This window comes from Lissotriton vulgaris, chromosome 6 (genome assembly GCF_964263255.1).
Source record: "Lissotriton vulgaris chromosome 6, aLisVul1.2, whole genome shotgun sequence".
NCBI lineage: Eukaryota > Metazoa > Chordata > Amphibia > Caudata > Salamandridae > Lissotriton > Lissotriton vulgaris.
This window is the reverse complement of record NC_141694.1, coordinates 1,829,566,833-1,830,720,265: the sequence shown is the minus strand read 5'-3', so window position 1 is coordinate 1,830,720,265 and position 1,153,433 is coordinate 1,829,566,833. Positions and strand designations below refer to the sequence as shown.

Here is a 1,153,433-nt window from a genome sequence, read left to right as displayed (position 1 = left end):
GGTTTGGCCCCTAGCTTCCTGATCAGTCTTTGACTTCCTGATGGTAATCCACATTGTGTCACCCCTTATGCTGATATCATGTAGCTGAAGGCCGCCTACCCTATCGCATTTGTTGGCCGCCACCAGTTCGCTTATCCTGAATGCCCCATAAAAGGCTAAGGAAAATGCCGCTTTAAAGAGACATACCTCGGCCGCGGAGCTACATGTGTCCGGCAGAGCGAGGAGCACTGCCGACAAGCGCTCAAAACCTATCGGTTTCCTAGCATCCGTGGAAGGTGCCTGCATGCGCCGCCATCCCTTTAATGCCTTCTGCGCTAAGAAACCGTTCGTGGGATCCCTCACCCCCTTAGCACGTGCAAAGAAGGAGATTGCCGCCTTGTGTCTGCTGGCTGTTGCTGCCGTGCGCCCTTCCCTGTGTAGTGTGCTCATGTAATTATTAAAGCTAGCCTCCAAAAACCACCTGCTCTCCCAGCCCTGGCCCAGAAAATGACAGTAAGACCTGAACGCCCCTTCATAAGCTTTCCTTGTCTTGGGTGCTAGGCTGGCTGCCACGAGGTCATGTAGTTGGGGGCACCAATCTGCCAGAGAGTCGACGGGAAATGAGCCGGGGTTGACTCTGCCTCCGGCAAGTGATCCCTGAACACCTGCATCTTAAAGCGAGAAAGGGCATCAGCTGCATTATTCAACACCCCTGGGACATGTTTCGCCCTGAAAAGTATGTTTAATCTCATGCAACACAGCACAATCTCTTTCATCAGACGCAGTATGAATGGACACCTTGCAGCTTGTTGGTTGATGCATTCCACCACTGTCATATTATCTGACCAGAAGATTACTGATCGGTTGGCCAAATCCTGAGGCCACACTTTCAGTGCCACCCAGATTGGGAAGAGCTCGAGGAAACCAATGTTCATCGTCAGCCCGCTCTCCTCCCACCAGGCGGGCCACCTCTGTGCCACCCATTTCTTACCAAGGATTGCACCAAACCCTACACTGCCTGCCGCATCAGTCCACAAACCCAAGTCCTCTGAGGACAACGTGGGTGCACCCCACAGCACTCTGCCATTGAAGTCCTCCAGGAATGCAATCCATATTCGCATATCCTGGCGAACCTCTGCAGATAGCCGTGTCCGGTGGTGTTTCTCCTGAAGACCCTTCATGGCCTGTGCAATAGAGCGAGAAAAAGGGCGCGCCATGGGTACTACTCTCAATGCAAAGTTTAACTGACCCACTGTCTGTTGCAACATTTGCAGAGTAACCTTCTTAGCCTGTATGCATAATCCTAGGGTATTCTTGAATCTTTGTATCTTCTCCATTGGTAATCTAAAGCAGCCCTCCACTGAATCCAGTTCAATTCCTAAGAATTCCAAGCATGTTACTGGCCCAACCGTTTTTCCCTGCGCCAGGGGCACCCCGAAAGAGCGCATGAGCACGCAAAATTCCTGCAATGCTGACGCACACTCCCGTGAGCCCGCCGGCCCCAAGAAAAGAAAATCATCTAGATAATGCATGACCCACTGGTGGCCCGTAGATTGCCTTAGGGCCCATTCCAGGAAGGAGCTGAACTGTTCGAAATATGCACATGAAATGGAACAGCCCATGGGCATACACTTATCCATGTAGTACTTCCCTTCAAAGGAGAAACCTAAGAGGCGCTGATCCTCAGGGTGGACAGGGAGTAGTCTAAAGGCTGACTCAATATCTGATTTGGCCATCAGTGTCCCCGCGCCTAAGGCCCTCAGCATGTCTGCCGCCTGATCAAAAGCTGCATATTTAACGCTGCAAATTGATTCATCGATAGCATCATTCAAGGATAGGCCCCTGGGTGCAGACAAGTTGTGGATAAGCCTATACTCGCCCTTCTCCTTCTTTGGCACTACCCCCAAAGGAGAGCATACAAAATTCTTAGTAGGAATGACATGAAAAGGACCCGCTACCCTACCTAAACGCAACTCTTTTTCTATTTTGCTAGCCACCAGCGTGGGATTGGCAAGAACTGACAGCTGATTCCTGCACTGTGGTGTCCCCACATAACCCCCAGCTGGAATTCGGAAACCATGGGTGAACCCCTCTTGCAACAATCTCGCAGAAGTGTGATTAGGGTACCTGTTAAGCCAAGGGATCATAGCCGATAAAAGAATGGGTGAATGTGCTATAATGGGATGGACCCTGTTATTCTGGCTTCCGCCTTCCCCTATTGCCCGCCCCATTGCCTTTGTTCCTGCATGTCGCCTCTGGGTGGGAAGGGTGGCCGCATAGGGTGCAGGCGTGCCTGAACTTACAAGTGCCCGGTGCCCTGGTGCATGTCCGTTTGTTGAAGTCCCAACACACCCCTTTTGCACTTCCACTGCCTCTAGTCTTGTGATTTGTCTCCCCCCCCTGCGCTGGTCGAAAGGGCTGCTGGAATGGCTGTTGTGGCCTGGGGGGATAACTTTTGTTCCAAGTAGTGCTAGTGCTTGCACCCTGACCCTTCTCAAACTGTGAATGCCAAGAAATAGAATCCACCTTGTCCCATTCCAAAGACTTATTGTGCTCCCTAGACTTTCTAAAAGCTATATCGTATTCTTTCCAAACATCCCCCACGTGATTCTCATGGTACATTGTGATTCTACTCTGATAGCAGCTCATAACTGATTGCATTCCAGGAAAACGTTCACCAATTACTGCACTGTACACAGCAAAGGCCCTTACCCAATTGATGATGGTTTCTTCCACCCTAAATTTGTACAATTTTGTTCTCCATTCACTAGGCAACATCATATCCTTTTGTGATTTTACATATTCCCATTCCCTGTTGTCTATCAGTAATGAAAAAATATTAACATACTTGTCAGCCCAAATCAACTCTTTCACACTTTGTGACACATGTTGCGCTAGACTCTCCCCCCTGGAGGGCATTGCGCCCTCACCCAACAGTGGCAGGGCAACCTCCTTACCATTGCCGTTGATTGACGTCGCTTCCACGGTCTTGGCTGCACCCCCATCGTTCGTTGGACCTGTTTGGGGAGAAACTGGTGCAGGTGGCGTGCTGCCCCGACCACTGGCCAACAATATCTGAGCAACCAATGTTTGTTGTTCAGCTGTGAGGTTCGTGTTGGCCGGCAGCGCTCCCCCACCCAACCAGGGCAGGATCGCTGCTACCTGAGCTGCCAGTTCTGCTGGCATTGGACCCGACGCGGGCAGAACAGGAGGGACCAAACTCGGCACCGGGCCCCCCAAGGGAAACGGAGTGGGCGGTGGAGCCACTGGCGCTACTGGTGCCGCCACGGGAATGGCCGGCGCTATTGGCACAGCCACTGGCAGCGGGGGTACCGGTGCCTGAGGTGGAGGGATAGGGGCCGCTGGCTGTACATTGGGAATTGGGCTCTGTGGGCGACCCCCCACCCTCTTACTCCTTGCCCGCTTGGGTGGTGTCACGAACACGCCCCTTGGTTTGGGCGGCACTATTGTTCGCTTAGGTCTTCCAGATGGGCCGGCCTGAGCATCTACCTTCGCTCCCAATTCCGCTACGGTCTTACCCAGCTTGTCCACCTTCCCTAATCGCTTATCCATTGCAGACATTCTGCGCATCATTTTTTGAAACATTAAACCTACATTTGCATTCCCGTGCCTTCTTGCAGACATATTTATGAGCACACAGTGCTCCGTACCTGACCCAGTTGAAGGTGCCCGAGCTGGAATACGCGGACCAAGATCCTTGTTTACCTGACCCAGTTGGAGGCGCCCGTGCTGGAGTACGGAGACCGAAAACCTAGTCTTGTAGTCCTGAAAAAGAAATTACGTTAGACTTCCAATTGTGGGAGCACGAAATAGTTGAGTCCTTATACAGTAAAACAAAATTTAAATTCCAAGGGTGTTTTTAAGGCTAGACCAATCACCTTTTAAAGAAACCAAAAATCCTTATATGAAACAAGGCAGAAATTAAAATTTGCCTTGGGTGCCTTGAAAGTAAGTCACCCCCTTTTTTAAAAAGGACCCACCTCAGATCATATACCTATTTCAATTGTAAATAATTAACTTGCAATTAAGTATTTAAACTGTATCTGAGCTTTTTACAGATCACTTATTGCCTAACATGAAAAAACATCCACCACTTTGTAATATACACACACAACAGGGTATATACCTCTTTGAATTGTTGTTTATTCGAAAAAACGTTTTTTCTTAAAGAAACCTTCTTTGGTCTCCCATCCACCTTGTACCCTAGCTGTTCCTGCTTAGCTTCGCGTGTAACCCGATGCTACGATAAACAGATCACACGTTATTCGAAAACGTTTTCCCTTAAAGAAACCTTCTTTGGTCTCCCATCCACCTTGTGCCCTAGCTGTCCCTGCTTAGCTTCACAATAATCAGATCGGACAATATCACATGCAGCAGCTCGGCAATCGCTCGCGTTTCACCAACTCGAAAGCGCTTCACTTTAGTCTTACTTCCCCCACCGGCTGCTCCCGTGCCCGTCTGCTGCTGTTCTCGAATCCGCCCCCCCCGCCCCGCAAAATACCTCGTGCTCCGATGCTCCGGTCGGCTTTCACTGCAGGAGAGCCCCCAGTCGAACGCTGGAATCTGATCAAGGCGAAGTCCCCCTGTTCCCAGTCGAACGCGCAAAAATTGCCGATTGGCGGTGCGCTGGAGTCTGGTCACTGCGAAGCCTCCCTTGCTCGTCCTCAGTGACGCGTCGTCCTGGGATCCTCGAAGGAGACCGTGCCGCCCTGGATACGTCCTCCGCCGGGGTCAGTCCTCCGCCGTTCTCCGCTAGGTCAGCAGTCTCCACCTGAAATAAAGAAGCAGAAAATTAAACAGCCCCACGGTGGGGCGAGGAGCGAGCCTGGGGAGCGCGGGCACAAAGAGGCCGCTACCCGCGCTCCCCAGGCTCTTAACCCCTTCGCGGTCGCGGCCCCGCCCCCTCGGCCCGGAAGTGCACAACTACTTCCGGGGCGAGGGGGCGGGGGCAAGCCACCACGAAGGGGACGGGATATGGGAGGGGCCGGGCCCTGCCATGCGTGCGTGGGGGCCGATTGGCCCCCCCTTTTCTGGGGGCGCGTGTGATTGCCCCGTCTCGGGTGTTGTGTTTTATGTCTGGCTGTTGAGGGCTTTAACTCTCACCAAGAGGAATCCGAGAAAAATGAAAGTCAAGTGGTCGGGACTGACAGGAGTCTGTCCGGGGGTGTACGGTGGGGGAATGGAGGTACCGGGGCGGAAGTGAGTGGGGGCGGGAGCGAACTTAACACATGCGGAACCCTGGTAAAATAACGCCCCTGAAATATCCATTTAAACATACAGCACATTTCAGTAATATTCACATAGGCTTCAATATGAAAAGCAAAAAACAAAGTTGTTTTTACATTTTTCCTTCGTCGCTTTCATGCCAGTCATGAATTTTTGAAGAAAAAAAAACTGTACAGTTCAATAAAAAGTTTTTGTTTTGAGAAGTTCGTTGTGACGTCAGTCGTCAGATGCTTCCGAGATGGAAAGGCAGATACTTCCGCGCCACGGTGGTGCGATTTTAACAAAATATAAAGTCACCACATTTTGAAATTAAAAATGGCTGCACCCCGACAGGCGTCATCCAAAGACGCGGCGATAAAACCAGAAGCAAGGTCTGTGTAAGGGCGGCCCAGACCCTGGAAAAGGAGTCTTCTCTCCCTCCTTGAAAGGAGCGTCCAGATGCCGGGAGAGACTCCCCCTCAGTCCAGCAGGGAGCTGCCCAGGTACTGAGGGAAATCTCCTCTCACTTTCAGGGAGCTGTCCAGGTGCTAGCAGAGAGCTGTCCAGGTGCTAGGGAGAGGATCACCTCAGTCTAGCAAGGAGCTGTCCAGGTGCTAGGGAGAGGACCACCCCAGTCTAGCAGGGAGCTGTCCAGGTGCTAGGGAGAGGATCACCCCAGTCTAGCAGGGAGCTGTCCAGATGTTAGGGAGAGGATCACCTCAGTCTAGCAGGGAGCTGTCCACATGCTAGGAAGAGGATCACTTCAGTCTAGCAGGGAGCTGTCCAGATGCTAGTGAGAGGATCACCTCAGTCTAGCATGGAGCTGTCCAGATGCTAGGGAGAGGATCACCTCAGTCTAGCAGGGAGCTGTCCAGGTGCTAGGAAGAGGATCACCTCATTCTAGCAGGGAGCTGCCCAGGTGCTAGGGAGAGGATCACCTCAGTCTAGCACTGAATTGTCCAGGGGCTATGGAGAGGATCACCTCAGTCTAGCAGGGAGCTGCCCAGGTACTGAGGGAAATCTCCTCTCACTTTCAGGGAGCTGTCCAAGTGCTAGGGAGAGGATCACCTCAGTCTAGCACGGAGTTGTCCAGGTGCTAGGGAGAGGATCACCTCAGTCTAGCACAGAGTTGTCCAGGTCCTAGGGAGAGGATCACCTCAGTCTAGCAGGGAGTTGTCCAGATGCTAGGGAGAGGATCACCTCAGACTAGCAGGGAGCTGTCCAGATACTAGGGAGAGGATCACCTCTCAGTCTAGCAGGGAGCTGCCCAGGTACTGAGGGAAATCTCCTCTCACTTTCAGGGAGCTGTCCAAGTGCTAGGGAGAGGATCACCTCAGTCTAGCATGGAGTTGTCCAGGTGCTAGGGAGAGGATCACCTCAGTCTAGCAGGGAGCTGTCCAGATGCTAAGGAGAGGATCACCTCAGTCTAGCAGGAAGCTTTCCAGATGCTAGGGAGAGGATCACCTCAGTCTAGCAGGGGGCTGTCCGGGTGCTAGGGAAAGGATCACCTCTCAGACTAGCAGGGAGCTGCTCAGGTACTGAGAGGAATCTCCTCTCACTTTCAGGGAGCTGTCCAGATGCTAGGGAGAGGATCACCTCAGTCTAGCACAGAGTTGTCCTGGTGCTAGGGAGAGGATCACCTCAGTCTAGCAGGGAGCTGTCCAGATACTAGGGAGAGGATCACCTCAGTCTAGCACGGAGTTGTCCAGGTGCTAGTGAGAGGATCACCTCTCAGTCTAGCAGGGAGCTGCCCAGGTACTGAGGGGAAATCTCTCTCCTCTCACTTTCAGGGAGTTGTCCAGGTGCTAGGGAGAGGATCACCTCTCAGTCTAGCAGGGAGCTGTCCTGGTACTGAGGGGAAATCTCCACTCACTTTCAGGGAGCTATCCAGATGCTAGGGAGAGGATCACCCCAGTCTAGCAGGGAGCTGCCCAGGTACTGAGGGGAATCTCTTTTCACTTTCAGGGAGCTGTCCAGATGCTTGGGAGAGGATCACCTCAGTCTAGGAGGGAGCTGTCCAGGTGCTAGGGAGAGGATCACCTCAGTCTAGCAGGGAGCTGTCCAGATGCTAGGGAGAGGATCACCTCAGTCTAGCAGGGAGCTGTCCAGATGTTAGGGAGAGGATCACCTCAGTCTAGCAGGGAGCTGTCCAGATGCTAGGGAGAGGATCACCTCAGTCTAGCAGGGAGCTGTCCAGGTGCTAGGGAGAGGATCACCCCAGTCTAGCAGGGAGCTGTCCAGATGCTAGGGAGAGGATCACCTCAGTCTAGAAGGGAGCTGTCTAGATGCTAGGGAGAGGATCACCTCAGTCTAGCAGGGAGCTGTTCATGTGCTAGGGAGAGGATCACCTCAGTCTAGACGGGAGTTGCCCAGGTGCTAGGGAGAGGATCACCTCTCAGTCTAGCAGGGAGCTGTCCAGGTACTGAGGGGAAATCTCCACTCACTTTCAGGGAGCTATCCAGATGCTAGGGAGAGGGTCACGCCAGTCTAGCAGGGAGCTGCCCAGGTACTGAGGGGAATCTCTTTTCACTTTCAGGGAGCTGTCCAGATGCTTGGGAGAGGATCACCTCAGTCTAGGAGGGAGCTGTCCAGGTGCTAGGGAGAGGATCACCTCAGTCTAGCAGGGAGCTGTCCAGATGCTAGGGAGAGGATCACCTCAGTCTAGCAGGGAGCTGTCCAGATGTTAGGGAGAGGATCACCTCAGTCTAGCAGGGAGCTGTCCAGATGCTAGGGAGAGGATCACCTCAGTCTAGCAGGGAGCTGTCCAGGTGCTAGGGAGAGGATCACCCCAGTCTAGCAGGGAGCTGTCCAGATGCTAGGGAGAGGATCACCTCAGTCTAGCAGGGAGCTGTCTAGATGCTAGGGAGAGGATCACCTCAGTCTAGCAGGGAGCTGTCCAGGTGCTAGGGAGAGGATCACCTCAGTCTAGCAGGGAGCTGTTCAGGTGCTAGGGAGAGGATCACCTCAGTCTAGACGGGAGTTGCCCAGGTGCTAGGGAGAGGATCACCTCTCAGTCTAGCAGGGAGCTGCCCAGGTACTGAGGGGAAATCTCCTCTCACTTTCAGGGAGCTGTCCAGATGCTTGGGAGAGGATCACCTCAGTCTAGCACGGAGTTGTCCAGGTGCTAGGGAGAGGATCACCTCTCAGTCTACCAGGGAGCTGCCCAGGTAATAAGGGGAAATCTCCTCTCACTTTCAGGGAGCTGTCCAGATGCTAGGGAGAGGATCACCTCAGTCTAGCAGGGAGCTGTCTAGATGCTAGGGAGAGGATCACCTCAGTCTAGCAGGGAGCTGTCCAGGTGCTAGGGAGAGGATCACCTCAGTCTAGCAGGGAGCTGTTCAGGTGCTAGGGAGAGGATCACCTCAGTCTAGACGGGAGTTGCCCAGGTGCTAGGGAGAGGATCACCTCTCAGTCTAGCAGGGAGCTGCCCAGGTACTGAGGGGAAATCTCCTCTCACTTTCAGGGAGCTGTCCAGATGCTTGGGAGAGGATCACTTCAGTCTAGCATGGAGTTGTCCAGGTGCTAGGGAGAGGATCACCTCTCAGTCTAGCAGGGAGCTGCCCAGGTACTGAGGGGAATCTCCTCCCACTTTCAGGGAGCTGTCCAGATGCTAGGGAAAGGATCACCTCAGTCTAGCAGGGAGCTGCCCAGGTACTGAGGGGAATCTCCTCTCACTTTCAGGGAGCTGTCCAGATGCCTGGGAGAGGATCACCTCCGTCTAGTAGGGAGCTGTCCAGGTGCTAGGGAGAGGATCACCTCAGTCTAGCAGGGAGCTGTCCAGATGCTAGGGAGAGGATCACCTCAGTCTAGCAGGGAGCTTTTTAGATGCTAGGTAGAGGATCACCTCAGTCTAGCAGGGAGCTGTCCAGGTGCTAGGGCGAGGATCACCTCTCAGTCTAGCAGGGAGCTGCCCAGGTACTGAGAGGAATCTCCTCTCACTTTCAGGGAACTGTCCAGATGCTAGGGAGAGGATCACCTCAGTCTAGCTGGGAGTTGTCCAGGTGCTAGGGAGAGGATCACCTCAGTCTAGCAGGGAGCTGTCCAGATACTAGGGAGAGGATCACCTCAGTCTAGCACGGAGTTGTCCAGGTGCTAGGGAGAGTATCACCTTTCAGTCTAGCAGGGAGCTGCCCAGGTACTGAGGGGAAATCTCCTCTCACTTTCAGGGAGTTGTCCAGGTGCTAGGGAGAGGATCACCTCTCAGTCTAGCAGGGAGCTGCCCAGGTACTGAGGGGAAATCTCCTCTCACTTTCAGGGAGCTATCCAGATGCTAGGGAGAGGATCACCTCAGTCTAGCAGGGAGCTGTCCAGGTGCTAAAGAGAGGATCACCTCAGTCTAGCACGAAGTTGTCCAGGTGCTAGGGAGAGGATCACCTCTCAGTCTAGCAGGGAGCTGCCCAGGTACTGAGGGGAATCTCCTCTCACTTTCAGGGAGCTGTCCAGATGCTAGGGAGAGGATCACCTCAGTCTAGCAGGGAGCTGTCCAGATGCTAGGGAGAGGATCACCTCAGTCTAGCAGGGAGCTGTCCAGATGCTAGGGAGAGGATCACCTCAGTCTAGCAGAGAGTTGTCCAGGTGCTAGGGAGAGAATCACCTCAGTCTAGCAGGGAGCTGTCCAGATGCTAGGGAGAGGATCACCTCAGTCTAGCAGGGAGCTGTCCAGATGCTAGGGAGAGGATCACCTCAGTCTAGCAGGGAGCTGTCCATGTGCTAGGGAGAGAATCACCTTAGTCTAGCAGGGAGCTGTCCAGATGCTAGGGAGAGGATCACCTCAGTCTAGCAGGGAGCTGTCCAGGTGCTAGGGAGAGGATCACCTCAGTCTAGCATGGAGTTGTCCAGGTGCTAGGGAGAGGATCACCTCTCAGTCTAGCAGGGAGCTGCCCAGGTACTGAGGGGAATCTCCTCTCACTTTCAGGGAGCTGTCCAGATGCTAGGGAAAGGATCCCCTCAGTCTTGCAGGGAGCTGTCCAGATGCTAGGGAGAGGATCACCTCAGTCTAGCAGGGAGCTGTCCAGATGCTAGGGAGAGGATCACCTCGGTCTAGCAGGGAGCTGTCCAGATGCTAGGGAGAGGATCACCTCAGTCTAGCAGGGAGCTGTCTCGGTGCTAGGAAGAGGATGACCTCAGTCTAGCAGGGAGCTGTCCAGGTGCTAGGGAGAGGATCACCTCTGTCTAGTAGGGAGCTGTCCAGGTGCTAGGGAGAGGATCACCTCTCAGTCTAGGAGGGAGCTGCCCAGGTACTGAGGGGAATCCGCTCTCACTCTCAGGGAGCTATCCAGATGCTAGGGAGAGGATCACCTCAGTCTAGCAGGGAGCTGTCCAGGTGCTAGGGAGAGGATCAACTTTTAGTCCATCATGGAGCTGTCCAGGTACTGAGGGGAATCTCCTCTCACTCACAGGGAGCTGTCCAGATACTAGGGAGGGACTCTCCTCTAAGTCACGCAGGGCGCTGTCCAGGTGCTAAGGAGAGAATCCCCTCTCACTCCCAAGAAGCTATCCAGGTGCTAGGGACAGACACAGCTCTCAGTCCAGCAGGGAGCTGTCCAGGTGCCACAGAGACACTTTTCCCTGAATCCAGCAAGGAGCTGCCCTGGTGCCAGGGAGAGTATCTCCTCTCACTTCCACTGAGCTGTCCGGATGCCGGGAGAGGCTCTTCTCTCTGCCCGAAGGAGCTGTCCAGGTGCTAGGGAGAGTACAACCAAGATGGATCGCACACCACTAGCCTCTCCTCCGGGTCGCTCCTTAGCACTCTGGTACATGTAGTGCATGTAGATGGACGAGTAAAAAGTAGTTCACCACAGTTGGTACGAGTAGTTACTCATTATCCCCAAGTTCTCTGGACCCGAGACATGGCCCGGGTTTCGGGACAGTTTTCCTCGTCAGCAGAGCAGTGTTAGGGAGAGACTCTCCTCTAACTCACGCAGAGAGCTCTACAGGTCCTAAGAAGAGACTCTCCTCAAAGTCTAGCAGGGAGCTGTCTAGGTGCTAGACAGAGAGTCGCCTCTCAGCCCTGCACGGAGCTGTCCAGGTGCTAGGGAAAGCCTCTCCTCTCAGTGTAGCAGGGAGCTTTCCAGGTACTAAGGAGAGACTCTCCTGTCAGTCTCATAATGATCTGTCCAGGTACTAGGGAGACACTCTCCTCTCAATCCCAAGGAGCTCTACAGGTGCTAGGGAGAAACTTTCTTCTAAATCTAGCAGGGAACTGTCCATGTGCTAGGGAGAGACTCTCCACTCCATTCGCAGCGAGCTGTCAAGGTGCTTGAGAGAGAGTCTCCTCTCTGTCCTGCAAGGAGCTGTCCTGATGCTTGGGAGAGACTCTCATCTCAGTCTCATGAGGAGCTGCCCAGGTGCTAAATAAAGACTCACCTCTCACTCCCAGACAGCTTTCCAGGTGCTGGAGAGAGGCTCTCCTCTCAGTCTCTTAATGAGCTGTTCGGGTGCTAGGAAGAGTCTCTCCTCTTGCTTCCAAGGAGCTGTCCAGGTGTTAGGGAGAGATTTGTCTCTCAGTCTCACAATGAGCAGTCTAGGTGCTAGGGAGAGTCTCTCCTCTCACTCCCGAGGAGCACTCCAGGTGCTAGAGACTCTCCTCTTAGTTCCAGAGGGAGCTGTCCTGGTTTTAATGAAAGACTCGCTTTTCACTCCCAGGGAGCTCTCCAGTTGCAATGGTGAGACTCTCCTCCAATCCAGCAGGGATCTATCCAGGTGCTAGGAAGAGACTCTCTTCTCACTCCCGAGGAGCTGTCCAGGTGCTAGAGAGAAACTTTCCTCTCAGTCTAGCAGGGAGCTGTCCACCTGCTAGAGTGAGACTCTTCTCCCACTTCCGCAGGGAGCTGTCCATGTGCTAGGGAGAGACCCTCCTTTCAGTCCCACAAGGAGCTGTCCCGGTGCTAGGAAGAGACTCTCCTCTCACTCTCAATGAGCTGTCCATGTGCTAGGGAGAGACCCTCCTTTCAGTCCCACAAGGAGCTGTCCCGGTGCTAGGAAGAGACTATCCTCTAACTCCCGTTGGGGAGCTATCCTGGTGCTAATGAAAGACTTGCCTCTCACTCCCAGAAAGCTGTCCAGGTGCTAGGGGGTAGAGACTCTCCTTTCAGTCTTGCAGGGAGCTGTCCAGGTGCAAAGGAGCGACTCTCCTCTCATTCCCAAGGACCTTACCAGGCCCTGGGAGAGATGCTCCTCTCACTCCCAAGGAGCTGGGCAGATGCCAGGGAGACACTCTCCTCTCACTCCTAGGGGGCTGTCCATATGCCAGGAGAGACTCTATTCTCAGTCCCACAATGAGCTGTTCAAGCGCTAGGGAGACACTCTCTTCTCACTACCACAGGGAGCTGTCCAGATGCTATGGAAAAACGTGCCTCTCACTTCCCGGGAGTTCTCCAGACGTTAAGTAGAAACTCTCCTCTTAGTCTAGCAGGGAGCTGTCCAACTGCTACGGAGAGACCCTCCTCTCACTCCCGCAGGGAGCTCTCTGGTCCACGTAGAAACTCTCCTCTCAGTCTAGCAGGGAGGTGTCCAAGTGCTAGGGAGAGACGTTCCTCTCACTCCTACTGGGAGCTGTCCAGGTGCAAGGGAGAGAGTCGCCTCTTTGTCCCGCAGAGTGCTGTACAGATGGTAGGGAGAGATTCTGCTCTCACTCTCGAGGAGCTGCCCATGTGCAAGGGAAAGACTTTCCTCTGAGTCCTCCAAGTAGCTCTCCATGTACTAGGGAGAGACTTTCCTCTCACTCCTCCAGGGAACTCTCTAGGTGCTAAGTATAGACTCTGCTCTCAGTCTCGCAGAGTGCTGTCCAGGTTCTAGGGAGAGATCCTTCTCTTACTCACTGTAGAGTCTCACCTCTCACTCCTGTAGGCAGCTGTGCTGGTGCTGGGGGAGAGGCTTTCCCCTCAGTCCTGCAATGAGCTAACCAGGTGCTAGGGAAAGATTCTCCCCTCAGTTAAGGAGGGAGCTGCCCTTGTGCTACTGAGACATTCTGCCCTTCGTCCAGCGAGGAGTTTTCCTAGTGCTATGGAGAGACTCTTCTCACTCCCACAGGGAGCTATCCAGGTTCTCGGGAGAAGTTCTCATCACTTTATGTAGAGAGTCGCCTCTCACTCCTGCAAGGAGCTGTCCAGGTGCTATGGAGAGATATCCTCTCAGTCCCAAGGAGCTGTCCAGGTGCTAGAGAGACACTCCTCCCTCAGTCCAGCAGGGAGCTGTCCAGGTGCTAGGGAGAGATATCCTCTCAGTCCCAAGGAGCTGTCCAAGTGCTAGAGAGACACTCCTCCCTCAGTCCAGCAGGGAGCTGTCCAGGTGCTAGGGAGAGACTCACAGCTTAGTCCAGCATGTAGCTGTCCGTGTGCTACGGAGGGACGCTCATCGCGGTCTAGCAGGGAGCTGTCCAGGTGCTAGAGAGAGACATTCCTGTCACTCCCAATGAGCTGTCCAGGTGCTAGGGAGAGACATTCCTCTCTTTTCTGCAGGGAGCTGTCCAGTTGCTGGGGGAGACTCTCCTCTCACTCCCAATGAGCTGTCCAGGTGCTAGGGAGAGACATTCCTCTCTTTCCTGCAGGGAGCTGTCCAGTTGCTGGGGGAGACTCTCCTCTCACTCCCAATGAGCTGTCCAGGTGCTAGGGAGAGACATTCCTCTCTTTCCTGCAGGGAGCTGTCCAGGTGCTGGGGGAGACTCTCCTCTCACTCCCAAGGAGCTGTCCAGGTGCTAGGGAGAGACTTTGCTCTTATACCTGCAGGGAGCTGTACAGGTGCTACAGAGAGACCATTCTCTTACTCCCTGTAGAGACTCAACTCTCACTCCTGTAGGGAGCTGTACAGGTGCTACGGAGAGACCATTCTCTTACTCCCTGTAGAGACTCAACTCTCACTCCTGTAGGGAGCTGTGCAGGTGCTGAGAGAGACTCTGCTCTCAGCCCAACAAGGAGCTATCCAGATGCTAGGTAGAGACTCTCCTCTGCCTAACAGGGAGTTACAGGTGCTGGGGAGAATATTCTCATTCTTTCTACAATGAGCAATTTAAGATTTTATGTTATGATTGAAATATGTGTTTTAAATAATAGTTATTAGTAGAGTACTTACTTTATTGTATTTGTAGTGTGGCTGGTCCCGACTGCCATGACTGCAGAAGCAAAGTTTGGAGTAGAGTGTGCCAAGTTATGACATGTTTGTTTCTTCCTGCAACCTTCCTAAATATCTATGGAACCCTTGCAAAGCGGGGTGGTACATGGTTGCTCAAGTTCAAGTTCAAAAGACCTTTATTCGAATTTCATAAAATTCATAAAAGTACCACATAAAAACAATTCATTTACATAACACTCATTGCAACCACCTACGGTTTTTGGTGCAAAGTTCCATCTACTAACAATAGTAGACCCAATCAATCCCAATTCATGTGAAAATCTTGAGTTTTGCAACAACTTATCTTGCACTTATCATTTTTTGAAACATATAACACATAGGACTGTCTTTGTCTCCTTTGCAATGCCAATATGCACAGAAAAGCTTTGTAAAAGTTAGAGAGAAACATATATACATTCGTTTGACAACGAAATCTCTAAAATAGGTAACTTTGCAGAGAAAAACCTCTGTGTACATTTTCCAGCGTGGTTAGGGTCGGTTACATTATATTACGATTGCCAGGTCAAGTGAAATCCAGAAGCCTGAACTATCTGGAAACGTTGTGCAAGCGACCTAAATATGGCTTAAGACATAGACAATGGACCATAGACAATATTGTAACTGTCAACACAGCAGTCAAACTGAAACAAAGTGAGTCAAAGCAGACAATTCTATACCTCGACCAGAGCACCCTAAAGCAGTGTTTCCCAAGATGTAACTTGCGACCAACTCGTGAATCGCGAGCTGATTATGGTGGGTTGGGAATGTCTGAGCAAAAGGACTTTAAATTCTGTGTTTATCACGTCACATTTGACTGCTTCAAAGACAGATGTTAAGTGTCAGGCTATGTCTTCTGGCACATTGATACTTACTCTTAAAATGGGATTGGTGTTCACTTTTCTTTCTCTAACTGCAAACTGAGAGTTTTTTTTAAAGTGAATTGTTTTGTGTCAAGCTTGCCAGAGTTCAGTAAATATGAAAGAAATACTGCAGGATATCGTTTTTTGCAACACACTACAAATACCGGGAAATTAACTGTATAAATTCATCAGTTAGGAACGCAAACATTAAGCAGATTTTTGGGTGATTTTGAAGTGCGCCAGAAACAAAGATTTTATTAGGATCAAAGCAAATCAAGACACTTTACTTGGTGATACACAAACCGTAAATATTCACTGAAACCCGATCTCCACACATTATCATTTGAGTGCTACATGGTTGTACGACGGTACAACGCAGGCAATTACTTTGCATACCTTTGACACGCATTTTTTAGCCTGCATGTTCTTACCACGAATATGCATTTAAAATGCATGCCAATACCACATATTGTTTTTATATTTAAAAACTAGGGGGCATATTATCAAGGGGGTTTATCTCCGCTTTTTTGGCTTTAAAAGCCAAGAAAGCGGAGATAAAATTATCTCCCTATTACCTAGCTGTCGCTAACACCAGTTAGCGACAGCTAGTAGGAGATAGCGACCATCTTGGGCCCCACTTTGCATGTCAGTGATATCTATCACTAATGACATGCAAAGTGGGCGTGGCAAGATGTTAGCGACTGGAAACAGTCGCTAACATCGCTATCTCCTATTACCAACTTTTGGAGATATTCGCGCTAAGCGCAAATATCTCCAAAAGCTAACACCTGCCCTGAGCAGTTCTTAGCCATGTTATCCAATGGGAGATGGAAAACATGGCTAAGAGCATTAGCTCGCTAATGCATTAATATTGCTGACTTTTCAGCGATATTCATGCATTGCGGCCGATTTTTATCGCATTTGTGATAAACCTTGGTAATACCAAGGTTTATCTGCGATAAAAATTGCCGCAACTCGGCGATAATTTTTTCACGCTAACCAAGCAATAGCGATAATTATCGCTATTGCTTGGTAATATGCCCCAATGTATTTGTGGGGGGAGCCTCCACCCACCTCAACTTAACTTAAATGAGTGGTATTGGCATGCGTTGTAAATGCATATTCGCGGTTAAAATATGCGAGCTAAAAATACATATTAAAGGCACAACAAGGTAAAAACCCATGTGTGCATCTCTCTTCTGTGAAGCCCCCTCTTGTTAGATAATGTGGTGTAGGTTTATCTTTGTGAATACCGAAAAGTAGTAAAGTTACACAAAAATGGAAGTTTACCTTTGTGAATCAGGCCCGTTGTATTTCTTTGGTTGGGCAACATGTAGCATGTGGAATGTGGAAGGCTGTGGGTATAGAGCATAGAAGGCCACTTCCGGAGAACTAGAGTTGTGAGTGGACGGTTGCAGCTGGTGAGAAGGTGCTTGGATGCTGTTGGTGCTTCACGCTTTTTACCATTGCATATCTAATGAGTGGTAACTTAACATTTTGCTCTAACAAAATGGGCATTGACTCTTGTAATAAGATTTACTGAAAGTAGTATTGCTATATGTCAGAAAGGCGTAATTCTACTTCCACCCATATCAGCTGACGGAGGCGGATGGCGCGCGTTCCGCGGTGGAGATGCCATGGAAAGTTGGTAACAAAATAGACGTTCGAGTTTTTGGCTGTTCACAGATATTTCCAAAGTCCATTCCCACCCTGCATGCTACAGAAACTGACTACTCCGAAATACAGGATCCATTTCCTACTCAATAATGGGATCAGACAGCAAGTCTCCAGAAATTTGTAAGCATGTAGGGAAGGGGTTTCTCCCCAGGAAAAAATATTTTTGATGTGTAAAAAGAAAAAAAAGTTAGCAAGTGCAATGCGTTTTGTACTAAAGGTTTTCTGGACAGATGGCACCAAGCTACAGCGACAATGGTTAATTAAAAATCTTAGAACCAACGCACAAAGTACGCCTAGACTTCAAAAGCGCTATAAAGCAGAAGTGTGCTTTACAGATGCTGATAACAAAACCTCACCTCCCATGTTACAATGTATAATACTACCCCTTGTTGTGTACAGTCAGGGCTTTAAGTGGGCCCCGTCTCACCGGTGCTGAGCACCTGCAGTTTTTTAAAGGGGGCCTCGAAACGGGTCTCTATCGGGCTCTGTTTTGTGCCCTGGCACAGGAAGACTGTTTTTCCCGGCCTGCAGTGACAGCAGGCATCATGTGCGCGTGCTCACACTGCTCACTTCTCACTAGTGGAGAGGTTACGTCATGCCAGGTGAGCGTTGTAGGGGAAGGGAAATCCTTTAAAGAGAGTCCTTTTCTCTCTGGATTTCCCTTCTCTTTTTGAAACTCAGGAGCAGCAACATTGTCGTGGTGTCACCAGGGCTTTAAGAGGAAGCTTTTTCAATATTATTTACAAGCCGTAGTTGCGGCTTATTTATCTTGTGCAACTAACAACCATTGACAAAACCAATAGTCCTGACTTGTTGTAGGGATGATCAGGGCTTTAATTGGGATGAAAAACTGGGGGGAGGGGGTTCTCATAAAGGGGCATGGCCAACGTAAGCTAAAAATCTGTGAGCTGCCGGGCTTGCATTTTGCTGTTTCTGTCATTGCATCCAGTTTTGATACAAGTAACATCATACCTACTACAAGTCAGGACTATTGGCTTTGTCAGTGGTTGTTTATATATAATATTGAAACAGCTTCCACTTAAAGCCCTGGTGACACCAGAACAATGTTGCTGCTCCTGAGTTTCAAAAAGAGAAGGGAAATCCAGAGAGAAAATACCTCTCTTGAAAGGATTTCCCTCCTCCTACAAGGCTCACCTGGCGTGACGTCATGCCGTAACTTCTCTACTAGTGAGAAGTGAGCAGTGTGAGCACACATATGATGTGCCTGCAGTCACTGCAGTCTGGAAAAAAAAGGACCGCCTGTGCCAGGGCACAAAACAGAGCCCCAGAGAGACCCGTTTCGAGGCCACCTTTAAAAAACTGCTGGTGCTCAGACCCGGTGAGACCCGGCCCACTTAAAGACCTGGGTATGATGTTACTTGTTGTATCATGTATCTGGATGCAATGACAGAAACAGCAAAATACAAGTCGGGCGACACTCTATGTTAAGCTTATGTGTTTTTAAGCCACGCCCTTAATTACATTGGCCCCGCCCCTTTGAGAGACGCCCAGTTTGCTCATCCCGCTTAAAGCCCTGTGTACAGTGTTTCGCTGCCTCTGGGGCCAAGCTCAGTGCAAAAGGAGCACTTTTAATAAAAGATGAACACACTCCCGAGGCGTTGCTATCTCTCAGTTCTGTGCCATCCTAAACTATATTCCAGGGCTGCGCCTTCCAAGGCACCTCTTGCAACCCCGTGTTAAAAGTCCTGCAACGCACTCCAGGCGCATGCGTCAAGGCGCTTCTACCCACAAGGTATATCAGATTCCCGTTTACACCCCATTAATTCATTAGGCCTAGTAGAAGTGCTGATGAGGCCAGGCTGGTTTCCTGGTGGCGCTCACCGAAGCCCTGCGCCGTGGCTGGCACCGCTGCATGTCACCAGAGCCTCTCCCTGGGACCGGGCCCGGGGCGCGGACGGACGGAAGCCCCGGCTCGGTTCTCTTCCTGCTGCCCTGGGTTTGATTTCCATCCTCCATTAATGGGGTTTTGGGGTGGGGGCGGGTGAGAGGGGCTCTGCTCTGTGTGTGCAGGGTGGGCTGCCAGCTGCTGCCACTGGCAGCAAATGATTTAAACTCCTAGGAACTCTTTGCTTCCCTAGCAACGGTTGCTGAGGGGCTCGGGAGGGGAGAGGGGGGGGGGGATGGAGCGCGCGCACTCCGTCACTGCACCACCATCCTCCGGCCGGGCGGATGGCCCCTTCCTCCAGTTATGTGTGGGAGAGGAGCGCCTTAGCTTGTTTGTCTTGTTTCTAGGCACTAATGTCCGCTTCGCTGGAGGGGAATGTGGCTTCTCTATACATGCGGCCCGTAGGATGCGTTCGCCCGTAAAAATAGGCGCCAGGCCTACAGTAGTTCTTGGGTTTTCGAGCCCGGGACAATGAGGCCAGTGTCTGAGGTGACAGCACTTCCGGGCGGGGAGACCCTGCCATGTGTCACGCGGCGGTAAGATCATTAACATGTCGGACCTGGCTATGGGTCATGAGGCAGCACCCCTGGGACGGCGAGAGCCGTGTGCCACCAAAGGTAGGGTGACCAGCATTTTAAAGCCGAAAACCGGGACAGTTACCCACAATAGAAGAAGGACTACAATTTTACCTCCACACAGTGCACAGAATGACAGTGCTCCTTAGCAGAGAGTTACAGAAGAGGCAGTAAGAACGTACATAAAATGCTATTTTTACAGCTAGTAGCATGCCTGCTAATTAAATTGACTTCTTATAACTGCAGCTAACTATCCCTGCTTTGCAAAACGTAAAAAGATACCTCCCACCGTTTTCTGCGGACTCTCTCTAAAAACCGGGACATGAGCTTCATTTCTTGAAATTTGCCAGGACAGCTCTTGAAAACCCCGGTCTGTCTGGGCAAATCCGTGACGCCTGGTCACCCTAACCAAAGAGGACTTACCTGTTGGAAACTCATCACAGCTGGTCATCTATATGACATGGAGTTAGAGTGTGCACCGGTAGAGACTGTGGAGTGGTGTGGCTCACTCTTTAGAGGCGGCAGACCCGGAAGCAGAGAACGGCCTGGGACCAGGGTTCAATTCCCGACGCGGCAGGGTCGAGGACCAGAGTCAGCGGACTCGATAATTCTTGCCTCAGTGCCTACTCTAACCAGGGAACACACTCGGCAACTCTGGGCATTAAGCTTACCTCATCTCCACAACGGCCCCCCACAGACGCCAGGGATGCCTGGTTTCACCCTGGAGATACCCAGTAAGGGACCATCTCACAGGGAAAACCAGGACGGGTTCCCCAGCGGTCTATAGTGCCAGGACACTCGGGTAGAGTAACAGTGTGCTTTACAAGTATCCCACATTTACATTTACACCGCACCCTAGCAGGAATGAAAACAGGCCGGGGGCGGTTCAATGATGGGCGCTTTCTATAGTGCTTGTTTGAAACGTCTCTTTTCACAAAACATACTTTTTAGGTTGAGCCTTGACAGCTCATTTGCTGCTGTGCGAGGCATGCTGTATTCAAATATGGACTTGAAGCTCCGCCCACTCTCTGCCCATATTTTCATTTGGCTTGTGCCATTGTCCTTTGTATATGGTGGCTTCTGATTCGTTATTAGGCTTGTTAGTCCCTCCTTAGTACCGCCTTGTCTTCATTTGTAACCTTTCATGAGGACTGGCCCTTTTACTTCTGTTGTTGCAGGGTATGTCTGTAAGCGCTATGTTCTTTAATGAGTTTCAGCTACTGCAGGCGTGACATGGTTCCCTGCAACCTTGTACTATAAACCAAAACCCTCAGAGGTTAACAGGGGAAGAACTAGACGGTCAGGGCGTTGGGTTTGATTCATGCTCTCCAGCACACAACCAACAGAACAAAAATCTAGAGCCCGATCTCTCCTTGCATCCCCAGAGGAGGAATATTTATCCATGGATGGGGTACAGTTTTGTGTGTCCTGTGTGTATGTTAACGGTGAAGTCAACATACCGCCGCAACGCTAACGGTCGCGGAGGGGCGCGCGGGTGAGCTCCGCGGGTGACAGAACCGTTCCGTCACAGCTCGCGGGTGAGCTGTGCACATGATGTAACTGTTCCGTCACGGCCCCGCCCGCTCAATTAAACGTGCTGCGCAGGCTCGAAATCAGCGCCGCGCAGGCACGGCGGCCGGGCCGTGACGGAACCGTTCCGTCATGAGCACAGCTCACCCGCGAGCCATGACGGAACCGTTCCGTCAATAGCCTCGAAGAGGTTAACAAAATGTTAGGTAAACCCTCCAACACCTACCCAGGCGTCATGTTTCATCCTTGGCCTTGCTCGCAAGTCAAGAATGATTACAATGGTGACTGGGCTTCCTCTATTGAAGAAAGCACTTTGGAGCTTGGATAAGAGAGGAGTGGGGACCCTAAGAGTGTAGTTTAGAAATCCCCCAGGTATCTCAAAAATTATCTTACTCCCCCAGTACCAAGGGGATGATTACAAATATAATATCGGGTGCTTGAGGAGTACTGGTACTCATGCACAACCGTGGCCAACATGTTTCTGCAACCTGGCCCCATCCAAAGATGACATATGACACATGAGTGTGTATCTGAGGGCTTACCTAATTTTTTTTGAGATATGTTGAATTCCCCTTCAACATACACACAGGATACACAAAACATTACCCAATCAATGGATAAATAACCCTCCCCTGGGTATAGCACAGAGATCGGCTTTCACTTTTTTGTATGCACCTGGCAATACCAAAGGGGATGATGAACGGAGTGTTTGAACAAATCAAACACTCACACCTAGTGAACAGATCTGGGTTTAATCCATCATCATTCTTTAGCTCACTCCACCACCCCAGCTCAGATTTGGCCATATGCAAATCAGTCTGACCCTGTGCCTCATGGGAACAGTTCAGCCGGAACTGCCAAGCCATGTCTTCCCTGGACTGGAAACAAGCATCCTGGGACCGGTTTCGGATTCGTAATCCTTATCAGCCAGACTATCTGGAATCCAGTGGTGAAGTGAGCAAGGGACCCACTTCTGGGCCTACCCTGCCAATTTAGGGCGCATAAAGCAGTACCAAAGGGGATGATAGATGGAGCGTTTGAGGAAATCAAACACTCACCCCCAGTCAACTGATCTGGGTTTAATCCATCATCATTCTTTAGCTCACTCCACCACCCCAGTTCAGACATGGCCATATGCAAATCAGTCTGACACTGTGCCTCATGGAAACAGTCCAGCCCGAACTTCCAAGCATGTCTTGCATGGACCGGAAACAAGCATCCTGGGACCGGTTTTGGATTCATAAACCTCATCAGCCAGGCTATCTTGAATCCAGTGGTGAAGTGAGCAAGGGACCTGCGTCTGGGCATACCCTGCCAACTCAGGGCGAACAAAGCGATACCAAAGGGGGTGAATGTATGATATTGTGCTGCATTCTGTCCATCAACTGTTGTTTTTGCATTTGTCACCCAGAGTGGGATGGGTATGCTCAGACGTGAGTCCCGTGCTCTCCGTTCCACTGGAATCAAGCTATCCTGGCTGATGAGGGCTGATAGCCCGATACCGGTCCCAGGATGCTTGTTTCCAGTCCAGAGAGGACCTGGCTTGGCAGATCAGGCTGGACTGGCACAGGATCAAGACTGATTTGCATATGGCTGGGTTCAAACGGGAAAGGCATGGTGAGAAAAAAAACAATGGATTTAGGCCTAGATCTCAGTACTGGGGTGAATGTATGACATTGTGCTGCATTCTGTCGATCAACTGTTGTTTTTGCATTTATCACCCTGAGTGGAACGGGTATGCTCAGACGTGAGTCCCGTGCTCTCCGTGCCCCTGTAATCAAGCTATCCTGGCTGATGAGGGCTCATAGCCCGAAACCGGTCCTAGGATGCGTGTTTTCTGTCCAGGCAGGAACTGGCTTGGCAGTTCGGGCAGGACTGTTCCCATGGGGCACAGGGTCAAGACTGATTTGCATATGACTGGGTTCAAACTGGAATGGCACGGTGAGCAAAACAACAATGGATTTAGTCCCAGATCTCTGTACTGGGGTGAATGTATGACATTGTGCTGCATTCTGTCCATCAACTGTTGTTTTTGCATTTGTCACCCCGAGTGGGACGGGTATGCTCAGACGTGAGTCCAGTGCTCTCCATGCCACTGGAATCAAGCTATCCTGGCTGATGAGGGCTGATAGCCCGAAACTGGTCCTAGGATGCGTGTTTTCTGTCCAGGCAGGACCTGGCTTGGCAGTTCGGGCAGGACTGTTCCCATGGGGCACAGGGTCAATACTGATTTGCATATGACTGGGTTCAAACTGGAATGGCATGGTGAGCAAAACAACAATGGATTTAGTCCCAGATCTCTGTACTGGGGTGAATGTATGACATTGTGCTGCATTCTGTCCATCAACTGTTGTTTTTGCATTTGTCACCCCGAGTGGGACAGGTATGCTCAGATGTGAGTCCAGTGCTCTCCATGCCACTGGAATCAAGCTATTCTTTCTGATGGGGGCTGATAGCCCGAAACCGGTCCTAGGATGCTTGTTTCCAGTTCAGGGAGGACCTGGCTTGGAAGTTCGGGCTGGACTGTTCCCATGGGATACAAGGTCAAGACTGATTTGCATATGGCTGGGTTCAAACTGGAATGGCACGGTGAGTAAAAAAATGACAGATGTAGGCCCAGATCTCTGTACTGGGGTGAATGTATGACATTGTGCTGCATTCTGTCGATCAACTATTGTTTTTGCATTTGTCACCCCGAGTGGGACAAGTATGCTCAGAATTGAGTACCGTGCTCTCCATGCAAATGGAATCAAGCTATTCTTTCTGATGAGGGCTGATATCCCGAAACCAGTCCTAGGATGCTTGTTTCCTGTCCAGGAAGGACCTTACTTGGCAGTTCGGGCTGGACGGTTCCCATAGGGCACAGGGTCAAGACTGATTTGCATATGGCTGGGTTCAAACTGGAATGGCATGGTGAGCAGAAAAACAATGGATTTAGGCCCAGATCTCTGTACGGGAGTGAATGTATGACATTGTGCTGCATTCTTCCCATCAACTGTTGTTTTTGCATTTGTCACCCCAAGTGGGACGGGTATGCTCAGACGTGAGTCCTGTGCTCTCCATGTCACTGGAATCAAGCTATCCTGGATGATGAGGGCTGATAGCCCCAAACCGGTCCTAGGATGTGTGTTTTCTGTCCAGGCAGGACCTGGCTTGGCAGTTCGGGCAGGACTGTTCCCATGGGCACAGGGTCAAGACTGATTTGCATATGACTGGGTTCAAACTGGAATGTCATGGTGAGCAAAACAACAATGGATTTAGTCCCAGATCTCTGTACTGGGGTGAATGTATCACATTGTGCTGCATTCTGTCCATCAACTGTTGTTTTTACATTTGTCACCCAGAGTGGGAAGAGTATGCTCAGATGTGAGTCCAGTGCTCTCCATGCCACTGGAATCAAGCTATCCTGGCTGGTGAGGGCTGATAACCCGAAACCAGTCCTAGGATGCTTGTTTCCAGTTCAGGGAGGACCTGGCTTGGCAGTTCAGGCTGGACTGTTCCCATGGGGTACTAGGTCAAGACTGATTTACATATGGCTGGGTTCAAACTGGAATGGCACGGTGAGCAAAAAAATGACGGATGTAAGCCCAGATCTCTGTACTGGGGTGAATGTATGACATCGTGCTGCATTCTGTCGATCAACTATTGTTTTTGCATTTGTCACCCCGAGTGGGACAAGTATGCTCAGAATTGAGTACCGTGCTCTCCATGCAAATGGAATCAAGCGATTCTTTCTGATGAGGGCTGATAGCCCGAACCCGGTCCTAGGATACTTGTTTCCTGTCCAGGAAGGACCTGGCTTGGCAGTTCTGGCTGGGCGGTTCCCATGGGGCAGAGGTTCAAGACTGATTTGCATATGGCTGGGTTCAAACTAGAATGGCATGGTGAGCAGAAAAACGATGGATTTAGGCCCAGACCTCTGTACTAGGGTGAATGTATGACATTGTGCTGCATTCTTCCATCAACTGTTGTTTTTGCATTTGTCACCCCAAGTGGGACGGGTATGCTCAGACGTGAGTCCTGTGCTCTCCATGCCACTGGAATCAAGCTATCCTGGCTGATGAGGGCTGATAGCCCAAACCAGTCCTAGGATGCTTGTTTCCTGTCCAGGGAAGACCTAGCTTGGCAGTTCTGGCTGGAAAGTTCCCATGGGGCACAGGTTCAAGACTGATCTGCATATGGCTGGGTTCAAACTGGAATGGCATGGTGAGCAAAAAAAAAATGATGGATTTAAGCCCAGACCCCTGTACTAGGGTGAATATATGACATTGTGCTGCATCCTTCCCATCAACTGTTGTTTTTGCATTTGTCACCCCAAGTGGGACGGGTATGCTCAGACGTGAGTCCTGTGCTCTCCATGTCACTGGAATCAAGCTATCCTGGATGATGAGGGCTGATAGCCCCAAACCGGTCCTAGGATGTGTGTTTTCTGTCCAGGCAGGACCGGGCTTGGCAGTTCGGACAGGACTGTTCCCATGGGCACAGGGTCAAGACTGATTTGCATATGACTGGGTTCAAACTGGAATGTCATGGTGAGCAAAACAACAATGGATTTAGTCCCAGATCTCTGTACTGGGGTGAATGTATCACATTGTGCTGCATTCTGTCCATCAACTGTTGTTTTTACATTTGTCACCCCGAGTGGGAAGAGTATGCTCAGATGTGAGTCCAGTGCTCTCCATGCCACTGGAATCAAGCTATCCTGGCTGGTGAGGGCTGATAACCCGAAACCAGTCCTAGGATGCTTGTTTCCAGTTCAGGGAGGACCTGGCTTGGCAGTTCAGGCTGGACTGTTCCCATGGGGTACTAGGTCAAGACTGATTTGCATATGGCTGGGTTCAAACTGGAATGGCATGGTGAGCAGAAAAACAATGGATTTAGGCCCAGATCTCTGCATGGGAGTGAATGTATGACATTGTGCTGCATTCTTCCCATCAACTGTTGTTTTTGCATTTGTCACCCCAAGTGGGACGGGTATGCTCAGACGTGAGTCCTGTGCTCTCCATGCCACTAGAATCAAGCTATCCTGGCTGATGAGGGCTGATAGCCCTAAACCGGTCCTAGGATGCTTGTTTCCTGTCCAGGGAGGACCTAGCTTGGCAGTTCTGGCTGGAAAGTTCCCATGGGGCACAGGGTCAAGACTGATTTGCATATGACTGGGTTCAAACTGGAATGGCATGGTGAGCAAAACAACAATGGATTTAGTACCAGATCTCTGTACTGGGGAGAATGTATGACATTGTGCTGCATTCTGTCCATCAACTGTTGTTTCTGCATTTGTCACCCCGAGTGGGACCGGTATGCTCAGACGTGAGTCCAGTGCTCTCCATGCCACTGGAATCAAGCTATCCTGGCTGGTGAGGGCTGATAACCCGAAACCAGTCCTAGGATGCTTGTTTCCAGTTCAGGGAGGACCTGGCTTGGCAGTTCGGGCTGGACTGCTCCCATGGGGTACAAGGTCAAGACTGATTTGCATATGGCTGGGTTCAAAATGGAATGGCACGGTGAGCAAAAAAATGACGGATGTAAGCCCAGATCTCTGTACTGGGGTGAATGTATGACATTGTGCTGCATTCTGTCGATCAACTATTGTTTTTACATTTGTCACCCCGAGTGGGACAAGTATGCTCAGACGTGAGTCCCGTGCTCTCCATGCAACTGGAATCAAGCGATTCTTGCTGATAGCCCGAAACCGGTCCTAGGATGCTTGTTTCCTGTCCAGGAAGGACCTGGCTTGGCAGTTCTGGCAGGACGGTTCTCATGGGGCAGAGGTTCAAGACTGATTTGCATATGGCTGGGTTCAAACTAGAATAGCATGGTGAGCAGAAAAATGATGAATTTAGGCCCAGACCTCTGTACTAGGGTGAATGTATGACATTGTGCTGCATTCTTCCATCAACTGTTGTTTTTACATTTGTCGCCCCGAGTGGGACGGGTATGCTCATACGTGAGTCCGGTGCTCTCCATCCCACTGGAATCAAGCTATCCTGGCTGATGAGGTCTGATATCCCGAACCCGGTCCTAGGATGCTTGTTTCCAGTTCAGGGAGGACCTGGTTTGGCAGTTCAGGCTGGACTGTTCCCATGGGGGTACAGGGTCAAGATTGATTTGCATATGTTTGTTGTTGTGCTCCTCTGTAGCCCGCCCCGCCTCCCAGCTGAGATGCCCTCCCACTGACTACAAACAGCGCTCCACTCCCTGGAAACGCTGTGATTCACTCTTCGCTTTTGGGCTGAGTGGTCGCTCCCCAGTGTGGTATCGTTCTGCAGCGCTTTGCTTTGCTTTTAAAAGTGCCTCGTATTTATTGCCTACTGTTTGCCTTGGTTGCCGCTTTATTTGTATGCACTTTGGATTTGCCTGTGTCACTTTCACGCTGATTGCGCGTTTTCCCCCTAGCGCTCCGCTCTGCTCACCCCTCCGCCTCCATTTTGTTTGTTGTTGTGCTCCTCTGTAGCCCGCCCCGCCTCCCAGCTGAGACGCCCTCGCCCCTCCCCCTCCACCATCCATATATGACAGGAGTTCCCGCGTGCAGCGTTCACGCGCAGCGACCGCGCCCAACCCGCGCCGAAGGTGCGCCAAAGGTAAGCCCGTCTACGCCCGTCCGCGCCTGGACCGCGCCCAGCGCCAGACCCCCTGCCCCTCGCGCTGCCCAGACCTCCCGCATTACCTACGATGCCGCCACCCTCCTAGCCCTTAACCCCGGTCGCGCCCCCAACTGCGTCCAAGCCGCTCCTGGACACACCCATGGACCTTTCTCTTGCTACTCCTGCAAATTCAGCGGCACCGACTACATCTCCGCTACGACCACACCACAGATTCCCGACCCCAACCACCTACAATGCATCCTTCTCAACACCCGATCGGTCCACAGACACGCCATTGACCTATGGAATCTACTAGACACCATCTCTCCAGACGTCGCCTTCCTAACAGAAACATGGATGAACGCTTCCTCCGCCCCAGACATCACCATTGCCATCCCTGAAGATTATAAGATCACACGCAAGGACCGTACCGGCCACACAGGAGGAGGAATCGCTATCGTCCATAAAAAATCAATCCACATCTCAACCAGCTCTGACGCCAACCTCGCCAACTCTGAACACCTTCACTTCCAGATCCACATCGACCCCAAGACCACACTCAGAGGCACCCTCCTCTACAGACCACCAGGACCCCGCGCAAAATTCAGTGAGGACATCACGGACTTCATCACTCCACACGCGCTCCCCTCCAAAGATTACATCCTTCTGGGAGACCTCAACTTTCACCTTGAAAAGAACAACGACCGCAACACCACCACCCTCTTGGACAACCTCGCCAACCTCGGACTTAAACAACTGGTCACTTCCCCCACCCACATCGCAGGTCACACACTCGACCCCATCTTCACCTCCAGCAATCATGTCTCCTTCAGCCACACTACGGATCTCCTCTGGACTGACCACAGCTGCGTTCACTTCACCTACAACAAGCCGAAACCCACCAACCACCTCCAACCAACTCTGCAAAGAAACTGGAACAAAATCACCATCGACCAGATCTCCTCATCGCTCCTTCTAAACACCCCAGCCCACTTTTCTAACCCAGACCAAGCCGCCGCCAACTTCACCCTATGGTTATCCAACACCGCCGACATTCTAGCACCACTGAAAAAACGTCAAAGCAAACCTGGCAGCAAGAAGGCCTCATGGTTCAACGATGATCTTAAGAAGTCCAAGAAACTCTGCCGCTCCCTTGAAAAGGCCTGGAAAAAAGACCCAACCACTAGCACCAAGGACGCCTTCAAAAACGCCACCCGCACACACCACCAACTAATCCGAAAGGCCAAGAAAACAGCATTCAAGGATCGACTAGACAACAACGCCCACAACAGCAAGGAACTTTTCAACATCGTCAAGGAATTTACCAACCCCTCGGCCAACTCCAACGACATCACCCCCTCTCAAGCCCTCTGCGACTCCCTGGCTTTATTCTTCCACAACAAAATTGCAGACATCCACAACAGCTTCGACAACCAACCCGGAGACCAACCCACCCAACCATATGCTGAACATTCTCCCCCCTTGAACACCCTCAACGACTGGAACCCAATCTCCACTGAGGACACCATCCGCCTGATGAACTCCATCCACTCAGGATCCCCCACAGACCCATGTCCTCACCACATCTTCAACAAAGCAGACTCCGTCATAGCACCGCACCTCCGAGACGTCATCAACTGCTCCTTCAACTCCGCCACCTTCCCGGAAAGCTGGAAACACGCTGAACTCACCGCCCTTCTGAAAAAACCCACAGCGGACCCCACCGAACTCAAAAATTACCGCCCCATATCGCTCCTTCCTTTCCCGGCCAAAGTCATCGAGAAAGCTGTCAACAACCAACTCGCCGCTTTCCTCGAAGCCAACAAATCCCTCGACTCCTCACAATCTGGCTTCCGAGCAAAACACAGCACTGAGACCGCCCTCATCGCAGCAACAGACGACATTCGAACTCTACTGGACAATGGAGACACAGTCGCCCTCATCCTCCTCGACCTCTCTGCAGCCTTCGACACAGTCTGCCACAGCACCCTTTTACAACGCCTCAGAAACATCGGAATACAAGGAAAAGCACTTGAATGGATCACCTCGTTCCTCACCGGAAGAACCCAGAGAGTCCGCCTTCCACCTTTCAAGTCCGAGGCCACTGAAGTCATCTGTGGCGTACCACAAGGATCCTCACTCAGTCCCACCCTCTTCAACGTATACATGAGCCCCCTTGCGGCCATCGCTCGCCAACACAATCTCAACATCATCTCCTACGCGGATGACACTCAACTGATCCTTTCTCTCACCAATGACCCCAGCACCGCCAAAACCAACCTACACGAAGGAATGAAAGAAGTTGCCGAATGGATGAAACACAGCCGTCTGAAACTGAACTCAGATAAAACAGTAGTCCTCATCTTAGGTACATCCCCCTCTGCATGGGACGACTCTTGGTGGCCGGAAGACCTTGGAAAAGCACCCATCCCGACAGACCACGCACGGAACCTAGGCGTTATCCTGGATTCTTCACTTTCAATGAACAGACAAGTCAGCGCCGTATCCTCATCCTGCTTCAACATTCTTTGCATGCTCAAAAAAACATTTCGCTGGATCCCCACCGAAACCAGAAAAACAGTCACCCATGCTCTGGTCACGAGCCGACTGGACTACGGAAACACCCTCTACGCAGGTACTACCGCTAAAATCCAGAAGAAACTCCAACGAATCCAAAACGCCTCAGCCAGGATCATATTAGACATCCCGCGTAACGAACACATCTCTGGCCACCTGAAAGACCTCCACTGGCTACCCGTCAATAAGAGGATCACTTTCCGACTGCCCACGCACACAAATCACTCTACGACATCGGACCAGAATGCCTCAACTCACGACTGTCCTTCTACACCCCCTCCCGCCAACTACGTTCTTCCAGCCAAGCCCTCGCCACTGTACCCCGCATCAACAAGACCACCATGGGAAGAAGACCCTTCTCTTACCTGGCAGCCAAAACATGGAACTCACTCCCCACTTACCTTCGCCTTACCCAGAACCACCTAGCATTCAGAAAGCAACTTAAAACGTGGATATTAGACAAGTAATCCTCCTCCCCTCCCTAAGCGCCTTGAGACCCTCTGGGTATGTAGTGCGCTATATAAATTCTTTGACTTGACTTGACTTGACTTGGGTTCAAACTGGAATGGCACGGTGAGCAAAAAAATGATGGATTTAGGCCCAGATCTCTGTACTGGGGTGAATGTATGACATTGTGCTGCATTCTGTCCATCAACTGTTGTTTTTGCATTTGTCACCCCGAGTGGGACAAGTATGCTGAGATGTGAGTCCCGTGCTCTCCATGCAACTGGAACAAGCTATTCTTTCTGATGGGGGCTGATAGCCCGAAACTGGTCCTAGGATACTTGTTTCCAGTCCAGGAAGGTCCTGGCTTGGCAGTTCGGGCTGGACTGTTCCCATGCGGCACAGGGTCAAGACTGATTTGCAGATGGCTGGGTTCAAACTGGAATGGCATGGTGAGCAAAAAAACGATGGACTTAGGCCCAAATCTCTGTTCTGGGGTGAATGTATGACATTGTGCTGCATTCTGTCAATCAACTGTTTTTTTTGCATTTATCACCCCGAGTGGGACGGGTATGCTCAGAACTGAGTCCTGTGCTCTCCATGCCACTGGAATCAAGCTATCCTGGCTGATGAGGGTTGATAGCCTGAAACCGGTCCTAGGATGCTTGTTTCCTGTTCAGAGATGACCTAGCTTGGCAGTTCAGGCTGGACTGTTCCCATGGGGCTCAGGGTCAAGGCTGAGACGCCCTAGGGTAGCTACGCGCTTTATAAATCCCAACTCAAATTCAACTCAAAACTCATTAGCATATGACTGGGTTCAAACTGGAATGGCATGGTGAGCAAAAAAACGATGGATATATGCCCAGACCTCTGTACAGGGGTGAATTTATGACATTGTGCTGCATTCTGTCCATCAACTGTTGTTTTTGCATTTGTATGCACCTGAGACGTGTACAACCAGAACACAGGTCACCTTCCACATGGTACAGCTTGTACGCAAACAGGTACCTGAAAGCAGGTAGGGACTGTCAGGAATTCCACCTTCAAGTAGAATTTTATTAGGGTAAACAAAATTGTCATTACAAAGAGCGACATGAAATACAACAGCAGCAATAAGGATAATAAACTAGGGTACCACAATAAATATCATAAAATTAAAGAATGCAGGGGGAGAAAGAGAAAAAGGAAAACAAAAAGTAAATGAGGCTGGAAGTGTGAAGTGTACACTCGAAGAGGCTTTGTAACACGGGAAACAATGCAAATATATGCGGGAAGTTAAATATTAAAGAAAAAGAAGGAACAAAAGGTAATTCATGGGGGTTTCGAAACCTCTTGCTGAAATGGGGGTAGGTGAGAGGAACGTTTGGCACAAACATCCAAATAAAGGGTAACAGGAAGCCACAACGCATGTCGTTTCAGGGCCAGGGTAATGGGATAAACAAATGCAGTGTCTAGTCTGTGATTATAACATACATTGAACCACCAGGCTTTAAAAGTAATACCCTCAGAGTTCTTCCAGTTAACAGTAATCTGTTGAAACGCAACAGCTAATAACAAATCAATAATATGAACATTTGTTTCAACTTCGGTCCAGGAAGGGGAAAGTGAGCCAAGGAAAATGTCAGTGATAGAGAAGGGGATAGAAGTTTGGAAAATAGAATTGATTTGATCCCATACTTTAGTCCAAAATGCTTGCGTGAGAGGACAAAGGAAAAGCATATGAAAATGCGTGGCATTGGGGGCGGAGCAAGACCAACAGAGGTCCGGAGTTGTAGGGAATCTTTTGTGAAGGAGGGATGGCGTGTAAAGGAGTCGATTGTAAAGGAAGAAAAGTGTTTGTGTGAGAGAGGCAGCTCTGGAGGACTTGCGAAGCTTAATCCAAATTTTATCCCATAAAGAGGTGGACCAAGATACGGCGAGTTCAGATTCCCACTGCTCCTCCACCGTAGTTTTAGGCCGAGGTGATGGAGGATTGTGGAAGGAGTGATAAATGGAAGACGTTGAAGAGTTGGAGCGCAATTGGGAGTGTAGAGAGGAAATCGGAGAAGTAGAAATCGCAGGTGAAGAAAAATGAGAAAGGGAGTCATAGACGGACATAACTGCAGTCTTGAGTAAGATGTACTTGTGGACAAAGGAGGAGGGGAGAGAGAAGATCCGACTTAGAACAGGAAAAGGTGTGAAGACAGATCCAGTAAAAAGTTGGGAAACCCAGATTAAACCACATTGCCTCCCAAGTTTTCCAGTAGAAAGGTTTTAGTTTGATAAGAATGCTATTATTATACCAAATCGTGGTGGTGAGAAGTTCAGTGGTTGAGGAGGGAGGAGGTGGAGCAGAGGCTAAAAGTAGTTTCGCAGTGTATTTGTGAATTGGAGTGGACAAGAATTGGGGTTTACGGGAGAAGGAGAGATACTCGGCAATGGAGAAGGGAGAAAGAGAAAGGTGTTCAAGTTCAGCCCAAAGGGGAAGAGGTTCAGTAGGATCTTTAAGCCAGATAGCGGCCTGTTTCAGGAGGAAAGCTTTATGATAAGCGGGAAAATTTGGAAAATTAACCCCCGCCTTCCGATTTGGGGAGACGTAGTCTTGATAGAGACATGCGCGGTTTCTTTCCAGACCATAAAAAGGAGGATAAGGTGGTATTGATTTTAGCAAAAAATTTGGCAGGGATGGAAACAGGAATATTAGAAATGGTATAAAGGACAATTGGGGAAAGCATCATCTTGATGGTATCAAGGCGGCCCCACCAGGAAAGATATAGGGGATGCCACCTGGAGGTGAGGTCAGATAACTTCTGAGTACATTTAGTAAGGCATAATGAGATAGTGTCCGAGATAGAAGGAGTAACATGCAAACCGAGGCATTTTATATGGGACGGACTCCACTTGAAGTTAGATACCGCAAAATCAGGCTTAAAGGTGAACTTGGTGAGGGGTATAATTTCGCCCTTATCGTTGTTCAATTTATAACCGGAAAGATGGGAATACACGTTGACTTCAGCGAGGAAAGCTGGGATGGATACCGATGGGTTCGAAATGAAGAGTAAAATGTCGTCTGCATAGGCAGCTAATTTGATTTGCGAGTGAGATAGAGGGAATCCATGACTGTTCGGGTTTTGACGTAATTTAGATAAAAAAGGTTCTAGAGCAAGATTAAAGAGAAAGGGGGAGAGAGGGCATCCTTGTCTAACGCCTCTGCCAAGGCTGAAAAATGAGGAAATCAGACCATTGGCACAGACCGCTGCTCTAGGGTTTGCATAGAGAAAGGAGATGAGGGAAATAAAATTAGGGCCAAACCCAAACCACTTTAATGCAGAGAACAGGAATGACCATTCTACTCTGTCGAATGCCTTCTCGGCATCTAGGGCGATTGCGGCTAGGGAATTACTGAAGCGTGATGACTTAGACAAAACATTAAAGAGGAGTCTGGTGTTGTCTGAAATGAAGCGACCCTTAACAAATCCTGATTGTTCAGGGCCAAGGAGTTCTGGGAGAAAGGAATCCAATCTAATGGCTAAAGATTTGGCATATATTTTGTAATCGATGTTGACAAGTGATATCGGTCTGTAATTCTTACAGTGTTGAGTGTCCTTCCCCTCCTTTGGTATAATACAAATATAAGCATCAGAAAAAGTGCCCGAGGAAGCACCGCTGGTTTTGAAAGAATCCAGAAGGTGAAGTAGTTTGGGCAACAAAAGAGTGGCAAAATGTTGATAAAATTCGACAGTGAAGCCATCTGGGCCGGGGGCTTTGTCTTTCTTAAGGGAGTGAAGTGCCGTATGTAGTTCCCGAATGGTAAGGGGAATTTCAAGGGAGGCTAGGTCAACAGGAAAGTTGGGAGGAGGTTGAATGCTTGTAAAGAAAGTGGAAAGAGAGTGATCAGAGGGTTGAGTGCCATAAGAGTAAAGTGTAGAGTAAAAGCGAGAAAATTCCTCCAGAATATCCGCATCTTTATGTTGCAGAACTGAATTAGCATCAAAAACAGACTCAATATTCAATTTGTTTTGTTTAACTTTCAAATAGTTAGCAAGAACTTTCCCCGCCTTATTCTTCCCACCACGAAATTTCGAGCTGGATTTCAATAAGTACAATGATGCATCATCAGTAGACTGTTTGTTATAGTTAATTTTCGCATTAACAAGAGCTGTTAAACTTTCCTGGGTGTGAGAGGTATAAAAGGCGTGTTCTAGAGCTTTGATCTGAGATAAAAGATCACTGGTACGTTTACGGGCAAGTTTACGCTTTGTGGCAACATGTCTAAGGATAAAGTCTCTGGCTGCAGCTTTATAAGCGTCCCATATAGTGTGAGTGGCTAAGGAGGGGGTGTCATTAATGACAAAAAATTTGGTAGTAAACTCAATAAAGGAGGCCGTAAATTTGGGATCAAGAAGGAGGGCATTGTTGAAACGCCATCTTTTGGGACCGGTGGATTTGGGTAGAATGTCAATGTTAATTAGAACTGGGGCATGATCAGAGAATACAATGGGGCCAATCTCAGCTTGGGTGAGGGATTGGGATAAATGGTGAGAGAGAAAGATATAGTCAATACGTGACTGGGAATGATGAACCGGGGAGTAAAATGTAAATTCTTTACTGGTTGGGTTGCATAGTCGCCAGGCGTCTATCAGTTTATGTTGAGAAATGGCGTGCGTGAAGAGCTTGTGGGATTTATTAGGGACAAAAAAAGATTTGGAGTTCCTGTCCAAAAAGGGATCCAGTGTTAGGTTGCAATCGCCTGCTAAAATAAAGTTGTCATCAATACATTGAGTAATACGAGAGGCAAACGCACTCCAGAAAATAGGATTCCCACCTGTGGGGGCATAGACATTAAGCAAGGAAAAAGGGACACCTTTAGAGGAAAGTTTAACAAATAACCATCTGCCTTCGGGGTCAGATTCGGAGTGCAATACAGAATGAGAAAAAGACTTTCGAATTAACAAAACAACACCATTTCTCTTGCCATCACCAGGAGCTGAAAAAACCCTTCCCACCCAACCTCTTTGGAGCTTAGCAGCCTCGGTATCAGATAAATGGGTTTCTTGCAGAAAGGCAACATCTACATTCAATTTAGCTAAATGGGAAAGGATCTTTTGCCTCTTGATAGGTGAATTTAAACCTTTAACGTTCCAAGAAACAATGCGCACTGACATCAAGAACAGTTAAAAAGGGAGAGTGTAAACAAGAAATGTAAGAAAGCCTCATAGAAATCGAGAAAGGAGGGACAAGAGAAAAAAGAATAAGAATGCTCGAAAAAGAAAAGAACAGATAGAAGAGAGTGAGAGAAGATGTTGAAGAAGAAAAACGTTGTGAGATAGTAAGGAAGTCGTGGTAAGAAGATAATAGCAATCTGGGCAAGAGAAAAAGCAATAGAGGAGAAAAAGCATAGGAAACAGGTAAAAAATACTTTGAAGAGATGACTAGAGAAGGGATGCAAAGTAAGTCGAAAAGGTGAACGATGTAAAATGGTAAGAGAAGACAGAGAAAGACCGTGAGGGACAATATAATACCATATAAGTAAAAGTGCCGTGAAGATAAAAGATAGGAAGAATGCAGTATAAAAAGGCAATAGAGAAGAGAAGAATTGGAGTAAAGAGAAGAAGTCATGCACAAGGCAAGAAGAGGAGCAGGCAATAAGAATTGAAAAGACAAGAGAAAATGGAGGAAATCGTAGAATATTGCATGAGAGTAAGTAAGAATGAAAGAAAGAGGGAAGGAAAGATGGTGTAGAAGAAAATTGCAGAAGAAAACTAGAAAAAGGGAGAAGGAGCAGAATAGCAGTAAGAGAATGAAATAGTAAAATCAAAAAGAAGAACAGGAGCAACCTAAGAAAGAGTGATACCAAAGGATCCAACAATAGCCAAGTAAAAATCAAGACGAGAACATGCAAAACAATAGGGAGCATGTCAACAATGGAAGAGGAAAAAACAGGGCGGTACTTACAAAGGATGATGGGGAGTGGATACGTTCAAAGGGCAGGACACAAGGGGAAACATTGGAGATGAGAGGAGGGAGGGAAGGCCAACCAACGGAGGACAGGTATACGGGGCCACAAGACGTCCAACCGGAGAGATGCGACGGAACACAGGGAAGTAATCTATGAAAGATAAGGAAAACAATAGTATTAGAAACAGGCGAACGACACAATTTCAGGTATATAAAAAAAACAAGATTAAACATTTGAATAACAGGAAATGAACCAGCACAGGCAATGAACGCGAAAGTTATGCAACAGCTGAGGAACCTGTGGAAATAAGAACATAACAGTATATAGAAAACTAGGAACCATGAGTATCAAGGTAATCAGAAAATATTAGTAACAAAAGTCAGGGTGGAAATGAAGAGGAAGGGACAGAAAACTCCATATCAGCAGTACCACAGGAATTCAGAAAACTTCGGAGTCGAAGAGGATCCTCAAAAGTCATAGTCTTGTTGTTATGAGTGACTTTGAATAAGCATGGATGAAAAAGTCCATATCTGGCTCCAATGGAACGCAGTTCCGCTCTCATATCAAGAAATGCTTTGCGACGTGAGGCAGTAGCTTTGGCATAATCCTGGGCAAAGAATAAGGTGGAATCCGACCATTTATGATGAGGTATAGCTTTAGCCGCTAGAAGAACCTTCAGCAAATCTGTATATTCAAGAAAATACATAATTACACCTCTAGGCTTTGTCGCAGGGGAGACAGTGGAAGGAGATCGGCCAAGCCTATGTGCTTGTTAAAAATTGAGAGAGGTGCCCTCAGGAAGATGCAAAAGCTTGGGTAAGAAGGATTTAAAGAAGGCGATGGCATCATTCCCCTCGCAACCTTCCTTCAGGCCGTAGAGGCGTAGGTTGTTGCGCCTATTTCTATTTTCAAGGTCCTCCACCTGCTTCTGGAGTGACGAGATTCGCGTATCCATGTGGACCACCTTGGTGGCAGCTTCCTGGAGGGATGAGACAGTATTTTCCACCTTGGAGACCCTGGTATCCATTAAGGACCAATTGTCAGTCAATATTTGCAGCTTGGAATTTGTCTCCTCCATGAAGGGACGTAGTGCCCTTATTTCCTCAAGAAGTAACTCTATGGAAATGGCTGATGTTGACTTTGGGGGGGACGGTGGATTCTGTTTCAGCCTCTTGGGAGTAGTTTTCGTGGTTGAGGAGGAACATCCATGGTGAAAGATGGTTCACAAATGGAGGAATCTGCAGAAGCTTCTAAATGAGCCAACGCAGTAAAAAGTTTTGAAGTCTTAATAAAATTTCGTTTGGGGGTTTTACCAGGGCACTCCGCCATGAAAACACAGAGAAAAAGAGTCACCAGTAAAGTATGAGCCAATGAGCACTATAGGTGTTTGGAGGACACAGCAAAGTCAATAGGAGGAGGAGCCAATACAACATCCAACAAGAGCCTGATAAAATTGGGAAATTATCACACTAAGACTGAGGAAAGCCAGGCTGTACCAGAAGCAGTAAACAAGCTGGCGTAGTAGGAAACCTAAAATGGCTGCTGAAGCTGAGGAGGAGGCAACCGTCCAAGTAAAAAGGGAAAAAAAAACGATTCCAAAAATAGAATAAAGTCACCTGTGAGGATTATAGTGGGTTATCCTCATTTACTGTATAATTGTGACATTTCCAGTGATGTGCCGGTGTCAGGAGGCTGCAGTCGTCGCAGACTCGCTCCTCAGACGAGCGCCGTCCGAAAAGACAAAATGGCGGTCGCGGCTGAAGCAAAGCCGCGACCGGAAGAAAACGGGAGCTGCTGGGCGAGGTCGAGGGAGTCTGGAGGCGGCATGCAGCTTAAAAGGAGCACGAAGTATTCCGACGTCGTCCGCTGCGGGGCATGATCGTCATGGAAGGTTAGAACCGCCAAGAATCTCCGGCGTGGACGGAGCTCTACCCCGGAAACTCCATCCGTCTCGGGCGCTAAGCCACGCCCCAGGAATTCCACCTTAAATACTGATCCTGCATGTTACAACTCTTTTCCAAGATGAAGACTTCTAGTAGAAGGTACTTTTCACACTCTGTAATTACCCCGCCCTCTTTCTCATAACTTGTAATCAGGGCCTGAGTTTTCAGTTTCATTAAAAGTGCACCTCCTATTTGTGTTTCTGGTACACGGGCTTTAAGGCCATGTACCAGCAGCGCAATGTTAGAAGTACACAGAGGAAACAGCTCTTTGTAATCCCTGCGATTTGCTTACATGTCTGCTAGTTTTTGCCAACACCTGTGACACTTGTTGCCTACATAACAAAAAGTTATGTCCTAGAGGTACAGCTGGTTTAACCATTAGAGAGTGTGTTTTATGTTATATGTGTGTTTGTCGTGTCTTTGACCCTTTCTTTCACAGGGTCACTATCACAAATAGAATGACAGCATTTGTCTAGTGATTGCAAACCCCACACTATTTTTTACAGGTCACTATGTATAATATGAGGAGCTGAATACTACATCTGTGGTCTTTTTCCCTCTTGTTTTCTTTAGGTTTGCATAATAGCAGAGAACATTATATACCTTCATTTTAGGCACATTATAGCACTACTTTTTCACTCTTTTGTAAATACATCTTTTTTACATAGAGAAACGTGAGTAAGGTGGGGTGGGGTGAACTATGTCCTGAAAAAGGAGTTGATCTCCGAAACATGTCGACACACCCATGAGGTGGTGTGCTTAATACCACAAAATCCTGTCTACCTGCACCCTTTTTAATAGTACCAGCCCGAGGGCTCATTAAAACTTTTTCCAACCTACCCCACGAGCCAGGCATGTTTTAATTATTCACTCACCTTTAATCTCCACCACTCACTCACACATAACCCTCACGAGCACCAAGCATAGTCATTGAATAAGTGCTCCCGCCTAGTCGTAGGTAGCAGCACGCCGCATCCTGCAGAGGGGTGCGAAGACCCCGATGATGAACATGACATCAAGGGTCCTTTTGGTGTGTGAGGGGTATTTTAAAAACACTTTCTGCTCCCCACCACAGTAGGGAACACATGACCTTTACAGGTGGATTCCTGTTGTTTATACACTTGTTGCCTACAAGCCATGCATCTGATATACGTTTGGATAAATATATACATTATATTCTAAGCTATCCATTCCCGCAGCCTGCTAAACACGATATGTTTTTGCAACATAATTCAGCAACATATTTCTTCGAGGATAACATATCATTTTGATTCCTTCCTGATGGCCATGTCCACGATGGTCTATTAAGTTTTAATTGTCCATTGGGGGATATTATATCACTTCAGGGACCAGGCCAGCTTTACTGGCTAGAACACTCGGGAATGGGGCCCACCCCTCTCTTCTCACTCAAATACACTTTCCCTTTCAATGCAAAGGCAATGCTAGAACAAAGGCCAGAAAAACACTTGCTACCAAAGCAACAATGTATACCATCTGGAGATTCAGTGGACATGGGGGGTGGGGGAGGGGGTGAATGAGCATTAAGCCATCCCAGGCATCACCTTGTAGATAACGTGGGTGTGGTTCCCATAGGGAAATGCTATGATTAGTACATTTTCAGGTTACAGACTTCACCAACATTAACTCAATTTCTCCACAGAGGGCTCACCTAGGGCGCACCAGGGCCCTTATTTATGAGGCCTTGCGTCAGTTTTGCGCCGCCGGTGCGTCACTTTTTGTGACGCACCAGCGGCGTAAAATATGCGCCTTGTTGCGCCATATTTAAAAAGTGACGCATCTAGGTAGATGCGTCACTTTTTAAACCCCTGCGCCACATTATACCTGCGTCAGGTATAATGTATGCAGAGGGGGCGTACCCCCGCAAAAAGCCTCGTAATAGTGACGCAGTGAAATCTATGAGATTTCACTGCGTCACTTTTAGGATGCTGTTGCGTCAAAATCTTGCGCCTGCCTCACAGCAGGCGTAAGACTGACGCAAGACCTTTCACATGGTGCTTTCCCCATGTGAAAGGAAGCATTGCTGGAGTTGCGTCACTTTTGTGACACACTCCAGCAATGCGTCACTTTTGCGCTTACAGATACGTCAGAAATACTGACGTATCTGTAAGTCCTTGCGACATGATGCGTCATACATTAAATATGACGCATCATTGGTGTCGCAGGGAGTGCGCAGTGAAAAGTGACGCATCGCTGTTTTCACGCAGCGATGCTTCACTTTTCATAAATGAGGCCCCAGATTTACAGCAGTTTTGGATCATGAACTGTCCCGACTCCTGGCCAGAAAGAGGGGAGCTGTTCTCCCTTGCTCTCAATATCTGTTGTACCCAAACCTTCTTCCCAAGGTGGTAGAAGCCGAGCTTCCAATATGGATCAGACCCCGGGGTGCCCTGTCTGCGTGCACCGGGAGCCCTTCCTGCGAAGCAGGCAGGCCCGGTCCGTGCAGGGCGTTATACCGGGCAGTGACGTCAAGCGGGGGAGGGGCAGGGTGGGGGGTTTTAAAATGCGGGATATGGACCATTACAGCTAAATAACGAAAAAAATGAATAAAACGAATGTCGTTGCCCGCGCTGCATCGCCAAATGTGATGCAGCGCGGGCAACGAAATTCATTCTATTTATTTTTTTCGTTACTTACCTGTAATGGTCCATATCCCGCATTTTAAATCCCCCCCACCCTGCCCCTCCCCCGCTTGACGTCACCGCCCCGGTATAACGCCCTGCACGGGCCGGGCCTGAAAGCAGGCGGTGTGGTCTGATAGCTGGGATGTCCCGGAAGAACAGAGGGGGCAGAGATTGCCAGGGGCACTCCTAGATGAGCACAAGCTGTGTACAGGAGGAGAGATACTTAATCTGCAAGAATCAAAATCTGCAACCTGCAAGTTTCCTGTAAAGACTGATCGGTACCAGGCACGCTGACGCCTTTCGGAGGATCAGGGGATAGTGCATGCATCGATCTACAGAAGACACTTCTCACTCAGTCCTCGTCAGCACAAAAACCAGGTCTGGGAGATTTAAATCTCTACTAATCTCAGTGAATCCCGGCAAATCCCCCACCATAAACTCCTGCCAGCCCAGCTCAGCTTCAGCCTGTCAGCCTGTGAGGCCTTACCTGCTGGAGAGAGGAAAGCTCCATAACTTGTACAAAAGGGAGCACAACCAAGAATCACAGTCCACCACAGAACAAGTGATGTGCCCAACCATGCATCAGGAACACAACCGAGAAGCACAGTCAACCCCAGACCATGCGATGTCCCCATCATTGCATCAGGAACAGAACAGAGAAACACAGTCGACCCAGACCATGCAATATCCCCATCCCAGCGTCAGGAACACAACCAAGAAACACAGTCTACCCCAGACCATGCGATGTCCCCATCATTGCATCAGGAACACAAGCAAGAAACACAGTTGACCCAGACCATCCGATGTCCCCATCCCTGCATCAGGAAGACAACCAAGAAACACAGTCCACCCCAGACCATGCGATGTCCCCATTCCTGCATCATGAACACAACTGAGAAACACATTCGACCCCAGACAATGCAATGTCCCCATTCCTGCACCAGGATTTTTAGGTGTGTTCTGAATGCAGGTTTGGGGACATTGCATGGTCAGGGGTCGACTGCATTTCTTGGTTGTGTCCCTGGTGCAGGGTTGGGGACATTGCAAGGTCAGGGGTCGACTGCATTTCTTGGTTGTGTCCCTGGTGCAGGGTTGGGGACATTGCAAGGTCAGGGGTCGACTGCATTTCTTGGTTGTGTCCCTGGTGCAGGGTTGGGGGAATTGCATGGTCTGGGGTGGGCTGTGATTCTCGCATGTGTTCCTGATGCAGAATGGGTATATCGCATGGTTTGGTGTGGGCTGTGATTCTTGGGATGGGGACATTGCATGGTCCGGAATAGACTGTATTTGTTGGTTGTGTTACTGAGGCAGGGATGGGGATGTCGCATGGTCTGGGGTGAACTGTGTTTCTTGGTTGTGTTCCTGATGCAGGGATGGGGACATCGCATGGTCTGGGGTGAACTGTGTTTCTTGGTTGTGTTCCTGATGAAGGGATGAGGACATTGCATGGTCCGGAGTAGACTGTATTTCTTGGTTGTGTACCTGATGCAGGGATGGGGACATTGCATGGTCCGGAGTAGACTGTATTTCTTGGTTGTGTACCTGATGCAGGGATGGGGACATTGCATGGTCCGGAGTAGGCTGTGTTTCTTGGTTGTGTTCCTGATGCAGGGATGGGGACATCGCATGGTCTGGGGTGAACTGTGTTTTTTGGTTGTGTTCCTGGTGCTGGTTTGGGAACATTGCATGGTCTCGGGTGGACTGTGTTTCTTGGTTGTGGTCCTGGTGCACGTTTGGGGACATCGCATGTTTTGGGGTGGACTGTTTTTCTTGGTTGTGTTCCTGATGCAGGGATGGGGACATCGCATGGTCTGGAGTAGACTGTGCTTCTTGGCTGTGTTCCTGATGCAGGGATGGAGACATTGCATGGTCTGGGGTGGGCTGTGATTCTCGTTTGTGTTCCTGACGCTGGGATGGGGACATTGTACAGTCAGGGGTCGACTATGTTTCTCGGTTGTGTTCCTGATGCAGAGATGGGGACATTTCATGGTCAAAGGTGGTCAGTGTTTCTCAGTTGTGCTCCTGATGCAGGTTTGGGGACATTGCATGGTCTAGGTGGAATGTGTTTCTTGGTTGTGTTCCTGGTGCAGGAATGGGGACATTGCATTGTCTGGGGTCGACTGTGTTTCTCAGTTGTGTTCATGACGCAGGAATGAGGACATTGCATTGTCTGGGGTTGACTGTGTTTCTTGGTTGTGTTCCCGATGCAGGGATGGGGACATCGGATGGTCTGGGTTGACTATATTTCTCGGTTGTGTTCCTGATGCAGGAATGGGGACATTGCATTGTCTGGGGTCGACTGTGTTTCTCAGTTGTGTTCATGATGCAGGAATGGGGACATTGCATTGTCTGGGGTCGACTCTGTTTCTTGTTTGTATTATGATGCAGGGATGGGGACATTGCATGGTCTGGGGTGGACTGTGTTTCTTAGTTGTGTTCCTGGTGCACGTTTGGGGACATTTCATGGTCTGTGGTGAACTGTGTTTCTTGGGAGTGTTTATGATGCAGGGATGGGGACATTGCATGGTCTGTGGTGGACTGTGTTTCTTGGTTGTGTTCCTGATGCAGGGATGGGGACATCACATAGTTTGGGGTGGACTGTGTTTCTTGGGAGTGTTCCTGATGCAGGGATGGGGACATTGCATGGTCTGTGGTGGACTGTGTTTCTTGGTTGTGTTCCTGATGCAGGGATGGGGACATCACATAGTTTGGGGTGGACTGTGTTTCTTGGTTGTGTTCCTGATGCAGGGATGGGGACATCACATAGTTTGGGGTGGACTGTGTTTCTTGGGAGTGTTCCTGATGCAGGGATGGGGACATTGCATGGTCTGTGGTGGACTGTGTTTCTCAGTTGTGTTCCTGATGCAGGGTTGGGCACATCACATGGTCTGGGGTGGACTGTGTTTCTTGGTTGTGTTCCTGATGCAGGTTTACATTTTCACTCTAACCGACCACTAGTAAGAGTAGAGGGCCACAACTGCTTATGCAGTGATGATAATTTAAAATTAATATGACTTGTTGTAATTACAAAACTCAAAATTGCTTAGCCGCGTTACAGAATTAATCACTATCCTAATCTGGAAAAAACTATCAGGACAGGGCAGTATGTATAAGTAAGACCCAGCCCACATCGAAGGATTCCCTCTGTAAGATAACTATTGCATAAGCTGTCCCAAAAGACTATCTAGGATTGATTATTCAATAAAAACATTGCAGTTGCCTTTTTAAATAAAACATTATGCAAGTGATATTACAGAATTTCCATAATTTTTAAGTCACCTTTTGCCAAGTAATCAGCAGGAATACAGTTTTTATTAAATTTAAGGACATGAATGTGCATATGTTTTTTTAGATCTGGCCTTTGAGACAGTTTTAGCTGTTATCCCAGGTTATTTTCTTTGCAAAAAAATCATGCATAACATATATACAAAGAGGGGCTTTTGGTCAGGCTTCATTCATTGATCTGTTAATTCACATTAACCTTTGCTTCCACCCAGTACAACACACAACAGAAGGCCCTGAAGGAGACCACTTTGCCCATTGGCTCCCTACTCTTTGAATGACTGCATAAAGCTTGTGCACAGTGTTCACATTCATTTCAAAATAGTTCATTACATTGTAAAGTATGCTTTTTCATTCTTATTTGTATTTGTATATTAACTTTGGGTATCAAGTTAGATTGTGATTTGTTTCCTGTCCCTTTTTAGTGTTATGACTTTTTAAATGGCATTTTAACATTATAGCTGTCTGCAACGTGCTTGCCTAGTAAGATACTGATTTCTTCTTGTCGCCATCACAAAAATAATAATAAATGCACAGCACAACTGAAGAGCTTGATTTTTAATAAAAAAACAAAACACTACTTAAACAACCACATTAGTGTACCCCTCTGGCTAGATGGTTTTGAGAAGCAAGGCCATACCAGGCATTGGTCCATTTTCCCGGGAGGCTGGAAGGGTGGAGGCCGGTTTTGCAGCGGCAGGCGCCTGTTTTGTTACCGGGGGCCTGTTTTGCAGCAAATCCGCAATATCAACCCCCAGTATTGAAAGCAGCAGTGCTTCACACTTGCACCCAACATCCCACCCCGTATGCTGGTCTGACAAAGGTGCCAGGGCTGCTTTGAGTTCCCAGTCCGGCCCCGATGAGAAGGGGTCCTACAGTGTCAACGGTGGTGGTGGTGGCGGCTGTGTGACACCGTCAGTCCTGGACAGTTTCCTGATGTGTTTGAGTGAATGCCTTCAGTCTGGTTCTCTCCAGCTGTGAGGTTGCTTGTGGCTCCTAGCAGACATTAGTCTGCTGGGTCATACTCTTGTCTCCTGGTCAGTGAGCAGCTCCTGGTCACAGCAAGCAGGTTATCTCTCTGCTAGGGTAGGTCACAGCTGCATGGTTACACCATAAACTCTGGCCCATCCCAAGGGGGTGGTGGAAAGAAGAACTTTCAGGGTCCTGTTGATGGTCAGATGTCCCTCTCTGCTGGCGCAGTAGATCTGCCCTAGATGCAGGGATGAACATGGCCTACTGACTCAAGGGGCCTTTATTTATTTCCCACCTGAGGCATGGCCTTGAAACCTTGGCCAATGAAAAGATGTGTCTTGTATAAGATCCACAACTATGGCCAATCCGAGGTAGGAAAATCTTCCTGGTCTTTCGCCACAAATGAGGGGTGAATGTAGGCACTAGATTTTCACAGGAATGTGTATTCCAAATGGGACAGTGTGGACTGTCCGATGGCATCTCTGGTTTTACAGACTGCTTATAGGACAGTATAAAACGGAATGGCCACAAGATATAGGTTTAATGAGTAACAAGTCACAATTTGGAAGCAGGGTTATGGTATATGGTATTACAAGGCAGGCCTGGAGGTAGAACTACCAAGCACATTATAAAAAACAGTTTGAGTGAGCCATGTTCTCCTGAGTGAACCCGTGTCCTGATGGTAACTGTACCTGTGGTCGAGGTGGGAGAATCTGAGGGGCACGACGTGTCCATACTTTTTTAATTTTAGAAAAACAGTTCCCCTACTTTTTGTGTAAAGACAACCGTCTCAGGACAGTTAATTGTGGGAGTTGAAAAGTTTCAGCTGAAGTGTAAGGCAGGGAGTCTCCTGTGCGGTGAAACCAAGGGAGCGGCAGACAGCTAAACAAGCCTTCCTGCCAGGGTGCCTGTTGCCTCAAAGAAATTTAAATGTACACAACTGGTCAATCTGCAAATGTAAAGGGTGCTTGAAGCTGCTATTGGTTTTGAATGATTCAATCACTCGAATCTTCCTGATGACAAACATTTATTCTATTTGAGCGGTATTGTAAGTGAGAAATCAGCTAAGCTGTGAAGTGTGTGTTTTTAAAAGACAGTAAAAGACATTTATAAACAAATTGCTTCCTGGTGACACACATTTATTATTTTGAGAGGCATTGTAAGGGAGCTACCACCTAAGCTGTGAAATGGGTGCTTTTAAAAGACAGTTGTAAAAAAAAAAGTTCTACTATATACAGTCTGGGTATTACCTAAATCTATTTGAGAAGCACTTTTTTAATCTTAAATCTTTTTGCCTATTTTTAGCAGCGTATCTCATATTGTGTGTAGTGCAAGTGTAAAATAAAGACATGTTTACAGTGCTTTCTGTCACAGACTGGGATCGTGTAGCACTAAACAAACACAAGTAACTTTTCTCCACTGCAATAACAAGTATTCATTTCTCTGCTTCTCTGGTACAATGCATTAAATAAAAGAGGTTTCATAATGTACAATAGTGCATTTTCCACTGATTAACATCATTTGCATTTAATTTTAATTTAAACTGTGTGTTATTTTATGTGTTGGTACCTGAAGGTGATAGACCAAAAAAAGTGAGAGGATATTTTTTTTTTTAGCAACGCCTTTGACCATGCCCCCTTGCTCACTCCGCCCCTATTGTGCGCAGCATCACAGTTCCCATACTTTTTTGGTCTCACCTAAGCAACGCATGTGCTGTCTCATCAGACATGCTGCATCTAGTCTGTGGGCTTTGAGCACACCCATCATTTTACATTCGTTCTTTAGTGTGCTGTTCAGAAATGCTTGCTTTAATGTTGTGCATTCAGTGTATTTGTCCTTTCTTTTGGTGTTGAGTTCCCACCCCTGGAGACTGACCGTATTACATGTCGTTGTTCTCTTCTGTCTATTTGTGTTAGTTTCTGCACACTCTTGTTATGTTTTGTCTCGGTTCGTCTTTTCTGAATGTTGTGTTTCTTCTAAAAGCATCAGCTGACGACATTTTAATTTTCACCCTACACACGGTATTTACATTTTTGCTTTGTGTTTGCCATATCTTCGCATATATGCTCAGCTGACGGCATTCCCCCGCCACGATATTCAGATTTTTGCAATTGTTATGTCTTAGTGGGTTTTTTTTCGGTTGCAAAAAGAGTGCACGCCAAGACTAGCTAATGGCATTTTCATTTAGCCACCAACACACGGTATTTACATTTCTGCAATTGCCATGTCTCAGCATATGTGCTCAGCTGAAGGCATTTTCAATTCCGCCACGCACTGTATTTACATTTCTGCAATTGGCCTGTTTTAGTGTTTTTCGTTTTGCTTGCATGGGGAGAGCACGTCTATGGTACATATCTATGACTCCTCTTGCAGACTTTAACTCCTCCTACAATATCTTGCAAGCCAATGACAATCAAGCATGCGCCCTATAATTGTCTCCGATTGTTTTCACTCTGCAGGGAAGTGACTTATGCGCTTGCCCGATGTCCCAGATGGTCAAAACAGTGACAGTGGACACTGTTCCCCACAACGTTTAGCAGTGTAGTCCTACGCCGTGTTCCATGAACCCGGCTGTCCTGCTGTGTCGCTGTCGCCGCCTGCCCTGGGATGCTGAGGAAGCGGATGCAGTGCCAGCAGAGCATAATCAATAGGAAAATATTAAAACTGCTGATTGGACTGACTCTGATCGTCTATGTGGTCTATGAGTTTGGGCAGATTCATTCATTACTGGTAGTTATGGCTCTGGATCTGCCTGCAGACACTGCAACCTTTCTCCTCTCTCCTCCTGGGACCAGGACTCCTTACAATCTGCAATACTTGAATTGTGGTGGCTTTTGATGGTCAACCCTCCTGCTACGACTTCTGCCCTTCTCCCCTCTCTTTAGGAGTAGATAGCTCCCGTGTCACCATCCCTAGTGTTTACCGATGCTTTTCACGTTCCTTGCTTGTTGTTTATACCCTAATAATGTTATAAAGCAGAGAATTGTATTAGTTGCTTCAGGGTCCCATATAGTTTCTTTTAAGTCATATATTTGCCTTGAGCCATATTTGGTTCCAGTATCTTGCTCAATACAGTTCCCGTTTACAAATATTTGGCTTTAAGGCAATAAAGCAGAAGTAAAACTTGCTCAATCCAGTAAAAGAAAACCGCTTTCCCAAATGCTGATTCATTTAGAGGATTGGTGTCAGTACAACGCGGATTTTTACAACGCATTCCGTTACATCGGAATTTTTTACAACGCAGGATCCATTACATCGGATGCCATTACAACGCATGGCATTACATAGCAGATGCTATTACAACGCATGGCATTACATCGTAAGTATAGGTAAGTATAGCTTTTTTTTAAAAATGTTATTAAGTTAATTTAATTAATTTAATTTAATTAATTTAATTAAAATACATTTTAAAATAGCCATTAATTTAATTTAATAAAATAATATCTATTTAATAAATGTAATTTTAATAAAAAATGGAAATAATTTAATTTAATTAAAATAATGAAATTAATTTAATGTACATATTTTTATAATTGAAATTAAATTAAATTAATTGAAATAATTTATTTAATTTAATTAATTTAATTTAAAAATGTAATTAATGTAATAAAATTAATTTAATTTATTAAATATATTTTAATTAATTTAAAAATGGTAAATATAATTTAATTATCCCTAAACACAAACCTACCCCTGAACCCTACAATACCCCTGTACCCCAAAACCCAAACCCTGCCCTAAAACCTAAAAACACCCCTGTACCCCAAAACCCAAACCCTGCCCTAAAACCTAAAAACACCCCTGTACCCCAAAACCCAAACCCTGCCCTAAAACCTAAAAACACCCCTGTACCCCAAAACCCAAAACCCTGCCCTAAAACCTAAAAACACCCCTGTACCCCAAAACCCAAAACCCTGCCCTAAAACCTAAAAACAACCCTGTACCCCAAAACCCAAACCCTGCCCTAAAACCTAAAAACACCCCTGTACCCCAAAACCCAAACCCTGCCCTAAAACCTAAAAACACCCCTGTACCCCAAAACCCAAAACCCTGCCCTAAAACCTAAAAACACCCCTGTACCCCAAAACCCAAACCCTGCCCTAAAACCTAAAAACACCCCTGTACCCCAAAACCCAAACCCTGCCCTAAAACCTAAAAACACCCCTGTACCCCAAAACCCAAACCCTGCCCTAAAACCTAAAAATACCCAAACACCCCAAAACATATACCTCAGTACCCCAAAACATATACTCCTATACTCATACTTATTAAAAAAATTACTTAAATTAATATATTTAATTTATAATATTTAAAAACATAAATAAATATGTTTATTTATAATTAATAATAATTAAATCAATTATATAATATTAAATAAAATTTAAAAAAATATATACTTACCAATACTTACGATGTAATGGTATGCGTTGTAATAGCATCTGCTATGTAATGCCATGCGTTGTAATGGCATCCGATGTAATGGATCCTGCGTTGTAATAGCTGCGTTGTAACAGCATTACGACGTAAAAGTTGCGTTGTAAGTGTAACATACCGCTATAACGTGCCTATAAGTGTCAAAGCTTCCACGTTAAAGAACAGTAGATGTTGTAGCACCCAGGATAATGTCCTGCATGGATAAATGCTTATAAGGTCCCAAAGACAAGACCTACAGGCTATTGCCAATGCTTGTTTTTATTGAACCGTGACCACTGAACAGTCCAAAAGTTTGTTCTCTAGTTGGGGGTGTGTACTGTGGGTGAACCCCCTGGGCAGTAGAGTTTGGAGGTTTGTTGGGGGGGCATGAAAGACATGGCATCGCCATACAGACCATGAAGGGCAGAAAGGCAAGATGGAAAACATGTCCGAACCATGACCTCTCAGTGCATTCTGTCCCTAAGTGAACCCCTCACCCACATGTATTTAATTGTGGTCTTTTAATACTGTTCTGTATTGTGCCTTTTCTCACATTGGTCCCTTTATCTCCCCCTCTCTGCAGGTGAGCACGCGGATGGAGTGAGCGACAAGGACATCATACTCATTCACTCGTGCCGGCAGTGGACGACGGTGACGGCGCACAGCCTGGAGGAGGGGCACTACGTCATTGGTCCAAAGATTGACATCCCGCTGCAGTATCCAGGTACTCGGAGACCACCTGGGGGTGGGATTGGAGGCCTCCATGGTGGGGCTAATATTGAAGAGTGAACAAACTGCATGCTAGAGAGATGCACAAAGGGGGAGGGAAGATTCATGTAATTTAAAGGAATTTCAAGAGTGTGACATGAGGTATGTCTAAAACCTTATGCTAGTTTGAGGTGTATCGAATTAGAGAAGTTTTCTTAGCTAGGCAACACTTTATTGCTGTGAGATTTCACTTCAGCAGTGAGGAACAAATTACCAAGAAAACCATCAAAACTTTTATTAGGAGGGGGCAGGAGTCCAAGCAATGCACCAGTCATGACCTACTTAGGTACATGGAGAATATATATATATTTATCTTCAAGGTATGTAGGTGGGAATAGTACCAGAAAATCAAGTTTTAAACATTGTGGTGCAAAAATATCTTAGTTAAAATCTCGAGCAACCAAATATAGTGAAGGAAAGTATATGATGGTGAGTATAAATTCGTTATTCCTAACTTCACATATATGTACCTGTACAATACATATATCTATGTTTCTTCATGCTACGCAGATGTGCGTTTAAGAAGGGTAAACATATACTTATCTATACACTTAACTTCATGATATTTTAGTTGTCAACATCCTGGCTTTGCTCATTTTGTTGCAAGATATGTTGGTGCTGGAGAGCTGACATTCAACCTTGTAGATGTGGAAATAGAAATAAATCTATACTTACCTACACACACTTACATTCAAACTACTGTGGTAGTGTATATTCTGTCGGGGATATTTTTTTAGACAAAATTCTGACATCCAACGCCCTGCCCCATCCTGGAAACACACACTAATGTGACCCTCTCGAGGGATGGAGCTTGTGTTTTCAACCTCCTTTGGGGGTGATCGCCAACAAATGCATTCTGTGATTCTGTGGGGTGAGAGAAGGAAGATTTCTTTTTTTTTAATCTCAAAATATTTTTATTAGTGGTGAAAATACTTGGTGGAGAAATGATTTAAAAGTACAGACGCTCATTAGTTTCACATTTCCTTCAGGTAGGAGAGTACTTCTGGGTACTAAAACTGATGCATTTCACAGGATAACCCTTCAAATTATTTTCAAATCTTTCAATTGACTCCGAATGTGCAAATGTATGCCTTTTTTTGCCTATGTTTCTGAGACTCCAGCCGAGTGGCTAATAATAATAGTGCACAGCATGTTCTTGTCCTAGAAAGTAAGTCCAGGTTTCATGTACCATGTTAGCCAAACATAATATAAATAGCTTCATTCGATAAAAACACAGCCAATCAGTGCATTAATAAGCCTAACAAAATAATCAATTTGTAAACTTTTGTGCTTAACAGATTGTTTCACAGGACTTTTAATAAAACATTTAAAATCTGTCTTCAGTGACATGTCTCGTCTACAAGCTGTGGACTGCCCACTGATTTGTAGGAAGAGTTCTAGTGAGGCATAGCGTGGGCCACACTGTGGAGCCAGACTTCACCCTCCACCGAGGAGCATTCTGGGAAGGATTGTAGAACAGTGCACAAATGACCCCCTCTGGATTCCAAAGTTATATCTATGTGTCAGCGTCGGTGCGCCCAGCCGGCACCACCCTATGCTGAAAAGGACTTCCATGGAATGCTGTGTGGAGCATACCAGGGTGTGAGTAGGGAGACCAGGAGGCTGGTGGGGCTGGGGAAAAGTCACCTGTCACATCAGTATTTCCGAGCTGCCAGTTGAATTGGGGCGGTGCCATTCGTTCTGTCTGTGATTGGCATGTAGGCTGAGGACAGTCAGTCACAGGTCAGTTTCACCTTTGAAAACTCAGTGCCCGTCAAAAATCAAGGGGCCCAATTCACCGAACTCACTTAAGACAAAATCCTAAACTTACTACCATTTTGGTATTCACAGAAGGCACTTACTCATCAATGAGTAAGTGCCTTCTGTGAATACCAAAATGAGTAAGTTACTCAAAATGAGTAAGTGCCTTCTGTGAATATCAAAATGAGTAAGTTACTCAAATTGAGTAAGTTACTCAAAATGGGAAAGTTACTCAAAATGAGTAAATAAGTGCCTTCTGTGAGTACCAAAATGGTAGTAAGTTTAGGATTTTGTCTTAAGTTAGTTCTGTGAATCGAGCCCATATGTGTGTGCTAGACTGTCAGCCTCCAGAACCGTGCTAATATAGGGCCCTTATGACTCAGGTGCAGTTACACACTTATCAAAGCTGGGGATATTAAAGCCTGGCGGGCTGGGGATGCATCAGTCCAGCAACAAGCAGTGTCTCTGAAAGTGCAACAGAGGTGTCTCAGAATGTGCTACATGTCAGGTCCATGCCTCTCAGAGGGTGATATGAGCAGGAGAAAAAAACAGGCACATGCTGGCTGCCAGAAGGGCTGGGGTGGAGTCAATGAAAGGTGCAGCGGATATCTCTGAAAACCTTGTGATGCTGTGCTCACAGCTGATCACATGCCATATTACTACATCTGAAAGGCCAACATGTCCTGGGCTAGAAAAATCTAGAATGTCCCTACGACTTGTGTCTGGTAGACAACTACTCAAATCCAGAGAAATCTATACTTCCAAGCTTCAAGTAGTGAATAACTCTGTTGTTAAGGGTAACCGACCAACCACCAATATTATAAACATACTCTTATAGACGGGGAAATATCAATACCATATCTTGCTTCTTACAAATTTTCAAAACAACAGCCCACAACATGTAGTAGTACTTGTATAGCGCACGAATCACCCATGAGGGTATCTCGGCGCTTGTACGCATACCGCTGTGGAACCCTTCCTGGCTTTTCCCTGTGAAGTGCCCACTCCTGGGCACCCCCAAGGTGAAGCCAGGCATCCTAGCGTTGTTGGGGCCATTGTGGAGATTAAGCAAGCTATTGCCCAGAGTTGCAGAGTGGGACCCATGATTAGAATAGGCACCGAGGTGAGAATTATCAGGTCCGAGGAAATTGAGCCCAAGACCCGCCGAGGCGGGAATTGAACCCTGGTCCCAGGCTAGACCTCTCCATTAGGGTCCGCCGCTCTAACCATTGAGCCAAACATGTTGAGTTGTTTAATCCTATATGCTGGTGGGGGCTGGGCAGAGTCAGATGCTACCCCCCTGTTATTGGCTGTACCCAATGATTATGTCCTCTGATTTTGATTGGTTGATTGTATCCAGGGGATGTACCTGGTTCTGTTGTCTGGTTTTGACAGCATCGTGATTGGGACTGGTTCTGTCCTCTGGTCTGGACAGTATACAGGGCTGTACTTGGTGTGCTCTGTGTTTGACTGTGTCTGGGTGGTATCCGGTTATGTCGTTTTCTGCTGACTGTATGTGAGATTGCACTTACAAGTATATGCTGATTTTGCCTGTGTCCAGTGTTTTAACTGGTTCTACCCTCTGCTATTGATTCTATGCATGTTCTTTTGGTTATGTCGCTTGCTATTGACGATATACGGAGCTCTACCATGCTAAGTCCTCTGGTTCGATCCTGTATTACCCGCTGTATCAGAGTTGGACCTGGTTACTTCTTCCACTAGTGACAGTTACCAGGGTTTACCTGGTTGTGTTCTCTAGTTTTGACCGGATCTAAGGTTGTCGGGGTTGTACCTACTCATCTCCACTGGTTGACGGTATCCTGAGTTTTACCTGGCTATGCCCTCTTCTGTTCACTGTATCTGGGAATTTGCCTGGTGACGTCAGTTGCTATTGACAACACCCAGAGTTATACCTTGTTATGTCCCCTGGTTGTAACTGTAGCTAGAGCTGGGCATGGTTGGGTGTTCTGGTTTTGACTGTATCCTGGTTTGCACCCGGTTGTGTCCCTTCTTACTTACTAGACAGGAGTTGAACCTAGTTACTGCCTGTAATAATGACTGTCACTAGAGTTGTGCCAGGTTACTGCCTCGCCTATTGACTGTCACTAGAGTTGTGCCAGGGTACTGCTTCGCCTATTGACTGTCACCCGGGTTGTACCTGGTTACTGCCTCGCCTATTGACTGTCACCAGGGTTGTGCCAGGGTACTGCGTCGCCGATTGACTGTCACCAGGGTTTTATCTGGTTGCTGCCTTTACTACTGACCGTCACCAAGGTTGTACCTGTTCTGCATCTACTATTCATTGTTACCTGGCTTTTACCTAGTTACTGCCTGCACTATTGATTGTCACCGGTGTCACCAGGGTTGTATCTAGTCACTAGGTACTATTATTGACCATCCCCAGGTTTGTCACTGCTTCTGCCTCTACTATTGACATCAACTGAGTTTGACATGGTTACTGGCTGTACTATTGATTGTCACCAATGTTGTACGTGGGTAATGCCTGTACTATTGATCATCCTCGAGGTTGAGCCTGGTTACAGCCTCCTCTACTGACATTCACCCAGGTTCCACCTAGGATCTGCCTCTATTATTGACCACCCCCAGGTTTGTCTCTGGTTCTGGCTCTACTTTTGACCATTACCTGAGTTATACATGGTTACTGTCTGTACTATTGATTGTCACCAGGGTTGTACATGGCCACTGTCTCTACTATTAACCTTCACCAGAGTTTTACCTGCTTACTGCATGTAATATTGACCATCACTAGGGTTACCTGGTTACTGCATGTAATATTGACCATCACCAGGGTTACCTGGTTACTGCATGTAATATTGACCATCACTAGGGTTACCTGGTTACTGCATGTAATATTGACCATCACCAGGGTTACCTGGTTACTGCATGTAATATTGACCATCACCAGGGTTTCCTGGTTACTGCATGTAACATTTACCATCACCAGGGTTTCCTGGTTACTGCATGTAACATTTACCATCACCAGGGTTTCCTGGTTACTGCATGTAACATTTACCATCACCAGGGTTTCCTGGTTACTGCATGTAATATTGACCATCACTAGGGTTACCTGGTTACTGCATGTAATATTGACCATCACCAGGGTTACCTGGTTACTGCATGTACTATTGACCATCACTAGGGTTACCTGGTTACTGCATGTAATATTGACCATCACCAGGGTTACCTGGTTACTGCATGTAATATTGACCATCACCAGGGTTACCTGGTTACTGCATGTAATATTGACCATCACCAGGGTTTCCTGGTTACTGCATGTAACATTTACCATCACCAGGGTTTCCTGGTTACTGCATGTAACATTTACCATCACCAGGGTTACCTGGTTACTGCCTGTACTATTGATCATCCTCAAGGTTGAGCCTGGTTACTGCCTCCTCCACTGACAGTCACCCAGGTTCCACCTAGGAGCTGCCTCTATTATTGACCACCCCCAGGTCTGTCCCTGGTTCTGCCTCTGCTATTGACTGCTACCAAGGCTCTACCGAGTCACTGCCTGCACCCTTGGCTGCTATCAGGGTGGTACCTGGCTACTTCTTGGCACTGAAATTCCTGGCAAAGATATAGGTTCAGTGATTGCAACCACTTAGCGTTGACCAATGGGGAGGGTTCCACACAGCCCCTTGTTTCTAATGATGGTTGTATTCACTCCCCGCTCCCAACAATGATCCAGTCCCTCACCCTGGCTCTGATTAAGTCTTCTTTCCACCATGTTTTAAACTACAATCACACTTAATGTGAGCCAGCCATTAAGGCTAACGTAGACAAACGATACAGATCTTTCTGTTTCTTCTGGCACTAGACCAGACCAAAGCGGTACAAAAGGGGGTAGTGATGGACGGAGCATCTGAACCAATCAAACACTCACACCCAATCAACAGATCTGGGTTTAATCCATCACCGTTCTTTAGCCCACTCTGCCCCCCCAGTTCAGACATGGCCATATGCAAATCAGTCTGACCCTGTGCCTCATGGGAACAGTCCAGCCCGAACTGCCAAGCCATGCCTTCCCTGGACCAGAAACAAGCTTCCAAGGAGCGGTTTCAGGCATTTCAGCCGTCTTCAGCCCAGCTTGCTTGAATCCAGTGGCAAAGTGAGCAAGGGACTCACGTCTGAGCATACCCTGCCACACTTATGGCGGCCAAAAGCGGTACAAAAGGGGGTGGTGATGGACAGAGCATCTGAATCAATCAAACACTCACACCCAGTCAAAAGATCTGGGTTTAATCCATCACGTTCTTTAGCCCACTCTGCCACCCCAGTTCAGACATGGCTTTATGCAAATCAGTCTGACCCTGTGCCTCAGGAGAACAGTCCAGCCCGAACTGCCAAGCCATGTCTTCCCTGGACCGGAAACAAGCTTCCGAGGGCCGGTTTCTGGCATTCCAGCCATCTTCAGCCCGGCTATCTTGAATCCAGTGGCAAAGTGAGCAAGGGACTCACGTCTGAGCATACCCTGCCAACTTATGGCGAACAAAGCGGTACAAAAGGGTGTCGTGATGGACGGAGCATCTGAACCAATCAAACACTCACACCCAGTCAACCGACCAATCCTTGGCGATTCTCAAATCTTTGCACTCAATTGACGCTCTGTGGAAAGCGACTACAAGGGATACATCTCTGGGACAACACATAGACCACTCAGAAGGGCATATATGTGTGATGGACAAGCCTTTGCATCCGACTCCCTGCCAATATGCATAATATATTCGGTTTGGACTGTGGTCAGGTAGAATGAGATGTATTTGTTACATGTCAAATCACCAGCCAGATAGTTCATAATCTCTGCTGTTTAACTGCCAGGTTACCCGAGAAGTGAAGTTTCTATGCCATATACCTGGCCACTGCACAATTAGTACATAAGCTGATTTGCGCTACTTTATATTGACACCAACAATATTGAGATGCAAGAATATCGAAGGTAGAATATCCTGGGACAGCATATCAAACGTTAAGTGCATATAGAGTAGAATAGATTTATTATTCCTAACTCTATATCTAGGTACCTTGAAGATATAAGTACCGCATAGGTATATATGTGTGGAATTAAGTATAGAAAATTTAAACTCACTTCTCTATCGATATTTCTATGATTTTCTTTTCACGATTGTGTCCTCAATATTCAGAAATGATGTCCATATGCGGTGTTACCGTCCCTAACCAAACAGCACGTCATATCTGTTATTTAATCACCAACCGGGTGAATAATGAGGCTTCTTTCCCATTAACCTGGCTGTCTGGCAAATGGTATATAATTTAGTATTCACCTGCCCCCGAGTAAACAGGGTCCACCCGGCAACCCACTGGTACATTAGTGCTGATGTAGAGTGGGGTATTTCTGTAGGGAAATTAAGCTCCATTCACCAATCACCCATAGCCATCCTTCATACCTCGATTGACACAATGTGTGATCTTGCTCCTCTGGGAAATGAAGGGATCTGTGAGGCTCTACATGAGATTAATGACCTGTCAATAGCCACATATTCAGGCATCCTTCTGCACGTGACAGCACTTATGCATTTTTCTGCCTCAAACACATGCTCTACCCGCACTTTTCCTACTGACTCACTGAGTCAGACCAGACTTTGCTCAGTCACGTGCTCCACCCCTGCCCTCTGCCCTCCAGCCCTGCCCTCTGCCCTCCAGTCCTCTGTTCTGGATTCAGAATGTGTTCCTCGGTTTGTGCCATTTTCCCACTGCCACACCCTTGTGTACAGCAGAGGTTGTTGTAGGCACATGTGAATGGCCAACACTTTACACAACAGCTTTTTTGTGGTGTAAACTCACACCGCAATGGCACGACCTTGGGCCAACCTGTAATCATTCTGGGAGTTTGACAGGAAACGAATAACACTCCTAACCTATCACTTCCGGGTCACTGGCTATAAAAGCCAGGCACCAACAAAAACCCTGTAAAATCCCAAACATTGAGGCTTAGGGGTCAAAGGGCGGCTCACTCGGGCAGTTCATTAAAGGAAGGGGGAGGGAGGGCTTCCAGGCGCATGAATGGACAGATGCAGGGGGGGAGGCGCGCAGTGATATTTTAGGCCTCTTCCCTCACTCCCACTGCCGCCCTGAGAGCTTTAATGACCCGTTTAAGTGCGTCCCTCTCTGACAGTGATTCACGCTGATAAATAAGTAATGTGAAATGTATCTAGGAAGGGCAGGGGGAGGGGCGGCGGAGTGGCAGCTAAGCGCCGCTCCCTGCGGAGGAGGCGAGGCCAGGAGAGGGGGGGCCGGGGCCTGGAGCTGGTTCAGCAATGTGTTAAGCGGATGCGCTGCGCCCATTCATAAAAAGAAGTCCCGCGGGAGGAGCGCGCGGGCGCGGGCGCGCGCCACTGTGTCTATGCAACCGAGCATCCATTGCTGAGCTTCACCCGTGCTCGATGCATCGTTGCTGCAAGTGAGCAACTGCACACTCACCCTGCTGTGCAATAACAAGAACTTATTTTTAGGTCTGCCTGAATGCTGCTTGAGACCTTCTAACCAAGGACCTTTTGATAATAACATTGATGGAGTGATAGGAACGTTTTAGGTCTGCTTAGATAGATTTATGTTTAGATCTTCGAATTGAAGGTTTCTTGAACAACAAAAACAGCTTTTACATTTTTTTATAAGGGTTATAATAACAGAAATACTATTCAGAGGTCAAAGTGGGCGGTATGTGTGTGTGGACCACGAAGCACCCATACTTTTTTCATCTAACAAAAACAGTTCCTCTATTTTGTGTTAATCTGCAAACCTGTAGATTGGAAGCTGGTACTGGCTGCAATTGATGGAGTCACTTGAAGCTCTGTGATGGCAAAGATGTATTCTTTTTGAGAGAGATTGTAAGGGTGTTACCAGCTGGGCTGTGAAGTTTGCGCTGTTAATGGAAATGTATAAAAATGTTTGCAATAGGTACAGTCTGTGTATTACCAAATTTGATATTTTGAAGCACTTTAAAAAAAAATCTTAAACCTAAATCATCTTGCGCCTTTTGTGGCACCCGATCTTATACTGTGTATAGTGCAAGTGTAAAATAATGATTTACATATTCACAGTGCTCTCTGTCACAGTCTGGGATGTCGTAGCACTAACATCACAAGTCTCTATTCCCATTGCACCAACCTGGACTCAGTTATGAGGCTCTCTGGGTACACAGAGACATCTGCAGTGATCACATCAACCAACAGAGATTTAATACCGTAAAATAGTGCCTTTTCCCCTGATTAGTTTACCTTGCATTTATTTTTCATTTAAGCTGTGCGTTACTTTACATGCAATTAGGAGACAGTGAAAGACCAATATAACAGTTACAAAATAGTTTGGTATTTTTTATCCGCACCCTTGACCCCCCCTTCACACTCACTGACCCTGCCCCATGGTACTCGCCTCACAGTTCCCATGCTTTTCTAAAATGCATGTAAAAATGTAAATGTAAATGTATTTATATAGCGCAAATCGCCCACATCGCAGGCATCTATGCGCTTGCTTAGGGAACCCGTCCTGGTATTCCCCTGTGAGATACCCCGGCAGGGTATCCACAAGGTGAAAGCCAGGCATCCCGCCGCGAGGGGCCGTTGTGGAGATTAAGCAAGCTATTGCCCAGAGTCGCAGAGTGTGAACCCGTGAGTCGAGTAGGCACCGGAGCGAGAATTATCGAGTCCTTGGAATTATTGAGCCCAACCCCCGTCGGGGCAGGGAATTGAACCCTGGTCCAGGGCCGATCTCAGCTTCCGGGTCTGCCGCCTCTAACCCCTGAGCCACACTTCTCCACCCCCATAATAATGTCAACCCCAGATGACATTATTATTAAAAGTTCTTGACTTATGACAATAATGTTAAGAATTACATTATTAATAAGGGGGCAGGAAGGCCTCTATGGGTTCCTCATCATCATCTTAACAATAAGAATAAAGATCAGTGCCAGTTTCATTTCAAGCATCTTTTTTTATTCGTCGGGTGTGGTACTCATTCGGTTGAAGGATGGGCCTCATCCAGCGTTGAGCGCACTTTGGATCAGGCAGAATGTGAAACAGTTGAAAAAAAGGCATTTTCTGCCTTTATAGCTTCTTCTGGTGCCCATGTGGTCAACTGCACTCCAGATGGTGGCTAAAATGGTTTTGCTTGGCCTGGTGCCATGAGCATGTGTGGAACTCCTGTACCTGCACACTACGATAGCGGGCACACGAAGCCTGGTAAATGCCTTGGCATGAAACGAAAAGGCACCAAAGGCTATGACATTTCAGAGATGCTGTCCGGCCGGTAAGAGTGGGCGAAGTGGGAGCAGGCTACCAAAATATTGTGGTCCAAAATATTTACTGTTAATTATACGTTTCCAATTCTGAATAACAGTTATTATGATTTTAAATAAAAGGTAATAGATTGGAAAAAAACATAAACATTAGTTTATTAACTTAAAACGATTATTCTTAAAATACATATAACTTTAAATTAATATGAAAATATAATATTAATTCGTACCTAAAAATACATATAGTATACAAATAAATAGAACATTCAGTTTACATATAATATGATTCTAATTAAATAATGAAACAATATAAACAAGTGTTACTATTAGTAAGTGAACAAATATAAGTGCATATTTTTAATTTATTAAACCATTATGGAATTTTTAAAAAATATTTAGCAACATTTGATATTTTTTAAAACTCGTAAAAATAGAAAACAATTTAAAAAACATAAAAAGAAATGTAATAAAAAGAAATAAAATACATTTTAATGGTGCTTTGAGACCAAATGCACTCTAAGCAGCTTAGAAAGTTCCAGTAACATGTAGTAACCCAACTTCAATCCACCATAAGAAAATAAAATGTAAAAAAACACTACTCTAACTAGGGACAAATCAGATGTACCACTCTTACTCCAATGTATGAAGGATTTGGGAAAGGACATACATAGGGAGAGGGATATTAACTATTCTTACTCCAATCTAACACGCATCGGGAAAGGTACATACATTGGGGGTGGCAGATATTCCACACACACACACATACACACTCAGGGATGCACTCACACATGAATACACACACAAACGTAAACTCCCATTCTCACACACACACATTCACATGCTATGTTTGCCATAAACTAATACTGGTGACAGAAGAATATATCTAATATAACACCCATTTGTATATACTGAATTCCCATCCAGAAATGCAGTGATGTCTTCCTTGTGTGCAGGTGTTGCTGTGGATAAATAGGGGTAGCTCCCACCCCTGCAGAAAACACACTGAGTTAATCCTGCAGTTTCAGTGGCCCTTTGCCTGTGCCAGAGAGTGCTTTATTGTGGTTGCGGAACAGGTCTCCATGACACATAGAAGTTCTCAAGGCATGGGAACATTGGACTAGACAACAGGTAAAGACGCTTGGCTTCTCCAGTCCATTTACTGATGTACAGACCTCCAGATGTGACCTCTCAATCTCAACTAACCCTTGAGTCCTCCACCGGGTCTTCTTCAGGGAGGGGGTGGGTCGCCGTGTAGGTGATGTACTAATATATGGTTTTGAGAGCATGTTTTGAGATAAGTGGGCCACTCATTTCACCGATGGCTTTATCCTACTACTGACCTTTACGAAACGTTGCCCAACGATTCTCCGGAAAGGCTGTAATGAGTAGACAGAAGCTGCTGTAGAAAAGGAGCACCTGCACCTTTCTTGTATTAGTGGTCCAAAAACACATCGCGGCCCATCAGTGGTCTGTCTAACCAAAACTTCAGTCAAGCCTTACATTGGACAAGCGCACCTCAATACTGCTTGGTTCACAGTGCATGAAAGACACTCCTATGTGCAGTCTGCAGTGGCCCCACATCCTACAGCCATCTCCTAGCTTGGGCATAACCACAAGTCAAGCGTGAGTCTTCTAAGAGCTTCTCGACTGGAGTCTCCTGGGGGATACTGGTGAAGAAGGCTTCTAAAGTGGGACATTGACCAAGATTTGGACCCTCAAGCAGAGCTAGTGTCCTCTGAATATCGCCATGGGACTCAGCCAGATGATGACTTGCGCTCACCGGATCTTTGAGGGCAAGCGGCTAGTATGTTCCAAATGTCCCCTTCCATAGCTTTCAAAATATACTCCATGATCTAAGAATACTCCATTTCAAAAATGTCTACTTAATGATGATTCAACTGAAGGGGCCAGGGTCAAGAGAATTTGCAGTTTTGTTTTCCCTAAATCTTAGGAGATATGTCCTCGAGTGCGTACAACATTTGAGATTGACGTTGGCCAACGCTTGCGCGGCAGAGTGGGGCATATGTGTGTCCGCTCTCTCTTCTCTGCTGTCAGTCGGCTGGGTATTTTGGACCTGTGAATAGATGGATGCTCCTGTGTGTTATCGATTGCCAGCCGGGTGCCCGGGGCATGGAGGGAGATGGCGGCCGGTAAGGCTTAATTGCTAATGTGTTGGGGGACGGGGAGACGGCGCCCGGGAGAGCGGGCTGAGGGGCTTTGTAAAGGCAGAGAGGAGGAGAAGCCCTGGACACAATCTGGGGCTTGCTGATTGCAGTAATGCTAGCCTCAGCTGTCTGTTACTGCCACTGTGCAGGACACGCCCCAGGTGGGGGACTCTCATTCCCAACAGATTCAGTCAGCCAGGGTGCTTGCTTTAGATTGTGTACTTCAGTGTGTAATGGAGATTTCCTCTAGTTTTTTAAAGTTCTCCTACCCCTTTGCCATATTCCAGTCCATCATTTTTATTACTTTTTCACTTTTCTCCAGCTTCTTTAATACATTTTGTTTCTATTTTGGGCTCGATATCCAAACAGAGGGAGACCCCTCTCCGTTTCTTGTTTTCTTCTGTTTCTCTTCTCTCCTCCTGCCATTGCCGGCCAGCACAGGTAAGGGCGGTGGGGTGGGAGGGGTAAGTTGGCAGACGATGGGATAGGTGAAATAAAATTAAAAAAAACACTTACCTTGCGCTCGCCACATCGCCGACTCAGCAATGCGGCGAGCGCAAGGTAAGTGGTTTTATTTATTTTTTAGTTTAATGTTACCTCTCCGGTCATCTGTCGACTCCTTCCTCACCCCAGCCCAGCCCCACTGCTCTTACTTGTGCCAGCCGCCACTGCCTCCTGCCCAATGCAATTTCCTCCCACCTCTCCTTTCCCCCTTCTCTGTTCATTTTTAAAACTCTTTGCTAGAAGCTGCTTCACCTCCCTCACCTGTTTTCAGTTTGTCTCACCGCTCACGATTCCTGATTTTCCTCTCCATTGTGCTCCTCTTCCCAAATTAACACTGTGGTTCCTCCTTTCTCTTGGTACTGCTACCTCCTGTTGTGGTCGCTATAAAAATACATTATCCAAAATCCTTTTTGTAAAAAAAAAAAAAACGCTTTTCAATGTTTACCTTTTACTTTAATACCAGACCCAGGAGTTTGATACCAAGGGACAAATGTAATAAAAAGTTGCAAAGCACTAAAGTTGCTTTGCAGCGTTGCATAAGTGGGAATACACAACACAGAGTCATATTAACTAAGAGGCGGCTCACATCCCATCCCCAAAAAGTGCAAAGGTGTGTGCCTGATGTTAAGCATAGGTTTTAAACAAAATAATATGCATAGACGAACTTTACAATGTTTCCTAAATTGTAAGTGTGCTGTACAGCGCACCACACATGCAAAGTGGGAAAAGATTGAAGGAAATAAAAGATTCCTCAACTTAACGCATGCCTCAGGGAGGAGCTATTTATTAGCGCCGCACAACATTGTCTCCTATTGTTAGTAGATAGGGCTTTGCCTCAAAAACCACGAATGACAGCGGGGGGACGCCCATGTACCAACATGGGATGCCCGCTCGATGCAAAGTAGAGCAAATAGCTATTTGCTGTTACTTTAAGCTATTTTCCTGCACAAATATACTAATGAGCTGGAAAGTAAATACTAAAACAACACTTTGATTCGGATGGCGTCACTTTTTGTGACTACATTTGTGAGTTTACATAGCGCCAAGCGTCATCAGGGACACCGTAGTCCAGTGATACAGCTTCATTGAAGAAACTTATGCATTCTGGGAGTTGTAGTTCTAGCTCACCTCAATTTAAACTGGTTCTAGATTGAAGTTTTCTGCGGGAGGAAAAACTGGACTGAAATAAAGTGTCCCTGATGACACAGAGTCATCAGGTAATATTTACAACTGTTTTCTAATGTTGTCATTCCACATATCTTGAACAGCGTCACAGAAAACAGTGATCCCCATGGGCACAGATGTGGTTGCCTTAGATTAAAAATCAATGACTGTGCAGTGATAAAACTTACAGATATCCTAGAGTGATACAGAAGTTATATGTTGATGGTCTATTTAGTTCCCCCAATCACTAGTGGGTGAAACACGATGGGTATGTGGACTACCTCTTCCGGGGCTCCGTTGATGTATGAAGGGCGTTAACGGGTAGGAAGAGAGCGCCTGGTAATACTGGACTTAATTGATAGGCTTCTTGTGTTCTGTGTAATGATGAGATGAAGAACATCTTATTTTGTTTTGCTAAGGAACCTGAAAATTAAAGAACTGGGGCAATCAGGCTTCTTGTTTGTTCGGTTCCTTGTGGCGGTTCGCGTAGGATGTCTGAACATAGAAATGGGACTAGGTAAATCTTTGATAACTGATCAGTAATCCCCACCACTCCTAGTCTTCTAATACTTCTTTTAGTCATTGCTGGGTTGAGTTGAGGGACATGGTTGTCATGTGGTTTTCACTTATTCAGCTGTACTCCTTCAGTGGGAGGATCCCTAAAAGTTCCCTCTGCAGCAAACATCCTGAGTTGTCACCAACCATAACATTCAGTGATTCAACCAGGAGGATCAGCAGGGCAGACGTAAACATGGTAATGAGGTAACAATGAGTTGGCGTAATAGAGATCATCGGTAAGTAGTGATAGCATTAACCTTTCTTTCCTCATTCTATTACCAATGATTACTGGTTTGGGGATTACCCAACAATAGTTACCAGTGTGAAGATATGGCGGCCTATTAACCAATATCTTCAAATCTTAGCGCTCAATGTATTAGTAACGCAGTACAGCGGAAACAGCTCTCAGCTGAAGTTCTCATCGATAAGACTCCGTGGACTGCGACCAATAACGCTCGATGAATGTACATCTAAGGAGCTACCCCACTGATCTCCACTATAGATGGTCATTGGTCTCCTACTCAAGATGCCAACATGTCCCTGGCTGAACAGCCTTGTACCTCTTACGGCAAGCTAGCCCGGCTATAGTCTTAGAGGCCAAAACAGCCCAAAGCATAAGAATTCCTGCAGATGTCTCCAGAACTTTCCTGCTCAGCCTGAAACTCATAAACAATCTGTTTATTGGTCAGATTCTGTGACTCTAGATACATGCATCAGAAGGGCTCTCTGGACACCCCGGAAACAAAACAAACATTTCTCAGGAGAGGCTAGACTGCGAAGTGAAAAAGTGTCTCTGCTTTCCTGTTTAAAGGGCTAAAATAGATCGAATCTCCCCAGTTGAAGAAACTCACGGTAACCAGTCTCAAGTTATAGTTTGAACCAAGATCACATGGACTGACAGCCAAGCACTAGAGGTGTTTCTAGGAGCTGTCAGTGCTGGTCGCAGGATGCCTGAAATGGACAGAGGTTAATCAGTTGAACTGCATCCATCATGGGCCCTGGTCAGGGGTGGCTGAGATTACATGTGAGTGTCTCTGGGCCTCAATTATCAAGTCTACAACTCTGCACCCGACAATTCCCAGACCCGAAACAGTAGACCCTAAGAGAAGATGTAGGAGCAAAGGCTGTAGGCAGGATGGAACTTGACCACCCCACGACCCCTGTATAAACAAAGGGGAAGTACACAATGCTCCTCAGGGACAGGCTCACGAGTACCCTGGCTTCCCCCTTATTCCTCTAAGAACTGATTTTGACTCTGAAATCAGGGAAAAACCACTCAAAAAAGTCACCATTATTTCCACGTCTCTGGGATCCGGTATCTCCGGGACATCCCCTTTGCCATCCTCTTCCTCCGGTTCAGGCCTCCTTTCTCCAAAAGGATCCCCCACAACGTGCTGCAACGGCCTCTTCGGTCGTACCGGTAGCTGTACTCGGGACATTGTCACGACATCCGCTGGAGGCTCCTGCAGCGCTGGGACCCCCGTGGACAGGTGGGTCAGGAGTTCTACGTCTGTTGGAGATGGGCCTTAGAGAAGGAGTCCATGGAAAATAGTCCCTGGCCCGATTCATAAAGAGCCTCCGCAGGGGAGGTGGAGGCTCCACAGGCGTGGTGGAATATCTGCAGTGAGAAACTGCAGTGCAGAGATTCCGCCATGATTGTGGAGCCTCTGCGGCAACTGCAGACCCTCTACCACGACTGAGGAGATTCTGCCACGATGGTGAAGCCTCTGTGGCGACTGTGGAGTCTCTACCAAGACTCAGGAGATTCTACCACGACTGTGGAGCCTCAGCGGCAACTGCAGACCCTCTACCACGACTGAGGAGATTCTACCACGACTGCCGAGCCTCTGCGGCAACTGCAGATCCTCTACTACGACTGAGGAGATTCTACCATGACTACGGAACCTCCATAGCAACTGCAGACCCTCTACTACGACTCAGGAGATTCTACCATGAGTGCGAAGCCTCCGCGGCAACTGTAGACCCTCTACCATGACTGAGGAGATTCTACCACAACTATGGAGCCTTCACGACAACTACAGACCCTCTACCATGACTGAGGCGATTCTGCCACAACTGTGTAGCCATGTCTGAACTGGGGTGGCAGAGTGGGCTAAAGAACGGTGATGGATTAAACCCAGATCTTTTGACTGGGTGTGAGTGTTTGATTGATTCAGATGCCCCGTCCATCACCACCCCCTTTTGTACCACTTTTGGCCACCAATAATGTGTAGGGTATGCTCAGACGTGAGTCCCTTGCCCACTTTGCCACTGGATTTAAGCAAGCCGGGCTGAAGACGGCTGGAATGCCAGAAACAGGTCCCAGGATGCTTGTTTCCGGTCCAGGGAAGACATGGCTTGGCAGTTCGGGCTGGACTGTTCCCATGCGGCACAGGGTCAGACTGATTTGCATATAGCCATTTCTGAACTGGGGTGGCAGAGTGGGCTAAAGAACAGTGATGGATTAAACCCAGATCTTTTGACTGGGTGTGAGTGTTTGATTGATTCAGATGCTCCGTCCATCACCACCCCCTTTTGTACCGTTAATAATGTTAAGCAGCATGAGAGAATCACCAGGATTGGCTGGAGTGGGCTGCAGGGCGGCTCCTCCGCTATGGTAGAGGAGTGTCGCCCCACTGGTACCCAGCAGAGGGAACAGTGAAAATTAAAATGATAATAAAATAATTATGGACATGTTGGGCTGGCCGTCGCAAGATAGCTGGCCAAACTGACATGTTCATTTCAAACTGAGTGGTCACTCCTCCCTGCTGCCAATCAGCAGCAATGGGCCACTGGTCCCACCCCGCCTTCAAACTCGGTGCTGCTGGCAGAGTAATAAAAATAAAGGCAATAAAATGCATTACCATTTTGTTTTTCATGCTTTCTGTGCAGCAAAGGGGGTGGGGGGGGCAAAGCTTCGTCGCCCTCATGGAGGAACTGCCGGTGTTTGCAAACCGTCTTTTCATCCATCTGGTCCCCACTGCCCTGGAGTAACTAAAGGTAGCATGCCATGCTATACAGAAGTACCAATACATAAATGCACATAGGCAGTGGATTGGACATGCCCAGCATTATCTACAGGCACAGTGTTCACCATTAGAGTTATCTGGAACTCTATTTTTGATTGGGATTCTCCCACTGGAGATGCTGCTCCTGTGAGACTAATCTGTTTGCCCACTTAGCACCTTTTGTGTTATGTCAGTTGCTCATTTCCTCACAATCACATGCTTCATTTTCTGGAGGAAAAAAGTGCCCCTGGGTACTTTGCCATACTCTGTACTTTGGACTATTAAATGACAGAAAACGAACAGTGGACCTAGCAAGCCAGAAACAGCACCAATCTCAAAATATTAGTCCCAACAGTAATTGTAAGAAATGAATTCCGTGTGCCAGCTCCAAAGAAGGCCCCCTGTTCAAGAACACCACTCCTAAAGCGGAGTAAAATACAAATGTCCAAAAACTTGGTACGGCACCACTTGCAAAATAAATTCAATTAGATTGTATCTCTTAAAGTCTTTATCGTAATCCAGAGTCTCTATGCTTGTGCAATTGCTTTTTATTTTATTTTTGTTTATTTATACCACAATCAGCTGACGCGTTTCGTTCTGTACAACAGAACTTCTTCAGGGCATACTTATTTCACTGTATTCATCATTTCTCGAAAGCTATCCGATATATGCCTTTATACAAAAAAAAAACGGGCGGGTCTTCTAAAGGTTCCTGATATATAGCACTAGGCACATTCTCACCTGTATGGTTCACTGGAATTTATATACAACGTCCTCCGAGTACTTATTTCTTATAATCCATTAATATATTTGAAAGATATGAAAATCCAAAACCAACAATTCCAAAAAGAAGGTCATTAACCTTGATCAATAGTCATATACGCCTGAACGCCAAAAATCCCGAAAGATCCAAACAGCACCCGCCAAAAGGGCCCGAGCAGGAGTCTCACTGACTCAGACCTCTGCATCCTCCTGCCCACAGAGTGGAGAGCCTCAGAGCCACAGCAGGTGTTTCACATGTGCATCCTCTGGACCACAGAGGGCAGGGTCTCAGAGCCCCAACAGGTGTCTCACTGGTGTATCCTTCAAACAACAAAGTGCAGGGCCTCAGAGTTCTGCAGGTGTCTCCCTAGTGCATCCTCCAGACCACAGAGTGCAGTGCCTCAGAGTTAAAGCAGGTGTCTCAATAGTGCATCCACCAAACCACAGAGTGCAGGGCCTCAGATTTCCAGCAGGTGTCTCACTAGTGCATCCTCCAGACCACAGAGTGCAGGGCCTCGGAGTTCCAGCAGGTGTCTCACTAGTGCATCCTCCAGACCACAGAGTGCAGGGCCTCAGAGTTCCAGCAGGTGTCTCAATAGTGCATCCTTCTGCCCACACAGTGCAGTGCCTCAGAGTTCCAGCAGGTGTCTCCCTAGTGCATACTCCAGACCACAGAGTGCAGTGCCTCAGAGTTAAAGCAGGTGTCTCAATAGTGCATCCTCCAGACCACAGAGTGCAGTGCCTCAGAGTTCCTGCAGGTGTCTCAATAGTGCATCCTCCAGACCACAGAGTGCAGGGCCTCAGAGTTCCAGCAGGTGTCTCCCTAGTGCATCCTCCGGACCACAGAGAGCAGGGCCTCAGAGTTCCAGCAGGTGGCTCAATAGTGCATCCTCCAGACCACAGAGTGCAGGGCCTCAGAGTTCCAGCAGGTGTCTCCCTAGTGCATCCTTCTGCCCACAGAGTGCAATGCCTCAGAGTTCCAGCAGGTGTCTCAATAGTGTATCCTCCAGACCACAGAGTGCAGGGCCTCAGAGTTCCAGCAGGTGTCTCATTAGTGTATCCTCCAGACCACAGAGTTCAGGGCCTCAGAGTTCCAGCAGGTGTCTCAATAGTGCATCCTCCAGACCGCAGAATGCAGGGCCTCAGATTTCCAGCAGGTGTCTCCCTAGTGCATCCTCCAGACCACAGAGTGCAGGGCCTCAGAGTTCCAGCAGGTGTCTCAATAGTGCATCCTCCGGACCACAGAGTGCAAGGCCTCAGAGTTCCAGCAGGTGTCTCAATAGTGCATCCTCCAGACCACGGAGTGCAGTGCTTCAGAGTTCCAGCAGGTGTCTCAATAGTGCATCCTCCGGACAACAGAGTGCAGTGCCTCGGGCCTCAGAGTTCCAGCAGGTGTCTCAATAGTGCATCCTCCCGACCACGGAGTGCAGTGCCTCAGAGTTCCAGCAGGTGTCTCAATAGTGCATCCTCCGGACCACAGAGTGCAGTGCCTCAGAGTTCCAGCAGGTGTCTCACTAGTGCATCCTCCAGACCACAGAGTGCAGGGCCTCAGAGTTCCAGCAGGTGTCTCACTAGTGCATCCTCCAGACCACAGAGTGCAGGGCCTCAGAGTTCCAGCAGGTGTCTCAATAGTGCATCCTCCGGACCACAGAGTGCAGTGCCTCAGAGTTCCTGTAGGTGTCTGAATAGTGCATCCTCCAGACCACAGAGTGCAGGGCCTCAGAGTTCCAGCAGGTGTCTCACTAGTGCATCCTCCGTACCACAGAGTGCAGGGCCTCAGAGTTCCAGCAGGTGTCTCACTAGTGCATCCTTGTAGCCAGAGAGTGCAAGCCTCAGAGTTCCAGAAGGTGTCTCCCTGGTGCATCCTTCTGCCCACAGAGTGCAGTGCCTCAGATTTAAAGCAGGTGTCTCCCTAGTGCATCCTTCTGCCCACAGAGTGCAGTGCCTCAGAGTACCAGCAGGTGTCTCACTAGTGCATCCTCCAGACCACAGAGTGCAGGGCCTCAGAGTTCCAGCAGGTGTCTCAATAGTGCATCCTCCAGACCACAGAGTGCAGGGCCTCAGAGTTCCAGCAGGTGTCTCCCTAGTGCATCCTTCTGCCCACACAGTGCAGTGCCTCAGAGTTCCAGCAGGTGTCTCCCTAGTGCATCCTTCTGCCCACAGAGTGCAGTGCCTCAGAGTTCCAGCAGGTGTCTCAATAGTGCATCCTCCAGATCACAGAGTGCAGGGCTTCAGAGTTCCAGCAGGTGTCTCACTAGTGCATCCTCCAGACCACAGAGTGCAGGGCCTCAGAGTTCCAGCAGGTGTCTCAATAGTGCATCCTCCAGACCACAGAGAGCAGTGCCTCAGAGTTCCAGCAGGTGTCTCAATAGTGCATCCTCCAGACCACAGAGTTCAGGGCCTCAGAGTTCCAGCAGGTGTCTCACTAGTGCATCCTCTAGACCACAGAGTGCAGGGCCTCAGAGTTCCAGCAGGTGTCTCAATAGTGCATCCTTGTAGCTACAGAGTGCAAGCCTCAGAGTTCCAGAAGGTGTCAGTGCCTCAGAGTTCCAGCAGGTGTCTCACTAGTGCATCCTTGTAGCCACAGAGTGCAAGCCTCAGAGTTCCAGAAGGTGTCTCACTAGTGCATCCTTATGCCAACAGAGCGCAGTGCCTCAGAGTTCCAGCGGGTGTCTCCCTAATGCATCCTCCAGACCACAGAGTGCAGTGCCTCAGAGTTCCAGCAGGTGTCACCCTAGTGCATCCTTCTGCCCACAGAGTGCAGTGCCTCAGAGTTCCAGCAGGTGTCTCACTAGTGCATCCTTGTAGCCAACAGAGTGCAGTGCCTCAGAGTTCCAGCAGGTGTCTCCCTAGTGCACCCTCCAGACTACAGAGTGCAGTGCCTCAGAGTTCCAGCAGGTGTCTCAATAGTGCATCCTCCAGACCACAGAGTGCAGGGCCTCAGATTTCCAGCAGGTGTCTCAATAGTGCATTCTCCGTACCACAGAGTGCAGTGCCTCAGAGTTCCAGCAGGTGTCTCAATAGTGCATCCTCCAGACCACAGAGTGCAGGGCCTCAGAGTTCCAGCAGGCTTCTCCCTAGTGCATCCTTGTAGCCACAGAGTGCAAGCCTCAGAGTTCCAGAAGGTATCTCACTAGTGCATCCTTCTGCCAACAGAGTGCAGTGCCTCAGAGTTATAGCAGGTGTCTCACTAGTGCATCCTTGTAGCCACAGAGTGCAAGCCTCAGAGTTCCAGAAGGTGTCTCACTAGTGCATCCTCCAGACCACAGAGTGCAGGGCCTCAGAGTTCCAGCAGGTGTCTCAATAGTGCATCTTCCAGACCACAGAGTGCAGGGCCTCAGAGTTCCAGCAGGTGTCTCAATAGTGCATCCTCCAGACCACAGAGTTCAGAGCCTCAGAGTTCCAGCAAGTGTCTCCCTAGTGCATACTCCAGACCACAGAGTGCAGTGCCTCAGAGTTAAAGCAGGTGTCTCAATAGTGCATCCTCCAGACCACAGAGTGCAGTGCCTCAGAGTTCCTGCAGGTGTCTCAATAGTGCATCCTCCAGACCACAGAGTGCAGGGCCTCAGAGTTCCAGCAGGTGTCTCCCTAGTGCATCCTCCGGACCACAGAGAGCAGGGCCTCAGAGTTCCAGCAGGTGGCTCAATAGTGCATCCTCCAGACCACAGAGTGCAGGGCCTCAGAGTTCCAGCAGGTGTCTCCCTAGTGCATCCTTCTGCCCACAGAGTGCAGTGCCTCAGAGTTCCAGCAGGTGTCTCAATAGTGTATCCTCCAGACCACAGAGTGCAGGGCCTCAGAGTTCCAGCAGGTGTCTCAATAGTGTATCCTCCAGACCACAGAGTGCAGGGCCTCAGAGTTCCAGCAGGTGTCTCATTAGTGTATCCTCCAGACCGCAGAGTGCAGGGCCTCAGATTTCCAGCAGGTGTCTCCCTAGTGCATCCTCCAGACCACAGAGTGCAGGGCCTCAGAGTTCCAGCAGGTGTCTCAATAGTGCCTCCTCCGGACCACAGAGTGCAGGGCCTCAGAGTTCCAGCAGGTGTCTCAATAGTGCATCCTCCGGACCACAGAGTGCAGTGCCTCGGGCCTCAGAGTTCCAGCCGGTGTCTCAATAGTGCATCCTCCCGACCACTGAGTGCAGTGCCTCAGAGTTCCTGCAGGTGTCTCACTAGTGCATCCTCCGGACCACAGAGGGCAGTGCCTCAGAGTTCCAGCAGGTGTCTCACTAGTGCATCCTCCAGACCACAGAGTGCAGGGCCTCAGAGTTCCAGCAGGTGTCTCAATAGTGCATCCTCCGGACCACAGAGTGCAGTGCCTCAGAGTTCCTGTAGGTGTCTGAATAGTGCATCTTTCTGCCCACAGAGTGCAGGGCCTCAGAGTTTTTAGCAGTCTCCCTAGTGCATCCTCCGTACCACAGAGTGCAGGGCCTCAGAGTTCCAGCAGGTGTCTCACTAGTGCATCCTTGTAGCCAGAGAGTGCAAGCCTCAGAGTTCCAGAAGGTGTCTCCCTAGTGCATCCTTCTGCCCACAGAGTGCAGTGCCTCAGAGTTAAAGCAGGTGTCTCCCTAGTGCATCCTTCTGCCCACAGAGTGCAGTGCCTCAGAGTTCCAGCAGGTGTCTCACTAGTGCATCCTCCAGACCACAGAGTGCAGGGCCTCAGAGTTCCAGCAGGTGTCTAAATAGTGCATCCTCCAGACCACAGAGTGCAGGGCCTCAGAGTTCCAGCAGGTGTCTCCCTAGTGCATCCATCTGCCCACACAGTGCAGTGCCTCAGAGCTCCAGCAGGTGTCTCCCTAGTGCATCCTTCTGCCCACAGAGTGCAGTGCCTCAGAGTTCCAGCAGGTGTCTCACTAGTGCATCCTCCAGACCACAGAGTGCAGGGCCTCAGAGTTCCAGCAGGTGTCTCAATAGTGCATCCTCCAGACCACAGAGAGCAGTGCCTCAGAGTTCCAGCAGGTGTCTCAATAGTGCATCCTCCAGACCACAGAGTTCAGGGCCTCAGAGTTCCAGCAGGTGTCTCACTAGTGCATCCTCCAGACCACAGAGTGCAGTGCCTCAGAGTTCCTGCAGGTCTCTCAATAGTGCATCCTTGTAGCTACAGAGTGCAAGCCTCAGAGTTCCAGAAGGTGTCAGTGCCTCAGAGTTCCAGAAGGTGTCTCACTAGTGCATCCTTATGCCAACAGAGCGCAGTGCCTCATAGTTCCAGCGGGTGTCTCCCTAATGCATCCTCCAGACCACAGAGTGCAGTGCCTCAGAGTTCCAGCAGGTGTCTCCCTAGTGCATCCTTCTGCCCACAGAGTGCAGTGCCTCAGAGTTCCAGCAGGTGTCTCACTGGTGCATCCTTGTAGCCAACAGAGTGCAGTGCCTCAGAGTTCCAGCAGGTGTCTCCCTAGTGCATCCTCCAGACTACAGAGTGCAGTGCCTCAGAGTTCCAGCAGGTGTCTCAATAGTGCATCCTCCAGACCACAGAGTGCAGGGCCTCAGATTTCCAGCAGGGGTCTCAATAGTGCATTCTCCGTACCACAGAGTGCAGTGCCTCAGAGTTCCAGCAGGTGTCTCAATAGTGCATCCCCCAGACCACAGAGTGCAGGGCCTCAGAGTTCCAGCAGGCTTCTCCCTAGTGCATCCTTGTAGCCACAGAGTGCAAGCCTCAGAGTTCCAGAAGGTATCTCACTAGTGCATCCTTCTGCCAACAGAGTGCAGTGCCTCAGAGTTCTAGCAGGTGTCTCACTAGTGCATCCTTGTAGCCACAGAGTGCAAGCCTCAGAGTTCCAGAAGGTGTCTCACTAGTGCATCCTCCAGACCACAGAGTGCAGGGCCTCAGAGTTCCAGCAGGTGTCTCAATAGTGCATCTTCCAGACCACAGAGTGCAGGGCCTCAGAGTTCCAGCAGGTGTCTCAATAGTGCATCCTCCAGACCACAGAGTTCAGGGCCTCAGAGTTCCAGCAAGTGTCTCCCCAGTGCATCCTTCTGCCCACAGAGTGCAGTGCCTCAGAGTTCCAGCAGGTGGATCAATAGTGCATCCTCCAGACCACAGAGTGCAGGGCCTCAGAGTTCCAGCAGGTGTCTCCCTAGTGCATCCTTCTGCCCACAGAGTGCAGTGCCTCAGAGTTCCAGCAGGTGTCTCAATAGTGCATCCTCCAGACCACAGAGTGCAGGGCCTCAGAGTTCCAGCAGGTGTCTCAATAGTGCATCCTCCAGACCAGCAGGTGTCTCAATAGTGCATCCTCCGTACCACAGAGTGCAGTGCCTCAGAGTTCCAGCAGGCTTGTCCCTAGTGCTTCCTCCCGACCACAGAGTGCAGGGCCTCAGAGTTCCAGCAGGTGTCTCACTAGTGCATCCTCCAGTCCACAGAGTGCAGTGCCTCAGAGTTCCAGCAGGTGTCTCCCTAGTGCATCCTTCTGCCCATAGAGTGACGTGCCTCAGAGTTCCAGCAGGTGTCTCACTAGTGCATCCTCCAGACCACAGAGTGCAGGGCCTCAGAGTTCCAGCAGGTGTCTCACTAGTGCATCCTCCAGACCACAGAGTGCAGGGCCTCAGAGTTCCAGCAGGTGTCTCAATAGTACATGCTTCTGCCCACAGAGTGCAGTGCCTCAGAGTTCCTGCAGGTGTCTCACTAGTGCATCCTCCGGACCACAGAGGGCAGTGCCTCAGAGTTCCAGCAGGTGTCTCACCAGTGCATCCTTCTGCCCACAGAGTGCAGGGCCTCAGAGTTCCAGCAGGTGTCTCCCTAGTGCATCCTTCTGCCCACAGAGTGCAGTGCCTCAGAGTTCCAGCAGGTGTCTCAATAGTGTATCCTCAAGACCACAGAGTGCAGTGCCTCAGAGTTCCAGCAGGTGTCTCACCAGTGCATCCTTCTGCCCACAGAGTGCAGGGCCTCAGAGTTCCAGCAGGTGTCTCAATAGTGCATCCTTCTGCCAACAGAGGGCAGTGCCTCAGAGTTCCAGCAGGTGTCTCCCTAGTGCATCCTTCTGCCCACAGAGTGCAGTGCCTCAGAGTTCCAGCAGGTGTCTCACTGGTGCATCCTCCAGACCACAGAGTGCAGTGCCTCAGAGTTCCAGCAGGTGTCTCCCTAGTGCATCCTTCTGCCCACAGAGTGCAGTGCCTCAGAGTTCCAGCAGGTGTCTCACTAGTGCATCCTCCAGACCACAGAGTGCAGTGCCTCAGAGTTCCAGCAGGTGTCTCAATAGTGCATCCTCCAGACCACAGAGTGCAGGGCCTCAGAGTTCCAGCAGGTGTCTCAGTAGTGCATCCTTGTAGCCACAGAGTGCAAGCCTCAGAGTTCCAGCAGGCTTCTCCCTAGTGCATCCTCCAGACCACAGAGTGCAGTGCCTCAGAGTTCCAGCAGGCGTCTCAATAGTGCATCCTCCGGACCACAGAGTGCAGGGCCTCAGAGTTCCAGCAGGTGTCTCAATAGTGTATCCTCCAGACCACAGAGTGCAGGGCCTCAGAGTTCCAGCAGGTGTCTCAATAGTGCATCCTTGTAGCCACAGAGAGCAGGGCCTCAGAGTTCCAGCAGGTGTCTCACTAGTGCATCCTCCAGACCACAGAGTGCAGGGCCTCAGAGTTCCAGCAGGTGTCTCAATAGTGCATCCTTGTAGCCACAGAGAGCAGGGCCTCAGAGTTCCAGCAGGTGTCTCACTAGTGCATCCTTCTGCCAACAGAGTGCAGTGCCTCAGAGTTCCTGCAGGTGTCTCATTAGTGCATCCCCTGGACCTTTAGAGTGCAGTGCCTCAGAATTCCTGCAGGTGTCTCAATAGTGCATCCTCCAGACCACAGAGGGCAGTGCCTCAGAGTTCCAGCAGGGGTTTCAATACTACCTGCTCCGGTTCACAGAATCCAAGCCTCAGATATCCTCTGTCCCACTTACCTTTAGTTGTGGGTAGCAGATGAGCCATTAGATGCCTAATGATTGGAAACAATAGACTCCCATTAGTTCCTATCAGCACCTATTGTATAGAGTTCACTTATAATTGCTGTCAAGCTGTCCTAACTGTCAAGGATAGCACTCAATGTGAGAGAGAGAGGGAGACAAGGAGATAAACGGAGAGTAAGAGAGAGAAAAAGGAACAGAAAGAGAGAGAGAGAGAGAGAGAGAGAGAGAAGGAGAGAAGCAAATAGAGAATACGAGAGAGAGAATCCTATTTAAAGAGTAAGAAAAAGAAGCAGAGAGAAAGCAAAACAGAAAGAAAGTGTGAGTGATAAAACAGACGGGAGAGAGAGTGTGGCTGATAGAGAGACACAAGGAGACATACAGAGAGAAAGTAAGTGAGAAAAACAGATGGAAAGAGTAATAGAGAGAAAAAAACAGATGGGGGAGTGTAAAAGAGAGAAAGAGGCACAGAAAAACAGAGAGCGAGAGAGCATAAGACAGAGAGAAAGAGCAAAATTAGGCTATACAAGGAGAGAGACAGTGAGAGAGAAGGAGAGAAACAGAAACTAAAGGAGACAGACAGAGAGTAAGAGAGAGTTTGAGAGGGCAGGAGAGAGAGGGAGCAAGAGAGAGAGACAAGGCAAGAGAGAGTAAGAGAACGAGAATGTGTAAGGGAGAGAGAGAGGCTTTTACACAGTAGGACATGCTGTCCTTGCACCCAAGTAGGAAGGATCTTCTCCTGAAAAGTTGATTCCAAGGAAGCAAACTCGAAGCTTCTCTGACTTGTTAGGGTGAAATGATGAAACCGCATTAGAATGAATTGTACAATTAGCTCTAACCATAGGCATGTTCTTCTCTGCGCTCTGTAAGGTATCCCCCTTTCTCTGCACAGGTACCCCCCTTCCTTATACTCGTATCGTATCCCTCTTTCTCTGGTCAGGTTTCTTTGTCAGTCTTTATGTGCATTATTTACAGATTGGCAGACAGGATACTCCACCACAAACGTTATGGGTGTCCCAAATGTCGTATTACCAGGGCATTATAGCCTCGGGAACTAGGACATCCGCCTCATTTTGACAAAGTGTCCCATCCACCAAAGGGGTGCTCTATGCATGTATCGCTCTTTGTCCTCACAGGTACCCCCTCTCTATGATTAGGAATCTCTTGCATAGTCCTGTTCTCGGCACCTTTTTCTGTGCAGGCATCCCTCTTTCTCTCTGCAGGTGTTGCACTTTCTCGGTACAGGTGTAGTCTTTTTAATACAGATGTCCCTCTTTCTCTGTTGATGTGTCACTCTTTCTTTGGAAGGCAGCCCTCTCTTTATACTCAAGTGTCTCTTTTAACCCGTTTAGCGCTACGAACATTCCGCCCCAGTGCGAACGTTCGATCGCGCTAACGGGATTCGGGCGTCCAACGGTCGTGCGCAGCACCAGCGAGGTAGTGCACGCGACGACCGTTGGACGTTCGAAGCACGCAAGGGGTTAAGCATTGGGAGTTCGATAGCTTTACTAACACCTAGATCGATAGCCTGATACATCACTTATTAAATAGATTGATAGCTGTATCTGTACAGGGGCGGCACTAGGCTCATGGTGGCCCTGGGCAGGGAGCGTAGGTAGGGGGCCCCAGAAGAGGGGGTTTAGGCGGGGGGGGGAGCGCGGAGGCCGGTGAAGAAGGGGGGGGGGGGATCAGGGTGTTTGGAAGTGGAACAGAGCCGGAGGCTGCCAAATCCCTGCCAGGGGCCGCCACACAAATATGTATCCATCCTCAGAGGATTATTATATTAAGGATATATATTGGCGTGGTGGCCCCTGGGGTTTGGTGGCCCTGTGCAGGTGCACAGCTTGCACATGCCTAAGGCCCCCCCTGATCGGTAGCTTGATGAATAGATAGATAGCAAGATAGATGGCTCCGTTGTTAGCTTGATAAATAACTTTTTTAGTTTCATAGATGGGTAGATAGATAGATAGATAGCTTGAAAGTTCACTATATCACATGAAAGGTTGATAGACAGATCAGACTTTACCAGAATATCGAGACTTTACTGAGAAGTAACACCAAGCACATGACTGAAGCCCTCATTACACATAGCAGGTAAATTCCACTGGGTCCGGTAACAGTAGTTCCTCAGCCCATCACATTTACAAAAATGACAAATGTTTGTTTCTCACATGGAGATGCCAGCTCTAACACTAATAGAAAAGGCAAGAGTGAGAACCCTGGTGAGCACCCTTACAAATTTTGTAAAAAGGTTGATGTGATGCTGATGTGATGCTGAGTGTATAGATGCCGTCGGTGACTGATATCACCGTTGACCCCTCTGGATAAAACGTGGGCCCAAGCCAAGTCTCTCCACCGTTCTGAATTGGTAACTCCACTCAACCCAGTCAAAGGCCTTCTCTGCATCAAGGGACAAGAAACCTAATCATCCTTATTGCCACATGAGTAGTGATAGCATCCTCATGGCATGTGGTACCTGGATGTTCTTCCTGGTTTCTGGATTACTTGTTGAAGTCTAGAAGATAAACCTTTGCCCGCACGTTGACATCGGAGTTTACGGGGCTGAGGGCCTGTATCTGACACATTGGAGAGTTTCCTTCCCTGTTCTTGGGATCAAGGATGTGACTGCCTGGTTGGATTCTGTGCCAAGACCTCCAGTATCACTGGCATCCTTAAAGACCTTAAACAATAGAAGGGTACCCGTGGCAGCAGTGATCTTGGAAAACTCGATCAGAAGCCTTCCTCCTCCAGTGTCTTACCTCGTCCATGGTTTTGATGACTTCCAGAGTCTCCTCTTCCATGATTTAATTCTCCAAAGGATCTCTTTGTTCTGATGTGAGTGCAAAGATGTGAGAACTCGTGTCCCTTGCTCATTGTTTGTAGAGGTGTACGAATCTGAGAAGAAGGCAGGAAATTGCTCCTTTGTTCCCACTGAGTGAGCAATCAGTTGGACCCTATTGCTTCTCAAGGCCAGAATAGCAGAATTCGTTTCCAATGGCTTCAGCTGCAGAACCAGCCAGCTTTCTGCCTTGTCTCCCTCTTTGTGATGTCTCAGTTCCAGCTGTGCGGAGCTCTCTCAGCTTTGAAAGAGAAGAGTGGGTCCAGGTCACATTTTGTGTGTATGAAACTCTAGACAACTCGGAGTGTTGGCGAGTTGTGATGTTGTGTGCTGAATTGCTGTACGCTTTCTTCCATTTCTTTCTGTTTTTGCTCTGCTGAACACTGGGTTATTGCTGAGTATCTCATCCTCAGCCCCCTGATGAAGGTTTGGCTGCATCCCAAAGGAGCTGTGGGAAGGTGTTGAGTGTTTCTAGTTCCATGAAATGTTTTAGGTGCTGGCACAGGTGTTCTTTTCTTCGACAGGATGCTGTATCTTAGAGTATTCGTCCTCGCTCTCCTGTCGGCTGCGGCCACCGCCGCAAGGATAAGCACTTAAGGGCTGCTTTCCATTATCTCTAGCTTTGGCCACAAGCGCGTGCTGACCAAGAAATAGTCTATTCGTGCCATGGACATGGGGCAGGAATGTGTAATCTCTGTCATGGGTGCAATGGGGCTGGTGAGGTGTAATTCCAGGAAGGAGTTGTCAGTTGTCATAGGTCAGGCAAACCTCCCCTGCCACCACCAAACCACCTTCACAACACCAGATTCCATGGACAGTGTGACCACCTTCACACCACCAGATTCCATGGACAGTGTGACCACCTTCACACTACCAGATTCCACTTGTCAGTGTGACCACCTTCACACCACCAGATTCCATGGACAGTGTGACCACCTTCACACCACCAGATTCCATGGACAGTGTGACCACCTTCACACTACCAGATTCCATGGACAGTGTGACCACCTTCACACCACCAGATTCCACTTGTCAGTGTGACCACCTTCACACAACCAGATTCCATGGACAGTGTGACCACCTTCACACCACCAGATTCCATGGACAGTGTGACCACCTTCACACCACCAGATTCCATGAACAGTGTGACCACCTTCACACCACCAGATTCCATGGACAGTGTGACCACCTTCACACCACCAGATTCCATTGACAATGTGACCACCTTCACACCACCAGATTCCATGGACAGTGTGACCACCTTCACACCACCAGATTCCATGGACAGTGTGACCACCTTCACCCCCCAAATTCCATGGACAGTGTGACCACCTTTACACTACCAGATTCCATGGACAGTGTGACCACCTTCACACCACCAGATTCTATGGACAGTGTGACCACCTTCACACCACCAGATTCCATGGACAGTGTGACCACCTTCACACCACCAGATTCCATGGACAGTGTGACCACCTTCACACCACCAGATTCCATGGACAGTGTGACGACCTTCACACTACCAGATTCCATGGACAGTGTGACCACCTTCACACCACCAGATTCCATGGACAGTGTGACGACCTTCACACTACCAGATTCCATGGACAGTGTGACCACCTTCACACCACCAGATTCCACTTGTCAGTGTGACCACCTTCACACCACCAGATTCCATGGACAGTGTGACCACCTTCACACCACCAGATTCCATGGACAGTGTGACCACCTTCACACCACCAGATTCCATGAACAGTGTGACCACCTTCACACCACCAGATTCCATGGACAGTGTGACCACCTTCACACCACCAGATTCCATTGACAATGTGACCACCTTCACACCACCAGATTCCATGGACAGTGTGACCACCTTCACACCACCAGATTCCATGGACAGTGTGACCACCTTCACCCCCCAAATTCCATGGACAGTGTGACCACCTTTACACTACCAGATTCCATGGACAGTGTGACCACCTTCACACCACCAGATTCTATGGACAGTGTGACCACCTTCACACCACCAGATTCCATGGACAGTGTGACCACCTTCACACCACCAGATTCCATGGACAGTGTGACCACCTTCACACCACCAGATTCCATGGACAGTGTGACGACCTTCACACTACCAGATTCCATGGACAGTGTGACCACCTTCACACCACCAGATTCCATGGACAGTGTGACCACCTTCACACTACCAGATTACATGGACAGTGTGACCACCTTCACACCACCAGACTCCATGGACAGTGTGACCACCTTCACACTACCAGATTCCATGGACAGTGTGACCAGGGCAGTAAAGAAACTTTTCTTTGGTCCGTTGAGGGCATACATTGAGCCAACAGTAATGTAAGTAAGTAATGTTTTTATTTGTATATGATTAATTAAAATCTTTACAAAGTTGTATATGATTAATTAAAATCTTTACAAAGTTGTGATAAGCGTAAAATCATTATTAAAAAAATAAGAAAAAAGCCATTTGTACTTGAACTTGACAGATTAAAATACATAAGATTGCAGATTTGTTGGAAACAGTTCATGATTATCCTCAAGGGAATTGAAAGTTCATCCGGCGTTGTTGAGTCTCTTTTTTGTTAAGTCGAAGAACTTCACGACTTGGCAGTTCAATTTGGTGTCACTGGTGGAAAAGCACAGTTTGACTGCCTGCCTACAAGTCCGAACAGCATGTAGATTGAAAAATGGACGTAGGAAGTTGTACCTCAAGTCCTTTAGGCTAGGACAAATGCAAATCACATGGACAATGTCCTCCTTGCCATTTTTGCGCATGCGACACTGTTGTGAAGAGTTGTTTCTCTCCCAAGGGGGACGGTGTGGGAGTATGGGAATGACGCCGAGGCGTAATTAAAAAAAATGTTCTTTAACTTTTATTTTCATGCCGATGTTGAGGTATGCTTGTGACTGCATTTTTCCATAATCGCCCAGCGTTAGCCATCCATGCGCTCTATTTGCTAGGTCCTTCTTGTCTACAATCTCTGAAATGATACGTGCTGATTTTGTAGCTACTTTTTTAAAAGACAAGAGGTCTATTGATGTTTCCCAAGTATCGGTCAAGCCTAGAACTTTGAGTTATACATATAAGTAGGCTCTCGGCGGGGAGTTGCGATTCCGAAGTAGCTCTTCCCATACATTTGCACATAAAGATCCAGCCTCTGCATTGCGAATCTTATGCCAGCTTGTTGCATACACACTCCGCCTTTTTACAGTTCGTTTCAGGATGCCGAATTCTAATCGAATCTGAGCCAACATTCAGCAATTCATTCTACACTCTAGTTTTCGTAAAGACAAATCTTCCTCTTCCATCAGTCCATAGTTTATGAATACATGTAATGTAGTCTGTTTTTTGTGAATACGGATGGCTACTCTTCCCTTCTTGTAGTATGAGATGTCATCTGACATCACTTCTGATGTCACTTCTCGCATAGATTCCGAGCCAGAGGACGATATCACTATTCCCATCTAGTCCCTCCTCAGTTTCTTTGATTCTGTTTCGGAGAGATGTAGCTCTTGTAGGAACACCTGATCTAGGCATTTAGTGGCTAAATAGGAAAGCATCTTTTTCCACTTGGTGTATCCTGAGAAGCTGTTCCCATTTAGGGTGATATGGATAAGCTTTTTAGTGAATGACGCAAGCTTCACTATGGTTGAACCCATATCCCGCAGTGTAAACATGTAAAGCGGATCTTCTGGGAACCCAGCCACATAAAGCACTCTGTGAAGTAGAAGATAGGTTTCCTGCTATGGAGTGAATACAGATGTTAGAAGGATCCGCGCGGTCAATTTGTAGTAAGCATGAGCGGTACTCAGATTCCCTATTCGATAGATGGGAGTTAAAATGTCTTTGCAACAGCAGTAATTGCAACAAGAGAAAAAAATTCAAAATGAGCAAGAAAAGAATCTATTCCGCTTGCTCAAAGTTCCAATGAACTTTGCTCAGGCGGGTTCCACAGAGTGATCGCACTGTTGATCAAACGGGAGCAGTAGGGCTGACCATCAGAAGCAGTTTCATAAAAAGATTGGATTGCCATAACGCCATATTTGGAAGACTTAGGAGAAATAGGGGAAAATGTACTGTGATGATGTTTCAGTGACCTTCATCTACATATGTTCAGGCGTGCTCTCGGTGCGCCTCCATCCCTGGGTGTCACTTTCTCCAGGCTAACATGATGAAATTGTTCACTTTTCAGTGAGCGTTGGGCAGATGATGACACTACAAATTTGTCCATCATTTCTCCTTCATGGAGCTGTATCTACCCTGTTTCTTCCAAAGATGCTATAGATCTCTAGATCTATGGTGTCATTGTATTTCTTTGCTTTACTGGCAATTGTCATTTGCACTTGGCCGGTTCAAGAAGACCGAATCTAACGCGCCTCTTTTTCAGTGCTGGCCTGAGTGCTACGAATGTCTTACAGGTTATGTTGGTCTCTTGGGAGAAATTCCCAGCAAAAGCTCTTCCTATCTCCATACTGTTAAGAGCAACATCACAATCTGACTAGCTTGTCAGTGGCAGCGTATGCAGATGATGATCGGTCTAGGTTTACCTGCAGACGAGACCTGTGAGAAAATGGGTTGTTGGTTTGGGGGAGTCCTACACAAGCATCAGCCACAATCCTTGCCATGATGAACCAAAAAAGTCACTATAATAACCTGTGCATAACCTTCCGATAGCTTGGCACAAAAGCAGTTCGGCGTAATTTAAGGTTGATGTGTAAAGTATCAATGCAGCACTCAAACAAAAATAAAGTAAAAACACAATGCAACAAAAATCCCACATTAATTTAGAAGCATGGAGTAAAATTTAGTACATTATTTGATATCAAAATGACAAAAATCCAACCAGTAGAACAGGAGTGAAGTATTTTAAAAGTTAAAAGTGAAAAATAGTACTAAAGTGTCAATTGCTGGTATATGGTTGTGCAAGACTTGGGTAAAGTCGAAAGTTAAGCCTGGCTGCAATGGAATATGGGGGCATAATATCAAGGGGGTTTATCTCCGCTTTTTTGGCTTTAAAAGCCAAGAAAGCGGAGATAAAATTATCTCCCTATTACCTGGCTGTCGCTAACACCAGTTAGCGACAGCTAGTAGGAGATAGCGACCATCTTGGGCCCCGCTTTGCATGTCAGTGATATTTATCACTAATGACATGCAAAGTGGGCGTGCCAAGATGTTAGCGACTGGAAACAGTCGCTAACATCCCTTTCTCCTATTACCAACTTTTGGAGATATTCGCGCTAAGCGCGAATATCTCCAAAAGCTAACACCTGCCCTGAGCAATTCTTAGCCATGTTTTCCAATGGGAGGTGGATAACATGGCTAAGAGCATTAGCTCGGTAATGCATGAATATCGATGACTTTTCAGCGATATTCATGCATTTCGGCTGATTTTTATCGCTTAGGAGATAAACCTTGATAATTGAAAGGTTCCTAAGCGATAAAAATCGGCGCAGCTCGGCGATAAAAATATTGCCACTAAACCAACATAGCGATAATTATCGCTAGTTGTTGGTAATATGCCCCATGATTCGGTTACGTGTAGTGGATGGAGCCCAGTCTCTGCTTACTTCTGGACTTAGTAGAAGATATCAACAAAAATGTCTGAAAAGGTAAAGTTCTGCAGGGCAAGGTAGCTGGTGGTGTCGAGGAGTAGGCGTCTTCGTCAGGGAGCTGCTGAACGGGATCGTGGTGAAGATTTCTTCATTTAGATAGTCTCTTTTTTGGAAGTTAAAGTTCTCCAGTGGGACGAAGCTGTAGCCGATGAAACCATTGCTGCAAGGAGCTGCTGAACAGGATTTGCTGCTGAGGAGTCGAACATAATGGGAGTTACTGTTAAGTCAGGCCGACCGACGATGCATCTTTGGCTGATCGGTGAGCAGGTAGGTCCAGGTCTCCTCTCAGTTCTCAGGGCACTTTTTGTCTGAAAATGTTCTGAGTCCTAAGTTCTGGTTTTGGGCTATCTGAGCACTGCCAAGGGCCCAGGACTGAAGTGGCATGACTTGAAGGGTTGGACTCAGGCTGGTTCCAGGTGTTAAAAATGTTTTTGATGTGCAATTTTGGGTGACAAATTAGTTATGTGACAAATTATTTGTGTGACTTAGTAATTTAGTGATGCATGTGACTGTAGCAGATGAACTAATGATTTTGCGCTTAAAGAGATATGATTATCTCAGTTAGAAGGGTTATAAATTATGTGGTATAGTTCTGCCACATCCTATTCCGAAATACCATTTAATTATAATGGGTGCAGATTCTGAGTTTCTGGTGTTCTGCTCATCTTGCTCCTGTTCATTCCCTGCTCACAATCCGCTACCGCTGCAAGTGTTCACTCCTCACTGTTTCCGAGGAGCGCAGAGTGCAACGACTCACATAGATAGTAGTATTAGAAAGCATGGATTGTGAGGGAAACTTTCCATTCTGTACCTAATGTATCATTTAGAAGGATTCCCACTCGAAGTTCCAATGCAGACGTACAGAAGAATATGATTCTATGGGCTACCGTTAAGAAATGTTTCATATTGTATTGTACATCTCCGGAGTACAGTTGCTAAGGAAGCAAGTTGAAGTTTCTCTTATCTTAAGAAATGGGTTAGTGTTGAGATCCTTTCGGATTTACGGAATTGTTTTTGATTTGCCAGTGCAACCTAACCATGATCTTGCCATGCTGAATTTAGAGTTGTAATAACTATTATGCATAAATAATGTAAAAAAAAAATCTAGTTTTGAGGGACTGGGAGTGACTTTCCATTTTCCTCCAGAGACTCTATCGGATTTTTCTGAGATTTTCTTCCTCACTTCGGATGCTGTCAGTACTCTTTATGAGTTTGGCACTTTGATTCTAGAGGGATTTTTATTAACTAACTTGGTTCTGCTATGATTTTCATTCTGTATTTCAAATCTTCATGACAAAATTATTCCCTCCTCTGTAATGTTTTAGTAAAAATCCTGTATTAAACCTTTTTGAGCTTAGTTTTGATAGAACTCAGTTCTTCAGTGGTCCTAGTTTCTAAATATGATCTTTCTTACGTTTGTGTCATTGATGGGGAGGGGGTCTCTTACCGCTAGATCAATGAGAAGATGTGTGAATCTAAACTGCTGAAGGTAAAATTTGGGGTAAAGGAGGATATTGAGGTTCGGCTCCCCCACTGGTGTGGGCCCAAGATGGTTGGAGCCTTTTCTGTCCTTGAGGCTCTCATCAGGATGTCAGACAACGAGCCCTTGGAGTCACTCTGGTAGTCCTGGATTCAACCAGAAAATCAGATCTCCAGCAGCATGGCGTGGCATCCTCTGAAGGTTCAGGGCAGTCCTCTAAAGTACACATCAGGCCACAGGCAGCAGGGCAGTCCTTCAAGAGTACTTTGCAGATCCAAAGGGTGAACTGAAAAGGGGTCTGAGGGTCCAAATTCACATCCGGTGCCATTTTTGAAGTGGAAGAAACATCTGGGGCCCCCTCCCCCCACAGACGTGTCTGAAATTTCCTGTCCCCCTTCCCTGGTCCCAAGATGTCTGGAGGCACAACAGGCTAGTGTTAATCTGTTTGTGTATGGGCTGTGGTAGCTTCTTTGAAGTGCAAGTGGGGCTGTGCACAGCTCTGTCTCTGCAATCCGATCAGTATTTCCCATCCTGCCACATCCAGTCCTCCCATGGCGTGACTGTCTGGGAGGAATACACATTTGTCATGCCAACTATACCTAGTCACGTGACCTGGGAAGCAAGGTGCAGGCACCAGGTGGCTAGGCCAAGAAAATGCCAACTTTCTAAGATTAGTATTTTCAGAATTGTGACTTGAAAATCTGACTTTACCATTAAAGAGGGTTTTACATTACAATTCCTTAGTCACCAAACAAGGCATTTCTACCTGCTCCCAAACAAAATGTAAGACACTATACATGTAATAAGGTAACCCAATGTTTTCCTATGGGAGAGTGGGTCTCACAGTAGTGAAAAAACAAATGTGTGAGCTTTTCACCACCAGAACATTTAAAATTTAAGACTACATGTTTAACTTTTTTAATAAAATGCACCCTGCCCTATGGGCCATTTAGGGCTTACTTTAGGGGTGCCGTGTATGTATTAAAAAAGGAGTTTTAAGGCTGGCAAGGGGTTTATTTTGCCAAGTCGAATTGGCAGTTTAAAAATACGCACATGCTCGTATGGCAGACATGTAACGTGTTTTCAAGGGATACTTAATTGGGTGGCACTATACGTGCTGCAGGCCAACTAGAAGCATTTAATTCACTGGGTCTGTGGTATACAAGTTACTTAGGATTTATAAGTAAATTAAATATGCAATCAGGTATAAGCCAATTTTACCATACTTTAGGATGTGAGGGTGAGAATTTCAGTACCTGGTTAACAATAGTAAACTGCACAGACTCCCAAGGCCAACAAAAACAATTCAGCAAAGCAAGAGGGGAAAAGGCAAAAAGTTTAGAAGACTACCCTCAGGCTGACAGGTCTAACAAGACCAGACCCTGTGTACTCAACGGATTTCAAGAGGAGGTGAAAAAGTATTTTCCAGTAGATCTGGGATAATCTTAGTGAGGAATGCAAACATGATGTTGCCTTATTTCTTCTCATGTAGTCCAAATATTCTCACATTGGCACACCTGCTGTGGTTTGCTAAATCTATTACTCTTTTAGGCAGGTTTCAAAAGTGATCTCTGCCGTTTCCCATTCATCTTTCATGGTATCAAAGAGGCCTAATGTGTATCATAAACTTCTGTCATTTGCTAATTATATGCGGTGTCGCCAATGAAAATAAAGATGGCCGCCTTCAGTCAAGTCCAAAATGCCGTCAGGATGCTCTTAGCTGGTTGAGCAAGGGGAGAAGCTAGATCGGTCCAGGTAAGAAGGGTGAGGGACTCGGATAGAATCATCACTGTCAGCAGGGCGCGTCAAAGCATCCCTGCTGGGCTCCGCACCCTCCGGGTGCTTCTCTTCCCACTTCCACCACCTACTTCAGAGGAGGCAGCAACAGCGCCTCTTAACCTCAAAGAATTTTGTAGCGGGCATGTGGGTTTGGGGTCTGCTTTTTCTTTCTCTCAACTGAACACAACATAAGTCAACTTAGATTTTACAGTAGGTGGATGGATAGGCAGGTCCTTAAGAGTGGATAGACAGACAGACGGGTGGAAGGTCGGATAGGCAGATGGACAGAAAGGGTCCCTGGCGGTGGATCTCAACTCGCTTCCATTTGCCTTCTCTTTTCTATGTCCTTGTGAGTGAATAGTTAGCTCAGCAGATGAGCAGACAGAGGCGGACTAGGTGTCTCGCAGTAGTTTCCTGCCTGCTTGCATCAGCCATTTGTTTTTTTTATGCTCTTGAGAGTAGATAGATAGATAGATAGATAGATAGATAGATAGATAGATAGATAGATAGATAGATAGATAGATAGATAGATAGATAGATAGATAGATAGATAGATAGATAGATAGATAGAAAGATAGATAGATGACTGATAGCAGGACATACACAAGGACGGATGGACAGACAGATGGATGAATAGATGGGTTAATGGATAAACCGATAGACTCTCTGCCTGCATAAGCCCTCCGGATGGACAGAAAAGCTTGCTGCCTCCTTCCATTGGCCTGCCAATTTCGGTGTACTTGAGAGTGGGCAGATAGACAGAAGGAGGGGCAAACATATGGATGAATGGACAGACAGACTGTCTTACTGTGGCTCTCTGTCTGCTTCCATCAACCATCAGGGTTCTGTGACCTTGAGAGTCATGGATAGACAGACAGAAGGACGGATGAACGGATGAATGGATGGGCAGACAGGCTCTCTGACTGTGGCTCTCTGCCTGCTTCCATGAGCAGCCCGGGTTCTGTGCCCTTGAGAGTGGACAGACAGACAGACGGATGAACAGGTGGGTGGATGGACAGACAGACTCCCTGGCAGTGGCTCTCTGCCTGCTTCCATGAGCGGCCCGGGTTCTGTGCCCTTGGGAGTGGACAGATAGACAGAAGGAGGGATGAACACAGGGATGAATGGGCAGACAGACTGTCTTACTGTGACTCTCTGTCTGCTTCGATCAACCATCAGGGTTCTGTGACCTTGAGAGTCATAGATAGACAGAGAGAAGGACGGATGAACAGATGAATGGATGGGCAGACAGGCCCTCTGACAGTGTCTCTGCCTGCTTCCATGAGCTGTCTGGGTTCTGTGCCCTTGAGAGTGGACAGACAGACGGATGAACAGGTGGTTGGATGGACAGACAGGCCCTCGACAGTGTCTCTGCCTGCTTCCATGAGCTGTCTGGGTTCTGTGCCCTTGAGAGTGGACAGACAGACGGATGAACGGGTGATTGGATGGACAGACAGACTCTCTGGCAGTGCCTCTGCCTGCTTCCATGAGCGGCCCGGGTTCTGTGCCCTTGAGAGTGGACAGATAGACAGAAGGAGGGATGAACATAGGGATGAATGGGCAGACAGACTGTCTTACTGTGACTTACTGCCTGCTTTCACCAGCCCTCCGGTGTCTGTGCCCTTGAGAGTGGACAGATAGACAAACTGACGGATGGACGGACAGACTCTCGGAAGGTGGCTCCCTGCCAGCGCCCACCGGCCCTCCGGCTTCAGTGCCCTTGAGAATGGACAGACAGACTGAGGAACGGACGGACAGACAGCCAGACTCTCTGGAGGTGGCACCCTGCCAGCGCCCACCGGCCCGGCTTCAGTGCCCTTGAAGCGGAGCCTCAGAGAGCGTCCGCCGGCGGCGGCCGACGGAGCCCTTGTTCCAGGAAACAAATTGCGCGGGTCGAGTGTTTGGGAAGGGATGTGAGCTCAGAGAATCCAATATTTACTCAGGAAGGAAGGATGACAAACGACAGCCGGATTATTGCATGCCAACCCCCAGAGGGAAGGAGGGGCCACGCTTGGAATGTGCAGGCGAGGCCTGGCTGAGGAGGGCGAGCAGGGGCATGAGGAGGGATGCACGGGGGCTGCAGGGGGTACAGAAGATGTGGCCTAACGGCCAGAGCTGCAGACTATGGACCTGGGGAACGAGGTTCGAGTCTCGGCGTCGGCTCAAGCTTCCTGTGATTCTAGGCAGATCACTCAATATCCCCATGCCTATCACAAATGAATGTGTCCTTGTGTAATGTAACTGGCGCTCGTGTAAAGCGCTACAATACCTTCGGGTCCAGTTCGCGCTTTATGAAACGACTACAACAACAAACAACACTTGAGGAGGAGGCAAAAGGAGAGCGGCTCAAGAGGGGCTTGGCAAGAAAGGGAGAGGGGTAGGAGTGGGTCTGGAGGAGATAGGAAGGGAGGGGGGAACTAGAAGGGATCAGAAGCGGTGAGGAGGGGTAGGGGTGGGGGAGGAGCAGGAACCAGACAGCTAGGAGGGGCCATGGAGGAGGGAAAGGTGGGGTTGGTAGGGAGGGAACCAATGCTCGCAATGGAAATACAGAAGCGCGGATACTCTATTCCCTGTTTGCTCCTGAGAAGTGCAGGTACTCTCCCTTTTCACGTTAAAGAAGTGCACGTACTCAGTGCTGGACAGCACCTGCTCATTTAAAGCACTGAAGGGAACAGGCCAGAAAAGAAAGCAGAGGTATTGGGAAAGGTAACACTGGATGGAGGCGGGGCTGAGAGGTGCTGGGGAAGGAGAGGGACTGGGATGCAGAGATTTAGCGCCGATCCTCAGAAAGGGGCAGCAGTGAGGGAGCAAGGGGCAGGAGGAGGCACGGGGGGGAAGGGGGGAGGGTTAGAAGCACTGGTGTAGCCCATCTCTCTTGGGCCCTAGTGCAACCTAAACCTGGCCTGGGCAGCTACTTGATATGTGAAATACAGCAATAATCAGGGTTCAGTGCTCTGGCTCGGGTGTCACTGCACCTGCTGCACCAATGGAAGCTACGCCTCTGTTTAGAGGTAGAAAAGAGCCTTGTGGAGGAAGAGAGGAGAGATGGATTGATCGGGGAGGAGAGCGCATGGTGGAAGAACAGGTGGTAGCGGGCGCTAGGATGGATGAGTGACAGGGACTGTGAGCAGGAGCATGGAATGCCATGGAATGAGGTACACTGGGACCTGGCTGAGGAATGGAGTCCCATGGAGTGAGGTATAAACAGTACCTTGAGCACAGAGTTGGAATGCCAAGGAATGAGGTTCCAGTACCCCAGGGGTTGAATGGCAAGGAATGAGGCATAAGCAGTAGCTTGAGCACAGTGATGACATGCCATGGGATGAGGCATAAGTGGTACTGGGTGCAGGGATTGAGTGAGACACAAGAGATATTGTGAGCGGAGGGATGGAATGCCCTGGAATGAGGTAAGAGTGGTATCAGTACCCAAGGAATGGAATGATAGAATAAGGCACATGTGCTGCCTGGAGCAAAGGGACAGAATGCCATGGAATGAGGTACGAGTCCTATTGTAATCAGAGGGGTGGAATGAGGTACGAGTGGTATTGTAAGCAGAGGTGTGGAATGCCATGGAATGAGGTACAAGTCCTATTGTAAGCAGAGGGGTGGAATGCCGAGGAATGAGGTACGAGTCCTATTGTAAGCAGAGGGGTAGAATGCCGAGGAATGAGGTACGAGTCCTATTGTAATCAGAGGGGTGGAATGAGGTACGAGTGGTATTGTAAGCAGAGGTGTGGAATGCCATGGAATGAGGTACAAGTCCTATTGTAAGCAGAGGGGTGGAATGCCGAGGAATGAGGTATGAGTCCTATTGTAAGCAGAGGGGTAGAATGCCGAGGAATGAGGTACGAGTCCTATTGTAAGCAGAGGGGTGGAATGCCGTGGAATGAGGTATAAGTCCTATTGTAAGCAGAGGGGTTGAATGCCGTGGAATGAGGTACAAGTCTTATTGTAAGCAGGGGGATGGAATGCCGTGGAATGAAGTACACGTCCTATTGTAAGCTGAGGGGTGGAATGCCGTGGAATGAGGTACAAGTCCTATTGTAAGCAGAGGGGTGGAATGCCGTGGAATGAGGTGCAAGTCCTATTGTAGGTTGAGGGGTGGAATGCAGTGGAATGAGGTGCAAGTCCTATTGTAAGCAGAGGGGTGGAATGCCGTGGAATGAGGTGCAAGTCCTATTGTAAGCAGAGGGGTTGAATGCCGTGGAATGAAGTTCAAGTCCTATTGTAAGCAGAGGGGTGGAATGCCATGGAATGAGGTGCAAGTCCTATTGTAAGCAGAGGGGTGGAATGCCATTGAATGAGGTAAGGATGGTATTGCAAGCAGAGGGGTGGAATGCCATGGAATGAGGTACAAGTCCTATTGTAAGCCGAAGGGTGGAATGCCATACAATGAGGTACAAATCCTATTGTAAGCAGAGGGGTGGAATGCCATGGAATGAAGTACAAGGCCTATTGTAAGCAGGGGGGTAGAATGCCGTGGAATGAGGTACAAGCCCTATTGTAAGCAGAGGGGTGGAATGAGGTATAAGTCCTGTTGTAAGCGGAGGGGTGGAATGCCATGGAATGAGGTACACATCCTATTGTAAGCGGAGGGGTGGAATGCCGTGGAATGAGGTAAGAGTGGTATTGTAAGCAGAGGGGTGGAATGCCGTGGAATGAGGTACGGGTCCTATTGTAAGCAGAGGAGTGGAATGCCGTGTAATGAGGTACAAGTCCTATTGTGAGCAGAGGGGTGGAATGCCCTGGAATGAGGTACAAGTCCTATTATAAGCGGAGGGGTGGAATGCCATGGAATGAGGTACGGGTCCAATTGTAAGCGGAGGGGTGGAATGCCATGGAATGAGGTACAAGGCCTATTGTAAGCAGGGGGGTAGAATGCCGTGGAATGAGGTACAAGCCCTATTGTAAGCAGAGGGGTAGAATGCCGTGGAATGAGGTACAAGTCCTATTGTAAGCGGAGGGGTGGAATGCCATGGAATGAGGTACAAGTCCTATTGTAAGCAGAGGGGTGGAATGCCATGGAATGAGGTACGAGTCCAATTGTAAGCGGAGGTGTGGAATGCCATGGAATGAGGTACGAGTCCAATTGTAAGCGGAGGGGTGGAATGCCATGGAATGAGGTACAAGCCCTATTGTAAGCAGAGGGGTGGAATGCTGTGGAATGAGGTACAAGTCCTATTGTAAGCGGAGGGGTGGAATGCCGTGGAATGAGGTAAGAGTGGTATTGTAAGCAGAGGGGTGGAATGCCGTGGAATGAGGTACGAGTCCTATTGTAAGCAGAGGAGTGGAATGCCGTGGAATAAGGTACAAGTCCTATTGTAAGCTGAGGGGTGGAATGCCATGGAATGAGTTACGAGTGGTATTGTAAGGGGTGGAATGCCGTGGAATGAGGTACGAGTCCTATTGTAAGCAGAGGGGTGGAATGCTGTGGAATGAGGTACAAGTCCTATTGTAAGCAGAGGGGTGGAATGCCGTGGAATGAGGTACAAGTCCTATTGTAAGCAGAGGGGTGGAATGCAGTCGAATGAGGTACAAGTCCTATTGTAAGCAGAGGGGTGGAATGCCGTGAAATGAGGTGCAAGTCCTATTGTAAGCAGAGGGGTGGAATGCTGTGGAATGAGGTGCAAGTCCTATTGTAAGCAGAGGGATGGAATGCCATGAAATGAGGTACATGTACTATTGTAAGCAGAGGGGTGGAATGCCGTGGAATGAGGTATAAGTCTTATTGTAAGCAGAGGGGTTGAATGCCGTGGTATGAGGTACAAGCCTTATTGTAAGCAGGGGGATGGAATGCCGTAGAATGAAGTACAAGTCCTATTGTAAGCTGAGGGGTGGAATGCCGTGGAATGAGGTACAAGTCCTATTGTAAGCAGAGGGGTGGAATGCCATGGAATGAGGTGCAAGTCCTATTGTAAGCAGAGGGGTGGAATGCAGTGGAATGAGGTGCAAGTCCTATTGTAAGCAGAGGGGTGGAATGCCGTGGAATGAGGTGCAAGTCCTATTGTAAGCAGAGGGGTTGAATGCCGTGGAATGAGGTGCAAGTCCTATTGTAAGCAGAGGGGTGGAATGCCATTGAATGAGGTGCAAGTCCTATTGTAAGCAGAGGGGTGGAATGCCATGGAATGAGGTGCAAGTCCTATTGTAAGCAGAGGGGTGGAATGCCATTGAATGAGGTAAGGGTGGTATTGCAAGCAGAGGGGTGGAATGCCATGGAATGAGGTACAAGTCCTATTGTAAGCAGATGGGTGGAATGCCATACAATGAGGTACAAATCCTATTGTAAGCAGAGGGGTGGAATGCCATGGAATGAGGCACAAGTCCTATTGTAAGCAGAGGGGTGGAATGCCATGGAATTAAGTACAAGTCCTATTGTAAGCAGAGGGGTGGAATGCCATGGAATGAGGTACGAGTGGTATTGTAAGTAGTGGGGTGGAATGCCATGGAATGAGGTACAAGTCCTATTGTAAGCAGACGGGTGGAATGCCAATGGAATGAGGTATAAGTCCTATTGTAAGCAGAGGGGTGGAATGCCATGGAATGAGGTACAAGTCCTATTGTAAGCAGAGGGGTGGAATGCTGTGGAATGAGGTACAAGTCCTATTGTAAGCAGAGGGGTGGAATGCTGTGGAATGAGGTACAAGTCATATTGTATGCAGAGGGGTGGAATGCCATGGAATGAGGTTCAAGTCCTATTGTAAGCAGAGGGGTGGAATGCCATGGAATGAGGTACGAGTGGTATTGTAAGCAGAGCGGTGGAATGCCATGGAATGTGGTACAAGTCCTATTGTAAGCAGAGGGGTGGAATGCCATGGAATGAGGTACGGGTGGTATTGTAAGCAGAGGAGTAGAATGCCATGGAATGAGGTACAAGTCCTATTTTAAGCAGAGGGGTGGAATGCCATGAAATGAAGTTCAAGTCCTATTGTAAGCAGAGGGGTGGAATGCCATGGAATGAGGTACAAGTGGTATTGTAAGCAGAGGGGTGGAATGCCATGGAATGTGGTACAAGGCCTATTGTAAGCAGAGGGGTAGAATGCCATGGAATGAGGTACAAGTCCTATTGTAAGCAGAGGGGTGGAATGCCATGGAATGAAGTTCAAGTCCTATTGTAAGCAGAGGGGTGGAATGCCATGGAATGAGGTACGAGTGGTATTGTAAGCAGAGGGGTGGAATGCCATGGAATGTGGTACAAGTCCTATTGTAAGCAGAGGGGTGGAATGCCATGGAATGAGGTATGAGTGGTATTGTAAGCAGAGGGGTAGAATGCCATGGAATGAGGTACAAGTCCTATTGTAAGCAGAGGGGTGGAATGCCATGGAATGAGGTTCAAGTCCTATTGTTAGCAGAGGGGTGGAATGCCATGGAATGAGGTACGAGTGGTATTGTAAGCAGAGGGGTGGAATAACATGTAATGAGGTACAAGTCCTATTGTAAGCAGAGGGACGGAATGCCGTGGAATGAGGTAAGGCTGTTATTGAAAGCAGAGGGACGGGATGCCGTGGAATGAGGTAAGGCTGGTATTGAAAGTAGGGATGGGCAACAAATTCCATTGTGGTTGCAGAGTTTGCAAAACTTTGGCATTTCCGCGTTCCGCACAGAACGCGGAAATGTCGAAACTTCTGCGATCCGTGGCGGAATGGAATTCGGGGCATGCGGTAATTAATACCTCACCAGGAAGCACTTACAGATATAAATAAAGCAGGAGCCCGAGTAGAAGCTCAAATTCTGTAACGCATTAATCAGCCCAAAAACCTCATGAGCTCGGTCGAGGTTGGGCAGGTGTGCTTTCTCCCCATATCTACCATCGTAAATTAGCTGTGATGCGATGCTTAATGGAGGTCTTTGCATGACTTTCTCGAGCACAGTCCCGTGTAGTTCCTGTGACCAGGAGGTTCTTTCTTTCTCCTCATCTGCTGCTCTGATCGGTCTCTGACCTTTTATAAAAAAGAGGCATGTGAACTTGCATAGAAGCCCCATACGTTTGGCCCCGCAAACCCCCCCGCTCCTGTCACAAAAATAAAATCTCGACGGTAAGCACTTACAGATAAAGCAGGTGCCCAAGTAGAAGCTCAAATTCTGTAATGCATTAATCAGCCCAAAAACCTTGTGAGCTCGGTCGAGGCTGGGCAGGTGTGCTTTCTCCCCATATCTACCATCGTAAATTAGCTGTGATGTGATGCTTGATGGAGGTCTTTGCATCCATGACTTTCTCGAGCGCAGTCCCCTTGTAGTTCCTGTGACCAGGAGGTTCTTTCTTTCTCCTCATCTGCTGCTCTGATCGGTCTCTGACCTTTTATAAACAAGAGGCATGTGAACTCACAAAGAAGCCCCTCCCCCCACACACTAGCGGTATGCAACTTCTTCCCGCCCTTTACCCACTATGATGGACAGCTCACTCAAGGGACCCCAGCACCTTTCGGCGCGGTGGCAAAGTTACAGACACACATGGTCACTGGCCCTTTAGGCAGCTGTCGTGTAGGAAAAGCGCTATACATTTACCGAACGAGGTAGCACTTACTGATTAGCCAGTAGAAAGTACTCCAGCTGAGTAGAGGAATTTCACAAAAAGGTGGCATCTTCTTGGATAAATATGCAGCGCAGGATTCATTCTGGCACGATGCTCCTCTGCCCCTGAGACCCTGAATCTCTGCCCCTGAGACCCTGCATAGATTACAACGGGCGCAACAAGAAATCTCAGCGAGCACAAAAAATTCTGCATGCTCGTGGAGATTTCTTGCCGCTTTGCGGAATTTTGCGGAGGGCAACTACGCAAAGTCTGCCCACCCCTAATTGAAAGCAGAGGAACAGAATGCTGTGGAATGCGGTAAGGCTGGTATTGAAAGCCGAGAAACGGAATGTCATAGAATGAGGTACAAGTCCTATTGTAAGCAGAGGGACGGAATGCCGTGGAATGAGGTAAGGCTGGTATTGAAAGCAGGGAGACAGAATGTCATGGAATGAAGTAAGAGTGGTACTGAAAGCAGAGGAACGGAATGTTATGGAATGAGGTACAAGTTCTATTGTAAGCAAAATACCTTGGAATGAGGTAAGGCTGGTATTGAAAGCAGAGGAACGGAATGTTATGGAATGAGGTACAAGTCCTATTGTAAGCAGAGGGACGGAAGGCCGTGGAATGAGTTAAGAGTGGTATTGTAAGCAGAGGGATGTTACTTGGCAAGTGAGAGAATGCCAAGGCGTGAGGGGCAGAAATAGAGTGCTAAGGCATAAGAGCATGAGGAAATGAGTGATTCTATGAGCACAAGGATGGAATGCCATTATGTGAGCTGAGCAATTGATGATACTGATGGCACAGAGATAAGATGCTACTAGTGAGGACACGAGGGAGGTAGGGAGAAGGGGAGTTAACTTGTAACATGTGGAGCACACAAAGAGATTTTAATGGAGGGGGTAATCACACGTAAGAAAAATGATGTCTTGGAATGCGCGCACAAATGTTTCTGGTTGGTTCAAGGCTTTCTACGCACCACATATGCTTACGACCCCCTACGAGGCATGGAAGTGCTTTTTTGGTGAGTAGCAGGCTACTCCTGAACCAAAGATTAGTAGTTAGTAGGTCAGTACCAATATCTTCTTTTTCTTGTGATTTTGTTGTGTTAGGTTTGTGCTCTTGCTTTCACGTGTGTTTGACAGAGTTTAGGGTTGTGATAGAATGATAGAAAAGGATTTAAAAAGGGGAATTTAGAGTAGTGAGAGAATGCTAGGAATTGATTTGAAAAGGGAAGTAGGAATGTTTTTGTAAGTATTTGTCTTTTTTTCTTGGTAGTTGGGTGGTAGTAGTTGGGTGGTAGTTCGAGATGAATGTTTGGGAGTTCATAGTAGTCAGAAAGGCTAGGGATGAGAGAGAGGGAGGAGGGATGGGAAAGACGGAAAGGATTTTTATTTATTTGTTTGTAGATATCAAAATGAAATTATTTATACATACAGAGGCGGATCACAGATTTGTTCTCTATCTAGATGAGTAAGTGGGCCACCGCCCTTGACACTGAGATGACTTTCTTACTTCCAGTTTGTTGGCCCTGACATCTTTGGCGTGGTTTGCCTTCACTGCTCCTGCTTTTGATGACTTCGTTTTTGCTGGCTGTACGACTCTGTGCACTTTATCACTCATAACCAGTGCTAAAGTGCTTGTGCTCTCTCCCTAGACCATGGTAGCATTGGTATACTCTCAGTTAGCACTTTTCATGTACTTGTAAGTCCCAAGTAAAGTGGTACTGTCTGTAAGCAGAGCCTCTAAATTAATGCACCTAAGTAGTCTTTCAAACATGTCCCAGGGCTGTTATTGCAGCCTTTGTGCACAGTTTATAAACTGCCCTTTCCACAAGGCAAAATAAAACTTTTGCAAAGCCCAAACCTTTCCCCTTAATATGTGTAAGTCACCCCCAGGGTGGACCCCACACAGCCCAGAGGGCAGGGGGCCATGTATTCATAAACAGAGCATGTACCTTTAACCTTTTTCCATACGCCCGTCGGCCAACGGCTGTCGTGAGCACTACCTCCGTAGTGCTGCGCACGTCCATTGGCTGATGCGGCCCCGCTCACTCAATGGAACGCCCGCACTGCGGCGAAAGCGTAAAGTTTTACATACCCTTCAGTACTGCAAAGCCTTCCTCTCCCATAGGATAACATAATTTTACACCATTACAATTAATAACTGATGTATTACAATTAGGAGCAGGTAGTAAGGTTCCATTTGGTCATTAAAGAACTGTACTTTAACGCCCTCTTTAATGGTAAAGACAGATTTTGAGTCACAATTATGACAATGCCACAACTAGTAAGTTGAGATTTTTCGGTACTAACTTTTTGGTGTTTGAAGCTTGTATCCTGGTTCCCGTGACTAGGTGTAGCTGGCAGTTGGGCTTTGTGTATTAATCGAAGACAGTGAAAAAGGGGTAATTGGTGTTGTCAGAATGGACCATTCCTGTCAGGAGTAGGGGGAGTAGCTTTCACCTACCATACTTACACCGCCACAAAGACTCTGCCTCAGCACACCCACAAAGGGTTCCCACATAAAGGCAAGGTTTTAGAGTTGTTATCAGCAATTCATGAAAAAAAGCAAGGCTGTAAGCTCATTGTAACTTTATTTTACAATAAAGGAAAGGAGACAGCCCAGCGCCTAAAAAATGGTCTGTCCCACAAGCAGAATATTTGTTTTATCAGAGCAGGAAACATTTCTGTTTTAGTTCATCATACCTTTTCAAGCACAGCTTTTTGTTTTGCTTAAGTGAGTAACCATAAGCGGCATGGGTGTGCCCAGAACAATGCCCTGAGCTCTATGTGGCACAGGAACCAGTGCCTGCAGCCGGGTGCGTTTTTCTTACTTTAGGATGGATTGTCTCTTAGTGCAGGTAGAAGAAGTGATTTGCATTTGGTTTGCTAAAAATAATGCACTGGAGTGTACCTAGAGTAATAAACAGTGATTCAGACTGATTAGAGCAGTGCTCTTTTGTGTTGCTAAGGAAACAGGATTGGGGGAGGGCACTGTGAGTACAGTGAGAGGATGGATGGTTGGAGGGAAACCGAAGACAGGTCAGGGGGCAATTAATGGAGTAAGAAGATGGCATGGAGTGAGGTGGGGGTAGTGTCATGAGCTCAGGGTGGCAGGGGAAGGCCACAATGACATGGAGAGAGGTGGGGTAGTAGTGTGAGCATAGAGTACCAATGGAGGGTGGGGGGGGGGTAACATAAGCATGGAGGGCAGGAAGACATGGAGAGAGGGGGAAACAACCTTTACAACGCAACTTTTACAATGCACTACCATTACAACAAAACTTTTACAACGCAACATCCATTACAACGCATGCCATTACAACACAACCATTACAACGCGTGACACTACAACGCATACCACTACAACGCATGTCATTACAACACAGTCATTACAACGCATACCATTACAATGCATACCATCACAACGCATAGTACCCTTACACTATCCAACACTTACTATACTGTTGCACCCCCTGGAGTTAGAATAGTAATTTTTACCCCTGCACTATCCAACACTTACCCTACTGTTGCACCCCCTGGAGTTAGAATAGTAATTTTTACCCCTACACTATCCAACAATTACCCTACTGATGCACCCCCTGGAGTTAGAATAGTAATTTTTACCCCTACACTATCCAACAATTACCCTACTGTTGCACCCCCTGGAGTTAGAATAGTAATTTTTACCCCTGCACTATCCAACACTTACCCTACTGTTGCACCCTCTGGAGTTAGAATAGTAATTTTTACCCCTGCACTATCCAACACTTACCCTACTGTTGCACCCCCTGGAGTTAGAATAGTAATTTTTACCCCTGCACTATCCAACACTTACCCTACTGTTGCACCCCCTGGAGTTAGAATAGTAATTTTTACCCCTGCACTATCCAACAATTACCCTACTGTTGCACCCCCTGGAGTTAGAATAGTAATTTTTACCCCTACACTATCCAACAATTACCCTACTGTTGCACCCCCTGGAGTTAGAATAGTAATTTTTACCCCTGCACTATCCAACACTTACCCTACTGTTGCACCCCCTGGAGTTAGAATAGTAATTTTTACCCCTACACTATCCAACACTTACCCTACTGTTGCACCCCCTGGAGTTAGAATAGTACTTTTTACCCCTGCACTATCCAACAATTACCCTACTGTTGCACCCCCTGGAGTTAGAATAGTAATTTTTACCCCTGCACTATCCAACACTTACCCTACTGTTGCACCCCCTGGAGTTAGAATAGTAATTTTTACCCCTACACTATCCAACATTTACCCTACTGTTGCACCCCCTGGAGTTAGAATAGTAATTTTTACCCCTACACTATCCAACACTTACCCTACTGTTGCACCCCCTGGAGTTAGAATAGTAATTTTTACCCCTACACTATCCAACACTTACCCTACTGTTGCACCCCCTGGAGTTAGAATAGTAATTTTTACCCCTACACTATCCAATACTTACCATACATGCAATGTAATGGTATGTCTTGTAATGGTATGCGTTGTAAATGTAGTATGCGTTGTAATGGAATGTGTTGTAAAGGTCGTTTTTAAAAATTCGTTGTAATGGCATGCGTTGTAATGGATGTTGCATTGTAAAGGTATGCGTTGTAAAAGTATGCGTTGTAACATCATTCATTCGGAGAGAGGTGGGGTACAGCGTGAGCGAGGGCAGCAGTGGGTGTAATGTGACCACAGGGAAGGACACTACTTCGGGGAATGTGGTGAGGTAGTACCCTGAGCACGTGGTGCTACTGAGTGGGTAGAGGGTATTGTGAGCATGGCCGTTGTAATGGCATACGTTGTAATGGTGTCTGCGTTGTAATGGATGCGATGTAATGGTGTCTGTGTTGTAATGGATACGTTGTAAAGGCATTGTGTTGTAATGCCTGCGTTGTAATGGATGTCTCCCTGGCAGAATAGGATCATTTGGAGTGAGGTGGGTACTATAGTCTCGTGGGCACAGGGTGCCAGTGAGGAGGGTAAATATGGGCACAGTGGGGTGGAAGACATGGGATGTGGTGAGGGTAACACCGGGAGCACTGGGTACTCTAGGAGGGTGGCGGGGGGGGGAGGGGTTGTAGCACAGAGAACAGGATGACAGAATTAAATGGGGGTTGTACCTGAGCAGAGGGTGCCTTGGGACAGGTATTGTGAGTTTGATACGGACAGGGTGACTTGGAGTGAGGTAGGGCAGTCCCGAGTGCACAGCGCTAGGAGCCTTTGGGGTCAAATGGGGTAGCAGAGGTACAACGATGAATGCCAGAGGGTTCAGATGAGGGAGCTACTGAGAGCAGGGGGACTTCACGCCATGGAGTAGCTATCAATAGTGCAGCAGGTGCAGTGGCACGGGGACACAGAGGTCTTAGGGGCGCACTGGCCCCAGTTTAATGTTGTATTTTGTTAGTTGCCCTACAGTGAGAGTTCCCATTTACCTTGCTGTACCGGGGCCTTTGTTACCCTTGATGCGTCACTGACAGGGCCGGTATGGCACGGAGTGGGATCCGTACTAGGAGCAGGGGGGTGGCATGGACTGAAGAGGGGTCGGTACTGTGAGCAAAGGGGCACACGGGCGCCGGGATGCCACGGGAAGGGTGAAGATTCCCTCTAGTGAAGTCTCTTTTCTGAGCTCCGCGCCTCACGACCCCCACTCCCGGCCTCTCTCACACCCGCGCCATCTGTCTCCCTGCCCTCTGACCCCGACTCAACCAGTCAATGATGCATTAACTCCGGTCCCAGGAGGCGTCTTTCATCAAGTGCCCAGGCACCAATTATTGTTCAAAGCCACCGCCTGCCCCACTGCTCGCGCACCTTGCACTGGTCTGGGGGGCGCAGAGGGGGGTTTAATATCTGACCTGCCAGCAGAGATGATTCAAGGTAAAGCGGGCTCTGGCCGGGGACCCAGATTTTCAGGGGGGCCCTGATAGGGCCAGCTCTGTTCTGCAGAGTCTTGCTCTGATGACCTTGAATAGTTCTTAAACAGATTGTTTGAGACACCGTTTTCCTTTATTTGTAATCTGGGTGACGTGTGAGAGTCCATTTCAGACATGTTGCAGAGAAATGTTGTGATTATGTTACATGGAACATCCATTTAAAAAGTTTCTTTTAAATTAAAACAGGACCTCACATTTGTAAACTCGGTGGGAGTCACAGAGATTATTTCAGTCACATTAATGAGCTGCTGCTGCGTCACAATATTGAAAACACACGTCACTATCCCTGAGTATTAGATGTAAACACATATGGAATGTGCACCAGCGTCTGTGCACTGTCAGTGACCTGGACACAGAGGGCACAAAAGAGCTGAAATTGGACCGTACGTTAAAAACAGTTCTGAACAGGGGCCCTCAACATATGTTTGGCCCAGGCCCCCGAAATCTTAAAATGTCTCTGTCCAACAGTGGCATCACAGAGCCCAGTCAGGTGACGCAGCCCACGCACGCACGTACACTGGACCGAAGTCGCAAGTAGTCGTGTCTTAGTGTGACTCGGGAGCATATTATCAAGACAGGCGTTAAAATTATCGCTGTTTTAGCAGCAGAAAACTGCCGCTAAAGCGGCGATAATGGGCTTGATAATATGCTCTTGTGAATTCCCATAGCAGCCCATGTTAGATGTCCTTCACATTTAACATGGGCTTCAATTGGAATTCCATAGAACATATTTTAAAGCCCATGATCGCCGTTTTAGCGGCAGTTTTCTGCCGATAAAACAGCGATAATTTTAACGCCTGTCTTGATAATATGCCCCCTCAGTCACTAGTGAACTTCCATGAGCGAGTGACACACACTCTGTGTGGGGGCCCCGATCCGAGGAGCTCCAACCAGAGAGCGAGGACTTAATACAGAGCGCCTTGAAGCTGAAGGAAGGGTATACCCCCCTGCACCCTCCACACATCACACCTTTTATCTGTGTGTACAACTACAGCCGAGGAGGTGATACAAGTGCCCTCAAGCATTGACACACGACAGTCACTCTCACACCGCACGCCACACACAATTCTACAGCCGGGGTGGTGCCAGGGAAACACGCCAAAATAAGTGTGGCTGTAAAAATCAGCGCAGCAGTCACTGAGGTGACTCAAGCTAAAAAGAACTGCGCCACAGCTGTGGAAGCCACGCCCCCCCCCCTCGTAATGACGCTGTTGTGCAGGAAGAGACACTTTCTCCCAGCAGGTGTCTACCAGGGCCGGAATAGTGACGACTGCAAGGCAGGACTTTATTTAACTCGTATCCTCACAGATAGGGGGTAATTAACTGATTCATCAATTCATTCACCCCCAGTGACGTCAGATGATTCCTCAGACCGTCAACAGCCTCTTACTGACTGCTGAGGGTGGCGGGAATGGGTGACGTGTGTAGGACCTAGTGTGACGGCCATTGCTGCTGATTTTGGAGCTGGGGAACCAGGTTCGAGTGTCGGCGTCGGCTGAACTTCCAGTGATTCTGGGCAAAGCTCTTAGGGGCGTCTTCATTAATGTATCAGGCATTGACGCCAGTCACCTCGCTGCCCGGCATGCCAGAGAAAGGTCAGGAATGCGCCCTATCTAACAATATACAGAGCATTCCTGTCTGTTCCCTGCGCGGCCTCGCGCCAATGCAGGCACTTTTACACCATGGGGAAGAATGCGGCACAAACGAGGAGAAATAAAGATATTTCTCCTCGTCATGCCTTGGGGAGGCGGAGCCTTTTGATGCACCCCCAGGTCCACCACTAATGGTACATCTGGGACTCCACCACAATCCAAGGGTCGGTGTGTGGGAATACCCAGACTCCATCCATGCAACGCCTCCCTGGGGCGGAGGACTGCAACGCAGCGATTTGTGCTGCGTTGCGTTATTCTGGATTTATCAAGCCCCTCAGAGTTGCACAATCCGACTCTTGTTATGCGTCGCCCTGGCGCCCCCTCGCGTGGCTCAAGGGTGATGTAAAACCTATATAAATGTGCCTCTTAATCCCCCTGTGCCTACAAAAATGAATACCCACTTCTGGAACATAACAGGTGCTCATATGAAGCATTTTAATACCTGTGGCTTGAGCTCCCACTATATAAAACTGCAAAAATAAAAAAAGAAACCACAGACAGTGTAACCAGGGCTCCAGGTTATGGCTCACCTCCTTTTCTGGCTACATGAGCCCTGAAACCAGGATAGCGGGAGCAGGGCCAGGTGCAGCTGCTACTGCCGCGGGCTGCTTATTATTGTCACCCATGAAGCTCCTCTGTCTTGGGCCATCATGTCCTGCCCGCGAGCCCAGTGTAGTGAAGCCTCAGGAACAAGGGTGGCTCTCTGAATTAGCCAAGGCTGCCCAAACTGGTATACTAATCCGGGCTACAACAGCCCCAATGTTCATTAAAAAAGGTCCACAATGGGGCCAGTGCTTAATTTGTTAGAAGAATAGGTGCTGGGGCCCAAACTTTTGCTCAAATGTGGATTGAGGACACCAATTCTGAGTCTTGATTCCTCCTCACAGATTTTTTATCCACCACGGACACTTCCTATCCCTTTAACTCACTGCTTCAGGTTCTTTTTTGTCCCTACTTTCTCGTTTGTTACATCTTTCTCTCTTTATTTCCCACGTTTGTGTTTCTCTCTCTCTCACTCTTGCTATGGATCGAAGACTAATGAGGAAAAGTAGGTGCCAGTCCACAAAAAGTAGTGCCAGTGGGCCCCAACTGCCACCACTGGCTCAAATTAAGCACCGCGGGTGATATAGTGTGATCTAGAGTTCGATGTTTTAGAAAGCTTTACGGTTTGTGGAGCATCAGTGACCTGCTTGGCCCAGAGGTGAGGCAGGAGCTTATACTGGGAAGGAAACAAGCTTCCCCGGAAGCTTGTTTCCTTTCCAGTAAAAGAATTGGCTTGGTAGTTTGGTCTGCCCTGTTCCCATGATGCACTGGGCCAGGGACAGACTAATTTGCATGTAGCCAGGTTCTGAGCTGGGATGGTGCAGTGAGCTAAAAAACGGTGATGGATCAAGCCCTGATCTGTTGACTGGGTACGAGTATTCTGTTTAATTCAGATGCTCTGCCCATCACCACCCCCTTTTCTGAATCGCAACCAAAGTTGAGGCAGGAGCATCAGGTGAGGCAGCAGAATCAGCGGCCTGTCCTCTACTGCGCCCAGAGGTGAGGCAGGAGCATCAGGTGAGGCAGGAGCCTCAGTGGCTTGTCCTCTGCGGGCCCAGAGGTGAGGCAGGAGCATCAGTGGCCTGTCCTGTGCTGCACCCAGAGGTGAGGTAGGAGTATCAGTGGCATGTACTGTGCTGCACCCAGAGGTGAGGAAGGAGCATCAGTGGCCTGTCCTCTGCTGCACCCAGAGGTGAGGCAGGAGCATCAGTGGCCTGTCCTGTGCTGCACCCAGAGGTGAGGTAGGAGTATCAGTGGCCTGTCCTCACGATGAGGCAGGAGCATCAGTGGCCTGTCCTCTGCTGCACCCAGAGGTGAGGCAGGAGCATCAGTGGCCTGTCCTGTGCTGCACCCAAAGGTGAGGCAGGAGCATCAGTGGCCTGTCCTCTGCTGCACCCAGAGGTGAGGCAGGAGCATCAGTGGCCTGTCCTGTGCTGCACCCAAAGGTGAGGCAGGAGCATCAGTGGCGTGTACTGTGCTGCACCCAGAGGTGAGGCAGGCGCATCAGTGGCCTGTCCTCTGCTGCACCCAGAGGTGAGGCAGGAGCATCAGTGGCCTGTCCTCTGCGGCACCCAGGGGTGAGGCAGGAGCATCAGTGGCCTGTCCTCAACGTTAGGCAGGAGCATCAGTGGCCTGTCCTCTGCTGCACCCAGAGGTGAGGCAGGAGCATCAGTGGCCTGTCCTCAAGGTGAGGCAGGAGCATCAGTGGCTTGTCCTCAAGGTGAGGCAGGAGCATCAGTGGCCTGTCCTCAAGGTGAGGCAGGAGCATCAGTGACCTGTCCTCTGCTGCACCCAGAGGTGAGGCAGGAGCATCAGTGGCCTGTCCTCAAGGTGAGGCAGGAGCACCAGTGGCCTGTCCTCAAGGTGAGGCAGGAGCATCAGTGACCTGTCCTCTGCTGCACCCAGAGATGAGGCAGGAGCATCAGTGGCCTGTCCTCTGCGGCACCCAGGGGTGAGGCAGGAGCATCAGTGGCCTGTCCTCAACGTTAGGCAGGAGCATCAGTGGCCTGTCCTCTGCTGCACCCAGAGGTGAGGCAGGAGCATCAGTGGCCTGTCCTCAAGGTGAGGCAGGAGCATCAGTGGCTTGTCCTCAAGGTGAGGCAGGAGCATCAGTGGCCTGTCCTCAAGGTGAGGCAGGAGCATCAGTGGCCTGTCCTCAAGGTGAGGCAGGAGCATCAGTGACCTGTCCTCTGCTGCACCCAGAGGTGAGGCAGGAGCATCAGTGGCCTGTCCTCAAGGTGAGGCAGGAGCATCAGTGGCCTGTCCTCAAGGTGAGGCAGGAGCATCAGTGGCCTGTCCTCTGCTGCACCCAGAGATGAGGCAGGAGCATCAGTGGCCTGTCCTCTGCAGTGCCTAGAATGGCACCACATGGGCAGTGGCATCAGTGACCCGCCCTGGTGAGGGCTGGCATCAGACTGGCACCGCAGGGCAGAGGCATCAGTGCGCCGTTGGAGCTGGCTCTGCTGGGCCCGAGGCTCTTTTGTTGCTGCCTCAGTCCTGGCTCTGAGCCCAGAGGTGAGGCAGGGGCATCACCGGTCTGTCCTCAAGGTGAGGCAGGAGCATCAGTGGCCTGTCCTCTGCGGCACCCAGGGGTGAGGCAGGAGCATCAGTGGCCTGTCCTCAAGGTGAGGCAGGAGCATCAGTGGCTTGTCCTCAAGGTGAGGCAGGAGCATCAGTGGCTTGTCCTCAAGGTGAGGCAGGAGCATCAGTGGCCTGTCCTCAAGGTGAGGCAGGAGCATCAGTGGCCTGTCCTCAAGGTGAGGCAGGAACATCAGTGGCTTGTCCTCAAGGTGAGGCAGGAGCATCAGTGGCCTGTCCTCAAGGTGAGGCAGGAACATCAGTGGCTTGTCCTCTGCTTCCACAGGTGAGGTAGGAGCATCCGGTGAGGCAGGAGCATCAGTGGCCTGTCCTCCAGGTGAGGGAGGCGCATTAGTCACCTTCTGCACCCAGAGGTGTGTGAGGCGCATCAGTGTCCCCCCCCCCCCCGGGCCTGCAGCTGATGCAGGGGCATTAGTGACTCGCCCTGCTGAGGGCTGGGGCTAGCATGGCTCCGCAGGGGCATCGGTGCGCCGCCGGAGCTGGCTCTGCTGGCCCCGAGGCTCTGTCGTCGCCGCTTCAGTCCTGGCTCCGAGCCCGGACCGGATCCCGAACGAAGATGAGTGAGTGGATGTCAGCGTCACCCCCGTGCCCTCCGGTCTGTAACTGCAGACCGCGAGCCGATGGCCGACCTACAGGGGAGAGAGACCAGGAGGGGCGCCAGGGGCACGGGAGAGTAGAGGGCTGTGGGGAAACCGTGGACTGGAGCAAGGGCACGGGAGGTCAGGAGTCAGGAGCACTGGCAGAAGTATACGGAAGCCATGCACTGGAGAAAGGGCAATGGAGGCCAGGAGTCAAGGCTGTGCAGGGATGTGTGGAAACTAGGGACTGGAGTAAAGGCGCTGTAGGTGAGGATCAGGACTACAGCCAAGGTTCTATGAAATCCAAACCATGGACTGGAATAAGGGCACTAAGGACCAGGATCAGGACTACTGCCAGGGTTCTATGAAATCCAAACCATGGACTGGAGTAAGGGCACTAAGGATCAGGATCAGGACTACTGACAGGGCTCTATGAAAACCAAGGACTGGAGTATGGGCACTATTTATCAGGACTACTCTTAGGGCTCGCTGAAAACCTTTGAATGGAGTAAGAGCACTAAGTATCAGGATCAGGACTACTAACAAGGCTCGCTGAAAACCATGGAGTAAGGGCACTAAGGATCAGGGTCATGAACACTGACAAGCCTCTATGAAAACCAGGGACTGGAGTAAGGGCACTAAGGTTCAGGATCAGGACTACTGACAGGGCTCACTGAAAACCATGGACTGGAGTAAGGGCACTAAGGTTAAGGATCAGGACTACTGACAGGGCTCTATGAAATCCAAAACATGGACTGGAGTAAGGGCACTAAGGATCAGGATCAGGACTACTGACAGGGCTCTATGAAAACCACGGACTGGAGTATGGGCACTAAGGATCAGGACTACTGACAGGGCTCTATGAAAACTATGGGCTGGAGTAAGGACACTAAGGATCAGGATCATGACTACTGACAGGGCTCTATGAAAACCATGGACTGGTGTATGGACACTAAGGATCAGGACTACTGGCAGGGCTCTATGAAAACCATGGGCTGGAGTAAGGGCACTAAGGATCAGGATCAGGACTACTGACAGGGATCTATGAAAACCGTGGACTGGAGTAAGGGCACTGGAGGTCAGGAGTTAGGAGCACTGGCAGAAGTATACGGAAGCCATGCACTGGAGATAGGGCAATGGAGGCCAGGCGTCAGGGCTGTGCAGGGATGTGTGGAAACTAGGGACTGGAGTAAAGGCGCTGTAGGTGAGGATCAGGACTACTGCCAGGGATCTATGGAAACCAAACTATGGACTGAAGTAAGGGCACTAAGGATAAGGACTACTGCCAAGGTTCTATGGAAACCAAACTATGGACTAGAGTAAGGGCACTAAGGATCAGGATCAGGATCAGGACTACTTACAGGGCTCTATGAAAACCAAGGACTGGCGTACGGGCACTAAGGATCAGGACTACTGACAGGGCTCTATGAAATCCAAACCATGGACTGGAGTAAGGGCACTAAGGATCAGGGTCAGGACTACTGACAGGGCTCCATGAAAACCAAGGACTGGAGTATGGGCACTTAGGATCAGGACTACTGACAGAGCTCGCTGAAAACCATGGACTGGAGTAAGGGCTCTTAGGATCAGGGTCAGGACTACTGGCAGGTCTCTATGAAAAGCAAGGACTGGAGTAAGGGCACTTAGGATCAGGACTACTGACAGGGCTCTATGAAAACCAAGGACTGGAGTATGGGCACTAAGGATCAGGACTACTGTCAGGGCTCGCTGAAAACCATGAATTGGAGTAAGGCCACTAAGTATCAGGATCAGGACTACTAACAAGGCTCGCTGAAAACCTTGGAGTAAGGGCACTAAGGATCAGGGTCATGAACACTGACAAAGCTCTATGAAAACCATGGACTGGAGTAAGGGCACTAAGGATCAGGACTACTGACAGGGCTCACTGAAAACCATGGACTGGTATAAAGGCACTAAGGTTAAGGATCAGGACTACTGACAGGGCTCTATAAAAACCAAGGACTGGAGTATGGGCACTAAGGATCAAGACTACTGACAGGGCTCTATGAAAACCATAACCTGGAGTAAGGGCACTAAGTATCAGGATCAGGACTTCTAACAAGGCTCGCTGAAAACCTTGGAGTATTGTATTGTATTGTATTGTATTAGGCATTTGTAAAGCGCGTGGCTACCCGTAGGCGTCCCAGCGCTGAGGAATATGAAGGAAGAAATGGGAGGCGTCTATATGAATAGACAGGTCTTCAGTTGTTTGCGGGATTTTAGATGGTCATGCTCACTCCGTAGGTGGATTGGGAGGGCGTTCCAGGATTTGGATGCATTGAGTGAAAAGAGCCTACCTCCGCTCCTGGCCTTTTTTTTTCTGGGAATGGTTGCAAGGTGGAGCTTGTTGGAGTGGAGTGCCCTGTTGGTCCTGTAAGGGGGGATCATGCCTCTGATGATTTGGGGTCCTTGTTTGTTCAGGGATTTATGTGCAATGCAGAGGGCTTTGAAGGTAATTCTCTGCTGGACTGGTAACCAGTGCAGAGAATGTAGGGCTGGCTTTGCTGAGCAGCGAGCGGGGGTGTTGGTGAGCAGCCTTGCGGCCCAATTCTGAATGATTTGTAGCTTGGAAATGACTTCTTTGGGAGCACCTACATATAGGCATTGCCATAATCCAGTCTTTGTAGGATGAAGGCCTGGGTGACTAGTCTTTTTGAGAGCGGGGGGGAGAAGGGGAATGACTTTCCGAATGATTCTGATCAGACCATAACATGAGGCTGCTGTCTTCCTAGCCTGGGATTTGAAGGTGAGGTTCTTGTCTAGCCATATTCCTAGGCTTTTTTATTTCTGTTTTGGGGGTAGGTGGTGATCCCATTGAAAGTGGCCAGAGCATGTTTAGATAGGTCCTCGAAGAGTCGCCTAATATCATGAGTTCAGTCTTCTCTCGGTTAAGCCTCAACTGGGAGAGATCCATCCATTTCACAACTTCCTCCAGGCAGGTTAGGAGGTCCTTGGTCTGTTGGCCGGGGTGGCTCAGGGCTACTACCAATTGCGTATCGTCAGCGTAGGTCACCATGTAGATTCCGAATGGGGACACTATCTCTGCCATTGGGAGCATATAAACATTAAAAAGGGTGGGACTAAGAGAGGAGCCCTGGGGTACTCCACACCCTAATGGCAAATTTTGTAACACGTGCTTGTCTTGGAAGACCTGGAAGGACCTACCCTCGAGGAAGGACTGCAGCCATTTCAGGGCTGTCCCAGACACTCCTGCCCTCTTGAGGCGGTGAACCAGGAGGGGGTGGTTGACAGTGTCGAAGGTCGCGCTTAGGTCTAAGAGGATGACTGCGGATGTGCCTCCTGCGTCCAGGATTTTCCTAGTTTCCTCTACCACTGACAAAATAGCGGTCTCTGTACCCTGGCAGGGGCGAAAGACGGTTTGAGAGGGCTGGAGGACGCCATTTTTTTAGAGAAAAGAAGAGAGGACACGATTGATGTGTTTCTCTGTTATTTTGCTGACGCATGGCAGTAGGGAGATGGGTCGAAAGTTGGCCAGGTCTGTGGGGTCCAGATTCGTTTTTTTCAGGAGGGTGCGGAGTACCAGAGTTAAGGGAGGTATTAATAAGCTCAGTGGCCAAAGGGGCACTGGTAGATCCCACCAATGCCAGGATGTAGGGGGGAGCAGGGTCTAGGGGCGAGCCGCTTTTTGAGAGGATAATAGGGTAAGGAAGGAGTCGTGGGTGACGGGGGAAACAACCTAAGTTCTGGTTTGTCGGGTTGCCAGTCCTCGCTCGTGTGTCCCTGAGGGGTCATCTGGACTACTTGAGGAAGGTGAGTGCGGATGATCTGAATTTTTGAGTGGAAAAAGTTTGCCAACTCGGTGCATCGGAGGTTAGAGGAGTCCAAGGGTGCTGGGGCCAGAGAGAATTTGGTGGCAGTATGAAAAATTTCACGGGGGAGTTGCTGGCGGCTAGAATTTTTCCCTCATAGAAGGAGGATTGTGCTGTTTTAATTTCTGATTTGTAGTGGCGAAGGGTCGATTTATATTCTAGTTTTTTTTGTGGGTGAAAAGTCTTTCCTCCATCTTCTCTCTGCTTTTCTACAGAGCTGCCTTAGGGTGCGCAAGTTGGGTGTGTATCATGGAGAGCGGAGGGCGCCCGTTTTCCTTTGGGCTGATACTTTAGGGAGCACCATGTTGAGAGAACTTTCAATCCAGTTGTGGAAGTTTTCATTATTTATCTCAGGGTCGGTGGTGGGGCTGGGTTGTGATCTAATCAGTTTGTGTACCCATTTCACTACAGGTAATTTGGACCAGGGTCGGAGTAAAGAGCGTGGGGGGGGGCAGGGTAAGGTATGCGGGTGTGCTCAGAGTAGAGGGATTAGGAAATAGTCAGTCCATGGTAGAGGGGAAGGTGTGAGCCCAGCCAAGTTTCCGAGGTTAGAAAAGACAGGGTCGAGCAGGTGACCTTTCCCGTGAGTGGGCAGCAGGACCTTTTGGACAAGTTGGAAGGTGGCCAGGTCCTGGGCAAGTTCTGCGGGGAGTGACACTGCGGGGTCATTGAAATGAAGGTTAAAATCCCCTAGCACGGTGAAGTTTGCCGAGAAGCTTGCAAGGGTGCCAATACTTTCTAGTAGTGATTTTGGAAACTGCCCTAGAGTTCCTGGTGGGCGATAAACTAGGATGCCCGTAAATGAGAGAGGGGGTAAAATTAATCGTAAAATGGGTGTTTTCACAGTCCGATAGCGGGCTTTCAATCAGACGGCAGGTTAGGTGATTTTTATGTATGATGGCGATTCCTCCCCCCTTTCCTGGCTTTTTAGCTACTCTTTGGATGGAGTAGTCGGGAGGTAGGGCTAGGACTATGTCTGGGTCTGAACAGGTGTTCAGTCACATTTCGGTGAGAAAGAGTACTTCAGGGTCCTCTTCGCTTAGCGCATTGAGATTTCCGTTCTGTGTTTTGGAAGGGATCTGCAGTTGAGCAGGAGTAGTTTGTGGATTGTGTTACACAGGGGGTGAGGGGCCCACGGCGAAGGGATCTCATAATGACAGTGTGAGCATCTGTTATGGGACCTTTGGATGGGTATAGAGTGTAAGCATTGTTGCTCCGGCCGTTTGTTAATGGTTTTCAGCAATGTGCTGGAATACTTGAGCCGGTGGTGGGCTGCAGGGATTCTGACCCCTAGGCCTGTTTGTGCGTGGACGGGCGCAGACGGGCTTGCCTTTGGCGCACCAGCGGCGCACCCGCTGCGCACGTCCGCTGCGCGGTTGACGAGACATCGGTATTTATTGGCTGTCTGTGAGTTTGGCACTAGACCGCCAACTCACGTTTCGCCGGAATCGTGTCGGGCCAGGACTCCCTCCACACAAACGAGACTTCTCGCAGTGCACCTGGGAGAGTGCCCTTCGCATGAGGAGGTGAGTCAATTACAGAAGTGCAAGAAGTTTAAAACTAGTGATCAGTTCTAAAAACACAAAGATGACGCGAATACAATTTTTTTTAAAATGCAGCACGGAGACTCGTAATCAGTCTCAGGATCAAGATGGAGGAGCCAGTGAATTTTTAAGCGTTACTGGAAACCATGGACTGGAGATGGGGCACTAAGGCTCAGGATCAGGGCTACTCTTAGGGCTCGCTGAAAACCATGAACTGGAGTAAGGGCACTAAGGATCAGGGTCATGAACACTGACAAGGCTCTATGAAAACCATGGACTGGAGTAAGGGCACTAAAGGTTCAGGATCAGGACTACTAATAGGGCTCACTGAAAACCATGGACTGGAGTAAGGGCACTAAGGTTAAGGATCAGGACTACTGACAGGGCTCTATGAAAACCAAGGACTGGAGTATGGGCACTAAGGATCAGGACTACTGACAGGGTTATTTGAAAACCATGAACTGGAGTAAGGGCACTAAGGCTCAGGACTACTGACAGGGCTCGCTGAACACTATCGACTGGAGTAAGGGTACTAAGGATCAGGACTACTGACAAGGCTCTATGAAAACCATGGACTGGAGTAGGGGCACTAAGGCTCAGGATCAGGACTACTGACAGGGCTCACTGAAAACCATTGACTGGAGTAGGGGCACTAAGGCTCAGGATCAGGACTACTCTTAGGGCTCGCTGGAAACCATAAATTGGAGTAAGGGCACTAAGGCTCAGGATCAGGACTAATGACAGGGCTCTATGAAAATCATGCACTTGAGTAAGGGCACTAAGGATCATGATTGTGAAGACTAGCAGAGCTGTCTGTAAACCGTGGATTACAGTTAGGATATTAAGGATCAGGATCGTAAACACTGACAGAGCTGTATGTAAGCCATGGACCGGAGTAGGGGCACTAAAGATCAGGATCGTGAAGACTGGCAGAGCTATATGTAAACCATGGACTGGAGTAAGGGCACTAAGGACCAGGATCATGAACACTGGCAGACCTGTATGTAAACCATCGACCAGAGTAAGGGCACTAAGGACCGGATCATGAACACTGGTAGAGATGCATGTAAACCATGGACTGGAGTAAGGGCACTAAGGATCAGGATAATAAACACTGGCAGAGCTGTATGTACAAATAATCAATAGAGAAGGATCACTTGTCCTGTATAACCAAGGTATGCAGGTTTCGTTCCAGCTAGTCCCAATTAAAAAATCCTCATGCACGTGTAGAGTGTGGTAACTAGAGCGGTATATCTTGATTGTCCGCTATTTTTGACACGTGTATGCATAATCATAGGGTTTAGTGGTAATGCATCCTCCACCCGGAGGTTTTACTCTTGGTTAAAAACAGTAGTGACCAGTGACGTGAAGGGGTGAATTTTCAAAGTTAAAAAACTCATACAGCCAGAGTAGTGAAATTTAATTGTTCTGGATTTAAGATGATTAAAATTAAGTTGTGTGTAGGAGAGTAATTAGGACTCTCACACACTTATTGTTAGTGAATATTGAAGGTCGACATGTTTCAGCTCTTTGTTGCTGGTTAGGTCAGGTGGGCTTTCATCAGGACCGAGGTGCAGGGTGTGTAGAGACCTCGGGCGTCTCTGTGAGTGTTGAGCAGATAAGCTTTTTTTGGTTGCCTATACTCTGAGGATTGGGGGGATAATATATTAATCCTTCTCCTGGTAGGTCACTAGGTACCTGACTTGTGTGGTATTGTGCCACATCGGGGTCCAAGCGAGTCAAAGAGGCCTACTGCGGTCTCGTTCGCACCACTTGTGCTGACTCTGCCACTCTGGGTCCAGGCTGTATGTACGACCGGAGTAAGGGCACAAAGGATCGGGATCATGAACACTGACAGAGCTGTATGTAAACCAAGGACCGGAGTATGGGCACTAATGATCAGGTTTAGTATCAAAAGAGAGGAGTCTTGGGCTATTACTGCTCTTACCGGAGCAGAAGGTCCATACACGACGTGCCCAAATTACACGAAATGCAAAGATTGTCGCGTTGTTCCTAATGACAGAGAAAGGTGTTGGTACAGTCTGTAATGCAGGTGGATTAGAACAGGGTAGCCTGGTGGTCACCCTGGGAATCCATTTTGTTGGATTTAATGCCCTCACACACCCTTTCAGGTGTCACCTGAAAGGGTGTGTGAGGGCATTAAATCCAACAAAATGGATTCCCAGGGTGACCACCAGGCTACCCTGTTCTAATCCACCTGCATTACAGACTGTACCAACACCTTCACTAATGATCAGGATCATGAACACTGGTAGAGCCGTATTTAAACCATGGACAGGAGTAAGGGCACTAAGGATCAGGATCATGAACACTGGTAGAGCCGTATTTAAACCATGGACAGGAGTAAGGGCACTAAGGATCAGGATCATGAACACTGGTAGAGCTGTATGTAAACCATGGATAGGAGTAAGGGCACTAAGGCTCAGGATCATGAACACTGGCAGAGCTGTATGTAAACCATGGACTGAAGTAAGGGCACTAAGGATTGGGATCATGAACACTGGCAGAGCTGTATAGAAACCATAGACTGGATTAAGGTCACTAAGGATCGTGAACACTGGCAGAGCTGTATGTAAACCATGGACAGGAGAAAGGGCACTAAGGCTCAGGATCATGAACACTGACAGAGCTGTATGTAAACCATGGGCTGGAGTACGGGCATGTGAGACAACCATGTGAAGAGAAGGGCAGAGCTGGATGGAAGCCATGAAATGGACGAAGGTCACTCTAGATCGGTGTCAGTGGAAGGTCTCTGAACAGCAGAGACTAGAGTAAGGGCCCTGTGGAGCTGGAGAATTCTCTGAGGGTATGAAAACTGAGGACTGTAGAATGGTAAGGGCCATACAGGTGGCCATCCCTCAGATCAGAGTTGTAAGCCGCATGTTAATATCAGGAGCCACCGGGGGCAGAGCATGCCAGCCTCAGCAGGGTAACATTAGCCCCTGCAGCCTCTGCAGTGCGGGGCCTGAGCTCTAGGAAGTCCCCTCAGGGACTGTGCACGGGCGGCGGTGGGGGGGGGGCTCCATGCACTTTGCAGGTGGGACCCCTCAAGTATAGTTACACCACTGGCCAACTGGCCAGCCTGCCTAGGGTCCGAAGCATGTTCAGGCTGGGGTTCACGCGACTGGCGCTCCTCTTCCTCTGAGAGCCTGAGAGGGTCTTGTGGTGTGGACCCCTACTCAGGCGTTGGCCTCTTTCAGGCCAGCAGGAGCAGGTGAAATCCAACCTTGAATCCTCTTTCAGCTCTTACCTCTATCGCGATATCTGTAAGTACAGCAGTAGGCAGTCCCGTTCTTCGAAAGGGTGCAACGCTACTGCGCATGTCACCAAGTACCTTTCCCGCCCGTAAGCAGTGCTTTAAATAGGCCGGTACTCACCGGTACTGAGTACCAGCACTTCTTACACTCTGAGTACCGGCACTTCTCTACTGCTGAGGAGAGTACCGGTCGGTACTCATGAAACACTGGTGATGCGGCCTTACTTTGATAGCCAAGGCACCTCTGTAGATCTGAACCGAGCCCAGCTGAACAATTCAGCGTGGGAGCATTTGCATACCATCCAGGTGTTCACCATCATGCTGGGTTGCAAACACAGACATCGAGGCAACCCCGTGACAGCGTAATTAGGAAAGCCGCAGGTGGTAAGCAGGTTCAAATGGCTTTAATCTCACCTGATTCGTTTGTAAACTGTCTGTTTATGTTTGTCTGCTTGCCTGTGTGCTTGCTTCTGATTGTTTTTGTGTGAGACAAAAACTGGAGAAAGGGGGAGGGAATAGAGACACTCTTGGAAGTTATATTAAATGAACTGTGTGGGATTCTTTGTGTGTGCTTGTCTGCTTGTCTCTTTCTGTGTCCCTCTAGAATATATAGAATTGTGCCAAGCAACAGCAATTAACTATTGATGTTGCCAGGGCACAAGTCCTAAAAAAAGAAGTGGGGGGACGCTGTCACCGGAAGTGACATCACAACAGGAAGTGACGTCACGAAAGGTGAGCTCCAATTTCGTCCCAGTGAGGCTAAAAAATGATGTCCAGCTGTTTGGCAGGGTGGACGGCGCCCACCCGGTAAAATAAGTGGGGGGACGCCGTCTGCCCGCGTGGTACCCCGACTCGAGCCCTGGAGGTTGCACATATTACAAAACAAGGAAATGTTAACATAGCGCTGCATGTGGCTTTCATTGTGTGTAATGAGTAAACAAACCTGCTTTGTTTATTGAAAAAAATTGCTCATGTGTTTTGGTATGTGCTGCAAGTAGTATCGAAGTCAATAAGTATGGCAAGTCTTGCCTTAAGCCCCGCCCCCAAGCTCTGCCCACTAGCCACATTTAAAGGAGTACCTGCACTATTTTCCCCCCTTTTAAAGCACTGCCTGTAAACCACCATTTTACTCATCTGACAGCACCTCTGCCTTGTGCATGTTGCCATATTGACTACTGGGCCTTCGCCCAGTACCCTCTTTTGGCGCACCGCACCCCAGAGCCCCACTGCCCCTCTGGCTGGGTAGGTGCCCTGAAGCTGCCTTCATCTTTTAGTTTCACCCCACCCGCAGCCAGGGCCGGATTGGTGTAGTGAGCGCGCTAACGTAGTACGTCACGGAGCCACGTGACGTACGGCGACGTAGGGGCGCGGTGTGCGCAGCGCGGCATTAGAGCGCGAGCAGGCTGGGCGAAGGACATGTTTTGCGCTCCTTGTATGTTACGACCTGAATAAAGAGAGTGACACTGATACCCGACTCCGAGAGTTATTGGGGGAAGAAAGAACATCATTACAGTGGCGACGAGGGTGGGATAGCGACCCACGACCCCCACTACGCAGACGACGTGGAGAACGGCGGAACGGAGCGGAGTCGCAGAGCGAGCAAGGAAGGCCCGAGAGAACGCACAGGGACCACACCCTGACCGGGCACCACAAGGAGCGCGACGCAGCCAACAGCACGGGGAACAGAGCACCGTGGGCGCACAGTGATTAACCTGTCGGCGAACTGCGACACACCCAAAGCAGGAAGCCAGTCACGGTCAAGGCCCACAGGCAACCGCACTGGCTACCCCACCCGAACAGGAAAGGGCTGAAAGGAGCAGCCCTCCACCCTTACTCAATAAGGAGGAACAAAACGGTGCGCCAGGGAGCCCGAGAGGCCTGGAAAGTACGCTGCCCACATCCAGGGGTGAGAAGATGAACGCACAAGCGGGTTATGCGATAGCGCCAGTCCAGTTCCTTCCCAGACCAGGGGAGCCGCTCATGAAATGGGAGGACTGGAAAGAGTACATAGATAATTTCATAGAGGTACTGGAAGATGAAAGTGAGGAAAAATTCAAACCGCCGAGAAAGAAACGCATTCTGCTGCTAAACCTGGGCCCAGAAGGCCTGAGGATCTACAAAAGCTTGGTACCTAAGAAGAGAGAGACGGATGACGACGACGTGTACGCCCACGCAATGGAAGACCTGGAGGAACACTTCAAACCCTCGGTATGCGTCTCAGTGGACAGGTTTAACTTCCAACAAAGGAAACAACTGCCAGGGGAAACTGTGGAAGAGTATGTGGCGGCGTTAAGGAAACTGGCGGCCTCATGCAAGTACGCCAACTGGGAAAGTGAATTCATAAAAGACCAAGTGGTGATGCACACCACGTGCACGAACGTACAGGACAAGCTATGGGCTGCAGGAGACACCTCGCTCAAGGACTTGCTGGTGATAGTCAAGAGAGCCGAACTGGCGCGAAGGTGTGCAGCGGCCACGAAGAAAGACACGACACACAGCGGTGTGGTGAACAAGGTGGACAATGAAGAACTCCACAAAGACCACATGGCGCGGAAACAGCCAGAAAAGGGCCCGAACAAATGGCAAAGCAACCCAGGCCACTCCGGCAAACCGGCCGGAAGTAACAAACGGCCTTGTTACAGATGCGGCAGTTGGACGCACGAGGCGCACGACTGGAAGTGCCCCGCGCTTCGCGCCAAATGCATGTTTTGTGGAATCGTCGGCCATTATGAAAAAGTGTGCAGGAAGAAGGCATCCAAGAACGCAGTGAAGTACGTGGGCCAAGAAGTGGAGGAGCCGGAAGAGGCGGCCGAGGAAGAGGTGGTCACGGTCCTCTGCATCTACGACGAAATCTTGAGCGTAAACGACCGAGGCCAAGGCACCGACGGAAGAAGGACGATGAAGCCAATCATGGACATGACGATAGGAGGTGTGGAAATCCAAGTGGTGGCAGACACGGGGTCACCGTACACCATAATTCCAAGAAACGTATGGGAGGAGAAGTTTGCTCCACAACTGGGCCCCGAGCTGGATAAGCTGGACATACGTCCCGTCACATACAATGGAGATCGAATCCCCATGGCCGGATGCAGAAAGCTGAACTTCGAGTTCAGGGGCAGAGCGGCCAGGTGCAAACTGTATGTCTCCGAGAAAGGCCCTTCTGTCCTGGGGTGGCTCGACCAAGGAGACCTGGGAATCAAGCTGGATCCGGGTGGCAAGGAGCAAATTTTGCTGACGGAACTGGAGGAAGGGCTGGACACGAACAGATGGAGGAAGGAGTTCCCAACAGTCTTTGGGGGTTCGGTTGGAAGGCTCGACAAATTCGCGCACAAGATCATACTCAGAAAAGGTGCAGTGCCGGTAGCCCACAAGGTGAGAAACATCCCGTTGGCAGTGAGGGACGACGTGAAGGAGGAGCTACGGCAGCTAGAGAAAAGAGGGATCATCGAGCCGATTACCTGCGCCGAATGGCTAGCGCCGTTGGTGGTGGTGAAGAAACCCAATGGCAAGGTCCGTCTATGCGTTGACCTGCGTGAGTTGAACAAAAACATAGTGGTAGAGAAGTTCCCCCTTCCCCGGATAGAGGAGATGCTGGCTAGCACGAGGGGTGTGCAGTGGTACTCCACCATAGACTTAACATCGGCGTATCACCAGATCGCATTACACCCGGAGAGTCACAGTTTGACGTCTTTCATCACTCCCTTCGGGTGCTATCGTTTCCGCCGCATGCCGTTCGGGCTAGCCTCGGCGGCTGCGGTGTTCCAAAAACTAATGCACCAGTTGTTCCAGGACATCTGGGGGGTTCAATACTTCCAGGATGATATCTTGGTGATGGGTCGCGACAGAGCCGACCATGACAAGAAACTGGACGTGGTATTGGGTATCCTGGAAAGGAAGGGCCTCACGGCAGAGTGGGCTAAGTGCCGCATAGGAATGGAAAAGGTGACGTACTTGGGCCACGAGATAAGTGCACGAGGAGTGACCCCCAAGAGGGAAAATGTGAAGGCGATCTGCGACGCACCATCGCCAGCCAACAAGGAGGAGGTCAGATCATTTCTGGGCATGGCGGAATATTACGGAAAGTTCATAGAACATTTCGCCTCGAAAACCCATCACATGAGGCTACTGACCAGAGAGAACAGTGAATTCCGGTGGTCGGAGGAAGCCCAGCAGGAATTTGAGGAAATAAAAAGAGAAGTGGCAGGGGCGATTCCTCTGCAAGGATTTGACCCCCAAGGAAGCACAATACTCACGACGGATGCCAGCGATAAAGGACTGGGTGCAGTCCTCATGCAAGACCGCGGCCAGGGGAGAGTAGAAACAATGTGTTTTGCGTCCCGCACCCTCAATGACACTGAAAAGAAATACAGTGTGATCGAAAAAGAAATGTTGGCAGTGGTGTGGGCCATGTCTCGCTTTCGGCAATTCCTGTGGGGCACCAGGTTCCGGTTCAGGACCGACCACAAGCCCTTGCTCAAGGTACTCACATCCAGTGGACACGCAGATGCAACGCCGAGGATTTCAAAAATGTCACTCAAATTAATGGAGTTCCGATATGACGTGGAACACATCCCAGGGAATAAGAACAAAGTGGCGGACTACCTGAGTCGGGCGGCAGCGATGGAGCCCAGTACAGAATGTAGTGAGGCGGCGGAAGAGTGGGTCGCACTCACCGAAGACTTGGAAACGTCCATAAGCAAGCAGGAATGGAAAGCGGCGTATGATGAGGATCCTGTTCTGGAAGAAGTGAAGGCCCATATAGTAAGGGGTTGGCCAGACAAAAGCAAGACTGGGCGAGACCTCATCCCCTACTTCGAAGTGAGAGAGGAACTATCTATGGATGACCAGGGCATATTTGTATACAGAGGAGAGAGAGTCATACCCCCGGCAAAGATGATATCCCGGTTGATGGACATGTTACATGAAGGCCACCTGGGAGCGGGAAAGTTGAAACTAAGGGCCAAGCAGAATTATTGGTGGCCAGGAATGGACATAAGAGCGGAAAGACACGTTAGAGAATGCCCGAGATGCCAGGGCGCGGACAAAACACTGAAACCGTTACGCCCTGCCCTAGGAAAAATTGATCCTCCACAAAATCCGTGGGAGGAACTGTCCATAGACATTTTAGGTCCAGTACTGAATGCGCAAGGAATACAGAAGTACATTTGTGTAATGGTGGATCGCTATTCCAAATGGCCGGAATTGAGGATCGAAGAAACCATGGACACGGAGACGATAGTGAGCTTCATGGCTGAAACTTTTGTGAGAGAGGGCATTCCAAAGTGTGTCCTCAGCGACAATGGACCCCAATTCCGTTCCGAAAAATGGTCTCAGTTCATGAGGAGAAACGGAATAGTGACAAAACACACGTCCATATACCATCCAGCGGGAAATGGCTTGGTGGAGCGTTTCAATAGAGTGGTGATGGGCTCGATACAAGCGGCGATTTCAGACAACAAAGACTGGGAAGTGGAGATTTGGCACATGGTGTGGGCATACCGGATAACGCCCACGAACACTGGCTATAGCCCCTTCCAGATTCTTAGAGGCCGGGAGCCTTTCACTCAGGACAACAGAATATGGAAAGAAAGAGTCATTAAGAGCGAGTGGTCACCGGCAGTGGTGCAAGCCAATCTGGAGAGAGCACAAGCGGTGTACACTAAACACTACAATGCGAGGAGGAATGTAAAGGACACGGCTTTAGAAAAAGGAGAATGGGTGAGAGTAAGACTGCCCACATTGCAGAGAAAGGGTGAAAGCAAGTACAGCAAGCCCCTACAGGTAGTGGAAGTCAAAGGCAGGGCGGCCTTGCTGAGCGATGGCAATGTGTGGTCGCAGGACCGCATGGCCAGGTGCAACAAAATACTCAGCTGGAGAGGCAATGGAATTGAAGGAGAAGGTGAGAACAGCATTGACAACCCCGGTGGATATGGGGGAGAGGACCTAGACATGGGTGAGAGAAGGCAAGAGGATCAAGAGGCGTGTGGAGAGCAGCAGAGTGAAGAAGATAGAAGCCAGAGTGAGCCTAGCGCGGCCGCGCTAGGGGGTGGTCAAGGAGAAGAAGCAACAACTGCCACGTCCCCGGTAAGACTGACGAGAAGGGGCAGGGCGGTGATCCAACCCGCGAGGTTCAGAGACTATGACATGAGTCAGGACTTGTACATGTAGTTCGTTGGAAAAAGGGGAGATATGTAGTGAGCGCGCTAACGTAGTACGTCACGGAGCCACGTGACGTACGGCGACGTAGGGGCGCGGTGTGCGCAGCGCGGCATTAGAGCGCGAGCAGGCTGGGCGAAGGACATGTTTTGCGCTCCTTGTATGTTACGACCTGAATAAAGAGAGTGACACTGATACCCGACTCCGAGAGTTATTGGGGGAAGAAAGAACATCATTACAATTGGGAACAGAAACCGGCCCTGGCAAACTGCTCAGCTACCCCCCCCCCCCCCCCCCCTCCCCCCCCTGTGGTAAGGGGGTGCGCAGCTGAGCAGTTCGCGAGGGCCGGTTTCAACCGAGTTTGTTACCGGGGGCTGATATTGCCAACCCCCGGTAACAAAACCGGCCCCCATGGGCCCAAACCCTGCCCCCACCCTAGCGGCCTACCAGGGAAACGACCGTTTCCCGCTATGGCCAGTTCGGCCCTGAGCCAGACGACCGACAACAAAGACAAAGCAGGACGATTGCTGCTTCCCTCCTCTATTGCGCGTATAACAAGTGAACTATTCTGTACTCGAATGCGAGGAAACGTGATTGTATACCATGAACCCCGAGACGTGCATCTGTGTACTACTTTGAAGAGAAACCTGTCAAATGTGCTTCGTTTGAAATCAGATCACACTTTTAAACTCTTTAGCCCGTTATGAACAACGTGTGTCTGCATGGAGTGACTCAATGGAGTCTAAATCATAATTACACTGACAATGACACTAATTAATTAAGAATGATTATAATGACGGTAGTCAATTATTTAGTATTAGAACACTGGAACAATGCGAGCTCCCCTGAAGACAATGGAGGGGCTCAGGGCCAATAACAGCTGGTCTGGACTTGTGCTACAACACTCCAATGTTTGTATTTCTGTTTCTCCCTTTGTAATGTAGAACATTCTACTGGCAGTGGGTTAAATATTCTGTTAACTCTACGGCCCTTCTACCTTGGGCTATGATATAGTCTTACAGCCCGCTGCTGAGGGCTATACCAGTTGTTAGAAGCCCTGGACCTGAGTTATAAGTCCAAACTGCAGGCAAGGGTCGAAAACGAGGGAGAGGGCTTTTAACAAGGAGTACAGCCTGAGGCAGAACGGCGATAAGGCTATTAGAACATTCCACCCATCGATAGAATGTTCTAAATAAAAAAGGGAGAAACATGAAGACAAACATTGGAATGTTGGGCTTCTACCGGCTATTATTAACCTGAAGCTACTCCCCTGTTTTCAATGGAGCTCTCAGCATTCCAATGTTCTAATGGTTGGTAAAGGCCCCCACCCTTGTCATAGGCTGTCACCTGCTGTTCGGGCCTACAACTCAAGTTTAAGAACTTTAACAACTGTCCTCAGCAATGTGCTATGATGGCATCTCTCTGGTCACTCACAGACAATACCAAAACATTTACCACCTTTGATCACAACGAATACAACGCTCTGTTAACCACACACTCCCAAGTGGTGCTCGCTGTTCAAAAGTGCGCTTGGGGACCCCTATTTGGGGTAAGACTTTTTAAGTATCAATGCCATTAGTCCAGTCTGTGTGGACTTTAACTTTTTGATTTATTGACTAAATAGTAACTTCATACCTCAAGGATGAGACTCGCCCCAACTAATCGAATCCCATCATTTCAACTTCCCCAGTCTAGAATCTCAACTGGTAACAGTCCAAGCTGGTACGGGACCAGCACATATTACACAGCAAGCGCAAAACCAGTGTATAAATACTATAAAACTATATAAAACATGCCCAGGACACTAGAAAAGGAGTAGCTTGGGAACAAGCAGAGAGGATGTTTGCTAAATTGACGTGTCAAGATTTAAATCCACTTGTGGAGGATAATTGTGTAACTTGAACAATTTCATTGAAGGATTTGGAGGGTTTAGGAGAGTAAACTGGAAGCCAGTCTTCGTAATCCAGAGACAGCCACCTCAGTCAATAGCACATTTTGTAATCCAGAGACAGCTGCCTCGGTCAATAGCACACATTGTAATCCAGAGACATCTGCCTCAATCCATAGCACACTTTGTAATCCACAGACAGCCGCCTCGGTCAATAGCACACTTTGTAATCCAGAGACAGCCGCCTCGGTCAATAGCACACATTGTAATCCAGAGACAGTCGCCTCAGTCAATAGCACACTTTGTAATCCAGAGACAGCTGCCTCAGTCCATAGCACACTTTGTAATCCAGAGACAGTCGCCACAGTCAATAGCACACTTTGTAATCCAGAGACAGCCGTCTCAGTGAATAGCACACTTTGTAATCCAGAGACAGCCCCCTCAATCCATAGCACACTTTGTAATCCAGAGACAGCCACCTCAGCCCATAGCACACTTTGTAATCCAGAGACAGCCCCCTCAATCTATAGCACACTTTGTAATCCAGAGACAGCCGTCTCAGTGAATAGCACACTTTGTAATCCAGAGACAGCCGCCTCAGTCCATAGCACACTTTGTAATCCAGAGACAGCCGTCTCAGTGAATAGCACACTTTGTAATCCAGAGACAGCCGCCTCAGTCCATAGGACACTTTGTAATCCAGAGACAGCCGTCTCAGTGAATAGCACACTTTGTAATCCAGAGACAGCCGCCTCAGTCCATAGGACACTTTGTAATCCAGAGACAGCCACCTCAGCCCATAGCACACTTTGTAATCCAGAGACAGCCGCCTAAATCCATAGCACACTTTGTAATCCAGAGACAGCCGCCTCGGTCCATAGCACACTTTGTAATCCAGAGACAGCCGCCTCAGTCAATAGCACACTTTGTAATCCAGAGACAGCTGCCTCGGTCCATAGCACACTTTGTAATCCAGAGACAGCCGCCTCAGTCAATAGCACACTTTGTAATCCAGAGACAGCTGCCTCAGTCCATAGCACACTTTGTAATCCAGAGACAGCCGCCTCGGTCCATAGCACACTTTGTAATCCAGAGACAGTAGCCTCAGTCCATAGCACACTTTGTAATCCAGAGACAACCACCTCGGTCCATAGCACACTTTGTAATCCAGAGACAGCCGCCTCGGTCCATAGCACACTTTGTAATCCAGAGACAGCCGCCTCGGTCAATAGCACACTTTGTAATCCAGAGACAGCCGCCTCGGTCAGTAGCATACTTTGTAATGCAGAGACAGCCGCCTCAGTCAATAGCACACTTTGTAATCCAGAGACAACCACCTCGGTCCATAGCACACTTTGTAATCCAGAGACAGCCGCCTCAGTCAATAGCAAACTTTGGGCCTGATTTACTATAGCCCGGGCTGCCCACAGCTGCATGAAAGCCCGCAGAGCTGCATTGCACTAATAGTAAACATTTGTGCATTGCCTTGGTTACAGATTTGCTCTCTGTTTTAGTGCAATGCTGAGTGTTACACCACTGCTTAAAGGCGAGGCAGTGGGGTCTTGAAGGGCATTTAACCCCTCCCCTGCTGGTGACGGAACCACTCCTTCATCAGCCGCGGTCGCGCTGTGCTGATGACGGAGCGGTCCGTCACGGCCCGCTCGGCACGCCTGCGCGGCGCGGATTCTGCGCCTCCGCTGAGCGTTCTATTGAGCGGGCGGGGCCGTGACGGAACTACTCCGTCATGAGCACAGCGCAACCGCGGCTGGTGACGGAGCGGTTCCGTCACCAGCATGCGCCCGCCGCGCGGCCGCCCCGCCCCCTTAGCAGTGAAGGGGTTAAACTTGCCGTACCTCCCTTATTACAAAGGTCTATGTGATGACAACTGCCAAGACGCGTGCAATGTGTGATGCTGCACAAATTCCGCATCTTAAGAGTGGAAATATTATGCAATGCCTCTTGGCCACTATTTGCACCTGATTTCTTTTAAGGCTATTAGATCTCGTTTCGCGTGAAATCCTTGACATGTTTACTTACTTTCTTTCTTTCCACCTCCTTACTTCCATTTGGGTGGCCGGGACACGTCATTTCCTGTTTACGGCGCTTTGCGTCATGTAGCATCTGCACACACGCCTAATACATCTGGCACAAGTTTTCATGAAATATCAATCATATAGGTATGGGAAGCGCCCAGAGACACCCCAAATAAAGGGCTGGGTGTGACTGCAGCACGTGACCCGCCAGAGGCGAGACCCACAACCGGAAGTCGTCACTGGGAAGGTTACATTCGACTGAACACAACACTTTTGGCTGGAGGGGGCCTGTGGCTGCAGATCACAGCACGTGTATCGATCACAGAGCAGTCTGCCTCTGAACACTGCAGAGAGTCTCGCCTCGGTCTGGTGAGACTGGCCCCAGTCGAAGAGCCCATTTGTAACTGGACCACTGGGAGGCGGGCCGGACTGCTTCCTCACCTCAGATGCCCAGCACAGGTCCATCAGAGGCAGGCAGGCTGCGGCCAGAGATCCCTGCTGGAGGTACTCTCAGAACCCCTCATTCCCCCAGGGAGGGCCCATTCGAGCCCGCCCTGCTGCTTCCAAGTTTAGCCTATTGACTTTTAAGTACCAGCACTTTAACACCACAGGCACTTAAGGTACGTCCTGATGGCTAATGAGTGAATTACTCTGTACCTTAATGAGTAGAGTGGATCATATTCAGCGAGATATATATAACATGAGCATCCAGACATGCATCTGCTTAATCCTGTTGGGAGGGACCTTTTAAACGTGTATAATATTAAATTAGATCCTACCTTTAAAACTCTTTATGACACGGTGAAGAGATTGTAATACGCATATGTATGGGCACGCGTGGAGTCTTAATAACAACAATAAAAATGCATTATTAACCATGGTGATGAACATAATTATGATACATTATTCAGTATTAACACGCTTTAAACAACGGTTGATGAAGCAGTACTATCAGACAAGGCGGGCGCAAGTTCAGGTCTGGAGCAGCAGGGTACACAGGCAACGATTCGCTGCAAGCTGATGTTTGTTTACAAGCTGCCCTGTGCGGCTTGAAGGTCATAGTCAAACACAGCAGAGCAGACTGAAACAACTCAAGACCTGGCTGTTCGAGCAATAGCGTCTTGAGACCCTTACGGGTGAGTAGCGCGCTATACAAGTTCTTGTGATTGATTGATTGATTGAAAGGAGGCGCTAGCCAGACACAGCACAAGAGTGATTCAGTACCGTGCACTCCAGATATTCATATCAGGAGCAACTAATCACCAGCTCCAGACAAAGAACTCCATGACCCCATTGCCTAAAGCCCTGAGTAAGCCCTGGGCCGTTGGGCCACATTGGGCGAAACGTGTGCATTTGTGCACCGTACTTCAAAATCCTGAGATTGTGAGAAACATGTACAAACTGAAAATGTATTCTAGGATGTAAAAGTGAATATCAACAAGAAGAATAAAATACTATCCAACTACTGTATTTCGCTTTGCCGTTTTCTAATGAATTTCTCACTAATGACAATATTATAGAACTTTAAATACTTATTGTCAGGCTACCAAGCACCCTAACTTTCTACACAGACTCCAGGATAATTCAGTTCAGAGTAAGGATGCACTTAGAGAGGGACAACAAATGATAACTGTTGGTAGTCTGGCTTTTCTGTTTGGCGACCCTGATTTTTACCTTTTGCAGGACCCTGTTTTTTGCTGGTTTTAGACTCTGCACACTGGCACACTGCTGTCCAGTATCAAATCTATGTGTTCTAAAACATGGAGAAATTGGCTACTCCCTGATTGGAGCATTTATTTTCTATAAGACCATAGTGTATGGTGTGGAATTTGACGACCATTGCATCAAAAGTTAACAATCGCCTTTGAACTGCGGCACTTATTGTGCCATAGCTTAGTGTGACAAAAGAAGGCCTACTCTGCATAGCCTGGCTGCTGCAGTATAAAACCTTCAGTGGGAGCTGTTAAAAAGGGTGACTCGACAATTATCCATCACAGGCCATGGGTATGTTATTATCAGAGTAGAGAACGTGGTCGGGCTGGGTACAGGGGGCGGGGCCAGCGCCTCCTGGTGGTCCCCTGAGGACAGGATTCTCTGAGATGCAGAGATGCCCAAGGCATGTTGGTGCCTTGTTGTCACATGCCCTCAGACAGGACACGTGAGACAAGTGGGCAGCTAAAGGCCTTAGCAGGGGCTTCTTTCCATTCACATCTCATCAATTATTTGAGACCAGCTAATGAATAATTGATTGCCGTGGAGACACCCCACTGTGTGCACATACCAAGCCCATGCAGGCGCTCGGGGGTCTGAGGGAGTGGGGTCTGAGGCAGAGTGAGAGCAGGGAGTCAAACCACGGATCTGAGGCGGGGGCAGGGCTCAAGTCGGTGTACCATGCGGGTGGACGGCGTTCCCCCCACTAATTTTACCGGGTCGGGAGCTCGATTACTAGAGCAAATGGAGCCACACATTCACTCTTTGGCCTCTCTGGGGTGAGATCGAAGCCCATTCAGAAAGCTGCTCACGCGCTGGCTTCTCTGATGCAACCGCATCTAAGGGGTGAGCGAGGGGAGGCAATGAGTCTGATGGTGCAAGCCACCTTTCGTGACGTCACTTCCTTTTGTGACCAACCATGGGTGAATTTTGCGAATCTGGCGTTCGCAAATTTGCGTATTTGCGAAATCGCAATCCGCAAAATCCGCGAATTCTCGCAAATTTGCGGATTTTTTTTTGTGTTCGCAAGGGTTTCTGCCAGTTCGCGAGAGTTTGGTACCAGTTCGCAATTGCGAACTTACTTGTCGGCTCGCAACGGTCGCGACTATGTTGTTTGTACGTCTGGTTCATCATCACAGGTTCCCAGCACCCTCTGTTTAACCACTGCCACCCTCTGTTTCACCCATGCCACCCTCTGGTACATCAATGCCACCCTCTGGTTCATCATCACTGTAGATTATGGGGGGGGAAAGCAAGCACACCTGCCCTGCTTCAACTGACATGAATTAATTTGGGGTTGTTTTATTAATGTGTCACTGTTTTAAAATTCCAGTCTGGCACCTGCTTCCTTATCTGTAATTTGCTTTCTGTTGCAGTGCAACTTTTTTTTTTCCAGGACCTTTGTGGCCTACTTGTAGCTATTATATGAGCCTGCTGTGAGGGTCAGAGCAGGGTCAAACAATTGTTGCAACTAGCAACTGAACTCTGGAGGGGCCCCAGTCAGGAAGCACTACAGGGAATGGTTACTATTACTAATGATGAGTTTGAACTTTTGCACCTGCTGAGTGCTTTCATTTTTGAAAATTCGTTTTTCTGCAGAACAGCAACTGTAATGCCCGAAACAAACTTACTTATGAAAGTTGATTTCTAATCCAAAAGTGATCCAAAGAGAGTCAAAAGGCCTAAAATCCCAAAAAGTGCAGGCAAATGTCAACCTGAGGAGTTATTCTGACAACAATCATCATTTTCAGAAGGTCTATGCTGCTTGCTCGTGGATTTATTGTGCAGAATTGCAAATATTGTAATTTCGCGAGCGCGAGATTGTTGCTGCCCGCCGCACCTACATGTTCGCAATTGCGTCGCCAAACTCCAGCGGCATCCTGCAGCAAGATCCAAAATGGCGCAGCACTCGCAAAAATATAGAGAAAAACAACTCGGCAAACGCTGAATGACGGTAAGTGAACGCCGCACACCGCAAAATTGTATCACCAAGAAAAAAAAATCCGCTGCGTGCGAATTTGCGGATTTTGCGTGAAATTCGCGAATCTCGCGGATTGCGAATTTACTGAAAATCCGCAAAATTCGCGAGCGGAACGGATTTTCCGCCCATGCTTAGTTGTGACGTCAGCGTCCCCACTTCTTTTTTTAGGACTTGTGCCCTGGGCGGGGGGGGTCTGTCGGGCAGTGTGAAACACATGAACCTGTGCTAAGGATGTGGCATTCTTCAATTAGGAAGCACTGCACAGACCGTGACAGGTCATGTGGAACACAGAATACACACGTGCAAGCATCAGTGCTCGTGCTGTCTTTGCAGTACTCTGTCACCGACACATTGAGCGTGCTTTATCCTTCATTCACGCCTCGTCACCTTGATGCAGTGTGTGAAAGGGAAAGGGCAGGAGTGCCCCATATTTACCCTTCTACAGCCCATTCTTGTCCCTCCCTTTGCGCTGGCATACCTTTGGCTGCCCAGCAGGACACAGCGATGCAATGCCCCGTATTTACCATTCTACAGCCCATTCTTGTCCCGTCCCAGAGCTGGCATACCTTTGGCTGCCCAGCAGAACACAGCGATGCAATGCCCCGTATTTACCCTTCTACAGTCCATCCTTGTCCCTTCCTAGAGCTGGCATATGTTTGGCTGCCCAGCAGGACACCGCAATGCAATGCCCCATATTTACTATTCTACAGCCCATTCTTGTCCCTTCCTAGAGCTGGCATACCTTTGGCTGCCCAGCAGGACACAGCGATGCAATGCCCCGTATTTACCCTTCTACAGCCCATCCTTGTCCTTTCCTAGCACTGGCATACCTTTGGCTGCCTGGCAGAACACAGCGATGCAATGCCCCGTATTTACCCTTCTACAGCCCATCCTTGTCCTTTCCTAGCACTGGCATACCTTTGGCTGCCTGGCAGGACACAGCGATGCAATGCCCCGTATTTACCCTTCTTCAGCCCATCCTTGTCCTTTCCTAGCACTGGCATACCTTTGGCTGCCTGGCAGGACACAGTGATGCAATGCATCCAAAGAGACACCAACCACCAGAAAAAAACATCCAATTCATACATTAAAGCAAATACTACATCTGTCTTGCAATGCACTCTTACAAACCGATCATAGAGAAGTTTGATTTAGGCAGCAGAGGATTACCTCGGTTAGACATACGTTATATGTTCACGCTCACCTAGGTGAGCTTTCTCTCAGTCGAGCCATAGGTCAGGGCCTGACACCTGAGGTATCCCTCAAGGTATGGTGCACCTGACGTCACAACTAAGCAAAGGACCAGAGCCACAACCCATCGTCTCTGCTCCATTTCTTCCAAAATAACCACCGACCTTGCAATTATTGAGGGAACCAACTAAATATTTTGAAAACCTGTACATGCAAGATATGAATTGAGCTGTTACTTGTAAAATGCAATGAATGCCCCGAGACATCTGGGCAAATAACTGAACAAAAACATTACAAACTATGTGAAAATAATAAACAAAACAGATTATTTTTAAGAGCCTTCCGAAACATAAAATGGTCATCTATTTTGCACAGGGCCAAGATACAGTAGCGACCCGTCCCCTGTCAAAGTGGTGGGGCAGGCCGGAGGAGGGAGGGGGGGATTTGGGGAGAAAATAACGATAAATAAAATACCTTACCTGAACGCCACCGCCCGCCACATTGTGCTCTTCCAGTCTTCTTCTTTTGGGCGCAGGCTCCCAGTGCACTGTGGCCAATCCTGATGCTGCAGGAAAGCAGCGTCAGGATTGGCCTGAGAACTGATGATCTGCGCTCCCAGGCAGACTGGGAGCCTGTCAGGCCCGGACTGGCCGTAGCAGGCACCGGCCAAGCCCCCGATGCGCCACACGGTTGGGGCCGGTTTTGGCCCCCTGGGGACCGATTTTGTTACAGGGCCGTTTTTGATAAATCGTCCCTGTAACAAAATCGGCAGAAAACCAGCCCTGGCAAACAGCTTGGCGGCACCCCCAACCCCCCCTGCAGGAGAGGGGGGGGGGGGGCGAACACTTTGCCAGGGCCGGTTTTGGTTCCCAGCCCAGCCCTGGAGCCTGTGCCTGCTCTGTCCAGCCCCAGCAACGCAGCTGGGGCTGGAGAGAGCTTCAGTGTGCACGACGGTTTGACCTGCCTGAGACGACCTTCCAAAGTGCCCACCACTCCCCCACCAGCAGTGCCATCCCCCTGGACCCACACCCAGGGCACGTCAGAGTCCTCGGGCTGGTCCAACAGGGATTAAAATAAAACAGCTTTAAGACCCGTTTTATTATCGTTTTATTTGAGGGTGGTGGCTGGCGGGGCGGCGCTCCTCTGCCCTAATGGAGGGGCCGCCACTGCCAAGATGTTGTGTATTCGAAATAAAGGAAGCAATAAAAGAGTATTAATGGAGCCATTTCATGTTGAATACAGGAAATGTAGACTGGCCCCCTCCGCTAGGATAGAGCTGCCTTACCTGCAGGTCATCTGTGTTTATATTGAGAAAACAAACTGCCGCTCTGAGATTTTATTTTCTCAATACAAATAAGTTTGCTGAATGGGTGCTTTAAAAATAGTGCCCGCTCAGCAAACCTGCAGTTGTCTGACTGGGGTACTGCGTGGCAGCTGCAGTGCTTCCTTTGAGCCGGTTGTTGCCGGTGGAGGGCACCGGCACTTATTTTTCTACACTGGCACTTATTTTCCACACTGAGTGCAAGAGAGGAAAAAACACACAAATCGGAAAGGCAGAGGAGGAGAAATATGGCAAAGATGGCAAAGCCATCACAAGGGAAGGAAGCAGGAACTTGCAAGAAAAGGGGACCGGGAGTGTCTGGTAGCGGATTAAATACTATCAGCCTTGGTATTTGGTGAGCCAACATTTAATTGCACCAGCCGCCACCATCTGAGCAGAACTTTGGGCACCGGCACTCTTTCTTTCACAAATTAAGCACTGAGCAGCTACCCTCACAGCATGGAAAACCCGGCCAGGCAGGTGCAGATCCAGATAGACCTCAGCCTGGGTGGTGGAGGCCGGAGGTGTATACCCCTGTGACATCCGCTGACTGACCACCAGGTTCTAAATGTCCCTCTAACGTGATCTAAAAAGGTTACAGTAGACTGGGCTTTTGACATATCGGATGAGCCTGGTATTCTGTGTGTGTCATCAATATCTGCATATGATCTTGTTTATCTAATTAGCTATATTGCATGTTATGTTATGTTATACTGGGTTTTATATAGCGCACGGCTACTCAAAGAGTGTCCCGGCGCTTTGATTTGCACACCGATCTCATAACATAACAAGAAAAAAACAGATAAAAGACAGAAAAAAAACCAACAGAGCCCAGGAAAAAACTAAGAAGTAAAAAGCCAGGTTTTGAGCCCCTTCCTAAAAGCCAACAAGTTTGAAGTGCTGCGCAGGGCCACTGGCAGCTTATTCCACAACTGGGGCGCCAACAGTCTAAAAGAGCGGCCTCCAATGCGTGCCCTCTTAACACGAGGCACTGCAGCAAGGAACAAGGATTCTGACCTCAGCGGCCTGGCTGGATGGTAAAAGGTCAGCCTTTTTTGGAGGTATTTCGCTCCGGAGGCGTTCAGAGCTTTATGTGCCAGAGTCAAGGTCTTAAAAATTATCCGCTTCCGGACAGGAAGCCAGTGCAGTGCCTCCAGGAGGCCCGAGGCTCTAGCACGGCGAGAGCATGGTGTAGTGCAAGATCAAAGACCGCTGGTGATTGCAGGAGAATGAATAGGTGTGCCCACCACTCTGCTCTCACACAAACACACACACACTCATACATTCATACCTCAGATCCCACTCCCCCTTCCTTGGTTTATAAGTAATTGTAATGTGAGGGTAAGTACAGAGGTGGAGATGCATTGGAAAGTTACAGCAGGTACATATATGGGCAGACTAGGTGGCCTTGGTGACTCCAAAGTGAATCCAATATATTGTAAGCAATGTCCCTGTGTGGATATCATCTTGAGATAAATGGGAAGACTGATGTGAAGTCTAAGGCCATGTTTCAAAGTTATGTAGTATTCCGTTGATAATTAGTGCACACTGTAATTACTGCTACACAAGTGTGGGGTATTTAATAGGGAAACAAAATTAACTTCTCCCGGGGTCCCCACTCAGATTCAAGCCTGCAGTAGAATCAGTGTTTTCGACATGCTGATTATTGCAATGACATGATTTGCATTTGTGTCTCAGCATTTCATCCTGATGCATTTCCTCTGCCTTTTTCTAGTGAAATCTGTCCTGGGATCATTGCAGTGTGTGGTACTTGGTGCACAACTCAGAATTCCAATCTGTGTGCAAACATCCATGTGCCCATGGATCGGAATTTAAAACACAACTTCTTTTTTAAGGAGTTTTATAGAGCGCAAACTTGACCCGAATCGGGTATCAGAGCGCTTTATATAGCACAAGTTGCATTACATGAGGACACATTCGTTTTTGTTAGGCACGGGGGGGATTAAGTGATCTGCCCAGAATCACAGGATGTTCAGCGTCGTTGAATGAATGAATGAATGAATGAATGAATGTTGCTGAGACTCGAACCCAGTTCGCCAGATTCGAGGTCGACCGCCCTAGCCGTTAGGCCAACTCCTCTCCCCAACTTTGAATCGGGATCTAAGTAAACGCTGTACATTTATAGACGCCATGAATAAGATAGGTCATAAGAGACTTGCCTTGCTGTACCAAGGCCTCCCTGTGCCACAGGGCTCAAGTCTGTTGTGTTCTAATATAGTTGTATTTGACATTGAGTCATACTCCTATCAAGGCGTTCGCATGCGACTCCATGGAGTGCACTAGATGGAACAGCGTGTTTGCCATGTAGCCGGCACAGGGATTTTTTTATGTCCTGCATCAGGACCAGCGGTTTGCTCCTAATAAGTTTCACTGCTCGGCCTCTGCATGAATGCGAAGAGAAAATGAGTTGAGATAGGTTAATTAGGCATTATATTTGATGAGAAGGATAGAAGTCGGTGAGTTCAGTCTGGCCTATGTTTGAAGTGGGTTGGGGTGTGGATACGGCTGAAACTGTGTCATAAACAAGCATGTAGCTGTACTAACTCATGGGTGTATGGGAGACTTGTGAGGATAGATGTGGTTGTGCAAGTCACAACCTGCCATCTATGGAGTGGTCTGTGTATACACGGCTTGAACCACATGAACACGGTGCTAGGAAAGGGCACATAGAAGAATGGAGCTCCCCTTGGGAGGTGCAAATTGAAAGGATTCTGACAGTCATAAGGCCCCAGAGGACATCCAATCACCCTCAAAACACCCTACATGGAAGGAAAAAGCCATGTGAACTTCGCAGTATAAAGGGACCAAGAACAGCCACAATAAACTTCTGTTAGGACAACAATTACCTGGAATGACAAACGCAGACAGGCTTTGGAGGGCTGGGGCAGTAATTAGAATCATTAAAAAAACCTGATGATAATATATATCATTTGTTCTTTTAGCTTCTGTTTAACTAGTGCCTGCATTTTAAATGTGTTTAAAGCAACCAGTGACATAGGCATTGGAGACAGATTTCACGACCGCATGATGGCAGTAAGGACTGGATGAACAGAAACGGTCTAAGAATCGACTCAGGTAAAACTGAGGTCATCTTGTTTGGGAACCGGCCTACTGTCTGGACCCCGTTCATGGTGGCCGGAGTAGTTAGGCTACCTCCCGGTTCTAGTAAATAAAGCCAATAATCTAGGCGTCATTATGGAAAATACACTTACTTTTAGAGAACAGGTGAATGCTGTGATCTCATCTGCCTTTTACATACTGAGGAAGATTAAGAAAGTCATCCCTTTTATCACAGAAGAGGCTAAGAAAACTGGGGCCACAGCTTTGATTTTATCAAAAATTGACTACTGTAATGCTTGAACCTTAATATTCAGAACCAACACCTGAATAAATTACAAATCCCAGAACTGAGCTAGATTGCTCACCAGAATCCCCAAATTCAAGTCTGCCTCACAAGCTATCCATAATCGACATTGGTTCCTATCAGTCAGTGCACCAAATTCAAGGCTCTTTGCATTGCTTACAGTGCACTGCATGGAGGTGGGCAAGGCAACTTTAGGTGTAGTTTAAAAAAATGATGAGCCATCCAGATGTCTGCGCTCCTCCAGAGCAAACAATCTTGCTATTCCCAGGATCAAAAAAAGTGCCAGACTCTGGAATGAACTGCCATCCAATATGATCACTGTTAGAACTGGGGGTCTCTAGTTGGCAGAGGTAGGTACCACTGTCCAAATAGGGACCCTTGCTTCTAGTCAGGGTAAGGAGGATACACTCTTTAGATAACCCCAGCTCACCCCTTGGTAGCTTGGCACGAGCAATCAGGCTTATCAAAGGCAATGTGTAAAGTATTTGTACCAACACTCACAGTAACACAGTGAAAACATCACAAACTGACTCCACAACAGTTTAGAAAAATAAAGGTATTTAATCTAAACTACACAAGACCAAAACAACAAAAATCCAACATACACAGTTCAAGATTATGGTTTCGAAAGTGTTCTTAAGGTTGCGTTAAAATAATCCACAGTTCCGTCACGTTTTAGCCAACAGTACCTTTAGATGCGACAACAGTTCCAAGAGAAAGCTGTAGCATTGAAAAGCAAGCAATGCGTCACTCCTGAGACCCTGGGGAGGCGATGCGACAATCTTCGGGGCAGCGACGATCTCCGGTGCAACGACGATGCGTGGCTCAGCAGCGATCTTCTCCTCTCGCGGCCCCTCGATGCGATGGCTCTGCAATGACTCTTGCAGTGACATGATGCGGTCCGCAAGCAAGCGGTGCGACGATCTCACCCAGTAACGACAGGCTCTGCGACGATACTCGCAGCGATGGTAATCTTCCGGCACCGGACTGGTGCGTCCCGCAAGCGAAGGATGCGATGGCTCTGGCAGCAGCAACAGGCGTTGCGACGATCTCGGCCTTCGTAGCGGTGGGAATTTCCTCGCACTGACGGGGATGCGCTCCGCAAGCGAGCAATGCGTGAAAACTTGCAGAAAGTCTTTAAAATCTTGGTTTCCAACTTCCCAACACAGGTACAACTTCCAGAGGCACCACAACTGGCCCAAGCACTCTAGGAAGGACAGAACTCTCTCAGCAGAGTTAAGGGAAGCTGGGTGTGAAGTCCTTTTGTTCCTGGGACTTCTGAACAGGGAGCCAGCTCTTCTCAGGCCCTTGGAGATTCCTTCAAGCAAGGGGACATAATGCAAAGCAAAGTCCTTCCACTCTCCTTGGCAGCAAAGCAACTGCAGGTCAGTCTAGCATCACACAGCAGGACAGTCTTCCTTCTTCAGTCTTCCAGCTTTCTACTTGGCAGAGGTACCTTCTTGATTCTAGGATGATCTCATTTTCTGTAGCCAGGGGTCCTGTACTTATCCCCCTAAAGGTCTTTTTTACCTTTGTGCAGGAGGGCTCTGAGCCCGGTCTGAACCAGTTCTGGGTGTTCCGTGAGCACTTTGTTTTCCTGGCTTCTCCTTTCCTTTCAGAGAGAGAGGCAGGGTCGTCAGCCGCCCAGAAGGAGGTGTGCCTGTGTGCAGTCTGTGAACTGCCAAGTCCCCCTGGTCAGTGTCCCCACTGACCAGGCCTAATTATTCCCTCTCTGTGCACATTGGTCACCCCTATGGAAGGCCCAAGGTACCCCCCTGGGCAGGGTGCAGTGTATGTGAAAGGTAGAGAATGTACTAGTGCAGGTGACATGCTCTGGTAGTGAACTACAGCCATTTTCGTTTTTCACTATTGTAAGGCTATCTTGCCCATAGGCTATCGTTGGGAATGCTGGCTACAGTGGCTACCAGCATATCTTCCCATAGGAACAAGATAGGACATAAAAGTCTGGTATCCCTGAACTCAGAATTTAATGACGCATCTTTTAGGAAAGGTGTTTTTTTAAAATACTGTGTTTGAGAATAGCACTTTTAGAAAGTGGCTGTTCTCTTGTCTGACCTTTCTGTGTACCTTGGCCTGTTTGTGAATTGACTGTCTGGTTTGTGAGTGTCAGGGGCTGGGTGGCTCCCAGACGCTGAGTGGGCCATCCCTGGGCTGAATAGCTCCATCTGCATCTAGAGTGGTGGGAGGGGATAGCACCTTGGCCTGAATAGGGCTGTGCCTGCCTCTCACAAAGCTGGCTCTACCTCCTGCTGGGCGGCTGACGGCCCTGCCCCTCTCTCTGAAAGGAAAGGAGAAGCCAGGAAAACAAGAGGCTAAGAAAACTGTGGTCACCTCTTTGATTGTATCATAAATTGACTACTGTAATGCTTGTACCATAATATTCTGAACCAACACCTGAATAAATTGCAAATCCCCAGAACTGAGCTAGATTGCTCACCTGAATCCCCAAATTCAAGTCTGACTCACAAGCTATCCGTAATCTACATTGGTTCCTATCAGCCAGTGCACCAAATTCAAGTCTCCTGCATTGCTTACAGTGCACTGCATGGAGGTGGGCCAGGCAACTTTAGGTATAGTTTAAAAAAATGATGAGCCATCCAGATGTCTGCGCTCCTCCAGCGTAAACAATCTTGCTATTCCCAGGATCTGCCCGACTCTGGAATGAACTGCCATCCAATATAATCACCATGCCTGGCTTATTAGCATTCAGAAAAGCACTTAAAACATGGCTTTTTGTTTAACTAAATGCTGAGTTGTGGCTTACTTGTGAGCTAGCGCCAAGACACCTCCAGGTATTTGTGCGCTCAAAAAGTTCCATTAACATAACATTAGGAAAGTCCTATACAATGACGTTGTCTTTGTTGAAGTTATTCTCTATGTTTTGTTGAAGGTAAAGTGTGTTGAAGTACTGATGGATGAGTGCTTAACCTTTTCAACCACTCACCCCCAGTCAAGGGATCTGGGTTTCATCCATCATTCTTTTGCTCACTATGCTACCACAGTTTAGACCCAGCCATATGCAAATCAGTCTTGACCGTGCTCTTCATGGGAACAGTCCAGCCCGAACTGGCAGGCCAGGTCCTCCCTGGACTCGGGACCAAGCATCCTAGGACCGGTTTCAGGGTAACAACCCTCATCAGCCAGACTAGCTTGAATCCAGTGGCGTAGCGAGCAAGTGACCCACATCTGGGCATCGCCTTGGACACTTAGGGGGAACATAGCAAATACAAGATGATGGATGGAGTGCTGAAACTTTCCAACTACTCACCCCCAGTCAAGAAATCTGGGTTTAATCAATCGTTCTTTTGCTTACCATGCCACCCCAGTTAGGACCCAGCCATTTGCAGTCATCAGTCTTGACCCTGCTCTTCAAGGTACCAGTCCAGCCCAAATGGCCAGGCCAGGTCCTCCCTGGACCGGAAACAAGCATCCTGGGAACAGTTTCGGTGAAGTACCCCTGCCATGTGTTTGTAGATTTGGAGGGATCTGATAACTGGGCCTTTCATCCCTGCCAATCTATCCCGAGGCACATTAAGTAGCCCACCATGGACCTATTGCAAGTTAGTACTGGCATGGTGCAAATTATGCACCGATAAATATCAGTACGGTAACAACCCACCAGTATCGTGCAATTGTGAGTTAAACCCCATGGAATGGGCAATTACTGCACGGACCCATATTTACCAGGTGGTGTTCTGCATTTTATTTGTATTTATTTATTTAGATTTGTATAGCGCCTTATCACCCAGGTGGTCTTCCTTTTACCAATTGCACCGAGCAGGTGGTAAAAGTCTGCTAAGGACTGTAGTAGGGCAGGGGTGGAGGAAGGGAGTGAAGGAAGGAGTAGATAATGTTTCCTGGTGAGGAGTAGGGGGCCTTGTCTAAGGTTTGTGCAGGAGCTATGGAACGCTCCGGGCAACAATGCAGCCTTACCCCCCTGAGATTTTATCTGTGGAATTTTCCAGTTAGTAAAAACGGATTTATGTTCTAATAAATACTGGTGAAGGGAGATCAAACCCAGTACAATTCTGCAGAACACAATTCCACAAAGGAATTCCACTCCACAGAGTTCCCAATCACGGCTGATATATTTTATGGGCACCTTGTAAGTGGGCTGATTAGGAAGAGAGAGTGTGACACCACGAGGCACTACAAGCAATGAAAAAAGAAAGCCCTTTCTTCCAGTAAATGGCTTTTTGATGAGTTTAGTGATTAGTCTTAATATACTTGGTTTATCTTAAACGCGTAATGTCTTTGCACATTTAGCTGAAAAAAATGCTGTCTGTGATACAATTTAAAATAATTTCTTGCATATTCAAAGTGCTTTCAGTGGCAGGGTGGGACCTTATAGCATTATAAATACACGTCACTATTCCACTGTGCAACAGCCAGGATTTAGTGCTTTGATTGTCTGGTTAAAAAAAAAACACACCCCAACCCCCCACAATAATCGCATAACGATCTGAGCTTTCATAACATCAATTCATTATTTTAACTTGCATTCATTGTTTCATTTTAAAGTGTTTGCACTAGATTTGCTTGAAGACAAAAGGCCAATGAAATAGTTGCCCAGCCACGTTGTTTCTTTATGCACCTCAATCTGTGGATGAACTTTGAACTCATTTGTAAGAGGCTCTCATTGAGTCCCAGTCTGCAGTGCAAACAGAGCTGCAGCAGTCTGGTCACTGGTGGAACCAAAATAATGGGGGTTCCCAGGGCTTTAAGTGGGATGAAAAAACTGGGGGGGTCTCATATAGGAGCGTGGCCAATGTAATTGAGGGTGTGGCTTAAAACACGCAAGCTAACAATCTGTTCAGCGCATTGTGCCGCCTGACTTGTATTTTGCTGTTTGTGTCATTGCATCCAGACATACAATAAATACAAGTAACATTACACCTACAACTAGCCAGGACTATTGGCTTTGTCAATGGTTGTTAGTTGCATAAGATAAATAAGCAGCAACTATGGCTTGTATATAATATTGAAAAAGCTTCAACTTAAAGCCCTGGTGACACCGCGACAATGTTGCTGCTCTTGAATTTCAAAGAGAGAAGCGATATCCAGAGAGAAAATGACTCTTTAAAGGATTTCCCTTCCCCTACAAGACTCACCTGGCATGACATCATGCCGTAACCTCTCCACTAGTGAGAAGTGAGCAGTGTGAGAACACGTTACATTACGTTACGTTAAAAGCATTTATACCGCGCACGTTCACCAAACGGTTTCATGGCGCTCAACACGCACATCGATGTGCCATCGATGTGCCTGTTGTCCCTGCAGTCCGGGAAAAAACGGACCACCTGTGCTAGGGCACAAAACAGAGCCCGATAGAGACCCGTTTGAGGCCCCTTTAAAAAAACTGCTGGTGCTCAGACCCGGCCCACTTAAAGCCGTGGGGGTTCCTTACAGAATGTAAAGGAGGGTCTCTGAGTCTCACCATATCTCACATTTGCTCATTGGCCTGGGGATGAATTGGGGCCCCTTTTAGCACACATGGGGAGAGGTTATGGCCTTGTCTTCATGTTGAGTTTGCGCTATATAGTCTGAGGCAAAAAAACAATATGCCAATAGACCCGTCACACGATTTTTTTTAAGCCCAAAATGGCCTGCAGTTGCCTCTCTTTCAATAGAAGCCAATGGGAGATATACATTCTGCTGATTACTTTTTAAATATCTCCCACTTTCCTCTTCTAATATGATGGCATGTATGCTTAAGGGCTATGGCCCTCTGCCTGCGCCCCCGGGGGCGGTGGACGCCTTGACGCGCCTGGAAGCGGGGCTTCATGGCGCGCATCGATCCGACCTCCAGCCCTGTACCTGGGCCCTCCGCCCTCCACCCGGCCCGGGGTGCAGCTGCTGACAGCCGTGTCAGGGCCGCGGTATTTCTCCCACATTCACGGCTCCCGTGACCCGGGCCATGCCCGGGCGGAGGGAGGCATCGATTACACCAGGCGGGATTGATCGCAGCTGCTGCTAATTGGTTAACGCGGGCAGATTGGATTTGCTGCAGCCTGTGGACAGCGTCAAGCAGCAGCAGGCTGTCGGCATCGAGGGCTGTGTGCACGTGCCGGCGTGCGTAACGTGCGCGTGGTGCGTGTGCGCGCGGAGAGCGTCATGGGGGCACGCCTGCGTCCATTCAAAATAATGCTCTGTGCCAGGGGCCCTACGTCAAGGAAGCAAAATGTCCCCTTGTTCTCCCGTTCAGTGGCTAGAGGAAGATATAACCACGGTGCAATGGCCTGTCACGCACCTGGGCCCGGGCAACTAACAATAGCTGCTGTCTGTGCACCTGCTCCGTTTTTGTTTTGCAAATCAATTTACATTTGTGAAATCACATTTTGAAAATTGCAAGCAGGAATTTGCTCTTGTGAATTGTTCAATCGGCTCACCTTAGTTACACGTACATGTTCAAACATTGGTGCACATCTGCTTGTGTTTGCAGAGGTGCACGTGTGTGTTTCATGCATTAAGCCCGAGGCTGCCAGATACCTCAGTTATTCAGCCCCAGTCATGTATTTAACAACTAAATGCAGTCTGCTATCTGTGGTTCTAATTCCCGCCAATGAAACCAATTGATCTAAGCTCCCAGACCATGGGGCCACATTACACACAGTGCCCTGGGGGCACAAAGGGTGCCTGCCCATGCTCTGCTCTCCAGGGCAATGCAGTCTCACAGAAGGGGCTGCAGACGCTTGCGCGGCCCCGGCTGGCACAGAGATGGCGCTGACGCACATATAGCACTATATATACGCATATAGCACTGGTGCAATCTTAACGGGGCGATCGCTCATTTGCATGGGATTATGGTTTCATGCAAATGAGGGAAACACTTTGTCTCTGCACACGTGTCGTATTATGGAAGCAGGCACGGAGACCGTCGGGAGACGCACTGACTGTGTGCCACAAAGAGGGGGTGCACAGCCAGTGCGCTCCCCAATGACACTCTCTGAAAGAGAGGAAAAGGGGCCGCATGGATCCCTGAGATACCCCTGTCACTCACTCCTGAGACACCCCCTGTCACTCACTACCCCTGCCTGCAGGGAAAGAGGTGGGTTGAGATGCGGGCCCCCTCCCCCCCCTTGAGATGCGCCCCCCCCCTTGAAGTGCAGGCTGAATGCTGTGAAAGGCAGAGCAACTGCTTCAAACACCTGCTCTGCCTTTCTCTAATAGTTTTGAGCTGCCCTCAGGGCTGTGTGCATTACATGTAATAGTGTGCAAACGCACCAACTGTCATGCACAAACATACCCACTTCCTTGCCCGAACACAGCCACATCTATACCCAAACAGGTCGAAACATGCCAACTTCCATTCCCATGCACACCCACTTCTATGCCCCGGCACAAACACTTTTATACCCAAACAAATTCACTTTCTTACCATATCACACCAACTTCCATGCCAAAACACACTTGCTTCCATGCCCTAACCAACCTACTCCCTTCCACAGACAAATTCGTTCTTATTCACAAATACCCACCTCCATGCCCAAACATACCTTCTTGTATGCCCAAACGTGCCCTCTTCCATGCCTAAACACAGCCACATCTTTGTCCAAATACACCCTCTTTCTTACCCAAAAACACCATCTTCCATGTCCAAACACACCTACCTCTGTGCCAAAATTCATTTCCTTGCCAAAGCTAATTCACTTTCCCTGCCAAGCTCTCTCTCCCATGCCAAAACACATCAACTTCAATACCCTAACCTACCCGCTCCCACACCTAAGCACACCCTCTTCCATACCCAAACACACATGTCTCAATGCCGCATTTTATACACATTTAATTTGATGAATTAAGGTGCCGTAACATTTTACCTTATTACTTCTAATAAATATTTACATTTAATTTGCATTTATATTTTAGAATATTTTAATATTTTTTTAAGAATAATATACGTAAATGATTTCTCTATACTTTCCCCCAGAGAGATATCTGCTTTGGTGGTGGTGATCTCTACCTACTTGTTCAAAGTTACTGGTAACTTTACACTCCGTTAGTAGCAAAAAGTTTTACACTTAGAAATGTCACATATGCCAATAGCCCAACATAGCTTGATTTGCGCTGTCTCTCGCCTATAGTCGCCTCTTTTTCAGTAGACGTCAATGGGAGGAATACATTCTACTGATTTTTTTTTTTATCTCCTACATTCCTCTTCTAAAAGATTGGCATGTATGAAATGTAACTACACACATAAGTAAATATACTCATGTATATGTTTTTTTTTACCTCTGTGAATCAGTTTTCAAGTGAGGTATTTCAGCGTAACTACTTAGAAACTGCTTGTAAGCACCCCTAAATGAAAGAATACTCTTTTCTAATGAGTGGCGAGGAACAAGTGCCATGAGATTTCCAGCACTGGCAGAGCAAGTACTTAATTGGCAAAACCAGGGCACAAGTCGGGGATAAACGCAGGTACACTGCGCCTACCCACTATTTTCAAAGGGTGGACGCCATCCACCCTGCAAGAAGTGGGCTGAACTTGTCCATGCGTAATTTTCAGACACCAGGACACATTCGACAGCGCCTTGAACTTGTCTGCGTTTGTTTCGAACAAAGCGTACAGGTAGCGAGGGGGCTTTCATATTTCAGACCCGAGCTGGACCCATAACAGAGGCCGAATCCTTTTGTCCCACTATCCTTCGTTTGTTCACCTATCCTGACTGGGATCTATCTGAGCCTCATACCGAGATGCAAATGCAAGGGAGGGGAAACAAAGGCTCACAGCTTGTTGTTACCGCTTCACACATGATTAAGAGAGGCATGCTTTGAAAGTTGTTCAGTCCCTGCATTTAAAAGATATCATGCACCGTAAGAATAAGAGATGTGTTGGTCAGTTCCAGTATTTACACAAATAACAATTTAAACATGACTATTTTATTTTAGTTCTTTTATAGCACTACTCATTCCAATGCATGGTGCCAGAGTGCATTACATCACACGTGCATATTATACATTGAAAAGAAACCCATAAATGTGTAAATCAATGTACCAGATGTGTTACATTAGACATTTAGGATTATAAGTAGGGCTCCCAGTTTTATGGTATTTTTTTTCCATTTCTGTCTATATTTATCCACATTTATTTTTGCCACAAGCAAAAGATACAGCTAGTATTTTTCCACATTTATTTAAATTGACAATGCACACATGCGCTGGGTTGTTATTGGTCAACACAATACATTCATATGAAAACTTTGCCATTGTCGTACAAGCACATGTGCGTTTCAAGAGACTTTGAGGACATTGAGGCTCTTTCTGGTTTGTTAATGAAATGAAGACCACTGAAAACCCGTTCAAGCAGTTATCAGGAGCAAACATGTGCCAGCACTTCTGTATTTCCATCTGGTGTCATGCGCGCAACGCACATTGGGCTCAACGGGCTTCAGCCGTTCCCCCCACATTGTGTGTCAGCCCGTGCAGAGATAGCTTCCTGGACACACACAGAAAGTTTTTGAGCTGCCAGCCGCACAGCCGCACAGCCGCACCCGAGTACTTCACAGCTCTTTAAAAGACCATTCACTTGTTAACGAGGCTTCTTAGAGCCCCTGCATCTCCACTCTGCCTATCGCTGAAAGAATTAGCCCCTCCACCCGAAATTTTTGTATTTTATAAGGTGTATTAGTCATGAACTACATATCTTTCTGTGCTATATTAGAAGGGTTAAGATTTATGAACTGCAAGTAACAAAAGGATCTCTGTGTTAAAAGAAGTAACTTAACTACCTAGCTACATAAAATACAAACCTGTCATCTGCATGTTAGCTGATGTGCTTAGCAGGAGACTCATTAACCCTCTACACTACTTTGATTCAAAACTGGGACTAGAGAAAACAGAGGTCTCTCCAGCAAACGCGTTACACTCCAAAGTCATCTTATCATTGTTATTGCTACCTGAGGTTTTAGTAGGGCTCAGAAAGATCTCTGCAGCAGGTGCCTTCACCCTATAAGATATTTTAAAATGCAGACTGCAACCAATTTACCAGAATAGATGTACTACTGTGTTTCTCCTTGTTGCCAACTTTTGTGAGGCAAAGTTTTTTTTACAAATAAATGAACAAATTGACGTCCATTTTGCATCGGGTTGCATCACTTTTTTTGCAAAAACCAGATGCAAAATATAATTTGTTAAAATTCATAATGCACTCAAATATACTTATGATAGACCTGCGAAATGTGTGTGAAGTATTAAGATTTGATGTCACTTCCTGTCAGGTTATGGGGTGTGGTGCCACTTCCTGTGATGTCATGCTGTAATATCACGCACCATCACCATGATGTCCCTTGCATACTGCCTAACTTGGTTAGTCCCCCCTGGGCAAAACTATAAAGTTAGTAAAATGAACTAGTTTAACAGAATCTCCCATGATGCATATCTGGGGAACTGGGGCAACAGGATCATTGCAGATTGCACACCTGTATAAAGCAGTTTAATTTTGCAGGAGTGTTTTTAGGACTTTGTTAATTGGCTGCTTTGAGTCCTCTAAGTGGTGTGTGTGAGAAGTTGGTCCAGTATATGCTGTCCACTATACTAGTGGGCACCTTGCACCAGTCCAAACGTCCCTTATTGATGGTAGGTTTAAAGACAACCTATATAGAAAGCTATCCTAGTGGTTGCTGTGGAGAGCAGCCTTCAGGCATGTAAAGCAGCTTGTTTCACCAGTCTATAATCTCATGAATGACCAAATGAAAGGAGAACCACACCAGGTATATATATATAAAATCTATTTATTTATTCTAAACACATCTTTCTAGTCTCTTTATGAGGCTAGAGGCAAAAGTAAATTCAGTAAACTTATTTAGCACACAGTAAATTAGCACAGTATATGTTGAGCCCTAGGGGCGTACCAAACCATATATTAGGAAAGTGGTATAAGAACCATGACTGACATAGACAAAAGGCCTAGAGCCTTTAGAACAGCTGGGGCCACCAGGAACCACCCAAGGTAGTGACACAGGGGACCCACGTGGAACACGTGCAGTGTCTAAACACAGCCAATCACCATTAACTTCTATGGGGAAAGTCGTAGTTGGAAATTTAAAGATTGAGGACACTTAGAGGAGGACTTGGAGCAAACTCCTTTAGAACTAGGAGGTTCTAGAGTCAACACCCATGGGCGCACCAGAGTACTCAAGTTACCTCACCCAGGAAAGCCGGGTGCATAGGTGTCTTTTCGTGTCGGGTTTCGTTGTCAATATCAATGGCGAGCTGTTGCAAAGTGCTGCGGGCGACCAAGTGGAAAGTGTCCGGGTGGATCCAAGGGTGGATTGGAGATGTGAAGAGCCTGAAAGTAGAGGGGACAGAATCTGGGTCACTTGCCAGTGACCAGGAAGGCGATGAGAAGATGCCAACCGATGTCGGATGATTTTAGGTGAAGAAGGTGAACTTGACTCTTCAGCCACGAGAACCAGGAGGCATCGAGGACAACCAGGAGCTGGATTTAAGCTGCCCCACGAAGGATGTCTAGTGCTGCGGTGTCGGTTTCCTGATTGGACCCAACAAGCCTTGGCAACAGCAACCCATGCAGAAAGCAGAGATTGGCTTTGATGCAGACCAGCAAGGTCTGAGGGACTCACCCTTTGGAGGGGAGTCAGGGCACATATGGAGCAACCAGGAAAGCCCAAGGAAAAGAAGTGTTACCTTTGTGGGGACCCACCAGTCGAGGGACCAGGGATCATGAAGGGGCCTCAAGCAGAAATGCTAGAAGCAGGCTCATGGAACACTCGTGGAGTGTAGGCCCACAATCTTCAGTGCAGATGGTGCTCGGGGCTTGGACTACAAGTAGCCCAATGTACAACTTTGAAAAAGCTTGGGAAGTGGATGCACTAGCAAATGTGCACAATGTCCAGGAGTTCCGGTCCCACATCACTCGTGAGGGCTACGGGTCTCAGCTTTGCTGGGATCTCGTGTTGGCCTCTGAGAAGTCTGGAAGTCCATGTCCTGAGTCGCAAATGCTTCGGGGTCCGGCGGGAGTCTCAGAAATGCAGACCGGCAATAGGCTTCTTTGGTGCCTGCTTGAGCAGGGGAGTCAGTCCTTGACCCCAAGGGAGATTCTTCCATCTTCTAGTCGATGTAGAATGTCAAAGTTCCAGGATATATGTTGTAGAGTTTCGTCCAGGTGTAATCTGAAGTCCTAAGGACTGGGTTTCTAAATTTATACTAAGTTAGGGGGTTGGACATACTCTGGGAACCCACCTATTGGAGGATCCAGGGAGGGGGGTGGCTACACCCCTTTCCCTTTGTCCAGTTTCGCGCCAGAGCAGGGGCTGAGTGCATCTGAAACCGGTTTAAACTGGGATATGCACAGGGATACCAAGTGTGCCTCCAGCACTGTCTGAAAAGCATTGTCTGAATGCACCCACCCAGCCCCAATACACACCTCCCTGTGACAGGAAACCTATTGTCCAGGCCTCCCCTGTTGGGGGTTTTATCTAGCAGCAGGAGGTCAGACTCGTGTCTGTGGCTGCAGCATCCATTTTGTGATGCTGGGGCTCTTTTAAACTATTACCAGTTAGATAAGTGTGTACATGTCTCTCCCTCTAGAAGGGTGGAATTCTACCCCCGCCGCCAGGACTGGTGGGAGGGGTGGCAGTAGGATTCCAAAGTGTTTGACACCAAACACGACAGGTTTCCATGCAGCCATTCCAAAGTTAACATTTACCGCAAGTTAATAATGCACTTAAGACTATATGGTCTGGCTGCATCACAGAACAGCTTCAGAGAATAGATTCCGAAAGCTGCAGAGGGGCACTGCTCATGCATGGGCACCCTCTCACATAAAACCAAGCACTCTGCCTTCAGGATTGATAAGGCCTGCCATAGGAGTGACTTATAGGTTTATATGTGTCAGTGATTAAAGGTAGATATAGGTAACTTATATCTTGGTACGGTGTGCATGCACCACCTTACCCAGGCTGCAGTAGCAGACCTGTGGTGCCATTTTGGAAGGCTTCCCAGGGGTGGCATAATACATGCTTCAGCCCCGGATAGGCCTTTGGGGTACCTATGCCCTTAGTACCTAAGGTACCATATACTAGGGACTCACAAGGTTAACCTAGTAACAAATCTGGAGTGTACCTAAAGTACATGCAATCATTTTAGAGAGGAAGCAGATAGGCTGAGGTCCTGGATAGCAGGGCCCCAGTCAGACTAAAGTCGAAAAACAGTGAATCACCAGCAAAAAGTGGGGGTAACCATAGTAAGCAGCTCCTACTCTCCTACGGTGTGTTTTTTGTGCAGGCTCAAGCCCACAGATCCTACAATCTACTTGCACACTTCCGTGCAGCGTGTGCGCCTCCCTGGCTTCCGGCCTGCAGAGGCCTCCCATTGGCTGGGACGCCACGCCCATGCTGGGTCGCCGGCATTCATGAGAATCAAGCCCACTGAAAGGCCCGGGCTCTCTCTGCCTCTCAGGCCTGAGATCTGTTGCCATGGCGAGACCATACCAGGCCAATGGCACAAAGAGACCCGTCGACCGAGCCAAGAGCCCCTCAAGAAAAGCAATATTCGGTCTTTATTGAAAAAGCAGGAACATTGGACTTTCCTTGCCCGCAGGCCTTGAAAAACACCTCGTTTGGCACCGGCTCCTTGACGGTGGGGTCGGCGGTGCTTAAACAAAGTCCCCCTCGGGGTTTAATCTGACGTCCTGCAAACACAGAGGTCTTCTTCATGAGGTATCAGACCAGGAAGTGACACGGGCAGTTTATTGGTCTGGTTGTCCGGGAGATTCTCTGATGAAAACTGTGTTTTTTTTCATTTTTAATTTGACATGATTCGCCTCTATAGGCTTCATATTTGTAGGCGCAGCGGGCGAGCGTGGCCAGGACGTGAACCCGCACGTGAAGCCAACAGCCGAGTCCATGTTTGGTGAGAAGTAAAAACACAAGATCAGGGGCACAGCTACCAATGATGACGCCTGGGAATTATGCAGCAGACGATGGTTTATGTGGTAAATGCATTACATGTTATGATATTAGTTGACCTGTGTACACCTAAATTCAAATGAAGTTCAATGCTCCAATGTATTTATTCAAAGGGTGCTCCTTTGGTATCGCCCTCCACCCTTTAGGCGAATGAGAACAAATGTAAATAAAGTGTGGTCAGTTGAAAACTGATAACATCCCATAGGGCACTCCAATATTTGGGAAATAATCTTCCTCTATTCAGTACAGGATAACATGAATTCGTTTTCAAAGATTTATTCTTCCTTAAATCAGATATATCGCGTTCTTTTCAACAAACGATAAAGTTTATGTTGAGAAACATATATTTTTCATTCCATTTCATATATGTTTGAATTCGCTCCAATGCATTTCGGTCATTGCCCTTCGTCGGGGAGCATCTAAACAAAACGACATGTACAATATCACCATGGTAAAAAACAAAAATAATCAACAACAATTTTCTATAATCTCACTGATTAAACAAAAAATATAATAATGTTCTACTACAAATGCTACAGTTGGTGCTCATCTAAAAAACGAACAAGGTGCTGTGAATACGAGAGATTCACGTGATCAATAAACCTAATTCAGCGTGTGATTGTGTTCATGCAGTATTTAATAAAGGTAGATAAGACGTGCTCATATAGGTAAAGATTCAGTATTCCACGAGGTCCCAAGAGTGTATAGGTTGTGATTTTACGAGAGTAAAAGTCGTGTTTAGATAGAAGTGAAAAGCACGTGATTAAACAAGAGTGAAAAACGTGTTTTTCACTTCTGTTTAATCACGCATTTTTCACTCTTGTTTAATCACGCGCTTTTCACTTCTATCTAAACACGACTTTTACTCTCGTAAAATCACAACCTATACACTCTTGGGACCTCGTGGAATACTGAATCTTTACCTATATGAGCACGTCTTATCTACCTTTATTAAATACTGCATGAACACAATCACACGCTGAATTAGGTTTATTGATCACGTGAATCTCTCGTATTCACAGCACCTTGTTCGTTTTTTAGATGAGCACCAACTGTAGCATTTGTAGTAGAACATTATTATATTTTTTGTTTAATCAGTGAGATTATAGAAAATTGTTGTTGATTATTTTTGTTTTTTACCATGGTGATATTGTACATGTCGTTTTGTTTAGATGCTCCCCGACGAAGGGCAATGACCGAAATGCATTGGAGCGAATTCAAACATATATGAAATGGAATGAAAAATATATGTTTCTCAACATAAACTTTATCGTTTGTTGAAAAGAACACGATATATCTGATTTAAGGAAGAATAAATCTTTGAAAACGAATTCATGTTATCCTGTACTGAATAGAGGAGGATTATTTCCCAAATATTGGAGTGCCCTATGGGATGTTATCAGTTTTCAACTGACCACACTTTATTTACATTCGTAAATGCATTACAGCAATAATTATGAGGAAAACTCAGAAGCTGCAGAATTGCATTGTTCCAGAGGCCATGCATAAGTGTCCAGGGCACCCTTGCTGCACCAATGCCCAAGATCACACAATGTGAGTCTTATGCGATGCCATAAATGTCCCCAAACTAAGCAGCCATATACACTTGAGAGCAACGTCATACCCCGCTGTCTCCAGATTATAGGGAAAAGTGCAGTCGCGACACCAAACTCTATGCAATGTCTCAAAAATAAACGTGTCTCCTTGTCAGTGACGTCATCAGCCGGCACTCTATCATCTTGCTGAGCAATCTGAAGAAAGGGTTTCAGATTGAAATACAATATCTTTTCATTTACATGTGTGGCCTGTTCCAAATGCAGTGAGGCTGACATGAAATCGATGCCCGTGGTTAGAAAGAAAAATATATTGTCAGGTTTTTTAACCCTTTCAAATCACTCTGGTCAGTGGAAAGCAAATTACTTTTTAACAAGTTGCTGACTTTTGAACTGGGGCCATGGCTTCGAATTCTAGCCATGACACGTCACTGAAAATCGTGTGATTCTGGGCAAATCAATGAATCTCTCTCTAACGAAAATGTAAACGATTGAAGTGCAATTGTAGATAAATTAAATGTGTATTTTTAAAGATTTAAACATCCACTTGATGTTCTCTACCTCCCCAGCACTGAACAGCGCTCTGGTGTTCTTAGCTGGGGGTGTGCTATGTAAATGCCATTCCTTACATGCAGAGGTTGTTTTACTCCCAATTTAAAATTGCGTGAATATGGGCATTTTTATACCATGTTTCAAAAACACGTTCATGGCTCATTAAAAAAATTGGGATATTTATTGTAGGCATACAGGGTTGTAGGTCTCCCCTGTCCCCAAGCACTCAGAGCCAACTTACAGCTGTATCAACCCTTACCAACACTTGCCTATAAACCTTTAGTAGCCTGCAGCGCTGGACTTCACCCAGAGGTCATCTCGCGAGGCTTCAGAGACCTCACTCACTCACGTCCTTAACTGCGCACACTACAAAACCGACACCCAATGTAGTCTTACCTAATTGCCCACCCCACCTACTCTCATGGGTGCCCGGGCACCCTCTCTGCCGTGGTGGACTTGTAGGAGCCACCGGATACTACTACAGATGAAGCCCTTCACTCTCAGAGCCTTATCTCTTTACAAACAAGGAGCCGCAGGAAACAGGCCTACAAACACACTGGCACACAGAAACTCACAGGTGCACCTTCACAGACACTCTCACACACGTCCAGACTCTCACGCTTCAGGGAGGCTGATGCACATCTGCACACACGAGTTGCCCAGTCTAACATACAGCAGATGCACAAAGAGTCACCAATCAATGGAATAGAGTGGCATAGATCTGAGGTGCATCCAGTGGAGGTACATAGAGGGGAGGGGCATAGAGGGGAGGAGAGTAGAGTGGAGTGGCATAGAGTGGGGGTGGTGTAGTGGAGTGGAGTAGAGTGTCATAGAGTGAAAGTGACATAGAGTTGAGGTGGTTTAGAGTGGCATAGCATAGAGTTGAGAAAAGTGTTGTAGAGTGGAGTGCCATAGAGCAGAGTGGAGTGGAGTGGCGTGGCATAGAGAAAAGTATCTTAGAGTGGAGTGCGTAACGTGCAAGGTGGAGTGGCACAGATTGGCCTTGAGTGAAGCGGCATAGAGTGCAGAGGCTTAGATTGGCGCAGAGTGGAGTAGCGTGTCATAGAGTGGAGTGGCATAGAGCTGATTATAGTGATGTGAAGTGGATTACAGTGTCCTAGAGTTCAGTATCATGGAGTGGAATGGAGTGGCATGGCGTAGATTGTCATAAAGTGGAGTTTCCTAGAGTGGTCTAGAGTGGAAAAGAGCGGCCTAGCCTGACGTGGCATCGGGTGGAGTGGCATAAAAAGGAGTAGAGTGAAGTAGGGTATTGTACAGTTGAGTGACATAGAGTTGAGTGTCATATCGTGGAATGGTGTAGAGTGTAGTAGAGTGCAATAGAGTGACGAAGAGTGAAGTGGAGTTCAGTGGCGTAGGCTGGATTAGTGTAGAGTGAAGCAGTGTCGTGGAGTGGTGTAGAGTGTTGTGAAGTGACGTTCAGAGGCATAGAGTAGAGTGGCATAGCATAGAGGGGGGAAGAGTGTCACGGAGTAAAGGGTGTGGGAGCGCACTGCCATTACAAACAGCATATTTTTAGTTGAAATGATCATTACATTTGCACAGACATACATTGATAATGATAAAAGTACACAGCGCACAAACGATAATGCGTGGAAATGGTATCACTTAGTGTATTGATTTGATCAGATCGTATTAACATATTTGTTTCCAACATAGTTCAGAATTTAAAAAACATGTGCTTCATTAGTGCTTTCCTAATTATGATATATTCTGAAATATGTGCAAAGTTTATTTATAGACATTTACATTTTGTTGCTTGCCAGAAAAAAATAACAAGATACCAGGGCCGGACTGGCCGTAGCGGGCACCGGGCAATCCCCCGGTGCGCCTCACGGGTGGGGGCCGGTTTTGGGCCCTTGGGGGCCGTTTTTGTTACAGGGTCGTTTTTGCAGCATAGCCGAAAACCGGGGGGGTGGGGGGGAGGCATGCGGCCGAGCACTCTGCCAGGGCCGGTTTTAATTCCCAGTCCAGCCCTGCATGATACAGCACAACACCAGTTTCCAGCATGATTGGCACTTACAACTTCTCACTTCTCAACCGATAAAGTAAATACCATGCCCCCCCCCCCCCAGAAGACAGATAAGATAACAAGACCAGATAAGAACAAAGTTTAAAGGCTTGTTTACAGAAAACTGGCACTTTTGGACAAATACAGTAAACTAGCTAAGCGCCACGGGAGTGACAAAGATATATTGGCCAGCCCAACATAAATAAAGCCCGCAATAGAAAGCAAGAAACTGTGAGTTACAAAACACAAAGCCAATGGTAATCATTGGGTGGAGTCCACTCCGAGGGAAGCTTTCCGAATGTCCTCGAGAAGTCTCTGCTTCCTTGATGATCCCGCAGTAAGTTGAGCTACTGAGGCACCAGACGAGGCCCTACAGAAGAGAAGCCCTGTTGCAGCAGTCTATGGGCATGTGTCTCCAGGCCAGGTGGTGCAGGAGGCGCTATATTGCACCTCCTGGATGCGCTATGCTGCAGCAGGCTCTGCTCCCTGAGTCTCCTGACACAGCCCTAAAGCAGCCAGCAGGTTCTGCCGCTCTTTCTCCTGGATTAACCCTCAGCAGGCTGCGCCCTCCTGCCTGCTGGAGAAGGTTCAGCTCCCTATGCCACAAGGCTGTGTGCGTCCGCAAGGTCTCCCCCAGGGTAAACAGTCAAAATATCGACTACAAAATATCTACTGGACATAATATCGAGTTTTAAATATCAAATGGATAGAATATCGACTGGACAGAATATAGACATCAAAAATATCGTTTTTAAGGTAAGTAAGGTAATATCGAATGTTAAAAATATAGACAGTTAAAATATCGAAGTATATAATATAGGTTCTTAAAATTCTCGAATTTTTAATAATATTGAATTTTTTATAGTGTTTTATTTGTTATTATATGTGTGAAAAGTGTGTATTTATGTTATAAATAATTTTAATTAACAAAATGTTTATTTTTTAATTTTTGGGTAATTTAATTCTGTAGCGGGTTGTGGGTTTATAGGGGAATAGGGTGGGAAGTAATGTAATTATAATTAATTAAACATGTACATTTATTTATTGTTATTCATTTTTTATTATTTGTCAATTAATTTATATTTGGTAATTAATTAACTTTTAATTGGCAATTAATTTAAATTAATTGATTAATTGCTAATTATGTAAATTTTACAAATTTATTTTCTGTAACGGGTTGTGGGTTTATAGGGGAATTGGGTGGGAAGTAATTTATTTATAATTAATTAAATATGCTAACATATTTATTGGTATTGTTTTGGAATTAATTGTTAATTAATTTTTATGGGTAATTATTTAAATTAGAATTGCTAATTAATTTTATTTAATTGATTAATTGCTAATTATGTTAATTTAATTATTTATTTTTTGTAGTGGGTTGTGGGTTTATAGGGGAATAGAATGGGAAGTAATTTATTTATAATTAATTAAATAAATCAATTTATTTAATAGCATTTAATTTGAATTTATTGTAAATTAATTTTTAAATGTAAAATTATTAATTGTTAATTTGTAATTAATTAGTATTAATTATTATATTATATTAAATTCGTAATTACTTTGAATTAATTTTTGATACATATTAAGTTATATTTATTGAAATAATATATGAAGTATTTCATTTCCTTACTGTTGCACTCTCTGGAGTGGGAATAGTAATTTTTACCCCTACGCTATCCATTGCTTTCCCTACTGTTGCACCCACTGGAGTGGGAATAGTAATTTTTACCCCTACGCTATAATTGAATTTAATTGCGGGTTTATATAGCGCTAGGATCGACTCCCGGAGGAGTATCTCCGCGCTTCGACTGCTGGGGAACCCGTCCTGGCTCACCCTGAGAGATGGTCCCTAATGGGTATCTCTAAGGTGCGACCAAGCATCCCCGGCGGTCTGGGGGGGCCGTTATGAAGATGAGGCAAGCTAAGGCCCAGAGTTGCGAAGTGTGGTCCCTGACTGGAGTAGGCACCGAGGCGAGAATTATCGAGCCCGCTGACCCTGCTCCATGACCCTGCCGCATCGGGAATCGAACCCTGGTCCCGGGCCGTCCTCTGCTTACGGGTCTGCCGCCTCTAACCAGTGAGCCACACCACTCTACTGTTGCACTCACTGGAGTGGTAATAGTAATTTTAACCCCTACGCTATCCATCACTTTCCCTACTGTTGCACTCACTGGAGTGGGAATAGTAATTTTAACCCCTACGCTATCCAACGCTTTCCCTACAGTTGCACTCTGTGGAGTGGGAATAGTATTTTTTACACTTCTGCTATCGTACGGTAATAATATTGGATATTGTTTAATTATATTATGTTAACATATATATATGTTTTAATAAATATGATTGTAAAACATTTTTTTATAACTTTCATTAATTATTTAATTATTATAAGTTAATTTAAGTATTTTTAAGTATATTTTAGTAATTAATTATTAATTTTTATTTAATTTAACACTGTTTATACTAAAGTCGATATTTTTTAAAACTATATATTTGTAAACGATATTTTGTACTCAATATTTTTGTACTTACCTGTTTGTAGATACAAACTCGATATTTTGTCTGTAGATATTTTTTCCTCGATATTTTTGCTAGTCTATATTCTGTCAGTAGATATAAAGACAGTGATCCCTCTCCCAGTCTCCTGGATGCAGGCTCACTCCTCAAGTCTCCAGGCCGGCCCTGCAGCAGGCTCACTCCCTAAGTCTCCAGGCCGGCCCTGCAGCAGGCTCACTTCCCAAGTCTCCAGGCCGGCCCTGCAGCAGGCTCCCTTCCCAGGTCTCCAGGCTGGTCCCTGCAGCAGGCTCACTCCTCAGGTCTCCAGGCTGGTCCCTGCAGCAGGCTCACTCCTCAGGTCTCCAGTCCGGCCCTGCAGCAGGCTCACTCCTCAAGTCTCCAGGCCGGCCCTGCAGCAGGCCACTCCCCAAGTCTCCAGGCCGGCCCTGCAGCAGGCTCCCTTCCCAGGTCTCCAGGCTGGTCCCTGCAGCAGGCTCCCTTCCCAGGTCTCCAGGCTGGTCCCTGCAGCAGGCTCACTCCTCAGGTCTCCAGTCCGGCCCTGCAGCAGGCTCACTCCCCAAGTCTCCAGGCTGGGTCCTGCAGCAGGCTCACTTCCTAAGTCTCCAGGCCGGCCCTGCAGCAGGCTCCCTTCCCAGGTCTCCAGGCTGGTCCCTGCAGCAGGCTCCCTTCCCAGGTCTCCAGGCTGGTCCCTGCAGCAGGCTCACTCCTCAGGTCTCCAGTCCGGCCCTGCAGCAGGCTCACTCCCCAAGTCTCCAGGCTGGGTCTTGCAGCAGGCTCACTCCCCAAGTCTCCAGGCCCTGCAGCAGGCTCACTCCCCAAGTCTCCAGGCCGGGTCCTGCAGCAGGCTCAATCGCCAAGTCTCCAGGCCCTGCAGCAGGCTCACTTCCCAAGTCTCCAGGCCGGGCCCTGCAGCAGGCTCACTCCCCAAGTCTCCAGGCCCTGCAGCAGGCTCACTCCCCAAGTCTCCAGGCCGGGCCCTGCAGCAGGCTCACTTCCCAAGTCTCCAGGCCGGCCCTGCAGCAGGCTCCCTTCCCAGGTCTCCAGGCTGGTCCCTGCAGCAGGCTCACTCCTCAAGTCTCCAGGCGGGTCCCTGCAGCAGGCTCACTCCTCAAGTCTCCAGGCCGGCCCTGCAGCAGGCCACTCCCCAAGTCTCCAGGCCGGCCCTGCAGCAGGCTCCCTTCCCAGGTCTCCAGGCTGGTCCCTGCAGCAGGCTCCCTTCCCAGGTCTCCAGGCTGGTCCCTGCAGCAGGCTCACTCCTCAGGTCTCCAGTCCGGCCCTGCAGCAGGCTCACTCCCCAAGTCTCCAGGCCGGGCCCTGCAGCAGGCTCACTCCCCAAGTCTCCAGGCCGGGCCCTGCAGCAGGCTCACTTCCCAAGTCTCCAGGCCGGGCCCTGCAGCAGGCTCACTCCTCAGGTCTCCCGTCCGGCCCTGCAGCAGGCTCACTCCCCAAGTCTCCAGGCCGGGCCCTGCAGCAGGCTCACTCCCCAAGTCTCCAGGCCGGCCCCGCAGCAGCCTCAATCCCCAAGACTCCAGGCCAGGCCCTGCAGCAGGCTCACTCCCCAAGTCTCGAGGCCGGGCCCTGCAGCAGGCTCACTTCCCAAGTCTCCAGGCCGGGCCCTGCAGCAGGCTCACTCCCCAAGTCTCCAGGCTGGTCCCTGCCGCAGGCTCACTCCTCAGGTCTCCAGTCCGGGCCCTGCAGCAGGCTCACTTCCCAAGTCTACAGGCCGGGCCCTGCAGCAGGCTCACTCCCCAAGTCTTCATGCCCTGCAGCAGGCTCACTCCCAAAGTCTCCAGGCCGGCCCTGCAGCAGGCTCACTCCCCAAGTCTCCAGGCCGGGCCCTGCCGCAGGCTCACTCCTCAGGTCTCCAGTCCGGGCCCTGCAGCAGGCTCACTCCTCAAGTCTCCAGGCCCTGCAGCAGGCTCACTCCCCAAGTCTCCAGGCTGGTCCCTGCCGCAGGCTCACTCCTCAGGTCTCCAGGCTGGGCCCTGCAGCAGGCTCACTCCTCAAGTCTCCAGGCCCTGCAGCAGGCTCACTCCCCAAGTCTCCAGGCTGGGCCCTGCAGCAGGCTCACTTCCCAGGTCTTCAGGCCAGGCCCTGCCGCAGGCTCACTTCCTAAGTCTCCAGGCCGGGTCCTGCAGCAGGCTCACTCCTCAGGTCTCCAGGCTGGTCCCTGCAGCAGGCTCACTCCCCAAGTCTCCAGGCCGGGCCCTGCAGCAGGCTCACTCCTCAGGTCTCCAGTCCGGCCCTGCAGCAGGCTCACTCCCCAAGTCTCCAGGCCCTGCAGCAGGCTCACTTCCCAAGTCTCCAGGCCGGGCCCTGCTGCAGGCTCACTCCCCAAGTCTCCAGGCCACGCCCTACAGCAGGCTCACTCCCCAGGTCTTCAGGTCGGGCCCTGCAGCAGGCTCACTTCCCAAGTCTACAGGCCGGGCCCTGCAGCAGGCTCACTCCCCAAGTCTCCAGGCTGCGCCCTGCAGCAGGCTCACTTCCCAAGTCTCCAGGCCGGCCCTGCAGCAGGCTCAATCCCCAAGTCTCCAGGCCGGCCCTGCTGCAGGCTCACTTCCCAAGTCTCTAGGCTGGGCCCTGCAGCAGGCTCAATCCTCAAGTCTCCAGTCCGGGCCCTGCAGCAGGCTCACTCCCCAAGTCTCCAGGCCAAGCCCTGCAGCAGGCTCACTCCCCAAGTCTCCAGGCTGGTCCCTGCCGCAGGCTCACTCCTCAGGTCTCCAGGCTGGGCCCTGCAGCAGGCTCACTTCCCAAGTCTCCAGGCCGGGCCCTGCCGCAGGCTCACTCCCCAAGTCTCCAGGCCGGGCCCTGCCGCAGGCTCACTCCCCAAGTCTCCAGGCCGGGCCCTGCCGCAGGCTCACTCCCCAAGTCTCCAGGCCGGGCCCTGCGGCAGGCTCACTCCTCAAGTCTCCAGGCTGGGCCCTGCAGCAGCCTCACTTCCCAGGTCTCCAAGCCCTGCAGCAGGCTCACTCCCCAAGTCTCCAGGCCGGGCCCTGCAGCAGGCTCACTCCTCAAGTCTCCAGGCCCTGCAGCAGGCTCACTCCCCAAGTCTCCAGGCCGGGCCCTGCAGCAGGCTCACTCCCCAAGTCTCCAGGCCCTGCAGCAGGCTCACTCCCCAAGTCTCCAGGCCGGACCCTGCAGCAGGCTCACTTCCCAAGTCTTCAGGCCAGGCCCTGCAGCAGGCTCACTCCTCAAGTCTCCAGGCTGGTCCCTGCCGCAGGCTCACTCCTCAAGTCTCCAGGCCCTGCAGCAGGCTCACTACCCAAGTCTCCAGGCTGGGTCCTGCAGCAGGCTCACTCCCCAAGTCTCCAGGCCCTGCAGCAGGCTCACTCCCCAGGTCTCCAGGCCGGGCCCTGCAGCAGGCTCACCCCCAAGTCTCCATGCCGGGCCCTGCAACAGGCTCACTCCCCAAGTCTTCAGGCTGGGCCTTGCAGCAGGCTCACTCCCCAAGTCTCCAGGCCCTGCAGCAGGCTCACTCCCCAAGTCTCCAGGCCGGGTCCAGCAGCAGGCTCAATCGCCAAGTCTCCAGGCCCTGCAGCAGGCTCACTTCCCAAGTCTCCAGGCCGGGCCCTGCAGCAGGCTCACTCCCCAAGTCTCCAGGCCCTGCAGCAGGCTCACTTCCCAAGTCTCCAGGCCGGACCCTGCAGCAGGCTCACTTCCCAAGTCTTCAGGCCAGGCCCTGCAGCAGGCTCACTCCTCAAGTCTCCAGGCTGGTCCCTGCCGCAGGCGCACTCCTCAAGTCTCCAGGCTGGGTCCTGCAGCAGGCTCACTCCTCAAGTCTCCAGGCCAGGCCCTGCAGCAGGCTCACTCCTCAAGTCTCCAGGCTGGGTCCTGCAGCAGGCTCACTCCTCAAGTCTCCAGGCCGGGCCCTGCAGCAGGCCACTCCCCAAGTGTCCAGGCCGGCCCTGCAGCAGGCTCCCTTCCCAGGTCTCCAGGCTGGTCCCTGCAGCAGGCTCTCTTCCCAGGTCTCCAGGCTGGTCCCTGCAGCAGGCTCACTCCCTAAGTCTCCAGGCCGGACCCTGCAGCAGGCTCACTTCCCAAGTCTCCAGGCCACGCCCTGCAGCAGGCTCACTCCCCAAGTCTCTAGGCCGGGCCCTGCAGCAGGCTCACTCTCCAAGTCTTCAGGCTGGGCCTTGCAGCAGGCTCACTCCCCAAGTCTCCAGTCCGGGCCCTGCAGCAGGCTCACTCCCCAAGTCTCCAGGCCACGCCCTGCAGCAGGCTCACTCCCCAAGTCTCCAGGCCGGGCCCTGCAGCAGGCTCACTTCCCAAGTCTCCAGGCCACGCCCTGCAGCAGGCTCACTCCCCAAGTCTCCAGGCCGGGCCCTGCAGCAGGCTCACTCCCCAAGTCTTCAGGCTGGGCCTTGCAGCAGGCTCACTCCCCAAGTCTCCAGTCCGGGCCCTGCAGCAGGCTCACTCCCCAAGTCTCCAGGCCGGGCCCTGCAGCAGGCTCACTCCTCAAGTCTCCAGGCCCTGCAGCAGGCTCACTCCTCAAGTCTCCAGGCCGGCCCTGCAGCAGGCTCACTCCCAAGTCTCCAGGCCGGGCCCTGCAGCAGGCTCACTCCCCAAGTCTCCAGGCTGCGCCCTGCAGCAGACTCACTTCCCAAGTCTCCAGGCCGGGCCCTGCAGCAGGCTCACTCCCCAGGTCTACAGGCCCTGCAGCAGGTTCACTTCCCAAGTCTCCAGGCCGGGCCCTGCAGCAGGCTCACTCCCCAAGTCTCCAGGCTGGTCCCTGCCGCAGGCTCACTCCTCAGGTCTCCAGGCTGGGCCCTGCAGCAGGCTCACTCCTCAAGTCTCCAGGCCCTGCAGCAGGCTCACTCCCCAAGTCTCCAGGCTGGGCCCTGCAGCAGGCTCACTTCCCAGGTCTCCAGGCCAGGCCCTCCCGCAGGCTCACTCCTCAAGTCTCCAGGCTGGGTCCTGCAGCAGGCTCACTTCCTAAGTCTCCAGGCCGGGCCCTGCAGCAGGCTCACTCCTCAGGTCTCCAGGCTGGTCCCTGCAGCAGGCTCACTCCCCAAGTCTCCAGGCCGGGCCCTGCAGCAGGCTCACTCCTCAGGTCTCCAGTCCGGCCCTGCAGCAGGCTCACTCCCCAAGTCTCCAGGCCCTGCAGCAGGCTCACTTCCCAAGTCTCCAGGCCGGGCCCTGCAGCAGGCTCACTCCCCAAGCCTCCAGGCTGGGCCCTGCCGCAGGCTGACTCCCCAAGTCTCTAGGCCACGCCCTGCAGCAGGCTCACTCCCCAGGTCTTCAGGTCGGGCCCTGCAGCAGGCTCACTCCCAAAGTCTCCAGGCTGGTCCCTGCAGCAGGCTCACTTCCCAAGTCTACAGGCCGGGCCCTGCAGCAGGCTCACTCCCCAAGTCTCCAGGCTGCGCCCTGCAGCAGGCTCACTTCCCAAGTCTCCAGGCCGGCCCTGCAGCAGGCTCAATCCCCAAGTCTCCAGGCCCTGCAGCAGGCTCACTTCCCAAGTCTCCAGGCCGGGCCCTGCAGCAGGCTCACTCCCCAAGTCTACAGGCCCTGCAGCAGGCTCACTCCCCAAGTCTCCAGGCCGGGCCCTGCAGCAGGCTCACTCCTCAGGTCTCCAGTCCGGCCCTGCAGCAGGCTCACTCCTCAGGTCTCCAGTCCGGCCCTGCAGCAGGCTCACTCCCCAAGTCTCCAGGCCGGGCCCTGCAGCAGGCTCACTCCTCAAGTCTACAGGCCCTGCAGCAGGCTCACTCCTCAGGTCTCCAGGCCGGGCCCTGCAGCAGGCTCACTCCCCAAGTCTCCAGGCCGGGCCCTGCAGCAGGCTCACTCCTCAAGTCTCCAGGCCGGGCCCTGCAGCAGGCTCACTCCTCAGGTTTCCAGTCCGGCCCTGCAGCAGGCTCACTTCCCAGGTCTCCAGGCCAGGCCCTCCCGCAGGCTCACTCCTCAAGTCTCCAGGCTGGGTCCTGCAGCAGGCTCACTTCCTAAGTCTCCAGGCCGGGCCCTGCAGCAGGCTCACTCCTCAGGTCTCCAGGCTGGTCCCTGCAGCAGGCTCACTCCCCAAGTCTCCAGGCCGGGCCCTGCAGCAGGCTCACTCCTCAGGTCTCGAGTCCGGCCCTGCAGCAGGCTCACTCCCCAAGTCTCCAGGCCCTGCAGCAGGCTCACTTCCCAAGTCTCCAGGCCGGGCCCTGCAGCAGGCTCACTCCCCAAGCCTCCAGGCTGGGCCCTGCCGCAGGCTCACTCCCCAAGTCTCTAGGCCACGCCCTGCAGCAGGCTCACTCCCCAGGTCTTCAGGTCGGGCCCTGCAGCAGGCTCACTCCCAAAGTCTCCAGGCCGGGCCCTGCTGCAGGCTCACTTCCCAAGTCTACAGGCCGGGCCCTGCAGCAGGCTCACTCCCCAAGTCTCCAGGCTGCGCCCTGCAGCAGGCTCACTTCCCAAGTCTCCAGGCCGGCCCTGCAGCAGGCTCAATCCCCAAGTCTCCAGGCCCTGCAGCAGGCTCACTTCCCAAGTCTCCAGGCCGGGCCCTGCAGCAGGCTCACTCCCCAAGTCTACAGGCCCTGCAGCAGGCTCACTCCCCAAGTCTCCAGGCCGGGCCCTGCAGCAGGCTCACTCCTCAGGTCTCCAGTCCGGCCCTGCAGCAGGCTCACTCCTCAGGTCTCCAGTCCGGCCCTGCAGCAGGCTCACTCCCCAAGTCTCCAGGCCGGGCCCTGCAGCAGGCTCACTCCTCAAGTCTACAGGCCCTGCAGCAGGCTCACTCCTCAGGTCTCCAGGCCGGGCCCTGCAGCAGGCTCACTCCCCAAGTCTCCAGGCCGGGCCCTGCAGCAGGCTCACTTCCCAAGTCTCCAGGCCGGGCCCTGCAGCAGGCTCACTCCCCAAGTCTCCAGGCCGGGCCCTGCAGCAGGCTCACTTCCCAAGTCTCCAGGCCGGGCCCTGCAGCAGGCTCACTTCCCAAGTCTCCAGGCCGGGCCCTGCAGCAGGCTCACTCCTCAGGTCTCCAGTCCGGCCCTGCAGCAGGCTCACTCCCCAAGTCTCCAGGCCGGGCCCTGCAGCAGGCTCACTTCCCAAGTCTCCAGGCCGGGCCCTGCAGCAGGCTCACTCCTCAGGTCTCCAGGCCGGGCCCTGCAGCAGGCTCACTCCCCAAGTCTCCAGGCCGGGCCCTGCAGCAGGCTCACTTCCCAAGTCTCCAGGCCGGGCCCTGCAGCAGGCTCACTCCTCAGGTCTCCAGTCCGGCCCTGCAGCAGGCTCACTCCCCAAGTCTCCCGGCCGGGCTCTGCAGCAGGCTCACTCCCCAAGTCTCCCGGCCGGGCTCTGCAGCAGGCTCACTCCCCAAGTCTCCCGGCCGGGCCCTGCAGCAGGCTCACTCCTCAAGTCTACAGGCCCTGCAGCAGGCTCACTCCTCAGGTCTCCAGGCCGGGCCCTGCAGCAGGCTCACTCCCCAAGTCTCCAGGCCGGGCCCTGCAGCAGGCTCACTTCCCAAGTCTCCAGGCCCTGCAGCAGGCTCACTCCTCAAGTCTCCAGGCCGGCCCCGCAGCAGCCTCAATCCCCAAGTCTCCAGGCTGGGCCCTGCAGCAGGCTCACTTCCTAAGTCTCCAGTCCAGGCCCTGCAGCAGGCTCAATCCCCAAGTCTCCAGTCCGGGCCCTGCAGCAGGCTCACTCCCCAAGTCTCCAGTCCGGGCCCTGCAGCAGGCTCACTCCCCAAGTCTCCAGTCCGGGCCCTGCAGCAGGCTCACTTCCCAAGTCTCCAGGCTGGGCCCTGCAGCAGGCTCACTTCCTAAGTCTCCAGTCCAGGCCCTGCAGCAGGCTCAATCCCCAAGTCTCCAGTCCGGGCCCTGCAGCAGGCTCACTTCCCAAGTCTCCAGGCTGGTCCCTGCAGCAGGCTCACTCCTCAAGTCTCCAGGCCCTGCAGCAGCCTCACTTCCCAGGTCTCCAAGCCCTGCAGCAGGCTCACTCCCCAAGTCTCCAGGCTGGTCCCTGCAGCAGGCTCACTCCTCAAGTCTCCAGGCCCTGCAGCAGGCTCACTCCTCAAGTCTCCAGGCCCTGCAGCAGGCTCACTCCTCAATTCTCCAGGCCGGCCCTGCAGCAGGCTCACCCCCAAGTCTCCAGGCCCTGCAGCAGGCTCACTCCCCAAGTCTCCAGGCCCTGCAGCAGGCTCACTCCCCAAGTCTCCAGGCCGGGCCCTGCAGCAGGCTCAATCCCCAAGTCTCCAGGCTGGTCCCTGCAGCAGGCTCACTCCTCAAGTCTCCAGGCCCTGCAGCAGCCTCACTTCCCAGGTCTCCAAGCCCTGCAGCAGGCTCACTCCTCAAGTCTCCAGGCTGGGCCCTGCAGCAGGCTCACTCCCTAAGTCTCCAGGCCGGCCCTGCAGCAGGCTCACCCCCAAGTCTCCAGGCCCTGCAGCAGGCTCACCCCCAAGTCTCCAGGCCCTGCAGCAGGCTCACTCCTCAAGTCTCCAGGCTGGGCCCTGCAGTAGGCTCACTCCCCAAGTCTCCAGGCCCTGCAGCAGGCTCACTCCTCAAGTCTCCAGTCCGGGCCCTGCAGCAGGCTCACTCCCCAAGTCTCCAGGCCCTGCAGCAGGCTCACTCCCCAAGTCTCCAGGCCCTGCAGCAGGCTCACTCCCCAAGTCTCCAGGTCACGCCCTGCAGCAGGCTCACTCCCCAAGTCTCCAGGTCACGCCCTGCAGCAGGCTCACTCCCAAGTCTCCAGGCCAGGCCCTGCAGCAGGCTCACTCCCCAAGTGTTCAGACCGGGCCCTGCAGCAGGCCCACTCCCCAAGTCTACAGACCAGCCCCACAGCAGGCTCTGCCCCCTGCACCCCCGCAGCAGCAGCCCCTGGTGGTACATAATGGAGTTAACCTTCACTGCTCCCATTAACGGAGCCCAAAGTGGTCCTTTGGGAGAGGCCTCTGCCCCCCAGACAACGATTGACGATAAACAGGACCATCTCTCCTCTGACCCCTCCCTCCTCTGATGGGGCAGAGCAGACCATTCTGCACAGGAGCATTGCCACTGCCCCCCTCGCCCCCCCCTTCCTGCACATCACCCTCGCGCACTGCACTCTAAGCAGTTCCCCTTCCGGGGGCGCGTGGCCCAGGAGGATCGGGGGCCTTTCCTGAAAGTCAATCGGCCCCAGCCCCGCCTCTTCATTCCATACACATGAATACCCCCGGGGAGGGCTGTGAGGCAGGATGGGCGAGGAGGGGGCTGGCCTCTTTGCCTCAGGCCTTTAAGTGTGTGCCGCTCCCTGGGTGGCGGAATGCAGGTGTCCTGAGCAGGGGCTGGTTAGCAATACCCTCGTATTTCATATTTTTTAATTAAAAAAAGATTATTTTCCTGTTTAGATCCCTGTCTCTGCAGGAGGTAAAGGTTGTTCCAGCCCAGCCATCTGTTTAGAAGGAGCTTTGGTGAGGAACAGGTTAATGACAACATACTGTTCACACCGTTCCAGGCCAGAATATTATAATCCACTTTGCATTCTTTTCACAGCTGGTTTTCATCTAAAATGCTAAAAAAATAAGTATGTAAGAGCAGAGAGCCGCACACAGTCACGGTAGGTCACAGTGTGTACCTGCAAAATGCTTTGTGCTTGATTCCAAGTGGAATGATGATCCAAGTCCCCCCGGAATGTCTGGTCACTGTCACTATGGCAAGTCAATAAAGATAAGGATTCCGGACCCCTCGGGGGAACTCCGGAGGGGAAGGGGAGTCTGAACGCTCGGTAAAGTATCCGGCTTCAGTGGGGTTTTCAATAGCGTGGTAACGCGACAGTGCCTTTGATATGGCCCCCGTTCTCCGCCGCTCCTCCTCGTGGAATACTGGAGGCATCCCCCGAGGGGTCCGGAATCCTTATCTTTATTGACTTGCCATAGTGACAGTGACCAGACATTCCGGGGGGACTTGGATCATCATTCCACTTGGAATCAAGCACAAAGCATTTTGCAGGTACACACTGTGACCTACCGTGACTGTCCTTTAAACTGTTTTCGAAGAAGTACGACCTCGAGAAATACCGCACGGACTAGATTGTCTAGTACATGCCCTGATGAAATTCTCAAGGCACGAATGGGAATGAAACGCGTTGGCTGTGCCGTTGTACGTGAAAATAAAGAATACTTTTAGAAATAAGAACCGAAGATCTACAATTCTTTTTGGACTTTCTTATACTATTGACTTCACTGTGTGCGCCTCTCTGCTCTTACATAACTATTGGTCTGATATACATCCTTGGCAGCAGATGGTGAGAGTAGTCGCACCGCCTAATAATTCTGAAACAGACGAAGTGGATGTGCGAAACCTTGGACAGCTGCTGGTTGCTTCTGTTCATTGCTAAAAAAATAATATTGTTTGTACTTTCTGCGCACTGTTTAAATGTGGGCATTGGGCAAGAAAGAAGAGTTGATCACAGGACACTCTTTCGAATATTCAATACAATATCTTTTCCGCTTGATTTATATCACATTCTAGTTATTGTGTAATATTTGCCATTTGTATAGCTCACAATCCGACATTATTTATTTACTTATATATTTATTTGTGCCTTTTTATGTAGCTGGAGCGGTATCCAGAGGTCTTTGACTGCTTTACACAGACAAAGCCAAGAGGTTAGAAAAGAAATTCGGAATGTTACAAAAATGAAACAATAGCATTGTGTTTGAACACCAAAAGCTAGTGGTTGAATGTCTGCCTGGAGTCCTTTATACAGTGAAAGGGAATGAGGTCAGAGACCACATATCCAGAGGTAGAAACAGACAAGTGACTAGAAGGTCCTACCGGAAGCGGAGCGCACTCTGACTCGAGGAGCGTGGTGGCGTCACGGCGAATCGCAATACAGATGAAGCATTAAAGAATGTCTAAACACCAAGACAAAAAAAACAGAAACATCAGAATAACCACAAAGGACGCTACCCTTATGGAAACCCAATGCGGGTTGGAACTATCACCGCATTTAAAGATATACTTACAAGAATTAGCCTTGAGAAAGTCCTGGGACAGTTTCCCCAGTTACGACGAAACACGTGTTGGCTGTTGAGAACTTCCGGGAATACTTACACTGATTAAAGTGACCAACAGAGAAGAAAGAATATTTTCCTTCTGTTCATTGTTGCATCATATGTTGAAATACTTCACACACTTGTGATATTTGAATTTATCACGTGTGCTAGGGATTATTTTCATACCTGAAGCACCCGACAAAGGCGGGGAGAGAAATAGCGTGAGTGGCATGATTAATTTCCCGAAGAGAAGTAGTCCTGGGTGGAGATTGCAGAGTAGTGACCAAAAAACTCTGCCGTGCTACAGGGAGTTCCGCAAGCTGCAGAGTGAGTTAGGGCGCGCCTTTCACACTGATTGTTAGTGCCAGGTGTTTGTTCCATGTCGGAAATTCAGCGGGAAAGGCACCATGGGAGCATTAAGTGTGAAGAAGAATGGGCCTGGGGGCGGTGAACTCCACTCCGTTCGCAGAGATTTTTGCACTCCGCGCTCTGCATAGCTCGTGGAATTCTGAAAAACTCCACTCCACGTAGCAGAGTTTTGTCCTTGCTCGCCAATGGTAAGTTGGCAAGCGCGAGCAAGGAAAATCGAACGCGAGACTGCTTCCCAGCGAAATTTCTCAACGCAGGTGGTCGTGGATGGTCGCTACTGGTTGCGTTGAGAAACACTTCCGTTAGCGCTGAGGAAGCTGCCACTCAAGTAGAACTCCTACTCGAGCGGCAGAAAGAAGCAGCGCCCTCTTGCGCTGCATGTGATGCAGTTCGCACTGATTTTACAGCGCGGGACAAATATCCATTGCTAAAATTCAGTGCGAACTGAGGTAGGTAACGCACTCTGCTGCTCGAAGAAATCCGCGTAACTTGGCAGAGTTTTTTTGTCACTTACGCAGAACTCCGCAAACTCAGCCCAGGCCTAATGAAAGAACCAAGAAACTCAGGGGCATATTAGCAAGGCGGGCGATATGAAATTATCGCCTCTTTTGCGGCCGTTTTCGACCGAGAAGCGGCGATATTTTCATCGCCCTATTAGCAAGCTGTCGCTAACAGCAGTTAGCAACAGTTTGTAGGCGATAGCGAGCGGTTTGGGGCCCGCTTTGCATATCAGCAATATTTATCGCTAATGACATGCAAAGTGGGGGCACCCAACCTGTTAACGACTGAGAGCAGTCACTAACATCGCTATCGCCTATTATCAACGCAGGTGTAGCGATTAAAAAATTCACTCTAAGCGCGAATATCGCTGAAAACTAACACTTGCTCAGACTACTTCTTAACCTGTATATCCAATGGGAGGTAGATATTCAGGTTAAGACCCTATTCGCGTTAATGCCTGAATATCAGTGGATTACCTGCGATATTCACGCATTAAGCTGCTATCACCGGATATTTTATCGCATTTGAGATAAACATTGCTAATAGCACGTTATCTCTGCAATAAAATCGGGCGATGCACGGCGATGGAAAAAATTTTGCAAAGCTTATTTAGCGATAAATATTGCTAGTTGTTGATAATATGCCTCTCAGTATTTTGGGGATTAAGTTTCAGATTATGTAAAGCCATCCAGTTTTTACTTTTTGCAAGATTTGAGCAGAGAGTGAGACGTCTCTGGGGTGGAAAATGTTCAAATAAATCAGAGTATCATCAGCATATTATTGACATAGTATTCCAGAGTTCTTCACGGCGTGCTGAGAGTTTTGATACAAAGGTTTAAAAGATATGGGTCCAGAAGGGATCCTTGTGGCACACCCCTTGGGGGAAAGTGGCAGTGCTGGAGAAGCAGTGTTCCCATCCATTCTTGAGGGATTTCGATGAGCACAGTATGGTTCACTGTGTCAAATGCAGCATTAAGGTTGAGAAGGACCAAAGTGCCAGAATCCTGGATGCAAAGTTCTTTATCAACATATTGTAATAAAGTGGTTTTTGTGCTACATCTTTTTTTGAAACCCAACTGTAAATTCTTCCAGGAGGAGTTGTGTTGCCACCCAGCATTCGATTACGTTTGCCAAAAAAGGAAGACAGGATACTTGGCAAAAATTATTTCAGTCCTATTTGTCAGCTGATTAGTTCTTTAGTTCTTCAACAATAGAGTAATAATGCTATTTTGAGGTGGGGTGTGGGGGTACTGCTTAAACAGATAGGATATCAAATCATCAAATAGTAGTGTGTACATCTCAAAGTATTTTAGCAGATCAGAAGGGGAGATGGGTAATTGCCCAACTTGAAATCTTCAGCACTAAACATGTTTTAGTAGCTATCTATGGGCGTAATGTTGATGACCCTGAGATGTTTAATTCCTTAACACTAACTATATTGGAATGCCAAGGAGTCTTAATAATTATGGGTGATTTTAATTGCGTCATGAACTAATCTATGGATTCTACTACTCGACGACCAACTATAAGAATGCCGAAATTGAATTAGCACATTTACATAACTTAAAGGATATATGGAGAATTTTACAACCAAATCTCCCAGGGTATACTACTCTTACCCACACAAGCAGTACCAAGGTTAGATCTGTCTTGGGCCAATGACATTACACTTCAGTCAGCCACGATCGAAGTTTGCCCTAAAAATTCCATCAGATCACAATCCCATTCTGTTTTCCTTTTAAACACAGCCGACAAGAAATTTGAGGCGTCCTTTCTCTTCCCCCGGTATCTATTGACAAATAGCGAATATATGTTTCATATGGAGAAACTATTATCAGAATTAATTTATTTTAATCTTAATACTGCCTCCTTGGGTATCGTTTGGGACTCGATGAAGGCGTATATAAGGGGCATCACACAACAATTTATATTACAAGGGAACAAAACTAGAGAAGTTTCTATTAAGGCTACCTGTTTAGCATTAGCTAATTTAAAAATATGTCATGCAACAGCTGTCAGGTAAAATGATTCTAACCAGATACAGATCTATATTAATCTTGTAGAAGCAAGTGCAACACTAGCGTGCACAATAAAGGAAAGATTAGCTGCTCCCTATAATAAACACCGATCTATTTAGTACGAATATGGTGAACAGGTGGGAAAGATACTAGCATACCACGTGGCTGATAATAAGGCTACAAATTTAATAAAGGTTTTCAAAGGAGTGGATAACTCCATACGGAAACTCATATGATACTTAAACAATTCGCATCATTTTACGAGAGCCTCTATGCTCAATGAGACCCAATATGTCAGAGGAGCTCTCTATTTAAGGAGGGCTGTGATTCCATGCTTGCAAGCAGAAGACGCTGCCCAGCTATGCTTAGAGATTTTACCTGGATAAAAAGTTGGCTGCTCTGTCTTCACTACCTGCTGGTAAGGCAACTGGAGATGACTCGATACCTATTGAGTTTATAAAAAACGTTTAGGAATATCATAGCTCCATTTTTTGCCAAGGTTATTCAAGAGCTAGGCAATACCAGTATTGTACCATCAACCTGGGATATTACTAATATTGTGTTTTTTCTAAAAGAGGAAAAACCACCGTAGAGTGTGGCTCATATCGCTCGATATCTCTTATTAATGCGGATGCCAAAATATATGCTAAAGTCTTTGCTCATCGTTTAGCTTCCTTGATGCCAGGACTTGTCTCTAATGAACCGCATGGTTTTATGATTGGTCGAGATACTTCGGCACACATTAATACAGCCATAATGGCTTTTGATTATGCAAAAGAATCTGCTACTAACTCGGGTATGATACTCTTAGATGTGGAAAAGGCTTTTGACAGTGTGGCATGGGGCTGTTTATGGTCTACCCTTATTTCCAGCCAAATGGTGTATTACATAAACAATTGTTCCATGGGACTCATTTAAAGCTAGAGATCTATGGGGGATTCTGAGGAATCCACAATCTAATTAAAAGTTTCGAAGATCATAACTTAATATTAATTAACAGGAAAAACAGGACAAACCGTTGTTTTAATCTAATACTTATATTAAACCAATTCATATGCAATGATCTGTGAAAATGTGATTCCAGTGCAGACGACGCAGTGCTAGAATAGTGAATATATATTTACAACACATCTGCCATAACATACTATGTAGTTCCCACTGTATTTTTCCATAATATCTAAGAAATCATAATTGGGTAGTTTGAGTTGATCCACAATCCCTAATGTATTACTTCAGTCAATAAACCAAGAGGGAGGGGTTGCCAACGTTTCGACCCTATCTAATTGTTAGGGCCTCTTCAGGATAAAGTCATCCGACTACTGCACCACAATGGTGCGAGTCCCAAGGTAGGCAAGTACCACCCACCGGATATCTCAATAAGTGTGTTCGACTCAATTGTAACTCCATGGCTCCTACTGTAATTAATACCAACGCAGCCTATAGGGGAAAAGTTCCTCGTCAGTCTTATCCGGAAAAGATTACAACCCCAAGCAGTGAATGCATCTGCTGTCTCCTTCGCCACCATGAATACTGCATGTGCCGGGTCAACAGGTATGGCATTGCGGCACTTTGGAAGGTTGAGAAGAACTTTTCAAATGTACCCATCTCAGACTGGAATCTGACTCAACCTGTAGAGCTCTGCAGCCAGTAGAGTGAATGTGTCAGTTTTAATTAGTTTTAACTTTTTAACTTTTTGGGTGGATAACACTGTCAGCTCACCAAATTAGTTCCCCAGTTGGTGTAAGTACCCATTGTTGAGTAATTGTAAATGTGTGATAAGTAGTTGATGGGGACAAGTGGTGCTATATGCCTCAATAGCCAATCAACTGCATAATTGGCCCATGTTGGGTGGTTGTTCAGCATTCTGCCTCAATGTGCTGTTGTGAGGTGGTGTGTGCTGGGGGGACCTGCTGTTATGAGCACATTGACACCCAACTACATGGCAGATCTGTGCTGTGTGGTTTGGTTTTAGAGTTTTCTCTAAAGTAGGCTCTGTAGAACGATGTGCTATTGTTGATGATGGTTTTCTGGCTTTTTCCCGGCACTGTGAATTCTAGGTCCCCCGAGTCCCAATATGTTGGATTGCTTGCTTCATAAAGGGCATTCATACCCCATTGGAGCAGCTTCAGAGCATTTTGAGTCTCTAAGCAAACAGACCTCAAGAGCAGAATTCATGAAAATACACACAGTACACTGTATCATGTGTCAGGGGTGGGAGAGCGGTGGTGCACGGAGTGCATTCATCCAGGCGCGTCAGTCGTACTAAGGAATCACTGGGATTCCTACAAAATATTCTATTTCTGCAGAAGATCCACAAGACTGTACCTTTTCGTACCTGCTATGCAAATGCCTCCTAATATTTTCCGTTTTGATCACCCTCCGATGGTACATGTTATTAACTGTCGCCATATCCGTTTTAATCCCCCACAGTTTAACAAGTGAGAATGAACCACATTGTGACAAACTTGTTATTCACAATCAGCACCTGTTTTAATCAGGCTGCTGCTACCACTACTCCATAGCTGGGGCCTGTGCCACAAGACCACTATTGCAGATTACTGCCTTACGCCACTACCACCACAAATGGACACTAAAAAGTAACCTTGCTACTTGTGGGACCACAGTACCAAAAACGCCCCTTTCGCTGCCACTGATGACATGAGAGCCCTCCTTGACTGGGGAGAAACTGCGGCCCTGATCCTACTCGACCTCTTAGCAGCACTCAACGCTGTATCCCACCACTCTCTCATCAAGAGACTTTATTACATCGGAATCCAAGGAGACACCCCTAAATGGATCGCCTCCTTCATCACCAGAAGAACCCAGAGAATCCGCCTACCATCCTTCACCTCAGGACCCTAAGACATCATCTGCTGTGTCCCTGAAGCCTCGTCCCTAAGCCCCACACTGTTCAACCACTACATGACCCCCTTGACCAACATTGTCAGGACCCCTGGACTAAGCATCATATCCCACGCAGACGACACCCAGCTAATCCTCTCACTATGAGGAGACCCCTCCACAACAAGGGCTAACTTCTGCATGCGCTTGACAAGCATCAGTGACTGGATGAAAAGCAAGTGTCTGAAAATCAACACAGACAAAATGGAAGTGCTTATCTTCGGGAACAACACCTCACCGTGGAACCACTCCTGGTGGCCTTCCAAACCCGGACCCCCACCCACTCACACACACCATGCCTGCAACCTTGCCATTATCCTGGGAAGCAAGCTCACCATGAAGAACCAGATCAATGCCATCTTATCCACCTGCTTCTTCACTCTTCACATGCTCTAAGATCTTCAAATGGCTCCCCATCAACACCAGATGAACTGTCACTCAAGCCCTAGTCACCAGCCGGCTGCCCTACGGCAATGCACTCTACATAGGAATCACCATGCACCTCCCGAACTGATTGCAGACCATGCAGAACACAGCAGCCAGACTCATCTCCAACCTCCCCAAAAGGACCCCCCCCACCTCAAGAAGCTCCACAGGCTCTCCTTTCAGGAGATGAGTCAATTCAAGATGCTGATCCACACCTACAAAGACCTACAAAACCAAGGACCAGAAACACATCAACCACTCCCTGAACTTCCACCAACCCTGCTGACACCTGTGCTCCACCTCCACCTCCACCTCCCTCACACACACCCCCCGCATCTGCCGTAGCAACAGGGCAGGACGCCTCTTCTCCTAACTCGCTGCTTAGTCCTGGGCCGACCTCCCCGCTCATCTCCACATTTCATCCTCTCTTCTAGAATTCAGGAAAGGACTCAAGACCTGGCTGTGCACCGGACCCTCCCGAAGCAGCAAGGTTCTCCGCCCCTGGATACCCTCAAGGATGATTAGCTGCACTTTACAAATCAGAGCCGGCATGGTTGGAGGGAGAGAGAAGCGGAGAGATCTGCTGGGATGGGCTTTGTTACTATCGTCCCATATCTGAATGTCCTTGTGAAATGTAAAGAACGGCCATAGTGTGTAGATATTTAGGACCTGCAGTGGTGGACTAGATTAAAGTCCTCCGATGGACCTGCAGTGTGCCACAAATCTCTTCAGTTATTCCATGCCTGTTCAGTTAGTGTTGGTTGGTTATTGGCTGTACATACTGGTGATTTTACAACCCTCATAGTAGATATGTCTTATGGGGAGGTAAGAGGTGTAAGTTACAGTTGGCTGCCGACTGCTCAGTGTTATGTTATTAGTATTAGTGTGGGCCAGAAATGTTATATATGAAATTACATAACTATATAATACTTTGGCAAGCCAAAGGTCAGGCCTCCTTAACTTACCTGCCTTTTGAAAGTAATTTTCTGGTTGGGTGGTTTCCAATCTATGGATTGTAAATTGAGGATTGAGTTTAAGAGTGGAACTCTCTTTCCAGATTCTGTTACCGGCGTGTGTGGTGGTGTAGTTGTCTTGGAAACAGCCATGTTTTCAACTGTCTTCTCAAGTGTATATGCTCCTGGATGCTGTGAATGCTGGCTGGTAGTGGGTTTCAGAGCTCAGCTGATTCTACTGTGAAAGCAGTGCCTCCTAGGGATTTCTTATGATTAGGTATGATGATTAATGGTGCACACCTTGAATGCAGTGTCATGTTTTGTTTGTATTGCTTGAATTTAGTGTGTAGGTATAGCGGTCCTTTTCATTGGAGGCTCAGTGGACAATGCAAAATGCCTTGTACATTGCTGTTCTTGCTACATGTAGTCAATTGGGCAATTGTAGGACTAGTGTCATGCATTCTCTTGGGTGAAGGTGGAGAAGAAGTCTTGTGGCAGCATTTGCATAAGTTGTATTTTGAGTATGATGAATGCAGGCATGCTAAGGTATAGGCTGTTGACATAGTCAAGTTTGGATATTTCGAGTGTGAGGATGGCATGCAGTTTCTGTTGGTATCGAAGGTATAGGAGGTTGCAACGTAGTGTTTTCACTCTGTAGAAGGCCCTCTGTTTGACAATAACATGTGGTATCAAGTATATGCCTGAATCCATAGTTACCCCTAGGTTTCTGATTTCTCTAGATATTGTTGGAGGGGCCTCATATTTCTTAAGCTATATGGCAATAGGCTTGTATTTTTGTCATTGTCCGCAGGTCATAATATCTGTCTTTACGGTATCTTTAGGTTTGGATAGTTAATCGTCATACAGGTGTTTAATGCTCAAAGTTTTACATTGTAAAGATCTTCCAGACCATCCTTTTTAAAAATGATTTGGGAGTCATCTATTGTAACTGTTGAGGTTGAATGATTTAATCAGGTTTTGTGAGGGGGTGTGAGAAGTTGGCCTGATATGTAGTGTTTCCAATTCTGGAACCACTGGGTATCAGTCCAAACAAACCCCAAAGATGTCAGGTTGTAAGTCAACCTTGTTAGACAAGCTATCCTAGTGGTAGCATGGACTAAGCAGCCTTAAAGGCTTAACTTAAGAGGTCGTGTTAAGCGAGCTGTTTTACCACATACAATCCTGTAATCAAATGAAAGGACACCACACAAGTATATATTGTAAAAATATATGTATTTATTTCTAAATTACTCCCCAGTACTCTTTATGAGGAAAGGGGCACAAGCGTTAAATCAAAAGCACAGTAAAACATATAAAGTTGCACAATTATGGATGAGGACGGGTGGCCACTGAAACCATATATTAAAAAAGTGGTATAAGGAACACTTATCGAACAATGGTTAGGCCTAGGGCCTAGAGATTCGCTGGGAGCAGTCAGGACTAGCAATGCTGAAGTCGGGAGTAGCCCACAGGAGACGGGTGCAGCACGGAAAGTGCGGCTCGCACCAATGCAAAGTCAATAGTGCGTAAAAGTTGGATAAAGTGAATTAAAAGATACTTCCGCTGAACCTAGGAACACAAAACTTTAGACACAGACCCTAGAGGTGTGTACCAGTGTAAGGACACCGGCGTTGCAAAGTTACCTCACCCACAGGCCGTGGGTGCACAGGGTCGAAGTGGCGTCGGGTTCTGTCACGCAGGTTCTTGGTGCTTGGAGCTGTTGCAGCTGCAGGCGCTGTGAAGCAGAAGTGTCCGGTGCGATCCAAGGGTGGATCGAAGTAGAAAAGTACCTGAAAGCAGAGGGGACAGAGTCTGGGTCACTCAGCAGTGACCAGGGTGGAACCAGGACGGAACCAGGCAATGTCGGGCGCAATCAGGCGGTTGTCGATAGGCTTCTCTCCACTGTCACGTGGGCTCTGGGGCATCTGCGACGTCCAGGAGCAGGTCACGATCTGTCCCACGTAGGCTCTCGCCGTCAGCACCGTCGGCTTCAAGATTGCAGCAAACAGCACTTGGCAAAAGCAATCCACGCAGAACCGGGAGATTGCTTATCACTCGAACCAGGAGGGTCAGAGTGGGGGCTCCTTTTCACAGGAGCTGGTGCAGATCTGGAGCAACCAGAAAAGCAAGTCGTATTTCAGTTTTCGTCGGCACAGGGGCCACAAGCCAGCTGGCAAGTGACCGGGCCAACGCGTCGAGCCAACACAGGCAGAAGGGCCCCACGCAGCACTCGTCGAGTGTGGAGGGGTGAGCTTTGGTGCAAGTGGAGCTCGGGGCTGGGGCTTCTCAAACCCCGGTGTACAGCTTCGAGGGTCACTCGTGGGCTGCACGGTCAGCGTCTCGTGGCCTTTTCAAGATGGCGTGCCCCACGCTTCCGGTCGCCTCCACGGGTCTCAGCTCTGCAGGGACTGTGGATCGGGCAGGTAGAAGGCAGGCAAGCTTGATCTCGTCGATCTCTGTCGCTCGAGTTCCGGCGGGAACTGCAACAAAGCAAGGGTCGAGGGCTGGATGGTACCTGTTTGCACAGGGTGGTCACTCCTTGACCACAAGGGAGATTCTTCAGTCTTCTCACGTCGTGTAGAAAGTCGAAGGGTCCAGAATTCGTTTCTTATGTTTCTTCAGGATGATCTGCGTTGCATTGGCACTGCTCCCCCTCTTATTCGAATCTGGGGGGTTGGACATCCTGCTAGGTCCCCTCCTATGGGTGGGACCCAGGAAGGGGGTGGTTACACCCCTTTCCTTTGATCCAGGCCGCGCTGGGACAGGGGCTGGGAGGCCCCAGAACCGGTTTGGCCGGATTATGCAAGGGGCAGCCTTGTGCTCCCCAGGCAGTGTCTGGTTTCTTTGAAACCTCCCTACTACAATCCACTATCTCCTGTCTGGGGTGGTTTGACACCGCCCTGCGACAGGAAACCCTTTGTCCAGGCCACCATATGCTGAGTTTCGGTCAGCAGCAGGAGGCCAGACCCGTGTCTGTGGCAGGGGCATCCATTTTGTGGATCTGAGGCTCATTTTAAATCAACCGCGTTTCAGTAAAGTAACATGTCTTCTCCCTCTAGAAGGGTGGAATGCTACCCCCGTCGCCAGAACTGGCGAGGGGGTAGTATTCCAATTCGTATGACACCTTACACGACATGTTTTGATAAAGCCAAACCAAAGTTGCTATATAACCGTGAGGATTATAAGGCGCTTAAGAGTATATGGTATGGCATTATCCCGGATCAGCTTAGGGAGTTGTTCCCGACAGCTGCAGACAGGCTCAGCTCATGCCAGAGCTCCATCTCACATAAAACCACGCACTCTGCCTCCAGGATTGATGAGGCCTTCCATAGGAGTGGCCCACAGGCTATATATGTGTCCAGATATAGGTTTAGATATAGGTATACTATATCTAAGCAAGGGGTGATTACACCCACTTGCCCCAGCTGAGTGATCAGCCAGTTGTGTTGTGTCAATTTAAGAACCAGCCAGGGGTGGCAAAAGCTATGCTTCAGCCCCTGGTAGGCCTTGGTGGCACCTATGCCCTGAGCACCTATAGTGCATGGTACAGGGGCTGACAAGGAGTCCATTTCCAATTGTGGTATGTACCTATAGCACATGTATTATAAATTTAGAGAGAGAACAGCAGGCTGGGGGTCTGATTAGCAGGCCCACAGCCTCAGTAAGTCGAAAACCAGTGAAGCAAAAAGCAAAAATTGGGGTGACCATAGGATAGCAGACCCTACTCTCCTACAGGGGGTATGTAGATGTTTAATACTTGAAAGCGTATGATGGATCCCTGTGGGACACCACGTGTGTGTGAGGAGCTGATGTGAAAGGTGGTACCAACACTAGTTCACAGTCATCGCTGAGAGGTCAAGAATTCATTGGGTATTAGCTGAACTCCCTTCTCAACGTTTGGTATGTCAAACATGAATTTGCTGTGTGAAAAGGTTGCACAACTGTACAGGACTTTGAGTCATGTTGCTCTTAAGCCATCAACTTTCATGGCATTTCCTCTTCCTGGTAGATAAGTGATTGTCACTACCTAAACAAGTCACCCATTCAGAAGCAGTGTCCAATCAGGAAACTCCACATTCCAATAATGCATAGTGCTTTTATTAGTCTGTTGTTCTGGGGCAGAGTTATCTTAAGGCAAGTACCACTTACATTTGACTGACATTGCTCCAGCCTACACTGGCCTGTTGGGAAATATTGCCTGCTGAGATAATGGAACGCTTTATATGTCTTTATTTTAGTTGCAGGAGACAGATTGTTTGATAGGTTAATGTGCCTGCTGCAGAGGGTTGTAAATATCATAATTAGCAATAGTGGGAATCTGTAATGACCCCATATAACCTGCCATTTCACAAAGGGCTGCTATAACAGACTATCTTTCAAAAATGGTTTACTATCTAGATAACGCTCCCAGGGTGAACACACGGAAGAATCATCTCCTCAAACCAAATATTGTAGAAACCATAATCAGGGCATCTGAGGCTGAAAGCATTTGTAATATAATTGAGCTCTCTAAATATCTCCGCAGACCATCATCTAACATTTTCAGATTTTTGTATATTGTAATTTAAGATCTGTGTAGCATGAATCTGCTCTTTGAAATATATTGAATCCTTTGAAATTCTGCTTTATATTTTTGTACTTTATGGTAATAGCAAAATAATTGCTGTTATGAGGTCCTATATAAATAATTATCTGCATAATACTTGGTGTTTATTTGGGGGTGGCATTGTTATCAGCAGAAATGTAGGAATGCTGGGTGGTAGGAACTTTACGGATCCTCACAGATTCCAGAATTTTCCTCCACAGAAATATTAGTAAAATCTGTGATTTAGCCAATGTTTGGTGTTTGCAGGGCATTCTGGGTAACAAAGGGTATTGTAATCCATGCAAGCTACTCCACCCCATTCTACATTAGATACTTTGTTTTCAGAAAAGTCTCGGCCTGGCAGGATTCCATGGGAACCAACCGAGCCCTGGCTTAAATACTGCCTCTACCTACATCACCAAAATGGGCCAATTTGCAATGGAAAACATGCCAAATGCGCAAGACGATTTGGCCGGCACTAGTAGGCCGGTCAAAGCGTCATGGTGCACTTAGGAGTGGGCAAACCACTGCTGCTCCCTCTGATGCAGGGAGCTCAGCCCCACCCGACCTGGCTGGAGTCTAAACAAAAATAAAAGGATAATAACTGCTTATTATTATAATAATTTAATTAATTAATTAATTAATAATTTTCTTTTTCTTTTGCACTGCTCAAACGAGCAGTGAGGCGATGCTCCTCAGCCTTTGTGGAGGTGCCACCACTGCTTTACCTACTGCCCTATAGTCCATGAGACTTGCCATCCTCGCTCACACAAGATGGGCCACTCCAAGGCCAGACCAGCTGAACCATCAGTGCACCCACCGGCTCTCTTTCTCCCGTCCGAATGCTCATCCCTGGCGACACCTGGAGTTTGTGTCCCAGCAACATTAACAATCCCTCACATAAACAAAGTATATGTCATCTTACAAAAAATCCGTGACTCTAGAATGGCCATCGAACAACAGCTCCATGCAGTCACCAAGTATGAGGACTAAAGCCACCATCTCTTCATTGACTCCATGGCAGAAAGAATAATCCACCACTACAGCGTTCCTTCAATTCAGTTGAGACACTACAAAAACGCACCGAAGACGTAGAAGGGTAGACACGCCGTTATAATGTCTGAATTATTGATATACTGGAGGGAGCAGAAGATCCCAATGCAACGCAATACATTGAAGGTTGGCTCCGCACCAGGGTGGCATCCGATGGCCTATTGGATTTGTTCAGGGTGGAGAGGCCCCACCACATCCCAGCAAGAAGACCTGGACCGGGAACACCGCCATGGCGTTTGTGGCCTGCATACTGAACTAGAGGAGAGGATGAAGCCTAACGGCTAGGGTGGTGGACCTTGAAGCTGGGGAACCGAGTTCGAGTCTCGGCAACAGCGCTCAACATCCTGTAATTCTGGACAAATCACTTAATCTCCCCGTGCCTAATAAAAATGAATGTGTCCTTCTGTAAGAAAACTGGTGCTCATGTAAAGCGCTCTGATAGCCAATGTCTCGGGTCTAATTTGCGCTATATAAAATTCAAAAACAAAAAACTACAATGACATGGATACAACCGTTCACAAGGCAAGAGAAAAAATGTCAATTTTAATGGATATCGCCCAGATTTCTGTCTTTCCTGACTATACGATTGTAATGCAGCACAAACGAGCCTCCTTTCAAGCTGCCAAAAGTCAACTTTGTACTGTTAGCCCCACCTACACCCTTCTGTTCCTGGCCAAGCTCAAAGTGATCCATGAACAGAAGACCTATTTCTTCGATGTCCCTGAGGAGGCATGGGACTGGGTGGAAGGACACTTCCCTGACTCCCAGAGACCAAGACCCAAGACCACGCATCCACTGACATTGACAACACAATGTCCACCTAGGAGCCAGCATAGGAGACCACCCCGCAACAAGGGAAGATGCACGGTCCCATCCCCTCAGCAGACCCTAGAGGGTTAAACAGCTGCAATCCTATCAGTAACTTCCCTCCGTGCCAGTCGACCTATCATCAGCCCCAGTTCATCCCAAGACAGAACTTCAAACTCTGATTCGGGGGCCGTTCAGCATTTTTCCCCACGATCACCCCACAGATGACTCATGAATTGGTGGGCTGAGGTCTCCGTAAGCACTGTTCCCTTTGGAACCCACTTTGTCGGTACACTGTCTCCATTTGTACAACACGTTTCGCACAGCCTTCCTGTAACTAAGAGGGGTGTACGTCAATGTTGGAGTCTGCTTCAAGACCATGAAGTGCTTTGGATCAAATGTAACTGAGCTATCCATCTTTTTTCACAACCTTATAGTAAAATGTATTGCAGGAACTGCCCAGCTTCTCCTGTAAAATGACATTCATATTCTATTTAGTTTTCACTATTGCTGCAGTCTTAAAATGTTTTAAACACAGTGTTTGCTGCTAATTTCCCAACATGTTCTTGATGGATATGCTCCAAGCTCTCTGTAAAGTTATTTTAAATTAGTGGCATGTTCAGTTAAAACTTCCCTTACGAAGCTGGGCAAAATTTGGAAACTCCACACTCTCTGAAGCAGATGAAGTTTCCTACATTTAAGTGAGGTAAGGTTTATCCTTTGGGGCCTTCTAAGTGTTCTGATTTCCTGATACAGAATGTCCCAGGAAAGACATCTTCAAGCACAAAAATGTGATTGTGGAGGCGAGACATCCACCACCTGGGGTAAGAGGTGTGGGTGGGAGGGCTCTGAGCTGAGGCTCGCTTTCTTCTTTTTAAAGAACCAAACTTCATAAGCTTTGCAATTCACAAATCTTGAACAGTTTAGAAAATACAAAAAGTTGTGAGTCAGCCTACTTTACAACTTTACACCCCTCTACTTTAAATCCTGTTTAATTAATAAGATTTAAAGTTTGATTGTGTAAGTTAACTGAGTGTGCTTTAATATGCACCTAATAAAAACGCATTCCTTCACATAGAATCGCAAGCTGTGCTGTGCACCTGAATATGGAAAGCAGAACTTCAATGGACAGGGTATCCGCACAGCCAGTGTTTGGGAAAGACTGCACTTCAGGGCACAGAGTTATTGTCTGGTCATATCTGAGGGCCAAGCCCTGAACATATACTCCTGGCTATGGACCTACCAAGATTCCTTTGCCCCTCTTTCATCGGTGCCACTCCTCCTGTGCCATAGCAGTCCTCTCATTCTTTTCATGGTCTATGAACAGGTGTGCGCAGTACAACTTCACGTGATGCCATCTTTAGGTTCAGGCTTGATAGCCTCACCACGGCAAAAAACCTACACAACGCAGTCATTACATCGCACTACCTTTACATAGCAGTCAATACATCGCAACATCCTTTACATCGCATGTCATTACAATGTATGTCAGTACAACGCAGGCATTACATCGCAAGTCATTACAATTCATACCATTACAACGCATAGTACCCTTAAACTATCCGACACTTACCCTACTGTTGCACCCCCTGGAGTTAGAATAGTAATTTTACCCCTACACTATCCAACACTTACCCTACTGTTGCACCCCCTTGAGTTAGAATAGTAATTTTTACCCCTACACTATCCAACACTTACCCTACTGTTGCACCCCCTGGAGTTAGAATAGTAATTTTTACCCCTACACTATCCAACACTTACCCTACTGTTGCACCCTCTTGAGTTAGAATAGTAATTTTTACCCATACACTATCCAACACTTACCCTACTGTTGCACCCCCTTGAGTTAGAATAGTAATTTTTACCCCTACACTATCCAACACTTACCCTACTGTTGCACCCCCTTGAGTTAGAATAGTAATTTTTACCCCTACACTATCCAACACTTACCCTACTGTTGCACCCCCTGGAGTTAGAATAGTAATTTTTACCCCTACACTATCCAACACTTACCCTACTGTTGCACCCCCTTGAGTTAGAATAGTAATTTTTACCCCTACACTATCCAACACTTACCCTACTGTTGCACCCCCTTGAGTTAGAATAGTAATTTTTACCCCTACACTATCCAACACTTACCCTACTGTTGCACCCCCTGGAGTTAGAATAGTAAGTATTACCCCTATACTATCCAACACTTACCCTACTGTTGCCCCCCCTGGAGTTAGAATAGTAATTTTTACCCCTACACTATCCAACACTTACCCTACTGTTGCACCCCCTTGAGTTGGAATAGTAATTTTTACCCCTACACTATCCAACACTTACCCTACTGTTGCACCCCCTTGAGTTAGAATAGTAATTTTTACCCCTACACTATCCAACACTTACCCTACTGTTGCACCCCCTGGAGTTAGAATAGTAATTATTACCCCTATACTATCCAACACTTACCCTACTGTTGCCCCCCCCTGGAGTTAGAATAGTAATTTTTACCCCTACACTATCCAACACTTACCCTACTGTTGCACTCCCTTGAGTTAGAATAGTAATTTTTACCCCTACACTATCCAACACTTACCCTACTGTTGCACCCCCTTGAGTTAGAATAGTAATTTTTACCCCTACACTATCCAACACTTACCCTACTGTTGCACCCCCTTGAGTTAGAATAGTAATTTTTACCCCTACACTATCCAACACTTACCCTACTGTTGCATCCCCTGGAGTTAGAATAGTAATTATTACCCCTATACTATCCAACACTTACCCTACTGTTGCCCCCCCCCTGGAGTTAGAATAGTAATTTTTACCCCTACACTATCCAACACTTACCCTACTGTTGCACCCCCTTGAGTTAGAATAGTAATTTTGACCCCTACACTATCCAACACTTACCCTACTGTTGCACCCCCTGGAGTTAGAATAGTAATTATTACCCCTATACTATCCAACACTTACCCTAATGTTGCCCCCCCCCTGTAGTTAGAATAGTAATTTTTACCCCTACACTATCCAACACTTACCCTACTGTTGCACCCCCTTGAGTTAGAATAGTAATTTTTACCCCTACACTATCCAACACTTACCCTACTGTTGCACCCCCTGGAGTTAGAATAGTAATTATTACCCCTATACTATCCAACACTTAACTTAAATGCATATTAAAACATAGCAGATGGGGGAACCTTCATAGAAATGCACCTGATCCAAAATAACCTCTATGGTAGTTTTTCCCTTTTTTATATTTTTAGACAGGGATTATGTGCACACCGATAAGACACCCGCCATCACAATGACAGTCCTAAACAGAACTTTACCATGTAATGAAAAAAGCACAGGTGCACCATAAATATAATTTATGGTGCACCTGTGCTTTTTTCATTAACTTAAATGCAATGTAATGGTATGCATTGTAATGGGATGCGTTGTAAAGGTATAATGCGATGTAATGGAATACGTTGTAAAGGTAGTTTCTGAAAATGCGGTGTAATGGCATGCTATGTAAAATAATGCATTGTAAAGGATGTTTCGATGTAAAAACTGCGTTGTAAAGGCATGCATTGTAAATGTATGCGTTGTAACTTCATACTTTCCTTACCACTGCCAGGCTCAATAACCGCTGTGCATTATGGAACTTAGAGTCCGTTTCTACATTCTGCAGTCAGATAACCCAGGTGAATGAAAAGTGGACTCAATGGAATCATAATCCTCTAATTCAGGCTGCAGGGGCTAGTGACGTCACCCCTTCGGGGAGCACGCTCTGTTATCGGTGCCCGGCGCTGGCTCCAGGAAACTTGATCTTTGGCCATATACAGGAAATATTTGATGATTGTAGGACATCCCACCCCCCTGCTGGGGGCGGCCTAGGCAGCTGCCTGGATTGCTCTGCTCTGGCAATCCCCTTGCGCTCGGTTACCCCGCACCTTGCATGTGACCCCGGGCCCTGATTCCCAGGACACCGTGAGGGGGCGGGCCCTCCCCGCGGCGCCCCCTTCGGCGCTTCTTTGTTCCTGTGCAAAGACTCTCCATGAAGGGGCCCACAAAGAGGCGAAGAAAATATGGCCGGTTGCTAGGCGACCGCCGCCCCCTGAAGGCGGCATCACTTCATAAAACACCCCGGACAGCGGGGTCCCTTGAGAGTGACCGAGGAAGGGGCGCACGGTTTGCTGAAAGGGGCCAAAGCAATGCTCCCTCAAGATGTACACATGAGACACTGGATCTTCGCGCCAAGGAAGGGCATTCTCACTGGCTGGACATGCATTTCATTACTATGATCCCCTGAGCTGACCTCTGCCGTCACTCACTGTGCTTCCATTATTGTGTGCATAGTCCCTCACTGTGCACTCATTACAGTGCAATGAGCTCCGACATATGCTGCGCAGAAAGAGGCAACCGAGCCGTGACGTGTGCGCTCCAGAAATGCAGAGGAGGGCTTCAAGGCGCTGCCTTGTGACATCAGATCAGAGTGCAGGCGGCCTGCGTGTGTTTAGATCAGCCCAGGTAGGGTAACCGCCTCCTTCCAGGTCATGACGGATGCTGGTTCCACTCAAGACGGATGCATGGTAGCCAATTGCATTCTGGGTATTGTAGTCTTCTTTGATCACATTGACCAAATTAGGCCAACATACCCAAAAGAATGACTTGTATGTGAAAAATCAGGACTGCAAACAGTGTCCCTCGTGATCTGGAGGGAGGGAGTCACACTAACCAAGACACGGCATGAGGTTCGAGGGACACCAAGGGACAATATGAGCTCAAACAGCAGAGCAGGGGTCTACTTATGAGGTCGCCCAGGATTTGTTTGCAGCAAGACTATGTTTTGGGCAGCCAGAGTCCCCCTTAAGACACCCTCAGGGGGTCCTTCCGTTGCTAGCATGTTAGAATTCCTTCAGGTGCTCTCGGGAAGGAATTCACCTGGGTCCTCTTGGAAACCTTTCAGAATTCCCACACTTCGACATCCTGCCCCATGTGGGTGCAGATTTCCATGTGTTATGCAGCTGCCAGCGCTCCCGCAGGGGGACATCAGCAGGGCAGCCCTCTAGTGCCCATTAGGCAAAGCCCCCCCTTCTCCCTTTGGAGGGCGAGGCTCGCGGTGGCCTCACCAGCCCCTCCCCGTGGGCCGGTGCGCCAGTGACATGCGTCCAGGGGAGGGGTCACGTGGGGGCGGGTCGGGTACTTAGGTCCCGGCCACTTTCTGGTCTGCCTCTTGTCCGGTCGTCTTGCTTCCTGCCTGCCTCGCTGCACCCACCCTATCCTCGTACCCAGCAGCTGGGGCAGGTGGCAAGCACATTTGGACGTTCTAATGTTTTGTTTTGTGTTGCAGGCCGAGTTACAGGGAAATCTGGAAGCAGACGGGTACAGTAAGGGTACCTCTGCGGCAGACAAGTACAATGAGGGTACCTCTGCCTGGCACAGTAAGGGTGCAAGAGCCAAAGACCCGGAGCAGCAGGGAGGTTCCAGAAAAACCGCGGCGGCGCCCCGTTAGTCCTTCGGGTGGTTGGGGGGCCTGACCAACCGGGTGCCATACCCACTCCGCCCTGAAAGGGGCGGGAGTATAAGACATGATCACGTGATCCGGAAGAGGATCTACAAAGGTCCTGTACTTTCCGGGCATCAACCCACCGTGCCGGCTGGCTCATCAGGCGGGCGGGGCAGCGAGGGGCAGCCTGCCCTGGATCGTCCGTAAGATAACCCACAAAATGGCATACTTTTGTTGTATGAAAATAAACCTGCAGCAGTTCTCTTCTCATAAACAATGTGTCCAGTGTAATCATTGTTTGGGCAAAAGTAAAATGTGGAGGGGAACGAATGACGGTGTGGGCACTATAGTCTGAGGCCGTAAGTATGGGACATTGGTTTAATTCCGGGCCCCTGGAATTATGCAGTAGGGCCGATGAGTAAATTATGCAGCAACAAAAGCCAAATTATACTGCATAATGCGGCACAGTTAGTGATGGTTTACTACATTATTTTGTCCTTTCTTACACTGTTTGGGCATTTGTTGCACCCCAACTCGTAAAGGTTTTGGTGCACCGAAATCCAGCTTAGCTGCACTAAAAATGTGAGGGTCCAGCCACATTCCTGAGTCACAGGACGAAGACTCGCTGACTTATAACCTTGAAATGGGATTTACCAATATGGACATTTAGACCGTTATTGGTGACACCCACAGACTTCTGCGTGTTTATTTGCCACCAATGACTGGAAGGCAGTTTCTCGCCTGGAAACGCGTGCAGGTGTATTTATGGCAAATGCATCTTCAGAGCTCCAAAGGGGAATCAACGCCCTTGAAATCATGGGAATGCAGAAGGGGGTTCTCTACATGAACAACAATGTTCTCCATTTTGAAGGAAAACAAAGAAGCACAGTTGTACAGCTGGTTACAATTCCAGATGTTGAAATACTTGTGCATTAGTGCCTTGCTATAACTAAGCATGGCCACTCCTTTCCACGACTACTTCTGAAGTCTTCCATGAGTGCTGAGTAAGTTGGAAAGATGCTCTAAACCTACAAGTAACCATTTGCAAGCAAAGGTTCCTTTTTTCTTTGGAGATTTTGTAATTCTGGTCCTTAAAGTATATTTACACTGGCCACTGGGACTCTACTCTTTGGGCCCCTAAAAGCATAATTACACTGGCCCCTGAAACTCTATTCCTGGGCCCCTGGGACTCTACTCTCCGGGCCCCTAAAGTCTATTTACACTGGCCCCTGGGACTCTACTCTCCGGGGCCCTAAAAGTCTATTTACACTGGCCCCTGGGACTCTACCCTTTTAGGACCCTAAAAGTCTATTTACACTGGCCCCTGGGACTCTACCCTTTTGGGCCCCTAAAAGTCTATTTACACTGGCCCCTGGGACTCTACTCTTTGGGCCCCTAAAGTCTATTTACACTGGCCCCTGGGACTCTACTCTTTGGACCCCTAAAGTCTAGTTACACTGGCCCCTGGGACTCTACTCCTCAGGCCCCTAAAGTCTAGTTACACTGGCCCCTAGAACGCTACTCGTTGGGCCCCTCAACGTCTATTTACACTGACCCCTGGTACTCTACCCTTTTCGGCCCCTAAAAGTCTATTTACACTGGCCCCTGGGACTCTACTCTTTGGACCCCTAAAGTCTAGTTACACTGGCCCCTGGGACTCTACTCCTCGGGCCCCTAAAGTCTAGTTACACTGGCCCCTAGAACGCTACTCGTTGGGCCCCTCAAAATCTATTTACACTGACCCCTGGTACTCTACCCTTTTGGGCCCCTAAAAGTCTATTTACACTGGCCCCTGGGACTCTACTCTATGAAACTCTTCGCAGCAGGTGTTGGATATCTGCACCAGATTCCAGGGTGCATTGTCTTAAGAAGGTAGGTAGACCCCCCGGTTCGCCTGTCGGAGGGTCTCCCAAGCACATCTATTGACAGTCGTCCCATCCAGGATCTTGAACCCACAGAGGCATCCTTGGAGATACTTTCTGATGTTGTGGCCCCTAAAGTGAGGCGAGCAGTGGAGTTCTGCAGAATCAGCAGCCATCGGGGCATCTTCTCATCAGAACCTTAACCCGGGATCAATAATGTGAAGGTGGTGCCAGGACCACCGGGGGCTGGAGATGCGAGGGCTTCCTGCCTGGACCACCACGAGCTTGAGATGGGAGGGCTTCCTCTTCAGCGCATTGGATTTTGAATTACACATTATTGACTATGAATGTGACGCGCTTTTCTCTGGGGGGTGATTTGTCAAGTGCACCTGTCACTCCTAACCTTTTACCTGATTACATACTGGGAGCAGCTAATGTAGCAATAAGCAAGCCTTCGAGGTCCTGGATTCCGGACACCCGCGTCTGCCTCAGGCATCTCACCGGGGTCTCCTTTTTACTCACATTAAGGTCAGTATGATCGAACCGTAGTGTCATCTTTTCTGGAGACTTAACACATTTCTAACCAGGGAGTGAGGTCAGAAGTCAGTATGGAAACTGAGATAACGCCTATAAGGTGAAAGGGACTGTCTACTGTAATGATGTGAAACCAGTGAACCCTCAAAATGTTGCTTAAAATCTTGTGCAAATTCTGTAAGTTGGCACCAGATGTTCCACCTCTGGGGGCCCTGGGCATTCGCCCGACACCTTTCCCTTCTCGACATGTGAGATCCGGTGACTACTGGGGTACTTTACTGTTACACCTGACATCATTGGCTTGAGTCTCTCCACCATTTTTTCTGTTTGCCTCCACTGTGTTTCGATGTTTTGCTGGTATATGCTTTGGGCGCGGTGTCACTGCTGATCAGTGCCACAGCGCAAGTGCTCCCTATGTTAAATTGATGTATCTAGTGTATCCATGTTTGGCTTATTTGGTTTACTGTCAGTCCCTAGTCTAGTGCACCAGGAGTGCCGGGGCTTGTAAATACAAATGCCGCTCGTGGGCTTGCAGCACGTGTTGTGTCACCCACAGGAGCGGCCTCGTAAAAGAATGTCTACGGGTCGGTCATTGCGAGACCCACGTGCAGCCTAGTGCTGTCACGCAAGCTGCGCAAGTATACCTGCTTGCCAGCCCCTCAAACCTTCCCTTGACTTCATGTTAGTCACCCCTATGGTAGGCCCGCGGGCAGGGTGCATTGTAAGTATAAGGTAGGACACGCCTGACCAAGTTGGCATGTCCTAATAGTGAATTACCGCCATCTTCGTTCTTCACTGTTGCGAGGTAGCCTGCTCTCCGTTGGGTAGAATGGGCCGCCAGGATTATTAATGCTATGATCCTAGCTGGCTCGGGGAGCATGGTGCAATGTCGAGTTTGGTATCCCTGAACTCGGGGTTTAATTACGCATCCGTTGGTGTGGATGGTTTTTGGACTCTGGGTTTGAAAATAGCACTTTTAGAAAGTGTCTATTTTCTTGTCTAACCATTTCTGGTTTCTGCTGGTCTTGCGTGTGTGTGACAGGAGCTGGGTGGCTCCACAGGTCTGGATGAGTCAGTGTGGGATGAGTGGGACATTTGCGTTGAGAGTAGGGGGAGAGTAGTTGCTGATAGCCTGCCCTGCCTGATACAATGCTGGCTCCACCTCCTGCCAAGCGGCTGATGGCTCTGTGCCTGCCATGGACGATCCTAGCCCCACCTCCTGCCAGGAGGCCGATAGCTCTGCTCCGGCCAGTGTCAATGCTGGCTCCACCTCCTGCTGGGCGTCTGAGGACCCAGCCCTGCTCAGTGAATAGGCCAGGTGCTTCTGCCTGGCTCCACCCACAACAGACCCAGGATGTGGGGAATCCCCCTGCATGGACAAAGGGATCAAAGCCGAAAAGGGGTATAAGAGAAGGACCCCTGAACCAAGAATTTAGATCACTTCTGACAAGGAACCCTGTAACCAAGGACAAGAGGCCTGCTGATCTGAGGACTTGCCTACCCCTTCTGCCAGTGTGCTGTTTGCTGGGGGGAATCCTGCAGTCCTTCTTTATTTTTGCCAAGGAACCAGGAGAGAGGAACTGTGTGTGTACTCTCACGCTTGCTAAGAAAATCTCCAAGGACTGGAAGAGTGCCAGTCTCCTGCTGAAGTCACAGGGCTAAAAGACTTCATCTGCTTAAAGTGCTATTTGCTGGAACCTGTAAATCCAGCACCTCTGAAAGAACCAGCGATCTCGACGCCGACGGACGTCGCCGAATCCAGCTCGACGTAGTGGGTAACGGCCCCAGTGTCCCGCTTCCTCGACGACCAGCCGCCGGTCCCGACCGACGCCAGCAGCAACGCCAGTGAGTGGGAGTACGGCTCCAGCTCCAAGGGACCTCGTGTCTGTACCGCTGCTAATCGTATCGCCCTCGTGCCCTCTCGACGCCGTGAGCGCTGCTCACTCTGTGCAACCGCATCATCAACGACGACGCCTGCTGAGGCCTGATCGACACCGAAGACGCGACGCCGGATTGCTCGACGCCGCTGATCATCGTGTGCTTCATTTTCCAAAGGTACTGTGTTGTTGGGGGTCTGTGTGACTCCGGGCTCGACGTAGCGCTCCTCGCGGTCGACGCCGAACCTTTGGATTAACTTTGCCTCGACGTTGTGTAGCCCCCGTGTGGGTTACCCTGTTGCTAAGAACTGTATTGCCAAGAAGAAAATTTGCTTGTGATACTAAAGACTTTTGTGCTAAAGAAGAAACCACCTTTGAACTATCCTTTTTCCCTTCCCAGAGTATTTATTAAGATTGTGTACATTTTTGTCGTTATTTGGTCTTGTGCTAAGCCTTATATAAAAATACTTATTTTTATAATACTACGGTGTCGTGTCCATTTGTAGTGTATTCACTTTATTACTGTATGTGGTCATAAATGCTTAACACACAGCCTCTGAGATAAGCCTGTCTGCTCTGCCAAGCTACCAAGGGGGTGAGCAGGGGTTATCAAAGGGTGTGATCCCCTTGCCCTGACTAGAAAAGGTGTGTCCCTATTTGTCAGAAGTGTATACCTCTGCCAACTAGAGACAGCCGGTTCTAACATTGGATGCAGCGGTGATGATTTGGACCTTGCATTTATGACCCATGTACAGTGATTAGTGTGAGCTACATAGTGAAAGCAGACCATAGCGCAGTCACAATCTAATTGGGAAGGATCCTATTTTTGGTTCTCCGCTTTTCTGAAGCTTGATTTTTTGAACACTGCCAGTTTTGACCATGAGTGACACCGGAGTCACTACCCCTGTTGTTGTTGTGGAGGAATTCGACAGAGCGAAGATAAACGACTACGGCTTGAAGGAGTTGAAATTCTTTTGCAAGCAGTTGAAAGTGCCTACCAAAGGCATCTCACGAAAAGAGGAATATCTCAAAGCATTGCAGGCCTGGTTAGAGGCCAGAGATCCCACTGATCCGGTGGTGGTACCGCCAGTGGAAGGGGAAGAGGAGGGACCAGCGAATGGGCCTGAAACCTCTCCCGGAAGCAGTGTTTCCTCCAAAGGTCTTTCCCCTGAAGAACGAGAAGAAAGGACGAAGGAGCGTGCATACAACATGGAAATGGCAAGGCTAAAGATAAATGGGCAGTTGGAATTAGAAAATGCAAGAGGTAGAAGAGAAGCTGATTTGGAGATCAAAAAGTTAGAGTTTGAAAGAGAGAAGTTAGCTTTGGAGCGTGAAACCAAGTTGAGGGAGTTGGACATCCAAGCTAAGAAGTTAGAGTTGAATCCCTCTGGTGGCAGCATCCCATCTGGGCCTGCAGAAAGTAAGTTTTACTTTCCCAAAGATGTGATAAAAGATTATCATAGGAACGAAGATATTGGTCAGTGGTTTAAAGCATATGAGTTAGCATTGTTGGCCCACCAGGTCCCTGAGAAGAATTGGGGAGCGGGGTTGTGGGGTCGCTTTGTGAATGAGGGGAGAGATATCCTGTTAGACATGCCTGTTGAGGATAGGATGTCGTATGCTCATATGAAAAATGCTTTAATGTTGCGGTATGGCCTAACCCCCGAGAAGTACAGACAAGCTTTTAGAGAATGTAAAAAGTTGCCTGGTACGACGTGGGTTGAATATGTGTCTTATTTTTGCAGAGCCATGGATGGTTGGGTAAAGGGCAGCAAAGTGGAAAGTTATGAAGCTCTTTATGATTTGTTTGCTTGGGAGCATTTGTCTAATAACTGTTTTCCGGAGCTGCGCCAGCACCTTATTGACAGCAAGATATCTAACCCTAGAAAACTTGCTGAGGAGGCGGACCGCTGGGTCAGTACCAGGGTCCACAAGGGTCCAGTGGGAGACTCAGCCAAAGGTGGGCAGGGTCCCCAGCAGAAGAGTGGGGGGGACAAGGGTAAACAGAAGGAGTCCCAGAAAGGGCCCCAAAGTAATCCCCAAGGGAACCAAGGGTAAGGTTCCCAGCCTCCCCCTGAGAAGAAGCCAGGGGCCCGACGGGTAAACCTGTTCATAGGGGCCCCCTAACCTGCTACACTTGTGGGCAGGCGGGACACCAGTATTACGACCCCCAGTGTCCCATGAAGAAATCGAATGCACCGCCGAGTGCACCCCCCCGTCAGTTGGCGAGTGTAGCCTTGGGAGGGGAGGAGATGGTTGTCCATGGTGGGAGGGGTCCCGCAGAGATGTCCCTGGTCTCGCTAGGAGACATGCAAATGGTCCCTCCACCCCCTCTGCCTAGTAACATTAGTAAATATAGGCAGTGGGTGACCATTAATGGCCATAGAGTGGAAGCTCTCAGAGACACCGGACCGAGTGTGACAGCTGTCAAGTGTCACTTGGTGTCCAGAGAGCAGGTGGTTCCCCACGCATTCTACCCTGTGATAGCTGCTGACAACTCCCAGAAAGAGTGTGAGGTAGCTCAGGTTTCCTTTGAATGGGGGGGAGTTTCAGGTACTCTTCAGGTTGCTGTGAGGCCCGCTATGCCTGTCGATTGTCTCCTGGGCAATGATTTGGAAGACTCCCCTTGGGCTAAGGTGGAGAGAGAGGCACACTTGAAAATGTTGGGTGTGCCAGAGTGGGTGTGTGCAACCACTCAATCGATGACAGCGAGTAAGGGTGTTGATGGGGTCCCGGAGCCTGAAAGTACGGCCCAGGGCCCAGCTGTGAAGAGAAGAGGCAGGAGGCGCGGGAAACCGGCCCCCGTAGTTCCCGTGGTCCAGGAGGAGGTAGACCCTGAGGCGGATGCCCTGGAGCCCACAGGGGAACAAATTGCCGAACTGGGAGACTTGCCCGAGCTGACCCATTGGCAGCAGGATGGTGGTCCCACTAGGGAGGAATTCTGTGCCGAACAGAAGGTGTGCCCTTCTCTTGTGGGCATGAGGCAGCAGGCCTCAGCCCAATCCTCAGGTGATCAGTCAGGGTCACATTTTGTGTACTGGGAGAACGACCTCCTGTATAGCGAGCCTAAGGCTGCTGAGCCTGGGTCAGCCCGTGTGCTGGTGGTACCCCAGTGCTTCAGAACCTTCCTACTGGGTTTGGCTCATGACGTTCCGTTAGCTGGACATCTGGGGCAGGACAAGACCTATGACAGGCTTTTCACCCATTTTTATTGGCCTCAGATGCGTAGGGATGTAGACATCCATTGCAAGACTTGTCGCACTTGCCAGGCAAGTGGGAAAAGCGGAAGGAAGCAGAAGGCTCCCCTCCAACCTTTTCCAGTGGTCAGCACCCCCTTTGACCAGGTGGGTATTGACATTGTTGGGCCCCTGGACCCCAAGACAGCCCTGGGCAACAGGTTCATCCTGGTCTTGGTGGACCATGCCACACGGTACCCGGAAGCCATCCCTCTCAGAACAGTGACGGCCCCCGTGGTGGGACGGGCACTGATGGGTGTTTTCTCCCAGATGGGGTTCCCCAGAGAGGTGGTGTCAGACCGAGGCACCAACTTCATTTCGAACTATATGAAGTCTCTGTGGAAGGAGTGTGGGGTAACCTACAAGTTCACCACTCCTTACCACCCTCAAGGAAATGGGCTGGTTGAGAGATTCAACCGGACCCTGAAAGGCATGATCATGGGTCTTGAAGAACCAATGAGGCGGAAATGGGACGTCCTCTTGCCATGCCTGTTGTTTGCTTACCGTGAGGTGCCGCAGAAGTCTCTAGGGTTCAGCCCCTTTGAGCTCCTGTACGGTCACCCGGTAAGAGGGCCTTTGAGTCTGGTCAAGGAAGGCTGGGAGCAATCTCCCAGGAAACCTCCCCAGGATGTATACAGCTACATGCTGGCCTTTCGGAACCAGACTCGGCGCTTCAGAGAACTTGCTCAGGCAAATCTGGAGGCCAGCCAGGAGGAGATGAAGCGTTGGTATGACCGGAATGCCACTCTGGTAGAGCTTCAGCCTGGTCAGGAAGTGTGGGTCATGTCCCCTGTGGAACCTTGTGCGCTCAAGGACAGGTGGACTGGACCGTTTAAGGTTGTGGAGAAGAAGAGCGATGTCACCTACTTGGTGGACTTGAAATCTCCCAGGAACCCCTTGCGGGTCCTGCATGTCAACCGTTTGAAGCCCCACTTAGAAAGGTCCGAAGTGGGCATGCTCCTAGCTACAGATGCTGGAATGGAGGAGGAGAGTGAGCCTCTTCCTGACCTCCTGTGTGCTAAAGAGCAAGATGGGTCAGTGGATGGTGTGGTCCTCTCTGACACACTGACCCTTGAGCAGAAACAGGATTGTCGCCACCTGTTGGGACAATTCCCGGATCTGTTTTCCTTGGTTCCGGGTGTCACTCATTGGTGTGTCCATGACGTTGACACCGGAGACAGCCCTCCTGTGAAGCACAAGGCTTACAGGGTGACTGACAAGGTCCGAGCATACATTAAGGAGGAGGTCTCCAAAATGTTTGCGTAGGGGGTGATTGAGTCCTCTAGCAGTCCTTGGGCCAGCCCAGTGGTCTTGGTCCCGAAGGCTGCAGCGCCTGGTGCTTCACCGGAACTCCGGTTCTGTGTGGATTACCGAGGACTCAATTCGGTCACGAAGACTGACGCGCACCCCATCCCCATAGCTGATGAGCTCATCGATCGGTTGGGGGCTGCCCGGTACCTCAGTACGTTTGATCTAACGTCTGGGTACTGGCAGATCGCCTTGACTGATGGGGCAAAGGAGAGGTCAGCATTCTCCACACCAGATGGGCTATACCAATTCCGGGTGATGCCCTTTGGGATGAAGAATGCCCCTGCCACCTTCCAGAGGTTGGTTAACCAGGTCTTGGCTGGACTGGAGGATTTCAGTGCCGCCTACCTGGACGACATCGCAGTGTTCAGCGCCAGCTGGGAGGAACACTTGCGCCACCTCCAGGAAGTGTTGTTGGCCCTGCGCAGAGCAGGCCTCACAATCAAAGCCAGTAAGTGCCAGATTGGGCAGGGTTCTGTGGTGTACTTGGGGCACCAAGTAGGGAGCGGCCAGGTGGCCCCCCTGCAACCCAAGATTGATACCATCCTGGCTTGGGCGCCGCCCAAAACCCAAACTCAGGTGAGAGCCTTCTTAGGACTCACGGGTTACTACAGGAGCTTTGTCAAGGATTACGGCAACATTGTGCACCCCTTGACTTCGCTGACTTCCAGGAAGCAGCCACGAAACGTGATCTGGACTGATGCCTGTCAAACGGCCTTCGACACCCTGAAAACTGCAATGTGCACAGCACCTATACTCCAGGCACCCGACTTCTCGAAAGAATTTATTGTCCAGACGGACGCTTCAGAGCATGGCGTGGGGGCTGTTCTAGCTCAGATAAATGAAGAGGGCCGAGACTTGCCTGTAGCCTTCATCAGTCGGAGGTTACTTCCCAGGGAAACGAGGTGGAGTGCGATAGAGAGAGAAGCATTTGCTGTGGTCTGGGCGCTGAAGAAGCTAAGACCCTACCTGTTTGGGACTCACTTCCGGGTTCAGACAGACCACAGGCCCCTCAGATGGTTGATGCAGATGAGGGGTGAGAATCCGAAACTGTTGAGGTGGTCCATTTCCCTACAGGGGATGGACTTTACGGTGGAACACCGCCCTGGTACAGATCACGCCAATGCTGATGGTCTGTCCAGATTTTTCCGCCTTAGTGAAGAGGACTCCCTAGGTCAAGGGTAGTTCTACCCACATTTCAGCTGGAGGGGACACGTGTTAGACCTGACATCATTGGCTTGAGTCTCTCCCCCATTTTTTCTGTTTGCCTCCACTGTGTTTCGATGTTTTGCTGGCATATGCTTTGGGCGCGGTGTCACTGCTGATCAGTGCCACAGCGCAAGTGCTCCCTATGTTAAATTGATGTATCTAGTGTATCCATGTTTGGCTTATTTGGTTTACTGTCAGTCCCTAGTCTAGTGCACCAGGAGTGCCGGGGCTTGTAAATACAAATGCCGCTCGTGGGCTTGCAGCACGTGTTGTGCCACCCACAGGAGCGGCCTCGTAAAAGAATGTCTACGGGTCGGTCATTGCGAGACCCACGTGCAGCCTAGTGCTGTCACGCAAGCTGCGCAAGTATACCTGCTTGCCAGCCCCTCAAACCTTCCCTTGACTTCAAGTTAGTCACCCCTATGGTAGGCCCGCGGGCAGGGTGTATTGTAAGTATAAGGTAGGACACGCCTGACCAAGTTGGCATGTCCTAATAGTGAATTACCGCCATCTTCGTTCTTCTCTATTGCGAGGTAGCCTGCTCTCCGTTGGGTAGAATGGGACGCCGGGATTATTAATGCTATGATCCTAGCTGGCTCGGGGAGCATGGTGCAATGTCGAGTTTGGTATCCCTGAACTCGGGGTTTAATTACGCATCCGTTGGTGTGGATGGTTTTTGGACTCTGGGTTTGAAAATAGCACTTTTAGAAAGTGTCTATTTTCTTGTCTAACCATTTCTGGTTTCTGCTGGTCTTGCGTGTGTGTGACAGGAGCTGGGTGGCTCCACAGGTCTGGATGAGTCAGTGTGGGATGAGTGGGACATTTGCGTTGAGAGTAGGGGGGAGAGTAGTTGCTGATAGCCTGCCCTGCCTGATACAATGCTGGCTCCACCTCCTGCCAAGCGGCTGATGGCTCTGTGCCTGCCATGGACGATCCTAGCCCCACCTCCTGCCAGGAGGCCGATAGCTCTGCTCCGGCCAGTGTCAATGCTGGCTCCACCTCCTGCTGGGCGTCTGAGGACCCAGCCCTGCTCAGTGAATAGGCCAGGTGCTTTTGCCTGGCTCCACCCACAACAGACCCAGGATGTGGGGAATCCCCCTGCATGGACAAAGGGATCCAAGCCGAAAAGGGGTATAAGAGAAGGACCCCTGAACCAAGAATTTAGATCACTTCTGACAAGGAACCCTGTAACCAAGGACAAGAGGCCTGCTGATCTGAGGACTTGCCTACCCCTTCTGCCAGTGTGCTGTTTGCTGGGGGGAATCCTGCAGTGCTTCTTTATTTTTGCCAAGGAACCAGGAGAGAGGAACTGTGTGGGTACTCTCACGCTTGCTAAGAAAATCTCCAAGGACTGGAAGAGTGCCAGTCTCCTGCTGAAGTCACAGGGCTAAAAGACTTCATCTGCTTAAAGTGCTATTTGCTGGAACCTGTAAATCCAGCACCTCTGAAAGAACCAGCGATCTCGACGCCGACGGACGTTGCCGAATCCAGCTCGACGTAGTGGGTAACGGCCCCAGTGTCCCGCTTCCTCGACGACCGGCCGCCGGGCCCGACCGACGCCAGCAGCAACGCCAGTGAGTGGGAGTACGGCTCCAGCTCCAAGGGACCTCGTGTCTGCACCGCTGCTGATCGCATCGCCCTCATGCCCTCTCGACGCCGTGAGCGCTGCTCACTCTGTGCAACCGCATCATCAACGACGACGCCTGCTGAGGCCTGATCGACACCGAAGACGCAACGCCGGATTGCTCGACGCCGCTGATCATCGTGTGCTTCATTTTCCAAAGGTACTGTGTTGTTGGGGGTCTGTGTGACTCCGGGCTCGACGTAGCGCTCCTCGCGGTCGACGCCGAACCTTTGGATTAACTTTGCCTCAACGTTGTGTAGCCCCCGTGTGGGTTAGCCTGTTGCTAAGAACTGTATTGCCAAGAAGAAGATTTGCTTGTGATACTAAAGACTTTTGTGCTAAAGAAGAAACCACCTTTGAACTATCCCTTTTCCCTTCCCAGAGTATTTATTAAGATTGTGTACATTTTTGTCGTTATTTGGTCTTGTGCTAAGCCTTATATAAAAATACTTATTTTTATAATACTACGGTGTCGTGTCCATTTGTAGTGTATTCACTTTATTACTGTATGTGGTCATAAATGCTTAACACACAGCCTCTGAGATAAGCCTGTCTGCTCTGCCTAGCTACCAAGGGGGTGAGCAGGGGTTATCAAAGGGTGTGATCCCCTTGCCCTGACTAGAAAAGGTGTGTCCCTATTTGTCAGAAGTGTATACCTCTGCCAACTAGAGACAGCCGGTTCTAACATTTACACATGACATGTATATCATCTTTACCATGCTTGCAAAATATATGACCTGACTGGATACATCAGAGGCTGATGGTTTCCTATAGATTATAACGGCTTCCACCTTAAAAATCCTTTGCTTGCATAAAATTCGAGATGAGGTCTCCTTCTGGAAGAAGTACAACTTTGAAAAGTACCCCGTCATCCTTCGAGCTGGCCATGACTTGCTTTATTTATCTCGTTCCTTGAAGACCCGGTTGTGTAGTTGAGTTGTATCCTGGTTGTCTACTGGTCATATATCTAGCACGCTTTCTTTTAGTCTTTACATTATCCCTGAGATAATGGTATTGTATGTATGAGTGGATGTCGCCGAGTGGATGAAGAACAGCCGCCTGAAACTGAACTCAGATAAGACAGAAGTCCTCATCCTGGGATCATCGCCCTCCACCTGGGACGACTCCTGGTGGCCTCCTGCCCTGGGTACCACTCCCAAGCCAACGGTCCACGCACGCAACCTAGGCTTCATCCTGGACTCCTCCCTCTCGATGACCAGACAAGTCAACGCCGTTTCCTCATCGTGCTTCAACACCCTCCGTATGCTCCGTAAGATCTTCCGCTGGATCCCCACTGAGACCAGGAAGAACGCCACCCACGCACTCGTCACCAGCCGACTGGACTATGGGAACACCCTCTACGCCGGAACCACAGCAAAACAGCAGAAAAGACTCCAACGCTTCCAGAACGCCTCCGCACGACTCGTCCTGGACATCCCCCGACACAGCGACATCTCCGGCCACCTGAGAGACCTACACTGGCTCCCCGTCATCAAGAGGATCACGTTCAGGCTCCTCACCCACACACACAAGGCTCTCCACGATCAGGGCCCCAAGAACCTCAACGACCGCCTGACCTTCTACACCCCCACCCGCCAGCTACGATCGACCAGCCTTGCCCTCGCCGCCGTACCACGCATCTGCAGAGCCACCGCGGGAGGAAGATCCTTCTCCTACCTGGCAGCCAAGACCTGGAACTCCCTCCCCATCCACCTTCAGATGACCCAGGACCATCTTTCCTTCAGGAAGCAACTCAAGACCTGGCTGTTCGTGCAGTAACCTACCCCTCTCCCCCAGCGTCTTGAGACCCTTCCGGGTGAGTAGCACGCTATACAAATGTCTTGATTGATTGATTGAGTGACATTGAAAAGGGTCAAGTAAAAAATTAATCCAGTGACCGTGCTGTGCCTCTCGAAAAAAAGATGAACTAATTTCACATTGTGTCTCTGGCTCCATATTTCTATTTACTCTTCCCATCTGCCTGGTCCCTTCTAGTCTCTTCCATGTGTTCTGGGTCCTGTTAGTTACACAGTTTGCACCTACACAATATGTTTTATGTGAAGACGTATCAATGTTGTTTCAGGTGTTTTGCCTTCCACACCAGTATCAATCATTCCCACTCACATGTTGCCTCATACAAGAGTAGGGAGTTGAGGTCACCAGTCATTGGCTGGTAAGAATTTCACATACAGTTGGGTGTTGTTGTCGTACTAGTCTACGTTGTCTTCATGACAGGTCAAGAACACCCTTTGATTTAATAATACTTGACTCAGGAATTATTATTATGTTTTTATGAAATTTATGATTAATGTATAAAAATTGTGTTTATGTTTTTTACTTTATTGCTTATATTTATTGTATGTCATTACATGCTCTGTTTTGTATATAAAATTATTGTGGATTAGTCTATGTATGAGTTTGTATAATAAATAATCTGTTTTGACTACGGAAGTGGGTTCTCGTGTCTTAAACACTATTCATGTGGGCAAGTGTTGTTTATGACCGCCTGGGTTGATACCTACACAGTACTTTTTCCCTGACCTAGGGGTTATCATTATCAGTTTTACAGGGTACCCTTGTTTTCCACAACTACGTTGACTTCATGACAGGCCAAGAACACCCTTTGAGGGGCCGTGTGAATATAGATCCGTGTAGGACTCCACATAGATCTATATTCCACCCTTCCTTTAAGGAATATGGGTTGCATTTAAAAATAAAACATTGATTTATTTAAAAACCAATAACAGATATGGTGGTCTTCTGATCCCAGCAGGCCACCATCCCTGTGATTTTTGTGATACCCAATGGGTTGCAAACCGAGACCTACGTCTTTAATATTCAGGAGGTAGGTCTTTTTGCAACTCACTGGGAATCGCAAAATGTATCAAACACACATTTGTACATTGGTGTTTGCGATTACCAAATAGAGAATATCAAAACTGTGCTATTTAGTAATCGCAAACGATTACCTATGTACATCTGGCCCCGTCTTTGAGTGTTTGAAAGAGGGAAAGAGGGAAGTAGAGCGTGAAACACTGATCAAAGGTACTTCATGGTAAATGCAAGGTCATGCTGTTCCTTTGAAGACTTCTAGCTGTGTGTGCGTCTGGTAAATGTTCAGTATCTCCTATTCATTGGCGGTCACGACTATGAGGAGGCATGTGGAGGTAGGGCTGAGTGTGTTCATGTGAGTGCTCCTAAGTTGCAAGCGGTGTTGACTCTTGTGATGTCGTAGTATGGAGAACAGCTGGATAGATGTTCATGACCATGGCCACATCATCCCCATCCTGATGTCACTCCACTGGATCCCCATGCTGGCCAACACCGCCTTCAAAACCAGCTTCATTATTTACACAACCATCATGGCTGGAACCTCTGCCTATATGGCTGCAACCATCTCTGGAGATTCACAACACACCTGCAGCAAGGACACCAGGAGACTAGAAAGAAAGAAGCGCAAAAAAGAAAACAGGAGGTCAGAGGCCGCCTCCATCTATGCACCCAGGAACTGGAACACCATTTGTGTATCCATCAATACTGCACTAACCCAGCTCCATTTTAGGAAAGCATTCAAGATGCACCTTTTTCAGTAACACCTTTTCATGATGCAGCTATAGTTCACCTCCACTCTCTGGACCAGGCTACTCCTCCAATCATATAATGACTATGGGCCTGATTCACAGAACTAACTTAAGACAAAATCCTAAACTTACTGCTATTTTAGTATTCACAGAAGGCACTTACTCATTTTGGTATTCACAGAAGGCACTTACTCATTTTGGTATTCACAGAAGTTAGGACTCCCAACTTTAGGAATCCTAAATGCCTTCCGTGTATACCGAAAGACTTCAAGTTACGATTTTTGTCAGTTTAGGAGTCCTAACTTTACTACTCCCAAACTGAGAAAAATCCTAATTTTAAGACTTTGGGTATTCACAGAGAAGCATTTAGGAGTCCTAAAGTTAGAACTCCTAACTTTACTACTACTAAACTAAGAAAAATCAAAATTTTAAGACTTTGGGTATTCACAGAAGGCATTTAAGAGTCCTAAAGTTAGGAGCCTAACTTCTGTGAATACCGAAATGAGTAAGTGCCTTCTGTGAATACCAAAAATGGTAGTCAATTTAGGATTTTGTCTTAAGTTAGTACTGTGAATTGGGCCCTATGTGTCTGACTTTGACCTAATACCACGCTCTGCTGTGGCTAGGTTCACACTATATATATACCACATAGATATATTAAATATTGATGTGCTGTTTGTCAACGTCTGTATGTTATTCCACAATCTAAAAAATATATATATTTAATAGTAGATAATAATATTGAAATAAATTTCAAATAATTATATTAAGTACCTGTGTAACCACTCTCCTACCGTAATTGCTACCAAATCTCTTCACTGATTTAGTGATAATGGATGCTTTCTTCTGTCTATTTCTAACATGTTCAGATCGTGATAAATTGTTAGAAACTGTGACCCGAGATTGTCATCTGATTTTACACACTGAAGGCAGATCCTGTTTATTTACCACCTTCCAGCTTTCCTGGGCTTACCGAAGATCATCATTTTACCCTACTCAGAATTTCTCCTTAGATCATTAAAATGATTAAATTCCTCCAATTTCTTTAGAAAGTTTTGAAGATCATGAGGGGTAAATGAGAAAAGTTTAATGTCATCAGCGTAGGCTAAGTACAGTGCGAATTGCTTTCCTTAATTCTGGTGCAAATCCACTGACGTTCTCCAAATAATGAAGCAGATCTGATATGTAGAGTGAGAGAAGAAGAGGTGCAAGAATAGAGCCTTGTTTAACGCCTTTGTTGGTGGAAATTGTAGGGTAAGCGTATTGCTGGTTAGTTCAATTCGAAGTCAAGTGTATTTATGCAACAATCCAAAAGGTGTAGTAGTGTTTGATTAAATCCTCAGTTTTTCCCATAAGTTTGATCTGTTTACCCAATCAAAAGCTGATGAGTAATCAACGAAACGTGTATAAATTGAGGCCCCTTTGTAAAGTTTTAAGCTGACAATGTTGTCTGTGGTTGACGGGTTTGCCTGAATCCGGATTGTTGTACTAGGAAAAGCTTGTATTCCATCGCCCAAGCATATAATGCATTCAGTATATATTTACCAAATAGCTTCCCTTCGGAGTCAAAGAGTTATGAATATGTAATTCTTTGGGACCGCCATATCCCCTTTTTTGTAGACTGGCTGTACCATGGCTCCTTGCCATGATGCAGGAATTTTGCTAGATCCAAGTATTTCTGCAAAAAGTGCATACGAAAGAGATGCCCACGGGTTTGGATCAGATTGGATCACATCGATTGGAATTGTGTTGGGGGTGGCAGCTCTTGCTGGGTGATATGTTTTAATGAGTGGTTTTATTTCTGTCTAGATATCTGTAGAGTGTTATTTAGATATACTGGTAATGTGCAGGAAATACAGCTGTTTTCTCCACGATGGCCCAGAATGGGAGTTTGATGAAGTGATCATTGGCAGGTCTGTAGATTCCAATACCGTAACCAATGATTTGCTAGAACATCTTCAAGTTATTTGTCTTGATTGCTGTGTGTAGCTTCAGCCAGGAGGTTTCTCATGTGTTCTGTTGTATCTGTCTCAATTCGGTCCTATACTCCTTTTTGCTATTTTAACTCTGTGCATTACAACCTTCAGATTCAGGTTTCTTAAACATCTTCGATGTTTCGTTTTCGATATCTTGAGTAATCTCTCTTTATTACTAAGCCTGGGATGCGCTTTATGTTATCGCTAACAGAGAGAACGGTAAAAGTTTGCCTCAGTATTTGTTCTCATTAGAAAAGTTAATCCACATCTCCTGCTATGTGATCAGGGCCGGACTGGGCATAGCGGCCACTGGGCGTTTCCCTGGTGGGCCGGAAGGGTGGAGGCCAGTTTGCTACTGGAGGTGGGTTTTCAGTTGTGCTGCAAAATTGGCCCCTTGTAACAAAAGCGCAGCAGAAGTGATCCCGCCAGCCCCTAACCCCCCCCCTCCACCTCCCAGCGCCGGTCGGACAAAATTGCCAGGGCTGGTTTGCAATCCCAATCCTGCCCTGTATCTGTTCCTGAAACTGCAATATGAAATCTTGATTACCCAACTGAAGAAGGTTTTGCTGGGTGCAACTCTGCCACTTTATAGATCTCTGATGAAAAGTAAAGAGAAGATTTGGGTAGATGGCTCCTCCTCATTATAGCAATGTATAGGTAAACTGCAAAAATATTCATTGCGCGTGATCACTTCTTCCCCATGAATGACTCCATCCTGTGGAAAGTGTGAAGCCGAGGGTCATTTTTGGCTAATTCATAACTACTTGGCACTATTCTTACATTGTCCCCACCTCTTCCTAAGGTCACCTACTTTCACCACAGTCATCAATTGCACTCTTGCAGCTAACCCAGAAGAAGGACTGAAATAGTGCTGGATCGAGGAGCCAGGGCGCCCCCGGTTAAAGGGATTACCACATTTATACCACACTTTTATTTGATTTCATTTGCGTAATACAAAGGGATTTTTGCGTAATACAAAGGGATTCCCTTGGGTCTGTATCAAAGGGTGGTCCCTCATGTTTTAAGAACAACTAGTATTTAGAATCAGCTTTAATAGAAAATCAATCCCTGGTTCTTGATGGCTAATTGCACTTGAGTTCTGTTTGAATTGAATATAATTGATGAAAATTGAAATGTATTGGATCGTATTGAGTAAATTGAACAGAATTGAAATGGATTAAACAGAATGGAAGTGTATTTAATTCGGTTAAAATGAATCAAATGTAATAATAGAAACTGTAATGTATTCTTTTGCATTGAACAGAATTTAATTGGACTAAACAGAATTGAAGTGAATTTAATTGGATTGGAGTGAATTTTATTTAATTGGTGGTAATTGAAATGAAAAGAATTGAATTGGATTAGACACGAGTCAAATACATTGAAGTGAACTGAATTGAGATAAGTATTTTCATAGCAATCAAACTGATTAAAAGCACCTGTAGATTCGGATATCACTGAATACTCTATGATTCAAAGGATTTTTTCAGTGTCTTGTCCTCCAAATGTTATTGTAACATTTACTAAGGACCTTGTTGGTTCAGTTGGTGGATATCTCCTTGGCCGACTGATTAAAGTAATGGGTCTCTGGCAGATTGCTTCTGCTCGCCGTTCTGCCTGCGTCTGTCTCTAGTGCTTCTCTGTACATTGCCGTTAGTCCAATAAATTCCATGATTTTTTTCAACCACTAATTGCACCCATAAAACATGTGGTTTTAAGGAAAGGATATGGACATCCATCTAAAAGTCTTTTTTTCTTTCTGGTCTTTCAGGGAAATTTAAGTTGCTAGAGCAAGACCGGGACGTGCGGGAGCCGGTGCAGTACTTCAGTAGCGTGGAGGAAGTGGCCAACGCCTTCCCAGACCGCGTGTTCGTCATGGAGGCCATCACCTTCAGCGTCAAGGTCAGCCGAAGCCGTTCCATTGGGTGCTTGTGGTGGGAGGAAGGCATCAACTGCCCATGTGCCCACAACACATGATATACACACTATGCACACACGCAGAACAACCCTGTGTCAGAAATAAATGTAGACAGAGTCAACAAGCAAGCTCCACGTTGGCTTGGATGTGAAAGGGCGGAAATGGAACCGTATGATTACTGGAATTATAAGTAGAGGGAAATAGATAGGGGAATAGCCCCTTATTGGGGTGCACCTCTTACATCTTTGAACCCAATGGCACTGTTGTGACCATACTGGTTGGCGAGGGGCCAGCGCCATGTGTAGTCAACCTCTACTGGCTCCTTCACCGGCCTGTACCTACTCCATGTTTGGGGTTGGGCATGGCCTTTGGCATGTGACCCTTAACTTTTGAAATGTATTCCTTTGTGCTGACACCTTAAAACAACACCAGCTGTTTTATGCCTCCTCTGCATCCATGACCTCAATGGGGTTCTCAAACCCTCTTGGCCCATTGCCCAAGCTAGGGGGCGCTGTGGTGTTTCCATAATGCTGAAGTCCCTGATCCGCCTGCCCCCTCACATTAAGATTCGCTTGAGTAAGCGCTCTTCACGTATGAATCTCCAGTCGATAAACAAGGTTCACCAAGACTTAACTGGTTTTCCATTTCTTTGAGGCAAAAATACAGATGAGGTCATAGCAATAACGTGTTTCTCTATAGAACTATGGGCTTACCCTGTCAGATACACAGATAAAGAGCGCTGTGGCGACGATTGATGCCTATTCAGCCTCCCAGTATTTAATTTGCAAAAAAAGAATTACCCTGGCAGTTGTCAGCAAGTCACTGCAGCTTCTACCATGCATTGCTCCCACTAGCGATGCCAATGACAGCACCATCACTATTACCAATCACACTCATGCAAGTGTGACAATTCAGACTTTAAATATACATTAAAATGACTAAATGTTAATGTATATTTAATTATTAAACAACAGCTGTTGTGCTCCTCAAAAAATAAGACAAATAGCGCCACCATGTGGCAGGTTGACAATAAATTGCCGGTGCTGAGCAGCGGAAACCACCGGCTCATATTAAGCCTCCCCATCTTAGTTCTGACCTGCTGCAGGGCAGTAACAGGGCACACCCTGTCTGAAGCTGGATCTCCCCTAGAAGTGATCCTGTGTGCCTGACTAGTTTATTTTGCTGATTGTGTCATTGTTGTATTGTATCCACACCACTCTCGGTGGGTCTGCTTCACACGCTTGCTGCAATTTAATCAGTTCCTTGATCTTCTTTGCAGTGGACTTTCCTTCTGTGTTAAAACGTGCACTGTTAACCTGTACTGTACCCTTACAGCACACAAGACATGAACAAAAATTCACCTTTTGCTCCGGCAAAGCATCGGATGAACAGCATCATCAAAAAAAGGCGTGATGATGTGTATCCATGCATGCGTCATCATGCATGAATACGTATACATCCAGGGCTGGAGTCGGGGTACTACGCGGGTGGACGGCGTCCCCCCACTTATTTTACCCGGTGGATGCCGTCACCCCTGCCAAACAGCTGGACTTCACTCTTTGGCCTCTCTGGGACGAGGAGCTCGGAGCTCACAGCACGCTGCTCACAAGCTGACTTCTCAGATGCAATCGGTTCTAAGGGGTGAGCAAGGGGAGGCAATGAGCCCGATGGTGCAAGCTACCTTTCGTGACGTCACTTCCTGTCGTGACGTCACCTCCGGTGACAGCGTCCCCCCACTTCTCTTTTTTAGGACTTATGCCCTGTATACATCATGATGTTACAGCAGTCAAGCGCAATGACAGATATGCACATATGGGTCACCACACACTTACCATTTTTTTGTAATGTTCCAAGATGGCCGGTGTCAATCCTGGTGCACCAACTAAAAAACAAAAATGATAAATGTGTGCAAATGCACGTTTCCAAAAAGGAGCGACCCAGCAGCAAAAATGGCCCGCTCAGGTTGGTTTGGGAGCAATGGTGGAGTATGTGGTGTGGAGGGAAAAGTAAACACTTCCGAGCAACAAGATTAACGTGCCACAGGGTGGATATGAGAAACAGAGGAAATTGGGGTCCTTAAATTAAAAAAAATGAAAAAAGTCCAGCAGGATGAGAAGGGGGAGGAACGTGATGGATTGAGGGCGGCAAAGGCAATGTGCTAGGTATGGGCAACCATGAGGGGGAAAGCAGCACATGGGAGAGAAATCAAGAAAACACAGGCGCTCCCATGAAACGCTTAAGACAAAACAATAAAGGAGTTCCCTGAATGTGAGTAGTGGAAGGATACAAGTCACCCAATCAAAAGGATGGTAAAGTAGCTATGCTCCAGGGGCGGGACAAACACAGGAAGAGGAAGGAAAGCCATTTGCCAGTGACTACTGCAGCTTCTCCCCAGTGCACTTGGCCACTGCAGTGACGGCGCCGAGCACCAGAAACCACTGGCTTAAATTAAGCACTTGCTCGAGCGTGATATGATGTACAACTGAGAAGACGGCCCTGAGGCCTCCCTAGAATTTGATTGGCTCAAATATGAAAGTAGCTCATCTGAATTGATTCATTGAAATACCCCCTCATCATTGAGGATATCAAATTTATATAGCGCTTACTACCCATAACGAGGCGTTGGAAATAAAAAAGTATATATTTCTGGAAACGTATATCTGCTGTTTACCTCAGGCTTGAAGGGTTCAATTCTAGCAAGAATTGACGATCTGCATAATATATTGAGCAACTTCTTAAGTGTTTACAGAGGGGCGGGAGCTCACTGCTGGCATAACTGCATCAGTGCTCCCAAAGCATTCTGGTTGTTGCAGTTTTTAGGATTTTCACACACTCACAAGTAGGAAGTGTTCACCACCAGTGTTAGTAGCCTGGTGCTGGCCATGCCTGGACGCATTGGTTTCCTTGTCGTTGCCAATCATCAGCCATATTAGGTTTGGGGAGCTTGAATGGTGCTAGCACTGACAGGGCTCTTAAAATACCATGAACTTCAGCTCCCAGAATTCACGTGGAAGAAATGGCAATGATTTGCCAGTAGTGTATGTCCCTACTCCCTGTTTGTAACAAGTGTGTTGTATTTAAAGTAAGTGACTTTTGGAACTTATCAGGCCGTGGAAGTGTTCCCAGCGGCGCGCGAATGGGTCTGCAATTACATGTAAATGAAGACAGCTTGGAAGCGCAAAAGGCGCCTTTCTAGATTGCCTGTATTTACACGCAGAGGTTAAAGGCCATAAAAACGGGCCAGGTAAGTAATTCCGAGTGACATGGAGCTGGGTCAGTGAGTGTAAATTCACGGTGCAAGACATGCACGCAACATCCTCCCCCGCCCCCCTCTCCCCCTTCACCTCACATTCTGTGGCCTGGGCTGTGAGGGCTGAGGCTATTGGCTTGACCTTCAGTTACATCCAAAGTGTCCCCTACAATAATGATTTAGAGCTTATACAAGCCACTAGGTGATTTTATTACTTTAAAAAATCGCTGCTGCCTTCCTGTCTCATATTATATACATGATTGTTTCAATGCCATAACAAAAACACTTCGGGCCCGATTCACAGTACTAACTTAAGACAAAATCCTAAACTTACTACTTTTGGTATTCACAGAATGTACTTACTACTTTTGGTATTCACAGAATGGATTTACGACTACTAACTGGACATCCGCACTCAGGCCGGAAATTCCTGCCCAGAGGTGGAGCTTCCGGCTTGGAGGTGGAGCTTGCGGCCCAGAGGTGGAGATTTCAGCCATGGCTAAATCCCCACCTCCAAGCCGGAAGATCCGCCTCCGGGCCGCAAGCTCTGCCTCCAAGCCGGAAGCTCCGCCTCCGGGCCGGAATTTCCGGCCCGATTGCGGATGTAAAGTTAGTAGTCGTAAATCCATTCTGTGAATACCAAAAGTAGTAAGTGCATTCTGTGAATACCAAAAGTAGTAAGTTTAGGATTTTGTCTTAAGTTAATTCTGTGAATCGGGCCCTTCCACTTCAATATGCGAGATACAATAAATACCCATCACCTGGCGGTTAAAAGTCTATGCAATGCGAAAAGAAATTTGCTTATCACAGAAAAGTCCATACATTTAGACCAATGTATTGAATTATATTGTACATCTTTATAGAGTTTCATTTATTTCTTGGTGCTGTTAAGCCAGTGTTATTGCACCGCACTATTAGAAGTAAAATGCACAAAAAAACGATTATGTTTTGACATCAAATACAAAAATAAACCTTCCATACATAAGCCTGCTTAATGCTCAATAGATACAGCTGGGAGTATGTAGGTAGGTATACATGCCACGTTTGTGCCATCTACAGATACCTATGAGCAACCTGAAGAGATATGGATTCTAGCAGGGCTGTCCAGCCTTTCACCCTTCACAGGTGATAAAGTGGATATCACTGAGTTAAGGTTGGAACATGTTATTCCCAGTAATGCAAATATTGGAGCATGGCTGGTTTCTGTCAGAGATGGGATGGCGAGCATAAAAATGATGGACTGGAATGCAGCCTCAAGCTGTTACCATTGGTAGAGAGTAATTCAAGCCTTTCACCCATTCCTTTTGCGCTTTCTTCAGCGCCTCGCTGTAAGAGCCTAGACTTGGGTCCTGTGCTCACTCCATCATAGGACTCAATCACCCGACTGACCAGGGCAAATGGGCCAAAACTGGTTTAGGGCTGCTTGTGCTCCTGTTCTGAGGGCTCTGCCTCTCAGTCTCAGCAGGACTGTTCCTATTGAAGCAGGGCCAAGGCTCCTTTGCTCGTTTCTGTCTGGGGTGATGCTCATGGCATAACTCTCCTCCTCTCACCAGCCTTCATATAAGGTTGGTGTCAGCAGGGGCTCTAGGTTCCTCTTCCTGCTGCCCATGCTGTGCCTGTGCTGTCTTTGAGGTAAGCGTCTATTGCTATTGCCAGTGATGTATATGTTTTGTGTGTGAGAAAATCATGCATAAACGGTACTTATACTCTGGCTGTTTAGTGTGTCTTTTGGAAGGTGCAACGCTGCGACTGCCTTTGAAGAAACATTTCATGTTTGGAAGGTGGAGTGGGGTAATGCACCACATAATATTGTGGCTGTTCTACTACCTTTGAGTTTAGACCCAACTGCTGGCAGGGAGCATGGTGGCCATCTGGCAACATGCTTCCACTCAGGTTGGCCTGCCCAAAATCCAACCTTTATCAGACATCTGTTCTATGCACATATCACTTGCAGCTGACCTGGGAGAAACCTTCTCCCAGGATTGTTTGTCAAAGGCCCACTAGGCTGAAGTGGTGGAGGTCTGAGGAAGAATATGATGATGAGAGCAAAATCATTTTGCAATGAGGGAGTGAGGTGGAGAAAAGTGAGAGGGGAGACGAGTACAAGGGACTGTGGTGGAGGAAGGAAAAGAGAAGAAGGTGCTAAGGATGTTGATAGTGATGGGATGAGAAGAGTCAGAGGAGATGATAAGATAAGCTGATTGCTTTTCTTTGACCTATCTCTTAGCGCCAGGATGCCAGGAGGGTTACAGTGCGCTCTACAAATGATATAAATAAATACAATTTGGTGGATCTAAAGAAAGAAGGCAGAATAGGTCTATGGATAAGTTGGGATTGAAAAGGGAAAGGAAGTGCTGTGTGGTTGCAGGATGATGAGCAGAGGAGGAACTCAGAAGGAAGAGGGTGAGAAAGAGAACAAGAGAATGAGAACGAGAGAGAGAAAGACTGGAAACGGTCCTAGAAAGAGTGATCCAGGAGGGCATCAAAAATCTAGAGGAAATGCAAGACCACAAGAAAGTTACAGAGAGGGGAAGAGCGAAAGAGAGAGAGAGAGAAAACACTGGGTTGAAATTCAACAGAATTCAGGCTGTAGAATTACCTGTTCTTGCACTGTTACTATTGTTAGAAATCTCTACTATTTAATACTCCCCTTCTACTAATGTACATATATGGAATGCATGCTTGGGTGATGGTCCTGCGCAGTCATGGACAATTAAAGTATCAACAATAACCTGATAGTTCATGCCCTTTAACCATGAATGGCAATACATGGTTGATCATCTGACACACCATAGGCCTCTCAGACCTCCTTTTGATTGATCAGTGCAGGACTTTCAGAGTCATTTTATTGTTTTTCGTTAACTTTTGGGTAAAACCATGCACACACCTCAAATACAAAATAAATGCAAGTTAAACTAATCAAGTTGAAAAATGCTATTTTTCTTTATGAAACCTCAGTTGGCTATTGTGATCACCGCAGATGGCCTTGTGTGTGACTAGACAGAGAGTCACAGAATTACATCCTGATTGGTGCAATGAGGAATGGTGACTTGTTTATAGCGCTACAAGGTCCCAGTCTGTGACAGAAAGCACTGTGAATGCCATCATTTTAAAATTGTATTACACTGCATAAAGCAGGCTTCTGCATAACACTGTTTATGGATAAACAAGTGCTTTATAAAACACCTTTCAGTGATAAGCATTCAAACAGAAGTGAAATCTTAAAATCTTTTTGTGGCATTTGTAATAAAGCTTGAAACATATTTGAACCAGTTGTTGTTGAATGGTTGCACAGATTGATGCTGTGGTGGCGCTGAGTCATGCAGTGGCGATCAGTAATGCTGTGGTAGCGCATAGTGATGTTGTGGTGCCTCTGAGTGATGCTGTGGTGATGCGATACATCGATAGAGTGAGGGCGATAGATAGATAGAGTGAGGGCGATAGATAGATAGATAGATAGATAGATAGATAGATAGATAGATAGATAGATAGATAGATAGAGTGAGGACGATAGATAGATAGATAGATAGATAGATAGATAGATAGATAGATAGATAGATAGATAGATAGATAGATAGATAGATAGATAGATAGAGTGAGGACGATAGATAGATAGATAGATAGATAGATAGATAGATAGATAGATAGATAGAATGAGGGCGATAGATAGAGTGAGGGCGATAGATAGAGAGAGGGCGATAGATAGATAGATAGATAGATAGATAGATAGATAGATAGATAGATAGATAGATAGATAGATAGATAGATAGATAGAATGAGGGCCATAGATAGAGTGAGGGTGATAGATAGATAGATAGATAGAGAGAGGGCGATAGATAGATAGAGTGAGGGCGATCGATAGATAGAGTAATGGCGATAGATAGAGTGGGTGCGATAGATAGACAGAGTGAGTGTGATAGATAGACAGATGGAGTGAGGGCGATACACAGACAGATAGATAGAGTGAGGGCGATAGATAGATAGACAGATAGATAGAGTGAGGGCGATAGCTAGATAGAGTGAGGGAAATAGATAGATAGATAGATAGATAGATAGATAGATAGATAGATAGATAGATAGATAGATAGATAGATAGATAGATAGATAGATAGATAGATAGATAGATAGATAGATAGATAGATAGATAGATAGATAGAGTGGGGGCGTTAGAGTGAGGGTGAAAGATAGATAAGAGTGTGGGCGATAGATAGATAGAGTGAGGGCAATAGACAGAGAGAGGGCGATAGATAGATAGAGTGAGGGCGATAGATAGATAGAGTGAGGGCGATAGATAGAGTGAGGGCGATAGATAGATTGATAGAGTGAGGGGCGATAGATAGATAGATTGATAGAGTGAGGGCGATAGATAGAGGGAGGGCGATAGATAGAGTGAGGGCGATAGATAGAGTGAGGGCGATAGATAGATAGAGTGAGGGCGATAGATAGATAGATAGATAGATAGATAGATAGATAGATAGATAGATAGATAGATAGATAGATAGATAGACAGATAGATAGATAGATAGATAGAGTGAGGGCGATAGACAGATGTGAAAAACTAATACAATCTTGGTGAACATTATCTGCGCCATCTTGCCCCCTTTTTCGAGCCCATTCGTGCGCGTAAGCGGCAGCCATTTTGAATGCCATGGCCTCCCTGCCCCTCGCTAATAGCCAGCGCGTCTCTCTCTCTCTTAAACCCCGTAAGCATTCCCCCGCGCGCTGACAACCCCCGCTCTCTCATGCCTTGGGTCATAAACCCCTCTTCAGCGCAGCTTCACCACTGAGTCCCATCCTGTTCCCAGCGCGACACCTCCCCTCATTCCTTTCATGGCCTCAAACCCTTTTTAATGCAAACCCCCTTTTCCTGCGTCCCCGTTTGTCTTCCCTGTTCCCAGGCCGCCACCTGGCTCTGCGGATACTGTTTATTACTCCGTACAGTAGGAAGCTTCCCCTCCCCATCAAAAGACCCCCGAACCGATCAAAGCCCCCACCCCATGAGATCCGATCAACCTCATGCATTCCGTGAATCGGCGGAATGCCCTGCTGTGCTACGACCATCACCTGTTGTGACCAGGGTGGGGAATCCAACTGTAAATGTATGTGGGAACGGGTCTGAAGGGGAGATTCCGAGGATGTTCTTTCAAGTATTAAAGTATTGCGAGAATGTGTTATGTGCAATAAAGGTCATAAACTCAACTATAAGAGGCCAGGCCTCAGAGATGTGGTTAGAGCACCTCGTGACGATACTTGCTGTCTGAATTGATGTGTTCTCCTCCGGAGAGAATAAAATCCTCGTTTCCCGCCTTCCAGTCTCCAGCGCCTGCTTCTTCATTGATTAATATTGGTGGGTCATAGAGGCGATACCGCCGGGCAACATAAAGGGGTCTTTGGTTACCGGTTGTCTTTGGAACCCCTTTTAACAATTGGCGTCCCAAACGTGGGGCCCATCAGCGACTCGTGGATCCAGTGGGAGAGGTCCTGACGACAGAGTGAACGACTGCAACGATCGGAAGGTACCCTGTCCGATAGACCCTCGTCTGACAGCCGATCATCCGAACTTCACTGGTTCCGAACAGACCTCTCTCGAGTGATCTGCGGTCCTGACTGGGAACCATCAGGAGTGCCACGAGAAGTACGGAGAGAAGAGGACGATCGGGCGCTGGATTCGGAAGACGAGAAACTGTCCATGCGGTCCGGGTAAGGTCGTGTAGACACGACGAATTGCGAAAGTGATAGATAATTGAAAGTAATTGATAATTGTTGTGAAAATACTAGTATTACTCTTTGTTAATTTATTGGAGATTCACTGTCTACAAACGGAGAAACAACAGGCTCTCCCTTTATAAACAGCGAAGGATAGGTACGCACCCGTCGGACCTATTTTTCTCCCCCACTGAACAATTGCCCCTTCGCCCCATTGATTAACTGTTATAGATTGATTTCTGGAGATTCTCTGTCTGCAAACAGGGAAAAATAGGTCCCCTCTTTACAGATAGTGAAAGGGTAGGTGACGCGAATCTTTGCGAGCCTACTTATTCTCCCCATTGACCATATTGATTTTTTATTTTTGACCTAACGTTGATTGATTGCTCAGAATTGGTTCATGAGGTATTCACTACGTGCAAACAACGTAGAATAGAAATATTCTGTCTAGTCTTTGCGCGCAGTGATAAGATAGGTAGTGCTGACTATTATCCCATTGTGATCCGTCATGCCTGTCTTCTCCCCACTGGTCAGTAGCCTGTTTAACCCGGACCGCTTATTAGAGATGAACCATCCGGCTCCGCTGGAAGGCACCCCTAATAAGGACATGTTCATGAAGCATGGATTAATTGCTATAGCCTATAGTGAGCTGTGGCATAAATATACGAAAAAGGATCGAGAAAGACAGTGGCCACTGAGAGGATCCTTTGATCTCGACAAAATAGAGACGGTAGAAATAGCCCTTCGTAGGAATGAAACAACACCTATTATGCTCGATAGCCTCGGTATGTGGCGCAAAGAGGCTGCACGACGAAGGGAGGGCGACGAATTTAGAAAAGGTGAAGGGACACGACGGACAACCCTCCAAACGTCTAGTAGGCAAAGGGAAGGGCCAGCGATGGCACAGCCCCGAGGAGTAGACATGAAAAGCGAACGGTGTAAAGGGATGTGCCGACAAGCCAACCCCGGAACACAACGACCCGAAGGTAATCCCCCGACATTACGCACAGGACGGACAGATTTAAAACAAAACCAATGTGCTTTCTGTAAATGTCTTGGACACTGGAAAGCCCAATGCCCGACTCTGCAAAGCATAGGTAAGAATGGAGGGTTGACAGAAAGGACGGACCGACAGAAAGGAAAAAGACGTGAGATAAAAACCAATCAGACTAGTGCAGACAGAACAGACAGGACCACCCCGTTTGATTATGCTCGGTGGCACAGATTTCGTCAGGCCAATTTTAACGACATGTTAGAGTTCTGGGACTGATTGCTCTCTGTTGCTCCCCCACTCTGAAAAACAAACACAACTGCAGGTCAGTGTAAACAACCCCCCGTTAGAGAAAAGACTCAAGAAAGCCAAGCGTCTATTATATAACTTAGGATTTAATTACGGTAAAACACACAACCAACAGTAAATAGAATAACTAGTAGAACTCTCTAAAAAGCAAACTTGACTAATAGGAAAAATACAAAACATGTTATGCTCACTCTGGAAGTCCTCGAAATGTAACAGTTCGATGGTCCCGCCCATCCGAAACACATAGCACGTGTGGGGCGGGGCCTGCCAGCAGCCATGAGCCAAAAAGGATCGCCGGCGAGAAGGTCCTGGAGGCTCCACCAAGCAGGCAATGAAATGGTCTTCCCATACTGCCCTTCCAGGGATGGCGTCCCCCGGGCCGCGAGTAGGGAGGGGGCGGATGAAAATGACCCCCTCCCTTGTATCTCCTGGTCCGGCCATCACGAATTCCTCCATTGAACGGATGCAGGGTGGGCAGGGAGGAAGAGGCGACGCGGACGAGCCTCTTCCACCTCCACAGGTAGGAGGCTTCCCTGCCCTGGCCCGACGCCGATGTCCTCCAGCCGGGCGACGGCCATATACCTACGCTGCACAGGAAATATAATGTCCGGCTGGTATATTTCCGCAACACAGGACATACAATGCCCGCCTGGTATACTTGCATAGCACAGGACATACAATGCCCGACTGGTATACTTTCTCAGAACAGGACATACAATGTCCGACGGGCATATTTACGGAGCACCGGACGTACAGTGGTCCCCCAAGAGTCGGAATCAGGGGTGTAGGGTGGTCATCATGTGCGCCCCTGATTCCAAGGGACGGCGTAGGATGCGCCGGGAGAGGAAGGCGGCACGAACGAGCCTTTCTCACCTCCCCAGACGAAGGCTCCACTGCTGCACCCTGGCGCCCCGAACCAAAATGTCCTGCTCCAGCAACATGATGCTCTGTCTTTCGCCATCACAAGAAGTTTCTTCCACTCCTGATGGATACGGCAAAGGTGGCTGCCACAGAGTCTCAAAATGGCGCCTGGGCCCTCGAAAGGCGGGTCTAGGCCGCTGGAGTAACTTTGTCCGAAATTGCAACTCGGGCATTTGCCCACCTGGGCGCAAGCCCCCACCATCGACAAACATCCCCTCGACTTTGAAGATTCTACCAAAGTCCCAAGAGCCCTCGGCCCCTTCAGGCTTCCGGTGAGGAACAGTTGCATTGATCTCAAATGAAATAACCACGGCCCAGCAACAAGATGGCGGTGCTCTCGTGTCTGCATCAGCTTCCGTCTGAACCACCCAGGAACATTATGGACTAACGAACTTGAGTAAGTTCCGGCTGAGCATCAACATGACCCGGTAAGAAAGACTCTATCCCCCTCCCTCTCTTGATTGACGGTCCACACCACCAGCCCCTCTGTTAGCACAGTTTTTTTGAACTGCCGAAAGGGACTCTGGTCCAACCACCAATTGCCGGGGACATTTTTTCCTCCGATGCTACTTCCGGACTAAACCGGCCTCGCCCAAAATGGCGCCGGTATCAATGGAAACTAACGGGTGCCTCGTGGTGTTCCTTAGCTAATGAAACTTGATGTACTAAGATATATATATATATACGAACCATTGCGCACTCGATGTTAAAGGGAGGAGGGTTCACTTGGCGAACATTTAAGAAGGGTTCCGTAAAATGTTGATTTCAATGAACAATTTATTTTTGATATTTGTTGTAACTGATACATAACATCGCTTATGATGCACACCCGCGGTTTACATCTAGGAAATGTGATTACGATGAGCTTGACTGTGTTTCCATTTATGAACTGAAATGCCCCTGATTCCTTCGTCACGCAATGAAATGTTTTTGGTTACTTGCAAATAATTAATTAGACCTTTTTTCATGTTCTTGTGTTACAAAAACCCCCTACTGTATGTGCTTCCATCGACGACATATCAGGCCAAAATATGAATTGCGCTCTCACATTTTACGTACTGAATAATTCTACAAATAAAGGTTTTAAAAAGCTATGAATAGGCATCGCATACTTTTGTGAATACGGGTATCGGTGGGAGGGTTTTTCTGTACGCAACTGTTCTGCTCTTTTTTAAAGGTTATCCGAGAAATGGTTGTTCGGCCCTGGGTTGATGGTCGAATCAAAAGTATGATACGCTGCCTCCAAGATATGCGACTAAGCTCAGGAACTGACGTAAGAAGAAGGACCTTGACCTCTGAGAATGGGTAAAGTAAAACGGTGTAATTGATAAATTGATATAAGGATATGGTGGTCGAAGGTATTAAGGTACAGGGTTGAACGGAGAACTGATATGCCTTAGAACATCACAGCTTTGGGAATGATTTAGGGATCCCGATGGCCGGATACATCTACAAAACCGGGTACCTCACGCTAGGCACCTCTGATTCCTCTTTTTAGCGTTTTCACTACGCACGATCCTTAATGCCATCCTCGAACCTCCCCATGAACAACCTATCACATTGCCTGCCCCCACGACTTTAGGAAACCAGAACCCTAAGGGATTATATCCCGAAGAGATAAATACGAGTATGTGGTAAGTAAAGGACTTTCGTGCCCATACATTTGATGTGTTCGAATGTTGTCCCCCTACCACCCCTTTTTCCCCCCTTTTTTCCTCTGCAGGTTTCATTAGAATCCCGATTAGAGTATCATAAGGGATCTGGAACCACGTCACGCCCGATGCATGAAGACGGACTTGCGCTGCAAAACGGCACAACAAAGACGCTCTCACGGCCTTTTTACCTGATCTAATGCTCTTTTGTCCCAAAACTGCATGCTTTCTACATCCTAACACAGACCCGAAACGTCTAAACGTTAGGTAACGCACTGAATAGCCCTAACAATACACGGTCATTCCCTATGTCACACGTGTACTGTTTGGCCTATTGTCTCTCTCTCTCTCTCTCTCTCTCTCACTCTCTCTCACTCTCTCTCTCTCTCTCACTCACTCTTCCATCCCTCCACACTTTCCCTCTTCCTAGCAACTGGCACCTAATTGGCGAACCTGGTGCGCCTCCTGATTGGCCCCAAATACCACAAGTATTTGCACAAATTTGTCCTAAATAAAATTGTATCGGCACCACGTTACTACCTCTCCCTTTCTGCTAAAATATGGATGAAAATTAAATTGACCGATAGGAAAGGGACAGGTAAGACGACTAAGGTTCCCTAAATTTGACCCACCCTCAGGGAACTATTTGTCAGTGGCCTCTATGATAAAATATGTCTGTGGTAATGCGACCATCCCCATTGCAAATTGTCTCCGTACCCCAAGCTGTAAGAAATAATCGAGACACCCCCATCTACCCAAAATGCCCCCAGTTTGTGTCAGCTGCCCTGAACGAGAGCCTGAAAAACGCCCCCTGCTCTAATTCACTGTGTCCCTAATTGTTGTCCATAAGATCCCTCCTTCCCCGAGGATAAGTTTAATAATTATTGCAAACCACCCCTCCCGAGTTTTTGTAGTATCCAGGTTGCGAGGATTTATATAGAAAGTTAGAAGGATGTGTGCAAAGTTGAAAATTAGATTGAAAATCGAAAGAACTTGTTGCAGTAAGCCTGGTTGATAATAAAATGTTTTTATGTAATGCAGACTTGTTTAGCCTATGTTCATCCCTCAGAAGGATGCCTATCAGACTATGGTGAATAGCACGTTGCACTTTTTGTAAAACACAAGGCCCTGAAGACCAGCCTAGCTTTTCAAGACTAGTACTAGGGAAACGGGTCTCTGCCAGAAGAACTGACATCTACTATAAATAGACATATGACAAATGAACGTAATAATCATCAAAGCGTCAAAGAATTAGCCAACAAAAGGAAGTTGTAAGGAAATCAGCAAACCCATCATCAATTGTTTATACGTCAGTCACAAGAATCTCCAATGTAGCGAGTGCTTACCCCAGTTGCTTGGTGTTGGGAGAGAAATAGACTTATGTAATTACCTTCTTCTGCAATATCTCTAAAGACTGTCTTTTCAAAACTCATTTAAGGATATCACTGTCGGAGGAGAAAGAGACCGGATGTGGGAGCACGCGGCCTGACTACGGATTGTGGAACATCAGCGACGGAGGCCGAGGCGAGACCACAGCAGTAAGGAGACGCCGGACGGGGCATTGTTTCAGACAAAGCTAAGGAAAGGGCTGACCAGAAGCCCCTGCTATATGATCAACGTGTGCCAAAAGCCCCCGCTCTCTGAACATGGTTACGGACTCGCCTGTCGCAAAACTCTCCGCCTCCCCCTGATCTGTTCCCGACTTGGCCTTGCTCCATCCCCTCCTCCTCCGACCTACCATAAGGACTGTTCACACCCGCACCTTTCCATCTGAACTCCCAAGTTCCTCCAAATCCTACTGAGCTACCCAGAGAAGAGTGCTCCCTGCATCGGAAGGGAGGGAGCTCCGACTAAGTAGACCACGAACTGTGTTAAATCTCAGAACGGTGACCTGGAACTCCACCAAGGGTCGCCCCCGAAGAAAAGATAAACAAAGTCTGTGATTCTGCCCGCTACCGAACACCCTGAAAATGATGGAAGCAACAGGAAATGCCCACCACAGAGACTCAAGAAACGAACAGATCTCACAATTCTGGAACAATCGCATTTTTTTATTGCAAATCTATGCTCTGCGTTACAAAAGAAAGTGCACCTGTTCCAAAACCGTAACGCATTGCTCCTATGAGGTCTGGCGAAACAAAACAAAATGTACCCCTGTCCGCAGACCTCCTACGACTCAATCCACATGAACATTCCTGTTGACAGACCGAATTGCAATCCAGGTGCTTAACAGGGCCAACAGAAGACGACAAAGACACCGAGAACTCTGATTTCTATTTTTTTCTATATCTCATTTCTCTCCCGACCACCATTGGACTAACTATGCACCCGCCGTATACAAAAAGGACTTACTTATATGATAACTTACCAATTCTTATTCTATGATCTGTACCCAACGCCCTCGCTACGTAATTCTAGTCTGATATTGCATTACGATGATTTTTCCCTGCAACCAACTTAACAATGAACCCGCTTACTAAATGATGAAATTTTTCAATGTGGTGTTTATAAAATAATGTATATGCACAGTCCCTTTGCCTAAATCCCCTCTCCCTTACTTATGATCGCTGCATATAGGTGTAGATAGGAAATAGGCCAGCAAGATGTCTTGGAAATGTTAAAGGGAGGACTGTGAAAAACTAATACAATCTTGGTGAACATTATCTGCGCCATCTTGCCCCCTTTTTCGAGCCCATTCGTGCGCGTAAGCGGCAGCCATTTTGAATGCCATGGCCTCCCTGCCCCTCGCTAATAGCCAGCGCGTCTCTCTCTCTCTTAAACCCCGTAAGCATTCCCCCGCGCGCTGACAACCCCCGCTCTCTCATGCCTTGGGTCATAAACCCCTCTTCAGCGCAGCTTCACCACTGAGTCCCATCCTGTTCCCAGCGCGACACCTCCCCTCATTCCTTTCATGGCCTCAAACCCTTTTTGATGCAAACCCCCTTTTCCTGCGTCCCCGTTTGTCTTCCCTGTTCCCAGGCCGCCACCTGGCTCTGCGGATACTGTTTATTACTCCGTACAGTAGGAAGCTTCCCCTCCCCATCAAAAGACCCCCGAACCGATCAAAGCCCCCACCCCATGAGATCCGATCAACCTCATGCATTCCGTGAATCGGCGGAATGCCCTGCTGTGCTACGACCATCACCTGTTGTGACCAGGGTGGGGAATCCAACTGTAAATGTATGTGGGAACGGGTCTGAAGGGGAGATTCCGAGGATGTTCTTTCAAGTATTAAAGTATTGCGAGAATGTGTTATGTGCAATAAAGGTCATAAACTCAACTATAAGAGGCCAGGCCTCAGAGATGTGGTTAGAGCACCTCGTGACGATACTTGCTGTCTGAATTGATGTGTTCTCCTCCGGAGAGAATAAAATCCTCGTTTCCCGCCTTCCAGTCTCCAGCGCCTGCTTCTTCATTGATTAATATTGGTGGGTCATAGAGGCGATACCGCCGGGCAACATAAAGGGGTCTTTGGTTACCGGTTGTCTTTGGAACCCCTTTTAACACAGAGTGAGGGTGATAGAGTGAGGGAGATAGATAGAGTGATAGCGTTAGATAGATAGAGTGAGGGCGATAGATAGATTGATAGAGTGAGGGCGATAGATAGATTGATAGAGTGAGGGGCGATAGATAGATTGATAGAGTGAGGGCGATAGATAGAGTGAGGGCGATAGAGTGATGGCGTTAGATAGATAGAGTGAGGGCGATGGATACATAGATAGATTGAGGGCGATAGATAGAGTGTGGGTGATAGATAGATAGATAGATAGATAGATAGATAGACAGACAGACAGACAGACAGACAGACAGACAGACAGACAGACAGACAGACAGACAGACAGACAGATAGATAGATAGATAGATAGATAGATAGATAGATAGATAGATAGATAGATAGATAGATAGATAGATAGATAGATAGATAGATAGATAGATAGATAGATAGATAGATAGATAGAGTGGGGGCGTTAGAGTGAGGGTGAAAGATAGATAAGAGTGTGGGCGATAGATAGATAGAGTGAGGGCAATAGACAGAGAGAGGGCGATAGATAGAGGGAGGGCGATAGATAGAGTGAGGGCGATAGATAGAGTGAGGGCGATAGATAGATAGAGTGAGGGCGATAGATAGATAGATAGATAGATAGATAGATAGATAGATAGATAGATAGATAGATAGATAGATAGATAGATAGATAGATAGATAGAGTGAGGGCGATAGACAGAGTGAGGGTGATAGAGTGAGGGAGATAGATAGAGTGATAGCGTTAGATAGATAGAGTGAGGGCGATAGATAGATTGATAGAGTGAGGGGCGATAGATAGATTGATAGAGTGAGGGCGATAGATAGAGTGAGGGCGATAGAGTGATGGCGTTAGATAGATAGAGTGAGGGCGATGGATACATAGATAGATTGAGGGCGATAGATAGAGTGTGGGTGATAGATAGATAGATAGATAGATAGATAGATAGATAGACAGACAGACAGACAGACAGACAGACAGACAGACAGACAGACAGACAGACAGACAGACAGATAGATAGATAGATAGATAGATAGATAGATAGATAGATAGATAGATAGATAGATAGATAGATAGATAGATAGATAGATAGATAGATAGATAGATAGATAGATAGATAGATAGATAGATAGATAGATAGAGTAATTATGTGGCGTGTAATTATGTGGCCCTGTTGGTATTTGGAGTGTATGTTGCGTTAAGCGCAGTGTAAATATGTAACGTATAATTATGTGGCACTGAGTGGTATTTGGAGTTTATGTTGCATTGAGTGCATTGTAAATATGTGGCAAGTAATTATGTGGACCTGAGTGATATTGTGTGGAATGTGTGTTGCATTCCGTAGAGTGTAATTGTTTGGTGTGTAACTATGTGGCACAGAGTGGTATTTGGAGAGTATGTTGGGTTGAGCGCAGTGCAATTATGTAGCATATAGTTATATGGCACTGAGTGGTATTGTGTGGAGTGTATGAGCGTTATTTGGTGTGTATGTTGAATTGAGTGCAGTGTAATTATGTGGCGTGTAATTATGTGGCACTGAGTGGTATTTGGAGTGTATGTTGCATTGAGTGCAGTGTAATTATGTGGCGTGTAATTATGTGGCACTGAGTAATATTTGGAGTGTATGTTGCGTTGAGCGCTGTGTAATATGTAGCATATAATTATATGGCACTGAGTGGTATGTTGTATTCAGTAGAGTAATTATGTGTTGTTTAATTATGTGGCACTGAGTGGTATTGTTTGGAGTGTATGTTGCATTGAGTGCAGTGTAATTATGTAGGATATACTTATATGGCACTGAGTGGTATTGTGTGGAGTGTGTGTGTTGCATTTAGTAGAGTGTAATTATGTGGTATGTAATTATGTGGCACTGAGTGGTATTTGTAGTGTATGTTGCATTGAGTGCAGTGTAATTATGTGGTGTGTAATTATGTTGCACTGAGTGGTATTTGGAGTGTATGTTGCATTGAGTAGAGTGTAATTATGTTGCATGTAATTATGTGGCACTGAGTGGTATTTGGAGTGTATGTTGCATTAAGCACAGTCTAATTATGTGGCATGTAATTATGTGGCACTGAGTGGTATTTGGAGTGTATGTTGCATTGAACACAGTGTAATTATGTGGCGTGTAATTATGTGGCACTGAGTGGTATTTGGAGTGTAGGTTGCATTGAGTGCAGTGTAATTATGTGTGGTGTAATTAGGTGGCACTGAGTGGTATGTGGAGTGTATGTTGCATTGAGTGCAGTGTAATTATGTGGTGTGTAATTATGTGGCACTGAGTGGTATTTGGAGCGTATGTTGCATTGAGTGCAGTGTCATTATGTGGTGTGTAATTATGTGGCACTGAGTGGTATTTGGAGTGTATGTTGTGTTGAGTGCAGTGTAATTATGTAGCATATAATTATGTGGCCCTGAGTGGTATTGTGTGGAGTGTGTGTTGCATTCAGTAGCGTGTAATTATGTGGTGTTTAATTATGTGGCACTGAGTGTTATTTGGAGTGTATGTTGCATTGAGTACTGTGTAATTATGTGGCGTGTAACTATGTGGCACTGAGTGGTATTTGGAGTGTATGTTGCATTAAGCACAGTCTAATTATGTGGCATGTAATTATGTGGCACTGAGTGGTATTTGGAGTGTATGTTGCATTGAACACAGTGTAATTATGTGGCGTGTAATTATGTGGCACTGAGTGGTATTTGGAGTGTAGGTTGCATTGAGTGCAGTGTAATTATGTGTGGTGTAATTAGGTGGCACTGAGTGGTATGTGGAGTGTATGTTGCATTGAGTGCAGTGTAATTATGTGGTGTGTAATTATGTGGCACTGAGTGGTATTTGGAGCGTATGTTGCATTGAGTGCAGTGTCATTATGTGGTGTGTAATTATGTGGCACTGAGTGGTATTTGGAGTGTATGTTGTGTTGAGTGCAGTGTAATTATGTAGCATATAATTATGTGGCCCTGAGTGGTATTGTGTGGAGTGTGTGTTGCATTCAGTAGCGTGTAATTATGTGGTGTTTAATTATGTGGCACTGAGTGTTATTTGGAGTGTATGTTGCATTGAGTACAGTGTAATTATGTGGTGTGTAACTATGTGGCACTGAGTGGTATTTGGAGTGTATGTTGCATTGAGTGCAGTGTAATTATGTGGCGTGTAATTCTGTGGCACTGAGTGGTATTTGGAGTTTATGTTGCATTGAGTGCATTGTAAATATGTGGCATGTAATTATGTGGACCTGAGTGATATTGTGTGGAATGTGTGTTGCATTCCGTAGAGTGTAATTGTTTGGTGTGTAACTATGTGGCACAGAGTGGTATTTGGAGAGTATGTTGGGTTGAGAGCAGTGCAATTATGTAGCATATAGTTATATGGCACTGAGTGGTATTGTGCGGAGTGTATGAGCGTTATTTGGTGTGTATGTTGAATTGAGTGCAGTGTAATTATGTGGCGTGTAATTATGTGGCACTGAGTGGTATTTGGAGTGTAGGTTGCATTGAGTGCAGTGTAATTATGTGTGGTGTAATTAGGTGGCACTGAGTGGTATGTGGAGTGTATGTTGCATTGAGTGCAGTGTAATTATGTGGTGTGTAATTATGTGGCACTGAGTGGTATTTGGAGCGTATGTTGCATTGAGTGCAGTGTCATTATGTGGTGTGTAATTATGTGGCACTGAGTGGTATTTGGAGTGTATGTTGTGTTGAGTGCAGTGTAATTATGTAGCATATAATTATGTGGCCCTGAGTGGTATTGTGTGGAGTGTGTGTTGCATTCAGTAGCGTGTAATTATGTGGTGTTTAATTATGTGGCACTGAGTGTTATTTGGAGTGTATGTTGCATTGAGTACTGTGTAATTATGTGGCGTGTAACTATGTGGCACTGAGTGGTATTTGGAGTGTATGTTGCATTAAGCACAGTCTAATTATGTGGCATGTAATTATGTGGCACTGAGTGGTATTTGGAGTGTATGTTGCATTGAACACAGTGTAATTATGTGGCATGTAATTATGTGGCACTGAGTGGTATTTGGAGTGTAGGTTGCATTGAGTGCAGTGTAATTATGTGTGATGTAATTAGGTGGCACTGAGTGGTATGTGGAGTGTATGTTGCATTGAGTGCAGTGTAATTATGTGGTGTGTAATTATGTGGCACTGAGTGGTATTTGGAGCGTATGTTGCATTGAGTGCAGTGTCATTATGTGGTGTGTAATTATGTGGCACTGAGTGGTATTTGGAGTGTATGTTGTGTTGAGTGCAGTGTAATTATGTAGCATATAATTATGTGGCCCTGAGTGGTATTGTGTGGAGTGTGTGTTGCATTCAGTAGCGTGTAATTATGTGGTGTTTAATTATGTGGCACTGAGTGTTATTTGGAGTGTATGTTGCATTGAGTACAGTGTAATTATGTGGCGTGTAACTATGTGGCACTGAGTGGTATTTGGAGTGTATGTTGCATTGAGTGCAGTGTAATTATGTGGCGTGTAATTCTGTGGCACTGAGTGGTATTTGGAGTTTATGTTGCATTGAGTGCATTGTAAATATGTGGCATGTAATTATGTGGACCTGAGTGATATTGTGTGGAATGTGTGTTGCATTCCGTAGAGTGTAATTGTTTGGTGTGTAACTATGTGGCACAGAGTGGTATTTGGAGAGTATGTTGGGTTGAGCGCAGTGCAATTATGTAGCATATAGTTATATGGCACTGAGTGGTATTGTGTGGAGTGTATGAGCGTTATTTGGTGTGTATGTTGAATTGAGTGCAGTGTAATTATGTGGCGTGTAATTATGTGGCACTGAGTGGTATTTGGAGTGTATGTTGCATTGAGTGCAGTGTAATTATGTGGCGTGTAATTATGTGGCACTGAGTAATATTTGGAGTGTATGTTGCGTTGAGCGCTGTGTAATATGTAGCATATAATTATATGGCACTGAGTGGTATGTTGTATTCAGTAGAGTAATTATGTGTTGTTTAATTATGTGGCACTGAGTGGTATTGTTTGGAGTGTATGTTGCATTGAGTGCAGTGTAATTATGTAGGATATACTTATATGGCACTGAGTGGTATTGTGTGGAGTGTGTGTGTTGCATTTAGTAAAGTGTAATTATGTGGTATGTAATTATGTGGCACTGAGTGGTATTTGTAGTGTATGTTGCATTGAGTGCAGTGTAATTATGTGGTGTGTAATTATGTTGCACTGAGTGGTATTTGGAGTGTATGTTGCATTGAGTAGAGTGTAATTATGTTGCATGTAATTATGTGGCACTGAGTGGTATTTGGAGTGTATGTTGCATTAACCACAGTCTAATTATGTGGCATGTAATTATGTGGCACTGAGTGGTATTTGGAGTGTATGTTGCATTGAACACAGTGTAATTATGTGGCGTGTAATTATGTGGCACTGAGTGGTATTTGGAGTGTAGGTTGCATTGAGTGCAGTGTAATTATGTGTGGTGTAATTAGGTGGCACTGAGTGGTATGTGGAGTGTATGTTGCATTGAGTGCAGTGTAATTATGTGGTGTGTAATTATGTGGCACTGAGTGGTATTTGGAGCGTATGTTGCATTGAGTGCAGTGTCATTATGTGGTGTGTAATTATGTGGCACTGAGTGGTATTTGGAGTGTATGTTGTGTTGAGTGCAGTGTAATTATGTAGCATATAATTATGTGGCCCTGAGTGGTATTGTGTGGAGTGTGTGTTGCATTCAGTAGCGTGTAATTATGTGGTGTTTAATTATGTGGCACTGAGTGTTATTTGGAGTGTATGTTGTATTGAGTACTGTGTAATTATGTGGCGTGTAACTATGTGGCACTGAGTGGTATTTGGAGTGTATGTTGCATTAAGCACAGTCTAATTATGTGGCATGTAATTATGTGGCACTGAGTGGTATTTGGAGTGTATGTTGCATTGAACACAGTGTAATTATGTGGCGTGTAATTATGTGGCACTGAGTGGTATTTGGAGTGTAGGTTGCATTGAGTGCAGTGTAATTATGTGTGGTGTAATTAGGTGGCACTGAGTGGTATGTGGAGTGTATGTTGCATTGAGTGCAGTGTAATTATGTGGTGTGTAATTATGTGGCACTGAGTGGTATTTGGAGTGTATGTTGTGTTGAGTGCAGTGTAATTATGTAGCATATAATTATGTGGCCCTGAGTGGTATTGTGTGGAGTGTGTGTTGCATTCAGTAGCGTGTAATTATGTGGTGTTTAATTATGTGGCACTGAGTGTTATTTGGAGTGTATGTTGCATTGAGTACAGTGTAATTATGTGGCGTGTAACTATGTGGCACTGAGTGGTATTTGGAGTGTATGTTGCATTGAGTGCAGTGTAATTATGTGGCGTGTAATTCTGTGGCACTGAGTGGTATTTGGAGTGTATGTTGCATTGAGTGCAGTGTAATTCTGTGGCCCTGAGTGGTATTTGGAGTGTATGTTGCATTGAGTGCAGTGTAATTATGTGGCATGTAATTCTGTGGCACTGAGTGGTATTTGGAGTGTATGTTGCATTCTGTAGAGTGTAATTGTGTGGTGTGTAACTATGTGGCACAGAGTGGTATTTGGAGTGTATTTTGCATTGGGTGCAGTGTAATTATGTAGCATATAATTATATGGCACTGAGTGGTATTGTGTGGAGTGTATGTTGTATTCAGTAGAGTAATTGTGTGGTGTGTAATTATGTGGCACTGAGTGGTATTGTTTGGAGTGTATGTTGCATTGAGTGCAGTGTAATTATGTAGCATATACTTATATGGCACTGAGTGGTATTGTGTGGAGTGTGTGTTGCATTCAGTAGCGTGTAATTATGTGGTGTTTAATTATGTGGCACTGAGTGTTATTTGGAGTGTATGTTGCATTGAGTACAGTGTAATTATGTGGCGTGTAACTATGTGGCACTGAGTGGTATTTGGAGTGTATGTTGCATTGAGTGCAGTGTAATTATGTGGCGTGTAATTCTGTGGCACTGAGTCGTATTTGGAGTGTATGTTGCATTGAGTGCAGTGTAATTCTGTGGCCCTGAGTGGTATTTGGAGTGTATGTTGCATTGAGTGCAGTGTAATTATGTGGCATGTAATTCTGTGGCACTGAGTGGTATTTGGAGTGTATGTTGCATTCTGTAGAGTGTAATTGTGTGGTGTGTAACTATGTGGCACTGAGTGGTATTTGGAGTGTATTTTGCATTGGGTGCAGTGTAATTATGTAGCATATAATTATATGGCACTGAGTGGTATTGTGTGGAGTGTATGTTGTATTCAGTAGAGTAATTGTGTGGTGTGTAATTATGTGGCACTGAGTGGTATTGTTTGGAGTGTATGTTGCATTGAGTGCAGTGTAATTATGTAGCATATACTTATATGGCACTGAGTGGTATTGTGTGGAGTGTGTGTTTTGCATTCAGTAGAGTGTAATTATGTGGCATGTAATTATGTGGCACTGAGTGCAGTGTAATTATGTGGCATGCAATTATGTGGCACTGAGTGGTATTTGGATTGAGTGCAGTGTAATTATGTGGCGTGTAACTATGTGGCACTGAGTGGTATGTGGAGTGTATGTTGCATTGAGTGCAGTGTAATTATGTGGCGTGTAATTATGTGGCACTGAGTGGTATTTGGAGTGTATGTTGCATTGAGTGCAGTGTAATTATGTGGCGTGTAATTATATGGCACTGAGTGGTATTTGGAGTGTATGTTGCATTGAGTGCAGTGTAATTATGTAGCATATAATTATGTGGCACTGAGTGGTATTGTGTGGAGTATGTGTTGCATTCAGTAGAGTGTAATTATGTGGTGTGTAATTATCTGGCACTGAGTGTTATTTGGAGTGTATGTGCTCTTTTCTTTGTCAGCTGCAGACTCTGAGAATTCCTCTTCCCTACAACTCGGACTTAGAAAAATCGCTGAATGGATGCAAAAAAACTTCCTAAAACTAAATGGCGAAAAAACCGAGTTAATCGTGTCTGGCAAAAATAAAGAACTCTGGGGACCCCAACACTGGCCAACTGAAATGGGCACCCCCCCCCCAACCCTGTCACTCACGCTCGCAACTTGGGCGTCATTATTGACGACTCACTCAGTCTACACCAGCAAGCGGTAAAGACTTCAGCCACCTGCTTCGCCATTTTAAAATGGCTAAAAAAGATCTGTTGGATGCTGCCTGAAAACACCAAGAAAACAGTTGTCAATGCCCTAATAACATCCAGGCTAGATTATGGCAACGTTTTGTACCTGGGGGCGAACAAAGTCTCTGTCCGCCGGTTACAATCAGTACAAAATGCAGCAGCCAGACTACTCTGCAAAATTCCCATCTTTACTCCAACCACTAAATATATCAGGAAGTTACACTGGCTAAAAATTGAAAACCGAGTTAAATTTAAATCCCTATGCTTTATGCACAGGATCTCCACCAATACCGCTCCAAAATACCTGCAAAATCTGGTGCGCCCCTACCGTCCTTCCAGATCTCTCCGGTCTTCCACGGCAAATCATTTTGAAATTCCTAGGATCAAACTGTCACGTATGGGTGGCAAGTCTTTTTCACTCCTAGGACCTTCTCTTTGGAATTCAATGCCACATACACTGCGGTCTGAGCCGAATTACATCAAATTCAGGAAAGCCTTAAAAACATGGCTCTTTAACAACTAGTTTTCTGTAACTGCATTGCTATTGGGATCTGCTGCGCCGGGAAACCCTTTGTTGGGTAGCTGTGCACTATACGAATGTAAACAAATAAAAATAAAATAAATGTTGCATTGAGTACAGTGTAATTATGTGGCGTGTAACTATGTGGCACTGAGTGGTATTTGGAGTGTATGTTGCATTGAGTGCAGTGTAATTATGTGGCGTGTAATTCTGTGGCACTGAGTGGTATTTGGAGTGTATGTTGCATTGAGCGCAGTGTAATTATGTGGCGTGTAACTATGTGGCACTGAGTGGTATTTGGAGTGTATGTTGCATTGAGTGCAGTGTAATTATGTGGCGTGTAATTCTGTGGCACTGAGTGGTATTTGGAGTGTATTTTGCATTGAGTGCAGTGTAATTATGTGGCATGTAAATATGTGGCACTGAGTGGTATTTGGAGTGTATGTTGCATTGAGTGCAGTGTAATTATGTGGCGTGTAATTATGTGGCACTGAGTGGTATTTGGAGTGTATGTTGCATTGAGTGCAGTGTAATTATGTGGCGTGTAATTATGTGGCACTGAGTGGTTTGGGAGTGTATGTTGCGTTGAGCGCAGTGTAATTATGTGGCATATAATTATTTGGCACTGAGTGGTATTGTCTGGAGTGTTTGTTGTATTCAGTAAGTGTAATTATGTGGCGTGCAATTATGTGGCACTGAGTGGTATTGTTTGGAGTGTATGTTGCATAGGGTGCAGTGTAATTATGTAGCATATAATTATGTGGCACTGAGTGGTATTGTGTGGAGTGTATGTTGCATTTAGTAGAGTGTAATTATGTGGCGTGTAATTATGTGGCACTGAGTGGTATTCGGAGTGTATGTTGCATTGAGTGCAGTGTAATTATGTGGTGTGCAATTATGTGGCACTGAGTGGTATTTGGAGTGTTTGTTGCATTGAGGGTGCAGAGTGTGTGAGGGTGCAGTGTGTGTGAGGGTGCAGAGTGTGTGAGAGTGCAGAGTGTGTGAGGGTGCAGAGTGTGAGGGTGCAGAGTGTGTGGTCTAAAGTAGTGTGAGGGCACAGAGTGTGTGGCCTAAAGTTGTGTGAGGGCGCAGTGTGTGTGGTCTAAAATAGTGTGAGGGCGCAGTGTGTGTGTGTGGCCTAAAGTAGTGTGAGGGCACAGTGTGTGTGGCCTAAAGTAATGTGAGGGCGCAGTGTGTATGAGTTGTGAAATACCTCAAGCCAATCCACTCGTCTTAGTCAACAGCACATTGCATTCTGGGACCTGGAGTTTTGTTTTCAATAATGTGCACATAAATTCCAAAATGCCAAGATACAACAGCCCGGTCGGCTAAAAAGCCTGGTGGAGCTGGAGGCGTCACATCTGGCACTGGGACCACTTGGTAGCCGGGCATTTTAGGTGGGTGCTTGAGTGCTTAATTTGTACTGGTGTTTGCAGTGCTCAGCCCCGGCAGCATTAGTAGAGCATTTAACTATGTGATATCCCTTAAAACATGATAAAACTACTGCTTGAACCTACAGTTTAAAGCGATATGTAGGTAGTATCAGCTACAGTGGACCTGTGTCAATAATCAGAGGCCAGGCACTTTATTTTTTTATTTTTACAAATGAAGCACTGTGCTTGGCACACATTCCGCCCACTCCCTGAGGCATCCTCGCCTGTGCGCGTGCTTCAATAATTCTAGCATGGGCCAGCAAGGAGCAGGGAATCCATCTGCTGCAAGGGGTCAGAGCTCCATGCATGGAGTGGGGGGCTCTTTTTTGAACGTATATCCTTCCAGTAACATGCGGCGGAAACAGCCAGAGGAAGGCTTGAGCAGTTATGGTGACCTGACCTCTGATCTTTACAAGAAGGTGTAACTCTACCTGGCTTAAGTCGCTGCTTTTCCGGGCCTACTATAAACCATTCCTAACATGATGTTTCCTCCATTTCTCAATAAAGATCGTTTAAAAAAGTAAAATGACACACCACTAGGTGTCAAAGTTGCCATTTCCTGTGAGGCTATCGGTATCAGTGGCGAGGGGGTGTGATTGTTTCTTTTTTTTGCCAAGGAAGTGTACATTCCCAAATCGTGCCTATGGTGAAATTTCCCAATTTGCCTTCGCCTTTCACCATGTAAGTTATTTTTCTACACACAGCCAGGGAGATAATTTCCACCCTAATATTACCTTTCAGAAGTATGTAGGGTGTGAAACAAGTCTCTAAGTGTTATCTAAAGAGTACATCTTCTGTGGATCAGTTTTGTAGTGCTAAACAAGGATATGTGTGATACAAATTACCCCAAAAAGAAACAATATTTCACAAGAGTTAAAAACTTTCCATGCTGTACGAAGCTGTGAAGTTTTTCATAGACTTTCACGAAAGTTGTAAAAAAAATGTGTAACTTCGGCCTTAATCAGAGGGCATGTGCCCACATCTTCACTAGCCCCTGAACATGGCGCACAACACCACCTTTTTTACCCGGCTGGCACACTGTGCGGTTTGGCAGCCTCCTTGACTTTTCCGAATCCGAGCTCTTAATTAGCAAGTTGGGGGCTCTAAGTAAGTGCCCCTCTCTTTAAAACACTTCCTTTAAATACAGTGGATAATTAAACGAATAACAAGAGAGACATGCAGCCACAGTCCATCGGCGCACTGTTTGCTTTACATCCTGTGTTAATTTGTAGAACCCGCTCCGCTAACCAGATATATTCCAGACATAACCACAAAAAAATAGCAGTGATCGAAGGAGGCAAGCATTAAACGAGAGAAGGAAGGGCGGACAGTGCACCAGAGCCCCATCGCGAAACCGAAAGAAAACAACAAAACCGCAAGTGGTGCGCGCGCGAACATATGCTTCCAATTATTGCGGCCCTTGTCAGGGCACGATAATTTAAAGCATATGTCAGGAAATGAGCGTAATAGATACCAATAGGCCAGGGGCAGAGCTATGCGCCCGCCTCTGGCCTATTGGTGTCTATTTTACAGAAGAGCAAGCAGTGAAAGGCCAATAGCAGGCGCAAATGGAAACTCACACACCCGAGCATGAGGAATTTGCAGGTCCATTTTTAAACCCCCTACAAAAGGGCTCTTCGCTTCGCGAGCCCTAAAAAACTACAATGACTCCAAAGCAGCCTTTATATTTGGTGATTAACCACTGCACACATTTCCATTTCTTTCAAGTCCCAGGTGCCTTGGTGGGAAGGCATGCTTCTTCTTTAGTTCTCTACTATATGTTTCACAGCACAGGACCCCCTCTCCCACCCACTGTGAGGGAACCTAGTTATGGCAGTCTTACTAATAAAAAAACACAGGCGCATTTTGCTTACTAGAATTAGGGCTCAAGTCAGTAGTGGTGTGCATAGAACAGGGCCCAAGCTCAGGGGAGGTTGGAGGAGTAAATGTGAAAAACCTGTTTGGGCATCTGGCCTAGAAGTAACGGCCCTGTTGAGTGGGCACAGTGGACAGCCTGAAGCTGTAGGTATTTGTGGTGCAGCCATTGCATTAGAGAGCCAAGTGCATACTTGCTGTGCCAGTGCTTCTTTGAAGCCTTGGAACAATGAACCTAAGGGAGAGGAAACATTAGTGCGGAGGAGACACCTTGATTTGGACATCAGAGAGATGAGGGATGGTGTGAGATGGGAGCCTATGTTGTTAACAAACGTCTGTACCTATCATTAGTGTAACAGGTGCAATGACATTTTTGCCCAGGGGTCCACTGCATCACATGTTTGAATGTTTTACAATAAAAAGGGTTCACGGGGGCTCATTTTACTTGCTAGCATTAGGGCAGATGGTGCCCTTGGAGCAAAAACGGTGGGTAGCATGCATTAGCTCATTTTCTTTCAGAAAGAGACCGGGCTTGTTTCGAGATTGAAGTGACAGTCAAGACATGGTGAGGAAGGAGTGAAAGAAGAGGAGATTGCCTGCTTCTCAGGGCTACAGCCCTCATTAGTGTGGCAAATGGAGTGCATTGAGGCCCTTATTACATGCATTGGACAATTATAAACATTTGAAAATATATAGCGAAAAATATTTTTAAAATACTGAAAATTAAAATATAGTAAATACCTCGAAGAAAAAAGTACAATAAAAAAATATAAAAATACAAAGCATATTTTACAAAATATATCATTTTAAATTAAACATGGTCGCAAGATCTTTAAAAACTACCTGAATAAAGTAGCATGTAGTAATCTAACTCTAATCCAAAATAATAAAAAATCTAATCTAATAAAAAACAACAATTGGAGTACAGTATTCAAACTAAAATCCTTCAAATGTTGAAACAAAATACATATTTTAGTGGGCGTAGGTTCAAATTCACTAATCTAAACACAGTCTAACAAACATTGGAGTGAATATTTATTTAAAGGGAGGCCATATTCACTAGTCTAACTTCAGTGTAACAAACATTGGGGTAAATAGTTGTAGGTGTGCAAATTTACAAATCTTAGCTCCAGTCTAACAAACATTGTAGAAGGTGTACACATTGTGGTGTTGTGTAGTTCCTATAAACCTATTTAATATCTGCATATTTAGACAACATACACTGTAGGATTGGAGTCAGACTGATTTTGGACACCCCAACCGAATGTCAGCCTGTATACCAGCTAGCTCACAGTGCCACTAGAAACTTCTCTTACCAAGGAGAGAATAGTTCTTGGCAACTTTTCAACATGACAACCCTGATCCCTCAGGATCGTGGAAAAAGTGTACTACTTTTCACTCAGTCACTCGTGTTCACTTCGTTTCAGAGAGATACACAGAATAAACGGTGGGGACGTTTTTCAATAAGCATTTATTGACCCGCATCATTCTAGTGTAAAATAGGTGTGCTGAAACAATCACTAGACAGTAACAGATATAAATGATTATAAGCACTAACAGAGTAAATGGATTGTAGATTTCTACCATTGTGGTAAAACAATGAATACAGGCAAGTATATAAAATACATGACAGTAGAATGTGTACTCCTAGAATGCGTCCCTAACTAGATGTAACTAAGTGTACCTAGCACGTATGTGGGTGTAAAAGCCAAGAATCCCTCTAGGGTAAAGTCAACCCCATTACCTGAAGTGAGAGACTGTGGGACCCCGTCTTGGTCTCGAAATGGACACCCCGCAAGGGATGTCAGACCACTGCGAGCTGGAGTGTCTGCGTGCAGGAGCCTCAGCATCTCGCGTCAGTGTGTCGGCATGGAAGGAAGTCCTTTTCTCCTCTCACTATCTCTGCAAAAGATGATGTATATATGCCCAAAGTGGTACCCCTGGGGAGATACATTGCTGTGGCATGTCGGACTAGGATGACGGAAGGAATGAACCTTATACATAGTTATTATGCAGGAGATGGTAGGCCTGCTGTCCTGCTGTGATTCCAAGAATCCTCATGCATAATGAAAGAGGGTTAAGCTTTTCGGAGAAAGCCTCATGTCATCTTTGGACATTACCTTAATGAGGTAAAAGGTCAGTACTAAGAACCGTTATGAAGTGCAATGATAGGGAAGAATATAGGTGATGGGTTATGGGACTACCTGAGCCTATATTTGGGTACCTCTATGGAACATAACAGTGGAGTGGGGGATTTATTTACTATTGTAACTCCAATCTAACAAACACTGGAAAAAGTGCATGCACAAGGAGGTCAGATTTACTATTCTAACTCCAGTCCTACAAAAATTGGGGAACTTGCACACGTTGGGGGACAGGGGTGGGCAGATTTACTATTCCAGCTCCAAGCTAAAAAGCATTGTGGAAAGTGCTTAGATTGGAGGGTGGGGCATATTTACCATTCTAAAACAAGTCTAACAAACATTGGGGAAATGAATACATCGGGGAGGAGGGACTGAGATTTACTTTTGTAAATTCATGGCAACTAACACTGGGAAATGTGCCTACATTTTAACAGTTAAATGTACTGTTCTATCTCAAGTCTTACAAATAAATGGAAAATGCATACATGGGTTGGGGGATTTCTTATAATCTACAACAAAATAATATAAATATATATATAAGACATTGTTTCATTCATTTAATCAGAAAATAATAACAATCCTAACTAAAAACATGTTTTTTAAATTATAATATACTTCAGAATTGCACATTTTAACATCTTAAAACATATTAAGCTAATCATATTTAAAATAAACAGTATCCATCAAACCTCCCCACACAAAAAAAACATAAAAAGAAAAGTAATAAAACCTATTATAAATGCATTATCTTACGTTTTATTTATGTATATTTTAGCGTTTATACAATAATAAGTACCCACAGACTGCCACAAAATAAATAATTCTAAAATAAAGAAACTTGTTAAAAATAAATAATATTTTCAAACATTACTAACTTTGAGATTGTTGTAAAAAGTAAAAAAAGGGTATACTTACTTTTGATATTTTGTACATGATATGTTTGTACTCATGCTAGTTTTTACCACAATCTTATGGTCACACAATATTGTTGAGTTGATCTTTAGGTGGAACACCATGGTCCAGTGTGTCATAGAAAAGTTAATTTGGTATGAAATCAAAACCATTCTAACTGATAAACTAATTTATTGCAATACATTTCAAATATTACAATCCATTTGTTGAATTAAAATTAGTGCAAATAGTGCTTGACCGTGATAACTACTAGCAGAGTTAACTCCTAAAACTATGGTTCAGTTGGGGCAATTGGCATCCAGCTAGGCAAGAGCCTCAAAGACTGTCGCCATACATTTTACAAAACCACCTATTGCCCTGCCCGCTCTCCTTTCAAAACAATGTGTTATTGCCTTTAGACAGGTCCTTGTGTTATTGCCTTTAGGCAGGTCCTTGTGTTTTGAAAGAGTTTCTGGAGATAGTTCTTTCTCTCGCAAAAAACAGCCAGACATGCACAAAAGACAAGTGCAAATGATCCTCTGTAGTATGGGCAGAACCACCAAGCTATGCCTGTTCTCTCATATTTCCATTATTAGAAAATGTCCCCTCCATCGAAGAGCATAAGACGGATCCTTGAAGTTTGAGTTTAATTGTTCAGGATATTGGAAGCATTAGGTACTTTTGGGAACAAGTTCAGGGTACTTGACTCCTATGCACAAATTATGCTGATTTGCTTGCAGAATTTGGAGATCAGCAAGTCTGGATTTTGTTTGTAGTGGTTTTTGAATAGCAATTTAAAACTTCCGTAGGAGATGTTGAGGTTCCAAGGCCGGTCATCTGTAATTTGGTCAGTGCTGCCTCGAACGCCAGGCCCCGGGGGGGTAGATTTTGTTCATGAAATTTCTTTTCCGAGATAGTATTTAAAAGAGCCCTCTTCTGCCTTAATACATGTACACCAAAGTCTTACTAAAGTGGCCTTCAGCCCCAATGAGTGATCTGATAAACCAAACTCCAAGCGAAGTTGAGATTGTCTCACTGAGTTAGGTAGACTAAAGAGTGATTTGTTTATTTTTCACCGTGTCTGGTTTAACCATTGACTAAGCTTGCCAGGAAAGGCTTCGGGCCATATCTGAGTGAAACTAGATATTTTGCATTTAGAACTCTGAAGGGCAGCGTTAGAGAAGGCCCCTTAAGACCATTTGCTGCTAATTTTAACACAATCCTGATTCTTGCAGCATTGGTGGCGAATAAGCTCATATGTTCTTTGTGATGCTTGGAAGCTTGAAATTCTACCCCCCCCCCCCTGATACTTGTATCGATTTGCACTGGTGATAGTCAGAGGGCCCAACTTTCACACTGTCTGGGTGTCCTTCTGGTGATTTGAGAAGGTAATGTGTATTGTGGAAGGTTCCTGTAAGTTCAGGTGCTTCCAGGGAATGTCTTTTTTTCTGTCTTTCACCCTTTGGGATCAGTCAAGCAGCAGTGGGATGTCTTCTGGTCTTTTTGGTATTTACTGCAGCCCGTCTGGAGGCAAAGCATAGGCACACCAAAAGGCAAAGTACCCTGAAAGCAATGCCTTCCCCAGCAAACTGTTTGTATCATGTTGGAGTGCAAGGATTTTTGGTGCCACAAGCAAAACTATATTTTGCTTTGTGTGCTCTCTTTCTTCTAGGGAAAAAGCAATTTTTTTGCATTTTGGGGCCCTCTTGTGGCCATTTGCTGTTTCATCCTCAGGCAACCGACTTCAGTGGCCTTAATGTAGCTCACGAACAGTTTTTTTCTCTGAGGGTTAAGAAAGAGTCCACTTTTAGCGGGCGACTGGCCAGGTTATTGGCTCTATAGCAGCTATGCCTCATTTTCTTCTTTAGCAGCTCTAACAGAGACTCTCTCCTTAGTCATTCACCCAGTGTCTCACTTTCCTTATCGTCATGCTGTGATCCAAGACAAGATAAATCTATCAACCTGATTAAAAGTTGGACGGTGTGAGGGGTCTGGTGTATTATACCGTGTGGTTAGGTGACCTTACCGTGCAATGCACTTGCAAAACTGACTTGACTCCAGTCAGGCTCGTTTGAAAAACCTTTAGCTCAACCCTGGGTAGCTGTGGCTTCGAGCAGCAAGGCTTTAACAAACAAACTAGTATAAATCATTTAGAGGCACCAAACAATTAAATAAGGGAGTCATTCAGCACAAAAGAAATCTGACACTAATTTATAAAAATAGATTATATTTGTATGAATTTTTAGACACTGAGATGTGTAAAATCCGTCGGAGGGTCCCAGAGATATAGATTTCAAAGTAAAACATAAATTAAGACTTTTAAACCAAAGAGCAAACAAACATTGGTAACTGTAAAGCTTAGAAACGTTGCAAAGTTTAAAAGAGTTGTGTTTGACTACTCCGACCTGAGTTGGGTGACCAAATCCAGCAGAAAGTAGGTCAGGGGACCATTAAGGAGTATTTGGGCAGTTACGTGGTCACCAAAGTAGTCTTAAGTTCAGTTCCACACTTTACCCCATAATCGCCATAGACTTTAATGGAGTGGTCCTGATGCTGGGGCTGCAGGCTGTTCTGTTGAGGATGCTCTGGGTGCTGTGCAGTCAATGGGGGGTAACAAAAAATCTGTCAATTTCTGAATAAGATGTAAAGGTCGAGCAAGATCCACATGTGGAATGTCTTCCATTATAAAGATGTTTGGCCTTACTCCAGATCCACTAGGTTGTAGGGTACCTCTTGTTTCCTATGTGATAATGCATGTGTTCCATACTGGCCTTGCATAGAGGCTACTGTGCTTTCACTGGGTAGAGAAGACTCTCCAGCAGTGAAACTCTATAAGGTAAAGGAACCGCCAAGTGTTTCCTTTCAGGTATGGGAAACATATGTAATGTATGTCTAACTTGGCAACCATCATCTTTGTGAGCAATTATGGGAAACCCCTGCATTTGGACTCCTTGAACCCCAAAATGCCAGGGGTAGACAAAGTGACATCACACACCCTTTGAACTCTGATGAGCTCACACCAATGACCCTTTGTCCCAGCCTTACCTGCTCAACAGCCTTCTGTTTTCTGCTGAGTGCTTAGGGTGAACTCCAGGTGTGGTACATGCAGGTGGTAAGGATGGCTTTAGAGCTTTGTTAGTTTCTGTTCCTGCTGCTGCCTTCATGGCCTCTGGATCCAGGGTATCAAGGACAGTGGCAGGGGTTCCACAGGGACGGCCACGGGGGTAGCAGCCGCAGCCGCAGCCTCATCTGTGGTTGACTTTCCCCATTCCTATGGCTGCCACAGCCCCTCCCTCTTTGTGTTTGTCCCTATGTAGAATGTTTCACACGAAGGTTAGCACATAGGTGTAGCAATGTGCTCTGTGACACGCATGCTTGAAGCGTGGCACAGATGTGCACCCAGTCGTCATTGTTTCGGTTCACAATGAGTCCCTGAGAAGTGTTGTGGCTACACCACAACTTCTGCCGGTGCACCACACAACGACACACAAGCACAATACAATGTAAAGGCCCTCAGTTGTAGGGGTGTACAGCTGGTCCCTGCAGCCCCTGCAGTGCTGAGCGGGCGCCCAACCTTTTACGGGGAGGGGGGCATTTAGCCGAAGGCCATGAATATTGTTTCGATATGGGAGACTCAGGGACCCCTCAGCACATTCTGCAAGGGGCCTGCATCATTTTGCATAACAGCACTGCTAAGTTGACATTATTCATGACTCGGTGGTAAAGTGTTATTAGCACTCTACATGGAATGTTCAGATAGGTTCATCCAATCAGCATTCTTAGGACACTGGCCCTAACTACTGGTATTTGCCTGCAATCTAGGCTCAGAGACAGGAACATGGAGAGAGAGAGAGAGAGAGAGAGAGAGAGAGGAGAGAGAGAGAGAGAGAGAGAGGAGAGAGGAGAGAGAGAGGGGGGGATAGAGGAGAGAGAGAGGAGAGAGAGAGAGAGAGGAGAGAGAGAGGAGAGAGAGAGAGAGAGAGAGAGAGAGGGGGATAGAGGAGAGAGAGAGGAGAGAGAGAGAGAAGAGAGAGGGGGGGATAGAGGAGAGAGAGAGGAGAGAGAGAGGGGAGAGAGAGAGAGGGAGAGAGAGAGGAGAGAGAGAGGTGAAGGAGGAGAGAGAGAGCTAGAGGAGAGAGAGGAAAGAGCGAGAGAGAGAGACTTTCTCTGTGGTAAGTAAGGTTCAGATGTACTAATTGCCTTATTGCCAATGTGCTGTCGAGCATTAACAGATGGTAATTCCAATTCGCCTCAACATGCGCCCTTGCCTCCAGTTTGGGCACATTAAAGTGATCCGGGCAATTAACAATAGGTAATGGCCACTGCACAGGAACACCAAACCAGTTAACGCCTCAAGGAGAGGGCATTAAGTCTTAAGAAGGCTGGGAAGAACTGAAGCTGTGTAAAGGGTTGATATACTCACACCCCTGACTTGCGATCCTTCAGTTTGCTTCAGTTTTCCAATCTCAGGAGTAACTCTGGCGAGCACTCGAGATGTCATCATGCCCCCCTCCCCCACATGGCTCTTCCGGTGCTCAGTCATATCTCAGTGCGTGGAATGACAGCCCGGGAGCGGCGCTGAGAGTTATTGCGTGGGTCCACGTGGATTTGATTTTCGAGCACTCCCCGCACGTGCGCTAATGCCCGCATCTGATTTACAATGGCGGCGTCATTCAGACTCCATTAACCCTACTCTCTTCCGCCGGGGCCCAGTCAACTGTGAGGCTTTTCCTTTTGCAGCATCAGCTTCCGGTCACCGGGCTTTGCTTTCATGGATCCTGCGATCGGAGTGGTATCGATCCGTGATTGGTGGGGCGGGCACGTGAGGGGGCGCGCTCTGCTCTGCTTCAGAACTATACAAGTTTAACATATGAAAGGGACCTCTGCCATAATTTACATTATAGCATAGTGTCCCTTCCGTCTGTGGAAATCCTTCCAGCAGCTTCAAAGGGATAAAAGGCTGAGTCATTAGTGTCGAGGTATTGACATAAGGCCCCTGTCTTATGACGCAGTGTACTTTTGGTAATTTCGCGTTATGCTTGTTCGCAGCAAAACCACATGGCAGGAGCGCAGGAACAACATGAGCACCCAGAATGCAAGCAGCTGTTGTGTGCAGCTGTTTTAGCTCAAAGTTCACCTTTGTGTCACAAAATTGACCCAAGGATGCATTTAGCTCGAACATATAGCGCTAAATTATGGATTTGCATTTTGTGTAGTTTTGCATAATTTTCCAGAAATTTTAAATAACATAAAAAAAGAAGTAAACACGTGAATTGTGCACAGCCCTGTGCCTGACCCGCAGGTTACACCTCGTGCTCAGTGTCATGCACCCTCTCTATCTGCCGGCAAGCTTCTCCGCCTTACAGGTTCACTTACAAATACTATGGCTGCGGGTCTACAAACGGGGTTCTTGTAGGCAGCCGGCACTGAGTGGCCTAGGGCCGAATTATCTATGATGGGCAATGGGGTTGTGATGTAGTGGCTGTGTGGCCACCAGTGGAAACATGAACCCGGGGATCAGTGTCCTGTTCTTTCACCAAGGAGCACTGCGCGGTCTGTCGAATCGCTGTACATCCTATTGTTTCAACTACTTCTGATCTGTGATGTGGAAGAGAGCGCGTGTCATATTTGTACACAGGTGCAGGGTCCGAGGCTCAAGCCGACTCGGAGGATGTTGGTCTCCCTAGGGGCCATATGTATCATCAAACTATTTTGCATTTCCTAAATAGCAAATTTTAAGGAATCGCTATTTAGGAAATGCAAAATGGTATGTATGAACAAAATCGCTTTTTATTTGCGATTCCTTAAGCTTCCTTATTTGCGAATTCGCATTTTGCGAATTCGCAATTAAGGAATAATTTCCAATGCATTCCTATGGGCTAGGAGGCCCATAGGAATGAATGCAAAATAATTCTCAAATTGCGAATTCGCAATTTGCTAATCGCATTTTGAGAATCATTGCAAGGGTGCAGGGGTGTCTCAAAGACACCCTGCTGCACCCCTGAAAAGAACATGTGTGTGCAAATGGCATCATATGCCACCTTTAAAAATGCCAATTTGTGCATTTCTGGAAGAATTCGCAAGTTACTATCAACTGAAAGATGGTGGTAATTTGCGAATTCTTAAACAAAATTCGCAAGCTAAAATTGCTACATACATAGCATTTAAGGAATTGCAAATTTGCGATTCCCTAAATGCTATGGTAAAATAAGTTATCGCACAAGTTTGCAATTCCTTATTTTGGAAATATTTCATACATTCCAAAACGTGCAAAACGGCCGTTTGCGAGTCGTAAAGGCCGAAATTCTGCGAATTTCGGCCCTTGCGATTCAAAAACGGCTTGATACATATGGCCCTAGATCACTAAATTTTCCAACACACCTGGAGACTATTCGCTTTGGAGTCTATATTAACCCCTTCGAGGCTGATGACGAGCTGGGCTCGTCATGGTGTAGCCTCCTCAAACACTGATGACTAGCCCAGCTCGTCATGAACAATGGGATTTACGATTTCTCAGCACAGAAGGGAAATGGCAGCAGCATCAATGAGGTTAAGGAGGTAACCTTGGCTCACTCATTCCCAGTCTGTCCAATTGTCTCCATACCTTTGTTAGCCTCGGCCCACCCAGCAATCCTATCCCCGCACACCCACCAGCACAGGGTTCTTCACGGCCCAGGAAGATGATCTTGTTGGACATGCCGGGTGAGCTGTGAGGCAGTGTCTGGCCTAGAGGTGGTTTCCTAAGATGGCTTGGGTCTCCTAGTGTTGGCAAAGCATCTACTGATGTCGCTGTTCTTCTCATCTGGACGACTTTAGCAGCTACAGATTTCGAAGCCCACGTCTTATGTGTCTCTGCAAAGATTTCTTGCATATAAAGTATCTGAGCCCTGGGACTTGGCGTGCGAGTGACTCACTGTGATCCCGCACTCTCAACGCGCAGCGCGTAGACAGGCTTAACCATATGGGACCTCTTGTGCCCGGAAGAGCCGGTGAGTGCCACGTGGTTTCAAAGTAAGAACAAAGAAAATGTTTTACGTCATGCCCTTGAAATCTGACAATAAACACAGCTTGCTTTGCCGCATGACACTGGCGCTCATAGACACACAGATACCCAGATGTTGAATGCAAATGAGGATAGCCACAGTCTTCGCCAGCTGGCGTCCCATTACCAAAGAGTAAGCTGGTCAATACCTAAATATTGAAGGTCCACAAAGACAAGCAAGTTCATTAGTCTGCACGCGTCTGTCCCTATAGGCTGGCCCTGGACTCCAGATCTGTCTTTGATCTCACCCACGGTTTCTGTATGTGCCCGGCGACCTTCGTTGGTGCCAAATCCAGGAACATACCACGGTTTCTGTGAAGAACTGTGACTCCTCCTGGGCCTCTGCTTGAGAAGGTTTCTCTCTTCACCCTTACTCTGGATCCACCTTCTCATATAAGCATCTCACACCCACTAATGTATTTATAGCTCTGATATATTTAAATGTCTCTGCCATACCTCCCCACTCTTCCAAATATGCAGGCTGACCTCCTCTGGTATTGGTCATGACTCATTTTCTGGGATACAAGGTAGGTTGGACTCTTTCAGGATTTCAGCCCCAGATTTCCGAGGGAATGGATTAAGAGCTAACAGTGTGGCCCCTTGTGAGAATTTCTGAATCATTAGACTCCAACGGGGAAGAGAATTGTAGCTCTGGATTACAGGTCCAGACCACTAAACACCGTGAGAGATCTTTATAGCTCCCAGACTTGAGTATTCCCAAGGTGAAGACATATAAGTACCAATCTGCGCATGCTACGTGGAGAAGTGTGGCTCACTGGTTAGAGCGGCAGACTCTGAAGCAGAGATCAGGCCCGGGACCAGGGTTCAAGTCCCGACGCGGCAGGGTCTTGGGTTCAATGTCCGCGGACTCGATAATTCTCGCCTCAGCGCCTACTCTAATCATGGGTCCCACTCTGCAACTCTGTGCAATAGCTTGCTTAATCTCCACAACGGCCCCGACAACACTGGGATGCCTGGCTTCACCTTGGGGGTGCCCAGGAGGGGCATCTCACAGGGAGAGCCAGGAAGGATTCCACAGCGTTATACAGCGCCGGGACGCCCCGTTGCTCTGGCAGCTGTGCTCTTTACAAGTATACTACATTTACATTATAAGCAGGGGCGGCTCTAGGCTCATGGTGGCCCTGGGCAGGGAGCGTAGGTAGGGGGCCCCGGAAGAGGTGGTCTGGGTGGGGTGGAGCCCCCTGGAGCTTAGGAACCAGGAGGAACGCAGGTGCGGAGGCCAGCGAAGAGGGGGGGACCAGGGTCAGGGTGTTTGGAAGTGGAACAGAGCCGGAGACGCCAAATCCCTGCCAGGGGCCGCCACGCTGCCACGCATATATGTATCCATCCTCAGAGGATTATTATTTTAAGGATATATATTGGAGTGGAGGCCCCTGGGGTTTGGTGGCCCTGTGCAGGTGCACAGCTTGCACATGCCTAAGGCCACCCCTGACGTAATATCTTTAAATGGCTACACCCTACTTAAGAGACGCACCATGACACAGGCCTTCTTCACCAGCTGACTGGACTACGGCACACACCTCCTTCAGAGACTTCAGACCATACAGAACGCCTCAGCCTGACTCATCCTTGGCCTTCCCCGACGAACCCACATCACACCCCGTCTCAGGAAACTCCACCGGCTCCCCGTACAGAAGAGATGCCAGTTCAAGCTGCTGACCCACGCACACAAGGCTCTGCACAACCAAGGACCTGCCTACATGAACCACCGCCCGAATTTTCACTAACCATTGATAAGACTACACCCCACCTCCTTTCACCTGCCCATACTCCCTGCATTTACCGAAGCAGAAGTAGAGGGCGCTCCATCTCCAACATCGCAGCCAAGACCTGGAACAGCCTCCCCAGGTAGCTCCAGACCGTCACCTCACTTCCGGAATTCCGGATGGCTTTCAAGACCTGGCTGTTCGAATAAGCCTCTATGGCTGGCAAGCACCTGGATACCCTATCGGGTGATTAGTTGCGCTTTTTTAATCCTGTTTGATTGATTGCCTCTTTTAAGGCAGGGGATATTTCAGTGCCTCCAGAGATGGAATGACCATTCGAGTAATAGGTTCCTAACCTGGCACGCCAGTCCCTTGGAACATTAAGGGGAGGCCGGTGCTGAGTCTGCCACACATCACATGTCCCTGTCACCAGACATTAGAGAGGAACCATCCTGTCGGGAAAGAGCTTAATTTCCCAGAAGGGCAGCCCACCGTCAGGGCGGCCCCGGGCATGCGTCCATGCATCTAGCTCTCAGAAATGCGGTCTCATTGTTGGAACTGAGAAGAATCTCCCTCTTCCTCACCATTTCTTCTCACAGTTGAACTAATAACCCCATTGATTGGTTAAAAGCTCTGCATCACCGGTATTACACCGGCAGACCCATCACAAACAGTCAATGGATTCGAGCCCTCTCTTATTGCATCCAAGAAGCAATATCTTAAATCCCCTTTTCTGATTCTTGTCAATACTGTTTTAAAATTGTCATTTTTGTGGGTATGAATGAAGCCAAGAACAAATTGCTAAATGTGTGTGCCATGAGGTCTCAGCCTGAGATGCTTCTCTTTACGTTGAACCCAGAGACGGCTTAAGAGGGAGCACAATATGAGGACCCCTGCCTAATTCACAAAGCCTTGCACAGCCAAGCCCCTCGGGCAAAAGACCCCGCATGGCCAGGAGCGCTGTACAACGATGCACCCCCCAACTTGATTTTTATCCCTCTAGACTCAGAAAATTGTAAGTCTACTGAAGATACTTCATGTGTGATTTCAACCCACCAGCAGACTACCAGGCTGTGCTGGCCCTGGGGATAAATGCAAAATGTACTCCATCCACATCAAGGATGCCCAACCAATGCCCAGATGATTGCCCAATCATATCAGGCAGTGGAGAGTTGCAGCTGCTGATAGTTTTTTCTAGTGCAGGACACCAGACTTTTTTTTACATATTATGTGTCTGGCAGGGGGCAAATGGTGGTTACGTATGGGTGTGTTTGGTGCTGTTTGTGCATGTTTGTGTGTAGTGTGGATGTGTTGTATTTGTGTGTGATGTTTGGGTGTTTATGTGTGTATGCTTTGTGTTTCTGTTTGGCTGTGCATGTATGTTTGTGTGACTCAGACTTCCAGAGCGATTGGTGTCTGCAGTGCACAACCCTCCCTTGAGGTCCCTGGCCACCCAACCTCCAAGAGAGTTTGTCTTAAACTGGACCAGAAAGCATAAATCAACGGAGAATAAACAAACAACAGAATGTGAAAGAATATATTCTACATTTATAAACCCAATACTAATAATAGGCACACTTCAGTGAATGCTTAATCAAGTAAACCTACATGGGCATACTGAACCAAGCATTATTCACAGCCACAACACAAGCAGCCCTGCCTCGTGTGGGATTCAAGACAGCCAAGGCCGTATACGGGGAGGGGATGTAGGCAGCATCCCTCCATCCCCAGATCAGAGCCAAGGACCAACAGAGCCTCCCTTGCTTTGCAGACTGAGTTATACCCCCTGGGAAACCCACCCACACCCCTCAGTAATCCCTCCCCGATGCAGCTCCTACACCACAACACCATGGTGTCCCAAGGGAGTGGGGGAGGGGTACCAGGTGCCACTGAGCATGCTCACCATAGAGATGGCTCTTGGGCAAAGAGTCACCTCCTTAAGACTGAGTCGCACTTCTGACTTCAGCTCTCTTGCACTGTGAGTCACTTAGTTTGGCTGATCACATATGCACCTCCACCTGAAAATGACTGTGCTTCAGTATCAGGGCTGGGGAGCCAGTTCATTAGTTTTATTTTTTTCCTTTTATAGGCCTCCTTTCATTTATTTAGTTCTCCTTTATTATTTTGTTTGTGTGTATTTTTAGTGTCTTGCTACAGGGCCACTTGCTTGCAGTGCACACATTTCTCGTGGCCTCCGCTTCTATACTGGGTGTCCACCGTGCGATGGTTCTCCATACTGCATCATAGTTTAGAAGAATGGCGTCAACCATCTCCGACCAGTACAACCAGTAGAGGCCGCTTACTTTCTAAAACGGTGGGGTGAAATAGCTTTACGGTACATCAGTAGCCTTAGGTAAGGCAGCTGAAATAAGCGACGAACAGCAATCGACAAGTAGATTCGAATTTGCTACAAAGCTGATGCTGCCTCTGCCAGAAAGGTCTCAAATAATACCCCATTACAATTCCGTTTTCATCCACATTTAAAAATAAATACAGGCAAGAAAATAACTGGTTTTCTATCTGTATTTATCTGTAAAAATCAGTAAAAACGGAAAACAGGGAGCCTTATGTATAACACACGCACTTTATCGACCTACTCAATACCTCCAACCTGTGTTTTTCTCCAAAGACTGGAGCCGGTATCCCCCAGTGACCTGCCCTGGGCCAGAGGCCGTTTGCTCCCGCTCCCTTTACGACCTCGGGCGCATTTCAAATGATTAACAGCAGCATCTATGGCTCAGCTAATTAGCTGCGAAGACTCAAGAGTCAATAAAGAGGCACAAGTGAACCAACAGAATACTGGAGGTGACGACGCTCCAATCCTAATGGTGCTCTCATGCTGATGCTCATATTACCCAGCCTGAGAGAAGCACCAGGATTGGCTGGAGCGGGCTGCCTCGAGCTCCGTCAAGCACTCAGTGCCTGTTCCTGCTTGCCACCCAGCTGTCTAAGACAGCTTGGGGTGAAGAAGTTTAACCCCTTGCATGCTGATGACGGCCCCCGTCCGTCATGCATCACGGTGGACTTGTGCTGATGACGGCAGGGGGTCGTCATGAACCCGCACTCGCATTAAAACGGCCGCACAGGCGCAGAATCGCGGCCGCGCCCAAGGGGTTAAAATATGCCCTTGCAAGACAGCTGACCACAGTGACATGTTTAAACTGGAGCAGCAACAACCACTGCTCCCCGCTGCCAATCAGCAGCAATGGTCCTGCCCTGTGCTGCCACTCGGCTCGGCTGAACTGAAAAATAAAATGGTAACAACATCTCTTCATTAACATTTTATTTTTTTATGTATGCTGCACTGTCAGAGGGGGGGGGGGACACTCCTCCACTCCAACGGAGGAACAACGGCCGAGTACAACAAGGATACACTATGCACAATACCTTTCTGTGATGACTGTCAAGCACGATGTTTACTAATTGGCCGCCATTTTGCAATGGTGTTGTGTAGAGTGTAGCATGGCTTTAGCACTCCAAGATGGCCAAAACATTGCTTCTAAACATGGTGGCCACGTGGTAACTTTAAAACAAGGAAACATTGTGCAGTACATTGTAAGTCTATTGTTGCTAAGCTTAATATGATTATAGTAAGTTTGTGCTCTACAGGGTTTTAGGGGATGCAGGTTATCTTTTATCAGCTTTATCTTTTTTACATTATCTTGCATATGATTATTGAGTTTTCATGTATGTTTTGTTGTGGGTGTATAAGTGCGTGAATGAATAGATGAATGAGTGCGAGGATGAGTGACAACATGCATAGTAAGACTCATTGAGCACCTACATTCATCAATGACTGAAAAGGCACTTTTAATTGTAAGCAATAATCAGTGACATACTCAATGCTATTTTTCTTTCCCAGAGGACATATTTTTACACTTTTACATAGGTTCTGCTCCTATGAAGGACCCCACTTCAGTTTGACGGCCCAGGCCTCACAAAAACGCTTACTACTCTTACAGCTGGAATTAACACAATCAACGTAATGATTACTTTGCCCCTACACAACTATCCTTGGGTTCACATCTAGCATGTAGCCCATCCAAGATCCAGTAGGCGCTATATGTAGAGCCTGCCAGTCCAAGGTATACAAATAGTGGCATTAATAAATAAATAGTATGATGCTGCAAAAAATCTATAGATGCCTTCCTGGCCGAGGAAATTTGCAAATATGTCTTCACTTTGCGTCCCCATCCTATATAAGCTTAGGAAAGTGTAATGTGATTTGGTGAAACAGAAATGTTGACTTATTTTCTGAAGAAGGTAGAGGTGCAGAGAAGGTAAGCTTTGGCCTTTGATGTTAGATGAAGGTCCTAGGTGGTGGTGGTGATATGCAAAGTAATTGCTACAAATTGATTATTTTTGAGATCTTGATAGGCCATCAATGTGCAACAATAATATGTGTAAATGTGAATTTGCTGAGGTGAAGTTGTTGTGTAGACATGTTAGGTGAATGCAAATACATTTGAAGAACAGAAAAGCTGTGGGCATTATACAGCTGTAGAAAAGAGTTATATTTGCTAACCCACCATCATTGTAGGTTTCTCTGATGTTGTGTATTTCGCTTGCCTTGTTCAGGTGGTGTCAGGAGAGTTCAGTGAGGACAGCGAGGTCTACAACTTCACCCTACAAGCCGGAGATGAGTTGACGCTTATGGGCCAGGCCGAGATTCTCTGTGCCAAGACGGTGAAGGAGAAGTCTCGCTTCAACACCATCCTCCGGAAACTGGGCAAGACGAGCACGTTGGGGCGTCAGGTCAAGGGCAAAATGCCGTGCCTGATTTGCATGAACCATCGCACCAACGAAAGCCTCAGCCTACCCTTCCAATGCAAAGGTCGGTTCAGCACGCGCAGCCCGTTGGAGATACAGATGCAAGAGGGGGAGCACACCATCCGTAGCATCATCGAAAAGGTCCGCTTGCCCGTTAATGTGGTGGTGCCTACTCGGCCGGCACGCAACCCATACGACTTGCACATCATTAGGGAGGGCCACCGCTACAAGCTGGTCAGCATCATCTCCAAGACGGTGGTGCTGTGCTGCCTGCTGCGCAAGGAGGAGGTGGCTCCCTTCCACTTCCTGCTGCTGACAGACATGCCCCGCTTCATGCTGCCGGAGGGACTTCTTTGCGGGGACCCGCTCTTTGACAAACTGGTGAGGGACAGCTCTCTGTTCTGCCAAGAGCAGCGTTTTAACCCTGATGAGTACTCCAAGGCGGTCAGGGAGGTGAAGACGGACTTCTCAGAGGAGTGCGCCAGCCCCCGCAGGATGCGGGTGTGTCTGCAGGGCTTCTCCTCCTCCAATTCAACAAGCTACGCCCAAGAGGAGCTCACACAGTCCTTCCAACGACTTTCCCTGTGCTTGTATAGCGGGTCGGTTGCACGCTCCAACGAGGACAACAGCGGCCATCAGAACTGCAGGGATGCCCTGGGAAGCCAGCAACAGCTCCCCCAACAGCAACTGGCCTCCCCCGATGTTTCAGACTCTGACCAGGAGTACGTGACTCCCGAATGGGTGGAACCTGATTTCAGGACTCGGGAATCAGAGATCCCATATGAAGAACTATGGACTAACCAGAACTCTGAGAACTACTCAGAGCCCAGCAGCAACCCCCCAGGTCTGGAGTGTGGCAATAAAGGCCAGCAGGATTTGATTTCTTTTGTGACTTCTTCTACAAAACTTGAGAGCCCCCCTGGGTCTCCACCGGTGCCAGCCTTACCTTCAGAAGAGCCTAGAATAGAGACGCCACCACCTGTGCCACCAAAATCCGAAGCAGTAAGTATTGGCTCATTCCTCTTATAACAATGGTGTCTGCCAATTATACAGAAGCGGAGTTTCTTGTGTACATATATATATATCCGGTGGCCAGGCATTTTGCCAAATGCCACAACAAAGACATCAATTGTCTTTCTTATTTTGTTATCGCCGCGGTTCCAAAATCTAAACGCGGCGGAAACAGATGGAGAAAGCTCAGACAGCTGGAGACAAAGTTCATATTGGAACTAGACAGCAAGTGGCCTAGGGGTCTTAACAATTCGGAGGATATGTACACATATCTATAGAAAATCACTGTGTCCATAAGTTTGACACAATATGCAGCTATCATTGCATTGAGCCTTCTGCCCAGTCACAAATTATTTCATTCTTTCTGCCATGTCAACTCCCATGACTCTCTCCTGCCCTTAAAATAGTCTACGCTAACTTTTTACAAAACATAACATATAATATATAACTTCATTCCAGATGTAAGACATACACTGGTAAATATTGATTGCAATAATGAATTTTATGAAATTGTATGTTTATGTATACATTGGAATGTATGACTATAGAAAATTTTAATTGACCAGTTTAGTCATTATTAATTGCACGTCAAACACATTTTTTATCAATTTTCTTTTTGCACTATTATCACAAAAAGCACTTTATGTAGGAATTTTGGAAATTTGTCATGGTTTAACAGTACTCGCATTATTCTGATTTTGAATACATGATTGCAGGATGTAATTTATGTATGGCATATGCTAGTTGGTCTGAGCAAAATCCTTTTGAGGCTGTATAAATGACCCATAGCGGGTAATAACTTCATAAATGGATTTAACCTGTCATTTTTAACCTGATGCTATATATCAGATGGCCTCATATTTGCAAATTATAAGACCACTATGCCATAAAATTGTTAAAACCTGCATTTAAGCAGTTAGTAAAACAGCATTTTAAATCTAATTTTTGTAAATCAACCTGAGAAAGACGTAGATTCGTGTGATAGTCTTTTTTTATCATGTCTATTAATCATGTGACCTACTGACCATGCAGTGCAGGGGGGTGTGTACATTTGGTGTTGAAAAAACGTATAAAACTTTAACGGTCGTGATATTTGCTGAATGGGATCAAGGGCTCTTGAAGCCCGAAACGCGTCATTGCAGGCTGGAGAAGAAACGCAAATAAAATCTGTATCTTGCCTGACTTGCTGTGGCTGTTTGAGTTCCTTCCTCGCCGCAGGCCGGAAGTGGTGGGAATTGTTTGGTGCATATATATATATTTTTTTTCAGCTCAAAACTTCACTCGCGGTGCAAATTAAGGGACTGCACTCTCAAGACGCTCGGTTTAAGATTTATTAACCCGAGATTTTCTTCACAGGACGCTACTAAAACCTACAAATATATATATATATTGAAAATAAGATTCCAACTCCAGTAACACTTCCATGGAAATCATCCAGGCACTCACGAATATCGTTTTCTTAGGCTTCTTTTTATTCAGTTACAGTATTGTAATATATATATATATATATATATATATATATATATATATATATATATATTTTTTTTTAAGATAGATAGATAGTTGCAAAACAGAAGCAGAGAACTCTGGGTAGTTCTCAAGTTTAGGTGAAGAGCAGCTCCTGTATAGAGCACCCTCCAACACCTGCGACACTCTGAATCTGCTCACCTCAATGTGTTCTCTGCTTCCTTTTTGCATAATTTCTGCACCACTTTAACCCTGAGTTGAATTGTTCTGATATATATATATATATATATCCTGTACTCCGTTTGTCTCCACGCTCGCGCAGCTCGCACAGCCAGCAAGCAGACTCCGGACACGGACCTCGAGGTGCTTTACAGATCTTTATTTGGCAGAAAGAGTCAAAGACGTTTCGGCTCAACGGAGCCTTGATCACATGACAGCGTTTTACATGTAAGGCACACCTTTTAAAGTGAAAGCAAGTGGTCAACTCAAATCACCTGTGCAAACTTACTAGTAGACATAGAAAATATACTATGTAATGTACCCAACTCCGTTAGTACTACACTTCTCTAAATAGATGTAAAATACATTTATAAACAATTCATATAATCAGTAATTTATACAGATTCAATATTGCATGTGACTTGAATTATAAATGGAATTCGTTAAAAAATCATGGTAAAATACGCATATCACTTGTACTGATCGTCTAAAAGAAACCATATTTACAAATATATACATCTCCTACCACACATTTCTCTGTACAGTTATAAATTCAGATTTTGATGCTTTATTCACAATTTAGGAACCTCGGATTGCTGGCTAAATCCATATAAAGTGCTATGTGCTGATTTTCCAAAGTGCAAAATGTGCTTTAAAGTGCATTATTTCGACAGAATGTGCAAAATTGGCAATATTAGTGCAAATACGCATTTTACAATATTCCTCGGTCCTAATATGTGTCACTCGTAATCGGTGTATCTGTACATGTATATAATATTTTCTAATGCGGAGGAGAGTTGGTTTATCGGTTTCTATTATCTTACTGCAATTTACATTGTAGTTTCTCATCAATGACGGAATCCAAATGGTATCACATTTCAAATAAGTCACAAGAATCTGTTAAATAGAATACTATATGGGTTATCATAGTTACCATGTCTCAATACTAATTATTATGGACTGAGTGAAAAATAAACATACAAGTCCTGACGGACCCATAACCCAAACCCAAAAATTAAAAAATAATAATAAAAAAAACCCTATGTTAAGACATCCTTGCAGTGTATTTCTTCTTATTGGTTCTTAACTAGGTTGATAAAACAGTGCACAGTGAAAAATGTAAACTAAAGACATAAAATGTTCTCAAAGCAGCATAACATTTACAGTAGAAATCACAATAATTTGTGTATGCTCGCAGCCCCCTCGGGATCTGTCCCAGCCTTCTCCCAGCCGGGTGACTGCCTTGGACATTATCCACGGGGGGGAGAGCGTACACTCCTGAAAAATTGAGTATTCTAGAGCAAGCAAGTGTGGAGGTCTTCTGTCACATTCAACCCGTGGGGCACCTTGGTGTTGAGCAGGAGGATATATTTCGTTTCCAGTTTCCTAAGTCTGGTTTCCCTATCTCCACCCCTTTTAGTGTTAATGACCGAATCGATAACCCAGTATCTGAGACCACTGTTGTTACTTTGGTGGTGGTCCTTGAAGTGGCGTGCAACTGGATATGTGCTGTCCATATTGGTTATCGCTCGCAGATGTTGCAAAATGCGTTTATGGACAGCATTCCTGGTGCTGCCCACATACTGCAAACCGCAAGGACAGCGCAAAACATATATTGCGTATTCCGTCTTGCATGTCAGTACTTGGGTTATCAAGTGTTCCTTCCCTGTGAATCCATCCTTGTATGTTTTGGTGTTTTCACCGTGAGTGCATGCTTTACAGATTTTACAATTGTAAAATCCTCTATTTCTTTGCCACCACTCTGTTTTAGTAAAAGGATCTGGGTTAGTTTTGACAATATGATCCCTTAAGGAGGGGGCTCTGCTGTAAGTTAAAGAAATAGACTTTGGCAGACTTTTGCCTATCACATTGTCCCTAAGCACAATGGGCCAGTGTTTATTCACTATTTTTCTTATCTGATGGTGTTGTGTAGTGAATCCTGTAATAAGTCTGAAGCATTCAGGCTCAACTTTATCAGGTATGGATGTATCTTGACTGGTAGGCTCCCTGTCCGCTTTTCTGATAAGGAGCTCCTCTCTACTCATATTCATGGATTTTTTCACAGCTTTGTCGATCAATTTTTTGGAGTATCCTCTTTCAAGGAATCTCTCCCTGCTCTCATTTTGTGCCTGCTTCAGATCCTCTGGGTTGCTGCATATGCGTCTTAATCGCAGCATTTCCCCATATGGGATACTGGAAATTAGATGAGCTGGGTGAGCGCTAGCCTCATGTAAAATGCTGTTGCCAGCTGTCTTTTTCCTGTAAACCCTAGATTCCAAACGACACCCCTTGATGTAGAGCTCAGCATCTAAGAAGGTAACTTTTTCCTGACTGAGTGTCGCGGTGAATCTGAGATTAAGGGGGTTGTCATTGATATCCTCAATAAATTTAAGGGCCTCCTCATGACTTCCTCTCCATATGACGAACAGGTCGTCAATAAAGCGGAACCATGCCACAAGATTATTCCTGATGATGTGCTGGTACCCAAGCCAGAGGACCAGTTCCTCCAAGCTCCCATGTGCAAACATGCGTAGCTTGGGGAGAAACTGGCCCCCATTGCTACCCCCTGTTTTTGGCGGTACAAATGTTGATTAAACAAAAACACATTGTTTGTGAGGCAAAAATTTAACATGTCCAACAACATTTTAGTGTGCTTTTCATTGCCTGGTTCCCTTCTGGATAAATAATACCGTATTGCATCAAGACCATCACTATGTGATATATTGGTGTATAATGCTGTTACATCCAGCGCTATCAGCCAATCCCCCTCCTGAATCTGTACTTCCTTGATTTTGACTAGAAAGTCCCCTGTGTCACGTATATATGACCCCAACTGCTGGACATACCCTTGCAAAAAATAATCTATATAGATTGAGGTATGTTCAAGAAGGCTCCCTCGTGCTGATATTATTGGCCTTCCCGGTGGATGGATAGGGTCCTTGTGTATTTTAGGTATGAAATACAGGATCGGCGTGACAGGGTGTTCAACATTTAAATAGTCAAATTCAGTGTCAGTAATGAGTTTGGCTGACCGCCACTTACATAGCTTGCGGTGATATTCCTCTTTGATGGTCAGGAGCTCACGGTTGTTAATCTTCTCGTAGCATGAGTAGTCATTTAGTTGGCTATAAGCCTCTTTGTCATAGTTTGTTTTCGTCATGAGGACAACATTCCCCCCTTTGTCACTGCTTCTGATTACCACATTTTTTTCTTTGTTTAGTTTATCAGTCAAAGCCTTGTATTGCTGTACCTGGGCTGAATATTTTCGCTTGGTGCCCCCCGTCTTAACTTGCAGTTTCTTTAAATCCGCTACAACATTTTCCTGGAAAATATCGATATTGTCTCTTAACAGGATGGGGTAGAATGTTGATGGGGCTCTGAATTGCGTAGTTGATGTAATTCTGTTACCACTCCCATCTATCCCCTTGTTAGTTTCACTGGAGCTAGGGGTTGCATCATATCCCATTCCTTCAGTCTCCCAGAGCTCCCTTAGGATACGAGTCCCTTGTGATGCTTCAGGTTGAATTGAATTGAATTGAATTGAAAATTCCATTTATATAGCGCATAACCACCCGAAGGCCTCGCAGCGCTAGGGACTGAATTCTGTGTGCGACTGCAGGGAAAGATTAATGCGCTTTTGAGAACAGATGGGTTTTCAATTCTCTCCTAAATGACATCAGGTTGCTGTTTTTCCTGAGGGACAGGGGTAGGGAGTTCCATGCCTTCGCCGCTGAATAGGTGAAAGAGCGGCCGCCCCATCGAGCTCTCTTGATTTTTACTTTGGTTGCCAGGTGCAGTGAAGCTGAACGTAGGGTTCTAAGCGGTACATACGGCGGTACTAGAGGGTACAGTACTGCCGGGCCAGTTTGATGGAGGGATTTGTGCAGGATGCACATGGCCTTGAATAGTGATCTTGAGGCTACTGGAAGCCAGTGAAGCTCCTTCAGGGCATTTCTCGCTGACTGCCAGCGAGGGATATTAAACAGTAGGCGGGCGGCGCAATTTTGAGTGACCTGAAGTTTTTTTGTCACTGATGCCGGGGCCCCAAGATATAAAACATTTCCGTAGTCCAGGCGGGAGAGAATCAGGGCCTGGACCATGACCCTCCTCGCCTGGAATGGGAGCAGAGGGAGCACTTTCCGGAGCATTTTCATTAGCCCTATGCATACCGAGGCAGTGATAGTAGCTTGGGACGAGAAGTCTAGCGCTCTGTCCAACCAGACTCCCAGACTCTTTATCTGCTCTTTAGGAGGGGGGGGAGTACCGAGACACAGAGGCCAATCATCCAGGAAGGAGGTAGGGGAGGAATTGCCAAGCACCATGATCTCGGTCTTCTCCCCATTGAGCTTGAGGTGGGAAAGTTGCATCCACCCAGCTACAGCCTCCAGACATGGACCCAAAGTGTTCGACGAACCCCCGTCGTGGTCCAAAGAGACCACGAGTTGAGTGTCGTCAGCGTAGGTGACAATCCGCACACCAAAGGGGAGAACGATCTTCTCCAGAGGCTGCATATAAACATTAAACAGCGTGGGGCTCAGGGAGGAGCCCTGAGGAACCCCACAACTGAGAAGATGTTTTGATGATGTCACCTCGCCCTCAAATACCTGGAAGAAGCGTTCCTCCAAAAAGGAGGTCAGCCACAACAGGGCTGCGCCCGACACTCCCAAGCCACTCAAGCGATGTAATAATGTGGCATGGTTCACAGTGTCGAATGCGGCACTGAGGTCCAAGAGTATGATGGCTGTTTTACCACCTTGGTCCATTATGGCTCTCGCTGCCTCCGTGACCGCTAAAAGAGCGGTCTCAGTGCCATGTTGTGGGCGAAACCCTGTTTGGGAGACCTGAAGCAATTTGTTGGATTCCAAATATTCCCCTAAGGCTTTGTTGATATGCCTCTCCAGCAACTTACTCATCCATGGAAGCAGCGAGATAGGGCGAAAATTGGATAGATTGTTAGGGTCCAAATTCGGTTTTTTTAACAAGGCCCTTACCATTGCACACTTCCAGGCGGCTGGTACAGAGTTGGAGGTAATGGAGGTATTAAGAGCCTCCAGCAAACAGGGGCGGATGGTATCCATTGCTTTGACTAAGGTTTGGGGTGGAGCCGGGTCATTTGGGGATCCTGAGGTAACCTTCTGAGCAAGAGAATCTAAAGTATTAGGGTCCAGGAGTGGAAAGGTAGCCAAGGAGCAAGAAGGGGGCAAATCTGAATCTGAGGTGGGCAGTGGATTAGTGCCCCCATCATTTGCTGCTAATTGGGAATAAATGGCCTGAATCTTCTGTGAGAAGAAAGTGGCAAGATCCTCACAGCGGGCCTGCGCCCCCTCTGATATAGGTCTCTCAACAGGAAGAGATATCAGAGATTTAGCGATCTTAAAAATTTCCCTCGGTGAATTAGCTGCCATATTAATTTTATTTTCATAAAACTTGGCTTGAGCAAGTTTTATCTCCCTCTTGTAGTGCTTTATAACTGCCCTGTACTCCAATTTTTTAGATTGAGAGCGGTCTTTCCTCCAGGCTCTCTCCGCTTTCCGGCATGTTTGTTTCAGGGCCCTAAGGGCGAGAGAGTACCAGGGAGCGACTTTGGGCCTTCTGATTGTTTGCAGGGAGCGTTTTGGAAGGACTCGATCTAGAGAGTTGGAGATCCAGTTATGAAAATTATGGACTGCTAGGTCAGGATTCTCTGTTTTTTGGGGCAGTTGTTCGGAGAGGGCCTGTTCCCAGGTTGCTCGGCCTCGACTGTTAAATCCATATCTGATATTGCTCCATCCTTGTTTTTTAAAGCATAAAACTTGCGTAGCTTGAGCTTCCTAACTGCCTTATACGCATTGCATCTCGTGTCGGCATAGTCAAAGTCGCACGGGGGTGCGAAAGAAAGGCCAAGTTTGAGAATATTCTCCTCATTTTCTGTGAGTGTTATTTCGGTAAGGTTAACAACAGTGCGGTTGGAAGTTGCTTCTATTCCTGTTGAAGGGCTTTGGTTCGCCCTGTTCCCCCTCCTCTCTTCTTTTGCGCTCCTCTTTTTTGCCATCCGCGACCTCTGGCGGCGCCTGTAGTTTGCCCTGTGTTTTCTTGACTGCCCCTTGCATGGGACCTCAGGGTGTTCCGCCTGTCCTGGCCTAAAAAAACTATCTCCTGGCCTGGTGTGAGTTTAGGTTGATTCGCCGATTCCGCCTGTCTGCGGCGGTCCGCTTCAGAATCAGTGTCGGGGTCAGAGCTGAATGTGGCGTTGGAGGATTCACTCGTTCTGTTGGCTTCCTTGGTTACGGATCCGGATTGGCTTGGGGGATTCTTTTTATTCGCTTGTTGTTGTTTGGGGCCACTCCTGCGCAGAGTGTGAAATTTACGCGCAAAAGTAAAAATCTGGCCAAGCTCATAATCATTCCTATCTCTCTGGAATTTATATGATTTCCTTGCCACAATTTTTGCCTCTTCTTTCTTTAGACGCTCTTGCATGATTTTAGATAGTCTATTCTTCTCGTCATGTTCCCCCAGACCCTCAATTTCCTCTTGTAGATCCGCTATCTCAATGAGGAGTTTGGCTCTGTCTATATATGTATGGCATATGCTAGTTGGTCTGAGCAAAATCCTTTTGAGGCTGTATAAATGACCCATAGCGGGTAATAACTTCATAAATGGATTTAACCTGTCATTTTTAACCTGATGCTATATATCAGATGGCCTCATATTTGCAAATTATAAGACCACTATGCCATAAAATTGTTAAAACCTGCATTTAAGCAGTTAGTAAAACAGCATTTTAAATCTAATTTTTGTAAATCAACCTGAGAAAGACGTAGATTTGTGTGATAGTCTTTTTTTATCATGTCTATTAATCATGTGACCTACTGACCATGCAGTGCAGGGGGGTGTGTACATTTGGTGTTGAAAAAACGTATAAAACTTTAACGGTCGTGATATTTGCTGAATGGGATCAAGGGCTCTTGAAGCCCGAAACGCGTCGTTGCAGGCTGGAGAAGAAACGCAAATAAAATCTGTATCTTGCCTGACTTGCTGTGGTGGTTTGAGTTCCTTCCTCGCCGCAGGCCGGAAGTGGTGGGAATTGTTTGGTGCATATATATATTTTTTTTTTCAGCTCAAAACTTCACTCGCAGTGCAAATTAAGGGACTGCACTCTCAAGACGCTCGGTTTAAGATTTATTAACCCGAGATTTTCTTCACAGGACGCTACTAAAACCTACAAATATATATATATATTGAAAATAAGATTCCAACTCCAGTAACACTTCCATGGAAATCATCCAGGCACTCACGAATATCGTTTTCTTAGGCTTCTTTTTATTCAGTTACAGTGTTGTAATATATATATATATATATATATATATATATATATATATATATATATATATATATATATATATATTTTTTTTTTTTTTTTAAGATAGATAGATAGTTGCAAAACAGAAGCAGAGAACTCTGGGTAGTTCTCAAGTTTAGGTGAAGAGCAGCTCCTGTATAGAGCACCCTCCAACACCTGCGACACTCTGAATCTGCTCACCTCAATGTGTTCTCTGCTTCCTTTTTGCATAATTTCTGCACCACTTTAACCCTGAGTTGAATTGTTCTGATATATATATATATATATATATATATATATATATATATATATATATATATATATATATATATATATATATATTAAATGCTGTACACCAGGATACCTTGAACAGCAGGCGCTTTGTTATCTGTTGATACAATGTGCAGCAGCTGGCTTCTGACGCGTTTCGGCTCCTTGCCTTAATCATAGATGGATAGTTATTAGCAAGGCCTCACTTATAACTGTCCATCTAGGATTCAGGCAAGATAATAAAGTGTCTGCTGTTTCAGATATCCTGGTATACGGCATTTTCTGTTTTGTTTTTGTGCAAGGGACCCCCTGTTCCCATAATGCCGACACTGCCCTGCTGTGGCCTTCGGCTTCCTGAACAGGTGATGTTTTGGTGATATATATATATATAGTAATCTATATCTATACTACTATTATAAAGAGAGAACACAAACCTTTTGGCAAGGTAAACTCGGGAACCACAGCGCCAATCCACACACCCGATACATCGTTGTAATCCTCAGGGTTTGCAGATGGACATAGGCTATAGAAATGAAAAATAAATACGTTATTAAAAAATATAAGTTACAAAAAAAAGTAGTCCCTTCAAAGTAGTGCCGGCCGCGATGTGCGTGCTGACATCAGGAGCGGCGTAGAACAGCGCGGGTTGTGTTTAACAGATTATCGCCAGCAATAAACGCCCTCTGGCAGAAGCAACGCTTTCACTTTCATCTGTGCGAGGTGCTTTCCTTCCCTGCAGTATACAGACCGCACATAAACGGAGACAAGCACACGCTCTCCGCCCCGGGTCCGCAACAAACCTCGCGGGTTTCTCCAGCTGCAGCAGGTAAGTGGCTCTGAGCTGCCAGCTCTGTCCATGGGGTGCTCCTTCTTAAATCTGCAATATTGGGCAGCGAGGCACTCAAGCTCCCGTTCTCTGGTTCGGCAGGGGGTGGGACCCCCAAACCTCTGCTCTGGGCTACGGTACCCCCGCACCACACACTCGATGGCTCTCCCCTGGAAGGACTTCCTGCCGGCGGGGCCGCCGGCTTTCTGCATGCTATTTTGTTTGGTTTTTATAGCGCCAACCATCTGTGCGTTTACATTCTCTTTCCAAACGCTGGATTTCGGGAAGACATTGCAGAGGCGTGGGCCACGAATTGCAGAAAGAGTGGATGACATTAGGGAAGGAGGACAGGATAAGAGCTTCTTAAAAGGTGTTCGGTCGGAAGGAATAAGGGGGGGTGTTAAACGCAGACCAGGCGTGGCCAAGTTAATCTAAAGCACCCCACGATCAGTACAACGAGGCTCGGGTCAGTCCGTTTATACAAAGTAACTCAAAAGATTAAGTTGAAACTTAAAACGTAAAAGTTTTAAAATCAGCACATACAAAATGACGATATAAAAGCATACAAATACGTAATGGGTTACAGAATAAAAAGAGGACAAGATGTCAGATATTGAATGAATTACGTATTCGGAAGGCCGACGTCAGAAAATTGCTGACATAATAACTAAACAATTCATTCAGAAGCATATGTAGAAAATGCAAAGCGGGTTTTCTCTGACAGAAGCCATCAAATGCAATAACTGATTTTAAAAACGTCTTTATCTGAATTTCATAATATTTACCCAAAAAAATTTAAAGTGTACAAGACTCGGGTCAGTCCGTTTATACAAAGTAACTCAAAAGATTAAGTTGAAACTTAAAACGTAAAAGTTTTACTTACCTTTCAAAACAAAATAAATGCCAGTACTGCCACTCTATTTAAGGTAATTTCAAAGGAACGTATTGACAACTAAACAATATGTGCCTTAGACCTTTTGTTCAGTGTGAAATAAATCAATTTGCCAGTGCCAGTTTCTCATGCTTCAATTATGGTGCAGTGTGCTCTCTTCGTCCTGTCAGTACCTTTAGCTACGATTCTGACGCGTTGTAGTCATTCCTCTTCTCCAGGACTGTCCCGCTTCATTTGGCTGTTCACTGGCAGTTATTTTGTTTTGAAAGTTACTGTGGCTAGGCCTTACTGCTTCGAAGCCCCAGCCCAGTGTTGGTATCAGCCTCTTACTTACCTCGGCACTCGCCTCTGTACTTCTTCTGGCTAGAGACAGGTGTGGCCTTTGACAACAACACGTGGCACCACACACACAAACTGCACAACACGCCACTCGTTCGTCTCCTTACTTTGATGCTTTGCCATACCAGGCCTCCCAAATATACCCAAACTGCTGCATGGTGAACTCTCATACTGAGGGGGTCGAAAGAAAGCCAACTACGGCCATGTTTACACACGAGTATATGATTGCCTATTATAGGCAAAATTACCGGTCACTAAAAGAATAAAAACATTTGTCATTTTGCACCCCAAACATCTATTGCCAGCTTGCAGTCGCAGCCCCTCCTGCCCACCCTCCCTTGCAGTTTGCTGCCCCAGCCCTTCCCAGCCACCCTTCATTGTCTGCTAGCTTATTCAGAACCTCTCGCCCACTCCTTTGTCAGTTCGCTGCCCCAGCCCCTGCTGCCCACCCTTCCTTCTCCATGTGCTTCTCAGACGCCTCAGTGTGATTGCCCGGACACCCTTCGCTCCCCCGTTGTCTTCCCATTAACCCTGTCTTTCTTTTTTGATGTTCTCCCCTATTTGTTACTTCCTCCCAAACACGATCCGTTGTTGTTGTATCTATACTACTATTATAAAGGAAGAACTTTGAGGCTTTGAGGCAGGTAAACTCAGGAACCACAGCACCAATCCACACACCCGATACATCGTTGTAATCCTCAGGGTTTGCAGATGGGCATAGGCTATATAAATTAAAAATAAATACGCTATTAAAAAATATAAGTTACAAAAAAAGTAGTCCCTTCAAAGTAGCGCCGGCCGCGATGTGCGTGCTGACATCAGGAGCGGCGTACACGTGAGGAGCGGCATACAGGAGCGGCGGAGAACATCGCGGGGAGGAGCGGCGGAGATCAGCGCGGGGAGGAGCAGTGACGAGGAGCGGCGGAGATCAGGGGAGCAGCGGACATGGCCGGCAGACAGGCGGTGAGGATCGGCGGGCAGACAGTGAGGAGCGGCGGCGGGGAGGAGCGGTCAGCGGCGGATGAGGTAGGGCGCCAAGCTCCAGTCAGCAAAGCAAACGTGAGGGAGGAGCGGCGGCGGGGAGGAGCGATGACCGAGCCACAGGTACCGGAGGAAAAACAAACGTGTGCAGGAAAAAGTAACGTGGGCAGGTTAACATGAGGAAAAATAAACGTGTGCAGGTGACAAAAGCGTACAAAGTGGAGCGGGGAGCAAACGGGCCATTACAGGATGAAAAAGTGAAACTGGGCATTACAGGGAGGAAAAAGTGATGTGGGCAGGTTAACCAGAGGAAAAAGAAACGTGTGCAGGTGACAAAAGCGTACAAAGTGGAGCGGGTAGCAAACGGGCCATTACAGGACGAAAAAGTGACGTGGCCAGTGACGTGGGTAGGTACCAAACGGGGCATTACAGCAGGAAAAAGTGATGTGAGCAGTGACGTGGGCAGGTTACACAATGTTTGGGCGGGCGGGGCCCTGAGCCATGATTGCTCCCGGACAACGTCGGGACGGGCTGCTAGTATATCATATAGTGAAGCGACATACCCTCTTCCTCTCACAGTAGTGGAATTATATTTGGAAGCATTAATCAGATATGGAATATTAATCAAATATTACACAACCATATTTTATAACATTTATTTATTTAAGTAGCTTAAGTAGCTTATACAGCACACAGCTACCCCCGGAGGGGTGTCCCGGCGCTAGAAACAGGATCTCAGGGGAGGGAGGGGTGGAACCAGCTTCATACAGATCTATATGCATCTAATCCTGCTTATGACTCATTGGGAATTCCATTTTCATCATTATTATGTATGTCGCTTTGGTTGCCTCAGATGGTCATCCCCACAGATATTTTTCCTCACAATGTCCATACTGGATTACATCACTGAGATCTCATTTCCCTCATGGAATCTTTCATAATCTCGAGCCACCGGTTAACTACAGTTTGTGTTTTTTCATGGCACACAAATGTTCCAATCTTGTTTTTTGCAATTTACTGCTTGAACTTTCAATATCTCTACGTTTACATGGACATGCTATTGGGTTCACTACGGAAGTACTCTTGCTAATGAATCTCTGGTGGATAACCTATTTCTTTCCATTTACTTCATACTCCTATGTGTCCTTTCCATGTTCACGTGCCTTACATTTTGAGCCTGTCCTGAGGTTTTCTGTTGAGAGTGTAACTGTTCATTCTCTGCCTCATAGAGGTGGCTGAATCTGATCATACCACCTATAGAAGGCGCTTTCCAATATGCCATTGTCACTAGGTTGTTGTTCCTGAATATTGAGTCTGGAAAAGTGGTTATTTCCTAATATCAGACCTAAAATATTGAGGGGGAAAAGTTTGACAGATTTACTGCACCTGACACCACATATATGTACCTTTACCATACATGTATGTCTTCACGGTGTGCAGATGATGAGTTAAGAATAGTACATCTACACCTGCCTGTGTGCACTTATCTTTCAACTTTTTTGTCTTCAATATTTTGGCTATGATATTAAGGGACAACAATATTCTCTACTTGATATTCCAGACCATTACTGGAGGCCATTGTGGATCTCTTCAAACAGGAGAGAAGAACTGTGGCGATTTAGGGGTTGATTGCCAACTCTGGGACCAGGCATGACCAGACACACGTTTTTATTTCATCTTCCCCATGTCCACAAGTTATGTGATCTGAAGTAAACTATGTTAGCTCTCTTGGTTTCAATTCCCATAAATTCCAAATGTTGTAAACACATGGAACTAGGCTACCCCAGAGCAGACTCTTCATAAAAACTAGAAAGATCTAATGGGCTGTTTAACCAACTAAACTGATGAATATGACTCGTGTACCACATCTGGGCTAATAAAAGGCGGTTCTGACAGAAGAGCTGGCTGGCTGAAACTTCTGTGTAACTCATTAGAGCATTGGACTGTTGGGAGCTCAATTGAAGTCCATGGTAAAGGCTGTCTGCAGTGAAGTTTCAGATGGATTTATATTCATGGAGCGGCTTTTCACACTTCTAACTCCAGGAACAGCTATGGTGACATAACCACTAAAATACACAACAGTCGATAGTGTTTGCTCACGACCTGTGACTAGCAGGGCCACAACCAGAAAGTAGCAAGCAAGTTATTATGTATATTTTGATCAAGCTGGGTTGTAATTAGAAGGATGAAAGGCTGAGCAAGTCTGACAGTGTTTAAAATTCTTACCCGTAGAGTCAACCGAGATTATCAGACCTCGCCGCTTCCTATTTATGCAGTACATCTCTTACGCTGCTCTGAATAAATGAAAAGTGTCATTCTTCAAGCTTTGCTGAACATCGTTCAAGGCAGGCCTCACTTACCTTGTACGATCTGAAACTGGGGCGTTCGTTAACCTGTATGAATGATCGACGCAGCGATGGCCTCTCTCTAATTTTATAAAATGCGCCTGTCGTTGGTATGCCACAAAAGAGGACCAATTTCTGTGGAAACATGCGTCTCTCCTGCCTCTACTTGTAAGATTTTTTTTTATATATATATAGCCCTATATACTGAATTATCCTGGTGAATGTTTGAAGTATTTCAATTGAGCACCAATTTGCCTTCTTCGACAGCGTGGGGGGAGAGCAGAGCGCATGCGCACAGTTTTCAGCCCGAGCTGTCACTAAATTTTAATGCATAAGTTTGAGAGAGGCCTTGGGGCCTTTCTCACTCGTATTGCAGGTGAAGCATTGCCGGGCCAATGCTTTAATAGCCTAATAGCCCGTCGTGGTGGGCTTTGCGGGTCATTACAGGCCTGCTCCCTTGATAAAGGCCCTTGCTGAACGGTGAAGCTGGTCATTAATATAGCTTTATAGCCCGCCGTAGAGGGTTATACCGGCTATTAAAGGCCCTCTCCAGCAGGCGCGGACCTTTAACAAGGGAGAGGGACTTTAATAGCCGGTATAGCCCAGCTACGAAGGGCTATAAGGCTATTAGAACATTCTGCCACTAGGGGGCAGAATGTTCTAACAAAAAAGAACAAAGCCTTATGGGAGCGTGAGGGGATTGGAATCCCCTCAGGCTCCTTGAAGCTTTTGTTCACAGCCAGAGCTGTGAACAAAGAAACATTGGAATGTTGGGGCTCCGGGCTTCTACCAGCCATTATAAGCCCGGAGCACCCCATTGTTTTCAATGGAGCTCCCAACATTCCAATGTTCTAATGGGCAGTATGCGGTACAAACGGGGGTGGTAATGGACGGAGCATCTGAACCAATCAAACACTCACACCCAGTCAAAAGATCTAATGGGCAGTATAGCCCACCAGGACAGGCTTTAAGGCTATATTATAACATTGGAATGGTGGAGGCTTCATGAAGACTATGGAGTAGCTCCAGGCATACATTGGCTGGTAAAAGATCCAACATTCCAATGTTTGTCTTCATGGTTCTCCCTTTTTAATTTAGAACATTCTACCCTCAGTGGGGGGAATGTTCTACTAGCCTTATAGCCCATCTTCCTCTGGCTATATAGGTTGTTAAACTCCCTTTCCTTCGTTATAGGCTGTGAGCCCAAAGGCTATAATAAATTCACATAAGGACTTCTTAGGTATTACCTTCTATTTGTGTCTACAAGGTCAATAATAGGTCGGTGTGATTTTTTAGGCATGTGGTCCTCATTAGATGACCCTTCCCACCCCTTACCAGAATGATGGAAAGAGGTGATGGTAGGGTAGGGGTGTTTTGCTCTAGGAATAATCCCGCAAGGGCTGCCTTCCAATGAGGGAAGGCATGTAAGAGTCAATAGGAGGAGCTGGCCTAACAACTAGGGTGGTCGACCTTGAATCTGGGGAACTGGGTTTGAGTCTCTGCAATGACGCTGAACATCCGGTGATTCGGGGCAAATCGCTTAATCTCCCCGTGCCTAGCAAAAATGAATGTGTCCTTGTGTAACGCAACTGGTGCTATGTAAAGCACTCTGATACCCGATTCGGGTCAAGTTTGCGCTATATAAAACTCTGTAAAAAAAAGAAAAAATAGAAGGAACATCCTCTAACTATTTGGATCAATCAGTTTCTTGCCTGAAACGCATCCCAGTTGGCCAGACTTTCAATTACTCTTAGAAGCAATAGGAGCTTTACTTTTTTTTTTTTTTTTTGCAGATTTATATAGCGCAAACTTAACCTGAAGGTATTGGAGCGTTTTACATGAGCACCAGTTACGTAACACAAGGACACATTCATTTTATTTTTGGTAGTCACGGGGAGATTAATTGATTTGCTCAGAATCACAGGATGTGTTGTCGATCCCGAGGCTGGAACCTTGATTTCCCAGCTCCAAAGTTCAGGAAACGCTGTACATAGCAATGAAGAAATAATATCTACACTGCTAGGAGCGTGGATATAGAGAGAGGGTTGCTGGTTTGGTGGTTACAAATGCAGCAGTAACAGGATGATACATAGATACAGCGCACCATAGTTATAGTAACTAGTAACGAGTGGAAGCTGTAGGCGGGTGAGGGCGGTGGATGTGTCCGTTGGCTTTGGTAATGTTCTACTGAGAGGAAGTGTGCTCTCAGCGCCCGCTTGAATTGTTGGAGAAAGGATACTTCCAGGGCTTAATTTGAGCCGGTGGTTATCAGTGGGGCCCACCAGCCCTCATTTAGGGGACCGCCACTTATTTTTCTGTATCAGACATTTGCAAGAGAGGGAAAAACACACAAAACTGAAAGACGAAGGACTAGAACAACAGAAAATGTATCACCCACCAAGGGAGCAAACAGGAACCTGCAAGAGTGGGATAATGGTGCAGGGAGTGTCTGGTGGTGGATCAAAGAGCCAGGAGGTGGGTTAAAGACTGCACAGCCTCAGTGTTCAGGGCGCCGACATTCAATTGCACCAGCTGCGGGATTTAGGGCAGAGCCCTCAGCACCAGCACTCATTCATTTACAGGTTCAGCACTGGATACTTCTCTCAACTCCAGAGGTGAGATCCAGAGGAGTGATCCCATGAAGCATAACTGCCAAGACATTGCTAATGCAGCAGAGGCTTTGAGAAGGGCGAGGATCATTAGAGTGGCCAAGTCTGTATTGTGACTGGAGGTCAGGCATTATAGCCCTGGGCACCGGTTCTTGTGGTGAAGTCTAAAAATCAGTCAGTCTCTCTCTCTCTCTCTCTCTCTCTCTCACTCTCTCTCTCTCTCTCTCTCTCTGGGTTTCTCTCTCTCTCTCTCTGTTTCTCTCTCTCTCTCTCTCTCTCTCTCTCTCTCACTCTCTCTCTCTCTCTCTCTCTCTGGGTTTCTCTCTCTCTCTCTCTGTTTCTCTCTCTTTCTCTCTCTCTCTCTCTCTCTCTCTCTCTCTCTGACTTTCTCTCTCTAGTTCTCCCTCGTGTCTGTTTCACATATATACTCTTGTACAATGTGTATGTTTATGCCGCTATGAGTCTCTGTAAGCTCAGGTGTGGGTGGTAGTTTGGGAGCTGGGGAGGTGACGCTGAAGACCGTGTGAGCTTCTCGCAGTGCCCGTCACTTGGGCACTGGGGCATAAAGGTGTTCCGAGTGCATGCTCATCCAATCCTTGACCTGTATGCAGGTTGCACATTTCAGTGATCACGTGCACCAGTTGTAATTGTGACTCTTTGTGAAAGTGTGTGAAGCAGACTGCTGCCAAAATATTGACTGCACACAAGTGAAATAAAATGCAGTGCTTAAGATTGAGTGTGTGTAGAGAAAGGTGAACTGAAGCAAAGGAAATGAAAGAAATGCAGGAAAGAGTGAAATGAGTGCATTGAAGAGTAAAGGGATTAATCATGTATGAAGTATGCAGGTGTGGGATTTTAGAAAGGTGCAGGAAGAAAAGGTTTGCACGCATCTAACAGCGACTGCAGAGGAAAGTGAAGTGAAGGGAAGAACAGGAGTGATGGAGAAAGTCTGAAGACCACTATACAGACCTCAGTAATGCGTAATCCAGTCTCATGTTTTCAGAATTGAAACATTTTCAATTTCCAAATATTGACAACAAATTTCTAGTTTCTGCTAATTTATCTGACACTGTTCACAAGCTTTGGCAAAGCCAATACATTTGACTACTTCAATGCATGCCTGTTGCTATGTGATATGCAATAAGAAAAGGCTCACAGAGAGGCACCAAAATACTTAATATTTGAAGGGTGGTATGGTATGTGAAGCACAGGGTTTTAGTGTTTCACTCCATGTCCTTCATTGCAATGCAACGCCTCATGGATATAATTCATAGGGGAAACATCACTTACAACGCAACTTTTACCACGCAGTGCCTTTACGACGCAACCTTTACAACGCAAACCATTACAACATATTGTGCTGGGGGGCGCTCTAGGATAAGGAATAGGTTTAATTTACTGTCCAACACCTTCCCTACTATCCACGGGGACTGGAGTTGGAATAGTAAATTAAATTATTCACTATCCAGCGCCCCAAAGCACTATGCGTTGTAATGGTATGCGTTGTAAAACCCGCGTTGTAAAAGCATGCGATGTAAAAGCATGCGTTGTAATGTCGTACATCCATTCATAGACATACTTATTAGGCTATGCCCATTTTTTAGATTCCCCCACTTAAAGTACTGTAATATATATGTAGTCACATATATTACAGAGTGGAGATAGCCACTCTGTAGTTATAGTTAGGGTTACCAGACGTATGAAGCCCTCAGATTTTTGCCCATTAATAACTTTGCACCTGTTTGCGAATCTCCACAAAACTTTGCAGACCTGTTCCTTTTTCTAGAATGGCAGATGATGTAAAGTTTCACAGTGAATCACCAAGGGGGCACAAGTAAAAAAGGGCGGGTTCCAAAACAGGTTTTGTCCTCAATACATTTTCCATAGGCTTTGTACTCACTCATTATCCAAACAGATTTTAATGCAATTTGGTTTGAACACACATAAGGGTATATAGATGTTTATTTTGTGTGTATGAATTCAAATGGTTCAGCAGTAGGTATGTTATAATGCAAAATAACTTTGTGAAATCTATAGACCCTGTAGTACAGCTATAAGTGACAATGACAAAACAGAATATGATTGGTTAACGAAAAGCTTTTTAAAATGAAACATCAGCCATTTTTTTCAGAACACACTTGGTATGTATTCTGTGTTAACCCAGCAAATACTAAACATTTGCTTACTGCACAGTACAGCAACAAATAAGGCACTGGAAAACTTAGAGTACTCATTAGTTAAATAAGTGTTAAAGCTTTTTGTATGTTTAAAAAATATTACAGATTACCGTGGTACTACCGTGGTAATATCTAGGAAGTACAGCTATACCAAAAAGATACAATTTAAAAAAATTAAATTAATGAGATTATTGATCATATGGGGGGCTTTGAAAAGAGCTTTAGTTGTTTCAAGAAGACAGTAAACTTAGATATGTTGGCCAAGCCAACATTTTAGGATTGAAAGAGAAAAATGAATTGCCATAGCTGTCGAAATGGACTCCATCTGAACGATATAGTGCAGTTTCACAAAATGTAATATTTAAATGATATATAGAGGGCATTCTGTGATCTCTCAGAAATGCAGAAACTGTCTCATTTATAAATGTCTCTGAGTTTTTTCAAAGTTTGCAGCATTTTCCGAAGACCTCTTCCACTTTTGTCTCTGACAAATGTTAGAAAATACAAAATGAATGTTGGGAAACAGATAAATTAACTTAAAAAAATGTGTCCTTAATCTCTTTTTCTAGTCTCACTCCTGTTAAGTATCCAACATCATTGTCACAAGAGTGGATGATGATAAAGTCCAGATGTTCACATGCTCAAAGATAGGAAAGGAGAGGGAGTTACTGATGCCATCTCAAACCTCTTTCCCCTATCCAGGTAATGTCTACTCCTTTCAAAACGAAATCATCTTCCAGATAGGATTTCTTTGCATGCTCTTCGGCCCCAAAAATAAAACGATGTCCAACAACGTACACTCGAACCATGTTGTACCTCCACTCACATACATCAATAAGGAATAGTCCCCCACAGAAACTAATATATGCTACATTACGTATATTATTTTGAGATTGATAGTTTTTGAAAGGTGGCACATAATTGGGTAAGATAGATTTTGGTCTACATAAGAAGCACAATAATACTGAGCACTGGAATTATCAGGCTATATAAACTAGTTCGGTGCTACGAAGATCTAAATGTACTGGAAAGCCCTCTAAAACATACAATTCTGGTCATGTGATAATAAAAACAAATACACCACTACATACACAAGCAGAATAAATAAATAAAGTACTATATGATTGCCTATCTACACAGTCTACCACAACTACATAGATTTTTACATCACATGACAGTGAAATCCTATAGAAAAGTAGATAACATTTACAATTTATATGTTTAGTAGTATGTGATTGGTTGATCTTTGTAATTAGCAAAAAAACACCCCAATAATTCCAAAAAAACACTAGCCACCATTGCCATTGTGGTCGCTTTTAAGAAGAACAGAACTAAACTACTTTTACACAAATACTACAGTGACGTTGGATTACAAAGATCATCAATTACACCCACAGCTTGAAACATAAAAGAGGAGCGTAGGTTTATTTTATATTATTTTCACACTGAATTAGCTCAATCATTGACAATGTATTGTATTAGAAGCAAAAGTACCAACCTGATTTGTCCTATACATTTTGTCGGCAGGATCTACTCACATTGAACAAAATGCCTACTAATCAACACCTTAGGTATTATATTGGCCTCTGAGATGCGACGCCCTGAATATGGTGAAGCTTAAACGCTGTGTTTATCATCTGCCTCTATGGTTTTGATTTTCTTCTTGATTTTAAGATTGCACTCGTCCCATTCTTTTTTTACTTCTTATAGAAATAACTATGCTTCTTTGGTTTCTATGTGCTTTTTTGTTTATGGTTTTTATTAACTAATAAACACATTTTCACATACTCTGGAAGACACAAAAGACATTGTAAAACGGAAAGACATTTTAAACAGATGCAAAACACAGTAGAAGGATGCCTACTCCGAAAAAAAAGTGCTGGTAAGAGAACAACAGCAACATTTAGTATTTCAAAAAAGATTTCTTTAAATGAAACTAAGATTTTTTCAAGAGACAAAATTAGGAATATAATGGCAAAGCACTTCTAAAATTGTGTCTTCCAAAATCTCCTTTAAATACTTCAATCTATAAGTAAAAACATTGATAAATTGAAACACAAGATATAAGTTTAACATATTGTCAATAAAGGTTTATGGAAGTGGGTGACCCAATATACCCTTGCGAGCTTGGGCTAAGATATAGTAAATGCAAATTGCTTGCAAGGGGTTTCTTTTGTGTGTATTGAATTAAACATGATTTGGAAACAGGAAATTGATCAAGCTTGACTGGCAGTGATTTTGTGATCAACTTAAGTTAATTAGAGAACCTGTTTTTAATCTGATTCTACACTCATTGCTTTGACAAAGTAGTGACAAATCACTATAGAAAATGCTACACGGGAAGTAGTTTTATGAAAAAAGTTTTATGCATCAAATTTCATTTCATGGGGTACAGTTTTCCATAATTGGAGTTGGAACAATTAAATAATGCCCTGATGTATTCTGCTAATGCACAAGTGAACATTATTACGCAGTTCATACATTGTAAATACTTAGGTGGCCTTTCTGAAAGTAATATTTTCCCAGAAGTTGATTTCAACTGGTTTCAAACATAGGGGTCGATTAGGATGGCGGAAGGACAAAGTCCGACCGCCATCCTGTTGTAGCATGGGACCGGCCGCTCTAATGCATTCCCCAAAGCCCATCCTAATATGGCTGGCGGTGTCTGATAGACAACGCCACCATATTAGACCTTTTCCGCCACGGTCGGAAAGCGACCGCGGCGGAAAAGCGGCGGACGGTCTTCCAGTCCGCTGCTGACCCCCCAGCCATCCTAATGTGGCGGGGGTCTTTTCAGGGAGGATGGCGGACGGATTGCCACCACCAGCCCGGCGAGGGAAATCCGTCCGCCAACATAATCGACCCCTTAGTGTTGGCTTTTGCTCATTTTTGGATGCGAGAAGTACTGTGAGCATCTTATGAGTTCCTCTTTGGAGGAAAACATGTTTTTGGAGACTTATTAAAACTTACACTTGTTAAACGTGAACCAATTTTCAACAAACGTTTCCAGAACCAAACTCGAGGTACTTTAGGAAGTATAGAGAATGTAAATATTTGGATTCATTTTTCATACAAGAAACTAACTCAAAATATGAGGCAAGCTAATGATGACGATTATGCTAAAATATTACAAGACACATGCCTGTGTATCGCACAACAGAAACAAAAATATGCTAAGTCAATGACATACAAAGATATTGTTTCCATAACTTAAGTCACCTGCTGAATTTATGCTTTTACTTCTATAACAATCACACCCCATGGTTTGCTAAATGCCAACTCTTCAAGAATGTGCTGAAATAAATAGCGCTATGTTACTTCTGGAAAACCAAGAAACTGTACATCTCCATTGCAAGGATAAAGTAGAGACTCATGCTCTCAACATACTAATTAGCAATGTTTTAGCTAAAAAAAATGAAAATGTGGAGAAATCAGTTTCACAAAGAGCAAGAAAGGAGAAAAATATGCATTTGTGTAAAAACGTTTGCATTGTTTTACGTCACAATTTATGTATAGAACAAGGACTGGTAAATGGAGCAATGGGATTTATTGTGGACTTTATCATGTCTCCAAACAAAAAAGAAACTTAATTTATTGTGGTAAAATCTGACCACACGGAAGATCAAAAAAATATCTCAAAGTAAGTCAAGATTTTTACTTATCAAAGATTTGTAAATTTGAAGAGAGCAGTTTCCCCCTTATCACAATACACAAATCACAAGGATTAAGTTTAGATTATGCAATTATTAAAATTGGATCTACAGTATTCAAAGATGGTGTGGCCTATGTTGTTCTATCTTGTGTTAAAGAATTAACAGGACTGTATATTTTTGATATTGCTGACGCAAAGATTAATGCAGGCAGTAGCTGAGTGTGTGAATACAGTTGTTTGAGAAACACATACACACCTCATCTTGGCGGATATCCAATTTTTACAAAATCAAAACTATCTTTCAAAGGAAAAAAAATTACATCACTATTACGAAAAAACGTTGGAAGAACCAAAAAAAGAAAAACATACGGGATGGATGCTGCTGCAGTTGAAGAGGTTGCAGACTCGGACCCTCTGGCCGCTGACGATGGTCTTGCAGCGGCCTCTTCCAAATCTTGCTCCAGCCGCCAAACTTCTTCCATGGATACACTGCAGGTGTTTTTGGATCCTTGATAATCTGTAAGAATACTGTTGGCATGTTCCCATAAAAATAACCTTTTTGCAAAGGTTACAAGACACCAGGGACGCACTGACCTTGTTTTGTCCTGCTGCTATGGACAAGAATTGTCATATCATAGTTTGATTTAGCTGTTTCCGCCTTGTGTCTTTTTTCTCTTGCCCAAACAGTTCCTGCTTCTCTTCTTCCTCCTGCTCCTGCAGAGCACAACCTTCCTGATCTGCCACTGTAGTGAGAAATACTCTCTACAAGTTGCAACTCACTGGGAGGAAAGATATACAACCTTCTCCTTCAAGTTCTCAAACAAAAGAAACTCAAATGGATGTAAACTTCCTTTTTAATGTAACTGACAGTGTTCTCAGCCAATCAGAACTTTTTTTTTACAAATCAAAAGTATTGCAGTACTACTGTGATAGCACCTAGGAGGTACCACAGTACTGGGCGTAAATAACAAAGGAAAGATAAAGGTTTATTTTATGAATACTTATAATTTAAACCACATCACTATCGAAAACAATATATTTAAAGACGAAAAACACATAATAATTTTGCATTTCAAAAACAAAAGCAGTCCTGCATTTGGACTACATAAGTTGCCACTCTACGACACTCGACGTTAATCTACACTGCTCCACTCCCCTCTAAGCCACTCCACTGTACGCCAGTCACGCCACTTTGATCCAGACAATGCCACTCCAATCTACGACACTTTACGCCACTCAATGCCATACCACTCTATGCCCCTCGACGGCACTCCAAGCCCCTTTACTATATACTCCTCCACTCTGCTCCACTTTAGCCAACTCTACTTCACTGGACTATATGTTACTCCACCCTACACCACTCCACTCTAATCCACGACATTCCACTCACGTATACTCTATGCCATTCTACAACACTTTATGCCACTCTACCACACTCCACTCTACCACACTCTATGTTACTCTACGCCACAACACTCTCCTCTATGTAACAAACTTTTAGCCATGTTGAACCGGAACTGCGCTGGTGTACAATATGGCTAAAACACATTGGCAAAGCTAATAGCTTTTGCATAGGCGAGACCTGTTGGCCTTGCCAATGCTTGTTACACTAGTGGCTTGCTCTAAATAGCCCATTCACACTAGCGTATGATCCTGAATAGCCCCTTCACACTAGCGCATGATCCTTAATGGCCCCCTTCACACTACCGTATGATCCTGAATAGCCCATTCACACTAGCGTATGATCCTGAATAGCCCCTTCAAACTAGCGCATGATCCTTAATGGCCCCCTTCACACTAGCGTATGATCCTGAATAGCCCCTTCACACCAGCGTATGATCCTGAATAGCCCCTTCACACTAGCGTATGATCCTGAATACCCCTTCACACTAGTGTGTTGCCCTGAATAGACCCTTCACACTAGAGTGTGACCCTGAATAGCCCCTTTCACACTAGTGTATGACCCTGAATAGCCCCTTCACACTAGCGTGTGACCCTGAATAGCCCCTTTCACACTAGTGTATGACCCTGAATAGCACTCTTCACACTAGTGCGCTGCCCTGAATAGCCCCTTCACACTAGCTTATGATCCTGAATGTCCCCCTTCACACTAGCGTATGATCCTGAATAGCCCTTTCACACTAGCGTATGATTCTGAATAGCCCACTTTATAATAGCGTATCATCCTGAATAGCCCCTTCAAACTAGCGTATGATCCTGAATGGCCCCTTCACACTAGCGTATGATCCTGAATAGCCCATTCACACTAGCATATGATCCTGAATAGCCCCTTCACACTAGCGTATTATCCTGAATGGCCCCTTCAGACTAGTGTATGATCCTGAATGGCCCCTTCACACTAGCGTATGATCCTGAATAGCCCCTTCACACTAGCGTATGATCCTGAATACCCCCTTCACACTAGTCCGTTGCCCTGAATAGCCCCTTCACACTAGCGTGTGACCCTGAATAGCCCCTTTCACACTAGTGTATGACCCTGAATAGCCCCTTCACACTAGTGTGTGACCCTGAATAGCCCCTTTCACACTAGTGTATGATCCAGAATAGCCCCTTCACACTAGCGTACGATCCTGAATACCCCCTTCACACTAGTGTATGATCCTGAATAGCCCCTTCACACTAGCGTATGATCCTGAATAGCCCACTTCACACTAGCGTATGATCCTGAATAGCCCCTTCACACTAGCGTATGATTCTGAATGGCCCCTTCACACTAGCGTATGATCCTGAATGGCCCCTTCACACTAGCGTATGATCCTGAATGGCCGCTTCACACTAGGGTATGATCCTGAATGCCCCCTTCACACTAGCGTATGATCCTGAATGGCCCCCTTCACACTAGCGTATGATCCTGAATAGCACTCTTCACACTAGTGCGTTGCCCTGAATAGCCCCTTCACCCTGGCGTATGATCCTGAATGGCCCCTTCACCCCGGCGTATGATCCTGAGTAGCCCCCTTCATACTAGTGTATGATCCTGAATAGCCCCTTCACACTAGCGTATGATCCTGAATAGCTCCTTCACACTAGCGTATGATCCTGAATACCCCCTTCACACTAGTCCGTTGCCCTGAATAGCCCCTTCACACTAGCGTGTGACCCTGAATAGCCCCTTTCACCCTAGTGTATGACCCTGAATAGCCCCTTCACACTAGCGTGTGACCCTGAATAGCCCCTTTCACACTAGTGTATGACCCTGAATAGCACTCTTCACACTAGTGCGTTGCCCTGAATTGCCCCTTCACACTAGCGTATGATCCTGAATGTCCCCCTTCACACTGCGTATGATCCTTAATGTCCCCTTCACACTAGCGTATGATCCTGAATAGCCCCTTCAAACTAGCGTATGATCCTGAATAGCCCCTTCAAAATAGTGTATGATCCTGAATAGCCCCTTCACACTAGCGTATGATCCTGAATAGCTCACTTCACACTAGCGTATGATCCTGAATAGCCCCTTCACACTAGTGTATGATCCTGAATGGCCCCTTCACACTAGCGTATGATCCTGAATGGCCCCTTCATACTAGCGTATGATCCTGAATGGCCCGTTCACACTAGCGTGTGATCCTGAATGGCCCCTTCACACTAGCTTATGACCCTGAAAAGCACTCTTCACACTAGTGCGTTGCCCTGAATAGCCCCTTCACTGTGGCGTATGATCCTGAATGGCCCCTTCACCCTGGCGTATGATCCTGAATAGCCCCTTCATAATAGTGTATGATCCTGAATAGCCCCTTCACACTAGCGTATGATCCTGAATGGCCCCTTCACCCTGGCGTATGATCCTGAATTGCCCCCTTCACACTAGTTTATGATCCTGAATACCCCCTCACACTAGTGCGTGCCCTGAATAGCTCCTTCACACTAGCGTGTGACCCTGAATGGCCCCTTTCACACTAGTGTATGACCCTGAATAGCCCCTTCACACTAGCGTGTGACCCTGAATAGCCCCTTTCGCACTAGTGTATGAACCTGAATAGCACTCTTCACACTAGTGTGTTGCCCTGAATAGCCCCTTCACACTAGCGTGTGACCCTGAATATCCCCTTTCACACTAGTGTATGACCCTGAAAAGCACTCTTCACACTGGTGCGTTGCCCTGAATAGCCCCTTCACACTAGCGTATGATCCTGAATGTCCCGCTTCACACTAGCGTATGATCCTGAATAATCCCTTAACACTAGAGAATGATCCTGAATAGCCCCTTCACACTAGCGTATGATCCTGAATACCCCCTTCACACTAGTCCGTTGCCCTGAATAGCCCCTTCACACTAGCGTGTGACCCTGAATAGCCCCTTTCACACTAGTGTATGACCCTGAATAGCCCCTTCACACTAGTGTGTGACCCTGAATAGCCCCTTTCACACTAGTGTATGATCCAGAATAGCCCCTTCACACTAGCGTACGATCCTGAATACCCCCTTCACACTAGTGTATGATCCTGAATAGCCCCTTCACACTAGCGTATGATCCTGAATAGCCCACTTCACACTAGCGTATGATCCTGAATAGCCCCTTCACACTAGCGTATGATTCTGAATGGCCCCTTCACACTAGCGTATGATCCTGAATGGCCCCTTCACACTAGCGTATGATCCTGAATGGCCGCTTCACACTAGGGTATGATCCTGAATGCCCCCTTCACACTAGCGTATGATCCTGAATGGCCCCCTTCACACTAGCGTATGATCCTGAATAGCACTCTTCACACTAGTGCGTTGCCCTGAATAGCCCCTTCACCCTGGCGTATGATCCTGAATGGCCCCTTCACCCCGGCGTATGATCCTGAGTAGCCCCCTTCATACTAGTGTATGATCCTGAATAGCCCCTTCACACTAGCGTATGATCCTGAATAGCTCCTTCACACTAGCGTATGATCCTGAATACCCCCTTCACACTAGTCCGTTGCCCTGAATAGCCCCTTCACACTAGCGTGTGACCCTGAATAGCCCCTTTCACCCTAGTGTATGACCCTGAATAGCCCCTTCACACTAGCGTGTGACCCTGAATAGCCCCTTTCACACTAGTGTATGACCCTGAATAGCACTCTTCACACTAGTGCGTTGCCCTGAATTGCCCCTTCACACTAGCGTATGATCCTGAATGTCCCCCTTCACACTGCGTATGATCCTTAATGTCCCCTTCACACTAGCGTATGATCCTGAATAGCCCCTTCAAACTAGCGTATGATCCTGAATAGCCCCTTCAAAATAGTGTATGATCCTGAATAGCCCCTTCACACTAGCGTATGATCCTGAATAGCTCACTTCACACTAGCGTATGATCCTGAATAGCCCCTTCACACTAGTGTATGATCCTGAATGGCCCCTTCACACTAGCGTATGATCCTGAATGGCCCCTTCATACTAGCGTATGATCCTGAATGGCCCGTTCACACTAGCGTGTGATCCTGAATGGCCCCTTCACACTAGCTTATGACCCTGAAAAGCACTCTTCACACTAGTGCGTTGCCCTGAATAGCCCCTTCACTGTGGCGTATGATCCTGAATGGCCCCTTCACCCTGGCGTATGATCCTGAATAGCCCCTTCATAATAGTGTATGATCCTGAATAGCCCCTTCACACTAGCGTATGATCCTGAATGGCCCCTTCACCCTGGCGTATGATCCTGAATTGCCCCCTTCACACTAGTTTATGATCCTGAATACCCCCTCACACTAGTGCGTGCCCTGAATAGCTCCTTCACACTAGCGTGTGACCCTGAATGGCCCCTTTCACACTAGTGTATGACCCTGAATAGCCCCTTCACACTAGCGTGTGACCCTGAATAGCCCCTTTCGCACTAGTGTATGAACCTGAATAGCACTCTTCACACTAATGTGTTGCCCTGAATAGCCCCTTCACACTAGCGTGTGACCCTGAATATCCCCTTTCACACTAGTGTATGACCCTGAAAAGCACTCTTCACACTGGTGCGTTGCCCTGAATAGCCCCTTCACACTAGCGTATGATCCTGAATGTCCCGCTTCACACTAGCGTATGATCCTGAATAATCCCTTAACACTAGAGAATGATCCTGAATAGCCCCTTCACACTAGTGTATGATCCTGAATGTCCCGCTTCACACTAGCGTATGATCCTGAATAATCCCTTAACACTAGCGAATGATCCTGAATAGCCCCTTCACACTAGTGTATGATCCTGAATAGCCCCTTCACACTAGCGTATGATTCTGAATGGCCCCTTCACACTAGCGTATGAACCTGAATAGCCCCTTCACAATAGCGTATGATCCTGAATGTCCCCCTTCACACTAGCGTATGATCCTGAATAGCCCCTTCACACTAACCTATGATCCCAAATGGCACCTTCACACTAGCGTATGACCCTGAATAGCCCCTTCACACTAGCATATGATCCTGAATAGCCCCTTCACACTAGCGTATGATCCTGAATAGCACTCTTCACACTGGTGTATGACCCTGAATAGCCCCTTCACCCTGGCGTATGATCCTGAATAGCCCCTTCACACTAGCGTATGATCCTGAATACCCTCTTCACACTAGTGTGTTGCCCTGAATAGCCCCTTCACACTAGTGTGTGACCCTGAATAGCCCCTTTCACACTAGTGTATGACCCTGAATAGCCCCTTCACACTAGTGTGTGACCCTGAATAGCCCCTTTCATACTAGTGTATGACCCTGAATAGCACTCTTCACACTAGTGCGTTGCCCTGAATAGACCCTTCACACTAGCGTGTGACGCTGAATAGCCCCTTTCACACTAGTGTATGACCCTGAATAGCACTCTTCACACTAGTGCGTTGCCCTGAATAGCCCCTTCACACTAGCGTATGATCCTGAATATCCCCCTTCACACTAGCTTATGATCCTGAATAGCCCCTTCACACTAGCGTATGATCCTGAATAGCCCCTGCACACTAGTGTATGATCCTGAATAGCCCCTTCACACTAGCGTATGATCCTGAATAGCCCACTTTCCACTAGCTCATGATCCTGAATAACGCCTTCACACTAGCGTATGATCCTGAATGGCCCCTTCACACTAGCGTATGATTCTGAATAGCCCCTTCACACTAGCGTATGATCCTGAATGACCCCTTCACACTAGCGTATGATCCTGAATGGCCCCTTCACACTAGCGAATGATCCTGAATGGCCCCTTCACACTAGCGTATGACTCTGAATAGCACTCTTCACACTAGTGCGTTGCCCTGAATAGCCCCTTCACCCTGGCGTATGATCCTGAATGGCCCCTTCACCCCGGCGTATGATCCTGACTAGCCCTCTTCACACTAGTGTATGATCCTAAATAGCCCCTTCATACTAGCGTATGATCCTGAATGGCCCTTTCACCCTGGCGTATGATCCTGAATGGGCCCCTTCACACTAGTGTATGATCCTGTATACCCCCTCACACTAGTGTGTTGCCCTGAATAGCCCCTTCACACTAGCGTTTGACCCTGAATAGCCCCTTTCACACTAGCGTGTGACCCTGAATAGCTCCTTTCACACTAGTTTATGACCCTGAATAGCACTCTTCACACTAGTGCGTTGCCCTGAATAGCCCCTTCACACTAGCATATGATCCTGAATGTCCCCTTCACACTAGGGTATGATCCTGAATAGCCCCTTCACACTAGCGTATGATCCTGAATAGCCCCTTCACACTAGTGTATTATCCTGAATAGCCCCTTCCCACTAGCGCATGATCCTGAATAGCCCACTTTACACTAGCGTATGATCCTAAATGGCCCCTTCACACTAGCATATGATCCTGAATAGCCCCTTCACACTAGCATATGATCCTTAATAGCCCCTTCAAACTAGCGTATGATCCTGAATGGCCCCTTCACACTAGCGTATGATCCTAACTGGCCCCTTCACACTAGCGTATGACCCTGAATAGCACTCTTCACCCTAGTGCGTTGCTCTGAATAGCCCGTTCAGGCTGGCGTTTGATCCTGAATGGCCCCTTCACCCTGGCGTATGATCCTGAATATCCCCCTTCACACTAGTGTATGATCCTGAATAGCCCCTTCACACTAGCGTATGATCCTGAATTGCCCCTTCACCCTGGCGTATGATCCTGAATGGCCCCCTTCACACTAGTGTATGATCCTGAATAGCCCCTTTACACTAGCGTATGATCCTGAATAGCCCCTTCACACTAGCATATGATCCTGAATGGCCTCCTTCACACTAATGTGTTGCCCTGAATAGCCCCTTCACACTAGGGTGTGATCCTGAATGGCCCCCTCCACACTAGTGAGTGACCGTGAGTGGCCCCTTTCACATTATCATGACCCTAAATTACCCTTTCACACTAGCATGTGACCCAGAATAGCCCCTTTACACTAGTGTGTGAGACCCTGAATAGCCCACTTAACACTAGAGTGTGACCTTGAATAGCCCTGTTCATACTAGCGTGTGACACTGAATAGACCCCTTCACAATGGAGTGTGACCCTTTAAAGCCCCTTCACACTAGAGTGTGACCCCGAATAGCCCCTTCACACTAGTGAATAACTGATATCCCCTCGCCTCTCGGTGTGTAACGCAATGACACGTTTTTCACTACTAGTGACTCTGAGCACTCCTGTCCCTTTGGTGAGTTACTCTGGGCACTCCTGCCCCTCTGGTGAGTGAATCTGAGCTCTCCTGCCCCTCTGGTGAGTGACTCTCAGCACTCCTGCCCTTCTGGTGAGTGACTCCGGGCACTCCTGCCCCTCTGCTGAGTGACTCTGGGCACTCCTGCTCCTCTGGGGGGTGACTCTGGGCACTCCTGCCCCTCTTGGGGGTGACTCTGGGCACTCCTGTCCCTCTGGTGGGTGACTCTGGGCACCCCTGCCCCTCTGGTGAGTGGCCCTTGGCACTCCTGCCCCTCTGGTGAGTGACTCTGGGCACTCCTGCCCTTCTGGTGGGTGACTCTGGCCTCTCCTGCCCCTCTGGTGAGTGACTCTGGGCACTCCTGCCCCTCTGGTGAGTGACCCTGGCACTCCTGCCCCTCTGGTGGGTGACTCTCAGCACTCCTGCCCCTCTGGGGGGTGACTCTGGGCACTTCTGCCCCTTTGGTGAGGGACTCTGGGCACTCTTGCCCCTCTGGGGGTGACTCTGGGCACTCCTGCCCCTTTGGTGAGTGACTCTGGGCACTCCTGCCCCACTGAGAGGAGACTCTGAGCACTCCTGCCCCTATGGTGAGTGCCTCTGGCACTCCAGCCCCTCTTGTGGGTGACTCTGGGCACTCCTGCCCCTCTGGTGAGTGACTCTGGGCACTCCTGCCCCTCTGGTGGGTGACTCTGGGCACTCATGCCCCTCTGGTGGATGACTCTGTGCACTCCTGCCCCTCTGGCGAGTAACTCTTTGTACTCCTGCCTCTCTGGTGAGTGACTCTGGGCACTCCCATCCCTCTGGTGGGTGACTCTGGGCACTCCTGCCCCTCTGGTGGGTGCCTCTGAGCACTCCTGCCCCTCTGGTAGGTGACTCTGAGCACTCCTGCCCCTCTGCTGAGTGAGTGACTCTGGGCACTCCTGCCCCTCTTGTGAGTGACTCTGAGCACTCCTGCCCCTCTGGGGGTGGTGACTCTGAGCACTCCTGCCCCTCGGGGGGGGTGACTCTGGGCACTCCTGCCCCTCTGGTAGGTGACTCTGAGCACTCCTGCCCCTCTGCTGAGTGAGTGACTCTGGGCACTCCTGCCCCTCTTGTGAGTGACTCTGAGCACTCCTGCCCCTCGGGGGGGGGGTGACTCTGGGCACTCCTGCCCCTCTGGTGGATGACTGAGCACTCCTGCCCCTCTGGTGGGTGACTCTGAGCACTCCTGCCCCTCTGGGGGTGACTCTGGACACTCCTGCCCCTCTGGTGGGTGACTCTGGGCACTCCTGCCCCTCTGGTGTGTGACTCTGAGCACTCCTGCCCCTCTGGTGAGTGACTCTGGGCACTCCTGCCCCTCTGGTGGGTGACTCTGAGCACTCCTGCCCCTCTGGTGAGTGACTCTGGGCACTCCTATCCCTCTGGTGGGTGACTCTGGGCACTCCTGCCCCTCTGGTGGGTGACTCTGGGCACTCCTACCCCTCTGCTGAGTGACTCTGGGCACTCCTGCCCCTCTGGGGGGTGACACTGGGCACTCCTGCCCCTCTGAGGGGAGACTCTGGGCACTCCTGAACCTCTGGAGGGTGACTCTGGGCACTCCTGCCCCTCTTGTGAGTGACTCTGGGCACTCAAGCCCCTCTAGTGGGTGACTCTGGGCACACCTGCCCCTCTGGTGGGTGACTCTGGGCACTCCTATCCCTCTGGTGGGTGACTCTGGGCACTCCTGCCCCTCTTGTGGGTGACTCTGGGCACTCCTGCTCATCTGGTGAGTGACTCTGGGCACTCCTGCCCCTCTGGTGGGTGACTCTGGGCACTCCTGCCTCTCTGGTGGGTGACTCTGGGCACTCCTGCCCCTCTGGCGGGTGACTCTGGGCACTCCTGCCCCTCGGGGGGGGGGTGACTCTGGGCACTCCTGCCCCTCTGGTGGGTGACTCTGGGCACTCCTGCCCCTCTGGTGGGTGACTCTGAGCACTCCTGCCCCTCTGGCGGGTGACTCTGAGCACCCCTGCCCCTCTGTCGGGTGACTCGGGGCACTCCTGCCCCTCTCCTGAGTGACTCTGGGCACTTCTGCTCCTCTGGGGGTGACTTTGGGCACTCATGCCCCTCTGGTGGATGACTCTGTGCACTCCTGCCCCTCTGGCGAGTAACTCTTGGTACTCCTGCCCCTCTGGCTGGTGACTCTGAGCCCTCCTGCCTCTCTGGTGAGTGACTCTGGGCACTCCCATCCCTCTGGTGGGTGACTCTGGGCACTCCTGCCCCTCTGGTGGGTGCCTCTGAGCACTCTTGCCCCTCTGGTAGGTGACTCTGAGCACTCCTGCCCCTCTGCTGAGTGAGTGACTCTGGGTACTCCTGCCCCTCTTGTGAGTGACTCTCAGCACTCCTGCCCCTCTGGTGGGTGACTCTGAGCACTCCTGCCCCTCTGGGGGTGGTGACTCTGAGCACTCCTGCCCCTCGGGGGGGTGACTCTGGGCACTCCTGCCCCTCTGGTGGGTGACTCTGGGCACTCCTGCCCCTCTGGTGTGTGACTCTGAGCACTCCTGCTCCTCTGGTGAGTGACTCTGGGCACTCCTGCCCCTCTGGTGGGTGACTCTGAGCACTCCTGCCCCTCTGGTGAGTGACTCTGGGCACTCCTATCCCTCTGGTGGGTGACTCTGGGCACTCCTGCCCCTCTGCTGAGTGACTCTGGGCACTCCTGCCCCTCTGGGGGTGACACTGGGCACTCCTGCCCCTCTGAGTGGAGACTCTGGGCACTCCTGAACCTCTGGGGGGTGACTCTGGGCACTCCTGCCCCTCTTGTGAGTGACTCTGGGCACTCCTGCTCATCTGGTGAGTGACTCTGGGCACTCCTGCCCCTCTGGTGGGTGACTCTGGGCACTCCTGCCCCTCTGGTGGGTGACTCTGGGCACTCCTGCCCCTCTTGTGGGTGACTCTGGGCACTCCTGCTCATCTGGTGAGTGACTCTGGGCACTCCTGTCCCTCTGGTGGGTGACTCTGGGCACTCCTGCCCCTCTGGTGGGTGACTCTGGGCACTCCTGCCCCTCTGGCGGGTGACTCTGGGCACTCCTGCCCCTCGGGGGGGGTGACTCTGGGCACTCCTGCCCCTCTGGTGGGTGTCTCTGGGCACTCCTGCCCCTCTGGTGGGTGACTCTGAGCACTCCTGCCCCTCTGGCGGGTGACTCTGAGCACCCCTGCCCCTCTGTCGGGTGACTCGGGGCACTCCTGCCCCTCTGCTGAGTGACTCAGGGCACTCCTGCCCCTCTGGTGAGTGACTCTGGGCACTCCTGCCCCTCTGGTGAGTGACTCTGGTCACTCCTGCCCCTTAGGTGGTTGACTGAGCACTCCTGCCCCTTTGGTGAGTGACTCTTAGCCGTCCTGCCCCTCTGGTGAGTGACTCTGGGCACTCCTGCCCCTCTGGGGGGTGACACTGGGCACTCCTGCCTCTCTGGGGGTGAATTTGGGCACTCCTGCCCCTCTTGTGAGTGACTCTGGGCACTCCTGCCCCTCTGGTGAGTGACTCTGGTCACTCCTGCCCCTTAGGTGGTTGACTGAGCACTCCTGCCCCTTTGGTGAGTGACTCTTAGCACTCCTGCCCCTCTGGTGAGTGACTCTGGGCACTCCTGCCCCTCTGGGGGGTGGCACTGGGCACTCCTGCCCCTCTGGGGGTGACACTGGGCACTCCTGCCCCTCTGAGGGGAGACTCTGGGCACTCCTGCCCCTCTGGGGGTGACTCTGGACACTCCTGCCACTTTGGTGAGTGACTCTGGGCATTCCAGCCCCTCTGGGGGGTGACTCTGAGCACTCCTGCCCCTCTGGCGAGTGACACTGAGCACTCCTGCCCCTCTGGTGAGTGACCCTGAGCACTCCTACCCCTTTGGTGAGTGACTCTGGGAACTCCTGCCCCTCTGGTGAGTGCCTCTGAGCACTCCTGCCCCTCTGGTGGGTGACTCTGAGCACTCCTGCCCCTCTGGTGGGTGACTCTGAGCACTCCTGCCCCTCTGGTGAGTGACTCTGGGCACTCCTTACCCTCTGCTGAGTGACTCTGAGCACTCCTGCCTCTCTTGGGGGTGACTCTGGGCACCCCTGCCCCTCTGGTGGGTGACTCTGGGCACTCCTGCCCCTCTGGGGAGTGACTCTGGGCACTCCTGCCCCTCTAGTGAGTGACTCTGAGCCCTCCTGCCCCTCTGGTGAGTGACCCTGAGCACTCCTGCCCCTCTGGTGAGTGACTCTGAGCACTCCTGCCCCTCTGGTGGGTGACTCTGAGCACTCCTGCCTCTCTTGGGGGTGACTCTGGGCACCCCTGCCCCTCTGGTGGGTGACTCTGGGCACTCCTGCCCCTCTGGGGAGTGACTCTGGGCACTCCTGCCCCTCTGGTGAGGGACTCTGAGCACTCCTGCCCCTCTGGTGGGTGACTCTGAGCACTCCTGCCTCTCTTGGGGGTGACTCTGGGCACCCCTGCCCCTCTGGTGGGTGACTCTGGGCACTCCTGCCCCTCTGGGGAGTGACTCTGGGCACTCCTGCCCCTCTGGTGGGTGACCCTGAGCACTCCTGCCCCTCTGGTGAGTGACTCTGGCACTCCTGCCCCTCTGAGGGGAGACTCAGAGCACTCCTGCCCCTCTGGTGAGGGACTCTGGGCACTCCTGCCCCTCTAGTGAGTGACTCTGAGCCCTCCTGCCCCTCTGGTGAGTGACCCTGAGCACTCCTGTCCCTCTGTTGAGTGACTCTGGTCACTCCTGCCCCTCTGGTGAGTGACTCTGAGCACTCCTGCCCCTCTAGTGAGTGACTCTGAGCCCTCCTGCCCCTTTGGTGAGTGCCCCTGAGCACTCCTGCCCCTCTGGCGGGTGACTCTGGGCACTCCTGCCCCTCTGAGGGGAGACTCAGAGCACTCCTGCCCCTCTGGTGAGGGACTCTGGGCACTCCTGCCCCTCTGGTGAGGGACTCTGGGCACTCCTGCCCCTCTGGTGAGTGACTCTCAGCACTCCTGCCCTTCTGGTGAGTGACTCCGGGCACTCCTGTCCCTCTGCTGAGTGACTCTGGGCCCTCCTGCCCCTCTGATGGGTGACCCTGAGCACTCCTGCCCCTCTGGCGGGTGACTTTGGGCACCCCTGCCCCTCTGGCGGGTGACCCTGAGGGGTGACGCAGGGCACTCCTGCCCCTCTGGTGGGTGACCCCCTCCCCCCCTTGCAGTCGCGGTGCCTGCTCGCTGCACAGCCCCTGAACTCGCCTGTTCTCAGGTCTGCTCATGTCCCCCCAGAAGCCTCGCCGGTCGCCCCTCTATTTATCCTCTGACTCATTCCATTTGCCAATAATAACTATGGAAACCGATGCCGTTGCCGTGGAGACCGGTCCAGAACAGACAAAAGTTGCCTCAAATTGAGCACTCTCCCAGATTGGCATGTCTCTTGGGCGAGACTGTGTGGGAGTCCGCTCGCGCTCAGCCCCCGTGCTGATCCGGGGAGGGTGGGGGCAGGACAGAGTGACTGGCTGCAAACACTCTCCGCCGCCCCTAGGGGGCAGTCTCTGCGCCGGTCCTCGGGCTGCAGAGAGGCCGCTGGAGCTGCCCCAGAGCCCCAACATCCAGTGGCCAGAAGTTTCCCAAACTTCACAGTTTACGTCACTACCTGCGTGCAAACAAAGTAATAAAGGGCCACTGAAGACCGCTTTTCGGTGATGTTAACATTTATGTAGCGCTGTACTGCTAATTAGCCAAGAATATGGTTTCGCAGCGCTGTTAGACAATCGGGACCCGATGTAGGTGGCCCAAATACCGGTCGGTAACGGTGAAATTCGATAAATGTCACTGTTACCTACCGGCATTTAGGCATTCGTGATGTAGGGAAGGATTCGGTAATAAGGAATCGGTAAATACCGATTCCTTAATACTGATTCCTTATTGGCCTTGCATTTAAGGAATCGGTAATACCAATTCCTTAAATTCAATGTAGAAAGCAAATAAAAGAGTGTTTTTTTTGGGCCTTAAGGAATCGGTAATTACCACCAACTTCAAGTTGGTGGTATTTACCAAATTCCTTTAAAAAAGCACTTGCTTGCTTTTTTTTGAAGTGCCATGTGGCACACAACGATGCCCTTAGGGCATGCATGTGTGCCACATGTGCACACATCCACATTTCAGGGGTACCACAGGGTGTCCTTTGAACACCCTGGCACCCTTGAAATACCTCCCGGTATTACCAATCCGGTAATACCGAATGTCTTCACATTCATTCCTATGGGCCTCCAAGCCCATAGGAATGAATGGGTAGGTATTCGTTATTACCGAATCTCAATTACCAATTCGGTAATAACGAATATTAAGGATTCTGTATTTTTTACCGAATTCTTACCTACATCTGAAATGCCAATTTCTAAATACTGAATCGGTAAATTTCGGTATTTAGAATTCGGTACTTCACCATTACCTACATCTGGCCCTCGGTTCCTTATTACAGTCTGTGGCGTTCGGTACAGCGCTTGAAAACCGAGTTAAACGTGCAGTAATCGTTTATGTGCTGAAGAGACAAAATCAGGGCCATTATATCTGATAACAAATGAACTATCCCAGAAGTGCACATTCCCTGGATTTACCACATAAGTCTAACGAAGGCCATAGACTCCAGTGCTACAGTAAGCTAAAAAAAATATGTGGCAATCGGCTCGCTGCGGAATTCAGCCATTTTCTGCATTAATTTATGATGTCGAGAGATGAACTAATTTTGCGTCATATCAAGGAATCTTCGCCACAGCTTACGAATATGTAGCGCGTTAGTTTGGCACTGTACCAGTCCTACCTTAGTTCTACATATATTTTTTGTTGCACTGGGGTACTAAATCCTACGACGAAAGAAGGTCCTAAATCAAACTATAACTAAGATGTTCCTTGTATGGAAAAAGTAGCAAAGTGGATGACTAGCTGTAGGTTAAAACTGAATGGTGAAAAAACGGAACTCGTGTTCCTAGGAAATAATTCACCACCACGAGTCACCATTAGTTGGCCAAAAGGACTAGGATGTCGTTCCATCCACAAAAATTCCATAAAGAATCTGGGAATGTGGCTGGATCACAATCTCTCCATGGAGACCCAACCCAGGAAATTGTCTGCCACTTATTTTGGAATGCTACATATGCGCCGTAAAATCCTGAGCAGACCCGGAGAATAGGTATACAGTCCCTGGTGGTATCTCAACTGGACTACGGGTTACCCTTTATTTGGGATCACACAAATATGTGCTGAACAGACTACAAGTGGCACAAAACGCAGCAGCCAGGTTACTTAGAAGTATACCCAGGCATGAATCAGCCAAAGGTGCATTGAGACTACTGCACTGGCTGCCGATCCAGGCCAGGGTCAAATTTAAATCACTATGTATAACATAACATAACAGGTGTATTTGAGAAAGCGCTCGTTCGCCCCAGCAACTGTGAATCTTGGCGCTGAAATAACAGATGTATATTGTTACCCAACTCAATGGTACTCATTTTATCGACCTCAAATGGATGAAAGGCTGAGTGGACCTGCCATGATTTGAACACAGGCCCCTGCAGTGGACGCATTACTCCACTGGGCCACCAGACCCGGCACACATGTATAGGACACAAAGCCATAAACAACAAGGGTCCATCCCCTCTCAGAGCACTCATCACCCCATATGTGTCCGAAAGATCTCTAAGATACTCTTCAGATCATCTAATTAAGACCACAAGGATAAACAGATCCAGATGGGGAGGAAGATCCTTCTCGCACCTGGTGCCAAAGCTCTGGAATTCCATCCCCAAAGAACTAAGGGCCCGATGTAGGTGCCCTAATACCGGTCGGAAACGGCCAAATTCGTCCGTTTCCGACCGGTATTGCGGTTTTCATATGTAGGGCATGCATTTACAGAATCGGTATTTTACTGATTCTGTATTTACCGATTCTGTAAATGCAGATGTAGCTGGCACATGTCAGAGTGCCACAGGGCTTTAAGAATCGGTATTTTACCACCCAATCCAATTGGGTGGTAAAATACCGAATACAGGTGTGCATGCACACCTGTGCAATGTGACACACAGACATGCCATGCCCTAAGGGCATGTCTGTGTGCCACATGGCACACAAGTCCGGAATTGGGGCGCAAGAGGGTGTCAAAGTGACACCCCCTGCACCCTTGCAGAAATCGGTATTTACCGAATCGGTAAATACCGATTCGGTAATGACCATTGATTCCTATGGGCTGCAATGCCCATAGGAATCAATGGGCTTTACCGATTCGGTATTTACAGAATCGGTAAATACCTACATTTCCCTCCTTCTAATTTACCACTTCTTAATACCGAAATGGTATGATTCGGTATTTTAGAAGTGGTAAATTAGAATTACCTACATCGGGCCCCAAGACTGCTTACGGATGAAATAAGTTTCGGGAAAAAACTGTAGACATGGCTGTTCCCTGGATAACGCTTCGCTCCACCTGTTATCATCCGATCCTCAGTGCTGGGAAGCCCCTGGGCAGCTATGCGCTTTACAAAATCCCTAAACATAAACTGTACTGTAACATTATTACTCATATCAGACTTTACCCCCAGTGGCACAGGGCTCGAAGTCAGCACAGAGGCATTTTTCAGCTTGTCTGTGTATTTACATTTTTCATGCCGCCTGGTGGCCGCTCCTGGGCGTGGCAGCGCAAGATGGGAGGGGAATGAAGAGGAAGGGGAAGTGACGTGGTCGCAGAGTTCCTTAAATCATAAAGTCATGCATCTGGTAAGAGTGGTCCAAGGTGGTCCGAGGGTCGCCACGAGCCTTGCCATTGTAGGGTCATTCCTGTGGTTTTTAGACACACAGGACATTCGACAGAATTGACAAGGTGCCTGGCGTGTCTCCTTTGCTCAGTCTGAGGGGGACGCAGAACACCTCGCATTCACGTCGAGTTTTGCTGAAACCTGTCCCTCCTCGATTGTTGGGACGATGAATTGGGCCAAGGTTTGAGCCCTTCGGGTTCTTGCTTGCTGGCAGGTGGTAGCAGGCCTGAATCTGAAGGAAGGAGGGCAGTGCCATCCTAAGGGACTGGTGCAAATAACTAAGGGGGTACCTGTCCTGGCTTCTGTCTGGAGGACAGAAACATACCGGAGCTGTGTGCGGCTGTATCTCAGAGGCAAAGTGTCCTACACCTGTGAAGAGCTGGCGCATGCGCAGACGAGAGAACGGAAGAAACACCGATCAGCAACTAAACCGCCCCTCCCTCCGTGGATGCCTCGGGGAGAATCCTTCCACTCCATGACGGGCCCTTGAAGACCCCCCCATGAAGGCAGTCAGGGTCCGCTCTGCACCTGAGGAGATAGAACAGGCACTGCTCCCACCGTACCTGAGTAGGTAGAACAGGCACTGCCCCTTTGCACCCGAGGACGTAAAACAGGCACCTGAGGATGTAGACCAGGCACTGCCCCCTCTGTGCCTGAAGAGGTAAAATAGGCACTGCCCCCTCTGCACCTGATAAGGTAGAACAGGCACTGCCCCTCCACACCTGAGGAGATAGAACAGGCACTGCCCCTTTGCCACCGAGGACGTAAAACAGGCACTGCCCCCTCTGCACCTGAGGATGTGGAACATACACTGCCCCCCTCTGTGCCAGAGGAGGTAGAACAGGCACTGCCCCCTCTGCACCTGAGGATGTGGAACATACACTGCCCCCCTCTGAGCCAGAGGAGGTAGAACAGGCACTGCCCCCTCTGTGGCTGAAAAGGTAGAATAGGCACTGCCCCTCTGTGGCTGAAGAGGTAGAATAGGCACTGCCCCTCTGTGGCTGAAGAGGTAGAATAGGCACTGCCCCCTCTGGCTGAAGAGGTAGAACAGGCACTGCCCCTCCACACCTGAGGAGGTAGAACAGATACACCCCCCTCTTTGCCTGAGGAGGTAGAACAGGCACTGCCCCTCCACACCTGAGGATGTAGAATAGGCACTGCCCCTCTTCACCAGAGGATATAGAACAAGCACTGTCCCATCTGCATCAGATGAGGTAGAACAGGCACTGAACCCTCTGTGGCTGAAGAGGTAGAACAGGCACTGCCCCTCCACACCTGAGGACATAGAACAGGCACTGCCCCCCTACCTCAGGATGCCAAACAGGCACTGCCCTCCCCACCTGAGGATGTAGAACAGATACACCCCCCTCTGTACCTGAGGAGGTAGAACAGGCACTGCCCCTCCACACCCGAGGATGCTGAACAAGCACGTTCCAAGCACGGTCTTCTCTGCACCAGATGATGTAGAACAGGTACTGCCCCACGCACCTGAGGATGCAGAAGAAGCACTGCTCCCTCCACACATGAGGATATAGAACAGGCACAGTCCACTCTGCACCTGAGGACTCATAACAGGCAAAAGCCCCTCCGCACCTGAGGATGTAGAACAGAAAGGGCCCCCACTACACCTGTGGATGTAGAAGAAGCACCGCCTCCTCTGCACCTGAGGGTGTAGAACAGAAAGGGCCCCCACCTGTGGATGTAGAAGAAGCACCGCCTCCTCTGCACCTGAGGACTCATAACAGGCAAAAGCCCCTCCGCACCTGAGGATGTAGAACAGAAAGGGCCCCCACTACACCTGTGGATGTAGAAGAAGCACCGCCTCCTCTGCACCTGAGGGTGTAGAACAGAAAGGGCCCCCACTACATCTGTGGATGTAGAAGAAGCACCGCCTCCTCTGCACCTGAGGGTGTAGAACAGGCACTGCCCCTCCACACCTGAGGATGTAGAACAGTTGCTGCCCTCCTCCGCACCTGAGGATGCAGAACAGATAATGGTCCCCTCCACAACTGAGGATGTAGAGCAGGCACTTCCCCCTCCCACACTTGAGAATGTAGAACAGGCACTGTCTCCCTCCGCACCAGAGGATGTAGAACAGGCACTGCCCCTTCCGCACCGGAGGATGTAGAACAGGCAATGCCCACTCTGCACCTGAGGTTGTAGAACAGGCACTGCCCCCTACCACACTTGAGAATGTAGAACAGGCACTGTCTCCCTCCGCACCAGAGGATGTAGAACAGGCACTGCCCCCTCCTGCACCGGAGGATGTAGAACAGGCAAGGCCCCCTCTGCACCTGAGGATGTAACAGATACACCCCTCATTCACACCTGAGGATGTAGAACAGGCACTGCCCCCTCCGCACGTGAGGATTTATAAGGGATTGTGGCTGATGAGAGTCGAACAGAGCTACACCCACGTCTTAACAACAGTGTTTCTGAACTTAGTATTGATGTTCACTCACAGCGTGGGAAGAAGTGCACAAGTGTATGTACAATGCGAACCACCATTGACATTATCAATGAATCAGGAGTTTGTAGAGTGCGGCTACTCACCCTTGAGGGTCTCAAGGCGCTGAGGGTTGGGTAGGGACTGCTGATCCATCTGGGCGTGGAGGTTCAGTCGAAGAGCCAGTTCTTGAGCTCTTTCGTGAATTGGGGTCAGCGACAGGGACTGCCTGAGGTGGAGGGGCATGGTGTTCCAGTTCTTGGTGGCGAGGTAGAAGGATCTTCCTCGGGTTCTGGACTTGTAACTCAGTGGGACGGTGGCCAGGGCAAGTTGGGCAGAGCAAATGTATCTGTCTGGTACGTGGAATGAGAGATGCTGGTTCAGATATGCTGGTCCTGCGTTGTGGAGAGCTTTGTCAGCATGTGTGAGGAGCTTGAGTCTCTTGTTGACTGGGAGCCAGTGGAGATGTCGGAGGTGCTGTGTTATTTGGCTGCGGCAGGGAATGTCGAAGACCAGTCTGGCTGTGGCTTTTTGTACGTTCTTTAGTTTCCTGAGCTGTTCTGGGTGACGCTGGCGAAGAGTGCGTTGCCGTAGTCGAGTATGCTGGTGATGAGTGCGTGGGTGACTGTCTTTCTGGATTCTGTGGGGATCCATCTGAAAGTCTTTCAAAGCAGGCGAAGCTTGTGGGAGCAGGATCAGGAAACAGCATTGATCTGGTGGTTCATTGTGAGCGAGGAGTCCATCATGATGCCATGGTTAAGTGCGTGGTCTGTGGAGGTGGGAGGGGTTCCTAGTCCGGCAGGCCACCAGGAGTTGTTCCAGGCTGAGGGGGCGGGTCCCAAGATGAGTACTTCGTTCTTGTCCAAGTTGAGCTTGAGGCAGCTGTCTTTCATCCAGGTGGCAACAGCCTTCATCCGGCTGTGAAAGTTGATTCTGGCTGCTGAGTGTTGGTTGGTGAGGGAGAGGATCTGCTGGGTGTCGTCGGCGTGGGAGACAATGTTAAGTCTGTGGTTTCTGACGATGGCTACGAGGGGGGCCATGTAGATGTTGAAGAGGGTGGGGCTCAGGAAGGAGCCCTGGGGCACTTCGCAGCTGATCTCGGTAGGTTCTGAGTGGAATGGAGGCAGTCTGACTCACTGTGTTTGGTCGGTAGGGAATGAGTGGATCCAGTCCAGTGTCTTGTTGCGGATGCCGGTGTTGTGAAGTCTCTTGATTAGGGTGCGGTGGGAAACGGTGTTGAAAGCGAGCAAGAGGTCCAGTAGTATGAGTTTCACCCTGGTCAAGGAGGAAATAGATGTAATTGGTGGGGGCAAGGAGTGCAGTCTCTGTGCTGTGGTTACTCTGTAAGCTGGATTGAGAGATGTCCAGAATGTGGTTCTTTTTGATGAACTCGGAGAGTTGGGCGTTGATGGGCTTCTCGTTGACCTTGGCTGGGAAGGTCAGGAGGGAGTCAGGTTTGAAGTTCTTGAGGTCTGTCATGTCAGCTGATGGCTTCTTCAGCAGGGGGTTAATCTCGGCCTGTTTCCAGTCATCAGGGAAGGTGGCGGCTTTGATGGAGCAGTTGATGGTGCGGGGAAGCTCTGGGCCGATGGAGGTGGTTGCTTTATGGAAGATGTGATACAGGCATGGGTCCAATGGGGCTCCAGAGAGGATGCTCTTCATGGTCTTGAGTGTGTTGTCTGTGGTAAGCGGAGTCCAGTTGAGCAGTGTCTGTTGGGTTGTGGCGAGGTTGCATACAGTTGTGACGGGCGCTGTGACAGGGACTTGGGTGTCGAAGTTGTTGTAGATTTGCCTGATCTTGTGGTGGAAGAAAATGCCGAGTTTGTTGCAGAGGTCTTGGGAGGGTGGGTCCTCTGTGGTCTCACTGTTGGGCCTGGCAAACTCCTTGACAATGGCGAAGAGTTATTTGCTGTTGTGTGTGTTGGCATTGATTCTGTCTTAGAGGGCCGTTTTCTTTGTGGTTTTGAGGAGGAGGTGGTGTGCGTTGACAGTGTTTTTGAAGCCCGTGCAGGTTTCCGGGGTTTTGACGTTCCTCGATCTCTTCTCGAGTTGTCTGCAGGTGCGTCTGGATTTGTGGAGCACAGGAGTGAACCAGCTTGCTTTCTTGAAGTGTTGCTTCCCTGGTGTCTTCTTGAGGGGTGCCAGCGTGTCGGCACAGTTGCAGATCCATTGGTGAAGGTTGCGTGCTGAGGTGTTGGCATCTGTTTATGTGGGTGGTCTAGTAGTGTAGAGGAAGGCGAGATGTTCTCCGATGGCCTTATTCTAGCTATGACGGGGGCGGTGAGGGCAGTGGTGAACAGTGGGAGTAGTGAAGGCGAAGTGCACGCAGTTGCGGTCGGTCCAGAGGACTTTGGTAGTGTGTCTGTAGGTGATGTTCCTGCTGGCAGAGAAGATGGGGCCGAGCATGTGTCATGCTGTGTGGGTTGGAGCAGTGACTACCTGCTTGAGTCCGATGTTGGCGAGGTTCTCCAGAAGAGATGCAGCGTTCTGGTCACTGGGGTTCTGCAGGTGGAAGTTGAGGTTGATGAGTAGGATGTAACCAGTGGATGTGGGAGATGCGGTGCAATGAGGTCTACAATGGCATCGGTGAAGGGCAGACGGGGGCCGGGAGACCTGTAGAAGAGGATGCTGCGAGGGTGGTGTTGGAGTTGATCTGGATCTGGAAATTGAGGTGTTCCACGGTTGTCGTTAGGTCGTTCAAGTGAGTTCTTGTGGATGATGGTGATGCATCCTCCTGGTCAGTTGGCGCAGTGCATGTGTGTGATTTTATATCTGCTGGCGATGGCGATGTTTGGAGAAGAGCAGGCGTTGGTCAAGGTTTCCCGGAAGATGGTAATGTTAGGAGATGCGGCGTCAAGAAGGGCCCAGATTTCTATGGCCTGTTTGTGGAGGAAGCGCATGTTCAGGAGGATGCAGTTGAGCTGGTAGGGTGCACTGTTGATCGGATGGGTGGCTAGAGGAGCTGATATGTTGGAGGTGGTGAAGGTGTGGCTGCAGTTCTGGCAGTAGAAGGGTCCTTGTTGTCCCTAGGTGATGCGAGGTAGCAGGCGGCTGGCATCCTGTGTTGAGGGCGAGAGGGTGCTGGCATTGTATCGGTGGAAGGTCCGAGAACCAGTGTCCGCGGCGATGGGCACGGTCCAGGCGCATACGGGCGCAGAGGTGCTTGCCTTGGGTGCACCAGCACCATACTAGCAGTGCGCCTCCTGCGTCCAGCAGCACAGTGGCTGCCATTAAGTAGTGTGAGGGAGCGGCACGGGCAAGCGTGGTGAAGCAAGTGAGCGAATAAAGTGCAAAAAAGCCAGAAAAAGGCAAAAGCAGAGAAAAAGGCAAAAATCTGAAAAAAGACAGAGTCAGAAGGGCACCCAGCAGTAAAGCAGTGATGCTTTGCTACTAGACCACCAGGGATAAGGCGGAGGTGACAGCCTGCCAGTGGATGAGGGCCTCGAACTCCTGACCAGAGGGTAAGCAGCTCCAGCGGGTGCAGGAGCTACTCGGCAGAGCAGTGCGAGGGAAGGGAGCAGTCCACTATAAGGTTCGTGGACTACACCTACACCGCGTATTGGCAGCCATTAAGTAGTGTGCAGGGGGGAATGGACAGCTGGGAGGTGTTGACATTACAGTGCCTCATGGTAATTGACAAATAGAAGGATCTTACATCCTCTCCACAAACTCTGGGCCATAAGAACTTGGTAAACAGTGGCCGCGATAAGGGTGAATCAATACATCGGTGCGGTAAACTTGATATTACTAAGTTGAACCAGCACCTTATGAACACCCGCCCTGAGGACAATGAGGCTTCAGTCATGGAATTGAATACCGCTGTCTCTCACGGGCTTACCAATGCCGTAACCACCCTCCTTCCGCTCATTTCGAAACATTCTAGGTCCCACCGTCTCCCGGCACCTTGGTTTTCCGCTGACCTGAAGGCCTTACGAACCAAATGTAAGGCCCTAGAAAGGAAATGGAGGCACTCTTACTCGGTCTCACGGAAGACTGTTTATAAAGAGGCTCTAAAGGAATACCACTCACAATGTAAAACTGCGAGAGCTGCCTACACTGTGAGCACAGTGACGCAAGCTCAGAATTGCCCACGTACCCTTTTTTCCGTTGTCAAAAAATTGACAGGAGCGGACACTATCCCGACACCCCCAGCTTTAGAGGAAGCCCAGTGCAACGCCATTGCAAATTTTTTCATTGCCAAGGTTGAGCGCATATACGACTCCATGACGCTCCCCCGACTGCAAATGAACATCAATCGGGACAGGTCGCAGGGATCGAACAGCCACTTCCTACGGCGAAGGTTACAAACTAGCAATTGTTCGATGATACTTTGTTTTTCTCCTGCCTAAGCAGCGTAAGATCTGGCTCACCTCGTGACCCTGTACCTGCGAAAATTCTCAAACAATTGGATCTGGAACCTCGGCGGGTTCTCATGAGACTCCTAAATGCATCATTAATAGAGTCTCATGTGCTACAGGATTGGAAGCACGCAATGGTTGTTCCTCTCCTAAAAAAGGCAGGAGCCGATGTGTCTAATCTCGCCAATTTCAGACCTATATCCTTGTTGCCTGTTCTCTCAAAAGTGCTGGAAAGGCATGTTAACATTCAGTTAAACCATCTTGTGGAAAGTTCGGGATTTTTACACTCCTCCCAGTCTGGCTTTCGTGCGCATTATTCCACAGAGACCGCTCTACTCGGGGTGACGGAGAGCTTACGACACGGTATCGAACGCGGGGAAACATCTGCACTCATCCTTTTGGACCTGAGCGCGGCGTTTGATACCGTGTCCCATTCCATCCTCTTGAATTCTCTTCGGTCCCTGGGAGTGGAAGGTCCGGCATTGGCATGGATTGCCTCCTTTTTAAGTGAGCGCACTTTCCAAGTCTTTTCCTCTAAAGCCACATCTGCCACTTGTCCATCAGCGTACGGCGTTCCGCAGGGGTCCATACTCAGCCCTTTGTTGTTCAACATCTATTTGAGACCCCTGGCTACCATCGCGGAGGACGCTGGGCTGACTATTTTTTCATACGCCGATGGCACCCAAATTGTTTTCTCCCTTTCCAGCAGCGAGTGAAACAATGTATCGATCTTGAAAACTGGATTGTCACGTATAGCTGAGTGGATGCAGAGGCATCTCCTCAAACTAAACGGTGACAAAACCGAGATTCTCATCTTAGGGAAGCATAAAGATCTGTGGGGCCCCCAACATTGGCCCAGTGACATGGGACCCCTTCCCCAGCCAACTTCTGTGGTTCGCAACCTCGGATTCCTCATAGACGACAAACTCTCTATGAGACAGCAGACCACTAAGGTGGCCGCCATCTGCTTTGCCACCTTGCGATGGCTCCAGAAAATTCTATGGATGCTGCCTCATGCCACCAGGAGAACTGTTGTCCAGGCGTTAGTAACATTTCGCCTGGACTACGGTAATGTCCTCTATCTCGGTACCGACGCTGCCACCATTAACAAACTTCAAGTTGTTCAAAATTCGTCGGCCCGACTTCTTTGTAACATCCAGAGGAGATTATCTGCATCACAGGCTCTTCGCGATCTACACTGGCTCGGGATCCCCAGCTGTATTAAATTCAAAGCCCTGTGTTATCTCTTTAAAATCAAGCAGGGTTCGGCCCCAAAATACTTACAGAGTCTGGTCCAACCCTACAAGCCTAGTCGCACATTAAGATCTTCTCACAACTGCGACTTTGTGGTCCCAAGATTCAAGCTTGTAAGGATGGGGGGTCGGGCCTTTTCCCATCTAGGCCCCAAATACTGGAACGCGCTACCCATCACTCTGAAATCAGAAACCAACCTTTTCTGTTTTAGGAAAAAATTGAAAACCATACTTTTCCAGTGATCTGCTTGCCGCTTTAGCTGATTCATGGTGCTGTTGAGAGGTTTGCTTTTCTTCTTCAGTCTATCCCTTGCACCGGGAAACCCACTGCGGGTAGCTGTTGCGCATTATAAATTTAAATATAAATATAAAATAAATAAAAATTCCGGGCCCATGATGCACTTAGATGTACTCCAGTGTCTCCTAGCTCACAAAGATGGCTGCCATGGATGTCAATTAAGACCCTGCCGTTCTATGCAGCAAAATCTTATATTCTTCTGACCAGTCATCTCTTAATTTATTCAGCCTTTGGAACAGCTGCTTCCTCTCCCTTTTCTCCCACTTTAATTCCACACCCTATGGTTTTGGTCAGGCACCCTCTGCAGAAACAAGCATTACTCATCCCAGATACCTCCCCTCATGCCAGCTGCAGTGAACCCTTCACAGCCCTTGGTTCTCATATACTAGACTTCCCCAAAGCTGGCCACGGCAGTCTGTCCTTACAGTCTAAACTTGTTCCTTTCGACACAGGGACAGCCAGTCCTCTTCTGCTTCCATCATAGGGCGGTCCCTTGTGGCTCAGTCCTGGGCCAATCATCTTTGCTTTAGTTTTTTTATGAAGTACACTAAAAGGTAATGAGTGGAGTGTCTGAATTAATCTCAGCACAAGTAATTACTGCATTCCAGGCCATTGTTTTTTTGCCCACCATGCCAAGCAGACTGGACCAGCCGTATGCAAATTAGCTTAGGCCCTGCTCCAGTAGGAATATGCCAATCTAAATTGCCAAGCCAGGGTCCCCTCTGAACCAGGGCACAAACAACCCCAGACTGGGTTCAATCTATTTGGGCCTGTTTGTTAGATTCTTTAACCCTTTTATTAGATCGTTTTTCCGCATGTTCAATGGAGCACAGACTCCACCTCTCTTCGCCTAGTTCCCCGTCTCTCTCCCACCCTACTGCTGTCCTAAAGATATATTACTTATCTGGCCTGTTGGAGAGTAGGATCTGCTTACTATGGATACCCCCACTTTTTGCTGGTGTTTCACTGTTTTTCGACTTTAGTCTGGCGTGGCCCTGCTAACCAGGACCCGAGCCTAGCTGCTTCCTCTCTACATTGATTGCATGTACATTAGTTACACTACAGATTGGTTACTGGGTTACCCTTGTGAGTCCCTAGTATATGGTACCTCAGGTACTAAGGGCAAAGGTACCCCAGAGGCCTACCAGGGGTGGAAGCATGTATTATGCCACCCCTGGGAAGCCTTCCAAAATGGCACCACAGGTCTGCTACTGCAGCCCGGGTAAGGTGGTGCATGCACCGCTTACTGAGATATAGGTTACCTATATCTACCTTAGATCACTGACACATATAAACCTATAAATCACTTCTATGGCAGGCCTTATCAATCCTGAAGGCAGAGTGCTTGGGTTTGTGTGAGAGGGTGCCCATGCATGAGCAGGACCCCTCTGCAGCTTTCGGAATCACTTCTCTGTAGCTGTTCTGTGATGCAGCCAGACCATATACTCTTAAGTGCATTATAATCTTGCGGTTAATGCTAACTTTGGAATGGCTGAATGGAAACATGTTGTGTTTGGTGTCAAACACTTTGGAATCCCAACCCCCCCCACCAGTCTTGGCGGCAGGGGTAGAATTCCACCCTTCTAGAGGGAGAGACATGTACACACTGGTCTAACCGGTAATAGTTTTAACACCTTGGCTGCAGAGCATATTCCCCTCCTGTTCTGAAAATGCATGAATTCCATTGTTCATGACAAGGTCAGCTCGTCATGAGCACACGGGCACCGTGCCTCATGACGAGCTGAGCTCGTCATGAGCATGGAAAGGGTTAAAGAGCCCTGGCATCACAAAATGGATGCCAAAGACACAAGTCTGACCTCCTGCTGCTGGATGAAACTCTGGCAGGGGAGGCCTGGGCGATAGGTTTCCTGTCACAGGGAGGTGTAACCACCTTCCTGGACGAAACTCTGCAATATATATCCTGGAACTTCGACATTCTATTTTGACTAGAAGACGGAAGAATCTCCCTTGGGGTCAAGGAGTGACTCCCCTGTTCAAACAGGCACCAAAGAAGCATCTTGCCGGTCGGCATTTCCAAGGCTCCCGCCGGATCCCGCCGGATTTGTGACACAGGACCCAGACTTCCAACTTCCAGACTTCTCCGAGGCCGGCCCGAGATCCCAGCAAAAAAGCTGAGACCCGCAGCCCTCACGAGTGACATGGAATTGGAACCCCTGGACACCGTGCACATTTGCTCGTGCCTCTACTTCCAGAGCTTTCCTGAAGTTGTGCATTGGGCTACTTGTAGTCCAAGCCCTGAGCACCATCTGCACTGAAGATTGTGGGCCTACACTCCACGAGTGTTTTGTGGGCCTGCTTCTAGCATTTCTGCTCGAGGCTCTTTCGCGATCTGTGGTCCCCATGAAGGTAACTCTTCTGTTTCTTGGGCTTTCCTGGTTGTTCCAGATGTGCCCTGACTCCCCTCCAAAGGGTGAGCCCCTCAGACCTTGCTGGTCTGCACCGAAGCCAATGTTTGCTTTCTGCGTGTGTTGCTGTTGCAAAGGCTTGTTGGGTCTGATCTGGAAACTGACACCGCAGCACTTGACATCCTTCGTGGGACAGCTCGAAATGTAGATCCTGGTTGTCGTTGATGCCTCCTGGTCCTCGTGGCTGAAGAGTCAAGCTCCACCTTCTTCACTTGAAATCACCAGACATTGGTTGGCATCTTCACCTCGCCTTCCTGGACACTGGCTAGTGACCCAGACTCTGTCCCCTCTGCTTTCAGGTTCGACTCCGATCCAGGCTTGGATCCATCCAGACACTTTCGACTTGGTCGCCTGCAGCACTTTTCAGCAGCTTGTCATTGGAAACGACGACGAAACCCGACACCAAAAGACACCTATGCACCCGGCTTCCCTGGGTGACGTAACTCGAGTACTCCGGTGCTCCCATAGGTATTGATCCTAGAACTGTCTAGTCCTAAAGGGGTTTGCTCCAAGTACTCTTCTAAGTGTTCTTAACTTGTAATTTTCCAACTGCGATTTTCCCCATAGAAGTTAATGGTGATTCATGTCTGTGTTTAGAAACTGCACGCGTCCCCCGTGGGTCCCCTGTGTCACTACCTTGGGTGGTTCCTGGTGGCCCCAGCGGTTCTAAAGGCTCAAGGCCTTGTATCTATGACAGCCGTGGTTCTTATACCACTTTCTTAGTTTAAGGTTTGTGAGGACCCTAGGGCAAAACGTATACTGTGCTAATTTACTGTGTGCTAAATAAGTTTACTTGTTGTACTTTTGCCTCTAGCCTCATAAAGAGACTAGAGGAGTGTGTTTAGAATAAATACATATATTTTATATATATATATATCTGGGGTGGTTCTCCTTTTATTTGGTCATTCATGAGTTTATAGACTGGTAAAACAAGCTGCTTTACATTCCTTCAGGGCTTAGCCTGAAGGCTGCTCTCCACAGCTACCACTAGGATAGGTTTCTATATAGGTTGTCTTTAAACCTACCATCAAAAAGGGTCGTTTGGACTGGTGCAAGGTGCCCACTAGAATAGTGGACAGCGTATGCCAGGCCAACTTCTCACATGGCCATCAATCTAAGCTAAGATTCTGAGGAAAAATGTCTCTGATACCGAGACAAAAATCTGTGTCTCGTAAGATGTGACTCTTTCAGGGACTATTTTGCAAAGTGTATCTCTGACTCTCTCTAGAACCTTTCACCCTGTCTCCAATAGGTGTTGTATGACTCCTCCATAATTCTCTGGCTCTTCTAAGGGGTCCTCTGGGACTCTCTTTCCCCTTGACCTTCATTTCACTCTTGGTTGATTTTGTATTGTCTTATTTCAATCTCCTGCCCACAGGCTTTTCAGGCTCTGCTGTCAGGGCCGGACGGGAGATATAGTTTACAACGAATGCGCTACAACGCATTCCATTACAACTGCGTTGTTACAACGCAAACCATTACATCGCAAGTCATTACAACGACTTGCTGTAGGGGGCGGAAGGTGTTGGATTTACAATCCAACACCTTCCCTGTTGTTGCACAAACTGGAGTATGAATAGTAAATTATACTATTCCTAAGTCCAGCGCGCCCCCTACAGCAAGTTGTTGTAACGACTTGCGATGTAATGGTTTGTGATGTAACAGCGCGGTCATTGTAACAACCGCGTTGTAATGGTATGCCTTGAAGCGCATTCGTTGTAAAGAAATATATTCGGCCAGACTCGCCATAGTGGGCATCGGGCATTTCCCCAGGAGGCTTGAAAGGTGGGGGCCGATTTGGCTGTGGTGGGGTGGTTTTTGTTACTTGTGGCCGGTTTTGTAGTGGTACTGCTATATTAGCCCCCAGTAACAGCAGGGGGTGCTGGTCCTTCAATGTTGCCAGTGCTACTTCGGGTTCCCAGTCCAGCCCTGTCTGCTGTGCTGACTATACAAACACACACTGCACCCCACATTGAAGCAAACATACCGATTCTTTTCATGTTTTCCTTGTGTGGTGTCCTGCTGGTCATGTTCCAGCGTTCAGGAGTGTGGCGTATATACACTTTACACGCATCACCGGACCGGTGACCCTGCTAATAAAAGGGGCCGGGCGCATGTTCCCTGGGCTTGATCTAGTACCCAGGTCACAGTGTCCCTGTACCTTGTTCTCAGGTATGTGGGCCTATCACCTACTACTCTACAACTTGGGACAGATTTACAATACCTGGCGCATCCTTGCATATCAGCAGGAATGTGCCAGTTATTTTGCATCATGGCAGAAACCCCTTGCGCCACCATGGATGTGCCGCATTTACAATCGCGTAAGAATAGACAGATGCGTGAAGCATCTGATGCCATAAAAGTGACACAGTGCTGGAGTTGTGTCGCAAGTGCAACACAACTCTAGCACTGCTCGGGGGCGCCCTATACTTGCTGTCCTGCCTCACTCCTTATGCCTGCTACAAGCAGGCATAAGGTTTTGACGCAGCGGAGACGTAAAAGTGACTCAGTGAAACTTTTACGAGGCCTTCTTGCGACGGAACACCCACCCTGCATACATTACACCTGACGCAGGTAGAATGTAGCGCAGGGCTTTACAACGTGATGCATCTGCCTAGATGCGTCATGTTGTAAATAAGTTGCAACGTGGCGCCTGGTTTACGCCTCTGCTGCATCACAAAAGTGACGCAACGGCAGCGTAAAAGTGTCATACTGTGATTTCTACCTCTTTAAATGTGAGGCGCAATTATGCCTACCAGGGCCGTGCTCGCCCTCTTATAAAACATTCCAAAATAGAAAGAAAGAGAGTCACTTTCAGTTTCTTCACTCTCGCCCCCTCTCCTTGTGGGTTACACAATCCCTCTTAATTACTCCCCTCCCCTTTCCAGGCCCACATAGTGCCTCGGTGTCCGCCTCACACGCCACCTCACCTTCGTGTTTGACTTCGACTCTTTCCCGCCCCCAGGGATCCCACCGTCTCTTCCTGCACCCCCCCCCCTCTCCGTCTCGGGGGGCCCCCTTCCACCCTGTCAGCTCTGGAGGTCACGCGGACTCCTCGAAGGGTGGTGAGGGGAGATTGTTTTCACATTTCATTTCCCGGTGCTAATTACCCCCGTCTGTGAGTAGAGCATGAGGGGTGCTGGCAAGGCAGTAATTTATCAATGTGACAGGCTGTGGGAGCGCCGAGCCAGGGAGGGGCCGGGACACCCCCTCACGGCTTCTTCACTCCCCTCCTCTGACGTCTCTGCGGCGCTTCTCAGCGTCTCTCCCTCACATCCTCTCCTATTTTATTTTATTTTATTTTATGCCTTTTTACTTAGCGCGGACCTTACCCGAAGGTGTCAGATCGCTTCACAATAGGAACAGTAATGTTACATGAGGAGAAAATTACAAGTGAACAAATTACAAAAGCAAACGTTACGTAACATGAGGCAATGGTGGGAATTGTGCATGTATCAAAAGCAAACAAAATACAAGAGATAGCAAGCGGTACATTACAAGAGGAAAAAGTGACACGTCTGCATGTTACAAAAGCGTACAAAGTACAAGTAGAGGTATAATACTGCAATAAATGGCAGACACTCAAAACACAAGAACACACTGGCAAAGGCACTTCCATAGTCATGGAGAATAGAATTTCCTATAATGGAAGGACTTTCTTCAGATAATAGAGATGGCGTGAATTAAATTTGGAAGTGTCTGTGAAGGAGGAGAACGTTGAGGTCTGTTTTGAAGGCCTGGGAAGAGGTAATGGTCCAGACCTGAGGTGACAGTGAGTTCCAGATTCTCACTGCGTTGCCTGAAAAGGATTGGGCCGTCGATCTTTCATTCTTGAAAGTGGGAGGTTCAAGCAATAAATGTTCTGCATTACATGATGGTCTAGAGCCTCCAGAGAGTCTCGGTTTATTCGCCAGGTAGCGAGGAGAGGAGTGCAAGGCTTTGTGGGTGATACAGGCAGTCTTGTAGATAGATCTTGCCTCAATGGGAAGCCAACGGAGGGTGGATAAAATGGGTGTGATGTGGTCGCTTCTTTTAGCCTCATATATGAAACGAGCTGCTGAATGGAGAACAGATTTAAGGGGGGCAGGTGGGATTTGGGGAAGTCAGTAAGAAGAGAATTGCAGTAGTCCAGTCTGGAGAGAACCAGCGATTGGACCGGTGTTTTAAGGTCTTGCTCTGGGAAGAAGCGACGAATCCCCCAAAGAAGGCGCAGTTGGTATCGAGCAGACTTTGCAATGGAATTGATGTGGGAGAGTAGATTGAGTTTTTTGTTGAGTATGACACCAATGGATTTTGCGCTGTCGACAATGATGGGTTTATTGTTAAGTAGATTCATCTGATCCATCCATGATTGAACCAGGGGAAGAGAAAGGAGAGGAGGAGGAATTTATTATTGGAGGGATTCAGAATCAGTTGATGAGTTAACATCCAGTTTTGAATGGAGTCGAGAGTAGAGCTTAGGATGGAGAGGTCGTGACTGGAGGACACCTTGAGGTAGATTTGAGTGTCGTCTGCATAGAGAATTTACTTAGGAGATTTACCACTGGTTCTAAATAGAGATTGAAAAATGTGGGGGCAAAAATAGAGCCTTGAGGAACACCTTGACCTACTGCCAAAGGAGATAAAAGACTGTTCACTATTTTGATCATTTGGGATCTATCAGAGAGGAAGGAAGCAAACCATTTAAGCACAGTGCCCTCCATGCCCATTCTCTGTTGAAGAGTGTTGAGGAGAGTGTTGTGATTGACAGTGTAAAAGGCTGCAGAAAGGTCAAGGATAATTAGAAGACAAGACTCCCTCAAATCGAGTATCCGCAGCGCGTCATCAATCACTTGCCACAGGGCAGTTTCAGTGCTGCAGTTTTGAATGAAGCCGGACTGGAAATTGTCAAGAAGATCATTGTCCTTGATATGACGAGAGAATTGTTTCACTATACATCTTTCTGTGATTTTTGCAAGAAAAGGTAGGTTAGTGATGGGGCGGAAGATGTTGAGGTTGTTCGCATCAGCAGTGGGTTTTTTAAGCAGAGGGGTGACCTGCCCAGTTTTGAAGGAAACAGGAAGAGGGCCTTGACAGAGGGATAAGTTAACCAGAGTTGTCCAATAGGAAAGAGAATGGGTATAGAAGTCAATGGCAATGGTACTAGGGATGGGGTCAAGAGAATGGTTGGAGAGCTTTGTTTCGAGGGTTCATTTGAGGACAACATCTTCGGAGATGGGGTCAAAGTTCTGCCAAATGGCTAAGGATTTGTGCTCCTCTGGGTGGGTAGGATGAATGACCTGATCCACAATTGATTTCACTTTTTCGTCAAAGAATATAGTGAATTCCGCTGCATTCTTTGTAGAATCCTCCAACTTGAAGGTTGGGGGAGAGCCGTTTGGATTCTTGATGAGATTGAATAGTTTTTGAGGGTCTATTTTTGGCTGAGTCGAGGAGGGTTCTGAAGTGCAACACTTTTCCACCCTTGCACCTCTTTACCCTAACCTCTTCTCTGCTCCCATCGACCTCCTAAGTATGACACCTCTAGCTGCACCTCACTATCTCAGCACTTCTCTCCCCCTCATAGCTTCCCCGCCCTCACAACATTCCTCCCGTCTTTGTCCTTATTTACTTTCACCACCTCCCTTCTCTCACCATCTCTCTGCTCCTCAGCACCCCTCTACTCCTCACCTCTACTCCTCATCACTTCTCTGCCCCAAGCACCCCTCTACTCCTCACCTCTTTTCTGTCCTCAGCACCTCTCTACCCCTTACCTCTTCTCTGCCCTCAGTACCCCTCTCCTCTTCTCTGCTCCTCAGCACCCCTCTACCCCTCAACTCGTCTCTGCCCCAGCACCACTCTACTCCTCACCCCTGCTCTGCCCTCAGCACCCTTCTACCCCTCACCTTTTCTCTACCCTCTGCACCCCTCTACCCATCACCTCTTCTTTGCCCTCAGCACCCCTCTACCTCTCACCTCTTCTCCACCATCAGCACCCCTCTACTCCTCACCTCTTCTCTGCCCTCAGCACCCTTCTACTCCTCACCCTTTCTCTGCCCTCAGCACCCCTCTACCACTCACCTCTTCTCTGCTCTCTGTACCCTTCTACTCGTCACCTCTTCTCTGCTCTTTGTCCCCCTCCACTCGTCACCGCTTCTCTGCTCTCTGTACCCCTCTACCCCTCACCTCTTCTCTGCTCTTTGTCCCCCGCCACTCATCACCGCTTCTCTGCTCTCTGTACCCCTCTACCCCTCACCTCTTCTCTGCTCTTTGTCCCCCTCCACTCATCACCGCTTCTCTGCTCTCTGTACCCCTCTACCCCTCACCCCTTCTCTGCCCTCAGCACCCCTCACCTCTTCTCTGCTCTCTGTACTCCTCTACCCATCACCTCTTCCCTACCCTCTGTACCCCTCTACTCGTCACCTCTTCTCTGCTCTCTGTACTCCTCTACCCATCACCTCTTCTCTACCCTCTGCACCACTCTACCCATCACCTCTTCTCTGCCCTCAGCACCCCTCTACCTCTCACCTCTTCTCCACCATCAGCACCCCTCTACTCCTCACCTCTTCCCTCAGCACCCCTCTACCCCTCACCTCTTCTCTACCCTCTGCACCACTCTACCCATCACCTCTTCTCTGCCCTCAGCACCCATCTACCTCTTACCTCTTCTCCACCATCAGCACCCCTCTACTCCTCACCTCTTCCCTGCCCTCAGCACCCCTCTACCCCTCACCTCTTCTCTACCCCTCACCTCTTCTCTGCCCTCAGCACCCATCTACCTCTCACCTCTTCTCCACCCTCAGCACCCCTCTACTCCTCACCTCTTCTCTGCCCTCAGCACCCTTCTACTCCTCACCCTTTCTCTGCCCTCAGCACCCCTCTACCACTCACCTCTTCTCTGCTCTCTGTGTCCTTCTACTCGTCACCTCTTCTCTGCTCTTTGTCCCCCTCCACTCGTCACCGCTTCTCTGCCCTCAGCACCCCTCAGCACCCCTCTACCCCTCACCTCTTCTCTGCCCTCAGCACCCCTCTACCCCTCACCTCTTCTCTGCCCTTAGCACCCCTCTACCCCTCACCTCTTCCCTGCCCTCAGCACCCCTCTACCCCTCACCTCTTCTCTGCTCTCTGTACCCCTCTACTCCTCACCCCTTCTCTGCCCTCAGCACCCGCTACCCCTCACCTCTTCTCTGCCCTCAGCACCCCTCACGCTTTCTCTGCCCTCAGCACCCCTCTACCCCTCACCTCTTCTCTGCCCTCAGCACCCCTATACCCCACACCACCTCTCTGCCCTCAGCACCCCTCTACCCCTCACCTCTTCTCTGCCCTTAGCACCCCTCTACCCCTCACCTCTTCTCTGCCCTCAGCACCCCTATACCCCACACCACCTCTCTGCCCTCAGCACCCCTCTACCCCTCACCTCTTCTCTGCCCTTAGCACCCCTCTACCCCTCACCTCTTCTCTGCCCTTAGCACCCCTCTACCCCTCACCTCTTCTCTGCCCTTAGCACCCCTCTACCCCTCACCTCTTCTCTGCCCCTTACCTCTTCTCTGCCCTCAGCACCCCTCACGCGTTCTCTGCCCTCAGCACCCCTCTACCCCTCACTCCTTCTCTGCCCTCAGCACCCCTCTACCCCTCACTTCTTCTCTGCCCTCAGCACCCCTCACGCCTTCTCTGCCCTCAGCACCCCTCTACTTGTCACCTCTTCTCTGCCCTCAGCACCCCTCACCTCTACTCTGCCCTCAGTACCCCTCACCTCTTCTCTGCCCTCAGCACCCCTCACGCCTTCTCTGCCCTCAGCACCCCTCTACCCCTCACTTCTTCCCTGCCCTCAGCACCCCTCTACCCCTCACCTCTTCTCTGCCCTCAGCACCCCTCTATCCCTCACTTCTTCTCTGCCCTCAGCACCCCTCTACCCCTCACATCTTCTCTGCCCTCAGCACCCCTCTATCCCTCACTTCTTCTCTGCCCTCAGCGCCCGTCAACCCCTCACCCCTTCTCTGCCCTCAGCACCCCTCTACCCCTCACCTCGTCTTTGTCCTCAGTACCCCTCTACCCCTCACCTCTTCCCTGCCCTCAGCACCACTCTACCCATCACCTCTTCTCTGCCCTCAGCACCCCTCTATCCCTCACTTCTTCTCTGCCCTCAGCACCCCTCTACCCCTCACATCTTCTCTGCCCTCAGCACCCCTCTATCCCTCACTTCTTCTCTGCCCTCAGCACCCGTCAACCCCTCACCCCTTCTCTGCCCTCAGCACCCCTCTACCCCTCACCTTGTCTTTGTCCTCAGCACGCCTCTACCCCTCACCTCTTCCCTGCCCTCAGCACCACTCTACCCATCACCTCTTCCCTGCCCTCAGCACCCCTCTACCCCTCACCTCGTCTTTGTCCTCAGCACCCCTCTACCCCTCACCTCGTCTCTGCCCTCAGCACCCCTCTACCCCTCACCTCTTCCCTGCCCCATCGCCTCAGCCTGACACCCTGCTGCCCGTATTCCACCCTTTCTTTGCTGCTCTTAAGTAGGGCCAGGGCATACTTTTTCTTACACCGGCCTAATCTAGTGCAATTTCAGAAATGATGAGTTACTCTTTTTACGTGAAATTCCAAAGTGTGTGCTATAATGCCACGCTGCGTAAATACACGCCACTCAAAATTTACAACGAACAACAAAACCAGAGGCTCTGTAGTGTATGGTGCTTTTGTTATTTTTCTGCTATTATTTTTTAGGAAAAAATGCATCCCAGTTCTGCTTTAGAAACTCTCTTACTTTCAGATGCTAATGAGAAGGAATGTCAGCACTTGGAGTAAAGCTGCCCTGGACCAGCAGTGACGTGACCCTGCACCACCAGAGGCCTGGCCTCAATGCCTTTAAGGCAGACCGAGCCAGGCGTGGCATTAGCCAGAATGAGGTATTTGCAGTGGTGAATAGCGATACAAGTATATGGTGGGGCGCAACGGCGCACAACTCCCCATTAATGCTGCTCCCGCCCAGTGCGGAACGTCTCTCCCCCAGTACTGGTGCCCACAAACAGGAAAGGGAAGGACTCCCTTCCCGCCCAGTGGAGTGTGCATTGAACCAATCCTGTAGCTGCTCTCATGCTACTTACAGCATGAGAGCAGCTCCAGGGTTGGTTGGAGCAGGTTAACCCAGCCATGGGAATGCTGGCTCTACAGTGCGCATGTCGGGTTGGCCGTCAAAAGGCAGCGGGCTGATTGGACATGCGCTCTGTAGACCCAGCAGTCATCTTGCAATCATTGTATTCATCCCCGCCCCCGCCCTCACACTTGGCTGTGTACAGCACAAGCCGGTGACAAATTAAAATGGAATTACTATGCCACTTTATTTATTTGTGTTTGCCTTCTGTGCTCACAGCAGGCCGGGCACAGATCCTCCGCCCTTTAGGATGAACCACCCCTAGTTAATTGTCATTTCACCCCTACTAGAGAAGACAACAGCAGCTCTCTCGAAAAACACTAGTTCAGTTGCAGGCAAGGTGGAAACCATGCAATCCTGTAGGGGAAACACCAAACTAACCCCTGTTCATTTCTATAACTGCAAGGAATGCGGGTTTAACCCAGAGCAACACCACTATAGGAGCTCCCTTACAAACCACCTGTGGTCAGGAAGGGGCAGACGCTTCCCTAAATCAGTCACATGACCAACAAGGTCTTACCCTTAATTCTGCATTTTTGGAGAGCTGGGCCCCATATATAGATGCTGTGCATGTGATAGTGCCTTGCTTGTTTTGCTTAATTTTACCAACACCAGGGTTAGCCTTTCCACTAGAGAACTAGTAAATTGTGTCTACTGGGAGACAACACACCTATAGGTTGTGAAAAAATAGAACACGTCCTGAGCCTTGCATTGTTTTCTATCTAAATTTCATTGTTTCCAACTCCAAATTATTATGTACAAAGTGACATAGTGACACTAATCTGTACAAAGTAACCGAGTGACAAAATGTACTTTATGGTACTTCTTATTCGACACGTGATTCGCTCAGATGAGGGTGTCTTTTACTCTCTTGAGGCTCATCGTAAAGAGCTAATGTCACCAGACCTCCACAGTTTGGACCCAGCCATATGCAAATCAGCCTGGACCCTGTTCCTCATGGGAACAGTCCGGCCTGAACTGCCAAGCCAGATCCTCCCTGGACCGGAAACAAGCATTACGGGACACCTTTTGTTGCCCTAAGTGGGACGGGTATGCCCAGACATGGGTCCCATGCTCACTGCACCACGGGATTCAAGCTAGCCTGGCTGAAGAAGGGTGACATACCCTGAAACCGGTCCCAGGATGCTTGTTTCCGGTCCAGGGAGGACCTGGCTTGGCAGTTCGGGCTGGACTGTTCCCATGAGGCACAGGGTCAAGACTGATTTGCATATGGCTGGGTCCAAACTGGGGTGGTGTGGTGAGCAAAGGAACAATGGATTATACCCAGATCTCTTGACTTGGGGTGAATGTTTGCATTGAGCAGCATTCCCTCCATCATTTGTTCCTTTTGCTTTCACTGGGGCAGGCATAGCATTTTGACGCAGTATCAGGTTTAATAGCTTTAGTAAAACTGGGAGTCTTCCAGAATTCATGGGTGGATGTATGGGGTGGATGCGAGTGTCTTTCCATGTTCTGTTGCAGAGATGTGTAGTGATGTAGTTGTCTTGGAAATAGCCACTCTTTCAACTCTCTTCTGAAATGTACATGCTCTTGGATGCTCGAATGCTGGCTGGGAGTGTTTTCCAGAGCCTGGCGGCTTGTAGCGAGGAATCTGTGCCTCGTACAGATTTCTTATGGTAAGGTGGCATGATGATAAGAGGTTCAAGCCTGGAGCCCAGTGTCCTGACTAGTTTGTATTGCTTGGATTCAGCTTGTAGCTATAGCGGTCCTTTTCCGTGGCAGGCTCCGTGGACCATGCAGAGTGCCTTGAACATTGCCCTTCTTGCTATAGATCGCCAGTCAAACCATTGCAAGGCTGGAGTCACGTGTTCTCTTTGATAAAGGCAGAGAGGCGGTCTTGCAGCAGCGTCTTTAGTGAGTTGTATTTCTCGTATGATGAATGTGTGTACGCCAAGATATAGGCTGTTGGAGTAGTCAAGCTTGGAGATTAGGAGTGTGAGGGTGTTTTGCAGTTTATGTTGGTGTCTACAGTATGATACAATGCCACATGGGGTTTCCTTTATGTAGAATACCCCCTATTTTACGTGATTAAAATGTGGTGTAGAATATAGCTCTGAATCTATGGTTACCCCTAGGTTTCTGACTTCTCTTGATATTGTTGGAGGGGCCTCATGTTTCTTAGGCCATATTGGGGAAGGCTGGTATTTTTTGTCACTGTCCACAGGTTATAAGCTCTGTCTTTGCGGTATTTTCATCGATTTTTTTAAAAACAATTTGGGTGTCATCTTTATAGTTGTAACAGGTGAGGTTGAATGATTTAATCAGGACATAAGGACGGTCGGTAGGTGTTGAATAGCAGAGGGGATGCTGTTGGGCTCTAGAGCAGAGATGAGTTTTTGTCAAAATCTTGATCCCAGCTATTATAAAAAAAACTGTTTTAAAGTGGTTCAAGCTGCTTATAAGGCATGGTTCTAGGTACAGAGGCAGCTACAGATTGGTAGGCTTAATTTGTATACGCCCACCTCTTGTTCAGCACTCCCTCTCTCTATTTTGTCTGATACTACGATGGCCAGATGGAGACGGAAGGGTGTACGACCCGGGGAGATTTAGTGGATAACAGCGGCGTTCGCGCCTACTCATCGCTGGTGTCTGAATATGATCCCCCTGACTTTTTAAAATATCTCCAGGTCAGGGATTATTTGCTTAAAAAACTCGGATTTAGCATGTTTGGCCCAAAAGAGTAGTCTATTAGAGATAGTTAGGAGGCGTGGAAGGTTTGGGGTTTTATATCAAAGCCATATCAAAACACAAAGGGATGACCTGGAGGTGCAAAATTTAAAAAGGAATATTAAGTGATCCCAGGGAGGGAATATTCTACAAGATTCCATTGCACTGGCTGACAAGCTTTTGACTTTGTCTAGCCTTAAAGCAAAACAATATAAAACAATGTTTAACATACTATACACCTGCCAAAATTGCACGATGGGGTGGGGCAAATGAGGGCAAATGTCCTCGTTGTGGGTTGGATCAGGCTGATAGTCTGCAGGTCTTCTAGGCATGTCCAGGGCTGAGGCAGTTAGTAAATAGGATGGAGGCTTTCTTGAGGGAGGTTACAGGGGTACAGATTGTAATGACTCCTATGGTCGTGTTGTTGGGAGTTTTGGAGGATGCAATGGCAACTCAGGAGATGTCTGCGTTTAGGTATTTATTATTTATTGCTGTGGCCGTGGCTAGATTGCGTATACCACCACTTTGGTGGCAAAAAGAACCCCCTGTGAGAAGTTGGCCTGATATGCAGTGCTCACTATTCTAGTGAGCACTATGTATCAGTCCAGCAACCCTTATTGATGATTGGTTGTAAGTCAGCCTTATAGACCAGCTATCCTAGTAGCGTGGATACGAGCAGTCTAAGGCTAAAGACTCGAGAGGGCGTGTTAAGCCAGCTGTTTACCACACATGTACCCCTTGAATACCCAGTGAAAGGACACCACACAAGTGTTATGAAAATAAACAGTTATTTATTAAGAATCACAACAGCCCTGTACTCTTTATGAGGACAGGGTACTAAGCACAAACCAAAACTCTTACAAAAATACTTAAGTTAGCACAGTATATACAAATGCCCGAGGGGCACGGAAAACCATATACTTGAAAAGTGGAATGCGAAATTACTAGCAGGTAAGTACAGTACTAATAGCTTTTGGAATCGCTAGGACTTGACTAGGGAATCGTTAGATTACTTCTAGGAGGCCTAGGGGACTCGGGTGCAGTGTGTGCACTCTCACGCGAGATGCGGACAAAAGTCTATGGTAGCTAGAAATTGCAAAGTTAGTGTTCTCGGGCGAACCCGACCTGGTAGGAGGAAAACGAAAGTAGATTCTGACCCTTGGATAGTAAGGCTATGCTGGGGCACCGAAATGCCGAAGTTACCTAGCCCAGGGGCTGCAGCTGCATAGGACTCAAAAGACGTCGGGAATCCTCGTTGACGGACCAGGAGCCTGGAAGAAAGAAGTTGCTGGCAGGCGACCAGTGAAGAAAGTTCGGTGGATCCAAGCCTGGATCGATGGAAGATGACACCTGAAAGCAGAGGGGACCAAGTTCGAGACTACTAGCCAGTAGTCAGTGGGCACCAGGAGGGCACCGGATGGTAGCCACCTCGACTAGGTGAGTGGGTGACGCTGTGCTCGAAGATCTCACGGACCAGGAGGCGTTGTCGGCGACCAGGATGGAGGATCGAGCTGTCCCACGAAGATAGAAGCTGTCGGCGTCGCTGGACCCAGGATTGGGCAACAAAGCCTTGGCAAATTCAAGCCCACGCGGTGGACTCAAAATGGCGTCTGGAGTGGACCAGGAGGGTCCGGGGTGCCTCTCTTCAAGAAGGAAGCAAGGGCCAGTCTGGAGCAACCAGACCAGCAGCAGTGATGTCGTCGGGCGTCGTTCAGAAGGCCACAAGCCAGCCGGCTAGTAGCCAAACAACGCGGTGCACAGCAAACAGCAGAAGGGCCCCACGCAGATCGTGGAGATGCAGGGAGGCTGACCTTGGGTGCTGGAGCTGCGCAGGGTCGGGGCTTCTCGGACCCCAAAGCACTCACCAGTGGAGGACACGGTGGGCTTGCAGTAAAGATGTCCTGCAGTCTTGGCGATCGTCGGTCCCTCGAGGTCTCGTCGCACTCACGGTTCTCAGCTTTGCTGTAGAGGTGAGTAGAGGTCAGAGGTGCCAGGGAAGCCGGGTCTCGTCGAGCTGGGTCGTGGGATTCGTGAAGAAGGACTTGCAGCAGACCGCAGTGTTTCTTAGGATGGTGCCCGCTTGATGCAGGGTGACTACTCCTTAGCCACAAGGGAGAATATTGATGAAGAAATCGTGAAGTCCTTTCAAAGAAAGTCGTATCTTGATTCCAAAGATGATCTAATTTGAACAGGGGGCCCGCTCCTATCTTTATACTAAAAAAAGGGGGCTGACCCGGTGACTAGGTCCTGCCTATGGGTGGGACCAGGAGGGGGGTGGTTACACCCCTCTCCCCTGCCGGACTTCCCCAGGCCAGGGGCTGGTGTGCCCCTGGAACTGGTTCTGACTGGCCTATGCGTAGTGAGCACCGGGGTGCCACTCAGCAGTCACCTTCCTGAAACGCCCTGCCTACCCAGGATACACAAAACCATGTCTGGGGCGGTGCTAGCACCGCCCCGGACAGGAAACCCTTTGTCCAGGCTCCCCTTGCTGGGAGGACTCCCAGCTGCAGGGGGTCAGACTCGTGTCTGTGGTGGCAGCATCCATTTTGTGGAGCTGAGGCTTTGCTTAACTTTAACCGGGGTTCACAGTTACATACATGTCGTGTCTCTCTAGAAGGGTGGAATGCTAACCCCGTCGCCAGAATTGGCGAGGGGTTAGTATTCCAATTCGTATGACACCTTACTCGACATGTTTTGATAAAGCAATACCAAAGATAGCATTTAACCGCGAGGATTATAATGCACTTAAGAGTATATGGTATGCGATATCTTGGAACAGCTATTAGGACTTGGTTCCGCAAGCTGCAGACAGGCTCAGCTCATGCCAGAGCACCATCTCACACGATTCCAAGCACTCTGCCTTCAGGATTGTCAAGGCCTGCCATAGGAGTGACTGATAGGAATCTGTGTGTCCATTTTAGGGTTAGGTATAGGTATACTACACCTACAGCAAAGGGTGATTACACGACTTTGCCCCAGCTGTCATGCAGCCAGTTGTGTCAAATTTAGGAGGCCAGCCAGGGGTGGCATAATACATGCTGCAGCCCCTGGCAGCCCTGGGTACACCCATGCCCTGAGTTACAGGGTCTGATAGGGTGGCCCAGTACCAATTGGAAATGTACCTAGGGTACATGGGATCCATTTTAAAGAGAGAGCAGTAGGCCTGGGGTCCTGATTGGCAGGGTCCCAGGTCGACTATGTCCAAAACCAGCTAAAACACAGGGCAAAAAGTTGGGAGCAACCATAGTCAGGATGTACCTTCCTACACCCCCAACCTTCGAAATGTGGAGAGGAAGGCTATATGCTATTTGCAATCGAGAACATAGTTTATATGCCCTTAAAGGGCAACAGAAACGGAGATTGGGTATCATGATCTGGGGGGTCTCTAGTGGATCGTTTAGCGTCTACGATGGTCTAAAACATGTTTTTTTCCTATCTCTTTGCTACTGTCGTACTTTCTTCTTTATGTTTTTGGCATATAAGAAGCAATTTATATGTAATTTAGATGTAATCATGGTATGTAAAGACATGATGATGTAATTGATTACTACAGCAGTATAGTCATATAGAAGCATTAAATGTATGTATTTTCTTTTTGTTGTTCTTTCTTTTTTTTGTTGTTTTCTTTTTTAATTTCTCCCTTCTCTCCTTTTCGTTGGAACTTAAGACTGACCAAACATGATGGTTGTTTTTTTTGTCTCTTTGTGCTCGTCTCTGTTATTGTAATTGTATATTATTGGCTATTGGCTTAACAAAAATGATAAAAAAATTATATTAAAAAAAAGAATCCATGCACGCTACACCACCCCAGAATACCCTAGAAACCCTGTTTTCAGAAATATTTGGGCCTGGCAGTTTTCACTGGGTGTCCACCAAGGTAAACAGTCAAAATATCGAATTTTTAATTTCGACTTACACTTATATCGAGTTGCTAATATTGATGGGACAGAATATCGATGTCCAGAATATCGATGGCCAGAATATCGACCCTAAGGTAAGTAATATCGAAATTACTTATATCGATAGCATATATATCGATGTAAGTAATTTTGATTTACTAATATGTGTTAGAAATTTTAGTTAAGTATTTAAATTAATTGTTATAATATGTGTTTAATATGTTTTTTTAAATAAAAAATATATAAAAGTAAATAATATGTTTTACTACCAGAGCGGGTTGTGGGTTTTTAGGGGAATAGGGTGGGAAGTAATTTATTTGTAATTAAATAATTATTTTTTAATGATTAATTTATTTTGCAATTAAATATTAATTGGCAATGAATTATTTTAATTGATTAATTGATTAATTAATTGATAATTTATGTATAGTTTTAAGTAAATTATATGTTTTACTACCAGAGCGGGTTGTGGGTTTTTAGGGGAATAGGGTGGGAAGTAATTTATTTGTAATTAAATAATTATTTTTTAATGATTAATTTATTTTGCAATTAAATATTAATTGGCAATGAATTATTTTAATTGATTAATTGATTAATTAATTGATAATTTATGTATATTTTTAAGTAAATTATATGTTTTACTACTGGAGCGGGTTGTGGGTTTATAGGGGAATAGGGTGGGAAGTAATTTATTTGTAATTAAATAATTATTTTTTAATGATTAATTTATTTTGCAATTAAATATTAATTGGCAATGAATTATTTTAATTGATTAATTGATTAATTAATTGATAATTTATGTATATTTTTAAGTAAATTATATGTTTTACTACTGAAGCGGGTTGTGGGTTTATAGGGGAATAGGGTGGGAAGTAATTTATTTGTAATTAAATAAATATTTTTTAATGATTAATTTATTTTGCTTTTAAATATTAATTGGCAATGAATTATTTTAATTGATTAATAGAATAATTATTTGATAATTTATGTATGTTTTTAACTAAATTATATGTTTTACTACTGGAGCGGGTTGTGGGTTTATAGGGGAATAGGGTGGGAAGTAATTTAATTGTACTATTAATTAATTTTGGGTAAAGGAGTATTTTTAGGGTTCAGGGTCAGTTTTGGGTTTTTGGGTAAAGGGGTATTTTTAGGGTTCTGGGTCAGTTTTGGTTTTTGGGGTAAAGGGGTATTTTTAGGATTCAGGGTCAGTTTTCAGTTTTTGGGTAAAGGGGTATTTTTAGGGTTCAGGGTCAGTTTTCAGTTTTTGGGTAAAGGGGTATTTTTAGGGTTCAGGGTCAGTTTTCAGTTTTTGGGTAAAGGGGTATATTTAGGTTTCAGGGTCAGTTTTCAGTTTTTGGGTAAAGGGGTATTTTTTGGGTTCAGGGTCAGTTTTCAGTTTTTGGGTAAAGGGGTATTTTTAGGGTTCAGGGTCAGTTTTTAGCTTTTGGGTAAAGGGGTATTTTTAGGGTTCAGGGTCAGTTTTCAGTTTTTGGGTAAAGGGGTATTTTTAGGGTTCAGGGTCAGTTTTCAGTTTTTGGGTAAAGGGGTATTTTTAGGGTTCAGGGTCAGTTTTCAGTTTTTTGGTAAAGGGGTATTTTTTGGGTTCAGGGTCAGTTTTCAGTTCTTGGGTAAAGGGTTTTTTTTTGGGTTCAGGGTCAGTTTTCAGTTTTTGGGTAAAGGGGTATTTTTAGGGTTCAGGGTCAGTTTTAGGTTTTTGGGTAAAGGGGTATTTTTAGGGTTCAGGGTCAGTTTTCCCTACTGTTGCACCCACTGGAGTGGGAATAGTAATTATTGTTAAGTAAGTATATATTATATATGATTTTTAAATTTTTTTTTAATTGAATATGTATTATTTTTTTTTACCATTATTACATATATTTAAATATGTTTAAGCAATTAATAAGTATTATTTACAGTATTTTTTATGTTATTTTAAATCCAAAAAAAATCGATATATTTGACAACGATATTTTTAACATCGATATTATTTTTTCGATATTTTGGTACTTACCATGTTGTACATAGGGCGTCGATATTTTTGCTATCGATATAATTACGCCGATATTTGTGTAGGTCGAAATTCTGTCATAGATCCGTCCACCAAACCCTGCCTCATACTACAGCTACCCACATCGCCAGAATTGGTCAGGTCGCAAGGCAAATTCTTGGTCTTTCCTTGTGCCTTAGGGACCCTTTCCTTTCAAGAGTGACAGCTCAGTCAAACAAGTGGGCTACTAGTGTTATCATGAGAAGTGTCAGCATGCTGTGTGGTAGTAAATGTGTTGCTCCCTGCAGATTCAATTAGCGCGTTCTGCTTTCACTTTTGTTTTGCTCTGAAATGTCAGTTCTCACAGCATGCTGTGAAATTCAGCAAAACAAAAAAACAAACTTGGGACTCATGGGAAAGTATTTTCCTGGCATGCCAACTATGAACTTGGAAAAGAAAATGTTTCTGGTGTTTTTACCAGAGACATTTTCTTTTCCAGTACTGCGGATGACCCATTGAAGTGCACCACTGCTGAAGTAGTGTGGTGAATGTCAATAAGTTGCCCTTTGCCCTAAAGCTGTTGAAACCCACCAAATCTGTGTAGCCTGAAGTGTTGTCCATCAGGAATTGACAACAAGCTTCTGAGATATGACGGCCACATTGCACAAACTTCTTTGCTCCATGATCTTAGGGGACTGCACTGCTCCAGTTCCAGGAGGCCCCCAGGATGGTAGGCTTTTGGTACTGGGGAATCATCAAAAAATGTGACAGGTCCTGCTAATGGCCATGCACCACCAAATGAAAGTTTCAGTTGCCGTACATGGTCTACAGAGAAGAGGACTAGAGTGAGGATGAAAAAATACTGAGAATTACAAATAAGATAGAAAAGAAGAGAGAGAGAAGATGTTCTAGAAAAGGAGAGATGATTGAGAGAAAGAAAGACATATCAGAAAAATGTGCATTTCCTGGTGTAGTGTCTGGAAAGTACAACTTACTTGCTAGAAGTCTATGTTCTATTAAGGTGGTGATTTGCTTTACTAGTGCAAGTTTAAATCTGGCAGCCTCTTAACTGTTTCATGATATGAAGCTTGACTTTTATCTGCACCTGTAGTAATGCTGAACTATCCCTCTGCAAGTGAATATTTTCCATTTCTAGGACACACTGCAGGCTTCTATGCTTTCTACATTCACTACTCAGAAAAGTGCATGCTCGTCTAAGCAATGCTATCCACATAGAGTGTGCTACCTTAAGGATTCTATCCAAGGAATCTACTGCATGTGAAAGATAGGAGAATGTCCATGATTCAGGAAGTGGATATCTCTGTAGCATCATAATGGGAGGTACCATTCGAGCAGCATCCAACAGAGATGACGTCATAGGGCAGGATCCTAGAAGCAAACCGTGAAACCACCACTCAGAGCATTAGAGGCAGTTGCTGCTGTCTGTCCATCCAGTGTCCTCAGCCTGGCAACAGTCTTGATTGATAATCTCCAAGCTCTCTGTAAAGGTATTTTAAATTAGTGGTGAGTTAAAATAAAATTTGCTAACGAAGAAGTCTGGAATTAGGAAACTCCAATCTTTATGAAGCAAGTTTCCTTTCCTTAGGTGAGGTAAGGTTTATCCATTTGGGCTTTCCAGGTGTGATGGTTCTTGATGCAGCATATCCCCAATAGGACAGCCTCCAGCAAAACAAATATTGTGTTTGGAAGCTGGATTTCCACCACCTGAGGTGGGGGAGGGTGGGCCTGAGTTTTGTTTATGTTTTAAAAAATAACTCGATCAGCTTTGCATTGCACAACAGTTTAGAAAATGCAGAAAGTTCAGAGTCAGCCTACTTTACAACGTTACGTCCTTCTACTTTAAATCTCATTTAATTGATATGATTTAAAGTTGGGTTGTGGAAAGTTGATTGAGGGTGCTTTAATATGTACCTTAAAAGAAATCCACACATGGACTCAAACGCTGTGTACCTGAATATTGAAACCAGACTACTGATGGCACTGAATATTGAATCCGAAATATAGCACCACTGCCAAGTACCACGCATCAGAGGTTAGACTGACGCTTTATAGTGCTGGTGTGCGCATCGACACACTAAAATGCATTAGTCAACCACATTAGAGCTCCTGGTGCCAACATGTGTGCACTGAGAAGCTGCATTCATTAAAGCAGACAGAGCACTTCAGGTTTCCCTATACTGCTGGTTATCAGTGAATAACCAAATTGGCCCCACCTCTCGGAACCACGTGTATCCGACGTTGCGGTGCAACAGTGAAAGCAATATTAAATAAGGTGCCTTCTTGTCTGGTGGTCGTCCCGACATCTAATGTTCAGCCCATGCAGTCAGTGTTTGTTGCATACTCTGCTTGCGTGGCGCACCCAGAGAAGGTGGCGCCGAGCAACCCTGTGCTTTGGGGTCTTTTTGGCCTGCAGGTGGTCATGCTCAAGAGCTGGGCAGCGGGTGCAAAGTGTTTAGCCAGGATTAAAGCTATACATCTGAACGCCGTCCATCCTACGCCAAGAGAAGGTCTCCATCAGTATGCAGTCTGGTGATCCCGCAGGATGGTCCCAAATCGAAGATTCGTGCAGCTATCACCAGCATGGCCCCAAATGTAATGTAAATAGAATTTCTAAAGTGCACTATCACCCCACGGGTATCCTGGCGCTAACTGACAGCGATTCCTCTACTTGCACTTATTTACCCTTCAGCTGAACAACCTACACTACCTCCTAGGGAAAGGATAAGTTTTATTTTTTTTCCTAAACTGAAGGTATTCTTCTACTTGTCTGATATCGGGCCGGAGATTATTCCACAGGTGGAAAGATTCTTGCAGCTGATCCCCATCATAGCCACAAATTGAAGATTCTTGAAGCTGATTCCCCGGCATGGCCACAAATTGAAGATTCTTGCAGCTGATCCCCATCATGGCCACAAATTGAAGATTCTTGCAGCCGATTCCCAGGCATGGCCACAAATTGAAGATTCCTGCAGCTGATTCCCCGGCATGGCCACAAATTGAAGATTCTTGCAGCTGATTCCCCGGCATGGCCGCAAATTGAAGATTGTTGCAGCTGATCCCCATCATGGCCACAAATTGAAGATTCTTGCAGCTGATCCCCATCATGGCCACAAATTGAAGATTCTTGCAGCTGGTCCCCATCATAGCCACAAATTGAAGATTCTTGCAGCTGATTCCCCGGCATGGCCACAAATTGAAGATTCCTGCAGCTGATTCCCGGGCATGGCCACAAATTGAAGATTCTTGCAGCTGATTCCCATCATGGCCACAAATTGAAGATTCCTGCAGCTGATTCCCGGGCATGGCCACAAATTGAAGATTCTTGCAGCTGATTCCCCGGCATGGCCACAAATTGAAGATTCTTGCAGCTGATTCCCGGGCATGGCCACAAATTGAAGATTCCTGCAGCTGATTCCCCGGCATGGCCACAAATTGAAGATTCCTGCAGCTGATTCCCGGGCATGGCCACAAATTGAAGATTCTTGCAGCTGATCCCCATCATAGCCACAAATTGAAGATTCTTGCAGCTGATCCCCATCATGGCCACAAATTGAAGATTATTTTAGCTGATTCCCCAGCATGGCCCCTAATCAAAGATTATTGCAGCTGTCTGCTCGGTCAGCACATCTTGGCAGCTGTGTCTGGTTGGCATATGTGAGTGTAAATGCAATGTGGACATTGTCGGATTGTGAGGTGCAGGCAGAGTTCATTTAATCTACATATAAAATAATGGTGCACACACACTTAAAAATGAAAGACAAATGTACGTTTAATCAGTGGCGGCTGCTACCGAATGGGAGGGGGAATGAAAAAAATATATATAACAGTTATTTGGCTCCTCCGTCCTCTTCTCTTCTCCAGTCAGCAAGGAAGCACACAGAGTCACACGCTCCCCTAGCCAATCATGACGCTGCTGTCAACAGCATGACAGCTGCATAGTGATTCATCTGAGCAACCTGGTTCGGCGCTCAGACAGGGAGTAGGAGCCTGTGCATGTTCTCCTCCCAGCCTTGCAATACAGCTGGGTGGAGAACATGCTAAGTGTGCATGACGATTTGGCCAGTCCAATTCGGCTGGCCAAATAATCATGCGCACTTAGAGAGTGCCCACCACTCCTCCCGCCTGCTCCGGACAGCCATGCCCTGCCCCACCCTGCCCGTGCCTAGAATGGAAACCGACTGAGCCAGTACGTAAAAATAAAATTATAATAACATTGCGTTATTATCATTTTATTTTTCCTTTTTGAACTGCTCAGATAGCAGTGGGGCGACGCTCCTTCGCCTTAGCAGAGGAGCCGCCACTGCTTTAAATAATCAGTAGGAAATAAATGTTTTACAGTATTGAAGCCTCATCCTTTTACATTACGAACTATTGTTTTCATCGCATCCGCTATAGTACATAGATATTGTTTTCATCACATCCACCATAGTTCATAGAAGAGTTAGAAAAAATGAATATTATTGTCTGTTTTCTATTTTGTTTTCCATCTGGAATGTTATGTCAGGAAGGTTGTGCAGTGTTGCATGAATTTCAGTCAAGGGCTGGCTGGCGGCTATCAATTAACGTTTTAATAACACTAATGTGCACTCTGGTATTGTTGTGAGCGTGGAAGATGAGACTTACTACTAGTAACAAGCGGCCTTGGTGGGGGCAGGCTCACCGTGCACGCCACTAACCTTTCTGTGAGTGTTAACATTTATTTCACACTGCTCCATTACATTGGAAACATGGACAGATCTGGTCGCAGTGAAAGCTGCAAAATCGGCCCTGCAACAAAATCGGCCGAAAACCGGCCCTAGCAAAGTGCCTGGCGGTACCTCCAACCCCCCGAGTGGGGAGGTGGAGGTGGGGGGGGGTGGCGGTCGAGCACTTTGCCAGGGCCAGTTTTGGTTCCCAGTCCGTCCCTGATGAAAAACCACTGCCCTCTCGCCTCCGCGTGAGCGGAAGGACACTTGCCAGATTTTCTCTCGATCGATGGTTAATACAATCACTGCTGAGGTCTGTGTGTAATCAGAGAGAAACAGAATGTAATCCTGGTTGGCACGGTGCGAATAGTGGTGTGTATTTATAGTGCTACAAGGTCTAAGCCTGCCGTTGAAAGCACTGTATGCAAGTCATTATTTGAAAACTGCATTGCACACATCATAACATGGCACAAAATCTGCAAAGAGATTTAGGGTCTTGTTTATGAGGAATAGGTGTAAGCAGCTCCTCGATTCTCTTGTTGCGCTGCCCTGCGCCAATGTGAAAGGGCATGAATGTACCGCATTTATGAAATATTGTGCATTCCTGTCCTTTACCCCTGCTCTGGCACACAGTTTGCTGACTAGCACCAATGTAAGCCCCGTTGCACCATGGGGCAAGGGTGCCTCCGTTGTAGGTAGGTTTGTTTTATGCAGGAAGGGGCTCCTTCTTAAACAAAAACAATCCAGAGGGGCGTTTTCCCCTTTCCATGTGTGCTGCACTATGCAGCACACATGAAAAATGAAAATACCTGGAGAAATATAAATATTTCTACTCAGTACGCCAGCTCTGGGGATGTGTAATGTTTCGGTGCTGCTCCAGGTTTACGTGATTTAGTCAATCTGGGGCAACGTCCAAATCCATGGGTGTTGCATGGAAAAACCCGCTGCAACACTGTCTCAGCGGGAGCCAGTGGAGTTCTGCTAAGGCTGCAGATGCCGAGGAGCTTCTATGAAAGCCTAATACTAGTTTAGCCGCTGTTGACTGTATTCTTTGCAATCTGTCCAACAGGAAGTTCGGAGAATCCAGCAGGAGAGCATTGCATTAGTCAAGCCTACTGAGAATTGTGCATCTGACCACTTGTGCACGCACCTGGGAAGGAAGTAGTGGGAAACATTTTCTGAGGGATTTGATGATCGCAAAGCAGGAGGTAGTAGTTTTTTAACCTGACTTTCCAGAGTGAGCTTGTCTTCGAATAAAATGCCCAGGTTGCGGACAGTGGCAGCCGGCTGAATTGAGGACACAGTACTCGAAAGCCAAAAGTTGCTAGGAAGACGAGGAAAAATCCTGTTAGCCGAACAGAAGATCACCTCAGTCTTTCCTGCGTTGAATTGTAGCGAGTTATCCTGCAGCCAGTGGGCTGTGTCCTGCAAACAGTTGTGAAAAGCTTGTAGTCGACTCCTCACCCTCAAATGACAAGATCAACTGAGTATCGTCTGCATAGTTTACGATATCGATATTATGCGCATTAACAACAGCAATCAGAGGTTTTAGGTACACATTGAAAAGAATAGGGCTGATAGCTGAGCCCTGAGGCACCCCATGCAGCACATTGGAAAAGGCGGACTGAAAGGGGGGGAGGGATACCGCCTGCAGTCTGTCTTGTAAGAAGGAGCAGAACCACCGCAACGCGGAACCCCTAACCCCACTCTCACTCAGCCTACTCAGCAGAATCCCATGGTTGACCTTATCAAAGGCGGCAGACAGGTCAAGCAGAATCAGTGCAGCTGCCTGTCCCCTGTCTGCCTGCCTCTGAAGCGGGTCCATGTGGTCGACAGGGCTGTCTCGGTCCCGAAAACCAAACTGGACCTCTTCCAGCAGATTGTGCTGTTCAAGGTAGGAGGAGAGAGTCATACTAACAGCACGCTCCACAATTTTTGCCGGGAACGGTAGCAGAGAGATAGGTCTGTAGTTTTTAGAACATTCGGGATCAAGGGAGGGCTTTTTCAGCAAGGGGGAGACTAAAGCTTGCTTCCATTGAGGAGGACCCGCACCACTAATAAGTGACTGGTTCACGATCAGCCGAAGGGCAGGGAACAGCTCTTCCTTGAGCTCTTTCCAGGTCTTTGGTGGTATTTGATCAAGGGGGGATCCAGAGGAGATACCCTGTGCCAAGCTGTCGAACTCCTCCACAACAAGGGGTGTAAAACCACAGAGAGGTTCAGGGGCTTGGTCACAGAGGTCGCTGACAGCCTCCTCTGAGGTGCCCACCTCGTGCATGATAGTGCAACCTGTCGCCAGGCCAGAAATCCCTGCAGCTAGCTGACCACTCACAAGATCGTCAATGATCAGCTGGATCTTATTCTGAGAGAAACCAGCCAGGTTCTCGCAGAGTTCTGGCGAGGGTGTAATTATATTCTTGGAACAGTCGGGGTTGATAAGACTGTCCAAAATGTTGAATATGCTTCTAGATCTATTAGAAGCATGACAGATTACAGGGGAGAAGTGATCAGATTTTGCCGATTTAATCTCATTCTTATACTCCCCATTTTTCTCTTTCCAAAGCAGGTTATCAGACTACTTATAGCCTCGCCTCCATCTCCTCTCTGCCTGTTTACATGTAAGTTTGAGCTTGCTCAGTGTGGTCTTAAACCAGGGGGCGGAGTTTCTGCTCTTAGCCCTGTGGGTTTTCAAAGGGGCAAAGGAGTCCAAAGTAGATGTAATATCATGGCACAATAAGGCATAGTTATCTGTGACTGGCAGATCAGAAGAGTAGCAGTCCTCGACCTCAAACACAGGACCCGAGCTCTTCAGGCGCGTCAGAGCCCTCCAGTCTCTGCTGATGTATTCAGTCCGGGGATGGGGGACCAGATTCTGTAGTTCAGCGAAAACTTTTATCATCGAGTGATCCGTCCAGTCCATTGGCAGAATTTCGCCAATATGCTGGAGGAGGGGGGTGGAGAAAATAAGGTCAAGAAGATATCCGGCCCTGTGAGTGGCCTTCGCAACCAACTGGCGGAGGCCCTAACCTTCACAGGAGTTGAGCAGGTTATAGAGCCCAGGGTCAAGCAAACCATTCAGCCACAAATTGAAGTCACCCAGGATAACCAATCTGTGGTGATTATATACACATATAGAAACCCCAAAGGTCCTCCGCCGACTCACAGCTCTTGTCAGCACTTGCTTCTGCCACAAAGGAACCACGAACAACTGGAATGTAGGCAATTTAAATATTTATTGTGGCTTTCCTCGGATAAGATGTTTCTGGCACCACTTGTCCTTTATCACATATATAAACACACACACATTCCACAAAAATGTTGCCGTGAAGCGAGCACAAGCCTGCTGCAGGGTGGCATAACCATGAATCACTTGAATATAGCGAGCCCCACAAAAACGATCATGCTGGCAGGTACTCTGCGGCCAGGCATGTGGTATTAAATTGCGGCGTGCCTGGCCACAGAGAACATGCCACCATGATCGTTTTTGTGGGGCTTGACAATGGAAACACTTCATGACGGTGAAAGACACTGCGGGCAGAGAAATGGAAAAGCTTCCTCGACCCGGAGGCCCACAGGTTTTTTTAATGACTTTTCATACCGCACTTTGAAGGGAAACCCACTTGGGTAAAAACGACAAGCACCAGCATGCAATACACTAACTCACCTGAGAGCAATAGAAAGCAGGTATGTGTTCAAAGGCTGGAGACAGTACTTTCCTTCTCAGTGTTGCTCCTCTGAAGAAGAAACCTCTGGGTTTTGAAACGCGCCAGGAGATGAAATGTGACTCTGGACTGGGCTCGCTATATTCAAGTGATTCATGGTTATGCCACTCTGCATGCAGCAGGCTCGTTCTCGCCTCAGGGCAAACTTTTTGTGGAATATATATATATACATATATGTGTGTATATATATTCTGGGTTTGTAGTATTGGCTATAATCAATAATATCCCTATAATGGCATAATAATCAGATCCATATTTAAGTAAATAGCCCTTGCAGTCCAAAGCACGGCAGAAGCTACTTCCTTGGATTCCTAGAAAGCACAACGAGTTCTTTCGACACACCATACCTCCAGCAACCTGGGAAATCCCCATTTGCTTTTGTTTTGATTTGTCATTAAACTCCTGCGAACACTAAAGGAACAGTCATTTCTTAGTGACATCTTTATTGACGTCTTATGTCCAAACCTTATGTCAAACTCGGCACCTTTCAGGTATAAATATACCAACGTTGCCTTAAGCAAACACACGGTGGTGGTTTTGGAGCCGAGCAGCTATCTACTTGCCCGAGAGCCCAGCTGATGCGAGAGCCCACGGACGCTGCCCCTCCTCTTTGACGCACTGAGAGAGACGCTGTCTTTTCTCCTGCCGAGAAATCCAGCTCCGGTGTTCTCAGCCGCCTTCGCGGGCTGCTGGGATATCGAGTCCTGAAAGAGAGATACCAGCCCTCCTGCATTCTATTACCCAGGTACGGAGCTAACTAAATCCTTAAAGAGAATTCTTGAGTCAGATTCTTGGCAAAACCAACTTAACTTAAACTTCTACTTACTTACTCCTTCCCACGTATTAGGCTTAGATCAGGTACACTGGGGTAAGCGTATTTAGAAGCACCAGTTGAGTAAGTTAGTCAATGTATATATGTATGTATATATTTTATCCATTTTAAAGTATCTTATGGCTAAGAAACCATATCAATGTTTTTACAGTATTATTTCATAATACTCTTTTTACTGTACGCACTTTACTTTACATTAAGTATTGCAATTATGGCAATTCATTTCTCTTGCATGAGAAAGAAGACTGCTCAATAAATTACACCTTTTTATTGAAAACGCCTGTCTCTCTTTTCTCTGCACTCTGGTGAAACTAAGTACGCACATTTCACTGAGTGAAATAGCTGTCTATTGTTTTCACACAACTCTAGAGAAACACTCTTATTCTGAGGGAGCAAAGTTGTCATATTATATGGTTGTCAGAAGCTAATTCCTTCTTGTCTATCCAGGGAGGTTAAACTCCTCCTCGTTTATTCCAGAAAGTTTCTAGTGACCTCTGAGCTAGCTGGCAAACCTTAAGTCCAATATAGTCAGTAGAGACCTAGTCGACCTCAGTCCTACTTCTACACTGCTGAATATATTATTCCAATGCGCAGAGCATATTGGGAATATAGGAACTACACTACAGTAGATGTGGAGTTAGGAAAGATAAATCAATATTTCACTATATGCCCTTGGATTTCAATATTCTCTCCTCGACATTCTTGCACTACAATATTATGCGGGTCGTTATTTGGTAGTACAACCAGAATTTGGGAAATAACGTACCTACATCCCTGCCAAGTCCCATGCATCAGGCGTTAGATTAACGCATTTCAGTGTGGTGAGCTGTATCACTGCACTGAAATGCAAAGTCACGCATAACAGGCATGGCGTGGTAGCGCTGCTATTCAATTCACAAGGCTGGTAAACTTTAGCTGGTGGCCTGCACGCTGCTCCCAGCAGGCTCTTAGGGGCTGGCTGATCTGCTAGCTACATTGTACCAAAATTATCCTGGAGCCCCGACACTGCACCGCAGCTGCTTTAATCACTGACGTCAGGAGCGGCAGTGGCGTGCTTGAATGGATACTAGCGTGACGTCAGCCATGTTACTTGTCACAGGGCAGAGTTGTGACATAGGGACTTTAATAGGTGGAGGTCTTGCTGCGTCACACTCCACCTCGCTCCTGAGCCGCCTGGTGTTCGTGGCTGCCTGGTGTCCACATTGCTCCCTCCTGGGCTGCCTGGTATTGTTGTGCTCATTGCTGCGCCTGCCATTGCAAATAAGTTGTTTTGATCTGCCCATTTCATTATATAATATTGCTCCGCTTTGCCTGGTATCGCCGCTTTGGGTGTCTGTGCCAGATTGTGCCCCCCGATCTCGTCCTGCATTGTTTTCGTGCCATTTGTTGTGCCTCTCCTGCTCCCCCCCGGCCCCTCCCCCGTAGCCATCCGGCATCCCCAGACCTCGCAACCCCGCTTCCGCCTCCCAGCTGCTCCTGCCTCGCTCCGCCCCCCTCACGATCCATTTATGACAGATGCACTTAAGCGCAGCGTTCACGCGCAGCGGTCGCGCCCCATGCGCGCCGAAGGTGCGCCAAAGGTAAGCCCGTCTACGCTCGTCCGCGCCTAGACCGCGCCCAGCACCAGACCCCCTGGCCCTCGCCAAACCAACTCCACCCGCCTAACTTACGACACCGCAACCCTCTCTGCACTCAACACCGGCCGACTCCCCAACTGCCACCAAGCCGCCCCAGGACGCACCCATGGACCCTTCACCTGTCAATCCTGCAAGTTCTGCTGCATCAAGACCTACACTACACCCACTAACGCCAAACAGAGCTCCGACAATAACCACCTGAAATGCATCCTGCTCAACACCCGCTCGGTCCAAAGACACGCCATTGAACTATGGAACCTACTGGACACCACAACGCCGGACGTCGCCTTTCTTACAGAAACCTAGATGAATACCGCATCAGCGCCCGACATCGCCATAGCCATCCCGGACGGCTACAAGATCATCCGAAAGGAACGCATCAACCGAACAGGAGGAGGCATCGCCATAGTCCACAAGAACACCATCCGCCTCACAACCAGCTCCGACGACACCTTCACCGCCGCCGAACTCCTCCACTTCCAGATACACACCGACCCCAAGACCACACTAAGAGGCACCCTCATCTACTGACCACCAGGACCCCGCACACAATTCAGCGAAGAGATCACTGACTTTATCAGCCCACACGCCCTCCCCTCCGAGGACTACATTCTCCTAGGGGACCTCAACTTCCACCTGGAAAAGAATAACGACAGCAACACCACCACCCTGCTGGACAACTTCGCCAATCTCAGACTCATACAACTGGTAAACACCCCCACCCACCACGCCGGACACACGCTCGACCCAATCTTCTCCTCCAGCAAACACATTTCCTTCATTCACGCCACAGGACTCCACTGGACAGACCACAGCTGCATCCACTTCAACTTCAGAAAGACCACAACCCACCACCACCCACAACAAGTCCCACGCAGAAACTGGAACAAAATTACCACCGACCAGCTCACCACATCGCTAAACCAAAACCTTCCCGCCAAACCATAGGACCCAAACCAAGCAGCCATCAATCTCGCACAATGGATCACCCACTGCGCCGACGAATTAGCACCCTTGAAAAACCATCACAACAAACCAGGTAGCAAAAAAGCCTCCTGGTTCAATGACGACCTCAAGAACTCCAAAAAGAACTGCCGCACCCTCGAGAAAGCCTGGCGAAAAACACCCAACCACAGACAACATGACCGCCCTCAAGCACGCCACCCGCAAACACCACCAGCTGATCCGATCCACCAAGAAATTAGCATTCAAGGATCGACTCGACAACAACATACACATCAGAAAGGAACTCTTCAGCATCGTCAAAGAGCTAACCAATCCCAGCGCCGGCTCTAACGACATCACTCCCTCTCAAGACCTCTGCAACTCTCTAGCCTCATTCTTCCACAGCAAAATCGCTGACATACATAACAGCTTTGGCGACCAGTCCACCCCCCTCACCACCACCGAACTGAAGCCCCCCACCACCACCCTTGGCGCCTGGGACCCAATCAGCACCGAAGACACCATCCGCTTGATGAACTCCATTCACTCCGGATCACCAACCGACCCATGTCCCTACCACATCTTCAACAAGGCCGACTCCATCATCGCACCCCATCTCCGGAATATCATCAACTGCTCCCTCAACACCGCTATCTTCCCAGAAAGCTGGAAACATGCCGAACTCAGTGCTCTACTGAAGAAACCCACAGCAGACCCGACTGAACTTAAGAACTACCGCCCCATCTCGCTCCTCCCTTTCCCTGCCAAGGTCATAGAGAAGACCGTCAACAATCAGCTCGCTGCCTTCCTCTAATCTAACGGCTCCCTCGACCCCTCACAGTCCGGCTTCCGAGCCAAACACAGCACCGAGACCGCCCTCATCGCAGCCACAGACAACATCCGAACACTTCTCGACAACGGGGAAACAGCTGCCCTCATCCTCCTGGACCTCTCCGCAGGGTTTGACACGGTCTGTCATAGCACCCTTGTACAACGCCTCAGAAACGTCGGGATACAAGGAAAAGCACTGGACTAGATCATCTCCTTCTACGGCGGAAGAACCCAGAGAGTCCGCCTCCCCCCTTTCAGATCAGAGGCCACCAAAGGCATCTGCGGCGTAACACAAGGATCATCGCTCAGCCCCACCCTCTTCAACGTCTACATGAGCCCCCTCGCATCCATTGCACGCCAGCACAACCTCAACATCATCTCCTACGCCGACGACACCCAGCTGATCCTCTCCCTCACCAAAGACCCAAACACCGCTAAAACTAACCTACACGAAGGGATGAAAGACGTTGCTGAGTGGATGAAGAACAGATGCTTAAAACTGAATTCTGACAAGACGGAAGTCCTCATCCTAGGATCATCCCACTCCGCATGGGACGACTCATGGTGGCCACCGGCCCTGGGCAGCGCACCCAAACCAACGGACCATGCTCGCAACCTGGGATTCATTCTAGACTCCTCCCTCTCGATGACCAGACAAGTCAACGCCGTCTCATCATCATGCTTTAACATCTTACGTATGCTCAGAAAGATCTTCCGCTGGATCCCCACCGAAACAAGAAAGCCGGTCACCCAAGCACTTGTCACAAGCCGACTGGACTACGGAAACACCCTCTACGCCGGAACCACAGCCAAATTACAGAATAAACTCCAACACATTCAGAACGCCTCCGCCCGACTCATCCTAGACTTACCCCGCCACAATCACATATCCGGTCACCTGAGAGACCTTCACTGGCTCCCAGTCAACAAGAGAATAACGTTCCGTCTCCTCACCCTCGCACACAAAGCCCTCCACGACCTGGGACCCAAATACCTCAACACGTCCAATCAAGCCCTCGCAGCGATTCCACGCATCCGAAGAGCCACCATGGGAGGAAGATCCTTCTCTTACTTAGCGGCCAAAACCTGGAAATCTCTCCCCACCCACCTCCGCCTTACACAGAACCACCTCTCCTTCAGAAAACAACTCAAAACTTGGCTATTTGATAAGTAACGACCCCCCCCCCGCCCCCACAAGCGCCTTGAGACCCTCTGGGTGAGTAGTGCGCTATACAAATTTTTGACTTGACTTGACTTGACATAAAATTGAAGTTGTGAGAGGCTGGCTGCGGCAATAGCGGTGTGCTCGCATCGCCGGGCGGTAAACAAACCTTTTAAATCAGTGCTTAGTCCTGGTCGGACCCGGATCCAACCCCCTAAGAACCGTCCTGGCTGTTTTTCCTGGAGACAGTACGCGCCTCTAGATGGAAAGACATCCAAATCAGAGAACATGTTCTTGGCTACGAAAGGCGACGCCGCCATCTAGTGGTCATTAAAAAAACCGCATGTGATGTAAACGTATTAAGGACGTGTTAAGACAGATTCCAGAGACAGATTCCAGAGCGGATGTTAGGATTCATGGGTCTGTAATTCGGTTGGTTGGTAAGTAGTCCGTCGGAGTCCTCCAGAGACCGCGTACCTCTCGGTACAGCATTTGAATGAATGTAAAGTGCACGTCGGCAGCGTTCGTCCAAAGTCGAAAGGATTGTGTTGCATTAAATCCGCCAAATGATCCCTTTTGCTCCCTGTGCTTGTTGTAGGCGTGTATAGCTGACAGCAGAAGCCCAGGACACTGCCATGGCATGCCAGGAGGGGCGAACTCACTTGTGGCATCGATGCCAGGGGGCTGAGCAGTTCATGAGTCACACCCACTGCAGAGCTGTTATTGTTACTAAAATATCTCGGTGGGTTCATGCACTCGCTTCAGAGAAAGTGTACGCAGTCTACTGGGCAATGTTTCAGTTCCAGCATGAAAGACTCGTTTTATTATCAAGTTTGATAAAATGTGTACCACTGAGTAATGCAATGACGTCTGTCACCGCTCTGAGACCTCGATCATTTAACTCCATATAAAAGAGGACTTCGTGTGCGAGTTTACTGGTGTGCTGTTGTATTCATGCTCTCTATATTCATATCTCTTGCTTAGTTTGGCGATAAAGCTTGTTACCAGTGTTGCCAGATTCACCATATTTCTATAACAGGTCTTCAAGCCCCGAATGTTCCACGGTCCTGGACTTTATTCACATTTGCTTCAGGCCTGTCTTTGTTAAATATGTACCCCAAGACCTTTAGGGGGTTTCAAGACTAACACGGACAGCGTCAGTGGTCAGCCCCCTATCTTTTAATACCTCAGATACTGTCCTCAATGGCTCATGGCGCTCTCTCTACAAAGAGATACACCTGAGGATGTCACTGCATTGATGCTGTCTAGTAGATCTGCCTAGGTATCTAACATGGTGTTCCGAAACATGTCGCTCTCCGCGAGGCACCAAGAGTGAACCATTATTCCATGATCAGCCTCTTATTACTCATGGGTGGTGCCAGGCCCTCTGAGGAGAACTGGGGACCAGCCCGTGCCTTGACCACAAACAAGACTGACAATAGTAGGAAGCCCACTGATCAGCCACAAGCAGAATCCCCCAAAAGAGTGAATACAACAAAAATCAACAGACATTCACCGACAGCGGGGAGCATTCCAGGTAACAACTCAAGATGTAGGAGGTAGGAACTGAAGCAATACTGAAATGACTAGGAGTACAGTGGTTGATGGTAGAAAAAGTAGTTTATTTGATAAACAACCCCAGGAGCATTCAAGGACCAACTTCACTGGAAACTCTGCATCTGTGGTCTGCTCCCTGGATTCCACACTCTGGAATCCAGTGAGCACAGTGGCCATGAGACAGTGACATCATTGCTAGGATACAACATATCTCCCTTTCTATAAAATAACAAAATTGACAACCAAAATAAGAACAAAAATAAAACTAAAATAGAACAGATATAAATTAATACAAAGTGGATTTCACAATGATACCCACAAGAATTATCCAATCAAGGACAGATGTAATCCTTCATCCAAACTGGTTTACACTTAGGCCTAGTAGATAAAGACACAGAAATGGGTACATCATCTCTTCTCTCAACAGATGTTTTTGGAGAATTGTCTACCAGACCACTCATTTGTTTGCATTCTAGATCATTACATCTTGTGATACTTCTCACATTCCATTGTTTACCATCATCTAATTTCACTATATTACCAGATACAAAAATAATTTGTTTAGGTTTAGACCATTTAGAGGAACCGGGTTTCCGATTACCCATTAATTGTGATCGAACCCAGTCACCAACCTTAAATGCTTTAGCATTATAACTGATCTTAGAATTGTGATTTTGAACATATTTGTTCTGATATTGTCGAACTTTAAGTGCTAGGTTCTTACCATCAGTCACTTTAGAAACATTTCTAGACATCCACACAGGTTTGACCTTAGAACCAGCTACACGCCCTTTTAATAAGGAAAACGGAGATACTCCCGTAGCTGAGTGAGGAGTATTTCTATAACACCACAACATCTCCTTGACAGCATCCTTACAGTCATCATTATTGTTGCTAGCAAGTTGGATGCATTCCTTCAACACTCGGTTGAATCGTTCTATCAAACCATTTTCTCTTGGATTGTACACAGAGGTGGTAATGTGTTTTACACCAAATTTTTTAAGATAGGCGGAAAACTCCTCAGCTATAAATTGTGGACCATTGTCTGATAAGATAGCGCTTGGATACCCTTCTCTACGGAAAATACCTACGCAAAATTCAACAATATTGGAGGCCTTAATATCCCTCACAAAAGCTACTTCAGGCCATTTAGAGTGAAAATCCATCAAAACAATAGCAAACTTATTTTCAATCCCTTTGACATGAAACGGACCACAAATGTCAATAGCAACTTTATCCCAAGGCCTTTCAGGAAAAGGAGTTGCTGAAATGGTAGTTTCTTGGGATTTGTGAGATTTGTCACTAGACATGCATGCCAAGCAATTTCTAACGCACCTGTCTATATCCTTGTCCATTCCAGCCCACCAAAAATCATTCCTAGCTCTCTTCTTCATGCTAGTCATTCCACTGTGTCCTTCATGTAATAAATTCAATAATTTGTTACGCAAAACTGCAGGTACAACCAATCTATCACCCCTCCTAAGAATGCCATCATAAAAAGATAATTCCGGCCAAACCATCTTATAATCGGCCAAAATAGACTTGTCCAAGGATGATAAATCTACACCAACATGTAAGTTGTTAATGATTTGTTGTAATAAAGTGTCATCAGTCACAGCTTGAATCCATTCTTGTTCACTAATTGCACTATTACAAGATTCTTCGATACTGGCAACTAACCACTCATCATTATTTTCAGATGTATCATCCTTGTCACACGGCAAAGGAAGACGTGATAAACAGTCTGCATTTATATTTTTATGACCGGGAACATAATTTATTTGAAAATTATATCCCTGTAATCTATATAGCCATTTTGCTATTCTAGGAGTGGCTCTTAAAGGACCTTTTGTTGTGAATATGTCAATAAGGGGTCGGTGATCTGTTCTTAATTCAAAAGAAGTTCCCCAAATAAAAGTTTTGAAATGGTCTACACCCCACCAACATGCTAAAGCCTCCTTTTCAATTACGGAATATGAAGGTTCAGCACCCTTAAGTGTGCGAGACGCAAATGCTATAATTTGTTCAGCTCCATTGTGCTTTTGCATAAGAACAGCACCTAAACCATAAGCACTGGAGTCCACAACAATTATAGAGACATGATCAGGATCATAAGGTTTAAGAGCTACAGCTTTAGTGATATATTTTTTGATGTTTTCAAAGGCCTGTTGACACAAGGTTGACCATGCAAAAGAAGCACCTTTTTTCATTAGCAATCTTAAATTATACACTTTGTCAGCAAAGTTTGGGACAAATTTAGAGTAGTACTCTGCAAGTCCCAAAAATGATCGTAACTGATCTTTATTAATGGGATGAGGTGCATTTTAAATGGCTTCCAATAGTTTCATTTTAGGTTTAACCCCTTCATTGGAAATGGTATGACCAAGATAATCAATTTCTTTCACTCCAAACTTGCATTTTTCACCACATACAGTTAGACCAACATCTTGTAATTTCTGCAGTACACTGTGTACTGCTTGGTCGTGAGAGAGTATGTCTTTCCCCCAAATAAGAACATCGTCTTGAAAAATTCTCACATTCAATTCACCCTTCAAAATGCTGCACATGACTCTCTGAAACACTGAGGATGCAGATGCCAAACCAAATGGCATTCTGAGATATTGAAAAGCACCCTCCGGTGTAATGAACGATGTTAAATGTCTAGAGTCAGAATGTAATTTGATTTGGTGGTATGCATTCGACAAATCAATCGACGAAAAATACATAGCATCTTTAATGCTTGAAATCATTTCATTGATGTGTGGCAAGGGATACCTATCAACCCAAATATTTTTATTCAAATCCCTCAGGTCCACACACATCCTAATTTTTCCATTGGGTTTGCGAGCCAAAACGATGGGACTAAGCCAATTAGAAGCTTCAATAGGTTCTATTACTTTGGCATCACACAATCTATTTAATTCTTCCTTTAAAGGATTCCGTAGGGCAAATGGTACGTTCCTTACCTTATAAACAGATGGAATATTGTCTGCTTTTAAAATGATCTTGTGTTCAAACTTGATTAAACATCCTAACTCATTGCTAAACAATTTAGGAAAAACAGATTCCCATTTTGAAGATGAGTCTCCATTAGTTAACAATACATGTTCTAGATAATCATTAGCCAGAACCACCTGGTCAGGATGATTAGGATTTAATACTAACCCCATTTTCTTAAGATCTTTCCAACTTAATAGAGCACGTCCCTGTTCGACAACATAAACTTTAGTTGAACACGATCTCCCTTTAAAAGTTACTTTGGCATTAAAATAACCTATAACAGGTAATCTAACGCCACAATAACCTTTAGGTCGTGCATCAGAAGTTATTAAGGTGTATTTGTTTCCATTTTCCCACATATTTCTATCAATGATAGTGTACGGCGAACATGAATCCGCCCAAAGCATCATGTACACATCATTTATTAGCACCTCACATTTAGGCGGACAATAATCCTCAGAAATATCATTAATAAAATCATCCTGCAACATCATCACTTCAATATCATTGTCATTGCCATTAAGTTCTTCTTCATCACTATCAGCATGAGATTCCACAAGATTTACAGAACGTTTCCAATTACTGTAATCTCCGGTTCTACACCATTTGGCGAAATGACCAATCTTTTTGCATTTAATGCACGTAACTTTACTGGCAGGACATTTATTGAAATCCGCAGTATGTTTTTGACTACCACATCTATAACATACTCTTTTGGTAAAACTAGATTTATTTCTAGAAACATTTTGCTTAACTTCTTTGTTATCACTTTTGTAATCAGATTTTTTATAACCAGTGGATACAGCATTAACATTACCAGATTCATCTTTAGAACCTAATTCTTTAACATAATGGGAAGTATTCTCCATTTTCCTAGCGGTGTCAAGAGTTTTCTGAAGAGATGGATTTTTGAGTTCAAGTAAACGCTCTTGAATTTTGATGTTTTTAACTCTATTTATAAATTGATCTCTTATTATTTCTTCGTGTAAATCTTTGAACTTACACGTAATGGCCAAGGTTCTTAAACATGCCACATATTGTTTCACATTTTCACCAGCTAATTGTGCTCTAGAGAAAAATTTGTGTCTTTCAACCACAATACTCGTTTTTTTCCTATAATTTTCTTCTAATGCTTTTAAAGCATCAGAATAAACATCAATAGCTGTGTCATTAGAACTGGTTTCACTAGTTTCACTTGTTTCATCATTGTCAATAACTGTTGAGACAACACGATTTGTTACAGGTAAAGTTTTTAAAACTTTTCTGCCTTCGACACCCAAATTGTGTTTAAGTAATGCTAATTTTCTAGAAGGTAAGAATACATCACCGCCTATGGCTTCTAAATAGGTCTCAAAAGATTCTGACCAATCTTCCCAATTCATAGAAGGCGGACCTGGAGACTGTAAAAACTTGGGAGGAGCAACTACAGAAGATGAGACATCCATAATGACTAAAAAGAATTATAAATGTTAGAATAACACTTTGTACATGCAATAAAATAATAAAGTAAAATAAATGATGTAGTCACCGTTGTCAGAGTAGCCTGTAAATAAATAAACTAAAATAATGAATGTAGTCACCGTTGTCAATAGTTGATGTTTGGTAGTTTATAAATAAATAAACTAAAATAATTAATGTGGTCACCGTTGTCAATAGTTGAATATGCTTCTAAAATTGACTGCTTAAAGTTTATTTCATAAAGTATGCCCTGTTGCCTAAAATTTATTTCATGGTGATATACATAAATGATTGAAGTAGAAATGCGCGTTAATTGTATGCTGAGAGGTGGTTTCAGTAATATCCATTTATCATTTGCGCGTTAATTTTATCATTTGCGCGTTAATTTCATGCTGAAAAATGGTTCTAGTAGTATAGAATTGTCACTTGCGGTGTTTGTGGAATATCCGACACTATTTTCCGTGTTGGTAAATGAAACAGCAAGTTTCAATAATACTTGCCGTGTTTACGAACATCCGACGATAGAAATAGCATCGGTTGCTATGGATATTCCAAAATGGCCGTCACCATGCGTGTTTAACGTGAAGAACGTCAAACGTGATGATGCATGTGCAGTGACGTGGTGAAACGTTGAACGCGATGCTTTGTAAACAGTGACGCGGTGGCAGAAAGAAACAGCAATGCACGCGAAGGCGATGGCGATCAGAGAAGCATCTTTCAAAACATCAACGATGTAAGTCCAAATGATGGCATTTTTTAAACGTAATGTGCTGAGAGTTCATTAAGGTCTAAAAAAATGGCAAAAATGAAGCAAATTTTTTGCGATATAAATGAATTTAAAATCACAATATAGCGGGATGTAGTAATATGCAAAATAGTTCATGAAAATTAGCTTTAGAGGAATTTGTTAAGTAGATTCCAAATTAAGCACAAAAAAATAGTCTATATTTTTTTAAGAAGAAATAGCAGATGATTATCAGGTACCTTGAAACTTTTATGAAATGTTCAGGCTTCCTGGGGTTGTGTGAAAAATCTTCAGATTGTCGAAATATCTTCAGTCCAAGTCAGATTTTCTTCATTTCTTCTTCAAATGGATCCCATCCTCGTGGCCACTGAAATGACTAGGAGTACAGTGGTTGATGGTAGAAAAAGTAGTTTATTTGATAAACAACCCCAGGAGCATTCAAGGACCAACTTCACTGGAAACTCTGCATCTGTGGTCTGCTCCCTGGATTCCACACTCTGGAATCCAGTGAGCACAGTGGCCATGAGACAGTGACATCATTGCTAGGATACAACAAATACCATAGCTCAAGTACAGAAAATGGCCACTTTCCAAGAGAACACTGGCTAAAAGGAAGGACCCTGACGACAGAATGACAGGGTAATATATGCATATATCATCAAAGGAGAACAAACATGGGAACATAAGTATGAAATAAACTAAGTCCAGTGATTAGATAGTAATGCAGAAATGTACAAAGTTGCAAGCATAGGCACAACCAAGCTGAGGAAATGTGTTTGCTGATAGCATCATGACAGATACCAGCACACAACTCCAATTCTACACAGAGCAAAGTAGCAACCCCAACATGCTGAAGGAAGGACTTTACAGGGTTCCTAAACCACTGACCCTTTAACAGGAAGGTGAGATGACCTTCTGTTACAGGGAGGACTTTAGAAAGTTTCTATACTGTTGAACCATTACAAATCTGGTTTGGAAGAGCATATCCCACGAAACAGGAGAAATTGCTGCCCAAAAGCAAATGCAAGGAAAGGTAATGAAGACCAGAGGGTGCGCTGCCCTGATGCCCATGCCACCCGGCCAAAGACAAGAAACTGTGTAGTCCACAAGAAACAATATATGCCAGTGGTTACCAAACTGTGCGCCGTGGCTCACTGGGAAACCCCCATACTTAGCCTGGGAAGCTGCGCATCAAGCACTTTAATGCATTTAATGTTGAAGCGTTTGTTGGCTTCAGTTAAACTAATTAGACTTAAACGCATGATGTAGATGATTTGTAAGCGGCACGCCTAAAGCTGTAAACGTAGTGCTTTTAATTGATGGCATGTTGAAGGTGATGCCCTCCATATTTCACTGGTTCCCCATGTTCCAACACCCCCAAAGTAAGCGGAAGATGCCTAATTTATTGTGTTGGACGCGTTAATAGTTTTGTTTTTTTCCAAATGCATTTTACACCAATGCAAGTTATCAGGAAAGTGCAGTTGTCCTGTCTATTAAACTCACAAAGTATTATTAAGTATTGACATTTGTACTTGAATCATAGGTACTTCTAGTAAACATTTCTTTCAAAACACACACATTTCCAGACAGGCCTGCTCTCTCCTTAAGCACAGGGAAGTAAAACACCATATACGGCATAATGCTAGAATTTAGAAGCAAGAGAGAGGGACACTTAAACAAAATTAGAGGAATTTATTTGGCTTGCATTGATTTGAGGGCAATTTTAGGGAGGAGACAGCAAAAGTAAAGCTGTATGTGGTTTAAAAAAACGTGAGTCACCCTGCTGAGACAGGTGTGTTGGCACGGATGACATGGGTAGAAATGGAAGTGCATGCAAATGTTCTTTAAGCGCAGAAACACTTTGGCAATGGGTCCTACATGCATAGGGGTGCTATCTAGCTCTGTAAGTGGGATAAAAAAGTTTGAGATGTTACTCTAAAAAAGGTATGTGCAAAGACGTGTAACTAGGAATATTTTATTAGAGGCGCCGCCTTAATAATACAAAACACCCTGTGTATATGATTATAATACCTTTATCAGCTTCATCCCAATTATATTCAGGGAGAAATATGCAAGTACTCCAGAGGCTGGGCTTACATCCCCACCCAACCTCCAAAAAAGGAACAGTGGGAGCCACAGGCAATGACCAATGGGTCAAGGGAGCCGCAGGTCGAAAAAGTTTGGGAACCACTGATATACGCCGCTAGATCCTTCATGAACCTTAGGAACTATTCAAGCTAGCAAGTAATGCCTCATGTAAGTGCAGAGAGGCCTGGTTCTTAACCCCTCGGAACCAAAGCACTCCTTTGACATATGGATAGTCGCACGTGGTTATGCCAAGCAAAACCATGGTTTTACTATGGTGAAAAGGTTTGAACATTTACCTAACATCTGAAACAGAATTTATTTAGCAATTGTTTAAACACAAGTTTAAAGAGAGAAATTCTGCCATCTGTAAATTGAAAGAACAGGAGCCTTATATGCAGCACTACCGTCTCATCAGAGTGGCTTTGGCATCCACGAGGAACCTTTCCCCTTTTTTCTCATAAATTATGACCAGACCATCATCTCAGAGGGAGGCGCAGCCTGGTACCTGCATTGGAGTCGTAAAATGGAATTGCCTCACTAATGCATAAATTGACAGCTGCTGAAGAGACGAGACATAGATTGCCTGCTTGAAGCACACGGCTCTCCATTATAACACCCCCGTTTACCTGGCAAAAAAACCTCGAACTGTCTGGTCTGATTCGGGCCCTAAGAAGTTCTAAGTATCTTTTGCAAAAACCTCACAAATTCAAAAAGAAAAGAACCTACCACTGATCCTTCTCCGGTCGTGCCCCGAGAATATGTAACCCTCTTCCTCCTGAAATCAGATCTAACGTTTCAACCTCCTCATTCAATAAAAATGTCAAGGGGTCACTTCTGCGTAAGCAGTTCCAACAATTGTCCTGAAGGCACCATAACTAACTTCGATTTCTTGGTGACAACATGGGTTTCTCGTTCAATAATGCAATTTTTGTTTCTTTACATGTTCAACATGTTTGCTTTGTTCTTTTTGTACCTGTGTTTGTTAACTTACTCTTGTTTATTATATACACTTTTACCTGCCAATCTTATCTGCTTCTTCGTACAGCTCTCTGATACCCTTACAGGTCATGTTCACGCTATATAAATCTTTTCAAATAAATTAATAAATAGGAGACGCATAAGTAATGAAGAAAGTGAGGTGCTGGTTTGACATATGAAAACGCCCACAGAAGTAGCATGGAATAAAACTGGAATTTCAGAATTTCTTTCTTAATGATCACTGGTATAAGCGGGTGATAATATTTCACAAGTAATATTTAATGTCTCCAGTAAGAATGATTTTTGATTTTTGGGTCCACCAAGTATTATTTGTCCTCCAAAATTGGAAAGAGCCCCGTGAGAGCGATCAGTGTTAAGCAGTGAGCCGCGGTATGCAGCGAGCATCAACAGGCAGGCAGCAAAGGAAGAAATTAGGCAGTTGTGATGGTTGAGCAGTGGTAAAGAATAAACCATAATAGAGGGTGAGCATTGGCAAATGCAGACCTGTGGCAGAAAGTTAGCAATGGTAGATAGTAAGTACTGGTAGATGGTGAAGAATGCTAGATGCAAGCAGTGGTAGATGATGAGAAATGGTAGACGGTGAGCAGTGGTACACGGTGAGCAATGGTAGATGTGAGCAGTGGTGGACGTGAACAGCGGGAAACAGTGAGCAATGGTAGGTGATTAGCAATGTTAGATAGCAAGCAGTAGTAGATGGTGTGCAATGGTGAATGGTGAACCTTTAATAAATGGTAAGCAGTGGTAGACGGTGAGCAATGGTAGATAGTGAGCATTGATAGATGGTAAGCAGTGGTAGACTGTGACACTTGATAGATGGTAAGCGGTGGTAAATTGTGAGCAATGATAGATGGTGGGCAGTGTTTGGTCGTGAGCAATGATAGATGGTAAGTAATGGTGGACGGCGAGAATGGTAGATTGTAAGCAGTGGCAGACAGTGAGTAATGATAGACTGCAAGAATGATAGAGTGTAAGCAGTGGTAGGTGGCGAGCAATGATAGATGGCAAACAATGAGAAATAGCAGATTGTAAGCAGTGGTAGACAGTGAAGAATGCTAGATAGTAAGCAGTGGTAGATGATGAGCAATTGGAGATGGTGAGAAATGGTAGACAGTGAAGAGTTATAGCTGGTAAGCAGTGGTAGATGATGAGCAGAGGTAAACAGTGAGCCATGGTAGCCGACAATGCACAGCGATACATATCCATGGTGAGATTCATGGTCAGCAGTGGTGCACATTGAGCCGTGGTACCTAGCAAGGAAGAGCATAAGCAGTAGTGACCAGTGGTGTCGGCGATTAGTTGTGCAATAGGAGTAGTGCTGCACAGTGAATAGTAGCACATGGTGAGCAGTAGTTAAGAGCCACGCTGAGCAGAAGTGGGGATGCACATGAGAGGCAGTTAGGATATCTTGTGGACAAAGAAGGTCTCCTCTCACTCCCAACTAGACTAACCATGCCGCTATTTGTGTCTTTCAGGTGAGAGAAGAGTGCCGCCTGCTGAATGCCCCTCCAGTGCCGCCACGAGGGGGTCGACCGCTTACTCCTGCCAGCCCTCCGGTGCCACCTCGCTTTCCTAAGGTTCAGCTCACGGCAGCACACTCTCCCAGCCCCAGCCTCTCCTACTACTCCTCAGGGCTCCAAGAAGTGTGAGTTGCTGTCCCCCGTGTGCTGGGAGCTGTTGTCCCTCTCTGTCCTCCAAGTACAGAATCACTGTTTCCTTGTTCCTCAATGTACTGAGTGACCGTCCCTCTAAGTGTTATGAGCCACTATTCCTGAGTGTATGGAGTCACTGTCCCTCTGCGTACTGAGGGCCTCATTTATGGAAAGTGTTTCATCTCTGCAGGAAAACAGCAATGCAACACTCTTCAGTGCGTCATCCGTGTGATACCAATGATAGGATAGGATAGGATGTAAGCTTATAAATCGCTTGATTGCCGAGGCGTCTTGGTGCTGGGGTGTATGAAAGGGAATATGGCCTGAGTTACTGCAGTCTAAATAGAAGTGAACAACCATGTTTTCAGCCCTTTCCTAAAAAGCTGCCGGCTAGGTTGAAATCTCATGCCACTCGCATTTTGTTCCACCGCGTTGCTGCACAGTACGATAGGGTCTTGCCTCCCCATATTGCTCTCCGGATTTTGAGTGTGTGGATAAGGTCCAGGTTTGTGGATCTGGGAGTTCGGATGGGGGAGTAGCATGACCCACCTCCATAAAGTGCCTTGTGCACCAGACAGAGGGCCTTAAATTCCACCCGCTGCTGATTGGGGAGCCAGGGAAGTGCCCTTATCCCGGGTGAGGTGGAATGGCCCTTAGGTGTGTTTAAAAGTAGTCGAGCCGCAGCATTTTGTGGTGACTGAAGTTTCCTCTTCTGAGATTCATCAATGCCCAAAAAAAGCTTAGACAAAAAAAAGGGCCTCCATTACCATTTTCTGTAGCTCTTGAGTGATAAAGGGAAAAGTCTTCCGAATTGTCTTCAATAAAAAGAAACAGGAGGAGGTTAGACTGTTGACCTGAGCTAAGAAATTAAGCTGGTCATCAAAGATGACTCTGAGGTTCCTGATCCTTGAAACAGGACGGGGACAGTCACCAGCCTGTGCCGGCCACCAGGAGTGGTTCCACAAGGGTCGACCCTTTCCAGACTCTACGACCTCTGTCTTTTCTGTGTTTATTTTCAGGAAACTTTGACGCATACAACTCATGAACTCAGTCAGGCAGGCATGAAAGCTAGCAGCTGTGGTCTCGGGCTGGTCAGACATAGATATCGCAAGCCGAGAGTCGTCAGCGTAGGAGATCAGTGCGAACCCATGTTTCCTGACGAGTCTGGCCAATGGGGTGACGTAGATATTAGATAGCGTTGAAGACAGGGCATACCCCTGTGGCACACCACATGGGAGACGGAAGCTGTCGGATTGCAGACCATCCCAGCTCAAGCTCAAGCTCTTGCCTGAAGAAAAGAGGAGAGGAGGGCCCAGAGCTGACTCCTCAATTCCCACGCCCCTCCGCCGCTGCACTAACACCGCGTGATTCACGGTGTCGAATGATATTGATAGGTCTAAGAGAATGAGGACAGCTCTGCCCCCCTTCCATTACTCTCTGAATCCCTTCCATGGCGCTAATCAGGGCCAACTCAGTGGAGTGACGAGGCCGAAAACTGTGCTGCCCCAGAGCAGCCTTATTTACTGTATGGCGCTCCATGTCACAAGGATTTATAGATACGTCAGTGTTCTTGATGTATCTGTAGGCGCAAAATTGATATATTGCTGGAGTGTGTCTGAAAACAGACGCAACTCCGGCAATGTGTCTTTCACATAGGGCAAGTTTTTGACATAGTGGCGCCCTAGAAGTAGTGCTGTGAAATCTCATAGATTTCACTGTGTCACTTCTGCGTGGCTTTCCTGCATTGAAACACCCACCCTACATACATTATACCTGACACAGGTATAATGTAGTGCAGGGGTTTACAGAGAGACACATGTGCCTAGATGCGTCACTTTGTAAATATGGAGCAGTGTGGTGCATTTTTTACGCCGCTGCAGCGCCACAAAAAGTGACACAGTGGTGGGGTAAGGGCCTCATAAATAAGGCCTGAGTCATTTTCCCTCCGAGTGTTGTGAGTCACTGTTTCTCTGAGTGTATAGAGTCACACACGTCTCTGTGTACCGAGTTACTGTCCTGTGTACTGAGTCACTGCCCTATGAGTATAAATGTATTTTCCCTCTGAGTGTACTGAGCCACAATCTCTCTGTGTCGGGATGTGTACTGAATCACTGTGCCTTTGCATGTTGTCAGTCACTGTTTCTCTGCATACAGAGTCACTGTCCCTGTGTGTACTGAGACATTGTACCTCGGAGTGTACTGAGTAATAGTCTCTCTGTGTACTTAGTCAGTGTCCATCTGAATATTGTGAGTCACTGTCCCTCTTTTTCTCTCTGTGTACTGAGCCACTTATTCTATGTGTACTGAGTCACCATCCCTCTGTACTGAGTCACTGTTCCTTGAGTGTTGTGAGTGGCGGTTATGTTATGTTGTGTTATGTTATGTTATGTTATAGGGGTATTTGTAAAGCGCACGGCTACTCTTACGAGTGTCCCGGCGCTGACTTAACCCTATTGACAGAGCAGATGGAGGTGACTACGGGAACTCCGCACTCATTGAAACAACCAGGTTTTTAATTTTCATCTAAAGTCTTCCCCGTCGAGAGTGTGCACATTTTGGCACGACCGACAGCTTCTGAGTGGAGGATCGCAGCGTCCTAACAGGGGCATATGGCTGGATTCTGCTCCTGATGTAGGGTGCTCTGACATTGTGAAGAGCTTTAAAGACTAACACCATAGCCTTAAATATCACCCTTTTCCGCACCGGAAGCCAATGTAGGGACAACAAGAGGGCCGTCATGTGAGTTCTAGAATCAACCAGCAGGACGGCCCTTTCTGTTGCATCGGGTACCACCTGCAAACAGCCTAGTAGGTGTTCAGGAAAGCCGAGATACAGGGCATTGATGTAGTCCAGCCTGGATGTTATCAGAGCTTGGACCACAGTTTTCCTATGAGAAACTTAGAAGAGAGGGAGAAAGTTCCTCATCATTTTCAGTAGTCCGAAACAGGTGGCGGCTACAGATTGCACTTGTGCCTTCATGGAAATATCCACGTCCATTTTTACCCCAAGATTTTTTACGGTGGTAAATGGACAGGTGGGAGGGGACATGACCGGAGACCACCAATTACGCCATTCCACGCCAGGACTGTGGCCAAAACAAATGATTTCGGACTTATCTCTCTGTGTACTTAGTCACTTTCTCTCTGAGTGTTGAGAGTTACTGTCTCTCTGTGTACTCAGTCATTGTTTTTAATTGTACTGAGTCATTGTCCCTCACAATGTTGTGAGTTACAGCTGGAAAAAACATGCACTCTCATGGATTGTTTCACCCCCCAAAAAAGTAGTGCTTGAAAAGCAAGCAGTGGAAGCATAGAAGCCAGCCAATCAAAAGTGACAGTAAAGAGACAAATGTTTCAAGATTGACAAGCTAAGACATGCATAAGGAGCAGGCAAATGAGAGTGACAGGAAAGCCACCCAGTGGTTAGAAAGGGACGGGCTCCAAGCCCCTGTATATTCTTGGTAAGCCCACAATAGACAGCACGTGAGCTGTCTAGTAGGTGGGACCCTATGACTGTGCACCGTAATGCACATGTGCTAGCCATACAAACAGCAGAGCAGTCAATTTACACGCATTATGAGTGTGCCACCCTCGATGGTTCATATTCACCCTCACTAGAGTAGCGTACTACTCGCAGTATAGTACTTCAACGCTTCATCATGAGTAGTAATCACTGTATCAATGTAATTACAATAAAATACTCCTAATTATCTTCCTAGCCAAACTGCATCACTCACCTAGAAGGAGTTTATGACATTGGCTTTAAAGTGGGCAATGTGTTGGGGGCTCCCTGGAAGGGGAGGGGCACAGTGCACCTACCCAGTTATATAGAGATGTATATATAAAGTTCTTTCCTTCAGTTGCAAAGAGTTCACAAAATGGCGCCTAAGTCCTTGGTAGACTTTATCCTTCTTCGCGATACCCAATTACTTCTTTATTCTGCCTTGAAAATGTCGATCCATGTTCGACCGGCTGTCTCCCACATTCAGCGGTCAGGGGTTCTCTGTTTGGCGTGTCATGCTTTGGCACAATGATGTTGAGCACCAGAGGGAAATCAATAAATAGCTCCCCTTACGTAAGAAACAAATTACTTGACTAATTGATTAAGCACAAAACTGATCCTGTCTGCCATCTTTGTTCTACTCACCATTTTGCCAGTGTTTGAAGCTCTGTGTGATAGGTGTTTACAAACATTATAAATAAGTACATGGGGCTTGGCCAGCCATCATGGCAGCGTGAACGTGACTCTGATCGGCTATGCTCAGAGCCCTGTGAATTTGGTCTAAACTGCTCATGGAACACCACAAAAACTATCAGTGATGCTAGAGTGGGGTGCGCCATTACAAGAGGACACAAACAAGACTGCCAAGTAGCTGTAAGAGCGCCAATACGAGCGGGTCTGTGGCGTGTAGAAAGACTCAAAATTGCTGTGGTGCCCCCCTAGCATTGATCACCTTGGCAGAACCGCCTCCTCTGTGCCACAGATGCGGTCGAACTCACAGAGACGCCCCCAGCATGTAGCACAGCCCCCCCCCCCCGGGGCAAAATAACAGATGCCGAGGCGGAGAGGAGGCTGGATTTTTGCCATGCCGACACAGGCAGAGACACTCTCGCTCCACAGGTTTGTGACGGTAGAAGGCCCAATGAGCAGCCCAAAACCCAGGTGGGAGCGCGCCACTAAAGCAGAGGAAGGGGAGGAGCTCCCGGTAAATACCCCTCACCTACAACGTGGGCCCCAGCGGGGAAACAAAGGTACTAGAGGGATCCCTCATGAGGTATACCGAAGATGCCTGACTTTAAAATGGCACCGGACAGGCCTAAAACAAAACTTGTGAGACCCAAACTTGTGGCTGATTCTATAGAGGGAAAAGACTTACCCAAGAGGTGTGGGCCCTGCAAAAGGGAATGTGACTGCCTGCTTGCGAAGAGCAAACAAGCGGATAGCTGGGGTATCTCTGAAATGAACTTACCTTAGCCAAAGTAAGTAGCTATCTGAGGCCACATCGAGACAGAGGCCTGAGCTGCAGGAGAGTAGCCCACCCTACCCCAGTTTACGCTGACCTAGACAAACGCACAAACTGTTTGGGGGCAGCACTGCGATGACTGAGGCAGCGTCCATATGCCACCAAAAAAGACTCAAACTAACAGAGTCTCCAGCTATTTTGCTCCAACTGAGACCAGTTTGGAGACAGAAGGGGAAGCTCACGTGGCAGGTGGGATGGCGCTCACCCGGGAGGATCTGGTGGCGACTCTGAGGGAGTTCAAGAGGGAACTCAGGGAAGATATCAAGGCCACATTGGTGCCTCATTCAACAGATTCAGTACAGAGATGGGAACAAAACTAGTGGTGCTTCAGCTAGACGTAGACTCGGTTGGTACCCGTACCTTGGACTTAGAGGCAAAATGCCAGGAGCTTGAAGGTCAAATGAAGCCCCTGGAAGAAGGCACTGCCAATCTAAACGCCCAACTGAGCTCCACCCTGCTATAATGCAAAGATTTAGAAAACCGTTCCCGCCAAGACAAAATAAGAGTGAGGGGCCTGGAAGGTGGAAGGGACGGACCAGACCTGGAAACGTTCATAGTGGGTCTCTTCACCAGTGTTCTGGGAGACGACTGTCCAGAGGTGCAACTGGAACAAGTAGACACGATGGGCCTACAACTGCAAGGGGAAAATAGAAGCCCAATAGACATTCTGGCCAAATTCAGCTCCTTTACAACTAAGGAACTGGTCCTATGGAAATCCAGGAGTAGCAATATGGTCACCTTTCAGGGCTCGAAGTGCTCACTCTTTCAAGATGTGGTTAAGCCACACTGGCAAGCAGGCAACAGTTCTGGCCCATTACAGTGGCACTAAGGGAGCGCCAGATTAAATACTGATGAACTTTCCCTTTGGGCATACCCTTCCCTTTTGGCAAAAAACAACATCACTTCACAGAGGTAGAGAGGGCGGCGGACCTGATTGGCCTCAAGAAAACGCCACAGCAGCAGGCAGCAACCTCAGGGAGAGAACACATAGAGCAGGCGACCCAGCAGGACTCACGGGGCCCTTGACAGACGCCCAAGAGGGGTGGCAAGACGACAAAGTGTTGACAAGTGTTGGAACCCCAACACACGACCCAGTGAAGTGATGATCGGCTAGCCCTCTAACCTATTGTTCAAGCAAAGACACCACCCTGAGAGAGAGGCGACATAGTGAAAGAGTCTCCTTGTTCCTGAGATCCTAGGGTATCGGACAAAATAGAGGGGAGCATCTCTATTACATGAGACTGAGATAAGATTTTGGTTTTTCTCTCTTTGTTCTTGGCTCACTCCGGCTCAAAGCAAGAACTGTTCTAGAAAACTAGTGTCCAAATATAAATGCACACGGGGTTCTAGGAGCGGAAATGGACTCACCCATGGAGTCACCAAAAGTGAATGAAGCTTTTCTAATGCTTTGGGGACTTCTCAGCTAAAAGTTTTTGTTTATGTTCTGTTTTATTGTTTTCACTGTGATACCTAGAATGTGGCAGATTTGACTGGAATCCTGGGGAGGTGGATGTGTGGATTGAGGATCGGGGAACTTGTGGCTGGACCGAACCAATAGAATGCTCGCATTAACGAAAGTGCTACACATCACCATTTAAATGGCAGTTAATTGTATGTCATGGAATGTAAGGGGTCTCAATTCCCCTAGCAAGAGGCAATGTTTGTGGAAATTCCTAGGGGACCATCATATCCGTATAGTAGCATTACAAGAAACCCACCTAAAGAAAGGGGAAGACCTCTGGCTGAAACACAAAACCTACCCACTAATTTTCCGCTCTTCGATCACTACTAAACAGAACGGCATCACCTTCCTTTTTCACACCTCAATTCACTTTCAGCCCCATGGCACCAAAACTGCCAAAGCAGGGAGGTTCCTTATGGTCAGATGGGTATTGATGGAACGACCATGCGCCATAGTCACGGTCTATGCTCTATGGGCGATATAATCTTACTTGGAGATTTTAATCTCATTTGGGACTCTACAGTAGACACTGCCCAACCACAGCGGTCAGCAGGGGGAGTCTTTAGTGAGTTTCTTAAATCTTCTTTACGAGTCATGGGACTGATAGATACATGGAGGGCCCTCAATCCCTCAACTTGAGATTTCTCCTTTTTCTCTCACTCCCACAGATCTTACTCTAGGATTGACCTTATCTTTGCCAGACCAGCACTCCAGCAGTCGATCTCGAGTGCTCACCTGCTCCCGAAATGTCTCTTGGATCACACCCCATTAGAAATCCTGATCAACTGGCCGGCTCCACGCTCTAAACTTACTGGGTGGTATTTTCCCAATATTCTTGGCAGGAAAAAGGCTTCTCCAGGATGACCTGAGGAAGTCAATTAAAGACTTCTTCGCTACCAACGACCTCACAGACACCTCTCACTTGAATAATTGGGATGCCTTTAAAACCGTCATAGGGGGAAAATGCATGGCACTAGCTACCACTTCGAAAAAGCAACAGACAGAGGAACGGCTCTCACTAGAGAGGGAGCTGCGAGATGCATAAAAGGCGCACAAGGGCACCCCTTCCATACAAACACTACGGAAAGTAACAACACTAAAAGGGAAACTCCAGGAAATATATCTCAATAGGGCAGAAAAAAACATTCTACACCTCCAGTACCGGATATACGATGGGAACAATAAAATAGGCCCTCTACTAGCATGACAGCTCAGAGCGAAACATGAAAAAGAATACGGTAAATAAATAGTCGACGACAAAGGCCTTAGCGAGGTAGGGAAAGCGAGGGCCTTCTGTGACTTTTACCGCTCACACTATGCAGCAGATCCCCCCATAGAACAGGACCAAGCTCATTTCCTGGAGTACTAGAGCTCCCACAGGTCTCCCCTGCCAATAATGATGACCTCAGCAGAAATATTTCAAGGGAAGAGGTCTAGAAGGCAATAGACGGCCTCAAACTCCTGAAAGCCCCAGGGCCGGACGGGCTGAATGCCCAATTCTACTGAACATTCACAGCTGAGTTAACTCCCCACCTGACAGACCTCTTTAACAAAATAGCAGCTGCCCAACAAGTAGCTCCATCCATGTGGGAAGAGTTAATCACTATAATCCCCAAGACAGGTAAAGATCCCAAATTATGCGCCTCATACAGGCCTTTAGCACTACTGAATCTGAATGCCAAACTATAATCCGAGATATTAGCCAGCAGACTAGAAGATAGTTTACCTACACTAATTCACCCCTATCAATCGGGTTTTATCAAGGGACACCAGACCCATGATAACTTACGCAGGATAATGCACCTAATTGTTAAAGCTCAGAAGAAACGTATCCCAGCGGCCCCCTTATCACTAGATGCAGAGAAGGCCTTCGACTGGGTCGATTGACCCTTCTCAATGCTCATCCTACGCCACTTTGGGTTTTCTGAGGCCTTCCTGGGAATGGCTGTTCGCCCTCAGTATCTTCGCCGCAGCCTCAAGTCCCCCGCAGTCAGGGTTCGCGCCAGCAGCCCGCCCAGCCTCCTGGTGATTTGTTCCATTTGAGTTTAACTTCTTTGTAATTGTTGGCGATTCTGGTAATTGTGTTTAACTTCTTCATTGTATATGTTTTCACCACCACAATCCGCCGGACTCTCTGAGTCTTATTTTAATTACCATCTTGTGAAGCCCGCTTTACCACCGCTGCTGCCCCTGTGGCCCCTCCCACCCTGCCACAGTTCCTGCTCCCGCCTCCCTACCGCTGGTCCCGCCCCTCTCCCCTGCTTAATGGTGACTGCTGCATGTAGCGCGTCTGAAACCTAGACCTTGGGTCCAGGCCAGCACTCTCCCCAGCAACTTCGCCTCAGAGCCGCAGCCTCAAGCCCCCCGCAGTCAGGGTTCACGCCAGCAGCCCGCCCAGACTCCTGGCGATTTGTTTAGTTTGACTTTAACTTCTTTGTAATTGTTGGCAATTCTGGTAATTGTGTTTAACTTCTTCTTTGTAATTGTTTTCACCCCCGCAATCCGCCGGACTCTATGAGTCTTATTTTAACTCGGTATCTTGTGAAGCCCATTTTACCGCCGCTGCTGCCCCTGCGGCTCCTTCCACCCCAACACAGTCCCCACTCCCACCTCCCTACAGCTGCTCCCGCCCCCATCCCCTACTTAATGGCGACCGCTGTGCAGTCATGCGCAGCGGACGCGCTGCTGGCGCGCCTAAGGCAAGCGCGTCTGTGCCCATCCGTAACTCGACAGTGACCAGCGCCAGGAACCCTGGTTCTCCAAGGCCCCATCACTACGACGCAACCACCCTCCATATACTCAATCCCAGAAGACACACTGACTGCGCAAGATCCTCGCTGAACACCACCCATGGACAATTTTCATGCAGACCCTGCCGCAGATCCTTCACCATCGACATAGCTCCCACAACCGCCGAAGGCCGGCCTGATGCACGCACCACCGAAACCCTGACATGCATCCTCCTCAATGTACACTCCCTGCACTGACACGGCGTAGAAATCTGGGACCTGATCGACACCCTCTCGCCCGGCGTCGCCTTCTTCATGAAAACCTGGACCAACGCCACCTCTGGCCTGACATTGCCACGGCCATCCCAGACGGCTACAAGATCCAGAGGAAGGACCGCCCTCACCGCCCAGGAGGGGGACTCGCCATCGCACACAAGACCCCCCTCTGACTCCCCACATCCGAGTGACCCCCACTCCAACACTGAGCACTTCTACTTCCAGATCCAGACTGGAGCCAGGACCAGGCTACGCAGCACCCTTATCTACAGACCCCCAGGACCCCGCACCTAGCCAGCTACTACCATCTTCCACCTCGACAACTGCAAGCAACGACCCCGACACCACCACTCTCCTCGACAACCTCGCCAACCTCGGACTGAGGCAGCTGGTCAACACTCCCACCCACAGAGCTGGACACATCCTCGACCCCATCTTCGTGGGAGGGACAAACATCCGCTTCAGCCACACCACCCACCCCCACTTCACCACCACCACCGCACCCAAGCCCGCCCTGCGCCCACCACGATGGAACTGGGGCAAGGTTACAGAGGAACACCTCAACACCACCCTCATCCATAACCTTCCCCCCCCCAAGCACCACGACCGACACCAACTCCACAGCCATGGAATTTCACCGCTGGATCTCCTGCTGCACCGACAAACTCGCACCCCTTCGCCACCCCACCAAACAACGCCTGCCTAGGGCCACTTGGTTCACCACGGAACTACAAGAAGCCAGACGCTTCTCCTGCAGATGCCTAGTGAAAACCTGGCAAAACCAGAAATCCACAGAAGCACAGAACAACTACAGGATTGCCCTGAAGGATGATGTGTTCGACCCTGCACCTCTGCCTGGGACAACACCTAGTGGCCCTCTGCCCTCGGGAATCCACCTAAACCTACAGATCACGCACGAAACCTCTGCATCATCCTCAACTCCTCCCTCTCCATGACCCGCCAGAGCAACTCCTTCGCTTCCACCAGTTTCGACTGCCTGCGCATCCTCCGCAAGACCTTCAAATGGATCCCCTCGATTGCAGAAAGACCGTCACCCACGCGCTTATAACCAGCAGACTGGAATACCGAAACACCCTATATGCCTGATTCAACAGATCTCTTCTGTAGCCACTCCAGACCATTCAGAACGCTGCGGCTAGACTCGTACTCAGAGCACTGCGTCGCAAACACATGACCCAAACCCTACGAGTCCTCCTTTGGCTCCCCATCGAGAAGAGGGTCACTTTCAAATTCCTCACCCACACCTACAAATCCCTCAACAACATTGAACCCAAATACCTCAACGAGTGAGTATCCTTTCTCGTACCCATGAAGAACCTCCGCTCGGCCGACCCCGCCCTGGCTGAGGTTCCCCGCATCCGCAGAAACAAAACAGGAGGGAGATACTTCTCTTACATCGCAGCAAAAACCTGGATCGAGCTTCCTGTGAACATCAGACGCTCCCTGACCCTGCATGCATTCAGGAAGGACCTCAAGACCTGGCTCTTCGACTGATCCGGAACTGCTCCCCCCCAGCGCCTTGAGACCCTCACAGGTGAGTAGGGCGCTTTATAAACCACTGATTGATTGACTCGTAGCACGGATAAGATTTATTCCAGAGATCAGCTTCATCAGATTCGGTCCAGATGAACACAAAATTTCGCTCTTCGCTGATGGTGTATTGCTACCCATCACTGACCCTAGTGCTTCCCTGCCGTCTATACAGGCCGAACTTAACTATTTTGAATGAGTAGCGGGGTTTAAAGTTAATCTTTTCAAATCCTTCTTACTTAACCTGACAATGCCACAAGAAATTATGGCAGCGATCGAGGAAACTTCGCCGTTCCAATGTGCACACAAAGAAATTACCTACCTGGACATTAAAATTACCCACAAACTACCATACCTCTATAAGGTTTATTCCCTCCTCCTTGTTGCGACAGTTCAAAACTGATTTAAAAAAATGGAGCTCTGTATTTATAACATCAATAGGCCAAATTAACACAATCAAGATGAATGTCCTACCCCGCCTTCGATCACGGTGGACAATGATGTATTCGTAGAGCTGAAAAGGGTGACCACAAAATGTATTTGGCAGGGGCAAAGAGCTTGCTTATTCCAGCAATTATTAACTAGGCCACACATGGAGGGAGGTCTGTCTCTCCCTGATTTCCTCCTGTATTATAGAGCCGCACAACTTTGGGTCTTGATTGAGTGGTCCCTAAAACCCTCAGATAGTCATTGTCTCCATATGGATAGGCAGATAGCAGGAAGAAGTATCTTGGACCTACCTTGGAAACCGAAACAAGACAGACCAAACAATGACTATCTGAGCACCCCCACAGCCACCACCATAAAAGTGTGGGATAGCATAACCAAGGCATTGCCCCTAAGCACCTTTCCATCACCTCGCACCCCATTCATTTGAACCCTGCCTTCCCTCCAGCGCTACTAGAAGGACCCTTCGATAAGTGGATGGAGGGTGGATGCCTCATGTTATCTGATCTCTTCAAGCTAGGAGAACTACGCTCCTTCGCAGATTGTGCTGCTCTTTTTAAGCTGCCACCCACAGCAGAATGGCTTTATTTCCAGTTAAAACACTGGGTGCAACAAACCCAGGAGCGGCGGGCCGCAACCAGGGATTTGCTCCCAATAGAGAGGTTTGTCCAAACCAGCACCACGACTAAGGGCTGCAAATCCTTTCTGTATTCTGTAAGAAGCCGTTAAAGTCAGGCCCATTTTGAAAAAACCCACAGCTGACCATAACATCCTGATAAATTATAGGCCCATATCCCTGCTCCCATATTTCGGGAAAATGCTTGAGTCACTAGTGAACAAGCAGCTTGTGAACCATCTCGAAAGCCATGGGCTTTTGAATCCTTCACAAACCTGTTTGAGGACACAGCATAGTACTGAAACCGCACTGATTGAAGTGGTTGATAACGTCAGACTGGCACTGGATAAGCGCCGATCAGCCATCCTCGTGCTGCTGGATTTATCGGCAGCATTTGACACCATCTCCCACCATATTCTAATTTGTCGGTTGTGGGAGATTGGTGTCAGAGGAAATGCCCTGAACTGGTTTACTAGTTATCTATCCAACCGCACCACAACGGTCCAAATCGGAGACCATAGTGCACATGAAAGACCGGTCAAAATGGGCGTTCCTCAGGGCTCTATATTGAGCCCAACGCTCTTTAACATTTATATGACCCCCTTGGCCAATATTATCAGACACCATGGTTTGATGTTTTGATGTTCTGTCGTATGCCGATGATACGCAGATTCTTGTCTCGCTAGATTCTGACTATAACAAAACCAAACAACGTTTCAAAAACTGCCTGGTACAAGTTGAAGAGTGGATGACCATCAATCACCTTCAATTAAATGGCAGTAAGTCAGAGATTATGCTCTTAGTCAAGGCGGCGGAACATTGGACAGACGACTGGTGGCCAACTAAGTTGGCACATGCCCAGTGCCAAAGGATCACACCCGCAATTTGGGCTTCTGGTTAGATAACAAATTGTCCATGAATAGCCAAATAAACAACATAGTTGGCACCTGTTTTGGACTAATGCGGACCTTGGAAAAATCTTTAAGTGGATCCCCATTCAGGCCCGCAAACCCTTGGTCCAAGGCCTTATAATAAGCAGAATGGACTACGGGAATGCTCTTCTGCTCTCTATAAATGAACACCATCTGAAAAGGCTCCAGGTTCTCCAGAACACAGCACCCCGGTTGGTTCTTAACCTCCCGAGAAAAATTTCTTCTGCTGCCTGTTTAAAGAGCCTACATTGGTTGCCAGTAAAAAAGCGTATCCTTTTCAAAACACTATGTCTGGTGCATAGACAAATGTATGGAAAGGGTCCTCAATACTGGTCCAAAAAACTCGGATGGTATCAGCCATCAAGAAATCTCAGATCCAAGAATGAACTCCTATTAATACCTCTGAGAGTACGTACCTCCAGAAATGGTGGCCGAGCGTTCTCGTGTTTGGCCCCAGCCGCATGGAACAAAATTCCGCTCCATCTCCGTAACTCCCCTGACCATGGCCGTTTTCGCAAAGGATTAAAGACCTGGTTATTTGCAAATTAATATAGTTTTCTGATGTCAGAGTCTGCTGCAGGCGCCATGAGACTTACTGGAAGTGATTTGTGCGCCATATAAATATCCATGACTTGACTTGACTATGCTCTCCTTCTAACGGAGGGTCCACATCAAGCTCCATGCCATGGAGGGTTCTGGGATACCATGCTACACACCCCCATTACAGAGAAACAGTGGGGCTCCCTATACAAAGACATTGCAAAATATAACCGTTCCTTGTTCTTAAGAGAAGCCCATCACAAAATCGTGTATGAATGGTATCTACATCCCCAGAAACTACATATTATTTTCCCAGACACTTCCGACAGATGCTGATGGGACTGTGGACTTTTGGGAGATTTCCGTCATATTTGGTGGGACTGCCCTTCCATTCAACCCTTCTGGAAATAAATTCTGTCCCAAATAAAACAGATTCTGGGGTACCCAATCCCTTTTTCCCTAGAACACACACTTTTGGGTGGGCGTGATCCCAGTCTGAGCACCAAACACAGGGGACCGCTTTATTATGTGGCTATGTCTGAGGGCGGCCAAAATGGCAATACCAGCAGCCTGGAAGAAACCAGAGGCCCCCTCTCTTACCCAATGGCATGGCCGTTTGTGGCAAGCCCTAGCTCTTGAACGGATGACAGATAATACTGAAGACTCCCGCAGGAGCTTTGATTACATTTGGAGTCCCTTGGTGGGTTACCTGTCGGAGGGCTAACCTCGATTTGCCTGTAGGCCTAGGTTGCAGGCTCTCCATCTTTTTCAGATATAACAGAGTGGCCCCAGTCTTGAATTCCCGGGGAGTCGAAACATCTAGGCATTCTACTGACTGTGCCGAGGGTGACCCAAGTCTCCCCTCAAGCTTGGAGCTGTGGACCACTTGGGTCCTCTGTGCTCCGGATTATGCCCACCCTAAACTTCCCTCAGCCAGGTTAGGGTCATGTACACAGGGGAAGAAAACAAAAACGGGGGTTGGAGGGTCTAAGGGAAGTTTATAGACCTACCCAGGTAGTTATCCCCTGCTGTACAATATATAAATACACAAAAACCTGGGTGTCTGATACGAAACAAAGATGTTTCAGAAGCCATACATTATATTAAGTCAACAGAATTGTCTGACTAAGTAACCGTATGGAATCTAAATAAAGTGTTGGCAATCCAACGCATGTGGCCACCAGGAAAAGTAAGTGAGATCCAAGATCCAGAGATGGATTACCATCAAAATCTTGTTGGTGATCTGATTTTTCTCATCTGGTCATCCACAAGGCTGGGCTGGTGTGTCTCCAGATCAGCGAGACTACTCCCAGGGCCGCCTGGTAGGACTAGGGTCAAACCCACAATCGCCCGTTTGACCATGCGTGGGATCACCAAATGGAACAAAAAGCAGTGCAAAAAAGTGAGGGTGTGAGAAGAATAAAGTTAAAAAAGAATAGAAATCTCACAGCAATGGAACTTTAATAACCGTGAGTTTCTTTCTGTTTAAAAACCAGAACAGCGCAAAATCGCAGTGTAAACAAATAACTGCTTAGGGGCCAACATGTTTCTGCCATACAGGGGAAAACTCCCTAGGCTTTCATCAGGGCCTCCGTTCTTATAGGACTATTGCTACTGCTAGTGAAATTCACACTCTTAAAGAAAAATAACAGTGACAACTATAAAGTATATATCTCTTATTCCTCCTTGTCAGCTGGTGTATACATCACCCATCATGACAGGGGAAAATACCTCACCTCACCTGGACCAAACTCAGAGTAAGGGAGGCCACGCTCTCTCCGTCGTTGCCCCGAGTGAAATCTGAGGTTGGGGGAGGCCTGTACACAGGGTACCATGGAAATGTTTAGTTGTTCTATGTTATGTTTAATTTGTTACCTCCAGATGGTGGAGCGCGGAGGCAACATGAGACATGTAAACAATGCATGTAAGGTGCTGTAATGATGGAACGTCTGCGCCGAGGTAAGGCGAATAGTCATGCTGAGTACTTGTGGAAAAGCTGTGTATTGTCTCTCGATAACTAATGATCTTGGCATGCGAACTAAGCTCAGCCGAGCTACAAATGTTGTGTGTCTTTGTAAAACCAATAAAAAGATTTTGTTAAAAAATAAGTACATAAATAAATATGTTTATTTGTTAACTTTACTTTTATATTTCCTTTCATTGCAGCTCTGGAAACCGGAGCGGAAGCTGCTCCCCCTCACCAGACTCTTACTCCTTGTACTGCTACCCATGCACCTGGGGAGACTGCAAGGCTGGGGACTCCTCCAACCGCCAGCTTCCTGGCAACAAGCCTTCGACAGTGCAGCCCACCCAGACGTCCTGGTCTGATCCCTGGCCCTATGCAGACACAGGCCCTAGTGTGGCAAGCGGACGCTCTACGCCATTGTTGAGCGGGGACACCCCTATCAAGACCTACTACAGCTGCCCGCGGTTGAAGCCGCCACACCCACAGAAACGATTTGCGCCTTTTGGAGCATTGAACCCTTTTGCCAACCCTGCCTACTCCACCAGTCCTACCTCCTCAACAGAATGGCTGGAGTCCTTGGAGCGTCAGAAGACCCCTTCTACCGCCTCAGAGAGTTTCGACCCCTTCGATGGGGGCAATAGTCAAAGCACATCCCCCGACTCGGTGTCCATAAACTCAGAGCTACGCTATAACCAGGACATGCGCAGTTGCATACCGGATGCTGTGTTCAAGGTGGGTGGCAAGGGGACGTGTCCTCCCCCGCCCCCAAGGCCTCCCAAAGGCTACGACTCAGAAAACATTGTGATTAGAAGCACTGCTCCAATCTCTCCAACAATTGTGAGGGGGGCTGAGGGTGGGATTACTAGAGTTTACCTCACCCAAGGAGTCATAGAGGTACCACCAATGCCTTCGAGGAGTAACCTGGACACGCCTTCGCGCACTCCTGGCATATCCAGACTGAACGGAGATGGGTCGGTCTGGCACCCGCCCTCGGATCTGTCCACCCTATCGGTGGAGGAAGTGTCCAGATGCCTGCGTTTTATTGGCCTCTCGGAGGACGTGGTGTCCTTCTTCGTTAGGGAGCGCATCGATGGCAGTATTTTTGTGCAGCTCACAGAGGAGATCCTGTCGGAGGACTTCAAACTCACCAAGCTGCAGGTGAAGAAGATCATGCAGTTCATCAAGGGCTGGCGGCCCAAGATCTGACTGGTTCCAAGATGGTGACTTTTGCTCTTCGAGTGATGCCCATGTGGTCTGACGCGGCCAACAGTCGCAGAGCCATGGACCATGCTAGCCAGAGAAGGAAAACATGCAGAAGTGATGGCGCTGAAAGTGAGGACCCAATAGGAGGATAGCCCATATCTAAGCTCAAGTAGTTATTTTGTTATGTTAGTCCTCCTCACCTGATGCACCTGGTCCAACCTGCAGCCTGAAGATGATGCATGCACACAGCATCACTAACAGATGGCGGGGTATTTATAACATGGTAGGGCAGACGCATCAAGGTAGGATACGTCTCAAGTTCTCAATTTTAACACCTAGGAGATCTCTTTCACTAGGTTCCTCAGTTTCCAGTACTGGGTTTGCCACACGCAGCAGCGTGCACTTTGCCAGATTGCTTTAAAAAGCTGTATTTCATCAGATGCATCTGTGTCCAAACAGTCCCCACTTCCTCCTGCCATAAATGTGCCCTCTCACTGTTGATGATGCCATGCAGTACAAGATCCATTGTTATGGTGAGATGTTTATGGCATGCACCCACAACAAACTGAATGGTGTCTTGATGTGGTCTCAAACCCAGTGTGGGGTATGTAGGACCTCCAGAGAGGCAGTAAGGCATCCTTGAAGAAGAGGAGGGTTGGGAGTGCCCTTATGTGAAGAAGTAAGCAGCTCAGTGTTTGGTCCCCAGGAGGTGTGAAAGGTGCGGAGGAGACGGTTGGTTGAGCGAAGGTCTCTCTTAGAAGTGGTGAAAATGGGCTTCCCCAGACAAACATTTGGAAGTCAGCCTCAAAATCTGGTCTTCTTAGAGTTACTGTGAGTGGGCAGTTTCAGAGGTCCATGCGGAGGGCATTTACGTAGCACCGCCTTGAGTCTGCGATCACGCTCGTCTCCGCAGGAATCAAACTAACACTAAGGGCCTCATTTATGAGGTTTGGCCATAGGGCAGTGCCACGGGTCTACGACAAAAGAAAAGGGCAGGAATGCACTGTGTCTATCAGATACAGCACATTCCTCTCTTTTTCCCCTCTGCCGGTGCATAAAGAGCTGCTCTGCGCCAACACAGGCACCTTGGCACCATCAAGGATGCAAGGGTGCCTGCATTGCAGGGTTAATTATTTTTGTGCAGAAAGGGAAACCTTCCTGCACAAAAACAATCACAAGAGGCTTTTTCCTCTTTCTATGTGTGCTGCAGAATACATCACACATAGAAAAATAAGGAGAAAAAGATATTTCTCCTTGTTGTGACTCTTTACGCCTCCCCTGGGAGGCATACATTCTTGCACTGCTTCAGAGTTACGATTTCTCGTAAATCTGGAGCAGTGTCAAAAAAGCCTTGGATGTTGCAGGGAATGCCCCCAGCAACACCCATTGCATGCCCCTTTAACACAGAAAACGGTGTTAAAGGGAACGATATTTATAAGGCAGCATTAGGCCAAATAAGTGGCTTAGTGCTGCCTCGTAAATATGAAGCAGGCTCCTGCACCACGGAACGTCATAAAAGTGACGTTACGGTGGCACAAGGGGACTAAAAAATGAGGACCTAAATGTGGAAGAGACTGTGATTCTAATCCTGTGATGGTTGTGGGGAAAAGCCATTTAATTTGCTGTCTTCCAAATATAAAAACAACAATTGATGGGCAGAATGCAGAACAATGTCATACATTCACCCCAGTACAGAGATCTGGGCCTAAATCCATTGTTTCTTTGCTCCCCATGCCATTCCAGTTTGAACCCAGCCATATGCAAATTAGCCTGGTCTCTGCCCAATGGAAACAGTCCAGCCCGAACTGCCAGGCCAGGTCCTCCCTGGACTGGAAACAAGCATACTAGGACCGGTTTCGGGGTTTCACCTCTTATCAGCCAGGATAGCTTGACTCCAGTGGCATAGAGAGCATGGGACATACGTCTAGGCATATCCGTCCCGCTCAGAGTGACAAATGCAAAAACAACAATTGATGAATAGAATGCAGAACAATGTCATACATTCACCTCGGTACAGATATCTGGGCCAAATCCATTGTTTTTTTGCTCACCATGCCATTCCAGTTTGAACCCAGCCATATGCAAATCAGTCTTGACATTGTGCCCAATGGGAACAGACCAACCCAAACTGCTAGGCCAGGTCCTCCCTGGACTGGAAACAAGCATCATACCACCGGTTTCGGAGTTTCACCCCTCATCTGCCAGGATAACTACAGTGGCATGGAGAGCATGGGACCCACGTCTGGGCATACCCGTCCCACTTGGGGTGACAAATGCAAAAACAACAATTGATGGGCAGAATGCAGAACAATGTCATACATTCACCCCAGTACAGAGATCTGGGCCTAAATCCATCGTTTTTTTGCTCACCATGATATTCCAGTTTGAACCCAGCCATATGCAAATCAGTCTTGACCCTGTGCTGATTTGCATATAGCTGTGTCTGTACTGTGGTGGCGAAGTGAGCTAAAGAATGATGATGGATTCAACCCAGATCTGGAACTGGGGGTGAGTGTTTGGAAAGTTTCAGCACTCCGTCCATCATCTCCTTGTGTTTGCTTTGTTCGCCCTAATTTGGCCGGGTATGCCCAGACGTGGGTCCCTTGCTCTTTTTGCCACTGGATTCAAGCTAGTCTGGGTGATGAGGGGTGTTCTCATGAAACCGGTCCCAGGATGCTTGTTTCCGGTCCAGGGAAGACATGGCTTGGCAGTTCAGGCTGGACTGTTCCCATGAGGCACAGGGTCAGACTGATTTGCATACAGCTGTGTCTGAACTGGGGTGGCGAAGTGAGCTAAAGAACAATGATGGATTCATCCTAGATCGGTGACTGCGGGTGAGTGTTTGAAAAGTTTCCGCACTCTGTCCATCATCACTTTGTGTTCGTTTTGTTCGCCTTAAGTTGTCAGGGTATGCCCAGACATGAGTCCCTTGCTCACTTCTTTGCCAGTGGATTCAAGTTAGTCTGGCTGATGAGGAGTGTTACCCCAAAACCAGTCCTAGGATGCTTGTTTCCAGTCCAGGGAAGACATGGCTTGGCAGTTCGGGCTGGACTGTTCCCATGAGGCACAGGGTCAGACTGAGTTGCATACAGCTGTTTCTGACGTGGGGTTACAGAGTGAGCTGAAGAATGATGATGGATTCAACTCAGATCTGTGACTGGGGGTGAGTGTTTGAAAAGTTTCAGCACTCCATCCATCATCTCCTTGTGTTTGCTGTCTTCCAAATATAAGCACTGCTTTGTACTGGCCACAATATTTAGCATAAATGTGAGCTTAGGAAGGGATAAAACCTTGAATCTAAAGGTCGCAGCTTGGAGGAGATCTGAGCATCTCAGGACATCTCTGTTTTTGCACAACATTTTTTAACTCTTTTTCCCCCCAAGCAGTCAAAAAGGAGTTCACATATTGAAACAGAGTGTTTCCCTTCAAAGTCTAGGAGGCCCCAGTAGAAAGGGGCAGAAGACACACTGTGGAGAGGCGAGCAAAGATGCACTTCACAATGTTGTTGCAAATGTTTGTGAATGTGAAAGATGTAGGCAGTGTGGGGTCATCCACCCCCCAGGTCTGTTCTATCAAATATGTAAATTGTTCACTAATTAGTCACAATGAGCTCCATCACGGTCAACTTCCCGGTGTCTCCAGGGTGTTTTCAGTCCTTCCTGACCTTTCACCTATCAGCACCTAGCACTTCACCTTTCCACTTTACAAGCCTGAGCCTGTAGAACCCACAAGCCAATGGCTATTGCAGCCAGAGCTGCCTGAAAGTGAACCTCATGAGAAGGGGCTGGAGGACCGCCATGGATCTCTGAGCTGCAGTAGATGCAGAGGACACATAATGATGGAGTTCTCACAAGAGGCTACTGGAAGAAGCTTGGGCTGCCCTAAAGTGCCTTCAAGAACTAGTCAAAAGAAAAGACTCGTAGGTAGATGCGTATTTTTGCTCAGTTGGAAGGTCTGTAGGAATTTATAAACAATGAACTGGCCCGCCTCTGGCATAGCACGCTAGTCTTGGCACACAAGAGCTCTGGTGCAATGGTGACACACAAGAGCTCTTGTACAATGCTGAAACATGAGAGCTCTTGTGCAATGGTGACACGAGAGCTCTTGTGCAATGGTGACACAATCAGTCAATTAATTAATCAGGTTTCTTGTAAAGCGCGACTACTCACCCGTTAGAGTCTCAAGGCGTTGAAGGGGGGGATCTGCGGTTCAGTCGAAGAGCCACACGAGCGCTTGTGCAATGGTGACCACCTTAGGCTCAGGAAAACCACGTTTTATCCAATTGCTGGGTATATATGGAATGCAATGCCTTTCCCTGTGGTGGTGCAAGGATCAGTAAGTACCACCCTCTGCTTAAAATTCCACTTTGCCTTTGTACTCCCAGTGCCTAATGACACATATACACACGTTGTTTCCCTGTCGGTGTAACCTCACACCGGTCACCTTCAGAGATATACCTTTCTCACTTTATCGTGTGGTTGGAGTAATAATGTGATCTGCCTCAAATGAAAAACTAAGAAGCACAAATGGAATGAGAGGTCTCTGGCATCAAACTCTCTGGCAGATTTTGCTAGAGACACCTCGACAAGGCGTCGGGTCATGGATGTCACAATGTAGCTGAAATATTATAATGATGCTCCGCGGCAGGGGCGAAACCCAGGCTCTTACAACCTCCTCTACACTGGGGTCCCCCACCCTTCATGGACCCATTCCACTCAAGGCCAATGAATATTTGTGAGATATGGGAGACTCTGGCCCCCACTTTGCATTCTGCAGGTGGGTCCCATCTTTTTATGTTACACCTCTGCATTGATGACTTAAGAATTTTTGGGGGCCCTGGGCACAACATATTTTGGCGGCCCCTGCTGGGGAGAACTTTGAATTTTATTACTTATCTTCTGCTAATTCAAGCCAGCATGATGCCAAGCAAACTTGCAGAAATGGGCTCACTCAAAAATAGTTCAAATATGCCTGTCCCATGTAAGGATGAAAATGCCTCCTATTCCTATTGCCAATAAGTTAAAACCAACAAAAGATTTTATTAAAACAAATAGAAGGAAACCAACAAAAATAAATCTTCTTTGCTCGTGACTCCAAAAACCTTTAAATGTTCATGAGAAACAGAGACAGAGTTAGGAGAAAGGTTTACCGACAGACATAGGCAGAGATGGGACTTTCCCCAGGGGCCCCTTTGACAATGGGGGTCCTGGGCAATGGCTCACTTTGCCCATGCTTTAAAAAGCCTCTGCAAAGCTGTCCCTGGGCCACAGTGTACCTCAGAGCCTCTTTGTCTGGATTTCATCAAAGCCACATTTGTCATTTTTGTCCATCACCCATTTCAGATGCAATAGTAATCACAGACGGCCATGTTAGCCTTTAACACAAAGTCAAACGAGGTATATATATAGATTCATGAGAGCGAAGACACTCAAGACACTTCATACCCTGGGAGTTCAGAAACCCTTAGAAAGTTCTATCATCTTTTCTATGTTGCCTTCAATTTACTTCTGTCAGATCATCATGGTGAGACCAGGGTGGTCCGGGCACAGATCTGAGTCACAGCAAAGGTTTTAAAGTCGCTAGGAGGTTACCTAGTGGTGGCAATGCTTCCTAGGGAATGCGGTGGATCTTTCTGGAAGGCTTGACACCAGCGAGTAGCGTGCAGAAGAAGATTTATACTTGAGAATGGTAAAGACCAGGAGGCGGGACATAGTTAGGGGTGCAGCTGGCTTACCCAACCACAGCAAACACAACAAGATGATGGACAGAGTGATGAAACTTTTCAAACACTTACCCCCAGTCAAGAGAATGGTTTAATCCAACCACGGCAGTATCCTACACCTCTTCCCCCGCACACACACCTTGACGTAGAGTGAGGTAAGAATATGGCCATATTGTGCTATAAGTAAGACCTGTGACAAAACTTCTGTTCCATATGCCAAAATGCAGTATAGTATTGAGTGCACAAAAAGAAAAGTCTTCTAGGTAAAGAGTTTAGAAAAAAAGTTTATGTAAAAGAGTAAAGTTAAGACGGGTAAGGAAACACGTTTGAGGGAAGAAGAAGGGTCTAGGATGTAGTGGTATGCAGAGGCAGTGATTATTATTATTATTATTTGCTGTTTTATAACGCGCTCCATTACTCCAGAGTATCCTGGCGCGAAAAAGGAAAACAAGCAAGTGGCCATCTAAAGGAAAAATAACACTAATAGGCTGTTCTAAAAAGATGAGTTTTTAGTGCTTTCTTAAATGAAACAAAATTTTCAGTCGATCTCAGGGAGAGGGGAAGGGCGTTCCAAGTCCTAGCTGCGACAACAGCAAGCGAGTAGCCTCCTAGTTGTACTCGCTGGAAGCGGGGCACACTCAAGAGGTTGCAGCCGGCTGAACGTAGCGGCCGTGTGGGGACATAGCGGCTGAATCTTTTTCTTAGATAGGATGGTCCCATGTTATGGACTGCCTTAAATGCTAAAGTGAGAATTTTAAAAGTTATCCTTTGAGCAATCGGCAGCCAATGAAGTTCCTTTAGGTGTGCTCGCACGCTTTCTCTGCTAGGAATGTTATACAGCAGCCGTGCTGTCGCATTTTGGATAATCTGCAGTCGGGCAACTAAGAAAGCTGGAGTGCCGCTAAAAAGAGAGTTGGCATAGTCGAGCCTAGATAAAATTAAAGCTCTAGCAACCGACTCTCTAGCTGATGATGGCAGATACGGGAAGAACTTTCTCATGGCTTTTAGAGAGCCGAAGCACACAGCAGTAAGTTTTTTTATGTGTGCCTCGAATCTCAGATCCTCTCCAAACCAGACTCCCAAATTCTTGGCAGCGATAGTAAAGCGATGTGTGTGGGCACTTCTTCCCAGGTAAAGCTCACTTTAAGCAGGGGCGTAACTTAGTCAGTTAGATTCGGAGGGTGTAGAACATAGGTTTCACAACCATCACTGCCATTAAAATGGCAAAAATGAATGAAAATAGTATTACATTTGAAAGGCTTCTCTGCACCACATATGAGCCATCCAGTCATATGTTTATTTTTGGCCAGGTTTGGGTGAGAGGTAAGGGGGGGGGGGTATACAAACTCGGTAAAGTGTCATGGAGACATGTGTCTGTGCTAAGGGGGCTGCTAATCCGAGTGTAAACCCGACCACAGACACTACTAGCCTGGCTGGAGGACCCTGGACCCAACTACACACAGCAGAATCTATTTATAGCAGGGTGTCACACCTCAAAGAGGCCACCGTGGAGCTATACCCCTGACTTTAAGGTGGGCACTTGAAGGGGTGCGGAATGGAGAGGTAATTGTCTAGAATATGCCCCGGTGCTGTCATCAGGCCCCCACATTCGCGTCCCTGCAGCTCTGCAGCGGTCGGCGGCACGGGCCCTGCTTGTACCATGTCCCTTGGCTGGCTTGTGGCTAGCTCCATCATCTGGACCATTTACACTGCTGAGGTAAGATCTCACTGCACACTGACTGGTCCTTGTAGCAAGATAAATTATTCACTCCGCTAGTGAGGAGTGAATTTTCAAGTAACAGTCAGTAGAATTGTTATAGAGGAGTCCCCTGAACAAAACCCTCCCCCGCTTTTTCAATATGCTAGAGACTTGTGTTTACACAACCTGAACTGTTACTCCCACTGTCCTGAATAGGTCTGTCTCGCTCTTTTTACTGCACAAAATTGAATGTGAAACTCTTGCACAGCATCATCCACCACGTGTTAATACCCCCCTCCCTCAGGTCCTGCGGACGCCATTTTGTAGCAGCAGTCCCTCGTCGCTGTCTAACCTGTCAATAGTTCTTTCTTCACCGGTGACACAAAAAAAACCTTCTGATGAATGGCACAACTTTTTGTCTGAACTTGTGTACATATTGAACACAGCAATGCCTTTTGTACAGCGTCTTGACAAACTCACTGTAAAAACGAAAGCACACCCTGTAATTTGAACTAAAATTACACTTTACTAATCGCCGCTCTCTACAGCTGTATAGTCTGATATTTGTCAAAGCTGGCACTAAATTATACTGTTTAATTGTACCATTCCGCTTAACTGCCTTTGAACCCTTCCCGGGGGTGACTGGATGTATTTATTTCCCGGCGGCGTTCTCCTGAAGTTTACGGTAATGTCGGCACGAGCCGCTCTCCACACTGGGCGCAGCGCCGTACCCCTGAATTTGTGGGGGCGGCCTGCTTGTACTTCTTTATTATTGTTTTCCACCTTCGACATTGCTGAATCCTGATGGGATAATGAAATAAAAGAGATTAAAATGATGAAGCAGGAAACTAAATGTGTGGGCTTGGTGTTTTGTGCGCATGTGCGTGGGAGCGTGGGTTTGTGCTTGGGAGGGAGGGGGGCAAGCCAACACGGAGACCTATTTTTGTGTGTGAACAAGGCCGCTTTATTGAAGACAGGTGCAGATCACACATGGGCGAAGGAGACACTAAATTTCTGGGGGAGACAGGGACAACCTTGTGGACTTTCCAGTGACCCTATACAAATCGCCCATTGTGTGAGACCGTACTCGCGTAAAATGTATACAATCGCAAAGTTATGAAGAGAAATATTAAGAAAGGCAGGCAAGTAGTGGACTTGGAAGATGTACTGGCTACTCAAATGCGGTACTAAGATGATTCTTGCTCAGTTGTTAAATGGTGACAAGTACAAAGAAATGAAACGGAGGGACTTGAGACAAAATCTTCACTAGCAGTATCCTGAGCCCAGATACCATCAGGTGTAAAACTCCACATAGTTTTAAGAGCAATAGAGAATTGTGAAACACAGAACTAGGAGAGAGTGTGTGTGAGATGCACGAAGGCTCAAACATGGTGCAGGTAACCTCTAGCCTACAGTCCACCGGTACTCTACCATAGCTTGCCCTTGCACCCAAAATATGTAAGGGAGTGAGTACCAATTTGCCAATTCCCAGACTTAAAAATCAAATACAAAAATAGTGCAAATACTATGTTCATTGTTTGTATGATAGGTGTGCCCCCTGCAGGTGGAAATTTTACACATTGAAGAAACACCGTTTTAAAGAATACTACTTCGCAAAGCATTAATAGCCATGAAACCAGCTAACTCTAACACCACTGGTTGACTTTCAGCTGCACTATGTAAGGCTAGGTTTCAAAGTCCATGCCTATAGTAGAAAACATAAAACTACAAGTTCCAGAATGCAAAGGGCTGCTGGCTAAAGAGCCACAAGTGGCTGATGACCTCATCTATAATTCTTGTCCACTTGGAGCTTTAAAATTTAAAGTCACTCAGCTGAAAATCTAATTTGGACAGTCTTCAAAAGCATACATTTTCCTGAAATCCCACTTGAGTGTCCCTAATTCAAGATGACCCACAGCTGTCACAAACAAACAGAAAGCTCGGAGGGCATGTGGCACTTGGCACACATTTTATCAAGAAGATGCCCTAGCAGGCCTGACACTTCTAAAGGTGGACAGGCGCCGACTGGTGCAGTAAGGTCATAAGGGCTACTCACATTTCAAATGCTGGTTCAAGACTGTGAGTAAATCTCTTGCACTTTTTGTGAATCACAAACACAAGCACAAGAGGCTTAAGTGGGAAAATCAGTTTTTAATTTGGGAACACTGTCAGGCCATTAATGGTAAAAGACTTGAAAATGGGGCAATTCAGTTGACACTTGCCACGCCTGCAAAAAGGGCCCTCATATTTCTTTCCATTAATGTTATCAGCGTACTCTATAATATCATTAGATACACAGTGGTCAAGGCATGGTTCTTCCCTTTTCCTGAAATTGCTCTCAAGTATATTAGTCCACTTGGTTAAGCTGATGTAATGCAAGACTACACATCCCAAGATGCATTAGTGTGCTTAAGGAAAGTCAGGGACTCCAAAATAGCGTTTTTCCTGCTAGTGTCATCTGGTACCTTTATTGGGATTCATTAGTAAAATGGCAAGGCACAGGGAAAGTGCCCTTGCCCCTATGCAGCCCGTGATTCCTAATTTCAAACCCCAGTTCCCACCTGAGCCAACTGTGATCTGCGACTGTCGCACTTAACCCCATCTCTGATAATACTCCAGTTTCTGGGGGTTCAACATTGAAAACATAATAAGCTGAAAGCAGTGGTCAGAGTGGGGGAAAAAGTCAGAGAACTGTGGGCAGAGAATCAGAGGCCCAGAATAACCTGAGGATTAGATTTATGGGTGGAGTCAGAGGTGTGGCCAGAAAGAGCAAATCTTCCCTATATTTAGTATTTGTTTAGCATTTCACTGACTAGTTACAAACGACAACGCTATCTAATTCAACCAATAGCCGCACATGCTTATTTAAGGTTTAATATGAGTTATGGACATTAAAATACATTCACAAAGTGGGATATGTTTACAATCACAGAATGTCCCAAATACGCCAAATACGATCCTAATGAGCTTGCTCGCCTGATGAGAACCTAACACTGCAGTGCAGGAGCACCACCGCGCAGAAAAACACAGGCTGCCTGGCTGTTGCCAGCCGGAGCAGCACCTCAACACGCACCATCTGTTGCACCTACCCGTACTTCAGGGCCTGAGCCCTGCTGCTTTATGGAGTACCGGTACTCTTCTTGAGGCGAAAATAAGTTCCGGTACTCAGGGGGAAAAACAAAGAAGTGCCGGTACTCAGTACCGGTGAAAACCGGCCCATTTAAAGCACTGACCGGCCCCATTCCCAATCATGGTAACATGCACTTCATAAACTAGCTGGACACAAGCTGAGAACATGGCGGCCCTAAAGCTTAAGTACACGTGTTTGACCCGTGCAGACCTCCGCAGATCTTAAATACGTTGTGCTCTTGTGAGGCAGCTGACTGTGCTGAAAAGTATCCTGGGAGTGTCTTTAAATGCTTAGACGCTCTTCTTATATTTAACAAATTGTTTTAAAAAAACGCTTTTTTTCTGGGGAAACATTTTTTGAGTGCAGCTTGCTCCAAAATATAGAAAGTCGCCTATTAGATATCTTGTGTTATTCTCCAATGATGCGGCCTTGGGGTTCCGGTAATATTTACAGCCCCCTACCTGGCCCTCGTGCAACTGTAAATTTTGTAACTTGTGGGATTGGAGGGAGGGGGGCAGTGGGGGTTACGCGCGTGCGTGTCCGTGTGTGGGTACAATGCCACTGAGAGTCTATTCAGCTCTCAAATCAATAGACCAAATCATATGTAAATGGCACCAGAACCTATAAATCGCATATTAATGTACAACACCCAGCGCCTGGTGTTCAGTATAGCGACCTCCGAAGGATGAAAGGCTGAGTCCGCAGTGATATGTACATCAGCACACGTATAACTTAAATGGCGGCAGTAAGTCTTTTGTCGTTTATTTTAAGCCCATAAGACATGAGTGCGCACCCAGTTAAACGGCACTCAGATTGTGACATGATGAGAACATCTGAGCCGACACGGCTCCTCCTTTCAGCAGCGCACTGATTGCATTGCATCATTGTGTTATGTTGTGGAATGTCATTGCTGGCCAGCGCACTGGAGCGGAGGCTGTGTTACACAAGAGGAGGGTATGGGTTTTAGGCAGAGCCACTGGAATTCTAAAACTGGGGAGCACAACATTTTCACTGTCATGTCACACCTGGCTGATCACATGTCAATGTCAGGTAAAATCAAAGTGCAGCAAATAGCAAACTAAAAGTGGAGTCACAGAACAGAAGAGAGGGAGAGGCGCAACGAGAAAGCAAGAATGAGGGAGGGGGAAAAACGAGTACAACAGACCGACAGATGAATGCAGTGTAACAGCCCTTGGCTTTACTTACAAGTTGACCGAACCAAAAGTCAGTCACTTCAATGGGATAGGTACTCACGCAGGAGGGACCTCACACTTTGGGAGCATCCTGCTGCAGCCCTTGCGTCTTCAAGCCGGCAACAGACACGGGGCGAGGCGTCCATGGTCAGCAAATCAATCAGTGCACTGGCTACAGGCAGCTGAGGTGAGAAATAAATAATTCCCGGAGCCTCAGAGTGCTGCGCCACACAAAGAGTTGAAAAGGGCAGAGGCAGGGGGGTGAGTGGCCTCTGACGTCACCTTATGCTGTGACTATCGGATCATTGGCGGCTCACAGACAGGTAACTGAAGAGGCGCCAGGTCAAGTGCAGGGCCATTAGGTCACGCAGCTCTGCTCACACTTTTTTTTCACACGCTAAAGGCCTGCTATTCTCCTTCTCAGGAGGGAGAAAGGAAATGTGTTTGTCCCCTCGTCCCCCCACCCTTGTCCCCTGCGTCGCCCCCACTCCAAAATCTGGGGGGGATATGTCCCCCGCGTCCCCCACAGTTCCTACGCCCATGATATCACAAAGTCCAAACTAGGCCAATGCCTTACAAACTAAAACCTCACTATACATAAAATAGCTGATCCTCCATTTCCCCCACCCCTAAGATCCCCACATAAAATCCCCCACCCTGCTGATAACTTAACATTCCATAACAATCCCATTCCACAATATTGCAGTTCCAAAATCCTGCCATCTAATAAAAACCTACCACCCTATCTGTCCTTCTGCAATTGTAACTACTTAACCTCTATTCTAAACTTATCCTACCTGCCTAACCTTTTCTTGGCCCTGCCCACAAAACTTCCAACATTTAACTAAAAACCTCTGCCAATCGGGCTAACTTTTTAACAACCCCGCCACCCAGGAAGAAGGTTGGAGCATAGGGGGTGACGCCGCCTCCCCTGTTTCCTGCCCACCCTTGCTCTAGTAGGAATGCTCTCCTACTGACTCTAGGCATTCAACCTCCTATCCTGCACTACCTTAATCCTCTTAATACACTACCTTAATACACTACTCTTAATACACCACCCTAATCTCCAGCAGATACAAGTCCATACCCCAACCGGACAAATGTACTCCTTTGCCACCTAAAATTCCACAGTGTCCAACTTAATCTCACTATGCGCAAACCTGAAAAAAAACCTCTCTGCAATACGCCCCAACTCTGTATTCAGTTTTCTCCTGGCCCTGTCTCCACCGCCCCCAAAATGAGAGCCACTCTCCACCCTACGCGGGACATGCTCTGTCCAAATGATAAAGCCCCCGGACCACTGCTGCTTCAACAGGGCCAGGTCTCACTTCCCTCTTCTCGTAAGGACCAAAAACCCTTCTCTCTAACCATGTCATGTTCCCCCAGGTGAATCAGCAAAATGTTGGGGTACCTACCTGCCACCAACATACCACTCCTTAAGCGCAAAAGTTCCTTGCACAGCATGCCACCCCTCCCTTTCCACAAAATCTTGAATATATTTTTATTAACATCCAACTTTACTCAAAAATACTTGGCCCGCGCCTGGACCTAGGCCCACTTCACGAAAGAATGTCCCACTATCCATATGGTCATCTTCCTGGCGAGGGGGCCCCCAACCGAACCTGAAATAGAAAACTGCGTGAACAGAAGAAAACACATCACCGAGGGCAATCCCACCTGGAGCGACGCGAACACATCCCTGGTAACAGGCGGAAGTCCATCTCTTCAACCCCATACTTGTCCCCCCCACCCCCTGTTCCCGGCATCCAGACGCTGCCTTAATTCTAAAAGCATGAGTCCCAAAGCCATTGCTGTCCCAAAGACAAACTCCTCAGCAGTTTCAATACCTGCTCGTCCCTAGCAGACTGTCGGTTGACCATTTCCACCACTGCCAATCCTGAAAAATACTCTTGTGGGCTGGTTGGGCCCCCCCACCGCCCGTCGAACATGGTGATGTAAAAGTCTGTCCTGTCAGTGCAGTCGTCTGCAAAAAGTCCTTCTTATTTCTACCCCTTGCAAGCAAAGTTAAGGTGTCCCAACGACACCTGCATCTCATGAACTGTGCCTTTGTCTCTGGCCATCCTTGTCTCGAGCAGCCCCAGCACCTGCTGTTGTTTAACCATCTGCCACCGAGCCTCCCTCAAGAGGGCATCCAGCTCCATGCCCCAAAAATGAAAAGAGACGTACAGAGCCCCATCATTGTATCCTGCACCAAGGCGTTCCAAGTTCCCTCATGATCTCTTTGAAGCTCTTCAGTGCTGTCTGGCATTCCGTGGAGTCTGAGGTGCCAACAAGGAAAAAAGTCATCCAGATAGTGCTTGCCAACTGGTAACCCATGCGCTTGTTACACAACCCCTGGAGTAATGTAATGAAACCTTTGAATGTGCCAAACATAGAGCAGCCCATCGGTAATGGTTTGCCGACGTACCATTCCATTGAAATGGAAAGCTGACCATATGTCGCATTATGTTCTTTCCGCTGTTGCGCCCGTGGTCACTTACCAGTGACATGACCATGTCAACTGACTTATGCTCATTCCGCTGGTGCGCCCGTGGTCACTTGCCAGTGACATGGCCACGTCAACCGACTTACGCTCTTTCCGCTGTTGCGCCTGTGGTCACTTACCAGTGCATGGCCACGTCAACCGATTAATAAGACCCAGTATCCTCAAAGTCGTCCATAAAATCATGAACCGCATTGCCGTACGGCCATAAATTGCTGAATTAATCTGAATTCCCCTTGTTCTGTTGCATGAACCGCCAATTATATAGACCACCAAGTTATCCCAAGGCCCCCTGCAAGTGGGCCCGCCATGCGAGCCTCATGCACTTCCTTATCCCATTTGCCTTGCACCACTTCCGGGTGCTCGCTTGCTGCCTGTACATTGTCTCCCCTCGCCTACCCCTGGGGCCCTTGTAACCTAAACGAAAACCGCTTGTGAACCCGTCCTGTTGCGTTTTCGCAGCTTTTTCGTTGCTCTAACTTGGCAAGGCTGCCACTAATCTGTCCCCCTAACTGGTGTACGGGCACTTTGGCCCAGCCCCTTTAGCCCCCGAAAGGCTGCTCCTGCTGTCCTCGCCTTGAGGCCCCTGCTGACCCCCTGACTGCGCCCCCCCCCAAGCAATTAACCAAAGCGTGTCTGCCTCAGCATTTCGAGCAGTCGTGCCTGAATCTACAAAATTCCCTGGATGGCATATATTGCTCGCTGGCATATATGAGAAAAGCGGCTGTCCAGTTTTCAACAGTGAGGGACACCCTGGGCCACTTTGCCAACTCATATTCCTCCTCCTTTTACCCTTCCCTTGCGCACACCTCCCTGTGCAGTAGCTAGAGCATTTCCACATACTCCCCATTCCATATGCGCTCTTTCGTGGCCAACATCAAATGTGCTCCCAATGGCTTTGTGACCCCCATATTTTATTTATTTATTTATTTACGTAATTTTTATAGCGCAACAAATACCCTGGGGTGTCTCGGCGCTGTGGAGCTACTGGGGTCAGACATCCTCTCACTGGTTAAATAACCAAGTTTTTAAGAGCCTGCGGAAGCTCATCAGGTTCGGGGCAGTTTTGATGGAATGTGGTAGAAGATTCCAGAGTTTTGGGGTGGCCACCAAGAAACGTCTATCTCCCCAGGTGGCCGTTCTTGTGCGTGGCACAGTGAAGAGGTTGGTATTGGCCGATCTTAATTGCCGTCTAGGAGTGTATGGCTGAAAGGCTTCCGTCAGGAACCTGGGTCCTATGCCGTGTACTGCCTTATATGCAATGCAGAGGGCCTTGAATTTAATACGGCTCTCTACTCTCAGCCAGTGGAGTTGACAAATGCCAAGAGTGGTGGAGTTGCGGCGAGGGATGCTCAGGAGAATCCTGGCTGCCGCATTCTGGATGGATTGCAGCTTTGTTATAACACGCTTCTGGGTATGGAGAAAGAGAGCGTTTCCATAATCCATATTGGAGAAGACTAAGGTAGAGACCAGCGTCTTCCCAGCTGAGGGAGGGAGATAAGGCAGCAGCTTCTTAATCTTTTTCAGAATAAAGAAAGAAGACGACACAACCTTGTTTGTATGAAGGTCAAATACCAACTTACTGTCAAAAATGATTCCCAGGTTTCTGGCTTTTTCCACTGGGACAGGTGGATAGCCGAGCTTTTCCGGCCACCAGTTAGAAGACCATTCTGGAGAGAGTTTTCCAAAGGTCATAACCTCGGTCTTGTCCGAGTTGAGCCTAAGACAATTAGAGGCCATCCAGGTACTGACCTCAAGCATAGCTCTCTGGAAGTTGGCTGCCACAGCGCAGCCGTCCTTATGGATGCCCAGGACCAGCTGGGTATCATCTGCATAAGATGTTAGCCGTACTCCATGTGCCTTTATTACCCTCACTAAGTCTGCTACATAAATGTTAAATAGCATGGACTTAGCGAGGAACCTTGTGGGACTCCACAGGGGAGTACAGAGGTGGGTGAGTAGAAATCTCCCAGCCTTACAATCTGGGTACGGTCTGCCAGGAAAGATGAAATGAGATCCTTGGCCAGACCGCTTATGCCCAGAGCTGTGACACGGTCGACTAGGGTGACATGGTCGACCGTGTCAAATGCCGCTGACAAATCCAAAAGGATGAGGACAGCCGCCCCCCCTGATCCATGATCGCCCTGATCTCGTCAGAGGCCTTAATCAGGGCGGTCTCTGTCCCATGCCCTTTCCTAAAGCCAAACTGCGATTCATCGAGAAGTTGGTGGGTCTCAACGAACTCTGAAAGCTGTCTATTCATCATGGATTCGCATACTTTGGCGGCAAAGGGTAGACACGCAATGGGTCTATAGCTGGCGACGGCTGTAGGGTCTAGGGAGGGTTTTTTCAGAAGGGGTTTTATAACAGCCTTCTTCCATATACTAGGAAATTGGCCTGTCTGAAATGCAGTGTTGCAGATCTCCATAAGGGGGTGTGCGATCACCTCTGTGAGTTTTTGCATCACAGAAGGAGGGCAAGGGTCCAAAGGGGATCCCGATTTAGTGGATGAAATGAGAGTGATAACATCATCAAGTGAGGCAGGTGAAAAACATAAGAAAGGGTCATAATTATGATGAGAAGGTACCTCTTTCATACTACCGCCTCTGTGTTCAGTTTTAATATCCCCTTCAAATGAAGCATATATATCTGCCACCTTTGTGGTGAAGAAGGTGGATAGATCATTACAGAAGGTCTGTGAGGGCTCTACCCCAGGGCCAGAGGGGGGGGTGGACAGAGTCGTAACAACGGAGAACAGCTCTCTGGCAGAGTTGGCGGCGGTTTCAATTTGTGCCGAAAAAAAGACCGTTTTTCGGGCCACAATTGCCTTTTTGTAAGTCATAAGGGCATCTTTATAAATTTGTCTGGCTATGGGGCAGTAAGCTTTTCTCCATCGCCTTTCTAGGTTCCTACAGTGTTGGCGATGGAGTCTTAAATCTTCATTATACCAGGCAGCCGAAGGAGATGCTCTGTTAGGTCTCGTAAGTTTTTCTGAGGCCACTAGATCGGCGGCACTTCGGATCCAATCTTGGAAATCTATAGCTGATAATGCTGAAGAATTTCCTCCCTGAGGATGGGAGGAGGCAAGGGACTCTAGCATCTGAGGAATGTCGGCGTTTTTCCAAGCACGTGTCCCCACCCTAATTCGGGGTCTCGGAAGTGAAGGATGTAATGCCCGTATATTTTGCTGAAATATAATAGCCCTGTGGTCTGACCACGTGATGGGAATAATGTCCAGCACCGAGATGTCTGGATCATTAGTGAACAGGCCATCAAGGGTATGTCCAGCTTGATGTGTAATGCCCTTAACTAATTGGTGAAGTCCTAAATTAGCGAGGTCAGTCGTTAGTTGAATTGTATCAGAATTATCCTTCTCTTCCAAATGAAAATTATATATATGGCAACTTCTTGATTTTCAATTCCTTGCTATCTAGTTTCACGTCCGGCTCTACCGATCCTGATGCCCCTGCGACGCCCTTCACTTTTGACTTAGCATCGTCCCCCACACTTACCGGCATCTTGCCTGTGTCGTCCCTGCCCACATCCTACAAGTTTCTACCTCTGCTTAACCTCCCTCCCTCTTCCCCCACCGCTTCCCCCCTCCAATCCCCACCGACACCATCACAGGTTTCACCCTTCCGTCCCTTTTTTTACCTTGGTCCAAGGAGGGTGCCCGTCTTGCTGCAGCCTGCTTGCCACAGGAACCGTTGTGTACTATAACCCAGCTGTGGGCTCCGTTGGGCGTCATGACCTCTGTAATGTATTAGAACAGACATTTTTTTGTTCCCCCCCCACTGCCCTCCTCACTTTCCCTCAATTCACCCTCCTTAAGACTTTCCTCCTCAAAGGTCTCCAACTGCCCCCAACTCCTGTCTAGCGGAGGCGCCGACTGCACCCTCCTTTGACCCACAACAGTATCGCCATACGTGGTCCTACGTGCACGATGTCCCGTGTCCCGTTGAGGGCCATTGGGTGTTGGGGCCAGCAAGACCGTCCGGGGCCTACTTGCGCAGGCTGCGACTATCTCCCACGCCTGCATTGGGCACGCCGCGCGAGGCGTGCCCAATGCAGGTGCCTATCAGCCGCTCCCAGCTCTGGCAAGTCTGGCTCCTGCCACTGTCCCACTGCCTGCAACAAAAAGGTTTGGTCCGGTGTGCTGGGCCTAATCTCCCTATCCCCCCTTCCTAATTCCTCTCCCTACCTACTCCCAAAGTACCAGCTGCCCTATGGCGCCCTACTCTGCTAAGATCAATGACGACCCCCCCCAACCCTGTCCCCTCCTTTGTCGTCGCTCCATTCCAGTCTCCCCAGGCTCCCCAACCTGCCCGGCCCTAACGCCATTGAGCTGAAGCCCAAACCCCACCAGATCCTCCCCACACCTGACCCTTCGCCTGCCTGTTCCCCCTATCTAGCTCCCAGACCCAGGGAGCCACTGTGTGCCATGTCAGCATCAATCTGCTCCCTCCTTGACAAACCCCGTTCCTCCTCATGCCATGAGGTAAAGATGTCCAGGCCCTCCCAGTCCCGACCCCCCTCCTCCAACCCAGCTCCTCCGGGATACAATCCTCCTCCCCCTCCAGAAACCAGTCTCCTTCTCTCTCGCCCTCTCTGCCGCTCCAGAGAAACCCTCCGCCTCTCCCCAACCCACCCCTCCCTCCAGCGCATCCTGCTTCAACCCGACCGGAGCCTGCATCATGCTCAACTGCCAACCCCCCCCCCGCATGCGACCCCAAAAGGCCCCCCTTCTCTCCTCCACTCAGCAGGCTCTTCTCCAGAGGGGCAGCCCAACCAGTTGGGCCCGCGCCTGCTTCCCCCCTCCCTGAGTGCCACAACTGGGCCTTTGCACTGAGCCCCTTTCTCCCCCTCCCTTCTCCGTGCACAGCTGCCTGGGGCCTGGCCTAGGAACCATGCGGCACGCTCCTCCGGCGGGCCCTCTCCCATTTCCTCCCGCCAGCGTCTTCAAGGAGACGAGAGGCTCTGGCACATGCGTCACAAGCGGGCCACTCTCCTGGTGTGTGAGCGGCCCTGAACCTTCTCCGTACCCACCAGGGAGGCCCACAATGCGCTCCGTCGGCGAGTCCCACCCACAGACTCTCCCGCCACAGCCTCAATGCACATTAGAGGCTGGGGCTCCTTGACAACACCCCAGGCCGCACGCACACTATTCTTGCGGCCCGGGTCACTCACCTGTCCGCGCTTTGCCCTCTTAGGGGACTAGCAGGCCGCGACGGCGGGCGCCACCCCAGCGGACGTGCGCCTCGTCGGGTGCGCAGTTTCTGGCCCAAGCAGATCAAGCCGTCCGGCCTCATGGAGCAGCCGGACCGCCTCCACAACTCTATGATCCTCCCGTGCCATCATATTCTACGAACGCCTGAAACCAATAATCCTAACCACTCTGACTAAATTCCATCCGAAAAGTTAATTCCTCACAAAAAAGGCTAAATACTACTGAAAAAGCTAAAGCCTACTACACTCCCAGCCACCAGGTCACCAAAACCTAAAATGGCGGCTGGCAGAGGGAGAGCCAGCCCCGTATAGCCATTGGGCTATCAAATGAATTGGGCTACGTTTGGGCTATTTCCCACGTAACCCAAGCAACTTTTCAAAAATGGATGATGTCGGCCTGCCCCTCCCCCCCCCCAAACTGCCCGGGGCAGACCTCCCGGCGCTCGGCTGCCCCCCCAAATCCCACTTAGAATGTTGAGCCGCAGAATGCGTGAGATGACGAATCCCTCTTCAGCCTCTGCTTTTCATAGGTCCATTTAGGATTTAGCAGTGTTAGTAAGCTCTGGATCTTCAATATAAATAATCTTGATGTTCTTGTCCCTCATCTGCCCTCCCCCACCCCACATGGCTTACATGCGCCCCACAGGCCTCTCTGCCACCAGCAAGATTTGTACTCTGATTTTCCTTTTAGATCTGGTCAACCCCCGTGCATTGTTGGTCTAACCAAATATGTGTTCTTAAAAATAAAATAACCAATTTGAAGCAAGAATGGCCATTTCTCTCGCTAGTAATACATTTGCTCCGCACTGGAGATTTGTTGTGATTGGGTCAAGGTTGAGTCTTATGAAATATTTTCTCAGTGATGAAGGAAGTTCTGTCAGGCAAAGATCCTTGTGAATAATGCATATTGAAGGGAAGATGATATGTTCTACCAAAAACGAGTGAAAGGCTCTGCATTTAGGGCGCTTGCATCACACGTTAATCTCGACCCAAGGCAGAGACTGCAACACCTGGGTGATTTTTACTAGTGGGGTCAAGTAAACAGGCATACCCAGTGCTTTAAATGGGCCGGTGCTGTCCGGTACTGAGTACTGGCACGTATCTATTTTGAGAGGGAGAGTACCTGCACTTCTCAAGAGAGACTTAATACTTTTAATTGGAGAGTACCAGCACTTCTCAGAAACAAGCAGGGACTCTGTTGGAACTGGCCCTTTTTGCAGGGTCATCCCCAAACTTTTTGCTTCTTCCTCCCTTATTTTTCCTGACCCGTGGCTGTTGGCAATAGGACTCTGCGCACTTTACCACTGCTGATCAGTGCTAAAGTGCATATGCTCTCTATGTAAATTGTTATTCTGATTGGATATACATGTTTGGCATATTTGTATCACCATGAAGTCCCTAGTAAAGTGCACTGGGTGTGCCAGGGCTGGTGATGACAAATGCTACTAGTGGGCCTGCAGCACTGATTGTGCCACCCACAGGAGTAGCTCTAAAATGGTGTCTCGGGCCTGCCACTGCAGCGCCTACGGGCAGTTTAGAACTGCCATGTCCTCCTGGTCCGCGTCCCCACTGGCCAGGCCTAACCCTTCCCTTTTCGTGCACATCAGTCACCCCTATGGAAGGCCCAAGGTACCCCCCTGGGCAGGGTGCCGTGTATGTGAAAGGTAGAGCATGTACTAGTGCAGGTGACATGCTCTGGTAGTGAATTACAGCCATTTTCGTTTTTCACTATTGTAAGGCTATCTTGCTCCATAGGTTAACATGGGGGATGCTGGCTACAGTGGTTAACAGCATTTCTTCCCATAGGAACAAGATAGGACATAAGTATCTAGTATCCCTGAACTCAGAATTTAATAACGCATCTTTTAGGCAAGGTGGTTTTTAAATCCTGTGTTTGAGAACAGCACTTTTAGAAAGTTGCTGTTCTCTTGTCTGACCCTTCTGTGTGCCTGGGCCCGTTTGTGTATTGACTGTCTGGTTTGTGAGTGACAGGGGCTGGGGAATTCCCCCAGAGGCTGGATGAGTCAGCACTAGGCTGAATGGATGCATTGCAACCTGAGTGGTGGGAGGAGTTAGCACCTGGGCTGAATAGGGCTGTGCCTGCCTGCCACAATGCTGGCTCCACCTCCTGCTGGGCGGCTGAGGACCCTGCCCCTCACTCTGAAAGGAAAGATGCAGCCAGCAAAACAAAGTGCTCAGGATCCACCCAGAACTGGTCCAGACCGGGCTCAGGGCCCACATGCACAGAGAGAACAAAGACTTTAGGGGTATAAGTACAGGACCCCTGACAACAGAAAATTAGATCATCCTGGAAATCAAGAAGGAACCTCTGCCAAGGAGAAAGCTGACGTTGAGGAAGGAAGACTGTCCTGCTGTTGCTCTGCTGGACTGACCTGCTGTTGCTTTGCTGCCAAGGAGAGGGGAGGACTTTGCTGTGAGCTGTGTCCCCTGTCTTGTAAGGAATCTCCAAGGGCCTGAGAAGAGCTGGCTCCCTGTTTCCGAAGTCCCAGGAACAAAAGGACTTCACCCCCAGTCTCCCGGAACTCTGCTGAGAGAGTTCTGTCCTTCGTAGAGTGCTTGATCCAGTTGTGGGGCCTCTAGAAGTCGAACCTGAGCTGGGAAGCTTGAGACTAAGCTGAGAGACTTTTGAAGCTGAAAAGTGTTGCATCGCTCGCTTGCGGAGCGCATCCCCGACAGTGCGAGAAGTTTCCCGCTGCTACGAAGGTCGAGATCGGTGCAGCGCCTGACGTCGCTGCCGGAGCCGTCGTACCCTTCGTTTGCGGGACGCACCAGACCGGTGCGGGAGAATCGAACATCGCTGCGAGTGTCGTCGCAGAGCCTGTCGTCTGGGTGAGATCGCCGCACCGCTTGCTTGCGGACCGCATCACGTCGCTGCGAACATCGTCGCAGAAACATCATATCGAGGAGCTGCGAGAGAGAGGATCACCGCTGGACCGCGCATCATCGCCCCGGAGATCGTTGCAACCCCTACGAGATCATCGCATCGTGCCTTTGCGAGAGCAGACTTCCTACGGAACCTACGCACCGGAATCCACGCAAGCGGCCTTCCTCCCCATACAGACCGGATTCGCCGCCACACGCCCGCTGCTGCAGCGGGGCTGTCGCATCGCCTCCCCAGGGTCTCAGGAGTAACGCATCGCTTGTTTCCACCGCACCAGCTTCCTGCTTGTGGAACTTTGTTGCATCTAAAAGGTACTGTGAGTCAACGTGACGCAACTGTGAACTTTTCACGCATCTGTGGATTATTTGATCGCAACTTAAAGAACTTTGATTACAACCTGAAGAACTCTTTTGAAACCATATCCTTGAACTGTGTGTTGGATTTTTGACGTTTTGGTCTTGTGTAGTTTAGAATAAATATCTTTATTTTCCTAAACTGTTGTGGAATCAGTTTGTGGTGTTTTCACTGTGTTACTGTGAGTGTTGGTACAAATACTTTACGCATTGCCTCTGGTTAGCCTAGACTGCTCAGGCCAAGCTACCTAGAGGGCGAGCAGGGGTTATCTAAGAGGGTTATCTCCTTGCCCTGACTAGAAGCAAGGGTCCCTATTTGGACAGTGGTACCTACCTCTGCCAACTAGAGACCCCCAGTTCTAACAGACTCTGATACAGAGTATGGTACCTGCACATCTATTTTTCCATTTCAGGCACTTGGCATACCTAAGAAAAGGAAAAATCCATAATCCAGCGGAGAAAAAATTGGCAATCACCGGAGAAAATCCTGTTATCAGCGGACAACAATGGAAGACACTTTCTTTTGCTCGTGTATTGAATAAACTGTCTTGACATGCAGCGGCGAGCTTAAAGCACAGGTTCTCTTCTATCTTAAGCTGACCAGGTTTTTTTTTAGGTCAGCCAGAAGACACTCACTAGCCATAAAGTCACAAATGACATGAGATGATTTCTTAGTGTCTTTTATTTCTTCGTTCCTAAATCATAAACCCATATTCCATGATGCTTTGCAGCTAGATATGCAAATATAAATCCCCAAACATAAATAGATCAAGCTAAGCCCTTTCACAATACATCTGTTTTGACTTCACTCCCAACTGCCTTTGACAACAGGAGCAAAAAATCAAAAATTGAAGGACAAGCAAATGTATAAACTAACCAAGGAATGTCACCTGCCAGCTAAAAGAAACTTTTTTTGTGTACAGGTTTCGGTCTCAAGTTCCACTCACGATGGACTGCAAATGGTAGACCATTCACTGTAGTAAACCCAGACGTTTGTGCAAGACAGCGTTCCCAAGCAATGTGTCTGATGAGTTTTTATAACCCATGGACAGAAGTCAGAACTAGAGAAACAACCATTTGCAACGCAATCTGTCTCGCCTTTGGGACCATATATGTATTTAGCTATGCATCACATTAGCCTGGGTGCTGAAACATCTACTGTTCTTTAAAATGGAGGGAAAGTAAACACCAAACTGCGTGACACACCAGGTATGGGAACACATGGAGATAAATATTGCATTTCAGTGGGAAATGGTATAGTCCAAACCTCTGTTTTTAATATAAAATCAGGGCCTTCGGTAGTCATATTAATAAAAATACAAGATTTGAAAAAATTTATATTGTCTACGAATGCTTGTGGAAGACCATTTCTATGGACTGGAATCTTGAGAATGCTAAAGTGATTCTGGTATTGTACTGACCTCTGCTGGTCGTTTTCTATCAAGAAAGTTAAATAGAGGCAGTTGCTAGAAAAATAAAAACAAAAGAAGTCCCTCAGCAGAAATTAATTCTGGTATTTTACTGACCTCTACTAGTCGTTTTCTATCAACACAGTTAAATAGAGGCAGTTGAACTGGCAGAAAGTAATTCTGGTATTTTACTGACCTCTACTGGTCGTTTTCTATCAAGACAGTTAAATAGCGGCAGTTGAACAGAAAAAAAAGTCCCTACGCGGAAGCAGACAAGTCCTAGTGCTGATCTCCAGAGCCCATAAAGTACATACACATATAAGTATATACTAAAGTATATACAATAGGTCTTGAATGCTTGACCTAAAAAGAAGAGTGGTTGAGGCTAAGGAGAGAGGACCCAAATGGGGCAAACTTGGTAATAGGGCAACGGAGTGTGGAACGAGTGACTGAGATAATGGAGAAATGCGCTCAGGACATCCAATCACAGCGCAGACGTTGGCCATACTAATTATAAGGGGATTGATAAGAGACTTGTAGAGCAATGTAAGAAAGGATAGATGAACACACAGCAGCAGGAAACTACTACTATATAGAGTAGAGGCTGTGAGACAAACTAGAGAGCAAAAGAAGCACTGACAAAATGGGAGGCTGGTTTACTGAAGAGAGCTAAGGTACAGATTTACAGTGCTCAGAAAACACCGGTGATAAGAAAATATGAGAACATCAGACATAGAGAAGAAAACATTAGGAAGAAATGAGAAACTAAAATCCTACTCTCTTGACAACAAAAATGCCATCATTAGTCCAAATGTAGGAAAGCAGCAGTGAGCCTTCAGATGCCGCACCTTAGTCCCAGTTCAACAAATGAGTTAGAGAGTTTCGTGCACACAACCCCTGCGTCAGACTCTGGGTGACACAACAGAGCTTCAGATCACTTAGATATTTGAAAGTTTGGTTGGGGGTGCACATAATAAGAAAAGAGTCCAGAAAGAGTAGTATTTGTATGCAAAAAGTGTCTTATTTATTCAAGTTTTTCTGTTTTTCAAAAAGTACCACATTTGTCAACAAACATCAGCCAACCGCTGCTTGAGAAGGAATACGTACCTTTGCACGGTCCAAATGCAGTAGTAAATTACAGAGCCAAGACCTCGGCTGGCTGACATCTATCCAATTCTGGGCAAAGAACAATGCGTCCGGCTAGACTTTCAATGTACTACAAGCATTTTCAATTCTGAAGGCTCGTCACAAATGCAATTGCCCTGAGGAAGCTCCCAGTGAGGGAGAGAAACGCGTTGGCTGATGTTTGTTAACAAATGTGGAACTTTTTGAAAAACAGAAAAACTTGAATAAATAAGTCACTTTTAGCATACAAATACTACTCTTTCTGGACTCTTTTCGTATTACGTGCACCCCCAACCAAACTTTCAATTAGTCCAAATGTATTTGAAAAACGATTCCCCTTTGGGTATCTCACCTATATTAGCTCCTGTACCAAATCACAGTGCGGCACCATTCACAAAACACCATCGGCTTCCAACATATTATATAATAATATATTATGTGAAGAAGCCGGATTTTTGCATGTTTGCCTCCACCTTTAGCCCTCATTTGGACTACTAGGCACTGGTGCCATGGCTCTGAAATGCCCTAAGCGATGTTAATCAGGACTCCGTACACGTGCTCTAACTTTTAAAAAGGTACATGTTTAATTGGCCAACCCCAATTGGCATAACTTGACTTACTTGTAAGTCCTTAGTATATGATACTAAGGGTACCTAAGCCTGTAATTTAAAGTGTCTGTCATGGACTGACACACTAGTTGTGCATTGGAAGCCATAGCAATAGCCAAGCCTTCCCTTTTAATGTTTGTAAGTCACCCCTAAATCATGCCTACTGATCCCGAAAGGCGAGGGCATTATATTAAAAGGTTAGACCTGTGGTTTCATGTTTTTATGGTCCTAGCAGGAGAAACCACTATTGTGGTTTCCACTGTTGAAAGACTAGTAGCTCTATTGGCGAGTCAGAGTTACTGGCTGACACCTCAGTCCTGCTAACTTCTGAATGGGGCTACTAAAATTGGTACTTCGAGGTATCAAAGGGATCAGTGCATTACATCAGATTTAATGGTTAAGTCACATTTAATGTCACCGGTGGCCAAACTGCAACTTTAATAAGTTGCCATTTTGTTGGCCAAGCGTTTACAGTTGCATACAAAGGTCTGTCCTCGAGACAGCCTTCTGTCCATCTCGGGAGAGGTGTTAATGACTCCCAGGAAAGCCTACAAAGGGTCTGCCTGGTGAAGAGATAATATTTCCTCCTGACAGAAAAAGCCACACAGGATGTTAACCCAAAATGTGAGCTTAAAAGGGAAGCTGCCTGTGAAGGGCAAATGGCAAGAGGGGCTGTTACTTTGTTGAGGTAGATAGGAGGACGATGGGGAAAGCGAGGGAAAACACTGGCCAAACCAGTTTTCCCATGGGCATGTAAAGCACCCAGAGGTAGCCACACACCTGGAGTTAGTTACTAAGCTCCACACACTGAGAGAGGGTTCAGCCATCTTGGCAGTGGGAAAAATAACACCCCCCGGGATAACTATATGCTATACTTTGTTGGAAGTTGTCATCAGATGGGAGGGAGCCAAGTAGCCCATTGACTAGTGAACGCAACCTCTCTTAAGAGCACTTTCTGGGCATAAAAGAGGTAACACTCACCCCAGAACTCAGATCTCGCCTGGTCTGGAGAAGAGGACTGAGACAGAAGAAGGACTGACCTGCTGACCTTAGTACTGCAAAGACGCTGCACCAAAGTTGGACTCCACCTGCTGCTCCTTGGGCTAGTGAAGAGAGGACGGTGCCTGTGGTGTCCTAAGAGATGGTGTCCCCTGAGGCCAGACAGAAGCAAATACTCTAATAGTGAGTTGGCTGACTTCCTGTTCAGCAATGGTGCCACAAATTCTGGAGAAGCCTTCCTGGGCATGTTGGGAGGCCAAAGCATAGGTCACTGTTTCACAGCAGCCTGGGAGACTGAACACCGAAGCTCAAAAGCTGCACCCAGGTCTGCTGGACCCAGAAGAGTCCTTGAAGTGTAATTTGCATTCCCAGAAGGAGATGTACCACAAGAAGAGAACTGCTGATTTTGTTGTGTTTGGAGACCAGTAGTCCAGTGGCGTCTGGAGCTTTGCTGTACCAAAGAGGGCTTTTAGGGACATTGACCCCTGTGGACAAAGTTGCCCCACCATGACCATGGTCCCAAGAGCAGTTGCAGGAATTCCCCTATCAACTGCACGGCATCCTCAGCATACTTCATCATTCCTGTATCTCTTGCATCAGGACCACTCCATTGACGTCAATGGCAAGGTGCCAGCAAAGCTGGAACTGGACTGGAGACTGCTTCTTCTTGGTGGTAACTGTTCTTTGGGAATTAGTTATTCCACCTGACCATCTCCTTGCCAAAGTTGGTCACCCAAATTAAGTGGAGGTAACTGCATTCAACTTTGACAAAAGGTTTCTTAAAAAGTTTCTAAGTATCAAATTGATTGAATTTGTCAATGCTTGTTCACGGTTAAGTGAAAAGGTGAGATTTACTAGTTCTTGTAATTGTATCTCCGGAACACTCCAATGGACCTATTTTGTTTTGGTTTTTATACATTTATTAAAATATAGCCTATTTTGATAAATTGATTTCAAATTTCATGAGAGTTGTGTTTTTCTTGTCCTATTGTTTTGGTATTGTTTAAATGCTTTACATTTGTTCCTTTGTTTAAGCCTGACTGTTCAAAGCCACAGCTACCCAGGGTTGAGCTAAGGTTTGACAAATGATCCTGGCTGGACTCCAAAGGTTGTGAGTCTATTACACCATGATGTCTCTCAAACACATTATATATAAAATAAATTTCCTCACAATATACAGATATATATTTTTCGTCACTATATAGTTATAGTTAGGTCAGTGTTTCCGTACAAAGAGTATTTTGTTTTGCTAATAATTTTAATGCCATTTGATAAATTGCCATGAAGCTTTCCAAAAACAAGTTTATCCACCTCGGCTCTTTCACAGGAAGTTTTGCGCTGATCTGTTGAGCCGGCTCCAAGAAAAATGTGGAGGATCTCAAAAGTGTGATTTCCTATGTTAATTCCTATTGGAAATTTTGCTTTTTCACACACCCCAAAAAATGGCTGAGCTGAACTACACCAACTTTTGCAAAATGTTACAACTTTACTCAGCAAGTGTGTTGTTAGGGATTTGGTGTAAATCCTTTCTGACAGTTTCAAGAAATTGCCATTTAAAATAGCATTTGTATTGGGCATGAAGGGGTTAAACAGTTAGGTATATCTGGAGCGTGATTGACTGGCCACATGAACAATATGTTTATGCAGCTAATACAGGACTCATGGAAATGGTCCCTGTATACCTTAAAGTAATTAGAAATATATATATATGAGGGCTGGTTTGATTGAAATGGAAAGGAGAAATTACCTTTGGAAGGAACTTAGGGTTGGTTCTCAGAACTACCCTGTCCTTGCGTACCCATATAAAGGGCTCTTGTATAGCGAGGGCTTGTAGCTCAGGAATTCGCCTGAGGGAGGTAATGGTGACTGGATTACAACTTTCTATGGAAGGAATTGAAAAGGTCATGAGTGCAAAGGGTCAAATAATGACCCCATACGTCTGGTAAGGACTATATTTAGGCACCAAATTGGGGTAGGTGGGGGAGCTTGGGTTATTACCCTTTTGAGGCCCTCATAAAAGCTTTAAAACTGGTATTCGTACAGACATATGCTGTCTGTTTTGCATGTAGGCCGTGACTGCAGTGAAGTGGAAGTACCTTGATGTGTACATTAAATTCACCTTTTGTAGGTGGAGAAGGCAAGTAACTATGTCTTGTAATGTAGGGTTCAAAGGCTCAGATTTATTCCTAATGCAATAATGTACACATCTTTTCCAATTTAATGCAGTGCAAGCCACTTTGTAGGGTCTCTAGTCCACTTAAGGATGACATACATTCTTGTGGTAGATGCAGGTTCCTAAATTCTACGACTTCAAATGCCAAATATCAAGATTGCGGTGTTCTTGGTCGTGGTGCCTGGTCTGTCTTTGTTGCTGCCGGGGTAGGTCTGGTCTGAAGGGAAGTCTCTTGTGGAGGCTGATAAAGAGCCAGGGCTGCCTGGACCAAGTTGTAGTGAGTGGAATGATAGTGAGGGAGGTCTGCCTGAGTTTCCTGATGACAAATGGAAGCTCTGGGAGAGGCGGAAAGACGCAGGAAAATATCCCTGATCCACAGCACATTCCCTATGGGCTGAGGGTGTGGGTATCTGGGGTAAAAGCGAGGCATTTTGTGTTTTTGGCTGTTACTAATGGGACTATTTGCAGAGTGCTCTACTGTTGGAAGTATGTGTGGAGAACTTGTGGTAGGAGTTCCCACTCGTGGGCTTGTTGATGTGTCCTTTTGAGTTGGTCTGTATAGTTGTTGCCTATTTATGGATGGTGCTCTGCCATGAGGTGAACCTTGTGGCAAACTGCCTAGTGCCAGATGTTCTGTGCTAAGTGGGAGAGCTGCAGGGAATGTGTAACTCCCTGTTTCTGATTGTAAAACATTGCTACCATATTGTCTGTTTTGATTAGGACCACTTTGCCCCAGATGACTTGGAGAAAGACTTTGCGAGTGAGTTGTATCGCAGAAGCTCTAAGATATTGATGTGTAGACCCCAATATTGGGAGGGCCACTGCCCTTGTATGGTGTCGTGATCTGAGTGAGTTCCTCATCCTCATTGGTGGACTGTTCTAATAGATATTCCCCACAGATAAAGTTGCAAGTGCAAGACCAACCAGTACAAACGAAACAGGCTCAATATAACAACCCACAGAGCACCAGTTGCAGGGAAGCTGGGATCCAAACTGAAAGTACTGACATACATGTTTTCATGGCTGAACATTCACAAAAATTCAATAGAATACAGGATGAGGTCCTGGCCATCAAAAAAGTAATTGGGACGTTCCTACCACCAATTAATCCTACTCTGCCTGAGATGGGCGCTTCTCAAAGTGACAGTACTAACCAAAACAGGACATTAGACTGTTCCCAGAATGAGACCTCTCATGTTGGGTGCCCTCCCTGTAGACCCCCTCTCCCTATTCCTAGGATGAACATATTTATAACACTACTTGGCTAAGACAACTTACCCACTATCTGCACTAGGCAAGCGAGCTGGCTTTTGAAACTCAAGACCCAGAATGCATCCTCTATCTAGTCAAGAGGGCTCTAATGCAACGTCCATAAAAGCTTACACAGCAAGCGGGCCCAAATATGTAAGCTACGAAGGACCTCGGGGAAACCTAGGTCCAGGACGGGAGGGTACCCAGCAGCTACCAAAACCTTTTCCGGCATCACAATATATATATATATATTTTTTGCTTGAATAGTTTTTCTAAATTTCAAATATATTTTTTTTTTATCTTTTATACATACATACAAACATGAAACTTTTCTACGTTATAGGATGACAGCTCTAAACCAGCCCAAGACGAATACTTACAACTTCTTCCTGACGAATGTCCCTAGGCTAAAGCCAAGCCTTAGAGAGGATGAGGACTCGCTAAAAAAGAAAGTAATTCACTGGATAAGAACCAAGCACCACTGTCTCTCTGTTGTAAGATCAGATTTAATAAAATGTGATCACCTTCACCAGGATCTAAAGTTAACCTTTCATTCTAAGTACATTGCCGATAACCTCATAGCTCTGAATTTACGAACCCATTCACTCTTTGACACCGGGATTAATTTTAGACTGAGTAAAACGATTCCAGTTAAGGGCAATAATGATACGCATGCGTAGAGGGTTCTAACATCCTGGATGCTGTAGATTGACTAACTGAGCAGGGTAAAGCGAATTCAACCACTAATGTTGATCCGAGCCAGACAACGTGTCAGACTTACCAATGCTCGATCCTCTACCCACGCCTGACCCCTGTTTATTCAGAACACATCCACATGAAATCGAGGCACCTAAAACCCCAATCTTCAATACCACATCTCATGGTACCCAGCTTGAATATGCCACGACTATACCTGTAGACAAGTCTTTAGGAAATCTGAAGATAATATCATGGAATATAGCTGGCCTTCAACATAACCTTGCAGCACCAGATTGGCAGGAATACATCTGTAATTTTGATATCTGTTTCTTCCAAGAGACTTGGCGTAGAGAGCCAGCACATAAACTAGGGTATAGAACGTTTTGTGTAGAAGCTGTGTCTTCAAACAAGGGGAGACCTTCGGGTGGGCTGATAATGTGGATAAAAACTAACTCTAAGATTACTATTGACAATAGGAATATCGCTTCCCCAGACATTTTAGGATTAAAACTAAAGTCCCCTAATAAGACAAAGATCCTCCTCTTCATCATATGTGTAAGACCGAGAGTGTGTTCCAAAGAATCACCCATTATCAATCAGTTGGAAGAAATTCTTGAACCCATTGACCCAATAGAGTCATCCTTGTGTGGGGCGATTTTAATTGTTGTTATGAACCATTAGGAGGAAATTGATTGTATCTTTGAGCAGGATGAATTGGCACGGGGGATTCCTCTCCTCAATACAAGCCATAAGGTCCAGTGCTCTGTCTCAGCATTGCAAATTTTCCACTTTACCACTGAAAGAGGTCTTAGAGCCTGCAATAGTGGTTTCACCTCAGATCTTGAATGCTCAAATACTTTCACTAGGGGGAACTACAGCTCACAATTAGTTTATATAATGGTGAGCACAGCACATTCGGCCTATATACAGGACTTTAAGGTAGGCAGCAGACAGGAGAGTGATCACTTTCCATTATGTTTAACCTTGACTGGGAGGATGATTTTAACCCATCGAACTAATCCTACTGATCCCGGAAGCAAGGACTTGCAACCGTCATTTTAGTAATAATCGGAAATCTGTTAAATGGCCAACTAGAATAGACTAAATTGAGCCCCTCACTAATATTTATAATGCCTTTTGCGAAGAGCTAAACCTCCTCGAGAATCCAGGCCCGGAGCCTTTATCTATTATGCAAATTTATAAAGACTGTCAGAAAAAAAACATTTTTTAACCAAACTCCAGAAGGGAGCTCATAAATGCAGACTGAAAACCCAGTCACTTAATCCCTGGTTTGATAACGATTGTGTTTTGGCCAAACGGCGACTTCTAGGGACCATTAAATCTAAAAACATAAATCAGACAGGAAAGAATAGAATATAAGAAAATTCAAAAGAAAGCGTATAGGAATTGGGAGGACTCTAGCTGGAATGACCTTATCACAGCTGGAAAAATTGGGGACCAGGCCATGTTCTGGAGAATAATTGCACATGGTGGCAAGTCAAATAAAACACCTACAGACCATTTCCTGGACCCTTGTACTTGGCATAAACACTTCCTTGAGCTGTATGCCACTCCAGTTGCCCCTGCTACGCCTGACCAAGATCCTACTGCTTCCTCTGACGGTCCTTCACGAACAACACACAACGTCCCACTCAAATTCAGTATTGAGGATACTGCACTAGCCGTAGCTGCCATCAAGCCAGCAAAGGCGCCTGGCCCAGATAAAATACCAGGCGACCTCTTGAAGCATACCCTAGAGGTATGGGTGCCTTACCTTAATCTTCTGAGCAACGCAATAGCTAGAGGGTAGCCCATTCCTGAATCTTGGAAATGGGCGGAGATATACTCAATTTATAAAAAGGGTAGAAGTCAGGTGGAGTGCCTGCTAAGGCACTTCGGTGGATCCTATCTGTTCGCTAGGGAGCGATCGAGGAAGAGGACTTTGAGCAGTCGTTTGAATTTTGGAAAAGAGGGGATTATTCTGATATGGGGGGGATAGAGTTCCAGATTTTGGGCGCGTTACCAGCAAACGACCTGGCCGCTGTTTTTTGTTTGTGTGTAATCAGGGGGATGAGTAGCAGAGTGTTGGAGCTCCTGAGGTTCCTGGTCTGGCCGGCTTTTTTGAGTTTGGAAGCCAGGTATTCCGGTTTGCCTGTGTGTAGGGCTTTGTACGTGAGGCAGGCGGTTCTGAAGCTGGCCCGCATTTCAATAGGGAGCCATTTTAGTTCTCTAAGTGCAGGCGAGATGTGGTCGAATGTCTTAGTTACAGTGACCATTCTTGCTGCTGCATTGAGGGTTGTTTTGAGGGGGGTGAGGTGGGATTTTGCTGTACCAGAGAGGACTGTATTCCTGTACTCTAGTCTGGACAGCACCAAAGCTTGAGTGGCATGTTGAAGGTCCTTGGGCGGGAGGAAGAGTTTTATTTTTTGCAGTAACTTCAAGTTGAGGAAGGCGCTTTTTGCTGAGTTTTTAATGTGTTTGTTCATGTTCAGTTTTGGGTCTAGGGTGATACCTAGAGATTTCACAGAGTCCGCCAGGGTGAGGTTGCCATTGAGTGTATCAATAGCTTAGAGCCATTCCACAATTTGGGGTTTCTCTTCTTTGTTAAAGATGAGGAGTATTTCCGTTTTCTCTTGAGTGAGTTTTAGGTTATTACTAGAGAGCCAGTGTTGGACCTCTCTAAGCGTGGCATTGAGCCTCTGGATGTCCTTAATGGAGGAGGTTTCTGCGTGTTATCTGCATATAGGTGGAAGGGGATGTTGGATTTTTTGAGTAGGGTAGTGAGGGGTTCAATGTAGATATTAAAACGTTGTTGGGAGAGCACTGACCCTTGTGGAACACCCCTGCTTACGGGGTGTAGGTCAGATTTGAAGTTTTTAATTTTTATTCTTTGGGAGTGGTTGTGGAGGAAGGAGGAGAACCAGTGTAGGACCGTCTCTTCAAGACCTGCCCTTTCTTGAAGAACCTTGATGAGAAGTTTATGGTTGACCGCATCGAAAGCTGCTGATAGGTCTAGGAGAATGAGAAAGCAGCATTGGTCCGAGTCGAGTGACTTGTGTATATCATCTATGACATTGACGATTGCGGTTTCCGTGCTGCAGCCCTTTCTGAAACGCGATTGGTGAAGATCGAGAAGATTGATGTTGTCCAAGTGTTGGGACAATTGTGGGAGTACGCATCTTTCCAGGATTTTGGATAGAAGAGGAAGGTTCGAGAAAGGTCTGCAGTTGTTCAGGTCCTTTGTGTCTGAGCCAGGTTTTCTCAGCAAAGGCGTGACTTGTCCAACTTTGAGGCAGTCTGGTACGGCTCCGGATCTCAGGGAGCTGTTTATGATCTTGCACCAAAGTAGGGCTAGGACGAGTTTCAGTTCCTTGGTCAGTTGAAGGGGTAGGTGATCGAGGGCGTGGGATGAGGGCTTAGCGCTGGAGATTAGTTTAACTATCTCTGCTTCCTGAATGGGATTGAAGGAAGTCCTGTGCTTAGGAGTGTGGTAAATAAAGTATTACCCTGTCATAATTTCTATACTTAAACAAAGGGTCATGCATATAATCAGAGGCAGAGTCCGTGGTGTCCGATTCAAAAGGGCTTTATTTCAATAACTCGAGTTAAGGGAGAATCGGTTCCATCACCACTAAGGTTCAGGAAGGGTCTTCTGAACTTTATTCACAGAGTACAATATTTATACATTTAATCTTGTACATAGGGAGGAGAGCTCCAGGCAGAAAAAGAAAGAGAGAGATGAGAGCATGTGGGCGTGTATGAGGGCGTACATGTGGGCGTTCACTTGAGGAGTCATAAGTGAGCCATAGGTGGGCGGATACATGGAGGGGGTCTGCATGGCCAGCTGGAACCTTTGCCCTACTTGTGTGCGCAACTTGGTCATAACGTGCAATTGACGTGTAACTGGGGGAAGCTGGGGGGAGCTGACTTTCGGTCTAGTAGAGAGGCCTTCAGTGTCAGGACGACCTGCACATCTGGTATTATCTGATATCTTAGGTCCGGGGTTGTATTATCTGAAGTAAAGGTCGCTTCTTCACCAAGAGCCGGTGTAGGCATATATTTCTTCGTTCATTTGCGTGGGGGCTTTGAGTTTTCTATGGATGTGAGCTCTGCAAATCACTTAAATGGAGACAGAAAAGCTAGGCCCTATCTCTGCAGACGGGTTCTGTTTACCTTCTTCACCAGGCAGGAATGTGATTCTGTAGAGCAAGCAGATAACTGTTTTGCAAAATACTGTCTTGGCACCACGGGCTGGGCCCCTCTCGGCTGAGCCAAAAGTATGCGAGAGGTCAGGGATACGTAGCTGAGCTGCAGCTTTCAGAGTGTCTGGAGGCATGGAACCTTAATTCGTGTCCTGGCTCAGGCCAAGCCACAAAATGGGTTCATCTCGATATATTAAAAGTGCACAATGCAAATACATGGGTAACATAGGCCTCAGTGCAGAATTAACGTTTCTTTCATGGGAGACTTGGTAACTGGCATCCTAATGTGGGACGGAAATGCAGAGGCATTATTATTGCAGGCCATAAAGGGAAATGGATGACATGCACATACACTAAACATGGGGTACACGCTGGGGACACATTGGCCATGTAAAATTTCATTTTCCTCATTCCCTCCTTGTCCCCTACTGTACCCTTCAGGACACATCTATATTCATGAGACCGTATATCTGATCATACAGCATCATTTGTTCATCTTTTATCTTTTGTATACGTGGATGGGGAACACAGGCAGTGGCACACAGGCCGCAAATCGCCGGGCCACACTGCAGACAGAGACAGCAGCCGAATATCATAAGCAGTATCATTCTTAGGAACGACAACATTTTCCATCCCCATGCTGATATTACACCCCAGAGCCAACCGGACCAAGTCCATGTGCCTGGGTCTTGATGTATATCATGAGCAATCTTGTGAAGCCTTGTTATTGCTGCGTACACAGATGGCGCGGTATTCGGAATGAAAACGCAACAACTGGAGCCAATCACTCTACAAGCCCCGCCCCTATCTGCCAGGATGACGTCAAGAACAAGACGGTTCTGAAGAACAACAAGTCTCATGGCAGACTGTTCCTGGGTCAAGTTCGCCAGGGCAGATGCAGTCTCATTTACTACTGCTTCCAGAGTTCTTGTTAACCTGCGTATGAGTTTACTGTTTTGGACGGGACCTATGAAGAAAAAGAATCCTCTATTGAAATCTGTATATTGCTCCCAAGCTGTCTCAGTCTGATCAATCACGGGGGAATCGGTCTCCCTCCGGTGTCTAACATGCTCTAGTCGTGAATCTCGATGATAATGGGATGGGGCTAGAAAGACAGGTGGCAGTAGGAACACTATATAACACGTCCCACTCCAGTCTAAGGGCAGATGTACATATGCTGTCTGACCGTAAATGAAATAGGTATGGCGAGATGCTTTGAAAGAAGACTTTCCTTTATCATTAAACTCGACTACAGCATTACACTCGCTGTGTCCCATATGTACTGATCCTTTCTTTCTAACACACAAATCACCTTTAACTGGTAGGACTGTAATAGTCGGTGGACCTGCATTTTGCATGGGCTGAACATTCAAAATCATAAAGCTAAGGGAAGCATTTCCTTGCTTGTACGCCTCATTTTCTAGATCGGTCCCCTGTCTTTGGGGAAGTCCGTCTTCGTTTGGAAAACATGCCTCATTCATTACTTTATTCAAATTTCCCCATATCCAGTCGCCCTTGTAAACTGTGGACTTTCTGTCTAATGATGACATTAAAGCAAACCATGCTCCGCACGAACCATTGTGGGAGAACGGAAAAGGGAAGAAGGGCAGAACTCCCTTTGTCTTTTGATAAGGTGGCAGTTGGCCACATACCCAGCAATCTGTTGCATTGCTGGTCTGATGAGAACGGTGCAACATTCGAATGAAAGTATTGTTGCGCAGGGCTAGTCGATATGACAGTTCATGGGGAGGCAGATCACTGAATGTATGCTCTACAGTGTCATTAAAGGAAAAGTGTATATGTGAGGCAATAGGAGGAAAGAAAACATGTAATATTAAGCTGATACATATTATAGTGATGCACAGAAGAGACAGAAAAATCAGAGTTACTATACATCTACTGCGTAATATCTTGCAGTATTTTTTTCTCATTTTTCTCTTTTTACTATTCTGGCCTTTATGGTCTACGATCTTATACATGTCAGGAACCTGTCTAACCGATTCACCACCTAGTGGACTTAAACAATTAAACGCTGTCTGACTTCCTAGATCGTAACTTGGACCTATACTCTTGCTGTGGAGTCTTTTCTAGCAAAGGGGGCTTATAGTCTGTGAAGTCTTTTGACTTTATCAAAGTTCCAGAATCTCCAAAGTACTTTTTACAATGATGGGCATGAAGCCATCCCTTTCTTCCTTCGACTTTGATGGCTGTCCTCGTGGTCAGTAACACTAATTTCGGTGTCTTCCAGCGTGGCTCAAGGGGACTTGATCGATCAAAATTCCTCAAGTAGACATAATCTCCAGGGACTATGGCATGCTCCTTGACCTGGGTGTTGTCAGGGAAGGCGGCTGCAACCTGTGAACGACAAGAGAGGAGTGCAGACATCAAGGAAGCCAGGTAATCTGTCAGCATGTTACTGTCAACATCAGTTATTTTCTTAGGCATAGGCGTACCCCACATATTTGGCGGTCTACCGAAAACCACTTCATACGGAGATAGGCCTGTTCTGGAATGGGCTACCATACGCATGTAAAAGAGGGCAACCAGCAGGGCTACCATCCAATCCACGCCTTTTTCTGCACAGATCTTTGCTAATTTTGTCTTTATTGTCTGATTATGGCGCTCGACAAGTCCTGCTGCTTCAGGGTGCCGTACACAATGAAACTTCCACTGATATCCTAACAGGAGGGACACTTGTTTCATTAATTCAGAAGAAAAAGGCTGACCATTGTCTGAGTACACGACACGGGGCAATCCATATCTCGGGAAGAACTCTCGCACCAATTGCCTGGCTGTGGTCACAGCAGTATAATCTGGGACTGGATACGCTTCTGTCCATCTAGATAGTGCACACACAACTACCAGAACATACTTGTAACCTCTACATCTGTCCATTTGGATATAATCCATCTGGAGGACCTCAAAAGGGTGGTCAGGAGGATGAAATCCGCCTTGTTCCACCGGAATGCCTTTACCTGGATTGAACTGGCAACAGATCATACAGGTTCTGACTTTTTGCTTCGCTGCTGCACGCAGGTGCTTGTTAAACCAGATATTCTGTAAGCTGTCTAACATTGCCTTCGCTCCCAAGTGTGCTGGACTATGTGCTGTGTTTATGATTACTTGTACCATGGCATCAGGAAGAAACCATGTTCCTTTTCCCTTAGTCATCCAACCTTGGTCAGTCTGGACCCCTCCTTGTTCAGTCCATTTCTTTATCCCATCTGAAGTGGCATGTGTCTGTATGTCGAGTACATCTTGAGAAGGATCCCTGACTGTCATACTTTTTGTCAGTAATGGTACCTCTGTCTTTGTCGTGTCTGTTGGTGTCTGGGCTGTAAATTTAGCAGTTCGGTCTGCCAGGTCATTACCCTGGGAAATGGTATCTGTAACTTTGGTGTGTGCTTTGCATTTCATGATAGCTATGGCTGTAGGTAAATGTATTGCTTCTAACAGAGCCTGAATAAGCGGACCGTGCTGAATTTTAGCCCCATGGGAGGTCAAGAAACCTCTCTCCCTCCATAATACTCCGAAGTCATGAACTACCCCGAAAGCGTATTGTGAATCTATATAAATGTTCACTTTCAAGTTCTTAGCTCTTATGCAGGCTTGTGTCAGAACGATAAGCTCTGCTGCTTGTGCTGATAGTATGTCTATTCTTTGTGTCTCTATGACTTCAGTAGCAGTGGTCACAGCATATGCTGCCACTAACTCTCCCGTACTTGTTCTCATGCATGAACCATCTACATAAAGTGTCAGGTCAGGGTCTGTCAGTGCAATGTCTGTCAGGTCTTGTCTTGGTTTCGTCACTGTATTCATTATTTCCACACAGTCATGTGGTGCGGTGTCTACTGTACTTGAGGGCAAAAGTGTAGCAGGGTTAAGAATGTTACATCGTCTGATCTCTATGTGTGGCTGAAATAACGTCAGTTCATATCCTGTCAGTCTCGCTACAGTCAAGTGTTGTGTCTGTGTCCTGTTCAAGAGAACTTCCACTGCATGCGGTACCTGGACTGTCAGGGGGTGTCCCATCACTATGGAGTCACTCTGTCTTATGGCTAGGGCGGTTGCTGCAACTGATTTCAGGCACGCAGGCAGAGCCTGGGCCACTGGGTCGAGTGTACTAGAAAAATAAGCACAAGGCTTGTGCTTTCCTGCTTGGTCTTGTGTGAGGACAGATAATGCTGTTCCATCCCGTTCAGTCACAAAAAGTGTAAAGGGTTTGCTGTAACAAGGAGTCGCTAAAACTGGCGCTTGACATAAGGCTCTTTTTAATTCTTCAAATGCCAAGGTATGTTCTTGTGTCCAAGGGAGGACAATCGAAGACGCTGCCTCCTGTGTTGTCAACTGTATGAGTGGTTTGGCTAGATAGGCATACTGGGGAATCCATTGTCTGCAGTATGAAGTGAGGCCAATGAAGGCCCGTACTTCCTTTTGTGTCTTTGGCTGTGAAAGGTTAGCAATTAACTGAATACGTTCTTGTGTCAGCTGTCTACCCCTCTTGGACAGCAAGTGTCCAAGGTACACCACTTGCTGTGCACAGAATTATAACTTTGAAGGGGACACTTTGTGCCCCTTGTCTGCCAGAAAGTGTAAAACTGTCAGTGATGCATTTTCGCAGTCTGGTTCTGAACGTGCTGTAATTAGGATGTCGTCTACGTATTGGAGCAGTACAGTGTTGGTAGGCATGTTAATACTGTCCAGCTGTCTCTTTAATGCTTGGCTGTAAATGCTAGGACTCTCTGTAAAACCTTGGGGAGCTCTCGTAAATTTAAAGCTGCGTCCATTTAAACTGAATCCGAAGAGATACTGGCTGTCAGGATGAATTGGAACGCTAAAGAAAGCATTCTTCAAGTCAATGACTGTTAAGAACGTTGCTTCAGAATCAATAGCAGTCAGTAATGAAGAAATGTCTGGGACCACTGGGTACTGTGGAACTACACATTTATTCAATTCTCGAAGGTCAACAACTAGTCTGTAAACTGGTGGTGCATTAGGGTCTGTTCGTTTAAGGATAGGAATAACTGGCGAGTTACATACATTCGAGTCAGTCTCCACTACCACCCCATGTGCAATGAGTTCGTCAACAATTTTCAATAAGGCCACTACGGCATCAGGTGGTAACTTGTATTGTCGTATACGGGGTAGTACTACTCCTGCTTTGAGTGTGACATGGTGTGGTGTTATGTTCATGTAACCTACATCAGTCGGGTGCGAGAAAAAGTCCTAGGACATCTAAGTGTGTGAGTGGACAATTAGGTCAGACCAGTGATCAAGAAGGAACAATCAAAAAAGGTTGTCAAATTTATATACAATTAACATAAAACTCATATTCCACAAAGTAAAAAATATTGACAGAAACATAGGAATAGTCACATAAATAATGAAAAAAGCATAAAAACTCACTGTTAATTGTCTATTGGAACTGTATGTAATTTTGAGAAGAAATTTTTATACCCATCATATTGTTTGGCCCTTTGGTCATTTCTAATATGATTTTTAAATATACTGATTAAAAATATACCTTTTATATAAATTTGACAACCTTTTTTGATTGTTCCTTCTTGATCACTGGTCTGACCTAATTGTCCACTCACACACTTAGATGTCCTAGGACTTTTTCTCGCACCTGTTGCTACCCTGCCCTAGGAGTCTATAGATTTTCACTACCCAGGGGGTCCTTGTTATTCTCACCTACCTACATCAGTCGGACCTTGTGCCCATAGGTGCTGTGGTACATTCTGGAGCTGTGATCAAAATCTGTCAACACATAATGTCCTTTAAAATCACGTAAGAACAATTGCACTCCTTCCGGAGAACAACATATAACTGCTCCTAGTTCTTTTAATGTCTTTATACCAAGTAAGTTTTCTGGACATGATTTAGTAAGTAGCAAGTCTGTGGTACGTGACAATGGACCAACCCCTAGGGAGACTGGTTTCGATACTTCATTAACAATAGGCTTTCCTGAAAATCCCAGGGAAACATTCTGTGAGCCCGAGAGGGGTGCCCCTGGAACCTCGTCATGACTGATGGTAGTTCTGCTCGCCCCTGTGTCAATCAGAAATTTTCTGTCTTGTCCCAATACACGACTATGTACATACGGACCCTCTTGATCTACAGGAACCTCAATAAGGGGCAAGCCAACTTCCCTCTCAAGGCTGTTTCATGAGTATGCTTGATATTCTGGATAGTCTGACTGTGTGTACTGATACATTTGCTGTGTGGCATGAACGGGCGGTGGTGGGGGTGGAAAATTCGCTACTGTCTGTTGTGTGCTCTGTGGGGTGCTATTTTGCCTAGGAACGTGTGGTCGTTCTTTTGTCTTGCCTGTAGCTATATTGTGTTTCAGGACAGCACATTCATTTACATAGTGACCTGGTTGCTTGCAATAATTACAGTTCCCTTTGACAGGTGTCGTGGTATTTTTGCCATTTTTGTTCGCGTTTGCTGGTACCGATTGGGCAACCAGCACCTTCATTTTTGTCTCTTTCATGCGTCTCTTTTCCTGATCCTGTTCTTCTCTAATCCTGTTCTGGTGATATTGTAACATTTGCAACATTTGGGAAGGGCTGTTTGCTTGCCAAGTACTCTCAACCTTCAGTACTCTATTCTTGATCTGGGGTAAGGAATTCTCTACTAATTTGCTCACGAAAAGATGAGGATATGACTCACTACTGGGCTTAAGGCCACTATTAATAGAGAAACATTTCTCGAATCTAGAATAGAAGTCACTTGTGTCCTCTTCTGGTTTCTGTTTACAGGCTGAAATAGCATCCCAGTCTTCCTTTTTAGTAATCAATAGTCTCGGCAAAACCTGTATTAGGAGTTCAGGTAGTTCTCTAGCTTTGTCCCCAAGACCAACCCCCGGAAGCCTGGCTTTATCCTCTGTTTCCAATTCTGCCCAACTTAACTTTTTCTCTCCCACCTCCCAGTCTTTTTCCTTAAGCTTTTCATAAATACCTTCAGGCAACAGTACTTTCAATAGTTTCAGAATGTCAGCGTACGTGTAATCTCCGATGCGGAGAATGTCTTTTAATTCACGGTGAAACCCCCCGGGGTCCTTATCATGGCAGGGCAGCATCTTTTTCATTTCCAGTATTTCTAATTTCGTCAAGGGGGTGTAAACATACACTCGTTGAAGCTCACCTGTTGCATTTTTGACTGGATGTACCTCTCGTAGGGGATTCTGTCTGTCTATGTATAGGTGCTTTCTCTCGTTGTGTGGGGCGGGAAACATGCATGTGGTCAGAGAATTTAAGTACTTATGTCGTTGATCCAGGATCACATTAATTAAGTCAGTACCCAGGCCTGTCCATCTTTCTAGAAGTATGTCGTCCAGTAATTTATACAATGGACCGGGATCAGAATATTGACTTTCATACAACGTTATTAAATGTTGGACCATGTAAATACCAGCCAAACGCTGTTCGTTCGGCGGAAGGCTCAAGAAAGTCTGAGCCACTATATCATCGCTATATATGTTAGAATTGGACACCCATTGGGTGGCTGACCGGACCAATTCCTTTTCGTGTGGGGTGTGAGAACGTTCGCTCTCTATCCGTCGTTTCAGTGCTTTTTCAGTAGCTTGGAATAGATTTTCAAGGGAATATCTTTCTTTTATAGCCTGTCCCTGTTTACGGTAATCGAGGCACTTGGGCCTGTCAAACTGTCGGGCCTTGCCTACATAATTCATTTTGTCCTTTGGCTCGTTTTCTGACTCTTCCGATGATGACTCACCCTTCTCGTCAGACTCTACTCTGTGTATCGCTACTATTTCCTTTCGTATTTTCTTGTACATGCTATCTGTCTGTCCCTGTTTGTCATGCCGACCGGTATCTATGTTGTCACTCCATTCTTTCAAACCATGCTTTACATCTCCGTCTCCTTGGTCTTGTTCCCTGATCAGACAGTTAATCATAAAACGTAGGATGTAGTTCTTAACCCCTACCTTTCTGTGTTTCATGGCCTCTTCTATACACTTGGGTCCCTCCCCCGTTCTAATGAAACGGTATATTTTTTCTAGGTGTTCTTTCATGTCTGGTAGTGTGATCAAATAGTCGACGGCTTGTCTTAGTCTTAGTGAAAACACAAGCATTGAACCCTTTCCTGGTACTGGATCGTAAATACAGCGGGCGATTGCTACATCTACGTTAAACTTATATGGCGTTGACGTTCGCGTTGGCGTTAACGTTGGCATTGGCATTGGCATTGGCCCCCCTCCCCCTACGGCCCCTGGCCCTACATCGTCTTTCACAGTCTGCTGGAGCTGTTGGAGCTGAGCCGCTGATGGGCGCGGAGGGAAATCTGCGTCTACATAGTCCGGTGCGGGCTCCTCTAGATAGGAGGAAATAAAAGCCTCAGAGGCTGTCTGCTTCTTTCTACGTACTCTAAAGGGTACAGGTGGTGGAGTTCGCGACCTACGGGGTGTTTCTGAGGGGGTCACTCTAGCTATTTCTTCTGAGAGGACGGGATAAATACCAGTAACTACGGCATTTCTTTCTCTATCAACCTGTTCTGCCTTGACTCGTTCCCCCTCCTCCCGCAGTTCTTTTTCTTTGGCTTTCTCCGCTGCTTGTTTACTTCTCTCTGCTTGGTGGAATTCTTTTTCTGTTCTCCTATGTGACTCTTTGCGCTATAACTCAATGGCATCTTTCTGAGAGGGTCTTACTTTCCTTTTCCATAGCGCTTCCTCTACTTTCATAATGCATTCAGAATCCCACGTTCCTGAGGCAGGCCATCTGTACTTTTCCTCTAAATCCTTCGTGTAATCTACCCATAAGTCTAAAAACAATACGGCATCTAGCCCGTGTTTATTATACATGTAATGACCAGGTGTGTCTCTAGGCGGGATGTTAACTGACTCTTCGAGTATGCCTTTCCAAGTCCCTATCTGACATAATTTCGAAAACAGTGGCATGTTGAAACCAACTCAGGTTACAGATTCAATGAAAACACAATACACACAAAAATACTCTGACTGAAACAATCATTCACACTACAACACTAAAACATTAAAACAGATACAGTTTGACTAGATACATGTACTTGAAAACAGTTAACTTTATGCACTGGAATACAGTTCAACCATACCGGTCTCTTAAAGAGACACGTCTTTACCGTGCCCACCGAAATGGACCCGTCTTTACCGGTCTAGTAAAGAGACACGTCTTTACCGTGCCCAGCGAAATGGACCCGTCTTTACCGGTCTCGTAAAGAGACACGTCTTTACCGAGCTCAAATAAATGAACCCGTCTTGAACTTTATGCGTTCCCAATAGCGGTACTCACCGGGAAGCAGAACTTGAAGGCCTCGGAAACTTGATACTGCCTGCGCATGCGCCACGGAACAGGTGGACCTTCGGAACCCTCGGACCTTGCTCTCTCACGGGTTGGGCTCTGGTTGGGATGATCCACTGTGGAATTTTAGTTTACGAGCTGAACATCATCTGCGCCAGCTTGTCACCCACGTACAACGTACACGACAGCCATTTTAGGTATCATGGTGTCCCTGTCCACGATCGATCGCCAGCGCGCTCCTCTGACCCTGCAGGCATCCTCCGCGCACCCTGGCTCCCCCCTCCCTCCCTCACATGAGCATAACACTTCTCCTCCTGCATGACCCTGTCCTTGGGAGTCACGCCCGCGCCTGACCAGCACCTCCTCTCCTTCCATGAATACCCCTCTGTTGATAAGCCATCCCTCCGCGTTCAATTGTCCACGCGGCATGAATACCACTCCTTTGATGACCCCTTCCCCCGAGTCCGACTGTCCACACAGGTCCGAGGCCATCGCCTAAGCCGGGAGATATCATTTACTGCCCCTTATTGTGTGGAGTCACTCCTCTTCAAAGGACACACTATTGATCATGGCCCCCCACCCCATGGGATACGATCAGGCGCACACATCCTAAGAATCGGCGGAACACTCAGCCGCGTGATAGCCGCCTCCTGTTATCAGCAGGGTGAGGACCTCTATTGTGGATGTATGTGGGGGTGGGCTTGACACGAGGATTATGGGGACGTCATTTCATAAGTTTAAAGAGTCTTTTATGCAATAAAGAATGCTCACATGTCATAAACCAGGGTATAAGAGGCCAGGCCTCAGAGAGGCTGTTAGAGCACCTCGAGACGATACCTTGTTGTCTGATCTGATGTGTTCTGCTCCGTCGGAATAAACTTCTGTTTCCTGCCTTCTGGTCTCCGGCGCCTGCCTCATTGCTTGGTAATTTGAATGGTACAAAGGCAGTTAGCGCCGGGCAAATCTTGAAGAAGGTCATAGCCCTACCCTTTTTTTCACAATTGGCGTCCCAAAGCGTGGGGCCCATCAGCGACACGTGGATCCAGTGGGAGAGGTCCCGACGACAGAGTGAACGACTGCAACGATCGGGAGAGCTCGTGTCCGGTAGACCCTCGTCTGACAGCCGATCATCCGACCTTCACTAGTTCCGAACAGACCTCTCTCGAGTGATCTATGGTCCTGACTGGGAACCATCAGGAGTGCCACGAACATCGCGAAGAATAGAGGACGATCGGGCGCCGGATTCAGAAGACAGGAAACCGTCCATGCGGTCCGGGTAAGGTCGTGTAAACACGACAAATTGAGAAATGATTGTTTGATTTGGATAATACTAGTATTACGCTTTGTTGATCCCTCTGGAGATTCACCGTCTGCAAACGGAGAAACAACAGGCTCTCTCTTTGCAAACAGTGAAGGATAGGTAACGCAGACTTTTGTCCCCGTTGTAATCCGTCGTGCCTATCTTCCTCCCCCACTGTTTTCCCGAACTGTCGTTCGTGGATTGTTGTCTGGAGATTCTTTGTCTGCAAACAGGGAAGAACAAGGTCTCTCTTTGCAGGTAGAGAAAGAGTGGGTAACGCAAAACTTTAACACGTCGTACCCACTTATTCTCCCCATTGATTGTTTGATTGACCGTACATTAAGTGTTCGGTATTGGTTCTTTTGAGGTATTCACCGCCTGCAAACAACGGAGAATAGAAATATTCTGTCTAGTCTTTGCCCGCCGTGATAAGATAGGTAGTGCAGACCTTAGTCCCCGTTGTAACCCGTCATGCCTATCTTCTCCCCACTGATTGGTAGCCTGTTCAGCCCGGACCGCTTATTAGAGATGAACCATCCAGCTCCGCTGGAAGGCACCCCTAATAAGGACATGTTCACTAAGCATGGACTAGTCGCTATAGCTTATACTAAGCTATGGCATAAATACACCAAGAAGAACCCCGAAAGTCAGTGGCCACTGATAGGTTCCTTTGATGAGCATAAAATAAAAACATTAGAAATAGCGCTCCAGAAAAATAAGACTACGCCCACTATGCTCGATAGTATCGGCATGTGGCGCAAAGAAACGGAACAACGAAGAAAAAGAGAAGAAGCAAAAATAGGGAAAGAATTACGAAATGCAGCCCACCTAGCCGCTAAGCAATTAGAAGAAGAAATAAAGGAAAGAAAGGAAGCTACACAAAACCAAGAATCAGGGTCGACAGGTCAATGTCCTGTTAGGACCCCCTCTGTGCTCTACCCTGAATTGCCCTCCAAACAACGGGCGAACGATGAGTTACTGCTAGGTCCCCCAATCATCTACATGCCCCCTCCATATGCCCCCTGCCAACAACACCTGCAGGCCCTGAGTGCGAATGAGAACGGCCTTAGCGCTAGTGCACCAGCCCTCACGGCCTCCGCACCAGCCACATTAGCAGCACTACCAGATGCCCCCGAGGTTAGCAAGCACTCACCAGCCAGACCAAACAGGTTGAGCAAAGAAGAGCGGGATGGGATTGACAAAATAGCAAAGACACTAGTGGAACGAAGGGAGAGCGAAGAATACACGATGAACATGTATAACTCGCATGCCGACAGCCACAGACGGCATTTCATTTTGCGATTCAGCTACCACACCCTGAACGCATATGAGGATAGGTATCAAAGTAAGGGCCCCGCTAAACTGACAACGCTGTATAGGAAGATTGATGTTGGAGATGGGACTGAATGTGAGGCGACGGAGCTCTTCATGCAGACGCTTGAGGTCTTCCGCCACCTCACGGAACAAAAACCAGAAGCCAAGGTTACAGTCCCTGAAACGACCTCCGTAGAAATAGCCAACACTATGATGCCCATCAGAGAAGCGGCCCCTTACTGGATCCTGCCACGTGGTCTGGGAACAAACGATGATATTAATCACGCAGATGCAAAAGGGAGGGTTGTGTACAATTGGGTTTACCAACCATGGGACCGACAAGATATCCTAACTTTTAGACAAACTCTGCCCGATTTAAGAAAGAACATTCTATACCGAATTAGGCACAGCCTTGGGTTCGACGATAATGACTTTAGCGGACATTGACTTGTTTTTCGGGTTATGCCTGCCAGCTGACGTGTGGAAGCAAATCCGGAAAACTGACCGCACAGACCTGTTTGGACATACCTGGAACCAACTCAGTGAACTAGATAGACAGCGAGAGCCTGGAAGGAAACCAGTAAAGGACATATTAGAACTCCCAGACAAATTAGTTCAGAAGTTAAAGACGCTGATCCCAGAGAAAAAGGTAGATTGGTCGATAGTCACGGCCTGTCGTCAGAAACCCCAAGAAGATGTATCAGAGTACTTCTCCCGATTCGAGACAGTGTTCTCCGACTACAGTGGCCAAGACATGACCACCGCAACCGGACAACACCTGTTTGTACAAAACTATGTGAAGGGCCTGTCACAGGAGGTCTCCCAAAAACGGCAGACGAGTGAGAGTAGTTGGGGGGCCTCCAAACCCGCAGCTATCCTTCAGATGGCTCAGTATTACGAGCACCAGAAGAATGAGAATGATAGGGCGTCCGAGAAAAAGAAGAAAGATTTGAAAGAAAGGGTGATGATAGCCCAGATACAAGGTATAGCGGTCGGACGGGAACCCCAAAGGGGGAACTACCAATCGACCATCCCTAGAAATCCACCTCCTAAAGATCACACCCCAACACCCCACACTGGACGTAGAGACATTAGTGATGACCAATGTGCCTTCTGCAAAGGGTTCGGCCATTGGAAATCCCAGTGTCCGGTTTTGTTAGAGATGAACAGAAATAGGGACCCCAAGGATATAGCAGGTGGACTGAGAAATAGGGGACAAGGACGAGGGCACACAAACGACACCAACAATGACAGATCAGGGAGATCGAACACCTTTGACCGTCCCCGACAGAACCAGTATCAACTATCCGACGGTGAGAATGCCCCGACTTTGCATAGGACTGCCCGGGGCAATCCAGTCGAGCTCTGTGTTGACCAGCAAGGTCCTTATGTCACTGCTAAGGTCCTGGGTACAGAGTCTCCATTTTTGGTAGACACTGGGGCGACACGTAGTGTGTTATCGAAACGACTGATTCCAAGGGCACCCTTGTGTGGCTCACACATTACATCGATAGGTTTCGATGGGACGCCCTCCACTAACCCCCTGTCCGTGCCTATCACCTTTGACCTAGAAAGCAACACCACTGACACAACATTTCTGCTCTCCTCCAACTCCCCTGACGCCATTATGGGCATTGACTTACTGAAGCATTTTCGAGCTACCATTAGGTGTTCCCCAGATGGAATCCGAGTCATCCTGTACGACAACCCAGGCATGCCCAAATCCTGCCCTTCACGACACATGTGCTCCATAACTGACGCTGACCTGTCCTTGCTTGACACCCTGCCTCCGTACCTGTGGGCCAAAAATGACTCTGATGTGGGACGAATGATGATTGACCCTATTCATATAACTGTAAGACAGGACGCTATGCTCCCGAAACTCCCACAATATCGGATATCGCCCGAGGGAGAGAAGGCGCTGGTAGCGATCATTCAGTCTCTGGTAGATGCAGGAGTGGTTGAAGAAGTGGTTAGCAATGTCTGCAACAGCCCAATCCTACCTATTGTTAAGAAGCAAGGCGAAGGAGATGAGAAAGCGTACCGCTTCATCATCGACCTGCGAGAGATTAACAAAGTGGTTGTACCCCAATACCCCGTAGTCTCGGATATCACCACCATTCTGACCCTCATCCCGTCCACTGCCACCACCTTCACTGTTATCGACCTCAAGAATGCGTTCTTCTCTATCCCCATCCATCCAGACAGCCGTTATCTCTTCGGCTTCACCCTGAAATCCCGCTCGTACCGATTTTGTAGAGCTCCCCAGGGGTACACTGAAAGTGCCAGTATTTACAGCCAGGCCCTTAAAAGACAGCTGGACACCGTCCAGCTACCGGATGGAGTGGTGTTAATCCAGTATGTCGATGATATCCTTTTGGCGGCCGACACCACCCCACTTGCAATCACAGCCACTGTTAAACTCCTACACTTTCTTGCAGAAAATGGCCACAAAGTTTCCAAAAAGAAATTGCAGTTCTGCCAGCCACAAGTGACATACCTAGGCCATCTCCTGTCCAAAGAAGGGAGGAAACTCACACCCGACCGAATCCAAACCATCCTAGACACCCCCGTCCCAAAAACACAAAAGCAAGTCCGCTCTTTGGTTGGCCTAACCTCTTTTTGCAGACAATGGTTACCCAATTTCAGCCTCATTGTAAAACCCCTACTTGCCCTGTTGGCCAAAGATGCCCCCTTCCCGCTCCCTTGGACCCCTGAGTGTCAAGCATCCTTTAAGGAATTACGAGATGCCCTCTGTTCAGCGCCCGTCCTGGGAACCCCGGACTACTCCAAACCCTTCTCCCTCTTCACCCACGAAAGGGAGGGGTGTGCATTGTCTGTCCTGACTCAGTCTATAGGTCCAAAGCAGCGCCCTTGTGCCTACTTCTCCGCCACTCTTGATCCTGTAGCCAGAGCTTTGCCCGCCTGCCTTCGAGCAGTAGCTGCCGCTGCTGTCTCTATCCGTCAGAGCGAGGGAATCGTGCTTTCCAACTCCCTCACTGTGTTAGTACCCCATGCATTCGACACCCTTCTGAACCAAACCAAGACTCAACATCTGACTAGCGCACGACTGACAGGGTACGAATTGACGCTACTTGCACCCCACATCACACTAAAGAGATGCATGACTTTGAACCCTGCCACATTGTTGCCCCTGCCTGAAAATGACCCCGACGTTCCTCCCATACACGACTGTGTGACCCTCACGGACGAACAAACTAGGAGTAGAGTTGACCTCCGAGACACTGCTTTCACTGACCCCGATGGAGAGCTATGGGTAGACGGCTCATGCATCAAACTCCCAGATGGCACCACTTCAGCTGCCTATGCAGTAACGACAGCCCGAACAGTAGTTGAGACAGCCTGCTTCACACAACGATCTGCCCAGGCAGCAGAGCTGAAAGCCCTCACACGAGCATGCATCATAGCCACGGGGACCACCGCGAACGTATATACAGACAGCCAGTATGCCTTCGGGGTGGTTCACCATTTTGGGCTCCTGTGGAGGAAAGGGGATTCTTGACGTCCCACGGCACCCCCATCCTTCACGGAGAACTGGTTTCTGCCCTGATTGAAGCGGTTCTTCTCCCCAAACGACTAGCAGTGATCAAATGCCAGGCACACAAGAAGGTGACAGACTTAGTCGGACAAGGGAATGCACTGGCCGACATCACTGCACGAACCACAGCTGAGAATAGGACGATGACACGCATGTATGTGACCAGGTCACAAGCAGAGAAATGGACTGATGCAAGAGAAATGATTAGAGACATCCAGTCGGCCAGCACCCCTCACGAACTGACTAAGTGGGCAGGGGTGGGTTTGAAGGATGATGAGGGCTGCTGGCGAACAAAAGATGCCAACAAATGGTTGCTGCCTGACTCATACCTGATCCCCATACTGATGATGGCTCATTCCCCCGCACACATAGGATCTGCACCCATGATCGAACTCATTTCCAAAGTCTGGCACAATGATAAAATCCCCGACTCAGCCAGACGCCTAGTCCAGCAGTGCCTTATCTGTCTGCAACACAACCCTGGGAAAGGAACTGTGGTACCCCGGGGAGGGTTTGGGACCCCCAACCACCCCTTTGAGATCCTCCAGATGGATTACATCCAGCTGGAGAGATGTCAGGGCTTGAAGTATGTACTAGTCATTGTATGTGCCTTCAGCAAATGGGTAGAGGCCTATCCAACCCGTGACAACACTGCCATGACTACTGCCCAAGTACTACTGAAAGAATTCTTTCCTCGCTATGGCCTTTGTCGAATTTTATGGAGCGACAATGGCCCCCACTTCATAGCTGAGGTTATCCAACTAATCCTAAAGGGATTGGGGGTGAAACAGAGATTTCACGCAGTCTTCCACCCCCAATCCGCCGGTCTGGTGGAACGCCATAATGCCACACTGAAGTTGAAATTGTCAAAAATAGTGGCCACCACCGGACTTAATTGGCCAGACGCTCTCCCACTGGCCTTGCTATCGATGCGCTCTACTCCCACCAAACACCATTTGACCCCCTACGAGGTTGTATTCGGGTGACCGATGAACCTCTGGACTGCTCCCAAACCAACCTCCATTCATGACGTCCCGGACGTCCTACTGCCTGATTATTTGTGCAAGTTAACTAAAACGTTGTCTGTCATTCATCAACAGGTGCAGCAGGCCATCCCCGATGTTTCCAGGGGCCCAGGCCACGACATCCAACCGGGGGACTTCGTTCTAGTCCGCAACTTCCAACGGACCAAGAGCTTGGAACCCCGGTGGACGGGCCCCTGGCAAGTGCTGATCACCACACGGACAGCGCTTCGAGTGGAGGGGAAGAGGCACTGGCTGCACGCACACCACTGCCGGAAGGTCTCCGCGACCCTGGCCACGACAGAAAACGTCAACACCCAAGAAGAGCTCCTGAACAAAGATCGACCAACATTGAACTGTTATCCCGATACTGAGGCACTTGAACTTGCAAAATTCTCTGATCCCACTGTGCCAACCAGAGAAGGGTATTTCCTGCGTCGAAAGGAGGGAGCTTCGGCTAAGTAGGCCACGGACTAAGTTGAATCTCAGAACGGTGACCTAAACAAAACCAAGGGTTACCGGGAGAGAAGCTAAACGAAGTCTGTGGTTCTGCCCGCTACCGAGCACCTTGAAGATGATGGAAGCGCCAGATAAGAAGATGATGGAAGCGCCAGATAAGAAGATGATGGAAGCAACAGGAAATACCCACTACAAGAACCCAAAGACTGACAATTTGCACAAATCGAAGACAATCGCCCTCTTTATTGTCTTCCTCTTTTGCCTCCTCCTCATGACCTCCTTCTGGATCCTGGAGGAAAGCACACCGGCTCATCAAGCATTGCTGCCCACTGCACGACCAACCCCCATGAAAGAGCACCACCTGATCTCCCTGTCACCTCAGCTCCGAGAGAGACGCAGGGAGTTCTGGAACAATTCCTTCGTGCAACTGTTGCACCAGCACAACCTTGCTGCAAATGCCACAAACTGCTGGATCTGCGGGTTGCTCCCGCATGCCACTGGACACTCCATTCCCTTCATCCCTTCTCCTTTCTCAGTTCACGGCTCCTGCCTCACCTGGTTGATCCTCATGCAAGAAAGCCACAAGGATAACGCCACTTCCAGTCAGACAGTGTCGCACTTCTACTCTGGGTTCTGGCTGAACAAAACCGGAAAGACCTCTGCTCCCCTGTGTCCTGCGCTCACAGGCGCCACCTTCCTTAAAGACATTCCAGCCAAAGAACGCGTCGAAGTACAGGTGCTCCACAATCCAGCTAGATCCACCTTCTCTCACCTGCGAAAACAAACTACCGCCACTCTGACTGTGGCTCTGTCTGTTATCAATGTCACAGGTCTTGTGTGTCTCGAAGGCCAGGGAACACAGCTGGTGGGTCGCAGTTCCTGCCGAATCATCAGAACATTGGACTCAGTTGATCCCCCTTCCTTTGTTGCTTCCCCAAACATGTACTTTGTGTGTGGCACCAAAGCTTACACCTGGCTCCCGAAAGGTTGGAAGGGTATCTGCTACATTGCCTTCGTTCTCCCCCCCACGTATGTAGCCCCTGCTACCCATCACCGGCAGAGGCGTGCAGATGACATTGGACAAGCCGACTCCACTGGAGCACAGTTCCTGGATGCAGCAAAGGGACTCGTTCCCCTGTGGGGCCCAATGGCAAACAGCCGCGCTATCCGACACCTGACCCAGGCAATAGAAACAACGATCAACATCACGGCTGGCATCCTCGCTAACAACACGGCTGAGCTTCAGGCAGTCCGCCTTGTAGCCCTTCAAAACCGCCTTGTTCTAGATGTGGTTCTAGCCGATCGAGGAGGAGCGTGCCGCATCATCGGATCTAGCTGCTGCACCTACGTGCCAGATAACTCGCCTTCAGTCTACAAAGCAATTGAACACCTCCACAGACTTTCCTCAGAGGTTCACCAAGAACAAGAAGGATGGTCGCTTGGGAGCTGGTTTTGGGACACTTTGAAGGACTGGGGTTGGAGGTTGTTTTCCTTCGTACTGATACCTGTTGTGATATTATGTGGGTGTTGCCATCTTTGTGCAGCTTCGTTTCTAACTGTATGTGCCCAAAGACTTTGGACTTCCGAAATGAGCACATGAGCCCCCTCTATGAAGTAGAAATACGTGGCCTTATGGGGATAAATCCGAACTGACAAGTTGGCGAGACATGTTAAAAGGGAGGACTGTGGAATTTTAGTTTACGAGCTGAACATCATCTGCGCCAGCTTGTCACCCACGTACAACGTACACGACAGCCATTTTAGGTATCATGGTGTCCCTGTCCACGATCGATCGCCAGCGCGCTCCTCTGACCCTGCAGGCATCCTCCGCGCACCCTGGCTCCCCCCTCCCTCCCTCACATGAGCATAACCCTTCTCCTCCTGCATGACCCTGTCCTTGGGAGTCACGCCCGCGCCTGACCAGCACCTCCTCTCCTTCCATGAATACCCCTCTGTTGATAAGCCATCCCTCCGCGTTCAATTGTCCACGCGGCATGAATACCACTCCTTTGATGACCCCTTCCCCCGAGTCCGACTGTCCACACAGGTCCGAGGCCATCGCCTAAGCCGGGAGATATCATTTACTGCCCCTTATTGTGTGGAGTCAATCCTCTTCAAAGGACACACTATTGATCATGGCCCCCCACCCCATGGGATACGATCAGGCGCACACATCCTAAGAATCGGCGGAACACTCAGCCGCGTGATAGCCCCCTCCTGTTATCAGCAGGGTGAGGACCTCTATTGTGGATGTATGTGGGGGTGGGCTTGACATGAGGATTATGGGGACGTCATTTCATAAGTTTAAAGAGTCTTTTATGCAATAAAGAATGCTCACATGTCATAAACCAGGGTATAAGAGGCCAGGCCTCAGAGAGGCTGTTAGAGCACCTCGAGACGATACCTTGTTGTCTGATCTGATGTGTTCTGCTCCGTCGGAATAAACTTCTGTTTCCTGCCTTCTGGTCTCCGGCGCCTGCCTCATTGCTTGGTAATTTGAATGGTACAAAGGCGGTTAGCGCCGGGCAAATCTTGAAGAAGGTCATAGCCCTACCCTTTTTTTCACACCGCGATCCTCACCGCCTCGTGTGGATGCCTGGTCGCAGTCCGTCTCCTCCGTGGGCCTGAGGGAGTAAGCAGGAAATCCCGCTGGCGTGTACACTTTGAAGTCCGTCACAGCTGTAGAAGGGGGCAAGGGCTGGACCTACATCTCCGGCGCGTGGGGAAGGGGATTTGTCTCTATTCGGGCGCCAGATTTATGTGGTAAATAAAGTATTACCCTGTCATAATTTCTATACTTAAACAAAGGGTCATGCATATAATGAGAGGGAGAGTCCGTGGTGTCCGATTCAAAAGTGCTTTATTTCAATAAATCGAGTTAAGGGAGAATCGGTTCCATCACCACTAAGGTTCAGGAAGGGTCTTCTGTACTTTATTCACAGAGTACAATATTTATACATTTAATCTTGTACATAGGGAGGAGCGCTCCAGGCAGAAAAAGAAAGAGAGAGATAAGAGCATGTGGGCGTGTATGAGGGTGTACATGTGGGCGTTCACTTGAGGAGTCATAGGTGAGTCATAGGTGGGCGGATACATGGAGGGGGTCTGCATGGCCAGCTGGAACCTTTGCCCTACCTGTGTGCGCAACTTGGTCATGACGTGCAATTGACGTGTAACTGGGGGAAGCTGGGGGGAGCTGACTTTCGTTCTAGTAGAGAGGCCTTCAGTGTCAGGACGACCTGCACATCTGGTATTATCTGATATCTTAGGTCCGGGGGTGTATTATCTGAAGTAAAGGTCTCTTCTTCACCAAGAGCCGGTGTGGGCATATATTTCTTCGTTCATTTGCGTGGGGGCTTTGAGTTTTCTATGGATGTGAGCTCTGCAAATCACTTAAACGGAGACAGAAAAGCTAGGCCCTATCTCTGCAGACGGGTTCTGTTTACCTTCTTCACCAGGCAGGAATGTGATTCTGTAGAGCAAGCAGATAACTGTTTTGCAAAATACTGTCTTGGCACCCCGGGCTGGGCCCCTCTCGGCTGAGCCAAAAGTAAAGGAGAGGTCAGGGATACGTAGCTGAGCTGCAGCTTTCAGAGTGTCTGGAGGCATGGAACCTTAATTCGTGTCCTGGCTCAGGCTGAGCCACAAAATGGGTTCATCTCGATATATTAAAAGGGCACAATGCAAATACATGGGTAACATAGGCCTCAGTGCAGAATTAACGTTTCTTTCATGGGAGACTTGGTAACTGGCATCCTAATGTGGGACGGAAATGCAGAGGCATTATTATTGCAGGCCATAAAGGGAAATGGATGACATGCACATACACTAAACGTGGGGTACACGCTGGGGACACATTGGCCATGTAAAATTTCATTTTCCTCAGGAGGGTCCATGGATGCGACATCAATAATTCCAGCCGTCGGGCTCTCAGTGGAGGGGAAGTGGTTGGTGACTAGTGAGAGTTTGATCTCGGAGATTTTGTTGTTGTTGGCAAAGTTGTCACATAGTTCTTTGGATGCTAGATTTGAGGAGGCAGTGGGCTTGGAGGTGTGTGACCTGATGATGTTAAAGAGCTCTTTAGGTCTGTTTTTAGCGTTGTCTAGTGCGGTGCCGAAACACAATGTTTTTTTATTCTTAATTTGTTTTATGTACTTCCTGCGCGCTGCTTGGAAGTGATCGCGGCAGATGACGGAGGAGTCGTTCCTCCAGAGTTTTTCTGTGGCTCTTAGTTGTCTCCTTCCGTCGTTGAAGTCCGTGGTAAACCATGACCTGGATGGAGTGCTCCTGCTTCTTTTTTAGTTTAAGAGGAGCTAGTTGATACAGGATGAGTGTCATATTTGAATTGTAGAGAGAGGTGAGTTCAGTTGTGGGTAGATGGTCAGTGATGTTGGGGAGAAGCGAGCTTATCCTATCTTCTAGTTCAGCTCGGGGGATCTGCGCTGTATTTCTACTCTATTTGTGGGGGTCCTGCGCGGGGGGTTGGATTCGGACCATTTGGATGATGTGGTGAATGGACTAGTCCACAGGAAGGATGTGGTCGATAGTAACTGCATCGCTTTGGGCAATAATAGCGTACAGTGTTGCTCCTTTTTGATGCGTTTCTTCTGAGCAGTGTTGGGTTAGATTATTGTGATGTAGGAGGTTGTTCATGGTTTGAATTAGCGAGTTATTTTCTTCATTTCAACGTAGGTTGAGGTCCCCAAGAATTAAGTTTTTTGAGTTTTTTGAGCAATGAGCAATCAGGTCGGAGAGGTGTTCCCCTAATGCGGTAGTGTTGCCTGAGGGATGATACAGAAGGTGGCAAAGTGTTGGTCTGTTGTCTCTTGTCTTGATGTTGGCTGTGAGACATTCAACGGTGCTGTATAAGCAGGAGTCGGTTTCAACAATGGAGATGTTGTTCTTGTGTATAATTGCTATACCTCCTCCTCTTTGATCTTTTCTGTCTTTGTTAATATTTTTGCAGCCTGGAGCTCAAGCAGATACAAGCTAGGGTAGGAGAGTCCGTTTATCCGAGTCTCTGTGATGAATGCGATGTCTATGTCATGGGAGAGGATGGCCTCTGCTATTTCTGTTGCATGTTTTGGGGCTGATCTGCAGTTTATGAGCATGCAGTTGATGGGGGGGCCCTTCTTTGCTCTGTTTCTTAGTGGGTGGGGCCAAAGGTAGGGTAGTGAGGAGGGCCGGGGTCTTGGGGATATCGAAGGGGGGTGATCTCTGCCGACACCAGTAATCACTTGGATCTTAGATTTTGGGGAGGTTGTGGAGGGAGAGTTGTAGTTTGAGGCTAGGTCTGCCGCTTCGATTGAGGACATTGCGGCTTTTGTTCTTCTGGGTCTCTCTACAAATTTTCTCAGTCACCGTTTTTCTGAGAGTCGTTGGGTGGAGCTTGGCCCAGTGGTATTCCCAGGAGGTAGTTAAATAGGCATTCGGACCCTGGCAAGGTTGGTTAATATTCTGTTCAGGCCCCGGATTATGGTTCCCAGCTGAATTTCTAGATGGGCGAGGCGATGCATCATGCTTTTCGCGGTGGGGGGAGGGTGTTGTGGGCAGGGTGACCCACAAGGTGGGGGACAGGTCAAAGTTGTGGTAGCTATTGGTGGTGGTGCTGTCCCTGTTCTTTCTGCTCGGAATCGTGGGCCGGAGGTGCAGTGGCTCGTGTTGCGGTTTCGACGTTGTGTAGTCTGAAGGTGAAGTAGTGTCATAGGGACTCTGTGGTTGCAAGTATGGGCCATTCCTGGTTAGCTGGTGGGGGTGCAAGGGGGGGAGGGCGGAAGTGCCGTTCGGTAGAGGGATTGGGATCCTTATTCATAGGGGCGGAGTCGCAGGAGGTGTCTCCAGGAGGAAGGGAGAAGGTTCTCAGGAAGGGCGGATGTCTCGCCTTGCGAGACACGCTCACTGGGGGCAGGGGAGGGGTAGGGCCAGGTCGTAGAGTGTGCAAGAGGGCCTTTCTTAGTGAGGAGAAGTGGGAGCCAAAAGTCTCAAGGTTATCATTGTTACCTTGTATCAAGACTGTGCTATCCGAGTAGATGGTTATGGAGGTGTTCCAGCTCCGCATCTGGCGGTTAAAGAGTGAGGTCATAAGTTTGCAGCTGTGGGATGTGTTAGTAGTTTTAGAGATGTGGAGCTGTGCTCTGAGCATGTCTTTCCAGTTGTCAGGTCTTTCTGTATAGAAGATAAGATCCATTTTTATCTGCCCTTTGGAGGAGCAATAGTAGATGTCAGCGAATAGTGTTTCAGGGTGCTGTCTAATCAGTCTATGTTCGAAGTTTCTCTTCGCTTTACATGAGAGGTTGGAGGGGAAATCAATCGCGATGGAGTTCGGGCTGTGAGGTTTCAGGTGGTTAGATGCTAAGGGGTAAGCGATAATTAGCGTGGCATGTGGCATTTTATCTAGTTTGGGAGGGAGGGGGGGTTCCCTAAGGGGTGAGATTGTAGCGTTACCGTGAGGGGGAAGGAGTGCTTCTAACTGGATGGGGGGATTAAGAGACTAAATACATGGCTATCAAACTGTATAAAGACTTGAAGAGAAAAATAGTCTTGAACGAAGTGCCACTGGAGTATGTTTCTATTTTGTTTATCTAGGGATGACGCTGGATTATAAGTTGTCTTGAAAGTCACAACTAAATAAATCCAAGACAATCTTGATGCAAAATTCTATAACCGTCATAAAAAACAGCATTCTACTGTGTCTAAGGCCATTTCTCCAGCCCTGAAAGTCTACAAAGCTAAGGCCCAAACTGCTGCCCTTTACGGATCGGAGCTATGGGGTGGAAAAAATTGTCAGGGAAAATAACATTTTGAGAATGTTTACTCACCTCCCCCAAAACACCCCAGTAATACAGCTAAGTTATGATATTGGCATAAAAAGACTGGAGCATTTAGCAATTTGGAGATCCCTGTCCTATTGGGTTAGAATCTGGACCACTGAAGAATTGTTCATATATAGGCAGAGTCTGTGTGAGCTACTGGAACTTGATGTCAATCTCACCTTCCCTTGGTTTGTACCCATTCTAAAATGGTTTCTGGAACTTGGCTTGAATAGGTTTTGGGGAAATCCCACTCTACTGACACCAGAATCAAAGAGAGTGATTAAGCACACCTTCTGGAATTTTGTACAAAGTCACTTTAGGTTGGGGGACAGGGAGACTTACTACACAATATTTGTCTTTCAAAGTGATGGTGAGTTTTTAACCATTTCTAGAAGAGATTGAACCACAACTAGCAAAGACACCTTTACTTGAAGTTCAGATACGATACGTTGCAGATAAATTCCTTTACGTACAAGTGGTCCACGCCCCAGGCTTTGGGAAAGGACCCAAGTGTAATGTATGCTCCCTAGATACAAATGAAAGCATTGCACATGTATTATTTGTTTGCACAGTTTATGTAATGCCTAGGAGAAAGTGGATTAGGCCATTGTGAAAGAATCTGAAAACTAGGTCTTACCTAGAGGCACTGCGAATACTAAAAACAGACCCCTCAAAAGTCATTGTATTTGGGGTCAGTAGATATATATTGGCCATCAGCTATCTGTGTAAAAATATTGGACTAACATTAAATGAAGTTTTACTATTTCCCCCGCTTTTTAAATTAATATATCGATGTAGAATATCCCAAATCAAGTTGCATCAGCAAAAGCACGTAGGCTTGAGGACATGCCCGTCGCCGCTGACTGAGACTTCCCGCCATAAATACTTAAAGATATTTGATTCAGAACCTGATTGGAAGAGCTGAATGTGTTGAGATCAGATACAGAAACAATGAGAAATCATGTGAGTTACCTTTAGAGACGTTAATCCCTTGATTGGAACTTTGGATAGTTTTAGTGAGTACAGAATAAGATTCATTGAATGAGGGAAGGGAAGTTGAGGTCCTACCGCTGACTGAATTAATAATACAGATCTCGATTACTATCGCTATTTGGTTTGATTTACACTGGGAAAGAAAACTGTAAATAGCTTTTGAAAGCCCTGATGATGTCCGTCATCGGACGAAACGCGTCGGCTGTCTGATGTCCCTGGAAACATGCCGAACTCAGCGCCCTCCTGAAGAAACCATCAGCAGACCCCACCGACCTCAAGAAGTACCGCCCCATCTCGCTCCTCCCGTTTCCTGCCAAAGTCATCGAGAAGACCGTCAACAGACAGCTGGCCGCCTTCCTTGAGACGAACGGATCCCTCGACCACTCACAGTCCGGCTTCCGAGCTGTGAGAAGTTGGCCTGGTATATAATGCTCACTAATTCTTAGTGATCACTTTGTACCATGCCAAGCAACCCTTATGATGATGGTTGTAATTCAACCTTGTAGACCAGTTATCCTAGTGGTAACGTGGACAAAGCAGTCTTAGGCTAAACTCTGAGAGGCATGTGAAGCCAGCTGTTATACCATACACAACCCCCTTGAATACCAAATGAAAGGGACACCACACAGATATATATTGAAAATATATATTGATTTATTAACTATAAAATCCCCTGGACTCTTTACGAGCACAGAAGCACAAGCGTTAAATCACAAGACAGTTTAAAATACACAAAAGTTGCACAATATGGATGAGCCCTAGGGGCCACCTAAACCATATACTAAGAAAGTGGTATAAGAGATACCAATAGGAAAGGGAACAGGCCTAGGGCCTTGGGAATCGCTAGGGCTATTCGAGACTAGCAGTGACTAAGTCGGGAGAGGCCCACGGGACTCGGGTGCAGTGTTCAAAGTGCACGCACTTTCCAATGTAAAGTCAATGGTGCGTTAAAGTTACACAAAGTTAGTTTAAGGGCACTTCCGCTGAACCTAGAGGAACAAAACTTAAGACACAGACCCTAGAGGTGTGTACCAGTGTAGGGACACTGGCGTTGCAATGTTACCTCACCCACAGGAAGCGGGTGCACAGGGTCGAAGTGGCGTCGGGTTTTGACACGCAGGTTCTTGGCGCTTGAAGCTGAAGATGCTGCAGGCGATGTGAAGGAGAAGTGTCCAGTGGATCCAAGGGTGGATCTGAAGTGGTGAAGACCTGAAAGCAGAGGGGACAATGTTCAAAGTCACTGACCAGTGACCACCGTGGAACCAGCTTGGAACCAGGCAAAGTCGGGTGCAAACAGGTGATCAGGGGTTGCTTCTCTCTGCAGCTGCGTGGACACGAAGAGGTCAAGGACGTCCAGGAGTCGATCACGAGCTGTCCCTTAAAGGCTCTAGCTGATGGCGGTATCGGCAACTCGATTGAAGCAAACAAGCCTTGGCTAATGCAAGCCACGGGGAAAGTGAAAAAGGCTTATTACTCGGACCAGCAAGGTCAGAGCGGGTACTCCTTTCTACAGGAGCGAGGGCAGGTCTGGAGCAACCAGACTCACAGTGTAAATTGTAGGTTTCGTCGCCAAGATGGCCGCTGATCACGTGACAAGCGGCCGGGATGGCGAGTCGAGTGGCACAAAGCAAAAGGGCCCCACGCAGATCGTGGAGATGCTGGAGGGCTGATCTTTGGTGCAAATGCTGCTCGGTTGTGGGGCTTCTCAAACCCCAAAGCACAGAGTCGAGGGTGCCTCGGGTGCTGCGCAGTCAGCGTCTCTGGGGTCTTTCAAGATGTCCGCTCCCACGTCTCTCGATGCCTCCACGGGTCCCTTCTTTGCAGGGACTGTGGATCGGGCTGGGAGAAGTCTGGGAAGTTGGGTCTTGTCAGGCTCTGCACTCGGGCTCCGGCGGGAGGCGGCGGCAAAGCAGACGTCGAGGTGCTGGGTGATGCCTGTGTTCACAGGGTGGCCCCTCCTAGGCCACAAGGGAGATTCTCTTCAGTCTTCTGTGCAGCAGAATGTCGAAGTCCAGTATTCTTCTTGTTTAAAGTTGATTTCAGGATGATCTGCTGTGCAATGGCACTGCTCCCACTCTTATTCCAATCTGAGGGGTGGATCTCCTGCTAGGTCCCTCCCCTATGGGTGGGACCAGGAAGGGGGGTGGTTACACCCCCTCTCCTTTGTCCAGCTCCTCGCCAGGACTGGGGCTGGAAAGCCCCAGAACCGGTTTGGGCTGGCTTATGCACAGGGACACCTTGTGTGCCCCAGGCATGTCTCAATCTATTCAGCCCTGTCCTACCCAATACACAAAACCCTGTCTGGGGTGGTGCTCGCACCTCCCCAGGCAGGAAACCCTTTGTCCAGGCCCTCCTCGCTGGAAGGACACCCAGCAGCAGGAGGTCAGACATGTGTCTGTGGTGGCAGCATCCATTTTGTGATGCTGAGGCTCTGTTTAACTTTAACCGGGGTTAAGGCTACACACATGTCGTGTCCCTCTAGAAGGGTGGAATGCTATCCCCGTCGCCAGAACTGGCGAGGGGATAGTATTCCAATTCGTATGACACCTTACTCGACATGTTTTGATAAAGCCAAACCAAAGATAGCATTTAACCGCGAGGATTATAATGCACTTAAGAGTATATGGTATGGCAATATCCCGGAACAGCTTAGGGAGTGGTTCCCGACAGCTGCAGACAGGCTCAGCTCATGCTAGAGCACCATCTCACATATTTCCAAGCACTCTGCCTCCAGGATTGATGAGGCCTTCCATAGGAGTGGCTGATAGGAACATATGTGTCCAGTTTAGGGTTAGGCACAGGCATACTGTACCTAAGTAAGAGGTGATTACACCAACTTACCCCAGCTGAGTGATCAGCCAGTTGTGTCAAATATGGAGGCCAGGCCAGGGGTGGCACAATACATGCTGCAGCCCCTGGTAGGCCTTGGCTACACCTATGCCCTGGGTACCTATGGTACTCTACTACAGGGGCTCATAAGGTGAACCAGTCCCAATTGTGTTATGCACCTAAGGTACATGGAGTCCATTTTAAGGAGAGAGCAATCAGCCTGGGGCCCTGAATAGCAGGATCCCAGGCCAACTAAGTCAAAAACCAGCTAAACACCAGGCAAAAAGTTTGGGGGTAACCATAGTCAGATATCCACCTTCCTACATAACCCCCCCCAAACGAAAGGAGATAAGGCTATCCTTGACCAGGTAAGCCTATATTGCCTAAGTGGCCATATAAGGAAGTACCAGCTCTGGCTTGGTAACCCCCTGTCTCATGGTCCACTAAGCAATCCCTCACCCTAAGGGCATCTGAGGGTCTCCACCATAGGGAATCTCTACCTGTGGTGTGTCTTTGCAAAGTCAAAGGCTGGTGTTGAGATGGAGTACTGAAGTGAGTTTCCTCTGTAGGGCTCAGCTTCCTCCAATCACTCTCCACCATGTGTGCCTTTCTTTCTCTGACTGAGTTGCACTGTGCTCTCAGGGTCAACCTCTGGCTACCTAAAGCTGGAGGCTGGGTCCCTCTGTTTGGCTTACTGGAGGGACAGGTCAGGTTTGGGGCCTTTTGGTCCCAGGTTTGGCTGTGCCCAACAATATCCATCTGGGGGAGGTCCCTAACTACTTTTAAGGGGGATCCCTCAGGAGTTTTTAAAGTTTTCACCTCACTAGGGCTACTAGTTTCGGTGCCCCTAATCTGTTGATGGGGGTGCTTTATTTGACAGGGGGCCCTTTGGGTCTCACTGTCCTTCTTGTCCTCTGCAGCCCTGGGCTGAGTAAGGCAAGGTAGAGAGGGGCAGGTTACCTGCTCCAGACTGGGTCCCACCTGAGAAGGGTCCACTGCCATCAGAGGCTCTGTCAGGCCAGGCCTAACAACCTCTGGGGCAGTTCCTTCATCAGGGGTAAGATCAGTTCCCTGAGGAGGCTGATCCTTTCCTAATGTCTGGGGGGAGGGAGATTTCTCTTCCTCCTCAATGCTCTCTGTTTGGGTTGAGTGATTCATCATTTCAGGCTTCACTACCCATGTATCAGTTTGAGTTTGGGCTGTGGCCATCACAGCCCCTCCAACCTTTTCAGGGGGAGACTCAGTTTGGGTATGGGCTGTTACCAGTACAGCCCTGCTACTCTCTTCAGGAGGGAAGTTATCTAAAGATGGGGCTGAGGTTTGCTCAGCCCTCCCAACCTTTTCAGGAAGGACATCTTGAATTGGGGCTGTAGCCATTACAGCCCCACTAACCTTTCCATGGAGATTTACCATTCTAGAATGGGTTTGCTGTTCAACCTCAGGCCAGGCTGAGATTTCCAAATCATTACCCAGTAGGCAATCTACAGGCAAGTTTGCTGACACTGCCACTCTCTTTGGGCCAGTGACACCTCCCCAGCTAAGATTGACTACTGCCATGGGATGATTGGATTCTATGCCATCAATGTTTGTCACCTGATATTTGGCATCAGGTAAAAGTTGCCTTGAGGGGACTAGACATTCAGCCACCATGGTGATGCTAGCCCCTGTGTCTCTGAAGGCCTCAACTTTCAAGCCATTGATGAGGGGCTCCTGTCTATACTTGCTCAAAGTGTTTGGGCAAGCAGTGAAATTGGCAAACCCCATGCCAGTCTCATAGACAAGAGTATCTGTGTTAGGGGACCTGGATAGGCCAGAGTCCACCTGTCCTCCAAAAGTAAACCCACCCAAATTCTTGGGGGTGCTCCCACCACCTGGGGGACCACTGCTAACAGTGACAGGAGGTGTTGGAGCCTTACCTGGAGGTATATTCTCCTTATTGCCATTCTTGGGACAACAGCTATCTGTTTTGTAATGCCCCACCTGTTTACAGGTATGACAATAAGGCTTTTTCTGGGTTGTAGAAGTGTCTTGGGACCCACCCCCATTCTTGGAGTTTTGGGGCCCTGGGGAAGTCTTTTCCTTACTTTTATCCCCACCCTTCTCTTGAGGCTTGGTAGTCTCTTTCTTTTGGTCACCACCCTGGTTCTTAGGCCTGATCCTGGTTCTGACCCATTTGTCTGCCCTCCTACCCAATTCTTGTGGGGAGGTCAGATCAGAGTCAACCAAGTGCTGATGTAGAAGCTGATTTTGACAATTACTTAAGATTTGCTCTCTCATAATTAAATTATACAATCCTGTATAGTCAGTAACCTTACTTCCCAGCAACCAGCCCTCCAGAGCCTTAGTGGCACACTCAACAAATTCAGACCAGTCCTGAGTCTGTGTCTTCTGGGTATCTCTGAACATTAACCTGTACTGTTCAGTGGTTAAGCCTAACCCATCAATCAGAGCACTCTTCAGGACCATATAGTTTGTAGAATCCCCATCACTAACTGTGAGGAGTCTGTCTCTGCCTCTACCTTCAAAGGAGAGCCACAAGATTGCTGCCCACTGCTCCTGAGGGATCTGCTGTACCATGCAGGCCCTCTCAAGTGCAGTCATCCATTTGTGGATATCATCCCCAGCTTTGTAGGGGGGCACAATCTTACTCAGGTTTCTTGTATCAAAAGACCTGCCTTTATCCTTCTGGATATTGCTGCCACCAGTGGATCCTAATCCACTCTCTCTAGGCTGTCTTGCTCTAGCAAGTTTCTCTTGGGCCAGGGCAATTTCTAACTCTTGTCTCTGGACTCTCAATTCAGCCTCTCTAATTTGAGATTCTCTCAATTTGGTCTCATGTTCCCTTCTCTGAGGGCTAGTCATCCTTCTTCTGGAGTGACCATGAGAACCTCTAGAAGCATGGGAGTTGTCAGAGTCACCTGAGTGAGTCCTTCTCCTCCTAGGCTCCTGGTTAAGTCCACCTGGGGGTCTGAATGGGTTGTTACCTGATTCATTCCCAAGTAAGCTTAAGTTAGCCTGGTTCAGTCTACTGACCAGCACCTGACTATTTCTGTCATCATCTGACTCACTGCTTTCCACCTCATCCTCCTCTTCCTCTTCCTCTACATCTACCTGAGGAGCTCCAGTGGTGGAGGCTTCCTCATCTACCAGGATGATAGGGGCAGGGGTGTCTACAGTGTCATCCTCTGAAGGATGGCCTCCCTCAGCATCCCCTGTGGGGTTTGCCTTAGAGGGCTTTAGAGTCTCAGACTGGTCTAAGAGCTCTCTTAGGTGGTCTGTAGTAGGGGAAGGCCCTGTCTTCAGACCCCTTAAGACACAAAGCTGTCTTAATTCCTTAAAGGAAAAAATAGCAAATTTGGATGGTGCCCTTGGAGGGTCACTCTCAACAGGAGTAAGTCCACTGGACCCCTCTGCTCCAGACATTGCTCTAGTGTGGGTGGATGTGTTGCAATCTACCTACACTGGTGTTTACCTACTAAACCTATCTAGTAGTTGTAGCTAGGGTGTGCTACTCCCTTTGCTCTACAACAACTAAGTTCAGTAGAACTTAAGTATACTAGTCTTGTTTTATATGTACCTAGCAGGTACCTGTATGATCTTTCAAATGATAATCTCAAAGATTGTAATGGTAAAACAACAGCAAGCTCAGATCCCAATCCGCTGCTCACCAATGTGAGAAGTTGGCCTGGTATATAATGCTCACTAATTCTTAGTGATCACTTTGTACCATGCCAAGCAACCCTTATGATGATGGTTGTAATTCAACCTTGTAGACCAGTTATCCTAGTGGTAACGTGGACAAAGCAGTCTTAGGCTAAACTCTGAAAGGCATGTGAAGCCAGCTGTTATACCATACACAACCCCCTTGAATACCAAATGAAAGGGACACCACACAGATATATATTGAAAATATATATTGATTTATTAACTATAAAATCCCCTGGACTCTTTACGAGCACAGACGCACAAGCGATAAATCACAAGACAGTTTAAAATACACAAAAGTTGCACAATATGGATGAGCCCTAGGGGCCACCTAAACCATATACTAAGAAAGTGGTATAAGAGATACCAATAGGAAAGGGAACAGGCCTAGGGCCTTGGGAATCGCTAGGGCTATTCGAGACTAGCAGTGACTAAGTCGGGAGAGGCCCACGGGACTCGGGTGCAGTGTTCAAAGTGCACGCACTTTCCAATGTAAAGTCAATGGTGCGTAAAAGTTACACAAAGTTAGTTTAAGGGCACTTCCGCTGAACCTAGAGGAACAAAACTTAAGACACAGACCCTAGAGGTGTGTACCAGTGTAGGGACACCGGCGTTGCAATGTTACCTCACCCACAGGAAGCGGGTGCACAGGGTCGAAGTGGCGTCGGGTTTTGACACGCAGGTTCTTGGCGCTTGAAGCTGAAGATGCTGCAGGCGATGTGAAGGAGAAGTGTCCGGTGGATCCAAGGGTGGATCTGAAGTGGTGAAGACCTGAAAGCAGAGGGGACAATGTTCAAAGTCACTGACCAGTGACCACCGTGGAACCAGCTTGGAACCAGGCAAAGTCGGGTGCAAACAGGTGATCAGGGGTTGCTTCTCTCTGCAGCTGCGTGGACACGAAGAGGTCAAGGACGTCCAGGAGTCGATCACGAGCTGTCCCTTAAAGGCTCTAGCTGATGGCGGTGTCGGCAACTCGATTGAAGCAAACACGCCTTGGCTAATGCAAGCCACGGGGAAAGTGAAAAAGGCTTATTACTCGGACCAGCAAGGTCAGAGCGGGAACTCCTTTCTACAGGAGCGAGGACAGGTCTGGAGCAACCAGACCCACAGTGTAAATTGTAGGTTTCGTCGCCAAGATGGCCGCTGATCACGTGACAAGCGGCCGGGATGGCGAGTCGAGTGGCACAAAGCAAAAGGGCCCCACGCAGATCGTGGAGATGCTGGAGGGCTGATCTTTGGTGCAAATGCTGCTCTGTTGTGGGGCTTCTCAAACCCCAAAGCACAGAGTCAAGGGTGCCTCGGGTGCTGCGCAGTCAGCGTCTCGGGGGTCTTTCAAGATGTCCGCTCCCACGTCTCTCGGTGCCTCCACGGGTCTCTTCTTTTTAGGGACTGTGGATCGGGCTGGGAGAAGTCTGGGAAGCTGGGTCTCGTCAGGCTTTGCACTCGGGCTCTGGCGGGAGGCGGCGGCAAAGCAGACGTCGTGGTGCTGGGTGATGCCTGTGTTCACAGGGTGGCCCCTCCTAGGCCACAAGGGAGATTCTCTTCAGTCTTCTGTGCAGCAGAATGTCGAAGTCCAGTCTTCTTCTTGTTTAAAGTTGATTTCAGGATGATCTGCTGTGCAATGGCACTGCTCCCACTCTTATTCCAATCTGAGGGGTGGATCTCCTGCTAGGTCCCTCCCCTATGGGTGGGACCAGGAAGGGGGGTGGTTACACCCCCTCTCCTTTGTCCAGCTTGTCGCCAGGACTGGGGCTGGAAAGCCCCAGAACCGGTTTGGGCTGGCTTATGCACAGGGACACCTTGTGTGCCCCAGGCATGTCTCAATCTATTCAGCCCTGTCCTACCCAATACACAAAACCCTGTCTGGGGTGGTGCTCGCACCTCCCCAGGCAGGAAACCCTTTGTCCAGGCCCTCCTCGCTGGAAGGACTCCCAGCAGCAGGAGGTCAGACATGTGTCTGTGGTGGCAGCATCCATTTTGTGATGCTGAGGCTCTGTTTAATTTTAACCGGGGTTAAGGCTACACACATGTCGTGTCCCTCTAGAAGGGTGGAATGCTATCCCCGTCGCCAGAACTGGCGAGGGGATAGTATTCCAATTCGTATGACACCTTACTCGACATGTTTTGATAAAGCCAAACCAAAGATAGCATTTAACCGCGAGGATTATAATGCACTTAAGAGTATATGGTATGGCAATATCCCGGAACAGCTTAGGGAGTGGTTCCCGACAGCTGCAGACAGGCTCAGCTCATGCTAGAGCACCATCTCACATATTTCCAAGCACTCTGCCTCCAGGATTGATGAGGCCTTCCATAGGAGTGGCTGATAGGAACATATGTGTCCAGTTTAGGGTTAGGCACAGGCATACTGTACCTAAGTAAGAGGTGATTACACCAACTTACCCCAGCTGAGTGATCAGCCAGTTGTGTCAAATATGGAGGCCAGGCCAGGGGTGGCACAATACATGCTGCAGCCCCTGGTAGGCCTTGGCTACACCTATGCCCTGGGTACCTATGGTACTCTACTACAGGAGCTCATAAGGTGAACCAGTCCCAATTGTGTTATGCACCTAAGGTACATGGAGTCCATTTTAAGGAGAGAGCAATCAGCCTGGGGCCCTGAATAGCAGGATCCCAGGCCAACTAAGTCAAAAACCAGCTAAACACCAGGCAAAAAGTTTGGGGGTAACCATAGTCAGATATCCACCTTCCTACACGAGCCAATCACAGCACCGAGACCGCCCTCATCGCAGCCACTGACGACATCCGAACCCTGCTCGACAACGGGGAAACAGCGGCCCTCATCCTCCTGGACCTCTCCGCAGCGTTCGATACTGTCTGCCACCGCACCCTAGTACAACGCCTCAGCAACGTCAGAATCCAAGAGAAGGCACTGGAGTGGATCATCTTGTTCCTCGCAGGAAGAACCCAGAGAGTCCGCTTCCCCCCGTTCAGATCTGAGGCCACCGAAGTCATCTGCGGCGTACCACAAGGATCATCACTCAGCCCCACCCTCTTCAACGTGTACATGAGCCCCCTCGCTGCCATCGCACGCCAACACAGCCTCAACATCATCTCCTATGCCGACGACACCCAGCTGATCCTCTCCCTCACCAACGACCCCGCCACAACCAACCTACACAAAGGGATGAAAGAAGTAGCCGAATGGATGAAGAACAGCTGCTTGAAACTGAACTCGGACAAGACGGAAGTCCTCATCCTTGGATTATCACCATCTGCCTGGGACGACTCCTGGTGGCCCCCGGCCCTAGGCAGCGCACCCAAACCAATGGACCAGGCACCCAACCTGGGCTTCATCCTGGACTCCTCCCTGTCGATGACCAGACAAGTCAACGCCGTCTCGTCTTCATATTTCAACATCCTACGCATGCTCCGAACGATCTTCCGATGGATCCCCACCGAAACCAGGAAGACGGTCCCCCAGGCACTTGTCACCAGCCAACTGGATTACGGAAACACCCTCTACACCGGAAACACAGCCAAACTGCAGAAAAGACTGCAACGCATCCAGAACGCCTCTGCACGACTCATCCTGGACATCCGCCACCACAGCCACATCTCTGGACACCTGAAAGACCTGCACTGGCTCCCCGTCAGCAAAAGAATCACGTTCCGCCTCCTCACCCACGCACACAAAGCCCTCCACGGCCTAGGCCCCAGGCCTGACCTTCTACACTCCCACCCGCCAACTACGATCGACCAGCCACGCCCTCGCCGCCACCATGGGAGGAAGATCCTTCTCCTACCTGTCAGCCAAGACCTGGAATTCCCTCCCCATCCACCTCCGTCTTACCCAAGACCACCTCTCCTTCAGGAAGCAACTCAAGACCTGGCTGTTCGAGCAGTAGCGGACCCCCCCCCGCCCCCTCCCAAGCGCCTTGAGACCCTCCGGGTGAGTAGCGCGCTATACAAATTTCTTGATTGATTGATTGATGTTTTGATTAATGGATGGTTGTCTGGATTTACTTGAAATATTGAAATTGAATTTGGAAGCTGTCGTCATTTTGTGTCTGATACTTGAATAAAGTGAAAATTTGGGAATCAACAAACTTTGACCCTGTGATACTTATATGAAGTGAATCCGCTCCCTCAAATCATTGGAGGTACATTGGACAGTTTGTGGATCTTTGGACGGTGGATCCATTTGAGGTTTTGAGCGGACAGTAGAACAAGAAAAGACAATTCAGTGTGAATTTCATTCATAAATTAGGTTGTTTTCTGTGCTACAGTGCTTTTACCCTTACCGTTGTTCTTTTCAGTATTTTAATGGTTTAGTGTGTATGTTTTATCTTTTTGTGTGTAACTTTTAATTATTATCTGCCGCGATCGGGGGTTAATAGAGTACATATTTATACCTCTATATCATTACCTTAACAAACGGAATAATTGTGGTACCATAATGTTTTGGTTTAAAGGGAATTTCAAAGCGTATAATTTCTCTATACCTAATTACAGAATCACCGCTGAACTTTCAGTCTCCATTAGAAATTTTTTAGTGATATGTTTTTACTGAATGATCAAATTTGTAAATATTGTTTTATGATTCTTTGAATCGAAATAAAGAGAATTTGATTAGATTTGAAAGGACCCACTGTAAATGGTGCTTTATAGGGCACCTATCAAGTTTGCTTTCTCTGTGTCTTTTTTTATTTTCTCTAGCATCTCATTAACCTGCGGCCCAGAAAGGTGTTCTCCATCAGGTTGATGAGATGCTGCACCTCAGGCTTTAAACCTGAGATGTGGAGCCAGCCGGGGCGATGCAAGATAATACTTGTATTAACGCCCTAGAGTTTGTCTGCAGCATCCAATGCAGCAGCAGATATTTGCAATGGAAGTTACCTTGCCTTCTGATAGAATTACCTTCTTCCTTTACGGTATTGCTCAGACAGATGTTTGAGGAGACCTTCCATTTCCTCCCAGTGTGCCCTATCGTAGCATGGCAGGAGCGGTTGCAGAGTTAGCTCATCGCCAGTGAGTACCTTCTATTATTACTCTCCTTGTCTGGAGGACCATCATGAGTGGCCTGAGCTGAGGCATGCCTGTAGGCACTGAGGACCTTGAGACAGTCCGGAGGGATCTGTCCCTTGATGTACGTGGGGATCACTGGGGGGTGGTTTGACCTATTTTCCTGGGGAGGATTTTAACATCTTTTCGAGCATTGGGAGGAATTGCACTGATCTGTGAGACTTTCAATCAGGACGTTCTCCTCTTTCTGTAGGACTTGCATATCCACCTTATGGCAGGTGGCTGCAACCTGCATAACCTCATGGTATGAGGAAGAATTCCCTGCAAAAGAGGGTTTCACAGGATAATAATCCCCTTGTGGGTCTACATTATAATCATCCCATGGTTCATCCATTAATCCCCCTACAACTGGTTGGTAGTAAGGGTCAAATGGCCCGAAGAGGTATCCTATGGTGAGGTGGAATAAGGTGACCCTGGTGGGGAGTAGGCGAGGGGCATCTATGGAGGGGTGGCTGGTAGGGGAGGTGTGGGCGGTAGAGGTGTGGAGAGCATGGCAGAGGGATAGGACTAGTCGCACCGTTCCTTTGTTTTTAGAAAGAGCCTTGTTTTGTGGTACTTGGGCACAATATCTACCTGGAAAGCCAGCTTCCTTTTTTGTGGTATAGGTTCTGGCGATGGAGGAAAACCAATGACATTTTACCTGTGAGCAGATCAATAAAAAGACGCTGTTGCCTAGCGTCCAGTTCTTGCTGTAGCCTCTCAAGGATGGGGGTCTCTGTCATCGTGGTCAGGCAACAAACACAAATTGCAGACCAAGAGTATCAAATATGGCATCAGAGTAGTATTGGAACGGTGAGCATTCCAATACTTGTGCTCATTCTCAGAGGGGGCACCACAGGAAGAAGAGTCTGTGACCCTGGTGGTGCTTGACAGTGACTGCGAGGCAAGAGACCGATGTGTATCGCTGGTGGGATAGTGTATAAACGATTTATTTGGAAGAAGACCCAGAAAAGGTCCCAGGCTGCACTGAACCCGGAGCCTACTCGATGCACTTCCAAAGCAAAACGGCAGAAAAAAACAATCTAACACGGAGTCAGATCCAAGGCGCAATGTTCATTGAGAGGAGGAGTCACACTGCATCTCGCGACTCCAGAACCTTCTTCAAAGAAAAAGAACTTGCAAACTTCCGAGCCCAACACTAGATAGCAAGAGAATGCTAAGCATGTGTATCTACAACCACACATGCTACAAACACATAGATAGATAGATAGATAGATAGATAGATAGATAGATAGATAGATAGATAGATAGATAGATATATAGATAGACAGATAGATAGATAGTTAGATAGATAGATAGTGAGATAGATAGATAGATAGATAGATAGATAGATAGATAGATAGATAGATAGATAGATAGATAGATAGATAGATAGATAGATAGTAAGATAGATAGATAGATAGATAGATAGATAGATAGATAGATAGATAGATAGATAGATAGATAGATAGATAGATAGATAGATAGATAGATGGATGCATGATAGATTGATTTATTCGATGAAAAAACAGAGGTTAAAGGGATGTTATAGTTAGGTTAGAAGCTAAGACCTTAATTTATGGTAAAAAGAAACAGAACCCCAGACATGCACTGAAAAAAACAAAAGTTAAAGAGACATTACAGTGATGGAGTGAGATATGAACTAGGATTAAACAAAAAAAACACTAAACTACGCCAGTTATAGTTTAGTGAACTGAATACATCTTGTCCACCATCATGCACTTCTTATGGCTTCATAAATTACTTCACTCATGCATCACCAGTTGTGAATATCAACACACAAACAAATGCCATAACTTGCGCCATCCACCATATGTTATCTGGCTCTGCGCAGGGAGGATTGGGGTGGGGTAGGGCCAAGCCTGCCTTTCAGTACATTTCCCGCTGCACACAACGGTTGTCTCATAGGGCTCGGCCTTTATTTTTTTATTTTTTATGTTTGGATTTGCAGATTCTAGTTCGGGACTGCACATCCAGGACAAGCTTCATGCTCTGGTACCGGAACCCAGGGCAAGCTTTTTTGACCCATGCCTCCAGTGCTTAATTTGAGCTGGTGGTTTCCGGTGCTTGGCACCGGCACTAAATTCTCAACACCGGCGCTTGTGACAGTTGCCACAAGGTGGCGGTGCCTGGCTAATTTGGAGATGACCACAACAACAGGTAATTATTAATTCAATATACATTAAAAATGACTATTCCCTGCTGCACAAACCATTCTTATAGGTTTTAGGGTCTGAAATAATCCAAATTGTCACACTTGCAGAATTGTGATGGATAATAGTTGTATTGTTATTATCATTTTGCAGCGCTGGCAGGGGCAATGTGTGGTGCAAGCTGCAGTGGCCTCCTAATGACAGCCCTGGCACGTATTTTTTTTAAAAAAACCAAATTAAGCACTGCATGCCTCTCTTTCAGAAGTTTGTGGTTCTGAATCCGAATCCATGGAGGTGCATGGCTCGGAGAAGCTCGCCCTTGGCTCACAGTGCCTGGCTTCAAGCTTGCCAAGGATCCTGTGGAGTGATCTTTTGGAACTGTTGACCCCCTGACATTGAACGTGCTCTCCAGAGTCTGCAGTATAAGTCTGTGGTGCCCCAGACACTGTTTTAGGTGTCAGGTTTCAACAGTTCCAGAAAAGGATGTGCACAACTCGTTTTATTATTAATATTATTTTATTAATTCACTTTCTGGGTGGCCTTTGGGGATTGTGCCCCGCATCCTGATATGGACACTGCAACAGAATTTCTTTCTCTGATGACAGTCAATCGCATCACTTGGATCAGGGGTGCCAACTCAAGAGCCATGGATCTAAAAACTTATGATGGAAGAATAGATTCCCTCGTCCAAATGGATTCCTCATGTTTTTTAATTCTGGACCTGCGGAGAATCCATGAATCCCAAATGGCACAGGCATGCGAAAGTGGTAATCATTTAAAGCCTGTTAAGCATTTTTTAAAGCTTATATCTCACCACCCCAGTTCAGACAGGGCCCCATGTCTGAACTGGGATGGCGGAGTGAGCCAGATCAGTTGACTGGGGGTGAGTGCTTGCAATGTTCAACACTCCGTCCATCATCCCCTTTGGTTTTGCTTTGTTCGCCCTAAGTTGGCAGGGTATGCCCAGACATGGGTCCCTTGCTCCCTTTGCCACTGGATTCAAGCTAGCCTGGCTGATGACAGCTGATTAGCCAGAAACCGGTCCCAGGATGCTTGCTTCCGGTCCAGGGAGGACATGGCTTGGAAGTTCGGGCTGGACTGTTCCCATGAGGCACAGGGTCAGACTGATTTGCATAAGACCATGTCTGAACTGGGGTGGCAGAGTGGGCTAAAGAATGAGGATGGATTAAACCCAGATCAGTTGACTGATGGTGAGTGCTTGCAATGTTCAACACTCCGTCCATCATCATCTTTGGTTTTGCCTAGAAATCAAAGGCAGCAAATATGTTGCCTTGTCTGCTTGTGGTGTCCCGCTATGTCCCCCTGCTGCCAGGACAATGCACTCGCCATGGACAACGAGAGAGGGCGCAGAGAATCACACCATGCAACCCAGAAGAACAGGGGGGCATATTATCAAGGGTGGCGATAGGGAATTTTTGCCGCTTTAGCAGCCGTTTTCGGCCGCTAAGCGGCAATAATTCTATCGCCCTATTAGTAAGCTGTCGCTAACAGCAGTTAGCGATAGCTTTTAGGCGATAGCGAGCGGTTTGGGGCCCGTTTTGCATGTTAGTGATATTTATCATTAATGACATGCAAAGTGGGGGTACCCAAACTGTTAGCGACTGAAAACAGTCGCTAACATCGCTATCGCCTATCGCTAAGCGCGAATATCTCCAAATACTAACACCTGCCCAGACCAGTTCTTAGCCATGTTATCCAATGGGAGGTGGATAACATGGCTAGGAGCATTTCGTTGCTAATGTGTGAATATCACTGTATTCTCAGAGATATTCACGCATTTCGGCGATGTCGCCGGAAAATGTATCGCTTTGGAGATAAACGTTGCTAATAACACATTATCTCAGCGATAAATTTCGGCGATGCTCAGCGATAAAAAAATCGTCGCTAAGCCTATTTAGCAATAAATATCGCTACTTGTTGGTAATATGTCCCATGGTCTACAGGATATGCCCACAAAAGAGGAATCGTGATAGATGCAACAAAGGTAAGAAGTTTGTGCCAGGAAAATAAAGAGCACACTGGCCTCCAGCAACAGAGATGAGACCTATGGGGACCAAACGTTCACTGCAAAGAATGTCTCCGGCTCCAATCAGCATGCAAAACTTTAATTTATTTTTTTTGCGCGCAACTGCTGTGCACGCGGGGGCCCCGCCTGTGCCTCTGGAGCCGAGACTGCTACACCAGAGAGCTCTACTGATTCCAGAAAGTGGGGTGAGGGGTAAAGGGATAACTGAGGACCCCTGAGCCAAACGGGCCCCTGTTCTGAGTTCTGAGGACGGGTGTGAAGTGGGATCTGCACTCACCGGAGTGGACTCTCACCCTCCGGACCCTCTGAGCCGAGGGATGCTCTGTGCAGGCCTCTGCGGGCATCACCAGCTACCGAGTACCGAGCCGAGCCCCAGAGAATGCCAGTGAGCTGCGAGGGACACCCTGCCCTCACCCTCAGTCCCCGGGTCACTCACTCTTCATTCTCTGCCCTCCACAACCCAAACTTCATCCTCTGCCTGCCCCTTCCTCCACCTCACTCTTCCGCCTCCTCCCCCTCACACCATGGGCCTCATTTATGAAAAGTGACGCATGGCTGCGTGAAAACAGCGATGCGTCACTTTTCACTGCGCACTCCTTACGACATTCCGGATGCGTCATATTTAATGTATGACGCATCATGTCGCAAGAAGTTACGGATACGTCAGTATTTCTGACGTATCTGTAAACACAAAAGTAACACATTGCTGGAGTGCGTCACAAAAGTGGCGCAACTCCAGTAATGCGTCCTTTCACATGGGGAAAGCCCCATGTGAAAGGGCTTGTGTCAGTCTTACGCCTGCTGTGAGGCAGGCGCAAGATTTTGACGCAACAACCTCCTAAAAGTGACGCAGTGAAATCTCATAGATTTCACTGCGTCACTATTACGAGGCTTTTTGCGGGGGAACGCCCCCTCTGCATACATTATACCTGACGCAGGTATAATGTGGCACAGGGGTTTAAAAAGTGACGCATCTACCTAGATGCGTCACTTTTTAAATATGGCACAACGAGGCGCATTTTTTACACCGCTGGTGCGTAACAAAAAGTAACGCACCGGCGGCGCAAAACTGACGCAAGGCCTTCATAAATAAGGCCCCATTTGTTTCAATGTTGCTGTTTTAAATAAAAATGTTTTTCCCTGTAAGTGAAGCAGATGTTTCCATAAACGAGTGTGATGCAAAACACAGACTGGCTGCCGCCTCTCCCTTCACCCGCTCCCGTGTACCAGCAAGAGCGTCACTGGCATCACTAGCGTCACCGGGGTCAAGTCACAAGGTGCCTTCCCTTGGAGTCAGCAAAAGTAAACAGGGTTTTAGTAATTATCAACAGCTGGAAGGAAGAAGCAAACGACACCTGGCGACCTGATGTTCCTAAAGGCCCCCCCACCCATCCCCACCCCGCTGCAGACAGGCAGCCAAGGGCCTCTGTTGGTCCTTTTCATAGTTTCCTCCTCCCAGAGCCCTGGTTCCAGCCCTTGAAGTCTGTCCCTCAACACCTAGCATCTGCCCTGATCTCTGCTCCTCCCCACCTTCCTCTGCCCCAGTGCCACAATGCATAATGACCCCACCCCCTCCCTGAATGTGATAAGGGACTCGAGTCACCAATGTCTCACACACAGACATCAGCTTTGGGCTGAATGGGGCCCTTGAAGCCCCCCCCGCCGCATCAAAGGAGCTACAAGGACCTGTGTCAACCCTCTCTGGTCTACCAACCACTCTGCACACCGCCATCCCCCTTTCCCTTCTCCTCCACTGTCCCCGAAGCATCAACCCTCCTTTGCACAATATTTTGGGCTTTTCATAGTGTTGGTTCATCCCTGGGTGTCTGACCGTGCCTCACTATGGGTATTTGGTAGTGATGGATCATCTCTGGGTGTCTGACCGTGCCTCACTATGGGTATTTGGTAGTGATGGTTCATCTCTGGATGTCTGACCGTGCCTTTCTATGGGTATTTGGTAGTGATGGTTCATCTCTGGGTGTCTGACCGTGCCTCACTATGGGTATTTGGTAGTGACGGTTCATCTCTGGATGTCTGACCGTACCTTTCAATGGGTATTTGGTAGTGATGGTTCATCTCTGGGTGTCTGACCGTGCCTCACTATGGGTATTTGGTAGTGACGGTTCATCTCTGGGTGTCTGACCGTGCCTGTCTATGGGTATTTGGTAGTGATGGTTCATCTCTGGGTGTATGACCGTGCCTGTCTATGGGTATTTGGTAGTGACGGTTCATCTCTGGGTGTCTGACCGTGCCTGTCTATGGGTATTTGGTAGTGATGGTTCATCTCTGGGTGTATGACCGTGCCTGTCTATGGGTATTTGGTAGTGACGGTTCACCTCTGGATGTCTGACCGTGCCTGTCTATGGGTATTTGGTAGTGATGTTTCATCTCTGGGTGTCTGACCGTGCCTCACTGTGGGTATTTGGTAGTGACGGTTCATCTCTGGGTGTCTGACCGTGCCTGTCTATGGGTATTTGGTAGTCATGGTTCATCTCTGGGTGTCTGACCGTGCCTGTCTATGGGTATTTGATAGTGATGGTTCATCTCTGGGTGTCTGACCGTGCCTGTCTATGAGTATTTGGTAGTGATGGTTCATCTCTGGATGGCTGACAGTGTCTGTTTGTCTATGGGTAGTTATCTCTGGGTTTCTGACAGTGTCTGTTTTCCAATGGGTGTTTGTTAGTGTTGACTCATCTCTGGGTACCTGAAAGCATGCCTTGTTTTCAGAGTGTATGAGGTGTGTTTGGGCCTCTTTGAACTTGATTGTGTCTGCTAGGTCCTTGCTACCTGAGTGCTGTGTTTTTCAGTCTGTGTGTTTGATGGACGCCAAGGGTGCCTCAATGCTTGTCTTTTGACTTTTTGCTGAATGTTAACCTCCGACTGTCTGATAGTTTCTAGTGGTCTGTGACTAATTTGATCTTTGCCTCTATATATGTCTGTTATTCTTTGCATTGTCTAATACTGTTTGTTGATCTGTTTTTACTCTACACTGTGTATCTTAGTCTTCCATTTTCCGATAGTATCCACTGGTGTCTATGCATCTGGTGGTAGGCAATGAGTTGGCCTGTTTGTGTTTGATAGTTTCAGTCGTGTCTAGGTGTATAACAGTGTGTGTTATTGACTGAGTGCCTTGTAGAACACATTGCAATGTCTGACAATACTGCTGATTTCTAATATCAATGACTAAACTCTTGATGTCATTGTGCTTTAGTGTTTTTTGGTCTCTGGGTAGATGGTAGCGTATGTTAACTTTTGGTGTTTGATGGTGGATTTAGTCATTCTGTGATAGTGTTTGTTGGTCTCTGAGTCGTTGGTAGATCCATGGCAGCAGCAACAGGTTGACAGGAGGGTCCCAGGCACAATTGCACCAGTACCCCTGCTAGGATACTCATGGGGCTCTAACAACACATTGTTTGTTATTGTCCTGAGAGGGAAAACCCCTCTTACATATAATGCACCTTAGCGCGTGCAACACATAGTTTATGTTCTGTTTCACTAATTGTAGCATTGCTCACCTTAACATCCTTCACATAAGTCCTGAAGAAAGCCAGTAACAATTCAAGGCCTGGCTGAAACATGTAGACCACACAACGGATGTAGGAGTACCATAAATACAACTCCACCCACATCCAACGCCTTGCTTTTTAACGCTGCCAGAGGCCCAAATAATAAAGTAGTCTTTCTTGGGATCACTGGGCAGCTTTTAACCTGTTATGTTATGTTAAAAATATTTGTAAAGCGCTCTTACACCAAGCGGTTTCATGGCAGTGGCAACGGTAGTCGAGAGACGGAAGCTTACTCGTATGCTTGTGAAAACAAGAGGGTTTTAAGACGTGTTCTGAAATGAGAATTGGAAGTTACAAATCTGAGTTCAGTCGGGAGGGAATTCCAAAAGTGGGGAGCCACGTCACCCACACTGCATACTCAGCAATATACCTGCTCCGCTGTAATCAGGTGTAGAAGCACACCCGGGACACAATGTGTCTCATCGGGTGGGCCCAATGATGAAGCATGCCACCAACTTGGTTGGTGGGTGAGGGCTTTCAAAAAGGGTAAACACTACCCCATTACATACATCATACTACATACACCCTTGGGACTTCATCACACGTCTAGATAGACTAGTTCTTGCTGATTAACATGATTGTGGGCTTAGTCATTGTATGATAGTGTTTGTTGGTCTCTGGGTAGCTGTTAGCGTGTATTACCTTTGGATGTTTGATTGTGGGCTTAGTAATTGTATGATATTGTTTGTTAGTCTCTGGAGGTGTTTGATGGTAGGTTAGTCATTGCGTGATAATGTTTGTTGGTCTCTGAGTCGCTGATAGCGTATATTACCATTGGGTGTTTGATGGTGGGTTTAGTCATTGTATGATAGTGTTTGTTGGTCTCTGGGTAGCTGTTAGCGTGTATTACCTTTGGATGTTTGATTGTGGGCTTAGTAATTGTATGATATTGTTTGTTAGTCTCTGGAGGTGTTTGATGGTGGGTTTAGTCATTGTATGATAGTGTTTGTTGGTCTCTGGGTAGCTGTTAGCGTGTATTACCTTTGGATGTTTGATTGTGGGCTTAGTAATTGTATGATATTGTTTGTTAGTCTCTGGAGGTGTTTGATGGTAGGTTAGTCATTGCGTGATAATGTTTGTTGGTCTCTGAGTCGCTGATAGCGTATATTACCATTGGGTGTTTGATGGTGGGTTTAGTCATTGTATGATAGTGTTTGTTGGTCTCTGGGTAGCTGTTAGCGTGTATTACCTTTGGATGTTTGATTGTGGGCTTAGTAATTGTATGATATTGTTTGTTAGTCTCTGGAGGTGTTTGATGGTAGGTTAGTCATTGTGTGATAATGTTTGTTGGTCTCTGAGTCGCTGATAGCGTATATTACCATTGGGTGTTTGATGGTGGGTTTAGTCATTGTGGGATAGTGTTTGTTGGTCTCTGGGTAGCTGTTAGCGTATATTACCTTCGGATGTTTGATTGTGGGCTTAGTAATTGTATGACAGTGTTTGTTAGTCTCTGGAGGCGTTTGATGGTAGGTTTAGTCATTGTGGGATATTGTTTGTTGGTCTCTGGGTAGCTGGTAGCAAATATTACTGTGATAGTGTTTGTTGGTCTCTGGGTGTGTTTGATGGTAGGTTTAGTAATTGTGCGACCGTGTTTGTTATCTCTGGGTAGCTGGTAGCATATATTACCTTTGGGTGTTTGATGGTGGGTGTAGTCATTGTGTGATATTGTTTGTTACTCTCTGGGTAGCTGGGAGGGTATCTTAACTTCGGGGGATTGATAGTGGGTTTAGTCATTGTGTGATAGTGTTTGTTGGTCTCTGTGGGTGTTTGCATTGGTTTTACACAGGCCCCTGCTACCCTCAAGCTACAACGGGCCACCTCAGCACAGTACTCTGGCTGAAGAACTCCCGGTTGAGTCTGGAGGGGGCCCCTCCACATACCTTGCAGGGGGGGCCCCTCAAGTTTTGTTACGCCACTGGTTTTGTTGCGTCCAGGCCACAAGTGGTTCCAGCAGTAAGGCAAATAATAGTCAGAGAGTGGGCAACCCTGTCTCATTCCTTTCTGCATGGGGAACACCCTGGACACTGAGTCGTTGACTCGTACTTTCGCCAATGGTTGGTGATAAAGCAGTTTCATCCAACCGATACATTTTCGTCCGAACCCTAGGTGACTTATCACAGCAAAGAGGGATCCCCATTCCACACTACCAAAAGCCATCCTGGTCCCTAGGGATAGAAGGACTGCGGGTTCTGCCACTTTCTAACATTTCTTTTTCATCATTTGTAAGCTTCGGTAAGCGTATATCTCGTAGGAACTCTTGGCACTCCTCTTATGTTTTGCCATTTGTAGGCGTATAAAGCCTTGTAATAGGCGGTGAACTCTTCTGCTTTCCCTGTCCCCGTTTGATAGTGTCGCCCTTTCGCATCTATGATCTCCAGGACCCATTTGCCTCCAGCCCTCCCCTTGTCCAACCCTGCAAGGAGTTTACAGGTCTTATCCCCCACCTCATATAATCTATGTTGGGTGGTCAGGGCTTGCGCTCTTGCACTGTCTTCCAATGGATCTCTCAACTCCTTTTGTCGAAGTTGATGTTTCAATTCTAATGTCATTGTCCCTTCCTGTACTATCCTGGCTTCTAGATTAGATATTGGGGACTCGGTTACGTTACCTTTTAACCTCTTTTCTTTCTTGGATGCCCCTGTGCCTGTCCCCTCAACAGCGCTTTCAATACCTCCCACAGTATAAATTTGGAGTCTACTGAATCCCCATTTACATAAAAAAAGAAGTGGTCAACCCCCTTCCTAATATCAGCTGAGAACTTTTTAGCCTTAAGATACCATGGAGCTATCCTTGCGGGCAAGGTGACGCCTCTGAAGGGGCCTCTCAAAGCTACCTCAACTCGAGCATGACTGGAGCATGATCTGATACCCCTGTGTCACATGTGTTGCCTCATTGAAGTCCCCCAGACCTTGTAAAAAAGTAATCTAGTCTAGACAGGATTCCATGGGCCACCAATATATGTATGTATTGCTTAGTTGTGGTGTGTTGACATCTCCAAATGTCATTTAGGCTTAGTGCAATAAGAAAGTCCCCAACTTGGCCCTCTCTTCTACCAGATGCAGACACCCCCATCGTATCCAGCTCAGCAGAGACAATGTCATTCATGTCCCTTCCCATAATCAGGCGGCCTTCCGGAAGTTCTAGGAGTCTGCGCCTCAGTATGGCTAATGTGGGCGTCCGCAGCCCTGGTCGGACGTATATTGGACAGAAATTAGGCTGTTGTCCCTCCTAGTAGCCACTTACTACAACAAATCTCCCCAAGGGGTCCGTCCACACTTTATCTAGTCTGATGGGAAGTAAGGCTCTACACAATATACCCGCTCCCCTTGAGCCAGTGGTGAAGCCGGAGTGTGCGAATAATGTGTGCCCAAAGCGGTCTAGTGCCTTACATCGATTGCTTCGAAGATGTGTTTCTGTTAATAAGATCATTTCTGGAGCCTGCTTCTTAATAAACAGCATTACCATTGTCCAATTAATTCTAAGGTTTAGGCCATTTACATCCCAGGACCATATTTTGATTTTCTTAATTTGGTCATCATGAGTTGTCATAGTGAGATATTATCCCTCACCTCTGCCTTCCCACCCGGTCTTTTGGAGTCTCTGCTCTCTTGAGGTGTTTGCACGCTGCATAACAGTTTTTTTCTACCCAATTTCTTCTGAGCACACAACTGTGATATTTACAACTGTGCAACAATAACCCCAGAACCCCCAACTATGCCCCCCTCCCTGCTACCCTGCTGAATAGGCTGTTCCTAACCCAACTTCCTGACCTGCAGAGAGCCTGTCGCTCTAGTAACAGTTTGCACTAATTGCACTGCTGCACTGTGTGATTATAGAAACAGTAAAACTTTGTATGTTACAGCGCGCTCACCAGGAGCATTATAGCACCTTTTAAAACCCCCCGGTTTTGTCTGTTTTCTTTAAATTGATTTTGACACTGTGACCTTGTTTTTAAAATTGAAATACCCACTGCCACATACCTGCACCTTAAATTGGTACATCACCGCGTTTAGAGCGGATCCCTGCCCATTGAAAAGCGCACCACACCGCCAGAACGGCGGACATCTTAGGTGAGGGCTAGGATTGGGGCGGTCTAGTCGTCAGAAGGACGCTAGACCAGTACTTAAGGCTGACAAATTAGGCGGCCAAACACTTGGGAAATTGCCTCTTGGACAACACAGAGGAGCTCTACCAGTTGTATGTTACAGCGCGCTCACCAGGAGCATTATAGCACCTTTTAAAAAACCCCGTTTTTGTCCGTTTTGTTTAAATTGATTTCGACACTGTGACCTTGTTTTTAAAATTGAAATACCCACTGCCGCATACCTGCACCTTAAATTGGTACATCACCACGTTTAGAGCGGATCCCTGCCCATTGAAAAGCGCACCACACCGCCAGAACGGCGGACATCTTAGGTGAGGGCTAGGATTGGGGCGGTCTAGTCATCAGACGGACGCAAGACCAGTACTTAAGGCTGACAAATTAGGCGGCCAAACACTTGGGAAATTGCCTCTTGGACAACACAGAGGAGCTCTACCAGTTGTATGTTACAGCGCGCTCACCAGGAGCATTATAGCACCTTTTAAAAAACCCCGTTTTTGTCCGTTTTGTTTAAATTGATTTCGACACTGTGACCTTGTTTTTAAAATTGAAATACCCACTACCGCATACCTGCACCTTAAATTGGTACATCACCACGTTTAGAGCGGATCCCTGCCCATTGAAAAGCGCACCACACCGCCAGAACGGCGGACATCTTAGGTGAGGGCTAGGATTGGGGCGGTCTAGTCGTCAGACGGACGCAAGACCAGTACTTAAGGCTGACAAATTAGGCGGCCAAACACTTGGGAAATTGCCTCTTGGACAACACAGAGGAGCTCTACCAGTTGTATGTTACAGCGCGCTCACCAGGAGCATTATAGCACCTTTTAAAAACCCCCGTTTTTGTCAGTTTTGTTTAAATTGATTTCGACACTGTGACCTTGTTTTTAAAATTGAAATACCCACTGCCGCATACCTGCACCTTAAATTGGAACATCACCGCGTTTAGAGCGGATCCCTGCCCATTGAAAAGCGCACCACACCGCCAGAACGGCGGACATCTTAGGTGAGGGCTAGGATTGGGGCGGTCTAGTCGTCAGACGGACGCAAGACCAGTACTTAAGGCTGACAAATTAGGCGGCCAAACACTTGGGAAATTGCCTCTTGGACAACACAGAGGAGCTCTACCAGTTGTATGTTACAGCGCGCTCACCAGGAGCATTATAGCACCTTTTAAAAACCCCCGTTTTTGTCAGTTTTGTTTAAATTGATTTCGACACTGTGACCTTGTTTTTAAAATTGAAATACCCACTGCCGCATACCTGCACCTTAAATTGGAACATCACCGCGTTTAGAGCGGATCCCTGCCCATTGAAAAGCGCACCACACCGCCAGAATGGCGGACATCTTAGGTGAGGTCTAGGATTGGGGCGGTCTAGTCGTCAGAAGGACGCTAGACCAGTACTTAAGGCAGCCATGCTAACGCACGGCGGGCTCGCCGAAGCATCGCCGGAGTCACGCCAGAGTTCAGCCCGTCTGCGCCCGTCCGCGCACGGACGGGCCCAGGGGCACGGACCTCTGGCCAACTGCGCACCTACTCCTCGGAGGAATTGCGCAGCCTGGACAAAGGTGAGGCACGCCTGGATTGTGATACCCTGCTGAAACTCCAAAAATACGCGATATGTAGCCCACATAATGCGACCCCTTCAGAGGTGTACTCCTCACTGGAAATAGCGAGCCTAAATACCCGCTCACTCCACTGTCACCATGCTGAAGTCTATAATCTGCTGCAAGACAACGAGATAGATATACTGACCTTAACAGAGAACTGGCTGGGCGAGAGCTCGATGCCAGACATCATTGCCGCTCTCCCCAGCGGCTATGACGCCTATGGCACAACCGCCCAGGAAATGCACGGGGGAGGGGTAGCTGTGCTATTTAAAAAGGCTCTGTCAGTGGAAATACTGCTATCAGAGACAGTCGACCTGGCTGATCTACTCGGGGTGAAAGTCACAGTTAATAACTCATGTTGGGTGGTGCTAGCGGTTTATCGCCCACCCAATGCAACCCCAACGTTCCAGGACCTATTTGGCCCTATTATGTCAGACCTATGCACCCGTTATACGAAAATCCTAGTCACAGGAGACTTTAATTTACATTGGGACAAACCCCATTGGGATCTATCTATGCGCCACTTGGACACCCTGATGTCAGCGCTAAGCTTTAAACAACTTGTGAAGGTTCCCACACACATCAAAGGTCATACTCTCGACCTGGTGTGGACTACAGACCCAAATTTGACACTTAAAGAGGTAGCCCCATGTATATGGTCTGATCATCATCTAGTATCCTGTGAGATACGTATTAATGGCCAAATAATTAATCCACCACCGGAAGTCAGGATAATCCGTAAATGGGCAGAGGTTGATTTGAGAACCCTGACCAAGGCGCTCCCGCTAAGGGATTGTCCTCCGAGCTCAGACCACAGTCTGGACCAGCAATACGCAGATTTAACGCGGAGCTTGACTCTAGCTATTGACAAGATAGCACCTAAAAGAACGAAGCTGATAAAAGGACCTGGTAAGGAGGCCCCATGGTTTACGCCATCGCTGAGGGACCACAAAAGGAAACTCAGAGCCCTGGAAAGAGGTTGGAGGAAAACTAAACAGGACTCAGCCAGGAACCTCTACCGAACCTCCCTTAATGCATATAAAAAACATATCACTCTTGCCAAAGCCGAATATTATGAATCCTGCCTAAGTAAGCAGCCAACGTGCAGAAAGAGACCTTCAAGATCCTGTCGGAGTTGACTAAAAAACCAGACAGCTTCCAGTCCCCCATAAACTGTAATTCCTTTCAGGGATATTTTCTGGAGAAAGTAAGAACCATTATCCAGGAGATAAAAAGTGGTATGTCAAATGGGATGGTTACACCTACAGCCCCTCATAAATCAGTTGACTGCTCCATCACACTGTTTCCAGAGATTGACACTCTGAGTCTGCAACAGCTGATGGATAGAATCAAATCTGGATCTCCAGCGGACCTGTGTCCACCTAAAGTCTTTCAGGCAGCCCATCCCTTATTGGAGGAGCGTGTCATCTCCCTCCTAAATAGGTCCTTGGAGACAGGGCAATTACCAGCAGAACTTAAAGAAGCGCGTGTAAGACCTTTGCTGAAGAAGCCAGGCGCGGACCCCGCAGTACTAAAAAACTACAGGCCGATCTCTCAGTTACCATTCCTCTCTAAAGTACTGGAACAACACGTACTAAAATCCCTGTCCATGTATCTGGAGTCTTATCATCTACTTCATGAACGACAGGCAGGGTTCCGAGCGCATCACAGCACCTAGTTGGTGATGCTCTCGGTGCTGGATGAATTGAGAGGCCTGCCTGACGGTAAAAAACCGAGCGCCCTGATCTTGCTAGACCTTTCAGCGGCGTTCGATACCGTCAGCCATGCTCTGCTTCTGGAAAGAATGAGTGACTTTGGCATCAAAGGCCTGGCCTTCAGATGGTTGCAATCCTTTCTGTTAGGAAGGACCCAAAGAATACAACTTGGGGAAGAAACTTCCGCAGTGGGGACGTTAGAATGTGGGGTGCCCCAGGGCTCGGCCCTGTCCCCACTTCTATTTAACCTATACATGTACATGTACATGTATGAAGCTTATATAGCGCATGAATTATCCTGGGGCATCTCCGCGCTTGCTTAGGGAACCCGTCCTGGTATTCCCCTGTGAGATAACCCTGGCAACTACGCGGACGACACACAGTTGTTGCCGAGTGTCGATAACACAAGTGCTGCACAACTCCAAACTCAGAACATCTTGAGGTACACGGTCCAATGGATGACAGAAAATCTTCTAAAAATCAACCCAGACAAGACCGAGGTACTGGTGATTCCATCCGCCACCTCACCATGGTGTGACCTCTATTGGCCCGCAGAGTTAGGCCCGGCTCCAAAACCCAGCCTGAATTTGAAGAGCCTGGGGATTAAATTAGATTGTGACCCATCAATGGTCAACCAGATCTCTTCAGTGGTGGGTAGCTGCACCAACATTATCCGACAGCTACGGAAGCTAGTACCCGTCATCTCCCAATCCATGTTACGCTCTATTGTCGCAGCCACCGTGATCTTGAGGATAGACTACGGAAATGCCCTCTACCTTGGCCTGCCAAAAATCCTGACAAATAGGCTACAGGTTGTGATGAACGATGCTGCTCGTCTCATTTTTAGACTGCCAAGACGATCCAAAGCATCTCCCCTGTTAAAGAGCCTTCATTGGCTCCCTATTAAGGAGCGAGTGGAATGTAAAAATTTGTGTATAGCCCACAAAGCCATCTATGGCATGGCGCCCGCATACATCAAAGACCGTGTGGCGGTGTACAGTCCAAAGAGAACTCTTAGATCCTCAGACTCTCAATTATTGGTCTGCCCTCGGTACAAACTTGTTACCAAGGGAGGAAGAGCCTTCTCGGTGTTAGTTCCTCAGCTATGGAACACACTACCTGAGTCGCTGCGCAGGGAAGAGAACCTCCTACGCTTTAGAAAGGGGTTAAAAACACTGCTGTTTAGGAGGTCCTTGAGTGCCAACTAGGCTAGTGGATGCCTTCTCTGTATTGCTAAAGTTGTTGTTTGTACCATCGATTTCCGAGCGCTTAGAGACCTGCAGGTGATTGGGCGCGTTACAAATCAAAAATAACAATAACAATAACAATTAATTGGTTTATTGGCTCTCCATCCATAATGGAGTACTCAATTCTTCCATGGTAGGGGCGTACTAGCATAGTCTTGCTGATCCAGTGTGGACTTGGTCTTGCCATCAAGTCTGCAACTCTACTCAACCACCCTTGTGTTTTTCTCAGCTGTCATGTTAGCCCCGCCCTTTACTTGGGGACCTCCATCTTTATTGCTGCTGGTCTCAGGCGAGTCTCTTGTGTCCTGTTGTTCCGACTGTATTGTTATCTCCTTGTAGCAGTTTGCCCCCAAGTCGGGTGGCTGTGCGCCATCCCTCCAACCACTCCCATGCTTGCTCTGGGGAGGTGAAGTGCAGTGTCTTACCCTCTGCAATTATTCAGAATCTGCTCCGGGAATAGCATCATATATTTTCTTTCTCTCTGTCTCAGTTCTCGCTTCACCCCTTAGGAACTAGTCAGCTGTTTTTGTACCTGTAGAAGTGAAGTCTGGGAAGAAATGGATTTGTGTATTTTCAGAATGTATGTCTCCTTTAGCCCTAGCCGCTTGGAGGATCACATCACGGTTGCAATAGTTGAAGATTTTTGCTATTATTTTTCGTGGAGGAGGCCCAGCTGTGGGTGGGGACACTGGGGCCCAATGCGCCCTCTCCATCGAGAAGAACTTAGACAGTTGTTTAGGCTGCAATGTGTTGACTATGAAATCTTCAAGGAACAGGTCCACACTCTGGCCCTCAGCCCCCTCAGGGACTCCCACCACTGGAATGTTATTTCTTGTTGCTCTTCCTTTCTGGTCTTCAAGCTTAGCCGCAATGGTTTTCGCCTGCTGCGTCAAGGACTGTACTCACGTTTCCTGGCTTTTTGTCATGGATTGAAGCTTAAGTATCTGGGTCTTGGCAGTTGTAAACTTTTTAGGTAGTTTCTGGAGGCCTGCTCTGATCAGGGTATTCTTCACTGTCACTGAATCTATCTTTGGTTCCAGTGTACCTTTAAGGTCTATAATGGCTGCCATAATTGCTCCCAGTGAGGGTCCGCTGTTGCTTCGCCTTCTGCAGTTTGAGGAGGTTTTGTAATTGCATAGTTATCTATTTTGTTGGATTGATAGGCTCCTGGCCCCTTGGGTTACACCATCTCTTCTTTTCTGGACTTGCTCAGAATTCTAGCTCCTCCGAGTCGTTCAGGGTCCCCGGAGCGGGCCTCTGATTGGGTTCTCACACTGGCTAGGTTCGTTGTTAATATATCAGCCCCTGGGGTCCGCTCTTTGAACTTTGTCTCTTTGGGGTGGAGAGGGAGAGATCGGCATCAGATTTCCTCCCCACAGCTTGGCGTTGCACAGGGTCATGGCCCGACACCTCCTGGGACCACAGTGCAGGAAATCGGGCACCCTTCCTCAATAGGCCCCTCTGTTTACTACTAGGTCCTTTGCGTGTGAGAAACATTTGTCCTCTCAAGCCCCTCATGTTATTCCATAGGTGCGCCCCACACACCACTTTTGTCACTGTGTTGTCTGTTTTCAGTGCTCTCAGGCATCTGGCTTAAACCCCACTTCTGACACCCTGATATTCATGGGGTCTTAGTCAGAGAAGAAAGGGGGGAGGCTGGTGCTTCTATGTGGAGTCACTTCTGGGGGGCAAGGACAGGGACGAACAATGGCCCTTTCACACCCACTTGAGAAACTGATTTTTCCAGGTGAGGTCTCCATGCTCTGCTCGGTGTGGGATCCACCAGCCCAGGGAGTCCGCCTCCCCTTAACTTCACTCCGGTAATGTACTCGGGCCATCGTCCTCATGGGTACCACGTGGCTTTCTCAGCAGGCCGGACCAGGCCTTGGACAACATCTCCATCCCAGCTCCTCCGTCACTTTGAGGGTGTTTACTGTTACTCCAGATGTTTTTTCTTTTCATGTTTTTTGTGTTCTCTCTGCGTCAGTAGGCGTTAGGCCCAACCTTCTCTGCCGGAGAAGAAGAGTACCTAGCGCCGGTTGCTGGGCGCCTCCTCCCCATCCTCTTGTTTCACGGCTCAGCTGCGGCGCTCTCGTGGTCAGACCGCTTCCCACCACAGCCGCCTCACTCGCGGCTCCACTTTTCTATGGAGTCAAGCTGGACTGGGCACTTTAAGTCGCGTCTGAGCAGTCCTGCTCTCCTCCGCCGCTTTTCTTGTTGCGTAGTAGGGGAGGATGTTTGCCGTTCCGGATAGTGGTCGTATTACGGGGTCAGCTATTTGGTTTGCAGAGCTCTTCTAGAGCGCGGCCATTTTCAGCCACGGCTAATCCAACACTCTCAATAGCCACATTTTTGAAGGATGTGACCACCAACACCACCATAGCAATATTAGAGGAAATATTTGGGGAAAACAGGGTTTTCTTTGATTTTCCCAGGGATAATGGCACGCAATTGACTTCCAATGAGTTGTGGAAATTTCTAGAACAATGTCGAATTGGACATTCTTGTACATCTCGTTATAATCCCCAAGGCAATGGTGTAGCAGAGAAGACTGGGAGATTAGTCAAAAGTACCATTCAGATGGAATCGAGTAATAGGAGTAGTGTCAAGAAATGTATGGCTGATATGGTATGGGGGTATCGCACCACAGTTGATAGTGTCACGCAGAGATGTCCTTTCCAGCAAAAGCGAGGAAGTTTCCTAGGAACAAAATTAGTGCCTGCTTGGTTAAAGGAATGGTTGACATCAGGAGGTGAGAGTGAAGTGAAGTTAACGGATTCCAAATTGCAAAATAAGTTCTGGAAGGACGAAAGAAGTGCTGTCCAAACTTCAGAGCACACTTTCGCATTGTGAGAGTAAGGACGTTTTTTGTTGTAAGAGAAGGAGGAGAAGGATGGAATTTGAGGACTGTGGCATTGTACGAGAAGGGTGGTGATTGTATGAGAAGGGAGGAAGAAGAAGGATGTTCTGGCATTATGTTGATTAAGGATGAAGAGATCAATGGCAATCAGAGTGAAGTTGTTCACAATCTTATACATGGTGATGTTAGGTGCTCAATAATCTCTGGTGAGGTAAGAGTTCACAGACCTCCTTATCTGGAGGATTATGTGAGAAGGTGAGTTCTGTGTGTGTGAGAGTTTGGTGCCTTTCAGCACACTGTATTCTGACATATTTCTTCATTTCATTACATTCTTGTCAACATATAATTCCTCTGTTTTATCTTATGTTCTTAACATAATGCTTTTAGAGTATTTTTTTATTTCGTTTTCACCCTTTAGATGTTGTTATAGAAGGGAGGGGGATGTGTTATGATGTGACTTGTTATTGTTGGTAAAGGCTTCTACAGTGTAAGGCTGAAGGAGCTCCAATAGAGTCAGTTGCTCCTGGCTCCTTGAGTGGATTGACGCCAGGGTGAGTGCTCCAAAAAAGCTTCATTTGGAAAATCCACTGGTGTCCTGGTTTCTCCTTGAGAAGAGCTCACAACAAGGTGTCACTCCTGCACACTCCTAGTTGCTTTGAGACTGTCCACGACACCAGACGATGAGCTCCAAAAGCAAATTGGTAGACGCTGTGCATATTCTTAGACTTGAGCTTTTATTAATGGATAGAGTCCAACAACAGAACAGAAAGGGGGGGGAAGGGCCTGTGAGGACTCTGTGGCTAGATGGTCTCCACCAGAAAGAGCATTATGGAAGGTAAGTAACCTGTTCTTCTAAGAAACTTCTAGATGCAGATTACCTCACCTTTGCAATACCAATTTGGAGGTGGATCTGAGAATGGACTCAAACCAGAAAGTCCTTCAGGACCGAGTAAGCAAAGTGCACCTTCTGACGAACTTGACAGTCCTGGCAATAATGCTGCGTGAACTTATGGAGGGGCTCTCACAAATAGCAAATATCTAGGACAGGGACTCGTTGTCCTCTTAGAATGAGCTTACAGTACTTTCAAATGCTGCTTTCAAGTCAAAGTGGAGCTGAACTTAATTAAGAAAGTGACCCGAAATGGGTCGCCCGGGTCACTCACAGCCACCTATATGCCTATCCAATAGATGAAGAGTCGGTCAGACAGAAGAGAATACAAACCAATTCGTTTATTGCTATTACGCTGCAGCGGAACCCATTCTGACCAGTCTCCTGAGATGACGGTTGAGGGGTCTGGTCTCCCTCCAAACGGTAACATCAGTTATACAATTCCATCACCTCTAGAGACCCGCCCAAACTGGAATTTTCCAGCTCAGGCCCCAGTGAACAAAGGAAGGCATATAAGATGGGCTGTGCCACTGTGCGAGGAACATGTTATATTAATCTCTAGGCCTTGCATCAGCGCTCGAACATGTAAAACGGTGAGAACAAGTGTATCTAATAGCAATGGTATGCAACAATGAATAGGCATTTATTAGTACAGCAAAGCTACACCTTGAAAAGTACCAGCAATGGAGCAGGGCAGCTTTCTTGCAGAGACGAGCAGTTTAGAGACAGTCACTCGGTCTTAGTTACAAAACAACTTGGCGTCAATAAAGATGGCGCCATGCGTGTTAACTTTACGAGAACAGGGTTTCAAACATAACAAACAGAGCATTGTAGTCACATGCATTACAAAAATAACATTTCAAAGCCAACATTAATGCAAAGCAAGTTTTATCAAGAGATGGTTTTATTCTGCATTGCCTTGAAATGTGTGGCTCCCGATAACCCCATAAAGAGCTGATCATCCACCCAGTGGTCTTTGGTACAACCTGTGTAGTAGCTGGCACTCTCTTAGGGTCCAAGAAATGAAGTCTCTCCTACTCCTTAGAGGGATAAAACAGAGCGCTGAACGCCAGCAGGGTGATGGTCTGACCGAAATGAAATTGCACCACAATTTTTAGCAGAAAGGATGCCCTGGCCAAAGAACCAGTTTGTCTGGGAAGAAGGAAGAGTAAGATGGATTGACACAAAGACCCTGAAGCTCAGTCAGATACCCTGCCGAGGTGATGGCAATGAAAAACACAGTCTTGAAAGTAAGGAGCCGTAAAAGACAACTATTAAGTGGCTTGAACGGAGTGCACATCATTAAATGCAGAACTAAATTAAGGTCCCATTGGGGCATGACAAAAGGATAAGGGCTACAAGTGTTTCAGTCCTTTACAAAATGCATCACAATCAGTAACAAAAAAAGAAGGGCCAATCAGGCAACCACTGGAAGCTGAAATATAACCCTAAAATGTGCCCAAAGCAAAACCTTGCAAGGCAAGAGGAGGAACTGATAACAGAAGGTCAGATAATTTGACCCGGAGGGAGTAAACCAGGTGACGGCTGCACCAAGTCACAAATTTGTACAAATGACAGGATTCTACATTTTTCTTTCAGGGAGGCCAGGCTACCAACATGGAGGCAGGTCAAAGGTGTTCCTACCGACTACTAGTGCTCTGACTGACTGGTGTAGACCAGCTTGCCACCACAGACTGGTTTCTGATCCCCTGCAGGTGAGAGCAGGAACAATGCTTGCTCCGGCCGGAGGTCTGTCACCTCCTCCAAGCAGAATAGCTCAATGATCAGCATATCACGGCAGGAGGCTTCAAAGGCCTCTGCGGCCTTTAATATGCAACACAAGGCTTCCCTAGACATGGAAAATGGCACCAGCTGCCCGGACACGTGGCACCGGGACATGTGAGACAATTAGCTTATAAGGAGGGGTGCCCCCATCAGGCTAGTTCCACCCCTAAGGTGGGCTACCTGTTGTGGGCACAACTTTTAGAATTCCACCATCATGGTTTTGGCAGAATTTGGCCCTTTGGGTCAGGGTTATGTCCACTTGCCACAGCAAGTAGTCATATAGAGGGTGTAGTTACCCTAAAGGTAAGAAGCCCATTGGTTACTACCTCTCCCCCCTTAACTCCCCTACATTGAGTATTCAAGTGGCACACTTGACACCAAAAACTCAGATTTGACTGATCCAGAAGAAAAGGACACCAAGAGCCGCACGAAAAGCAAAAATTGCAGTCTGCAATGAGCTTTAGGAAGCAAACCCGGTCTACATGCACCAAGTCTCCACAATCGGGACCAGTGACTCGTCCTGCACCTGTCAACCTTCCAAGAACCCCAGGAGAATGCCAGCCATTCTCAAGCTGTCAAGCAATCTCCCTTGGATTAGAGGAGTTACCAAAAAGCATAGTCTGGTTCACTGAGTTGCCTCTCAATGGCCACCCCAATGCAGCATCCCCCCCAGGAAAAGAAACCTGTGCTTCTGAAGTTCAGATCTGTCCCCCTACCAAATGAGAGGACAAAAGACCAACTGGAGCTGCATAGGACCAATACCCAGGGCACTGTACCCTTTTCAGCAAACAGCCATCGTTAGAGTCCAGTCGGGACTCCAAAAACTCTGAAATTGATCAGCCATTGAGGGATATCAACACCACAGAGACCCACTTCTAGAGTGGCCCAGTTGTCCTGATCTTTGCACCCTCAACCGCTGAGACTGGCAACCGCAAGGCCCTAGGAAGCACAGAGCCAAGACGATTTTTCTACTCTACATCTGGGCACCCCAGCCCAGGTACTGATGAATCAACTGTGCCCCTTTGTTATCAGGACCCTAGGTACCCTAGCCGCCTGTTGGGTTCTCCCACACTTGTACCCAAGTCCCCCTCTGCAGGCTGTTTCTAGGAGCCCCCTTCTTTCTACCGGCGTAGCACTCACAGCGACCAGCCCGACCAGCACCTTTGCACCCATAAGCCCCAGGGTAGGTAACAAGTAACTGCTGGTGGTACTTGGAGCCTTGGTCCCTACGATGCCAAGTCCCGAGGGAGACCCCCAGAAAACAACTGTAAATAACTGTATTCAGTGAGTACCACTACTGCATAGCACTACCCTCTCATAAGCCTAACCGCTCAACTACACTACCACAAAAGAGAGCAGTTGAGTTATTGTGAGAAATCGGGCCTGTTGGCAGTGTCCCCCCACTTTTTTGATCCCATTTTGACTATTAGGTGCTGTTTTTTTTTACTCCGATTGTGCCCTGGGCTCTGCTAACCCAGGGCCTGTGTTCTGATTAAAAGTCCATGTTAATTAGGTATAATCACAATTGGTACAGACAGACCCTAGTATATAAGAGGGCAGAGAGGTTTAGAGGCCCAGTAGATTTCCTGCACTAGAGTGTGAACTATCGTGCTGCCTGCTGTCATTTTAAAAGCCAAACCTGCCTTGCACACTACTTTTAAATTGCAATTATATGCAAATAGGATTTTGGAATAAAAGGTACTTCCAAAGTAGTAATCTACCTTAAGTTTACATATAAGTCATCCCTAACATCTCCCCTAAGTGGCCCAAGGGTAGGTTGCCTTGCAATAATACACGCAGCATTATAAAATATTTCATAATAACATAAATATTGACAGGATGGAGCTGAAGATTTCAAAGACTTAAAATGATAGTTATGATAAATCCAACAACTTGCCACTATTGGATTTATAATACCTAGAATTGAAAATAAGTTCTAGAACGGTCTTTCTGTAAGCCAAAACCCAGCCTTCCAGTTGCCCTCTCTTAATTAGCTAGCCTTTGCCAGGCTGAGGCAAGCGGTCTTAATAAGGTGTGAAATAACCTGCAGGCGACACATTGGGTTTTCTGCGGGAGGAGAACTGAAACGGCAGAAGGCAGGATGAGGGTGGGGTAGCTAAACTGGTATTCAAAGGGCGAATGACACTTCAGGACAGCACAAGCTCACCTAAACATCCTGCCATGCAGGAGCCCCTGTCAGATTAAGGGGAGAAATGGAAGGGGAGTGTTAGGGAATCTTAACCACACCAGTGGGCTAGCTTAGCCTAGTCTAACTTCCAATGACAGCATTTCTCCATCTTGGATTTTGACATAATAATAGTGCTTTCTGGGACAAGAATATTCCACACTTTGGAGAAGGGTCATACACCTGGGTGGCATCCTGCATCCTATTGGTCAGGGGTGCCCCCTTACTAACAACCCAGAGAACTGCATAAATATGGAAGAGTTGCCAATCAACTCAGATCTGTTGCCTTAAACTACAAGGAGAAGAATGCCCAGCTGGAAGCATGATCTGCACACAAAGGTCTGCACATTCTGGGGCTACAGTCCGAAGGACTTTGCCGTGCTTCAAGAAGGATTAAGGAGTGGACTCTCTGCAAGCTACAGTTTAACTGAGCCCACCTCCATCATCTACCTAGGTGCATTGTGGGTATAGTAGTCTCAACACCCCAAGGACCATCTTGGAGATTCTAGCCTTCTGAATTGGTGTTCTGGACACTTTGAACCCTCAAAGTGACCTTCTGGAAGAAGATCCAGAAGTTTGGAGAGGTTTGGTGAACTTTATGGAAAAAGCTCCAGAATTCAGCCGACTAGAGTTAAGCTGGCTACCTAAAACCACAACCCTGCTTGGATTTTATGTTCGTCCTGCTGAAAGCTCCAGAGATCCAGACTTCCAGGATTTCAACTGACCCTCTCAGAGTGACAAGTCAACTAACACACACCGCATCTGTCCTGAAGAGGAGCATTGCTCGACGGCCAGATTCCTCCAGAAAGGTTTTGAAATGTTAAGGTAAAGTTATAATGAGGCCTCCCACTGAGTGTATCCGAACAGGGATCCATCGCAGTCAGCCTCAAACTTTGGCTTTGTCCCGGTCAAGCGTGACCAGATGTCCCAATTTGGAGCGAATGTGTTTTAAGCACTAGAAAGGGGTTATTCTTTCAAAATTCATGTCTCCAGTTTTCTACATTTGATTTTTGTCGTTTTGGTGACTATTTGTTCATAAAAATATGATCTATTTTCAGAAATTGGTGTTGGGTTTTTATTGTGTATTGTGTCTTACTTATTTAATGTATTGGTGTTTTTAAATGCATTACACACCTGTCTCCTAAGTTAAGCCTGCCTGCTCGTTGCCAGCTACCAATCAGCATTCCGATACACAGGACGCCGCTGAGAGCACGGAGGATGCCGCCCAGAGCATGTTCGGACTCTAGCAGCCACCCACTGTGTTGTTTAATTAACAGTACAGGGTGAGCGACTTTGAAGACTTTGCAGGAAGTCTGAACTTCTACATATGGGACATTTGTCCTATAGAAGTGGACCATTCCATTTAGTATGCAGGGATCTCTACACTTATAACTCCATAGTTTTCCAGTGACAATACGGCAGTCCCAATGAGGAGCTACCAAGTGGAGGGTTGATTGATTCCCTCGAGTGTGTAATGGACTACCTCCCTCTGTCTCGGATTGCTGTTTTTGAATTAGGTTCTTTGTTTATTTTTAGCATCTGTATGTAAAGACAACGGGTAGGAAGGATTGTTTATGTGTATATGTTTGTATTTAAGTACACGTTTTGTATGTATCTTTGTGTCTGTTCAGTGACAAAACAGATAAAATATATGCTTTAGCAGCCATTTTTGGAATGTGTATTGGTTTGGTATAAATGAAACAATTTTAGAGATTGAGGACTCATTGATCGGGAATAATTTGTTTTTTGCTATAGAAGTATATATATATATATATATATATTAGTTCCTCTGCATCACTGTCTGTTTCCAGAGTGTATCCTTTGCCCAGACGCAGTAGGAGTACCCGGGCAAACCCCCTTTTTTTCCATGCGCTACCAAGGGTTGAGCAAGGGAATCATCTGAGACCTTGACAGAACCTTTTATTGTGTTTGTGACCTTATTACTAGTGGTAGGTCCCTTTTTATCACTACTAATAAACCACTTTCCAACAGTTATCATCTGTGCCTGTCAACCAATTAGGGTTTGCCTGGATTCTTTTTGACTCATTTTGGGCACTATATAAAGAGCCAGCTTGCTATATATGGATTAACAAGAAATCAAATGCGTGCTTTCTAGTTCAAGATCTAGCCTTCTACCAAATTTGGTGAAAATTATTTTTGGGAACCGCCCTCCCCCCTTTTTTTCCCTTGGGGAACAGAGACCAGCAAAAATGGGGGGGGGGGGGGGGGGGGTGGGGGGGGGGGGTGTTAGATTCAAGCGACATGGTTATCCTGTGAGAGTGATCAGGACAGCAAAAGAGAAGGTGACTTGTACAAACAGGGACAGTCCTCCTGAGACGTAAATGAAAAAGAAGTTAGCGCCAAGAATTAAGTGAGAATAATCACTAATTACAGCTGTGAGTCTACTGCCATTATCAAGATAATTGGCTAGCACTGGCATTTGGTTAAATCGGATTTGACGATTAGCAAATTGGTTAGCCCTCGACCTCAGATAATTTATCGTAAGAGCGATTCCCTTAGGCACATGGTAGTTATCCTAAGAGACAGCAAGGCCTTGCAGGATCTTGGCTGAGAGAAGCAACAGGATTCTATACGTGTGGTAGATGCGAAGCGAGTGCCCACCGTTCAAAACGTTAAGACTTACATGCTTCCAACAGGCAGGACGGTCAAGATCAGAAACTGAACTGTAACAGTGATTTTGCGGTGTACACCTTGGTTTTCACCTGTGGTATGCGCTACGTCGGGAGTATCATCTTCCTGGCCAAAATGAGGATCCTGCTATTAAAAACCAGGATGCAAGTTACTCCGCAGCAAGACACTGCAATCAGGTGCATAATCCAACAGTGACCAAATTTCCTTTTTTGGGGTTGACGGAATCCCCGTGAATCCGAGAGGAGGTGGCTGGGAACGGGCATTACGGAAACTGAAGCCAGAATACATTACCTGCCTCAACCGCAAACACCTGAATGGTCTCAACCAGCATAAGGGTTTGCATGCCCATCTGGGTTAATTTATATCCAACAAGTCCCTCCTTCCCTCATCATTTAGGTACCAGTATCTGCTTTCCATCCAGATACCCTCTCTTCCTTCCCGCCTTCATTACCCCCATTTGTCCCCACTCCCCCATTTTTAAAGGTACATGTCCGGGTGCTTATCTGCACGATTTGTATATTCATGAGTGAACACAGAATTTCTGTTATGAGGAGGTGCGTGCAGCACTGGTAGATTTCTGTTTGAATGAGCTGCTTCTTAGGATTGCATGCTCAATGTGGTGTATTGGTATTCACAGTAGCTAGCACCATCACATTTGCAATTTGTGTTTTCAGTATGGGATCCCTTGGACCAGTGGATTATCTTGGGCTCTGGGCATGTCTGAGAAACATTACAATATTAGTACGAAACTGGCATAGCGACTAAATCATCTGCTAGGATAACAAGCACTAGATTGTTTACAATTTATATTTTTTATTTTATTTAAGAAAACATGTTTTATGCATATGTATTAAATAAATGATTTTGATCAATTATGCAATTTTAGATACTTGGCAGAATTCAAACGTTTATCTGCTATTGATATATATATATATATATATATATATATATATATATTTTCTTTCTTCAATTTGTTGGTATTGAACATACATTTCTTTAATTCTATTGGATATTTGGTAACCATGTGAATGTAGAAGATAAATCACACACTTGTGTTAATTAACTTACTTGTTTCTGTTGCCTTGACACAATGCCAGTCTGTTTTCCCAGGTTTTAAATAGTATCCAGTCAGTTCCCGTCAACTCTTTTTACTATGTTAATTTACGTGTTAGCTTCGTGTCTATAGGTGATAGAGAACGATCATCACTTGTGTATTGGCTACAAGACAGACCAGTTTGGTCGAAACGAGTCAGGTGAATAACACTTGCACTAGAAACCTTCTTCGGAGTGCTGGCATTACTTGTGCTGTGGCACAAGTGGTTTTTATACATATATATTTATATAATAAAATGACCTAGTGGAGGTCGCCACTAGGTAGTTGGTTGGGCCTGCTTTTCCATAGAAATAGTGTTTTTTGGTTTGCATATAACCTTCACCCCCGCTGACAAATCTTCACAAAACTTTACCAAAAAAAGTTATCCCAGCTCCGATCCATTCTGTAATGTGTAGCGGAATCTGCCTAACTGGGACTGAGAAAAAAAGGGGGGTCCCAAAACACTAAATCTCCATGCATTTTACAGACTTCATTAGACAAGGCTACAGTAAAATCTGCTGAACGGAATTACACCAAATTTAGCAAGATGCTAGATTTTGGTCCGCAGAAGATTGTGCCTTTTGTGATTTGGTATTAATCAGTTCAGTAGTTTTATAGAAATTTAGGGTAAAAAAAACGAATGTATATTTTGGCAGTTGGGTCCGGGAGAGTCTCTTCAATCGCCAATTTAAAAATAGAGTGTTCCTACTGGCCCAGGGACCTTAATTTCCCTTCGTACATCTCACTACCACAGGAGTCAGACTCCTGCAAGAGCGAGTGCTGAATTCATAATCGGAAGAGGGACTGTGCCCCATCCACCCCCCCAAACCTTCAGAGGACCTGGGCAGCTCATCCTGGGGGCCAAACACATTGTTTATGGGGAAGGGTGACACACAGCCCTCCTCCCACACCATCAAGAGCCCACACCTGGGACCAACATTTAACAAAGAGGAGGGGCCACATGACCCCTTCCCTGAGCCTCAAACGGCCCAGATGAGCGCACCCTCCGGGCTCGATCATTTAAAAGGAAGGGGCCACACAGCAACCCCCCCCCCCTGCCTTCTTTGGTTTGCTAATAACTTTGGCGCGGTTTAACAAATCTTCATAAAACTTTCCAAAAACATTTTCTCCTATGACTAGTTTACTTATGGAAAGTTTTGGGGTAATTCAGTCCAGTGGGGCCTGATAAAAATAAAAAGGGGGTTGCTAAAACACAAAGACCTTTTTAGGCAGTGCTACTGCAAAAACTGCTGAACGGTATGACAAAAATTGTCAAGAAGCTCGATCTTGGTCCAGAAAGTGTGCTTTTTAGTGATTTGGTGTAAATCGTTTCAACTGGTTTTGAAAACTTAAGGATCAAAAATATATTTGTATAGCTGGAAGCTTGGGTTCAAGGTACTCTCTTGGGAGCCCCCCCCCAAGTCAAAATTTAAAAAGTAGAGCATTTCGATTGGCCTAGGGGGCTTTTTTTTTACCCCTTCGAGCAACCCGCCACCGCAGGATCAGGATTTTGATGGAGCGAGAGCTGCGATTGGTTGCCTGCTACATGAGGAAAAATGTTGCAGGCACTCCTTACAGAACTCCAAGACTTAGTATTTTGTTAACACAGTCAGGACAGCGTACTATCTATATATGGGCAGGTTAGGAATACCCTGCTCCCCCTCCAGTCATTGTTTGGCTCCCCATAGGTCAAAATAAATAAAATAGTTTAAAAAGTCATGATGCTGTAGGATTGGGAAATTTAAAAAAAAAACAAAAAAAACACTAAATGCCTACTGGCGTTTTTAATTTGACAAATTTGACTCCAGGGACGAGCCAAGTCTGTGCTATATTGTTTGACACAGCGGATGGATTTCCATGTCGTCAGTCTGCTAGTTTCCAGGATGCTAAGATATGTGAAGATCCATCTATGGGGAAAAAAGTTATGGGGGGGAGGGGGGAAGGGAGTGGGTGAAAAAAAAATCTGTGAATTCCCATTTAAGCACTTACAGGGAATTTTGCTCACATCTACAGTCTGAACTGATCTACACCAAACTGTGCATAAAAATAGAACTTTACACAAAGTCTTTTGGCGGGGTTGGGGGGAGGGTTTAGTATATATTCGGTCTGTAGTTTGAGGTATTCATTTTTTTAAAAAAAAGGTAAATAACAGGATTTTAAAGTTTAACACTTTTGCCGTTTAAATTGGAGTCAATCTACCATCAAACTTTCATATCTTAAATTGTAATTCGGGGAAAAAATTGCAGCTATATTGAAACTCACAAGTCTACTCTGAAAAAACACATAAATGCATTGCAACCATCACCATCTGTGCAGAGTCAAAGGCCGTGCACAGCAGGAGTCAAATGGCCATGGTGTGTTGGGAGGAAGACCCGACCGCAGGAAAGAAAAAAAACACTGCAAACCACCAGTAAAGTTTGGTAATGCACGCAACACTCAAAATAACTCGTGGTCAACCGCCATAATTTTTAAAAAAAAAAAAACATTTGGCAACCACATAGATACAAAAAACAGTTAACTCAAGAAAAGTATGGTGAAAGACTGAGTTGTGTTGTGTGCATTCCTAAACATAATCGGCAAATTTCAGTGTCTTCGTGTTTGAGCATTAAACAGAATACCTTTTAACTGTTTTTGCAAGGAATATTTTTCCCCAAAAGAAACCAATGGTTATCTTCAGCATAGGCTTTAAGACCTTTGTGTGTATAAAAAACACGTTAGAAATTAACTGGGGGAAATAATAGCACAGTTAAAGTGTGGTTATTGATACAAAACAAAGCCTAAAAACCACAGAAATACACATGCATTGGTTGGGTACACGAACCATAACTCATACCCATCATGTACTGCTTATACATGGCATCACTCAACATGTCAAATGACATTATTTGTGACATTACTGAAGACAATCTACGAAAGAGCCTTCGGTCGTCCTGTATCGAAACCACTGTGTGCCCCTAAGCCCAGCTGCGCAAGGCCAAAAGACTAGAGCCCAACCGGCCATGGTGGCCCAACCCTTGTAATTCAAAGGAAATCAGTGAGTTCCTACTCACTCGTTGGCCTCCTCCCTTCTGATAGTCAGCAAAACAGGGGTTTGCTCGGTGGTTTACGTGAATCCAAGACGGCGGGTCAGTTTGCGGATCGTTGATGGTCCGTCCCTGCTCCTCCATCGACGTTTGCTGTGTCCATTGCGGTTTCTGTCAGTAGTTACAATGGTGCCATTTAATATTTTATTCAAGCTACTTCATTTAACTACTGAATTACCACATTTTTTTTTTATACACTGTGTAACTTAGTACCTTGTCTGGGGCTCGGATACCGCTGCGTTATATTTACGCTGTAGAAAATTATTTCTACAAAACAACCAGTCCTCCCAGGCAGTTTTTTTTTATTTTTTATTATTCACAAATGCTTTTATGACATTTGCAGATAGGCCTATGTCGGGCCTTTTGTGGGTCTACAAACCTCGTTTTGGATTTGGAGAACCCTAAAATGGACGGATATGGGTCCATGTGGCTTCCACTGCAGTCATGGGCTCTTCTTCCCTATAAGGCTTGCACTGGGTTCACAGCCGGAGTCAGAATTAGAGAATCTCAGCAGTGTAAACCCAGCACGAGAATTTATCAACACCGGTGGCAAAGATGGCCATTTTTATTGTGTCCTGTTATGGCGGCAGCAACATGTTTCAGAAGTTGTGGACAGCGATCAGACCGGTTCGGTTCCATGGACCAGATTTTGGGTTCACAGACCCAGACAGGATGCTGTGAGTGAATGCTCCCTCCTTTTATCATATTAGAGTATATTTTAAATACTGGTCCGCTAAAGAATGAAAATCACAGTTAGCAGACCTCTAAGAATAACAGTCCAGATATCTCCTTCGATGCAACCGCTTCATGTCTAAGCTGAAAACCCTTCTAAACACGAATTCATTGTAAAGTACTGAGCAGTTTTTCACTAAACCAAGAAAAGGCATTTCCTCGAGAACAATTCTACTTTCATGCCAAGTTTGGTGCGATTCTGTTCAGCCAGTGTTTCTGTATGAAGGAGCTAAGAATCCTATGGGAGTTCAAATGGAAAATCCCACTATTGGCCCCTCCCTCTTTTAAGTGCTCCTTGACGGATCTGCAAGAAACTGCTCAAAGAATCCAAGGTTGAGGATGTCTTTTGGGAAAGGTTTTAGACAGATTCATCGAATGGTGCAAAAGTTATTAGCAGTATAAAAACACGGGCATTATCATATCATCACTGCGTTATATATTTGGGGTGTGGGGGGGTGGGGGGGGCACAAAACATTTTTGGGAGAGACAATTCTCCACCAGTGTAAATCAAAATATCTCCAGGCATTTAACTCAACAGAGTTGGCATGTATGCCTTTAGTGGGTGGACCAATATATTGCAAAACCAAAGGGAATGATGGACAGAGTGTTGAACATTGCAAACACTCACCCCCAGTCAACCGATCTGGGTTTAATCCATCATCTTTCTTTAGCTCACTCCGCCACCCCAGTTCAGACATGGCCATATGCAAATCAGTCTGACCCTGCGACTCATGGGAACAGTCCAGCCATATAGTCCAACGCCTGAGCCCAAAGATTTGACTATGGAGTAGCTGTAGGTGGGAAAGAATGATTTCTGCACCTTGGAGTGGATTACGAAAGTAACACTATCACCTAGGGGGAAATATTTAAGCCTATAAATGATTATTAAAGTGTATAACAGGCAGCAAAGATGAGAGCAGCTCCTTGTGAGAAAGTGCCATCCTTCTTGCCTTGGTATGCCCCCACTTTTTTCTGAACTGCTGATGTGCTTTGAATGAGTGTGCCCTGGACTCCTGCCAACCAGGTGCCCAGGGCCTGTGTTCCTTCCCTAAACCTGTATTGAAGATAAAACCCAATTGGCATCTCTGGCCACCTGTCAGCCCCTAGTAAATGGTACACTAGGTACCCAGGGCATGGTGACCAGAGAAGACCCCTAAGGGCTGCAGCACTTATTGTGCCACCCTTAAGGGCCCTGTACCCTGACACCCACACACTGCCTTTGGAGGCAGAGTGTCTAAGTGCAGAACTAAACAGAGTCGAAATGGCCCACATCCCTGTGTGCCATGTCCACAAACCCACTGCCCTGGCATACCTCAAGTCACCCCTGTAGCTGGGTGACCTATGCCAGAGGTGTGGGCACAGGTGCATGAGCCCTGTGCTCCTACAGTACCCAGGGCCACTTGTGGGCACTGTAAGTGCAGTGCTGCCATTCAGAGTATATGGTGCTGGGAGGTCGTCATTACGAACTCCATAGCACATTAATGGCGGCAATGAAGACTGAGAAGTTTGGTATCAAACTTCTCAGCACATTAAACCCGCACTGATGCCAGAGGGCATCTTGGAGATGCCCCCTGAAACCTAAACCTGCAATCCACGTCTGGACTGAGAGGCTGCCTACGCTGCCACACAGCAGACATGTTGCTGGACCCCTGGGTGGAGAGCCTTCCCACTCTCCAGGGCCTGCAACACCTCTGTGAGCTTCCCCAGACCATTTGCTGTACCCAGCAACTGGCCTCAACCAGTTCTGACCCCCCCCCACTCTGGCAGGAAGACTCGCGGGGGGGGGGGGTGCCAATCCCACACCTCAGGTGGGTGAGGCGAGGTGAAGCACGACAGAAGATGGGGAGCCCTACCTATTGGTCCCTGCCTTTTCCCTACCTGTAACGCCCCTAAATTCAGTATTTAAGTGCTCCCTGAACCTTCCTTCCTCAGATCCTGATAAGAAAAGAAGAAAGAAGCTCAAGAAGACCCGCCGTGCAGCTGCTAACAGCAGGATGACACAAACTGACTTGAACCCCTACCCGCCTGTCGACCCTGGAACCTGCTCCTGCTTAATTCCGGCGACTCCTACAGACAGCAACCATGGGACACCCAGAGGACCTGCCTGCCTTGACCCTCTTAAAGACTGGGACTCCCATAAGCAGAGGCTCTGCTTCAACAGCAACACCCCTGGTGCCAGCCAGGAAGCCCAAGACCAACCCACTCTGCACCCGCCGAGCCCGGCCCACGCCGGAGTGATCCAAGACCACGAGGACATCCCCCCCGGCGACTGGGACCCGAAGTCCAGTGCCCAAAGACACTCCTCGACAAACCAGACGACGCCTGCAGACTCAGAACCATGGGCCCATCCAACCGCGACCAGCTGAGGGTAAGCTTTCCCGACACCCCTGCACCCGGCGCCCTGCAGTCCCCCTGTGCCTTCCTTTGGGGTACCTACCTGTGCTCCAAGATCTCAACTTAACTCTCGAAGTGGTGGGCGCACCTGAAGAGTCTCCGTCCTCGAGCCTGCAGCCTTTGTTCACTTTTAACATTATCCATTGAATAAAATTGAGCGCCCGACGGCTCAAAAGCACCCTGCATCCAGTCGCCCGAGTGCCTCTGGCCGTGCAACCTTTGCCCTATCCTACTTCCCCATTTGCCCTGAGCAAGTGACCAGGAGCCCAGCTCCCACAGCCGCGTGGCCTGCTAGCCAGCAGCCAGCAACCGAAGGCCTCCTGCCTCTCGTTGGATAACATTGGGCCTACCTACCTCTGCACCTGGCTCCCCTGTGCCACTGAGGGTGAACCAACTGTACCTACCTGACCCTGGGGGATCCCTGAGCCTATGCCCAGAACCTTAACTTTACCAACAGAGTACTCTCCTTGAAACCGATAACTCACTTACCTGCTATTGGATAACATTGACTGGTTTGACTCAAAAAATCGTCGAAATGTGAAGTTTTGAAAACGTACAATATTCATATAAAATCAACCAAATTCTGAAGTACTCACCTGTGATCTGTACCTTGTAGCCCAGTACTGAACCGCAAAAGTAATCCTAACCGGGTTTACTCGTAACCTCTATTTTCTCCATAGGAATCCATTATGTGCTTTTCTATGAAATTTCTTCTAAGTGTCTACTTTTGAAAACTTGAAATATTTGTTAAAAATCATACCAACTACTGAAACGTGATTACATACCTGTTTTTAGTTGAAACCCCAGTGCTGTACCCAGGAGCCCAGTACTGGATTACAAAAGTAACACAAACATACTTTAACCCTAACCTGAACTTCCTCCTATTGGATAACATTGCCAGATTTTCATTGAAGAGTTTTTAAGTGTGAACATTTAAAACAACTTTAAAATACTTAAAAATCATTGCATGAACCAAGACGTTTTTACTAAACTGTTTTCAGCTTAGACCCCAAGACTGAATCTAGGATCCAGTCCTGGGATTACAAATGTAATCTATTAAGTAGTTACCTGCATTTTGGTAGAAATCCCATTGAGCTCAATGTTAGATGTGTGTGTACAACAAATGCTTTACACTGTCCTCTGGTACTGCCTTACTGCTCGACCAAGCTACCACTTTAGAGAGTAAGGTCACACCAGACTTTAACCTCTATTATACCTCTGGGGATTGTGGACTCTATACACACTATACCTTACTGGGTCCAGTATATATAGAGACACTTTCTCACACTCCTGTACTGGCAGGCTAGTAAAGGCCAACATTAAAGCAGGATAGGAAATTACCTGTGGTTGACTCATCTGCTGGAGCTCTACTGGGACTATCTAGGGGAGGAATCTAGATGCCCAAGTCACATTGCCAGCTGCATTCCAGTGGGCCAAATTTAAAGAAAGAAATAAGGGGGGGGGGGGCGGAGTTGACAAAATGCTTCTGTAGAAAACCTGTCCTTTCTGCTTAGTCATCCCAATGTTTTTACCTTTTGCTGGACCATGTATTTTACCTCTTGCTGGACCATGTATTTTACCTCACTGCAGAAGTTGATCACTGGTTAGCAGGGAAAAACTGCATAGTGGGCTTGTGCTCCTCCTTTCAACATGGCAAGGTTGGGATACTTCTAAATGGCATTTTTAACTTATGCCTGTAAGTTAAATATCACTAGTGGACTGCAGCGGCCACTGTGCCATCACTACAGTGACACTGCAAACAGTCTAAAACTGCAAATTTGACCTGTCAAATTAACCCCTTTTGACAGCTCCAAACCATCTTTTAAACAATTATAATTTACCACTAGGTAGGCCTTAATGCCAGTAAGGCAGGATACATGGTATTTACAAGCAAGACATGTAAAAGTTTAATGTTAAACATATCCAGACAGTAACCATGCCCTAAAAGCTATTTTCACAGTAGCACGGCTGGCTGTTCCATAGGAAAACAGTAGGATACAATATTAAATATAATATTGAATATCTCAGGAATGGGACTAGCTAGCAAAATAAGCAACCACTTTAATAGTTATTAAAAACCCAATGGTGAAGTCAGAGTTGTATTAAATATTAAGGAAAAGTAACTTTTGGTGAGTTATCTTTTCCCGGCCTGAAGTTCCTGTAGGCGAATCTGCATTTTGGTCTCGAACATCAGAAAGCAAGTAATTCACATTCGAATAAGTATGAATGGGTCTGAAACGTCTCTCAGCGAAAACTGGCTGACCTAAATTGGCATAGATGGTCTCTCTGAACCAGACAAAATACGGAGGTGGGGCTTTTTGCATCCTTTATGGCAGGGGTACTCATAGTACGGCCCGCGGGACGCTGGCGGCCCGCCAAGCCTTAATTGGCGGCCCGCGGACCTCGTAGTCATAGGAGTCCTACATGGCTAAAGTTTAAAGTTAAACAGAGAAGATGGCCGCAGGCGCGTACCTTGTGAATACGTATTAAATACCTATTCACAACGTTTGCTCCTGCGGCCATCTTCTTTGCTTTTGCTTGCCTCAGATTGGATTAGGCCTCTGACGTCACACCCGGTACCAAGCACAGGCCCTTTAAAAGTCAGCTGCAACTAGCGCTTTCACAGCTGACTTTTAATGGGTCTGTTTAGAAGCTTCCAGTGTCCATGGTGACGACGTCCTCGGAGCTCGCAGCCCCCAGCCCCGGAGAATCTTCGACTTCCTTGAAGCCCAGGAGAATCTTCACTGACGTCCTTGCAGCCCCGGAGAATCCTCACTGCACCCGGAAAGCCTCCAGTTTACCAGCAGGTAAGTGTAACTGAAGGTATATGTCATTTATGCCTTTTGTAATTTTTGGCTACCTTTTTGTCATCTATGTGCCCTGGTCCTGGCTGGGGTGCCGCGCTGTCCTCCTCTGAAGCTACCCCCTCCCCCCCTCTCTCACCCTTGTGTGATCTCTCCGGGCGGCTGCTTCTCGAATTTCTGCAGCCGAGCTCCAAGCTGTAATTGTGTTAAAATCCCAGAGGTGCTGTTTTGTTGTAGGGGTCAGGGGTATGAGATGTACATTTGTGGGGGATTATTTATGTTGAGAACATGCAAACGCCCTTTGCCCTATTTACCGTCATTTGCATTTACGATAAGCATTTTTACAATGAGTATGATGCCATCCTCGAGGGTTTGTGGTTGCAAGTACTATGAAGTGCACGTTATTGTCTGTTGACTGCTTTGCCACACAACCCCGTTCGTTAACCCTGTGTGTGGCGAGGACAGTACTGGCTCTTAGTGCACATATATCGCAAAAGCCTATTAAATGTGGGAAAGGAGCCTGCCTCTGATGGACAGTCTCTTTGAAGTGATCTTAATTGGCGAAAATTAATTTGAAATAACTTTCTTTTGGAGTGGTAGCTGTGGAAACACTTGGGAAATGGTGTTTCTTGGGAGACAATAGTGCCTAGTATCAGATTTACTTTAGTGATTCAGCCAGAGCATCTAGCGTCCTTCTAAGTTTTAAACGAAAATGTCAATGCTTATTTGACCTGGCTAAACTTTTCTTTGACCTGGGACCTGCTGGCTGCACATGGATCTCTACTAAACTCACTGGGTCAAGTCATTGGGTAACCAGTCACCTACTGAAAAATAGGATACTTAAAAGCCAAAGGAAAACATCCTCTGGACTACTTTTTGTGGGATTCATTTCCTGTTCATTTCCGCCGTCCCGCCCTTTTACATCACAGAATTTACTAATTCACACCCCCCTATTCCCCTTAAGCATGTTAGCTTCCATGTTCTTCCCAGGCGTGAGTCCTTCTTGCTCGCTTAAATACACATTAATGACCCTTATAGATACCCATTCATGACTACTATGGCCAAAAGCCTTAAGCCTAGGTATTACTTTGTTTATCTATTTGAGTGACTCTTTAATCCTTTTCATTGCATTAACATGGGTCCATTGAACTCTGGTTCTCCAACCTTTGTAATTGCAGTTTTGGCGCTAGTTCCTTCTGTTGTCCCAGAAATTCAGGGCTCCGGCTGTTTCTCTAATTTCTGCAGCCGAGCCCCAAGCTCTAATTATGTTAAAGTCCCAGCTGCACTGTTTGTTGTAGGGGGCAGGGGTTAGAGATGTACGTTTTTGGGGGATTATTTTTGTTGAGAAGTGGCAGCACATTTAAGTTGAGAATTTAGCAATTTTGCTTATTCTACGAAACAAACTTTTTAAAAAGTGGCAGCCTGTTTGTTCATGGCTAATTCACAATATTGAACTAAGTATCTTGCAGTTCTGAATGTTGTTTGGAGGGCCCTTAAACGTGCAATGATCTGTACTACTTGTGGAATGTTTCAAGGCTCCCACAAATTGAAGTGGAAACATGGGCCATGTTGATTGATGTACGAGAGGATAGAAGGCTTTACTTGAAGGGCCTTTAAAAAAGGGTTTTAATTCTTTAAACTGTGACCTTGGCCTCAATCACAAGTTTCACATCCCAATGATAGTGCTGCCAGGGTGGTTTCTGATTCTCCTCTCTGCCTTGCACCCTTCTCCGTCTCTGCCCTGCACCCTTCTCCGTCTCTGCCTAGCACCCTTCTCCCTCTCTGCCTAGCACAATCTGCCCAGCACCCTTCTCCCTCTCTGCCTTGCACCATTCTCCGTCTCTGCCCTGCACCCTTCTCCCTCTCTGCCTAGCACCCTTCTCCCTCTCTGCCTAGCACCCTTCTCCCTTTCCGCCTTCTCCACCTCCGAGTACAGCAGTGCATGCTATCTAAAACTCTAATAAACAGTAAATACTGTGGGCTTGGGTTACGATTGTTGTTACCCTTCTCCCTCTCTACTTCTCCCTCTCTGCCTTGCACCCTTCTCCTTCTCTGCTTCTCCCCCTCTGCTTTGCACCCTTCTCCATCTCTGCCTTGCACCCTTCTGCTAGTGATTTTTTTACCCCCTCTAGCCCGCCCCAATGACCCCGCCCCCAAATGACCCCGCCCCCACCGGTGCGGCCCTCGGCCACAAACCACACTGTAAATTCGGCCCCCGAGAGAAAGTTTGTGAGTACCCATGCTTCATGGCAATAAAAGTTTGAAATTCTGCTTGAATGTCAAATCTTGTTGGAAAAGGTCTGCTTGGGACACGTTTTCAAAGGAGGGAAATAGGATACAGACATTCTTGAATATCTTTTTGGTTGCTGAAAACTAAAAAAGTTTGTTCTTCCAGACTTGTCTCCCAGTTTGTTGTAGATACAGAACCTATCTCAAACTGAATTTTAGTGTAAGATGTGGGAGGACCTCAGGATCACCATGAGACACTCCCCTGCAGATAAAAGTGGTTAAGTACCTTCGCCTTCTTGGAAATGCTCTGCCTTGACAACCTTGCCTCATTGGTTAGGGCATCTTCAGTGGTCATTTCCACCATGCATCAGGCATTACACAACACACCTGGACCTGTGGCAGATCAGAAGGTAAAATCCTTGACCAGGACAAACTTTGTTGATGTATCCAATCCACGCTCCATTGCAGTTTGTGTCAAATTGTACCGAGACCCTTGACTAAAAATAGCACTTTGTGCTTCTTGGGGATATTTTCACTTACAACATTAACAATTATATCTAGGTCCCATTCTTAAACTTTGTCACATGGTGTTATTTTGCTTATTTAATTTTTCTTACTCATTGTGGGAATGTAATTTTTTTTGCATTGTATAAATAGTATACACATTGTCTCTAAGTTCAGACGGTCTGGTCTACGCGATAGCTACCGGGGGGAGGGGGCAAGCTCAGGTTTATTTAGGGAGTTTTGTGGCTTACCTTGACAAGGATTAAGATTATTACTTGACATGGGTATCTACTTCCCTCTACTAATAACCTAATTTCTTAAAGTTCTACATGCCAGTGAACAGAAACCTCTAGAGAAAAAGCGTAAATTAAGGTGATACTATTAAGTTAGGCCATAGCAGACTCCAAGCACTTAGTTTTAATAATGCGGCCTATTGAAAAGTGTGGGCGATTTCAAGGTCCATAAAACTCAGACGACATTTTTACGTCATTGCACACAAGAATAACTACTTTATCAACAACCCTGTATCAATCAACGATCAATGCTATACATAGCATTACACATACATGCTTATGAAATGGGACAATGGAGTGAACAGAGAAAAGACAACTGAAAATAGCTCTCTTTTATTATTACAAACGTTTGTATGAGTGACAATTCATGTTTTGTATGGAAACCGCCTTGCAATTTATGTTTTGTATGGAAACCACATTGGCAGCTTATGCTGACCAGCATAAGCTGCCAATGTTTTCTTGACATCTCGTCACTTCTCCTCAGATCAGAACATGTGGAGCGACCGGAGAATGAAGCAGGAAATGAAGGGAGCACATTACTCCTAATTAGACAACATTAAGTGCAAAATTAAACTGAGAAAAGCTTTGTTAATAGCTGTGTAAATCAGTGCCAAGTTGCATAGTATAACTAAGGCACATTTGGACTAAAAGTCTTTGACCGAGATCATCTGACATTCACCGTCATACCACCCTGTGAACTGGGTTTCAAGGATAATTTTACAAAAACTCTAGAGGCAAGATGCTAGCTTCGGCCCTAGGGATATTTTAGTGCATCTCCAATAGAATTCACTTCCACGTATGGATTTAATGATGGAATTTCTTGCTTGGATTGTTGGCGTGGTCGATTAGTAACTGGCACGGTGTGAACTGACTTCCATAGACAGCCTCATACTTCCTCATTTTCTCGACCACACCTTTGGCCCCATAGGAGTCTACAAATCGGAATGGACCTGGGAAAGACAAAATAGAGCGTTTAAGGTAAGGGTTCCACAAAATTTACAAGATAAAGAATATTGGCTCTAAAAGGTACAGGAGCAGCTATGTTTTATGATGGGCGCTACCACACAACCATGTAAAGTGAAATGCACATTTGTAAGTGTGGTACAGCACATTAGTGCAAGAAGGAAGAAGTACAGGACTTCAGCATTACACCTTCTGTAGGACTTGCACTGCTGATCCAATGGATGGTGACCCATGGGAAGGCATATGGGGTGCTTTCAGAAGAATACAAATACTTTACCACCAGCTAGTTAAAGACGAGAGTCCACTAGCTATCATGAAACCAATCATGGGGCACTCTGTAAATCCAAGGATTTAGCGGCAAGGGACTCACTTGACTTAAATAGAACTCATGTTAGATTTCTCTTCCTTAACCAATAAAGAAAGCAAAGCATTCCCAAAAGAATAGGTTACCAGAGGTTCATTGAACAATTCCTATCCAGGTTAAAGGAAGATGTGTAGCTGCACAAATATGAGTAACTCAACAAAACCCCCGATATGAAAAAGCGAAGCAAATCTGGATAGAAAACGAACAAGTACGCAATACCACCTTGTTTTCGTGTAAGCTATGTTCATCAATGGACAGAGCTTTACCTTCACTAAGCACATTTAAGTCACTGCTACAAGCAACACCACCATCCTCATTAGATGCTGCAGTGAGCAACTATGTATTCATTCAAAGGGTGTTTCCATTTAATCGCGTCACTACTACATTTAGATCTTAAGAGTGAGGCAGTATGTCTATGGGAAAAATGACTTTTTAAAGTCTCTCCATAAAAGCATATACAACCGGAATTTTGAAAAATACATCACTACTGTCCATTCTTGAGTTAAGCGGATAACACCACTAAAGTACCTTCATCCATATACAGCCAGGTCTCACTTGTGTAAAGTCAGCTGATAGCAAAGAAGGCCCTGGACTAACCTTTAATGGGTCATGATAAATAGAATTGCAATAGTGTACACATGCACAAGTAACTTACCTTCGGTAACGATATATCTGTAAGAAACAATAGTTAGTGTTAGATTATTTACCTTAGAATACCCCCAGGCGTCAGACTGGATCCGGAAAGTTTGTCAGCAGTACCCCTGCGCATCGGAAGGCGTCGCCAGCAGCTCCGTGTCCGTCGTTGGCGTCGTGATCGCCGGGATGACGTCGTCAAAGCCCTCGCGCACTGACATTAGTTCTGTACATAGCTTTCCACGCCAGGAAGGCAGAGCCATGCAAGAAACCGACACTGGTGCCATGAAACTAGGGCCCTCAAAGGGAGATACCTTAACCCTAAATATTGGTTTAGCAGAACAGGGAGGATGGGTGGGGCGGTAAGGAATCTAACACTAACTACTGTTTCTTACAGATATATCGTTACCGAAGGTAAGTAACTTGTGCATTTGAAAGAAACAGGTTAGTGTTAGATTCCTTACCAAGATCACACCAGAAAGTCCTGGAGAACAGAACGTTGGGAAGGAAAGAAGGAATTCCTCAGAACAACTTTGTCCGGATGGACAGAAAGGAAAGGAGGGAACGGAGCCTGGAGCTCACTTAATCTTCTGGCAGAGGTGATGGCAACCAGGAAAGCAGTTTTAAGAGTCAGAAGGCGAAGAAGACAATTATGAAGTGGCTCAAAGGGAGCACACTTCAGATAAGTCAACACCAGGTTCAAGACCCACTGAGGAATCACGAAAGGAATAGGAGGGAATATGTGTGTGATGCCTTTCAAGAATCTATTTACACCAGGAGACTTGAAAAGAGAAGGCTGATCAGGAAGCATTAAGAAGGCTGAAATGGCCGAAAGATAGCCTTCGATAGTGCCTAGAGCAGAGCACTGCTGGGCAAGAGAGAAGAAAGAGGAGAACCTCTGAAAGAGAGGCAAAGAGTGGATCCATAGCCTTTGCTGTGCACCATGCCACAAACTTATTCCACCTGCAGGCGTATACCGTCTCAGTGGAGGGACGGCTGACTGCCAGAATGACATCACAGACTTCAGGAGGCAAATCAAAATGGCATCAACTGTCGCCGCTCAATATCCACACATGGAGGTGGAGGCTGGACAGGTTCGGGTGGAGGACCGTCCCATGCTGCTGCAACAGAAGGTCCTCCTGAAGAGGCAGTCGAATCGGGGGACCGATGGACATACTGAGTAGCTCGGGATACCAGTATCTTCGTGCCCAGTCCGGAGCCAGAAGTAGGACTTTGGCCTGGTCCCACTTGATCTTCTTCAACACTCTAGGCAGAAGTGGGTTAGGCGGAAAGGCGTACAACAAACCACAACTCTACTTGTGACGAAAAGCGTCGCCTAGCGAGTGCCGCCTTGGAAACTCCAACGCGAAGAACTGATGACATTTCGCGTTCCTTTCGTGACTAATAGATCTAACCAAGGCTCTCCCCACAGCAGAAAGAGACCTTGCGCCACGTCAGAGTTCAGACGCCATTCGTGATCCATCATGCACCGGCGGCTGAGTTTGTCCACCCTGGCGTTCAGAGAACCTGCCAGGTGTTGAACCACCAAGGTAAAACCTTGATGTTCCAGCCATGTCCAGAGGCGCAGAGCCTCCTGACATAGGGTCCACGACCCCACTCCGCCCTGTTTGTTGCAGTACCACATGGCGGTGCTGTTGTCCGTGAACACCTGCTCTACTCTTCCCCAGACAGAGGGAAGGAATGACCTCAGTGCAAGTCGGATCACCCGCAGCTCCAGAAAGTTGATGTGGAGCCAGGACTCCGCCGGAGACCAAAGGCCTCTGATCTCCTCCTCTCCTATATGACCACCCCATTTCAGGAGGGACGCATAAGTCACCACTGTGTGCTCCGGTTGGGGAAGAGAGGCATCTGCCATTGACCCAATCGCGATTCGTGAGCCACCTCTGCAGCTATCTCGCAGTGCCCTCCGAGATCAGGACGTGGTCGGACAGGTTGCCTTGATGCTGCACCCACTGGAACTTCAGGTCCAACAGCAGAGCCCGCATCCGCCATCTGGCATGATGCACCAACAGGATGCAGGAGGCCATCAGCCCCAGGAGCCGTAGGGTCAAACGCGGGATAAATGCTGAAAGATTGGAATCAAGAGCCTGAATATCCCAAGCCCGCAGCTCGTGAGGATAAACCCGAAACGGCAGAGTCCAGAACCGCTCAGATGAAGAGGAGCTTCTGAAAGGGAATCAGGTGCGACTTCGGCACTTTGTTGGAGAACCCCAGCAAATGCAGGAGTTCGGCCGTTGTCTGGAGGTGGTTGACTACTGTCTGGGGCAAGCCCGCCTTCAAAAACCAGTCGTCGAGATAGAGGAAGACTGGAACCCCTGATCTGCACAGATGAGCTGCGACCACCGTCATCACTTTCGTGAACACCCGAGGGACACTGGTAAGGCCGAAGGGAAGCACGGTAAACGATAAGTGCTCGTGGCCTACCGTGAACCGCAGGTAGCGCCAGTGGGCAGGCAGGACAGAGATGTGGAAATATGCGTCCAGCAAGTCTAACGCTACTATCCAGTCTCCAGGGTCTATGGCAGCTAGAACCTGAGCCAAAGTTAGCATCTTGAACTTCTCCTTCCGGAGGAAGCAGTTGACGCTCCGGAGGTCCAAGATGGGACGCAGGCCCCCTTTGTCCACCAGGGGAACCAGAAAGTAGTGGGAATAACAACCACGTCCTACTTCTGGCCCACGAACACGCTCTATGGCCCCCTTGGCCAAGGGCCGTAACTTCCAACTGCAGAAGTTGCAAGTGATCCCCTGACATGCGGAGGCACTGCGTTGGCATGGTTGGAGGGGTCGCCTCGAAGGGGAGGGAGTAGCCCCTTCGGACGATTTGCAGCACCCACCTGTCCGAAGTGATCGTACACCAGTGAAGGAGGTGATGACGAACTCTGCCCCCCACTGGCCTCGTATAGACCTGAAAGCTCGGACTAGGAAGGCTTTGAGGCAGATGCTGCGGGAGTGGATGTGGACTGACCGGGCCTCTGTCCCCCAGCACCACCACAGCGGTTACCACGTCTGCGTGGAGGTTGGTTCTGCGGCCTGTGGCTCTAGGAACTAGTGGGGGCGCCCCTTCCTTGGCCACGAAAGGAATGAAAAGTAGAAGTCTGCTGGAGCTGGCCCGACAGGCCCAAGGACTTGGCCGTAGCCCTGTAGTCCTTGAAACGCTCAAGCTCACTGTCTGCTTTGTCACCAAAAAGCTGACGGCCATCGAAGGGCATGTCCATGAGCGTGGACTGGACATCCCCGTAGAAATTGGCCAACCTCAGCTAGGTGTGGCGACGGATTGCCACAGACGTGGAAATCGCTCTGTCCAGCGAGTCTGTGGTATCAAGCCCACATCTGATGGAATAACGTGCTGCATCCCGCCCCTCAGCATGAGCTTGGGCGAGCCGTGCCTGGGCCTCCTCTGGGCACTGGGGCAGCACGTCCGCAACCGTATCCCACAGGGAGTGGGTGTAACGGTCCAAAAGGCAAGAGGTGTTGATAGACAGCAACCCCGGTCTGAGTGAGGAGAACAGTTTCTTTCCAAACTGATCAAACCTTTTGGGTTCCCGATCTGGAGGAGAAGTCGGGAATGTGGTCTGGGACGTAGAGGCCTGGATCACCAGACTCTCCGGGGTGGGGTGAACGGACAGAAAGCAGGGGTCGCCTGGTGGAGTCGGGCCACGTTCTCATCCACAGGGGGCACTGTGGAGGGCTTGGACCAAGTGCCCAAACAGAACATCAGTGAGGGCCTCATTGAACAGCAGCAGAGGCTCCGAAGAGCTTATTGGCGGTTGAAGCACCTCGGTGAGGAGATTAGTCCTTCCGGCCGCAGCAGGGAGCTCCAGAGCCACGGCCTTGGCTGCCCTGCGCAACACCACACCAGAAGTAGCACCCTCCTCCGTAGCCATGGAAGGAGGAGAGATGAAACCAGGGTCAGGCGAAGTGTCAAGACCAATGCCCCCGCCCCAGCGTGCCAGAGGATCCTCAGACCCCTCCCAGTCCTCCCCTTCATCCGTGTCCTGATAAACAGGCAGAAATGATGGAGTCGGGTCAAAGGTGAATCAGTCCGACGCCTGGGGATATTCTAAGGTAATTAATCTAACACTAAACGGTTTCTTCAGATCACCTTTTTACTCAACAAGCCCTTTATAGTAGGGTAGCATGCTTCCTAGAGGAATGAATGCTTTCTCTGGGAAGCTGTAAGTAACCACGCTGTAAAGATTTCAGGTGCCAAATTGAGAGATTTGGGATGGAGATGTGGTCCCTATTGCTGCTAAAACTGTTGAATGGAGTTTGCAAAAATAGATGGAAAGACATATCAAACAAAAAACATGACCCAAGATTGAGGATTACCACGTCTGGAGACTAGATCGAGGTGCGGGCCCTTCACTTAGGAAGTATTGCAGAATGGGTGTGTTCATCTGCCATTTGTGAGTATCTGGATGATGTCTGCTCAAGAGATCTGTTAGGTGGGTTCGCCACGTCTGGAAAATATTCTGTTCCATCACAGACAGTTGAGGAGAATGAGCCTCTCCTTCAGTGGCGTAGTAAGGTCAGGTGGTACCCGGTGCGGAAAATTTCTTGTCACCACCAGCTTGACAAAATGGCAAAAATATGTGTTTAAAACACATTGTTGCCATTTTGTCACCCCCCTCATTGAGAACACCCAGGGCGGTCCGCACCCACTGCATCCCACTTCCTACGCCTCTCTGCTCTCCTTGCTTCTGCATGCAGTGTGTTAGTCATGTTGTCTGTGAGATTTAGAATCCTCTTGTTGGAAAGTTTTTCTTGAACGCAACTACTTTGAGCTCTAGCACAATTGTGCATCTATGTGCAGCGACTGGTCTTAAACGGTCAGATTTAGCATATGAGCACGTCAACATTCGGATTTGAATCGGTGGTGAGGATCGACACCCAAAGCAAAACAATCCCCTGAATTTTCTGCATCCCGTACTCAATGCTCATTCTAGTCAGACAATGCTAAATTGATCAAAGTGTACACAAGATCAACAACTGTCTAGTAGGCTGTAATAAGTGGTCGATGTGTTATTGAACAAGCCCATTTTATCATGTTTGCCAGTCCATCAGTATGCCTTCTGATAGAGGTTTTTTAAATAGAGAAATTGCCTATGCACTTTTGTTTTTCCTTAGGATATGAGATTGTCCCATGTGTATGACGGAGGTCAACATATGTTCAACAAGTTTCTCAATCTAGTAACTGCTCTATTCTCCACTTTTCATAAAACACACATCGATCATCGACATCAACCGGTGTGTTCCAGCTTGGCAGACAGGGAAAAAGTTAACTGGTGAAGAAAAGGCTTAACTTCGGAGTGTGAGGTTGAGCTAGTGCACTTAGGACTACTCATGAATGTATTCATTCACTTATATAGTGAACACAGATAACTGAATTCCCTCCAAGTACTCCCACATTATGAATGCATGCATTAATATTTATATAGCGCAAACCTACTTGGGCAGCAACAGAGACCTGCACATAGCATATGATTGGCTCCCAACCCATCTATGCAACGTGGCAGCACACACTCCCCCGAGGACAAGATAACATTAGTAACTCTGTGCCAATGCCACAGTCCTCTTGGCAATATCCACTTTCTCTCCAAATAATGTTTTTTTACCAAACTAAACCCTCTGTAAGCCCAAACAGTTTCTCACAGGCCCTGCACTATTTCACCGGCTCCTTTTGCACAGTAGTGCTTTTTCCTGTATACTGCATCTGAGTCCAGTGCACTACTTCAAATCTTCTGCTCGCCCCTTCTCACAGCCATCTGCACCTTCTGTAATCTAAGCAGATCGGCTACACCCAGTCCTTACACTAGGTAAATAACTTAATCATGGTATTTGAGGTAATTGGAATTTTTATGGTCAGTTATGTCCCCTAACGAGTGCCCCATCGTCTCCATGTACGAGTTATAGTACATGTAACTTCCCTCCGCAACCGAATTTAAAGATGCAAATACATTTGCGTCCAACGTTAACATGTCCTCTTTCAGATCCACCATGAATGGATTGATAATTCAGTTCCTAAGTATGCCGTGCCACCGTCTTTACATGGTGCACTTTCATGTATTTCCTGGCTCTGCCGAGTTAGGCCCTGATTCCTGCCATTGAACCACTTTTCCGTCTCTGTCTCCGAAGGCTGCAACGTGGAGATGAAATACATCCCTGACCTCTGCCTTACTTCCTGCCAAGCGAGCGGTGCCCGGCCTGCTCTGCCTGCCAAAAACAGTATTTTGCCTTCAAGATATCAGCGTAGCCAGCTCAGCCTCCTCGAAAACACATTCCTGTCTAGTAAAATAAGTAAACAGCTCCCCGGCTGCAGAGTAAAGGGCGAAGCCTTCCTGTCCTCCTCATGTAATTCATTGCTCCCGTTACCATGGTAGGCCCTGGCTCCGCGCATCTGCACCCAGACACGCATACATTCAGTGTAGCATAGCCTCTGCCCGAAAGACCTTTTCCTCCAGTATAAACATCCTCCAAACACAAGATATCAGATATGTTTCAGGAACAGGTCGATCTGACATACAAGACTTATGTCTTTTCTACTAGTGTTAAAAGTCAGACTCTTCGCTTCCTCCAGACGCACGTCAATCACACGTCATATTAGCTGCGCGCGCATCCAGGCCATAGGTTTCAGCTGACTCTGCAAGAATTCACTAAGCATCCACCCACGACACTTATCTGTGACATTTCTAGTTCACGCCTCTGTGCACACCCATGTTCACGCCTTTTCGCTACGCACATATGTTCTTATCATATACATTTCACTAGTCACGCCTACTGTAATGCAATGCTATTGTGTCATTTTACTATATATGCCATGTACTGTGAATAAATCGTTGACATCTTTCCTGACATCCCCTTGCATGCCCGAACCCTTGTATTGATGGAATAGATCTCCATTGACTAGAGTCATTTCTGAATTAAAGCCCTTTTAGACTCAGACACCCCGGACTCTGCCTTTCATTTTATTGAGCTATTCTTGAATTCGTAATTATATGGAAAAATGATACGGTAAAATATTTACCACAGAATTTGGCGCCCGAATAGGGACCCCTCCCCCACCCCACGCGCCGGTGATGCGTCGCAGGCCTAGCCCCCTGCCACGGCCGTGACGGACCTCAAGCGCATCTGCAGGATTTCCTGTATCTCCCTCAGGCCCACGGAGGTGACGGAGACTGCGATCGACATCCAGACGAGGCGGTGAGGAGTGCGGAGGATCCCGACCAGAGCCCAGGCGAGAGAGCAGCGTCCGAGGTGTCGAGAGGCCCACCTGTAGTGCCGAGGCGCATGCGTAGTGCGCAGCTGAAGCGGTGACGTCAGTCCAGTCGAGTTTCCGAGGCCTTCCGTTCCGTGCTTCCCGGTGAGTACCGTTGCTGGGGACGCATCAAGACGGGTGCATTGATTTGTATCCGGTCAAGACGGGTTTGGGTACACAGACCCGGTCTGCACTGTTTTAGCAGTGTATCTGTACTGTTTAGCAGTATATCAAGTAATTCCTGTATTCAACGGTTCGACTTTGTTCTCATCATAGAATTAGTGGGTTGTCAATTTATGTTCGAAATGTTTCAATGTGTTTAATGTCGTGGTATGAGTGACTGTTTGCATATTATATTGTGTTCATTGTTTTCGTGTCCATTTTAGAGGCAGCAATGCCTTTATTCTCGAAATTACGACAGATAGGGACTAGAAAAGGGATACTTGAGGAAGCTGTTCCCATCCCACCCAGGGACACTCCTGGTCATTTTATGTACCACAAGCACGGCTTAGATGCCATATTATATCTAGATTTATGGGTGGATTACACGAAAGACTTGTCAGAGAACCAGAGATGGCCTGTTACAGGGACATGGGATGCCGATTGCATCATGAGAGTAGAAGAAGCATTATGGAAAAAGAAAGCCAGACAGTCACAGAAAAATGCCATTGAATTGTGGCGTAAGGAAGCACATAGACGGACAGAGAAAGCACTCAGAAAAGCAGAGAAAAGTAGAGAGGAGTCTGAAAAAGCCAAAGAAAAAGAACTAATAGAAGAAGGAGAACGAGTTAGAATGGAACAACACGACAGACAGAGTAATGCCATTGTGACAGGACTGTATCCAGTTCTGGCCGAGGGCCTGCCCAAGGCGACCCCGGAAATACCAAAGGACTTGCCCCCTCCATTGGTTCCGACTAAATCACGTCATAAGACCGCAGCGGACATTTTCCTTTCTTCCTAATTAGACGATGTAGCTCCCGCATATACTAATGCACCTGCCCATGTACCCGTACCACCTGCTGACGTTAACCTACCCCATGATCATCTACCCCCAGGTCCGCAACAGCAAACTCCACCCGCACCACATCCTCCACCACTTCCTGCACCTGTTGTCACTTCCCCGGTAGTTCTCCCTAATGGTATTCATCCACTTAATCCTTTTGTTCAGGGTCCAATTCCGCCACAAATACCGACCCTACAGCCAGGTTATGCTCAAGCCTCCGCCTCAGGAGGTGCTAGAGGAGATTTCCGTACCCCGCCACAGTTACAACGTATGACAATGAGAAATTTCGCAATGTCACGAACACCTAAAGGAGCTCCAGCCGAAAAACTTCAAGAACAGCTTACTGATTGCAGATATGATCCAGTGCCAGGACATACAGGGCCCATGTTATTAGCATCCCTACGTTTAAGACGTGTTACCGATTATTTAGTTTTACTGCCAGAAATGCCAGAACATCTAGACAATATGTATCATTTTATTAGAACAGGAGAAAGACCGGAGTGTGTTGGTGAAGCCATGTCCCGTCAGAAAGTTGAGAACAAAGGTTTAATCATGCGTTTTTTGGTTAATTGTTTAATAAGGGAACAAGATCAGGCAGGTTTTCCACAAGATGAAATGAATAGATTGACCAGATGGAGCCAGAATATATCTGAGGGTAAACATGATAAAGAGAAATGTGTACATGCTATGGTTAGAAAGATCCGTAAAGAAATAATAGCAATACATGCCCGTCGAGAATCTGAAGAGCCACTTGAATCAGGCGATCAGGACTCCTCGCAGGAGGAGGATGAACGAGAGAATCCAGCAGAAACCTCGCAACAAGCAAATAGAAAAATTATGGCATATGTAGGTAGAGAGAAACTCCCTAGACCGTATCCTTTTGATAGGCCCTTCGATAGACCCATTCGTAAACAAGAAACGTTTGAACACAAGAAACGTTACCTTTGTCCGATATCAGAGCGATCTACCCTTGAGCATGTATGCCAAAATACTGACAAAGTACTGAAAGACAGAGTAGGTTATCAAGAACTGAATACCTTACGTGATCAAGAGCTAGCCCGGTCCGCAGTACAGTGGGCCGGGGATGACAGTATATATAAAGACGATTCAGTAGTGCAAACGTTTTTAAGTCTTACTCCAGAAGAACAGCGACTAGCTGGTATATATATGACAACACCTCATCATACAGTATGAAAACCTAGCATCTGATCCAGGTCCGTTATATAACTTATTGCAAGACTTACTCCTGAGACGATGGAGAGGTCTAGGTACCGTTCTAATTGAAACGATTTTAGAGCAACGTCACAAATCTAGAACCTTCTTGACTCCACATCTAGTTCCCGTTCCACCCCCAGTCAGGCAATCATATAACTTAGACAAACAGAATCCTTTACGAGAAGTACATCCAATCCGGAATCCTGATGATACCTTTGCACGTGTGTATGTATACACGACTATAACTAAAATGGAATTATTAGAAATGAAGAAAATAGTGCCCAGTCATGATAAAGACCCCGCAGGTTTTCACCGTGAAATAAAAGACATGTTACTCATGGGAGATTACACCTATCCCGACATTATGAAAATATTGAAAGTATTATTGCCTGCCGGTATTTACGAGAAACTCAAAGAAAAAGAATGGGAGGTGGGAGACAAAAAGATTGATTGGGCGGCATTAGAAGCCGAAGAAACGACTCGAACCCCAGGTCTAGGTCTTGGGGATAAAACTAAAGCATTACCAGGATTGTTAGTACAGGTTTTGCCAAGATTGTTAGCAACTAAAAAGGAGGACTGGGATGCGATCTCAGCCTGCAAACAGAAGCCCGATGAAGACACTAGTGATTTTTATTCCCGATTTGAGAAATGTTTTACTATCAATAGTGGCCTGAAAACAAGTAGCGAGTCATATCCACACCTTTTTGTATCCAAATTAGTCGAAAATTCATTGCCCCAGGCTAAGAACCGTGTACTGAAAGTTGAGAGCACATGGCAAGCTAATTCGCCTTCCCAAATGTTACAGATGTTACAATATCACCAGAACAGAATTAGAGAGGAACATGATCACGAACAGAGACGTATGAAAGACACGAAAATGAAGATGTTAGTTGCTCAGTCAGTTCCAGCAGATGGTCAGAAAAAGGGCGCTACACATTCAAATAATTCAGCGGCTCCTGTTAAAGGGACATGCAACTATTGTAAACAGCCAGGTCACTATGTAAACGATTGCGCAGTTTTGAAACACAATATCGCCACAGGTAAAACCAAAGAGAGACCACGTCCGCCCAGACAGGATCAGGTCCAACAACATGTTCCACAAAATGTACAACCTATGCATGTTCCACAGCAGGCCGTAGCGGTACCACAGCCCCAACCCATTGCCGCGACTCAGCATGTCACACAGCAGATGTACCAGTATGCCCAATCTGATTACCCAGATTATCAGCAATACACATGAAACAGCCTAGAGAGGGAGGTTGGTTTGCCCCTTATAGAGGTTCCTGTAGATCAAGAGGGTCCTTATGTACATAGCCAGGTGTTAGGGAAAGATAGAAAGTTTTTGATTGACACAGGGGCAAGCAGAACAACCATCAGTCACGAAGAGGTTCCAGGGGCACCCCTCTCAGGCTCTCAGAATGTTTCCCTTGGATTTTCAGGAAAGCCTATTGTTAATGAAGTATCGAAACCAGTACCCCTTGCCGTTGGTCCATTGTCCCGAACCACTGATTTATTGCTCACGAAATCATGTCCAGAAAACTTGCTTGGTATTAAAACCCTGAAAGCTCTAGGAGCTGTAATTTGTTGTTCTCCGGAAGGAGTCAGGCTGTTCCTTCGTGACTTCAAGGGCCATTATGTATTGAGAGATTTTGATCCCAGGTTACAGAACGTTCCTGCACATTTATGGGCGAAAGGCCCTACTGATGTAGGTTGTATGCACATTACACCGTATCGCGTTACACTCAAGCCAGGAGTTATACTACCACGTATTCGACAATACAAGTTACCACCAGATGCTGTAGTGGCTTTACTGAAAATAATTGATGAGCTCATTGCACAAGGAGTGGTTGTAGAAACCGACTCCAATGTTTGTAATTCTCCTATCATTCCGATTCTTAAACGTACAGATCCTAATGCACCTCCAGTCTATCGACTGATTATTGATTTACGCGAATTGAATAAATGCGTGGTACCCCAGTATCCTGTGGTCCCAGACATCTCTTCCTTATTGACAGCTATTGATTCAGAGGCGACGTTCTTTACTGTAATCGATCTGAAGAACGCCTTCTTTAGTGTCCCCATTGATCCGGAAAGCCAGTATCTTTTCGGAATCTGTTTAAATGGCCGAAGCTTCAAATTTGCACGCGCACCTCAAGGATTCACAGAAAGCCCCAGCATCTACAGCCAAGCGCTGAAACGACAACTCGACGATATTCACATGCCTCCCAATACTGCCCTATTACAGTACGTCGATGATCTCTTGATCACCGCCCGAAGTGAACCAGAATGTGAACAAGCCTCACTGACAGTATTGTTTTTCTTGGCGGACAAGGGACACAAGGTGTCTCCTTCGAAGCTGCAATTCTGTGCCCAGCAAGTGGTGTACCTTGGGCACGTGCTGTCCAAAGAGGGGAGACAGCTGACACCAGATCGTATACAGTTAATTGCACATCTTCCACAACCCAAGACACAGAAAGAAGTACGAGCCTTTATTGGCCTCACTTCTTACTGCAGACAATGGATTCCTCAGTATGCATATCTAGCTAAACCACTCATACAGTTGACAACACAGGAGGCAGCGTCTTCGGCTCTCCTCCCATGGACTCAGGAACATACACAAGCTTTTGACGAATTAAAGAAAGCCCTATGTCAAGCACCTGTTTTAGCGACACCATGTTCCAGCAAACCTTTTACACTTTTTGTCACAGAACGAGATGGCACAGCGTTGTCGGTTCTCACTCAGCTTCAAGCAGACAAACACAGACCGTGTGCTTATTTTTCGAGCACATTAGACCCAGTAGCCCAGGCCTTGCCTGCATGCTTGAAATCAGTTGCAGCGACAGCTCTAGCAATCAGACAAAGTGATTCCATTGTATTGGGACACCAAATGACAGTACAGGTTCCACATTCTGTGGAAGATCTCCTAAACAGAACACAGACCCAACACTTGACTATAGCACGACTGACAGGCTATGAACTGACGTTATTCCAGCCACACATAGAAATCAGACGTTGTAATACACTGAATCCTGCTACACTTTTACCTTCGAGCACAACAGATCCTACTCCACATGACTGCGTAGACGTAGTCGACACAGTTACGAAACCCAGACAAGACTTGACAGATGTCGCATTACCCGATCCAGACCTGACACTATGTGGATGGTTCATGTATGAGAACATGTACAGGAGAGCTAGTGGCCGCATATGCAGTGACCACTGAGACGGAAGTCATAGAAACACATCGCATTGACACCCTGTCAGCCCAAGCAGCAGAGCTCGTTGCTCTGACCCAAGCCTGCATACTAGCCCAGAACAAGAAAGTAAACATATACACAGATTCACGTTATGCATTCGGAGTCGTTCACGACTTCGGTGTCCTCTGGCAAGAGAGAGGTTTTCTAACCTCTCACAGAGCCAAAATCCAGCACGGTCCCCTCATTCAAGCACTGTTAGAAGCAATACATTTGCCTACAGCCATAGCCATCATGAAGTGCAAGGCACATACAAAAGTAACAGACAAGATTTCCCAGGGTAACGACTTTGCAGATCAGACAGCGAAATACACAGCACAGACTCATACACAGACGACTGATATGACAAAGACTGATGTATCATCACTGACACACAGCATGACAGTCAGGGACCCCACATTAGATGTCATTGACATACAGACACATGCTACTCCAGACGAAATCAAGAAATGGGCTGAACAAGGAGGGGTCCATACAGATCAAGGTTGGATGACGAGGGGAAAAACCACATGGTTCCTCCCCGACTCTATGGTTCAAGTTATCATCAACACTGCACATAGCCCAGCACATTTAGGTGAAAAAGCCATGTTAGACAGTTTACAGAATCTATGGTTCAACAAGCATTTACGAGCAGCAGCAAAACAGAAAGTGCGTACCTGCATGATCTGTTGTCAGTTCAATCCAGGAAAAGGGATTCCCGTAGAGCAAGGTGGATTTCATCCTCCTGACTATCCTTTTGAAGTCCTCCAGATGGATTATATCCAGATGGACAGGTGCCGAGGATTTAAGTATGTCCTCGTAGTTGTATGTGCCCTATCCCGATGGACAGAAGCGTATCCCGTTCCAGATTACACTGCCCCGACCACTGCCAGGCAGCTGGTTCGTGAGTTTTTCCCTCGATACGGTTTGCCCCGTGTCGTGTATTCAGACAACGGTCAGCCATTCTCGTCTGAACTGATGAAGCAGATCTCAGTTCTCTTGGGGTACCAGTGGAAGTTTCACTGTGTCCGGCATCCAGAGGCAGCAGGTCTCGTGGAGCGCCACAATCAGACTCTGAAAACTCGCCTTGCTAAAGTGTGTAAAGAGAAAGGCGTAGATTGGATAGTAGCATTACCAGTTGCACTGTTATATGAGAATGGTAGCCCATTCTAGGACAGGGCTATCTCCGTATGAGGTGGTCTTCGGTAGACCTCCTAATATGTGGGGGACGCCTCTGCCGAGAAAAATAACCGATGTCGAAAGTACTATGCTGACAGATTACCTTGCTTCCTTGATGTCTGCACTACAATCTTGTCATTCACAGGTTGCTGCAGCCTTCCCAGACAACTCCGAGGTGAAGCCACATGCACTGGTCCCGGGAGACACTGTTGTTGTTCGGAACTTCGATAGGACGAGCCCTTTGGAGCCCCGCTGGAAGGAGCCGAAGATTGTTTTGTTAACAACCCGGACTGCAGTAAAGCTAGAGGGGAGGAAGGGCTGGGTACACTCCAGTCACGTGAAAAGATTTCATGGACTTCCGCCAAGCCCTGACTCCCAGAACTCTCACGTACCAAAGACAGACACTAAACTCCCTTTTCGAGAGAAAACTCCCCAAGAGGAGTACAGACAAAAACTGAGGTCTAGTAAGTCAGACAGTTTAATTGTTTAAGTCCCCCTCGGGTGAAGCGGTTAGGCAGTTTCTGACAATGTACAAGCTAGATCCAAATAGAGAGAGAGATAGACAGGAGATCATGAAAAGAAATCGTTACTGTAAAAATCTCCGTAGTAGGTGCATCTGCACCCTGATTATTATGTTTTTTCTGAGTCTCACGTTAATTGGCATCAGCTTGATGTTGTACATGTATTTTCCGATTGCACATTCTTTTTCTAATGACACTGCAGAACACACGTTTAGTGAGCTACCTCCACACGAACTATCTTATCGACTTGCGCTGCGCAACAATTCATTCATCAGTATGCTACACCATTCCCATCAGACCAGCAATGCTACCAATTGTTGGATATGTGGCCGACTCCCTCCCTATCAGAAATATCAGGGAGTTCTGCCCCTCTTTCCGTATCCGTTTACACACAATGGCTCCTGTGGTGCATGGCTTAGTTTAATTAATTCTGTAGATACTGATTCCATAGTTTTCCAGAGCAATTGGGTATGGGGAAACCTGAACACAGTTCTGAATAAGGCATGTTTCCCAGACAAGGAGGGTCTTCCCCAAAGGACAGGGACCGACCTAGAAAACGAAGTGTATGGATTAGGCAATTTTACACTCAACCTCATGATTCTAAATGTTCAGTCAGAAACTAGTCCAGACTTGCCATCTATGTCAGTATTACCAGTCAAAGGTGAATTATGTGTCCGAAAGAATGGTTCAGTACACCTAGGTCATAGTGAATGTACTACTGTGATCGAATTCAGTGATAAAGGCAAGTCTACATTTAAAGCTTCCCGCCATTCCTATTTCATTTGTGGCCATACAGCCTATATACGTTTACCCCTAGACTGGGATGGTACCGGTTACATTGCATCCCTACTGCTTTTCTAGCCCCTCCCGATTATCACAGGAATTCCCGCCTCAATCTAGTTAGGCACAAAAGAGACCTTCCATTAGTTGATTATACTGAAACCGCATGGGAACAATATACAGATTTCAATAAAGGATTCTTTCCCTATCTAGGCACAGTGTCCAATAGTAAATTGATACGCAAATTAACCAGAACTCTCGAAGCAGTAGTGAATGAGACTACTTCAGCTTTGGGCAACTTAACAGAGGAGCAGTCTGCTATGAGACTTGTTGTTCTTCAGAACCACCTTGTCCTTGACGTCATCCTGGCCGATAGGGGCGGAGCTTGTAGAGTCATCGGATCCAGTTGTTGCGTGTTTATTCCTAATAACGCGCCTTCGGTCTATAAGGCCATCACCAGACTTCACGAAATTGCCCATCAGATACACCAGAACCCAGACTCCTGGACTTGGTCCGGTTGGCTCTGGGGTGTAGTAACAGCCTGGGGATGGAAGCTATTGTCATTCCTAGGGATTATATTGGCCATTGTATTCAGGTGCTGTCTATGTCTTCAATGTGGGCCAGCGATTTGCGGCTTGTGCGCCACATCTTGTATTCCCCGCTCAAGTGCACGTTCCCACTCCCGATTAAAGAAAGAAGAACAAATGATGTTATACGAACAAATAGATGGTCTCATGAAAATAGATATATCCTAATGGGTCCGTAGGGGACAAGGAGGGAATGAGGTAATTGGAATTTTTATGGTCAGTTATGTCCCCTAACGAGTGCCCCATCGTCTCCATGTACGAGTTATAGTACATGTAACTTCCCTCCGCAACCGAATTTAAAGACGCAAATACATTTGCGTCCAACGTTAACATGTCCTCTTTCAGATCCACCATGAATGGATTGATAATTCAGTTCCTAAGTATGCCGTGCCACCGTCTTTACATGGTGCACTTTCACGTATTTCCTGGCTCTGCCGAGTTAGGCCCTGATTCCTGCCATTGAACCACTTTTCCGTCTGTCTCCGAAGGCTGCAACGTGGAGATGAAATACATCCCTGACCTCTGCCTTACTTCCTGCCAAGCGAGCGGTGCCCGGCCTGCTCTGCCTGCCAAAAACAGTATTTTGCCTTCAAGATATCAGCGTAGCCAGCTCAGCCTCCTCGAAAACACATTCCTGTCTAGTAAAATAAGTAAACAGCTCCCCGGCTGCAGAGTAAAGGGCGAAGCCTTCCTGTCCTCCTCATGTAATTCATTGCTCCCGTTACCATGGTAGGCCCTGGCTCCGCGCATCTGCACCCAGACACGCATACATTCAGTGTAGCATAGCCTCTGCCCGAAAGACCTTTTCCTCCAGTATAAACATCCTCCAAACACAAGATATCAGATATGTTTCAGGAACAGGTCGATCTGACATACCAGACTTATGTCTTTTCTACTAGTGTTAAAAGTCAGACTCTTCGCTTCCTCCAGACGCACGTCAATCACACGTCATATTAGCTGCGCGCGCATCCAGGCCATAGGTTTCAGCTGACTCTGCAAGAATTCACTAAGCATCCACCCACCTATGACACTTATCTGTGACATTTCTAGTTCACACCTCTGTGCACAGCCATGTTCACGCCTTTTCGCTACGCACATATGTTCTTATCATATACATTTCACTAGTCGCGCCTACTGTAATGCAATGCTATTGTGTCATTTTACTATATATGCCATGTACTGTGAATAAATCGTTGACATCTTTCCTGACATCCCCTTGCATGCCCGAACCCTTGTATTGATGGAATAGATCTCCATTGACTCGAGTCATTTCTGAATTAAAGCCCTTTAAGACTCAAGACACCCCGGACTCTGCCTTTCATTTTATTGAGCTATTCTTGAATTCGTAATTATATGGAAAAATGATACGGTAAAATATTTACTACTTGCCTATTACTATTCTACAACTGCTCTGCCCCTCTACTACCATGAATGGTGGAGTCTGATGACGCACACCCATATGTCTTTCCAAAAAAAGATGGGTGTGTCTTCCAACAGAATCTTAGCACTATACAGAAGCTTCCATCTGTTCCTTAGTTCTTCACTGCTCTACCAATTCAGGAACCAACACAACAACACTACTTCCAGTCAAACTACAGTTTGACTGTAATGTTCTGGTTTGTTTATTGTACTTTTAACCTTGCACAGAAATGGAATGTCATATGGGTTTTAATGACTTTTTATCATGTCTATTTGTAATTTATGAGTATTTTTAACTTTGACTGCTTTGAATGTGTTTTTCCTATTGAAAGGAATTTAACTAATCACACAATTAAAGAATTGTGTACCATTTTGTACAACAGCACTACTTAATAGGCACAGGCAAAGGCCTCCCTTCACCAACACATGTGGTATTGTTCTTGCCAAAGTTCCTACAACTGCGTTGTAAATCCGGACAAAACCAATAGTGACATCCAGCCATCTTTAAATGTTTTTCTGTACTTCCATATCATAGCCATCTTGAAAGGATACGCAAATTACACTCCATGATGGCCGGTCGCTTGCAAAGCAATTTATCAAGCATTTGGTAAAGCAAATATCATGAAGAGGTGTCAACAGCCAGACAAAGTTAGAGAGAAGAGGTTTCATAGAAACACCAATGGATGGAGACTTAGTAGGGACAACACTTAGAAGCACATACAAGTGTCACAATACACACCAGCAAGAGAAGACAACTAAACCCAGGACCACGTTAATCCCCATTTATCACCAATACCTTATGGGAAAACTCAGGTAAAGCTATGTAACCTTTTATGAAATGCTACTGCCTTCAAGGACTGCCCATCCAACCAACAGCAATTGGTCATGAGAGCCAATAGCTGACGGGGACTGACCCAAAAACTACTCTCTGAATGTTTATTCTTTAATATAGTATGGACTGTAAAGTATTGGTAACATGACCAACAAACAGGTGAAGACTGTAAAGTATTGGTAACATGAGGCCTCCAACAAATAGGTGAAGTTGTCTGTAGGCAAGATCTAACAAGCACTGGCAAAGCAAATAGGTCTAGATTTAATGTGCCAGCATATAAAACGTTAGCACATTAATGGAGAAAAAACAATTTGAGTTCAGATTCTTGGACTTTAACACATATTAAGATTCGCGGTCTAGTTGTCTCCGTGAGTGGAGAACTCCTATTTAATATAAACAATACATATACTTTAACTGCAACTTTCTTTGTATCCCAGTTGTTTAATCAGTACCTTATGTCAGTGTTTTACAAATTTTTCAGACCCTTTGAGGTATGTTATAGCTTAAAATACTGTTATTCCATGTTCTTATCCATTACAGCCAGACAGACAGGTCAAGGGTCTTATACATCAACAGCAGAGATCTGGGTCTTATACATCAACAGCAGAGATCTGGGACAATCTTAAAGGCCATTAGTTCAAATCTTGGCAGGCTCACTCAGCCTCTAATCCTTCCAAGGACGATAAAGTGAGTAGAAATGTGTCCAGTAAAAACACAGTACTTCTACAACAAACTCACTTTCTTGAATGTTTGTACACAACAAAAGAAATCAGTTTAAAAGATCACAATGTGAAGCACTTAAGAAGAGAGAACACAAATGTGTGAAGAGCAGGGAGGTAAACGAGCAATCAGCAGCAGACTTACCTCCAAGACAAGGTGGAAAGCCCAGACCGAACACTGCCCCAATGTCACCTTCCACTGGGTTACTGAGGATGCCCTCCTGCAGGCACAGCACTGCCTCATTCACAAACCTGGTCACAAGACGGAGCTGGATGTCCTCGTCTGTCGAGCTGAAACACGAATAAAAAAAAAAAAAACATTTTTACTGAGATCTTTTTGTGGAATCAAACTAAAAAGGAGTGGAATGATAGGGGGAAACCTAAGCCACATATCAGTTTCCCATTGGTAGACAACAAGCAAGATAAATTCTAAAGGTTACAAGCATAAGGATGTATCATGTCTAAGCTCAAACTCTATAACCAATGCCTCTTCTCTTTAGGGATAGTACCTGCAGAGCTATGAATTCTGTTTCGTAAACATTTCAGAAGGAACACATCTATTCATTGTTGCAACAAAACAGTAAGTACAGAATGCTTAGGCTCTAAGGTATCATCCGTTGAACCAAGCAAAGCAGACAAGCCACTCAAACTACAAAAAAGGCACACTGATCACCCCTCTGGTAGGTTGCTGTTATCAGATCTACTGCACTTATCTATACTGGTTTGTGGTAGTCCAGTGTCCATAGGCAGCCTAAGCGATACGAAAAGCTCAAGAAAAAGCCAGAGAAGTTATTTTAAAAAAAAACAAACAAGTATAACTACTGAAGTCAGACTAGTTAAAAGATACAATGTCATGGTATACAAGGAAGGAGAGGATCTGAACATAACATAATGCTTGCTGTTGGTACAGGCTTACTGACTTACACATCGGGTCTGGCTGACAGCTTGAACTTTTCTAGAATCTCATCAGTGCCAGAGTTCAAAGGCCTGCTCTTCGATCCCGCCTGGTACAGGTAAAATCCTTTCCCTGATTTGCGACCTAGGGAAGTTAAAAAAATAAAAAATATAGAAATAAAATAAATAGATCAAGAGGACCTTACGCAATAAAAGTTATTTCCTTATGTTACCGATTTTTCTTCACACTCCCTCACCTCCAATTCAAGCCCAATGAACCAAAATGACAAGAGCACAACTTTCTCAGTCAACATTTGTCCAAACTATGCTTATGCATGGAGTTTATTGTGAAATACTGAAAATAGCAGATGACAGAAGTCCTATTCTACTGCATGGTTGATTTAAATACATCAAAGATTCAGGTGGACAGGTAAGTGTTCCATCAAGGACACTTCTGTGCAAAGTTATCACTAAACAGGTTACACCCTTACCTTTTGGATCCTGAGCAAATAAGTTTTAACATACAACCATGACTAACAATTTTTTTTTTTTTTTAGTAATCCATGATCGCACAAAACCTCACATTACAATACATTAAACCAATTGTTCCATAAAGTAAAATCGCATACATGGTGCACAGCCAGAGCAAAAGAGGGGGGAAAAAAAAAAAAAAAAAAAAAAAAGAAAAAGGCAGGAGGCTTATTCATCCATATTAACAGCCACTGAACCCCAAATCTCACAGCCCAATTTCTTTTTCCGTCTGCCTTTCAAAGCATATAGGCTGTACTCTATATTAAACATTGATAGGAATCTAGCCCTCCATAATTCAAAAGATGGAACATCCTTCTGAAGCGACATTGAGGCAATACACAGTTTAGCAACGGCTGTAGCTAGAAACATCAGATACTGATATTTATAGAGCAATTGATCCTCATCCGATACCGCAGCAACCCCCAGTAATACATGAGCTACAGATAGTCGTACAGGCCCACCCAAAATCTCCGCTAAGAATTTCTCTATATGATCAAACAAAGTATTTAAGTACCTGCAGGTGTAAAAAATATGTACAACATCGGCCTCATCTGACCTACAGCGGAAGCATTTTCCACGATTAGACCCCCCCCCCATTTAGATATTTTAGCTGGGGTATGGTATAAATTAAAAACAGTCTTATAGTGCTGTGCACGAAGGTTAGCTGACAAGCAATCTCCCAGCCAATTCAATAGAGGTTTTGACCAGAGTGCCCAGGCACCCCAGTCGGTTATCCCAGTTTGAATTTTGAATCTCTAGATCATTGCCCATGGTGTCTAACAATAAGGTGTAAAGTGTACCAATCCGTGCGTCTTTCCTCACGGCCTCAAGGAGGGGGTTTGCTTCAATTTTCCATCGAGATTTAAACAGGCAATCGTGAATTTAAAAATATTTAAAGAAATCAGAGAAAGAAAGATGGAATTTATCAATTAACATTTCAAAAGACATCAAATCCCCATCGGTATATACATCTCCTACATATTGAACCCCTTTAGCCCGCCAACTATCTGCACTTCGATCCCAGAATATCGATGGAAGAAGGGTGGTGGCAGTTAGCGGGGTATACCATGACTAACAATTTCAAATGTTACCTATATGATGACTCCGCTACTTTTAGGTCAGAGGTTCATGCACAGTATAAACATTGTGGGTATTCTGCAATACTGTGGCACGGCAAAAAATGTCTTCAAAAGATTTTTACTCACAGCTGTGTGCACCAATATGACACATATGTACATAATCCTAGGCCCATACAGTCTTAGCCATTCATATGCACACTTTAGCCAGTGCTTTCCTTGTAAAATAGGAGCCAACTGTAGGATGAGGAGTAAGCGGGAGGGTGCGGATATACCCCATTCTTAGCCTTCAAGCGAAGGCTAAGAGAAACACAAAGGGGGGGGGGGGCAGCAACAGGCAGTATATACCCAAGAGAAAAGACTTTAGGAACTTATTGGTCAAGCATATCTAGTACATGCATGTATGTGTGATAGCTGTTAATCCATCTCTTTCCAGGTCCAAGTACATGCCAGGAGGATAGTACCAATCCAGTATTAGCCATGACAGAATGTCCTCAGACAAAGGACCGATGTCCCATTATTATTATTATTATTATTATGTTTGAGCTTGTAAAGCGCACTGTTACCCGGAGGTTTCCTGGCGCTGTGCAACGCTGGGGAACCCGTCGTGGCTTTCCCTGTGGGATGGTCCCTGCTGGGAGTCCCCAAGGTGGAGCCAAGCATCCCCGGCGTTGGAGGGGCCGCTGTGGAGATTAGGCAAGCTGATGCCCAGAGTTGCCGAGTGGGACCCCTGATTAGAGTAGGCACCAAAGCGAGAATTATCGAGTCCGCTGACCAAAGTCCACGACCCTGCCGCGTCGGGAATTGAACCCTGGTCCCGGCCGACTTCTGCTCCCGGGTCTGCCGCCTCTAACCAGTGAGCCACACCACTCCCATGCAAGTGCAGCAATGCAAAATATAACGCATAATCCATCCACAATGTTGGCTTTAGCAGCCACTCAACAAGCATTACTGCCCCAAAAAGTTCACAAAATGTTAGTTGACAGATCCCTACTTCTGTCAAGGTAGAGGAAAAGGTATGACTGATGCCCAAGTTGAGTACGTCTCTTAAGCCAAGGCGGCATGTAGATGTGGAAAGACGGTTGAGAGGATGAGCACCTGCGAAGGAATTCAGAACCTTGTGGAAGGGGTGGCGGACTAGTCAGGATCACCTTATAGTCTGGGATACATCATAGGGTTCTGAACCACACGTTGCTTGCCTCTCATTTGAGAATCTGCTTGACATCGTGGCAACCAATGAAGAAGTCTTGCATGAGATCAAGTACTCAAAAAAGTGCATGCATCAGCCTGGCTAGAACCAGGTGAATATCCCAGGGGCTGCAGAATTATCGAAGAAAAAAAACATTCCACCATAAATTCATTTAAAGCTTCCAGCGGGGAAAACACAGATTAGTTGTGCTCTCTGCTTAGGCACCACCCTGATTTAATATCTTCAAGTAATCACACTGCACTTGGTACCTTCAAGTTGTAAAGAATGATGACAATTTATGCTGCAATCAGTATAAAGACAAAAACATGTTATTTCTTTATCTTTTCATTCATCGATCGGAGCTGTGATTCTGTGAACCATTTCAAACACATTTGAGCAGAAGAGGTGAGACTGTGCGGCACTCTGAGCCAACCTTTCTTTGTTTAAAAAAACGGTGCTCAAATATGTACAATTTAATACAAAATAATGGACCCTATCTGGAATGCCCCATGGAGGAGGATGAGTTTTATAGCTTTATAAAAAATAAAATAGTACATATTTTGTATTCTTTTTCTGAAATTAACTGTAGTATGCAATGTGTCCCGCTTGATGAAAGAAAGGGGAATCAGCGGTTTCTGGGAAGCTGCATCTTTGGCCTCACAAGTATAAACTTTAAGCTTATCTGGGCATCGTCTTGGATCAAGGTGGTCCCACAATTGCACCACTTACCTAGCCATGATGCTCTTGACTTGGTTGGGGTGCGGTGGGGTGGGGGAGAGGGTGGGGGAGGGGGAGAGAGAGACCACAAGAATGTTACAATTTCACCTCATATGATTTGAGACAGTTCACTGTTCATCCGTGTGGGAAAACAGAGCTTTGGAGTGGTGGGGAAACAGCCATCCTAGACAGACACTGCTCACAATCTTGGTGGTCAGTTGCCTCTCAACTAGCGTAGAACTGAAATGTACTTCAGCTGTGGGGCTAAAGAGGAGTCGTCGGTGACTAACCTACAGTCTGACTACAAAACCTAAAGCCAGAGACTACAAAAGAATCACCAACAGGACAAGCTCAAGTCTTCTCGTAGTGTAAGCCTCCAGAGCCACCATAGCGGAGACTTGGATACGTAACCCTTGGCCAGGAAGGGAGATTTCCTTCACTTTACAGTGCTATACACCTGTAGTATTATTCCCGTAAAGAGAGACTAGGTTAATGATACATGAGCTTGGAACCCCTCTGCCCCAGACAAGGAGAAGATCACTGGAAGGTGCAATGCCATCACTGGAGGAGAAGACTGTTTGGTCCCCAGAAGGTCTTACGCTCCCATGCACTTAGTATTCAATCATATCCTGCTGACAGGGCTTCTGTTATTTTGGGGGTGGAGGTTAACCGCACAAATCTGTGCTTTCACTTTGCCTTGGATGATTTGCACCAGTCAGGGTAACCTCCACATAGATGGAGAGGGTCCCTGGTTAGGGTGCCTCCCTACCTCACCACCAAGCAGCTTGAGTGAGGTAGCTTGCATGGCAGAAGAAACTGCATCCAGATCTCGACATAACAAATCTGACGTCCTCTTTGGGATCAGCCCACCTTTGATGCACATGAAAACCGGCATGATTGTTAGCACATACAGCACCGAGATGCCTCAGATGACCCAAACAAGAGATGTAATAGTTAAGTGGATTAACTGCTGCTGGACTGTTGCAGCTTACGTTTCAGTAGCAAAAGGAAGAAGAGGAAAAAAAAAACAAGTAAAAAAGTAATCAAAGATCCAAAAGATTATCGGGGACCTGTATTCAAATAGTGTTTCATGCCAGAAGGTTCCGGATCCAGAATATTCAAGAGGGAGAAGGGGAGAGCCTGTTGTGTTTGGCAGATAAGTGAATGCAGAGTGATGAAACTCCTAGCTTTTATTAAATAACTTCTGAAGCATTTAACCAACCACTAAACACCAGTTTATCCACAAGAGTCAATGAACACATGTGTAATGTGATCTGAGCGACACTGCAAGACAGAAGCAGGAAGACAATGGTAGTTGTACACAGATTGTATAGACTCTGGGACTATCTCCACTCTGGGACAGTGGGCGCTCACCTAAAAATCCTTTGGCCACCATGGCTTTTAGTAGGTCCACGTTTCCGCCACCAAAGCGCTCTCCAAAGGCTTTCCCGAGATCTTCAGCCACGTGAGTAGCAACATCAATGCCAACCTCGTCTGCCAGAGTTGCAGCGCCCACTGGAAAACCGAAACCTGTGCTAAGAGCATCCAGCTTTTTAGGGTCCGCTCCCTCCTGTGCACGGGAAACAGAGATCATGAATTAGCACTCACACAAAGTTACAGCGTATGTGGACTTTAAGGAAATTTAATTAGCCAGTGACATGTACATCAATTAGAGTCCAAGCACCTCCCTGACCTGTGGACCTAATCAGTTCATTCAACAGCTGGGAAGCACCCATTGCATTTCATCACCTGCCATTTTAGTGAGAAGTCACATACTACCTCAACAGGCTGCCAACCTTTACTTGTCAATTACAGCAGAGGTGCTTGGATGGCCCCTTGCAAACGTTTTTATTAATACCCAAAGTCTGTATCTAGAATGTCAATTTTTTTTTCTTCAATGGAAAAGATTTTTATGGGATGGTCATTTTTTTAAGTCGACACATTGTTATTTCTGCACTACATGGCATAGTTCTATTAAGAAAGTTTAAATTATTTCTCCCTCTGGAACACATTTTATAATACGTTTGGTCAGTTTACAGTCTAATTATTGATACTATAGTCAGAATAGGTCTCAAATTAGTCAGTGGAATGTAAAATAACTTGATACATGGACTAGATTCGACAACAGTGAATGTGTGGTGATGGCAGAGATCCACAGCCCACAGGAAAAACGTAAAAAAAAATAAAAAAAGACGAATCCGCACTCTGCTCATCCATTTCAAGTTTAACCCTCAAAGATTTCACTGGAATTGCTGCTCTCCTCTGCACCAAAAACCTGCTGGATGGACATTTTTAAACCACATGTGGCAACTTGGATTAGAATAAGACTCCTTTTGTGTCTTAGTCTAAATTTGCTCGCAAGCACCGACATGCTTTTTGTTAGATGTTTTATGTTTAAAAGTCAGAGGGGCAAGCAAGCACAGACAGACATGTACAACTGAAAAACCCTATAGATATCCTCAGCCAAAAGCCACCAACCGTATCCCTATGAGAGCAAACGCGAAATGGCTATACATGTGAAATGTCACTTGTTGTAAATGTGAAAATACCAATAAAAAGTATTATTAAAAAAAAAAAAAAAAATCAGAAAAAACAAAACCAAAAAATAATTTAAAAAAATAAAATTGGAACGACAACTCAAATACAATTAGTACATCGTTTTTACTCTTGTGGTCATTTCATGGTTTGCAAATTAAACCAACAAGTTCAGAATTTAGTAGATGTGAATGATTGCAAAGACGCAATCATTTTTGTTCCAGTGGCTTTTAAAAAGGTTAGTGAAGTAAATAAAGAAAAAAAAAAAATCTAATCAAGAATGCCTGAATAGGACCATTGGGCACACAAAGTCGGAGAGGTGAGATCATGACATGAGGAAGGGCTGCATCCCACAGGGAAAAATACTGGCTATGTTTTGGTTTAATAACATGCATGGAAATTATGCTATTTTAATTTGTAGTGCGAATGGATACTCACGAGTGTCCCTGCGTGAAACCAACGGGGGAAAGTGTCTGTTTAGGCGAAGACATGTGTTTTCAAATATTTCTTGAATACCACCGGGTCCTGAATATTGCGTAGGACAAGGGGCAGGGCATGCCAGGCAGCAGTAGCCTTCATTGTCAATGAGTTACCTCCAAGCCTCTGGTATTTAAAATCGAAGAACCTGCGTAAAGCAGAGGAACGTGAAGCGCAGCTGTCTAGATGGAAAATTGAAAGAAAAACGTTTTTGTAGGTATAGTGGGTCAAGCCCATGCAGTGCTCTGTGAGCCACAACCATTGATTTAAACTTAACCCGTCCAGCAACGGGGAGCCAATGCAGTGAATGCAGATGGTGTCGCAGACTTCTCCTGGCAGATATCCAGAAGCAGTCTGGTCACCACGTTTTGGACTACCTGCAGCTTTTTCAGCAGGTAGCCCGGAGTGCCGATGTATAGTGCATTGGCATCATCAAACCAGGAAAAAAATGAGTGCACAGGTCACAGTTTCTCTTGCTGCGTGGGGGAGAAGAGAGAAAAACTTCCTCAGAGTTTTGAGGAGACCAAAACAATTTCCCTTCAGCTTCTTAATATGGTATGAGAAAGAAAGAATCAAACCATACCCCCAAATGCTTGGCAGGTTTTCCTAGAGAAGTTGGCACGGGGAGCTCAGGAGGCCAAAAAGATTCTCGGAAGTTAGGAGGAAATTTTCCGAAGAGGAGGATTTCGGACTTCTCATTGCACTTTAGCTGCGCAGCTGCTAACCATTTAAAAATGAATGAGAGGCAGTGATGAACCAAAGAGACCGACTCATCGTTATTATCCCAAGTGCTGGGTGTCAGCAGCGTAGGCCATCACCTTGGCTCCCAAGCTCTCTGCCAAGTAGACTAAGGGTGTAACAAATATTAAAAAGAAGGGGGATGAGACAAGACCCCTGGGGCACTCCCGTGGTCACAAACTGAAGAAGAGGAGCACGGGGCATCCAGATCTGTTGGGCCCCATCTAACAAGGATCTGAGCCAGTTCCAGGCAGTACCTAACGCACCTATCCCGGCGAGTCATGAGAAGAGTGTGTGGAACCGTGTCAAACACCGCAGAGAGGTCCAACAGGATCAGTGCTGCCCTCCCCCCGGCGTCCAGACACTCCTGAATGGCCTTCATGACCTCCACCAGGACCGACTAGGTGCTATGGGCAGCCCTGAACCCAGATTGTGCAGGGTGCAAAATACCCTCCCTTTCAATGAACTCTGAGTTGATTATTGACAACCTTCTCACACACTTTAGCCAACCCCGGCAAGAGGGGAATGGGTTGGTAGTTTCCCGGATTGAGAGCATCAAGTGATGTTTATTTTTTATAAGCAGCAGAATCCTGGCCTGCTTCCACTGGCTGTCTGGAGAGATAAGTTAACAATGCTATTCACCTCTGCATTGATCCTTTCTGCTGCTGCGGCAAGCAGTCTAGCAGGACAAGGATCAGAGGGTGAGTCAGATTTTAAGCTCCTAATGATTTTGAGAGAGTCCTGCAGGCCCACCGTCTTAAACGCATCCAGGCAGTGTTCAGCTCTGGGAATTGGAGACAGGTCAGATACCACAGTCTCATTATCACCGTGTGAAAAGGCTGCCTGAATAGTACGGATCTTATCCAGGAAGCAATTCAATAGAGTATCTCACCAGGTGACTGAGTAATAACACACTGGCTTGAGCCGAGGGAGACGTGAAGCTCTGAACAATCGAAAAAAATATTTTACGTTGTTTTTAGCGGAGTCAATCGACTAGAATAGAATTGCCTTTTGGCAGCCGCTATGGCTTCATAGTAGACCTTCTGTTGGATTCTGAGCTTCAGCTTAGCAGCCGAACAGCAGTCACTGTGGCGTAACGCTCGCTCAAGAACCTTACATTCATGTTTAAGTATTTTAAGCTCGGGCTGAACCAGGGTTTGGAAGGTGATTCCCTGGACAGCCTAGAAGAGCACTGGGGAGAAAGTGTGGTGACTGCCTTATACTCTAGAAAAACATGCACACTTTCCTGGGACAGTCCCAGGAAAGTGAAAACACCCCAACTTTTGGAGTGGAAGTGGGGAGTTTGATGCATAATTTCAGTCTCACACTTGGCCACTGATGCCATGTGGAACATCTGTAAGATGGATGTTTAAATCATATTCGAATGCTCATTTTGTGGCCTTCTGAAACCAAACAAAGAGCACATTTAATTAGGGAGTAACATTTCCATAATAGAAAGAAATCCATAATATAGTGGCACAGCTGTCAAGGGTTTAGCTCACAAGTCTGCCATTATCCGTGTAGGAAGCTGGCTCTGTATATGACATTATCACTAGGTGGTAATACCAAGTACAGAGTCCAGGATTTCCCCAAAAGTGTACAGGGCTCAATGCGAAACCCAACGTGCTCTATTAGTGGTAGAGCAGGAAAGCATCCTTAGGCCTAACACAGGGGAGTGCAAGACATTTATTGCACACACGTGATCATTAAAAAAGACATAACTCAAGAAGGGGATCCAGACCAATTTTATAAAATTATACTTATTTATTTTAAGCCATGTCCTCCTAATAAGGTTTGTAAGTTTTTAATTAAAAATAGTTCTCACTTAAATTTTTTTAAATATTGACACTAAGGAAAACATTGGACAGTGTGAAAAAGTTTCTATGGGGAAAACAATATTGTGGTTAAACCGGTGAGTACAAGACTTCCAATTTTAGTCTTCGGTGCCAAAAGTCAGCAAGGGCCAGAGGTCAGGCAGGTCCCAAAACTGCACCACCAGCAGCACAGGTGCAGCCGGATGCAGAGGTCAAAATCAGTTTGGCCTAATGCTGTCCAATGGAGAAGGGTTTGCCTGGAGCCACACTGTTTGCAGGTAAGTAAATATGTTGCAGGGGCCAAGCACATCATGGGGGGTGGCCACAAAGCAGCACCAAACATACACCACCAGCGGCCAAAGGGTGGACGGGTGCAGATTAGACATCGGGCGCCCAATGCTTTTCAAAGGGGATTTTCGTGATGGCAGTTAGGCTGCAGACGTGGCACTGGAAGTTACAGGAGGAAGACCAACAGCAGAGGTAAGCTGGGATGTAGCAGGTCTTAGGGTCAACATCGGTTCTGCTCACCACGACCCAGGGGCTTCTGGTGCAGGGGTGCCTTTAGACGCCACGATCATCTTACCAGTGCTGGTCGCTGTTAGGGGAACCTCTGGATTCACGCTGAAAACGCCGTTGTGGAGGGCAGGAGAGGTCAGCCAACGCTGGACACAAGGTCAAGATCAACAGGGAGACTTAAGTGCACAGGTGAGCCACTCAGACACCAGCCATGGGCGCATAGTGAGCAAGGGTCACGGATCAGCCGTGAAGCTAAGTCTTTGGAGTCGGTTCCATATAGACAGGTCCTCTGTCCTCGGGAGAATGAAGTATTTATTGAAGATAACAGACCTTCCCGGGGTTTTGGAGGCTGTGCTGCAAGACAGGTCATATGTTTTGTCAAAGATGGACAGGCTGGTAGGGCTGGGGGCCCAAGGCAGTTGTAGTCTTGTGGTTTGTGATGCAGGGTGTCTTCTTTCTTCGTAGGTAGACACAGATCTGAGGTCCAGATCAGGGGGAGCCAGATCAACACTAAAGGTGTTAGGGGAGTAGCAGGTAGGGCCGATGGACACCTAACATGAGGGTGACTTCATCCTGGATTATGCCACCCTCCTCAGGATGGTGAGGACTGCAGTGTGCATCACCTCGCTCCTCCTCTTCCCATGCCCCACCTCGAGTTCCCAGCCCAGGTACTCTCTTCTATGGCTTTACTGCCACTTACAATATTGGGAAATGGTGCCCAATATTGTAGGGGCACATCTGCTCAGGCAGATATATGTCCTCACTTGTAGTGTAGTGCACCCTGCTTTAGGACAGTGAGGCCTGCTAGAGTGGTGACTTACCTATGCTGCCAGGCAGTGTTAGCTGGCATGGCACCTAGACTTGGTCTATAGCGCTGTTCTTTATGATGCGCGATCTTGGAAGGAGATGGCTACTACGACTGTGGTCTGCTCTTAGGGCCCTATGTATCAAAGGGTTTTACCCATTCTGTGTTTATGGGAAAATGTGTTCATACATATGGCCCTTAGTCATCCGTATTTATTTTAGATACTTTGACTATTTCTAAGCCTCAGGCGTGCCAAGGTTAAGCTAGTCGTTCCCTGACCAGGACCTCAGGCTGGATAGTATGCCAGTGTGGGCCCTTGCGACACTTTTGATCAAACTCTTAAGAACATGAGGATTTCTTACTTCTCTGATCAGCTACATCGCTTAAATCCATTCTGTGCTACAATTTCAGATCAAATCCTTAGTAAGTCATTGGAAAACAATTGCCCATATTTGATAATCAGTAAATGGAAGTATATTTGTGGCATTTGAAGATTAAATTGATTGTATACAAGAACTCAACAAATCCACGACACCCTCTGGAAGTATGGAAAAAGTTTTTCCCACTTTCTGGAGCAGGTCCTCTTGGGCTCTTCTAAGGCTCCCAGGACTTCAGGGTCTTCACTTAGGGGGCAGGAGGCAACCAGCAAGGTCCAATCCAGGGCCAGTTGCGGACTCCCAGAAAAGGGCCTATTGCAGTATTAGATGCCACTGTAGCGACAGATGGCTAGTGAACTGACCCTTTAAGACCACTTCAGTCCGGCATGCAAGTTGGTCCAAGCAGGTCTAGCCCTGCACGTCTCCACACATGTCTCCATAGGAGATGCAGCCATTGTCTGTTCGTCTACAGGTCCAGATAGGTTCTGAGGAACTTGGAGGGGGTGGGCCAGCGCTACGTTTACTCAGTGCACTCAGTGAGTGTGGCTTGACTCCTGGACACTACAGCAAGGTAAACAGGATGTGCTGGAGAGGTCACCAGTGGGAACGATTTGTCCTTTGGGTAGGCAAACTGTCTTGTAATGCACATTTTGACCTTGTCAGAGGCTTGCAGCAGGACCAGAGATGTGTTTAGAGTAATGAGAAGTTCCCTCTTACTCAACTACACCAAAGTAGTTCTGGAGCCAGTTCACTCCTCCACTTAGACTTAAGCCAAGATGGCTAAAGTGTATCCTGCAATCAAAAGACTCCTCTTCTCCAGGCTTCCCTAACCACTAAACTATAAACGTGCAGGCCACCCTCTGGTCCCTTTCCAGTTAGTGAATTTTCTAGGCCCTACTCAGATGCATTGATGTGTTAAGCTAGGTCACAAACTTCACTCAGGCCAGCTTGTCAGACCCAAGCCGTTGTCTCTGAAGTGGGAGCAGCATTTCTCACTTCATCAACGGGGGGCACCGGCAGAGCCAGCTGTGTGCCAATTAGTCTCCTAGAGATTAAGGCAGAAAAGAGCATAAGTGTTGGAGTTATTGCTTATTTATTTATTAAGATTTCAACTTCATTAACGGACATTGAATCAATATTAAAAATAGTGGCTGAATGAACAGATTAGCAAAATTAAGTAAAAGATACAAAAAATATTTTAACTGTTATGTTATGTTATATTTTATTTCTATAGCGCACGGCTACTCCAACGGAGTGTCCCGGCACTTTATTTTGGCAGCTCATAAGAAGAAAACATAACAGAAGAAAACTTACAGAAGAGCAGAATAACATAACTAAAGGGTAAAAAGCCAAGTTTTTAAGCCTTTCCTAAAGGTCAGCAGATTGGAGGTCCTGCGTAGGGCCAGTGGCAGAGTGTTCCAAAGCTGGGGCACCCTAACACTAAAGGAGCGCCCTCCAATACGGGCCTTCCTAACTCGAGGGACCACCGCCTGAGACAAGGAATCGGAACGCAGAGCTCTGGTCGGACGATAGAAAGCAAGCCTACGTTGGAGATATTTGGCTCCCAGGCCGAAGAGCGCTTTATGGGTACGAGTCAGCGCCTTAAAAACTATCCGCTGCCGGATAGGCAGCCAATGAAGTGACTGTAAAAGGCCGGACACTCTAGCTCGCCTGCGGAGGCCAAAAATAGCACGTGCCGCAGAGTTCTGCACAACCTGAAGTCGCTGCACAAGATAATCTGGGAGACCTAGATAAAGAACATTGGCATAATCCAATCTGGAGCCAATCAAAGCTTGCACCGTAATCTTCCTATGCTATTCAGTGAGCAGAGGAAGGAACATCCGCAGCATCCTCAGAATGCCAAAATGAGGTCAAGGATCTGGGATCTCATCGCCAGCCTGTTGTCAATCTTAACTCTCCGGTTTTTTGCCACCTGGGATGCCGGAGCTGGGGGAAACATATCATTTGGCCACCATGCCTGCCAATCCGGATCTGATGTGCAGCCAAAGAACAGCACCTCCGACTTGTCAGAGTTACATTTGAGGCTGTTCTGCTGGAACCAGTTAAAGACCGCCCGAGACAATCCCGGATGCTCTCTCCATCAAAGTCCTCACCTTTTCTGCACGTGAAGAGAAGCTGGGTGTCATCGGCGTAGGAAACGATCTGGGCCCCAAAAGACTCCGCCAGTGGCGCCAAAGGGGTCATAAAGAGGTTAAAAAGAGGTTAAAAAGAGTCGGGCTCAACACAGAACCCGGCGGCACTCCGACTCCCAGTGGAGGCATCTCAGCGGAGCTCGGAGGGACCCAGACCGTTTGTCGACGGCCAGCTAGGAAAGATGTAAACCAGCTGAACACCGTCCCCCTCAGACCGATGTTATAAAGTCTGGCGAGGAGCCCCTCATGGGGGACGGTGTCAAAAGCCGCCAACAGGTTAAGCATGACAAGCATGGCTTTACCTCCAGAGTCCAGAACCTCCTTAATGGCCTCAGACACTTCTAAAAGCGCCGTCTCGGTGCTCAAATGTAGCCTTTCCTATGAAGCAAGTAATAGCCCCATACAGTGAACATAGCTTTAAATGGCAAGTCTCTGTAGGGGCATGCCAACTCAACTTTCTTACATGTTCCACTTTAAAACACGAGGCACCATACCTTGTTGGCAGCAAGACCTACTTAGGGGAGACCTCTGTTTTAAAGTAGAGCTTCCTCCTGACAAACAGGATTATTTGGGCAGTTCTGCAGCAGTCCGGTTACACATGTAGACTTGAAGCCATGTTTACTTTGCCAGACTGGTGGAAGGTGCAATATGTGCTTCAGTCCACAGGTGGAATTTAACTTTCATGGCCTTGCTATATTTTGTGCAAACTATACCTCACTAGAAAGATAAATGTACCATTTGGGGTTCAGTCAATTTTATCATGTTTTACAGGTCAGATCACATCACTAGCACTGTTACAAAAGCAGCAGCATCAATCGACAAAAATGTCTAACCACGTAAAAAGAGGCATTTTGTAAAATATGCCATTTTGGGGGAGGGGGGGGGGGGGGGGGGGGGACGGACAAGATCTTGCACAACACGTTTTTCCCCCATTCTTCAACCCACCACCAACGTTTTGCTTTATTTTGCCCATTTTCTTGATTCAGTCTAAGGAAATCCAAAAACGTTGGGTACCTTTTAGAATCCCCATCATATGGGGAACATAAGGACACACATTTGGCACACATACTTTTTGTATAACAAACGTTGTGGGATAAATGGAAACGGACGAAACATTTAAAAAAAATCTCAACAATGGGGTCCCTTCACGTGTAACAAGGCAAACTTCCATGTAACTCGTGCATTTTATCACCATTTACAGTGGCCTTACAGGAAGTTTAAAACAGGAGTTATGTGAAATCAATGCATCATGCTGTGCAGCAACAATTCTAAAACTAGCAAAACCAGAAGGGAAAACACTGAGGGAGAGGGAACCACAACTAAAATGATGTACATTCTTACATTTATTAATCTTCCCAGCAATCCCCTGTATGAAGAGTGCAATAAACAAAGAAATCTGAGACTATGGCCCAACCTTTAAATTAACATTGGACTAGCCCACATATTATTAATACTGTGTGACCTCACGGTATTTGGCATCCTGCATCTTTCATTATATAAAGGGACTACGAAGCAGTTATGGCTCACATGCCTGCTTCCCAAAGTAATATTTACAACAAGGGGTGGTGAGGGACAGAGTCTCTGAATTAAGCAGAAAGCTCTCACCCAATCAAGAGATCAGGGCTAGATCCAACACCGTTTTTTAGCTCACTGCACCATCCCAGTTTCAGAACCTGTCTGTATGCAAATTAGTCTGTTCCTGTCCCAGTGCATGATGGGAACAGGGCAAACCAAACTACAAAAGCCAATTCTTACACTGGGAAGGAAACAAGCTCCCGGGGACCGGTTTCTGGCATTACAGCCGTCTTTGGCCCGGTTTGCTTGAATCCCATGATGCACTGGGCCAGGGACAGACTGATTTGCATATAGCCAGGTTCTGAGCTGGGATGGGGCAGTGAGATAAATAACGGTGATGGATCAAGCCCTGTTCCTTGGACTGGGTAAGAGTGGTCTGCTCAATTCAGACACTCTGTTCATCACCACCCCCTTTTGTAAATTGCTTCCCAAAGTAAGTCATAATGTTAAACATAGGTGCTCCACCTCAAACAGCAACCAGCTGCTAAAGATGCTGCTGCCACAAGAGCAAAAATGTGAATAATTCCAGAACGGGTGGCACTCAATTGATCTCAATCACTTAGATCATACCGGTACTCGAGTTATCGCATGACTTTATTGGTTCATTTCTTTTAAGCAGCCAAAACGTTATTGTTCAGGGCGAAAATTCATCTTTTAAAGTGCACTCCTGTGGCACAATTCATTTCTTCTGCCACGTTTCATTTTGTTTTAGTTAGCTCATCGGATATTCATACAGCATGAACAATACATAGATTCCAGTATTTGTCCATGCTTCCTTATATGCGATAGATATAAGAATAAAGAAGTGATGTGATAGCTCACAGACTACTGTGATCTTATCATTCATTATATATGCAGAGTACAATGCTTTATTTCATAAGCTCTTTAATATTCTGAAAACTCACTTCATATCTTCCTGTTAGTTATTTCACCCATGCATAACAAGATATGCTGGGCCAACTAACACCATGTTTGCTACCAGTGCTCATTCCCTACAACACTGGCACAAGAGGTCATGTTTTCTCTTACTGAACAAAATTCCACAAAGCGACAGGTCAGCGCTAACCTGCTTTGGATTATAATGAACATGTAGTCATTGGGAAAGCCTTGTGTTTTTCCATGTGCAAGGTGCAGCCAGGGCTGTGGAAAGATCTACAACAAACAGGCAGGACTCAAAAGCTTAAAAAAATAACCCTATCTCCATGCAAGGAGAATATAGTAGGGAATGAAAACACAGAGCCTGAATTCTTCAGGCTCCATCTTCTCTGTATAGTTCCTTGTTTGGGTAAGCACTGGAATTCAGCCTGTAACGGACTATTTCATTGGCCTGCGCTGCTAATGTGGTAATTTCTTCCATTAACCTGACAATTTGCAGGATTAAGGACACTCTGAACTTGCAAAGAACTGGAGTAAAATGACCTTCATTAAGGCAGCACCTACCATGCAGTGCACTGCAAATAAGCAAAGAGGAACAACAATATGCACATTTAATAAAGAGATAAATCTGCCTTACAGTGCCAAGCCTTCTACAGTAGAATACAATACATCAAAGTGACAGGCACGGAATACAGACTCAACTATTCTCCGTCATTGGGAATAGTAACCGCACTAAAATAAATTACCAACATTAAATAGAAGTCCGAAGCTTTGCCTTCATTATGTTAAACTGCAGCTAACCAGCACTCCAGTTCCAAAGCAGAGTTAAGACCGGATTTGCCATTACTCAGCCTTAAAAGGGACATTAGGGCTTCAATACACAAATCTAACACAAAGGGCAGTAAACAAGGAAAAGGGACTTGACTGCCACTGCAGAACAGACAACAGGTTGGATATTTTAAACTTTATTCCACCCAAATGTTCAATTCTGCTCATTCATGCAGCAGGCAAGCGTTCTCAGCACATTCCGTGCACTCCGACAGGACCCCCTATGCTTTTACAACAGCTGTGCAAAACTGGGCCAGTCACAATGCCTTAACTGTCCTCTACCTGTGTGCATCACAGACTTACCTCCTTCTGCGTCATTTAATACTGTATCCAAAATCACACAGCAGAATCCCCAATTGTATTTCTTTGACACCTCATAGTCTCCAATAAGGTCACCGAGGGTCCTGTTAATTACTCTTGCTTCACCATCAACCCAAACTTATGTTTGATAAGGGCTCTTTCTCATTACCTCACTTTCTGCATGATCTCTAAACGATAACTGTAAGGATACCCCCTCAAAAACCAACAATAATTATTTGGCAATTATTTATTCCTTAAACCACCCAGGCCTTTGGATAATTTATATCTGTCATGCTCACGACAAAGCTATTTCATATATTCCAACACTTTCTATCTATGAATACATCTAAATCTCTATATCCTTCTAATCTATATAGTGTAGTGTATATGTGTAAAGCAGCCTCTGATGAGATGCGCAAGGCATCGAAACGCGTCAGGCACAACCGTTAACTGAGGCACAGCGCGGGGAGAATGACGTACAGACCGGATGGTGGATTCCAAGCCGTGTGACCTCCCGAATGCTCCAGGGCACTTTGTGGCAATATAACTATAGCGGCGGCCCCGTCGCGAGAGGAGCACCATCTCTAAAACGAGAGAAATAGAGGCTGTGTCATCGAACTTATCCGTGGCGTTACAGCGGCTGGAGTCAGTTTCAATGAACTCTCCACCTTGTGCTAAATCCTATATAGGACAATCAAATGCTTTTAACCACATGCGCGCTGTGCTTATTCTGCTGGTATGCTGACATTTTAAAAATCCCATCCTTCATGACGAGCTGGGCTCGTCATCAGTGTTTGAGGAGGCTACACCATGACGAGCCCAGCTCGTCATCAGCCTCGAAGGGGTTAATGACTTTACAGTGGGAACCCACTTAGGGATGATGCGGAAGGCTCCTTTTTAACTCGAGTTTTCAATCAAGCGACCCCAGTTCCCAGCATGCACCATATATTTTGCTTAACAGCGCAAACCCACTTAGGGCAAAAGAAATCACCTGCATGCCAGAATAGAAATAAAAGAGGGCATATTCCACTAGTAAAGAAAAGCAGCCTCTGATGAGATGCGAAAGGCATCGAAACGCGTCAGGCACAACAGGTAACTGAGGCACAACGCGGGGAGAGAATGACGTACAGACCGGATGGTGGATTCCAAGCCGTGTGACCTCCCGAATGCTCCAGAGCACTTTGTGGCAATATATATACATACATACATATACACATACACACACACACACACATAATTCTATTTCAGGACAAGAGGCGAGGAACCTTTGCCCAGGCCGTTGGCTGAGTGGGACATAAACGCTATGGTGTCCACATATATAGCCGAACAGCTGCGCAAACCATTATACAAAGAGGTGCGCAATTGCCTCCGAGCAGAATGCCCCCGGCCATCCTAAGACTGCAGGGTAGTGGCTACCCCAGAGATTGACCCTAAAATGGTGCCCTTTGTAACAAAATGTGTTCGAGGTCTGAAAAAGGGTATTGACCAGTGCTGGCAAGCTTAGTCATATAAAGTCACATCCATTGACAGATTCGGGACCTTCCCTTTGGCGGCGCTTGTCCTCGCCAACCTCACTAACTCCACACCTCCTCTATATCCCCAATGATTCGTTCACTTGCACACATCAGATGCACTATGAATTACGGGTCCTTTCTCAATCCCTAGCTCCCTGTTAAAACAGCTTACTACTGTGATCTAGATTTTCTTTCCGATTTCTGAACAGAAGTTCCCATGGGCCCTATAATATGGTCCGATCATCATATCATCACCTTCAACGTCCCCACTTACAACACCAATAAGGCCCCCACTAAACCACTGTCTTCAAAGTGCCGAAATTGGAAAAACTATACCCCCGAACGCCTGATTAGCGAATTAGAGAAACATCCCCCTCCAATAGGTCAGTCCTTACAAGACACATGGAACAACTACGAACTCTGGTTAGGTAAGGCATTAGACAAAATCGCCCCGTGGACGTCAAAACCTCCTGTTAGGAGAACCAAATCAGAACCTTGGTACACGGAAAAACTAAAAAACGCAAAGACCCAATGTAAAGCGACAGAACGCAAATGGAGAAAAAACTATTCGCCCAAACTTAAGGAAATTTACAAATCAGAACTAAAAAAATACCAAAAAATGATGAGGAAAAAAGCACCTTCTATAAAATCAGAATTGAAGAGGCAACCAATCCCACAAAAGAACTGTTCCGTATCTATAAAGAACTAACTGATACAACATGTTTAGATACGCAGGACACATACTCCAACGAAATTTGCGAACAAATAGCTGACTTTTCGTCGAAAAAGTCGAAAAAATTCACGCGACTTTCTCCAAACCCTCCACATTGGGAAGAGAAGCTAGGATCACAACCCCCACTGCTCTAAAGTCCACCCTTACCCAATTCACTACACCTGAAAAAAAAGACCTGATCAACATTATAAATAGCATACATTCAGGTTCCCCTACCGATGTGTGTCCTTTGATAAAAAGTAAAGACATCATGGAAAACTGTCTTATTGATCACATAAGTAACATGATAACACTCATTTCAAGAAGGCATCGTTCCAGAGGCTTGGAAAACAGCACAAGTCATCCCTCTCAAAAAAAAAACCCAATATCCCCATCACTCAATCCCAGAACCTCAGGCCCATCTCCCTCCTGCCACAATGTGCGAAGATTATAGAGAAAATAGTCAATAAACAACTCATGGCTTTTATAGAAAAAGAAAATGTACTCCACCCCACACAATCGGGCTTTAGACCTGGCTATTCCACGGAATCAGCCGTACTATACTCTACGGAATGCATCCGCATGATGGTAGATGAGGGAGAAACAGCAGCGTTGGTCATGCTAGACCTAAGCGCAGCTTTCGATACTGTGCTCCATGCCACGCTGCTGTCCTGACTCTCTGATATAGGAGTAAAAGACCATGCTCTGGCTTGGTTTAAGTCTTTTCTCACCAAAAGATCATTCCAGCTGCACTGCCCACCCTTTAAATCATCCTTCGTGACGTGAGCTATGGGGTTCCACAAGGCTCTAGCCTTAGCCCCACCTTATTCAACATCTATATGGAGCCCCTGGCTCGCGTCATAGAGAACTTTGGGGTGGGCATTGTCAGCTACGCCGACGACACCCAGCTCATGTTCAAGCTTACCCCTGACAGCGAGAAATCCGCCACTAATTTCTCGGGCTGCATGACTGCGGTAGCCACTTGGATGGATGATAATTGCCTCCGATTAAATAGAGACAAAACAGAGGTGCTGGTGGTAGGGAAAGACACCTCAATATGGTCCCAGGCATGGTGGCCTACGGCTCTGGGTGACTTCCCCCGCCCTGTAAATAAGGTCAAAAATCTAGGAATTATGATCGACTCAGATCTTTCGGGAAAATCCCAAGTCAGTAAAATAACGGGCAAGTGCTTCGGCACGTTAAAAATCTTGCGTAAAATCATTGATCTCATCCCCACTGAAGCCAGAAAAACAATCGTTCACGCGCTCATAACCCCCCAACTGGACTACGGAAACGTTCTCCTATTAGGCCTGAACCAAAAACAATTACACCAGTTACAATGCATACAGAATGCAGCCGCACGCATGGTACTGGGTCTTCTCAGAAGAACATCCTCCAAAGCGGCCCTGTCCAAACTGCACTGGCTCCCGGTTAGGGAAAGAATCAAATTCAAAAGCCTCTGCTACGCCCATAAAATTGCCCACAATAAAGGACCCAGCTATCTGAGAAACCTACTAACCATCCATCGTCCCATCAGAGACTTAAGATCGTCTGGAAGGACGCAATTCAAAATCCCACGCATTCTCAAAGAAAAAATGGGGGGCAGATCCTTTCGCTACCTGGGAGTAAAACACTGGAATGCCCTCCCGGATCATCTGCGAATGGAACTCTCAGAAACGCTGTTCAGAGCGAAACTAAAAACCCACCTCTTCCCGCAATAAATATATTATGCTCCCCCCACCTCCCCTCTCCTCTGACAGTTTTTTGTAAGCAGTAAGCGCGGGGATACACAGTTTGTGCAGCCATGCGCTTTACAAATGTCTTATTATTATTATTATTTTTTTTAAGTCTCATTTTTTTCCCCTTCACTCCATAGACCATTTGTCAACACCAGCTCATAACGCTTCCCCAAAACACAATAAATCCAAACTGCTACTGCTCAAGTTTCAGTCTGGCTTTGCTTATTAAACCCCAGTAGTCTCAAACTGCAGATTTATGTCCAGGCTGCTAAATGTAGGGCTGACTGGAAGTAATAGCTATGAGTTTTAAATGGGTCTCTTCAGGTAAAGGTATTGTTTGGACTTGCGCTAATATTCCCTTTTGTCTAACTTCACTGATTACCACACCATTCCCCCAAAAGGGCTCTGAATGAGCCAAAAGATAAAAAAGACCATTACATGGAAATCCTATATGTAATAACAATCAGAACACAGAAATACCGATAGAAAAAAAGTAAAACTGACTTCAAACTCTTCATTCTTCTTTTTACTCACCTTTTCCACTCAGATCAGAAAGCTCAACCTCTGCCTGGAGTCTAAGCTCTCACAAGTCCCATATAACAAATCAGCACTAAATTCATTAACCAGGAAATTCCAGCACGACTTGCATTGCCCTAAAGAGGTCCCAGCTTTCAGTAAAGTCACTCCGTGTACTAGACCACAGCAGTAGCCTCCATCTAGTCCAGGCCAAGTCTCTTATCCATAGACTTCAGAGAATCATTCAGAATGCTGTGGCCCTTCTACTGAGACTTCACAAACCTTCAACAGAATTAGACCCTGCCGAAACTGGAATTCTGCTTCCAACCGGAAGCACTTTCTAGGTGTCTTGCACTAGACTGTTAACCAATATTCATATAATTAAAAAAGAAAAAAAGTCTAAAAAGTTACTAATTCATAGGGAACTCATTCTCCTTTAAGCAAACTACTGCAAATCTCCCATAGTTGCCGTTCCCAGACTGGAGGCTATGCTTTCAGTCTTGGTCTCATCTTTGAAAGCTCTTCCACAGACCATCTGAAAAACTAATCAACTGTTAGCATTCCATAAAGACTTCAATTCATAGTCTGATTCCACTTCACTGTCTACTCATGTGCCATCATGACCTTGGGCAATACCCCACTATCATGATGTAAGCTGCCCTCCACAAATAGATTAAGAAAATAAAGAGTGAATGAATCGCAAAGAGACTGAATAAAAAAAAAATAAACAGGGTGTAACTGCAAAACACAAAATACCGGCACAAACCTGGAGAACTCTGACAACCTCAGCCATCATGGGTCCCAAACACCTGGTGGTATAAAATCCTGGTCCATCCTGAAAGAAAGAAACATGCAAGTATATGTTATCATGGCGGCTCACACAACTAGAATCTAGGCTTCTGCACCGACGCGTTCCATTGAAATGACCAGATAAAGTCGATATCTAGGTCCAGATCCTATCAGTCTCACTAACCGCACCAAGCGGCACTGGTGTTTTGGTTACCACCGTGATATTCATCCGACTGACCACTAAATCAAAAACTAACCTCAAAGCCCGTTTTGTGCGGATGGCCAGGACTTTGAAAATTAAGGTCATTAAGTCACGCTGAAGTGCGGTTTCAGTTCCATTAATACCAGGAGGGTACATAAATAAGGTGGACAAACTGTCAGGAGTCCATCTTGTGACTAATACCACAGCAGTTTGGCTTTATCGTGAACAAGTGGATGACATGCTTTTTTTAATCCGGAGTTAAACTGTCTTTCGCAATACACGCTGGTACTTGCCAATCCCCATTCAAAGCCTGGATGTTAAAAGCATGAGGACAAGAAATGAACCGGGGGTCAGGAGTGGGAATGTTGGGAGGGACAAGCTGCACAGAGCAAGGCAAAGAGAAATGTATTTAGCAGCAATACGAAGCCTCTAGCTTGGTTGCCCAGGTTCACAAGCCTGGACTACTCCCTTCAATCTGAGATTAGATTGAATTCTAGTGAATCTAAAAAGGACTGTCATCCAGAAACTTCGTAGAACTAGAGTAGAGCCCTACACTGGCTCGAAGTGTAGCAGAAGCCTTCGGATGGTATTGCATAGATGCCAATCCAGCGAATTAATAAACTTACCTTAACAACAATGATGACCTTTCCCTGTTTCAGCCCAACAGATACTGCGGATGCAGCAGTGTCAGGAGAGGTTTTGTCTGTGGTGATAATTTCTAGCAGCTGCATTTTGTCCACTGGTGAGAAGTAGTGCATTCCAATGACCTATACATGGGAAATTAAGGACCAATCAGGGTTACTGGGATAACAAATGCGTCAAATCACAAAATGGAATAGAATGTACAGTAATAAGCCCCAAGAAAAGGGCATGTCAGAAACATTAACATACAGATGACAACCATTTCATCTCAGAATAAAGCCCTCGAAAGAGAGAACACAGTAAGGAAAAGCAAGAGAAGTGAGAGGATGGGGCAGTACAACGTAGTAATTACAGCGCCCTCTGCAGTCAAAAAACAGCATTCCATTTTATGCATGGGAGCTCATCACTCACTGCAAAAGCGGATGATCGCATAGGACTCATTAATTTTAACGAAGTAGGGCATGAACACCGCTGCAGAACAAGAAAAGAGAATATTCTACACAAGCTTGCTGGCACTATCAACCAGTCACTCACAAGGCATCTTTAGGAGAGTAAGAAGGGGATGACTACCAACTTATTTTAGGTATTTCATAGAGTGGAATCTGAGCTCCTATGAGTAGATGCATATTTTACAAAGAAAGGTTTAATTTCAGCCTCTTCATCTAAAAATAGGAGGTGCTGAACACAGATCAGTTACGCGTGTGGCATTGTTGTGAAGAAACTACACTTCAGAAACTAAGATGTCACAGAGGCAGTGGGTGAATATATTCTGAAAACCAGATAAACTTTTTTTGACCTTCATTCATCTACAATAGCCTTTTTGTCAAGATCAGAAGAGAAAAAGGGAAACATCAGTTAATGCACATACTGTTTAAACATGCTCTGAACTAGTTTTCATAGGGTGGTCGCTTACTGTCCCACTTCCCATAGAAAGGTATGTCCCAGAAAGGAAAAACCCACCTTATCAGGTCTTTTGCTGACCGAAGCAATCTGGCCAATTGGGAGAGCTGATGTGTTGCTGGCAAATATGCAGTGAGGGGAAACCACCTATGGAAGAAACAGGACAACTTGAGGACCAGCGCTAAAGCAGCATAACATATCACAACATGATTAAAACACGAACATTACTTTTGTCCTGGACTAATGGCGTCGACCAGCTATTATTAGTACCTGGACTACTCTTGCCTTATTGCACAATGGGTCCTGGACACCTAAATATTTGAGGACTCGGTGAACGGAATGGTTGCAACAGGTTATAGACTGAAAATGTTCCATCAGCAAATACTTTTGCTTTAGGTTGACATTACTGAGCTGATGTTTCTCAGTCAATATTGTAAAGCTCCTATTACTTCCATCCTTGAGTATTAGGAGCAATATCCTTGCCACACATCCGAGGCTTAATACTGCTCACCATATGGTATATATGTTTATACTATATGGTATAACTAAAAATACTGCGGTGGTTCCAGAAGAGTGCGTCTAGATAATTCATTTTCTATCATTTCCTAAAATGTTTGAGGCAAGGTACTCGCCAGAAATCCCAGACATAGTAGTCAACATACCATATTGTGCAGTAAGATTGTTTATTAACAATTGTTTTAAAACATTTTCCTCCAAAATAGCTTTTTCAGGAATAAATCGGTTTACCTTTTTTTAAAAAAAAATGTTTGACGGCCTATTGCTGTATGTATAAGAAAAAAAGTGTAAGACAAACAAAGGACTAGTGTTGCAAGCTTCTACAAAATCCTACACTTTCAGTACATTATGTCAAGTTATGTAAAAACCTTAGAAAGTGAGACACCAACCACGTTATCCACCATCCACATTATACTACATGAACTTGCAATCAAATAACTAATTGTGAAATAAACAAAAATCATGTGAAATCGGTACTCACTGCTTCCACCTCCTGCAGCACTTTGTGCTTGATGTTGATGTCTTCAAACACTGCCTCGATTACCATGTCAGCTTTCTCGAATCCCGTGTAATCTAGCTGACCCGTCATGTGGCTAATAATGCAGTCGCGCTCAAATGACGTCAGGTTCCTTTTCTTCACTTTGTCATTAAGTCTGCGTAAATGAACGGTAGCAGCAGTTTTACAGATTTACTCCTGCGGTGTATACTGATATTTAGGTTATGACAGCATGGAGTGCGTGGAGAGGGTGAGAATGAGGCACAAGAAAAGCATGGACGCAACACTAGTGGATGCTCAGTAGTGCAAAGGAGAGGTCGCAGTACAATCAATACTCACCCTTTGTAGACCTGCTGCTGCCCTCTGCCCAAACCCGGCAGGGTGGTGTCTTTCAGAATGGTCTTAAGACCCTTATCAACCGAGACCTGTGCAACACCGGCACCCATAAGGCCTGCTCCCAGGATGGCTAGCGTCCTGCATGAACAAGAAGCCGTCATTATCATTCAAGTCAGTCAGTAGAATTTTACATCTACTGTGTTTGTGAGTTAACCCATCACACACGTACCTGGCATAAAAAACATCCCTCATTGGATAAAATTGTTAATGCATTGTAAAATCTAGCTTCTTCCTTAGTGGTCACTGCTGAGCCATGTCTTAAAACCTTGGACACTGGATTAACAAACATATCTGAGGTTCAATAGCACAGCAATTACCATCAGGACATCTCACACAAAGCTGCAATGTTCTTGGCTGTACTTATCACAATACTGGCAGTGTTCTACGTTTTATATTTGAATATCCGATACATGTTATTCAGCTCTTCAGTTACTACTTACTAAAGTTATCAATATTTGCCAGCATGGTTAGATTTCGTCAACCACACAGTTCAGCCTGCTCTAGCCACGTTTAACTCAGGTTAGTAGATGTACTATGATTAACATAGCGTTAATTACATAATCAAAGGAAACCACAGCACTATAGCAAAAGATAAACATGAAACGAGGACCCGATCCAAGTAACTGCACTCACCTGGACCACCCCACAATTACATAAGACAAATTTCTTTCATAACAAGGGTGCCCATTTCAGTGTTATGGCAATAGCATTGGACAAGATGCCGAAGATGTGTTTGAAACTTGCAAATAAAAAATCTAAATCCTGGGGGACCGATGAAGTACTTCATTCTCATGAGGTCACAAAAAAAGTGCCCTGTTTAGTATCGAATATGCTACTTACCAGTATGCATCTGTTCTTGGCATATAGGGCTGCTGACATTCATATCTGTGCATAGATCGCCGCCTAGTGTTGGGTCCGGATGATTGCACATTGTTGTCCTGGAAGAGTCTTCGAAGTATCACGAGATAGGTGGCTCCTCCCCTGGACTACAGTGCGCATGGGCATCGACTCCATCCTCAGATTGTTTTTGGCCATTGTGGCCAAGATGGAGTGAAACTCAGTGAATGATGACCATGCTAGAAGTATATGTGAATTCTACAGCTGCTACAGGCGCCGGGGAGGAGGGCGGGAGATATGAATGTCAGCAGCCCTACATGCCAAGAACAGATGCATACTGGTAAGTAGCATATTCGGTTCGAGGCATGTGGGCTGCTGAATTCATATCTGTGCATAGAATACATAGCAGTCCCTCCATTAGTGGCGGCCGCCCGTGCCAGCTGCAGCAGTTTGGAAAAGTGTTTTGAGAACAGCCTGCCCTACAGCTGCCTGTTGTTTGGAGTGCACATTAACACAGTAATGCTTAGTAAATGTGTGTGTGGTAGACCATGTGGCTGCTCTACATATGTCTTCCAAAGGAATGTTTCCAAGGAATGCCATAGAGGCCCCCAACTTTCTGGTGGAGTGGGCTCTTGGTGGAATGGTAAGAGTACGTTTTGCTTTCAGATAGCAGATCTGGATACATTTAACGATCCACCTAGCAATACCAGCCTTGGAAATAGGGTTACCTTTGTGGTGTGGTGCAAAGGCGACAGAGTTGCTTCGTTTTCCTAAAATCCTTGGTCCTATCTATGTAATACATTAGGGCCTTTTTGACGTCAAAAGTGTGGAGCATCCGCTCCGCCAATGACTCGGGATTTTGAAAGAAAACAGGTAATTCAATAGTCTGGTTGATATGGAATTGAGACACAACCTTGGGAAGAAATTTAGGGTTAGTGCGAAGCACTACCCTGTTGGAATGAATTTGAATAAATGGCTCTTGGATAGTTAGGGCTTGCAATTCACTAACCCTCCTTAGCAATGTAATTGCTATGAGGAAAGCCACTTTCCACGTCAAGAACTGAATCTCGCAGGAATGCAGTGGTTCAAAGGGAGGACCCATCAGCCTGGTGAGGACCACATTGAGGTTCCACTCCGGAGCTGGTGGAGTCCGCGGAGGAATGACTCGTTTGAGTCCTTCCAGAAAAGCCTTAATGGCAGGCACCCTGAAGAGGGAGAGGTGCTGCCTGTAGGAGAGTAGGGTCTGCAATCCTATGATCACCCAGATTTTTTGCTTTTGTTTCACTGGTTTACGACTTTCTCTGGCTGTGGGCCTGCCAATCAGACCCACAGCCTAGCTGTTCTCTCACTAAATTGACATGTGTACCTTAGGTGCATTACCCAATTGGAACTGGGCCACCTTGTCAGACCCTGTAACTCAGGGCATCGGTGTACCCAGGGCCTACCAGGGGCTGAAGCATGTATTATGCCACCCCTGGATGGCCATCTAAATCTGACACAACTGGCTGCACGACAGCTGGGGCAAGGTGGTGTAATCACCCTTTGCTTTAGATATAGTATCCCTAGATCTAACCCCGAAAATGGACACACGGATTCCTATCAGTCACTCCTATGGCAGGCCTTGACAATCCTGAAGGCAGAGTGCGTGGAATCGTGTGAAATGGTGCTCTGGCATGAGCTGAGCCCGTTTGCAGCTTGCGGAACCAAGTCCCAATGGCTGTTCCATGATAACGCGTACCATATACTCTTAAATGCTAACTTTAGTATCGCTTTATTGTTGGACCCGGCCCGTTGGGCAGGTTCACCCCTAGACTTTTTGCTTTTTCCTAGCCTGTTTATGGAACCTGGTGTTGGTGATTTTAGGCCTCTGCGCACTTTTTCACTGTGGTACAGTGTAAAGTGCTTGAGCTCTCTGTATGTGTGGTGAGTGACCTGCCCTCCCATAGGAATGAATGGGGAATATGTATGCCTATGGTAGTTCCTGATGTGTGGGGAGTGCAGGGGCGATTTTGGTATGTATGAACTCGTGAGAGTGAATGCTGCAAAATGATGTATGCGGCATGACTGTGTCTAGTCTAGAAGTACTACTTTTGGAAGTTGGAATATTTGTGTAAGTTGGTGCTAGCGTGTGATTGGCTGGTGAGCCTGGCCCAGAGTGCCTGGGCCTGCTTGTGGATGGACTGTCTGGTTTGGGGATGACAGGGGCTAGAGAGCCCAGGAGGTTGTCTGAAGTCAGCCCATGGATGAAAGGCAGCATCTGCTGCCAGGGAAGTGGGAGGAGATGGCACCTGATAGTGAAGGGCTGTGCCTGCCTAACTACAAAGCTGGCTCCACCTCCCGCTGGGCGACTGACACCTCTGTCCCTGATACTGAAGGGGACTTCCCTCTAAACCAGTCTAGCTGGTTCTCACACTGCCCGCTTCAAAGGCTTTTCTGTGTATAAGAAGGGGCTGTGTCCCCTTCCAAAATGTTCTTGTTTCCAACTTAAATCTGCCAGGGGCATGCTGCTGCTGGGGCTCAGGGGAATCCCTGGGCCCTGCCCAGCTCCTGGACCTTTGATGGACATTCCTGGACTCCTGGGGGACCCCTCTGCCTTGCTGGGCTGTGGGGGGGACTTTGCTTGCCCCCTTGGAATCTCTAGGACCGTGTTGCAGCATGGAGGAGCTGCATTTGCCTGCAGTAAGCGCTGCGCTTCCCCCTGAGCGCCTGGGAGCGCTCTGCCTGATTTCTAGCGCTGTGAGCGCTTTATTTGGATCATAGAGCTGTGGGCCGTCATTTAGCGCTGGGAGCGCTTTATTTACATTGAGAGTGCCCACCTCGCTTATTTGTGCTTTTATTTATTTTCGGCTGCCCACGCCAATATCTTTATTGCCTGCCAGCCTGCCTGACTGAAAACGGGCCGCCGCGCTGCCCGCGGTGACCCGGAAGTGCTTGGCCGGCCAGCCAATCGCAGCGCGGCCGGCCGGCCGTCCTGCCCCGCAGCCCGAGAGGAGTGAGGCTGCTCGAAGGAAGGGAGAGAAGAGGACGCATGGCGGCGGGTCGGCCGGGCTCCCGTGAGCTGAGGGAGCCCGGTGGCATCTGAGGAGGAGGCCCGAGTGAGGAGAGGAGCGGCGGAGGCGCGAGGCACATTGTCGGTGCCTGCCCCCACGCCAGCAGAAAAGAGCCGCCGCCCGGAGGAGCCGCCCCTGAGGCCCGGTGAGTCTGGGCTGGGGCCGGGCGGAGTGGGGCAGAGCAGGGGAGGGGCGCCGGGACACGTTGTCGGTGTCCGCCCCTCCCCCGCAGTAGCGCGAGCTCGCGCTCGATGCAGAGAAGCCACGAAGGCTTCAAGGGCGGCCCCAGATGGCAGTGGGCCGCCCCAACGTTGCGCCTAGTGCCAGTAGGAAGCCATGAAGGCTTCAAGGGCGGCCCCGGTTGGCAGTGGGTCGCCCTAACGTGCACGGAGCCCGGAGAGGCTCCCCGCCTCATGTTGTATTTAGAGCCCTGAGAGGCTCTGTGGGCATTTTGAGAAGTTAGAGTCCCCCGTAGGGGACTCCACCGTGAAGAGAGAGTCAGGGCGGCCCCGGTTGGCAGTGGGTCGCCCCAACGTTGTCCAGGGCCATGAGAAGGCTCGAGGGGGCATTGTCTGCAGAGCCTGAGGGCTCCAACGTTTGACCAGTGTTGGTCAGAGCCTGTGTGGCTCAATGTGGCGCAGTTTGTGCTCAAGGGGCACCCCTTCATTTCAGAGCCCCTGCCACAGTGTCTGTGATGTTCCCAGTTGCCCAGCACTTTGTGGGCAGCTGCCACGTTTAGGCTTTTTGTACTCTTGGACTGGCGCTGCATGGCAGCGCGCCCTGACATTGGACACAGGGCATCTTTGCCCCACAAGGCCAGTTGGCCTAGGGACTGCCACAGGTAGTGGCTTATGTAGTGTTGGCGCAATGTGATTTCTATGCTTTTTAATAGTTATTGCTAATGTGAGTTTTTGCGCTATTGATTTATTATGCACCTCTGAATGTGTTACTGCATCATGTGTCTTCCTTTCCATGCGCTGCACCTCTGAATGGTTAGTCATCATGTGTCTTCTTGCGCTGCACCCCTGAATGTATTTTATTGCATCATGTGCTCTATTCTTAACACCTCTGAATGTTTATGGCGTCATGTGTTTCTCCATATTACTCCTCTGAATGTGTTCATGCATCATGGGTAAGGTGTTCTGATTTATACCCCTAAATGTGGTTATTCTTAGGTGGTTGTCTTTTCTACTCCTCTGAATGTAGGTTTATTGCATCATGAGTAATGTATTCTTTCTTAGACCCCTAATGCTGTGTGATACTTAGGTGGTTCTTCTTTCTTAGTACAGGTGGTCCTAGTAAGGTCCTGGTTCCTGTTACCAGTGGTTACTGGTTGTTATCTTTGATTATTATTTTATGTTACATTTATTCTTATTCTAGAAGTGCTATATCTGACTAAGACAGTGGCCCATGTGGCCCTGTCTTGTAAATAATCCCATATGAATATTGCCTGTGCCAGTTGGCACCATGTATGTGTGATTTTATCTGATGTGTTTTTACAATACAAAAGTTATTTTTATAATAACCTTGTGTGGAGTCTCTTTTGTGGTGTGCCTAGTATGTTGTTGCTGTTGTGCGCTGGTGCAAATACTTTACACATTGCCTCCGAGTTTAGCTTTACTGCTTGTGCCAAGCTACCAAGGGGGTGAGCAGAGGTTATCTTGGCGTGTGACTTCCTTGCCCTGACTAGAATGGTGGTTTCTGCCTGGCTTTGGCGTCAGCCTTAGCCTACCAGAAATAACCAGTTCTAACATTTATCAAAACATGTCGAGTAAGGTGTCATACGAATTGGGATACTAACCCCTCGCCAATGCTGGCGACGGGGTTAGCATTCCACCCTTCTAGAGGGACACGACATGTACGTAACTGTGAACCCCGGTTAAAGTTAACTGAAGCCTCAGCTCCACAAAATGGATGCTGCCACCACAGACACGAGTCTGACCTCCTGCTGCTGGGAGTCCTTCCAGCAAGGAGAGCTTGGATAAAGGGTTTCCTGTCCGGGGCGGTGCTCGCACCATCCCAGACAGGGTTTTGTGTATCCTGGGTAGGCAGGCCTTTACAGGAAGGTGACTGCGGAGTGGTACCCCGGTGCTCACTACGCATCTGCCGGCTAGAACTAGTTCCAGAGGCACACCAGCCCCTGGCCTGGGGAAAGTCCGGCATGGGAGAGGGGTGTAACCACCCCCCTTCCTGGTCCCACCCCTAGGGCAGGACCTAGTCACGTACCCACCCCTTTCTTTAGGATAAAGGCAGGAGGGGGGACCCTTCCAAATTAGATCATCTTTGAATCAAGAACTACTTTCTACGAAAGGACATTCAAGACTCTTCTCAAGATTTCTCCCTTGTGACTAAGGAGTAGTCACCCTGCATCCGCAGGCACCATCTAAGAACTCTGCGGTTTGCTGCACGTCATTCCTCCGGAATCCGACTGCCCAGCTCGACGAGACCCTGCTTCTCTGGCACCTCTGACCTCTACCCAGATCGTCAGCTCAGCTGAGATCCGTGGGTGCGACGAGACCTCGAGGGACCGGCCATCATCAGAACTGCACGACTTCTATCCAGCACGACCGCCGAGGAATCCTCTGGTGAGTGCTTTGGGATCCGAGAAGCCCCGACCCTGAGCAGCTCCAGCACCGAAGTCCAGCCTCCCAGCATCTCCACGATCTGCGTGGGGCCCTTCTGCTTTTTGCTGCTCATCACGTTGTCTGGCTACTAGCCCGCTGGCTTGTGGCCTTCTCGACGACGCCCGACAACAAACAACGCTGCTGGTCTGGTTGCTCCAGACTGGCCCTTGCTCCCTTCTGAAAGAGGAGCACCCCGGACCCTCCTGGTCCACTCAAGACGCCATTTTAGGTCCACCACGTGGCCCTGAATTTGCCAAGGCTTGTTGCCCCGATCCTGGGCCCAGCGACGCCGACAGCATCAACCATCGTGGGACAGCTCGCACCTCCATCCTGGTCGCCGACAACGCCTCCTGGTCCGTGAGACTGCAGAGCCTAGCGTCGCCCACTCACCTAGTCGAGGTGACTGTCATCTGGTGCCCTCTGACTACTGGCTAGTAGTTACGAACTTGGTCCCCTCTGCTTTCAGGTGTCATCCATCTTCGATCCAGGCTTGGATCCCTTCGAACTATCTTCACTGGTCGCCTGCCAGCAACTCCTTCCTTCAGGCTCCTGGTTCGTCAGCGAGGATTCCCGACGTCTGTAAAGACCTATGCAGCCGCAGCCCCTGGGCTAGGTAACTTCGGCATTTCGGTGCCCCAGCATAGCCTCATTAGCTAAGTGTCCAGAGTCACTGTCGCTTCCGACTTACCTTATCGGGTTCGCCCGAGAACACTAAACTTTCCAAGCCCTCGGGCATTTGTGTAGATTGTGCACTTGAAGTATTTTCCTAAGAGTTTTGTTGTGTGCTTAGTACCCTGTCCTCATAAAGAGTACAGGGCTGTTGTGATTTAAATAAATACACTGTTTATTTTCATAACACTTGTGTGGTGTCCTTTCACTTGGTGTTCAAGGGGTATATGTGATGGTATAACAGCTGGCTTAACACGCCCTCTAGAGTTTAGCCCGAAGACTGCTCGTATCCACGCTACTAGGATAGCTGGTCTATAAGGTTGACTTACAACCAATCACCAAAAGGGTTGTTTGGACTGATGCAAAGTGCTCACTAGAATAGTGAACACTATATATCAGGCCAACTTCTCACACTGCCTATTCTGGAGATAAGCAGCCATTGCAGATAGATGAATGCGAATGGAAGCATAGGCCAGATTACATTTGTACAGATGGAAAAGGTAACAGATGATATTTTGAATAGAGGCATCCAGCGGGTTAATGTTGTGGTCTGCACAATAAATGACAAACCGCTTCCATTTTGCCGCATAGCATGCTCTGGTGGTGGGCTTCCTTGCCTCCCGAATGATGTCCATACAGTCAGAAGGTAAGTGCAGGTAGCCAAATTCTAGGACTTCAGGAGCCAGATCGAGCTGTTGCGGATCTGGATGCTGAAGGACGCCATGGCTCTGCGTCAGAAGGCTGGGTGTGAGACGTAGCCTCTGATGCGGTACCACGGACAGTTCTAGAAACGTGGTGTACCATGGTTGGTGAGCCCACGTTGGAGCAACCAGGATGAGAGTCATCGAGTGCTGCCTGAGCTTGCGTGCCACCAGCGGTATCAGAGGTGCTGGGGGAAAAGCGTACGCAAATTTGCCTGACCAGTTCATCCATATCGCATTGCCCTGCGACTGTGGGTGTGGAAACCTGGCGGCAAAGCTTTGGCATTTTGCGTTCTCCCTTGTGGCGAAGAGGTCGATCTCTGGATGACCCCACCTTCGGAAGTACGGTTGGAGAACTGATGGATGTATCTCCCACTCGTGCATTTGGTGGCTGTGCCTGCTGAGCAGATCCGCCATCTTATTGTCCTTGCCCGGGAGGTGCTCTGCCATGAGGAAGATGTTCCTCTGAATGGCCCACTTCCACATGCTCTGAGCCAGATGAGACAGCTGCGGAGAGTGTGTTCCTCCCTGCTTTTGAATGTAGTACATTGCCGTCATGTTGTCCGTCCGGATCAACACAACCTTGTTGCACAGATGTACTTTGAAGGCTTTTAGTGCCATGAAGATCGCCATCAGTTCCAGAACATTGATGTGCATCTTCCCCTGCTGTTGCGTCCATAGTCCCTGCACAGTGTACTGGAGTACATGCGCTCCCCATACCTGGAGAGAAGCGTCCGTCGTCAGGATGATCTGTGGCACAGGCTCTTGGAACGGTCGGCCCTTGCAAAGGTTTCGTGGATTCCACCAATGCAGAGAGTTGTATGCCCGACCGCTCACCAACACTAGGTCTTTCAACTGCCCGTGAGCCTGAGTCCACTGACGTGCTAAGCACTCCTGAAGCGGACGCATATGTAGTCTCGCGTGAGGGACTATGGAGATGCAGGAGGCCATCACTGCATGAACACTCTCGATGGAAGCGAGTGTTGAGGTCTGAATTTTTGGATCAGCGATTGAATGCTGCTGACTCTCACTGAATTCGGCTGTGCTGTGGCCGCCAGAGTGTTTATGGTCGCGCCCAGATACTGCCTTATGTGGGCGGGATTTCGGGTAATTCAGTGAGAATCCCAGATCGTGCAGGAGGTGAATGGTGTGGGACACGTGTGCGGCACACTGCTGGGCTGACTTCGCTTGGATGAGCCAGTTGTCCAGATAGGGGTAGACGTGGATGTTTCGTCTCCTGAGATGTGCCGCCACTGTCGCCAGGCACTTTGTGAATACCCTGGGTGCCGTGGTGACACCTAAGGGCAAAACCTTGAATTGGTAGTGCTGGTTTTGGATGGTGAACCTGAGGTATTTCCTGTGTGAAGGGTGCAGTGGAATGTGAATGTACGCATCCTTCAGGTCTAAGGTTGCGAGAAAGTCCCCCTGCCGGAGCAGCGGGAGCACTTGCTGCAGGGTCAGCATATGGAAGTGCTCCGACAGGATGTAGTAGTTGAGGGGCCTGAGGTCTAGAATGGGCCGGAGGGACCCGTCCTTCTTTGGTATTAGGAAGTACAGGGAGTAGACCCCTGTGCCTCTCTCCTGCATAGGCACGAGCTCTATTGCCCCTTTTTGCAGCATGACGGTGACCTCCTGCTGCAATTGGTGCAAGTGCTCGTCCGACATAGGACGGTGTCTTGGGGGGCATGTTGGGTGGAGTGGATTGTAACTCCAGACAGTAACCGTATTGGATAAGTTTTCTGACCCACCTGTCCGTGGTGATGGACTTCCAGACGGGCAGGAACTGCTGGAGTCTCCCCCCGACCGGTGTTGTGTGGTCGGGGGGCAGTGACAAGGCGTCACTGTTTGTTGGTGGTAGAGGACCTGGAGCTGTTGCCACGTCCTCTGCCCTTTGAGCTGTTGCCGCGATATCCACCTCGACTCTTGTTGGCATAAGTAGTCTGGGTGTTGCTTTTGTAGTATTGCGTGGATTGGGAAAGCTGACCCCTTGAGACGCCTCTAGTGTTGGAGCGACGAAAGGACCCACCCCGAAACTGCTGGGACTGTAAGGCACCCATCGATTTTGCAGTGTCAGTGTCCCTTTTCATTTTTTCTAGGGTGGTGTCAACCTCTAGGCCAAACAGGTGATCTGGGTTAACCGTTTGGTTCAGGATGGTGGTTTGGATGTCTGGCTTAAATCCAGAGATTCTCAGCCAGGCATGTCTCCGAAGCATAACACTGGTGTTTATAGATCGTGCAGCGGTATCGGCTGCGTCCAGAGCGCACTTAATGGAAGCGTTGGAGATTAGCTTCCCCTCTTGGATCAGCATCTCAGCCCCTTCTTTGTATTGATCAGGCAGGTGTTGCAACAGGGTCTCTAGTGTATCGTAGTGCGCCCTGTCATAACGCGCTAGAAGCGCTTGTGTGTTAGAGATGCGCCATATGTTGGCTGCCTGTGCTGTTACCCTCTTCCCTGAAGCCTCAAAGACCTTGGATTCTTTGTCTGGGGGAGGAGCATCACCCGCAGTCTGAGAATTGGCCCTCTTCCGGGCATTCGAGACGACAAGGGTGTCCAGAGGCAATTGTCCTTTAATGTAGGTAGGATCGGTAGGCGCCGACCTGTATTTCTTGTCAATCCTAGGGTTTATCACCCTTGCCCTGGTAGGTTCCTTGAAGATCTCAGCAGCATGCTTCAAAACACCTTTTAGCATAGGCAGAGTTTTTACAGTCTTTTCCGATACTGAAAAAGTGTCAAAGAGGAAATCCACATCCACAGGGTCAGCATGCAGCTGGACATTGTGACTGTTAGCAGCCCGTTCAATGAGGGCATTGAAAGCAGCAGAGTCTTCAGCAGGAGAAGTCTTTGCAGAAAAGAGTTGAGGGTCTTGTCCTGAATGAGGATCCCCAGGGTCACCACCAGCTGCCCAGGGCTCATTGGTATCCTCAGGGTCTGTATAGACTGGATAACTATTCATCCTCCTCATCACCCTCACCAGCGTTCACATCGGAGTAATTGGGCGACACATCATGAGTCTGTGGTGAAAGGGGTTCCACCAAGACCGGAGAGCAAGCAGAGTCCTTCTTCTTGAGGGGGATCTTGTAAGACTCCAGTTGAGGTTCTGGGGTGATTTTCTGCTTCAGAAGGGAAAGCCTGCCTGTTTCGGCGTCGATGAAGTGTTCCTGACGCTCATCCTCCGAAGGGTGTCGAGGTCGCGGGGCGTGGACCACCGACAACGCCTTCGGCGCCGAGGAGAACTTTTCGGGAACGCCAGCCACTGCCTTAGGAGCGAAAGCCTTCGGCGCCGTTTTAGGCGGCAAGGTAAAGAGGATCGGCGTGGACGCCTTAACAGGTTTTTCCACAGGCTTCGCAGGCGGGGTGTCCTTCGGCTCGACCGCCGCGGCGCCGTCCCTGATGCGCTGCAGGGAGTCCGCCACTTTTTTGGTGAACTCGGCGGATGGACGCGCCGGTTCAGCGGAGTCCTTCGAGGTCTCTTTCGGCGTCGAGTCCTTTGAGGCCACTTTTGGAGTCGACTCCCGGGGCGCAGCGCCCTTGGCCTTGTCGTGCGGACGTGGGGCAGAGAGGACCTTCGGGTCATCGAGCCGCTTCTTGGGGTCACAGAGTTTTCTTCGGGTCGTCGACAGCTCTTCTCGAGTCGACAGGGCCTTTGCCGGCGTCGACCGACTTCGGCGCCGACGTGCCAGTATCGACCACCTTTACTTTAGTCTTCGGCGTGGCAGACTTCGTCTCGACGCCCTTGACTAGGCCTTTCGGCTCGACAGCCATCTTCAGTTTCTTCGGCGCCGAGGCCTCCGAAGCTTTCGATCCGACCAACGCGATGCGCGGTTTCGATACTTGCACCTGCGCAGTATCTGGCGTCGAGACCATAGGTTTAACTTTCGGTTTCGTTTTGCCAGGGAGTGGCTCGGTAACAATGTCCGTGGCCGGGCCCAAAGGCGGGGCTGTGGAACCCATTTCGAGGTCTTGGGTAAGGCCCGAAGGCGATCCCTCGACCTGGGCCTTAAAAGTAGGCACGGCCCCAGAGTCAGTTTGAGGAAGCTCCTCGTCCGAGCTATCCTCCATGGCCCCAAGGGCACCGTTGTCGTCTCCTACCTCCTCGACGTCTTCTTCGCTTTCGAACACCTCAGCATTAGTGTCGTAGTCTTCATCGACGTCCGACGCGGGGTTTGATTCCGAGACGTCCTGGATATATTCTTCCTCGACATCCCCAGCATCGAAAATGTCCGCAGGCGCCGAAGCAGATTGCTGGGCCTCCAGGTGTGCAGCTCGTCGAAGCTTAAACGTCTTCTTGGACCTGAAGCGTGAACAGGCCATACACTTGGCCTCATCGTGGTCCGGCGACAGACACTTGTTGCACACCGGGTGGACGTCGATGTGTGGGTACTTCGAGTTACATACCGGACATCTCTTGAATGGACTTCGGTCCATGATGGATGGTCGATAGGTCTGGAGCGTTGACTAGGCCTTTTGCGCCGAGAGCACGTGGAAGTACAGAAACCGGCTCAGAGCCGAGCTAGAAGAGTAAAGCCGAACGCAAGAACAATACCGACGTATAGACTAAAGACCTTTTGGTCTTAGAAAGTTTTTCTATCGATTCCGACAAGAGGGAATTAAAGACATCCAAACCCAATGGCGGAAAAAAACAATCTGAGGATGGAGTCGATGCCCATGCGCACTGTAGTCCAGGGGAGGAGCCACCTATCTCGTGATACATCGAAGACTCTTCCAGGACAACAATGTGCAATCATCCGGACCCAACACTAGGCGGCGATCTATGCACAGATAAGAATTCAGCACCCCAAAAGCCTCGAACTGCAAGATCTATGTAGGAGCCAAGAAGAAGCTTATTTTCTGGTACACATTATCAAGAAGGTAAACATTAAATGACCATTATTATGTTAGAGCTATCTTTATTTAAAGACTGAACCTATGTAATAGGCTCCTCCAGTTACTCAAGAGCCAATCCACATGGCAGTCATTATTGCGTGCAGAAAGCCTTACAAATGTGGCTAGTAACTGCCCCTTCAGATTGAAACTCTAGCTTCCCAAGATGAATGCAGACTAGTTGACATTAAGCAGACACTCATCGGATCCTAACATCAAATCACTAGAAAAGGCAACATTGATAACTACTTTACAGAAGGCATCAAGTACAGGTTAGGCAGAAGCCAATTACAGTGCAAAACTAAATCGAGACGGCTATTCCCAACTACCAAAATAATACATATTCATTCATACCATTTGACAACATTGCAGCAAAACTCTCCTTCTTTGTTAAATGTTGCAGGTAATTTCCACTTGCACTATTCCCTTGCCTCACCTGCATCTCAAGTACTGATTCTTCAAAAACGTTGCAGCCCTAAGGAGGCCATGAAGAATGCCCAGTGATAGGCATGGGTGTTATTGATGGAACAAAAGTTAGTGAATAAATTCACGTTTGTGTATTTTCTTGTAAAACACAAGGACGACCTACAAAAATTACTACTGCACATTTAGTGCTCAGCTGGACACTTATAAACGTTTCAAACGAGCAGCTTCTGACTCCTAGGTTTCACACACAAGAAATAGTGTTCCAGATAAGAACAAAGGAAGTGGCAGACTTTTTAGTCCTTTGTAGACTTAGAAAATCACTTCAACCCAGTCTCACGCTCACCCGTCCTCCCATTTTGTGGCGGACCCAACATCTGTAACCAAAAAAAATCCTTGTTCAAGTATGGGGAAAACACTTCCCATTCCCTATTCTCTTGAACAGCTCCTAATTAGGACATTTCCCTATTCTACGAATGCACATCACTCCTTGTTCCAACCTCAATTAATATCCACAGCCTTCAGTGAAGCTTGCATCGGACTACTAATCCACTCAAAACTGCTTCACGTGCAATCTTGTCCACAAGCAAAGCATGGTCCCCCTGACTGAACAAATAGTAAACACACTTTACATGGGGGTAATTAGAGGTTTATGTGCTATTAAAATCTTACCAAGATGGAGTGAGTAAGAAGACCTCATGTGCACTAAAATGGAGAAAATCTACAACAGAAATTTATAGAGGGCTACAGACTAGGAATGCTGCCGGCACTTGAACTCATACTTCACCCTCACTGCCCCTGTAAATGTTTGTACAACTCTACCTTTAAAGCATGCTATTTCTCTGTAGTTACCGCGCATGCTTTACACAGAGACACATTAGATATGGAAGCAGCATCGATGGAACTTACTTGACTTCTTTCTGTGGAGCACCAAACTTGTTTTTCTTGCACAGAACCTGGCCGTGGTAAAGTCCGATCAATGCTTTTGACTCGCTTGTCATGGCAAGCTCCCCAAATTTCTGGAAGTGGAGAAAAGGGTTGTAAGTTTATCAACACATTCTCATGTCATTGTGAAACACTGTCCTTCAGACCAACTGCAAGTCAATCAGCAGAGTACTACTATTGGCAAATGGGGTCGTAGCCAAATATAAATAGGTTTTATTGATACTGAACAGGATGGCATTTTCCAAGCTGGTATAGAGAAAGCAACACAAACACTTTCCTCATTCTTCCTAATGAAACTCTGTCCCTACCATTCAGCAGCAAAACCGCCTCTTGCTGCGTCTTACAAACAGCCTGGCACAAATGACCAGAAGGAGCAGAATCAGACAGCAGAGAGGAAAATGAACAACATGAAAAGTCATTTTTGTGAACTTTAAGCTTGCACTGCTTTTCAAACACCACACACTGATGAAGGTCAAATCTTCTCATTGAGTGTTTGGTGCTTCTTTACAAATACTGAACTGTGTGAATGATAAGGGGCCAGGGATAATGCAGGACCAAAGCCGCCATCCAATCTGTGGCCATTTTATTTGTTCAGGAAGTAAACGCAGGTGTCACAAGCAGTGGTGTTCCATTTCTAAGGAAGGAGCAGCCTCAAGAAGAAGTGGACACTTGCAACAAGATGTCAGCCCAAAACTGAAGACTATCTCAGATCCTGAACTAGTTCCATTTCAGTGACCAGAAGAGTGATGCAACACAGCAGGCCTTTCAGTTGGTACCAGACACAGTGATCAGCAGGGATTTCAGGAAAATGATAAGCAATGTTGCAAATCAAGGTAAGGAGAAATGCACTGATTTTCATGCTTAGTAAAGAGGCCAGTTAATTAAGGAAGAGGACTAAATGGACAACTACCAAGCGCTGACAGTGTAGTTCACCAATATGCTGCTACACTAGGTTTAACATCTATGTCAGACCCATAAACATTGTGACTGGTTGATACTGAAAACACTATTCACCACCAATTGTGGGTGCAAACAGAAGGAATATCTTTGAATACCAGTTTGAACCACAACTCCTAGCCTAAAATAGATGTAAGACCAAAATTATTCTCACAGACATCTAACCCAACACCTGACCACACCTGCATTAACTAAGGGAGCAGCTACCTACTTGACCATTCAGAAAATGCTTTAGGTCTCCTAGGAGGCAGGAAAGCATCAGACAAACGCACAAAGTATTTCAGTAAGATGTGACTGTACTCTGCGACAAACCAATTTGCGCTCAGACGAAACTTAGTGTATGTATGGACAAAATGTTTTACATTGCAAAAAATGTTTCCAAAATGATATAGAGATGCTCTGATGCCAAGTGGATTCATACCTGTCTTTCTGCAAGATAACCAGCTTCCGACCCATGTTCGAGTCCAGCCTTCACAACCTAGGAAGACATGGGGGAAAATTTGAACATTTGCACAGGTTTAAATACCATTCCAATACAACCACTTTCAGAAATGGAGATGTGGCACCAAAATTGTAAATGCAAAAAATAAATACTTAATCCTAATCCAAGGGCTCAGTTTCAGTTACAATAAGCCTTTCTTTGGCCTGTGTACACAACGCAAATCAAAAGTCTACAGGATTCGAGGAAAAGCTGTATTTCAGACACTCTAGCACTGGGCAAAGAGCAGCCTCACTCATTTTGGATGGATGGAATTATGTAACGGAGGCATGTGCCCCTTTCCACTGCAGTGCCACATTTGCCTTCCTACAAGCACAAGTGCTGACCATTTTACAAAGGTGTCTTGTGTACGCAGAGTACAGATTAGGAAGTACCCGTCCCAAACAGGACTGCTTCAGCAGGCAGGAAAATAACTGCATTACCAGGAAGGGAAGCCAGGATGGAACCTCCTTGCGGGGGCAAGCTAGGAGTAGTACAGCCGGGATGCTGTGCAATGAGATATTTTGTAGTTACATCATACCCTAACATGCTCTTTTAACATCTCGGAGAAGGACAAGAAAGAATGAGTGCCAAGGAAGAGCTTTTGACAGCCCAAATTAGAAAATAATTTCCACAGACAAATCGTAGCAGGCAGCATCGGGAATGGTACAAATACAATTTGTAAAGTGAAGACAACTCTGCTTGTAGGTGCGTGGAACATTCAACTATTGCCAGGTGCAATAAAGTGAACTACATTTTGAACTCTGACCCCTGCCCTTGATATAAGTCACCGCTATACCATCCCAAATCTGTGGCACCCTTTGAGGCAGTAGAGAAATCTTGGTTATGTGCCTTCCTTCATATTTTTGAGTGGTAGCAGGGAGATCGGTAGTAGCGTCTGCGGGCACCATCATTCTACCTCAAAAAGACCTCCACAGGAAACATGACGCGACCGACGTACCTCAATGATTTTCAGCGGAGCCGGGTACAGGCCTTTGGTCTGCTTCTTCACCTTGGACTCTACAGATTTGTAGACCTGTTGCCTGACAAATGGAATGCCCAGGACATAATCTGTAAGCTCTGAAGATGAAAAACAGTCAAGAATTAGTCTGTTGAATATTGCCATGCTCAAACAGCAGGTTACAGTATTATATATTACCAGATCAAGTCCCTACAGTGTACACAAAGCGTTGCCGTGCAATAAATATTAAGCCTTAGTGCTAACAATCCAGTTTCCTCTTCTAGCAAGCTCATAAAAGCACGCATCCGGGACTGCACTAATATCAAGTTCCCACCGCACAGACCTGTTATTACTGGAGTACTGGGATGCAAACACTGTAGAACTTTGGTATTAGGGGCATCGGCAGGGGGGTCCTATGGGTGCTCGATATTATGGGACATCATAATGTGCACCTTGTGAGACCAAGATTTTCCATTATATACATTCCAATGTACAGTTAATAATGCTGAATTCCTACAGGGTACACATTTGTCAGTGCCTGGGAATACTAAGCTCCTTAAGTGTATATAGTCCAATGCCCCACAGTATCAAGCGTCATCACCATGCCCTATAATAACAAGCTTGTACAATGGGGCAGTGGGATGTATGCCCTATAGTACCACATTAGTACAGGAAGCTCAAGTTTGTGTCCTGAAAAAAATCTGATTCTAAGGAACCCCTTTAGTTTTTCTACAACAAAGAAAATTAGTATTCAGGTGGGGCTCCAGGCTAGTATATGACCTCATCACATATTTAGCAACTCCCTCACCTGCCAATGGATCAACAGCATGGACAAATGATGCCTGGTTAATGTGGTCCTTGGCTGGAGCTGTAAAGCCCACAAATGATCTGGAGTCACAGTCCCAGTCTTAATACATTCCAAGGAAGTTCTCTGCTCGACTATAAACAATCTTCCAACTGCCGTTTTAACATCTATGAAAATTACTGTCTCAGCCCACTAGTGCTTGCAATGTTCATAGAGCCATCTGTTATTTTATAAAAAGGGACCATCAAAACTGCCCCCTTCCCCTCTATATTCTGACTCTTTGGACCCAGCTTTAGTCTTATTTAGACATGTTTGTAGCGCGTGGTACCCCCAGAGCGGATCGTATGCTAATACATTATAATGCATTGTTGCAAAGTGACTCGTTTTAAGTGGTCACTCAGTTCTTTTTTTTTTTTTTGTAAGACCTTTATTGTGATCACAGGAGGATTACACAGCTTGTGTGCCTACAACCTGATTCAAAACAGGCCGGCAGCGCTATCAATGAGTATCATATCCAAGCGGCAACATCCTATCAGAGGGGATCCTAGGTAACACAGCATGTCGCCTACAACCCATCGGGGCCGGCCGCGTAGTGGTACATCATAAGCTGGTAGAGAGTTCGGTATCTGCTATTCCATTAATATAGAGAGGGTAAACAGTGAACCTATGAGGTCTCATTTTACGGTAAATCTTAAACCTTGAAGAACAAATTAGGGATCAGAGTAGACTTCCCAACCTCAGTAGTCCCACCATACGCAGTATGTGGTAAAGAGGACCGGTCAGCGCAGAGTGCTCATGTGCTGCATTCCTTGCATGTATTCAATATAATGTAGGTGTGTGCTCACTGTCCCTGGATGAAGATATGAAGATGATGGAGGGGGAAGAGTCGAGTGTGGTCTGCGACCTGGCCTGTGAAAATGGCAAATGTTAAGTGTCACATATCAGCTGACTGTCTAGTGGGTAGTGGTTGACGAGCGGGGGGGGGGGGGGGGGGGTGATATAAGGGAATCGGCGGATCTCACCGACTAGGGTCAGTGCTAGTGTAACAGAGTGTAGCTATCCTATGTTGTGTAAGGTAATCATGCCAAGGATCAATCGCCGGTGCAAGAGTGCGGCTAATTCCCTGGGTGTGGAAGAGAGGGAATGAGTGCTAGGTCAGATAACGCGCGCGGGGTCGAGTCTGGATCATCTATTGACTGGTGTCTGAGTAAGTATGCAGCGAACGGGCCCCAGAGATCTTTAGGACGCGACATGTGTGGTAAAAGATCTGCATAATTATGCAATTGGTCCTGCCAGGTGGACATAGAAGTTAACCAAGCCTTAAACTTGGGAGCGCGACCACGTCCCCATCTACAGGCAACTTGTCGTTTCGCTAAGAGGAACCCCAATGCAAACAATTTCCGATTGTTCTTGAGCACAGGGGGGGGGGGGGGAAAGAGTCCCAGCAAGGCAATTCTCGGAAAGGGTGAGATTGCAATCTCCATTATGTCCGACATGGCTTCAAACACCTCCACCCAGTAGGAAGCGACTGAACAGCAAGTCCACGCTAGGTGCATGAAGTGGGCACCTGGGCGGTTGCAGCGGAGGCAACGATCATTATCACGTAAGCCAAAACGGTGTAGTTTGGCGGGAGTGTGGTAAAGGCGATGCAGAAATTTAAAATGCAGTAGTCTGAGGCGGGCATTACCTGTCACTGAGTTAGTATGGGAGCAGCTCAATTCCCACTGGTCATCAGTGAGTGGGGCATCCAGGTCCCCATCCCAGTCTGAGCGCGCTCGAAGGGCAAGAGGTGTTGTGGCAGAGTACGCATACTTATATAGCATGGAGACGACATGTTTCGGGGCTGTAGCCTGGAGTAGTGCATGTAAAGGTTAAAAAGAAAAAGGAGGACCCCACACAGACTAATAGGGGACTGGGGGGATAGTAAATCTTCAAAATGAGAGACCAGGGCGTCCCCACGAGAAGACAGTCTAGGACTGTGTTTAACACCTAGTTCCTGGAATCTAGGGTGAATGTTCCAATTTTCAGGAAGCAAATTTATAAAGCATGCCAATAATCTGGCGGGAAAGGTAAAGTTACAGTGATTCGTGCTCGATTACTATCCGTGTATGTTCAAAAGAGCTATGTGTATTTACTGTTCTAGTTACTTGTATCCCTACAGATGCCAACTGTTATCGAAAGGAGACTATTGTCTCACCGTATAATCAACATTAAGAATGACAGTTTTCTAGTAATACCCACAATGAACAAAAGACCTAGTTTTCAAAAAGAATGTACAAAAGTCAATGTCTTCAATAAATGTTAAAAAAAAGGAAAAGTTTACCACACCATGAGTTACTCTGTTACACATTTATTATACATACAAATTTAAAATTCCATCTTTACAAAGTATACAATTAATTGAGGAAACAACGTTAATACATTTGCATAAAAACCAATTAAAAACAAAGAAAGAATCACAGGTCGACGCGGCGTTTCGGTTTCTTGTATTTCTACCTTCTTCAGGACAGATTCTTAAAACAAGTGGAGTGAATTTCCCCACAGTACTTTCTGTTCAAAACCTTGTTGCCATCTGATTTCTGGGCTTATTTTCGGGTTTTGTTTGGTATATTGCCTCACTACATTGATCACCCAGGTCCCAGTGACACTAGTTGGGTACAACCCCCTACTTATATTCCACTTCGTGCAGACACTGGTCTGCGAGGTTTTTTAAAATCACTACATTGATGGTAGGGCAGCATTAGCGTCGTTAGCCCTAATCTGGCCTGCTTGCCTCCCCAAATCAACCTGGACAGCTGGGAATCCAGGGAGCGGAAAAAATGTGACCCAGGGCTGTAAGGGATGTTCGTGAACAGATACAATAGTTTAGGGAGTACGACCATTTTGATCAGGGAGATACGACCCGCCATGGAGAGTGGGAGATGAATCCACTTAGTGACAATGTCCGTTAGTTTGTCCAGGACAGTGCCATAATTCGTCCTGATAAGGGTCTCACGGGTTCTGGTGATGGTAATGCCCAGGTATTTAACCTCGTCACCCTCCCACACCAGTGGGTAATCGAGAGAGAACTTCTTAGTTTTATCCGTAAGGCTGACTTTGACCAGTTGATTTGCACCCCAGCAATGGCTCCGAATTTAGTGACCTCTCGTAGGTCAAGAATTAGTCTGTTGAATATTGCCATGCTCAAACAGCAGGTTACAGTATTATATATTACCAGATCAAGTCCCTACAGTGTACACAAAGCGTTGCCGTGCAATAAATATTAAGCCTTAGTGCTAACAATCCAGTTTCCTCTTCTAGCAAGCTCATAAAAGCACGCATCCGGGACTGCACTAATATCAAGTTCCCACCGCACAGACCTGTTATTACTGGAGTACTGGGATGCAAACACTGTAGAACTTTGGTATTAGGGGCATCGGCAGGGGGGTCCTATAGGTGCTCGATATTATGGGACATCATAATGTGCACCTTGTGAGACCAAGATTTTCCATTATATACATTCCAATGTACAGTTAATAATGCTGAATTCCTACAGGGTACACATTTGTCAGTGCCTGGGAATACTAAGCTCCTTAAGTGTATATAGTCCAATGCCCCACAGTATCAAGCGTCATCACCATGCCCTATAATAACAAGCTTGTACAATGGGGCAGTGGGATGTATGCCCTATAGTACCACATTAGTACAGGAAGCTCAAGTTTGTGTCCTGAAAAAAATCTGATTCTAAGGAACCCCTTTAGTTTTTCTACAACAAAGAAAATTAGTATTCAGGTGGGGCTCCAGGCTAGTATATGACCTCATCACATATTTAGCAACTCCCTCACCTGCCAATGGATCAACAGCATGGACAAATGATGCCTGGTTAATGTGGTCCTTGGCTGGAGCTGTAAAGCCCACAAATGATCTGGAGTCACAGTCCCAGTCTTAATACATTCCAAGGAAGTTCTCTGCTCGACTATAAACAATCTTCCAACTGCCGTTTTAACATCTATGAAAATTACTGTCTCAGCCCACTAGTGCTTGCAATGTTCATAGAGCCATCTGTTATTTTATAAAAAGGGACCATCAAAACTGCCCCCTTCCCCTCTATATTCTGACTCTTTGGACCCAGCTTTAGTCTTATTTAGACATGTTTGTAGCGCGTGGTACCCCCAGAGCGGATCGTATGCTAATACATTATAATGCATTGTTGCAAAGTGACTCGTTTTAAGTGGTCACTCAGTTCTTTTTTTTTTTTTTGTAAGACCTTTATTGTGATCACAGGAGGATTACACAGCTTGTGTGCCTACAACCTGATTCAAAACAGGCCGGCAGCGCTATCAATGAGTATCATATCCAAGCGGCAACATCCTATCAGAGGGGATCCTAGGTAACACAGCATGTCGCCTACAACCCATCGGGGCCGGCCGCGTAGTGGTACATCATAAGCTGGTAGAGAGTTCGGTATCTGCTATTCCATTAATATAGAGAGGGTAAACAGTGAACCTATGAGGTCTCATTTTACGGTAAATCTTAAACCTTGAAGAACAAATTAGGGATCAGAGTAGACTTCCCAACCTCAGTAGTCCCACCATACGCAGTATGTGGTAAAGAGGACCGGTCAGCGCAGAGTGCTCATGTGCTGCATTCCTTGCATGTATTCAATATAATGTAGGTGTGTGCTCACTGTCCCTGGATGAAGATATGAAGATGATGGAGGGGGAAGAGTCGAGTGTGGTCTGCGACCTGGCCTGTGAAAATGGCAAATGTTAAGTGTCACATATCAGCCGACTGTCTAGTGGGTAGTGGTTGACGAGCGGGGGGGGGTGATATAAGGGAATCGGCGGATCTCACCGACTAGGGTCAGTGCTAGTGTAACAGAGTGTAGCTATCCTATGTTGTGTAAGGTAATCATGCCAAGGATCAATCGCCGGTGCAAGAGTGCGGCTAATTCCCTGGGTGTGGAAGAGAGGGAATGAGTGCTAGGAGATGGGGGTAGGGCGAGCATTGGTTCACGACCCGGTGTCAGGTATTTCTCGTGGTGCGGCAGCAGCCGTTACGTGGTCAGATAACGCGCGCGGGGTTGAGTCTGGATCATCTATTGACTGGTGTCTGAGTAAGTATGCAGCGAACGGGCCCCAGAGATCTTTAGGACGCGACATGTGTGGTAAAAGATCTGCATAATTATGCAATTGGTCCTGCCAGGTGGACATAGAAGTTAACCAACCTGGACAGCTGGGAATCCAGGGAGCGGAAAAAATGTGACCCAGGGCTGTAAGGGATGTTCGTGAACAGATACAATAGTTTAGGGAGTACGACCATTTTGATCAGGGAGATACGACCCGCCATGGAGAGTGGGAGATGAATCCACTTAGTGACAATGTCCGTTAGTTTGTCCAGGACAGTGCCATAATTCGTCCTGATAAGGGTCTCACGGGTTCTGGTGATGGTAATGCCCAGGTATTTAACCTCGTCACCCTCCCACACCAGTGGGTAATCGAGAGAGAACTTCTTAGTTTTATCCGTAAGGCTGACTTTGACCAGTTGATTTGCACCCCAGCAATGGCTCCGAATTTAGTGACCTCTCGTAGGAGAGGGTTCAGATTTTCCTTCGGCTTATGGACATATAAGGTCATGTCGTCCGCATATAGCGAGACGAGCATTTGCCTTTCAGGGTAATTCAAAGAGCGCTGGTTGTGGTGTTGTCGGAGTTTGGCGGCGAGGGGTTCGATAGCAATCGCAAAGAGGACCGGGGATAAAGGGCAGCCTTGCCGGGTACCCCTCTGTATCTCAAAGCAGTCTGACCTAGACCCATTCAGGAGGACCGCCGCATGTGGCTTATTATAAAGAAGTTTAATCCAGTCTATAAAACTGTAGGGTGTTCCCATGCGTTCCAGCAATGAAAACAGATAATCCCATTCCAGGGAGTCAAAAGCTTTGGTAGCATCAAGGAAAACTACTGCGGCTTCACACCTGGGAGTGATGTCCTGCAAGATTGCCTGCAGAGTGCGTAAATTATGAGAGGTAGCCCGATTCGGGACAAAGCCTGCCTGGTCCAGGAGGACCAATCGTTCCATAAGGAGGTTGAGGCGAGAAGCCAAAACCTTAGCTAATATTTTAACATCCGTATTTAACAGGGAGAGGGGTCTATAAGAATCGCAACGCTCAGGGGGTTTGCCTGGTTTCAGTAGGGAGGTGATGAGGGCCTCCCTCATGCTAAAAGGCAACGTGCTCTCCTCGAAGGCGGTGTAGTAGACTCGTTTCAGAATGGGAGCCAAAACGTGGATGTAATTCTTATAAAAATCTAAAGGTAGGCCGTCCGAGCCAGGGGCTTTGCCCGATTTCATACCCATAATGGCGTCCTTAATTTCGTCCAGTTCTAGCTCATGGTGGAGAAATTTTTGTTGGGTCGGGCCCATCCAGGCTATGGCTGTGTCCGCGAGGTAGGAACCTAGATCAAGTTCCTCTCGTCGGTGGGAGGAGTACAGTGTTTTGTAGTGGTTGGTGAGGACACCGAGTTGGCTGGGGAGATCTCTATGCGGAACGTCATCATCGTCCATCAAGGTGGTAACATAGTTGTGGTGCCTAAGTGGCCGCACAGCCGAGGCGAGCGCTCTGCCCGGCCTGTCACCCTCACCGTATATGCGCGCAGTGTATGGTTTCCCCAGAAATGTGCATTCCCTCTCCGCTTCGACTGTGTATTCGTCAATTTTGTCCCTAAGTCTCACCCTAGCTGCATGACCCTGTCTGCCTTGAGCCACCTCCCGTTCCAATGACCTGATCTCAGTTTCAATCTGTCGTAATGAGCCTCTAAGTGCTTTGAGGACACCACCACAATTTGATATGCACCACCCCCGGACCGTGACTTTAAATGCCTCCCAGACCGTGGCCATGCTAGAGACAGATTCAATATTGCGATCAAAGAAGTCTGTAATATCCTGCTCCAATTCCGCCTTGAAAGCAGTGCCAGTGAGGTGTGCAGGGTTCAATCGCCAGGATAAGTACGGGGAGGTTTCAAGGGGGATGCGCAGCGAAAGGAGGACCGGAGAATGGTCAGATAGAGTGCGCTCTAGGCGTAGGGATTTAACAATCCAGGGAGCTATGCCGGTAGTCAGGAAAATGTAGTCCAACCTGGCCCACGTGGAGTGTACTGCTGAGAGGTGTGTGCCATGTTTCAGGGAGGGGTTCAGGTGCCGCCAAGCATCTAATAACTGATGGTCGTCCACTATGCCCTGTAGGGTGCGCTGGGTATGGGTGTAATGCGATGGTTGGGGGTGCGACCTATCCAACCCCGGTTGTAGAGCAGTGTTAAAGTCTCCCCCCAACATTACGTGAGTGATGCCGAACGTTTGGATCCTACCCCACATAGTGAGAAGTGTCTCAGGGTTGTCAACATTGGGGCCATAGTAACAGGCGAAGAGTATGCGATGAGTATACAGTGTACCCCAGACCAGGCAGTACCTCCCGCCAGCATCTACATCCGTGCCTTCTGGAGTAAATCCCAATCCTTTCTTCACAAGTATAGCTACGCCTCTGGAATAGTTGGAATAGGACGCAAACACCCTGCAGGAAGCCCATCTTGAAACGAATAGGGGGAGCCCACCAGGAAGGAGGTGTGTTTCTTGTAACATGGCAACGGAGATTCCGTGTCTGTCCAGGTAGCCTAGTATCTGCCTTTTCTTTCTCGGATCGTTCAACCCTCTAACATTCCACGATACCAGCTGAAAGTTAAGTGCAGGGAGTCTAGCATTCACGTCTTCCATCTAACCCACAAAAAGAGAATATGGCAGGTATATGCAGCAAACAAGATCAAACATTCAGAATTACGATCACAGACCAGAGCGGTTCGTAAACTCGTCCTATCTACCCTTCCCAACCTACGGGGCAATGCAACATCTATAGCATCAGTGCATGGGCAAGTCATAACCAATCCCAAACGAAAAAACCCTCACGCCGAGAGTCAGTGCGGCCTGTCAGGTACGAAAGTTCAGATACAATGCAGGTGACAGGATCTTCAGATATCCCGGCGTGACGCCCCATCCACCCCCACCCACTACGGCATTCCCAACCAGCCGAGAAAGAGCACCCCACCCCCCAACCCAACATCCCAAGAAAATCAAAACGAAGAGCATAAACATACCACCTCCCAGCCTCAGAAGGGGAGAGGCTCGCAGGGGATCACCCATTGGGGGTTCAAACTAGGGGCACCAGACCTGCCTCGCACCTCCCTACTTCCACCCGCCCAAAGGTGCGGGACGGAGGTGGGTGATCGAGCACATATGTATATATCAGACCAACATGTATAAGCAATAGAGCTGGTACCTCACCGGAGAATGTATCAGTTGGGTCTCCTACGGCAAACACCCGGCTGCAAAAGGGGTATGGTAGTCCAAGATGCAATGTAGGAAGTAGTTCAGGAGCCCGGAGGCAACAGTCGACCCATTGTGTCCTCCGGCTAATAAAGTCAAGGAGCAAGCAAAGGCAGTAACTGCGAATTACAAATCCGTGGATCGAGTCAGTCTTGTTGGGACAATGGAGATTGCGATCTGGAGCGTCTTCTTTCCGCATCTTCCCTGGATTGTTCCTTCCTCTGCTGCTTCAGAAAGTCCTCCACCTGCTGAGGGTTTTGAAAGAGGTGTTGTTTACCGTGAAGAGACACTTTTAGTTTGGCGGGGTAAAGCATGGCGTAAGGGATCTCCAGAGTTTGAAGTTTCTTTTTGACTCCAGCAAATTTACGTCTGGCGTCTTGGACTGACGGGGTAAAGTCGGGGAAGAAGGACAGGGTAGTGTTGCCATATTTTACTGGGCCCTGTTCTCTGGCACATCGCAGCACGGCGTCACGGTCTCTGTAATTGAGGAAACGTGCTATAAATCGGTCTCGGCAGGGCTCCCGGGGGAGGCCGCGCGGCGAGAGACCTGTGCGCGCGCTCGACGATGAGATGTGGGGAGAAGGCTTCCTTACCAAAAAGTTCGACAACCAGGTTTTCCACGAAGACCTCAATCTTCCCCGTGTTTGTGGATTCTGCAAGGCCCACGACGCGGATGTTGTTGCGGCGGGACCTCGCCTCCAAATCCTCATTTTTATTGGCGATTATTTTGAGGAGTCTGTCCATCTGGGTTACCTGTCTGGAGCTGGAGGTGGCCCCGTCTTCCAATGAAGAGATTCTGTCCTCAGCCTCCTGGATACACGTGTCGTGGCGCTCTAGCTTGGCGACTACGCTGTCAATGCAAGAGTTAATTGCATCCATTTTGGAGTCGATGGACGTGAGGCTCTGCTTCATGCCTAATAGGAGGGTTTTCCAGTCCTCCTCCTGAGGTGCCGGTGATGGGGGACTCCTCTCCGCACCAGCCGCTGATTTGGGCGTTTTCTTGGCCTCGAAGGGGATCTTCGACTGCCTGGCGTCGTTGCGGCCCATAACTCCCTCTGGCAGCAGCGGCGCCAGAGGGAATGCGGTAGCCAGAGCGTGGGGCAGCATGGGCCAGAGGCTGGAGAGTCCTGGGAGGTTATCCGGCTCCAAAACCAAAGGGCGCAGTAGCGTCGGAGATATCCGCGCCCGATAGCGTCAGCACCCGGTCACCACCTGTACCGGCGCCGCCAGGCCCGGGGTCCCTCCTCCGCGGTCCGGATCCAGGCCCCACTGCCACGTGGGCAAGGGGGGGGGGAAGAGTAAAGGCAGGTGGGTAGGTAGTCCGCTCCGCAGTCAGTCTGCTCAACCAGGGGGGCAGAACAGTATGAAAGGCAAGGATCCAAAGGAGGGGAGTTGGCAGACCAGGCCTCAGCAGACAAAATGGTGATTTGGGGCCAAGTAGTAATGGGATACTGTGGGTCCCAGAGTCTCAGAGTGGGGGGACAGGCATTACCAGCAGGCGGAGGGATGCTTTCCGACTAAGCACGGGCTGATTGTTGATCGTCGAGCCCCCCCCACCAGCAGAGTTGCAGCAGGGAGCGGGTGAGAATAGGCAAGCAGCCGTCTCAATCAGGCAGTATGGAGGACAGTGTCTATCAGGGCCTGATTAACTGCTATTCAGCCCGCCCAGCAAGTCGTTGTCTCTGTGCGCGTCTTTTCCCCGAACCTAGAAGCCCACCGCTGCCGGACTGCGGGGGATAGCTTGCAGCAAGACGAAGTTGCTGGCGACTGCGGACCCTCAGCTCTCCACCCCCGTGGCGGGAGGAGCAGCTCCGCGCAGGCCTCAAAGCAGCGGCCTTTCCTGGTGGGCTGTCCCGGCCGGGCAGCAGACCCCGAACCAGCACGGCAGTCCGAGGGGTCGTGAATGCACGTAGTGTGTCGCTGGGCAGAGCAGAGGCCGTGGAGCCGCGGGATACAGTGGGTCCCAGAGTGGGGGGGACAGGCATCACCAGCAGGCGGAGTGGTGCTTCCCGGCCATGCACGGGCTTATGGTTAATCTCCGAGCCCCTCCACCCGCAGAGTTGCAGCAGGGAGCGGGCGAGAATAGGCAAGGCAATAGTCTTAATCCGGCAGTATGGAGGACAGCGTCTATCAAGTCCTGATTAACGGCTATTCTGCCCGTCTAGCAAGTTGTTTTCTCTGTGCGCGTTTTTCCCCCTCCCTCGAAGCTCACCGTACCGGACTGCGGGGGTTGCTTGCAGCAAGGTTGAAGGTGCTGGCGACTGCGGACCCTCAGCTCTCCAATCTCGCGGCGGGAGGAGCAGCTCCGCATAGGCCTCAAGGCAGCGGCCTTTCCTGGTAGGCTGACCCGGCCGGGAAGCAGACCTCGAGCCAGCACAGCAGTCGGCCCTCCGGTTTGCCGGCGGATATCTCGGCAGTAGGCTGGGCTAGTGCGACAATCCTGGTACCGCTGTGTGCGGGGGAATTACACGGACATTATGGTGCGCCCTCCGGGCAGTTTTCACCGGTCAGGATGGTCTTTAGGATGAGTAGGGTGCTCAATCAGGCGAGAGCCTCACGATAGTGCGGCCATCTTGGTTTGGCGCCACCTAGCGCCCTCCGGTGGTCACTCAGTTCTTAATTGTTTTATCGTCGCTTGTCTGCTGGTAATCTTGAACTCCAAGACGGAGATATTACTATCCAGTAACCGTTGTATGTGCTCGGTCTCTTAAAACCGGTTATTGGAATGAAACCGGATTTGCAAATGTAACTTTCCAGTATGGCCATACACCCATGACATGGAAGGTCTTTTGTGGACTGCAGCACCTATGTTTCTACCGCCTTTAATGAGAGCAAAAACATGGCTTCAGGCCTACCCTGTGTAACATAACATCAGCAGCATGAGCCATGCTGTCCAGACAGGTCAAAATCATCCTTTTGACAGGTACAAAAACCTATTTTAAATATGAACTATGACACCCTAAAGCACACATTACTGCCTTCAAGGTAACGTGCGTAATATGTAAGAGTGGGATATGTGTGACATTTGAAATGGCACGTTTTAGTGAATAAGCCCAAAACAATATAATCACTGGTCAGGTTGTAAATGGTGCATAGACTTTACACTTCAAAATAAAACGTTTGACTCTACCAGCTACAAACTCCATTCAAAGACTTGTTATATTTAATAATAATTCAGTCTATGGGTAAAGGCAGATTTTTATTAGATTTAAGGGAAATGCCTGTTTGTGGACCATTTTCGCCTTAAAATATTGCTAAAATATAATAAAATGTGTTGTGAAAAAAAATATAAGGGAAATGTAAGTTTTAGAGCATTACACGGACCCTGCCTGAAGCTGCTGGAGGCTCATTTGCATTACCTTTCCAGCCACTGCCCAGCCTGTTAACTAGAATTAGATGTGAAGGAGTGCCACAACTACTCCTACAGCATATATACACAATGATTTTGGACTGCCGAGGTGTTTTCTTCCCCAGCAGGAAAGTAAGACCAAATAGGGTGAGCCCAGGAACTTAGTTTACTTCAAAAGGGCCTTCGCGGTCACAAGCAAACGTTAGGCGAGATCTGTAAAGGCCCACATTGTGTGTCCCCCTAGTTAGGGCAGGCCTAACCCAGTGGGAGGAAAGCTACCCTAGAACTCCCACTGGGTGACCACAGAGGAGGGGGAACCTCATTACTGTGGCCATTTCTGTGGGTGGGCAGATAGACTTCACAAGGGGAGATGGATTTCCGTATTTTGGATTCTGAGAGTGTGGGACACAGTGGGATTGTTTGCAGTAGGGCAAATAGACCTCCTGAAAAAGTGGCATGGTTGCCTCTGGAATTCTTTTTCCCCATTAGTGTGCTGAAGTCACCCCATCCGCTATGTGGTGGCAAGCATAAATGTGCTCCACCCCAAAAACTCCACCTCAGAACACTTTCTGGACCTGCAAATAAAAATAGTAGAACTGGACCTGCTGCCGGTGACCTGAAAGGACTGGACCTGCTACCATGTGTATCCGACACAAAGAAGTGGTTTTCAAAGTCAGTTGGCCCAACTCCTGTGCGCCTACAGGAACACCATCCACTGCATCAGAAATGCCTAGATGGCGAGTAACAGGGCCTATCTAGATTTTGCTGTTTGCCTTTGCTGTACACCATGGGAATCTGAACCAGTTTTCCCAGAAGGTCCCGAAGACCTCGCAAGTGTACTCCTGTTCTTGCTTGGTTGCACAAGAAAGTTTGGAAACTTTCTCAAATGTTTCTCAGGGGACTTGTTAGAAAATGTATCAGACTGGAAGTTCCCCAGCTTCAGACTGAATTTCAGATTTGTCCCGGGCAAGGTTCACATCACCTCTCAAAAAATTACCAAGTCCCATTTTGAGTTCCTGTTCTATTTAGCAAGAAATCGTCAAACCTCAAGAGAGGACAACCTGCTCAAGTATCCAACCTCTGGTCCCATGGTGACCGCTACAATTTCAGCAGAGGGTTGTTTGGGGACGATTTTATTTCTCAAATCGACACGCTCTTTTTCTGCATTGGTACTGTACAAAGCTGGCTCTTTATATTGTATACCAAATAGAGGTATACCGTGAAAAGAGTCCAGGTATCTCCTTACTAGTGGGTAGGTGCTTGATCTGGCATTCTCAGGGTGCTCTTCTAAGGGGTAATGTGGTCGAGAAGCCTTAGACTTAACTTTGAGTAAGACATGTGCAAATGCACACACTAGTCAATAAATGGTGCTAACGACTCAAGGAGATCCAAACTGATCTATAAAAGTAACATGCATCTTTATATATATTTAGGCACCAGAATTAATACGATCAGGTAACTACATTTTGCAAGTGAAATACTTATGTTTTAAAAGTCAACAGTGACTTCTTCAGAGGGCGCAATGTTATCCTATGGAGGAAAAACAAGTATGGCATACAGGTAGAGCACAGCGACTTACGAGACCAATCTCCTGGATTTAAGTTGAGTATGGGGCAACGTCCAAGGCAGCACATAGAGTTAACAATATGTGGCAATAGGGTGGCCAGGTGTAGAGGTGCAAAACAGCATCGGGTGCCCAATGTTGTGCAATGGGGATCAGTCCCATCACAAAGAAGCTGCACGTGGGAGTTAGAGATCTTGCTATGTTAGGAAACATGGGGACACTGGTGGTCCTCTTCTACTCTGAGTATAGCACTAAGTTGGACGTTACTTAGTGTCCCCTTGTTGCACTCAGATTTAGGTTGTAGTAACCTTTCTCAATTTCAAAATAAAGTCCACAATTTTTTGTAGTTTCGTGTTGTCAAATAAATTTTATTGCGTATTCAAAACATCATTATGATGAACTCTCATAGATATATATATGTCATAGGTAGTTGATTCTTAGTATCACAAATATTTAACATGTCATGTCAATCATCCCTATATATTTCGGGTCGTTGGACCCTTAATCGACTGTATTTCCTCTGCGATGCCAAGTAAACAGTTTAAGTCAGTGTCAAAATCTGGGGGGTAACCATGCAAAAAGGGGCACTTTCTACAAGTGTGAATGAGAGTAAGTGCAAGTGAGAAAATATAAGTGAGTGAGTAAATTAATTTGTGACTATGAGGGATTTAGAAAGAGGCGGTCAGAGTACGAGGGAACGCAAGTGAGAAAGTATGAGTGAGTCAGAATATGAAAGAGTGAGACTGAGTGCGAATTAGTGAGAATGAGTAAGAGTGATTGCAAAAGAGTGAGAATGAAAGAGTGCAAGTGAATACAAAAGAATGAGTGACAATGCAAGTAAGCACGAGTAAGAATGTGATGTGTTTGCAGGTCTTTCTGGGCTTCTAGAGAGACCCAATGAAAACTACTCGCGCAGGAATAATAGAGGCAATTCTTAGTATTTTGTCGCTAGCGCCAGTCATGCGATCATTGGTACAGAGGAGATAATTCATGACATATTGTGCATCCATGGGCAAAATAAGGGTACTGGCATGCTGGAGGTCATTCTTGTCACAAGGGAGGGAAATGGCGGCCTATGGGAAGAAAGCACTCGTGACAAAATGTTCGCCCTGACAAACTAAAATAATTTTTTGACAAAAGGGTCACCCATGGCTTATGGATGGCATCAATGGCCACATTGTGGCACAGGCACAATGGAAGTCATTTCTGACATATGGGGGCAACCGTAGCTCATTTTTTTAAAAATGGGGATCAACTCCTGGGGACCGCCAGAGTTCACTGGTTTGGGATACCATGAAAGGACTTAAATAGTTAAGGAGTGGCCTTTCAGAACCTCTGTCTGTTTAGCAAATTTATGTGAAAATTGTCCAAAAAAAACCACACAAACTGTATTCAATCCAATTACTTTCTAATTGTAGTCAGGAGGAGAACTAGGACAGAGTTTTCTCAGTGAACTCGAATTTATTTGGGGTTATTTTAGCTTTTGAATTTATTCTTGGTGTGCTACGACATCTGTTGCACTGTATTTGGCAGTGCCCTTAAAAATCTAAAACTGTATGGGTCAGGAACTCCTTTCCCTTAGATGTGTGCACCTTCATATTGAAACATAATGTTTCTCCTCTTATTGCTAATCAATAACATTCACATAAATCTTTGTTGATTTCTCATCAGAAGTTTTATTCTTAATTTTCTTTCCTGTATAAACATCCTTCTAGCATCTTATATTCTCAGGTGTGAAAGTAATTCTAGATAAGAGTTATCGAGAAAGGTTTCTCGCGAGCTATCCCGTGAATGAATCAGCGTTCTTGAATACCGCTGAGGAAGGGTCAAGCAGGACCAGAAATGCATTGAGTTTTAAAAGAAACTGCAAATGAACCACCTTCGCATCTGAGAATATAAGATGCTAGAAGGATGTTTATACAAGAAAGAACATTGTGTATGGGGATGCGACCACCTCAATATAAAGGTGCACACATCTAAGGGAAAGTCAGGAGGAGAACCCCATTGAGACTCCCTAAAAGAGGCTTAGATCACTCATTTGCTGTAAATGTAAAATAGATATTTTTCTGTGTTGTGTTATACTAATTCTGCAGTTATTCTGGAAGTCAACTCTGATGGCATCACAATTATTGCCATAGGTGAAGGTAATGTTAAATGACTTTCACAGAATATTTGGAGTCATAGGATATACAAGGGCACTTCCTTGGTCAGCATTGTGGTCAAAGGGTGAAGGGTTTTATTTCCTCTACCCCTGGAATTTTAGTAAATGATGTCCATGCTGCATGCTCCTCGTGGATAAACAATCATGTATCAGTAATACTTACTCTGCACCAGCCCTTTCTCCTTTTTGAGAGAAATGGTCTTGTTGAGAATGCCTTTCGCGTACTGGATCGCAACCTCCTCCAAGTATTCAATAGTCCTATCTTCCGGGCTCTTTAATCCGGGCCCTGGGAATAGCAGAACAGACTAGTTACATCGCCATACATGGATTCAACAAGAGCAAACTGAAACAAGAATTCCTATTCTAGGACACTCAGAGTGAGTCACTTACTAATGTAATGAGCAGTCAAGAAGCCAGCTGTAACCATGGGAGCTGCTTGTGCTAATTACATTGTGAATATGCATCTATAACAAATTGCTCTCTGCTGGCCATGGAGAATAATATTTAGAAAACATAGTAAATGCTAGCATAGGTATTTTATTTTTCAAAACAGTACAGAACCAAAATATGTACATTTGTATTATTGAAGTAGCAAAAATAACTTGGACTTCAGAACTGTAAATACAAATTGAGAGATTTCAAAAGCTGTGGCCAAAGGGAACAATGGTCTGCTGCATTCAACGGTCACTTCAAGTTTTCTTAAGTAACCACAGTGTTCAAGGTTGATATTTACAACATACAAGTGTGCAACATTAGATTTTTCCAAATTGTAACAAAAGATATGGCCAACAAAAAACATTGGTAGTGCAGAGGTAGAAAACAGCGTGGAAGAACATGCTTTTTTGAGAGCAGGGAAAAGGTGAATTTGCCAATCTGGAGTTGTCAATATGGGTTGATCAGCTTTCTTGGACTTTCATTTAAATCTAAGTGAACACTTACATCTTAGAAACAAGGCAAAATGAAAGAGCACTATTCACAGACTCACCCTCCCACCCAAAATAAACATATAATCATACAAAGTAGAAGGACCTCTCCAATTTTGGTCAGGGCTATCTTCTTGCCCTCGGTCAGCCTAAATACAGCTTGAATTTTGCAGAGTATGAAAGAGGAAGGTTGCTGCATTTTATGTGCAGTCTTGAGAAGAGGATTTTGTCTAATTAATATGAACAGGTTTGAGCAGTTAACTGTTTTTTTTATATATAATGCAGAAGATATGAGAAGCAAAGATCTAATTTGTTAGACTGTGGTCAGATTTAACTCCAATACTTTTATCTATTACCAGTTCGCAAAAACTAAAGACTTCAACGTAGAAAGCATGGCTTAGGCAAAGGAACAGACAGGTTATGTATAGAAAAAATAAACTGTAATTAAACTAACAGCTAATTGCAACTAATTAGGATCCCTTATGTTATGACAAATCTCACAATATGTCACAGATAAGGCTTTGTTAGGCAGTAGCAAAAAGATCGAGGCAGGGCTGGTCAATGGTAGTAATGTAAATGTAAATTGATACTTGTACAGCGCACTACTCACCCGCAAGGGTCTCAAAGCGCTTGTACGAATACCGCTGTGGAACCCATCCTGGATTTCCCTGTGAGGCATCCACTCCTGGGCACCCCCAAGGTGGAGGCCAGGCATCCTTAGCGTTGTGGGGGCCGTTGTGGAGATTAAGCAAGCTATTGCCCAGAGTTGCAGAGTGGGACTCCATGATTGGAATAGGCACAGAGGCGAGAATTATCAGGTTCGTGGAATTTTGAGCCCAAGACCCGCTGAGGCGGGGAATTGAACCCTGGTCCCGGGCTAGGCCTCTGCATCAGGGTCTGCCGCTCTAATCATTGAGCCACACTTCTCCACTTCTTTCAATCTTTATTCAGGTACAAAAGTATCCATGAAAGTGCATACAGAAATAAATATATTTAAAAACATTTGTACACATTTGTCATCATTCCATATGATAAAAAATAATAAGATTGCAGCAGCGCCCTATCCTCTAAACTAAAAAGTAGTCTTTGTAAGACGAGCCCGCCCAGCAGTTTTCAAAAACATGCCTACCTGGAAGATACATTCATCGTTATTCAATTGAAGCAGTTTACTATACAGATCTCTAAAATCAATAATGCAATGCCTCTTGATTAAGGGTAATAAAATCCTCCTTGAGTACAAGGAATAAAAACCACAAAATAATAAAAAGGGGCAAGGATCTACGTTTGCTTGAAAACCTGGTGAGAAGCTTAGCAAATATTTAGGAGTGCCTGCCCTGAGGCGAAACAACAAACTAGGCTCCCATTGCCACAGACTTGTCAAACAACTTGGGATGAAACCATTTCCTCCCATCAAATGAGCAGTCACTCTCAGCTTAACACAATAACTCGTAGTCTCTCCGCCTGTAATAGTTTAAACCAAATAGGCTGCAACTGTTTTTTGCTAAGTGTGTGGGCCACCAGGGTTCTCAAACAACTGTTGGCATCCTTCCTTACGCAGGTGGAATTCTACGTACGCCAGTCAAGGAATACTCCTGCCTTTGTTGCAAGAGGCAGTCTTTGACGATGTCTCTAGTCAGAACTGCCTCCGTATTTTTGCATAAGGCGAGCCACAACAGAAGGGCATGCACTAATATAATCTTCAACATATGGTGTGTTCTCTTCTGTGACAAATGAAGTTCGAGGTAGAGATCGGTCGCCTAAGATTCTTCTACAGAATCGTTTTTCTTCAGCTTGGATTAAGCCGCACATATGAATACACCAGACTGTAGTGTAGTTCCTATATTCCCAATAAGCTCTGCGCACTAGAATAATAAACAATAGTTTAGACGTAGGACTGAGGTCGACTAGGTCTCTATTGAATATGTTAGACTTAATTGTGTGTGCCAGCTAGCTCAGAGGTCACTAGAAACTTTCTCGAGTAAACAAGGTGTTTAGCTTTCCTGAATAGAGAAGAAGGGATTAGCTTCTGACAACCATATAACATGACAACTTTGCTCCCTCCAGAATAAGGAGTATATCGCGGAAACAATAGATAGCTATTTGTCATTCGTGCATGCTTCGTTTCACCAGAAATGCAGAGAAATAGAGAGACGGGCGTTTTCAATAAAAGGGTTATTTATTGAGCAGTTTTCTTTGTCATGCAAGAGAAATGAATTGCCACAATTGCAATACTTGTTATAAAGTAAAGTGGGTACAGTAAAAGGAGTATTATGAAATAATGCTGTAAAAGCATTTATATGGTTTCTGAGCCATAAGATACTTAAAATGGATAAAATACATACAATGATGAAATAATGACTAAATGTACTCAACTCGTGTTTCTAAAATACGCCTACCCCGGTGTACCGTACCTAACCTAAGCCTAGTACGTGGGAAGGAGTAGATGAGTTACAGTTTTTGCCAAGAATCTGAATCAAGAATTCTCTATGGGTCTAATCAGCTCCGTACCTTAGGTATAGAATGAAGCAGGTCGTGTATCTCTCTCTCAGGACTCGATCTCCCAGCAACCCGCAAGGGTGACCGGAAAACACTGGAGCTGGATTTCTCGGCAGGAGAAAAGACAGCGTCTCTCTCAGTGCTTCAGCAGGGAGGGTCAGCTTCCTTCGGCATTCGCATCAGCAGGGCGTCGGGAAAGTAGATAGCCGATCTGCTCCAAGCCACTGTGTGTTGCTTAAGGCAGATTTTGGTATATTTATATCTGGAAGGTGCCAAGTTTGACGTAAGGTTGGACATAAGACGTCACTAAGAGCTGGCAGTTCTTTCAGGACTCTCAGGAGTTCTAGGACAAATCAAAATAGAAGCAGGGGGAATTCCCAGGCGGCTGGAGGCTTGGTTTGTTTAAGAACGTGTTGTGCTTTCTAGGAGACTATGGGAGTAGCCTTGCCGTATTTGGACTGCATTGGCTATGACTTAATATGGATATGATTCTTATGCCTTTATAAGGATATGATTTGTTATAACCACATAAGGGCATAAATCGGAAATGTCTTAATTAGGGTCCTAGATACATTCACAACAACTTCAGCCCTGTAAGTACCAATTGGGAGGCACTGCGTTTTAAAAAATTTCAATAGAGGAACAAGTGCTTCCCCCTTCCTGGGATGGGCTAAGCTAAACAATGAACTGATAGCTCTGGAAAATTTATTTTCACTATATACGAAGTGTGCTCGCCATGAGCCATTAAAAGCGAAACCCAATCACAGATAAGAAAAAGTGTTCACACATTTTAGACTAAATTAACCTACTGCTAAAGATGCCAAATTATGATTCTTTGGACTGCAGGTCATTATAAATGGGGCATTCGGAGTACAGGCAACTAACACTGCATAGTCGTCATACAGTAGTGATGGTAAAAAAGAGCCTTTAACTTTAGGGACATCAGGTGTAGTTGTAAGTAAAAAAGGATGAAGGTTGTTATGTACAGAATAAATAGAAGTGGACCTAAAACACATCCTTGTCTCGCACCTCTACAGAAATTAACATCTCGAGAAAGCCTCCCCTTGAGCACGGATTCTTATTCTAACCTTAAATCCCCTATGCAAGAATGCCAAAAAGTGCACTATTCCGAGGGTTATCAAGGTATAACACAGCTTTAAAGGGTTTACACTTTCGAACGCAGTGGTCAAATCCATGAATGCAAGATAAATTGGGGATCCTCGGAATTACCTGAAGTGTCTGTCGCAGTTGACGATTAGCGATGGAGCACAAGCCATCTAGGCCTATTAATTGGTGCTTTTATCAGAATCATAAGCTCTTCTTTAATAAGATTACAGAGATGGACAAAGGCTACAGCTGCAGGGTAATCCGTGATGGGCTCAGCAAGGCAGGCCACCAACACTGGCAAGTTCTCACTAACCACTTTCTGAATTAAGCGTATGGGTGCGACGGCCCTCCATTTTAATCTTAATCCATCGGATGAAGTATCAAGGTTACTAACCCCGATTTACCTGGTGTAAGAGGGTTTTTGGGCCAGGGTAAGAACTACCTCAAATGGGATATAGGCACCACGACTAGAGGGCAATCACTTTACCAGATAAGAGAACTTCGAGATTGGATGATATGAAGAAATAATCTGTTAAGGATGTGTGACCTTGGCCACTGAATGTGGGGAGTAGTTCTGCGTCACTGCATACGATATCCATGACATTTTAGGGGTCATAGGCTGCCAGAAACGAGGCCAGCTCACGTCCTCCAGCATCAGATCTATTTTGTACGCAAGTGGTGTTGAGGGTGGCATAGATTTCAAAAACTAAGGTGGAGCTCAAACTCTGTCTCGTATTAAAATCTCCCCATAAACAAAAAACAGCAAGCTGGCCATTGTCACCAACGTTTTTTTTGGAGGGAAGATATATATTCAAACAAGGTTAAGAATTTGGTGTTAGGCACATTACTTAAATAATTATTATAAAAATTAAATATAAAGTTGTACCTCTTTTGTACCTCACTACCATAAAATTGGTGTTAACCATCTCTAAAACCCTCACACTGCGTACCGCTTTAATACTCACTCAAATAGCCAACCCGCCCTGACCTAGAGGGAGTTGCTGGCTTAGAACATACAAAAGCACTTATATGCATATCATGTGTCAACCAAGTCTCCTGGAACATTATAAAATCAAAATAGCTAATAAAAAGAAGCCAGCAACTTAGATTGTAGCCCTGCAACATTCCAACTCAAGATTGTTTGTGCATGGCCGTTAGGGCTTTCTATTCTGCTTGGACTAGACAAAAATCGTAGAAACAGGTTCAGGAGTTATTCATTAGATACCAGACTGGACAGGACGATAAAAGCAGGACTCAGTATATTTAAAACGTCCAGGCCCTCTAAATTAAAAAACATGTTCCACTGTGCAAAGGTTGATTTAGGGGGTGGGGGTTGTGTGTGTGGGGGGGGGGGGGGGGAGGGGGAGGGGAAGAGGGAGTATGAATACTTCATGCCAGCGGTTGGTAAAAAAATAACTAAGATGGAGGCTGCAAACATTGGCATAAAGGCCACTAGTGTTCTCTTGCTGTTTTAGTATATTGCCAGCGGTGGTCCAAGAATTTGCAAAAACTTGTGTAGGCCCGGCAGGGGCGAGAGGGCCCCCAGACAGACACATATCCCTGCATCCGCAGAACATTGCGTTGACAGGGGGACCAGGAGAGGTAGCACGAGAAGGGTATATGTGAACCGCGGAGCGTAACCATCTGTGCTACCTGTACTTTTGCCCACATGGATAGGTCTAGATAGGACCACTTTTCAGGGTCCAATCTCGTGTTGACTAGGAGGAAGATCCAGATTGTCCGCCACCATAATATCCAGGGCCCCGGTCTGCCAAGATCCCAAGGTACATGAGGTGCAATGGTATCTATCAAAAGGGGTAGCCATGAATCGCCGCCCTTGTGGTCACACGCAATATGGTTAGTGCCTCACTCGTTTTCACCTGGTACCCTGACAGGGTCACAAGTCAGCTATGTTGTCCATCAGGGCTAGTAGAGAACAACAGAGGTACATGAGGACTAGGTCAACCACATACAGGTATATCCTCGATGTCCCTTCTGACAGAGGTAAACCTGTGAGGAGCAGCAATTGGCAAATGGTGCTCGCAAGGGGTTCCATTGCTAGCAGAACAGGGGAGACAACAGGTAGCCCTGGCGTGTTCCTCTCTGGAACGGGAAAGGGTTGACAGGAAGCCGCCACAATTGACCTGTGCTGTGGGGCAGTTGTAGAGACAGCAGATCAAGGTCAAACCTTTTCAAGGGGGTGAAGAGGTACCCCCACTCAATCCCATCAAACGCCTTCTATGCATTGAGGGAGAGGGCTAGGGCCTCGTCCGGCAGGACCTTGGCCTCCCAAAGTGCGTGAGCGTGGGTACGGAGGTGGTTCCAGGAGCAGCAGCCAAGGACAAACCATACCTGCGTTTGGTGTATTGGGGATGGGATCCCCTTATGAAGGTGAGCCACCAGTGAGGATTTTTAGATCCCTATTAAGTAAGGAGGTGGGCCAATAGCTGCCACACAGGAGGGGGTCCGTCCCCTGCCTTGGGGAGGACCTTCATCACTGCGCTGTTAGAGATGGAGCCCAGCAAGCCCGGCTGTTCAGCCTCTGGGGAGGGAGAGTTAAGTGAGACAACGACATCCCTGCTCGCCCATTTGTGAAACTCAGCGTCATCCTCCTCGGGGAGCTTAGGATAGGGGAGTTTGAAGATAGCTTGTGCCATTTCGGTCTTACTGATTTCCCCACCAAGTAGGGCCAGTCTCTCCTCAGAGACTGGGGAGATGGATGCGCTCAAAGATGGCCTTCTGTCAGTCAGCACCAGCCATCAGCTCTAGGTTGTACAGCGTCTGGTAGAAGGTTGCAAACTCATGGTCTGTGTCTTGTGGGCTTGTGAGGACCCTGCCTCCCGCGGAATAGATGGCGGGGATGGCCACAGTGGCCTCCTGTCGGTGCAGTTGAGCACCCAAGGGGCGACCCACTATTTCGCCTAATCACAGTGGTGGCCTTGAAGCCTCTGAAACGCATATTCCGCTTTGGATGTGCATAATGCGTAGAGATCCATGCAAGCCTTCTCTAGATGACGCATGCTGGAGGGTTTTGCAGGGTAACGTCGCGTGAGGGTTGTAATCTCACCCTTCAATTCCCTCGGACGAGTTACTCTCAGCGCGTTTGCCAGAGCTGCGACCTTCATGAGCTTCCTACGGGAAAATACTGACACCTGTTTTTTTCTAGGTATGTGGAGATATAAGCGCCCAGTTGTGCTTTACCATGGGAAGTGGAATGGGGGGTGCAGTATCGAGGTATGTTCAGGCGCCATTGCTTGCGACCCAGAGGCAAGGCATAGGTGCAGGGATAGCAAGAACTATGCATGGTCGGAGAGCGTGGCTTCCATGATCCGGGATTCCTGCGTGATGGCCAACTCCGAATGGGAGACCAGGAAGTAGTCCAATCTGGATTGAGAGCAGTGTACCGGCGAGAGGAAGGTATACTCCCAGTCTGCAGGATGGGAGCGACTCCAGTGATCCACCAAACCATGGTCAGAGAGCACGTTCCACAGAAGGGCTCTGTCCATGTTGATGCTCGTGTCCGTTGGGCTGGCATTGGGCTGGTTCGGTCCAGCGCTTTACTGGGTTACGTTCCAGTGACCCCCAATTAAGTAGTGAGAAGCCCCAATCTCAGTGAGGAGGCGGCTGAACTGGAAGAGATAGGAACGCTTAGCATCCGTAGGGGTGTTCACCGAGCCTATGCAGAGCATCCAATCCCAGAGCTTCAGTATGGCCAAAAAATAACAAGCCATACGAGTCGGACCAGGACTTGACTTTAGTGACTGGCAGTGAACTGCAGAGGAGAATCGAGATTACACATTTCCTGTGGGGAGGAGGGGTTCATCTCCTGTCTCCAACGATGCTTGACAGCTGCTGTGTATCACTCTCCCAACCCAGTCCTGGTGCAGCTTTTCAGAATTTAGGCTGGCGTGATGAGTCTCCTGTAACAGGGCCACATCCGCCCGTTTTAACAGCGGAAAGGACAGCACATTCTGCTTTATGTGGTGGGTTAACCCGTCCGTTGGTATGAGCTGGAAAGGAATGAAAGGGGGTGGTGTTTGGGGGGGGGGGGTGTTTGTGTCCGTTTGTCATGCATGTCTCGGGGGAAGGGCTATGGACTACAGGTGCTGCCATGCCCATTAAGGCAGGGCGTGGGTCAGGTAGCGACACAGACAGCAAGGGTCAGGCAGTGCCAGCAGGAGGAGGGGAGCGGGGGGAGGGGAAGGGAGCCAGCAGGAGGGCTCTGAGCACCCCTAAAGACAAGAGGGCCCCAAGGGGAGGAGGGAGATGGTGTTACCAGTGGTGGTGAGCAGTTAGCTCAGGGTCTCCCTACCACCAGGCAAGCTGCAGGCCAAAGCACGGGGAACGTTATAATACATCAAAGTACGCCTCTGCATAGAATGTTACAGGGGCCTGCAGGTGCTCAAACGATGTCATGCAACAAAGTACAAAACAGTGCAGCTGCACAATAACAAAACATCCAGAAACTGTGCAATTCACACAACATGAAGTAGTAGTACCGGCATGCAACAGGGTACTCATCCATCTGCCACTGAGAATAGACCATGGCCTCCGGTCCTCAGCGCCCTAGGTAGTGGGTGTGTGTGTGTGTGTGTGTGTGTGGGGAGGGGGGGGGGGGAGGGGGGGGGAAGGTGGATTGGGAGAAATGTCTGCGGAGCCTGCCGGACATCCCAGCCCTCAAGATGGGTGGGCTTCAGCAGTGATCAGGATTTGTCTCGGCTCTGGTCCTGCGTGATGGCAGCTACCGCTTTGAGGGTCAGGTCCCAGTTGTTCTAGGAGCGGACCACCCTCTCTGGGTCTCCGCCCCGTCACATTTCCTGCTGCTACGTCAGCCAACAGAGGCGGCGTGGCGAGAGAACGGAGCTCGGGATTTTAATTCGGGGGGCAGTGTCAATAGGGTGAATGGCAAGTCCTTCCATGAAAAGGCGCAGAGTTCCAGATTAAAACAGTCCTTGGATCTGCATTCATTCGTGATCCACATTCAGGCTGATTCAAACAGTCCATACCTGATGTCCATTTGATGAAGGTGGGGCCAGAAGGCTTGTAACGCCTTTCTGCAGTTGTTGGTCTCACGTGTGCAGAATGTGGCTATGCATATTTCTTGCACCTCATGGCCTCCCTTTTTGGTTCTGGCACACTGGCCAATGGGGGTAACCCTTTGGAGTTCGAGGGGTGGAGTGAAGGTCAGGTCGGTGAAGGTGGGGAGGCTCCTGAGGAAAATCTTGATGTCCACACCCTTGGCATGCTTCAGGAAGACAAAGAAGTGGATGCTTTCCCTGCGACTTCTGTCCTCGAGATCCATGATCTTGCTCCTAAGGTATAAGAGTTACTGGTCCTTCTCAAGAATGGCAATGAGGCGATACTCTACAGCTCCGAGCTGTTGTACCAATCTGTCCACCTGATCCTGAAAGCCTGCTATATTCTGCTTGGAGCCTGTGGCGGCCTTTGTCGGTCCAGAGTTCGGCGTTCCTCACAGTGTTGCCATGGTATGTTGCTGGGTAACAGCCTCTGAGAAGAGAATCTATTGAGTGGATTTGCCGGTGGACTTGGCGGGGTGAGAGGGGGTGGGGGGTGTATGCAGTACAACGGGATATAGTGAGGGTGTGGGAGGACAGGCGCTTCCAGGAAGATGCAGGGCTCACTTTCAGTCCTGGACAATCCTGCGTCTGTCGATGTGCGGTAGCCAGTCCCTGGCTCCGGGTCGAGGCGATGCAGCCTCGTCTTCCATCTGTTGGGACTGTGTCTCACCCTGGCTTGGAAGGGGGTGTACCTTGGGTGCTGCGATGGGTGGGATACAGGAGCAGTAGTACGCCTATCGTCTGGAGAAAATCAGTGCTCGTTAGTGGCATGGGTCAGGCAGCCAGTGCGGTCATCAACCCCCAGTGAGTAGCACTTCGCTCCTCTAGGACCTCTGACCTGCATTCAGGGCCCTGGTCAGCAGCTCAGTCCTATGGGGCACTGACTAGATTCATCCTCTTTCCCCCCAGCCGAGCATTTCCTGTGTCAGCTAGTTGCTAGGGTCGGGTATGAATGTGGTGAGCACTGTGGCAGTTCTAGGGCGAGCCCTCAGTGGATGCAGTCAGTCTGTGGCCTAGTGCAAGATGTCGGTGTCCCGGGCCCCAAAGCGAGGGGGGGGGGGTTGTCGAAGGGCGCTTCAGAGGGTTCAATCCTGGGGAGGGGTTCAACAGGGAGGCCTCAGGTGCGCTGGGAGGCACCGGCCAGGCTCTTTTGTGTAAGTGTTGCCACCAGGTGCTTCACTCACCACTGTCCGTCCTGGTTGTGCGACTGCCCCCGGGAGCTCCTGCAGTCAGTCACGGGCCCCTTCGACCCACCTCAAGATAGCCTCTTCCCATCTGCGCTCTAGGGCCCTGCAGGTCCCTTTGTGCACACCGATGGTGGGCCTAACCAGGCCACGGTTGTGTTTCCAAATGGCAGTCGGCCTTTCTCTACCTGCTCAGCCTCTGCTACCAGTTGACGAGCACCAGGCACTCTGGCTCCCGGACCCCAATTAGGGCAGAAAGGGCTAGGCGAACCGCCCAATTTGAGCTTATCGCAGGTGAGGTGCTTCCCGGGCTTTTGTACTCTCTAGCATGTGCATGTGCTTCTCATGCGTGTGGTGGAGTACAAAGGGGGGCTGATGGTGAGCCCCCCTGCCAGGTCTATAGATGCGGGTGGGAGGGGCTGCCCCTAGATTCCCTGCCGGGCCTCAGCAGACTCCTCCAGCCCATTGATGAAATGTCCGCCAGCTCACTTCCCTCTTCTCTGCCGGCCCTGCATATGCTGTTGGGGTTATGGGCCAGTTAGGACTGAACATTGCTGACCCAGCCAGACGATCCCTGGATGTTGGTGCCTTGTGAGTCTGCAATGGGGCAGAGGTGCCCGGTCTGATGGGCAGAGTCCCACGGGGGAGGCCCGGAGAGGAGCAGCCAGTATGAACTCAAGGCCCGCACCTCGCCTCTCCATGCAGTAACACTGAGTGTGTCCGCCCCGCTTTTACTGCGGGAGCAGCTGCAGAAACGGGCTCTTCTGGCAGTTTCCCCATTCAGGGAGGCAAAGTTCTGTCCCTGTGGTATGCCCCGACAACTTCTGATGGTCTTCCGCATCTGCAAGCACTTTTGTCTTTAGTCGGAACATGGATTTCCAGAAATATATGGAAGACAAATAAAAGGATACTCGCGTCCAATGTGGGGGTGGCAGGGTGAGTGAGGAGTCCAAACTTCAAAGTGTTAATTAAAATGTCTTGAGGTTCTCCTGAGTTGAGCTCGATATGTTGGTTGGATGCAGAGGAGGCTGATTTAGACTGTGACGTGGTCAGTCCAGCCCAGAGGTATTTGCAGTTTGCACTGGATGTCAACATGGGGGTAAGGATTTTTCCATTAAAGTATTTTAGTTGGGTGACATGTATCACACACAGTGTGAGAGTGTCTCTTTTGTTTTAGGTTCAGGTTGTTTACGAGGTTGAAGTTGCCGAAGAAGTGGTGAGTGGATGAACCAGATTGATAAAGTAGGGAGGGGGGGGGAGGGGGGGGGGTAGAGAATCAGAAAAGTTGCCGGTGAAATACTTGTTCTGTCCAGGAGAACTGAAGAGGAGGTAGAAGGCAGTGGGTTGAGTTGCAGAGCGGGAAGTGGAACTTCAGGTGATCCATGGAGCTGTTTATCTTTCTTATTTGTCTAGGGTGTAGAACCTTAAAGAATTATGGATGAAAATGATAACTTCATGTTTGTGGACTCAACGTTGACTGCCTGCAAAAACAAAGACGACTTGATCACAAAAATCTCACCCAATGTCCTAAAGCACCTCAAGGTTGTTACAGGTGATGAATACTCTGATCCACTGAATAAAGTGGGAGAGCAGTAAATACGTTTAATTTGAGAAAGTCACTTCCTGTAGAGATGGGGGCTGTGGTTAACTGTGTGTATGCTCTATTGACCACTAATCCCTTCTTTATGCTGGGATGTCTGTTGCGTGGAAAAATAAGTGGTTTTTTATTATCTCTACTTTGTGGTCAAAGAGGAATCTGTGGGTATCCACAAAATTCCAACCACCCAGCATTACAACAATTCTCCAGATAAACAGTGCTCTACTTGTATGGCTGTGCCTACTACCTGAAACTAGATCAGACCAACACATGGACAGTGTGAAAAGAATATGGACTTCATATGGTCACAGAGATTAACTGCTCCCCTCAGAGGGGGCATGGCCTCACGCAGCGGGAAGATGGCACCTCTTCCGTGAGCTCCGCAGTGTTGCGGAGCCTTTCACAGGATTTCAGCCGCTTTTTCCAGACGACGGACACCGCGGATGCCGGTCGGCTTTGTGTGACTGTGCGAGGAAGGGATTGACTTGTTTTGCTGCCTCGGACGACCTCCGGAGACCTGGCGCTGGTGACGGAGATTCTCCTCACAGCAATGTGAGTAGCGGCCTACATTTTAAATCGGCCGTTCAGCGCGCTTAACTTCAAGGTGCATGGTGCTTTCATTATTACGGGCCAACGTGTACTTTCAGTTCTCCATCGAAATGACTGCTTATATTGGCAAATTTTTCTCTTATTGGCCCCATAATGATTTTGCCAGTACCTGCAACTAAAGTGATTTTTTTTTCCTTACATGCTAACACAAGTATGTGCATTGAGTTTCTCTTTTCGTGTTCCTTTACGGTTAACTGATTCTCCAACCTATGAATGAGCGGAATTTATGTCAGTTTCTATTTTGTTATGGAGCATATGGCATTTCTGTTTGGATTTTGGCCAATTTCTCATCCTTTTTGTGCTACTATTTGTCATACCCCTTAGCCTCATGTGAAGTTGGCTAATGATTTAATACTTGCCTTATCGCTTCTGGTGTATTATTTACGTAGCAATTACCTGAGTGCTGACAGGAGGGTGACATTCTTATTTTTCATCTCTTTTTGTGCTGGAGCCTTATTCATTTTTTAGGTGTTTTTGGTGGGCTTATAGGCAGACTGCAAACTTCAACTAAAATCATTTCTCGCCCAACTCATCATTTCAAGATGGCGAGTGAAACCTCAACTTCTGTTAGAGCCTCTACAACAGGTACCAAACCCATTCTATCCTCCCACATTCCTGTTCTTGATATTATCCTAGATGAAGTTTGAGGTCTTAAGTCGTTTATGATGACGACTAACGAAAAGCTTCAGCAAATAGAGGATAGATGGATCAGTATAGAGGCTAAGGTGTTGGATATGGAGCAACGTATCAGTAACTTACATGATGTGTACTAAAATTCAATTTTTGGAACAAGAGATCCAACGCTTAAAGCTTCATACAGAGGAACTTGAAAATCGAAACAGATGCAATAACTTATGTTTTTATGGTCTGCCTGAAAATATTGAAGGTCCTGATATGCTTTTGTTCCTAAATAAATTTGTCAGAACTTTTGGATTTTCCACCTGAGCCAGCTAGAACTGCACATAGACTTGGTCGACTGCAACCTCATGCCTCCACACCTAGAGGAATAAATATATTATTTTTGAAATTTACTGACTTGTTGAGAGTCCTCTCTAAAACCAAAGCAAAACGTCATCTCAAATGGTCTGGTCACAATATCTTCATCTCTCAAGATTTATCTAATGTCACTAATGCTAGAAGAAAGGAATTTCTGGCACTACGTCCCCAGATGAGACAATTGAATATTCAATATGGTATCCTACATCCTTGCCTGTGTAAAATTACTCAATGGTTCCACACGTTCATTTGATGATCCCCTCAAATTGAAATCTTTTCTCCAACGTATTTCTACAAATTGTAAAGTTAGTTCTTCCATAATCTATAATGTTCCTATTGTGGTTTCTTTTTTTCCTATCATATTTATTAAGGCTATTAGTAACTCGTATTTTTATCTTTATCTCTGTCGCTCCATCTCTTGTCATTGCAGCTATGTCTCATGCATCTCTTGCCTTTACTTCTTTTTTGATCTGGAAATCTTTCCTTGATCCAACTTCTATTTTTTAAATTTTTCTTTGTACTACCTTTCTTTCTGGTTTCTCTATATCTGTTTCTCTCCGATAGGGGTACTCAATCTGTTGCGTGTGTACATTAGTAAGTTCTGTTTTTCCATAGCTCTTTCTATATAGGACTCTTATTTGTGGTGTTTTTTAGGTCAACCCTAACGCATTGCTTTAGCAATGCTTGTTTGGCAAGATTATAGTAAAGGTCTACCCATACTGCGGATCGGGTACAGTGCATGTGAGCACAACCATGCGCATTTCGTACGCCAGCGCTGCGCACCGCCCCCTGCTGCCACTTCAGCTCACCAGGCTGCACACCCCCTCGCTCGCCAATGTCCCTCCCACCCTTGCTTTGATCTCGCCGCGAGTTCTTGCAGGCTAATGGCCCTCCCCCAGCACAGAGCGCGCATCGTTGTTTTGCTGGTTTACCTTCTCCCCAACCTCCCAATCTGTGCATCAGGACTAGATGTTCAGGACATTACTTTCACTGGGGCTCATACCTTTGTTCCTGCAGTTTTCGGCGGGGGGCATCTCCCTTCCATACCTCCCTTCAGCCGCCGCAAGCCTCATCCGCGGCCGCCAAACGAGGGGGGGGGGGGGGGGGGGGTATACCGGCCCTTGCAAACCCCTTGCAGACTACATTACCCAGGCGCCATAGCGGCGCGACACGCCGCCCATTGACATTTCTAACCAGGAGGCGCTTGAAAAGCAGTCCTGCCCCGGCAGAGCGGGGGGCATCACTTTCACTAGGGCTCATACTTTTGTTCCTGCAGTTTTCGGCGGGGGCATCTCCCTTCCATACCTCCCTTCAGCCGCCGCAAGCCTCATCCGCGGCCGCCGAACGAGGGGGGGTATACCGGCCCTTGCAAACTCCTTGCAGACTACATTACCCAGGTGCCATAGCGGCGCGACACGCCGCCCATTGACATTTCGCGCCAGGAGGCGCTTGAAAAGCAGTCCAGCCCCCGCGTCGCGGGATCGCGCGCGGGTCAGCGCCCGGGGCTAAGCCCGGGCAAAGGGCGGGCCCTCTGTGGCCCTCTGAGGACCGAGGAGGCCGGGTCGGGGCACCCCTCTTGGATGGTCTCTTAGGACTAAAGATATGACTTAAGGTTTGCTTAAATAGAGACCAACTATTCAGAGTCTACCAACAATTGTTCCTGTTTATTTTTCTTTTTTAGTCTTATTAAGACCTTCTAGATATCCATTGGTCTCACACAAGGTGCGTGCAGCTGGGTTATTAGCTAGTCGCACCATGAACTCTAAAGGGTCAGCCAAACAATCTGCCTCGCAAGGAGGGTCATTAAAGGGGACACTGGACCTATATTTAACTAGGGTAACATCGGCTTTTGAGTCAATAGAACATAGCCTCCCTAAAGACACCTTAGGTAGCAAACGGTCCCCTCCAATCGTAATTGACTCGCCAAACTCTTTATTACAGAGGGAATTAAACGCAATTTGCAAAACTAGGTATGTCCCCGTTGAACAGGGATCTGAACAATCCAGCCCCACAACATCCCCTACGGGTACTGGAAACCCTCAGTTTAGGAATTCGCATCAACCTAATAAAAGTCCACTGGATGTCCCAGATGTAATTACAGATAAAATTACCACCCAGGGGTTAGCACATCCTTATGTTCCTTCCCAGAGTATAAAACGTAAAGGTATGAAATATAAGGGGAAACCATCAAAATATCGAAAAACAACTCTAAATCCCTCTTTGGTTACTGTCACCACCACCCCCGAAATACCCAAAGCGGGCCAAATACTGGAAACCCCTATATCCCTTTTACCATCTATTTTGTTGGCCCACATTGAAAAATTGGTAAAAACTATTATCCCCGCTCATTGAAAGGTTAGAGAGCATTGGGGAAAAGCTCTCAACACTAGACAATAATACTAAGCCAACTAAGTCAAACAAGCAATCTCAGAGAACTGCTGCCACAAAAATGTCTGACACGACAGCACACAGTAAAATTGCCCAGAATAACCCTCTTGATCCTGTACTGTCAGTTATTAAAAACAAGGAGGTAGCCAATGAACTGACAAAGGCCCATAGCTCTGTTCCCAGAGCTGGGCGGTCGAAAGTAGGTAAATGTTCTGATGGGCTAGCCGGGAGTAATAGATCGATAAATTTACCACCAGAGGCAGCACCCTACGTATGTGTCCTCTCGGGGGTGCCTGTGCTAGCCACCGGGAAGTTTGAAGGTCACCAGGACCTCAAAAATAAAGTCCAGTTCTGGCTGACAAAAAATAGACCGCTTCCACCCAACATTAACGGGACAATCCTAAATGTCAGAAGGGTGGGGTGGATAGGCTCCTGTCCCAAGAACATAACGGGAGACCTGGTCATTGTCAACTTCCGGGACAACTTGGTAGTCCCCTACCTACAAAGCTGGGAGCCACAAATAGGAGATGGGCCCATATCAACACTTGAATTGTGTGATTTTTTACCCAAGATCTGCATATTCGCCAAGCACTAGGTGGAGTGTAGAGGGATACCATCGGGAGGGCAGGAGGGGTCATGTACCAACTAGTTATCAGCAGTTACCCACCATAACTACCAGAACCTACCCCTTGGCCCAGATAGGAGTAAAGTCCTTGATCCATCAGGGTAACCTATCAACTTCGTATTGCTTGATTGTAAGGAAATCGGATGTATTTATCTTGAATTTTATTGTCATTTTAAATGTAAATGATTTTTGTATATTGTACGCTTTTATGGTTAATAATCTTAACCGAATAAAGTATCTATTGATACTGGGAGTAATTTGTTATTTTTAGCTTCCAACCATGTGCCTATTTCCCGATGTCTGGTAAGCTCAGTATATTTCCAAAGATGCATAATCAAGCCCTGCATGGTGGAAGTCATTCTCTTTATTTTATGTATAATGATTCTGTCCCTTGAGTTAGATGTTTCCTTATGGAACGGTGTTATTTCTGTAAGGTAGATATTTTTGTGTGGGGTTTGCTCGCTTTTTTTGTATGAGGTTTGTTTGTTTCGCATGTTTGCTTTCTATACACGTACTGTATCTGGGTGTTGAATGTGTGGTGTGTCTGCGTGGTTGAGTGCATGAACTGCTGGTCCTGTCATCGGTTTGCCTTTGATTCCGCTTAGTGGCCTCAAAGGTCGCGTCAGTCAACGAAAGCAACATTTGCATTACGCAGTTTGTGTTTCATTGAATATGTATAGATGCATGCATTAGCTTCCAAATGTATGCTCATGTATTAACATGAATGCTTTTGCTGTGCTGATGTGTGTTTAATAAATATATACTTGACACACCAAATACATAGATGCATATATCGGCTACAATGTAATCTGTCCCCCTTCTATGACTTAAAGGATGGTATGAAGTTGTGACAGCCCTTCATATGATTAGGTGACATCACTGTCTATGTTGAATAGTCTCTGGCCAATATTTCTGGATGTCTTTTTTTGATGCAGTTTTATATAGCCCGAACAGAGCGCGTTACATAAGCACCAGTTCCATAACAGACGGATCTTATTTTATTTTCATTTGAGATTAAGAGATTTGCCTAGAATCACAGGATGCTTGAGACTCCCGCCAGACTCGAACCTGATTCCTCAGCGTCAATGGCCGCTCTGGCCGTTAAACCACATGCAGCTTTCGGGGTTCAAGCAGCTCGAGGGTCCAGCCCTAGATGGTTGGCACTGCACAAAGTTTACAAGTGTGTGTTATGCATGGCTTGGGAGCCATCAGAATGAGTTCATTCTTCGGTCTTTTCCATGGACCACCATGTACGAGGCTGGGCATTCTGGGGGCAACACTCTGACCTGCTGGTGACCAGCCAGGTCTCTGGATAACCTGTCTTTCATGGCCTGACACACACTTCTCCAAAGCGTGTCTACCCAGGTAACATCTCCGTCTGGTGCCTGTTTCCACAGCCGCCTCGTTCCAACGTCGCTTGCCATAAATGTACCGCCAACAAACAAGTGTTTACTTTCGCCCAACACATACACGAGACACCCTTCACACGCTGTATGGAAACAGTTCTAATTCACTCAGTGCGAGGTATTTAAAGGAGGTGGCATGGGGTGGGCGGTATTGACAGGGTTTTGCTAAGTGGCACAGAACGCTCTACCTGCAAACTGTTAACCGCCTCTCCTAATTGTGATAGCAACGGGGCGTTTGTATACTCCTGCAGGGAGAAGCAGAAGCTATGCCATGGGGGATGCATCGCACACATCTTTTAGGAGGAAAAGCACATTGAGAGAGGAGTAGAAAGAAAATGGCTTCTGATGTGTCAATTTATTTTACCATCCCAAGTTAGCCTTTTCCAATGAAATATCTCATAACAGGTTATTTTATAATGTCTAGATTACAAAAAGGTTTCTATTTTCGCATACATTCTTGTGTTTTGGGAGGTACTAAGGGAGAAATGTCAACAATTACGGAATTTAGACAGTTTTTACCGTGGTCTGTCATTGCATTCTGTGCTTTACATGCACCCATTTTCATTGTGTAGGCTTTCCATTAAAGAGGACACATGCTGTGTCTTTTTTTTTTTATAGCTAAGCCTCTCTTGGGGCCTGAGTCGTTATGCAGTCAGGCAAAATACACACACAGAAGCTGTGAAGAAAGAGCCGGTGGCAGGGTTTATTGATTTTTCCTGACACTTGTGGGAAAGCTGCCATCGCCTACACTAAAATAGGTGCACAACACTATTCAGCTCAAAGCAAAGGTATAAGGGCAACGGCACTAAAATGCTTCATTTCCCACTACATTTCTCCCAATAATCCTCTCACAGAGAGCCCCCATTTCTCCTGGTGAATGTGCTTCTACAGCTCATGCATACACGTCCACTTCCACAGCCAAACCGCATTCTGTCACAGTCCAATCAGTTAGAAATCCTTGGGTAAGCCCTGCTGACAGGGTGGGCCTGGGCGCTGTCAGGAGGCATCAGAGGGTCAGTCTATGGGGTCTGAGGGTATCCATCCATCGCCCTCACTCAGCACCACCACAGCATCACTCAGGGGCACCACACTATGCAGTACCACAGCATCACTGAACTTCCACAGCATCTTTCGTCGCCACCACAAATAACTCAGCGCCACCACAGCATCAATCTGTGCAACCATTCAACAACTGGTTCAAATAGGTTCTCTCAATGTTTTAAGCTTTATTACAAATGTCAAAAAAGATGTTAATTTCACTTCTGTTCTTGGATTTTCATCACAATAAAATACACTGAACATAATCTTCACAAAAGTTATTTACAAAAGTTTAAGATATTGCCATTATAAATTGCAATAGCTTTTATTTAAGTATCAATTATTTTAAAAAAATTAAAAGCCATTGTTTTTTGTAATATCAATACATCTAAGTCACGTAAATACAACACATATTGCATTACAAATGCTATAGGTGTCACATTTGCGAAAGTTAAAACTATTGGCATTGTAAATGACAAAGCTATTAATTTTGTTATTTTCAAAACTAACACAAATAAAAAATTTGTCATTTACAATACCAATAGCTCACACTTTCCTAATGCAAGACCTATTGCATTGCAAAATGCTTGTTTTTAGCTGTATTCCGTATGTGTATCAACTCCATTCATGTATTACCCTCCTATCCCTCCATTATGTGTAAGTTTGTCAGGTGGAATTTTTGTGGTTTTGGGAATCCAGTCAAAAGACAAAAGGTATTATATCCCTTATCTAAGCTAGACTCCAAGGTTTCTTTTCTTCAAGAAACTCGTTGTAATGAAGCAGAATTACTTAAGTTGAAAAGACGGTGGGTCAAGTTGTTTATTCTTCTGCAGCTAACAAAAGAGGGGGTGTTGCTATATTGTTTCATAAGTCGTTATCTGTACAAATTTTGTCAACACAAAATGATGTTGGGTAATAGCAAAGGTTGTAATTCAGAACAAGACTCTGGTCTTACTAAATATTTATGGCCCTGTTAAACCGGACCCTACGTTTTGGAATGGCATTAAGATCCCACTCTCTTCCATCGATTGCCCTAATATTATTGTTGCTGGTGATTTTTACCAATGGATTGACCCCTTTTCCGACAGGTTATCTAAATGTAAATTTAACCCTGATAAATCCCACAAAGCTTTTCAATCGGCCATTGCCTCTTGTTCATTATATGATGTTTGGAAGACATGTAACCCTGACTCACTTGAATATACTTTTTTTTCTAATGTGCATCAAACTCATTCTAGAATTGATTATATTTTGGTTAGTAAATCCATGCTTCCTTCCATACAAACTTCGGAAATTGGATCCATTTTTATTTCTGATCATGCACCAGTTCATGCTGTACTAGACCTTTCACTTACCTCCCTTCAATTTAGTCGCTGGAAACTTAACTTTTTGCTATCTGACACTGTGTACATCAAAGAAGCCACCACTTTTATTAATGAATTTTTTATATTCAATAATCCCCTGGACACTTCTGTCTCTAATAATTGGTATGCCTTTAAGGCCTCTTTTCGTGCCCTTACTATTTCATAGGTCTAAAAAAAAAAAAAATAGAAAGCCACACGAAAAAAATATACCGACCAATTACAACATCTTAAATTATTAGAACATACTTATTTTACTTCCAAATCGCCTTCAAATCTTCATGACTTGATTAAGACCGAATCTGAACTCAACAAACTTGCAACAACTGAAGCCTGTAATATTCTTCTTAAAATTAAATCCAAATATCATGGTGGTCAAAATAAAGCGGGTAAGATGTTAGCCAATAATTAAATCTGAACGTAAAAATATTGGGCCTAGCTTAAATAATTCTACTAAAAAAATGGTGTCATCGGATGAAAAGATTGCTGAAGTTTTTCATGACTATTATCGATCTCAGTCTGATGACACGTTTCCTACTAATCAAAATTTAGATACTTTTTTTTCGGGCCTCCCCCTTCTCTTCCCGATGAATTTAATGCATTAGAGAGAGGTCTCAGCTCAAGAAATAACTAACGCTATTAAATCTTTAAAATAATCAAAAGCACCAGGACCTGATGGTCTCTCGGTTGAATTTTACGCCACCTTTTCCTCCATTATTGTTCCCAAACTTCTGACACTTTTTAATTCCTTTATTGCGGGTGATGAAGCATCCGGTTCTTTTGTGGACGCCTTAATTGTTATAATTCCTAAACCAGATAAAGACCACACCCTTTTTAAAAGAATTCGCCCTATATAATTAATAAATTAGAATTGTAAAATATTTGCCAAGATTCTTGCATCCAGTCTTGAAAACATTATTCCCTTATTGTTTAACCCCTCCCCTGCTGATGACTGAACCGCTCCGTCATCAGCTACAGTTGAGCTGTGCTGATGACGGAGCGGTTCCGTCATGGCCCGGCCGCCGCGCCTGCGCGGCAGTCCTAATGAGTGGGGCGGGTCATGACGGAACCGCTCCGTCACCAGCACAGCTCAACTGTAGCTGGTGACGGAGCGGTTCTGTCACCAGCATGCGGCGGCCGCGCGGCCGCCCCTTTAGCGCTGCGGCGGAATAGCAGCCGCAGCGAAAGGGTTAAAGTTGGGTTTGTGAAGGGTAGATTAGCATCGGATAATGCTCAAATGTTTGCAAATATTATTTCATACAGTAAAAAATTTGAATCTCCTCTTGCAGCACTGTCTTTGGATGACAAAAAGGCCTTTGATCTTATCAATTGGCAATTTATGTTTAGAACACTACAATGGTTTGGCTTTGGGCCTACTTTTATTTCTTATATTAAATTACTGTACTCATGCCCTTGAGCTAGTAATAATCATTTTTCCTGATTTTTTTCTTTATCCAGAGGTACACGTCAGGGCTGGCCCCCTTTTGCCTCTATTATTTATTTTATGCCTTGAACCTTTCCTTGAGCACATCTGTGCTAATTCACATATTTCTGGCTTCACTTATAATTCCATAGAAACTAAATTATCAGCATTTGCGGATGATATATTAATTTACAGGTCAAATCCCATTACTTCACTCCCGCCTTTTATGGATGAGGTGCGACTATACTCCAGTATTTCTGGTTATAAATAAACCTATCAAAGACAGAGGTTTTGCCTTTAAATTTCTTATGTTACCAATTTATGTTTAATTACATCAATTTTGCTTGGTGTCCCACATACATTAAATACCTTGGTATTTGGTTTTCTGCCTCTTTGTCCACCACAATTAGATATACATTTAGTGCATTATTTACTAAACTCCAATGACTCCTCACTTGGGTCTCCCCTAGATCTTTCCTGGTGGGGTAGGTTAAATACTATCAAAATGAGGATTGTGCCACATGTTCTATACACATTATCTATGTTACCTATTCGGATCTCCATCTCCTATTTTTCTCAAATTAACTCCACGTGTATAAAATTTTTATACAAGAAGAAACATCCACGAATTGCCCTTACAAAACTTATTTGTCCTAAGAGTGAAGGCGGTGTACGTTTTCCAAATTTTAAAGTTTATCACTGGGCCTTTTTGATTAAACAATCCTTTGCTTTATCCTACGATTTCGCCGATATCCCTATCCCTAGATGGATTGTTTTTGAACGCTCATTATTAAAAGACTTTTCCTTTCAGAACGTAAAATATATGTCCAATAGTACTTTCATGTACAATAATCCTATTTTAAAATATTCCCAGATCCTATTATACAATACTTTTTCCAATAGTTTAACTCCAATTCAATGTTTTCTATCCTCCACAATTTGATATAAGTCTCTTAAATATAAAGGTAAATCCTTCTATTACAAATACTGGAAGGAGAAGGGAATTATTTTTGTTCACCAATTAATTCAACAAAACTCTGTTATTCCTTTTTCTGACTTACAGGAACAATTTCAGTTACCTAACTCTTACATTAATGAATACACCTTAATTTCAAATGCCTTACAGTTACAATTAGCCTCTTTTGACCTCTCAGTTGATACACCATCTCTTACTCCACCCACTCCATTATACAGTTTGTTTCCGACACACAGACCTAAAGCTGCTCTTGTATACAAGTTATTGTTATCAAATGCTATGAGAGACCAAAGTCCCCTGTTGAAACTGCATGGGAAACGGACTTGTCCGTTTCTTTTTCTATTACAACATGGGATAAATTGTTTAAGTTATTTATAGTTTCTGCTGCTGCTCGCATAACCCAATCTTTGCATTTTATTTACAATAGGCATGTTATCACTCCTGTTTGTAGTTCCAAGTTTCCCCCATCATCTTCTCCGTTATGTTGGTCCTGTTCTAATTATACTGGCACTTTGAGATATCAATTTTATGATTTTTTGAATGTATTATTTTGGAAATCTGTGTGGGCTATTCGCATGAACATTTATAAATGTGATCTCACATTGTCACTACAAAACATTTTTCTTAGTTCTTCTTCACCTGATGTCGATAGCTCCTCTTCTATTTCTATGTTATTTGATCGTTTTATTGCATTAGCCTTTAAAGTTATTTTATCATCCTGGAAAGATCATTCTAAAATATCTTCATTAACTTGGTGGAATTTTATTTGTGATGAACATACAATTGCTAATGTTTCCTCCATCTCAAAATTTTTTATCTGATCTTCTTTAGCTACCTTTAACAACATATCTCTCTACACATGCTCCCGGTCACTAGGTTTTTTTTTTAAATATCTTTTTCCTCTTCCCTTATACAAATTTATCTATTTCTCTCTTTTTTTATGTTGCTCTTCTTTTTCTCCTTTTTCTTTCCTTTTTTCTCCAATGCTATGCTTATATTGCATCTATATATTATTTGCTTACTTATAACTTGTAATATGTTCTATATATTTACGTATGTTTTTGCCTTTTGCTATTTTGTTTTTTGCTTCTTATTCCAGAAAATGTAATAAAAAATTATTTAAAAAAAATAATAAACTGTTCCCCTCAGGAGCGACAGGCCCACACAAGTCAGGAAATGTTTTTTATTGGAAGTAATGTGGGAACACTGGGTGTTCCTAACAACGTGATTCCCCACAGAGTTTGGATCATGTTATCACAGAAACAAAAGGAAATTGTGTGAGGTTTGCCAGAGTTTGATGTTTAAGAGTTGCAGGGCATTATGGATAAGAAAAAAAATACTGGGATTCATACATGCCATCTCACTCTAGATTCGCATGAGAGTTTAGGTTTTCAAGAAATGCCCAATGTTCATAAGGGTCCCTAGTTGAAGGCTGACCCTAAGCATGACTAGTACGGCAATATAGCATTGGCAAGTGATTCGAAATTGAGATTTACCCCCTCTTTACTAGGTCATAAGTAAAAACTATGCCGAAATATCTCACTTGCAATGGCGATGGGGGTGCTCTAGGCACAAGGGGGATAGAAAGACATTTGGGAATTTAGTGGTCAAGGTGCAGCCATCAGCCTCCCCGGAAAGAATGGTGTAAATTATCTAACCTCACCCCTCAATCTAGCCCATGCCCCCCCTCTCTGGGAGAGGGGAAGAAGAGCTGGAAGATGTCCCATTCTGCACCCACCAGTCAAATGTAATGACCCATGCAGAGGAATGTTGGGACTACACTCAGAAGGGTCTTCACTCTTAGGATACACCTGCTCTTCTGCAGTGTTCAAGTTCGAGCATTTATATAGCGCACTACTCACCCAGAGGGTCTCAAGGCGCTTGGGGAAGGGGTTCATTATTTGTCGAATAGCCAGGTTTTATGTTCTTTCTCTGAAGGTTGTGGGCTGGTACCCTGTGGGCTACTGGAGTTGCTTGAATGATTGTGAGGCGCCTGTGACAAATGTCGTTAAGGAGCATCTTGAATGCTCAGGATGCATTGTGACAAGACAGAGGAGAACGGTTTAGAGTGGACTCTGTGACACAGAGAAAAAGAGCTGTTACAAAACAGAAGATAAAACAACCTATGATGAACCCTTCACATCAAAAAAGTTACTTTAAGCCCCTTTCTTTTTTGCAGAAACAAATTTCAGGGTACGGGCTCCACAGTAACCAAGCTACCATCTATCAGAGTAGATTAACATTGTACCAACTCAAACATTTGCATTGGACAGTTAAGGCATGGAGACGCTATGGCTAAGCACTTACAATATACAATGAAACTTGAGATTGTGGAAGCAATTCAGGAGTCAAACCTCAGAGAGGAGCATGTGACCAAAGGCTTTAATCAGGTATTTATTTATTTATACCATTTATAGAGCGCACTAATACCAACCGGTGTCCTGGCGCTAAAGTGGTAGCTCCCTGGGTTTATAATCTCAGATCTAACTCAAGAATAGCCAAGTTTTCAGACTTTTTCGGAATGCCAAAAGGTTGGCGCTTTGCTTTAAGGCTAAAGGAAGAGCATTCAAGGCCAGCGCTGCCCCTCTCTCAAAGCTTCGGCCCCCCCCCAACGCACCTTCCTAATGCGGGCGATCTTGATCAGCCCCAAGTTAGCCGATCTTAGTTGTCTTTCCGGCGTATACCATTGGAAGAGCTGTTGGAGGAATTTTGGACCTATTCCATGGAGTGCTTTGTAAACAATGCATTCCATGGAGCGCTTTGTAAACAATGCATAGGGCCTTAAAGACCGGTGTCAAGCCAAAATGTCCTAACAAACATGTAGAGCAACTCGCCTTTGAGAGATTCTTACCAAGAGGGTCAACTAACTGGTCCACAAGGCCCATCTTCTTCGCTTTGTCAGCGCGAATATTTCTACCAGTCAGCATCATGTCAAAGGCACTTGGCAGTCCCACCTGCATTAGTAAAGAAGAAACGGGAGGGGGAGAAAGAAATAAGAGCAGAGGAAAGTGGACATGTTAGGGAGCCTTGCACAGACTGCATACAAAAGAAATCAAAACACATGCAGCAGAGCAATTTATAGAGTCAATAAAGTACAGAAGTGGCTAAGGGGGCTGTTCCCAACACAAATAAAGGACCGCGGTGAGGACTCCCTTAAGTGTATGAATTACCATGAACTTCGTGACTCTCCCTGGCATTCAATGACTAGACTATTCAGCAGCTCTTAAGGACCCAACACTGGTTTACGACACAGAACTTTATGAGTTACACCAAAGTATCCTCCTTCCAATCTAACTCATCAGCCAGGGCCTGCTTGGAATATGGCATAATCTCTATTATTATGTGTTTTGTTCCTAAATTATTTTCTATCACTTTTAAGTAAATGCACAGATAGCATGTAAATACCTAAAATGCAAATAGATCTCCACTTTGAATGAGCAGTAACTATTAGGTAGATGCTTCTGTAAAGAGGAAGATTGACAGCCTTAATTACTTCGAAAGCCACAAGTAGGTTACAACTTACCATCTTCGGCAGCCTCTGGGTGCCTCCTGCTCCAGGTAGCAGTCCAAGCATTACCTCAGGTGTTCCTAGCACAGTCTTTCGGTCCTTTGTTGCTACCCTGTATTGACAGGCAAGAGCAACCTGAAATACAAATACAAGTCCATCAGTTCCACACATGGGTTGCAATAGCACAAATCAAAGATGCCGGCATTGCTTCAGCAGGTCTACACCTGGCAGCACTAAAGCACAGAGAAGAAACAGACGGAATTCTGAACATCACTATGCTCTACAGAGATGAAAGGGCTTGCCGAAACATCTGGTCACCTTAGAGCCCTTCATACTATACACAGCAGGGTACTACTGCACACAGTTGTCTGGCAAGGAAATAAAGAGCTTTAACAATGGACTGTCTCGTCTTTTTCATACCAAGCTAATCACAGATTATCCACGTCATAGAAAGGCTCTCCAGATCACCACTAACCCAATTGATGAGGGAAGGGGTTTACCATGTGGCAAGTCAAATTCAATAGACAATCTTTTCAGATCTGCATCCCTAGGAGTCTCTACTGTACCAACGTGCTATGTTCATTTAGCAAAATCTGCATGAGGCACACGGCTGTACATGCAAGTTTGATCCATCTAGTCATATCAGTGAAGAAATGTGCCAAGGCTGTCCACTCTGTCCCTATAATTTAAGCCTTCCACACTGAAGTACTTTCCCTCCAAATAGCAACTCTCAGATTGGGTTGCAGAGCTCATACAGATGGTGTGGAAGACAACAGAGGGTTTTTCGTGGCATATCCTTTAGTTTTGTATTTTATCACAACTGAAACAAACCACATTTCTCTCCAACTAAAACTCCAATCCATCCTCTATGACACAAATTCCAGCTGCCAAAATATATTTTACTCTGTATATACTGACCCACAATAACACTTTTCAGCGGGCATTCTAAGCAGTTCCGACACCGAACTAGGAGACCTACAGAAAGTCAGTCCAAGCAATCTGTGGATACTTGCAGCCTTACCAATTCAGCTAAGACAAGACTATGATAGGAAAGAAGCAGGTTTAAAGCCGAGTGCCATACCGGTCTATTGAGCAGACTGACAACTGGCCTCAAAATGTAAACTGGTTCAAACTCTCTGCCACAGTCTTCCAGAAGCCCTCTAAAGTAGTAGCAAACAAATGATAGTACAAAAGTACCTCAAGACCTCCTCCAAGACAGGAGCCCCCGATGGCAGCCACAATGGGCTTAGGGGACTTTTCAAGCTTTTCAAACATCTTCTGCCCATCGTGTGACAGCTCGGTGACTTCCTCAGCGCTTTTGCAAGCTTCGATCATGCTGAAAGTGACAGGATCAATAAAAGAAACATGAACCACAAGATAGAGAAATAGTGGAAAATAAAGCATTTCACTTCTTTGAGCACGAAGACCCTCTGGGGAAAACGGTTAACATGTGACCTCCATGGCCGAACGGAAGAGCATTTGTGAAGTTCTCTTTCTGATAAGATCACTTGCTCTGCATCTTGAACATGTTTTGTGCATTTAGCAAGCCCTTTAACCCCTTCGCTGCGGATGACAAAGCCAGCTCGTCATGGGCGTTACCTGCGCTGCGCGGATGACGAGCTGGCTTTGTCACAAACCGCGCGATTTTCAAATTTCAGCGCACAGCGGGAAAACCCGTAGCGCGCATGCGGTTAAGCAAGTATTTTAAATAAAACCAGTGAAATGAAGCAAATTGGCTATGGAGTTTAAAAATCATATTGTGAACTAACCCATTACAATAGGTGCGTGGTCACAACTTAGACTGTTAGGTGTTTTTCCAACCAAGGGGAAGAACATCTTTCTGAAATGAAGGTGCTTTACACCAGTCAGATGAAAAGGGTGAAGTTTAAGATAAGAGAAAAGGATAAATCTATCAACTGAATTGAGGAGAAGAAATTAGAACCTGGAGGTGATAAGATCATGTAACTGCAGTCAGAGCATGGATGGGGTGCAGAAACCTGCAAACTCACATAACAGCATTCTGTGTCACGCAATATCAGCTCCTTTCACGTGGCCTCGTGATTAAGGGACGGCATCCCACAGTGTAAGACAATACGAGCAGGAAATCCAACAGAAAGTGGATTTCCAGATACTTTGTGGACTTTACACAACCAAAGCCCATGGTGAGTGGTTTAGAATGTTTCCAGAACAGCGGCAGCAGCCTCCAAGCATTTGAGGGGGGAGGAGGGGGAGTTTATCATAAGGAGGGTAAGGAGTCACTCTCAGGCACTGCTGGTCATGATGCCACGCCCCCTCTGAAGTCCTTTCATGCAGAGTAAGACACCAAATGACTCTAGGTCCTCCCCTTTCTCTACACTCATTCTACTCCAATGCCCCTCAACCAACTATCACAAGGTAAAAAATGTATTCAAGTTGGCAGGCCTGGGTGGAGAGACTCTCTAACATACAGCTCAGGTTAAAAAGAAAAAAACAGGTTTAAGTACCAACGCGGTTCCTCAACAAGTACTAATGTAAACCAAATCAGATGATGCTAGCAGTGTTCATACCACATTGTTCCACACTCAAGGAGCAATATAAACCTTAGATAAAATAAACACGCGCTTAGGACACATCAAAGTTTCATTTTATATAAATACAGTGCTTAGTACACATCACAGCTTCATTTGATTTCCACAGCACCAAAATGGCACCTTGGCATATGAGAAGCTACATTTAGCTTGAAACAGAATGAAGTCTGCAATGGATTTAAATTGGAATTTGTTATGCAGAATGCGATACAAAACTGTATACAGAACTGGGAAACAATCATACATTTCAGGCCCTGCCTCCTCCCCCAGGTTAAAGCCACGGTCGAATGTGTCCTTATGTCAACAGCACTTACTTGATATCTGCCCCAGCAATAAAGCAGCCAGGCTTTGAAGAGATGAGGACGGCACCTCGGACGGCATCGTTTGTCCAGACTTCATTCATAATTTCGCCGAACTCTGACTGCATCTGTTTTGACAGTGTGTTTACCTGCAGGTGAGAGATGTCAAAAAATGGGTAAAAATGTGAATACTTAGAAAGAACATCTTAAACGTAAAAGCACAACAAAAACATAGCTCATAACCAGGGCAAAAGACAAGCATTCATACAAAATGCTTGTGTTCTCAAGCATGCGCTCTACACGCCCTTTTCATTTGATAAGATTTAAAATTATAGAATGCACCTCTAGCAACAGCCAGCAGGCAAGTGCACAACTAACAGTGAAAATGAGAGTGGGACTGCGTCACCATCTATGAAGGCACTACCAAAGAAATACAAAATAAGCTGGTAGCGCAAAATGCAAGGAAGGCCGAAGACAGCACAATTTAACTAATTATTTGAGCACCAAAACAGAGTCGGGCTACAGAAAATATGTATTAATCCCCCAGAAACTGGCCCCAATTGGGCCAAGCAAACACTGAGAATTTAACGCCAAAAGCGATCAAGGGTCTGCCATTAACTAAATATCTCTCTACTGCAAAACTGAGGGCTTATTTAGAGTTTGGCAGACGGGATACTCAGTCAAAATGTGATGGATATCCTGTCCTCGGAGTTAAAAGTGCCACAGGTTTTAATGCACGTGTACTACGGCAGACGAGACATTGGCCACGTTTATGACAAAATTCTACATAAGGCCCACTGCAATTTATATCGAACAGATAAAATAGATCCATAACAACACATTTCCCTTTATTTCACCTAGCCACTTATAAAAAAAAAGGTGCCTGGATGGATGTGAGCATTCCCAGTGGGAGCGATGCTTTTGCAAGTGTAAATCGGACTTTGCACAAAAAAATACAATGGTTGAGGAAGGGTTGGGCAGCAGGGAAATGTGACTAATAGTGTGGACAAACCAGGCAAGATACAAGCGGATATGAAGTAAAACACCACTGAATGGGAACATCTCAAAAACAAATCTGAACAGAATGCAAAGACAGAGAACTGTCAAACCTAGTCTTTCAATTTCCCAGCACTCTTGAGAAATGGATCATTTACAGCCTGCGGCTTTAAGCTTCAGTTTTCAGTGCCACCTGATCAAATGGGTTTGAGCCCTTTAATTAATTTACCCTTTTGTCTCCACAGCTTCTGACCAACCACTTAAGTCCCTCCATTCATATTATTCTGACTTCCCATTCTAAAATGATGCTCCTGCTGTGTATATGTCCATGGTTGCTCTCATCCTACCCTCTGGACTAGCCCTCATTTGTTGGCCACCCACTCATAGGACCCATTGTATGCATTCAGTTTCATTCTGGACTCAGACTTCGGGACAAAGGAGCAGAAGCTGTACCTTGGAATTTGGGGTATTGAAGCGAACGACGGCCACGTCTCCTTTGACTTCATAGTTGACATGTGTTCTGGCTAAAGATGCAAAAAAGGTAGTGTCACCCAAACATGAACCAGCCATTCAGGTCAAAGTACTCAAACACAGGTAACCAAAGAAGTTCCTCTACGGTACTTACAAAGGACGGCGGATGAGGAGGAGAAATTTCGGCAGGTGAAGCCTAAAAAAGAAAAGCAGTGAATTAAAAAGACATCACCCGAGTGAGTGATGCCTAAAGTACAGAGCACAGCTAGAAATGCAAAACTGCCAGAAGCAAATGCCACATGTGAATGACAAACTAATCTGGGTATCGTTCTAAGGCAGGCAAGCAATGAATAGGTCACGTCGTCACCTAGGTACATTAACCAATGGACTTTCTGCTACGCTAAAAACAATGTCTTCAGGAAGTATGAAGATTTCTCTTAAGGGCCAAGCCCATCAGTGACTTCTAGCTAGTCACCTGCGTGTATGCGGTCTTTCACTAGGACAACCAACAATACTGCACTCCAATTGTTAACCCACATCACTTCTTTTGGGCACATGACTCCTCCAGGGTAGCAAGTCATACACTAACACATGGCATAAAGTTAGATGCATCTCGATGCACTTTACCACACCAGTGTAATGTCTCCCCCTGCAGGAATTATTGTAAATTATTGATAAATCTAGGCCAACATACAAGGACAGACAGTGTTTTAGTTGTACCAACTGCAATAACAGTATGAAGGGATCAGAGATAAATCAATCACTCGTCAAAAAGGGATCAAAGTCAAACTTAGAAGGAATGCAATCCGTGAAACCAAAAATCTAGTTCACATTTTGAAATGCCCATGTGGCTTAGCCTATATAGGCAAAACAGAGAGAACAATCATGAAAAGAATGAACAGAACACAAAAACAATACAAGGATGAAAAATCATCTGTAGCAGTACAATTCAATAGGAATGTCCACAACAGCCAGTTAAGATTTACAGTATTGGAACAGGACACGATTAGAGACCATGTTGATAACAGGAAAATATTGTTGAAAAGAGTAACTGCATCGGATAAAGATGCCAACAGGACCTAATATGCCTGTGTCCTATAATACTGGAATGACGACAGATCAAGGTTTGTAATGAGCTAGACGTGTACAATTCACCATTGACAGCCACTTCATCAGCATTCTTGACTGAATGTTTAAATAAAGAATACAGTATAGAATGATAAACAACTCCCAGTATTTTTGTCATGTTGGCTATTTTTTTAGGCAATGAAAAGTTATTTGTTCAAAACACTGATATTTAACAGCCATACTTCACCGCTAAGAGAGCACATACACATTCTTTGACTTGATAAAGACAGGAGACTTAAATGATGCCTCGTGATTAATCCTGGGCAAAGCGCTACGGTCGCATAGTTTGCGAAGTTTGCTATGTGCAGTTCGCGTAGTGCGAAGTAGCGCACAGTGCAAACATGCGTAGCGTAGGGCAGCGGTCATTTTTTGCTTGCTCGAGGTCCTCAACGTCAAGCTGGCGACCGCGAGCAAGCAAAATGACATCCCGGCGAGACTTTCTCGTATGCCATCAGCAACATCAAGTTGCAGATCGCGAGCGTGGAAAATAAACCTCCCGGCGAGATTCTCAACGCTGGGAGGTCAGGTTTCTCATTGTGAGTGGTCGCGTATGCTCATGATGAGAAACTACCAGTCCGCGTTGAGAAAGCTGCAGCTCAAGTAAAAATCTACCCAAGCGGCAGAAAACTACAGCTTGCACTGTGCAAGATGCTGTTTTCAATGATTGCACAGTCCGAACAAGCATCCAGCACTGTGCAATCATTGAAAACAGCACCCTGCACAGTGCAAACAGGGTACTACGCAGTTCGCATAGCTCGCCTAGTGCTAAGTGCACTTTGAGTAGCTTCGCGTAGCGCTACTTCGCAAACTATGCCCAGCCCTACTTGTGATCCGGGAGGGTAAACTTACTGAAGACAAACAAAACCAGGTTACAATATTTAATATTAACCCTAATTTAATTACAACAACCAGACAAGGACATGATAAGACCGATACAGAAACTTTGACCGACGAGGCCAGAAGTACACAACTTCAACATGTCTGCCATATTGACTGCTTAATCTCATTGGATAACAAATAGTCCATTGTTGAAATTCACAGACGTGTGATTTCCTAAAATTGAGCTATCCACAAACGGTGCACAGTGAGGGTGCCAAACGCGGTACGCATGGGACATTTTTGAGGAACGCTCAGTGAGTTTTTAAGAACCCTGTCAACGTAATATTTGCCAAATTATGCATTTAATTAGGCACTCGCGATTAAGGCATGCATTCTTTAAGACTGACTGGCGGTTTCAGTCTGGAAACAATCAGTTGCCAGTCATGCAAGATCACACTAGAATCATGTCGAGATGCGATTCAAAGAGGATAAATTATGAGACATCGGCTGCAATTCAGTAAGTCATATTCAAATCACTGTATGCTTTTTACCAAATGCTGCATGACTCGTTTTAGACCGGGTGTCATTGACATTTAGGGTATGTTCGGGTCCTACACACACAAGTTTACAAATAAAATTGAGAGACTGACATCCAGGGCACCAATGTTATTTTGAAATATAATCGTCATGCACACATATTATCAGTCACCCGTGTAATAGGTTTTACGATAGTATGCATTAACCAACAAATGTATGAGCACCCACACACACCTGCACCCGCACACACACACACACACACACCCGCACACAGCCGCACCCGCACACACACCCACGCACAGCCGCACCTGCACCCACACACACAGCCGCACCTGCACCCACACACACACACCGCCGCACCCACACACACACACACAGCCGCACGCGCGCACACACAGCCACACACACAGCCGTAAGCACACACACACAGCCGCACACACACACACACACACACACACACACACAGCCGCACACACACACAGCCGCACACACACACAGCCGCACACACACACAGCCGCACACACACACAGCCGCACACACACACACACACACACAGCCACACACACACACACACACAGCCACACACACACACAGCCGCACACACAGCCGCACCCAGCTGCTCCCCGTCAGACTTTCTACACATACATTTAAGTTTGCTTTACATTTCACAAAACTGTACAGTTAAGTTAAAAAAAGGACGAACTTCCCCAAACGGCAAACTGATTCATCACATCGCAAAGGGAAGACCTTCAACATCTCACTTTGTAAAGAGAGGAGTGTTCTCATTTTTAATAAATTCAGAGGCATAGTTATGCCTCCGACACTTCAAAACATTCAAACATTGTTGATATGATTAATCTGGCACCCATCCTACTGTGGGTAAAAATCTGGTTGAATCCCAATCTCACATTGAATCACCTTATACTGCGGGATTGCATGAGCCTGGAGAAAGCCAGGGACATCCAGTGGCTATCTTACATTAAAAGAGCCACCAAGGTCATGGGTCGACCAGAAATCTTCACAAATCCTGAGGCCCAGGTAAAAGCAGATCTAAAATGGATCAAAGCTAATTTTATTAAAGCTAGGGAGCAGGAGCGAGAGATGGAACAAGTAAGAAAACCTTTGGTTAGAGGGCACTATCTATTGATCTCGAGCTTGTCTATCCAACCTTATCTTACTATAGTAACGATTCCGTTCCATCGTTGGGATTTAACAAAGTTTAGATTTAACCAGTTACATAGATTATTTACTGATTGTAAAACATGGTGTAACCCAATAGATGCCCCCCCTTGCAGGTGTGATGGTTTTTCACTGCAGGACACTAGTCATTTTATGTTCTTTTGCCCTTTGTATAGGTCAGCCAGAAGAAAGTTTGTTGTTCCTTTGTTAAAGGAAAAGGGATTCCTGCAAGTTAAACCAGCGCTACTTTATTTGCAGCTATTGGAATCCCCAGTAATTATGTTTGGAGTGGTAAATTTTATAGTGGCTTCTATTCGTTTTAAAAAATTGAACATGAGAGATTAACCCCCCTAATGCTCATGACGGAACGGTTTCGTCATGAGCGTCGGTTGAGCTGTGCTCATGACGGAACCGTTCCGTCATGAGCCGATAGGCTCATTAGAACCTTCAGCACAGCGCAAAAATCCGTGCCGCGCTGAAGGGGTTAACTGACATTGTTTGTGTACATTTATCACATCAAATGAAATATGTTTTTTTAAAAGAAAAACAAAAATTGCACATGTATATATATATATTTTTTAAACTTTTTATGTGTATTAATGCAATTCCACATTGTCTGTATTGTGACTTATGATTTTTATTAATCGATTAAAGTGGTTTTTGAACTTGAAAACAGCTTAACTTCAATATTGATGGCAGATCTTAGTCCTCCGATTTGTAATTGAAAAGAAGAGTTATAAACTAACCTTCATTAACAAATGGCACCTTCAGGACGATTAAAGTCTATATGCTCCAATCAATCGACTGACAAATTTCTTATTTGGACCTTTTCCCTCCAGGTCCTACCAGACAGCAGGTCAGCGTTCCTACTATCTAGAACAAAGCCTGCCACTTCATGCCGTTAATGGGATGAGTGCCGACCCTACCTTACCTTACCTCACTGCACACGAGCATCTAAGATTAGCACAAAACTTGTCCTTCGAATGATTTCTCTCAATAAAAAAATGAGCCTGCTTCGTCAGCTCTTCTGGAAACATGGGGCATTAGAGCGTTGCATGCATAACACAAAATATTAGGGGTTAGCAATTAACTCCCAATTAACTTCCAACTGTGGACTTTAGCCATTTCGCAATAGCCCACTGGGAGACTCCACATGTCGAAATGCCGCTGCACAGAGCTTTAAAACTCGAGTAATTCTAACTGCATTGCACGTAAAGCATAATTGCACATTATGCTGCTTCCTCTCAGGCTCTCAAAAAGCAAAGCAGGTGGCCAATTAGGCGGAAAAGGGAATGCAATGCCGCATATTTAGATGGAAGAAAGTCAAGCGGCATAACATCTTCTTCAGCTCAGTGTCTTATCACCTGAGCTCCAAACATTTTCATCAGTCTTCTCTGTGGGACGGATGAAAACGTGGGATGTGAAAATGTAAAGAGTATTTAATCAGAATTACATTAAAGCACAAAAAAACGAATTTTATTTTAGTGTGTTTGACACAAAACTGCCTTGGTACGGCATCGAACACATAATGGGTTTAGTCATTCTGACCTACAGCAGGGAGTGAGGGGATATCTGTGCTAGATATAAACGGGAAAGAAACACTTTCCACATGTTCCTCTAAAGAGGAATGAATACTTTAAGATTCGAATACAACGATGAGCAACAGAAACAGCCCAGTAACACCGATACCCAATGTTCACATGTGTGACTGCCACAAGAGGGAAATCTTCATCACGATGCAGTCCATCGATCCTAGGAACTATAAAGAGACACTATTACAAAGCTGAATGTGTAACATTTAAGATACTCGCCAGGTTAGTCCTCAATCCGTTGACCTTGAAAGGTCGGGAGTGTTCCATTGGAATTCAGTCATGTGACAAGTGTGTTCCAGACAGATTATTGCAGCAGATGCACTAAACCCGTTAAACCTGATTAGCTCTTCGCCTCGAAGCACTTGCATCAAGGCGTCGGTTCAGACGGCCTAGAATTGGTCCCAGCTAAAAAAAGACGCTATCCGAGAACCTTGAAAACAGGGGCTATCTGGGGACAGGAGCAGCAGCACCTGTACTGCATGAAGGAAGCGGCTGAAGGTTAAAAACATGCTGTAACGAGCTACAGCAGGTAAAATGCCGAGGCTTGACGAGACTGGGTTAGGGGGCGGCAGCAGCAGCGCCTGTGCAGCATCAGGGAAGGGGCTACCGTGAGCTGAAGGTTAAAATTGCTGTACTGGTCTACAGTAGCTGAAATGCGGAGCAGCATGACGAGATTGGGTGAGGGGGCGGATAACAAAACCAAAGTCCGTGATTACATCCCACTCCCTGGGGCGACTAATGTGAAGTAATGAGGCAGACGGCGCGCCCAGGGCTCAGTCACCTTTGGTACACATTAACAGCCGGCTCTGAAGTCGGTGAGCTGCGACCTTTGTCCCATATTCCACGCAGCGCATGACCAGCAGACTGTCCGCCTACAGTCCGTCAGAACCAGGATCAGAACCAGGAGGGGGGGGGGGTGAAGAGCTACCGCCCTTAGATTACACATGAGGTGCTCAAAGGTATTCAATAGGACGCCTGCCTTCCTTTAAGTGAGACTCCACAAACAGCGATAGTTGAGCTATTTGCCGAAGTAAGCAAGCATCATTCCCAAAGCGGGGCCTTTTATCAAGCACACGACTTCTGTACAATTGAGCAGAGTAATAACAAAAAAAACTAATTGCAACCTGCACTTGATGGACAAACTTTATTGGCAACATTCCCGGGTGATCTGCGCTTAAGTCATACATTCACATAAGAGAGTTCAAATGAAAATATGGTCACAAAGATCTTTGCTGAAACCGGAATGTTCCCTGTGTATTGCACAAGCCTGTGTCCATGCTTCTGCCCTGATACCATGCTAATCTAGCAAAGAATCATCAACCTGTCCCTGATAATGCAAGATAAAGTGCGCACTCATCCCTGTACTGGATTTAGAATGTAAAGTGGTGGTAACAGGGTACCAAGTTTTGAGATTTGTCATCTGCGAGACTGTGGCCTACACACTGCACCTGTTTAAAGTTCTGATGGTGCTGACATACAGTGTGTATGCTGCGGTTGTGCAGTACATGCATGATAAAACTGAGTAAGAACTGAAGCCAATGGGATCCCGTATGGATACCCCTGTTTTGAGCAGGCACAAAATGGAGGATTAGGACAGGCGGTGCAAGTGTACTACATGCATGCTTAAGGATACAAAGGAAAGGGGTTTTGTTTTTAGCAGTATGTGCTGGCGCCTGCTCAAGTGCGCTTTTGGGTATGTGCGATATTTATTAACCATAGGACGAAAGGATAACCCTGAACCCTTCAAACAGACACAAAGCCTACAAATATATTTAAAAATGCCTATGGACACATCTTATTGTAACTTGCAGAAAACAGTACTGCAGTCTTAATTCTATTCATATGAAACAAGAACAATTGAAATAACAGTCGAACACTCCAAGTGTATTGTGTTCTTTCGGTTTAATGATGATCGATTGCACAGCCAACACGTGTTTCGTCCGGTTATGACTTCTTCAGGGCTCTATGGCAAGTGCAGTGAAGAACATCGATCCCTCCGCCGATTGTACTTCCGTTCCATCTGGCAAGGGAAGGAAATCAAATTCCCCAACGACACTCAAAATCAAATCCTCAAGTCGAGCGAACCACACACTATGAACAATTCTGACGTGGTTCGAAATGGAAGAAAGGGCCGAGTTCAGCTCTATCCAGGGACCGTAATGCCCACAAGGCTTCCTAATACAGCAGAGTACGCTGTTTCCGTATGTGACTTGAAGCAAAATACCAAAAAATACCATGCATGCTTATGGTTGAAGAGTGGAGAATCTGACACTGTGGAGGAGCAAAGATACCATGGGCCCTAGGTCAGACAAGGAAAATGGTCACTTTGACTGCTGTTGGTATAGTAAAGCACAGCAATTGTCATGTATAATGGGCCCCAGTGCATTTCCAAATGCTGCATTAATCGTGGCTATGCCCCTGCCCAGACACTGAAGAAATAAGTCTGGAGTCAAAGCTACCTTTAGAAATTCCATTTAGACTTTATCAGAGAGGGGGTGCGGGTTAGTTCTTCCGTGGTGCAGCCTTTGGCTGGCCGATAGAGGTGAAGGATGAAACTGCAGTGCCTGTTGTGCAGGGTGCAAAAGTTTGTATGTCAGCCCTTTTCTTTTGTCTAGCCCAGATTACTGCTTCCAAAAGCTCATGACCACCGGATGCCGAAACCTCACACTTAATTGTGCCTATGTTAAAGGTGTTTTTGTGCTATGAGACAACTCAGTGCTATCTGCTACAAGAAAAGAGGAGAGTTTGCTGTGCCTTTTCTAGAAAAAATTCCATGTTACTGCCACACGAATAAGTATTTCTTACCAAAAATACATGTATTATAAATATATACACACACATATAAATACAGATAACGAGGCTGGGACTTCCTACACCCCTACAAATACCACCTAGTTGACATGCATCTGTTTAAGTGTGATGGGCATGTTCTACTGTTTGGTTCTGGGGACTGTGCATCAATATAGACAATACACAGTGGTCCTGAATATTGGCCATGTGTCAGGCAATGCCACAGTGGTCCTAAAAATCAAGGACTATCACAAATGTAAATGTGTGCTTCAGATTTCCCGAAATGTCAAGAAAAGGAGGAGTATAAAAACCCTCTCGCTATATATATTAATGTGCAACATACGCATAGTGAGTGTAGTACATATAATTCTATGACCCTGACAAAGATGTTGGGGAAACACTGATACGAGTTAGAAGTGAGGGCGGATCAGATAATAGAATATCATAGTCATATTGCTGTTACCAGTACAGCCCAGTCACTAATCATGAGATAGTCACATTTTGACATTTAAAGTCAGCAACCAAGCATAGAAACCAGCAGCAGATGCACTCAAGTGACAGGTACACAAATGGCAGAATTAGTGCGATGGGCGGGGCCAAGTTTGAAAATATGCTATATTAATAAAACAAGGGGCAACCTGGTATTCCTATGAACTTAAGTAACATAGCTAAAAATGGGCAGCGGTTTCTGGGGACTTATACATAAGGGAAATAACTTTGAGGTGAGCATGACAAACATAACAAATACAGAAAACTGTAGTTCTGGCGTAGAACTTCGCCAGTACTTGGGTCCAAAGACATTTCGACATAGCACCTTAAATCATTCCCACAAATTCAGTAATTCCATAGACGTCAAGGACTACTAATACTCAAGTCCAGGCTCTTCCACCTCTTACAGTTCCCACTGTGCACCCTGCTTTCTTTTGAAAACTGAACCACCTGCGCCCCACACCACGCCTTCCACTTACATGAGTGATTGACTGTCATGAGTTTAGGTACCACCTAAAATAAGGAAAGCACTCACGTGTACACAGAAGGACAAGAAGACACAATGTAGGCATTCTGCTGACTTTGCCATGGCAACTGTTTGATTCTGGTCAATAAAACCGGGTGTTATACTCGTCACCCACTCAAAAGCACCAATAATTCTCTCAAGTATTTGAAAGGTGGTAACCCAACTGAATTGCCCCCCTCCTCGCCTGTGCAACTCAATTCAAGAAGCCTAGCTCCATTCAGAGCCCCAGCCTCCATCACAGGGTCTATACAGCCCAGTTTCCCTCCCAGGGTCTAGGCAGCATGGTTTTCCCCGTTTCCGTGTGAACACCCTTCAACCCGGCCTGCCCTCCAGCACACACCCCATTTATTCGCCAAACCTTCCATGTCACACCCTCCCATGCCCCTTCGGACGAGGGTAGCTACCTGCCTCCTCTCCCGAGTGGTCCCCCCACTTCCTCTGCCCTCCCGCACCCCCTCCCCGCTCTCACCGGCGCAGCCCCGCAGAGCCCCGATGCCTCGAAGCGCGGCCATGTCTGGAGGTGAGTGAGTGCAACAGGCAGGGTCTGCCAGGTCCTGACACTTCCATTCAACAAGGACCCTGGGCTGTCCGCAGCGTTGCCTGCACCGGGACGTGCCTCCGCGATCTCATTCCGCCCCTGTGCTCCCCTAAGCGCATACCCCCTGGTCAGGGTCTGAACTCTCCCAGTGAACCCGGATCCTACGTCCCCTCTCTCCCCAGGTGAGGAGCGCACAGACTGCGCTCGCATCAGGCAGTGGTATAGCTAGCCCAGTGGGGCGGGGCTGGGGTCCTAAACACCTCAGCACGCAGCAGCTGGAGGTCAGGCGGGGAGAGAGGGAACTGCACACAGCGGGCCGGCGTTACTGGGATCGGGTGAGTGTGGGGTCCAGGGGCCCCTTAGGGCCCCAGGGAAGGGTCAGGGTGTCAAGGCCCCCTTGGGGAGGAGAGGCATCCTCTCTCTCGTGGCAGGGTTGGTCCCACTCGCTGCGCCCCCTCCAGGGCTCTGTGCCGTCGGCACTGGGTGAAAGGTGACAGCGAGGAGGGGCTGTCAGTGCCGGCTCCGGTCTCCACGACCGCCTGTCCACTCCCCGGCGAGAGCAGCCTAACCTCGGGGAACGGGCATACCGCCAAGGCATAACCCGGTTTATCACTCCCAACGCCTATTTTGTTCATTAAAGCAGCACAGGAGTATGGACATCTATTTAGTGATTATTAATATATTTTATACCCCTTTTTTATCCCTTTCCCATCGCTTTCCTTTCCCTTGTTTTCCCAAAATGTAAATAGCTTTCTATTATGATTTGTTGCCTACTGTATTTTGCTTACAATATATCCTATGCATTGTTTTTTTAGGTCTTTAATGTAGGTTATTGATTTTTATGATTCAATAAAACTTATTAAACTTAAAAAAAGCAGCATAGGAGCGGCATATTGAACTGGTTCAGTCCTGGTCCCTCCCGGCAGAGTCCAGGCAGTCCCGAGGGAGGGTTGTCACCTTTCCCAGAGAATCACACCGCCAATCTGGTTACATTTGAATAGCCTGCAAAGCCCGGGGCTTCTTTCTCAGGTAGATCTATGTATAAAGGTGTCTGTATTATTACTAACATGGTCTTTCTATCATTGTTTGCTTTAACTATCAGTCTGAGTTTATTAGGTCAGCTGTAGAACACATAAAGTGTTTTCGTCTAACGGGTGCTGGGAGTATCTACTGAACTAGGGAAAATACGGGCTTTAGATAATTTTTCTAATTTTTAGGTCTCGCTGGTGTTAGCAGCGCATAGCGCTGCTCCAGCGAAAGACCTATTGTTGTGGGTTTTCCGGGAATGGCGTACAGGGGGTGGTTACGTGCTTTACCTCAGCGATTTTATTGCCTGTACGCGCACGTCCAGGCCGGCGCTGTGCACATCCCGTCCCACATTCAGAGCAATTCAGGCATTCGAAATCGCGCGCACACACAGCCACACTCACGCAGGCACAATGCATCAGGATGCACTTACAGACACACAGTCACACATACACACGCACAGCTACACACACACACACACGCGCACACACACACACAACCAGCTACAGCTACACACGCGCGCGCACACACACACACCCCCTCCCCTGCTGCCACCCCCACTACAACTAAGCCTCACTTACTGCATTGGCGCAACTCCGGACTTCAGCTGTCACCGTGGGGCTCTCCCTCGGGCATGGGAGACCCGCGTCACCACTGCTCCTCCCCTGGCCAGCCACTCCGTGGGCGCAAGCTTCCAGCAGGAAACAGAAGTCCCGCCCCACGACAGTTTCGTCACGGGCACGTCTTGTTTTTTTTTTTTTCACATTCCTAGGTTGACTCTTGACTGACAAATTGAATTGATGCAGATTGTCTGCTGTTATTAAATAAAAAGAACAGTTACACGCAGAAACGTCAGCTAGTCTCTGCGTAAATCATCAATTTCTTAAAAACGGCTCCGGATGCCTTCGCCAGTCTCAGTTAATCACCTGTAGGTGAATGCAAGCCCCAGATGGGAAGTAGGAAGTGCTCTGCGCTAGCTTCCTGTACGGACTCCGAGCTGATCCTTCTAGCTACTGCACGCGTGCGGTGACGTGCTCCCGGGGAGGGACCGGCAACATGCTCAGGCAGCAGCAGAGGCGGGAGATGTTCTGTCTGCTAGTGCCAGGGTGACTGGGAGCGGAGCCTTACACAGAAGCCCGAAGCAGCCCTGGAGCCTACGGGAAGAAGTAGAGAAGTGAAAAACACACCATGGCTGCGCCCCACCCTGTCTGGGCTCCCCGCTGTGGGTTGGTGAAATTCTGAGTCCACCTGGCGGGCCGCTGTAGAGCTCATAACTGGCAGGGAAGGACGTGGCTGATATTTTTAAGGTAAGCTGAAGAGGAACTGTGGTTTCCCCTCTGTTTGTTTACTTTGTACGAGATTAATATGTTGAAACGGCATCCCCAGTGCTGACATCCAACAAAAAAAAATCGAAGACATGAGAAACAGGAAGCTTATGTAGAATCAGAAGGCAGCAGCATATGATTTGCATTTTGCATCCACAACAGCCTGTGTTTAGGCGCTGCTTGTGAAGCTCGCACGAGACAGGCAGCCAAGCTGGTTTCATTTGACTAGTGCAAACGCCGAAGAGGGAATGTATATATCGGTCTTTTAAATGTGCATTTAAAGCTCCTTTAGAGGTAACGGCGTGGTCGGACGGGTTGTTTTACATATGAGGAACAGAAACAACATGGTCTCGCGTTGGTGTTGGTGTTTATTTATGGTAGATATCGATTAACTGCTCCATGATGTCTATGCGTTTTTTTTTAAAGAAAAATAACGATCCGAGCGAATAGACTGTGTGCCGGCATTCTTAGCTGACAGCCCTGAGCCCTTGGTATCACAACAAACACACACTGGAGGTGTCCAGAGCATGCAATTCCCCTAATTCAGCCACTATCGAGTCCGGCTAGCGCCTCCTTACTGCCATACCTTCCCAAGCACGCCCTCTTCATTGACTTGGATCCTATCCCAGATCACAAAGCAGTTTACAAACGATTCCCACACTACGGCTGGGAGAACCATCCATTGTCCATTGTCTGGCACCATTTCAGCCGTGCAGCTCTTAAAAGCGGCCCACTCAATGCGCTGGAGCTGTCGCTCCTACCGTCGGGGCAGAGGGACATGGTAAGTTTGGCTTAGGAGGTTTAAAAGAGAGCATTGGCTTTTGGGGGGTATGTTGCTTAATTGGTAGGGGTGGGTTAATTTAAGGTAACCCGAAAAGTGACCCTTCTGCACTCCACCCAGCCATCTTGATCATGTGCACTCCACGCAGCCACTGTTCCACTCATCTACACACCACACACATCCCTATGACCTCCTAAAAACATGACGCAAGTGTCACAATAAAAACAATGTAATGCAATGCAATGTAATAAGTCTTGCGTTTAAGCCATTGACCTTGCAAATAACAATGCCTTTTTTTTTTGTTTTTGCTTTTAAAACATAAATAAAAGGCATTGTCATTTACACCACCACATCACTCGGGGACACAACCCACACAACCCACTTCACCCTTCCACCGACTCAATTACAATAACTTTTATTTAAGTATTATTAAAAAAATTAAAAGCCATTGTTATTTGTAATATCAATACATCTAAGTCACGTAAATACAACACACATTGCATTACAAATGCTATAGGTGTCACATTTGAAAAGTTATAACTATTGGCATTGTCATACACAATGCCAATAACTCAAACTTTAATGCTGCGAGACCTATTGCATTGTAAATGCTTGTTATACTTGTAGAAGTATTAAAATACTGGTCATGCCGGCACAAAACAGGTGGCCATCCTATATCCGAATGGAGTACTCTGAGGCATGTCAAACTGCACCTCAGATATGTATATTACTATTCGTCTGAAAGCCTGATTAGATAGTTCCAGGGAGGCACAAATGGTTACGTTGTCCTGAAGCAAAAGCAGGGTTTTTCTTTAGTTTCTCAATCACCGCTTTGAATGGGCAAGTACTCTCATGCACTTCTTTTATTCGAAAGGGAGAGTACCTGCACTTGTCAGAACTCCTGCAATTCATTTAATGAGAGCGTAGCGGCATTCTTCGGGAGTAGCAAACTGGTACTGTTGGATTGTAAAGATTAGTTATTTTATCCCCCTCAACTAATATAGTTGCTAATTGTTCAGCATTATTTGACCCTGCATGAACCAATTTACTACTGCACATCAATATTAATATGCACACAAAAGTCTTATCACATTAATTCCTATGACACTCACATTTAACTTAACTTTGCTAGCACCAGCTCTTTCGGTCGTCTCTTTCGGTCTTTTTTATTTGGTCTTCGAGAAACCCCTCCTAAAACTCTTGACTCATAGGCACATTTTATTTAATCAAATCCGTAAATCTCACTTGCAATACTTTTTCCCCTTCTATCTGTTGCCATCACGTCACACACTAGCCTGGTGTCCCCCTTTTTCTTTGGGCAATCCTTTGCTCTACCATTTAACATTCTCTTCTCTTTCAAACGCAACCTTGAGAAAGCCCTGGCTCTACCTGCCACATAGGGCGAAACACATGTCAGCTGTTCATTTTATCTCACATTTTACCGAATGAAAAATTAAAAACGAGTGAAGCGGAAACAACAACATGTGGTAAATAAAAAGAATCACTCTTCACTCAAAAGCTGCCTGGATTCTTGTGTTGATTTGAAGCAAGAAACTATCCTTTTGATAAAAAGATAACTGTGGAAAGGAGAAACACCCGCTCACAACCCCTTCTACAACTGTGGGTAGTGATTTACCTGCTTTCTATATTTCTGTTTAAAGCACTGCTCTCAACCTTTTAGTTTTAAACAGCCCCATCACCATTAAGCATAATGACTACCTTAACTAATGCATCCTCTCCAGGGACCTGTGCTTGACTCCATTGGCACATGTTCAAATTTTGACTGGCTCACCCAGCATTTCATCTTTGTGAGATCAATGAGTACCGTTGAGTATGATAACATCTGTTAGCTGTCAGTAGCACCAAGATAAATTGTCCGGGTTGACCCTGAACTGTTAACCATATTTTGTTTCTCTAATAACTAGCTTGCCATGCGTGTAAACCAAAACCCAAAGTATGGTAAGTATTTTACATCCTTCCTCTACAAGGACAATTCTCTTTAATTCTCTGGGTGCACCTAACTTATCAAAGCAAGAAGTAAATGTGCAGTTAATAATTTTTCTTTCCTGAATGGAGAAATAGACACTTGGAAATTCATATGTGCGATGAGCCTCTAAGGTGCGGCTACGAGGGGCCATTTTTATTATTTTAAATTTAATAATGTGTTTTAATTACTCTGAATAACCTAATTTTAAAAGCTAAATATGAATCTCCACCTTATTTTTATTATGAAACTGCATTCTGCAATTTGATGAAGTGGTAGGAAAGGTTTGGAGAGGAACTAGGACACTGTTAGATGCCATCTTTGTCTGCGCTCCAGTCGTTTTCGACCAGCACTATAAAGTTTATCCAGGAGCATAGCTGCTTTGTTAGTGCAATGCACTGTGCGCCTCATGGGACCATTTGTTTTTTTTAATAGTATTTTATTTATAGTATTTTCTATTTTATTCACAGTATGTTTTAAATACTCAGAACAAGGGAGGCAGTGTATTTTTTTGGGCGGGGGACTAGGACGCTGTGACAACTTTCTTGGTCGGTACTTCAGTTCATCTCGGCCAGCACTATAAAATAAAGCCAAGCGTGCAGCCATGCACCTAAGGCAATTCTGTCTGTGTCCTAATGGGACCAGGTACAGGATCCCCGCCCGAGCCATCCAAGTGAGTTGACCTATTCCTCGCCCCAACTACTAGCTCTTCGGGGGTCTATCAAGGATCACTGTCTTCATTCAGCAATCTGTCCAATGGGGAACTTCTTTGTAAGAACTGCTCTACGCCCCTCCAATGCATCCATGGCCCCAAGACAGCCAATATCGGCATGACCAGCAGGTATATGTTTATAACCAATTGTAGATCCCTTCCGCGCCACAAGTTAAAACTTTTCTAATTCCTAGAGGAGGAAAAAGTAGATGTGGTTTTCCTGAAAGAAACCTGGTTCCATGTAGATTCAGGGCCCAACCTCACTCAGGTTCTGCTCTCTGACTACTACATTTGTCAGAAAGACCGAGAGAACAAGAAAGGCGGACGACTGCTCTAATACTTAAAGAAGCCTTTAGGTGCCTCCAGGAACCCCTTCAGCTCCTGACTATGAAAGCGTGATCTTTGCAATTTCACTGTCTCCTACATACACCTTTTCAGGTGCACTCCTATCTACTGGCCTCTGGCATGTGTGGCCATTTTATCTAGGCCATTTCCGATGCGAATGCCAATCTGACAAGCCAAAAACCAAACTTCGTCGTATTTGGAGATCTCAATATCCACCTAGAAGATCCCACAGACCTCGAAGCTATTACAAGATCTTTCTGCCATTCAACTCTCCCAATTGGTATTTGGTCCTACTGGTGAAAAATTGCACCTGCTTGACCCCATTTTAACTAACACCCCCCACTCTCCTAAAGTTTCTGGACATGCACCCTGTAATATGGTCAGACCATTGCATGATCTCCATGGTCCTGAACACTCCACGCTCACCCCTTCTCCCAGTCCAATCACCTGGATAGACAGCAGTTGGTCAAAACAATTGAAATATGGAAACCTTTCTTGACACTACGAGACCCAACCTGGGCCTGGACCACTTAGTCGCAAATGTTAAGGACCCTCAGTGGATCAAACATTTGCACGATAAAATTAGCCCCATAAAAGTCCAAACTAGAGGTGCCAAAGATAAATCCTTCCCCTAGTATACCTTCTACCTACGGACACTAAAACAAGAGCGTAAAAAAGCCGAAAGGGAATGGAGGAAATCCTATGACGAAATAAGCAAATCAAACTATCGAGCTACAATAAGGAAATACAATGCCGAAATTGAAACTGCCCAAGCTGCCTACTATGATACAAAAATCAATTGCACCTTGAATTCTCCACGTGAAATGTTCCAGATCGTTTCTGTAGTTTTTTTTTTTATAATAAACTTTATTTGGTTTTAATCAGCATACAGTGCAGTTCACCATTATTATTTGAAGGTCAGTTAACAGCTGCATTCGCATTAGTCTGACAGAGAAGAGACTGAATCTACAGAGACAGTAGTAACCAACAAATACTGCCGTTCGCCCACAAGGCCCAACTATTTCCCCCCATACTCTGAGCATAATTGGCCTTAGATAAGGAAACTGTTGATCATCCCCAGGCCGCCATCTTAATGGGCCTGTTGGCAATGAACAAGGGTCATGCGTGGCCTTGCATTACCCTAGAGAAATGCTGTGGCCATTTTGTCTAGAGCATGAAACCAATGGCACTGAAGGTGGAGAGGTAGATTTTGCAGTGCATACAAAAATCGGGAAGCGCCACCAGATCCCCAGATATCTAAAACTAAGGCGCCTCACTGGGATGTTGGATTGCTATGTCATACAGTCTCGAGGAACGTGTAAGGGTACCAGATTTGATTTGGCTGGGTTAAGTTGTAGGCCAACACTTCCCCAAATTGCTGCAGGATGCGAAGACCACAGGGGTCCTAACGAGCGGATCCACCATGAAAAGAACATTGTCTGCATACAGCGCAATAAGATCTTCATGGGAGTCCTTCCATTGCCACCCCTTGTCTGCATTATAAGATTGACGCTGTGCTTGCACCTCCCTAGTGTAGTCTAGGAAGATCATCACCTTACTTCCTTGGTAGGACAGGTTAGGATGATAGTGGGCCTCTTGCAGGATGGCATCCCTGTCCTTGAAATTAAGTATACGGGCAATGATTGGTCTGGGCGGGGCTCCCACCTGCGGCTTAGGCATGATGGTTTGATGGGCCCGCTCCACAACAACCATGCTGAGAGGTGATGCCACGGCATCCATGTCTTGATCCAGGTCTACATGAAGGTTGCGGCCTGCGTGGGTTCTGCTTCCTCGCGGATGCCCACAAAGCAAAAGTTGTTTTGACGGGAACTATTTTCAGCATCTTCTGTGCACAGATGGAGTTCATTTTTATAAGATAGCAGCTGTGAGATTTGTGCCTTTAAAGTCATAACGTCCTCTTCCATGATAGATGGACGGGATTCAGCCTCCAAAATTCTAGCTGTGACGTTACGGAGATCTTGCCGTATGAGGGCCATGTCCATGTGCACCTCTCCTATCTTGAGATCTACAAAGTCTTGTGAGGTGTGTATGGCCTGAAGGGTGGTGGTGTGATCTCCCTCTAGCAGAGGGGGCTTAGCTAGAGCAGTATTATTAGTGTTGGAGTCGCCCGTGGTGTACTGGTCTATGCGGATATGAGATGGATGTGATTTCACTCCTTTGTCAATGCCCTTGGTTAGTTAATGGAGAGAGGAAAGCAATTTGGGCAACACTGTTCACCCCTAAGAGGGGCAGCATGGCGACCATTGAAGATCTGGGGGCTCGGGATGCTGGCGGACTCTTTCCTCCCCCTCCCTCACCTCCTTAGTCCCCCAGTCTCGCCCCAGAGAATCTCTCTCCGAAGATCCTCTCGACTAAACCGCAAGGGGGTCCCAACTGAGTAGCAATGGAGACTCAAGCCAGAAGTCTCAGGGCTGCCCCACTTCCACCAGACGTGCACCTTTTTATCATGGGGCATCGCAAGGGGCTAGCCCTCTTGTATCACACCCACATTTTCATTGTAGGAAAGGGATGTCTGTGAGAAGACCACCCTGCACCTGAAAGGGTCTGCAGGGCAGCTTGTGACTTAGTCCTGCAGCAGTTCCTGCCGTGTTCCCTCCCCGCAGTTCAAATGACATCAGCTTGTGGTCCGCTCCTGGCTTCCAACCGGAGGATGATCCCCCTCAACCCTGGTTGACCGGAAAGGGCCACCGCCTCAGCAGATGTAGTTAGGCCCTTGAGGGTGTCTGCAGGAGAAAGCAGAAGGTCTGCCAGTAGCTCACTCTGCCCAGCAGAAGCAATGGACACATATCTGTGTGCCAGTCTCCTGGGATCAGGCACTCCTCCATGCTCCGAACCCGACTGGTGTCACCGAAGTTTGGGTTTAATGGGCCGGGAGAGCCAAGAGGCCAAGGGAGCTCTGCATGGGCGTCCACATTCTCCCAGCTGGAAACAGACCAGGCTCAGTCTCTCCACCTGGAACTCTGGACCTGGAATGATGTGTCTAGCGGGCCTCCCTCTCAGCTGAGGGGGGTGGGGGAATTGTCCAGTCCATTACCCACAAACCCGGGCCGCTTCACCAGTTGGGATGTGGCTGCAGTAGACTCCTCCCCAAAGTGTGGCCTCTGCCAGCATCCAGCGGCTGCCACATAAGCAGTCGCACGTGTTATGGTTCCTTCCCCAATTAGGAGGAGGATGTAAATTCCACAGGAGCAAAGATGAAAAATCCCACACACTTCCCAAAGACACGCTCCCGAGTGGAAGATAAACACACTCCAGACCACGTGTCCACAAAAAGTGTGGGGGGAATTAATCCAAGGAGTATTCCAACTCTTCCCCCAGCAGGGCTGGTGTAACTGCAGTCTTGAAGGCAGGAGAAAGCTGTAAAAAAATATACATTACTGCTCTATATCAGGAATACTTCCCAAACAGAGAAACAAGTGTTCAACATAAAGCTGCACTTACCTCACTATGGTGAGCGTCAATGCTTGAGCAGCCAAAAAGGTACTTAGGAAGGTTTCAAGTACCAGCTGTAACAGGGTGGCATAAATGGTCGAAAACTCACCAGGTGGAATAGGCTCTAAAGGGAAATCCTACCCATAAACTAAAGACAGGATAGAACTGAGCCACCAGTCAAACTCATAAAGCTAAAGACAGAGTAAGGACTGGAAACAGAATAGCTGGTAATAAACTCTGGCCACCAATAGAGCTAAAGACAAGGTGGCACAGGGTACACACACCACGTCCGTCTCTTAAACTGAGGACTGAGCGGAACGGGTGCACACAGAACACACACGACACAAAACTATACAATACACTAAAAAGGAACACCAACAACTCTCCACGCCTTCAGCTCAAAAAACTAAACACAGAGCGAAGCGGGAGTGAACACAGGTGAGATGCGGGAGGCTCCGGTCACTCCTAAACTGAAGACCGAGTGAGCCGGAACCTTAAAGAGCCCGCGTGACAAACGTAAGACACGGAAAAACGCAGCACAAACAAATCCTGTCAGCGAAACAGAATGCTCTCTCGATACTGATAGCAAAACGCCACACAGGAACAGAGAATGGAAGGGGGAAGAATGGGATAAATCCCTACGGGAGAAATAGTGGGCAAAAGGAAATGCAAAGGGGTGGGGAGGATAAGGAGGCAGGCAAACAGAGCAAGGAACGAGGCACCCAAAAAGGAATACCGTCGGGGATAAGAGAGCAGGAGCCGAAGTCTCAGGAATCAGGAAAGCAATATCTCTAACAGGCGAAAGTAACAAGAACGCTACGAGGTCTTCACACAGCTGAGCACTGGGTAAAGGGGCGTGGTCACTAACCGGATCAGTAAGCCAAGCAGGGATTTGTGGGAGAGGCTTCCTTTTCACTCAGTAAGGGAGCGTCTCTAAATGCATAGATGGACCACGAATATTAGGGAATGTAGATAAAGGTATCGTGACAACTGAATGTTGAACACTCGTAATGAGTAAGTGACTTCTACCACTCCTAACAGCACGGTTCCGCCCACGTCAGAAAGCCCCAGGCTGACTACCTGGGCCCTCTCTCCCTCAGATGTCAAGGCGGGCACCATACTGGAAGTTACTGCGCAGGCCTCTGAACAGGGACGAGGCGGGGGAAGACCGGTAGAGTCCCCACCAGTCACCTGAATGGCCTGAGGACCTCAGCAGCTCGAGTTGGTCAGTTGGTGACAGGGCTCTTTCAAGGAGCTGCCATTTTGTATCTGGGTTGTGGTCGGTTTGCCACCCGCATCCGATCTTGGTAGTCACTAGCAGCAAGACTTGCATTTGTGGATTTCCAGGTCGCAACGGGCGGGTGGAAGTGTCTGCTACTCCCAAAACTCAGACAGGATGTGAGCGGATGATGGAGGAGTTCAGAGCGCCCGTAGAGTGTGACCGACATCTTGATGCTCATAGCCATGCCTCATTCCAGATTATTAAGGCATTATTAGATACCACTTCAAACAGCTCTACCCCAACCTGTCAGTTACTTGGTGTTCGTATCAATCTTGCGAGATTTTAAAAAGTCATTGAGGTTAATCCAACTTTCCAAGACCCCGATTAGGGATTCAAGCTCCAAACTCAAGAGGCAAGCAGGAAAATAGGAAAAATTGAATGGCCTGTCGGAATTTCCCTACATGACAGTGGATAGCCTTGCAGCTCTCTTTGTCATAGTTAAATCGGGATCTCCGTTTAACCCTGCTCCATTATGTATTGTCGATAAATTGGTAGAACACCTCTTTTCTTCTCTGTTTGATATGCGTACACTGACAGACATTGTATCACCATTTGTGATTTCTATAATACCATATGCGGATAATGCCCAACTGGTTTTCTTTCTAACTTCCGAACAAGATCATCAATCCCCCCTCTTTGGCCTCCTGTTTAGAGAGATTTGATAGCTGGATGAACAGGTCCTGCCTATCGCTAAAAGGAGATAAAACTCAGCTCGCGATATTAGGGAATAGTATTGATCCCCATTTGAGACTGGTCTGGCCAGAATCCCCAGGTACGCCTCCCTCCCCTATCATGGTTATGAAATGTTTGGGGGTATGGCTGAACAAAACTTTATCTAGAACTCTCGGCCAGCTGCTAATGCATTCTCAAAATACTCCATAAAATCCTGCACCTGTTCCCTCCGTTCTCCAGAAGGCTTGTGGTCCAAACACGAATCCTTTCTTGCCTGGACTGTGGAAACTCACTTTATCTAGGGGCTCCAAGATCGGTACACACGCCAAGAAAATAAAAAGAGAGCTTTGAAGCTGTTAATACTCAGCACGCATGCTGCGGGTTCACCACGCTTTTTGAGGGACGCTGTGACGTTGGTTTTACACAGCCATTTGAATGAAAAGTGTGGGATTTCGGATCATGTGGCGTTAATGTCATGACACTGTGTTAATGGCATGATACGCACATGCGATGCACCTTGAGATTCCTCGAACTCCTAGCTGAAGTGATAAGGGGTGAGCAAATCGTTCTTTCAAATAATCAGGTCCAGTCTATTCGCCCTCTCAAAGATCAGTGTATGAGGCGCTTAACGCTCAAACCAATCGTGCACACCTGGCCTCTCTCGTGGTTCTGCGGTCGATAGACGGTGTGACATCTAGCGGACATCAATAGCGCTATATGGTATTTATGGTGCTACAAACCAGTGCATCGACTGGATGGTCAGTGAACTAAACACACGCCACTGACGACATGCAGTGTTCTGAACTTTAAGGGTTGAAATGCTCAATATATAGGAAGCCTCGTCCTTAAGCCTTTAGAAAAAGCAAAGTGACTACCATGAATTGAGTATTATGACCTTGTTTCGCTACAAAATTTAGAAACTCAGAAGGGCGGCATATATGACCATATAGTGGAAGAAAGTTATTAATATTACACCTATGCGCCAATGACACTACGGGCACAAAGGAGTGTCCTTGAGGCTGGCGGTGACAGCAGTACACTGGAGACTCGCAGGCATGTTCTGGGCGGCTTTCAGTTTGCATTCTCCCTTAAAAAAAAATCTCGTGCCCCTCCGCATCAGTTGGGCAGAGGTTGTGGCCATACGACCAGAGCTGCTGACTTTAGAGCCGGGGAAACAGGTTCGACCCTCGGCGTCGGCTCAGTGTCCTGTGACTCTGGGCAAATGACAATCTCCCTGTGCCGACCAAAAATGAATGTGTCCTTGTGTAACGTAACTGGTGCTCATGTAAAGAGCTCCAATACCTTCTGGTAGAGTTCGGGCTATGTAAAACTGCACACACAAAAAAACAACTACCTCTCCACATGACCAGCTCCGCGCCACCGCTTCTGGAGTACCGTGACCAACCGTCTGTAAATTTCACGGACAGTCCGTAATTTCAGCCATCTGTCCGTTGTCCGTGAAGGTTTCCTTAACGGATGCCATTTGTCCGTAATTTTAACAGCTGTTGGGTGACAGCCAATCATGTGCCTTTCTAATGCCAACCGTTTGCTGTGTAGACCAAACAAAGCAATATAGGATTGGCTTTAAAGCTATCAGCCAATCCTAGAACTCGCTGGTACACTGCAGGAGTGCTGTTCTCATTGGCCCTGATTCAAGGCCAATGAGAACAGCTTTAGGGTACCCAGCCACGGCACTTTTGGATGTGCAGAGCAGGTTTTGAGCCTTTCCCCTTTTACATTTTTCGGGACCCTTATTCAACCCCTGACCTGTAGACTCAGTAAAACGAGTTATAAAAGGACTAGGCCTGGGGAACTGTTAATGTCCGAATCCGAGTTTAATGCATTTTTTGAGGTTTCCTGCAGTTCTGGCTGTTCTTCAGGAATCCTCATCGCACGACGCATTAAACAGGTAAAATGACAGATAAAATATGGTCTCTGTGCGGTGGTGTAACACGAGAGCACTGGGCTCCAGTGCAAGCAATGATAATGTCACCCCGCTGTCTATTTGCACAGTAAAAGGTAACAATAATTGGTGTGCAATGGACCCGGTGTCGATGCTCCTTCTCCACCGTTGATAGCTACTGCCCTGTATCATTGTCATCTTAATGATTTTCGGGGGCCCTGTGCATGACATCGGAACATTTGTGAATTTTATTAACCATTTTCTGAAAACTGAAGTTTACATAATGCTCAAAAATATTAAACTATGTTAAAGTTTTAGACACTGAATCATGCAGAAACAGCTGATATAGGTCTTCCCTTGGGGCCCAACAAGCCTTAAAACTACATAGGAGAGGGGGTGCGTTGAAATAAATAATATAGAAATAGATCATGTTCCTAGGGGAGGGAGGGAGGGGGCCTTATAGCTTGGGGTCCTTGGAAGTTGCACGCTTTGCCCTTGCCTTAAAATGTCTCTGCTATGTATTTGTTTGCAAATGGCAAATTTATTTTAAAGAATGAGGCATAGCTTTTGTGTAACTGTGTACCACTAAAACAGGACAAAAACGTTATAGGTGGTTGCTGCAAAGGCTCTGGAAAAACTGCAGAACTCTAAACTATGTGCATTAGTGGCACCCAGGGCGACAATCTTTGTTGGTGCCCCTTCCATGACCTTCTTTATGAATTCCCGGACTACCACCCACCATGGTGCCCCTCATCTCTCCTAAGGTAAGCATCTGAGGCGGACCTCGGCGTGTACTGAATGCGGCCAGCAGCCTGTGCCTGGTTGCAACTTTAGGAGTCCCTCAGTCCATTGTGACCGATTAAGGGGTCGTGTTTATTGCCCGCAAGATACTGAACTCAAGCTGCCTGCTCAATTTCTGCGTTCATCGATATCTGGAGAAGAAGCTCGCCATTTTAGATTAAGTGTGACGGTTATGTCCGTCCCATGGCCTATCCTAGAACTTGCCTTAGGGACTATAACCAGGGTGACATTCTTGATGGGCCTCTTCTGTATGCAACTCTGCAGATAAAGACTCCGTTAATAATTAATATGAAAAGGTGGGCGAGTGAGTGAGTGAGTGAAGGGATGGGTGGACGGCTAGATGGGTTAGTGAAAGGGTGAATGGATGAACGAAAGGGTGAATGGATGGATAATGAGCAAAATAATGGATGGATGAGTGAAAGGGTGGATGATGTGCGAGTGAATGGGTGGATAGATGAGTGAAAGGATGGATGAGTGATAGGGTCAATGGATGGATTCATGAGTGGATGAGTAGAAGGATGGATGGAAGGAAGGATGGCTAAGTGAAAGGGTCAAAGGAGAGAAAGAATGGATGGATGACTGAAAGGGTGGATGGGTGGAAGGATGAGTGACTGTGTGGATGGATGAATAAGTGAAAGGATGGCTGGATGGGTGAAAGGATAAATGGCTCAGTGGATGGATTGGTGGATTGATGAGTGTACGGATGGATAGGGTGAAAGGGTGGATGGATGGATGGATGAGTGACAGTGTGGATGGAGGGATGTATGGAAGGAAGGATACATGATGGATAGGTTTGCAAATGGATGAATATGTTTGGATATAGATGGGATTACTTGTATACTATAGTGCGACCTACTCTGATGTCTCTGTAAAACGTACCTTTTGGCCCGAAGTTTTGTCCTGAATTTTGACCTCCTATCCTGAATTTTGACCCTTTGTCCTGAATTTTTACACTCACCGTCCTGAATTTGCACCCATGCCAGTTGGTCACCCTATTCTGGAGAAAGGAGGGAAAGTGCACCAAGTATTGTCAGCTTCTATATCCAAATACAGGAGTTACAGGCCCCCGTGTGCAGGGCACTGGGCTGCTGCTGTGCATGCTTTAAAAATAAATCTATGTAATTTACCTTTGCTGACGCATCCATTGGTGTTTTCATAATATATGGGATTATGACATTTGGATGCAAAGTAGCAGCCTTTGGTGGGTGTGAGTGTAAAAGAGTGCTTTGTGGGTTTTTTTTTATGCAAGTGGGTGTGTTCCCAGCTGGGCCTCGCCGTGACTCTGCAGCCTCCTGGGAGGCGTGCACATTAATGACTGCGGTGAATCAAAGCTAACAGACACTTCTACACTATGTGTGCTCGCATATTTACAAAGTACACCGCAAGACGGTCTACTGTTTAGATGTTAGTTGGGCCTTGGTTCAAACGCTAAATTAGCACATCAAAGCCTCTTTTATGCAAAAAAATTGTGTTTTTACTCTAACAACATTTTTTTCAGTTGATGAAAAAGGTTAGTATGATGTGCAATTGGATCACTTGCACGATTAGTAAAGTTCTCCTTTTCAGGTTTTTGTGGCTGTTAATACATTGATTGAAATTAAATACATTTGCCTATGGTACTTTTCCATGACAATGAAGGAAATTATACACCGGGCATTCATGAGCAATGTTATCAGACGAGTCTGTCCTGTTTATTTTTTTTAAAACATCTTTTTATTAACAATAGTAAACATATACAATACAAAACCGACCAGAGCGCCTTGAGTGACTGCCAATGCATACAATGAGAACATAGACCTCCACTGGAAATGATAGACTGAATACAGAATTATAAAGCGCGGGCTCAGGTGTCCTCCGGTTCTATATTGTCAGGATCTATCTCAGGTGGTGTACAAATGTCTCCCCGGAAGACGTTCCACGCACCCCAGACCTTGCCACACTTGCGGGGTCGCCCCCTTGATGCATACACGGACCTCTCCCGGAACATACACCAGTCGAGGTCTTCCATCCACTTCCAGAGGCGCTAGGGCCGCACCCCAGAGCTGTGCAATTTTGCAAGCTAATGTGACCCAGAGTTTACCGTGTGTCGAAAGGTCAGAGGGCTCCCATACATTCAGCAAACATCGACGCGCCTCCAACTCAATCCGCACTCCCCACACTTCACTCATCTTCAGATGTATCCTAGTCCAGTAATCACGGACCCTTTCACACTCCCATAGAATATGTAGAGATGTACCGGGCAAACCACACCCTCGTCGACAATCCCCAGTCTGCTGCCAACCCCATTCTCATCAGACCAGGGCCCGAGGTGTAGGAGCGGTGCAGAATCCGTAGTTGTACCATACGGAGTCTCATCGGGACAGCCACAACTCTAGGGGATGAAACCGCCTCCCTCCAATCTTCTTCATCCAGAACCAAGCCATTTGCCACCCATTGCTCTCTTAGCCGCCCCAGAGTGGTTAACGAGTTTTCTATATGTCCGCGATATTGCTTTGGTGGGTTGATGACCATCCAGCAGTCTGTCCTCCAGCGAGGAGGCCACCGGGAGGGACACACCACTGGGAACTGCAGCATGCAGAGCGTGGCTGACCTGAAGGTATCTGAATCGTTCCGTATCACACAGCTGATACTTGGCTTGCAACTCCTCAAACGTCAGCACCCTATCTTTGCCCCAAACATCACGCACCTGAGAAATGCCAATCCAATCCCATCGGCCAAACGCTTTCGATTTCCAGAGAGTACCTAGCTTCTCTGAACTCCACAATGGTGTAGCTAGCGTTATACGTCCCTCCCACTTGATAGCTCTGTTGGCCTCATGCCATACTCTCGTCGCTGGAGGACCGACCAAAGGGAAACAACCGTTCCTCGGATACAACACTCTGGTATACTCTTCCCCCGGGCATCTGACCCGATCCATTGCGTAACCCGGGTCAACTGGTGAACCATAGATGGCATGGTTTATTGGAGCCAGCTGGGACGCCCAATAGTACTTCCTGATATTAGGGAGACCAATGCCTCCATCATATCAGGGCAACATTAACTTTGACAAAGCAATACGCGGTCTCCCCTCCCACAGCAGGCCACGCTGCAAAGATTCTATCTCATTAAATTACGCCGGAGGTAGCGGGTCAAAGGAATTGTGCAGAGCGTACAGAAAGTGCGGTAGGGCCATCATCTTGAAGAGTACTGCGCGTCCCGCCATTGAGATCGGCAATCCCTTCCATCTGACAACATCGCCTCGCAGTCTGGCCAGCGGGGGAAGCAGATTCAAATCGAAACGCACCTTGGGGTCTTTCGATATCTGGATCCCCAGGTAGCGAAAATTGACCAATTGTAGTTTAACTGGGCAGTTCAACAGCACTCTAGGTGGATCGCCGCTTACTCCAAAAAGGACAGACTTCGCCCAGTTAATTGCGAAGCCGGAAAATCTCCTGAAAATAGCTAAGACCTCCATAAAAGCCGCCAGTGAACTGTGTGGGGAGGTCAGATACAATAGGATGTCGTCAGCATAAAGCGAGATCTTGTCCTCCCACTCCGGTGTTCAGCGCAACCCTTTAATCGAAAGGTCCCAGCGCACCCAGGCCGCAAGCGGCTCAGGTGCGAGGGTGAACAATGGTGAGAGGGCAACCCTGACGTGCGCCCCTTCCAAGTGCAAAGTAACAGGATCTATGATTGTTAACATCCACACGAGACAAGGGGGCAGAGTAGAGTAGGCGAACCCAACCAATAAATTCAGGGCCAAACCCCAACTTCTCCAAGACGGCAAAGAGATACAGCCACTCCACACGGTCAAAGGCCATTGTGGCGTCCAGGGACAACAACACTGCCGGTTCATGGATGCGAGAAGCACCGGCCACCACCCCGTGAAGCCGTCGGAGATTGAGAGCAGTATTCCGACGAGGCATAAAACCGGACTGGTCCGGATGCACCAGCGTTGCGATAACCTTCACTAGGCGGGCGGCGAGCAGTTTGGCCAACACTTTGGGTTCTACATTTAACTAGGAGATCGGGCGGTATGATGAACACTCAAGGCGCGGCTTACCATCCTTATAGATAAGCACGATATTAGCAATTCGCTGATCATACGGTAGCTCACCGCGGTCCCTGCTCTCAAGGTACATTTCTTTCAGGTGCGGGGCCAGACGGTTAGCATGGAGCTTAAACAGTTCAATAGGAAGACCGTTTGGGCCCGAAGCCTTGCCAGAGTGAACCCCTCTGGTGGCCGTCGCCACCTCATCGTTCGTAAGGGCAGAGTCCAAGAAGTCCCTGTGCTCCGCCCCAGTCGAGGTTTAAACCTCCTCGAAGTAGCGGGCAAATTCGTCTACGATTAGCTGAGGGTCCGACGAGACCGCCGCACCCGCGATGCGCAGTTCCGGCACCAACCGAGAACCCTAATCACCTTTTTCCAGCCACGCTATCAATTTTCCGGCCTTGTCACCATGTTCATATATTCTACTCTGCGTGGTGGCATGTTGCGTCTTTACACCTCCCACACATACATAAGTATAGAATTCTATGAAAGGTGCATAATACTGGACATGCGTTGTTCAAAACATAAGGACCTGCCTTCAAGCAGTATAACCATACTATTCAGCGGAATTAAACTAAGGGAACTGTTGAGCAACACAGGCATCCATGCATATTGTATTGTAATTGCATTTATATAGCGCTTACTACCCCTGACGAGGTGTTGAATCGCTTTTTCGGCGGGTAGCACGCTACTCCGGGACCCATAGAGGATTAGTGTTTAATTAGTATAGTAAAACATGCAAGTACATTTTAAGTGGTGGATAGGTTAGTTAGTTATTTGGATTTGAAATGAAAGTAGAAGGATAGAGGAGGAAAAAAAGGTGTGTATTTATGTAGCGCTTGTTACCCCTGATGGGGTGTTGAAACTTGCTATTCAGGAACCAGTTGTCGAGGTAGGGGTATACATGAATCCCCTCCCTCCGTAGATGCACCGCTACAGCTGCGAGGCATTTTGTGAAGACCCTTGGTGCGGATTTTAGTTCGAAGGCCATGGCTGTGAACTGGTAGTGTGCTTTGTCGATGGCAAATCTAAAACTCAGATGTTTTGTGGAGGCTAGTCTTCCTCCGCTCTCCACGTTACCCCCCTCCCCCCCCCAAATATTTTTACTGCAAATTAGCCCATCCAAAACATGGTTGCATAGGACCGAGATGGTACTTTGTGTCTGCTGGAGGCTGATGCCGGTTTACTCCAGAGTAAAGTTGCAGAGGAACACCAGAATTTCCTCAAATTCTCTTAAGCAGCAACACCTGTGTTGCAAACTGGATTATGCGCTTTTACTGGGCTTTGCTCCTTGAAGCGGAAAAGCAACAATAAAAATAAAAAATGAATCCATGATGAATAAAGGTAGATGATTAGTGAACTGGCACAAGACAAGAAAGGTCTGTTCTAGGTAGATATAAGCTTTATTCGATAAAAATGTATCATAAAAGCATTTACATCCAAAATTCATGTTATTAAAAAACAGCATATAGTACAGCATAATAAATGAATCCTACTATTTTTATTTATTTATTTATTTTTTTAAGACGTTTATTAATGTTCAAAGGTACAGTACACATAGCAAAGCCTACAACCCTGCGGGCCGGCTGCAAATGAACGGTGAATCGTGGGGGTGTGGGCCATCATAAAAAGGGCATGTCATTGCGTCCCTTGTGTCCCCGGTGTGCTAGGACATGGAGAAGATAGTCACATTTTCTTAGGTCAAGAAAGGAAAAGTCCATAAATGACGCCTTATTTTTCATTTTTTTTCTAGAACTGAGCCATGAAATCGGCAAACTAAACAAAACAGTTCGTATCGGTGTGTCCCAATGTTCCTATCGCGGTTTCCCCACTCGAAGTCCGTCCCACTAGCACGGTATTTGTAGGTGTCACCTCTGTACGGTGTGCTGTTTGCCGATGCTGTTACAGTGCAGCTGGAGGTCAGAGGTGCGCGTGCGCAAGTGTGCCTGAACTTGGAGTGGGGCAGCCCCTGCGGGCCATAGTGTGTCATCGGCCGCCGGCCTTGTTAGTGGAGCATGTGGCCTTCAGGTGGAGGAGCCTCGCTGTCGGTGTGGCTATCAGCGTCTACGCCTGCAGTCGCCATCTGTAGTGCCGTCAGCGGCTTCTGCCGACTCCAACACGAGGGGTCAGAGAGGCCACCGTCCGTGAGCAGGGGTCCGATACTACAAACATGTAAACATATATGTGATAGTGGGTGGGGGGGGGGGTGGAGTGTGCTTGCGGGGGCGATGTCAGCAGCTTTGTGCTTGGGGCGCGCTGCTGGGCAATGGCCGCTGATGGGCGCCTGCGTGGGCGTTGGGTCGCATCCGAGGTTTACGCGCTGGCTGTTTCTTGCCTGTGTCAGGGGGGGGGGTGGGGGGGGGGGGGGCGCCACTTGCGATGATTCCTGCGATACAGCATTAGCCCCTGTGTTCCACCTCCGGCTTCACCCAGTCTACGTGAGCCCTCTGACAGTGCCCTCCCCCTTCAGGGACCCCAGGATGCCATCCCAGAGCTGAGCTATCAGGAACTGCCGCATGCCCGCTATTTCTTCCCGGTGGAGCGCCGTGCCTTCCGCCCCGGCCCAGTTTGTAAAGGATGTGAACCAGTGTTTCGGGGTGGGCGGTTCCCGCCGTTTCCAGTGTCGCGTAATCAGCCGTTTGGCCGTAACGAGGCCCAGATCCCAGAACCATGCCTGCGTTTTGTTCAGCTTGGTCCTTTTATAGAGGCCGAGAATGCACGCCTCCCACATGTCCGGCAGGCCCGGGCCCGTGCTGTGATTCAGGAGTGAGGTCACCTCCCCCCAGTACGTGGTCAGGGTTGGGCAGTGCCAAAGCATGTGCAGGATATCTGCGCCTAACAGGTCACATCTGGGACAAACGGCAGTGTCGATCGCGAAGTATCTGTTTATTCTATCTGGCGTTAGGTATGCCTGGTGCAAGATGTACAGTTGGATGACACGGAAGCGGGAATTGCGGGGGATGTTCACTGGGCTAGCTAGTACTAGGTTCCATTCCTTGTCCGTCCAATCCCTCCCACGGTGCGCCGCCCATTTAGCCCTAATCTGCTGCGTGGGTTTTTGCGTGTGGATGAGAAGCGCCTGCGCCAACCAATGCGTGATGTGCGAGCCTCTGCCCATTACATGTAGATATTGGACCAGGTGGTGCATCGGCGGTTCATCCTGGATGTCACCCCAGTAGTCAGTGTATGCCCGCAGTACCGACGCATGGAGTAGGAACTGCCCGGCCGGGAGTCCCGTGGTGTCAGATAACTCCGCAAATGAGAGCAGGGCTCCGTCAGAATACAGGTCACCCATGGTCTCTACTCCAGCCGTGACCCAGTGGTCCAGATTGCGCTGCGTAACCATCCCGCTCCTCCTGGGGGTGCCCAGCAGGGGGAGGGCAGGAGCATATGGCCTGGTATTTTGCGTCCGCTTCAGGCTGCGGAGAAAACATTTGCGGGCCACGGCCACATGCATAGGCAGGGGACGGGGTCCCTTGGTCAATGGATGAAACAGGGCGCAGGTCTGGGGATGCGTCCACTGGTAGTCCGCAGTGGCCGTATCGTCCAGATGTGCATCGCTGAGCCAGTACGTCACCCATTGGAGCTGTGCGGCCAAGTAATACAGCTCCATGTTGGGGACAGCCAATCCTCCCTCCGCGGTCGGGGAGTACAGTTTAGCCAGCGCCACTCGAGGTCGCCCCGTGTTCCAGATCAAGCCACGAAGCATTGATTCCAGATCGCGGAATATCCGCGTGGGGACATACGTGGGGATATTCGCGAAGTAGTATAGCAGCCTAGGGAGCGCTATCATTTTAGTGAGAGCGATGCGGCTGGGCACGTTTAGCGGAAGGGTTTTCCAGAAGGAGATCTGAGCTCGCAGAGAAGAAATGGCGCGCACCAGGTTGCCCTCCAGTAAGTCCTGTGGGTCTCTATAGATGTGCAGTCCTAGGTATTTAAACGTGGTCGGGTACCAAGCGAGCCTGGCCCCTCCAAGATGCACATCGCATTCCTCCTGATCACGGCTAAACGAGTATGCCCCGGACTTGGCCCAGTTGACCCTGAGGCCCGAGACCTCTGCGAAGGTCTGGAAGACGTCCGATAGCTCGGCAGGCACCGCGGTGAGGTCCCGCACATAAAGCAGCAGGTCGTCTGCGTAGAGTGAGACTATGTGCGTTCCGTCAGCCAATGGGATCCCCCATTCCGCTCCTCTGTCCCGTAGCAGAGCTGCTAGTGGTTCGATGGCTAAGGAGAAGAGGAGGGGGGACAGGGGGCAGCCTTGCCTGGTGCCTCTGCGCACCCAGATCTTCTCCGACAGTAGCCTTCCCGTCCTCACTCGGACACTGGGTCTCTGGTAGAGCAGACCGACCATGTCGGCAAATGCATCTCCCACCTCAAATCTGTCCAGCACGGCTCCCAGGTATGGCCATTCTACCGAATCGAAGGCCTTCTCCAGATCCAGGACCAGGCACCCCGACCTAGGCCAATGCGTCAGAGCCGCTTCCTGAATCCGGAAGAGGCGGCGTAGATTACGAGACGTGCTCCGCGCCGGCATGAAGCCATTTTGATCGGCGTGTACCAGAGTAGGTGCCTCCAGGGCCAGGCGGCGGGCCAGGAGTGAGGTGAAAATTTTATAATCAGTATTTAGCATGGCCAACGGCCTATAGGACCCCATGAGTGCGCCATCTCTGCCCGGCTTCAGCAGCGAGACCAAATTTGCCTCGTTGAGCGAGTCTGGGAGTGCTGATTCTTCCATTGCTGTATTATACAACTTGAGCAACTCCGGAACCAGCGTATCTGAACACGCCTTAAAAAATTCGGCGGGCAGTCCATCCGGGCCAGGTGATTTGCCGTTGGACAGTGCGAAGATGGCCTCGCGTATTTCGTCCGCGGAGAATGGCGCCCCCAGGGCGTCCTGCTGTGAGCCTATAAGGGAGGGCAGCGGGATGTCCGACAGGTATTCTGCTATGTAGGCCGCAGTTACTCTCAGTTGCGACTTGTATAGGGCCCGTTAGTGTCCCACAAACGCTTGGTGTATCCTATTTTGGGTGTACACTAGTTCTCCCTCAGCCATGCGGATGACGGAGACCGGCTCCGTGCGTTCCTCCTGTCTGACTAACCAGGCCAATAACCTGCCGGGCTTGTCACCGTGCTGGTGCACTCGCGCCGAATGGGCCGCAAAGTTGACGTGCCGCAGCCGTTCCAGTAGCGTTTCGTGCTCCGCCCGGGCCGCCTGCAGCCGGTCGCCTGCACCTTCCACCGCCTCCTGCTCCCCGCCGAGCAGGTCCGCCTCCACCCTGCGCAAGTCCTCCTCCAACTTCCACCGTATGCTCCCCTGAGTGCTCAACCAATGTCCCCGTACCACCACCTTGAATGCGTCCCACTCTACTCTCGGGGAGGATGCTGTATCTGAGTTGTCTTCGAAGTATTGCGCTACTCTGGCCTGCAGGGAATCTCTAAAGGGGGCATCTAGCAGTAATGCAGGTTGCAGTCGCCACGTGGGGATTGGCGGGCGCGGGCGTTCCCAGGCCATGTGCAGTGTGTGGGGGTTGTGGTTGGAGTGTGTCCTACCCAGGTATTGTGAGTCAGTGATATGGGGCAACATGTCCGCTGACACCATGTATCTGTCGAGGCGAACATGTAATGCATGCGCTCCCGAGAAGTATGAGTACACCCTAGTGTTTGGATTGTGCGCACGCCATGCATCTTTCAGACCCCACTGCGTCGCCCACTGTGTGAGTGCCCTCGTGGCCCCCTGGGATGTCGCCTCTGGCCTCGGCGGGACCGAACGGTCCAGCACCGGGTCTAGTACCGCGTTATAGTCGCCCCCCAGGATCCATGGGACGCCGTGCCAGGGCGCTAATTTCCCTGAGATACGCGCCAGGAAGGTGCCCTGATCCGTGTTTGGAGCGTAAATGGACGCCAGGACCACTGGTTGCCCGTCTATGCGACCCTTCACCAGGACATACCTCCCCTCCGCATCTATGTGTACGTCCGACATTACGAAGGGGGTTCCCGGCTTTACCCATAGCAGTGCCCCGCGGGCGTACGAGGAGTATTCAGTGGCATACAGTTGTCCCCTCCATCTCCGCCTCAGCGCTGTCACCTCCGCCCCACTCAGGTGTGTTTCCTGCAATAGCGCGACCTGCACGTTCTGCCTCTTCAAGTAGGAGTAGATTTGGTACCTGCGCGCGGGTGTGTGCATACCTCTAATGTTCCACGTGCATATTTTTATGTCAGACATTTCAGCAATACACATTCCCCCCTGACCCTCCCAATAGCAGCGGCATCACCAAAGGCCCCAGCAGTGGCTCTCCCAGCTCGTCCGTTCCCACCCCCCACATTACACTCTGCAAAGTTTGGGAAAACATAAGGACAGGGAAAAAAAACAGTAAAGAACAACAACCAACAGCGGGCTAACCCCACTAAAATACCAAAAGGGCAGTGGCGGAACGGGCCACCGTCTATACTCTCAAGAGAGAGGAACATTCTTACTTTGTTCAAGGGGCAGTGTGTGCTAAGCACAAGTTCGACAGGATGGATATATAGTCAGTTTAGGGGAAGCAGGCCGCTTCCCTGAGCCATACAATACAGGACAATAGTGGCCGCCCACTGCGGTCCAGTGCTCCAAATTGCCCATCCTGTGTGCGACCAGGCGCAGATGCGCGCTAAAAGACCACCCCTTCAGCGCCCTCCCAGCTTACCACTAGTGCCATAAGGGCATTACTCACTGTTCCAGGTGTCCACAGTTCGATCAGCTGGCAGCGGGGGGAGGGGGTGTGGGGGGTGGCCCCAGCAGTGGCGGGCGCCGATTGCGCACCATCGTCCAGGCGGCCACTGCCAACCCTTCCCTCGTCCTGGCAAGGCCAATGCAGACATCCCCCGTTGGGTCAGTGGATCAGGTCTGAGGTTTGCGGCGTGACGATGGGCAGTTCCATCGAGATCGGTGAGTTCGGGATCCCGTATATGGCCTCGCCGTCGTCGCTAGGTACCGGCTGTTGGCCGTCCTCCTGGGTCGTCTCATGGGAGGATGAGTTGCTTATTTGGGAGACCTTCTGCAGTGCATCACGTTGTTCTCGGAGCATCTGGTCCAGTGTGGGGGAGAGTCCCGCCCCCTCCTCCGCGCGTTGGGACTGTTGGGTCCTGTGCCTGCGGCGTCGTCGGGGTGCTCGCGGCCTGGTCCTCGTCTCGCCTCCGCGAGAGTGTTTCGGTGCCGTGTCCGTGCCTCCGTCCAGCCACTCGTCGGCCTCCTCGGGTGTGTTGAAGAAGTAAGTGCTATCTCCCGCCACCACTCTCAGCTTGGCAGGGAATAGTAGGGAGTACTTGAGGCCCGCGGTGCGTAGTCTCTTCTTCACTGCCATGAAGTCGTGCCTCTGGCGCTGCACCTGGATGGTGTAGTCGGGGAAGAACATGATCGACGCGTTGTCTATGCGCACCTCGCCCAATCGCCGTGCCTCTCGCAGCACCGTGTCTCTGTCCCTATAGTTCAGTATTCTGAAGAGCAGCGGCCTCGGGTTGGCGCCGGTGGTATAGGGTCTCGTTGGCACCCGATGTGCGCGCTCCACGACGAAGTGCGGTGACAGCGAGCCTTCAGGCAAAAGTGTCCGCAGCCATTCTTCCACATGTTCGGCCGGGCGGGCCCCTTCCCATTTCTCCGGAACCCCCACAAGTCTAATGTTGTTGCGTCTCGCCCTCCCTTCCGCGTCCTCAGCCCTGTCCTCCAGGAACTCCACTCTGTTCAGGAGGTCCTGCACGTGTCTGTCAGTCTGGGTGACCTTGGGCTCGATCTCCTTCACTGCGCCTTCCAGGGTCTTGGTTCGGTCGGACAATTTCCTATGGTCATCATGCAGGAGGGTCAGGTCCACTGCGACCCCATCAATTTTGGACTCCAGGGAGGTTCTGGTTTGCTGGAGGGACTGCTCCATCCGTTCCACCGCTGCCAGCACGCTGTCAAGCCTCGCAGCCAGTTGCTCGGCGGCCATTTTGTGTACCTGTCTGTCCGTCTTCCCCTTCGGCGGGGCCCCTCCAGTCCCGGTGCGGGTCCGCACTCCCCCGGACATGTGCGGGTGGCGCCTGTCCCGCAGGGTCGGCCCCTGGCGTTACTCCTGTGACGGTGTCCCCTGAAGCGCTGCGCTCCTGGGTTGGGGCCCCGCGAGTGCTGGCTGGTCTCTCAGGTTAGGCTGTCGTTGGTGTCCCCTAGGGGGGGGGGGTCCTCCAGCGGGTGGTCTTGTGTGGGGGCCTCGGCGCAGGCGGGGGGGTCCTGTCCCCTCCTTCGCCCGTGCTCGTCCCTAGCGGTCTGTGGCCGCGCCTGTTGCCCTCCGGAGCGCTAGCGGGTCGCGGCCCAGCCACTCCGCCCCAGTTGTAGTGGGGGCCGGGGGGGCCGGCACTGTGTGTGAGTCCGAGGGGTCCAGGCGTCGCAAACGGGTCTGACCACCGGTTTCGGCCCGGGTCACAGCCTCTCGTGCGCCTCGCTGACCTTTAGGCAGTGATTGTCCCCGTGGGGGGGCCCCGCAGGCGGGCCCGGCGTGAAGCACACCGTCGCGTGTCTCCGTCTCAGGGGGGGGCGGTCAGCCTGTCTCCGGCAGTGGTGTGGCGACCAGGCGAGGGGAGGGGCGGTCTGCCGTACTGCGGGTCTTGGGGCCGCAATGCCCGGGCTGTCGCTCCGCGTGGGCTCCTCTATGCTGGTGGGCGCAGGAGGGACTCACCGGGTGGCTCCGATGGCTGCACAGTGTCTCGGAGAGGGGCCCCCGCTGGTCGGGGCCGCCACGTCACCGGCGCCGCTCCGGGGTCGATCTCCACGCCTCGCCTGCCCCAGATGTGCCCCAGGTGTGTCTTCAGGTAGTCCAAGGAGCCCGCCAGCTCACAGGGCAGCAGTCGCGCGACGGTCGCGATGTGGGGGCTGGGGGCCCACTTCCCGCTTGGTCCGGGCCCTCCGCTGGAGTCCTGCTGCGAGTCAAGGCGATCGCCGGGCCACCGGAGGTTGCTTGCAGTGCGGCAGCAGCCGGCCAGGGGGCCGCGGACAGAGTGGCGTGGCCTACCAGTTGGGGCCTGTGAGCTGGGCCCAAGCCTCGGCCTCTCGTAGGTGCCCCGCCGGCCAGGCGTCAGCGGATCCCGCAGGAGGTCCGCAGGATAGGTCGGGGTCAGCCTCGTCGGAGCCCCGAAACAAAAGTCGGCCAAATTGCAGAGGAGAGCTCCGGGAAGGTCCGCCAGCAGTTTCGGGCGGCTAGTGTTAAATGTGGCGGAGAAACGGCTCAGGGAAGGGGAGCTTAGCACGGAGCTCTACCCTAGTGCGTCCTCCGCCATTGCGTGCTTAGCCACGCCCCCCCATAAATGAATCCTACTATACAACATACAACTCCAATTAAAAGACAATGAGTTAAAAAGTGAAATTAAAATCATAAAACCATCATAAAAAAACAAGGATCAAGCAGATACATCAATAGTTTGCGTAGAGGCTACTGGACTACTATTTTTTGCTAAAAGCTTCGTTCTTGTTAGCCAAGCACTACCCAGATATTTAGCCACGCCACAGACCAAGGTAAGCTGGCATGCTACCTTTAGTCACTCATTAAAAGGAATGGTCATTTACCGGTCCGAGAAGAGACAATAGGTGAAGAATGGATATAGTAATTTAAGATAATGTATACAATGCATGTATTCACATCTACATCACACATGCTTTGTCTTAATTCCAAGGAGAGGAAGTTTTGGAAACAAACCCCACATTTAAATAATGTATGCAAACAGTAATCTGCACGTTACCAAACAGCGAAGAAAAGTGCATACCGCTATAGAATTAAGAATACGTTAGTCAGGAAATGCACAGGTTGCTTACGGAGCTCTACGTTTCATGTGATTATGTACATGTTTAACTCAAGCTGATGATGTGAAATCAAGGGCGTTAACCAGGGATACCTGAAAAAGATGAGTTCTGTTTTATCTGGGCTGTGAAATGGCCTCTTGACAGCAGGAGAACTTCACAAAACAAATACACTCACATATAAACATGTGACAAGAACATGTTGCATTTTTGTAAACTGCTTGCACATGTTCCACGCTTTGGGATAATGGAGTTTAGAACTGACTGACATACACACATGTATATGCACGCACACATATGGTCACACACAAACATATATACTGACACGGGATACTTAAAAATTGGATTGAAAAAGTGAAGTTTTTACCAAATAAATAAAAGCGCTTGGGTTAAGAGTTAATTACTAGGGTTCGTGCATTTGATCCCTGGCCTTGTTTCCAAAAGCACAAAAGGGTCAGATTACCACATTCCTAAAGAAGGAGAGGGTCATTCTTAAGTATAAGGAGGATGCTGTCCGAGCCCTCCCCACCCCTGCCCCTCAGGCCACATTGTGTTGGTGTACAACGGCAAACAATAAGAGCAGCTCTGGTGGGAGGGTAGAAGCGACGAGACAATCTGACTTCAGTTCCTACTAAAAGGACACCTCCCTTACCCCACGAGCCTCGGTAAGCCTTGTGCAAAAGGCACCAACTTTTTAAGATTAGCGTGGGTGAGGGGTACTCCACCTCACCCCTGACTTGTGCCCTGATACCTCTGCTGCGGGCAGAGGGAAGGCGAAAGCGGGACGGAGAAGAGCTGCGGGGCTGAGAGCTGCGGGCAGAGGGAAGGGTGGAGGCGAGAGCGGGATGGAGGAGTGCTGCAGCAGAGGGGGGGGCGAGGCAAGAGCGGAAAGGAGGAGGGCTGCGGGGGGGGGGGCGAGGGCGAGCGGAGCCACAATCTCTGCAGGGCTTGAACAAAAAAGATTACAAAATGCTGCTTACCTGGTCGCAAATCAGTCGGCAACAGAAATTGCGCAGCCCATCCGTGCAACAGACACGATCCAAATGACAAAAACATGCCTTTCCAAAAAAAAAAAACGCCCACCGCCCCATGAAGGTAAAAAGGGGGCGGGGCTAAAAAAACACAGAAACACCCACGAATCTGCTCCGAAAATGATTGCCATTATTCTCTTCCAATGGCTAGCCTCCATTTATGGAGCTAGCCAATGGAAGAGAGAGGCGGGTTCAACCCCACTAGTGTTAAAACAAAATTTCTCGAGCTGCGCGACACTGCTGCGCATTGTACGCCAGTCGAGACCTAAAAACACTAAGGCAGCGCATTACCTGTGAAGGAAGCTCGCCAGTCCTCTCTGCTTTTTCTGTCTCACCAATCAGCACACGGAGTGCAGCATCAGCTGCTTCCTGCTTTGCCTGCTTTTTGCTGTGTGCAGCTTCAGACAAATCCATGGCTGGTTCTAGCAGGCCACGTTTAATATATTCCTTCACTAAGCAATATATTACCTTATTCCAGCCTTACTGGTAATTATCTAGTCTGGCTCTCCTCTAAATATTGTGAAACACAAACCCTAGCACATCATCATCACACGTTCATTTGTACTCTGGTGTGTGATGGTAACTTCAGAACCATGTGGGAATTCACTGGACTGCCAAAAGCATAATAAAGCCATATCAATGATAGATGTGCTTCACTGTTGCATCATCAGTAGTTTCGACTACTTGGTTAGCAAATTGAATTACAACATTGAGAGCTCAGCTGCTTCCCCATTCCTTTCATAAAAAGTACTGTAAAGGTGGTTAAAAGGTGTGTTTAATTTCGGATAAACCATTCCATTTATGGTGTTCACTGAGTAAATATTCGATGTCATTCTTTAATTACAAATTCTATTTCCGTGGTTGCTTCAGTGCCCCGCTTTCACCCCCTGCTGGTAGCGCAGATCATCAGCGCTATTAGTACATAAGTGCCTGCTGGAATTCAAGTGTCTTCTGTGGATGTTTGCCATGTGATTGTGATACGTGCAAACAGATTTTAAATCAGTAGGAAGAACATTCCAATGAGTGGCTAGGCTGGAGCCCCAGAAGCAGTGTGATCAGTCCTGTTGTGGAAAATTAATTCGTATTGATTAACATTGTCTGCGCCATCTTGCCTTTTTCCCAATGCCACACTTTTGTCATACACAGCAGCCATTTTAGATGCCCTGGTCAGACCCACTCTCTGCACGCCGCCGATCCTCAGCACGGCTCCCCACCCTCGCAAGCATCTCCCCCCACGCACTGGTCGCCCCGCTCTCTCCCTCTCTCATGCATGGGCCATAAAAACCCCTCTATCTGCGCTGCTCTTCCCTGGGAATCACACCCCTTGCCTGTTCGACACCTCTCTTTCTTCCTATTCACTGTCGCACCCTCTGACACCCCTCTTCCTCCGTGTCCTATTGTCCAGGCCGGTCCCAGGCTATCACCTAGCCCTGAGGATGCAGTTTATGGCCCCAACTGTAAAGAATCGCCCCTCTTCAAAGGAGTTACAGTAGATCAAGGATCCCACCCCATGAGATCCGTCACACCACACGCATTCCGGGAATCGGCGGAATGCCTTGCTGTTTCTGTCGTCTGATGACGATCCTGTATTATGATTGGGGAGGGGATTCTCACTGTAAGGGTGTGTGGGAACGGGTCCGAAGCGGAAGATTCCGGGGATGTCTTTCATACTTCAAAGTACCTTTATTGTAATTAAGAATGTCTTCCTGCCATAAATGCGTGTATAAGAGGCCAGGCCTCAGAGATGCAGTTAGAGCACCTCGAGAAGATTCCCTGTTGGTCTGATCTGATGTGTTCTCCTCCGGAGAGAATAAACCTTTGTTTCCTGCCTTCCGGTCTCCAGCGCCTGCCTCTTCATTGATTCATATTTCTGTGGGATTAGAGGCGACATCGCCGGGCAATACTTAAGGTTATTTCGTTCGTCGATTGCTTTCCTGCTTTACTCTGTTACTCTACTGATAACTATAAAGGAAAGTTTTTTTGTTTCTTGTGCCATTGAAAAGTGGCCCAGATTGCTCCTTAGTATGTACTTATCTGAATAATTTTCCAGTTTTTTTTCTCACTTTGCTCCACTGGGAGAAGGTGGATGACTTTCGAAGCCTTGATTGCATGCTTGTACTGGTTGAGGTTTAGGGGACTTGTTCTGTGGTCTTTGTAATTTGATTTCTGGGACATGGGGAAGCCGACACACATTGCATTTTCTGAAAAAGCACTGAGCTTCATAGTCTGATTATAGCTTGCATATTTTAGTTTTGTAAATTTCATTTGACAAGCAACCCTTGTTCTGTTTATCTGCATTGTATTGTGAAACAACAATCGCATATGTTAGATTATGGTATGGAAAACCAAAGATATTAAGAATGTTGATGTTAAATGGAGGTGGTCTCATGGAAGTCATGTTGAGATTTAACCCCCATTTCCCAAGGTACAAATAATTAGACTACTCCTGCTGCCTTTCCAGAATAAAACTGAATTCATAGATTTTTAGCTAAATGCAAATTACATTTTATTTCTCATCCACCCTTTTTATTTCTTTTTTTGTAGGTTTAAAAATGGCTTCTATGTTGACACGCTCTATCCGGAGCCTCCCCATCACAACCACATCATGGGCAGCACGCTTCAGTAAGTAGATTTCCTTCTTATCAGTGTCATGTTTTTTCAATGCTGTTGCTTTGTCAAATGAAATCCCACTTTGCTGATGGGGGAGCAATTTCTTTAAACTTCCTTTCTTCAAGGTGAATCTACCTGCTATGCTGCCTTGGCAAGGATTTCCTACTCCAAATTGAAAGGGGTGTTAATGAGAGAAAAACTTACCACTGGTGATGCGTTTATGCTCTTGAGCACCTACACTACAAACCGATTAATCTATGAATGTTGAAGTCTTAATTCGAACTCGCCTCGATACAGACTTTAGCCGTCTGTTGTTGAATACCAATACTTACAGTAGGCTCAGGCGGAGCCAATTGCTTTCTAACACAAGAGTGTCAGTGGGTCTAAAGACAAAGTGCCTATAGTGATATGAACACCTAATACATACACTGTGGTGTCATCAACCTGAAGATAAATATCCAGACCTAATATAGATCAGAAAAGGATACCCATCAGTCACCACACGGAACTGCCCTTCATCATTTAGGATTCCTTATTGACCATATTCCTGACAACCTACTGGCGATGTGAAAGGACAAGATGGAACATCCTCCATCGACCAAGTTAGGTGCCTGTGTGGTCTTGGTACTAATAGTCAGTACTCTATGGTAGAAAACAGAGAGAGGTGACTGGTGTTGCAGTGCAAAATAAGACTGTGAATAAATGTGTATTAAAATTGGGTGAGGGAGTACTGTAAAATGTTATTCTGGTGCTACTCGCTCCTCCAATATTAAAAAAGCAGTGGCAGTTTGTAAAAAATAACTGCCTAGGTGTAATAGAAGGTCATGTCTCAGCAAATGTATCGGACAACTGAGTCCTTGCTTTCTTCAGGACCTAAAGATTGCTTATGCTACTGCAATTTGAAAAAATAATATTAAAAATGACTTCACAAAAGATAAGAAATTATAATGTGACAAAAAACGAGATCACCTGATATCCTAGGTGTCTTCTTCTCATCTTGTCTGTGGGCTGTACATACCACAGTAGCCAATTGCTTATCATATGTTGACTTTCTTGTCAATCTCATTTGCTGCTTACTCGTGGCTTTCCATCCTCTTGTTTGTCCTGTCCCCAGAGCACAGTATCTTTAGGTTTAAAGTATTTTATTAAGGTACAAAAAACATGGGGAAGGGAATAGGAGGTCAAGCGAACATACAGTACAAAAAGCGAAACGTTGCAGCGGTTCAGAAGGAAAGTAGGGAGGCAGGAAGCCCCAGAGGGTAACAAGGCATAAGTCTTAAGGCAATAAGGCATTGTGAATGACCCCCCAGTAGACCCCCATTCCCTGAGCAAGGCCGAGCTGGAATAGCGTCCCGCAACACAGTAAAAAAACACACCATCCCTCCAACCCCCCGACCCCGGAAAATTAGAAGAAAGAGAAGCAAAGGAGGAAAAGGAAGAAAACAATACCCCAACATCCCCGTCCGAAGGTCAGCATTAGAAGCATATAACCCCGCCTCCCACCCCCAGCCCCAAACCCCTGATCCCGCGCATTCACTCCGCTGGAGCCGCCGGCGGCGTCAGCCTAAGAAGTCGCAGGTATCGTGGACATGTGAGCTCGCGAAATTCCGTGGACAGCAGTGCTAAAAAGGGGTGCCAGAGCTCTTCAAACTGGTCAGCATTCCCAGCCACCGTTAGCGACATCTTCTCCATGCCCAGTACCTGCCAGAGCCTGTGTAGCCAACCAGTGATAGAGGGGGCAGTGGGAGTACGCCAGAGTACAAGGATGTTTTGAACCGCGGAGCCTAGCGCAATCGCAATCTGCCTACCCCTACGGGACTTCAGCGGGTACATCAGGTCATTGGGGAGGCCTAGCAAGACATACGCAGGGAAGCGCGGGAGCTCGATCTCAAAATGCCTATCCACCTCATCCAAGACCTCTTTCCAATAGGCCGACCGCACCGGGCACTCCCAGAGAATGTGCGTGAGGGTACCCTCCTGCAACCCGCGCTCACCCAGTGGGAAAAGGCTCCCGGTTCCAGGCCCGGAGTGAAGTCTGGATTGCCAGCAATGGGAGTGAACGGCGATGGAAAAGTGGTGAGCTCGCGAAGCTCACACACCGCGTCCCACACTCTCAGCGGAACCCGGGTGATAAAAGAGGCGTAGAGATTAGGCGGGCGGTGAGTGCGCCGCAGGAACGGGACTTCCTGGAGGGTACGGCCCGCAACTGCCTGGTCTTGAAAGAGCCAGTGCTTGTCCGATTCCCACCGGCTCCACTCCACCAGATACCGAAGTTGTGCCGCCTGAAAGTACTTCCGGAGGTCTGGGACCCCGAGACCCCCCGCCTCCGGGGCAAGCATGGAGAGGACCCGCTTCATCCGAGGCTTATGGCCCTGCCACACAAAGCGGGAGATGTCTGCCTGCGCCTGCCGTATCCAACCTACAGGGGGCTGGAGAGGTAGAGCGCGAAAAAGATACAGGATCTGAGGCAGTATCGTCATCTTCACCGCTGCGATACGGCCCAGCCACGAGAGCAGGCCTTTGTTCCATCGGCCGAGTTCCTCTTTGATCTTTTTGCCCAGAGAGGAATAGTTAGCTGCGACCATTGCAGGCAGGGAGGGTGCAAGCAAAATCCCCAGGTAAGGCACCGTGGAGGAGGACCATTGCAGAGGAAAAAGACGCTGGAGGTCCCGCCTGGTGTCGACAGAGAGGGACACGTCCAGGGAGGCCGACTTAGAAATATTCATTTTGAAGCCTGCCACGCGGGCAAAGGAATTCAGTTCCTGAACGCAGGCAGGGAGCGACCGCCTAGGGTCATCCAGGGTCAGCAAGACATCGTCCGCATATAAGCTGACAGTATGCGTGTATTGCCCCATCTTCACCCCGATAGCGTCCGGGTTATCACGAATCCTCTGGGTAAACGGCTCCATATAGAGGGCAAACAGGAGCGGCGAAAGTGGGTAACCCTGTCTCGTGCCGCGCTCAATGGCAAAGCTGCTGGAGCTGTGTCCGTTGACACGCACCGATGCTGACGGTCTCCTATAACAATTAAAGACCATAGTGCGGAACTTCTCGCCGATCCCCAGTTTCCCAAGAACCAGCTCGAGGTACGGCCAATGAACCCTATCAAAGGCCTTCTCCGCGTCGACCGATAGCAGCATCCGCTCCCCCGGGACGCGTGAGGCCTTTTCAAGCACGTGCGTCACCCTCTTGGTGTTGTCGACCGTCTGCCTACCGGGTACAAAGCCTGGTCCGCCTCCACCAAACCTGGTAGATGTAGACCCAGTCTGGCCGCCAAGATCCCTGTGTAAAGCTTGAGGTCCACATTTAGAAGCGAGATGGGCCGATACGAGCCGCATAGAGTCCGGTCCTTTCCCGGTTTCGGGATAACCGACACAGTCGCCGAAAGAAGGTCCGTGGGATGGCTCCCGGTTCGGAGAAGGAATTGAATAAGCGAGCCAGGAGAGGCGCGACAGTAGGACAGAAGGTCTTGTAAAACAAGGCCGTATAGCCATCCGGGCCCGGGGCCTTGCCGTGCTTTAGCCGTGCAATAGCGGAGATGACTTCCTCCACGTGAATATCCCTCTCCAGGTGGTCCGCCTGGGCGGGATCCAGGGCCGGGAGGGTTACTGATTCCAGATAGGCCTCAGCCTCTCCCGGTGGGGAGGGCTCTGCAGCGTACAGCGCCTCGTAAAAGGCACGGAAGGAATCCGCCACCGGAAACCGGGACCCCATCTACTCCCACTAGCTCCTTTACTACGTTGCGTTGCTGCGCAGCCCTGAGCCGGTGGGCCAGGAGCTTACCGCATCTATCTCCGCCGGTGTAAAAGGCATGTTTCAGGCGCAACGCCGCATACTCCGCCCGGTCCAGGTCCAACGCAGAGAGTAGTTTCCGCGCCGCCTTCAGCTGCCTCCAAACACGAGGAGCCCCCGTCCGGCGGTGAACCTGTTCAAGTTCCCTGACCTGCGCCGTTAGTTCCTCCCTCTTGCGTTGACGCTCCTTGTTCTCCGCCGAGGAAATGGAGATAAACTCCCCTCTGATGACCGCTTTCAAAGCCGCCCACTGCGTTGCCAGGGACGTGTCGGAGTTGCTATTGTGGGTCAGATACTCCTGGATGACCTCCTCCACTCGCTTCACCACCGATTTCTTATGGAGAAGCGTGTCCCGAAGCCGCCACATCCCTCTGGAGGGGGGGGCCGCCGGCCAAGCAAAGACTCCGGAAACCGGCGCATGGTCGGACAGGGACAAAACCCCGATGTCTGCCGCCGTGGCGGCCAAGCGAAGCGGTCCGCTCACCAAGAGGTAATCCAACCGCGAATAAGTGCGGTGTGCGTGGGAGAAGTATGAGTAGTCCCTATCGGCGGGGTGCATGGTGCGCCAGAGGTCATGCAGATCCATCTCTACGATCTGGTCCTGTACCGCCCTAGAAAGCTCCCCCGTCTGCGGAAAGCGCTGGGCCGACCTATCCAAGGTGGAGTCGAAGACCATGTTCAGGTCTCCCCCCAAGATGATGTGGCGGTCGGGCGAGGCAGTAACGTCTACCAACACAGACTCCAGGAAGCGATCCTGGTGGTCATTTGGGCTGTATACGGAACCAACCGTAAAGGCAACACCCCCCAGACGCATGCGATACACTAGAAGCCTCCCCTTCTGCTCGGCATGTTTATACAACACCTCACCCCGGAAGGAGCTGGCTAGAAGAATGGCTACCCCTGCAGTCTTAGTCGCAGCCGAGGAGAAGAGTTGCGTGGGGAACTTGGCAGAGCGCAACCTATGGCAATCTTTAGAGAGTAAATGGGTTTCCTGCAGGAGGCAGATATCCGCCTGCGACCCTTCTAGCAGGGAAAGGATCGCCCTACGCTTCACAGGGTTATTCAGACCCTTAACGTTAAGGGTCACTACTTTCAGGGGCGGCATCACTCCCAGGGAAGCAAAGCGCTATGCAGCAAGCGAGAGATCAGTGGAAGGGGCGCGCGGGGCAGGGGCGCAGGGAAGGCCGGAGTCGGCTCCGCATGTGTTCGGACAGTATCGGACGGGACCCCCCCAACACCAAACCAGCTTTGAAACCCCCCCAAAACCAACCCATGGCAACCAGCCAAAACCAAAAACAAGAAAAAACACCCCATTGTCTCAGTCTAGCCCAAGTGGGCGAGTCTGCAGAAAACAGTCAAGTGGACGTCCAGCCACACACCTCCAACCCCCAGCCCCAACCCAGCATCGTAGAAGCTAAGAGTCTCTCCCCCCGGAGTAAAGTTAGGCCGTCTGGGCCACGCCATTGGATTCAGGCAAGTTCCTGGCCGCAGTCCTCAGGGCCTCCGCCATATCCGCCCTGATGGTAGGGGAGTCAGGGCGACTCGCCGTCGCCGACGATTGGCGCCTCCTCGATCTCCGTCGGCCCCGCCGCTCGGGGCGCCTCCATGCGGGTGTGGCCCCTTCTTCCTCTGTAGCTGTGAGTCCCAGTACCCCACAGACATCTTGTAAGGAGCGCAGCTGATGTAGCACCCCATTCCATCGGAAGATAAGACGGAAGGGGTGACCCCAGGAATAGGCCGTCTCATGCTCTCGCAGAAAGTCCGTAGCGATGCGGAAAGACCTGCGCTTCGGCAGTGTGATGGCGGACAGGTCTTGATAGAGCGCCACGGGTCGTTCTCGAAAGGACAGCGGCTGCTTCCTGCGGGCCTCTGTCATAATGCGCTCCTTTAGGGGAAAATCCGGCAGGAATGCCAGGATATCAGGCGGGGGTGCCGATGACTGGCGCTGGCGGCCCACCCTGTGTGCTCTGTCGATGCGGATCGGGAAGTCCGCTCCTTCTCCCAAGATGTCGCGGAACAGGTCCTGCAGATAGGCCACTAGGTCCGCACCCTCATCCGCGGACGGAACGCCTCGCACCCGGATGTTATTCCGCCTGGATCTGTTCTCGAGGTCCTCCGAGTGGGCCTGGAGCTCGACACACTGCTCCCGTAGGCGGAGGACGTCCTGCTGGAGATGAACTATCTCTTCGTCGCGACGCTGGGCCGCCGTTTCCACAGTGTTGACTCGCTCGCCCAGGCCTTCGATTTCTCTACGCACTTCACGGACCTCTCCGGCCACCTCGGTCTTGAGAGTCTGGAATTCCTCCTTGAGGGAGCTGAATAAGTCCTCCATGAAGGACCTCGTGACTGGTGGTTCGCCCCCGGTGGCGTCCGTTGAGGCCCGGGAGGACCCCGGGGACGGCTGCGCCCTGTCGCGTAGTTGCTGGGCCCTGCCGAGCATGTCCGGCAAAGTGCGATCTCCCCGTGCTGTGCCTCGTCTCCCAGCCATCTTGGCCTCCGCGGTGGGTGAAGCCTAGAGCCGGCCGCTGTAGACGCGCCCGGCCGCTCGTGGGCACCAGATGTGAAGTCCTCGCCGAGGACAAGGGTAGTGCGTCACAGGCGACAAAATGGCGGCCCGGGTCAGGGCGAGACGACCATCGGGCCAGTCAGGGCGGTCAGCAATGTTCAAGTCGGAGGTTTTCAGCCGTGTGCTCCCAGGGAGGACAGCAGATGTGTAGGCACCAGGAGAAACCAAGGCGCCCGCATGACAAGGGCGCGGGCGAGGGTCACCAGTATTAGTCCCGCAAAGACAAGATGGCGGGAGGGCGGAACCCAGGAGGGCAGCCCAGGCCAGCCAGTCTATGGGCGACCCTCAAATAGCAATGGGTCGGGAAAGTGCGGAACCAATGTCTCCCAGTATCATCGGCCAGTACGCCCGGCTCGGGCACCGCTCAGACTCCACCGTCCTTCACTTCCAGGCTCGGGGTCCGCAAGGCGTCACACACCGACACCCATGGCAGGGGGGTAGATCGCCGTCGCAGGGCTGGGGTCTGTCGTCCAGCGATGGTTCTGGCCACAAGGGCGCCGGCCAGGAAGCCTCCACACTCCGCGGAGTCCGTCTAGTCCGCTCCCTCGGGATCTCCAACTTTCAGCACTCGGCCCAGCCGAGGCGCGCGGTCAGCGCCGCAATACGCTCCGCCTCCAGGCCCTTCTCCTCGGGGCGACCCAGGCTCCCCTCCTCGGATCAATCGTTGAGCAAACTTTTCGGGGACTTCCCCCGGGGCAACAGAAGTCAAAGTGGTATCAAGACGTGCCCCAAGAACTCCGGCACAGTTCTCTCGCCCGCAGTGCAGCCGCGGGGGGAGAGAAGCGCAGGAATCGGGGCTCGAGCTGAGCTGGGCCGGAGGAGCTACGGGAGGAAGCGTCCGCTCACCCCGCCATCTTGGCCACGCCCCGAGCACAGTATCTTTAATGCTCTTTTGTTATCAATGATTTGTATCTCTTTCCGTGACTCACATCAGGGAATTACTTTTATTCCTTTGCTTTAAGTACTACATGGGAGTGCAAGTGTGTTCTTACTTCACCCTCACATGCCTGCCCCTTCACTTTCCATATTGCTCCTCACTCCTCCCAGCGCACCGATAAACGGACAGCAACCGGTTTGCTTCTTTTCCCTAGCTTCGACTAAAGAACACACTTTATCAGGTTTGGTTTTTATCCTTCATTCCACATGCTGCATGAATGCCCAGACCTTTGCACATAAAGGCAGTATCTATGGTGGTACTAGGACGAGCTGCTGCAGTGACTACGAAACGTGTACTTAGCCATGAGCATGAGCAGTACACCGAAAGACCAGCTTATTTATTCTATTGCAGAGTCTGCTTTAACACGCTTTTTCCTTTAAATTATGACTGCTCCTTATTATAATCCTCAGTCAGCACTTTAGTTGTTTTAAGTGCCTGCAGCTATCCCTCTGTCATTATTAAGATGTATCATGTATGACAAGCCTTTTAAATTCTATTCAGTTTCCTGTGAGAAAATTGTTGGAAAAAAAATAATAAACCATGCTGTTTTTAAGTTTGAAAATGCCTAATTCAATGTTCACTTTTGTGAAACGTTTAGATGTCTGATTACTTTTCCTCCAGTATTTAGACTTATGTTCAATTAAACTATAGTTATGATGTAGCCTTCCCCCAAACGAACCAGTAAAAATTTTACATTAGCCATTACTTGCTATACTTTGTCCTTTTTCACTTCTAATTTGACTCCACAATTGATTTGCATTTCTTTTCCAATCTACATATCTTATGTTTACTTTGAGAATGAAGTATCAATGAGAGTATGCCAATAAGTCTTCCCTATGAATGATTACTTATTTTAATTGCAAATCGGGCTCCTCAACCGTTAAGCCACACCCCTTTCTCTGCTCCTTATTTGAGGTTGTGCTTACCAAACACGCTTTGTTCCTTGATGTGAAAGCAATTTATTAATTCGTTTTTGTAAATACATTGTTTTTACTGATGTATCACACCTTAGAAATTATTTCCTTTTCCTCTCTTCCAGGCGCAAGATCTGTGAGCTGCTCTTCCCCGCTCAACTCTCCTGGTAAATTAAGCTTTCCCTGCCTAATGTACAACAGATTAACAGGCTGCTTTTCCTCTCTGTGCTTTATGTACATTTAACCCTTATACTGTGGGATTCACACAGTACACAGGTTGTCTGCGGAAGTTATCTGTATCAAGAATATTTTGTGGAATGCAGTATTGAAGTGATACCTGAAGTTTGGGCTTCTAACCTGCCTGTGCTGGCTCTGTGTAGTATTTCTCTGGTGGCTTAACAGTTGCTCCAGGGGTTTGGGCATTCATCCTGCCTGTCATGACTCTGTACAACGAGTGCAGGTGTTTATGCTTTCATTCTGCCTAGCCTGGCTTTGTACATTGTTTCACTGGTGGCTTAACTGCCTCCAAAGTTTTGGGCGTTCATTCTGCCTATGCTGGCTCTGTATGGTGTTTCACTGGTGGCTTAACTGCCTACAAAGTTGTGGGCGTTCATTCTGCCTATGCTGGCTCTGTATGGTGTTTCACTGGTGGCTTAACTGTGCCTCCAGTGGTTTGGGCTTTTCCCTGTCTGTGCTGGCTCTATACAGTGTTTTTCTGGTGGCTTGAGAGTTTTTCCAGTGGTACTGCTGTCTATCCTGCCTATGCTGGCCCTATACTGTGTTTCACCAGCTGCTTAACTGCCTCCAAAGGTTTGGGCGTTCAGTTTGCCTGTGCTGGCTCTGTATAGTGTTTGATTGGTGGCTAAACAGTGCCTCCAGGGGTTTGGGCCTTTATCCTTCCTGTGCTGGCTCTGTTCAGTATTTCACTGGTGTCTTAACAGGCTTTCATGTGCCAATGCATGTTTACCAGCCTATTAACCGTGCCCCTATCTGGGCTCCAGCCAAAACACTGCATCTGGGGTAGCTCATTCCCTGCCTTGTATGTAATCAATGGAACGCTGCCAGAGAGATTCATGATCTTCCCACACCTTGAATTCAGAATAGAAGTGTTAACCTGAATTCTCCTGGAATCTAGCCCACTGACCTTCAATTAATACTGGAATGTATAGGCTGCCTGTGAATCTATCCCTCGCTCTCCATTCAGATTCCACATTATGCTACACACTGCAGTACCAAGTCTGGAGCCTCAGGCACCCCTCTAAAACTCAAGGCTTACAGATGACCGCACTACCAACAAATGTTTCTTACTCGAACAAGAAGATTGTATAATTACCTACTCGACCAGTTAAATACCACTTAAAGCCTCCATAAGAAGCAAGAAAGTGCTATACACTGAGACTGTACAATACGAAAGGAATTACATTGTGTCAGAGAAAGTGCTCTTCACATTGACACCTGCTTTGCTGCAGCACAAGACTTTGTAACTAAGCATAACACTAAGACCTACCTGTCACATTTCAGATCACTTCCTGTAACTATTATCCCCTAAATTGATTTGAAAAAATCTCAGGCTGCCTCGTGTCTGACAACTTTGCAGCTAACACAGCATAGTCTCCAGACCACTCATCAACGTTTTTTAAGTTGCTTTAGCTCATGTTTTTTGTTAGCATTGCCCAGCTCAGATCTGGTAGTAGAGGAATTCTGGTATGTCAGGTTAGTACTTTTTTCTTTGCTGCCAACCCAACCTATCTCTCACTCTGTCTTGGTGGGCTGAGTTCTACAATATTGGTGGGTGTCCATCCTAAACCTTTCCTACCTTTTGTAGTAATAATTCTGATTACTCTGTGTGTCTCCTCTGCTTTGGGGCATGTATGTAGAGGAAAATAGGTAAGTAGAAAGCTTGTCCGAACAATGCAGCCCAAGAAAACCATCTCGTACATTAAGACCAAAGAAAAGGATGATATATATGATAGTAGTGTGAAGTTTTTGAAAATTCCAGGAGTATATAGTGATAGAAAGGTAGTCTGGAACTTAGTTCTGTAACCATGTGTACGGAGTTAAGGTTGAAAAGTGATGATATCCTAAATGTGAACACTGTAGCCCAAAAAAATGACTTTTTAGGGTTTTAACCAGTCTTTGGGTGAGTCTGCTACTAAAGTGCTGTTTACTGTGGTAAAGTGGAGAGCAACACTCTAAATTTGCTCACCTCAAATGTCTGCTTTCCTATCAAAGTTTTTAAGAAAAGGATTAGCACAGTGCTATCCACGCCGAGATAGAAATGGACAAAGTCTTTTCCCATTTGTACAGCCAAGTCTTTTAAGCATAGGATTAGCACAGTGCCATCCACGCTATATATATATATATAATTATTTTGGGTGAGGGGAATCTCTTTATTCAAACAGCACAACCAGCAGTACATCAGTTACACAAGTAATGTTTTGACCAGTTAATTTACATTTATCAATTTGTCGTTTAGGAAAATATCACAGTGAGAATGGACTACCATTCCCACTCATTCGAAACCCCATCACTGCCCTCGAAAAGCCTTCCACTGTCCCCAGATTTTCTCCCATTTTTTTTGGCACATCCTCTGTTTTGGTATATTGCTTGTTCTGATTGCCAACTCCAATCTAAACCTGCTTGCCAGTCTCTCACTCTTAGGAGTGCCCTAGCCCACCAGCACCTGGCCAGGCTGCGCTTTGCCACCACCCTTGCCAACCATTTTATATTGTATCTGGGCCAGTCCTCCTCCATCTATGACTAATACGAACCATTGCGGGGGGTGGGGGGTGGGAGGGGTTCCCCTGTGACATGAAATCCCTGATTCTCCCCCAGTATTTCTTTGTTTCCGGGCACTCCCAGAGGAGGTGGTAAAATGTGCCGCCTTGTCCACACCCCCGATGGCAAGGGGGTGATTCTGCTCTGCCCAAGCGGCTCAGCAAACCATGGGAGCAGTATATTTAGTGTAGAACCATCAATTTAATGTGACGGAAATATGCGCTTACCCTGGAGGGCTACCGTCCAGTCTGGTACTAATCGTAGTGGTCCTATGAGGCCTGGGGCATTATTCATTTATTTATTAGTGAGATAGCATTCTCTCTAGGGGGTCTGTCAGAAGCCTGTCATCTAGGGGAGCTGCCTCCACCAAGTCCTCACTGTCGCAGATATGTGTCTGCAGGGCATGGCCCAATTGTAGATATCGCAACCACTCCTCCAAGCCCATTCCATACTCTTGTTGAAGGACCTCACACGTCATGAATGCCCGAACTCTCCGGGCATCCCCCAATTTTTCAAGTCCGAGAAGTTCCCATTTACTCAAACCTATTAGCATACTAACAGCCGCATGTTAGTCGCCTTCCCACAAGGGAGTCATTGCGGTCAGCTTGCCCTTCTAGCCCAGGTATTTTGTTGCTTCCCTCCAAATTTTGGCCACCGTCTGCGTATGTGCTGGTAGACCCCAGATTTCCTTCTCATCATAGAGCAGAGATCAATATCCCCTGGTTCCCATATATAACCTGTCCACTCTATAAACTGCCTCCGTCCGGTCTCCAAAGGCCCATTCGTTCACTATGTCCAATTGGGCCGCACATTAGTAAAGCTTTTGCATCCGGGATCGGCAGCCCTCCTTCATAGTGGCACCTTTGTAATTTGTGTAACGCTATACGTGCAGTCCCTCCACTCCACAGCAGGGGCGTGCAACTCCACCTCCATTAAACAAAAGTATTGTATTTAGATTTGGTAGGGGGCAGAAAACTCTATATATTTAAACAATTTTTTATGTATGATATAGAACAGCCAAGTAAATGCTTATTGTACCTACTTTCAAAAGTACCCACTTAAAACCATTCTGATATCTCACTTACTGGTCAACTGAAAACTAAATAACTCTGGAAGTTAGCACAATGTTTTATGTATGGTAGTGTGAGAAGTTATTTAGGGTTTTTGTATACATTTAACAGATTGGATGAAGAGGCTGTATTTTTTTTGGAGCTGTCCCCTGTTGACTAAACGTTTTGTGTTTTAATAGTAGGGTATTATAGGAAACTCCAAAATACAGGGAAAACATAGAATTGGAAATGTAGTTACTTCGCAAGAACTATGTTCATAATGTATGTAAGAAAATGTATATGTGGCTATTTTTTAATGTTTTTATATATTGTTTTGTATTTTTGTCAAATATACACATGGAATGAACCTATTGAGTTTAGACTTTACTTGTTACAAGCTGCTGTATGAACTTAGATTTATGTGGAACTTTGAGGGTTAGCAGAGCTCAATTATTGAGGGTTAGCAGAGCTCAATTATTTGTTGCATCCTGCTACTCTTTATCAGTGTTTGCTTAATTTTTTAGGCTGACACATACATGCTAACTCGGTATTTCTCATCCGTTGCAACCATCAAGACCCTTACTGTGGCCCTTTCTATGCCAGTGGGTCAGCTGCACTTATTTCGGCTTGCCCAGTTCTATACCCAGTGCTCCAATGCAGTTACCTGTCCTCATTAATTCTTTACTTGTGCCCTCAATTCCAAACCTTCAAGCATTTGTCCACCTCTCCCTTCTCCACACCATAGAACCTGATCCTCACCTAACAAGTCAGTCAACCGGCCACTTTCTTCCATTCGCCCACCTTCTCACACCCGAAATGTACCCCCTCTTGTTCAAGTTACTACGTACTAAACAATCTACGTACCCAGAATTTTCATCTTCTCGATGAAGAAATAATTTCTACTACATAGTTTACACAATCCCCATACAATCCATGAAGAATATAAAGAGATCCAAGAATAACTTGATTAAGAGATTACCAAGGCTCATTTGTGTGCGCTAGCATCAAGGTGATAAAATAACTTGGTTATAAAACTCACCACTTGGAAAACTACAGAGCCATTAAACTGCATGCAGGAATTACTTCCTGCTGTCACAGAAGACAGACTCATCATGGGGAATGTTGATTCTGATAGTAGAACCCATAGGGAAGCTATGTATGAAAAGCTGTGGTTAAAAAGCACTGAAATATTCCTCACTTAGAAATCTAAAGCCTTTTTCCCTAATGCTCTGTATTATGAGAATCTGCATACCCATAAAACTAGACAGCACTAAATATATGTATATATGCACTGGAACTCTGAGGCAGACTTCATGACCGGTGCCTCGCAAGGATGTATACCATGTTCTGGCCCAGGTTCCTTGGTAGCTTTCCGTTTTGCAAGGTGGACCTTGGTATGTTCTTTTTTCACGTCAGTGCCACCCACTGTATTGGCTGTACAACATACAGCATGCATCTCGTCTTAGCATCCTGTCTTCCTCCAGGCCATTGATGCCTTCCATCCCTCAATTCTCGTTTTCCATCTCTAGGAATGCTTTTATAGAAGGTCAGTATTTCTTCATAGTAATTAGTAATTCTAATTCAAGCAAGCAGTATGTGGCTTCACATATGTGGGAGATGTAATGTTGTGTCTCTGTACACTAGTAGATTATGTGCACCACCTCTAAATAGGTGTTTTTCCTCTTGCTCACTTCTCCCAATGGCCATTATTTGTGTCCTGTAGATAGATTTTTGATTCTCTGTAAAGATTACCAGTGTTTAAGGGTGTAGGAAACTGGGTATTTGTTGCAGTAGTCACCCCCACTTTTTGTGCGGTATGTGATGCAACTTAGACTGAAGTGTACTGGTTTCCTGTTAACCATGTCCTTGGTGCTCTTTTCCCACTACAAAACATGGGGCCAGGCCTTTAGCACCTATGTATGTCCCTAGTAGGTGGTACTACCAATGTCCAAAGAATGGTACTTGGGCCATAGGCACTAAAGAGAGTCCCTAAGAGCTGAGGGAACTGCCAACACAGCAGCTGCCCAGGAAGATGTAGCAGTGCTCCTACAAGTCAGATCCATCCTCTCTTCAAGTGTGGGGGTGCCAGGATCGACCAGAGTCAGACAACAACAGTACCAGGGGTACTGGATCCCTGGTAGCAATTGAGTCTTTTTATGTACAGTTCGACACCAATGCATAGGAAGACCAAACTGCATGCTGAGGGTCTTCAGGGCCAGTGAGACCCTCCTCGTGAGTGGCTCTGCGGCCCTGTTTGCCCCTCTGCAGCATAAACAAATGCTAAAAGTGAGTCTGCAAATGTCACCACCCTACAACCAAAACACCTCTCTACCCGTGCCCCCAAGTCCAAGGGAGGTGACGGTACCAACAGGGTCCCAGACCTATCCGAACAGTGCCCATCCTTGGGTCTGGCCTGACTGAACGTCCAGTCACTGGCTGCAGGCTCTTTTTGCAGTCCTCCTCCAACCGTGAGACTCCAGCACCGGACCTGATGCCACTGCACCCAAGCCCCACAGACCGAGGAGAAGTGGTTCAAAGGTGTTCCCACATGCCCAAGCCTCTCAAGGGTTGAGCACCCTTGTAGATTCCCCCGGACTGGCCCCCCCAGTCCCAGCCTCTCTTCGACCTGGCCATTCCCCATTAAATTACATGGGCTACCCAGTGACGTAACAGACCTCTGCACCCAGACACCCCAGAGTCTCCCTAGGTGACCTGCTGGGTTGGCCTTGGACCTTGCCCCATACTCAACTTAAGTCCCAGAGAACAGTCCGTAAGTTGCTAAATTCCCAAATGCAGTACATGTTTTTCCCCCTTAGGATAACATTACTACTCCCAAAAATTGCACTGTCAACTTTTGAAAACTGTAAAAATGTATAACTCTAAAAGTACTTCCAATGATCGTGATCTCTAATTCATATAAAAGTATGTTATGTTTATAAATAGCTTTCGGATTTCTTAGTTTTTTTCTTTGTATATAATGTTTAGCACTACCCTCTGATATGCCTAACTGTTTACCCACATTACCCCAAAAGAGAATATTTGCGGTGTCATTGGTGCCTCTGTAATTCCTTTGGGGTTTGCCTGGACACTTTACACAGTGTACCTCCTTTTGGTCCACTATATATAGAGCCAGCTTCTTACAAACGAATATTCTCTTTTTAACAAAGTTGATGTCAAACATGCATTGGACTGTAGTATTATCTTTCTAATTCATTGCTTACAGCTGTGCAGACCAAGAGCAAGAAAACTCTATCCAAGCCTGGAGTGAAGAATGTGGTGGTTGTTGAAGGTGTCCGAACACCATTCTTGCTATCTGGTACAACGTAAGTATACAAAGTTCCACCTACCCTATGTATTGTTCTTACTCTAGCTTTTTTTGCTTTCTGGACCTTTGCTATTGTTTACGGCCTGCTGACCCTGTCTCAGTCACTATTTGATGGGAGTAAAATTACATTTTCTTGTAGCCTCCGTGCAGTCTCTGCATATCGACACCGTGCTCACTTTGTGTCAAGACACTAGGCTGGCATTGAAAAGTTCTAAGTATTTGTCATTGTTCCATTCAGAGTTAACCATAAGAGTTACAGACCAACAATACAGAGCATATGTAATGACTTTAGGTGTGGATCAGGATACTTTATCGTCATAACCATAATTTTTTGTGTGGCCTTTGGGAGTTTGTCTGTCCCATAAATTATTAATTTGGCATTTTATTCCTAGAATTCTGTATGTTCATAGTTAGATGATGGGTTCAAATGTGGAAATTATTTGTTTCATTACTTATGAGGGAGAGGGAAAGCGAGAGCGAATACTTTGTAACTTTTCCAGTCACTGTGAAATAATGCAGCAATTCTTCCATATGTTTTGCAAAGAAAACCAGTGACAATTTGCAAATGTTACTGATTGCGCTCTAATGCTGCGAGCTCAAATGAAGAAAACCTTTAAGTACTCTGATATTGGATTGGGCTGAGAAGACTAATATCGCTGTTGCATTGTTGAAATGAGCTCTGTGTTCTTGTGAGTGTACCGTTACTTTTGTAGCCTAGAATTCTTGGGATGTTAGCAAGACTTGGGGAAATCTAGTGTGCTTTAGGCGATATCATGCGCTGGGATGCTCTAGGGTTACTATGCGCTCTACAAAACCTTTAAATAAATAAATAAATAACAGCATTTTAATGTTACCTTGTGAAGGAGTCTGCTTGGTGCAGTTTTCTTTTATTCTTAGGCATTGATAGAAGCTGGGCATTTAGGTCCCTTAGGCTATGACATAGTGAATTAATGGTGTTCATATTTGTTCTAATAGCTTTGACTGCACATCTCATGTTGCTGAGGTCCGAAGACGAGAATCTTTTCTTGCTACAGATATCCTGTAGGTTGCCTTGTATATTATTGAGAAACACCTAGTTATGTGTGGCAAAGAGGTTTATCGGACCATTTCTGGCCCTTCTAGAATAGTGATGCAGGCTTGTTAGTCACTTGCCACTGTCAGTTCTGGGGGTGAAAGTAGGATAGTTTGTGACGGTGTCAGAATAGTGGGCAATGAAAAGTATTGGTAAGGCCTGATCTAGGTGAGAATGTGCTTCAGATCCCTGTTTGAACTTGAAGGATGTTATGCAAGATTTGTGAGAGTAGTCTTGGGATTTGTGGTATTAGTGAGTAATGATTCTGACCTCCTCGATACCGTGATTTTCGTAAAGTATTTATGTATTTTCACGGTTCGCCATTGTCATAGTAAAAGGTTGAATGATTTCAAGTACTAATCAGAGGCTTGAATCTGTATGTTACTATTTCTGTTTACAAAGATGTCTACAGTTGTAATAGACCGCTTTTGCCTAAGGAGGATTTTTGTTGTGCAGTCTACACACAGCGTCTCCTTGAAGAGCTCGGTCTATGGATAGCAATTCTGGGAAAAGATCATAACTGCTTTCATGCATTCTCTTGTGCGATAGTATTGGTCGGTGATCAGGGTTTCTCGACACACTGTAGAGCCTATGTTTGTGGTTCCTTGAGCTGTTTTTGGAGAGATTCAATGGATGGGCTGTTTTCGCAACATTAGAAAGTGGAGCTTTCGTCTTATTTTGAGCCAAAGTGTTGGGAGTCTTAAAACAGTGAAAGGAGTAGGGGTGGTGAATACGAATCACTGAAATGTTGTTCCGATTCGCTCAATTTGAATATAGCCTTTCGTAACAGATGTTTGAGAGAGCAGAACTCCAACTTAAAAGCTTAGTTTCTAAATGCAGAAACCTTGGACTAAAAAGGGAAAATCAAATTTTGCTAACAAATAAACAACATGCATTTTAGCACCTAGGTCAAAAATAACTACAATGTTGTCTGTAAGATATGCAAGAGAAAAACGTTCATATCGATACAAGGGTTCTCTTTTTTAAAGATCATATGCAATTATGGGCAAAAGCAGAGGGCAAAGTGATTGCAAGTAATCAAATACAGGATGAAGAACATGCTTCTCTGACTCGGCGGTATGCTATGATGTTGCTACTACCTATAGGAAAAAACACCAAAAACCTTTCTGAACATCCTACTGCCTATACCCCTAATGTTTAATGGATAAGGTTTTTTTTCTCCCTGATACGGTTGGCATCATTCTAAAGACAGTTGACTTGTTTCTGTATTGTATTTTTACCACTGTTTTGGGATTGATGTACTCCCAAAAGGGCACCCGGACATAGTATGTATATGTACTGTCAATTACCGTACATATGACTCATGGCCTTTATCCCCTTACTAGAACCTACATGAGTTTTTCATTGATTTACCACTGTTTATTTTATTTAGATTTTTTGCTGTTATTTTTACCTGCCTTTACCCAGTATCATATCTCCTTTTTGTTTTTCCATCATTTGCAAATGTGCGCATATTGGCTGCACAAAAATGCTGCAGTGCATGTTATCTGACAGTTGTATTTTTTATGCTATTCTTAAAAAAAAAAACACAATCAGTTAAAAAAAGGATCCTAAGCAATCTGTGTAGGTTGCCACAATCAGTAAATCCCTTTGCAAGGATATTTAGCCCGAAGTTCAAGACTTGGAAAGAAGCACGGCCCAGGTTCCTCAAGTTGACTTAGTCCAATCAGAGACTAGTACCTCACCCTACCGGTCTATGTAAGATCCATAATTGTGAAAAATGAATCCATAAAAAAAGGCTCCAGTCTAACCTTGTGTACAAGCAGGTCATCTTAACATGGTTTATTGGTCCTATTCACAATTCTTGGGGACTTTTAGACTCTCGGGTCATTCTTCATATTTGCCAATGGATTTAATGCAACAGTTTCAATAGAGATCAGCACCAGTAGTGGCACTGTCGCAGACTGTGCTGCAAGTGATCAAAATGCGGCTGCAGGGCCTTCTTTCAGTGGCTGTCCTAATCCGAGTTAGTCTGTGTAATTTTGTCGTTCATTTATAAGGCGACTAATGCCTTTAGGCAGTAGGAAACTGCCTTGTTGATACAGATGGGAGGCATCAAATAGAACAGAAATCCTACCCCTGCCACAATTGTGAGGACAAGTTTGTTAGTAAGTTATCCTTCAGCTCCCAGGCACAGTGTGGTCGAAGTGTGATTCAGCCTTTTCAGATCCTTTAAAAAAAAATCTCTATTTCCGCTCCCTTAACATCGCCAGAGGACGGTAATTCATGCTCTCAGAACCTCGCTGCTGGACTATAATGCTCTGTACTGTGGTCTCTCAGCTTTCCAACTGATGCAGAACTACGCAGCTAGACTCTTTTAAGGGAACCGGAAAAACAGTCACATTCTTCGGCTCCATAAGGACTTGCACTGGTTGCCAATCTTGAGAGTTCATTTCAAGGGGCTAGTGCTGACCCATAGAGCCTTTTTAGGTCTCGCCTGGCGTTGCAGCGCAAACCGCTGCTTGCTGGGCGAGATATTTTGTAGGAGAGTAGATTTGAGAAGGGCACTGGAAGCCCCGCCCCTCATTTTCATTGGCTGGCATCACCATTTATGCTAAATGGTAGTCTGCCATTGGAAATTAGGGTTTTTGTTGACGCCTATCGCCTCCAATCCGGACTGGGTCACCTGCTTTGCTGCTGTCGCAAAGCACTTTCTTTTCTTTATGGGGCCATGTGTTAATAATTAGAAACACATGGCCCCATAAAGACAACCGATTGATGCTTGTTAATTGGCTGCAACGCAGGACATTTTAGAGACACGTACAAGAGGCTATAAAAAGCCCTCTATGCCACATGTTAGTCTTTTTCCTCGCTGCGGCCCGCGAGGTAAGAGGTTTTGAGAAGGGAGACAGTAGATCGTGCCATCCAGGTCTTTACACTGTTTGGTCGTACTTGCAGATGTATTCTTGGTTCCCTATGTGAAGTTATGTCTCAACAATCCCCCGCACCTTAATGCAGGCACCCCAGTTTGGTCACACCACAGCTCTTAGGGGCCACGTGATCTGGCATGTTCGTTGGTAGGTGCAGTAAATCCTGTTACTTACTGCTTATGTCGCAGACCTAGGTTTTGCCATGAATATCGGCACTAGAAACCTTACGTACAAATGGCTTTTGGAATTAAAATACCTTGTTTTTACTTGCACATGCGATTTTGATTTTCCCAAAACCCTCATGATCGTCCAAAATGTCGTTCTCGAGTGGTACTTATAGCACCCAATAAATTCCGGTTCAGCTAAGTCTAATTTTCAGAGGCGATGGATAGCTCCCCATTAATGGAGCTCTTGGCAGTAAGCGCTTAGGTGCGTTTTGCCGCTTTCCCGCCTGTTAGTCTTTAATCGTCATGTTTTCCTATGTGCAGCCTTGGTTGCAGAATGACATCCTGAAATTAAGCGAATGGCCCGCCCTGGCATTGGTTAGTGCTTCCATTTATTCATTTATTCATTTGTCCGGATTAAGATTTGCGCGTTTTAAAACTTAGTATGTGGTATTTATAATTTAAAACTTTTTTTTTATCTCGTGGGTTTTGGGCCTGGTGAGTCAATGTTGTAATGTTTTGCGGAAAAGTGGGGGCGTACTTATACCTACAGATCTGCGATGATTATTTGAATGTTACACGTGGCATGCCCATTAGTGTTTTTTTTTTTTGCTGAACTTTTAGAATGCGGCATGATTCTTTCTCGTCTGGCTATGTTGATGCTGTTATTAGTTGGCCTTTTGCGGTTGTCAAAGGATAACGTTTCTGCACTGTTCGTAACCTGCTGTCATCTTACTGGGCAGTTGGGTTCCATTCCAGTGCTAGATTAAACCCAAATATAAAATGACATACAGTATTTGTTTGTCCATGTAATTTGGCACATTAATATTTTTGCCGCCGTTCTTTTGGCATTGAGGTTCGGTTCAATTTAAGGAGTCTTTGTAATTTTTTTTTTCAGATAATAGGAAGTTTTTCTATGATTTTTAAATTTATATTAGAACAATCAGCATTACGTTGCCATGGAAAGAGTGGAGTCTTTTTAGCTGTTTTCTTTAAGTAATGTAAAGATTGTTATTCTGTGATTGCACTTTGAGTAAATACTTTGAAATCAACATTTTTTTAACTTTGTGTCCATGCATTCTTCGTGCATGTTATGTTAAATTGGCAGATTAAATTCTAGTTACAGATCTACAAAGCTTTGGCAAAGCCAAGCTGTCGCGGCTCTAAATGGCCGAGCTATTGTATTCTTTAACACTTGTGATTCATGTTCTGCAGGCCCAGCATTGCTTCTGCTGCAAACAAACTATAAGGAGCGTTCTAATGAGTACAGTTTGGGTGGAAGTCTCATCCTGTCAGCTGTGGAAAGATACCACAAATTTAATGCCAAATAATACTTAAAAGTATACGTTTAAGAGTGGGCCAAAACTCAGTAGTAAAGAAAGTAACGATTTGCAAGCATTGCTTTCAGAACAAATAGCCCATGATAAAGCATCAAGCGAATAGAAAGGTGTAGGATACAATGCCTCCTGCAGCGAACAGTCGCAGCTATCCCTGGCGAAGCTGCAAAAAGGCAGGATTTTTTATGGCTCCCTCCGCCGTCTGTTTTATTTATCCTAAGCCAGTGCAGTAATTGCAAAATGCCTCCCACGGCACACTGGCTTTCTAATGTTCACATTGGAAGTATTAAGGGTGGTAGTGTCATTTGTTGGTTTTGACCCCATTGTATATCTGAAGAGTTATGAGCTGAAGTGAACAGTTAATATATTGAGTGCTCCCCTGCGCAGGTACTGCCAGCCCCGCTGAGCCAGGGGCATGCCCTGCTCGCATGCCGGGCTGCGCCCTCACCTGTACGGCAAGATCGCCTTCCGTGCTCCAGGGCTCGCAGCGCTGCCACATCTTGCAGAATTCCAAAGCAAAAACGTAAACACACTCGTGAAATATGGCCGTTCCCGCCTGAAAATCAGCCAAAGGGTGAACGACTAGGAAAGAGTAAGGATGCGGGTGATGGCACCCTCACACCTACCGCAGATCTGCCCGCTGAGGATGAGAGAGGTATCTGGTATGGTGTCCCCCTTTGCTCGTGACCCCCTAAGGGCGGCTGTCACCTAAGGTGCGGCTGCTGGCTGCAGCCCTGTCCAGCCAGCAGAAGAAGTCCGAGCACAGCGCAGGCAGCGCGGCACTGACAGCCGGGGCCCTCAGGGCTCTGTAGCTCGAGACGCCGCTGATGAATATAGCAGTTGTTCTTCGAGAGGAGGGGATAGGTTTTCCTAAAACCAGGACCTCCCCCCGTTTTCCTCCGTCCTCACCTCATACCCCCCTCTGCCCTCTCTAACCCTTCACTGTTCAAACCAGCATTGAAAATGCTATAGGTCTCGCCTTTGATTAACTTAAAGCCATTTGCTTTGCTAATGGTATTGTATAGCAAAGAAAATGGCTTTAACTTAATGACTTAATGCATTTTTAATGCTTGTTTAAGTTAGATCCCCGCTACCTGGCTAACACACTTGGGCACTACTTTCCAGCAAAAACTTTGCGCTCCTCAGATGCCCTGTTGGCTCTTGTGCCAAAAACAAAAAGGTAGAAATGGGGCAGCTCCCCTTGCCGCTTTCTAGCTGGAATGCTTGAACTGAGAACCAATAAAGAGGAAGGTTCCTTAAAACGGAGCCTTAAAACTTGGCTGTCCAATCTGGCGTTGTAATTAATTTCTTCTGACTTGTGGTTAATGAACCTTAGATCCTTGACCCTCATCTGAGTTGCTGTGCGCGCTAGAAAAACCTGATTGATTGAAGTACTTGACACTCTTGTACAAATAACACTAACTGGAGCAGATTGCACTACTTTCTAAAATCCTCACTTTGTTATGCCAAACTCAGAACAAGGCTACACTTTACTGACGTAGTTCAGTAAATGTGTATTGTATAACTTTGAGTTACATGACCACAGTACATTTAAAATGCACATAAATGTTTAAAAAAAACTAAGACTGTAGTGGTCTTGAAGCAAATAATTAATAAAATATAACTGGAAATTTGTATCGCCCGATGCCAGAGACATCTAGATTTATTTCCAAGGCAAGTAGTTTTCATCATCATCATAACTTTATTCGACAATTAAGTGATAAAAGCACAAAAAAAATTTGTCACAAGATAAAACCCTCTAAAAATGAATCTAGATACATATTTAATAGTATTTAAGAAAGAATTGAACTCCACATGACTATTGCCGAACGTTACTTAAAAAGGTAGATGTAAAACATTTCCATTAGATATAAACTTAATTTCAGATCTCATAACACAATCCATTAATCATACTAGGGGCGGCCCTCCTATCATATATTTGCATCCGCCCATAACACTCTTAGTTTATTTTCGATCGGATGACCCACGCCCATTTAAAAAACTTTGCCATAGCTATAGCAATTGGAAGGCTGGGATCAGTGCTTAATATTCTTAATGCCTCATCATGTTTTCGGGAACCGATTGATCGACATATTGGTTTTACCCATTTATCCCATGGAGCTATATACAAGGGGCAGAAGAACAGAAAATGACTAGTGGTCTCTTGTTTATCCCTACAATTGGGGCATTTGTCATCGTTTGTAGCAGTCCACCTTGCAGTAATTGACCTTATGGGCAGGGTACCTACTCTAAATTGAAAATAAAGCTTGCTGTCTAACGGTTCTCAATGGCATCCCAGTATGGTTCCAATCCTGGGAACGCCTTGAATTCAAGAAATCGCTCCGTAAGATGAGATCTTTAGCGCATTTTACTGAGATGACCATATTCCAATATGCCTTCTTCATATCTTTCTTAGATGGAAATATTGCATTTGTTGGGTCATCCCACAGTTCACCCATGACCAATTACTCTAGCAGGGATCTGATTGCTTTCAGCCAGCTAATTTTGTGAAAGCGGTCTTTTTGCGATAATTTCCTTAAGGCCCCCGGGCATAATGATATAACTCCTCGGTTGTCCAAAATCTACGCCAATACAATAGTGGTCGCAGGATGGCCAGATCTTGTACTGCTCTTTTACCAAGATCCCAAAACAGAGGAGTTGGGGGGGGGGGGGGGGTGCTTTGGGGGACACTAGTTGATTTTCGCAAAAATTCATTCTCTGCTAGTGTCAGGTGTTTTAAATTTGCGAACCCCCATAGTTCAGCACCATAGAGGACCGTACTTAAGACCTTCATCCTGTAGATCTCAAGGAGTGGTTTAATGGGTTTAGTATAGGAAGTTTTAAACCTTTTAAGAAGAAAGCCTGCCTATTGCTGGTGTCTTAATATGATCATATTTAATTGACTATTCCAGCACATATCTCTCTGTAGGTTGACCCCTAAATACGTAAAGGCGTCAACCTGCTCTAGCGGGCATTTATTCACGTATATACTTCCCTTAAATGGTTTTGCTGGCTTGGTACAACTAGGTTCAGTAAGAACCATAAATTTTGTTTTGGCGGTATTTATTTCGAGCCCACGCAACCGGCAAAAATCTGTGAAGCGCTGGAGTGCTCATTGGAGTCCACTTGGTGTATTTGACATTATCCGTGCGTCGTCCGCGAACATAAGGATCGGGACACACTTTTCATCCATCACTGGGGCATCAGTAGGGACCAGGGAGAGAAGTGTGTCTCAGGGGTTAGAGGCGGCAGACCCGGAAGCTGAGATCGGCCCTGGACCAGGGTTCAATTCCCCGCCTCGGCGGGTCTTGGGCTCAAAAAATTCCACGGACTCGATAATTCTCGCTCCGGTGCCTTCTCAACTCACGGGTTCACACTCTGCGACTCTGGGCAATAGCTTGCTTAATCTCCACAACGGCCCCTCGCGGCGGGATGCCTGGCTTTCACCTTGTGGATACCCTGCCGGGGTTATCTCACAGGGGAATACCAGGACGGGTTCCCTAAGCAAGCGCCGGGAAACCCTTTGTGGGTAGCTGTGCGCTATATAAGCTCAAATACATTTACATTTACATACATACGAAGAGGGCGAACAGGGTAGGTGCCAAAACGCAACCCTGCCTCACCCCCCGCTCAACAGGGAAGGTATCAGTAACCTCCCCCTGCTTTCCCCATCTAACCCTAGCGTAGTTGTCCTCGTGTAAATGAACTAGGGTCAACAGTTCCGGGGCCATTCTTAGCTCCTCCAGGACTTGCCAGAGTTTTCCGTGCGGAACCAGATCAATGCCGCCCTCAAGTCGACAAATACCGCATAGAGTACCCCCTTTTCCAAGACAACTGTTCGCCAATAAAGTATAGTGAACCGAAAGACCTGATCTATCGTACTGGTCCTGGGACGGTAACCGGCCTGTAATGGGCTCAAGATGTTTCCTTCGTCCATCCAGTCCTGGATCTTTCCCGGAACCAGACTACCCATTATTTTTTGGATAGTCGATCAGGCTAATAGGCCTGCAGTTGCCCGCTAGGGACTTATCCCCTTTTTTATAGACCGGCACGATTTCTGCTCCCTTCCATGAATGAGGGACAGCCATCCCTTGAGCTATCGCGTTGGACAAATAGGCGAAATATAGTCGCCATCTTCCCTTATCACTTAAGAATAGATCCGCGGGTATGCAGTCCATCCCCGGGGCACGCCCCTCAATTACTGAGTTTAGAGCCCTGTCTACATCCCCTAAACTAAAAACAACATCCTCCATAAAGAGTAAAAACAAAAGCCGCCTCACTTTGATTATCTTCTGTGCAGACGTACTGGGGCTTGAAATACTCAATCCAAGAGTTTTGAGGGACATTGTTTTGCGGGCTATCTGCACACGCACCTCCGTCCCATTTGTAAGTATCCCAAAATAACTTCGAGTTTTTAGACTGGCATGCCCCTTTGAGTTCCTGCTCGATGTAGTCTTCCCACTCACTTTTTGCCCCACGCATCGTTTTCCTATAATTACATCGAGCAACTTTTATTACCATCTGATTCCTAGTTTTTAGAGCTTGGCCCAGCTTAACCCGTGCTTCCCTGCATAACTTATTGTACCACTTCATCTGTTTATTTCTTGGTTTCATCCTGGCAGAACTAGGTTTGCAGAAATGGGTTCTGAGGTTAGCAAACAGATTGGCATGGTCGTTTTCAAATGGGCTATACTTTGTCCCATCAGTTTCGGCAGCCCCAATAGTAGCAAGCACCTTATCTATGTTATCTTTAATAGCTTTTAGTGTGTCTGGCTGATTAATGACTTTGCACCATTTAAGGTGGCGCTCATCATTTGATAAGGCAATTTCCGGGGCCATTAGCTCTTCTGATATATCTACCGTTCCCACAAAGCCCAGACTAAATAATGCAGTCAGGGGGTTATGGTCACTCTCAATACGGGACTTCACCTCCATATCCACAAGAGAGTGCCAGATATTGAGGTGGACAAGCAGATAATCAATTCTGCTTGACCTTATACCATTTTCGTAGGTTTTGCTCCCCATCCTATCGGACGGAGTTCGGCCATTTGAGGCCCTGATTAGTCTTCGATCCGAACCGATCTACTTGAAATCTCGTAAACTCCTGAAGACGCACCTGTTCCCACAAGATCCATAATACCACCCTTTGCCCCCCTCCCCTCCAGCTTCCCTCAGCTCCCCTCAGCTATCCTCTGTACTCCGGTGCTGGGACGCTCCCGGGCAGCCATGCGCTTTATAAATCCTTTTTCATTTCATTTCATTACCTAAGCAAAACCCATTCAAGTATAATGCAGCCTCAGTCCATTTGGTTATAGGGCTGATTTCAAGCTGGGGTACACCCCATCTGGAATCTTCCTCGTCTGACATATTTAGAACTTCATGATCCCGGGGCTCGAAAGTTGTATTAAAATCACTCGCAATTAACGGTAGTACACCAGTTGGCAGGGATTCAATCAGAGCTTCTAAAACCGTTAGCACCTCCGCTTTTTTCCCTCCAGGAACACCTCTAGCGTAGACATTAATAATATCAATTTTTAGGCTACCCGGGAGGCTAAGCCTTACTGCGAGAATATCACAGTGCAGGACCGGAAGTAATTGTATGCTGCAGCTTAGATGTTGCTTAATCCAAATCTTCAGACCTCCCATTGGGCGTCCCTTTTGCCCTCTCACAGCGGGGACATAAAAATTAAGATAACCCGGTCTAAATACTGGTTCAACAGACCAAGTCTCTTGTAAAAGACAGATGTCAAATTTATCAATGAAACTTGACCAGCATGGTGATACTAACTTAGGCCCCATACCCGCCAGATTCCATGATATTAGTGAGGTCACTTGAGCTGTACTTAGAAGCCCTCTATCTATATCACTCCTTTCTACAGCAGAGCTGGATTGCGACATTGGATTTAGTTTGATGGATGATGTAGTATTAACCCTACTTGGGGTAGTCAGAGGTTGGAATTGATCATGTTTCTGTGTGATAGTAATAGCTCCATTATTTGCCTTATGCCTCATCCCACCTACCCCTGGTCTTTCATATTCCTGCAATTGTCCCTCACTTCTGCCAGTGTGTTAATCGGGCAATCTCCTTACACTATCGTAGTTACACCCTAGCTGTATTGGTTGTCAATCACAGTCCTCCAGCCCTGAGAGGTCCGAAAATCTATTATGCAGACTCATACGCCGTACAATGGGGTGAGTTACTGACTCATTCCTACTAACAATTTCTCTATGGGAGTCCTGTCGTGGTACATAGAAATTAGCCAATGGGAAAGCCTGGATCCGAGTCCCAGGGTCTTTTTGTGGCCAATTACAAATATAGTCGACACATCTCCTATCTCTAAAATTGATGATAATGCAATCTCCTCCAGCTGACTTTATACTTCTGCCAACCCAGTTAACTCTCCTAGCAAAGAGTATCTCTGTACATATATGGATTGTCAAAGGCCGATTTAACATTCAGCCAATAAGTGCACTTGTTCTTTAGTTCCATATATGTCTCCCTCCTTCCCTGTTCTAGTGGCGGAACCCCTGTTAATATTACCACATACGGGGCGGACTCGGGGGGGGGGGGGGGGGGGGGGGAGTTCTATGGTTGGTAAGTTAGTCTACGCGAGCTGAAGGATAATTGAGTGATGGACATGGTTGTGCTACTGGCCTACTAGACTCTGTTTTTATCTCTTGCTGTCTGGTTGGGTTGGGCAGTCCCTTCAATATTAATTAAGGGGATAGCGACACCCGGGGACTTCAGGGTTATTTACTGCGGTACTATTACTACTATTTGCCAAAACATTAGAAGTTTTACCCACAACTGTTTGCACTACTGAGTTTGGTCGTGTACTATGGAGTCTGCTTCCTCGATTCCCCACCCACATTTGGGCCGTTGCAAGCGAAAGTTCCATGCATACCAGTCTATTCTCAACACAGTCTAATCTCTCGTGTATCGGGTGGATTGTTTTCTCAAGTATAGATATAAGCTTTTTCCAAAACGAAACATCAGACTCCCCCGATGATACACCCTCCATAGCTGGCGGTGTGTTTAACCCTTCTTTGGTTGATGATAATGGGTTAAGACCGTCTGCGGTACTAGGCGCAGCATTCTCCTCAGTAGTACACTCCTTTTCTTTTTTTCCCTTTTTTTTTTTTCCAGAGCTTGTGCTTGCACCCCTGGGCGTTTACTTTTTTTTGGTGCCATACTCTTTGGTTGTGGAGCTGCACCCGTTTTAGCACTACTTGCTGACAGTCTTAATACTAGGAGACGTCAGCCTTTGCAAAGAAGTACTTTGGTTGGACTTTGTCATAGAAGGAAATGTCAGTTGTTCCGGGGATGCTAGATGCCCATCTGGCTGGGGGATATTGCTACTTCCCCCCTCCAAAGAGCGCTGCATGGCCTCTAGGTCGGCTTCATTAGGAACAGGTGACCTAGCCCCAGCCAAACTTCCCATGGACGACCGCTTGTCAAAGAGAGGATCTAAAGATAGTCTTTTTTCAGTTAACTCAATATCTTTAGCCAGGTCTGTTGACACTCGAATAAGGAAGTTATCCAATGTTCCCATTAACGTTCCACTAACAGTTTTCCCATTGTGATCTCCTGCGGTAGAAGGGGTGGCCATGGTGAGTACAGCAGGTGTAACAATACTTTTCTCCAGTTGTAAATGACTTTGGGGTATAAGACTTTACGGGACTGGCTTTATCAGAACAAAGAGTCACAAACCTTACTTGAGTCTAGAGGTTAAAGGGGTTGCCCGTCCCGTCCTTGTTAGTGCTTAAACGGGCCCGCCCTTGGCCTGCGCGCGGTCCCGCGACGCGGGGGCTGTCCGTTGCTTTAAGCGCCTCCTGGCGCGGCTGTTGGCGGCTTCCGGCCGCGGAGGCTTGTGGTGCTTGTGGTCCCCCCTCGGTCTCTTCCCCCCCCCCCCCCCCCCCCACTGCGGCCGCGCTCGGGTGTAGTTAGGCTGCGGCGGCAGGAGGAGACCGTATGCGGCAGTACGGGCTCAGCAGGGATGAGCAGGCAGTCTCAAAGTGTGCTCCCAGGAGTGTGCGAGTGTCAGCAAAAGAAATGTTTAAGAATACTAAGACTGTAGTGGTCTTGAAGCAAATAATTAATAAAATATAACTGGAAATTTGTATCGCCCGATGCCAGAGACATCTAGATTTATTTCCAAGGCAAGTAGTATTAATGTCCATTTTATCCGAAGGACAAGCAGACTTGATGATAGTTAAAGTAGGGACAGAACTACTGCATCCTCGAGCAAACAGCTAGTTTAAAATCCGAAGCAAACATTTCAGTTGTTGATTAGGTCGAATGGCCTATGATTTGCTGATATCCAGTGACTGTAGTTACTATTGCGAGTGCCTGGATCAACCAGGAATCTACCCCCAGGTAAAACTTTGCTTCTGGAGCACGATAGCACAGCTCCCATCAGACTGCCAGGTAAAAGACTGAATTGCGGGAGAGGAGAGGAATGGAGGACCTCTCAGTTCTGTCTCTCGGTTTCCTTATCAGTTGCTTTTACTCCTCCATGTGCCACGTGCATTTCCTTGGGCCTGGTCTCTGGTCCATTCTCCCTCTGGGCCTTGTAGAATCACCAAAAGTCTGCCAATCAGTCCTATTTCTGGTGCTTTGCTCCCTGGGCTTCTGGGAGTCGTCACAAGTCTGTTCGTAGTGGGGATTTCCATTACCTTTTACTTTACCTGAGCGTCAATCTGAAGCATGCACTATGGTCCCCATTACAATCTTGTGCTTCCTGCTTGCCTTGGTTCTCTGCACAGTGATTGGAATCAGCAGAAAATCAGTGGCTTTGTAAAAACGATGTGTTCTGCAGTACCTCCACTTCAGCAGCAATAGTGACCAAAAAGGTTGCTAAAGAAAACAGGAAAGGATAGGTTTCTGATGGTGTATTTTCCATAAATGTCGTATTGAGCACATTAAGGGGCTTTGTTTGAGTTTCAATGCAGTGCCAAGCATGCCTTTGCGTAGGCAGGACTGCAACAGACAGTTGTTGTAGATATCTGTTCCTATTACAGGATGGACACAACCTGATCCTCACAGGAACTTATGCTCTGTAACTTTAAGTCTGTGTGAAACCATTTAAATAATATTTCAAACCTGGCGGAGTTGGGGGGGGCCCTGATTGACCACCCACACCTGGATCTCAGTGGCCATATCTGGCTGTGGCACTGTGCAGTCACCCCATGGCTTGCGTCGCAGTGAGTTGCTGAGGCGGTGCCCCGACTGCAACTTTCCAGCTGGGGGCTCGCCTTGTATGCGACCCCTGACTGGCGAGATCTGTGGCCTGGCATAAACTGCGGGCGGCAGGACCGAAGACGCGGGCTGCCTTCTCCCTGATGGAGGTCATACACTCGTACCTCAGCGGCCATCTTGGGCTGCGGCGTAGCCATCTTTGGGCCCGCGTCGCTGTGGAGGTCTGAGGCGGGCCACCAACAGTAATTCTCTGGCTGGGCTTGCTGGTGCACGGTCCGTGACTGGAGGGACAAGGGGCCAAATACGAGCTAATCGGCGTGGCCGGACCAGGGATGACAAAGCCCGGTTTTTCCCAGATGAGGGCCTCCTATACTTGTGAGGAGCTGGTCGCGATTTGTAGTGCCAACATTAACACAGTCCTAATAACATATGCTTGCCCCACCCCTACTGAAGTGGAGGGGCTGTTTTCCTGCAGCAATTGTAGACATCAAAGCGCTCCTGTCCACTCCAGTGGTGCCAATATTAAGTCTATGCTGAACCCCCGTTGTACAGAATCTAAGGGACCATGCCAGAGCAGATTCTGACTATAATTGAGTGAGTGAGGATTTGTATAGCGCAACTTATCCCTTAGGCATCAAGGCGTGTAGAGATGGTACCGCTATTTGAGAGGTAAGAGAGTGCGCCGGCTACAGGTAGACTTCTGCGTAGAGCAGGTCTTTAGTGCTTTGCGAAAAAGAGGATGGGATGTTTGGAACGGTTTCCTGGCCAATGTAAGGTCTCTGCCCAAACATGCTACTAATATATGGGACCTACTGTCCTCCAATAATCCCCTTATAGGAATTCTTACAGAGACCTCGATTAAACCTCACTCTAATCCTGACATAGCAGTTGCGCTCCACGATAATTATCACATCCTAAAACTTGACAGATCACATAGGAATGGGGGCGGAATAGCTATAGTTTACAAAAACTCAGTGACTATCTCCATCCTAGACCAAGTGAGCAACAACCAGTTAGAAATAATGGTCTTTAGCTTGAATCTACAACATAACCTCAATTGGAAAGGAGCCATAGTCTATCGCCCACCAGGACCTCTAACCAATACCACCTCACAGCTTATCGAATTTATTGCTCCACACGTCCTCTCATTCAGAAATTTCCTGCTTCTTGGAGACTTTAAATTACATGGTGAAATCCTAGACAACCCAGAAGCCTTATCTTTTCTCGCTGAACTGGCTGCACTCAACCATAGGGCTATAAACAAAGATCCTACCCACCAGGCAGGAAATACGTTAGACAGCATCTTAACTAACTTGCCTGATTTATTTTACATTGCCACGACTCCGCTGACTTGGTCAGACCATTCGATGGTTGAATTCGAAATATCAACCACAAGGCTCCCCCCCGGCCCCATACGTTCCCTAAATAAAAGTTACATAAGGTGGAATTTGATTACACCAGAACATTTCTCAGATACATTCTGCCGACCTCATCACGAGGATTCAGACGAGGTTGAGAAACGCCTTGCCTCTTTCAACGCTAGCCTACTGACTACTTTAGATAGCTTAGCACCCCTGAAACAAGGCCCTATTGCTGTAAAACGACGTCATGTTATGAAAAAGGGTTAACCCAAACAAGTCAAAGGGACCTGGGTAGCAAATTGTTATATCTAAAGGGGTCCCAGACTGATAAGAGGGGACAGAATTAGAAAGAAAATAGGTGTGAATAATCAAGAGGTAAAAGATAAGATCGTACGATGTTTTTATTCACAAGGTACACAGCAACCATAAACTAGGTTATGCATAACAATTTTTTCAATATTTTTAGTAGCATTTGTGTGCCCACATGCACAACGCGAAGGAAAGGGAAGTGATAGTGCTGTGAAGGGATTTTGGTGAAAAAGTGCAAAAGAGTGTACTTGGTCTTAACAAACAATTACATTCAATTCTTTAAGTTTAGTAAAAACATTATTCCACGTGGTTCCCCATCGTGGGGCCACAAAAGACAGCAATAAGTCAAACAAATTCGAAAACCAGGCTCCTATTGTAGCTGTATTAATCTTCCTTGGGGGGGTAGAAGCTGGAACGGGTAGAGTGAGTAGTCTACGTTTCGACCCTGGGTTGGGTAGGGAAAGTTACCCTTACATAACGGGTCTTCCTCAGGATAAATATTGTTTATGAGAAGAGGAAGGCAGCGAAAATTGAGTTTGAAGGTATTGAAAAGGAAGAGGTTGAGTATCTGAAAGAAGTTGGGAGATCCATTTTAAACCAAGAGAATGCCAGGTTTTCCAATATAATGAGCGATTACGAATTTTAAGGAGTTTATTATGCCAGATAGGTTGGGTGTGAGTAGAGGAAACAGAAGGGTAAGTGGATAATAAATAGGGACGAAGAAGAGAACAGGAGTGAGAAATGATGGGGGAACGGAGAGATGATACATTAGAGGAAAAGGATAGAACTTCTTCAAATTCATAAGGATGAAGAAAAGAAGATTCTAACGTGAGCCATAGAGGAGGAAAATGAGGAAGATCAGAAGAAAGCCACCGCAGGGCTTGTTTTAAGGAAAAAGCATTGTGATATGATTTAAAGTTAGGAAATTTGACTCCACCGAGGGATTTATCCTTTTTCAAAGAAGAGAGTGCTATTCGAGATTTTTTACCCTTCCACAGAAATTTTAATAGAAGAGAGTCTATCGACTTGAAATAGTGGTCCGGGATACGAATGGGAATCATGGAGATAGAGTAAAGAACTAAAGGTGCTAGCATCATTTTGATGGAGTCCAAACGACCTCACCAGGAAAGGAAGAGAGGATTCCAACGATTGATCGATGTAGTAATTTTATTAGAGAGAGATTCAAAATTAAATTTAAGTGTATCGGAAAGACGAGGAGCAAACCAAACACCTAGATACTTAATCTTAGAGGGCTGCCAGGAAAAGCCAGAGGCGTCAGAGATGTTTGTGACATAGAGGATTTAAGGGTAAAATTTCGCATTTATCAGTATTGAGACGATAACCTGAAACATTTGAGAAAGAGGAAACTTGATTAAGGAAAGAAGGTAGAGTTGTTTGGGGGTTTGAACAATAAAATAAGATATCATCTGCGTAAACCGATAATTTAGCTTGTTTTTGAGAACCATAATGAAAACCAGTAATATTATCATCGAGTCTAATCTTAGTTAAAAAGGGTTCTAAAGCTAGAATAAACAAAAGAGGGGACAGAGGACATCCTTGACGCACCCCTCTTCGAAGGGGAAAGTAATCGGAAGTCATACCATTTGCAAAGATTGAAGCATGGGGGCTAGAATAAAGTAAAGAAATAAGAAAAATGAATTCAGGAGGGAAACCAAACCAGCGAAGTGCCTGAAACATAAAATCCCATCCTATTCTATCAAAAGCCTTCTCGGCGTCCAGAGAGATGGCAGCAAGGGGGGTAGAAAGGGAGGCAGCTTTACTCAAAATGTTAAAGAAAACACGAGAATTGTCCGACGATAAACGGCCTTTTACGAATCCGGACTGCTCAGGGCCAATAAGTTCCGGTAGTAGAGGATCTAATCTAAGAGCTATAATTTTGGCGAAAATTTTATAATCAGTGTTTACTAGGGAAATAGGGCGATCATTTTTACAAAGGGTATGGTCTTTATCTGGTTTAGGTATTAAACATATTAATGCTTCTTGGAAAGTTCCCTGAGAAGAACCGGAAGTCGCAAAGGATTGAAATAACAAAAGTAGTTTAGGGAGAAGAAGGGAGGAAAAGTGATTGTAGAACTCAATGGTAAAACCATCGGGCCCAGGTGCTTTACCTCGACGAAGGATAGAGACTGCATGTGAGATTTCAGAAAGGGTAATATCCAAATCTAATGATTGGAAGTCAATGTGAGATGAGTCCGGAGAGGGGATATCTTGAAAATATGTAAGAAGATCAATAGGGTCAGGATTAGATTCGGGAGTGTATAGGGTTTGGTAGAAAGAAACAAATTGAGCTAATATGTCCTTGTCTTTAAATAGAGAAACACCAGCCGGGCCTTGTAAGGATTCAATTTTTGTTCTTTCTTTTCGTATCTTGAGATAATTGGGTAGAAGTTTGCCCATCTTGTTCTGTCCACCGTAATAGCGGGAGTTGCATTTAAGAAGAGAGTTTGAGGCAGCATTGGTAGTAAATTTATTAAAATCAAATTTGGCGGATATAAGTTCACGAAGAGAAGATTCAGAGTTAGAATTGTAGTAGGCATATTCTAGCTTCTTAATTTTATCTAAAAGTTGAGTTGATTTAGAGATTGATTGCTTTTTCTTTTGAGAAACAAATTTTATGGTAAATCCCCTTGCAGCCGCTTTAAATGAATCCCATACCATGGCAAAGGAAGATTCAGGAAGATGGTTAAGTGTAAAAAATTCAGTGGTAAAAGTTTTAAATTGAGTGCAAAAGTTGGAATCAAGGAGTAAAGAGTTATTAAATCTCTAGCGCCCTGAGTGGGGGGAGAAGCGGATAAGGTCAATATCCACAAAAACAGGAGAGTGGTCTGAAATTAAAATGTAGCCTATGTCTGAGTGAATGGCAAGTTGTGCTAAGGGTTTGCTGAGGAAGAGGTAATCAATACGGGATTGGGAGTGGTGAGTGGGGGAATAGAAAGTGTACTCTCTAAGGTCCGGATTACATAGCCTCCAAATGTCAACTAAAGCATTGTTCCGTATAGATGTGATAAATTGGGAATGCATTTTGGAGGGAACAAATTTAACTTATGAATTCCTATCTATAAAGGGATCAAGGACTTGATTGCAATCACCGCCGAAAATAACATATTGTTCATTGAGAGTAACAAGTTTGTCAGAAACAATTTATTAACACCTGTAGGAGCATAAACATTGAAAATAACTATAGGTATTTTATCAATAAGAAGATTAATGAGAACCCAACGACCATTAACATCGCATTCTTGAGATATAATTGAAACAGTTAACTTTTTATGACACAATATAATTGTACCATTTTTCTTACCTAAAGCAGGAGAGTGAAAAACATGACCCACCCAACAACGTTTAAGTTTGGTAGCCTCCGTTTCTGTAAGGTGGGATTCTTGGAGGAGGGCTACATCGGCTTTAAGCCTAGTCAAATGTGTTAAAACTCTTTGACGTTTAATGGGGTTATTTAACCCCTTAACATTCCAGGTAACTACTCGGAATATAAATTATCAAGAGAATGATATAAAAGAGAAGATGAAGTAGAAAATGAGTCGAGAAGAAAGGAGAGAAGTAGTAAGAGAAAAAGAGTCTGTAAGAGAAATAAATCAAGAGAAAAAATCGAGAATAAGGTAAGTGAAAGGTTGAGAAAAGAGTAAAGAAAGAAAATAGTAAGAAAGAACAGTAGAAAAAATAGAAGGGAGTTAGAAGAATGTAGAAACATACCAACAAATACAGAAGAAGAATGAGGGGTGACGACGCCAGAAGAGGACGACATCGACAACGGAAACTCACGCCATCGAACACCTGAGGAACCAGCATAGGATCAATTGAAGGGAGCAAAAATACACCTGGGTGGAGAACATGGGGAGAGGATCTGTAAGAAGACAAAAATTGAAAAGGGGATGTTAAAGAGACATAAGAAAAACCAAATATATAAACTGCACAATACTAGGGCAAAATATACTAGGACTAGGTGTATTCAGTAGGATGGAGGAAACAAAAACTAGATATAGTAGGATAACAGAAAGGTAAACACTTTAGTCAAACAGGAGAAAACATGAATAATTAAACAGGTCTTGCAGTGTCCATGTTGACGGTTTCATGATGACGAAGAAATTCTTCAAGGACTTGTGGTTCGTCGAAAGTTGTTGTCTTGTCTTTGTAAGTGACCTTGAAGAGGCAAGGGTGAAGCAGACCAAATCTGGCACCAAGAGCTCGTAGTCGTGGTCGTAAATCAAGGAACTGTTTCCGACGGTCAGCTGTTACTTTAGCTACATCTTGAGAAAGATATAAACGGTGACCCTCCCACATAACTTGTTTTTTAGCTTTTGCTGCTGAAAGTACTTGAAGGAGGTCAGTATATTGTAAGAACAGCATGATGACTCCGCGGGGTTTGGTGGAAACTTTTGGACCAAGTCTATGTGCACGTTGAATGTTGAGTGAAGAAGAAGGAGGAAGATCCAAAATTTTTGGTAAGAAGGTTTGGAAGAAGGCAGTTGGATTGGACCCTTCTGTAAGTTCCGGAAGATTAAAAAGGCGTAAGTTATTTCTACGATTTCTATTTTCCAACTCCTCTGTCTGCCTTCTTAAGAGAGAGACATCCTTCTCTAACAACGAAATTTTAGCACAGGAAGTTTGAAGAGACTCCGTAGATTGTTCCACCAAAAGAACCCGCGATTCAAGTGTAGACCATTTGTCATGAAGAAATTGCAGAGTTTTAGTAGTTTCAGCCATGAAGGGTTTAAGCGCACGAATTTCTTCAAGGATAAGATCCATGGATGCTGAGTGCGACGAGGAACCTGGAGAGGGAGGATCCTTTTTCAGACGTTTCGTTGAGCCAGGTTGCAAAAGCTTACTGGAGGTAGTAGCTTTAGGAATTGCCCCATGGGTAACATCCGGTTTAAGGGAAACAGGATCATCCATGGTCTGCGTTGTGGAATCAGAATCTGAGGATTGACGTGGTTTGGTCTTAGAAGCAGTAAGCTTGAGGGTGCGCAGCTTCCCCATATAAGGCAAGGGAGAAAAATAGCAGTGCTACCACAGATTCTAAGAAAAAAAGGTTTAGTGAGGAACGCACTCTTTGATGTGATATTATAGAATAACGAATAATAATGCGTGGTTCAAGGAGCAAAAGTCAGTTGTATCACACACAGCCTCTTTGCAGGAAATCCTCCACAAAATAGAAGAATATAGAAATGCGCCACAAAAAAGTCACCACATGATCAGGAACTGAAAATCCAAGCACAAGGACCGGTTTAGCAGTGAGGAGAATGAACAATGGATTCAGAAGATGAGTTGAACATATAAGTCACTGGTCATGAGGAAGAGAACTGCAATAACCACGTATATGAAGGAACATTGTTGCAGGCATGTCAGTTGCCTGTGAGTTAAATTGCTGTGAGAAGCGGTGCCCTTTAGGATAATGCAGCGTGGAACGCTTAAGCAGCGTGAAGGAAAATGGCGCGTGAGCGTCAAAAAATGAAAAATAAAAGTTTCTGCTGAGGAGGCATCAAGTAAATGCGTATATTATTGAGGCAAGAGGCTCGTAACTTCGAGGTTCATAGAGGAAGCGCTGTGGCAGAAAAAAAAACAAAACAGCATTTGCCGACTGAGGGAAAATCGCGGCAAAAGGTGAGGAAATGGCGGCCGCCGAAATAGCGAGCCGCGTCACTAATAGAAAGAGCGCATTACAACGGAGTAGAGGGAAGCAGCTTATATCATTCTGCTCACCTCATGCTCCGATATTCAAAAATGTTGGTGGCGTCCGCGAAAGTCCGGGAAATGCTGAGAGAATTGCTGGCGCCGGTGCTCGATCAGCGGAGCTCCAGAATCAAGCCACGCCCACATCCAGACTTTTCACTCTGGGTTTATCAGGGGTTCCCGCGTCGTAGCGATCTTAATTCACAGCAGAGTTACCTACGTTCATGACAAGACATGGTTGGATCTCCAGCGGAGGTACATTGTATTATCAGGTACATTATACGGCGAGCAACTCAATCTGGGTAGCTTATACTCACCCATGCCTCTATCCTGGAACCCGGTAGAGCACCTGAGGACACTATGACGGAGATCCCCCTCGGGCCTGACGACCGTTGAGGGGAGACTGGAGCAATGTACTGTGGCTGCAAAGCAGTAGATGGCGCAGTACAGGGTAGGTGCGAATAAAGCTGTTGAGGCTACAGTTACTGATTCAGGGGATGGAAAGGGTAGACACCTGGAGGAGACTCCACCCAACAGATCAAGAATTCACATATTTCTCTGGTGTCCATGAGTCTTTCTCTCGCCTCAACTACACTTTCATACCTGCAATCCACCTCCACAGACTCGAGACAGCAGAAATTCTGCCTAGGGGCATCACCGACCACTCCCCCATGTCACAGCGACTAGTCCCGAGATGCTCCCCATTCAGATGGCAACTCTTGCCATGGCACTTGCAGGACGAGCAATACAGGCTACACATGCATACAACCATCTCAGATTACTTTTCTTGCAATACAGGGATTGTAGAGTCCCCCCCCGAAACCTTGTTGGAGACTATGAAACCAACTCTCAGGGGGATAGATATTACATTCTGCACTGCACAGCGTAAACAGTGCTGCGAGAAGTTGATACAGGCAGAAGCCCATCTCATAGATTTGGAACGCAGGAGTAGGTGGGGGAGGATTGGAGTGTGGCACGCTGACAATTGTGGAATGTGCAACAAGTATATGCCAGCAAACTGTTAGATGTGGCTAAAATGGCATGCTTCTCTACCTGCAGAGGGGAGATGCATCTAGTGCCCTGCTCCACCATCTCTGTCGGCAGACACTCTGCCCCTTAACCATACCAGGTATAGGTGGTCCCGCCGGCGAGATACTCACTGATCCAGTACAAATTGTGTCCAGTTTCGCCGAGTATTTCACAGACTTGTATGCTCCCAGGGAGACCCTTACAGTGGATGCTATCCCCCAGTTCTTGGATGACCTGCCACTGCGGACCTTGACTGACTCGGTGAGAAAAGAACTGGACGCCCCTCTGACAAGTAAGGAGTTTGAGTGCCCTATCCAATATACGCTCTGTAAAGCGCTGGGCCCGAATGGCTTCCCGTGTGAATTTCACAAAAAGTACCAATCTCAACTGACAGCTCCCTACTTAGCAGCAATTAACCCCATTGTGGATCGGGGGTGCCTCCCACCGGATTGGCACCACGCGGAAATAGTTGTCGTCTTAAAACCGGGCCACCCCCGTGAACTCCATACCTCGTCTCACCCTATTCATCATTCAAAGTCATCGTCAACCGTATTGTCTTGGACTTACCTTTTCTCACTCCTCGGTGGCTTGAACATTGGTCCCCGCCACCTGACATATACTCTTCTTATATACATTATAACTACTGCTTATGTTCGCGTGGCATATTCGACCTCGCGGACTTTTTCCATTGAGCGGGGTACCCGTCGGGGAAGCCCCCTCTTCCCTTACCTTTTTGCACTGGATATGGAGCAGCTCGCGGCTTGGGTAAGGATAGAAGCTCAGGTCCGTGGCTTTGAGTGGTCACAAGAGGTCTGGACCGGATAGCGCTCAATGTGGATGATGTACTGTTCTTTCTTACACACCCCAATAGATTGGGCCTGTGGCTACTTAGGATTATGCAAGTCTTCAGCGAGACCTCTGAATGCTTGTAAATCGTTCCTATGGCTATTACGAGATGGAAGCCTACTGGGTGAATGGAAACATGTGGTGACAGTGGTCCAAGACGGGTTTGAATATCTTGGGTGTTCCTGTTGGCCTCCCAGCCCATTTCATGGGATAAAAATCTAGCCCCACTGTGGGTACAGGTCAAGGAGCAGGTGCTCTCCTGTTTGCACTTAGCACTTTCCCTGTTTGGTAAATCTGCCATATTCAAAATGGTTTCCCTCCTCGATCAACTTCAAAATCACCCTTATCCAATACCCACCACCTGGACAAATGAATGCAATTCTCTGTCACTTCCTCTGAGGTGGGGCTCAGCACGGGTAGCCCTAAGAACCTGTTTTCAGTCCACATACTGAGGTGGTATGGCGACTCCAGGCATACCTTGCTACTTCACACCTTCTTATCCTTAACTACTGGTGGTATGGGGACAGACTAAATCCAGCTTATGCAGTCGAAATTTGGTTAATGGTCACTTTGTCATTACATTCGATCCTATATTCGGGTCCAATGCTCAAAATGTTGCCGGCAGCAACTAGGACGGTATTTTTGATTTGGAGGCAAACACTGAGCCTAGTGGGGTAGACTGACAAAAGAGGACCCCCTTTGGCGCAACGGCCTTTTACCACAGTTAACTATGTTGTCCGGGTTCGGGGTCTGGGAGGCCATCGGTATCTCTACTGTGGGGGAAGTTCTGCATGGTCGAGCTCCAAACATAATGACATGCCCCGCTCACTGTTTTATAAATACCTCCAATTCCGCCATTCATTCTCCCCCTACGTTGCCCATCAAGAAGACCTACCCGAATTTAATCCCATTGAGGCTAAGGTCTTTATGGGGGACTCAAGCTACCATAAAATTATCAAGATATACCAAAAACTTGTTACTAATAGCCCCACTACACACAGCACAGGACGCCTGGCAACAAGAACTAGGCCCCACAGATGACCATGATTAGGCCGAGGCCGTGGAGTCCCCACGTGGCGCTGCTATCGCTGCACGCCTCCGACTCCTACAATTCAACTATCTCCATCGGGTCTATTTCACTAGACACAGGCTCTGACGGGCTATAACTGTCACCTCCAACCCAACTACTTTGCTGTGCCTTTTCCTTTCTTATAAATGCCCTAAAACATCATCTCTTCCTCGCCCCATATTATCTCCATACCCTTCACCACACCACTCTTTCATAAAGCTGCTGTTGGTGTCTTACATATGCAATCACATATCCTTCTTTCCTTTGAGCAACCCTGTCTTCTGAAGTGCGAAGCACAATGTAAAACTGATTCACAAGCCCCTATGTATGGTTGGTCTCTCCTTCGCCTTGCCTTCCCTAAATCCAGGCCTACAACATGCCCCAGCATCCTCTCAATCCATCTCCACTCAACAGCTGAGGAATATTTTGAGGATACAGATCATTTATGCTTTTTTGATAGATTTCTTCTACTAGCCACCTTCTTCATTCTTCTTACTGGGCTCCTGCCTAAACCATAGTGTATTTAATTTAAAAAAATGCCAGTCTCGCGTCGATTTCTTGATAACTTATAGGTGAGCAAGTGAAGTTTGGGACAGACCACTCTGCAGACATGATCCCTGATTGATTCCTTTAAAAGTAGATCAAATAAATATCAATTGTTCTTTGTCTAATGTCTGACGTGGAGACAGTCATCTGTACTTTGTTACACGGGAGACTACTTGTCACTGGAGAATGACGGTTATGGTAAAGGCTGACCACTCCTTCAAGGAGCCTACTAAAACATTGAGTTGTCCATGCAGACTAATTTTACAGCTTTCCCTCAGGTGGAATCTTTTGTTTAATGTGCTGCAGAAGTGTTCTTCTGCCACGGCACTGTGGTATCCATTACTGGAGAAAGATCACCGTTCCAACTACAACTGTTCTCAAAGTGCTGATTTATATTACGATATATATTGCCCATACTGATGGCGCATAATTCATTCTTCTGATATGTGGTCCTTATTTATAACACAGGATTTATTCAGCAGTTCATCATGAGCGTACGAATGCATTTTCATAGACCAAATTCCTTGTTATTTGTATCATGGCTCATCAGAATCCTCCGGGACTGAGTAGATTTACAAGAGGATTTTCATATCCTTTACCCTGATACCAGCTACTTGCATCAGTTTAGTCATTTTCTGTGTCGCCACTGCTGCTTCACAACCTGTAATCGTGTTAGTTTTACCCAGTTAACAAAGGTATGGTCAATGTTTCTGCTATCTACTGAAGCCTCCCAACATTTTCAATCCGCTTTTTCCTATGGCAAGACTTGGAAATCTTTTTTGTGCCTCTGTAACAGAAATTGAGTTTTGTTGAAGAGCCTACTGATGCCTCACTAAGTTTAATGGTGTGCTCTCTTTGAGACTGCTCGTAAGACTGCCATAACTTGGGTATAAGCGTGAGCCTCCCTCCCTGGCGGCTTGCTCAGCCGTGGGCCCAGGTCCAAATGCTTTATTTATTACCATTATGTGTTGCAATGCCACAGTCGCCTAAATGAAAATCTTTCACATCATTTGTGATGATGCTTTGATGTTAATTGGACTGAAATCTGCAGAAAGGCGTTCTGACTCCTGCCCTTCACTGATGAATTGGAAAAACCACCCTTTGTTCTGCTGAAGAAAACCTAGCTCTGCTTGAGGCACACTGAAGTATAACATTTATGTCCATCTCGGACATAGGACTGGATCACAGCTGTGTTGTAGAGATCAGCTTGGGTCTAAAATGTTTACTGTATTTTGTTTGCCAATACCGAATGCAAAATGTATATTGTCATATAATTTTTTTCCCAGTACATGCACATCAAGGACATTTATAATGCATAGTTATCCCAATCAAGAGTCACTGTCTTAAGTCAACAGTGCCATAGTCTCCACTATAAGGAGTAGACACTTTCTTTAGAAGCTCATCTGGTTTGATTTAAGCAATAGGCCGGGCAAGTGGATTTCTGTGCTGGACAAGTAGATTTCTGTGGTGTGTTGTCCCCTGGACAAGTAAATTTTTTAAACTAATCCACTTCCCTGCTTTAAGGAACATATATAGGTTAATTCACTTTCTCCGTTCTGTAGCCTTTGTAGACTTGTCTTGCTCTGTTGTAATTATGTGTTTGACGCTTTCATACTTCTTCTTGCAGCTATGCAGACTTGATGCCTCATGACTTGGCAAGAACAGCTCTGCAGTAAGTATTTATGAGTGGGGAAAGGCATCTGAAGAATCAGCCAGCAGAGTTTGTCCTCTGTTAGGATCCTGCCCTGGCTCAGGGCGTTTCGGATGCTTTGGGTACACGTTTTTTTTTCAGCCACTGTTATTATTGTTCTGTTTGTTTGAAATGGTGCCAGGCTTTGTTTTTTAAATTAATCACCTCTCCATGGGTATGCCAATATTTGGGAATAATTCCCTATAAACTTACTCCACTTTTTTTATGTAAGGGACCATGTGCTATCTGTGCTACTTGCTTTTGTATACATTCTGCATCTTGGCTGCAGTTTTGTGTACCTGTATGAGAGTTGGCGCCCTGTGACCCATGAATGATTGCATATTTGTCAAGTGGTCTCATCCTACCATTCAGTCCTCCTTTCTTTTGTCAATGCTGAGCGGGACAAATGATTTGCCCCAATGAAAACATGTGATTGATCCAAATCTAACGTACACTAGGTTCAGAAGCGCAGACCTGGGCTGGCCTTGCTGAAGGTTGGTACTGTAAGCTGGTACTGCTGTCTTGAAATATAAACTGTGCAGTTCTGCAACACAACGTTTTGCATAGTTCTTTTGTTCTCAATGAGCTAACTAACTATATTTGCAGGCATCCTAGTATTACTTTCTCTTGGTCACGGTGGGTGTCCCACAGGAGACTTTAGTTTCTTTACAGGTCTGTGAATATATATCAATGTGGCCTGCCAGACCAACTCTAAATTCAGTTGTAGCTTCAATGATTGATTGCTCTTCATAGCTGAACTGGACTTTCTTTGCTGTTGATTGCATGTTTTTTTTGTCTGTTCCAATATCAGAGGTTTGCTAGACCGCACAGCCATTCCAAAGGAAGTAGTGGATCACATTGTGTATGGCACTGTCATAATGGAAGTGAAAACCAGCAATGTTGCACGCGAGGTGGGTGAAACACTGTTTTGGATTGGCACTGGTGTGCATTTACTGAAAGTTGTTTTGTAGGTAAAAAAATGAATTATAATTTTAAGTAACACTTGGAAATGAAGAAAGTTGGAAAGAGGTGCATAATGCGGTGTCCACCTTTTGCTTTCTTAGACTTGTCCACTGAGGTAGTGACTAATGGAAAGCAAGAGAGTATGCTGCCTAAATGTGCCAGGCTTAGAGTGTGCTGCTTTGCAACAGTCCGTGTTTCTGCCATCCATCTGAGAGGATTACTGGTGACCTCTGTGAAAGAGAAACGCATAGGGGCGTGGAAGGAGGTATCTGAAGACTGGGTTGTTTTGAACTCGTTTTTACTAGAGTAGGGGGAAATGTAGCCAAACCTAGCAACAGGTAATTTATTTTTCTTTCTTTTTTTCTTATGTATGGTTCACCCATGACTACTGCTCAATCCTTGCTTTGCTTGTCAGTAACAGTTCAGTAGTTGAGGGAGAAAGGGAAGCGAATGGTTTGGTATTGCACCTAGCAGTTTTGAGAGCCATAGACAAATCAAGCTTTACCCTTATCTGGCATCTAGGTCTAATTGATTGCAAACAAATTGCCTTTAAAATATTTACATCATCCCACATATCTCTGAATTCAAATTCTGAGTGAAATATTTATTTAAAGATGTACAAATGTACTGAAGTAAGTCTTGTCTTCCATTTCTCCCTCAAATCAATTGTCCAAAGTTATATTGTCAACCGATGGGGAGACTTCAGTGAGAATTGTGTTAACAGTGGGTCATGCGGCTTTGACATCTGCTCCCCAGACCTGTGATCATGGCTTTGTTCAGAGGTACTTTAATTGTGCAGTTGATTATAGTATACATTGGGTAATGAACACTATGTTCAACTTCAATAAACTAGAAAGCTGGAGGAAGGATTGAGGAATTCTGACACTTTGTTTTCCTGTGTTCTGCAGGTTTTCAAAGTTAAAGTACATATAAATGGTCTAGTCATGGGATGTTGGAGAGAATCCTGCCCCCCAATCGATTGCTTAGCCTCTCAGCAACTGCCTCTCAGAACGCAGCAGTGTGTGGCAGAGCCCAAACACCTGCCCCTTCCATTCAGCACTAATCAAGGACTGTAATTTGTTAAACTAAGTTCTAATTTCTTCTGCAGAGATTATGAGCCTACAAATATAGCCTGTAGGGTGTTTTGCACTGGAGTTAGTGTGTCTTCACCTGTCCAGGCTTTCCTTCCTTCGATATATCTGCCATGAGATGCCTGTGTCTATGACTTATATTTGTATTTTGCTTCAGATACAGTACCTGAAAGTGGAGGTCAGGGCTAATATTCTGATTTGAAACCTCTTGGCACAGCTTCATGGCAGTAGTTTGCAGATAGTGCAGTGTGTGAGATCTAGACTAAGATGAGTTTTTCGGTAATGCAACTCTTTGCCCTACTCCCTGATAAATGATTTGGTTTTCTGATTGCCAGGAAGATTTACTCCCAATGTTCTGCATTATTTTTCTTGTTCAATACTTCATTGGGAAGCATGTAGAGGTTAATAATCACTTTCATTTGTAGGTGCTTAGCATGCCAGATAACTAGGTTCAGAACAGTGTTGGGCTGGCTGCGAAATGGAGAAAAGCCTATGAATATTGGCTTTTTAGCCATTACCTGCTTTATAAAGCCGAACCAGGCCCCTTCATTCTCTGTCGCTCTCTCTTAATGGATATGAGAGATGATGTGGGCGGATTAGAAATGGCCATGGCTGTTTGGCTCTTTCTAATACCCTCTCTGTAAAAGGTTCAGGGGAGCAAAAGTAACCTATTACTGGAATCCTACCTGTTCTACTGCATCAGGTCGGATTGTGCACCTTTTGATTTGCCTTAAGAGCTTGGCTTTGACCTTTAAACACTTGGGATAACATTTGAGAACCATATTTTATTTTATTTATTTTAAAGGTTTTATATATTGCTGGCTAGACCTGGAGGTATCGGAGCGCTTTACATGAGCATCAGATCGTAGTTACAGGTTACAACGTTACACAGTTATTAGAGCATGGCAACAGTTACTTGTAAGGTCAAGATGAACAATAAGCACAAATACGAAAGGGGAAAAGCAAGCAAGGGGAAAGATTCAGGGGAGGGGGGAAGGAGCTGGGGAAGTAGATGGGTAATGAAGACTGGAAAGAGGAAGGGAGTGTGAAGGACATCGCAAGGAAAGAGGAGGGGGAAGTGTGACGGGGACACAAACCGGTAGACTAGTCAAAGCAACGTCCAAATTCCAGTAAGCTGTGATCCCAGGGGAAGTGGTATCACTTCCCTATCTGTGTTGCAGAAGGCTCTCTTAACGCAGTGGACTCTGAGGGGTCTCAGACTCCAGGCATACATACTGGATCCTTCCCAAAAATGGGGAGAGGGAGTGCTTTGGCAAGGGGTGCCATACCATACCTCAGCTGTGAGTGGCTCCCTTGGCGCAGTGGACTCTCTCAGCGGGTACGCTGAGACTCCAGATTATAAACATTGGATCTTTCCCCAACAAGGGGAGAAGGAGTGCTTAGTCAAAGGGCACAAAGGACAGGGGGCTAGGCAGACTAGCAGGTAAGGTGAGAGATTCAGGGGAGAGAGGATAGGAGCTAGGGAGGTAGACAAAGGAAGAAAGAGTACTAAATGGGAACACATTTAATTAATTAGTTATTATATAGCGCTGGCTAGACCCGATGGAATCAGAGCACTTTACATAAGGGACAATAATGTTATTAAATCAGTTAAAAGTTACATAATGATCAACCAGAACATAGGGGAACAAGGTGAATGGAGCAGGAAGGGTAAGGGGATAGGGTAAAGGGGTAGGAGGAAGGCAGGACGTAGAGACAAGGGGAAAATAGTTACAAAAGATACCAGAAAAAACTTTTTATGAGCATAGAAGAAAAGGAAAATGGGGGGAGGAATGGAAAGGGGGTGAGGGCAAAAGGGGTAGTGTATAGATACAGCAGAGAGACGAAGGGAAAGTTTGTCCACGGCCAAGGTCCGGCTGGGTAGGTGACGGCCGAGGGGGAATCCTCAGTCCATCTCATCTTCAGCTATCAGGTAGGTCCACCAGGCATCGGTCAAATGGCTAGGTCTCAACAGAAAGAAGGGAGTGTAGAGGGTGAAGGGGGTGGGGTGAAAGGTTGGGAGGGGGGAAACGACAGAGACAAAGGAAAGTCTGCCCAAAATCCGGCTGGGTAGGTGACGGCCGAGGGAGAATCCACAACCATAAAGAAAGGTGATGTTTGTTTTCTACCGGAAACACTTCCCGGATGGTTGGTTCATGTAGGTATTATTTACGTAATCTTTCAAAATCCTAAAGCTTCTTTCACATTGTGTCCACATTGGGCAATCAAAAAAAGTCTATCAAAGAGCTGAATTGGTTTGGGGACATTGAATGTATAAGACTATCCCAACTGAAAAAAGTTTGGTTGTAGCAAATATTTAATGTGTACATTGCAGGCTGCAAAGTCCTCATTGGGACTGCAAAATGTTTCAGAAGTAACCTAACAAGTACAGGAAAGCTGTCTCCCGCTCTCAGTCTTCGTCCCGCTTCTCCTATTACTCGCTCTCTTTTCCTGTGGCGCCAGTAGGATGCTAGTTATTAGGGTACAAGACAAGGAATTGATTTTGGCTACAGTAGTAGCCTTTTAATTTTGCTTGATAGATGTGACCGCAAGATGTCCATGAGGTCCCTGACAGTAAGGAAGCTGTATTTCTTTGAAAAAGTGGTGGATATGGGCTATAGATTCTTTCTTTGTAATCCTGGAATGTAGCTACTCCTTTACCACTTCAAAGAGTCTTCATATGATCCCATCTTCTGATAACTTGATTCTATTTCTATGGAACCCATGTCCAACTGTAATAGGTACTGATGGTTTGTAGGCCTTTTTTTTGTTGACAGTCAAGTCTTCACTCTAACCCAAACCCTCCCAAGTCTCCTTCGACAGATCGGTGTTCTTTTGTGTAGTTGGTTGTATTTTTTATTTTAGGAGTTTTATATAGCACTAGCTGGACCCGAGGGTATCGGAGCGCTTTACATCAAGTAAATTATGTGCAAATAGGCAGTACAGAGTTAAGTCAAACATGGGGATCAAGCTGGGTAATGGGCGAACAAAGGCGCAGTCGCGTGGACGGGCATGGAGGGTGAAGTTCAAACAAGACTGTGTCCCAAAAAGTTTCTTTGTTCACACATGACGAGTGTCCAGAAAGTTTTCTTGTTTCGAGTCCGTGTCACTGGTCAAAATTTAAAGTTAGAAAGCGTGCAGGCTAGGGTGCATCCTCTGCTTCTATCGGTTTGTTCGAGAGCGGTCGAGGAAGAGGATTTTGAGCAGATTTTTGAACTTAGGAAATGAGGGGGATCGTTCTGCTGGAGGATGTGGGGTGGGGTGGAGTTCCAGATTTTGGGGGAGTTTCCGGCAAACTATTTTGTCGCGTTTTTTTGCTTGCGAGATTTCAGCGGGATGAGTAGCAGAGTGTTGGAGCTCCTGAGGTTTCTGGACTGGCCGGCTCTTTTGAGTTTGGCGGCCAGGTATTCCAGTTTCATTTCATTGAAACTGTTCTTTTCAGTGGCCTTTGTGGACATGACCATTAAAGATGCAATTGTGGCACATAGGCGTCTTGGATTTTTACTTAGACTGGCTTTTGGAAAGGCAGCACATGCGTCCAGAAGAGCAATAAGTGGGTAGACTGTTGAGAGCTATGTGACCCATTCTACATTTATGCAGCTCCTTCCTTTAATCTCCGGGCACAAAGAAAGTCCACTGTATAGGAAAACATTGAACCATAGATCAGTGCTTTCATATTATTTCTATAGCTCAGTTCTGCTTCAAAATGGTTACTGTCAGAAAAAACAGGTGTCGTTTATTGAAACAGAAGAACAGATTGCATCACTTCTCTTCAACTGTGGATTTGATCTGAATTTTGGAGAAGCTGCCACTTGAATGATACTGGTATATTGCAGAAGTACTTTTATATAGATCAAGAGTTGTATGAGAATTTGTTTTGAAACCAGCAAGTTGTAGTTCTGTTTTGAAACCATGTGTTCATACTGGCATCCTTTTTTTTTTTTTTTTTTTTTTTTTTTTTTTTTTTCCAGGTGCTTTTACTGGGATATGTTCATGCATTTTGTCGGGATTTTTTGCAAGGATTTGTTTTTGATATAGTACCTATAGCCTAACTTTCTTCTGCTCCTTCATTTCTTCTGTTTTCACGTCATGTTAAATGTGTTGTACTTTTTACTTCAATTGTTGAAACAAAGTATAGTGAAACAAGTCTTTGAGAAAATAAAAAGCATCTTTTTACTGTCAAGACTGATTTTGTGAATAAGAGTGCAAACAGGCTTTTAAACATCCAACACTTTATCTTTTACTTTCATTCTGCATAGACCTTTTTTTCCACTTCAACTTCCACTGTAAAATATTTTTTAATGAACTTGTAAGACCCCAGTTTCTGGAAGAGATGCAAGAGATCACACCTTTAAACTATAATGCTAGTACTTTACTTTCTACTGAATAGGCCAGACTTGCAGAGGAGTAGGTAGGTGTGGGCGGAAAATCCGTTCCGCTCGCGGATTTTGCGGATTTTCGGGAAATTCGCAATCCGCGAGATTCGCGAATCTCCCGCAAAATCCGCGAGCAGCGGATTTTGCTCGCACTGCTCGCACTGTTCGCGTGAGTTCGCGCCCCGCGAATAAGTGCAAAATTGCAGAAATACGATTTTAGCAAAACTGAAAGTAACTACTTACCAGGTTCAAAAGTTCAGGCTCATCATTAGTAGCCATTTCCTGTAGTGCTTCCTGAGGGGCCCCTCCAGAGTTCAGTTGCCAGTTGAAACTATTATGTGACCCTGCTCTGAACCTCAGAATAGTTACACATATGCCACAAAGGTCCTGAATTACAGCTAAGGGAGACAAGCAGGAGCCAGGCTGGAAGTTAAAATCCATTAATCAGCCCCTAATTCATTATTGTCAGTTGGGGCAGGGCAGGTGTTGTAACTAATTTTGCAACAATGAAAGCACTTAGCAAGTGCAAAAGATCACTAATCAGGGCGCACTAAGGAAACAGGTGCCAGCTAAAAAAATATTCTGTGACACATTAATCAGCCCCAAATTAATTCAGGTCACTTGAGGCAGGGAAGGTGTGCTTTGCTTTGCCGAAAATAATGTACACTGGACAACCAGAGGGTGTGGTGATGAAACAGAGGGTGGCATGGGTGGGCCAGAGGGTGGCATGAGTAGTCAGAGAGTGGCAGTGGTGACAGAGAGTGGCAGTGATGAAGAAGAGTGTCCCAAACAGGCTGGACACGTAGAAACAACAAGTTCGCGAAACTTGCGACCCGACAGGTAAGTTCGCAAATTGCGAAATTGTAAAAACCCTCGCGAACTGGCAGAAACACGGGCGAACACAAAAAAAAAAAAAAATCCGCGAATTCGCGGATTTTGCGGATTGCGAATCCGCAAAATTCGCGAACGCGAGATCCGCAAAATTCGCCCATGCTTAGGAGTAGGATGCATTTTGTGAATCTCTGAAACGCATTGTAATCCTGTCTTGCTTGTAACATCTTTCATTAGGCTGCCCTCGGAGCGGGCTTCTCTGACAAGACTCCAGCCCACACAGTGACTATGGCCTGCATTTCTTCTAACCAGGCAATGACTACTGGTAAGTTCATCAAACTGCCACCCAGTTGACATAGGGTCACTTGGCTGTGATTTAAACAGCCACATGTGACATTGTTTATATTAAGTACACCATAAAGTTGTTTAGCAAACCTTACTATGATGCATTTCAATTCTTTTATGATTTTTGGTTGGACAACTTAATGCTGAATTCATCCATGTTTCTTTCAATTGAATCTTTTCTTATGAGATGTTCTTTGTAATAAAAGACTTCAAAACATTCACGTTGTGAAAAAAAAGCTTCCCAGTGTAACTATTTGGCTACCCTAGACCTATTGCAAAACCTAGGGTTTACTGTCAGCAAAGTGAAGTCACCCCTTCAGCCCTTCAGGTTTAGTCCTTCTTAGGCTGATTGCTGTCTTTACAAAGAGTACAGGGCAGCCATATAGTTTTCAGCACGTTTTCGCTGTGTTCTGGGTTAGGGCCTTGTATATAGGTAAATATTAAGTTGTATATTTTTTCCCTACCTATTACCACATTATACAACCGTTACTAGTTATGGAAATGTATGTTCGAGGCATGTGGGCTGCTGAATTCATATCTGTGCATAGATCGCCGCCTAGTGTTGGGTCCGGATGATTGCACATTGTTGTCCTGGAAGAGTCTTCGAAGTATCACAAGATAGGTGGCTCCTCCCCTGGACTACAGTGCGCATGGGCATCGACTCCATCCTCAGATTGTCTTTTTTCCGCCATTGGGTTCGGATGTCTTTGGGTTCCCTCTAGTCGGAATCGATAAAACTTTCTTGAGACCAAAAGGTCTTTAGTTTATTACGTCGGTATAGTCTTGCGTTCGGGCTTAGTTTTCTTCCTGCTCGGTTCAGAGCCGGATTCTCGACACCCACGTGCTCTCGGCACGGAAGGCCCAGTCGACGCTCCAGACCTATCGACCTTACATCATGGACCGGAGTCCATTCATGAGATGTCTGGTCTGCAACTCTAAGTATCCCCACATAGACGTCCACCCGGTGTGCAACAAGTGTCTGTCGCCGTACCACGATGAAGCCAAGTGTATGGCTTTTTCACGCTTCAGGTCCAAGAAGACGCTTAAGCTTCGACGAGCAGCGCGCCAGGAGGCCCAGCATGCTGCACCGGCGCCTGTGGACATCTTCGATGCGGGGTATGTCTAGGACAAATCTATCCAGGACGTTTCTGAGTCGAACCCCGCGTCGGACGTCGACTACGACTACGACGCGGATGCAGAGATGTTCGAGGCCGAAGAAGTCGTCGAAGAGGTAGGAGACGACGACGGGGCCCTCGGGGCCATGGAGGACAGCTCGGATGAGGAGCTTCCTCAAACGGACTCTGGGGCCGTCCCTATTCATGAGGCTCAGGTCGAGGGATCGCCTTCGGGCCTTACCCAAGATCTTACTATGGGTTCTGCGGCCCCACCTTCGGGCTCGGCCACGGACATAGCTGCCGAGCCAACCCTGGAAAATCGAAACCAAAAGTGAAACCTACGGGTTCGACTCCAGACCCTGCGCAGGTGCCATCCTCGAAACCGAAAGTGCGCATCGCTTTGGTCGGCTCCAAAGCCTCGGAGCCCTTGGCGCCGAAGAAGCCGAAGGTGGTCGTCGAGCCGAAGGCTCATGTCAAGGGCGTCGAGACAAAGTCTACCACGCCGAAGACTAAAGTCAAGGTGGTCGAGTAGAGCGCGTCGGCGCCGAAGACGGTCGACGTCGGCAAAAGCCTCAGCGACCCGAAGAAGGCTATATGCAATCCGAAGAAGGCCCTCGGTGACCCGAATAAATTACTGGATGACCCGAAGGTTCCTGCGACTCCGCGTCACCAGGACAAGGCCAAGGGCACGGCACCCCGAGAGTCGACTCCAGGTGTGGCCTCTAGGGATTCCACTGAACCGGCGCGCCCATCCGCCGCGTTCACCAAGAAGGTGACGGACTCCCTGCAGCGCATCAGGGACTGAACCGCGTCGGCCGGTCCGAAGGATCCTGCACCGACGAAACCGGTGGAGAAACCATTGAAGGCGTCCACGGCCATCCATTTCACGTTGCCACCGAAAACGGTGCCGAAGGCTTTCGCTCCCAAGGCAGTCGTCAGCGTGCCCGAGAAGCTCTCATCGGCGCCGAAGTAGTCAGCGGTGGTCCCCGACCCACATCCTCGACGACCTTCAGTGGAAGAGCATCAGGAACACTTCATCGATGCCGAAACGGGCAGGCTTTCCCTCCACAAGCGGAAAATCGCCCCTCAACGACCAATGGAGTCTTACAAGATCCCTCTCAAGAAGAAGAGGGACTCTGCTTCCACTCCTGTTCTGGTGGAACCGCTTTCCCCACAAACTCACAATGTCCCACCCACTTACTCCGTGGACGCTGGTGAGGGGGATGATGAGGAAGAGTACAGTTATCCCGTCTATACAGACCCTGAGGATACCAACGAACCCTGGGCCGCTGGTGGTGACCCGGGGGACCCTCAATCAGGACAAGACCCTCAACTGTTTTCTACAAAAACGTCTCCTACAGAAGACTCTGCAGCTTTTAATGCCCTCATTGAACGGGCAGCAAACAATCACAACGTCCAACTCCACGCTGACCCTGTGGATGTCGACTTCCTGTTTGATACCTTCTCGGTATCAGAAAAAACAGTTAAGACTCTGCCTATGCTAAAAGGTGTTTTAAAGCATGCTGCTGAGATCTTTAAAGAACCTACCAGGGCGAGGGTGATAAACCCTAGGATTGACAAGAAGTACAAGTCGGCACCCACTGATCCTACCTACATCAAAGGCCAGTTGCCTCTGGACTCCCTTGTTGTCTCGAACGCCCGGAAGAGGGCTAATTCTCAGACTACGGGTGATGCTCCTCCTCCAGACAAAGAAACCAAGGTCTTTGAGGCCTCGGAAGAGGGTAGCAGCACAGGCAGCCAACATCTGGCGTATTTCTAACACACAGGCGCTTCTGGCGCGCTATGACAGGGCACACTACGACACACTGGAGACCCTGTTGCAACACCTGCCTGATGAATACAAGGAGGAGGCTGAGATGTTGATTCAAGAAGGGAAGCTAATCTCCAACGCTTCTATCAAGTGTGCTCTGGACGCGGCTGATACGGCCGCCAGGGCTATAAACACTAGTGTTATGCTGCGGATACATGCCTGGCTGAGAATCTCTGGATTTAAGCCAGAGATCCAAACCACCATCCTTAACCAAACCGTCAACCCAGATCACCTGTTTGGCCCAGAGGTTGACACCACCCTAGAAAAAATAAAGAAGGACACGGAGACTGCGAAATCCATGGGTGCCTTACAGTCCCAGCAGTTTCGGGGTGGGTCCTTTCGTCGCTCAAACACTAGGGGTGTTTCAAGGCGCCAGCTCTCCCAGTCCACGCAGTATTACAAGAACAACACTCAGTCCACATACACCAACAAGAGTCAAGGGGGATATCGTGGCAACAGCGCCAAGGGCAGAGGTCGTGGAAACAGCTCCAGATCCTCTGCCACCAGCAAACAGTGACGCCTTGTCACTGCCCCCCGACCACACACCGGTCGGGGGGAGACTCCAGCAGTTCCTGCCGGTCTGGAAGTATATCACCACAGACAGGTGGGTCAGGAAACATATTCAATACGGTTATTGTCTGGAGTTAACATCCACTCCACCCAACATGCCCCCAAGAAACCGTCCTATGTCGGCCGAGCATTTGCACTTATTGCAGCAGGAAGTCACCGTTTTGCTGCAAAAAGGAGCAATAGAGCCCGTGCCTATGCAAGAAAGAGGCACTGGGGTCTACTCCCTGTACTTCTTAATACCAAAGAAGGACGGATCCCTGCGGCCCATTATGGACCTCAGGCCACTCAACCATTACATCCTGTCGGAGCACTTCCATATACTGACCCTGCAGCAAGTGCTCCCGTTGCTCAGTCAGGGGGATTTTCTCGCAACTTTAGACCTAAAGGATGCGTACTTTCACATTCCACTGCACCCTTCACACAGGAAATACCTCCGGTTCACCATCCAAAACCAGCACTACCAGTTCAAGGTTTTGCCCTTCGGTGTCACCACGGCACCCAGGGTGTTCACAAAGTGCCTGGCGACAGTGGCGGCGCACCTCAGGAGACGGAACATCCACGTCTACCCTTATCTGGACGACTGGTTTGTCCAGGCAAAGTCAGCCCAGCAGTGTGCCGCCCACATGTCCCACACCATTCACCTCCTGCACGATCTGGGGTTCTCACTGAATTACCCAAAATCCCACCTACAGCCCGCCCAAATACGGCAGTATCTGGGTGCGACTATAAATACTCTGGCGGCCACAGCACAGCCAAATTCAGTGAGAGTCAGCAGCATTCAATCGCTGATACAAAGATTCAGACCTCCACACTCTCTTCCAGCAAGTGTTCATGCAGTTGATAGGTATGATGGCCTCCTGCATTTCCATAGTCCCGCACGCGAGACTACATATGCGCCCGCTTCAGGAGTGCTTGGCACGTCAGTGGACTCAGGCTCATGGGCAGTTAAAAGACCTAGTGTTGGTGAGCGGTCGGGCATACAACTCTCTGCATTGGTGGAATCCACGAAACCTTTGCAAGGGCCGACCGTTCCAAGAGCCTGTGCCACAGATCATCCTGACGACGGACGCCTCTCTCCAGGGATGGGGAGCTCATGTACTCCATTACACAGTGCAGGGACTATGGACGCAACAGCAACGGAAGATGCACATCAATGTTCTCGAACTTATGGCACTCAAAGCCTTCAAAGTACATCTGTGCAACAAGGTCGTGTTGATCCGGACGGACAACATGACAGCCATGTACTACATTCAGAAGCAGGGAGGAACACACTCTCCGCAGCTGTCTCATCTGGCTCAGAGCATGTGGAAGCGGGCCATTCAGAGGACCATCTTCCTCATGGCGGAACACCTCCCGGGCAAGGACAATCAGATGGCGGACCTGCTCAGCAGGCACAGCCACCAGATGCACGAGTGGGAGATACATCCATCAGTTATCCAACCGTACTTCCAAAGGTGGGGTCATCCAGAGATAGACCTGTTCGCCACAAGGGAGAACGCAAAATGCCAAAGCTCCGCTACCAGGTTCTCACACCCACAGTCGCAGGGCAATGCGATATGGATGAACTGGTCAGGCAAATTTGCGTACACTTTTCCCCCGGCACCAATGATATCGCTGGTGGCACGCAAACTCAGACAGTACTCGATGACTCTCATCCTGGTTGCTCCAACGTGGGCTCGCCAACCATGGTACACCACGTTTCTGGAACTGTCCGTGGTACCGCATCAGAGGCTACGTCTCACACCCAGCCTTCTGACGCAGAGCCATGGCGACATTCAGCATCCAGATCTGCAACAGCTCAACCTGGCGATCTGGCTCCTGAAGTCCTAGAGTTTGGCTACCTGCACTTGCCTTCGGACTATATGGACATCATTCAGGAGGCAAGGAAGCCCACCACCAGAGCATGCTATGCGGCGAAATGGAAGCGGTTTGTCATTTATTGTGCAGACCACAACATTAACCCGCTAGATGCGTCTATTCAAAATATCATCTGTTACCTTTTCCATCTGTACAAATGCAATCTGGCCTATGCTTCCATTCGCATACATCTGTCTGCAATGGCTGCTTATCTCCAGAACAGGCAGCACCTCTCACTCTTCAGAGTGCCTGCCATTAAGGCCTTTCTAGAAGGACTCAAACGAGTCATTCCTCCGCGGACTCCACCAGCTCCGGAGTGGAACCTCAATGTGGTCCTCACCCGGCTGATGGGTCCTCCCTTTGAACCACTGCATTCCTGCGAGATTCAATTCTTGACGTGGAAAGTGGCTTTCCTCATAGCGATTACATCGCTGCGGCGAGTTAGTGAACTGCAAGCACTGACTATCCAAGAGCCATTTATTCAAATTCATTTTAAAAGGGTAGTGCTTCGCACTAACCCTAAATTCCTTCCTAAAGTTGTGTCTCAATTCCATATCAACCAAACTATTGAATTGCCTGTTTTCTTCCAAAATCCCGAGTCATTGGCGGAGAGAATGCTCCACACCCTTGACGTCAAGAGAGCCCTGATGTATTAAATCGATAGGACCAAGGATTTTAGGAAGACTAAACAACTCTTGGTCCCCTTTGCACCACACCACAAAGGCAACCCCATTTCCAAGGCTGGTATTGCTAGGTGGATCGTTAAATGTATCCAGATCTGCTATCTGAAAGCCAAGCGTACTCTCACCATTCCACCGAGGGCCCACTCCACTAGAAAGTTGGGGGCCTCCATGGCATTCCTTGGAAATATTCCTTTGGAAGACATATGTAGAGCAGCCACATGGTCTACCACACACACATTTACCAAGCATTATTGTGCTGATGTGCACTCCAAACAGCAGGCAGCTGTAGGGCAGGCTGTTCTAAAAACACTTTTCCAAACTGCTGCAGCTGATACGGGCAGCCGCCGTTAATGGAGGGACTGCTATGTATTCTATGCACAGATATGAATTCAGCAGCCCACATGCCTCGAACGGAATATGCTACTTACCAGTATGCATCTGTTCTTTGCATGTAGGGCTGCTGACATTCATATCGCCCGCCCTCCTCCCCGGCGCCTGTAGCAGCTGCAGAATTTACACATACTTCTAGCATGGTCATCATTCACTGAGTTCCACTCCATCTTGGCCACAATGGCTAAAAACAATCTGAGGATGGAGTCGATGCCCATGCGCACTGTAGTCCAGGGGAGGAGCCACCTATCTCGTGATACTTCAAAGACTCTTCCAGGACAACAATGTGCAATGATCCGGACCCAACACTAGGCGTCGATCTATGCACAGATATGAATGTCAGCAGCCCTACATGCCAAGAACAGATGCTTACTGGTAAGTAGCATATTCGTTACTTTCACAAGCACCAAAGCACACCAGAAAAAAAGTCACTAGAGTTCCTTGATCAATTCAACTTTGTTAGAACAAAGGGATTCCTAAAATTTCATATGTGCTATTTATACAAATAGTCCACAGACAATAATCTAGATCCGGAGAGAGTTCAGTTATCACTTTTTTTATTTCATGTACAAACGTCAGCCGATGCTAGTTTCGCCCGGCAAGGCTTCCTCAAGGCCATTTCTCTCTTTATTTGTATAGTTCGTTTGTCAAAGCCAGTCGCTTTCTTAACTATATATTACATTTCTGAGATTATTCCTCTCTGATTCATTTGGATCATGGTCGTAGTGATGTGTATAGTCACTGGAAATAAGAATAGTTTGCTCCTGTAGTCTAGACCAAGATCAGTCCGTATGACAAGGGCCATGTTACGTCCTTTCTGTAACCGAGTAACCGAGTAATCTGCGTCCTGAAAGCGTCTGTGTTGCACTCCGCTGTATTTACAATTTTCTATATACTTTCCAGCAGTTTAGGAAGAGCTGCATTTTATATTTTTTATTTTCAGTAGCACTGTAATTTTCAGGTATAAGCACAGTACTCCATAGGCTATTCCTTGAAGATTTTAAATGTTAAAAATTGAAAATCTACTGTATTGCACTATATATTTGTGAAATATAGTGTAATAGTGTTTTTTATTGTTTATTCTAAGTGGTACTTTGTACATTTAAAACAAAATGTAGAAACTTGTAAATATTTTTCTCTACCTATTACCACTCTAATAAAGTGGTAATCGGTAGGGGAAAAATATTAAACTTTTGTAAAGGCCAATCGCTTAATGACATTTTATTGCTACTTCTGTCAAAGTACTGCAACGACTGATATCAGTACGTTAAAATGCCTTATAACTTAAATAATACTTACCTATAGTGCCAAAAGGATCATTTGCACACCAGAATGTGTATTTCTGCCAGATTTAATCCAAATGTGCCTGGGAGTTTGACCGCTACACGCAAAGTCTGTGGAAACATGCCTTTGTGCCCAAATGTTCTGGGACCCCCCTTTAATCTTTGTTGCCCCTTGAACAAACACAGCAAACTATTCCATACTTCACCAATGTAGAAAAGGCAACAGGTCTGAAAGTTTGTTGAGATTCGTCCATCGGGAGCAAAGTTATTAATGGTGAAAAATCTAAGTAATTCCCATGTCTGGTAACCCTAAATATAGCTACTGCCACTCTGAGATCTATATATTGTAATTCTATTTGTGTGTGTGTGTGTGTGTGTGTGTGTGTGTGTGTGTGTGTGTGTGTGTGTGTATTCTCACACATACGGGTTTAGATACCTATAAACATTAATTTAATCGTTTACCTTGGATGTAAGAATACTGAAGTAAAGACAGGAATAAAGGACCAGCTATGTAATGCTCCTGATGTAAGGACAGGAAGAAAGGACCTGTGATGTAATTACTCCTTCTGCAGTGAACACAGCCTTGCACCCCCGATGCAAGGCTGCCAGAGTAACGGTAGCACATCTCATCATGCTCATCCAGGGAGACTTTCTATTGAGATAGCAGTCTGGTCCATCAACACTTATTCCATGGAAGAGCAAGCACTTGAGTCAGAGTGCAGTGACAAACATTTAGAGAGTAAGCACACTGTGCAACCAGGGCAGTTGATAGGCTTTGCTTTTTAATGGGCAGTGGCTGTGATTCCCTCGCATATATCTATCTAGAATGACCTCACTGACATGGTCACACTGATCATGAAGATCAGTTTTACATGGTGAACCTGCTAACCGTTGACATGCTGTCCCGAATCGGTCTTAAGTTCCTCCTTGCTATACTATCTTGTGTGCCTAAATGTTAATTTGTGGCAGTCGACCAATGGCTGGGCTGGCATGACTTAAGTTGCAAGTTTTTTGTTGTTGTAAGTATTATTAAAAGTTAGCTGGCCCTACTCATTGCAGTCTACTTCTCACTGTGGCCATTGGTCATAACCAGTGGATTTTGGTTATCCTAGTGTACAACTTGTGGAAAGATGCATCTATTGCCCTATGCCGCGAACACAAAACCAGACCATACATTTGTATAACTAGGTGTCTAACATGCATGGGTATGAGTTATCCTCCCAGTTAATGTTCAGTTCCCCACATTTGTCATCACATTTACCAATGTCGCTATGTATTGTGTGCACAACCTGATATTTTGACAACAGTGTATACTTGACCTTATGCTGGCTTCTTCATTCACTGTTCTTCTTGTGATGGTGTTGCCACCTGCAAACCTCTATATGCTGTCCTTGCAAATATTTTAAAAGCATATGAAGGATATCTGTGTAGTGTATGTAGCCACAGTTGTTAATTTTGAGCTTGGGATAGGATTCCAAACCATACGTTTATTAAAATTATGTAGGTGGGTACATTCTCCTTTTTAGGGCTGGGTCTAGGCTACTTTACATGTCATGACAACAAACAGCATAAAGTTGGGGCTTGGGTTGGTGCCCTTCTGCCAGTATCCTGTTTGAGCGAGCCACCTTTAGGCAACGGTGTGATTAGTTCTCACCTTTTGGTATCAGTGAAGCCCCTTTTGCGGAGTATCTGTGTTTTGGCACTTAGTGAGGGTTTCAAAGTAGTCTCCAACTCTGCAATGAGTGAGACACATTGACTAATCTGCATTTTTCTCTATTTCAATCTGATTCCACTGGCAGGCACCCTTTAGAAATGGTAACACCTTTTCATTTTCCTCATACACCTATAAATCCATGTGGAGACCGCCGTGAGGCTGCATGCGCCGAGCCTTCACTGGTACCGGAGGCAGCTGAGCACGCCCCTCTCACTGATCCAATATTAAAGTAAGCAAGGCCACATGCTCGTGCAGCACGTCGCCCTCAGCAATACTGAACCAACACGAGGTCACCACATCTGATCCCCATACAAGCTGCACAGCCAAATCCATTCCTGAATGAATCCAATAAATCTAATTAGAACTCTTCAACTTTTTTACATTTTTACTCCTTTTCTTTTTCACCTTTTAATTTCATCAATTCATTTTACTCATTCTCATGTTTGTACGATGTTATTCATAAAGACACAGGAGAATTGCATGTTTCCACATGTCACAACTTTATTCCAAAATCACTCAATGCGTTTTGGGATATTCCCTTTGTCAGGGGTATCTGTAGGGCGTAACTTGTCTAATTGGGTTCTGGAGTAGGTGATTCTGGCAGAACCAGGTATTTCGAACTTTGAACCGGCAGCATTCCTGGCGCAGTTAGGACACAGACGGGCCTCCCTTTGGTGCGGCAGCCGAGCGGCTACTGCACGGTGCCCTCATGTCGGTTCATTATTGCAGCGCAATTGGGCGTAGCGCAGAACAAGCGAGCACGCCTATACAGTTTTTTAAACCGTTAAGCACAGTTAAATATGGAGTTCACTGGTGTGTATCTCATCACCATTGGTGCCCTCAACAATACGCAACAGATGCTGTTCACTATTTTATGAGTAACTTAAGGGGCCCTGTTGTGCAGGGACATGTGGGTAGCCCTCTGCGGGACACTCCCAACCCCCTTCCCTCCCCCTCCAGGCCCCCACCTGAACCCTGAAACATTTGGACCCGGCTACATCCGCATGGTGTCATTGTGCACAAGGGTAGACTGACATCCCAGAAAACCTCTTGTAGCAGGTGCTGGTTTATCCCACCAATTGAGGAGCTTCACAGCTTGTCCCATTCCATGATGGCCGCCTCGTTAACGCACCTGCTGGTTCACTGAGAGGGTTGTCCTGCTGCTCCTGACATGGCCACCGATAAGCAGTCCCTGGCGGCCCTGTGTCCCATATTCCTGGCTCATAGTACGCCATGTTAGAGAGAGACTAGATTATAGAAGACCCAGCAGCACCCAAAGATGGAAGATCTCACCCAGCAGCACAGTAGAGAGCCAGCATAGCTGAAACACTGTCTTCCCGAGAGAGCACGGTTTGCGGTCAGTCACAGAGCACCAGGCTGCTATCGCATGCCACCCTTGGTTATTTCTATCTTGTTTAAACTGACTCGCTTTGGTTTATACTGGCTACCTTTTTGTTTGTTTTTGATTGAGAGTATTGCATCTCTTCGCCCCTCCTGCTTCTTCTCAAAATCTTCTAGCTAAAACCAGATTTCAGCTTCAGGTGGCAAAGGACAACAAAAATCGATCACACTGTCAGAAGTGCTGACAAAGGCTACATAATAAAGTCAAGTACTGTAAACCTCGTTCTCTTCATTGGTATGCCCGAAAAGATCAAAATGAATATCCGTCCGAGTCAGCTTTTCAACTAGGCACTTTTTGGTTCAAGGAAAGCATTAGAATTCAAATAGGTTGTCTATATGACCAGCTGATTAACTACCATGTGTGCTGCAATGGCTTTAAAGTTCCTTTGGTAATCCTTTGAGCATGGGAATTTAAACCAGACTACAATCGCATTTCCAATTATGAATTGCTATTTCGAACCAGTGTAGCAGTCGACATGGTTCACAAACGTGGGGTAACTTCACATTCCCCCTTTTTCAGCACTGGGGATGTGCTGAATCTTTTACCTGTTGTACGACTTCCTTTTGTTTTAAAAAAAAAAAACTTTTAAAAGCGTCCCTAAATATTCAGATATATAACTGGCAAGATCTCCAGGTCTTGCATAACACTGCCTTTATTTATTAACATAACACACATGCCGCTGCATTGCCCAAGCTAGGTCCAAGTCTGTTTAAGAAATTCAGAGGGTTGCCTAATCGCTTATTGGTTGCAGAACATCTTCTTTCCTGATATGGGTTTTCATTTTTAGCACTCTGTGCAGTCTCTGTTGTAGTTTGTTCATTCCCTTGGATGAATGCACACCCTGAAAAATGATTTGAGACAGAAAAGCTTTGAACTGTAAACACAGGGCCCTGTCAACATGGAGCGATCTGGCAAAACAACATGTACTGGAGAAATTGTTAAGGAGGAACTTCTGCTGCTGAAGATGGCCGCCTTCCTCGAGACGAACGGATCCCTCGACCCCTCACAGTCCGGCTTCCGAGCCAAACACAGCACCGAGACCGCCCTCATCGCCGCCACCGATGACATCCGAGCCCTGATGGACAATGGAGAAACAGCGGCCCTCATCCTCCTAGACCTCTCCGCGGCATTCGACACGGTCTGCCACCGCACCCTAACACGGCGCCTCAGCAACATCGGTATCCAGGACAAGGCGCTGGAATGGATCATCTCCTTCCTCGACGGAAGAACACAGCGAGTCCGCCTACCTCCGTACAAGTCAGAGGCCTCCGAAGTCATCTGCGGCGTGCCCCAAGGATCATCACTGAGCCCCACCCTCTTCAACGTCTACATGAGCCCCCTCGCGGCCATCGTACGCAAACACCACCTCAGCATCATCTCCTACGCCGACGACACCCAGCTGATCCTCTCACTGACCAACAACCCCGCCGCCGCCAGAGCCAACCTGCACGAAGGGATGAAAGAGGTAGCCGAGTGGATGACGACCAGCCGCCTGAAACTGAACTCGGACAAGACGGAGGTCCTCATCCTGGGCTCTTCACCCTCCGCCTGGGACGACTCCTGGTGGCCTCCCGCCCTGGGCACCGCACCCAAACCGACAGACCATGCACGAAACCTGGGCTTCATCCTGGACTCCTCCCTCTCCATGACCAGGCAAGTCAACAGCGTCTCCTCGGCGTGCTTCAACATCCTACGCATGCTACGGAAGATCTTCTGGTGGATCCCCTCAGAGACCAGGAAGACCGTCACCCAGGCCCTCGTCACCAGCCGACTGGACTACGGCAACGCCCTCTACGCCGGGACCACCACCAAGCTCCAGAAGAGACTCCAGCGGATCCAAAACGCCTCAGCCAGACTCATCCTCGACATCCCACGATCCAGCCACATCTCCGGACATCTGAGAGACCTCCACTGGCTCCCCATCAACAAGAGAATCACCTTCCGCCTCCTCACCCACGCACACAAAGCCCTACACGACCAAGGCCCGAGCTACCTCAACAGCCGAGTCAACTTCTACGCTCCCAAACGCCACCTCCGATCAGCCAACCACGCCCTCGCCGCCGTCCCCCGCATCCGAAGAGCGACTACAGGAGGAAGGTCCTTCTCCTACCTGGCCGCCAAGACCTGGAACTCCCTCCCGACCGACCTGCGCCTGACCCAAGACCACCTCTCCTTCAGGAAGAAGCTGAAGACCTGGCTGTTCGAGCAGTAGCGGCACCCCCCCTCCCCAGCGCCTTGAGACCCTACGGGTATGTAGCGCGCTTTATAAGTGTCACTGATTGATTGATTGATTGATTGCTGTAGTTTACACAAGCAATATGTTTTTAACAGGCACTAGCAAAGCTGAGTCTGACCTTCATTAAATTGCATAGTCCAATATGTTGGCTTTCCTAATGCTTGTTTTAATTCTAATTTATTTGACACATTCTAAAAACGCAGACATCAAATAGCCTTGCAATAGAGGGAGTAAGTGTGTTTTCCGGGCCTATTGACAGTTAATCGGTGCTTTCATCTGTGCTGGTGTGAACTGCTAATCTCTCCCTTTGCTTATTGATGGAAAGTACAACCCTGAAAAGTAGTGGTAGATAGGTTACTATACATAAGTACACTTCTCTTTAGGACTAATTTTATTTATTTATTTATAGAGTTTTATGCATTGGCTCTGTAACTGATTATTAGACTTGACTTTTTCAGAATGTTCACCCGAGACTTTTTGGCCTCCTGTTATTGACCTATTTTACGTTGGTTTTTGGACGCTGGGCACTTTAGCACTGCTAATCACTGCTAAAGTGCATATGCTCCCCATGTAAATTGTGTTTATGGATTTGTGTTTCCATAATTGGCTTATTTGATTTACTACGAAGTCCCTACTACAGTGCACTGTGTGTGCCCCCCAGGGCCTGTAAATCAAATGATACTAGTGTGCCTGAAGCACTGGTTGGGCCACCCACACTAGTTGCTTTTCAAAGGTGTTGCAGAACTGCCACTGCAGTGTCTGCGTGCCGTTTTTAACTGCCATGTCGACCTGACAAGTGCACCCACTTGCCAGACCCTTTCCTTCCTTTTTAGATCTCGCCTACAAGACCTGCTGTATCTGGTACATGAGGTGGAAGAACCCCCAATGTTTTCAATTGGCTCCTGGTAATGCCCTTTGCAAATGGCTGCTTTGCATTAGTGAATGCAGTTAATTTGTACTGCCTTTTGCTGTTCCGGACCCTCCCAGGAGACAGCCCCTCTTACAAGTATTCTTACTTTATTTTTTTGTTTTTGGCACTATTTTCCTTTTGATCTACTGGGCGCCTGTCTCCTTTAGTCTGTTAACATGCCGCCTGCGATCTCCATGCTCTTACCACCGCATAAGAGGGTTTCTGCTCTTCACCCTCCTAGCTGAGCCCCCCCCCGCCCGTCAATCCCAACTTCCTCGGGCGGCATGGCAGCACCTCTGCCCACTTGTATTTTTAACTCTCTCTCACTGACTGACTCTCTCACTGACTGACTCTCTCACTGACTGACTCTCTCACTGACTGACTCTCTCACTGACTGACTCTCTCACTGACTGACTCTCTCACTGACTGACTCTCTCACTGACTGACTCTCTCACTGACTGACTCTCTCACTGACTGACTCTCTCACTGACTGACTCTCTCACTGACTGACTCTCTCACTGACTGACTCTCTCACTGACTATCTGACCGACTGTCTCTCTCTCTCACTGACTGACGGACTCTCTCACTGACTGACGGACTCTCTCACTGACTGACGGACTCTCTCACTGACTGACGGACTCTCTCACTGACTGACGGACTCTCTCACTGACTGACGGACTCTCTCACTGACTGACGGACTCTCTCACTGACTGACGGACTCTCTCACTGACTGACGGACTCTCTCACTGACTGACGGACTCTCTCACTGACTGACGGACTCTCTCGCTGACTGACAGACTCTCTCGCTGACTGACGGACTCTCTCTCGCTGACTGACTGACGGATGGACTCTCTCGCTGACTGACTGACGGACGGACTCTCTCGCTGACTGACGGACGGACTCTCTCGCTGACTGACTGACGGACGGACTCTCTCGCTGACTGACTGACGGACGGACTCTCTCGCTGACTGACTGACGGACGGACTCTCTCGCTGACTGACTGACGGACGGACTCTCTCGCTGACTGACTGACGGACGGACTCTCTCGCTGACTGACTGACGGACGGACTCTCTCGCTGACTGACTGACGGACGGACTCTCTCGCTGACTGACTGACGGACGGACTCTCTCGCTGACTGACTGACGGACGGACTCTCTCGCTGACTGACTGACGGACGGACTCTCTCGCTGACTGACTGACGGACGGACTCTCTCGCTGATTGACTGACGGACGGACTCTCTCGCTGACTGACTGACGGACGGACTCTCTCGCTGACTGACGGACGGACTCTCTCGCTGACTGACGGACGGACTCTCTCGCTGACTGACGGACGGACTCTCTCGCTGACTGACGGACGGACTCTCTCGCTGACTGACGGACGGACTCTCTCGCTGACTGACGGACGGACTCTCTCGCTGACTGACGGACGGACTCTCTCGCTGACTGACGGACGGACTCTCTCGCTGACTGACGGACGGACTCTCTCGCTGACTGACGGACGGACTCTCTCGCTGACTGACGGACGGAATCTCTCGCTGACTGACGGACGGACTCTCTCGCTGACTGACGGACGGACTCTCTCGCTGACGGACGGACGGACTCTCTCGCTGACGGACGGACGGACTCTCTCGCTGACGGACGGACGGACTCTCTCGCTGACGGACGGACTCTCTCGCTGACGGATGGACGGACTCTCTCGCTGACGGACGGACGGACTCTCTCGCTGACGGACGGACACTCTCGCTGACGGACGGACGGACTCTCTCGCTGACGGACGGACGGACTCTCTCGCTGACGGACGGACGGACTCTCTCGCTGACGGACGGACGGACTCTCTCGCTGACGGACGGACGGACTCTCTCGTTGACGGACGGACGGACTCTCTCGCTGACTGACGGACGGACTCTCTCGCTGACTGACGGACGGACTCTCTCGCTGACTGACGGACGGACTCTCTCGCTGACTGACGGACGGACTCTCTCGCTGACTGACGGACGGACTCTCTCGCTGACTGACGGACGGACTCTCTCGCTGACTGACGGACGGACTCTCTCGCTGACTGACGGACGGACTCTCTCGCTGACTGACGGACGGACTCTCTCGCTGACTGACGGACGGACTCTCTCGCTGACTGACGGACGGACTCTCTCGCTGACTGACGGACGGACTCTCTCGCTCTCTCTGACGGACGGACTCTCTCGCTCTCTCTGACGGACGGACTCTCTCGCTCTCTCTGACGGACGGACTCTCTCGCTCTCTCTGACGGACGGACTCTCTCGCTCTCTCTGACGGACGGACTCTCTCGCTCTCTCTGACGGACGGACTCTCTCGCTCTCTCTGACGGACGGACTCTCTCGCTCTCTCTGACGGACGGACTCTCTCGCTCTCTCTGACGGACGGACTCTCTCGCTCTCTCTGACGGACGGACTCCCTCGCTCTCTCTGACTGGCTCCCTCGCTCTCTCTGACTGGCTCTCTCTGACTGGCTCCCTCGCTCTCTCTGACTGGCTCCCTCGCTCTCTCTGACTGGCTCCCTCGCTCTCTCTGACTGGCTCCCTCGCTCTCTCTGACTGGCTCCCTCGCTCTCTCTGACTGGCTCCCTCGCTCTCTCTGACTGGCTCCCTCGCTCTCTCTGACTGGCTCCCTCGCTCTCTCTGACTGGCTCCCTCGCTCTCCCGCTATTGTAATGTTTGGCTGCTTAATTTTCTAAAACATATCAGGCATCGAAGTATGTGTGCAGGTTTATCAGATAAATAAATGTGTAAACCTACAATATCTGAAAGAGACACTTTAGTGATAGGTTCCTTACCTTAGAATATCCCCAGGCGTCATACTGGATCTGGAAAGTTTTTGCTTAGCAGTACCCCTGCGCTTCAGTAGGTATGGTTCTACGACTCCGCATCTGTCACTGGCATAGTCAGCGCTAAGCTGACATCACAGAGTACTTAGGCGCCACACATGCCACCGACCGGCGACCCCGTTTTCTTGACCACTCATCCTACGCCTGAGAGCCTGGTCATTCAGGACTTGACGTCGCAGAGTGCCTTTCCCACGGCCCTGCCGGATTAGGACTCTAAAAGGCTGGACCAGCTAGGAAAGCGGTTGTTCTCTTTGGCCAGCCTCGGGCTGCGGTCGGTGAACACCGCCTGCTTGTTGGGCAGCTACTCCCAAGCGGTGTGGGATGCAGTTGCTCAGGTGTTACCTCAGTGTCCTGAGGAGGTTCAGGCTACCCTTTCTTAGGCGATTGTTGGCAAAGATGCGGTTCGGTGTGTGTTAGACACCACCGACTCACTGGGCAGGGCGATCTCTACGACTGTTGCGTTGCGCCGCCACGCCTGGTTGCATTTGACCAGATTCTCGTCCGATGTCCAGAGTTCACTGATTGGCATGCCTTTTGATGGCACCCGCCTGTTGGGCGACAAGGCTGACAGTGCACTGGAGTGCTTTAAAGACTCGTGGGCTACGGCCAAGTCACTGGGTTTTTCTACTAAGAGCCCGGCCACCCCTGGTTTTCGTTCCTTTCGTGGCCAGGGTCGAGGCGCCCAGGTGCGCTCTTCCTCCAGACCTGTGCAGAACCAGCCCCAGCGAGGCCACGGTCGCAGTTTCCGCAGGGGCGAGTTGGGGAACCACCCTACGGGTCCATCCACCTCCACCCTGCTGCTTCTGCCTCCAAACCTTCCTAATCGGAGTTTCAGGGAGCATTGCCGGTGGGTGGCAGGATCCGCCACCACCTCCCCCGCTGGCGCGAGATTACGTCGGACAAATGGGTAGTGCAGATAATCTGCCAGGGTTACTGCCTTCCCTTTCAGTCCCCACCCCCAGCCATGCCACCTCGGTGCCACCGCATGTCGGGGGATCATTTGGCTGTTCTCCAACAGGAAGTTGCTGCCCTCTTGGCCAAGGGGGCCATCGAGTGCGTTCCTGGGCCAGAAGTGGGGAGTGGTTGTTATTCCCACTACTTTCTGGTCCCCAAGAAGGACAAAGGGGGTCTGCGTCCTATCTTAAGCTCCGGGACGTGAATCGCTTCCTCCAGAAGTAGAAGTTCAAGATCCTAACTTTGGCTGCCCTGGAGACTGGATGGTGGCGTTGGACTTGCAGGACACGTATTTTCACATCCCTGTCCTGCCTGCCCACTGGCGTTTCCTGCGGTTCATGGTAGGCCAGGTGCATTTTCAGTTTACTGTGCTCCTCTTCGGCTTTACCAGTGCCCCTCGTGTGTTCACGAAAGTGATGGCGGTGGTTGCAGCTCATCTGAGCAGGTTAGGGGTGTCAGTCTTCCCCTACCCTGACGACTGGCTGTTGAAGGCGGGCTCGCCCCAGGCAGTTTTCCCCCACCTTCAGACTACGGCAGACCTCCTGCATTTGCTGGAGTTCTCTCCCAATGTGTCGAAGTAGCACCTGAGTCCCTCTCAGAAGCTCCCCTTCATTGGAGGGATTCTGGATTCAACGCAGTTTCGGGTTTATTCTCCCGTGCAGCGAGTCCGGGATATTCAGGCTGGGATTCCGATCTTTCAGCCTCTATCCCGGGTTTCAGTCAGGATGACCCTCTGGCTCCTGAGCTTCATCATTTGGGATTTTATTCCTCGCTGGACCAGCGATTAGACCACTTGGTAGTTGTATTTGTTAAATACTACCCTCACTCTGCGTTTTAATCTTGCCATTTGGGTGGCCTCATTAATAAAATCGTTCTTTCGGCATCCTCTTAGGCAATTTTACATTTCACTATTCTTGCACCACATTCTTTTTGCACTGCCAGCTCTTCCTCATAATGGTCTAGTGAGGAATCTGGATGATACCAGTGAGGAATAAAATCCCAAATGATGAAGCTCCGCCAACGGGTGGGCTGATGGGTCTTTTCTAGTTCCATCTTTCTATGTCCTCTCTCTCCTCACACTTTTGTCTATACACATTGTAGTGGTAGTCATTATGCTGTCTAACAAGTAGACCCTTTCTTTGTCAGCCTCTTAGACCCCTAGTACCCCTTGTTTGTTTTTTGCTATGTCATTCTGGCAGCCAGGCATCTCTCGACTAAAACGGTATACACCTGCCGATGGAATAGATTTGTGGCATGGTGCACAGCAAAAGCTGTGGATCCCCTTTTGGCCCCTCTTTCTGAGGTTCTTCTGTTTCTTCTGACTTTGGCCAAGCAGGGCTCTGCTCTGGGCACTATCCAGGGTTATCTTTCTGCCATTTCCGCCTTCCTGAGGCTTCCTGATCAGCCTTCTCTTTAAGTCCCCGGTTGCTAATCATTTCCTCAAAGGCATTACGCACACGTTCCCTCCTGTGCCTTTCATGATGCCTGTGAGAAAGTGCCATCTTTCTTGCATTGGTATGCCCCCACTTTTTTCTGAACTGCTGATGTACTTTGACTGAGTGTTTCTTGGGTTCCTTCCTTAAAACTGTGTTGAAACTAAAAACCCAATTGGCATCTCTGGCCACCTTTCAGCCCCTAGTAAATGGTACCCAGGGCATGGTGACCAGAGAAGACCCCTAAGGCCTGCAGCACTTATTATGCCACCCTTATGGGCCCTGTACCCTGGCATCCACACGCTGCCTTTGCAGGCCGAGCATCTAAGTGCAGAATTAAACAGTCGAAATGGCCCACATCCCTGTGTGCCATGCCCACAGAACCCACTGCCCTGGAATACTTCAGTCACCCCTCTAGCTGGGTGCCTTATGCCAGCAGTGTGGGCACAGGTGCAGGAGCCCTGTGCCCCTACAGTACCCAGGATCATTCCTGGGCACTGTAAGTGCAGTGATGCCATGAACAGTATATGGTGCTGGGAGGTTGTCATTACGAACTCCACAGCACCATAATGGCTACACTGAAGACTGATCAGTTTGGTACCAAACTTCTCAGCACATTAAACCTGCACTGATACCAGTGTGGGATTTAATGTAAAATGCACCAGAGGGCATCTCAGTGATGCCCCCTGACACCCTAACCTACAATCCACGTCTGGGCTGAGTGGCTGCAGAGGCTGCCACACAGCAGACATGTTGCTGGACCCCTGGGTGGAGAGCCCCCCGCTCTCCTTGGCCTGCAACAATGCACATCCTGGGCGAGGGGCTAGGTCTTCTCCCCCAGGATGGGCAGGGGGAAGCTTCGAAGGCATGCCCCCTCTGAGCTTCTCCAGACCATTTGCTTTACCCAGCAATTGGCCCCCACCAGTCCTGACCCCCCCCCCACTCTGGCGGGAAGACTGGCGGGAAAAACTATCTCAGGAATGCCAGCCTGTGCCAACCCCACCCCTCAGGTGGGGAAGACGAGGTGAAGCACGTTCCCGGGCTCCGACCATCTTGTAGATGGGGAGCCCTGCCCAATCACAGCTAGACTCCTGCCCCCCTCTCACAGGAGAGGAGCAGTCTACCTTGCCCTACCTGTAACACCCCTAAATTCAATAATATGGGGCTCCCTGAACCTTCTTTCCGTAGATCCCGATAAGAAAAGAAGAAAGAAGATCAAGAAGAAGACCCGCCATGCAGCTGCTAACAGGACTACAACAACTAACTTGGCCCCAGCCCTACCGGCCTGTCGATCTTGGAACCTGCTCCTACCTAATCCCGGCGACTCTGCGGACAGCAGCCTTTGGACACCCAGAGGACCTGCCTGCCTTGACCCTCTTAAAGCCTGGGACTCCCATCAGCAGAGGCTCTGCTGCAACAACACCCCTGGTGCCAGCCAGGAAGCTCCGGACCAACCCACTCTGCACCTGCTGAGCCTGGCCCATGCCTGAGTGATCCAGGACCACAAGACATCCCCCCCCGGCGACTGGGACCCGAAGTCCAGTACCCAAAGACCCTCCTCGACGACCCTGACGACGCCTGCAGCCTCAGGACAGAGGACCCCTCCGACTGCGACCAGCAGTTGGTAAGATTTCCCGACCTCAAGACACCCCTGCACCCGGCGGCCCAAGGCCCCCTGTGCCCAACTCCTGGGTGCCTACTTAACCTCCAAGATCCCAGCTTACCCCTCCAAGTGTTGGTCGCTCCAGAAGATCCTTCGTCCCGAGCCTGCAGCCTTTGTTCCCTTTTCAAGTTCCTCATTGAATAACTTTGAGCGCCCGACGGCTCAAAAGCACCCCGCACCCAGCCAACCGAGTGCCCCTGGCAGTGTAACCTGTACCCTATCCTACTTCGCCATTTGCCCTGAGCAAGTGACCAGGAGCCCAGCTCCCACAGCCGCGTGGCCTGCTAGCCAGCAGCCACCAACCGGATGCCCCCTTTCTCTCATTGGATAACAATGGGCCTAACTACCTCTGCACCCGGCCGCCCCTGTGCCGCTGGGGGTGAACCAACTGTACTTACCTGACCCTGGGGGGGCCCTGAGTCTATGCCCAGAACCCTAACTTCACCAGCCAAGCACTCACCTGGAAATCGATAACTCACTTACCTGCCATTGGATAACATTGACTGGTTTGACTCGAAAAATCTTGTAAGTGTGAAGTTTTGGAAACTAAAAATATTCATATAAAATCACCTGAATTCCGAAGTACTCACCTGTGATCATGGGGGAAGCCAGTACTGTAACTTGCAGCCCAGTACTGAACTGCCAAAGTAATCCTTACCAGGTTTACTAGTAATCCGTATTTTCTCCATAGGAATCCATTATCTGCTTTTCTATGAAAGTTCTTCTAAGTGTCTACTTTTGAAAACTTGAAATATTCTTGAAAAATCATACGAAATACTGAAACGCAATTACCTACCTGTTTTAAGTTGAGACCCCAGTACTGGATTACAAAAGTAACTAGATCGTACTTTACCTGCAACCTGAATTTTCTCCTATTGGATAACATTGTCAGATTTACATTGAAAAGTTTCTAAGTGTGAACTTTTAAAACCGCTTTTAATTCATGAAAATTCACTACAGTAACTAAAACGTTTTTACTGAATTGGTTTCAGTTTAGACCCCAGGACTGAATATAGGATCTAGTCCTGAAATTACTAAAGTAATCTGTATAGTAATCAACTGTACTTATATGTTGAAAACCCATTGAGCTCAATGCTAAAGTGTGTCTAGAATTGTGTTGCCTTCTGCAGCCTCTAACTATTGTGTTCACAAACTTTATTGCTTCCTGGCAAAGTAATTACATGAGAGTACTCCTATTGGGAAAAGCTTATTTTTATGCCTGTTGGTTCTAAAAATAAAACCACTATATCTTTTGATATAACAACAATTGGCCTGGAGCTCCGTCTTTTGAGTGTGTGAAATCCTTTGCTGACAGAGTGTGTACAATAAATGCTTTACGCTGTCCTCTGGTACTGCCTTACTGCTCGACCAAGCTACCACTTTTGAGAGTAAGGTCAGTCCTGACTTTAACCTCTGTTATACCTCTGGGTTTTGTGCACTCTATACACACTGTACCTCATTCTGGTCCAGTATATATAGAGTCACTTTCTCACAATGCCTCAATGGACTTAAATCCGGTCTTGACTTTTCTGATGTGCGCTCTCTTTGAGCCTCTTCATAACTGTCATTTACGTCTTCTTACTCAAAAGACTGCTTTCCTGGTAGCTATCACCTCTGCCAGAAGAGTGATTGAGCTCCAGGCTCTTTCTTCTAAACCTCCTTTCCTTTCTGTCCATCCGGACAAGGTGGTTTTAAGGACCCGTCCTTCTTTCTTACCAAAGGTTGTCACGCCCTTCCATATCGGGCAGACCATCACTTTGCCCACCTTCTTTCTGCCTCCTTCCACCGTCTGGACCCAAAACGAGCGCTTGTTACTATCTTCAGCGTACACAATAGTTCCGGGTGGATGATCAACTCTTTGTTGGCTATGTGGGGGCCAAAAAAGGTCGGGCTGTGCACAAACGGACCATTTCCCGTTGGGTTGTTCTGTGCATCAAAGCATGTTACTCCTTGGCAAAGAAGGAGCCTCCTGTGGGGCTGCGTGCCCATTCGACCAGGTCGACTGCGGCCACTACTACCTTGGGACATGGCGTTCCTTTGCACGACATTTGTCAGGTAGCTACGTGGGCCTCGCTGCACACGTTTACGAAGCACTACTGCCTTGACAGACCGGTCTGGAGAGACAGCTTCTTTGGCCGTTCTGTGCTGTGTTGGTATTGCTGGGGTATCTATTCTAAGGTAAGGAATCTATCACGAACGTCTCTTTCAGATGCACAAGTTACTACTTGTGTAACAATAGATCTGTAAGAGACATTAGTTAGTGATAGATTCGTTACCGCCCCACCCATCCTCCCCGTTCTGCGGATTATTACTAGCGTTAACGTCATCCCTTTCAGGGCCCCTTGTTTTTATGCACCAATGGCCAGTATCTTGCATGGCTCTGCTTTCCTGGCGCAAAAAGTCATGTACAGAACTGACGTCAGCGTACATGGGTGGCGCCTAAGTACTCTCCGTGACGTCATCTCGGCGCTGACGACGCCAGTGACTGATGCGGAGCAGCAGGACGCCACCTACTGACGCGCATGGGTACTGCTAATCAAAAACTTTCCGTATCTAGTCTGACGCCTGGGGATATTCTAAGGTAAGGAATCTATCACTAACTGTCTCTTACAGATATATTGTTACACAAGTAGTAACTTGTGCTTTACAACCACATTAATTCACGCAATATAAATAAATGTGGATAAATACTGCTAAAATGGCCTAAAAATAAATATGGATAAATACGTTTGACAATGTTAAAAAACAAATACCATAAAACTATAATTATACTCCCAAAAAAAAAAAAACTCTATCATATTTCAGTCTCAGTGCATAAATCACCAATTCTAGTACAGACCTACATCTCGGTTGCCAGCACATATACTGGTACAATTGCATGCACTCACACTCAAATTATAGCCCTCTCATGATTCGTACAAACTTACTGGAGAAGTGTGGCTCAATGGGTAGCGCGGCAGACCCTGATGCAGAGGTCTAGACCGGGACCAGGGTTCAATTCCCCGCCTCGGCGGGTCTTGGGCTCAAAATTCCACGAACCTGATAATTCTCGCCTCGGTGCCTATTCCAATCATGGAGTCCCACTCTGCAACTCTGGGCAATAGCTTGCTTAATCTCCACAACGGCCCCCACAACGCTAAGGATGCCTGGCCTCCACCTTGGGGGTGCCCAGGAGTGGACACCTCACAGGGAAAGCCAGAATGGGTTCCACAGCGGTATTCGTACAAGCGCCTTGAGACCCTTGCGGGTGAGTAGTGCGCTATACAAGTATCAATTTACTGTATGTGACCCCCAGCCACCAGCTCTACTACTACAGCCCCAGTACAAGTGCCACCATCCTGTGTTCATGCCTCATCCCTCCCAGCATCTCTTCACAGACCCCAGTACATGTGTCAGTCGGAAGTACGCGCCTCTCATTGTACGTTAGCAATCCCATCACAGGCCTCATTCGTCACAACCCCCAGTAAAAATGCCAGAGTCCTGTGTACCTGTCACCAAACATACCTTAACACAGACCCCTCTGCCCATCACAGCCCCCCCCCCATAGAATCCTGAAAGTTCCAAGTACATGGCCGATCACAGACCTGCATACCGTCACCGATAACGTCAGCTCACCACAGCCCCAGTACTTGGTCTGTCACACTTGTGTATGCCACCACAACCCCTTCAGCCCACCATAAGTGTCAGAGTACAGTGTACATATCTTGCACAGACCCCTTCATGATAGCCCACCAGAGTTTAAAACTCACACACCCTCTTAATGTACATCATGTATCCAAAACGGACCCCTCGAGTCCACCACCGCCCCCTGTAGAAGCAGGGCAGTTCCAAGTACATGCGCCAGCACACACATGCACACCGTCGCTGACACCCATTGCCATTTTCTTGCATATTGTTTCCCTCACTACTTGTGGTTGTGCCAAGACGGTCTGCTGAATAAAATACATCATTTGCCAGTGTATTTGCCGTGGAGAAGGTAGGAAGAAAACTGGGTTTAAAAAAGTTAACATTTGGTACTTAGAGACAGACCGGTTACCACTAAAATGCTGTTTTGTGCTGCCCCTCCCTCCAACCCCTCCACCCGATGCTGTTCCCAAACTCTGTCCGTTCGAGTGCCATTCAACTCTTAAGTAGTTCCTAACAGTAAATATTTTGAGCCCTGAAAGCTTGATTGCATAAGCATTATGACCCTCTCCCTAGTGCTTTACTAGAGGACAAAGTCTTCTGCCGAGAGACTTCACATGTTTACTAAGCAAATCCTTTCCTTCAAGTAATGCATTCAGTAGACAAGAACAAACAAAACGTCTAAAAGTCTAAATAAAAAATTTCATTCATTTCACTTCAATTCCACAAATTTAGAAATGTGCTAGAAGTGGGTTAGAACGTACATCAGGAAGTCTCCGCTGCGCTAACTGCAATCAATTTTATACAAAAATATGTTGACAAAACAAAAATAGCATAAATGTCAAAGAAAACAAAAAAGATTGAGCATATACACGGACATCTGCTCCCCTTGTAAATAAACATGACGTACCCCTAATGAGTGTGGGAATGTTCATGATGTTGTGTTTAAAGAGTCTTCGGCGTCTGGCTGGTTCTGTGTGTACACACACTCGCCCACGGCACTGGATAATTAGGGCTTCGTGGGGGCTTGCATGCAAACATGCAGGTTTAAGCGAGAACGTTGGCCAGACTGTTCATAAACTGGAAGTGCAGGCCCGCAGTAAATAACGGGCACAATCAACGCTCGACAGATCTAATCATTCCCACCACGCACAGTCTACCCCCTGCGAATACAAGTACCAAAGGCAGTCACAACACACAATGAACTATTCTTGTGGGAAAGGAGAGCATGCATAACGCCAACATTTTTATACATAGTCCTGTGGTAGCATAAAATATATATATGTAGATATATAGATTAACATGCAAACTCAACAAAAGGGGGCGTTATAAAGTAATAAAACTAAAACAATATGTCACAATATCTAATATCTAATCAGGCTGCCAATCGCAGAGAGTCTGACATAAAACATCTCCGACCAGGAGGTTAAATATACTAAACGAAATGAACTCCTAAAGTCCTTTTTCATTATCAGAAAATAAGCGAGCTCAAGAACCGGTTTCTGCGGCCAAGGGCTTGCAGCGTTAACGGGCGAGGGGGAGTGGGAAGGGGGTCTATTATTGTAAAATAAAAAGCATTCCATTCCACACGCAAGATATAGCAGCAACATACCGAGCAATGCATGTCACACACAAATGCATACAGTAGTTTCAACAAAAAAAAGTGCAGCAAGTTTTTAGTCCCTCCTGGTGGCAACCAGGAGGGACTAAAAACCTTCCTGGACAATCAACAAAGGCTGTTCTGAATAATAAGTGATGACAAACGACGCACACCAATCACCTTTGAGGGCGGAGCTGAGACAGAACTTCTGGAACCGTATTGATTCCAAGAAGCCATTGCATGGGGAGTGCAGCGTGTGCACTGCTAACGCCAGGCGAGACCTAAAAACTCAAGACATTATTTAATGTTAATACATTTTTAATATGGTCTTTCAGTTGTACATAATGCTTTCTTGGTCATATATAATGTAACAAAAATGCTTCTGACACTTTTTATTATAACTTTTCAGCATGCTGCAGACTTCTGTACAGCACAACTTAAAGACATGGGCAAAGTCAATATTTCTGGCTAAACACTTACAAGGTCCCAAAGGCAAGACGTATTGGCAATGCCAATGCTTGTTTAAACTTCTTGATGTTGCTTCTGACCTGCCAGTGAGGCTCGCATATTTTAGAACAGCTGTTTTTTAGTTGTGTGTCAATAAACACCTCTCTAAGACTTAAAAGGCGAGGGGCTCTGAAGGCTGCTTTCTTGTCTTGGAGGTGCACTTTACCTTTCATTCTTACTGATCACAAACTCTTTCACCTCTGAGACCAGAGGCAGATACTTGCAAGCCGTGTTGAATTAAGCCCCCCTCCTCACTCCTATGCCAAGGAGATCCATGGCCCCCCATTTCTTCTTTAGACTGAAATGCCATAAGCACTGAGCCAGTTTCAGCTGAGCCATTTTCAATTCTGAACGCATTGGCTAAACAAGAAGGTGACTGTCTCAAAGAATCACTTCTTCTCAATCCTTACACAAAATCTTGTTCCTGCGTTCCCTCTTTCACTAACCAAACCAGCTGCTACAGTGGCAAATGGTGAGAGTGCCTGGATCAGTGTTTCCAGTGCCCACAGAGATCTGTAACTCGCTCTCCAGGAGAATGCATGTAATCTTTGAAATCACAGCTCCAGCAGGAGTCCACGTGGCTCAGATTTAAAGTTGTGACTTAATACACTTCAACACCATTACTTATAAGGACAACAAGCATTCAACTGCAAATAATTAACCCCTTCCGTGCTCATGATTGCCCACGACCGTCATGAGTCACAGTGGGCGTGTGCGCGCCGGCTTGGGGCCGTCCGAGCCACGCCCGCGATTGAAATGTCCAGCACTGCGGCGGAAATCGCGCCGCAGCCAATGTGTTAAACACAAGGCCACACAATTAATACCACAGCACACTAATTAACACCACATAATTCCACTACACAAACTATTTCAACATCTCGCAAACCTGCACCACACAATTCACCACTACACCATTCCACTATGTGCCACGTAATGACATTTCAACTCCACAAATTTCCACTCCTCTCCATACCACACAATTCCACCTCACATAGTACCACTCCATGCAACATAATTCCATTACGCTCCACGCAACACAATTCAACTCCAAATAATTTCACTACACATATTTATACTCCAAACTACATAATAACTCTTCTCGCCACATATGTACACTCCAAATATATCCACTCAGCCCCAAAACGTATAATTACACAACAGAATTCCACTCTGCAATGTGAGCCATATTTACACCACATATTTTCACACCAGGCAACACAATGCCACAACACCCATTTCAATACTGCACAATTCCATACAATTTAATTTAATTTAATTTAATTTGCGTGTTTATATAGCTCTAGAATCACTCCCGGGGGAGTATCTCCGCGCTTCGACCGCTGCGAAACCCTTCCTGGCTTCCCTGAGAGATGGTCCCTTAATGGGTATCTCCAGGGTGAGACCAGGCATCCCCGGCGGTCTGGTGGGGCCGTTAGTGAAGATGAGGCAAGCTAATGCCCAGAGTTGCCGAGTGTGATCGCTGATCAGAGTGGGCACCGAGGCGAGAGAATTATCGAGTCCGCTGACCCTGGCCAGAAACCTGCCGCGTCGGGAATCGAACCCTGGTCCCGGGCCGTCCTCTGCTCTCGGGTCTGCCGCCTCTAACCAGTGAGCCACACTACTTCACTACAACAACATAACAACAACACAACATAATTACACTCTACACCACATAATTACTCAACATAAATCTACTTGATGACACATAACACTCAGCATAAATGCACTCCACACCATTGCCCATAATTTCACTCTACATATTTTCACCCTGTTCCACACACCTCAACTAAATTTCACACCGTTCCATTCCACCGCAGAAAATTCCACTCCACAACACCTCTACAAACCACATACATTCCAATCCACATCACATAGTTCCACACCATGCCACATAATTCAGCGTCACACAATTCAACACAATACATACCACTCCTCAACGCACCATACCACTACACATGAGTCCGCTACACTTAATACCACATAATTACTATCAATATAATTCCATTGCACACGCACACTCATTCAGCATTTCTTGCATTGGTTCACTTCAGATCTTTCAAAGACAACAGACATTCAACACCACATGATTCAACACAACCCCACACAATTAAATACCACGCTATTCCACAACACACAAGTGCACACCACATAATTCCACTACACAAACCATTTCAACATTGCATAATTCTGCACCACACAGTGGAATTCAGCACTATTCCATTAAATGCCACATAAAGAAAATCCATCAAATTCAACTCCACAAATTTCCACTCTGCTCCATGCCACATTATTCCACTTCACATAATTGCACTCCATACAACATAATTTCATTACACTGCCTGCAACACAATTCATCTCCAGTTAACTGCACTACACACATTTACACTCCAAACTACATAATTACATTTCACACTACGTAATTACACTTCACATGACATAATTACACTTCACACTACATATTTACGCTCAACATAGCCATTCCGCTCCAAAACACATATTTTACACTCAATAACCTTGAACTCCTCAGTGTGCCACATATTTTCACACCATGCAACACAATTCCACACCACACAATTCCATACCACACAACATAATTACACTCCACTCCATTCAATTACACGCCACATAAATCTACTCCATGCCACATAACACTCCAAATAAAAACACTCCACAACATGGCACATAATTCCTCTCTACATATTTTCACGCAGTGTGGCGCAATTTCACACAACACAATTCCACTTCACACATTTGTATTCCACTGCAGAAAATTCCACAACACAGTTCCACTACACACCAAATACATTCGATATACACCACACAATTCCACATCATCCCACATAATTCACCACTGCACCACATAATTCCACACAATACATGTCACTTCACAATACTACTACACAAGTTCACTACGCTCACTACTACATAATTACTATCCACAAAATTCCATTGCACACTCTCATCCTGCATTGCTTACATAGGTTCACTTCAGGTCTTTCAACACAGTTTCTTAACCATGACTTTTCAAAAAATCCAAACCGCAAACACACTCTCCTCCTCTTCTTTTAGTGTCTTCTGCATACTGAAGCGCAATCTCTTTATGCGCCTAAAACCTTCTCTCCCCTTCATTCTTTCTCACACGCTCTTTCTACTACTCTCTCTTGAGTTCATTCAGCACTTCATATACAAACTACCTATCCCTCCCAATCTTATTTTTGTATCCATTGTATACAGCTGTCAACCCTAGCTATTCACCATGCCACATATTTCCAATACACACATACCCTACACACCACATAATTCCACCCCAATTACAATTACACAACTAACATTTCCAATGCAAACCACATAATTTCACTATAAACCTACATCCACTCCACTACAAACAGAAAACATAAGTAAAAAACTGTATAATTTACAACGCAAATAGCTCTAACTTTCACAAATGTGATACCAATTGCATTGCAAATGGTTGTTCTTACATATAAGTCACCCCTAGGGTAAGCCAAAGGTAGCCCCATGGATAGGACGCAGTGTATTTAAAAGGTAAGACATGTAGTGGTATATGTTTGCATGTCCTAATTGTGAAATTCTGTGTATTTCGTTTTCACTGTTGAAAAACTATCTCTCCCATAGGTTAACGTGGGAGCTGCTTGATAACACTTTACAAATGTTTTCAGTTTTCTGAAGTTTAACCCCTCGGGCATGGCCTGAATTTTGCTGCAGTGCAGCAAAATTTCACACGTGCGCAGATCGGACGGCTCCCGGTCGTCCGCACACGCCCACCGCGGTATCGGACGACCCCAAGGGGTTAAGCAGGTTTGTGTTAAAAAAACATACAATTCAGAAAGCTGGATAGAAAAGTAAGTAAAGGTTTCATCAAATATTAACAGCTCTACCTTTAAGTCCTAAAAGAAAACCTCTTGCCTCCTCTTTCTGTAAGTAGTGGGGTGGCTAGCTGGCCCTTTATATCTGATGTGGTGACATGTATGAGAGGATTCCACGGTAACATGGTCCATAAACAAAGACATGGCATGTTGTAGCAACAAAATAAAAAGTTGAGTCCAGAATTACCTAAAAGATGTCCCATCTCTCAGTTTAGCAGAAATTCTTGAATCCGTTTTCTGTTTGCTCCCTTTTACATTTGTCCTTGTTGGTTAGTGCATACACTTTGGTTAAGAAAAAAACCTCTCATGTTATATTTTGCATTGTGTTTGTCGGATATGTGGTTGACACAGTTACAATTTTTATACCTCAGTGCATGTTTCGCTCACCCTTGGTAACTGCTTCCTTCAGGAGTTGGTCTGATTGCCTCTGGCCAGTGTGATGTGGTGGTAGCAGGCGGGGTGGAGTTCATGTCAGACGTGCCCATTCGCCACAGCCGGAAGATGAGAAAGTTCTTGCTGAGCCTCAACAAAGCCAAGACCATGGGTCAGAGGTTGTCCCTTCTCGCCAAAATCCGTCCAGATTACTTTGCACCAGAGGTAAGACTGCCACCTCCTGTCTAAATGCAACCTCAAACAAAACGTGCCACGTAGAAGATCCTGAACAGCAAAATGATAGTATCTTCCATAGAAAACCTGCTTTATACAGAAACCGTGCCAGATTACAGCATAAAGTATTGTTTGGTTGAACTGTTCTATTAATTGTTGAATATCCATTGGTAAAATAATGCCTTCTGTCACTTGGCTTATTAATCCAATGGTCTTGCTGAATATTCCTTAAATATTTCCAGTTGTGCAATCTGAAGGAGGTGAGGGAAGACTGAATAGAATGGCGAGTTTGAAATAATTCTGGAAATGTCATACAGAAGTTGACGTTTTCATTGTGAGGAGTTAGAAGCGGCGCTGCTTTAAGACTAGTAGCTAAATTTATCTTTTTTTGAGAAATTTAAATTGGGGCGTGTCTGTATTTTTAATTTAAGTTAACCACTGGAGACTAACTGAAGTGGCTTGAATGTGGAGAAGGGATGTAGAATCTGGCGATCGAATAGAGTGACTGGCTTGGCTGTAGATTGGTCCAGTAGGCAGGTTGGAAGCATCTTGTGCCTGTATCTGCTATTTCTGATCTTAGCAAAAGACCAAGAGTGCTTTTTCTGTCAGAGGTCATGAAATTAGCAAAGTTTTTGGTTTGCTCTATGTCCCATCTGGAATAACTTCTAATAATTTATTAAAAAACATTTCCTCCTTGGAGTATCAATTGATGTAGTCCTTTGTTATGTACCAGCCCTTTCGATAGAATCTGTCGGAGATAAGCGGCTACTACTTCATATCGTCTTTGAAATGACTGCAAAAAGCAGTCCATTGAATAGGCTCTTCTGACCGCATAGGAAATGTGTTAAACTGTTTTTACGTTTTAAAAGACAGATTCTTTCCAGCATTTCCATAACTGTCTAAACAGGAGTATTTTTGTTTTTGAAACTAACTTTCATGCTTTCATATACAAATATGTAGATAGCCAATGTATTCAACACTTTAGAATTTTTCCTTGGCTACTTCTAGACCGTGGTCGTTTTAGATGGACATTACAAGCGCATGCTGCTTTTTGGCATTGGAATTCAAGTTCAGGTTCGATTTCTTTGGACTTTAAGCCATAAATGGAGAGGAAGAGGGTTGAATATCATTGTCTGATGGCTGCCAGTTTTTGTATTTCCTCTTACAAGGATATGATGAGGTATCTTCTCACCTCCTCTCGGGACATCAGTGTTTTGTCCTTCATTTTGTCAAACGCAAGGTCCTTCGGAAATTTTCCAGCTAAATGAGACTGTTCCAGTAAAGCAGTCATTCACACAGTGCGGTTCGTATCTCTGACGTCTCGGTGCGTTTGGGCGTGTAATCTTCTTCGTAGCTATTAAAGTGGTGGTTCAGTCACATCAGCAAACGCTTAGATTTTTGTTTCACTTTTCTGTCCTGTCGCAAAGAAGCTATATGCCATTTAAATTGGTTCATCAGAAACCCGTTTGATCCAGGTCTGTCAGTGAGTGGGGCCACATAGTCATGATTCCTTTGCAATATATGCATTTATATGCGGTCTGATTAACCTGATTAACAGAGTGCTGGGGATGACCGTCACAAGAGAAATCATTACAACAGGAAATCATTTTCTGACTTTATTTTATACCTCTATCTGCTAGTTCAGCCGCTTGGCATCCGGTATCTCAACAGTACCACTTTCTACGAGACTTAAGGAAAAGGCCAGTGCAGCCTTTTCCGCTAAGGGCACCAGGAGTGGTATACTCAACAATGTTTGCTCCTGACCTACTCCTTGCACTATGCATCTTCTTCTAGACGATGCAGGAAATATGATATTGTCAGGGTGTAAGGGGTTTCACTAATGTAGACTGCCTGGTGTTCTTGGACCTTACTAACTGGAGGTTTGATAGAAGTGACGCCCCAGCATGACTGTGCGAAGCACACCTTGTCACTTTACAGGCCAAGTTCTTTAACTGTGTTACGACTTCAGTTCTACTTCTATAAACACTGAGCTAGCCATGACATCCAATGTTTTTAGATGTGCTTTATGACTGGCCATGTGCTGTTACTCAACAACTTATGGCATATTTAGTATAATAACCAATCCCCCTAGTTTCCTTGAAAATAGATTTTCTTCTCCCAAGTTTCTAGTACTTTATTTTATTATATTCACTAAGACTTTGTTTTTGACATTATCATCTATCACCTCCAGTGACAACTGTAAACTTTAAGAGGGTTTGATTCACAAATGCAGCATCTTTATCAGGTTGTATGACGGAACGAGTTCCTCAACCCGCATTCCTAAATAACTCAGTCTGCATAACATCTGCGTCTTAACTACGCATTGCTTTACCACATATTTTCGTGGTAAAGGCATGCATGGTAAAGGGGTATGCGTGGCTAAGGTCGCCACAGCCCTATGGTACAAACTCCCCTCCGCCCCAAAGTGCAATTACCCCTACCTTCCCTCTGTCTTAATGCCTAAAACCCGGTCCCTTCTCCTGACCCTGGCCAGCCTTGACTCATCCCTAAAATCTGCCCGCCCCCCAAGACCTAAAAGCTACCCCGACTATCCATTCCTCTATCCCGGAAGGCCTAATACCCTAACTGCTAATTAAAGAAAAACGACCCCAACACTCCCCCAGCCCTGAAAGCTAGCCCCATCCCCCCTAGCCCTGAAAACTACCTCCAACCCCCAGCCCTGAAAACTAGCCCCAATTCCTCCCCAGCCCATAAAACCCCCCGACACAGCCCAGAAAACGACCCGACTCACCCTAGCCCACAAAACTACCCAACTCTCTCAGCCCACAAAACTACCTTCGACCCCCCCCAGCCCACAAAAGTACCCCAACCCAGCCTTCAAAAGTACCCAGATACACCCCCCCAGCCCCACTCACCTCGGATCTCTCCCTGCTTCTGTCCATCCAAAGGTAGACTGCCCCGATTTTCCCCTCCCCAGCCCTCAAAACTACCCGACCCACCCCCAACCCACTAAATCACAAGAACACCTCCCAAGCTCACAAAAGTACTCTGACACTCCGAGGCCACCCCCACCCTCCCCCAGCCCCACTTGAAACAAACCTGGCCCACAAAACAACCCCTGAATCCCCCAGCCCACAAAATGTACCCTGACCTACCCTCCCCAGCCCCCCTTACCTCACCGTGGAACTCTCACTGCTTCTGTCCATCTGCAAGCCTACGACTCATTTCCTAAACCACGCACATTCGTATTTAAGGCATATGCATGGTTAAGGCATGTGTGGTAGGGCTTGCGGAGTCGGAACACTTGTTGTTTACACCGCAGTGTTTCGACTGTTCCCCTCTTTTTCATACTGAAAGTTGTGTATTATATTGGTAATGCCCATACTTCGGTGGAAATGTGCATGTCTTTCCTAGAGCATTTTGAAAGTAGACAGTCCCATCAGCTGTTTGCTTCCTGGCAATGTTTTTCCTGTCCTAGTGCAAACAGTCCTCTCACTGTACAAACAATACACAGCTTGCTGTCCCAGAGACTCAGAACTCATGCCACTTCTGATCCACACTAAAGTATGCAAAAGCTTGATGAACAGACTGCTTGAATTAATCTCCGGCACTGGTAATTACTCTGGCCGCATCCCAATCCATCATTATTTTGCACACCATGGACCCATACACAAATCAGTCTCGACACTGCTCCAGATAAAACAGTCCAGCGCAAACTGCAAGGTCCTCCCTGTACCGGAACTCGCAAGCAGAACTCATCATGGAGTCGGCATTGTATTTTTCAAAAGTTGTTCACACCTTCCCTTTCGTCCACTGTAATTCACAGACTTCCCTAGAGTGTCCAAAGTCACATCACTATGAAATAGTCATGGTGTGTTTGTGGATTGTCCTCCGGCAAAGTCTAGCAAAATCTTACCGTTGCTAGGTGACCTCCAATAACACAGGAAGAGGAGAGGCATTTTAACTGGCTGAAACCTACTTTGACCAAACCAAATAACTCCAAGGAAGGAGGTCCTGTGAAAGGAGCATGCAGTTTACTATGTCCACAAAATGGCTAGTCTGCAGGGAGACAAACCATCTAGTGCAGGAGGCGCCTTTACTTTGTGTTCAAGACGGAAGCTGGACATGAAGAAGGTCCAGCGTAGTAAGTTTATGTTCGAGGCATATGAGCTGCATTAGATCGCCACCTGGTGTTGGGCTCGAATGATTGCATGTTGTCGTCTTGGAAGAAGCCTTTGTAGTAACGAGATAGGTGACTCCTCGCTTGGACGATAGTGCGCATGGGCATCGGCTCCATCCTTAGATTGGTTTTTTCCGCCACTGGGTTCGGAGGAAAGTTTTCCGCACCGGCTAGAAATAGACCTTTTAAGCACTTCGAAGCGCAAAAAACGTTCTAAAAACGTATCAAACTACTTTCGATATAGACTAACATCGTTTCGACTCCATCAGCTCGATTCCGGTCGTCGACGCGGGCCGATGGGTCTATCCACGCTGTGAGGCCTACACCTAATGGAAAGGACGCCATTCAAGAGATGCCAGAGTGTGGAGCAAAGTTTCCATACAGTGACCACCACGAGGTCTGCAACCTGTGCTTATCGCCAGAACACGACAAATCCAACTGTACAGCCTGCGCGTCCTTTCGATCCAAGAAAACCTTCCGAGATCGAAGGGCCCGTCGACACGACATGCAGAGATCAGCTCCGGAACCGGTGGATATCTTCGATGAGAAGGTTCCGCTCGTTCCCAAAGAAGATTCAGATGATCTCCAGATCGTATCAGAGGCAGACGACTCAGATGACTCCATACCATCGGGTCAGCATGTGAGTACTACTGCCCCTGCACCACACACAATCCGCCTCCGGGGCCCAGTTGCAACCGAAAAAACACTTCGACAGCCCCGCCTTCGAGCCCAGCTCTGAAGAAAATAACTAAGCCTTCCGGTAGCTTGGTACCGAGCAAGCCGCACGTGCCAATCCCACAAGCTCCCTCTGCACCGAAACTGAAAGAAGTCTCAACTCCAAAACCGTCGACTTCTAAAGACAAAGGTCTGAAGCTAGCTTCCTACGCCTCGAAGCCGACGAGACCAGCTTCCACTCCGAAGCCATCGTCTTCGGTGCCGAAACCGACAAGACCTGATTCTGATGCGCCCAAACCATCGAAACAGCTTAAGACACCGAAAACAACACCTTCGGTGCCGAAAACTACGCCAAAGAACATTGCAACACCTCCTAAGGCTAAAGACAAACAGCAACCTCGTCCGGAACCGAAAAAATCGGCGCTGACAAAGGTTACACAAGGAGAAGACCTTTTCCAACCAGATCCTCTGCAAAAGAAGATCTACATTGACCCAAAGACAGGTCATGTATCCACTACACCACACAAGGGGAGGAAGGCAGATTCAACACCTACACCTGTAGTTCCTGCCAAGAAGAAGGACTCTGCCACATCTCCTATGCACCCTTCTTCTCCTGCACTTCCTTCTCCTTAATCACCTGTTCCTCTCAACAACTCACCACTGGTATCTCCTTCACATTCTCCTCACACTCACCTCAAGATGACGATGAGTATAGTTTAGGTAGAGGGATAGACCCAGATGAGCCTTTCCCATACCCTGTAGATGATACAGACTGGGAGTACCCAAACCCGCAGGATGTGCCAGATATTCCTGACCCACAGTCATACCCATCAAAACCTTCTCCCCCAGAAGATTAAACTGGGTTTGGTCACCTGTTGAACAGAGCTGCCATTTACCATGGGGTCACTATGCATTTTGATGAGGCAGAGGAAGACTTTCTCTTAGACACTTTTGAACAATCGCAAAGGTCTGTTCAAATTCTGCCCAGGATTGAAGGGGCCATCAAACATACTCCTGAGATATTTAAAGACACTGTACGTACTAGGATCCTAAACCCTAGAATTGAGAAAAAATATACGCCTGCACCTGCAGATCCAGCCTACATTAAAGGACACCTGCCATTAGATTCACTAGTTGTGTCAAATGCTAGGAAAAAAAGAAAACTCACAAACTTCAGGTGAGGCACACCCACCTGATAAAGAATCCAAGGTAATAGATGCTTCAGGCAAAAGAATAGCTGCGCAAGCTACTAACATATGGCGTATAGCTAATACACAAGCCCTCCTCTCACGATATGATAGGGCGCATTATGATCAGCTAGAGAAACTATTAGACCATCTACCTGATCAATATAAGGCACAAGCAAACAACCTTATACAAGAAGGCAAGTTAATTTCTAATGCCTAAATCAAGTGCGCACTAGATGTAGCTGTAAATACTAGTGTCGTACTTAGGATACATGCGTGGCTACGCATTTCGGGGTTTAACCGCATCGCTGCTGCGGTGATTTTTGCGCTGTGCGGCATTTTTAAAAATACCGCGTTACATGACGAGCTCAGCTCGTCATCAGCAAACGCCACCCATGGCTGATGACGAGCTGAGCTCGTCATCAGCAGCGAAGGGGTTAAACAGGAAGTGCAAACTACCATTTTAAATCAACCATTTAATCAAAACCAACTGTTTGGACCAGAAGTAGACACAGCACTTGAAAAGATGAAGGATACAGACACTGCCAAATCTATAAGGGCTTTAGAGTCCACACAAGCTAAGCGTTCTTTTCGTCGCTCCTTCTACAGAGGAGGCTCCAAACAAAATGGGGCAGCCAATAAAACATCCTTCAAATCTAGCACACAAACATACTCTAAAAAGGGATATTTTAGAGGTGGATGTAGAGGAAATAACAACAAGGGAAGAGGTTGGGGTGACCAGAATAATCAAACCTCTTCCACTACAAAACAGTGACTTCCCTCTGCTCCCCCAACAGCATTCCACCCCTGTGGGGGCCAGATTAACACAATTTCTGCCTGTCTGGAACTCCGTAACAGACAAGTGGGTAAGACAAATTATCCAGTATGGCTACTGCCTAGAACTTGCAGCAACCCCTCCACACATGCCACCCAGGCAGCGTCCAATGTCTACAGAACACCTTACTCTGCTCAAACAAGAAGTTATGTCACTTCTACTAAAGACACAATTCAAATAGTTCCTTTACAAATACTTGCTGTATTTTCTAATTCCCAAGAAGGACGGGACACTAAGACCAATTCTCGCCCTCAGGACCCTCAACCAGTATGTACAATCGGATCATTTTCATATGATCACTTTACAACAAGTGCTCCCACTGCTGCAACAAGGCGATTTCCATACGACACTATACCTAAAGGACGCCTACTTCCACATTCCTATACATCCTGCTCACAGAAAGCATCTAAGGTTTGTACTGGAAGGACAACACTATCAGTTCAAAGTCCTTCCATTCGGAGTGAGAACGGCACCACGAGTATTCACAAAGTGCCTAGCAGTAGTAGCAGCACACCTCAGGAGACAACAAATGCATATCTTCCCTTAGCTAGACAATTGGCTCATAAAAGCCAAATCATTCACTCAGTGTGTCCAACACACACAACAGACAATTCAAACGATGCACAACTTAGGGTTCACAATAAACTACACCAAGTCGCACCTGCAACCCTCTCATATACATCAGTATCTAGGGGCTACAATAAACACGTCTACAGCTCTACCGTATCCCAGTCCAGCAAGGATACAGAGCATTCAAGCCTTAGTCACAGCCTTTCAACACCAACACTCTCTGCAAGCCAGAGTGTTCATGAGACTAATAGGCATGATGGCATCTTGCATCTTCATAGTACCATATGCAAGACTGCAAATGCGTCTGTTACAGGAATGTCTTGCACAACAGTGGAACCAGGCTCAAGGTCAACTAACAGACCTGGTGTTGGTAGACAGCCGCACACATCGCTCTCTGCAGTGGTGGAACACCAAAAACTTGACAAAAGGGCGGCCGTTCCTCTAACCTGTTCCACAGCTAGTGCTTACAGCAGACGCATCTCACAGTATGGGGAGCCCATCTCCTACATCATACAACTCCAGGACAATGGAACAGTTCCATATCAACCATCTAGAGCTGCTAGCAATATTCTTAGCACTCAAAACAAGTACAAGTACAAAACAAAGCTTTCTTAATCTGGACGGACAACATGACAGCCATGTATTACATACAAAAACAGAGGGTGACACACTCTCTAAAACTGTCCCAGCTCGCACGGAACATTTGGAGATGTGCCATTCCTCAAAACATACATCTGTTGGCAGAGCACCTTCCAGGAGTTCACAATCAGATAGCAGATCTGTTGAGTCGGCAGACACAACAAATTCACGAATGGGAACTACATCCGCAGGTTCTTCAACCATTCGTTCACAAGTGGGGTCATTCAGACATGGATCTGTTCGCCACACACAAAAACACAAAATGCCCACCCTTCGCCGCCAGGTTTCCACACCCGCTGTCCAAGGGCAATGCAATATGGATGAACTGGTCAGGCAGATTTGCGTACGCTTTTCCGCCAGTACCACTAATACCATTAGTAGTACGCAAGCTCAGACAACAGTCTCTCAAACTAATCCTAGTAGCTCCCACATAGGCACGCCAACCGTGGTACACCACACTGCTTGAACTCTCTCTAGTTCTACACCAAAAGTTACAACTGACTCCATCCCTGCTAACGCAGAACCATGGAGACCTCAGACATCCAGACCCAGGTCAACTGAATTTAGCGATCTAGCTCCTGGAATCTTAGAGTTTGGTTATCTTAACCTACCACCAGACTGTATGAACCTCATTAAAGAAGCTAGGAGACCTACTACCAGAGCGTGCTATGCAGCTAAATGGAAGAGATTTGCCATTTACTGCAACAATCACCAAATTGATCCTCTGGATGCTTCCATCCAGAATATCATTCGCTACCTTTTACATTTACAAAGGTGTAACTTGGCATATTCATCCATACGCCTGCACCTTGCAGCAATTGCAGCATATTTACAAAACAGACATCTGGCTCTCTTCAGAGTACCTGCAATTAAAGCATTTATGGAAGGATTAAAACAAATCATCCCACCCAGGTTGCCACCTTCTCCGGTGTGGAACCTAAACGTTGTTCTTACAAGACTCATGGGACCCCCTTTCGAGCCTTTACATAATGTGAACTGCAATTCCTCATGTGGAAAACCGCTTTCCATATTGCTATTACCTCTCTTAGAAGAGTAAGTGAGATACAAGCTATCACAATACAAGAACCATTTTTACAAATACATCGTAATAAAGCGGTTCTAAGAACTAATCCAAAATTCCTTCCAAAAGTCATTACTCCTTTTCATTTAAATCAATCTGTAGAGTTACCTGTGTTTTTCCAAAAGCCAGACTCTGTAGCAGAACGGGCTTTACACACACTAGATATTAAAAGAGCTCTTGTCTACTATATGGATAGAACTAAGCCTTTTTTCGAAAAACAAAACAACTGTTTGTGTCTTTCTCTCCACCTCATAAAGGCAACCCTATCTCTAAAGGTGGAATTGCAAGGTGGATTGTAAAATGTATACAAATATGCTGTCAAAAAGCAAAACGTACATTAACAGTTCCTCCTAGAGCGCACTCCACACGCAAACTAGGAGCCTCTATGGCTTTCTTAGGAAACATACCCCTAGAGGGCCTATTCAAGGCGGCAACATGGTCTTCAACACACACCTTTGCTAACCACTACTGTGTTGATGTGTAAGCCAAGCAGCAAGCTGCAGTAGGCTAAGCTGTCCTTAACACCTTGGCTGCTAGGCGTTTTCCCCCCCGTGCTGAAAAATGATTGAGTGCATGATTCATGACGAGCTCAGCTCGCAATCAGCACAGCTCAACTGTGCATCATGACGAGCTGAGCTCGTCATGAGCATCGAAAGGGTTAAAACTCTCTTTCAAACTACTGCAACGGATACAGGTGACCACCGCTAGGGGAGACACTGCTGCACAATCGATGCTAAGTGTACAATCTGCAGCTCATATGCCTCGAACGGAAAATGCTACTTTCCAGTATGCATCTGTTCTTGACATGTAGAGCTGCAGAGTTGTACAGCCCTCCCGCCTCCCCGGGACCTGTATCCGTTCCAGTTTTATCTTACGTAGATGCACCCGCATGGACATCCTTTTCTTTACTTCTACTAACTACATCATTTCCCATCATGGCGAAAAACAATCTAAGGATGGAGCCGATGCCCATGCGCACTACCGTCCAAGGGAGGAGTCACCTATCTCATGACTACAAAGACTTCTTCCAAGACGAAGACAACATGCAATCATCCGAGCCCAACACCAGGTGGCGATCTAATGCTAAGTGTACAACTCTGCAGCTCTACATGCCAAGAACAGATGCATACTGGTAAGTAGCATTTTCCTTATGCTTCTCCAAGGACAGGGTTCCCAGACTCCTGCCTCCAGCAACCTCTACTCCAAGAATGACCGGATCACATAGAACGTAACAGTGTTCCAAGTCTGACCGGTCAGCCTCGCGCGACAGAAGCACTGAGACAAGAGAGATATAACATCATAACACATCTTCTCTTACAGGAAACAAAAGAAATAAACAATGAAAGAAAAACAAAAACAATGCAAAACATAAAGCAAGTGTACAAGAACATAAGTAATAAACAATGTAAAAAGTGCATGTTTACAAAGTGAAAACATGAAACGGCAAAATCAATACAATATAAAATCATCATATTTCCTTGGAATGCGAGTTTCCCGTACCTGTTTAACCTCCAGCAAACGCTACTCCAAGAATGACCGGACCACATAGAACGTAACAGTGTTCCAAATCTGACCGGTCAGCCTCGCGCAACAGAAGCACATAGACAAGAGAAAAAAAATAACATCATGACACTTTGTAAAATGCATTCACACGATCTACCTACAGGAGCTCTGCAGATGAAAAGCACAGTAAAACATGGACATTCTCCAGTGCAACTGCAAACGTTCATGATCAGTAGAGGAAAGTAAAGGACACTCAGGCAGTTGGTGGGAGAGTCCTAGAGAACCCTTAATCTATGGCCTGGCACTTTTACATAATAGTAAATATTTCATACATTTAATAGAATTTGTTTCCAGATCGAACTGCTTTTAGGTAATTTAACTTCTCTTACATGGTAAGAACGACATTTATTAAGACTTTCAGATATTTAGATGTAGAGCGTGTTTACTGCTTTTTGATTGGTCCGCAAATCTGCACTGTCAGTTTGCTGTACGGGAATTGCAATCCCACTGAGCCCCTTTCTGAAGTGATTGATGTCCTTCATTGTCTGTCATTAAGTGGGCACAGCTGCTGTTTGCAGATCAATGTAGCTGACTGCTTTCTGTATCACACTGTGTGTATGTGTATTAAGCATGTGGGTAACCTCAAAGACCTTTTGTCTGACCCCGTTCAGGGGGAGCACGTGGCAAGCGGGGGCTCCTGGCTGTTGAGGCTGGGGTAGCTTGCTTTTGGTGTCCTGGGGTCTGTGCTAGTATGGCTCAGCAATTGTGGGCCACGTACAACCCCTTCAGCACTTGAATCTCATTGTTGGTGATGGCAAGGAATCACAGGCTTCTCAGGGAGGTAGTGTGGGGTGCGCAAGCTGGGAGCTCAACACAGTAACCAATTATGCAACCTAATGCTTTACTCTTTTAAAGAAAGGTTCTTTAATACACATGTAAACTTAATATCTCACAGAACATTCTACAGGTACAATTATGTTACTGAAACCTGGACTACTCTGCCTTGTTTTTTTTCTCCTGTCCTCCCCGTCCTGAGTGACCCTCCTTTGAGTAATTAGGCTGATCCCTCCCTTCTGGGTTCTAGCTCTCTAGGGCAGGTAGTAATGCTCAGGTGCAGTTTATCCCTTTTAATAGTTTGTGTGCCAAGTTATCTCAAACCCCCCCTCTCCCCTTGTGGATTCACAAAATATATGTTGCTGCCACCACCACCACTGTACATTCTAAACCCACAACAGGGACAGTTGTCCACTGCCAGGAAATGGGGGTCACGTTTGGTTTGACCCTTCAGGTGACAGGACAGATCAAATACCTCGCTCGTGTCAAAGGGCAGGCCTAGGTCTCTAATCATACACTAGTTTAGTGTGAGGCTACGACCAACAGTCAAACCAGGATTCCAGATAACTAGCAGGTGGGCACTTGAGACAGGGACACACAACTGCACACCATGCAGCTGACGTTATTGCGCAACAATTTTATTTTGCTCATACATAGAAGTGTTTTTACTTTGAACAGGAATGTTAAAATGCAATGCCAATATGCAGTTTTTACGCAGTATTGTGAATGGTGACTTCAACTTTCTTTCTCCCCAGCTGCCTGCTGTGGCTGAATTCTCTACCAGTGAGACTATGGGGCACTCTGCAGATCGCCTTGCTGCTGCTTTTGGTGTGTCTCGAGTGGAACAGGATGAGTATGCCCTGCGTTCTCACAGTTGTGCCAAGAAAGCTCAGGATGAGGGACTGCTCTCAGATGTGATACCATACAAAGTGCCTGGTAGGACCTCATTTTTTATCCTGATCATTGGAATTCAGCTCTGGCAATGTGATGAATTAATGGATGAGACAAGTGACAAACTGCAATTTGTTTTGCTCCTATTAGATAGTGAAAGTGTTGGTGTATACATGTGTGGCACTGTGTAATGAGGAGTTGATAGTTCTCTCAGATTGTAATACCTTTTTAGTATTAGAATTAGTGAGAAGTGTAATACTGGCTGACTCTTGTTGCAGTGCATGTTGTTGATTGGGTAATGAAGTTGTTGAATTCGAAAATGATTGCACACATTAGCTGCACATCTTTCTGAGCGGTTTACACATTTTAAAGACCTACCACTTAACTTTCCGCAGTCTAAAGACCCATAATATTCCACCAGAATTTAATAATTTAACCTAGCAAATCAGCTAATGGCACTCAATGCGAGTGGTCATTTCATCATGTGCCAATCCGATTACCGACACTTTTCTGTAAACCTTTACTTAAAGCTTTGACTGACTCCCCGTCAACAAGAGGATATCCTTCAAGCTCCTCATCCACGCAAACAAGGCACTCCACAAGACCGGCCCAGCCTATCTCAACAGACGGCTCTCCTTCTACACCCCCAACCGCCAGCTCCGCTCCGCCGACCTCTCACTCGCCACCGTCCCGTGCATCTGAAGAACAACCACCGACGGGAGATCCTTCTCCCACCTCGCCACCAAGACCTGGAACACCCTCCCAGTGAGCCTACGACAGACCAAAGACCTGCTGATTTTTATTTATTTATATCATTTGTAAAGCGCATCTGCAACCCTACGGGCATCCTGGCGCTATGTACAAATTGCTGAGAAATGCTGTGCAACAGAGGAGGGGAGGAGAAGTATTAAGGTTCAGGAGAGATTACGCTTTGGGGAAGAGCCATGTTTTCACTTTTTTCCGGAAAGCCATCAGCTCGTCTGTTTTCCTGATGTCGATAGGCATTTTATTCCACAGATGAGCTGCGGCTATGCTGAAGGCTCTACCACCATAAGTGGCTTTCCTAATTCTGGGTATGCTTATGAGATTAGAGGATGAGGATCGGAGGGACCGTGTGGGTGTATACCATTTGAATTTCTTTTGAAGTGGCCGGGGGCCCATCCCGTGTACTGCCCTAAAGACAATGCAGAGGGATTTAAAACAGATCCTTTGATGTACAGGTAACCAGTGAAGGTCGGCCAGAGCGAGGGTGGTAGAGGATCTTCGCTCTCGGGAGAGTGCCAGCTTTGCTGCTGCCGCCTGGATGCTTTGCAGTCTGGAAATCAAATAGGCCGGGGATTCCAGAAGCAGAGCATTACAGTAATGCTCTGCTTCTGCTGACCTTCAGGAGGATACTAAAGACCTGTCTGTTCGAACAGTAGCGGCCCCCACGACCCCCCCCCCACGCACCCCAACCCCCTCTTACCCTCTCCCCCCTTCCCCCTCCCCCCCCCCAGCGCCTTGAGACCCTCGCGGGTATGTAGTGTGCTTAACAAATGACTGATTGATTGATGCCTGCACGTACAGTTCTTGATTCTTGCACTGAGAATTGCAAACTTTGTGGACAGTTCTCATTTCTCATTGCTAGAGAGCCTTGTGACAAATGTAATTACTGTAACACACTTACCATTAGGTTGCCAGACTCTTGGATTTATTTATGAAAGTAACTGTGCTGGGCTTTTGCTAAAAAAGTGTTTTGCCCGAGAGTGACCCTGATTTCTCTCCATAGGCAAAAGACAGGCAGCATGCCGGATTCTTAAGTAAAGTAATGCTCTCTAACTCTGTAAATGTTTACTAAACCAGAAGATGTAGATCTAGAGGAGTTGGGTTACTGCTCGATCTGGTAATGTAGAGATGAGTCTACAATATAGCTATAGTGGCAGAGTTGTAGTAGTTTTCCAGAATCCTTGCTAGCATGAAGCTAGGTAACCTTCTTGACCGTGTACAGCTGCATCTCACAATTAGGTGAAACAACTTCTATCCAAATAGTTCTCTGGCATGTGGGAGCACAGTACAGAATTGGCAGAACAATTCCATGAAGGGGTAGCAACAACCAGGAGAAAGCTGGATTGGCAGATGTGTGCCTTAGCCAAAGAAATGCAATAGTTGTTGCTGTTTAAGATATGGCTACTTTGGCAGAGTTGTATCAGTACCTAAAGGCTATTTATGTGTTTGATTCAGCTTAGATTTCATTAGTAGAAGTATATCGGGCCTTGAAGGAAGTAGCAGGGTTAATTGTACCTGTTAGAAGAAGGCTGTATTGTTGGAGCTGCTAGTGGGTAGCTTTTGATGCAGGTTAGGATATTGCAGTGTTCAAGATACCCAACATTATAAGAGTATTCGTACAGCAGTTAAGGATAGACATATTTCATCATACATCTTTAGAAGTATATAGTTGGAAATTATTTGATAGAATATTGCAAAAACTGTGGGTCCATGTTTCCAGAGAGAATTTAAATAACTGTGCCACTAGTTAGTTACCAGTTACTACTAACTAGGCTATATAATGGCAGTGGTTTGCAGAATCAAATGTTCGAGGCGTATGTGCATTAGATCATATGCTATGCATAGATCGCCATCTAGTGTTGGGTCCGGATGTTTGCACTTTTGTTTTTCCTAGAACACGTATTTCCAGTCACGAGGTAGTTGACTCCTCCTTTCGGTGATAGTGCACATGGGCATCAACTCCATTGTGTTTTTTTTTTCCACCATTGGGTTCAGATGTGAATTGTTGCACTCTGGTTCGGCACCGTTCTTCGGACCCCCATCGACGTGCAATCCACTATCCTCAATGGTATTGTTTATCAATCTTGTTACCCTCGCCGGGGTCAATAGTAGTCGCTGGAATGGATTCCATTCAGGTCCTGTCCTGGGTGTCGAGCTAAGTTTCCTCGCACCGATTTGCACAAAGTGTCCAACATTTGCCTATAAATGGAACACGACGAGTAAGACTTTGCCGCATGTCGGTCGTTTTGATTGAAGAAGACGCTCCCTGACCGTCGCGCTCGAAATGCACCAACAAAGCGGCTCTGCGTCTGATCTCCTCTGAGACTAATCCGAACATGAAGAATCCCACGTACTGAAAGCCAAAATGGAGGAGGAGCACATCTCCGTATCTGAAGCAGACTCCGATGCCGAAGACCTCACACCGGGAAAACAGGTCGTGAGTAAAGAGACTTCCTTCCCCTACCATATCCTCTATAAAAAAGGCTCCGCTCCCTCCTCTGCTTTCGGGCCAAGGTCGGCACTGAGAAAAAGTTTCAAACTCCTCTCCTTCGGGCTCGGCGCTGGGACATAAACAGCATTCCGCTTGGGGTCTACTCGTCCCCACACCGGTGCTGACCTGAAACCTTTGGCTTTGAAATCTAAGCACATTCTAGTTTCCGTGCCAGCTTTGCATAAGGCTAAATATTCCGGTGCCGAAACTTAATTTATGCCATTTGTATTGCTGCTGCTGTGTATGCTTCCCATTGACCTACTTATTCTCAAGGCAAAATACTTGCCTACTTGAAATTATTAAGGCTGCTGTTTTAACACTGTGCATTATAGTATATTCATGCATTACGTCTCTTTATCCTATATGTGATCTCTGTGCCATTTACAATTTGTAGATTTCATATGTAGAATATTCCCTTATTATTGGCATACTCATTTTTATACTTTATTTTTACAGGGAAAGATACTGTGGTAAAAGATAACGGAATCCGTCCTTCTTCCATGGAGGCTATGGGAAAACTAAAGCCTGCTTTCATAAAACCCCATGGGACTGTCACTGCTGCAAACTCCTCCTTCCTGGTAAGATGCAGCCATTCCCACGTGTTTCTATACACAGACCTCTTTTACCAAAATGTGCAGCATTTTATTTTTGATAGTACCACGGTATTCATACATAGAGCTATATCTATGGTAACACTTTAAATTGTGCTTCATGGCAAAACTCTTCCTAAAAAAGCATGTTGAACACTGTGCCACTACAAGTTACTCTACAAAGTTAGAGAACTTGTCATCTCTACACACATTCTGAGTGAGAGGCGACTGAAAACTATACTGTTGCTTTCTTGCTGCATGGCCTTTGTTACATGATTGCAAACAACGTTGACATTTATTGGCCTACCTTAAGATCGGAAAACCTTTACATTGATAAGACCATTAACTAAACTCTCTTATCCCTAACATAGCTCCAGTAGCTAGATTGATAGAACTAAACTCACAGTCCCAATTAAAGCAGGGCGATGGCTTGACAGAGTGATTGATGTAGCTATTGCACTATAGCTGTGGTCTGTTATAGTAGTTGTAGGAAACCGATTTTTTGTTGCAATTACCCCTACTGCCCTCCATCCGTTGTCCCCCTCACGCGAAACCCTTTTTGTCTTGTATTTGATGCAACTTTGACTGAGGTGTACTGGGTTCCTGCTAACCAGTTTCCCAGTACCCGTGTTCTTTCCCAAAACTGTACAATATTTCCCCCAATTGACAAAACCACCCACTGTAAGCCCCAAGAAAATCGTCCATAGGGCCTGAGGTACTAAAGAGGGTCCCTAAGGGCAGCAGCACGAAGTGTGCCACCGTAAGGGGCCCCTCACCAAGCACATGCGCACAATAGTGAAAAAGGTGAAAGATCTGAGACTTGATATGACACCTGTAAGTCTTCATTAACTATCTTTAAAGTCTTGCATCATTGGCATAGGAAGCCATCCACAAACCACTGCCCATTCATGTAAGAATGCCAGGGAGTATGAGTTGGTGGCTCTCAAAATCATAGAAGAGGTCTCATATATTCACATGCTACATTAATCTAGATTCTTGATCTCCTTTGCCTGGCTTGCGCTGGTCTTGCAAAGGATTGTAATATGAAGATTCTGAAAAAGAGTAATAGAAAATTTAGAAACAAATTAATGAGAAGCTTTGATTGGGCATGAAGTGGCAAAGATTCAAAGATCATCAAGGAGCTAAATACCGGGACAGAAAAAGAGATGGTGTACTTCATCACATCTCAGATCTGATGAAAACTTGCTGAACACCATTAACCAATAAAGCCCTAGACGACAAAGTATTGTGTTGAGTCTCCTCAACACGATACTCGAGTAGTGTCCTTGAGTCACTGGCTTACACACACTGTTCACTTCTAGGACGCTTGCTCTGTGTGAGGTATCATAAATCTGATATACTATGTAAAGAGTCCAGCGGTTCCATTATGTGTGGACAAGGGCTTGCTATGGCAATCCCAAAGTGCTATGTTAGGGGGTAGTGTGGTCGAGCAGACTTAGGCTAACCCAGAGGAGTACCGGACATTTGCAAATACACACAATCAATAAATGGTACCATCTCAAGAAGGAGATCCACATCAATTTATAAAAATAGCAAGTATCTTTATATATCTTAAGGCATCAGAGAAAAATCGGTCAGTTGAGTACGTTTTTATCCACTGCCATGACACCTCCATTCCTTCACAAGGATAAGGAAATGCATCCTAGGAAGGTGTAGGTGGATACCATTCTGTCAGCAGGTTTGAAAAAGGAGACTGGTGCTTTAGAATAGTGTTGATGCAACAATTGATGGACCGAATGCTGAACAATGTCAGACTAGCCCCCAGTCCAAGATCTGGGTCTAAATCCATGGTTTTATTTTTTCTCACCACACTACCCCAGTTTGGATCCAGCTATATGCAAATCAGTCTTGACCCGCCTACCCGTCCAATGGGAACATTCCAGTTCAAACTGCCAGGCCAGAATCTTCCAGGAACGGAAACAAACTTCCTAGGACTGGTTTCGTCCTATCACCCTTCATCAGCCAGGATAGTTTGAATCCAGTTGCATGGCGAGCACAGAACCCTTGTCTGGGCATCCTCGTCCTACTTAGGGTGACAAGTGTGAAAAGAATAATTGATGGAGGAACTGCTAAACAATGTCAAACACTCACCCGAGTCAGAGATCTGGGCCTAAATCTATTATTTTTTGTGCTCGCCACGTCACCCCAGTTTGGACCCAGATATACAAATCAATCTTGATCCTGCTTATGTTATGAAGTGTGGCTGTCATCTACTGTTTGCGGTCATATTAACTCCATGTGTTACCTGACACGCGGGGGGTGGCTAGGTACAGGACCCCTTTGTGGGAAGCGTAAGCTGTGTGACATTGGTTAACTCTGAGGAGGCCAGTCTTTCTGGCTACAGTGGAAGCACAGTGCCTTTCCTCTTTGAAGCTTTGCTGCTTCTTTCTTGCCTGTTTTTTCCTTTTGAGAAACTGGTGTGCTGTTAAGTGGCCCAAAGTCCAATCCAAGAGATAAGTCAAACAATAGAGAATGTGCGCATGTCGACTGCTTAAGAAACCAAACTTACACCAGTAGGATGAAATTCAGTGTCTCTGACTGATTTAAGTTACTCCCTGTAATTTAGTGTTTGTATAGTGCTCTACTCTAGTAGGCTGAAAGTGTTTGCTCTTATGTGTGTATTTGTACTACGTGTTATATAAACCTTGGGCATTCAGACATTTTCTTCGTATCAGTGTCTGACTCTGAGGACTGATGTTCTCTAAAGCTGCTGAATTCAAATAGATTAGCATGGGGGTCTTACTTTTCTTCAGAAGTTAAAGGATGTAAAGTGTTGCTTCATGCTCCATTGGTGCGACTTTCCTTGATGTTTTATCAGATGGGTGGGAGGGGGATCAGTTTTTGTTCCTGTTTTTTAATTATTCAATCTTTTAGAGGATGACTTTGAGACCAGTGGTGTAAATCCCATGACAATATGAAATGGATCCATTAATTCCTTATTGTTGCCTTTTCCCATACAGGCATAGGGGACTGCTGACCAGTCTCCTTTATTTCCTTTTCCCACTGCCTAGCATGTTCGGTAAGGTGCTTTTGGCCACAGACATATCCTTTTGGATTACTGGACTAGATAGTAGATAAATACTCTATGACAGTACTATGACCTCAAACTTGCTTTCAAGTATAGTGTTGTTTAGGACTTCATTGATCGAAGACTCTGCCCTGCCTATCCTATGGTGAGGTTTTGTGTTCAACGTGATTGACCGTCTCAGGTGTACAAGGGCCTTTCTTCTTGCTACCCTCTATGGCCCAGCCTTTCCATCCATTACACCCCTTTACCTTTTCTGGCATAGTTTTTATAATGTAATTACACCATCCCTTCATAATCAGTTTGTAATGTTTTCTCTTTCAGACCGATGGAGCATCAGCTGTTCTCCTTATGTCAGAGGAGAAGGCCCTTGCTATGGGATACAAACCAAAGGCCTACTTAAGGTAAGTGGAGCCAGTGCTCTTTTCTTGCTTGACAATCCTCATGTTTCCTCTCTTAACCTTATGGTTTCTTTCATACAGGGATTTTGTATATGTCTCTCAAGATCCGAAGGACCAGCTCTTGCTAGGGTGAGTGGGAAGCTATTTTTCTCCTACCTCTGTTTTACTATTGACCATTATCTTGATTATTCTTTGGACCTGTAATTACGTACGCATTTTACCCTATGTAATTGGCCGTCTTAAAATTTTGTCGCTCTCTCTACAAAATACAGGCTGTGCATCTATTCTAGATTTTGGAGAGGGGATTAGCTATCCTTGCACCTCAGTGTGCATCCGACAAACGTTCACTTACACTGATTCAGTTCTCTGAGCCTGGATGAACTCCAGTGTATCAGAATTCCATTTGTGCCATAGCACCATCATACCATAACTCCCCACAGTATACCAGCATTAAGCTAGGGTGGGCTCCATTTTCTCCATGCATGTCCCCAGTATGTCATAATTTGCCATCATCGTACAGCCATCCACATTATAGCAGGAGTAGCTGCCATGGATGTCCTTGTATGCAATAATTACACATGCTGGCGTGCGCACACGTTTCAGCAGCCTGTGGGGAAGGAAGCTGTAGTGCCAGAGTTTGGCATGGGTCAAGGAGCTACTCACTCTGCCTGAAGATGGGAAAGAGAAGTGCCTTGCAATTCAATTCAGTTAATTTATATAGCGCGCTGCATACCCAGAGGGTCTCAAGGCGCTTGGAGAAGGGTGGGGAATTACTTGTCGAATATCCAGGTTTTAAGTTGCTTTCTGAATACTAGGTGAGCCGAAGGTGAATGGGAAGTGAGTTCCAGGTTTTTGCCGCCAGGTAGGAGAAGGATCTTCCTCCCATGGTGGTTTTGTTGATGCGAGGTACAGCAGCAAGGGCTTGGTGGGAGGAGCGTAGCTGTCGGGAGGGGGTGTAGAAGGAAAGTCGTGTGTTGAGGCATTCGGGTCCAAGAGCATAGGGATCACATAAGGTATGTTTGGGTGCCCGGGGAGTGCGCCATCCAGCACTTGTGGGTCCATTCTCAAGTGTGCGGGCATAGTTCACAGCAATAAGAAAACCTCCAACTCTAGCAGCAGTTTCCTGCTTCTCCCTTTCTAGGCAGGCTAGCACAGAAACATGTTTCACCTTTTGCTGTCCAGGTGGAAGGTTTACTACACCTACATATCAACAGTGTACTTTGTTTTTCATGGACTTTAATACAAAAACATAACACTTTGACTCATGATGTAGCAGCACAATTAAAGCAAAAGCTAAAAATTGTTACACATTCCTTCAACAGAATTTCCTACATATAATCTGACTATTCTTTTTTTTTACTTGCTCTCAATTTTCCTTCATGGTTTGTAAAATTGAGCTTGGTTTATGTTTCCCTATCTATCTTTCAGTAGTACTGTGACCTGTCCTTAAGGGAATTTTGTCTTAAAAGATGGCAACAATAATTCTAAGCTAGGTGAATGTATCATCCATGCAAGATGGCATCCTGTATATTCTTCACATTTTGAAACAGGTTTCTTGACTGTCACAAAGCAGTGTGCTGCTTGCAATTGGCATTAGGAGCGAGGGTTGTAACCTTCTATTGGCATTTATATAGTGTTTTCTAACCATGGCAAGATATTATCATGCATTTCGGGTTAGTTTGGTAAATTATGTGCATGTTGGACACTGTACATGAGCCATGAGCACACAATAGTTGGTTCTCTTGGAGTCATCTTCATCGTCCTGTGAAGATTTTACCTGTATGTCTTTTGTAATGAGCTTTTACTCCGTATCACCAGAGGTGTCTAGAGGAGTCTGTATTCACTAGATTCCACAGCGGCTTCTGTCTACACCTAAACTTGCTTTGCCTCCTATACCCATATTTCTGTTTTGTGCTAGGCATCACCTTGCACTCAAAGGGTCTTGAGTAAGAGAACCCAGAATCTGTGACCCACTGGAACTAGTCTTCACTGTCTCCATATAGAAAATGAAAACACTTTGGTGATGCACTACATCCCAATTGGAGGGATGTTTAAAGTTTAATATACAACGCTGACAATTTGGTTGGCTGTGGCTTTCGGCCATTAACCACAACTTTAGTAAAGTACTGTTGCCTTGGGATCAGTATTTCTTTAGACTGTCTAGACTTCGATCTGCACTAGCCGAAACATTACACTTTTCAGAGATGGGACCTTCCTTGTGGCTGTCCTCTTCCAACCCCATACCTCAGCCAAGCCAGGACTTGATTTTAATTCTGGTGAAACCCTGTTGCTGCTCCGTGTCCTAGCAGAAATGAAACTTTGTTGTGATTTGCAAGATAAGAGTAACCTCTTTATCAGGAGGACAAACAGGAATGCCTGCGGGCTTGTAGTGAGACTGGAAGGACAGGTCCTCAGTGCACTACAATGACCGGTCTTTGAAGTATCCCCCACTTCAGAGGCACCACTGGGAATAGGTACTGGATCTCAGACACCAGCAATACATTACACTTCTGTACCTGTGGATACTCTGCCAGGAAGGACTGCTGTGCTGCTGAAGGGCTTCCACTCTGCTGGACTGCTGCTTTGCTGGACTGCTGCTTTGCTGTTCTGGCCAGCTGTCCCCTTGCCTGGGTGAGACGGACTGAACCTGCATCACCTGACCCCAGAACCCAGAGTGGATCCAAGTTTAGCTGGCTGGCCTCCTGATCTTAAATCTCAGGAACATGAAATACTTCCAACCCCTTCACCTGTACTGTGCCATCTGTGAGTCTACCCTTCCAAGTAGTGCCACCCCAATCCTGGACCCTTGTGGACACAGCCTATTCAGTATAAGTGAGGCTGGATCCAGCTTCTCCCTCCCATCTTGCCAGTTTGGCCCATCAAATCACACCTAAGCTTCTATTGTGTGTTTGACTGTCTAGGAGAAATACATAAAGCCCAGCTGTTGCCTACCTCTGAGATGTGATCAGAGCCAGCCAGCAGGCACCAAATGATTAAATAAGAAAATGTGAACTTTCTAAAAGTGGCTTTTTCAGAATTGCAATTTAAAATCCAACGTAATCATTTTGGATTTTAAATTGTGATTCCAGAGACTCCAGACTTGAATCTGTGATCTCTTTCCATTTGGAAATTACACTTCTAACAAGTAATAAGGTAATGCCATTGTTATTTTATGGGAGATAAAAGTTTTTCTGTAATGAAAAACGAATTTGAGGTTTTGTTTTTTACTACCCAGACATGTAAACTTAATTGTACATGTCCTTTTTTTTTTTTTTTTAATAGACTGCACCCTGCCCTCTAGGCTGTCTTTGGCCTACCTTAGGGGTGTCTTATATGTATTAAAAAGAAGGCTTAGGCCTAGTAAAAGTTTTATTTTGCCAGGTCGAAATGACAATGTAAACTCCACACACAGGCTCTGCAATGGCAGGCCTGAGACCTGGTTAAGTGCCTATTTAAGTGGGTGGCTCAATCAGTGCTGCAGTCCCAATATTAGCATTTAATTTACAGACCCTGGGCACGTGTAGTGCACTTATCTAGAGACGCATAAGTAAATTCAATATGCCAATTGGGTATGAGCCAGTATTGCCATGTTTTAGGGAAAGTGCACAATCTTATGCTTTAAATGCTTTTTTATTAGGGTTTCTTGACAAAACGATTCATATGCATTCTTCAACACTTTTTTTTGGTTTTGTTTAGGCCAACCTACGCCACTCCTAAAGTTCTGGAGAAAGCAGGCTTGACCTTGGCTGACATTGATTCCTATGAAGTCCATGAAGCGTTTGCAGTAAGTGTTCAAATGCAAGTTTTTTTACTAATTCCTCTCATTTATTAAACGTGTCTCATATCCCTGACTTGCCTTTTGATCAATGGATGCCATCTATGAAACTCTTGCTTAGACTTATATGATTCACTTATTTAAGTAGGTGAGTCTTCAACTTTTTCCTAATGTGGATGAGTCTTTGACGGTCTTTATGGATACAGGGATGTTTTTCCTGATCTTGGGTCCATCGATAGAAAAGACCTGCTGCCCTGTGTTTTCTCTCTTTTTACACCACTTTGTCTCAAGTCTGATGTTAGGCTGGCTGCAGGTGTTTTGAACGCCACAAGAGAAGATGAGCTTGTCTGCAAGATAAGCGAGGGTGATGGTCATGATGGCTTTGTAAATGATGCAGCTGGTTATGAAGGTGGTGCGGGCCAGCAAGGAGTTGCACAGGATGGGGTGATAGGATCATATTTCTTTCGTCCCTAGATGAGATGTGCCGCAGTGTGTAAAAGGCCTTAAGGCGAACCAGTGTGGCATCTGGGAGGCCGTGAATCAGGGCGTGACCACCATCCTGCCTCTGAGCATTTGTATGTGTGGGGTCACATTTGCTTGAACAGGTGAATTGTGAAGTCCATTGGACTCTACATCTGTTGGGCCGTACAAGATGGTGGATGCCTTTTAGGCTACTAGTGTCCATCTCAGACACCAAAGCATGCATGTGCACCTCCACTCTCCCTACCTGTAAGCACTTGTCGCTTTTGTGGAAGAGATAACTAGCAAGGTCCTTTTGAAATGGCTGTACTCATGAACCGAATGAAACCTCTCTTGCCTTGTCTTTGTGCTTGAGGCTTGTATAAATTTAGAAACTGCCTTCTCTCTGAAGCCCATCTATATTTCTCCTAAGCCAACACAAACATGACTAAAGAGGACTGCATGACCCAGGTATGAGCTGGTCATGACCCTTCAAGATTTGAGGATTTCCCAAAAATTTGAAACCTGCAGACCACCTAGATGCCCAGCCCTGGAGATCAGTGGAAGATAAATATTGGTTTGATTGACCAGTTTGTTGTTTGCACTTGACCAAGAAGAACCTGCACACCAGAGACCACAGAAGAGCTCCCAGCTGTGGTACTGGTCGTTCCAGACTGTAAAGCATTTGTGGAGCCGTTTTGTTGAAAGAAGGCAGACGATCCTGCCGGCTGAAGAGCTAGAGGGCCGTTGCGAGAAGTAACTAGCTTCATCACCTATCTAAGCCAGGATGCTAGAAAAGCCTACTGAGGACAGCCTCCAAGGCGTAAGCATATTCTGGCAATGTGAAGAAAGTCTGCTGCCTAAAGGAAGCAACATTGAGAATGATTACAGCTACTCAACTACTGTGAAGGAGGAGCCTGCTTTGTCCCAGACCCCCCATGCCCCTAGGGTGCCATGTACATCGCCTCTGCTGCCACTGTATGAAGCTTTAAAGAATCCAGATTTCGACCCCTGCCTTGTGGTCCCCCAGGCGTTGTCCTGCAAATTTTGTAACCTTCAGAGTTTAATTTGTAGCCTCTATGGATCCATTGATATTGCCAGTTGAATCAGTCAATTGAACTCCCTTGAGTCTAGTGGCTCCTGTACTTCCCTATGCCCACAGTAGGTGTCACCGTCCCATTGCATGATTAATTCCCTACAGATCAGTCTAACTTCTTCGTTTCATTTAAATAACAGGTAGCCACCCTACAAATATTAGAGCCACTGTACTGTATTTGGATAGGTCTACAGAAACTGAACATCAAGAGCGCCGTCTGGAAAGATAACCCTTTCAGTGCAATATGGTAATTAATCAAACTGGAGAAGGGGGCATTCACGGTTTATATACAATCTATCTGAACATGTAATACCCACAAACATTGGGCACATATATCAGGGTGTGCATCATTTCCTGCCTTTGTGTACAGGACTGTTGTTAGAACCCATCTGTTTGTCACTGTTCACATGTTCTTGCTTTTCATTGTAGGGGCAGATTTTGGCAAATCTGAAAGCCATGGATTCTGATTGGTTTGCACAGACATACATGGGCAGGAAAAGCAAGGTAAGGCCAAGAAATGGAAATCTATGTGATTAGCATACTCATTGGAAGAACTTGCCTACATTGTGTTTTTGAGACCGGCATATCACAGTGGCTAAATATATAGTCTTGTCCTTTGAAGACATTGAAGAGAAATGACCAGCAATATAGATGATTTTATAACACCCTTTATGGTCTTGAAAAGATTGACAATTACATTGTGTAATATGTGTATTAAGCCAATTCCTGTGGCAAGCATTCCCAGCTATATTGTCTTCACCTCTACCCTGTCATAGAGCCTATAAGATGTATCCTCCAAATATTCAACCTGATGGGGGCGGAGCTGGCCGCGCATGGAAATGGCCGCGCTTTAGGCGAGTTCTCCTGACCACGCCACTATCATGTAATTATTCTGGGTATCTAGATGTGACTTTGCTCTAAAAACGGATGAGCTGAGAGACGAAGGTCACCTGCGATCGGTCTGAGCACTATAGACTGATCAGCGACGCCCCAAACCATAGCGGAGCGAGGCTGGAATCCCGACCAGGCGGCAATTGTGATCTCTTGGCCGCCTGCGTGGTGACGTCCTGGCACGCAAGGCCGTGGCGCTGCTGTGTGGAGGGGACCTGAGAGCGCGCTTGGCGCCTTATTCAGCCTGTGTCATGTGCGTGCCCAGAGATCACTGGCGGCTGTTTGCGGCCTCATAAGACCGCGTTGACCCGGTGACGCCCCCCTGGGTGCGGATGCTGCACTGGAGGTGAGTGCCGGCCCGTGGAGATAATCCTTGTGGGCATCGGTGCGGAGGCACCGGGTGGTGAGCGCCTGCCGGCGAGTCGGAACACCTCGCACCACTCTGTAGCGCTCTATATATACCCATCTGCGTGCAGGATAGGAGGTGGGCTGTCTGGGTCAATGGGCGCAGGCTATAGCGACATGGGTCAATGTGTGCAGGAGTGACTTTCTGGGCAGTGTGGCTGATGAAAATAACAGAGGCCTACGCCTGCTGGACAGATTGTTGACGATTGTGCACCCCCCACATGAGGTGTAGAGACAAATGAAAGAGCAGTACGTGGACGTAGTGTGACCACAATTTATGACAATTCTGCTAATTACTTATGCTGATGGTGCCCTCTGCGGAGTGTTTTTACAAGGCCCCTTGTGTGCGGTGTTATACTTCTCCTCCAGTGTGTGTGACAGCTTGTGTCCCAGTTGCTGTTTTCTCTGGAACTATGGAGGATCCATTGCTGGTGGGCTTCTGATTGATGTCCCTGGAAACTCTGTGCCTGCATCAGACCAGCTGAGCACGCTGTGGCACTTCTGATACAAACTGAAGAACATCCCACGACCTCTACTGCTGCTGCGGTGAGCGTGTGGTGGAGTTGGGCTGAGAGAGGAGGGCCCCCGGGCGCCTGCTGCGACATAGCCTCTTCGCCTCTACGCTACATCGCGTCTTAGTGAGCTTGTAATTGCGCTGTAGCCCGTCTTGCCATAATAGTACCACATTACTAGGGAAGTGCAACGACAATGGGGAAACCGGATAAAAATCAGCCCAAGCTGCACTTCAAGCAACACAAGAAGACGGGGAACATGGGTGCAGAGGCACCGGAGCAGAACCAAGGGAACACGACGCCAGGATCAGAATCTACAGTGGACTTCCAGGCGATGTTTCCCACAATAAAGTCAATTCTCACTATCCTCGATGGGAAAATAGACTCCTTGACCTACCGGGTTGACCGCATGTCAGAAAGGCTGGATAAACATACAGAACGCATCGACAGGGAGGAACTCCGAATATCAGAAGCAGAAGACTCGCAACGACAAATCGAGCTGAAACAAACGAAAGCTGACAAAACCATTCAATTTCTCCTGGCGAAAACGGAAGACTTGGAGGCCCGTTCACGCCGCTGCAACCTGCGCGTAATGGGAGTGGCGGAATGGACACGAACAGGGAACATGGAACGGTACGTTGAAACGCTCTTGGTTAACATCCTTGGCAGGGAGACTTTCATGGACGTCTTCATTGTAGAACGTGCTAACAGAACCCTTGGGCCATCACCGATACCTGGAGTGTGGCCACGTCCCAGAATTGCCAAGATACTTAATTGCAGAGACAGAGATGCGGCCCTTCGTAAAGCCCAGGAGATTGGAACGCTACAACATGAAGGAATGAACATCTCCATAAACCCGGACTTCACATCGCAAGTGTAAGAAGTGCGGAAAAAATTCCTTGAAGTGAAGAAAAAATTGAGATATTAACATTCCCTGCGCAATGCTATATCCTGCACGTCAGAAAATCACGGAAGACTGCAAAAATACAATTAGCAACGACCTTAAAGAAGTTCTAAAATACACAGTCGAAGCACCCACAGACCCTGCGTTGTAACTCTCCAAGAGGAGAGAACGCAGAGCAGGATCCCACTTCTGATGTGGAATAAGAGCAGAAACCTTTACAAACATGATGTACACTATCTAGTGGTGGGTACAGTGAACTTAAGTACTCATAGATTCTCTGTAAGTTACTCTACCCACTTTTATATATCACTGAACATGTAAGCTTGGTGCACGGAATCGCACATGACACACACTACTGTTTAATTGCTTTCTTTCAAGAACCTCTGTGACATAACTACTTCATTTCTGTATCTTGGTTGTGATATGATGCCTCTAGATGCTTAAATTGATAAGTGGTTAGGGCGTGGTCTCCCACCCGATTCTAGGGTGGAGCAGTTGGCCGGTGATCACCGCCCCCCTTATGTACCCTACAATACTATTGTTTATCTGGGGAAAGACTTGCAGGAAGGGTAACATTGTTAACAGTTACGGGGTCATGCCTTTGCCATGTTTGGGATGGCGGAGGGGGTTGCATAGGGTGGGGTTTTTTGTTAAACTGTCAGTCATTTACATACCAGGACATCACAATTATGCACACCATCAACTTGCATACTCAAGGATAATACACACAAATATACGCTAACTACGGTCAAAGCACACAATGCTTGTTCCACCAGAAACCGCTGATTATGGCAGGCACGTATTCGAAGGCTAAAAACATGCCCTTACAAGCTCTAACGTGGAATGTAAGAGGCCTTAATAATACCAAAAATATAAGTTTTTTTGCCTACTTGACAGACACCGTGTTGATATTGCGCTCCTTCTGAAAATGCATTTTCTTAAGCATAAGGCAGATAAACTAGGCAACAGATAGGCAGAATTGGTAGTCTCTGCTACATATTCCTCATACGCCCGGGGGTCACTACACTTATACGAAAGGGCACAGGCTTTCTCTTACACCAAACGCTTATCAATCCTCAGGGTAGATATGTCCTCATCACTGGTGTCTTTAAGAGGCACAAGGATAGGCATCATTTATGTGTATTGTCCCAGCAGTGATGATCCTGTCTTCACGCACATCTGGTCGCAGATACGTGCACTGCCTAATATGGTGTTGATATGGGGGGAGGGGGGGGGAAGACATAAACGTAGCGCTAGACGACACACTAGACCGATCCCAGAACACTACAGAAATGCACACACATGCAGCCTCCATCGTTCTCAGCGGCATGACGGAATTCCACATGATTGACATATGGTGCATGCGCAACCCAACAACTCAGGAGAGCACACACTCCAACTGTAAATAACAGCTGGTCGATCATAGATTACTGGCTCCTTACGAGGCAAGTCTCCAAATGGGTTAATGATATATCACACCTCCCCAAAACACACTTTGACCATAAGCCAGTTCTCCTGGTGTTAACGATACAGACATACATACCCCCACCATTTGTGTGGCGATTAAACGCCGCTGTGATACTAGACTCCATATATAAGGTCACAACAAACGGCGATAGAAGATTATTTTGTTAACAATAGTAAGTCCGTTGACAGTGCAGGTACCTTATGGGAAGCTTTTAAAGCCACACTGAGGGGTGTTTGTATAAGCACGACTGCAGGTATCTTGAAAGAAATCATACTCTGCTTCTAGGCGACGTATGCAATCTTGACAATTCTTCAGTTGAGTTCTGATATCTCATAGTGCACTCACCCTTAGTGTATTGCGGGAAGAGCTGAACAGATTTAATACGCTAGCAGATGATGAAGTCAAATAAATCTCCCGACGCCAGGTAGGGAGCAGATTGGGAGAGGGGCGTCGACCGGGCAGCGTTCTAGCTCAACAGGTGTGCATAGAACACAAACCGCACACAGTGACTCGGATAGAGGATGATAGTGGGAACCTACACTACGATACCCCGGGCATACTTAACACTTGTGGAAACATACAGCGCATTTTATTGGTCGCAGCATACGGCACATGAGACCGATATTTTAGATTACATCAAAGATATAGCCTTGGTGTGGCTGTCTGACACACATCGTGTCTATCTAGCTCAACCTATCTCGGAGGAAGAGGTACTAACAGCGATAAAATCGCTACCAAATGGCAAATTACCGGGTCCTGACGGATATACTGCAGAATTTTATTAAGCCTATCCATATTTACTCATTCCACCATTGTTGGAGATGTATGACGAAGCTTATAATAACAAAATCCTTCCTTCAACGCTCTGTGAAGCCCTTATAGTGGCTTTATTGAAGCCAGATAAAAGACCAGATAAGGCAGAATCTTATAAACCTTTATCGCTGATAAACACTGATGCTAAGATACTAGCCACGATACTGGCAACAAGACTGCAGCCACTTATGCCCACGATGGTTCTGCCGGACCAATCCGGATTTATCCCAGCTCGGTCGACAGCGCACAATAGGCGCACCGTATTTGCTCTACTACATCAGCTTAATCCGGAGTTGCAGGCCGTGGCAGTGCTGTTAGATGCTTCAAAGGCCTTTGACTCTTGTGAATGGCCTTATCTGTTTACAACACGACAAGCGATGGGCTTATCACCCATGTTCATTAATTGGATTGCCCTATTGTATAAGAAGCCCACCGCCCGTATCAATGTCAATAGGCACTTATCAGACACAATAGTAATACAGCGCAGCACCGGACAGGGCTGTCCTCTCTCTCCAATACTATTCGCCATCGCTCTGGAGCCACTGGGGTGTAAGATCCGGCAGAATTGTGCGCATGCCGCACTGCGATTCAGCCCGAGAGCTATCATCATATCATTATATGCAGATGATACGGTTCTCTTCCTTCAAGACCCGGAAGAGACGCTCTCTTCACTATTGCGCAAGTATATAAAATATGGGCACATCTGGACTTAAAATTAACTGGAGTTAGTCGGCTGTCATACCACTAATGGCATGCACCAAGGGACCACAAATGGAATTTCCACTTGTTTGGCACGAAGATACAATCAAATACCTGGGTATCTGGGTGCATGGGGATGCGGAACTGGTGCTGAGATGTAATGATGGCACCACAATAGACCGCATAGAAACGCAAATATCCAGGTGGATTACACTGCCCTTGTCACTGGCTGATAGAATATCACTGATAAAGATGGTGCTACTGCCCAAACTGCTGTACCTTTTTATTAATATACCAATAAAACCCCCAGCTCCAATTTTTAAACAATTATGCTCTAATTTCAGCAAGCTGATATGGGCTGGGAAGGAAGCCTTCTAACCATTTCCCTTTCATATTCCTCGGGAGGTTTCGCAATCCCGGATATACGCTTATATTATTTACGTGCACAGGCACAATACGCGTACTATTGGTATCACCCGGTGAGAGATATGCCCCATCCAGCAGTAGAAGATGGCGATACAGCTCCCATACCGCTATCAAGCGTACTCACACATACTCAACATCACGTAACACCACGAGAAATAAACACGATACGGACAACATCAGAAGCTTGGCACAATATTAGTCTGAAGGCAGGCAAAGCCACGATTATATGCCCCAAACCGGCCACTATCTAATCATTCCGCTCTTTCAGTCACGCAAGAACAAAATAGCCTGAGGACCCTAGAACAAATAGGGATCACTCAAATGGGGGATCTATATCCACACGGCACCTTCATTACATTAGATGATTTGTCCTACATCAGCAACCAAACGCTGCTATTTAGATTTATCTACCATAGATTGCGGGCAGCCATTAAGGAGTTGTACCCCACTTTCCCAGCTGAGCCCCCGACGCTGCAGCCATTGCAGACGATAACTCCTACTCATACTAACATAATCTCTAGACTCTACAAACTAGTTCAAGCGGAAATTGGGACGTGTACACATAAAGCCCGTGACAATTGGAGCAAACATTTAGACACCCTCCAGACAGACTGACTGGACATCATGCTGTGCACTCCTTACTCTACTCACACCTAATGGCAATCTCCGCATCATTCATTACAAATGTATCCATCTAGCTTATTATACCCTGGCCAAATTACCTAAATATGGGTTACGAGACACTGCGCAATGTAAGAGATGTGGTACTGATCAGGCAGAGTTTGTGCATCTGGCATGGAACTGTGCCAAGATAAAACAATATTGGGAAATAGTGACCCCACATCTGGGTATTTTGCTTTCATGTACATCCGCTTGCACACCACAATTATGTTTATTGGGATTGCATATACTGCTGAAATCTATGGAAAAGACATGAACTGCCATACTGTTACTCGTGGCAAAACGCCGAGTGGCAATGCACTGGGACAGTAAGCAAATCGCTACCCTGTGAAACTGGATACAAGATGCTGGATATTGCAGAGACCATTCTTTGATATATACTGAGGAACTACCGACCGCGTCGAAACCATCAGATATTTGGGAGCCACTTACAGCACACCTGCGTGATCACCCGAACTTACTTCAAGCCAGCCGTTGATTCAACTATTGCTTTGTAAATATGATGTTACTGCGATGTAGAATACTCAACTGTGTTATTGCGAAATGGGATTGGAAGTACTTTGTATTGCATTGTCCCTGAAGGGACTGTCCTGAAAATGAAGACTGTTATGTACACTTATAAGAAAACCCAATAAAAAAAAGAATATTCAACCTGATGAATGGGCAGGAATATCAAGTCAAAATGTGTTTTTCATTCTGTAAAAAGGTGGAGGTTGTTTATTATTGAAGTTAATGCATTGTTTTTTTTCTTCAAGGTTGGAGCTCTACCCATGGAAAAGTTCAATACATGGGGTGGTTCTTTGTCCCTGGGACACCCCTTTGGTGCCACTGGATGTCGGCTGGTGATGGCAACTGCCCACAGACTAAAACAAGAAGGCGGCCAGTATGGGCTAGTGGCTGCATGTGCAGCAGGTGGCCAGGTAATACCCACATTAAATTTAGTTACATTATCTTGAGGTGAAGGACCCCTAATGGGAATTTTTTTTTAAACTAAATGCTATAGTTTCTTTACATAGCATGGGTTGGATTGATCCCATATGCATCAACCTTTGTGAAAATGACTGGCAAAAGGGAGGGTATATTTTGGTTAAAGTTTGGTTCTCATAGTGTTTATATCATGTAGGGACTTTTGATTGAAAGTTCAGGACTGCCCCACTTACTTTTTTTTTTTTTTTTAAGACCGTATGCACTCATATGAATTGAAAATGTGTTTGCTTCTCTCCGGTTACAGAGACTTTCTCATGGATTCCACCTAATAGGGTAGAACATGGTTACATTGGATATGAGGGCAAAGTTAATAATTATTCTGGGCCTGGCTCGCAATGTATTTGATTTGCATTTACTACTGAATAGCTGATTGACCAAAAATCTCTCACCGGTGCTCACCCTTTAAGTCTCATAGCTTAAGTATGGAAGAAATGTTAAATCTTTCTCAGACCTTCCAGGCATATGTCTGATTCTTTTAACCACACGTGGCATCTTTATGTTGCATAGACTCTGCATAACTAGTGTTAGGAAAAGAATATTCAAAAACAGATTTCTTTGCTTTTTTTTATTCCATCACTTTTGCAGCACTTGAACCTGTGCCATTCAGGTTTGCGTTTATGTCTGTAGATGGTTTTGGGAAAGGAGAGATGCGTCTGCAGTGCACACTTCCAGTCAGGTGTCAGTCATGGCCTGAAGTACTTAATGGAAAAGTCAGAACAGCCACCCAGTGTCAATGTTGTGGGTATTCGCACACCTATGCAACACATTTCTCACACCCATCTACAGTACTTTCTTCTTGGTCTTTAAACTATTGACCCCATAAAGGTGCATACATGCTTCTGCAGCATTATGCTTTTTAAACTATCCTCTGGCATTTTATGCACCTTGAAAGCCTGATCTGTATTCTTCCAGGCAGAAGCATAGAATACCATTGCTCTACTCGGCCTAGGTTAATTTTGGCTTCCTTTTCAGCATCTTCATACTACATTATATTCCATGTTGTGGTGAATGCTTGCAGTAAGTGGATCACTCCTGGAAGCTTCAAAGTATAGCCTAGCCCTGAATATACACACATCCTTTTGCCAGAGCTAGATCAAGAAAAGAAAAGCAGTTTTCAGGATACTTTATTCCTTTACCTCTCCCCAAAACCACAAGCTTGGTTTTTTAAAACATTGCAGTGAAACACCATGTACTATGTTGGTTTTTGTTCTGCTCAGAATAAGTGCTTGAAATCCGATTCCCATTGCAGTGTTGATTTTCGATCAGCTACGTTGATGCTCACATGTTCATCTTTTGATGATATCTTTAGACCAACTACATCTTTATTGTGCCCTGTACTGCTATATGGCCCTGATGTGCACTGCGTATTCTTTTTCCCTTACAATTTTGTTTCTTTGACCTGCTGCTATACCTTTAGCTGCAAATGCTAGTTTTGTTATTTATTTATAAACATCCTATAGGCGCATTCAGTCTGTATCGAATGAATAGAGTGGCTCAACAGAGGTCATGGTGGTTTGCTACAGGTTAAATGATATTGTCCAAATATCTTGCATGTTAAATTTCCTCTGGTTGGCACCCTAAAATCCCTTGATTATTGTGTTATATTATGTACCGTGTGTCTCCTGTGAAGGGGGTGTTTAAGTTGTTGTTCACCCTTGGCCCCTCTGGCCAAGAGGTTTAAAGCGTTTTTTTTGTAATTGATTTCTTCTTCCCATTATTGTGTTGCCAATGTAAGTTCTAGCATTCAGTACTGTCAATATTATGTTTGGCAAAAACTTGCCTTTTGCCACTAGAGACTAGTAACCATGTTCTTTTTCTGTGTTCCTTTATTTTCAGGGACATGCAATGATTGTCGAACTTTACCCCCAGTGATAGGATGGAATATTTCAACAGCAGCCGGTTCAATGAACTAATAAAACTGAAAATGCACACTTCCTGTACTAAAAGAGCATTTTCTTGACCTGTAAATAATTCTAGTTGCCTTGTCTGCAGTTTTGGAAAGAAAAAGTATTGGAGCACTTCAATAATATGGTTGTAGCACTGCAAAAGATTGTTTACCAAAGCCTTACCAAGAAGCATATGGGGTTCATTTTAGAAACCGCATTAGAATAGCAGCTTGGAGCAATATGATTGTAAAAGATGGCTTCAAATTGTCTAACTTCTTCAGGCTTATAATTCAGATTGTTGCCTCTCTTAATGCTCGCCATGTTCCACATATTGCAAAATATTCAGTCTCATTAATTTGTTTTTTAGATCCAGCGTACTGGAGATGGAAATTGTTGCTTCCGAGTCTCATTAAAGAAAGTTATTTTGATGTGTGTATTTCTTTTCTTGAAAACCCTGTGATTGTGCTGTTGCAGATTTCACACAAGTGATCCTTTTTGTAAAGTTCCTGTCATGTAAGGTTGTACTTCGCCAGAGGTACCCTGCAGCTGCTACTTCCTTTCTTTATGTGGAGAAGTGTGGCTCAATGATTAGAGCGGCAGACCCTGATGCAGAGGTCTAGCCTGGGACCAGGGTTCAATTCCCCGCCTCGGCGGGTCTTGGGCTCAAAATTCCATGGACCTGATAATTCTCGCCTCATGCCTATTCCAATCTTGGAGTCCCACTCTGCAACTCTGGGCAATAGTTGCTTAATCTCCACAACGGCCCCCAAAACGCTAAGGATGCCTGGCCTCCACCTTGGGGGTGCCCAGGAGTGGACGCCTCACAGGGAAAGCCAAGATGGGTTCCACAGCGGTTTTCGTACAAGCGCCTTGAGACCCTTGCGGGTGAGTAGTGCGCTATACAAGTATCAATTTACATTTTTTTTTTTACATTTTTATGACACAAGTAACTTTTAATTGATGTATGGCCATTTGCTGAGCTTGACTGGGGCCTTTGCTGATTGCCCAAAGTACTTAACTCCATAAGAAGCTATTACAGACACTCCTTCCACTCAAGAACTTGAAGGCCTCCTCTATTAGGACTAGGATTGACCAGAATGATGCACCGGCTACATTGTCCACTGTGAAATTACTTAAGCAGGACCATCTCGCACTGATTTTATATACAACAAACTGCATTTGTCCCAGTATCTTTAGAAGATAACTAATCAGATACCCTCTAAAAGGAATAGTATTTGAGTGCTTTACAAGCCTGGACCTTGCTTTAACTTCTTTGTCCTCCTTCACTCTTGCACCTTTTTTTAGGGAGAAGGTAGTTTAGATACTCAATAGTTTGGCTTCAGGCCATATCTTGGAATGGCTGAATAAAGCGGTCAGCCTCTGTTAATGCAGAGGAGGACCTCTAGTTGGTTGTGTTTTTTATATATATCCAAACATTCAAAAAGAATGAGGAGCTACTATCTTCTAAAGGTGAAATGTTTTCAGAGATATGGGGAACAAGGCCTCCCAGGGATGAATCTTGTTTGTTTTTAAACCACCGTTATTCTTGACTTGAAAGACCGCTCCCCAATGCCAGTTTTATTGTGCTGATCATCCGATTATCATTAGCATAGATGATATCCAAGTACTCTTTGAAACCCTCTCCAGATACTTTATTGTAATAGTCTCTTTAATTAAAATAGTTGACTTCAGCATAATGTTTCCAAGACTGAAGCACTCCTCCCCTGTTCCCCCACACACATTTGAAGGGTGCGGTCCCTCACAGGTTAGTGATCTGGGTATTTGATACCTTGATGAATCACTTGGCATGAGCACACATGCTTTACATAATTCCGCCGTCTAGTGTTGGGTTGGGATGATTACAAGCTTTAGTTTCAAGAGGTTTTCTTGGAGTCACCAGGCTGTGTGACTCCTACTTTTGGTAATTCTGCGCATGGTCTGAAAAACTGAAATGCTTTTGATGGCTCAAGATTGCCGCCGGGTAGGAGCTTTTGGTCGGAGCTCCGAGTGCTTGGGATTCCAATTCTGGATTTAATCCCTGTTAGCACCCAGCATCCCGGGCATCCTTAGCTACTCAACTGGAACGCAACTACAACAACTACCTCAAGTAACTGGAACATTATTTTATCGGCGCGGGAGAGGACCGAATCGCCCCCGCCTTTGCCGGACACCGGGCTGCCACTGGCCATCGGAGGAGCCTGGGACGGACGTTTGGCTGCCTGGAGCCTGCTGGGGCGCTGACCGGAGCCAGCAGGGGTTCCCTGGTCGCAGACTGGGACCGTCGCAGGAGAGGACAGACACACCCCCCCCCACCACCTTGTCCGGACTCCGGGCTGTCCGGACTCCGGGCTGACCCTGGACATCGTCGGAGACCGGGACGGATTCCCTGTTTGCCTGGAGCCCGCTGGGAGCTGGCGGCACCTATGGACGACGGGTGCCCGCTGTGAGGGACTGCGAGGGAGCTGCTCTGGCATCGGAGGCGCTTGGTACGCCCGGGAGCATAGCCACCAACACCGGCTGTGGGGGTCGGATTCTGGCCCGGACTCATGTGGCGCCCATAGGAGAGGTGGCGTCAGGCTCTAGGGGGTCGACTGAGCTTTCCCCCATCTACTACGGACTGCGGGAGCTGGCTGCGAGCGGTAGTGTTGCGCCGCTGCCCAAGGAACTGCCAGAGTGGAGCCCTGAGGCAAACGGCGAGGAAAGCGGGAGACACACGACATCGCCTATCGAGGCGGGAGGGGCTGCAGCTCAGGAGCTCTGGCCGCCTTGCGGGCAACAGCGAGGTTCCCTCGGCGGACGTGACTCCCTGTGGTCCCCCCCTGCTGCTGCCGGGGCCCTGGGAGCAGACCTGCGGACCTACAGCCTTCTTGTTGTGCTGGCGGGGATCGAGGCTCCCCGGACGTGCATGGGGACTAGCATGCAGTCTGCCAGAAGTTCACTGCATCGTTAATATTTCACATTTTGCTTAGACCCTCGATGCTTGAAAAACGCGATGTCGGCAAAACTTCACTGTCAACATTAAGGGACCGACTGAGCAGAAAATATCCAAAAGGTATTTAATTTACTTCACTCGCCTCACACTTTTTGACCTCCTTTGTTCAAAATGGCAGGGGTCATTAACTGAAACTATAAATCTCCGCCTGTACCTCCAGATGCCCACGAGGCTCCCCGACATAACTCCTCCACATAGGACCATCAAAATAGTGATAAGACTCCCTCCCAGCAAGCTAGAAACTGGGCGTACTCAAATAGAATGTGAAACTGCCCTTCCCTGCTCTCAAAGCAACAACAACAAACAGAGGACTACTGTCTCTATCTCCCCTACTTGGCGGCCATTTTAGACTGGTCTCTCTCATTGGCGGCCATCATGGACTAGTCACTTTCACTATTTGATCTTGCCCTAAGAACTGGCCATTTTAGACTAATCTCAACTACCGCGCACTTTACATAGCCGTGTATCGACACCTTCTTGTGTTAGTGTCTGCCTTTTATTGCAGTATTTTACTTCTACTTGTTTTTTTTTGTATTTGTTTTATAATCTGCACTCCTCTCACTTTTTTATTCTCCTGTAATGCACCGATTGCTACCTCATATATTTTTGGTTGCTCACTAGTGTCACTTTTGATTCATCTAACTCCTGTAATGCACCGATTGCTACCTCATATATTTTTGGTTGCTCACTAGTGTCACTTTTGATTCATGTAACTTACTGTTGCATTTGTATTTTGCTCCAGTATACCGTCAGTATTATACTTCTACTTGTATTCTGTACATCTCTGCAAACTGCACCCATTTCAATTTTTTCCTGCAATGCACCGATGACTACCTCATGTATTTTGGTTCCTCACTAGTGTCACTTTGGTGCTATGTAACTTATTGTTTGCGCTTGTACGCTGCCTCCTAGCCGCACCTACCTATACCGCCATTCCAACATGGATCTCATCGGCAAGCACACATATAAAATCAACTACCCACCCACAATCACCAAAAAAGCTGCTAAACGCTTTAAACACAACTTCCTGCGGTCCCACTCTGAAACCCCCTTTGCAGACACCTACTTCTCACCGGTCAGTGGATCCCTGAACACTGATATCATCTTCCACACCACACGCAGAGCTCGTTGGAGAAAAGAGTTCCTCACCCTACTCACCGTCTCCACCACCAGGAAATCCGTTCATGGACTAACACTCTCCATCACACCATCCCAACTCTTCCCAGGCAGAACCACCATCACTATCTACAATAACGGGATTGTCCTAATCCAATCCACAGACAGGAACCTGGAACTACTAGACAACCTGTTCCCCACCTTCAAAGAGCACCTCTCCAATCCTAGGACCCCCACTCATATCACCTCCAATCCTAACAACCCTGACTCCACAGCCCTCACTCACAACCCTTCTAACGTAGTTCAGCCCCAGAACGACACGCACTTCACCCCTACCCCCAGCACCTTAGTCAATCACCCACCTGCTGTAGCTACCCCATCACAGTCACAGATCTCTCCCCCACATGCACCAGCCGCACCCCCACCCCCCCATCAACACTCGGACCTCCACTCATACCACTCCCATTCCTTTCACCCCTGACTCCACTGCTCTCACCCACAGCCCCATCCCCCACCCCCCTACCAACCCTCGGACCTCCACGCATACCATTAACACTCCTCTCTCCCCTGACATCACAGCTCCCACCCACAACCTAGTTCAGCACCAGAACGACACGCACAACAACAACTCTCACCCTTTATCCACCCCCATTCTCAGTCCCCACTACCCTCTAACTAAATACGCAGAACACACCTCCTCTCTGAATTTAACGCCCCCTCCTCACAACAGGACCATCTCCAATCCCATTTCCCCCCATTACCCTTACTGCACCCCCACCACCACTAACATACACCCATCCTCCACCTTGCTCTCCCCGCCTACCACCAATGCCTTCAACCATACCACCAACCCCCTCCCTACCTCATCCACACCCCTCCCGCCCAAACCCTCTCTCCTCCCTAACACCATCCTGTACACTGACACAACGGAGCCCTGCACGAACACAGCCCACTCCCCCACCTGCACGCTAATTCCCTGGTCAGCCATGCACCTCTGATCTCCACTCCCACCTCCAACTCATACCCCACGTTGGACAAGATTATGGCCACCCTCATCCAGGTCAAAGAAGACATGCACATCATCAAAGAACTACTCTCCACACACCCCATACAACCCTCACCCACCTCCACCTCCCCTCCCAACATGCCCCCCACCCTTCCGGTTGACTCTCACTCAACACTCCCCACACCGGACCTCAATCCCTGTTCGCAATCGCAACAACCGCACTCGCCGCCCCTGCAACGGCTCACCCACCTCCACCTCCCCTCCCAACAGGTCCCCCTCCCTTCCGGTTGACTCTCACCCAACACTCCTCACACTGGACTGCAATCCCTGTTCGCAATCGCAACAACCGTCCTCATCGCCCCTGCAACCCTCTTTCGGACCTCGACGCACTCACCCTCCTACGACTCAGCCCCCCACACATCCACCACACACCTCACCATTCCCACGATACACTCAAATCCCCTTAGACCCCCCCACTCTAAACAGCAGAATCTCCATCCCTAATAACCTTAGAAAAGTCCCTCTCTCTCTAGAACCCTCTACCACCTTCAACACACCCCGTCTCAAATGCACTCTCCTCAACTGCAGATCGGCCTCGAAACATTCCGCCGCCATCGCTGATCTCATCTTAACACTGGACCTTGACCTAATCATTTTGACTGAAACCTGGCTAACTGAATCTTCATCACCTATAATGGATATTCTGGTTCCTCCCAACTACCACATCATTAGACTTGACAGGTCCCGGCAAAATAGGCGGTGGAATCGCATGCATCTACAGGAATAACCTCTCTGTTCGGAAAGTCAACTCCACCTCCCTACCATCCCCTACATCCTGTGAATACATCTGCCTTGACATTATCTGTGAGGGCAAACCGATATGCTCTCTGCACGGCATTTACCACCCACCCAGGGACAACCTTACCTTTTCCCAACAAATCATGGATATGATCTCAACCAATTTAGGACGGCAGCTCACCCAAATATACCTTGGCGACTTCAACCTCCACTGGAACGACCACAATGACGCGGTGGTAAATAGCCTTAAAAACTTCCTCAATGCCCATGACCTCACCCAAATATGCAACAGCCCGACCCACGAGAAAGGTTCTATCCTCGACCTTATCATCTCCAAAGAGGACTATATCCAACTCGAGTCCATCCAACCCTGTGACTGGTCAGATCATCATATTGTCACATTCTTCATCAATGAAAAAGTTAAATTTAACCCGGTTCAATCCTCCAAGCCCAAAGTCTGTAAAAGAGACCTGAAAAAACTCAAGCCAAGCTCTCTGCCTCCTAACAGCTGCAATCTCCTACTTCCACCTACCGGCGCGATGGACGTTCAATCCTTGACTGACCACTATCTCAACGCTATGACCTCAATAATTAATGAGGCTGCACCTATGCAGCTAAAAAGAGTCTCCATCAAAATCTCCAATCCATGATACGACGGAAGTCTCAATGAGGATAGACGAGACATGCGAATGGCAGAGCGCACCTGGAGATCAGCTCCCTCTGCACTGCACCTAAAAACTCTGAAGAAAAAGAGAAACGCCTATTTCAGGAAAATTAAACGCTCAAAATCAGATTTCTTCAGCCTCCAGCTCGACCAAGCAAAAAACCGTCCGAGAAAACTGTTCGAGCTAATCAGAACACAAACCAAGGAACAACCCCAACCACTCAGCGCGAAGCACCCTCCTGTGAAGACTTCTCCGCGTTCTTTATCCAAAAAACTGATAGCATAAAGAGCGATCTCCTCATTGACGCAAGCCCCTACTCCAGACCCCACTGCATAGCACCCACTGTACCAAAAAACAATGCTACATGGACATCCTTTGACACCTACTCTGAAGAAGAAATTGGCAAACTGCTCAGCACCTTGAAACCATCCAACCACCTCACGGACCCCCTTCCTGCTGGTGCTGTAAAAGACTTTACCCCTTTGCTTCTCCCACTCTGGACTAAAATGATCAATAGCTCACTTCAACAAGGAACCATACCTGATTCCCTCAAAGTTGGACAAGTCACACCCTTACTAAAGAAACCTACAGCCGACCCCTCTGATCTGAACAATTAGCGTCCCATTACCAATATTCCCCCTCTCGCCAAACTGCTGGAAAAATGCGCACAACTACAATTGACTAAACACATTGACCAGTTTGAGCTACTCAACCCTCATCAATCAGGCTTCCGAGCAGGGCACAGTACAGAAACTGCTATGACTCACATAATTGACGACGCACTTCAAATCCTGGACCAAAACGACACCTGCCTCCTCATCCTGCTTGATCTCTCTTCAGCATTCGACACTGTTAAACATGAGAAGCTACTCGAATTACTAAACACAAGAATGGGTATATCTGGAACTGTTCTCAAGTGGTTCACTTCCTTTCTACACAACAGGTCGCAGAAATTCAAGAGCTTCGCCAATACCTGTATCGCTAGGCGTTCCCCAAGGATCCTTCCTATCTCCGACTCTGTTCAACCTAGTTATGGAACCTCTCACCACTTTGCTACAAGCATCCAATGTACTCTTTCACATGTACGCCGATGACACCCAACTTTATCTCAAACTACAATCCCCCAAAGACATTTTGCTCCTAAACTCAACGATCAGAAGCACCCAATCCTGGCTTGCCGATAATCATCTCAAACTCAATGCTCTGAAAACAGAGTTCCTTCTGATCTTACCTCCAGCGAAGATCTCTACCACTCAAATTTGGCTTAAACACCTAACCGCACTCAATGTCCAACCCACCATCGTGGACTCAGCAAAATCTTTAGGCATAACTCTTGACACCAATCTCAACATGCAGCAACATATCAGCAAGGCAACTAAGGGAGCGAACTTCCAAATCAATACCTTGAGGAAACTCAAACCCTTCCTCCCAGCCAAAGACTTTCAAACTGCAGTACAAGCACTAGTCATCCCTCGAATAGAATATGGCAGTATCGCCCTCTGCGGTCTCCCCCTTACCACTACTGCACCCCTAAGAGCTTCCCTAAACGCTGCAGCAAGACTCATCACGAGGTCAAAAAAGCACTCTCATATTTCCCCTGACTTGAAATCCCTGAACTGGCTGCCTTTGGAAGACAGAATACACCTGAAAATCACCTGCATGACACACAAGGTGGTACACCTGAACTCACCCGGCTACCTCACTCAGAAGCTGACAATCTCTGGCGGCTCTAGAAGCACTCGAGGCACAAACAATCTTATGCTGAAGCCTCGAAGATTTCGGAAGGAAAAAACTTATAAACGCTCCTTCTCAGGAATCTGGAACTCACTCCCTCCTGAAATCAGGCTCATCTCCTACACTATACTTTTTAAGAAAGAAGTAAAAGCTATCCTCATGGCTAAATACACCTGAACTATTATTTCGGACTCTTAAAGACTCTGCACAGATCTGTACTACTTGTTCGACCCCTTTGCTTATTTGTATTATTGCTTTACATGATTAGCTTTGACCCCACCTTTTTGTACTGTTAGCTTTACTGACCTACTTGTTTGACTATGCTCCCTCATGTACCCTCTCTTTGTAAAGCGCTCTGATATCTGCAAAGATCTTGTTCATGCTATATAAAACTTTCAAAATAAATAAATAAATGGTCATCAATGCCATCTTCAGATAGTTTTTTTCCGCCGACCGGTTCAGATGTAATCATTTGAGCTCCGGTTCGAGACACACACCTTCCGGCTCCCTTCAATTCTCTAATAGATCTCCACTCAACTGTATTGTCTTGATCGCGTAGTTTTATCGCATCTGATTGATCACCCTCCTGGGTAGCTGGTCTAAGGCTCATTTCCTCATCCACGGGCCACGCTCAGCTAGGCCTCTTTCTGCACTTCCAACATCATTTTGAGAATGACCTGCAAATGGAGTAAACTCCATTCTGCTTCTGTTCAAAGTGTCACTCTATGCCCTTACGACCAACACTCTTTTTGCAACCTATGCCTTTTGCCCAATCATCAAGAAGAAAGCTGTGAGGCCTGCAAGTCTTTTAGATAAAAAAGACTCTTCAGGATAGTGCTCGATGGCAAGAAATGCAGCGTAGGCAAGCAGACCATGTACTTAAACACTCTAGGACTCAATCAACTGGTGACTGGTCCCACCCACATAGCTGGTCACACCTTAGATCTTCTATTCACCAATTCTCCTCAGGTAAAGGTCGACCAACCAACCAATCCCAGTCCTATGGTCCGACCACCATGCACTAAAATTTCAAATACTGGGTATACAGACCCGACGAGACCCTTTGAAAGAACCAAGGCTATACAGGTCCTAGAATAAAATTAACTTAGATACCTTTTCTGCACATTTTGCCCCCCTTTCATCATCCGAACTAAACCTCCCCAATGTGGCTGACATAATTCTCGAGCAAGCGATCAGCCTGACCCTCAACAAAATTGCCCCAATAAAACAAGTCAAATGCCCTCATAAACTCCCTCCCCCCCCCCCCCTTCCCGGTTTACCCCAGACCTAAAAATTGACAAACTAGCTGCCATAAAGGCAGAACGTAAATGGAGACACACAAAAAATGTTACGGATAGACCGGGCTATAAAATAACACACCAGTGCTATATGGACCACATAGCGGCAGCCAAAAAAATCCTACCTAGGTGATCGAATCAATCAGGCATCCAACTCCCACACAGAACTGTATAGGATCCTGAAAGAATTCACCAATCCCCCCTCTCGTGTCAAACAACGCAGATCGCCTCGCAGGAGTGGGTTGACTCTCTTTCGGCCTTCTTTGTGAACAAAATTAATATCATTCATAGACTCTTTCCCCAACCAACCGGTACACCATCTTCAGAGAGAAACTATGACCATCTCCTCCCACAATCCAACCTTCTTTGAGTATTTCGCTTAGTCACGGAGGATGACGTCTTAACCACCCTCACAAGGATTAAATATAGCTCCCTTTCCGATCAAGCCGCCTCCCAGATTATATCCAAAATCGGACCAGCCCTTTTGCCCAGTCTAACCAAACTATTCAATTGTTCACTTTCTTTATCCACCGTGCCTTCAATCTAGAAAGAGGCCATAGTCTGACCCATCCTAAAAAAGCCCAATGCTGACCCAAAACAGCACCATAATTACTGGCCAATCTCTCTCCTGGCTCTTTGGAAAAGTCCTTGAATCACTGATAAACAATCAGCTTTCTAAATACCTAGAAAGCAACAACCTGCTGGACTCCTCTCAATCTGGGTTCCAGGCTTTCCACAGCACCCAAACAGTCTTACTGGAGATAGTAGATCCCATCAGGCTCGCCCTTGATGTCAGACAATCTGCCATCTTGGTCTTAGTTGACCTGTCAGTGGCTTTCAACACCATCTTCCTTTACCTCCTTCTGGACCGCTTACGGGAGCCTGGAGTCGAGGGCCCCGCATTGAGCTGGCTCATGAGTTACCTGACAGACAGCCCATCCAAAGTCCAAATAGGAGCCTTAACCTCCAGTAGCCAGCCCATTGACAAGGGTGTTCCCCAGGAACCCATTTCAAGCCCCACTTTTTAATCTGTATTTATCTCCTTTAGCCAAGATAATTAAAGCCTATGGCTTTGATAGTGTCGTACGCGGACTACACTCAATTGTTAGTTACCCTTGGACCTGATCCTAACAACACAAAACACAGATTTAAGCAAAGTATGGTAGACATCAATGTGTGGATGACAAACGATCATCTCCAACTCAACGCTGGTAAAACTGAGATTATACTCTTTGTTGGCCGGCTACCCTGGGCCCCTGCCCTTCACCTTAGACGGCAGCCTGCAATCTTGGAGTGATAATAGACGATAAACTCGCTATGTCTGATCACATCAATCATGTGATTTGCACATGCTATGGACTAATGCGTAGCCTCAGAAAAACCTTTAAATGGATCCCATTGTCCTCATGCATGCCTTTATTGCAGGTACTAATCATAAGCCGCCTGGACTATTGCAGTGCCCTATTAGCATCCATAAATGAAGTACATTTGACAAAGCTCCAGGTCCTGAAGAATACAGCAGCTAGACTGGTTCTCAACCTCCCCCCCCCCCCTCACTCGCCCTTTGCCCCCATCTTGACTGGCTTCCCATCAGAAAGCAAATCATCTTTAAACTGTGCTATCTGGTACACAAAACTCTTAACAGAAAAAGGCCTCAAAATCTAGCACAGAAACTAAAAGAAATACCAACCATCAAGAACCCTTCGATCTGCCAGCACACAACTTTTAACTGTACCCAAAATCCGCACCATCAAGAATGGTGGCAGATTATTCTCCAAAATTGCCCCTACGATATGGAACACTTTGCCTACACACCTCCGTATGGAAATCGACCATAAGAAATTCCGCAGATCCCTCAAAACCTTGCTATTCTGAGTCCCTTCCCACCCCCCAACAGTTCTCCCTCTCCTCGTTCCTCCAGTACCTGAGTATAAGCTAGTGCTATGAGACTTAAGGGACATCTATGCAATTAACAAATACTGATACAATACTGGACATCTTCGGTCAACAGCAGGAGGGGGACGAGAAAGATTTAGCAGCACAAAATGAATCCCTATCTAGGATTCAGATTCCTAATCCAACCAGGACTCTGCCACCCTTCAATCGCCCAGAAGCTTCCGACAGGGAATACTTTTACCCGTGATCCAAAGCCCAAAACATCAGCTCCAACCAAAAAGACTACTTACGGTCCGCCACTGCAAAATGGCAAAGGCGCACACTGAAAAACGGTCTTAGAAGCCCCGTTCTCTGGCTCTCCAAAAACTTGGCCTGCAGCAGGGGCCTCCACCTCCTCAACCTCTGGATCTACAGCCCCTCGATCATTTGTCTCAGCACGGAAACTAAAACATACTATTTTTCATCCGACCACAGCTCCAACTAAATCGAAGCTTCCTCCACTGAAATGCTTCATTTTCGGGCAGAAATCTCCACCAGATCCGATCCTCAATGTAGCAGGAATAGATCGACCAGAAGAAAAAAAACGCTCAGATTAAGCCTGGAACTATGAAAATAGTGCTTCAACCAGCAAAACCTCGCTCTTCAAAAAAGGACAATTAACTTTCAAAGAGGCTTTCGATGTTTCTCTTCAACCTCCAAAGAATGATGCTGCCACTAGCTCATTACACATCCCTATTCCAGCTTCACCTAACCTATGAATACCACCCCCACCATCCTCTCTACCACCTCACTCACCACAGTTGTCTGAGGCAGGTAACATGTCTCCTCACTCACGGTAGCGGATAATGAGGATATACAATAATACATACATCCTGAGGATGCTAGGGATGACTGTCGTCGAACCACATTCGACCATTATATCTATCCCACACAACCGTCATCACCTTCTGCATATATGGATTTAATATCAAGGGCAGCAGCTTTCCATAATATCCCCTTACATAAGGACCCAATAGAGGAGGATTTTCTTTCAGAAACTTATCTGATGCTCAGAGTGGGGGGTGGGGGGTGAGCACTACACCTACCACGCCCTAAGGGCATGGTGGTTCACGACATTTTTAAAGACCCTGTCAAAGCTAGAGTCATAACACCTCACATGAACAGGAAATATAAAGCTGCACCATTGCACCATCAGATCTTGTGTGTGTGTGTGTGTGTGTATATATATATATATATATATATATATAGAGTTCAGTTATCCCCAGACTTCCTGGGAGTCTCAAACACCAGGAGATGTACCACCTCCAGAGAAAGTCTATACTAATAGATACTTCCAGGAGACGTGTAGCTGTACAAGCAGCTAACCATTGGTGCATAGCCTACAGCCAGGCTCCATTAGCTAGATATGACAGAACCCACTGGAGCGAAATGGAGGGTCTCCTCCCAGAGGAACACAGTTTAAGAGGGCAGGAAATTGTTCATGAGGGAAAGCTCATTACCACAATTTCATAAAATGTGCATTAGATGCAGCTGACACTGCTGTTAGAGGTATAAATACTAGCATCCTATTACGTAGGCATGCATGACTGTGTTTCATGATTTAAGCCGAGGTACAAAGGGCAATTTTAAACCTTCTTTTTGGTAAGGAGCATCTTTTTGGCAATCAAGTGGACAGAGCCCTTGATAAAATAAAAAAGGACACGGATGTCACACAATCAATGAGGGATCTATGAACCGGCACTTACCCTGGTTCCAACCATAAGTAAGGTGCAAGATCTACCGCCTCAGGCAATACAGGGTCAGCATACCAAAACCAGGGATAAACCACTCCAAAAACATTCTACAGAGGAAAAAATTTTAAAGGAAGAAGTTGTGGGAATAATACCAGTACCTTAAACAACTGTACCAAGCAATAACTTCATTACCATTCCCCCAGACCACTTAACACCTGTCTGCGGTATTCTTCAAACTTTTCTCCCTATTAGAAAATCAATATCAACCAGTTAATGAGTGTTGGATAGTATCCAACATGGTTACTGTTTGGAGCTCATTAAAACTCCAAATATCCCACCTGGCAAACACAAACTATCAATTCAACATCGACATCTTCTACAACAAGAAATAACCGCTCTACTACAACAAGCATTTGCAATGCAATAGGTCTCGCAGTTAAGCGAGTTTAAGCTATTGACATTGCAAATAATGCCTTTTATTTTCTTTTTAAAAAACCTAAATAAAAGGCATTATTATTTACAATGCCAATAGCTTAAACTTGCGTAACTGCGAGACCTATTGCATTGCAAATGTTTGTTCTTTAATAGACACTGAGAGGGCTGTCCCTTTGCAAAAGCAGGGGAAGACTGCTGGCCTAGATAGGATTCCTTCCTATCTCGTCCGATCATATTTGGATTTCTGTGTGCCATAGATCAATGCAATCTTGAATGCCAATTCAGGTTTTCCTATACTTCAAACCTGGAAAGGCACACATATTGGTCCCATATATAAACAACTATTGGCATAGCCAATAGGTCTTACCTTTTGGACCTTGTAAGTGTTGAGATTCTCGACGTAAAAATTAACCTAAAGCTGGTGGGACACCCATATTAATAATGGGTCCAAACGGTGGGTACAATCTGATGAGGGCGGTTATTTACATGTCTGGGGTATTGGAACTGACTCTATGTTTATCCAGAGCTTCTTGAAGGTAGAAGAATTATCAAAATTCTTGATGGCTTGCAAGTGCAGATCCTCACTCCGCAAGTCTCCAAGCCTTCAGCTGTGCGGGTGATAGCAGCGCACAGGTCGGTGTAGTCTCCTAGTAATTTACTTCAATCGATCTTGGTGCAGGAGAAAGGCTTATGACACTGCACAAAGGAGTAAGTAGTGGTCTTTGCCATACCTGTACTTCAAGAAATGTACCCTCTTCATTATCTTCTTGCGCCCTGAAGATCCAGATTCAGTGAGCAGAAGCTGTGCCCGAGAATCCACTGCAAACGCGCCACTTCAGTCACCTCAGAGGATGCTTTTCTGTCCCCAATAAACACACATCAACATGGCAGCTCGCACAGTTCTGGTGAGAGACAGAGAGCCACTGACAAAGAGAGATGGATGAGCCCGGTGCCTTCTCTATGGGATGGTGTAAAAGTGGTGGCTATATTAGCAGAGAAGATGCAGTGGCATAAATAAAGTTAGAAACAAACTGAGCTGTGCTGCATAGGAAAATAAGCTCCAAGAGCCTGCAGGGAATGATGTTACTTAACATTTAACAACAATGTTAAAGAAAGAGACATAAAATCAATATGGAAAATGAGTGATACTACAACAATGCCTGGACAGTTTCAGCTAAATAAAAGATTTCAGTAAAGAAAAGCACAACATGGCGCTGAAACAGGAAGCTCGGAGGCCAACCCTGTGCACATAATGACAAGGGATTCACCCGAACAAACCGTGAAGTCCAGAGCTAGATCCATCCAGCCATGGTCTGGGCAAGATACCTCACTGTCCCTGTGCCCCCACGGAGCACTCATGAGAGATTTGCAGGCTGTGGCCCGGAGTGCTTCCAGGAAAAACACAATCAGACACATACAGACAATACGCACTCACTTTGCAAACCGTGTGGATTCTTTTCCAATAATCCCTATAAACTATGGCCGTACTCTGATGCGCAGTACCATCCCTCAGGGCCATACAATACCCACAACACAGACCCATTACCTCCAGCCCGCCCAGCCCTGGACTCGCCTTGATTTTGACGCCTGCTTGCAATCCTCTGTGCTGCCTGCCCTGCCAGAAGTGTGGGACAATGTCTTCTGCATGAGGCTCCGAGTCACTGAAGTGCCAGGGGAGGAAATGCCGACTGTCGAGGCTCACTTTTGGGGGGTCTCTCGCAGAGACAGCCACCGTCTGACGGGCCCCCTGCTCTCTCCCGCTCTGCCTGAACTTGCGCCTGCTCCCCGACTGGGCTGCGCTGCTTTCCACCCACAAAGCCTCTTTGCAGCGTAATCGCGGCAATGGCTGGCAGCTTGTGTAGCAGGCCGGTGTGGGCGGAACGGAGCTCTTACTCGGCGGAGAGCAAAACAGAGTGTGGGACGCTAGAATTGCGACCAAACGAAATGGAAAAGACAAGCAACCCAAGTCAACAAGACGCCGTGAGCATGCACATGGGCTGTCCAGGCGCGCTTGCGAAAGTGAAATTGTGGGGGAGCGCGAGAAGAGACGCTGCTAACGCCGCTGTACACGCTCACGCCCATGTCTCCAAAAGCATGCGTTCACAGCTCATGTCTCCAATGTGTTTCCAATGTGTTTCTATGCTCGTGCACCGTCCTGTCCCACTTCGCTAAGCGAGTCGGCAACAATAAGTCTTGCTTACGCGAGCAACGCATGGCGCTGCATCGCTAGGCGAGACCTAAAAAGGAGCAATGGAACCAGTTCAAAAACAGTTTCAGGAAACACGAGTATACTCGCTATACTTCCTTATTCCCATCATACCGGAATACATCCATATGATCCTGCTTCAGGAGGTCATTCTTTTGCTACAGAAAGGAGATTTCATGGCTGCCTTAGACTTAACCTCTTCGCCGCTAATGACAAGGGTAACTCGTCATGCACTTTTCATTGATTTCAATGGAAATTCAATGAAAAGTAAAATATTGCCTTAGCAGCCAAGTGGTTATAGGGCGCCTACTTCCATATACCAATTCATCCCACACACAGAATGTATCTGAGGTTTCAATTCCAAGGAAACCATTATCAATTTCAAGGTTCTTCCCTTTAAATGAAATGAAATGAAAATTGCACTTATATAGCGCGTAACTACCCGGAGGCCTCGCAGCCCTTTGGAATTATCACTGCACCAAGGGCATTTACAAAACTTCTGGCTTTAGTGGCAGCACATCTATGCACACAAAACATGCATGTCTTTCCATACTTAGACAACTGGTTAATAAAAGCTAACAGCCTCAGCCTTTGCAAACAAAATTCTCAACAAACCCTAACCTTACTACATCAATTAGAGTTCATCATCAACCTACAGCAGTTACATCTACAACCAGCTACCATACAGTCATACCTAGGAGCTATCCTCAGCACACATTTAGCATTTGCATACCCAAATGCAGACAAAATACACACCATGGTAACTTTAAGTTAACAGTTTCAAACAGGGAGTCAAATCCGAGCCAAAACATTTCTGTGACTTCTAGGCATGATGGCATCTTGTATTTCAATAGTTCCGCATACCAGACTACACAAGACCACTCCAAGAATGTCTTTTTCATCAGTGGACACAAACTCTGGGCCAACTTCACCATCTAATGTTGGTAGACCGCCGCACACATTACTCTGCAATGGTGGAATCCACAGACTTTATCCAAGAGGAGGCTCTTTCAAGACCAAGTTCCACAAATAAATCTCATAGTGGATGCTTCCCTAATTGGTTGGGGTGCACATCTCCAAAACATCACAGTTCAGGGGGTATGGAATTCCAAGATAAGGGGCCGCCATATCAATCACCTGGAGCTGCAACCTGTTCAACTAGCAGCGAAACCTTCGACCTTCCAACACAAAGTTTTCCTAATGCAACAGACAATATGACAACTATGAATTCTATACAAATGCGGGGAGATGCTCTCTCTCCAATTGTCTCAGCACAGAAAATCTGAAGAATAGCAATACATCACAACATTCAACTCCTAGAACATGTCTGGGGGCAATCAATAAAATTGCAGAATTTGTAAGCAGGACGCAGCAACAAGTCCATGAATGGGAACTCCACCCATGGTCCTTCTACCGTACTTTCAAAAATGGGGGTTCCCACAAATAATCTGTTTGCAAGTGAACAAAATACAAAATGTCCAAACTTTGCAAGCAGGTATCCACACCAACAATCTAAGGGCAATGTCTTATGGATGAGCTGGTCAGGAATATTTGCATCGCTTTTCCTCCTCTCCCACTCCTTCAATTAGTGGTCCGGAAACTCAAGCAAACCTCTTTTACAATGATACTTCTAGCACCAACATTGGCTCGCCAACCATGGTTTTTAACACTGTTGGAGCAATCTCTAGTTCCACACAAGAAGCTTTGCCTCAACCTAGACATTTACATACAGAACCAATGAACACTAAGACATTCCAGTCTCAAGGAAATAATTCTTGCAGTTTGACTCCTGAAGTCTTAGAATTTGGGTACTTAAATTTACCACAGGAATGTATTCTTAAGCTTGCAAACTACCGCAGGTATTCTTATGCGGCTAAATAAAAAGATTGTTATATACGTTCAGGAACAAAACATCAACCCACTTAATGCAAAAGTACAGAAAATAATCACTTATTGCATTTACATACCACGGGGTTGGCGTACACTTCTGTACGCTTGCATCTTCCGACTTTTGCAGACTATTTGCAAAATAGAAAGCACTTGTCAAAGGTACTATGTGTGGGGGAGGGAGTGCCCCTGGTAAACGCTGCAGCTGCTTTTGTTACAGTGGGCAGATACTGCAGCTAAGCTGCAAAAATGGCCCCTTAGCCAAAACGGCCCCCACCCTGGTGGCCCTCTGGGGAAAAGCCAGGTCCCCGCTAAGGCCAGTCGAGCCCTGATTCCTATTGCTGATATTTGCAAAGCAACAACATGGTCCATTCCTCACACAATCACAAAACTGTTTTGGATTCGGCAGTGGGCCGCGAGAGAGCCTCGAACACGGCAGGAGCTGCGAGTAACCTCTAACGCGGCAGGGGGGCCGCGAGAGAGCCTCGAATGAGGCAGGATCCGTGAGTGAGCCTCGTACGCGGCAGGACCCGCGAGTGAACCTCGAACGGATAGGGCAGGAGCCGTGAGTGATCCTGAACGCGACCCCGGCCATGGGTGAGTCTTGAACAGCAGGAGCCGCGAGGGCATTGCCTGAATGCGGCAGGGGCTGCAAGACTTTCAAAAGCAGCAGGAGTAGGACACTCTTAGAATGCGCATTACCTGAAGAGCAATTGTCCTTTTCACATTCTGTGAGGTGTGCACTCGCGCATCATTGCTTGAGCGTGGGATCCAGTTTACTCATATCTGCTGTGATATTTCCCTGCCTACTTGCTGTCAACGCAGTAGTAAAGGAGACCGCTGCTGGGGGCCTCGCCATACACTGCTTGCCGCCACTGTGAGGGAACTACAACCCTTATCACCATCATCATCGCTTGAGAGGCCAGGGCTCCCGCAGCGCAGCGAAGCCCGAGCCAAGGGCCGGCCCGTCCGAGAATGGAAGTAACTGAGCTGGCCCACACCTTTAATATCTCAACTACAGCATTCACAAGGTTAGTCTCGTCACCCAATCTATTATTAACCCCATTAATCCCCCGCCTAGAGCGCAGCTGCACCAGACGCTACTAACTGTAAGCGCGGACATGAATAATATGAATAAGCGAGACCAAGGGTAAGAGTGCGCAAACAGGAGGAAGTATTTCGGGGACACTTGACCAATTTCTCACAAGAGCTACCTCTGCCCTTGAGTATGAGATAGAAAGGACAGAGCGACGACTATCATTGGATCCATTACCACACAAAAGATCCTCTCTGGGTGCCATAGCCTCCAATAATAACATCTTTGATTACGGGCAAATTAAGGAGAAGTTGGCCGATCTCATCTTGGTCACTGACAGAACTGACCTAACCGAGGGAAGGTTGCCATCTGGGGAAACGGTGGCTAAGTCTGCTACGGCATGTCCTAGACTGCAACCTGCCATTAATGATATGGGTCCAAAAAAATACCCAGGCTTAGGTCCAATTGTGGATCCTGCAGTTAAAAGAAAGAGGGGAGGGGGCCCGCAGAGACCGGAAAATGCTAAAATATCGAAGATGAACACTAAAGGAGGGGAAGGTTTAACAGTGGTAATTAATGGAGAAGAAGGTGTTCCTTCAGAAGTCGCCACTGTGTATTCTAACCCACTGCATAATCAGCCACCAGCTGTATGTGAGGAAATGTGGACGAAACTAGAACATCTTGTGCTTACACTCGTAAACCCATGTACAGAAAGACTGAGTCGGATGGAAGAAAGGTTAAACAGCCTTGACTCTCAGGCCAAGTCCAATTTCCGTGCGCTTGAAGGCACGCCAAAACCAAGCCAACGCTAATGCCTGTAACCAATGAGAACTCTGAGCTCGATCATGAGAAAAGTAAATCTGCTTCTGTAGACGGAATTAATAAACCAGCAAGTAAGCCACCCGCTAAGCAAGCAAAACTGGTAAATAAAGTACATCTCCAGTGGAGACTCCCCCCTGCAGACGGAAGTCCAGTGGAAGTTAGAGGAAAGGAGATTCCGGACGTACTAGATACATCTGGCGAATTTGCTCAAGCAAATGAAAGCTTAACAGGTGATAAAGTCACAAATAAAGCAGGCGATAATAATACTCTAATCACAGCAAACAGTACTATGAACAAAATCCCTACAGACCCCACTTCTCCGTCAACAAGGAATAGTACCCAAGGAAACCACTGGAGCCATGGAAGACAAGCCAATGGACCCTCTACTTCAGGACTACGGATGCTAGATCTTCCACCTGCAGCAGCCCCGTTGGTGGTGGTCCTGGGGAATGTGCCACCTCTACAGGAGGACCAGGTTGAATCAACAGTTCAGCTAATGCTAAAGGTTATGCATTGGCTGGATCACCGACTGCAGGGTGCTGGGTTTATGAATAGGGATATACAAAACCAGATGATCATGACTAGAAGACTGTCTTGGATTGGCCAAACAAGAAGGGTTTTGGGGGGCGATTGTATAGTGGTAAATTGTAATAATAGTGGAATAGTCAGATTTCTTTTGGACTATCTGGGAAACAATTTACATACCTGCCCCAATAAGATTATTATCTTCCCGTTAGATTTCTTTTACAGATCTTATTGTAACACCTTAGGGAAGAACAGGTCCCTAAGAGCAGGTAGATAGTTATTGCCAGTCCCAAGAAGCATGCCTATATGTACAGACTTAAGATTGGCCAATAGGTTTGCCCCACTCACGGATCTTGAAGAATGTGATTTACTACAACCAAGCAATCCTCAACCTATAGAAAATAGCCCCAGTGCAGTGACATTAATTTACAACCTAAATACAGGATTACAGATAACTAACGTCACACAACTGGAAGGTAGTATGACCCAGATAACTCCCCAATCCACTGAGAGGTTGGTGAGTTCCTCATTATGTATTCTCTCGTGGAACATCGCAGGTCTGTCTTCTAAGATAATGTCATCAGATTGGTCTTCCTTTATGGAGGATCAAGATATTTGTATCTTCCAAGAAACCTTGTCAAGGGATTGTATCTTTCACTCCGGTTACCTTGCTTTTTGTAAACCGTCCACGACCAGAGAAAAGGGAAGACCTTCAGGGGGACTTATTATCTGGGTTAGACAAAATTCTGAATATCAGGTTGAGGACTAAACATAGACTGTCCAGATATTTTAGCTGTAAAGATCCGTTTTAAGCATGATTATGATGTTGTGGTAGTTAATGTGTATGCAAGACGGATGGTGGGTGGAAAATCATCCCCTACTGTTTCACAACTAGATGACTTTATTGACTTATTTAGAGCGAAAAACCATCTAGTAATAGTAGGTGATTTTAATTGTACATTCGAGCCCCTTGGACACGAAGACTGTGATCTTAGCGGTGAAGAGGACTCTAATTGGGGTGTCCCTCAGCTTAGGTTGCTTTATATAAACAAATGGACTGAGGCAGCTCTTCAGCTAAAAAGTCTATGCCAAGAGAAGGGTATAAGGGCATTAAACGGGAGGTCACAGTCAGACAACGAGGGACAGCATACATATAATAATGGAACTAGAAGTAGCCGCAAAGATTATTTCGTTATAAATTTAGAGCTATGGCCCCGGCTTGAGGATATGAAAGCCCAACAAGGAACTGAGAGCAACCATAACCCTTCATTTTTAACTTTGGATATAAAGGGGCTAAAAACAGATATGGTAGTTAATGAAATAACGACTGCAGATATAGTGATTACAAATGACATGCGAAGAATAAAATGGGGATCACTATTAGAAAATGCTAATGTCCTTGAAAGGATAAAGCTAGCTGTGGAGGACACACTAACCACAATATCAACCTCACAGACCCAGGTTGGCATCGCCACTTATATAACAAAGGCCCATGAGGAGCTGTTTGTAAGGTTAAAGGCCTTTTTTATTATGGAAAATAAATCGACCAGTGGGAAACGAGAAATCGGCAAAGTGGTATAATTCTGTTTTCAGAGCAGCGTATAAATCCCTATCTCAAGCAATTAGGTCTAAAACAGCATATGAGGTTAGAGCTGCCCGATTAGCATATAAAAAAAGCTCAATATAAGGCAAAAAAGGATTTTGATGAGCAACAATGGATTAATCTCTTGGAAGCAAGTAAAATTAAGGACATGCAAAAATGTTGGCACACTGTAAAACGGGGGAGCGGTGACAATATGCCAGTTCCAGTTAACAACGTAGCCCCTGGCCAATGGGTTGCATATTTTGGGGCCCAATTCGCTGCTACCCCAGATGCTCTAAATAACTACCCCGAGATAATCCCTAATAACAAAGTATCCTTCGAGATGAGGGAAATAGAATTCGCTCTGGATGCAATTCCATCTGGAAGGGGCCCCGGTCCCGATTGTATCCATGCCGATATATTTCAATTTGATAAACCTAACTGGCTTAAATATATCTATGTATTATCTAATGCTATAGCCAGAGGGGCACCTATTTCCGAATCTTGGCGGGGAGCAGAAATTGTCCTAATTTATAAAAAAAGGGGACCATGGCATTCCTAGAAACTATAGGCCTATTAGCCTAATAGACACCATCCAAAAAATTATGGCTAGGCTAGTGCTGGGCAAAATAAACATGTGGATAGATGATAATGATATCCTATCTAATTTACAGGCAGGCTTTCGACCCCATGTAAGTACTATAGACCAAGTTTTTAGGTTCATGATGGTCTACTGGAGCACTGTAATTTTAGCCGGGGGGTCTCCATATGCATCATTTGTAGACCTAAAATCTGCATTTGACTTAGTCCCCCGGAATAAACAATGGGACATACTTAAGGATCAAGGGCTTCCATTTGAATTATTACTTATCTTCGTCAAACTTCATGAGGCAAACTATGCTCAGGTTCGCTGGGGCAAACATGGTGCCCTAACGGAACGCTTCCCAGTTAATAAGGGGGTTCGTCAAGGATGTGTCTTAGCCCCCACTCTCTTTACTTTGTTCATCAACAGGGTAGTTACGTACTATACAAGCTATCTTACTGATGCACCGTCACTCGCTGGCTCGAAGATACCCCTGTTGATGTTTGCATACGACAATTTAATTCTGTCTAAGACACAATCAGGGCTACAACTAGCTCTAGACAGATTTACAGTTTTCTGCAAAGACCACGATCTAGCGGTTAACGTTAAGAAAACAAAGTTCATGATTTTATGCAAGCACAAATTAGTGAAAGGGAGAGTGATTGTGAACGGAGTACCATTGGAACAAACTGACACCTTTACTTATTTGGGGGTAGCCATGAGTAAGAGGTTAAACTGGAAACCCCTGCTAGACCTATTGACAATCAGGCATAACCAACTTGCAGGTGTACTACTAAAAGAGCATCGTCTCTCCTACTCAAAACCGGTAGGCCCAGCGTTATCAATATATAATTGGAAGGTCAGGGCATCAATCACATATGTCGCAGAGCTATGGGGCTTTGAAAATCTATCTTCCTTAGTCCTAGCTCAAAATAAATTCCTGAGATCTCTAACTGGTTTACCCCGATCAACCCCTTTAAAACCACTACTTTTAGATCTGGGATGTAAAACATTTGAGGAGATTGCTCGCTTTAGACCCCTTGCATATTGGAAAAGGCTCTGGACCACTCCAGAACTTCTACCATATGCAAATGATCTAAAACACATAAAAGAAGTAGCTACATCATACAAAATTAAATGGATCAAGTGCTCACTCACTACCATGGGGCTTAGTCATCTGTGGGAGGACCCAGTAGGAAACTCTTTTCCTTTACAATTAGAATATAAGACAATTTACCGGAACAAGGTCACCCTCAATTGTCAATGTCTATGTAAATGGCAAATAACTCCTCGCTGACATGTAGCTTCTTGGAGTATAAGCTCGACACAAGATTTAAAGCTTATTGGGATACCATCACTAGACTTTGCGACAGGAAACTGAACCACCAATTCAGAGTTGGGTCTCTCCCTATAAAGATGCTTACATCACACTGGCGTAATGTTAATGGAACTAAGTGTCCCTAGTGTCCATTTATAGATGAGACCATCTTGCACATAATGTTTGCGTGCCCCGCATATGATCGTTCAAGACAGAAATGCCTTAAACCGATCTGTTGCAAACTTGGAACAAGATCATATAATGCAGCACTTCGCATATTGAAAACTGATTCTCGTGAAGGGTCAAAGGCGACCTTTGACCCTGCTCGCAGGCAGGCTGCTCCCCACGCCACCACACGGCTGCCAGCTGCCTCGTGTCCTGCTTCCTGCTGCCCGTTGGTTCCCACCGTTTCCCGCTCCCCATTGGCCACCCCTCTCCCTCCTCCCAGCTGCTCCTTCCTCCCTATCCCCTTCCTATGGAGGCCGCGCAGCGACCGCGCCAAAGGCAAGCCCGTCTGCGCCCATCCGTGCCTGGACCCCGCCCAGCACCAGAACCCCTGGACCCCGCGAACGCCACAACACCAGACTCCGCTACGACGCCAGCACCCTCCACGCACTCAATGCCGGCCGAAACCACACCTGCTTCTAAGCCGCCCCAAAACAAACTCACTGACCTTTTTCCTGCCACACCTGCAGCTTAACCTGCAACAGAAACACCAAACCCCCAAGGACTGGACCCAACCACCTCCGCTGCATACTCCTCAATACCCGCTCCGCACGCAAACACGCCGTCGAGCTCTGGGATCTGCTCGACACCTCCTCCCCAGACGGGGCCTTCCTGACCGAGACCTGGTGGAACGACTCCTCGGAGCCCGACATCGCCATAACCATCCCGGACGGCTACAAGATCACCCGCAAGGATCGCGCCAACGGAATCGGAGGAGGAATAGCCATCGTCCACAAGTCCACCCCGCCACCCACGCAGATGACACCCTCAACACCGCCGAACACCTGCACTTCCGGATCCACACCAATCCCAACACCACCCTCAGAGGAACACTCATCTACAGACCACCCGGACCCCGAGCCCAATTCAGCAACTCCATTGCGGACCTTGCAAGCACCCACCCACTCGCCTCTACGGACTATATCCTCCTGAATTTCCACCTCGAGAACAACAACGACGCCAACTCCACCACCCTGATCCACAGCCTCGCCAACCTCGGCCTCAAACAACTCGTCACCGCACCCACCCACCCACCACACGCTGGACCCCATCTTCTCCACAGGCACCCACATTGCCTGCAACCACACCACCGAACTCCACTGAACCGACCACCACTGCATCCATTTCACCTTCAACAAACCAACCACGCACCACTGCACTTAACAGCTACCTCGCCGGTGCTGGAGCAAAGTCACCGAAGACCAGCTGATCACCACCCTCACCCAAAACCCACCCACCGACCCCACCAACCCAAACATCGCAGCCCGCAACCTCAGACAGTGGATCGACGACTGCGCCAACACCCTCGCCCCACTCAAGAAACCCTCCAACAACCACGCCAGCAAGAGAGTCACCTGGTTCACTGACGAGCTGCAGGCCTCCAAACGCTCATGCCGGAAACTGGAGAAGATATGGCTCCACGAACGCACTCCGGACAACGACGCAGCCCCCAAGGACGCCACCCGCAGACATCACCACCTCATCAGTGAGATCCTCCTTCAAAGACCGCCTGGACAAAAACGCACACGACAGCAAAGAGCTCTTCAGCACTGTAAAGGAACTCTCTAACCCCAGCGCCAACGACATACCGCCTTCACAAGAACTGTGCGACTCACTAGCCAGTGTTGGACCTGGCCTCGTGGCGTGGTTCCCCCCCGATCCTCAGCGGCCCATTAGCTCAGCCCCGCACCCAGAAACCCCTGATCGTCCCGTCCATGTCCGCCCCGAACGCCAACGACCAGCCCCGGCGTACCCCGTACCTTCCCCGGCCCTGCGCGCCAGACCCTGCATGGCCACATAGGCCCACCGGCAGCCATTTTCCCGTCCCGAGATCCCTTCTCCCTGGGCCTAGCATGACCCCCAGTCCCAGCGACACTCAGACTCCAGACACGCCAGCCCCCGCTGGGAGGGTGAGGGCTTCCAGACTGAGAGAAGACAGGGAGTTTTGATGGCACCTCCGGCCTTCCCTGAGAGACTGGTTTCTGTCACACCGCTGGCCATCCCTGGGAGCCGGTTTTCGATCGCACCTCTGGCCTCCCCGAATGCTGGCTCCAGACCCTGCTGGGCGACTGGAAATTCACGGACGCATCCTCAAAGAGATCAAAGGGCTAACCGCCGGACCACACCAACGACCAGCCCCCAAGGCCTAAGACCTCCACCTCCGAGGGTCCGGACATCAAAGAGCCCCTGGACTATATCAAGGCTCGCCCAAGAACTAGCGGGCAGTTGTATCCTGGACAAGGAAGCCCTGCTGATCTGATCGCGGCTGAAACTGAACTTTGAAACTCTTTGAGCCCTGCTGACGCTGTCGCGGCTCTTCATCGCCTCTACGGAACCGGAACATTGGTGCCCTGCTGACCTCGTCGCGGCTCGAGCTTGAATCTTAAAGATCTACATCAAACTTCCTGAGCCCTGCTGACGTGATCGCGGCTCCTCAAGAACTTCCTACGGAACCGAGCCCTGCTGACCTCGTCGCGGCTCGAGGAGTCCTCTGGTCTGGCTAGACCATCGACGCTACCAACACGAACTGAGTAACCCGAAGTGAGTAGGACATCCAGTACGACCTTCATCTACCGTGTCCCCCCGGCTCGAGGATTGAGAGCTGTGCGCAGGGTACGCATCGTACTGGCCCAACAGCTAAGACTGTCCCGCTTCCCTGTTACCCGAATCCCTAAGACTTTGCGATCCCTCGATCGCCTGTAAATAAGAGTGCTGATTCCTTTTCCTGTTCATAAAGAACGTGTTACTGAAACCCTACAGTGTGGTGTCCGTTCGTAAGTGTGGTGTGGTCTCGGTGTGTACGATTCATTTTCCGAAGTCCTCCCAGGTTGGGACTTCTCGTCAAGGCTCGGCATTATTGGCAGGAGAGGTGGGTCACGGAACCATCAGGTAGACATAACCTGACCTCTGGGGCCGCCCCTTCTAACAGCCATCTTCTTCCACCGCAAGATCGCTGACATCCATGACAGCTTCAACACCATGACCGTCCCGACTACGCCAGACCCCACCTCCCCTGTGAACACCACCAGCACCAACAGCCTGATCTCCTGGTCCAACGATGACGAGACACGCAAGGTCATGAACACCAGCCACTCAGGATCTCTGGTCAGACCCGTGCCCACCCCACGTATTCAACAAAGCAGACGCTGCCATCGCACCCCAACTACGGAAGGTCATCAACATCTCCTTCGAAACAGCGACATTAACGGAAAGTTGGAAACACGCCGAAATCAACGCCCTCCTCAAGATGCCCAAGGCGGACCCCAAGGACCTCAAGAACTTCCGGCCCATCTCCCTGCTCCCGTTCACGGCGAAGGTCATCGAGAAAATCGTCAACATGCAACTGGCCCACCACCTGGAAGACAACAACATCTTAGACCCGTCCCAGTCTGGATTCAGACGCAACCACAGCACAGAGACAGCCCTCTTCGCCACCACAGACGACATCAGGCGCCAACTAGACAACGCAAAACATCAGCCCTCATCCTCCTGGACCGGTCAGCCACCTTCGACACGGTCTGCCATCGCACTCTAAAGACACGCCCCCCAGAAGCCGGAATCCAAGAGAAGGCCCTTGACTGGACCACGTCCTTCCTCTCCGGCAGAACCCAGAGCGTCCACCTCCCGCCCTACGATCCGAGGCCACCGACATCATCTGCGGCGTCCCCCAGGGCTCATCCCTCAGCCCACTGCTGTTCAACGTCTACATGACCCCCCTTGCACAAGTGGCCCGCCAGCACGACCTCAACATCATCTCCTATGCCGACGACAACCAGCTCATCCTCTCCCTCACCAAAGACCCGCACACTGCCAAAACCAACCTTCACGAGGGCCGTCTCTGACCGGATGAGGAACAGCCGTCTGAAGCTGAACTTGGACAAGACGGAGGTACTCATCCTCGGACCCACCCCTTCAGCCTGGGGCGACTCCCGGGGGCCGACCACACTGAGAACAGCACCAACACCCACTGACCATGCACGCAACCTGGGATTCATCCTCGACTCCTCCCTCTCTATGTCTAAACAGGTCGGCGCCGTCTCCTCCTCCTGCTACAAGACCCTCCGCATACTCCGCAGGATCTACAAGTGGATCCTGGCCGAAACAAGAAGAACGGTGGCACAGGCCCTCGTCAGCAGCAGACTGGACTACGGCAACACACTCTACACAGGAATCCCAGCCAAACACCTACGACGACTACAACGAATCCAAAACGCCTCCGCCCGATTGATCATCAATGTCCCCCGCCGCAGCCACATCACCCCCAACCTGAGAGACCTACACTGGCTCCCCGTCGACAAGAGGATCACCTTCAAGCTCCTCACCGACGCACACAAAGCACTCCACATCGCTGGACCAGCCCACCTCAACAGCAGACTCAGCTTCTACACCCCAACCCGCCAGCTCCGCTCCGCCAGCCTCGCACTCGCCTCTGTCCCCCGCATCCAAAGAACAACCTCCGGTGGCAGATCCTTCTCCTACCTTGCGCCAAGACCTGGAACACCCTCCCTACCCACCTACGGCAGACCCAAGACCTACTCGCCTTCAGAAGACTCCTCAAGACCTGGCTATTCGAGCTGTAGCGGCATCCCCTCCCCTTAGCGCCTTGAGATCCTCATGGGTTAGTAGAGAGAGAGAGAGAGAGAGAGAGAGAGAGAGAGAGAGAGAGAGAGAGAGAGAGAGAGAGAGAGAGAGAGAGAGAGAGACTCTACAGCCCATAGCTTGGTGCTCTTAGAATATCACAGATGATGAACTGGTTAATAAATGGCAGTTAATGATACAAAAGATGAACACTCACCCTGGTTGGTGGAAAAAGACAATCTAAAGATGGCATCTATGACCATTGACAGTATTATCAAGAGAAGGAGTAACACAGCCTTGTTACTCGAAGAAAACTTCTTGGGACAAAACAATCTGTAATCATCCGAGCCCAACAGTAGATGGCGGACTTATGCAAAGTGTGAGAAGTTGGCCTGGTATATAATGCTCACTAATTCTTAGTGATCACTTTGTACCATGCCAAGCAACCCTTATGATGATGGTTGTAATTCAACCTTGTAGACCAGTTATCCTAGTGGTAACGTGGACAAAGCAGTCTTAGGCTAAACTCTGAAAGGCATGTGAAGCCAGCTGTTATACCATACACAACCCCCTTGAATACCAAATGAAAGGGACACCACACAGATATATATTGAAAATATATATTGATTTATTAACTATAAAATCCCCTGGACTCTTTATGAGCACAGAAGCACAAGCGTTAAATCACAAGACAGTTTAAAATACACAAAAGTTGCACAATATGGATGAGCCCTAGGGGCCACCTAAACCATATACTAAGAAAGTGGTATAAGAGATACCAGGAGGAAAGTGAAGAGGCCTAGGGCCTTGGGAATCGCTGGAGCTATTCGAGACTAGCAGTGACTAAGCCGGGAGAGGCCCACGGGACTCGGGTGCAGTGTTCAAAGTGCACGCACTTTCCAATACAAAGTCTATGGTGCGTAAAAAGTACAAAGTTAGAAAGTTAGGAACCTTCCGAGTGACCTACGGAGCTGAAACTTAAAACACAGGCCCTTGGGATGTGTACCAGTGCAGGAGCACCGGCGGAGCTGAGTTACCTCACCCACAGGAAGCGGGTGCACAGGGTCGAAGTAGTGTCGGGTTTCGTCACGCTGGTCGATGGTGCTTGGAGCTGAAGATGCTGCAGGCGGCTCGATGTGAAGAGTTCCGGTGGATCCAAGGGTGGATCTGAAGATGTGAAGACCTGAAAGCAGAGGGGACAGTGTTCAAAGTCACTAGCCAGTGACTACCGTGGAACCAGATTGGAACCAGGCGATGTCGGGTGCAAACAGGCGTTGTCGGGTAGCTTCTTTCTGCAGCCACATGGATACCCGGGGTCGAGGACGTCCAGGAGTCGGTCACGAGCTGTCCCAGGCAGGCTTCTCGCTGTTGGCGGTGTCGGCACCTTGATCGGGGCAAACAGGCCTTGGCAAAGGCAAGCCAGGCAGAAGTTGAAAGATGCTTAACACTCGGACCAGCAAGGTCAGAGCGGGTGCTCCTTTTCACAGGAGCTTGGGTAGGTCTGGAGCAACCAGACCTGCTGTGTAAATCTTTGGGTTCGTCGCCAAGATGGCCACTGACCACGTGGCTAGTGGCCGGGATGGCGCGTCGAGTGGCACAATGCAAAAGGGCCCCACGCAGATCGTGGAGATGCTGGAGGGCTGATCTTCGGTGCAAGGGCTGCTCGGTGGTGGGGGTTCTCAGTCCCCAAAGCACAACGTCGAGGATGCCTCAGAAGCTGCGCAGTCAGCTTTTCGAGTGTCTTCCAAGAGGTCCGGTCCCACGTCACTCAGTGCCTCCACGGGTCCCTTCTTCGCAGGGACTGTGGATCGGGCTCTGAGAGGTCTGGGAGTCTGGTTCTTGTCGGGCTCTGGGCTCGGGCTCCGGCGGGAGGCGGCGGCAAAGCAGACGTCGAGTTGCTGGTTGGTACCTGTGTTCACAGGGTGGCCACTCCTAGGCCACAAGGGAGATTCCTCTTCAGTCTTCTGTGCAGCAGAATGTCGAAGTCCAGTCGTCTTCTTAGTTTTAAGTTGATTCAGGATGATCTGCTGTGCAATGGCACTGCTCCCACTCTTATTCCAATCTGAGGGGTGGATCTCCTGCTAGGTCCCTCCCCTATGGGTGGGACCAGGAAGGGGGGTGGTTACACCCCCTCTCCTTTGTCCAGCTCCTCGCCAGGACTGGGGCTGGAAAGCCCCAGAACCGGTTTGGGCTGGCTTATGCACAGGGACACCTTGTGTGCCCCAGGCATGTCTCAATCTATTCAGCCCTGTCCTACCCAATACACAAAACCCTGTCTGGGGTGGTGCTCGCACCTCCCCAGGCAGGAAACCCTTTGTCCAGGCCCTCCTTGCTGGAAGGACTCCCAGCAGCAGGAGGTCAGACATGTGTCTGTGGTGGCAGCATCCATTTTGTGATGCTGAGGCTCTGTTTAACTTTAACCGGGGTTAAGGCTACACACATGTCGTGTCCCTCTAGAAGGGTGGAATGCTATCCCCGTCGCCAGAACTGGCGAGGGGATAGTATTCCAATTCGTATGACACCTTACTCGACATGTTTTGATAAAGCCAAACCAAAGATAGCATTTAACCGCGAGGATTATAATGCACTTAAGAGTATATGGTATGGCAATATCCCGGAACAGCTTAGGGAGTGGTTCCCGACAGCTGCAGGCAGGCTCAGCTCATGCTAGAGCACCATCTCACATATTTCCAAGCACTCTGCCTCCAGGATTGATGAGGCCTTCCATAGGAGTGGCTGATAGGAACATATGTGTCCAGTTTAGGGTTAGGCACAGACATACTGTACCTAAGTAAGAGGTGGTTACACCGACTTACCCCAGCTGAGTGATCAGCCAGTTGTGTCAAATATGGAGGCCAGGCCAGGGGTGGCACAATTCATGCTGCAGCCCCTGGTAGGCCTTGGCTACACCTATGCCCTGGGTACCTATAGTACACTGTTACAGGGGCCTATAAGGTGAACCAATTCCAATTGTGTTATGCACCTAAGGTACATGGAGTCCATTTTAAGGAGAGAGCAATCAGCCTGGGGCCCTGAATAGCAGGATCCCAGGCCAACTAAGTCAAAAACCAGCTAAACACCAGGCAAAAAGTTTGGGGGTAACCATAGTCAGATATCCACCTTCCTACACAAAGCATATGAATCTACAGCACTACATGCCAAGAATAGATGTTGACCTGGTACGTAAAATAATCCTTTTAATCATTTCTTCCAATTTTCAAAAAATTAACTCCGTCCTCATAACATGTGTCTGCAGTTGTAGTAGGGTCTGTTGTGAGTTTACACCTTGATTACAGGAGTATCCTCTAATTTGGTTCCTAAAAACATAATCAAAAACGAGACAAGAAGTTGTTTAGAGACCGTTTACTGTACACAAGGTCTATTAGGTTTATTGATGGTTGTATAGTTGGCAGTACTTATCTAGACACTGTTCTAAAGTGTTTGTCATAGGACTACACGCATCCCAGCAAGTAAAGAGCTCATGGAGCCAATGGGGGTGTGAGGTTCATATCCTTCAAGCATCCTGGCTGGAGTAGGCTTTTTCATGGATTTTGAAACTTTAACATAGAAAAATACCATATGTTGCATTCTACACACCTTATGTTCATACTGGCACATTGAATCAACTTCTTACCTCTGTCTTGGATGGCCGGTTTATTATAAGACATGTCAGCGCAATTTGCATGTTAGTTTTTCTTGACAGCTTTCATGGTGGTGCTGCTCATTCCAGCTGTTTTGAAGTCTCTACAACTTCTCACCACATAACATTAATCTGACGAGCCTCCCATGTTTCAGTGGACACTATGGATTCCAGTTAAGAACTCAAGAATTCTTCTTAAGACTTGCCTATTTTATCCGTTTTGTGTCTATACCTAGAGATGGTTATGCCTTTTACCACCTCTAGAGGTGTTCTTTTGCTTTGAGGGAGCGTGCCGTGGCTTTATACTTTATGCAGCTCTTTCAGTGTGTTGGGTGTAAGCCTACATGCATAGATTCCTATTTGATGGCTCTTTATATGGAAGAAGAGGTATACTGTGCAAAGGACCCAGGTATTCCCGTACTAGTAGACAGGGGCTTGCTCTAGGAATGCCAGTATGCTCTTCTAGGGGGTAGTGTTGTCAAGCATCCTTAGGCTTATCAGAGAGGAGTGTTGGACATCTGCAACATACACAGTCAATAAATGAGGCACACGACTCAATAAGGAGATCCACACGAATTTATAAAAAATAACATGTATCTTTATATATATTTAGACACCAGAATCAATATGATCAGGTGTGTACGTATTGAGATATAAATACTTTTCGTTTTCAGCAGTCGATACTTAGTACAATGTTCAGAGGTTGTAATGTTATCCTGTGGAAAGAAAAACAAATGCAACATACAAGTAGAGTACATCAACTAACGAGATCACTCTCCAGGACGTAAGCGAAGGTCGCACTGGGCAGCACTGGAGCAGCTGGGGCAGAGGTGCAATACAGTGTCAGGCACCCAGTGTTAGTTTATGGGGATCAGTGTTCATGAAAAGAGGATTCAGGTTTGGACAAGGGGCCAGCCGAGCTGAACCAACAGGGGGGCTCAGGTCTCATGATGCTTGGAGATGTGGGTACATCTATGGTCCGCTTCTCTGCGTGTCAGGGGCTATTAGAGCAGAGGTATTTCAAAGTGTCTGGTTTTCGTCACCGGAGACATTCACGGTTGAGGGGGCCTGCACATAGAGGCTGCAGTCTGCATCCGAAAGTCCACAGAGAGCAAGTCCTAGGTGGCCTTCATCTCTGGAGGGTTGGAGGGCCACGCTTGCACTGTTGTCCCAGTTTAGCTGTGGCTAGGTGGCTCAGTGCAGTGGTGCTTTCAGGCATTTGGTTTTGGTGGTCTGGAGTCCTCACAGGTCTATTGGGGTGCCTGCAGGATGAAGATAAGCTCTGCGGCTTCACATGAGTTCCTGGTTCTTGGGTGAAGTGCTGGCAAGTCTCCCAGGCTTTGGAGACAGCAGCTGCAACACAAGGCATCTTTGGCGCATTTGTTGAAGTCAGCAGGTGGACTGACAGGTTTGGCGCCGTCAGTTCCTGGTGCTTCTGTCCTTGTGACTTTTCATGTCCATCTTCTTTCAGGTCGGCAGGATCTAATTTCCTGTTGCCAGGGCCTCTCCTGAATACTACATTTAGGGGTATTTGGGGACTGTATGGTAGTAGCAAATGGGCTACTTACCCCTGGGGTCACTACGCCCCCATATTACTACTTCATGTGGCAAGTGGGAATAACCATGTCCAGGCGCGGCCGGTCCATTTGGGCGGAGGCGCCTTTTGCACCTTACGAACAGTGTCAGTCAGGCTGAACAAATGTTAGCCTAACGGACACTATTCACTTACAGTTCAGGCAGCCAGGAGCCAGACATGTGTATTTAGCACTGGCTCCTGGCTGCCTGAACTGAACTTTGCTGGGCTGAGAAAGTCACAGCTCCTGTGGGCGTGACGTTCTCAGCTCAGTAAAGGTGCCGGACGCCATCCCCTCAGTGACTAGGGGTAGCGTCACTGATTGCCTCGCACCTGGACACTTCCGTTTTAAACCCTGAAGGTCCCAGGGTCGAGTGTCAATCAGTGACACTTCATCACAGAGTGGGGTGGGGTCAGTAGTCTAACTGACCGCACCCCACTCTGTGATGACGTTGGGACAGCTGCCTTAGGGTCAGCCAATGAGGGAAGGCAGCAATCCAAAGCCTTCTAGAACGGCCGAGGCATAGCTGGCTGGCTGTAGGTAACTGTGTGTTTTGTTTTCTTTTTAAATTGTTTGGTGCGTGCATGTATGTGTGAATGTTTTGGGAAAGAGTGTTGTGAATGAATGTGTTTGTGTGCGTGTGTGTGAATGCATGTTTGTGAGTGTTTTGTGTGTTATGTGTGTATGTCCCCTCTCACCAAAACTTACCGGCCGCCCCTTACCCTGCCCCAGGATTCCTAAGTTTGCCATAAAAAAGATGGCAGACTGAAATTTCTCATTCACTTCAGGTAGCCCACCTTAGGGGTGGAACTGGCCTGAAGGTGAACATGCCTCTCTAATTTTCCCACCTGCCCCAGGTGCCAAACAGGCCCTGGGCAAGGGGATGATTGGCATCCTCTCCTGTGACGGAAGACAGATTTGCATACCAAAGGGAGTGAGTTCTTTTAAGCCCCCTTCCAAGAAAGGCTAATTCTTAGGTCATCCTTTGAGAAGGGGTGTAAACACCCTCTGGCCGAGTAGGCTTTTGGTTCTGACCTTGTTATGTTATGTTATGTTAAATAGGTCTTTTATAGCGCACGGCTACTCCGAGGAGTGTCCCGTCGCTTTACATTACATGACCTAAAAGGGGACAGACAAACATAACAGTATAGATTGAAAGGAAAGCTCAACAAGATTCAGAAACAGAACAGGAAATCCCTAGCGGGCAAAGAGCCATGTCTTTAGGCCCTTCCTGAACGCGAGCAGATTAGATGTAGAGCGCAGGGTCAAAGGTAAGGAGTTCCAAAGCTGCGGAGCTAGCAGCCTGAACGAACGTCCTCCAATGCGGGCTTTTTTATTCGGGGCACCACAGCCAGGAAGAGGGACTCCGATCTCAGGGATCGTGCTGGATGGTAAAAGGCCAGCCTCCTTTGCAAATATTGAGCTCCCGAAGCATGCAAAGCCTTGTGGGCCAATGTCATAGCCTTGAATGCTATCCGCTTCCGGATCGGGAGCCAATGTAGCAATTGCAATAGGCTAGAGGCACTGGCCCGCCTGTGGAGGCCGAAGATGGCTCGAGCAGCCGTGTTCTGGGCCACCTGCAGGCGTTGTAAAAGGTACTCCGGCAGGCCAAGATATAGGATGTTCGAGTGATCCGATTAAGGCCTGAACTGTCGTTCTCCTATGTTCCTCAGAGAGTAAAGGGAAGAACTTCCGGAGCCTCCTGAGGATGCCAAAGCACGTTCCTGTGAGAGCCAGAACCTGGGATTTAAGCGTCAGCCCGTTGTCGATTTTAATTCCCAAGTTCTTGGCTGACTGGGACGAATGAGCTGGGGGGAACATGTCGGCGGGCCACCACCCATGCCAATCCGGATCAGATGGACATCCGAAGAAGAGTATCTCAGATTTATCTGAGTTGCACTTGAGGCTGTTTAGCTGGAACCATTTAAAAACAGCCCCAAGGCACTCACGGATACTCTCTCCATCGAAATCTTCTCCCTTCCGGCAGGTGAAGAGAAGCTGGGTATCATCGGCATAGGATACGATCTGGGCCCCGAAAGACTCCACCAGTGTCGCCAATGGGGTCATGAAGATGTTAAATAGAGTCGGGCTCAACACGGAGCCCTGGGGAACTCCGACTCCCAGTGGCGACATCTCGGCGGAGCCAGGGGAGGCCCAGACCGTTTGTCGGCGGTCGGCTAGAAAAGAGCGAAACCAGCTGAACACCGCCCCCCTCAGACCAATTTCATGGAGTCTTGCGAGGAGACCCTCATGGGGGACGGTGTCGAAGGCCGCCGACAAGTCAAGCATGACCAGCATAGCCCTGCCTCCTGAATCCAGCGCCTCCTTGACGGCCTCCGATACCTCCAATAGCGCCGTCTCGGTGCTTAAATTGGGGCGGAAGCCAGATTGAGAGGCATGTAATAGCTCGTGAGACTCCAAGAAATTGGAGAGCACACCATGTACATGCTTCTCAAGGATCTTATCCAATGCAGGAAGAAGTGAGATGGGCCTGTAATTGGCGGGGACTTCTGGGGCAAGGCTCGGTTTCTTAAGAAGGGGGATGACCATAGCCTGCTTCCATGTCTGCGGAATTACCCCCTGACTCAGGGAAAGGTTCAAAATTGGGTTGGCTAGAGGATTGACAATAGCTGCCATTTTAGCTAGGAATTTGGCCGGACAAGGATCAAGGGGTGAGCCAGATTTGAGATTCGTCATGAGTGTCAGCGACGAAGGTATCGAGAGTGGTGGGAAAACAGCCAGGACTGGGCCTGAAGTAATAGGATGGACTGACCCCTCCAGTAGGTTCAGAAAACCATCCACCGGCCTAGTAGGAAAGGAATCCTGTATCAACCTGATTTTAGTGGTGAAAAAGTTGGCAAGGGTGGCAGCCCATGTCTCAGAGGGAGCAGCCTGAGCTGAGTTAGGGCGCAAGGTCGTAAATTCCCTAACAATCGAGAAAATCTCCTTACAGGAGTTTGCTGCATCCTCGATTCTCCTAGCAAAATAGCATTTTTTTTTCCTGGAAAACTTCCAGATGGTAGGCTTTGATCATTGATCTATAGGTAAGCCTTGCCTCTGCATCGTACTGAGACCGCCACGCCCTTTCGGCAACTTTACATTGCCTACGGGAGTGTGCCAGCACTTTGGTGAACCAAGGGGCCGAGACCCGTTTCAAGGTGGTCCGGGGGGGGGAATCACAGGGGTTAGATCGTTCAACCTATCTACAAGCCACATCTGCAGGGTTTCAGGGAGCAAAGGCCCTCTCCAGTGGGGGTCAGAAACACGCCTGTGTTTCAGAAACTCGCCTGTTGTGGCAGGCTGCCTAAGACCAGTCAGCACACTAGTAGTTAAAAGGTTTTCAGGGGACACCTTTAAGGTGCACTCTGAGTGCTTGTATTAATTAATCCATCACTGGAATCAGTGTGGGTGTATTAATACGAGATGTTTGATACCAAAGATCTGTTTTCATTGAAGCCATCATGTAGCTGGGGACGGTGTAGTGGGCAGTTTGTCTTTGTGTATTCCTCCCAGACTGCCACATAAATAGGGGGTATTGGTTGTTTTCAGGATGTGCCATCCTGCCTGGAGCGTGGGGGCAGAGCTGTGCACAGCTCAACTTGCACTTCAAAGTCACTGTCTCTGCCCACACACAAAAAACTTCAGACTAGCCCCCAGACAACCTGAGACCAGGGCAGGGAGGAACAAAATTACAACACCTTCTGTGAGAGGGGAAAACTCCAGAAGTTTTTCCTACTTGCACCGGGTAAAACTTAAGACCCTCAGACCTACTCTTTAGTTCAATTTTTTTTAACATTTTTATTTGCATTTTATCATATACCAACCATACAATCATATCATCTTCAGTCCGCACTCCCTCCCCCTCTACCCTCCACCCCCCCAGCATTGCATCACTAATACCATCTTGGTCCTCCCGTCCTACGTTCATGTGTAGGGTGCTGTGATAGTCTGGTGTATCCAACTTCTTACGCTGCTGTTGTTTGCATTCTAGTGCCCCTCCCTCACCCAGGTTCTTGTATCCCTGCCTCTTTAGTTCATTTTTGGACCTCCGGAGGACTCTCAGAAGACTGTTCTGCTGCCTGTGGCCTGCTGTGTACTCCATCGGTCTGCCCTACTTCCCAAGGTTTGCCCTATACCTTCAGAGGGCTGCCCTGCAGCTTTGAGACCTTGTCTGCTTGAACACAGGACTTCCGGAGTGGCTCCAAGGGCCATTTACTGGCTACCTGAGCAGAGCCTCAGGGACCAAAAAAGCTTCAACCATCTTGAATACACATCTGGACCCAACCTGAGTGAGTCCTGATCCTTCAAATGGTGCCCATCCCATCCTGGACCCTTGGTAGTGGTGCTAAATGTGCCCAGGTAGCCCAAATCCAAAACGTGGGCGGTAGTAAATTTTCTGCCATAAAGTGCTCTGAGAACCGAGAGGAGACTAGGACCCACCTGCTTGCCGATCCCCCTGAGGTGCATTGCTGGTCTACGTGACTTCATGGTGGCTCCCGCAGCCGCAAATCCTGTCCAGTGGCTCTTTGTTGGAAAGGTATCTGGTTTCCTAAAGCCCTCATTGGCTACACCCTGCAGCTTTGTCCCGCTGAAGATTTTTAACTTCCAAAGAAAGAGACTAATTCCAAATGTAGGAATCTTCACTTAAACCATTGGCTCCTTGATGATGTCTCCTTGGACACCACCCGCTGAACTTTACCTTTTCAGACATTTTTCTACAAAAGTCTGAAGATAAGCAGAGAGCCAATCCAATTTGTGTATCTGAACCGTGGTCAGCCATAACTCTACTATGCCCCGGTCTCGTGCCACTAGATGTAAGCAATTGGAGATTTGACCTTCTAAGCACTATTTTCCACTTTAAACTTGAAAAAAGTATAACTCCAGTACTGCTGATTTTTGTGTCAATTTATTACATTTTACTTTCATGTTTGAGTGTGGGATTTATCATGTGTTCTGTTTTCACTATACTATTTTTTAATGCTGCATAGATACTTCATACACTGCCACTAAGTTTTATTATTTATTATTATTTATTTATTTTAAGGTTTTATAGAGCGCAAACTTGACCCCTGAGGGTATCAGAGCGCTTTACATATTCAAAGGGTAATATAGAGTGCAGTACATCACAGGAGACCTGTACTTCATAGAGCTTACAAAATTGCGGGGTCATAAGGTAGGCAGGAGATCACAAAAAATACTGTACATTTGGGGAAAGGAGAAACTATACATCGGGGCATTTTACAGAGACAAGAGTCATTCAATAGGCAGGAAATCACACAAGTCCTGTACAAGGTCGCAGGATGAGGCAATAGTCCCTTAGGTAGCTGAGGAGCGGGTTTAGCCAATGAATTTACCCATGAGGAAGGATTTTGCCTCTTTTTTGAAGCGTAACGTCATTATTTTCTCCACCAATATGTTTTGGAGGTACCCCTTCAGGGCAATGGAAAATTTATAAATACAGATTCCTTTCATCATTTTAAACGAATCTTATTAAACTACCAGCTTCACAAGTCATTTCTGAGCTGCTTTCAGCTATAGGTAAGCAGAACAAATGATGATAAAAAACCCGATACTATACCCGTTTTTGAAAAATAAAAAATGAATAATAAAATTAATATCAGGGATAGAATGTTTCAGGCAGCTCTACTAGGTCTATATCTACCCTTCTATCAACTTTCATACCTACTTTATAATCTACCAATCTCTTTGGCTGTTCTGGAACAAGTTTTGCTGGTTAGACAAACTGTAATCATGCATTTCTGTGATTAGTATACCCCTATAGGTTACAACCAAAATATAGAAAGCAGTAGATGTCTATTGAAATGTGTACCTTGTTTCCGTTATCAGTATATGCTTAGAACCCATAAACAAAGGATAAAAAGCAGTGGATGTTCATTGATATGTGTATCCTCGTTTATATGGTATCATGTTTCTATCACTTTGATCCGCCCTAATATGTTACAGTAGTATGTTTGAAGTAAATTATGTGCCTCTCATACTTCTGTCTACTATTTTATCAATTTAGATGCATCTCAATATGAACCAGCAATATGTTTGATGTAAATCATGTACCCTGCATACCTCTGTTTATCATCTCCTTGCGGATTAGTGGGTTCGTGATGCTACAGTAGAGGCTATTATCAACCCTTGCTCTCATCCTCAGGGCGTTATTGTTGCCTGAAATAACAGGACAAAAACCTTCTCAATTTCTGCGCAGTTTCCACAGTTTTTAACTGTACTATATCTGATGTAATGACTTGATACATGTAATAGGAAGTAGTTAGAGCCTGGTTTAAATTTATGTACTAAAATGTGTTTTTATTTCCAGGGAGTGTTTCTCTGTCTTGATAAAGGCGCTGGACGCCGAAACGCGTTGACACTCAACTTGACACACCACCTTTTGGAATTTGCAAAAGAAATCTATATGTGTTTTTTATTACGTTGTCTTGTTTAAGAATTGCATTTTTACTTTGTATTGAAATATATGCATTTTTATACTGTTTTGTTTAAAAATAAAATTTATTTAGTATATATATAAGTAGTATAATTTTTATTGGAAACTGCGGCCCCACTCCCCCCCCCCCCCCCCCCCCCCCACCTTCCTTGTTTTTGTCCTGTAACCATTGTGTAGGCATTTTAAGACTTCCGCCTAGGTTGTTTTTTCCATTGTGCAATTTCCCTGACCTAGGGGTATGGTTCATTTGTGTGGACAGGGAACCCTTGTTTGAAGCAATTGGTACCCCTTCAGGGTCCGTTGTAATACCTGTGTATTGTTAAAACAATAAGTCTTTTCAATTAATGTGGATGAAAACTCCTGTACAGCAGTGAACTGTTTTGTAACTGGTGTTGTGACTAATCTGTGTAGCAAAAGGGGTTCTGCCCACTTAATATGCCCAGATGTTTTGCTTTTGGATCATATGGGTTTGGCCTTTCTACTGTGGGTGAGCCTCGCACCTGGTGTGTCATCAACGATAATCGCACAGTACACAGACTGCGCTTGTTTACCATTAGTGTGTGCCTTTCAAAATAAGGCTTCTGTGGCATATCAAGGTTAAGGGGAACTTGCCTGGATGCACATGAACACATGTGGGCTGCACTTGCAAGACTACCATTGTGTGCAACCCGGTAACTGGGCCCAGGTAGCCTGGTGCAGAGGCGTCTCTGCCGTGTTAGATATTGACCTGGGTAGGCCTTATAAAATTGGACATTCCTCTGTAAAGCATTTTGGTTTTGTCTGCAGTGACACTTTATTATACACATGGGGGAAATCTGAGTGCAGTATCGCTTCTTTTTGGCCTACAGAGTCCAGCGAGATATCAAACTGGGATGAAAATTGTTCACCCAATTCAGATATGACCCAAGCAGATAAATGTACATCTTTTGGGTCATCCAGAATGTTCATATTTCTCCGGCTCTGCTCAGGATCAGAGAGGCAGGCCTTTTGTCGCCCTGCTGGACCAAGGTACTTGCATTGCTCTCCAGCAGCATGAACGAAGGCCTCCCCACACAAAGGGAGCAATTAACAGTGCTTTTCTCAGCTCCTGAGTAGTAAGGGGTGGGAAGAAGATCTGCATCTGTTAATTGGCTATAGCACTGTACCAAGGTTGGGACAGCCCACTGAACAGAGGAACGTCTGGAGCCAACACAGGAGGGGACTTTTCTTTTGACATTTTGGTGAGAAAGTCCTTTGCAGTGATGTCAGTGAGAGGAGGAGCTGAGGCCCCCCATAGGAGATGTGACTAGTAACATTTAGATAGCGCCATCTTGAAGTGGGCTAGCACGCTGTACAGGAGAGTTGGGACAAAAATGCAGAGGTGAGGTGACACCCTAGAATGGGTCAGAAGTATCTAGCTTCTAGAACTTTCCTTCCCCCTTAAAAAACTCTTGCACAAGAGAGAATGCTTTTTGTTTGAGCTGGACACTGGAACTCGATGGTGGCAGCTCCATGGACTGAAACGACAAAACCCCTGATCCCCCCATGAACTAATGACTCTACCTACAGTTGACCCTAGGACCAGTAGGCCTCTCTCTAGGACCAGGGAAGCTGGTCCACTTACACCCCCTTAGGACCATTTGGGGGAAGACCAGGACCTCTGTACCCGCACAGGAGGAGAGAAGAACCAGAGGACAAGAAACAGGAGAAAGACTGACACAGAGAGCCAGTAGAACCAGTTCCTCGCAAAACGTGTTCCTGGAGGCCTGAGGAAAAGGCTCCAGGTGGTGTGGGCTCTCCACCAGGAGCAAAATGAACCCACGATCTTGCAAAAGAGCTAAACGCGGCGTGATGGATCTTGGGGAGAAGGGTTTGACATTTGACCCACCGCAAAACTGAGCGCCTGGATCTCTGCTGCCAAAAGTCTTTCTAAACTCCAGAGGTAGGCCAAGGGTTGATGCAAAGTTTATGAATTTTTTATTTTTTTTATTTTTTTAAAAACCTTTATTTTAGCATTCAATAAAAATACAAGCATGGGCCTACAACCGCGGGGGCGGGCCGCTAGACAAATTAAGACCGCCAATATCACAGTACGACACACCTCATCAGCCGACAACCCAGAGGTCTGGCAGCGATTCAGGATACAACTTGTATTAGAATGCACAACTGGGTTCCAGGATGAGACAGAGGTTTCATTTTATATTATATAAGAGAGGATCAGGTGCCATACAATCAAACAGAAAAATGCGGCGGACAGGGTAAGAGACAGGATATGCATGTAATAACCACTATAATGGAGAATTGGCGCCAGAGCTCATAGATCGGTACAAAAGACCACACAATATACATTCCATATTGCGCCAGTTCTCGGGGCCTGCCCACCCAGAAATCAGGATATCATAAAAGCATAAGCACTAACTACAAGCACACAATAAGAATCTGAATGATTCGTAGCTATACTGATCCTTTAAGGAAAGAGAGAGAAGGAAAAGAAAGGCCATAGAAAATAAAAAAAGGCAAAATAAAAAAATACCCTGTCCAGCCCCCCACCCTGCACCCCTGCAAATGGCTACAGCCTGACCCCACTACCCGCATGCCTGTCGCCCCTAATAACTAAAACCCCAAAGGTAGGAAAAAGAATGGAGGAGGGCATATTAATGTGGCCTCCCAGCCCCTTTAGACCCCCTGCCTGAAACAGCCACCCCCTACCACTAAAAGACAAACTTATGACAACAATATAGAAGAAATTAGAGGGTACCGTGAGACACCGCCCAGCCTCTTAGAGCAAACAGTTGCAGGTCCAAAACTTGTGAAAGCCACTCCAACCCTTCCCCACCCAGTCGATCTTAACCTTGGCCCTTCCGAACCAGAACACGAACCCCTCCCAGCGAGACCCAAAGGCACACAAAGAAGTAATAAAGGAGAAGAGAGTCATCAAAAATCAATCCATGGCTACTCGCAAGCAGTGAGTCCACAGGAACTTTAGACGCTGAAGAACTCCCCCTCCTAGATGAACAGTCCCAATGTATCCTGCACAGGAGTCGTAGAGGCACCAAGAAAGGAGAAGATGACCACAAAATGAATGGAAAGTCACAAACAAAAGTCTCCGGGAGGGGAACGCCTTTTGATATCTCCAAAGCCGATAGTGGTGGAAGGTTCAGCAATACCACAACATCCTCGGGAACACCGTCTCCCAGGGCACCATCCGATGGTTCCAATACTTGTTTCCTCACGGGGTTCTCGCACGGAGTCAAAATGGCCGCGGTTTGAATGGCTCCAGATTCCTGTTCCAACAGTAAGGCTGGGTCCGACTTCACCAGGAGCATCTCAGATAGACGCGTGTCCAATTTGCTCAACAAGATATCCACATGTGAGCGAAACGCCCACATTTCTGCCAGTATTGACCTCAGCGATGGCTCATGCACCGTTTGATCCATAGTCTCATGCCCAACATCAATCACAATCACCTCCCCGGGTAAATATGGCATCCTCGGGGGGGACAAACAGGATCACGAACGTGCAGATGCGGAGGGTGACCGGTCTTTATTCGCAGCCACGGTCTACCCGGTTAAGGCCGCAGGCCAGAGACACCGAACCAACGAACCCCGGCGGGCCCAATACCGGGTCCGCGGGATGGGGACCCCCACCCGCAGCCAGCAGCAAGCAAAATCACTCCTCCGTCGAGCAATAGAAACGATTGCTGCCAAATTCGGGCTTACATCAAAGCCTCCACTCCGGTTGACCGGACCCAGCCTGGCTCTCCTGGCCGATGTTGTTGCACTACTGCCCGGCTGCGAAAGTACTCCAGGCCCTGGCTTCACCGCTGGAGAGGGCCGCAAACTTCAACTCGATGGAATTTTGTCAAACAAGCCAATAAAAGTTTCCGGATTTCACCATCGGAGTGCGGAACAGTTCATGCACTCAGAGACTAGGCGTAAAGTCAGGATAATGTACAGGATATCGTGGCAGGTTACGGAGGTCGGCGGAGCCGGGAGCCTAAGCAGCCATCTTGTTTGCTAACGTAGCTCCTCCCCCAAGTTTATGAATTATTAATGAACTTTAGTAGGGGTTGAGTGTGACATCCCCCCCCCCCCAGATCTTCCAATCCCGAGCCATATTGCACAACGCCGTCCGGAACCCCATCTCAGGGCGCTGCCACGAAAAAGAAGTGCTGTCACGCCCTCTGCCCACCCCTGCCCCAAGGAAAAGCATGGGCCTGGCCTCCATCTCCAGGACCCACCAGGGATTAGAACCTGGGTAGTTCTATCACCCACCCCCAGGGAAAAGCACAGGGGCCTGGGACCCCATCTTTGATCCCTGAAAGAGTGAAGGCTACCAGGGGAGTGCCATTGCACTACTCCCAGCTGTGTTGAGCTCTCTCCCATGTCTGGGGTAAGTGGACCAGCCACTACAAAGAAAACACCATGCCGGTGTGGAGCGGGCAGGAGAGACGCACGCTGCCAGAAGAGGAGAATACCAGCCAGGGCAGCCCCAACAAAAAGAAGCCATTCAGGGTAACCGGATGTGAAAAGGTATCCACAGCAACATTTTGAAAAAAAAGAAAGCAAAATGAAAACTTCATGGAAGCAACAAAGGAATGCATCAAGAGCTGCTTACTATGCTCTAAGGGGCTTCGTTTTGCCCAAAGCTCACCTTGATCTGGTGTCCCCAGGACGGCAGCGGTATCACTAACAACCAGAAAAAAGTGTGGGGGGCTGCAGGAGTGCAGCAGCCCCTCCACCCCTTCCAGGAAATACTAAAAACAATGACTGACCCTAAGTTAAACGGGTCATAGAAATTATGGCAGTCATTGCTTTTTAGCCAATACTTGAACTCCCCTTAGGCTGGAACTTTTGTTCCACAGCCTCAGAGTGCAGTGCCCTCTGTCGGTTTGCTCTAAGATTGTGGCCTAAGTCGATCAAAGAAAGAAATAGACACATGTAATGTGGTTTTTGCAATGCTTAATTTGCTGTTTCCGCTGCTATGGCTGCATGTTTGTGGCCAAAGTTGATCAAAGAAAGAAACAGACCCACGCAATGTGATTTTTACTGTGCTGTATTTGCTGACAGTAATGATTTATTATGAACGGTTTCCCTGTTTCATTCATTATAATAACGGCAAACGGTAGCCATGCTTTAATAATTATAATAAATACAGATGGATTATGGTTACTGAAGTCAGTGATATGGTGATGCATTAGGATGCTTGATTTAAGGGGACACCCTTGTATATGGTTTGAGCTATATTGCATGGGAGGAGGTGCTCAGATTTATGGGGTTATGACCCTTTAGGGGTCAAAGGTAATGTGACCAAAGGTATTTCCACCAACCTTATGTATATTTGTAAATTACTCTGTAGTAGTAAGTATTGTGTGTAATATATGTACTTTTCTTTTTCTAGAAAAAAATCCCAGACTGGTCAATCCTTTATTGAGTAGTATTGCATGCCAGTGTTGAATTTAACACTTGGCAGGTACCCCACGAAGGAGGGCACGCCAACCAGGACACAACAATGGCCAACTAGTGAATGTAGACTGTGTAGGTGGCCATGTGAAACTTTACTACACATTGTGTGTGTGTGTGTCCAAAATTGATTAAAACCCATTGTGCATTAGGAAAACCTTTTTTCTTAAAGCTGGGATAAGATCTGCTCGTCAGCCACTTATTCTATCTCTATTGGGTGTGGTGATTCCATTGATTTGTCAAATGAGAAAGTTTTTAACAATTGCAGAAAAAATGCTGACATCTGTAGTTTAAATTTATTTGTTTATGCCCTTTTTAAAGGTACATTTTATAGGACTGGATAATAGAAGGATAGTTGTTTTTAGGCACCTGACACTTTGAATTTTATGCAGCTTTAAATGATTCTGTTTCTGGTAACCTTGGAAGTTAGGCCTTACAGATTATGTGAAAGCACAGAGGCACTTTATTATTCATCTGCACGATGGAATATAATGTTTTTAGCTTTATTGAATTGTTTAATGACATGCTATATTATCATCCTATGGTGGTTGGTTTTTTAGCTATTTGTGTGATTAGTCTCTATAGACCATGTGTAAGCACTTAGGCACTTTATCGTCCATTTGTATAATGGTATATAAGGTTTACAGTTTTGATTGTATTGTTTCGGGAACTACTAGATCATTGTTTGTTACTTTAACTATGACCAATGAACGACTGTGATAAAGATGTGTATATGTGGTATCAATGTCCCAGTATAGTGTGTCACCATTGAAGCATTTCTTATGTACAGTTGTTTATTAATTAGCAAATTAAGGGAAATGAAAAAGGTCCTAGGTAATTAATATATCAATTTTGTTTAGATGACTGAGGAATTGTTTTTTATATGATACCAATGTTTTAAATTGTAATGATTTTTGTTAATCAAACTATGAAGAACTACTTACTATTGCATGCCAGTGAAGGGTGATTACTAGTTCACGCCACCTCCTATGAGTAGGCTGTTCTGCTCCATTACCATGAGAGTCAAGTGCTAAAATGGAGTGTGTGGCTCCCAATGAGGGGGTAATTGTGATCCTATTAGTTGTACAGGTCTCACTACTAATAGCCTATTTCCTTGCATTCTGAGTATGCTTCCCATGCTCTATATAAACATATCCCAATCATGATTTAATGTCTTAATGTTTTAATAGTCTTTTGATCCTTTTCATATTTAAAAAAGACCTTGCCTATGAACATAAACCCCATCCACAGATCAGAAGAGGGTAAGATGAAATCCTGGAGAAAACAATACAGGGGACTAGATGCGATATTCACAAGAGCAGCTGTCAGAAATGGTGAGATTATGGGGATGTGGTGCCAATCAAGAAACCTAGCCTTCCTTAAATTGAAGCTCAGGAATTTGGGAGCCACCAATTATTAAACTGGCTGCACAATGCGCCAGGGTAGTACTGAGTGCAGTCTCTGGTGTTGTGAATACTGCTCTGGTAGAAACAGGGGTTCTCTAGTTACCATTAAGTACGTCTGAACTCAGTACAGGCGTGTTCCTGAAGCAGGCCACCCAAAATCAAATGTTTGACCGCCATGTGTCTGGTAAGGAGATTCTGTATTCACCAGCCTTGGAATTCTGGTGCAATGGATAGGGACACTTTGTGGCCAATAGTGGATGCTTCACGACACAATACCGTTAAATGGCTAAAATTGCAGTTTTGTTCTTTTCATGCCTCAGACTAAAACCTGTTATTCAAACTGACTTCAGTATAACTCAGTTCCTGCATTTCATGTAATCTTCTCAAATCAGCGGCATCTTTAATCCAGTTATGTATCTTTACTGACCTGAAAGTTAGTTAGGAGAGTGAAGCAAAATGTTTTGTTCTTAAGGGCATTTTAGATTCAAGAGATCTTGTTAAAGTATCAGACTTCAGTAGGAGTGTTGTACTTTTATGTCACATTTCAGAATGTGGGAGTAAAGAGTGTCCTGATAAATTGGCACTTTGATTTGTACACCAGTTAATAAACGTGGTAGACGTACTCCACATGCTTATTGTTTGAATGTTGAGGCCACCAAATAGATGCAGGAATAGTAGAACAAGGTACAGTAGTTTTTAAAGTCTTTGGATTACTATATCAAAGAGATGCTTCCTATTGATCTAGCAAAACAACTGCTACAGTGACCATAGAGCATATGTCTTTAGAGCTACTCCCGTCCTGATGAAGGCCTCCTCAAATGTTTCAACGCAGCTGAAATATAAGACGGATTTATGAGCTTTTTGTGGACCACACTAATGTGGTGTCTATATTGACTCAAACCTTTTCTTTGAGACTCTGGTCTCTAAAGTGGCACATACTTGCTTGTGACAGATTTACCTGCCTAAGGAAATCCTACCTTTTGTTACCTCAAATTATCACATCCCCGTGGCGGGTGTACTACTACACCCCAGCTTAGATTATGGGAACTCACATTACCTAGGCCTTCTGGGAGAGGTTTTACGGAGGCTTCAATAGGAATACCACCATTCCTAGCAGCCAACATCACCTCCCTACCAAGCACAATTGAAAGTTGTGCGACAAATGGTTCCTGATACATCCAGGGACCATGAGGCCAAGTATGCAGCAAAACACAGGAAGAGAGAGACCAGCCATGCTCCAGGCCCAGAAGTAATGTGTGGTTTCGGACTTGTACTCCATCGATAAGTAAACCCAAAATGAAGTCAAGAGGCAATTCCCAGCAGAAGCAAAAGAAATCCAAAAAGGTTTGCCCCCTTCCCGCTTTAGAGCGAGGTTGCGCAGTTAGTACTCCAAAGACCCCATTCTGTCATTGAGTCACACCCATTACTGGTCATCACACAGATGTGCTCCAAATTTCCTAGGTTATTGTCAAATCTGCAGCAAAGTGAGGCCTTGAGGGAGGCTATGCTTCAATTATTCAGAGTGGTTCCGGTTCCCTATAGCGCATCTTCAGGCCCCGTTGATCCGGGTAAGGCTCTTCCGGTGGGTCCTCCCTAGCACAGTCTGACCTAACCAGACTCAATATAGTCCGGCGCCAACCCGTGCTATTACCACCTTGCCCCAGACTCCGAGAGTTATCCTTGGATCTGTGCCTGTCCCAGCCCTAGTAGTGCCCTCTTTTGACTCCGTTCATCTGGCGGATCTGGATCAGACTTTAGCACCCTCTCGGCATATGCCTTGGAACGAGATTACAAAGGCCAAACCTTAGGCTACGAGAGCTCCCCATCAATTCCTTTCTGACTTTGCCGATCATCCAGGAGTCTGGAGGACATTTTTGGTTGTGTCTACAGTACTGGCCAGGGATTCTAGCAGACTCCACAGGTTCCAGACTGCTATGAGGAAATTGACCAGCTTCTGCCCCCTCATTATGCAGATGAGGGCCTCTATTTCGACTCTCAAAATGCTAGTAGCCTAGCCACCTCACACGGAATGACCTCCCTCTCCCTTGGGTCCCTCCCTGACAAAGGAAAGAGCATCATCTGCAGTGCTAATTTGCAGCACTGCTGAGGTTTTGATCTTGCAGCTACCTACTTTTGACATTAAAACCAACCTACTTCAGAACTTTCACACCGCCGGCCTTCCATTTCTAAGCTTTGCTTCTTTTCAATGATGTATTACTTGATTGGTTAACTACGGCTTGGTCCAATTCTGGTTTTTCTTGAGCTTCTCGATTGCTCATCAATTAGGATTCTTATAAAGCGCATCTACTGACCTGTAAGGGCGTCAAGGCTCATTGGTTCAGGTCCACTGCTGTACTACAGTCTTTTCTGACACAACATCCCAGTTGGCAAGTCTATTGGTGCAAGCTTGTGTTCATAAAGTCACGTGATATGCATTTCCTTGAGCTCCCTCTCATAGGGAGTCCAAGAAAATTGATGCCGGTTTTCTCCCGCTTCACTTACTCTTGGTCATTGAGTGCTGTTTCGAAGGAAAAGTCCCTCGTACGGCACTAGACATGAGTCTCTGCCCTGAGTGCCCCAAATACAGTGATGTCTGGATACTGGGAAAGATTTCTAATCCTGATTGTAGTGGTTAGTGTACATCGCGCGAGAGTCGCGCAATGTCACTCTTTGAATTATTCACGTGCGTGTAGCGCATGTGTTATCACGCGTACTTTGTTATGTTTTAAATGGACACTCACGCATGGTGGGTCCGTTAGGTGGAAGTTCCTACGATGCTTTCCAGTCACCGTTTGGCTTTCCATCGAGGGGACGCTTTGCGCATGGGTGGAGTTGTATTCAAATAAACTCCTACTTGAAATTGAATTGATTTTCCTGGATTTATTATCCTGCTACATTTGGCGACGATCGGGGAAACTCCACCCACACCCACGCAGAAGGATTTAACATTTTCCATAGATTTCATCAACCCTTACCGACTTTCCAGATCCATAAACCCGGCTCTACTCGACGTTCCTTCACGAGTTCTCCGGTCGGATTTGACTTCTACAAATTAAGGGTTTGTTCCGGAAAAGGTACGTGGGAAATTGACTTTAAAAGCGCCCATTGACCAGCACTTATATGTCGAGGGAATAACATTCCCAGCATGACAGCAGCGCTGTCCTTGCACCCTGGTTCGGCGCTCAGACATGGACTGGGAGCCTGTGTTCGTTCTTCACGCGACTGTACAACACAGCTCAGGGAGGAGAAAGGCTAAGTGCGCATGGCGGTTTGGTCAGCCCCAGAGAGCCAGCTAAACTGTCATGCGCACTTAGCAGGGCCCACCACTCCACCCCTCCTTCCTGCTGCTGCAACTGCAGCATTAGTATGGATGACCCGTCCCTCCCTTGGCTCACAGACTGTAGGAAAAAAAATAAAATGAATTTGATTTTTATTGGTTGCCTTTGGCTTTCAGCGGCGGGGTGGGGGCTCCTCCGCTATAACGGAGGAGCTGCCCCTGGGAAACATTATCCAGTTGCATCCAGAACACTGTCTGGAGCCTGGTGCACTAGCTGATGTCTGACCCTAAACTCCATGACAAGGAGGAGGAGAAAGCTGGAGGGAACGAGGTCAATTGGGCATCTCGCTGAGTGGATCCTGGGAACTGAGTGTGAGATTCGGGTGCATCGGGCCCTCTGCACTAATCGGGGCATCCGCCCGTGAGCATGGAACATAACCCTTGCATGCCAGCTGGGGTTGCAGTGAATCTGAAGGGCCGTAGTCCTGTTGTAGTGCTGTGGTGAAGATAGGGCCTACTCCCTATACAGTACTGTGACCCAAAATGGCAGGCTGCCTTAAGTGCATGGAACGCAACCCCTGTATGCCAGGTGGGGGCTGCGGTGAATCTTAAGGGCTGTCACCCTGGTGCAGCGCTGTGGTGATGATAGTCGTCACCCTATGACCCAAAGGAAAGGCATCACCGTGGGTGAGCAGAGAGAGATCCCGGTGTGCCAGGTAGGTAGTCGTAGAGGAAGCAGTGAGCCCTTGCCTGTGTACCGCGTGCTTCTGTGAACTCAGAGCTGCTGCGTTGTCATCAGAACTTGAGTCGCAACCTCAAGTCTGGCATTGAAGACAGAGCATGCTTACTATGACAACTGTGCAGCGCTGCGGAGGTGCAGGCCCTGTACTGACCATGACGAAACTACCACTCATCGCCGGCACCAGCCAAACTTGACCATGATCCAGGATTTCTGAAGGCTCCTTAGCCTTCCGCCTCCTCTCCAGAAGGGAAGAGTGATCCTTGCGTCACAGAGCCTTTGTGGGAGAAATCTGATCTGACTGAATTACCGAGGGTGCTAGGACACTGTGGACTTTGAATAGCCATTGTGGGACTTCTAAGACTCGTATTCTCTAGCGGAGCCTACCCTGAATGTTGCCTTAAGTAAATTGCATAAAGATCCAGTAGCTAGAAGAGCAGGACACTGTTGCCAGCGTGAACAGTTGTAAAATACTAACCTTATGGAAGAGTTTGTTATTATTTAGTGTGTACCATATTTTGTTGTGTGTACATATACACACATACACACACACACACTACTTTGTATAAACCTTAGGATTTGGCTGAATATTCACTAATTGTGGTTTACTGAACGTATATTCTCTATTTTTCTTAATTGGTTTGTGATTTTTCTTATGTTGTGTTTTTACTTTATTACTATTTGTGTACTGCATAAGTACTTTACACAGTGCCTCTAAGATAAGAATGACTGCTTTTCTGCCAAGTTACCAGAGAGTTAAGCCCAGGTTAATTTCGTGACTTTTGTGCATCACCCTAACAAGGACTGTGAATGTTGCTTGAATAGGGTTTTCATTACTCTCAACAAATAGGAATATGCTACTTACCAGTATGCATCTGTTATTGGCATGTAGGGCTGCTGACATTCATATCTTGTGCATAGATCGCCCCCTAGTGTTGGGTCCGGATGATTGCACTTGTTGTCTTGGAAGAGTCTTCGAAGTATCACGAGATAGGTGACTCCTCCCCTGGACTACAGTGCGCATGGGCATCCTCTCCATCCTCAGATTGTTTTTCGCCATTGTGGCAGAGATGGAGATAGTAAAGTAAGAGATGGCCATGCCAGAGAGAATGCCGCAGCTGCTACAGGCACCGGGGAGGAGGGTGGGCGATATGAATGTCAGCAGCCCTACATGCCAAGAACAGATGCATACTGGTAAGTAGCATATTCCGTTCGAGGCATGTGGGCTGCTGAATTCATATCTTGTGCATAGACTGTATAGCAGTATCTCCTCTAGCGGTGGCTACCTGTGCCAGCTGCAGCAGTTTGAAAAAGAGTTTTGAGGACAGCCTGGCCTACAGCAGCTGGCTGTTTTGTTTGCACATCTACACAGTAGTGTTTTGTGAAAGTGTGTATGGTGGTCCATGTGCCTGCCTTACAGACATCTTCAAGAGGAATATTTCCTAGGAAAGCCATGGATGCCCCCATTTTCCTAGTGGAGTGTGCTCTTGGGGGACGGTTAAAGTGCGTTTTACCTTTTGATAGCATATCTGAATGCATTTAACTATCCATCTGGCTATTCCTGATTTTGAAATTGGATTCCCCTTGTGTTGTGGGGCAAAGGCAACAAACAGTTGCTTTGTTTTCCTAAAGGATTTAGTTCTGTCCACATAGTAAAGTAGAGCTCTCTTTATGTCTAGTGTGTGCAGGGCTCTCTCAGCTACTGACTGTGGATTTTGAAAGAACACTGGCAGTTCTATTGATTGGTTGATATGGAAATTGGATACAACCTTAGGCATGAACTTAGGGTTTGTTCTAAGTACCATCCTATTGGCATTTACCTGCATGAAAGGTTCTTGAATTGTAAGCGCTTGTAATTCACTCACTCTTCTGAGTGAGGTGATGGCTACTATAGAATGCAACTTTCCACGTTCGGAATTGTAGTTCGCATGAATGTAAAGGTTCGAAAGGAGGGCCCATGAGTCTGGTAAGCACTATATTGAGATTCCAGACTGGGGAATGTTGGGGAAGGTGGGTGCCTAGGAGGAATCGCCCTTTTTAAACCCTCCATGAAGGCTTTGATTGCTGGTATTCTAAACAGGGAAAGGTGTTGCCTGTTTTGAAGGTATGCTGCTATGGCAGCGAGGTGTAGCCGTATTGAAGAGTATGCTAAGTAACATATTTGTAGGTGCAGCAGGTACCATATAATGTTTTGTATTAAAGCATCTAAGGGGTTTATTTGGTTATTGGTGCAATAAATAACAAATCTTTTCCATTTAGCCGCATAGCACGCTCGTGTGGTTGGTCTTCTTGCCTCCCTAACAATATTCATACAATCTGGGGGCAAGTTATGGTATCCAAACTCTAAGACCTCAGGAGCCAGATCGCTAGGTTCATATGATTGGGATCTGGGTGTCTGATTTCTCCATGGCTCTGAGTTAGAAGATGAGGTACAAGGTGCAGTCTTTGATGGGGAACTACTGAGAGTTCCAGGAACGTCGTGTACCATGGTTGTCTCGCCCATGTGGGAGCAACTAGGATTAGTGTGAGGGAGTGTTGCCGCAGTTTGCGCGCCACTAGCGGGATTAGTGTTGCCGGGGGAAAAGCGTACGCAAATCTGCCTGACCAGTTCATCCATATCGCATTGCCCTGTGACAATGGATGTGGGAGGATCACTGAAATAGTATCGAGAGACAGAATATCGACCATCAAGAATATCGTTGACAAAATATCGACTGACAAAATATCGAGTTTCTATCTATAAACAGGTAAGTACAAAAATATCGAGTTAAAAATATCGTATACAAAAATATAGTTGAAAAAAATATCGACTTTACTCAAAACAATGTTAAATTAAATTGATATTAAAAATTAATTACTAAAATATACTTAAAAATACTTAAATTAACTTATAATAATGAAAGAATTAATGAAAGTAAAAAAAAAAATTAATTCATATTTCTTAAAACATATATATATATAGTAACAAAATATAATTAAATAATAGCCAATATTATTAACGTACAATAACAAAAGTGTAAAAATTACTATTCCCACTACAAAGAGTGCAAGCATAGGGTAAGCGTTGGATAGCGTAGGGGTTAAAATTACTATTCCCACTCCAGTGGGTGCAACAGTAGGGAAAGCGTTGGATAGCGTAGGGGTAAAAATTACTATTCCCACTCCAAAGAGTGCAACAGTAGGGAAAGCGTTGGATAGCGTAGGGGTTAAAATTACTATTCCCACTCCAGTGAGTGCAACAGTAGGGAAAGGGTTGGATAGCGTAGGGGTTTAAATTACTATTCCCACTCCAGTGGGTGCAACAGTAGGGAAAGCGTTGGATAGCGTAGGGGTTAAAATTACTATTCCCACTCCAGTGGTTGCAACAGTAGGGAAAGCGTTGGATAGCGTAAGGGTGAAAATTACTATTTCCACTCCAAAGAGTGTAACAGTAGGGAAAGCGTTGGATAGCGTAAGGGTAAAAATTACTATTCCCACTCCAAAGAGTGCAACAGTAGAGAAAGCATTGGATAGCATAGGGGTAAAAATTACTACTCCCACTCCAGTGGGTGCAACAGTAGGGAAAGCGTTGGATAGCGTAGGGGTTAAAATTACTATTCCCACTCCAAAGAGTGCAACAATAGGGAAAGCGTTGGATAGCGTAGGGGTTACAATTACTATTCCCACTCCAGTGGGTGCAACAGTAGGGAAAGCGTTAGGGTTAAAATTACTATTCCCACTCCAGTGGGTGCAACAGTAGGGAAAGTGTTGGATAGCGTAGGGGTTAAAATTACTATTCCCACTCCAGTGGGTGCAACAGTAGGGAAAGCGTTGGATAGCGTAGGGGTAAAAATTACTATTCCCACTCCAAAGAGTGCAACAGTAGGGAAAGCGTTGGATAGCGTAGGGGTTAAAATTACTATTCTCACTCCAGTGGGTGGAACAGTAGGGAAAGCGTTGGATAGTGTAGGGGTTAAAATTACTATTCCCACTCCAGTGGGTGCAACAGTAGGGAAAGCGTTGGATAGCGTAGGGGTAAAAATTACTATTCCCACTCCAAAGAGTGCAACAGTAGGGAAAGCGTTGGATAGCGTAGGGGTTAAAATTACTATTCCCACTCCAGTGGGTGCAACAGTAGGGAAAGCGTTGGATAGCGTAGGGGTTAAAATTACTATTCCCACTCCAGTGGGTGCAACAGTAGGGAAAGCGTTGGATAGCGTAGGGGTTAAAATTACTATTCCCACTCCAGTGGGTGCAACAGTAGGGAAAGTGTTGGATAGCGTAGGTGTTAAAATTACAATTCCCACTCCAAAGAGTGCAACAGTAGGGAAAGCGTTGGATAGCGTTGGATAGCGTTGGATGGCGTAGAGGTAAAAATTACTATTCCCACTCCAGTGGATGCAACAGTAGGGAAAGCGTTAGATAACTCCAGAGAATACAACATTAGGGAAAGTAAATATTTCATATATTATTCAAAAATCTAAAAATCTAAAAATGAATGTATATCAATAGTTAATTAAAAATAAATAAAAATGTTATCTAATATAATAATTAATATTTTAAATTTACTAATAAACAATAATTATTTCAATTATTCACCTATTAATACAAATTAATTAAACATTAACAATTAATTATTTAATAATTTAAAATTATTTTACAATTACTTCCAAATAAATACATTTTAATACATTTTATTATTTAATTAATTATTAATAAATTACTTCCCACCCTATGCCCCTATAAACCCACAACCCGCTACAGAAATTAAATTAGTAACATTTACATAATCACCAATTAATCAATTAATATAAATTAACAATTATAATTAAATTAACAAATATAAATTAACAATTAATTACTAATTACTATCAATAAATAAATGTACATATTTAATTAATTATAATTAAATTACTTCCCACCCTATTCCCCTATAAACCCACAACCCGCTACAGAATTAAATTAGTAAAATGTACATAGTTACCAATTAATCAATTAATAATAATTAATTTCCAATAACAATTAAATTAATTAACACATATTTATTAACAATTAATTACAAATTACTATCAATAAATAAAATTACATATTTAATAATTATAATTAAATTACTTCCCACCGTATTCTCCCATAAACCCACAACCCGCTACAGAATTAAATTACGCAATAATTATAAAAACAAAATTCATTAAATAAAATTATTTATAACATAAATACACACTTTTCATACATATTATAACATAAAAATACACTATAAAAAATTATATATTATTAAAAAATCGATATTTTTTACTATCTATATTATATACTTCGATATTTTAACTATCTATATTTTTAACAGTCGATATTACTTCACTTACCTTAAAAACAATATTTTTGTTATCTATATTCTGTCCTGTCAATATTTTGTCCAGTCTATATTAACCCCTTCCATGCTGGTGACGAACCCCAGCCGTCATGCACTACGGTGCTCGTATGCTGATGACGGCTGGGGTTCGTCATGACCCGCCCCTGTTCGTTTGTTTACCGCACGGGGCGGAATTGGGCCAGCAGGGAAGGGGTTAAAAACTCGATATTATGTCCAATCGATATTTTGGACTCGATATTATGTCTGTGCACCGATGTGGGAACCTGGCGGCAAAGTATTGGCATTTCGAGTTTTCTTTTGTGACGAACAGGTCTATTTCTGGGTGACCCCACTCCTCGAAGAATGGCTGGAGGACCTGGGGGTGAATCTCCCATTCGTGTAATTGCTGGCTGTGCCTGCTGAGCAGGTCGGCAGCTTGATTGTCCTTCCCTGGAAGGTGTTCTGCTAGGAGAAAAATGTTTTTGGGAATCGCCCACTTCCAGATGCTTTGTGCCAGATGGGACAGCTGTGGAGAGTGCGTTCCTCCCTGTTTCTGGATATAGTACATCGCGGTCATGTTGTCCGTCCGGATCAACACCGTCTTGCTATACAAGTATTTCTGAAATGCTTTTAGGGCTAGGAATATCGCTAGCAACTCTAGTTGGTTGATATGCAGTCTTTTCTGTTTGTTTGTCCAGAGCCCCTGTACTGTGTATTGAAGCATATGGGCTCCCCAGCCTGTCAGTGATGCGTACGCTGTTAGTACTAGTTGTGGAACCGGCTCTTGGAACAGTCGCTCCTTGGAAAGATTTTGTGGGTTCCACCACTGCAGAGAGTTGTGAGTGCGACTGTCCACCAACACTAGGTCTTTTAGTTGTCCTTGAGCCTGGTTCCATTGCCGTGCTAGGCATTCCTGCAATGGGCGCATCTGAAGTCTGGCATGGGGGACAATGAATATGCAGGAGGCCATCATGCCTATGAGTTGCATGAAGACTTGAGCTGGCAAAGAGTGTTTTGGCAGGAATTTGCAAATAAGTGTCTGCATACTGGCTATCCTTGCTGAGTTTGGATATGCCTTTGCCACTGAGGTGTTTATGGTGGCTCCCAGGTACTGCTGTATGTGGGACGGTTGCAGATGTGATTTTGTGTAGTTGATTGAAAATCCTAAGCTGATTTTGCTTGTATTAGTCAATCGTCCAGGTAAGGGTACACATGTACGTGCTGCCTCCTTAGATGTGCTGCCACTGTCACTAAGCATTTTGGAAACACTATTGGAGCTGTGGTAACCCCGAAGGGCAAAACCTTGAATTGGCAGTGTTGATCTTCTATTGTGAACCTGAGGTATTTTCTGTGGGCTGGATGGATGGGTATGTGGAAATACGCATGTTTGAGGTCCAGTTTTGCTAGGAAATCCCCCTGTTGTAGCAACGGGAGCACTTGTTGTAATGTTATCATATGAAAGTGCTCCGACAGTATGTATTGATTTAGGGGTCTGAGGTCCAATATTGGTCTGAGAGAGCCGTCCTTTTTGGGAATAAGGAAATATAGGAAGTATACTCCTGTCCCTTGCTGTTGGAAAGGGACTTGCTCTATGGCCCCTTTTTCTAGCAAGCAGTTCACCTCTTATTGTAACAGGGTGATGTGTTCTCTGGACATTGGACGATGTCTGGGTGGTATGTTTGGTGGTGTAGAAGTCAGTTCTAGGCAGTAGCCAGACTGGATCATTTCTCTCACCCACCTGTCTGTGGTAATTGTGTTCCAGACAGGTAGGAACTGTTGGAGCCTGCCTCCAACTGGTGTTAAGTGGTCTGGAGGTAGTGTAATAGAGTCACTGTTTTGAGGCAGTGGAGGCTCTGGTGTTATTCCCTCCACATCCTCTTCCCTTGGTATTGTTACCTCTGAAGCCTCCTCTGTGTGTGTTTTGGTAAAGGAACTTTGTGTGTTACCTTTATATGAGGCCGTTGTTTGTGAGGTATGTCCTCGTGTATTTGCCCTGTACGAGGAGCGACGAAAGGAGCCCCTATGTTGCTGAAATTGCAATGCCCCCATTGATTTTGCCGTCTCTGTGTCCTTTTTCATTTTATCTAAAATGGTGTCGACAGCAGTGCCAAATAGAAAATCCTGATTCACAGGCTGGTTAAGAATGGTGGATTGCACCTCATTTTTAAAGCCAGAAATACGTAGCCATGCATGTCTGCGGAGTAGAACGCTAGTGTTGATTGACCTAGCTGCAGTGTCTGCCTCGTCAAGCGCGCATTTGATGGAGGGGTTTGTTATGAATTTTCCTTCCTGTATGAGATCTTGGGCTTGTGCTTTGAAAGGCTCAGGTAGGTGTTGCATTAGGGTTTCTAGCTGGTCGTAATGCGCCCTGTCGTAACGAGCCAGTAGGGCTTGTGTATTAGCGATCCTCCACGAGTTGGAGGCTTGTGCTGCTACTCTTTTCCCTGATGCCTCTAGTATTTTTGACTACTTTTCTAGGGGAGGTGCCTCCCCAGTGGTATGGGAGTTGGCTCTTTCACGTGCGTTGGCCACTACCAGGGAATCAAGTGGTAACTGTCCTTTGATGTAAGTATGGTCTGTAGGAGCTGCCCTACACTTTTTTTTATACTGGGTTGATAACCCGTCCCCTGGCTGTATCCTTAAATATGTCAGGTGCATGTTTCAGAACTCCCTTTACATTGGGAAGTGTTTTGACACTTTTTTTCTGATGTAGGGAAGGTGTCAAACAAGAAGTCTTCCTCAATAGGGTCGTTATGCATATCGACGTTGTGGAACTGTGCAGCCCTGTCTATGAGTTGATTAAAAACTACGGTGTCATCAGTAGGTGACAGCTTAGTAGGGTAAGAGGACATATCAGGGATGGGATGGGTGTTGTAAGGGTCAGTTGGCTCTTCCCATGGTCCCTCTTGTGGTTCAGGGTCCTGTGGGAAGTCATATTGAGGCTGTGGCTCATCCCCTGTGGTACCTTCATCGTCCCCGTGATGAGAAGGAGAATAAGGAGTGTATGGATAAAAAGGAGAAGTAGGCATGATAGGTTGAAAAGGAATGAAGGGTCTAGCAGGAGAAGTCCCAAAGTCCTTTTTCTTCAGTGGAATAGGGGACTGAGGTTCAAAGTCCATAGGCCTCTTTTTCCTATGCAGGATGGTAACTTTACCAGTCTTTGGGTTGATATACATTTTTGCTTGGTCGTCAGAGGGATCTGGGTGGAGGAGTTCTTCCTCAACAGTCCTGGGTTGAGTGTTCGACTTTGGTTTGTCGACGACTTTTGGTTTAGCAGCCGATTTTTTTCGGCATGGGCCGTTTTTTCGGGTCGACCTTGGCTTTCGTGTCGACGTGGTTTTTGTGCTCCGTAGGCTTCTTCGGAGGAGTGTCGTCTTCCGAGTCGATGTTCCTGTTCGGATCGACTGGAGTTGTTTTTTTTGCATGAGTGTCCTTTCCCGAGTCGATTGTCTTTTTTGGATCGACTGGTGTTTTCGGAGCCGGTGTCTTCGGGCCGATAGGTCGTTCTGGCTTCGACGCGGGCTTAGGTATGGCGCCTTTTGCCAGGTTGACGGATTTTGGTGCCGAAGGCTTGTTTGGGTCGGCGACCTTCTTTGGTTCGGCGCCCTTTGGTTGTGTGGCCTTGTTCGGTTGGACAACCACTTTTGGCTCGACAGGTTTGGGCTGCACGGCCTTCTTGGGGTCGACAGTCTTTTTCGGCTCTACGCTCTTTGGCTGTGCGGCCGTTTTTGGATCGTCGCCCTTCGGGTCGACAGCCTTCTTTGGCTCTGGAACCTTCTTTGGGACGATGTTACTGGGCCCTGGGGTTTTAGAAGGTTTAGGTTTCGGTTTCGGTTTCAGAGCCGAGCCGGATGACAGGGCTAGCAAAACTTTTTTATGATCTTGGCTTAGGCCCTTTGGCGATGCCTTGACCGGAGCTGTTGTTAACGGGGTAGATGGTGTCAGGGGCAGGGTACTCACGATTTGCCCCGGGGGGATGTCGTCATCGGAGTCCGAGTAGTCTTCTACGGTGACGATCTCTAGGTCTGAGTCTGGCGCTTTTTGTAGATCTTGGTCATCATCGAAGATGTTGTCCGGGTCTGGTGCCTGTCGCTGCATATCCTGCCTGGCGGCACGTCGGTTCCGAATAGTTTTCTTGGATCGAAACTGTGCGCAGGCTGGACAGCTTTCCTCCTTATGGTCTGGGGAAAGGCACTTGCTGCATACTGAGTGCTTATCAGTGTGTGGGAACTTGGAGTGGCATTGTGGGCACCTTTTAAATGGGCTTCTTTCCATCGACGGTCGGCTCACGTGGCGTCAAAAAGGCCCAACGGCCCGCGTCGACGACCGCTTGGAGATGGAAGACTGGATCGAGTAGAGAGGTACCGAGCGAGAACAATACCGTCGAATCGAAGGACTCTTGGCCTTTAGAAAAGTTTTGTTTTTGATTCCAAAGTTGGAGTATAGGAGTTTGCATCCTAACCCAATGGCGGAAAAAAACAATCTGAGGATGGAGAGGATGCCCATGCGCACTGTAGTCCGGGGGATGAGTCACCTATCTCGTGATACTTCGAAGACTCTTCCAAGACAACAAGTGCAATCATCCGGACCCAACACTAGGCGGCGATCTATGCACAAGACATGAATTCAGCAGCCCACATGCCTCGAACACACAATTTCATACACCTGGTGCAAGAATCGACATGCCTCTTCAGGCTTAGTTATCTGATGTTCATTTGTTTGTTTTATCTTTGACCTGTAAAGCCTTGCTGTGGGCAATTAAGGCTCACTTTCTGACTCTATGTCTTTTCCGGATAAGCCCTCTTCATTCATTCACCCTTTGTGATGCTTTTTTTGGAGGAGGGCTTACTTATATGTTCCTTCTTTGTGAAGCCACAGTGAGTAATTTGATTGTTACTTTTTTGATGTTCAAGCCATTGAACCCAATGCTGGCCCCTCCATAAGGGCGGTGGAGCGCCGCCCCCGCAACTACCCGCAAATAAGACTATAATAAAACGGGTTTTAAACCTGTTTTATTATCGTTGTATTTTAACCCCTAGTCCTACCCCCAGGACTCTGGCGACACTGTGGTGGGGAAGTGGCAGTGCACTTCCTTGTCCCTTCTCTGCGCATGAGGGTTTGGCCTGCCGTTTCAGGCCGGCCAAACCCACATGCGCAGTGAAGCTGGCACAGGTTCCCAGTCTGCCTGGGAGCACACAGTCCTATAACTCGGGCCAATCCTGACGCTGATTTCATGCTGCATCAGGATTGGCCGCAGTGCAGTCTGGGTGCTTGTCCCAGAAGCAGGAAGAGTGCGATGGAGCAGACGGTCGAGGCGGCTGCCAACAGGTAGGTCATTTTTTAAAAACAATTATTTCCTCTCCTGCCTCATCCCCCCCTACCCCCCAGTTCCGTCCTCCAGCCCGGTCCACCACTGTAGCAGGTGACGGGCCGCTCCTGATTGAACCAATGACTAGTTGCACTCTGGCTGCTGACTTTCGAAACTGTCTCCTCTATTGCAGTCACTTCCACGCGACGTGTCTGTGATTGGCAGGCGCTTTCAGTGCAGCCACTTTACACTACATTGTGTTCTATTCCTTACAAATTAGTACTTTGGTGTTTTCTCTCAAAAGTGGTGTTGCCCTTCCATTTGAGGCAGGCTAGCACACTCCCTGTCTTTTTAGGTCTCGCTCTCGAGACCTATTGTTGTGGAGATGCCGATTTCACATCGTGGGCGCGCACGCCCAGCCCCCCGGAGCAATGCACATCCCCAGGAAGTCAGCCATGCCTCTCTCAGTCGCGCACACACACACACACGCAGGCACAGACACACTGCATACACACACGCTCGCACACACACACACCCCCAACCTACTCACGGGCTCACGCGCACACACATCACGCGCACACACACACACACACACACACACACACACACAGTCACACACGCGCATCCACACACTCGAAGTGCCCATCTTCTGTCTCGCTAGCCTGATGCACCAAAAAACAGTGTTTACACGTCCCCCTACTCACCGGACTGACTCAGGACTCCCCCGCTGCTCTCCAGGCCGGTCTTTCCTCCTCAGGTGTGTAGGGTCAGCGGCTCAGGCTTGGCAGCAGGCGGGGCTCTCCATGAGCACGGGGGCCCCGCTAGCTCACACACAGCAAATCTTCCGGCTGGCTTCACAGGCACAGGAGCGCAGGGTAGGCTCCCGTCTGCTTCCTGTTTGCGGCCCTGCCTCGCCTCAGGTTCAGCTCCTTTTCTCAATGACGAGTTTCCTAGACGTCTGATGTGCACGCTCGCGGCACATGGAAACGCGCACAGAGTGACTTTCGTGTGCGCCCGTACAGCTGAGGTGCATGCTCGCACGCTCACGACGTTATCTTTCGCTTGTTTTTCTTGGCTTTTGTAACACGTTTGTCTAGATAGTCTGCTTCTACGGCCCTTCCTCGCCCCTTCTCGCCAGAGCTGTTTTGGCTGCCCCTGTGTGTTGACGCCTTTCTCTCTGGGTAAAAATAACATTAGCGTTTGCCCCTCTTGGACGTTGTTACGTCATCGGGTTCGCGCATTAGCAGCTGGTCTCACTCAGCAACACTGCAACCAAGAGCCGGGCTGCGAGTACAAGCACTGAAACAACAATACAGCCAGACGCAGTGCCACGCAGGGGTTAACCAGCCATCTATCATGCATGTCAACATTTTACAACAACAAAGTGGAAGATTTGAATTCAAAGGAGGGACTTTTATTAAAACAGAGGCAATTTCAGGTTAAGGAACAACGCCAAAAAACGTGGGGGCTTCAAATGTCGGGAGTCACCCGCTTGAATCGGGTCCACTGGCATGGATGAAGTGATTATAGGCACTCGCACGCGGGTACTGACCTCACACCCCCTGTCCCCACCACTCCACGGCTCCAGTGCCACACATTTAGTTAGTGACTGAGGTGGAATGGAATGTGGGCCGGGGTCAGCTGCACAAAAATAGCTGTCTGGGCTCCCTTTAGTTCCTCTTGGCTCACCCCTGCGTGCTCTAGCTTCGAGCTCTCTTCAGGCGATAAGGAATAGCGCTACCCCACAGTTGTCAGGAAGTGACCTCTGGCATGCCCTCGAGGGCCCTAATCGCCGGACGCCCAGCCAGGCTCGCCTGACACTTAGAAGTGTCCTCACCCGAGAAGACGGGCTGAAAAAAACCCGAAAGAAGATTAGAAAGGCATGCCCTCAAGTAAACTGAACACCAGGCACACATGATATTGTGTGTTGTGCACAGATCTCCGTACTGGGAACTCCGGGATGTTTTTTCTTGATCTGAGTTCGGGACCGTGATTTAAAGCCACGGCCGCCTGCTCCCTGTTCTGTCACGATACATTAATCCGAATATTGTTGCTATGTCCATTTAACGCCAGCTGCTTTAAAAAGCCCAGACACAGACGTTTATCATTTCTTTTGGTGGCACTACAAGTGCCTAAATGCTCGTTGTGGCCCCCCCCCCCCACCTTCGACCCTCCCGCGGTATAACCCCTATTTACTCCTCCCACCCATAATCATTGCCTGAAGGAACCCTCACCCTTTGGCCGTCGCATATTGCTTCTCGTCTGCGGGTCTCTCCAGAGAAGCTTAGGGCGTCATCGCTTCTCATTCAATCTATTTCTCTTGTACCGCTAATTGTATTCTCTTCCGAGGACAGTCACCAATCTGGTCTATACAGTGTGCCATGGGCCCTACGGCAGGGAAAGAAGTGTCCCTGTAACCCCCCGTTTATATTCCTAAATACAGCAATAAGGGCTTCAGCCGTGCTTAATTTGTAAAAAAAATAAGTGCCAGGACTATCATCAGGAGACCACTGCAGCTTGCACCACACATTGCCTCTGCCATGCTACCAATGATAGTAGCAACACAACTAGTAAACATCACACTCCTACAAGTGTGACAATTCGGACCATTTCAGGCCCCAAATCTATAAGAATGGCTTGGGAAGCAGGCTATAGTCACTTTTTTGTGTTATTGAATTAATAACTAACTGTTGTCATGGTCATCTCTAAATTACTAAATTAGCCCAACAGCACCACCTTGTGGCAGAGTATCACAACGGCCTGTGTTGACAATTAAGTGGTACTGTGAGCACCGGAAACCACCGCCTCAAATTAACCACTGGGGTTGAGTGGGCCCTCTGTGACACTGCAGCTGCTGCACCAAACGAAAGCTACGCCCCTATCACCATATTATCTGCTTCAAAGAGTTATTCTGCGATCCTTCCTCTTGGTTCGCATCTCCTTCATCTCCTTCTCCGACATAATGATTGTTCTGGCCATGGCCATGGCCATGACAAGGACCGGAAGCACCTGGCCTTGTCTTGAGGTAGCACCTCCGATTTTCGTAAGGTATCTTACCACCCTTCCAGTTGTTGTTGAAAGGATGTTGGCCTTGTTCTATACCCCGCTAATTATTTTTTTAAGCTCGGACCTTTTGTTTATTCAGTACATCCAGTTGTCGAACCAGGGGTGTCCTAACCTCCTGCTTTAGCAACTTCAGCAGGGTAGGGTTCTTTATGCACCTCTTCTGTCTGTAACTGGGCAGACAAAAGCTGATAGATACTGCTATAACGAAATACAGCATCAATAAAACACTAAGCAGGAGCAAGGAAGAATGAAAGATGGGTAAATAGAATAGGGATAGATGTATGGAATATTGGGTGAATGGGTGTAAGGATGAGTGGGTGGATGAGTAAATTGAGTGGATAGATGAACGAGTGGGTGAAAGGATGAGTGAATGGATAGGTGGATGGACAGGTGAAATGATGACAAAGTAACGGGGCAGATACTTAGATGGATAGTTGAAGCAATGACAGAGTAAAAGGATGGTGATAACTTCCAACTGGAAAGATACGTCAAAAGTTACTTATTCGGCCTGGTGGAATGCCATATGCTTTCATCACAGATTAGACACAAATGGTGTCACTCCTATTTCCTTGGCAATTAAGAGAGATCTACTTTGGGTTCCTCTTACTTCATATCTCTCTTCCCTCTCTTCCACAACTCCTTCGTCTAGTATTCCAGCCCACGAGTCTGATGAGGTTCGTAAGCCGCCATGATTAGTCCCTTGTTGTCTTGTTACTATAAATTATTATTCATTATAATTGTTCACTCTATTTTTATCAATTCCTTGTACTTTTATCTTTATTTTTATATATATGCATACAATGTGTACTTTTCACAGTTTACCATTTGGTCTTCTGCTTCTTCCCATCATATTATGTCCTTCTCCTCCCCCTCTCCCCCTTTTTCCTTCACTCAGACATTATTGTTTATTGATTCCTTCTATTCATGCACCTTATGTATTTTTTATTTTTATATACTTGTTTATATTTATCTTGTATGATACATTTCTGATGTACAACCCTTTTGTACTTGGTTTCAATAAACTTGAACTTAAAAAAAAAAGGGATAGATGGATAAATGAGTAGGTAAAAATGTGATTGAATGGATGGCAGAGTGGATGGACTGGTAAATGGCAGAATGGATGGATTGTTGGGTGGGGACGGACGGAAGAGTAGGTGAATGTCGATGGATGGATGGCCGATTGGATGAATGATATGATGGATGGATGAGGGGATGAATGGATGGATAGAGAGATTGATGGCAATGGATAGATGAATGGACAGACCAATTGATGGCATAGAGGATGGATTAGATGGAAAAATAGATGGGTGGCAGAGAGGATGGGTAGCTAGATAACATAGGTAGAGATTGAATGATGGATGAAAGAATTAATGGATGACAATGTAAAGGTGGAACAGTGGATATCAGCAGGCGAATGGAAGGGTGAAAGTATGAATAGATAGATAGATGCTTGGATCGAATACACAAGGGAGCTGTTGTAGGGAGAGTTGGGCTCACTTGGTTTGCTTGATAGGCGCCATCAGAGGTGCAGTAGAAAGTGTGTGTGGGGGGGGTATTTTAATTTTCGGTCTACTCCCTTGTGTCGGAGCATGTTGGGACAGTTTATCCTACCCATGCTGGGGTCATACATGTTTCTCTCCTAGGTTATCTCAGCAGAAGTATCGGGGCATTCTTCATTGTTGGGAAGACTCCCATTTCTGGGATACTGATTCTTGAGACTTCGATTTTATGTCCACACTATAGACAAAGCAGTGGCTCCGAGCAGAGGCAGCATTCGTTGTTTTCACGAACTTAGCGCTCGTGCTCGTTGCGAGGGTAACCACGTGTGTTTGTTTCCCTTCGTGGATGCTCCCTATGCGGGTGCACCCCTGAGCATTATGTCCTATTTATATAGTAGCTCTCTGGATGATGTGCAGTTGTTTGTTACCATGGTGACCAGCACGTCATTTTACATGCATAGTTGTGTTTTTCCCCCTGTCAATGGGGCGATTAGCGCATTCTCCGTTATTACGGTGGCATCTGTTTCTGGAATGTAGTTTCTTCTACAAGGGAGTGAATGTCTGCGGTTTGAAGCCAGCCTTTCTTTGTTTCTGTGACATGCTTTGTGTCCACAGGGCTTTGAGGTTTAGCGTTCTCCACTGCCTTTCCATTAATTAATAGGATAAGATGCCTTGTCACCCACCGGAAGACACTTGTTAAGTAGAAGGCAGGTATTAATGATAGCACTCACAGATGCCTCACACTAAGCACTTTTACACTACCAACACCCCTATCGCATCCCTTTCAGACTAGGAGTCACACATGGAACCAGAACCACTCTCCCACCTCTCACAGATGAGCACCACAATCTACCAACAGCTGCCTGAAACCCTTCACAGGGTAGGAGTCTCACACAACCCAACATCACTCATACCCATCTAGCAGATGCACTCTATTGACACTCCCACTCCTCAAAGAGTAGCAGTCTCCTACTCAAGACAGTGCTCATGCCATTCACAGACTAGCAGTCACCCGCTGTCAGACCCCTCGTGCTTTTAGTATCAGCTGTCAACTGCTCTCACACGGCTCATACGAGCAGTCCCAAACTAAAGACAACATTTTCATGCCCCTGAGAGAAACAGCCCCAAGCTACCAGCTGTGCTCTCATAGGACAAACAAGCATTCTAGCAATTTCACAAACAAGCATTATACGAATAGACTGCACTCTCACCCCCCAAAACCCCTTATCAAGACTAGCCACAAAGCAAATAGGTCTGGCTTAGGTGCCTTTTCAATAATGGTTGGGTTTCAGTTCCTCTTATTTTAAATGGACGAGTGAGTAAATGCAAATATGAAATAATGGGTGGATGAGTAGTTACTTACGTGAAAGATGGGCGACCGATTGCATAGAAGATGAGTGAGTTGATTGGGCGTATGCATGGATGAGTGAGAGCATGGATGGAAGCATTCAGGTACTTTGTTATATCCCAGACCTATTGGCTTTGCTAATGCTTTTTAGGTCTCGTCTGGTGTTGCAGCGCAAAAGCGCTGTCGCCAGCGAGACTTATTGTCATTGTGATGCCTCTCAAGGGAGACAGACCGGGGCACGCGCAGATTGGAGTCTGTGGACGCGCTTACATACAAACAGCGCGCTCGCACACGCACCAGCCGCCCCCAGCCACTGCAATAAGTACTTGATTGCGCGCTTGTGAAGATGCTGAAATCTGAAAACGCGCGCACATGCCCCAGCCGCACACACACGCCCCAGCCACTGCACGCGTACTCCATGCACCAGCCCCCACGGTAGAACCAAGCTCGACTCACCGCACTTGCATCAACGGCCGCCCTCGCTGCCACTTTCTGCCGCCACCGCGGGGCTCTCCCTCAGGTATGGGAGCCCCGCGTCACCATTTTCCAATCGGCCAGCCCTCTGTGGGCACGGGCTTCCCCCGGAAGTCCCGGCCCACAACAGGCATGACACTTCCGGAATTCGTGCAAAATCGGACCGGCGGCATGTTTAGACTGGTTGTCATCGTTTAGGGGTTCGGCTTGTTTTCGTTTTTTTTTTATTCAATTTCCACTTAGTTTGAGATTTTTCTTTTTAAAGCACATTGAGGATGTTTTTATTCCTGAGATGGGACACTTCCATTCTACAGGTAGTAGTACTTTGTTGCTCTCCAATCATCTCCTGTAGTAGTTAGAGTAGTGACTCTGTCCTTTTTAAAGGTAATCGAGTTTTATTCTGAGATGGAACACTTCTGTTCTTCAGGTAGCACTCTGTTGATCTCCAATTAACTCCTGCAGTAGTTAGAGTAGTGGCTCCATCATAGCGCAAGCGTTAACGGTTGTGTTTGAATCGGGGACAGGCAGCGCGCGCCCGCCTGGCCGGCCAGAGTTTGAAGAGTTAGTCGCTGCACCTCTCACTCATTCCAGCACCCTATTTCTTCAGGAGGATGGTAGCCCTATGCATTTTTACGTGCCACCGGGGCCCTAGAAGCGGCTGCTGTCCCCACTCATCAAGCACGGCGGAGGGTTGTTGTGCTGGCTGCGGCAGCCGAGGGCACTGCTCCTGGCACCGCCTGGGGAAGGCTTCAAGGCCGGGCCTGACGTCTACATCTCCGTTCGCTATGTGGCGGAGAACTTCTAGACCCTGACGCCTTCTGTTTGGTCCCTGAGGTGCTCACCACACAACCATGCTGCTCTCACGAGCTAGTCCCGGGCCACTCCAACGGCCGCAGCTCCTTTACCCGAGCCGAGGACTTGGCCATCCTTATGTACCTTCGTGACCATGCTCCTGTCGGTGCCGCTGTCACAGGCACAACGGTCTTGAAGGAGATGAGCCGTGTGTAGCTCACCAGACACACCTGTCAGGCTATAAAGAGCCGCTATCTCAAGAGACTTCGAGGCCGCAAGCGCGAATACCATCTGCGGGCCCGCACTGTCATTCCCACCCTGGTGTACCCGCACTGTAGCCTATGTCGTGACACCCGCAGCTTTAGCACTACCACCGGAGACCAAGAAGAAGAGGAGGACAGCGTGGAAGGGGAGGCAAGCGGGGAAAGAGACATTCAAGAGGACCTCCGCACACTTGCAGAGAACAACCCAGACGGGCCATTGGAACAAGATGGTCTTGCTACGCAGGGCGACAGCACAGGTGCCATTCAGGATGGTTTTTTTCCTCCTTTGAGCAGTACAAAGTTTTCTCTTCTGAGGGTGCCCTAGTTCTCGATGCAAGTAGCCAACCTGCTGGATTGGAGATTAGCGAAGTTTCAGAAAACGCCCACCGAGATACCTCCCCTGCAACCATAAGCAACCATAGCGATAAAAGTATTGTTGACAGTGACCTAGGGAGACAGGTTGCCACTGGAGGTTCTTTGGAGGATCGCAATAAGGAGCATAGGGTGAAACCATCTAGTGATAATCCAAGTAACTCGCCAGAGGTTAACGTGGCTAGAGGTATTGATTTGACATCTCTTGACTTCCCTGAACCAACCCTCCAAGAGTCAGAAAGCTTGATAACTTGGGACATTTAAAAGCTGTCCAGTGTAGCCTTGAATTGCACAGTCTTATAACCCAGCAAGCAGGTTACAAGATTGACTTGTCAGCTGAAGCCGAAGATGACCGTAGAAGTATTGACCTACATGAGAAATGTCACGAGGTAGCTGCTGGAGTAGCCACTAGTAGTCCTACCAAGAAGGATGTGGTGCTGGGTATCAAAGGCTCGTCTGGAGAGAAGCCTCAGAAAGAGCAGGGTTCAGGGGGATAGAACAGTGTTCAATATCTCAATACTCCTTGCAAAGAGCAGAGTGGGGAGATTAGGGCCAAGTTCCCCCTAAAAGGACGTCTGCTAGAAGGGCACCATGCACAGATTACCAAGCCTCCACTGGATGAGACCCCATTGGAAGAGTGAGAAGTGGAGAGAAGTGACAAGCTGTCACAGCACAAGATGGATCACAGAGACCAAAATGCAGGGATTGGTATCAAGAGATCTCGAGATGAGGCTACGTATAAAGATCAGGATTCAGGTAAGATTCTCTTTGGGAGAGAAACCCATCTAAGGTACAGGATTCTGGAAACTGAACCAATCATCCCTAGATTGAGGCTGTACAAACAGGCGCATAATTCAAGGGGCAATGGTAAATTTTCCTAAATGGAGCATCCACCGACAGAAATAGAGAACCATTGAAATGAGATGCGTAACAGCGTATCTTGAAGAAGAAGCCTTTATTTCCAATAAGTACTCCACCCACAACACAGAGCGACCTCCCAGTCAGATGATCGAATGGCAAGTGACTGATGCCATTCGAACCACTTCCAGGGGATACTCCATGCGTGAGCCACATTCAAATGAATACAACAATGCACATCTAAAGCATCACTTGCGGGCCGCGCAATGTATAAGCATTACACATAGCATTAGACATTATACCAACATTACAACCCCGTCCCCCCTACAGAAAACAATGAGCATTGGCATAGCCAATAGGTCTCACCTTTGGAACCTTATAAGTGGTTAGCCATGCAACAGTTGATGTTGTTGCACCAAGGATATTGGGCTGGATAACTAAACGCTTATAAGGTCCCAAAGGCAAGACCTATTGGCAATGCCAATGCTTTTTTTTTTTAAAGATACCCCACGGCGCTGAATAAAACAAATGCCTTCCACCGTTTTGTTATAGAAGGTAAAGTTTGCATTTGAATATATTGATGAATTGCGTACAATTATTTGCCATTTGAGCAGAAGTTTTAGGCACACTGTTTTGTTTGATAATTCTATATGCAATAATATTTATGAAGGTGAGTTATTAACATTGTTGCTGTTTTCGATGTTATATCGTTTACATTACTGACGTGTACCTGGTGTCTTTTATTTGTGTTGTGAGCTCTCTGTTCGGTCGAGCTGACGAGTCATATTTACAACGCTTACACAATCATATCTTAAGATTTAGAGGACATATTTTAGTATTTTCCTTAATGAACTTTTATAGCGTGCGGAGCAAAACGGCGATTTTGAGTAAAAACCCTGACGCTAGAAGAATGCATTCAGGGCTGGGGCGGGCAGGGTGGCGGTCTGACCGACAGGTACATCCCTACGCCCGACAGACAGACAGCACTGCAGGGTGGCCCGGACTCTTCTAAGCTGTCCCCTGAATATCAAAAGATTAGGCGCCCATAAATGTCTGTTTTGTTTAATATATATACACCTAATGCCTCAACGCCACTTCTTAGCTCTTTGGAAAAATCGTATCTTTTACGCACACACATGCTCTTCTCATGCACACGCACTTGTGCAATGCCCCAGGGTACAGGCTAACGAGCCCGCGTGCCACTGTGACCCTGAGCAGGCTGTGCAGCGCCTAGCAGCAGCACCGCCGAGCAGTGGCACCATTCGCTATATTACAAGTCTACTGATAGACACCGTGTTCATGAACTAAAGCATCACAGCCACCGAGTCACCACAATTCCCCAACACAACACCGCCACATAGGTGTACTGAGGGTTGTGTTCGCCAGTGCACGCGTGTCCTTGTCAGAAGATTCCGAGAGGGTCACCAGACACAGCATTTGCACAGTTAGATGTGTTTGAGAGTAGATTGTGTCTAGTAGGCGCCGACTGTGTCAGTATGAGGTAGGGTAGTCTGCGTGCCAGTGCTTGCTATTTGTGTCTCAACAGGTACTGTGTGGTTTGTATCACTCACTTGATGTGTCTGTGAGTAGATGTCTGTGTGTCACTAGCTACTGTGTGTTTGTATCACTTGGTGTGTTTATGAGTAGATGTCTGGAGAGCACATGTTCCCTCTTCATGTCTACGCGGGGTCCCTGCTCCCGCCTGTGTGCCAGTGCACAAGATCCACCCAGGAATGTGCAATTCCCGTTAGTAGATCGGTTGCACATTCCCTGTTCACGTCTGTCTGAGCAAACTTTATGATAGATAGTGGCTGTAGGCCATGACTGTTTGGAGTAGACTGAAATAGAAAGTGGCTGTGGGCCTTGACTGGTTGGACTAGGCTGAGCATAATAAATCATTGGGGGAGGGGGCACGTAAGCAAATGAGCTGTCGGTGCCTCCACGGTGCCCCGGATGCTTTTTCACAAGTATTTTTTAAACTACATTGGCTCTTGGAATTATGCTCTGTGTGTGTGTGTGACTCTGTGTGTGTGTGTGTGTGGCTATGTGTGTGTGGCTGTGTGTGTGTGTGTGTGTGTGGCTCTGTGTGTGTGCGGCTGTGTATGTGTGTGTGGCTGTGTGTCTGTGTGTGTGGCTCTGTGTGTGCTTGTATGTGGCTCTGTGTGTGTGTGGGGCTCTGTGTGTGTGTGTTTGGCTCTGTGTGTGTGTGGCGCTGTGTGTGTGTGGCTCTGTGTGTGTGTGTGGCTCTGTGTGTGTGTGTGGCTCTGTGTGTGGCTCTGTGTGTGTGTGGCTCTGTATGTGTGTGGCTCTGTGTCTGTGGCTCTGTGTGTGTAGGGCTCTGTGTGTGTGTGGGGGGGACTGTGTGTATGTGTGTGGCATTTGCGAGAGATTAAGCTATTGGCATTGTAAATGACAATGCCATTTATTTATCTGTTTTCAAAACCAACACATAAATAAAAAATTTGTCATTTACAATGCCAATAGCTCTAACTTTTGCAAAGGCGAGACCGTTGCATTGTAAATGCTTGTTGTCTCTGCTGCCCATCCATCTGAGGAAGAGGAAGACAGGTTCTACTGGTTGTATTACAAATGGGCCCTTAGCTTCTGTAATCAACAGGACTAGAGAACACCATTTGGAGGAGCAACTTTTCGTTGGGGTCGCCAATGTGAGGAATGAGAAGCCGGACTAGAAAATGACCTTGATAAGATGGATTGTCTTGTGTATCAAGATGTGCTACAGTTTGGCCCAGAAAAAAGTATCTTGCCCATTGCATGAGAATCAATATTGTTGAAATCAATAAATGTGCATTCGATTTGTAGATTAGTTTGTAAACTTTGTTACCCTCCACAGCGACAAGAAACCTTGGTGTGCATGTTTTATGTAAATTAAATAAAACAGTAAATAATATATCTGCTTAGCTGTAAAATAATTTATTGAATTTAAAAGCAGCAGTTCCCCTAATACAACCCTTTTTTAATGCACCATTGTAAAATCAATAGCAAAGTACCTTTGTTGGGGTACATATCAGAGGTATTTATTTACTAGGTTTGAAACAATGGCATTTTCGAGGAATGCAAATGAGAAAACTTTGCTGGGTTTTTTCTTCTTTGATAAGAGTAATTGCCAAGTTGAGTGGCAATGAAATAAGAGCCGCGTTGGGACACATAGCGGTAACACTGGAGAATCAGACTGTGGGCAGTATGCCTTTTCTTTTCAGTAGCAAAGGTATTAATTGTGAATCTGACATCATACAAAACTTGTAAAAAAATGATCTTCGTTCTCTGACAGAAATACAGCCAAAAATAAGCAATGAAACATTAAGCTACTTAGAGCAGCTCAGCTGTCACTAAAACAAATGGGGAAATATACAGAGAGCAGAGTTTGATTTGGAGAGAAAACAAGGGAGCAAAAGATGAAAATATACAAATGATACATACTGGTCATTAAACTCCTCAACTCTTGGTTATTAAGGACAACACGACCGTAATATATTGTAAGAGCACAGCTAATTCAGCAAGTATTTATCAAGTATTGCTTACAATGGCCTAGAAGTTTTGTAGTAAACTTTGTCTGATGCTTTGCATTTCCAACATACTGACATGAATACAGGCTATGTAAGGGGTGACCAATAGACTTTCAGAATTACCACAGATATATTATTTACTGTTTTATTTAATTACCACTGGATAGGCAAATGAGTTCCATTTAAATATATTGTATGAAAAGTTGTCTCGTGGATGTACTGAATGTCCAGCAAGGATGCTGATCCTCTTATGTGGGACACCATTGATCTAAATGCTTAATAACAACAAATTCTACAAAACAAAATCTTCTTGCGCTTTCATAAAACTCAGACACGCCAGTCTCAGCCCAAAACCACCTTAAAGGCTGTATTCTCTTGGTACGCTGACATTATTTGTGTGTTTTCCGGGTGCGATTTTTAGGTCTCGACTATTCTATCCCCCAGGGGTAGATAGGCGAGTATATAGTAGGCAGTTCAAAAACTCTACCAAACTTGCGGACAGCGTACATTTCATGTGAGCTATGCCCGTGCACACCATCGCCAGCCACGTCACACCACCATTTGTCTGTGCCTCGCATCAGACTTCAAAGGCTGCCGCTCCCCCGCCCCCCTCCCCCGCCATAGGAATGCTGATAGCTTGTTTCCCTTATGGTCCTCCCTGCCCTCTCACGCGCTCTGTCCCACCATCCCTCCCCTATTCCATGGCCTCTTGTCTCTTCGTGTCCTTCTCCGTTTTGCTCTCAATGTCCTAAACCTCTCTATACCTCGCCCTACCCTTCCTCCTCCCCTCCAGACATTCTGCATCTCTGAGAGTTTTTGACTCTTCCCCTCCCAGTGAAAAGCCCACCTCCGTTCCCTTTATTGTTCTCCCATGCCTAGTCCGTCTTGAGAGCTGCAGATTGGCTGTTTTTTTTTTCCAGAGATGTACCCATCTGTCGGTGTGCCACACATCCCCCCTCTCTCTCTCTCTCTGCCTCCCCTCCTCCGGCTTCTTAACCCTCTCATATCTCACAATTCCATTCCAGGCTTTCGATTCCTAACTGGTTTCAGTGGAAGCGTTTTCTTTTTTATGCGCGACACGAGAAAATTATTCGACATTTTCACTAAAAAGGAGTAATATCGCTCAGCGTTACAGGAGACACAGGCGGAACCACAGCAATGGATAAAAGTCCGCTGTCTACAGTGACGTTTGCACCTATGCACGTGCACGGGTCATGAAGAACCCCCCCCATAGGCTGCAAGGGCCTGCATTCCGCCCTTGCCCAACTGCAGAGAAAGAAGGTGGGCAGTAAAGGCGCATTGTGCCATAATGCAAACAAGGTGCTCGCAATCCCCCATTCCATGGCTTAATAGTAAAAAAAACAGCAATGAATTCCAGTGGAATGGTCCATCAACTGCACTATTGATAGCTACCTCAACATTTTGTAAAGGGGCTTTTCAAAGTGCTACCCTGGTTTCCCTGGCTGCAAGCTTGTGTGCATGTGCGCGTGAACGCGCGAGGTGCCAGCTTGATCCATGTCACTGTGTTGCGCCCCTTCCCCCCACGCATTCCCAGCCCTTTGATGCTTCCGCCGCACTCCAATTGCTCCCCTCTCCCGTGGCGATTGTAATACTGCCCCCTCACACTGTGCTCGCATCTTTGTTTGACAAATAAACGCGAATGCTTGTTGTTCTTCGCTACATTGGTGGTTGATTATAACTTGCTTTTAAGATAGCACCAAATGCCGCAGTTTGCTTTTTCTAAGCGCTAACCAGTAAGTAACTTGATTTGCTTTGTCCAAATTCACCCTTGCTCAGTTTGTTGTCATTTGAAAGACGTGAAAAGCTGAGCTGCCATTCTTTGTCTTACCCACATCGACTCTTTGTGCACTTGTTGCAAAGTCGTCAGGGCAGGAGGCATGAATGTGTTCACAATCATGTAAAAAAAAAATCACTTTAAAAAAATGCCAAAACACTGCAAAGATTTATAACTGTTGTACCAGGGTGAACATTGCATTTCAACCTCTCTCCACCTCTCTATCTCTCTCTACCTCTCTACCTCTTTCTCTCTACCTCTCTCTCTCTACCTCTCTATCTCCACCTCTCTATCTCTACCTCTCTATCTCCCCACCCCTCTCTCTCTCTCTCTAACTCTCTCTCTCTCCACCTCTCTCTACACCTCTCTCTCTACACCTCTCTCTCTACCTCTCTCTCTACCCCTCTCTCTACCTTTCTCTCTACCCCTCTCTCTACCTCTCTCTCTACCTCTCCCTCTACCCCTCTCTCTACCTCTCTCTCTACCCCTTTCTCTACCTCTCTATCTCTACCCCTCTCTCTACCTCTCTCTTTACTTCTCTCTCTACCTCTCTCTCTACCTCTCATTTTTTCTACCTCTCTCTCTCTCTCTCCCTCTCTCTACCTCTGCACGCCTCACACTGCTGCACGCCTCACACTGCTGCATGCCACACACTGCTGCACGCCACACACTGCTGCACGCCACACACTGCTGCACGCCCCACACTGCTGCACACCTCACACTGCTGCATGCCTCACACTGCTGCACACTGCTGCATTACTCACAGTGCTGCATGCTGCACACTGCTGCACGACAAAATGCTTCACGCCTCTCACTGCTGCAAGCCTCACACTGCTGCATGCCACAAACTGCTGCACGCCACACACTGCTGCATGCCTCACACTGCTGCAGCCTCACACTGCTGCATGCCTCACACTGCTGCATGCCTCACACTGCTGCATGCCTCACACTGCTGCATGCTGCACACTGCTGCATGCTGCACACTGCTGCAGGCTGCACACTGCTGCAGGCTGCACACTGCTGCATTACTCACATTGATGCATGCTACACAGTGATACACGCTGCACGCCTCACAATGCTGCATGCCTTACACTGCTGCATGCCTCACACTGCTGCACGCCTCACACTGCTGCACGCTGCACACTGCTGCATGCCTCACACTGCTGCACGCTGCACACTGCTGCATTACTCACACTGCTGAATTACTCACACTGCTGCACGCCACACACTGCTGCATGACTCACACTGCTGCACGCCACACACTGCTGCATGACTCACACCGCTGCATGACTCACACTGCTGCACGCCTTACACTGCTGCACGCCTCACACTGCTGCATGCCTCACACTGCTGCACGCCACACACTGCTGGACGCCACACAACACCACCACATCACTCAGGGACACCACCATATCACTCTAGGACACCACCACATCACTCTAGGACACCACCACATCACTCTAGGGCACCATCACATCACTCTAGGACACCACCACATCACTCTAGGACACTACCACATCACTCAGGGACACCACCACAGCACTCAGGGATCCCTCCATATCACTCAGGGACACCGCCACATGACTCAGGGACACCACCACATCACTCAAGGACACTACCACATCACTCAGGAACACCACCACATCACTCAGGGGCACCACTCAGGGGCACCACCACATCACTCAGGGACAGCACCATATCACTCAGGGACACCACCGCATCACTCAGGGACACCACCGCACCACTCAGGGAAACCTCCACATCACTCAGGGACACCACCACATCACTCAGGAACACCACCACATCACTCGGGAACACCACCACATCACTCGGGGACACCACCACATCACTCAGGGACACCACCACATCACTCTGGGACACCACCACATCACTCTGGGACACTACCACATCACTCTGGGACACTACCACATCACTCTGGGACACCACCACATCACTCTAATACACCACCACATCACTGTAATACACCACCACATCACTCAGCCCAACCACATCATCACTCAGCACCACAACAGCATCACTCAGCACCACAACAGCACTGTCCTTGCTTGCTACCAACAACCATTGCCATAGCCAATAGGACTCGCATTAGGAAAGTGTAAGCTATTGGCTTTTTGAATAACAATGCTATAAATTTATATATTTTCAAAGCTAACACATATTTAAAAAAATGTAATTTACAATACCAATAGCTCACATTTTCCTAAAGTGAGACCTATTGCATTGCAAATGCTTGTTCACTTTTCTCCTTTACGGGTGCGATTTTTCATTATTTGCCTTTCCAGGTGCGATTTTTCACTTTTCTCCTTTCCGGTTGCGATTTTTCATTTTTTGCCTTTCCGGGTGCGATTTTTCACTTTTCTCCTTTCCAGGTGCGATTTTTCACTTTTCTCCTTGATAACTTTCTAGAATCTGGTGGCTTCAATGCTCTGCGGCAGGTCTCCCGCTGTGCTTTTCTCCTCTGGAGTTACTTGCTCGCTTCCATGTGGTATTGGTGAATTTTCTTCTGTGAAGACAACACACATGCCTGTCAAATGAGTATTTGTCAAGGACTTCATTTTGTTTTTGGAAACAACCGTATTATTTATTCTAGGTTGCTTACATCATTTAGTAGTACTTATTGTCACATCCATTTTTTTTGCTGTTATTAAAAAGGCAAAGGTAAAAAGAATAATGGGCAGGAATATTTAGGGATGTGTTTAAAGCCACAGAAAAGTAGAAAAAGGAGAAAGTGGCATTATATGTGGGATCCCCGTGTAGAAAAAATAAAACATTATTAAAAAAGAAAGCATCCAACCGAATTCATAAATGCTCATGATATGCCTAGCAGTGTGGTAGTGGGATACTCAGTCAACCAATCAGCATTTGTAGAGCACAGAACCACCACCGCCTTCCGTGGGAAGAGGAAAGAAACTAGCACAGAAGGGCAAAAGAGAGGGCAGAAATAACGAGCAGAAAGGCAAAAACAGAGCAAAACAGGGGAATAAAAAATTAGTACAAAAGGCAAAACAGAGGGCAGAAAAGGCAGAACGTAGGACAAAAAAAACAAGCAGAAAAGGCAAAACAGAGAGAAGAAAAACAAGCAGCAAACACAAAAACAGAGCAAAAGAGGGCGAAACAGAAGGCAGAAAAATTTGCAGAAAAGGCAAAACAGAGCAGAAGAGGACAAAACAGAGGGCAGAAAAAGGCAAAACAGGGCAGAAAAATGAGCAGGAAAGGCAAAACAGAGGCAAAAAAACAAGCTGAAAAGGCAAAACCGAGCAGACGAGGGCAAAACAGAGAACACTGAAGCACACACACCCATTCACACACCCACTCAGACACTCTCACACCCATTCACAGACCCACCCACAGTCTTACTGAGTTACTCCTAAACGAACTCACACACTCACTATCAAAGGTTACTAGTTACATTGGAGAAACAAAATTGAAGAAACCTTAGAAATGTACTTAAAAGTTTCAAAGGTTATAGGGACGTTATAGTTCAGAAGCAACATAAAAAAACTTAGAAATTCACTGAAAAAGCCAAAGGTTTACAGGGACATTATAGTTAAGAAACAGAATTTTAAAAACTTACAAATTCACTAAAATAAAATAAGGTTACACAGATTTTATAGTCCGGTTTCACTCATACAAAGCCAGTGAAATTCAGCAGTTATAGTTAGCTGAACTATCACTTACGCCCCACAATGTACTGCTTATGACCTCACAAATTACATCCCTCATGACATGGTCAGCCATACTGTGACATAGAATAAAGATGAATGACTTACACATGCTGGATAGTCATGATCACAAGATACATGAGATCATTTATACTAGAAAACAGATTGTGAGAATGAAGATCTCCAGATGAAAATCATCATGAGAGTTGTGAGTTTCACACAATCGGTCACCCTCACTTATCTTTTATTAACACAATACTTGTCATGGGAATTATACATGCTACACCAGAAAAAAAGTACACAGCTTTGGCCATTACTAGCAATGCTGGGATCTCTCTGGTCAACTGGCTAGAAATTAAAGAGAACATAAATCTACCTGCAGTAGATGCTGAAAAGGGACACACGAGATGTGCAAGGCATTCTTCTGGCCTGTTATACAAAATTAAATACTTCACTAGTAGACACACCCATTGCAGATCTCAAGCACTGCTTATCCCATTTTATGCCCAACTGCTGGAAATGATACACCTCACACCTTAACCAACCTATCCAAAACCTCAAACACTTCTCATCCCTCCTCCTATTTTACGTACTACAAGAAACGATATGCCTCGCGACTTGACCGACCTGTCTAAGATCTCAAACACCTCTCCTCCCTACTCCCATTTTTACGTGCTACAGGAAATTATACATATTGTAGCTAGAGAGACCTAAGATCTCACACACCTCTCCTCCCTACTCCCATGTTTACGTGCTACAGAAAATGATACGCCTCGCAACTAGATCGACCTATCTAAGATCTCAAACACTTCTCATCCCTACTCCCATTTTGGGCTCACCCACAGGACATGATATGCTTCGCAACTAGACTGACCTATCTACGATCTCGAACACTGCTCAGCCCTCCTCCCAACAGATCTAATCCTTCTCTACTTCCTTAAAGATAACATCACCCTCGTCTGAATTGATATGGCCATGATACATTTTGCGATGTGGAAACCTGAGACCAGGTAGCTTGCCTATCGAACTCTATAGTCGATTCTCTGCTGAAACGTCCCCAAACTCTTAGACCTTTTATAACATTTCTCTGAAGTTGATTCAATAAAAAAAGGTAATTCCAGCAAGAAATGATTTATCTCCTTCCTAAAAATGATAACTTATAGACAACTGCAAACCAATAACAGCCTTGTATCATTAATACATGTGCACTGAAAGTCTTTGCCAGATTCCCAGCCTGGAGTTTACAACCTTACATCATTGTTGGTAGGTCCAGAACAGATACACCCATGCCAGTTCAAGACAGACACCACTAAAATGGACAAACTGCCCCACTCTTCACTGGAAGACATAGATGTTGACTGTCAGGAGGTGTGACCATGTAGTGATCAGCAGCCACTAAAACAGGTATGACAGCAGCCCAAGTTCCTAATGCATTGTACGTCTCATGTGTTGTTTACCTTGGTCATAGTCGGAGTAAGAGCAGCCCGCTGAGATGACCAGAGACTTGCAGAAACATGGTGGGGAAGCTGCTGGGGAAGAAGAAACGTGTGATGGTCAACAGAAGGCAAGGGTGTCCAATCACCAAATACACAGGCAGACACAGATACATGAACTGGGTTAAACACAACATCCACACACACTGCAGACACAGGTACATAAACTGGGTTTAACATACCATCCAGATAGACTGGCAGACACAGGTACATAAACTGGGCTAAACAGAACATCCAGATAGACTGGCAGACACAGGTACATAAACTGGGCTAAACAGAACATCCAGATAGACTGGCAGACACAGGTGCATGAACTGGGTTAAACACAACATCCACACACACTGGCAGACACAGGTACATAAACTGGGTTAAACATACCATCCACATACACCTTCAACACAGGCTAGTACAAATATTTCTATGATTTTGCATTGCACAAGACATCTACGCATTCCATTATGTCCACCAGTGCATGTCGACAGAATTTTAGCAGGCATATGGCCATGTCTGAACTGGGGTGGCGGAGTGATCTAAAGAATGATGATGGATTAAACCCAGATCAGTTGGCTGGGGGTGAGTGCTTGCAATGTTCAACACTCCGTCCATCATCCCCTTTGGTTTTGCTTTGTTCGCCCTAAATTGGCAGGGAATGCCCAGACGTGGGTCCCTTGCTCACTTTGCCACTGGATTCAAGCTAACCTGGCTGAAGACGGCTGTAATGCCAGAAACCGGTCCTAGGATGCTTGTTTCCGGATCAGGGAAGGCATGGCTTGGCAGTTCGGGCTGGCCTGTTCCCATGAGGCACAGGGTCAGATTGATTTGCATATGGCCATTTCTGAACTGGGGTGGCGGAGTGAGCTAAAGAATGATTATGGATCAAACCCAGATCAGTTGACTGGGGGTGAGTGCTTGCAAGGTTCAACACTGCGTCCATCATCCCCTTTGGTTTTGCTTTAAACACAACATTCACATATACTGGCAGAAACAGGTACATAAACTGGGCTAAAAATACCATCCACATACACCTTCAACACAGGCAAGTACAAATATTTCCATGATTTTGTATTGCATAAGACATCTACGCATTCCATTATGTCCAGCAGTGCATGTCGCGAGAATTTTAGTAGGCATGCCCACCAACTTTTGGCTGATGCTGTGTCTGCCTTAAATCGGAGCAACTGGAATTATGTGATTCATTGGCTGCGATGTTTTCTGCATAGCTATGGATTTGCCTAATTTGCCACGTACTGTATCATATGCTGCATAACTTGCAGATTTCATCCAAACAATTTCTTTCTACCTCAAAGGGATCAAAAGCTACTAAAAACAAGCACCAGAGGTGGTCTGGCACAGTATCAGAGCCTTTGCAGACGTTTACTGGGGTCAACTTTCAGTTGAATATTGCTGTGTTCAGGTTTTTAATTGGTACTAATGAGCTGCAACTTTCCCCAGTCAGTATTAACACGTTTTATAATAACTCATTAACACTGCTATAGATTGTGTTGCATTATGCAACATAATTCACATTTTATTGCTGCATAATTTGTCAACCCAGATGCATAATTTGGTCATTCATTACTTCATACCTCAATTGGACCTTCTTAAAGTGAAAATGGCTCTTGCAATTGTGACGTTTTGTTAAATTAAATATTTTGCATGAGTACAACATTAACACATAGACATGCTAATGCACTCTGTAGAGAAAATGATGTTCATTTACCTTTTGGGTTTACTATAGCTAATATAGGCCTGCACTTTATTTATTTATAAAGTTTTATATAGCGCGAACAAGATCCCGAAGGACAGCAGAGCGCTTTACAAAAATGGCTAACGTTGATTGCCACCCTACTTTGTGTCACGAGAACATGTTTATTTCGAGGTGAAGCTGGGGTTCCAATTATCAAATGCAATGTTCTTTCCTTTTTTACCCTTGTAAATGAATGTTTTCTTTTCCTTGTGATAATCATGGAATGTTTTAATGAGTAACGCATTCATGGAGGCCGCTGCAGAGTACAGGCTGGTCCTTGTATCTCATATTGTTAGGTGTAGTGTAAGCTTAGAAGGACGCTGAGCGAGGCCTGAGAACCTAACAAACATATAATGGTAGTATCTTGCTTCAAGCCGATTGGATAGTCCCATGAGACCTGTGTGCAAGTGTGTACAATGTTAGAATTAAGTCAGAGCAGAGTAGAGCACAGTTCAGACTGGTTTTCAAAGCAGTTTAAAGAAGAGTAAGAGATTTAGAGTTCTGTATTATTGAGAGAACTGACTTAACTTTTGAGGCGACCCCCTGCTGGTTCGTTCTCTAAGATTTATAAGGCTTTGGCTTGATTTGAACGTCATGGTATTTGATGCATTCTTATTTTTTATTGATAATACTCAGATTTTTGCCTGTTGTAACCATTTACCTTAAAAAACACCATCATGGTTGAAAACTTAAATATTCTCTTCCTTTCTTGTGGAACCTGATGTGTTTCACACATATTGACTGAGTTGTTTTGTTGGCCAAGCTAGTTGTGAAACTGGATCCATCGGATAGCGCTTTATGGTTTTTGAATTTTACACAGAGAAAAGCGCTAACAAGAGCACTGATTGCTTATATGCCAGAGCGCTGTCTCATAACACATGTAACCTAGGGTGGTCTGGGCAGTGCTTGGTGTAAGACAGGGATAGCAACTGCTCCTCCGCCCCCATGATGACATAGCTGCACCTTTGCAAGAAGTACATCTGCTCCTTCCCAGCTGTTCATAATGTCTATTTTTAATGGATGGAACAGCTCCGGTTGTCCCCCGAGGTGGCTTGGCTATACCTTGGCAAAAGTGCAGCCTGTGCCGAGCCATGAAGCATGTGTGAACCTTTTAAAAACAGTTTCACTGACATCCAACAGTTTCTAAGGGAGACTCCGTTTCCGGTCAAGAGGCGGCTCTTCACAAACTTCTCTGGATGGCCGAACATGTCGGCGTCAATTCCTGAATCATGAATTCCAAGGGAAAGTTTGGGAAAGTTCAGGAGATTAGGCGGTTCGACACTTAAGCTGTGGAGAGGGAGATAGTTTAGTGGGGTGCAGGATAGATATGACTAAGAGGGATATGACAAGACAGAGGGGCATATTATCAAGGGGGTTTATCTCCGCTTTTTTGGCTTTAAAAGCCAAAAAAGCAAAGATAAAATTATCTCCCTATTACCTAGCTATCGCTAACACCAGTTAGCGACAGCTAGTAGGAGATTTTTTCTTTTTAAAAACATGTTTTTATTGTTGCATCATCAAGCATGAAAAGAGAAAGAATCATCAGCTGACGTGGCGTCAACATTCAGCCACGGTTAGCAGTTCGCGCAACTTTTCTGTAACAAAACCTGGTCAATATGACATTTCATCCACTGAGCATCACACACCGTTCAAACAAATATCCAGTCAGTACACAGGAATTAAACACCGCATAGGGGACGGAGATGAACAATAGACATGCAGATCCCTGCTATGGGGGACCTCAGATCAGGGTCTGTGCAGTTCGCAAAGTGATGGTGCCAGGTAACTGGGGGGACAGAACTGTGGGGGGGAGCATGTAGGCGGTAGCAAGAGCGTAACAGGAGGAGACAGATGTTGGGCAGTGGGTAGCAGGGGGGTCCGCAATATTCATTCACAATGGGGTAGAGCGGTCAGAGGGTGGAATCGGCTCATGTATGGGGATAGTGTGCGGTTGGCATGCGGGGGGGGCCTGAGTCGATGGGGGCGTGGGGTTTCGGGCTCGGCACAGGTAAAGATGGTAACAATGGTAGCCAGAGATTATGGGCTCATTTGGCCGGGCGGGAAGGGGGGAGGAGGGGGGGGTAGGGGTAGGCGGGACATCAGCGCGTGTGGCTTGCCGGAAGCCATGTAGGAGCATGGCCCATTCCGTAGAAATGGGGTGTTTACGCGCTCCTTTGACCTCCTCTTCCCGGATGGCATCCTCCTCGGCCGCCGCCCATTTACAGACTGCCCCTGTCCATGCCGCTATGGGGGGACCCTCCGGAGATCGCCAGTGCATAGCTATACACCTTTTCGCCAGTAGCAGCGCCAAGGACACAAAGCGTTTGTGCGTAGGGGCCTGTTTAGATATGTGAAAAATACCTAGTGCGCTGGATTCCCAAGAGGTTAGAGTCGTGAGGCCTGTGAGATCTGTCAGCGTGTCGTGTACCATCCGCCACAGGGGTTGGAGGCCAGGGCAGTCCCAAAACATGTGGCGGAAGTCTGCATCGGGGGAATGACATCTGGGGCACAGGAATTGTGATGTGGGGTAAAATTGTTGCAGTCGCGCCGGTGTGAGGTAAGCCCTGTGTAGTATGTAATATTGGATGTTTTTGAAACGGGCGTTTCTGGAGACTCGTTTTGGGGCTTCGAGCGCCTAGATCTATTCCGAGTCGTGTAATGCGCGTCCGATGTCTTCCTCCCATGTGGCGCGTAGGGCCATCAGGGGGGCATACAAGAGTTCTCTGATCGATTTGTAGAGCCAGGTGACTAAGTGGCGTCCCCCACCCATGCGCAAGACAGCGTGAATAACTGGATGCGGTTCTGGTTCGCCGGCCTGAAGATTATGGTAAGGGCGGAACCCCTCGAGCAGCTGTCGGTATCTAAGGAATTGACCTGGGGTGAGGTCGAACTCAGCGACCAGGCGGTCGAACGACTTCAGTTGACCCTCCTCAAAGAGTGATTCCATGTCCGTGACGTTGCAGTGCGTCCATTCCGCTAGCATAGGAGCCGAGAAATAGAGTACCCGCCTGGGGCAGCCGACCAGCGGTAGTGCCGGGGAGTACGGAATCCTCCCGGGGGAAATCCGGTGGATCCGCATCATGCATCGACGCGCCATCGTGACTTGGAGGGGATACGTACGGCGAGGCTGGGTGCCCGGGAGGAGGAGACGGAGCAGTTCCGGGATCGTAATTCTACCGGTCGGGGTGCCAGTCTCCTGGGTATATCGGTCTGCCGTCCAGTACGACAGCCATTGGAGCTGTGCCGCCAGGAAATAGGACTCAAAGGAGGGAGCTCCCAGCCCACCTTGTGTCGTGGGGAGTTGGCGGGTTTTCAAGGCCACTCTGTGTCGACCCGAGCCCCAAACAAGGGTGCCCAAGAGTGAGTTGAGGTCCCGGAAAAAGGACCCAGGTGGCACAACTGGTAGGTTGGTAAAATGATAGAGGAGCCGGGGTAGCATTATCATTTTTGCCAGGGCTATCCGCCCTATCGGGGCGAGCGGGAGCTTGGTCCAGAAGGCAACAGTCGGTCTGAGGCTAGCCAGTGACCTACGGAAATTACCATCGAAGATGTCGGCTGGGGAGTGATACAGACGGACACCGAGGTAACGAGGGGCCTCCGTGGACCATGCGAGGCTATGGGTCCCCAAGGCGACGTCCCGGGGTGGCAATTCCGGGTGGAAGGGGTAGATCGTAGATTTGTCCCAATTTACTCGGAGCCCCGATGCATCTGCGAATTCAGCAAGCGCTACTCCTATGGGGGTAAGATCCATTTCGATGTCCTGGACATAGATGAGGTCATCTGCGTACATCGAGACGCAGTGTGTGACGTCCGCAAGCGGGATGCCCCAATGTATTCCCTTCTGACGCAGTCTAATCGCTAGCGGTTCGACCGCCAGGGCGAAAAGAAGAGGTGACAGGAGGCACCCCTGTCTGGTGCCCCGTCGAACTTCAAAAGCAGGGGAAATGTGTTTCCCAATCCTGACACGTGTCGTCAGATCGGTATAGAGGAGGCGCGTGTATGCTGTGAGTATCGGGCCAACGTTGAGACGGCGTAGGAACGAAAAAAGGTACGGCCAGTTGAGGGTGTCGAATGCCTTCTCTAAGTCTAAAATGAGGCAGGCGGCGCGAGGGAATCTATCCTGCACCTGATCCTGGACATGGAAGACCCGGCGGATGTTCTGTGAGGTGTTTCTCCCAGGAACGAAGCCGCATTGGTCAGGGTGGATCAGTGGACATACGACTTGTGTGTATCTGTCGGCTTATATCTTCCCGAGGACCTTACAGTCCGCTGATAGGAGCGTGATGGGGCGATACAAACTCATGTGGCGTGGGTCCCTGTGAGGTTTGGGGAAGGTAACGATCACTGACTCTCGCAGGGAACTGGGAAGTACTCCTAGGTCAAGGGCTGTTGCAAACACTTGGGTCAGGCGGGGGACCACCAGGGGGGAGAATGTCAAGTAGTATTCTAGCGGGAAGCCATCCAGGCCTGGGGCTTTATTGCGGGACAGGGCCCGCAAGGCGCGGGTGATATCTGAGGGGGCAATTTTTGCGTCGAGCGTACGCTTGTCCGCGTCCGATATCCCAGGTAGCGACAGTGGATCGAGGAAGTGGTCCACAGACGACGGGAGGAGCAGTGTCGGGGCCCCGTACACCTGCGCATAATAGCGTTGGAACGCCAGAAGGATCTCTGCTTGAGAACGCACAAGCACACCCTCTAAGTTGATGATGTCCGTAATCGGTTTGATCTCGGTATCTTGCCTCGCCATCCAGGCTACCAACGCTCCAGTTTTGTCCCTGTCTTTGTGGACTCTGGCGGCGTAGGCCCTGAAATTATATTTCCTGAGATCAGCACAGGCTGCCTGATATGTTGATTTCGCCTCAGCTGTGAGCACGGCGTGCTCCTCCGAGTCATCGGTTTGTTTAGTGAGTGCAGCTAGACGCTGTTCTGTGGTTGAAAGTGTCTGCTCCAATGTGCGGCCAACCCCTGCGATCTGTTTGATGCATTCCCCTCGGGCCACAACCTTGAACGCATCCCATTCTACTAATGCCGATGTTGCCGTGTTCGCATTGTGTGAGAAGTATTCCTGTATGCTATTTTTGTGTGAGTCCCTGAACACTGGATCTGTCAAACAGTCTGTAGGGAGTCGCCAAGTGGGGATGGGCGGGTGCGGTGGCCGCCAGGTGAGGCGCAGTATGTGGGCATCATGGTCCGAGATGATCCGACCCAGGTAGTCTGAGGAGAGTAGTTTGGAGAGGATCGGTGCAGAGCATAAGAATCTGTCCAGGCGGACCCGGAGGTTGTGGGGTACCAAGTGGAATGAGTAAATGCGGACGTGGGGATATAAGTGTCGCCAAGCGTCGGTAAGCGCCCAGTGTGTGGTCCATGCTCTGAATAGCTCCGCCTGCCTGGGGATTGGGGAACACGCAGGAGGGGGGTGGGAACGGTCCAAAGAAGGGTACAGCGTGCAGTTGTAATCGCCTCCCAAGACCCACGGGACTGTAGTGAACTGGGCCAATACTCCTGTGAGGTGATCCCAAAATTTATCTTGTTCAGTGTTAGGGGTTTAAATGCTTCCCAGAAGAATCCCCTGTCCGTCCAAGAGCCCCTCCAGTAGCGCATATCTGCCTTCCTTGTCCACCACCCGTCTAAGTGTTCGTAAAGGGGTTCCCGGCCTAACCCATATTAAGGCGCCGCGCGCATATGCTGAGTATGTTGTGGCACAGAAGGTCCCTCGCCATTTGGCCTGTAGCCTGCCTAGTTCAGTAGTATTGATATGCGTCTCTTGTAAAAGAGCAACATTAGCTGACATCCGCTTTATGAAGGAGTAGACAGAGTAACGTTTACTGGGCGTGTGGAGGCCCCGTACATTAAGGGTGAGGACATTAACGTCCGAACGCGGGCCGTCATTACTAAGGGATTGTGCTTGCGAGCGGAGCCCCCCTGGAGTAAACCCCGTGGGTGTGGTCGTGTGTCTCGTGTGTGCTCTTGCGCGCCATGCTTCCAGAGATTTGGTGGGGGAACTGTCGGGAGCAAAAACAGGTAGAACTAAGGGCGGGAAACAGTCCCAATACAAGGAATATATCACCGGGGGTGGCATATCCAAACCAGTGTCCCACTAGGAGAGAAATATACAAGGATTCTGCGGGGTGGCAGCATGTGTTACCGCTGGGCTTGTGCGCGGATCGGGCTTTTATAGGACATGTGTGTATCGCGCGCGAGCGCACCTAGGTAAGCAATTATACAGTATTGGTCCACAAGTAGCACATAGAGCGATCAAGAAAAGAGGATACAATAGTAGTCAATCCACCCTTCAAGAGGGGGCACCAGGTTGTCCAGCCAGGGTAGCGTCCTCCATGTGTGTGACAATGAGATGGGAAGAAATCGGGCCGAACCCCGACATCGTGCCATCGCTGTCTTGGTCTTTCTCTGGAGTAAACAGATGCGGTTGGCGTTCAAGGTCCGGTGCTGGGGGGGAGAGGTGTAAATCTGTCACCGCTTTCAAGGCGTCCAGCGCGTCTCGTCTCTCCCGCATGATTTGCGTGAGGTCAGGTGAGCCCGCGGGGGAGGAAGCTGGGCTTTTGGACGAGCCCGTCTGGGTACGTTTCGTGCCTCGTCTCCGGGATCGGTGCGAGCTGCTGGTGCGTTCCCGTTGGGGTCTGGCTTTCGGGATCAGCGGGCAATGGAACTCAGCCCAATCCTGTGCCTCATGCGCGTTGGTGAAGAATATGGCCTTTCCTTTGTGTAGTACCTTGAGGCGAGCCGGGAACAGTAGGGAGTATTGGATATCATTCGCGTGAAGGCGTCTTTTGACATCCAGAAACGTGGACCTCTGCTGTTGGACTTCACGGGCATAGTCCGGGAACACCATGACTCGTTGGTCCTCCACTTGCAGGGGGCCCGCTGCCCGGGCCGCCCGAAGCACTGCATCGCGGTCTCGGAAGTGCAGGAACTTGGCCAACATAGGACGAGGAGGGAGACCCGGCTTTGGTGCCCGGGCGGGGACCCTATGGGCCCTCTCGATAGAGAAGAATGCCGAGCGTTCCGATTCAGGGGTGAAAGAGCTGGTCCATGACTCCATGTAGGTCAGGGGGTCTGAGTTCTCAACACCTTCCGGCAATCCAAGGACGCGGATGTTGCATCTTCTCGAACGCCCCTCCAAATCAACCGCCCGCTCCTCAAGGGCCGCCACGTGGCGTAAGACGTCCTGCATGTCCGCAGCCTGAGTTTTCACCTTGGGTTGTAGCACAGCCACGGTCTGCTCCCCCTCCTTCACTCTATCCGCCAGTTTACGGTGGTCATCGTGAATCAGGCTGATGTCTGTCGTCAGAACACCCAGTCGCTCCTCCATCGAAAGTCGGGACAGTACAATAGCTGCCAGCACCTGGTCCAGCTTCGCCAACAGTGTGGGGTCCATGTGTGGGGGGTTGACTAGCGTCCAGGCCCGCGTTTGCGGCATGTTCTCAGGGGCCGTTTTGGGGACGGTGGTCGCCTGCTGGCCTCTCGGTTTCCCCATGGGGCCGTTGGTATGGGTTTTGTAGCTCCTTGAAGTAGGGGAATAGCGGGCCGTCGGATATCAGTTTGCTGGGGCAGACGATAACCCAGTAGGGGTTGGTTATGTGGCTGGTGTTGGTGCGGGGGTGGTTAGGGGATCCACTTGCGTAGTGATTCCTCCACAGTGGGGCGTCGAGCAGCAGATAAGTGTCAATAGAGAAGACAACTGGTGTCTAAGTGAGGTCTAGCAGCTCCGCATATCCAGTGGACTAGATACCAAGAGGGGATTGAGGATCAGGAGGGCCCAGATCCGGAGTGGGCTGGCAGTCCGCAGCGAATGGTGATGGAGGAGGGGTGGTAAGGGGTAACCGCTTGTCCGTCCGTGGGCCCAGTGGGATCGAGGGGCGTATTCTTCCAGCAGGCCTCTTCCGAGTTAGGGCCCCCTTCGTCAATCACAGCAATGTAGTGCGGGAGGGCGGCGGAGCCTCGCCCCTCTGTCCGGTGCACAGAGCCGGTGTCGGGCCTGGGGTGAAGCGGCAAAGTTACAGGGGTCTCAGCGTATTAGAGGGTTGTCCTCGGCGCGGCGGGCGGTCGCTGCTGAGCTGGGGGAGCCGCCGCTCCTACCGTGGGGGCTTGGCATCACACACCGAGCCCGGTGCCGATGTCCCCACGGACGCCATCAGGCTCAGGGATATTTCGGTCTCACCGCCCGGGGGATGAAAGGGCAGGTACCCCCCGACGGGACTCAGCAGATGTAGGGGGCCGCCGGAATCAATGCCTCCGGGTGGGGGTCAGGGGCGGGCACTCACCACCCTGTGGACGTCGCGGTGGTTCGCCGGGTCCGACGCCACGGAACCGGCACAGTCGAGTCGTGGAGGCAGACGGGGTCGACGTGGAGGCTGGGTCAGATCCCCTTCCAGGACCAGGCGCAGGCAGTACAGGGTCTCGGAGCAACAGTCGCCATCTTGGGTGCGCTCGGGGAGCTCCGGTATGAAGCTAGGTTGGGTCCATGCCGTACCAGGTCGGCCACGTCTCCCGACCCGGGTCTCCTCGTCGGTCGGTCGTGTCTTTCAGGTCCCCTTATCAGGGGGATCAGGCTCGTAGTGGTGCTGGCCTCATCGGAGCCGAGCCGCGACCGCCATTTTACAGCTTGGCGCGCGGCTCCGGCGGGAGGCGTCTTTGGGGATTCCGCGTGGCAGCGCAGTCCACAGCATTTCAGGAGGGTGCCGCTGGATGTGGGGGCACTCTATGCGCCGATTTTCAGAAGTTGGGGCTCTGGGCGATCACTGGGACAGGGCAGGATGCCAGCCCGATCGCGGAGCCTCAGCAGAACACAGCCGCCATCGTGGCTTGCTAAGCCACGCCCCGACAGCTAGTATTAGATAGCGACCATCTTGGGCCCCGCTTTGCATGTCAGTGATATTTATCACTAATGACATGCAAAGTGGGCGTGCCAAGATGTTAGCGACTGGAAACAGTCGCTAACATCGCTATCTCCTATTACCAACTTTTGGAGATATTCGAGCTAAGCGCGAATATCTCCAAAAGCTAACACCTGCCCAGAGCAGTTCTTAGCCATGTTATCCAATGGTAGGTGGATAACATGGCTAAGAGCATTAGCTTGGTAATGCATGAATATTGCTGACTTTTCAGCGATATTCATGCATTTCGGCCGATTTTTATCGCTTAGGAGATATACCTTGATAATAGCAAGGGGGCATATTACCAAGCAATAGCGATAATTATCGCTATTGCTTGGTTAGAGACAAAAATTTATCGCCGACCTGCGGCGATTTTTATCGCAGATAAACCTTGGTATTACCAAGGTTTATCGCAAATGTGATAAAAATCGGCCGCAATGCATGAATATCGCTGAAAAGTCAGCGATATTCATGCATTACAGAGCAAATGCTCCTAGCCATGTTATCCACCTCCCATTGGATAACATGGCTAAGAACTGCTCAGGGCAGGATTTAGCTTTTGGAGATATTCGCGCTTAGCGCGAATATCTCCAAAAGTTGGTAATAGGAGATAGCGATGTTAGCGACTGTTTCCAGTCGCTAACATCTTGGCTCGCCCACTTTGCATGTCATTAGCGATAAATATCACTGACATGCAAAGTGGAGCCCAAGATGGTCGCTATCTCCTACTAGCTGTCGCTAACTGGTGTTAGCGACAGCTAGGTAATAGGGAGATAATTTTATCTCCGCTTTCTTGGCTTTTAAAGCCAAAAAAGCGGAGATAAACCCCCTTGATAATATGCCCCCTGGTGCTTAAGCGATAAAAATCGCCACAGCTCGGCGATAAAAATATCACCGCTAAACCAACATAGCGATAATTATCTCTAGTTGTTGGTAATATGCCCCAGAGTTCCGTGCATGCTATTCCCATAAAACAACATACTCCACTCCACAACAAGATTCCGAGAAGGTCAATGCACCTGCTGCTGAGATCTGTGAGAATTCTGAACACAGGCAGGGCAGCTCAGCATGTCTTAATGTGGAAACTGACAAATCAAGCACAATTGAAGCGGGAAATGGTGATTCCATGCACCACCGGCAGGGTGGCACTTTGTGGGTCTGTGGCATGTAAAGCGTGCACGATACAACCTTGGATTCTTCTGATGTTGCTAAAATGAGTACCGCTCAGGCGATTAGTTGTGTGATGGGGAGGGAGTTTATGGGGTGTGTGTTCCTCTGAAAACAATAGCAAAGCATAGAGGTCAGTCAAGGGAAAATGCAGTATTTTTAAAAGAGGGGTGTCTAATATCAAAGGAAATCTGGAGAGGTCACATTTTATCAGGGGTTGACACCCTCCATCCACCCTGTGAACCTCTTCCAAGAAAACCAAAGCATTTATGGAATATAGTGAGCCATGTCCCACACAGGAGATACCCCTCAGGCTCACAAATCTTACAGGTATGAGCTTTTGGACAATATAACGATATTTTAGATGTCTCATGCATTACAGACCTCACATCCTAGAGCTGTTACTCAAAGAACGTCCAGGTTAAGGCTTCAGCAGGCAAAGGTCCTACTCAGGCCACAGACACAAGAGCACCTATAACATAGAATGGCAAGCTCAGGCCCCCCTTAGGCAGCAGAGCTACTTCACAGCCTGGCGACTCCGCAAAGCTATCTGTCATGTTACATTGATGTGACATCCCTCAGGTGACATGGCTCCTAAGACCTGCTTCGAGTATAACTTGAAATGAATAAGGATGGTTGATCAGGGTCACGCAGAGCATCTGCAAGGGGAATAACACCTCTCTTGCCTCCGCTTTCCCCCCGGCCTTCGTCCCTCCCTCCACCTAGTGCGTGAGCGCCACGCCTTTCAACAGTTTCTCACTCACGTCTTCTCCTCCTTTCAGCCCTCCTTTCTCCTTCTATCTCTGGCATTTTCTTTCACACCATCTACGCATCCAGTTCACGGGCAGTCTCACGAATCCTAACACTCAGATACCCTGGTGTTGATGAGGCGCCAGAGATGCTGTGAATGAGCTCCAGACTGCCCGGGTAGAAAAGGAGCCGTGAGGGGCTCTAGCCTTGAAAGGGTGCAGGGTACCCTGGTGCGTGAAATTCAATGGACTCTGGGGATGTAGGGATGTCAGCCACCCTGCTGAATGAGCCCTAGCCAGCATGTTGAGTGAATGGACCGCGGTGCAGTATGTTGAGTGAATGGGCTGCAGTGCAGCATTTTGAGCACAAGGGCCACAGGACAGCATGTTGAGTGAATGGGCCGCAGGGCAGCATGTTGAGTGAATGGGCCGCAGGACAGCATGTTGAGTGAATGGGCCGCAGGGCAGCATGTTGAGGAAATGGACCCCCAGGGCAGCATGTTGAGCACAAGGGCCGTAGGTCAGCATGTTGAGCACAAGGGCCGCAAGACAGCATGTTGAGTGAATGGGCCGCAGGGCAGCATGTTGAGTGATTGGGCCGCAGAACAGCATGTTGAGGAAATGGACCCCCAGGGCAGCATGTTGAGCACAAGGGCCGTAGGTCAGCATGTTGAACACAAGGGCCGCAAGACAGCATGTTGAGTGAATGGGCCGCAGGGCAGCATGTTGAGTGAATGGGCCGCAGAGCAGCATGTTGAGTGAATGGGCCGCAGGGCAGCATGTTGAGGAAATGGACCCCCAGGGCAGCATGTTGAGCACAAGGGCCGTAGGTCAGCATGTTGAGTGAATGGGCCGCAGTGCAGCATGTTGAGCACAAGGACCGCAGGACAGCATGTTGAGTGAATGGGCCACAGGACAGCATGTTGAGTGAATGGGTCACAGGGCAGCATGTTGAGTGAATGCACCGCAGGGCAGCATGTTGAGTGAATTTTCCACAGGTCAGCATGTTGAGTGAATGGGGCGCAGGGAACCATGTTGAGTGTATAGACCGCTGGGAAGCATGTTGAGTGAATGGTGTGCAGGATAGTAGGTTGAATAAATGGGTCACAGGGCAGCATGTTGGGTGTAATGAATCCTCTCACCTCAAAATTTGCTTGCCCATCACATGCTCCTGGTAGGCCTGAGTTCTTGGTGGCTCCCCTCCCCTCTGACTTATGTGTCTCACACCCTGGCGTTAGAAGGTCGGGACTTCAGTGAGTGAATATGTGTCTGATACTCTGGTGGCATTGGTAGGGATTTGTTTAGATACACCTATGTGCACTGTTATTTTCCAGAGACTCTGGAGAACTGACTTATAATAGTGAACTGTTAAAGAACTATGAGCGGTTCATGGGAGGCACTTGTCAACCGTCATTGTACACATTGCTCACAACACAGGCACAGCAGTTTGGCAGCACGTGTGCACGTGTAAACCTTCACTTTTGGCCCATGTGCACGGTCAAATCTTAATTAAGGACTAATTTCCACAATATACATACGAAGGCACGCTCGTGCAGGTAGCCGCTATTTAAAGTGCTCCTCGCCAGCATGCTCACCTGCTACTGTAGCATCCCTGTGATCCCGGCTCAGTGTCTCCAGTCCCGCTGTCGGCATTCGGATACCAGCACTTCCTGCGACGACAGCAGTCCAGGTTTCAGCTCCCCTCAACATTGGCAACTCCCAGGAATTCCTGCGATTGCAGTGGTCTGGCCTTTTACGACTTCCTGCAAAGAGAGAAATCAAACACATTTTTTTTAAGATGAACCAGTGTTCCTGGTAGGAAAACAACAGAAAAACAGGTAACAGCATTTTTTAGCATATGATCTGGGCTAAAGAGCTCAAGGACACGTATTAGCATGTGATATACATGGACTCCTCTGGGAGATATTTAGTTGCAAGCCAATTGTGGTGCTTGAAACTTACCAAGCCACTGTACACTTGATGTACAAACTCAAGAAAAGAGACTAGTGTTTTAGTGGCTCACGTGCCACCTGCGTTAGAACTTTTCCTTTGAAAAGTAGCATTGTGACATTGTGACAGACTGGGCACTTCTGAACAATAGAAAAAACGTTTATGAGACTTCCTATGGTGTAATATCAAAGCAGTCTAGACTAATATTGTTGCATGACTATATGACGCATATTGCAGATAATAATCAGTCCAACTTGTACTGTGTGTTGTATGTCAATGTGGAAGTTGGTGGTCGCTTGGTAGCAGTTTATGTCTGCTCATTACAGGTACGCCCTGCAAAAAGAACACAAGCACTGAATCATGCAGCATCCAGAGCCACAGCCCTGAAGTATATCATGACTATCAAGATGTGTTTTACCCAGTGAAGGCCATCCAGTTACCTCCACACAGAATCTAGGATTGTCACATTGATATCATTCCAGGGGCAGCCCTTCCCTGCAGTAGAGAAAATGCTCCTACGAAGCCGGAAAGACAGTATTCACGTAAATATCTTGATGAGCTCTTGATGAGCACTTACCCTAGGATTCATACGACATTTCACCTCACCAGTTTCCTCACCCCTTTTCTTCATCCCAAGGAAGAAAGGAGAATTAAGGGCCTGCATCAACTATAGATCGGTTAACAAGGCCACAATTAAGAACCGTTATCCAGTATCCCATAATCTGGTCCTATTGGACCAGGTTCTTGGACCCACCATTTACGCCAAGTTGGATTTACGCAGTGCCTATCACTTTATACGTGAAAAGGAAGGGGATGAATGAAAAACAGCCTTCAGAACAAAATGAGGGCTCTTGAATACACTGTGATGCCCTTCGGGCTGTGTAATTCCCCATCAGCCTTTCAATATTTCATTAATGAGGTACTCCATGAGTTCCTGGATATTTGTGCCATCGTCTTTGACAATGAAATTCTTATTTATTCATAAACTGAGCAAGAATATGTTCAGCATGTGCAAGCTGTTTCACAGTGGTTACGGGAACATGCCTGTTGGAACCTAATGTTGTCAGGTCACCTAGGGTAGCCTGGCCTAGGGTAAGACAATCTCTAATTGAAGCACATGTGTAAAGGTTGCATACCACCCAGCAGTAACATCAAGCATTTCCACTCAAAAATGACGCTACACCAGTCTTTGTGTAAAAATACGAGCTGTTTTATAAAAATATTCTTTGCTCTCTTGTCTACTATTTATCCTTAGATAGCACAGTTCAATACAATACATTCAAACAGTGAAATTATTATTTTCTTCAAAGTTGCCAAGATATCTCACTATTCAGCTTTCCAGCTTAACAACACATTACATAGGTTTTCAGGGAGCAGTGTCTGCACTCCTCTAAACTTAGCTAGACTTGACTCCCCTAATAGGGGTTATTACCATTTACCTCCTCCCCACCTTTGGCACCAAGGAGAGATGGCTAGCCCTACTCACTCCACCTTCTGTGTAAGCTCTTCTCAAAAACGGTCTCAAGGGGGAGGGGGGGTTTATTCACCAATAGTGTACAGTCAGCATTCAGTAACAGGTTTAAGATGAACTTTGCAAGAGTCTTGACGGGTTTGGCCCAGTTTTAGCCCAATCCTCGTGTGGCCAATCGAAAGTCTCTGCTCCACTGAAAGTAAATCTATGGCCTCCAACTTCCCCCTCTCATTCTCTCCTTACTTTTATGTTGAGCCCAATGGGCCTGTGTCTCCAATCGTCAGGGGGGAAAGGAACCAGCCACACCCGGCACTTGATGCGGCCCGTCAGCCCCTCGTCCCTCCTCTCCCGCAGAGACAGCTCCTCCTTGTTGGAACTAGTGCGGGGAGAGAGGGCACACAAGCGGAAGGCTCGCCTCCCGCCCGCTTCCTCCACCGATGATAACTCCGCCTTCCGCGAGGGAAGCGGATTGACCGGGCATGCGCGGGTGAGTAGTGACTCGAGCCTGGAGTCTGCTTAGCTGCACGGGACCTCCTCCTCGGGTTCCGCCCACGCTCCGGGACTCGCGTTCAGTCAGCCGGACCTACGCAGTGCAGGGGGGGATGAAATCCCCACAAACGATCCTTCCGCCTCAGTCACCAGGCATAAAGAGAAGGGGCAGCCTTCACCACACGGACAGTTCCTTCGGCGACACTGCGCCAGGCACTCGGTTCTCGCCCCCAACCAAGATGATCCCACTTCCCCTGATGAGGCGAATTAACACCACAGGTAACCAGAGAGGGGGGGGGGTTGGAAACTCAGTTGGATGCCTGGTAAGTCCTCCTATTCTCCCTGTTCTCGTGGCTTCTAATAAAGGCACCCAGGAACCCTTCTCTTTTAATCTGTACCAGGACCCTTTTCCTCAATGAGCAGTGGAAGGAGTTTCACTCCAGTGCAGCCGCCCTCACTTTCTCTTTCCTCTGGAATCGGATGGGAACAGGTGCCCAGGGTCTTCAGGATTCCCACAGGCAGGGTCAGGTCAGCAACCACAAGGGAAGAAGGGTGGTGAACCAGTAAGGAGCGTCCCTACCATGGGAAGTCAACCCTCTGATGATCCTACCCCCGCCTTATGCTACAGCCTTAACTCCAGCCAGCCTACTCTGCAAGACAAAATGGCTGCCCAGCATTCCGCCTTATATAGGCAGACCCTCAGAGGTCCAGAAGGGACCAGAAGGTTCTGGAATGCCCTATTCTATCCTATGGGACAGATCTCAGGTGTGACAGTTGTGGCAGTTAGTAGCCACCATTTTGTGGAACTGGGTGAATTCCAGTCATGAAAGGCACCTAGGCCTGAGGTGAAAAACTAGGAGGGCAAAAGAGCATCTATCCCCCAGGCCAACACCATAAAAACCTAGTGGACACAAAAAGATACAAAGGTATGCGGGGTAAAAGGGGACAAAAAATAAATAAATAATAGGAAGGGCTACGCAAAAGGCCAGACAGGTCTAACAATGCCTTATTTACCAAACTGGAAAAATGCTCCTTTCATGTGAGGACTGTGGAGTTCCTTAGCTACTATTTAGCTCCAGAAGGGTTAAACATGGTCCAAAAAAAGATGGAAGCCATTCTATCTTGGCCAGCCCATACCAAAGTAAAAGAGATCTCGCGAGTCCTTGGCTTTGCCAACTTTTACAGGCAGTTTATTCTACAATTTTCCAAAACTGAGATACCCATCACCCATTTGCTAAAAAGGGTCAGCCGTTTGCATGGTCAGATGATACTGAACAAGCTTTCCGCACTTTGAAAAATTAATTTATAACAGCACCCCTACTGCAACATCCAAACCTAGATCAGCTGTTCTATGTGGAAGCGGAGGCTTCGCAAGTCACGGTTGGAGGAGTGCTATTATAAAAGGATACAAAGACAGGTAATCAACATCCCGTGGCCTGTTAATCAGGGAAACATCTGCCTGCAGAACAAAAGTATACAGAACATAAACTTTTGCTGATAAAGGCGGTCTTCAAGGAATGGCAGCACCATTTACTAAGGCCAAACACTGAATCACAATCTTCACAGATAATACAAACCTTCAGTTCTTTGGATCTGTAAAGGCTCTAGCTAGCAATTCTTTAGTGATTTTGATGTTCTTATCACATATCGGCCAGGGACAAAACAATTGCAGTCTGACAATTTCTCTAAAGTAGGCTATTCAGAGGTTAGTGAGAAACAGGCGCCTCCACCGTCTATCATACCATCCAGCAAACTTGTGACTGTCACTGAAGTAGATACCTTCTTGCAATCTGTAAAACAAGCAATCAACTCTTCAAAGCCCAGAAATGGGCGCATGATCCCAAGCACATCATAAAAGATTTTTATTACTTGCATGAAGTTCAAATTTTGTATACCAGCAGAAGATGAAGATTTGAGACACAAAATAATTTCTTGGCACCATGATTCTGCATTAGAAGGTCATACTGGAGTCCAGAAAACCTTTGATATATGTTCAAGGAACTTCTGGTGGAATACTATGCACCATGACATACAAATGTATGTTAACACCTGCCCAGAATGCACCTGCAATAAAGCACTACACATAGCACCGCAGGGTCTTCACCAATCACTACCTCCTGCACCTTGGCACACCATTAGTCTTGACTTCATCATGGATTTGCCAGAATACAACAAATACACTGCAGTTCTAGTGGTAGTAGATTCACTTTCCAAGATGGCCAATTTAATACCCTTAAAGGCGATTCCAACAGCCCCAGAGTTGAGCAATATTTTCCTCCATCACATAGTAAAATTACACGGCCTGCTGACAAAGATATTTTCTGATCATGGTCCACAGTTCACCTCAAAGTTCTGGAAGGCGTTGTGTACAACATTAGGGATTGAGGAAGCCCTCTCCTCTGCATACTACCTCCAAACAGATGGACAGGCTGAACTGATCAACCAAACCCTTGAATAGATCCTGAGATGTCATATGAACACTGTCACCAGTCGCTGGGAAAAGGCCCTAAGCTTAGCATAATTCACATACAATAACAGTCTGCATATCGCCTTAGGGTTTTCCCCTTTTTATTAACTCACAGGCTTTCATCCTTCGACACTCCCACTCGCTATGCCAGACACAGCTACTCTAATGCCCTCTGTATCGGAACACCTAAAGGAATTACAAGACATACAAGAATAGGCCAAGAAATGTCTAGTCAAAGCAAAAGCAAACATAAAAACACAACCCGATAACCACCAAACCCTCGAGCCTTTGTATACGATTGGAGATCTTGTATGGCTCTCCACACGTCACATCAGGTTGGAAGGCCGCAAAAACTACAACCACACTTCATTGGCCCATTTTCCATTGAGAAAGTCCTGACCCTGATCACAGCCCGGTTTCGATTTCCCCAAGAAAACACCCCATCTTCCATGTCTCATAGGAAAAACCCCATTATCCAGAAACTGGTAAGTACTCTCTACCTTTTCCATTTCTAGTGGGTGATCATCAGGAACATGAAGTGCACTGTATCCTGGACACAAACAGTGTCCATGGTGATTTGTACAACCTTATTGACTGTAAAGGGTATGATCCTTCAGAGCGTTTGTGGGAACCAGCTTCATTTGTCCATGCTCCTTGTCTACTATGACGTTTTTATGCGCCTATCCCTCCAAGGTCCGGCCTGTTGTGCAGCCTTTATGAGGGGTGCCTGTTATGCCTGACCTCAAAACCGGTCTGCGCCATCACATGCTCCTGGTAGCTCATACTTAGGCCTTCTTGGTGGCACTCTCCCCTGTGAAGTATGTGTCTCACACCCTGGTGATAGAAAGTAGGGACGTCAGCGAGTGAATATGTGTCTGATACCCTGGTGGCAGTGGTAGGGACTTGTTAAGATAGACACACTTGCACCATTATTGTCCAATGATTCTGGTGAGCTGTTTTATTATAGTGAACTGTTTAAGAACTGAAAGACAAAAGACTTGTATAGGAGGTTCACGAGGGGCACATGTTAACCACTGTGTGCACATTGTTCACAAGACAGACACAGCAGTTTGGCAGCATCCATGGAAGTGTAAACCGCTACTTTTGGCCCATGCGCACAGGCGGATCCCATTACCGCAGCACATGTACAAAGGCGCACTCGTGCAGGTAGCAGGTATTGAAACTGTTCCTCGCCAACACTCAGTGCTTAGCCTCATGAATGGATGGGTGCTCACCTGCTACTGCAGCATTCCTGTGATCCCGCCTCAGTGTCTCCAGTCCCGCTGTTGGCATTCGGAATCCATCGCTTCCTATGGCGGCAGCAGTCTGGTTTCCGACTTTCCTGAACATCTGCAACTCCCAGGAGTTCCTACAATGGCAACTGTCTAGCCTTTTACAACTTCCTGCAAAGAGAGAAACCAAATAACAAACAGTGAAGACAGACTAGCATTTCTGGTAGGAAAATAGCAGACTAACCAGGTAACAACGTTTCTTAGCACATAATCTAGGACAAAGACTGCAAGAACATGTATTGGCATGTGTGACATACCTGTAAACTTCTTGGAGATATTGTGCTGCACAAAACTGACCTGTAAGCCAATTTAGTTGCATGGGACTTAACAAGCCACAGTATACTTGATGCATCAATTAAAAAAAAAATAGACCTATGTGTTGGTGGGTCACATGCCCTCCTGTGTTAGAACTTTGTCTTTACAAAAAAGGCATTGTGGATTGTGACAAACAGACTGGGCATTCCTGAACAATATAGAAAGATCAGTGCAATTGCGATCGTTTAACAGTTATGAGACTTCATATAGTGTAATATATTGGATCAAAGCATTCTAGGCTAACAATGTTGGTATGAACATGTAAAGAATATTGCAGACAATAATCTGTACAACACGTACTATGTGTCATATGTCAACCTGAAAGTCGGTTGTCGTTTAGTAATAGTTTGTCTGCTCAATAAAGGTGCAGCCTTGAAAAAAAAACACAAGCACAGAATTACCCAGCTTCTAGTGCTGCAGCCTTAAGTCCCAAAGCACTTGGCTTCCAGTGACACAGTCTGGGGGTGCAGACATGGGCCTTGAGTATCCGGTATTGTTTCTCTTTCTCTTTTCCCAACCATCCTTCCCTATGGGGACTACGGTCAGGGCATTGTGTCCTATTTTCTCTGCTACATGCAGTTAGTCCTCATAAGGATTTGAGGACAGTCTTCGCCCAATTGGAACCACCTGGAGTTCCAGGAGAGTGGATCGTAAGAGAGTGAATGGACTACAGGGCAGCTTATTGAGACAATGGTTTACAGAGGAGCATGTTGAGTGAATGGGCAACAGGGCAACATGCTCGAAATATTAAGCAGAAGGGCAGCATGTTGCGTGAATAGTTCAGCAGGCCAGCATGTTGACTGAAAGGGTTGCAGGGCAGCCTTTTGAGTGGATGGGCCACAGGGCAGCAGTTTGAATGAATGGGCTGCATGTCAGTGGATGGGCCACAGGGCAGCATGTTGAGTGAATAGACAGCAGGGCAGCATGTTGAGTGAATAGAGAGCAGGGCAACATGTTGAGTGAAAAGTTGCAGAGCAGCATTCTGAGTGAAAGGTTGAAGGGCAGTATGTTGCGCTAATGGGCCGAAGGGCAGCATGTTGAGTGAATGGGCTACAGGGCAACATGTTGAGTGAATGGGACGACACATTGAGTGCATGGGCTGCAGAACGACATGTTGAGTGAATGGGACGACACATTGAGTGCATGGGCTGCAGGACGACATGTTGAGTGAATGGGTTACGGAATAGCTTGTTGAGTGAATACGTTGCGCTGCACGGCTGTATGTTGATTGAATGGGCCACAGGATACTGTGTTGTTTGAATGGGCTACAGGATAGCATGTTGAGTGAATCGGTCACAAGGCAGCATGTTGAGTGAATGGTCCACAGGTCAGCATGTTGAGAGCATGGGCCCCAGGGCAGCATGTTAAGTGAATGGGCCGCATTTTGAGCCTATGGGCCGTAAGGCAGCGTGTTGAGCGAATGGGCCGCAGTGCAGCATGTTGAGTGAATGGGCAACAGGAAAGTATGTTGAGTGAATGGGTCATAGAACAGACTGTTGAGTGAACCTGCTGCAGGGCAGCATGTAGAGTGAATGGGCCACTGGGCAGCATGTAGAGCGACTAGGCCACAGTGCAGCATGTAGAGTGAATGGGTCCCAGGGAAGCATATTGTGGAATTGGCCACAGGGAAGCATGTTGAGGGAATGGGCCACAGGGCACCATGTAGAGGAATTGGGTCGCAGGGCAGCCTGTTGAGTGAATGGGCCACAGGGCAAAATGTTGACTGAATGGGCCACAGGGCATCATGTTGAGCGAATGGATCCCAGGGAAGTATGTTCAGGGAAGGCTGCAGAGGGTAACATGTTGAGCGAATGGACTGCAGGGCAGTACATTGAGGAAATGAGCCCAAGGGCAGCGTGTTGAGTGAAAGGGCCGAAGGGCAGAATGTTGAGCAAAAGGGCCACAGGGCAGAATGATGAGTGAAAGGGCCGCGGGGCAGCATGCTGCGTGAATGGGCCGCAGGGCAGCATAATAAGTGATTGGATCTCAGGGCAGCATGTTGAGTGAAAGTGCCGCAGGGCAGAATGTTGAGTGAATGGGCCAAAAGGCAGTATGTTGAGTGAATGGGCAGCAAGGCTCCATGTTGAGTGAATGGGCCCCAGAGCAGCATGTTGAGCGAATGGGCCACAATACACCATGTTGAGCAAATAGGCTGTAGGAAAGCATGTTTAGCAAATGAGGTGCAGTGCAGCGTGTCAACTGAATGGGCCACAGGGCGCATGATGTGAATGGGATGCATGGCAGTACGTTGAGTGAATGGGCTGCTGGATGGCATATTGCATCATCGGGTTGAAGGGCAGCATGTTGAGTGAATGCACCGTAGGGCAGCCTGGTGATTGAATCGGCAGCAGGGAAGCATGTCGAGTGAATAGGCCACTGGGCAGCATGTCGAGTGAATGGGCCGCTTGGCAGCATTTTATGTGAATGGGACGCAGGCCAACATGCGTTGTGAGTGGCCTGCGTGGCAGAATGGTGAGTGAATAGGCCGCAGGACACCATGCTGAGTGAAAGGGCCACTGGGCAGCATGTTTAGTGAATGGGTTACAGGGCAGCATGTTGAACAAATGGGTCGCAGGACAGCATGTTCAGGGAATAGGCTGCAGGGCAGCATGTTGGACGAATGGGCTGCAGGGCAGCATCTGAAGTAATGAGCAGCAGGGCGACATGTTATGAATGGTCCACAGGGGAGAATGGCCAGTGATTGGAGCGCAAGGCAGCACGTTGAGGAAAGGGTCCCCAGGGCAGTATGTTGAGTGAATGGGCCACAGGGCAGCAGGTTGGGTGAATAGGCCTCAGGGCAGCATCTGAGGTAATGGGCAACAGGGCAGCATGTCGAGTGAATGGGAAACAGGGCAGCATGTTATGAATGGGCATCAGTACAGCATGTTGAGTGACTGGCCCGCCGGGCAGCATGTTGACTGTCATGAATCCTCTCACCTCCATCATCTCCTGGGCCCACGCCTCTGTCGAGCTCATCTCCTCAACCATGAAGAAGACGCACTCAGGAGCCCCAACCGACCCCTGCCCCCCTCACATCTTCCACAGGGCCGCCACTGTCATTGCACCCGAACTAGGACAAAGAATCAACTCCTCCCTCATATCTGCCATCTGCCCAGATGACTGGAAGCGCGCAGAGGTGAAACCCCTCCTCAAGAAACCAATGGCCGACTCAACCGACTTGAAGAATTACCGGCCTATCTCTCTTCTCCCTTTCATAGCCAAAGTCACCAAAAGACTTGTGAACGCCCAGCTGACCGCCTTCATCGAAGAAAACTGCATCCTTGACCCTTCCCAGCCTGGCTCTTGTAGCAACCTCAGCACTGAGACTGCCCTCCTTACAGCCACCGACAACATCCGCATGCTGCTAGACCAGGGACACACCACGGCCCTCATCCTCCTAGACCTCTCCGCAGCCTTCAACACCGTCTCACATTGCACGCTAGCTTCCAGACTCCACAACGCAGGAATACAGGGATCCGCCCTCGACTGGATCCAATCCTTCCTCCCCGGCAGAACCCAGAGGATCAGACTCCCCCCGTTCGACATAATCTGTGGAGTACCCCAAGGATCTTCACTAAGCCCGACGCTCTTCAACATCTACATGGCCCCCATTGCCGCCATCATCAGACAGCACAGGCTTAGCATCGTATCCTACACTGACGACACCCAACTCATCCTCTCCATCACCAAGAACCCAGAAAGCACAAGACTCAGCTTCCCAGAAGGAATGAGAAACGTAGCAGCCTGGATGAAGGACAGCTGTCTGAAGCTCAACTCAGAAAAGACTGAGGTCCTCATCCTCTGGCCCTGCGCCTCTTGCTGGGACAAAACCTGGTGGCCCTCCGCCCTCGGAAGCCTGCCCACCCCGACCAACCACTCTCAGAACCTTTGCACCATCCTCGACTTCTCCCTTTCCATGTCCAGTCAGAATAAAGCAGTCGCCTCCACCAGTTTCAACTTCCTCCGCATCCTCCGTAAGACCTTCAAATGGATCCCCCAGACTGCAGAAAGACCTTCTCCCATGCACTTATTACTAGCAGACTGGACTACGGCAATGCCCTCTACACCAGAATCAACAAGACTCTTCTACGCAAGCACCAAATCATCCAGAACGCCGCAGCCAGGCTCGTCCTTGGGACACCATGCCACAAACATATGACCCAACACCTACGAAGCCTCCATTGGCTTCCCATCGAGAAGAGGGTCACCTTCAAACTCCTCACCCACGCCTACAAATTCCTCAACAACATTGGACCCAAATACCTCAATGACCAATTATGTTTCCACGTACCCAAGAGAAACCTCTGCTCCGCTGACCTTGCCCTGCCAGAAGTCCCCCGCATCCGCAGAAGCAGAGCCGGAGGGAGAGCTTTCTCCTACATCGCAGCGAAAGCCTGTAATGAGTTCTCGGTCAATATCAGACGCTCCCCAACTCTCCACATGTTCAGGAAGAACCTCAAGACCTGGCTTTTCAACTGACCCGGAGCTGTTTCCCCCTACCCCACCCCCGCCCCCAGCGCCTTGAGACCCTCACGGGGGAGTAGCACGCTTTATAAGTCACGGGGAACATCCTTTACAACGCAACTTTTTCCACGCAGTGCCTTTACGAGGCAACTTTTACAACGCAAACCATTACAACTCATTGCGCTGGGGGGCGCTCTAGGATAGGGAATAGATTTAATGTACTATCCAACAACTTCCTTCCTATTATCCACGGGGACTGGAGTTGGAATAGTAAATTAAACTATTCACTATCCAGTGCCCCAAAGCACTATGTGTTGTAAAGGCATGCATTGTAAAAACAGCGTTGTAAAGGCATGCGTGGTAAAAGCATGCATTGTAACGTCATACATCCTAAGCCACTGATTGATTGACTGATTGACTTCAAAATTGGTCTGCACCATCACACACTCCTGGTAGCCAACATTTAGGCCTGATTTCTTGGTGCCCCCCCCCCCCCTCCCCTGTGATTTATTAATCTCTCACCCTGTAGTTAGAAAGTAGGGACTTCAGTGAGTGAATATGTGTCTGATTCCCTGGTGGTAGTGGTAGGGACTTAAAGAGATTCACATGCATTGTTGTTTTCCAGTGACAGCAAATTGTTTAAGAGCAGAAAAATAAAAACTTGTAAAGGAGGTTCACAAAGGGCACGTGTCAATCGCCATTGTGCACATTGCTCACAAGACAGGCACAACAGTTTCGCAGCACGCGTGCACGTGTAAACCACCGCTTTTGGCCCATTTGCATGGGTGGATCCAAATTAAGGACCCATTACCGCAACACACGTACAAAGGTACGTTTGTGCAGGCTGCGGGTATTTAAACTGGTCCTCTCTAACACTCAGCACTTAGCCTCATGAATGGATCGATGCTCACCTGCGACTCCAGCATCCCTGTGATCCCGGCTCAGGGTCTCCAGCCCCGCTGTCGACATTCGGATCCCAGACCTTTCTGCCACGACAGCAGTCTGGTTTCCGGCTACCCTCGACATCTGCAACTCCCAGGAGTGACTGTGATGGCAGTCATCTAGCCTTTCACAACTTCCTGCAAATAGAGAAAACAAACAACAAACAGTGAAGATAGACTAGCATTTCTGCTAGGAAAATGACAGAAAAACAAGTTAACAGCTTTTTTTTGTGCATGTTATCTTTTTTAGCCCATTCCCTCAACAGGCTGCCCTGGGGACATTCACTCTAGATGCTGTCCTGGAACCCATTCGCTCAACATGCCTCCCTGCGATCCATTGGCTCAAAACTCTGCTGTGGGGCCCATTCACTCAGCATGCTGCCCTAAGGGCCATTTGATCACCATGCTGACCTGCAGCCCATTCACTTAACATGCTGCCCTGCGGGGCATTCACTCAACATGGTGCCCTGCGGCGCATTCACTCAACATGCTGCCCAGCCGCCCATTCAGTCAAAACACTCCCAAGTGCCCTTTCACTCAACATGCTGTTCTGTGGCCCATTCGCACAGCATGCTTCCCTGCAGCCCAACCTATCTACTCAACAAGCAACCCTGGAACCTAGTCACTCGACATGTCGTCTTGCAGCCCATTCACTCAACATGCAGATCTGCAGCCCATTCGTCGACATGCTGTCCTGCAACACATTCATTCAAAATACTGCTCTGCCACCCATTCACAACATGCTGCCATGGTGCCCATTCGCTCAACATGGTGCCCTGCGACCCATTTACTTAACATACTGGTGCCCTGCGACACATTCCCTCAACATGCTGCCCTTGGAACCATTCACATAACATGCTGCTCTGAGCCCAGTTTACGGAACATGCTGCCCTCCGGCCCATTCCCTCAACATGCTGCCCTGTATCCTATTCACTAAACCTGTCATTTTGCAGCCCATTCACTCAACATGTGATTTGCAGCCTATTCGTCAATATGCTGTCCTGCATCCTATTCATTCAAAATACTGCCCTGCGGCCCATTCATAACTTGCTGCCCTGCGCCCATTCACAACATGCTGCCCTGCGGCCCATTCACAACATGCAACATGCTGCCCTGCGGCCCATTCACAACATGCTGCCCTGCGGCCCATTCACCCAACTTGCTGCCCTAGGGGACATTCATTCAACTTGCTGTCCTGTGGCCCATTCTCTCATCATGCTGCAATGGGGTCCATTTGCTGAACATGCTACCCTTCGCCCTATTTACTGATCACGCTGCCTTGCGGCCCAATCACTGATTGTGTTGATGTGTTTTATCTAGGAACCCGATCAATATTGTGACCTTATGCCCCTATACGGCTATAATCAATACATATCCCTATAATGGCATAATAATCAGAGCCATATTTTCAGTAAATCGCCTCTGCAGTCCATGACACAGCAGAAGCTACTTCCTTAGATTCCTAGAGAGCACACCGAGTTCTTTCGACACACGAAACCCCCAGCAACCTGGGAAAGCCCTGCTTGCTTTGTTTTCATTTGTAATAGAACTCCTGCGAGCACTGTAAGAACGACCAGTTCTTAGTGACATCTTTATTGACGTCTTATGTCCAAAACTTACATCAAACTCGGCACCTTTCAGGTGTAAATATGCCAACGTTGCCTTAAGCAAACACACGGTGGTGGTGAACTCTGGAGCAGAGCAGCTGTCCCCTTGCAGAAAGCCCAGCAGACGCGAGAAGCCCACGGACGTTACCCCTCCTCTTTCACGCGCTGAGAGAGACGCTGTCTTTTCTCCTGCCGAGAAAATCCAGCTCCGGCGTTTCCAGCCTACCCTTGCGGGTGACTGGGATATCGGGTCCTGAGAGTGAGATACCAGACCTCCTACATTCTATAAGCGCTAAGAGACCTGTCGGTGATTTCGCGATATATAAATCGAAATTAACATAACATAACATAACATATTCCAAAGGTACGGTGCTGACTAAACCCTTAGAGAGAATTCTTGGATCAGACTTTTGGCAAAATCAACTTAACTTAAACTGCTACTTACTTACTCCCTCCCACGTATTAGGATTAGGTCAGGTACACCGGGGTAGGCGTAGTTAGAAGCACCAGTTGAGGCTGTTAGCCAATGTATATATGAATGTATATATTGTATATATTTTATTAATTTTAACTATCTTATGGCTAAGAAACCATATCAATGCTTTTACAGTATTATTTCATAATACTCCTTTTACTGTACGTAATTTGCTTTATAACAAGTATTGCAATTGTGGCAATCCATTTCTCTTGCATGAGAAGGAAGACTGTTCAATAAATCATACCCTTTATTGAAAACGCCCGTCTCTCTCTTCTCTGCACTCTGGTGAAACTAAGAACGCACGTCTGACTGAGTGAAATAATTGTTTATTGTTTTCACACGACTCTAGAGATTGACTCTTATTCTGGGGAGCAAAGTTGTCATGTTCATGCGGTTGTCGGAAGCTGAATCCCTTCTTGTCTGAGCCAGGGAAGCTGATCACTTCCTATTCAGTCAAGAAAGTTTCCAGTGACCTCTGAGCTAGCTGGCGCAAACCTAAATTAAGTCTAACATAGTCAGTAGAGACCTAGAAGACTTCAGTCCTACATCTACACTGCTGTTTATGTTATTCCAATGCGCAGGGCCTATAGGGAAAATAGGAACTACATTACATGGCGTCCAACGTTTGGTAAGGCGATAAAACTAACGCAAGACGTTAGAGTAACTCAGTCGTGCTTTTTCACACAGACCCTTTTTCCCGTAAATACTCCAATAGACGTCTGGAGTGGGTGAAAGGTTAAAATCCGCCGGAACTTAGTAGGAAGAGATTCCTATGTAGAGTTTTTGGTTTAGTCAACGTTGAAGGATACAGTGTTCCAAAATATTGTGCACCTAATCTTTGTTTCCTTGAAACCTGATCTGCAACAAAAAACATCTGCGACAGTAATATGCCAGACAGTGATGAGTATAGGGATGCTGCTATATTAGCAAATCAACTAATGGAGGATGACACGAGTCTCCTACAGAATGACCGGAGTGCTATCCTCATTCCAGGCAAACATAAGAAAAACTATAGCTCTAAAACTTATAGAAAACGGACTGACAGCACGAGGTGGTACAGTCATTTTCGTGATAGAGGCACACTAATATCGGCAGACAGAGGTATTCTATTCATGGATAAACTTTCCAGCGGCAAGCGGTACAACACACGAATTCCACTATTACAAAATAGAGGAACCACCGGATGAATACGCTCCTTTCGAGGAGATTGAAATCCCATTAAAATACCAAGAGCACCTGCTCTGGTTTAAAGGCGCCCTAAAACATAATGATCACATCACCAGGCTCGGTCCACAAGGTAGACCAGGAGCAACGTGGTCGGTTCTAGCCAGCTACACACCACATCCAGACATTGTTAAAATGTCATGAGAAGAACTTTAAGCACAGCTAAAATTACTAATTAAAATTCACAGACAGCTTGTCGAATATGTAATGCGGACAGCAACAGTCCAAACAGCTGTTAATATTCCACAGCTGACCCCTCATCAAGGGAACACAAATACAATTACACCACAGAACATACAATCATGTCTTGGTAAAACACCCGCAAAACGGGAACAAATTCCATTCTGGCTAGCACAGAAAATAACTCAAATAGAGGCAGTATTACCGAATACTAACCCTATTGAGAAACACAGAATTCTGACTATCTGCCTTCCAATGGGGGTCGCACCACATGTGGAGGACTGTGACACTTGGGGTACAGTCTTTGCTTCCATTTACACGAAAAACCCACGGTGTTCCGTCTCTGGCGGTAATGCCAGATGTGCTAAAACAAATTCAGAATGAATACGGTCCAGAACCTGCTTTAACTCTTGGTATGAAACTACTGAAAGACTTCAAGCAGGTCTCGGCTATATTATTAGCCAACATAAAAGGAGAAGCAGCATCTGTGGCGATCCGCCAGAAATTGAAAGAAACAGATATAACAGATCAACCAATTGAGCTTGCCAGAATCAAAGAGAAATGCTATGAAGAATTAGGTAGTTTGGGTGGGAAACCAGTAAAACTACTTGAAAATCCTGAAACATTATTTATTAAAAATAATCTAAACACTCCTAAAAAGAGCTGGGATGGAAATAAACAATCCACTCCCAAAGAAAAAGTTTTCCAGTCCAGAGGAAGGTCTCCTCGGCGGAGAGAAAGAACTCCGAATCGAGAACACCAGTCTCCCCAAAGGGAGCCCTCTGAGAAAAGATATAACCTTAGAAATAGGGATAACTTGAAAAAGCCTGATAGATATCAAAGTATTGATCCAGAACGCCTCAGCCAGACTCATCCTCGACATCCCACGAACCAGCCACATCTCCGGACATCTGAGAGACCTTCACTGGCTCCCCGTCAACAAAAGAATCACCCTCCGCCTCCTCACCCACGCACACAAAGCCCTACACGACCAAGGCCCGAGCTACCTCAACAGCCGGGTCAACTTCTACGCTCCCAAACGCCACCTCCGATCAGCCAACCACGCCCTCGCCGCCGTCCCCCGCATCCGAAGAGCGACTACAGGAGGAAGGTCCTTCTCCTACCTGGCCGCCAAGACCTGGAACTCCCTCCCGACCGACCTGCGCCTGACCCAAGACCACCTCTACTTCAGGAAGAAGCTGAAGACCTGGCTGTTCGAGCAGTAGCGGCACCTCCCCCCCCCCCCCCCCCCCCCCCCCCAGCGCCTTGAGACCCTACGGGTATGTAGCGCGCTTTATAAGTGTCATTGATTGATTGATTGATTGATACACGTCCCTCTTGATCTTTTTCGCAGAAATCGGAAAGAAGAGGACGGTCAGAACCAAGGGAAGAGCACACCAAGTCCAAAGACAAGGAACCTGCTCAAAGTAAAAAATTACAATTTCCAAGAAAGAAGGTAGCCAGTATTAGAGTAATCGGACATGCAGAGAATACTGAGGACACAGTTGAAAAACAGGGAGTGGGCTCAGACAATGCTAGACAGTGCAGCAGAAATCAGCATAGCTCGCAAGATCCTGATGAATCATCTGGAGACAGTGGACACGAATGAATACATTCAAGTGGAAACTGCAGATACCAGAGTTAGCAAACCTCATAAGATATACGAAATAACACTGCGTATAGAGGGAGATAAGACTAGGAAAATAAGGGGTCTGTTTTGGGATAACCTCTCAAAGGGCTATGACATCCTGTTAGCCGAGAAAGATTGGCCCCCAGAGTTTCTCAGGGAGTGCCCTCATGGCGAAGAAATGATTATGCCTTCCTTCTCAAATCATATACCAATTCACACTAAATATATATATGCAAGGAAATGGGCAGTAGCTCAAGCACCTGCGTTATATAAAAATCATGTAGGATGGGATGAGGACTCTCCTCCTCACAAAATCCGGTTAAAATGTCAACCAACTGCACAAAGGCAGTACCCGATTAAGCAAGAAGCTAAAAAACAAGTCAGGGAGATTTTAGATCAACTTGAATACCAAGGGGTGATTGAAACATGCACCTCTCAAATGAACAATCTTTTGTCTCCTGTCTCCAAACCAGACGATTCATATAGTCTAGTCTTGGACTACAGACACCTTAACTCATGTTGCAAAACATTTGCTGTACAGAATTCGCACAGTGCGACACTAATGAATAACATAGTTCGCAAAAAATACAAAACAACATTAGACATCTCCAATGGATTCTTTTGTCAAAATATTGCACCAGAAAGCAGGTACTTGACCGCTTTCTCAATAATGGGGTCACAGCAAATTTCTGTAGGCTCCCACAGGGATTCAAGAACAGCCCAGGATTATTCTCAGCCAGAGTAACAGAGTTACTACAAATGTATGATGATGAGGAATTATCTTATGTCGATGACATCTATCTCACAGACGACGACTTGGATACTCACTTGAAAAGAGTGAACACCATAATACTTGGGTTCGCAGCAGAGGGTTACAAATTCAACTTTAAAAAGTCACGAATTGCCCATCTAACTGTCCTATTTTGAGGATACGAATTATCAAGTGAAGGAAAAAGCCTAGCAGATAACTTCTTAGAGAAGCGCGCTGTACTCCAAGCACCAAAAACGCTGGAAAACTTATAATCGATTCTAGGCTTCCTGAATTTCGGAAGAACTTACATTCTAAACTATGCAGAGAGGGTTAAACCTCTCTACGAATTAATAAAACCTGATTTTAAACCAATCAACTGGACTCAAAAACACACAGAAATTTTGAGATCACTGCAAACAGACATGTTAGCTAAAACAAAATTAGCAACACGTGACAATTCACACAACCTTGTAATCCGGGTCATCCCAGGAAGATGCGGATTCACATACCTGACCTCTAATGAGGGAGAAACTGTACCAATAGCTTACAAATCACATTTGTACACACAAGCAGAAAAAACATTCAGTCTTACAGAAAACACTGTAAAGGCAGTTCAAACTGCTGTAGCAAGAGAACGAGCCCTAACCCAAGGCAAACGAATAACTGTTTTCACAGCAGAATCAGCCTTCGAGGCGCTATTCAGCCCAGTAAATCTAAAAACAGTGGCACTATATCCGAAATGGATACAGTGGGAAAATTCTCTTTCTGCAGAAGACGTGATATACTATTTTGTCCCGAACATGAAAAAACTGAATGATTTAAAATATGAAAAAGAATATCCTCTGCCAATCGAAATTCTGCCTCTCCAACAGTACTCTTGTATAATCTATACAGACAGATTTGTACAACATTACAATGTAGATGATAAATCCTACAATGCAGCCTGCGCGATTGTTAAAGGTCGCTGGCTCTGCGGTAAATTCAGACCGAAAATAACAAAAACTGAATCACTGAGAAAATGTTCGGCTCAGCGAGCTGAAATCAGATCTTTAAAGATGGCGCTTGAAAATGCAGAACGTGAATTCCCGACACTAATCGTGTGCGATTCGCATTTTTGCGTCATTTCTTACAATAATGATTTGCAGAGCTGGGTTCAAAATGATTACAAAGATGACACAGGTGCCACAATCAAGCATAAAATGCTTTGGAAACTAGTAGTTCTTTTACAGAAGGAACTACAAAAGACTCACGTGATACACACTCTGAGTCATCAACGTGATGGCGTTCACGTTGCAGGGAATTCATTGGCTGATACAGCCACAGCGGAAGCAACTAAACCGGCTTCCGTAGCCACAAAAAAGCGTTCAGAAAAATACATAGACGGGGAAACCATGCTGGCGGTAAAAACGTCTTCAAAAGGCAACTTTGCAGCACTACCTGTGAACTATCCACTCAATTATGCATACGTAATTGATGCAAACTCCATTCCTTTTGCTCGAATCCCTGGAGTGGGGGATAGGGTAATTCCAAACACGAATCGGAGAATCTTTTTAACAGCAGACGCACACATGGGATTGGGTCCGAGGCACAAACAGATGAAGGAATCTCTGACAGAATTACAATCAGAATACTGGTGGCCGGGGATGAGCCTGCAACATTATAAATTTGCGAAGAGCTGTCCAGACTGCAACAGAGACCGCAGTAACGAGTCAACCGGAGTAATGCCATGGCCATTTCTGTAGGTAGCAGAAGGCTATCTATACATGAAATCCAGTGTCCTATTAATTTCTTTTAAGACTATATTCACTTAAAAATTAGGCCCCAGCGCTCGTCTGACGCCAGAACTATTATAAAAGATTTGCGAGTCTTTATCAGCACATACGCAATTGCCATGCTTCATTCTGACCAGGGTCCTGCTTTTAGCTCTCGAGCTTATAAGGAGGCCATGACCAGCATGAGCATTGGGTTGCGGTTCTCTTGTCCCTTCCATCCTGAGGGAAACGGGGTTGTGGAAAGAAAAAACCGAGACATAAAGCAATCTATAACAGCAAAGGTATTAGGTTCGGGTGATGGGTGGGTCCAGCATTTAACAAGTGTCCAATGTAGTCTTAATAACTTGCCAAGAAATTCTCTAAAAGGTTTCAGCCCGTACGAACTATTGTTCGGAACTAGAATGTATGTTCAGGACTTAGATAGTCATGCTTCAGTGGTAGAAAATAAGAAAAAATGCTTTGACATCAAAGATCGTTTGGCTGTTTTACAGGACTTAAATGAAACAAGAAAAGCCCTGAGCAACATAAAGTTAAAGCAACAGCCAACAACCACTGAAGACACACCACCTGTCCCAGCAAGACCTGTCTGGATTCCAAAGATTGGGGATCTGGTCAGAGAGAAAATAGCGGTGAAGAAGGAATTTGGGCCTTCTTACAGAAAAGCAGTAACTGTCTTAGCAATCAACGGAACAAGATCAGTTGTACTACCGCCCCTTGCTGGTAAAAAGGAGAACCGAGTTGTATCAATCGACCTGGTAAAACCACAATCATGTGGCCAATAATAAGTAGTAGGCCCAGTGGACTCCCGAGAAATAACAGAATACCCTAATTTGCTAGTATCCAAGAGGTTCAAACTGAAAGACTAATCACATTTGATAAACCTGCAGTGAATAAAGAAGGACTATGCAGAAATGTCATGGAGCTTGTGCCTCTTGAAACCCAAATTGAAACAGTTCGTCATGAAACACCGGTCCACAATGATGTAGCATCAGAATGTGCTAATGAAAGGCAAATTGAAAAAACAATTCCAACAATTGACAGAACTGCATCTGGCTACTTCATCAATTTCAATAACTTTTCTGAAGATCAAAACGACCCTGAAGTGACGCCAGCAACAAAGACTTTTAAAGACAAAGCAACAAAACTCTTTCATCAACTCAAAGAAACCTATCTTATTTCTCCATGGTTAGAATTTTGGATTGTGCTAGGGGTATTTTCCCTCCTGCTTTGGCTCATCATGGTACTTTGTTTGGGAAAATTCATTGAAGGAAAATACAGTACAATGGACACAGCAAGTCAGAACATCAACTTAGTTCTGAAGCCTCACAAGTCATCTCACATCGAGAAAAGAGAACTATCATCAGTGAATGTCACAGCCATTCCAATACCCGGCGGGGTAGTTAGGGACAAAACAGATTACGAAATATATGGACCGGTCGAACTCTTGAAATATCCTCATCAGTTTAAGGTTTCATTAAGTGACTTCATAAAACCAAGTACATTTTCTGATGATTGGGACTTTTAAAGCATAAATAACATGATATCAGATTTAGTTTTGTCAGCAAAATTTACAGAACATGATTATTTGCAAGGTTCATCGAATTATGAACAGATGTACTGTTTTACGCATTATGCAGACCACTATTTGCATAAATCTGCTCAACCTAGAAATGTTTTAAAATATAACCAATGGGAACATTGTGCTACTCCACCTAAAAGCAGTTCAAAAACATTCTATGAGAAATTTCAATACTTCTCAGGGTTTAACACAAGTGATGCAGAAACATTTTATTATAAACTGTTAGATAAAACAGGGACAAAAACCATGCTGACAAATACGAAATTGATATATTCAGAAGCATTTTATGAAAAAATAATTACATTTGGTTTTGATTTCTGGAAAAACAACATTGAAACAAAAACCATCTGGGGTACAAAAGATTGGCAGGTACAAGGTCTAGAAGCATTATTTCGAGCCTGCATGATCCCAGAACAAATAATGTTCTTGAATGACACAATTCAACAAACTACCTGTTTTGGCTTAGCCAAGATTAAAGACCTTAACAAACCGTCTATTCCAAAGCCAATACCTGATAATACAACCACAGATATTGAGGTAGACATATCCCAAGTTTTACATGAAAACAAAACACATCCTGATTGGAAAAAGTGGTTAATCTGGCCTACAGACACAAATAACTGTCAAGACAGATTCCTGAACAAAATACAGGGGTTAAAAATGACCAGACCAGACCCTAGATACTCCCAGAGACAACATCCAGGGATAGTAACAACATACAGTGTAGGGAAACTATGCCTTGATTGGCTACAAACATCCACACTGGCAGAAATTAAGCAACACTTGTCTTTACTTAAAGATGGTGCTGACTTGCGCGATTTCATAATGGGACCACGCAAACAGCGTCAAAAACGTTTCATAGCGCCCAGTATATACGCTGCTTACAACGAGGCATGGAAAGTGACTCAAATTGAGACAGCAGAGAAAATACGAGAAATTGATCGTATTCATTTGGAAAAATCACTTTCTGTTGTGGACAATGGGTTAATGACTCTTTCCTCCAGAATATATTCACTGGACAGTATTGTATCATCTGCTATCGATATAATAGACCAGGACTTGCTAATGTTACAACATGGCCAGTCCCATTTACGTTCTATTGTACAGCTAGGCTAGACGTTGCAAAACCTGCGTTCAGGCTATGTGCCATGGCGTTTAATCAACACAACGTCATTGTTTTTTATCTTTAACCTTACTGATAAAGAAATCAGTTTGGCACAGAAAGGAGCAGACTATACAATCCTGAGCATTGAAAAACTTGAGAGATTACCATTGACAATGTCAGAAAGACCTGTCATTGAATGGATAATACACGGGATTATCACAATTCCGATAACAACTTTCCAATTTAAAAAATGCCAAGAGTATATACCAGCAGGCCAGTATGAAAGGTTGGGTAAAGGATACATTAAGTCATCATGGAAATTACCTTATACACACACATGTTATAGTGACAATAACAAAAATGTATTTCTCAGTGGTAATGAGTGTAAACAATCCCTAAGCGGTATACTTTTGTGCCAAGGTATTAACTTGCATGGGGCCTGTGAGGGACTTCAAATAACCTTTCATGTCACCAGCACGGCACACCTACAACACAGATAGAGCCATTCTTTAGACAACTTTCTAACGGGAGTTACGTTCTAATAACGGACCACAGCTGTGGTCAACAAATTGCCCCGTGCATTTCGTAGAAATGTTACGCCAAATCCTAAATATGTCGAATGCCAGTGGTATCTCGAATGTATTTAAGACAATTCCTTCGGGACTCTTAACACCCTTCGAAGCAGTCCTGGGCATCTTCCCCAATTTTGTCCATTCGGTCTTTGGCGGCCTACCACTACTTTTGGGACTCGTAGCAGGGATTTTATTTTTGACCCTTCTGCTCCAATATGGCAAGCCAAAACGCAGACATGACTCCGGCAAGGATGGAAGAAACGATCCTAGCAATACGCTACCGGGACCGCATAACTAAAGTCCTTGGACTAGCCCGGCTAAGAGATCTGAATATGACCTGGTTTCTTTCATTCAGACCTATATGGCAGACCTGCATCTTACCTGTGCTTCGATGTATGCTATGTGGAGAGGAATGAGTGTTAGACACCTGTCTTGCACTACAATCAGCAGTACCAATGGATATTGATACTTTGCTAAGTCCCGTAACGGCTCATGCATCGTGTTGTCCCCAGCGGTTACCAATCCTGATGACGGCATTCGTTGAGACTCCTGCGCTACGATTAGGTGGTGGCAGTGAAGCAAGAAATGAAAGCAGCATCACCCAGGTACGACCCTCTGTGAGCATTGCTGATCCTGAAATCGATGATAGCAATCATTCTCACGACTGCCAGATTACAGCATTATCAAACTTGGTCGAGTTGTCACCTGAATATGTGGACCAATTTTTTGCGAGTCTGTCTGAAATGATGTTCCCCCCTGAACAGAAACAATAACTTTTTGGAAAACAATCCGGCACACAGCGTTCCCATGAACTCTGAATTCGGCCTTCGGCTTTGATAAACAAGAGCTACTGAAAAACGTTTGGAACTATTTTTTCCCCGCTCATCATGAAATAATTTTGTCCAAAATTCCAAAATATTTACCTTTTTTCTGGCACATGTACTTTGCTTAAAGTAGAACTATTCATAAAGAACAGAGCTTCTATTTTTAGTAGATCTAGAGACAAAATATTACCTCACCCTCTAGCACATTTTTTACAGCAACTGTATTTATATGTGATGAAATAGTCTCGCCCTTCTTTTCTGTATTGAGAGACATTTTCATGTGTAATTTTCGCAAATCGTTCAACTGAATATATATGCACTTTTGAATGATTACACTGCTTAAAAACGTACAGTACCTTAACATTCTGTGAATTTCGCATACACCATTTCAAATGAAAAATTTATTTTGGGGTGGGTTGGAATACACATGCATCATTATTGCTTAAGTTTTTAGTAATTGATGGACATAAAACCGTGGAGTGGGTGATGTGTTTTATCTAGGAACCCGATCAATATTGTGACCTTATGCCCCTATACGGCTATAATCAATATATATCCCTATAATGGCATAATAATCAGAGCCATATTTTCAGTAAATCGCTTCTGCAGTCCAAGACACAGCAGAAGCTACTTCCTTAGATTCCTAGAGAGCACACCAAGTTCTTTCGACACACCAAACCCCCAGCAACCTGGGAAAGCCCCGCTTGCTTTGTTTTGATTTGTAATAGAACTCCTACGAGCACTGTAAGAATGACCAGTTCTTAGTGACATCTTTATTGACGTCTTATGTCCAAAACTTATGTCAAACTCAGCACCTTTCAGGTATAAATATACCAACGTTGCCTTAAGCAAACACACAGTGGTGGTGAACTCTGGAGCAGAGCAGCTGTCCCCTTGCAGAAAGCCCAGCAGACGCGAGAAGCCCACGGACGCTGCCCCTCCTCTTTGACACGCTGAGAAAGACGCTGTCTTTTCTCCTGCCGAGAAAATCCAGCTCTGGCGTTTCAAGCCTACCCTTGCGGGTGACTGGGATAACGGGTCCTGAGAGTGAGATACCAGACCTCCTACATTCTATTCCAAAGGTACGGTGACTAAACCCTTAGAGAGAATTCTTGGATCAGACTTTTGGCAAAACCAACTTAACTTAAACTGCTACTTACTTACTCCCTCCCACGTATTAGGCTTAGGTCAGGTACACCGGGGTAGGCGTAGTTAGAAGCACCAGTTGAGGCCGTTAGCCAATGTATATATGAATGTATATATTGTATATATTTGATTCATTTTAACTATCTTATGGCTAAGAAACCATATCAATGCTTTTACAGTATTTTTTCTTAATACTCCTTTTACTGTACGTAATGTACTTTATAACAAGTATTGCAATTGTGGCAATCCATTTCTCTTGCATGAGAAGGAAGACTGTTCAATAAATCATACTCTTTATTGAAATCAATCAATCAATCAATCAAAGCATTTATATAGCGCACTACTCACCCACAGGGTCTCAAGGCGCAAGGCGAGGTGGTCCTGGGTCAGGCGGAGGTGAGTCGGGAGGGAGTTCCAAGTCTTGGCGGCGAGGTAGGAGAAGGACCGCCCCCCGTGGTGGCTCTTCGGATGCGGGGGACGGCGGCGAGGGCGTGGCCGGTCAATCGAAGCTGGCGTTTGGGAGCGTAGAAGTTGAGGCGGCTGTTGAGGTATCCTGGGCCTTGGTTGTGTAGGGCTTTGTGTGCGTGGGTGAGGAGACGGAAGGTGATTCTCTTGTTGACCGGGAGCCAGTGCAGGTCTCTCAGGTGTCCGGAGATGTGGCTGCGACGGGGGATGCCCAGGATGAGTCGTGCTGAGGCGTTCTGGATCCGCTGGAGTTTCTTCTGGAGTTTGGCGGTGGTTCCGGCGTAGAGGGAGTTGCCGTAGTCCAGACGGCTGGTGACGAGGGCCTGGGTGATCGTCTTCCTGGTCTCGGTGGGGATCCACCGGAAGATCTTACGTAGCATGCGCAGGATGTTGAAGCACGACGAGGAGACGGCGTTGACTTGTCTGGACATGGAGAGGGAGGAGTCCAGGATGAAGCCCAGGTTGCGTGCGTGGTCTGTTGGTTTGGGTGCGTTGCTAGGGCGGGGGGCCACCAAGAGTCATCCCAGGCAGAGGGTGAAGATCCTAGGATGAGGACTTCCGTCTTGTCCGAGTTCAGTTTCAGGCGGCTGTTCTTCATCCATTCGGCAGGGAACGGGAGCAGCGAGATGGGGCGGTAGTTCTTGAGGTCGGTGGGGTCGGCTGATGGCTTCTTAAGTAGAGCGCTGAGTTCGGCGTGCTTCCAGCTCTCCGGGTAGGTGGCGGTGTCGAAGGAGGTGTTGATGATGTCCCGCAGGTGGGGTGCGATGACAGCGTTGGCCTTGTTGAAGACGTGGTGAGGGCAGGGGTCAGTCGGAGATCCGGAGTGGATGGAGTTCATCGTGCGGACGGTGTCTTCTGTGCTGATGGGGGTCCAGGCGCGGAGGGTGGTGGTGGGGGGCGGTGGTTCGGTCGTGGCGTGCGTCGGTTGAATGCTGAAGCTGTTGTGTATGTCCGCGATCTTGTTGTGGAAGTAGGAGGCGAGGGAGTTGCAGAGGTCTTGCGACAGGGTGATGTCTTTGTTTTTGGGGTTGAAGAGCTCTTTAACGATGTTGAAGAGTTCCTTGCTGTTGTGTGCGTTGTTGTCCAGTCGTTCCTTGAATGCAGTTTTCTTGGTGGTGTGGATCAGTTGGTGGTGTTTTCGGGTGGCGAGCTTGAGGGCAGTCATGTTGTCCGGTGTTGGGTCTCTGCGCCAGGCTCTCTCGAGGGCTCGGCAGTTCTTCTTGGAGCTCTTGAGTTCGTCGGTGAACCATGGGGCTTTCTTGCTGCCGGGTCAGCTAGGCGGGGTCCTCAGGGGGGCGAGGTCGTCTGCGCAGTCGCTGATCCACTTCGTGAAGATGGTGGCCGCTTGGCTGGGGTTCGTTGCACTGGTGGGTGGGTTCTTGCTCAGGGAAGTCGTGAGCTGGTCGGCTGTGATCTTGTTCCAGCTTCTGCGTGCAACCTGTTGCTGGTGGTGGTGGATCGTGGTCCTTCTGAAGCTGAAGTGGACGCAGCTGTGGTCCGTCCAGTGGAGTCCGGTGGCGTGGCTGAAGGTGATGTCCTTGCTGGATGAGAAGACGGGGTCGAGTGTGTGTCCGGCGTAGTGGGTGGGGGTGGTCACCAGCTGCTTGAGTCCGAGGTTTGCGAGGTTGTCCAGCAGGGTGGTGGTGTTGCAGTCGTTGTTGTTCTCCAGGTGGAAGTTGAGGTCCCCGAGGAGGATGTAGTCAGCGGAGGGGAGGGCGTGCGGGCTGACGAAGTCGGCAATGTCCTCGCTGAATTGTGTGCGTGGTCCCGCCCGTCTCTCTCTTCTCTGCACTCTGGTGAAACTAAGAACGCACGTCTGACTGAGTGAAATAATTGTCTATTGTTTTCACACGACTCTAGAGATTGACTATTATTCTGGGGAGCAAGGTTGTCATGTTTATGCGGTTGTCGGAAGCTGAATCCCTTCTTGTCTGAGCCAGGGAAGCTGATCACTTCCTATTCAGTCAAGAAAGTTTCCAGTGACCTCTGAGCTAGCTGGCGCAAACCTAAATTAAGTCTAACATAGTCAGTAGAGACCTAGAAGACCTCAGTCCTACGTCTACACTGCTGTTTATGTTATTCCAATGCGCAGGGCCTATAGGGAAAATAGGAACTACACTACAGTGCCGCCTTGTGGCCCATTCACTCAACAAGCTGTCCTGTTGCCCATTCACTCAAATATGCTGTCCTGTGGTCTAGTCGCTCAAAATTGTACCCTGCGACCAAATCACACATAGCCATGCTCCCCTGCGGCCCAGCATGTTGTGAATAGGCTGCAGGACAGCATGTTGAGCAAAAGAGCTGCAGAGCAGAATGTTGAGTGAACGGGCTGCAGGGCAGCATGCTGAATGAATGGGCTTCAGGGCAGCATCTGAGAACATGGGCAGCAGGGCAGCATGTTATGAATGGGCAGCAGGGCAGCATGGCCAGTGATTGGGCCCCTTACGGATGGAGCGCCAGGCAGCATGCTGAGTAGATGGTCCGCAGGGCAGCATGTTGAGCAAAGGGTCCCCAGGGCAGCATATCGAGTGAATGGGCCGCAGGGCAGCATCTGAGGTAAGGGGCAGCAGGGCAGCATGTTATGAATGGTCTGCAGGACATCAAATTGAGCGAACATGCAGTGGTGCAGCATTTTGAGCGAATAGGCCTCAGGATGGCATGTTGTATCATCGGGTTGAAGGACAGCATGTTGAGTGAATGCGCCGCAGGGCAGCATGTCAAGTGAATGGGCCGCTTGGCAATATTCTGTATGAAGGGGCCGTAGGGCAGCATGTGGTGTGAATGGGCATGGCCAGCATGTTGTGTGAATGGGACGCAGGCCAACATTCTGTGTGAGTGGGTCGAGTGGCTGAATGGTGAGTGAATAGGCCGCAGGACAGCATGTTGAATGAAGGGGTTTCAGGGCAGCATCTGACATAATGAGCAGCCGGCCAGCATCTGAGGTAATAGGCAGCAGGGCAACATGTTATGAATGGTCCGCAGGGGAGCATGGCCAGTGATTGGGCAGCTTACGGCTGTAGAGCAAGACAGCATGTTGAGGAAGAGGAACACAGGGCAGCATGCAGAGTGAATGGAACACAGGGCAGCATGTTGAGTGAATGGAACACAGGGCAGCATGCAGAGTGAATGGAACACAGGGCAGCATGTTGAGTGAATGGAACACAGGGCAGCATGCAGAGTGAATGGAACACAGGGCAGCATGTTGAGGAAAAGGAACACAGGGCAGCATGCAGAGTGAATGGAACACAGGGCAGCATGTTGAGTGAATGGAACACAGGGCAGCATGCAGAGTGAATGGAACACAGGGCAGCATGTTGAGTGAATGGAACACAGGGCAGCATGCAGAGTGAATGGAACACAGGGCAGAATGTTGAGTGAATGGAACACAGGGCAGCATGCAGAGTGAATGGAACACAGGGCAGCATGTTGAGTGAATGGAACACAGGGCAGCATGTTGAGTGAATGGAACACAGGGCAGCATGCAGAGTGAATGGAACACAGAGCAGCATGTTGAGGAAAAGGAACACAGGGCAGCATGCAGAGTGAATGGAAAACAGGGCAGCATGCAGAGTGAATGGAACACAGGGCAGCATGTTGAGTGAATGGAACACAGGGCAGCATGTTGAGTGAATGGAACACAGGGCAGCATGTTGAGTGAATGGAACACAGGGCAGCATGCAGAGTGAATGGAACACAGGGCAGCATGTTGAGGAAAAGGAACACAGGGCAGCATGCAGAGTGAATGGAAAACAGGGCAGCATGTTGAGTGAATGGAACACAGGGCAGCATGCAGAGTGAATGGAACACAGGGCAGCATGTTGAGTGAATGGAACAAAGGGCAGCATGCAGAGTGAAAGGAACACAGGGCAGCATGCAGAGTGAATGGAACACAGGGCAGCATGTTGAGTGAATGGAACACAGGGCAGCATGTTGAGTGAATGGAACACAGGGCAGCATGTTGAGTGAATGGAACACAGGGCAGCATGCAGAGTGAATGGAACACAGGGCAGCATGTTGAGGAAAAGGAACACAGGGCAGCATGCAGAGTGAATGGAACACAGGGCAGCATGTTGAGTGAATGGAACACAGGGCAGCATGCAGAGTGAATGGAACACAGGGCAGCATGTTGAGTGAATGGAACAAAGGGCAGCATGCAGAGTGAATGGAACACAGGGCAGCATGCAGAGTGAATGGAACACAGGGCAGCATGCAGAGTGAATGGAACACAGGGCAGCATGTTGAGGAAAAGGAACACAGGGCAGCATGCAGAGTGAATGGAACACAGGGCAGCATGTTGAGTGAATGGAACACAGGGCAGCATGCAGAGTGAATGGAACACAGGGCAGCATGTTGAGGAAAAGGAACACAGGGCAGCATGCAGAGTGAATGGAACACAGGGCAGCATGTTGAGTGAATGGAACACAGGGCAGCATGCAGAGTGAATGGAACACAGGGCAGCATGTTGAGTGAATGGAACACAGGGCAGCATGTTGAGTGAATGGAACACAGGGCAGCATGTTGAGTGAATGGAACACAGGACAGCATGTTGAGTGAATGGAACACAGGGCAGCATGTTGAGTGAATGGAACACAGGGCAGCATGCAGAGTGAATGGAACACAGGGCAGCATGTTGAGTGAATGGAACACAGGGCAGCATGCAGAGTGAATGGAACACAGGGCAGCATGTTGAGTGAATGGAACACAGGGCAGCATGATGAGTGAATGGAACACAGGGCAGCATGTTGAGTGAATGGAACACAGGGCAGCATGCAGAGTGAATGGAACACAGGGCAGCATGTTGAGTGAATGGAACACAGGGCAGCATGTTGAGTGAATGGAACACAGGGCAGCATGCAGAGTGAATGGAACACAGGGCAGCATGTTGAGTGAATGGAACACAGGGCAGCATGTTGAGTGAATGGAACACAGGGCAGCATGTTGAGTGATTGGAACACAGGGCAGCATGTTGAGTGAATGGAACACAGGGCAGCATGCAGAGTGAATGGAACACAGGGCAGCATGTTGAGTGAATGGAACACAGGGCAGCATGTTGAGTGAATGGAACACAGGGCAGCGTGCAGAGTGAATGGAACACAGGGCAGCATGTTGAGTGAATGGAACACAGGGCAGCATGCAGAGTGAATGGAACACAGGGCAGCATGTTGAGTGAATGGAACACAGGGCAGCATGTTGAGTGAATGGAACACAGGGCAGCATGTTGAGTGAATGGAACACAGGGCAGCATGTTGAGTGAATGGAACACAGGGCAGCATGCAGAGTGAATTGAACACAGGGCAGCATGTTGAGTGAATGGAACACAGGGCAGCATGTTGAGTGAATGGAACACAGGGCAGCATGTTGAGTGAATGGAACACAGGGCAGCATGCAGAGTGAATGGAACACGGGGCAGCATGTTGAGTGAATGGAACACAGGGCAGCATGCAGAGTGAATGGAACACAGGGCAGCATGTTGAGTGAATGGAACACAGGGCAGCATGTTGAGTGAATGGAACACAGGGCAGCATGCAGAGTGAATGGAACACAGGGCAGCATGTTGAGTGAATGGAACACAGGGCAGCATGTTGAGTGAATGGAACACAGGGCAGCATGCAGAGTGAATGGAACACAGGGCAGCATGTTGAGTGAATGGAACACAGGGCAGCATGCAGAGTGAATGGAACACAGGGCAGCATGCAGAGTGAATGGAACACAGGGCAGCATGCAGAGTGAATGGAACACAGGGCAGCATGTTGAGTGAATGGAACACAGGGCAGCATGTTGAGTGAATGGAACACAGGGCAGCATGTTGAGTGAATGGAACACAGGGCAGCATGTTGAGGAAAAGGAACACAGGGCAGCATGTTGAGTGAATGGGGCGCAGTGCAGCATGCAGAGTGAATGGAACACAGGGCAGCATGTTGAGTGAATGGAACACAGGGCAGCATGTTGAGTGAATGGAACACAGGGCAGCATGTTGAGGAAAAGGAACACAGGGCAGCATGCAGAGTGAATGGAACACAGGGCAGCATGTTGAGTGAATGGAACACAGGGCAGCATGTTGAGTGAATGGAACACAGGGCAGCATGTTGAGGAAAAGGAACACAGGGCAGCATGTTGAGTGAATGGGGCGCAGTGCAGCATGTTGAGTGAATGGAACACAGGGCAGCATGCAGAGTGAATGGAACACAGGGCAGCATGTTGAGTGAATGGAACACAGGGCAGCATGCAGAGTGAATGGAACACAGGGCAGCATGCAGAGTGAATGGAACACAGGGCAGCATGCAGAGTGAATGGAACACAGGGCAGCATGTTGAGTGAATGGAACACAGGGCAGCATGTTGAGTGTATGGAACACAGGGCAGCATGTTGAGTGAATGGCCCGCTGGGCAGCATGTTGAGTGAATGGAACACAGGGCAGCATGTTGAGTGAATGGCCCGCTGGGCAGCATGTTGAGTGAATGGCCCGCTGGGCAGCATGTTGACTGTCATACATCCTCTCACCTCAAAATTAATCTGCACCGTCACACTCTCCTCGTAGCCAATAATTAGGCCTGAGTTCTTGGTGGCCCTGTGAGTTATTAATCTCTAACACTGTAGTTAGAAAGTAGGGACTTCAGCGAGTGAATATGTGTCTGATACCCTGGTGGCACTGGTAGGGACTTAAAGAGATTCACATGCATTGTTATTTTCCAGTGACAGCAAATTGTTTAAGAACAGAAAAAAAGACTTGTAAAGGAGGTTCACGAGGGGCACGTGTCAACCGCCATTGTGCACATTGCTCACAAGACAGGCACAACAGTTCAGTAGCACTCGTGCACGTGTAAACCACCGCTTTTGGATCCCAACCGAGGACCCATTACCGCAACACACGTACAAAGGTATGTTTGTGCAGGCAGCGGGTATTTAAACTGGTCCTCTCTAACACTCAGCACTTAGCCTCATGAATGGATCGACGCTCACCTGCGACTCCAGCATCCCCGTGATCCCGGCTCAGGGTCTCCAGCCCTGCTGTCCACATTCGGATACCAGCGCTTTCTGCCACAACTGCAGTCTGGTTTCCGGCTCCCCTCGACATCTGCAACTCCCAGGAGTTTCTATGATGGCAGTCATCTAGCCTTTCACAACTTCCTGCAAAGAGAGAAAACAAACAGCAAACAGTGGAGATAGACTAGCGTTTCTGCTAGGAAAATGACAGAAAAAACATATAACAGCATTTTTTAGCACATGATCTCTTTTTTAGCCCATTCCCTCAACAGGCTGCCCTAGAACCCATTCGCTCAACATGCCTCCCTGTGGTCCATTGGCTCAAAACTCTCCTGTGGGGCCCATTCGCTCAGCATACTGCCCTACGGTCCATTTGATCACCATGCTGACCGGCAGCCCATTCACTCAAGATGCTGCCATGCGGCCCTTTCACTCAACGTAATGCCCTACAGCCTGTTCACTCAACATGCTGCCCTGCGGACCTTTCACTCAACAAAATGCCCTAAAGCCAATTCAAGCAAAATGCTGTCCTGCAGCCCATTCAGTCAACACGCTCCCAAGTGCCCTTTCACTCAACATGCTGTCCTGTGGCCCATTCACTCAACCTACTTCCCTGCAGCCCAACCTATTCAATGAACAGGCAACCCTGTAACCTAGTCACTCGACATGCCGTTTTGCAGCTCATTCACTCAACATGGCGATCTGCAGCCCATTCGTCGACATGCTGTCCTGTAATCCATTCACTCAAAATACTGCTCTGCCGCCCATTCATAACATGCTGCCCTACGGGCCATTCACACAACAGGCTGCCCTGGTGCCCATTCGCTCAACAGGCTGCCCTGTGGCCCATTTACTGAACATACTGATGCCCTGCGACACATTTACTCAACATGCTGCGCTAGGAACCATTCACATAACATGCTGCTCTGAGCCCCATTTACTCACAAATTGCCCTGTGACCCATTGATTCAAATATGCTGCCTGCAGCCCATTCACTCAACATGCTGCGCTTGGAACCATTCACATAACATGCTGCTCTCAGCCCAGTTTACTGAACATGCTGCCCTGCAGTCCATTCACTCAAATATGCTGTCTTGCGGCCCTTTCCCTCAACATGCTTTCCTGGGGCACATTCACTCAACATGCTGCCCAGCGGCCCATTCCCTCAACATGCTGCCCTGCGGCCCATTCAATCACAATGTGGTGCCCTGGGGCCCCTTCACTCAACATGCTGTTCTGTGGCCCATTCCCTCAACATGCTGCGATGGGGTCCATTCGCTGAACATGCTGCCCTGTGGCCCATTTACTGATCATGCTGCCTTGCGGCCCATTCGCTCCACATGCTGCCCTGTGGCCCAGTCGCTTAAATATGCTGTCCTGCGGGCCATTCACCCAATCACACATAGCCATACTCCCCTGCGGCCCAGCATGTTGTGAATAGGCTGCAGGGCAGCATGTTGAGCAAAAGAGCTGCAGCGCAGAATGTTGAGTGAACGGGCTGCAGGGCAGCATGTTGAGTAAATGGTCCACAGGTCAGCATCTTGAGTGAAAGGGCCGCAAGGCAGCATGTTGAGTGAATGGTCCACAGGTCAGCATGTTGAGTGAATGGGCCGCTGGGCAACGGGTGGTTGGCAGCATGTTGAATGAATGGGCCGCAGCAGGGCAGCATGTTGTATAAATGAGCTGGAGGGCAGCATGTTTTGTGAATGAGTCACAGTGCAGCATGTTGAGTGAATGGGCTAAGAGCATCATGTTGAGTGAACTGGAATCAGGATAGCATTTTGAGATAACAGACTGCAGGACAGCATTTGAAGTGAAGGGGCCGCACAACTGCCTGTTTAGTGACAGGGGGTCAGGATGGCATGTTGAGAAAATGGGGTGCAGGATAGCATGTTGAGTGAATGGGCTGCAGTAGAGCATGTTGTGTGAACGGGTAGTAAGATAGTATGTTATGTGGGCTTCTACACAGTTTGTTGCTCAAAGTCTGTTTATTAAGTTTTGCAGAACAAATAAGGTGCCATTACATAAAATAGGCAACATCGTTCAATCGGCAGACCCATTGCCGCAACAGTGCATGCAATATTGACACTGGAGATCTACTTGGATCGCCTTCCAAAGGCGCGGCCAGTTTGACCACGTCCAGGAAGAAAAGGAGTCTACCATGAAACTGTATGGGGTGCAGGCCCATTGGAAGGGAGAAAGCGCCTGAAGGTGGAGGCGACGCAGAGGCGGGAGATTGAGGTTGAGGGCCTTTGACTTTACTAGGTTAATTTTGTATCTTGAGATGCGCACGTACGTTTGCAGGAAGGGGGGGTGTTCGGCTCTGTTAGCGCCAGGAGGAGGTCATCAGCATAGAGCAGGACTTTGTGTTCCTGACCAGCGAAAGGGATGCCTCTAATGTCAATTGGGTATCAGAGTTGGACAGCCATGGGTTCAACCACCAAGGCGAAGAGAGATGGGTGATCAAGCAGCCCTGGCGGGTGCCTCGGAACAATAAGAAGGAGTTGGTGGTCGTGCCGCTAACAAGGATGGAGGAAATTAACGTCATGTAAGATGCCATGATCTTACTAATAATGAGAGGTCGAGCCCTATTTTCAGCTGTACCATCCTCAAGAAGGGCCCGCTCACCCTGTTGAAGGCCTTTTTGGCATCTAAGGAAAGGAGGTGAGCGGGGATGGAATGGCACTGCACCTTTTTGACCAGGTTGGCCAAGCGATGGAGGTTGTCAGGGCTTTGTCTGTCCTTTATATACCCCACTTGATCCGGCTCCATTAATCCAGGGAGGGGGTTCTCCGGGTGATTAGCCAGACTCTTGACGTAGAGCTTCGCATCAGTGTTTAGGAGGGCTTTTGGGCAGTAGGAAGAGCATATAGTAGGGTCCCTGCCTGGCCTGGGAATCAGATTGATTTCAGAATTAGACATAGTGGGAGTGAGGCTGGTGGAGGAAGTAAGAGAGTTATAAAGCGTGAGCGGGGGGCCTTGAAGCTGCAGAAGGAAAGTCACATAAAACGAGAGCCGAAGGCATTCAGGACCAGGAGACTTCCATTTAGGCTGCCTCCAATGTTAGAATTGGGGGTCTCTGGTTGGCACAGGTATGCACTTGTGACAAACAGGGACCCTCTTCTCCAGTCAGGGCAAGGGAACTACCCCTTAAGAATAACCCCTGCTCATCCTTTAGGTTGCGTGGCGTGAGCAGTCAAGGATAATCCTCAGGGCGCTAAGTCAGTTAAGCATTCATGACCATACACAGCAATATCACCGACCCACCACAAATGGACACCAGGTGTAAGTTTAGTATCAAAAATACGTAGACTTTATGTAAAAATATATTTCATATGCAGTTTTACTTACAAGACCGTTATAACGTTCAAAGGAGGCCACAAGATCTAATCAGGCAAACGTTCTTTAGGGTTCTGGCAACAAGGTACACTGGGGGGTCGTTGCGCACTTCACGCTGGTGATCCGACCCGTTGGCAAGTGAAAAACTACAGGGAAAACAAACATTGCGGACCCTGGATCCGATGCGAACTCCGAATCGAGTTTGAGTTACACAGTACCTTGATGTCGGTGTCTGAGGCGTTTCAGACGGGGCCACAGGTGAGGGCGAACCCAGGACGGGGCCAGCGGTTCTCCGTGTAGCTTTCCGGCTCAAAGGCCCCTCGAGGTGTGAGGCGGGTGAGCAGGACGATGGGGAGAGGTGCGGGCGGTCCAGGGCTTGAAGCAGCTCACAGGCGAGGCGTCGTTCAGGCCTGCTGGACGTACTCTCCTAGTACGCTTTGGAGTTCGAGGCGTACTCTTCTACTACGCTGTGCATTGGTTCGAGCCTTCGGGTTTGCGGGATGGGCAGTATCCAGATGCAGGCAGGCGTGGCACGGAGCGGCTAGTACGGAACGTACCAGCGGCTCCCGATGTACGGTGCGGCCTCTTGAGACTCGGGGGTGTGGAGCGGGGCGTCCAAGTACGCCTGGAACGTACAGGCCGTCCGGGGCTTGGAAAACGCACCAAAGTCAAGTTCCGGCGGGAGGGGCGAACACATGGTGCGCACAGATGCGAGCGGCGTGACTGAGTGCGGGCGGCCCAGCGGTACATGACGTGAGCGGCTCGGACTCGAGCGGGGCTCACGGATGGCAGGGGCAGCCAGGCACAGGGGTCACGGCCCCAAGAGGCGCACAGGAGGTCACAGCTTCGGCGAGGGAGGGACACAGCCGATCGGAAGCAAACGGGCAAAGGCAGGATGAGCCTAATGGTCCTGGGGCTCAGATCAGGGGGCAAGCTCAGATTCAAGCCCTTGGAGATCGTTTCAGGCACAAGTTCTACAAAGTCCTTTCTGGTCTTTTCCTCTCCTTTCTCAGCAAGGCACCAACTTCAGGCCAGTCTCCTGGATCAGAAACAGTCTTCTTCCTTCAGCTTCTCCTGGTCCTTCTAGTCGGGCAGAGGTTCTTCGTGGTCAAAACTGGATCTAATGTTTAGGAGCAGGGCTCCTACTTTTATACACAGTTTCTTTTGTCTTTACAGGCCAGGGGGCCTGAGCCTGGTTCAGCCCGGTTTTGGAGCACTTTGTTGTTGAGACTCTTGCTGTTGCTTTCAGGTTGCAGGGCAGGGACATCAGACGCTCCCCAGGGGGTGGAGCCAGCATTCTGGTGGCAGAGCACAGCCCTATTCAGAGTCAAGGGGCACTCCTCCCACCTATCCTGGGGGTGATCCCTCTATTCACCACCTGGCAGCCCAGACTGTCCCCTGGAATCCCCCAGCCCTGTCACTCACAGAAACCAGACAGCAGATACACATCCTAGCAGAGGCAGGCTGAAATGGTCAGGCAAGCAAATGCTAACTTTCTAAATGTAGCATTTGCAAGCACAGGATAATAAAATAAACTTTACTAAAAGAAGTATTTTATTATTCTGAGTTCAGACATACTAAACTTGACTTTCTACCATGTTCCCTGAGCCTAGTGGGATTACAGAGTGTAATAATTCCAGCAGCCCATTCTGGCCTATGAGATCAGGTAGCCTTACCATAGTGAAAAACGAAAATGGCTGTAATTCACTATTAGGACATGCCACACACATCAGGGCTTGTCCTAACTTATGCTTACAATGCACCCTGCCCTTGGGCCTACCATAGGGGTGACTCACATGAAGTAAAGGGAAGGTTTAGAGGCTGGCAAGTGTGTGCACTTGCCCAGCCAGCATGACAGTACCAGACTGCACGCAGGTTCTGCAGTGGCAGACCTTAGACACATTTTAAAAGGCTGCTTCTGTGGGTGACGCAACCAGCGCTGCAGGCCCACTAGTAGCATTGGTTTTTATAAGCCCTGGCACTCCTGGTGCACTTTACTGGGGACTGATAGTAAACCCAACAAGCCAATCATGGAAATCAATTACATGTACAATTTTCATAGGGAGCACCTGCACTGTGGCACTGATTGGCAGTGGCACAGTGCCCTGAGCAGCTAACACCAGCAAAACATCTGAGGCACACCAGCAAAAAGTGGAAGGGAGACTCACGCCAAGGTGCCAGGTCTAACAGGAGTTCCTGGAGTGCCCGGCGAAGTACGTCAGCCAAAAAGGGCTCCTCCAAGTCATGGGTGTGGCAAAGGTCCAGAGGGGGCCAAGGACAGTTCTGGAGGTAGTTGTCTTTCTCAGCTGGATCTTCTCCTCCTGGGGCATGGAGAGTTCAGTAATAGTTCTGGAAGGCTTCCAGCGTGTCCGCCTCTTGGATCGCCCAGGCAGAGTCTGCTATCTGGAGCTTTGCAATGTGGGAGCGCCTGTGCTGGTGACACAGTCTGCGCACCAGAAGAGAGCCTACCTTGTCTCCCCCCTCATAGTATTTTTGCTTATGGGCGAGGAGTGAGCGCTCTGCCTTGTTGACCCGTAGGGCCCAAAGCTGCCCCTCAGGATGGCCGGGTGGCGCTTAGCTCGTAGCATGAGGTGTTGTTTGTCAGTGTGCTCAAGGGTGACAATGTCTGTCTGAGTGTGGCTTTAGGGAGGCATGTGTCTCGGGACCTGGTTAGGGAGATGGAGGTCAGCTAGCCGCGTATGGTGGCTTTGAAGCCATCCCATAGAATGTGGGGGGAGATATTAGGCATTGTATTAAGCTGGAATTACTCTGTGATGGCATCCTGCACTGCTGCCCTGCCAACTGGATCCCGCAGGAGTTTGGAGGTAAAATGCCTGCGCTGGGGCGCACAGGGTCGGGCTGTGCGAGATGTGCAAATGAGCTCAGTGTGGGCGTGATCTGAGATGGAGATGTCAGATATGTTCGCTGAGGTGATAGCAGGCATAGGGAAACAGAAACAAATAAGTGGTCGATGAGGGAGTAGAACAGGTGCACATGGAAGTAGAAGGAGAAGTCTTTAGAGTCTGAGTGAAGGTAGCGCCAGGTGTCTTCCTGGCCTGAGAAGTGTGGCTCACTGGTTAGAGGAGGCAGACCTGGAAGCAGAGGTCAGCCCGGGACCAGGGTTCAATTCCCGGCTCGGCGTGGTCTTGAGTCCTAAAAATGTCCATGGACTCGACAATTCTCGCTCCGGTGCCTACTCGATTCACGAGTTCACATTCTGCGACTCTGGGCAATAGCTTGCTTAATCTCCACAACGGCCCCTCGCGGCGGAATGCCTGACTTTCACCTTGCGGATACCCTGCCGGGGTTATCTCACAGGGGAATACCAGGACGGGTTCCCTAAGCAAGCGCTTAGAAACCGCTCGGTGATTTGCGCTATTTAAATTCCTGTACATTTAGATTTACATTTACATCTATATCCCGAATCTGTTTCTTAAGCAGACCAGACGTCGCTCCAGTACCCTGGACACGAGGGGTGCTTCTGTCTAGCAGGGGGTCCCAAACCAGATTAAAGTTGCCCCCCACGACCGCGTCGCTGATCGCTACATTACGTTGGTCCGAGAGGCTGCTGTGTGTAAAAGTGTATTGGGTTTGATGGGACACATAGAGGTTGGGCAGTGTCAGGGCATCCCTCTCTACCGTGAGAGTGATAAACCTCCCACCTGGGTCCCTGGTGAGTTTATGAACCAGTAGACGTGTCATGTGCATAAAATCACAACACTCAAGGTTTTGGTGGTGGTGTATGCCCAGTGTTGATGGGGGTATTTGGAGTGTGCCATGCAATGGCAGTCTGCATAAATGAGGTGGGTTTCCTGCAGAAAGATAATGTCTGGGTCGTGCTGTAGGAGGTATTGCCACACTTGTCGTCGCTAGCTGGGGGAGTTTAGCCCATGTACATTAAGAGAGAGCAGCTTGAGGTCAAGTGTGTGGGCCACAAGATGGGACCGAAAGACGGGGAGCCTGACGGTGTGCGAAAAGTGGCAGGGGAGGCAGTGGCGGAGGGGCTCCCTTGATGTGTCCGAATAAGAGCGTGAGTAGGGCTGCGAGGGAGAGACCTCTAGGGGTCGGGGGAGGCGAGTGAGAGCACGGGGAGGGGTAAGAGGGCTAAGGGGGCCCAACTGGGTGAGCCTCTCTATTAGGGGCCAGGGAAATAGTACCGCGTCCAGAAGAGGCGTGGACCTCAGCGAAGTAGAGCTCAATATGTGTGTGGGGTGGCTTTTGGCAAGTTGAGTGGCCAGTCTGGTCAAATAGTCAAACCTATAGAGGGAGTAAAGTTCGGTGAGGTAAACAAAATAGTAAGAAGTGGTAGATCAGGCTCCGCGCCCTGAGCCCTGCTGAAAGAGCAGCAGCCCGTGGGGTCATAGTTTATCGAGTTGGTTGCAAGCCCCCTGAATGTTGAATGGCTGCTATCATACCCAGATAGAGAATAGGTGCCAGAAACCATACTCGGTGCATTGCAACATGCCCTACTGTTTAAAAGGTTAGATGATATCCTGATATTTTGTTGTCATGTGTTTTATACGTTGAGATTTAGGGTTATTTTAAAGTGCTTGTATGTAGAGAACACGTAGTGAGGTCTTTTTTAATGGAATGAGTGTTGTCATCACCTTGTTGCTTATGTGAAAGGAGGTGCAAGGTGTAATTTGAACTGTGTTCATAAGGGGAATCTGTCATATTCTAGTGATTCTATCCTAGACAAGTGAGCCATGATGTGTAGAATGCAGTGTAAAAAAGTGTTTTGTATGCCTCACAGTAGCAGTCAGTTTGCAACAGTAGGTGTTAGAGAAAGGACACTCAGATCTGATGGGGTTGATGTATGTAATTAACTATACATATATTCTATAGTAAAGTGGATTAGGATAACATTGTTTGATCATACACATAGAATTTACTTTAGGCAAGGAATCCATAGCTGCAAAGAAAGACCATCGCTGTGCATTCCTTGTCCACAGCCACAGTGCAACCAATAGTCCCAAGGTCATGGGGGAAAAGATGAATGCCTCTCCATGGGGCTGTGTTCTCACACCTTGCAGTACCTGCACTCCTCTATGCCATCTTCACCTGTACTCCAGCTCCTCTGCAAGTAGCCATGCTGAGGTTGTTTCAACTCCTGCACGACAGGCCCAGGACTCTCCGCTGGACATTTTCCATACTCTTGGCCACTGAGATGGCAGCTTTTCTTCTTAAGGCCACTACAACGGTAGCCGATGCTAGGGGTATACAGCGGCAGCTCCACATTGTAAAATAAGCCCTGCACTCCATACCGTGGCTATCAGCCATAGGCACTAGAATGAGCCATGTGTGCCCTAGATCTGACTTTAAGCCCTCATTTACAATGAGGCTGCGACACTTAAGCGTCACTTTTTGTGATACTACGATGGTGCAGGGGCTTGCTCCATATTTACCAAGCAGCACTAAGCCACTTTGCATGGCTTAATGAAGTCTTGTAAATAACGTTAGTCGTGTATCAAGAGGGAGAGAGAGGACCAGATAGCTAGCCCGTATCCCCGTATTATATACAATTTAATCAAAAAGAGGCTAGCTGAAGTGAGGGGGAACGGGGGTTGTTTAAACAGTATTCTAGTTTAAAGGTATACGTGACTCAGTTTTGTTTTGTCAGACGGTTGTGGCACCTGGTAGGTGTGCTCATGAAGCCCTCACCCACCAACCTAGTTGGTGGCATGCTTCATCACCGGGCCCACCCAGTGACACCTAACGTGTCCCGGGTGTGCTACGACGCCTGGAGACAGCGGAGCAGGTATATCACTGTGTGTGCGGTGAAGAATGTTTGAATGTGAGTTTAAAACGGCTTGGCGGGGGTCCCAGTACCCGAAGGTAGGACAGACTTTAATACCTGGGCCTCCGTCAGCGGTTAAAAATAAGGCAAGTGGACGTTAGAGGCGAGTTACGACCTCCCACGTCCTTGGTACGTCAACATGTTTCAGCCAGTGCCTTATGGATATGCTGGCTTTCCTCAGGACGATTAAAAAGTGTGTGTGATTAAAACTAGTGGACGTGTGAGACAGACTATTTGTCTACACGCCCTAAAGTGTATCTATGTGTGAGAGGGGGGGGATTCCCTTCTCAAGACCACCTGTACAGATAACAAGTAGGACAAAGACAAAACATACAGGGAAAGAAAGAGTCACTTGGAAGATATGCATGAGAACTCATGACAGCCGACTTTATAGCGAGGAAGTGCGGGCTATAAACGGCTAAGGTGTAATGGTATTGGTGGTATCATTATTGTGGGAATCGCACTAGAACATCGTAGGTGGGGTGGTTAAAACAGCGGTATTCACAGTAGTGGTGAAAAGGTGAGAAGGTGAGAGAGCGTAAGTGGTTTTCTTACGCTAGTTTTAAGGATTTGTTCTTCAAGGTTATTGAAGAGGCAAAGTAGTTGATCCTATATGGGAGAAAAAAGGGGTATGTCCACTGAGATTTAGGAGACCTGTAGGGAGAAAAATGACAACGCTTACCTATGGTAGGGGTGGTTGTTCGATCATGCTCACAGGATTACTGACCAGAGCTTGCTGTGGACCTGTAGTGCCTTCTTCGCAGAACCGGTGAGTAGTGGCCGGTTCTTCTGGGTTTTATACTGTGGTTGGTTGATTGAAGGCGTGTCCCTCTAGCTCCGCCCCCCGCCCATCGGAGGGCCGATAAAATCACCTGTGCTGCCCTTGACCCCTGGGACACTTTGCCTGTTTGCTGCCAGCGCATTTCTGGACCCGCGCTCACCTTCTGACTCCAGCGTTGCAGCTCGCCGCACCCGCTCCGCGGGTGCCGCTTCGCCGAGGGTCCTGCTGCTGACTTTGCCTGCTTCCTGTGGGGGCACTTCGGGGTGAACTTTGGGAGTTGTAAGGCTTGAGGGCTGCGAGCGTGCAGGGACTACCTGATCCAGGTGCCCCTGCGAGACCGAGTCCATCTTCCGGTCCGCTCTCCCTCTAGCTCCGCCCCCCGCCCATCGGAGGGCCGATAAAATCACCTGTGCTGCCCTTGACCCCTGGGACACTTTGCCTGTTTGCTGCCAGCGCATTTCTGGACCCGCGCTCACCTTCTGACTCCAGCGTTGCAGCTCGCCGCACCCGCTCCGCGGGTGCCGCTTCGCCGAGGGTCCTGCTGCTGACTTTGCCTGCTTCCTGTGGGGGCACTTCGGGGCGAACTTTGGGAGTTGTAAGGCTTGAGGGCTGCGAGCGTGCAGGGACTACCTGATCCAGGTGCCCCTGCGAGACCGAGTCCATCTTCCGGTCCGCTCTCCCTCTAGCTCCGCCCCCCGCCCTTTCAAACTACTATAAACAGTGTGTGTTCTCCCGCAGCGCGGGACGCAGCTCGGGGCGAAGAGCGGGCAAAGAGCGGGCCGTTTAAGGCCGTTCAAGGACGGCAGAGGACGGCCCAGGCCCTGAATCCCTGTCTCATCGCCCTCAAACCACCATCCAGGTAGGCCGATTGCCGCTTATTCTTTTTTGAGGCTGCAGCCACCCAACACCTGGTACAGTCACATCATCATCATCAACCATGTGACACAAAACAAGAAGCTGTACCAAAAAAGCCACGGAGGTAGCACAAGTGACTGGTCCCATTGACCTTTTCATCTCACGGGTAAATGAGACAATTGATAAGAGCATTGTACTCCTAGAGAAAAGAGTCTCCTTGGACCTCATGAAAGCCAAACGCTCCTCCCTGGGCTCCCTTGCAAATGCAAATTCACCTTCCCAGCAAGCTTTGAGCAATTGTTCTTTGCCTTTGCCCTTGGCCACCATAGGCACTTCAGTACCGAGTGCCGTCGACTTGTCGGTTACCTGTTCAGAATCGGACCCGTCCTTTGTGGATCTGGAGGCGACCCCAGACCTAGAAGCCTGTCGGACACCTAGAGAGACGGAACCGGACCTGGATGGGCTAACCGCCAAGTCGACCCTTTCCGGGCACAGTGACCCAGGGGACAAGGCTACTTCTATACCTTTAAAAGTAGTACCTAAGCCTAAACCCAAGGAGTCTAAACCCAAAGATAAGACCAAAGCTAAAGCTAGTAACCATAATTTGGTAACACCTACTCCACACTCAGCGTCTGGCATCCCTTGCTGGGTTGAAAACATGGTCACGGATCTCAAGCATGACCTCGAGGCTACAATAGCAGCCCAAATTAAACCCTTGATTTCCAAACTTGACAGATTAACATCGCTCATTAATACAAAATGGTCCAATAAGATTAATGAGCCTGGGCCTGTTCCGCAACAGGGGCACAGAGAACTACCACCTAACCCCCAACCCCCAGCTAAGGTCACTAAGACTACAACTGATAAGGCGAAAATACCCCCATCTACCAAGGGCCAATCTGCATCACATTCTCCCCATTCTGGGAACAATTCTGCTCAACCGCCACTTACCTCCACCTTAAAAGCGGCGAGCGATCCTTCATCCTTGCAGCAACTAGCCGCTGGCACTAAATCTACCATCTCCCAAACCAAGGATTCTAAAGGGAAACCTACGAATATCCCAGCCCCTCACTCTACCAACAACTCTGAAGCCCCTAAGCCAAGGCAGGCTCGCTACAAATCTATTAGCTTGCCACCAGAAGTCTCTCCTTTTGTGGTTGTGTTGACTGCTGTCCCCCCACTGAAGGAAGGAGTCAAAGAGACCTATGTAGAGTTAAGAAATAAATGTGCCCAGTGGCTCCAACTACATAGACCACTACCCAGCAGTATGAGTGGGGAAATCCTTACTGTGCGTAGAGGCGATTGGGTGGGTAGGAGTAAGAAAACAATATCAGGGGATGTAATTACTGTTAATTTTAGGGATGTGGGGGCTGCGACTTATATCTGCAACGCACCTAACAGTGGTCCTGCCACCCAGATTAACCCACTCCCCTTGTCTTACTTCCTCCCCAATTTGTTAAGATCCAACTTCCACCGGCCAATTATCTCAAGTAATCAAGGGCCTGCACGTCCCCCACAATATGCCCCTTACCATTGGCAGCAGCCGCCTGATTTTCCATCTTTTGTCCCGCACCATGCTGGTCCTCAGTGGCAAGAACCTTTCCACCCCTTACCACCTTTTTTCCAACCTGCCCAGCAGTGGCAACAACTCCCCCAGCCATTACCCTCTGCTAATCACCAATGGCAACAGCCATGGCAGGATCCGTCTTCGTCTTTGTCTTTTAACCCCTCCTATTCACAGTTTGCCCATCCAAATAGGTACTGTGTACTAGATGAGGTTGATTGACTTCCTCCCAAGGGAGGTTTAGATACTAACCTCCCTTGTGTCGATATCACTACGAAGGACGCAGTACTGGGTGCATCTCCCCCTTCAAACTTAGAGGTGTTATCACCTTCACTAATTAGGGGCAGTGTAGATCCATCTAACCCCCAATGTACTGTGATCCCAGACGGAAACTCAGCACATGGCGAGTTGAAAATCCTCAGTTGGAACCTTGCTGGAATCTCAAGGAAATTAGGTCTCCCGGAGTGGAACGCCCTGGTAGATGCCCATGAAATTTGTATATTTCAAGAGACATGGGCTACCGAACCACTGCACCGGGTTGGGTGTGTCACTTTTTTTACACCAGCAGTAAAACCCAAAGTAGGGAAGGGGCGGCCATCGGGGGGACTTATTATTTGGATAAGTATCCTGCTTAATTGCAGGTTAACTACCACGAAGGCTGGAACACCGGATATTCTTGGTATTTCCCTATTGGGCCTACAGGGAAGAATAACTGTTGACCTCTATAATGTCTATATCAGGGGAACAAAAAATGGGCGCATCTCACCTACTATGATGGAGCTTGAGGCCCAGCTAGGAGAGCAGAGTGGACTTGGTCATACCTTAGTAGCAGGGGATTTTAATTGTACATACGAGCCACTACCCCTAGAAGGAATACCTGACCTAGGTGAAGAGGATAGTAGATGGGGTATCCCTACCCTCTCTATCCCACCCATCAAGCGCTGGACTCGCAGTGCAATCCATCTAAATGCACTCACATTGGAGTTTGGTTTAAGAGCTGCCAATGGCCGCACTCGATCTGACCTGCTGGGTGCTCCCACATTCAACAGAGTTGGTTACTGTACACGGATTGACTATATTCTGCTGGATAGGGGCCTTTGGAGTTATGTTAATGACATGGTTATTACTACTACCACAGAGAGTGACCATAACCCACTCTCCTTATCCCTAAAAAATCCTTGGCCCATTGAAGTAACGCCAGTCGCACCAAGCCGCCCACAGGGGATTACCGTTTCCTCCTGTGGTAGGCGTCTAAAGTGGAGTAAGTTTATGTGGAACACCGACAAACTATCCACCATAGACGAAGTGGTTAAGGGCACGCAAGCCGAAATTGGCTCTATTGACCTAGCTAAAGCAGCAGTCAAGGCCACCGTTATTTTTGAAGCTGCTGTAAAAACTATAGGGGACCTCTTTTGGGTACAATCGTTCCCAGGGAAACAGAAATCTTTATCTAAACCCAAAGGCAAACACGACTGGTACTCGGCAACATGCAGGAAGGCCAAATCTCGCCTAATAGAGGCAGTCAAAGGGAAGTCCCCCCTATTAATCCAAATTGCCAGAAGAGATCACAAAAAGGCACTGCAGGTAGCTAAAAGGGAGTGGGAGGATGCCTACTGGTTAACCCTCAAGGAAGCAAGTATAAAAAAAGACTCTAAATCCTTCTGGGACACCATAAGGGCACGAAACAGACCGGATAGTGACCTTCTAACCTGCAACATTTCGGGACAGGTATGGGAGGCTCACTTTTCCAAACTTTACTCCTGCCACAGCGGCCCGAATGAAAGAGAGCCTGTCCAAACCTTTCCTTATACTAATTACATGTTTCTCCCTAGCGACCCTGACTTTACGATGAAGGAAGTAGAATATGCTATAAACGCCATCATTCCACAAAAAGCTGCTGGACCAGATGGCATCCCGGGGGACCTGTTAAAACTCGATAGTGTTACATGGGGCAAACTTATCCACTCCCTCCTTCTTGCCATCTGTAGGGGCGCCCCCATTCCCGTGTCATGGAAGGGGGCGGAGGTGGTTCCCATCCACAAGAAAGGCCCAAGGGATGATCCGTCCAATTATAGGCCGATTAGCTTGCTAGATGTCAGCCAAAAAGTTGTCGGTAAAGTTATTTTACTCAGGATACTTAACTGGGTAGATGAAAATAAAATACTTACCGATTTTCAGGCCGGTTTCAGAGTAGGTACTGGAACGATAGAGCAGGCTTTCAGGCTTATGATGATTTATTGGAAGGTGGTAGTGATAGGCAAGGGCAGTCTTTATCTCGCATTCATCGATTTAAAGACTGCCTTTGACCTTGTTCCTAGGAACTTGTTATGGAAGGTTTTGGCCAACATGGGGCTGCCACAGTATTTACTATCCTTACTAGTCAGGCTTCACCAGGACAGCTTTGCCCAAATCAGGTGGGGCTTTGGAGGGGAGAAAACGGGCTGTATCCCGGTCGAGAGAGGGGTCCGCCAGGGATGTGTTCTGGCTCCCACCCTTTTCTCTTTGTACATCAATGGGGTGGTTGAGCACTTACTTAAATTTCCATCTGACGAACCATCCCTGGCTGGAGTATGTATACCAACCCTCCTCTTCGCGGACGACACGCTCCTAATCTCTAAAACCCCAATGGGACTACAGAAACTCTTGGACAATTTCCAATCATTTTGCACTGATCGGGGCCTGGTAATAAACACCAATAAAACAAAATACCTCGTCCTTAATCCCCCCAAACAGCAAGTGCGTCCCCCTACTTTAAACACTGAGCCCCTGGAAAGGGTAAAAGTATTTGATTACTTAGGGATACGCCTTTCAGACAAAATGGATTGGACCCCTCATCTAGACAAGATGCTGTTGAACCATAAAAGGATCACAGGTGCCCTATTGAGGGAGCAACGTTCCAGTTCGTTCAAACCAATAGGAACAGTCCTTGAGATTTATGCTGCCAAAGGTGTCAGCTCTGCCCTTTATGGAGCTGAACTTTGGGGCTCTGCATCTACTGAAGCCCTACAAAAATCTGAGAACACTTTCTGTAGACAAATAATGTCCCTCCCTCAAAGCACCCCACTTTTACCCTTATTTATGGACCTTGGCTGTACTCAGATCGGCGAAATAGCGAAATTTCGTCCTCTCTTATTATGGGCCCGTATTTGGCGGGTAGAGGAACTTAGTGGCTACGCCAGAGGTCTGGAAGAAATAATGGCATCGCCACATTGGGCCAGAATCAAATGGCTAAAAGACATGAAAACTTCATTGTCGAACTTGGGCCTACTTGATTCTTGGGCAAGCAGATCCTCACCTCCAAAACAAATACTCAAAAAGCTTTACCGGGATTGGATTTGCTCCCAAAGACATTCCAGCACATCCATTGGCAGGCTGACAGAGGATTTTTTGATGTTTAAAGATTGTCCAAGGCGAGAACCCTACCTGGACATAATCGGGAAACCATTTGCACGGTCCTTGTATTTTAAATTTAGAACGGGTACTTTGCCACTGAACACCTTGACCAAAACATGGAAATCCTGTACATACAAAACTGACTTGTGTCCATCATGTCTAGCCCACCCAGAGACATTAGCCCATTTCTTATTTGTTTGCAAGGAATATGCTAACCCAAGAAGAGTGTGGCTAAAGAACTTATGCCGTCATCTGGGAACCAGGAGCCATGATGTGGCAATTAGGATACTCGTTTCGGACAGCTATGTACCCTATGCCTGTGCCCTAGCTAAATTTTTATTTTGGGCTTGGGCTATTCGAGCCAGAAAGCTTAAATACTCTGTTTAATTCCTTTTTTAAAAAAGAATATTTACTTTAGTAATGTCTTACTTTTTGCCATTAACTGGATATGTGTTACTAATTTTTATTAACTTGCTTTTATGATAATGAAATTTTATCGAAATAAAGCTTTGACTTGACTCAAGGGTTTGAAATGACAGGCTGATGAGGTTGCCTCGTGGTTATACAGTAGACAGGGCATTCCATGGGATGGCATCATTCAAGCCGTCATTGGCAGTGGAAAGGCGATATATCCATCGCTGTTCCTTGTTGAGAAGTTTTTTATCGTTGTTGATGGGGCTTTCAGGGATCTGTTCAATGACTGTCCATTTGAAGTCATTGGGAGTGTGGCAGAGAGTAATGAAATGGTTGGTCAGTCTGCTGATGTTTTTCTTGCACCGTATCGTGCTTCGATGTTCAGTTATTCTGGTTCTGACTTTTCGTGTTGTCATTCCCACATACCGCAGGCCACACTTGCATGTGAGCATGTATATCACGTTGCGTGAATTGCAATTGGTGTGGTTCCGTTGGGTCCAGGTTTTGTGTGGTTCCAGATTGAGAGTTTTGGTATGGGTAGTGAGATGGCACACACTGCAGTCATTGCACGGGTAGTGTCCTGTGACTTTCGGCAGGCCCCAAGCATTCAGGATCGTATTGTCTTGAGGTCTGGGTGGTGGTCTTGGTCGGGTGCTTACCAGTTGGTCTTTCAGATTATTGTTCCTTTTGTATGCAAACCTGGGAGCATCCCAGTTTCTCTGCCGGAATTGATTATTCTCCAGTGTTTTTTGATGATCTTAGCAACCTCGTTGGATGCTGTATTGTAGGTGGTGACGCAAAGTTATAGGTGGTTCCTCGTCCTCCGTGGTCGGGGGTGAAAACTTGTGTAGAGGAGCAATGAGTTCCTTGCAGGCTATTACAAACCGACTGCAAGGAACTCATTGCTCCTCTACACAAGTTTTCACCCCCGACCACTCAGAGAAAACTTGCCATTCGGACAGTTTCTCCGCATTCGGAGAAACTGTACCAACATCAGTGATTATAAATCACAATCGGCAGATCTAGCAACCAAATTGGAAAACCGTGGTTACCCCAAGGCCATCATTCGGAAGACAAACAAGAGAGCCAGAAATCAAAACCGTGACGCACTCCTTGAAACCATCCAAAAGGAGAATAATGCCATCCCATGGAATGCCCTGTCTACTGTATAACCACGAGGCAACCTCATCAGCCTGTCATTTCAAACCCTTGAGTAATAATCTATTAGTTCTGAATGATGGGACATGGCCCCCATGAAATATTCACGGTTCCATAACCTTGAAACCTTGCTCCTATAGATAGAACTCCTAGTGTGTATTTATTACACAATAAGTGACCGTTTAGTGTACCTATTCAGTAACTTAACCTGACAGACCCACGCATGCCTGTCGTTACGCGCATGCATAACTCCATCCCTACCTGCGCATGCGTTGTCTCTGCCGAGCCCGGCGAGCCCACTCTGAGCATGCGCATAGCCCTCTTGACTCACCTGAGTAGCATCATGACTCGGCAGTCCGAGTCTATCTACCATCTCTATCACTATACAGGTACACGCCTTCAATCAACCAACCACAGTATAAAACCCAGAAGAACCGGCCACTACTCACCGGTTCTGCGAAGAAGGCACTACAGGTCCACAGCAAGCTCTGGTCAGTAATCCTGTGAGTATGATCGAACAACCACCCCTACCATAGGTAAGCGTTGTCATTTTTCTCCCTACAGGTCTCCTAAATCTCAGTGGACATACCCCTTTTTTCTCCCATATAGGATCATCTACTTTGCCTCTTCAATAACCTTGAAGAACAAATCCTTAAAACTAGCGTAAGAAAACCACTTACGCTCTCTCACCTTCTCACCTTTTCACCACTACTGTGAATACCGCTGTTTTAACCACCCCACCTACGATGTTCTAGTGCGATTCCCACAATAATGGTACCACCAATACCATTACACCTTAGCCGTTTATAGCCCGCACTTCCTCGCTATAAAGTCGGCTGTCATGAGTTCTCATGCATATCTTCCAAGTGACTCTTTCTTTCCCTGTATGTTTTGTCTTTGTCCTACTTGTTATCTGTACAGGTGGTCTTGAGAAGGGAATCCCCCCCCTCTCACACATAGATACACTTTAGGGCGTGTAGACACATAGTCTGTATCACACGTCCACTAGTTTTAATCACACACACTTTTTAATCGTCCTGAAGAAAGCCAGCATATCCATAAGGCACTGGCTGAAACATGTTGACGTACCAAGGACGTGGGAGGTCGTAACTCGCCTCTAACGTCCACTTGCCTTATTTTTAACCGCTGACGGAGGCCCAGGTATTAAAGTCTGTCCTACCTTCGGGTAATGGGACCCCCGCCAAGCCGTTTTAAACTCACATTCAAACATTCTTCACCGCACACACAGTGATATACCTGCTCCGCTGTCTCCAGGCGTCGTAGCACACCCGGGACACGTTAGGTGTCACTGGGTGGGCCCGATGATGAAGCATGCCACCAACTAGGTTGGTGGGTGAGGGCTTCATGAGCACACCTACCAGGTGCCACAACCATCTGACAAAACAAAACTGAGTCACGTATACCTTTACACTAGAATACTGTTTAAACAACCCCTGTTCCCCCTCACTTAAGCTAGCCTCTTTTTGATTAAATTATTTGTAAATAACGTTCCCTTTAGCGCAGTTTTCTCCATTATAGGGGGGTGCAATGGATGTTGCTGGGGGGCGTTCCCAGCAACACCTATTTTTATGACACTGCCTCAGATTTACGAAGACACGTAACTCTGAGGCAGTGCCAAAAACGTACCCCCTCCATGCTGCAGCACACATAGAAAGAGGAAAAAGCCTCTTGTGATTGTTTTTGTGCAGGAAGGTTTCCCTTCGTGCACATAAACAATCATCCCTGCTATGCAGGCACCCTGGCACCATGGTGCAAAGGTTCCTGCATGGGCGAGTGGTAGCCCATTGTGTGCCAGCACAGGGGAAAAGGACAGAATGCACCACATCTGAGAGATACGGCACATTCATGCCCTTTTCTTTTGCTATAAAGCAGTGCCAAAGGAAGGCCTGTGGCACTGCCCTATGGAAAAATCTTGTAAATAAGGCCCTAAGTTGGGCATCATCGAACTCCACCCCTGGCATATCTTTCTATAATGCCTGTATAGGAATCATCAGTATGGGAATCATCTCAGATTCAGGCCCCTGTCTCAAGCCTTTGATAGCATCTATTACATTTCTTCAAGGCACACGGTTAACCCAGCTTTAGATTTAATCTCCGGAAGACCCCGCAGTGATCTCTGCTTGCAATTTACTGACCCAAATGCAGTTACAACCCCAACCATAAACCTGGCCCAAGATTCCACGCTTGTTAGATCTAGCACTTGCGACAACTCCTACTTACGCTCTGACGAAGATCCAAGCATCCATTTTCAGAAGCTTTGACCATGTTCATTGAGATATCACCTTACTCAAGGCCACACATGGCCACCACTTTCATCTACAGCCAAGTCCATGCTGAGAACTCTGAGAATAATGCAAGCCACAGAGTCAAGCAACCTTCAACAGGGTGCTGGCACTAGCAGGCATTCAACAAAGACTAATGCACCCCCTATTCTGAAATCCTGCGTAGTCCCTGTTTACGATATCTGTTCCAAGGCAAGTCAGGACAAATGTGGGTATGCCTCACTCTGTAATAATCATGGTTTTCTGAAACATGCAGCAGGCATAATGTGCCTGTCAAAGCTTGCCTGGGCATGGCCATGTCCACCTCACATATTCACAGGAGCTTTACCCAGCCTGATGATAGTGGTGCTGTTGACATTCGGTACCCTGATGCCAGCCTTAACAAGTCAACAAAATCCAAGGCAATCCCAAACTAGTTTAGGATGACCAGGGAACTACAGAAACTCACCAAACTGACAGGACTGACTGACAGGAGGATGGGAGGCCTGGGTTTTTCTGAAAAACTTCAGCAGAGCGTCCTTCACCTGCAGGAAAAAAGTAATGGCAGAAGAAGACTTGAATGTAGTTATTCACTTGATTTCATCTTCACATGCAAACTCATCTGGGTGATTACACCTTCATCGCATGCAAACTCATCTGGGTGATTACACCTTCATGGCATGCAAACTCATCTGGGTGATTACACCTTCATCGCATGGAAACTCATCTGGGCGATTACACCTTCATCGTATACAAACTAATCTGGGTCATTACACCTTCATTGCATGGAAACTCATCTGGTTCATTACACCTTCATCGCATGCAAACTCATCTGGGTGATTACACCTTCATCGCATGCAAACTCATCTGGGTGATTACACCTTCATCGCATGCAAACTCATCTGGGTGATTACACCTTCATCACATGCAAACTCACCTGGGTGATTACACCTTCATCACATGCAAACTCATCTGGGTGATTACACCTTCATCGCATGCAAACTCCTCCGGGTGATTACACCTTCATCGCATGCAAACTCATCTGGGTCATTAAACCTTCATTGCATGCAAACTCATCTGGGTGATTACACCTTCATCACATGCAAACTCATCTGGGTGATTACACCTTCATCGCATGCAAACTATCTTGGCGATTGCTCTTATTACAGACAGCAGGAAGTGCGCTGCAAAGTCACCAGAATGACTCGTGATGTGTCTCTATGGATGTCCAATTCAGATGTGCTCATGCTCGATAACTTTACAGAGTTGTGTTAGCCACTGGCATTATTGAGTGTAGACTAGTTCATGTTATGAAACCACTGCATAAAATACAGTTGTGTTCATGGTGAACAGTTACCACAAACTTTGGTGTTAGTTGTTCATGTATCAGGCACCTGTTTGCTGCAAACAATGCTCTTTAATACAGTAAACTTACACTGTATTTTGACTATTTAAGCAACCTAATCAGTTTGGGATGGGTGACTGTATGATGTTGATAGACCTAAAACCATGGAACCAACCCCTTTGAAGCCTATAGTGACTTATTTCCAAAGACCAGCCCTTACCCTTACTAAGCTGTTTCCATGTTGTTGCCGTTGGAAATGGCCTCCTTGGGGGAAATTGCCCCAAAACGTTTCACTTTTTCTCCTGGTCTTTGTCGACTCTCTCTGCAGAACATTTGGAATCTAGCCATCTACCACCTGTAGAGGTAGGGTGCGTGCGCCCGCCTCATCCCGAGAAGTGGAGAAGTGTGGCTCACTGGTTAGAGCGGCAGACTCTGAAGCAGAGATCAGGCCTGGGACCAGGGCTCAAGTCCCGACGCGGCAGCGTCTTGGGCTCAATGTCCGTGGACTTGATAATTCTCGCCTCAGCCCCTACTCTAATCATGGGTCCCACGCTGCAACTCTGGGCAATAGCTTGTTTAATCTCCACAACGGCCCCATCAACACTGGGATGCCTGGCTTCACCTTGGGGGTGCCCAGGAGGGGCATCTCACAGGGAGAGCCCGGAGGGGTTCCATAGCGTTATACAGCGCCGGGACGCCCCGTTGGGGCAGCTGTGCGCTTTACAAAATACACTACATTTACATTTACATTTACATCCCGCATTGGGCTAGGGCTGTGTATACAATGGGTTATGGGTGCCTTACCTCTGTGTGGCCTGTAAACATGTACACCACGTGCCCGGGGTGGGTACGGCACTGGTTGTTGTTGGACGTAACACTGAGTGTGCCACCCTTCAAATAGTCATCAACCCTATATCAGGTCTGCCAGGACAGGCCTGCGGGGCGCCAAGGTGTCCCGGCCTAAGTTGGCATCACTTAAGCCTCAACCAACCTTGTGTGGGTCATCCCATACACTGAGGGCACCAGGAGAGTGGTAGGCTAAAGGTCTAGCGGGCACTTATGGATGTTCCCTGCCCAGGTAGCAAGAAATGCTCCCAAATGGGGCTTCCGTTGCCTCAGAGTTCGGCTCTGCCCATGGATACGCCAGGGTGTTGCCAATTCTCTGGAGTAGCCTCAGGACCCTGCGCATGTCTTCACTGTCAAGTCCATGCTGTTCTGGAACAAGGGCAAGTCTAGGACCAAGGTCTAGACCAAGGTGTGCACAGAAGCCTTGATGCTGATTTGGATACGTGTCCCGCCAATGGCAGACTGGAGGATGCACCATGGCACCTATGGTATTTTGGATAGGTTCCTGGCCTGCCACTGTGGGCTGGTAAGGGTACACATACATCCCTGGTGTTCTAACTTCTGGGTTAGGGCTGCCGGTGCAGGCCTCTGTCTGCGCACTTGCATCCATGGTGCTAGTAGCAATGAGCCCGGTCCCCCGTCGCTGGCCGGGAGTGAGCAATTGCACCCAAAAGGGGATCCACCTATAACCGTCAGGTCTAAGCAGGGTGGTGTGCGTACCTCTGCACCAAAGGTGTTAGGGCCTGGGTAAGCCAAGTGTCTGGCTTGTCCCAGCCGCATAAAAGAGCTCACTCTCTTCTTAATCATGTTGGGATTTCATGTTCTGAAAAAGGGGTGATCTGTCATTGCAAACCAGTGGATGCACACTGGTATCTATCATGAGTTAACTCATTAGCAGCATGCCATTATAGGCTACTTTGAGTACACTTCCACACCTGTGGTGCCCGTGATTGCATGTGCTGCCTGCCAACACATGCTGGTGTGTGTGCACAGACGCACGTATTAGGTAAACCTGTCTCCAGTCTGCTGTGCAGACTCGAGGGTGCACTTGCACCACTGGTGCTGGGAACTATGTGTTACTATGTGAACTATGTGTTCCTCCTGCCATCACAGGTTGGTGTGGGCAGTAATGCATGTGCACCAGGGTAGTGATGAATACCTATGTGTGTGTTTCCCTACCTATGAGTCCCATAGGTTAACATTAGGAAGTGGTTGACATTACTTCGGACTGCAATAGTGGATTGTATTGGAGCAGCCTCATGATGTTTCATATCAATGGACTCGCATTCCTAAGACCTGCCCGTAGGGAAAGGGGTTTTTGGCATTACTCACTTAGAAATGCCATTTATAGAAAATGGACATTTCTATGCTCTAAGAGTCTCGGGGACCGCGGTGTCCTGCTCCATCAGTTGGTGAAAGGTAAAATCACTAAGCCACCCTGAACTTCAAAATCACAACAGTATAACTACAGGTGCCATCCTTCAGCAAAGGGTGTGATAAGTTTGTGGGGACATTGGACCGGAGAACTCAGACTGCGTGATGCACATTGTCAGTGGTCTCTGTTGTGCACATGGAGGATAACTGTCCAAATATAGACTGGCCTGGGCCAAGGACCTGCCATAGTGACACGCCATGAAGTGTGTTCTCCAAGAGCCTGACCAAGGGCCTCCTGTTCTCTCAGAGCTCTCAGCGACATCAACGTTCTCCAATGAGGGACCTACGCCATCTACCTGTGACATCTGGGGAGCAGTGCCCTCTCAAATGTCAACCCCAGATACTGAATCTCATCTGGTAGCATGATGCGAGCATGGAACTTAGACCTGTTTCTGGGGACTGCATTGTCTAGTGTGGAGCCCAAAAATCTCAGCCGCATCTAAGACGTGTGATTCCTTACTGCGGGGACCTCAACACTCAAAAGCGTCTAGTTGATGATGAGCAGATTTACCAGTTGCGGGACTCCACGTGGGCAGTTTCTTTGATCGTGCCGTATCTCTCTCCTGCGACATGTCGGCTGCATGCTCATGGAGTATGGTGTCCGATTCACAAGGTGCGACCCACAGAGTTAGAGTTGTACCTGGAGTAGTGTCTCATTCTATTTCATGTGGCTCTGCTGAACTTGTGCCTGTGTGTGTGACCGGACTGGTCTGGAGCTGCTGTATCATCATGCACTGGACATGGTGCCTGCTTTCCAGGGAGGTAAATAATTGCATCTCTTCGCTGTATCTGACCAGAATAGCCTGGTGCAAGCCATCTTAACATGCACAGTCATTGTGATTCCTTTCCCGGGAGGTGCAGACTTTACAACTCATTGTGTTTGAAATCTGAAGTGCGTGGTGCAACTCCTACCAACGCGCATCAAGTGCTGTGCCCGGATTGCTTGGGCACGGCATGGATCAATCGGAGTGCCTCATCCTTTCGAGAGGCTCCCTTTGTTAACCCCCATTCATCTGTTGTTCAATTGTTGACCCTCATCGCAGTGGACCAACTGCCCTCTCCACACCTGGGCCCTCCTGAAGACGTCTTACGCCAGGTAGCAGCGAGAGAGATTAACTGGGTTGAAGAAACATTTTCTAGACAGTTCAGTAGCGGGTCAAGAGACTAAGTGACTCCTTTGTGTTTTTAGACCTGTGGATAAACTTCCTGATGTGGCTGCTAGCCTCTCCCTTGTTTATGTCTATCTCCTAATTTAAACTGTTAAGTATTCCCATCTTCTTCCTGAAGACCCAGACTCAGTGTGACTTCGGACGCATGTGACCCAGTGTATGGGAGGCGGGGTTGGTTATCTTCCATCCAGGTGTGTAGGACAATCGAGGTGAATTAGGGGGTGTGGGGTAGGCTTGGGCCATGAAGTCTGCAGAGGGAGAACCATTGACCTGCTGGGCACCAGTGGCACCTCATTAGGGTGCTGCGTACGTGTGTGTGTAAGAGCGTGCTGCATGGACTGGCTGATACCTGTTGCACTGCGTAGTGCTTTACACATGGCCTCTGTAGTAAGCCAGACTGCTCAGTGCCAAGCTACATAAGGGTGAACACTGGTTATACAGTGAGTGTAATCACCTGCCCTTGACGGGAGCGGTAGTTCTGCCTGGCTGAGGGCATCCCTTCAGCCAACCAGAAACTGCTGAGTCCAATAGTTCCCACTTAATGAAAGCAGATATCTCTTAGCCCAGAATCACCAATACCCACAATCTCAGTCTATTTCTGTTTCACCAACAAAGAAAGTTGACATAACATTATACACTAGAAAGGAAGAAATTCATCCATGCACACATACTAAACAAAACATAAGCATCATTTCTTAGGACATAAGCCTCTTTAAGAGATGCCAAGATGAAAGAAATGGGACTTACCTTCTCGTTCATTAGCGTGCCAAGCACCAAAATAAAGACACCCTGCACAGGGGAAAGGAAGAGTTTGACTGTTGGATTCATGTGCTTTACTCACATACTCAGAGAGACAATAAAGTTATAGGGAGGCAGACGTTATTAACATGTTTGAAACTATTGTCAAGTTCATTATACTGTGCAGTACCCTTTATGTGCCGGTCAAAAGGTCCGCCTATATGTGGTTTTCTAGATGTTCCAGTTGATGAAATGAAGGGGTTTTAGTTGGTCTTTAGAGGTGAAACTGCCCAAAGGGAGATCTCAAAGATATGTTAGATTTCCTGGTATAAGGGGATGAAGACTCTATTAGGTTTTAACTACTTACTAACATATTTATACAAATGTTGGGGTGTAGAAGGTAGATGTACTATTGATACCAAATGAATCCTAGAGGGTCAAGGAAGAGCATGCTTTCTAGTCCTGTGTGTTTTCACTGTGCAGTCTCTGTGGTTTTTTCTGATAATTATGCAAGTTCACTGCCGAGCCTCCCTGGTAAATAGATGAGCCCCCAGACCAGGGTGTACCCCTATTTAATCAGACTTCTGAACAAAGAAAATGGATGGTTTTGGGTAAAGTGACAACAGACGTAAGGGGAGGGATCATTGAAAAGAAACTAGCAGAGAAGGAGGTGAGATGGATACATATGTTTGATACTGTATACTCAGGATTGAATGCAGTGGAAGAACTACACAATCTACTACTAAATGAACACAGGACCCATTCTCTGATAGGACATCGGTGACCACCCATATATTGCTTTAACATATTATGAAGCTATAATCCAATTAGTTATTTGTAACCATCAAGGTATTATGATATAAGAGATAGGAATATCTAGACCCCAAGCATATATCAGACACTAGTGGATAGCCCTTCTCTAACCTATGAAAAATTATTAAACATGTCCTTGTAACATGACCGTCAAATATAACAAGCATTTGCAATGCAATAGGTCTCGCATTTGCGAGAGTTTAAGCTAATGGCATTGTAAATGACAATGCCTTTCATTTATTTGTTTTTAAAACCAACACATAAACAAAAGGCATTGTCATTTACAATGCCAACAGCTCAAACTCTCGCAATTACGAGACCTATTGCATTTGCAAATGCTTGTTACACTTGTCAGCACTATCTGGGCATAAATTATACCTCGTTAGCAACAGTTTAATGCCCAAATATAGCAATAATAAAAAGTGATCAGTCAACCTTCGCAAAGAAGACCCTTCCACTTCCGCAGCAGCATGTGTTGCTGCGTTTTTAGTAACATTTGAAGCGTTTGAGCTATGAATATTTTTTTATTAATCTTGCAGATTATGCAGATGTTGGATTATGTGGCAAAGGCAGCAAATCCATAATGATGTGCAAAACACTGCAGCCTCACAATCTGTCTCTATTAAAGATCAGACGTGCGTTGGGCAAACTCTCTGAAGAGCATATTAATGAGGAACGTATTTAACGTGGAAGCACTTTGCGTCTACGGTACCCTTTACTTTAGGAGTACAATATTCAGGCGCGGTGCGTCCATTGGGGCGTACGGGCGTAGCCCCCTCCCCCCCCCCCCGCTCACGCCTGCAGCTCCCTCGGCGTGCTTCAGTAAACTGAATCAGTTTTGTTTTTTTAAAAGTTCAAAGAAGGTGAGGCGTGCCGAGGGAGAACTGATAATCCTGTCAGTCAACATGAAGCCAGCCCGGGCGGTCTGACGTCATGCTGACTGACAGGATTGTCACCAGCACCAGCATGCAGCAACACAAGTGCGCATGAGTGGGGATGGAGGGCGAATTTTCGCACCGTGCCCACTCATGCGCACTTGTGTTTTTACCTTTTTGCGCATGCCCATTAGGTGCCCTTCGGCCTCCTAATGGTCGTGCTGGGGCGAAGAGAAACCTGTGCCCCCCCATGCCAGGATTGGCTGAGAGAAGCTGCCAGTGCGACGTGAAGGCGCCAAGCCAGGGGAGAGCAGAGAAGGCGAGGACCGGCTGACGCTATGAGGTAAGTTTTGTTTTTGATTGTAATTCCCTGCTCCCCCCCTCACCTGCGAGTCGTGACTGATTGTAAATACTGTCCTGCTAATAGACTGTGCAGATAACACAAAGCTCCTGAAAGGCCGCTGCGAGCAGACACAGGAAAACACACTTATAGGGCGCTCCACTGCAATTACACCGGCTTCCTCCTTTCAGACCAGCAGTGGCAAGCAATCAAAGCATACTTCCGGGCACCGAGGCTGGTGTGAAAATCCGAGCAGCAGTCATCATGCACTTGTTGTGTCAGAGCGTTCAGTAATTCCATTCACATAGCGCTTAAGTCCACATAGTTAACAGCATAGACCATGTTGCTAAGTACATAGGTTGTGTGATGGGAGGGCTTGCAGTGCATTTGGAGTGAAAGAAGGCCGTCATCCTTTTCCTATTCTGGAAATGCTGTATATTTATTCCGTGGCATGTGCCTAACTCGAGATTCCTTCCCTAGGTGGTGCACAGCAGCAGCAGCAGCCTCATGTCACAGTTGATGTGGTTGTAATTTGTGTATGTTTCCGCCATGGTGTTGTGCTGCCGTTGTTGCTGACCTCACTTATACTGCATCAAAATAGTCTCGTGTCCAGTGAAAGAAAGTTTACGCCTCACCACTTTCAAATGTCACCAGCCACCACTGACAATATTTTATTGCAAATTATAGAAAACCTTGTTCATTGCACACGTGCTGTCATCCTCGTTAATGAAGTGTGAACACCGACTAAGCTCTGAAGGAAACACAACTGCCCTAGCTGGGCCTTACTTGTTTTCACGCATGGGTGACTGAGGTGTGTCAGTCAGGGGTTTCTGTCCTTCTCAGCAGAGTAAGCCACAATTTCACTTTCCTACTGCGGCCCTTCCAGAAAATTAAAATGGTAAGAGATTTGTATATTTTTGCAAAATCAATCTTCTTGACCTCTTGTATTTACGGTTTACTCATCCACGTCCCTATGTTCTGCAGAAAGTGGTGCCAACCTTGTGAGAAATCTTCTCAACCCTCTTTGTGGGCAGGCAGGTCTGCACCAACCCTGCCGTGGTCCAGGGGTGCCTGCCTGCTTGCATGTGATGCATCCCCAGAGGCTGCTGCTTTATTCCTTCCTTTGGTCTCCCGCCTCCCACCCCCCACAGCCAGCCTCCTTGTCATTTAAACTATGTTTTTGTCTGCACCTGTTGGAAAAGGGAGTAAAAGGCTTGGAGCCGGAGGGGGATCCGAAGGCACCGCTACTGCTGACAGGGCTCTGTTGTCGTGCCCATGCCCTCCAGCTGCCTGTGTGCCAGGGGTCCCGGACAAAGTCACAAATTGAGGCCAAAAATGATGGAGCGCTGGCCGGTTACAGGGACTAAGTTAGGAATGCTGAACAAAGTACCTTAAGTCCTGGTTTGCAGAGTGTTGTGGGATCCTGCTTGGAGGATGCATTGTGCAGGGGTGGTTTGAGGAGCTGCAGTGCTGCGATACAGGGTCCTGTGTTGTTGTGGAGGATGCCGGTGATGAGGGGCTTATGAATCAAAGTCCGGCAGTAAGGATGCGTTATGCAGCGGCGGTTCTGAAGAAGTGAGGCTGCGTGTGAAGTCCTGCATCATTGTCGAGGATGTCAGAGATGAGGTTTTGCAATGCAAAGGTTTTGGTCGAGGATGCGTCACACAGCAGTGGTTCCGAGGAGACTGCAGACTGTGATTCAAAGTACTGCATCGAGGATGCATCACGCAGCATGGGTCTGAAGCGGATCTGCGAGATGTGTTACGCTGCGTCAGTTCTGCCCAAAGCTGGGCTGGCACAGCACCTTCAGGTTCACTTCCAAGGGTCAAGGACTGGGGTGGGACCGCCTGGGGGTTAGGACTCAGAGCAGACAGAGTACTGGTGCTGGGTTCAAGGTGATTGGAGCCTTTCTGTCCCTGAGGCTCTGATCAGGAGGCCAGTCAACTAACCCTTGAAGTCACTCTGGTGGTTCTGGGTTCAAGATGCTGGTCCAGTCCTTTCACTCAGGCAGCAGGGCAGGAGGGCCACAGAGTAGCAATCTTTCTTTCAGAGAAGCACAGCAGGCATTCCGAGTCTTCCACGGGTCCAGGGGTATACTGAGGTGTTGGGTTTGAGGGTCCAATAGTTATTCCAAGTGACACTTTTAAGTAGGAGATGGTTATGGAGGTTTACACCCCCAGAGGTATTAGGATTTTCCTTCCTCCCTGCCCTGGCTCCAACTTGTCTGGTGTCACAAAAGACTAGTGTCAAACTGTTTCGGAGTATGCCAGGCAGAGCCTTTGTGATATGCAAGTGTGGTAGATGACAACTCCTCCCCCTCATCAAGTCAGAGAAGGCCCATAACAAGCATAAGTTAAAAGTACATCTCCACCTTTTCAAATATACAGCATTCTGCCATAGGGGATGGTTAGGCCCTACCTCAGAGGTCACTTATAGGTATGAAAAGGGAAGGTTTATGCCCGGCAAAAGATTTATTTTACCAGGTTGAAATACTCGTTTAAAACTGAACACACAGGCTGTATTGGCAGGCCTGAGACATGCTTAAAAGGGCTACTTAGGTGGGTGGCACGATCTGTTTTGCAGGCCCACTAGTAGTATTTAATATACAGACCCTGGGTATATGTAGTACCAGTTTACTAGGGAGTTACTGGTAAATGAAATGTGCCAATTAGGTGCAAGACGATTTTACCATGTTCAGAGGAGAGGGCACATGCACTTTAGCACTGGTTAGCAGTGGTAAAATGCAAAGAGTCATAAGACCAATAAAAATGAGATCAGCCAAAATGGAGGAGGAAGGCAAAGAGTTTAGGGGGAGACCACTCTAAGGCTGATGGGTCAAGCGCTGTGCTTTCAATTTTTTTCAAGCCTCTGCCCTGTTCCTGTGCACAAGATGGAGGTGATGTTATTTTACCAAACAGTGTAAAGGTATTGCTGGCATTTCTGAAACTGGAGGGTGGAGATCTAGCCTCGGAAGTGGGGACAGAGGAGACCGGGGGGGGGCACATTTAAAAGCCCCTATCACCACAGGAACGTCACATGGTGATAAAGCCCTTCACCTAATTTACAAGGTGATGTTAAGACACTGAAAGTGGCTTAAAGCTGCCTTGTAAATAAGGCCACCTTTCACACTACACTTAGCGTGAAAGGGACATGCAATCGGTGTTAAAGTGGGTGTTCCACCGCAACACCCATTGATTTTGACGCTGCCCCCTATTTACAAGGGTGGCGTAAATAGGAGGCAGCACCAAAATAAAGACCAGGGAAAACTAAGAGAAATGCTTTATTTCTCCCTGTTTTTGATGTTTCTGTGTGTGGTGCATTGTGTGGTACATTCCATTCCTGTGGAATGACGTCTGGAATCCTCTGTCCAGAGTTCTGATATGACCATTGACAGTGTCCGCACTTAGAGAGTCTGTGTGCTTATTGAATAAACCTTTTATTAATCTTGTACCAGTGTGTGATTATTTCAACCACGTTACCTGTGGAATTAAAAAGAAATGTACCTCGTCATATAATTAATGAACTGGTTTCAAAATAGTGAGAAGTCTTATATATGTACATTCACAGAATGAGATTGTAAGCTTAATGGCCTGTCTAACCTTCATAGAAAGTCTGATGGTCAAAGTCTAGTAAAAAATGCAACCGAAGCCAGTCAAAAAAAAACCTCAGAGTTTCGCTAGCATTTCTAACGCTCCCATTCTTGCATCTATTTATCTGGAACATTTTCCCACCCATTGATCCATCCTCACACCCATTCTTTCAACCACTGGACCTTCCACTTTCGTTTGTTCATCCATCCATCCATTCATCCTTAACTTTTGCTGATTCAGACAAGCTCCTGCTCACCATTCCTCCTCACACTCATGGCATGCAGTCCTTCATCCATCCATGTGCTCACTCACAACAACCTTCATCCATGTATGCATGCATGGCCAAAATACAGACACCTTTATTTATACAAGCGCTAGGCCTATTGGTTTTAAGGATGCTTAGTTAATACGATAATAACTGAGCAAAAATAAAATCAAGCAATGAAAGAGCCACTGGATTGGATTTTTTAATGCAACGTTTATATAGCGCTTACTATCTCACTGTGGAGTGCTGAGGAGCTTCCCTACTTGGCATTACAGTTTGATTTTCAGCAATCTATTTTATCTCCCTGTCTCTCAGTTACCCTATCTGTCAAATGAGCCATGCCTCTCTCAAGCCACCAACAGCACATCTTTCCCAGTTCGTGCTGTGAAAAGCTGTTAAGTCCACTCAATTTACAAGTTTTCGAAACTTTGAAAAACTTTCTACGCTTTGCAGCGTGTAATGCTTTCTGTGCCCCATTAGCACCGCCACGTGCAGAGCTCCAGTCTCCTCCTCTCACTCCCTGGCAGAGCCCTATTAATGTGCCCATGGTCCTCCGAACACCTTCTTTCCCCACCAATAGTTCCCAGACTTCACAAGCGTAAGTTTAAAGTTTTTCCCGGGCCAAGTTCCAAAGTTTTATAACAGTCCCAACCTCCTTAAAATGCATGTCCATGCATGTTCTGAAAGTGTCTGTCGAGCCAAATACGTCACTGTGGCCTTGTTCTGCATCCTCTTTTATGTGACAGACATGCTCAGGCTTGTCTAGACAAGCTCAAGGTCAAAACCAAAACAGCTTTTCTGAAAGCCTGCCCAGCACGCCTTAAGAGGCAGGCGTACTCCTTTGTCAACGCCGGTTTCACAAAACGCACACACTGCCTGTATGTAGCATGGAAATAACTGCAATTCTACCTGTCAAAATAAACCCTTTTGAAATGTAAAATCCTTCCTTTTAAACATTAATAAGTCTCCCCAAAGTTGGCCATGAAGCCCACAAAAACTGGGAAGAAACATTAAATATAATTTTTGCTACCTCAGGGTAGGGACCAGTTAGAGAAATGATTTGACAACTTTTAAAATGTTTATTAAAACCCGTTGTGTGCCCCTTATGAGCTCGGCTCGCCATGAGGCACGGTTGAGCTGCACTCATGACGAGCTGAGCTCGTCATGACCGTTGGAACGTTCACACGCGGGGATAATTTCCCTGCTGTGCTGAACGTTCCAAAATGGGTGTGGTCGTGACGAGCTCCGCTCGTCATGAGTGCAGCTCCACTGTGCCTCATGACAAGCCGAGCTCGTCACAAGCACAGCGGTGCCGGGCGCAGCCCCCCTGCTCACGCACAGCAGGTGAAAACCCCCCGCAGCGAAGGGGTTAAAAGCCCAACTCAATGGTGACATCAGCTATTTCATAAATAAACCTTCCAACTGTCAACCAGATAATGAACGGCTCTGAATGAGGTGTGAAAGCTGCTCCCGGAGCAGAGACAAAGGCCTGGATTTGGGGAGATATTTTTGATTCCCTGGCTGGAGGGCATTTAGGGTGGAATCAGAAATATAATATACTTCAAAGAAGTCTCCCTGTCACAGGCAACTTTTAGCTGGCTCCTGGGCAGCCCTCTTCCTTTGTTCACCCAGTGAAGCAGGCGCCAAACCCACAACTGGTTTATGGTCACCATAAAGGAGGGTATGCTCATTACCCTGGCCACTCCTCTTGGTTGGCACACAGGTTCTGCAGCTGTACAATAGGAGAAGGATTTCACCATTTAAGATTTTAGGAGTGATGGGCAGTTGCGTTGTTTGCAGTAGGACAGACAGGGACATGCCTACCCCTGGGAACTTTTATCCCGTGGTTAAGGAAGAGGTCAGGAATCACCGCACCCACAATCTAGTGCCATGCATAAGTGTGGCATCCCGTGGCACCCTCTTCAGAACACTTTGTGGCCCTTTGCAAGGTCAGCAGAGGACAGAACCTGATGTCTGTGACCTGTGGGGAGCCCTGAAGGACTGGACCCGCTCCCTCTTGTACCCAGTTTGAAGAAGTGGACTTTAAGGGACCGTTGGCTGGCCTCCTGTTAGGCTACAGGGAGACAAAAAGCTGCAAATGGCCTTTTTTCTGGAAGTACCCAGCTGACCATAGCAACTGGACCCTGCTATTGGCCTCTGCTTGACACCCTGAGAAGCTCTATGTGCCTCTGCTGAGGTCCTGGGGGACTATCGAAGAGTACTCCTGTAGTTGATTGAGACTTAAGAGAAATTGCAACATTTTCTACAAGGCTACACCTATTTGTTGTTTTTGACCCATATCCATTGTGAAAGAAAACAACAAAAGAGTGTTCCTTGGTTTGGAAGCACAGAAGTAAACGAGCACAAGAGACAAACAACACCAATTAGGTTTGTTTAGAAAGCCCTCACTCACCGACCTGGTCGGTGACATGCTTCATCATCGGGCCCCACTGGGTGTGACCGAATGTCACCGCAGTGTGCTTCAACGCCAGATTTACTGCGGAGCGGGTAATGTGAAGGTGTGAGGGCTAGGTGATGAGTTACGTGGACAGGGTGAAGTGGTGAATTAAAAATGCCTTGTATGTATCAAAAATTGATTTAATGAATGATCATCAAGGACATAATAAAAAATGTGTTGGTAAACAAGGCCAACTAAATTGGATGGTCTGTTTCCAATAACATTACGTGATAGTGAATGGTCAACATGTTTCTGCCAATGTTGGTGTAGTTAACCTGGCATTCGTCAGGACGTAGAGTGATTAAACCCCGGCGGTATGGGCACGCTAAGGCCCACCCTACCAAGGGACGTGAAAGTAAAAATGTCTGTCGAAGTGCAATGTAAAGAGGGCTTCACCGAACAAAAAAACGGGAGGCACACACCCTTCTTGTCTCAGGGTCAGAGACAACAAAAATTTAAATGCACCTGTGAAGGCAAGAGGGTACAGACAAACACAGAAAGACAAACAAACAATTAGATCTTGGTCTGCAGACCAACAGATTTTAAAACCGGTGACTTGTGCTCATGTGGACTAGCAAGTGCACAACACACGACTAATAGCAGAGGTGCGTGGCTCTGCCTGTGGCTGTATATTAATTTAATACATGATAGCATTATCAGTGTCATGCCAGTCTCACGTGAAGTCCGTATCGATGAGCACATAGGTTCAATGCCCATCAGTGCGCGTGTGTAATTCCATGCGCTGCGGAGGAGATACGTGACATAATGGGGAATGGCGCTACGATAATAAGCCTGATATGTAATGCGCTCACTTTCAACAACTAAGCGATCAATGGGCCAAAGGCCAGTGACCACTAACCCCACCACAGCGAAGTAAGATGTAACGGTTCTCACTTTGAAGGAGATAAATTTTCACCCCATAGACCGCGGGAGGGGGGTGATGGCGTATTTGGCACATCCTGCAGGAGGGAAAGAACAAACAAACAAACAAAGGGACAAGCTTACTATAGAAGCCTCAAAGGTACTTAGCTCTTGTAGTGGAAAGGGGCCGGGAAAGCACTCACGCCCACAACGCCAGGCACCCGATTGTACACCTGACCAGCCCTCAGAACCGAGTCTCGACGATCGGGACCCGGTATGACAAGACGGTATAAGTAGCGGGGCTGAGTAAGCAGCGCGCGCTCTTCCGGGTCTGGGCGTGGCCTGAGATGCGCATGCGTGGGGGTTTAGCCAATGGTGGTAGTCGCCCAAGGTAAACAAACCGGCAGTAACCTTTGCAAACTAGAACGCGCATTGCGTTGTCTCAACTACAAACACGGAGATGTATTGACCATTGGCAGAAGGCATTAGACGGTATGCCCATAATGACTACGACGTCGGGAAATGCACAATGTTAAAACAAGGTCTGGACATCGTTTGCATAGTCGCCGGGACCTCACGCTAATGATATGGTATGGCATTAGACGGGATTCCCGTGGAGACAATATTGGGAATACGTAGTATTTGAACAAAGTCTAGTCACTGGCTGCATAGCTGCTGAGGCCACACGTAAATGTAAAGGGAGAGCAATGGGATTGAAGGCATGGTGCCATCACATCGGCTACTCGTAGTTTTTTAACTGAACATGCAGAACGGTAGTGCGTGGAACGAACCGCACGAAAACAGAATATGTGAACAAATCACCTACAAATAGTCAGATCAATAATCAGATGTTTACAAGGGACATTTTACTTGCGAATAGAACCCCATGGAATGTCATCATTAAGACCATTTAGGTGGGTGCCAAGCCGGTACACCCATCGTTGCTCCTTCTCAAAAAGCCTATCAGCAATGTTGGGGCCCCCGGTGAGCTGCTCGATGACAGTCCATCTTAGGTCATTGGTGGTATGGTTGGCTTGTAGGAAATGGTCGCTCATCTTGGTGGTAGTCTTCTTGCACCTTATGTTGCTCCTATGTTCACATACCTTCTGTTTGACCTTCCTGGTAGTCATACCCATGTACCGGAGTAGACAGGGGCATGTGATGAGGTAGACAACATTGGTAGAATTACAGTTGGTGTGCGATCTTTGCCACCATGTTTTATCTGGTTCCAAAGACAGTGATTTAGTGGCCGTCGTCAGATGACACACGGAGCAGGAGCAGTTGGAACATGGATAGTGACCGGTGACCTTGGGTAAATTCCATGCATCAGTGATGCTGCGTGTTGGCGTGGCAACTGGTTCTTTTGGTCTGGTGTGTACCAGAGAGTCTTTCAGACTCCGACCTTTCCTGAATGAAAAAAGAGGTTTCTGCCAGTCCTTCTTGGTACTAGAGATGATTTTCCAGTTTTTTATTAATAGATTTTTTCATTAGGTTAGACAAGGTACTGTAGGTAGTGACACATGTAAGGGGAGGTTCCACCACGGTTCTCAAAGAAGGTTCCAATAGGACTTCACGTGGCTGGTTGCGTGCCCGTTTGAATCCTTTATTTAGGATGTGGTTAGGGTAACCTCTTTGTTGTAGTTTCTCGGTTAGATCTGTTGATTGTTGTTTGAAGTCATCTGTGCTGCTACAATTGCGCCAAATCCAAAGATATTGGCCGTAAGGCAGATTTTCCCTCAGTGGGCGCGGATGAAAGCTGGAAAATTGCAGCAGGTTATTTTTTGCAGTGGCTTTATAGTGAGTTTTGGTGGTTAGAGTCGTCCCACTGTTAGTTATCACTATATCAAGAACTACCACCTCCGTGGTACTTACTGTATGAGTAAATCTCAAGTATCTGTCAATGGTGTTAATCCATCCGAGAAACTCCATCAGACGTTCCATACTCCCTTGCCATATGAGCAGCACATCATCTATTTAGCGCTTCCAAAAGAAAATGTTCCTAGCAAAGGGATTGGTGATAGATTGAATGTTTTTTGCCTCAAAGTCAGACACATATAGCCCGCCACACTTCCCATCGAAGTACCAGAGCATTGAAGAAACATTTGTCCTTTATATGCAAAAAGTTCTCTTTGAGTGCAATGGTGGCGCAGTCTATTAGAAATTCTCTTGGAGTGGTATATTCCCAGGAAACTGAATTGAGAGCTGCACTTAGGACTTTGATCGTCTCATCTTGAGGAATACTCGTATATAAGCTCTCGATGTCTAGAGTAGCCAGTATTATCGAGTTTGCCTCAAAGGACATAGTCTGTAGTTGGTGGAGCAGACTCTTGGTATCCTTTAAATATGTGGGTGTGTTTTGAACGATGGGTTTCAAAAATTGGTCGCAGAAAGTGGACAAGGGTTCTAATAAAGACCCAATGCCTGACACTATAGGTCGACCCGGGGGCGGCAGTTTGTTTTTGTGGATCTTTGGCAGTGTGTAAAAATAAGGGACTATATTTTTACTGATGGAAAGAAAGTCCGCCTCATTTTTTGACAAGTATCCATTAAGTTCAGCATCCTTGACCATGCTGGTGATTCGATTTTGGAGATCAGTAGAGGGATCATGAGTGAGGGGAATGTAGTTGTTAGTATCATTCAACAGCTCTTCACATACTCTCTCGTAGTTAGTGGTGTTCTGAATTACGATCCCTCCGCCCTTATCGGCAGGTTTTATGGTGATTTTGGTGTTGTTCTTAAGTGTCTCCAATGCTTGATACTCTTCAGTACTGAAATTCCCATATGTCTCAGGTTCTTGACAAGTTTCCAAGTCAAGGAACACTGCTTGTTCAAATGCTGTAATAGCAGCAGGTACTGTATGGGGGGGGGGGGGGAGGGGTGGTATAAATGCAGATTTTAGTCTAAGGCCAGTATCACCTTTGCGTAAGTCTGCATTAGGGTCTTCCTTCCCTTCAAAAAAGGCCTTCAATTTCAATTTCCGGAAGAAGTCAGTTAGTTCACAATGTAGCCTGAATTTGTCTGGGCGGCCTGTTGGTACGAAACCTAGTCCTTTCTCCAGGACCTGTTGTTCAATGCTTGTCAGTTGTAGATCCGACAAGTTTGTGATTAGACTTGTTGGTTGCTTGTCCCTGGTTGTGGTGTTTTGCTCCTGGTATGGTTGCCGACTGGATCGTCTGTCTGCCAGGATACTTGGTTGGGTGTTCTTCTGCTTTTGCCTCTCCCTCTCCGGCCCCTCTCTAAAATATCCATTGTGGTCAGCCTCATATTACACCTAGGTCCCGGTCTGCAAGGACCATTCCCTATCATGCAGCTCTGTGATGTTTTGCTGCTATTTCTACTTAAAACTTTAACTATTCATATCTATGATTTATCTGACTGGAATTTTGTCATTTTGTTGTTATTGTATTTACAAAATATTACTCTTTCTTTCAAATTTGGCTTGGGATTTATATTGTTTTGCATTTTGGCTTTAATATTGTTTTAAATCTGCATGAATACTTTACACATTGCTCTAATTTAAGGCTGGCTGCTCTGTGACAGAGTACTGAGCTCAGGTTAGTTTAGTGACTTTGAGGGTTCACCCTAACAGAGGTGGTGATTGTTCTTTGAGTAGTCACCCACCCCAAATAATAATCCAATTGCTTGTAGTTGATATCCTTCACCTCAATATAGTGTTAAACAATCTTTCAATTGTAAAAGATGGCAATCATGGAGCACCAGCGGTGTAAGAGTGTGCGCTGGTCACTTTACGACTCTTTGAATGAAGTTATTCGTATGGCCGAACGGCAAACGAAGGTAACTGGAACCCAAGCCATTGAAGTTTAGATCAGGGTTACTACTGCTGTATAATACATGATTCTTTATCTCATTGTGGCCATGTGAAAGTCTGATTCTCTTGATTTGTAAAGTTGAATTGTTATGTTTTTCATATTGTGCTCATCACATATCTGCCATTTCTATGCGCTACAAATAATGTGTTTCTATTCCCCAATGTGATTACTTTTATGATTTTACAGATATTATAGATTATGTAATGTGGTATTGTATTTGTCAAGTATTGTGTGGGATTCTGATGATGACATGTGAGTTTGAAGGTATGGTTATACCCGTTCTAGCTTTTCTCCTTTGAGGATTTGTGTTGTTGGCACTATCAAACTCCAGTCAAACTACAGTCAAACTTAGGATAACATTTTTTTGGGAGTGAATCTGAATATAGAAGTGAATCTTTTTCAGGAGGCACACATGCTGAAAAAATCTTAATGTCAATAAATTAGCCATTCATATTTACATTTCTTTCTACTCTAAATCGACTTGCGTTGATATTCTTATTAATTCAACAGCTGCTTTTTAGCTTGAGATCTAAGTGATGAAAGAAATAGGGTTGATGATTGGAATCAGTGAAACCCTTCAAGTCATGATCTTACTATATTTTCAGCTTACAATTTAGCTATAGCAGACTCTTACAGATTTCTAAATCAAAATTTTTGACATTTTATATTCTAGTTTCATGTTCAAAAGGAGTAATTGCAGGTTAGACTATTTTCGACAGACATCGTTTACTTTGCATGCGTTACATCGGATTACTACAAGGTCATTACAACAACTGCAGTGTTACATCGCATACAATTACGGTTACATCGCAAGTCATTACAATGACTTGCTGTAGGGGGCAAAAGGTGTTGGATTTACAATCCAAAATCTTCCCTGCAGTTGCACAAACTGGAGGAGGAATAGTAAAGTATTCTATTCCTAAATCCAGCGCGACCCTACAGAAAGTCATTGTAATAACTTGCGATGTAATCGTATGCGATGTAACAATGCAGTTGTTGTAATGACCACGTTGTTATGGCATGTGATGTAACGCATGAGTTATAACAACATATATTCCCTATCTGCTATTATGTAGTTGATTAATGAGCATACTCATTTAAGCTGAAATTTGTCACAGGATCCTTACCTGATTGTGCCTCAGTTATTAGATCATGGCCTTGTTTCTCTCCTCAACTGATTAATAACACACCAGAAGCATGAACGAGACAACATTACCCATAGCCATTTTTCTTGTCTGGAACATGGTTTGGGATTCTACCAAGGCTCCAATAAGGTGTGAGATGGTGGAATTCCCAGGGATTATTGGGTTGCTGATCATGTAGCTAGACTTCATGATTCATGATTCCCAAGTAAGAGCTAAATTATTTACAACTCAGCCAGCAAAATTCTCCAGACCACGACGTTTACATAAATAGCATCAAGTTCTAGCACGGCTATTGACAGTGAATCTCAATTCCTTTATCTCTTCTGAAAGGACATCTCTAATTTGATGGACTCGATAAACATTACATATATTTACAATGACAAAAAACTATTTGACAAAATAATGGTGTCTCACTTAGGGCATTTTTAGTCCATCCATAGGGGATGGGAGTCTCTTAACAATGAATAACACACACATGCTACACAGTGAGGCTCTGACCTCACTGTCCCCATACCACCTCCTTGTCCAGCGCAACGGTTCTATCTAGCTCTAGGTTCTGTTAGAGTGCTCCCAGTTAACCCGACAACCAATGACTAATTCAGTCCAGTCAGACAGTGAAGTGCGTTACTAGAGCTCGCTGTGAACCTCCCTAGAAGTGAGGGTACTTGGTCAACCTCGACTCTAGGTCCTTCACCCCCTAATTGCTCACCACCCCCTTTCCGCTCTACCTAATAGAGGGCAATATTTTCCACATACAAAGGCCAATCATCTAAAAGTTATCTATTTGCAGTTTCAAATGTACCTGGTCTTTGAAGTATGAACTCAGAGACATGATGATTAAGTGAAACAATGAATTGCATTATCTGTTTTTTGTAAGCCCAACATTTCATCATTTTACCACTTATGAAAAAACGGTATGAATTATTAAAGTAGTTCTTGACTAACCTGGAGTGAATTTAGGAGTGTAAACAGGTAGAGGAAAAATTCAGGGACTGTGATAATGTTAGTCACAAGACCAAGAACCCATGTTAAACCAAAAATTGTTGTGAAGGTGAGAAGGGGTTTCATAATGGCCAGCATTGTTTTTTTGTCGTCTTCTTTGGGCTCCTCCGACAATGAAGGTCTAACCAATCTCATGATGACCACCACCGGTATTATTGTGTTCACCATGGAAATGGCCAGTACTGGCACGGCTAATACATTCAAGGCTCCGCTTTCTCCGCTTTCTCCATTGAGCCAGCAAGTTCCATCTTTGATGTATGACTTACGAGGGTAGTAAACCCCAAGTGTAGATACAGCAATGGCGAGCGGGCACAGGTACCCAACTGTCACCATGATGATTACGATGGATTTCTTTCCTAGCTGGCGCGAGACAAAGAACAATTGGTGAAATAAAATAAGCCCTTGAAGAAGCATCCAGAAGAACATTGCCAGGTGGAAGAAGTGGTTGAAGAATGCCGCAGTCATGCAGAGATTACTCGCGTGGCTCTCAGTCATGTAAAACGATGCAAAGAACCACAAGTCAGAGGTTAGCAGAGACGCAGAGATATTGATCGAGGTTACGTACCGGATATTAGATAGTTTACTTGTGGCAGCTAATTTCCACTCTCTTATGTCTATTATGATGCCAATGATTAAACTTATAATGGAGAGACAGGTTCCAAACTTGCTGAGAAGTTCTAGACCAACATCAGGGGTTTCGATGGCTATGGACAACAAGATGGAGAAAGAGGTCAGGTGCTCACATCTGCAAACAGTGCTCGTGTCTTGTTGGAAAGTTTGGCACCCTTGAGTTGACCATGCACCTTTCCACTCAAGCATGCTGTGGTTCCAGAATACACAGTGACGTGCCTCCTCCTTTCTGTCTTCTTCTTCTGTTGTGTTTTTGTGTCCAAAAATCATTTCACTCTCTGCCTGACTGACACTTCGATTGTTGGACATTATGGTGTTTATTAATATGAGACTGTTAATGAAAAAGTCTGAGCTACTCATTTCACCCACAAAATGTGGAGGCAGTGTTCTTTCAAGGTTTTTCAGTATCACACTGGTCAATGTGATATTCCCATTTTCCACAAGAGTTTTCCACAATGTATTCTTACTGATGTGCACATCAATCTTTGGGTTTGTGCTGAATGTTTTGTTGTAGTCTCTCACTGTATTGATACCAAAGACAGAACCGTGTAGCTCTACATTTGGGTGGGTGATGTCGATATTATCCTCATCAAGGTGGAGAAGTTTGGTGAAATTTTCAACCGACTGTAGGAGTGCAGGTCCTATGAGTGGTGGCTGAGTATGTCCTGGAGACCAAAGATGCTCAGAGTCAGCATCAAGGATTTGACTGGCAAGAGCAAGGAAATCCTGTGAACATATAACATGTTTATATTAAGTGCTGGAAAACAGTCAGAGTCAATAACAATATGAGAGGAGGGTAGGAGAGCTGTGGAAGGGAGGGGGCAAGCAGCAACAAAGCAGGGGGAGGTGGGAGGGACAGAGCAAGCAAGCAACAATGTGAGAGTGGGCAGGGAAAGCAAGCAACAATGTGAGTGGGGATGGTAGGGGCCCGAGGCCAGTAATCAACACTGAGGTAATATGCTAAGCCAGTAACAGCACCGGAGGGGAGGGACTGAGAAGAGTTAAGCGAGCCACAATGTGGGAGGGGGTGGGAGGGACAGGGCAAGCAAGCAGCAAATGTGAGAGTGGGCAGGGAAAGCAAGCAACAATGTGAGTGGGGATGGTAGGGGCCCGGGGCAAGTAATCAACACTGAGGTAATATGCGAAGCAAGTAACAGCACGGGAGGGGAGGGACTGAGAAGAGTTAAGCGAGCCACAATGTGGGAGGGGGGGGGGGTCGGTTGTATCAATAATGTTGGAGATGGGTCGGTGGGAAAGGCAAGCAACAATGTGGGAGGGGCAAGCAACAAAACAGGAGTGGAAAGCAATGCGATAGGAGAGGGATAGCAACAATCCAGAGTGGGGGAAGGGAGATGGCTCACAAACACATGTACTCTTATTGAGCGCCCCACCTAAAATAAAAAAGCAGCTCCGAAAGTGCAAGCAGAGGTACAACTCTGGTTAAGGAAGCAGTACTTTTGCCAAGCTCCAAGGGAGGCACACACACACACAAATAGGAAGTGAATCCTGCACACGCTAACCAAAGAGAAGCAATGAGAGTGAGAATGAAGCCAATCATTTGGAAGCAATGGGTGGGCTCAAAGCACCCTCTAAGTAAACAAAATATCTCACTAGCGAATGTCTGAGGTGGGACAGTTAAGGCCTGTTCTTTGGAGAATAGCCTGCTATGCATTTTTATCGCAATGGGTAGACAACAAATTGAGGCACTAGGCAAGAGCAATGCTGATGTATCTTCACGTTAACAAACTCAAACAGGTAATACTGGCCAACCTCTCTAAGGATCTCAGAGCCAAAGAGAAGATGATGTTCTCAGTACCCACCGTGGTCCCCATGCAAATGAGAGAAAGCTTTTGCCCCTGCACTCACACCACATTAACACCATGAGTGCAGAACCAAATAGGCCTTCGTTAGATTTGTAGAAAGACTTTGAGTATTACTGAGCTACGACTATACTCATCATGTATTTATTGTATCTTGATTTCATTTAGGGTTGTTTTTCAGACCCCGTACATCCAGGACCAATAGACAGGATCCCAACAGTTTGGCTCATTTAACGGGTGCTCTGGCTGTTCCGCGTACTTACATCCATAACACTGCTGTTGATCCACACACTGGTGTCGGTCGCTCTGCGGCTGATGCTTTCCAAGGACGCCATGGCGGTGTTGAGATCTTGGGGTGAAGTTAGATGACCTGGCATGGTCTGGATTCTCAGCCTCCTAATTAATGATGGAATTTCCAGAATGGGATTTCCAAGCCCAGACAGGACCCACTAGCAATTAAAGAAGGGAGAGAGCAAGAGACAGAGAGGAATTGACACTTTTACAGTGATTTGTTATTTTGGGATCTTCACAATTTAAAAGGCTTTCAGATAAGGACGGCCTGAAAGTGCGTAAATCCAGACCCCATGAGAAAGATCAGTATTTTACACATGAACACACCTTTAGAAGATGTGTTTACTAAAATATCAACTTTAAAATATCACCCTACAACAAAATCCACCCCAATGCATTTGATTTTCATGATATCGTCAAGGTAAGTGGATGTGACATTAGAACAGTAAATCTGACCTTCCTTTGGATGCTCACCCTCTAGATGCTGTGCACGTTGATATTTTGGAGGACAAGTTGTTTCAGGCAGATCCTTTTATGGTCCATATTTTGACATACAAACCGTTTTGAGTCAGAATATGCCTTCCTCTTGGGCTTTACAATGAACATATATTGTGTGCTTCTTAATCTCAGACCTGCCACTTGAGTCAGAATGTGCCTTCCTCTTGGGCTTTACAATGAACATATATTGTGTGCTTCTTAATCTCAGACCTGCCACTTGAGTCAGAATGTGCCTTCCTCTTGGGCTTTACAATGAACATATATTGTGTCCTTCTTAATCTCAGACCTGCCACTTGAGTCAGAACGTGTCTTCCTCTTGGGCTTTACAATGAACATATATAGTGTGCTTCTTAATCTCAGACCTGCCCAAACTTTTCAGCCTTGAACTCGAGACTATTGTCCTGCAGGAGTATGAGAAATGTCTGCTGCTCCATCAAAAACACAGATTTGCATGAGCTCTGATGCAGAGGTGCATCACTAACCTATAGCGACATCTTGTTTGCAAACAATCATTAGAGCTATCTCACCCGTAAGAGCAGATCGCAGAGCGTCTTTTCTCAGTCCAAGCCAGAAGGCTATGGAAGTCCCTCCTCACCTATAGGAGGAAGCTAGAAAACCACTTCGCTTTTCAGAAGGCCATGAATACCTTACTCTTAGAAACTCTTATGAGTGATAACGAAGCAAGCTCAGAGAAAATCCTCATTAAAAATGAACCCCATAAACTTACATGGGAAACAGGATAATGGATGTTTCAGCCATTAACTCTGCAACTTTTAGGTAGCATAAAGTTCAACAAAGTGTGATCTATCTCTCTCCCACACAGTTTTTTCCTGAGCACATATTCAAGCAGGACTGACTACACTTGCAGTGACACCACCAGGCTACCTGTCAGGATTCCATGCACCTTATCGACTCTTCTCACATAGTTCAGACTACAACCACACATGTCTTCTACAACCAATCATGCAGGTTGGCCTGGAATGGCTCTAGACAGTTTGAGTGTGATGGCGCGAGGTACAGAAGATTATGTGTGTACCCCATTCAGATCAATCACCCCCATAACAAAGTAATATATTAATTTTGATTGCTGTGTATTAATAACAACACACACATTACCTGTGGGAAATGCTTTGCACTAACAGGTTTGATTAACATATTAATTTATGATGTAAAACGCATTTTTTATCTATTTGTGCATTTAAGTGGCATAATAATGCATGTCTATGTTGCAATGTACATTGCACTGCATGCTGCTTTTCTGCTTCACTTTTAATGGCTTGCAGTGTGATGCTTTTCTGCTAGGTAACAGTTTTAAAGGATAAATATTACCACTTGTGGGTGGAGGGACAGAAAACACTTATATTCTGTGTATTTACATTTTCTTTTTGTGTTTATCGTAGTTTTGGTTGGTTGCCAATTCCAAAATGGCTTCGCTTTTCCCGGTTCTGTGCAGTAGAAAAACCTTACATCATTTTGCTGAGAGAAGCTCGCCCATGCTCTGTGCTTCACTGAAAACATTGCAACTTCAGCTGACTATATTCAAGGCCATTTGATGTGAACGCTGGTGAGTGGCTGTGGGCCAAAATGATAACCACGAGAACAGCTGAATGTCTGCCAAGGATAAAAGTCAAATGCCTTCCGAAAATGACCACGTGGAAACAGCTGAATCACTGAAAATTAACATTTAAAGGCCTGACAATGAACTGGAACAGTCAAACTTTTATTTATCAGTTTATCAAACAAATTTATTCATGAACATCCTGAAAATTAACAAATACATTGTCAATTAACGGATATCCTGAGAGCTAAGAACTGCAATGTCATGACCAATCAGAGAAAGAGAAACGACAAGAGTTGAAACATTTGAGGGTAGAGAGCCATCAAATACAGTATAAATATCAGACCAAAATTGGGTTTTAATGTCACAGAAGCTGATCGCAGAAAGATGTTGTTTGCACTGCAGCTGTTTGCAGAGATGCTGGGAGCCTGAAACTATGCCAGAAGGCTCATTGATAACCCCTGTAGGTTAGAGATCGTTACGGGAAAACTAGCCTGGGTAAGAAGTTGCGCCCGAGGAGGCCTTGGTTAGTAAGTATAGATGGTGTTTAGTGCTGGGTAGGAAGGTTTTAGTGTAGAAATCTTTAGAATTAAATGCATGTTTTTTTTAACTATGGTTCTCTGATCTTTTCATGAAGAATTCTCTTTCAGGTACATGACCAAAGATTAATTTATGTTTTTATTTCAGAGAATAATGGAATTAATGTGGAACCTGAATTTTCTCTTCATGATTTTATTAACAGTTTTACTTGATTTTTTTCCTGAATAAATAGCAATGCTCAGTGAGAATTAACAATGACAGAATAAATGCTAATTTTCATTTATGCACATTAACTATATAAAATCTTTTAAATGATTTCAGGTGTTCTTGATTTTCTGAGTCAATTAATTATGCAAATCAATGTATTGTTGTAGTGAGGTTAAGCTGGTCTTGACAATCACCATCAACGTACTCAACTAATTGGTCCATCGACCTAAATGGCGGGGTACATTGATGCATAGATCAGTTAGTAGAATCACTGATGAAAACAAATGTTGGTGTTAAAAATCTGTGCTTAAAGGTATCCTGTCATAGGAGAGAATACACTCAACCCATTTTTGTTTATATATATATTTGCAAGGGTCTGGGGTAAAGTGTGTGTGTGTGTGTGTGTGTGTGTGACTAGGTGTGTTGTACTTCGGTGTAATGGACCCCACCGGAGTGACCTGGACCCTGGGTTGGTGATATTTCTTGGTGAGCGCTGCATCAGATTACTTGGTAGCAGAGCAGTGGTTATTATTGACTAGTTTGGTGATTAGTGATGGTTATTTTTACTAGCTTAGTGTATATAAAACCCCTATATTCAAAGGTTAAAGTATATAGAATTTGATGTACAGAGATATGACTAACATCTGTTGAGTTCGTATTATGTTATATGTAGTCCTGAAAAGGCTTACGAGGATTGCGTGAAGCTGGTGCCTCTGTCTGCAGGCCGAGGAAGTGTGGCAAGTGAAGTCGCACATTGCATAGTCTGTTTCAAAAAGTAGTATTGTTGTATACTGCTGTGGTATCGTCATATATCACAAGTGGTGTCGTCGCACATCACAAGTTTTGGGACTTTACGTGTGAAAGGATAAATGCACAGCAAGGACAGCCTATAAAATCTTGGCTTTCGAGTACAGGGATCATTGTGTATCCTGATTTAAAACTTACTGCCAGGAGAGTAATAGAGCTTAACCCGAACTTGTGAGAAGGGTAAAGGTAGAGGTAAGCGCTGCTTTATCGGCGAGTGTAAAATTCTGTGGTAGAGAAGAGGTAAGCGCTGTCTACTGGAAATACAGAATACTTGTGTGATTGAGAAAACTATCACTTTGTTTAGCGAAACAGACGAATGGAGTTGTTTTGTGTAAGTTACTAACCGATTCAGTTGTATATTTTGTAAATACGGCTTCTCAATAGATTTTGTAAAGGAGGGGTCAGCAGAAGCTGGAGCAGAGCTGACGTCAAAAGTGTTGCGCAGGTATTGCTCCTCGTGACCAAGACAGAGTAAGGGCTGATTGGTGCATCAGTAAAACAGCGGACTATTGGTTAAGCACTAAGGAGACATATCTTGTTCTGATTGGTACGCTAGTGTAAACCATGCTGTGATAGGCTGGTGTTATGGAGCAGCAACAGAAGAGTGCACAATCTTTTGAAAGACAGGAAATTAACAGAAAAATGTATTATATTTGTAAAGAGAAGAAAGTTTCACTGTTTGGAAAGGTAAAAAGATTGTTTGTGAAAGACAAGCCTGTAGTAAAACCGTAGTGGAAATTAGTGTTTTCCATGGGAACGCCTGTATCTCACATGCTAATGAAGTATGGCTGTCTCACTTGTTTGTGGGTTGAGAATTGGGTGCAATATACGAAAGGTGATGGTGAGCTTGCATTTCCTCCAGAAGGTTCTTTTAACATAGATGTTTTACGAAATTTGAGAGAAACAATGATGAACCTTAAGCCTACACCTAAACCTTCACAATTTGAAGTGTTAATGGAATGGGAAGGTGAGGTGTATAAGAGAGAACAACAAAGATCAGGAAGAGGTTATGATTTTGGTTTGGATAAATATCGGAATGAGAATATTGAGGACAAATATGTAGATGGGAGCAGGTAGATGTACCAAATGATTTATTTCCTGTCAGGAGTATGCGAGGATCTACAGGAGATAAAAATAAAGAGGAAGAGAAACATGTTCACATTTTAGACTGTAGATACAGTGACACAAAAGAAGAATTTCTAAATGACATTCTGGATAACAGATCACCTCCATATCAAGGGGAGTTTGCAACAGTGGTGCCAAAGGCATCGCCAGCAGAAATTACAAAAGTTTTCCAAACTGTTCCAGTTCCCATAGAGAGAAATGCAATAAATAGACAGGAACGTGTTCAAATTAATAGTACAGTAACAAAGCCAGAACTCCTTCCAATGAGTAGTTGGCAAGAAAGACAAGTGATAAATATGTCAAATTGTTGGGTTCAGACCAGCCCGAGCACTGCAGGAACGTAGCATGCACCAGTCCCCTTCCCCTGCCCACTGACCACTCACAGGACAACCACTATGAGTGCGCCAATGAACCTGAAAAGAGGGTGGTAATGTTGAGGAGACACCAAGTCTGCCACCCTTATGAAACAATAGGACACTGCTCCCTCCTTCCTTCACGTTTCTGCACCTATGTACAACAGGGAGAAAGACAAACCCTTTATGTGTTTATGTTCCACGTAGCTAGATCCCAACCCCAATGACCATGCCCTGCCACAACATACACAACCCCTCTTACCAGTGTGAAGCGCAGGCTCTGCTTCGTGAAGGCATAAACACCAAATTAAGGCACTTAGGAGATGCAAAAATAGAGTCCCTAAAAGCAGATAGCCAATCGGGAGTTCGTTTGTTAGTGTCCTTAAATGTACTGCGAGGGGAAAAAAAAACTTGCAAAAGGCTAGTACCGGAAAAAAAAACCTCCGAAAGTGTGTCTTATAGCCAAGGGACAGGGACAAGTTCGTAATGCTTTGATTCCCAAACAAAACCCCAGCGCTTGTTGACTAAACCTTCGCGGAGTGACCCAAAACGTCATTTCCGCCTATAACGAAGCAAAGCGGCGTCTAAGCAAAGACGCGCTCGAACGAAGCGAAGTGCTTCGTTTCCCCTTTGCGTTCGTTTGCAAAACTCTTTCTAATGCTGGCCAAAGGCGCTTCAATCTGTTCCGTGAACGGGAGCCCCCGAACACCCACAACAAAGCTTGCGCTGGGGAAATGAAACAAGGGAAGAAGGGAAAGGGAACCCCGGGACCCAAAACTCACTAGCTACGGGGGAAAGGAGGGAAGGGGCAGAAAACACAGCAGTACCAAAAAACGGTCTTCTCACGAGCCCGTGAGGAAGAACGAAAACGGGATACAATCAGCAGGAATCGTCTTCAATCAGCAACCAGCAACCAGAATCCAACAATGGCGATTTCAAGCAATGAAGTAAAGGTAGGACCACGCATTTATCCTACATGTCACTGGTCATGTGATGTCAAAGCATGGTCACTGAAATGGGACTAGACTGCCTGAAACCCTAACAGTACCCCCCCCCCACAATGATCCTCCCAACCGGGCGGGGTTTCAAAGGATGTTGTCTATGAAACAGTCGGACCAATCATGGTGCATGCACCCCTCCGGCTGGTTCCCATGTTCTGTCCTCCTGTGTATACCCTTTCCAATCCACCAAGTAAAAGAGGCGACCCCTGACCGGCTTGGAATCCAGGATAGCCTGAACCTCAAATTCTACTTGTCCATCAATCACCACCGGCGGAGGAGGAGGCAACACCTGAGCCGAGGGTATATAGGGTTTTAGCAATGATGTATGAAATACAGGATGTACTCCATAATCCCGTGGCAACCCGAGCTTCATTGCCACGGGGTTAATGATTTGGAGTATTGGGAAAGGACCCACATACCGGGGTTGCAACTTGCGTGACCCCTGCAATTGCAGGTTGCGAGATGCCAGCCACACCAATTCCCCCTTCTTGTATGTGGGAGCAGGGACACGATGTTTATCTGCTTGTGCCTTCATAGCCGCCTTGGCCTCCAGCAAGCTTTCCCTGGCCAAACCCCAAATATCACTCAATCGCCCACACACATCATCAATGGCTGGCACGCGTCCCGTGGGTTGGATAGCAACTGCTCTAGGATGGTACCCAAGCGAACAAAAGAAAGGAGTCATACCCAGTGCGGAATGCAGACTGTTATTATAAGCAAATTCCGCAATGGGTAGAGCTGTCACCCAATCACAAGACAAAGAAGCAACCAGACACCTCAAGTATTGTTCCATCGTCTGGTTGGTACGCTCAGTCTGACCATCAGACTGAGGATGGTAAGCTGAGGATAATCGTATCTCAGTCTTGAGTACCAAACATAGTTCAGTCCAAAAATGAGAGACGAACTGTGCTCCCCTGTCAGATATTATCACAGCGGGTAACCCATGTAACCGCACCACTGAGGACATAAAAACCACCGCCATCTCCTTAGCCGTAGGGAGTTTGGAAAGCGGTATGAAGTGCGCCATCTTGGTGAATGAATCTACCACCAACAAAATGGTGATATAACCAGAGATGGTAGGTAAATCGGTCACAAAATCCATGCTTATAGTATGCCATGGGGCAGGAGGTACCTCCAAGGGTTGCAAGAGACCTGAGGGCTTACTGTGTGAGGGTTTGCTGGTGGCACAAACAGGACAAGCACTCACATATCCCAGAATGTCACTAGTCATGGACTCCCACCAAAACCACCTCATGCACAATTCTTTAGTCTTCCTTATTCCCGGATGTGCCACCAAGGCCGAAGAATGACACCACTCCAAAACCTCATTCCTCAAGGTGGGGGGTATAAACAACCTGCCCTTGTGATACAAAAACCCCTCCTTTTCCGTAACCCGGGACATGAACAACCAGGGAGCCAAATCCATTTGGCTCAATCGCTCTTTTACTAAAGCTGGGAAGTCCTCCACAGCCAAGGCCCCTATGATCCTTTCTTCTGCAATCATAGCCCTACTGTTACTCAAGGAACCTTCTTCCTTAGGATCAACATGGATCCGAGAAAGAGCATCGGATTTGATCTGTTGGGCCGCAGGTCTATACGTTATGATGAAGTCATATTCATTAAAGAATAAGACCCACCGCATCTGACGAGGAGTCAACGCCCTGGCGGAACGAAAGAACTCTAGATTTTTGTGGTCGGTGTAGATGGTAATAACATGCCTAGCGCCCCATAAATAGTGGCGCCATTCCTCAAACGCCAGTTTCACTGCCAGCAATTCACGTTCAGCCATGGTGTAATTGCGTTCCGCCGGCAACAAGGTTTTGGAAAAGAACGCTATCAGGTGCATATGGCCAGAGGCTTCATCGCGTTGCGACAACACCCCACCTACGGCACACAAGGAGGCATCAGTTTCCACAAAAAACGGCAGGGCAGGATCAGGATGCACCAATACTGGCGCAGAAGTAAACTGTTTCAACAATAATTGAAAAGCGTCCTGAGCCTCACTGGTCCAATCAAAGGGGACTCCCTTCCTCAAGAGGCGGGTCATGTGTGCCACTATATCAGAAAAATGTGTTATGAACCGCCGATAAAAATTGGCGAAACCCAGTAGCACCTGTATTTGCTTCACAGTAGTCGGCACCGGCCAGGTCTCAATGGCCCTGATCTTTTTTGGGTCCATCCGGATACCTCCCTCCGAAATAATGAACCCCAAAAACTCTACTTCAGGGGTACTAAACTGGCACTTCTCTAGCTTAGCATAAAGGTGATGCTCCTGTAACGTTTGTAGAACCTGCAATACATGCTCAGTATGCTCTGCCCCGTTCTCTGAGTAGATGAGGATGTCGTCCAGATATACAATGACTGTTTGGTCTAGGTATCTGCTGAGGACCTCGTTGATAAAAAACTGGAATGCCGCCGGCGCATTGCACAAGCCAAACGGCATCACCATGTATTCAAACAGGCCATACTTGGTCTTAAAAGCCGTCTTCCACTCATCTCCTGGTCGAACCCGTATAAGATGGTAGGCGCCCCGCAAATCTAGTTTGGTAAACACCGTTGCTTTGCGGAGCTGGTCCAATAACACGGAGATGAGCGGAAGAGGGTACCTGTTCTTTACAGTGGCTGTGTTCAGAATCCTATAATCAACACAAGCCCTCAAAGTCCCTTCCTTCTTAGGAATAAAAAATATAGCCGATGACACGGGAGAGGAGGAGGGACGAATGAAACCCAGCTGTAACATCTCATCGATATATACCTTCAGATGTTTCTCTTCGGGTTCCGACAATGCGTACACCCGACTGCAAGGCAGCGGAACCCCTGGTACCAAATCGATCTTACAATCGTAAGCACGATGCGGCGGAAGAACTTGGGCACATCCTTTGTCAAAGACATCCTGAAAGACTGAGTACTGGGGCGGGACCGTTCTTACATCCGCTACAGCGCAGGTCAAAGGGTTAACCCGCTCACCTGCCATAGTATAGCAATCCTTCAAACACTGCACCGAGTCTAATGTTACAAGTCTCTGTACCCAATCAATCTTGGGGTTATGCTTCTGCAGCCACGGGACCCCCAACACTAACCCAAAAGAAGGGGCATCAATCAAATCGAAGACCACCGTTTCCGAATGCCCATTCTCACACAATAAGCGTAGGGGAGCGGTCTGTCGAGTGATGCAACCAGATGACAGCTCCGTCCCATGGATGGCCCTCACTGGCTCGGGTTGTTCTTTAAGGTGACAAGGGACCATCAATTTCTCGGCCATTGAGATGTCTATAAAGTTTCCGGTAGCACCAGAATCCAGCAGTACCGACACAGGGACATGATTCTGTGCTGAAAGCAGCAAATGGGCGTTGATAACAAAATGTCTGGGGGCTTGATCCAAAGCCCCCACGACCTCGTACTGTTTGTGCCGTTCTTCACCCGTACCTCGATCCACCTGTATACAGGCCACCTTTTTCCCAAACCCTGCACCTGATGGCTTCACGGAACATTCCCTTGCGAAATGGCCTCCCTGGCCACAATACAGACGCAGATTCTTTTCTCTCCTCCTCTTCTTCTCCTCTGGGGTCAGAGGTCCCCTTACCCCTCCTATTTCCATGGGTTTGGGTGCTGTTTTGCTCTCCCCTACAGCCTTTGCCTCAGTTTTCACGTAACTACCCCGAGAAGATTGAAACCGACTGCGTTCTCCACGTCGTTCCATCACTCGATGGTTCAACTTGACCACTAAGTCAATAAAAGCCGCACAATCCTCAGGTGGGTCCACCACCTGTGATACTATATTCTTAAGCTCCTCACAAAGGCCCTGATAAAACAGGGACGTCCTTTTCTCGATTGGCCAATGAGTCTCGGATATTAATCGGTTGAAGGAGGCCATATACGATAATAGGTCCTGCCTGCCCTGCCGTAATTTCAAAAGCTCCGCATCGCTCGCCTGCATGAATGCATGTTTAGCGAACAGCCCCCGCATCAATTCCTTGAATGCTGTATAATTATACAGCACACGGTCATCGCTTTCAACCAAGGGAATTGCCCATTGGGCAGCGTTACCAGCCAGATATGATAGCGTAAAAGCGACTTTTGCAGAGTCGTCGGGAAAGACACTCGGTCTACACATGAAGTGCAGCTGGCACTGGTTCATGAACATCCCGAATTTGTCGCCATCCCCTGTAAACCTTTCAGGGGGAGCTAGGGGCACTGCAACAGGAGTTGTTACCGTAACGGCTATTGGATTGCTGCCTCCTGCAGCGCTTTGTCCTGCCCCCCGTACTGAAATGTAGCAGGCTGTATGACGGGACCCGTCCCCCTATGTTGTGTCTGCTCTCTGGCCCTTACTGCCACCAATTCCTGTTTTAAACCTACATTCTCTTGCTGTAACTCCTGGACCTGAGCCTGTAGTGTATGTACTGCACCCATTATGTCCTGCATTGAGGGACCACCCGTACCCCCACCCAACGGATTCCCAGCCTCATCCATGCTAGTCCGGGCAGTGCTATGTAACGTGGGCTTGAAATTCTGTTGGGTTCCGACCAGCGCGAGCACTGCAGGAACGTAGCATGCACCAGTCCCCTTCCCCTGCCCACTGACCACTCACAGGACAACCACTATGAGTGCGCCAATGAACCTGAAAAGAGGGTGGTAATGTTGAGGAGACACCAAGTCTGCCACCCTTATGAAACAATAGGACACTGCTCCCTCCTTCCTTCACGCTTCTGCACCTATGTACAACAGGGAGAAAGACAAACCCTTCATGTGTTTATGTTCCACGTAGCTAGATCCCAACCCCAATGACCATGCCCTGCCACAACATACACAACCCCTCTTACCAGTGTGAAGCGCAGGCTCTGCTTCGTGAAGGCATAAACACCAAAGTAAGGCACTTAGGAGATGCAAAAATAGAGTCCCTAAAAGCAGATAGCCAATCGGGAGTTCGTTTGTTAGTGTCCTTAAATGTACCGCGAGGGGAAAAAAGGACTTGTAAAAGGCTAGTACCGGAAAAAAAAACCCTCCGAAAGTGTGTCTTATAGCCAAGGGACAGGGACAAGTTCGTAATGCTTGGAATCCCAAACATAACCCCAGAGCTTGTTGACTAAACCTTCGCGGAGTGACCCAAAACGTCACTTCCGCCTATAACGAAGCAAAGCGGCGTCTAAGCAAAGACGCGCTCGAACGAAGCGAAACGCTTCGTTTCCCCTTTGCGTTCGTTTGCAAAACTCCCTCTAATACTGGCCAAAGGCGCTTCAATCTGTTCCGTGAACGGGAGCCCCCGAACACCCACAACAAAGCTTGCGCTGGGGAAATGAAACAAGGGAAGAAGGGAAAGGGAACCCCGGGACCCAAAACTCACTAGCTACGGGGGAAAGGAGGGAAGGGGCAGAAAACACAGCGGTACCAAAAAACGGTCTTCTCACGAGCCCGTGAGGAAGAACGAAAACGGGATACAATCAGCAGGAATCGTCTTCAATCAGCAACCAGCAACCAGAATCCAACAATGGCGATTTCAAGCAATGAAGTAAAGGTAGGACCACGCATTTATCCTACATGTCACTGGTCATGTGATGTCAAAGCATGGTCACTGAAATGGGACTAGCCTGCCTGAAACCCTAACACAAATAATAAAGAAGAAGAAATTGAATTAGCAGTCAAAAGACGAGAATTGTCTGAAAAATTAAAAGAACTGCCTATGAATATGAAAGCTTTAACAGGCCCAATGAATATAGATTATGAAATTCCTGTTTGCAAAAACAAGGTAAAGGAAGAACATTCACTGACCATACCGTTAAATGGGGTAATACCAGATCTTAAAAGAGAGTTATCATCTGAAAGCATCAGGAATAAACTGCCTAGTGTATACGAATTAGGAAGAAAGAAACCTTTATTTGGATATAAAATATCCATAAAAGTACACATCAAAAGTACCAGCGACAGTACAAATTATTATAAAAGAGCAAGACATAAAAACAGTCAATAAATAAAAACTTCCAAATTGCATTAGAAGACTTCAATAGTATGCATATGTTAAAAAAGGCAGGATATACAAAACAACAGTGTCAGCAATGGCATTTAGACGAAAAAAGTTTATGGGCATGACGATAGCAATGTTATGCTATTAGGTACAGTCAAGTGTTCAACAACTAGCAGCAATTTATGGTAAAGTGCCGTCAGATGTAAACAATTTTAGCAGCATAAAATAAAGTGCGGTTTAGTATAGACTGTATTCCTTAAAAATAAAAACGTTGACAGGCCCTTCCGGTTATAGAGTGAAATTGCGGTATTCATAGCATATAAAAGTTATAAGGCCTATATTTAAAACTGTATTTTCTGGATTCAGAGCTGCAATAATTGCCTGTCTACAGGTTCGGGTTCCCAGCCTGTTCCACTCAATTTTCAGTTTTCGTCTGCACTGTGGCATAAGAGCAGGGCAAAGACAGACTACATGATCTAAAGTTTCAGCCGTCTTACTACACCCTCTGCACAATACATCCTCTGACGTTCGATGCCAAGAGGGTAGATCCTTTAAAAATTGGCAGTCAACCAATCTAAGAGCCATGAAGCTAAGTTTTAAGTGCAAGGGATAAGTGCAGGACAGATAGGGGAGGGCAGTGGCCAGCCCATAAGAATTTATTATTGCCCATGCATGTTTACGTTTAGCGAAATGAGCTTTATCAGCGATTAGGGACCTCATTCGAGTACTTTTCTTAATGCTGATTTTAAAAACTGCCTTACTGGGATTGAGATCCCATAGTTTGCCCACGGACATTTGCTGTACTGCGTCCTTAAAAAAACGTCCATAAGAGCCACCTGGGTTTTTCTGTGAAATGTCTAACCAGAGTAGTGACTCCAATGTACCTGGGTCTGCTTGTCTTAGTTTGTGGCACAGATTCAAATACGAGCCAGTATTTGAAAATTCGTAATTTAATAGGCCCAGTTCTAATCTGATCTGTGCTTCAGAGGCGGTTTTAGACATGTGGAGGGCTTTTTTGTAAATTTTGGTCACATGTTGGTTTAGATTGGCATTTAGTTTTCCCCTAAAAATGTCAATGCCGTAGGACAGAGTAGGCCCAATTTTTGCTCTCATGACTTCCAGTAGTGGGGATAAACTCGGACCGGACAGTTTTTTTGAGAGCTTAGAAAAATTCACCTGAAGGTTCATGGCTTTTATTGATATTTCGCTACGTTGTTTAGCAAAGGAACCCCTGGAGTCAAAGTTGACCCCTAAATATTTATATGTTTTTCCTATTGTAAGGTTCATATTATTATATAGCCATCCACCACCGAGGTTGCGTTTTCTACCGAAGATAACCACTTGGGTTTTCTTTAGGTTTACCTCTAAAGTATTCATGTTGGTAAAGCTGTGTAGTTTGTTTAGTAGCCTTTGCAGTCCTACCCGGGTGAGACTAAAAAGGACCAAGTCATCTACGTATAAAAGGTTACTTATTGACACGCCACCGATCTTGGGTGGGTGGCTATTTATTTCCTCTAGGGTAGCTGATAAGTCTGCTATAAACAAATTAAAAAGTAGTGGGGCCAGCACACATCCCTGTTTGACACCTCGGTTGTCATGATTTTCCGAGAGAGATGTGTACCAGTCCCCAGCTTCACTTGTATCCATGTGCCTGAATGCAATTGGATAATGACCTCCAAAAGTTTGGTTGGGATCCCCCATTTTTTTAGCTTTACCCATAGAGCAGCCCTGGAGACCCGGTCAAAGGCAGCTTTGAAATCTACAACGCAGCAGAAAACAGCCCTAGATGTAATAAGTGCTTTGTCAATGATTATAGACAATGTCAATAGGTTGGCCATGGTGCCAGAATTTGCAGTGAAGTGCAGTGGTTCCTTGGGATCAGGTTGTTCTGCTCTGCCCAGGTTCTCAGCACCTCCAATAGAATGGATGCGTAGTGTTTTGCCTCAATGTCTAAAAGGGCGATTAATCTGTAATTGTTTGGAGAGGCATGAGAACCTGACTTATAAATCGGATGGATTATCGCGCCCCGCCAAGAGTCCGGTATGATTGAATTGCTTAATGCACAGTTAAAAAGATTGGTTAGGTATCCCGACCAAAGAATTATATTTGTTTTAAATAGAATCTGTGGTAGGCCATTTGGGCCAGGTGCTCCATCTGATCTTGCTTTTAGTAATACTTTAGTGACCATTTCTTCGGAAATCTTCAAATCTTCCCTTGGAGATTCTAAAGATTAAGTGGGGCTGCTCCAGCTCTTACTCAGGCTTACTATTGTCAGGTTGAAAACACATATGTCTGTGGAGGCTGTTCCCTCTGTGGCCCTAAAATGGTTGGTCAAAAAGGCAGCCCAATCGGCTTCTAAAATGTACGAATTAGAACAACAGATCTGACAAAAGCTCTGACTTACGCAAATGTAACTGAGATACTAGCTGAAAAACAGACTGGATGGTTGCAGGGAATGGAACCTAGAGAGAGATTAAACGAAGTCCCTTTTGGTCTGACAAATGAGGAGTTGGGAGAGTGGGTACAAAGTGGCTATAGAAAAGATGCAGAACACCAACAGATAGATATTGTAGAATTAAAGGTAGAAATTAAAGAATTAAATTTTGGAAAGGTAAGTATGAACAGATTAAAGTGTTACCAGGATGAAGAAATACTCTTTATGAGTAAAAACATTACCTGGAAAAATAAAAATTTGCAGGAAAATTTCGAAGAAGCTACCAGTGAGACAGGAGTAGATAATTCCAAATATAGGGATTTGCAAAAACCATAACGATCAGACTTTACAAAAAAAGGCATAGAAAATGTAAACAAACCTGGAAGAAGAGCTAAAATTAAAGAATTTCTGAGAAAAAGAAAGAAAGTTGAAAAATGGAGGAGCAGGTGAAGAAAGAGGAAAAAACTAATAGTTAATAGGGGATCAGTAGTAGTTCCTGCTGCTCACAAATGTGAAACTGACTACATTATCAGAGGGAATTGGTTTGCAGATGAATTGGCAAAATATTGCCCAAAACAAGATTGTTCATTGAATCAGGCATGGGCGAAGAAAGACACTTTTTTCCAATATCACATGCTTACTAACACAGTAGAAACATGGGACGAAGTAAGGAAAGTGCAGGATCAGGCAAGTGATAACGAAAAGGAAACGTTGGTAAGAGAACCTTGCACACAAAAAGAAGAGAATGATGTTTGGGCCTTCCAAGATGAAAAAACTGTTATGTCCAATAGTATGTTTGCCCATTTTGCACACATGTATCATGGACAGACACACACATACGGGGAAATTGATCTTGCCAACGAAGTTATTGGTCTGATTTATGAAATATTGAGCACTAAAAAGAAACTGTATTGTGCCTGTTGTCCAGAAGCTTCTAGAGTTGGTGAACAGGTGATTGGCGCAATGAAGATGAAATTAGCAAAAATGTGTGATTCCACTGTCTTGAAAGGGCTGGATGCTTTTCCCCTAGTTCTAGGGACCATGAGAAATACAAATGATAGAAGGAGAGATTTAAATCTGTACAAGGTACTAATGGGACAAGCAATGAGAAAAGCATATATACCCAACAAGACAGGTCACTGAGAAATAGACTACAGATTTTGGATACATGTTCAGAATCAGGTGCTATGCAACCAGAAGCTGGTAACACAAGAGAAACAGACTGTAAAACTGGTGATATAAGACCAACAGACTGTGAGAGTGTACAGCATGGTGTAAGACTTAAGGATTTTTCACCTGACAACGATTTAGAAAGCACAACAGAACTAAGACAACAGACACAGAGACCAAATCTGAAGTACAAGTCACTGGAATGGACATGTATGGCACTTCCTGATATACAAGAAGAAGCGGATAGCCAGGGAAGTCTGAGAGTGACTGTACGAGAGGTGGTCAAGGAAGAAGAAAATTTGGAAATACTGAGAGTTATCTTATCGGACACTAGAGGAGGCAATGATGATCAGGAAAATCCAAACAAAGACTGTGAACCTATAGATAGGGATGATTTACACATGAATTCAGGGATTACTTGAGGTGACCATAAGAGTGTTACAGAAAACAATTCTGGGTTTAGCACACAAAACGAAGATGATTCTTTTTTGATGAACCATTTCCAAGTAGTTAAAATAAAAGACGAGGCAAAGGACTGAAAGTCATTCAAGTGTGGAAACACACTTTGTACAGACAGTACATATTTAGGAGATTTATAGGATAACTTAGATACCATAGTAAATATAACATGTTTTGCTTTAGGTATAAGATGTGTTTATGTTGTATCATTTTTTCCAAATGAGACTGTTAACAATGTACTAATAGTTGTCACCAGCAGATAGAATTGTACTTCATAAGGATAAGTACATTTTAGATTTAGAACTAAAGATAACATTGTTGTCAAGAACAAGGGAAATGAGAAAGAAATTTGCTGAACTAACAAAAATTATTGAGAAGAAGTGTCGGATTGAATAAAATTTAGTGGAATCTATGGGTGGTTTTGGGTTTTGGTAATGATTCACAAATCGTTTAAGGTTATCAGTATTTGTGATCATCATAGGAGGGAATTGATGGCGTGAGGTACAGAAGATTTTGTGTGCACCCCATTCAGATCAATCACCCCCATAACAAAGTAATATATTAATGTTGATTGCTATGCATTAATAAAAACACACACATTACATGTGGGAAATGCTTTGCACTAACAAGTTTTTTTTTTTCAGAACAACATTTTTCGAGAGAGATTGCAAGAAAAACACAGCACTCCGACCACCGGAGGAGCTGTGAGCATAAAAGCAGAATGCACTGAAAGCAATCAATACAGTAATTCAAAAGAATACAGTTACCACAACTCTCCCGCCTCCTGCCCCCCGGAATCCCTCCCTCCCGGATCCCACCCAAACCCCGTGCACGATGTCCACCGATTCCTAAGAAGAAAAACAATTATGGATCATTTAGGGTATACTCTCCCTCACCCAGGATCTAAGCGTAACTGTACAGCATCAATATCGTGATGTGCTGGTAGCTCCAGCCACAGTCCCCTGTAGTCTAACAAGTTTGATTAACATATTAATTTATGATGTAAAACGCATGTTTAATCTATTTTGTGCATTTAAGTGGCATAATAATGCATGTCTATGTTGCAATGTACTTTGTACACTGCATGCTGCTTTTCTGCTTCATTTTTCATGGCTTGCAGTGTGATGCTTTTCTGCTAGGTAACAGTTTTAAAGGATAAATATTAGCACTGGTGGGTGCGGGGACAGAAAACACTTATATTCTGTGTATTTACATTTTCTTTTTGTGTTTATCGTAGTTTTGGTTGGTTGCCAATTCCAAAATGGCTTCGCTTTTCCCGGTTCTGCGAAGTAGAAAAACCTTACATCATTTTGCTGAGAGAAGCTCGCCCATGCTCTGTGCTTCACTGAAAACATTGCAACTTCAGCTGACTATATTCGAGGCCATTTGATATGAATGCTAGTGAGTGGCTGTTGGCCAAAATGATAACCACGAGAACAGCTGAATGTCTGCTAAGGATAAAAGTCAAATGCCTTCCAAAAATGACCACGTGGGAACAGCTGAATCACTGAAAATGAACATTTAAAGGCCTGATGATGAACCAGAACAGTCAAACTTGTATTTATCAGTTTGTCAAACAAAGTTATTCATGGACATCCTGAAAATGAACAAATACATTGTCAATTAATGGCCTTCCTGAGAGCTAAGAAATGCAATGTCATGACCAATCACAGAAAGAGAAACAACAAGAGTTGAAACATTTGAGGGTAAAGAGCCAGCAAATACAGTATAAATATCAGACCAAAATCGGGTTATAATGTCACAGAAGCTGATCGCAGAAAGATGCTGTTTGCTCTGCAGCTGTTTGCAGAGATGCTGGAAGCCTGAAACTATGCCAGAAGGCTCACTGATAACCCCTGTAGGTTGGAGATCGTTACGGTAAAACTAGCCTGGGTAAGAAGTTGCACCCAAGGATGCCTGGGTTAGTAAGTATAGATGGGGTTTAGTGCTGGATAGGAAGATTTTAGTATAGAAATCTTTAGAATTAAATGCATGTTTTCTTTAACTATGGTTCTCTGATCTTTTCATGAAGAATTCTCTTTCGGGTACATGACCAAAGATTAATTGATGTTTTTATTTCAGAGAATAATGGAATTAATGTGAACCTGAATTTTCCCTTCATGATTTTATTAACAGTTTTACTTGATTTATTTCCTGAATAAATAGCAATGCTCAGTGAGAATTAACAATGACAGAATAAATGCTACTTTTCTTTTATGCAAATTCATTATATAAAATCTTTTAAATGATTTCAGGTGTTCTTGATTTTTCTGATTCAATTAATTATGCAAATCAATGTATTGTTGTAGTGAGGTTAAGCTGGTCCTGACAATCACCATCAACTTACTCAACTAATTGGTCCATCGACCTAATTGGCTGGGTACATTGATCCATAGATTAGTTAGTAGAATTATTCATGAAAACAAATGTTGGTGTTAAAAATCTGTGCTTAAAGGTATCCTGTCATAGGAGAGAATTCACTCAACCCATTTTTGTTTATATATATATATATTTGAAAGGGTCTGGGGTAAAGTGTGTGTGTGTGTGTTACTAGGTGTGTTGTACTTCGGTGTTATGGGCCCCACCGGAGTGACCTGGACCCTGGGTTGGTGATATTTCTGGGTGAGCACTGCATCAAGTGCTTTGATGCCCTAGCAGTGGCAGCTGCGGGCTTTATAAGTACCAGATAACATATCATGACATATACGGTAAATGCTGAGGAACACCATTGGGCTGCTTATGGAAGGAAAACAATAATAGGGCGGCCTCATACATACCTCAATCACCTCATGTCGGAATGGCTGGCCAATGAGCAAATAGCTGGGTCAGTTCTGTCAAGGTTTTACCCACTACATAGCACAGAGATCGCCCTGTTAGCCATGGTGGATGACCTGCAAATGCTTAAGGACACGTTTGAATGTTCATCCTTGGTGTTATTAGTTGCTATTTGATACAATATCTCAATGTATCATTCTGACCAGGTTACGGGAAATTGGCCTTGGAGGACAGGCATTGGTTTAGTGCAGATCCTACTTTACCGATAGGTCACAGGATGTTTTTTTGCAGCCATCTTTTTCTGAGTTTAAGATCTTGAGCCTAGGAGTTCCTCGGGGTTCAGTACTTAGCCCCAAGTTTTTTAATATCTACATCTGCCGACTGGTAAGATTTATAAAGTCTTTTTAACTCCGGTGCATGAGCTGTGCAGATGACCCTCAGCTTATGATCATGCTGGGTGGGTTAACGGCTAACTCCATGGAACCATTTCATATCTTTATGGCAGCAGTGTCTGACTCGCTGAAGACCAACCCGCTCAAGTTTGACTCAGGCAAGAAAGGGGTACTGTATATGAAACATTTAAGTATTCCAGACCTATCACCACTGGAGTTTTGGCCTAGAAGTTGATCAACCATGCAAACTCCAGCTAAAATTGTCAAAAAGGTAGGCATCTACATGGAACCAGAACTTACCCTGGCAAAACTAAAACTGCTTAGGAAGCGTCTATCCTTCCTTCCCAAATCTGCTCACCGAGGTTCATTGCAGCTGACTATAGTAAGTCGCTTGGACTGCTGTAACTCTCTATCCCCGGGGCTGGATGCAGACCTCCCTAAGAAGCTTCAAAGAATAAAAAATGTCCCGGAAACATTGGCCTCAGGGCTACCTCCTTTCTTTTCCACCACTGAGGGTTTAAAACTATGGATTGGTTCCCATTAAAATACTTTTTTTGGGTGTTTCTTTTAATACATCCATCTGCTTTGTGTTCAAAGAATTTCATCACAGTGGTCCAGAACATTTGATTGAGAAATTTCCTAAGTATGATATGTACGCTCCTTTGGAACTCAACTGCTGGTTGTGCCTAGATTCAAAAGGCTCGCTCAGGTGGCAAAGCTCTTTCAGTGACAGCGCCAAAGCTCTGGAATGAGCCACCATGCCCTCCATGCCTTACCCCTTCCCTACTGAACTTCAGGAAGGCATCAAAGACCTGGCTTTTCATCATCATTAAGCTTTATTCGATTTTGTTTCAAACCATAAAAGCATACAGTTTAAAAAATACAATCATAATTTAACATACATTTTAAAAGCAACATAATCTCAATAGGTTAAATAGAATTAGCTAACCCAGTAGTTATTATTGTTTGAGTAATTTACACGATATGCACCAGCCTAATATTGACGTGAAAAGGGTTAAATTGAGGTAGGTTGCTATACTTAAAACTGCTTTGCGGAAAAAAGAGTCGATTAAAGGAGGGGAAACTGCGCTCATTTGATGGGCAGGGTCTATAACCCAGCTTAGTGTTGTGATCAGCGGTTTGTTTCCGGAAGGGGGTATATGATTCACTTGGGTAAAAGTCATGTAGGTCCCAAGTTGTTATAGGACCATCACCTTCTTGGGGCTGCCAAGACTGGAGATAGGGGACAACTTGTCTGCTCCTGAATCTGATTAGAACCAGGTCGCCACAGATATCTTTTCAAAGGGGACCCAACCATCCCACTCTCCTCACGCTGACTATCCTGCCATCAAGGTTATGGGGTAAAGGTCTATTTTTCGATAGCCAGAACTTGACTTTATTTAGCAGTTCGGTGGTTCTCTCAGATTTTCCATGTTTCAGAGGAGGAACCCCCGATAGGATGGACACGAATGGAGCGGCCTCTGGGGGAAGATTAATACGAGGAATCTTAGTACTTTTTAATCTAGGCTCAACATTGCGATCTGTGGCAGGTATGGATGGTGCTTTAGGGACAAGTGGGCACACACTAGTGGAGACTGTTACTTGTGTTGGGGGAACTGTGTTTTGCATAGTTAGTTTGGGCGAATTGGAAGGGCCAGCATGGGGTGAACCCTTGGATGTTACAGTGTGTGCCAGATTGAGTTTAACAGTTTCCTCAATCTCCGTCAGTCTGTCCCCCAAGGTGTTAATTTTTTCGATCAGGGGATGGATAATAGTTTTGATCAATTGTTCAATCATGGTCAGTAAAACCAATTGGGGAGAGGATGCTGGATCATCTAGTTTGTTGCCCCTCTCTGGAGTTAACAGAGCTGTGATAACAGGCTGGTTTATATCTGATGACGCACTCTGCAGTTTTGATGTTTTGGTTTGGGACCCACTTTCTCCAAACCCGTCATGTTTCCTTTTACCAGATGTGACCTTAACGGGAGTTGTACTTTTTGCATTTACTTTTATGGGTGTCGGTAGAAGCCCCTGTATACTAACGCTGCGGGCTAGCGGGCTGGCGTTAGTTACCAGATTGGGTGATGTAACAAGGGTATACTTAATATTACACATACTGTTTAAATCGTCTAGCCAAGGGAGATTAGGCGCTGTACTAGAAGTTTTAGAAGGGGGTACCATGCTACTAGGGGTATATTTAAGCTGTGCTATATAAAAAAACCAACAAACAACTGTGCTATACGTTCATTCGTACCACATTGACGATAGTATGCCCGTCTTGTATCTTAGGGCATAAGTTCAACCAGGGGGATATATTATGTAACTACTCCCTTATAAGAATGGGTAACAGTATCTAGCCAGATGTGACAGTCAGTGGAATGGTCAATCAGTGGCTTTACCTCCTCTTTGAAGGCCAAGGGGGGGGGCCCGTCCCGGCCTCCTCTGGCCCAGGACGGCCACAGATGGCCCGCCCTTTGCCCGGGCTTAGCCCGGCGCGGTCCCGCGCGCGTTCCGCGACGCGGAGGAAGCCTCCTCCTTTTCTGCGCCTCCGGGCGCGCTGGGCCAGGAAGTGACCCGCTCGGCCTGCTGGGAGCTGTAGTTCCCCGGCGGCCGTGTAGCAGGAAATCACCGGCGGCAGGGGGAACAGGCAGCGTATGGGCCCCAGCGGCGGCGTGTGGCGTGTGGTGAGAGTCCCAGGTATGGCCGTTCACAAAGTTTTTGCCCCCGCTCCTCAGTGGGAGCCTCCTCCTTTTCTGCGCCTCCGGGCGCGCTGGGCCAGGAAGTGACCCGCTCGGCCTGCTGGGAGCTGTAGTTCCCCGGCGGCCGTGTAGCAGGAAATCACCGGCGGCAGGGGGAACAGGCAGTGTATGGGCCCCAGCGGCGGCGTGTGGCGTGTGTTGAGAGTCTCCGGTATGGCCGTTCACAAAGTTTTTGCTTTTCAACAGTTTTGCTTAACTAAATTCCATTAGGCGAGCAGCATTGTCTGTTTGCTTCATATGAATGTCTCATTTCTGTGGTTTACATAGCAACCCGAAATGAATTCAAAAAGATTTTGATTGAAGAAGAAAAAGGTGATTTTTATTTCACTCAGTTTTTTTGCTTAGCTTAAAGCGACTGACACAGAACGCATTGGTTTGTACACATGTGCATTATCACCCTCCTTTAGGTCACATATTGTTATCTGAGAGCTGTTGGAGGTAACCTATAAGGTGTGGGCTATGCACACTCTAGTACAGGGATGAAAGGTGCCATCAATCGTACACCTTAATACAGCCACCATTCTGGTCAGCGGGTCGAAGAAGCCTTCTATGTGATTTTGACACTGGTGCACAAGACAGGCTAGGGGCCATATAATGGATGTTTATATACAGAATGGACCTGTCACAGTAGATCAAAATATTAGCAAGCACAGCCAAAGTCCACCAAAAAAAAAAAAAAGAGTTTCACACACTCTCTCTCTCTAGCTCTCTCTCCCCTTATCTCTCTCTCTCTCGCTTACATATGTGAGTGTACTACTACATTGGTCGCAAAAAGCGATCACAAATGACGTAACAAGTTTTTGCGACCACTGTTTTATTTTTTAACCTGATCTATGAGCTACTAGGTCGTTTCTTATCTTACAAAATAAAATGCCTAAATAATATTCAATTTGTGACCCCCCCTGTGGTTGGCTCTAATAACATGGATGGTGGACTTGGAGAAACAGAACACCACCATCCTTGTGATTGTATTTCAAGCAAAAACACTTTTCTTTTTTTTCAAGGCATCCCATGTTTCTTAAAGGAATCTGGGCTGCTTTAAAAACAAAAGTTTAAAAGAAAAGGTTTTGGAAAACGCTAACAAGAGGATACAGTGGTCCCCTGGACCACTACCTACCCACCCCCCCTGAAGCTGCCACGCCAGTTCGCAAAGGGATAGGAGTCTAAATTAGCCCCTTTCTCTATTGCGAGTTGGTTACCAACTCAACTTAGGAGTCAGTAATTGAACAATGGTTTGCAGTGGAGTTTTGGTTGCAAATCATTAATTATATAGGTTACTGATTAGCAATTTGGAAGGAATGTCCCAACACACCACTTCCTAGTTGCGATTTAGTAATAATTTCTAAACCCATTCAGCAATTTGGAAAACTTTTCTGACTTGCAACATGGGGTTAACAGGTGTTATGGTTATAAACTCTATATTTTGCTGAATCGGAGGGATTTTGATTGTACCTTACTTCTGTCCCAAAATTCTGTCTTTATTTTTATCCTCAAAGCAAAGAAGAGATCTCTGGTCATAAGCTAGCACTTTATGAAAATAACAAATAAATAAATATAATTTTGCCTTGAGTGCTGGCAGTCCTTGCACTTTTGTTGCCGCCTTCATACACACGTCTTTTTCACAGCAGCTCTTACCTCTGCTAGTTGAAGCGATCCCAGCAGTGCTTTATCCTTGCAGTTGTTTCTCACATCGCCCCAGACTCCATCCGTCGAGCAGCTTCTGCACAGGTTCCCCATCTTATCATCAGGACATGGCTTCATCGCCTCATCACCCGCTCTTGTGGCATTCCACACACCGTGGTGGTCCTCACTGGGGCAGAACCGCTCGCCTGCTGTGAACATGGAAACATCGCCAAAAGCAGTAAATGCGCTTGTGTCATCAGAGCCTGACAGACGCTACCTTCATGCCCAAGCTGGATTTATGCTCTTATAACCATGACTCCATCCGCCCATCTCTAAACAGCTCCCAAGATCCAACTTGTGCTTGTGCTGCTGATTGTCTTAATCCTCCCTTGAGATTAGCTCAGGTATCTGACTCAGAATAGAAGAAGCCCACCCCGTCTTCTTCAATTTCCGTGGTGCGGACTCACTCCGCTGTCTTCTAGCTGTAGCCGGCAGCGTTTGGGAGCTCAGAAAATTTGATCACTCTCTTACACACAGGGCAGACCTAAGAACACATTGCTGCAACATACTTCAAAGACCTACCACCAATATTAGTAAAAGCAAGGCACGTAGAAAGTCAACATTAGTCCTGCTGAGCAAGGGCTGAAAGATCTTCTCAGAAGCTTGAATAACCATCTGCGGACAACAGGAAGACCCTTCAAAGACCCTAAACAGAATCCCAGACTTGATAAAATCATCTCATGGACCATATTTGCAAAGCTTCTTTAGAACCACAGGTAGTCTGAACCTGAATAGTCGCAATTACCTCACCAAAGAAAATCAGGGGCAGACTTGAATCTGGGAAGAAAACTTGATGCATCTCCTGTGTTGACCCTATTATGTTTCGCTGGAGTTAGCCTTATGCTTAACTTGTATCAAAAATGAATGTTAGTCCAGGTTTTCGTTTAACTAGGAACAGATTCTTTAAATGTGGAAGTCCTCCAATGCGCCTTCGGCTCTTACCTTCTTCCTTTTCTGTTCTGTGTTCCTGAAAGATTATTATAGTTTAAAGGATTTTGGTTATTGATTAGGCAAATTGTGTCTTGTTTACATCTTTATTATCCTCCATCAATGTTCTCATGGAGATATGGATTGTTTTTGTTTGCATATTGACTGTATCTCAAATAAATGAAATTTAAAAAATGATATAAAAAAGAGAAATAAGCTAATTAGCTACATATGGATACTCGTAAAGGGACAGTGTATTTGCTCGAATTGCGGGTTGTTTTTCGCCCCTTTGAATGAAGGCCCTGCTTCAGGACCACTAGGTTCACTTCAAGCTAGGCCACAAGTTTATCATCATGTGGTGGAGAAAGTGTCATTTTTTTCCAGGCAGAATCCCATTCATGGCTTCTGTCATGTAGAGCATATCCAAGTGTACCAGTGGTTTTTATAGCTCAAACCTATCTATGTAATAAGAAAACAAACCTTGTATGCTAAATTACTACTCCAATATGTACTTACATTGTATCACAGAGACAGGGATTGCCGCTTCTACGCTTTGGAACTTGTTCTCAAATGCACATTGGTAAATAGCATCGTGCTCAGGACACTGCAAGGCATCCACGGATAGGGAGTGAGACCAGTGACCGTCTACCTCGAGTGCAGCTGGAAGAGCCAAAGAGAGCCAAGTTACCATCTGATTTAAAATAGAAAACCCATAAATACTTCAGTACTCCTCTGTGCCGGATCCTACTAGCCCCAGGCAATCTGGGTCACTTGCGTGCACCTTTCCTCTCACTAAATAATGTGCTAAGTCAGACTCACCAATAAAAAGAGGCGAGTAAGTGTGGGCATTGCAGAGGCGTGTCAGTATAGACAACAGCAATAGATAGGACTGTGTGGGTGCACACAGGAACTGAGTTCTCAAGACACTGGAAATAGGTGAGTGTTTGCAGGGACTGTGTCTCTGTGGAAATTTGAAAAGGCTGAATCTCTGTGGAAATTTGCAAGAGCTGAGTCTCTGTGGAAATTTGCAAGGGCTGAGTCTCTGTGGAAATTTGCAAGGGCTGAGCCTCTGTGGAAATTTGCAAGGGCTGAGTCTCTGTGGAAATTTGCAAAGGCTGAGCCTCTGTGGAAATTTGCAAAGGCTGAGTCTCCGTGAAAATTTGCAAGGGCTGAGTCTCTGTGGAAATTTGCAAGGGGAGAGTCAATGTGGAAATATGCAAAGGTTGAGTCTCTGTGGAAATTTGCAAGGGCTGAGTCTCTGTGGAAATTTGCAAGAGCTGAGTCTCTGTGGAAATTTGCAAAGGCTGAGTCTCTGTGGAAATTTGCAAGAGCTGAATCTCTGTGGAAATTTGCAAAGGCTGAGTCTCTGTGAAAATTTGCAAGGGCTGAGTCTCTGTGGAAATTTACAAGGGGAGAGTCAATGTGGGCATTTGCAAGGGGAGAGTCAATGTGGGCATTTGCAAGGGGAGAGTCAATGTGGGCATTTGCAAGGACCGTGTCTCTGTGGAAATTTGCAAAGGCTGAGTCTCTGTGGAAATTTGCAAGAGCTGAGTCTCTGTGGAAATTTGCAAAGGCTGAGTCCGTGGAAATTTGCAAAGGCTGAGTCTCTGTGGAAATTTGCAAGGGCTGAGCCTCTGTGGAAATTTGCAAGGGCTGAGCCTCTGTGGAAATTTGCAAGGGCTGAGTCTCTGTGGAAATTTGCAAGGGCTGAGCCTCTGTGGAAATTTGCAAAGGCTGAGTCTCTGTGAAAATTTGCAAGGGCTGAGTCTCTGTGGAAATTTGCAAGGGGAGAGTCAATGTGGACATTTGCAAGGGGAGAGTCAATGTGGGCATTTGCAAGGACCGTGTCTCTGTGGAAATTTGCAAAGGCTGAGTCTCTGTGGAAATTTGCAAGAGCTGAGTCTCTGTGGAAATTTGCAAAGGCTGAGTCTCTGTGGAAATTTGCAAGGGTAGAGTCAATGTGGGCATTTGCAAGGGGAGAGTCAATGTGGGCATATGGAAGGACCGTGTCTCTATGGATATTTGCAAAGGCTGAGTCTCTGTGGAAATTTGCAAGAGCTGAGTCTCTGTGGAAATTTGCAAAGGGGAGAGTCAATGTGGGCATTTGCAAGGGGAGAGTCAATTTGGGCATTTGCAAGGGGAGAGTCAATGTGGGCATTTGCAAGAGGAGAGTCAATGTGGGCATTTGCAAGGACTGTGTCTCTGTGGAAATTTGCAAAGGCTGAGTCTCTGGAAATTTGCAATGCAAGAGCTGAGTCTCTGTGGAAATTTGCAAAGGCTGAGTCTGTGGAAATTTGCAAAGGCGGAGTCTCTGTGGAAATTTGGAAAGGCTGAGTCACTGTGAAAATTTGCAAGGATAGAGTCAATGTGGGCATTTGCAAGGGGAGAGTCAATGTGGGCATTTGCAAGGGGAGAGTCAATGTGGGCATTTGCAAGGACTGTGTCTCTGTGGAAATTTGCAAAGGCTGAGTCTCTGGAAATTTGCAATGCAAGAGCTGAGTCTCTGTGGAAATTTGCAAAGGCTGAGTCTGTGGAAATTTGCAAAGGCGGAGTCTCTGTGGAAATTTGGAAAGGCTGAGTCACTGTGAAAATTTGCAAGGATAGAGTCAATGTGGGCATTTGCAAGGGGAGAGTCAATGTGGGCATATGGAAGGACCGTGTCTCTATGGAAATTTGCAAAGGCTGAGTCTCTGTGGAAATTTGCAACGGCTGTGTCTCTGTGGAAATTTGCAAGGGGAGAGTCAATGTGGGCATTTGCAAGGGCTGAGTCTCTGTGGGAATTTGCCTGGGGTGATGTGGGCATTTTGAGTGTCTGTGGAAATTTGCAAGGGCTGAGTCTCTGCGGAATTTTGCAAGAGCTGAGTCTCTGTGGAAATTTGCAAGAACTTAGTCTCTGTGGAAATTTGCAAGGGGTGAGTCAATGTGGAAATTTGGAAGGGGTGAGTCAATGTGGGGATTTGCAAAGGCTGAGTCTCTGTGGGAATTTGCAAGGGGTGAGTCAAAGTGGGCATTTGCAACGGCTGGGTCTCTGTGGAAATTTGCAAGGGGAGAGTCAATGTGGGCATTTGCAAGGGCTGAGTCTCTGTGGGAATTTGCCTGGGGTGATGTGGGCATTTTGAGTGTCTGTGGAAATTTGCAAGGGCTGAGTCTCTGCGGAAATTTGCAAGAACTGAGTCTCTGTGGAAATTTGCAAGGGGTGAGTCAATGTGGAAATTTGCAAGGGGTGAGTCAATGTGGGCATTTGCAAAGGCTGAGTCTCTGTGGGAATTTCCAGGGGTGAGTCAAAGTGGGCATTTGCAAGAGCTTCACCGGTATCAGGGTTTCAGTGAAGGGCATTAGGATGAGCTGAGTAGCAGGATCTGACTATATTTTCTCAAAAAAGCTATGCATAATTTAATTTTGGACATCATTGTTTAAATGGTGTGCTCCCGGTAGTAGACATTCTGTTTTTTGTGTAACAAATGATATTTGCAATGCTTTCTGAAACATACTGCGGTTGATGTACTGTCAGAGCCATGCATCATGCATCGTGTTGAAATTTGTCTGCTAAGGGACTGAACTGCACACTGGGGGTCACAGCCTTATTTTGAAATTAAGTTTTTTATTCATCCATTATAAGTCTATCAAATTGTGGTAAAAGGAATGCCATTAAAGCACAAGGAGTCCTGGCTACAAAGTGGGCAGAAAATAGATGGAAAACGTTGTGGACCCTGGAGAACTTCATCTGCATTTTGTCCGACTGGTCACCCTGGGTCTAGGGCCAAACTGAATGAGTTGGGGAGCTTTATATCTTCTGCATCACTTCAAGGCAAGGTCCAATCTACAAGCAGGTCTATTCCCTATGGAATTTCCCAATGGGTGTTGGCTTTACCAGTTGTGAGCAAAAGTATGTCTTCATGAATACTTTCCTAGGACAAACCTGAGGAGGATGTACCAGGATCCCACGAGACGCTGTAGTGTTTCCCATTGTCCCTGACGCAGCACTGTAGAGTCAACCCAGAGAAGAACGCGCACTGGACCGTTATCTGTGCCGGGGTTCTTATGATGTCGGCTGGAAGCAGGGGCAGGCTGACATCTTGGCTTTCTTCCCACTGGAAATTCTTGTAGACCAGCAAGCAGACATATTTACCTGCAGAAAAAAGAATAAATTGAATGTTGCATAATGAAACTGGCAAAAACAATTCTTAACTTCCTATTGCGTTAAGGAATGCGCAATGATCTGAAAATCAAATGAGTAAATAATGACGACGCCTTCTTTTTGAAGGGGATCTTTGCCTTAAGTATTATTTATTTATTTTTATTTTTAAATCTTGTAGATCTTAAATTGAAAATAACATAGCTTTAGTTTTCAACACTTTCACAAAAAGTATAAAGTTCCTTCGACGTCAACAGCAGAGTACAAGAGGACACTGCCTTCACCTGGAGTTAAGTAGCACAAGCGTGGTGGTGGCAGCATACCGTGTTTTTAGTAATCAGTAGAGTGAATAGTTCTACCTCCTGGCCCACTCCAGAAAAGTTCCGCTGCTGTGTACTTAATTCAACCCTTGGCCTGCAATGGGTTGTGTACAGTGCAAGGGTTAATGTTTGCCTGAAAGATGGTACAGTGCAGGGGAAATACTGTGAGCAATTACATGTGCACGTGAGGATGTACGTGTGGCTGAGAAATAAGGTAGCGCGGGATGAACAGCGCAAGCCGTTGCATGTGAGTGCGAGGATGTACATGTACCTGAGAGGTGATACTGTGCAGGAGGAATAGTAAAAGGAGTTGCATGTGTGCGCTAGGATGTGCCTGTGCCTGCAGGAAGGTACATCACATGGAAGCTAGCGCCTGATGTTGCATGAGCCTGCTAGGATGTATATGTGCCCGGGGAGAGGTAGAGCACATTGAAGACTGCACGCGTCTGAATGAGTGGCTGAGCAGGAGTTTGTGTACGCTTATGATGGTCACAATACACTGAAGATACTGGGTCCATTTTGGACGCCCATGGCTTGCTGGCGGAGCAGGGAGAGGTAGAGGTTTCCTCCAGAAAGATTGTGGAAGGCTGCATCCCTGAGAGCTGGGTGGGACACACATTAGAAGAAGAGACAAGCCCTTCCGTGCACGTCAATAGGGGCTCTGATTCTGTAAATAGGTCACAGGTCAAAGGAGACCGGACACATATGAGGAAGGGGACAGGGCTGAAAAGAGAATCCTAAAGAGTTGGGCTGGGGCCCTTTGGTAAACTTTTGAAGCAAGTATCACTGAGGCTGACATCCAGGTGTGAGCCGCTTGTCTAGTCTAGTGTTTGGGGCTTTCACAATTTGGAGGCTGTCCTGCTGTGATAGCTTCCTGGGGGAAGAGCACAATAAAGGAGTTGCCTCTTCAAAGGGAACAACCCTAGGAACAAAACCTTCAAATATAGAGACACCAATTCAAAAGTTTGTCTGGAAATGGATTAAAAGAAGGGAACTTGAGACTCTCAAATTGTCAAACTGAAGCTGCACATTAGCATGAAGGAGCTCAGCATGAATTCTGCCTGTGTGGACTGAGGACTCCGGGTCAGTCAGCCTTCCATGCTGGGTGAGGGGACATCATCCAACAGGATCGTGAACACTCGCCCGAGCCCACAACATTGGGCCCTGTGAGGTGAAGGAGACCCCTTGGAGGGAGTGCGGTCCAGTTGGGATCCTGCTGTGTGGATCCCAGAAGCAGACTGAGAGATTCTGGTCCAACGAGCCGTTGGCCCATGTGTCAAAGTCCATCTTTCCAGGTGGAGATGACGGTAACGAATAAGGGTTACTGACCTTAGTGCTGCGCTGTGAGAGACGGAGGGTCATTCCCCAATACAGTGCCATGATCCGCAGGGGGCCATTACTCTGTTTGTGCCGCTGCAACCCTCTTGTGCCATGTGGGGGCCGCAGTGAAGAGAGAGGGCCCTCGCTCAGCATGTGCTGCAGCAACCCTATCTGTGTGTCCGGAGGAAGGGACCCTCAAGGAGGAAGTGGGCTATCACCCTGACCCCATGTACATGACCCATGGAGGGAGGAATCAATGACTTGATCCTCGAGCATCAGAGACCTGCCCCCAGAACCCTGGAGAGACTTGCTGCATCAGAAGGATGCCAAGAACAGTGATCCCTACAACAAAATCTTCTCCCTGTCTGGACACCACTGAGTGGCCAAGGGGCACCCAGGAACTCTGAACAGCCACTCCGCAAGAGTGGAGAAGACTGATAAAGGGGGAATTTTCTTTGAATGAAGCCGCTCCAGTATGGGGACCTTTCCAACAGCCCCATAAAACTTCTGAGAATCAAACAAATTAGTGGGGCCCAGCATGGATGTCGCCACGTGCAAATGGGGAATAACCAATAGCCATAAACAGTGAAGTGGAACTGGAAAGCTGACCCAGGTAATGATAGTGGGCTTGCCTCAAGAAGGCAGTCTATATTGTTTTCCGTGTGTTATATTGTACTTTGCGTTAGCAGATAAATACTCCATTTTACATAAAAGTATTTGACTGGACAATCATCTATTGAGGTTGCATGGTGTGTTTTGAGTTGCGAGCTAGTCCTTGCCTAACATCTACTTCTAACCCTTTAACTGCTCTTCCGGCGCTACCACTGAGAGTCAAGTGTTAAAGGGGTACTTGGCCCAGCGGCCCATAATAGGCCGGCCTCCAGGACATCAAGATTAAAAGGCCTCAACCACCGTGGTTGGGGCCCACTAACGTTTGCTTGCACCATGGCCCTCAGAAAGGGGTGCTGACAGGATGTTTCATAAAATAATTACTTTATTATTAAACCATTTCAAAATTATCTTTTGAGTTAAGAACTCGTCCAAGGCATGGTGATATGAAACCAGGGTGCAGAAAACAGCATGCACTATCTCCCTGACCATGTTTCAATGACAGTATAGTCTCACACAAGAGAAGGTAGGAGTGCAAACTGGGGTAAACTTTTTGTGTTACTTTGCATTTCAGATAAAAGACTGTGCTACCACATCGAGATGTCTGGGTCCCAAGTGACAGTGTTGGGGTTTAGGCAGTGTCGTGTTAATACTGGGGACGTGTATGAGGCAAAAGAATTGTAGATGTCAAGTTGGATGGTCATTACTGTCAGGGAGCCGATGGAAGCAACTTAAATTGTACATTTGGTTTATTCAAAGGTGCTGTTTGATAGTTTCTATCTTAAATTAGAGTGCAGTGAAATGGTTTCAGGTGTCCATACCTTCCCAAACACTGGATTTGGAGGTGACCACCAACTCATAGCCGCAGGGTGGTCTTGTCAGTGTTGCCTCCGTCCCATTGTGGATTTCCTTGGTGAAGCCCCAGGCTCTGCTCACCAGGTACCATCTGACCTGGGTTAGTTCCTCTCTTGTGGTGAAGACAAGGGTTATGTTGTCTCCTCCTTCTATTGGCTCTGTCCCCACTCTCAGGCTTCCAGGAGCTAAAAACAAACGATAGAGAAAAAGCACCTGCCAAAGGAACTCAGCTCAAATATTGCACAAAGATATATGCTAATTCTTTCCTTCTGTTTGCATTTCATGAAAGTGAACTGGCTAAGCTTAAGGGTTCAAATTGTCAATTCATGTATGAATGGTCGCCAAAAGCAGGCAAATCTTTTGCATGACCCTGTAAAAAACGTTTTGAACTTTATCTCCAAGTTGCTTCCCATTTACCACTACAGAAACCTATTGTCTCTTACTATTGGCTTTTCTGCTTCACCCTTGACCCCTCAAATGGACAGCTGCCCAGCCCCATGGCCTGCCTCATCTCCTTTCAGCAAGTATGATGTGACCTCTTGACATGATGCAGAGGTCAAGCAACATGCAATTAGCAACTAGCATTAATCTAGTTTCATATCATTATTCCTGTCCTCAACAATGAAGCTAGTTTTGGGTGTGAGGTACCACTGTTCTGGTCTATATAAGCTTCATAGGGCCCTAGATGGCAGATACCAGGAACAATCTGCCCTTCCGACAAGCAGGTGCTCATGCACTCAGCTCCATAGACATGCCAATTCTTCAGCAAAAATTGTATGTTAGTGTGTCGAGGTCCGCTATCACGACATTGACAACTACTAGGTGAGTCATATAATTACAAGGTAATTTTATCATATAACTACTGATATAACTATCACATCGACCCGTGTACATCATCGACATCTAAATTAACCCTAACACTAGCCTTTTTTGAAAGCCACACTCCACTTCATTATCATCTATAGACCATTCCCTCCTCATGTCAAAACAAACAGACGGATCCAGATACCTCTATATCAGTGTTCAACAAAGCACTAGTCACGCTAGGCAGACAATAGAGGAAGAAGTCCTATCTCCCACAAGTGTAAAACCACCTCACACAACCTCGTAAACATTCAGGTGACCTTCAAATCCCACTTCCTCGCTCAAATGTATGGATCAGTGACTAAATATCGAGGGACAGAATATCGACTGTCCAGAATATTGATTCAAAAATATTGAGGGACAGAATATCGAATCCCTATCTACAAACAGGTAACTACTAAAATATCGAGTACAAAATATCGATATTTAAAATATGCTTATATCGAATTTTTTAAATGTATTAAAAACAATTTAAAAGTAATTAAATGATAAACACAATTAAATAAAACATAGTTAAAATATTGTTAAATAGCTTAAAATGTAAAAATAATAAATGTAATGTAAAAGAAACATAAGTTTTTTAAAACATATATATTTACCTAATCATATTATAAATAATTATTCATCTTAATTATAAAATATTTAAAACATTATTAAAATATATATTTACATTTATATATATATAAATAAACATATAAATATAAAAATAAATAATATTTAATAATTTAATTAATGTAAATAATGCTTTTTGTGTTAAATTATAATTTATACTACATTAAACATAACAAAATTAAAAACATTGCATAAGTAAGGGAATATAATTAGTATTCACAATCCAACAAGTGCAAAAGTAGAGAATTTGTTGGATAGCGGATGGGTACAAATTACTATTCCTACTCCAGTGAGTGGAACAGTAGGGAAAGTGTTGTATAGCAGGAGGGTAAAAATTACTATTCCCACTCCAGTGAGTGGAACAGTAGGGCAAGCGATGGCTAGTGCAGGGGTAAAAATTACTATTCCCACTCCAGTGAGTGCAATAGTAGGGAAATTGTTGGATAGTGGGGGGGTAAAAGTTACTATACCCACTCCAGTGATTGCAACAGTAAAAAAAGCATTCAATAGCTTATGGGTAAAAATTACTATTCCCACTCCATTGATTGCAACAGTAGGGAAAGTGTTGGATAGCGGGGGGGGGGGGGGTAAAAATTACTATTCCCACTCCAGTGAGTGCAACACTAGGGAAAGTGTTGGATAGCGGGTGGGTAAAACTTACTATTCAAACTCCAGCGAGGGGAACAGTAGGGAAAGCATTGGATAGGGGGAGGGTAAAAATTACTATTCCCACTCCAGTGAGTGCAACAGTAGGGAACGTGCTGGATAGCGTAGGGGTAAAAATTATTATTCCCACTCCAGTGCTTGCAACAGTAGGGAAAGTGTTGGATAGCGGGGAGGTAAAAGTTACTATTCAAACTCCAGTGAGTGGAACAGTAGGGAAAGCGTTGGATAGCGGGCGGGTAAAAATTAGTATTCCCACTCCAGTGAGTGCAACAGTAGGGAAAGCGTTGGATAGCAGGAGGGTTAAAATTACTATTCCCACTCCAGCGAGTGGAACAGTAGGGAAAGCGTTGGATAGCAGGGAGGTAAACATTACTATTCCCACTCCAGTGAGTGCAACAGTAGGGAAAGCGTTGGATAGCATAGGGGTAAAAATTTGTATTCCCACTCCAGTGAGTGCAACAGTAGGGAAAGTGTTGGATAGCGGGGAGGTAAAATTACTATTCCAACTCCAGTGAGTGGAACAGTAGGGAAAGCGTTGGAGAGCGGGAGGGTAAAAATAACTATTCCCACTCCAGTGAGTGCAAAAGTAGGGAAAGTGTTGGTTAGCGTAGAGGAATAATTCAGTAGACCCAGTCCTACAATTTAATTACAATTATTTTTAAAAAAAATGAATTATTTAAATTTAATTTACCTCCCACTATTTTCCACTATAAACTTCACCTCCAATAATCTAAAATATGAATACATTAACATAATTATTACATTTAATTAAATAGCTAATCACAATTAACAAAACTATAAAAATAATGATATATAAATTAATTACCACAATTAATAGTATAAAATAACTTTGATAAAATATTATACAAATATTAATAAACACGTTATCTTCAAATATTTTAATAAACACCATATTCCCCTATAAACAAGCAACACACTCCCCAAAAAATTAACATAATTAACATATTAATTAATTATTAATAATATTTAATATGTAATTATTTACTAACCAATAAAAATATACACAATTTACATATTTATCAATTAATCCACAACGTTTATTAATTACTTTTTAAATATTTAATAATAAATAAATTAACTTAATTAGAAATATTAATTACTAACCATAACATTATTAATTAATAAAGTATTCTTTTTATTTATTTTAATTAAATTACTTCCCACCCTATTCCCCTATAAACCCACAACCCGCTACGGAACAAATATATGCAACAATGAATTACCAATATTAATTATTAAACAATCAATTATTAATGAATACATTATTTTTTTTTTTTGCTTAAATTAAAATTCTTCCCGCCCTATTTCCCAATAAACCCACTACGGAACTAATATACGCAAAAATTAATTAACATAAAATTCATTATCTTTAAAAAATTGTAACATACATTAAAAAAATATTATATACTTTTAACACATATACTTAAATATAATATAATTAAAAAAATCGATATAATACATTCTATATTATGACATTCTATATTATAACTAACTATATAATGACATTCAATATAATGACATTCGATATTACTTACCTATGTGTCGATATTATTTCCAACTATATTCTGTCCATTCTATATTCTGTCCTCTCAATATTTTTGATTTGATATTAAGTACTCTCGATATTTTTCATTCTATATTTTGGGTGTTTACCAAATGTATCAATAACAAAGCCGCCAAAACACAAAAGCTCTACTGCCTCCCCTTCCTTACTAAATCCAGACCTTCAACAGCGCTCCAGATGGCCAAGGGGTAGATGAAGAGTCAGGAGATGATTTGTAACCTTAGGACTATGGCATGCACTCCCTATGAATGTCGGCAATCAGGAGAACCATATCTTCTTCAATGGATAACCAAGCCACAAAGCACCTTGAGGGAAATATCCCAGCTGCCCTGCAGAGATCCATTTATCCTAGGAGGTAAACATATATGTTACGGTTTGGTGAGGTGTAAATTTACTACTACAACTAGGGACATGTCTACACTTTTTATGCTAGTCACCATTTCTGAGTGTAGATTTACACGTAAGTGTAGAAATGCACGTCTTCACAACCTGTTTAAGCCTCCTACTTCAGTATTTGTGGGCCAACTTTGCAAGGATAATTTACACTTTTCAGTATTCACAAACTGCACTTTGTAGTAACTTACACTGTAACGTACACTTTGGTAGTAAGTCCAGCATTGCACATGGCCAGCCACTAGTACTGCACTCTCTTCCATAGAAAATAATAGAGTAAGAGACTTAAAATGAAACCCCATAGGAAATAATGTTGAATTCAATCACATTGTTTAAAATAGTTAAAATATAAATACAAATACATTTATGATAAAAATATAGAAAATTGGTATATATTTATTATTTAATTTTAGAATATTTATTCACCTTTGAATACCCAAAAGTTAATACATATTTTATAATTCTACAATATTCCCCATTTTCCATCCATTTCACCTTGTCCCACCTACATTTACTACTGAAACTTAAACATTCATGTGTGGAGATCTCTGCCCCAGTGTCAGAGATCTCCGCACAGAAAAGACAGGTGAGGTGGAGGCAGCAAGAAACATCCTTTACCCCGCAGTCACAACAACGGCCTCCCTTTACAATTCAGTCACTACCCGACTGCAACGTTACCACATGCTCCTTTAACCCTCAAGTTATTACAACGACTTGCTATAGGGGGCGCATTGTTGAACTGGTGTTGGATTTTTAAGCCAAACACCTTCCCTTCTGTTCCGTAGACTGGAGTTGGAATAGTAATTTATACTATTTCAAAGCCCAGCACCTCTAAGGCAAGTCTTGTAATGACTTGTGTGGTAAAGTAACCTGTGGTAACGTTGCAGTTGGGGTAGTGACTGCGTTGTAAAGGCATGCAGGGCAAATGCATGCAGGGTTCGGCCAGCAGTTTGTGAACTCCATTTAGTTGTAAGAGAGTGGTACTATAGTAGTACTAGTTTATGTAGTTCCAAATGTTGTGAATAAGCCCCTTCGTATGGAGGTGAATCAAATTGTAACATACACTTAAACACATAAAGACAGAACTGACTGGTCAAAGGATTGTGCACTCGGATGTTGAGACAGCTCAGGTGATCCAACCATCACTACGATGAACAGACAGGAGGTCTCCATAGTGTGAGCTCTAATTGTCTCCTGCTCGAGACACACACATATTCCATGGGAACATCTTAGATAGTTTATTGATGTACATCATAACATTAATCAGAATTTGCAAGCATAATGAATTTGTTTTTGATTACTGCATTAATACTTCTTTCTCTTCAAGGATTACTGAACTAGTTGTCCTACAGTCTACGCTATTCAACATACGGCTTGCACTCCTTAGTATTTAGAGTCCTGCCCGCACTATCGATCCATTCATTCATATATCTAATTGTGTTTAATGCAGTCAACAGACTATTGCACATCTTAACTGCTCATACTTGCGGGGAGTTCCTTGCAATACGCAACGTTCATCGATGTCCACTTGAGGCAGGTGCATGAAGAATACGCGCCGTTTCGGATGTCGCAGGATGGGTAGGAATCGCAGAGGGTGTTATTCCACTGGTAGCCTGGGAAGCACCGACAGTGGATCTCGCTCTGGGTCTCGGGTGCACATTCTACCGGGAAGAAGAGATAGTCTTATATCTCCTGACCATGGATCATGGTCATGGTTCATCAGTGTTATATCATGTAACTTGGTTAAACATTCCAACCAAAGACAGAGGAGCTGCGAGAATCTGATCCCATCTCCATCTACATTATTTTCACATTTTACCCAAAAGACATATTTGGCAATCACATCAGCTAATCTAATGATCCTGTTTAAAGAATATTTGCAATTCAAAACATATCAAGGACACAAAAATAAAATGCTTATGTTATTCACTTTGAATTATTGAGTTTAATGTAGTCTAAGATTTAGCGGTTGGGTACAATTTTAACTGTGTCAACAAAATTCACATAATTTCTCATTATGTGAAATTTGAGAAACATTTCTTTAAATGTTATATTATGCAGTTTTTTGTTTTTTTGTCCATGCTGGAGGCATGATCACGCAGAAAATGTTTCACCAAGGGATATTTTCTGTTTAAACCAGTCTCCTGCCAATTTGTCACAAAACTTTTTTATGCAAAGTGCGTGTTTATGCGAATAGAGTCATGCAAGATAGCAGCAAATTATATGTAGCCCTAAAAGCTACCTTTTGAAAAATCTTGAAGGAATTTCAAAAACTTTCTTGCAAAATTGGGCGATTTGGCACTCTCGTAAACTAAAGCATTGCAATTTTCGATCTTGCATGTAAACAATCGAATACTCTGTCATTCAGCATCTGAGCGGTACAGTTGTTTTCTTTCTAGACCTCATGAAACATATTTATTGTTTTACATGCTCATTTAGAGGGTTTTCACATATACTTTTTAATTGGACATTTTGCTAGGAACAACACAACAACATTTTAACGTTTAATGTGTTTTTGGGCAGTATTTTCTGTTGGGTTTTTATTATTCATTTAGTTTTTTAATATTTATTTTAAATGTAACTTTTAGACTTCATTTCTTGATTCTGCTGCTAAGTTTGCTTGCTGATGTCTTTCATTGGTACTATTGCCACTTCCTAACATAATGAATAATTGAAGTATCAATATTATTATATTTATAGTTGGTTTATGCTGTAATTGTTTTTAAGATCTGCTGCAAAACTTAAGAGTTTAAAAAGAAATGTAAGAAACAGAAGGAGGAAAGAAAACTGAATGCACCAAACACTAAACATTGTCCTGCTTGGAAATGGGTTTATACAGGCTACAGGCATTGAAAAATCAAGATTAGTATAAGAAAAAAGAGAAAAAGCTTTTCAGAAATTAATATTAATAAGTGGGTTGAAAAACATGACAAACAAGCAGAATAGGAAGGATTGGTACTTCAGGTAATCTTCTAAGAAGATGTGGTACACGCAGTGAACACTACCAAATGGAATTCGAAGCCAACAGGTTGGCCCATAGAAGGGGAATGTTGATGTACCCAGAAATAGTTTAAAAAAGGCTTGTTGGGCCAGGAATAGGAGGAAATGTATCTTAGAGAAGAACCAATAGCGGTCTACTGTCTTTGGAATGCCTGTCTAGTTACTTATAGATTTATATCAGGGATAAAGTACGCACTGTTGTACATTTGAGGACATTGCACATCACCAAGAAGTTCCATAGCCATATGGAGGACCAAGGCTGGCGGATGAGTTCTTTTATAAGGTTATACAACTTTGAGGTGACTTACAATTGTCTTATCATGTACAGCAGGGGGTACTTCATCATATATAATACAAAGTCACACCATCACCTTTCCTGCAAACCACTTAAAATCCTGGTGTGTAGTGTTTCATATGAAAGAGAGAGCAAGTTTGCAAACACGAAGAATAACAATAGAACCCAGTGGAAAACTACACACATCAAAAACCTGTAAGATATTAGTTGCAAAAAGATATAAAAAAAGTTCAACACAATTCTGTTCGGAAAAAAAATGTAGTCGCTCGGAATGTGTGGAAACATGCAGAAATATTCAAACTTTTCTATAGTTATCTAAGGACTGCAAAAAATAAACATGATCTTTCTGCTTGTCATTGTAAGCTAGAAAAATTGAGCAAAGATGGAAAAGGATGTTTAATTGTCATTGCTTTACACAGCTGCTCCAACTGCCTCTCACTTGGGCTGCTGGCTCTGGCAGAAGGCATTGTGATGTCAGAGCTCGACTTTATTAACCCTTTCGATGCTGATGACGAGCTCAGCTCGTCATCACCCAAAGGTGTCGTGTGCTGATGACGAGCTGAGCTCGTCATGGTGCCACTAAAATGGCATTTTCCAGCACAGGGGGGGAAAACGCCCAGCAGCCATGTGGTTAACTTATTACAGTTGAGGTCTAACTTCTTCCTTTTGTAATCGGCGCCTGGGAGCGCCATAAGTCGTCGATTATAAGGAAATTAGAGACAGGCGTTTTTACAGATTTTGCAGAATCCCATGTATTATATTGCAGTATTGCCATCGAATGCCGCTTCAGAGTTCTCTCTAAGCGAGATGGCGTGGCATAGGCAGAAGGGGTGTTGTGAGTGGGCATAAGTGGGAGACCATGTAAGATAATTCCCAATGACACAAGACCGCAGTTTGGTGTCACAGACTAGACACTGAAGATTTGGAGTTGAGTGCAGCACGTGATGATTGTCATACTGTGCTGTAGACATGTGCAAAGCATGTGAGGACGTACAGCGTCAAATGACGTACTTATGTCGGGTGATGCCACGTACTGCCGTAGGGTGATGTGACGTACTGACATCGGGTGGTGTGACTACTGCGGATATGAATGACGAGCACCTGCCCTTCTCGAGCTCTTAGACCCATTAAACCAGTGGTGCAAGGGGTCAAAGCCCGAGCCCTGTCTCTGAAGCGGATTGTCTAATTTTAGGTCTTCTTAGAAATGTTTTGTGGTGATTCATACCTTTGTTATGGGGAGGCATTAGAGATTTCTGTTTATTTTATGTTTGCAGTTTTATATAGCGCAAACATGGCCCAGGGCATCAGAGAACCCAGGAGCACCCGATTACATGGCACTTTATTTATTTATTTATTTACGGGTTTATACCGCGCTAGGATCACCTCCCGAAGGAGTATCTCCGCGCCTTGAAAACCTTTACAGCTTGTGGCAGTAGGTACACAGATATCACTAGTTGGAGAATAGGAAGGTTTTTAATTGTTTTCTGAACGGGAGATAGTCCTGGCAGAGTCTCAGAGAGAGAGGGAGGCTGTTCCACAACCTTGGTCCGGCTATGGATAGCGCCCTTCCACCTTGCCTGGTCTTTCTAGCTCTTGGAACCTGTAGTAAGGCTTGATCACTAGATCTCAGGGACCGTACAGGTTTATAGAGGGGGAATCTGCTGTTTAGATACTCGGGCCCTCACTTGTGTAGGCACAGGGAGATTCCGTGAATCACAGGATGGTGAGCCAAGCCCGGGGATCGAACTTGGATCCCCGGGTTCCAAAGTTGGCAGCTCTGGGTGTGAGGTCACATCTCCTTCCTGTTCTGTATTTTTACAGGTCTTTTTTATTAGGTTGAGTTTCAGAACTTATTATGGAGAAATGTTCTCAACCAACCAGTTTCCTTGAATAAATCAAAATGTCTGACATTCCCCATTCCTGTTTTAATATCAGTCCAAGCTCACACAATTAATGAATAGCTGGTGAAACAGTCATAAGGTTTGTTGCATAATTCTAAATCCAAGAGTGTAGTACGGCAGTGGTCCTCTAGTGATGACTTACTTTTGGGCGGGTTCCTGGCTTCCATTGTCCTCAATATTTGCAAATCTGATGACTGCAAAGCTCAGAGGTTTGATTGGCATCGCAATCCTCCAGTTATTGGTAGGGATGAAGATAGCTCGATTATGCACTGGTTGATGAGTCCACTGAAGCCAATGCTTAATTTGTAAAAGTAAAAAAAAAGTGACAGGGCCCTAGTCAGAAGGCGGCTGCTGCTTGCACCACCCACTGCGCCTGCCAGTGACAGCACCAACACAACTACCAACCATCCCACTCCAACATGTGCGGCAATTCAGACCATTCCAGGCCCCTAACGCTATAACAATGTGCGGCAGCTATTAGTCATTAATGATGTACATTGAATTAATAAACAACCGTTTTCGTGCTCATCTCAAAATCAGACAAACAGTGCCACCAAGTGCCAGTGTTGAAAATTAAGTGTCGATGACGAGCACTGAAAACCACCGGCTCAAATTAAGCACTGACTGAAGCAGTTGTGGAGCTAGTTTTCCTTACACCTTGCAAGTTTTAGAATACGCCTGTTGCCCTGTATTAATGGGACTGCTATAGCAGAGCCTAGCGGCACACCGACAGGCACCCGTGCACACAGAGCAGCAAACATTTAGGCATCAGTTCACATAGACTATCAAACAGGTAGTTACTCATTCACTGAGACTAATACATTATATACATCTATGCACACACACCACCAAACAGACATAGTGGCATTAATGTACACATGATAATGTCGAAATACAAGAGACATAAAGTGAAGTGCAAAGAATAATGTACAACACCAGGAACTAGGTGAAGTGCAACAGGGAAACCAGGCTGGCAAAACCATGGCAGCAGGAGGGGGTGGGCTTCGAGGGAGCACCAGCAAGACACATCTGTGGTTACAGAGTGATGGGCATGAAGGAGACACTGGATATAAGGGGATGTCTCCAGACTGAATGAGCATCTGGTGATGTCCTAAAAGGAGGCACAGAGGAAGCACTGGGAGTTGTACATCATGAGAACACCAGGGGGAGCTCTGACATTCTGCATAAGGTGAGCACTGGGTGATGATGCAGAGGTCAGGTCAGTGGACTGTGTGCCTAAAGGAGGCACAGGATGGTGTGGAAAATGGCCACGTGGTGATCTACACAGGGGACATTTGATGAGGTGCAATAACGAGGCTGTACATGTGTCCCATATCATTTATGACATCATCTGTCAATCCTAGGTTTTCGGTGAGCTGCATCTTGCGCCATTTAAGATTATATAAATGGTAAAAGAGTAGCTGCAATGACCTGGTTTCTGTTAGTTGGAGAACAGACCGAAAACATACTCCTGGGCTGGGCACTTAGCAGCTGTGCGCATGGACAGCTGGGTCCAAAAACCGTTGTCATTTATGACAGATTGTCTTGTTTTTGCTGTGCTAATGTAAAGATTGCATCGCATGGTGAATCTAAAAGTGTCCTAAGGTATAGTTTAACCGAGGTCCATTTTCCCTGCTCCCAGGAAAGTTCTCCTCAAAGCCAGTTTTTACGTTTGACCCAAAACAAAGGGTCCCATGACATAAGTCCCTGTAATGTGATGTGCAAAAGAAAAGGCTCATGGACCCAATGCTGTGCCTGACAAACATGGTGTCTGTGAAGACTGGATGACTGCAACCAATTAAAATAGAACACGTCATCGATAGAATACAGAGAACAAGCAAAACTCCATTCCTGAAACATAGCAGTCCATATGATCGCCACTACTTTAGCATAACAATATTGCGTCAAGACCTTCCTAGCCTGAAACCTGAATACAGATGTGAAAGGTACAAGACTGGACAGTTCGGCGACACCTTAATAAAAGCCGGAGCATCATAAAAAGTGGGTGTGGCCTCAGGGCCCCCCAGGATCAGAAGCAGAGTGGGTGTGTGAAATGCACGTCCACACTCACCGGTACTGATGGTCATGTTTGTGACATGACTTAAACCCCCCCGGACCGGCTTAGGGAGCCTTTGGCTGAAGAGGAAGGCTTGAACCCGGGTGGCATTTCTGGCCACTTCCGTCCCAGGAATAAATTGCACATAGACTGAATATAAAAAAAGTGGACCTGTAAGACAACAAAAGCAAAGCTCAGTTTGGAACATTAGATTCGTTTCGAGTTCGTATCAATGATTTTTTTTAATGTTTGGACATTTTATTTGATCTTAAGTTTATGTAGATATATATTCAATTTAAATCAGAAACTTGCTAGCCAATTAAAATCAATATATAATAAATAGAATAAAACATTAACCAATACAAACACATATGCGATCTATAGCAATTATACTACTGATATTTAAATTATACTAACATAGCCTTAAATAGTACAGCATATGCATAATTAAAAATGATTTACAGTATTTTATATAAAAATAAAGTACATTACATCATTATAAGAACTAGGCCTGATATCGCAGTCCAGATGTTTGAGCTGATGCACATATTGAAAAGAAAAAGTTAATATCACAAGTTAACTGTTCCTATTTAGGAGCCCCTGAGTATCATGGCAAACACCCCAGTTGACCATTTGCAAAGGATTTCAACTGGACTGAGTTTTCAAATGAAGATGTTGGTAACTGAGGCAGGTGCAGGTGATGGATCCAGTGTTGGTACTTGTGGTGCACAATCTCCACAGTCATACCGGTTGGCATAGCTGGTGGGTTGCACGTTTACCTGAGCCTTAACATTAAGGTGCTACTTGAAGTCAGGTGCAGGGTGGACATGCAACTATTCTCTCCACTCTGACCGTGTGTGCATAAATCTACACAAAGAAACCCAATGGATGGGAGGCAGGGCCCCACTGATGCTCCATGTTCCCGCTTACACATTCCTTCACTCCAGTCGTAAGCAAGTTGTCTGAAACCTCATGTATGAAAGACATGAGATGCATCCTTCAGTAACTGGCTGTTACTGTTTTTGTTCTCTTCAGATTATGACCTGAGCTTTGGGACCTCTAGGCCGTCTTGCGGCCCAGGCTTAGGCATCATACCATCATGAGACATATAATCTGGTGCGCTGTAACGCATGAAACCCCCACAAAATCATGAGGATGGTGCTTATTGGACAACGAGCAGTCCTGTGAGACTTACAGGGGTACTTGTTAGTAAGATTCAAGCCTCCTTTCACCATGAAACTCACTCAAGAATACACTCTAGGGGGAGGAGCCAAGATGGCGACTGGGACAGACGTGTAGGCTCCCGGCTCCACCAGCTCTTTTCCTCCGCGCTGACATCCTGATCTCTATCCTGGTGGTTCGTGGCGGCGGAACGTCCGCTATGCTGTGCTGATCTAAAGCGTCTTTCCCAGGCTTCTCGACTCGCCCGGCAGCCGGAGATAAGTGCGAAACGATTTCGAGCCCTGGCCCCGTGCCCGCACCGCCGTCCGTCTCCGAGTCTGGGAGGCTTAGTGGCGGCCGGGGTGCCCGCGCGACACCAAGGACGTGAAGGTGGCGCCATTCTCCCGGGACAGAATCCTGATTGAGCTGCCTGCCGCGGAACAATGCGAGCTGTGCCCTGTGAATGATCGCCGTGTTGAGACGCTTTGCAGATACGGCGTCTTTGTTTGAGGCGGGTTGCGAGCGGAATGGATTGCACGGCCATGTTTGGCAGGCATCGGCTGCCTGCTCCATTGCCCCGGTGTTACGGCCTGAAGCGATAAGGTTCTCAGTGTCGAGAGCCCGACCTGAATCAACTTGGCGGGCATTGCGACCTGTATTGCCGCCTGGTTATGCCGCACCCGCCTCGGAGACTACTCCGTGACCCTACTACCATGGCTGTGTCTGGTGCTTCGAGGAACGGGGGAGAGTGCCCGTCCCTGTCTGCTGCTTGTGTCACCCTGCTTGCGCTAGGGGACAGCTCGCAAACGTCTTCCCGGGAGTCTGATGACGAGGGGCTACAACCACCACTTTCTTATGGATCTATCCTGGCCGCCCTGTCTGACTTTCGATCGGAAATGTGCACGGATTTCCAAGTAATGGGTGACCGCATTGACAAAATGGTGTCTGTTCTACGGCAGGAGCGCAATGTCGGAAGCCAGCTAACCTTGGAACTGTCTCCATCGGAATCTATTGGGGATACAGTGTTTCTTTTTGCCCGCGGAGAAGATGTGACTGCTTCTGCCTCTACTGACGCCCACCACCGGCCGTCCAGTGGACTCGCCTGTGATACTTTGTTTCCCCTACCTCCGGGGTCTGCCACATTGCTGCCTGCAACATTGTTATTGACTCGAGACCTGGATATGCAGCCACCGGCCCCTCCGATGGATTTTCCCTCGTGGCCTTCACCCACTACGTTGAGGAGCCTATACTTTCCCGATGGCCTAGGGGAACTACTTATGAAGGACAAAGGATTGTATGGTGGTATTCGACGGCCATTTTGTGCTTCTGCTTTACTCTCCTTCTTTATGCGGCCATATTGTCTCTTGGTTTCAGAGGGGGCGGGCTTTCTTCAGGAACTCCATTTGGGGACGTATCCGAGATCGGGCCAGGGCTAGGTTGCTCATCTTTGCTATCGGTTGCTTGGCTGGTTGAGACGGGATTAGGACTGTTATACATCTGTTTAAGTCACGCACGGCGAATTGTCTTTCCCCAACTGTCTCTGCATTGCTACTTATTTCTGTGCTGTCATGAACAGGGTGGGGGTTGTGCTTTTGGCTGGGAGGCTGGGAACGTTTAGAATTGCTCCTCCTCTCGCTTTACTTGTGTTTTGTGAGAGTTGAAGATTAGGATGGCCTTTTCTCACTCTCTATATTCAAGAGTTAAAAATCTTCTACTTTCTTACCGTTTCCTTTTCTTCTCTTTCTTTTCTTGGTCTATATTTCGGGTTCTTTAATGGGCGACAGGCACATTGCCGGGGGGGGGGGTATGCCGTAGCCTCCGCATTGGTGTAGGGTGGGGGGATAGATTTAGTTTTCCTTATTTAGTTTCTATGGGCCTTATTTTTCTAAACTTTCTGCGCTTTCTTGTCCTGTTTTCTGTTCTGGGTCTGCGACAGGGGTTAGTAGGGAGTGGGTGGCGCTGTGGGTGGTACGTAAATGCGGACTGATGCTCCTGTTGTTTTACACTGTACTGCCATATTGACGGGGTGCTCATCACTATTGTTGTTTTCTTATTGATGCTGCCTGCTCATGTTGTGAAGCTAATGTACGGACTCAGTTCTCCTTGATCCTATTCTTCACTGATTTATATTTAGATCGGAATTTAAAAAAAAAAAAAATTTAACCTTCAATGCTCCTTCTCCTTGGCGACATGATTCCATTCAGTGTAACTGCTATCACTTGTTGCTATGTCACCTGATGCCGCTGGGGAACCGCATTGCTTGCACCTGTGCTTAAAAGTATCGTGGCCGGCCTGACGGTTGTAGGCCCGTATTTGTTCCCTTTCATGCACAATAAAGGTTTTCAAAAAAAAAAAAAAAATACACTCTAACTGTTGGAAATGGGATCTCTGGTTGGCTAAGGCTTGCGCCAAAGCAAAGCAGAGACCACCACTCTAGTCAGGGCAAGGGAGTTACACGCCAAAGATAACCCCTGCTCACCCAATTGGTAGCTTGGCACGAGCAGTCAGGCTTATCCTGGAGGCCATGTGTAAAGCATTCGCGCACGCACCCACCAGCAACATCCCAGGCACAATACAAAAAGAACTCCATACAAGGTTATATCAAAAATAGCCTTTGTATTCTCAAAGCACATTAGAATAATAATCAGATTATGTACACTGTGCCAACTGGCACTGGGCAACATTTACAAGGGATAATGTACACCTGACAGGGCCACATGGACCACTGTCAGAGCCATCACAAAGCGAATATTGGTAAAAGTAAATAAGATCCTAAAACGTACAATTAAAATAGGTCATAAAACATACAACCAGTAAACACTGGCAATCACTGTACTTTGCATCAGTCTGTGACATAAACTACCTTATGCACAGTATCCCAGAAGTCTAAATACATTAGACCCTAACCACCTACGTATAAATCACACTAGGGGCGTAAATCACACAGTGAAGTATAATCTCACTAACACAACCCCAAAGTAGGCAAAACAGCCTCATAATCATAAACCATCTTTAGAGGTATTAAACAGGGTGCGTAAAACATACTATACACAATACATTTACTAGCACCAAAATCACATTAGCACAAAAATCACATTAGGGCCTGTTGCTCTATAAAGGTAACAACCCCCTGTCCAACTGGCTAGCTCAAAAGGTGGCTCAAATGCCCTATGTTCAACCTCTGGTGGATGCTCCACTAGTATACCAAACGCACAACTTATAAGTTGTAACAAGTGAACATTTAAAACATTTTAAACTTTTCCAGTAATCACTCATGAAAATGTTTTTCAAAAAATATATTATACTTGTATTTTTTCAAGCAGTACATTATGAATTTGCTCGTACAGACAAACAAAGATTTTGAATTCAATCAGTCACTTGCTGAAAACTCAAAACTGCCAAATTAAACGACTAACATAAGTACACAATTTACAAAGAAAGCCCAATGCATTTCGGGATGATTCCCTTCTTCAGGGGCACTGCAAGAAACAAAACATTATACCAGTTCGAAATATCAGAATATTTAAATACTACATGCTGAAAAAATCTGGAACACACTTGTCATCAATCCGAACATGCAGTTCTATAACCACTATCTGTTACACACTAACTAGTATAACAAGTTATCCATTTTATGAGCTTATTATACAGGTCAAAAAGAGCGTAAGACGTGAGAGGCGAAATGAAAAATGAATCACACCACCAACAGAACACCAAAAGTGTGAGAGTTATTAGCAACCAGTGCTACCACCTTGAAACAAACATCCTTGTTGTAATTACGTGATTTGTTGAAACTCTGCGTGCTATCTTTGGGTGAAAGAACCCATCATCATATCCCTTTGAGTGCGGAAACTTACTTGAAATAAAGACTGAAGTAGCAACGACTGTGTAATTGACAGGAAACTAGTTGGAGTAGCCCTGCTGAATACAACAAGCAAACCTGTATACTATTATAGTCTAGTCTGTTCCTGAATCATTAGACACAGGTGAGAGTAAAGTGCCCAAAGAACACTTACTGAAATCAAAATAACTGCTCATTGACGAGTAATCACACGATGAAGATACATAAACTTCACAAACTCCTCATGTACAAAGACGGATGTATGGATTCTTCTGGGTTACAAACGACGGAAACGCTGATATAAACGCGCTCTGTGGAAAATGAATGAATATTGGTGTGTGGCTCCAATGTAATTACTAATAGACCAGACATGCCCATTCACTACTCGTATTGCAACCTTTAAAAAAGACCTAGAACCTCGTTTCACATTGCTGGCAGCTTCCTGATATTAAACAGGAACATTAGCTACTGCTCATGAAACCCGAGTGATGTATAACTAAAAGCAACGGTAACTGAATGAAGATGCATTAACTTCAACCTCCGTTATTGAAACAAACTCGAAGTTAACATGAATCGTCTCACCTTTCATCGGGAGCACTGTAGCCCACGTTAACCCACAGGGTCGTATTAATAAATTACGTCTACTCTGCTGTGATGACGAAGATACCGGATATCTGTAATGCTCCCCAGTAAGCCTAAACAAGAGAATAGCCATTTTAATCCATCAGAACCCTTATTTTCATGCTAAGCGAGTTCTCCCTTATTCTAAAAGGTTTTCAAACTCACCCGAAATTTTCGACCTGCACCGACTTGTAACCTCTGATGTAGTTCCCAACGCGCAACTCGCTTGAAACCGGAAAGCACTATTTCTAGTATAGATGCGCATAGAAATGAGGTAATATGAATTTTTAATGCCAATTGTGTCCCCTATCGTAGACCCCACCGGCTCCATGTACGTGCTTCAAGTACATGTATGTTCCCTCCACAACCAGCTATGACGACGCAAATACATTTGCGTCCAATGTTAACATGTCCTCTTTCAGATCCACCATGAATGGGTCCGATATTCAGTTCCTAAGTGTGCCTTGCCAACGTCTTTACATGGTACACTTTCACGTTTTCCTGGCCCTGGCGAGTTGGGCCTTGTTTTCTGCCATTCAAGCTTTCTCCTGCCTTCTGCCTCTGGAAGCTGCAGCCTGAACCTGCATCTGTACCCATGACCTTTCACTCACTTCCTACGCGGCTAGCGGTGCCTGGCTCAGCCTGCCGGCCTGCCAAGACTGTATTCAGCCTTCAAGTTATCTGCTCCGCTCCTCGAAAAATACATTCCTGTCTAGTAGTTTAGGTAAACATCCTTCCCAGCTCCGGACCAAAGGGCCCGGCCTTTCTGTCTCCACGCAAGTAATTCATAGCCTCTGTTACCATGGTAGGCCCATGGCCCCCTTGCTTTACACGTAGACACGCAGTCGCATATGCACGCCTTAGCAGTCAGTATAGAATAGCCTCTGCCCGAGAGACCTTTCCTTCTAGATAATACAGTTCCTCAAACACAAGATATTAGATATGATTTGGGATTAGGTTGTTCTGACACTCCAGACTTCTGTCTCCACATGTAGGGCTAAATGTCAAGTCCCCTTCACCCTCCAGTTACACGTCAATCATACGTCATGCTGCTGCGCGCGCATCTCTGCCACATGTTCTTGCTGACTCTGCAGGATCCTTCTAGGGATCCACCCACTTATGACATCTTTATGTGACGTTTCTTGCACACACCTCCGTGAACGCCCTAGTGCACGCCTCCTGTTACGTATTTCTGCTCTTATCTCGTTTCTCTCAGCTGTTACGCCTTCTGCATTCAATATTACTGTATGAAATGACTATATATATGATTTCCTGTTAATAAATCATTGTACATGTCCATTGCAATTCCCACCCTGAACCCTCGTGGCGATGGGTCATGCTACCTGGTTCGAACCAATTCCTTTTTAAGGAATAAAACCCCTTTTAAACCTCGAATACCACGGATTCTGCCTCTTATTTTTGACTGAGTTATTCTTATTGAACTTTACCGCATAAATTCCGTATAGGTAATTAAAATTTACCACATAATTTGGCGCCCGAATAGGGACCCCTCCCCCACCCCACGCGCCGGCGGTGCGTTGCAGGCCCGGTCCCCTGCCACAGCGCTGACGGACAACTACGCGTACCCGCAGGATTTCCTGTATCTCCCTCAGGCCAACGGAGGTGACTGAGGCTGCGATCGACACCCAGACGAGGCGGTGAGGAGTGCGGAGGATCCCGACCAGAGCCTAGCTGAGAGAGCAAAGTCCGAGGTATCCGGAGGCCCACCAGTTCCGAAGTTCCGAAGTGCTTACGTCACGAGTCGAGTCCAGTCGAGTCCAGTCCAGTGTCGAGTTTCCGAGGCCTTCTGTTCTGTGCTTCCCGGTAAGTACCGTTGCTGGGGACGCATCTAGACGAGCGCATTAATTTGTGCCGGTCAAGACGGGTTGGGGTACGCAGACCCGGTCTGCACTGTTTAGCGGTGTATCTGTACTGTCTAGCAGTATATCCAGTATGAAATTAACTAGTTTTATTCTAATCGTTATGGTTCGCTCTGAAATGTTTTAGTATGTGTTAATGTCGTGGTATGAGTGATTGTTCGATCTGCATTATTGTGTTTACTGTATTAGTTGTGTCCAAATTCGAGTAAGTATCAAGCCCAGAGTAGCACGACTGAAACATGCCGCTGTTCTCCAAACTAAGACAGATAGGAACTAGAAAAGGGATTCTAGAAGTAGCAGTGCCTGTTCCACCTAGGAACACTCCAGGGAACTTTATGTACCACAAACACGGCCTAGATGCTGTATTATATCTCGATTTGTGGGTAGACTATACTAAAGATTTAGCAGAGAATCAAAGATGGCCCGCCACAGGGACATGGGATGCCGAGTGCATCATGAGAGTAGAGGAAGCGTTATGGAAAAAGAAAGCCAGACAGTCACAGAAACACGCCATTGAACTATGGCGTAAAGAATCGCACAGACGCACTGAGAAAGCACTCAGAAAAGCAGAGAAACATAAAGAGGATTCAGACAAAGCCCAAGAGAACGTATTAGTTGAGGAGGGGATACGAGTAAAAGCAGAACAAGCAGACCGACAACGAACCACTCTTATGAATGGTATGTATCCTTTACTGGCCGAGGGTTTACCTAAAGCCACTCCGGAAATACCGAAGGATCTGCCCCCTCCCTTGCTCCCGACTAAAGTACATCACAAGACCACAAAGGACATATTCCTTTCTTCCTATCTAGACGACGTAGCTCCCGCATATACAAATCCACATGCTCAGCCACTACCCGCTGATGGTACTCCACCCCAAAATCATCTACTCCCACCTCCGCAACGAACTCCTTCTCCCGTTCCACCCCCTGCACCTGTTCCCCCAACCCTTCCCGCACCTATTCTTCCGATCATTAACCCATTAAATCCTTTTGGTCCTGGCACCTCGGGAGGTGCGATAGGTTTTCAAACGCCACCGCAAGCACACCGATTGACTTATAGGGATTTAGCACAGCAACGTACACCTCAATCAGCCGATTATGACATATTTAAAGAACGTCTTGCAGACTGTAGATATGATCCAGTACCCGGTAAAGACGACAGAATGATGCTCGCATCAGTACGATTACGACGAGTTACAAACTTTTTATTGTTACTACCCGGAATGGTTGATCATCTAGACAGAATATATCATTTTGTTCAAACGGGGGAAGGCCCTGAAAGTATTGGCGAGGCCATGGCTTACCAGAAAGTTGACACTCAAGGCAAGATATTACGGTTTTTCATAAACTGCCTAATAAGAGAACAAGATAGGCCTGGTGTAGATCAGGAAGAAATGAAAGCACTTAATAGATGGGGTCAGAATATAGCAGACGGAAACCATGATAAACAGAGTTGTATAGAAAACATGTACCGAAGGATCAGAAACGCAGTAATAAGAATACACGAAAGAAGAAGACAGTCCGCACCAGAAATAGATTCAGATAAAAATTAATTTTCAGAGGAGGCGGAACAGCTAGAAACGGCAACAGGAAAATCACAATTACCAGTTAGAGAAATGATAGCATATGTAGGTAAGGGAAGACCTTATAATAACTCAATGCGTCTGGTACGTCCGGAAAGTAAAAGAATCTTTCAAGCTGCCATGTCAAATCCAAAGACCCCCGAACATCTATTCCAGGCTACCGATAGAATACTTCAGGAACGAATGGGTACCATGTACTCAATTCCATGGATGAACAAGAACTGGCCAGGTCAGCCGTACAATGGACTGACGATCCTGATAAATATAGTGATGATGGTTTAGTGCAGACCTTTTTAAACCTTTCCCCTGATGAACAGAAATTAGCTGGCATATATATGGTTCAGCATCTCATTACATTATTCAAAGGCCAACATTCTGATCCAGGTCCCTTACCAGATATTTTAATAGAACTACTCTCGCCACAATGGAGAGGTCTAGGTACTGACTTGATTAAAGTAATTCTAGAACATCGGCACAGGTATAATACTTTCCTGAATACACGGTTTGTTCCAGCTCCACCCGTAGACAGAAAAATGTATTACATAGACAGACAGAACCCCTTGCGAGAAGTGCATCCAGTCCAGAATGCTGATAATACCCTTAGACGCGTGTTTGTGTACACGCCCATAACGAAAATGGAACTGTTAGAAATGAAGAAATTAGTGCCCAGTCACGATAAAGACCCAGCAGGTTTCCACCGCGAAATCAAAGACATGTTACTCATGGGGGATTATACCTACCCCGACCTTATGAAAATATTGAAAGTGTTAATGCCTGCCGGTATTTACGAGAAACTCAAAGAAAAAGATTGGGAGGTAGGAGACCAAAAGATTGATTGGGCTGCATTAGAAGACGAAGAAAAGACTCGTACCCCAGGAACAGGGCTTGGGGACAAATCTAAAGCATTACCAGGATTGTTAGTGCAAGTACTGCCACGATTATTAGCAACTAAAAAGGAGGACTGGGATGCAATCTCAGCCTGTAAACAGAAACCCGATGAAGACACTAGCGATTTTTATTCCCGATTTGAGAAATGTTTTGGTATTAATAGTGGCCTGAAAGCAAACAGCGAGTCATATCCACATCTTTTCGTAACAAAGCTAGTCGAAAATTCCCTGCCCCAAGTTAAGAATCGTGTACAGAAAGTTGAGAGCACATGGCAAGCAAATACACCTTCACAAATGTTACAAATGTTACAGTACCACCAGAATAGAATTAGAGAGGAACATGAACACGAACAGAGACGCATGAAAGACACGAAAATGAAAATGTTAGTTGCTCAGTCAGTTCCAGCTGACGGTCAGAAAAAGGGCACGACACAGTCAAATAATTCAACAGCTCCTGTTAAAGGGACATGCAACTATTGTAAACAGCCAGGTCACTATATAAACGATTGTGCAGTTTTGAAACGTAATATACTTACTGGAAAAACTAAAGAGAGACCGCGTCCTCCTAGACAGGACCAGGTCCAACAACAAGTACCACAGAATATCCAGCCTATGCAAGCCTCACAACAGACAGTACAGACAGTAGTGGTGCCACAACCCCAACCGATTGCTGCAACTCAACATGCATCACAGCAGATGTACCAGTATGCCCAGACTGATTATCCCGATTATCAGCGATACACATGAAACAGCCTAGAGAGGGAAGTTGGCTTGCCTCTTATTGAGGTTCCTGTAGATCAAGAGGGTCCTTATGTACACAGTCAAGTATTAGGGAAAGACAGAAAGTTTTTAATTGATACAGGGGCAAGCCGAACAACGATAAGTCATGACGAGGTCCCAGGGGCACCCCTCTCAGGCTCACAGAATGTTTCCCTTGGATTTTCAGGAAAGCCTATTATTAACGAAGTATCGCAACCACTTCCCCTTGCAGTTGGTCCATTGACACGTACTACAGATTTACTGCTCACAAAGTCATGTCCAGAAAACTTGTTAGGTATCAAGACTCTGAAAGCTCTAGGAGCTGTTATTTGCTGTTCTCCGGAAGGAGTACGGTTGTTTCTACGCGACTTTAAAGGTCACTATGTGTTGCGAGATATTGATCCCCGATTACAGAATGTACCTGCACATTTATGGGCGCAAGGCCCCACTGATGTAGGTTGTATGCACATTACACCGTATCGAGTCACACTCAAGCCAGGTGTTGTTTTACCACGAATTCGACAATACAAGTTACCCCCAGATGCTGTAGTGGCTTTACTGAAAATCATTGAAGAGCTCATTGCACAAGGAGTGGTTGTAGAAACCAACTCGAATTTATGTAATTCTCCTATCATTCCAATTCTTAAACGTACGGATCCCAATGCACCACCAGTTTACCGATTAGTTATTGATTTGCGCGAATTGAATAAATGCATTGTACCGCAGTACCCTGTGGTCCCAGATATCTCATCTCTATTGACAGCTATTGATTCTGAAGCAACGTTCTTTACTGTTATTGATCTGAAGAACGCCTTCTTTAGTGTCCCTATTGATCCGGAAAGCCAATACCTTTTCGGATTCTGTTTAAATGGACGAAGCTTCAAATTTGCACGCGCACCTCAAGGATTCACAGAAAGCCCCAGCATCTATAGCCAAGCACTGAAAAGACAACTCGACAGTATACACATGCCTGAAAACACTGCCCTACTACAGTATGTCGATGATCTACTGATCACCGCCCGAAGCGAACCTGAGTGTGAACTAGCGTCACTGACGGTTTTACATTTCCTGGCTGACAAGGGGCACAAGGTATCCCCTTCGAAGCTGCAATTCTGTGTTCAGCAAGTTGTTTACTTAGGCCACTTGCTGTCCAAATGGGGGAGACAGCTAACGCCCGATCGCATCCAGTTAATTGCAGGTATGTTACCACCCAGGACACAAAAGGAGGTGCGGGCTTTTATAGGCCTCACTTCTTACTGCAGACAATGGATCCCTCAGTATGCATTTCTAGCAAAGCCACTCATTCAGTTAACAACTCAGGAGGCAGCGTCTTCGACTGCCCTCCCTTGGACTCAGGAACATACACAAGCTTTTGACGACTTAAAGAAAGCCTTATGTCAAGCACCAGTTTTAGCAACACCATGTTACAGTAAACCTTTTACACTTTTTGTCACAGAACGTGAAGGTACTGCATTGTCGGTACTCACGCAGGATCAAGCAGGTTCACACAAACCGTGTGCTTACTTCTCTAGTACATTGGATCCAGTAGCCCAGGCTCTGCCTGCGTGCTTGAAATCAGTTGCAGCAACAGCTCTAGCAATCAGGCAAAGCGATTCAATAGTGTTAGGACATCCATTGACAGTACAAGTTCCACACTCCGTGGAAGTTCTTTTAAATCGAACACAGACTCAACACTTGACTATAGCAAGATTGACAGGTTATGAATTGACATTATTTCAGCCACACATAGAGATTAGACGTTGTAATACATTGAATCCTGCTACACTTTTGCCATTAACTGAAACAGACCCATTGGCACATGATTGCATTGAAGTCATTACTATCACGACGAAACCCAGACAAGACTTGACAGACGCCCCATTACCAGACCCAGACCTGACACTTTACGTGGATGGTTCATGCATGAGAACAAGTACAGGAGAATTAGTGGCCGCCTACGCAGTCACAACAGAAACTGAAGTCATAGAAACAAATTGTATTGACATCCTGTCAGCACAAGCAGCAGAGCTCATCGCTCTGACACAAGCCTGTATTCAAGCCAAGAACAAGAGAGTTAACATATACAAAGATTCCCGTTATGCATTCGGAGTTGTTCACGACTTTGGTGTCCTCTGGCGAGAGAGAGGTTTTTTGACTTCTCACGGTGCAAAAATTCAACACGGTCCCCTCATTCAAACTCTATTAGATGCGATACATCTGCCTACAGCAATATCCATCATGAAGTGCAAGGCACATACAAAAGTTACAGACACTATTTCCCAGGGTAATGACCTGGCAGACCGAACCGCAAAACATACAGCTCAGAATCAGATTCACACCACTGACCTGACAAAGACAATAGTCGCGACACCGACACATTGCATGACAGTTAAGGATCCCGCCCTAGATGTAATTGACATACAGACACATGCTACACCAGACGAAATCAAGAAATGGACTGAACTAGGAGGGATTCAGACAGAACAGGGATGGATGACGAAAGGAAAATCCACATGGTTTCTCCCCGACTCTATGGTTCAAGTTATCATTAATACCGTACACAGTCCAGCACATTTAGGAGAAAAAGCCATGTTAGACAGTATTCAACATCTCTGGTTCAATAAACACTTACGAGCAGCAGCCAAACAGAAAGTGCGTACTTGCATGATTTGTTGTCAGTTCAACCCAGGTAAAGGCGTTCCCGTAGAGCAAGGTGGTTTTCATCCTCCCGATCACCCTTTTGAAGTCCTCCAGATGGATTATATTCAGATGGAACGTTGTCGAGGTTTCAAATATGTCCTCGTAGTTGTATGTGCACTTTCCCGTTGGACAGAAGCATATCCAGTCCCAGATTACACTGCTCCGACCACTGCCAAGCAGCTGGTTCGTGAATTCTTCCCTCGATATGGTTTGCCCCGTGTCGTGTACTCAGATAATGGTCAGCCATTCTCGTCCGAGCTTATGAAGCAGGTATCACTCCTGCTAGGCTACCAATGGAAGTTCCACTGTGTCTGACATCCTGAAGCAGCAGGTCTCGTAGAGAGACACAATCAGACCCTGAAAACTCGTCTTGCAAAAATCTGTAAGGAGAAGGGTGTCGACTGGATTGTAGCTTTGCCGGTCGCCCTTTTTTACATGAGAATGGTCGCCCACTCCAGAACAGGGCTATCCCCGTATGAGGTGGTCTTTGGTAGACCACCGAATATGTGGGGGACGCCTCTGCCAAGAAAAATTACTGATGTCGATTGTAATATGTTGACAGATTACCTTGCTTCCTTGATGTCTGCACTACAATCATGTCGTTCACAGGTAGCTGCAGCCTTTCCCGACAACACCGAGGTGAAGCCGCATGATGTTGTTCCAGGAGACATTGTACTTGTGAGAAATTTCGACAGGAAAAGTCCGCTGGAGCCCCGGTGGCAGGCGCCGAAGTTGGTACTTCCCACCACGAGGACTGCAATCAAGGTCGAGGGCCGCAAAGGGTGGCTCCACTCGAGTCATGTGAAGAAATTCCGTGCATTGCCAGAGACTGACTCACCCTCCCCCTCTAAGGACTGTCCAGATTCTAGTGACTCTAAACTTCCCCTGATAGAGAAAACTCCACAGCAGGAGTATAAAGAAAAATTGAGGTCTAGCAAGTCAGACAGTTTAATTGTTTAAGTCCTCCCCTAGGTGAATCGGTTAGACGTGTTTTCTGACATGTATCCCCTAGACCCCAACAGAGAGAGAGATAGACAGAAACAGCTCAAGAAACGTGAATATTGCAAATCCCTTCGCAGCCACTGCATTGTGACTTTATTGATTATGTTTTTTCTGAGCCTTATGATTATTGCTGCAAGTGTGCTTTTACACATATACTATCCTATTTTCAAGCGTGCACATTCTCCCTTTAATGTTACTGCCGAGCACTCTTTTAGCGAACTGCCCCCACATGAATTGTCTTACAGACTTGCGCTGCGCAACAACACATTTATTAGTATGTTACACCATTCCCATCAGACCAGCAACGCTACAAATTGTTGGATATGTGGCCGACTCCCTCCTTATCAGAAATACAAGGGAGTTCTGCCCCTCTTCCCGTACCCGTTTACACACAATGGTTCATGTGGTGCATGGTTTAGATTAATGAACTCACTAGATTCCAATTCCGTGGTTTACCAGGGCAACTGGGTATGGGGAAACCTGAACACTGTTTTGCATAAAGTATGTTATCCTGACAAGGAGGGTCTCCCCAAAAGGACAGGAACTGATCTAGAAAATGAAGTATATGGATTAGGTAACTTTACACTTAACCTCCTGATTCTCAGTGTTGAATCCGAAACAGAACCAGTCTTGCCCGCCATGTCCGTACTTCCAGTCAAAGGTGAATTATGTGTCAGAAAGAATGGTTCAGTACACCTGGGTCATAGTAGATGCACTACCGTGATCGAATTCAGTGATAAGGGCAAGTCTACCTTTAAAGCTTCACGTCATTCCTACTTCATTTGTGGTCGTACCGCATATATACGCTTACCTCTGGATTGGGATGGCACCTGTTACATTGCATTCCTTCTGCCACCTGTTTTCCTAGCCCCTCCTGATTATCATAGAAATACCCATCTAGTACATAATAGACCCCAGAGAGATCTCCCGATTGTTGACTATACTGAAACGGCATGGGAGCAATACACAGATTTCAATAAAGGTTTCTTTCCCTACCTAGGTGCTGTCTTTAATAGTAAACTGATACGAAAATTAACCAGAACCCTTGAAGCTGTAGTGAATGAAACTACTTCCGCCCTGGGCAACTTAACAGAGGAGCAGTCCACGATGCGGATTGTTGTTCTTCAAAATCGTCTCGTCCTTGACGTCATCTTGGCCGATAGGGGCGGAGCCTGTAAGGTCATAGGGTCGAGCTGCTGTGTTTTCATTCCAGAAAACGCGCCATCAGTATATAGAGCTATAAACCGCCTTCATAAGATTGCAAGTCTGATACACCAGAATCCAGGCACCTGGACTTGGTCCGGTTGGTTCTGGACAACGTTGTCAGCCTGGGGATGGAAAGTCATATCCTTCCTCGGTATCGGCCTTCTCATAGTATTCAGTTGTTGCCTATGTCTGCAATGTGGGCCAGCGATTTGCGGCTTGTGCGCCACATCATGTATTCCTCATTCAAGTCCTCATTCAAAACGCCATAAGAAGAAGGAAGAGCAAATGATGTTACATGAACAGATTGATAGATTAATGAGGATTGATATATCATGAAGGGTCCGTAGGGGACAAGGAGGGAATGAGGTAATATGAATTTTTAATGCCAATTGTGTCCCCTATCGTAGACCCCACCGGCTCCATGTACGTGCTTCAAGTACATGTATGTTCCCTCCACAACCAGCTATGACGACGCAAATACATTTGCGTCCAATGTTAACATGTCCTCTTTCAGATCCACCATGAATGGGTCCGATATTCAGTTCCTAAGTGTGCCTTGCCAACGTCTTTACATGGTACACTTTCACGTTTTCCTGGCCCTGGCGAGTTGGGCCTTGTTTTCTGCCATTCAAGCTTTCTCCTGCCTTCTGCCTCTGGAAGCTGCAGCCTGAACCTGCATCTGTACCCATGACCTTTCACTCACTTCCTACGCGGCTAGCGGTGCCTGGCTCAGCCTGCCGGCCTGCCAAGACTGTATTCAGCCTTCAAGTTATCTGCTCCGCTCCTCGAAAAATACATTCCTGTCTAGTAGTTTAGGTAAACATCCTTCCCAGCTGCGGACCAAAGGGCCCGGCCTTTCTGTCTCCACGCAAGTAATTCATAGCCTCTGTTACCATGGTAGGCCCATGGCCCCCTTGCTTTACACGTAGACACGCAGTCGCATATGCACGCATTAGCAGTCAGTATAGAATAGCCTCTGCCCGAGAGACCTTTCCTTCTAGATAATACAGTTCCTCAAACACAAGATATTAGATATGATTTGGGATTAGGTTGTTCTGACACTCCAGACTTCTGTCTCCACATGTAGGGCTAAATGTCAAGTCCCCTTCACCCTCCAGTTACACGTCAATCATACGTCATGCTGCTGCGCGCGCATCTCTGCCACATGTTCTTGCTGACTCTGCAGGATCCCTCTAGGGATCCACCCACTTATGACATCTTTATGTGACGTTTCTTGCACACACCTCCGTGTACGCCCTAGTGCACGCCTCCTGTTACGTATTTCTGCTCTTATCTCGTTTCTCTCAGCTGTTACGCCTTCTGCATTCAATATTACTGTATGAAATGACTATATATATGATTTCCTGTTAATAAATCATTGTACATGTCCATTGCAATTCCCACCCTGAACTCTCGTGGCGATGGGTCATGCTACCTGGTTCGAACCAATTCCTTTTTAAGGAATAAAACCCCTTTTAAACCTCGAATACCACGGATTCTGCCTCTTATTTTTGACTGAGTTATTCTTATTGAACTTTACCGCATAAATTCCGTATAGGTAATTAAAATTTACCACAGAAAGAGGACTGCGAAAGGCCGGCTCTATGTGGCTGCCATAGCAAAGAGAAACTGTATGTTATGCTGCTTGATAATTCGTCAATGTTACATAATTATTAGAGATTGGTTTGACAACAACAACCTATGAGAAGTGCTCAACCCTCTGCATCAACTAGCTTCAAATGTGACACTAACTGTAAAACCGACGTGTCGAGGTGATCCTCGACCGATACCACCGTTCAGGGAATCAACGCGAGAGTAAGCTGACAGATACCTGCCGTGTCTTTGTGTCAAAAAACAAAACGAAGGGAAATACGAAAAGATATTGAGCGCTGCTGCAACTATTTCTATAGCCACGTAGTGGTGAAAAGTTGAATTAAAAATGTATACCACGAACTGTGGGAATAATGATGCTACAAGAATCTGTGACAAAAATGTGTAATGTAGATCTCAATGGTTGTGTGTGTATGCTGCGTGTTTGCTCAGCTGACTATTGTGTAAGCAGAGTAGGAGTTTGTTTTATAGTATGTGTGTTGCATAACCAAATATTGGAATGAACCAATGTAGGAATGTGTGTATACTCCATGTACACGAAAAGGTGAAAAAAAGAAATAACGTGTAATGTGAAAAAATATAAAGTGAAAAAATAATAAAAAAGTAAAGACTGGAAATTAAATTACATCAAAAGGAAACTAGACATAACTCGCTCCAATCAAATATATAATTTGGCCTGAATATAAGCTCATTTACACACGACATGAATTCTAATGTAGATGAATGTAAAAACACGCGTAATGAATATTTGCTTATTGCACTATGGTGAAAGGATGATGGTTATTTACACATAATTAATGACAATGCTATCACAAAAAACATTGCAATTCGATTCTGTCATTGAGCCCGTTGGGCGCCAATGTGTGCAAGTGTTTGATCCACCACGCTACTCTCTATGCCAGCAATGTGTTGTAATTTGTGTCTGGTTTAGCTGTGATCATTTCTAGAATGGTAAACTTGAGCTGAGCATTAGTGTGTTGCTGCTCTAACCAATGTGTTGCGAAGTAAGATTTTGTGGACCTAGTCCTAAATGTGCTCTTGTGTTCTGTAATGCGAACTTTAATCTTTCTGGAAGTTTTGCCCACATATAATGCACCACATGGGCACTTGATGGTGTATATTACATTAGCGCTATTGCAGTCACCATTGTATTTGAGTGAGATCTCTTTTCCTGAATGTGGGTGATGAATAACATTTCCAATCATTACATTATTACAGTGGACGCAATTCTGACATTTGCGCATTCCATAGTAGTGTTGTTGTGTTGGAACTGCTTTGGCAGTTATGATCTCCTTGATATTTTTACTACGGGTGTATGCAAAAAGAGGTTCTTCATCATATAGTCCTTTGAAATCCGGTTCTTGCCTCAATAGCTCCCATCTTGATTTGATGATGTGTTTGATAGCTTGCGATCTTGATGAATATTTAGACACAAATACATGTCTATTTGTTTTCTCTTTTGGTTTAGTCACTAACAACATTTCACGTGGTTGTAGTTCAGTTTTATTCAAAGCTGCTGTTAAGATTTTTTCTGGATAACCTCTTTCGCTGAATTTCTCTTGCTGGTGTTGTAGTGCAGATTGCAGGTTAGAGCTATTCGAGGTAATACGTTTCACCCTCAACAACTGTGAATACGGGAGGTTGTTTATTAGAGACGGTGGATGAAAGCTTGTGTACAAAAGCAGATTGTTTCTGTCTGTTGGTTTAGTGTATTCTTGTGTTTCAAGCTTGTTGTCTCCTTGAGTGATCATGACATCCAAGTAGTGAATAGTACGTTGATTGATTTCGTGAGTGAATTTGATTCTCTCATGTTTGTTGTTTAATTCTCCAATCAATTGTTCCAGCAAAATTTTAGAGCTCTTCCACACCAAAAAGATGTCGTCAATGAATCTGACGTAAAACGCTAAGTTGATAGACCAGATTTCTTGGCTGAAAATGTGCGTGTCCTCAAATTGCGCCATAAATGTGTTGGCATACGCCGGCGCTCCTGAAAAACCCATGGAGGTTCCACTCACTTGTAGGTAAAATTTATCTTGCCATTCCAAATAGCTATGTTGTAAGCAAAATATCAACAGTTCAAGAATGAAAACTTTATTAACTGGTAGTTCAGGTAACTTGAGAAGCGCCCACTCACAAGCTTCAACACCTTCTTTCAATGGAATAGAGGTGTAAAGAGCGGTTACATCAATTGTACACATCAACCAGTTAGGACTGTATTCCATCTGTATTTGCTCCAACAGATTAAGAAAGTGAGTTGTGTCTTTCACGTAACTGCACCAAGATTGTACGAATTTCTGTAGAAAGTGATCAATCAATTGGCCCGCTGGTGAGAAGATAGAGTCACAACCTGACACAATTGGTCGGAAAGGTGGATTGTTCAGATTCTTGTGCACTTTAGGAAGCATGTACAACCTTGGTCTTCTAGGGTATTGTATTGTAAGAAAATTACGTAACGTGGATGTAATCCAAGACATGTTTTCAGCTTTTTCCAAAATCTTATTGAGAGTTTCGACAAAACTGGAGGTTGGGTCTTGTTCTAACGGAATATATGTTGTTACATCATTGAGATGTTCGTTCACCTTCTGTACATAGAAACTCGTATCCATTACTACAAGAGCACCTCCCTTGTCTGCCATTTGGAAAGTTATTTGTTCATCTGATCTTAATCTGCGAAGAATGTCCATTTAATCTTTTCTCAAATTTGATCGCATAGGTGGGTGCAAATTTAATTTGGTAAGATCATGTCGCACCAACAACTCAAAAGTGTCAAGTATTTTATGTGACACTGGCGACATAAAAATGCTCTTTGGTTTGAATGGTCTCAATTCCAAGTCTACTTCTTCTTGAGTGATAGATGGTGTATCAGAAGAGGGTACCACATTAGTGAAGAAATGTTTTAGCCTTAAATTTCTTAGAAACCGAAAAATAGACACCTCCAATTCTAATTTGTTGGTATGATAGATTGGCACAAAGGAAGTTCCTTTATTCAAAACCATTTTCTGTGATTTAGTCAATTCCTTTGACGAGATATTGATCACGAGGCTTTGCCCTTGCTCCTCAAGCTCCGTGCTTCCGCTTCTTTTTCCTTGGCTTCCCTTTCCTTTGTTTCTTTGTCTTTTTCTTTGACTCCTCCTTGTTTTTTTAAGGCGTCTGGGGGTCTCCCTCCTCCTTGAACCTTGTCTAAAAAAGGCAGTGCTGCTGATGTACTAGCTCCATTTTTGACTCCAGATGTTGACGAGTCATGTCCAGTGGGCAACGGCTGTCGTGATGGGTCCAAATCTGTGTCTGATACAATTGATTCCTGTGATGAAGTTGCAGGCTTTTGATAAGGACGTCGTTTGGCGTACACCTCTGCCCAGGTGTACACCTCATTCAATTTTTCTTTCCTGAATATCCTTACCATACGACTCTAATTTTCCATTGAGGTCTTCCAAAGTGAGTTTCCAGAAATCTGCCTCGCAACGTGTTGAAAAGTCCGCCTTGATGATATGTATCTCTTCTTCTAACTCTTTAATAGTTTTTGATAGTTCCTCAATCAAAAGCAAAATTAGATCAAGTGAGCATTTGTTTAGAACTGCTTGCCACTTTTCCATGAACCTTTTATTGTATTGGAATTTGTATAGCAATGGCTTAATAGGCAAGCGTAATGCACGTGGGATTCTTTGTACCTTGTGGTACTGAATCAATGTCGACGCATGAAGCCTTTGACTCAGTGCTCTTTTGGCTATGAACTCAAGTTGTTTCAATTGTTGTGGAATAGAACTGCCCTGAACATTGAATGATGGGGATTGTTCAATAAGTGAATAGATACCTTCAAATTGCGTATCTGTGTAAGTTCTAGTGTCTGCCCTGTTTTCTGGTAAATTAGAAATACTGTCAAATGACATGTTTGGTATTTGAACGAATCGGGGTGCTGCTGGCCAATGTAAGTGGCAGGTAATAATACAGAAAAGAGTGAGCAGCCTGCGCACTCCCTAATGTGTACTCTATTTCTTAGATGCTATTCTAATTTAGTACATTGTTTGTGTGCTGTTTGGTTGAAAGGCAGCCAGCCCTAATGAATATTCAACCTCTGGTGGATGCTCCACTAGTATACCAAACGCACAACTTATAAGTTGTAACAAGTGAACATTTAAAACATTTTAAACTTGTCCCAGTAATCACTCATGAAAATGTTTTTCAAAAAATATATTATACTTGTATTTTTTCAAGCAGTACATTATGAATTTGCTCGTACAGACAAACAAAGATTTGATTAATGAGAATACAAGATTCAAGTGCAACAATGTTAGTTGAAAAAAGTAATGATACTCAAAGCTATTGAATTCAATCAGTCACTTGCTGAAAACTCAAAACTGCCAAATTAAACGACTAACATAAGTACACAATTTACAAAGAAAGCCCAATGCATTTCGGGATGATTCCCTTCTTCAGGGGCACTGTAGGAAACAAAACATTATATCAGTTCGAAATATCAGAATATTTAAATACTACATGCTGAAAAAATCTGGAACACACTTGTCATCAATCCGAACATGCAGTTCTATAACCACTATCTGTTACACACTAACTAGTATAACAAGTTATCCATTTTATGAGCTTATTATACAGGTCAAAAAGAGCGTAAGACGTGAGAGGCGAAATGAAAGATGAATCACACCACCAACAGAACACCAAAAGTGTGAGAGTTATTAGCAACCAGTGCCACCACCTTGAAACAAACATCCTTGTTGTAATTACGTGATTTGTTGAAACTCTGCGTGCTATCATCATATCCCTTTGAGTGCGGAAACTTACTTGAAATAAAGACTGAAGTAGCAACGACTGTGTAATTGACAGGAAACTAGTTGGAGTAGCCCTGCTGAATACAACAAGCAAACCAGTATACTATTATAGTCTAGTCTGTTCCTGAATCATTAGACACAGGTGAGAGTAAAGCGCCTCGTTTCACATTGCTGGCAGCTTCCTGAGGTTCTAGGTCTTTTTTAAAGGTTGCAATACGAGTAGTGAATGGGCATGTCTGGTCTATTAGTAATTACATTGGAGCCACACACCAATATTCATTCATTTTCCACAGAGCGCGTTTATATCAGCGTTTCCGTCGTTTGTAACCCAGAAGAATCCATACATCCGTCTTTGTACATGAGGAGTTTGTGAAGTTTATGTATCTTCATCGTGTGATTACTCAATGAACAGTTATTTTGATTTCAGTAAGTGTTCTTTGGGCGCTTTACTCTCACCTGTGTCTAATGATTCAGGAACAGACTAGACTATAATAGTATACTGGTTTGCTTGTTGTATTCAGCAGGGCTACTCCAACTAGTTTCCTGTCAATTACACAGTCGTTGCTACTTCAGTCTTTATTTCAAGTAAGTTTCCGCACTCAAAGGGATATGATGATGGGTTCTTTCACCCAAAGATAGCACGCAGAGTTTCAACAAATCACGTAATTACAACAAGGATGTTTGTTTCAAGGTGGTGGCACTCGTTGCTAATAACTCTCACACTTTTGGTGTTCTGTTGGTGGTGTGATTCATCTTTCATTTCGCCTCTCACGTCTTACGCTCTTTTTGACCTGTATAATAAGCTCATAAAATGGATAACTTGTTATTCTAGTTAGTGTGTAACAGATAGTGGTTATAGAACTGCATGTTCGGATTGATGACAAGTGTGTTCCAGATTTTTTCAGCATGTAGTATTTAAATATTCTGATATTTCGAACTGATATATTGTTTTGTTTCTTACAGTGCCCCTGAAGAAGGGAATCATCCCGAAATGCATTGGGCTTTCTTTGTAAATTGTGTACTTATGTTAGTCGTTTAATTTGGCAGTTTTGAGTTTTCAGCAAGTGACTGATTGAATTCAATAGCTTTGAGTATCATTACTTTTTTCAAATAACATTGTTGAACTTGAACCTTGTATTCTCATTAATCAAATCTTTGTTTGTCTGTACGAGCAAATTCATAATGTACTGCTTGAAAAAATACAAGTATAATATATTTTTTGAAAAACATTTTCATGAGTGATTACTGGGACAAGTTTAAAATGTTTTAAATGTTCACTTGTTACAACTTATAAGTTGTGCGTTTGGTATACTAGTGGAGCATCCACCAGAGGTTGAATATTCATTAGGGCTGGCTGCCTTTCAACCAAACAGCACACAAACAATGTACTAAATTAGAATAGCATCTAAGAAATAGAGTACACATTAGGGAGTGCGCAGGCTGATCACTCTTTTCAAATGCCCTATGTCCACAAAGTCAGGGCTGCTGCCTAGGCAGCGAAAGTCAAGGGTGCTCCACTGCGCAAAACCTAAACGTTGCAGCTGCCCACTACTTGCTGGGCAGCTGAGAACAATCATTCAAAAAGGGATGTCAGGGGGAGAAAGGCTATATAGGGCAGCCCCTCACTCAGCGAATATGAAACAAAAAGCCCTATTCAGCCTGCATGATATAATTCTCAAACTCTGTAACTAATGGGGCCACACATCATATTGGCTCACCAAGAAGAATTTCAATGTATATAGTACTGTGTTACAGGTCCGGACATGCCTTAGAATATGAACATAAATGTGCACAGACTCACCCACATAGAAAAAATATGTGAGAAAGCTAGGAAAGTACCTCACGGACGTAACACCCGAGGGGGTTCCCGGTTTGTTAATCACCGGTATACCCACTTCTCATCATCGGTTACTTTCCTGGCTAGGAGGGTGAAACAAGTGCAGAAGAGATATGCACCAGAAAGAATAGAGAAGGAAACAGACAAGGAGTGTACAAATACACTTCCTAGTGGGACAGACAAAAGTGCTTAAAGAACAAGTGCCCACACCCAACAATCAACAAATATAAAATGTGAAGTTTCGCTGGCTGAGTCGATTTTATTCTGGTGCTGCCAAACTCCACGTTTAAAAATGGTTCAATTAATACCATAAATTTTTATGACTGGACCGACATGTTTCATTGCCTTGTCATTGGCAACTTCGTCAGGGCAAATAGTTGGGTCTCTATTCACAATCCTCCATTTTTCATATGAGGACCTTATGCTCGAATATGGTGGTCGTACCATCGAGCATCAAAAGACGGCGTGTCAGAGATCACGAGTCCGTCTGGGAAACTCCGAGGTGTGAGTTACCGCTGCCGAGTCCCTCCGGCGCTTCCGACGTGACACGCCGTCTTTTGATGCTCGATGGTACGACCACCATATTCGAGTCACAGCCCCTTATTTATATTGTAATTTCCTTTGTCACCCAGCACAGCGTTTAGGGAAAACCAGATGCAACTGGTTTGGTAGCACTTTGTTTTGCTCAGCTCCTCTTCTTCTATTCACAGGTTGGCCCAGGGACATCATATGCACCACAGGGGGTGGAGCCAGCATTGTGGAGGGAAGGCCCAGCCCTATTCAGGTCCCAGGTGCAACGCCTCCCTCCCATCTACATGCAGATCTCCCTATTCACCACCGGACAGACCCATTCTGGCTCCTGGAGCCCAGCACACCAGCCAGCTCCTGTCAATCACAAGCCAGACAGTCAATTACATTCACCGCACGCAGAAATGTCAGTTTCTAAAAGTGGCACTTCTCCACTAGTCACATTAAATCTGCGCACACCGTCGGGCAGCATTTAGTCTCATGAGTTCGCACATACCAAACTCGCCCCTGCACTTCTCTCATATCAGGAACTCTCATGGACACACATATCCCTTATGCCTTCCTATGGGAGGGCAGGCCAGTCTCACTCCACATACACAGAGAGCGCACGCACTTTACACTGGGCCACAGTGCTAAAGTACACAGAGACCAGAAATCACTACCATCATGTCATATTAAAAGGCAAAAAGTTCAGGGGTGAACCTGCCAAAAAGTGCCAAGTCCATTACTAACAATATACTTTTATGAATTTTATTAACATCAAAATCCTATCCTAGTACAAACACTGGGTAAAGTTGCTACTATAAGAACAAACTGCACAGTTTCATAAATAGCAGCAACAAACAGGGTATTATGAGTTGCAACGCTATAATGGCATTTTAGAGTATCCCTGCATCGGTTCCCCATCCCCTCCTCCTCGTCTCTTACTAAGCTATTCTTAGCACCAAAAAGAGCCTGCATGAGTTTCCTGGGTGGCCGTGCCTTTCACACATATACCTTAGGTAACAACAAAGTTACTGTTCAGTATGAAGACAGCTGTTGTCTCCCTCTTTGTGCTCAACAACTATGGCGTCCCCAGGCAGTCCGATCAGGTCTGTCTGGCGACTCGATAGGGCTGTCTCTGATCTTCAAAAGGAAAAAGTGTTTACCGCTCTCACCTCCTCAGCTGTCTCCACCCTGGAGGCAAAGATGACTCTCTGCCTAACCGTAGTCTAGATGCAGCTGAAACACTTCTTTCTGCTTGTCCTATCATATCTGAATCCACAATAAATGTATGATCTTTAATGTACTTTGACCTATTTATGCGTCCAGCAAAATGAAAATCAAATATAAGTACGAGATCAAGAAATATATAATGATGACTTCATTAGTTTCCTCTGTGCTTGTGGTTAAAGGGGATGCACTGGTGGATTTTCTGTGCAATGGTGCATTCCATCTCCCTATGGCATGTGCAGCACTGCCGCCTCTTCTCCAAACACTGACCACACTTTGAGCAGGCAGCACAGCTTTAGTAAAGTGGCTCCTAGATGTCAAGTGGAAATCGCTAGTGACGTTCTACTGCTTAAACGCTCCAAGGACAGGCCTGGAACTGGCGCTGCTATGACGGCACGTCTTCGTCGTGCTGATGGTTGCTGACGCAGCAAACCTAAACTTGTCCCCCAGACAAATGGATGCACTTATCCCACAAACCAGCCCCTGCATACATTTTTGGAACTACATTGAGACAAAAATCCTTAGCAGTAGCAGGTCTGTCATGCCATGTTGGCCTGGTGGGCCCAGCGTCACTTTTGTTACTCCTGACATTAGTCCCACAAAGCAAAGGTTTCTTTCTTCAGGAGTACCATGGCGAAAGACCTGCACACGGGGAGTTCTCTTCGGAATGTTTTTGGCACCTCAGCCCAGGACCATCATGGTTTCTATGGTGGTCCCCGAAGAAGGATTCTGGTGGAACTGACATCCAAGTGGAGCGTGGTCAGGCCTCTGGTTTTAGGCAGAAGTCTCTCAATTGACCTCATGTAAATGAGGCCCTGGTTACTGTTGATAAAGGATGTCTTGATCTGGAACTTTGGGGCTGAACGGGGTGGCCGGGTGTTGCAGCAAGTTCTAAAGACAAAGGCTCTGGAAGGAAGCCATGACAGGGGCGGAAAGCATGTGTATGAGAGCATGAAGAGCAGGGATCCTCTCCTCATGCCTGACTGGCCATGGACCCACATAGAAGAGCCAGGTTAGAAGAAGGACAGAGGGCTACCTTGAGAGAGAGAGGAGACAGAAGATCTGAGAACAGCTCTTAGCGTGCTGCAGACACATTCGCACACGTGCACCTTATTTGCTGTTGTAGAGAAATAGTAGTGATGGAGCAAGAATTCGCACGTAAATCGACTTGCTCTCATTCATGAACCTCGTCTAACCTTTAATAAGCATTAACCAATCCTGTCCGTCTTAATTTTCACTTTTTCCAATACACGCGGGTGCCCGAGAGAAGCTCGCATCTATGTTTATTAATTGTAATGATGCTGGCACTACTGAATGGCTGCTTCGCAGAAATCCAGTCTGCGCATGCGTCGGTCATACCTACGTGATGTGACACACTCGCAATTTGGAGGGATGTTTTCGCTCATGCGCATTGTTGCTAAATATGGCCGCTTGTCTTTAACCATGCTCTCTGCTAGCTCATGCTGCTTTTGCATATCTGTCTTTCCCGCATTAACCCCCAATGCTATAGATATTACAAAGTAAGGGGTGCAGTGAAGCTTTTCATGGTATACAGTGTATTCATTTTTTCTGTGTTTCTAATTTGTTTTCGCTTACTTTTCATGTACCGCGTATTTGGGGCCTGGGAGTGGGGAGCGACGCCATCTTTGAAACCTCCCACAACCCTGTCACGTGATGAGAGAAAAGCCGAACCGCGCAGAAGCAAACCCAAGCCAGCTGGCTCCTGAAGCTGAGATGCGCCTGAGAACATCTTCCATGCACTGGGAAGAGAATTCGGCTGTACCTAAAATTGATACAAATGTATAGTCTTATGTGTGCTCTATTGTTTTACACCTTTCTCATACCCTGGGAACTGGAATGTAAGGGGTGGTTACTGAAAAATAAATATTAATTGTGGGAACACAGAATTTTAGGAGGTGACAATGACCTAACCACCTCTCCTGACCAATCATAAATCGGGACCTTGTCACTTGCAACATTTGTAGGTGGTCTGGCGGTCCCAGAATAGTATAACTAGACTAGTTCAGCTTAGAGAAATTGTCCGACTTGTCCGAGTAGCAGACCTGTCACTGACCCTACGAACTCTATAGGTGATTGATACAGAGCGCTGCGGAGCACTCTGTCCGTACTTTCCACAAACTCCAAGGGGTGGAAATTAGTCCTAAGTGCTGGCGGAGCACTTTGCTGGGAGATTCGAAAACCCAATCGGGGTTATTGGCGGATTCCGTGCAGAGAGGGGGTAACGCAGGCGTTGCATCCGAAGCTGCAGGTGTTGGTCGTGCCCTTTGGTGAGCCCAGTCCTGACCCTAATCCTGAGGGGTATCCTGTCCTGACTGTCCATGAGCTGTACCTGCTCGCCTACTGGCATTCTGAATCCTTGAGGGTCCCTGTCCTCGCCTTTTCCAAGCTGACCCGTGGCCAGGGTTGGTCCTTATTCCCGTCCTAGGTAATTATACCGTGTGGGTGTCTGTCTAAACTTTACTCCTACCTTTTTCCTCTTCCTAATAAAGCACTCTTGCCTGCGGTATTTTCCTATCACCATTAAAAGTGACTTTTATGCAATTGTTTATTAGTAATGTTCCACTTCTTTCCCTACCTTTAGGATATTATTAAAGTGACTGCTTATGTTAGCTTGTTCCATTATCCCTTCCCTTTAGTCCCTAATGCTCATACCCTGTAATGTTCCCTAGTACTCTATGGTGCTTGCCTTAATCCATAGTCACATTTCGGCTTTGATCCTGATTATTGATGTTCTGATTTGTATTTGCCTTATTCTCATGGCATATTCATTCTAAACTTACTCTATATAAACCTTTTGAAAACCCATCAGGTGTCTGTGGTCATTATCCCTCATAAAGTGTTAATAAATGTACTAAGTGTGTAAGGTATTCTACTCCTTTTAGGAATCTTGCTACCTGTCCACTGCTAGCTCCTGATCCATCAGGAGAAATGTGCCTGTGGTAAGTCAGGTACATGAAAAGTAAGTGGTGTGAGAGCCACCCCCTGAATTACTCATAGTAGCGTGTAAGAATCACCCGGTTCACGCAAAACACAGTCATCTTATGCACGCCAGGGCCCAGTGCGTGGAAATTGGTAAACTAGTGACCCGGGTGAACTGCGCGCTCTATCAGTAGTCCTGTGGAATGTTACAAGAGTTTTCTTGCAGAATTGCCGCAATATAACTCTGAATTCTGTCCATACCTCAGTAGGATCAGACCTGCGTCTTCTTTTGGGAAAGGAATGCCTTTTAGGTTTAAAGTATTTTATTGAAGCAGGGTGGGGTAGGACACAAGGGGGCAGGGAACAAATGAACCACAGGAACCGCACATCAGTTCGCATTATACAGCAAGTACAATAATGCAGTCACAATTTGCAAGGGGCTCCATCCGACTCGGGAGCATAGCTTTCGCACCTGTGGGCACGTACAGACAACGAGGGGGGGGGGGAGAAAGGGAGGGAGGGACGGGGTGGGGGGAAGGAAAGAAAGTCAGGAAGGGAGGGACAAAGGAGAGAACAAATGAAAGAAAAAAGGGGGGGGGTAAGGAAAAAAATGGGGGGGAAGGGAAGGGAAGAGAGGAAGGGGGGGGGGTGAAGGGAGGAGAAACAACCCCGCTCCAAAAACCTACCCAACCAAACAAAACCCCCAACTACCATATCCCAACCTACCCCCTGTACTGTGCCAATGTCTACAGTCTCCACTACTGCGAACTCTCCATGAATCCCTGCTATACAATACCGACCCCACCCAATCAAGCAGGCGGGTCTGGTGGCGGCGTCAGCCTCAACAACCGAAGGTATCTAGGGCAGGTGATCTCCCGAAACTCGGAACATAACAGGCAGTGAAAGGGCTCCCACAATTCCTCAAAGGTATCAGTGTCCCCCAGGGCTACCAAGGACATCTTCTCCATTCCAAGAACGTGCCATAATCTGTGCAGCCAACCAACTACAGAGGGAAGTGTTGTGGTGCGCCAGTGTATGAGAATATTCTGCACCGCTGACCCCAGCGCAATCGCTATCTGTCTACCTCTCTTAGACCTAAGGGGGTACATCAGCCCATTCGGCAGCCCTAGCAGGACATAGGCCGGGAATCTAGGCAGTTCTATCCCAAAGCATTTGTCCACCTCGCCCAAGACCTCTTCCCAGTAAGGAGCCAGCAGGGGGCATTCCCATAGAATGTGTGTTAGTGTACCAGTATTGCCACAGTTGCGCCAGCAGGTCCCTGGTATTGCCCTGTCCATCTCGTGCAGTTTCTCCGGAGTACGGTACCAGTAGGTCGAGATTTTAGTGAAGGTCTCTGTAAGACCCGTGTGGTAAGCCGAATGGCGTGCGCGGAAGGAGATATGTTCCCATTCTTTATGGCTCAGCTCGCGCCCGAGCTCTCGCTCCCAACGTTCCCGACCGGGGTTGTGAATATGAAAGGAGAGGGGCTGCAGCATTCTATACAGGTCTGAGATCAGTTTAGCGTCCGACGTGCGAGTAATTAACCAATGCTCATACGCCGTAATTTCCCGGTGTGCCGCGTCGCGCACTTGGGGTTGTAATGCCCAGTGGCGCGCCTGCATGTATCGCATGCGCTCCGTCTCCGGGAGGCCATAATCCCGTCTCAAGTCCTGGAAGGGGACAACCCCCTCAGGGGAGTACAAGTGATACAGAGTGCAGCAGCGGGCCACCCGCCAGCGCTCATAGGCACCCGGTTCCATCCCAGGGCCAAAGTCCGGGTTGCCAATGAGCGGCGTAAAGGGAGAGGGGAAGGTGGTAAGCTCGCATCTGGCAGCCACCGAGTCCCACGTCTGGAGCGGGACCCGCGTTACCAAGGACGCATAAAGATTGGGGGGGCGATGGGCCCGCCTCAAGAATGGCACTTCCTGCAGCGTCCTACCCGCCACCGCCTGATCCTGAAACAGCCAATGCTTATCAGACTCCCATCGGTTCCATTCCACGAGATAGCGGAGCTGAGCGGCCTGAAAATATTTCCGCAGGTCCGGTATCCCCAGCCCTCCGGATTCCGGTGACAGCATAGCGATGCCTCTCTTGATCCTCGGCCTGCGGCCCTGCCACACGAACCGTGCAATGGCAGTCTGAGTCTCCGCAAGCCACCCCGCGGGGGGCTGGAGCGGTAACGCTCTGAAGAGGTAAAGCACCTGAGGCAGGAGGGTCATCTTCACCGCAGCCACCCTACCCAGTAGCGACAGCGTGCCCTTATCCCACGGCCCAGTTCCTCCCTGATTTTCGCGCCCAGAGCCGCGTAATTGGCCGTGACCATCTCTGGGAGGGAGGGCGCCAACAGGATCCCCAAGTACGGGATCCGGTCCCTGGACCAGCTCAGAGGGTAAAGCCTCTGCAGTTCCACCCTAGTGGCAGCAGTAAGCGATATGTCCAGGGCGGCTGACTTACCCAGGTTCACCTTGAAACCCGCCACGTCAGCGAATAAGTTCAGTTCCTCCACACAGGCCGGCAGCGATCTCCGCGGGTCATCCAGCGTCAGAATGACATCATCCGCGTACAGGCTAATCGCGTGACGGAACCCACCCATCTGGACGCCGATAATGTCAGGGTTCTGCCTAACCCTCTGGGCAAATGGTTCCATGTACAGGGCAAAGAGCAAAGGGGAGAGCGGGCACCCCTGTCTCGTGCCCCGCTCAATGGGGAAGGGTCGAGAGCTGCCGCCGTTCACCCGGACCACCGCAGATGGGAACCGGTAACAGTTGAAGATCAAATGACGGAACCTCTCCCCTATCCCGAATTTGCTCAGGACTTTTTCCAGGTAGGGCCAGAGCACCCTGTCAAAAGCCTTCTCCGCGTCGATGGACAGGAGCATCCTCTCCCCAGGGATCCTGGAAGCCTTCTCGAGAATGTGCGTCACCCTTTTCGTGTTATCTACCGTTTGCCTACCGGGCACGAAGCCCGCTTGGTCCGAGTCAACCATGCCGGGGAGGTGCAGCGCCAGGCGTGCGGCTAATATACTGGTGAACACCTTCAAATCAGTGTTCAGCAGCGAAATGGGACGGTAGGACCCACAAGCGGCCCAATCCTTGCCCGGCTTCGGAATCACTGAAACCGTGGCCTGGAGAAATTCGGGGGGGATGGCTCCCGGCTCTGCGAAGGAGTTAAAGAGGCGAGTCAGCAGAGGCGCCAGCTCCTGACAGAAGGTTTTGTAGAACAGCGGGATAAAGCCATCCGGACCCGGGGCCTTGCCCAGTTTGAGCCGGGATATCGCCGTGACCACCTCCTCGATACGTATGTCACGCTCCAGATACTGAGCCTGATCCTGTGTCAGCGTCGGGAGCGGGACCGAGTCCAGATAGTCCACCTCAGCCTGGGTCGAAGGGGCCTCCCCGGAGTAGAGGTCAGCATAAAAGCCGCGAAAGACATCTGCTATCTGCTCATCGGTCGTGACTCTACCTCCGGCCGGGTCCAATAGTTCCTTCACTCGGTGCTGCTGGTGCTGCACCCTAAGTTTGTTAGCTAGGAGCCGCCCACACCGATCGCCCCCTGTGTAATATTTGTGTTTCAGGCGAAGCATCGCATACTCCGCCCGGTCCGTATCGAGGGCCGCCAGGAGCTTCCGCGCCGCCTTCAGCTGTCTCCACACCCTGGGGGCCCCTGTCCTATGATGAACCTGCTCCAGCTCCCTCACCTGCCGGGTGAGCTCATCCCTCTTGAGTTGTCGGTCCCTATTCTCGGCCGAGGAAATCGCGATAAATTCGCCTCGGAGCACGGCCTTGAGGGCTGCCCACTGTGTCGCACGAGAAGTATCCCCATTATCGTTTACGGTCTGAAAAGCCAAAATGGCCGCCCGGATCTGATCCACCACCGACCGCCTGTGCAAAAGCGTGTCACGGAGCCTCCAGACCCCTCTCGGCCGAGCCACCGGCGGAAGAGTGAAAACGCCCTCCACCGGAGCGTGGTCAGAAAGAGAGAGGACCCCCATGTCCGCACTCGAAGCCAAAAGGAGCATTGGGCCCGACACTAGGAGATGGTCTAAGCGCGCATAAGATCTATGGGCGTGTGAGAAATAAGAGTATGCGTGGGTGGTGGGGTGGAGGCGGCGCCACATGTCGTGCAAGTCCAGCTCCTCAAGTCGAGTTCGAATCGAGCCCGAAAGCTCACCCAACTGATGGCGCCGCTGCACAGACCTGTCCAGTGACGCGTCGAAAACCAGGTTCAAATCACCCCCCAACACTATGTGCCTATCAGAGGTGGATGCAACGTCGTCCAAAGCCCTGTGCAAGAATTGATCCTGATGATCATTGGGGCAATAGACGGTGCCAACAGTCAGTGCCAATCCCCCCATCTTAATCTTGTATACTAGAAGTCTCCCTTTCTGTTCTGCTACCTTGCACACGACCTCCCCCCTGAACCCCCTAGAAAACAAGATGGCCACCCCCGCCGTCTTGGAGGTGCCAGAGGAGAATAGCTGCGTGGGGAACTTAGGGGTACGCATCCGCGAGCAATCCTTAGCCAGCAAATGGGTCTCCTGCAACAGGCAGATATCCGCTTGTGAGTTCTCCAGCAAGGATAACACTGCCCGCCGCTTAACCGGATTGTTCAGCCCTTTCACATTGATAGTAAGCACCTTAAGAGCCATCAAGGAGGGAGTTCAAGGAGCACACATCAAGAAGCAAAGCCCCGCAATCAAACACGAAAGGCACCATTCGAGGCCTCAAAACAGAGCAACTTTGAATCACCCTCTGGCACAGTACAGTCCCCGTACCCCAACACCCCACAACTAGAAAACCCCCCCCTGCCCCCACACAACCAAATCTACACCACCCCCCGCTACTGGTCCCCCCTCTAGGTCCCAAAATCAAAACATCTGCCCGGCCGTCCCAACCCCATACCCCGCTTCCCAAACTTCCCAAAAAAGACATTGTCCCAGTCCGGCCCGAAACGGGCAAGGCCGTGGTAAGTCAATCCTGTGGACGTCCAGCCACCACCACCAGCACTCGCCCTTCCTCCCAGCCCACCCCCCGGATCCCCGCACCTGCAATAAGAATGAGCTAGAGTAGACTCCCCCCGGAGTGAGTTCAGGCCGTCAAGGCCACTTCGCCGTTCGTCGCCACTCTGGAGGCCTCCTGGATGGCAGCCGCCATGTCCGCCCAGATTGCGGGCGAGCCCGGGCGCTCCGCCGGAGGAGAGGCCCCCCCCCCAGCTTGTCGCCATCCGTCACGAGTGCTGCGCCTCCGCCGTGGGGCCGGGGTATCTGTGTCCGATGCTGTGAGGCCCAACACCGCGCAGACATCCTGGAGGGACCGAAGCTGATGCAAGACACCGTTCCACCTAAAGATCAGACGGAAGGGGTGTCCCCAGGAATACTGTGTCTCATGCTCCCGGAGGAAGTCCGTGGCGATCTTGAAGGATTTCCTCTTCTGTAGCGTGACTGCGGATAAGTCCTGAAACAGGGTCACAGGGTGGTCCCGGAATCGGAAGGGTTGCTGCCCTCGTGCCTCACGGAGGATCCGCTCCTTCAAGGGAAAGTTCGGGAGGAAGGCCAGAATGTCCGGAGCGGGCGCCGTAGCTCTGCGGGGGCGACCCACCCGGTGTGCCCGGTCTATGCGAATCCGAAAGTCCTCCGACTCCCCCAGGATCGCCCGGAAGAGGGCCACCAGATATGCAGTCACGTCCTCACCCTCCTCACCAGACGGCACACCGCGGACCCGTATGTTGTTTCGCCTGGACCGATTTTCAAGGTCCTCGGCGTGGGCCTGTAACTCAATCTGTTGCTCCCGCAGCCGTAGGACTTCCTGCTGCAAATGGGTGATCTCCTTATCTCTGGAGTGACCCGCTTCTTCCACTGTGTTCACACGGTCCCCCAGGGAGTCCATCTCTCTCCTTACTTCGCGAACCTCCCCGGCCACCTCATTCTTGAGCGCTTGAAAGTCCTCCCGAAGGGAGCTAAACAGCGATTCGAGAAACGATCTCGTCACCGGGGGCTCTCCACCATCCGCCCCCCTAGTCGGCGCCGGGGAGGTCGCAGCAGGTTGGGCTCCTCCGCTGCGTAGGGAGCCCCGTCCCAGCATTTCCGGCAAGGTCCGGTCGCCCCGTCGCTGTCCCCTGGCATTTGACATTGTAGCTCAATAAAGGACGCTGAGGCCCACTGTCCAGCGAAGAAAGCAGCTATATGCCATCCGAGAGCAGCCCACACAGAGAGCACCGGGAGGCCCGGCCGAGCTTCACAAAATGGCCGCTCAGTAAAGTCGAGGGGCCAACGCCCAAGATGGAGATCCCCTCTCCTTCTCCGATCTGAGAGCCAAAAATCCGGCCAGTGGGCAGAGTCACAGTGCAACGTTCGCCGGGGTCCACGGCTTCAGGGAAAGATCTTCCCCGGGAGACTCGGTCTTCAGTCCCACACAGACAACCAGCCGAAGCGATCTCCTCCAGCGGGCCTCCTCAAGCCACGGGCTGGCGTAGTGAGGCGATGCCGACTCCGCCTCCGCTCTGCACCTCCGCTCCGTTCCGCTCCGTACAGCCGCCGTCGGACAACTCCGGGCCGTTCGCGAAGCCGCTGCCTACTCCCACTCCAACAGCTCATGCACCGCTGCGGGCTTCGCCTCCCGGAGGCCGGTCGCTCCGTCGCGCGCCGAGGGTCGGGAGACTCGCGGCCTCGGGCTCACACTCGGGCCGTTCAGCGGGGTCCGACCCGGGCCGTACCGGTCAGAATCTCATCCCCGACGGCGCAAACCAGGCTCAGCAGGCTCTCCACACCTCCACCGTAAGCACCAGGCGCAGTTGCCGCTTGATCCGGGGGGGAATCAGCGGTTACAAGCGGTGCAGGAATTCTGGGGTCCGGGAGCTCTCGGCAAGTGCGACCGCTCAGCCCGCCATCTTGGCCACGCCCCAAGGAATGCCTTTTAGAAGATTCCATCACCAGTATGCATTGGGGTTCTATTAAGCTTAAGTGTGTGACATTTTAAATGTCTCCCAGGTAAACAAGCTCTTTTTAATACATTAAGAGTCAGTCAGCATAATGTATATGCCTGCTTTATTCAATAAAAGAACACTAGGCCACGCTTTCCTCAGCTGCTTGGCACAGCAAACATGTTAAAGAACACCAGGCCCCATGTTATGTATAGGGGCTCTTCCCTGGTCTGCGTCGAATGCAGATTGCGTCAGTGTGTCCTATTACATTTAATGCGCTGCACCCAGCAAATGTGCATCTGCCTTGGCGGCAGCCCCTTTGCCAAAGACGGGCAAGCTGTTTGAGAAGCTGCTGCATCTTCCACTGTGGCGGCGGCAATGCAGGCTTAGGTAGTTCTACAAGGTTTGGCTTTCCCATCCAGGGAGGTCTGAACTTAGTTCAGCGGATCAACACTTGAGCTGAAAGTTTAGGTGGTTGTAACCCCACACAATCCCACTTAACATACTTGTCGATGTGGTTCCGGGGCATTCTGGGTTATTAACAGCCCCATAAATGGGTCAGGGATACAATGGTAATTCAAACCCAATGTTGTGATTTAGAATAGAGGTATTGCACTTAGAAATTACACAATATATTTAAAAGTGCAGTCTCGTCCTGTTGCTTAGTACATGAGTAATAACCTCACAGAAAATAATGAAAACAGCACTAATGCATGTTACTACACGCAAGAATAATATGGACATTTGTACCATGGTTGCAATGTCCTTGGCAACCTAACACACTAAATACTTCTTCTATGTGCTGCACTGTGAGTGCCTGGAATAGCTATATTGCTTCCAGGGTTTATTGGGCTTTAGCACACTGTGTATTTGTTCAAAGCAGAGACGCTGTGCTGATCAGACTCTGGCGAGATTCTTCTCTCAAAAGGAAAACACACATCAGTCGGGCTCAGCTCCTTTCCTGTCTAAATTGGCCCCGGTATCAGCTCTCCGCACAGGGGTGGATGCTGCAGCAGTAAAGCAATCTGGCAGGACCTCTTGCGATAACCTGGAGAGAAGACCTCTCTGAACTGGTGCTCCTCCATGTTTTTTTAATAGGATTGACTACTGACCTTTACCCTGTACTGGGGATTTTCAACCATGTTACAGACCAGTATGAACCAGTATGACAGTTCAAGGCATAACCGGTATGAATCAGTATGACAGTTCAAGGCATAACCGGTATGAACCAGTATGACAGTTCAAGGCATAACCGGTATGAATCAGTATGACAGTTCAAGGCATAACCGGTATGAACCAGTATGACAGTTCAAGGCATAACCGGTATGAACCAGTATGACAGTTCAAGGCATAACCGGTATGAACCAGTATGACAGTTCAAGGCATAACCGGTATGAACCAGTATGACAGTTCAAGGCATAACCGGTATGAACCAGTATGACAAAAGTACATCAATTCAGACTACGTGTGTACTTGTGCATTCGCTGTCTGACCTTGAAGCACAGATATCAGGGAACTATTAATAGACTTATGTCATCTTAGGCATTTTTAAAGGTGGTTCTTTGGATGATTTGATACTTTCAAGAGTTCTGTGAAAGAAAATGACATGCGGCATATGGGTCAAAGGTAGACACGCTGACTTAAAGGGCTCAAAATGTAGGCGGGCCTTGGGATCTGGTACACAGACAAAATATCGAGTTTTAAATTTTGATATACAATTATATCGAAGTGTAAATATCGATGGGACAAAATATCGAAGGTAAGTAATATCGACAGTCTTAATATCGATATTAGTATGATATCAGTAATATCGAAGTTTTAAATATCGATGTCAATAATATCGAAATAATAACTTCGATGTTACTAATATCAATTTTTAAATAAATTTAGTGTATATTATATTGTATTTATTATGTTTTATTATTTATTTTTAATGTAATTTAATTAAATATTGTCTTTTACTACTGTAGCGGGTTGTGGGTTTATAGGGGAATAGGGTGGGAAGTAATTTAATTATGTTAAATTAATTATTAATTAGTAGGAATTATTATTTAATTAATTGAGAATTAATTTTTAATTAATTTTAATTAATTGATGAATTGATAAATATGTTCTGTAGTGGGTTATGGGTTTATAGGGGAATAGGGTGGGAAGTAATTTAATAATAATTAATTAATTAATATATGGTTGTACATATTTTAATTAATAATTAATTGGTAATTAATGTATATTAATTAATTAATTAATTAATATAATTTTGTACATATTTTTAATTATTAATTAGTTGGTAATTAATTAATATTAATTAGTTAATTACATTAATTAGAGTAATTTTTTATATATAATTTTTTGTTATTCTTAATTAATTAATTGGGAAAAATAATATTAATTATTAAATTAAATTTATTACTGCTAATGTGCTAATATATTTACTTTATTGTTATTGTTAATTAATAATTAATTGGTAATTAAATAATATTAATTAATTTTGGGTAAAGGAGTGTTTTTAGGGTTCAGGGTCAGTTTTCAGTTTTTGGGTAAAGGGGTATTTTTAGGGTTCAGGGTCAGTTTTCAGTTTTTGGGTAAAGGGGTATTTTTAGGGTTCAGGGTCAGTTTTCAGTTTTTGGGTAAAGGGGTATTTTTAGGGTTCAGGGTCAGTTTTCAGTTCTTGGGTAAAGGGGTATTTTTAGGGTTCAGGGTCAGTTTTCAGTTTTTGGGTAAAGGGGTATTTTTAGGGTTCAGGGTCAGTTTTCAGTTTTTGGGTAAAGGGGTATTTTTAGGGTTCAGGGTCAGTTTTGGGTTTTTGGGGTACAGGCATATTTTTAGGGTTCAGGGTCAGTTTTGGGTTTTTGGGGTACAGGGATATTTTTAGGGTTCAGGGTCAGTTTTGGGTTTTTGGGGTACAGGCGTACAGGGTAAAAATATTTTTTTTTACATTAAATCAATTAAATGAAATTAAAAAAAAGAAAATTACATTAAATTATTAAGTGTTTTATTTATTTTAAATGTATATGTATTAGTTTTAATTTTGTTTTAATATTTTTATTTAATACTTGTAAAATTATATGTATTTTAAAATTATTTTGACATTATTATTAATACATTTAAAAAAACTATATTTTTAATTTCGATATTTTTGTACTACGATATTATTTTTTCGATATTTTTGTACTTACCTTTATGAAGATATGACTCCGGTATTTTTGATGTCGATATTTTTGTGCCGATATTTTTGTATTTTGATATTCTGTCTGTCGATATTATGTCAGACATTCTTGGGATCTATATGACAAGCGCTACATGTGTGCCTGGGCTATCTGTATTACAGTAGATGCTGTGTAAACATCTGTAGTCCATTCTGCAATACCAAAGTGCTCCGGGGGGTAAGAAAGAGGGTGCAGACCCGTGTTACAGCCCTGGAGCACTTTGTGTAGTATGGCTCCAGGTTGTACTATGCCTGCAAACCTGGTTTGAATTCCATTTTCTTCGTTATTTCACTCTCCTTCTTAAATCTCACCAGATGATGCACAGAAGACCTGGTGCAATTGAAGGAAACCACAGGATTCAAATCACCGGCCCTACACTCACAAGACTCTCAACTTCAGTAATCTCCGCAAGCTTCAGCCGTACTAGAAACACAGGCACTTTTGACACTTGCTCCTCACATCCTTTGCTGAAAAATCCAAGGGGCATATTATCAAGGGGGTTTATCTCCGCTTTTTTGGCTTTAAAAGCCAAGAAAGCGGAGATAAAATGATCTCCCTATTACCTAACTGTCGCTAACACCAGTTAGCGACAGCTGGTAGGAGATAGCGACCATCTTGGGCCCCACTTTGCATGTCAGTAATATTTATCACTAATGAGATGCAAAGTGGGCGTGCCAAGATGTTAGCGACTGGAAACAGTCGCTAACATCGCTATCTCCTATTACCAACTTTTGGAGATATTTGCGCTAAGCGCGAATATCTCCAAAAGCTAACGCCTGCCCAGAGCAGTTCTAAGCCATGTTATCCAATGGGAGGTGGATAACATGGCTAAGAGCATTAGCTCACTAATGCATGAATATCGCTGACTTTTCAGCGATATTCATGCATTGCGGCCGATTTTTATCGCATTTGCGATAAACCTTGGTAATACCAAGGTTTATCTGCGATAAAAATCGCCGCAGCTTAACGGTAAATATTTGTCTCTAACCAAGCAATAGCGATAATTATCGCTATTGCTTGGTAATATGCCCCCTTGTTCTGCATTAGGATGCCGAATCCCAAACTACTTCACTCAAAAACACAATCCTTCACTGGTGCCACAACCAACCTCTTGAGCTATCTTTCCGCTCCACTGAGAGGCCAACCAAATATGCTTTATGGCAACATATGGCTGACAACTCATCCTCTCTGTTTGCACTCGAAGTGATCCAGATCTCATTTCTAAAGCTCCTTCGTTTTACCTCTTCTACATTTATTTGCCATTTTCCTTCAGTTTTCTTTTTTTAATGTAGAATCTTCTCAATGCTCACATTTTCAGAATGTTCAATTGTACCCTTATTACTGCTCCATCTACAGATTTATGTATCACACCAGGTGCAGTTGTGCTACAAAGACGTGTTAATTCCATGTAAAAATACATCCCAAGTCCTTCAGGACTCAGCAAGAAGCACCAGGTCAGATATTACGTGCAATGAAGCTCAACGTAGGGTGACAATTGGATGCCAGTAGGGGCTCTGCTTTGACCTTTATGCTTTAAATTGCATTTTTTTAATTTACTTCCTGTGATATTGGCTGCGTCAAAGACTAGATAGGGTCACGTTTTGTGAAAGGTCAAGTGATGTCACTTCCTACAATGCTACGGGAGCTGTGTATGGGCCCTTTCTCCGGGTCCTGTGGCAGAAGGCGGTTACTTCTTACAATTCATTATGACCTTCCATAGGAAACCAATCCATAGAATGTCCTTTTTTAAAAGGCCTTTTATGTGTTTCTTCTTTTTAGATGTAAATGGCATTTATCTTGAAAAAAGTATTCTCTTTTAGTTTCTCTACAGGGGTTGCCTAAATCTTTGTTCCTTTCGCCACCTCCTTTCCTATCACCGCGACCCACCAGTCCTTCTGTTAAATCACACGCCAATTTCATTTCTCATCCATCACCAGTCTCCAGATCAGCGGTCAGGTGAGGAGCCACACTTCCATATGTGGAAGTCGGTCCTCCTGCAGTTCCTACTCATGGTGGACCTGAGGAGAGTAGAGCAGGACATCCTTCTCTGTGTACATATGTCTTCCACCGCCTTCCTTCAGATCTTATCCACCCGAATCAGTGACAGAATATCGGAAACACAAATATCCTGTGGACAGAATATTGCATCCAAAGATCAAGGACAAGAATATTGAGAAGGTAAATGCAAACAGGTAAGTATAAATCTACTATTCTTAACTCCAGATCCATGTACCTTGAAGTAATATACATACATATATATAGGGAAAGTACATATATGTGGAGTTATATATATAGTAAAAGTTTACTTACCCATACAAAATGATCTACACGATATTCTTGACCTTGGGATATATCTGTCCCACAATATTTGTGTTTCAGATATTTTGTCCAAATTCCTTCCACTTGACGCTTCTCTGACCCATGTGAATTGTTGGACTTCTGAACAGTGTATCACGACATGACTAGAAGAAATAGATGAACAAAGGGGGTCGTCTGCTTACCATCTGCTTGTCTTTGTTGCCTTAAAGTGATGTTATTGTCCAAGTCACCTGCTCGCGGGGGCTGTTCAAAACAAAAAGATTGTGCAGTAGGTTAAAAGAGGTGCATGTTAAGAATGTAGCTACATATGAACATGCTGATATGTGGATTTAATACAGTTTCAGGGAGTTTGGAGCACAACGACTCTAGTTGAAATGGCCACATACCTAAAGAAAAGCACCAGTAAGAAGGAGTAAGAGACAGAGCCAAAGAGGCCAAGGCCCCTAGCCGGGACTTTCATTGACACGCAATAGGTATACCGGCTGTGGAACCAAATCAGTATGTCTAATTTAGACTTGTTACTGTTCCCCACCCTACCCTTAAGAAACATTAACACCCCTTAAAATGGGATTTACCCCAGATAGTGGCCCAGATGCCCACTACTAGATCCAGTATTTTTAGTTTGGGATTTTCACTTTAAAAAAATAGGATTGCTTGTGCTTCCCTCATCCCACATATACATTGATCCTGGGGGCAGCCAGGAACCCTGCAGGGAGTCATTACAGGAATTATTTAAATAGGGTTTTCAATCCTGAAGAAAGCCCCAGGCCCTTCTGATGAGCTGAAACATGTTGGTCTTATATCAGGGTAGAAGTATTCCCCTGCGATTTGAATTTTCAAGCTAGCAACAATAACAGTCATTCAGGTTAGCTAGAAGCCAATAGATGTGTTTGCCTATTTGTTATTACTTACATACTCTGAAAAGAAAAGGGGCACCCTGAGATAGTGCTGCCATCTTTCTGCACAGTAGAACATTCTGAGACAAAAGAACTCTTTATTACACAGGTGAGCCCACTCATGATTGAACAGTACCTGAGTGAGATGAGGCCCTATGTTAAAGCACACCACCTTCCTGTGGGTGAGAGCTTAGCATCCTGTTAAGAGGAAAATCTTAAAGTTTGCCACCTTCATGTGGGTGAGGGCTCAGGGGCCTGTTAATCAGATAATCTTAAAGTAAGTCTATTGGGTAATGTGGTACAGTTACCTAGACAGTACATGTGTTATAATCTGTTGACCTTAGAGTACATATTAGTTGGTTCAGTACCCTTGTTTGCTTTTCCTCTTACCTCGTTCATAGTAGGATAGGTCCAATAGAGAAGTGTGGCTCAGTGGAGAAGTGTGGCTCAATGGTTAGAGTGGCAGACCCTGATGCAGAGGTCTAGCCCGGGACCAGGGTTCAATTCCCCGCCTGGGTGGGTCTTGGGCTCAAAATTCCACAGACCTGATAATTCTCCCCTCGGTGCCTATTCTAATCATGGGCCCCACTCTGCAACTCTGGGCAATAGCTTGCTTAATCTCCACAACGCTAAGGATGCCTGGCCTCCACCTTGGGGGTGCCCAGGAGTGGGCGCCTCACAGGGAAAGCCAGGATGGGTTCTACAGCGGTATTCGTACAAGCGCTTTGAGACCCTTGCGGGTGAGTAGTGAGCTATACAAGTATCAATTTACAATATATGCATGACTGGGGACACTATCCTGTCTCAGCTACAATGCCAGTAGGACCTGTGAGACAGGTGAACCCACCAGAAAGAGAGGGAGGAGACATACCTATAATGTTTGATCAGTAGGGGGGGGGGGGTTAGGAAGAGCACATAGCATGAAGAAATCAACTGTATTCACTATAATATTGATTGTTAACATTGAATAGGGAAATGTGTGAACTTGTTCTTTGAGAAGAGTTATGTATAACAGGACACTATGAAATTGGAGGGGCATAGTGGTGGTTTCTTTATGGGGGTACCACCAAAACATAATCAGACAATCCTTAGAGTAGGTGGTTATCCAATATCTCACTCAAGACATTCAATGAATAAATACATCCTAGTTAAGAGAATAGAATGTAGTCAATGTACCCATGTGACTTGCTAATGATCGGAACATGCAGTCAATGTGGTCACTGATGTTGTAATTTATTCTGTTTAGGGAAGAAGATATACAGTAATCGTTACATTAAGACAACAACATTTTATGTCTTGATAAAGATGGAAAAAGTTATATGAAACCATCGAAAGGCGTCGACGCCAATTTAAAGCGCAATCGAAGGACAGACACGATAATAGTTAAATACTGATGAAGGCTATGTATTGATGGACGTGTCTGTGAGCCCGACTAGATGTGTACCTGTTTATGACAAAAATAGTGTCTTACATCTTGTGTTGTGTTGATTATGCTGGTCATAATTGCATTCTGTTGGTCAAAGAAGATATCTATTTTGTGATTTATATGCATTGCATATGTTCCTTGTGAGGGTTTTTATCCTTTAGATAGTACTGTTTAATTTAAAATTATTTTAACCTGTATATAATGGAATGTGAGCTCCAATGATTTTGTGATAATAAAGTGTTTTTAATAATTTGAATATAGTACAGTTTATGTTGATGTAAGGTTGTTTATCATATACCAGCATTGTGAAACAGTGGGTCAAGGGAATTTTGTTTCTGTTGGTTCAAAGTACCTCATTTCCCTTGCCTGGCTTAAGGGGTCCCTCTCTACTTGTCACTATTCTTCAGGCAATGAAACAGGAATAGGGGGAGTTTCGTGTTTTTTCCAATGCTTATCAGAAACCAGGAAAGAAGAACAACCATCAATAAACTTTTCAACTTGAGCTTCCAATAACGGCCACCATTAGAATTGCTTTAAGGCTTTACAAGTACTTGTTGCTCCCAAATGCCCTCCATGGGCCTCTGTGATTAGTAAAGACCTGAGCGATGAAGGAGGCCCCCCCAATCACCCCTCACTTCAACTCCCTCAACCATCTCTAACCCATTAGAAACCAGAATAAAGGAGCAAAGGGGAGCTTTAACACACCTCTCCTTGGGCCAACCTCTCTCCATAAAACGTAATACTTTCTGCAAAATGGGATCCATAGAGACCGCTTACAACCATTTTTCATGAGAAATAGGTCCAGAACCGAGGGCAAGACGGCTGCTGACAGGTTGTGGTGAGCAGTCGCTGCCAGACCTCTCTCCTCTGTATCCCCCCTGATGGCTCTTACTTGAGGATGTGTGCTCCCCACTGATGTTTGAGCTCTTGATTGAGGAGAGCCTTTGTTGCTACAAGGCTCTGAAAAAAGCCATCTCCAAAAGACTTAAATTCAGGGTCTTATATCCAAATCCGGAGAGGGGTTTTGGAATCCTTGAAATCCTCAAGTTGTTGGAGTTGCTCAGGAGGCGAAGTGCTTTAGAAGGATGCCTACGCGACCACAGAGATCGGAAAAGGAAGCCCCCACCGGACTGCAACGCCGGGTAAACAACCTCAAGATGGTGTGAGGAAGGAGGCTACACCAGCGACCGTGAAAGCGGGTGCAATACGGAAGATCGCTGCTCCGTTTCCAGCGATTAAAGGAAAAAAATCAGAAGTCCGAAGCAAAGTGCCAGTAAGGGGAGAGCAGCTCGAAGATAAGACACCCACAGCTGCATCGGACACAGAGAAACTGAAGGCGGGAGCGCAGCTACGAGGCAATGATGTTGTCCTCCGACAGCCCACTCTGACGGAAGCGTTTACTCCGAAAAGCGGGCAGAGGCTGGAGGAAAGTTTTTCCCGGACTTAAGGCGCCCTTGAGGACGCTGCAGAGGACGCTACCGTGGACACGAACGCAGCTCTGGGCGTTGCTAGGCAACGCCGCGTACAGACTCGGCCCCAGAATTGCATGGAGGAGGAGGCGGCGGCGGCGGTGGCGATTGTAGAGAGCTCGCAGGTAGCCCATCAAGGATAAACAGGACAATGGCGCTGCCCGCAACCCCTGAGACTGCCAGGAACTCGGGTAAGACTACTGGCATTGGAGGTGAATTGGCAATTGCGGATAAGGGCATGAATGAGACGATAGGGACCGGTATACCAGGGAATACGGATATGCTGGACGCCCTTATGCAGGTTGAGGCTGAGCTGAAGGCAGGGGGCTCATGGGGCAGCAATGTTAGCCTGGTTAGCAAGAAGTCTTTGTTACCTAATAGCGCGGAGGTGGCGGATGGCGCAGAAAGAGGCTCAGCAGAGGGGGACTGCTTTTACTCCGTAAACGAGGATACGGATCTCTCAGCCACAAGCGAGACTGGGACAGAGGGGGAGGATGATGGCTCACTATCAGATTCCAGTTTATCAGGAAAAGAAAGTACACAGAAGAAGAGATGGACCAAAGGGAAAAAACAGACCTCGGGCTCAGGGTCTCCTACCGGAGGGGGTAAAAAGCTTGTATGGGACTACTTGGCCACCTCACAGACCTACGAGGAGACTAGTTCATCACAGCTTCAGGCCCCTTTGGATGCAATAACTAACACACTGAAACAGATCCAAGGGGAGGCCAGGGCCGAAAGCCGAAGGGCCAGACATGCCACAAAGAAACTGCATAATACTTTGAAGAAAGTCAATAAATTGTATGAGGGTATGGCAAACAGGGTTACCGAGGTCGAAGAGAGAACAGGAAGACTGGAGGACGATATGGGAGCCTGGCAGGAGTTTAAAGTTAATCAGGAAAAGGTGACCGATGATATGCTTTGGAAGATTGAGGAGTTTGAAAACCGCCAGCGGCGGAATAACATACGCCTCTTGGGCGTGGAAGAAGGGACAGAGGGTCAGAACATTTTGAAATTTGTTGTAAATTTGCTTCGTGGGGCTTTTCCGGAATCAGACTGGCAGTGGGAAAGGGAGATACAGCGAGCTCATAGGTTTCCCTTTGCAATCAGGAAAGGACGGGGAGGAGGAGGACAAACAGGTAAACCACCTCTTCCCAGAGCAATCCTAATATATGTTGGGAATTACCTCCTTAGAGAAGAGATTATGGAAAAGGCAAGGCCAGATAGCAGACGATCATTTGAGGGTACCTCTTTTTTTGCCAGGCCAGACTTCTGCCATGTTACCGTAGAGAGGAGATGGAGGTTGAGGCAGCTTATTAAGCTGTTTCAAGCCCTGGGCTCTGAGGCGTACCTCCTATTTCCAGCAAGACTAAAGGTGGTTACAAGAGGGAACGTAGAAATGTTCTGGTCAGAAATTAAAGCTCAAAGGTTTTTAGAGCAAGTAAAGTCACAGAAAGGAGGTTAAAAAGGAGGCGCCTGGCTGAAGTGCCTAAGGATATGAAATAGGACGTTAAGGCATGGGTATTTTGTCTAAGGGGGGAGCACACGGATTACAAGGTTTCTTGGGGGGGTGATAGAACTCACTTTTCGATACCCAATTACCCATTGATGATGTGTGAGTTAGCATCATATGGCTAACTGACAAAGTTCGCATATGCGCCTATGCTGAATTATTTTACTTGCTCCTTTCATATATTCAAATACATGTGTGACTTTATAGTTCCTTAGCTTAGCCTGTGTGCCACCATTTTGCGTACCCCTCTGTGCCTGCGGGCCCTGCTCGCTCATATGCCCCTCCCGCAGGAATACAGAAATTCACTAAGACAGCAGTTTTCGTTTCTCGGCTTACTGTGGCCGAAACTAACAAGTCTCTTTATCAGTAATGTTCTCATGCCCAGAGACGCCGAAGCCTAGCTCCATGGCCTTGAGTAGAGATAATGATGTATCCCTTGCAGGTGCAGATGCCTGCTGTATGAGAGCATTGTCCACTGGTCCGAGGCTCGGTAACTTTCCACAAGGGGCGTACCCTTTTTACTGTATTGCATTATAATGTATTTCTGTGATGCAGAGAGTCAGTCCTCTCGTTCGCACTCCTAGGAGTGAGGTCAGACAGGGCCCTCTCATATGAGTGTTGTTTGGCCTAATAAAGACTTTTGTTTATTCTTCTCCACTGTCCGGCTGACTTCCTATATAACGACTATAGGTGAGTGCGGTAAGTCACTCGGGTGGATTTGAGCCACGCTTATCAGATGGTGCCCGAACAGGGACCCCGCGATAAGGATCTTTCTCACCCGTAAGTGGGTAGCAGAAGACCGGGGACCTGCTGGTCGGCACGGTGGGCCCGGGTACCCATCTGATGCCGAGCTTGGTTCTCGCAGCGCTGCCCCACCCTGCTGATCGGGAGAGGTCCCGGTTCGGATCTTACGCCGGGGTCCAGAAGGCGGAACTCGAAGCTGACCGTGTTGGTCCTGGCAGCCGGAGGTGGAGAACGGTAGAGGTCGGTGCCGCCTACGGAAGGTGAGTGGTCCACCTGTGATTGTTTCAGGAACAGGAGTGTTCCGGGAGACTAGGGTGTCTCCAGTGGTTTGAGGAGCCGGTGCGCTCCTGGGGATAGTGGGCTCCGGGGAACTCAGAGTACGAGTAGGTGCTCCGACAGACTTGACGAGGTTGGGGAAATATCTAGATGTATTGTTTGTAGCGATCCGACCGGGTGGTACTGTGGTGAAGGCGTGGCTCATTACGGGCAGACTCTGGTGCTTACCCTGAACTCCTAGAGTGGTGGCTCAGTGGAGGTGAGGTCTGGGTCTCCCGTGGTAAAGTGCGCAGTGATCCATAGTGCCACACGGGTCGCGGATCTGTTCCCCACCCTCAGAACAGTCCGTGTACTGTTCGGTCTGCGGTAGAGTCCAGGTTCCCCAGGACTCGGTCGACGGGCCTTGTCCCATTTGGTAACACGTGTTTGAAGGTATTGTATACGTGTGTGTGTGGTTCCCTGATACATGTCTATATGTGTGTGTGAACGAGCTCGAGCTAGCGATTCAAGGTAACGCAGTCTGTGGAGAAGTGTTTCTTTCACACCGAAGTAGAGATGCCGTGTTTTAGTAAGTTACGATGTTTTGGATGTTGTTGTAGACCCTCAGATACTAGACTGGCCGAGAGCCAACCTGCCCCCCCAGAGGGCACTCCAAGCTTTGATATGTATGTCAAGCATGGACTGGTCCCGATTTTGTTTGGCACTTTGTGGCACCGGTACACTGCTGATAATGTGGATTTACAATGGCCTTTAACGGGTTCTTTCGATGAAGCTAAATTGGATTATTTGCAGGACAAATTGTTTGCTAGGCGTAGCCGTCAGAGTATGTTTGATTCTTTGCGAGTGTGGCAGAAAGAGGCCAGGAAACGCAAGTTGAGAGACGAGAAAGAGGCCTATAAAAAGTCCACCCAGACTATGGCGCAGAAGGCGAGAGAACAGGTTGGAAATGAGAATGCGCTGCGTATGGAACGCTCAGATAGGCTTTGTAGGTTGAAAGAGAATAAAAGTTATGTAGTACGTGAGGACGACCCAGATGAGATGGAAGACATTTTGAATACTCGACCCCCTCCCCCTTATGCCCCACAGCCCTTGTACCCCTCCTTGCCAGTCGCGGCCCCCAGTAGCGAAGTTCCGGGTCTTTCAGCAAGCGCCCCTCAACAATCCTCGCCCTCGACACCCCTCGTCTCCTTACTCCAGACCACTTCACCTGCACCTTCACAATTTTCTTTAGCACTCCCTAATGTCTCAGCTAGTACCACCCCCAGTCAGGAGATGCTAACGCCGCTTCGAGGCGCAGGTAGCGGATTACTCTCGCAGGTACGGAAGTTGCTTACACGTTCTACAGTTGGTTTAGATGAAAAGAGTATGGTGGCTAATCAGGCATGTCAGTGGGCCAGGAATAATATTTATTCGTTTGAGGATATTTGGTCCACTATGAAGGATTTTGAGCCCTTGATGCAACAGCACGCTTTGTGGCATATGTCAAATGTATTGATACCGCTATGGGAGCAGGGGTATGGAGGTGTGGCTCCAGCGGTTTTACGAGACATACAGGCTGGAGCCTATAGAACGAACACTGGGGTGAAAGAGGTGATGAGTAGTTTACGTGCTCTATTACAATACAGGAACGAATTACCCTCCGCAGGCACACCCCATTTCCCAGGTCTCCATCCAATGCGTGAGGTGCACCCTATTTTTCATCCCGAGGTCCCCGAGTTGCTGGATCCGGTAACGAAGGCTGTTACCAGGAACAGGGTAGATGCACATTTCCAGGAACAATGGGTGTATACGCCATGGAAGAGAAGTGAGGTATTATCATTGAAGGCTCAGCTACCGGATTCTAGAAAGAACCCGACTGCCTACTACAAAGAGCTAACTGAAGCTGCGTCTTCCACTGTGATGACTTTAGCTGATGTTGAATTGTTTTTCGGGCTTTTGGTCCCGGTTGATGTGTGGCGGCAAGTGAAAGGTACTGACCACGCGGAAGAGTTAGGAGGTACGTGGCAGGAGTTACAGGACTGGGATAAGGAGCGTAAGCCAGGGGAGAAGCCGAAGGCTGAGATTCTAGCTTTACCGGGGCGTATAATAAAATACATGCATTCCCTTATTCCCCCGAAAAAGGTAGATTGGGACAAGTTGACGGCTTGCAAACAGAAGAAGGATGAGGCAGTCTCTGACTTCTTTACGAGGTTTGAGGAAACGTTCATGGATTTTAGTGGACAGGATGTGGCACAGGATGGAGGGTTACGGCTTTTTGTTAATAGGTTTGTCACGAATTTGTTGCCTGAAATTTCAGTGAGATTGCAAGCTTCAGAGAGTACGTGGACAACGTCCTCTCCTTCGGGTATTCTCAGTATGGCACAGTACTATGAGCACAGGGAAAATGAGAGCAAGGACAAGCAGGAAAAGAAGGCTAAGGATTTAAAGACAAGAGTTTTGTTGCAGCAGGTGGCAAGAGGCAGAGGCAGGGGTGCGGCGGCGAGTCGCGGAGGCGGCTTTGGGAGAGGTGAGAGCAGGGAAAGGCTGGGACCGAATCAGTGCGCGAAGTGCAAGCAGGAGGGGCACTGGTGGAGGGATTGCCCGCTGTTTCAGTCGAGTACTGGTGTAGGGCATGGACGAGGAAGAGGTAGTGGTGATCCTGGGAGACAGGTAGCACGGTCAGAAGGAGGCGGGAGACCGGGTGGAAATTATTTTGACAATAATACAAACAGACAACAGTTGCAGAGGGGTGGTAGTCAGTACTATAACGATGATTATTCAGTGGACGATTTGACTGGGTTTTCCCACAACTAGGACAGCGTAGGACAGAGCATGGGACCAGTACTTGTGGAAGTTGATCAAAAGGGACCCTATGTCGAGGCAGATTTATTGGGGTCTCAACAAAAATTTCTAGTGGATACGGGTGCGATGAAAAGTTCAGTGGCTCGTTCTCGGGTCCCAGGGGCGGCTCTGTCTGGCAAAAATAATATTTCTGTGGGTTTCGCAGGTACCCCAGTGGTTAGCCCCATTTCTAAACCTCTCACGTTGACGATTGGTCCTTTCACTGTTGACTCACCGTTTCTGTTGACATCGAATTGTGGGGAAAATTTGTTAGGCCTGGATTTATTGAAAAGATTGCACGCCACTATCTATTGTTCCCCAGATGGCGTGTACCTTACTTTGGGCCCGAATGTCGCCCGCCCATTACAGTGTTTTTCAAAAGATGAACAATTACCACCTGAATTTCAAGGCATACCCGACAGCTTGTGGGCTGTCAATGATACGGATGTAGGTAGAATGGATATTGCCCCGGTGACCATAAGAGTGAAGGTGGGGGCGAAATTACCCAGGGTTCCACAGTACAGGATTCCTAGGGAGGGAGAGAAGGCCCTGTTACAAATAATACAAGATTTAATACGGTCTGGTGTAGTGGAAGAGACTGATTCGAACATATGTAACAGCCCTATTTTACCTATCCTTAAAAGACGGTCACCTGAAGCTACTGATAATACTCCTGATGTCTATAGGTTTGTGATTGATTTGCGGCACGTAAATAGAGTAGTGGAGCCACAGTATCCGGTGGTCTCGGACATCACTACAATATTGACCATGATTCCCCCTTCTGCTAAATATTTCTCCGTCCTGGATTTGAAAAATGCTTTCTTTAGTATTCCAGTACATGAAGACAGCCGTTATCTCTTCGGATTCTCATTGGCTGGCCGAAGCTTCCGCTTTAAGAGAATTCCCCAGGGGTACACGGAGAGTCCGAGCATATATAGTCAGGCTCTAAAGGCACTATTGGATGAACTGGATCTTCCACCAGGCAACGTAATGTTGCAGTATGTGGATGATATCCTGATAGCATCGGACGACGAACAAGGTTGTCGGGATGCTACTGTGAAATTACTGCACCATTTGGCTAAAAGGGGGCATAAGGTGTCCCTTCCAAAGTTCCAATATTGTCGAACGGAGGTAACATACCTTGGTCACCTCCTTTCGAAAGTGGGGAGGAGATTGACGCCAGAGCGCATAAAAGCCATAACTAATATGAAAGTACCTAACACGCAGCGAGAGGTGCGCGCATTTCTGGGCATAACATCGTATTGTCGCCAGTGGATACCTAACTATGCGTTACTAACAAAACCCCTATTGTATCTGACTACTAAGGAAGTGCGCGAACCCCTACCCTGGACCCCCGCATGCCAAGAAGCGTTTGAGTCACTAAAAACGGCTTTATGTTCTGCGCCTGTTCTTGGAACACCTGATTACCAGAAGCCTTTTGTTCTTTACGTACATGAGGCGGAAGGTTGCGCGTTGTAAATGTAATGTAAATGTATTGGCATTTATATAGCGCACTACTTACCCGTAGGGTCCCAAGGCGCTCCGACCGCTGCGAAACCCTTCCTGGCTTCCCTGAGAGATGGTCCCTTAATGGGTATCTCCAGGGTGAGACCAGGCATCCCCGGCGGTCTGGTGGGGCCATTAGTGAAGATGAGGCAAGCTAATGCCCAGAGTTGCCGAGTGTGATCGCTGATCAGAGTGGGCACCGAGGCGAGAGAATTATCGAGTCCGCTGACCCTGGTCCAGAAACCTGCCGCGCCGGGAATCGAACCCTGGTCCCGGGCCGTCCTCTGCTCTCGGGTCTGCCGCCTCTAACCAGTGAGCCACACTACTTCACTTCACTACCACACTACTTCACTTCACACTACTGTCTGTTTTAACTCAGTGTTACGGGGGGAAACAGAGACCTTGCGCTTATTTCTCCACAATGCTTGACAATGTGGCAAGAGCGCTGCCGAGTTGTCTGAGAGCCACGGCGGCTGCTGCGGTCTCCATAAGGCAATCGGCAGGGCTCGTATTGGGATCAGATCTCACAGTCATGGTACTGCATGCTGTGGACATTTTGTTGAACAGAACACAGAGGCAGCACTTAACTAGTGCTCGTCTTACGGGGTATGAGATGACTCTTTTTGCACCACATGTCACGATCAAAAGGTGTGCTACATTGAATCCTGCCACATTGTTACCTATCCCCACAGATACAAAGGACAATGACATACATGACTGTTTGTACAGGACAGAAGAGGAGACAAAGGGGAGGGTGGATCTGACAGACAGGCCCATAGACGAACCGGACAGGGAGTTGTATGTAGATGGGTCCTGTTTTAAACTGCCAGACGGTACATCAACAGCAGCATATGCAATAACAACATTACAGACGGTAGTGGAGACCTCTAGGATACCTTACAATTCGGCCCAAGCTGCTGAGATTATAGCCTTACTGAGAGCATGTGAATTGAGTGAGGGGCTAGACGTCAACATCTATACTGACAGCCAATACGCCTTTGGCGTGGCTCATAATTATGGGCGACTTTGGGCAGAACGGGGATTTCGGACTTCTCACGGACAACGCATACAACATGGCCCACTGATATTACGACTGCTAGCGGCACTGACGTTACCCAAAAGATTGGCTGTGATCAAGTGTAGCGCACACAAGACCATAGTGGATGATGTAGGGCGAGGCAATGCCTTCGCCGACGAGACAGCAAAAGAGACTGCTCGGGAAAAATTACCACGAATGTTTGTGGCAGGGCCAGCTAGATGGGTCCCAGATGTTCATATGTTCTCAGATACTGTACAGAGTGTGAAGAACATACAGGGAAAAGCAACAGAAGATGAATTGAGGGCATGGAAGGATGGGCAGGGACGATTGGATGCGGATGAATGTTGGACAGATGTGACCGACAAGAGACGATGGTTACTTCCGAATGCATATGTTCTTCCAGTAGTGACGATGGCGCATGGGCCTGCCCATGTCAGCGCCAAGGGGATTTGTAAATTGTTAGACCCAGTGTGGAGCAATAAGAATATCTCTAAAGTGGCCACTCACTTGGTTCAACAGTGTATGGTGTGTTTGAGACATAATCCTGGAAAGGGTACCCCTGTCCCAACTGGAAACTTTGCACCTCCTTCTTTCCCTTTTGAGGTGATTCAGATGGATTACATCGAAATGGAAAGGGTCAACAACTTGAAGTATGTCCTTGTAGTCGTATGCGCTTTTAGTAGGTGGGTGGAGGCGTATGCAACGAAAGAGTGCACGGCCATTTCTACTGCAAAAATGTTGATAAAGGAGTATTTTTCTCGCTTCGGATTACCTAGGGTGATCTGGAGTGATAATGGCACGTCCTTTAATGCAGAGTTAGTCAAGCAAATATGTAAAGGACTACAGATTTCCCAGAAGTTTCATTCGGCCTTGCACCCTCAGGCAGCAGGGCTTGTCGAGCGGTTTAACGGCACGCTCAAATTAAAAATGGCCAAAATATGTGAGAGTACAGGTCTCCGTTGGACAGATGCCCTTCCCTTAGCCTTGCTCTCCACAAGAGTAACTGTGAACTCGAAAACGGGCGTCCCCCCCCACGAAGTGGTATTCGGCCGCCCGGCCAATATCTGGGGAGTGCCCAGGCCTAAATGTTTCTCAGAAGTACCATATCCTTTGTTGATAGATTATCTGTATGCTTTGACTAAAGATCTTCGTTCTATTCATCAGCAGGTAGCAGACACTCTGAAGCCGCTGCCGGAGGGGCCTGGACACTCCATCAACCCAGGGGACTGGGTCGTGGTAAGACGATATCAGCGGAAGTCCTGTCTGGAGCCAAGGTGGTATGAGCCGCGCCAGGTACTCCTCACCACACGTACTGCACTTCGGGTGGACGGACGAAAGGCGTGGACTCACGCCTCACATGTGAAGAGGGTCCCGCTCCCGTTGCCCTATGATCAGTGGGTAAAGGATGGCATCGCTGACGAAGAGCACGAAAATATCCCGAGGTATGCTCCTTTCTCGGATGCTTCACTGATTGGAGAAGAGTGAAGCGGAACAGAGAATTCAGTGAGCTCTACTACTCCTGTTGTTACTAGTGAAGAGACACCTGAGAGTTCAGCATCTGCCACAGATACTCCTGCTTTGTTCACTGACCCCGAAGTGCCAGGGAGCACTCGCTACAATCTACGGCCCCGAAGAAAATAAGTAACAGTGAAAAAAATGATGGACTAAACACTGGAAGAAGGGCTTAGTGCATATTCAAAATATGAAGATTTAGTGGTAGGGATGGACTTGTAAGAGCCCTGGTGTTTAGCCGAAGATTGCGTTTTATGAGACTATAGAGTGGAGCGGGGCCTGGATTAAGTGCTCCTCTGTTTACATTTGTTAAAAGCGACGTTGGAATAAGGTATGGACGGTAAAAGCCTGCCTGTGAGGCTTTGAAGGACACAGGGAGAAGATCCCTTTTTAAGGGTTGAAGAACCCCTCTGGCCGGTTGAGGATTGTCTGGGACTATTTTTTTAGTAATAGTAATTTTTTTTCTGGTGTGCTTTCTTCTTTTGATATATTTTTGGACGTTTTTGAGAATGTATCCCTTTGGCCGGCCCATCCCTGATGAGGAGCAGCCTTTTGCGGCTCCTTTGAGACCTGTGCCTGATTCCCCCTGGTTGGCCCTTCCTCGAAAAGGGAAAATTGTAGTTATCATCATCATCCTAATTGCCTTTATAGTGACTCTCGGTATATTGTTTTTCTTGGATAAAGCCTACCCTGTTCATGTGTTTGCACCCACACCCACTGCCGTACCTGAACATAACATGATTACTGTCGATTATGGTGAAAGGATGTTGAGAAAAGGTTACAAAGAAAATATTTTTATTAAGACTTTGCACCATGCACATGCCACCACCAATTTAACCGACTGCTGGGTCTGTGGGCTTTTGCCTTCTGCTGCCTATAAAAAGGATAGATTCCTTGCACTTCCCTTGACTCCTGTGAATAGCTGTGTGGGGTGGTATACTCTCATAGGCCTTGTTAAATATTTCCAGCAGCCAGATTTCCTGACTCCTCGACTGCCAAATAGGGGGTGGACAATGACAATGCGAGTACGCCCTCTACCTCCATCTTCACTTGGACGAATATACACTGACGGACGTTTTGACCAGATATTTATAGAGACGTGTGAGAAGAAGTTGGGCCGGTTCTTGATACCAAATGATACTGACAAAGTTAGGGACAGTTTTCTGAAATTAAATTCATCCTTGTCTTATAGACACCCCCCTAAGGGCAATAACAGTGCCAAGTCTTTGATACCCCTGGCTGTGGTAGGTCCATCTCCATTTTTCTGTATAGAGGGAAGGGGTCCCATCAAGGTTGGTAATAGCTCCTGTAATGAGACTGCATCGATACGTTTGCCTCTCAGTCCCTCTTTCATTGCCCCACCTAGTATCTATTTTGTGTGTGGAGATAATGGATACTTATGGTTGCCCGAGGGTTGGGGTGGGGTGTGTTATTTAGCTTACATGATTCCTCCTGTATATGTGGCTCTTCTGATTACCACAAAACTCATCGTCGATTCCCCAGTCCGCAAGAACAGCGTAAAAGGAGGGAGCTTCAGGTAGATGACGTTGATCAGACGGACACCTCATACCAACAGTGGACTGATTTCTCTAAGGGTTTGCTACCTTTCTGGGGTCCGATATTTAACAGCAGGGCTATTCGGCGACTGTCCAGAGTGATGGAAAAGGTAGTTCTAACGGAGATAGACATTACGACTAACATATCTGTTGAGGTTCAGGCCATGAGATTATTCACGATCCAGAACAGGATGGTGCTTGACGTCATCCTAGCAGATAGGGGCGGGGCTTGCCGCGTCATCGGGACGTCTTGCTGCGTTTACATTCCTGACTCAGCACCGACTGTTAACTTAGCGGTACAGAAATTACATAGATTAGCGAATGAACTACATCAGGATAATGGAACATGGTCCTTACAGGGGTGGCTCTGGGGTGCCTTTTCTTCCTGGGGTTGGAAAATATTGATGGGTTTGGTTGGTGTGGCGAGTGTAATACTGACTTGTTGCCTTTGTGTATATTGCCTCCCTCCATGTTGCTCTATGTGTGCTACGAATTTACGCCCGACAAGGAAATTACCTGGTCAATACACTACTTCTATGATTACTGAAATTCCTGCTGATGCAAGTTGGTTGATGTTTATTGCAGAGGATGTTCTAGATTAGAGGCATGAAAATAAAGGTGTAGAAATGTTTTGCCCCTAGAATGGATGTCGACACTACCTTTTGGCAAATAAATGAGGCCATAGTTAGCCAATGATGCTAAAAGGAGGGTCTGATAGAACTCACTTTTTGATACCCAATTACCCATTGATGTTGTGTGAGTTAGCATCATATGGCTAACTGACAAAGTTCGCATATGCGCCTATGCTGAATTATTTTACTTGCTCCTTTCATATATTCAAATACATGTGTGACTTTATAGTTCCTTAGCTTAGCCTGTGTGCCACCATTTTGCGTACCCCTCTGTGCCTGCGGGCCCTGCTCGCTCATATGCCCCTCCCGCAGGAATACAGAAATTCACTAAGACAGCAGTTTTCGTTTCTCGGCTTACTGTGGCCGAAACTAACAAGTCTCTTTATCAGTAATGTTCTCATGCCCAGAGACGCCGAAGCCTAGCTCCATGGCCTTGAGTAGAGATAATGATGTATCCCTTGCAGGTGCAGATGCCTGCTGTATGAGAGCATTGTCCACTGGTCCGAGGCTCGGTAACTTTCCACAAGGGGCGTACCCTTTTTACTGTATTGCATTATAATGTATTGCTGTGATGCAGAGAGTCAGTCCTCTCGTTCGCACTCCTAGGAGTGAGGTCGGACAGGGCCCTCTCATATGAGTGTTGTTTGGCCTAATAAAGACTTTTGTTTATTCTTCTCCACTGTCCGGCTGACTTCCTATATAACGACTATAGGTGAGTGCGGTAAGTCACTCGGGTGGATTTGAGCCACGCTTATCAGAGGGGTCAGAGAGGCAGGTTAGCGACTTACACACACTGTAGCAACCACATATAGGTCTATTTGACCTATTTGCCCGTAGAGTGGGGGAGGGGGTAGGATCAGGAAGGGCGGGAAGAGAGGGACATGGGGGGAAGAAATTGTTGACAAGAATTGGGTGGCACTGGGTGGTTCAGCACAAGAGAGGACAGAGTAGTTCACAAGCAAAACAGCAAACACAGTACTTGGTCATGAAAATACAATACATGCAATCAAGTGATGGTCTTAAATTGAGAAATAACATGAGGGGTTGGTTATTATCAGGAATGGAAGGGATTACCCATGGGGAAATGACTATAAAATCTAAATTTGTTGTAGGATTGCTACCATAAATATCTGTGGTTTAAACGATGTAAATAAAAGACTCAGGGTGGCGGCACTGTTGAAAATTCTTCGATTGGATTTAGTATGCTTGCAAAAAACGCATATTGAGGTATCGAAAAGTTATCTTTTGGGACAATTGGGATTTGTTCTTCTTGCAAACTCTAAGCAAGACTCTAGGAATAGGGGAGTAGCTATATTGGGGAGGACTGGTGATGCTGTTGTGATCAGGAAAAAGGAGGACGTGGGTGGTCGATGGGTGATTTTAGAATTAACCTTTAAGGGGGAGAAATTCACCCTTGCTACGGTCTACGGATCAACGGAGGATGATCCCGAGATTCTTCAGTATTTGGATATGGAATTGGCACACTGGGTAGAGCCAATAGTTATTTGTGGGGATTTTAACTTACCCGATCCTAAAAGTACATTCTCACAGGTAGGAGGATATTATCCAGGTAGGAAAAGGAGAGTGTATAGAGCATTATCTGATCTGGTTATCCACAACTCTCTGATCGATCCGTGGGTTAAGATTTATCCAAATAGAGATGGTAGCACATTCTACTCTGCTCCCCACAGAGTTTTTGTCAGATTAGACTATTTTTTTGGTTTCAGGGTCCTTGCTGAAGGGAGCAAAGATGGAAAAACATCCCCGCGTGGTATCTGATCATAGCCCTTTAGTTTTAACCATTGTAATAGGTCAAGATCAGAGAAAGGAAAGACAATGGACCTTTGAGAGAGCTCTCCTCAAGGATGAGGGATATAGGGAGTATATGGAAGGTTGGATCAGGAGTTTTCTGGATATTAACAGAGGAACAGCTGCTCCAGGGGTGGTCTGGGATTCGTTTAAGGCCAGTGTCCGCGGGGAAACTATGAGCTTTGTACTCTCAGCGCAAAAAAGAGAGAAGGCTAGGATAGAGGAAATAAATAAACAAGCATTGGAAATGCAATAGGTCTCGCATTAGGAAAGTTTGAGCTATTGGTATTGTGAATGACACTTTTTTTATTTATGTGTTGGTTTTGAAAGTAGCAAAATTAATAGCTTTGTCAGTTACAATGTCAATAGTTTTAACTTTTGCAAATGTGACACCTATAGCATTTGTAATACAATGTGTGTTGTATTTACGTGACTTAGATGTCTTGATATTACAAATAACAATGGCTTTTAATTTTGCATATAATTAATATTTAAATAAAAGTTATTGTAATTTATAATGGCAATAGCGTAAACGTTTGTAAATAACTTTCGTGAAGATTATGTTCAGTGTATTTTATTGTGACGAAAATCCAAGAACATTGCATTTGCACCTACACACACACACAGAGCCACACACATATAGATGTGGTGGTGGTGGATCTGGGGGATATGGTCGTGGTGGATGTGGTGGTGGTGGTAATGGTGGATGTGGTGGTGATGGTGGTGGATGTGGGGTGGATGTGGTGGTGGATGTGGTGGTGTTGGTGGATGTGGTGGAGGTGGTGGATGTGGTGGTGATGTGGTGGATGTGGTGGTGGTGGATGTGGTGGTTGTGGATGTGGTGAAAGTGGTGGTGGATGTGGTGATGGGTGTGGTGGATGTGGTGGTGGTGGATGCGGTGGTGGATGCGGTGGTGGATGCGGTGGCGAATAAGGTGGCGGATGAGGTGGTGGATGTGCTGGTGGATGTGGTGGTGGTGGATGCGGTGGTGGATGTAGTGGTGGATGTGGTGGTGGATGTGGTGGTGGTGGATGCGGTGGAAGTGGTGGTGGATGTGGTGTGGATGTGGTGGTGATGGTAGATGTGATGGTGGATGTGATGGTGGATGTGGTGGAAGTGATGGTGGTGGGTGTGGTGGATGTAGTGGTGGTGGATGAGGTGGTGGATGAGGTGGTGGTGGATGTGGTGGTGGATGTGGTGGATGTGGTGGTGGTGGTGGATGTGCTGGTGGATGTGGTGGTGGATGTGGTGGTGGATCCGGTGGTGGATGCGGTGGTGGATGTGATGGTGGATGTGATGGTGGATGTGATGGTGGATGTGATGATGGATGTGGTGGTGGATGCGGTGGTGGTGGATGTGGTGGTGGATGCGGTGGTGGATGTGATGTTGGTGGTGGATGCGGTGGTGGTGGTTGTAGTGGATGTGGTGGTGGATGTAGTGGTGGTGGTGGTGGTGGTGCATGCGGTGGTGGTAGATGCGGTGGTGATGGATGTGGTGGATGTGGTGGGGGATGTGGTGGATGTGGTGGTGGATGTGGCGGTGGATGTCATGGTGGATGTGGAGGTGATGGTGGATGTGGTGGGGGTGGTGGATGTGATGGTGGATGTGGTGGTGATGGTGGATGTGGTGGTGATGTGGTGGATGTGGTGGTTGTGGATGTGGCGAAAGTGGTGGTGGATGTGGTGGTGGTGGGTGTGGTGGATGTGGTGGTGGTGGATGAGGTGGTGGATGAGGTGGTGGATGAGGTGGTGGATGAGGTGGTGGATGTGGTGGTGGTGGTGGTGGATGTGGTGGTGGTGGATGCGGTGGAAGTGGTGGATGTGGTGGTGGATGTGGTGGTGGATGTGGTTGTGGATGTGGTGGTGGATATGGTTGTGGATGTGGTGGTGGATGTGGTGGTGGATGCAGTGGTGATGGTGGATGTGGTGGTGGATGTGGTGGTGGTGGATGTGGCGGTGTTGGATGTGGTGGTGGTGGATGTGGTGGTGGTGGATGTGGTGGTGGATGCGGTGGTGGATGTGGCGGTGGATGTCATGGTGGATGTGGGTGTGATGGTGGATGTGGTGGTGGTGGATGTGGTGGTGGTGGATGTGGTGGTGGATGTGGTGGTGGATGTGGTGGTGGATGTGATGGTGGATGTGATGGTGGATGCGGTGAATGTGGTGGTGGTGGATGTGGTGGATGCGGTGGTGGTGGTGGATGCGGTGGTGGTGGATGGGGTGGTGGTGGATGGGGTGGTGGTTGTAGTGGATGTGGTGGTGGAAGTGGTGGTGATGGTGGATGTGGTGGTGGATGCGGTGGATGTGGTGGTGGTGGATGTGGTGGATGTGGTGGATGTGGTGGATGCGGTGGATGTGGTGGATGCAGTGGTGGTGGATGGGGTGGTGGTTGTAGTGGATGTGGTGGTGGGTTTGGTGGTGGTGGTGGATGTGGTGGTGGTGGATGTGGTGGTGGTGGATGCGGTGGTGGATGAGGTGGTGGATGTGGTGGTGGATGTGGTGGTGGATGTGGTGGTGGTGGATGTGGTGGTGGATGTGGTGGTGGTGGTGGATGCGGTGGTGGATGTGGTGGTGGATGCGGTGGATGTGGTGGTGGTGGTGGATGTGGTGGTGGTGGTGGATGTGATGGTGGATGTGATGGTGGATGTGGTGGTGATGGTGGATGTGGTGGTGGTGGTGGATGTGATGGTGGTTGTGATGGTGGATGTGGTGGTGATGGTGGATGTGGTGGTGGATGTGGTGGTGGATGCGGTGGTGATGGTGGATGTGGTGGTGGATGCGGTGGATGTGGTGGTGGTGGTGGATGTGGTGGTGGTGGTGGATGTGATGGTGGATGTGATGGTGGATGTGATGGTGGATGTGATGGTGGATGTGGTGGTGATGGTGGATGTGGTGGTGGATGTGGTGGTGGATGTGATGGTGGATGTTATGGTGGATGTGGTGGTGATGGTGGATGTGGTGGTGGATGCGGTGGGTGTGGTGGTGGTGGTGGATGTGGTGGTGGTGGTGGATGTGATGGTGGATGTGGTGGTGATGGTGGATGTGGTGGTGGATGTGGTGGTGGATGTGGTGGTGGATGCGGTGGTGGATGCGGTGGTGGTGGTGGATGTGGTGGTGGATGCGGTGGTGGATGCGGTGGTGGTGGATGTGGTGGTGGTGGTTGTAGTGGATGTGGTGGTGGATGTAGTGGTGGTGGTGGTGGTGCATGCGTTGGTGGCAGATGCGGTGGTGGTGGATGTGGTGGATGTGGTGGTGGATGTGGCGGTGGATGTCATGGTGGATGTGGAGGTGATGGTGGATGTGATGGTGGATGTGGTGGTGGTGGGGGTGGTGGATGTGATGGTGGATGTAGTGGTGATGGTGGATGTGGTGGTGATGTGGTGGATGTGGTGAAAGTGGTGGTGGATGTGGTGGTGGAAGTGATGGTGGTGGGTGTGGTGGATGTGGTGGTGGTGGATGCGGTGGTGGATGAGGTGGTGGATGAGGTGGTGGATGTGGTGGTGGATGTGGTGGTGGATGTGGTGGTGGTGGATGCGGTGGTGGATGCGGTGGTGGTGGATGTGGTGGTGGTGGATGCGGTGGAAGTGGTGGATGTGGTTGTGGATGTGGTGGTGGATGTGGTGGTGGATGTGGGTGTGATGGTGGATGTGGTGGTGGTGGATGTGGTGGTGGATGCGGTGGTGGATGTGGCGGTGGATGTCATGGTGGATGTGGGTGTGATGGTGGATGTGGTGGTGGTGGATGCGGTGGTGGATGTGGTGGTGGTGGAGGTGGATGTGGTGGTGGATGTGGTGGTGGATGTGGTGGTGGATGTGATGGTGGATGCGGTGGATGTGGTGGATGCGGTGGTGGTGGATGGGGTGGTGGTTGTAGTGGATGTGGTGGTGGATGTGGTGGTGATGGTGGATGCGGTGGTGGTGGATGTGGTGGTGGTGGATGAGGTGGTGGATGAGGTGGTGGATGTGGTGGTGGATGTGGTGGTGGTGGATGTGGTGGTGGTGGATGCGGTGGTGGTCGATGCGGTGGTGGTGGATGCGGTGGTGGTGGATGCGGTGGATGTGTTGGATGCAGTGGTGGTGGTGGTGGATGCGGTGATGGTGGATGGGGTGGTGGTTGTAGTGGATGTGGTGGTGGGTGTGGTGGTGGTGGTGGATGCGGTGGTGGTGGATGTGGTGGTGGTGGATGAGGTGGTGGATGAGGTGGTGGATGAGGTGGTGGATGTGGTGGTGGATGTGGTGGTGGATGTGGTGGTGGTGGATGCGGTGGTGGTGGATGCGGTGGTGGTGGATGCGGTGGTGGTGGATGCGGTGGAAGTGGTGGATGTGGTGGTGGATGTGGTGGTGGATGTGGTGGTGGTGGTGGATGCGGTGGATGTGGTGGTGGTGGTGGATGTGGTGGTGGTGGATGTGGTGGTGGATGTGGCGGTGGTGGATGTGGCGGTGGTGGATGTGGTGGTGGTGGATGTGGTGGTGGTGGATGCGGTGATGGATGTGGCGGTGGATGTCATGGTGGATGTGGATGCAATAGTGGATGTGGTGGTGGTGGATGCGGTGGTGAAGTGGTGGTGGATGTGGTGATTGAAAAATTCTTTTTAAACCAATATAGTTGAGAAACATGTACAGTAAAAGGATTTTCCCTTTAAAACAATATATATACATATGTTCTTGAGTTAAGAACCTTCAAAAATCTTTATGGGTAGAGTTAAAGTTTCCTGCTGAACTCACTCGTTTGGTGGTTTATGTGGTTGACATAAAACATTTTGCAGGGCTGCTTTTCGCTCCCTGTTCAGGTCTGACAACCTGTCACACTTTCTACACTCACCTTGACTCAGATTTAAATCAGATTTATAAAAACTATTTGCACATTTTTACTACCACTCCAATAAGCATTATTTTACAATTTAAGCATGCAATACACGGAAATAGACTACAGAAAAACTAAAGATTGATTGAGAAGTTGTATTAAGCGAATTACCCAGAAGGGTGTTCTGGCACGAAGAGAAAACAAAAATGGAGAAGAGAGAACAGAAATCATAGTTTGCTGCCCTATGGAAACAGATGGGCTTTCAGGTTCTATCAGAACACTGATAAACTACTTTCCTCGTGAAGAACAGAAGGGAGTTCATTCCATAATTTGGGGGTTCAAGAAGAATTAGTCACGACCTCTTACTCTAGTCCTGAGAATTTCAAGGAATAGATGAAAATTCTCAGCAGGTAAGCGTAATAATGCACACGGAAGAGTAGATCTGAAGTTTGTCTGGAATGTAATTCGGTCTAGTGCCATAGAAAGCTCGATGAGAGAATCAGAGGCCTTTAAATACAAACAGCAGCTAAAGCGGAAGCCAATGTAAGCAAGAAAAGACGTGCAGATGCTGGAGAATAACAAGGAAGTTTAAGCAGAAAGGCTGTTGTGCTCTGCGCAATTTGAAACTGTTTTACAACATAAGGAAGAGCACCCAAGTAAAGAGGTGCCATAGTCCAGGCCACGTGATAAACTAAGTGCGTTGACCACTGTTTTCTGACAGCTGAGAGGAAGGAGATGAGGGTTTTCGGAGGACCAAGCTAAGATTTATGGAGGTAAATCTTTCGCGTTGTCAGTGCTGAGGGAGAGAGGCGAGGGAGGGAGGAGAAATACGAGCCGGCCTGCCGGCCGTGAGACGTGTGAAGCAGGGGGCGGGGGGAGGGGGATAGCTTTGAAGTGAAGCTAAGCTTCACTTCAAAGGTGTGGGAGGAGTGCGGCTGAGGGAACAGACGGCGATTTGGTGATGTGCACGCGCATTTTAGGTCAATGCGCTTGCGCATTGACCTAAAAGCCACGGGCACAGCACCAACTCGCCCAGTTAGGTAAAGTCTGTTTAAGACGCTATATATCGAGCTCCCTCTCAATGCCCATGCGCATTGAGATAGGTCGCTCGACCTAAAAACTGATGGAAGCTGAAGTGGAGTTGGCGATAGCTATTCGACAGCGGTTGTCGCTAGAAACACACTTACTTCGAATTGTTTCCCTTAAAGCAGCAGCCACAGAGCATATATCCAAGAAGGCAGCAGAGAATTACTTAACTAGAAAGGAAGGGGTTTATGAGCTTAGTGAAAAGGTAGGACATCTGTTGGCGGTTCGAACTACACAGAAGCTCGCAGCAACAGATATCTCGGAGATCACAGATACTCAAGGGCATAGGGTGGTAGGGGTCGAGGGAGTGGGAGAAGTCTTTAGGCAGTTTTATGCATCCCTATACCGGGCGGATAGGCTGGGAGGGCTCTCAGAGATTGAGGGGTACTTAAGGGGTGTCACACCGTCGCTCATTACCGCGGAATGTAAGGGGGAATTAGAAGCGCCCTTTAAGGTGGAGGAATTTCTATGGGCTTTAAGTACCTTACCATCAGGTAAAGCCGCCGGTCCTGATCAACTGCCGGTGGATTTCTATAAAACATTTCAGGGGGTAATAGGTGCAGATATGTTCAATATGATGAGGCAAGCACAACTTAGAGAGGCAATTCCTGATTCATGGGGAGGAGCAGATATAGTAGTGATTCTTAAGAAAGGGAAACCGTCAAATCAGCCCGGCTCTTATAGACCAATTACCCTCATGAACGCCGATGTTAAAGTCTATTTAAAAATATTGGCTAAGAGACTTGCAGGGATAATCGAGAGCTTAGTAATCTGTTCACAACATGGATTTATACCGGGTAAAGGGACCACACAACCCACCAGGCAGGTGATCACAATGTTTGACGCAGCAGGTTGCCTGGGAGACCCTATGGCGGCACTATTTCTCGACGCCGAGAAGGCATTCGATAGGGTCTCCTGGGAATATCTATGGGGTACCCTAAGGTGGAGCGGAATAGGTGAAGGGTTTATTAAAGCAATGAAAACCTTATATAAAAATCCATCGGCTAGAATTAGGGTCAATAGAGGGCATTCAGCAGCGGTCAAAATAGAAAGAGGAACCAGACAGGGCTGTCCATCATCTCCTCTCCTATTTGCGCTATATTTAGATCCCTTTTTGCACAAATTGGAAGGTAACCAAGGGATCCCCAGATTGTGTTTGAATGGCTGCGAAGCAAAAACGCTGGCTTATGCAGATGATGTAGCCATTTTAACATCTAGCCTAGAGGTTGCTATTAGGGAGGTGGAGATAGAGGCTCGGAATTTTGGCCAAGTTTCTGGTTACAGTCTGAATAAATCTAAGACCCAGATAATTTGTAATCAGCATGTTCTAGGGGGGATGGACCCAAGAGTTGTAGCCTCAGCAGTGTACTTGGGAGTGGCAATATCGGCGGATGTTGAAGTTGTTGTGCAGAACAATATGGCTCCACTAATGGCTAGTGTAAAACTGGATTTGGAACGGCTAAATAACCTCCATCTTTCTCTAATGGGGTGCACAAATATAATCAAGATACTTATATTACCTACATTTTTGTATCATTTTAGGGCAATCCCTCTATTTTTTGAAGCAAAATGGTTCAACATACTGGAAGGAATCGAAATTTGCCTAACTTACGTAACGGTAAGTTTCAATTCTATTAAGGACACGGAGGTGAGGATTATGCTATATCTTCCTTCGCTTTATTAACATAAAGACTCCACAGCAGCTTAGGAAAAGATATATAATAGTAACAAAAATGCTTTCAGACATAAAGCATAGATGGAACGTTCAATAAATCAAACAACAACTCCTGAGAGTCTCTTTGTATAACGACAGTCCATAGTCCTTCCACACTGTCCATCACCGCTATAAATCCGGTCTTCTCTTCCTCTTCCTCCTCTTTCTTCGCGCAGATCACGCTTGAACCTCATTGATCCTGTTTAGCACCCTCGTTGCCTGTCGAAAAAAGAACAGCATCAGCGAGGTGGCCCAGGAATGCAACAATAAGGCGAGGAGCATTCACTGACTAGTACAGTACCGACAATGTAAAGGAAAACGCTTTACTTACTGCCATACGGGTGGGTAGAGACACCACTGTAGCCTGGGTGGGATAATCCTCGCCTCCGTGTCCTTAATAGAATTGAAACTTACTGTTACGTAAGTTAGGCAAATTTCGATTCTATGTCAGGACCGGAGGCTTCAGATTATGCTAGTTCAAAGCTTACTTACCACCAACTGGGCCAAATCCACCACCGGCTTAAAATAAAACCTCTTAAAGGTGGAATCCGAGGACCAATCCGCCGCTCGCATTAGGTCCTCCAAGCGAGCACCCACTGAGAATGCCTTAGAGGCCATGGCCCCCCTGGCGGAGTGTGCTCCAAAGAGAGAAGTATTGATGCCCGCTTCCTGCATGACCCACCGCACCCACCGAGCAATAGTGGGAGAGGAGACAGCTTTGTGTGGCTTTCGCAGGGCAATCAGCAATTGACGCTCGCCCGGAGGGCGCAACGCCAAGGTCATATCTTCATATGCTTTGAGGCATTGCACAACACACAACTTAGGAGTGTCAAGAAAAACTGGATAGGAAATGGAACGCGACGACGTCTTAGTGCGTCGGCCCACGGTAAAGGTAACCCCATCCGGGGAAAAAATGCGTGCAGAGACATCCAGCGCGCGCACATCAGAGACGCGCCTGCAAGAAACCAAACACAACAACATGGCCAACTTCGCCGACAGCTCCTTAAGAGACAGATAAGAGTTGGCCGGCCAGGACAAGAACAAGTTCAGAACCAAATTGTACCTGGGCTCAGGAGGCAACGCGAGGCAAATAGCCCGCAGAAGCCGACAAACAAAAGGATGTTCCCCTACCGGGTGGCCGTCGATGTTATCGTGGCCTGCCGAAATCGCCGATCGAATAGCATTGATCGTTCTATAGGCTAAGCCTTTATCGGCTAGGTGAGCCAGGAAATTCAGCACGGGAACGAGGCCTTCGACCAAGGGATCCAAATCCCTTCGAAGACACCAACGCATCCACTTAAGCCAAGCGGATCTGTAGCGCTTCATCGTACTATCGGCCCACGCTTTGGAGAGCAAGTGCTCAGCAGACCCCGAAAGGCCTGGGAGCGACCAGCGTCTCCTGAGAGCCTCCATGCCACGAGGCGGAGAGAGCCCTGCGTGATGCAAGGATGCGGTTCCCGATCCGGATTTGTCAGGAGCAGAGGAAACAGGGGGAGTAGGATTGGAAAATCCCAGGAAAGTTCCAGAAGAACCGGAAACCACACTTGAGACCTCCAGAGCGGTGTAACCAACACCAACTCCGCTCCCTGGCGGCGTATTTGGGCCGCCGCTCGCATTATCATGGAGAACGGGGGAAATGCAAACGGTCGCTCCCGACTCCAATCCTGCAGAAAGGCGTCCGTGGCCTCCGCCAGAGGGTCCGGCCTCCAGCTGAAAAAACGCGGCAGCTGGTGGTCGAGACGGGACGCAAACAGGTCCACTGAAAAAGGACCCCAGAGAGCTTGGACCCACCGGAAGACCTCCGGGTCCAGCCTCCACTGGCTGGCGTCCCTGAGGTGCCGGGAGTGCCAATCTGCCACTTGGTTGGCTTGGCCCGGTAGATATTCCGCTGTCACCGCAATGTGACGTGACAGGCAATAGTCCCAGAAGTCCTTCGCCAAATCCGCTAAAGCGCGGGACCGAGGACCCCCTAAATGGTTCACATAGCGAACCGCCGAAATGTTGTCCATCCGTAAAAGGACACAGGCCTTGACCGAGTCTTTGGTCCAACAGCGAACTGCGAAGGAGCCCGCCAGGAGCTCCAAGCAATTGATATGCAACCGTTGTTCGTCTGAAGACCAGGCGCCGCCGGTGGAAAAATCCCCGCACCGGGCGCCCCAGCCCGACCTGCTGGCGTCGAATTCTATGACCAGGTCCGGAGCCGAACCGAAGATCGCCCGACCATTCCATGCCTCCATGTGAGACAGCCACCAGGACATTTCCTCCTTCACTTCGTCTGTGAGGGGAACCCACTGATCGTAGCTCATCCCACGACGCGAGTGTTGCGCCTTCAGATGCTGGAGCGCCCTGTAATGCAGGGGGCCCGGGAAAATCGCTTGGATGGAGGACGACAGGAGTCCTACCACCTTGGCGACATGGCGCAAGGAAGTGCGATCTTTTGCGATCGTCTGCCGAAGCAGGTGTCGAATTTTCGCGACTTTCCGACCCGGCAGGCTTAAGCCGCCTGCACCGAGTCTACCACGAAACCCAAGAAGGTGATCTTCTGAGTAGGAACCAAAACCAACTTGGAGCCGTTGATCACGAACCCCAGCCTCTGGAGGAGGTTTACGGCCTGCCGAAGCTGGCCCGCCAACACCTCCGGGCACTGCCCCATGAGGAGGATGTCGTCTAAGTACACCAACATTCTGACCCCCTGACTTCTGAGGAACTCCACTACCGGATGGAGAACTTTCGTGAAGCACCAGGGGGCTGATGACCCTGCCGTTCCATAGAAACTGAAGAAAACGACGATGCAGGGGATGGATGGGGACGACTAAATAGGCATCCTTGAGATCCAGTCTCACCATCCAGTCCCGAGGGAGAAGTACGTCCCGAAGGAGGTGTATACCCTCCATCTTGAAATGTCGGTAGACCAACCACCCATTGAATTCCCTGAGATTGATCACAGGTCTCTTACCCCCATCCGTCTTGTCCACCAAGAAGACGTTGCTGAGGAAACCGTGCGGGTGGCGCGTTGATAGGCAGATGGCCCCTTTGCGGAGCAAGTCCGAGACCTCCCCGTCTATCAACCGCGCGTCGGACTCTGAAAAGACCATAGGGCACGGGGGCACCGCTTGCGTGGGCTGGTCGTAGAACTCTATGTGGAACCCACGTACCGTTTGCAAGACCCAAGCGTCGGCAGTGAGCAATTCCCACTCCTCGTAAAAGGTTGCCAGCCTCCCCCCAATTGGAACTTGATCCAAACAAAGTACACTTACCGGGGGCATTTCCTTGCCCGGCGTTCTTTCTGAACCCTCTGCCGCCGAAGCGCTGCCCTCTGGTGGGGTAGAAGTTGTTATAGTTGGCAGAGGTCTGGTATTGTCCTCTTCCGGAGCCTTGTCCCTTATTGGTGGTCTGCTGGCCACGGCCGATCGCGCGGCCCCTACCGCGACCGGCCCCTCCGGAGAAACGCTGGTGGAACACCCGTTTCATGCTGGATTGGGCCTTATCCAGCGACGTGAACGTGTTCACGAACTTGCCCAGCTCCCTGATGAAGGGTTCGCCAAAAAGGCCTCCTTGGGCCACCGCACCCGCCTCCGACGAGGCCAGGTCTCCCAACTTCGGGTCCAATTTGATTAGGAGTGAGCGCCGCCTTTCTGTAGAAAGTGCGCAGTTGGCGTTGCCCAGGAACACTATCACCCTCTGGGCCCAATTCGAAAGCACCTCAGGGGAAATGACGGTGCCATTCGCCTTCGCCTCCTCCGCCATATCGAGGATCTTTGTGGCAGGTCCAACCGCATCCAGCAGTTTATCCTGGCAGGCCCGCCAGGAGCGATCGATGCCTTTCCTGGGATCCTTCATAAACTTCGCCAGGAAGGTGGCCATCTTGGGATCCAGTTCAGGCGTCATGGCCACCTTGCCGTCCAGGGTTGGCCTAGGGCACTCCCCACGTAGGCAACCCCGCGCCTCCTTCTCCAGGGGTTTGCGCAGCCTGCCCGCCACAAACTTAGCCACCGTCTCTCCCGGCGTCCAAGCCGCGGAACGGGGGTGGACGATCTCGTCCGGATCCAGCATGCCCGACTCATCCTTCGGCATCTCCTTGGCAGAGGACGCCGGAAGCCAAGATCGGGTCGACTCCCCGTCATCGTCGGTGTCTGGAGAGTCGTACACAGGGGAAGCGGGGGCTGTCGACACGTCTCCCGAGGCCCCAGGATCCGCTAAGGGGGTAGGGGGCACCGCTGTTGCCTTAGCCAGGAAGGCGTCTCGAAGGCGTTCAAACGCGCCCCTGTCCACTCCTTGGGCCTCCGACGACGGCCCTTCCTTACAAGGCCTCTTCGGGGCGGGTGGCAACCCGCCGGACGTCCCCGGAAGATCGGGGCTCGGAGGCACGTGCGCCGATGCCAGCTTCGCGCACTCTTCCACGATGCGGGCGGAGAGGCGATCCTCCATAGGGCCTACCACCTCCGTCACGCAGCGGTAAATGGAATTGTCCACCGCCTGGTAGAACTCGTCGCCCTGCAGGTAGGGGCAGGGCTCCTCCTCGTACTCCTCTTCCATCTCGAAGTATCGGGGTAAATCCGGGGCACCCTGTAGGGCGGCAATCGAGATAAATCTCGGATGTGGGCAGGCCAACTGGCTGCGATCACGTTTCTGCGCCAACTGGACTGGCAGGTGGGCGGCACCAATCCCCCAGCGCGCCGACCCTCCTCGCCGGGACCGGGTCTCCGCACCGCTCAAGCGCGCTAAGCCACACTTCTTATCAGAAAGGTGCACAAAGTTCACCCGGAGGTGTTTCACGCGGTCGGAGCCGCAATACAGACCCCAACGGGCGTCAAGAGTAGGAATGTACAGACCCGGAGCACCAGGTGTCAGAGGGGTACGCGAGGGCTGGCTCCTGCGCAAGCAGACTCCACGGCGCGGCTCCTGCCACAGCTGAGGCACGTCGGAGGGTCGGCGAGACGTCAGGGCGCCCCCTGGCGGCCTACTTACGCACCGCACACAAGTGGGAAAGAAAGATCGCGTAGGAACGATAAAGCGTTCCCGCGACCAGGGACTCTGTAAGGGAATAAACAATGCAATGAGTCCCCCAACGATCGTACACACAATACAATCAAGTAGACATTGAAAGGAAAAAACATGAAAAGCACTTATCTGGCTGCGGGAGCAGCGGAGAAAGAGGAGGAAGAGGAAGAGAAGACCGGATTTATAGCGGTGATGGACAGTGTGGAAGGACTATGGACTGTCGTTATACAAAGAGACTCTCTGGACTTGTTGTTTGATTTATTGAACGTTCCATCTATGCTTTATGTCTGAAAGCATTTTTGTTACTATTATATATCTTTTCCTAAGCTGCTGTGGAGTCTTTATGTTAATAAAGCGAAGGAAGATATAGCATAATCTGAAGCCTCCGGTCCTGACATAGAATCCTCAACAGATTTATTTGGGCACAGGGCAAGACCCGCAGGGCATATAGGTTTATGACACTACCGAGAGAAAGAGGTGGATGGGGGGCACCGGATTTCAGATTATATTATTGGGCTGCAGCAATCCAGTATATACAAGGACTTATAGGAGGAGGGGGGTTAGATCAAAGAATAACAGATTGCTCTTCTAGAAATTATGCTGCTGTTCTGGGTGAGGAAGTGGAAAATTGTTTTTTAAAATGTATAGAGTATGGATATTATAAAAGAACCAGGTTTAAGACAGTCGAGGCAGGTATTAAGGTTTGGAGTGCTTTTATGAAAAAATTGGGCATAGGGAGATTTAATCAGTATACAAAGTTGGTTAAAAATAGATCTTTTCCGGTAGAGATATTTGGAGATATGACAATGGAAAGGTGGGCGGCGAAGGGAATTGCTCGGATTGGAGATGTTAGGAACTCGGAGGGATTTCTATTACTCTCAGACCTAAGGGACAGGTACGGATTGGATAGGCAGGACTTTTTTAAGTACCTGCAGATAAGGAGTTATCTAGGGAATAAGCATGGGGGGCAAGTGGGGTTTAACACAATCGAGATCATTGAGAAAATAAGGCTAGGGGGGGATTGTTCGATACGAAGCTTCTATGCCAGTCTCTTGGATACAAAGCAGGATGATATTGATAAGCACAGTGAGAAATGGGAAGAGAAACTGGAGGGTGATTTAGTGTGATTTCAGGACTCATTGGAGCTAGGACGGACACTTTTATTCTCTGTGTCGCTGCAGTCGCAACACTATAAAACCCTTTATTCACTTCACTATACCCCGGCTAGGATAGCGGAATGGGGTGGGACTACAGGTACTACCTGCCCGCGGTGCAATTCAGGAGAAGCAGATATAATACATATGTTTGCACTATGCCCACATCTTCATACACTCTTAAAGGACATAGAGACCTTCTTCGAGGCTTCTCTGAATATTAAGATAAGTCTTAGACCTGTACATATATTGTTAGGAGTTGTTCCCGAGGATGGTATCCCACAGCGGGAATTTACTTTTGTTGCCATGGCAGTGTATAGGCTATGCATTGCCAGGGCTTGGTTGGATAAGAATCCGCCAGGGTTGCAAATATGGTTGTCTAATCTGCTAGCAGCATATAACTTAGAAAAACCTATCTATGCAAGGAAAGGCAGGAAAAAAAGGCAGCTGGGAATTCGAATTTGGGAACCAGTTAGTAATTGGAGAGAGGGGTTTGGATAGTATTCTGGGGACGTGGAGGAAATGTTTGTAAATGTAAATAGAATATCTCGCTTTCTTTCTCTCTTTTATGTATATGTCCGAGATGAAGTACTATCATGACTACGTTTATGTTTGCATTTATGTTTGCGTTTATTAATTTAATGGTTTTGGAATATAGACGTTTTGTTCAAAATGTTTTGCTGTATGGAAAATAATAAAATATATTAAAAAAAAAAAAAAAAAGAAATAGGTCCAGAACCAGAAAGAACATCATCCACTAACGCAAAGACACATTCATCTGTACTTGAGTGCTCACTTGAACCTTCCAGATTAGGTAGCCTAGACAAGCAGCTTGAGATGGGTTAACATATTAAACAATGCACCCCACAAAAACATTTTGAATCTTACTGCCACCCAAGCACATGCTAACGCTTCATGTTCAATGGTGCTGTACCAAGAGTCAGCCAAATTGATGGCACGCAAAGTAAACGCAACTATGTACTCTTTTCCATGAATCACTTGAGCTATCACAGCATCTAAACCAACTTGACTTGCATCAACTGTAACAACACACTCTTTACCTGCTGGAAATGGTACAAGACCAGGTGCAGAAATAATTTGTTTTTCCACAGAATCAAAGGCAGTTTGAACATCATCGTTCCATATATACTTGCCTCCTTTCTTAAGAAGATCTCTCAGGGGTTGTACCATATAAGTGTAGCCATCCACACATCTGGAATAGTATTCACAAAGACCAAGAAATGATCTAAGAGAATCTTTGTCTCTTGAGCATCTTGAATAGCTTTGATAAGGAACAGTTTTGGAGAAATGCACTCAGGGCCAATAGAGTGACCTAAGTAGTCAAAATGTTGAGCATTAAACTTGCATTTATCAGTCCTCAATGCAATACCATAATCTCTAAATTTGCATAAAACTTCATCAGGGACAGAGTTATGTTCAACCAGTGTCTTTCGAAAGATCAGAACGTCATCCTGGAAAGCCTGTACACCACTAATGCCCTCCAGAATGGTGTCCATCAACATTTCTAAAATACTGGCTGCAGACGCCAGTCCAAAAGGTAACCTTGCAAACTGAAATGCCCCAAAAAGATCTAAAACGTGGTAAGAAACTGGGAATCAGAGTCTAATGGAATTTGATGATACGCAGACTTCAAATCAAGCAAAGAAGTGGGACGCATCACCAATATTGGCCAACAGCTCATGAATTGTAGGTAAAGATTTACTTTCAATAACAATACAGTTATTTAAACTGTGCAAGTGCACAGAGCCTGATAGTTTTGTCCTTTTTCCGAACTATTACAATTGAACAAACCCATTCAGATGCCTCAGCTTTCTTAATTATACCCTCAGAGAACATCTGATCAAAGAACAGGAAGGGTTTTGTGAGAAACAAGAATGGATTTTTTTCTCTCAAAACAATCGAATGTACTTGGTTCTTTACACAACCTACAGAATTACTGAAAACTTCTGGGAACTTTTTACTCCACAATTCCGAACTCTCTTGATTCTTGATTAACATATTGAATGCAAGCTACAGGCACATCATAGATTCTGATTGGTGGATCAGCTCCAGGTATCAACATTAAACCCAACTTAGCTTAGTCCTTTCAACCCACTGTAGACCTGCCCTTTCTTGCTATGTAATTTTTTGTCACAACAGATCTTCCTAAGCAAGTAATACAATCACCGAAAAATCCAACATGCCTATGTCCTGCTCTGCATATGCTTTTGGCGAGGTCTTGAGATTTTTACGGAAACTTGCTTCTGAAGGATCGAGTCTCAGAGCCAATGGCATTGAGTTCCAGAGTTTAGTTGCCAAAAATCTAAAGGAACTGCCCACCTGGTGCATTCTACGCACTCTAGGAATTCAACATAGTGCCTTAAAAGAGACTCTGTGTTTAACAGAAAGCAGTGGAGTTCCGCAAGACCCGGACCAATGGTCATACGTTTTGGCCTTTTTAACAGCATCTGGGGAGCTGCACTCTGAACTCCCTAAAGCATACCAAGCCTGCCCTTAGAGACTCCCAGATAGTACATTAGATTAATCAAGCCGGGACATTAATAGCTCTTGAGTTACTGGTTTTCTGCCGTGTCCGGCAGGAGCCCTAAGATCTTACCTCCAGATGCATCAACCACCCATTTTGCGATTCCTTAATAGCGAAAAATGCCGATTCGCTATTAAGGAATAGAAAAATGGAATGCATCAAGAAATCACTTAAAAAATAGCGATTTCTTAGAATTCCTTCATTGCGACTCGCAAATTGGGAGTCGCAATTAAGGAATACCTATCCATTCATTCCTATGGGCCTAGAGGCCCATAGGAATGAATGGAAAGACAATCTCAATTTGCGAATCGCAATTAGCGATTCGCATATTGAGATTGCTTTTTCAAGGGTGCAGGGGTGTCCAAAGGACACCCTGATGCACCCCTGAAATTGATCTGTGCACATATGTTGCGCACAAACATGCCCTTAGGGCATGTGTGTGCGCAACATGAAACTTTGAAAAATGCACTTTAGTGCATTTTTCAAAGTTTTTGCAAATTACCATGAAGTTGTACTTCATGGTAATTTGCATGCCCTATTAGCGAATTCGCTATTTTTAAAACTTTCATGCATTGCATTTAAGGAATCTCAATTTGAGATTCCTTAAATACAAATAATCGCAATTTAGCGATTTCTCAATTTGCTATGTTTGCGTTTGGGATGATGCATCCCAAATGCAAAAATACTGGTCGTAAAGGGGCTGATTCTGAGAATTTGTCCCTTTGCGAGCGGATTTTGGTTTGATGCATCTAGCTGATAATTAGCTACTTTATCACTCCAAAATATGTGCCGGTCGTGGCCTTAATCTGGCTCTCAAAAGTTAGCTGCGCATCAAAAAGGATACCCAGATTTATTTACTTTTGGTTTAGGATTTGGATTGGGGCCCAATTCCTCAGGCCACCACGCGGACGGCCCTATTGAAGGATGTTTCCCAATCACCAGAACCTCTGCCTTGTCTACATTTAACTTCAGACAACTAGTATCTATCCAAACCGCAAGATCTACCAGGCAAGCTTTGAAGTTTGCTGCGGGCCTGCCATCATCCTGTGCCAAAGTGATGATCAACTGACTATCATCAGCATACGACATGATCCTCACCCCATGTCGTTCGTTGACATCTGCCAGAGGATGAAGATACATGTTAAAGAAGGTAGGGCTCAGAGCGGATACCTGAGATACTCCCTGCTGGAGGGGGGTAGTCCCAGAGGTGAAGGGTTTCTGAAACACCTGAAAGAGTGCCTAAGTAAAAACTCAGCAAGCCATTTATAAGCTCCTCCTCTAATGAACTGTGACCACAGCCATTCTAGCAACAAACCATGCGATACAGTGTCAAATGCTGCACTTAGGTCTAGCATGAAAAGTGCAGTAGTTTCCCTTCACCATCCGCTATTCGTAGAGACTCAGAAGCTAGAAGGCGTTCCAATTCCATGCTGTATTGTGGCCGGAAGCCAGATTGTGTTTCATGAAGAAGACTATTCTCATCAATGAACTTCATAAGTTGGGAATTTACATGCTTTTCTAGCAATTTTCGCAAGGAACGGGAGCAAAGAAATAGGCTGAAAGCTCTCTGATCTTGAGGAGTCGAAAGACAGCTTCTTCAAAAGAGGAACAACCATGGTGTGCTTCCATTCCGCAGGAAGTTGACCTGCTGCAAAAGATTAATTGAGCAGAGTGCATAGTGTAGGAGCAAGGGCAGTAAGCCCCCGGACAAGAATAACCGGTGATGCAGGATCAAGAGGAGTGCCAGATTTTATTTTGGCCACTAGGAAGGACATTTTGTCCACTGAGGTGTTCTCTAAAGTAAAAGAACTTTCGGATAAAGGAGAAGGAATCCTTTTTGACAGAAAATGTCTATAAGTCCTTGCGCTTTCCAGGAAGGAGGCATAGAGAGCCGACATTTTATCAGAGAAGAATTGAGCAATCTCAATGAAGCTACTGGCAGTAGGAGCTCTGACCAAGGACACAGCGTACAAGGACTTGAGAGATTTGACTCTTCTAAAAATCTTCCGGGAGGAGTTCTTTGCCTGATTTATTCTCTGTGTAAAAAGACGAGTCTGGTCTGGTCTGATCTTATGATATTCCTTCAGTGCTTGCAAGTAAATATCTCTGTCTAAGATACAATAAGTCTCGGACAATTTACGTTCTAGGCATTTGCATGATTATTTTATCAGACTGAGGTCTGCCGTAAACCAGGTGGCAGACGGTTGGGAGAGAGAAATATTCCGAGATTTTCATGGTTCTATAGAGTCTAAGGCCCGACAATCCAGGCAGAGACCTCTTCATTAGCAACCTGAGGACAGGACTCTAAGCATAAAGGTCGGCTGCTCAAAGCAGGTGTAAATGCCTCTTGAGTAAATAAGGTCTAGTTTCGAAAACTAACAGAGAGAGCAGGAGGAGATTTCGGCAAAGGATACGACATAACAAGTAAAAGGCAGAGTAGAGCAGGCGCCTAAACATTTAGTGTATGGCCGCCTGGCTGCCTGACCTGAACATAAAGAGTGTCTGACAGGCTGACCTCTACTCAGTCTAACAGACACTGACTCTTCATGTGTGCCAAAATATAGGGAGTGTGATCTCTAAGCCCTTAAGGACGGACCGATGCAGCTTATCCGCCACCAACCTTACCAGAGTTACTGTGGACCGCATGGAGTATCAGTCATCTAAGAAAGTCCACATAGAGTGTTATACTGCTTGAGGAGTGGACAGACAGGCCACAATTCTTTGGAGGACTTTCCATGTATTTATTTAATGCAGTTTTATATAGCTCGAACTTTACCCAAAGGTGTCAGAATGCTTCACAAAAGAACTAGGTAAGTTACAAAAGGTACACAAGATAGAGTACACCGCTAACAAGTTGCATATTTATATTGTAAAAAATAAAAGGTGTCAGTGTTAGGTTAAAACAGGAGTAAGATACATATTTAGAAAGTTGACCTCATGTGAGTGCTAGATGGCCGTAGTGGTCAAGATATGGGTGAGTTATTCCAGGAAGTGCCTTTGGAGGAGGAGAGTTTTAAGATCTGGTTTGAAGGTCCGGTAAGAGGTGGTGGTTTTGAGGGATGGAGGAAGTGAGTTCCAGATTCTGGCCGAATCTTTCTCTTTCCAAGGTAGGAGGTTCGAGCAGTAAGTTTTCCGCTTTGCGTGAAGATCTAGAGCCTTCTGAGATTTTGAGTTTATTCTCCAGATAGCGAGGGGTGGAGGTGTGCATGGCTTTGTGGGTGATACAGGCAGTCTTGTAAATGGACCTTGCTTTGATAGGAACCCAGCAAAGAGACAACAGTAAAGGTTTGATGTGATCATTTCTTTTAGCCCCATATACGAAGTGAACTGCTGAGTGGAGGGTGGATTTTAGAGGGGAAAGGTGGGATGTGGGGAGGCCGGCAAGAAGAGAGACCAACCTGGAAAGAACCAATGATTGGATCAAGGTTTTTAAGTCTTGTTCAGGAAAGAAGCGCCAAACCCCCCCCCCGGAGAAGGTGCAGTTGGTAGGGTGCGTTTTTGACGATGGTATTGATATGGGTCTTTAAGTTGAACCTTTTGTCTAGGATAGCGCCTAGAGATTTGGCGCTGTAAACAATAGTAGGCTTGTTGTTGAGAATGTTCATATTATTCATCCAAGATTGGACAGAAGGAAGGGATAGTGAGGTCCAGAGGAGAAGGAATTTTGTTATTTACCACATAAGACCATATCTACCTCATGCTAGCATGAAAACTCTTCTGAAAAGCTGATAAATGTAGCTTTATTTATAGACTTTATAAAGCAATCACCGCAGACCCAGATCCCATCTGTAGGGAGGAGCTACGAAAGGAAATTCTCCAGTTTCCGATATTGATAAAAAAAAATAATTGGAACGGTAGCTGGCAAGCCTCTCCCAAATGGCAACTTCACTGGCTTTCTCTCAATGCAAAGCAGGTGCAGTTTCCCTTCCGACAACATTTACATTTGAATGTGATCCGTGTTTGATGTGCTCTTGATTCAAATCGGCCTCCGTAGGCGGAAGGAAGTGCAGTCGAGGTGAAGCCTCGTCATACTCTGAGACCATTCAAGGACCGGGACGCAAAAGAAGGGCTTAGAGGGGCGAGCAGCAGCGCCCACTTTTAGAATTTGGGAGTAAAAAAGTTGTTCTCATTTCTAGTGAGATTATTTTTCAAACAGATAAAAATTGCCAAATATATTATATTTTAAACTATAGATATTTTGTGACCCTTGGTTTCCTTGTTGCTGGAAGTACATATAAATCAATGGAATATATTGTCACCTCAAGGCCCGATTCAGACAAGACTGCTCGGGTGAAGCACCTAATGCTGCACGTCACTGCTGATGTCACCAGTGTGGACGTATGACTTGGACAGATGCATGGAGAGTTCGGTGTGTCCATTACGGATTGTTTTTTGTTGGCAGTATTTGTCCGATTATACTGAGTAAAGTACCCCAATGCTGTGCCTATCTGACTAGCTGCTGAGGGTCATTAAATTAGGTCACAGAAGCACTTGTTATATACAACAAAATGCCAAATTGGCTGTGTGTGTCCAGAAGAAAAAAACAAGAACAGTTCTGTAGGTTAATAAAAAAAAACTGAACACAGTATCACAATTACAATTGGAACCTGCGTGACCATTTCTCTGTGTGCTCTGCAGAGAAGCCAAGAATTGGATGAGCATTTAGTCAGAGCAGCTTTATGATAGATACTCACACCGCCTTCTGCCTCAACTCCCTCCCTCTCACCCGTGTCCTGTCCCTCGTCCATTTGCTGAGCTCACTCACTCAGACACCCAGGGACGTTTCACATAAAGTGAGCCTTTCAGTGCTGGTCTAAGCCACAGTCTCTGCCACATTTTGGGCTGACTGACATCTTAAGTAAGTTGAAGGCACGAGCAGCTGTTGGGCCACCTTAGTAGTAAAGCGTTGCTTGTCAGCGCAACTTTAAAGCTATATTCTGCTTTTGGCTGCAATAAAGCAGGATTTGTTGACATATTTAAAGTAAACAACAGAACATAACACAATTAAAATAATAACAAGCAATAAACAAGAAAATAGTCAAAACAGAATACAACACCACAACCCACACCGCAACAATGCAGCACAAAGGCACAACACCACAAAAAAACTGACTATGTCACCACTGCAACAAAATGCCACACAACAAAAATACATTAACATTCTTGTCACGCAGAGCCCCCTCCAGAAACCAGCTTTGATAACACTCTGTTTGCACAAAGCATTGCCTTAATTTATCGCCAAGGACATGAAATAGCACCAGTCAAAAGTGTTTACTGGTCTGGGCCCAGCGGCTCCTTAATTTGCAGTGTAAGCCCTACCAGCCCCGGATGTTGCTGATAGAAGAGCGCACACACCATGCCACATCAGGCAATGCGTGTGAGATGTCTTAGGGCCTGCCTCACTGACTTACATTAAAAGTGTCAATATAGGGTCCAGTAATTATTCATTTCTTTAGGGGTGATGAGAGGGGCTGTGTCCCCCTGTACTCTTCATGGACACTCCATTGTGCCCACCCAGCTATGGACCAGGGTGGCCAAACGTCCTGCACTTTGCAGGTTTGTTCCACAATTGTGGATCCTGCCCTGATGTCTAAACAGAGGCACTGCGGGACGTCAACTCTCAATCAATCAACCATTTGTAGAGCGCTCTACTCACCTGTGAGGTTCTCAAGGCGCTCAACTCTCACACTTTTAGCCCCTTAGGAGCCGTAAAAGAAGTGCTTGTCTGTGGCTGAGAGAGGGGGGCTGCAGCACAGGAGGGTCCTGCGCAATGCAACGCCAGACGCAGGCTGAGCTGCAGAGATGACAATGCAGCCGCTGCCATGGACCAGCCCTGACCGTGCATGAAATGTGTGCCGGGGTCCTGCTCTGGACATGTATACTTAGTGTTTATTTCTTTCATTAACCCTGTTTCAAAGTGTTCACATATTGTCTGATTAGTGGACAGAGGCACTGAGAGAGTATGATTTGCCCAGGATCAACCAGTTTGTTACAATGAATTTACCACCCTGTTGCGTTTTGGTGAATATACCCTCAGACTGGGCACTTTTCCACTCCAGAGGTAATAGCCAGTCCCGTGTTTAAACCACATACTTACTAGCAGTTTTTTCTTTAATTCTAAATACTTTCAGTCTTGCCCAAAAGGGAACAGAGGACTACGTTTGAAGAGTGATTGCCCAAGAGTACACAATTTGGCCAGATTGTGAGGCTGGGATTAAAACCCATGTCTCCTGGTTCCGCAGGTTTCTCTCTTTGCCTATGTCCACTAATCTGACAATATGTGAGCTGTAACCAGATGTGACAGTGAAGAGTGCAGCATCTGTAGAAATATGGGGCGTGGAAGGGATTCTAAAACTGTGGATAGATTGGACAGTGAATAGATGCTGGGCTGTGGAGGAATGGGAAGGCGAAGAGACGCAGAGGCTGTAGTGGGATGTGACAGTCAAACGCTGCTGGAGGGGCTGTGGAGAAATGATGGGGACTCCGAGGGATGCTGGGGCTGTGGAGAGACAGAGCAATGGACGGGTGCGGGGGCTTCGAGGATATAGAGCATTAAGATGCAGAAAATGTGGCAAGATGTGACATTTACGAGAAATTAAAGGGCTGTTAAAAGATGTGGCTGTGATGAGTTGCTGAGACTGTAGGCAGATGTGACATTGAAGAGATAACCCCCGCACTCTGCCCTACTCCCACAGTGATTCCCAATACCTTTTCTTTGTACTTCCCCTACCGCCAAGAAAGCCACTACACTCTTGTCTTTGTTGTGGTCATTTGTTGGCCGTAGTTTTATTAGGGTTTCAAGTAAACAGGTATATCTTGCATTTGCATGTTATGTCATCATACATTTCCTTGCTATTGTATCTTGGCCCTTCTGGGGCGGTTCTTCTGTAGGTTGGATTTTCTTGAGCTTCCTCTGCATGGGAAAGGGATATCCGTTGTCCCAGAGTTAGGCCACCTCGCTACCTTTCCAGACTTTGTTGTGCCCTGCCATCCGGCGGGGGCTGGGCTGCGAGCGCCGTCTCTGCTTACTACCCCTTCCCTTCGTAGCCATGTCACCCAGCCGCTAGGCATCCCAGAGCCGCTCACCCAGCCATGTGGCATCTGAAGGTGAGTGGACCTATTCTGGCGCACCGCCCTCCAGTGTGCCTCCGTACCAACCGCTGTCAGCGTAGCCCTTCGCCACGCTCCTTCCCTATCTCAGCCCTGCGACATTGCTGTTCCTTAGGTGTGGGTGGGTGGGTGGGACAAGATTCTTCGTACGCCGTGCTGCTCCCCCCGCTCCTGTAGATAGAAGCATACCTGGGGGAGCGGCGCTTATATGCCCCCCAGACTGTACTTGGGCTACGAGACTCCCCCTCATTGGGGCGTTCGAATGTCGCCCGGCCTCCCCCATTCGCCGCAATGCGAAAAAGGGGGAGGGGTGAGCCGGGCACCCTTCGGGGTTTCCCCTGCTTGCTGCACTGGGGGCTCGCGGCCGGGTTATGGCAACGCCTCCTCAGCCACCTACGGTGGCCCGCCTCTGCGATACAGGGGGTGTGGGGAGAGAAAGTAGAGAAGAAATGCTGGGTTTGCAGAGTGATGTTGAGGTGAAAGGGGCAGTGGTTGCAGCGTAAACAAGAATGACAGCACTGTACTCCTATGTTACTGCAGGCTTTCATATAAGGAGGATTTGACTCATTGTAATGCTTTCATGTTTGACTCAAAGAATTCAAGGAACGTTGGAATATAGTTGTATTCGTTCGAGTGCAGTCTCTCAGTGCCACATAACGTGGAACAACTGCAGAAAACATTAGGCAGTCCAACCACAAATCACTTACAATATTACCAGTCGCTGTCATCTATTTTTAGACCAGGTGGGAAAACCACATGACTAAGGGACGAAGCAAACAAGCATTTACAATGCAATGGTCTCAGCATTTTTAAAGTTAGAGCTATTGGCATTGCTCATGACATTATTTTCATTTATGTTTTTGTTTTTAAAACATAAATAAATGGCATTGTCATTTACAATGCCAATAGCTTAATCGCTCGCAAATGCGAGACCTATTGCATTTGCACCCACACACAGAGCCACACACATAAAGAGCCACGCACACACACACAGACAGAGCTGTGCACACACATACACAGACAGTTCTGCGTACACACACAGACAGAGCCGCGCACACACACACACAGACAGAGCCGCGCACACACACACAGAGCTGCGCACACACAGACAGAGTCGCGCACACACAGACAGAGCCGCGCACACACAGACAGAGCCGTGCACACACAGACAGAGCCGCGCACACACACACACACACAGACAGAGCCGTGCACACACACACACAGACAGAGCCACGCACACACACAGACAGAGCCACGCACACACACACAGACAGAGCCACACACACAGACAGAGCCACGCACACAGGACAGAGCCACGCACACACACAAACAGAGCCACACACACAGACAGAGCCACGCACACAGAGGCACAGAAAAACCGGCATGACAAGCAGGGAACAGAGGCACAGAAAAACCGGGGGATCAGAGGCACAGAAAAACCGGGATGACAAGCAGGGAACAGAGGCACAGAAAAACCGGGATGACAAGCATGGAACAGAGGTACAGAAAAACCGGGATGACAAGCAGGGAACAGAGGCACAGCAAATCCGGGATGACAAGCAGGGAACAGAGGCATAGAAAAACCGGGATGACAAGCAGGGAACAGAGGCACAGAGAAACCGGGGGAACAGAGGCACAGAAAAACCGGGGGAGGCACAGAAAAACCGGGCTGACAAGCAGGGAAGAGACGAAAAAAAACCCGGGGAACAGAGGCACAGAAAAACCGGGGGAACAGAGGCACAGAAAAACCGGGATGACAAGCTGGGAACAGAGGCACAGAAAAACCGGGATGACAAGCAGGGAACAGAGGCACAGAAAAAACGGGATGACAAGCAGGGAACAGAGACACAGAAAAACCGGGATGACAAGCAGGGAACAGAGGCACAGAAAAACTGGGATGACAAGCAGGGAACAGAGGCACCGAAAACCCAGGGGAACAGAGGCACAAAAAAACCGGGGGAACCGAGCCACAGAAAAACCAGGATGACAAGCAGGGAACAGAGGCACAAAAAAAAACGGCAAACAGAGGCACAGAAAAACCGAGGGAACAGAGGCACAGAAAAAACGGGGGAACAGAGGCACAGAAAAACCGGGGTGACAAGCAGGGAACAGAGGCACAGAAAAACCGGGATGACAAGCAGGGAACAGAGGCACAGAAAAACCGGGATGACAAGCAGGGAATAGAGGCACAGAAAACCCGGGGGAACAGAGGCACAGAAAAACAGGGATTACAAGCAGACCGGGATGACAAGCAGGGAACAGAGGCACTGAAAAACCTGGATGACAAGCAGGAAACAGAGGCACAGAAAAACCGGGATGACAAACAGGGAACAGAGGAACAGAAAAACCGGGATGACAAGCAGGGAACAGAGGCACAGAAAAACCGGGGGAACAGAGGCACAGAAAAACTGGGGGAACAGAGGCACAGAAAAACTGGGATGACAATCAGGGAACAGAGGCACAGAAAAACCGGGATGACAAGCAGGGAACAGAGGCACAGAAAAACCGGGATGACAAGCAGGGAACAGAGGCAGAGAAAAACCGGGGGAACAGAGGCACAGAAAAATCGGGGGAACAGAGGCACAGAAAAACCGGGATGACAAGCAGGGAACAGAGGCACAGAAAAAACGGGGGAACAGAGGCATAGAAAAACTGAGGGAACAGAGGCACAGAAAAACAGGGGGAACAGAGGCACAGAAAAACGAGTGGGGGCACCTGCCAAGGGTGGTAGCGGGGCTTCGGGTGGGGGCACTTGCCAGGTGTGGTAGCGGGGCTTTGGGGTTGGGGCACCTGTGAGGTGTGTGTGAAGCGCCTCAGATAACACGTCTCTCAGGAGTGCCGGGTCTGCGGAGCGCCCGCGAGGCATCGATCAGAGAGATCCCAGACTGCGGCAGGCTCCGACGAGGGGAGGAGGAGGGAGGAAGGAAGGGGAAGGCATCAGAGGGAAAGAGAAGAGGTGGGAAGAGACGGGCAGGAGGAAGACACCAGGGGAGGGATCGTGACGAGAAGCGCCCACCATTTCCCTCTCCTGGAAAGCAAAAGTATTGTGTTGGCGCGCAGGGGACGTTGGAGGGCCCCGGCCCGAGAATCCCCGGCGCCCGCCCGCCAGCAGTAGCAGCACCGAGGCGAAGTGCCCCCCTACCTGTGCCAAGACATCGCCGGGTCTGCAGAGCGCCCGCGAGGCGCCGATCAGGGAGATCCCGGACTGCGGCAGGCTCCGACGAGGGAAGGGGGAGGGAGGAAGGGAGGGGGAGGCACCAGATGTAAAGAGAAGAGGTGGGAAGGGACGGGGCAGGAGGAAGATACCAGGGGAGGGGTCGTGATGAGAAGCGCCCGCCATTTGCATTTAAACCCCGTCCTTTTCAGACTGGTTGGGCGTGTTTTTTCATGATGACGTCACAGCGAGAAAGAAACGAAGCCCCTCTCCTCCAATGGCTGGCCAGCATTCATGAGGCCAGCCAATGGAGAAGAGGAGAGGGGCGGGTCAATGCCCCATACTAAGAAACATTAAATCTCGGACCGAACTGCGCAAGCGCAGCCTACGGTCCTGGACCTAAAAGGGCAAGTGATGCAGGGAAGAAGGAACTATGAGCCAGATGTACAAAACCATTTTGCTGTCGCAAACCCTTTGATTCGCTAAATCTCTGAGTTTGCAACCACAAAATGTTCTTTTGGTATGCACTAAGACCATTATGCTAGTCAGAAAAGCATTTTTGACTTATGCAATGAATTACTGACCCATACCGAATTGCAGTTGCAAAGGTACGTTCCCTCCTGATTGTGATTCAGTATGGTATGTACCACTGGTTTGTGACCGCAGATGTTGCTGCAAACCAATGCACAGTTACTGATGTGGTAACTGATTTGCAAAAAGTAAACTTTCATCGTTGAAGTACTTCCACTTTGGGATCCTGTTGGGAAACCTCAGTGAAGGGCAAGGCCATGTCCTGTTCCCCCTAATATCTTCCCAAATGTGAAACTTAAAAAATAAATGTGCGGGTTCATTTAAGTATTCTGCCAGCTTTAATAAAAGTGCCATTTTGGAATGCAAAGACCGGGGTGGTGGTCTGTAGTTCCTTGCAACGCGTCATCTGTATGTTGTAGCCAATCACAGGGGTCACATATAAGGGTGGGCAGAATGCGCAGTCGCGGTATGCAAAGCTGCACGAAACGGTAACAAATCTCTGCGAGCATGCAAAGTTTTGCAAACACGCGAAATTGCTTATTCACGATCCGTTTTTCCTGTTCGCGAACGCTGTTTGCGTGCTGTGGGGGAAATATCTCGCAAACTTGCTAATGCGGTCGCCAATTGGCGCGGTCATCTTCTTCCACTTGTCCCGCCTGCCCGTGATGCGTGTTTCCTGTTCGCGAACGTGGGCGCGTCCGAATGACGTGTTCGCGATCGCACACTCTCGCGGGACCGTGCGGCCGGCTACCAAAATCTCATGGTGCACGCGAACGGATAGGAAAACTCCTCGGCGAATGCAGGGATCCCGGAAAGTCGGTCCCGCACGTGCGAACACGCATTCTGAAAGCGTGAACAAGGAAAAAATTCCACGACGCAGTGGATCGTGGAATTTTTAGCAATTCCGTATTCTCTGCAAAACGGGGAATTGACCTAATTCTGCAAATTACGCTAGCTGAACGTAATTTACAGTCCAGGCCTAGTCACAAATAGCGATCTGCCTAATTGATATTATTTAGGCAGGATGTTCTGCAACTTCCTGCAACTAGGGATTTTGCAATCTGAAATTTTACTGCATAGGTCGCATCACAAAATTAAAGGCAGCTCACAAAAAGACTGGTGTGCAAATTGCGACGTCTTTTAGTACGTTTGGCCAAAGCTCATAACATTTCCGAGGAAGCTTTCACATAAAGATGAGTGAAATAAAACACAAAGTATACATGACTCAAATGGCACAGCAAATGTGCATGAAAACACCAAAGAGACACAAAGCATGTGTGGTCCTTACCCATCAGCATTATAAATATGTACTAGAAACAACGTGATCTTAGAATTTCGACGCAGATTAACACAGTACAAGAAGAGAATACATCCAAAGCTAGAAGAAAAGGATCATGACAACATAGGGAGAGATGCAAAAAAAGCGTATGTTAGGAAGCACATAACAGAGCAAATGAGAAGTCATGTGAATGTCTTGGACACTGGCAACATGAGAGCAATAATCAGACACAGCATCAGGCCATGGAGAGTGAAACAACAGCAGAAAGGACCAGAGGATCTGGGTATCCAAATCTTCCAGACTCCAGGAACTTCCTCAGTTGAGTTCCATGACAGTAGACACAAAGGCAATCAATGTATGCAGAATCCGCAAATAGAATCGGGCAAAGATGAGAGGCAGCTGGTGAATGGGATGGAAACTGCAGGAGAGGCAGCAAGAGATGGCTGATCGGAGATTATGAAGGCCAAAGATGCAAAGTCACCCTTGAGAAGCATGGAGAAAATTGAATTTCAAACGAGTGACACAGCACAATGAAGAAGACTAAGGGGCAGATTTACGATAACTGGCGCATCCCCAGGGATGCGCCAGTTATTGTGCGCTGCAGCTACGCCACCCATGGTGCGCCGCATTTACAATGCGTCCCATTCGGGAGCCAGGAAAGATGAGAGGTCAGCATTACAGATATTCGGGACAGTGGGGACAGAGAATGTAGTTCCACTCCAGAAAATCACCACCATCAAAGCAAGGGTCCTGTGGCTCCTCAACATCTCCCATCTCCCTTGTATGCCTCTCACTCTCTCTAACAACTCTTGACCTCCTCCTACTTCTCCAATGTAATAAATTTTCATAGTCAAGCCTGAACACCCTTCAAATGTCCCATCTCTTCCTTCATGCGTTCAAGCGACGAAGATCATGGCCATTACCCCCACGTTCTGTGTGCTTGACCTCACCCTTAATCACTTTCTCTGCTCAGACACCAATTCACAAACCTCCCTCGAGCAGCGGGGTTCCTGCATGAGGCGATAGCATGACCAAGGAAACCTCACCGTGCACTGCTCCTGGGCCAGTCAACCATTCCACCTTGAGAGAAGCCCACCGGCTGCACTGTCATCCACTGTCCTCTGAGGGCGGCCCGGGAGACACTGGCAGAGTCTGACCAGCCCTTAGAAGGTCTGCAGCCTCAGAGGGTCCCCGGCAAATGCAGTCAAAGAACGCTGTGTGGTTGGTGATCATGGAATTAGTCCTTTTGACAATCTACCTTTGGGAAATCATTCTGGGTTCTTACAGTGCTCCTTGCAGGCACAACAGACAAGGTGTGACATGAAGCCGACTGGAAGCAGCAACATCGGTGGTTCAACAAACGCTGCCAGTCAATCACAAACCGCTGGCTCTGATAGCTTTGCAGTGGAAGTGGACAGGGGTTGAAGTGTGCAGCTCTCGCGGGCCTCTGGGTCAAGGGTCTCATCCCTGCTCTTTTTAAAGCATCAGGATCTGAGATCAGTGAAGAGTTGATTCTTTCCTTGCTGAACTCTTTCTTTGGGATCTCCTCTGGTCAAAATATCTACACTTGATGCTGATGGGCTAACACTCCTTATTAAGTCACTCGATGATCTTTCCTTCCTCTCTCTTCCCACCTCACCTCTCCTGCTGTTAGCTTACCTCTCCCTCGCCTTCAAATTCCCTCCTCACTCTCCTCCCTTTTTTCCCCAACCCTTCCCTCTCTTCTCTTCTCTTCTCTTTCTCTTCTCTTCTCTTCTCTTCTCTTCTCTTCTCTTCTCTTCTCTTCTCTTCTCTTCTCTTCTCTTCTCTTCTCTTCTCTTCTCTTCTCTTCTCTTCTCTTCTCTTCTCTTCTCTTCTGTCCTCTTCTCTTCTCCTCCTCTCCTCTCCTCTCCTCTCCTCTCCTCTCTCTTCTCTTCTCTTCTCTTCTCTTCTCTTCTCTTCTCTTCTCTTCTCTTCTCTTCTCTTCTCTTCTCTTCTCTTCTCTTCTCTTCTCTTCTCTTCTCTTCTCTTCTATTCTTTCTCTTCTCTTCTCCCTTCTAGTATCTTCCCTTCCCTCCACCTTTGTTTCCTTCCCATCCCTGTTTCTCTTCTCCCTTCCCTTCTTTTTTCTCTTCCCTCCCAGTCTCTCCTCCCCCTTCCCTCCACTCTCTTTCCTTTCCTTCCCATTTCGCCTTTTCGTCTCTTAATCCCCTCCACTTCCTTCACCTTCCCTTCATTATCTCTCCTCCACCTCCCTTCCCTCCCTTTTTTCTTCCCGTGTCTTTCCTCCTCTCATATTTCCTTCCCTCCTCTTCCCTACCTCTCGTCTCTTCTCTGTTCCCTTCTCTTCTCTTCCCTCGTCTTTCCATCCATGCTCCTCGCCTCTTCCTCCCCAGTGTCAGACTTTCTCTCACAGTCGGTGGCTCTTACCGTGTAACCCTCAGGGTGGGCCTCTTCCTCCACGGTCCCTCCGGTCCCTCCGCCCCGGCGGTCCAGGCTGAGGGCGAGCACCCAGCAGAGCAGGGCCCCCGAGCTCCACATCCTCCCCGGGCGCTCTCGGTGTGACCCGGGCACTGCCCTCCAGCCGGATGGCACCCTCCCCAGAGACTGGCATGCAAATTGCATCGAGGTGTCCAGGTGTAAACATCAGCGCGCGGCGCCAGCGCCTCGAGCCCAGACATGAGGCGCTGCCTCACCCTCATCAGCTCGTGACCTCCTGAGAACCCCTGGGGGCAGCTCTGGGCATCTGCTGCCTCGGTTACAGCTTCCAACGAGTGGCAAGTGTAATTAACAGCCATGATCCCAAATGGGGAAAGCCCAGTGTTGCCCCTAAAAGAAGCACAGATGAGTGGCTCGGTGCCTTTGACATGCTCCCCAGCCTCGTTATTCTCTCATCCCAGCCCTGTGCCCTCCACTGCCCCCCCCAGACCTCCCCCCCCCCTCCTTGGCATCTGCTCTCTGCAAGGCCATCCTAGAGGTAATACAAACAGCGTTACCAGGGGCTGGAGTGACAGGACATCTGGGCCCACCTCGAGTGGACAAACCTCTCTACTCTCAAGGGAACAGATACACACAGCCATGGAGTCATGGCTGTGGAGGTCTAGAGGGAGCCGCCTCCAGACCCAGGTGCCAGCTCGGACCAGGACATAGGGGTGGTCCCCCTGGTGCCTGGGCCCTCCGGCAGGACTGGGGTCCACACTGGTGGTCTCAGCTGCCGTCCACTTACACCTCGTCTTCTCCCTGATGTGCTGTACTGCGGATGAGTCTAGGCTTGCTGCCCACACTATGCAACTTCAGAATGGTGGAGACCACAAGGGCAACCCTCACAGCTCAGGCTGAACCTACCACCCACATGACCAAGATGGTGGTGGACCAGAAGACCACAGGGGGCCGGAGGAACCTACCTCCTACATGTCTAGAAAGGTGGTGGACAAGGAGACCACAGCAGGATGAATTTACCGCCCACATGTCTAGAATGGTGGTGGACCAGGAGACCACAGGGGTAACCCCTTCAGTTGGGTAGGATAAACCTACTGCCCGCACGTCCTACTTTTGTTCTAGTTACTGCCTGGGTCCCAGTTAAGCTTCTTGGGAGAGCCATTCACTCAGGACCCCCAAGGCGAGTGCATCCTACAGACCTCCTTGTCTGCAGACACTCCAAAACAGACATCTTCAACTTCACTGAACATTGGGACTCTACCCAGACTTCAGGTCCACTCTCAGCCTGTGCACCCTGGAGCAACCCCCATGCCCACACAGTCTGTTGATCTACCCTCCTGGTGCTAGCAAAGGCTCATCAGGGGAGTAGCTTCAGGGGTTGAGGGTGTTTGGAGTGTGAAACCCCCTAAATAAAAACTTTTCTTGGATTGGTAGTTGGGTCTGCTATGTCTGAGTTGCTTTTCCTCCTTCATCTCTCAAATAGGTTTTAACTTGTTATTTTTTGGATGGGAAACTTAAAGATATGCGACCACATGCATGCAAGAGCCACTTGCTGCCATATTTAAAACCTTGCTGACATCACCTGTGATTTTAAAACTTGTGTGTTTGTGTTGTGTTTACCATCGCAGCGCCGCCATCGCCCACGAGACAATTGGCCACGCCCCTCGCTACATGCCACGCCCCTTTTGCACTATAAAGCGCCGTGCTGAACCACGAGCAGGCGTCTTTATTATTTCTCCTGAGGCGGAAGCCGGGAGCCACTTGCTGCCATATTTAAAACCTTGCTGACATCACCTGTGATTTTAAAACTTGTGTGTTTGTGTTGTGTTTACCATCGCAGCGCCGCCATCGCCCACGAGACGATTGGCCACGCCCCTCGCTACAAGCCACGCCCCTTTTGCACTATAAAGCGCCGTGCTGAACCACGAGCAGGCGTCTTTATTATTTCTCCTGAGGCGGAAGCCCGGAGCCACTTGCTGCCATATTTAAAACCTTGCTGACATCACCTGTGATTTTAAAACTTGTGTGTTTGTGTTGTGTTTACCATCGCAGCGCCGCCATCGCCCACGAGACGATTGGCCACGCCCCTCGCTACAAGCCACGCCCCTTTTGCACTATAAAGCGCCGTGCTGAACCACGAGCAGGCGTTTTTATTATTTCTCCTGAGGCGGAAGCCGGGAGCCACTTGCTGCCATATTTAAAACCTTGCTGACATCACCTGTGATTTTAAAACTTGTGTGTTTGTGTTGTGTTTACCATCGCAGCGCCGCCATCGCCCACGAGAGGATTGGCCACGCCCCTCGCTACAAGCCACGCCCCTTTTGCACTATAAAGCGCCATGCTGAACCACGAGCAGGCGTCTTTATTATTTCTCCTGAGGCGGAAGCCGGGAGCCACTTGCTGCCATATTTAAAACCTTGCTGACATCACCTGTGATTTTAAAACTTGTGTGTTTGTGTTGTGTTTACCATCGCAGCGCCGCCATCGCCCATGAGACGATTGGCCACGCCCCTCGCTACAAGCCACACCCCTTCTCTCCCCTCTTCCTATAAAAATGCTCCCCACTCTGAGGAAATAGAAATTTCTACGTGTCCAGAATGTCCCCTACATGCACCCTAGCCATGTATCTATGCCCCATGTATGTCCATGTTGTCATGTAATTTCCCTCCCATGCCTTCCATAGTAATGCCCCTGCATTTCCGTTCAATGTTAACATGTCAGTTACCAAGTCTTCCATCAATAAGACGTTAATTCTGTATTGAGGCCTACGTTTCCAATGCATTTACATGGCACACGTTTAAAAGTTGAGAAGCACGCGTTTTTGTGACCCAGCCGAGCCAGGCCCTGAATTCAGGCTCCGAGTCTCTTCTGCCTTTGAAAGCTGCAGTTTAGGTATGCATCCTTGACTTCTCCCTTACTCCCTGCTCAGCCGAGAGGTGCCCCTCCTGGCCTGCCTGCCTGCCAAGACGGTATTTTGCTCACAGTTATCTGTTCAGCCTCCGCAGAAACACATTCCAGTCTAGTGAAAGAGGTAAACATCTTCCGCCTGCAGAGCATAGGGCCTAGCCTTCCTGTCTCCATGCAAGTGATTTACTGAACCCGTTGCCATAGTAGGCCCATAGCCTCCACGTAATGCATGAAGAAATATATGCGCACACTAGCATTCAGTGATGAACAGCCTTTACTCAAGAGACCTTTGCTTCAGACAATACATTTTCCAAACACAAGATATCAGATATGCCAAAGGTACAGGTCGTTCTGACATCCCAGACTTTAGACTCCTTCACTAGCAGGAAAGTCAGCCCCCAGCTCTCCCCAGTTACACGTCAATTTCACGTCATGACCAGTTGCGCGCACATGTAGGTTAAATGTTTCTGCTGACCCTGCAGACCTCCTCTATGCATCCACCCACCTATGACTCATCAAGTGCACACCCTCGTGTACGCCTTCTTTTACGCCCATGTGTTCTTATCTCTCTCTTTTCACATTGCTCCGCCTGGAGTGTTCCGCCTACTGTATTCACTGTAATTGTATAGTTATTCTATATATAATGTGTGATGTTAATTAAAGGTGTGATATCCCTTCCTGAACCTTAGTGGTGATGAAACCCGATTCTCCCCCTGGCTCGAGCCATTGAATAAAGCCCTTTTTAACTCGGACACCACGGACTCTGCCTCTCATTTTTATGAGCTATCCTTATTCTTTATTAATGTATAGAAATTATGCCCGGGTAATATTTTATTTACCACATTAATTTGGCGCCCGAACAGGTACAAGTCCCCTTCCCCACGCGCCGGCGATGTAAGCGCAGCCCCTGACCCCTTCTATAGCCGTGACGGACCCATTTCTGTGCACATCCGCGGGTTTTCCTGCTAACTCCCTCAGGCCCACGGAGGAGACGGAGACTGCGACGAGGCATCCACACGAGGCGGTGAGGATTGCGGACCATCCCGACCAGAGCCCAAGCCGAGAAGGCAAGGTCCGAGGTATCCCGAAGCCCACCTGTTTCGAGGCGCATGCGCAGCAAGAAGCCGTAACAGTCCAGTCCAGTATCAAGTTTCCGAGGCCTTCAGTTCTGCTTCCCGGTGAGTACCGTTGTTGGGAATGCATATAGACGGGTTGATTAGTTTGAGCTCCGTCAAGACGGGTCTGGGTACACAGATCCGGTAAAGACGTGTCCAGTTAAGTGGATGCGGTAAAGACGTGTCTCTTTATGAGACCGGTATGACTGTACTGTTCTAGCAGTGCATATAGTAACGAGGTTATTCTAGGATTGTGTTCTTCAAGTTAATGTCGGTTTGTAATTTTTAATGTCATGGTATGAGTGATTGTTTTCAGTCTATTGTTGTGCTTAATGTGTTTTTGTTCAAGTTAGTTCAAACATGCCGCTGTTTTCGAAATTACGTCAGATAGGGACTAGGAAAGGGATACTCGAAGAGGCAGTTCCCGTCCCGCCTAGGGACTCTCCTGGACATTTTATGTACCAAAAGCATGGGCTAGATGCCATACTGTTTTTAGACTTATGGGTAGATTACACAAAAGATTTAGAGGAGAAATATAGGTGGCCTGTCTCAGGGACGTGGGACGCTGACTGTATCATGAGAGTAGAGGAAGCACTGTGGAAAAAGAAAGCTAGACAATCCCAGAAAGATGCCATAGAATTGTGGCGTAAGGAAGCACATAGACGAATAGAGAAAGAAATCCACAAAGCAGAGAGAAGTAGAGAAGCATCAGAAAAAGCCAAAGAAAAAGAGCTAAAGGAAGAAGGTGAACGGGTTAGGATAGAACAAGTAGATAGACAAAGAAATGCCCTTATTAAAGGCATGTATCCCATCCTTGCCGAGGGCCTACCTAAGGTGACCCCGGAAGTACCTAGTAACTTACCGCCCCCACTGATCCCAACTAAATTCCGTAGTCATAAACAGACCGCAGCGGACATTTTTCTTTCCTCCTATTTAGACGACGCTGCTCCCGAATATGTAAATGTAGATCCTCCTCCCAACCTAGTCAATGTTCCTGCCCCCACCGTCCCTACCAACCCTTTTCAATCGCAACCACCCGTAATACAAGATCAATCCGCATTACCAGCAGCAGCGCTGGCAGCAAAAGCCGATTCAAGCCAAGGAGACTCGAGTCTAGGAGCATCGGGAGGGGGGCCCTCTAGTCTACTGCACACCCCACCAGAAATGAAACGAACACTACGAGATTTAGCACTACAACATACGCCAAAACCAGTGACATTAGCAACTCTTAGACAGTCCCTCACTGATTGTATATATGACCCAGTACCAGGTGAGGGCGCAATGTTAATATATTCAATACGTTTGAGACGCGTTGCAGACTATTTGATCACTTTACCAGACATGAAGAACCATTTAGACAGAATCTACCACTTTATTAGAACGGGAAAGGGAACAGAAAGTATCCATGAAGCCATGGCAAATAGAAAAGTGGAGCTTCAACGCATGCTCTTACAGTTTTTGGTTAATTGTTTGATCAGGGAACGAGACCAGCCAGATAAAGAAGTAACTAAAGGAATGATGAACTGGAGTGACAATATAGCCATGGGTAAACATGATACACAGAAGCAAGTAGAAAGCATGTACAAGAAAATTCGTAAAGAAATTCTTGATATACACAAGCAAGAACAGGCCGAAAAGGAAGCCGAGAAAGAGGACGATGAAGTCTCAGAGGACGATGATATAGTAGCAGGGGAAATGAATAAAATACATTATGTAGGTAGGACAAGACCGTTTGATAGACCCATACGCCTAGATTACAATAGACGTTCCCTCTCTCCTATACCAGAACGATATTCTCTTGAGCACTTATTCCAAGCTACTGAGCAAGCACTGAAAAAACGAGTAGGTTATAGTGAACTTAGTACTATGCATGAACAAGAACTAGCCCGATCAGCAGTTCAATGGGCTTGTAATTCTGATATATATAACGATGACATAGTAGCACAGACCTTTTTGAGTCTTCCTCCGGAAGAACAGCGTTTAGCTGGTATTTACATGATCCAGCATCTCATCACTTTGTATGAGAGTCAACATTCTGATCCAGGTCCCTTGTATACATTATTGGATGATTTACTGCTAACAAGATGTAGAGGCTTAGGTACCGAATTAATTGATGTCATTCTAGATCAACAACATAAGTATTTGACTTTTCTGACCCCGCACTTGATTCCTGTCCCACACCGAGAAAGAAAGACTTTTCACATGGACAGACAGAATCCCCTACGAGAGGTTCATCCCGTTAAAACACCCGGGGGTGAGCTTCAACGAGTTTACGTTTATACACCCTTGACGAAAATGGAACTATTGGAAATGAAAAGATTTCTGCCCTGTCACGATAAAGACCCTGGGGGATTCCACAGTGAATTAAAAGACATACTCCGCATGGGGGAGTACACATATGCTGATACCATTAAATTATTGAAAGTATTGTTGCCAGCTGGCATTTATGAAAAGCTTAAAGAAAAAGACTGGGAAGTGGGTGAGAAAAAGATTAGCTGGACGGAATTAGAAGACGAGGATAAAAGACGACAACCAGGTGTTGGTCTAGGCGAAAAAGCTAAAGCACTACCTGAACTATTGATACAAGTCTTGCCGAGATTACTGACTACTAAAAAGGAAGATTGGGATGCTATTTCAGCATGCAAACAGAAACAGGATGAAGACACTAGTGATTTTTATTCTAGATTCGAAAAATGTTTTCTCATTAATAGTGGCCTGAAGACCAGTAGTGAATCGTATCCACATCTTTTTGTGAGCAAGTTAGTAGAGAATTCCTTACCGCAGATAAAGAATAGAGTACTGAAGGTTGAAAGTACCTGGCAAGCAAATAGTCCTTCCCAAATGTTGCAAATGTTACAGTATCACCAGAACCGAATTAGAGAAGAACAGGAACATGAGAAGAGACGCATGAAAGATACGAAAATGAAAGTACTAGTCGCTCAATCAGTTCCAGCTGATGGCCAGAAAAAGGGCGCGATACCTGTCAAAGGGAATTGCAACTATTGCAAACAGCCAGGACACTATGTAAACAAATGTGCTGTCCTAAAACACAATATAGCTACAGGCAAAACTAAAGAAAGACCGCGTCCTCCTAGACAGGATAACATCCCGCATAACACGCAAACACCACAGAACACGCAACAGACAGTACCTGGACCCCAACCCATTGCTGCCACGCAACATGTCACGCAACAAATGTACCAGTATGCACAGTCAGACTACCCTGATTATCAACAGTACTCATGAAACAGCCTAGAGAGGGAGGTTGGCTTGCCTCTTATTGAGGTTCCTGTAGATCAAGAGGGTCCTTATGTACATAGTCGTGTATTGGGAAAAGACAGAAAATTTCTAATTGATACAGGGGCAAGTAGAACTACCATCAGTCATGACGAGGTTCCAGGGGCACCCCTCTCAGGCTCACAGAATATTTCCCTGGGATTTTCAGGAAAGCCTATTGTTAACGAAGTATCAAAGCCAGTTTCTCTAGATGTAGGTCCATTGTCCCGTACTACAGACTTGTTGCTTACGAAATCATGTCCAGAAAACTTGCTTGGTATAAAACATTGAAAGAACTAGGAGCAGTGATTTGTTGTTCTCCAGAAGGAGTAAGATTGTTTTTACGTGATTTTAAAGGACATTATGTATTGAGAGGTTTTGACCCCAGACTTCAAAATGTACCACAGCACTTATGGGCGCAAGGTCCAACTGATGTAGGTTACATGCACATTACACCGTACCGTGTTACACTCAAGCAAGGAGTTGTACTGCCACGAATCAGACAATACAAGTTACCACCTGATGCTGTAGTTGCCTTACTGAAAATAGTTGACGAACTCATTGCACAAGGAGTGGTTGTAGAAACTGACTCCAATGTATGTAATTCTCCTATCATTCCGATTCTTAAACGAACTGACCCGAATGTACCACCGGTCTACAGACTAGTGATTGATCTCCGAGAACTGAACAAATGTATAATACCACAGTACCCAGTAGTCCCAGATATTTCTTCACTATTGACTGCAATTGATTCCGAAGCGACGTTCTTTACTGTAATTGACATCAAGAACGCCTTCTTTAGTGCTCCGATCCATCCAGAGAGCCAATACCTCTTCGGTTTCTGTTTAAATGGACGAAGCTTCAAATCTACGAGGGCTCCTCAAGGATTCACAGAAAGTCCTAGTATTTACAGTCAAGCATTGAAAAGACAACTAGACAGTATTCACATGCCTACTGACACTGCTCTGCTCCAATATGTTGATGATCTTTTATCACAGCACGGACTGAACGAGACTGTGAACGTGCATCACTGACAGTCTTATTGTTCCTGGCAGAAAAGGGGCACAAGGTGTCCCCTTCAAAGTTACAATTCTGTGTCCAGCAAGTGGTATACCTTGGGCACTTGCTGTCCAAGAGGGGTAGACAGTTGACACCAGACCGCATTCAGTTAATTGCACATCTTCCACAGACCCAGACACAAAAGGAAGTACGGGCCTTCATTGGCCTCACTTCTTACTGCAGACAATGGATCCCTCAATACGCATATCTAGCAAAACCACTCATACAGCTAACAACACAGGAGGCAGCGACTTCGACTGTCCTCCCTTGGACTCAGGAACATACACTTGCATTCGATGAATTGAAGAAAGCTCTATGTCAAGCACCAGTTTTAGCGACACCATGTTACAGCAAACATTTTACACTTTTTGTTACAGAACGCGATGGCACAGCACTATCTGTCCTCACACAAGATCAAGCAGGAAAACACAAGCCTTGTGCTTATTTTTCTAGTACATTAGACCCAGTGGCTCAGGCTCTGCCTGCATGCCTCAAATCAGTTGCAGCAACAGCCCTAGCAATCAGACAGAGCGACTCTATCGTGTTAGGACATCCCCTGACAGTACAGGTACCACATGCAGTGGAAGTTCTCCTGAACAGGACACAGACACAACACTTGACTATAGCGAGACTGACAGGATATGAACTGACATTGTTCCAGCCACACATAGAAATCAGACGTGCAATACTTTGAACCCTGCTACACTTTTACCCTCAAGCACAGCAGACCCTGTACCCCATGACTGCGTGGAAGTAATTAACACAGTGACGAAGCCGAGACAAGACTTAACAGACATTGCACTTCCCGATCCAGACCTGACACTTTATGTGGATGGTTCATGCATGAGAACAAGTACAGGAGAGTTAGTGGCCGCATATGCAGTGACCACTGATACTGAAGTCATAGAGACACAACAAATTGACACCCTGTCCGCTTAAGCAGCAGAGTTCATAGCTCTGACCCAAGCATGTATACGAGCCAGGAACTTGAAAGTAAACATATACACAGATTCACAATACGCATTCGGAGTCGTTCACGACTTCGGAGTCCTTTGGCAGGAGCGAGGTTTTCTGACCTCCCATGGGGCCAAGATACAGCATGGTCCCCTCATTCAGGCTCTGTTAGATGCAATACACTTGCCTACAGCCATAGCCATCATGAAGTGCAAAGCACATACTAAAGTTACAGACACTATTTCCCAGGGTAACGACCTGGCAGATCGAACAGCTAAACTTACAGCACAGACTCAGACAGACATTCCAACTGACACGACAAAGACCAGAGTACCGTTATTGACGAATTGCATGACAGTCAAGGATCCCTCACAAGATGTACTCGACATACAGACACATGCCACTCCAGACGAGATCAAGAAATGGACTGAACAAGGAGGGGTCCAGACGGACCAGGAATGGATGACAAAAGGCAAAGTTACATGGTTCCTACCTGACTCCATGGTTCAAGTTATCATTAATACAGCACATAGTCCAGCCCATTTAGGTGAGAAAGCAATGTTAGACAGTTTACAGAACATCTGGTTCAACAAGCACCTGCGTGCAGCAGTGAAACAGAAAGTGCGTACCTGCATGATCTGTTGTCAGTTCAATCCAGGCAAAGGCATTTCCGTGGAACAAGGTGGATTTCATCCTCCTGACCACCCTTTTGAAGTCCTCCAGATGGATTATATTCAGATGGATAGATGTCGAGGATTCAAATATGTCCTCATAGTTGTATGTGCACTGTCCAGATGGACAGAAGCGTACCCAGTCCCAGATTACACTGCCGTGACCACTGCCAAGCAGCTGGTCCGAGAATTCTTCCCGCAATACGGTCTGCCCCGTGTCGTGTACTCAGATAATGGTCAGCCATTCTCTTCTGAACTGATGAAACAAGTATCTCTTCTGTTAGGGTACCAGTGGAAATTCCATTGCGTACGACACCCCGAGGCAGCCGGTCTCGTAGAGAGACACAATCAGACTCTCAAAACCAAGTTAGCGAAGGTTTGTGCAGAAAAAGGCGTGGATTGGATAGTAGCCTTGCCGGTTGCCCTCTTTTACATGCGTATGGTAGCTCATTCCAGAACTGGACTGTCTCTGTACAAGGTTATTTTTGGTAGACCGCCAAATATGTGGGGTACGCCTATGCCCAAGAAAATTACCGATGTCGACAGTAACATGCTGACAGATTACCTGGCTTCCTTGATGTCGGCACTCCTTTCTTGTCGTTCACAGGTTGCAGCCGCCTTCCCTGACAACACCCAGGTGAAGACTCATACTATCGTCCCTGGAAACCTGGTCCTGGTGCGAAATTTCGACCGTTCAAGCCCTCTGGAGCCCCGCTGGCGAGAACCCAAGTTGGTCCTGTTAACAACGAGAACGGCCGTCAAAATCGAGGGGAGGAAAGGCTGGCTACACGCCCATCACGTGAAACTTTTCCATGGACTTGGTTCAGAAAAAGACTCTGAGAACTGTACTAACAGCATTGACATTAAACCCCCTTTGCTAGAAAAGACTCCGCAGCAGGAGTACCGACAAAAGTTACGATCTAGTAAGTCAGACAGCGTTTAATTGTTTAAGTCCCTCTCGGGTGAAGCGGTTAGACAGGTTCCTGACATGTATCAGATCGTAGACCCAAGTAGACAGAGAGATAGGCGGAAAGAAATGAAAGAGAAATACTGCAAACACTTACGCAGTAGATGTATAATTACTCTGATCATTATGCTTTTTCTAAGTATATCGATTATATGTATAAGTTTGATGCTACATGTTTTCTTTCCTCCTCTTGGTACACATTTTCTCTTCAATGACACTGTAGAGCACACATTCAGTGACCTGCCACCTCATGAATTGTCATATCGACTAGCACTGCGCAACAACACTTTTATTCGTATGTTACACCATTCTCACCAGACCAGCAATGTAACGAATTGCTGGGTATGTGGCCGACTCCCACCTTATCAGAAAACGAAGGGAGTTCTGCCTCTTTTTCCTTATCCGTTTTCGCACAATGGATCGTGCGGAGCTTGGTTTGCTTTAATGTCATCAACACAAGACAGACAGTCCCAGAGTGAATGGATTTGGGGGAACCTGAATGTAGTAATGAATAAGGCATGTTTTCCCGACCAAGATGGTTCTCCCCAAAGGAAAGGAACAGATCTAGAAAATGAAGTATACGAATTAGGGAATGTTTCCCTTAACCTCATGATTCTGAATGTCCAGTCCGAGCCCAATTCAGGTTCGTTTATAACAGTCTTGCCCGTTAAAGGTGAATTATGCGTTAGAAAGAATGGTTCAGTGCACCTTGGACACAGTGATTGTAATACTGTGGTCGAGTTCAATGATAAAGGAAAGTCTACTTTCAAAGCTTCACGCCATTCCTATTTCATCTGTGGCCAGGCAGCATATGTACGTCTGCTTTTAGACTGGGGTGGAACGTGTTATATTGCGTTCCTACTGCCACCTGTTTTCCTAGCCCCATCCCATTATTACAGAGATTCCCAACTCGTACATGTAAGACACAAGAGGGAGATTGAATCCCCAGTTGTCGATCAGACCGAAACAACTTTAGAACAATACTCAGATTTCAATAAAGGATTCTTTTTCTTCATAGGACCATTCAAAACAGTAAATTAATACGTAGATTAACCAGAACTTTGGAAGCAGTAGTGAATGAGACTACTTCTGCCTTAGGAAACCTAACCGAAGAGCAGTCTGCTATGAGACTTGTTGTTCTTCAGAACCGCCTTGTTCTTGACGTCATCCTGGCCGATAGGGGTGGAGCTTGTAGAGTGATCGGCTCCAGTTGTTGTGTGTTTATTCCTAATAACGCACCATCAGTGTATGCAGCAATAACAAGGCTCCATAAGATAGCTCACCAGATACACCAGAATCCTGGCACCTGGACTTGGTCCGGTTGGCTCTGGAGTGTGATATCAGCCTGGGGATGGAAAGTACTGTCATTCCTAGGAATAATACTGCTCATAGTATTCAGTTGCTGTCTCTGTCTGCAATGTGGCCCAGCGATTTGCGGCTTGTGTGCCACTGTTTGTATTCCACGTCCACGTTCACGTTCCCGTGTACACATGAAAAAGGATGAGCAAATGATGCTGTATGATCAAATATATGGTATCATGAATATCGATGTGTCCTGAAGGGCACAGTAGGGTACAAGGAGGGAATGAGGAAATAGAAATTTCTACGTGTCCAGAATGTCCCCTACATGCACCCTAGCCATGTATCTATGCCCCATGTATGTCCATGTTGTCATTTAATTTCCCTCCCATGCCTGCCATAGTAATGCCCCTGCATTTCCGTTCAATGTTAACATGTCAGTTACCAAGTCTTCCATGAATAAGACGTTAATTCTGTATTGAGGCCTACGTTTCCAATGCATTTACATGGCACACGTTTAAAAGTCGAGAAGCACGCGTTTTTGTGACCCAGCCGAGCCAGGCCCTGAATTCAGGCTCCGAGTCTCTTCTGCCTGTGAAAGCTGCAGTTTAGTTATGCATCCTTGACTTCTCCCTTACTCCCTGCCCAGCCGAGAGGTGCCCCTCCTGGCCTGCCTGCCTGCCAAGACGGTATTTTGCTCACAGTTATCTGTTCAGCCTCCGCAGAAACACATTCCAGTCTAGTGAAAGAGGTAAACATCTTCCGCCTGCAGAGCATAGGGCCTAGCCTTCCTGTCTCCATGCAAGTGATTTACTGAACCCGTTGCCATAGTAGGCCCATAGCCTCCATGTAATGCATGAAGAAATATATACGCACACTAGCATTCAGTGATGAACAGCCTTTACTCAAGAGACCTTTGCTTCAGACAATACATTTTCCAAACACAAGATATCAGATATGCCAAAGGTACAGGTCGTTCTGACATCCCAGACTTTAGACTCCTTCACTAGCACGAAAGTCAGCCCCCAGCTCTCCCCAGTTACACGTCAATTTCACGTCATGACCAGTTGCGCGCACATGTAGGTTAAAGGTTTCTGCTGACCCTGCAGACCTCCTCTATGCATCCACCCACCTATGACTCATCAAGTGCACACCCTCGTGTACGCCTTCTTTTACGCCCATGTGTTCTTATCTCTCTCTTTTCACATTGCTCCGCCTGGAGTGTTCCGCCTACTGTATTCACTGTAATTGTATAGTTATACTATATATAATGTGTGATGTTAATTAAAGGTGTGATATCCCTTCCTGAACCTTAGTGGTGATGGAACCCGATTCTCCCCCTGGCTCGAGCCATTGAATAAAGCCCTTTTTAACTCGGACACCACGGACTCTGCCTCTCATTTTTATGAGCTATCCTTATTCTTTATTAATGTATAGAAATTATGCCCGGGTAATATTTTATTTACCACAACTCGGAAGCGCAGCGGACGAGCGCAGCGGGCGCGCCGTCTGTGCGCCGAAGGCGCGCCTAAGGCAAGCCCGTCTGCGCCCGTCCGCGACCGGGATGCGACGGGCGCGGGCCACTCTGCTCCAGCTCCCACAGGGCCCTGTGCCCCCGCCCCACTCTACACTCGTGAGACCATGCTCAACCTAAGAGAGCATGCGCATGAAGGTCTTATCACTTTCGCTGAAACCGCATTCCCCCTACATGACTTAGCTACTAGGGGTCTGCTCTTGGGAGGACTTCTAAACGTCAGATCACTACCAAAGCATGCCGACGAAATTCAACTATTGATTGACACCCATCACTTAGATGTTCTTTTTCTAACTGAGACGTGGACCCACGCCGACTGTGAAATCAAACTAGACTGGGCTTGTCCACCGGATTTCAAAATCCTACATCTCCCTAGACCAAAAGGCCGCGGTGGTGGAGTAGGTATTATCTATAGAGCCTCATGGCTCATCACCAGCCTTGACATGGATCCGGTCGTTGGGACCGAGCTCCTTGGCCTCTCCATAAAAAGTCACACTGGAGCTACCTTCACGGTAATTATCTGTTACCGCCCTCCGGGGACCTTTAACTCCCTACAACAACAATCGCTTCTTACTTCCTTCACCAACATGGCGACCTCCCACAACAAGCTGATCATATTAGGTGACTTTAACCTCTGGCCGAATGGCACTCTAGATACCGGGCTGAACAATCTACTGCCCTCCTGTGAGAGCGTGGGCCTCCAACAACTAGTCAAGGAACCCACTCATAAAGCAGGGCATCGACTTGACCTCATCTTCTCTACCCCTCAGCTAGTTCACCTGAGTGATATCCTGCCTATGGGCTGGACTGATCACTCCCTTCTCAAATTCTATATCACTAGTAAGGGGGACAGAAGGCAGGCTCACAGCACCCCCTCGGAATTCTCGTACAGAGATTGGAAAGCCCTGGAAAAACTGAGAACTACTGGTGCCGTTTTCTCAGTGGAGGACAGCTTCTCTCCCGATAATCCAGTAGAGGACAACTATGAGGCCCTCTGCACCAGGATATCCTCAATTACGAACTCCCATGTTCCCTTAAAAAATTGCAAACCTAAGGGTAGAGCACCAGCCCCTTGGTACGACGATTCCCTGAAGGCCCTTAAACTCGCCTGCAAACAGGCTGAGAGGAAATGGAGGCAAGGGTACTCCAATACCAACAAACTTATTTGGAAAAACAAACTCCTGGAATATAAATCAGCAATTATTAAATGCAAATCCACCTACTTCTGCTCTACCATAGTTTCAGCCGCCAACAGCTCCAGAAGTATTTTCCAGATCCTTAACAACCTCACCCACCCTGACTGTGCCAAAAAAACTATCCCCCCAACACAAGCACTCTGCGACAACCTCGCATTGTTTTTTAAGGACAAAATTGAGGCCATCATCCAAAACTTGAGCACCTCCCCTTCACTGGCCCGTCAAAATGGCCCCAGGTCTGATACTACCAAATATGACGCGGTCAACCCAGGGTGCCATCCCACGAACCGCCTGCGGGCATTCCCCCCCATTTCTGAGGCGGATTTCGACAGCTTGGCTCGCGGAATCTCCTCGGGCTCCCCGCTTGACCCTTTACCCCAAAAACCTGGAAGGCTTTCGGAGAGGAACTCTTCTGCACCCTTTGCAGGATCTGCAATCAATCCCTGCGATGCGGACTTGTTCCGGCTCCCTGGAAACAGGCTCTCATTACCCCTCTACTGAAGAAACCCTCCTTGAACCCCGAGTGCCTACAGAACTATCGGCCAATCTCCCTGTTACCTTTCCCGGCGAAAATCGCCGAACGCTGGGTGAGCTCCTGTCTCTCCAAACACCTGGAGCAGAATCACATTCTGGACGAAATTCAATTTGGTTTTCGTCCGGCCCATGGCACCGAAACACGGTTCTCACTGCCATGGAGGACCTTCGTATGCGTGCAGACAGGGGCCAGGCAGTAGCCCTGATCCTGCTGGACCTGTCTGCCGCATTCGATACGGTCAATCACGCGATTCTGATGAGGAGACTAAGGGAGGCGGGGGTGGACGGCACTGCGCTGCTCTGGTTTCACTCCTTCCTACGGGATAGGAAGCAGGCCGTCTCCCTTCCCCCGTTTCAATCTGCCTTCTCCCCGGTCTCTCATGGGGTGTCCCAAGGCTCGTCCATCAGCCCCATCTTATTTAACGTTTACCTCACACCTTTGATAACGTTAATAAAATCACATCGGCTAAAAGCCATAAACTACGCTGATGACACTCAGCTCATCCTCTCGTGGGAGGGTGAAGAATCGATCCCTCTGGAATCGTTTCACGATTGTTTGAGAGATACTGCGGGTTGGCTGCACAATAACTCCCTGCAATTTAACTCCTCCAAAACCGAGGTCTTGTTCTGTCCCGGAAGCCGGATCCCCCGGTTGTTCCCAGCCGAATTTTGGCCCCCGGAAACCCCGGATAAGCCACAACCGGTAACCTCAGTCCGTAACCTCGGTGTCATGATGAATAACAAACTCAGCATGGAGACGCAGGTCGCGAAAACAGTGTCCACCTGCTCGGCCCTTCTGCGCTCCTTACGCAAGATCATGCCACTTCTCCCCTCTCAGGCACGAGCACTAATTGTCAGGTGCACTATTCTCAGTCGCCTCGACTATTGCAATGCAATGCTGCTCGAAGCCCCAGCGGTACTACTGGATCGTCTCCAGAGAGTTCAAACAGCCGCTGCCAAACTGGCCCTCGGCTGGAATAGGAGATCCTCGGCCACAGCGGCATTGGCCGAGCTGCACTGGCTTCCCTTGAAACAGCGAGTGGCTTTTAAATCACTCTGTCTCGTTTTTAAAGCACTGCACGGAGTCGGGCCCAGCTCCCTGCAATCTATGTTCTCCTGGTACTTCCCTACCAGAGCCCTCCGGTCATCCACAGCTCGCCTTGTCACAGTGCCAAGATTCAACAAGGTCAGGACCGGAGGAAGATCCTTCAGAGTTGCAGCCGCAAAACTATGGAACAGCCTGCCCCTCGACATTCGCCAAATAACTGAACTTCTGCCTTTCAGAAAGCAGATCAAAACCTGGCTCTTCCCCAAACTTTAAGTCTGGTACCTCGCTCGGTTGCCCCCATTACCTTCCACCTTAGGAGTTATTTCTTTTACAGCGCCAGGATACCTGCAAGGTGACAGCCGCGCTATATAAATGTTTTAAATATATAATAAATAAATAAACAATATCGGCATTTGCGAATTCTTATTTGCGAAAAATAGCGAATCGCAAATAAGAATTCGCGAAAGCCTATGCATCATTTGTTTCGCAAATTTTATGCGAATCGGTAAAAATCGCAATTTTTACCGATTCGCATGAAATTTGCGATTTTTCAATTGCAAATTCGCAATTCCCATTCATTCCTATGGGCTAAAAGGCCCATAGGAATCAATGGGAATTGCGAATTCGCAATTGAAAAATCGCAATTCTTGAATGCATTTCAAGGGTGGAGATGGGGGTCCAATGACCCCCCCTTGCACCCATGAAATGTACTTTTCACTACAAGTTACATACACACATGTCCTTAGGACATGTGTGTCTGTAATTGCACAGTTTAAAAAAAGCATTTTAAAGCATTTTTGAACAATTTCGCAAATTACCACGAGGTTCAACCTCGTGGTAATTTGCACTTCCAATTTCGAAAATCGCAATTTAAAAAAAAATGATGCATTGCTTTTAAGGAATCGCAAATTTGCGATTCCTTAAGAGCAATCGTATTTTTGGAATTCGCTAAAAATAGCGAATTGTCCAAAAATGCATGATGCATACTAAAAAGGTATTTATTAATCGCAAACGGCCGATTTTACCGAATCGCACCGTTTGCGATTCCTAAATAGCTTGATGCATGTGCCCGATAAAGTGCTAAATTTACAACATAAGAAATAGTTAATCCACTCCCATAGAGGCACTCCTTGAAAGGGTGCAAATGTACTACTTTTTGCAATTCACAGAGATTGCCAGTAGTAAGCTTGGAAACTGTGCCACGGTCAGGCTTTCAGGCACACATACTGCTGGTAATGTCATGTGAAACTTTGGCAATGTGACATTTTTGGATCATACCATTTCCCAAATGCAATTTGTACAAACAGTAAGTACATTATTTCATTGGCAAATGCCACTTTACAGTTGTACATTTTGCCCCCCTCAGCGAAAAAATGTTTTGTGCACGAAGAAACAATTTCCCTTGCACCCATTAAACATGGTGGGTGTTTAGTTCCCCTTCTTACTGTGGAGGGGATCTACCCCTGTCGTTTGCTTGAGCAAATCTCCAACAACTGCAAAGGTGGGAAAGGGTGATAGAGGAGTTTCTGAATGCTCACAAACTCACAAGGAGGTGGGACTTCACAAACTCTCAATGAAGATCATGACTAAACCACACACTCCACCTTCCTTGCATTGGGTTTACTACTGCTTAATTGTTCACTGTTGTGACGTATAGTTATGCTTTAGGGGGCATATTTATGGAGATTTGGAGCTGGGCAGCTCGGCAAGTTTCTTGCTGCGCTGCCCTGAGCCAAAGTGAAGGGGCAGGAATAAGCTGTATCTATGGCCTACGACACATTTCAGTCCTTCTCCCTTGCACTGGTGTCGTTTCGGCACCCAAGCGCCAACGCAGGCTCACATGCTCCATCTGGCAAGGATGCCTGCACTGCGGGGATTATTGTTTTTGTGCAGGAAAAGGACACTTCCTGGGAGGCTTTTTGCTCTTTTTATACTTGCTGCAAAATACAGCACACATGGAAAGAGGAAAGAACAAGGAGAAATAACGTTATTTCTCCTCGTTACACCTCACCTCTGTAGGGATACGGTTTTGGCACATTCCTAGGCTTACATGGTCGTGTAAATCTGGGGATGGGTCAACATCCAAGGGTGTTGCGCGGGAACACCCACCGCAACACCCATGGAAACGCCTCCCTAGCGCACAGTAAGGCAATGCAGCGATTTGTGCTGCCTTGCTTTACTCCATATCTATGAGGACCTGTGTGACCTCATAAATATAATCTGATTGTTTGCGCCACTGGAGTGTCACAAAAAGTCAATGTAAATGTACATGTATTTATATAGCGCAAATCGCCCACATCGCAGGCATCTATGCGCTTGCTTAGGGAACCCGTCCTGGTATTCCCCTGTGAGATAACCCCGGCAGGGTATCCACAAGGTGAAAGCCAGGCATCCCGCCGCGAGGGGCCGTTGTGGAGATTAAGCAAGCTATTGCCCAGAGTCGCAGAGTGTGAACCCGTGAGTCGAGTAGGCACCGGAGCGAGAATTATCGAGTCCGTGGAATTATTGAGCCCAACCCCAGTTGAGGCGGGGAATTGAATCCTGGTCCAGGGCCGATCTCATCTTCCGGGTCTGCTGCCTCTAACCCCTGAGCCACACTTCTCCACACTTCTCCAAAGTGACACAACGGAGGAGCAAGGGACTCATGAATATGCCCCTAAGTATCCTTTGGTGAATACTTGACAGGCATACATATTTGGCCATAAATTTAGCTTTGTGAATTGGCCCCACAATGCCAATATATTATAGGATGGAGGAGGTCAATTTAAGTAATAATGCTCTCCTTTCTGGGTTTTATGGGATGGTGGAGTGTAAAATGGAACAGCAGGTTAATATTTATTTATTTATTTATTTTTGTGTTTTATAGAGTGCGAACTTGACCCGTCAGGGTATCAGAGCGCTTTACATAGTCAAGGAGTTTTACAATAGGCAGGGAATCACGGGTGTACAAGGGGATGCAAGGAACATAAGGTACAGTTAACATTATAATAGCAGAGGACAACGGGAGGGAGGAAGGATACAAGTATGGTTAACATTATAGTTTCTGAAGGTAGGCCCGAGGTTTCACGGTGGGGTGAAAGGTTGACGGAAGGAGGCAGTAGTCTCTGTTGGGGTTATGGGGCCGGTTTAGATGAGGAAATTACTCATGAGGAAGGATTTGACCTCCTTTTTGAAACGTGTAACAGAGGGGATTCTTCTGATGGCGGGTGGGAGGGAGTTCCATATTCTTGGCGCAGCCCCAGTGAACGCCTGATTATATGTTTTTTTGTTCCGAAAGCGTGCAGGCTGGAGTAGGAGGTCTCTGGCGGATGGTGAGTTTCTGATTCCGCCCGATAACACAAGTTTCTGTGACAGGTATGCAGGGGAGTTCGAGTATAAGGCCTTGTGCGTGATGCATACCAGCTTAAGCTGCATTCCGGCCTCGAGAGGAAGCCAGTTCAGCATTTTCAAGTGTGGGGAAATGTGATCCAATTTCCTTGTGCCGGTGAGTAGTCTGGCGGCCGCATTGAGGCAGGCTTTTAAAGGTGCTAGCGAGATCTTGGGTAAGCCAGAGAGGGTGGAGCAGCCATATTCCAGTCTAGAAATGACTAGTGCTTGGACTGCCATTTTTAGGTCGAGAGCGTCCAGGAAGGGTTTCAGTTTCCATAGATAGCTCAGGTGGAATCTGGCAGATTTGGCCAATGATGTGGTTTTGCATGTTCAAGTTGCAGTCCAAGGATATTCCCAGCGATTTGGCTGAGTTCACAATGGTCGGAGGACAGTTTAAGGCTGTGATGGCCTTAATCCAAGTCTGAATTTCAGGGTCGGTTTTAGGAGGGGAAATGAGAAGAAATTCCATCTTCTTTGCGTTAAATTTGAGTTGGTTGGAGGTGAGCCATTGGACGGTCTGCTTCAGGGCCTCATTCAGGGAGAGAACCTCCTTGAGAGATGAGATTTTGATGTAGATCTGCATGTCATAAGCGTACATATGGTAGGAGATATTTGCGGTGCGGAGGACTTCAGCAAGTGGTTCTAGATAAAGGTTGAAGAGGGTGGGTAACAGCGTTGAGCCTTGAGGGACTCCTACTGTGACCAAAGAGGGAACGGACAAGATGCCGTTGATTAGGAATCTTTGAGATCGGTTTTGGAGGAAGGAGCTAAACCATTCAAGGATGGTACCGTCTAGTCCCATCCTAAGATTTAGACGTTCGAGAAGTTTCCCATGGTTGACCGTGTCGAAGGCAGAGGATAGGTCTAGGAGAATTAGGTGACAGGTTTTGCCTTGGTCCAGGGCTCGGAGGGCATCGTCGATGATGTGGAGCATGGTGGTTTCAGTGCTGTGTTCTGGCCTGAATCCAGATTTGAAGTCATCGAGTAGGTGGAAGTTATTGATGTGACGACTAAGCTGCAGCTGCACACATTTCTCCAGCACTTTCGCTAAGAGAGGGATGTTGAAAATAGGTCTGAAATTGTCGGGTGAGGCTGGATCCAGAGATGGCTTTTTCAAAATGGGGAGGACTTGGCCCACTTCCAGGCAGTCAGGAATTGATCCCTGCCGGAGGGAGGCGTTAATTATCGTAGTCCAGCTAGGGATAATGGATTGGGCGACGGTAGCTAGGCATTTAGAGGGAGCCGGTGGTTGAAGTGGTTGTTCGGCTTTAAGATAGATAGGATTTTGGAGACAGAGTCCTCGTCGTAGAGAGTGAAGTTGGTCCACTGTGCTTGGTTCTTGGGTGAAGCATGTTGGGGCAGCCTGGGTGGAGGAGGCAGGTCAGGGGGGTTAGAGAGAGTGAGGCGGAACTAAGTTCATTACCTAAGCTTTTAATTTTGTCCGCAAAAAACGAGGAGAATTCCTCGGATGAAATTAGAGACTTGGGGTTTTCTTTTGATGTTTTGGCCAATTTGTTGGATTGGTGTTTGACCAGTTTGAAGAGTTTGCGGGGTCTAATCTGAGTGTTCCCCAGTTCCGCTCTGAAGAATTCTTTTTTTTAGTTGAGGATGTTCTTGCTATATGTATTTCTGGCCTGGCGGAAAAGTTTTAAGTGAGCGGCAGAGTGGTGCTGTCTCCAGATTCTTTCTGCTTGTCGGAGGATCTCCTCTCAATGTTGAGTGATCCAGTGAACCAGGGGTTTCTATCTTTAATTTGAGTTTTTTTTAGTTTTAGTGGGGCCAGGTCATCCACACAGAGAGAACACAGCAAGCAAGGGGGACTCAACCAGCCTGGCAATTCAGTTGGACCAGCCCCCGGGGGTGGGGAATTTGAGGGGGTGCTAGTGACAAGTACTGCTTCTACTTCTGTTATAGGGGGCCGATATTGAAGCACTGCAGCAAAACAGGCCCACAGAAACAAAAAAAACCACCACCATTCAAAAACGGCCTCTGCCTTTCTTGCCCACTGGGAAAATGCTCTATGCCTGCTGCAGCCAATCCGGCCTTGCCAGGAAGACAGTCCGACCATTTCCGAGAAGGTTTGGGTTATACCTCCAACAAATCTGAAACCAATGCTCAACTGTACATGAGAATTTCTTCTCAGGACAACATCAAAACTCTTAATAGTGCACTTCGGGAAACCCAAAAATGGTTATCTCAAAACCACCTTATGTTGAACTCCCTCAAGACGGAGTTCCTCCCAATTGCCCCCCACAATCACTCAGCCCCCATTCAGGATTGGCTCAAACAACTAACAGCTGTAAATTGCATCCCCCATGTTGTAGGCTCTCCTAAATCCCTGGGCATAACCTTGGACAAATGTCTAAATGTGCAAGACAATGCAACACGAATGCTGGGAGGGGAGATCCCTCCAAGTTGGTGAGAGCACTTATCAGGAAACAAGAATGTTTCTTGTCACAGTTGAGCAAACTCATTCAAATAATAAACTTGATGTGTTGCTGAAGCTTAATTTTTAGATATATTCAATCAATTAATTGTCATTATACCAATATTTCCATGGTAGCCATATACTATTGATGTCAGAAATTACTATGTATCCCAATGCATTTCAGGTCAAGCGTGACTCTTCGTCAGGGGTCGCATAAAAACGATTGGGAAGGGAAAGTAACTTCTCTGTTAAGACGCACACACAATTCGTCCATTTCAGTTAAAGCCTTACGCCATGTCATTTCTGTTCCCGTCGAGGTAGCCAAGGTGTTTTTGCAATCCATCCTAACCATGTTTATGCGCCCCTGAACTATGCCCAGGCACAACGCGCTACATCGTCACACTCCTTCTTACTTGACTAAAAAACTTGAACAGGACCCTTAGAGGTTCCAGTACTCTACTGCTATAACTACAAAAGTAAAAAAAGAAGAAAGCCTATAAGCGCGCATTCTCTGGTCTGGCTCTAAGAATATGAAATGATCTCCCTCCTGAACTCAGAACGAACCCTTCGACAGCTGCTTTACAAAAAGAAGTCAAAAGATTACTCTTGAAGAGCCAAATGTGACAATATGCCAATTGTCTTGCTTAGTAACTCTAATGCTTTGTGTACAATTCTGGCCAACCGCACTACTAAGCAGTTTGTGCATTTGTAACCTTTTATTTGTTGTATCATTTTCTTTTGTTAAACAATAGAAGAGTGAAGCCAGAATGTCATGGGCTATAAACAGGAATCACTCATGTTTTTATAGAGGGACCTCACTCACCAACCTAGGTGGTGACATGCTTCATCATCGGGCCCCACCGGGATAGGCCGAGTGTCCCTCCGGTGTACTTCAACACCTGATTACAGCAGAGCGGGATTTTTTGTGTGATGAGTGCAAGTGGTGGTGCTGTAAGTGGAGTTAAAATAATCTTTACTATTCTTAAAGAATTTTTAATGGTGGGATAGTAAGGCTAGATTAAAAAACATGAGTGATTCCTGTTTATAGCCCTTGAAATTCTGGCTTCACTCTTCTATTGTTTATTGAATATTCCTAGGGAATAAGAGTGGAGACAAAGAAGTTCCCTCTCTCTCTTTTTGTTTAAATATTATTTTTCTTTAGTACCAGCTTAATGTCTATGATTAGATGTACAGCAGTCTGATACCCTAGTGGGTCTTGTTCGCGCTATATAAAACTTCTCAAAATAAAAAAAATTTAATTAAAAAAGATGCAGAGGTTAACAATTCATTTGTCAGCACAATGGCCCCAAAAAGTATTGGACTAAAAGCCATGTGTCCAATTAAAAACAAAAAGTTAAAAAGCCGCGCCCACAGATTTCTGACCAATCAGAGTTCTGTACCTCTTGGCAATTTCACCCTTCCACCCTGCTACACACCGCTTTGTTAGTTGGGAAAGTTGCTATTCAGCCACCCTCACCCAATCTCATTGACTAATCTTCTGCCCTGGGCCTCATCTAAACAATATACATCACTGCCACCTAGTGGAGCCACCAGGGGAGTATACACATGGAGCATTTTGCAGAAATTCCGGCATCACCCCAGGGGTCAGGAATGTCAGATATATCAGCTGTGTTGACAGCATGTTCTTAAGCTCTAATACTAGCTTAGAATGGGCTGTGGTGTTCCTAACTGGGATATTGTTGAGAAAATCCCATGACCCAGTTGGGGCTTAGCTCATCATTGGCAGCCAGAAGTCGCAGATTATACACCAGCCAGTTCAGTTCTTGGGCCAGAACTTGCCGGGACGGGATGTTGCTAGGGCCGGGGGGGGGGGGGGGGGCTGCATGAGGACTTGCCTCCCTGGGCCCTGCATTGCCCCTTCCTCTCTAAAGACTTTTTGGAATCTTTTACGTTGTGTGTGATACCTCTGTCCGTGTAACTAGCGGGAAAGGACTTTGAAACTTTCATCCATCTTGCTGAAGCAACTACCCAAGGTCCTGATTTGAGCTTGCCTCCTGCTGAATCTCAGGGATATTAGACTTCACCCATCAGCCGTCTGGATTCCTATTTGAGGGGGATTCTACTCTCAGGTGAGGCCTCTGTTGAGAATTCCAGAGCCTCTGGTTCCACTGCGGGGTACGCAGACTGAATGTCATCGCATCGCTAGCGTGGGCCGCCGCAGCTGAGGAGCTGTTGCCTCTGAGAGCCCACATTTGCCTGTGTTACCAAAGTCATCATTGTCGCTATTGTGGGCCACCGCAGCTGAGAAGCTGTTGCCGCTGAGAGCCCGCATTTGCCTGTGTTACCAAAGTCATCGTTACTGCTATTGTGGGCCACTGCAGCTGGGGAACTGTGCCGCTGAGTGCCTGCATTTGCCGTACTACGAAAATCATCGATATCGCTATTGTGGGCCGCTGCAGCTGAGGAGCTGTGCCCCTGAGTGCCCGCATTTGCCTTCCTACGAAAATCATCGATATTGCTATTGTGGGCCGCTGCAGCTGAGGAACTGAGCCGCTGAGTGCCAGCATCTGCGTCCTACGTGAATCAACGCGATCGCTATTGTAGGCCGCTGCAGCTGAGGAGCTGTAACGCTGAGTGCCTGTACTATTCACCACTTCGAGGATCATGTTATCACCTGCGTGTGCCGCTGGGTGCCTGCCTTTGAGCCCCGTCCCAGGATTATCGTGAGTGCATGCTGCGGACCGCTACAGCAGGGAGCTGTGGCCGTTGTGAGTCCGCCTGACATCACCGCAGCTTCCTTGTGAGGCTGCGTGCCATGCCCCTTTCAAATCTCAGGTACATTGTGCATCACCAGGTTGCGTGGACCCCGGCCTCAAACTAAGTTTGTTCCACACGCTTTTTGAGTGCCTTTATTGCTTTGTAAGTGAATCTGTAATTATATGCATTGTGGCTCCTTGAGTGCTTTTAGCCTTGGGTTCAGGCTATATAAAGATAAGGCATTTAAGCCCCTGTGAGAAGGCCAGTTGGCCAGGGGGACTGTTAGGTTTATAGGGCTCCAGGCCCTAATGGGATTTATGTGGTGCTAGGAAATGTGATGCATGTATTATGATTTACGCACCCTGAGTTATGCCTCTAATGTGGTTTTATGGTTATGAGGTCGTGCATACTGTGTTTATGTTTGAGTTATTTCCTACTGTGAATTATACCCCTAATGTGTGTTATGCTGGTGAGGATGGCGCAGAATTTATTTCACGCCTAAATGTGATACTGTGCGTAATATGGTTTGTGTTACAGGATGATGCTGAGCACAGTGTTTGCCAATGATTACTGGTTCTGTTCTACGTCTATTATATGTTCTACATTTACTATCTTTACTAAGTGATGGTTCAGACAGTGGTCCAAGTGGCCGTGTCATGTGTATATAATCCCCTGTAAATATTGTCCAGTGCCATTTGGCACAGTGTATATTGTGTGATTACTATTCTAATGTGTTTTATGATAATACAAAGGCTATTTTTGTTATAACCTTGTGTGGAGTCCCCTTTGTGGTGTACCTAGTATGTTGTTGCTGTGTGTGTGTTACGCAAACGCTTCACACATTGCCTCTGGGATAAGCCTGACTGCTTGTGCCAAGCTACCAAGGGGTGAGCAGGGGTTATCTTTGGCGTGTAACTCCCTTGCCCTGAGTAGAGTGGTGGTTTCTGCCTGGCTTTGGCGCATGCCTTAGCCAACCGGAAATCCCATTTCCAACACCCTCCCATAACTGTTCTTAGTACCCTATTGCAGAAGGGTCTGGTGAGTTTGAAGAGGGCAATAGTCCAGGGGAAAGGGGGGTCCACTCGTCTGTGGACCTCAGATCCATAATCCAGTGCTGCAAGGCTCAGGAGAGTCCCTTCCTTGCCTGGGCCTCACAGCTATGGTCCAGCACTGTGTGGACAAGCCGCAGGGCTCCCCTTCCATTTGGCCTCACAGCCAAAATCCAACACGGAAGGCCCAAGTAGAGTTGCCACATCGCTTAGAAAACAAAGAGCAGACAGTCGTTTACGTTTGCCAGAAGTTGGTGGATGAACAAGAATTACTGTAAAATTGTCAGGATTCTTTTGTAACAGGGTAATTTTCCTTATGTTTGCTCTAATAATAGTTCTGAAATGATTTAGACAGTTCTCAAATACTTTTTCAAAACATTTCTCTGTGTTTGCTCTATTAGGTTTATGTTTCAGAAGGAAAGGAAAAAATTAGCAGATTTGACCTCTTTGCCCAGTATTTTTACACTTAAAAATATAGACCAGGCCAGTAAAAAAAGATCTAAGTGGGAACCCAAGGCCAAAGGGAGGGGGTCCTTCCTCTGGACCTTGTAGCATTGAACCATGGATTCGAAGAGCAGGTAGCGGGGCCCCTTTCAGTGGCATAGCTTTCAATAGTGCAGCAGGAAATGTGGCACCTGAGTCCAGGTTTGTTGGGTGCCCAATATATTCAAATGGTGGCAGAAGTTTACTGTTTTTTTTATTTTTATTTTTCCCAACCCAAAGACTTATTCGCAATGTGCCAGATTTTTACCGCATGGGCGGTGGGACCCGTTAAATGAAATCTTCCCATCCTAGCGTATAGCGCTATACCGATATCTCCCCCTGGTGCCTGTTCCCTATCCATGGCATACCCCGGCTCTCTTGGAAGTCCGTTTACAATTTGATTGATGGCCGCCAGTTGGGAAGCCCAGTAGTACTTCCTCAGATCAGGGAGTCCGATGCCCCCGTCGTACCAGGGAAGGGTCAACTTCAGAGAAGCTATTCTAGGTCCACCCTCCCATAGAAGCTCCCTTTGTAGTCCTTCTATTTCCTTAAAGTAAGACACGGGGACCGGGTCCATCGCATTTTGTAGAGCATACAGAAATCTAGGAAAGGACATCATTTTGAACAACGTCGCTCTTCCGAGCAATGAGAGTGGAAGAGCCCTCCAGCGCACCACATCGCGTTTCAATCGGTTTAGAGGGGAACCCAGATTATGTTCAAATCTAAGCTTTGCGTCAAACATTATGTAAATGCCTAAGTAAGTAAATCCCACCTTCTCTATCTGAAGAGGACACGACTGCGGGATCACTGGTGGCTCCCCGGACAAGACAAAGAGGACAGATTTCGACCAGTTAATCATAAATCTAGAGTACCTACCAAAGATTGACAGGACGTCCAAAAAACACTTCAGTGATGCTCTGGGCCTGGTGAGGTACAGCATAATATCCTCTGCCTAAAGTGAGATCTTGTCTTCCCACTCCCGCCTCCATCTCAGACCGCGTATTGTTAGGTCCCATCGGACCCATGCCGCCAACGGCTCCAGCGCCAGTGCAAAGAGTAACGGGACAAGGGGCACCCCTGTCTCGTGCCTCTCTGTAATGAAAAGTCAGCCGATTTACGGTTGTTGACCGTCAATCTTGCTAAGGGCTTAGCATAGAGAAGTCTCACCCACTCTATGAATTCTTCCCCAAAACCCAACTTTGCCAGCACCGCGAACAAATAAGACCACTCTACTCTGTCAAACGCCATGGTGGCATCAAGCGATACCAAAACCGCAGGCTCTTGCAAGGTCGACGAACGACTGAGGATCCCATGCAGCCGACGCAGGTTTAGCGCAGTGTTATGGCGCGGCATAAATCCCGACTGGTCAGGGTGTATCAAAGTGGAAACCACCTTAACCAACCTCAGAGCCAGCAATTTAGGAGGAATTTAGGCTCCGCATTAAGGAGGGAAATAGGCCTGTATGAGGAGCAGTGCGTCTTGGATTTCCCTGGCTTATGGATGACAACTATGTTAGCAACCCATTGGTCATAGGGGAGTTCACCCTTTTTCCTACTCTCCAGAAACATCGCACGCATGTAGGGCGCGAGTCTCTGGGCGTGCAGTTTGTACAACTCAATCGGTATCCCGTTAGGGCCAGTCGCTTTGCCGGACTTCGTGCCTCTTATAGCCTGCGCAATATCATCGTCAGTGAAAGGAGAGTCTAAATACTTCCTATCTTTGTCAGACAGAGTCAGCATAGCTATATCTTTAATCATAGCACAATTTCTTCCTCGGTGTAAGAGGCAGCCGAAGTGTACACCCCCCTGTAATATGTGGCAAACTCTTCCGCCACCTCCTGTGGATCATTGCAAACAAAACAGGTGATGGACAGAATGTGGATCAATGTCACACATTCACCCCAGTCCAAAGATCTGGGCCCAAATCCATTGTTTTTTTGCACTCCACACCCCCCTGGGTTAGACAATGGCGATATGCAAATCAGCTCTGACCCTGTGCCCCATGGGAACAGTCCAGTCCGAACTACAAAAGCCATGTCCTTCCCAGAACGGAATCAAGCATCCGAGGACCGGACCGGTTTCGAGGTAACACCTCTCATCAGCCCGGCTAGCATCACCTGTTTTGTTTGCAAATTCCGCCATAAGTGCGCTGGGGATGCTCAGACGTGGGTCCCAGGCACTCCACACCACTGGAGTCAAGCTAGCCGGGCTGATGAGAGGTGTTACCTCGAAACCGGTCCGGTCCTCGGATGCTTGATTCCGTTCTGGGAAGGACATGGCTTTTGTAGTTCGGACTGGACTGTTCCCATGGGGCACAGGGTCAGAGCTGATTTGCATATCGCCATTGTCTAACCCAGGGTGGTGAGGAGTGCAAAAAAACGATGGATTTGGGCCCAGATCTTTTGACTGGGTTGAATGTGTGACATTGATCCACATTCGGTCCATCACCTGTTTTGTTTGCAAATTCCGCCATAAGTGCGCTAGGGATGCTCAGACGTGGGTCCCAGGCACTCCACACCACTGGAGTCAAGCTAGCCGGGCTGATGAGAGGTGTTACCTCGAAACCGGTCCGGTCCTCGGATGCTTGATTCCGTTCTGGGAAGGACATGGCTTTTGTAGTTCGGACTGGACTGTTCCCATGGGGCACAGGGTCAGAGCTGATTTGCATATCGCCATTGTCTAACCCAGGGTGGTGTGGAGTGCAAAAAAATGATGGATTTGGGCCCAGATCTTTTGACTGGGTTGAATGTGTGACATTGATCCACATTCGGTCCATCACCTGTTTTGTTTGCAAATTCCGCCATAAGTGCGCTGGGGATGCTCAGACGTGGGTCCCAGGCACTCCACACCACTGGAGTCAAGCTAGCCGGGCTGATGAGAGGTGTTACCTCGAAACCGGTCCGGTCCTCGGATGCTTGATTCCGTTCTGGGAAGGACATGGCTTTTGTAGTTCGGACTGGACTGTTCCCATGGGGCACAGGGTCAGAGCTGATTTGCATATCGCCATTGTCTAACCCAGGGTGGTGTGGAGTGCAAAAAAACGATGGATTTGGGCCCAGATCTTTTGACTGGGTTGAATGTGTGACATTGATCCACATTCGGTCCATCACCTGTTTTGTTTGCAAATTCCGCCATAAGTGCGCTAGGGATGCTCAGACGTGGGTCCCAGGCACTCCACACCACTGGAGTCAAGCTAGCCGGGCTGATGAGAGGTGTTACCTCGAAACCGGTCCGGTCCTCGGATGCTTGATTCCGTTCTGGGAAGGACATGGCTTTTGTAGTTCGGACTGGACTGTTCCCATGGGGCACAGGGTCAGAGCTGATTTGCATATCGCCATTGTCTACCCCAGGGTGGTGTGGAGTGCAAAAAAACGATGGATTTGGGCCCAGATCTTTTGACTGGGTTGAATGTGTGACATTGATCCACATTCGGTCCATCACCTGTTTTGTTTGCAAATTCCGCCATAAGTGCGCTGGGGATGCTCAGACGTGGGTCCCAGGCACTCCACACCACTGGAGTCAAGCTAGCCGGGCTGATGAGAGGTGTTACCTCGAAACCGGTCCGGTCCTCGGATGCTTGATTCCGTTCTGGGAAGGACATGGCTTTTGTAGTTCGGACTGGACTGTTCCCATGGGGTACAGGGTCAGAGCTGATTTGCATATCGCCATTGTCTAACCCAGGGTGGTGTGGAGTGCAAAAAAACGATGGATTTGGGCCCAGATCTTTTGACTGGGTTGAATGTGTGACATTGATCCACATTCGGTCCATCATCTGTTTTGTTTGCAAATTCCGCCATAAGTGCGCTAGGGATGCTCAGACGTGGGTCCCAGGCACTCCACACCACTGGAGTCAAGCTAGCCGGGCTGATGAGAGGTGTTACCTCGAAACCGGTCCGGTCCTCGGATGCTTGATTCCGTTCTGGGAAGGACATGGCTTTTGTAGTTCGGACTGGACTGTTCCCATGGGGCACAGGGTCAGAGCTGATTTGCATATCGCCATTGCCTAACCCAGGGTGGTGTGGAGTGTAAAAAAACGATGGATTTGGGCCCAGATCTTTTGACTGGGTTGAATGTGTGACATTGATCCACATTCGGTCCATCACCTGTTTTGTTTGCAAATTCCGCCATAAGTGCGCTGGGGATGCTCAGACGTGGGTCCCAGGCACTCCACACCACTGGAGTCAAGCTAGCCGGGCTGATGAGAGGTGTTACCTCGAAACCGGTCCGGTCCTCGGATGCTTGATTCCGTTCTGGGAAGGACATGGCTTTTGTAGTTCGGACTGGACTGTTCCCATGGGGCACAGGGTCAGAGCTGATTTGCATATCGCCATTGTCTAACCCAGGGTGGTGTGGAGTGCAAAAAAACGATGGATTTGGGCCCAGATCTTTTGACTGGGTTGAATGTGTGATATTGATCCACATTCGGTCCATCACCTGTTTTGTTTGCAAATTCCGCCATAAGTGCGCTGGGGATGCTCAGACGTGGGTCCCAGGCACTCCACACCACTGGAGTCAAGCTAGCCGGGCTGATGAGAGGTGTTACCTCGAAACCGGTCCGGTCCTCGGATGCTTGATTCCGTTCTGGGAAGGACATGGCTTTTGTAGTTCGGACTGGACTGTTCCCATGGGGCACAGGGTCAGAGCTGATTTGCATATCGCCATAGTCTAACCCAGGGTGGTGTGGAGTGCATAAAAAAACGATGGATTTGGGCCCAGATCTTTTGACTGGGTTGAATGTGTGACATTGATCCACATTCGGTCCATCACCTGTTTTGTTTGCAAATTCCGCCTTAAGTTGCCTGGGGATGCTCAGACGTGGGTCCCAGGCACTCCACACCACTGGAGTCAAGCTAGCCGGGCTGATGAGAGGTGTTACCTCGAAACCGGTCCGGTCCTCGGATGCTTGATTCCGTTCTGGGAAGGACATGGCTTTTGTAGTTCGGACTGGACTGTTCCCATGGGGCACAGGGTCAGAGCTGATTTGCATATCGCCATTGTCTAACCCAGGGTGGTGTGGAGTGCAAAAAAACGATGGATTTGGGCCCAGATCTTTTGACTGGGTTGAATGTGTGACATTGATCCACATTCGGTCCATCACCTGTTTTGTTTGCAACCTCCTGTGGATCAGTCACACTGCACGCTTCACTGACTATTAACTCAGGCACCAGTCTGGAGGCTCTCTCCCCCCTCTCAAGCCAAGCAATTAATTTCCCCGCTTTATCACCATGCTCATAGATCCTGCTCTGTATATCATTGTATTGAGCAACTGCCTTCTCCCGTGCCATGCTTTTATACTCATCCTGACGGAGTTTCAAGCGATGGAGACCGTTCTGATTGGGCGACTCCGATATTTCTTGCTCTAAGGACATCACCTCTGTCTCCAATCTAACAATATCTGCCTGATACTTCATTTTATTCCTCGCTACTAGGGACAGAACTTTACCTCTGTTAACTGTTTTGTAGGCCTCCCAAAGTATCCCTGCCGAACTTACCCTGCCAACGTTTTTATTAAAATATTGGTCTGAGAGGCGTACAGTCTCCTTTTCACGCATGGGTCCTTGAGATACCATGCGTTAATGGGGGCAACTCTACCCGCCGACAGACCACCATTATCTAGCCGCAACCACACGGGGGAATGATCAGATATACCTCTGCTCATGAACCCGGTTTCCCTGATGGTCACTGTTTCCGAGGCTGGTATAAGAATATAATCTAACCTTGACATGCTACTATGCGCGGCAGAGACGTGAGTGAATTGCTTCTGCGTGGGGTTTCGTGTCCTCCAGCTATCTACCAGACCCAATGTTTCTAAAAATTCTGGGAGCCACCGCTGGGACTGATGGAGAACCCTTCCTGGGTGTCTATCAAGGTCCCCATCTAACACTGCGTTGAAGTCACCCCCAACGACGAAGGGGCCCAGGGGGAGCGCGAGAAAGATGGCGCCCAGGTCTCGGAAGGTGTCAGATTGCAGGCCAGGCGGGACATACGCCGACAAGAATGTAACTGTCCTACTCTCCAACTGACCGGAAACACCCACATACCTGCCCCTCTGGTCCACCCATGTCGATCGAATCTCAAAGGGGAAGGAGTTTTTTAACAATATTCCAACACCCCTTGAACCTGTGGTAAACCCTGCATGTGCCATTAACTTATATCCTCCCCTATGCAGTGCCATACATCTATTGCCAATCAGGTGTGTTTCTTGCAACAATACCACGTCCGGGGAGTGCCTTCGTATGAACTGATTCACCATCCCCCGCTTGATCCTATCGCCCAGCCCATTAACATTCCAGCTCAGTATCTTCATCCCCAATCCTTGCCGTTCTTGCGACATTTACCCAATTCCCATGACAGTAAACACCTGACGTGAACATACACAACTATTCAATGATTCCTGAGAAATTAAGCAAAAACCAAAAACAATGTCCCCCAACCCCCAACCCCACCCCACCAACCTGCACCCTCGCATCAGGCCTGAGCCCCACCCCAACTCGCAGTGTGCCTGTCGCCCCCCCACTAATCTAAGGAACTAAAGGTAGTAACGGGGAGGAACCCGATGCCCAGCCCCTCCCTACCCCTCCACAGCATTATTCCCGAATTATACAGATCTACAAAGTCCCCCTGAATGCTACATTAGTCCACTACCCAAGTCCACAAATAAAACACCATTGTCATCGACACCTTCCTCATCCATGTCCATCTTCCTCCGCTGTGTGCTGGTGCTCTTCGGGATGTTCCGACGCTATGCTGGCCGCCCAGTCTGACGCCACCTCCGGGTTATCAAAGAACCAGGCCTTGCCATCCACTCCACTCGCAGTTTCGCCGGAAAGAGCATAGAGTATCTCAGTCCCTTGTCCCTTAGTTTCCTCTTTACCGGGAGAAAACTCTGTCTCATTTTCTGCACGGCCTGCATAAAGTCTGGAAAGAAGGAAAGCGTAGTGTTTTCATAATGCAGCGGGCCCGTGGAGCATGACAATTGTAGAATCACATCCCTGTCTCGAAAGTCCAGTACCCTGGCTATCATCGGGCGGGGTGGTGCTCCTGGTTTTGGCTGACCTCCTGGCACCCTATGTGCCCGTTCGATTGTGAAGAAATTGCTGAGGCCCCTTGGCTTCACATGGTTGAGAACATTATATCTTCCACAAATAGATCGGGTGTTTGGCCTTCTGCTTTCTCCGGTACACCAAGGATGCGTACGTTATTTCACCGATTGCGCCCTTTGTAGTCATCCAGCTTTCGGCGGGTATCTTCCCGTGCCGCCTGTAGATCCCGTACTTCCCGTTACAACTCCGCCACATCATTCACCAAGCTGGAAGTCTTTAGGTCAAGGGACTTGACCTTTTCGCTCGTTTTGGCGTGATCAGCCCGCAATAAGTTGACTTCCAGCTTCACAGAATCCAATTTAGCGTCCAGTGCGTCCATTTTCCCGACCATTGTGGCCTGGATGTTGTTTATCGCCGCCAAGAGATCAGTCCTTGTCGGCTCGACCGGTTCGCTTAGTGGGTCCCCTCCGTTCGTCAGGGTCTTCCTCTGCTCCGAGGGCGACCCCTTGGACTGGACGTACCGATCTATCTTGTGAGTCTGCACATTTTTCAGCCCTCGCCCTGACCTCGGAGGAGGCTTCTCGGTTTCCGGCTACAATGCCATCCTAGTGTTCACACCTAGCCAAGAGAACCTCGTCAGCACCCCAGGGCACCACTGTGGCTCCACCGCCGACACTCAAGCCCACCTCGGAGGGCAGCTCACAATTATCTTCGCCAGACGTTCGCCCGAGTTCATCGCATCTTCAGTGGATGAGTTTCGGTTTTGGTTGTGGGCCGCAACTTCCGGTTAAAAGATCCGCTGTTGTTCAACTAGAGTCCGGGTGTACGAAGCACCATGGTCCCCGGATGAGATGGGGTGTAGGCCTCCAAACTCCAGACGACGTTGCGATGGGTAGGAATGCTCGATTCAGTCCCAAATTTCACCAGGGGGACCAGCTTCTTTTCCCCTACTGATTGCAGGGTTCGGGCATCAGGATTAATTCAGGATAGGCTCGACGGAGGGACGGAGTCTCCGGAGCTAAGCCTTCACGCGGCCATCTTGGTCACGCGCTTGGCTCCTCCCAGAGGTTTACTGTTAAGTCTGCGTACAGTGGGCAATTTACTTTGCTTTCAACAAACCTATGACACCAGCACTACACTACTCTCCCCTCTCTCATTGTTCCTGCAGTCATGATTTGGACTGAGAGGCTCAGGAAAAGCCCTCCTCTCCAGGGCCTCACAGTTAAGATCCAGCACTGTGAGGTTTGGTGAGGGCACCCATCCCCTGGGCTTCACAGCCATTGTCCAATGCTGTGAGACACAGCAAAGTAGGGTATTTACCTTTAGTGGTGCTAAAAAAGGAGAAATGAAAAAAGTAAGACTGACGCGGTGCTAAACCAGCAGGCACCCACCCTGAAACCACATTCAGATGATGGCCCGTTAGCCCATTCGCTAAGGGCAGATAAGGGACAGAGGCCTGGGGAGAACATGGTTCCCAAGATCAAACAATTTAGTCAAGTTGCAGAACCAAGAATGCAATACAGGACTGTTTGTTTCAAGCCCAATAACCTTCACACTATACCAAATTTTTTAGCTACAGCAAGAGGATGGTTGGAAGAAGTTTTGCGCTGAGTTGCGTACAGTAAGAATTCTCAGTACCCAATGATCAAAGGACATAAGTGAAGGCCATCCACCATCACCACTTGTGTAGAACAGAATTCTACACCTAACAAACACAATGGATTAATGTCCTGATCAAAAATTATCCAAATTATTAGAAAAAGTCCACATCAATATTCGTGGCAGGCTCCTTTTTGTCTTCTTTATTTTCTCTTGACAAGATTGAACAGACTTCTAGCCAACACGTGTTTCGTCTTATAATGGTGTCAACCAAAGGCTGCTTCAGGGCGAATATGATAAGACAAACGCAAATTGAAATAATTAACACTCGCCAACCAAGTAGTCTGGAAGCGTCAGGGCCCACAATAATTAGAATTCAGAGTAGTAGATTAGATCAGTGTACAAATTGCTCATACTGAAAATATAAGGATGATATTCCTTGTAACCAAACCCTTCAATAAATAAAACCTTGCAGTAAGGTTCCGCCGCTGTTCCTGGGAGTACTCTGTTTTGGTCCGAAACCTTACTGCCAGGGTATATTTTTCAACGGGGTTGGCTACAAGGAATATCGGTTAGCGAGTGTTAATTATTTCAATTTGCGTTTGGCTTATCCTATTCACCCTATCCTCTTAGTGAAGTCACAAGGGTGCAAAGTGTCTTTCAAAGTGCTAATGAAAAGTGTTCTACCGTGCAGGAGAGAGTGCCATAGGGATGGGGTCGGTGAGGCGTGGTGCCTCTTTTTCACTTTTGGAACCTACTGACAGAGGGGCCGGGGACTGATTTTTGATATTGAGGGCTCCCAACCATGGCCTAGCAATGTGAGGCATTTGGGGGGGAGGGGAGGGGGCGGTTTAAGTTGACTCTTCCCTGGGTTTCGTACTCATGGCCCAGCACTGAGTGCCAGGAGAAGCTCCCTCCCTTGGGCCTTGCCGGGGCCCGAAGGTTTCCTTAAATTACTAAGGTCACATAATGTTTTCTTCCAGTTGCTTTCTTCTCTGTTAACTGGTGTTAATGTCCCCAGATTCCAATCTAGCTGTGCACAAATTCCCTCCAACAGTTTCCTACCCACTCACTCCTCAGACTGTGCATGGGCATGCTCATTCAACAAAGATATGCTTTGTTTGTGTGAAGAAATAACTAATCCTTTGTGTTATGCTAAAAGACAATCCACATTCTTATAATAGAAATGGCTGACATTGTGCAATATAGAAATTATTTTTCTTCACCTGGGGCCTGGGAGGAGTTGGTGGCTTAGATTGAACAGCAGAACTATCCAGTCTTCCAGTTTCCCACTTTCTTGATAGCTGGCTTACACGGTTCAGCTTTACCTTGAATCTCACACTCATTGCATCCAGTTCTACCTGAAATGTATATGTCTGGAGATAAAAGTTGTATGCCAAGAAGGGAGTGTTGCTCTACTCAGTAAGACAAAAAGTAATCAGAGGAACACTTTAATTAATCTCAGACGCTGGACAATGCCAGTCCATGGTTGGAGGAATTCCAGTGTATGTTTTGCATTGACTGTGTGCCTGTTATCAGGGACCAATTTATAGATCCTTCGTGGTCTTGTTTAGATAGGAAGAGCCCAGCCATAGTATGTCACGGCTGTTGGCTGCTCTCAATGGAAACACAAACAACCACAGACTGGTTTCAGTCTTGTTCGGCCTCCTCAGTGAGATGCAGGTTGCGTTCTATGGCACAGTGAGCTAAGTGGGAGGCCCACATCTGGACATACACATCACACTTAGGGAGTTCCACAGAGAATAAGAAAAAGGTGAAGAGTGGAAAACTTGAATTTAACTTCAGATCCAAAGATGGATTATAATCAGAAGTTAAATCAATACACTTATACGAAAGCATGCAATTATCAGTATCAGCCTTGTGTATATCTACCGCTGTTAAAGCACTGGCTTAACGAAAATTGAGGGGTCCTCCCTGCAAGGAATGTTAAGGGGCCCCCTCTGGGCCAAATCAAGAGCTCTCCGGCAGGAGTGCTGTGCTGAGGGGGCCCCCTCGAGCTTGGGGCCCCCCGCACCGTGGGGGCTGCGGGGGCCTGTGTTACGCCCCTGTGTTAAAGCCTCTTTACTAAAATCCCTTTCTTTTTTAACCTATCAACCCACACAGCTTGGATTGGCAGTCATGGTAGACAGAATTTAGAATTACTCAAATAACAACTACATTTCCATTTTTATCCATATTTAAAAATAAATACAGACACAAAAATAAATGTTTTTTGTCTGTTTTTATCTGTAAAAATCAGTACAAACGGAAAACAGGGAGTCCTAATTGTAGTATTCCTCCTTTAGAATTGTTATGGTTCTTTCTTGATTCTACATTCTATATGTGGGAGTTAGGCAGTGCAAGTCTGTCTTCTGAAGATTGTGGATGTATAAGCTGTTCTTCCTGATTAAACTTCCTATCAACAACCCCTTCTGGATTACATCACTAATTATAATAAGCATTCCAGTTCAGACCAACCATATGCAAATAAGCCTTAGTTCTCATGTAAAAAACATCGAAAAAATGATGGCTTTCGGTTATTTTTACAGTTTAAAAAGGCCCTCATTTCAGAAACAAACCTTTTTGAAGGGGCTACATGATTTTCTAGGTTTGAGGTCTAGTGGTGTCACTGACTGGCATGGGGCAAAAATGGAAATGTCACATAGTCAGGTTGAAAACATGGCAGCTCTCAGCATTCACCCTTCTAATAATGTCATTCATTGGAGTGACCTTGTCACAGCCCTCATCGGAGCACTCTAAAGAGACAGCCCCTACATCTAGGCGAGAGGACTAGCTAGAAGTCTAGTAGGATCTGCTTAGCCTCTGTAGGGCTTTAGACACATGGTGACGCGTCTCACGTCCTTGAACATTATACATTTTGCATCATATGGGTAGACATAAACCCAAACGAGTTTAAAAAACCAGAGTTTCTAAAAATTGACAGATCAGATTCTGGTGTGGATAGCAGAACATCAGCATATGTAAAAGTTTTTGCATAGAGTGAACCTGGCTACGAAGCAACACACGAAAAAGGCCAAGAGCCCAGGAGTTCGAGTCAAGGTTGTTGACAGAAAGGCAGGGAGCAGATGGGCTTCTATTTTTCGTGGAGGGAAGTGTCCCTGGAACAGTTGAGTTACCTGCTTCTTTCCGAATTTTTTAGCTTTGAAGTTGATGTGAATATTTTTTTCTTTGTCCTGTAAGAGTCTTCTGTTTTTTTCCATTGCAGCACATTGTCGTCTCTAGTCTCGCCATGGCCTTGCTCCTGGTTTTCTGCTGCCACCCTAAGGTGGTTAGGTTTTTGGCCGGTAAAATGGCTACCTTTTGTGATGGTTTTGAAAGTGATGCAGCTAGTGCTGAAGATGCTGAGGGGCTAGGGTGGGAGCTAATGTAAAATCTTCAGCACTGGGGTGGTGGGACCACCTCATTCAAGCCCTCTGAGCTGGGATGCAGTGTTAAGATGCAGTTGAGGATTCTCGAAGGGTGTTGGATAGACAGTGACCAGAGCTCTGCTTCTATCCATGTGCAAGAGGTCCAGGGCTTGTTATTTTATCCCAAAGTCAGTTTCTGGTGAGAAGGGCTTCACGTTTTTCAAGAGGGAGAGCTGTTTCCCTGCTGCTCTGTCTTTCGTGGTGATGTGTTCTTTGAAGGCGACTCTTCTGTCGATGGTGAATCCAAGTGATTTTGCATTGTCTGTCTGCTAAAGGGAAGGACTGGTCTAGGTTGATGTCTGCATGTCTGCTCGCTCTTAATCGCCCTGTAGACCTGGCAAGTGCATACAGTTTAGGCTCTCTGAACTCAGAATTTAACAACACACCTTTTAGTAAAAGTATTTTTTTAGTTGTGTGTTTGAAAATGCCACTTGTAGAAAGTGAGCATTTTTCTATTTTAGCATTTTGTGTGCCTCTGCCTGTTTCTGTATTCACCGTCTGGTTTTGGAGTGATAGGAGCTGGGGATGTGCATTCACGCTAGACAGTCACAAAGAGGGTGAGGTGTATCCTGCCTTTCCTGGGTGACTCATAGCTGGGCTGAATATTCCTTTCTGCATTTAGAGTGGTGGGAGGAGTTTTAACCAGCTCCTGAATAGGCTCTGCAAAATGCTGTCTCCACCTCCTGGATTGAAGGTGGACTAGGGAAGACGGACCAGTTTTTTCCTGAGCTCCGAGACTCTTGAAACAAAGACTATAATGAGAAAATTGGAAAGAAGTAGTAGACCTTAAACACCAGAACTTTAGATTACTTCTAGAATCAAGAGGAACCTCTGCCGAGGAAGAAGAGCTGTGAGGAAGAGTACTGCCCCTTGGCTGTGTGTTGCTTTGTTGGGCTGGGTTGCAGTTGCTGCTTGTACTAAGAAGAGGACAAAGGCTAGACTTTGCTTCGAAACCTGCTTGATAATATTCTCCAAGGGTTTGTGTGTGCTTGCCTCCTGTTCTGAAGTCTCAGGGCCACAAAGACATCACCCATAGCTTCCTGAAACTCCACTTCTGGATGTTCTGACCTGCCAGGAGGTGCCTATTCCAGTTCTGGGCCCATGGACGTTGTTTCCGCTACAGGAAACTTCCAAGAACTAAAATTCTGAAGGAAATTGACTCTTAACCCTCACTTCGGCTGAATTTTTTGACGCGGCACCGCCATGCGGGAGAAATTCCCGACGCACTGCCCTGAGTGGTCAAAGACTCAATGCAGCGCCTGCCAGCGGCATGAGAAACTGCTGCACGCCGAGTCCCATGCACTGATCTCTAACTTCGAAAACCACCGCACCGACTCCGAAGCATGCCCTGCTGGGTAGCAGGAAGAATTGTCATATTACCGGTCGGCGGCTAGAGAAATAGACATAGCACCTGGTTCTCCATTGCCGCATCGCCTCCAGCGTGTCTGGATTTTGCACACATTGCACCAGTGCGGCGAATCTACAACAACACTGAGGCTGCAGTAAGAAACCGAAGCATCACCTCCCTGCACAGTAAGAATCCGATGCGTCTCCTACCTTTTGTGAAAGTGAGGAATTGATGCATCACCTCCCTGGAGCAAGGAACTGACGCATCACCTTCCCGGTGCATAACGAACCGAGGCATCACCTTCCCTGCTGCTGTTTTTGCTTATGATTCTGACGCATCCTAGGTAATTTGTGCTGAAAGTGACAAATCTATAGTTTCCAATGAACAGAACCGTTTTTACCTTTTAAAAGTCATAGTTTGATACATGTAAGTTGGATTTTTGTCATTTTGGTCTTGTTTGGTTTAGATACTTTATTTTTCTAAACTGGTGTATTGTACATTTGTGGTGTTTTCACTGAGTTACTGTGGATTATATATAAATGCTTTACACATTGTCTCTGTAGTTTAGCCAGACTGCTCTGTTCCAAGCTACCAGAGGGTGAGCACAGGCAAACTTAGGAGTGTACTTTACTCATCCTGGCTAGAAGGAAGGGTCCCTACTTGGACAGGGTGCAGAGACCCCCAATTCTAACAAAGTATTTTTGGCCACTAAAATAGGATGAAAATTTATAGAAATGAAAGGCTACCTTTAGAGGTGGATAACAAATCTAATTATCTACATTCTGCTCTAGCTGATGTAGTCTGCAAATGCTCCTGCCAATGCCACCCAGAACAAACGTTCAAAGCCCTGGACTTGAACTCTGGGAGGTCCCATGGGTAACATTTTGCAAACTACACCTGCCACACACAGCAGTGCACCGACATCTTTGTAAAAGTCCTGGTCTCTTGCTAGACTGGGAGTCATCTGCCCCATGTAGCCCCGCCCCCTAAGCTATACCACTGACCCTGGTTGTAGCATTTCTGACATATAGATGATGGAGGTGCCAGCACTGCTGCCTGCTCAACCAGATCACAGTAGCTTTACTACCCGAGCCGTAAGCCCACCCCACCTCCATATAGTGGTACCCCCTGTCCCGTTATAATCAAGCCTACGTCAGTACCACCTGTGGCTTTATTTCATGCGATGAAGACATCCAAATCAAACATGTAAGAGGAAACTTCAAGCCGCATCTATAACCAACCTGCTGAACCACGCGGCCATCATTCACATACTTGCGTTATAGCAAAGGCGAAACGGATGCCTACACGCGCACAAAGAAAAGCAGTTGTTTATTTATTTAATTATTTAGTGCTGGATGCGACTGGAATCCATTTGACTGCGCTATTGAGATTATAGAAATTCAGTCCTCCATGCTGGTGAGTTACAAGCTACAGAAGGACATGGGAGAGGGCGTTGGTGTCTCCTCTACACTGTGTGTTGGGGGCTCTGTATCTTGTTGAAGATGGGGGTGATCTCAGTGGTGTCGGGATGGAGGACTATATGGAGATACTCACCTTCTGATTTGTTTTTGAAAGTTGTGGATTTTGAGAGGTCCAGACCTACTTCAGACATGGATCCTTGGGTTCTGGGAGAAGGGCAGCGACTAACAGGGGTATGCTGGATGAGAACTGTAGAACATCTGGTACTGAACAGGGCCTTACCAAGCCCTGGGTGGGTGCTGACCTTTAGTCCTGGGAGCAACAAGTCAGATGTAGGCCTTGCAAGAACCCAGATAAGGAGGTCTCCCAGCCCGGTCTTTAATCATCTCTATGAAGAGTGGGAGGCGGGGTTAGTCTCTTTACATGAACCCTCAGGGCCTAAACTGCTCTGCCCCTGAGAATGCTCTTCATGCCTCTATGTCACAGAGGAGCTTCAGCTCAGGGAAGACGCAGGTTGAAACAGCAGGGTCAGACTGGGACTGAAAGTTGACCTGGGCACGAAAATAAAAGTAGCCCCCATTAGTGAATTAGAAAGCTAAAAAAGTGGCCCATATATGCACATGGGGGTTGTTTTCAAACTGTAAATACATTGCGTATGCATGTTTTGCAAGGTATTGAAAAGTGCACAGTGTAAGGAAAAATAAAATGATAATTGTAATGCTTGCAAGGGGCAAGGGTGACCTAGGCCGCAGAGTGGGGCCTACCTATAACTGATTCACAATGAGACACAGAGACTAGCTATCAGTTAGGGGCCGAAGAACCACGAGCGGTCTCGCGCCCGTTTATTTATACCCGAGGGTTAACCCGGCCCGGGCTGTGTGCGTGCGTGCGTGCGTGAGTGGACGGGCCGTTTGGCTCCGCCAGTACATCCCTCCAAACTCACAGATGAATAGTCCAGTCTTATTTAGAGTTCTTTGCAGTGCGTAGTCTCCAGGCATAGCCTTGGAGCCGCTGACTGGGAGTCGGGTTTGGTCATAGGTTGTACCTTCGGCTTCGCTGCCCTTCGACCTCGGGTGTGCCCGCCGGTTCTGCTGCTTCACTCTCGGGACCTGGCTGGATGATGTTTGATCCTGCGCCTCCCCGGGCTGGTGATGGTTCTCTGTCCCGAGGGTTGGCGGCTGCCTCGGGGGTAGCCGGCTGGTCCTCTTCAATCTCCATGTCTTGCGACACCTGTTCCTGTGTTGCTTCATTCATAGGCACTCGCTTGAACCATGACACGTTTCGTGTCACTACTCTTGATCCGTGGGACGCTGACACCATAGTGCCGTGGATGTTTACAATCTCCCATATCTCAGGCTCAAATGTTGTCTGATACTTCCATTGGTGGTGGCGAGTCTTGAGGACCACTCGATCGCCTACGGCCAGTGGCCGGACTCCGGCTCTTCTCGTTCGGCTTGCTCTCTCATTGGTGCGTCGTCTCCCGTCCTGTGTTGCTTCATGATCTAATTCGGGTGCCTGCCATGCTGGGCTCACCGGCACACAGTCTTGTGGGGGTCTCCTGAACATGACGTGCGCTGGGGCGCACTTGGTGGTACAGTGTGGTGTCTGTCTGTAGGCGTTCAGAAACTGCGACAGACATTCTTCGGCCATTTCCCCCTTCTCCACACCGATCTTTAAAGCTCGGTTCATTGTCCTCATGAATCTCTCGACCTCTCCATTGGCCTGAGGCCACTGTGGTGTGATCCTCCGATGACGTATGCCTCGTCTGGGTAAATATGCTTTGGAATCAGAGCCTTGAAACGGCGGTCCATTGTCCGATCTTACTTCATCCGGGAAGCCTAGCATTGCGAACGCCCTATCCAGGGCTGGCTTGACATGGCTGAACGCGGTGGACGGGATCATTTCCACGACTGGAAACCGGGAGCATGAGTCGATCAGTACCATGACTTGGCGTTCATCCGGGAATGACCCAAAGTCAATGCTTATCTTGGACCAGGGAATGTCACACGAGTCTTCCGTGATGACTGGATGTGGCCCAGGTTCTTGACTTGTGATGACACATGAGTGGCAGTTGCGGATCTCCTTCTCTACCGCGCTGTCAATGCCGGGGAACCACACCCTTCCATGCAGCCGGGCCTTTGTCTTTGCTATGCCTTGATGTCCTTGATGGGCGAGGCGTACTACCTCCCTCTGCAGGCTTGAGGGTTTGACAATAGTGGCCCCTCGCAAAACCACTCCGTGAGGTCCCGTGCTCAGTTCACTTTGCGCACGCCACATCTGTTGGCGAAATGTCTGCTCCTCCGTCGTGAGGGCGCTGGCTCCATCAAAGAAATGTTTCCAGCTGCGGTCCTCTAGGGTGCGTTTTACCCTCCGGAGACACTCATCCTGGTCGGTGGCTGTTCCTATCTCTTCTAGCGTGAGGGCCTTGGGGCAGGCTTCTTGTGACAGGATCCTGACAAACTCTTCCACCTCCTCTAGGTCCTGGTGTTCTAATGTTTTGGAAGCGTGCTCTGGGTGGTGTGAGAGGAAATCCGTGGGGTTGTCCGCCCCGGGGCGGAAGATGACTTCGAACCTGTACGTCTGAAGCTGGACGGCCCACCTTTCAATCCTGGGTGGCGCAAGTCTGGCCGTCCCCGTAAACAGCGGAACAAGCGGTTTGTGGTCTGTCACGACCATGAACTCGTGTCCGAAAAGGTATAGGTGAAAGTATTGGCATGCCCACTTTATGGCGAGGGCCTCTCTCTCAATCTGTGCGTAGCGCATTTCCGTGGCCGTCAGCGCCCGGCTGGCGTATGCCGTGGGTACCCATACGTGATCTTCCGTCTTCTGTAACAGGACCGCCCCTAGCCCCACCGGGCTGGCGTCCACGATGAGCTCCGTCTGTCGATGCGGCCTGAAATATGCCATGACCTTGTCATCTATCAGGGCCTCCTTCACGGCTCGAAACGCGTCGTCCTCCTGCACGGACCACGTCCATGTCTGTCCGGCCTTGGTGAGTGCGCACAGGGGTTCCGATAGGGACGCCAGATTGAGGATAAACCGGTCACAATATGTGGCCATCCCTAGGAAGCTGCGGACCTCGGTTGCGGACGTCGGCTGTGGTGCTGACCGGATGGCCTCAGCTTTCTTTGGGTCCACTCTCAGTCCGTCGCAAGAAAAGATGTATCCAAGGAACTCGACTGATTCGTTGTAGAACGAGCACTTTTCTCGGTGCAAAGTGAGTCCGTGGTCTGCTAGGCGCTGAAGCGCTGCTCTCAGGTGTCCATGGTGCTCCTCTAGGGTCTTGGAGAAGACTAGAATATCATCACTTAGATTGATGACTCCGGGCAGTCCCGACAGTGTCTCCCTGATTGCATTTTGGAACACATCGGCGGCCGAAGACACGCCGAAGCTCAGACGTTTGAACCTGCGGAAGCTGACATGTGTTGAAAATGTCGTGATGTTACGGCTGTCCGGATGGAGCTCCAGCTGGTGGTAACCCGCGTTTAAGTCCAATTTAGAGAACCATTTGGCCCCGTTCAAATCAGCTACTATATCGTCTATAGTGGGTGTGAGATGACGTTCCCTTTTGACTGCCTTATTTGGGAGGCGCATGTCTACACATAGTCTTATTGCGCTAGGTTGTTTGGGTTTGGGCGCCATGACGAGGGGTGACACCCATGGGGTGGGTCCTGATACCTTCTTGATCACTCCCAATTTCTCGAGCTTCGTTAGCTCCTCTTCCACCTGCGGCCGCAGGTGGAACGGCACTCTCCGGTGGCGCAGTGCTGTTGGTCTCACTGTGTGATCAATGTGCAGCTTAAATACTTTTCCTTTGAGGCAGCCCAGGCCTCGGAAGAGCGTCGGGAAGTCTCTCAACATGGCATCAGCGTGTCGTTCGTGGACTTGGTTGGTGAAGAATACCAGTTGAAGGTCCTCCGCGGTGTGGCAGCTGAGCAGCGTGCCCCGTTTACCCCCGGTCACGTGAAACTTCGTGTTCACCGTTTGGTCGTTGCATGACACCGTCACGTCGATCACTCCACGCAGTGGCAGGGGTTCATCACTGTCGTATGTGTAAATTCTGGCTTTTGAGGGCAGGAGCGGTGGGCGAGGGTGCAACTGTTCGTATTGCGTGCTGTCCATTACATTCACTGAAGCCCCTGTGTCTATCAGTGCCTTCACTGGGGAACCCTCAATTTCGACTTCACACATCGGCGGCAGCCTCTTCCTGGATCCATCCCGACCGACGAAGGAAACAAAGAAAACGTGGTTGTCCTCGTCCTCTTCCAGCCGGAACGCTGTCTGATGCGTGTCGCCGCACGGCCCTGGGTCCTCGAGAGAGATTTGACGTATTCCTTGAGCGGCGCTCCTTCCAGCAGGACCGGCGCGGCGGCTGCTGTGGCACACTTTCGCGAAATGGTTCATCTTGCCGCAGTTGGAGCATGCCTTCCCACTTGCAAAGTACCGTCCGTTCGGCGGATGCTCCATCCCACAGTTACCGCACGCGGATCGAGAGGTTGCCGCCGGTTGACCTTTTGAGGAGGAGGCCTTCTCCGAACCACATCCACGTGTTCTTCTTTAATAGACACGTGTTTCGCCGGCGCCACTGGTCCGTCTAGTGCGGCCTGCATCGCTTCCGCCCTTGCGTTAGAGAGCTCATGTGACCTCGCCAGCACGAGGATTTCGTCTAGGCTAATACGTGGCTGCCGCAGGATTAGGCGTCGCAGTTGGACAGACCGACAGCCTTGTATTAGTTGTGCTCTGATTTCCAGTGTCCTGTCCGGTAGCTCGCATGACGTCGCTAGCTTGCGCAGCCTCGCGTAGAAGACGTCGATCGACTCGCCCTCCACCTGGCGGGCCTGGCGCAGCTTGAACCACTCAAAATCCGGGTTGGCGCCGTGGTCAAAATGGCGGTTGAGGGCCATGACTGTGGCCGCGTAGTTGTTGTCGTCCCCTCTGTTCGGCAGTGTCTCGAACAGCTCATAGAGCTCGTCGCCCCCATAACATCAGGAACAAACGTTTGACTTTACTATCGGTTTCCCTGATGCCCACAAAGTAATGTTCTAGGCGTCCAAGCCAGAGGCGCCATCGTGCGGCCGCTGTGGTGGGTTCCGATAGTTCGCTAAACGGCGGAATCGGGGCCGCCATGGCATGACCCTGTGTGGCGGGTGTGACGTTGGTAGCAGGGGCCTGAGGAGGTGGTCCTGCTTGTACTGGCCCAGCATTCTGTTGCGGCAAGGGCGGTGGGCCGGTCCCGTGGCTGCTGCCACTCCCGTTGCCAGCTGGCTCATGTTGGGCACGTAGGCTGCGCACTAGCAGTGACGTAGCGACGGTGGCACTAGGGGACTCGCTGTAGTGGTGCGACACTGGTCCCTCGTCCGTCTGCTGGTGCAGCTCTGCGTTGTGTAGTACACAGCCCAGCTTCATCTGACAGCCTGGGACCTTGGCAGCCAAAGTGTACACCTCTGGTTGTACTTCACCCTCTAGAATGGCCAAAAACGGAGCTCCGCGAGATGCGTGAGCTTCGGCAGGGCAAATTACCCGCTTCCGCGAGATGCGTGAGCAACCGTAGGGGTGCGGTGAGGGCCGAACCAGTCCCCCCGATCTCCGCCACACGCGTCTCCCCTCCCACGCGCTAGCAGGCCAGAGCGCTGGGATGTCGGCAAGGCAGGGTTGGGCCTCTACGGTGGGGGCGCTGCAGCAACAGTACTCCCTCCTGGAGGTGGGGGGCTCACCTCGCGCGCCGCGACAGGCGCGAAACACCCACCGGCTACAGGCAGGGCCGGGTAAGACAGCACAGCGGGGTGGCACTCGCGAGGGATCACGTCGCCGGCCGCAGGCTCCAGCGCAGGCAGCGTGGCTCAGGCGGCACCGCGGGACACGGTAGGCGCGTCCGCGGGGGCGAGGCGTGGGCAAGGGACCCGCCTCGTCGCCAGTGTAATGCTTGCAAGGGGCAAGGGTGACCTAGGCCGCAGAGTTGGGCCTACCTATAACTGATTCACAATGAGACACAGAGACTAGCTATCAGTTAGGGGCCAAAGAACCACGAGCGGTCTCGCGCCCGTTTATTTATACCCGAGGGCTACCCCGCCCCCGGGCTGTGTGTGTGCGTGCGTGCGTGAGTGGACGGGCCGTGTGGCTCCGCCAGTACAATAATAACTGTTTGTAGATGCGGCAGCTTTCCCAGGCATTGCGGGCCAGGCTGCTCTGCTGTGAGGGTAGGAGTAGTTTTCACTCCCTAAGTGCGCATGAATGTTTGACTGGTCCTCTCAGGCAAGCCAAATATTCATGTGCACTTTACCTGATCTCCACGCAGACTGCATTACAGCCTGTGTGTAGAAGATGCCCAGGACCCCATTCCCTGGCTGGCTGCCGAACATCGGCACTTAGACCAATCACAACGCTGCAATACAGTGTTTTGATTGGCTCAGAGAAGCCTCACCCTGGCTGTTTCCTGTTGTTCACGCCGATGCAGCGAGGAGGACCCAGCGAGAAAGACATGGCAAGTAGGAAAATGAAATTGACCCCCCCTCGCCTCCCCACCCCGACACCCCCGATCCGTGCCGGCCGCCACTGAAATCCACTGTAAATCCAGGCCCATCAAACCATACAACAGGCCCACAAACAGCAAAACAAAATGGACCTGTCCAACGGGCACTGCCTAATTGCCTACTCTGCCAGTTCGACCCAGTGAAAGATGTGGGGTTGCTTGCTTGGCCCATCACACGGACGAACCCCAGTGTCATCCTCATTCCACTAGACTTCATTCTTCACATGTATTCTATATCTATATATCTACAGGGGACTTTGGGAAAGGTGTTGTGTGAGACTTACGTAGGAATGACGTGTTGTATGACCGTACACTACTTCATGAACACCTTGGTGGGCTCATATTCCTCGTGCACATGTTAAAGAGAGCTATGTACAAACTATCAGTGCCCCTGCTCCTGGGGGTATGGAAAGAGTTTCTTCCTAAACTGTTAAATCTCCAGGTGTAGGAAGGTATATGTTTATTTTCTGGGACATCGCTCACGGTGGACTCAACACTTCCATCCACTGTGCCCAAGCATGGGATGCACACATCTGACCGACATCGAGGGTGTACCCACTTAAGTAGACCTTACGAGACCTTACGAGACCTTACCCCTCGTCCCTCATTGCACTTAAGGAGTCTGGAGGGCTATAAGGGGTTATATTAGCAAGGGATTTATTTGGGTACCAGCATACCCCCATAGTTTGGGTGCACCTTCACTTCTGGTGTGAATGCTGCTTCGGCTCCTCTTGTAAGTGTCTGCCGTCCTTACTGCATCCAGCCAGGATGTATGAAAGACAAGGGGCAGGGCTTGGATCTTGGTGGACGAGCTGGTCTGTCACCGATGTGATGGAGTTGGCCTATGCCAAGATCTAGATCAGGACCAACATTGAATTTGGGTGAAGTCGCAAAAGAAGAAATGGAATTAAGAATGTATTAATGTTCCTCTTTACATATCTTGTCTGAACACAACACCATAAAAATCTTAATTATTGCTCTCATTTTTAATGGTTCACTAATGACACCCATTACTGTTTTTCTTTTAATCCAATTAAAGAATTATGCTAATTATTGTGGCCAGGCTTTGACAGGTGTTTCTGAAGAGTAAGGAGTCCTTGACCAGGGAAGAGTTCTCCAAGAAGAAGGGTGAAGGTGCTTGACCAGTTGTTCTCACGCGTTGTCTTTCAGGTAAGTGACTGGACTCGCGCAATCTCTCCAAGTCACCTGTGGAGTGAAAAAGTAGACAAATAAAATCACTTAAATTGATAAATCATTACCTGCTTATTCAGTTAAGTGTAGAAGATTATCCTGTTGTAATTTAATCTGCTTTGATCACAATAATGGGGGAAATTGTTATGGCTCATCTCTAGACCCAGGTCAAAAACAGCTTCTGCTTGAGATCCGCACAGTCCAGGTGCAGATGTGGCCTGCAGGCTGCTCACAGTCCAGGTGCAGATGTGGCCTGCAGGCTTCTCACAGTCCAGGTGCAGATGTGGCCTGCAGGCTGCACACAGTCCAGGTGCAGATGTGGCCTGCAGGCTGCTCACAGTCCAGGTGCAGATGTGGCCTGGAGGCTGCTCACAGTCCAGGTGCAGATGTGGCCTGCAGGCTGCTCACAGTCCAGGTGCAGATGTGGCCTGGAGGCTGCTCACTTTGCAGTGATCTCTCCCAGGGGAGACAAGATGTCTACCCTCTGTTTTGTAATCTCTCTGATACTTTTAACACCATGGCCCATGAAGTCCTTTGGAACATCCCCGGCTCCTGGTCAGCTGGTTCAAAGTGGTTTGTCATTTGACAGAGAGGTCCCCACAGACTGTCAAGCAGGACCTCTTCGCTTTCCATACCTCTCTACAGTGGCCCATAATGTTCACCCTTTCACTGCTGCTACATCAAAGCTCTCAATTCCATCTTATATTTCCTTCCTTCCTGCAGTGTCTGCTCATTCTGAGACGGAGGTCCCCAACTATACTTTTATTGCATGGGCCTCTGGATACCATATGTATAGCCCACTGCTCATATAACAGCACCAAAGCACAAAGGACCAATATTTCAAAATAATGAGAATAGTAATTTGCATATTATATAGTACCTCATACTTCACTTCTGCTGCTCAATCATTGGTTCCCATTTAACAGGGCTTGGACAGAGCCTCTCTGGCCCCTCCCAGGTGCAGGGCTGGAAAGGTCCAGCTCTTCTCTTACACATCTGTCCTGCTCACCCAGCTCCCCTTGTATCCAAAGCCCAGAAGAACATCTGGCGGTGTGAATGAATCCGGACCTCACCCTCACACAACAGATGCATGCAGTGGCTAAATCTGTTTGCTAAGCTGCTCCTGCTCCCACATCTGACGTGCACTCTGGGCATCCCACTTTCACTGATCAAGGAGCCGATTAATTAAATTTGGCATCAGCTGTGTTATTATCTGTACCGCGGCATTCAAACATCCTGCTATTCTCACAATTTTTAAGTATAACAAGCACAAGCAGAGCCAAAGGTTTGACTATTGCATAATGCATGTACACAGGTAGAGAGACATGACATTTCCAAACATTGACACAGATCATATTTTCATATGTATATGCAGACAATAATGCACCTCAATGGCTCCAATTAGTAACAAACCTCAATGGCCCCAGCCAGTAATGTACCACAATGGCCCTGGGCAGCAATGTTTATTAACGGTCCAAGACAAACATGTGCATCACTGGGCCAAGAAAGTAATGATAATAGGTAGACCCTAAACACAATGAACATCAATATCTCAAAGCAGTAATAAACCACAACCACCACAAGCATTAATGATCATTAATGGTTCTAGCAAAGAATGACCATCGATGGCACTAGGCAGCAGTGATCATCAATGGCCCAGGACACGTATGAGCATCCGTGACCCTAGGCAGCAATGTATCTCAATGACCCTAGGCAGGAATGGATTTTAATGGCCCTATGCAGTAATGTATATCAGTGGCCCTAGGCAGTAATGAATCTCAATGACCCTAAGCAATAATACACCTCAATGATCCTAGGCAGTAATATATCTCAATGGCCCAAGGCAGTAATGTATCTCAATGGCCCTAGGCAGTAATGTATCTCAATGGCCCCAGGCAGTAATGTATCTCAATTGCCCTAGGCATTATTGGATCGCAATGCCCCTAGGCAGTAATGTATCTCAGTGGCCCTAGGCAGTATTGAATCTCAATCGCCCTAAGCAATAAGCCTCAATGATCCTAGGCAGTTATGTATCTCAATGGCCCTAGGCAGTGTGTATCTTAATTGCCCTAGGCAGTAATGTATCTCAATGGCCCTAGGCATTATGTATTTCAATGGCCATAGGCAGTAATGTATCTCAATGGCCTTAGGCAGTAATGTATCTCAATGGCCATAGGCAGTAATGTACCTCAATGGCCCACGCAATATTAGGCCTCAATGATCCTAGGCAGTAATGTATCTCAATGGCCCTACGCAGTGATGCATCGCAATGACCCTAGGCCGTAATGTATCTCAATGGCCCTAGGCTGTAATGTATCTCAGTGGCCCTAGGCAGTAATAAATTTCAATGGCCCAGGACACATATGAGCATCAGTGACCCTAGGCAGCAATGTATCTCAATGGCCCTAGGCAGTAATGTATCTCAATAGCCCTATGCGGGAATGAATCTCAATGACCCTAAGCAATAATAAGCCTCCATAATCCTAGGCAGTAATGTATCACAATGGCCCTAGGCAGTAATGTATCTCAATGGCCCTAGGCATTAATGTATCTCAATGGCCCTAGGCAGTAATATATCTCAATGGCCTTAGGCAGTAATGTATCTCAATGGCCCTAGGCAGTAATGTATCTCAATGGCCTTAGGCAGTAATGTGTCTCAATGGCCCTAGGCAGTAAAGAATCTCAATAGCCCTAAGTAATAATATGCCTCAATGATCCTAGCCAGTAATGTATCTCAATCGTCCTATGCAGTAATGTATCGCAATGGCCCCAGGCAGTAATGTATCTCAATGGCCCTAGGCAGTAATGTATCTCAATGGCCCTAGACAGTAATGTATCTCAATGGCCCTAGGCAGTAATGAATCTCAATAGCCCTAAGTAATAATATGCCTCAATGATCCTAGGCAGTAATGTATCTCAAGGGTCGCAATGGCCCTAGGCAGTAATGTATCTAAATGGCCCTAGGCAGTAATGTATCTCAGTGGCCCTAGGCAGTAATGTATCTCAATGGCCCTAGGACGTATCTCAATGGTCCTAGGCAGTAATGTATCTCAAGGGTCGCAATGGCCCTAGGAAGTAATGTATCTCAATGGCCCTAGGCAGTAATGAATCTCAATGGCCCTAAGCAATAATAAGCCTCAATGATCCTAGGCAGTAATGTATCTCAATGGCCTTATGCAGTAATGCATCTTAATGGCCCTAGGCAGTAATGTACCTCAGGGGCCCTAGGCAGTAATGAATCTCAATGGCCCTAAGTAATAACATGTCTGAATGATCCTCTGCAGTGATGTATCTCAATGGGCCTATGCAGTAATATATCTCAATGGCCCTAGACATTAATGTATCTCAATGGCCCTAGACAGTAATCTACCTTAATGGTCCAAGGCAGAAATGTTCAGAAATGGCCCCAGGCACTTTTGTGCATCACTGGATGAAGACAGTAATGTTCATCAGTGAACCCATCATACCATGGCCCCAGGAGCAATGCAGGTGGACAGCAGAGTGTTCTTTCTTGGCAAATAGTTGTAATCTTCCTCAGAAATTATCTTAATTCATTAACAGGTATCCAACAATGTGGTGATACTTGATAGACTTTCTTCTGTGGTGAAATTAGATGTGTCACTGGAGTTGCATTTATCAGGGATGGTTACAAGCAGGACCAGTTGTGTTCAACAAGGTCAGTTGCATCATTGTTTTCTCCTGAAGGTCGAATACCTTTTTCAGGGATTACTAGCCCAACAAACCTTTGCAAAGTGTCCTCTTTTTCCACATTTGCTGCTTTCTTTCCCAGGCACAGGGCAATTTCTATAAGAAGCTACACGGCTGCCAGAGCCGCAAGGGTTACATTCATTGTGACTGGAGCCATCCTGCTTGAGTTTTCGTCACACTCCTTCTACCCCTGGGTATTGACTTGTCATGTCTGGCTGTTGTATTGATTCATACAATATTCCCATCTGTAGAATGCACCTCTGGCTTTTTGAGCATGTTTACACCCTTATGAGCACGTTTGCTGCTCTCGGTGGTGCTGATGACAAGACTTGGCTTCTTGTGGCACAACAATCTCTCTCGCGCCTTTGTGCAGGTGGCGTCCATAACTCTTCGTTACTCTGGGTATTATAAAAAGAGTGTCCTTTGTGGCTGTTAATTGTATGGGCCGAGCTCTGAGACACCTAGGAGTGTTTGGGTGAGCCTAGGTGTCATCAAGACCAGAGCTAACAGTGTCTCTGGACTTTAGTGAGACTAATGCTGCGGTATTATTGAGTAAAAATAACAAGAGCACATCATACTATGCAGCAAATGCTCATTGTATCCGATCCTATGTAAAACAAGCAGCAACTAAAGGTTCTTAAATATTGTCACAGAATGTACCAGACTTAATTAAACGCCACGAGGGATCAAGGATGGTCTGGTGAGATTCATGTTGTAAGAAAGTCTTTATTGGATTTATCAATCATGAAGAGGGGGCAACTGTGCACCACAATATTCTGAGGCCTAATTATGTGACCAAGTACCCTCTGGCCATATTCCAAACCCAATATTTTAAAGAGCGTTGGAAAGTATATTACTATAGAAATTATTTAATCGATGAATACCAATGGGTATGTAGACAAAATATCAGAAACACAAATATCCTGGGGCAGAATATTGTGTCGAAAATATCAATGAGAAGACTATCGTCTAGGTCCTTTTCCATGGGTAAATAAAGCCAGACTATGTATTACGCCCCATATATGCACCTTGACGATATATATAACTCCAAGGTACGTAGATCTGGAGTAAAGAATAGTACATTTATACTTGCCTATTTGCACTTCTCCTCGATATTCTTACAATAATAAAACAATATCATGGGGACATTTTCTAGGCTCAGGACTAACTTAGGGCATTACTTTATTCTTAGAACATAGCAGGTGTGAGAGCAAGATTCCTTATGGTGTTCTTGGACTCTAGCACAATATTTGTGATGGTCGATATTTGTCTGGTCCTTGCATTTGTGATGGACATTTCTGGAGCTGGAGCTCTGAGTTTCAGGATGCTCGAGTTTGACTGTTGTACCAAGATGTCTCTGTAGAGCATCCGTGATTCACCTGGGCCCAGCATGCAGGAGGGAGACAGGGGACGGTCTTTACGAGCTACAAAGTTCAATTACGTTTTGAAAGTGTTGCAAACTGTGCAGCATTAGCTGAAGTCATAGAGCCTCAACCTGACACTCACGAGCTCAGTTAATATCTATTTCTTACAAAATATGACACGGATGCAGTTTTTGAGAGGTTCTATTGGTCTTTATCAACATATAGATGGCTTTTTTATGAATAACATTTTCAATCTAGACCACATCTCGTTACCTTTATAAATAGGAACATAAGTGTGTCAAATGTCACTATTTGCACCCTTGTTTTTAAACAAAATGTCTGTGGGTGGACTACACAAAATCTAGATACAGGGGTGTTTGCTCCTATGCCTCACTGGTTTATTCAGTAAAACTGTGATTTTTCGAGCCCCTGACTTCAGTGTGTGGAGGCCGCTGGCCAGCACTCTCACTATACAAGTAATGATGATGAAAAAGCTTTATTCGAGTTATACACTCATAAAAGCACACACATGTAAATTTACACATTTAAAACTCTAAACATACATTGGCAATATATTACAAATAGAAATACACAGTACACACACATAAAATATTTACCAATAATAATTAATATAAGCTTTCTCATAAGATACTGAAGCTAAATGCAAGTTAAAATGCAAAATCACCCGCTTTACGGACCATAACCAAATTTGTACAGTCAAAAGCTCTTAGCATACATATTAGCAGCATTTTGTAAATAAAATTCATAATTCTCTCCCTCGGGATACTAGCAATGCTAATTCTTACAAGCAAAAAAAAAAAAAAAAGAATCAAAGCATGTTAGGAAATAGAGCCCTCCGCCTTATGGACCAAGCCCACCCCAGGTATTTTGCCGTTCCTACTACAATGGGCAATTCGGTGGAGGAACAAATAATTCTCAGCCCCTCAACACCACTTAAGACACCAAGGTTTCTACAAACAGGTGCCAACCACGATTTTCTCGGATTTACATAGGCCTCACACAAGAATAAAAAATGTGCTATACTTTCGTTTGGGGCGCCACATGTCGGGCAACACGAACTACTGCTAGTTCCCCAGCTGGACGTCAATGACCTCAGGGGGAGGGAACCTGCCCTTAGCTGGAAAAATAATTTCCTGTCTAACGGCACAGTTATAGTGTCCCAGTACTGTTCTAGTGCAGGCCTTGTTTTAATTTCCATAAACCTACCCCCCATAGATTCTGAGGTCACACTCCTCCAAAGCTTCTGGTCAATGTAATCCCAATATATAGCTTTTATAATTGTTTTACTAGGGAACACTTCCCCGAGGGGATTTTCCCAGAGTTTGGAGAGACCGAGCTCAGCAAGGGCGTCCCTAAGCCTTTTTAGCCATGTAATTTTGTGGAAGACATCTGATTTAACTAAGGCAGAAAACCCCTCAGTGTCTAATTTCACTATACAAGTAGTTGCAGCAGCACTGGAGACTGATGTCTGAGGTCACATACTCTCGCGAGAGAACTAGCGAGACTACGGTCGCCATGTTCAATTGGGAGCTTTTGCATTAGTCACAAAAGGAGTTACAGTGGTGTTTGTTTCTCAAAATCAAAGAGCAGTGTGCCTCTGTGCCATTGACTTGTAGCTTGCAGCCAGCTCATTGGCAATGATTTCAAACAATAGAAGCAGCCTAGGTCTGGCCTAGAGCTCCATGGCATGGCAGTGCCTCCATGCGTTGGCATACATATTTGCTGCAGAAGTTCTCCTTAACGCGCTGTGTGCTGGCAGCACTGATGAGGACACTGATTTGGGCCATATGAGCAGTCAGAAAGGGGATCAAAATAACACCAAAATTATTGTCTAAATGCAAAATAAATGTATTAATCCCCGGCACTGAAGTGAACTTCTCTCTGTGTGGATGTGCTCCTTGTGAAAGGATGGATTGCCACCACTCACAGCGGAGTTAACTCTAGTGTCTTGTGAATATGTATTGCAGGATCCCTCTGGTTCCAGAAGGACTCTGTGGGTAATGACGCAATTGTTGGGTCTGTCTGGGTGTGGTAAATAAAGTTGATGAGATGCGTGCAGTTAACAGTTGCACTTTGAAGAATAAAGACGTGCAATACAGAGCTCAATGTTTGGCAAAATCATTTTGCATGCTACCGGGCTGGAGAGGACGCTACACTAGCCAGTGGCTAAAGTGGGCCGAACCTTTGCCCCATAGTGGATGGTGTGGTGGGCGGAAGAAAACTGTGAATGACACAACAACAGACCAATGGATGATGAGGACTGGCTGAACGCCATTCTAAGCGTACTATGCATGTAATTGTATGAAAAAGAAAAGGTCTTGGCTAACACCAGACCTACAAATCTCATAAAAAACATTGGACTCTTCTTGCTATTTGCTGTTGGTCTGTCCAGCACATTCTCTGTAGCCTTGTATAAAACCTCCCTTCTGGAAGTAAAGTGGGAAAGTTCCTTTTGGGATGGCCAAGTCTCGCCGCTTGCCAAATTTCTTTCATATTTCTGATCGATTTAAAAAGTATTTCATTTTCTTTGGAAATATTTGTGCAGAGAGTAGATGTTATTGCAACCCCATTCGCACCCTCTGTATCAATGTCTATAGTAGCTTGTGTAGTTTCTCCCATATCGATGGCGGTAGCCGTAGCACAGGTCGTAGTCACCATGTATGTTTCTTTATTGGCTCCTTTAGTAGGGCCAGTAGGGCCAGCATTTATACTAGTAATAATACCAGTAGTCTTACCAGGTTGAGTGGTCTCAAAAGGTTCACTGTATGAAGGGGCGCAATTAATTGGAGATAGATTGATTTTCTCGTATGATAATAATACAGAGTGTGGGGGATCACGGGGAGACCTCTCTGATAGACTGCCCATAGAGCGGCAGCAGAAGATAGAGGTAGGCCTCTGGGTAGATACTGGGGGGAGGTGTCACGGGGGAGGGTTGGGTGGAAAGGGCTTGTGGTTACTGGGGAGGGGTTAAAAGGGGAAAAATTGCATTGCAGGAAAAAAAAGATGAATAGACTTAGAGACAAAGCTTTTGTGTTCTTATACATTAAACGATATATAATACAGAGGATTATGAAGAATTTAGTTTCAATCAATGTTTTTCTTTAGATGTTTGTCGTGGAATGTTGCTGGCCTCAATAGTAAGGATAAAAGGAGATTGGTGCAAGAAGAAATGAATTTGTATAGACCACACATGGCACTTATCTCCGAAACCCATATTGGGTTTCAAGATCGTAAACTTTTCTCTCAAATGGGCTACGCTCTCGTTGTTTGTTCAACACTAGGGGCATCAATCCGGGGAGTAGCTATTTTGAAACAGAATCATATAAGAATGGTTATTACTAAAACCGCTGCTGACGATAGGGGAAGTTGGGTAATTGCTCAGGTGCAAATTGCTGAAAAATATTATGTATTTTGCTTGGTTTATGGCCCTAATGCTGACGAACCCAAACTGTATGAGAAACTAAGCATTGAATTACTTGAATGGGAGGGGGAGCTACTTATAATGGGAGATTTCAACTGCGTTATGAATTATAAGAAGGATTCCACAAGTAAAATTAACACAATAAGGATGCGTAGAGTTAGAGCAGCTATAGTGGAATTGGGTAGGTTACATAATTTGAAAGATGTCTGGCGCATTAAGCATCCTACCATAGCAGGATATACATACTACTCGGCCCCCCACAGAGTTTGTTCCAGAATTGATATGGTATGGGCAACAGATAAAATTGTGGATAATTGCAATATAGAACTCTGCCCGAGAGTCACATCCGATCACAATCCCTTACTATTCGAATTTAAAACCCTTACCAAAGAGCAATCCCCCCGACAGTTTACATTCCCTAGGTATCTATTTACAGACGCCGAATTTGTCATGGGTATTAAAGGACATATAAATTAATTTATAACACTTAATATTCACTCAACCTCAGTTAATTTCGTGTGGGACGTGTGTAAATGCAGCATCAGAGGCTATGTGCAACAATACATTTTAAGGAAAAATGCTGAAAGACGGAGGGCAGATAAGCTAACTCCATCTAGTATTCTTTTAGCTGAACAACAATTGATCGATGCTGCTACAGAAGGGAGGACAAATATAGAAGAACTGAGATTAGGATTGGTTTCATTGAGGTCGGCATTAAAAAAGACTCTCAGGGAGAAATTTAATTCCAAAATTCATAGAAACAAACTAGCCCAATATGAAGGGGGCGATAGAATCGGCAAAATTTTAGCCTATAAGGTAGCTGATAAAAAAGCTAAAACAACTATAAAATCAATAAAAGGGTTAGACTCAATCGAATACAATAAACCAGAGCAAATCTTAGAGCAATTTGCTAAATACTATAGTCATTTATATACTCCAGATCATTTACCCTCTCAAGAAGAAATTATAAATTATTTAAGTACATTTTTGCCCAATCGATTTCTAACGGAAACAATCGAGCAACTTGGTGTTAAGATCTCCATTACTGAAATAAAGACTGCCATCCAAGCACTGCCTTCAGGCAAGGCGGCGGGAGAAGACTGTTTGCCTATAGAACTATACAAAATATGCGAGAAAGAACTCATACCGCTTTTTTACTTGGTGATAGATTCTGTAGGTCAAACAGGAAGTGCTCCTATATCTTGGAGAACTGCTAAAATAATATTTTTCCTAAAAAAAGGTAAACCACCAGATGACCGAGGTTCATACAGGCCCATCTCAATAATAAACACCGATGCCAAGATTTTTGCCAAAATTCTCGCTAATCGTCTAGCCCCTATTATGCCTGATTTAGTGAACTGCCAACAGCATGGGTTTGTGGTGGGGAGAGACACCACTACTCACATTAATACTGCTGTGACTGCATTTGATGTAGCCTCGACTGTCCCCACCCCACTCGGAATGGTTATGCTAGACGCGGAGAAAGCGTTCGACCGAGTGGGGTGGGAATACCTGTGGGCGGTGTTGAACGCATTCGGCATTCAGGGACAATTTTTTAGATGGGTCCGATCTTTGTATGAACTACCATTAGCAACAGTTAGCTATGCTGGAGCCAATTCAGCCAACTTCGCAGTTAAAAGGGGGACAAGGCAGGGGTGCCCTCTATCACCCCTGCTCTTCGCTCTAGCCTTAGAACCATTCTTAAACGCACTGTCTGCTCAAGATAATATAATACCAATACATCATGGTGGCAAGACTTTGAAAATAACCGCCTTCGCTGACGATATAGCGATATTTACAACAGATTTAGTTTCGGCACTTCCAGAGATAATTAAAGAAGCTAGTAAATTTGGAGAGATATCCGGGTACAAATTAAATGTTGACAAAACTCAAGTAATTGCCAATTACAAACCTGCTCAACCGATAACAGGACTTTGTACTCATGCTACCTATTTGGGAGTCAAGCTTGCAGCAGATACAGAGAAAATTGTCGCATTGAACTATGACCCCTTACTTAAGGAAATAACTGCATCTTTAAAAAACTGGCATAAAATACCTTTGAGCCTGGTAGGATGAATAAATTTGATAAAGATGAAGATCCTACCAAAATTACTTTACCTATTTAGATCTATCCCCCTCCAACTTAGTAACTTATATTTTAAAAAAATAGAGAGTATTTGCAGCAGTTATATTTGGAGCTATAAAAAAGCTCGTAGATCAATAGCTTATTTGAAACTCCCAATTGAAAAAGGGGGTTTAAATTTCCCGGATTTTAAAATATACTTCTTTGCAACTTTCTTTCAACGTATACGTAGCCTAATAATCAACGACTCTTCCCTATTATTCCACCAATTCATGCTGGGAGCAGATAGTAACCAGTTCTTGTACCACGTGCACGATCCCAACTACTTTAAGAGAGTCAAGTTTAAGACCGCGAGACACATCAAAAGAATTTGGGACCAAATAACGATTTTTTAATGCAGAGCTATTGATTTGGGGGAATCCAGGGTTACCAGACTTCTTCTCCGATGGTGCGGCAGCTTTTTGGCTGGAGCACGGTATAAGTACTCTAGGTGACTTATTTGGTTTGGATGGTTTTTTGAGTTTTAATGCACTAAAATTAAGTTACCAAATTAGAGATACTATGTATTTTAAATACATTCAGATGAAAGATTTCTTTGTTAATAAAATGAAAATTGGAAAAATAGAAAATTCAGATACTTTAAAATTCATCCACTCGAAAGATACTAAATCACTTATTAGTAAAAGCTATACCTACTTAAATAGCCACAAGCAAGGAGACTGTGAAAACATGGCGGCCAAATGGACTAACCGATTAGGTGTGAACATCAATCCAAGCCAGATTGCTGGCTCGCTTAGACAGATAAATCTGGTGGTACAATCATCAAATCTAAGGCTTCAATTATATAGAACGGTGACTCAAATATATTATACACCACAAAGAATTGCTAGCTGGACCATGGGAAAGGGCTCTAGTGAGCGAACTAAATGTCCCAAATGCAATCTAGAAGCCGCCGGCATTGAACACATGTTATATCAATGCCCGGAACTTACAACATTCTGGAAAGGATTAACCGCGGCCCTAAACAGCAGACAAATTATATTTCCTACACTTTCTGCACATTTAGTACTGCTAGATATACAAGATACTAATCATAAACATAAAGACTTGATTTCTATTGCTTTTGCTTGCGCCAGGTTGGTTATTGCACGGACTTGGATCTCGGAGGAACCACCCAATATTATGGAGTGGTGGAATCTTATTAATGAAATACACACAATGGAACTATCGTTGGCTAAGTTAAGGGGTACTAAGGCATTGAAAGCAAGGCAAATGATTTGGGGTACTTTTATTTGATTTATTTGACTTATATGTACCAGCAGCAACTAAAATGATCTATTTATATTATTATTATTTATTTATTTATTTATTTTTTTCTCAAAGAAAGTACATTATCATCCTCTGTATGTATTTGATGGTTAAATTTATTTTGGGATATTTTTGTTTCTAAAATCTGTACGTAATCTAATGATGCTTTCTTTTTCCTGCAATAAAAAAAAATATTAAAAAAAAAAAGGAAATATTTGTGCAGATTGGTTAAATGTGATCTTTGTTATCAGCAAAACAAAAAAGTAACTTTCTGTGAACCAACCATCAGAATCATAACTAGAGAAGACCTACAACCATCTCTGTAATATACATTTCAACAGGCTGGGCTGCTGGATTCTTATTAAAGAAATGTAAATATTGCAGCTCATACATACCGTGAGAACAGGCGCTATATTTGAGTGGTGATGCTGGCTGTGAGAGTCTGCAAAGAAACAACACCAGGCATGTCAGGGAATAAGGAAAGGAGACAAGGAGCTCGTTGACATCACACCAGACGTGTGCACATGGCCATACATACATTCAGCGTTCACAGAGGTGAGGCTGATTATAAATGCAGTAATATTAGGCGACTTCAACATTCTACAGGTGCTTGCTGCTGTCTCCCTCCTTCGAGCTTTACCCTGTTTGTGCCACAGCACATCTTTAACAGTGCACCGAGTGCAAATGGATATTGTGGTGTATTACATAGAATGTGCTGCCCCCAGGACAGTGCATTCAAGTGAAAAATGGAGCGGCAGCTGCAAATCCGCTCTATGCTTCACAGCGCAGGCGGCATGTGGCCTGTACCTTGAAGAGGGGAGAGAGACCCCCTTGCAGGCGAGTGGAGTGAGTGACTGCTTCCGCCTGCCGGAGGGTGGCTAAGAGGCCCATGGGACCCCCTTTATCCACTCCAGAAGGCTGCCTTTAGGAGGCGCACTGAAAGTGTGCCTCCTTTTTGTGGCGCAGTTCAGTCTGTCTCCTAAGGTCATATTTCCCTCTGTGCCCGCGTCCCTAATACACGGCACGGGCAGAGGCAAAGTGATTCCCTCATTTGTATGGGGCCACACCCCCATTCAAATAGGGGAACGCCCTCTCAAGATAGCACTGGTGCTACATGAGTGTCAGCGCTGTCAGTATCACAGAAGGTGCTGCACAGTCGTCTGCAGTCCCTTCTGTAATTCAAAAGTGCCCTGGGGTGCAAGAGGTGGGCATCCATACCCGTTGCGCCCCCAGGGCACTTGTGTAATAGGGCTCAATATTGTAATGGCTCTACGCACCACAGGGCTCCAACAAATCACTACTACCATGTTTAAAAAATTAATAATAATTATACAAATGTGATATCCTACCCAGCCACTACAGGCCAAGAAATTGTGAAATTGATTCAGACTTACCGAGACGTCCTGCGGTGAGGAGCCAAAGAACTTCTTGAGAAGATTGATGACCTGCGGTTCAAAAGGTGCAATTACCATAACATCGCAACACCCGTAATAACATGTTAAATGTAGGTGGTGTCTAAATCAAGTCATGCTTAAACAGTGGCTCAAAGGCCTAGGTTACTAAAGTATATCTATGGAATTACTGTACAAGATGAAAGCTGGGAGCAGCCTGTTAAATGTAGGGTGTAAATGCCTACATAATGTCCGTAAAGCTCTAGCAACCATAACGTTCCTGTGTGTGCACTTCAGGAGTAACTCCCGAGAAGGATCCCACATTGATACATAGATTTCTTCTGTGCTAATGTTTTGGGTGCATTTATACTTATGTGATGGATGAAATGACTCATTCTTAATGCAGACCCGCAAGAATAGTGTTCTGCGCTACAACTTGATGATCATCCCCCTAACCTTCCTACAAAACACTAATTTCATCATCACTGATACCCTTAAGAACAAATACCTGTATGTGTATGTATGTATATGGTATTTCTATAGCGCAAACTTATCCGAAAGTTAGCAGAGTTCTGTACATGATCAAAGACAAGCATAAAGTCAACCAGTAGAGGAGAGAAAACTGGATTGTGGACACACACAAACACGTATAACATCCCAGCGGATGAATCAGAAGTTATGGAAAAAAGGACAGGACTGTATACACACCAGAACATATATATCTGGTTTCTCTGTGACTATACTCATAACAGTCTTGGGACCTTCACATTGCACTTCAAGTGATGTCTTATTTACACTACTGATGCATGCTTAGAAGGCCTCAGTCCCAAAGCATGAATTGCACACGCATACATTTGCAATTCATTCCACATCTGTATATCCTTGTCATCTACACCTGCACCCTTCTCCGCCCCTCACAAATTCAACCCAGCCTCAGCGAAATTAAAGTATCCAGCATCCCCTTCAGATTCAGGATCATTCCCATCCCGGTACCGCACTGCCGGAGCCCCCATTTGATCTGAGACCCGTCCTTCCAGCTGACAAGCTCACCGTCTCTAGCACACCTACAACCAGGGGTCATTCAGACTGGAGACTAAGAACAGTAAAAAAGAAAGTACAAGGAAGCAGGCCTTTTCCATCCGTGCAACCAGGATGAATGATTGAATGAATGAATGACAAAATGTATAACGTGACGAAATCACCCGCAAAGGTGTATCTCTGCACTAGCAGATCAGAAATGCCCGGCCAGGAAGATCAATTACTGAATAGTTCTGTTTTCAGGAGTTTCCTGGAAAGGAGGAAATCCAAGCACTTACGTAGATGTACAGGTAATGAGTTCCAGTAGCGAGGATCTGGAACAACATCCCATATCCACCCACCAGGACCACCCCAAAGCTGCTCCAACTTATGAAAGAGTTGAAGACTCACCTCTTCAAACAACACCGCATCACAAAGCCGTAAGAGTCCACTTCTGCTCCCAGGAACCAGACACCTTCCCAAACACTTGTTGACTTCTGGGCTTGGATTTGACTCTGTACAGCGCTCTGCTGCCTGTTGGCTAGGGTCAAGCTACACCAATGACATATATAGATACCAGCCAACACCCATGGCTATGGGACCTCAAGAACCAAATCACCTACATCTGGAAACTCCTGCCATCCCTCAGAAACATCCCTAACATGAGTGATCCATGAAGAAGATAATATGGACTGTTCCTCTCCCTCTTCTGCTCACTGAGGACGTTGAGGAGTAGAAGGAATAATAGCACACCAGAGAAGACCATCTGCTCTCAATAATAGTTTCATTCAAGTGCAGATTCATGGACTCCAGATTTTATGTCTAAATTTCCTTATTGAGTAATCTATCACAACTTTCATCTCCAGGCACAACATTGCACAATGAAATTTAACTTTTAAAAGTAATATTTTGACAGTCAAATACAAATTGTGGTTTATAAAAACGAAAATAAAGGTGCAATGCCATGTTAGTCCTGTCTAAATGTTCCAGATATTAATATCCTCAAAGTACTCTTACCCCTTTTCAGTTGGTCGAGCCTCGATTTATAAAAGACTTGAGCCCTGATTACAAGGTCAGGGTTTAATTCAGTCAGTGTGCAAACATAATATTGAGGAAATAGCCGCGAAAAAGTCAAAACAGAGAGTTCCTTGTGTTAAATACCAAAACTGGATGTTATGCCTTATTTTCTATTTTTCAGTTTGATCATTTTTATTTAACTTTTGAGTGCACAAAATCGAAGTACAACATCAGTTAGATAATAATGAACAATTTAAGCACTTCCTAAAAAGTGGTCTTTCATAAAAAAGATAAAATGCCTCATTTTCAAGTTCAAAAGACAGAATAGGAACCATTTATCATACATAGTACATACCTCGCCTTATTCAGAACAACTTGTAATCAGAGCCTAAGGCTATAAATTGTTACAAGAAGATGCTAAAAATTGATCAAATATTGCTGCGCATTTTGTTTTAGGGTATGTGTAGTTTTAATTAACTTTTTTTTTATTCACGTTATAAAGCTCATATGTATCGTATTTTATTTTTGCATATTTTTAGATAATTTTCTAACTGGAATAAACTAATATTCTTAAATTGGTACCGTTTAAGGGCCAATAAATACAATGAGAAGGTGCGATTGGTTCTTGAGGTCCGGCTCCCTCTTCAGATCACGAACCAAAATCGTTTTCCAAGCATTGAATTTACTGAATTTGAGAGCATTTTTTTTAGATATATGACATCCACTCTGTAATTTGACTTTTGAAGACTCGCAGCTGTGGCCCAAACTTCCCTCCTTGCATCAGTCGAGTCGAAACGTCGACGCCCTCCACTTTACAAGACCTGTACCTGCTTCCAACCTGATATACCCGTGAAAGTGCATTGGTGCATGATTTAAATTGACAGGTTACATGTAAATAAATGCTATACATCGGACAGGTCTTCTGATATTGGTTTCGATTGCCAGTAACTGTTGAAAGAATCAAATTGTGTCTATCCTTACTTTCTATGAGTTCCACTCTTACAGCCCACCACTACCACTCCCCTTAACTTTCCTCTTTTCCTGCACGCAACCTATTTCAGTATATTTATTATATTTTAAGTTCAGTCAACTAATAAATGTTTTGCAAATAATATTGGTCTTTGTAGTGCTATGTTCTGTGTGGGTTCTCATTGCATGTATTCATAAATAGGATATTGATCACATACATGAGAAGGGTCTTGAAGATATTGATTATCAGTGTTATAGTATTCTACATAACACAGACTGTTTATAATTGAATTAATCTCATGGCAAATTAGTCACAGACTATTTTTTTATTCCTGTTTTCATAAATGAACACTGGCATTTTCAGGGTGCCACATTTTTGGCACAATTTCAGATCATTGAGTTGAGGGTTGCGAAACACTGAGGGACAGTTCCTTCCAAAGGCAGATAGTATAGAAAGGATCTTGGAAAAAAAGTAATTTCCTAGTTGCCTGAAGTTGAGACTGTGGCTGAAGACCTGCTGAGGAAAGAGATTTCTCACTTACGAATTTCTAATAAAATCTGTATAAATTATTATGAATCTATGCAAGCAGACTGTATGAAATTACACTATCCACTTCAAGATGGCCTCCACGGTCCAGAAGAGTGTGCTTGGCGATCCGCTTCTATACATCCAGGCCCTTTTGGCACATTTTGTACATGCCGTAGGATCATTGATGAAGTCTCTTCTGGGCCAGCTGAGGTTTCTTCAAATTATATTGATTGGGAATCTACTCTTAAATTCATTGCCAAACCTTCGGCCCAATGTTGAGCCTCAAAGCTGCATGTCATTGCCAGCCATTTCGTGTGCCAGCTGATCTTTTAATCTTGGGCCTCGAATAGTGACCATATACTTGAGATGGCTTATTCTTTATTGCTTTGCGTTATTTGCTAGATCTTGCATAATGTTGCTGTACCTCCTTGATTGCAGTTTAGTTTTTACCATCTTTGTTGAACCCCCTTTGCAATTGGCATGTCTCATAACCTACCCACTAAAGCTCTGGAGGAAATCTGCTGGTAAGATCACCTCTTGTAAACAATGTTATGGCACGGACACAGGATTAGATAGGACAGTTTGTTCTTGAGGATCCAAGTTTTTCCTCCAAGAATGTGGAATAGAGTGCAATTCGGTGTAAAACTGCACAGGATCCTGTTTTACACATGCCTATTTCCATGCACACATTCATCCAGGTAGTTCCTGAATTAATTTGCTCATGAAACATTGCAGGTACAAGCATCATTTGTACTCAGTTCAGAACCTGAGATCAAGCAATAGCAAAGTTTGGCATCTACCAAAATAGCTAAAGACTGGGGATACCCTTGAAAGTCAAATGTAAATGGCTGGTGGTCTGTACAGTGTAACGTCTGACTCCCGACCCAAGGCGTGATTGTATGGCTATCAAAAATGCGTATATGCAGGGGGGAGGGGGCGAGGAGTCTAGGTCAAAACTGGGAAGTTTTAAGGAAGACATAGAAGCCTTGAGTAAATTGTATCACAGAGACATGCTCATCATGATTTCAACCAAAAATTAGATGCACGGAGGGTCGATTCATGGTGCAAAGTATTATTGACCTCATATAGGATCAAAGTTGCCAGATTCCCAAACATTGGTCTGGCAGCGCTTGAGGTGGCTCTAGCAAAGTACGTGGGCTAGACGGGCTTAGTCTGCTTAAATGGAAGGACGGATGCGGACAGTCCAGCTAATCAAACGTTTATGATAGGTCTGCAACCTTGCCCTATAGATTATATTTTCATGTACGTATGGAACTTTGACTTAGGAGTTTCGAGGTGGTGCAGGTTGAGAGAAGTGATCATTATCCTTTAAAACGTGAATTAGTAGAAAGTAAAAATAGACTGAGAGATACAGTAATCCCTGTATCCGAATGGATTATCAAAGGCGTCTCCCTACTAGAATGACTGAGGAGTGTATGGAAAAATAGGCCAGATTTCAGCAGGACCAAATATTAAGCACTACCCCTAGCAGTAATATAGGATGGTTTAAAAATACAATCAGCCATGTCATCCACTGTTTAAGGGTTGAAATTAAAGGGAATAAACAGGCAATAATAGGAACCAGAGAAACTGGACTAATGGGTGTGATTGATTTAATGAGGAATGCCGTGAACTGAAGGCAAAGATAAGAAAAGAGGAAAGAAGCCTCAAATTAAGGTATGATTCCAAGAGTTATAATAGCCTCCAGAAAACAAGGAAAAATTATAAAATGCTTGTTAGGAAACAAAAAAAGAACATGTAAAGAGAAATGCTGAGGACATCTACTAACAGCAATAGAAGCAAGAAAATATTTAAAAGTTTTGGAAGTTCAGGAAGGCTCTGGTAAAATACAGGAGACCATGAATCGCTTGGTGGCTGAAGATGCCTGGGTGGAGTACTTGGGAGAAATATTTGGAAAAAGGGTAGAACCTGAATTGAAGAGGGTTGCTCCTTGCACTGTCATTGATGAGGACATTAGGTCCCTTTTTACTAGAAGTAATATCAGATGAAGTGTAGCAACTTTAACCCCGACTGGGGAAGACGGACCGATAATCTCCCTGCAGTTGTTATAAAGACCCGGCCTGACTGGTGGGCAGAATTCTTCTCTCAAATGTTCGCTGGCATACTTGACATTGGTCAGATCCCAGAAAACTGGAGAGGGGTGATCATGTTATGTTATGTTATGTTAAAAATATTTATACAGCGCACGAACACCAAACGGTTTCATGACGCTAACAACGAAAGGGCGATGAGGGACGCACTATTACTCATAGGCTTGCCGAGAACAAATGGGTTTTCAAAAGTTTCCTGAATAAAGCATAGCTGGAGGATAGTCTGAGATCGCTCGGAAGAGAATTCCATAACCTGGGGGCCAAGAATGAGAATCGAAGGCCACTGTGTTTTTTCCGCTTGAATGCTGGAATAACGAGCAGGCTATGGTAAGAGGAGCGAAGGTCACGGGAGGGGAATACCGAAGGATCCTAGAGGCAATGAAGGCAGGACCCTGATCTGAAAGTGCCTTAAAGATGGTGCAACCCAGTTTAAAGATGCAGCGTTTGGCCACCAGGAGCCAGTGAAGGTTCCTCAGTAGCGGGGAAACATGTTGGTGTTTGGGCTGACGAAAGACAAGCCTAGCTGCTTGATTTTGCACCAGTTGCAGACGGTGAACCTGGTAGGCTGGAATGCCAACATAGAGAGCGTTGGCATAGTCGATACGAGAGGTGACCAGGGCCATGATGACAAGGGTAAGAGCCTCCGTAGTCAGAAACCTACAGATTTTACGAATTCTGCGAAGATGGAACAAGCAAGATGTAACTGCGTTAATCTGAGGTTTCATTGATAGGTCTTTACAAATGATAACCCCGAGACTCTTCACAGAGTCTGCAGGTTGGGGGGGGTACCCAAAGAGGATGGCCAAAAGCTAGAATTCCAAGGGTTGGCAGGCCCTCCAGTTAAGACAAGCTCAGTTTTATCAGGATTGAGTTACAGCTGGCTATGATACATCCATTCACTAATAGAGAGCATGGTAGATTGAAAATTAGTGCAGGATGTAGTGGTGGAATCAAGATTGAAGACCAGCTGAAGGTCATCAGTGTAGTTAAAGATGGTAACTGGGCTATTGTGAAGGGAAACAATCAAAAGTTGCATATATAGGTTGAACAGGAGGGGTGATAAGGCAGAGCCCTGAGGGACTCCGCAGGTCAGACTAGATTGAGATGCCGCAAAGGTGGACAGATGAACCGCTTGAGAGTGTTGATGTAAAAAGGATCTGATCCACTTAAGCGCCAAGCCCTGAATGCCGGCATTGTTGACATGGTCGATCAGGAGTTCATGATCGACCGTGTAAAAGGCCGCTGATAAATCCAGCAACACAAGTGCTTGGAAGATGTTATTATCGGCTCCTTTCCTGAGCTCATCCATCACAGCCAGAATGACGGATTCAGTGGAATGGGCTGGCCTAAAGCCCGCCTGCTGAGAGTCGAGGAACTAGGAGTTCTCGATAAATAAGCTAAGGCAAGTTGGTAATATGGGCCTCCAAGATCTTACCAAGATAAGGAAGCAGAGAAATGGGGCGGAAGTTACTTAAAACCAGAGGGTCAACGTTAAGCTTTTTCAGAATAGGAACCACTGCAGCACGTTTGAAGGAATCTGGGACTATGCCTGTGGTTAAGGATTTATTAAGGAGTGCGAGCGGGGGATCAGGGCAAGCAAGAAAGGCTTCCTTAAGGATCTGAGGAGGGCAGCAGTCAGTAGGCGAGCGAGAACTTACTTTATTAAGAAGGGCAAAGAAATCAATCTTGGAGATTAAGGGAAAAGAATCCAGTGAGAATGAGTTCTTGCGGGGTAAAAACCGGGACAACAGGGGAGGAGGGGGTAGGGATATTATTTTTTATAGTGACAATTTATTAATAAAGTAAGAGTTGAGTGAATCACAGAGTGTTTGTGAGGGAGCGGATTGAATGATCACCGATCGGGTTGAGTGAGTTCATTCACAATGGCAAAGATGTCTTTCGTCTTAGAAGCAGAGTGTATGATTTTTTGTGAAAAGTAGACAGTTTTGGCCTGAAGAATGGAGTTTTTATATTGTTTTAGCAAGGCATATATGTGGCTTTCTCATCAGAGGCATAAGTACGCCGCCAGCGGCGCTCTGCCTGGCGGAGGGCCAATTTATCCTTCTTTAAATGTTCGGTAAACGTTGGGCGTCATGGCGGCGTTTAGTTTTTATTTTCTTCCATGGTGCAACCTTGTCACTAGCTGCTTCTAACCAGTGTTCAAGGCGAGAAGCCTGGCAGGCGATGGAAGCCTGGTCACTGGGGGCGGAAGTAGCCAGTAAAGAATGGAATTCTTCCATATTAGCCCGTTTCCAATTTAGGCTGAAAGATTGCTAACTGGAGTCGAAGGAGTGGGGGAAATGTGAGCCAGAGTGAAGGAAATAAAAGAATGGTCAGATCAGGGACAAGGGGAAATTAGGGGGGAAGTGATGTCAGTGAAGTAGTGTGGCTCACTGGTTAGAGGCGGCAGACCCGAGAGCAGAGGACGGCCCGGGACCAGGGTTCGATTCCCGGCGCGGCAGGTTTCTGGACCAGGGTCAGCGGATTTGATAATTCTCTCGCCTCGGTGCCCACTCTGATCAGCGATCACACTCGGCAACTCTGGGCATTAGCTTGCCTCATCTTCACTAACGGCCCCACCAGACCGCCGGGGATGCCTGGTCTCACCCTGGAGATACCCATTAAGGGACCATCTCTCAGGGAAGCCAGGAAGGGTTTCGCAGCGGTCGAAGCGCCTTGGGACCCTCCGAGTAAGTAGTGGCTATATGAATGCCTATACATACATACATACATACATGTCAATGTTTGAGGTCCAGACTTGATCCAAAATGTGTCCCTTGGTGTGAGTAGCTACGTGAACATGTTGAGAACAGTTCATGCCCAAAAGAAGGTCTGAAAATTCCACGAGAGATTGCTTTCGCGAGTATCCGTGGGCCAATAATTAAAATCTCCAATAATGATAATCCTGGCATGATTAATTACAAGTTGGGAGATTAGGTCACCAAAGAGGTGAGGAAACAAAGGCATGTGGTCGGGGGGGTGGTAGAAAAGTGCACAGACAAAGGAGGACCTCGGGGAAGAGAATTTCAGAATAAGACTGTCGACCCTAGGCAGAGTGACTCTTTCCAGAATCGTAAATTTATATTGTTGGCAAATAATCGCTGCAACCCTCCCACCCGCTTTGCCCTGTGGCTTGTTCGTTTGAAGTATGTAATATCCGGCAGGAATGGCTGCAAGGATATCGGGGGTGGAGTCATCTGTTAGCCAGGTTTCTGACAGTAAACGAATATCGATATTATTAGCGTCTAACAGCTGAAAAATCTCCAGTTGGTGCTTCACCTTCGAACGAGTGTTCAGGTAAGTGATGACAAGAGAATCAGTAACCAAAGATTTTGGGCTCAGAGGCAGCTGAGAGGGCTCATGAGACTGGTAGGGAGCACAGGGAACACGTGAAACTGAGGAGACACCACGGGAAGCAAGGATACCACAATCCGAAGCGGCCGTTCTAGCGATAGGGTTCATAGGCCCGCAGTGCTGTAACTTATAGAGGTCAGAGGAGGTATAGCTGATCGACGGGCATTATCACGGGCCCCTGGTCCCGGGTGGGCGCAGACGGGCGCAGACGGGCTTGCCTTTGGTGCGTCTTCGGCACGCCCGCTGCACCCGTCCGCTGCGCCTCCTTCTGGTCTCCATCTTAAAATAGTGCTAATGAGGGGAGCAACTAGCCCGCTAACCTGCGGAAGTTCTGGAGAGGACAGGAAGTAGTGCGAGTATGTAACGCTCACAGTAAGAACCTCCGCTCAAACGGCACAATGCCACGGCGGAAAGGGGTCAGGAGCCTAAGAATGCCGGGTAAGTGAGTTAAAAATACAGAAGAATCACACAATTAAAAATAACAATGAATAATAGGCAGAGGTTTCACTCAAATAATTGGTAGAGCACTATGCGCACGTCAAGCGGCCAAAATCACCGCGTTCGTCGCAAGGGCGCTCATTAGACCCATCCCTCCGCTATGGTTGTATGACATTACAACGCAGGCCAATACCCCGCATGCCGTTGCAACGCAAATCTTTACCCTGACTGGCTGCCGGGAGTGCGCTGGAAATTGGAATAGTATAATTTCTATTCCAACTCCAGTGTGTGCAACAGTTGGGAAGGTGTTGGAGTTAAATACAACACCTTCTACCCCTTGCAACAATCCTTTTGCGTTGCAACAACATGTGGGGTAATGGCATGCTTTGTAATGCATGCGTTGTAACAGTTGTTTCCCCTCTGCTACCCTTCTCTATCCAAATAACTGAATAACATATCCACCACTCAAATTACTTTCATATGTCACTATACTAATCACTATACACATTTTCAGCACTAATCCTTTATGAGTTCCGGAGGAGCGTGCTACTCACCAAAAAAGCGCTTCAACACCCCATCAGGGGTAGCACGCGCTAGGTAAATGCAAGCCTCTTTCCCTCTTCTATCCCTCCGCTACCCTTCTCTATCCAAATAACTGAATAACATATTCACCACTCAAATTACTTTATATTTCACTATACTAATTTTCACCACTAATCCATTATCCATTCCGGAGTAGCATGTTGCTTTCCACAAAAGCGCTTCAACACCCCATCAGGGGTAACAAGCGCTATATAAATGCAAACCTTTTTCCCTCTTCTATCCCTCCACTACCCTTCTCAATCCAAATAACTGACTAATCTATCCACCACACAAATTACTTTCATATTTAACTATACTAATTTAACACTAATCCTTTATGGGTTCCGGAGTAGCATGCTACAGGGGCGTAACACGTGCCCCCGCCACCACCATGGGGCGGGGAGGGCCCCAAGCTCCAGGGGGCCCCCTCAGCACAGCACTCGGGCTGCAGAGCTCCTGATTGAGCCTGGAGGGGGCCACTCCACGTCCCTTGCCGGGAGGCGCCCTCGAGTTGCATTTCGCCAATGGCGTCCCATCAATGAAAAAGCGTTTTGATGCCTCGTTAGGGGTAGTAGGCGCTATATAAATGCAATTACAATACAATACATTACAATAAACCCGGGAAATGTGAAAGCTCTGAAGAAGTATAGGTCGATTAACATTTTGGATGAGAAAGAAAACTTTTTAGCAAAAAGTATTCTGGAAAGGCTTAAGGAATTGGCTGCAGTTAACCAGTAAACCACATTGTGCCCACTGAACAGGGGGGTTTCAATCAAGGTCATTCCAATACTGATCATTGTTTCTCTCTCTGGTCCATCACACAGATGTCGGTGGAGCAAAGGGGCCGTTTGTTTTGCTGCTTCGTTGATTTCCGGGCGGCATTCGATCTAGTGGGCTGGAATCATCTATGGAAGGCATTAATCAGGTGAGAAATCCCCAAGGGCCTCCTGGCATTAATCCAGGAGCTAACAACTATAACTGAGCTATGTTAATTATGAATACAGAAGGGACCTTGACGCAGAAAACATTGATTGAAAATTAATTGAAACAGGGGTGCATCTTGGCCCCCTTACTTTTTATCGTATTAATAGCTGATCTACCATCAACCCTGGCGGTGGTTAGGGGCTTCAGCCCCAAATTAGATGGCAAACATATTGCATGTCTTCTGTATGTAGACGATCTTGTAATTTGAGACCAGACAAAGATAGGTTTGCAAGGAAAACTGGACGCATATATGGAATATTGTAGCCATAAAAAACTAGTAGTAAATAGGTAGAAAGCAAAGGAACTGAGGTTTTGTAAAAAAAAAAAAACCATCTGGTTCTTGGGTCCTAATAAGCTGGAAACAGTTAAGGATTTAGGAGTGTGGTTTGAGAAGTTCCTAAAATGGAATGTCCATTTGGATTCACCGATAGTAAGGGCTGTTGCCTCAGTAAGTGGTCTGAAAATTGTGAATATGGACAATGGTGAGATGTCAGATATGCCCGTCTTGAAAGCCTATGTGGCCATGATACCCCCACAGTTCCAATATGGAGCCGAACTGTTATACATAAGTGGTAAAAGTGGGTAAAATGCTGAGGAGGGGAAATGTTGAAAAAACTTACTGTCCCTACCCAGGTCATCTATGATCGACGCGATACGAATGGAGACTGATATGGTATCATGGAATATAAGGGCCCGTATGGCGTTAATAAGATTCTGGCAGTGCCTGAGTACTGGGGAGGAGCAAAAGGTACCACAATGGTGTAAAAATGAAATACAGCAAAGTGAATTGATGTGGGCAAAGGGGTCAGAATTGTTTTTAAAAGGTCTGTTGGGATATAAGAGTTGAGTTGTACCCGCAGAATTTACAAATGGAGATTTCAAAGCGCGAGCTCAGGGCATTAGGCGAGGAACTGTCCCAAGACTATTACCAACAGTATCTTGACGGGAAAAAATCAGTTTATTTCATGTTTTGCTCGTGGCAAAATGAACAGTGGTTCCCGTATATGGGTGTATTACCCAACTGTTGGCTTAGAAGTGAATTGTTATGGTTAACGGTCAGAATTAACCCCTGCTATACCAATGATAAGATAAAAGTAACCATGATTGATTCTGTGGGGGAATTGCACATGTGATCTAGGCACTAAATGCATTATTTTGCACATATTATTGGACTGTTTAAAGGTTCCGACTGCATGGAAAATGTGTTTAGGCCCAATTAAAAAAAAATATGGTATTAGAAACCATGTACTATCTGTGGAACTTTTATTCGGAATTAGTTTCTTGGATATAGTATGTGCTATTGGAAAGTTTCTGTTCGCAGTCAAAAAGGTTTGCATGTGTATGTGTATATAGATCAGGAACTTTTAGGCAAATGGTGATGACAGTTATTATTCGTATGTCATGGTAACGGTGATGACACAAAGAACGGGTGTATTTCAAGGTACCCTGGCTTTTATAAGATTTTATCTAATGGATTGTTTATTTTGTAATTTTATGTAGATCATTTAAGTGAATGTATTTATAAAAAGTTGAGATATTCTATATATGATATGTATATCAAGAATTACCGCCCCATCTCGCTCCTCCCGTTTCCAGCCAAAGTCATCGAGAAGACCGTCAACAAGCAGATGGCCGCCTTCCTCGAGACGAACGGATCCCTCGACCCCTCACAGTCCGGCTTCCGAGCCAACCACAGCACCGAGACCGCCCTCATCGCCGCCACCGATGACATCCGAGCCCTGATGGACAATGGAGAAACAGCGGCCCTCATCCTCCTAGACCTCTCCGCGGCATTCAACACGGTCTGCCACCGCACCCTAGTACGGTGCCTCAGCAACATCGGAATCCAGGACAAGGCGCTGGAATGGATCATCTCCTTCCTCGACGGAAGAACACAGAGAGTCCGCCTACCACCGTACAAGTCAGAGGCCTCCGAAGTCATCTGCGGCGTCCCCCAAGGATCATCTCTGAGCCCCACCCTCTTCAACGTCTACATGAGCCCCCTCGCGGCCATCGTACGCAAACACAACCTCAGCATAATCTCCTACGCCGACGATACCCAGCTGATCCTCTCCCTGACCAACGACCCCGCCGCCGCCAGAGCCAACCTGCACGAAGGGATGAAAGAGGTAGCCGAGTGGATGACGACCAGCCGCCTGAAACTGAACTCGGACAAGACGGAGGTCCTCATCCTGGGCTCCTCACCCTCCGCCTGTGACGACTCCTGGTGGCCTCCCGCCCTGGGCACCGCACCCAAACCGACAGACCATGCACGCAACCTGGGCTTCATCCTGGACTCCTCCCTCTCCATGACCAGGCAAGTCAACAACGTCTCCTCGGCGTGCTTCAACATCCTACGCATGCTACGGAAGATCTTCTGGTGGATGCCCACCGAGACCAGGAAGACCGTCACCCAGGCCCTCGTCACCAGCCGACTGGACTACGGCAACGCCCTCTACGCCGGGACCACCGCCAAGCTCCAGAAGAGACTCCAGCGGATCCAGAACGCCTCAGCCAGACTCATCCTCGACATCCCACGAACCAGCCACATCTCCGGACATCTGAGAGACCTTCACTGGCTCCCCGTCAACAAAAGAATCACCTTCCGCCTCCTCACCCACGCACACAAAGCCCTACACGACCAAGGCCCGAGCTACCTCAACAGCCGAGTCAACTTCTACGCTCCCAAACGCCACCTCCGATCAGCCAACCACGCCCTCGCCGCCGTCCCCCGCATCCGAAGAGCGACCACAGGAGGTAGGTCCTTCTCCTACCTGGCCGCCAAGACCTGGAACTCCCTCCCGACCGACCTGCGCCTGACCCAAGACCACCTCTCCTTCAGGAAGAAGCTGAAGACCTGGCTGTTCGAGCAGTAGCTGCACCCCCCCCCCAGCGCCTTGAGACCCTACGGGTATGTAGCGCGCTTTATAAGTGTCAATGATTGATTGATTGATTGATTATGTGTTTAAGGATCTAAGTTCTGAATAAACATTTCTTTGACATACTGAGCACAGTTTGTTGCCAGATTTCGGTTTATTGCGGGACTCAGAGGGACCCCTTTAGTCTGTGACTTTCCTCTCAAGTTCTCACTACAAGACACTCACAAAGCATATTACGTGCAGGAAGGGGTTCAATAAGAGCGCTCTTTTACATACTTTCTCAAGCCTTTGTGAATTAAAACCAAAGCATCCGACTCCTTATCAGTGAAAGAGTTTGAAGGGCACAGTCTTTCCTATTTGTACTAATAAACCAATATTCCCTGAATATTGCCAATTTAGATATTTTGCAACCAGTTCACAAAGGCCTGTAAGGGTACATAAAGGAGGAGTACGGGAGAACGACAAACTCCCTTTGTGAAAAGTCTCCAACGCCCATCTCATGCCCTCTTAAATTCTCACATTCCTTCATTGTCTGCTGTGCCTCTGTGAGTGGTTCCATGCACACACACTCTTGTTTTGAACTTTGAAGTAGAACTTCTGTCCCCAGATTACAGGAGATGATGGTTCCTAGTCCTGCATGGGCCCAGGAGCCAAATGTATCAAAGGGGTTTACCCATTCTGTGTCTATGGTAACATGTGTTTGTACATATGGCCCCAAGTCCTGCATATGTACTATGCATGGGTACCTCGGATTTATGACTGCCCCTTCACCTGATTGTTCTCCCCTTTGTTTGACTGTGTGATTATTTTACAAATGCATTTGTTCCATTGTGTTGTTTTATTCTTGCTTTCTCCACTTTGCACAGTGCTCTGATACCCATAAGGGTCATGTTCGCGCTTTATAAAAGTTTTCAAATAAATGACTGGCTCTGGGGCAACTTCTCCTCTTCTGAGCCTCCATGTGCAAAGAATGTTGCCAACCTCCTTCCATCTCTGGAACTAAGACCCTGGAAGAACCTTCTACTGGGTCTCACCAAAGGTTTACACATTTGTTTCTCCCTTATGTCATCTTTTCTTTTCCTTCTTGGGCCTTGGGCCTGGTCTCAATTGTGACTTTACTGTATTGACCACAACAGGGAAGGCTAGGTCGCTGTACATACCTTTTTGTCCAGAAAACACCCAAAAAGTAACATGAAGAATCCCTGTGGAAACAAAGAAAGAAAGAAAAATACCTCAGGAACCAAACAGTGTATGGGCAACATTTAGCACTCAACGTGAATCAATAGGCATAAAGTAGCAAGGGGCGTTCAGAAATGATTACATCTTCATGAGACAAACAGAGCCTTTTGGTTCTCGACCCTGATGGTTTTCTGTGTTCGTGTCTCAGCTACTGCAGACACGCAGAGTGAGACTGCAGAACACAAAGGGACATATGTACAAGAAAATGGCGCAGCGCGGCAGCAGATTTTGCAGTGCTGTGCCATTTCCAAAATGCAGGGATGCGCCCTATTTACAAGAATGTGGCACACCATATTTACAAAGCAGCGTTATGCCACAAAACGCTGTACATATGCCCCGGCAGTGTGAGGAGGCTCGTACATTTCACCGGGAACCAGTGCTGGAGCTCTCCTGGCAGGTTTTCAGCCAATTGTATGCCATGTCTTAATGTTGAAGCGGAGAAGGGATCTGAAACCTCAGATGGAGTCAAATAAAATATCCAACGTTCTGTATTGGTTAAAAAGAATCTGAGGAAGACGCCATACATTTTAAAATGTTATCCTTATTACTATTATTGTTATTTGTATTACCATTATTAATAGCGTTCATAGTAATATTAGCAGAAGTATTTTGTGTGACGTGACATGTCTGTGTTTCACATTTTATATGGAGTGAGCAGTTCAGTGTCTGAAGCTGCAGGTGTGAGTATATTAGTATGTCATATTACCTTGTGCCTAAATTACATATATCTTACAAACTGGTACAGCGCTATTATCGAGAGTGTTGTGCGCAGGGGACAAGTCCTAAAAAAAGAAGAGGGGGACGCTGACGTCACAACAGGAAGTGATGTCACAAAAGGTGGCTTGCACCATCAGACTCATTGCCTCCCCTCGCTCACCCCTTAGATGCGATTGCATCAAAGAAGCCAGCGCGTGAGCAGCGTTCTGAATGGGCTCCGATCTTGCCCCGGAGAGGCCAAAGAGTGAATGCGTGGCTCCATTTGCTCCAGTTATCGAGCTCCCGGTAAAATAAGTGGGGGATGCTGTCCACCCGCGTGGTACCCCGACTCGAGCCCTGGTTGTGATGATATAAGGATATGTACAAACAAAAACATGAGATTCAAACTTCGCGCACACTTCATAAAGCAAGGTACAGCCATTGGACTGTCTTTCAACTAATCAAATGCTGCCCCCTTCTGTGCTACCAAGTGCAGTTCAACTGGGAGAACTGAGGGGTTGTGTACTGGTTTTTAGGCTAACTGGGGTAATTACCGATGCACAAGGTTTCAGTGGCTTGTGTGTGTGTTTGTGTGTGCATGATTTTGTGTGCACTTGTGTGTGTGAGAGAGAGGTTGAGGGAAGCACAGTGTCTCTGGGGGAGTCATCTAGATATCATGAGTGAGAGGGGGGGTTAGGAGATAATGTGAGTGAAAGAAATTCTCTATGTGTTACACAAACAGCTTGTGTGTGGGTGAACTTATGGGGCAAAAACCTTGTGAGTGGGCGTATGTTTATGACAGAATGTGTATGTGTTTTCTACATTTGAAACCCAGCCAGGACAACTAAGAGCACAAAACGTAACTGCACTGTATTTTGATAATATTGTAACTGAATTCGAAGACGAAATAATTCAAAGAAGAAAATAAAATGCAGAAGAAACACACCAAACTGAAGTCAAAACTAAAGTACACATTTGCAAAGAACTTGGATAGCAAAAAATGAACAACCGCGCTGACTGCCAACAGAAAGCTCAACTCTCTCAGGCGTTGAATCCCCATTCATTGCTTAATTTAAGCCGGTGGTTTCTGGTGCCTACACTTAATTCTCACCACATGGTGGCGCTGTCTGTCTAATTTTGAGATCTTGACAACAACCCTTTATTAATTCGATATATATATAAAACATTTATAATACCTGCCAACCACGCTGTAAGAAATCGGGTTGTGGGTTGACTGGGGGTGTAAACCCTGGTCAAACAGCAACCACAATCCTTGTCATCGAAAGGCACAAGCAAACCCCAAATTAATCTGTGCTCTCTCCCTGGTAGCTTGGCACAGAGCAGTCAGGCTTAACTCAGAGGCAAAGTGTAAAGTATTAATGCAAAAGAGTGGCAGTCCTTCAGCAGCACAGCAGTCCTTCTTCCTGGCCCTCACCTTATCTGACAACGTGTAAATTTTTTTCTTAACAGGTGGACTCTCTCCAGTATCTACATCATTGACGCACAAGTGTGTGACTCCAGGGTTGAGCGAGAACAGATAACTGAGCTGCCCCAGTAACTGGTGACATTCACTCTGCTGCTCTCGGGTCAGTGTAGGAGAGAGGTTGACACCCTCCACTGACCATTCGTGTCATGAGAAGCAGGCTCATTTGGGACCTCTCAAAGTGTGGTTTGAGGACATTCACTTGGAGCACCCTTAAGGTGTCTCGAGGGGTCCGAAATGAGCATGCTTCTGGTGACAGATGAACGAAGTAGAAGAGGACAGCGAGCCTCTCCCTGACCTCCTATCTGTATGTATCAAGATAAAACAAGATTTAAAAGCCTCTGAATTGCTCATTCACTTTCTGAACAATCAGAAAACACATGTTCCTTGCAGCTTAAGTTCCATCACCAGACGAATAGGTGCTAAAAATAGTTAGAAGTTGATCAAATCTGACTCACTCGAGCAAGTGGGCGAGTAGATTTTCCAAGGCCTGCTGGAGGGTCCACCCTCAACTTGCGAACCAGCAAGCTCAGGCAGGTCATCCAGGGTGACAGTGTCCTCCTCGATTGGCTTGGGGTCATCCTTATCAGGTGCTCAGTCAACCTCAACCGTGGGTACTTCAGGGGCTGGTTTCCCATGCCCCTTGTTGTTCCTCTTCTTGGCAACTGTCTGTGCCATTAGTCCAGGCTGTAGACGCTCTTTACTCCCTTTGCTGGCAGCCATGGACCTTGTGGTCATACAGATACATTCCGGTTCAATAGATGCAGGTCCAGTCCTTCTCACCCAGGCAAGATGGCAGCAAGCTGCAGGTCAGCACTAGACGGACACAGGGGGGGGGAAGGGTTGTTTGAGGTGTGTCCTGCCTTTCTAGGGTGACTTATAGCCAGGCTGAATAGACCTAGCAGAATTTAGAGTAGTGAGTAGTGGGAGGAGTTAAATGGACTGTGGGGGCCTCTCACAAGGCTGTCTGCACCTCCTGGAGTGACCCTGGCCTGGACCAGGCGGAACTGGTTTATGTATGACTGTGCAACTTTGTTTGTACCTACTTCAAAGGGAAATATGGAATAAATATTGGGGCCCTGATCACAGAACTTTAGAACTCTTTTTGATCAAGAAACCTGCCAAGAATAAGAGCTGGGAAAGCTGTGGGGAGAGACTACCACTTTGCTGGGTGCTTTGCTATGTTGGCTTAAAGTCGCTGCTTCTGTCTGCATTGAAAGTACTGGACGTTCCCTACCACATCTGTTTTCCCTTAGTTTCTCCAAGGGTTTGAGGTAGAGGTTCAAGAAGTCTCAGGAACAACAAAAACTTCAAGTTCATCTGATACCAGCACTGGAAACTGGAAACTGTGTGTTTTGTGCTGCAACAGAAGAAAAAGCAACCTGACGCCATCAACAAGGCTGCTGCCGGCTCCTTGACCAGAAGGCACCACAGAGGACACTGCCGCACTTTGCACTGCAACCCTGGTCTCATCAATGACATCATTTGATATTGCCACTGAGCCACTGCTTGCATAGTGACCTGTGGGCACTGCAGTTTGTACTGCCTCACTTCATTCTGCCACCCTGGTATCCTCGAGGATGCCTCAACACCATCACTGACGCCACTGCCTGTACTGTGACCTGTGGACACTGCTCACTGAGAACACAGAGCACCGTCCCGCTTCGCACCTCAGCCCTGGTCTCACTGACGACGACACTCCAAGCCGACATCTACACCGCTCGTATGTTACACAATGCACCACCCTGTCCCACACCACAGCCTTGGCCCATCGACATTGGTGCCATTGGCTCCAGTTCGTCAACCTGCGACAGCGCTTCAGCAACAACAATGCCGCTGCCTGCACAGTGACCTGCCAGCACCACGATGAGCACCGTCCAACTTTGCACCTCAGTCCTGGTCTCACTGACACTGCTAGATGCCTTCATCAAGCCACTGCCTGCACCATGTCCTGAGGGCACCGCACGCCACACCACTGCACTTCACACTGCAGCCTCGATGCCCGCCAACGCCAGCGCTCCTGACTTTACCCACACAGAGTGTGATCTGCAATGCATGTGAGATCAAGGGCCTGATGACTTCTGTACCGACCTCTAGAACCGACGCGGCTCTTCAGAGCTCATCACAAGGTCACCGACACCCTTCATCTCTAAAAGAACTGTTTGCAGGTCTTCCAGACACCGTAGCTTGCCTGCAATGACACAGTCAGCCAGAACTGTTGGATTTGTTTGTTCACGATGCTGTGATAGCCCCAGTTGGAGCTATTGACTTCAAGGCACTGTTTTTAATGTCTATTTTCACTTTAGTATTATTTTAAGTAACTGTATGTTGGACTTTATCGTTTTGGTCTTGTTTTACACAGATAAATATCGGCGTTGTGTGTGCAATGGTTATTTTAGAAGTGTAACTCCTTTATCCTGACTAGGAAAAAAAGTCCCTACTTGGACACATTAACAACCTGCTAACTAGAGACCCAATTTCGAACAGTTGCCATGTTTTAGGGAGTGAGCACATGCACCTTAATATTGGTCACAGCTGTAAAGTGCACATGGTCCTATGGCCAACAAAAATACATTTCAGCAAAAATAGGAGGAAGGAGGCAAAATGTTTGGGGGTGACCATGACGGGGGAGAGCCAGGTCTAACACAGTTGCTCTGAGTTAACCTAAGGGTGACAAATCAATGCATTACAAAAAGAAATAATATAATTTTTTTCTTGAACCACCTTTGATGGCATGTGAGGGTATATCAAGTAATCGGTCAAACATACATTACTTCTATCATAAACCAAGGAGTTCTACCAATCAGTCAGTGACTCAGGCAATCAATTAACCAATCAATCCATGGGTGATAAAAGTTTGTGTGCATGCAGTTAAATACCTGAAGAGGGTTTAGTAGCACAAATAAGTAGTTCAACAAAAGAGAGCTTCCATCGATGAGCAATGGAATTCCAATTGCCCAAGTCAATCCGAACTGTGGTGTGCAAAAGACAACAGCTCTGACCAGCTTCTTCACCATCTCCTCATCCTCCAATGGACCATCTGAAACTGATGGCCTCATAAGTGTTCGAATCACAACTACAAGTCCAATAAAGTTCCCTAGGAGAATTATTATTGTTGGGACTGTAAAGGCATAAGAGGCACCAAAGGAACTTTCCAACCAACACACGTCCTTCTTCCGGTAGTGGTTCTGAGGGTTGAAATGGAAGAAGGTGATGCATGCAATGATGATAGGGCAAGCGTAGCCCAGTATCACTGTAAGAGCGATAAACTCTCGCTTTGTGACATGATGAAATACGAAAACCAGGCGGCTCACCAAGAAGAAGGTTTGGACCAGAGTCCAGAAGAGGAAGGCAAGGAGAAAAACATGATTGCAGAAGGTTAGCACAAAGCAGACTTCCTCATGGTCTCTGATCTGGATAATACCACCTGCAAGGAAGGAGATATTACTCAGGAGCAGGCAAAGAGAAATGTTTAGGATAATCACATGTCTGTAGCAAGCCATGATGTGCGTAACATCGTGAAGGAGAGCTGTCTGCAGCATAATGCAAAGCGATAGGGAAGCCATGGAGATTCCAAGACCAACATTAGTTATATAACTCAGAATGGCGTCATTCTTACTGTCGATCTGTGACTTTGATCCTGTCATTAGAACCGCGTAAGAGGTGAGGTGGCTGCAAATGCAGGTTGTGACCCCATTGGTCACCTCTGTCCGGCATCCTTCTGAAGACCACTTCTCCAGGGTAGTGTTCCAGAAGACGCAACGGGCACTTTCATCGCACGATCTTTTCTTGCAGTTAAATGTCATATTAACATTAGCTACATGGTTCCTTATGTCATTTACAAGCATTATATTAGTCATAATCTCACTGGAAATGTCATAGCCATTCACTAGTGCGCTAGCGTCCTCCATATTATTTGGAAAACCAGTTCCCAAAGTTTTGAAAATTACTGATGTGAAACGAATTGTGCAGTTGAAAGAGGAAAGATTCCCTTCCGCTTGACTTGGAAAGGATACATTGACCCATGACGTGAACAGCGCAATGCTGCTGTTAGTGTATTGGCTGCAGGGGCTGGGCACGCTGTAAAGTTCAATGTTTCCATATGTTTTGTTGATGACCTCTTCGCTGCCTCCCAATCCCGTCAACAGATATTCCATGGAAGTCAGAAGCCGACTGCCCAACTGGCTTTGTCCCACCGTTGCTGCTACCCATGTGTTTGGATTCAGAAGTTTGTCCGCAATCGCGATGACATCCTACAAGTGAAAGAAAGCAGATATCAGACGCACCTAGAAGTTTTAAAGATTTTATGCACCCAACATTTCAATTTGTCAATATCATTTGTTTCCTTGCTTTATTCTTGAGAATTAGTATAAACCTGATGATCACAGGCTCTGCTCTGAAACCGTATTGGTCCTTTCTAATCTTGAACACTTAAGTGTGTTGAGTCAGACATATTGGCCATTGCCCTTACAGAAATTTGATGCACCTACTTTTTTTGGACCTTCTGGATCTTGTGATTGTGGCGGTGATGCAAGCATTGGTAGGGTGTACCCTACTTCCAGATGGAACACTCCCCTGGCTGCTCTTCTATCTTAAACCTCACGTAGTCAAAGAGACTAAAGGATGGGTCCCGAACTGGATGATAATGAAAAATCATATGATTCTAGAAGAAGTGCTAAAGCCGTAGTAAAACCCACCGGTGGAATTTACTCCACCGCGCTTTCTTTACGGTGGAGGACAATTCCTACCTTCTGGCAACTGCCTCATTTCTCTGCTAAGCCCTTTTTTAGGGGCTCTTTAGTCACCAGGTTATGGCTTGACTTTTTTTCCTTTTCAATAGTACAACATCTTTCTCTCCCTCTCCTCGTGAATATGCCATCTGCTAAATAGAAACACAAGTCCAGAACCTGACATGTGGTAACCAAGTAAAGAGCCAGATTAGTCAATGTTAGGTACTATCAAAACCCAACAAAGTTGCTGTGCTTAGGGCATAATGCCACATCTGCAACAACACCAATAAGAATTTATGGCCAACCAGCACACACATTCATAAAGCATCATTAAAGCGTGTTTGCACAACACCGCGAGCACCTCTATGTAGTCAGATGAATATTGTTCATGACCTTATGTTCAAAGCTCACGCGAGATACCAGCAGGAACTGGTTTAGGAAGACATATTCTGCTCAAACCAGTTGACCACAAGGGAATAATCATGGAAAATTAAACACCCACAAAACCTTGCAAAATTCCAGTAATGCAACATTTGTTTTGTGAGTTCCACAAATTCTGCAGAAGTTAAAAAAATATCACCTATGCATACCCATAACACTGTGGGAAGACCAGAGTGCCTGCCATAACCACCAGCCGCCCCTGTTCAGTAGCTTTACCTGAAGGTCAGAACAGATCTTTGACCACTGAATCTATTGCTGGCCTACCTTCCATGCATGCACAGGGCTGCGTTAATCATTGTCATTACTTATTGTTAGTACAGTTATAAAGCATGCCGGATGAATGACGTTACAACGCATGCTTTTATCACGCATGCCTTTACAACACGGTTTTTACAATGCATGCCTTTACAACGCATAGTGCTTTGGGGCGCTGGATAGTGAATAATTTAATTTACTATTCCAACTCCAGTCCCCGTGGATAGTAGAGAAGGTGTTGGATAGTACATTAAACCTATTCCCTATCCTAGAGAGCCCCCCAGCACAATGCGTTGTAATGGTTTGCGTTGTAAAAGTTGCATCGTAAAGGCACTGCGTGGTAAAAGTTGCGTTGTAAAGGATGTTCCCCAAGCATGCCATACCTTAAAAGGGGCATCTTGGTTCTAAAAACCATCAGAAATAACCTCACCAAAACTATCCACAGAATGTAACACAACAGTAAACCAAAACAACCAAGCAATGCGAGCTTCCCATGGTCAATGTAAATGGGACCAGACAGATTAAAGCACACCTACAATAACCACGGGAAAGTATTACAAGAATAAACTAAAACAATCAAGTTTTAGGGCTTTTTCTAACACCAAATGGATATAATTATGATGTAGCTCAATTGGCAAAGAATTCCAAAGCTTGGTGACCAATGGCCAGATGTAGGTAGCCCAATACCGGTCGGTAACGGCCGAAATTACCGAATTTCGGCCGTTACAGACCGGTATTAGGCTATTGAGATATAGGTGGCTACATTTCAGATTCGGTAATTTACAGAATCGGTAATTTAAGGAATATGTAAATTACCAATTCCTTAAAATACCGAATCGGTAAATTACTGAATCTGAAATGTAGGGATCACTCAAATGAGTGAATTGCATTGTTAAGGTTTCGGGGCCAGATGTAGGTAAATATCATTTACCGATTCTAAAATACCAAATTTTACAGATTCAGTATTTTAGAATCGGTAAATGATATGTAGCTAATGATTTGGTAAACTTTACTAAATCGGTAAAATTCGGTAAATACCGATTCGGTATTTACCGATTCGGTATTCCCCATTCATTCCTATGGGCCTGGAGGCCCATAGGAATGAATGAGAATAACCGATTTGGTAAATACCGAATCTGTAATAGGGGGTAGACCTACAAGGGTGGTAGGGTGTCACATTGAGACCCTGTTGCACCCCTGTATAGTGCATGGGTGCACATGTGGCAGACATACATGCCCTAAGGGCATGTATGTCTGCCACATGGCACATGGCACTAAATAAAAAAAAGCACAACATTTCTTTTTAAAAGGTATTCGGAATTTACCACCAACTCATCTGGCCCTCGGTTTTTACCACCTAATAAAAGTTGGTGGTAAATATCGAAAACCTTTGAAAAAGCAAATTTGTGCTTTTTCAAAAGTGCCATGTGGCAGACATACATGCCCTTAGGGCATGTATGTGTGCCACATGTGCACCCATGCACTATTCAGGGGTGCAACGGGGTGTCAATGTGACACCCTGCCAACCTTGAATGTGTTCCCCCAATACCGAATCGCTATTTACCGTTTCGTTAATTCCGATTCATTTCTATGGGCCTCCTGGCCCATAGGGATGAATGGGAATTACCGATTCGGTATTTACTGAATCGGTAATTACAGAATATTACTGATTCGGTAAACTTTACTGAATACTTACCTCCATACGATTTACTGATTCTGAAATACGGAATCGGTAAAATTCGGTATTTTAGAATCGGTAAATGGAACTTACCTACATCTGGCCCCAAGTGAGGTAAAGAACGTTCACCAGACCTACGGTTTTGAAATTCTAGGCAACACAAAGTGACACACAGAGGCAGAGTGAACAGTTGAATGAAACTGGAACTTTCAGAGTCCATTGCATTGTGACATGTGCTAAAACTCTTGCATGGCACCTCCTGTTTTTGTGTATCTCTACTGTGAATCCTTATTTTACCGATCTGTAAATAATAGATTTACTATTCCTTACTCCGCATTGTAATACCTCGAAGATATGTGCACCGCGTTGGTACATATATGTGGAATTAAGTATATAAAATCTAAACTTACTAACCTTTCGATAAATATTTAAAAAAGAAATTTAGTCCCACCGATATTGTGGGTTTGATATTCAAGATGCACACTCTCCTAGTGGCCATGGAGGCGAAAATAAACTATGTTGGTTGTAAGGGCTAGGTTTACTTTCTGTAGTTTCTCCCCTCAAGCTCTCAGCAATCCCCTCAGTGGCAATCAGGGGGAAATATCGTTTACAACAAAACTTTTACGACGCAAAGCTATTAAAACGCAGGTTTTACTACGCATACCTTTACAACGCATTACACTGGTGGGCGCTCTAGGATAGGGAATAAGTTTAATTTACTATCCAACACCTTCCCTAGTGTCCACGGGGACTGGAGTTGGAATAGTAAATTAAACTATTCACTATCCAGCACCCCAAAGTGTAATGCGTTGTAAAGGTATGCGTAGTATAACCTGTGTTGTAACAGCATGCGTTGTAAAAGCATGCGTTATAATGTCATACATCCCAAGCAGGAGGCTGTTGAGAGACTAACCGTGGGAGAAGATGTGAGCCAGTAATGTCATGAGTGTCAGGGAGTACTTGTTGTCACATCTTCAAATATTGGCTTTGATACACACACACTCAATAGCAGGGGTGCAACTAGACCCAAACTTTGGGGGTTGGGAGTGACTAACACTTCGAACTGTGCTGGCAGAGCCATCTTCATAACTTGAGTGAAAATGACTTATAGGGACTCCTTCACTCTTGTGGAGCAATTCATAATAAGGGAGGTCCTTTTCTGGGTAATATTTGGTCAGCGATGCACCAAGGGCCACTGGGGTGAGCTATACATTCTTTACAGAGGTTGGGGGTTTTCCTGAATGAGTTGTAAAAGAATGAATGGAAAATGTTGCACTTTATACAACTTGGGCCAGCTGACGTTTCACCATGAGAGCATATATGAGGTGTGGGGTGAACACGTGTTAGGGACTATTATAGATTAGGGCAACATCCATTATACGGTTTCAAAGTGTCTCAAATACAGTCACAGACTGTCAAAACGTCTGCTGTTCAACTAATGTTTGCACTGAAGGAGGGGCACATTTTGACAGATTTCAACGCAGGTGGTCTGTGCCCGATTCGCAAAAGAAATCTGAGACAAAATCCTAACTTTACGACTTTTGGTATTGAATAAGGGCATTTAGGAGAAGTAAAGTTAGGATTTTGTCTCAGTTAAACTTAGGTGTAGGACCAAACTCAAGTTTAACTTCGACAAAATCCTAACTTTACTTCTCCTAAATGCCCTTTTGTGAATACCGAAAGTCGTAAAGTTAGGATTTTGTCTCAGATTACTTTTATGAATCGGGCCCTCTTTCAGTAAACTAGATGGTACACAGTCAAGGTGCAAAGGACATACATGGGCTGAAGGTAACGGGGCTCAGAGTGAGCAACGAGACAGGAGCTGAAACACCCAGGTGATAAGTCAGCACAAGGAGTGGAATTAGATGCCAGAGGATGGACAAGAGTGGGAGGTCACTCACTCCTTGATTCACAAGGCAGCTGAGGGTCCAAACCCCAGCAGCAAGCAGCCACACAGGGCCCCCCACCATGGTGAGCTCCATAAAGACTCAGCAATCTCCCAGTCATAAATACAGATGCACCAGCAGCAAACTGCACCAGGAAGACCATGAAATAAAGATGCCATCCCACAAAAGATGGTGGCAGTCTGCTACAGTGCTGCCAAGGGATCCTGGAGTAGGCCCCAAGGAATTAGCTGCAAAGTGTGCAAAAACCTGGTGCTACTAGTATAGATGCATGGCCCACAACACAATTAGGCAGGGATTTGGCAGATGTATGTTGAGGATCACATGATACCTCTACCAAGCACTGATTCTGAGCAACAATATGCCTCTAGCATGAGTTCTGCAACCTTGCAGTGGGATAGTCTAGAATGGAGGTCTCCAGCCTTTTCTATAGTCAGAGCTACTTCTGATCAATGAAATCATCCAGACCTACACCCTAATATGGATTAGATAAGATTACACGAAGGACAATCAACTTCCTTTTTATGGCACTCAGTCCTGATGCAGTGGACACAGAGCACCAATGCAACATGAGCTGTAACCAAAATGTTTACCTGTAAAGTCCCCAAAAACAGTTTTTTCCCTTTGTTCTTACTTGTGTTTCACCTCGGTTTGTGGTCTTTCTCTTGTAATACATTGGATGACACTCCTCTGATTATGTAAGCTAGGACACAAAATATAACACTCATCTAGCTAATTGTGCTGAAGTGTATTCGTTGTTCGCCCCTGGACACTCACAATCAAAAGACAAGGGGGCATATTATGGAGTGGTGTGGCTCACTGGTTAGAGGCGGCAGACCCGGATGCAGAGAACTGCCCGGGACCAGGGTTCAATTCCCGACGCGGCAGGGTTCTGGACCAGGATCAACGGACTCGATAATTCTCGCCTCGGTGCCTACTCTAAACAGGGATCACACTCGGCAACTCTGGGCTTTAAGCTTGCCTCATCTCTACAACGGCCCCCCACAGACGCCGGGGATGCCTGGCTTCACCTTGGAGATACCCGGAAGGGACCATCTCACAGGGAAAGCCAGGACGGGTTCCCCAGCGGTCTTCAGCGCCAGGACACCCCGAGATGGGGTAACAGTGCGCTTTACAAGTATCATCATTATTATTATTATTATCAAGGCAGGCAAAATGAAATTATCTCCGCTTTTGTGGCCGATAATTTCATCGCCCTATTAGTTAGTGACAGCTTTTAGGCGATAGCGAGCGGTTTGGGGCCCGCTTAGCATGTCAGCGATATTTATCGCTAATGACATGCAAAGTGGGCGTACCCAACCTGTTAACGACTGAAAGCAGTCGCTAACGTCGCTATCGCCTATTAGCAAGGCAGGCATAGCGATAAAAAAATTCACGCTAAGTGCGGATTTCGCTAAAAACTAACGCCTGCTGAGACCAGTTCTTAGCCATTATATCCAATGGGAGGTGGATATTCTGGCTAAGACCCTATTGACGATGATGCATGAATATCGCTGGTTTTCCAGCGATATTCAAGCATTTCACCGCTATCGACTGTTATTTTATCTCATTGGAGATAAACGTTGCTAATAGCAAGTTATCTCTGAGATAAAACCTTGGCGATAAAAAAAATGTTGCTAAGCGTCTTTAGCGATAAATATCGCTAGTTGTTGATAATATACCCCAGAGCTTTTTAAACATGTACATTACTTTTTGAACTAGGACCTTGAACTAAGTAAAGATCTACATATCTATGTCTGCATGCCCACGGAAATACCTAAGGAAAGACACATCAATGAATGAGAAGCTTAACTTAGGAAGTTTAGTACTTTGAAAGACAGAGGATGAGAGAAAGAAAGAAAGAGGAAGAAGAGAAAGGATAAAGAAAGGAGACGAGCAGGAAAGAAGAAAACAGGGAATGTTATAAAGAAGCAAAGTATAAACAGAAATACCAGGAATGGAACATAGAAGAAGAACAGACGTGAGGACGGAAGGGAAGGAGGGAGGACATAACGATTGATGGTGAGAATGGAAACAGGAAAGAAGAGAAAGAAAGAATGGATGGAGAGAAAGGGTGCAGTGAGAGGAAAGAATGAGAGGAAGAAAGGAAAGACTCAGGGGTAAAAAGAAATAAAAAATGAAGGAAGCGAAGATGCAAAGTGAAAGAACAAAACAAGGTACAAAGGTGAGAAGCAAAGGAAAGAAGGGATGAAAGAAAGAAGCAATGAAATAGAGAAAGAGAGAATGAAGCAAAAAAGGAACAAAGGCAAGAAAGAAAAGAGAAGAGATGGGGTGAAGGAGAGAGTGAAATAGGAGAGACAGAAACAAATAAGAAAAGGATAGGAAGATACAAAAGGAGACCCAGAAAGGAGGAGAGACAGAAAGAAACAAACGAGAATCAAAACAGAAAGAAGTCAAAGAAATAATAGAAAAACAGATCAGAGAATGTTCATTTAGCCAATTATTGGTAGTCAGGCTACAAAGAAGAAATACAAAGAAGAAAGAAAGAGACAGAAAGGATGGTAGAGAGAAGGGCGAACATGAAGAAAGAATTAAATAAAGAAGCCAAAGAAATAACACAAAAAGAGATAAAAGAATTTTCATGGAGCCATTTATTTGCAGTCTGGCGTCTTACCAGGCAGCAGCTCAACATTGTTTACTTAACAAGATGGTGGACCGCATGCTGCTCCTGCACTGTACCTTGGACGCCTCACATAACCGGGGGGCAGGGGTTTTAATGTGCATCATTAGAAGAATGGCTGCTGCAAACTCCAGACCTCCCTTGACAAGCAGCTACTCCAGCATAGCCTGCAAGCAACTGGTTACCTGTGATCAGCCTGTTGGAGACCCCTAGTTTTGAGGTATCAAAAACTAATCCCATTATTTCTTTGATTGCCCGAAAAGAAAACAAACATTCAAAACCCTGAAACTCTGCAGGTTAAAAGTACAGAGGAGCAGAAAGCATAGTGACTGCAGCCAGCAAACTCCTCTTTCTGTCTTTCTGCCAACACTCCTCTTTATGCCCGAGGATTACATAGCCCAAATTGTATGGTACCAGTACCTCATTCATTTTGGGATACATGTTACATGCATTCCAGACTTACCTATGTTGTGGGTGTAAATTGAAAAACGTATTTTTGGTCATTATCCAAAAAACATGAATCGCGTAATTCTTCAGAAAGGCATTACCACTGCAAGTCCTCGAAGTTAGGTTCAAGTAATGTATGCAAATACAGTATCCACTCAACAGCACATTTAACCTGTTAACCGCGGCGGTAATTCCGCCGCGGTGCAGGCGTTTCCGTGCGCGGGCGGGGCCACGTCGGCCATTGGCCAACGGCAGCACTGGGGAGGTAGTGCTGCCGTCGGCCAATGGCCAACGGCAGCAATTAAAGGGTTAAAGAAGACAGCTAAACATGTACAAATCACACATCCCACAAAAACAGCTATTTATTTAGACAAACACAGTGGATCCTATTTAAAAAGATAAAGGTGATTGTAAATGTAAGTTTACAACCAAATTCCCCTTACCTATGCATGTCTAGATTTCACATAGGGATTTCTGGCAGTCGTAAACGCTTCTACAGGTGTGGAGATTTTGGCCATGGGTGTGTAAAGCTGCGCATCCGTAAATCACACTAAAGGGTGGAGTTGGGGCATTCGTGGGCATTTCAAGGCATGGTTGGCTTGGTTTGTGAGCGTTGAGAAACTTCACACATTTCCTTCTACAGCCTGGAAAGGGTCATATTTGTATCTCGTTCTAGGATGGAAAGGGAAATAGATCTTACCCAAATGTTGTGGGGTGGAAAGGAAGCTGCCCATAGAGAACATATATTCCGAGTGGAGAAATGACAAATGTTTTTACTTAGGGGACTCCATTCCCCTTGTTCGAGTTCTCCACCGCGGAATTTGTGAATTTCAAAAAGTAATATATCTACGCTTGAACGCAGATGTATAGCTCTATATGTATATTTTCTTCTGTTGGACATGGCTCTTCTTGGGGGATTTCCCTAAAACGATTAGATTTTCTCCTCCTGGTTTTTGCTGATTCTTGTTTCGTGGCCTGGAATGCATTGAAAGCACGCGTGCCCTCCTGCACATGCTAGGAAGCGGTGCTTATCTAATTGATTTAAGTGTTGTGCCTGTGAACACCCTGTAAAGAGGTATACTACACACCCAGGCTGGTACTTCAGTGGCTACTAGTAAGCCGCAGCACTGATTGTGCCACCTACAAGAATAGCCTTTCAAACCTGTCTCGAGCCTGCCATTGCAGGCCTTTGTGCGTGCAGTTGCACGTATGCACAGGTTGGCATCTCAAAACCATAAGCCAATGCTGGCTGGGCGGCTCCCTACCACTAGGACAGCCCTAGGGTAAGCCTTTAGGGGTAGTGCAAGGGGTAGGGGAAAGGCAGGGCTCCCTGCCCCAGTAGTGAATAATCCCCATGAGGGTTTTCCCTACTTAGGAGGGCTGCTCTTCCCATGGGTGAACATGGGGGAATTGCAGAATGACTTTTAAACTACAGTTTTATCTTACACCAGGGAGTAGTCTCGTGGTGTTTTCAAACATGTCTTAAGCCTGCATTTTAGGCCTGTGTGTGCACATTTTCCCTTATGCTCACATTGGCCTTTCTAAATCATTGGCCAATGCTGAGGGTGCTTTTCACTAACACTAGAGCACTCAGAGGGTAGCCCTGGGCGGTGGAGCACGTGATGGGTGAAAGGCAGGGTAGGTGCACATGTTCCAGGCCCAGGTAGTGAAGAACCGCTATGTGTGTTTTCACTACCTATGAGGTCTGCACTCCCCATAGGTTAACATGGGGGAATGGCTGAGGTTACTTTAAGTTGCAGCGGTGGCTTACAGTGGAGCAGCCTCATGTTGTTTTCTATAGTTGGATTCACAATGACAAATCCCCCTTGTAGTAAAGGTGGACTTGTCATTAATAGTTTAAATGCCACTTCTAGAAAGTGGGTATTTCTCTGTGCTAAACTCTTTTGTGTGCCTTTTAGTTTAGGCTGGGATAGCACTTCTGGGAATCCCCCAGAGACAGCTATAAACATTGGGCATGCAACTGGAATGACAGACCTCTGCCAATGGAGGACTTGGATAGATTGATTGGGCAGAGTGGTTTTTACACTCATGGTAGACAGTACTAGAATTTAGGGGAGACATCTGTGGTTCAGACCAGAACCTCTGTACCCCCCCCCCCCCCCCCAACTTTAAAGTCACACCACATTTATAACTACTGGTGCCATATTACAGCAGGGCAGAGGTACATTTGTGGGGGAGTGGGACCAGACAGCCTGGACTGTGTGGTGTACATTGACAGAGGAATCGTTGTGCATTAGGAGGAGACTGCAATTGGAAGTGACCATGCACCCTGCCTGAATTGTGACTGGCATGGGCTGACTACCTGCTGCTGTGTGGCGCCCTGAAGTGTGCTCTCCACGGGCTTGTTGGCTTGCCCCCTGTTCGCTGTGGAGGTCTCAGTGACATCAAAGACCTCCTGAGAGGGACCTACACCATCTACATGTTTCACCTGGAGAGTGATGCCCCTGAAGCACCTGCTTCGTCTGCTGCATCCTGACTGCGGCAGGGTGTGAGCATTGAACTAAGTATTGTGCTGGAGACTGGATGGGCTTGTGCTCAGACCCAAAACTGTGCGCGCAGCTAAGTAGTGTGACACCTTCATCGTGAGGCCTCAGCACGCATAAGTGTCTTGTTGGTGGTGAGCAGATTCAACGGTTGTGGCCCGCTTCGTCGTCCGTGCTGCTTCTCTCTTGTGTGGCACGCCAACTGCATGCTCATTGCGTGCAGTTTCCAAATCATAGGTTGCCACCCTAGGAGGGAGGACGCATCAGTAGTAGTGCCTCACTCTACCTCGTGCAATACTACTGAACTTATGACTGTGCTTGTGGGATTGCATTGTTTGGTACGACTCGTATCATCCCTCACCAGATGTTGTGCCTCATTCCAGGGAGGTAAGGCGAATCCAACTGTGGATTGATTGTAACCAGATTGTTTGGTGCAACACGAATCATTGTGGACCAGACGTTTTGTCTGATTCTAGGGAGGTACGACAAACCCGTAATATTATTGACTGATGCGACTCAAATCAATGTTTAACAGACGTTGTGCCTTATTTCCAGGGAAGTATGTCAAACCTGATTCTGAATTGATTGGGACTGGACTGCCTGGTGCAACTCGGATTATTGTGCACCAGGAGGAGTGCCTCATTTCTAGAGTGATACAGTGAACCTAACTTTTGGTACATTGTGACCGGGTTGTCTTTTGTGACTCATATGATCACGTACCAGATGTTGTGCCTCTTTTCCAGGTTTCCAGGAAGATACATAGAACCAGACTCGTGGATTATTGTGACATTCTTGTCTGGCGTGAGTCGGATTAACCCGCAACAGACGTTGTTTGTCCCTTCCTGTGGGGATCATGGACATCTGCACCCCCCATTCACTGAGAGTTCCGTCTTGCCCTCAGTGTGGCGTATCAACTGCCATCCTCACCCGGCCTAACGACTTTGTGTTGCCAGGTAGTATTGTCTGGGTAGGGTCTGGGTGGTGAGAGTAAGTGACAGGGCTGAGGAACACTTCCGAGAGCGATCCGAAGGGAGTCCGCCTCCATGCTTCGTACAGCTGGGCTGGTGCTGGAAGGTGAATTGAGGGACCTCTTGATTGAACTGGGCCAGTCTCTAGTCCGTTTCTGATCCGCATAAAGTGAGTGGTAGCCTACCCCTATATTTGTCAACTGTTGCCCGAATAGTTACTCCAGCCTTCTCCCCAGGGCCCCTGACTAGGGGCTCATTAGGATCGCGGACGGACTTGCGTCCGTCTGCGACCCCAGAGAAGGAGGGAACCTCCGCATGGCCTGCAGAGTTCTCTCCTGTGAAATTAGGATGTGACCACCACCCTGGAGTCACATCCTCTATTTTTACCATTGTGGCGGGTGTGGCTTCAAGCTGCACCCACCGCAATGTTAAAAATACATACATTGCATTTGTATGCAGAAAGCGGCTGGCACCGTGCGGTGCCTGCCGATTTCTGCATACAAATGCAGGGGGGTACCATAGGTACCCCCCATATGCACCCCCCACCCCCCTTCACCCAGGGGGCCCGCAACGGGCCCCTGCAGTGAAGTTCCACATGCTTTTCCACGGCGGAAACCCTGCAGCGGAAAAGCATGTTTTGAACACCATCCTAATATGGCTGGCGGTGTCTGAGAGACAACGCCACCATATTAGAGCTTTTCCGCCGCGGTTGTAAGCCAACCGCAGCGGAAAAGCAGCGGACTGAAACCAGGACCCACCAGCCATCCTAATGTGGCGGTGGGTCTTTGGTGGGTCCGCAGCGGATTTTCTGCATCCTCCGGCCCGGCGGTGGCTTCCGGCGGCCCAGAGGATGCGGAAAATCCGCTATCCTAATGAGCCCCTAAGTGTGACTCTGGCCTTGAACCGATATATTAAGGGTTGAGGGTTTTTGACTGTGGGTAGAGTAGTGGGGGGGGGGGGTAACAGTGATGTGCGAGGAGGGTTGTACCCCGGGTTCCACATTCATATTATTAACTGACCTGCTGGATATCATTTGCACTGTGGTACAGTGCAGAGAACATGTCTGTGCGAGTGTGCTTCATACGGACATACCAATGTCCTTTGCACCACGTTATGGTGCTGTGTGTGGGAGAGAGTATACTGCATGAGAACAACCTTTTAATAGTTTCACCGCTCAGCAGTGTTGTTTTACTTGTGTGGTTCATGAACTAACAAATACTCCGTTTTGACATTGCTATTACCTGTGTACCCTTGGCCCACGGTGCTGCTAAAAAGTGTTATCAATTCCTTTGTGTACACATTTCTGATATCATTGTGACCCTGGGTGAACACAAACTTTATTGACATACATCACATTTGAAGTCTCTTTCTTGATGCACAGTATATTTATTGTGCGAGAGTGCTTCTCCAATGCTTTACACATTGCCTTTGTGATAAGCCTGACTGCTCAGTGCCAAGCTACCCAAGGGTGAGCACAGTTTATTCAGTGAGTACAATCACTCATCCTTGACTGGTGTGGCAGGTTCTGCCTGGCTAGGGCATCACCTCAACCAACCAGAAAGTACCAGTTTCAACAACTACTATCGTTGTGAATCAACCCCAATATTTCATGCACATCCTCTTTACTAAACAAACATTGAAAGGATACATATTCAGACATGACAGAACTGTACTGCAGTTATATAGTTGTACTTGGTCACTGTCATTCAGGTAACACCAAGTTTTCAAGCGGTGCCAAACGACACAACAGGTATGGATTTCAACACTTTAAAAATATTTTGCAAGTGTACTGCAATAAATCAGTACTCTTTAATAAAAAAAAACACAGATACATAAAACATCAATATATTCTGAATGCCCGCCATTACCCCACAGCACAACTGTGCATCATTCTTGTCTAGTCCTGTGATTTTATTTTTTCAATACAAGTACCTTATCTGATGCGTTTTGCAATTTGAAAGACATATTTTAGGTGTTTTGTCTTTACCAGTTGGAGCCTTACCTTTCATGAAACGTTTCTTTAATGACTGTATATTTTGAGCCCAAGACTGTTCGCCAAAGCAGATTATGCTGATTTTAAAGCACTGTTAATGGCAAGAGTTCTGATGTGAATTGTGTGATAGCCCCACTGAGACTGATAAAATGAATAAGATAACCCTGCTGGAATCACAAAATGCTGCAGTTACACATGAATGCCTGCAGGGTGCTCTATACTGGCATGTATGGTCACCTACATAAAGCTGCAAATCTATCTATATATATGAAAACGAAAGTATGTCTGTTTGTCCTTTATGCATTACTACACCATTCGTCCGATCGCCATTATATTTGGGAAGTTGTTGAGTACACTCCCGCTAAGGTTTCCGGCAAAAAATGTTCAAAATTTTTTTTAAAACAAAAACATTTGTTAAAAGTTATTGAGTACACTCCCGCGAAGGTTTCTGGCAAAAAAAAAAGAAAAGGAAAAATTTGTTAAATATCGCCTCCCGGCCCCCCAGGGCCCTCATAATCTTTCCAATACTGAACGTTTACAGTTTACGGTGCAACTCGCTTTTGCAATGACCATCAACAAAGCACAAGGACAATCGCTGCAAGTGTGTGGTCTACATTTGGAGAATCCGTGCTTCTCACATAGACAACTGTATGTGGCCAGCTCACGCGTCGGAAAACCTTCTGATTTATTCGTGTAAGCACCAGACAGAAAAACAAAAAATACTGTGTATCCACAAGCACTCGAATAAATAAACACAATTAAAACAACACTTTAAAATGTTTTCCATATTAAAATGAATAAGTTTCAATAAAAATGACAAATTGAATGTTATCATAACAAGTTTCCTTAAATTTCCTTTCTTCTGAGATCGCAGCAACGCACGACGGGTAAGCTAGTCACTGCATAAAATATAGTTATTTTCTTTTATAACTTTTACCAGATGTAAGAATGCAATTTTTCTTTAGTTCAGTTATTGTTTAAATAGGGACACACTCTCTGTTTGGTCGTACAGGTCAAATAAAATAAAGCCACTATTCAAATGCATGTTCAAGGGCCTCTGCCAAAAAGTATATAGTTATCCATTGGAAGGCACCATTTTTCTGTCAGGTCCCTGAGGAAATTTTTAATCACCATTTAATGGAAATGTATTCTCTCTTTTGGTTTTTATGGGTTGTTGCTGTGTACCCCTATTGTTTATTTGTTAATGAGGAAAAATGTGATAGCAGCAGATTCATCTCTGCTGTGACTTCTCACCTCCCACCCAGTCACATTATACAACACACTTCCCTGTTAGTTAAGTTTGAGCTCAAGAGATTAGGTTTACAGACGTGAGTATGGTCATTCACAGCATAAAAACAACCATTTGCCATGCAATAGATTTCACATTTGCGAGAGTTAGAGCTATTAGGGTTGTAAGTTAAAATGTCTTTTACTGATGTATTTTGGTTTGGAGTGGAGTTGATGCATAAAAAACACGACACATAAGAGCGGGCGATGTGCTAAAACATGATGCGTCGCGCCCGTGTAGATAAAAAGGTATGCATGCGGCAGCCCGTGAAGCGGGCACTATGGTGATTACATAAGAGGCGCACAGTACTAGGACAGGCACCCACAGTGAAACATGAGCAGGAAATAAAAGAAGTAATCCCGAAAGGAACATATAAACACCTACAGCGTAAGGAAACTGTAGTTGGCAGGTGCTTCTGAGCGAAAAACAGAAGTGATGTATCGGGAGCACCAACCAATGAGGAGCCAGCAAAGACGAGTGGCGCAGATGTGACCCAATTGCAAGCTGCAGGCAGGATTACACCTCATATAGTGATTACAGCCGGTCTTGCAGACAGCGCATGCGTGAGGCCTAGGCTCGACCTAATAAACAGAGGTTTGTGGAGTTTGTAAACGCCCTTACGGGGACTAGAGCAGTAGCTTTGGTTGTGGCTGGCCTCGAGACCCTCAGCTCCAGTCCTGCCAGCCCAGCCCATGGGGGAGGGGTAGGAGGGTGTGTGTTATGCCACTGCTTCATAGCATATTATGTACTTCTATGCCTGTTCCTGGAAATGAAGTATGTTAGTGAAAAGGGGCGAAGCATGAATTCCATGTACTTCCATGATCTGTGCCATTATCTTACCAGTGATGCGTTGACGCTGAGGGGTTGGTTCGACTGGATCACACCAAGGGAAATGGTCCGAAGGATATTCAGTATCGCCTGGACTTTGAGTGGAGAGATATTGCCTGGACTGCTGGCTGTGTATCCTGCCATGCTCTGCAGCACTCCTGGCACTCTGTCAGGGGAGATGGGCTTCACCGCAGAACAAAACCAAACATTAAAGCATGTTACACGTGTGCACCACAAACTACATTCCTAATCAGTCTCAGGCCTTTAACAGTGAAACAGTGCAGTACCCTTAATGTTGTACTTTTCTTTCCATTTCACACGTGCAGTAAAAACACCAGTTAATACAGTTTTACTAAAAACTCTGATATTTTGTCTTGAGAAATGAAACAACCCTGAATTCGGGCTGGAGTTGCTTATGTTTTTGTTTGCACAGCAATGTGCCTCATTCCCTGTTTGAATAACAAGTTTTATAGCAAGTCTGTTCATATATACAGCAGGCTGGACATATTGAGTCGCAAATAGCAACGGGACAGAAGATCATTACAAAAATCTAGAGTGATCAAATATTGAAAGGAACGGTTCCGTACCTTTTCTTTACCTAATTACACGCACCCCTACTCTGGTGATGCATATATCTTCGAGGTATGCAGATGTGGAGTTAAGAACAGTAAATGCTTATCCACCTCTGTGCACTTACCTTTTGATATGCTGCCCCTCCATATTGTTGTAATGATAATCTGTCCCATCGATATTTGGTATTCAATAGTCCCTCTGCGTATCTGATGCAAGGGGTCTAGAATAGATACAGAACTACAGCAATATTCACCCTCATGTGGCTTCCTGACCAACCCCCAACCTTCCACAGAAGTACCTGGGTGGAGTCCTGCAGCAACGCATCCAGCACTGCGCCATTGACAGAAGAGTGGGATCCAGTCTGAGTAGATACTGTAAGAGCAAACACACATACATGAGGTATCACATACAACTATAGATAAGTATCGGCAATTCATAGTGTTGATGGCTTCAAAGACAAATGTGGTAACTTGCAAAGTTTCTAAAGCGCGACTCGTGGATTCCATGGCGCCAGAGGGTTCTGGGCTGCAATCATTTCAGACGACTGTTTGTAGCCCTTCTTATTCCATGTTCTGTATGACACACTGTCATTCTTTATAAATTACCCACTATTGCTATTGCCTTTACATATACTTAATGTCCATTCGTATACATGCATATATATGTAACTGTTCATCAGTTGTATCCCCCTAATAAACAGCATTTTATAATTACGACTAGCCTAAATCCTACGTTTGTTTACACTCCTAAAGTACCCAAAACATCATAAGAGATGCAAAATACAATCCTCACTCTAGAGTGATTATCTATGAGGCCTTGTGCAATTTTATTGAAATAATTCTCTCTATACAATAATAAACACTATTTTGCGGGTATTATAGTTGTTTATCATTCATCTTTTATAATAGTAACTGATAATTATAGTGCACAAAAACTAAACTAGCAATTGTCCCCAGGTCTTTTTGTTGTTGCTGTTTTATGTACTGTGTGCTCGACCTGAAGGTATTGGAGCGCTTTACATGAGCACCGGTTACATTACACAAGGACACATCCATGTTTTGGGCAGTCACGGGGAGATTAAGTGATTTGCCCAGAATCACAGGATGTTGAGCCGATGCAGAGACAGGAACTTGGTTCCCCAAAGTCGGCAGCACTGGCCGTTATGACACATCCTCTCCCCAAGTCAGCGAAGCTCCCAAGAATGTGTTCTTCCTCCTGCAGCCAAATGCAACGGGTACTACCCGACTGCCGCTGTCTCACAGAATCTAATGCAACACCATCAACCTAGGGCTTCTGAAATAGAACTGCATCACCTGGCCTCACTGGTCCAAAATGCCACATTCACATAAACCAAGGGGCCTAGTCACAAAACCGTTTTATGGTTCGTAGAGTAGTACTCCTGTGGTATTCCTGATGTACTCAATGGGAAAAAACTGGTTGAGGTGTCCGGGAGCCAATTAAGTGCAGTGAAGGATATGAACTTGTATATTTTTGAAGCAGAGTGATATCTGGGAACTCTAGTGCCTGTATCAACTCGGTGTCATTTAATACTCTCCCTATATCTCCTTCCCACTTGATCCAGAGAGGTCCTAAGGAAATCCTGGGGTGTCAATCGGATTGCCCTATAGAGCTACATGATTAAATTACACTGTCTCCCATGGTGAGGCGTACCTGCAATACTGCATAGGTAGGGGGCTCTTCGTCTGTAGCCAACTTTAGTGCACAATAAGTGTTATGGAGTTGGCAGCAGGTGATAAATTGCCCAACCAGAAGTCCAAAATCTGTTTGAAGCTCTTTGAAACGAATAGGGTGACCGTCAGAAAATAGGTCACTGACTGTGGTCAGAGAGCAATCCCGCAAGATACGTAAAGCTGAGGCCTAATCAACGCCCAGGTAATGGGGGAGGCCCTGAAGAGGAAACCCCAGGGCCTATGGGAGAAAGTGACGCGTTAGGGTGTGAGTCCTAATCAAGAATTTATAGGCAAACAAAACCCTGCTTCGAAAACTCCAGACTATCCAGAACACTGTGGCAAGATTCGTCTTAGGCATCCCACGACAAGACCACATCACCCAGCACCTACGAAACCTCCACTGGCTTCCCGTCTAAAAGAGAATGACCTTTAAGCTACTCACTCATACCTACAAACCCCTCCACAACACTGGACCCCAGTACCTCATCGAAAGAGTCTCCTCCTACTCACCCAAAAGAAGCCTCCACTCAGCAGACTTCGCCCTTGCCGAAACTCCTCGCATCCACAGAGCCAGAACGGGTAGAAGAGCCTACTCCTACATCGCGGCAAAGACCTGGAACAAAGTCCTGCTCAACATCAGACGTTCCCCCACTCTGCACACCTTCAGGAAGAGCTTCAAGACCTGGCTCTTTGGTGAAGATATAGCTGCACGTTTCTCCAACCCCCAGTGCCTTGAGACCCTCACGGGTTAGTAGCAAGCTTCAAAAATCCCTGATTGATTGATTGTAGGGAGGGTGGAGTGGAGTGGAGACTGGTGGTACCTGCAGGAGCAAGATAAGACTAACGGCAACGGACCAGAGTGGCAAGGAGTGGCTGCATGTTTCTCCGAGAATCCGGCTGGCTATCCACCGAGACAGACACTTCAACTGGGCCCTCAAAGGAAGGGGTGCTTAGTCTGCCTTCTCCAGTGGGTGGTTGTAACTTCCTCAAGGCAATCTGGCACCGGCAATAGCACCAAGTAAGGTGAGCTAGCGGGGTGTTGAGATCTTGGAAAAAGCTAGGAGGAGGTGTCACTGGGAGATTGGCAAAATAGTACAGAAGTCGTGGGACAATAAATGTCTTTGACAGTGCGGTCCTCCTAGTTGTTGTCAATGGGATTCTGTTCCAAAAAGACACCATGGATTTCAACGATGATAGAACCAAGGTTGGCACGTATTGCTTTTTACCATTATTTCTATTTTTAAACTTTAAAAATCAATTAACCCGGTTTCCCTTATTGGACTGTTGTTGTGTCTGGCTTCATATTATTCAATAACATGCACTTTGTTTTTCTAAATTGGTTTGGGATTTGTTTTGTGTTGTATTGCTGTTTTAGATCTGCGAAAATACTTTACACATTGCCTCTTAATAGAGCCTGTCTGCTCTGTACTAGAGCTACCAGAGTGTAGAACTCCGGTTAATCCAGTGGCTTTACCCTGACAAGGGTTGTGGTTCTTACTTTAGGTGGGTACTTACACCCCTAATTGATAACCCAACGTCCTACACAGGAAACTACTCTCTGTCGACTAGGCATAACTGTGGTTTATAGTAAAAATGAGCAGGCCAAGCATTGCGCACCACTAAAAACATTGGAAATCAATGTCAGTAAAAATGGAGTTTCCAGACTAATGCTGATAAATGATACTCATTGCCAGAAAGAGGTGAAAAGATACTGAGCCTCTTCCCACGGGGACACCCAGTAGCACAAGCACGAATAGACCAACAAGCATTTGCAATGCAATCGGTCTCGCGTTTGGGACTTTATAAGTGTTTAGCTATGCACCACATTATCCAGGGTGTTGTATCATCAGGGATTGAATAGCTATACAATTACTACACAATGGGTGATGCAGTGTGATTTACAACTGCAATTAATATTTAAGAAAAAAAAGATTTTTCCTTTTGTTAGTTTTGTGAAAAGCTAACACGGATATCAGGCTTTGAAGCATCAATGTATGAGTGCTTTTCAGTCTTTCATGCCACTACAATGTATGCTCACTCAGCTGTCGGATGAGAGGGAACATTCCCATCAGTGGCAGCTGCACATGACCAGAAGCAGTTGGGCGGGGGGAGGGGGGCGTTTGGGTGCAGTCAAAATGAAAAATTAACCCCTTCGATGCTTGTGACAGAACCATTCCATCATCAGTCACGGTTGAGCTGTGCTGATGACGGAATGGTTCCGTCACGACCACACCCAGTTATGGAATGTCCAGCACCGGAGGGAAATCGGGGCAGCACACAAGGTGTTAAACAGAGAACTAACCTGCTGCATTGCTCCCTCCCATTCCGGTACCGGGCTGAACACACTACGCAGACTCCCTTCTCTCATGCCGGGAATGTTATTCCCAGAATAAGAGCAGTGCTGGGATTGGCCTGAGCACTGTGTGTTGGTGCTCAGACTGTGCCTGAGAGCCTGGGGCTTTTCTCCACCCAGCTGTACAACACAGCCTGGTGGAGAAATGCTAGATGTGCATGACGGTTTGGCCAGCCTAAGACGACCCTCCAAACAGTCATGCGCACTTAGTAGTGCCCATCACCCTTCCTCTCCACTGCTGTTGTAGATAGCATGGCCCCGCCCTATGACGTGCCGCTGGCAGCCGTAGGTAAGAAGAAAAATAAAATAATAATAAAATTAGTTAATTATCATTTTATTTTTCAAGTATTTACCCCTGCTGCCACCTAGTGGGGTGACACTCCTCTGGCATAAGGGAGGAGCCGCCCCTGATTCCCATTCTCATCTTTGGCCTTCCATAAAGATGGATGTGCATCTAATGACCTGCAAAATTACCGGAGCTGTTTTATGCAGCGAGCAAGCTAATAATGTAAACAGAGCTGTTTTTACCTTCCCACCCTATAAGCAAGATAAATACAAACAAAGGGGCATATTAACAAGGGCCTTAACTCCGCTTTTTTGGCTTTAAAAGCCAAAAAAGCAGAGATAACATTATCGCCCTATCAACAACAAGAGGATGCTAACATGCATTAGCGCATGTGAGCACCCGTTTTCCAGTCGCCTCGCTTTGTATCTCTGATGAGATGCAAAGTGGGCGTCACTGGGCAGTACTGCTCGTAAATTATTGCCGATGTGCACATTGCGATATTTACAAGGAGGCCCACGCATTTTAGCACACGTTAGTTTTTGGCGAATACTGCAGTTTTCGCCAAAAACTAACATCTGCTACAATGCTGACTTAGGTATACTTACCATTAGGGGTGGATTATGCTGATTCGACCACAGGGTCGTATCAGCAAGGTTAGCGCCATTTTCCATGGAATATTGCTGAAAAACCAGCGATGTCCCATAGAAAACATCGCTATTGCTGGAATAATTATCGCCAATGCGCTATGCGTAGTTAATACAGCGCTAGCATGGCGATAATTATCAGGGTTAGCCGGCGATAAGCATTTTCACGCTGAGGGCAGCCAGCGATAATTATCACTGCCGCTTGATAATACGTCCCATAAATTGTTAATCATGGATCAATGCAGAGAAACTTCTTCGCTTTTGCACCAATAACGAAGGGGAGAAGGGTGAGGTTTATGCATATTCATTCATGTTTAAAACGTGCAGGACGTTCATTACTAAGTGCAGTTTTGCTTTCAGAAGACTGTGACACCTCACACACTATTAACAGTTAGAGCCGCCCCTACCCATTCCATAATTCATATCCTTTCCTCAGCAGCTTGAAAACACAACATTGTAAAACCAGTTCGTTTTGGAAGCAGTGGTAAATAAAGCTTTGCGCCCTCATTGGTCCCGGGGTGGCCACATGACCACGGATCTTAGTACTGAAGTTAAACTGTCTGGGCCCGATTCACAGAACTAACTTAAGACAAAATCCTAAACTTACTACCATTTTGGTATTCACAGAAGGCACTTACTCATTTTGGTATTCACAGAAGGCACTTACTCATTTTGGTACTCACAGAAGGCACTTACTCATTTTGGTATTCACAGAAGGCACTTACTCATTTCGGTATTCATAGAAGTTAGGAGTCCTAACTTTTGGACTCCTAAATGCCTTCTGTGAATACTGAGTGTCTAAAAATGTTAGGATTCCTAACTTTACTACTACTAAACTGAGAAAAATCTAAATTTTAAGACTTTTGGTATTCACAGAAGGCATTTAGGAGTCCTAAAGTTAGGAGTCCTAACTTTACTACTACTAAATTGAGAAAAATCCTAATTTTAAGACTTTCGGTATTCACAGAAGGCAATTAGGAGTCCTAAAGTTAGGACTCCTAACTTTACTTCTACTAAATTGAGAAAAATCCTAATTTTAAGACTTTCGGTATTCACAGAAGGCATTTAGGAGTCCTAAAGTTAGGACTCCTAACTTCTGTGAACAACTATAACACCGCAGTCTCGTTTTCAGAGTGGTGGAGAAAGGTGAGAGCAGCCTCCAAACACCTTTTAGCAATCCCACTGTGTAGGATTTACTGGAGGTAACAGGAGGGGTAGTTAGCCCCCAACGTCAACCTTGGGGGCCAACTACCCCTTTTATTACTCCAGTAAGTCCCACACAGCAAGATTGCTAACTTGTTATATCGAACTCCATCCACTCAGAATCGCCTACCGACCCATGCGCCCCCACCACATTTTCAACAAAGCAGACTCCATCATCGCACCCCATCTCCGCGACGTCATCAACAGTTCTTTCAACTCCGCTACCTTCCCGGACAGCTGGAAACATGCCGAACTCAGCGCCCTTCTGAAGAAACCACAGCAGACCCCACTGAACTTAAGAACTACCGCCCCATCTTGCTCCTCCCATTCCCTGCCAAAGTCATTGAGAAAGCCGTCAATAATCAGCTCGCCGCCTTCCTCGAATCCAACAAATCCCTCGACCCTTCACAGTCCAGCTTCCGAGCCAAACACAGCGCCAAAACCGCCCTCATCGCAGCAACAGATGACATCCGAACACTACTGGACAACGGAGAAACAGTTGCCCTCATCTTACTTGACCTCTCCGCAGCCTTCGACACAGTCTGTCATAACACCCTAATACAACGCCTCAGCAACATCGGAATACAAGGAATTGCTTTGGACTGGATCATCTCTTTCCTCGCCGGAAGAACCCAGAGAGTTCGCCTTCCCCCCTTCAAATCAGAAGCCAAAGAAGTCATCTGTGGCGTACCACAAGGATCATCACTCAGTCCCACCCTCTTCAACATCTACATGAGTCCCCTCGCATCCATCGCGCGCCAACACAACCTCAACATCATCTCATACGCAGACGACACCCAGCTGATCCTCTCCCTCACCAAAGACCCGAACACAGCCAAAACCAACCTACACGATGGAATGAAAGAAGTAGCCGAGGGGATGAAGAACAGCCGTTTAAAACTGAATTCGGACAAAACAGAAGTCCTCATCTTAGGGTCATCCCCCTCGGCCTGGGATGACTCTTGGTGGCCACCAGCCCTGGGAACCGCACCCATTCCAACGGATCATGCACGTAACCTGGGCTTCATCCTGGACTCCTCCCTCTCGATGACCAGACAAGCCAATGCCGTCACATCGTCCTGCTGCAACATCCTACGCATGCTCAAAAAAGTCTTCCGCTGGATCCCCACTGAAACAAGAAAGACGGTCACCCACGCACTGGTCACCAGCCGACTGGATTACTGAAACACCCTTTACGCCGGAACCACAGCCAAACTACAGAAAAAACTCCAACGCATCCAAAACGCATCAGCAAGACTCGTATTGGACATCCCTCGGCAAGCTCACATTTCTGGTCACCTGAAAGATCTCCACTGGCTCCCCGTCAACAAGAGAATAACGTTCCGTCTCCTCACCCACGCTCACAAAGCCCTCTATAACCTAGGACTTGAATGCCTCAACTCGAGACTGTACTTCTACACCCCCACCCACCAACTACGTTCATCCAACCAAGCCCTCGCCGCCATTCCACGCATCCACAGATCCACCATGGGGGGAAGATCATTCTCCTACCTAGCGGCCAAGACCTGGAATTCTCTCCCCACCCACCTCTGCCTAACTCAGAACCACCTCTCCTTCAGAAAGCAATTAAAAACTTGGATATTCGATAAGTAAATACTCCCGCCTCCTCAAGCGCCTTGAGACCCTCTGGGTGAGTAGTGCACTATATAAATTTTTGAACTTGAACTTAACGGGAGCGGGCCACTACTTTTGAAAATTTTGCGAAGATTCATCAACCGGCACCAAAGTTATTGGGAAAATGAAAAAACACTTTTTGAATAGAAACAAGGTCCTAACTATAACTACCTACTGGCGACCACCAGCAATATATTAGATCTTGAACCTTCATTGTTCCTAACTGCAAGATTCATGCTACTCCATGCAAGGGAGTCTGTCTAGCCATGCTGCAGTAAGCAGACACAAGTGCATAGTTGTGAAAAGTGTAGCAGGTGCAGCTCCATTGGCCCCAGGCATTTGATGGGCCTTCTGCACCCCCTACCTGTAGGTGTATTTATTTTAGAAAACAAACAGGTGGTAGAGGGGGGCCATCTTCCTTGATTGACCTAAGGCTAATGACACCCTTGCTAGACCACTAGATGGACAACACAAGCTTTTATTCAATAACGCATGCACTTGCTCTGAGTGAGTCAAGAACGTTTCTTACACCCCTCCATCTCCAACTTTCACCAGCCGCCACTGCTCCACATGACACCTTTCTCAGCATGACAACGACTCATTGTGGTCTAGAGGGTACTGTCTTAAACAGGCTCACTTTCTTTCTGAAAGACAGATCTCAATTTTAAGCTGCCTTTGGAGCTAGGACAAAAATTATTGGGCTTTAGGTTTTAACTTATCTTGTTTGGTTTGCTGAAAATCCAAGCTACATTTTGTTCCATGAGCATTTTGTTACCTGAAATATGATAGGTCGTCTTCAAAGTTGCTTCTGGCGGTGTAGATGTCAGAACTAGTGCGAGAGTAAAGACAACCAGTTAAACCTCAGAATGATACTTGTGAGTCTAACAGAAAAAAAGCAAACGTCCCTGTGCATGAGGTGTGGCCACATTTAAATTGGGACATGCCAACATATATAAGGGGAACAACTGTTGTTCACCTTGTATAAGGTGAATAATGTGATAATATGACATACATCAGTTGCCTCCCATACGTTTCTAGCTCTCCAAACGTATCTAGAAAATGTCAGGGCTTGGGGAAACATACACAACATTCTCTTTAAGCATTTTCTTAGTTTTCTATGGGTAAATTCACATCAAA

At 46.9% G+C, this 1,153,433-nt stretch overlaps 6 protein-coding genes, 1 non-coding gene and 2 pseudogenes across 8 annotated transcripts in view; 5 read left to right on the top strand and 4 right to left on the bottom strand.

The window, feature by feature from the left end:
- GAREM2 (GRB2 associated regulator of MAPK1 subtype 2) overlaps positions 1-364,103 on the top strand; it is a 421,755-nt gene extending 57,652 nt beyond the window's left edge. The window contains exons 2-6 of the mRNA XM_086925514.1: positions 50,240-50,380; positions 205,981-206,111; positions 250,801-251,994; positions 346,107-346,276; positions 362,026-364,103. Coding sequence (XP_086781640.1) covers positions 50,240-50,380; positions 205,981-206,111; positions 250,801-251,994; positions 346,107-346,276; positions 362,026-363,031 — 2,642 coding nt within the window. The 3' untranslated portion in view covers positions 363,032-364,103. The remainder of the gene's footprint in view (positions 1-50,239; positions 50,381-205,980; positions 206,112-250,800; positions 251,995-346,106; positions 346,277-362,025) is intronic.
- A 110,718-nt stretch (positions 364,104-474,821) lies between these two features.
- On the bottom strand, positions 474,822-595,023 carry HADHA (hydroxyacyl-CoA dehydrogenase trifunctional multienzyme complex subunit alpha). Of its 2 annotated transcripts, XR_015296705.1 has the most exons (21): positions 594,383-594,513; positions 585,008-585,049; positions 584,836-584,906; positions 583,402-583,535; positions 581,718-581,856; positions 580,536-580,655; positions 579,864-579,966; positions 553,969-554,091; positions 537,579-537,697; positions 536,561-536,617; positions 535,147-535,256; positions 520,995-521,129; positions 520,641-520,812; positions 519,704-519,790; positions 518,728-518,868; positions 517,877-517,945; positions 501,010-501,205; positions 496,153-496,267; positions 495,374-495,519; positions 474,969-475,454; positions 474,822-474,929 (listed from the first exon to the last, which is right to left on the bottom strand). XR_015296705.1 is itself a non-coding variant. In XM_086928099.1 (20 exons), the coding sequence occupies exons 1-20, from the start codon at positions 594,423-594,425 to the stop codon at positions 475,309-475,311; spliced, it is 2,268 nt and encodes a 755-aa protein (XP_086784225.1). In that variant the 5' UTR covers positions 594,426-595,023; the 3' UTR covers positions 474,822-475,308. The 2 variants fall into 2 exon arrangements, 1 of the variants encoding a protein (XP_086784225.1); XM_086928099.1 differs by having other exon boundaries at positions 474,822-475,454; positions 594,383-595,023.
- HADHB (hydroxyacyl-CoA dehydrogenase trifunctional multienzyme complex subunit beta) lies at positions 594,693-742,595 on the top strand. Its single transcript, XM_086928100.1, has 16 exons — positions 594,693-594,786; positions 626,140-626,217; positions 634,540-634,581; positions 641,465-641,564; positions 668,723-668,767; positions 669,597-669,696; positions 676,284-676,371; positions 707,320-707,507; positions 719,737-719,917; positions 723,585-723,706; positions 727,089-727,168; positions 727,247-727,294; positions 730,862-730,949; positions 732,925-732,999; positions 740,050-740,214; positions 742,118-742,595. Exons 2-16 carry the CDS (start codon positions 626,148-626,150, stop codon positions 742,151-742,153), a joined length of 1,428 nt encoding a protein of 475 aa, XP_086784226.1. The 5' UTR covers positions 594,693-594,786; positions 626,140-626,147; the 3' UTR covers positions 742,154-742,595.
- Positions 646,399-646,518, top strand: LOC147709587 (small nucleolar RNA SNORA54). The gene has a single exon (XR_015296859.1). It is a non-coding gene; the product is annotated as a small nucleolar RNA SNORA54 (small nucleolar RNA).
- Positions 742,596-761,780: 19,185 nt separating the features above from the next.
- On the top strand, positions 761,781-812,462 carry LOC147709585 (uncharacterized; annotated as a pseudogene).
- Positions 812,463-820,018: 7,556 nt separating this feature from the next.
- LOC147709584 (uncharacterized) lies at positions 820,019-909,843 on the bottom strand. Its single transcript, XM_086925513.1, has 9 exons — positions 909,435-909,843; positions 894,322-894,363; positions 889,250-889,325; positions 869,174-869,341; positions 848,851-849,018; positions 843,104-843,271; positions 837,087-837,254; positions 822,899-822,970; positions 820,019-820,282 (listed from the first exon to the last, which is right to left on the bottom strand). The coding sequence occupies exons 1-9, from the start codon at positions 909,822-909,824 to the stop codon at positions 820,182-820,184; spliced, it is 1,353 nt and encodes a 450-aa protein (XP_086781639.1). The 5' UTR covers positions 909,825-909,843; the 3' UTR covers positions 820,019-820,181.
- On the bottom strand, positions 909,825-952,780 carry LOC147709582 (adhesion G protein-coupled receptor F3-like; the record flags this gene model as incomplete). The annotated part of the gene is made up of 7 exons (XM_086926054.1): positions 952,762-952,780; positions 944,088-944,306; positions 940,802-941,011; positions 937,399-937,542; positions 935,908-936,104; positions 912,205-912,390; positions 909,825-910,847 (listed from the first exon to the last, which is right to left on the bottom strand). Coding segments are annotated over exons 1-7 (1,998 nt in total), but the record flags the coding sequence as incomplete, so codon positions are not given.
- Positions 927,351-928,309, top strand: LOC147709583 (uncharacterized; annotated as a pseudogene).
- A 152,881-nt stretch (positions 952,781-1,105,661) lies between the features above and the next one.
- On the bottom strand, positions 1,105,662-1,148,499 carry LOC147709581 (adhesion G protein-coupled receptor F1-like). Its single transcript, XM_086926052.1, has 6 exons — positions 1,148,478-1,148,499; positions 1,144,783-1,144,856; positions 1,127,114-1,128,487; positions 1,121,977-1,122,018; positions 1,106,940-1,106,990; positions 1,105,662-1,105,721 (listed from the first exon to the last, which is right to left on the bottom strand). Exons 1-6 carry the CDS (start codon positions 1,148,497-1,148,499, stop codon positions 1,105,662-1,105,664), a joined length of 1,623 nt encoding a protein of 540 aa, XP_086782178.1.
- Between the last annotated feature and the right edge of the window lie 4,934 nt (positions 1,148,500-1,153,433).

Coding starts and splice junctions, on each gene's coding strand:
- HADHB (XM_086928100.1), top strand. CDS start 626,148: ATGGCTTCTATGTTGACACGCTCTATCCGGAGCCTCCCCATCACAACC. Junction 634,582..641,464: donor TTCCCCGCTCAACTCTCCTG/GTAAATTAAGCT, acceptor CATTGCTTACAG/CTGTGCAGACCAAGAGCAAG. Junction 733,000..740,049: donor ACATGGGCAGGAAAAGCAAG/GTAAGGCCAAGA, acceptor TTTTTCTTCAAG/GTTGGAGCTCTACCCATGGA.
- LOC147709581 (XM_086926052.1), bottom strand. CDS start 1,148,499: ATGGGAGGGAGCAATGCAGCAG. Junction 1,144,857..1,148,477: donor GGGAGGGAGCAATGCAGCAG/GTTAGTTCTCTG, acceptor TTGCTCTTACAG/TATCTACTCAGACTGGATCC. Junction 1,122,019..1,127,113: donor TGCTACTAAACCCTCTTCAG/GTATTTAACTGC, acceptor TTGTTTCCACAG/GGATTCTTCATGTTACTTTT.
- HADHA (XM_086928099.1), bottom strand. CDS start 594,425: ATGGCCGCGCTTCGAGGCATCGGGGCTCTGCGGGGCTGCGCCG. Junction 584,907..585,007: donor CTCCTCATCCGCCGTCCTTT/GTAAGTACCGTA, acceptor TTGCATCTTTAG/CCAGAACACATGTCAACTAT. Junction 554,092..579,863: donor CCAGTTAGTTGACCCTCTTG/GTAAGAATCTCT, acceptor TGCTATTCCCAG/GGCCCGGATTAAAGAGCCCG.
- LOC147709584 (XM_086925513.1), bottom strand. CDS start 909,824: ATGGTGACAGTTGGGTACCTGTGCCCGCTCGCCATTGCTGTATCTACA. Junction 869,342..889,249: donor CAGTCAGTCCTGTCAGTTTG/GTGAGTTTCTGT, acceptor CTCTCTTTGCAG/GAAGTTGTGAAAGGCTAGAT. Junction 820,283..822,898: donor TTACTCCGACTATGACCAAG/GTAAACAACACA, acceptor TTGTCTTCACAG/AAGAAAATTCACCAATACCA.